At 52.9% G+C, this 1,084,874-nt stretch overlaps 138 protein-coding genes and 2 non-coding genes across 140 annotated transcripts; 65 read left to right on the top strand and 75 right to left on the bottom strand.

Moving 5' to 3' along the window:
- Nucleotides 1–9,167: 9,167 nt before the first annotated feature.
- On the top strand, nt 9,168–9,996 carry TGME49_313890 (hypothetical protein). Its single transcript, XM_002364558.1, has one exon. It carries the CDS (start codon nt 9,309–9,311, stop codon nt 9,837–9,839), a length of 531 nt encoding a protein of 176 aa, XP_002364599.1. The 5' UTR covers nt 9,168–9,308; the 3' UTR covers nt 9,840–9,996.
- Nucleotides 9,997–17,183: 7,187 nt separating this feature from the next.
- TGME49_313880 (nuclear protein-like family protein) lies at nt 17,184–20,254 on the bottom strand. Its single transcript, XM_002364557.2, has one exon. It carries the CDS (start codon nt 19,457–19,459, stop codon nt 18,506–18,508), a length of 954 nt encoding a protein of 317 aa, XP_002364598.1. The 5' UTR covers nt 19,460–20,254; the 3' UTR covers nt 17,184–18,505.
- Nucleotides 20,255–21,246: 992 nt separating this feature from the next.
- Nucleotides 21,247–31,581, bottom strand: TGME49_313870 (zinc finger, C3HC4 type (RING finger) domain-containing protein). Its single transcript, XM_002364556.2, has 4 exons — nt 30,834–31,581; nt 28,843–29,928; nt 27,520–28,461; nt 21,247–27,110 (listed from the first exon to the last, which is right to left on the bottom strand). Exons 1-4 carry the CDS (start codon nt 30,947–30,949, stop codon nt 22,682–22,684), a joined length of 6,573 nt encoding a protein of 2,190 aa, XP_002364597.1. The 5' UTR covers nt 30,950–31,581; the 3' UTR covers nt 21,247–22,681.
- A 180-nt stretch (nt 31,582–31,761) lies between these two features.
- On the top strand, nt 31,762–47,388 carry TGME49_313860 (regulator of chromosome condensation (RCC1) repeat-containing protein). Its single transcript, XM_002364555.2, has 9 exons — nt 31,762–34,039; nt 34,680–36,740; nt 37,319–37,526; nt 38,169–38,223; nt 38,660–38,755; nt 39,364–39,477; nt 39,867–40,515; nt 41,316–41,503; nt 41,857–47,388. Exons 1-9 carry the CDS (start codon nt 32,839–32,841, stop codon nt 45,115–45,117), a joined length of 7,833 nt encoding a protein of 2,610 aa, XP_002364596.1. The 5' UTR covers nt 31,762–32,838; the 3' UTR covers nt 45,118–47,388.
- On the top strand, nt 46,959–55,825 carry TGME49_313852 (hypothetical protein; the record flags this gene model as incomplete). The annotated part of the gene is made up of 5 exons (XM_018782797.1): nt 46,959–52,546; nt 53,305–54,189; nt 54,303–54,351; nt 55,121–55,197; nt 55,675–55,825. The coding sequence occupies exons 1-5, from the start codon at nt 48,912–48,914 to the stop codon at nt 55,823–55,825; spliced, it is 4,797 nt and encodes a 1,598-aa protein (XP_018635396.1). The 5' UTR covers nt 46,959–48,911.
- A 1,256-nt stretch (nt 55,826–57,081) lies between these two features.
- TGME49_313848 (hypothetical protein) lies at nt 57,082–59,143 on the top strand (the record flags this gene model as incomplete). Its single annotated transcript, XM_018782796.1, has 2 exons — nt 57,082–57,328; nt 57,894–59,143. The coding sequence occupies 2 exons, from the start codon at nt 57,082–57,084 to the stop codon at nt 59,141–59,143; spliced, it is 1,497 nt and encodes a 498-aa protein (XP_018635397.1).
- Nucleotides 59,144–64,482: 5,339 nt separating this feature from the next.
- TGME49_313840 (hypothetical protein) lies at nt 64,483–65,538 on the bottom strand (the record flags this gene model as incomplete). Its single annotated transcript, XM_018782795.1, has 2 exons — nt 64,483–64,505; nt 65,169–65,538. 2 exons carry the CDS (start codon nt 65,536–65,538, stop codon nt 64,483–64,485), a joined length of 393 nt encoding a protein of 130 aa, XP_018635398.1.
- A 2,147-nt stretch (nt 65,539–67,685) lies between these two features.
- On the bottom strand, nt 67,686–77,801 carry TGME49_313830 (AARP2CN (NUC121) domain-containing protein; the record flags this gene model as incomplete). The annotated part of the gene is made up of 12 exons (XM_002364552.1): nt 67,686–68,109; nt 68,692–68,922; nt 69,412–69,545; nt 69,947–70,221; nt 70,734–70,861; nt 71,571–71,818; nt 72,510–72,624; nt 73,103–74,209; nt 74,731–74,908; nt 75,768–76,328; nt 76,589–76,791; nt 77,523–77,801. 12 exons carry the CDS (start codon nt 77,799–77,801, stop codon nt 67,765–67,767), a joined length of 3,804 nt encoding a protein of 1,267 aa, XP_002364593.1. The 3' UTR covers nt 67,686–67,764.
- A 1,514-nt stretch (nt 77,802–79,315) lies between these two features.
- On the top strand, nt 79,316–83,390 carry TGME49_313820 (dynactin p25, putative). Its single transcript, XM_002364551.2, has one exon. It carries the CDS (start codon nt 80,221–80,223, stop codon nt 82,366–82,368), a length of 2,148 nt encoding a protein of 715 aa, XP_002364592.2. The 5' UTR covers nt 79,316–80,220; the 3' UTR covers nt 82,369–83,390.
- Nucleotides 83,391–84,595: 1,205 nt separating this feature from the next.
- TAF8 (transcription initiation factor TFIID complex subunit TAF8) lies at nt 84,596–88,865 on the bottom strand. The gene has a single exon (XM_002364550.2). The coding sequence runs from the start codon at nt 87,742–87,744 to the stop codon at nt 85,765–85,767; it is 1,980 nt and encodes a 659-aa protein (XP_002364591.1). The 5' UTR covers nt 87,745–88,865; the 3' UTR covers nt 84,596–85,764.
- A 59-nt stretch (nt 88,866–88,924) lies between these two features.
- Nucleotides 88,925–88,998, top strand: TGME49_313800. Its single transcript has one exon. It is a non-coding gene; the product is annotated as a tRNA-Asn (tRNA).
- A 1,056-nt stretch (nt 88,999–90,054) lies between these two features.
- TGME49_313790 (hypothetical protein) lies at nt 90,055–94,907 on the bottom strand. The gene is made up of 2 exons (XM_018782794.1): nt 92,789–94,907; nt 90,055–92,245 (listed from the first exon to the last, which is right to left on the bottom strand). Exons 1-2 carry the CDS (start codon nt 93,614–93,616, stop codon nt 90,512–90,514), a joined length of 2,562 nt encoding a protein of 853 aa, XP_018635399.1. The 5' UTR covers nt 93,617–94,907; the 3' UTR covers nt 90,055–90,511.
- A 2,174-nt stretch (nt 94,908–97,081) lies between these two features.
- Nucleotides 97,082–100,415, top strand: TGME49_313780 (hypothetical protein). Its single transcript, XM_002364548.2, has one exon. The coding sequence runs from the start codon at nt 98,013–98,015 to the stop codon at nt 99,402–99,404; it is 1,392 nt and encodes a 463-aa protein (XP_002364589.1). The 5' UTR covers nt 97,082–98,012; the 3' UTR covers nt 99,405–100,415.
- Nucleotides 100,416–101,462: 1,047 nt separating this feature from the next.
- On the bottom strand, nt 101,463–103,071 carry TGME49_313775 (hypothetical protein; the record flags this gene model as incomplete). Its single annotated transcript, XM_018782793.1, has 3 exons — nt 102,378–103,071; nt 102,142–102,203; nt 101,463–101,494 (listed from the first exon to the last, which is right to left on the bottom strand). Exons 1-3 carry the CDS (start codon nt 102,704–102,706, stop codon nt 101,463–101,465), a joined length of 423 nt encoding a protein of 140 aa, XP_018635401.1. The 5' UTR covers nt 102,707–103,071.
- Nucleotides 102,493–112,596, top strand: TGME49_313770 (hypothetical protein). Its single transcript, XM_018782792.1, has 7 exons — nt 102,493–106,314; nt 107,431–107,760; nt 108,382–108,492; nt 109,347–109,605; nt 109,908–109,964; nt 110,932–111,127; nt 111,483–112,596. Exons 1-7 carry the CDS (start codon nt 102,907–102,909, stop codon nt 111,562–111,564), a joined length of 4,443 nt encoding a protein of 1,480 aa, XP_018635400.1. The 5' UTR covers nt 102,493–102,906; the 3' UTR covers nt 111,565–112,596.
- A 161-nt stretch (nt 112,597–112,757) lies between these two features.
- Nucleotides 112,758–125,810, top strand: TGME49_313760 (hypothetical protein). Its single transcript, XM_018782791.1, has 8 exons — nt 112,758–117,039; nt 117,984–118,081; nt 118,839–119,528; nt 120,241–120,291; nt 121,095–121,183; nt 122,146–122,203; nt 122,530–122,668; nt 123,211–125,810. The coding sequence occupies exons 1-8, from the start codon at nt 115,157–115,159 to the stop codon at nt 124,967–124,969; spliced, it is 4,767 nt and encodes a 1,588-aa protein (XP_018635402.1). The 5' UTR covers nt 112,758–115,156; the 3' UTR covers nt 124,970–125,810.
- A 1,028-nt stretch (nt 125,811–126,838) lies between these two features.
- On the top strand, nt 126,839–130,228 carry TGME49_313750 (hypothetical protein). The gene is made up of 4 exons (XM_018782790.1): nt 126,839–127,785; nt 128,232–128,309; nt 128,804–129,176; nt 129,515–130,228. The coding sequence occupies exons 1-4, from the start codon at nt 127,684–127,686 to the stop codon at nt 129,850–129,852; spliced, it is 891 nt and encodes a 296-aa protein (XP_018635403.1). The 5' UTR covers nt 126,839–127,683; the 3' UTR covers nt 129,853–130,228.
- A 5,934-nt stretch (nt 130,229–136,162) lies between these two features.
- TGME49_313740 (zinc finger (CCCH type) motif-containing protein) lies at nt 136,163–136,638 on the bottom strand (the record flags this gene model as incomplete). The annotated part of the gene is made up of 2 exons (XM_018782789.1): nt 136,163–136,457; nt 136,622–136,638. 2 exons carry the CDS (start codon nt 136,636–136,638, stop codon nt 136,163–136,165), a joined length of 312 nt encoding a protein of 103 aa, XP_018635404.1.
- Nucleotides 136,639–143,229: 6,591 nt separating this feature from the next.
- Nucleotides 143,230–151,386, top strand: TGME49_313725 (hypothetical protein; the record flags this gene model as incomplete). Its single annotated transcript, XM_018782788.1, has 9 exons — nt 143,230–145,075; nt 145,402–145,498; nt 145,812–145,887; nt 146,144–146,380; nt 146,686–146,772; nt 147,110–147,457; nt 148,069–149,070; nt 149,724–150,824; nt 151,201–151,386. The coding sequence occupies 9 exons, from the start codon at nt 143,230–143,232 to the stop codon at nt 151,384–151,386; spliced, it is 4,980 nt and encodes a 1,659-aa protein (XP_018635405.1).
- A 2,268-nt stretch (nt 151,387–153,654) lies between these two features.
- TGME49_313710 (hypothetical protein) lies at nt 153,655–161,455 on the top strand. Its single transcript, XM_018782787.1, has 11 exons — nt 153,655–154,883; nt 155,292–155,341; nt 155,751–156,332; nt 156,681–156,815; nt 157,108–157,675; nt 158,594–158,658; nt 159,098–159,166; nt 159,624–159,716; nt 159,963–160,091; nt 160,701–160,740; nt 160,974–161,455. The coding sequence occupies exons 1-11, from the start codon at nt 154,760–154,762 to the stop codon at nt 161,000–161,002; spliced, it is 1,884 nt and encodes a 627-aa protein (XP_018635406.1). The 5' UTR covers nt 153,655–154,759; the 3' UTR covers nt 161,003–161,455.
- Nucleotides 161,456–161,620: 165 nt separating this feature from the next.
- On the bottom strand, nt 161,621–166,059 carry TGME49_313700 (hypothetical protein). Its single transcript, XM_002364540.2, has 4 exons — nt 164,275–166,059; nt 163,127–163,309; nt 162,396–162,472; nt 161,621–161,893 (listed from the first exon to the last, which is right to left on the bottom strand). The coding sequence occupies exons 1-4, from the start codon at nt 165,637–165,639 to the stop codon at nt 161,767–161,769; spliced, it is 1,752 nt and encodes a 583-aa protein (XP_002364581.2). The 5' UTR covers nt 165,640–166,059; the 3' UTR covers nt 161,621–161,766.
- Nucleotides 166,060–166,215: 156 nt separating this feature from the next.
- On the top strand, nt 166,216–179,479 carry TGME49_313690 (Sel1 repeat-containing protein). The gene is made up of 17 exons (XM_002364539.2): nt 166,216–167,159; nt 167,938–168,049; nt 168,499–168,559; nt 169,374–169,443; nt 169,781–169,920; nt 170,411–170,493; nt 171,178–171,235; nt 171,795–171,950; nt 172,149–172,300; nt 172,698–172,833; nt 173,420–173,959; nt 174,444–174,575; nt 175,169–175,220; nt 175,710–176,478; nt 176,973–177,050; nt 177,373–177,426; nt 178,158–179,479. The coding sequence occupies exons 1-17, from the start codon at nt 166,997–166,999 to the stop codon at nt 178,438–178,440; spliced, it is 3,039 nt and encodes a 1,012-aa protein (XP_002364580.1). The 5' UTR covers nt 166,216–166,996; the 3' UTR covers nt 178,441–179,479.
- A 395-nt stretch (nt 179,480–179,874) lies between these two features.
- TGME49_313680 (hypothetical protein) lies at nt 179,875–186,764 on the bottom strand. Its single transcript, XM_002364538.2, has 5 exons — nt 185,227–186,764; nt 184,710–184,813; nt 183,262–184,081; nt 182,457–182,574; nt 179,875–181,588 (listed from the first exon to the last, which is right to left on the bottom strand). The coding sequence occupies exons 1-5, from the start codon at nt 185,514–185,516 to the stop codon at nt 181,427–181,429; spliced, it is 1,494 nt and encodes a 497-aa protein (XP_002364579.1). The 5' UTR covers nt 185,517–186,764; the 3' UTR covers nt 179,875–181,426.
- Nucleotides 186,765–187,413: 649 nt separating this feature from the next.
- Nucleotides 187,414–188,418, top strand: TGME49_313677 (hypothetical protein; the record flags this gene model as incomplete). The annotated part of the gene is made up of 2 exons (XM_018782786.1): nt 187,414–187,445; nt 188,142–188,418. 2 exons carry the CDS (start codon nt 187,414–187,416, stop codon nt 188,416–188,418), a joined length of 309 nt encoding a protein of 102 aa, XP_018635407.1.
- Nucleotides 188,419–188,879: 461 nt separating this feature from the next.
- On the top strand, nt 188,880–190,475 carry TGME49_313673 (hypothetical protein). The gene is made up of 2 exons (XM_018782785.1): nt 188,880–189,124; nt 189,920–190,475. Exons 1-2 carry the CDS (start codon nt 189,079–189,081, stop codon nt 190,162–190,164), a joined length of 291 nt encoding a protein of 96 aa, XP_018635408.1. The 5' UTR covers nt 188,880–189,078; the 3' UTR covers nt 190,165–190,475.
- Nucleotides 190,476–190,493: 18 nt separating this feature from the next.
- TGME49_313670 (adaptin n terminal region domain-containing protein) lies at nt 190,494–197,603 on the top strand (the record flags this gene model as incomplete). Its single annotated transcript, XM_002364537.1, has 8 exons — nt 190,494–190,604; nt 191,696–192,358; nt 192,779–192,914; nt 193,273–193,427; nt 193,836–194,061; nt 194,435–194,571; nt 194,961–195,206; nt 195,603–197,603. The coding sequence occupies 8 exons, from the start codon at nt 190,494–190,496 to the stop codon at nt 196,959–196,961; spliced, it is 3,033 nt and encodes a 1,010-aa protein (XP_002364578.1). The 3' UTR covers nt 196,962–197,603.
- Nucleotides 197,604–198,416: 813 nt separating this feature from the next.
- TGME49_313665 (hypothetical protein) lies at nt 198,417–201,013 on the bottom strand. The gene has a single exon (XM_018782784.1). The coding sequence runs from the start codon at nt 200,163–200,165 to the stop codon at nt 198,789–198,791; it is 1,377 nt and encodes a 458-aa protein (XP_018635409.1). The 5' UTR covers nt 200,166–201,013; the 3' UTR covers nt 198,417–198,788.
- Nucleotides 201,014–203,375: 2,362 nt separating this feature from the next.
- On the bottom strand, nt 203,376–206,735 carry TGME49_313660 (hypothetical protein; the record flags this gene model as incomplete). The annotated part of the gene is made up of 2 exons (XM_018782783.1): nt 203,376–205,341; nt 206,611–206,735. The coding sequence occupies 2 exons, from the start codon at nt 206,733–206,735 to the stop codon at nt 203,376–203,378; spliced, it is 2,091 nt and encodes a 696-aa protein (XP_018635410.1).
- A 680-nt stretch (nt 206,736–207,415) lies between these two features.
- On the top strand, nt 207,416–208,723 carry TGME49_313650 (hypothetical protein; the record flags this gene model as incomplete). The annotated part of the gene is made up of 3 exons (XM_018782782.1): nt 207,416–207,476; nt 207,651–207,767; nt 208,668–208,723. 3 exons carry the CDS (start codon nt 207,416–207,418, stop codon nt 208,721–208,723), a joined length of 234 nt encoding a protein of 77 aa, XP_018635411.1.
- Nucleotides 208,724–209,099: 376 nt separating this feature from the next.
- Nucleotides 209,100–210,758, bottom strand: TGME49_313640 (hypothetical protein). The gene has a single exon (XM_002364534.2). It carries the CDS (start codon nt 210,492–210,494, stop codon nt 209,889–209,891), a length of 606 nt encoding a protein of 201 aa, XP_002364575.1. The 5' UTR covers nt 210,495–210,758; the 3' UTR covers nt 209,100–209,888.
- Nucleotides 210,759–216,186: 5,428 nt separating this feature from the next.
- On the top strand, nt 216,187–262,373 carry TGME49_313630 (hypothetical protein; the record flags this gene model as incomplete). The annotated part of the gene is made up of 12 exons (XM_018782781.1): nt 216,187–216,387; nt 216,804–217,040; nt 218,046–221,584; nt 221,855–231,927; nt 232,271–235,794; nt 236,399–238,302; nt 239,413–240,859; nt 241,430–244,738; nt 245,265–248,159; nt 248,549–249,943; nt 250,381–253,145; nt 253,295–262,373. 12 exons carry the CDS (start codon nt 216,187–216,189, stop codon nt 262,371–262,373), a joined length of 40,368 nt encoding a protein of 13,455 aa, XP_018635412.1.
- Nucleotides 262,374–265,164: 2,791 nt separating this feature from the next.
- Nucleotides 265,165–276,009, bottom strand: TGME49_313600 (DDHD domain-containing protein). Its single transcript, XM_018782780.1, has 14 exons — nt 273,760–276,009; nt 273,154–273,313; nt 272,711–272,812; nt 272,472–272,582; nt 272,071–272,142; nt 271,443–271,562; nt 270,696–271,128; nt 270,402–270,431; nt 269,132–269,845; nt 268,477–268,583; nt 268,021–268,080; nt 267,596–267,728; nt 266,927–266,986; nt 265,165–266,086 (listed from the first exon to the last, which is right to left on the bottom strand). The coding sequence occupies exons 1-14, from the start codon at nt 275,559–275,561 to the stop codon at nt 265,539–265,541; spliced, it is 4,452 nt and encodes a 1,483-aa protein (XP_018635413.1). The 5' UTR covers nt 275,562–276,009; the 3' UTR covers nt 265,165–265,538.
- A 3,965-nt stretch (nt 276,010–279,974) lies between these two features.
- Nucleotides 279,975–299,411, top strand: TGME49_313590 (hypothetical protein). Its single transcript, XM_018782779.1, has 17 exons — nt 279,975–281,543; nt 282,544–282,812; nt 283,483–283,737; nt 284,220–284,633; nt 285,184–286,538; nt 287,600–289,174; nt 289,993–290,051; nt 290,727–291,413; nt 291,926–292,235; nt 292,462–292,582; nt 294,106–294,182; nt 294,574–295,216; nt 295,675–295,775; nt 296,341–296,423; nt 297,044–297,265; nt 297,678–298,011; nt 298,621–299,411. The coding sequence occupies exons 1-17, from the start codon at nt 281,380–281,382 to the stop codon at nt 298,861–298,863; spliced, it is 6,912 nt and encodes a 2,303-aa protein (XP_018635414.1). The 5' UTR covers nt 279,975–281,379; the 3' UTR covers nt 298,864–299,411.
- Nucleotides 299,412–299,500: 89 nt separating this feature from the next.
- TGME49_313580 (cytochrome b5 family heme/steroid binding domain-containing protein) lies at nt 299,501–304,214 on the top strand. Its single transcript, XM_018782778.1, has 4 exons — nt 299,501–301,583; nt 302,044–302,611; nt 303,128–303,225; nt 303,639–304,214. Exons 1-4 carry the CDS (start codon nt 301,158–301,160, stop codon nt 303,849–303,851), a joined length of 1,305 nt encoding a protein of 434 aa, XP_018635415.1. The 5' UTR covers nt 299,501–301,157; the 3' UTR covers nt 303,852–304,214.
- Nucleotides 304,215–304,297: 83 nt separating this feature from the next.
- On the bottom strand, nt 304,298–313,178 carry TGME49_313570 (regulator of chromosome condensation (RCC1) repeat-containing protein). Its single transcript, XM_018782777.1, has 9 exons — nt 311,415–313,178; nt 310,776–310,818; nt 309,714–310,333; nt 308,746–309,028; nt 308,482–308,529; nt 307,715–307,926; nt 306,917–306,992; nt 306,511–306,647; nt 304,298–305,819 (listed from the first exon to the last, which is right to left on the bottom strand). The coding sequence occupies exons 1-9, from the start codon at nt 311,463–311,465 to the stop codon at nt 305,274–305,276; spliced, it is 2,016 nt and encodes a 671-aa protein (XP_018635416.1). The 5' UTR covers nt 311,466–313,178; the 3' UTR covers nt 304,298–305,273.
- A 201-nt stretch (nt 313,179–313,379) lies between these two features.
- TGME49_313560 (60S ribosomal protein L7a, putative) lies at nt 313,380–315,245 on the top strand. Its single transcript, XM_002364526.2, has one exon. It carries the CDS (start codon nt 313,951–313,953, stop codon nt 314,470–314,472), a length of 522 nt encoding a protein of 173 aa, XP_002364567.1. The 5' UTR covers nt 313,380–313,950; the 3' UTR covers nt 314,473–315,245.
- Nucleotides 315,246–316,268: 1,023 nt separating this feature from the next.
- Nucleotides 316,269–320,119, bottom strand: RPL22 (ribosomal protein RPL22). The gene has a single exon (XM_018782776.1). The coding sequence runs from the start codon at nt 319,325–319,327 to the stop codon at nt 317,540–317,542; it is 1,788 nt and encodes a 595-aa protein (XP_018635418.1). The 5' UTR covers nt 319,328–320,119; the 3' UTR covers nt 316,269–317,539.
- Nucleotides 320,028–325,686, top strand: TGME49_313540 (hypothetical protein). The gene is made up of 2 exons (XM_018782775.1): nt 320,028–324,058; nt 324,374–325,686. The coding sequence occupies exons 1-2, from the start codon at nt 320,719–320,721 to the stop codon at nt 324,856–324,858; spliced, it is 3,825 nt and encodes a 1,274-aa protein (XP_018635417.1). The 5' UTR covers nt 320,028–320,718; the 3' UTR covers nt 324,859–325,686.
- A 1,805-nt stretch (nt 325,687–327,491) lies between these two features.
- TGME49_313530 (transmembrane protein 167, putative) lies at nt 327,492–329,016 on the top strand (the record flags this gene model as incomplete). The annotated part of the gene is made up of 2 exons (XM_002364523.1): nt 327,492–328,255; nt 329,004–329,016. The coding sequence occupies exons 1-2, from the start codon at nt 328,041–328,043 to the stop codon at nt 329,014–329,016; spliced, it is 228 nt and encodes a 75-aa protein (XP_002364564.1). The 5' UTR covers nt 327,492–328,040.
- Nucleotides 329,017–332,103: 3,087 nt separating this feature from the next.
- On the bottom strand, nt 332,104–334,069 carry TGME49_313520 (hypothetical protein; the record flags this gene model as incomplete). Its single annotated transcript, XM_002364522.2, has 2 exons — nt 333,478–334,069; nt 332,104–332,676 (listed from the first exon to the last, which is right to left on the bottom strand). The coding sequence occupies exons 1-2, from the start codon at nt 333,580–333,582 to the stop codon at nt 332,104–332,106; spliced, it is 678 nt and encodes a 225-aa protein (XP_002364563.1). The 5' UTR covers nt 333,583–334,069.
- Nucleotides 334,070–336,671: 2,602 nt separating this feature from the next.
- Nucleotides 336,672–338,304, bottom strand: TGME49_313510 (hypothetical protein). Its single transcript, XM_018782774.1, has one exon. The coding sequence runs from the start codon at nt 337,626–337,628 to the stop codon at nt 337,122–337,124; it is 507 nt and encodes a 168-aa protein (XP_018635419.1). The 5' UTR covers nt 337,629–338,304; the 3' UTR covers nt 336,672–337,121.
- Nucleotides 338,305–338,571: 267 nt separating this feature from the next.
- On the top strand, nt 338,572–349,343 carry TGME49_313495 (hypothetical protein; the record flags this gene model as incomplete). Its single annotated transcript, XM_018782773.1, has 5 exons — nt 338,572–339,155; nt 339,785–340,528; nt 340,789–344,500; nt 344,750–347,148; nt 347,559–349,343. 5 exons carry the CDS (start codon nt 338,572–338,574, stop codon nt 348,958–348,960), a joined length of 8,841 nt encoding a protein of 2,946 aa, XP_018635420.1. The 3' UTR covers nt 348,961–349,343.
- Nucleotides 349,344–351,386: 2,043 nt separating this feature from the next.
- TGME49_313480 (hypothetical protein) lies at nt 351,387–366,737 on the bottom strand (the record flags this gene model as incomplete). Its single annotated transcript, XM_018782772.1, has 21 exons — nt 351,387–353,613; nt 354,452–354,526; nt 355,257–355,387; nt 355,553–355,633; nt 356,293–356,483; nt 356,681–356,744; nt 356,997–357,041; nt 357,510–357,803; nt 358,425–358,590; nt 359,091–359,135; nt 359,765–359,821; nt 360,418–360,507; nt 361,182–361,250; nt 361,913–361,999; nt 362,511–362,597; nt 363,580–363,675; nt 364,114–364,184; nt 364,607–364,652; nt 365,066–365,170; nt 365,915–365,933; nt 366,638–366,737. 21 exons carry the CDS (start codon nt 366,735–366,737, stop codon nt 351,387–351,389), a joined length of 4,146 nt encoding a protein of 1,381 aa, XP_018635421.1.
- Nucleotides 366,738–367,713: 976 nt separating this feature from the next.
- TGME49_313475 (hypothetical protein) lies at nt 367,714–369,632 on the bottom strand. The gene is made up of 3 exons (XM_018782771.1): nt 368,802–369,632; nt 368,258–368,327; nt 367,714–367,970 (listed from the first exon to the last, which is right to left on the bottom strand). The coding sequence occupies exons 1-3, from the start codon at nt 369,077–369,079 to the stop codon at nt 367,935–367,937; spliced, it is 384 nt and encodes a 127-aa protein (XP_018635422.1). The 5' UTR covers nt 369,080–369,632; the 3' UTR covers nt 367,714–367,934.
- An 826-nt stretch (nt 369,633–370,458) lies between these two features.
- Nucleotides 370,459–380,874, bottom strand: TGME49_313470 (helix-hairpin-helix motif domain-containing protein). The gene is made up of 12 exons (XM_018782770.1): nt 380,365–380,874; nt 379,054–379,593; nt 378,258–378,347; nt 378,062–378,116; nt 376,911–377,049; nt 376,347–376,392; nt 375,515–375,630; nt 374,907–375,022; nt 373,445–374,188; nt 372,688–372,750; nt 371,525–371,716; nt 370,459–370,870 (listed from the first exon to the last, which is right to left on the bottom strand). The coding sequence occupies exons 1-12, from the start codon at nt 380,688–380,690 to the stop codon at nt 370,715–370,717; spliced, it is 2,583 nt and encodes an 860-aa protein (XP_018635423.1). The 5' UTR covers nt 380,691–380,874; the 3' UTR covers nt 370,459–370,714.
- Nucleotides 380,875–382,002: 1,128 nt separating this feature from the next.
- TGME49_313450 (AP-2 complex subunit sigma-1, putative) lies at nt 382,003–384,805 on the top strand. Its single transcript, XM_018782769.1, has one exon. The coding sequence runs from the start codon at nt 383,313–383,315 to the stop codon at nt 383,742–383,744; it is 432 nt and encodes a 143-aa protein (XP_018635424.1). The 5' UTR covers nt 382,003–383,312; the 3' UTR covers nt 383,745–384,805.
- On the bottom strand, nt 382,011–383,018 carry TGME49_313460 (hypothetical protein). The gene has a single exon (XM_002364516.2). The coding sequence runs from the start codon at nt 382,909–382,911 to the stop codon at nt 382,165–382,167; it is 747 nt and encodes a 248-aa protein (XP_002364557.1). The 5' UTR covers nt 382,912–383,018; the 3' UTR covers nt 382,011–382,164.
- Nucleotides 384,806–384,914: 109 nt separating the features above from the next.
- TGME49_313445 (hypothetical protein) lies at nt 384,915–390,441 on the bottom strand. The gene is made up of 2 exons (XM_018782768.1): nt 390,119–390,441; nt 384,915–389,815 (listed from the first exon to the last, which is right to left on the bottom strand). Exon 2 carries the CDS (start codon nt 388,173–388,175, stop codon nt 385,581–385,583), a length of 2,595 nt encoding a protein of 864 aa, XP_018635425.1. The 5' UTR covers nt 388,176–389,815; nt 390,119–390,441; the 3' UTR covers nt 384,915–385,580.
- Nucleotides 390,442–391,550: 1,109 nt separating this feature from the next.
- Nucleotides 391,551–394,747, top strand: TGME49_313440 (hypothetical protein). Its single transcript, XM_002364514.1, has one exon. It carries the CDS (start codon nt 392,293–392,295, stop codon nt 393,220–393,222), a length of 930 nt encoding a protein of 309 aa, XP_002364555.1. The 5' UTR covers nt 391,551–392,292; the 3' UTR covers nt 393,223–394,747.
- A 578-nt stretch (nt 394,748–395,325) lies between these two features.
- Nucleotides 395,326–417,887, bottom strand: TGME49_313430 (hypothetical protein; the record flags this gene model as incomplete). The annotated part of the gene is made up of 11 exons (XM_018782767.1): nt 395,326–396,145; nt 396,703–396,992; nt 397,344–397,581; nt 398,002–398,204; nt 398,687–398,782; nt 399,463–400,023; nt 400,757–401,086; nt 401,567–409,249; nt 409,849–411,595; nt 411,967–412,410; nt 412,936–417,887. 11 exons carry the CDS (start codon nt 417,885–417,887, stop codon nt 395,773–395,775), a joined length of 16,917 nt encoding a protein of 5,638 aa, XP_018635426.1. The 3' UTR covers nt 395,326–395,772.
- Nucleotides 417,888–421,981: 4,094 nt separating this feature from the next.
- TGME49_313422 (hypothetical protein) lies at nt 421,982–427,618 on the top strand. The gene is made up of 5 exons (XM_018782766.1): nt 421,982–423,749; nt 424,208–425,151; nt 425,925–426,117; nt 426,415–426,471; nt 426,885–427,618. Exons 1-5 carry the CDS (start codon nt 422,552–422,554, stop codon nt 427,067–427,069), a joined length of 2,577 nt encoding a protein of 858 aa, XP_018635427.1. The 5' UTR covers nt 421,982–422,551; the 3' UTR covers nt 427,070–427,618.
- On the bottom strand, nt 427,099–428,886 carry TGME49_313418 (hypothetical protein; the record flags this gene model as incomplete). The annotated part of the gene is made up of 2 exons (XM_018782765.1): nt 427,099–427,492; nt 428,824–428,886. The coding sequence occupies 2 exons, from the start codon at nt 428,884–428,886 to the stop codon at nt 427,223–427,225; spliced, it is 333 nt and encodes a 110-aa protein (XP_018635428.1). The 3' UTR covers nt 427,099–427,222.
- Nucleotides 428,887–428,953: 67 nt separating this feature from the next.
- TGME49_313410 (proteasome 26S regulatory subunit) lies at nt 428,954–439,474 on the bottom strand (the record flags this gene model as incomplete). The annotated part of the gene is made up of 15 exons (XM_002364511.2): nt 428,954–429,033; nt 429,197–429,558; nt 429,930–430,081; nt 430,469–430,548; nt 431,055–431,232; nt 431,687–432,261; nt 432,584–432,716; nt 433,588–433,781; nt 434,354–434,509; nt 434,933–435,869; nt 436,328–436,408; nt 436,916–437,070; nt 437,707–437,776; nt 438,385–438,483; nt 439,451–439,474. 15 exons carry the CDS (start codon nt 439,472–439,474, stop codon nt 428,954–428,956), a joined length of 3,276 nt encoding a protein of 1,091 aa, XP_002364552.1.
- Nucleotides 439,475–443,946: 4,472 nt separating this feature from the next.
- On the top strand, nt 443,947–450,782 carry TGME49_313400 (DnaJ domain-containing protein). Its single transcript, XM_002364510.2, has 7 exons — nt 443,947–444,472; nt 445,165–445,266; nt 445,553–445,724; nt 446,337–446,440; nt 446,905–446,988; nt 447,882–448,067; nt 448,841–450,782. The coding sequence occupies exons 1-7, from the start codon at nt 444,355–444,357 to the stop codon at nt 448,954–448,956; spliced, it is 882 nt and encodes a 293-aa protein (XP_002364551.2). The 5' UTR covers nt 443,947–444,354; the 3' UTR covers nt 448,957–450,782.
- Nucleotides 450,783–450,864: 82 nt separating this feature from the next.
- RPL6 (ribosomal protein RPL6) lies at nt 450,865–453,643 on the bottom strand. The gene has a single exon (XM_002364509.2). It carries the CDS (start codon nt 452,347–452,349, stop codon nt 451,501–451,503), a length of 849 nt encoding a protein of 282 aa, XP_002364550.2. The 5' UTR covers nt 452,350–453,643; the 3' UTR covers nt 450,865–451,500.
- Nucleotides 453,644–454,988: 1,345 nt separating this feature from the next.
- On the top strand, nt 454,989–456,494 carry TGME49_313385 (hypothetical protein). Its single transcript, XM_018782764.1, has 3 exons — nt 454,989–455,226; nt 455,461–455,606; nt 455,942–456,494. Exons 2-3 carry the CDS (start codon nt 455,481–455,483, stop codon nt 456,071–456,073), a joined length of 258 nt encoding a protein of 85 aa, XP_018635429.1. The 5' UTR covers nt 454,989–455,226; nt 455,461–455,480; the 3' UTR covers nt 456,074–456,494.
- A 1,142-nt stretch (nt 456,495–457,636) lies between these two features.
- TGME49_313380 (hypothetical protein) lies at nt 457,637–460,951 on the bottom strand. Its single transcript, XM_018782763.1, has 5 exons — nt 460,609–460,951; nt 459,882–460,127; nt 459,345–459,491; nt 458,867–459,030; nt 457,637–458,663 (listed from the first exon to the last, which is right to left on the bottom strand). The coding sequence occupies exons 2-5, from the start codon at nt 460,096–460,098 to the stop codon at nt 458,367–458,369; spliced, it is 825 nt and encodes a 274-aa protein (XP_018635430.1). The 5' UTR covers nt 460,099–460,127; nt 460,609–460,951; the 3' UTR covers nt 457,637–458,366.
- A 2,366-nt stretch (nt 460,952–463,317) lies between these two features.
- TGME49_313370 (hypothetical protein) lies at nt 463,318–472,142 on the bottom strand. Its single transcript, XM_018782762.1, has 3 exons — nt 466,532–472,142; nt 464,497–466,156; nt 463,318–463,411 (listed from the first exon to the last, which is right to left on the bottom strand). The coding sequence occupies exons 1-2, from the start codon at nt 470,698–470,700 to the stop codon at nt 465,262–465,264; spliced, it is 5,064 nt and encodes a 1,687-aa protein (XP_018635431.1). The 5' UTR covers nt 470,701–472,142; the 3' UTR covers nt 463,318–463,411; nt 464,497–465,261.
- Nucleotides 472,143–474,113: 1,971 nt separating this feature from the next.
- Nucleotides 474,114–482,724, bottom strand: TGME49_313360 (hypothetical protein). Its single transcript, XM_002364506.2, has one exon. It carries the CDS (start codon nt 480,733–480,735, stop codon nt 476,278–476,280), a length of 4,458 nt encoding a protein of 1,485 aa, XP_002364547.1. The 5' UTR covers nt 480,736–482,724; the 3' UTR covers nt 474,114–476,277.
- Nucleotides 482,725–483,799: 1,075 nt separating this feature from the next.
- Nucleotides 483,800–492,086, bottom strand: TGME49_313350 (hypothetical protein). The gene is made up of 10 exons (XM_002364505.2): nt 490,974–492,086; nt 490,071–490,337; nt 489,421–489,521; nt 488,910–488,973; nt 488,265–488,373; nt 487,804–487,935; nt 487,248–487,307; nt 486,667–486,756; nt 485,793–486,174; nt 483,800–485,521 (listed from the first exon to the last, which is right to left on the bottom strand). Exons 1-10 carry the CDS (start codon nt 491,036–491,038, stop codon nt 485,478–485,480), a joined length of 1,314 nt encoding a protein of 437 aa, XP_002364546.1. The 5' UTR covers nt 491,039–492,086; the 3' UTR covers nt 483,800–485,477.
- A 2,915-nt stretch (nt 492,087–495,001) lies between these two features.
- TGME49_313340 (hypothetical protein) lies at nt 495,002–507,271 on the top strand. The gene is made up of 12 exons (XM_018782761.1): nt 495,002–497,417; nt 498,247–498,395; nt 498,857–498,931; nt 499,226–499,327; nt 499,852–499,976; nt 500,704–500,755; nt 501,085–501,237; nt 501,735–503,423; nt 503,867–503,938; nt 504,211–504,365; nt 504,978–505,085; nt 505,649–507,271. Exons 1-12 carry the CDS (start codon nt 496,667–496,669, stop codon nt 506,550–506,552), a joined length of 4,335 nt encoding a protein of 1,444 aa, XP_018635432.1. The 5' UTR covers nt 495,002–496,666; the 3' UTR covers nt 506,553–507,271.
- Nucleotides 507,272–508,336: 1,065 nt separating this feature from the next.
- Nucleotides 508,337–517,906, top strand: ROP27 (rhoptry kinase family protein ROP27). Its single transcript, XM_018782760.1, has 8 exons — nt 508,337–511,686; nt 512,129–512,254; nt 512,890–513,178; nt 513,728–513,803; nt 514,340–514,451; nt 515,169–515,373; nt 515,820–515,893; nt 516,454–517,906. The coding sequence occupies exons 1-8, from the start codon at nt 509,800–509,802 to the stop codon at nt 516,610–516,612; spliced, it is 2,928 nt and encodes a 975-aa protein (XP_018635433.1). The 5' UTR covers nt 508,337–509,799; the 3' UTR covers nt 516,613–517,906.
- Nucleotides 517,907–518,038: 132 nt separating this feature from the next.
- Nucleotides 518,039–518,473, bottom strand: TGME49_313322 (hypothetical protein; the record flags this gene model as incomplete). Its single annotated transcript, XM_018782759.1, has 1 exon — nt 518,039–518,473. One exon carries the CDS (start codon nt 518,471–518,473, stop codon nt 518,183–518,185), a length of 291 nt encoding a protein of 96 aa, XP_018635434.1. The 3' UTR covers nt 518,039–518,182.
- Nucleotides 518,474–518,496: 23 nt separating this feature from the next.
- TGME49_313318 (hypothetical protein) lies at nt 518,497–520,164 on the bottom strand (the record flags this gene model as incomplete). The annotated part of the gene is made up of 3 exons (XM_018782758.1): nt 518,497–518,683; nt 518,995–519,200; nt 520,069–520,164. The coding sequence occupies 3 exons, from the start codon at nt 520,162–520,164 to the stop codon at nt 518,497–518,499; spliced, it is 489 nt and encodes a 162-aa protein (XP_018635435.1).
- A 3,367-nt stretch (nt 520,165–523,531) lies between these two features.
- On the bottom strand, nt 523,532–529,983 carry TGME49_313310 (DnaJ domain-containing protein; the record flags this gene model as incomplete). The annotated part of the gene is made up of 9 exons (XM_002364501.1): nt 529,366–529,983; nt 528,458–528,871; nt 527,472–527,698; nt 526,604–526,783; nt 526,218–526,356; nt 525,434–525,606; nt 524,748–524,834; nt 524,161–524,321; nt 523,532–523,574 (listed from the first exon to the last, which is right to left on the bottom strand). The coding sequence occupies exons 1-9, from the start codon at nt 529,766–529,768 to the stop codon at nt 523,532–523,534; spliced, it is 1,827 nt and encodes a 608-aa protein (XP_002364542.1). The 5' UTR covers nt 529,769–529,983.
- A 630-nt stretch (nt 529,984–530,613) lies between these two features.
- Nucleotides 530,614–531,932, top strand: TGME49_313305 (hypothetical protein; the record flags this gene model as incomplete). Its single annotated transcript, XM_018782757.1, has 2 exons — nt 530,614–530,738; nt 531,656–531,932. 2 exons carry the CDS (start codon nt 530,614–530,616, stop codon nt 531,930–531,932), a joined length of 402 nt encoding a protein of 133 aa, XP_018635436.1.
- On the bottom strand, nt 531,594–536,629 carry TGME49_313300 (YL1 nuclear protein C-terminal domain-containing protein). The gene is made up of 3 exons (XM_002364500.2): nt 534,265–536,629; nt 533,636–533,796; nt 531,594–532,980 (listed from the first exon to the last, which is right to left on the bottom strand). Exons 1-3 carry the CDS (start codon nt 535,955–535,957, stop codon nt 532,621–532,623), a joined length of 2,214 nt encoding a protein of 737 aa, XP_002364541.1. The 5' UTR covers nt 535,958–536,629; the 3' UTR covers nt 531,594–532,620.
- Nucleotides 536,630–539,609: 2,980 nt separating this feature from the next.
- On the top strand, nt 539,610–544,855 carry TGME49_313290 (MORN repeat-containing protein). Its single transcript, XM_002364499.1, has 7 exons — nt 539,610–540,892; nt 541,580–541,767; nt 542,181–542,267; nt 542,780–542,865; nt 543,538–543,941; nt 544,320–544,426; nt 544,701–544,855. Exons 1-6 carry the CDS (start codon nt 540,458–540,460, stop codon nt 544,407–544,409), a joined length of 1,290 nt encoding a protein of 429 aa, XP_002364540.1. The 5' UTR covers nt 539,610–540,457; the 3' UTR covers nt 544,410–544,426; nt 544,701–544,855.
- A 750-nt stretch (nt 544,856–545,605) lies between these two features.
- Nucleotides 545,606–554,119, bottom strand: TGME49_313280 (WD domain, G-beta repeat-containing protein). Its single transcript, XM_002364498.2, has 9 exons — nt 552,724–554,119; nt 551,836–552,024; nt 550,811–551,180; nt 549,976–550,081; nt 549,137–549,252; nt 547,771–548,603; nt 547,122–547,205; nt 546,481–546,556; nt 545,606–546,126 (listed from the first exon to the last, which is right to left on the bottom strand). The coding sequence occupies exons 1-9, from the start codon at nt 553,231–553,233 to the stop codon at nt 546,029–546,031; spliced, it is 2,382 nt and encodes a 793-aa protein (XP_002364539.1). The 5' UTR covers nt 553,234–554,119; the 3' UTR covers nt 545,606–546,028.
- A 240-nt stretch (nt 554,120–554,359) lies between these two features.
- Nucleotides 554,360–555,874, top strand: TGME49_313277 (hypothetical protein; the record flags this gene model as incomplete). The annotated part of the gene is made up of 3 exons (XM_018782756.1): nt 554,360–554,509; nt 554,671–554,758; nt 555,327–555,874. The coding sequence occupies 3 exons, from the start codon at nt 554,360–554,362 to the stop codon at nt 555,872–555,874; spliced, it is 786 nt and encodes a 261-aa protein (XP_018635437.1).
- A 10-nt stretch (nt 555,875–555,884) lies between these two features.
- TGME49_313273 (hypothetical protein) lies at nt 555,885–556,403 on the bottom strand. The gene has a single exon (XM_018782755.1). The coding sequence runs from the start codon at nt 556,161–556,163 to the stop codon at nt 555,963–555,965; it is 201 nt and encodes a 66-aa protein (XP_018635438.1). The 5' UTR covers nt 556,164–556,403; the 3' UTR covers nt 555,885–555,962.
- An 87-nt stretch (nt 556,404–556,490) lies between these two features.
- Nucleotides 556,491–568,914, bottom strand: TGME49_313270 (hypothetical protein; the record flags this gene model as incomplete). Its single annotated transcript, XM_018782754.1, has 9 exons — nt 556,491–557,236; nt 557,693–557,971; nt 558,531–562,518; nt 563,002–563,174; nt 563,710–565,986; nt 566,603–566,794; nt 567,226–567,480; nt 567,846–568,197; nt 568,777–568,914. The coding sequence occupies 9 exons, from the start codon at nt 568,912–568,914 to the stop codon at nt 556,491–556,493; spliced, it is 8,400 nt and encodes a 2,799-aa protein (XP_018635439.1).
- A 2,714-nt stretch (nt 568,915–571,628) lies between these two features.
- Nucleotides 571,629–573,217, bottom strand: TGME49_313250 (hypothetical protein). The gene is made up of 2 exons (XM_002364495.2): nt 572,817–573,217; nt 571,629–572,583 (listed from the first exon to the last, which is right to left on the bottom strand). Exons 1-2 carry the CDS (start codon nt 573,078–573,080, stop codon nt 572,542–572,544), a joined length of 306 nt encoding a protein of 101 aa, XP_002364536.1. The 5' UTR covers nt 573,081–573,217; the 3' UTR covers nt 571,629–572,541.
- A 1,118-nt stretch (nt 573,218–574,335) lies between these two features.
- Nucleotides 574,336–580,407, bottom strand: TGME49_313240 (ethylene-responsive RNA helicase, putative). Its single transcript, XM_002364494.2, has 7 exons — nt 578,293–580,407; nt 577,693–577,764; nt 577,145–577,237; nt 576,248–576,441; nt 575,680–575,822; nt 575,183–575,256; nt 574,336–574,752 (listed from the first exon to the last, which is right to left on the bottom strand). The coding sequence occupies exons 1-7, from the start codon at nt 579,958–579,960 to the stop codon at nt 574,642–574,644; spliced, it is 2,355 nt and encodes a 784-aa protein (XP_002364535.2). The 5' UTR covers nt 579,961–580,407; the 3' UTR covers nt 574,336–574,641.
- A 2,973-nt stretch (nt 580,408–583,380) lies between these two features.
- TGME49_313235 (hypothetical protein) lies at nt 583,381–584,784 on the top strand (the record flags this gene model as incomplete). Its single annotated transcript, XM_018782753.1, has 2 exons — nt 583,381–583,756; nt 584,444–584,784. 2 exons carry the CDS (start codon nt 583,381–583,383, stop codon nt 584,782–584,784), a joined length of 717 nt encoding a protein of 238 aa, XP_018635440.1.
- A 2,034-nt stretch (nt 584,785–586,818) lies between these two features.
- On the top strand, nt 586,819–592,467 carry TGME49_313230 (eukaryotic initiation factor-2, alpha subunit). The gene is made up of 8 exons (XM_002364493.2): nt 586,819–587,747; nt 588,502–588,673; nt 589,406–589,521; nt 589,859–589,949; nt 590,167–590,259; nt 590,616–590,681; nt 591,002–591,055; nt 591,376–592,467. The coding sequence occupies exons 1-8, from the start codon at nt 587,425–587,427 to the stop codon at nt 591,502–591,504; spliced, it is 1,044 nt and encodes a 347-aa protein (XP_002364534.1). The 5' UTR covers nt 586,819–587,424; the 3' UTR covers nt 591,505–592,467.
- A 1,058-nt stretch (nt 592,468–593,525) lies between these two features.
- Nucleotides 593,526–597,791, bottom strand: TGME49_313220 (hypothetical protein; the record flags this gene model as incomplete). The annotated part of the gene is made up of 1 exon (XM_002364492.2): nt 593,526–597,791. The coding sequence occupies one exon, from the start codon at nt 597,789–597,791 to the stop codon at nt 593,526–593,528; it is 4,266 nt and encodes a 1,421-aa protein (XP_002364533.2).
- Nucleotides 597,792–602,196: 4,405 nt separating this feature from the next.
- TGME49_313210 (hypothetical protein) lies at nt 602,197–611,505 on the top strand (the record flags this gene model as incomplete). The annotated part of the gene is made up of 1 exon (XM_018782752.1): nt 602,197–611,505. One exon carries the CDS (start codon nt 602,197–602,199, stop codon nt 611,503–611,505), a length of 9,309 nt encoding a protein of 3,102 aa, XP_018635441.1.
- Nucleotides 611,506–612,039: 534 nt separating this feature from the next.
- On the bottom strand, nt 612,040–621,259 carry TGME49_313200 (leucine rich repeat-containing protein). The gene is made up of 10 exons (XM_018782751.1): nt 619,787–621,259; nt 619,071–619,179; nt 618,225–618,395; nt 617,010–617,100; nt 615,719–616,282; nt 615,123–615,216; nt 614,606–614,765; nt 613,899–614,026; nt 613,057–613,166; nt 612,040–612,806 (listed from the first exon to the last, which is right to left on the bottom strand). Exons 1-10 carry the CDS (start codon nt 620,769–620,771, stop codon nt 612,720–612,722), a joined length of 2,499 nt encoding a protein of 832 aa, XP_018635442.1. The 5' UTR covers nt 620,772–621,259; the 3' UTR covers nt 612,040–612,719.
- A 1,223-nt stretch (nt 621,260–622,482) lies between these two features.
- Nucleotides 622,483–628,268, bottom strand: TGME49_313190 (Rab18/RabC-family small GTPase). The gene is made up of 5 exons (XM_002364489.2): nt 626,961–628,268; nt 625,895–626,033; nt 624,800–624,914; nt 623,710–623,835; nt 622,483–623,434 (listed from the first exon to the last, which is right to left on the bottom strand). The coding sequence occupies exons 1-5, from the start codon at nt 627,100–627,102 to the stop codon at nt 623,318–623,320; spliced, it is 639 nt and encodes a 212-aa protein (XP_002364530.1). The 5' UTR covers nt 627,103–628,268; the 3' UTR covers nt 622,483–623,317.
- Nucleotides 628,269–630,135: 1,867 nt separating this feature from the next.
- On the top strand, nt 630,136–639,693 carry TGME49_313180 (cell-cycle-associated protein kinase PRP4, putative). Its single transcript, XM_018782750.1, has 5 exons — nt 630,136–631,830; nt 633,046–634,052; nt 634,478–635,674; nt 636,299–636,530; nt 636,836–639,693. Exons 1-5 carry the CDS (start codon nt 631,725–631,727, stop codon nt 637,078–637,080), a joined length of 2,787 nt encoding a protein of 928 aa, XP_018635443.1. The 5' UTR covers nt 630,136–631,724; the 3' UTR covers nt 637,081–639,693.
- On the bottom strand, nt 638,933–639,012 carry TGME49_313170. The gene has a single exon. It is a non-coding gene; the product is annotated as a tRNA-Leu (tRNA).
- Nucleotides 639,694–639,831: 138 nt separating the features above from the next.
- Nucleotides 639,832–642,974, bottom strand: TGME49_313160 (hypothetical protein). The gene is made up of 4 exons (XM_002364487.2): nt 642,101–642,974; nt 641,690–641,836; nt 641,251–641,318; nt 639,832–640,781 (listed from the first exon to the last, which is right to left on the bottom strand). The coding sequence occupies exons 1-4, from the start codon at nt 642,262–642,264 to the stop codon at nt 640,744–640,746; spliced, it is 417 nt and encodes a 138-aa protein (XP_002364528.1). The 5' UTR covers nt 642,265–642,974; the 3' UTR covers nt 639,832–640,743.
- Nucleotides 642,975–645,481: 2,507 nt separating this feature from the next.
- On the top strand, nt 645,482–651,139 carry TGME49_313150 (DUF89/Fructose bisphosphatase). Its single transcript, XM_002364486.2, has 8 exons — nt 645,482–646,086; nt 646,413–646,456; nt 646,856–647,145; nt 647,452–648,396; nt 648,893–649,085; nt 649,340–649,436; nt 649,592–649,660; nt 649,886–651,139. The coding sequence occupies exons 3-8, from the start codon at nt 646,912–646,914 to the stop codon at nt 649,992–649,994; spliced, it is 1,647 nt and encodes a 548-aa protein (XP_002364527.1). The 5' UTR covers nt 645,482–646,086; nt 646,413–646,456; nt 646,856–646,911; the 3' UTR covers nt 649,995–651,139.
- TGME49_313140 (isocitrate dehydrogenase) lies at nt 650,659–657,770 on the top strand. Its single transcript, XM_018782749.1, has 7 exons — nt 650,659–652,209; nt 653,353–653,656; nt 654,331–654,570; nt 655,061–655,239; nt 655,734–655,866; nt 656,387–656,551; nt 657,251–657,770. Exons 1-7 carry the CDS (start codon nt 651,395–651,397, stop codon nt 657,278–657,280), a joined length of 1,866 nt encoding a protein of 621 aa, XP_018635444.1. The 5' UTR covers nt 650,659–651,394; the 3' UTR covers nt 657,281–657,770.
- A 401-nt stretch (nt 657,771–658,171) lies between these two features.
- Nucleotides 658,172–668,894, bottom strand: TGME49_313130 (hypothetical protein). Its single transcript, XM_002364484.2, has 10 exons — nt 668,032–668,894; nt 666,994–667,297; nt 666,230–666,366; nt 665,655–665,761; nt 663,975–665,033; nt 663,334–663,470; nt 661,554–662,575; nt 660,608–660,901; nt 659,707–660,004; nt 658,172–659,223 (listed from the first exon to the last, which is right to left on the bottom strand). Exons 1-10 carry the CDS (start codon nt 668,182–668,184, stop codon nt 659,120–659,122), a joined length of 3,615 nt encoding a protein of 1,204 aa, XP_002364525.1. The 5' UTR covers nt 668,185–668,894; the 3' UTR covers nt 658,172–659,119.
- A 268-nt stretch (nt 668,895–669,162) lies between these two features.
- On the top strand, nt 669,163–681,713 carry TGME49_313120 (DNA-directed RNA polymerase, alpha subunit). The gene is made up of 11 exons (XM_018782748.1): nt 669,163–671,452; nt 671,987–672,102; nt 672,684–672,854; nt 673,993–674,068; nt 674,315–674,598; nt 675,296–675,509; nt 676,045–676,207; nt 676,627–676,805; nt 677,874–678,025; nt 678,840–679,223; nt 679,916–681,713. The coding sequence occupies exons 1-11, from the start codon at nt 669,985–669,987 to the stop codon at nt 680,048–680,050; spliced, it is 3,342 nt and encodes a 1,113-aa protein (XP_018635445.1). The 5' UTR covers nt 669,163–669,984; the 3' UTR covers nt 680,051–681,713.
- On the bottom strand, nt 681,535–686,231 carry TGME49_313110 (hypothetical protein). The gene has a single exon (XM_002364482.2). The coding sequence runs from the start codon at nt 684,558–684,560 to the stop codon at nt 682,521–682,523; it is 2,040 nt and encodes a 679-aa protein (XP_002364523.1). The 5' UTR covers nt 684,561–686,231; the 3' UTR covers nt 681,535–682,520.
- A 2,807-nt stretch (nt 686,232–689,038) lies between these two features.
- Nucleotides 689,039–697,268, bottom strand: TGME49_313100 (signal recognition particle SRP54 protein; the record flags this gene model as incomplete). Its single annotated transcript, XM_002364481.1, has 12 exons — nt 689,039–689,134; nt 689,364–689,535; nt 689,736–689,841; nt 690,716–690,830; nt 691,345–691,502; nt 691,955–692,055; nt 692,527–692,675; nt 693,478–693,628; nt 694,306–694,405; nt 695,108–695,261; nt 696,155–696,523; nt 697,191–697,268. The coding sequence occupies 12 exons, from the start codon at nt 697,266–697,268 to the stop codon at nt 689,039–689,041; spliced, it is 1,749 nt and encodes a 582-aa protein (XP_002364522.1).
- A 251-nt stretch (nt 697,269–697,519) lies between these two features.
- Nucleotides 697,520–699,857, bottom strand: TGME49_313090 (hypothetical protein). The gene is made up of 2 exons (XM_018782747.1): nt 699,279–699,857; nt 697,520–698,614 (listed from the first exon to the last, which is right to left on the bottom strand). Exons 1-2 carry the CDS (start codon nt 699,375–699,377, stop codon nt 698,339–698,341), a joined length of 375 nt encoding a protein of 124 aa, XP_018635446.1. The 5' UTR covers nt 699,378–699,857; the 3' UTR covers nt 697,520–698,338.
- Nucleotides 699,858–701,151: 1,294 nt separating this feature from the next.
- Nucleotides 701,152–704,861, top strand: TGME49_313080 (hypothetical protein). The gene has a single exon (XM_002364479.2). The coding sequence runs from the start codon at nt 701,807–701,809 to the stop codon at nt 703,172–703,174; it is 1,368 nt and encodes a 455-aa protein (XP_002364520.1). The 5' UTR covers nt 701,152–701,806; the 3' UTR covers nt 703,175–704,861.
- Nucleotides 704,862–705,316: 455 nt separating this feature from the next.
- Nucleotides 705,317–707,457, bottom strand: TGME49_313070 (hypothetical protein). Its single transcript, XM_002364478.2, has one exon. It carries the CDS (start codon nt 707,078–707,080, stop codon nt 706,079–706,081), a length of 1,002 nt encoding a protein of 333 aa, XP_002364519.2. The 5' UTR covers nt 707,081–707,457; the 3' UTR covers nt 705,317–706,078.
- An 835-nt stretch (nt 707,458–708,292) lies between these two features.
- On the bottom strand, nt 708,293–717,239 carry TGME49_313060 (eukaryotic translation initiation factor 2B, putative). Its single transcript, XM_018782746.1, has 9 exons — nt 715,140–717,239; nt 714,625–714,756; nt 713,482–713,973; nt 712,751–712,885; nt 711,957–712,179; nt 711,508–711,581; nt 710,872–710,973; nt 710,043–710,083; nt 708,293–709,136 (listed from the first exon to the last, which is right to left on the bottom strand). Exons 1-9 carry the CDS (start codon nt 715,971–715,973, stop codon nt 708,995–708,997), a joined length of 2,175 nt encoding a protein of 724 aa, XP_018635447.1. The 5' UTR covers nt 715,974–717,239; the 3' UTR covers nt 708,293–708,994.
- Nucleotides 717,240–717,692: 453 nt separating this feature from the next.
- TGME49_313055 (hypothetical protein) lies at nt 717,693–718,221 on the top strand (the record flags this gene model as incomplete). Its single annotated transcript, XM_018782745.1, has 2 exons — nt 717,693–717,784; nt 718,053–718,221. The coding sequence occupies 2 exons, from the start codon at nt 717,693–717,695 to the stop codon at nt 718,219–718,221; spliced, it is 261 nt and encodes an 86-aa protein (XP_018635448.1).
- A 1,308-nt stretch (nt 718,222–719,529) lies between these two features.
- On the top strand, nt 719,530–723,293 carry TGME49_313050 (oxidoreductase, short chain dehydrogenase/reductase family protein). The gene is made up of 5 exons (XM_002364476.2): nt 719,530–719,874; nt 720,760–721,029; nt 721,305–721,535; nt 722,098–722,244; nt 722,733–723,293. The coding sequence occupies exons 1-5, from the start codon at nt 719,658–719,660 to the stop codon at nt 722,972–722,974; spliced, it is 1,107 nt and encodes a 368-aa protein (XP_002364517.1). The 5' UTR covers nt 719,530–719,657; the 3' UTR covers nt 722,975–723,293.
- Nucleotides 723,294–724,454: 1,161 nt separating this feature from the next.
- TGME49_313040 (hypothetical protein) lies at nt 724,455–726,522 on the top strand. The gene is made up of 2 exons (XM_018782744.1): nt 724,455–726,246; nt 726,428–726,522. The coding sequence occupies exons 1-2, from the start codon at nt 725,239–725,241 to the stop codon at nt 726,503–726,505; spliced, it is 1,086 nt and encodes a 361-aa protein (XP_018635449.1). The 5' UTR covers nt 724,455–725,238; the 3' UTR covers nt 726,506–726,522.
- Nucleotides 726,523–726,550: 28 nt separating this feature from the next.
- Nucleotides 726,551–735,707, bottom strand: TGME49_313030 (hypothetical protein; the record flags this gene model as incomplete). Its single annotated transcript, XM_018782743.1, has 3 exons — nt 728,330–735,707; nt 727,537–727,604; nt 726,551–726,685 (listed from the first exon to the last, which is right to left on the bottom strand). Exons 1-3 carry the CDS (start codon nt 733,053–733,055, stop codon nt 726,551–726,553), a joined length of 4,929 nt encoding a protein of 1,642 aa, XP_018635450.1. The 5' UTR covers nt 733,056–735,707.
- Nucleotides 735,708–735,802: 95 nt separating this feature from the next.
- On the bottom strand, nt 735,803–736,678 carry TGME49_313025 (hypothetical protein; the record flags this gene model as incomplete). The annotated part of the gene is made up of 3 exons (XM_018782742.1): nt 735,803–735,918; nt 735,996–736,134; nt 736,577–736,678. The coding sequence occupies 3 exons, from the start codon at nt 736,676–736,678 to the stop codon at nt 735,803–735,805; spliced, it is 357 nt and encodes a 118-aa protein (XP_018635451.1).
- A 652-nt stretch (nt 736,679–737,330) lies between these two features.
- On the bottom strand, nt 737,331–751,169 carry TGME49_313020 (STAS domain-containing protein). Its single transcript, XM_018782741.1, has 13 exons — nt 750,694–751,169; nt 749,104–750,030; nt 748,197–748,377; nt 747,324–747,858; nt 746,542–746,649; nt 745,347–745,519; nt 744,713–744,843; nt 743,707–744,001; nt 742,783–742,989; nt 742,218–742,597; nt 741,113–741,690; nt 740,409–740,623; nt 737,331–739,929 (listed from the first exon to the last, which is right to left on the bottom strand). The coding sequence occupies exons 2-13, from the start codon at nt 749,449–749,451 to the stop codon at nt 739,718–739,720; spliced, it is 3,363 nt and encodes a 1,120-aa protein (XP_018635452.1). The 5' UTR covers nt 749,452–750,030; nt 750,694–751,169; the 3' UTR covers nt 737,331–739,717.
- Nucleotides 751,170–751,465: 296 nt separating this feature from the next.
- DDX6 (DEAD (Asp-Glu-Ala-Asp) box polypeptide DDX6) lies at nt 751,466–757,845 on the top strand. The gene is made up of 6 exons (XM_018782740.1): nt 751,466–752,360; nt 753,380–754,220; nt 754,558–754,792; nt 755,225–755,715; nt 756,403–756,752; nt 757,261–757,845. The coding sequence occupies exons 2-6, from the start codon at nt 753,939–753,941 to the stop codon at nt 757,328–757,330; spliced, it is 1,428 nt and encodes a 475-aa protein (XP_018635453.1). The 5' UTR covers nt 751,466–752,360; nt 753,380–753,938; the 3' UTR covers nt 757,331–757,845.
- Nucleotides 757,846–758,723: 878 nt separating this feature from the next.
- Nucleotides 758,724–762,100, top strand: TGME49_313000 (Toxoplasma gondii family D protein). Its single transcript, XM_018782739.1, has 6 exons — nt 758,724–759,080; nt 759,290–759,484; nt 759,730–759,900; nt 760,151–760,369; nt 760,525–761,221; nt 761,503–762,100. Exons 1-6 carry the CDS (start codon nt 758,805–758,807, stop codon nt 761,757–761,759), a joined length of 1,815 nt encoding a protein of 604 aa, XP_018635454.1. The 5' UTR covers nt 758,724–758,804; the 3' UTR covers nt 761,760–762,100.
- A 1,143-nt stretch (nt 762,101–763,243) lies between these two features.
- On the top strand, nt 763,244–769,220 carry TGME49_312990 (DEAD/DEAH box ATP-dependent RNA helicase). Its single transcript, XM_002364470.2, has 9 exons — nt 763,244–763,641; nt 764,219–764,383; nt 765,050–765,333; nt 765,657–765,854; nt 766,125–766,382; nt 766,809–766,862; nt 767,387–767,671; nt 767,952–768,147; nt 768,359–769,220. Exons 1-9 carry the CDS (start codon nt 763,413–763,415, stop codon nt 768,397–768,399), a joined length of 1,710 nt encoding a protein of 569 aa, XP_002364511.1. The 5' UTR covers nt 763,244–763,412; the 3' UTR covers nt 768,400–769,220.
- A 293-nt stretch (nt 769,221–769,513) lies between these two features.
- Nucleotides 769,514–775,141, bottom strand: TGME49_312980 (hypothetical protein). The gene is made up of 7 exons (XM_018782738.1): nt 774,725–775,141; nt 774,276–774,365; nt 773,346–773,554; nt 772,736–772,898; nt 772,110–772,275; nt 771,547–771,751; nt 769,514–770,611 (listed from the first exon to the last, which is right to left on the bottom strand). The coding sequence occupies exons 1-7, from the start codon at nt 774,920–774,922 to the stop codon at nt 770,119–770,121; spliced, it is 1,524 nt and encodes a 507-aa protein (XP_018635455.1). The 5' UTR covers nt 774,923–775,141; the 3' UTR covers nt 769,514–770,118.
- An 8,528-nt stretch (nt 775,142–783,669) lies between these two features.
- Nucleotides 783,670–790,054, top strand: TGME49_312970 (hypothetical protein). Its single transcript, XM_018782737.1, has 3 exons — nt 783,670–785,394; nt 785,652–788,583; nt 789,832–790,054. Exons 1-2 carry the CDS (start codon nt 784,610–784,612, stop codon nt 787,924–787,926), a joined length of 3,060 nt encoding a protein of 1,019 aa, XP_018635456.1. The 5' UTR covers nt 783,670–784,609; the 3' UTR covers nt 787,927–788,583; nt 789,832–790,054.
- On the bottom strand, nt 789,793–793,001 carry TGME49_312960 (hypothetical protein). The gene is made up of 3 exons (XM_002364467.2): nt 792,139–793,001; nt 791,554–791,617; nt 789,793–791,173 (listed from the first exon to the last, which is right to left on the bottom strand). The coding sequence occupies exons 1-3, from the start codon at nt 792,360–792,362 to the stop codon at nt 790,778–790,780; spliced, it is 684 nt and encodes a 227-aa protein (XP_002364508.1). The 5' UTR covers nt 792,363–793,001; the 3' UTR covers nt 789,793–790,777.
- A 533-nt stretch (nt 793,002–793,534) lies between these two features.
- On the bottom strand, nt 793,535–796,087 carry TGME49_312950 (hypothetical protein). Its single transcript, XM_002364466.2, has one exon. The coding sequence runs from the start codon at nt 795,644–795,646 to the stop codon at nt 794,234–794,236; it is 1,413 nt and encodes a 470-aa protein (XP_002364507.1). The 5' UTR covers nt 795,647–796,087; the 3' UTR covers nt 793,535–794,233.
- A 111-nt stretch (nt 796,088–796,198) lies between these two features.
- On the top strand, nt 796,199–799,440 carry TGME49_312940 (hypothetical protein). Its single transcript, XM_002364465.2, has 5 exons — nt 796,199–796,498; nt 796,753–796,833; nt 797,418–797,576; nt 797,919–798,185; nt 798,875–799,440. The coding sequence occupies exons 3-5, from the start codon at nt 797,550–797,552 to the stop codon at nt 798,908–798,910; spliced, it is 330 nt and encodes a 109-aa protein (XP_002364506.1). The 5' UTR covers nt 796,199–796,498; nt 796,753–796,833; nt 797,418–797,549; the 3' UTR covers nt 798,911–799,440.
- Nucleotides 799,441–800,431: 991 nt separating this feature from the next.
- On the top strand, nt 800,432–803,025 carry TGME49_312930 (cystathione gamma lyase, putative). The gene is made up of 3 exons (XM_002364464.2): nt 800,432–800,956; nt 801,487–802,174; nt 802,508–803,025. Exons 1-3 carry the CDS (start codon nt 800,615–800,617, stop codon nt 802,729–802,731), a joined length of 1,254 nt encoding a protein of 417 aa, XP_002364505.1. The 5' UTR covers nt 800,432–800,614; the 3' UTR covers nt 802,732–803,025.
- A 290-nt stretch (nt 803,026–803,315) lies between these two features.
- On the bottom strand, nt 803,316–816,978 carry TGME49_312905 (hypothetical protein). Its single transcript, XM_018782736.1, has 13 exons — nt 815,089–816,978; nt 814,267–814,704; nt 813,681–813,846; nt 813,256–813,383; nt 812,811–812,956; nt 812,186–812,313; nt 811,603–811,671; nt 808,824–810,943; nt 806,567–808,373; nt 805,830–805,953; nt 805,096–805,223; nt 804,527–804,600; nt 803,316–804,110 (listed from the first exon to the last, which is right to left on the bottom strand). Exons 1-13 carry the CDS (start codon nt 816,441–816,443, stop codon nt 803,471–803,473), a joined length of 7,323 nt encoding a protein of 2,440 aa, XP_018635457.1. The 5' UTR covers nt 816,444–816,978; the 3' UTR covers nt 803,316–803,470.
- Nucleotides 816,979–817,368: 390 nt separating this feature from the next.
- On the top strand, nt 817,369–827,904 carry TGME49_312875 (hypothetical protein). Its single transcript, XM_002364458.2, has 3 exons — nt 817,369–823,593; nt 824,462–824,556; nt 825,714–827,904. Exons 1-3 carry the CDS (start codon nt 818,398–818,400, stop codon nt 827,614–827,616), a joined length of 7,194 nt encoding a protein of 2,397 aa, XP_002364499.2. The 5' UTR covers nt 817,369–818,397; the 3' UTR covers nt 827,617–827,904.
- Nucleotides 827,905–829,059: 1,155 nt separating this feature from the next.
- Nucleotides 829,060–839,186, bottom strand: TGME49_312860 (hypothetical protein). Its single transcript, XM_018782735.1, has 8 exons — nt 836,869–839,186; nt 836,123–836,261; nt 835,241–835,574; nt 834,516–834,707; nt 833,363–833,520; nt 832,477–832,652; nt 831,629–831,736; nt 829,060–830,869 (listed from the first exon to the last, which is right to left on the bottom strand). The coding sequence occupies exons 1-8, from the start codon at nt 837,252–837,254 to the stop codon at nt 830,605–830,607; spliced, it is 1,758 nt and encodes a 585-aa protein (XP_018635458.1). The 5' UTR covers nt 837,255–839,186; the 3' UTR covers nt 829,060–830,604.
- TGME49_312850 (hypothetical protein) lies at nt 837,433–837,816 on the top strand (the record flags this gene model as incomplete). The annotated part of the gene is made up of 1 exon (XM_002364456.1): nt 837,433–837,816. The coding sequence occupies one exon, from the start codon at nt 837,433–837,435 to the stop codon at nt 837,814–837,816; it is 384 nt and encodes a 127-aa protein (XP_002364497.1).
- Nucleotides 839,187–840,107: 921 nt separating the features above from the next.
- Nucleotides 840,108–850,152, bottom strand: TGME49_312840 (hypothetical protein). Its single transcript, XM_018782734.1, has 8 exons — nt 846,607–850,152; nt 845,401–845,602; nt 844,786–844,891; nt 843,856–843,948; nt 842,612–842,987; nt 842,120–842,282; nt 841,159–841,214; nt 840,108–840,656 (listed from the first exon to the last, which is right to left on the bottom strand). The coding sequence occupies exons 1-8, from the start codon at nt 848,755–848,757 to the stop codon at nt 840,489–840,491; spliced, it is 3,315 nt and encodes a 1,104-aa protein (XP_018635459.1). The 5' UTR covers nt 848,758–850,152; the 3' UTR covers nt 840,108–840,488.
- A 1,230-nt stretch (nt 850,153–851,382) lies between these two features.
- Nucleotides 851,383–855,649, bottom strand: TGME49_312830 (hypothetical protein). Its single transcript, XM_002364454.2, has one exon. It carries the CDS (start codon nt 855,357–855,359, stop codon nt 852,384–852,386), a length of 2,976 nt encoding a protein of 991 aa, XP_002364495.2. The 5' UTR covers nt 855,360–855,649; the 3' UTR covers nt 851,383–852,383.
- Nucleotides 855,650–859,028: 3,379 nt separating this feature from the next.
- Nucleotides 859,029–864,302, top strand: TGME49_312820 (hypothetical protein). The gene is made up of 6 exons (XM_018782733.1): nt 859,029–859,721; nt 860,311–860,366; nt 860,913–861,067; nt 861,482–862,644; nt 863,125–863,330; nt 863,841–864,302. The coding sequence occupies exons 1-6, from the start codon at nt 859,620–859,622 to the stop codon at nt 863,860–863,862; spliced, it is 1,704 nt and encodes a 567-aa protein (XP_018635460.1). The 5' UTR covers nt 859,029–859,619; the 3' UTR covers nt 863,863–864,302.
- Nucleotides 864,303–865,533: 1,231 nt separating this feature from the next.
- TGME49_312700 (hypothetical protein) lies at nt 865,534–879,384 on the bottom strand. Its single transcript, XM_018782732.1, has 8 exons — nt 874,361–879,384; nt 873,494–873,802; nt 872,262–872,609; nt 868,991–871,533; nt 868,020–868,628; nt 866,953–867,183; nt 866,382–866,572; nt 865,534–866,087 (listed from the first exon to the last, which is right to left on the bottom strand). The coding sequence occupies exons 1-7, from the start codon at nt 879,044–879,046 to the stop codon at nt 866,398–866,400; spliced, it is 8,901 nt and encodes a 2,966-aa protein (XP_018635461.1). The 5' UTR covers nt 879,047–879,384; the 3' UTR covers nt 865,534–866,087; nt 866,382–866,397.
- Nucleotides 879,385–881,921: 2,537 nt separating this feature from the next.
- On the top strand, nt 881,922–883,606 carry TGME49_312690 (hypothetical protein). The gene has a single exon (XM_002364450.2). It carries the CDS (start codon nt 882,285–882,287, stop codon nt 882,795–882,797), a length of 513 nt encoding a protein of 170 aa, XP_002364491.1. The 5' UTR covers nt 881,922–882,284; the 3' UTR covers nt 882,798–883,606.
- Nucleotides 883,607–886,909: 3,303 nt separating this feature from the next.
- TGME49_312680 (60S ribosomal protein L27, putative) lies at nt 886,910–889,128 on the bottom strand (the record flags this gene model as incomplete). Its single annotated transcript, XM_002364449.1, has 4 exons — nt 888,732–889,128; nt 887,909–888,011; nt 887,490–887,554; nt 886,910–886,996 (listed from the first exon to the last, which is right to left on the bottom strand). Exons 1-4 carry the CDS (start codon nt 888,768–888,770, stop codon nt 886,910–886,912), a joined length of 294 nt encoding a protein of 97 aa, XP_002364490.1. The 5' UTR covers nt 888,771–889,128.
- A 902-nt stretch (nt 889,129–890,030) lies between these two features.
- Nucleotides 890,031–895,246, top strand: TGME49_312670 (hypothetical protein). The gene is made up of 5 exons (XM_018782731.1): nt 890,031–892,075; nt 892,537–892,815; nt 893,461–893,787; nt 893,888–894,164; nt 894,556–895,246. Exons 1-5 carry the CDS (start codon nt 891,377–891,379, stop codon nt 894,882–894,884), a joined length of 1,911 nt encoding a protein of 636 aa, XP_018635462.1. The 5' UTR covers nt 890,031–891,376; the 3' UTR covers nt 894,885–895,246.
- An 839-nt stretch (nt 895,247–896,085) lies between these two features.
- On the bottom strand, nt 896,086–900,862 carry TGME49_312660 (hypothetical protein). Its single transcript, XM_018782730.1, has 5 exons — nt 900,185–900,862; nt 899,668–899,827; nt 898,365–899,011; nt 897,779–897,895; nt 896,086–897,334 (listed from the first exon to the last, which is right to left on the bottom strand). Exons 1-5 carry the CDS (start codon nt 900,373–900,375, stop codon nt 896,617–896,619), a joined length of 1,833 nt encoding a protein of 610 aa, XP_018635463.1. The 5' UTR covers nt 900,376–900,862; the 3' UTR covers nt 896,086–896,616.
- A 1,096-nt stretch (nt 900,863–901,958) lies between these two features.
- TGME49_312650 (hypothetical protein) lies at nt 901,959–918,795 on the top strand. The gene is made up of 18 exons (XM_018782729.1): nt 901,959–903,024; nt 903,564–903,949; nt 904,254–904,646; nt 905,201–905,446; nt 905,907–905,984; nt 906,426–906,489; nt 907,217–907,919; nt 908,209–909,897; nt 910,475–911,003; nt 911,417–911,705; nt 912,254–912,529; nt 912,893–913,677; nt 914,102–914,505; nt 915,556–915,622; nt 915,847–915,933; nt 916,590–916,716; nt 917,200–917,321; nt 917,888–918,795. The coding sequence occupies exons 1-18, from the start codon at nt 902,505–902,507 to the stop codon at nt 917,954–917,956; spliced, it is 6,834 nt and encodes a 2,277-aa protein (XP_018635464.1). The 5' UTR covers nt 901,959–902,504; the 3' UTR covers nt 917,957–918,795.
- Nucleotides 918,796–919,708: 913 nt separating this feature from the next.
- Nucleotides 919,709–923,486, bottom strand: TGME49_312640 (hypothetical protein). The gene is made up of 3 exons (XM_002364445.2): nt 922,627–923,486; nt 921,703–922,059; nt 919,709–921,317 (listed from the first exon to the last, which is right to left on the bottom strand). The coding sequence occupies exons 1-3, from the start codon at nt 922,716–922,718 to the stop codon at nt 920,894–920,896; spliced, it is 873 nt and encodes a 290-aa protein (XP_002364486.1). The 5' UTR covers nt 922,719–923,486; the 3' UTR covers nt 919,709–920,893.
- A 1,809-nt stretch (nt 923,487–925,295) lies between these two features.
- On the bottom strand, nt 925,296–927,421 carry TGME49_312635 (hypothetical protein). The gene is made up of 3 exons (XM_018782728.1): nt 926,793–927,421; nt 925,873–926,167; nt 925,296–925,494 (listed from the first exon to the last, which is right to left on the bottom strand). Exons 1-2 carry the CDS (start codon nt 927,032–927,034, stop codon nt 926,104–926,106), a joined length of 306 nt encoding a protein of 101 aa, XP_018635465.1. The 5' UTR covers nt 927,035–927,421; the 3' UTR covers nt 925,296–925,494; nt 925,873–926,103.
- Nucleotides 927,422–930,550: 3,129 nt separating this feature from the next.
- TGME49_312630 (anonymous antigen-1, putative) lies at nt 930,551–949,914 on the top strand. Its single transcript, XM_018782727.1, has 20 exons — nt 930,551–931,255; nt 932,632–932,764; nt 933,347–933,493; nt 934,118–935,381; nt 935,990–936,269; nt 936,491–936,660; nt 937,253–938,632; nt 939,089–939,872; nt 940,289–940,446; nt 940,695–940,902; nt 941,489–942,533; nt 942,880–943,369; nt 943,865–944,410; nt 945,156–945,261; nt 945,586–945,870; nt 946,279–946,610; nt 947,106–947,190; nt 947,568–947,772; nt 948,151–948,281; nt 948,518–949,914. The coding sequence occupies exons 1-20, from the start codon at nt 931,240–931,242 to the stop codon at nt 948,670–948,672; spliced, it is 7,920 nt and encodes a 2,639-aa protein (XP_018635466.1). The 5' UTR covers nt 930,551–931,239; the 3' UTR covers nt 948,673–949,914.
- Nucleotides 949,915–951,367: 1,453 nt separating this feature from the next.
- TGME49_312622 (DUF803 domain-containing protein) lies at nt 951,368–961,228 on the top strand. The gene is made up of 13 exons (XM_002364443.2): nt 951,368–952,546; nt 953,347–953,456; nt 953,828–954,270; nt 954,691–954,800; nt 954,890–954,969; nt 955,507–955,590; nt 955,934–956,027; nt 956,549–956,669; nt 957,152–957,206; nt 957,635–957,892; nt 958,171–958,459; nt 959,524–959,618; nt 960,214–961,228. The coding sequence occupies exons 1-13, from the start codon at nt 951,946–951,948 to the stop codon at nt 960,316–960,318; spliced, it is 2,445 nt and encodes an 814-aa protein (XP_002364484.1). The 5' UTR covers nt 951,368–951,945; the 3' UTR covers nt 960,319–961,228.
- A 1,416-nt stretch (nt 961,229–962,644) lies between these two features.
- TGME49_312618 (hypothetical protein) lies at nt 962,645–968,309 on the top strand. The gene is made up of 6 exons (XM_002364442.2): nt 962,645–964,621; nt 965,366–965,671; nt 966,289–966,338; nt 966,789–966,850; nt 967,274–967,356; nt 967,675–968,309. Exons 1-6 carry the CDS (start codon nt 963,611–963,613, stop codon nt 967,771–967,773), a joined length of 1,611 nt encoding a protein of 536 aa, XP_002364483.2. The 5' UTR covers nt 962,645–963,610; the 3' UTR covers nt 967,774–968,309.
- Nucleotides 967,933–971,278, bottom strand: HSP21 (heat shock protein HSP21). The gene is made up of 5 exons (XM_018782726.1): nt 970,924–971,278; nt 970,502–970,540; nt 969,604–969,835; nt 968,538–969,419; nt 967,933–968,003 (listed from the first exon to the last, which is right to left on the bottom strand). The coding sequence occupies exons 1-4, from the start codon at nt 971,017–971,019 to the stop codon at nt 969,199–969,201; spliced, it is 588 nt and encodes a 195-aa protein (XP_018635467.1). The 5' UTR covers nt 971,020–971,278; the 3' UTR covers nt 967,933–968,003; nt 968,538–969,198.
- Nucleotides 971,279–971,401: 123 nt separating this feature from the next.
- TGME49_312590 (hypothetical protein) lies at nt 971,402–982,187 on the bottom strand. Its single transcript, XM_018782725.1, has 11 exons — nt 979,049–982,187; nt 977,093–978,442; nt 976,560–976,713; nt 976,205–976,323; nt 976,037–976,078; nt 975,796–975,911; nt 975,231–975,348; nt 974,069–974,133; nt 973,904–973,961; nt 973,555–973,693; nt 971,402–973,196 (listed from the first exon to the last, which is right to left on the bottom strand). The coding sequence occupies exons 1-11, from the start codon at nt 981,227–981,229 to the stop codon at nt 973,129–973,131; spliced, it is 4,410 nt and encodes a 1,469-aa protein (XP_018635468.1). The 5' UTR covers nt 981,230–982,187; the 3' UTR covers nt 971,402–973,128.
- Nucleotides 982,188–985,495: 3,308 nt separating this feature from the next.
- TGME49_312580 (hypothetical protein) lies at nt 985,496–993,408 on the bottom strand. Its single transcript, XM_018782724.1, has 6 exons — nt 992,119–993,408; nt 991,311–991,598; nt 989,713–990,809; nt 988,754–989,158; nt 987,860–988,233; nt 985,496–986,939 (listed from the first exon to the last, which is right to left on the bottom strand). Exons 2-6 carry the CDS (start codon nt 991,421–991,423, stop codon nt 986,202–986,204), a joined length of 2,727 nt encoding a protein of 908 aa, XP_018635469.1. The 5' UTR covers nt 991,424–991,598; nt 992,119–993,408; the 3' UTR covers nt 985,496–986,201.
- Nucleotides 993,409–993,634: 226 nt separating this feature from the next.
- Nucleotides 993,635–1,004,310, top strand: TGME49_312570 (CMGC kinase, MAPK family (ERK) MAPK-1). The gene is made up of 8 exons (XM_018782723.1): nt 993,635–996,355; nt 996,898–997,198; nt 997,752–998,257; nt 998,570–998,658; nt 998,898–999,141; nt 999,435–999,563; nt 999,910–999,989; nt 1,000,448–1,004,310. The coding sequence occupies exons 1-8, from the start codon at nt 996,110–996,112 to the stop codon at nt 1,002,747–1,002,749; spliced, it is 3,897 nt and encodes a 1,298-aa protein (XP_018635470.1). The 5' UTR covers nt 993,635–996,109; the 3' UTR covers nt 1,002,750–1,004,310.
- Nucleotides 1,004,311–1,005,443: 1,133 nt separating this feature from the next.
- TGME49_312560 (hypothetical protein) lies at nt 1,005,444–1,017,683 on the bottom strand. The gene is made up of 6 exons (XM_018782722.1): nt 1,014,188–1,017,683; nt 1,013,053–1,013,396; nt 1,012,279–1,012,466; nt 1,011,824–1,011,940; nt 1,011,234–1,011,383; nt 1,005,444–1,010,631 (listed from the first exon to the last, which is right to left on the bottom strand). The coding sequence occupies exons 1-6, from the start codon at nt 1,016,851–1,016,853 to the stop codon at nt 1,007,962–1,007,964; spliced, it is 6,135 nt and encodes a 2,044-aa protein (XP_018635471.1). The 5' UTR covers nt 1,016,854–1,017,683; the 3' UTR covers nt 1,005,444–1,007,961.
- Nucleotides 1,017,684–1,019,109: 1,426 nt separating this feature from the next.
- On the bottom strand, nt 1,019,110–1,021,070 carry TGME49_312540 (hypothetical protein). Its single transcript, XM_018782721.1, has 13 exons — nt 1,020,902–1,021,070; nt 1,020,694–1,020,844; nt 1,020,617–1,020,636; nt 1,020,518–1,020,557; nt 1,020,397–1,020,464; nt 1,020,250–1,020,341; nt 1,020,136–1,020,196; nt 1,020,047–1,020,080; nt 1,019,942–1,019,985; nt 1,019,820–1,019,882; nt 1,019,709–1,019,762; nt 1,019,630–1,019,650; nt 1,019,110–1,019,573 (listed from the first exon to the last, which is right to left on the bottom strand). The coding sequence occupies exons 1-13, from the start codon at nt 1,021,062–1,021,064 to the stop codon at nt 1,019,491–1,019,493; spliced, it is 894 nt and encodes a 297-aa protein (XP_018635472.1). The 5' UTR covers nt 1,021,065–1,021,070; the 3' UTR covers nt 1,019,110–1,019,490.
- Nucleotides 1,021,071–1,022,108: 1,038 nt separating this feature from the next.
- Nucleotides 1,022,109–1,024,477, bottom strand: TGME49_312530 (splicing factor, CC1 family protein; the record flags this gene model as incomplete). Its single annotated transcript, XM_002364434.1, has 2 exons — nt 1,022,109–1,022,661; nt 1,022,924–1,024,477. The coding sequence occupies 2 exons, from the start codon at nt 1,024,475–1,024,477 to the stop codon at nt 1,022,314–1,022,316; spliced, it is 1,902 nt and encodes a 633-aa protein (XP_002364475.1). The 3' UTR covers nt 1,022,109–1,022,313.
- Nucleotides 1,024,478–1,026,214: 1,737 nt separating this feature from the next.
- Nucleotides 1,026,215–1,036,376, top strand: TGME49_312520 (tRNA dimethylallyltransferase). The gene is made up of 13 exons (XM_018782720.1): nt 1,026,215–1,028,131; nt 1,028,707–1,028,844; nt 1,029,488–1,029,641; nt 1,029,812–1,029,873; nt 1,030,494–1,030,544; nt 1,030,725–1,030,801; nt 1,031,397–1,031,484; nt 1,031,997–1,032,330; nt 1,032,681–1,032,986; nt 1,033,573–1,033,632; nt 1,034,474–1,034,536; nt 1,035,057–1,035,162; nt 1,035,613–1,036,376. The coding sequence occupies exons 1-13, from the start codon at nt 1,026,962–1,026,964 to the stop codon at nt 1,035,803–1,035,805; spliced, it is 2,802 nt and encodes a 933-aa protein (XP_018635473.1). The 5' UTR covers nt 1,026,215–1,026,961; the 3' UTR covers nt 1,035,806–1,036,376.
- Nucleotides 1,036,377–1,038,781: 2,405 nt separating this feature from the next.
- TGME49_312510 (Ku70/Ku80 beta-barrel domain-containing protein) lies at nt 1,038,782–1,045,272 on the top strand. The gene is made up of 4 exons (XM_002364432.2): nt 1,038,782–1,040,316; nt 1,041,178–1,041,298; nt 1,041,943–1,042,678; nt 1,043,031–1,045,272. Exons 1-4 carry the CDS (start codon nt 1,039,720–1,039,722, stop codon nt 1,044,898–1,044,900), a joined length of 3,324 nt encoding a protein of 1,107 aa, XP_002364473.1. The 5' UTR covers nt 1,038,782–1,039,719; the 3' UTR covers nt 1,044,901–1,045,272.
- A 1,123-nt stretch (nt 1,045,273–1,046,395) lies between these two features.
- TGME49_312500 (hypothetical protein) lies at nt 1,046,396–1,058,238 on the top strand. Its single transcript, XM_002364431.2, has 13 exons — nt 1,046,396–1,047,551; nt 1,047,999–1,048,208; nt 1,048,538–1,048,809; nt 1,049,127–1,050,056; nt 1,050,710–1,051,223; nt 1,051,697–1,051,921; nt 1,052,601–1,053,052; nt 1,053,823–1,053,900; nt 1,054,745–1,054,917; nt 1,055,737–1,056,327; nt 1,056,840–1,056,940; nt 1,057,156–1,057,453; nt 1,057,733–1,058,238. Exons 1-13 carry the CDS (start codon nt 1,046,809–1,046,811, stop codon nt 1,057,817–1,057,819), a joined length of 4,674 nt encoding a protein of 1,557 aa, XP_002364472.2. The 5' UTR covers nt 1,046,396–1,046,808; the 3' UTR covers nt 1,057,820–1,058,238.
- A 521-nt stretch (nt 1,058,239–1,058,759) lies between these two features.
- Nucleotides 1,058,760–1,064,871, bottom strand: TGME49_312490 (hypothetical protein). Its single transcript, XM_018782719.1, has 7 exons — nt 1,063,494–1,064,871; nt 1,062,520–1,062,598; nt 1,062,192–1,062,253; nt 1,062,011–1,062,077; nt 1,061,328–1,061,433; nt 1,060,631–1,060,723; nt 1,058,760–1,059,784 (listed from the first exon to the last, which is right to left on the bottom strand). Exons 1-7 carry the CDS (start codon nt 1,064,351–1,064,353, stop codon nt 1,059,720–1,059,722), a joined length of 1,332 nt encoding a protein of 443 aa, XP_018635474.1. The 5' UTR covers nt 1,064,354–1,064,871; the 3' UTR covers nt 1,058,760–1,059,719.
- A 1,087-nt stretch (nt 1,064,872–1,065,958) lies between these two features.
- On the bottom strand, nt 1,065,959–1,071,489 carry TGME49_312480 (uracil phosphoribosyltransferase FUR1, putative). Its single transcript, XM_002364429.2, has 8 exons — nt 1,071,027–1,071,489; nt 1,070,496–1,070,560; nt 1,070,241–1,070,267; nt 1,069,488–1,069,538; nt 1,068,751–1,068,947; nt 1,067,972–1,068,189; nt 1,067,511–1,067,573; nt 1,065,959–1,067,051 (listed from the first exon to the last, which is right to left on the bottom strand). Exons 1-8 carry the CDS (start codon nt 1,071,119–1,071,121, stop codon nt 1,067,033–1,067,035), a joined length of 735 nt encoding a protein of 244 aa, XP_002364470.1. The 5' UTR covers nt 1,071,122–1,071,489; the 3' UTR covers nt 1,065,959–1,067,032.
- Nucleotides 1,071,490–1,073,050: 1,561 nt separating this feature from the next.
- On the bottom strand, nt 1,073,051–1,077,410 carry TGME49_312470 (hypothetical protein). Its single transcript, XM_018782718.1, has 7 exons — nt 1,076,377–1,077,410; nt 1,075,832–1,075,865; nt 1,075,329–1,075,421; nt 1,074,621–1,074,729; nt 1,074,127–1,074,179; nt 1,073,848–1,073,903; nt 1,073,051–1,073,552 (listed from the first exon to the last, which is right to left on the bottom strand). Exons 1-7 carry the CDS (start codon nt 1,076,436–1,076,438, stop codon nt 1,073,504–1,073,506), a joined length of 456 nt encoding a protein of 151 aa, XP_018635475.1. The 5' UTR covers nt 1,076,439–1,077,410; the 3' UTR covers nt 1,073,051–1,073,503.
- Nucleotides 1,077,411–1,079,579: 2,169 nt separating this feature from the next.
- On the top strand, nt 1,079,580–1,082,106 carry TGME49_312460 (zinc finger, MYND-type containing 12 family protein; the record flags this gene model as incomplete). The annotated part of the gene is made up of 4 exons (XM_018782717.1): nt 1,079,580–1,079,692; nt 1,079,899–1,080,040; nt 1,080,570–1,080,741; nt 1,081,070–1,082,106. 4 exons carry the CDS (start codon nt 1,079,580–1,079,582, stop codon nt 1,081,198–1,081,200), a joined length of 558 nt encoding a protein of 185 aa, XP_018635476.1. The 3' UTR covers nt 1,081,201–1,082,106.
- Between the last annotated feature and the right edge of the window lie 2,768 nt (nt 1,082,107–1,084,874).

Here is a 1,084,874-nt window from a genome sequence, read left to right as displayed (position 1 = left end):
TGTATCGTCATGTTGTGTGACGCTGTAAGCAGGTGCACGGCTTAGACCCTCATCGGTCCCGAGTAAGAACGTTTTCCAGCGAAGAAAAACGCCACGGTTAACAGGGAGAGGGTGCCGTTGAAATCAGACACGCTCGTAGGCAATGGGAGCAGCACAGTGAAGGCCTGTGCCGTGACCTCTCTTGGTTTGTGTGAGCCTAGCAGTCCGCTCAGCGACCATAACCGGAAACTCCGCTTCGCAATGCGACAGAATACTCCCGAGAGTTGCCAAGCTACGTGGAAAAGGGGAGCGTCTGGAAGTTCATTTCTTCGTGGAAGCTGGTTGTTACGTCTCCGGTCTCTCATGCTCAAACAACGGGTCCTGGCATAAGCAGAGGCGTTTTCCGAAGTTCTCAACGGCTGAGTCGGCAATTGACAGTATTGTGAATGCGAGAGGAAGAAAAATCAGACAAAGCAGAGAGAGCAGAAAAGGGGAATACCCGGAAGCAAGGACGTTCGGATGTCGTGACCCGCAGACGGGGCAGACACGAGAGTGGGAAGGAAAAGACAGAGTTCGATGGCGGAGATGGACACAACAGTTTGTAAGCCCGGTTAGAAAACAGGATTTGAGGACGCAGGAAAAGAGAAAATGTTGCGAAAGACATCTGAAGAAAATTCTGGTAGTTCTGCTCTTCGACTCTTTTTTGAGAGAAGCAGTATCGTCGGCCGCGCGACTAGCCAAAAAAGTGAGAGGACAGCCTGCAGAGTCCGGAGGGGGAAAACGGATCAAACGCTAAACGGAGTGTGAAAACCGTCAGAAAATACGAGGTGTGTAAGAAAAGGTATAATGGTCCACAGTAATCATTTGCGAAGTTCTAATACTCAAACGCACTTGACTCAGATCCGCGGAGCACGCCCCGCCGATACTGCCTGTGAAGACCTCGTCTGACCAGACTTCACTTTCGCGCGAAAGATGCGAATTTTGGAGGGAATGAGTCTCTGTTTCGTGGAAGAGCCACATTCAGAGATGACCCGGGGACGACGCGGTTTTCTATTTACTCTCTCCCGGGAAAACGGTGGAATCGACGATTCGTGTCCACGCGTCACCCAGCTGCATGCGCAGACGGGTGGGCAAAGTCACTCACCGCCAGGCTTAGGCCGACAGACACTAGTAGACCTGAACAGAACGAACTCAATGCCTCCAATAAGCATTGCATGATGATTATACTGAACAAGACTAGCCAATGACGACAGCTTCCCAGCAAGCTAACAAGCCGGTAGGGTACTGAAATACAATACTTTTAGCCTCGGTCCTGAAAACCGGCTCTCCGTTATAAGACATCTTTTACACACCCTCTGAAACATGAACTCGTTGCATCTCCATCAGTGCGTCTAACCTTGGTGCCAGGGAAATTGAAAACTACGTAGACAGGATGAAAACCTCATCGGCGCAGGTCCAGACATGCAGTGAATGTCGGGACAGAAAATGGATCGACGGATCTATACTTGGTTGTGTGCGTCGAAAGCACTGTCTAAATACTTGTTTTCGAGAGAAACATATACAAAAATGTGGAGCGCCTGGCAGCGTTGGAAAAGGCACTGGTGACTCTGAATCATTTCCCGGCACACTCCTGTCCACTCCATAAGGTCCCGATTACAAAAGCAGGCGTTTCATTGTTTCGTCCGAGATGCCGCAGCCGCTTGTGATACATTCGTGGGATACAACTGCCAAAATCACGGAGATGTCCATGGTTTACTGTCTCCTTTGCGATGCAGTTTTGTTCGCAATTATGCCGAAGTGGAAGCGATTGGTCTTGTCCGTGATACTAGCTTCGGTGTCAACAACAGTTACAAAAAGACGCCACCGCAAACGATGTCCCACTTACACGACATTGTATCGGAAAAAGAATTCCAGTGCCCGCAGTCTATATGTCGGAATTCTTAAGGAAAGTCTCACGCTTTTCGCATGCAGTGCCGGTCTGCTTGTCCGACGCTGCGGGTCGTTTACGTCTCGGCAGCAGAAATGAGGGAAGCTGCTACGAAAAGACGTTAGAAGGTTGATTCTTCGTGAATTAGCATCCATCGTGATCGTAGAATAGATCTAGGCTCATGCGTCTCTCCAGTTCTCTATTGTCTGTGTCCACTGCAAAAATGTAAGCGAGTATCAAAAATGTCCATCGGTGGTGTTTCATGATATAGACGCTGTTAAGCGAAAAAACAGTGATACACCTTGTGCTCAATGTTTTTTCTCGGATCCCCTCAACACTTTTTTCCCGGTGAGTAGACCTTGAGGGCACGCTGAGTCTGTTCATGAGTTTTCTCTGTGGTGTTCCAGACTCAAATCTCTTTCTGGGCAAGCGTGTGACGAGGACTGCCGTCTAGCAGCGGCGACGTTTGCTCTCTAGTGGAAAACTTTCTGGCTGAGCAGGTCCTTCGCTGGTTTATATATTTCTCCGTCCATCGCTAAGCATTTGCTTTTTACGGTATTCGCCATAGAGTATCCCGCAGTCGCCAGACAGCTAGTCTGTGATTTCAGTAGAACACTTAAGCATCCGGCACTCCCAAACAAACTTCACCATTCGCGCCTTCTCCTCAAAAAGGTGGGATCCCTTTGTCAAGGACTGAGAGACGTGCAAAAATCGGCTGTAATGAAAGACTGTGTACAAGCAATCTTCCATTTACCGCATTTCTGACGCTACACTTGTTGAAAGTTTCAGACCCGCCCTACCACCTGGTGTCCTCGTCCGGTGCGCGAATCTCCGGTTCAGGCGCACCGGGTGAAAACGCCCTTTGTCGATGCAAAAATGAGGCGAGGAATCTGACGGTTGGCACCACCTATTTTCGTCCAGCTTGTCCCGAAGTCACCTCCTTTCGAATTCCAGAGCGAGAACGCGATTGTCAGTTACTGTCCAGTTCTTTAAAAGCCTAAAAGCGAGCGCTAGGTCACGTCGGGGAAACCGGCGCGTGGCTATCCGGCGTGTGCAGAGTGGTAAGCGCGCGTTCGTAGCTGTCTAGCCCCTCGACGTAGTCGTCTCCAGTTCCACTTTCCATCTTCGGTATCGGTAAGGGAAGGATATGATGTTAAAACAAATCGAAAAGGCGCCAGAGACGCAACACAGACGAACAGAATCCCCAGCTTTATCGAGGCACTTGTTCGGCTGTTCGCCCTTTAGCCGCCCTCCCCACGCGCCAGGCTTCTCTTTTGCGCCTAATTTTCGGTGTGGTTGCACTTGAGTGCCGCCTGCGAAAGCCAGGAAACACAGTGCCGGTCGGAACATTCCTCGGAACGGCAGTCTTTTGCATTTATGCGCCACGCTTACACCCATACTGTCTCCCCCGTAAACAGACGAATTTGAGCTGGATAACTTTATCCGGCGTACCCATGAGTCCCCGCGCCCGCTGCAACCTCTCTGAACTGGATGACATTCCGAACTTCACTCAATCGCGAGACAGCTGGTCCGTCCACACAGTTACCGAGCTCGAAGAAAGGTTTGTGGAGGTCCACCGTAGAAAGTTGTGTCTCGATTGTCTTCAAACTTCTTGCGAAGGCCTCCACATTCAGAGTTCCTTTCCAGGTACACACTGTTCGAGAGAGAAAAGTCAAAGAAGAAACCAGTGTTTGTTCTCTGGGGTTGATCGTTCCCGTTACACTAGTGCGAAGCGACAGTTTCCCGGCAGCAAGTACAAGGCCGGCAACGCACTTTGTGGTTTCCTCAGTTCGGGGTTCTGTGGCCGGGACTTTGAACATTTTTAGTCTGTAGCGAACTGGAATCCTTTGACGTCTTGCAGTAAATCTTTTGCTTTTGGGGTCACCAATCGAGTGTGCTCGCGCCGGCGGTTACTGGGGACCGCTAATTCGTTTGCCGATGGGACGTTGTTCATGTGCTGTCGTTCTCCGGAGGTTTCTTGTACAAGTTGCAGCTCTATCGCGGGCCGGCCTTCAGTCCAGCGTCTTGTCTGCTTCAACTCGGGTTTGCTTCTGCCTCCACTTTGACGCTGCTTGAAATTATGGGCCTGGAGGGTACAGGGTGGCGGGCGTCGAGTTCACGCACTGTATCCGGCCCTGCAATATTGTCTCATTCTTTGGTCAAATGCGTGTATTCAGAAATGCTGCCTCCGTATGGGCGTTATTCAGTTTGTCATTGTGATAACATCGCGTCTCAGTGCGGTTGGCAATTAAGCATGTATGTCAGGGGTGCCCAACTCTTCCCTCATTCGGGCCTCGATGCCACTCGTGAGAGTTCCTTCTGACAATGCTTGGCACCGCTGAGGTCTGTGTCTCCTGTTTTCAGTTGAGCTTTTGTTCGCTGTCAGCGCGGAAAAGGGCACTCACAGATCTCTCTTTTGCAGCCGGAGCAACAAGCTACAAGAAATGCGGCTTTCCGCCGTCGGTGTCGTTTCATGAGTCCGAGATAACGTGGTGTGTCCCCATACACTGTCGTGTGTGCTACTACGGAAAGGACATAATATGCTGTCCGAGCAGTAGCAGTTAAACCGTAGACGAGTGAAAAATTTCCATACTCATTTGGTTGGACGTGTCAGTCCGTCGGATGGCGAGAAAGGAGAGAAGGGTGTTAAAAGCCACTTCGTCAAACATCTGTTTTCCCGTGCTCTGCCTTGTACTCTCTCAGCACCCTCCTCCCAACAGTACAACAGTCCTAAACATCTCTTATAGTGTCTGTGACAACCAAGGTGCCTTTTTTTACAAGGCGAAGAATCTCAGACCAGACACAACCTGGGTTCCTTTTTTTTCTTAGCGCACAGACAGCGTTATGGTCCGCGACATAGCGGTCGCAGCGAAGTCGGTTCGGCCGACGAAAACACGATCGAGAGTAGATCCGGAATCAGGAGATTATGAAGTAATCGATACGAGAAGTGAGAAGCTAAAAGGCCACGAGGGAAGAAGAGAGAGTTTCGCCTACAGCACACGACACCCAACCCAAAGTAGAAAGCGAATGTGCAACCTTTTCTCTCCCAAAAGCATGTCAACATGCAGGCGGGAGAGCCGGAAAGATGTCCAACGGGACTCAAACCGTGCGTGTCGTTCTTCGCCCGCCTCGTCTTCTTCCACATCCGCGTCATCGTCTCCTTCATGTTCATCAAGGGAAGAGCGGCTGCTTACTCGAGAGAAACGCCCCGTATTGCGTAGGCGGCAAGACACGCCAGAACGACCGACGAACACTACAAAAAATCCGGATTCTTTCCCTTTCGCTGTCTCGTCTTCTCACTCACCTTCGTCTCCTGTATTTTCTCACCCGTTCTCTTCCTCCTCTCAGTTACCTTGTCGCCCCCGTTCCCATGCGTCCTCCGGATTCCACCGAGACAATGTGGTAGCAGAAACGCTTCAGAGAAAGCGGCAACTCGGGAGCCGAAAGGTCTTGGCGTCACACCGCCCCAGGCAGCGTCACAGGAAGCTTTGCCGAACAACAGTGGCCGATCCTTCCGCGAGTCAGTCACGCCTAAAGCACTCTGTTCAGTCTGAGGTAGTTTGCTCTTCGACAGTGATAAATGCCAATTCCTCGGAAGCCTCCAGTCGCTGGTACCAGTCTATCCACCTTGATGAGTCTTCTGCATCTCACGTGCCTAGAGAAATGCCTGAAACGTCGTCGGCTTCACTGTCGCTTCTGGGCTCTTCTGTCACCAGCGTCAGTTCCCATTGTCCCTCCGGCCGTCCAGAAAAAGAAAAACCTAAACGAAACTGTCGGTGTCTCTGCAGCGGCGCCGCCGAGGCGTGCGACAGGACGAACGCGCCGCCCCAGCCTGCAGAGCCGGTTAGGGAGCAGCTTCCTCGTTTCTCCCGACACAGTCTTGCAGACCCCGGAGCCTCGCCTCGTGAAAATGTGAACAACAGAAGAGGTCATCGCTGTCGTCCTTCTCCATTTTGGCCCAGGAAACGCATATCCCGCCGTGTCTCCGTCAACCTAGCGCCCACCGCAACACATGCAAGCCCCAGTCCTCGCTCCTCTTCGTTTTCTCCTTCGTCCTCGTCTGCGTTTGCCGCCGCTGGAGGCGGCCTTCTGCTTCTTCATCTCGCCCGTCTGGCTCTGTTGGCTCTCGGAACCCAGAAGAAAAGTCAGGAGAGTCCGAGTTTTGGCCTTGCCCACGACTTCTCGCCCAAGCTCGCGCGGGGCCGCGGCGCGCGGAGACCGAGACGTGGCTTCGGGGCGGACGCTGGGGCGCGGAGCCTCGCCGGTGGAGACAAGCGAGAAGACAATGTGGGGTCGGAGGAAGACTCGCGCGCCCTGGCCTCCGACATGGTCGTTCCTGACGCCCAGCAAAGATGTGTGGAGAGACGGGAGGAAGGCGGAAGAGAGACACAACGAGAGCGGGGAAGCGAGCGAACAGCTGCGGCGGCCACCAGACAGGAAACTCAAAGCGCGCGTTCTCGTAGGCTGTCCGCACGGCTTGCAAGCGTTGACAGCAAAGAGGAGAATCCAGGAGAAATAGACATCGCAGGTCTGGGCGTTCCTCAGTTTAGAACTGCGTCGCCCGCTGGTGCGTCCAGCCTCCGGAATGGAACAGAGAGGGAGCGTTTGTCGTTGATCGGACAGAAGGCGCAAGAGCGCAGAGGACTTGGAAGTGGAAAAGGAGGCAAACCGTGTGGGGGTTGGCGGTCGGAGACAGTAGGGTGTGGGGCGACCATCAAGGATATCGGCGACTACCTCTGCGAGCATCTGCACCAGACAGACAGTCCGTCGTTTCGTACAAACCTCTCTCGCTTTCTGCGCGAGTGTACAGACGGCACATTGATTCGGCAAGTGCGCCGTGGCATCTATGCGCTCACAGCGCGAGCGGCGGCTCCTTCGGCTTCGAGTGCCTCGCCTCTCCGTTGCTTCAAAAGGTCTCTCTGGAGAAGCGTACCCCTGTCGACGGGCACCCGTACTGATGCGGTGCTTCAGCTACAACGAGAGATGCAAGCGGTGGAGGAGAACGCGCGAGAAACGGAGAGAAGAAGCGGCCGCAGCTGCAAGAAAACGAAGGCGAGAGGAGGTTATTGTGAAGAAGCAGAGTGGGCAAGGAGAGAAGACGAGACAGCAGTGGCAGAGGGTGCGCTAGAGGGAAGAGAGGGAACAAAGGGTCTCCACGAAGAAGCGGAAGGAAATAATGACGAGAGAAAACTTGCACTGGGCATGAAATGCAAGAGGCTAGGATCAGAGCGAAGAGAAGTGGGGAAAAAGGAAATGGAGAGAGAAGAAAGGAGACCAAGATGGAGCGCAAGAGGAAACGGGAATCTCCGCGTTGGACATGCATCTAAGCGAGCCGACGCCAACCCCTCAGCTCAAGAAACAGACAGAAACGCTTCAGATCGACTTCTTCGAAAATCCAAAGCAAAACTTCTGCCCGGTCACAGCCACTCTTTCCCCGCAGGCAACAGTTTACGTCGGCGTGAAGAAGGGAAAACGACTTTTGTTTGCGGACCTCCGCAGTCGCTGTCCCTTGCCCCCTGTTGTTCTTCATTTTCTTCTTCCTCCTTTTCTCCCGCTTTCTATTCGTCGGCGGTCTATTCTTCCTGTTCTTCCCCTCCTAGTTTTCCGGCTTTGTCTGTCTCTCTCGGATCTTCTTCTGCCGCCTCCGCGTGTCATTCTTTGTCGTCTTGTTCCCTCGCTTCTTCTGCGTTTCCGGCGTCTGCATGTGAGGCAGCAGGAGCATCCACCAGTCCGCTTCGTTCAAGAGAGTGGTCTCGAACCCGGCAACTCCGGCCGTCGCTGCGAGCTCACAGTTCTTTTCGCGAGAGCAGCATTAACGTCGCTTCTACCTTTCTCCCCTCCTTGCTCAGAGAGAAGAGCTCCGAACATGCTCACGTCTTTCCGCGACCCTCCCTACCGTCTCTGGGGATTTCACGAACGATGCGCCTGCCGCCTTTTTCCTCTCGCGTAGGCTTTATGACTCTTCAGAAGAAAGTGAGAACCCCGTCTCGCGTCTCGTGCTACCTGGTAGCCGAGACGGCAGTCAGCCGCGCGGCGCTTGTGCCAGGCCGGTTCGCCGGATCGGCCGAGGAGGCACCTCTCTGCTTGACGGTCGGAGACAGCGCGGGCTCCGCTGTCGGGCGCCTGGCCCAAAAAGTTGCGGGGAAACCGGAGGGGCGACGCCGACTAAAAGCTGGCCGAGAAGTGGCGAGGGCAGCGCGAGACTCCGGTGTGTGTGAGCCTCTGAGGAGACGGCTGAGAAGTTCAAGACAAGATGCGAAGAGCAAAGCCGAAGCTGGGGCGACAGGAGGCCCGAAGAAAACGGAGAAGGGGCACCCGAGAACGACCGCAGAGAGAAACGAGAAGGAACAAGCGACTGAGGATGTGATCGAGATAGGGTTGAAACGAGAAAAGAGACGAAAGTGTGGAGCTGAAGGGCCAGTGAACGTCAAGCGAATTGCTGTAACCTCGAAGAATAGAAGAAGGCTCCCGAAAACAGGGAGTGAGTCCAGTCAGCGAGAACACGAGTTTGCTCCCAGTTGTGAATTGCCATCTCCACCTGTTTCGTCTTCTGTCTTTTCGCGGAATGAGGGAGTAAACAGAAGAGAGAAGCGAAGCAGAGAGCAGCGGTCAGATGCAGGACCCGCAGGCTCCTTTTCTTCTCTTCCTCAGGTTCCCTTGTTAGATTCCAGGAAGCAGACAAAGCGACGGAGACTGGGAGCTACGGGCAGGCATGCTGTTGTCGGCGAAGCCGAGGTTGAGCCCCGAGAGGGCGAGACCGGAAAGGCCCGCAAGACGACAAGACAAGAAACTACAATGAATGAAAAGAAGTGTGCGTTGAGATGCGAAAGTGGCAAGCCAGAGAACGAAGGGGAACCGGGGACAGGAGAGAACCGTCTTCGACTTCAGCTTCTTCCTGTCAAAGAGTTCCAAGGCGTGGAAGTACCCTGCGGTGACGAGCAAACATGCCTTCCCTGGACAAAGTCGCTCTCCAGGGCTGCATCCGCATCGGCACAATTTCTTCAGCGGCTGACATTTTCGCCCAAGAACAAGAAAGCTGAGGGAGAGGAGGAACGGAGAGAAACTGGGAGCGGCCACGCAGGAGAGTGCGCAAAGGAAGTCGAGAAGAAAATGTGTAGCCGTAGCCTCAGGAAAGGAGGACGAAGAGAGTTTTTGCCGGAACATCGACCAGAGACGGAGACAGAGGGAAGGGTGGTAGTCGAAGCCAGAGTAGGGAAGGAGGTGCAGAAGAAGAAGAGAGAGAGTGGGAGAGAGGGAGGGGAAAGTGGAGAAGGCTTAGAGGTGAGAAAAGACGCAAGGCAAGGGAAGAGGACAAACGGAAAGGAGACGAGACAGTCAAGGAGGGAAAAGGAGAAAATGCGACAGGGGATGGAGACGAGAGCCAAACGACAGAAGGAGGAGTATGAGAGGATCGTTGGAGTGGGAGGAGACGCGGTACACAAACACGGTGGGAAGACGAGAGGTCCGCAGAGAGAAGAGGACAAGAGAGGTACTGGAAACAGTGGCTGTGCCACGCGTCCTCTCATCCGAGATTCGGGAAAGAGAGGCACACGCAAGACAGCACAGAATGGTAATTCCGAGAATGAATTCGGCGAAAGTGGGGGACTTGGCATCGTCTCAGTCTCTCCCGGTGAGCATGAAAGAGAGACCTATGCGGAAGGTGTTTGTCTGCGAGTCTGTACACAGGATTCTCCCATATGGTCTTCTCGTGTTGTCTGCCCCAGGGGACTGGAGATTCGCGAGACGCTGCCACTGTCCAGGCACCAGGAAGGAAGTGGATCGCTTCTCCCTCTCACGCGTGGATCTGCGTCGTCCGGACCACCATCTTCTCGGAGAAGAGGCCGGTCTGTGTCCGTTCATTCTATGCTCAAACGCAATACGGACGCATCGGGTTCTGGTCAAAAAAAGCCGTTTAGCCGAGTCCCAGCAATAGCGGGTCATTCGAGTCTCGGCAGGCGAAAGAGCCCCCACACTCGAGGGGCAAAAGAAAGAGTAGCAACAAGCAGAACGCGAGTAAAAGAAGATGAAAAACAAGGGTGTGAGCGTTTAATGGCTGATGCGCGTGTCGCAGATCATCGACTTGTGTCGGGTGAAGAAGATGACGAAGAGAAAGAGAACAACAAGCACAGGAGTAGTCGGGGTATATCTAGATCTGGAGTTTTTCCGTTCCAAAGGAGGCGTAAAATGGAACAAGAACAACTACAAACGACGACGAAACAGCTGAGAAAACAAACATTGGAGACGGTAGCGGTTGGTGGACCAACGGGGAGAAGACAGGAGGCACCGAGTGCGAACGGATGATGTCTGTGATCCCTCCGCCGCTAGACAAGAAGCAGAACAATGGAGAAAGAGTGCGACGCGCCTGGAGGATTTGAGGAGGAAGCATAAACATAAAATGAGGCAACAGTTGTAGCAACGCAGATAGAAGGTGGGAAAGGGGAGGTGCCAGACAACGCTATTCTCCTCTTGAGGCAATACAATCGTGACAGTGAGACGTTTCTTCTGTGAAGAATAGAAACACCGAAATCTCGGGTCAACGTGTAGAATGATAGATTCCGTAAGGGGGTTTGAACGAGAATCAACTGCGTGAGTTGATGTAACACGAGGGTCGACTCCATGTTTTCTCTTTGCGTCCAGAGGCACATCGTTCTTCTTGACAGTCTGGCCAATCCGACTGCTCTGCAGGTTGAGTGGCAAAGAAAAATGTCAATCATTCACATCCGTGAATGGATGGCTACATGCAAACCTCTGTGCACGGCTTTCTCAGGCATTCGCTTTTCCTCGAACTTTCGGAGGGCTGCCATCTGTGAACTGTTCAATTTCTTTTAGGTATAACACGAGAGTCACACAAGGCTTAGGGGCATGTTCGCTCACAGAGAGACTCGATTAATGGGTCCAGGAGAAATAGGAACTGGATCCTGTTTGCCGGGGCAGTAGACGGTTCTTATTTCCGTGTCAGGAAGTAGCAGATGGCGCCACATGTTGTGAAAACGACTCCCGAACTTCCATTATAGGTGGGAACAAAGAAGCCCTCTGACTCAACAATCAGTGCAGCAACAATGAAAGTCGAAAAAGCCGGTCCTCAGAGAACGAGATTTAAGGGATGAAGAAAAAAGTCACTCGATAAAAAAGGGGACATGCAACTACTGGAGGCTTCGACAGAGAATGCTGAACGTTCCCGGCCTTTGTTTTCGTGGAGTGGCCCTGCTACACAGTTCAGTTCCACGTTAGTCCGTAATTTTTCGTCGACATCCGCCCAAATGCACGGCACACTCTGGTGCCTGTTCTAAGAGTCTGCAATGCTCAGATGTTTGCTGATGTCTCGTTTCTACGAAAGGAAAAGGACATGAAAACTCGTGACAAAGATCGTCCTTTCACTCTGTAGTTCTAAACTGTCGTGTCGAGATCTATAAAAACGTCGCAGCCTCCCTCGAACCGTCCGCGGCTATGCCAAGAGTGGCGCTGCGCAGCTCCCTGTCACTTTGTTTCATCAAGTATGATAGACAATTACCATATGTCATTGGCCTATGAGGAAAAAAGCGCACTTCCCTTCTTGCCATCAGTGTTCTTTCTAAGTGCCAGAAGCCATCTGACCTACTGGGTATACCAGGGCCCCGGTCGTGAAAAGCAGAAAAGAACGTGGATCCGGTAAACGAAGTTGCGTGTGTGTATATATCTGCTGCGCCGTCACTCTGATTTTCTGTAGAGATTGCTGTTTTGAGGCTACACTCAGAGTAGAAGTGGCCTGAAACAACGTGAAGCTCCGTACACCAGATGCAGTATGAGAAAACGGAAAGTAGCCACGGAATCCTTCAAACAATTGGAGCATTCCACCCTTTTTTAAGGGGCGTGCATAAGAAACGGGCAGCATGTTCTTTATCCCGTGTGTTTCGTCTAGGCATGTTCTTTCTAGCCGCCAATAGTGAAGGGTTTCTCTTGCGCGAAAAGGAGTGAGAACAGTACGTTTCAGCCGTAGGGAGGAAAACGTATATCGTGGACGGCACGCAGAAGCGTTCCGGCATTCCAGGCTTTGGCAGCGATATAAGGCGGCTCCTTTCTTGGATCCCACGAACTCGGATCGGACAGCAGAATACAGGAATTTATCGGGACTAAGTCAGCATAGTCAACTAAAATGTCTGTCCAGCCACACTCAATGGACGCCCTTTTGATTTCCATGAACGGAGTACACATCACATTATCTACGCTCTCCCGGTGTCTTCCGGACTTCAGATCAGACTTAAAGATTTCACTAATGGTACTATGAAATAAGAGATCACGTTGTCTTCGTAGCACGAAGATTCCGATTGTGATTTCGTTGGTTTGAGGGAACTCTCACACTCAAAAAATTCGACACCAGTCAACCTGTGAACGGAGAGACACCGGGGTGTTTCGTCTGATGGACCCTGGCAATCCGGCGTTTTTCACAGGACTCCCGTTCCGTTTCTAGCGGCAACGAAGACTCCCACTGTTGTGTATGTGCACAAGAATATCGAAAACGAGTTCTGCAACTTTTCTTTAGGGGCGTATTTTACTTCCCACAGAAGGACAAAGCTAGTCATGAAAGCAACAAGCACGAGGCAGAAACCATACAGCGATTTATGCACGTGTGGGGCCTCTTCCCCAGCATCCCTCACTTTAAATCTTCAGCATGTCCTATTTCAGCAACACAGAATTCTGGAAAGCGATGGGCTTTTCCGTACGTTCGCACGTGAGTTTCCCGAAACGACGGTGAATCAGAGCTTCTCTTGAACTGGGATTGGATCTGCGGTGGCAGTCTGAAAAACTTGAGGCTGGTTCCGACCCTTCTTTTGCGGCTACATCCGGGAAAAAACGTTTAGGTACACGACGGCTTCTTCACAGAAAAACACTTCGCTCAATGGTAATTTTCTGCCTAGATCGGACAGCGCTATCTCGAAGAACAGGCGAAACATACTGTCTTGCGGCTCAAGCGGAGCCCACCGGAAAAAGAACCAGCCAACCGCCTGTGAAAGAAATACTGGACATTTCGTATCTACGCACATGCGCATTCATTCACGCATAGGTGGACATGTTAAGCGATGGTTAGCAGAACGCAGGAAAGTTACGAACAAGGTGACGATTGCTGCAAAACAGTTAAGAGTGATGTTCCCTCTTCTCGCCTTCATTCCAGCTAGCTCTCGTTGTAGGATGTGATGAAACCACTCCAGACCCGCGGCACTGTGTTCCTCCATGTAGTAACCGACTTCTGTGTACAAGAATGTAATAAGGGCTTGGAAGCCTTATTCCCAAGAACCAACACGGTCTCCAGTTCTTTAGTTCCATGCGTGAAGTCGTTTGGTCGGATCCTAAGTGCCGAGTGAACTAGAGAGATGGTATGTTGAAACGAAAAAAGAAAGACAATGTTGCGCCCTGGGGTATCGTCTTCCCCACTTGCGGAAGATACACGCGACCGGAAAGGAGTGCGAAAAAGATCGAAGAGTCATTCACGTCGTCCACGTGAGGCTCCGGCGTACGAGACAAACTCGATATCAACCGTTCCGCTTTATGGCCAGTCCCCGTTACGCAGGCCCCTTCCAGGGACGCTTGCTTTCTCTCCTCGTGTAGTGGGTGTCCAAGGAACAGGAGAAAATGAGATGATTTCGGGGACCATCGGACCGGGGAGACACCGGACGACAATTGAAGAAGTGACCAGCCCTTACAATTCGAATTCGGGGGCCTCTCCTAGGGGAGTTGTGCCTTCTCTTTCGCCTTCCGGTGTTTTTCTTCCGAACACTGATCAAGGAACAGTTCTGTACCCGTCTACCCACAGTCTATTTCCGGTTAATGCTTCTTCCTATGTAGACCCCAGAGGGATTCAAGTGTCTGTGATGATACCTTTTCAGGCGCCAGGCCCTGTGGCCGGGTCCGCCTTCATCGATCCGCAAACCAGTAATGGAGGGGAGCGAGTGTCCGAAGGTGTACAGACAACATCCGGGAGCCGAAGAAGAAAATCCAACAGTCTGAACGCAGTTTCTCTACCTGAGTCGTCGCCGCACGCTTCGAATGACTTGCCCATTTCTCACCTAGCTTTCCGGACTCACGAATCTGAGTCTGCTGTATCTCATCTCCCCCATTCACCTGCAGGAAAAGACATATCGTCACCGCAGACCGCGAGGATAATACCAGTCCCTTCGGATCGGTCTCCTTCTCCACATCGTAGAAGAAAGAGGATCCCTCGTGCTCCTTCGACATCTAATCGACTGGCAAACCCCCTTGCTGGTGTTTCCGCGATTGAGAGACTTTCTGAAAGAGAGAGCGGTCCAAACGAGAAACGAGTTAGCGAAGAGGGAAACCCGGCGGTAGCCCCAGACAGAGGGAAAAACACTTCTGAAGAGTCGCTCTCGGTAGCAAGAGAAAGTGCAAAGCTCAGAAATCCAACGACTGTCCAACAGGGAAGAAGGAAAAAGGAAGGCGGGCGATTGGAGAGAGTGGCGACACAACCCAGACAACGCAGAGGCAGAAAAGCCGAGAAACTGAACGAGGTGTGGGAGGAAAGGAAGCGAGAGAGCCAGGAGTGTAGAACAGCATCCCAGAATCACTGGAAAGAGAGTGAAACAGATGGTGAAATGCAAACAGAAACGTCACCGACAAACAGCGGAGACATAGAATGTGCAGGAACAGAGGAAATCCACTTCCAGGCTGGCTCCAAGAAGAACGCAGTCGCAAAAGTAATCGTGGATATCCGAAACGATATAATTGCCGCCGTAGCTCAAGCATACGGCAGTCAGTCGAAAAGGTCCGGACGCCAGCGTGGGATTCGAGCGATTCTTATTCTCTTTGGCCTCCTTTTCACCATGAGTCACGTTATCTCTCTTCACACACCGGTACGGAAGAAATAACATTTATACCTTCAGCACTTTGAAATGCGCCTCGTCCGGCGTTTTCCTCGTCGGGAATGAAGACGGAAACGGAAAACGCTTCTTCACCCGTAGACGTATTTATTTTTTCAAGACAGGGGTGTTTCGTCGTACGGTGACGAAGCGAGCACAGGGTCTATACAAGGTTTTTGCGTTCCTCGTCGTATTCCGATGCGGACCTACAAGAGACACCCATCTGCGTGATAGACGATCGGACTTTAAGCGCCGAACGCTCACTTGTTTGTTGCTTCCATACGGAGTGAATGCAGATTTCACTTCCGAAGACGCATCGCCATATTGTACCTCCAGAGTGTCCATAAGCTGCAGTATACTTGTAAATCAATACGTTCCAGATCTACACAGAGGCACGTGTGTATATGTACTTCAAGTCACGTATATTTTATGCATCTGTAGATATTACATCTAAATACGTAAGTAGATGTGCGAAGACCTCCCCGCAATGCAGCTGTCTCTAAGAGTGGCTGCTAGTGGAAGACGCAAACTCCTCGAAAACAGATACATAATATGATCGAGTTCCATTCCTTCTTGTGTTACACATGTGCAGGTATTTGGAGGCCTTGATGTAGTTCTCGAGGTTTGCATGCCTGTGTGCCTTCAGCGTTTTTTGCGTCGGTGAAGCCAAGCAGAAAGTCTCGTTTCAGGAAAACTGTTAGCGAAGCGATGTACTTACCCTACGGCTAACCTTGTTCCCCCTCGACTCTGTTTGCTGTTTTTGCTCTACAGGACACAAATCTCTCTGTTTGGTCTGTGTCTGCGTCTGCCGTGTCTTCCGTCCTCGCGACAAGCTTCTGGCTCCTAGTGTCTCTGCCCTGGTCTCTCTTTTCCTCGGATATTTCTTCTCTGTCGATCTCCGGGAAAGCAACGGAGGCTCCCAACGGCAGAGCCGTCAACTGGGCTCTCGCCAGGAAAGGTGCCATCATTCTTGAAAATGAGACAACCGGGCTTCCACCCCGATGGGCTGCGATGCTGTCGCGGCACCTCGGCAATGTCGCTTCGGTTTTCATGCCGACTTACATAGCCGCGAAGGGGAAGGAAAGATGGGGAGAACCACCAGATCACTCAGAGCCAGAGAAGACCCAAGGATCGCGTCCTTTTCCCACTGAACCTCTATCTGGTCTGACGACCGTGAACTGGTCACACTACTTCCCCATGATTGACCACGAAATAGATGCGAGTGTGCTTCTACAGGACACGAAAAAACGGGAAGGAACAGACGAAAAGTTCTTCCACTTCGAAGGCAGGCAGGGGCAGGTCGCAGTGCATCTGCCCAAACGTATTGCTGTAACCTCGATAGGAATAGAAACGAAACCTCTTCTGCGGGGTAACGAGCCAAGGGCTTCAGCCTGCGATCCGTCGGTTCCGAGTCACGTCAACGTTTTCGTTGCAGTAGATAACCACCGAAAAATCCGGAACACACGGAGGAGAAATAACCGAGCTTTTATCCCTGATATGCCTTTTGAAAAGCAGAAACACGCAGAGAACGGGAGCGACGAGCACCCGGAGGTACAGAAAAGAACAGGGGAAGAGATAAGGGCACATAGCGGAGAATCTAATGACTCGGGTGCCGAGAACAAACAAGACTGGTTCTGGGTAGAAGTGGGATCCTTTGCCATTCCGTGTTCTGCTGCTGGGGAATACACTCTGCACACGTTCCCAGTGAAAAGGGTGTTTTCTCTGAGTGCGCAGAAGGCACAGGCAAAACAGTACACAAAAGCGAAACAGGAGAGGTGGGAACAGACAGACGAGGATGCCGAAGACGACTCAGATAGCCGTATACATGCGCGAGTGGAAACGACAGACACTCATCAATGTGCAGACGAAGGGGAAGGGAGGCAAAGTGGAGTCGGCAAAACAGGACGAAGACAAGCGGACTGTCTGCCAGAGAAGTGCGTCGCATGCGGGCTCTCTGCGACAGAGTGTGTGATTGCAGACAAATTTAAATTCGTCCTTACAGCTCGAGATGGAGCTACCTGCACGAGGCTATATGGCCTCAGAGTTCTTGGTTGTGATGGATCCTAAAAAAATCGATTTCTACCGTTGCTCCACCACGCGAACCGTGTACAGATAAAGACAGATGCATATATCTAAATAACCGTTCACGCTTGATGCATAAGTCCTAGAACGAGGAAGGCGGTGTTTGTATATATATATATATATACATAATATATATATGAATATGAAGAATGTTTTGTGACTGTGTAGATGAACGGAAGGATGCAACATCGCTTCCGTGAGTTTTGTCGTTCTGTGCTGCTTGTCTGGTCGACTCCGTCAGCGTATCGAACTGCTCAAATGCGAACTGGCAACGAGCGACAGACCATGAGAAGGCAACAGGACGGCTTAGTGCGCGTCTCCAGCGACTCCTCAGCCGCGATGATCACTTTGCTTCTGCAAAGTTAAATTTGAAACGGTTCTTTTTGTACTCCCGTTGGCGAGGAAAAACCTTTGTACATCCTCGTTTGAACAGGAAAAGGGAGAACGGAAAAACGTACCAATCACGGACCTGTTGACAAGTTACAGCCGACACCCCCCCTAATCCGTAGGACCACATGCAGATACCCAGATCCTTTTACATGAAAGGATGAGACTCGTAAGCGCATCTGTCAGATGTGCACATTTACGTTTTGTATCAATGCATATGTTGCGCTATACAGTTGGCTGTAGTTACAGGGATACACATACACATACGTACATGCAGATGTACGAATTTGCTACGCACATCCCAAATACGCACCAGTGCATGCATATTCACATGAGTAGACACAGGTGAGACCCCCGTCTAACCAAGCTTCAAAAGCTATAGAATGAAACACCTGTAGGTAACGATATCAAAGAGAAGATTTACTGCGTTTTCCACACCGCAGACTTCAAGACCTCTACTCGTCCCAGACGCATGCACTTTGGACGTACACGCCCGCCTGTGCATGTCTATCAGCTTGCATGCACTTCTCGATACAGACATACAGATACGTTGAAGGCTAGCTATTTCTACAGAAGTCCTGACATTCGTCTTGCTGTCGGATCTGTCAAAGAAACACTACCATTTTGAGGACCGTCTCAGGCGCATAAAAGCAAGACAAGGCCATCCCTGAGACCTCCGCCAAAACGCGACTTTACCATCAGGAAAACGAAGAGAACTGGAAGCCGCGGTAACGAAAACTCTCCCAAACACGACAAGCAAACGGGCGCATCTTCTCCCAAGAGCGTTTCTGGCACATTTGAAAAAGGAAGAAAAGCAGCCACACGGCAAGCACGTTCAGCAGCGAAACGCCTGCCTTTCTCCAATTCCTTCTCGTACGCGTCGATTTGGAAGGTGTGTTGGGATAGAATTGTTTGACATGTGTATTGTGTAATTCACATTGACGAGGTCCAAAAACAATCAAATCACATTTTCGTCATGCTCAACACCCTCGAGAAAGAAACCTCCAAACTGGTGAACCAGTGCCAGGGAGCCCCGAGCACTGAATCCACGAACTTGAACACTTCAGACTCTTCTCGTGTGTATGTACACTTTTTAAAGGGTAGACAGGGAACGCGCTGTCTCCCGATTACTAACCGACCTCACGCAGCACCTCTGACGGTGGAACCGTATTAGCACCTGCATGTGGCTTTCCCTTTTAGACTGGAAACGCACATTCGAAAAGTCCTTACATCTCCTCCCGGGGGGCCAGGCGTTTAGTTTGTGACGCAGATTTTTTCACGATCAAGCCCCAGACCCAGTAACGCGTCTTCCACTGTCTCTGTGTGTGGTGATCGTCGCCTTTGGTTTCCTGCATGCAGTGCGCGTGAGGGCAGGGCCGAGTTTGAGGCCTGCTTCGAGGGCCTTGTCCTGGAGGGCGGTTGACGTGAACTTGTTGGGGACGACGTTTCGTTTGTCAAAGATGGAAGTCATTTTCATGGCGGTTTTCTTGACGAGGCGGTCGAGCGGGGTCTTCCGAGCCCGGAAACGGATTTGTTTGGCTGCCAACAAGTCATCAACTTCCCCGTGCTTCATCTGCAGAGCCGCAGCCTTCACAGCGCCGACCGCTCGGATCTCTTTTGCGAGTTTTTCCTCTCTCGCGCGGCGGAGTCGAAAACGCTCCCGCAGTGCCGCATTCGCTGCGTAATCGTCTGCCGACCGCGACTCTGACAGGTCAATCAAGTCCTCGATCACCTGCTCCATCTCAGCCTGGTCTGCGTGTTGCCCTGCGCCGCGCGCTTCCAGCTTGAGCATTGGATTAAGGTGCATCTTTTCGCGCTCCTCGACGCCCGGAAGCGAGAGAGTCTCTGCGTCTGCGGCGTCGAAGGCCTCGACCTTCCGCCGCACACCCCTGCTGCAAACGTACTCCGCATTCTTCGGATCCGTGGTGATCGCGACGGGCGCCTTGCACTTTGGACAGGCGAAGGCGAACTCGAGGATCTTCGTGGAGAAGTATGTGCCGATGCACTTCTTCTCGGCGTTGAACCTCACGCCTTTGTCGATGACGCAGCCGCACTCGATGCACCAGACCTTGAATGGCATTTCGAAGCGAATCACGAGAATTCCTTCGCCCAGCTTCTTCGCGCGATCTCCCAAAGGGTGGGAGCCTCTGTACTGATTTAGACTTCCGTGCTTCTGCGGGTCGTATTCTGGGCCGTAGTAGTACCCGTCCGCTCGGACGGCCTCCAGGGACGACATGGTCGCGAAGAGGGAAGAGAAGACACGCGTGGGGAATAGACGAAGGACGAAGCGGGGTGAGAGGGGCGGCAGAAGGCAGGAAGACGCAGGAACGCAAAGAACTCCAAGAGAAGAAGGAACGAAAATCGAAAGAAGAAAAAGTCCGGAAGAAATGCCGACAGACACGAGGATCGACGGCCTTAACACGTACCGGAGGGAGAAATGGTGGAGACGCGGAGTCGCAGACAACACAGAATGAAAGACTCGACAAAGGACGGTGAAAAATGGACTCCTTTGGACCAGGAGCAGGAAATACGAGAGGAACTGCGCCACCAAGCCAGACGCCCGGTGCTGGCCGAACAGCACGCTGACCTACGCCCCGTAGGGTTGGAAAGAGAGCGTCTTCCCCACACACGAAAGACGCCGGGTGGCGTTGAAAGCACGCAAAAACGAAGAGGAAGAAGAAAGGGAAAAGGGAGAAAAAACGGGAGAATGGGAGCGAATACGCAAGAAAGGCCTGCGTCACCTGTCGTGAGACACGGGGAGAGAGAGTCAGACGAAAAGGACGGGAGGAAGCCAGGTAAAAAAAGAAATCGAACCGAGAAAATAAAGAGGAAAAGAGAAGACTTGGGTACTGTGGAACAAGATTCTGGACAATTTTCCGTCGAGGCAAAAGAGACACAGACACAGAAGCGCGGCGGTGTTCTTTCTCTGCATTCGCTGCTCGTGCTGAAGGCTCTAGGAGATGAAAGGTCGCTGTGTAAGAAAATTTTTTGAGGAATTCAACGGAAAGTGAAAAGTAAACGACTGAAAAAGATGGTGGTAACGAAAATGGGGTTGAAACTTTACAGTTCGAGGAACTCCGATTTCGACTGCAAAAGCGTGTGTCCAACGATCCTGCTCTAGAAGTGAGCATCTTTTCTCGCGCGTGACGCGCGGAGTCAGAAGTTGCGCAATAAAGCGTCTCGTCTTCCTCCCTGAAAGACCAAACGACAGAAAAGAACGCTGATAATGAGATTTCCAGATTCTAAAACGCGGAAAACCGCTGCACAAAAACTTCTACATCCAGCATCATCCAAAGGGCAGCAGGAAAGTTACACTCTGAGAAAGATCGACATGTAAAGGCAAATCATCAGCGCAACCCCATGAGAAACCAACGCATTCAAATGCCAAGCTCAATGGCATCCTGGGAGAAAACTCACTCGTCTGCGGAAGAAAGACATGCCCCGCCGCTCCGTTTGCGACAGACATTGCAGAAAGACGTATCTTAAGCAGTTACGTCTGGCAAGAATCGCAAGTGCCAAGGAAAATGCCCTGGCACAACAACATACTTGACACTGCAAATACAGGCATCCCAAAAATAAATACAGCTAAGTAACGAAGGAGCCCCTTGAGGTAAACTTCACTGTCGGTGGATTTGTCTTTGGTGTTGGTGACCTGCGGTATTCCAACATTCTCACCAACTGAGAAAGACCCGTTTTCGCCGATCCGCGATTTGTTCTGTTGCGTCGTGTACTGCACACGTATCTCTCTCTGGGGAACACGAAGCTGTCATCTTCAGTTCTGGAAGTCCCTCTTTTTAAACATAGACACAAAGGAATCAGTAAAAACGCATGACTGGAGATTCTGACAGCTCGTGCTTGGTGTACTTCTGGTCGTGGAATGCAGACCGAAATTGTTGATGCGTGCTGCATTTCTCTTGTGAGAAACACTAATATTTTTTCACGTGCTTTCCTCCTTTGCTGCTGGATTTTCTGTCGCATTTGACATCTCGACTTTGCCGAGAAAAGAAAACGATGTAGACAAACGGCCGGCATATGTAGCTCACTGCATACTTATAATCACTTTTTTAGGCGTTGCGTTTGTAGCTAGTTTCAGGACTTCGCGGCCTGCCTCGTGCTCCTGTGTGCATGTCTCTCTGTCCTGATATAAACACGGACCAGGTGAATGGCGTCGGCAAGTAGCTGTTTCTCTCAGACGTTGCAAAAACGAGGTTTAACGACTGCGGAAAACGCTTACAAATGGCCTATACAGGAAATATCGTACATTGCCGGGAGGAAACCACGCACATGCACGCAGATGTTCCCCCCACACACGCACTTGCACGATGTGTATGTACACGTGGTTGCTAGGAGCGGTGGATTGGAAACCTGATTGAAAGAAATGTACACGAGAGGCGCAGGTCTCTGAAAAACGCCGTGTCTGCGTCTGGACTAGATGAACCGCATTTGTTCGCCTGCAAGTGACGGAGAAAATGGGAAAAATGCTCTCCGTCGGCGATAAAAGTGTGAAGGAAAAATAGACAAGAATGTACACACGGGTCTCCGACTGGGAGATGGCTGGCCGCAAAAACGCCCTCTGCTTTCCGTCACCTATCGGAAGCAACAACCGCGTTTTTCTCGGCCTCGGATGACATAAACGACTGCGGGAGCACCTCTGCAGCAGCAACATGAAAATACAAAACCGCTCCTTCCGTTAGGTCGTCAGAGCCCGCGCCGCTGAAAATGGATTTTCTCGCGCATCGCATTCATGCATGCAGACGCATGCTCCAGCACGCTCATATGCACACGGAAAAAACGCGCCCCTGTCGACAGTCACACAGACTCAGGGTCTTGTCTACAGATGCAAATTGATCGCCACAGCACATTTACAAAGGTGTGCATCTATTCCGGCAGAAACGCGTTTTTGACGACCAGACAAGCAGCGAAGACAGGCGGTGAAGCACGCAGCCACACACAGCCTGGCTCGTTGCTGCCAGACTCTTCATCATGGCAGATTTAAAAAAAGAAAACAGGACAGCAACAGCGAGACGCGCCTTGTTTCAGCTCTGGAACGTCGTGCTGCTTTTTCCTCAAACGCCATGTAAAGTTTCCTCAGTTTATACAAGTTCGTTAAAAAACAATTTCCATGTGCAGCCAGTCGCTCCGCTGTCTCTCAGTCTCTCTTCTTCTTCGCTTCTCAAATCGTCTCCATCTCACCCGTCTGTCTCGTTCTCCCCGTTTCTGTTCGAGGCATTTTCTGTCTCTGTTCTTCACTCCACCTAATTCTGTGTCTCTCCTCGCCTTTCAGTGTCCCTCGTTCTCCTTGCGCCCTTGCGCCACGAAAAACCTGGTGACTCGAGCTCTGTTGCATGACGAGAAGACATCGCCGTGGAACAGCGGGGCAAGGGAGAGTCCGCGAAGAGCCGCGTCTCTCTGAAACGCGACGAAAGGTTCTCTCCACCAGCTTCCCGTCTCGCGTCTGCTACCTGTCCCTCGCCTCTTCTTTTCGACCGCTCCCCCCACCTGCCGGACCCGCTTGAGGGAAGGCCGCAGAGGCGGGGCCTGGCGGAGAGTAGAAGGCACCGTTTTTTGTGGAGTTGGGAGCGAGAAATCCGGGTCGTCCACTCGGCTCCGACGGCGCGACTGCTAAGACAGCGGCTCGCTGCTTAGACAGCGTCGACAAGACGGCGAGGGGCGACGGCCCCTGAGCTGGCGGCGGCAGCAGCCCTGCCATGACAGCCTGGTGCGGCACCGAGGAGGCGAGAAAGCGAGAGCTTCTCCCATCTTCGGGGAGAGGAGGCGGGTGCGGCGCGAACGCTGCACTTCCTGGAGAGCAGGCCGAAGCCGGGAGAGGGACACCCGCGAAAACGCAAGAGACACTTGGGGACAGAGAAGGTGGAGGCGAAGCCGGAGGCGGAGGAGGAGGCGACGGCGGACCCGCGGGGGGAGGAGGCGGGTGAGGAATGTGACGCGAAGCAAACGGACTTCCGAAGGGAGGAAGAACGGCTCTCGAATCGAACGACAAGTCTCGCGGTGGCGGCGGCGGGACAGGCGGAGGCGGAGGCAGAGGCACATGGGAGAGGAACGGTACGCTCTTCTCTCTCCACCCTTCTCCTTTCTCGCCCCTCATCACTCTCTCTCCACACCCTCCACAGTCTCGGACGCGGTCAATGGTCTCTGCATGCACGGCGTGGCGAGACCCGCTCTTCTTCTCCTTCTTTCGCTGCCCCGAGGCTCCTTCGCTCGGGTCCTCGAGGTCCCCCGTCCGCTCGACGACGGATGGCCCGCCGTTGCTCGATCCGCCTTGACCGGGGAGCGATGGGAAGTTGGACGGCGATGGAGGCTCTTGCTTCTGTTTGCGGTCTGCAGATCCCAGAGAACGACGGCGACGACCAGCATCTTGAAGCCTCGAGAACGCCTCTGCTCTCCTCCCCTTCTTCCTCTCTCCCGCCCCCACAGAGGCCCCGGTGGTCGACCCTAGATCGGCCTTTTCTGCCCTCCCGCCTCCCGACGACTCATGAAGTCTCGCCGCAGCGCTTCCGGCCGACGGGGAGTAAGGCGAGAAAGATGAATACGGATAGGAGACTTGGCCAGTCGCGCCGAGGAGAAACAAGCCGCTAGCCCGAGAGTGGCCTTCTGCAAACATCGCGTCTTGTTTCTCCCGCTCCTCGAGGGTCGCAGTCGCCTCGTCGGGCGAAGGAGAGACGCCGTTCTCCCCACAAAACGACGACCGACAGAGATAGTCCCCTGCCGAGTACCGCCCTGGCTCCTTCCTCTCCTCTGCGCGGGGCTTCTCTTCTCTTTCTCGCTCCCGCTGCAACTCTTGAAGCAGCAGGGCGAGTGCAAGAGTCGAGTCGTCCAAGTTCAGACCCGCAAGTTCGTGGCTGGACTTGCAAGAGACCATGGGCCCCTGGGGTGACGAGAAGTTGTTCGGCCTCTCTGAGTGAAGGCGCTGCCTCTCCTTCGCCCTCTCGTCCTCTCGCTCTCCACTCAGCAAGCCTCCCGCGCACCGGCGCGCCTCCTCTGAGAAGGTCCCGATCGTCTCCGCCGTTCGGGCCTTCTCCGGCTTCGCGCTCTCTCCGGAGAAACCAACTGCCGGAGCTGCAGTAGAAACAGACAACGCAGGCGCGGAGAAGGGAGACACAGGAGACACCCCGCCGCCGGCGAGGCCCGTCGCCGCAGCCACTGCGGTTCTGAGTTCCTCGACTAAAGCGACGACGCCGGAGTGGGTTTGCGTCGAGGCGGGAGGAGCCGGGAACGCCTGAGAGTGAGGAAGAGAAGCCGCACTCAGGTCCGCGGCCTGGGACTCGAACGAAGACAACGACTTCATCGATTGTCTCTGCTCAGCGAGGAAACGCTGCTGCTGAAGATACAGTTGCAGCACCAAAAGTTGATTGTACAGATGCTCCTCCTGCTGGAGCTCGAGACTCGTCGCAGGCGAGTTCTCTTGAAGCTTCCGCCTCGCAATGGAGTCCGCCACGTTGCCGGCCTGAGTGTCTCCGCCTCTCGCCCCGTCTCTGCCTTCCTCTTCGCGTGCGCCCGCCAGGGCAAGAAACCGCGAGCTCAGCAATTCGCCCCCTCGCCCCGCTGTCTCCTCGCCGCTGTCTCCGTTCTGCGGGCCCGGTCCGCCACGGCGCGCGCTGCCGGGCGCCCGCTGGCTGGGCGAGGAGGCAAAGGACGGAGACGAGAAGGCGGGGAAGGCGAGAGACGCGGAAGATGAGCAGGCAACCGAGAACGGCGGGTGTGGCGAGAAGGCGGAAACTTCGTCTTTCTTGGAGACCTTCTGGCACAGCATTTCCTCGAGCGAAGCCGGCCCGGAGGTCGCGTCGGAGGAGAGCAGCAGCTGCGACAGAAGTCGGAACTGATCCTCACGCTGCTGCCTCTCGTGGAGCTCTTGGAGTGCCTCTCGTACTTGGTGCTGGACGAGGACCTGACGAACATCTCGGAAGTGCAGCAGTACTTCTTCCTCCATCTCCTTCTTTCCTTCCTCACACTCGCGGCTCTCAGAGAAGCCGACTAGCGGACCCGACTTCCGCGCCCCAGTCCCCTCGCCATTCTCCTGCTTGCTGGCCACTGGTCCTCCAAGGCCGCGCGCCAGCGACTCCCGGCGCTCTCCCTGCAGCAGCGAGGCGGAGGCGTACACGGTCCCGCGTTCTCCGATCGACGCGGCCGTCGCCGGAGGTGCATGCGAATGCGAAAACCTGAGTGTGGGGAGTGCGGCGGCGTTCGTCGCCTGTGTCGGTTCTTCTGGCTGCTGCTCGTTGCAGACTCGGTCGGGGAGATCCCTCAGGGAGGCGAAAGAAGAGAATGACTCTCCCTGGAGGGAACACGAGACGGGCGGCCGCGAATCACTGAGGGGTGCAGCCTGGAAGGATGAGAGAGCGAAGGAAGGAGCCGTCATGGTGGTGGAATCCGAGGGAAAAGAAAGCGGAGAAAACGGCGACACCAGGGGCCGAGGACAGGAACCGACGTTCTTCTCCGCAGAAGAAGCCTTGCTCTCTCCTTCAACCTCCAGAGGATGTGTCAGTCCCGGCGGAGATCGCAAATGCCCTCCCCACAACCCCGGAGGAGGCACAGAGAAGTTCGAGAGCCCGAACGACGGCGACAGAGCGGGAGGAGAGGAAGAACAAGAAGAACTGGAGGAGGGACAAGCAGCAGAAGAACTCGCAGAAGAACAAGAAGAAGACGACGGACAAGCAGCAGAAGAACCTGCGGAAGAAGAAGAGGAACAAGCCATGGAGGCACTCGACGAGGCAGAAGCGGGAGAGAAAGAAGATAAGAAGAGCCCTGTGCGATCGCCGTCTTCGTCCAAGGTGGACGAGGCGTCTGCCCGTGAAGTGAAGACGCAGCAATCAGGCGACGACGCCGCTGACCTGCTTCTCTTTGGAGACGCAGAGGAAGATGAAAGAAAAGACTGTGGCGAATCGCTTCTTATAGAAGCAGATCCATCTGTGGCGACGTTGGGAGCTTCGGGTCTTTGGCTTCCAACTTCCCACGTGCGTCTTCTCCTGCCTTCGCGCTCGCATTCTCCCCCTGGAGAGAAACCCGCGACTCTTTCAGGTCCGGCTTCGTTGAGTCCCTGCGATTTCTCTGCTCTGCTCTGACAGGTTTCCCCTCGTCCGTCTTCTGACGCGTCTGTGCTGTCTCTGGCCTCCGCTCCACTCTGGTGAGCCTGAACTCTCACGGCGGCAGGAGGTCCGCCGCTGTTTGGGCTGTCGTCACGGCGAGGCGGCGACAGCAGCTCCGCCGCCTTCCGGTTGCTCTCGTTCTTTTCGCCTGCGCCAGCCTCGAGCGCCACCTCTGCTAGCGGCGGCTCGTGTTTTCCACCAGAGAGGGAGCTGCTCTTCAACGAAGAGATCGAAGACCCCGCAGCTGCCGAACTCGACGCAGCAGCAGCACCCGACACTGAAGAAGAAAGAGAAGAAGAAACAGAAGAAGAAAGATGCGGTGTTGCTCGGGTGGGTTCCGACCCCCCTCCTGCGGCAGTGTTTGTCGGTTCGTTTCCCGAGTCGTCGCGAATTCGCGACAGACCAGAGTCGCCTGGATCCTCCGCGCCCCTCACCGCTGCGTGGCCAGCTGTCTCCTCTGTCTCCGCACCGGTCTGGCCGGTCCCCACCGCCTCTTCGTCACGAGGAAAGACCCCCGCACTCGTCCCCGACTCCGCAGAGTCTCCGGGGACGCCTGTCTCCGCAGTGGGTCTGGAGGTCCCCGGCCCTCCAGGCTCGGGCACACCTGACGGCGAAGTCAGCCGAGAGACTCCTCCTCGGTCCTCGCGGACTGTTCCGAGAGAGGCAGCCACGGCGGCTTCGTCGTCCACCGGGACGATGCAAGTGCGACACGACGGACATTTGGGAAGTTCGCCCTTGGCTGGACTGCTGATGGCTGCTGCCGCGAGGCAGGTGATACAGAATCTGAGGAGAAAGAGGAAGCAGCAGCGCGCGAAAGAGACAGAGAGAAAAGGCTCAGCTTCGAGAGAAAACGAGGGAGAAGAGAACATACCAACAACGGCAAGGCAGACACGAGAGAGAAACGAACAGAGCGTCAAGGGAGATAGGACAGAGAACAGAACGCACCGTCAAGGGAGATAGGACAGAGAACAAAACGCACCGTCAAGGGAGAGAGGCGGGAGAGCAGAACGCATCGTCAAGGGAGAGAGGAGAGAGAACAGAACACACTGTTTCGGACTAAGGAACCGCGAGTGGACTCCGCTGTCATGGGTTGCAGAAAGGAGGCCTCCTAGGCGACAAGGAGCAGGCGTGACCTCTCGAGTTGAGAGTCCTTTGCATGCGCTCAAGTTCTTTCCCACACAGCTTCGCTTACCTGTGGCAACAGGCCCGGAGAATGACGGGGTCGACAATGACGTCCAAGCAGATTGGACAGATGTGGCGATCTTCGTTCGGAGGGCGGCCAGTGAGGCCGAGAAGAATTTCGTCTACTAGAGTGTCCAGAGTGGAGAGAAGCGAAGGAAGAGCCATGGAGGAGTACCAGCACTCTCGGCGAAGCACAGAAGAAGCCGAGGAGAAGCATGCCTCCATGATGGTGATGCTTTTGTTCTCGCTCTCTGCCCCAGTCTGACAAGAGGCCTCAGGGGGGCTCTCGCGGTCGAGTCGCATCACCTTGTCTCGCTTCAGAGGCCTCTCCGGACTAGAGTGTCGCCCGGACGCATTCGAAGAGTCGCCGTCGCTTTCAGTCCCTGCGTCACATCTCTCCTTCGAGCTCTCCCCACTCAGGAGACTCCCGCCTTCTGCCCTGGCTCCCTCCACCTCTTGGCCTCGCCCTTGCAGAGCAACGCTTCCGCGCCGCGACGCCTCCAGATCTCTTGCCCTCTCGTCCTCACATGAGTCCTCGCTTTTCTCTCCGTTGCTCTCTGCCACCTCGCGGTGAGGTCCCTCCTCGTGCCGCCGCTTCCCTCGTCCTGTGCAGTTCGCGTCTGCCTCTTCTCCCTTCTCGGGCTGCTCCTGGCCATGTTCTGCGGTTCCTCCAGCATTTTCGGCCGTCTTCTCCTTCGCTGGCTTCTCCCCTTTCCTCTTCCTTGCAGCCGCCTCCTGGAACGGCCTCCCGGAGGCCTGCAGGGCGACGTGCTGCTGCGCCAGACGGAGGAGACAGCATCCCAAGCAAGGGTGTTGATCCACGCGCAAGCGTGAGGACAAGGAAAGCGACGAAGGTGGCGAGGCCTGGGGCTCTGAGCCTGGAGAGAGCAGCGACGAAGTCACAGGACGAGGCCGCTTTCTCGGCGGCGGACATCGACACAGCAGCTTCGTCCTGACGCAGCACACAGAAAACATCAGGAAAAGATCACGCTCGACCAGCCATCGTAACCAGTTGTGTAACTCCGTTCGTGGAAATTGGAATGCACCTATTTTTAGCTCTCTGCGCATTTTTTGTGGTCCAGGCCAAATCCCCAGGTTCGCCCGGGAGGGAAACATAGCGAACGCACGCGAACTAGCAGCAGAGTTCAAGACAGGAAAGCGCAAAAGAACGAAGGAGAAACGGAAGAAGATACGAGTGAGAGAGAGAAGGGGGGATACACTCGAGAGAGGAGACGGGATGAAGAGGAGACAGTTGGAGGCGCCACGAAAGAGAGGCAGCGACGCAGACAGGCCGAAAAGACAAGCGGAAGCAAAACGCGAAACGCCAACTTACTTTTTCTTAATGATTTTCACAACGGCGACCGAGTTCCAAATGACGAATCGACGCAGCTGTCTGGCTTGAAAGCTCCCTTCTTGGAGAGCCACGCATAGCTGGAAAACTTTTTCTTCGTGTTCAGTGCGTTCTTCGACTTCGCCTTCTGCTTCATCAGCGTCTCCAGCCGCATTCTCTGCCTGCGTCTCCTCCGACTTTTCCTCGCCGTCGACTTCCGCTTCTCTCTTCTTTGCACTGCAGTTCGGACTCTGTTGTCTTTTCTCACACGTCCCCTCTCCGCTCTTCTTCTCTTCTGCGTTGCATCTCCCTCTCGCTCTGTTTTCTTCTGTCGCTCTTGCGTCGATTTCCGCGACGAGGTCGCCACCTTGAAAACACGAAGCAGTGTCTCTCTCTGCTGTTCGTTCCCCCTCTGCATCTGCTCGCTTCCCTCCGCCGCTCTCCTTTTCGGGATCTAGACGTATCCCTTTGCCTCTGTCTCCCTCGAGTTTCCACCGCAGCTCTTCTTCTCGTCGCTGGGCCTTCCTCGCCCGTCTCTCCCGCAGTTCGTCGCCAGTCTCGCGCGCCTCCGCCTCGTCCTCGGTGCACCCGTCTCCATTGTCGCCGCTTTCGTCTCCCAAGGAGCCGTCTTCGTCGCCGAATTCCCCTTTGTCTTCGTGACCCCAGGCGCTGAAGGCCTCGCCCAACACCCCAGTTAGTGCCTCTCTGCTGCTCCTCCCTTTCTGTCGCGGGGAAGCGAGACGCTTTCGAAAGACTTCGATCGCCGCCTCGAGTGTGTCGACCTTCGCCACGGCACTGCCGAGTTTCGGCGAGAGCAGCTGCACCAGAAACGGGCGCCGGGGCTCACGAACTTCATCTTCGAGACCTCGCGCGCCGTCGGCTGCGACCGTGAGGCGCGCCTGGTCCTGCTGAGGAAGGCCTTCTTCTGCGAGAGACGCTGTCCGCAGACTCTCCAGAAGTTTACAGACGACCTCCTTCTTCTTCTGAATCTCGTCGAGTTGACGAATGTACGTCGACCGCACTTGTCTCAGTTCTTGCTGAAGCCCCACATGGAAGTCCTGCAGAGACTCCACGCACTGCAGGTAGTCCCTGAAGGCAAAGGGAAGAGACATGCGACTTGCAGTCGAGTAAACGAACGATTTCCAAACAGGTCCACTCTGGAACACTAAACTCGGTGAGTTGGAAAATGCTCTTTCAGGAAGGAGTCCCCCCAGGAACATCCCCCGACGCAGCAAGGGTCCTCATGCGGAGTCGATGGCCAGTCTCTCCACAGTCGCCTGGAACCAAGAGATTGTGTCCGCTGAAATTCAACACTGAAGGCTGCAAGTGCCACCGACGAGAAACTCGGTCTTGTCTCTGCGAGTTGCTGCGTTGAAAACCTGCGACTGGTGACAATCCACGCAGCAGACAGCGCGCGTTCTTTCTCAGACACCCTATTCCCCCGCTTCTGAACCAGAACCGATCCAGGCCACTGGAAAAAAGACACCGCAGTGGATATAGTGTCAGTTCACAGCATGCATATCGATGCGAGATTCCAATCTACGCTGGAGAAACCGCGAGACGGGATGCACCTGACAAGGTGGTCAAGAGACACAAAGCTTGGCGCCGGGGCAAGCAAAGACTTCCAGCCGGCAAAAAGGAGGGTGAATCGGTGGTTCAGAACGCAGTGAATGAACCCCCAGCAAGGAAGAGAGAAAGGCGGAGGAGACACAAACAGGAAAGAAATGCCAAGACGCGCTCAGGGGCTGCACCAGGCGATGGCCCGCGACACACAATAGATCCACGGCCCTGTTTTTTAACACGGCAGACGCGAACGTGAAACAACGCCTCGGTTGACGCGTTCAGTTCTAAGTGTTTCACCAAGAAACGGAAAGGGGGAAAGAGGGCGGGAGACAACCGATGGGCAAACCGAGCAGCAGTGAAAGTGAACAGGGGAGAAAGGGGAGGGGTTGTCGACACACTCGGTGGCCATTTTGGCGCTTTCCGGAACGTACTGTCTCTCGAGGTGCGAAGAAGCGAGTTTGATGTTTTTCTTCAAACCCTTGTAGTCGATGTATCGCACGCGCAAGTTCTTCCCCGCCTCCCGACGGATGCTCTTCCCGAATTTCATTTTCGCCGCTGTCTATCTGAGCCGCCTGGGTGCACCCATCCTTAGCATGCTCAGAAAAAAACGCGAAGAACGCAGAAAATGGGGGAGAAACGCCACCTTGGGAGCAGCAGTGGCCACTGGACACGAAGCGAAAGCGTGTGGTGTACATACACCCGGCGGAGCGCCGAGAAGCAGCGGAACGGGGGTGTGGGCTGAAACGCCGTTCCAGCAAAGGCAAGTCACGAGGAAGCCGGCAGAACGGTTTGCGAAGCTGCAGGAAATGCGAAACGCCGGAGAGCGATGAAACGCTACGCGGATGCAAACGTCTCTGTTCTGTTCAAATGGACCTGTCAGTTTCCGACGGGAAAAAGGCAGTGCGTTGCGTTAGGCGCTGCAGGGGAACGTCAGGCATTATGCCGCGGAAGGAAATCAGACGAGTGATTGCGAGGTTTCGAAAAGAGTGCAAAAGCAAGAAGCCACGAAAAAGAGTGTGCATGCGCACGCCGTTTCGCCGTTTGTGCCTTTGTCTGTGCCCGCCTCTACCAGCCGGCCGAGTGGGAGGCGAGGAAAACACTCAGTTGGGGAAGACGAGCGCGGAAGGCGTTTCCGCGCAGAAAGAGCCAAAAAGGACAATTGTGCGGGGCAGTTGCCGCAATTTCGAGTGAGGAGAGAAGTCAACGGGGAGACGCAGCGGGACGCTGAGAAAACACGTCGATCCAGATCCTTTCTGTCTGCAGGCGACGTCAACGCTGCGGTGGAGTCTCCCCTGTTGAGAGAAGCGCGTGAAAGGGAAGGCTAGCAGAGCAGCTGGGAAATGTATAGGATCCCCAGAACGCGAGGTTCTCCAGGAAATCTCTCGACCGCGGAACTGCGGCCGATTTTTTTGAATTTCTTTCGTGCGTGGACAATTCTTGTTCCGCGTTCAGCGCCCTCTGCAGAAACACCAGGCAGGACCTCGTTTCCCAATCCGCTTTTCTCAAGCTTGGTTGTCTCTCGAGCAGCGGAGTGCGACGAGCGCTCTGCTAACTTCGGTACGTCTCCACGGCAGCTGATCGCGAGAGGCGATCCGTTTCCCCCAATCTTTTTCGGGGTTCCAGAATCCTCTGCTCAACCGGAAAAACGATTCCGTCTGTCCGACTTTAGAGGGGAAGCTGCCGCAGCCCCGCCTCGCCGCGCCCGGACGACGTCAACACGAGCACCGCTCGAAGGCTGTAGACTCTCGTCAAAACGGGGAGAGAAGGGTCAAGAAGAAAAGCTGCATGGTTTTTTTCGCTTTCTCCCGCCGTCTATGGAAATACACCAAGTGGTTGTCCGAATGCTCACACCTACGCGACGCTCGGGATGGGATGCGGCCGCAGTTGAGAACTTTACGATGGAACAGCCGCGCCCAGAGCAAACAGTGCGGAACTTTTTCAGAAGTTCGTTTCTATTTTGAGTTACATGGCGTAGCGAGCCTGCTTCCCCTCATCGCTCTCAACATCTGTTACGCGCTAATTCCCCGCTGTTTTCAAGTCCTCTTTGTCCCCTTCTTCCTCTTTCGCTGTGCTGAATTCCTCTCTTCTCTCGCTGTTCGGTTCCTTCATGAGCGTCGTTGTCTTCTTCCTCGGCAACCCCCTCTCATCGTTTCTCCGTCGGCTTGACTGCATGTTCCTGACTTATTCCGACCTTGTCCTTGCATGCATCCGTCCAGCAAGACCCTGTGTGTGAAGAGGCGCCAGCACTCGAACGAGTTCTCTTCCTTCTTCTGCGCTTCTCTGTCCTTTCATTCGTCTGGCCTGCTGCCCACCGCGCGCCCCGTCGATGTGCGAAAGGCGCCAGCGTGTCTCCCGTTGTGAGGCGTCACTGTTTCCTTTCAAGCAGGGAGGACAAGCCGCGAACGGGCGATTGACGCAGAAAGGGAAACAGAAGAAATGCAGGAATCTGCGTCTTCCCCTCGGGCTCGCCTGCCCACGTCTCCCGACAAAGAGGAAGGCGAAGGAGGAGAAGATAACGAACAGCGGGAGGGAGAACAGAGAGAGACAGGGAGAGAAGAGGAGAGAGACACAGAAGAGCGAGACAGAGAAGAGTCGCAGGCAGGAGAAGGAAAGCAGTGGGGGACATCGGCGAACGTGGAAGCAGATGAGAGAGCAGAGGAGGAAATTAGCTCGATCGAAAGGAGATGCGGAGGCAGTGCGAGGGTCCAGCCAGGTGACAGAGGAGAGCACGAACCGACAGAACTCGTGAATCGCAGGGCTCTGCCGAGAGATGCACCGAAGAGGAAGGCGAAGGGGAAGAAGAGCATCTGGGGGGAAATAAGAGCCTACGGAAGCGTTGAGATCCACCGCGAGAGCTACACACCTGAGGAGGGGGCTGTGCTCGCAGGCTTGCAGTCTCGAGAGGGAGAAGAAGAAATGCAGTACGGACCGCTGAGGCGGGCAGGCTCTTGTCCCGACCTCGACAGTGCTTCTCGTGTGTCTCGTTTCGGTGAGTCGACAGAAGATGAGTCTTCAAGTGAGGAGGAAGAGCAAGGACGCAGAGGCGCCGGACAGCTGAAGAAGGAGTGCATGCAGGCCCAACCGCGGAGACAGGCGTTCGGACTATCGGGCCAGGAGAGGCGAGGGCGGAGTCGGAGGAGAACAGGTGACGCACGAGACGAAGGACTCACTTCGAGGGAAGAAGAAGGCGCCGAGACAAGCGGGTCTGCTTCCAGTACAGATCAAGAAGCAGCAGAAGCTGGCGAAAAAGAAGACGGAGGAGAAAACGGAGAAGAAGAGGAGGAAGGAGAGCAGATCTGGGATTTGTGGGGAGGCGAGGGTCCTTCAGAAGAAGACCTCCATCTTTTGGAGCTTCTCGTTGGAAAAGGAGTTCAGGAGTCGAGGAGCGAGAAGAGCGAGAAGAGAAGCAAGTCTGAAGAGAAGGCGGGAGAAGGAGAGTCTCTGGGAGGGTTGAGACAGGGAAACGCGACAGACGGAGAAGACGAGCACCGCAAGTCGCCTTCTTCCTCAAAGCCCCTCGCTGCGTCCTCAGAAACTGTTTCGGACGAACTGGACCACCTTCTCCTTCGTGCCGCTGCTGGAGATATTCAAGATGAAGTTTTTGCTATCAAAAAGAAGACCCTCGTGCTTTCTTTCGGTAGGGCTCCTCCGTAATCTTACCTTTTTCTCTGGATGCCTTTCTCGTTTTCTTCTCCGTCGCTGTTCTGCTCTGTCGACTTCTCGACTCTTCTTCTCTGTCTTTGCGTCGATCGGTTTTGTCGTCGATCGTTCGCCATCTCATCCCACTCCTCCGTCTCGATATCACGGCGTCGGCCGCGTTCTCTCCCCTCTCTTGTCTCCGACTGTCTCTCTAATGTGCGGTCATGGGTCTCTCAGTCGATGGGCACCCTTCTGCTTTCTGTTGTCCGTCGAGCTGCCTCGCCGTCGGTGGTTGTCTCCTCTCTCGGGTCTGTCCCTGTCCGGCGACCCATGTGCGGCAGCTCCGTTTCCTTTCCTTCCTGTCGACTTCTCTCCTACAGCCGGAGCATCCTTCTCCACTCATATACCTATCCCTCTAAGGTCACATCAAATTCCGGAAGCTTCTCTCTTCCATTTTCTGTCCTCCATTTCGGTCCCTCTCTCCATCCCTGTATCTATTTGTCCCTTCGTTTTCACAGAATAAACATATATATATGCATATATATAAATATATATATGTTTATGGGTATTTATATTCAAATCGGATTATATACTATACATAGAGAGGTCCTTTATGCTGGATATGTGTGTTGTTGTAGGAAAGAACAGTTACGGGCAACTGGGGTTTCCTTTGAAGCATCACTCGGCGCCGGTAGTTGTGGAGCTGCCCACTCTTCGGGCTCAGCAGCTGCTGTCAGCTTCTGCTTCCTCGAGTTCGTCTCCTCGTTCTCCCTTTTCTCCTTCGTGTGGGGCTTCTCTGCAAGCGCTGGAGAAACCTGCAACTGTCTCTCGAGTATTTTGCGGCCGCTTCCACTCCGCTGCCCTCACGGAGGGAGGCAGCGTCTTGTTGTGGGGTCACAATGCCTCAGGCCAGCTCGGCCGAGGAGGCTTTGCAGACGACGAAGAAGAAGATAGTTCTCTGGCTGCGGAGAGTTGTAAGGGTGTGTCGGGGAGACCGGAGAGAAGGGCAAGGTTTGAAGTGGCGCCTCAGCACTCGAGGCGAACGCCGAGGAGACACAACGGCCGGAAAGAAGAGAGACAGGAAGAAGCTTCCGGCGTCCGTGGGACGGACTCGACCACTGCAGAGGGATCTCCCCTCAACGATGCTTTCGCTTTCTCTGTGTCCTCGACATGGTCGGCAGCCGGGTCGTCTGCTGCTCCGTCCGCCTCCTCTGCTCTCTCCTCACCTGCAACTCGGTCGCCTTCCTCCAAAGCAGGCTTGACAGCGCCAGGGGAGACCGGACTTTGCGGCCGAGGCGAGGCCTCAGGGAGGACCGCGACAGGCGGCGGAGATCTCCTCCTCGTTCCCTCGGAACCGTGTGGCACTTCGACGCTGGTTCCTGTCCAGAATGGCTCCTCAGAGACCGTTCTACGAGGCCGAGCAACTAGCGAAGACGAAGGAGCACAGACGAGGGAAGAAGAGAACGAAAAGAGGGGAGAACAGGAAGAAGAGCACAGAAGAGGAGAGAAGGGAGAGAACGGACGAGAAAACAAGGAAGATAGAAAAGAAGAGAAGGAAGAGAAAAAAGATGAAGAGGAAGAGAAAAAAGATGAAGAGGAAGAGAAAAAAGATGAGAAGGAAGAGGGCAGACGAGAAGACAAGGACCAGGAAAGAGGGGAAGAGAGCAAAGAGGAAGTAGGAGAACGGGAAGGAGAGGAAAGAGGAGAAGAGAAGAAAGGCGGAAGAAGAGAGAAGGATGAAGTTGAAGAAGGTGCTGTGAACCTCTCTAGAGCGCCTGCTCCGAAGGCAGCTGTCAAGGACTTCACCGCGTTGGAAACTCTGACAGTCCCGTGGCAAGAGAAACATAAGAAGAAAGACACTTCAGAAAACGTCTTGGATATCGAGGGAGAGGCGCCTAACTCGGTACATCCCGGTCTCGCGGAACTCGAGAATTCTTCTGTGGGAGAGAAGACAAATGAGTCATCGAGTGTTGCGTTTGAAGAAAATCCGAGTATCAACGAGGCGGCAGGTTCATATCCTTCTTCTCGCTATCGTCGCTCTTCCTCATGTCCACCTGCCGGGCTGGCAGACGCGCTTCTTGGGTTCAATCAAAACTCGGCCTTCCCTCCTTCGCCTTCTGTCGCCTCTCCCCTCGCTTCTTCTCTGTCGTCTTCTTCATCACCGTCTTCCTCGTCTTCTTCTCCTTCTTCATCTTCTTTTCCGTCTTCTTCTGCTTCGTCTTCTTCCGTCCAGACGAGTTCCGAGAGTTACCGAACTCCCTGGTACAAGCGTCTGTTTGGGATGCGCAAGGAATCTTCGTCGCGTGTCTCTGGAGAGAGGGGAGAAAAGGAGAACAGCAGAGAGAATAGAGGAGAGGCTTCTTCGCAGTCGAGAGCGGAGTCCGCTGCACGCTCGTCTGCTGGCGCGCGGCCGTCCCCGGATCGTGGCTTTCGTCAGGTCTTTGATTTTTTCACAAGACGAGGAATGGGAAGAGACGTTTCCGAACGACGAAGCTCATCGAGTCCTCTCTCCTCGCGGCGAGTCTGGGAGGGTGGACCTGCGACCCCACAAACTCTCGCCAGTCGAGCCGCGAAAGCCGATCAGAGGCTCCAAGCGAAACGCCGAAGACCTGCATCGCCAGAGGAAGCTTTTGGCTGGAAGCCTGTGCTGTTACGCGAATTCGGGACGGTCTACCGCGTCAGCGACGTCGCTCTGGGAGGTGAGGACGCAACACAGATGGCGGACAGATGGCCTTCATCAGTGTGTGGCGATTCGCATTTCTTCCGGGTGAAAGCTGCCGCAGATCTTCTGAATGATCGTCGAACTGTTTGCATGTGTGTGCTGGTGAACTTGAGCTGAACTGGAGAAGGGATCTTGGTTCCACGTTGCCGGGGGCTTCGGTGTGAAAAGCGTTCAGGTCCACAGCCTCAACGGGGTGCCTAAGACAGGAGAAAAGGATTCCATTCAACGTTTTACGACACTCAAAGGGTGGCTCATACCAGTATTCGGGTCCAGGCGAAGTTGAGGGATTAGCGTACTCTCTGGTACTTCAGAGTGGCAGAAAAAAGACTACTCCAGTGTTCGTTTTCTTTGCTCGTATGAGTTGAAGTTTCTCCTTTTTCTCACCACTCCCATAAGGCCAAGATGTGTGAGGAAGAGATCTGCAGATCTACAGAGTGTCCGCTGAACGACGCAAACCCAAGCGAGCCTCGGTTCGGTAAATACGAGAGAACAAAGCCACAGACCGCATTCTGCTGCTACCGTGGAACTTGGTCTTTCTGCTGCTTTTTCTCGCAGGGGAGCATAGCATGTTTCTTTGTCAGGATGGATCTCTGTGGCTTTGCGGCAGCAACCAGGACGGCCAGCTGGGTCTTCTAGCGAAGGAGACGCGGCAGCCGATATCATGCTGCGGCAAGCCTCGACGCATGCCTCTTGGGGACTCTTTCATGTGGCCGGAGTACCGAAAAATCGCTTCCCCAGTCGCGTTTATCGCAGCCGGATACAAGTACGAAAAAGGACGTTTCTTTCGAGGTTCCAAGCGAGCTGGAGAGCCGGCATTCAGCGGAAGCGTTTGCATCCCCATTTTCTGTAGCTGCGTGTCAACTTCGAAACGAAGAAGACTCCTCGACGACGCACAAGAGGGTTCAACTAGCGCGTTTTTGCAGCCTGTATTCCCTGTTGAGCGTCCCGTTTTCGAGTGCAGTGTTAGATGTTCAAAGGTTCTCAAACCTGTGGCCTATGAGTATGAGATCTGTTTGTGTGAAACGCACGATTTAGAGACAAAGCAGTGCTCCGGAGACGCTTCTGGGCGTGAAGTCCGTTCTCGACTTTGGCAGTCGCGACATCACTCTAGTCGACCCTACGCTGTCGCGGGTGTCTTTTCTCATCCCAGCTCGAGTCTTCGCTTCTTGCGCACATCCGCTCTGCTTCATGTTGGCTCGACTGCTCTTCGTTTCTGTCGGTCCTCGCCCTGGCTTTCCTCGGTCGGCTCCTTCCGCCATTCATTGACTGTGTTTACCACGGGGAATTAGAACGTGAGTCGTAGAAAGGAAATGAGAATGGCACATCAGAGGCGTCTTCTTTCTCGTGGTAGTTCAGAGATCCGACGAGACAGTGTCAAGCGAGAAACCTGTTCACTGTGTATCAGGCACTCCGCATTGATTGATGCCAAGGATCGCCTGTGGATGTGGGGAAACAACCAGGTAAGAAGAGCGAGACGAAAATTACTGTGACGATTCTTCATAGCTTTCCTTGCGTTGTCGCCTGTGTACACACGGGGTTGAAGAAGACCAGAAAGAGAGTCGTCTCAGTCGCCCTCTGTCTGTTTCTTTCAGGTTTGTCTCGCGCCTGCGCTTTTCGTGGCTTAAACCACAGGGTGCCGTCTTCTTGCTGCTTTTCGGTTTCGACATTGTGTCTGCGTCTCTCTCAGAGGCCTTTCTCGTCTCTGTCCTCGAGATTCTCCCCTGCCTCCACTGTTTGTCCCTTTTCTTCTTTCGACTCGGTGAGTTTGTCTCTCCTGGCCATGGGTGTTTATAAAGAACGTGCTAAAGTTTTTTGAGAATACTGCTGTAAGCTCCGTTTCGGCTTTGCCTCGCCAGGGTCTTTTCCGTGTGAATTCTCTTCTTTCGATTTCCTCAGTTCGGACAATGCGGGATGGACCCTGGAGCTGGAGCCTGCGTGGCGATGCTCCCCTGGCGCGTCCGGTTCCCCCAAAAAGGAATCGCCGTCGTTCAAGTGAGAGGCTGGAAAACCGAGCAGCGCTCTCTGTCGAAGTGGATGAGAGCAAATGTTTGCGCGCGCAAAACGCGTGCGTGTTTGCACTAGAGAAACAGACGGATAAAGACAAATGGGGAGATGGCTCCAGATTCGACCAGGGGGTGTGTGAACGTATGTGGACAGAAAACTCAGGTCGACAGATCAGCAGCTGGAACACATGCAAAGCAATAAGTTAGACGGAGTGCTACATACGTATGGCTGCACATACCTACATATATATATATATATATGTATATGTTGTAGGTGCATGGATGGAAAGATTTCAAGGTAGAGAGATATTGAGAGGTTGACAGATAACGCATCCAAGCTGATACGCTAGACAGATTGATCTGTGAATGTTCACATAAGTTGGTTCGTGCGTATATGTGGATAGGAAGATTTATAGGCAGACAGAGATCTAGGCAGTGGCATACCCGATTTCTGTGTGTAGGTCCGAGCGTGCACAGAAGGACGCGCGTAGATTCTTTCTTGTTTCTCGTCTGTTTTGGATTTCTCGAAAAAGAAGTTTTACTGTTACTGAGTTTCGCGCATGCACCAGGTTCTGTGTTGGCGTCGCTATTTTTCAGATTGCCCTCGGCAAGTATCACAGTTTATGTCTGACGGAGGACGGACAAGTTTTTGTGTGGGGCAGAGGCCGCTTCGGTGTGTTGGGCATGGGGGCGCCGAAACATGCGACGAACGTAAGGAGTAAAACCAGCGTTTCGTTCACAGAAAACACCCGGGCAGCCCGTTTCTCCATCCTTCCCCCCGTGCACACTGTCGGTACAGTCAAATGCAAACATCTCCTTATACGTATTATGCAAATGCATATTGTGTATATCATTTTTCTACATATCCATAATATATACGTGTACAGCTTTTTGTGTATTTACAAAGATACATAGGTTCTGTTTGTGTGCATATACATGTATGCATCTCATATGCATATATTGCATGGGGTGTAGGTTTCTATGGAATCTTGAGCGCATCAAGAAACGTCCACTGGATCGGAAAAGGTGTGGAGTTCGAAACGTTCAACGCACCTTCGGCAAGCTGCATGCAGGCATGTTTTTCATGTCTCTCTTTTCAGCGCAGTTGGTTTTTTTCGCGAAGGCGGTCTGTAGAGCCTCTGTTCATCTGCACACCCCAGCCTCTTCGGGCTCTGTGCAGCGTGCATGTGACGCGAATTGCGTCGGGGGACTCTCACTGCGCGGCTGTGGGCGTCGCGCGTCTCCCTCGAACTGCGTACACAGAAGTAGCGCTTCTGCAGTTGCGCGAGCAAGGCGCTGCATATCGAGACTACGTTCTGGAGGAAATGAAGAAGAGGTCGGCGCAGTACACCTCTTCCACGCTGGGACCGTTGCCAGGAGGTCGGGCGCTTTTCGGCGTGTCTCCTGCCGCCTGCCGCCCGGAGGCCCGGCGATCCCTTCCATTTCGCTCGCGGCCCGTTGACGGCTTCTTCTTCTCGCCTGCGACGAGACAGTCGGTCCCCGTGCGTGACGCAGGGCGACGGGTGGCGAGGGATCGCCTGACGGCGCGCCTTTCGCTCCGCGGGCCAGGAGACAGGGCGGGTCTGGGCCAACTGGCCCCCAGGGGCCGCCTCGGGCCCTCGCGTGCGAGCTGGGGTCAGAGACGGTCGCTTCTCATGCTGATGAGTCCCGCGCAAAGGTACCGGGCGAGACTCTTCCACGAAACCAAACGCGACAGCTGGAGCAGACACGCAAGAGCAGAAACCGATGGTAAGCAACTGAAAAGGCTTGAGAAGGGTGAGGCCGTGAGAGGAGAAAAAAAGCTGCTCCAAGGCGATTTGGCAAGAAATACAGTAGAGAGACATGTGCTGGTGTGCAGTTGTATTTGCATCTTCACAGGAAGATATCGGGATCCAGGGGAAAACATAATATATATACATATATATATATATATATGTTGGGTGAAGGTGTTTGCGGATAGTGGCAGAGACACGGTGGGAGTTTTTGAGGGCTTTAGACGCACGCATCCATGAGGAGACACACCGAGGGGAAAAGGTAGGTGAACTGCCTGTGACGCCTCTCGTCCTGAGGGTCAAGTGACAGATCTTCTATGGACAAAGCAGAGAGACAAGAGGGAGAAGACAAGATACAGGATGAGTGAAAGGCCTTATCTGAAGACATAAAAGTCGGCTGAGTGACATGTAGATCAAAACGTTGATCCTCGTGTCAGCGAGCTCGTGTCTCCGGTGCTCGTGATGTCTAAGGGGCATCCCGCGCATTTCATTGTCTGGTATGTTTGCGCCTGACACTGGAGATCCTGGATCTGCCTTTAAAATCCAGGAAACGGATCACAACTTTACGCAGATTCTGAACGCGAAATGTAGCTCGATTACCGTTTACAGCAATCATAACTTGGTTGCCTATATCTCTGCGTGTGTGCAAATATAACTATACATATATAATCCATCGTGTCTTCTCCAGTGCGGCGAAGGCAGTGTCTTCGCGCAGACCGGACAGGTTATTTTGAGTCCGGGCCGGCTGTGTGTCTTTACTTTTTTCAATTTCTGCAGATGAACTGCGTCTCTCGGATTTGGAACGACGACGACGCTGGGGATTTCCAGAAGGCGTCGGCGAGCCCTACGGGACGGAGCGCGGCAGTGCCGCCCACCGAGGCGGGGACCAACTTTTTTTGTGGGGCAAAGGTTCAGAAGGAGAACTAGGGTGCAACACATTGAGGAACCAATACACGCCTGTCGAGGTAACAAGACAGGGGAACTTGTTCATGCGTTTCAACGCAGAACTTTGGATTTACACGTGGTCCTCGGACTTTGTCAGAGAGGGGAAGAAAAAAGTCAAGAGACCCCCACAGATGTATGCCGATCATTTGCCTGTTCTACACTTGGTTTAAGGCAGTGTTTTCTCTCGTGTTCCTTACCTTATTCGTGTCCCGTTTTGGGGGGGCGCTCTAGCTTCCTTTTCCGCAGAACACCAGGCTAGCCGGAGTCGCTTCCTCGGTTTACGGTTTTGCGTCCGTCAGCCGGTCACGGAGGTTGGCGTCTCGCCATCTTTGAGGTCTTCGGTTTCTGTCTTGGGTTGTCTTTCTACCTGCAGCTTCCCTTCGTTCTGTCCTCCTCGAAGCCGTGTTACATTCAAGTGCACGAGGTGGCTCTCGGCGGGGACTTCACACTCGCAGTCGCAGCCTCATATTCGACATCCTTCACGATCCACGACCCTGTTCCTTCCCCGAGTCCGCGACAGGGTGCAGCAGCCACGCGTACACTTCTCGACATCTACCGTGGAAAGCCATCCGCCTCTTTTTCCGCCCCGTTCTCTGCTGCTCCGGCGCGGCCCCTGCATGCAGAGAGACAGTCGTTCGTCTCCTGGAGTACAGACATGGAGTCGAGGGCGGCGTCTCCCAAAAGCTCTGCCTCCAACGGGTCGCTCCGCAACAGCGAGTCGTGTGCCGCGGGGAACGCGCTGTGCGTGTTGCCTCCGCGCGAAGACGCAGCAAGCCAGCTAGCTGGCGAAGGTCACTCTCTCGATCGGGGGGACAGGACATGCGCCGACAGGTGGGAGACCATTTCTGAAGGCGTCGGGAGCGAAGGAGAAGATAAAGAGGAAAGGGAGAGAGGTGAGGGCAAAACCGAAAGGGAAGAAAGGAAAGCAGCGGCCTTGTATATGGTTGGTAGGAAGTATGCTGGCTCCCAGACCCCAGAGGCCACCCCACAGACCCATGAACACAGTGACCTCTCGCTAGGAGAAACCTCGAAGCGGTGTGCTCTCGGACCTGGCGAGTCCGAGCCAGATGTGGAAGGGAAAGAAGCCGGAGGGGAGACAAAAAGGGAGGGAGAGAGGACTGGCCAAACAGGAGTCGCGAGGAGAAAGGAAGACTCTCTGCAGGGAGTCAGTAGAAGAGAAGGGTCGACAGCAGAAGAAAGAAGTCCGGGGGAAGACGAGGGAGGGAACGCGGAGAGGAAAGACTCTCCAATTGTTGAGGCCCACCGTCTGAGAGAAGAGACATCCGAGACTCTCTGCCCTGGCGAAGCACGGGACATCGACCCGAGTCGATCGGAACCGAGACGGCAACAGGAGTCTGTCTTTGGGGATTCGGGCAGTGAAGGAGGCGCCAGTTCGAGGGGGAGAAGCAATGCAATTCCCGAAGCAGTTGTTCCGCACTCTGAGGACGCTCTTCTCAAACATGCAGTCCATTCTCTCCCTGTTCTCTCTGTGGCGCCTCCGCCTAACGAAGACGCTCTTCCCTCGTCTGTCCTCGAGCTGCGCCCCAGCAACCGGACGGAACCCCGTGACAGCTGTCTTTCCTCTTGCTCGCTGTCGCTGGCGTCCATTTCCTCAAAGTCTGTTTCCTCGTCCCCTCACCTCACGCCCGGGTCTCCCGCCACCTCTGACAGGGGCTCTGTTACTCATATCGTCCCCAGCTTTGTTGGGCGACCCTCCGTTCCTTTCTTTTGCGCCTCGTCCTTCGGCGACCCGCTCCCGGATCGCCTATTCTTCAGTCCCGCCCGCACTGCAGCGAGTCGCTCTGGTCTCCAGAGGCTCTTTGGGCCTTTCACAGACTCTTCGCGGTCGAGCACGTGGTCTCGCGGGTCGATTGTCTCCTCTGCCGGCTGCGCCAGCGGGCGCGAGGCGCTCCTCTCGGCTCTCGCGTGTGCCACGGATCCCCTCATGCCTCTGCAGCTCTACGTCTGGGGCTCAAATCGAGGCAACCAGCTGCCCCTGGAACCGGAAGAGCCACAGCCGACTTTCCTGGTTCCCCACAGAGTGAATCTACTGTCTCTCGTGGATGCAACAGTCATCGCGCGCCGCGCCCCGTCCATCTGTCTCTTTCCGGCCGAACGAGGTCCTTGCGACGCCCGGCGAAAGGCCCCCCGGGTCGCCTCCAGGGCCTTCGGCGCCGGGGGCCTGCGGGCCGCGGCGAGACGTGTGGGGTCTTCCGACAGGGGGGGGCTCGAGGAGACTGGCGGAGACACCGCTGAATCCCGAGGAGAAGCGGCTGTCGAGGTGGGAGGCCTCCAGAGGACAGAGGCGCAGAGGGGTCAGGAGGCGATGGCTTGGACCGCGCAAAACGAGACTCTGGAGAAGTCGGAGGGAGCATCTCAGGCGGGCTCGGTGGGGAGTTCGCTGGGGGGTGAGGGAAAGGGACACGGACAGAGGGGACAGAGCAGCGCCTCGAAGGACAGAAACTGTCTCCGGGAAGAGGAAACGGCCGAGGGAACTCGGGCGAAAGCAAGTTCGAGTGCAGGGGAAGAAGAAAGACCCGTCAGGCGACGGGGCGAACGGGGGCAAGGTGAGACTCCGCCGGGGTACGAAGGTGAACAGTCGGAGCAGAAGCCCAGAAGAGAGCGAGATTCGTCAAGCGTCAAAGGGACGAGAAGGCGGCAATGGCCAGAAACGTTTACAGAACCGGAGGACGAAGAAAGTGCGAGGAGCAACGGGCAGACGGGCTGCCCGGGGCCGGTGGAACGAGCAGACCATAGCGGGAGAGAAGAAGAGGCAACTGATCAGACGAAGAAGGAAAGAGAGACGAGTCAGACGAACGTCGTGCCGCAGGCGTGTGACAGGTTGAAGCGTTTAGACGCTCGCCCGAGTGATTCGAGTTCCGGCGACGAGAAGGCGTCGGGAGAGAAGCCGGCATCGGCTTCCTCGAAAGAGGGAAGGGAAGCAAGTGTCTTGGCGCCGCCTCTTGTCATCATCCCTCCATCTTCGTCACCTTCGTCGCTCGAACAGGAACTGAAGCAGTCGGTTCCTCGGGCCGGAGCTCAGCAAGCCCTTTTGAGTATTCTGAGTTCCCTCGATTCGCCGCGTCGCTCTGTGGGGGAGAAGAGTGCTGCCGAGAGCGAGAAGACGGATGCCGACAGTCTCTGTCGGTATTCAAGGCCCCGCCACGAGACATGTACGCCCCAGCTTGTCGCCGACGACTCCATGGGTTCCGAAGGCTGCTCGCGCGTGGAACAGAGAGACAAAGCCATCAAACTCCGAAAGGCGGCGTCGGCTGCGCTCTCTCTGAAGCTCTCTGAAGCTCGCAGAAACTGTCGAGGAAGTGGGACGCCCGACCTCTTGTGGGCGTTTCCGAGTTTGGCGAGACATGGACGCGCCGGGGGAGACGCGAGAGCTGGAGGCGAAGCGAAGAGCATGTCTCGTCGAAGGAAAGTCTACTTCGCTCGCGGCGGGGTGTGGAGGGCGATCTGTTCTGTCAAAGTCAAAAGTGTGGCTGCGGGTCAGGAACACTCGTTGCTCGTCGTCGAGGTCGAGTATCTCGAAGCACACAAGACGAACGGAGCCGATGCCAATCGCTCTCCCCCCCCGCCGATGCCTACACTCAATCCGTCGGCGTACAGAAAGTTTGACGCGTAGTAAAAAGCGAATGCATTCCGTTTTAGATAGGGGAAAGTGCACCTAGGCCGTGGACACTTCCACAAGTGTCTAATGGTAAACAGGACCAGTTCTGGAGCGAACCAACAAGGCACTCTTTAGGGAGCGTGGCAGCTCTCTGGCTCTTTTATTTCCATGCACGGAGTCACAACTGAGGTATATCATTGCTGCCCTGGTCGAGGTGGCCAACAGTCAGGGGTGAAGCGGCAAGTGACTCTGTGGATGAGATGGTTTCGGCGCGATGGGAAAAAGACACAGAGCACACACGGCTTCTAGCAGGTTTCTGGACTCCTTTTGAACGGGTCTCTTCTTCGGCCTTCGAGCTCGTTTGTGTATGCAATAAAGTTTTTGGAGCGTTTCTGCACGATGCGGCGAATTCGGTGTTCAACGCCAGGACCGCACGCCATGTTGAAAGGGTAGACGAGTCTTCGTGCCGTGTATGCTGCCTCCACAGTTTGGGGTTATTTTGCAGAGACATCGAGGCTGCGTGAACATCCGTCTTTGAGGCTGCTTCTGGGTCGAACTGGTTTGACAGTTTGCAAAGTAATTCTTTCTCGGTACGAAAATGAACTGTCACGGGACACACTTAGCTATTTGCTTTCACGATGGTCAGCAGTTCCATCCGCAGTCTATGGCGTTCTTTTCCTCCTCGAACTATAGGAGGAGCGAGGGACTCTTGAAAAGCAAATAGCCGTCCAGTCTTTGAAGAAATTTTGACATTGTTCGTGCCTATCCGAAAACATTCTCCATCATGCATAAACGGGGATAGAACTCTGAGTTTTGTTTCTGCCCGAAACCTGTGCCTGGGAAAATCAAAGTCGAAGCAATCTCGAGCATCAGGCAAGTGAAATTCCTTTAGGTGGATTGCTTTAGTTTCAGTAACAGGTGCGCACGCCACAAATGTGTCGTTCTGCCCTGATTCCCTTTTCGTATCTTCTGCATGCTGTCGATAAGTACGGGCAGGTCGTTTCAGTTGACAAGACAACAGGAAACAAAAGATTTTCCGGGTATACACGTTGGTCACTTGCTTCAGTCTACATTCTTTCAAGTGTAACTGTCTATTAGCTCAATCAGTGAAAGAAGTCTCTGTTCGATTCACTCACACGAAGACAAAAACTGAATGGTGAACTAAACAAATTGCACGAGTCCGATCTGTGGTTGTTCGCTTTTCTGCGGACGACCACACAAGCAGCGATGGCTGAGAGCAGTATTGACTGTGTCACGTATCGCGATTTGTGACTTTGAATGACCCCCTTTTTCTCCAGCATCTGCAACATGGAATCGATGCAAGAACAGCGTCGCTTTCTCCAAGTCGCATGCGTATCTAAATGCTATCTTGGTGTGAAGCAACAAGGCACCGAATCAAAACGCAGTTTCAGCTGTTCGCTCACATGGTATTTGGTGGCGTTCTCCTAGACTGACGTCTGAAATAAAACGGAAAGTACAAAACGATTTCCTAACAGCGACTGCTGTTTTGTGTATACGCACATCAGCTGCATTCTTTTCCGGCGCACTCTTCTAGTTCCAGTACTACCTTTTTCTTTCAACAGCCTGGCACAACGGTGAAAAAGATAATGCGCACGGTTATCGGTTTTTTCACGAGCATGCTGAGCGTAGGGAAAAGCATTTGGAGAGCGGTAAGCTCCGAGTGTGTTTGTAGAAGGCGCAGACAGTGCAGTCCCGTGACGCATGTTATGTGACAGAATGTGATACTCTGTGTAGCATGTGTTCAACAGTACAGTCAAACTTGCGTTGCGGTGAAACCGCAGGTTTTCCGCGACAGTGGATTTCCGGTTTGTCCGAGGTGTCCGAAAACGGACACAGAAGTTTCAGTGAATGTCTTACACAACGCGTCTTCGCCGAATTGTACATTGTGTTCAGGTCCTCAGAGCCGCTGTCTAACCGGATGTACCAGGTGAATCTCGCGGAACGAAACAGGCTATGCTGGTCTATCCGACAGTTTTTTTCGGTCGCCGAGAGGATATTCTCTTGCATCACGAGACACACCGTTCATGTTTTTGTTGATTGGTGCTTCTCTCCTCTCCATTTGTGCAGTAGCTTATAGTCTGACTGAATAGGGTCCGTGTCATGTGAACATTCTGGCATGCGATGGTGTATGCAAAAGGTCGCGTCGGGTCGTCCGTCTGTGGTGTTCGATTCTAGGGGAGCGCTTCTCCGGTTGGTTTTTGTTCTTCAGTCGCACCGCGTCTCCCCTTCAGAAGGAAACCCGACAAAAACGTGTCTGTCGTCGCGTCCTTTATTCTGAAAGAGAACTTGGTATACTCTCCTGCCTCCGCTCTCGCTGCGAGTGTCTCGCGTGTGCGTGTTTGCGGGTAGAAAGTCATCTCGCCTGTGGGGCAACACGTAGAGTGGTGAGCTCCTTTTTGTGAGGACCGCGAACTTTGAATTTCTTTGGCGATCATTTTGGCTCTGGCGCACCGTCTCGTTGCAGCCTTCTGCCGGAAAACGAAGAGGGTGGAAAATCCACTTTCCCCGAAACCACGCACCGCAAACAGCCGACCGGGGCATATTCTGTCTAATGATGATTGTAGACAGGTGCTTTCTATACCTGAATTGGGAGAAGCAAATTTTGAAACGGTGCAAAAATAGTATTTCCATACTCTTAGTTTCTCATCTTTGCCGAGAAAAAAGATTTCCACGCTTGGTGCGATCTTCTGTCGCTGTTTCTCGATAGCGGGCAGCTTCTTTCCCGTCCAGGTAGAATGTCACTCTGCTACGCAGATCCGATCCTGAACTCAAGTACTTGACTCCGTGTTGATTAGAAAAAAAAAGTCTCGACAGCCTGTGACACTGGAAAGCACAAGTAGCCGTGAATGTTTTTACATGTCTGAACATAACAGCTCTCGAAGAACAGTCGCAAAAACGATAACGAGTAGATTGTTTTGTAATGACGGACGACATCCTGCGGTGGTGTCTGCCTTGGACTGGAGCAAATCAGATTCGGGATCTCCAGAGGTTCGCATCAAAGATCAGTTCAGTAAAAAGGCGGAGCTCCCTTGTGTGTTGCTCGTCCTCTTCATATTTGTGTAAAGGTGCTTTCCCTACAGACATACCTTTTCCACATGCCGCCCGGTGAAACTCTGCTAGTCTTTAGATGGAAATTGCAGAGGATGTTATGCGCTGTCCCTTTTTGCGCCTAGCAGGCTTCCTTGCTGAAAACTGCCCTCGAGTTCAGAAGGACAGCTTTTTTAGAGGTCGCTACTTTTCACCAGAGGATTGAGTTTACGTATAAAGATCTACTGGCCAGCCCGAGATACACCGTGTTTCGTCCATCTAGAGTTTTTTACAAAGAGGACGTTTCTTCATCTCAAGGGAATCTCTTTTCTCATCCCATGGACGTGTGGCCCTATCTGCATATACCTATTAGAGCAAAGACGTGTCTCTGGAATTGCGCACGCAAACTTTTTCCAACCTGTCGGTCTCTTCGATCTCCTCTGAAAACTCTCAAAAACCTTGCCACTGGAGTAAAGCCGTGCGCATCCCTTCTTTGTATGCACTGACATATGCCCTCTAACGTTTGTTTCTCACGTGTGTCACCGTCCGTTTCGGTTTCTCAAGATCTCCACGGAGCCAAAACGCATTTTGTCCATACAGCCTCCATCAGGTGACAGCCGTGCTGCCTCGTTCCTGCGAACCTTTCATGAACCTGGCAAGGAGCAGGGGAGAACGTCCCCCGCTGTTGCATTCCGTCTTTAGAGAAAGTTGTTGAAAAGAAGACAGCGAGAAAAAGAGCGAGTTGCAGATCCCTAGCAAACATGGATTCGTTAGTTCCGTTCTCGCCTCCTCAGCTTCTTTCGCTCGGGAGGCAGAAAGAACGGGGCAACAGAAATCGCTTTCCGGTAGTATTTGACCGAGCCTCAACCCCCAGTGCCGACCCCACGCGTCGTAGGACGTGTTTGGGCTTTGTCGCTGAATACGAGAGACAGGCGTCTCTTTCAGTCGGGCCGGAGGAAACGGAGACAGAGGCGGCAACGTTCAGATCCAGAGGAGACACCCGTCGCCTCTCGACGCCTCGTCTCCCCCCGGGACTGGTGCGCCTCCTGGAGAGTCTCAGAGCTCTTGAGGGGACGCAAGGCAGGCGGAGGCAGCAAGTCAACGAGGCTGAGAGAAACTGGAGAGAGGCAGCGACATGTAGGGAAGCGAGTTCCGAGAAACAGTTGGCACAGAGGGAAGAGGAGAACGCAGGGAACCGAGGAAAGGCCGGGATCACGAGGTGTGTCGCGAGGGAGGTCGAACCCAGACTCGGGGGGCAGATGGAACCATTAACAGAACGAAACGGGGTGAAGATGGAGGAGGCCGAAACGAGCAAAAGGAACAACGCTTCCAGGACTGAAGACACGAAAAGTGCAAAGAGGAACATAGACGAAAGAGGCGCCCAGAAGAGTCAACACACTGGGCATCACTGCAGCTCTGTCGGGACTCTACCTGATTCTCAAAGGCGCGCTGTCTGTTGTCTGCAGCCACCTGAACGTCTCTTTGTCTCTCCATCGGAGACTGGGGAGAGAAGTAACCTAGCCAAGACGGCCATAACTCGCTGCCGGAACTCGTGTGCTTCTTCTGTGACCGGCACTCTCCCTGTGTCCTCTTCTTCAGTTCATCCATCTTCATTTTCCACCCATCCCCTTCTGCGGTGTCCGCCCGGCAGTTTTTCGTCTTCTCTCCCTTTCTCTGCTCTCCCTTCCACGGATGCTTGTTCAGCCTCTTTACCGTCAGTCGTCTCTGCTTCTCTTCCACATGCCGGCACTTCGTTGTCCTCGTCTGCCGAACGGGCCGGCGCCCCCTCTGCACGGCCGCCACTCGTTCTGCCTTCCGCTCTTGCGGCTTCCTCCGCTTTCTGTTCTTCCTCGCCGTCCTGTGAAAAACGCGTTGCATGCACTGCGTTGCCTTCGAATTCTTCTGTCCCTCTGCGAGCCTCACAGGACGAGAGCGATGAGAGAGAGCAGAGCGCAGGCCTCACAGCATTTATTACCGCTCAAAAGGGTGTTCGTCAAACGTTAGCTCGCTGCCAGTGTCCAGCCGATAAGTTGCCCTGCTCTAGTCGAAGGAGCAGTCTCGTTTGCTCCGAAGAAACAAACGGTTTTCTGCCCATAAAAGGCCAACGGTCGTCGCCCGCTCGCCCTGAGGCCACTGCTGGCAAGACAGCTTCTGTCCACTTGTGTACTTCTCTCCCTTCTGCCTCCAGTTTTGATCAGATTTGCAGGGGCACCCGAAGAGAGTGTCCAGGAGAAGGAGACTGCCGTCTTGTCTCCACGCTTTGTGCCTCCCACCCGTCTGTTTCGTCGGTCCCTCAGCGAGATGGACTTCTGCCGCAGTTCCCCCAGCAGTTCGGATGTGCATCGAAGCCCTGGGGTGAAGAGGAGGAATCCGTGAAGAAGCCACTAGAACACAAGGGCAAACAAGGCGACGAAGAAACCGAAAAAGCAACAAATCTCGCCTGTCTGTCGTCATGTGTATCGGTGTCACCGAGCACAGGTTCTTCTCATTTTCTCAGCCGGTTGTCTGGGTCTCTCCCGTCTCGTTCGACGACTGCAGGTTCTCCGTGTCCTTCTTCCCTCTCTTCCTCTTCATCTGCGTCTCCTTCTCCTTCTTTCCCTTCGTCTCGCGCTTCTTCATGTTCCGCACCGTCTTGTTCTTTGTCCTCATCCTCAGCTCCGTTATTGTCTTCGTCGTCTTCCTATTTTTCCTTCCCTCTCTCGGCGTCTGCAAACGACCCGCCTCTAGCGCAAGCGGACAAGGAGAGTGCCCAGGAGAGACGATCTGCCATGAGGTCTACGACCTGCGCCCACCTGCCTTCTAGTCTCCAGTCGCAAGTCGTGGCGACGAAGGGAGAAGGAAAGAAAGCAAGGAAAGCAAATGAAGACGCAGCCGAACAAACAGAGGAAGCGAGTGTCTCTTGGGGTACGAAAAGGAAGGAGCAGGGTCTGAACGAAGGGCGGCAGGACTTTCCGCGCCATGCATCGTCGGAAGAAAAGGCCAAAGCAGCCGACGTAAATTGTTCTTCCGCGAGAAGAAGAGAAACGGAATGTAGCCTTGCAACTCTCTCTTTTGACTCTTCTCCCGCTTCTTCGTGTGTCTTCTCGTCTTTCCTGCATGGTCACAAATGTGATGAGCCCGCACCACCAAAAAACAGCAGCGGCCGCCAGATACCTCCTGTGCCGTCTGAAGGAGCACTGTCGGACCAGCGAAGAAGAAAACCGATTTCTCCGTCGTCGGAGAAGACGTTAGGTCGATGGGGTGAGTCTAATGCCACGAATGCTTCGGATCTGAGGACAAACTCGGCCTCACTGGCAGCCGTTGAGCCTGCTTCTCCTGTCCTTTTCTTCGACCCTTGTTCACTCTGGTCTCCCAGCCGAGAAAACAAAGCATCTCTGCATCTTGGATCTCCCTCTCCTGTCTCAGACGAGGTGTGCGAAGCCTGCAGAGAGACCGAGTTTCTCTCTCGGCTCTCGCCTTCTGTCCCTGCTTCTCCATCTGCTCTCGCTGGGTCAGCGAGGCCATGCGAACGCGGGAGAGGAGAGCGGCTGCGATTGGAGGATTCCTCGTCAGCTAGCCAGGTCTTCTCCATGGGGACGCACTTGTCTTTTGCTTGCCTACCTGAGAGCACAGAGAGACCCACACTTGTTGCGTCTCAAACCAGCGAAAAGTCTCTTTTTCCGCTTTCTCCCGCGCCTCTTCTGCTGGAAGCCGAGGGCGCGAGGACGGCCAGCGACGAGGAAGAAGCGGTGGGGACCAACGACAAGGAACGGAGTCCGTGCGAGAGCCAAAGAGGTGGTGCTCCACGGTGCACTCTCGAAGAACTTGTGGGGGAAGCAGACAGAGGCAGGGAAGACGAAAGAGGAAGACCAGGAACGCAGTCGGATGTTCAATTATCCCGAGTGACTCGTGACTGGCACCGGAGTCTCCAAGCACTTCGTATTCTGCAGCCTGAACTGCGAGCCCTAAGGGAAGTGAGTTCCGGGAGAGAAGCCGAACACTTGGTTTCTGCAACGAGGGGGGACCTCGGGGAAACAGGAGAGGGAAACGAAGGCAAAGAGTGCAGAAAAGGTCGCGGGCCGTCTTCTTGCGGCATGCAAGCACCTGCTTCTGCATCTCTCCGGCGACCCTCCCTTTTGGAGAAGAGGAAAAGCGGCAGGACGTCAGGCGAGGCCGCCGAGGCAGTTATAAAAACGCGTCACTTACAGACGTCCAGGCACGCGTCACAGGATGAAGATGGGGAGCACAGAAGAAAGGACGGAAGACAGGCGCAGGAGTCCGCTCTGGAGCGAAGCTGCCCGGGGGAAAAGAGACCAGCCACACGGCGAGAAGACGCGAGGCGAAGCGGCCATTTGTTCGGCATAGGACTGCTTCTGGGGAATCTCGTAGGGAAGCGCCAACGTGCAGCATTCGACTGGTGAGTTTCTTCGTCAACTTCTGCTCCATCTCCACGGCTCGAAGAAAGCGAAAGGAAGTACCCTGAGACTCGACGTGGATGCATACCTGAACACCTGCCGTTTTTCTATTCAAAAGCCCTGCACAACTGCACTGTTGGCAACCCACTTGCTTCGTTGGCGCTCCTTTTAGCCCCGTACAAGAGGCCAGTGCACACACCAGTCCGGTAAGGCATGCCGCGACAAAGGACGCGCTGGTGAACGAAGACTGTGAAGCTTTTTCTAGATGTGGTACATCCACCGAACCGAAAGCCCCATTTATTTGCGTGAGTCGATGTCTCAGTGTCTTCACAAAACACGCGTGGAAGGGAATCTTGATTTGAGCTCTTCGAGATCAAGCGGAGCATGTGTGAAAATCCGAAACAGGTGAAAGGAGTCTTCCACGGGGGGGCGGAATAGAGGAAGGACGCATGTGGAGGGATACACTTCACTGAGGCCGTCTGTTCACAGCAACTGTCACTTTACACTGCGCCACTCGAAGAGTCGAGCCGTATGATCTTCACCTTGTCTCAGCGATGCTCTCTCCTCCTCCCGCCCTCTTTGAGCGCCGAACTTGCATGCGCTAGGCATCTGGCTGCGTCTGCACTTGTCCTGTATCTCCGCCAAAATGTGCAACGCCTGTGGAGAGTAGTAGACTTCCGACAGTCGTTTGCTGCCTCGAGTCTGCATGGTCGCCTTGGTCGAGCAGACGTTGTGTCCTCCTTTGTGTTTCACCGTTCAGCTTCAAGTCTTGTGGATCTGCGGGAAGAAGGAGACCAGCTGGGCGCGCGTGGAGCCTCGACAAACAGAGTGGAAGAATGACTCATAGCGGCAGGGCTCCTAGGCTGCGCCTCGACCTCGAGCGAGAAAGCTCGAGCCTGCAGCTGGCCTCTGGAGGAGAACGGGGGCGGCGAGCGACAGCGAGGAGAAAAACGCAGTTGACGAGGAAAGACGAGTGCGTCGGTGGGAGAGGGGAAACGCAGTCTGAACAGGAACTGTCTTGCTCGGAGCGATTGAAAAGGGCAGAAGAAGAAGGCGACAGGAGACAAGCCCTACGGTGTCCTGCAGTCGCAAGACAGCGCAGCCGGAAGACGAGAGTGTTGAATCGGAGGGACGAGGAAAAAGAGTGGAGAGGAGAGCAAGACGACGAACGCGATTCAGACAGAGAGGCGCGGACAAAGTCAGTCCGTCATGCCACGAGGGAGCAGGAAGGAAACCGAATGCAGGTGGGATCGCTGCCTCACCTCATGTTCCTGGTGGAGCACTCTGGCACTCCAAGGATCCGCGGGACTAGCCGAGAAACCGGACAAGGTGGCAACCCTCCAGAGTGTCGGAGACAAGCGCGGACAGAAGAGGGAGAAGACGACAGAGAGGAAGAAGCTGAGGACCGCAAGAAGGCGAAGGGAGAGCTGAGGGAGCGAGAGGAGGAAGAAGGGAGGAGACAGCAAAAGGAATTGAAGGCAGAGGAAGAGAGACAACGCAGGGCTGCTCTCATAGCCGAGCTCGGTCGAAGGCAATCTCTCCTGGTGGAGAGACAAAAGAAAATGATACTTCGCGTGGAGGAACTGGAGAACGAAATTCGAGTGAGGCGGCAGACGGAAAAAGGCCTCTACCGAGATCTGGAAAGGTACGTTGGAAAAAGATGAGATGTCACGCGGGGGTTAACAGGCTGTAACGATTTCACTCCTTCACTTGCATGCTTTCTGCGTCTTATTCTTCTTCTGCGGTCTTCTGCTTCAGACACAAGAACGCGGAAGAAGCTCTGACGAATGCGCTAGCCGCAGCCAACGTAAGCATCTCGAGTTTTCTCTCTGGAGTCTTCTCCCGTGCTCTGAGAGTTTCACGAGTGCACAGCAGGGAAGAAAGGAAAGCACTTTTGAGGGGAGAAGACTCAGAGCAAAAACAAGTGGAGGTGAAGACAGAGAGACGGTCGAGCAACGAAGATCGAGAAAGACGCGCGAACGAGGAAGTGGAGAGGAAACAACGCAGCATGCGTATGGTAGCCCACAGAAGCGAAGAGCAAGTGAAAAGGCGACAGAAGCAGATCCTAGTGAAGTGTCAAGGTGGAGACTGAGAGACGCTTCTTCGGGGGGGAATTGGATGCAACGCAGACGCTCGTTCTGCGCAAAAGTCATTCCCGTTATCTTTTTCGTTTTTCCAGAGACGCAAGCGAGGTGGGTGTGCGTCCTGGTGAGCGCAGGATACGCTCTGCAACGTGGATGAACAGATGAAATGTGGAGGTGTATCCGTGTGAACGATGTCTTTCATCCGCAAGAAATGCTCGGAGCCTCGTGCTGCTGTGTTCCAGAATATGAGCACAAAACGAGAGAAGCGATTCCAGGATAACGCTCGAAATTGCGTCCCAAGAAAAGTACGCATGCCTCTTTTTTGTGAAGACTGCGAGAGGTCCCTCCCTCCTCAGCAGGTTGTGTTTGAGTCGACCTTTGTTTTTCTGTTTCGTTCTGGACGGGGTGTGATCCTTCTCTCTCTCCAGTGTCCACTCTCGCGCAGTTATGTTTCTCTTCATTTCTCAGTTTCTCTGTTCGTTCTGCATTCAGAAAGCGGCAGAAGAACAGCGCAGAGAGACGGAGACAGCCCGCCAGGAGGTCGCAGAGTTGAAGACGAAACTTGAAGTGTACGCTCACAGGCTTCCCTGGAGTTCGAAGCTCTAAAACGATTCACACTCTTGCCATGGCGAGTGCCTTGCAGCCTCTAAGAAGTTTGCTTCCTTTCTGCGCTCCTCACTTTCAAAGTCAGATGCATGCGATCGGAAAAGATTTGCGTGTCTGCGGCTCAATGACTTTCCATTCTTCTTCTCGTTCTCTTTTCAGAGTTGCTCTCCCTCGGTCAAACCGCCTCAGCGTGGGCAGCTTCTTCTCTCCTTAATCTCTTCTTCCTTTCTCCTTTCGTGGCTCTGGGTGTCTGTCATCTCTTCTCTGTCGATAACCACAGAAAACAGAAAGCCTTATGTGGCGAATCGACACAGACGGCAGAGCTTTGCAAGAGAGGCAGAACTAACAGCGAACTCGTGAAACGAACTCCAAAACCGTGGAAGCTGAAAATCGTTGCTGCTTCGATGTGTGTCTCTCGAAATCGCATGCACTCTGTTCAGATGCGAAATGGACTTGGAAGAGAGAACCAAGGAGAAAAGAAATGTGGAGGCAAAGCAGCTTGTGGCACACCCGGTGAGAGAGCGAAGCTCATGGAGAAATCGTTTCGTCTCCTATTTTGCCGTGAAAAGAGCGAAAGTTACCGCATTCTGAGAAGAATCATCTTATCCCGAATCGATATACAACATAGGAGACATGCCCCGCGTGACAACAGAGTGTGTCGGCGAGCGCATTTGCTGTCTTTGTGAAAGCACTGAAAAAAATCAGGATCCTTTGAAGACGGACTTACCTCTAAAGACGGGACGACGCTCGTTTCTGAAACTTTTCCTTCAGTACCTAGCTGAGTAGAGTGTCTCCTCAAATTCAGTCAACGCTTTGCACAAGCATAGTGGTCACCTGGCGAACAGACATATCCCCTTCCCACTCGCATGCTCACAAATCTATCTGAATATATGCAGAGACACATATGTAAAAAGCTCGCTTTACGCACACGAATGTAGAAACGATGTAAAAGGACGCGATAAAAACGTCGTAGGCTACGTGAAGATCTGTGCACAGTCATTAAAGAGGGGCGCAAGCTGGTTGTCAAAGCGTTCCGCTGTTCTGAGACTTCCTCGCATCTGTTCTGTCAGTGTCTCTGTCTCGACACCAGTCCACTCGAGTTTCTTTCGTTTTTCTTCTCGTAAGAAATGAATTCTTTCTGCAGTTTTCATACAGCTGCTTTGCACTTCAGTCTTGACATCAATAGAGAGAACTGAAGTGGCCTATCGTGCTGCAGATTCCTCAAAGGTCTGAGAAGAGCCTGGACGCGAAAACGAAAGATCAGACAATGCATACAGAGGCCCAGAAAAAAGTGATGCCACTAGCGCGTTGGGCGTCGCATCAAGCGATGCAGAACGACCAGCAGCTCTCCGGGCTGATCTACAGTGTAAGTGAGGAAAACGACAGAAGAAATTACTTTCACACCAGTCTACCGAACAGGCTGAAAAGGCAAAGAAGAACAAGCAAGAATGAAGCGTAGGAGACATTTAAAGTTGTCAGAAAGCGCTCTGTGGCGCACATACAGTTGTTCTGAGTGGCCTAAATATATGTATATATATATATATATATATATACTCACTAGTACGTCAAGTCGTGTGTCTATATATATATATATATATACGTGGATAGGCAGGGATGCGTAGAGAGGACTAGATAGCAAATATCGCCACATCGTGTTTGTCAGCAGTCTCTAAAGAGATCCCAGGAGAGGTCTTTTTCGTCTGTCTCGCCTCTCCTTCTCCACTGTAACGCGACACACAACGCGAGATGTCTACGTGGAAGCGAGAAGCTTTCTGAAGGCACAAAACAAGCAAAGAGCTCTCGCTTCCCTTTCTCGATGTCCACTCTCGTGGCGCCTGCACGGATCGATGCAGCGCTGGCAAACGGCTGCGACGAAGAGACGCGAACTTCGAGTTCTTGCTCACAAAACGCTGCATCAGTGGCAGTCCCGCCTGCGGCGTCAGCTGTGCGTCGTTGCTGTGCACTTCCGGTGTATGTACGCGGAAGACGTCAGCGGCAAGGCGAGAACCGAATCGCGCGTTTCACGGCGTTCAAACACAGAAAGTCGCGTCGACGGGGCTGAACAGCGGACAGCTTTTTCTCGACATTGTCCAGGTGCGAGTGACAGTAGAAAGCCACACAGATGCCGCTGAAGCAACGCGTTGAAAACGGGGACCCTGGAGTGGAGAAGGTGGTACACAGGCGAGTTTCTGCTGTCTATCTCTGTTGCCTTTCGCTTCGCTCGTTTCGCTTCTGCTCTCTCTCCTACGTTCAAAGAGGTCACAGATATCAGCAGACCGACCAAGGCGACAGACACCTGCATCGAAGAAAGCAGAAGTCAAGAAAATAAGGGGAACAGAAGAAGGGAGAACGAGAGAAGCAGAGTCAAAAAAACCGACTATGGTGAGAGGCGAAGACACGGTAGGTTGACCATTTTCGACGAGAAGCAGAAACACAGGAAAGCCGGAGAAAACGCAAAGTGGGGAGAAAAGCTGGACACCGAAAACAAGTGACAAACAGGGGGACAACAATGATGTGGGTCGTCTTCTTTCGTCTCCCTTGTCATTCAAAGAGAGCCTTGGAAGAAGAAGACTCAGTTTCTCTACGTTTCGTCCCTCTGTCGTGCTCATTTTCCCCGTTGACGCAGCTGGTCTTTGTCTGACTCTGACCTGTTTGTTAGGGGAAAGCGGAGACCTTTCAGAGGGCGCTTCCGCTTCGCCTCATACGACTCACTGCTCCTCTTATTCCCACAAACTCACATCAGTGTCTTCATCTTCTTCATTTACATCTGTATTTCCTCCGGCATCCGTCTCTTCACCCTCTTCCTCTCCTTCCTCTTCTTCCTCCCCCTCTTCTTCTTCTTCCTCTTCTTCCTCCCCCTCTTCTTCTTCTTCCTCTTCTTCCTCCCCCTCCTCTTCTTCTTCCTCTTCTTCCTCCCCCTCTTCTTCTTCCTCCTCTTCTTCTTCCTCTTCTTCTTCCTCTTCTTCTTCCTGTGCTTCAGTTTTAGGGTCCTGCGTCGTTTCTGCCCCGCAGTCTTCTCGCCATTTTTCTCCGCACACATCTCTGTGTGTGATGCTTCTCTCCACGCTGCTCGCTTCTGTCCAGCAGCGCCTCCTTTTTCTGTCCTTTCTGCGTCTTCGTGAGCGGCGAGTTCCCTCCTGGAGGCGGGAGCGCAGCAGAAAGGGCAGCGCCCACGACGCGGGTCGTTGCGCCGGCGAAGTGGGGACAGACGCGAGAGCCAGGCGAGAAGGAGGCGGCGTGCCTGGAGACGGAAGAAAGGAACAGGCGGCGGGAAGAGAGAAGGCGTTCGCGATCGGACCGAGGAGGCACAGGGCCGAAGCGGAAGGCCGACGAGAGCAGGAGGAGCCTCCGACCGAAGTTGCTGCACAGGAAGAAAGACGAAGTGGACGCGAAGAAGACGAGGACGATGTCGGGAGATGGAAAGGGCAGGAGTCGGAGAGCGAGACGGAGGGCAGCAGAGGGGAAACGCCTACGCGTTCGTTTCCTCTTGAGGAGAAAGCGAAGTTAACGGCGACAGCGGTGTTTCGTCTGTCTCTCTCGAGGTCTCTCTCACGAATCAAACGACAAGCTTTTCTCTCTCTCGCTCACCACGCCAGGCGTGAGCAACGACGACGGCCAAACCAGGCAAAAAGGCGAGAAGAAGTAACCGAAGGAGACGCGAGACGGGAGGAAGTTATCGGAATGAGTGCCCGCAGAGATTTTTCAGAAAAAAAACGGAGCGCTAACAGAGGAAACTTGGGGTCTCTCTCCGCCACCTACGCAGCGCTTCCTTCGCGCACATCCCGAGTTCTGGGTGGAGACACTCCAGATTCCTCGACAGCCCTCGCCGTCTTCCTCGGCACAGTGAAGGCGGCCATTCTTCGACGCGTCAGAGACGTATTTACTCTCTGGGAACTCACCACAAAGTGAGGCTTTCAAGTTGCAGTGTCCAGACGCAAGCGCTGTCAAAGAAGGAACTGATATGCGAGACTGTCTATCACGTCCTTTGCTGGTTCTTCACAAGGCGTTTTCTCTTCTAAATAATCTCCGCTCTTCCGTTCCTTCTCCTTTCGCCTTAAGCATTCCATGGAAGGCTGTGGTGTCCTGCAATCATGCACAAAAGATTTGGCCCTCGGTCGGCATCTCACAACTAGAGTCACGTTCAGTAGCCCACGCACTTTAGTGTGTCTGTTTATTCGAGCAGTTCATTCTGCCAGGTTTCCTCTGTTCGTCCGTATACAATGAGATGCTGCGGGGATACCCTCTAACTGCGATTTCTTTAAGCTTTTTTCCCCATCTCCCTTCCACTCTGCCTCCTAGTGTCGGATCCACTTGCAAATTCCCTATCAGCTTGCCTGCCCTAACTCGCCGCTTGCTTCCCCCTCTTGTTTCTCGCCTTTTCGTTTGTTCTCGTCTTGCTTTTCACAGCATATGTTTCGCTTCCTCTGCTGTCCGGTGTCCAGACACCTGGTGCCTTGCCGCACGGCGTGGCTCTTCAACTTTGTGTGGCGAGCCCGGCTTCGGCGCATGCACCGCAGTTTCCAGCAGTGGCGCTCGGTGGTCGTTTCAAGAGAGCGCATTCGTCTAGGTTTGATTTCTCTTGGTCGAGGCGCGCTAGGTCGCCCCGGATCCTTGAAACAGGGATTTCAGGCAATTAAAAGGCACACGGAAGCGAGGAGGAGACGAATGGAGGCGGCCAGACACTGCGTAGCTCTGGCGACAGTTTCCTGCTGGATGAGGCCCTACAGAGAGGCCTTTTGTCGGCTGAAGAGACACGGGGACGAGAAGAAAGAGAAAAGGAGAGCGATGCACAGTCTGCATGCAGCTTTAAACGGTGCAAGCAGGCGATGCGTGACTGCCGCCTGGCTGAAAGTCAAAGCTGAGGTGCGTGTCTCTGAATCTGCTTGTCCAGAGACTCCCTGTATCTTTCAACGAATACGTCTGATAACTGCAAGATACCTGTAATGCAGCTGTCGTTTTAATGTTACAGCAGACACGTAGTACGTCAGCCAAACGCGCGAAGGGGAGGATGTCTTGAACTCCATTCAAAAGAAGAGACTTGACAGCGATACACGTGAAGAGGATAGAAAGGAGGAAAGGCAAGCACGAGCCTCATGAAAGTCGAAACCAGGAGGGAAAGGTCGCCCCGCTGACTGGAGTTTTCCGGAGGAGGTAGACCCCTCATGAGTTTCGCATCAAAAGGCGATGCACACTTGTGTGAATGTATCTCCAGAAAAGGATTTACAAAAGCAAAGTGACGAGAGAACTTTACGAAACATAAGAGACAAGAGAACTCACAAATGTTGAGAGATGGGATATGGCCATGTATGTCCACGGTTCGAGGATGCAGGTTTATACATCTGGTGTGGCCTCCGCCGTGGCTGTCTAGGTTTGCTCGGCGTGACAGATGAGAAGACAAGCTTACAAAAGAAAAGACAGACAAGGGATTGGATCTGGAAGGACGCAGCAAAAGCAACGAATTTGTTGCAGACAGAGTGCACCCGCCGAACAGGCGAAAGCTTCATCAGCATTTTTCATGAGCCTGTGGATTAGTTCCGACTTTTCCAGTCTTCTCAGTACGAGGGTCCTGACCATACTGGCATCTGAGTCGACGTTTTCTCTCGTTGCTAATCCGAGAGCTAGCGCCATTCCTGAGACTCCTCTGACCCTTTCAACTGCTGCTGGCTCGTAGGTGGAGGCTGTGAGGAGAAACGCCCTCAGCAACGAACTTGAGAACGAACGCGCGAAACTCTGCAAATTAGCGGGAACTCTCGAAGTGACTCAGCAGACTGTGGTTGGCTGGAAACAACGTGCGATGGTGAGAAAAGTCTTTTGTTGCGTCTGTCTGCTGTGCCACGGGAGCATAGAGGTCATCCCAACGTCGAACAGAGGAACACCACGACATGCTAGAAGGAAAGACGCGTCGCAGTCTAGTACGGTTCACACAGTAGAGGCGACTTGTTCTAAAGCGAGTCTCCGTTGAAAAGTGAAACATGCAACCATGCGAAGGCCATGCCTACGGGGACTATAGTACCTAGGATACTGAATATGACTGCAGTCATGAGAGACAGGAAACACATACTAGAACCGGAAGTTCTGAAGGAGAATCTGCTGCGTTGTGCCAGGCGGAAGCAAGCAAGCTGGACGCCGCCCAAGAGACAGTGTCTGCTATCCAGGGGGAAATCGTCCAGTTGAGGCAAGAGCACGAGAGAACAGTCTTGAACCTGCAGGGAGAGTTGGAAGCAACGCGCACACATTTGGATGCACTGCAATCGAGTTCACGACAACTTCATCCAGCGTTGCCGATGTTTCCCGCCGAAACCTTAGGCGGTGCTACTCCGAGGTTTAAAAAAAAGTGTCACCTGCCGCATCATGTGCGTTTCTGCAATTCCTGTAAACTTATCAAGACCAGCAAAACAGGAAAGCGATTCCACAGTTGGTCGCCTCGACAAAAGGCGTCCTGCGGAACTCGCTTAGGATAGGCGGAGACTCCATTGGGGTAGACTTAGAGGAGATGGCAGCTTTCTTTGCCGGCTGTCTACCTGGTGTTCTTCTGCTGTTTGAAGGAGCTACACAATGGAGTAGTCACTTTTTGCACAGCAGCATCCCAACTGCCTGTAAGATCTGACAAGATGGATAGATAGGTAGATTATAGGCATGTGATACATATGTATATATATATATATATATCTAGATAGACACTTATATCACAAGCATGTTTATCCGTTTCAAAAGCCTGGCTGCTTTTACCCGTCTCGAGGCGCGTCTCGGCAAGCTGGGTCGCTGCTCGCCCGTGGAAAGCAAGAGCTTTCATGGAGTGTAATGGCGGAACATGTTTCGTTCACCTAGGTCGCACACGGACTGACCGAAGGCCTGCACATCTGGACATTTGTGTGCCAGGCGTGGGCGGCCAGTGGTCCTTTGACACAGACTGGTCGTCGCTCGGCCGGGCAGTCACATCATCAGTGGAGTTTTGAAGAATCCGGTCAAAGACGGCATTCTGGTCAAGGGAGCAGGGAAGCTGAGCAGACAGAGAGGATCCGAGAGCTGGCAGCAGAGCTCTGGCTAGTCACGCAAACGCCAGAAAAGGACAGTCATGCCCAGGACCACGCGGTAACTGTCGTGCGGCGGGGCGAGTAGACCGGGAACAAAGAAAGTGCAGCTTGTTGCCGCAGACCCAAGCACAATATCAAAACACACTACCAAACTCGTAAAAAAATGTCTAGCCTCTGCTAAACGATAAAAATGTAGATACCTACGACGAGCATGCCACATATATATATATATACATATTATATGCAGATTATTTGTACAGAGACAATATTTACGTATGATGTGATAATTACGATACATGTTCTCGCCATGGCTTTTATGCTCCTGGTGTCATTCATATTTGTATTGCTATCAAAGCAGAATCACATGTCCACGCATCTATAACACTTGCTTTCTCTACGACATGTTTGTCTGCACAAGAAGCGGCGGCGCCGCCGCGGTAACGCACAGACTCTGTGAGGTTGGGAAGAGTGGAACGCTACAGCGTCGATACGGTGGTTGCCTGTACCGAGGTCAGCACTGACCTTCCCCTGAGACAGTACAACTGGAAATGGAGGTTTCGTCTCTCGCTAGGATGCTCAGGCTCGGCCTTGCTGATTTGTGCCAACCGCTCCTTGGCTTGTGCAGCTCCAAGAAAGGCGAAGGGCGTCCTTGTTCGCATGTGCCAAGTCCTCGCTACAGAACTCGCAGGTAAAACGGAAACTCACGGAAAGTGAGAATGTTTCTGGTACACGGTTCGGAACCTAACAATGTCGAAGAGCACGAACTTGCATTCTGTGACAAAGACAGACATTCAACGTGGCAAAAGCTTCGATGGTTCGCAACCGGGGAGAGCCTCGTATCCTCCGGCACTCGCCGCCGAGGAGCGCGTGCGTATACGAAAACACAGGAACAGCTTCTGTATTCAGGCAGGTTTGAGTGAAAAAAAAAGTCCTTCGAGCTAGCAGTACAAGTGGCGAACTTCAAATCGAGTTTAGGCAGAATCGAAGGACGCCAGCAAGGACAAACATTTCAGGGATTCGGTCTCTTATTTCGTGTCAAATATCTATGCAAAGAATAGACCCTAGGGAGCCTGCGAATTAATCCGGCCATGCGTCCATGCGCCTGTCGTCTGCAGGCCTCTATCTGTCTGTTCTTCATGCCTGTGCTGCCTCTCAGCATTTCAATCGAGACTCATTTTCGCAAGACGACGCTTCTCAGCAGTTCGACTCCGGTCACATGTGGTGCAGTGGGGCTAATAGCTTCACTGGAACCTCGCAACAGAACCGTCTTCCACGCCTATCACAACAGCATTCATGCGAAGAATGTCCCCAAGTTAGGTCGTCTGACCACTGTTGCACCAGGGATGCTTGGCAACAAGGAAAGGCGTCCTGCATCCCGTCGTTGACACCCGAATGCCTGTCTGCGCGAGTTCCCTGTCAAAGTCAGTCGACCTGGGTGCGAGTTTCTGGAAGCATTGGGGAAGCACAGAAACCTGAAGGCTGTTGTTCCGCGCACTCCGAAACGCACCCGGTGTGGACGCAACTGAAATTGCGCGGCAACGAGGGTTTGTGGTCTGGGAGTGGGCGTATTCGGAACTCCGGTGATCTCGTGTGTCTCAAGTGCGATCTTTCTTTCTACACAGACAAGAGGTGTGGGTGCTTGGGAACCTTTTTAACGTAGCTTAACGCTGTTTTGCTGGTGTCTCGGTGAGTTTCGCATTTGCCAGTTGACATGTGAGTTGTCTGCCTCGCGCAGGTCCTTTCCTCTCGAGACCCTTGAAGGAATCCCGGCAAAATCAACTGAAAAAAAATGCTACCTGGATGTCGGTGCCACCATCCGATGCACAGCGGTCCTCTGCTGTGCCAAGTGCGACTGTTGATTTCTCTCGTTGCGTCCAAAAGGGAGCACGCGTGCTCCCTACTACGCGTGGAAGAGACGGCAGTCAGGAACCAGCCGGCAGAACGCTTGCTTTCCCCGAGTTCGAAGAATACACAGCGTCAGCAGCTACCAACATGAGCTCTGGATCTCTCTCCAGGGGTCCATCTCCCTTTTTGCCTCCTTCAAGGATTTCTCGTCATGAAGATAAGCGCACTGTACCATCCACCACCCAACTCTCAGAGAGGCCTCCTGTACTGGGGGTGACACCAGCCCAGAGTCAAAAACACAGAGACTCCGGTATCCGAGGAAGATTGCCGTCTTTGGGAGGGACGGGCTATGCCTGAAACACCGTGAATTCATGTTCCTCTAGTGGCGCTGCCTTCGGGAAAAACAGAGAACGGAAAAACAGAGACCGCGGTCAAGCAGAAGTGCCAACAAAGTGTCGATCCCCCTCGTGTTAACGACAGACTTACGGACTCAACGAAAGCAGACAAGAGTAAGATAACTTTTTCCAGCTGGCTTTGTAGGGAAACATTTTCGAAGTGATAAGTGTTCGAGAAGCTGTGCTGAACTGTGCCACACCACCAGCACAGCTACAGATGTGTTTGCGACGGTTCGTGTTTTAACCTGTGATGCAGAGCGAGAACCCCTCTTCCTGAACGAAACTGTCTCGATGTGTATAGAGGATTACGGACTTTTGGAGACACCGCACCGCGCCTCGCCGGCCGCACAATTTCCTGCCTCGTGCGACAAAGTTGTCACGCAAAACACGGCGAGGCACCTACCAGCTGAAGGCAGGCTAGGACTTTGCGTCAAGACAAGAGAATAAAGTTTTGTCCGCGAGTGCAGCTGGTCGAGAACGGAAGCCAAAGAATTGCCACAGCATGAAGTTCTCGAGGAAGCAGTCATAACAATCATCGACACAACAGTCTGGTTCGGGCCCAGAAGACGAATGGTCTGTCACGCCTAGCGCAGAGTGGGGAAGTCAACCGCACCCTCTTCGAATAAATGACCAACGGAAGAAGATATCCTGTTGCCTTACCGTAGGACCGAAAAATGTCGATTGTTCCCTCGTGTGCTATCCAGTGGGTGGATACGGGCAGAAGTGTTGCGCAGGTCTGGTGTTTTCCCCTTCTACCACCAAAGAGATTAGCGCCTTCGACTGTCTGAAAGAAAACCGTGTGAGCCGTTGTTTCTTTACCGACTGAAAAGCTCCGCCAGAAACGCGGCTGCATTTCAAAGCATGTGTAAACCCGCGCCGGGAGAACCTGTCTCCGAAAGAGACTGGTGCTGCTGCCGACGGCTCCAACAAGAAAGCACAAACGGGCAGTGACGCGGTAGCAGCGACCTGCCCACATATCAACACCACGGCTTTTTCCGTTTGGTTGTGCAACAGTCAGGCCGTGAAACATCTTGAGGTGGGGTTCGAACGGAGGAGAGCGGTGCATCTTGTCGCGTGGCAGCACACAAAAGCTGGACGCCGTTTTGTCTCTGCCACACCCATGCGCCGCTCCATTCGAACTCGGGGTGGGTGACTCCGCCAACAAGGGTTGGTCATACCTTCTCGGCCTTTTGGCTATGATCAAGTGTAGTATCTGTTCTTATCAGTGTGACAACTGATATGGGTCCAACTGGACCCAATTATGTCACATCAATTTTTGTTTGGGGAGGTTAGGTTTCTGAGCTTGCTCAGGCCTTCCTCAAGTGTCGCCTTCCTCTTGCACTCCCGGGAAGAGCGGTGCACCCTTTCGACCCTCCGGGGTTAACAGAAAGCAAGACTCTCCAGAGAGAGAAGCGGAACGTGGCCCAGCAAGAACTTCAATTGAGGTTGCACATGTCACTGCAGTCAGTGTTAATGTGGACCAAGAGTTGCTTAGGTGCCCACACACAACAAGCTTAGATAAAACAGATCTTGTTCGTGCACTGTTCAGGAGAGCCGGATTTCTCCTGGAAGAAACGCTCCACACGTCCTGCCACTGTTCATAGACTCCTCACTTTGTCTGCACTGGCGCTCCTTGTAGCGTTAAGCTGTCCACACAAATGCGTAAGTTTGGTGTTACCTTGAAGAAGGTAGCTTCTCTAGTGGATGTAGCGCTTCTGTTCCTGTACACAATGGGTGGCAACACTTCACAGTACCAACATTCGGGGATCGTCTCACACTTTGACCGGTGGCTCCGTCTCCACCATTGACCACGTCGATTCTGTCGAGAAGAGAGAGCGGGGAGCATAAAAAAGCTTTGGGACGGAGGAGACATGCCGGGTGTTCCTTTGTGGAGGATGTGTCTGGTCTCAAAGCGGACGCATTCTTTCGTGAATTGCTGTGGAAAACAGAAGCAGCGTTACGCCTGGTCTTTCGAGACTGCGCAGAAGGGTGATTCACAGAAAGCAATCCGGCTTCCCGATTTGCCCATGCGCCAGATCCGTTCTGAACACCCGACTCTATTGTAATCGAGGGGAGCATGGTTCATGGGTTCAGCGTTTTAGAGACTTACCTTGTGCAACCTCACATAAGGTGGCACGCGTACAATGGTAGGTTTTCGTCTGCGTCTTTGACCATTCGCTTGTCTTTCTTTGCTTGCCACAACCCCCGCTTCGGTGCACTTGCATTCTCACTCGTACGCGGAGTTTCAATGAAGCTGTTCGTGGTCGTAGCCTCTTTAGAGATCTGTGTTCCACGTTCTTGTCTTTTTCTGACTTAAAAAATTTCCTATCAGTGTTTTGTTGCGGGGGCTGCTGAATCGCCGTGACGGACCGCGACCCTGGTGCCGAACTGTAGATCATTCTATAGAAGTTCTGTGTCAGCGTTGTTAGGATTTGTGCCCCAGTTACCTTTTTTCCTTTCCTCTGTTCTTTCCCCACGTTTGCTTTGTTTCCATCCTTTCAAGGTATCCGATGAAACCAGATGAACTTCCTTCCAACCTTTAGAGGTCGTACAGCAGTACCTTTTGCTCGCTAGTCCGGCATGTGTTCGAAAGAGACGAGTTAAATTCAACTCAGATTTCAAAAAATCCAAACAGTTCCTGGGTTGATGCCAGCCTCCGAACGTTCGTGCACTTCGTGTGTGCGGGGGCTCGAAAGTAGCAACTTCTCTCTCATTGGTTCTGTAGCACACTTCGTCAAGCTACTGAAAAAGAGCCTTCCATCGCCTCCGATCGATGTAGTAAACAATGGAAACTACTTGCTTTGCCGAAAACCCCAACGTGTCAAGCTGCTGCGTTTCGACACCTTGTCTAAACGTAAACGTGCATAATTGTTGTACATAAATACGCACATATATATATACACATTCACACAAATATATATATATATATATACGATTGTGTAGACGTGCATCGCTGATACATGCCTAATGTACTAGAATTTTACACTTGCGGCCTACAAAGCCAGTGACTGAAAAAGTGAAGGTCGAGATCTGTCGCAATGTATTTATGCGTATATATATATATATATATATGTCACTGTCTATGGGTGAATTGGTGTGGTCGTTGGTATCTCGGCATAGCAGCATGCTTGCCGCAAGTCGTTCGAGAGCATTTGGTGTTTCTCGTTTTTCTCGATTGTCTGTTGACAGGGTTTACGGGACGCAACGGGGTGTGTCTTTGACTTTTTTGCACGAACTCCAGCTTCTACACAAAAGGTCAATCGTCTTCATTTCTATCTCCCTTGCCGGAACTTCCCAGCCGCATTTTCTTGCGCATGCCCAGTTCGATTTTCCCCTGTTTGACGTAGCGTCGCTTCCGCATCTCTGTCTGCTTCCGTGCGCGTTCTTCCTCCTTCTTCGCGGCCGCCTTCGCGACCTTCAAGCGCTTTTCTTTTTGCTGTTCCTTCCGCCTTTCCACGCGTGCGTTCTTGATGGTCTGCAGTCGCTGGAGCAGAGCCGCTACGCGCCTGTCATACGCACTCACCAGTGGTTTCCTCAGATCCAGTTCCTCTTCGAGAGCCTTGCCTTTCAGTTTACGGAGCTTTGATGTCGAGTGTTGCAACTGAAGCAGACGAGAGTAGACAACACAAGCAGAAATAAAGCTTCCACCTCGATCTGAGTCTCGCAACGAGCACCATCCCACTGACACGTTCGAGACGGGCAGTTCTTCGGGCACCACGCCCAGTGTTTGCCACAAAAAAAGCTTCTAGACCCCAAATCTCCAGTTCTCCACACCGCTGAACACTTGAATTTTCTTGTTTTTCTAAGGATGCTATGTAGTTTCGAACACCGACCATTGCCGGAGCACGAACTGGCTCAGAGAAGGACGATGCTTTTGTGAACAAACAAGTACCGATTGGAAAGAAATCCGTCAAGACCACAGTGCACATAACGCATCTGTGACCTGCCACGCTTTTCCTTGTCCACGTTAGTGAGATTCGCTACCTTTTTGCGCGGTAGAGACTCAGAGACGTCGTGAGTGTTCTTGAAGCCTTTCTAACACGATAGAACGTTGAACCGGTAAACAAAGCCTTCGGAATGTAAACCCGTAGGCGAACTCGTCGGATAACAGGCTTGTCAGAACGCTCTTAAAAACGCTCGTGTTTCAGAGGTGCCTCGACTCCCAGGACGACGCGTGACTTACTTTGGTGCGAGCGTGGAAAGGAAGTTTCAGCATGAGTTGCTTGGGAACTCGAATGGGATTGAACTCCTTCGACCGCCGAGCAGCCTGCAATGCAGCCAAGCCTCCGTCTGGATGACTGCCCGGCTTCGTGGGCGTCGGTAACTGGAGAGCCTGACGTATTTCTGCCTGCGTCCGGAGTCGCTGCCATCCTTCTACGTCCAGCACTGGATTGCAGAACTGCCGAGGTTGCATCTGAAGAACAAATAGAAAGAAGTTTTCATGTGCCTTGCTCCTGATCCGAAACCTCCTGCAACTTGAAAAGAAAGTCAACAGCGGCCCTTCGTTCAACCGGCCGCGACACGCGCGCAGTGACTCACCGTACCACACACACACACTTTTTTCGCGCGTGTTCCCACGTTGCGAACAACAGATGCTTCACCCGCAGAAGGTGAAACGCGGCACTGCCTCAGAACCGACGCGACTGGAGTCAGGTGACCGTCTCGTGACCTGTGTCTACACGCAACTCATCTACACGCAACTCAAGGGAAGGAATGCATATGCGCCACGGGAAAGAGAGAGGTTTTCTACGGATTTAGGTCAGAAAACAAGATCTTGATACGCTGTTTCGATTCGCAGCCAGCAGGATTTACCTCAGTTCACGAGTAGCACGTTTGACAATGGAACTTGACACAGTTACGTCATCCACGGCAGCGAAGAAAACAGAGCTTCTCGCTGGCTTACCTTGATCCACGTTTTGCAGACGACCAGATCGGACATGAGGATCTTGTCTTCGAACGTCGCGCGAAATGTTCCATCTGTTCCGAGAGCCTTCTTGACTTGGCCCCGAATACCCGACACCGTTTGGATCTTGGCACCTGCGACAAAGAAAGTGTGTGTTTTGAGCATTTATACAACTTTTTCATTTCCACATGAAAAGCATGCGTGCGCTACTTCCAGGGAACTATTTGAACTAGACATGCAGTGGAGTAAATCCTGATTTCTGAGAAAGTGGAAAGACGTTGAAACAGTCATCTCCTGCACAATGAGGATCGAAAAGACCCCGATTTCTCAAAACACCGGAGAGACGACCCTGCCACATTTACCCGCAGACTACCGAATGGCCAACCAACAACAGAGGACCTCCACCCCCGAGTTCCGCTCCACAGGACGGACACAGGCATAGGAGCCAGTAATAAACAAGAATAAACCTATGAGAAATAGGAGCAACAGTGGCCTCAGGGAAACTGAAGGACACAAGCACGCGCAGCACACTCACCCATGCACATGTTCACTTCAAGATCGGAGTTGAACATGTTTTTGATGAAGGCAGTATTCTTGAAGATTTTCTTCGGTTCACCCAACAACTTCAGCTTCTTGCTCAGTTCCACAGAAGGACTCGTCTGAAGCACCAGCCCCGTCGCACTGATGCGGAAATTCGCTGTCGCTCGCGTGTCTCGAATGGCCAAAATGGGCGTCGCCGGAGGCAGCCCAGGTGCCCAGAAGTAGCTCAGACAGTGGAGATGTTCTGGGGTGTACTTGAGGTAACGGACTCTGAAACAAAGGAGAGAGAGCGACGCACAGGCTCAAAATCGTGACTGACAGCCTCGAAGCGCTGCAAAGATAAAGCACCAACGATGGCCTCAGAAAACCCAGACGGACGACGCATCCGTAACAGCACAAGACACACGTGAACATGTGAGAGCCGTTGCCTCCTTTTGTTCTCCACGCAAACACTCACTAACGCGTCTCTAAAAGCTCTCACGCCCTGCGCGCCATACGTTCAGAGAAAAAAATACCCCGGAAATCACGCATGCGTAGACAAGTCTGTTTTGTAAGCGAACTCGAAAAAAAAGGTTGTACCGAGGACTCGAGGTCTATCCACACGCACACCGAGCCAAAAAAACGTTCACGCAGTTCTCGCACAGAGGCGAGGCCCCGACACACATCTGGGAATACATCCGTGTACAGACAAAGACTGCCCGCGTGAGGATCAACATCACGACTTGTTCTTCACACAGTGTGCAAGCTCTTTTTGACTCGACTTCTGCGGAGTCTTCGCTGACCTCGCATTGCTCCTATCCTCCAGAGCATACATAGGAAGAGACTGAAATCGCCTCCACCCTGCACTGAAGAGGAGAACGTCGTCGCTCTTGAGGACACGCGGGAACCAGCGATGCTTCTTGATTCGCACCTGAGACAAGAACACAAGAAAGAGTTCGTCGGCGATTTCACGGCGTCATACGGTCTCTCGGTTTTTCTCGCGCCCTTCCAAACCCCTTCGACTTGCTGACGAGCGAAGACCTTGAAGGTCCAAACCGCAAGTCCAGTTCGCAGGAGATCAACCGCCGCAGAAGAGAACGCTTGGGAAAACAGAAACTGACGGTGTCGACCTCTATCGTCATCTTAACTATGCGCTGCTAACACAAGAGAACTTCGATACGGTAAACACAGACCTTCGAGATTCGAATCAGCACTCCAGCTGAAAATATCGACCGTTTAGTGTGTTGCTAGTTGTGTCACCAGCACGGTCCTGGAAGAAAACTCGATACCGACGCAACTCTATGGAATGCAAAGGCTACACCAGAAACAGAAGCAAATGTTTCTGGCAACACACATGCACCGTAGACACGAGTGCGTGGACTCTGTCGCACATTTGCGTTCAATCAGACAGAAGCAACTACCCGCCACCTCCTGGGTCCACGCGCGTCCGCGAGCCGAGTCCACAAACCCCACATGAAAATGCAGGTGACGAAGGCAACTTATAGAGCGACACCCTTGACGTACATCGACTGAGACAGAAGCAACATGCAGAGACCTACCAACCTTGACAACTCGAAATGCATGGAGGCCATACACACAGAACTTTCGGTATCCCCGGTTGGTTTTGACACGCCACGAACCTGGATAAACGTTTTCGCTTGTTCTCCCGCACACAGACCACCGAGGAGAACCGGACGATTGGGCGAGAGGCTGTCCAGCCAGTTTCGTGGAAGGCGTTCAACGCAAACTCGCACAAAGGTCCCAATGCTTGCACAGGCTCCCGACTGGGGTTCGGACGAGGAAGAAGAAAACATCGACCCGTCCACCGCCTGATCTCGTATTTGTAGGCGTCGTGCTTCATCCTGTAACCGCTTCTGCTCTGCTTGGTCTGGTAACACAGATCGCAAACAGACACGGAGAGAGCAAAGACTCAATCGACAGAAAGAAGAGAAGCGCGGAAAACGACGAAAGATACACAAGACATAAGCTGAGGGACAGGGCGAATGGAACGGGAAGAGAAAAAACCATCTCCGCTTTGAAAAAAACACAGAGCTCCCTCTCCGGAAGTCAGCGCAAAACGCGCCGATCATGCGTCGAGGGACATCATGAATCGTGACGAGACATGAAGAAAGCCTACCAGTTCCTGCAGCAAAATGGTGTATTTCTGCCAAGCGAAAAAGACATCGTTTTGGGTCTGTGACCGACGTTCTGTCCCCGACGAGACACACAACACAATACAGTTATTCCAGCTACAAACTAAGATGTCATATGTTCTATTGTGCATAAATCGAAATCTTTTGATTGAAAAGACTTGAGGAACTGAATCATCTTCGTCCTCGACGGGAAACGAAAAGTTTTTTTTCATTTGTAATGACTCTTTTTCTATCCACAATAAACGTCGTATTTTATGATTTCAGTAACTATACCAGCTCCTAAAGGAAAAAACGGCTTTTACGCAACGTACTACGCCAGAGCGCACGGAGGCGATCGCGTCGATTCACTTGTGTGTGCATTTGAGTCAGACCACATGCACTTCGAGAGTGCAGACCGGGACCCTTTCTGCTTCGTTTGTCACTTACGTCTTCGCTTCGCCTCTTCGATTTGCTCCTCTGTCTGAGGCGGCTTTTCTTCTGCCTCTTTCTTCTTCTCTTCTTCCTCAGCGCTGCTCCATCCTCCCGTGATGAAGAACTGTGCCTGAAGAAGCGCGACAAAGAGAGGTCGAAGCACAGCTGTCAAGAAGACCAACCTACAGCGGCGGGATGGTGTTCCGTCTCTCCTTCGAGAAAAACGGATGCAGAAAGCCATGCATGCAAATCTCAAGCGGCCAGCTGCCAAGGAACCGAAAAGCGTTTCCTTCAGTCTGCAGCGCTCCGAGAACGCAAAGAACCACTGTCGAAAGAATACGAAGCAGGCCTTTCTTATCCTGCAGTTGGCTTTCCACCACGCTTCCCAAGATGCTCGAGACGTGATGTGCTGTCGTGTGAAACGGTGTAATCCATCACACATTTTCGATCATGATTCAACATCAACAAGTTGGACAGATGAAATTGAAAAGTTCTTGGCAACCCCATGCATTTAGCCTTTTCCATTACTGTCTTGTTGTGTCTCTCGTCTTTTGTTTCGTATGATTCTCTCTCCTCTCTCCCGTCTGTGAGAGTCCTTGCTTTCCCACCTTGACTTCTTCGAGCCGGTCTGCAGACCAGAATTCTTCCTCCTCTCCTTCTGGGTCTCCGCCGACCGCCGCGTACAACACGGAACTCGGTACAAAGGCGCTGTCTTCGTCCATGGTTACTCGCTTGTCTCCTCCGTTCAGGCCTTGTCGCCTGAGAACTGCAGGGAGAACTGCAGGCAGGTTGCCGAGGAGTCCCCCTCTGAGACGATTCTCCTCCTTGTCAGGTTCCTCTTCCTCTTCGTCTTCGCCGTCAAACAGTGGGATTGTGCGAGCCTTCTCGCTTCCAGAAAAAACGTCCGCCTTCCCTCGTTCGCGTCTGCTGCTCTCCCCAGAAGCCCCACCCGCTGGGTCTGAGGTGCTCGAGGACCTCTCGGTCTCCTCACTCTCTTCTCCTGCGTCTCCTATCCTGCCAAAGTAAATGATTTCCTTCAAAGACGGAGCACGAGCGAAACGCTTGCGAGCTGCTTCATGCACTGCCGCGACCCCATCCTCCACATCCTCTTCATCGGTCACACCTTCGTCTTCTTCGTCTTCTTCGTCGCCTTCGTCTTCTTCTCGTTCAGTGTCACTGTCAGTTTCCTCGGAGTCTGATTCGAACTCCGCCTGTCCCGCGCTTGCGTCCAGCGACGCCGTGCGTCTTGTCGTTGGCGCGCGTCGTCTCTGTCTCCCGCCTCCTTCGACTTGTTCTTCCTCCTCCTCCACTTCTTCTCCTTCATCGTCGTCTTCTTCCTCTTCCGCCTCGGCTACTGGAGCAAGTTGGCGAGCTCTGCTTCTCTCTGCGACGCTCAAGACCTGAGTGGAATGCGGAAGAAGGCGCAGCTCCTGCGTCTGCAGTTGCTTGTCGATGTACGTCTCGGCTTCCTGCAGCTCTCGGACCATGCGAATCGCCTCGCCCACGTCTTCTTTCTCCTTTGCAACAACTGGTCTCTTTCCAGCGCCTAGGTCGACGCCTTCTTCGTCTTCACTTGCAGATTCATCCTCGTCAGAGTCGGCCTCGGACTCGTCTTCGTCTTCTGAGTCCTCGGCTGTCGACTGCTGCGACCTGGCCCGACAACGCGTCTTCTCTGCGCGCTCTTTGATCAGCAGCTCGGGACGAGTAAAAGACACCTGAGCGAAGGAGCCGGGCGCAGCGAGGGAACAAGAAGAAGAGGACATGAGGAGAAACAGGAAAGACACGAGAAAAAACGGAAAGTGGAAGAGGTGGGACAAGGCAATGAAGCCCCCGTTTCTCTCCCGTTCATCGTTTCCTCTTTTCTCTGTCCTCCACGGATTTCGTCTCTGCCATTGATGCCAGTTCGCCTTCCACCGGGTATCTGAGCCTCCCTTTCTCCTTCTTTCTCTCTCCACTTCTCACAAAACGCCCATTAGGACCTTCCGAAGGTGCAGCGTGAAATCTGAGTTTTTTCAGTAAATAACTGCCTGCAGAGTTGACAGAGAGAAACGCCTCGAGTTCTGTGAACGGGGACACACCGGAAGACCAGGCCGGCCCCTGCAACACGGAGCAGTCTTCGGAAGCAGGCTGTCTCCGACGACCTTCGTTCAGCGGTTCCTCCCTGGACTTCGACAGTCCGACTCAGATATCCTCACATCTGGAAACTTGCTCGTTGGCATGTAGTCTGAAGGCTCACCTTCGTATCTGGAAGGTGAATGTACATGGCGTCCGCGTCGATACGGACATTTCCAACGTCGCATCCAGGAGCATAAATCGCTTTCTGTTGGTCCTTGAGCGATCGGGTTCGCCTTCGCTTCTTGAGGTCTCCATTTTCCAAGCGTGGCGTCTGTCCTTCGTTTTCGGCGTCGTCATCGCTGCAGACAAACCGGAGAAAGACCAGAAAGTCTGCGTTCTCTCGCGTAAGGAAGAGAACAGAAGCGACCTCACAGAAGCAACAGACACAACTGGCTGTCGTGGAGAATGACGCCTAGCCACAAAACCTACACCCGTTACACGCCCACAAGGCTCCGATCTGTGTCCTTTCCCTGCAGCCTAAACCATCACGACCAGATTCCCAAACTGCGTGCGATATGTCTCCAGCTTGCATGCAAGCGCTCGCGTTGAGCCGCGCAACTCGCCGTACACACCAACGTAGGTGGTTCTGAGACTGCACTTGAAACCTGCCCTACAGACATGCATTCACATTTCCAGGAAACTGCATGGCCGAGAAAAGCAGATTCTCTACCGCATCCTCCAGCCCCGTTTGTTGCGGCCCTAGCATAAGGATGTACGAGAAGCCAAACCAATCACCTCGCGCCGCTTCTCAGAGAGAGCCTTCCTGAGATTCACACGACGTGGTAGGACGACCCTCAGTCGCTGTGACCCTCACAAGAAGCACCGCCAGGTCTTGAGAGGTTCCGAGACAAGCAGATCAAAGCTGAAGCGTGAGAAAAACGGCAAGTGGTGACTCGAGCCGAGTTCCACGCAAGACAACACCCCACGCGTGACGGGATCACAGAAAAGCAGGAACTTCCTTTTTGAGGAGCGAAGTGCTCAGACGCAAGAACTCCTTCCTCTGCGCTGAGGTGTTGAGGGCCAGGACAGGCACGCAGTCTGGACGGCTGTCGCCCTCCTCGTTTTCGCAGGACACCCTCTACCTCGCGATCTCTCTGTGGACTTGCTCGAGGACTCAGAACGCGAAAGAACGAAGAATCCCTTTGGGCCTGGACCTACGAGGCGGCTTCTGAAGCAGGCAGAGCGCCCTGGGGCGGAGGACATGGATCGGGGGAGCACGCGAGCGAGGAAATTTGGAAATCGCCGGCGCCGGGGATGTGAATCCACTGTCCCTGCCGCATGACGGATCCGCGAACGTAGCCGTAAAAGACACAACTGGAGTGGGAGGCGCGGACCGACCCTGAAGGCTCACGTGTCTCCTTCTCCTCCTTCTCCGTGGAGACTGTGGGGTCGCAGCTCGGTTCACAGCGCAGGGCGAGGAGGTACGGGTGCGCCGACCGCCACGAGAGAGGCGCATACTTTTGGACGGCGATGTACCTCGACAAATTGAGGATTTCTCGCTTCTTGTATCTGCCGTACTGCAGCCCCGTGAGGTAGAACAGCTTCGCCCCCTCGTAAATCTCCGTCCAGAAACGCGACTTCAGCTGCTTCTTGCAGCGCCGGAGCGCCTTTTGGTTGTGTCGATCTTCGACTTTGTCCAGGTGAGTCAGTACGCCGATCACGCGCGGAAAACCGTGGACTTGCAGGATGTTGATGAACTCGAACGTTTCCATTTCGAATCTGGCGAGAGAGTCGAAGAAACACAGACAGTGGAAACACGCTTGCATGCGCGCCAAAGAAGCCCAGAGGCCACACACCTCTAGATATACACTGCCGCATATACAGAAAGGAGGTAAAAGGAAGTATAGACAGAGAAATCCACATAGAGCTTGACAGAGATACGGAAGCATGAAAGGACTTCTCATCTCTCGCCTGCACAGAGCGCCAGTGCGCCTTCAGTCCGAGCTATGTGCTGTCTGCAGAACTGTTTCAGAGCGGACCCGAAGTCTGCGTCGATGAGGAGGAGAACGAGGTCGGCAACTTTCGCCAGGTCCAGCATCTGCTGCATGTCTGTCCCGCTGCACTCGACGAACGTCAGACGCCGCTGCTTGGAGGCGACGAGTGTCACGGGGCCTTGGACAACTTGGAGAGAGTGCCGGGTGTAGTGTTTGACGAGTGAACGAATCAGAGTCGTTTTCCCCACCTGCATGCAGTGAAAGGCGGATGCCGGTGAAGTCAGAAAACGGTTTGATAGTACAGATGCTTCCACCCAGGAGGACGGAATACGGATCAGAAAGAAGCACCTGAATAGTCGTTTTCCTCTATTTGTTCGCTGCTCGTACGAGTGAGAACGGTGATCCATGTACTGCGCGCAGAAGGCAGACGATGTGGAGTAACTCGAAAATATCGCCGACGTCATGGAAAAATCCAGCGCGTTTCGCTGACTACGTCGACGCCCGCACCGGAGGAAGCGCCGGGCGCAGAGAAACGAGGAAGCTCCAAAGGGAGGGAGGACAAGGAGACTGTGACGATTACCGTGATGACAGAAGGAAGTCAGGGAAACACAAGTGGAAAACCGAAAAAATCCCCCGCAAAAACAGAGAGAGCTGAGAGACAGAGAAACGGTGATGGAGAGACAAAAGCAGCAGCGACGAGTGCCGCCAAACTCAAACCGAGAAACAAGAGGACAACAGACAAATCTAGACCTCGAGACACTGGCCACATACGGGATGGAGAGGTCACAGCAAGAAGCTGAAGAAAAGAAGAGCAGAAACAACAGGGAGAAAACGCAAGTGAAGCACGCTGAAAGGTAAAGAGAGGTTTTCCGGAAAAGTGGAGACAGCCTGCACCACCGGCACTTTCGCCTGGCTATACACCTAGGTGAGATTCGAGATAGCACCTGTACTGAAACAAAAAAAATGCATGCAGTCTTACTCCAGGGGGACCTTGAACGACGACGACATAGGGAGGAGGGACGTCGGGAGTCTTATCTGTCTTCTCTTCTCGCTCTTTGAGAGCAAATTTATCCAGAGAGCGCTGAACCTTCCGCTGTACAGACACCACGCCGCCACTGAAGGTGAAGGCCCGCGGGTTGTGCTGCTTCTCCGCTGCCTTTCCATCTTTCCCCTTCATTCGATTTTTCTTCTTCTTCTCAGACTTCCCGTGTCGCTGTTGGTGCCGCTTGTGCAGCTGGTCGCCGCCAGGCGTCTCCATGTTTACGACGGAAGACAAGGAAACGAATCACAGACTGAGGAAAAAAGGAGACATAGAAAGACTTGGAAGCCGCCAGAAGCCGAGCGAAGAGTGTGACCCGCAAGGCATTTCAAGGAGGCAGTGCATGCAGAGAACGAAAAGCAAGAGAGGCTGACGCAGACGCAGAAAATGAAGAGAGGGCTCAGGAGAGAAACGATGGTTCTGATCCGTCACGAGTGCGAGAGAGAGACAGAGAGGAAGAGAGACTGCAATGCGCGGAGGAAGAGGCCGTCCGTTCTTCTCCGATTCTCTCGGTTCAGTTCTTTCGTCTCCCTCTGCCTTCCCTTTGCAGAAGAAAACGTCGCAAGAGAAACAGAGATAAGACTAGAAAATATCAGACATCCTACGCACTCGAGGTTCCTTCCCCTTGTTCGGCTTGCTGCTTCAGAAGGTCGGCGGGTCGCTCCAGCGGCTTTTCATCTTGGGCGGTCTGCGCCTTTGCCTCTGCTGTAGAGAGACGAGATAAGTACGACAGTTGCAGAGGTTTAGTACGACAGTTGCAGAGGTTTAGCGCAGACCGACGCGCGGGGGGTGCCTAGCAGAACCTGTTTGTGTCTGCAAAAATCGTAGCTGCAGCAGAAGGCGCACAGAAGAAAAGAACGCCGCCGGCTGCGTCTCCGTCCAGAGCTCTCCTTGAAGACACGACGGTGAACTGACTCCTGGAAACCTTCCAGCTCGCGAAGGCCTCGCCTGGCTGAGACCGTGCAGCGAGACGCGATCAACGCCGACGCCAGACCACAGTTGGAGAGCGAATTCCTGACGGTGAATCCCTAGTTTCCTCGAGAGACTCGCGCCCGCCGAGTGTGGGGTCGGTCGGCTGCGGAGGGAATCACTTCCACTTGGATGAAGGGGAGAAGAGGCAGGAAATTGGTGCAGAAAAGACAGGAGACGGAAAGAGATGGATGCCCTCCGACTAAGAGTTCGCCACGACAGACGGCGCTGTTGGAAAAGAATCGCGCAGAAAAACGGCCTAGTTGCGGCTTGCCTTGCGCGAGGCGAAGCGGGAAGAACAGGCACACTGGAAACGGACGGAACACCGCATTTTTCAAAGTCCGTCTTCTCCGTATATCCATCCGGTTCGCGGAAATCGGCTGTACATACACCTGAAGGCCAACCGCTAAAAGAGTCGTTTTCTTCACTTCGCTCCCGAGGCTGCTTTACTCAAATTTGCGCGCATGCGAAACGCGAGCCTTCTCCGTTCAGCGCACAGCCCAGTTCTCTTCTTCCCGCGAGCAGCAGCTGTCTCGGGTCCCTCTCAAAGCTCAGCAACAAGCTGAGCTTCCCTACTTGTTCCTGCGGCACCAAGAACTGCTACGACAATCCGACTACGTTTTTCGCTGGGCGTCTCGCTTTTCTGAAAGACAAAGGGTCGACACTTCACAGACTCGCTGCCTCGCCGGTGCGTTGAAAGACGGTGAAGGCTGTGTCCTCCGAGCCCCCCTTTTTCCGGCTTTCCAGAGTCCGTGCATGTGTATAGGCGAGGGCGGCAAACGGCCGGAGGAGGATCGGCGTGGAAAGTCGAGGCAGGAGCGACTTTCGGAGAACTCATTCAAAGGAACAAAGACAACTACCACGAGAAGACTGGGAGTTAAAATCTTGGTGACTTTTTCTTCGCGAAAACATCTGGAGCTTGGAAAGCTCGGACCCGCCGGCCGCGCCGGTCTAGGCAGCTCCGGCATTCTCCATTCGCCAAAGAAAATAATCTGCGTCTGCATATGAAGATGTAAATCGATTTCTCTAAGTTTTCGTGAACAAATTTGTAGAGCTTATCAGTTCCGTCTACGCGTTTGATAGGCTATCGACCGAGATGTGAGGCAACCTGTCCTGCTCGAGCTAGGCTCACGCTGCGCTGCGAGTGTCGATCCTCAAATGCAGCAAGCAGAATCTCGTCGATCTTCCTTACTCTGTACACACTGAAAGTTCCCTGCAGCGCCTCGGCCTTTCGATGAAGGTAACCCCTGCACATCCACCCGACAGCTGCGTTTTCTCTCAAGACGTCGAGACAGGAATTTACCTCTAAAGGACTCTCCAAAGATACAGCACCCCTTTCAGAGATAGAGTCGCGCCTCGCAACTCTATTGTCTTCTCTTCACTCTTTGGAAGAACTTCCTCATCGAAACAGGACACGTTTCGCCTCGGCACTCTGTCGCCTTGGTTCTGGAGAAAGTTCCACGATTCTGCCTGTTATTATCTGGCGTACAACGTCGCTGTTTCTCTTGGCTTAGCGCTCCTTTTCTCCCTGCTTTGAACTCTGCCGTGTCTACGAACCTCGACGTCTCTGTCTTTCCTTGTTCGCATCCTCCTCCGCCTCTCGGTAGGGGCGCAGGTGCTCTCTGCTGCGTCCTTCACGTGAGGTCGTTTCCTTCCTGAAAATCCGACAATGTCGGATCCTACCTCTTCTTTACCTCTTGGCTCAGCTGATTCTTCGGCCACTGCAGAGCCGCCGACAAGCTCCGAGGACACACAGGAGAAGACAAACAACCCTCCTGGAGAAACGAAAGAAAAGGAAGACAGCTCATGTAGAAAGCAGAAGGAAGAGGAGGGCGATTCGTCAGGAAATAAGAAGGAAGAGAAAGCAGCTGAGGGAGAAGAGACACAGAAGGAGAAGCCGTCTGAAAGCGAGAAGGAAGAGAAAGCAGCTGAGGGAGAAGAGACACAGAAGGAGAAGCCGTCTGAAAGCGAGAAGGAAGAGAAAGCAGCTGAGGGAGAAGAGACACAGAAGGAGAAGCCGTCTGAAAGCGAGAAGGAAGAGAAAGCAGCTGAGGGAGAAGAGACACAGAAGGAGAAGCCGTCTGAAAGCGAGAAGGAAGAGAAAGCAGCTGAGGGAGAAGAGACACAGAAGGAGAAGCCGTCTGAAAGCGAGAAGGAAGAGAAAGCAGCTGAGGGAGAAGAGACACAGAAGGAGAAGCCGTCTGAAAGCGAGAAGGAAGAGAAAGCAGCTGAGGGAGAAGAGACACAGAAGGAGAAGCCGTCTGAAAGCGAGAAGGAAGAGAAAGCAGCTGAGGGAGAAGAGACACAGAAGGAGAAGCCGTCTGAAAGCGAGAAGGAAGAGAAAGCAGCTGAGGGAGAAGAGACACAGAAGGAGAAGCCGTCTGAAAGCGAGAAGGAAGAGAAAGCAGCTGAGGGAGAAGAGACACAGAAGGAGAAGCCGTCTGAAAGCGAGAAGGAAGAGAAAGCAGCTGAGGGAGAAGAGACACAGAAGGAGAAGCCGTCTGAAAGCGAGAAGGAAGAGAAAGCAGCTGAGGGAGAAGAGACACAGAAGGAGAAGCCGTCTGAAAGCGAGAAGGAAGAGAAAGCAGCTGAGGGAGAAGAGACACAGAAGGAGAAGCCGTCTGAAAAGAAGGAGCAAGAGAAATTGCCTGCGGGAGAAGAGACAGAGGAAGGCTCCTCGCGTGTAGAGCAGGAGATCTTCGAACGGGAGGCATCGAGAGACTCTTCTAGGGCGGGAGGACGGAAGCCGTTTGTGTCAAAGTCGGCTTCGCATCTGTTACGCGAGTTTTCTCTTCCTTCTGAGATGTCTTCTCTCAGAGACAAGGAGAAGACTGCCGGTGTGTTGTCAAAGCATGAATCGTCGAAGGACGGCTCTTCCGCGTTTGCCGCAAACGAGGAAGGAGTGACTTTTGCTTCCCATGTTCCTTTTCGTTCTTACGTCTCCACTGGCGGAGTTGCTCTCGAAGGCTCCAACGATCCGACAAACGCGGCAAGCGAACTTCTTTCCTCGGCTCTGGGCGCCCCGGGAAGCGCGAGGTCACCGGGCCTGCCTCCAGACACAGAGGAGAGAAGGCCACTGTCTCCACAGAAGAAAAGCGGATCGGGAGTCTCCCCTCAAGCGCAGGCCTCGGCGCCCAAGGAAGCTTCTTCTTCTGCGTGTGTGGCGTCTTCGACAAGAAACGCGAACTCCTCTACTCTCTCTTCCGAACTCGAAGTTGTACCGCCTCCATCGCAGCCGTACACGGCCTTCTCCTGCTTCCTCACCGCTTCTCTGAAGCCTCCGGTGGTCCACCCGAGAAGCGATTTCATCACGACGGCGTCGGGGAATCGCGTAGGGAGGGACACCCTGCTGTTCGGCTCGCAGAACATCACGCTGGCTGGACGCTCCGTCGTCTCTCAAGGAGTGATTCTGCGTGGAGAACTCGCGCCGCTCCGATTCGGCAGATATGTGTACCTCGAGGAGAACGTCCTCGTTCACCCCAGCGTGTACAGGTCCAAGGGCCAGCCGTTGCATGTGCCTCTGACTGTCGGGGACTACGTCGTCGTGGGGAGGAACTCTGTCGTCAGAGCTGTCGCTGTCGGCTCGTGCGTGGAGATCAGCGTGAACTGCGTTGTGGGGAACAGATGCATCTTGAAAGACTTCTGCAGACTCCTCCCCGGCACTGTGCTCCCTCCCGACACGGTGGTTCCCTCGTTTACTGTCTTTGGGGGAAACCCGGGGAAGATGGTCGACGAACTTCCTGAGGGGGAAACCGTGCTGATGAAACTCGACGCGATTCAAAGATACAACCTGTTTGTGCCTGCCGAGGAGTCCTAGAAAGAGGCGAGGCAGCGGAGACAGAGAGACGACGCTGGAAATAGTTCGAAGATACATCTTCGGTGTGCCGGACGAGACGTTCTCGGCGCAGAAGGGAACTCAGAGAAAAAAGTGAGCGGTGGCGACGAGGTCTCACTTTGATCGACTTTTCAACAGACATCCAGAGATATGAAGAGAAAGAGCTTCGGAAGGAAGACGAAGACGGGGCTTTGGAGCGAACCATTTTAAACGTGGTATTCACCTACTCATATATGTGATTGCGTAAGGCTCATTCGGTTGTCGCAGGTTCGTCAGATGCTGCGTTCTCCTACGCACATATCACATGGCTTCTGGGACTTTGACGTCAGATCAAGAGAAGTGCAACTGCGATAAGGAGCGACAGAGAAGCTGATGGCTCTTTAAAAAGGGAAACATGTCAATGCACCCAGACTAGGATGGCCAGAGATACCTGCGAAGAAGCACCGAAAAGACAGATGGACAGGGAAAACGAGGGGCAAGTTCTGATGGACTAAAACGAGACAGAAGTGTCGATTTTTGCTCTAGGGAAGGGAAACGGTAAAAGCGCGCCTCGAGAAGGTAAAGAGAGTTAGGCGAAGGAAACACAAACTCAGAGGAAGCAAAGACAACAGGTATTTCGATGGGAAGGGCCCCCTCAAAGAGGGGAAGAACGAGAGATGTGGAGCAGAGGCTAATGGGTCGAACACACAGTTTCATCGCTTTTTGAAAGTTGTCGCTACAGTGAAGTCGGAGAAAATCGGGTGACGTCACGAAGATCTCTCTCTGTGTTCTAAGCGAATTGGGGCTGAACACTCAACTCGCTGTGCCTTAAACATTTCGGCTGCCACTGTCGGTTTTAGAAAAAACTTTTGTTTTTTGTCGTGAGTTACAGCGGCGACGTGGAGACATGGCAGTTTCCGAGATGCTGAGAATTCAAGGAAAGGTCCTTTCATGACGTTCCGGACTCGTGACCGACAGTAGAGAGACAGACATGTTTTCGTTTTCTCAAGAGAGAAGACTGTCGTCACGGTCACTTCAGGGAAATCTGAAACGTGAAGTCGCCCCGGAAACGCTCTCGAATAGAAAACCATGTAGTATCGATTAGAATATGATAATAGCTAATAACTCACAATGAGCGCAACAGTGTTTTCGAAAATTGTGATTGCTCCAAAAGGAACTCAGATTTCATAAGCTAAGTTTTTATGAATCTTATTATACGTATTTCTGGCGTTAGCGACAACGTATTTTGTCGGAAAACGAAAGATACAGAACAGCCGCCACACGCTGGAGGCGACAATCAGCCGCAAGTTCACTGAGGTTTCCGAGAAAAAGCATAAAAAACGCATGTGGAAGACACTGTGAAGAAAACCGAAGAAATCAGCAACACACTCGTGGCCTTCACACCGCGGAAACGCTCGAGACACGCGTAACAGCAATCCGAAGAATAGTAATAAAAAACAGTCCGTTTCTTGTCTTCATGGTGGCTCTAGCTTTTCACTGGAAGTCCTTGTTAACGATTTCTTTGCACGAGGTTCAGTAATAAAACGCTAGAGTATCTGGCCTCATGAAACTGCTCTGCTGCTCTAGACAGCCACCGCTGCGATTGTATCCGGTTTCCAGCAATCTAGGTTCAAGTGCTTTGCTTTTAGACTCGCGGGATTTTTTTCAAAGTCTTCTCGCCCGTATTTTTATTGAAACTGCACATCCGTTTCCCCACATCAGAGCATATGTCCTGCGTGTAGGACCTTGTTGCTGGCTCTTTATGCAGCAAATGAGAAACTGCCAAGCGCGTCACCCGAATCGGTCCGCGGCTAAAACTGTTTCAGAGACAAAAACCTTTCCCCTGACGCACACTGGACTCGGGTGCGCGGGGCCTCTGCTGGAACTTCGAAAGATTTTATACTGATCTGCCTGCAGAGACGCTAGGCCCAGTAATCACGGAAAACGTTTGTGTCCCTCGTATTGCGGCGGCTGCTGACACGGAGTACGTAGAAAGAAACTGCGAGAAGGCTCTCTCTAGAGCAAAGGGAACACCCACACACCGCAGGAGGAGATGCTGCACAGCACCGGCCAGTCATAGTGGAAGACAGCTGCATCTCCCGGTCCCGGTATTTCCTCCGCGGCTGTCACGGAGTTCGCCGATCCTTTTAATCTTGGAAACGTCAGTCTTATTTTTGTCACTTTTTCATGAGTTCCAGTAAACGGAGACGGAACTGGTCATGGATTGAGAGCACTATAAACACCGTACGATAACTCAACGAGTTCCCCAGAGACACTCCAGAGGCACAAGCCGCGATTCTGTCAGAGGAGAACACTCGTGGAAATGCGTGAATCCGAGGCAGTGAATAGATAGGGGCGGAGAGCGATTGCGGTGACCGACTATCGACCTCCATGTGATAACACAGAACCCAACTAAATCTCCTGGGGCTACGTAGAAAACCACGAACTGAGCAGACAACTCCCCCTTACACATGGTGAAACTGCTGGTCATAAGAATGGATTTCTAGAATTCGACAGACTCTTTACTTCTGCAGAGGCTCCAACTGACTGGACGAACTCGGCCTGTGAGAGCCTTTCTATGACGCTGGGGAGATAGGAAGCAAGTGTGTTGATGATACAGCGCCCCTGCAGGTGGAGATACCGTGTTTCTAAAGTTGCCGTTTATCATCGCATGTCGATGACGTTTGCTAAACGTCTCCCTCACTGAACTGGATGAATCATTCTACGCTTAAAGTTGTCTTTCTTCCTTGTATGCTAACGACGGCTGCTGCTTTGTAAGGATGATACAATAACTTTTTCGTACCAATCTAAATTGGCTCCGAATTCGTAACGAAGGCCCAACTTCCACGGGAGTGCGGTGGACTGCGACGAAAAAAAAGCTGCAAAAACCCGTAAAGACATAAAAGGAAAGAGTTCTCAGTTTCCAACGTACCACTTGGTACGCGGCACAACCATTATCAAGTAGAACATGCGTTTCTCACAAAAAACCACGTCACAGACTGCGCTGTTGCCCCGCTTTCAGGGACAACCCAGTCGCGAGCTTTAGAACGATGTGACTTCACTCATCGCTAGAAGGAAATCAAAGAGAAGCGAGTCCTCGTTTAGACGACTTCATAAGTTTCTTGTCAAGATCCATGTGTTTACTTCACTGCGTACTTGGAAGTTCTGACAACGGGACCCAAATCGGGGCTTTGCTTCTTACGAGGACAGAAACCTTTTAAACCCCGTAATGCACTTTTTTTCCGTTTTCGTTTCCAGGACATCCGAGAATCGTGCAGGAGAGCAAGAGCTGCAGAAGAACCAGGCCTCGAATGCCATGATTAAAAACTATTTCTCCAGCTCCAACCGGAAGTCGCTTGCTTTACGCGGCAACCGCGTCGCCTTGAGAACAGTGACGCTTCACCAGCTGAGAAGAAGATTCCCCTGTTTTCCGAATTGAGCAGAGTCTGCAACTACCTCTCTCTCTATAACTTCGTCTTCCTGTTTCGTTCTTCTTTTCTTCCCTTTGCCTCCGTTCTCTTCCTTCCCGCTTCCTCGCCGTTTCCCCCCACACCTGTCTTCCCCGGCAACGTCGGCGTCTGCGGCTTCCTTCTCCACCTCGTCGTCTTCGGACAGACACGCCGTTCCTCCCTCGTCTCGTGGAAGGCCCCACAACGAGTGATTGGCAGTGTCTCCCTCCGCAGCGTTTCGGCCCCGCTTCATCCCCATCCTGCTGTCTCCTCCCCGCCACCTGCGGGTCCCGCCACTGTCATCCCCTTCAGGGTCTCGCCGGGCCCCCCCCTCGCCCCACCTCGCGGAAGGCGGCGGCAGCTGGGGAAGCTGCAGTTGAGGTAGATGCAGCTGCAGCTCCATCTTCGCACACTGTCTCTTGAAGTCCAGGGAAACTCCGTCGCAAGCGGGGGCAGAGGGCGTCGGCGTGCAGGCCCACAGATGCGCCGGGGGGAACTGCGGAAGCCACGGGGGTATGTGCAGAGGCGGCTCTGCGCTCCGGGTCGACCCCGGCTTCACGGGACCCAGGTCGCCCCTCGCGGGCGCGACGTCTGCGTACCCCGGGGCCCCTGGAAGAGCCCCTGCGCCTCCAGCTGCGGGCCCCACCGCCGGAGAGGCCCCACCCGACAGGTCCACCCGGGGAGTTCCTCCAGGGGCGCCTCCGGGGCCTGCAGCTGAAGGTGAAGCGTCAGGCGGCGACGCAGCTGCCCCTGGAAACTGAGGGCCAGTCCCAGGGCCGAGGGGCCCGCTCCGCTGCGCGTCTTCGCGCCCTACCGGTGCGTCGTGCGGGGTGTCAAGGGTCGCGGGCCCCGCGGCGAGAGGCGCGGATACGCCTGAGACCGCGTTGGACTCCTCCGCGCCGAGGGGGTCTGCGGGCTCCCCCACGAGGCGGCGGTACACCCAGGAGTCCTCCGTAGTCACCACAAGTTCTGCTTCGGTCCCTTCGAGTGGGGGGTTGGTGTCCGCCTCTGCGCCGCGGGCGAGGGCGGCCTGACGCGCGCGGCGTCCTCTGCCGTCTGCACCCAAGAGGACCTCCTTTGGCTGCGTTCCGGCCACCGGCTCGACCCCCGTGGTGCGGAAGAGAGCGGCGTAGGAGGCAGGGCAGACGTCGAACAAAGCTTGCTTCACGTCGAAGTAGTTCGCGACGCTGGTGCCGCGGATGTTTGCGTAGATCTTTGCCTGGCGCCCGATGGCCCCGATCCGGAACGCAAGCCAAGATGAAACGTACTCGAGACACTGCGGTTCCACGCTCTGGACACCCTTGCTGAACATCATCCAGGCGGCACTCCGCTGCAGCAACGCATGCATGTACCGCCTACGACTTCCACATACACTGGGGACAGTCACGAGCGTCCGGCCCTGAGGCGCCCCACCCGGGGGCCAAGCGCCGGCCCCTCTACCCGATCCAGACCCTGGAGGGGCACGGGTCCCGCTGGAGCCTAGAGAGGATCCGGAGAGGGCAGACCCAGCTGCGGCGCTCTCGAGAGTCAAGGGCGAGGCCGCAGACGCGGGGTCCAGCAAAACGGTCTCGGTTCTGGGTCGAGGCAACCCTGGGAGCGGCCCCGTCATGATGTAACTAGTGGCGGGGCGAGACGCCGGACCCCCCGGGGCCTGGGAGTCGAGCGCGGAAGATTCGGAAGCACACCGACCATCTTCCTGATGTTGAAGAGCAGCGGAGGGCGAGGCAGCAGGCACAGCCTGTCCTGAGTCGTTTCCAGCGTAGGGCGCCGAAGGAGTAGGTGAAGAGTGGTGGGAAGAAGCTGGCCCTGCGGCACTGGAGTCCGAAGACACGTGATCGTCAGATGAAACAATGGCTGTGGAGTCCGAGCCCCCAACGGCACCGCTTTGGCAAGGGGAGGCCCCTGAAAAAGGGGGTGACGGAGGATACATTGCACCACGTGGAGGGGACGCGAGACGGAGAGAGAGGGTGGAGGGAAATGCAAAAGGCAAACAGAGACTCCCGCGGTGCTCGGGAAAAAGTGGGGAGAAGCCGAAACGCTAATCTTGTTCCCCGCAGTGCAGAATGTTGACCCACTTTTCCGAGGGGTGTGAAGTACTGGGGTCCTTCGGGCGGAGGCAGCGCTCAGGCGACGAAGCGACCCACGGGAGACACACCACGGGCAGGCCTTATTGCTGTTAACATTTCTTGCCTAGAAATGGTGAACCAGCGAAAACAAACAAGCATTCTACGGGTCTACTCCATCCGGAGGTCCAAACGAAAAATGCCACACTGACATTGTCCAACGATCACGGACCTAGCCTGGGGCTCGGGCGTACAGACACCGCCGGAACGAATTCTGAGATGAGATTCTCGCGGTCGTCTGAGAGATTCGTTTCGGTCCGTTACTCGTCGAATTTGACCTTGAACGGAGATTCCCGCATAAGCGAATTAAATGTAGAGCTGGCGGGTACCCGAGCATGCCTTTTGGAATAAATACGGGGCTGCAGGCACATCAACAGAGAGTGTCCCGGTGTGCCAGTGTGGCGTTCCGTCGTCTCTTTCCTCAGCACCCCCCCAAGAAGTGCTGACTGCTGCCTTGAAGAGTTCGCTGAAACGGCCAGTTTGTCGCTAAATGTTAGACCATTCAGTAGAATAGGTGCATTCCGGAGAAGAGCCGCGGCCGAAGGAAAAGCAACGAGGTACGGCAAAGGATGTGGTGCTTGACGCGAGGGGTCAGACGGCAGTTTGTACACATCTCAAACAAACATTGACTGGAAAAGTAATACACAGCAAGCTGGCGGAAACAGTTGCTTATGTTTCTTCCAGTGGACACCGCGAGGCTCAGATTCTCCACAAACAAAGCGAGGAGAAAAGCCACCCGCGGTCTCCAGCGGAGTGGCAGCGAGTACACACCGTGTTAAGTCCAGACTCGGGACAGACTCCGAGAGGAAAAATAGGGGCTTTGAAAAAAAAGTACTGGACAAGAGATTGCCAACACCGGGAGAACAATCCTGCATGCATGTGCCAATGAAACTTGGACAGGGGGGGCAAGCAGGATGGGGAAAAACTCGATTCCGTGGCAGCTGCTTCCACAGAATTTGGGGGGGGCACCACAACAGAGGAGTCCCAGGTTCCGTAGCTCAGCCGGTTAGAGCGTGTGGCTGTTAACCACAAGGTCGCTGGTTCGATCCCAGCCGGTACCGCGCTTTTGTTTGTCTTTCTCGTTTGACTTTAGAACCACGCGGTAACGCGATTAATATCGGTGAACAGCACGCAAATTCTTCTTCCAATCTGTGTCTCGACAAAGACCGACACGGACGCTGTAACCTTCAGTTTGCCGCTGCACCGAAGTTCAAAAAAGATCGGCGCGACAGAGAGGTTCTGTCTTAGTCACTCAAAGTATCTGTTTTGAATTGGGTGGTAACTGTTGACCGCAAGGAACCTAGGACTCCTCTCAAGACGTATTTTTTGCTGAAGTCGTACACTGGGAGTGAAAACCCCAGATCGCTTCTTTCAACATGGCAAAACACACGTGTCTTGAAAAGATTTTCGATAAAAACATGTGCTTTTCTGTAAGCTTCGCTACTCCTACAATAACGTATATATATGTATATATCCGGTAAATACACGGTTTGAGGTACGAACCGACGGACAGGTACTGCATTTTGAAAGTTCCGTCAAACCGAAAGCCGCCTGTAAGCAGTTCAGTTCAACGAAATGCGATAGACATTTTGCATCCGTCGATGACGTACGAGGATAAAAGGCAACTGAGGAACACTGGGGTTCCGAATTTGAGAAAGAACCGCATGCCGTCTGTCCGAGCAGAGCCAATGGTAATCGATCATCACACTCGCGTCTCACGCAAATGCGCTTTTGCATCCCCTGCGTCTGAGGGGAATAAACGCCTCTGCTCAGTGTTAGGTTCGTGCCCGTTCGACCGATCTGACCTTGCGGCTGTCAGCTGAATTTATTTTCACCGCAGGAATAACGAAAGAACTCGTTTTCTCGAGCGTCTTGAACATGACAGCGGACTGGTGCTCTAACAACCAACGGGGTTTGAAAATAGAGGAACCGTGACTATGTTACAGCCCCGAGACGCTCCAGTGGATTTACCCGCAGTATTCCAGCCTCCTGCATTGCCGGAGAAGTCCGTGAAAATGATCAAAGCAAAAATAGTAAGTGGCCAGCCATCGAGGAAGCTGGACTGCTCCGCTTCCAGTTTGCATTCGTCTGCGGTGGGGATTGCCGCGTGTGAAGGAAAGTTGTTGTCTTCGTAAAATACCTTAGTGTCCTCTTTCGACGTGGCTGGGAGTGCCTCGTTCTGTAGCGAAAAAGCCAAATTGACGTAGAATGCAACGATTGTGCTTTGCTCTCGACCCTTCTGTAGCGCCCTGCAAGCCCTTTCGCGCCCCCACGGGGCTCACCTTCCTTTCATTTGCATCTTAGCACATGCACCGTTTGAAGAAAAAACTCTCCAGCTGACAGCGACACATTCCTCCGCTTCTGCCTTCGCAAAAACACACTCATCAACCCCGGTTCGCCAACCAGCCCCCTTGTCCAGACTTTAAGCATCCCTTCTGCTCCCAAGGCAGACACGTTTTCCCATCTACAAGGGTCACATGAACATGCGCATACATAAATATATATATATATATATATATAAAGCCGTTGACAAAAATGCCAAGAACGTTCAACAGTAGGTGAATCAGAGAGCCATCATATGTTCTCGTGTGCACTGCTGCCCCAGGCCGAGGCCGCAGCAGCGGCAACGAAACCTTCGACGTCTTTTCCGGCGCACGGGAGCCACTGTTTGGAGAGAGAAAGAAAGTCGAATTTCTCAGGCGTGGCGCTTGCCTTCGGGTGGTCGGGAGAGGCTTTCGACAGCGACCCCGTGGAGGACCCAAGAAGTTCGCTCCGCGAACCATCGCTACTGCAGCTAATTCCGAAAAAAGGTGTTTGCTGACTCTGCTGGCGTCTGTCTGAAGGCTCGGAAAGGTCGCTTGTGGGCGAGAAGCCCCGACGTATCTTGCATTCCTTTTCCTCTCCCTCTCGAGTTCCACTGTAGATTTCTCCAGGTGGTTGTGAGACCGCAGAACCGACCCTCGACACCGAAACACAGTCGATCCCTCTTTCCTCTGCGTTTCCCGCTGGCGGTGGAAAGCTTGGAAGCCCCAGGGAATCACAACGAGTTCCAGAGCCGCTTGGCGAGTCTGCAGAGAAGCTGGGCGCCTCGGTCGACCCCCGTCGAACGGCAACAGTCGGCGACACCCGCGGGGACGTCTCCGGGGGTCCGGAGAGGGCAGCGAAGGATCTTTCGACTTCCTTGACCCCCGACGCAGGCCCTCGGTGTTGAGAAGAGACGCTGAAAGAGGCTGCTTCTCCCGCTCCTCCTCCGGTTGCAAGAGAGGCGCGGGCATGAATCGACGACGTGGAGGGATGGAAGTCTGAGGGGAGCGCCGAGACAGCTTCGGCCTGTCCCTGCGACAAGACTCTGGCAGAAGCGTTTGTCGGTTCAGGACAGGCAGATCGAGGACGAGAGGCTGGACCCGAGTTCCGAGATCGTCGAAGCACAGCTTGGAGACTCTCGATCTTTTCTGTGATCCGAAGGACATTCCGCTGCATCTCTACATCCAGAGGGTCGAGACTCGCCGAGCCGTCAGCAAATCCCTTCTCCATGCGGACTGCTGCAAACGCGCTGGCCGTCGGAAAACTCGGACGCGTGTGAGGAGAAAACGGGAACTGTACGTCACAGGACGGAGTCTGGACAGCGAAGCCCCACGCAGAACTCTCTTCTTCCTTCCCCCGCGCGTTGTTCTCGGTCGGAACGGAATCGCGCGGGCTGCGTTCTCCGGGAGAAAAGGCCTCCGCTCGATTCACTGTACGCTCCTGGCGGTGGTCTTCCGCACTCCCGTCTCCCATTCGAGTGCACGGGGATGCTCTGTCGCTTTGCAGAGCCGCGACTTCCCTCCCCTCGTCCCTTGCCCCTGCTGCATACGTTTGGCCAGCCAAGACACGGCTGTCCGGCCCAGAGACCTCACGCGACTGAGAGATCAGAGATCCATTCTTCGCGGGGCAGGTTCCCAGGGCGGCGCTGACGGCGACACTCGAACTTCTGTCCTCGACCGAACCCATCCCAGAAGAGACAGCGACGCCTCCAGCTGGGCGGTGCCCCACAAGCGAAGAAGAGCCGCCGGAAAAACGCGAATGATCGCTTGCACAGGGGATACCCGGACCCCCTTGGAGGTGCGTGGACTCGAGATTCTTCCGCGAACTTTGGGGATTCGCCCCAGTGCCCGGCCCTGGAGAAAAGGCCTCGACGCCAGACCCCAGACGACTTTCTAAAATCGACACGCGAGTCTGCAGGAGCTGAACTTGAAGATGCAACTCGTCGACCGAGGCCGTCACGCGTTGGCTGAAGGCGCCGACTTTGCCGCTCAAGCTCGTGACTTGCTGGAAAAAGGAAAAAGAAACGACACACAGAACTCTCCGGAGATCTCGACCTCCGTATTTACAATACACGGACTGAACAGAGATCTCAGGGTTCGCATGCAGTCGACCGAAAGAGATACAGATCCGGAAGAGGAGACAAAGCCAGGAAAAGCAGCTTCACCGAGACAGCGGGAAACCCTCCAGACGCTGAAACATCCGAACGTCTAAACTGGCGTGTCTATAAGCCACAATGTTTTACTTTTTTCGTCTCCTTCATAGACTTCGTCTGCGCGTGATACGAGAGTCTATCACTTTATATCTACTCTTCACTGGCGACACACACTACGGAATGGGATTGGTACGCTTACCAAAGCGGCCGTTTCTGGGAAGCAGAGATACAACGAGTTGGACTCCATATTCTCACCTTGAATGTCGCGACACAGATGTAAACATGAAACTATCAGCATCCGAAAGTCAGAAAGCTACAGGAGCTTCCGACAATGAAAACGATTCAACGCTTGCCACAGTCGAGGTGAGAGAAACGAAGTGTGTCTTTTTATTCACCTCCATGAGAAGCTGAAGCATTTGAGCAGTCCTCCAGATCTGGTCGACCCTCTCGCTTTGGAGACTTTCTGTCGGCCTGGGTCGAACTTCGTCGGGCAGTCCGACAGGGCCGGTTATTCTATGGGAAGTTGAAGGGTCGCAAGCAGCAGTCGCGGATCTGTTTCCACCTTCATCCCCAGCCAAACTCTCTTCGTTCTGATGACCCAACGTCGTTGACTGCATGCGGTCTGCTGACGCTTGTTCAAGATTCACATGGGGAGTAGCCTCTGTTGTCTCCCACCGAGAAGCAGAACGCCAGCCGTCTCTCTCTTCGGCACTCTCTTCTCCGTCCGTCCCCGCAAATACACCGTCACCTGGAGGCCTGCCTCTCGCCTGTGCACCACTGAAAAAGGCCTCTCTAGACTTTCTGGTTCTCCGGGGAGAGACAACTGCATGCGCGGGACCCCCGCATGTCTTCACGCCGTGGGCCTCCGACGCCACGCCAGAAAGCAGCGCAGCTTTCCGCGGAGAGGGAGCGTTGCAGTGCGGTTGGGGGGGACAGTTTTCATCCTTGAAGTAAAGAGGGGAGACTTCGACAGAGAGCTGAGGACTCTTGCTTCTTCGGACTGCTCGCGGGAGATGCTGCATCGCATACTGGTTGTGAATTTGCCGGCAAAGGTGCACGACGTCGAGACAGAGGTGAATCTTCCGCTCCGCGAAACCCGTCGGCGACAAAAACTGAGACACCGTCAAAGCTGGCCTGTAGTGACACTCGTCCCGCTGCATCGGGGCAGCAGCACATGCAAAAGCAGACGAGATGAGGGATCTTCTTCGGCGTAACAGAGACATGGGAGGCGACGCAAAAGCATGTGACGACACTACAGGATTGACGACGGCAATCTACTCCGCTTCCAAATAGACGAACAGTTCCAAGAGGCAACCCCCGATGTCCACGCCTTTGGCTGAGTGACAGACCGAAGCTGAACTTCCGTACAGGTTTTCAGGCAGCCGCAAGTGACGCGTCACTTCAGACAAGCGCCTTTCCAGAGCCTTCGACGAGTGCAGCATCCCTCTATGCATTCAAGTCTAGGCTTCTTGCCCTTTTGTGTCTTCTTCGTGTCGCCTGTCCAGTGGAGAAAGCCCTACCAGAAATTTCCATAAAGTTTGGACGAACCGTTGGTCTGTTTTGTACAGGAGGTCGTAGCCTCGGTCCTGAAACGCTCGCCAGACTCCTTCACTCAGCTGCATGCAGAGGAAGTGGAGAACTGCCAAGAATGTGGTTACGTCTCCGCGGCTCAGGTTCTCATCGTCCAGCGCGCCGGGAGCTGTAGGGACACTCGGGATGAAGGACTGGAGCGCGGGAGGATATCGCAGACGCCTCAGAGCGGACCTAAGCTTCTTGATGGATCCCGAGAGATCCCCGGGAGAGGAAGGCGGAGGAGAAGTCAGAGAGAAGCCTTTCGGAGACACTCCAGCCGACGACAGCGGCGCGGAAGAAGGCGAACAGGGGGAAGATGCAGGCAGCATTTCATCGTCGAGAAAGGGCCGGCGAACTCACCAAGAGAGGAAAAAAGATCTGGGGGACAGAAGAAAAAATCCAGCTAACACGGGCAACGACCTGGCGATAGTGGATTGGAAGGGGGCGGGGGGTATGGCGAACAGGTTTTCGAAAAAAGGTGTGGAACAGGGTGTTCTTTGGAAAGGATGAAACGGCAATACGGGCTTGCAGTTGAAACGAAAAAGTGATGGGCGAAGTGGATGCAAATGCCGAGAGAAAAAGCTACATTCGTGTGTAGAGACGTTGAATTGGAGCGATACACAGGACCTCGGTCTTGGTCAGATGTTAAAACGCGTGAAGTTCGTCGCAACTCGTTCGAGATCCCCCATATACCTGCAAGCGCAGACGAGATGGGTACCGGCTTTCAACTGCATAGTAGAGTTCTTGAGAGAAGGCGTCCGAAACATACTTTCAAACGCACGCGGAATTCACAGCTTTCTCCCGAGGAGGGCATGCAGAGAGATCACAGGAAGAAATACACAGACTTGCCGAATGCGCGACGACATCCCCTCTGCCCTTTAGCGTGGCAACAATTCGGTGTTAACGACGGTGCATCAAGAAGAAAGGAAAGAAAGCCAAGCCTCCTGAAAAAAGTCGTAACCATGCGAAACTCATTCTCGTCTGCCTTCTTTCATCGCGATAAGACGCAAAGACAACTGACCTCTCCAGCATGCGAATTGTTGCTTCAAAGGGCATTCACGGAGAGAGTTGCATTATTTGCTCAACAGAAAAAGACAGCAACACTTCAACACTACCGTAAATAGACAGAGAGGCCATCTGACTCTGGTTCTGTGTGCGGTATCAGGACGTCTCGTGATTTCGAATATCGAAGAAGACAAGCAAGAGGAACGTGTTGCTACCACCGACCCTCTTTTCAGACGTAGATGCGCTCCCTTTCTTCCTCAACCTAGTCCGCTTTTGTACCTGCCTACCCCTACTGACAGTCTTAGAGCAAGCTCTCTTCAGATATGCGTCACAGGATCTGTCATAATGGACCTTTGCACTTACTCAGAGCTGTATGTATCACTGGTGGGCATGACAATAGAGAGCTATACGCCCGTTGACTGCAGAATTAAAGATAGCCCCAGCAATAGCATGGATGGAAACTGCATCTGTCCGTCTCCACAGACCATTACCAAATCCACCATCGTTATGTGGATGGATCAAACTAAGTTTTTCGTACAGACTGACGTTTCGGATCTGTCCAAACATTTCAGTGCCGCGAGGACAGAAATACGGAAGGGTACGCAGCTGCGGCGTCATTGCCTTCCCGTTTCCAACATATTATGCGGTGATCAAAGAATTTCCATCCAACTCCGGCAGTTTGCGATTATTCGTGACAACCTCTATTGATGACGAATTCGCACCAGATATGCATGCTTTTGCAGACCGGAGCATAAATTCATCAGTGACTGCATTTCCAGAGCCGCACCTGCTCATACGACTTGTGCGATCGGAACACTACACAGGTTCTAAATACAGTAGCTTTCAGGAGATTTGCCGATTTCGAAGCGGCGGTACTATAATATCTGGCTTCATTCAGTTTCAGTTACACCAGCGTGGACGCATACGGCAAATCGAATTTAACGGCAAGCTCCTGCAGGAAACGGTGCAAGGTGAAAACAAACGTCTCCATAACGCACCCCGTGGTTGTTTTCGGAAAAGACAAACGAGCATCTGGTCAACCGTTTTCTTTCTGGTATGATCTCCTACTCCTTATGTACGCGCGTCAAAGCACAAGAAAAGATCTCTGTGCGCGAGGTCGAGACTCAACACCCGGAAAACTCTAGAATAAATTCATGTTTACGATATACACAGTCGTTAGGCCGTCGCTTTTTTTTGTTACCGTAGTTCCGCGAGGATTCCTTTCCACTTTTTCTTTGTCAGCACTATTTCACAGCAGCTCTTATATCTAATCGATCCTGGAAAGCTTCAGAAAAGTCACCACCACAGTTTCCAACCTTCACTGGAGAATCTTGCTGGCCGCTGCCAGTGAACCGGTCACTTCAAGTCGATATCTCGATGTGCTCTTCAACCTGTTGACTTTTTGACAAAGAACATCACCAGAAGCTTCATGTCAACGCCACTTGAACTACGCTGTGACTTTTTTACCGTCTTAACCTGCGCCTGTGCATCTTTTTTCGTAGCGTCGACCACCAAACATTCCCACTGTATTCCAGAGGTTGTTTGCGTTGTCGCGAAGTACGAAAGATCTTGTCCGACACTTGCCGAGCACTCCTCACCTTCTCTTTAACAACGTTTCGTTTTCTAAGCCCCGTTCCTATGCACGAGACAAGACCAGGCAAAAGTGGGGCGGGCCCTCTTTCGCGTGAATTCAACTGCCTCTCTGCGCTCTGTCTAGCTGTGAGATTGGTTTCCCGAGCGCTCTGGCATTCATTGGACGGTTGCGGTTCCTTCTGATTTCTGAATCCGCGAGTATTGAGCTCTGTGGAGCTACCAAATCAAAAATCCTCTGTAAAAGAGAGACGGCGCTGTGGCGGAAACTCTCCACAAATGCAAGACAGAAACCATCTGTGCTAGTCTGGGGTTCGCTCGATCCCGGCAGTTGCTAAGACTGAGGGTCGCTAGCGCTCCCGGCTCCACCGGTATTTTCTTACGCGAGTTAGGCGGTGAACTTTTTCGTGGCAAAGCTGACAACTACCTCGCCTGTTGGTTTCTGAAGAGTCACACGAAGCCTTCTGTGCCTCCGTTTCGGCAGAAGAGCCTCCGCACTCACTTCTTTGAAGTCCATGTTTCTCCTCAAGACACCGCTCTGTGCGCTGGGTCGGGTGTCTTACCCGCGAGTCTGCTGCATCGCTAGCTCTTGTACAAAGGAGGTAGAGTGGCGCCGGTACGGACTTTCTCTTCGGTACTGTCTGAGTTTTTCCAGTTTCTGGAGATCTCTGCTTGAACTTGTCTGATTGGATCCAGCAGAGCCGTCTGCGGATCACATAAGCTGTGAACGGAACAAGGATTTCCCTCATCTTGCACAAGCTTCTACTCGGCTTGAACTTGGCTGGCAGGCTTCGCGAGTAGACCGTGTCGAGTCACTCCGAATTTGTGTTCGTAGCGGCAGCCCACACCGCCACAAAGGTGTGCTTCCTTACCGCGAAATTTGTCGGTTTCGGCTTTTTTCTGGTTGCACCGTTTTAGCGCGGACATCACTCGGGCATTGATCGTGCTTAGAAACCGCAAGTCGCACAAACGGGTCTGAGAAGGCGGTTCGATGCCTGAGTCACTAATGTGAATGTTGCAGTGGCTACCAACGCCATTTCTCCGATGAAACTTTCCCTTCGTCCGGTGAACCCGACGGGGAACTGCTCCGACTCTTCGAAGGAACTCTCTAGTCTTGTGTGTGATCTTTTGTGGTTTTTTTCGTCGTTTCTCGGGATCTCCAGGACCGGAAGCGTCGCCCTCCACCTCAAAGTCCATCGTTTCTTCGTTTCTTGTTTCGCTCTCGATTTGTTTCTAGTGGGAGCGACCGCCGTTCCTATTACCCTTCTGCACTCGAAGGGTTTTTGCGTTCTTGCTCCCGCCGTCTTTCCTGAAAGATTTCAAAACCTCTGCTTTTCCTCGGAGCAGCCCACTCCCGTATTTGGAGGGTATTAGCGTTCGTGTTTCTGCATCTCCTGGACGCAGTCTTCAAACCCCCATGTCCCTCTCTCTCTTCGTTCACTGATCCCCAGCATGAGCCTCGACGAACCCTGTTGTCCGCCGCCAAGTCGTCACCACAGACGGCACCGCGAGCAGAACTTGAAAGACGCCTGTGCGGGTCTGGGGAGCAACAGTGACACGACCACCCCACAGAGTGAAACGTTTCCCGTGGTAGCTAGCGGAGATGGTCTTGCGGTTTCTTCCGAGGGAAGAGAAGGTTCCTCAACACCCTCACTCATGGTGCTGACACCGAGTGGACAGCTGCACCACGCCGCGGGGAACCCCGGGCTCTTTGCTACAACTCCGAACGTGGCAGTGGTCTCCCAACCTAGCGGAGGCTGCGCCAGCGTGGGTATCCAGAACCAAGTCGCGCCTCTTTCGCATGTCTTTTCTTCTGGGGCAACTCCTTCCCAGGTGGTTTTACAACAAGCCTCGCCCCCCCAGCACTTTGTCGTTCGACACACCCCCCCTCAGGCCGCTGCCTTCCCGTCCACACCCGTCCAGCACCTTTCTGTCAACGCAACAGGCTTTTATCAAGGAGGTTCCCAGAATGGGGGAGTGACTCAGGCACAGTCGATGCCCCTGCAGGCAGGGATGCGTCTCACTCCGGCAAACAGCCAAGCCTCCGTGCAGCAGGCACCTTGTGGGCAGGTACACTTCGTGCTTCAGCCCCAGATTCAGCAGATGCCTTTCCATGTCCAGGCGTCACCCATGACACCCCCCGCCTGGAGTCCACAGATGCCTTCTGCTCCGTTGTTCACTCCGTGTCTTCGCTGTGGAGGTGTCGAGCAAACCCAACCTCCACCCCCGACTACTCTGTGCTGCCAACCTTCGCCTTCAGAGCCTCAAATGTTCATTTTTCAGTCCCCCACAGGTGCCGGCTCTCCGGGAGTCTCAGCTGTGTACGGATCTGCCAGCCCTTGCAGCGCGGCGCCAAGCTGTGCGATTCCTCAAACTCAAACGGGAATCATACCGACTGTACAACCACAAACTTTTGGAACTGTTCTTCATGGTCAACCCGTTTCTTGTTGCTATCCCGCTGGCACTTCAGCCGCAACAATGAATGTGGCAGGTCCTAAAGTGGCATTGCACGGGACTCCTGGAATGGTGGTACCTTCTGGCGGACAGGCAAGTGTACAGACTGTGTTGCCGCAAAGCGTGGTGGTGGGCATGTCTGGGATGGGAACTACACTTGTCGAAGGAACTACAGGACAGCCCCTAGTGGTTTACCAAGCAGGTACTGTTTTGAGGGATGCCTCTGCGGTCGGCTATCCTGCAGTCATGAATCTGGTGCCGCCTTCTATTGCAGCTCTTCAGGCTGGACACGTTTTCAGCCGAGGTGGAAAGAAGGGAGCAGACGGTCAGGATGGGAGAAAAGATCGACAACAAACGGGGTCGCTGTGGTGCGGATCATGTGCCCGATGAAATTTGTGCACGCGACTGCATGTGAAGAGTTTAGCAGTCGCGAGGAAACATTAAGAAAACATGTCGTTAAACCGGCAGGATGCTTGATTTGTTGAGAACCAATGCGTCCACAGAAAAGAGGGGTAATGACAGACAGAGACAACGAGAGAGAAAAGAGTTTTTCCAAAGCTGTCAAGGTTGGGGTTGAGAGACTTGGATGTCTTACCGGCTCTCAGTGGTTTTCGGGTGTGGAGAATCTCTGCGAGTGACGACGGGAGCCCTCAAGACACAACGGGGTTTTTGGAAGGTTTCCGGGCTAACCAAGGGAGTTTTGTCCGAGATTGGAAAGTTATGCACCCGCCTCCACAGGCATACAGAAACGTGCATTGAGCGTGGGACGTAGAACTCCACTTTCGAAAGGGATTTTGCACACTCGCTACCGGAAAAACTTATCCTACAAAAGCCAGCAGATACGCTAAAAGATTGTAATTCTAGAGAACATAATTAAGGTGAACAAGTGATGACATCTTGGGGAAGCGTGTTCCAGAAATATGCCACGCTACGCGTAAGTATCTTGGTCCTTACTGCCTGTCTACCGACAGAACCCCAAGTTTCCGTTGCTTCTTTCGACGGGAAATTCCACTTGCTTGGTGTTGTCAAAGTGGTAAACAAAATTGCACCCTTGCGTATCGTGGACCGTACATGCAGCTTACACAGAGAGGTGGGAGGTTCCCCTCTTTACCTGAAAGGTTTCTAGCGAATTTTGTCGAGAAAACAGACTCCGCTGTTTTCGACTAGTGTCTTTCATTGTCGAGACACTGCAGGAAATACAGCGAAAAGGAACGAATGGTTTTTGGCGGCGATGTGTAGGAACCTTCCTGGTCATTGTCTGCGAAATTGCTCGTTGCACGCCGCCCAAAACTTTCTGTGATTTTTTTGTTCACTCAAAAGTTGCGACCTCTGTAAGCGGCCTCTTTCTAGGAACCGGCAGGTTGAAAAACTTGAATGGATTTGTTCACATCAATAAGAAGATACCTTCCTTGTTTTTGGCGTCGAAACAAAAAGAACATCTGATGCCCTTTCTTTTAGTCGCTGTCGGTGGTGCGGAGTCAACGCACGACCCGTTACCACCGTACAACTGCAGCAAATGCGCCCCGAGGTTGTTGGCGTCAATGCGTCTCCCCGGTTCTTTCTAGAGGCAATTTTATCCATTCCCTCTATCAATCCTTCTAGCTGTACATCGCTCTCCTCCGTATCTATCGCTATATATACCTCGCTGCGTCCCGACTTGTCTCTTGGGCTAGGAATGTGTCGTACCGGCCTCCGAGCTGACACCTCTCACCAACAATGTCATCACACACGCCCTCCTGATAGATCTCCTTGCGCATTGTCCTGGGGAGGTCGCCAAGTACGTATGTGGTAAAAGCGTCACTCAGCCAGCATGAAGCTTCCGAGTACCTCAGACCACTCTGTTGGCAGCTCGATCGTGCTTCTACTTCTTTAATACTCGCTCCCAGTGGGGAGTTCCACGGGGGAGCGACTGTGAGCCAACCTAGCGGTACGCCTTGCGCTTGCGACTCAGTCAACACACAAGCAGCATCATGGACGACCGCCGCGCGCTACACTGTGTTCTCGTCATTCAGTTTCGGGTCCAAACGTCAATGCAGAGACCATGAGCCGTCGATCCAGCGACGAACCGTTAGATATCAAAAACCACCGACGGCGACTCAGGTTGAATTCTCACCCAATCCAGAATCTCGGGACAACTCACATTCCCGCCGAACCTGGCATGTGATGTGACAATCACAAGAAAATCCCGTGCACTCTCAGACCTCGCATAGACCCCTTCTGATCTTGACTCGCCGCTACAGTCCCTTAACCCTTGGAACTCGAACCTGGAAATGTTCGTTTGCCTCAACTGGAAAAATGTGTCAGTGACTGTGTGCCGAAGCTGGCTGCCGCCGCGTACTGGAAAGCCACCGAACAGCGGGCGTGTCGCCGTGCACCACTCTCTGTGGTCGAGATGGTGGAAGTTTTGGTGCCAGTTTACGGTTGTTAGCCTGGCCGGTGATTTGGAGACTACGACGACAGCTGTGGCCTCGCAGCGCCTCCTGAGCAGACAATCGGATCGACTGTGTGTGTCGTGTACCCACTTCAGAAGGGACGACGCTGGGAGTGTGATGCGACTGGTCGTTGCCTCTATTCCGATGTGACTTCGGGGAGTGATGCGGACTGCGTTCCGATTTGTTTCCGGTTCTATCAACGGCGGCACATAGGACCCCGCCACGTGCTTCAACCAGATTCTGGAGGTCACCACTCTCCCATACAAACCAAAGCTGGAACGTTTTACTGCGACAGACTATCCCACAGGCACTGTTCCCTGGCAGAAAACACACATGTGTTGAAGAAAATACAACGCACAACTGTCTGGCTCTCAGTCGTAGGAAGAAACGAAAAATCAGAGGAGTACGCCCTCGACCACAGCGAACGGGTAAGCGTACACCTGATTAATGAAAGACGACTTCTTTGTTCATTCGAACGCGCTTTAAAGTTACATAAACTACCTTTTTCTGGGCAGTATAAACTAGGAGTTAAACTATTGGTGTACGTCTACGGTGGGGACAAATAAGTTTCTGGTGTGCTATAGTCCTTACAAACTTCCTTTGTGTCATATTGGTACCTTGGCTACTTGGAACATACTTCGTATCCGATGCAACATTAAAACATTTCTCTGTTTTAACTCTCGAGCATCTCGTACCGTCGTTTGTCCGAGACATTCGGACACAAGCACCTGAGATTTCCTCAGATTCGCGTTGACATCTGTACCAAGCAAAAAAAAGTATATTGTTCGACAGGGATTCACAAAATGCAGCGGGAAGCTGAAACTAGGGAAGCACTAGTGAGGAACATGCAACAGACTTTTCTCCAATGAAGACCAGGGCTGTCTCCAGTCAGCCGTTGCATGCACAGGCTTGCGATCCGTCTGTCTCTCACTGTGAAGAAAGGGAGAGAACAAATGCAAAAAAGAGACAGAACGTGGAAGCCGCTACCATAAAAGCAATGACACGTTTCAAAACAACAGTTCCTTTACAAAAATCCATTTTTCTTCCTGGGTAGTCCTCTTTCGCTTGCTCACTCTTTAGTCCTATTTTCGCGTTGACCGACAACAGCGCTGTCTGCGGGCTTTGAAAACAGATGGATAAAAGAGAGCGAAACTCGATCCCTCTTGTGAAGATTTCCGCCACTGTTCCCCGCCGTGTACAGACAGTTTTTTTGAAAGCCGTTTCGAGGCCTGTGAAGCTAATCCGGGGGACACCGAACATAAGGAGACCCCTCAAATTTCAACATGCCTCGTTTCCTCTCACTATCAAAGATTGGGCTGAAACTCGAGGAATCTGGTTAAACAAACTTCATCGCCCTCTCGAACTCCTGGAAACTGGGTAAACGAATTTCCCCCCATTTCCTCAACACTCTGGAAACTGGTGAAACCTATTTACTCGCTTTTCTGAAAAGGTTGTGTTCGATGTTTGCGCCTGGGCACCTTCGTCTGCCGGCTGCGTCGCCGCCAGGCCCTGCATTATGGAGAACTGCTAGTCAGGGCAATCGGAGACTCGAAAACAAAGATCGAGCGGTTCCTTCTGACCCTGGTGTTCCCCATCGCAGAGTAAACGGAGCGAAAAAACGGTATGGAGGCTTCTCGTCACCTTCGCAAACTTCCGGTGTACAAACACCTCGCTCACCTTTGACTACCGACTTGAAATTCTTATCCTTTGGTCGCCATGCCTCTTCTTTTTCTTCTCACTCGCTTTTCCCGTTCACCTCTTCTCCTTTCTTGCGGTCTTCTACTTCCCCCTCCTCTTCACTGCTTCCAAATGGCCCTCACCTAAAGCCGTTATACCAGCTGCCGCTTCGTGGATTTTCTTCATCCTTTCCTCGCGGGGATCCTCCCTCTCTCAGTCACGATGCAGCGTCTTCCGCGTCTTCTGTCCAAGAGCAGGCTTCGCGTCGAGGCTCAGGCAACGCCGCTTCGTTTCCTGAGTTCCGAGAAGGCCCGGAAAGCTTTGCTTTTCTTGAGAGATCAACTTCCACGCTTCAGGGGGTCGAAGACGGACGCGACGGACGACCTAGCGAGCCAGCAGAGAGGGAACTCTACGCAACTCTTCTTGCACACTATCGCAATCTGCTGTACTGTCTTCCGCGGATGGGAGCGGGTGGCGAGAGAGAAGAACAAACACAAGAAGAAGGGGAACAGCCTGTCTTGGGAAGCGAGGAAAGACAAAAGGTGATTGAATTTCTCGTTGCCAGTGAAGAAGGGATTCGCCTTTGCAGCTCTAGAGGCTTCGTCGACATCGCAGCACTTCCAGTTCTTCGTCTGGCCCTTCCTCCTTCTCTTCTGTCGTACCTCGCTCGGACCTTCGTTCAAGTGGCTCTCGCTTCGCCGTCGCTCCTGCCATTCCGCATCTGCCTGGAAAAGTGCCGCTCAAACATGCAAGAGAACGATCCAGAGCAGGCTGCGAGTCGCCTCTCTTCTTCGCCTTTGCCATCCTTGTCAACAATCCCTGCGTCCTTCTCCCCTTCAGAAATGGAAGAACTGCGTCGCGCAAGCCAACAGGTTGAACGCGCGTGGGGTCTTCCTCGCTTCACCACCTTCTACGTCACTGTATGTACACTCGAGCAACGCGGTGTCTTGAGAGATGTGCCCGGCGCCAGCGAGCTCCGACATGTGTCAACGCTGGGACTTTTGTCGCTTCTGAAAAACGAGGAACAGACGCCAACTCTGTCGCTGGCGCAGCTCCTTCCAGCGCTTGCGATCACGCCTCAAACTGTCGGACAGAGGCACACTTCAGAGCTGGAGAGCGTTCTCCAGGAAACTCTCGGGCGACGGCTTACAGAGGAGTTTCCCTCGTCTTTTCCTCAGGCAAGTGTCGAACAGAGATCGGAGCATCTACTGGTTCGTCTTGAGCTTCTCTCCAGGAGTCTGCGTGTTGCACTCGACAGAAACGCTCTGCATTCCTCTCTTCTTTCTGCACTGAAGGAAGCGGTCACATGTGTGACTCGGGAACTGGATGCGGAACGCCGTCGGCTGCACCGGTGCCTCTCCGGAGACGAAACTGTCCAGGAACATGCAAGTTCTCTGTGTGCTCTCGTTGGAAAGCAAGCGGCCGTTCTTCCCAGTCTTGCAAACTGCGTGTTGGCCTCTGAACGTCTTTATCAAAAGCTCGCTGTTTCGACAACGCCGGAGGCGAAGAAGAAGAACGAGACGCTGTCGGAGGGAGAACAGAGTGGAGAGGCAAGCACTCCAAGGCGAGAGGGAGACGGGGGACAGCTCCGGGAAGTTCAGGTGAACCTTCAGAGGAGTTTCGTCGCTTTCCAAACTGAGATTCTTGAGGCGGCGCGCCTTGTTCTGGCGGACGGACACCTGAGACAGAACGGGTTTTCACAGCAACTTGTTCGATGCCTGAAAAAACCGCTGCAGGCTGTGGTGTATCTACAGCAGAACGCCGGAAGAGCAGAGGCGACGGACGGAAGCCCTGCGCACCATCGATCTCTCAACGAATACGCGACCGAACGTCCGGAACGCTTCCTTGATGCGCTTGCCGGTCCTTTGGTGGAGTTCCTCGGGTGTATGTACACCTACGCAACTGCGCAAGTAACTCCTTCCTTGACAGAAGGTTCGGAAAGAACGCCAATGTCGTCGAGAGCTGGTTTGTATCTCTCAGCCGTTGGACCCGAGCCGCAGGGAGAACGGACTCGAGGACTTTCTGTACTTTCAGAAACGAGGGAAGGTCTGCACAACGCGTTCACCCCACCTCGTCCACAGACAGCATATCCTCATGTCCCTCCCGACTCTCCGTTTGCTTTCGTCGCCACTTCTCATCTTTCCGAAAGCGAGTCTGCTTCCTCGTCTCCGCAAGCGAACGACAGCGCCTCTCTCCCTTTTTCCTTCTCTCCCGTCGTCACGACGAATCTCCAGGGAGAAGCCTCACCAAATAAGCACGGAGATCCTGAATTTGCCAGAGCACCCGTTGTGGGCAGGCGTCAACGGGAAAGTATGCGTCGACTTCTCGATGAACTTCTGGAAGAGGGCGGCGTGGTTCAGCTGGCGACCGTCCTTCTTCGAGGGTCAGAGAAAGCTAGGAGAAAACTGTTCGGAGTTCTCCTCCCCCTCCTCCCGGAGCTCCCCAGTCCGTGTCTGCTTCAGCTGCTGAAAATCGTTTCGCAAGTCGCTCTCTTGCCTTCTCTTCCCGAACCGTCTCTGCATGCGTCTGGCCCTCCGACACGTTCCCTTGATTCGGCCGAGTCTTCTCCAGGCGCCTCTGTCGCGGGACAACTAGCAGCGCGACTCCTGCAAGAAGGGGAGAAGAAAGGGGGAGAAGAAGAGATACACGGACCAATAGGCGCGGAAGGCACTGAAAGCGGGCGACAACGGCAGGGCGTCGAGAGCGGGAGCACGCTACAACTCGGTGGGGAGCTCAAGCGAGGTGTACAGACGCCCGGAGCCGGGTCACAGGTGAAGGACGAAAGTGCCGACGGTGACTTCGGAGGATTCGGTTCCCACGAGCGCGACACTGAAGCGTTTCCCCGTCACCTTTCTGAGACGCGTGAGATGACGCTCTTCGACGCAATCGTGGACGAAGTTGAGAGACGCCGACGCTGCGGCGGAAGCGACCTGAAAATCCACAAAAGTGGAGACGCACCCGACGAGGACTGGATGAGCTTCGACGACTTGGTTCTTCTCTCTGCATGTTTCAGGAGAAAAGAAATCGCGAAGGAACTGAGGAACCCTTCGTCTCTGCTCTTCTTCTCGGATCGGCTGCCGTCTCTGGCGGCGGAGAAGCTCCAGGCGCTTCTCCAAGCACCTGAAGAAAACAAGAAAGCTGGAGAACACGCTGCTCTGTTGGTGGCCAGAGTGACACAAGCTGTCGAGGCGGTAAGTTCCCATCGTCAAAGATGTCGTTGCTTGCACCACCCTCACACGGGAGCGCCGATGCAACCAGAGGATGCGGACTCTTGACATCTCTGACCGGGTCTGCTCGGCGTCCCTAGGTTACTCAAGTTAGAGACAGACTGTTGCGTGGCGTCGTCCTTCAGCGTTGCATCACCGCGAAACGCGTAGAACTGAAGCGGAGGTCACGGGAGCCAGAAGACAAAAGTACCGGGCTGGATTTCCAGGAAATGGCCTTCCCTTCAGGAAGAACGGATTGTGTGATAAGTACATGATCGTGGATGATTGGATACTGACGGCACATGCCACTTAAACATGCCGAGTTTCGTTCCTCCATGATGTCCATTCGATAGAAGAGGCTGCAGCGGAGCCTTCTTGTAAGTCTCCAAAGACAGCCCCAACTAATGTGCACAAAGACTGGCCGTTTGCCTCTCTCTCCTCGCCTTCAGTTGACAAACTCAGTAACGCACTCTCCCCTGATTATCTTTGTGTTCTATTGGTATGTGACGCTCAACGGGTTCTCCTTCTACTATAACTCAAGACACGCGCATGCAGCGAGGCCTTTGAGGAACGGATTCAAAGAGGGAGACAATCCCAACTCCAAAGGTTCTTTTGCAGGCAGTTTCTCTCCCGTTTCAACCGCTGCTTCGCCAGAATCTTCTTGCGGTCCACATTTTTCTTCCTATCCTCAATTCTGTTCTTGACTCGCATTTTTTTTCGTTTCTCCCTAAACTCCGAACTCGCTGCGCCTTCACGAATCGCGAGACAGTGGAAGGTTCCTTGTCTGACACTGACCTGTAGAGCGAGATAACTGCATGCGCAGTTCCCGTCTCCGTTTTTGGGATGGGCTGTTGTGCAGGAGAAACAACAGCATCTTGTGTATTCGGTCTATCATTGTTACAGCTCGTATGCGAGTATATATGTGCTTGACCTCCTTCACAACAGGTGAATCAGTTTTGATTCCAGGACGTCATTCTTCGTCCTTTCCATTTCCTTGCTGTCTCCTGCCACTTCCGGTCTCACCAGTGTTGGCTCTACGCGCTTTGAAAAGTCCCGTGTCGCTTGTCCTCTTGTTTCTCGTGCTCTTTCCTGTCTCTCAAGGTCCACCTGCATAGCGCCTGTGTGGCGGCTGTCGCGACGGCGAGTCCGACGGGAGATCGACGCATGTCTTCTTCTCGAGGCGAAGATTCGGTGGCAGAAGCCGCTGCCTTCGCTGATTCTGTCTCGCCCTCTCGAGGCCTTGCCTCTTTGGAGATGTCTCGTTTTTTCCAAGTCGTTGCAGGGATTTGTCCTTCTCTTCGTGATGTGCCTCCTGCCTCTCTCACTCTCCTCCTCGCCGCCTTCTCCCGAGGCACTGGCGCTCACAGTCAAGCGCTGAAGCAGCTAGCAGAAAACAGGCTTGGTCCTGAAACGAGCGTCGCAGAAACCACGGTGAGAGCAGCGGAATGACACGGAAATTATGTCGTTTTTCTTTTGAAACTCGTATCGCAGAAACCACGGGGAGACTTGGGGGACGACGCCGAACTGTGGTTCAAGTGTTGTGCAGTTGTCTTTTCCGTGTCTTCCTCATTTATCGTTCGCTTCGTCATTTCCGCAGCATGTTTGGAAATGCCGAAAACCCCCCACCAACCCGAGTAGATGAACCAAGACACTGGCTCTAGATTTACCAGCTTGGGAATTTGGAATGGTGCATGCGACGACCTCTTTCGCACCCTTGACTCTGGAGACGGTGTGTTGGTCAGCCTCGATTCTGCCTTTTCACTCATTTCGGTGTAGCATCTCCTCGGACGCATTCTTGTTCGTGGAAAGTGGAGGAACTCGGCACCGCTGCTCGACCGTGGAGTGCTTGCATGACGCTTATTTCACTGTATGCCCCAACTGAAGTGCGAAGAATTTCCAGTGCCCCCTACATCGCAGCTGACCATTTACATCTTACCTGCCTGGAATTGTATAGCGTATTAGGCCGAGTGAAAATAAATTCCACATATCAGTGCGTTGCCAGTTAAGGTATGAAGCTTTCCTGAGCTCCGCAGCACTGTGTTTCGTTTTCAGGAGCAGATGGAAGACGCTCTGCGAATATGGAAGGTACATGCAGAGGTTCACAACGCAGTCTCAAAGTCTCTGCTCGAGAGCCAGAACGTCTCGACGCTATCCACAGGTCAAGTACGCGCGCATGAAGTTTGTTTCTTGAAAATCCAAAAGGCCCATTCGTCTTTAAACGTGACTGGACGTCAGGCGTTCCAGTGAAGCGACGCATGCGTAGAAAAGAGTGACACCCGGTTTCTATGTTATTACGCAGCGGGAGCGTAGTCGCCGACTCGGAACTGTGATACCGAAACTCGCTTTACTGTCAACATCAAATTCGCAGTAGCCTCCAAGTATCCGCGGCACAAACTGCGTCCAAATCGAAGAGATCTGAAAAGCGTAGAGCACTTCAGAAAGAGACAGTGGATGAAAGGTCAGCAGACGACAACTAAGCCAGACGTCCACGCGGTATTGTTGACTAACTGTCACTCCAGTTGCCAGCTACCCCACATCCTGTGCGTTGAAGACGCAAGACGACGAAAAGCGCTCCGACAGCTTGCAGCGTCTTAAATTCTCGTCCTGCTGCTCCTTCGCCAGCTAGACGTAGGACGCAAAAGCGGAAGTTCGGATGACGCCTCCTCTGGTGTCGACCTGCGCAGAGAAGAACCGTGGAGTCTGTCAAAAGTTCGTGTCACAAGTCCACGTCCTTTTGTGAGGCGCAAGGAGCCTCGTTGTGTAAAAGCTTCGCTGTGTCTTTTCCCGAAGGCCAGGAACGAGTGTCAAGGCGGCGTTTTCTTTTCATAGATGCCATCTTGTCGTTGGTTGTTTCTCTGCCTTAAAGCCTTCGACTTCATTGGTGGCACGCCGAACAAGAAAGCAACAATTCGCTGTTGCACTCGGCCTTTGATAACCCTGTGTTACGTTTTGTTCTTTCCCGCTTGCGTGGTTCCACGACTTGCGCTGTGCATTCTCTGCCCTCGCGCTGCGTGCAGACGCGTCTTTTTCTTCTCTCTTTTCTCGGCCTTCTCCAACTTCGAGACCTCTTCGTTTCTCCTGTCGACCAGAAACGAGGGAACGCCTTTCCACACCAACCTTCTCGAAAGAACCAAGAGTTCACCTCTCTGTTTCTTCAAGACCAGCGAGCAGGCGAGCTTTGGATAGAGTTCCAAGAAACGTTGGACGCGATTCTGAGGCAAATTCTCGCGGGCCTGGGGAGCAAAGTTCGGAGCGGCTGTCCAGACTCTGATGAAGGTAAGAAAAAGAACGAGAAATGTCACGTTCCGAAGAGGCGACAAGCCACGAGGTCTTCGACGGTGAGGAGACGCGAAAGCGAGAAAAGTAATGGTGAGGAAGCGACGAGAAACGGATGAAGTTAGAAGCTCTTACAGACAGCATGATTCTGCTGAGGCAGGGCACCAACGCTGCATGTCACTGACTGCTGTTTGTGTGAAATAGAGGATGCTGCAAAGCGCTGTCACTTTCGTGACTTCCGCTGAAACAATCATTGGTTCCTATTGGCTTTTTCGTATCTCTGTGTTTGCCGTTTGTGAAAGACATTGCAGAAACTCTGCATCTTATCAACTCGATCTCTCGGTTCTCACCCAGAGCAGGTAACCACCATACCCCACAAGTGCACAACTTTTCGGCGCAGGCACATGGCCGAAGAACTCCTGTTTCGCAGTCTCCGATTCCTTGCCAGTGGAATTTATAAAGAGACAGTTGCTGCATGCATAATCCTGAGGCTACGAAAAGCTGGGACCCCAGCAAGAGTCTAAGGTCTGCAGGTGTCGCCACAAGGGGAGTGGAAGACTGGGAGGTTGAGGGAACTAATGCCGCTGCAAAGGACTTTCATGGCAGACGATAAATTCACCTGTTTGACTACCATTGAGCCGCTACTCCACAATCAATCATCCACGTCCTTGTATATTAAATATCGCAGGTTCGGTCGAATGCCTAGTGACACTGTATGGCTCGCGTGGCTTCTGGACTGTTTTGTCTTTTTCCCTAAAAATACCCTCGGATGCTCGTCTCCTCTGTCTTCGTTCCCTTTGTTTTTGTGTGCTTTTTGGCTTTCTCGTTCTCAGTCGTGGTTGCTCCACTTGTGTCAACTGGCGTCATGAGTTTTTTCAGATTTCACTTTTCCGCATCCGTGGACACAGCCCGTTCACATGCCACTCTGTATCATTCTGCTCTTGCTGCCTCTGCAAAATTCTAAGATGTCCGTGCGCCGCATGCACTCTGAGTCTCGCACTTAGACGCTGCCTTTGCCGTTGAGCGCAATGTACCCTTCGTCCTCAGACTGACTGTTTCGCTTACCCACTTCTGCGTCAGGCGCTCCAGCAAACAGCCACAGGAGATCAACTCTTGAGATTTTACATCTGACTTCTAAGAGCGTCTGAAAAGTAAATGTTAGCCTCGTCTTTCCATGCGTGCTCAGGCCACACAATACCCATCCGACACCGGCGGGAGTCTGTCTCTCGATGGAGCCGGACTCATGTTCACTGGTGTCGCGTTGGAAGCTGACAACGAAATTTGTCAAGCGAAAAGACTGCGTTTTCTTTGCACGTTGCTGTTCAGCCGACCTTCTTGAGGCCGTTGGGCTGCCACTCGGCCCACAAACGCCACCCGGCTCGGAGCGAAACCTTTCGCAGTTGAACGGAGTTTCCAGGAGGCCTGACGCCTCTTTGCGAGAGCGGCGAGCACGCTTGAAGGCGTTTTTTCAGGCACCTGGAACAGTCGGCGCATCCGGCGCAGCCGACCTGTCTATCTCCGGGTACAGTCACCAGCTCACTTCAGAGCACGAATAAAGACAGCAGAGAACGAGAGAGCGAGGCGCAACCAGGGTGGGGGGCGGGGTTCGTGTTGTCTAGGGTGTAGCGTTTTACCGGAAACTTTGGTGATGTGCGTTCGGTGAGAAGACAATCAGGGCGGCGACTTGTAGCGGACCCGTGAGCCTTTCTTTCACAGGGGATGGATTTTCCCCGTGAAACACGAGCAGAGGGCGCAGCGTTTTACGCATGCAGCGTAGGCACGGACGGTGGGCGGAAGGCATGCGTGATAAACGCTTTTTTCGCTGTCGGTTAAAATATGCTTTACCGCGCGGTCGTGTGTGTCTGTGTGCGTGTCAGGAAGGACCGCGTTAGCTCGTCCGCAGACGCCTCAGCCACGCTGAGAGGATTTCTCTCGCGCTGGCTGGGCCGTGGGCGGTGACTGTCAAGCGAAACAACACGAGTTTCCACTAACAGAAGTGGTTATCATCGCACTTTTTTTTCCACGCTCTCACGACACGGCGTTCACAACGCCCGTGCGGATCAACGCATCGTTCACTCAAAATGTAGGCAAAGGCATGCCGAACGCCAGAGGACTGTCCGGTCCCCGTTTTATTCCGGATGACATACCGATGAAGGAAACGCAAACGTCAAAGTGGGGGTTTAGGTGAGGGCTTTTCACTCCTGACCCATAGGAAGACTGCTCGACTCTGCTCCTGAATGTAGTGCGACAAGCTGTGAACAAACGGCTCCTCAATTGCTATAACGTTAACTGAGGACTCAAGAACGTGCAAACAGTTGCACCGATACTTACAGCGAGGACTCGGGACCGCTGCGGGACATTCAGACCATTCAGATTGCTCCCAAAATTTCTCACTTGCAGGAGAAGGGAGGGAACCCAGTTTTTACAGAAGACGTATCCACGGACCACATAGTTCGGCAGTGGAACTGTGCAAGAGGCACACAAAGAGCACTAATTCGGGAGATTTTCGTACTTCGAAGCAAACACTCGAGACGAGTCGTCGAGACTGGAGAACAAACTGCATGTCTGAAAACCTTTCAGATGATCTAAACGCAAAACCGAAACAACGACAAAAGTTCAGCCATGTCTTGAATGACTGCTGAGCGTGTTACGCCTATGGAAGCAGAAGTCCTTTCAATGCGCAGACATTCATTCACTGAAGAGAAAGTTAAAACTCACAAAGTGACCTGCCGGCTCTTGAAGAAATGGACCGTGCCTATTGCAGAACACTGATATGCATTCCCCCGCCATCTTTACGATAATGTGAACGACATTATGAGTTTCACAACTATCTTGAAATCTTGAATGGGCACGAATCCGGCAAATAACCCCGTACAACGCCTCTCGGGGGTGACAGTTCTCTACCTGTGTTGTACTGATCCCAAACCGTCTTTGGTGTAATGGCCTGTGGTATTGGACAGATCACATGGCCATGGAGTGTGAACACTGTCAATACGTAGAGGGCGAAAATCTGTATCTTCAGGTATACATATATACATACATGTATATATATATATATATATATATTCATACATACTTGTATATATATATATATATATGCATGTATTTGTATATAGCCGCTCCTATACAGTCATGAAGACATGTTTATCTACCCCAGGTTTGATCTAATGTCTAGTTAGACTCTATAGATTACATGGCATCTGGTACTGTGAGGTCTTCCGGACGGACAAGGGAAGCGTGTTTCAGAGAAGCGGGGCGTTTCGCTGCGAAGTCTTCTTCGAACACACATAACCGAGAATCAACTTGGATGCACTGATTGACAAAAATAATCCTTTCACGGTTTGTACCTGCTTAAGTTCCTTTTCAAATGAAAAAATCCTTTGTTTAACGCTTCCACCGTTACATTCAGGAGCATCCCGTCACATTCGCTGCTCTTGCCCGTTCACATAGATACAACTCAAATCGAATAAACAGACATATCAAAGTACCTACGATACTGAATATGACTCCAGCCAAGTGATACAGACAACCAAGTCAACTGGAGACCCTACTCTACAAAGGCGGACAAGAAGACCTCCGAATGTCTTCAAATTCTCCGACGGTTGCTCTTCTGTGCCATACGCAGACAAAGCAGTACGTACAATTCCCTACCTGTATTCCCCTTTGCCTGGAAGCTGTAGTCACTAATAAAGTTGCTTTAGGCTAAGCGTAGAACCCGTGAAGGAGTAAGGGATACGAGAGTAACCAAAATCTATGTTGCTTGTGGCATATCCGAACTTGATTTATGCCAGCTCTCAGCAAACGCCCCGCCTGCTATTGTTGAGCTTGTGCTAAAGGGAAAGAAACCGTTTTCACGAAAACGGTTCCCGCACGCTGTACACATCATTTTTCCGAATATTACCCTTTCTCCACCTCTCTCCACCACATTAGAGAGACGTAACACACCGCCTGCCCGTGGGGGTTCTTTACCCGGAAGACAGACACCACGTATTTCCATTGAACGGCATCTCTTGCAGCGAAAGCGAACTCTTTTCCAAGTTCTTTTGTTTTCTCACAATGAAAGAAAGCGCGAGTAAAACACAGAGGAGCAACAACGGATGGCATCGGAGCTTTTGAGTGTTCTCAAGACTCGACTCGCGCTGTCACTTGGGGCCATGGCGATTCCGTGCCGGCGCGGAAAAGAGAGACCAGCGAGCAAGTCTCGATTTGAGGTGTTTGGGGAGCCGCTCTTTACTGTGCTTTCTCCGTTGAGACATACCACCTCAGTTTTTTGCATTTTCCGCTCTTTTTTCCCTCCCGTTTTAGCGGAATCGATTTGCGACGTGCCACGTGCTCGTCAGAAAGCCAGCATGCAGGACGACCCGGAAACGGCGGCTATCCAGCCGTTTCTGTGCACATTTAGATGCTGATTTTGGTAGGGTTCGGACGTCGAGAGCCGAGCATATTCCATAACGCTGCACTTCAGTTCAGAGAAATCACTTCCCTTTCGCTTTTATGCCCCTTTTGGTGGCGAACTTTCCCTTCCCCGTCACCCGGTTCTGCGGCGGAGCACCGTCACGGTGTTTCTCCAGAGAGCCGGCAGGAAGAAATCGTTTTCGCGCGTTCCACTGGTGATGCACAGAAGCTGACGACTTTTGTATAGTTGAGTCGCCGAGTGTATGCACAGCCTGCAGGTGCAAGAACAGTCTCATTTCCCTCGAAACTGTAACATCGCTTCTCTTGAAATACGTCGATACGAACCCAGTTCCAGTGATGCCGGGCGTTCAGGCGCGACAGTCGAGTCAGTTTTCCCTCCGAGAGTAACGGGGCTTGTAACTCGTAGGCGTCTGCCGGTTTTCCGTAGGTTTTTCCGAACAACCTGAAAGCGCTTACTGCTGAGTCTGCACTACGGGTTCGACTCCTCTAGTCTAGATCTCGAAGGTCTACGTTTACCGGATCGAGCTCTATTGTGCAGTGCGGGCAAGCAAGAAAACTTCTCGATGTCTTGCACCCCGACCGAAACACTTCTTGGTTTCCGTTTGTCTCCTTTTCTCCCTTTGTTTTTCTGGTCCCCATTTATCTCTGAAAGTCGTGGAGATCGGCCACGCGGCGTGTTCAGCTTTAGTGGCAAGGCTCACGAACAGTCAACTTCCGGGAGTCTTCTTTTCGCGTTTTGAATCCAGAATGCTAGGAAGAATCTATTTGTTTGTGTCGACTCGGTAGAAGAGACTCTTTTTTTCAGCCTCTTCAAACGACCATTTCCCTCCCCTTGTCTATCCAGGAATGGGAAGCCCCTGCACTTTTTCGGTGGAGCTTCTGAATTCCTTCCTCTTTCTGAAGGCTCGAGTGACTTCCCTTCAACCTTTGTCACTTCGTGTCAAGGAGCTCTTCCACCCAAACCTTGGGCGATGACTCGAGTGCGGACCTCACGCTGCTGTCTCGGAGAAGGCAGCGCCGTGCTCATTTTGCGAGTGGACCTGTTCACTGTCGAAGATCTGAACGTTGTCCTCTGAGGCCCCTTACGTCTTTGTGCGCCTTTCAATTGTATAAATTCGCCTCAACTTCAACGGCCATGGCCTCTGCAGAGAGCCTGCTTCCTGAGGAGGATGGTTCCCGAGAAAGAGATATGTTGCCGCCTTCAGGTGTAACAGTGGAAATGGGGTTTCTTTCTTCGCAACAGTCCGGTCGCCAGCGAGATGAAGTCCACCCCCCCACTTCGCCAGATGCAGGACTCAACCATGTCGCGATTTCCCCTACAACAAATACCGAGCGAGCAGGACGTCCGTCAGCGGACTTGTCTCCTCACTTCCTTTCCTCCAGCTCTCGTCTGCGCTCCTCTACAGGATCTGCGTCGCAAAGCCCACCGCCACCGTCAGGCGCGTCTGCAATCTCGCAACCCACGTCAGTCTCTCTTCATGGGATGCTCTCAAGAGGGTTGAGAGGACAAGCAGGACAACGAGAGCAAGGAGAACAACGAGAACAAGGAGAACGAGGGGGAACGTGGATCCCTTTGTCGCCTTTAGATCAGGAAGCGATGAACGCAACTATGGGCGGCATTTCCAAGTTTTCAGGACTGAGGAGTTTGCTCATTTTGGTGTTTGGTCTCCTCCCCCTGCTGCTGGAGATTCAGCTCCTTCTCCCCAGTCTGACTGGACACCTGGACACCGTCACTTGGGTGTACGTACAGCAGCTTTTGAACGCGGAGGAACTGACGTCAAGCATCATCTTCCCTCTCTCGACGGCGCAAGTTTCTTTCGCTGCAGAGCAGGCGAGGCGGCGAGCGCAGAGGTCGAGAAGAGAGGCGCCGGTGGCCGGGGGTGAAGAGGAGATAGCAGATGCCGTCGGAGGAACGAGGATGAAACGTCCAGACCTTCCGAAAGGCGAAGAAGCTGGCGAGCTTGTGCCATTTCCTGTCCTTCTTGTGCCCCAGTACGACAACCACGACAGCGAAGGGTCTCTTTTCCAGCAGTTGCGGACGTGGCATTTGAGTCGGAGGAAAGGCGCAGAAGAGAAAGGACAAGACGAGAGAGACGATGACGAGCAGAAGCCGAGAAAACGCACGTCCCTCTCTGCACTGACTCCGCCTGCGCCGTCGCCTTCGTCGAAAGACAAAGAGGCCCTCAGCAGCTTCCCTCCCTCTTCGGCGAAGAGCCCCGATGCCCACGTCTCTGCGATCTTCCCCCTTGCAATTGGAGCCTCAAAGTGTGCTGCGTGCAACGAATACTTCCAGCCGGGTGTTCTCCCCGGATCTGTCAGAGCCTCGAGCGTCTCCTATTCTTCGATTACTGCAAAGGTGTCTCCTGGCTCTCCGATGTCAGAAGACGCGGGCGGAGGCGCTGCGGAGGGAGCCGAGGAAGCAGCGGGTCAGGTCGAACCGCAGCCGCGAGGTTCTGCTCCTCCGTCGCCCACATCGATTGAGCCTGTTTCAGCAGCCGGAGAGGTCGCGCTGAAGGAGGGGGCGGCTTCGTACGAGACCGAGGGAAGTCGAGGCGACGGAGGAAGCGAGGACAAACCACGTTTGCGACTGAGTGTCGTGACACGGCAGCACTCGTTTTCGCCTCCAGCTTCATCTCCATCACCTTCCTCAGAGCTCCCACAGGGGAACTCGCAGCACTCTTCTGATTTTTCGACCCCCCTTTCGAACCCTGTCGCGACTTCCTTTTCTAACTCTTCAAACTTCTTTTCTGCGTCTTCTTCTGCTTCTTCTCTTTCGTCTCCGCGGGACCATGGTCCAACTCTGTTCTTTTGGGTCGATTCAGAGAACTACGACGTGACGCCACCTATCTTGCTCGTGTACGCGTCCTTCGTGGTCATGATGATTCGGTGGTTCGTTTTAGCAGTGCGCGCTCTTGGAGAGGCGCTCCTTCTTCAAGACGACCTCGACCCCGCAGGTGCTGTTTTGTCTCCCGCGGCTGTCTCCAAGCCCCTGCGTGTCGTCGCTGCCTTCTCCATTTGGTATGAGCGTGAGAAACATGTGGCGGTGTGCGTACGCAGGTTCGAGCGACCTGCACGCACAGTTTAGGCGCGAGAAGAGGTGATTTCCTCGCAAATAAAAAGGACAAAAGGACCGGTGTAACTCCACTTAGGCCTGGGTCGACTCTGGGCGACGTGGGGAAGTGCTTTAATGTGAGGGGGACATAACGCGCTTCACGGAACTACAAAAAAAACGCCCTCTTACCTCCGGGCCACCAATGCTACTTAGGTATCTATACGTAGAGCGATGTGTATGCAGATAAATCTATGTTGACGTGTGAAGCTGCACTTTAGAAGAGACACTCATACAAAAGAGAAGTCCACAGGAAGGTGGAAAAATCTGAGACAGGAAAAGGATACATGGGAAGTTGTTTTCGACCGTTCGACCCAGACAGTTAGCAAATCGAAACCGAACGAGCTTCACAGACACATGCGCATGGAAGTGTTGCAGACCTGACATGACAGTCGATTGACGAAGATTCCGATCTGTCTGTTTCACAGGTTAGGAAACAGTAGCTGTCAACATACGAGCGTGTGTCTCAAAACAGGATCTCCTTTATTTCAGAATAATTCTACATTTTACACCCAGTAACTTTGGTAAACGCCACATGTCCCTGCACTGAAAAATGCTAATGAGTAAAACTTTTAGATAAGCACAAGGACGCGCGATTCTCGTGTAAGGTCTTCCCCATGCGGCACACATCCTTTATACGCGTTTATCTGTGCAAGTGTACATTCGCCTTTGCCGCAACAGTACTTCCTGACCGATATGTTTATACATCGATACATGCAAACAGACATATATATATATATATTATATGGATACGCGGGACTGTGCTGATGTGTATCGTTGAGGTGCTTTGCTACTGCGAATCCTCTGATAGAGACAGAATGCGTGTGGTTTTCCTGTCGAATTTCTTTCGTAGGTCGCTGGGTTTTTGCATCTTCCCTTACAGTCTCTCGGCGACGCAAGGGTGTATGGCAGGCGACATGGACGGAACCAACATCCCCGTCTCTGTCTTTTGTAAGAGAATGCATTTTTCCCTCCAACATTTCGGTTTCGCATGCGCGAAGCCAGCAAACAAACGATGAGGCAAGAGTCAAACAGGTGCCAACATCAGAAAGATGTTTTATGTTGTTCTGTTGCATCCGAGTGGACTCTCACAAAAACATAACTGTCAATAAACATAGATTCACGCACTAATGTTGGAGCTGACACCAATCATGCATACATATGTAGGCATGCATCCACATATACAAATGCATATATACATATATATGCAAATGTATAGATACGTATAAACATGTGTATACATATATGCGTTGATAATTTTTCGAGTGCCTTTACGCTTTGGCCACTGTCTGTTATTTCGCTGGAATGCCGTTAAATGTCTCGATTTAGTTTCTGATAAACAGATCCTAACCCGTCATGTAGCTTGGTATAAAGTAGTTGTTTTTCCCCTCCAGCCAAGACAACGTCCCCATTTGGTAGCGATTAGTTCTTCTTCACAAGCACACATACACACACACAAATGCCTCGGGGTAAAGTGATTTTCCACCCCCCACTTCACACCTGTCAAGGTACTCTGTCTGATGCGAGAGGCACTTGGGTTCCAGTGTCCATCCGTTTGCTTCTATCTGTTCTTGTGAAGGACAGTTTCCCCCGGGTCTTAGAGAAGGACTCACCTTCTATTCTAAGATACCTCCGCGAGAAGCAAACATATGACTGGCTTCTCGTAGGAATGTCCGTTTTTTTCGTCTCTTCCCCTCTCCTTTCACAGACACCTACTTCCAGTACTCGATATGGACCGCGTTGATTCTGGCTCTTGTTGCTCGTCGTCTCTCAAAGTTTTTCAAGCGAAGAGCGGTCGCCGTCGAAGCGGAAGCCAGACGGGGACGGGAGGCATCTCGCATGCAGGCTCCGGAGACACCTTCTGTTTCGATGCCTCCTGTCGAGGTTTCTCCAGGTGGCCTGTCTAGAACTTCTCTGTCGTCGTCTTTGTTTCTGGACCCTTCCCATTCTCCTGTCTCCCCTCCCGCCGTCGGTGAGGGAACCACAACCCCGAACAACGTTCACGCTGGCTCTTTTTCGCCTGCTTCGGTCTTTGTGGCTCCTCCTGAAGTTGACAACTCTGAGGGAACAGAAGACGAATTGCAGGGCTTCGATGACGATGGGTCGTCTTCCGCGTCCTCTTCGCTCCCGTCGTCTGCTGAGCAGAGCTTCATTCAGGGAAGCGACGCGCGTCGGGCATCATTTGACAGTTTTTCGACGAGACACGGAGAGGAAAGGCGAAGCGAACGCAGAAGAACGAGAGCCTTCACCAACGCAACGCTGCTTCTCATGGGATACAGAATGCTGATTCAACGGCTCTGTCGGAGACCCCACACCATGTGGAGTCTTCTCATGTGGCGCAGAGACACTCTGGTTGCCTCCCGATACCATGCCTATCAAGAAATGTGCTCCATTGCAGGTACGCAAATTCGATAGACGGCTCAAGAAGAATGCTGGGAATTCTCCATGCTTGTATATACATGAACAGGTACACAAATATATATGCATATATATATATATATATATATTTATAAATGTACACGTACACCTGCGCGTGCTTCCCTTAAGGATTTGCGGAGAGATGCGTGGAACCGTGAGTTATGAAATTTCGCTCTTTTTCACCCCCGTCGTGCAAAGGTTTTGCTTCTTCCGTTCCTGGGCAAGTCCCCATCGATCTGGGAGATCGATTGTTTTTGCATTCATGCGTGGTTCTTTCTTTGCATGCCTTTCGGTGGACGCTGTCATTTATCTTTGTCTTCTCGCGATGTGTGTACCCACACAACTGCGTCTACGCATAAGTGATGCGGAGGTCTCTTGTTTCCGCTACGTCCAACGTATAATAACGTATACGTGCATGTACATATATATATATATATATATGCGCGTCTATGCATAGGAAAATGCGTAGGCATGTTGGTACTCCTCCCTCCTACGTGTATAGACGTATACATACATATTCGCATATGCAGTCCTGAAGAGGTATCTTTTTAGGAAACACATACGCCTGAGTACCCCTGGATACAGGCACTGTGCAAACCCACGAGACTGAGGACAGGCGGGTGGCGCTCCGAGTCGGCTTGCTCTGCTGAGGAGTTCTCGTTCTGCGTTTTTCCCTTTCTGGGTCTTCGCAGCATTCCTGCTTTCTGCGCATACAGTCTCGGGCGCGCTCGTTGTTCTTCTTGGTGAGTCGTCACTGTTGAGATCATTTCCACCCACGGTTTTTCGCTTTTTTATCGGTTCGTTCAATGCCAACTTTGTGTGGAGACTATTCTTTTCGCCGGTCTGCCTGCAACAATTTCCAAAAGACTGCATGTACGAATTCGTAGAGATGAACACAAGTACCTGCGTGCGTATGCAGGAACTGGAGAGTCAAGCAGGCACAAACCGTACCACGATTGATTAGCCCGTCGGTGCATCTAATGTGATGGTCGGTTATCTACGTTAGACGCAAACTACTCTACATTCATTTCTAGATCCGCGCAAGGGGGGAGTGAAGAACATGCGTTGTCTTTCTGCTTGTGCACAAGCGCGGTCGCTCTCTGCTGGGGTTCGGAGAGATGGAAATAGACGAGAAACTCAACGAAGAAAAATCGTAAACATATCCGGACTGATGAAGATTTGGATCGGCACGCTGTTGTGGTTAAAAGAATAGATAAAAATGCAGCTTCCACGGTAGAGAAATCTATTGTTGGCTGTGTACACCCTGATTGTATATGCATATGTGTGTGCATGCTTGTATATGTGCATACATCTGTCCAGCTTCCTTCCAGCGAGCGGATGGCCAGTCGTACGTTTCTGTGTTGACAGAGACAGAGTGATGTGTGGGTGAATCGCGTGTCGCGAAAAACTTCCAAGGAAATCTGTGGACTTGCAATATTGGACGTTCGTTTGACGAGAACGCCTGTTTATATTCTATTGTGAAAAATTAGGAGTTGATCTTTCCTTTCAGGTGCTTGCTTCGGCTTGTGAAACTCCTTTTGCTCAGGTCCCATCCAGCCGTGGATGAAAGCCGTGTGGCTTCACATTGCATGCATGTTCATCGAAGCAGTTGCGCGTATTCAGATTGCGAAAGGGGTGAGCTTCGAAACAGAACTCGAGCCGCAGAGGTTTTGACACGTGAGGGCTGTTCTCGTCTTTTCTCTGTAAATTGTGTCTAGGCTTCGTTTCTACACAAGTCGAAAATACGGGAGGAAATATACACGAGTCTGGGTCGACCTTCAAATACACAAACATTCTCGCATGTGATCTCTCTCTAGGCAGGTACAGCCACTGTACGCGGCATTTGTCTGCCTTCGTATATACAAAACAGCCTCTCCTCATTAAATGCATGTTAGTGTGAAGTGACCACAGACCGTGGAAGCGAAGATGATTCATTGTGCAGCTCCGTCATGGAAATCAGAAGAGTTTTCCCTGAGTGAACTCACGAAACGGGAGTCGGTCGCCTATTCAACACGGTTCGGGTGATTCGAGTGTGGTTCCTCTTCCTGCCATTGTGCTCATGTAAGGGACCTGCACATGCGCAAGTGTTAATACGACAGAGATTGAACGAGCGAAGTGGCCGCAAGACTCGTGCTTCTCGCTGGGTTCCACATTCACACGATGGGAGCCCGTCGAAGGCAAGAGGCTCCACGCATCTGTTTCAGGATCTGGCGAATTGTCACCTGGTTTTGACTGGTCTTCATCTTGGCAAAAAGGTCGATTTTCCTCAAATGTGTGAGAACTCAAACTGTGGAGTGGTGTTTGGACAGTCGATAGAAATACAGTTGACATCGCTGGAATTTATTATTTCCTGGCTCAGGTCTTGACCCAGCGAAATTACAAGTCGTACAGCAGAGCGACCCATTTTCTTCAAACCATTCCACCAACAGACTTGCGTGCACGACATTTAGGTCGCCCAAGAAATAATGTAAAATATCTGACAAAAGATTTTTGAAAGAATGTACGGAGGAGAAGCATCAAGATTAATTTCCGGCACGTTAACAGTGAATACGTCTGTAAACCGAACATTTTCTCGAATTGTTTTCTTCTTCTTGCAGGAAGAGAGAGTACAGAACGCGCGCCAGGTGGCAATCAACCCTGATTTCTTTGCAGCAGGTGAGGCTTCGCCCCAATCTCGCTCCTGCCTCTATAAACGTCCACCGCTCCTCTTTCATCAGGCGGAAGTGCGACAGATAGAAGACGGTGGAAAAGGAAAGCGTTATTTCCCTTACCATCTTCATGTCTCCATCAACTGAAGCGCAGAGCGGTCCTGGAGTTCTTTTCAGATCTCCTTGATTTTCAGTTCTTCCTGAGATTTGGCTAGTGCCCCCGCTGCAGAATGCCTATCGTTCCAGTCGATGCCTTCCTTAGTCTCCACACATGCATGTAATTCATATCGGTAAAAAACATGAAAAATTCATTTTCTGTTGCCGTTCATGCAGGCACTCGCCGTCCGATTTCCAATGTCGGGGTGGGGGCACGAGTAAGTGCTGCGGCTGGGGGAACTCCGTGGGGGTACGCCTTCGTTGAAGAACCCCGCGATCGTCTTCTTCTCAAGCAGCTGAGCTCGACGTACTTCAGGTGAGGGTAGACAAACGTCTCGCTGTTTTCTGTGTTTCTCGTAGTTAACGAGAAACGAAGTCGAGCTGATGCAAGCAAAAGGCGGCCATGGCTCTCGTTTTCCAGCTCACTTGCTAGACTTCTGACCACGGTCTTGTCGGAGGTTTCGCGAATGAAAAAGGAACAGTTTCATCGCAACTGTGCCAAAAAACGATTCCAGACACGTCGTCAAAAATTGCATTTTCTGGTCGACAAAACACATGAAAACGCGGCGAAGGGGAACAGCTGCCTCAGTGTGGATACCTGTGCTTTTGATGAAGAGGCGTGCAGACAGTCTTGTATTTATTAGGGCTTGCTTTTGCGGCGAAAATACTTCTTCCTTCTTCATCTCTTTCCAATTCTACGGCGACAAAACAGGGGAGAGCCCGGGGAAAGGAGAGCTGCACATAGGAGTAGATGGAAGTGGCTGTATCGAGGACTCGCTGTGCATATTGTGTGTCTTGTCTTTTGTCGCGATGCCCGCGTGTATCCCTTCTCCGCTTTTGGCTGCTTTCTTTCTACAGCATCACCGAGCGCATAGTCGACCAAGTGACGGCTTCTGTGGCCGTCGCATCGTCGAGCTGTTGTTGTTTTCCTTCTTCCGTCTCGTCGCCAGTCCCTTCTTCTGTCGAGAGCGGCAGCAGGCACGAACTCACGATTCCTCTCCGTTCCCAACATGAAGAGAATTCTCCAGCCTTTGTTCCGGCGTCGACCTCTTCTTCGCCTTCTGAGCCTTCTCCGTCGTTCGGGGACCGTCCATCTTCGTCTGCTTCTGCGTTGCCAGCTGCGTCTGAGGAAGAACGGGGCCTGCTCTCCTCTTCCTGTTCTCCTTCTTATCGTGACTCTTCTCACCGAGAGGCGCCTTCTGCGTCGTTTGTGAAGGCGAGTGAAGAAGACGTACGTCTTGTGTGTGCAAATGAAGGGGATCTTGAAGCCTTGGGACCCACCGAGGAAAGCAGTTCTGCTTTCGCAGAAGCCGCGCACCACAGCCAAAGTTGGAGGCAGACACGCGATGAAGCACACCAATGTTCACATCGAGGACAGGAAAGGGAAAGGAGAAGACGGAGAGAAATGTGCGTTAGAGAAGCGGAGAGAGAGAAAGGATCGAATCCGGAGACAACAGACACGCTCGAGGGGAAGGCGGATGGGAGGAGCACTCCCTCTGTGGGCAGGCGAAGAAAGTGGGGAGCAGAAAAGGTAGAGACAGAGGACGAAGTAACAGGAAAAGGAAGGGACTGCAAAAGGAGAAGTCGAAGGAACCTCAAGAGGGAAAGAAAATGCATCAGCACCGCCCACAACGAGACTCATACGGGGAGCGAGAAAGAGACGAGCAGTCAGCTGGAGAAAGGAGGAAGGATAGGGGAGGGCAATCAAGGGCGTAACACAGAGGACGACGAAGAAGGAAGTGTTTTGGGGGTCCCGCTCGATGAAACAGGAGATGATTCATCCAACGAGAAACGAAGACGCCGTGCAAACGCGTTGTTTCTGGATTCGGTCCCCGCATTCTCATGTTCTGAGAATGGAGACAGGATGCCCTCTCCGCTTCCAGGATCTTGCGGAGAATCAGCCTCTTCCTGTGGCTCTGGAGACACAGGGTTGCCGTCGACCTCTCCGTCCAGGTGCGATCCCTCATCAGCTCGCATTGCATTTGAATTTTCTTCTCCCCGTGTGCTTCCGTCGTCTTCTTCTTCGCCTTCTCCCGCGGCTTTTCTCGTTCCTTCGAGCTCTATGGATGATCCGGCTGTCGCCCGTTCTCTTTCTGCCACTTCAGCAGCTGTATGTGACCCTTCGTCGACCTCTTCGTCGGGGCCGGCGTCTGCCCTGTCATTTTCAGCTTGCGAAATCTGTGCAGAGGCTGCGGCGAACGCGATTCTGTTGCCCTGCGGTCACGGGGGGTGTTGCGAAGCGTGTGCGCGTTTAGTTGTTGAGAAAGAACACCAGCGGGCGAGGTCTCAGAGCGTCACGTGGCTGCGGGAGTGGCTGGGGCACCCTTCGGCCTCTTTTCTTCTGCCCTTGTCTTCCCGACAGCCAGGCGTTTCCTCCGCCTCTGCAGGTCAAGAGGCGCGAGGCGGAGACAGGCGAAGCGAAGAACAAGCGAGAGACGCCGCGATGATGCAGCTTCCCAGGTGTCCGTTCTGCAGGCAAGCTGTGGAGCGAATCGTGAAAATCGATGGCGCCTGTGGAGACGACCGAGGTTACATTGCAGCTCACACAGTCGCCGTCGTCACGGTGGGGACTCAGGCAGAGAGAAGTCGACGGGCGACCGCGAGACTCCTCCGGTGACTCTCGAAAAAAGACCAGGGGCAATGGGGGGAATCAAAAGAGACAGAGAAAAGGAAGAACAGAGAAACGGAAGAACCAGTCATTTGAAAAGACACACGAATTCGTGACGGGTGTAGTGCCTCTGGAGTTGTTGTGGCGGTGTGTCTTGTCTAAAATTGCAGAGTCTTTTTTCGTCGGCGTATGCTCCTCTGGCTCTGTGTGCCTAGAGGTGTCAAACATGCGAAGAACACTACCATGAAGAAAACCAGGAACTAGACATCTCAGGAAGCTGAACGCATATGCCTTTGGAGTTCTTCGTCCGGAGGGGACTTTGTATTCCAGTATCGACTTCGTCCAGGAGACGAATCTGGCTGTAACTCCTTGCGCCTGTGTGTGCATGTACTATATAACAGTGCATATGTGTAGAACATTTGTGTCGAGCACAAAGTACTTCTGAGTTTGATATTAGACAGTGGTCGTTCCTTTCAGGAGTCCCGCAGAAACTCGTCTTTTCAATTTCGTCGGGAAAGTCTAAGGGGATTGTCGTGAACAGACCCCTTTAATTGATGAAGCTGGCTGTAGTCACAATCAGCTACACTTCCAGTTAGCTGCGTCCCCACGTGTGCTGATAAACATCAATCACGTGTCTGCGGTACAAGTGACGTTTCCACATTTATCGTGGCTGTCCCTATGATTCCATTGGGATGCTTTTTTCGTAGGAGGAAACTCTTCCTTTCTTTGTTAATTTTTTTTGCGGTAACGCGTCCGTTGTTTTTCGTTTTGAAAGTGAATGCAAGAAGGAAGAGAAACTCCATGTAGAGCGTCTCCCAAGTGACCTTCCTTGTTGAATCCGTTGGAGGAGACTTTCAGTGATGCAGCCGACTGCCTTTTCTCAGCACGTCTACCCGCGACGTTTTCGCTCTCTAAGGACTCCACGAGAAAGCCGCAAAATTTTTTGCAAAAGGCCTCGGGAAAGAGCCACACGGAGCGCGTATTTAGTGGGTTGTTCGAGGATACGAAAACCCAGTGACACACACGATCGCGTTGGCATTTTAAATAAACAGTCGTCACAGATCGCTTCTCCACTCGTGTATTACCGGCGAGCGAAAACTACTCTGCTCGGCTATCACGACGGAACTCGAATCCGGAAGACAGATGCTTTCGCTACAGCATTTCAGAGATTTTGCCAGCCGCTCTAAGCACCTGCGGCACTAACGACTCGACGGATCAAACGGAACTGTCGTTTTTGCAGAAGTCAGTTCAGAAGGAAATGACTATTCCATCAGCTCTTACAAACCCGCCGTTCGTGGATCTCGGTCCTAAGCGAAGTTCCAACACGATGAGGGCTAACGACGAAGAAAGGTGTGGAAGACGCGAGAGGCTGGCCGCGGATTGAAAAATTAGAAAAAGCGAGGGTATCAAACTTGAAGACAGGGAACTGGTTTTTCAAAGGAAAAACAAGCTCAGCTGCTTCTTTCCAACTTGCGAATTCGCACATTTACAAGCCGCTCGACTGTGGCGTACATCATTTGTATCCTGGTCAAGTTGAGCATTCGAAGAAAAGCAGATGGCGAGAAGGTTTTTGACAGGAAAAAACAGGCGAAATGGGGAGAGAAAAGCTACAAGGAAAACGGAGGAATCAGGAAACCCAGGGCGACACGTAGAGTCGGCTCTTTCTGCTCTTGCTATTTTGATTGAGGGTGTCTATTGCGTTCTATAGCAAATCCTCCCTATTGGTTCTTTATGCGTAAAAAATCAAGTAAAACAGTGACTGTCGATATGTGGGAAAAAACGAGAATCGAATAAAGCCGTTGAAGACCTGACACGTTTTGTCTCCCATGGAGTCTTCTGGGTGTCTCCACACCTCTGGGCCCGTCAACAAGATTGTTTCAGCATTTGTGCAATTCATCTACTCTGTCGCTTAGACGTAGAAGAGTATTTTTTTCTGTTTGTCCATTGTTTTTGCCCGTTATTTGCTCGTTTCCCTTTTTTTAGATTTAGATCCCCCCCTTTCGCCGTTCGTTTCCTTGCGCACTGCTGTGACCGGCCAATCTCGAGGTGACGAGACTGGTAGAAGTGTGTATGAGTTTCAAAACCCGATTTTTTCGCCTACTCCTCTGTTTCCTCTTCTTTCGTCCGTCTCCTTCAGTTCTATTCCTTCGATTTTTCCTCTGTCCGCCTGCTTCCCTAGAGCCTCGTCGTCGCCCCCCCCCCCGTGTATTCGGCACTGAAAGAGCTTTCCTGTCTCCCTTTTCCATTGTTTCTTCCGTTTCGAACTTGCCTTATTTTCTGTCCTTGTGTTCTTTACTACTCACGTTGCTTCTCCCTTCCCCGTGTTTGCGGCACCACACCTCTGCACGCGCGCAGAACCCTCGTCTCTCTGTCTTCTCTGAGCGGATATCGACACCTGTACTTGCTGTCTCTTATTATCTCTTCCTCCTTCGAGCTCAAGAGCCCCTCCCTCCTCGCGTTCCTCTCTTCTCTTCTGTCGGACATCGTTTTCGTCAGTTCTCTTCTTGCCTGCAGGTGTGCGTGCGTCTGCCTGCTGTCCTTTTCGTTTTCTCTCCTTCATGAAGCATCGTCGGAGCAAAACTCGGCAATCCGCATTTCTCTATAGCTGGGGAGACCGACTGTGTTTCAACAGCGGTGAACCCTCCCGTTTCCTTCATTGCGTAGGACATGCATACTCATCAGACGAAGCCCCGACCTCTCGCTTTCCTGTGAAGCACTGAAAGATGTTTGCTGCTCACACATCGGTGGCAACGCAGATACAGCCGCAACAGGCTGCAGCTGGGATACTTCCCTATGGAGACTGTCTTCTTCTCCTTGCCCTGAAAGTACGTCTTCGAAACGGATCGCCTCTGCCCTGGTGCACAGACACGCTTTTCATCACTTTTATTGTGCCTGAAAGTCATTTCAAGAATCTTTTCTTTGCAAAGGTGGTGACTCTTGGTTGACTAGGAACATGCAAGGAGCGTAGAGAGATCCCTCTAGATGGAGGGGCCTCTACCCAGTTACAAATCCTTTCACCTATATTGTATATGCATGAATAATGATGTGAACGTACACGCATGTTTTCCTAAAGAAGAGTTTGAGAAGCCTCCCTACAGCCATAATATATATATATATATATACTACATTTGTCTGAACGTAGACATACCTATATGTGTGTTCCTATAGAAGAAATTGAGAAGCGTCTGTTTCCTTTTGCACATAAATACACATATTTATATTGATGGTGTGAACGTCGTCATATGTGCATACGTTCTCTCTGTCACTTCAGGAGGCCCTCCACAGACTCTCCACTCAAGCATTCATTCGCCATGACGTTGCACAGACAATTGCACAAGTGGCTCAACAGGCAAGGAAAAACAGGATACTTGCAAACCGAGGGAGACACGAGGCTCATGTCTATTGATTGTTCTCCGTCCCAGTTACGCCGCCAGGAGCTTCCTGCATATGTGGATATATTTTCAAGGTACTCTTTACGTATGAACAAGGACATCATGGACGCTGAAAGATCGTGATCTGCAATTTCTTTTTGTGTTCCCGTTTGCATTCTCTTTTTCCTTTTCTCACTCGTTTTTTCGCTGCTTCTGCACCGTCATCGTTTCTCCGCTCACGCATATGCGGCGATTTGTCTTTGACAGTCGGAAAAACCTCTTGTCAAAGGGAGAAAGTTTTGGACGTTGTCCATCCTTTTTTTTGAGACGCTCATTTTTGCCGACAGACGACCTACCGGCATCGCTTTTCCATTTCTCGTGTGGTCCCGCAAAGGGTCTGGTCTGTCGCTTTGTGCAAGGTGCGAGTTTGACGTTCCTCCACTCTTTTTCCTTTCTCTTCCGTCGTGTTCAGGAGCTGATTGCACTTCTGGTTAGGTCGGCGCCTTCGCTACCCTCGATTTGCTTGACGGGGCGTCTTCTGCTGTATCGACACCGTCAACAGCACTGGCTCCTCGTTCTACAGTCTGTGCGTGGGGCGACCCTTTCGCCTGCTTCGCTTTCAACGCAGTCAGCAAGTGGGTCGTCCTCGACTCCTGCAGACATTTCTGCGAAAACAAGACAAAGAGGCGAGGTCGTTATGGCCTACCTGAGGCGCTTCTTGCCGAAAGATAAAAGGGAAGGAATTCGGGCTTTGCAGGGAGGCGCGGTGGTCAAGTATAATCTTCCAGGCTTCACGCCGTCTCACAGACAAACTGTGCCAGAGGCTCCTGTCGAGGACAAGAAAGGTCAGTTGCCGCTCTTTCGAGAAAGCAGAGGACATATAAGAGTCGAGGAAATTCCGAGTCGTCGCGCCAGACGTGAGTTGCAGGAGACACAGGGGGGCAGTTAAAACGAAGTCGTGCATTCATCGACATCGACGGATCGCATGGGCATACGTATTTGGGTAGGATTGTCCATACGTCAGTAACTATAGAAATGTGTGTATCTGCGTGCCGCGGTGTAGATTCGTGCCAGTGAGAGATCCTCTCTGTTTCTTTGCCTGTTTCGATTCCGGACTAGGGGGGTTGTTTTTCGTTTGCAGGCGATCGTGCGTGCTCTGCGTTCTGCTCATTCGGTTTTTCAGAATCAGTTTGTTCTCAAGAAGGATCTTCGTCGTGCTCCGTCGGAGGGAAGGAGTCGATGCAGGAGACAACCGCAGCTGCGACTGGAGCTGGCACAGAGCCTCTCACGTGTGGACCCCTGACTTCGTCTTCGGCGACTCGTGCTGCGGCACCGAGCTCTGAGGCGCCGCCAACTGAACCAGCGCTTGATGGGGTGACCTATTTTACCCACGACGGAGTGCTCCGCGCCTCAGTTCCTTTCAGTAGCTTGCCCCAAATTAGTGCTGTCGTTTCTGCGGCTCTAGCTGCGACGGGTGGCGGCAGCGCTCAGACCCAGGAAGGCAAAAAGCGGAAAGTTTGACTCGTCCTGCGGCCTAACGCAGCATCTGAAACACTTGTTAAGGTGACCTGAGCTCTCTAGCCCGTGGTATTGACTGGCGCATTCTTCGGTTTATGTGTAAAAACACATGCATTTACTTATCTAAGAAGGCGTATGTACGTCCTCGAACTTCATCAAGAGAGGTATCGCCCTAATGGCGCGTGTCGCTTTTTCTCCGTCTGGAGCAGGTGACGTTTCTAAACAGCCCTAGGGATGAGTTCGGGCCAACGTAGGCGTTTTTGCTGTACGTTGTGACAACACTGAAAGGCGAGTTTCGGAAACTGTCATTTCAAGCGGTGCATGACGTGGACAAAGCGTATCCCGAACACTTGTTTTTTTCTGTTCATTTGTTTGCTCCAAAAATATCCTGTTTTTGGCTACCGTCTTTCCGCTGCAAACCTATAACACGGAGTGTTGCAGGTGACCCCATCCTCTTTGATGCTAGGAGTGTTCATAGCAAACGGCGAAGTCAGAAGTTGCGAAGAGGCTGTGTAGTTGTCAACTTGGGATGAGGTGGACTTTAGATCGAACCTCGAACTCATAGACCGACCGGAGCTTGAATCTTGAGACAACACTAAGATCACTCGAGCGAAACATCGGTGCGCCTTTGGAGAGCGCATCCCCAGAACTTGACGGTAGCATGAACCCTTTCTTTTGCCAGCAGAAAAGCCAAAATCCAGTAGCCCTGCGTATAAGATTAACGCTTGTTAGTCTGTGTAGCAGTTTTACTGACGGAGCCTGGAGTTGATGGTGTGAATTAAAACGCACCTTAAGATTCAAAGCACCAGACAATGGTGTTGATTCCGACGTTTTCACTTCACGAATCCTGCTCCAAACGTTCAAAACGGCGATCGGTGTAGGCATTTGTGGTCGATTTCAAAGCGATGAACATCCGGAATGGCGAGACCACAACTGGCATGCAAAGGGAGACCGTGGGGATAGAAGACAGAAGAAGTCTTTGTGCGTCTCAGATTGCCATAGGTTCATGACACGACACAGACGGTGTACTCGCGTCACTGCATGAGCTTTGATTACGGGTTTGTGCCTAAAACTTGAAAGAAGCTACTAGACGGCATTGTATTCTGATCAAAGCAGTGAATACGCGGGACACTTCTTCGAGCATCCACGGGGGAGCAATTAGCAAGCCGGGGGGCCCCGGGACACTTGCTCTACGCTGGCAATGGACACGCAGGGAGCTCTGGGACTCGGGTGCGTTTGTTGACGTAGCTGACGTAGCGGGCAGACGCGAAGCTTCTCTCTCTCGTATATCAGCAGGTAATTGAATGAATGAAACAATAGAGGGTCTAGTATAGGACGTTTGCTGTGTGCTCTTGCACATGTGGTTGCCGAGCGGTTTAACAACGGCTAGAGCAGAGGCGTAATACCTCGTTCCGATTGTCTCATTCACAAAATCAGTAACTCGTTGTATGGTCAACAAAAGCAGCAAAGACAGTTCTCTAGCGCGACGTCATATTGAGGCAACAAGGAGATGGTAACTAATATGGCTGTCGGAACCCGAAGATACTCATCGTTCCTTTTGTAGCCCTTTTTAACACTAGAACCTGAAACTGAACGAAGACGACACCGCGAAGAGCTCAAGTATTTGCCTCGCGAAAGTTTCATGCAGACCGTACACGACCCCAGCATGATTGCTGTTGCTTCCGTATGCTTGCACTGCACTACTTGTTCGGTTTATGTCAGATTGTGTAGGCGTGAAAACAGAGTAACTACTTTCGATGATGTCGTCACGCCGACGAACGCGTCGTACCAGACACTTCCCACTAATGTGCCTGACGCGCACCGAAAGGCCGCTCAAATTCTTTCTCTGTTTCTGCCCCGCCAAAGGATCAACCGACACAGGTTCCTCTATCCATCGTTTGTTGGGTCTACAGAAAAACAGGTCCTCGTTAGCGGTAAGCCAACAAACGTGATGAAGGGGCTGGCTCTGCTGTCCGTAAGTACAACCTGCCGTACACGGCACGCCAGATGACGTAGTGATGCATGTTCATCTCTATTCTGTCTCAGAGGTCTCCTGTGTGAAGCATAGACGATCCTTTTACCAAAGATTCTCGCGAATTGTAAGTCAAGGAGCCTTGTACTTCTCTCACACCAGCGTGTCTTCCTTCAATCAGCATACTGAGCGCGGGCTGCCGCAGCTGCAAGGAACACGGTAATGCTTTCTGCCCCCAGTTGCATGCAGAGATTTCTCAGCATAGTGTGGTAGTTCGTGCACGAGACTGACTGAGTATCGAAAAAAAACGGAGAGGTCCTTTCAAGAGGAGCGACGTGGTCTTCAGAGCCATACAAATTGAATGTCGGCGGCTCAATGGCGTCCGCTCCGGGAAGTACCCTTCCTTGAACGGCGTTGAGGCTCCACTGAAGGGTTCCACATGCCTCGCGACAACCGGGTTTTTGGCTTCCTCCGGTTTGCACCCCAAATGCATCTGGCGCTGCTATGAAGCCGGAAGATACAGTGCAAGAGGCGAAAACGGGGGATATCTGCGTCCGTTTTTTTCCACCCACCTCGTACAGACAGGTGCCATTCCACCGGTGCTCGTGCTCGCCACGACCAAGAATCATACTCCCTTTAGTTTCCTTCTCCGGCTGAATCACATTTTTCGGGAAGGCGCGTTCGTGTGAGCGGAGCGGGGCTGGTGAGTACGCTATCGAGACAACATCAGAACTGGATGACTGGATTTTCCCAAAGACGGGTATGTTATCCGGACAAACACTTATTGCGCCATCTGCAGAACTTACTTTCTGAGACCTCGAATCTTCTCTCTTCTCGAAGCCCAACAGCCGCGTGCACGAACCAAAAAAACGTTCTGTGTCACTAAAATTTCTCATCAGACTGGTTTTACTCTTTGCGAAAGCTGGCATTACGACAGCGGGCGGTGCCGGAGAGGGCTTGTCTCGATCGCTTTGAGGGGAGGGAACGGCTGGTTGAATTGTACCTTTTGCCGAAATAGACCACTCCTCAGTACTTTGCTTTGAACTGTCGAGATCAGTCTTATATTGCCGTACGTCCTCATTTGAGAGCCTGGAACTGGATAGCCCAACGTTGCTTGAGAGGCTCTCGGCAAAGGACGTGTCATCGATCTTCGGATTACACAGCTGTGGCACTGCTCTCGAGCGTCGAGGAATTGGAGACGGACCTAGTGGACGTCGGACGAGCTGATATTCAGCCATCAACCTCTTGGCTGATTTCTGATTGTCGACACGAAGCCCCTTTGAAGAAGTTCTGTGGTGACCGCCCACCGTTGACACCGGCCTTCGATAAACTCCACTGTTGTGGGTTGCCCCGAATTCAGAGTGCGTGTTCGGATGATGCAGGACATACCTTGCTGGTTTTTGTCCCTGGACACCGAATTCGCTTGCGCCACATGTTGTTGTTTCTTTCCTTGATGCCGGCAGATCCTGTTTTGACCTCTGTTGGCATTGATATTGACGGCACTTTCGTGTGCCCCCGAAGACCGTGGAGCTGCGGTCACCGCATCTTAGCCTGGGTGGTTGTGGCTGCTGGTCCACGTTCATTAGAGATCGTTGCCGTTCTCCCCAAAAGCGCACATCGGCTTTCGATGTCTGTGTCGCTCTCTCTCCTGACGTTTGCGGCTGCGGTTCCACTGCAGTCGCATTGGCGTTGCTTTCAGTTGGCCGCCAAAAGGATCGTGTGACTGCGTGCTCTCTACCAAACCAGCGACTGTTACGGCTTTCCGGAGCCACGAGCGTTCGCTGTGGAGGATTTGGCAACTGTGGGTGCGAATAATACACTGTTACACAACCACATTCAGTATGTCGCTTCTCCTGAAGGCACTTAGCAGGTGCGTCGGAAGCACATAGCACTTCTTCGCGATTCAGAATTTCGCCGTCTGAAGTGATCTCTCCTCTGGAAAACTTGCCTAATGGTGTGACTGCTACTTCTGAATCTCCGCGGTATTCAAGCTCGTGCAGACGTCCGGTGTCTCCTTTGCACTGCGGGGAACTGTAACCTTCTCCAGTTGACGATACAGACGAACGATTCTCACAGCGGTGGTCTCTCTTGTCCTCCACTTTTGTGACCGTCTTTCCGTGGTCGACCCTAACTGGGGACAAACTGCGAGATAATCCTGAGAGCGGCTGGAGGCCAGGAATCGTCATTTTTGCTTTCGCAGTCTTTGCCCTGCTTCCAACTCCATCCGACAAGGCACCGCTGCCTCCACTATCTCTCAGAGACCGCCTGCCGGGAGTCACATCAGGGCTTGAAGTACCGCCCCTCCCTGTCCACAGGGTGCTGCTGGCGTCAGATCGGACACTGGTGACTACCGTACAGTTGTCTCCAGTACGGCAACCGTAACGTATGGATTCGCCGCTCACGCTGCTTGACCCGAAAGCACTGTTTCGTCTGCTTCTGTCAGTTGGACAATCTTTTTCAATGAGACTCCGGGAGCTTGAACACCATGCCGCCTTGATCGACTCTTCCATCTTTTCTCCTCCCCGCCAGCAATTGCCGTTAGAGTTGTCGTCGTCGACCATCTGTCCTTGTATCGGGCGACTCCGACTACCACAGTGACTGGACAACTCTGATTTTCCTTTTGCTTTCCACTTCTGAATCCTGCCAGCGCATTCAGAGAAGGCGACACCTTCGTCACTACTTGTACGAGTGCTCCAGCTCCCTCTGTAGCTGCCTTCCCGCGGGCTCACAGAACAGCCAGCAAAGTCAGTCGTGCCGAGGCACATCAGATCACTACGAGACATCTCAGCTCGTGTGGTTCTTGTGTCTCCTTCCGCAACCTCTACCACAGCTCGCTGTTCGGCAGAGGACACTTGGCCTGTTTTGTCCCTAACTACATTTGAACCGCAGGCACGTCGTTCTAGGATAAACCTTGAGTCGACTGTTTCGTGCGATTCAATTGTTTGGCAAGCCTTTGCTTGAGGCAAGCCAAGGGGGACCGATCCGCCGGCTCCTGTGAGCCTTCGCTCCAACGTCGGCGAGTTGGCATCCCCGTTGTTATGTTCGTACGATGAAGGGCCGTATGTATCAGGGCAACCAGACCAGGGCGCAGGTGTGGTTCTGATGGTCATTCTTGTATTGTCTATAAGTCCTGTGGATGCTGTAGGCACACATAGGTCCCTAGAGCTGTTACCTGAAGCCAATGCTTGGTCCGGGGCGAGAGGCTGACTGACACGCCCCACACATGGCTCTCTGCTGCAAGTTCCCAATTCAACCGGTTGGTCCGGTCGTTGGGGGCTAGATGTTTCTCCAGGAACCACAGTGTCGTCAGAAATCTGCTGGAGGGGGCGTGCAGGGCCGTAACAAAGCAGGGATGGCTCTGGAACGTCACGTGCAGAAACCTGATCGTAGAATCCGGCCTTCCGATGATGGGAACGACTGTGATACGCTGTCGTTCTCCTCAATTTATTCCACGCGCCCTGGACCGCTTGATGGACTTCTAAGGGTGTTTTGGTGGCAGAAGATAGCAGAAGCTGTGTTGTCACTTCATCTTCATTATGAGCGAAACGACAATTATCCCCGTAGGCGCAGAGTCCTGGAAGATGAGGGACATACCGTGGCAGTGGACAAGACTGTTGGAAGACTATCGGCACATCCTTCCCCTGACAACAAACTGCAGTACGCCATAATACACTGCAAGCTCCCTAACAGAACACGAATGAGTCGGACCGTCCCTTCACGTCAAACGATTTATCAATGCAGAAATAGTCATGGCAGTAGCAGCCTTTCGCCGGGGTATCGTCGGAAGCACAAATTGGATTAGCATGCCATAGTGTTTCTGTACTGGTCACGCTATCCTCCAAAGCCCGTAAGAGATTGTTACTGGAACAGAGCACACCGGATCAGTGTCTCCGACACTCGAAAGAACAATTGTTGCCTCACGCGGTAAACAGCATTGTTGTACTTGTCGTTTCAACAATCGTGTGAGAAATTCAAACTGTATCTACGGTGAAAAGGGGACGACATTAGCATCAGGAAATTCCCATAAAACATATGTTATTTTGTGGTCTACGAATAGTCAGCCAGTATGGAACCGAATGGAAGACGGCAGTTGCAAGTACTACGGTTATGCAAACAGGATACTGTTAACCAACTTATTTTGGGGGGACCTTGTGTCCACACAGTTAGTTTCGTCTACGGAAGTATGAACATCAACGTCTTCCTCTCATTAGATAAATACTTATATGTGTATATGTGAGCAGATAACCGGATACACGTATGCTTTGTGAGTGACGATGGAGGTTGTAAACTGATACTGATCTTTTTTGTGTGTAGCCGACTAGTTGTTTCAGTTTCTTTACTCTAGAGAAACACGAAAGATGTGCAGACGAAGGAAGCAGCTGTTTGTAACTCACCCTGTCGGTGAAGGTCGCAAATGCCAGGCTTTGCAATTCTCAAGTCTTCCTTTCCGTGAGCAAACTTGCAGTCCTCGGAGTTGACGTGCTCGCACAAACCCTGTCGCCACTTCTCGCAGATGCGAGTTTTGCTCAGCTGCGGCCGTTCGCGCAACTCCTCAATCCCGTGGGCGAAGGTGCATGCACTACCGCGTGTGCACTTTCCTTTGAAGAAGTACTTACAAAATGTGAATTTGAAGACCCTGAGAGCAAACAGAAGCAACACCGCCACTGTTCAGTACTCCATACTCCCGTGAAAGTCTATGTATTCAGGAAAGTCCCCGAAGGGTGATTGGGTTTCTATAAACTGGCAAAGTTCTTGTTTTGCTCTAATTGATGTCTCCGTGCTGGTGCGACATGAGCTCACTCCTCGTAAAATTCCATTTGGCAGCCCAACTTTCAGTTTTAGCCACAATCGCCAAGCAAGTACGTTCTGATCAGAGCGTTTAGCCTGTGCGTCGCGTATGTCTGATTTCTGTTGCCATCCGTCAGTCCAAGGCAAGCACTTCTTGACCTTTGTTATTCAAAAACATATGAGTGTAGTAAAGGCTTCATTGTTCTGAGAAGGACTTCACTATAATGTGCAGGTGGATTCAGAGGGCCTTTCGGTTTGGGTGGTCCATTATTTGGATACAAAGAGAGAGCGATTACGTTGCAACAACAGCAACCTGCAAATGCTTGATAACAAATGCAACTGGCTCTGTTATGTTCTGGTCCAACCCTCTTTACCGGCATTTATGGTCACGTCTCTGCGTATTCGCAAAAGGGGCATTGTTCACTAGAAAGACCTTAGGCGATGTAGTAAAAAATGGTGTGAGGTCCCCCAACAGCTCACTTGAACCTGTGCTGTTGAAGGATCCCAGAATCAATCTTTGTCTTCGCGGTGCAGCGAGCAGAGCCGCAGCCTCTACTGCTACCGGCAGCTTCCTCCATTGCCGGGCAGTTGGCTGTCTCTGTCTCCATGGAACGAGGAAACCTGGTTGAAGCCTGACTCGGTCTTCCACCGAATGGTGCAGTTGAATTCAATCGAATATAGAGATTTGATGAGTTTCGATATTTCCGAGTAGGCTTTTGGTTTACAGTCCGCACTGAGATAGCTCTCTGGAAAGCCTTCACAATGAGTACCTTCTGTTCTGTTTGTAGGGATTACCTGCGCATGAGGAAGGCCCTGTAGTCGACCAGCTGCTTTGCTCCCTAAAAAATACGGAAAGGCCCATCAACATTAAGAACAGCTATACCTCCAGCTCTTTGAAGCTTTGTTAGGAGGCGGATTTTTCAAGTATAAGGATTCCTCGCCTGCCCCTTTACACGGAAAAACAACTAGGTGCCGTCGCACGTAGAGAAAGGTAGGATACGGATTCCATTTCCTAAGTCCTTCATAGCCACTTGTGGATCCCAGCATAGTCAAAAAGACGGTGCATATTTCTTCTGTGGTTTAGGAAGTCGTGATGACTGCACACACCTGTCACCTATCGAAATGCTGGAGTGATAACAAGTTCAGGCAAACAGTAGTTTGCCATACGGGCCTTAGGGAAGGTCTTCATAGACTACAAAGCAACCATGTGGCGGATCCTGTCAACCTGAAGAGAGCAGAACACTGACGGGCTTTTCAGTAAGGCCGTACTAGACCTCGCCTTCGACGTACATTTCAAGATCCAGAACACATGTTCGTGGAACAATAGAAAGAAAGGTAACCGGCGCAGGACCCAGCACTGCAACAGGATGTGAGCAACAAGAAAATGTCGGAAACATGGTGAGATTTTTTCCTGTTGCGGGACGCTGGAAAGGAAGCAGGTAAAGCGAGCTCTCTCATGGCTACTGGAGGCGTGGTGCGTCGTGTTTCCCCCCCACCAAAAAAAATGGAAAAGCCACTCGACAACGTAGCTCAAATGCTCCTCCTTATCACGCGTGGAATAAAGGATGAGGATATGAAGGAAAAGCGGTGGCTGGCGTAGGTGCAATCTCTCGCTGCCGAAAGAGCAAGGTAGATAGGCGGGCCCTACCCTCCATCGGCAGGCCTGCAAAAACTTCCCCTCTGTGTGTGCGCCGGTCGTTTGTTTTGTACGATTGCTAGTCTTTAGCTCTCTTAGTTAATATGTGCCTCTTAGCCAGAATCAGACATGCAATCCTGCTGGAAAGTCATCTTTTCCAATATTAACTGGTGAAAGTACCAGCAGGGAAGCATGCCCGCGATAACCCGACACGGATGGCAGAGTAGGCTCGTCGTTAGTTATCTCCCGGCGGACAGGGAACCCCGAGTAGGCAGTAGTTTTGTGTAGAAACAAGCAGATTGCAGGGGCGTTTGTAGAGCCTTATACACTCTCAAAACTAGCAACCCAAGCTCAGGTACGAGTCATCGACAAATTCTTCGTGCCCTGTCCACCTCAAGTGTGATATTGGTGTTGCAGTCCATCGTAGCGATACAGTGTTCATTTTCTCAACTAAATACCAAAGGTAGATGAGTGTGCAGCATTTGGCGCACTTTCACGGTGCTGTTTCGGGTATTCTGTCTCGTGGAAACTCGCCCTGCTTGAGAGTGTCATACAAAACTGACAGCCGTCCAATCGATGTCCGACCAGAAACTGTAAAACACGCCTCACCCAAGCCAAATCAATGCTGTGAATCGTTTCCTTTGTTTGTAGACCAAAGCACTAGTCTTCGGCGTGTTGATATGCAACCACTGACAACTGTTTGTAAATCAACAACTGGATCAGAAAATAGCCTGCCCTAGCAAACGCGTGCACGGAAATCCTGTTTCGGATGGGTCCAATCGCAGTCCTGTTGTTCATCATGCTGGTAATTATAGTGAAAATGTCGGTTCCTCTAAAAGATACTGGGATTGAGGGAATCGAGTCCAGCTGCCCGCACTTAGCTATCTGCAACATCATTCGTACATGTACGCTCTCTACCATGAGGTGTTGCGCCCACTGCAAGCGACCCACATCTGCAGTGCCGCGTAGAGTAGTAGATGCAAACGACGTTAGCAGGTTCTTTCTCGGGTTCTACCGTCTGCAGGTATGCTAGTTCGTTAAATGTTTTCACAAAGCCACACTTCGAACATCTCTTGTGCCGGTGGTCTGCATAGGGTGCTAGCGGCTGTCTACAGCCTGCGCCACATGATGAAGACCTGATTTCCCACCCAAGGTATTCATATTTGTATACCGAGGAAACTCACAACGGCAAATGCTAGCCTCCACTTCATGCCGCAGGCGCAACGGAAAAGCAGGCAGGTTGCTTGTTCTCGGATCCTCTGCACCTGCCGGTACTTCGACGGTTGCTGAGCAGATTCAGAGAGCTCGTAATGAGTCGAGTGGCTTCAGATCCATGACCGAATGCGCGTGAGGGAAGGTGTATTACTACGACTCTATGCTGCCGTCAACCACCGGCCTTATGGTCAGCATATTTGTAAAGCTCCGCTGAACCTTCTCATGGTCTCAACACAGCTACAGTCTACCACTCTCCCATCTATAGCGTACATGGTCCAAGAACTAGGACAGCATGATCTAATGCGTAGCAGGTTACGTGGTCCACCGGCGATGATATAGCCGTGTCTAGGGAATCAGCCAGACTTCAGACTTAATGAGACTAAGACAGGCTCCCATTGGAGAAGATCCGTTACCTGCTGTAGGTCCCACATCAAGCAGTGAGGCGGCAGTTGCGCGAAGTGTTCGACGAAGGAAGCAGTTGTTGTTCACTTTGACTCTTCGCGGAGAGAGGTTGCTGCGGACGAAATACATTGCGTAAAGGACTTCTTCGAGACAAAAGCCTGGGGCTAAGGCTAAACTGCGATCAGCAGACCGTTCAAAAATCCTCCTACGAAGTATTATTTTATGTCGCTTCTGACTATTTGATAGATAATAGACCAAACCATACACCACGGTGAAATCCCGCATGCTGCTGAAGTTATGTTTTTGACTTTCGGTTACGGTGAAATTCAGAATCATAGATCAGTGACAGAAAAGGCCAAGAGGCATACACAGGAGTGCTTGTCAGTTCTACTCAAAAAGAAACACTCGACATCTCGTCGATATCACATCTACTGCAGCAAGGTACTGGCCTGAGCAGGCATGCGACTGACCGAGCAAAACAAGGTCCCTGCGTCCCGACCTGCTCTGACGGCCCTCCCGCCAAAAGCGCAAGATGAGACACGCCATGCAGGTCAGCACGCCACCACGTGTTGCCTTTAAAATGAGTCCGTTTTTCTTCTTTTCTGGCATCAGCTGTTCCCAACTTTTTTCGGCTTCCTCTGGCCCGTCGATAAACAAGCAGTAGTACACGCGCGCCTCAAAGTCCACCCGTTATCCGATCAAGGCCACATGAATATACAAGTACATCATTATTAAACATTTGGCTTGTGTTAAGGGTCCGAGGCGGCAAGAAATCCCTCCTTTGTAGTCGAGCCTGCGCTGGAAACGGGAGCCGCTTGCGTGCGTGATGAATTAAGCAAGCAGATACACACATTTGGGTGTGTGCGTGTGTACGTCTCTAAAAAGTATTTGGGAGCTTTTTCTTGAAGACTAGAGCCGAGCAGTTGTGACAGAGCCCGTTCTGACACGATTTTGGCCCAGAAAACGGGAACACATTTAGGGGAAAGTAGACTCAACTTCTCCAAGGCAAAGACTGGCAATGAAGATCGTCTGGCGCCATCAGCCTGATGCGGTAGCCCCGAAAGAAGACCAGCATGTTTTTCTGCTTCAATCGCCCATTAAGAACAACAGTGAGTTTTCATGTTTTCTGATTGAAACCAACTTTGTTTCACTTTCGTTAAGTGAATCTGCTGAAGCCCGAAGCCTCACACGTCAATGATTATTCATCAAGCTTACCTGTCACTGTTGAAAACTGAGTATGAACTGCAGCGATTGAACTGTAACTTCAAACACTGAACCCTTCGTTCTCTGGAAGACCCCGCTAAGAAAAGACTGTCCTTCGAGCTCAGTTGCAGGTCACCAAACTATGTGTTCTTCCGTCAGTCAGGCCAGCGAAAGTCCTGGTAGCGCGTAATGTTTGTTTGGAATGTGGCCAAGAGCGAATCAGCCTACGCGCACCATCTATCAAGACCTGTTTTGCGCATGTGCCCCTAATGTGCTATCTGCAGCCATATAGGATAACACACATCTGCTGTATATCGCATGCCAATGCGTGAATACCGTTTCCATCACTCTTCCGTGTTTGGAGTCGGATGCAAACGAGACAGGCATCTCTTGACTTGCGCCGCCACACATCGCCTGTGCATGTAATGTGGCAAATTCACGTTGGTTCAGACTCCTACTTATCCGCTTGACACGGGGCCCGTTTGCTGAAGTTGCTGCGCGTGCGTTACCCAGTTATCCCGTTTGTAATCCGGTGATGTCGCGTCTATTTACCTGCAGGAGGGAATCAAGAATCGATTGGTGTGTGGCCGGGTACAAGGGAAACTCTTCATGGTTCAGGCCGAGAAATCGTCGGTTTAATATCTTAGAGGGAAGGATCGGAATTTCACTGTGGAACTGAAAGAGACTCTGTTCATGCAGTGACTACTGAGCGTTAAACAAGCTTGCTACTTTCCGCGAGCTTGCGCAACAGCCTCAGTTGTGTACCTCCGTTGATTTAGAGAATCCTTTGTATGTCCTCTAGTTTATAGACTTATGTGTGTATGCTGTACGCCTAAGGCCAGCTCCAAGCAGGTTTGGCTTAGCCGTGACAAGCCCGGCTACTCACTTCTGAGAGGGATTTTTACTTCACCTTTGTCGCCGTATTGCCATAGCAAGCGGAGACGTGCACAAAACACTTTCCTGTTTCCGGCCTGCTGTTCGCGCCCGCAATTTATCCAGTGTATGTATTAAGTCTCCGGGATTAACGCTGATTGCGGCTCCCAGGAGTTTCAGAAACCCCCACAAATTGCCGTGGGTTTACGCTGGTTCACACAGAAAATTTGTTCCATATATATGGTTGGTGTAGCAGGTATATCGCGTACGTGTACATCTGGGCCAGCAGCAGAACCTCTACCAGCAACTATTGTGTGTAGACGCGGAGGGCAGACAATTAAATAGACTGTTTGCGGTCATTCGGGAAGCCTTTCAAACTGCATAAATCCGGTTTTTTGTCATCGACGCTCCAACATTTGTTCGATTTTCTGATGGTATCAACCACTCCGCTTCGTGATCTATCCACAACGGGTTTCGATAAGGGTGAAGGTTTCTGTTCACGCTGGACCGCAACAACACATCTTCTACTTTGTTGTGCTGGACGTCATCCGCCGCTTGAGCCTCAATCTGGGTCCGAAAGACCTACGCTTTTTTGCTCTCTAGCAGGATCTGTGTCGCCCTCTCCGCCTCTTCGATGTTTAGGCCCACCAGACCTGCTTGTCAGCTGATGACAACTCCGCTACTATTGAGGGCGGCTGCTCGCAAATTTGCTTTTACCTGACATTCTCGGCCTTCCTCCCCTGTGATCTCGACTACTGTCGTGACATTCTCGGGCCCTGTATCCCGGTGCCCGATGCTTGGCCTCATCTTCTTTCTCCGCTGGACCTTGAATGCCCTGTCGGTCACTTCTTGAATTAGACTTCGCCCTTCTCGGTTTTTCGATGTCTTGTCCTTTTTCCTTTCCTTCCCAAGTTAGACAGAGAAGATCCACACAGCCTTCTTCATAAAGCTCTGTTCATACAAAGGGGCGGTGAAATCCGTGTCTACCGATAACTGACGAAGAGCTACGCCGCAATATATTATCTACAGACGAAAGCAAGGCACAATTCTGTTTTCCGTTTGGCTCGTTCCTCGACGTTCAAAAACGACACCTGCTGCAAGAGCCCCGTGGTAATAAAGACGACAAAGAACTCTACGAGTCGTGCCACAATTTGCTACAGGACTCTGGTTCAAGTCGCGCCTCTACGAGCAGTGTCACCGCGTCGTTCCCCTAAAGTGAACCAGTTCGGTTTCATAGTCTTCGATAGCGGCTACAAGTCTCTTATGTTCGTACATGTTCCATCGTGTGAAGATGGAAGCCTCCCTTTCGGCTAGCACTTTTCAAAAAGCTGTCACAGAAGAACACTCGCGCAGTGAAATGAAGGACCGGGAAGAAAAAGGTGTGTCGTTCTCTGTGGTAGAGAAGGATTCTCATTCGGCTGGATCGGAAGCCTTGAAGCTGCCTGTAGTGTCTGACCCATCTGTCCTGCAGAAGACCAACACTGATTGCACCACTGGCATTCACGTGCCATCCAACGAGATGTCTTCTCGGTCGTCGTCCTCTGGAGGGATTCCCGCTGTTTCAGGGAACAATCAGGAGCACAATGGCACTCCCTCGTCCTCCACAAATACATGTAGCAACAAAATTCTCTCCACAGCTGGACAATACGACACGAAGGGCATCGTTCCGCCGCTGATTACACAAGATCCAGAAACCGAGGAGAATGGTACTTCTGATATCTTGAGTGCATCTATTCAAAAGCGAGTAGTAAGTAACACCAGCGACCGCAAAACAATTGAGGCGCACAAGGAGTCTCGAAACGACCTTCAAAAAGCCACGCCACCCGCCGTCAACAACGTCCAAGACCCTGTTGGGACTGAGACAACCACTGGTATTTCAAGTATTGACAACATGAACGAGAGTGTAATCGTGTGTCAAGACGCAGAACTCAGGTCGGAGCTCAAAACAACAAACTCGACAGAGAGCCACAAATGCGAATTTGTGGGGGCATCAGACGCATTGGATTCGCAACGAACATCTTCACCACCAGCCACGACAGAGAAATCAACAATTGATGAAGCACAGCCGAAAATGATGAAGCAAGGAACACCAAGCTCGTCTCCACGCCAGGACAATCCCAAATCCAAGCACAATCTCGTCAGTAGCAAAGGTACTTCATCATCGATGCATAACCCCAGTGTTGTTCTCTTGAAACAACACACTCTGCCAGAAAGTTCGCAGACAGCACCCTCTGCATCATCATTTCTCCCCACTAGAAGAAGCAGTACGATGGGGGCGATACCAGAAGAAGGGAACATGGAAATAAACATTCAGAAGAAGTCGGTGTCAGCAAACAAAGAAGCAGATGACATTCTTGCTAGTCTGACTTCTTTGTCACAGTCCCTTACTCGAAGCACGAGTGAAGGCGCGCTCGGAGCAGGGGCTGATGGCAGGCCCAACACGTTTCAAAGCCACAGCACCATTGCTTCGAACAAGAGCTTTTTTGGGAACTATCCTTCATTCCCTCTGTCCAGCTCTCACAAAAGTGCCAGTACCATCCTCACCGGTTCATCAACCGCTTTTGTGCAACCGGGAAGTGGAGTGGACTTCGGCCGCGTGAGCCAGACTGCAGGACTGGGATCTTCTGCGTATGCCGCTTTGGCGAATGCCGTACGAAAGAATGAATTTTCTGGGAAAAATATGTCCTCCGCTCAAATGTTAAGTGGCCATGTACTCCAGATTGAGGAAGGCTACAATACCTACAACGCCACAACAGAGTATAGCAGCAGTTTTGGAAAGAAAACAGGTATTGCACAAGAGAGAAAATGGGCAGCTAGTGCCAACGATGAGTACCACCGGACTGGCGGCGACGAGAACTACGGAAACACACACAGAATTCACGCAGACGACCAGGTGCTGATGTTGCCTCTCGAAAGCATCAAATCCGGTGGGTGCGCCGCGGCGAACTTCATGAACACTGCAGATGGAGTTGCTAGAGCTATTAACGAGAACGGAGCCTTCCAAACTCACGTAGGAATGTCCGGGGTAGCTTTTCAGACTGGAAGTACAGCTGCCGCCGCGGCTGCTGTGCTCGCTCAGCAAGAGAGTCGTCCTCTTCTTCTTACACGTTTCGAAATGCTCGAGGCTTACGCCAAAGGTGAGTACGCACCAGAAAGGTTGTGTCACTGACATTTGGAACCAAGTTGGTAGGCAGGTTGCCATACAGCTACAAAAGCAAGGGAAGTGAGGACCACGTGTGATGAACGGGAAGGTGCGGTCGCTCTGCGTAGCACATGCATAAACTCGATACGCGCGCGTATGTCAGTCTGGGAACGGTTCCAGTATGTTTAACCATGTTCGGGCTTCTTTAAATAGTGAGACGGAGGAAGCAGGGGGCGTTGCGTCTACCAATGTCCTTGTTGTTTTTGTGGAAAACAGTCTTCGCAACTCTATGCGGATTTGGTAACTGGTGTCCTTTTTCAGGGCGCCTGTGTCTGAGCTGCGATTCAAAGAGCCACCGAATGCCGAGTTGCCCATTTGGCGAGTTCGTCTGTCCCAACTGCCACCGATCCTCGCACAGGTGACAAACGAGAGTGACCGTCCACTGAAGAGGAAAAACTAGTGGCGGATGTATATACGGGTACATACATATCTGTCGATCCACAGAATAAAAGTTCCCATGCAGAGGGTTATGGACACATGCAGCCCACAGCAGAAGCGGGTCTGCGTGCTTGCCTCTTCCACTTCGCAGCTGCCTTGTTATATAAAAACACAAGGCGTACAGCTTTCCTGTTTGTTGCCTCGTCCAGTGTATTGCCACTTAAAACCCTGTCGTCGATCGTATCCGAAATTCTCGTGTCGAGAGCTCCTGTGGAATTGCTGTTTGCGTGTAGGGGTGAAGAGTGTCCACTCCGCTGCCGCTTTTGTCAGCAGTTGCACGTCGGCATTTCCGTCACGGTCTGCATTAAGGTTAGCTGTATTTTGAAAGTATTGAATACCGTACTGAATGTGTTAGGATGGAACGCAAAGTGGCGCAGAGTGCTAGATCGAAAGGTCTCCATACCAAGATACCTATGGAGAGACAGAGGTTGAAATTCGATGCTCAGTTAATGATCCCCATCAGTCACTCCGTAGTCCTTAAGATTCACGTTCCACAGTGTGCTAAGACGTTCTAGTCCGTATGTTACTCCATATGCAAATTCTAGGAACGTGTTTCTGTATGCAGCGCTTTCGGGGACCTCTAGAAGCCCTTTTAGGCATATCGTTACCACTTCGAGACCTGCAGCCGGCGTCATTACTATCGATGGGTACCCCAGCGTCGCCTCTTGGACAAGCGGCGCTCACTCGCCCAAACAGCGCTTTCGGGAGAAGTGTTTACGTGTCGAATTTGCCGCCCAACACGACCCAGGAGACTCTTGCAGCAGCCGTTGATGCTCTCTTGACCAAGGGTAGAATCATGCAGGTCCGGCGCCTGAAAACTACACGAACCACTCGCAGTCCGAGCAAAACCAACGTTGCAACTTTCTTGGGGAGTGACGATGCTGTGGAGCCGAACGACACAAAATGCATATGGGTAGTTGTATTCATCAAGTCTCCTCATGATACATGCGTCTACGCAGCAAACACATACCGTGTTCATCTCCATGCATAGCTGCGTGTGAGAAAAACGTAGAGAAACCGAAACAGCCAAGCAACATTTGCCAGCCTGGGCTGTGGCGGAAGTCATTGTTGCATCGCGAGTGTGTCTCCCTATACTCTTTTTCCTAGGTGGATCTCCATGAGAAGCACGCATTTGTGCAACTGAGCACCCTAGAAGCTGCGTTCGAACTGGTCGACAAGCGCCGTCAACTTCAGGTTCGAATTTTTCAAAACACCACTCTACACGCGTGCAGCTTGGAGTGATATCGTGTGTGTACAAGTCTAACAATAGGTGCTAGCCCTTGTTCCATCTCATGAGACTGTACAAAAACGGAGAGGCCCGAAGGACAGTTGATTGCAAACTCATGGACCTTACAGGGGAGATCTGTGTCAATGACACATGTAGGCTTACATGTACGAATGCGTTTGTACATGATATTTGCCTCTGATCATGTCTTTGTTGTCAAATGAGTATGGGATTGTACATATGATCAAGCAGGCAGATCATTTTATGCACACACTGTATCTGTGATGTGAGTGTGTGTTTCGCCAGATTCGAGGAGTGACTTTGAAGGTACAGTTCAAGAAAACGGGTGTCTTCAATAATGCGATGCCCCACGGTTCGGCGACTGTCCCCTGCGCACTTCCTGGTGGAACGAACACCGGCACGACCCCCATTGCTTCCGCATTCTCGCCAAACACAGCTTACAACAACGGAAACCAGAGCGGAACGTCAGCCGTAACGCCCCTATCTGCTGCGTCGTCCCCCACGGGCGCATTCGGAGCTGGAGCCTCTCCAACCTTTTCGCCCTCACTCAACTCTCTTTTAATTTTCCTTGGGCCTCCTGCATCCCCTTCTGTTTCAGAAATATGCGCCCAGGTCGCAGCAAAGCTGAAAGAGGTATGGCGACACGCACTGGTTTCTTGTAAGGGATATGATTCACATAGCCAGACACGTTTATCCCCTGTGCCCGAGTAAGAATAAGAACATGGATTTGTGCATTCCACAAGCTGTTGTTCCTCTACTCATGCTACACAGTGTGAATATCTACAGGTAAGTGTACCTGTATACTGTATGCAGCAGATATGAGGTCTTCTTCGTTCGAGTGGGCAGACTGTATCACCTACGCGGGCAGGTTTGGTGGTTATTCTTGGAGACGGGGAACTTGTGCAAACAAGTGTTTTTGGTAGTTCGTTACACACGTAAAAGGCACTTTCAAAAAAGTCAGAAGGGAATCTGGCTATCGCAGAGAAATCAACGACGTTCTGAGGTGGTACAGCAACGTTTGCAGATGTTCGATCACCGGGGCGTGTGTATTTGGGCGTGTGGTCCCGTTTACGGATACCTTGCTCCTGTTGACGAATCGTGGCTCCACAATTTTTCTTGAGTTAGCCTTCTCTTTCTGGCTTTTTTAGAACCACTCGGCTCCTCAGTAGACATCCCTTTTGAGTCTGTTACTCACTGACTCTGATGCAGGCATCTTGTTTCTTTGCCTTATTCGTTGCGTGTAGGATCTCCACATGGGTCTGGTGACGGCCCAGCAGCAATCTCCAAGCGTCTCCGGAGGCGCAAGTCGGACAACGCCTCCGATGCGTCTCGCTCAGTGCTCAGCCTCGCAGAAATTTCACGAACTTCAGCAGTTATCTGGAATCGTGTCTGTTCCGCTCGATGCCCCCTCCCCGCAGTCCACCACGGTGGCGGCGCTGTTCTCTGCAGCGGCGGCGGCGGCAGCGAACTGCCAAGCATCTGCAGAGGGAGGCAGCGCTTCGGCTTTTTCGTCTACCGTTCTGCAAAGACTGGCACCCGCTAAAAACGCTCTTTACAATCCCCCCAGTTCTACCCAGAATTCCGCACTGGTGTCTGCGGCAGCTCAGTATGTGGCAAACTCTCTGTTGGGTCCTTCATCATGCGGGTCCAATGACGTGACACGAGCAGGCATCCAAAGTGGCCACTCCACCTCAACGAAAACCGGTTCATGCACGTTTGAGAGTCACGCTCAACCGTCTTCGTCCATTCAGGACGCCCATCCCGACGCACATTCATCTCTCGCTGGTGAAAAGGAGTTACTTTTGCAGTTGCTTCAACATGAGCAGGAGAAAAGCCAGCATCGCAGGAAGTCCAACGTTGAAAAAAGCCAAAACTCTCTGCAACAACCGGCTCTCTTGACGGAGACCCTCATGCGAGCAGCCGCAGCGGCTGCAGGTGCCAATCCTGTCAGTCTTTTTCACGGAGGAGGAGACGGCGTGGAGGGGACGGGAACAAGAGGAGGAACGTACGCTCGCAGGCAGGTGCAGCTCCAGTTGCAGCAACTTGAAGAGTTGCAGAAACACCAGGTTGGGAGTGGGAGCCAACAGAGACATCAAACGCAGGTATCTGGAGCTCTGGATCAGCAATTGTGTCTTCAGTGGAAGAAACAAAAGCAAAACAGTGGGGTTACGCAGGGTGTTTGCTCAGAGACCAGAAGTGGCCAGCACCTGGCAAACACGCAAGGCGAAGAACAAGGACCAAATGAGGTGAGGATGGTAAAAGAAGTGAGGACAAAGTAATAAGGTTATGCGGCATGATAGACACTGTAGTTGAGAGGCAAGACGCGCCCAGGAGAAGGGACATTGTCGATGGCACTACACGTTGTAGGGGAAAAGGGGTTCCGGAAATATAAAAGCAGAAGTGAAATTCGCCCTGATACCGCCGAAGATTAAGAAGAAGAAACGTGACCTGCAACACTGAGAAAAAGGTTTTTTGAGAGGCATATTCAGAATAACCTAGGTACTGCACTCTCGGAGATCGGAAAGAATATCGTTGTTTCTACGACTTGTGGAGCATACACAGTCGAAGTTGAGAAATTCCGAAGAAGAGTGCCCACATATGCATTGATTGAAACAGAACAGACTCTGAGACCAAGAGTGCGCATGTGGCCACGAATTTTCATTTGCATATCAGTACAGTGAACGTATACATGAGCTATCCTGGTGTTGAGTAGTCGGAAAGCAAGTTTTCTTTGATGGATATCTGTGACATTTTCCAAAACGTGACAACTTCTTCCTTCAAGGTGGAGAAGCCACGGGTGTTTCTACGGCACTACATGCATTGACGGCCTCCAATAATGAGTAGGACACAAGAAACCTCCTCTTTGCTGCTGAACGCGTGTTCCCTTTTTTCTAAACAGAACATGACCTTTTCCCAAGACGGGATCCCCTCGCCATCTTCTGGTCTTAACCTAGCTGCCGATAACGTCTACAATCACTCGAAGACTTTGTCCTCTCGTGCTGTCGCCCTGAAAGCCTTGCAAGGCTACGCGAGTATAGACGGATCTGGAAGCGCCGGCACAGTGCTGAAGAACGGAGGAGGAAAGAACGGGATACAGATGACACCGTTTTCTCGCAGTAACGCGGAGAGCAATGCAATGAAAATGCTCTGCACAAACGGCCGAAAAATGTCGAACTTTTCCGCGCAGAATGTGGTGAACTCCACTTGTGCGAGCCTGCAGCATCCGGCTTCCTGGGGCCGAATCCCGACAGGCATTGCCGCAACTTCTGGAAGCGCTCAAGAAACAGTTCTCTCGATGGATCCAGAAGAGGAAGACCAGCACTTTGCCTCTGCTAGCCTAGAGGAAAATGGCATGGGAAAAGCGAATTTCCTCTTTGAGGTGCAGCAGCAAAAACAGCAAAAGAATGGGGGAGGCTGCTCCGGCTTCTTCCCTTCTCTCCTTTCAACAGAGAGTACGACCATGTGCTCTCAAGAAGCGGCCATGATGGCGACCAAAAATCCCAGCAACCGCATGCAGTTTCAAACAGGTACTTTCCATCATCACAGCCTCGGAGTTCAACCCAACTACCCAGAGGACTCGGATGCGTCTTTGCCGTACCCGCACGCTGGCGCACACAGGAACGGGGGCCTGCTCGAAACAAGAGAAGAAACTGATGAGCTGTACACGTCTCATCAGCATGACTTGAGTGCATTTCTCTCTATGAGCTCTAACAGTAAAGGGCTTCTGACAGGAACGACAAAGGCTGTCGGTTCCCTGGGGGCCGCCAGCAAAACGGTGACACCGCCAGTCACAACCAGTCGCAGTGCTCAAAAGGCATCTCAGCTCTCCGTTGGAGCAGAGGCAACAGACACAACTTCCGCTGGAGTTCCAGGATCTCAGAGAAGCTCCAACTCTGCTATGGTGGCGAGTGGCGAAGCAACGCAGCAGCTTCTCGATGTCGCGGCGACTCTCATGCACAAGGCTGTGGAGGAAACTACTGATGTCGAAGAAATTGCACAAGTGAGGGGGACACACTGAAACTCTTGAAAGGAAATAGCATCGGAGCCGTTGTGGAGAGATCTAAGCATTTATGTATTGCATGAACAACGCTTGCAAGTATGCATGTATGTAAGTGTGTCTGCATACGTTTGCCTAATGCCTCCATGTCTGCCTGTGTGTGTTCGTGGATCCACATCGGTTTTTGTGTGGAAGCGTATGCAGCTATAACGCGTACACGATGATATATAGATATACACTATACACATACATGGATGTATGCACAGGAGAGCCCGTCGCCCCTACAGTGTCTGTTCAGTGCTTCATTGCGGATTCGCCAGATCGCACCTCATGTACTGATTTTCCTCTTTGCGCCCCTCGCATTTTCGACTATGTGCAGCAACTCTACCAAACAACTCGCGATCTCCCCCAAGAAGCAGTCCACCAGTTACTGCTTACACTAGCGACCAGCGGAGGCCAGTCGAGCCCCCCAAGTACTTCGGGCTTAGGCAGCACACCGAAGAAACCGGAAGACATCAGCAGCACACCGCTAAACCCAGCAGCGACTCCTTTTCTCGTCCACTAGAGAAAGCTCGTCGTCCTCAATATCGACATCGAGAAAAAGAGAGGCACTTTGGCGTACGCCGAGCACGGGGCCTCGCATCCCCTCTGTGAGCAGAGAATCTTTGAAGAGAGTTTTTGTTCCCCCGGCAATGCATTTCAGGACAGCTCTAGGCCATACGAAAGCGACAAAACCGTCTGACGAAAATGAAGATGCCTTTTCACTCGATGCAGCTAAACAACAGTTTTCTTTTGAACGATTCCCCTTCTTTAATGCTGCTGCACCCTTTGAAACAGTATCTGTGCTCGGCGGAACCTCTCCTACGCAGCACGCTACCCAGGGGCGTCGCTCTCCGCTTGCGTTACGGAGAGAAGAAAGCGAAGAAACTCATTCGCTCTTGCTACGAAACGCCAGCAAACAATTGCGGTGAAAGATCCTTGAGCCTCCCCAGCGGCGCAGGTGCGGCTGAGGTGTCGTCTCTGTTCTGAAGGCCCTTGTTAACTCCCCGGTGCGTTTTCAGGGGAGATGCGGAGCTTTCAACACGCCTACAGTCCTTCGCGTGATGTGTAGCTCCGGATATCAGATTTTTTCTTCCAAGTGTGTGTATACGCATACTTATGGCTCAACACCTTTCTTTGTGGGAATGCTGAAATACGCAGTATTTACGCAGTGTGTATACACCCCTGTGGCAGTGTTGCGCTCGAACCCTCTGACATGTTCTGTCGGTCCCCGCTCTCCTCAGTGTGGCCGGTTCCGAGACGTATTTGAGCTCTCCAGTGTTTTCTTAAGATGCTGTCCGGGTGTCTTGTGCGTTCTCAAGATGAGAAGACTTGACCCTGGGTTAAAAAAACGCTGGCATCACTTCTGGAAAGCCGTTGAATCCACCATGTCTCAGAAGCGCCCCGGGCACTGCCCTAGTATTTGAATTGGTCAACACGCTTTACAGCATACGCCGATCGAGCGGTAGCAGAGCCCTACCAGACACTATCAAGAATGGAGACAGAGGATACATCAAGTAAGGCCCTCTGTGGTGACACTTGCGTATCTAGGAAATTGTCGTCGTTCCAGTAGGAGAACCGGAAGTGGTGTGCCGGGCGTCGGTATTTCGCGCGCTGGTTACGAAAACAACTGGAACTATAGCCGTGTTCACCTGGTATTCCACTCCTGTCAATGGGAGCCCTCGGGTCGAACCTTGAGGGAATCGCGCTTTTCCATAAGTGTAAGCCTTTCATGGGGGAGTCTGAGTTCTCCACGTCTCACCTCCTGCTCCAAGGCTCGCTCGCGTGTACGTGCGAGCTGCAGTGTTTGATTCCTTGCGATACTCACAGACCACTTCATGTGCCATCCGAACTGCGGATGGTACACAGGTGCTGTGGCAAGACGAAGAGAGGGAATCCCTAACTTTGAGACTAGTTCGTTGCCACGAACACACACACCCTTCTCCACAAAAGACACTACGAACTCTGGTCCGTGGGAGGAACAGTCGCAGATGACAAAAACAAATACGTGCTATGACACATAGAATGGCTACATCTTGAAGCAATAACTCAACAGCTCTTTTGCATCTCTTACAGATCGCTCGACTTACGTCGGACAGGTCGTGTCGTCGGTGTCTGCAATTCCCCTCACGACTTCCGGCTCTCTCCCTTAGTCCTTTATGCACTTACCCAACCGTATGGAGCTGCAAACCCCTTCCACTTCAAATACCATCGAATACGCAGGGCAATGCATGCCAAAGTACGGTTGTTGTACGCTAGAGCAAGAAAAAAACAACGGATCTGTCGCCACTTCGGTTCTCCCCCATCGGCATAGGCACCAGCAGCCCGATGGGAGGAACACTTCCACCTCATACCGCAGGGAAGAGACACCGTAGGCCGCTACAATAGTCACCTTGTGATTGTAGCCATTCTGAATTGCCAAATCCCTATGGAAACGACATTTCTGTAGCGGGTTACAGTGACATCACAGCAGCGGGACGCCGCTTCGTCGGGGAGACACCCGGTGCCGCCCCGCCCCCCTCCCCTGCACGTTTACTTCTGCTGCAACGCTTGTCGCAGGAAGAATGCACTGTCACCGCCGAAGCAACTGGTGACGCATGCGCGAAAATAGTTATTGATACAGCTGAGAGAAAGTGGGACGTGACGCAGAAACTCTTTCGGGGGAACTACGGTATGCATGAACATTGTTCCGAATGCACAGGTGTGCACACGCAACTCGACTTTACACATGCGACGGCAATCGCTTTCTCGCGCTGCGACTCTTGTATATGATTTTTAGGCAAAGCGGGAGAAACACACTGCTGGACAGAGTCCAGCGGCTCTCTGCTACCATCTTCCCGTCACAAACAGCCAGAGTTACTTCGTTTGTACCGTTATATTCATCTCGATGTACGAATGCCGTCACTTGCCGTTCTGAAGAACTGTTTGAGGGCGCTTCGTCCTCAGTTGGGTCAAATCTAGCTGGCAGGTCCAGGCGGCCCCCAACTGACTGGCAAAATCAACAAGACAGCTTATCTGTTCCACCAAACAACCACTTTACACACGCTGTTTCCCAGACTTCTTTCCCTTCAGTCTTGTTTTTCACCTTGGGACTTCTCCACAATTTCGTGTTCCTCGTTTGGACGGCGTGACCGTCTTCTCTAACCTTGAGAGTTTGGATGTGTATGTATACCTGAGAGCAACAAGACACCCACCGCGCTTATGCTGCCGTTGCAGGTGTCACAGTTTCCCACTCATTTCCAACAAGTCCACGCACACCTGTGGACCATTTTCACGGCATAATTTGCCGGATTTCCCTTTCCTTCTACCGTGTAGAGCTTCCTCTCTTACGTAGTGTTGGTTTCCTTTTGGAGCTGGCGTCCGACCACGTAGACACGATGCACCGGCCGTGAGCTATGTACACAGTTATTTCTTGCTTCCTCACTCTTCCTGTACCTTCGTTTTCTCATGAGGAATGCGAATGACGAGGCAAGCCTAAAATCCACACCATTGTCGGTCCCTCATGTCCCTCATTCGCGTACCCCAGTGAAGCGGCCGTTGCCAACTGTCCCCACCTCTTCGGACACGAGGCCCTGCTGCAGTGGTGCCTCCCCGTTCGAGCGAAGTCTTCTAAGAGCGGAGCGGAAAGGAAGGTTGGAATGTCGTCTCGACTGGTTACGTTGCAGTTGTGTCTTTCGCCCAACGCCAAGTGTATGGCGTATTGCTCACCCAGGTCGTTCGCGTCTCGCCTCTCTGAGCCGAGAAACGGAAACGGGACAGATTGAGCGGCCGTGTAAGATTATCAGACGGATAGACCCCCTGTTGCGGATATGACTGTCTAGAAAGACACCCGTCACCTATGCGGAACACCGCTAGCGTAGACCGAAAGCGACAACTTCAACTCACGACGGACGACAACTATGGCAGGAAAAACCAGAGGAGAGTTCTTGTTGCGAAGCACGGCCTCGCAACCGTTTGCCTCGGTCGAGATTAGTCTGGAGCAACGGCTACAGGATTTTCTGATTCAGCATGACTTCCGAACGTGTAAGTGCTTTGAGGCTTCCTTTTTTTTCAGGTTCCTGGCCAGAAGTGTGTGCCTCAAGACGCTCCTCGCCGTTGCTCAGCAACGACGCATGTACTTCTGTACACTATTCCTCGTGGCAGCTCACCTTTCCACAGTGGTGTCTTTGGATACTTTCCGACGTTTTTCATTTCGTTTCTTCAGCGTAACACTGGGACGAAAGGGGCGAACGCCTGGACACACGGATATGTCGGTTGGAATAGTTATATATACGGCCTCTCCTGCCCGTCAGTTAGGAACGTGGAGCCACTCGAGTTCGTTTTTCAATTCTTTTCGAGACGCGAGATTTCTTGTATCGTTTTCGCTTTGGCTCCAGGAGTTGATCTGCTCAAACCTGTCTGCTTGTTGCGCTGCCGTGTGGGGACCTGCAGTGGAGAACATCGCTGTCGCCGACTTGCGAGGGCTTGGCTTGAGCGTGGAGGTAAGTTTCCCAGTTTCTTGCTCTTTTTCTCTTGCTCCGCGGTATAGCATTACTCTTCCTTTGTTCTGTTCCTTTCGAGTTCAGACGTTGAAGACTTCTCTGTCATCAGCGGATGAATGTGAGTCTCCGGATATGCTCGCACATTGCACTCCGAAATCCACATCTCTGCATCCTCTTCTGCAGCGTGACGCCCGCGTCTCTTTCTCTGGAACAGCCGCCACAGATGTATTTCCACTGTTGTTATGTTTTAGTCTGAGCGGACTCCCATACCGCGTCTCTCTTCTACTGTATCTCTCGCAGTTTCCTTCTCCGCTCCCCTTTCCACTCGCCCTCCCGTCTTGTCTCGCCGTTCGACTTTGCCTTTCTTTCACACTCTCCTCCTCCATTTCTGCTTCCAATGTGCTCTCAGGATGCTGGCAAAATCCACGCCGCTTGTGCGGCGACTCTGCTTGCTTTGCCACCCAGGTTCCCGCCCCCGGTATTCGCCTCGTCAGCTCTCTCTCCGTTCTTGTCTTCTGCTTTACCGGCGTTTGTCACTTCGACAGCAGCGGAGATCCTAGGTTACGAGACGCGAGAGCGAAGGGACGCGTGTTCCACTGTTCCGTCGGCGTCTTTCTCCGCATCATCTCCTGCCTCCGCTTCTGTCTCAGTGGGGTCCGAGAGTGAGCGGAATCAACAAGCAACGCGTAAGAGAGAGAGATCTCCGGATTCGCGAGCACAAACGAAGAGCGACGGCGGCGCATCTCCACAGAAGGAGCAGGATTCGAGAGGAGAGGAAGAACAGCGATTCGCACAGCAGCCTCGCGATGGCCTGCGACCAGCAAAGCAAAGGCGCGTGTGGAGAGAGGGACAGAGAAATCACTCTCATGACAGAAAGACACACTGGACATCAGGGTCGCAGAATCTCGATCACCTCCTTGGGGGACGAGGCTGGAGAGAAGGCATGGTCACAGAGTTGTTCGGCGGTGAAGGTGGCGCGACACTCACGGAGGTAAGCGGAAGTCGTTTTCTTCATTTGGGGTTTCAGTGTTTTTTGTATTTCGTCGTTGATATGACAGAACCAGTGTCGGCGCTACAGGCGTTTTCCCTACAAATTAAAGAGCGAAGTTTCCAGGGAAGCGTCAGATGCTCGCTCGCTATTCCACATTCACTGGACATTCGACTCCTCAATTTCTGTGCGACATACGAACGTTTTTCAATTTCAAAAGTGCTTCGGTTTCCCTTGCGGCCACCACCACCACCGCGGTGTCTTTGATGCACTTTCCTAACCTTCCTCCGACTCGTTTCCGCATGTCTCCACCTTTGCGTGTCATTGCTGTTTTCCTCTCTCCTGCCTCAGGTCCTCGTCTCCTGTCTGCTGCAAGCTCTGTGCGAAAGCAAACATGCTTCGGTTCTCTTTGTTTCTTGTCGAGGTTTCTTTCCTCTCTCTCGACTCCGGGCTCTTGCCACTCAGAGCGTCAGGCGTCGCAACAAGGTTGGTCGACCACGCGAATTCGTGTTTTAATGAGCAACACAACGCGTAGAACATGCGCAATGTGGAGAATACGTTCAGGGTCCTACGGTAGCAAATCTACGTCTTTTAGCTGTCTTGAGCACTGCTCGAGTTCCATAGCGGTCATGTCAAGTGCGTTAAGTCTCGTGGTGTCCAGAGTCAATCTGGAGAACCAGGACGCTCATCCGAGCCCCCCCAACTGCCAACACACCCGGTTCCCGTTGTCCGAGAGTTCCATGCCTCCGTTCGTCTCTCTGCCGTCTGCCGCTTTCAGGCGAGCCACTCAACTTCGTGTACAACTTCCCCTCCGGCGTCTTCTGCGACGAAGACGGAGCATGCAGCAGAAGCGGATCGAGACGCGCTTTCGCTTCTTCGTCGCTTCCACATGACGTCTTGCTTCTCGCTGGACGACTTAGCAACTGCCCTGAGAGAAACGTTAAAGGAGGTTGAGCAAGCTAGGGTCCACGCTGTGGATGCCGAAACGGCAGGAAGGAAACGACGAGAGGACAAGAGGAGAAGACCGTCTCGTAGGGCCGGAGATCCAGAACACTCAGCGACTCGCGAAGGAACACAGAAAGCGGGAGACGGCAGAAGAAAAGAAGAGAAAGTGAATGGCACTCGAGGAGGCGATGGAGCGACCGCTGTTGTCCGAGAGGCGGAGGAAGACGCCGCAGCAACCGAGGGCGACACAAAGCCAGAGGAAAAGCTCCGGCGTACGAAGAAGTGTGACAGAGCCAGAAAAGGTCGAAACGAATCCCCTGGCCGTGGCGCTCATCTCGCAGCAGTCGCGATTGACGGCCTGTCGCTCCTCCTGCTTCCTCACGCCATCCTGGATGGCAGCTGTACGTACACCCTCCGTTTCCGGATTTTTGTTTTTGTAGTTTGAAAACAATCCAGTACACTTTCCGTCCCTCTATGAAAAGGTGCATCGATCTTCAACCTTCAAGTGCCATGCCTGAATTCCTCCAGAAGCGTTTTTCTTTTAAGGTCTCCTTTTCTGTTTTCCTCTGAGAAAGGGACGCTGCACTCCTTTCTCGTGTTGCGACGCACATTGGTTATTTTCTGTATCCGTCCATTTCGTTTTCTCTCATCTTTTGATTCAAATCTGCCTTTTCCTCGTCGTACAGACGTCCGTCCGACTCCCGTTTTCTTGACGTCAGTCCTCTTTCTCGGTTCTACCTTCGTTCGCATCCTTTTCGCTGTACCCGTTTCTCGGTCGGCGTGCGTGTCTCCTTTCTCCTGGCACTCTCTGAGCAATCGGCTCCCTCTCCACCTGTTCTTCTGAGTCACACCTGCCTCCCTTCCTGGTTTCGATCCTGTCGCACTGCTGCGCTCTGCTGTCGACCTTAGGCGAAGAGGAAAATGTCTCTGACTGAACTCAGTATAATCAATTTAGCGACTCGCTCAGCCCTGAGTCACCGTCAACAGCCTTCTTGCGACTTCACCTTCTTCCTTTTCTGGCAGAACACTGCGGTGTCCTTTGTTCTTTCTGGACGAACGCGATTGGTGTCTCTCCCGCCCCGTCAGCAACTGGATGTAGACTCCCTGTTACACGTTGTAAATTGGGATTGCTAGGCTTCGATGGACTGCCATGTTTTGCTGAGTATGGCCTACGAGGATTGGACGACTGGCTCGGATTTTGAAGGCTTTTGTTTACCGGATCGACGTTCTGTTGTGCGTGTCGTGGCCACCATGTCAACTGCATGCAGCATCTTCTGTTCATCGTTGGTTTTCGGTGTCTGCGTACGTTTGCTCTTCAGCGGCCTTGCAACCCGTCTGGCGTCTCCTGCGACAATTCGCGGCATCCTCGTCGGCTCTCGTTCTGGTCAACAGATTTCCCTGCTCCCGTTTTTCTCTTCCTTCTTGCCAGCTCAAGAGAAAAGCCGCTTTTCATGTTCTCTTGGAACACTCTTGTGCGAAGGCTGCCATCTGTGCAGATGCTCAAGCGAGAGTCGGTAGATACCGCATAGACTAGGTTCGCACGTAGTCGTATAGAATCAGGCGTTTTGCCACTATGCGCGTTTGTGAATCGCTGTGAATCCAGAGACATCATCGGCGTTTAGTGTGGGGGGAAATCGAAATCCCTTTTTATCTTTCCTGGCATGCGCAAAGAGGTTTTTACGCCGTATTGCCGCATGCACTTCTTCACCTGCCTCCACGCAAAAACCGACTGTTGGAAGGCTGACAAGCGTCCGCGTGAGGAGCGGTTCACATTGTGAAGTTTGTTTGTTTTCCTGCTCTGCCTTTTTCGGGTGTACATGCAGACGACGAACCATACAGTGGCTTCCGAGACGTCTGCAGAGGGCCATGCTAACTTCTTCTCGAATCCTTCGGTAACTGTCTCTGATCTTCGGCGCTGATGCAACACCGGGGGACAGTTGGAAACGGGTCTCAATGCTCGAAGAGCAATTGACACTTTTTTGAGTTTCTCCTCTGTCAATCAGCAAGCTGTCTAGTGCAGGCATCCCCACTGTCGCCTCTCGCGTTTTTCCTCTGTGATAATGTAGGCATGATGCCACGAATGGAGGAGTTTGTTCGGCAGTCTGTACACTCCAACATGCCCATCTCATGCTGTTTTATGAGCATATAAAATGCCTCTGTAGCAGCGACCGTTCATCCTGAAATGTCTGCTTCAAACAGACTGAAGAGAGACCTTTTTTCATACCTTCCGTTCTAAATGCGACTGCTGATATAGACAGAAACACTGATGCGCGCATTCAGGTGTACTCCACGCTGCATACATGGGCGCGCATGCGAGCAAACATGGTGTGTCGGATTTCTGCTGCGCAGAGCCTCGGCCGCCTTCCTTTTTCGCTTCCTCCAGCGACGATGAAACGACCAGGCCTGGGCGTTGTCTGGAGTCGCTGCGCTCCTCATCAGCAGGTCAGGAAAGCAGAAATCGATCACAAAGTCTTTGCTCTCAACCTCCAAGTGTTTCTCTTTCTTGGTTTTTTTGTTTGAGTGCCGTCGACGGAGTGTTTCCTCACCCCCTCAGGTTTCGTTTGATTTTCTCCTTTCCGCAACTTCCTTCTCCTTGGGTCGTCTCCTCGCCTCCTTTCCTCAACGCCTGTCTCCTCTTCGTTTCCTTTTTCGAGCCACCGCCGCCTCAACCTTGTGGCATTCCTGCAGCTGCAAATTGACCTTCTGGCCTCTCTTCAACTGCACGCACCACAGTCTTCGCTCGGCAACGATGAGAGCGAAAGGTTGAGTGACCGTGGGTATCTGGCGCGGGTCACCGTTGTCAAATCTCACAGGCAGGTGAGAAAGGAGGCGAGAAGAACGCGGAATCAAACACAGATGATTCCGAGGACGAACCACACTACATCAAGACATCACATGCATGCATACATGCTAAATATGCATGTGTAAATCTATACCTGTGATGGCCAGTCTATCGATCCATATATATATATATATATATATATGTGTATATAATACCTATTTTTATATGTATACATACACATACGTCTATAAACATAATCTATGTATCAAGTGTCTGTGTAAGAAGAACACTGTGGAGGGAGGAAAGGCAACACGGAGAGAGACAGGACGAAAAAGCGAGACGAAGGCGTAAAAGAGAACTGTGTTTTACGTCGATCGGTCGCAACAGCCGTCCGTCCCTACCTGTGACAGATCTGAGTCGGCCAGACTGCAAAACCGAAACGCATTGCACATGCGTTTGGAAAGCAGTTTTTTTCTGTGCTCGTGGACACACGCCTACCTATGTACATCGTTCCCGAGTGGTATTTCCTAGCTCTTCAAGAAGGCAGGAGAAGTTCGAGGAGCCCTGGGCAACCAGGCGTCTGTCACCTCGCCGTTGGCTTGCTAGGATTCTTCCGTATCTCTGCTGTCTCCTCGCATCTCTAGGCTACCGGTCTCTCGACGCTGATTTGGCTGAACGAGAAAGGTGAGACTCGAGTGCACGTTCACTCCAGAGAGAACCACCCCCCCCCCCACCGAATTTCAGTTATTGAAGATGCACACTCCGAAGTGATGTGTAATCCTATAGAGAAAACAACCGATTGCGGCGCATGCGCTACACCGTGCATCCGGTAGGGACATCTGTGGGGAAGCTAAAAGTGGACCTCCTGATCTCTTTCGGTTCCTCGCTTCTTTCTCCCCTGTCGTTCCTTCTTCAAGGCATTCAAGACCCGCCTCTGGAACCATGACGTGGAGGCAGCACGGCTGCGCAACTGTCTCAAGTGAAAACGACGCATTCGAAGGAAAGGACAAGAGAGACAACCCCCGCGGGGACAGAAGTCTCACAGCTGGACGCTCCTGTGCATCGGTCTTCTCTTCTCTCTCTCCCCGTGACAATATACACATGGAGTGTATCCTCATGCGCAAACAGAGTCGAGTACAAGTGCGCATCTACATAAATATATGTATAAATAAATATATATCCTTGCTTATACCACTCCTTCTAGTCCAAATGCGCGTGCAGTTCCATAAGCGTGGAGAAATCTATACATTTCGTTGTGTCCGTGGATATCCATGTTCGTATGTTTTGGTGCGACGAACAAGAGGAAAATTCTCTCCTGCCGTTCGAGTCCCAAACGCGGGGTCTCCTCTGATTTGAGGAAGAGAAGAAACCGGAGAGAGGAAGTCTCAAGCGTGTGCCATTTCCTCATTTGACTCGACCCAACGAAAACGGTCAACGCGTTTTGATATTTGCAGAAAAAAAATATAATTCGACATATATATATATATATATATATATATACGGGCAGATGAACCGAAACCGATGCATATGTAATATATACATATATATATATATATATATGCATGGGCAGACACACTTTTGAAAGCCGGAGACAGAAGCGACAGGTTGAGAAAGGGACAGACACCAGAAGAACGCGGAGACGCACAGACGAACCCTCTGTTTTTTCTCGAACACTTCCTTTTCTCTTTTCGTTCGTCGCGACTCTCCTCGTCACGCGCTTTTCTGCAGAGCTTCTTTGAGCAGTCGTTCCTTGGCCTCCTGAGAGGTGAGATTTTTCCACGCGCGCTCGCGAGCGAGGAATATCAGTTTCCAGCCTCGCAGTTCCGCAAGGAGATATCTGAGGGCAGAGAGAGTCGATCGAGAAAAAAGTGTGTGTTGTGTCGGAGCCTGGAACGAGCAGAAGGACAGACGCGCTCTCGCTTTCTGCTGAGAACTGATCTCGGAAACCGGTGAATCCAGATCCGGGAGGCAAACATCCGGCCTGGCTCGCGACCGCGTTTCCCCCTTCAGACACTGTCTTGAAGCGTGCGTAGACGATTGCTGGCACAGGAGGCCTGATCATCGAGATGAACGATTCTACAAAGGACAGGAAGCAAAAGTAGTCGATAGTCTCAAGCGGTTGTCTCTTACAAACGACTGGCGGAGGTGCACGAGGGTCTTTCATTTTAATAAAATATAAAACTAGCTACAAGGAATGTCAAGACGATGCACAGGGACAGACGCCCGCAGCGACGTAGGCCCGGCACACTGGAGGCGGCGCTGTCTACATTTGCACTTTGTAGTGTATGGAAAAATCTCTGTTCTTGCATGCAGTTTCTCATGCGTTTCTCCTGCCTCACCTCCACTGCTCTCTCGCGAGAGGCCGGTCCGGCTCATTGGTGAAGAAATCTTTCTCGTGTTGACAAATAAACAACTCCTGCACACAAGTCGAAACCGACAGATAGGAAAGAGGAACCAAGGCGAGAACAAGAAGACATGAGAGAAGCCATCTCCTTCGACACCGTTCAGTAACGAATGGAAACTTGAATTTGAAAATGGAATTCCGCGATTACATTTCCAGTTTGAACACTCTCTTGGAACGACCTGAGCGTCATGCAACACACATTTCCTTCCGATGGGGTCACTGCAGAGACCGCATACAGAGGGTAACAATATTATAGAAAGCAGAGACTCGACATCCTCTTCGCATTCACCGTGAGCACAGTCAACGAGCGTCTTTGATGGAGAAAGATTTGAAAAAAAACCTTCTAGCTATACTCCGTGTTTCAAGTGACAAACTGGGAATTCTAGGTTTATATCCACTACCTGAATCAGTCAACGCATGAAAAGATTGCAGAAGGGAGATTCGCAGTACTCGCAGCACACACCGGACATTTTGCTTTCGTGCTAACGGCGAGAAGATAAGTTTCTCTTTTGCCTCTTCCCCACAACTTAAAACCCAACAAGGTTTCTCTTGTTCAACGTTTGGGCATGCGTACGGCAGCGAGGGTGAACATTCGTAGTTTCTCGAGCGGCCTCGAAGCTCAATCTTCATCAACCGTTTTAACACACAGTGTCTCCTTCCTCTCACCTTCTTCTTGGCATTCCGGAGAGTGTACGAAAACGGCCCGATGATTGTCGGGAACACATCATGAGGTTTCTCGAGGCGAAAAAGAAGAGAAGAAACTTCCCTTTCAAGTGGCGAGAGCCACGGATTCTTCTCGGCCGCGTTCTTGCGGTTCCTTGGTTTACGGTCTGCCGATGCGTCTTCACCCTGCACAAACGTATGCAGCGAGAGATGTCCTACATAGACTTCCCGTGTGTTTTAGCACTTGCCCGCGAAGACGCAAGAAGCGATAGAGTTCACAGAAAATGCACGCTTGGTCGGCATTTACCCGCTTCGATACAATCGCCCAAGATTCGGTCATCGCAGACTCGGTCTCGCGTGCGAAAAAACCTCCATAAATCTCACAAAAGCCCTCCAATGCAAGTCCGTCAACCTGCGTGATAGGCGCACTTTCCAAACAGACAAGACGGGTAGGCACAGGCATATGTGTGTACCTCGACGGAGAAAGGACTGAAGAGATAAAAACTGGAGTGAAGAGACGGTGAGTGAGAAGGAAAGTCCCCTGCGTTTTCTCTCTCTCGACAACGGTGTTTTTCGATATTAGACGTATTCGTAAAAGACTGGCTGACTGAATCGAAAGTTCAGATTTCGACTGAAAGCCAAGTTCAGAGAAAGCATTCCTCCACTTAAGAGTGAGGCGACGCGATGTTGAAACACCGTCCAAGGAAGACTGCGTCTCCCTCCAGGCTCCCACCATGTTTCCTTGATCTTCTCTTCACATTTCCGCGCTCGCACACATGCAAACATCCCCTCTCAGCGCTCCTAGAACACTATGCCAGAGACCTTGTAGGTGTACAAAATCAGAATCCGCATATGTACATATATATATATATATATATATGTATAGATACATATGTATATATATGCACATACGAATAACTGGAGAGAGGATGTGATTTTCGCTTGCTGTTAATACGAGTGAACCCGCGCGAATTTCTCTATTTCCCTTAGAACAAAACTGGTGTGGAATAACGCGGATGCCGCAGGAGAGTGAGAGCCGCTGAGGTCACGCGGGTGTCCGCGTCTCTCCTCGAGTTTTTCTCGCGTGTTTTTCTCTGCACGAGAGTCGAACTCTGATTGACGTTTCTGAAACTCGGCGTTTCTCGTTGTACCGTTTCGTCTTCGTCGTCGAAGTCGTCTTCTTCGGCAGTTTCGCTCTCTTGCCCTTGGTCGCCGCCGGCGAGTGAACCTCCCGCCCCAAGCTCCTCGGCAATCTGCGGGTGGAGTGGGAGGAGAGAAAAGAAGTCGGCCGCGGCTTCTTCGGCCGCTCGACCTTCTCTCAGAGCCGTCAACAGACGGTGTCGCCTTCCCTGGATGCCGAGCGCCTCCAGTCCGACGCGCAGGAGCAGAAGGCTCTCCTTTGTCAACTCCGCCTCCCGCAGACTGAGGACCGAACCGATGCAAGCGAGCACGAGAAGCTTCGTCTCTCGGTCGATGCGCTTCTTGTCTGCGGGGGAGTCTCGCGAGCCGGCGGTCGCGGGGGTGACGTCGAGAAGCAGCTGGCGCCGGAGTGCAGAGGAGAGAGAGAAGAAGAGGAAGAGAGAGACAACTGCGGGTCCGGAGAGGGCGGGAAGCAGAGCCGCAGACGCAGCGCATTTCTTCTCTCCCGCCGCAGAGACGGTGGAGAGAAAGAGAGCGTAGCAGTCGTCGATCACAGGCTCCAGCGAGTCGAGAGACTCCGAAAGCGATGCGCTTGGAAAGGAAGGAGACGCGAGACTGGTGACCACAGGTAGGGAGAGACTGACGGCCATGAAAAGGTGGAACACTGCTTCCGAGAGCGCGCGTCGCTCGGAAACAGAGAGAGAAGCGGGCAGCGAATGACCTGCAAGCTGGGATGAAAACTCCTCGCGTAGTTGCGTCAGTGCATGCGTGAAGTCCGCCACAGACAAAGATGTTCCTTTTCCGACTTTCGCGTGGAGCGCCTCACAGAGCGCAGGCGAAGCAAAGGACGCCGAGGCAGCAGCAGCAGAGAAGTGACGATCGAGAGAAGGGTGAGAGAGAGGAGAGAAGAACGCGCGAGTCCCGAGCAGGTTTCGGACCTCTGCTTTCGCGGGGAAGCCTTGAGGGGGAAGGAATCCAAAGACAGACGAGGAAGGCCGAGACAGCAGTGAAGAGAGACCCTGAGGAGACGCAGGGCAGGCAAGAGATGCCGGAGGAGAGCGGCGACAAGAACGAGGAGAGGGAAGCGACGAGGGAGCTGAAGACCTGGAGTAGCTCGGCGAAAGCGTATCAGAGGCAGTGGAGAGGAGATTTGCCTCTGATGAAGGTGACCATGACGAGGGAGAGAATTTCGGCGGCGACGACGCAGGATAGACAGACGGACCCTGCCGAATCAGGCACACAGTGCAGGAGGACGCGCGCCCCGCGGCGCTCTGCATTTTCGCTTGTCTGGACGGAAGCGAAGGAAAAACAGTGGTGGAAAAAACACACCTGGCGCGATGGAGGCTCACCAAAAGAGGCACCTGAGACGACGCCATTCTGGGGAAAGAGGCCTTTTCTCGGCGAGACGGTTCTGGACAGACGCGCGAAGCGGCTACTTGCAGAGACAAGAGAAGACTCCGAAAGGATTCGAACACAAGCAGCTGGCTCCGACCGAGGGAAGTCGGCGATTAGCTCTCGGATAAAAAACTCTACCTGTCTACAAGATACCACACCTGGAAAGAAGGCGTTGCCTCCCCTGCACTCTCCCTCCCCTTGACAAGAGGAAGGAAGTATCTCTCCTTTCAACACAGAGTCTGCAGGTGCTTTGAGAAGCTTTCTTGTTCTCGTTTCTGCGTGGTGGACTCGACTGAAACGGACGAAGCCTGCGTTTCCGCGCCGTCTCGTTCGCTGGAGGCGAGACGGGCAGCTCGCGCGCTTGTACGATGGGGGTGAGAAGAGGGAACTTTCTCTGAAGCCTCTGTCGCGAGCAAAGAAAGTTTCTGAGAGATATCGACAAGTGGAGAGTCTCTCCGCTCCCGCCTTTGCAGATGCAGTTCGACACTCCCGCTGCTGCTTTGCGCATCTCGACGACTTTCTGTGTGTGCATGCGCGAGGGCTTCGCCAATGAGACAGAACGTTTTTGCGGGTTTCTCTCGTTTTTTCTGGCAGAAAAAAGAGGCACGAACAGCAGTACAAAGGTGCCGTTCCGAGACGTGAAGGTTATGAGCAGAAGAGGGAACGGAGGAACCCTGTGCTGACTCGGTTTCTCCTCTCTTCCACGCCCAGTGCTTGTGCGAGGCTGTAAAGTCCGGTTTCACCTTGAGGCCCTTTCCTCGTCTCACTCTGTCTTCGTTGTCTTTTTTAGCGTGCTTCGTCTCCCTGTGTTTCCGCATTCTCGGCCTGTGTTGCTTCCTTTCCCCTTTCTGGCTTCTCCTTCCCTCTGTTCGCTGTCTCGTCAATCCCCAGCCCCGTGTCTCCGGGGCCCTGTCGCTGGCTCTGTCGCTGTCTCTCGCCGTCTCCCATTCGCTGTGTCTCCTTAGATTTTTTCGCTCCTCGCCTCTTTCGGCGTTTGGTGTCCTCCTCTGTCGTCTTGTTTTCTGTCTTCCATCTCCCTTCTCTGCTGTCCCTGTGGACTTCTCTTGGACGCTGCCTCTCTCAGTGTCTCTTTTCTAGCTTCAGCTCTTCGCGGCTGTCCCTCCTCTGTCTTCTTTTCCTTCTGTCTTCTTTGTTCGCTTGCCCTTTCGCCATTCTTCCTTCGTTTCGTCCTGTCTCTGCGTCTCCTGCCCCATCCGTCTCCCTTTCTCTCCCTCCTGTCTCCCTTGCGCTCTGTTCTGCTGTCTCTTCTCTGTTTTGATCTCCGCTGGGTCGGTTGCCTCTTCTCTTTCCTGAGGCTCCTCAGGGACGCAGAGGAGAATGAAGGAGAGATATTCTTGGAGAATCTTCGCGGCTGTGTCTCTCTGTCTCCTTCTGCTTCTCTCCCCGTCGAAGCCGGGAGAGGCTTTAAGGCGCAGAGAAAGCGAGAAGCCGCGAGAAGACCGACCCCGAGAAGATGCGGGACGATTCTCGCCGCAAGAAGGTGCGAAAGGAACGTGCATTTGCTTTTATCAGTGATGTGTCTGAACCTCCAGGCTTTTCAAGGCAGAGTTGCCTTTGTTCGATGAACTGTTTTTTTACTTTCCTAAGAAAAACTCAGAGCCTCTGACCCAAGAAGGACGGAGAAGAGAAACGAGAAGGAAGCAGGAGACGAAGGCACAGAAATAATGAAGGAGAGGAAAATGAAGACGCGACCCGGCGTTCACGTTTGTGCTTGGCACTGTAGTCATCAGCAGGATTGCCTCCGTATATACGCCTAGATTTCGTTACGTAGCAAAGTGTGATGTCGCCGCCAATTTACTGCAAAAAAGATGTATTTTGCTTGAAGCATAGCACGAGAGACAGCCAGGAGAAAGAAGAAGGAGTCTAACAGGCGGCGACGACACCGTGAGACACAATCACAAAGAGAACAAGCCTGGAGATGTTTTCGAGCCTAAACGGTCTAATGGGTGGGAAGGCACACGAGTGGAGTCGGACAATCCGCTACGAGAGAAACGCTTCTCCGATGCTCCTTTTTTTCGCATCTTCTCTTCAATCGTGTTCTTTCGTTCAGCGTCGGCGTGCAGTTCAGGCGATCTTCTCGCGTCTTGCTTATCCCTGTTTATGCTTTCTTTTTTCGAGAGCATCTGCAAATCTTCTTTTCCCTGCGTCGTTTCGCTCGCCTGCTCTATTTCTCTCTCGCGTTCCCTCGCTATCTGTCCCTCTCTCGCTCTGGGTCGTATCTTTCTTCCACTTTCTCTTTTCCTCTCTCCTCGGTGCAGCTGGAGAGGCGCTCGAGAGGCTCCTGCCGACCCTCCAGGCGCGTGAGCACGAAGCCTTCCTCAACGTCACTCCTGAACGCATGCAGAGGCTCCAAGCGGCTGTCGAGATGAAGTAAGAGAGGAGGGAAAAAAGAAAAACACAATCTAAAGTCCACCGTGACATTCAGGGGACACCACCAACAAAGGGCAAAAATCGTGCAAGCTGTTGGCTCTTTATATATATATATATATATATATATGTAAATTCTCGACAGAGAGAGTGCTACACGGTGATATATATATATATATATATATATGTATCTGTATATCTCTCTGTATGCGTACATATATGCATGTATCTAGGTGGATACAGGGGAGTATGGAGAAGACTTTGTGGGGTTGAGAACCCTGTAGAGTCTTGTTGTTTCGAACGCGCCTGTGTCTGCGTTTTCTTCGCATTTGCGTTTTCGTGATCGTCTGTTCCGACTGGTTCTACGCGCGTTCGTGCACACCCGAGCGTCGCCGAAGAGAAACAGTTCCGTTCTTTGTGCGGGAGCTGTGTCTGGCGCGTTGGATTCGCAGATACGGAGAAAATGGCAAACTTGTGGATTTCCCGAAAGCCACAGAGCTCTTGCGACAACTGGTACGCTTTCTCCTGAGCAGAAGTATCGCCTCAAGAGAGCAGGGAGAAATGCTGTCACAGATGTCCGGTTGTGTCTGCACGCGTCTGCCGGTGTGGAGCTGTCATCAGACGCATGCTACCCTGTCGTTCTGTCTCCGCTGGCTTGTCTCCGGGTTGAGCAAGGCTGCATGAATCCCACTGCACTCTATGCGGGAGACGTTTTTCGCTTCTACACCTGCCTTTCAACTTGTTTACGTATGTGCCTGCATTTCGTTCTGTCTCTGTGTCTGCAGTTCTCTTGGGGTTGACGTAGCTGCTTCTGTGCACATGCAAACGCTGAAGACAAATGGCTGTGCATCCTCAGGCAGATGATGTGACACTACACCCTAGGAAAGGAGGCGCTGGTGTTTCTCGTTTTCGCTTCTGTTTTTTTGGAGGCTCCAGGCCGTCGCAGGAGTTTCTGTGAGACTCGTGAGGCCAAGCCTTGTCTCTGCGTCTCCCCGCGTCTGTCTAGCGCTTCGCTGATGCGGCAGAGATGCGTCTTCGAAAAGGCACTGTTTTCTTTCCCTTTCTCCGGTTCTAACAATCCTTCATCTGTTGTCACTCAGCCGCTTTTGCACACCCAGATTCTCTGTGTCTTCTTCTTTTTCTTTCTACGCGTTTCGCCTCGCTCTCACCTCGCGGGTGCGTCTGTGGCTTTGGCGGTTCTGCCTTTGAGTGCCTTTCGCTCCTCCGTTCCTCTTGCTCTGTTTCCTCTTATCAGCGTTTCCTCTCGATTCCCTCTAGCTGTCCTAGCTGTGTTCTGATTCTCCTTCCTCTTCTCTCCTCTTCACAGGCCTCAGAAGGACGCCCCGACGCGGCAACTGCACAGGCTCTTTACGAGTTGGGAGATATGCAAGTTCGCGGTAGGAACGCCTTGCGACAGGCTCCAGACAGTTCTGGTCTACCCTCTGCCGTTGTTTCCTTTCTCTCGACCTCTCGATTGTGACGTTATGTCTCACAGGTTTGCGTGTCAAGCTCTATCAAGCACTTGCTTTTCCTTCCTTCGACTCTGGTCCTCCGGTCGCACTCTGCCTTCTTCGTCATTCCATGTGCATCTGACGCAATCCAGAGTCTCTCTTGTGTTTATCCGTCTTCTTTCATTTCTTAACCTCCCATTCCTCCAAGCATATAAGCTCCCTTCCTCCGCCTCTCCTCTCTTGTTAGACATCTCCTCGCTATACTCTCCAATTTCTCTGTCAGGATATCCGGGAGTCCTTGGGCGCACCGTGCGTGATCTGAACAGTGCTGTCCGCGACTTCCGAGCTGCGGCCCTTCTCGGCTACGGACCTGCGCTGCATGCGCTCGGTGTGGCTTACGCTGTCGGCCTCGGTTCTCTGGAGGTACGAGTTTCGCCGCGTTCCATCTTACCAGGCGTTTCCCCTTTGCCGTGTCAGTGGCCTTGAAGACTTTGAGATAGGCGGCGCCGATGCGTGAGGGGTGGACGACTGACAGTCTTTCAAGCGATCCTTCTGGACAAACGAGAGATTCGAAATCCGCGCTTGACTTTCTGAGGCCGCCTTGATCGCATGTTTTTATCGGTTTTCTTCCGATTCTCTTAGTCTTGTCGAAGTCTGTATTTTCAACTTCCTGCTGTGTTTTCCTTCTGCCCTTCTTTCCTAAGCCTTATTCTCTCTCTGACTTTGCTCCCTTCGTGTAACATTTCTCTCTCTCTCTCGCTGTCCTCACAGGCATCCCTGCGTATACAGTTGTGGTGGAGTTGAAGTGCTTTTCGAGACTGTTTAGAGACACACGTAGCTGCTGCCGGTCCGGTTCTCGAAATCTGACTGTCTCCCTCTCTGTCGCTCCGTATCGCGCTTCTTTGCACTGCAGCCCAACGAGGCGGAAGCCACCCGCCTTCACTACCTCGCGTCGCTTACGGACTACATCCCCGCAGTTCTCGCCACGGGATTCCGGTGAGTCCAGCGAAGCTGGTAGACGTAGAAAAGGGAGACGCAGACGACGGGGAGACGGGCAACGCGCAACCCCGTGTGTCGACGAGGTCGTCTGTCGCAGAAACAGAAACATTCTCCCTGTTGAAGTGACACAAGGCGCTCTCCCGACGGTCTTCTAGGCATCGTGGTTCGACATGTCTCTCGGATTGAGGCATCATGCATCGAATTAATGGCAGAGGAACCTGGAAGATCGCTGCCTCTCAGGGCGAGTGTCCATCTCGTGAACCGCTGTAGTCATCGGAATGGACGATCTCTTTTCCGGCTTTCCGTGAGCGCCGCGGCCATCTTCTGTGTACAAGGGTCGACTCACTTCGCCTTCGTCTCTGTGTTGAATGTCGCGTTTCTTGGCGCTGGTGTGTCGCACGTTTTCGAGCCCTGTTGTTCTGTTGAAAGTTTCAGGCTCACTTTTTCTCCCTCTCTCCTGACCTCTTCCACTTTTTCTTTGAACGCCTCCTTTCCTGCTTCGTGTACATGGGGTGTCCTCCTCTCTCGTCTCCGTTTTCTGTCGTCGTGCCCGTCTCTCCATCTGCCTGTCGCTTCCTGCTCTCTCCCGCCTCGCTTTCCATCTCTCTCGCTGCCTTCGCCGTTCAGTCTCTGGCTTCTTCTGATCTCCTTTCGGTTTTTCTTCGTCTCTCGCTTCGCCAGGTTCCTGCACGGAGACGGCGTCGTTGCAGACTGCGAAGCCGCGCTTCGCTACTACAAGGTACTGAGAAACCACAGGGCGCGGAACTGATTCTCAAATGACCCTGCGTAACTTGGTTGTGCGGGGACATGAACTTTTTCACTTGATTTCATTTCTACAGTAGTCTCATCGTCTTAACTACCCTGTGGGGCCACAGTAGACTATAAAACGCGAGTGTCCAGGACATGCGTTTCAGGTGACACCGCACTCGCGTTGCGCCCTCAATTTGAAGAAGAAAGCCACAGTTTCTCTCTTTAGTTCTCGTTTCCTGTTCCATTCATCATCAAGGAACAGACCAGACTGTGGCGGTCCTGCCCCCTCTCACTTCATCCGAGAGACTACCTCGAATCGCTGTTTCTTTCGTGGTTGAGCATTTTCTTGGCCTCCATTCGCAGGCGATGGCTCTGCCTTCTCTGTGTCGAAGACGTGTCTCTTGCTGTCTCTTCCGTCTGGACACTGGCGGAGTCAGGCGTCTGCTGTTCGCTCGCGCTTTTGGCAGCGTACCGCCGCCCTCTGTTCCTAGACACCAGAGTGGGGTCGCCGCACATGTTTCGCGTCCCGTTGTCGAAACGTTTTTCAGTTTGCAGCGGAGAGAGCTGTCCAGTTTTTGGCGCCTTCGCCAGCCGAAGGCGAAGTAGACACCAGCGGGCCTCCGCCTCCACTGGGCGAGGGCGACCGCCTAACCGAACAGACGACGGCGCAGTGGCGCGAACTGCAAACAGTGCAGACCCAACAAGTGAGGACGTGTGTCGCGAAGCCGAACGCCGGATTCAGTGCCCACCGAAATCCCTGAACTGGAGCGAGGCCCGAAGTCCACGCAAGTAAATGCATCGCATGTTGAGTGCTCCGTCTCCGCCGCCACTGCAGCCTGTGGCCAGAATGGCTTCCAACTGAGAGACGTTTTCTGGTCTCGGCTTTTGGGGTTCGCCTTCAGAAAGAAATTCTGCAATATTGGGAGCAGCACGCGAAGGACGGGAACCCAATGGCGCAGTACGAGTTGGCGAAGCTTCGAGAGCAGCAGCCGGCACCCGCGCGTCACCCCGCTGGCTCGTCTCCTGACGAAGAAAAAGTCGAAGCAGAGAGACTGTAAGTCGCATGTTCAACACGGATTCAAAGGGCGTCCGCTAGACTCTTAGCCTTCCTCGCAGGCGAGAGTCCGTGCACTCTTCGACACCACAGAAACGATGAGAAGACGCCTCTAGGTTTTCCACGAGGTGCATACGTCCTCGTCGCTTTCGTCCGTCCCTTGTACCTCTCTTTGATTCACCGATTAAACGTTTGCCACTTGAACATAAAAGTCTCTTTTTGCCAGCATTTTGGAGGGGGAAATCACAAATTTCGCTGCTTTGGGATTGCTTGATTGTAAACACGATCGAGCTTGTACCTTCCGTCTGTGTGAAGGAGGAGCGAACGAAGTTTCTGCTGAGTTCCATGGGTCTGGTCCATGTTGTCGCCTCTGTCCTGGTGCTGCCTCCTCTGGTAGGCGCCAAGTTGCAGACCTTTACAAGGCGAGTGCGGAGCAGGGTCTGGCGCCTGCGCTGAGAGACCTTGGTCTTCTCTATCTCCAAGGTCAAGGCGTCGAGCGGAATTTCCAGAAGGCTGTCGAGTGCTTCAAGCGGGTGCGACCAGGAATCAATCCTTCCAGCTGGAAAAAGAGAAACTGACAACCAGAGCGAAAACCCAAAAGACAGGCAGGAGCACATGCATGACGATGAGTCTCCTGCGACAGGTCCATTCGTTTTTGTGGTGGCTGGTTCGAAGAGCGAAGAACGCGAGCCCTCGGGTGTGTCTGGGCCTCTCGCCCTTTGAAGTTGGTGTTTGCAGCTCTTCTCTCCTCGCAACGTCCTTCGTCGGCGGGTGTGTGAGACGAGTTCGTTTTCTCGACTTCGTTTTCCCCATGACATGCTCGCGTCGCGAGATGCTCATCAAGACGCGTCAAAGAGTGCTCCTGCGTGAAACGTCAATTTCAGGATACCTTCGCAAATACGTGTCACCACTGCATGAGGATTCCTATGGAACCACTCCGTTTCAGAATAGAAGTTCGAAAACGTATTCTAGCCCTGCCTTCAGAACTTGCCATAACAAACTTTGAAATGTGGAGTTGAAGATCGTCTCCATCGCGTCTCTCGAATCCTGATTTCACCAATTACAAGGTGCCAACGTGAAGAGCGTGGCGTGTGTTCCTCACTGGTTGTTAAAACGCAGGCCGCAGACCTGGGAGACCCGGAGTCGCAGAACTATTTGGGGTATTTGTACTACTTTGGAGCAGCCGCTCCGTCGTCGTCTTCAGAGCAGTCGTCCTCTGAGGGGGGCATCGCGTCTGATTCGCGGCAGATGCATCGTGACCAGCGTTCTCCTTACACTTCGTCTTCTGGGTCTCCCCCTGGGAGGCCTCCAGAATATCCGGTTGATGGGGCCTTCGACTCTGCCGTGTCGTCCTCGCCGGAGTCCTCCCCAACTTCTGCGGAGGACACCTTTGTCATCCCGAGAAATGAAACCTTGGCCCTTCACTACTTCACACAGGCGGCTCTAAAGGAATACCCTGAGGCCTTATTTTTTCTGGGGGAAATCGAGGTTCAGGCCTACACAGCGGCAACCACTCCGGGAGGGACTGAGGGCGAGACAGAGCGCCGACGCGAGAGAGCCTCCTCTTACGGTCTGCATAAAACGAACGCCGGCGAGCAAAGGCAAGACGGTTTGAACGCGGGACGCGGCAGACGCGTAGGACACGCGCAAGATGACGAGGTACGTTGCATGCAACGAAGCTAGGGACATGATAGCGTTTCTTCTGTTGGGAGTTCTTTTGCGTTCCGGACCTTCAGAAGAATCGTATCGAGAGGACCCTTTGTTCAGACCTCCATAGAGACGAACCCTCTGAGGATAGAAGGCAAATTAAAGTGCGGCGTTGATACCTGCAGGGTGACGATGTGACATATGCAGCTACTACGTATGTGTGCAATTTGTTTGAATGTGTGAAACTACGTTTTCCGGTGTAAAGGAGGTAGACGGGCGAGCTGCTTCCTGGACGACTCTGCGTCTCGACTGAAGTCTTCCTGAGGGTCGCTATTTTTCCGTTTCTTCCCTCCCTTCATCCTGATGCGACATCTCCAGCTACATGTTGGCCGCTAGCAATTGCACGGCATGTCTCTGAAATGTATTTAGACGCCAGGGGGGTAGTAGTTCTTTGAATCGCGGCAGCGAATCCTGATGCGCTCTTGCTGCGCTTCAGGCCCGCCTCCTGAAGGCTCTGCGCCTTTATCAACGCGCTGCAGACGGAGGCTACATTCTGGCAGCGTGGAGAGAAGCTCAATTACTAGAAGCAGGGAAAGGAACTGCGAGAAGCTGCGAGGACGCTGCATTGGTGAGGCTGAAGGGAAGAGCAAGAGAGAAACGCACCAAGGCGGCAGAATAGGGCAAAGAAACGAATGGAGGAAAAAAATCTCGAGTGTACAAGAAACTAGGAAGAAGCCGAGACAAAACCCCTTAGCCCGCATTGTCAGATGGAGACATGAGGAATCCACTAAGAGTACGTCTGCTAAAACAGGTCGACAAATGCACGGGTGTATGTGTGTACACGCACTTGAAGTGGAGTGTAGGTCCTATCATCACAGAGCGAAGAGCCAAGCGAAAGCGGAGGATGCTACAGAGGCGAAAGCAACAAAGACGAAAGGGCGCGGGAAAGAACGGAGACTTTCCTCAGGGCATCTCGCAATCGTGGCTCATCGCGACAAACACCACAACGCTGGATGTCCCTGTCTGCCTCGATGTGTCTTGGATTCGCCGTTGCTGGTTGCAAGCTTTAGAGTATGTATAATATTCTGTGTGATTTGAAAGGAGTCAATTAGAGAAAAGCGTGGATGTCTTGCCTGTCTTCAGACTGGGGGAACCTTGGCGTGTGTCCACATGCATTTCCAAGTGCTCACGTTGTTTTCTTCTGTTTCTCTCCTTCTCCAGGCGTACAAACTCGTAGCTGAAGCGGGACCCTGGGTGGACGACGTTCGAAAAGGTGATGTTTCTTCATCCAGTTCTGGAAAGGATTTTTCAAGTCGATGTGCGGACGATGTGAACGGATCCTTCGGTCGCCTTTCTTGCTCGTTTCTTTCGTCTCTCTTTCTCGTCTCCTGTCTTTGCTGTTATTCCTTTCAGAAACATGTTTCACGTATTGGGATTTGCGTCGTCCTTGACTGTTCAGTGGCGTTGCTCGGATTCTGTGGGTTCGCTTTTTTCCTGGATTTCCTACATGCGTTTCTCCTGAGTTTCTTCCTCCTTCTCTCTGTGGCCTCCTCGCACGCAGTCTTCGTCCGCGTGTCGCCTTCGTCTGTTTTCGGCTGTCTGGTCTTCGTCTGAGCTTTCTCGCCGACTGATCTTTTTTTCAGGTCAGGAGCATCGCTTTCTTGGTGGTGGAACCGCGCCGAAATCGGTTTTACACGTATTTTCTCTTCGTCGAGCCAGCCACACGACACGCAAGTCTTCTCGATTTTGTGTGCCTTCTCAGGAATCTCTCAGTACGTGGCGGGCGACCTGGAAGGAGCGTTGTTGACGTATGCGTTTGCCGCTGAAGAAGGCTACGAAGTGGCGCAGGCGAATGCAGCGTTTCTGTACAGTCGCTTTCGGCCTTCATGGGAGTCGCGTCCGTCCACGGCGGCGAAGAGCTCCCCAAAACCGAGTTCTCAGAGACGGTCGCGCGACAGCGGAGGCGACGAGACAGACCCGGCGGGTCGTACAAAGAAACGCTGGCTCTGGAGCGCCTTTGGAGATCTATGGGGAGGTGAAGAACGCAAAGAAGCGGAATCGAAGGCACTGCGCGAAGTGGACAGAAAGACGCTGGAGGCCAGGACGAAGCAAGGACTTATCCAGAATCCCCTCCAGATGGAGGAGCTCTGCACAGATGAAGCTTGCGAGCGAGAGCTGGAGGGTGAAGGCTTCACAAAAGCAGTCCTCAGCGACGAAGAAGACCGCGAGTGGGGTTCAAGGCGTCAGATAAATAGAGAACACGGAGGGCAGAAGCAGGCCCGTGGCGGGCGACGGACCCAAGGAGGACGCGCGGGAGAAGAAGAGCGAGAACAAAAGTCCGCGTTCGTGAAGTCGGGAGAGGAACGGAGAGAGCAGCGTTGGACGGGAGAAACAGGAGACTCAGAAGGCATGTCTGAAGAAGACGCGGCGCCGCCTTTGCTGCCACAAATCTACCGCATGTGGAATCGAGCCGCTCTGCAAGGCAACCCTGCAGCTTTACGCGAAGTCGCGAAGATTCACGTTAACGGCAGGTAGGTAAAACTCAACTCTTTGTCTTTTTCTGCAAAGACTTTACCCAAGAGTGGCACTGAACTGTGGCACACTGACTTCGCTTTCGGTCAGATTGGGCAGCGGAATGCAGCTGCTCCCCCTCGGATAAAAACCGACAAACCCCGCAAAGACGGAGGTCGCTTGTCACGGCCACACGCTCGGGAGACCTTGTTCTATTTGGAGTGCTGGAGGCCTCGAGAACAAATTTCCTCCGTTTATTCAACTTAGCTTTGGCGGTCTCTTTTGCCAGGCGCTGCTTTCACCTGGCTAGTCTCAAGTCAAAAGATGAGAACCAATCGCAATGGTCCATCGACGTATATATATATATATATATATATGCGCATGTATACATGCACATACTCTAGTATGCTGCATTTTCTAAAGTCTCTTGAAAGAGTGGAAGCGGTGGATCTGGTCCATTAAGACTGTGTGCATTGACCTGTCTGTGCATTGTTCTCGTTCCTTTTGCCTGCAGCTCCGACGGAGTTATTATCGCCAGCCCCGAGCTCTCAGTTGAAGTGTTAAAAATATCCCTCGCCCACGGGGATGTGAAGTGAGGCCAAAAGCAGTTGAAAGCCGCCGTCCTCTCGCAGGCTGTAGAGTGTGGTGAACGTGCGCCTGCATGGCAATACGGAAGCGAACAAGTGGATGAGCAGAAGCGTGGATCTCCGATGCATTGACAGGCCTATAGGCGATAAACATAAACAGACGTGGAGGCAGCGGGTGCGTGTAGAGCCACACTACAGGTGGATATTAATGGGAAGGTCGTCCAGTGAGGAGAGAGACTGACAAGAGGACAGAAATTAGATACGTCGACAGACACAGACCCAGGCTAGTCGCTAGTTACAAACGCGTTGGTGTGCGTTTGTTCACAGGTCCCTCCCTGTCCTGGCGTCTCTGTATGAAGCGGGGACGTCGTTAACACCTCCGTAAGCAATGTCCTTTCCTGCGGAGCTCTCGGGATTCGTCGCTTTGTTTCGCCGGTATTTTGCCACCTGCGAAAGTTACTCTAAGACTCACCTGGTTTACACGTTGCCTTCCGTCAACCTGCCGAGTCTCGACGTCCCTCAAACACTGTGCGGTCTCTTAAATGAGCGCCATCGTAATTGTGCATTTCAGTGACATGATGATGACGTACCTACTGGCAAACGCTGGTTTTATATCGATTTACGTCTAACACCACCAGGTGTAGAGACTGCCTCTGTCCACATGATCCGCGTGGCAGCACTGCATAGCTCAAATCGAATAAACGGAACCACTGAATTTACTGAATTGATAAGATACTGAATTCCTTCCCTCTTCATGTCACGACGTTCTGTCAAGACTGCAGCATGTGATAATTCATTCCCTCGGTGCAGAGGGTCCCCAAGAAAGCATCCAGGCGGAGGCTCTGCAGGGTACGAGTTTCTCCAGCGTTTACCACTAGTGACACGATTCCTTTTTCTCTATTTGGGTGTCTCAATTTTGATGTCGACGACGTAACATGTGGCCGTGTCGCACGTGTCAAGACCTGCCGATTCTCTTGGGGTCTTATTCACTTCCGTGTGTCTTTATGGCCTCTTGTGCAGGAGGAATACCATTTATCTTATGTATTTGGTCTATCGTCTTTGCAGTTCGTTTGCTCGCCGGTTCTGCCGCATCTATTCTGTGATCATTGCAGGATGTATGGTCGCGCCATCGACCTCCTCAAGTTCTATGCTGAAACCGAGCAAGCGCAGGCAGCCGCAGGGCCACAGCAGGCACTACGGTCGCGGGTAGGGACACCCGGGCAAGGCTGGCGGGAGGCTCTTCAGCGTCGTTTCAAGCGCTGGGGTCTCGCAGCTCGTATTGGTCGCCTCAAAGTAAAGGAGAAAATCCAGAAACGGCGTGGAGAAATCAACCAGAAAGTGCCTGGGGAAAACGCGTTCAGCCGGGGATGGTGGGGACAAAAGCCTAGAAACTGAGAGGCCCGGCACACAGTGCGCAAGCAGAGACCAAGTCGCATAGAGTTCCACTTCATTCTAGGCAGTAAACGGTTCAGCTCGTAACTGTTAGATCCGGAGGAGACAAGGATGGGGAACAGATCTGCGGGAAAGTGGTGCGAAATTCAACTAGGAATTACGAAGATGTCTGCAAGCGTTCAAAGTGGAGACAAGCTGGCAGCACACGACACAGACAAGCGAGCCCGTACATTTTCAAGTGAATCGCTGGTCGTGTTCTCGCGGCTGGAAGAGGCATAGGAAGTGAGAGACGGGTTAGGGCGGGAGGAGGCGAAACCAGCCACAAGAAGCACTTTTTAACCACCGGGGAAGGGGAAAAGAAACGGTATTCGTGGCGTATATATGCCCAAAGAACGCGAAGAGTCAAGGATTTGTTTTCATTGAGAATGCTATGGAGGTAAAAGGTGAATCACGGGTGTCTCTCACGTCGTTCAACACAGGCAGCGGAAAGTGACAGGGGGAAAGAGTCAAGTACATGCTTGTCGCAAAGCGTGTTTGTCTGGGTCAATGCCATCTCTAAACATGTCTTTGTCTCTCTGTGAGCTCTTTTTCCATGAATCTCCTGCTTTTCATGTGATCGGCTCGAGCGGGTGACCGGGACGGAAAATGCAGATGGACGTGAGAATTTCTTCAACGTGCCTCTGCAGAAAATTGCTGTTTTGCAGGGAAGGCCACCGTGCTTTCCCAGGTCTTAGCTGAAGTGAATGCAAGTGTGAAGCAAGGATTCAGGAGCCGAAGAAGCCACGCCGGGTTTCTATGTTGAAGCCGGCCGTCGCTGGTGTACCCGGCTACTGCGGTATGTGTCTCCCACACCAAGCCTGCTGATCTGTCCCCATTCTGTCGATTCATGCCACTTCTGTAAAATATGCTGTCTCTGTGCGTGGTTCCGTGGCGTCGCGTACATTGGCTCAGTTACTTTTGTTCCTCCAAAGGTGGTGGCGAGCGGGGAGCTTGTGACAATCGAGATTTTCCTTCCCTCCAAATTCCCGTTTTGTCTCTACCACTTTTCTTAACTGGATTCGAGTGGGCACTTTCATCACCGTAAGCATCTCTCTCAAAGCCCCGACGACGTCCGAAGGTGCACGGTTTTTAGACTGGCAATTTCTTCTCGGCTGCAACACAAAGTCGCGGCCATGCGAAACTCGTACACAGCCGCCTATCTCGACCTTCACATTTCGGCTAAAGCTTTGATGTTTCGTCTGCGTTGAAGCGCAATCTATCCTGCATCTGCCCGGAAACAGGTTTCCTGGAACACTCGAACGAGATACTGTAGACTGCCGAAGCATACAACCCCTTTCTGTGTGCGTGGAAAAAGCGAAGGACTCGAAGCGTTTCTCGACCTACGAGACGCGAACGGAGAACAGTATTCTCTGTTCATTTCGGTCTCTTCGCCTGTGTGGCAGACACCTGTGAAAAGCGAACAGTGTTCAGTCCTGTCAACCTATAAACAGCGTTACTGGCTCCATCCGACGTTATATTCCCGCCCTGCGCACGAATCTGCCAACAGCGCTGTTCCAGTAAGCCCATCCTTGATTAAAAAGTGACACAGAGAAAACAGTTACAATCGCGCCAGTCGGCCACGCTTTGAAACAAAACGATTTAGATGTTCCTTGCTTTCTTCTCCCCCGCAAGTCACTAACCTGTCACCGAACAAAGCCGTTCGACACTCTACCCTCTGCTACACGGTAAGGCCCTCCCAAACAGACAAGGAGGAAAATTGACGTAGAGCGTATCTCCCACCAAAGGGTCCGCCTAACTATGTTCTTCATAGCCAGGCTTCATAGCACTGGGCGGAGAAACGGACCCGCAAAACACAGGCAAAAAACAGAGGGATATTCGTGCTCAGCCTAGTCTGGTTCTCGAATATCCAAAAGTACCCGAAAGGGAGGAAGAAAATAACGCGCTGTCCTCTCACACACGCCTTGTGGACAACTCCTGTCTGACTTTGCAAACACAGAGAGACCCGCATCGGCAACAACTGTACGCGTCCCATGGTTATATATATACATGAAAATAAATTTAAGTGATAAATATGTGTGCAAGCCTGTGAGCGCGTGGCGAACACATGTCAGCCACGTTTAATCGCTTGAAACAAGAGAACCACGAAAAAAAATAAGGGTGCACGATTCTGCAAACTGGAAAATGGCGCAAAATGAGACGAGCCTTTGGAGTAGAAAAGAATTTCAATGTGAATAAAACCAGAAAAACGTTTGCGAATCGTGTCACGTGAGGAAATCCGATAGGCGAGATGCTCCGCCAGTAAAAAAGCATACCGAAAGAGAGGATGAGAGAGGCTACAAAGGCAGTATGAAAATTCAAGCGCCGTCTTCCCATCCCTCCCTGTTGCTGACTCGAGTCTCGTCAGCAGCTTTCAAAACGACGAGAACAAGATTTTTTAAAGTGTCGCTCCACCCATGCGGGCAGAAATCTTAAATGAGGCTAGCATCCTACTCCCGCGTCTGCATGAAAAGGTATATCGCTTGATTGTTTGGTGCGCCGGACGCGAACTAGCGTGTACCTAAACTTTTTCTTGATGTAACCCCAATTGTCTGCAGTTAATCCACAGGTTCTGAGACCACCGGTAACGCATATACGAACTGTGGATCTACATATCTACTGCGGCTGTCAATGGACCGAAGCCGCACAGACTATAACGCTAACACCCAGACGGACGTAGGCCCGGCTTCCATATACATGCATGTACGTCTTTGCCTAGCCCCTCTGACCTTCCAGGAAACATGCATTTCCGCTTGGCTACTTACGCGGATTACTCTTCGATAAACAGAAAAGCTTTTCCACTCGTATTCAATGAAAGACACCCCTGCCGCAGTTGAGCACCACCACGGCGTGGCAGTCATTCTTCTTCCCCGTCATGTTAATAGGCACCCTACATCTACGTAGGCAGGCGTCCCAATTGTTCCTCTCTAGATACTGCGGAGACAGCGGTAGTTCATGATTCTGTGTATGCACTAGGACTGGCAATAATGAGGATTTGGTTGGAACTCAAGAGCTCCTGTGGCGTCGGCTTCCAGTTCGTCATGACTGTTCGAATCCCCTCGAGAAGCATCATGCCTCCAATCACGAGCGCCGCGATAGCGTCGTAGCTTGTGACCTGAGCAAACGACGAAAACAACCAACAACACCGACGAAAACCTCGCTTTCTTCTCTTGCTCGAAATTTCCATGATACGTCACACATGCAGAGTGCGTCCCTCCTCCCTGTGCATGTGGCGGTCTACTGGTCTGCTTGGTTTTCGCGAGGAAGAAAGTGACGGTGTCTATCGCCTGTGTGTCCCGCACGGCACCGACGCTTCCTCTTTAACGGCAGAATCAAGGCATAATTTTGGATACTTCTGGTACGGATTATCGCGTTACATGAAATTAAACACCATGTTGCATCGCTCGTACGAGCCCCCGTTAAAACCGTAAAAAAGCCTTCCGTCCATATTGCTCAGACAAACTGTAACACAATGAGAAACATTTTGCTGAAACAAGTTTTTCTTCGAAATAAATGATTTATAATGTGAATTCCTCAAATTCTGAAAAGACCTTGAAACTAATTACCGACTGTATAAGAATGTTGGTGTCGATTCACATAAAATTCACAATTTTTAAAGTTCCATTCACAGGTGCAAACAACTGAAAGCTAAGACAAAATCTTTCGAATCGAACGTCCTTTGCGTGAGACATTGTCATTCAGCGCAGCTGCGCATGCAGGTATCCTCCAGCATGTGTTTCCACTGAAACGAATCCCCGGGCCTTTATTCGGGTAAAGGATTATCTCGACACCTTCCTGTGTATCCGTGAACCCTCCCGCCGCTACGTAGTCACAAGTATTCAACATTTGCCATAAAGACGCCTTTTATTCTCATGTGTTCATGACGGATGCTAAATGTCTGCCATTCTTAATTGGATTAATATCTTTATACGAGAAGTTTTTTTGCAACTAAACAGTGCTTTTTCCCTTGCCTTTTGACTTACATTATACGCAGCTGCATTATCGTGGATACCAGGGGGGACCCGCCCCAGTGCTACGAAACTGACAATCCCAGCGACGAGAGACAGCGCGACGCCGAAAGCTGAGCACATTGCATCTCGCCTGTGCGTCAGACAAAAACAAGGCGAAAAAAGAACAAACTAGTGTTTGACGCACACGTCGACATGCGAATAGGATGCTGATTTCGCCTGCATCAGTCGCAGATCTCATGCAGTACAGTACCGCGGACCCCTCAAAGAATATCCAGAAAGACTGGAAAGGTGCTAAGCCGAAGAAACATGGAAAGATGTTCAGTTCCCTCGACCAGCATGGACTTACGAGAAAAAACCAAGATTTCAACTAGACAACGTAGGCCGAATGTATGTCGACGAGCACAGAAGCTGCCAGCGGGAGCATAGTGCATCCCTCGGACGCAGAAAACACATGGACGAGCGCATGCACTGGTCTTCTCCGAGGAGTACCCCGGAACTTCGAGTAAGAAGGGAGGACTCGACACAAATTCAATATTAAAGCAGAGCCAAACCAAGAGACTGAACAGCTCACCACTTTTTCTGAGATACCTCAAAAATACAAACCTTCATATATCTATATATATATATATATATATACATATACACACATGCTACACGCATATATACATGTATGCATGCATGCCAATGAAGACATACAGATGCCTGTCCCTTTTCTGGCTTCAGTGGACGATACGAGACTGAGCCCCAGCTGTGTTTTTTCTCGCACCGCCGACGGTTTTCTCTCTTTTACCGGCTCTGTGTGCGGGTTGGGTCTTACCCCAGAACTTGACTTCGGAGTCTGGCGGCCAAATCGAATTTGACAAGAGCGAGCGTTCCGAAAATGAGAGCGCTCGGCCAGCACAGGATGCACGTGAAGAGGGCGGAGCGATACTCGCTAGACACCGCCGAAGTCTCGCCACCTTGAGCACCAGTCTCTCCGCGTCTGGCAGAAATAACGAGGTCACAGAGGGCGTGTATCGACACCCACAGAGAGAGAGCAATGAAGAGAGCCCCGACAGCCATAGACGACTGTCTCTCGCGCGCCGCGTACGACACGCTTCGGTTGAGAGGAGGAGGAGAAGAGGGTTGAGGGAAGGGAGACGACGTTTGGTTGTTTGGATGTACCTCGAAGTTCCCCGCTGGAGAGACGGAGCTCAGCGGGGGAGAACTCGCTGAGCAGAGCCGCGACACAGCCACAGGCTCGGCCGGAGGCACTTTCTCAGCCGAACCGGTGCACGCGGCCTCTTGAGCAGGGGTCTGACTCTCCTGCTTGTTGAGACTCCCCTGCTCGCCTACAGACAGGTCCGGCCTGACGCACTCGTACGGCGATGATGCGCCATCCAGACGATTCACCGGAGATGGTACAGAGGCGCATGAGCGAGGAGAAGAACCCAACGGAGACGACGGCGATGTCTTCGGAGAGCCCGGGGTGGCCAACGAAGACACAGAGACCGTCCGCTTCGGTTTCTCGCCTCCAGCGTCCTTGCTAGTTGTGAGAGCTGTAGAGACAGTCGAGTCCTCGCGTTTCGCCAACGGTGCAGAGGCAGAACGGTTCGCTTTGTACAGGGGCGGAGGACCGAGACCCGAAGGGCCGTTGTCTGAAATGCAAGGAAGAATGCACAAACGCATAAGCACATGAATCGGTGTCTGCTGAAATACGACAACTGAAGACGGGCTTGCCGTGCTAGCGTACTGCAGTTCCCGAGGAAACAAGGACTGCGACACTTCCTTCCCTGAAAAAAACGAACTGGTGTGGAGAGTCACCTCATCGGCATTTACCTCCTCCTCAGGATCGCAGCTTTCTCCTCTCTTCCCTCCACGAATGTCGATATCCCGGTGTATGTCTATCAGGCATCTCTCTACTGCTCTCGGTAATGACAGATGCCCTTCTTTTGGACCTGCGCGACAAACGTCGCACACGGCAGCATGCATTTTCTCTCCTCGTAGGATATGTCCACGATTCTCGTGACCATTCGATATACCTGCCTGTCTTCCTCGTTGTCTCCAGCATTCCAACCCCAAGTCGTCTCTCCCCCTTCTATTTTCTACCTTTTTTCCTTCGACATCCCGGGAAGATCGCGCCTCTTTTAGCGCCCCTTTCCTCCCTCGCTCTTTCTTCCTTCCCGCCGTCAGGGATGCGTGCGGTTTCTTTCTCTTTCGAACGCCCGTTCACCTTGACACGTCAGAAAACGAACGATTCTTTCTGCTTGCGTTGTCCACACTCACTCAGCGCCTCGTCTTCTTGGAAACGCCAGATGACGGCGACAGAGGAGAGCATGTCGATCCACGTTTCGAACGCGAGGGCGACGAGGGACAGAATGACATCTCCCCTGAGAACGGAGAACCAACATAGCAAAGCACAGTAAGTTTGGACAGGAGTTCTGTCCACAAAATCGTAGACAGTGCGTAGTTAACTACCTGCCGACGAGACCACAGGAGAAGTGAGGCAAGCGTGAAGAAGAGAGAGGAGAGGCACAGCAAAGCTGCGATGAAAAGAAACACGGGGAAGGACAGAGGACAATCTCCAAGAGAGCAAGACAATGAAAGATTCTGTAGCGAATGAGAGAGGCAAAAAGGAATCAAGAATGAAGAATATGGACGCAGGAGAAAGACAGAGGAGACAGAGGACGGCTGGGCGAGATAGGAAAAGCCACCACTCCGCAGAACAGCGAGGAACCGAAGGACAAAGCATCTGATACGTGTCAGGAAGCGCGTAGAGTGTGTTGGATGCGCTGAAACGTACATGACCCCGCAGATCATGGCGGCAACGCCGAACAGGATGCTCATGAAGATGGAAATGTAGGAGATGATGCAAGCCCATTTGATGAGCCTTCTTCTTCGCCCCTTTTCACAGGCAACGCGCAGAGCCTGCGTCGGACCCTTTCCAGGAGCGTAGTGTACATCGGGCACCCGCGATTTCGCCATATCCGAGCAAGTCCGAGAACTTCTTGCAGGGGAAGGAGGAGACCTTGAACGTAGGGACCCTCTTCTCCCCCCCTCCGGCTCCTCCACCCCTACTGATACGGCATACATTTTCAATATCGACGTCAGTGTTCTACAGCTTAGAAGAAACACCCGATTTCTCCCTCGAACAGAACAAACACATGCGCAGCATGGATCGTCCAGCAAGGCAGAAAACAGCGCTCAGGAAATCACCGGGAAGAAAGGGTTCGGTGGATAAAGAATATGCTGAAGAAAGGGTTCGGTGAAGAAGGAGTATGTTGAAAAAAAAGGGAGGGATGTGCGGAAGCAAGGCAACGTTGGAGAGAAGCCGGAGCAGCCCCACGCAGACTAACGGGGGCACTGTATTAGAAGTTAATATGCGTGTGCAATGAAGGCATGAACTACAGAAGACAATAAACGGTTAAAAGACCAGAAATTCCGCGTCGTTTGCTTCTTCAATCCTTCGTTGTGGTCGACAAATGCAGTTGTTTCCAGCAATTCGATGCGTAAGGGCAAGCCGAAGAAACAAACCGAAAGCTGGAACGCGCAACGAAATGCCATTAAAGCATACCTGCTTGATGAGAACCCTCCATAACCCTTCGACGGAGGTTTTACCCATCTATTTTCTCCACTCTCGTGGAACACAGAAGAACGGTAAATTCACAGACGAGGTGCAAAACCGGGTCTTCGTGTGGTCAGCGCGGTTCCGCGACTTAGCGCTGCAGTACCAAAGAAGCAGCAGATCGTCTCAAGACCCCCGTTGTCGCGTGAGTTCAGAACTGCTGTAGACGCAATCCTTCACTGCAAAAATGTACGTCGTTTCAGGAAGAATTTGCAGGGAACGGAGACCAAACAACTCGCATTTGTCGTTGGATGCCAGCCCGCCAGCATAGGGTACTTCGGCAACGCCTGCGCTCAAGACGAAGTGTCGCCGGAAACAGCTCAAATCCCCGAAAACGCCGTGTAAAGATCCGGTATCTTTGAAAAAGAGGCACAGTCTTTCAGCAATTTGTCCCTTTCTGCTCCACGAATCTCCGGAGCACTCAATAGACTCAAGCGCCCAAGATCGGTGCACATGTCCTGGTGGGTGGGGATTTATGTGAAAAGGAACGGAAGAAATGCAGCCTGTTTCATTCAGAAAAGGCACCTGCAACGGTGACATCGAGATACGGTTTCTGAGGAGAATGGTAAGTCTTGAAAACGCGATCGTTTTGCGTCAACAGTCGCCGTCGCAACCGGAATGTTGGTGGCTCGGAAACCACCGGACACCGGGACTGCAGCACAGACGCCGTCCTATTGAAGGACTGTCTACGAAACCCTGCAGTTGAGGCACTTCTTAAAGATATCCTACGGACAAAAATGCTGAGCAAAGAAAGAAGCGAGATACTTTTCCCGTCGCGAAGATGTCGGGGTGCTACGGACCGCGGTAGGACTGGCGGTACGAAGACGGCAGAGACTTCCAGGGGTGTCGCAGCATGCGAGGGAAATGGTTGGACAAACAGGGATTTTCACTCCGAAGCAGGTACCAGAATCTGGGGAAAATGGCAGAAAAAGGCTGAGTTTCCTACACTGATGTCTTCCAAGGCTGATTCGCCGATCTGGACTTTCCATGATCTGTACAGAGACCTCCCCTTCATTAAGACTTGCTGAAGCCCATCGTCTTGTAGCTGACACTGTCGATGGTCTGTGACCGCATGGCGAAAGTGTCTAGTCAGAAAAAGGAGTTCCCCCGAAAGTGTCTTGTCAGGAAAAGGATTTCGTCCCGCCAGATCGAGGTATCCAGATGCCTCGAGTAGTTGTTTGCCGAACAAGGCTGCCGATGTGCCAAGCGGCTGAAGGAACGCAGATTTACCATCGAACGGCCAGACACACAAAGTGAGGATTGAGGCGTTTGCCTCGTCCTCGCTTATTCCCTGATCTTAGGAATAAACTGATTCGGAATGCCTCACAGCATGCGTCGTGTAAGACGTAGACAAGTGCTACAACTATGGGACAACCTCCGCCTCCAGGCCTTTGCCGGTAAATGGGCACCAAAGTAGCTTTCTGCATTGCCAAGCGCGTTCGTAGTCATGTCTGAAAGCATGGACCATGTCAGAGGACAACTGGAGGTTTTCGTAGAACAGCAGCTGATTTTGGCTTGACAGAAAGTAGTTTCTGTACCCGAGTGACGGATACAAGTCCTGGTTTATCCCATGAAGTCTACGTGGTGGGTGGAACAGTTGGCAGAATGGCTGATGCCAATTGAAGAAGGCGGCGTCTGCATCTGTATTTTCTTTTTTTCTGCTGTCATCTGGGCGATAATATTGACGGAAACAAGAAGAGTTTTGAGACCACCTACAAAAGGGTTCCAGTAAACGAGTGAGAGTGTCTATACTAATGGCCCGGAACGTGCCCGACGCCGGATGTTACTCCTTTTTTCCCAAACTACTCAAGCGGTAGGGTTTGTATTCAATAATGAACCAGGATCAAACATGTACAGCAAGTATAAGCTCTGTGTTCGAGCGGGAGTACACAGAAACTGGAATGCGAGAAGTAAGCTACGCATCTTTCTTGGTTATAAAGTACAGTCCCGCCAGTGCCTCTTCTCGTGGTAAACACAGTAGGAAATAGTTCTTCTCACTAGCAGATGTTAGAATTGCGGCTTCCACGTGATCTACTGCATTGTAAGCATCAATTTCGTTCTTCAGGTGTCTGCTTTTGACGCCTTTTCGGCAGACTCTTTGGTCCTGTAAACTTCAGCCACAATTTCCCCCTCGACGACAGGACATCTGCGTCTTCTCTACCAATTTTCCAAGGTGAAATGGTACTTCCTGAAGTGATCACACTGGCCAAGTCTCTTGAAGGGTGCGAGGAGGAACGGATGAAATGTCTCGTCAGACATCACATGACTGACAACGTGGTCTGTTGGTCCCAGCGCTGCAGGAAGAATCCAAAGATGCAGCAAACTTTTCCTCAATTAGTGGACTCGAGCAGCAACTTCAGGGCTGGTTAAACGCCATGGACATTTGAAATGGAGAACGGTCGTGACTGATTCCACTCCTGTGCTGTCCACTGCTACTCAGTAACGCGCAGGATCCCGCCACAGTAAGGAGGCAACAAAGCGCATAAAGATGTACTTTCCACTGATTCAACAAAGGTTGAACGCTTGCTTTACTGCCCCAACTTTTCTTTAGCAATTACGCTAGGGTGTTAAGTTGGCATTTTGAGCTAACTTTCCAATTACGGGGATATCGGCTTTTCAATGGCAATGAGCTTCCGGGCCTATCGCCGTGCATAACGGCTACTGCGGACAGCAGTTGTTGTCTTGTTTTTATTTACCGAGTCTGCGGGATTTTAGATTCTTCAATTTCGCTTGTAAGGTGAGATCCTCTACCAGTTTCAAACAGCAGGCAACAGGGGATGTTCAGGAGCTCAGAAGCAGCTACTTGGAAGCTGTCGGCGAGTCGAAACTTCGCTGTCTACAGAAAAACGCAGGAAAATGAAAGGATTCTTAATGATAGCAATCGTAAGATGAACAACCTCGGTCTGTACAGGAAATCCTGAGACACAGCCACCACGGCACACAGTCTCTGTTTCATACGGCTGCCGCGTCATTGTTTTCTCCGTGGTAGGAGGGTGACACACCACAAAAAGACAGGAGTTGCTGAAGAACATGAAAACAGGCCTTTTCTCTCCAACGACTTCCCTCGAAATTCTGTGTAAGCCGATGGAACTGTGAAATGAGACACGTCGTGCTCCGTCGGAATCGCGAAGAAGCTGTTTTCTCGCTAGACTGTTTTGAGGGCACGATTTCTCTCCCAGGGTCAGAGGTCCCTCCGACGTCACCCGAAAGCCCCCTCTCCTCCCGCTGAAACGCACCCTTTTCGACGGATTTCCCCCCGCTTTTTTTGCTGCGTTATCGTTGGCTTCAAAGAGTAGAAGCGTACACTTTCAGAAGGGTCTCGTGTCTTTTCATCGCCACTCGCGGTTCGTGAAACTCCGTTGTTTCCTAAATAGTCCCTGGTGTGACGCGAAGACCACCTATACACACGCGGCTCTGTTCTGTCCGGGTCGTCCACGTGTCCTCATATTGTTTCGAAGAATTCCACTTTTCCCCCAACCTTTGCTGGCGTCAGTATCCCCTCTTTCGTTTCTTTTGTCTTCATCTATCTTCTGAAACGTGTAGTTTCCTGTGTCGACGGCAAAAAGTCTTGTCAAAGTTGCCGACTTTCCCCTCGGCGGCGTACCAACCGCTGCTGCATCTCCGACGACCTCGGTCTTTTCTTCCGGAACCGCCAACACTTTTTCTCTCTTCTCAACAGGTCTCTTTACATCTTCGTCTCCGTCGAGTTTTTACATTCTTCTCCCGACCGTTCCGCTGATGCCTTCTAGGTTGCTTCCGTCCCGTATGCCCAGAAAAACTGTTAAGTGAGGGTTCTTTCTGTCTGGCTGCCGGCCCACCCGCCACCACGGGAGGAGCTGTTGCTGATTCGCTCTTCGTGTGGACTTTGCAGATGGCGATTCTGTGTCTGGCCTCTACTTCCGGAGGAGGCGGGTGAAAGCGACGTCCATCAAACAACGCGCAGTGCTAGTCAGACCGCCAGAATCTTCGGACAGACATCGTCGACTGTCGTTGCGGCCCTCGAGGCCGTCACACATTTCGGGATGCGGTTATTGTTCGTCAGAGAGAAAGCGAGAAGCGATTACGGACGGTTTTCACCTCGTCTCTCAAGAAACTGAGGAGACACTGAAATACTAGTCCAAGGAAAGCCGGCAGCGTGTCCGCAGTCTCGGGCGCGGCTAACTGGACGGCCAGTGTACATATACCGGGGACAAGGATACCATTCTGTAGTCACGAGACTGTGTTGAGTAAAGTCCTTAATTTTCTTACCTCCTTGTCCCTTCTTTTGCGACGTCTGCCAGTTTCCTTTTGACCCGTTCTCTTCTTCCCCCAGTCTCCGGCTTCTGTTTCTTCTACGACTGTAGCAGTAAGGTCTTCGTTCTCAGGAGGCAAAACCCGCCCTCGCGTGACAAAGAGCCGTCTCGTTCCTCTTCCCCGGTTGCTTTCCGTCATTTCCCGCTGATACCATGAGCTGCAAGTTAAGAGAATTCATTCGAAATATCCGAGCGGCGAAAACCGCTGCGGACGAACGGGCTGTCGTCTCCAAAGAATGCGCGGAGATCCGCACTGCGTTCAAAGTAAGATTCCACTTTTCTTCCGGGGCAAAATTTGCGCGTTCGCCCTCTCAATCGACCATGAAGCTCTTCCGTTTCCAGTACCAGTACACACCCAGTTTTCTGCGTCTAGAGAAAATGAGCGTGGAAGTCTGCGACAAGAGACGGGCATACACCGGCACCGTGGCCCTCCTCTTTTTAGTCTGGGTTCGTCTAAACAGGCGGCGGACCCGACAAACGGAATGCTTTTCCCCTCTGGCGCAGTACATCTGTTCTGCTTTTGTTCCGGTGTTGTGTCCATTTTTTCTCGATGATCATGCCTGCAATTATTTTGTGCGGTGTCGTAGGTCTCTTTCGTCGTCCTCGTATATGTCAGTCTGTGTCGTGATGTTTTGTAATACGTGACGCATTTCGTTTAGCACAACCGAAACGCATTTCGCTTCGCACATGAGCAAAGGGGAGGGTGGGTGGGCCAGGCAGGCAGGCAGCCAATACCGATAAGATAATCACTGAAGCTTGTGTATTTGACGTGAGTTTGTTGTAGCGCCAGTCAAACGCTTAACATCCGTCAAAACCATATGGAGGCACCGTGCAGCTTCAAGCACTGTATCTCTCCCGGCAGAGGAACGCGACTTTTTTGTGAATTATGAGACTCAGGACCTTTTTCAGAAGCTTCTTTCCTGTTTTACGCCCTCCGTTTTTCCTCATGCCTCTCTCGCGATCATCCGTTGCATCGCGCTAGAGATGCGATTTCTGCTTTCTTTCGCGCATCCCGTTCCTTCTGTGCCACTTCCTTTTCTTGCTCCCGCTGTCCTCCGTGTTCCGTCGAGAAGAACGCCGGTCTTTCCGTTGTCTTTTCCTGGCCTATCGCAGTCTTACCTTGCTGCCGTCTTCTGTGTGTCTCCCGCATCCTTCTGAGAGTCCTAATCTCTGGCGATTGTTCCACAACATTTTTCAGTTTTGAGGAGATCCACCGAGCGACACTTCAATATTTTTCAATTCTTCAATGCCTCCGTGTATCTGTGTTTACCACGCCAGGTTCTCTTTCTTTTAAGATCCTCAGCAGGAAACTGTCTCGACTACTCTTTTCTTCCCGTGTGACTGTGTCTCTTCAGGAGGGCGACGGCCGCTACCGCCACCGGAATGTCGCAAAAGTCCTGTTTATTTCGATGCTGGGTTACCCGACGCAGTTCGCGCAGCTCGAATGTCTGAAGCTGTTGGCGTCGCCGCGGTTCGCGGAGAAGCGCGTAGGGTATCTGGGTTTGAGTTGTTTGCTGGACGAGCAGTCTGAGGTCTTAATGTTGGCAACGAACAGCATCAAGAACGACTTGCAGCACCCGAACCAGTACGTGAACGGCCTGGCGCTGACGGCTTTAGGCAACATCGGGACGGGGGAGATGTGTGGGGCCATCATGACCCAAGTTGAGGATCTTCTGCGCTGCAGCAATCCGTTTATTCGGAAGAAAGCTGCTCTCTGCGGAGTGCGCGTCGTGAAGCGCGTCGGCGACTGCGAAGAGAAGCTGCTCGCCTGTCTCCCCGCCCTCCTCGCGGACCGAAACCACGGCGTCCTCATCTCTGCATGCGCCCTCATCACCGCGCTCGCGGAGAGAGATCCGAGCCTCGTCAGCACCATGCGGACGCACATTCCAACTCTCGTCAAGAGTCTCAAGGCCTGCTTGACAGCAGGTTACGCACATGCCGCCGAATACGACATCGCTGGAATCACTGACCCGCTTCTCCAGTGCAGACTCCTCAGGGTGTTGGCCCTCCTGGCAAAGGTCAGTCGGTCACGGCTCGCTAGTGGACGGAATGCCGAGAAAAACGCACAACAGGGGATAAAACCCAGGGAACGTTTTGCGACAATCCGAAGGAAAATCATCGTGCAAGGTCGAGAAGACAACCACTCGAATCCCCAGACACGCGGGAAGGCCACAACTCCTGAAAGTGAAGAAATGGTGACGAAGGAATCGCGTGGATGTACGCCCCGTATGGATTCATACATGATATATGCATGCATACATATATATATACATATATATATATATATGCTCGCCTTCTGGTGTATGTGTGGAAGTCCTCTCGCGTCGGTTGACGTATCTATCTTTTTGGATGCAGTTATGTGGCGAGAAGGATCAAGAGTGAGAAATGAAACGCTGAGGGGTTTTCGTCGAACATATTTTCCCCGTTTTTCTCTACAGGGCGACGCAGAGTCAAGCGCTTCTCTCAGTGACGTTCTTGCCCATGTCGCGACGAACACGGAAGGCGCCAAGAACGTCGGCAACAGTGTCCTTTATGAGTGCGTTCGAACGATCATGACCATTGAAGACGACCCTGGTGAGAAAAAATCAACAAGTTTTGTAGTGTAATCTATTGCGTACGTGCGACTTGTTCGCGGCATCCTTTTTTCCCTCTTGCGAGGGGGGAGAATTAACCGGTGACGTAGGTGGAAATAGTCTTTCTGTCAGTGTTTTATTTCGTGAGATCGAAGAAGGCCGTAAAGCTGGGAAGATTCCCCGGCTCCTATATGCGTTCCGGGCAAAGCACAGACGCGAGCTCCGTTTCTCCGTTCTTTTGTCTTGTGCTGTGAGTCCAGATAGATATGGATATTGATCGATGCACATATTTAAAAGGAAAGAATGTAGAGTTCGATGGATGTGCAGTTTTCCGCGTTGTTCTTTCCATTCTCCGCTAGGTCTCCGCGTCCTCGGAGTAAACATTCTGGGAAGATTTCTCTCGTCCCGCGAATTAAATGTCAAATACGTCGCCCTTGGCACTCTCCAGCAAGTCGTTCGAGTGGACAGCAAGGCTGTTATGCGCCACCGAGATATTCTTCTTGATTGCCTGAAGGTAAATTTTCGTTCTCTCCTCGGAGGGTCACTCGCCGTCTCTGTTATCTTCTTCATGCTGCTTCTTGCCTTGCTGCGCTTCCTTTATTCGCCTTCTTCTGTGCGTATCCCCTCTCGTTTCCCCTCCTGCGTTATGTCTATCTTTCTCTCCACGCCCGTCTGTACTGTTTTTTCTTTCCTCGACTGTCATACATCAGCCCTCTGCCGGAGGCTCTTTTGCGGCGTTGTGACCTGTCTCCGTCTCCGTTTTTCTCTGTCGTTACACATTGTAAAATGCAATTCGTAGGTTTCTATACGCTGCCTTTTCCTGGGGAGGGGCTACAGCGAGTTGTTCGACTGCCTCTGCCTTGAGTTGAGGGCCCAGCTGGCGTGAGCGCGAATGCTGCATGCGTTGTTTGTTCTTCTTTAGGATCAAGACCTGTCGCTGCGGCGACGCGCAGTCGAAGTACTTTTCTGTTTGATAACAGACGACAACGTGCGAGGTCTCGTGAAGGAGCTCTTAAATTTTCTCTTGATGCTCAACGATGCGGAGTTCAAGCAATTCGTGGTGAACAAAATTGCTGTCGCCGCCAGTCGCCACGCCCCGTCCACCCGCTGGCAAATCGACACTCTCCTCAAACTCATGACTCTCGGAGGTCCGTCCGCGACGCGAGAACCGGGCAGGTCTCTTTAGCGTTTTCCGACAGCTGGAGAAGCAGTTCTCTGCCCTAGTGTCGAGTGCGGCAGACTGCCGTCGTGGCCTGTGGGCAGATTGTGGCTCTTGCATGCATGCGACAAAGAGTTGGCGAAAAAACTACAAGTGGAAATCGATGTGCGTGTGGAGAGTCGTCTTCAATTGTTTGCTGGCTGGGGGTCGAAAGCTCTATGGAGGAACGTTGGTCGATGCGTGTGTTTACCGTCTCTTGGTATCGCATGCCTAAGTTGTTTCGCGGCGCTGGCATGGCTTTGCGCTGGTCTCTGTTCGTGAAGAGAGCAACGGGCTTCTGTTGCTCTTTCTTCTCTTCTCAGGAGACGCTGTAGACGACGCTATCACCTACTCCTTCGTCGACCTGGTGGTGTCAACCCCGCCTCTCCACAGCTACGTTGTCCACAAATGTTACTTTTCCTTCCAGCATTCCCTGTCGAACAACGCCGCTCTGTGGCAGGTGAGTGTGTCTCTCATTCACCTTGATTCAATATACCCTTTGTCGCATCTGTTACCTCTCCTCGTTGAGAAGCCGGGTGCATGCGGGAGTGACCGGTTCCACCAAAGTCCATGTGTGGTTTCCGCCTGGACTCTGGCTCCCAACTGAGTGCTATTTCTGCTAGCGTCTTGATCAGGAAGTCATTCGCTTGCGATGCTCCGGTGTCTCTTTCCTGTCTTTACGACCGCGTGTCTGGCTTGTCTGTTCTTCGGGAAGGAGAGAACCGGCATTCGCGTGTAGAAGTCTTTGTTTTTGTCTGTCCCTCACGGTTTCTCTCTGAGGCGCCTGTCTTGCCTCGTTTTTCCATTTTCAGAATCCCTTGTTTCTGTTCTTCTCTCACGTTCCTTCAGGCCGGTGTGTACTGTGTCGGCGAGTTCGGAGACCTCCTAGTGAAGCCTGAGAAGGGCCACCTGTTGAGCCCGAATGGAGGCGGAAGCATGACAGAAGATACTCTTGCGATCACGCCTCGCCAAGTCGCCGACCTTCTGATTTCTGTGGCAGACCAGTTGTCGTCTTTTCCGAAGGCGAAGCAGGGTGTCCTCACGCAAACGCTTCTGACGGCGGCTGCCAAGTTGGCTGCTCGACTGCCCTCCCAGGTGCGGAAGACGAGGTGGAGGCAGCAGAAAAAGGAGGAAGCCAGAGAGACAGGAGCAGAGGCAGGACTTCTGTGGAGGTCTTGAAGAATGGGGCTGTGTTTTCTAGGAGCCCCAGGCAGAGAAGTCTCCTCTGGGCTGCGTTGTGTGTCGTCCGACTTTCTTGTCGATTGCCCCGTGGTTTCCTGGCCACTTTGCGGTCTTCTGTCCCTCTCTGCGGTGAAGTGCATTTGCCTGCTTTATTAGCCTGGTGTCTGCTGCCTCATTCTTGGCTTCGGTGCGTCCGGTTTCTTTCCACGCCTTCGGTTTCTCGTGAAAAACTTGGTGAATGTACTCCATGAGTCCCAGGACGACTTGAATCATGGAACCGTTTTTTCTTGTCTCCGTTGGCACGTGCAGCGGGAGCGCCTCGTGGGTTTGTTGAAACGTTTCGAGACAAGCAACAACGTTGAGGTCCAGCAGCGAAGTTCGGAGTACATGGGCCTGTTGGAGTGGGACGAGTGGAAAGAAAACACGAGTATCTTCGACAGAATGCCGGTCTGCGACGCGAAGTTGTCCTCGAGGCGCAGCTTGAGTAGTCTCGGCAGTGGATCTTTCGCCTCGCTTCTGTCGGGACGCTCTGGAAGCGCAGAGGCCCTCAGCCCCGCTCCGGCTTCCCGCCCTGTCGGGGACGTCTGGTTCGACGCGACGGAGGTTCCTCTCAACGTCGGAAGTCCTTTGGCTGCGTCGAGCGGACGCGATGACAGCGAGAAGGACGAGAGGAACGATCGTGCATCCCAGGTGTCGCATGGAGACTCGCTGTTCGACGAGAAGCCCGCACAACGAAACGGAATCGCTGCGGGAAGTGGGAAGAAAACCAACGACTTGCTCGACCTCGACGATCTCCTCAACATGGGTTACTCTTCCGAATCGCGGGCCTCGCCCCAAGGGATACCGCCCCATGCATCAGGCGCTCCAAGTTCAGGCGCAGGCGTGGCGGGAGGCTCAGCTGTGGGGGCGTCCAGTGGCGACAAGAGTATCGATATGCTTGCGGATTTGCTTGAGGGGACGTCTGTGTCTCTTGGAGGCGGGGCTGCTGTCGCCACGCCTGCAGGCAACAGTGCGGCAGACATGCGGGGAAGCACTTCCGCGCAAGGAGGTGGCAGCCTGGATAGTCTGTTTGGGCTCTCGCCTTCCCAGTTGTCTCTTCCCTCGGGTACGTCTCTCTCTGCGGTACAGTCTCCAACGTCCGCCGATCCCTTCGATTCGTTTCTGGCCTCTAGCGCCAAGGGTGTGAACAGCGGGGCGACGCCGGGCATCGGAAGCGGTCTTCTCGGGACTGTGGGCAGTGAAAATGGGGCGTTTCCGCCGATGAATGTCTTGAACGAGGACGATTTGTGCGTCGACTTTATCTGCTCGAGGCAGGGACAGAGCGGCAGTACAGCGACGCTGCTTCACGAGGCGAGTGGTTCAGAGAAGGGCGCGAGCATTCGCGCAGAGTTTCGGAACCGAGGACAGGCGCAGATCACGAATCTCCTCTTTGAGGCTGCCGTTCCGAAATACCTCAAGCTGACGATTCAACCTGCGACGGGGACGAGCGTCCCACCCACTGGAACCGGCGTGGTCACACAGGACATGTGTGTCTGCTTCGGGGACGGAGCATCTGCTCCGGGCGCGAAGCCGCTGCTGATGAAATGCAGAATCTCGTTCAACAAAGACGGCGCGATGCTGCAAAAATTTGTCAATGTCGGGGACTTCCCCGCGGGACTCCTCGCGTGAAGCGTGTGGATCCCGGAGTGCCGCCGTGGCATGCACAGACGGGGGAAGGCTGGAGAACAAACGCTCGCGCGATGCCAGATACCGGGCATTGACAGCAATGGTAACTAAGCGGGCGTCGGGGTACGCTAGTGTTAGTCTGTACGGAATACACGGATCGGATTCTGGGCCTTGCTGCCGATTTCCACAAAGTGGAAAGAAACGCAAATTATTGACGTGAGGGAGATACGACCAGGCGATAGGTGTCAAAGTGAATGCGGTTTGAGGACCAGCAAGTGCGGATGCAAGCTTAAAAGGAGGCGAGAACTGTTAGTAAAATGTCAAAAGAGATGTGCTGGGGGAGGAAAACATACGGGGCTGGGCTTCTCCGATCGCCAGTCCCCTTTGCGAAGTCTGTTTTTCTAGGAACTCCGGAAGAAATGGTTTCCGGCTTCACAACGGAGGGGAGAAGTGCAATGCGGTCGTGCAGACGGACAAATGATTTTTTCTTCTTCTTTGTCTGTTCTCTCTTTTCTCCGTGGTCCTCCTACATTTTGGATAGTCACTGTGAACAGACGTCGGGGCGCTCTGTAATCTTGAGGGCAGCTCGCGACAGTTGGTGGAACACGAGCTGGAAAACACACTTTTCTAATTTCTGCTTTTCTCAAATTGTCTCCCTCTCCTCCTTTCCCCACGGATGTCTGACCATGTCTCGCCACCTTGCTGATAGACGAAACTTTTTTCAAGCGTTCGTCGCCACACACCAAGAAACCTGGGTGTAACACGGAAACTTCATTCCAGATCCCTGTTGAAAGAAAATCTTCCACTCAGTGGAGGACTGCTACGACGGATGTAATGGTACCTCTGTTGACTACTTCACCACGTATAATGATCGTTTCAGTGAAAACGGATGAAGATAGATCCGTGCATATATATATATATATATATATATATATATATATGCCATCTCCTCTATATCGATACGTAAGGAAAAATATAACAGTGTGCGTATTACAGCACATATTTCCGGATGTTAGTACATAAGGAGCAAGCTTGGTGATCAGCGTTTTTCCGACGCTGACATCCAAGAAAAAGCGCAGCAGTAAAGCCTGCAAACTGGCATGTGCGAATTCATTTCGGGCAAGCCCTCGCGGAGATGCTGGCGTTGGATACCTTATAAAGACAACGGAGCGGGTAGACTGTACAAAGCAGTTTCATTATGTTGAACAACCTGTCTGTCGTACGGAGTCATATCACAAGCTTTTACAGTTTCTGTGTAGGATGATGGAACCTAGACACTACGTCCCGCGGTACAATTCTTGTTACGAACAGTGTAGAGTGCATTAATGTACTTGACTATATTTAGGTATTCTAGCTCTTTCACACGTGGAGTGTAAAGGGAAAAAGACGATTAGACCGAAGGTCTTGACTCCAGCTGAAAAACAAATGGCGAATGACAGCCATGTACTGAATAGGAAACTCGCATTTGGGGGGCGACAGTCGTAAACGTAGAGATTAATGTGATCGAAGGACCTCAAGCAGGGTGTGCCACTGGCTACATATTTCGGGAAAGACTCCATCGTCACGTCTGCCCGACAAAAAGCCGTAGCGTTCCCAGGTTCTTTCGAAAATATCACCAAACAAATTACAATGTACGGCTCCAAAATGTCCTACACAACAACGGGGAGTACGCTACTCCCCAGTACGCACGTATCACAGTATGCCACTTTTTTTCACGACCGACCCGCATGATGTATCTACGAGGAAACTCGTGTCCGCTGCTGCCGCCATCCTACACACGACGTTAAGAAGAACGCGTCTCGCCCTCCCGCTCGGGACACTGTTTCACCCTTAATAGTTTCCGCGAGCAAGAGGATTGTCTGGCGATGTTTCATTTGTTGGAAGGATCGTTCCTGCCCCACCAGGACGACTGTTTCTCAAACGCGGCTGCTGTTGCAGTGCAATCGGTGACCGAGGTCCTCCCGGAGAAGCGTTCTGCAGACTGTGGAGGCTCCGTTCCGAATTATAATGGCCACCGGGATAGTTTGGATAAGCCATGGGGTTATCAATCGAACTTTCGTTCGACTGCAGAATCCTGCCCGCACTAACCCGTCCCGAGTACGAAGTCGTGCACCGACCGGACGACAGAAACGCAGCCGACGGCCTGCTTTCTTGGCGCCACCCTCCTGCTCTCGTCGCCGGCGGCACATCGGGATAGCGGCGGCCTCCACGTCTGCTCTCCGGAGAACTCGTTCCTGTTCCTTCCATGTTTCCGCTGGCATGCATCACACCTAATTTCGAACTCCTGGCTGGGACATGTCCACCTGCTGCTCCTGATGCCTGGCTAGTCGGATGGGACCTTGAAGCCAGATACTGTGTGTCTCGTAAACGACCCTCTTTTTCTACAGCTAGTTTTTCAGGAACGGCATCGCGTGAATATGGAAGAGAGCCTCCCGCGCCGGACACACACCGAGAAGACGCGATACTTGCTTTATCCGGGCTACCACCTTTACGTGATATCTCGCCAACAGGGCTCGTTGGCGACTTACCAGAGAAAGGATAACTGCACCCAGCTCGAGACGTTTTCTTTGTGTGATGATTGCTAGCAGGCGAATCACTCTGTCCCTCACGCGTAGCGGGAAGGTGCCCAGCAGCACGGTCGCTGGATTTCGCGGTCTCCCCACTTTTGTGGAAATTGGAATAGTAAGATCTAGCAGCGCGGACGGAGGCTGAAAAGGAATTGTTACGTAAGCGTGCTTGGCGTTCATTACCTTCGGCTCGCAGAGCCGGGCGTATGAGGGGATCGAACTGTCTCTGCTTGAAGGAATCAAAAACGCGAATTGGCTGATCCTTGCGCTTCTCCTCTATCGCACGGCAGATACTCTGGTGCTTTCCAATACGATCTTGAAGAAACCAGCGGTGACAGACAACGCACTGCATCCTTCCTTGATCATCCAAAAGCTCACTGAGTCCTTTTATTCTACCCCCATCACCCTCAATGTGCCAATCACCCTCGCCCTTTCCAGCACTCTTCGGTTGCTTCGGAGCTTTTGCGCACGCTTCCTTCATGTGTCGATCCAAGTCCGGTTTAGGAATTTCTGTGTCGCAGTAGGAACAGGGAAGTAACGCATAACTTTGCTTCTTTGCGCACGCCTTTTGGTGGAAACTAAGACTCGCCGGGAAGAATTTCCCCCCGCACATTGTACACACAACTGCTCGCTGATGCATCTTGGAGACGGAAAAAAGACTCTGAAAGTATCCCAGGTAAACTAAAAGTGAAGACGCGGGTCAAATGCCCTTTCCGTTGCTGAATTAATCCAGCTAGAACGAGACAAGCGCACCTCTGCCCGAACTCTGCCGTCATGCATTCCTTACAGCCTTGCGGCAAACGACCAGAAAACTCGTAAACAAAACGGAAAGTGTGGATGAGAGGAGAGATGATGGGCTGGGTTGCCGTGGTTGCGCCCCGGAGAGCACATACGCAAGTCTTTGCCAGCTTCTTCCTCGGCAGAGTTTTGAGAGAAAGGGGGAATAGAAGACAAAAAGTCACGGAAAAACGTAACTTTGAACATAATATGATGGGACTTGACCGAGTGCTTGAGCTACGAAGAGCTATACTACAGTGTCCCCTTCGTTTGTCGAGTCACTGTTCAGTTCTCACAAAGTAGCCGCTTACCGCGACAAAAGGCTAAGGGCAGAGCGGCGAAGAAGAAACCGAATTCCTTAAGTTGAGCCCAAAATGGTATCAGTACCATCCGAAAACAATTGCTCTTAAGATGTAACCATACGATGATCAGAGGCGACTAAAAAAGACACTCAAGCTTTCTGTTTGGCCCCGTTGGACAACTTTGACTCGACTAGCGCCAATGTAGGTCAACAGCACGTCGCTTCCAAGCGTAGACACATTGTTCAGTAGTGGAATTCGACAGACAAACGGCACACCTACCATGCTCCGTACGTCAGATGTATTCAATGCGAAAGTTAACTAAGAAAGGTATCTACGCTCTCCAAAGCCCGTTGGTGTGACGTGTCGCGCAGCCGAGTAAAATGCACACACCAACCGCGGCCAAGGCGTGATAGAGGAAATACGGGAATAGGGAAAAATAGCAAGCGTGTGCGGAAAATACTGGGCCTGATGAAATAGAAGAACATCCAAGAGGGCGCTACTTTCAAGAACAATACGCTTTAGGAGAGATCCCCTTTTGGGTCGAGGAGTTAAATGCCGTTAAACAGCATCGGTGCTTGCCAATGGTGCGCATGCAGAACTGCATTCGCAACTCACGTATCTGGGCTCCGACAAGCTTTTTACCCATGTTGTCAGATATCACTCCTCTTTTTTGTTCTTCTAAACTTACACAGTTGCACCATCCGCTAGAGGCACGGAAGGAACACACTGATCGTTTGAAGGAACAAAAAACAATGTGGTTCGTCGTTTTGGAGTGTCAACCGATAACTCTTGCAGTTGGAACGTGCTGCTCACTTTGCATTTGTTGTAATGTACTACAATGCAAGTTTGGACAAACGTATATGGTTAAGTCAACAACTATAGACACCCTGGGAAAGCCGTACGTTACATGACCGCCACCCTTAACCCCCGCATTTGCCATTGTTTCCCTTTCAATCATGCACAGACTTGACAATGCTCGTGGCGACAAGATGTGCCCATCAAAGTCACGAACGAACCAACATGAGTCTCACATTCAAGCAACGCCTTGGCTCAGTTGTTCTGCGAACGGAATGGTTCCCGTTCCCTGAAAACAGTAAACAAGTTGATGAGTGATTCAGAAACACGATTTCAGTTAGTTTTGACATATCTGCAGTTGAACCACAAACTGTGAAACGACCGAAGTAAACAGTGCATGTGAGCGTACATTCATATACACCTATTCGATTTGCTTTAGCATTCAAAGCAAAACTTTGTTCGTCCCTGCCCGTGAAGTACAGTAGATTTCTCGCTCTTTTGGTGCTGTGTCGGGAGGTTCTAGGAAACCAACAAACATTTTAGAAGACTTTTGTCGGTAATGAATCTCCATCCCATAGACTAAATGCATGCGTAGAGAAAAACCCTCTTACAGCAAGCTTATGGGACAACGTAGGATAGTCAACTTCCATTGGCCAGCCTGCCTGTGGCAAACGCTCTGGTCATGCCTTGCGTGCTTCAAACCCGGAGCCGGAAGGACAGAACAGTCAGTCTGCAGGGGTGGAAAAGGATAGTAGAGACCACTTCTTGTGCCCAGGTGTTCCACTCATCGCAGACTCACCCGTCCTCTGTGGGAACGTTTCACTGATCTATTGACCGAGTCTGGTTAAGGAGATTTGCTTTTTTCCTTGTCATTGGCTCGACGCGAAAGTGACTGGGAACCGCGGGCTCTACCTGCCCACCATTTCCTATGGCGATTGCATACATTCTCGTGTCCTAAAAGAAACCCCACTAACTTTACAATCAGACACTGCCAGTGATTACAGTCGCGTGAAGGATTCTACTCAGCGTCAGCCGGCTGAACGACACTTCATTTAATGCATGAATTTTCTCCCGTAACCGAGAGGCGCTGAAACGAAGGCAACGCACCGACGACTGCACCGATTGACTGATCTTAGCTGCTTTCAGCGCTGTACATGGTCCCACGAGACAGCTGCACATCTCAGTCTTCTTGACAACGGCAGATTGGTACATCTGATTGCGCTTCTTTAGACGTCTCATGTTGAGACATGTTCTCATCATCGCCGTCATACCGTACACATTTCATTCATACAAGGTCGGCGTTAGTCACTGTCATTCGCATTTGTGTCCTGTCGCGCACAATTTAGGTCTAGCAAGACGCCGCTGCACCGTCATTTGAAGTCGTTTAAACAACCACCGTAGCCTCGACATTAAACCCGAAGCAGGATGGCAAAAATGGCGTGTCAAAACTGTTGTATTTACTTCCTGCACAAAAGCCACTCAACAGGAGGTGAAACGGGAGATGCACCGCTTCGCACACAATCGTAGACCCGCGTATTATGCAAACATCTCCAGAGCGAAAATGACGTGCAGAAAAAGCTGTGTAAAACTAGCGGCTGTGATTCGAACTGAAGTTGGCCGATTACTTGGCAAATTGTGCACACGCACCAATACTTTCCTTGTAGCATAACTTATTGGCGTGCTTTCGCAGCCGCAGAGACTGGGAAAGAGCATCCCACCAGTAAACAACCCCTGTTCTGAACAGCTCAAAAAGTGAATGTCCAATCGAAGTAAAGCACGGACAGAATCACATCTTCCCTATCAAATCATCTCAACGACGCACGATTCCATTATGTGGATCTCCTGCGTCCACCGATGTATCAACCCTGGTGCTGGGTCACAGCACCCTAAGCCTGTGTTGGTCCTTCGAGATTTTTCTAGGTGGCATAAACTCGGAGAATTAGCATGCGTCGGACCAAGCACGTCTCATGCATGAATCAAGATCGGTTCGTCATTTTATTCACCACATGTTGGAGCCTTTCAATGCAATGTGCAACGTCATTCAAAAAACTGCTTCGAAGGAGGCTTCCAGGCACGGGGCAGTCGTGTGTAAATAGGAATGCCAACTCTGGAACAAGGGAGGGTTCCTCTATAAACGCGCCTGCAATGGCTGCACGTTTCAAAAGATCTTCTGCTGTGGCCCCGAGCAATGCGACTTCGGAGTCTGACAAAACCTCGTAGGGTGCTTGCTTTTCTCCATCGAGAGCTTCTGCCGCTCCTGTGGCAGCCTCCACCTGCGCCTTCAAGACCTCAAGGCGGGCTTCGAGGTGATGGATACGGAACAACAAAGCCTCTTCTTCCAACGTGATAAAGTTTGATATAGCGTCCGCCTCCTGTTTCGCGACTAAACCGTAGGCTCGTCTTGCAAGTTCGCTTGCAAGGCGTAGATTATTTTGCTGCGCACGAAAACCGCGTTCCAGTTTCCTGAGCACCTTTCTGGTGGGCATAATCACTTTGGGGCGCACGTCTGGAGATTCTTCGGTGTGCGCTTTTGCCTTCAGCGCAGCACCCAACATATCCATTGCAGCATCAATTTTCGCCTCGTAAGAAGTGATTTTTGCAGCCACCAGCATTGTGGACAAGCGAGCTAGTCTTGCGGCTTTGCGGCACAAAAGAGTTTCCTGCAAAGCTTCGCGGCTGTACTCCGAGGCGACGTGACTCGCAGCTGCAGGAACGTCCGAGCCCATAGCCCCCTCCAGCTTGAAAAAAGCCTTCCATAAGTTTCCACTGTGGAGCTGCCTTTGCAGGTCAAGCACTTGCCAGACGGACTCCGCAACACGTGACAACTGCCTAACTGTTTTCGGTTGGCCTGTGGAAGGCGAAGGCAAGCTGTCCTGATCTTGCGAATGCATTGAAATGAACGGTGGTCTGGCGGGGGGAGAACGCGGAGAGTCGGACTCACGCTCAGGTGAAAGGAGTGAAGGGAACGGTTGTGGGAAGCTTGTGGGACGAGGAGGGAGTGGTTCTGGGCTGGCAGCACCTTCCGTTGGGCTAGCATACGGTGGCGGAGGATCTTTAGGCGCGTCTTGCACAAGGCCGGAGGGGCCGAAATCGCGGGGATTGCCATCCCGATTTTCTTCCTCAAAGGGCTCATCCTCCCTCGACATTGTGATTACCGTACAGAAGATGAATGCGTAAACGGTGGCGAAAATGACAGCAATCGCGTGGTTGGCAATCTGCCGCTTCCACACTGGAATATAAGCGAAACTTTGCTCGCCCTCGCTGTCGGGGGTCAAAGCCGCTTGACCATCAACGACTTGAACGGGCCCTGAATCCACTTTTGGCGCTCCCTTTGCCGCCACCTCTGTTGAGGTCCGTCCCAGAAACAGTTCATTCCATCTGTGGCTTGCACGACGCGAGTTTATCACCGCAATAACCACTGCCATAGCTATCACTGCCGTCGCAGCCGCCACCAGCTTGGCAGCAGGCGCCTTGGCAACCAGTTTTTTAGCCTTTTCTCCCCTCGGAGACGAGGCTGCAAAAGCTGCGACCCGATTTGTTGGCGGATGTGTAGACATTTCACTCAGTGTCGCGCGTCCCTCGCGTTTGTCTTCCGCCGTCTTTCCTCTACGGAACGCCGTGGCAGCAATCGCCGGTAGCAGCAAGCACACTGATAACGCAAGAGCGAGGTGAATTATTGAGCGTTGACTCAGGTATCGTCTTCTGAATGGGGTTCGCCCTGCAGAGCGAGACTGGCTCCTGGCAGAGTGCGAACAACCCGATTTTGAACATTCTAGTGACGAACATCGATCTCCGGGACAGTCTGAAGTTCTACCTTCTGTTTGTGAAAAAGAGTTTTCCCCGTCAGTTTTCGTCTCTGCAGACGGTGTTCTGAAGCTCCGTGACCTGTCATGGAGCGCACCCCTGCCGGGCTGATACCTGCTGGCGGCAGCCTCGTGAATGCTGAGCTCACCACATGTCAGAACAGAAAGAAGTAGACCTAAAAGAAAAACAAAACGAGTGGATGCAATGCGGGATGAAACCTCCATTCTTACCCACTCTGGAGGACTGTGAGAAGTGGAAGGCGACACTGCAGAGTCGTCTACAAGACTATAGACCCATGCCTAGGCTTTCAAGCGCGTAAAACACAGTCACCGCCAAGCATTTGAGTATCCTCCTCCCTGCGTCAAACCTTGAGCTCCGTGGCAAGCCTTTTCGAAGAACATGATCACAGGACTCCTATCCCAATTACGGTCCAGTGCCAACCGTTTTCCCAAATATGCATCAACCCCACAAAAATGGTACAACGTGAGGCGCACTGTTGGTGGTTTCCGAGCGACATTTTTGAACAAAGACGGAAGCCTACCAGGAAGGCAAAAGAGTTTCAGCACTCCATCTCATTTACAACGTCAACTGTTTACCACGGGTGTTCCCGCAGTTGAGCACCACCGTTTAAGGAGTTGACTTTCCCGGAGGGGCTCTCCAGAAAACTCAGCACTCATCAACTCGAGACATCGAATAAACTCCGAACACTTTTATTGCAAGTTGTCGAACGTTTCGACCGAAGCACGTGAGTTAAGTTTTAACGCCTCGACAAAACAAACGACTGGAGACGAAAGAACACCAGAAGCAACCGAATGCCCCACGAGTGGAAAATTCTGTTCCGCTTCAACGAGAGGCATCCGAAGCATTTTGAACATGGGACCAACGGGCACTGTAGAAGGGACAAAACATGTCAAAAATGTCAGTCTTAACGAAGGACATATGCATCGCATGTCTCTGCGTAAAGACAGTACTGTATCCATGAAAGCCCCCGCCACCGGCCAACCGTGGGGCGCTGTTGCCCCACTTTTCCCTGTTCATGGAACAGGGCCACAGGTCAGCATGGCGCTTCGTGAATCTTCTTTGAAGGTACTTGTTCATAATCGGAAAGGCGAACTAGCAGTGACCCCCAAGAAAGTACAAGTTCAGTTCCTGCGGAAGGCAACTACAAAAAATGTACCGACAGACTCCGCCTGTAGCCGGCCGCCCGGCACTCCACGATTGTGCCTGCTGCTCGCCAGAGTCGTGCCCCGACGTGGCCCAATCAACAGGGAAATCGAAACTACATCTTAGATCCCACTGAGTTCACCTTTGTGACTGTCTTCCCCCTCTGACGTAGAGCCAAGCGCCGAGGGATCGTCGTAATCGAGGGTCTCTGTGTGCCGGCACTGAGTTTATCAGCCTGCTTACCTAATGAACCCTGTGAAATCTGCAGATGTGCCGAGACGCTTTGTACACCAGGGAACCTGAAATTGAAAAGAGTCGGTCGGAAAAGACGCCGTGTTTCCAGTAGTAGCCAACCATTCACGGGACATGTATAACCGAAACTCTCCTCGTCTCTCTTCTACATGAAGGGCACCACAAATGCCCAAATGAGAAATCCGGCCACACGCGCACGAAGACACGGCTAAACTTCACTTTCCAATGTATTATCTTTAACTGGAAGATGCCATGCGGTCCAGGTGCTTTGGAACGACTCCCAGTGGTTGTGGACTTCTTTATTGAGTGCGGTGTGACGAACACTACCAGCTCGAAAGATGCTGACTACAAATCGCTGTTTAAAAAAACAGGGTTGACCGGTGTTGACCCGCAGTAACGAGTTTGGTCGTATCCTGGATGCATGTGATCTGTCGTCACCAGACACCGCACGCAGTACAACCGCCAAGAGTGCCAGGAACGATCTGCCCATGTTGTTCACAACACCTCCGTAGGCGAAGAATTCACATTTCAGCAACGTATCAATAACTCTCGAATACAGATTTTCCTGGGTCAGGCAGTTTTGAACGTCCGTTTTGATCGAGCGTTTCTGAGGGTTCGCCCGTGTGGGGTAGGCGTTTGGCTAGCTCTAACTCCTCTCCGTGACGTCGTAGTCAAAACACATAAAATAAGGTTCTAGCGCAGTGGAGAGTCTAATGCAAGTTCAAATCTTTCTACGCTCTGTTCGCTTTTATGAACAACAACCAAACAATTTCATAAAAACACAAATGCCACCAAAATGAGGGAATTGCACATCATTGGCTTGGCTGTGCTCTGGACAAGCAACTGCGTGTCATCTGGTAAGGAACTCTTCCACCGTTTTCTCCTTGTCAGTGCGTCTTTCCACCGTTCTTTCGCTCCTCATCGTAATTCCCACTCTCCAAAGAGGCAAATCAGCAGCTGCCTGTTCCACCATCAAGAACGCGCGTCACGATTTTGCTTCCATTCTCTGATGGGTGTTTTGAACCCTGCAGGCTTCGCGCAGAGGCAGGATCCGTACCTGAGAGGAAGAGTTCCTCCTTTGCCGAGCTCGCGTCAATATTCTCCGTTCGATCTCGCTCGACAACGACTCGATAACCCGCCGCCTCCGGGTAAGGAAACGCCGCAAATATCACTTGCACACGATCCATTGGCGCATCCGGCACTTGCTCTTTGTCGATCTTAGAATTACAGGGGAACACTGAAGCTGTTCAGAAGCAGAGAAGCGCCAAAGGCAAACCAAGAGCGAGATGCACTTGTTCAAGACTCTGTGGGGTCGCAAACAAATCAACGAACTCACGGTGATATCGAAACGTATGCGGAAGAAATCAGTTCAGCCGTGGTTCGAAGATCGCAGTCTTACTGACGATCCCTCTGTAGTTCGGACGAAAGCTCTGCACGACTACGCAACACTGTTATACTTTAGAAAACTGTGCAGATGTGCTTCGAATCATCTCCCTCGTCTGCGCTGCTGAAGACCCGGCCCACTGCACAGTCAGCAATCCCTTAGCGTTCCAGACACAAGTCCTGGCCGGGATGTGTCGCGGAACTAGGCCCTTCTCATCTATGCCTCTCCTTATGATTACGTACAGTTTCTAGCGGTCGTCCATCCCGTGGCCGGATTCACCCGCTAGCCGTTCCTGATAACGCTGATGCGGTGAATGAGGTTGAAGCGCCTGCGCGTGCTTCGGATGGGATGTCCTGGTTTCGGAGCCGCTTCTATATGAAGTACCCGTCAATGCTGCCGTACACTCGAAGCACTCTACACAAAGAACACTTTCTTTACTTACCAGAGGATAATTCATCTGCACCCGATTCCCAAGACGATACGGTAATGGATGCAGCAGCAGGTGCTCCATTCAGTGGAGCAGCGTCCCGTCTTCAATAGCTTTTTCACCTGCAACGTACGAGTGCATTGCTAAGGGGTCATGGTGAAACACGGTCACCACTCAAGGACATGTGAATATAACGCCGGGGGCGAATGACGTTGTTTCCATTCATGTTTATCGCAGCATGTGTGTTGCCTCTTCAAGATCTACCATATCAACCACAGAGCAGATCCTCATGAGAAAAGAGTTACGCAGTGCTTTTTAAGGAAGTAACCGCACCGGTGGAGGACGGTGTCGCTGCTGCCTCTTTTCAAATCACCAGATCCAGGTAACTATCCTGCCCAATGTACGAGACAACGCGCTCGAATTTGTGACGCCATTGTTATCCGGGTTGGAGTCTCAAAGGGGACGGGACGCCAGCATGCTTGCCAGACGTTCCAGACACGCCTCCTTGCTAATCAGTTTCCGGCGTGCAAAACGTTTCAGTGCTTCTTTCGCAAACCAGCTTATTGTACAATGGACGCTCCGCCTCCGTCATACGACGGCTTCGCTGTGTGATTGCTGATTCGGGTGGATCACTGCATGTTCTGGAGCGGAACTATTACCGAAGCACTTCCTCCCAACAGTCAACCGATGACAACTGCACATCAAAATGCAGTGTGCGACGTTCAAAGCACAATACTTCGCCTTCGCTATTTCCTCAGATTTCGGGTGCCTGCAACCACTCACCACTCGCTTCCTACGCAGGTCCCATTTTGCCAAAACGCATTTCCACGGCAATTTCTTAGACTCGTTCTTACGTGACCGCTGCCACAACGACCATATGGTAGTGTTGGTTCCACATCGTGTGCCAGTGGTGAGACCATAAATTCTGGATAAGCCACCATTTACGGTGCGGTGTTTCCCTGTTCACGACGGCAAAAAAAGAGACAGTCCACCTCGGCCCGATTACGGCACTGAATCGTCAAGAATAGATGACACCGACAGAAGAACAGCTTTTGTAAGAGCATAGTGAACTCTGAAGTCGCCTCTACTACCTTCGATGAACTCATCGGTTTGCAATCTTTTCCATCACATCACACACCGTCAGCGAGATAACCCTTTGTTCCGCTTCACGCTTCTCTCCTGCAACAGAGGAAACTAGGCAGCGACAAGCGACCTTCCCCGCTCCCGCAAATACCATCCAGATATATACACATATATGTATATATGAGAGGATTGCACTCGGAACGCAGCAAATTTCGGCATTATACGTTCCCCAAAATCAATGCACGTGGCCTAGGTCGAGTGTGCCACACGTTTCGCCAATACGGAGCAGGAGGAAGGGGAAACAAAACGCCACGGCAGAGCAAGACTTTCCGGTCAAAATCGATAAGGCCCATCTACGATTTGTTTCCTAGTACATTAGGAGCCACCTGTTTCTTTGTTGCCGGTGCCACAAGATTCTTCACCTGCACTCTTCGTGCCCAACTCGCCAAGTTGTTGGTGAGGATTGACGCTCCGTCCTTTTGCTTCAGTCACATCACGCGTAGGTCTCTGTGGAGGGGGGTAACAGATCGGGTGGTACTGAGAGTTCGACATTACGGACCCTTGAATGAACTTTCCTTCAATGCATTCGAGAAGCATGGTGTCCAGAACTTGGCCTTGTCGAACATGCTTGCGATCCTCTGACACCTCGTTGTACAGACACAACTCACATTTGACGTCTTTCTCCCGCGTTTCGGTGCACACCACGGAGAATTGCTCGTTGCTGGCACCCATTTGAGCTACGTAGTCTCTAATCCCCTCTTCGTACATTTGCCGGTCATCGGCAGGAACGTAAAATGGTGTTAAATTCGCATCGCGGGCCGCATCTCCAGTGCGAAAGAAGCACCGTGCAACGCCTGTCTCGCGGACGCGGCGGCTCTCAACGAGGAGCAGTCCACAGTGGACGGCCAGGGAAAACAGGGCCACTGCCCTCAAGAGTGAAGCTGACCGTCCTTTTGATGGGTGGCACACGAAGAAATCCATTGTGAGGTTTTCTGTGATACAGAAGGTCGCTGTAAGACACCGTCACGCACTGCGGGGAAACAGAGACGAAGACAGCAAAATGGGCCAATAGGGGTCAACTGGATAGACACAGTCGTACGTAACGGTTCATTAGGTCCTTCCCACGCGCATCTTTCGATGCCTCTCTTACTCTGACAACATGAAGCAAACGCCGACGGCAAAAGAAACCATACAATCAAGCGCGGAACACAGCACGCGGTCGCATTGCTCGTTTGTCTTCTTTGCGTTCGTTAAGCACGGTAAATTCAACGCCCTTAGCCCCGTACAGCCTCCTCCTCCAACTCGACGGATGCACACCGCTGTCTCCGTCTCTGGTCGCGGCCCTCGCCCCGCATGCATCCGATTAACACCCCATGGTTTTTAGTCGCACGCAAAGCTGTCTCGCTCTGGCGACAAGGCAAGCAAGCAGGATCTTGATTCGGCCTTGCAGTACCAGGGGAAAAGGCGGCGTAATGCTATGCTTCCCTCAGACATAGTAGATTTCACTGTTCGGCCGGAAGGCGGCCTGTCCATAATGTGCAATTTTCATGGCGGAGAAGTGTCTCTGCGCATGGATTGCATCCAACAGAGACAGGCGTTGATGCTGTTTTGTAATACGGAAACTAGTGAGTCCACGGCCTCGAGTCCATAAGAAGCCAAAATCAAGAGATTTGGGGTAAGTTGGCGGCGCAAGATTCATCAGTCTTTTTGCTTCGCAGCCCCCTCTTGCATCTCCACTTGACTGGATACTCTAGCAGCTTCCGCTGAGTACGAAAGAGATGAAGAGGTGATGTCGCTATGCTTCAGGAAACAAGAAAGCGTTTTGATGAACGTAGAGTGGAGGAGTCACGGCAGAGTCCGGGCCCATTTGTGCGGTGCTGTGCGAGTGACGAACTGTATGTCATCACAAAAGACTGAATGACTGCGTCTTGCCAAGACAGAGAGGCGGACGGGCCCCTCAACGTGGTCTCCCTCTCGTGTGCATCGGAGGAACTCACCCCCGCTTCCTGAAGGGCCCTCGCACCCAGATAGACTAGAGTTCGCGAGGAGTTTGCTGATTTGCTGGAAACTGTTGACCGATGCTAGTTCCCAACTGACTGTAGCCTCATGGCAAGGCATTTCTCATTCGAGAGAACCAGTGGATGTCTGGCTGCTGAATGATGTCAGTAGGAATTTGTATAGCAGGAACGACATTACATCTAGGATGGTGACTCAAGCAGCATGCTCGCCGCCACTTTTTCCAGGATAGACGACAGCTGGTGCCGAAGTTCACTGAACCGAGTCGTTAATCGTGACTACGCCATCGCTTCTAAACAGCACATCTTCTAGAGGATATTGGGTACCCTTATGGTGTGATGACCGGCTGACAGAGCCTTGAGCAGTCGTGGCCTCAGTGAATAATTGCTGCTCCGTGTACATCGTTGAAACAAAAGACTGTTAGAAAACGCTCGTCAGCGTGGCTCTTCCCGAACGAAAAGAAGGCTGCATGGAAATGCGTACTTGAAACGGCCATATCTGTGACCGGGAAGGCACCGAAACAGAGCGGAAACTGTGTCATCGATACTGCTATTGGAAAAAGAAGAATCTGATTTAGCAGGAAGCCTAACAATACCTGCTTAAATGCAAGTACGTTTAGGCCTTTCGAGGCGCTAAACGACCATTGCTTGCCCGACGTGAGCTCTATCCCTTTTTTCATACATTCTCACAAGGGGACCTTGACGGATGAACCAGGATGATCCCCAACTTTTTGTGCCTTTCCTGGCTCTGTGGACCCGGTGCACGTGATGCGTGCCTATCTATATACGACAATCCCAGAGAGACGTCTCTTCAGTCGACCACCCCAACTCACTCCTGCATGTGTCCTATACGCAGCTTCGCTATGCTTTCTCGGGGTTACACGCATGGAGTGGTGGATATAATAAGAACAGTGTATCTTCGCCAGAGATCAATTCGGTTGCATATTCACGAAGTTTGGACGGAAACGAGAGAAGCTCTTTCACGTATATGATGTGAACATTCCCCCCGAACGATCTCCCCAACAGTTCATCAAAATTTAGCACCTTCCCCACTTGTGGACTGCCTGTACACGGCCGCAATGCAACCGACATCCTGTAAAAAAAGAAACACAACACTACTGTTTTCCTATCCATGTTGGTCACACAAATTGCCATGAAACGGCAAAGCAATACACAGTCGACCTTCGAAGGCTTGCCACTACCGCGTTGCCTTAGTGAGCACAATCTGGTGTCTGCTGCCACTGGCTGGCTGTAAACTGTGTCTTAGATCGCTCGAACTCTGAAAAAACGCCTCGAAAAACCTGTCATGGACCTTTTGCCACTGTTTAAGCGTCATATGCGTTTGGATGAATTCCTTGTGCACTCAGTGGAAGTGAGTGAGGCTGACCCGTTCTCTGCAGATGCCCGCGAGGATCATGCTGACAGCGTCTTTGCCATTGAATCGGTAGACTCAAAGCAAAGAAATCCTGCGACACAGGCTTTTCAATGGCAAGCCCCTTGGTACAGATGGCTTAGACACAGTGGCGCGGGTGTGTTACATATTTGAGACAAGTTTGCAGAATAGGAAAACTCCCGTGGCTTTCGGTCAGCATTGGCGGTCCCTGCAGGCAACAGACAAATTCTCTGCTGCGGAGACTGCAAAGAGATGTCAGCTTGTTTTCGTCCTAAATATGATATGCTCGACCGATACAGATGCTTATCTTCCTTCGGTTCTTTGCTAAGCGATCTGTCAACTCCAACGTTTGTTTCGCGATCCCCCCCTTTGTGGGCTAAACACGGAGTTTCCCCAGCAAGGACGAAACACGCATTGCTTTTCTGTTCCTAGCTTTTCAGTCACATCCCCAACATACATTTCTCGCTAAAAGCGTTGCTATGTCCTCTGTCATACCTGTCTTAAAAATCAGAGCCACAACACTTGGTGTTGTACCGACATGAATCTCGAGCTTCTGTAGTGGCGGTATGACTTCCAGTGGAAACCACCGACACTTGGAAACAGCAGACAGACACTCAATAAATTCCAGCCTTCCGGCCGAAAAGGGTTTGCCAAGATGAAACGGTTGCAGTTTTTCACCATTTCAGAGCCTTGGAACACACAAGACTGAAAAGACTACTATCCCTACGTCGATGATTACAACCCCCAGGCGGTGTCAACGGGCCGTGCAACTAGGAGCCTTGTGTGCTAACACTTTGGTGACCAACTTCATGTTACGCGGCATGACGGAGCGTTGTCTCCACTCCCGCTTCATCAGTGCTTGATGTCTTGTTAACGTGCCAAGAAACGGGAGTAGAGCGTGTTGCAAAATGCCAGGTCTCGGCTACCAGATGAGTGCATGCAGCTCGAGATGATTGTGGACAGCACTCAGCGGACGACATCATGGTTGTCGGCGCCCCTCATTCAGGGTAAGACATTCCGGTTTGACTTTCCGCTGCATCTGGTGCCAACCGAAAGAAAAGGCATTTTTCCAAAAGTTACTATCCCCTTGAGAGTACTGACTTTTTCCGAGGGAAGTAGGACTACGCTCACGGCGCGGAAAAGTCCCTCTACGGAGTGTCATGTTGAACTTCTCCGCGTTTCCGGGCACGGATATCGCTGCGATATGTTTTCTCAAAAGCGTGGGTTTCGAGAGTCGCTGGTACGGGAGGGTTCCCTGTTTCCTCCTTTCATCTCTGACGTATTCTCCATGCTGTCACTTGTTTCCTTCTTGATTCAGAAAACAACCCTGTCAGCTTCGTTCACTTTTCCGTCCCTTTGTTCGTTTGGCCCTGCGCTGTGCTGGCTCTTTGCGGGTGCCGACCGCCGACAACAGTGACTTAACACACTGAGTCCGCTTCTAAATCAATGGTACTTCCCCCCTTGGTGTCATTTTTCGCACTTTCGGGGCCTCGTATTCTCCGGTTTTTATCTTGCCTTCAAAGCCATCTCCGTTCCTTCTGTGGCGCTGCTGCCCACTTCCCTTCCGCCATCTAAAGGTTCACTGCACAAGAGCGTCCGATAGTCGAACAGACCTGCACTTTCTTTGTTTTTTCAGACCACGATTTCCTTTTCCGGACTTTTTCCCCCGTCAAGGTTCTTCACGAAATCGCCGTCAGAGGTGTCTCATCTCAAGCCCGGCGGAGCAGCATCCAACTTTCGAGGACCTTGAGCCACATTTGGACAGTTAGCTACTCTTTGTTTCCACTTTACCTCACTCCTACGTTTCTCAGAATCCCGTGTCAGTACACCCACTCCTAGTTTTCTCATCAAGGTTCTGAGTGGCAGCAGCTGGCGCCCTCTCGCTGACCGAACAGGACTCCGGTGCCTTCTTGGCGAACTGCCCATTTTGCAAAGAGGAACCTCGTCAAGTCCTTCACTGCTTTCTGTATTGCATGTCTTTTTCTCAGTAAAGGTATGCGTCCTCCTCAAGTCCAACCGGATCCGTGGGATATAGCCTTCCTCTGTCTTGATCGTTCACCTCTCCTCGCTAGCTGCTGGCCATGACCGTTGGGCAGGTGTGTCGGTGCCTTCCAGTTCCTCTCTCTTTTCGTTACTCTGCTTGAGATTCCTTCTTTTCCTTCGCTAGAAGCGCTCAGACGTGAATCTTGACGGACGCATGCTGGCACCTTTTAAAAAATGCTTTATGCATGCTTCTTCCGTATTCCTGTTCCCTTTAGTCCGCCCTACTCCCCTGCCTGCCGGTGCCGCGCCCGCCGACACGGTGCGTGCTTGACTCCGTTGTCTTCTGTTAGGTGAAGAGGTGTTTGGGATCCAAGAACGTCCTCACGTTCCTTGTCGAGTTTCGGCAGGCACAGCTGTACCCGTTCCAATCGTCCACGACCAGTTTTTGTCAGCGGTGCGGGGACTCCCCGTACCGATTGTTTTCACTGGAGCAGTCGCGCCGGTGCTCGTCGACGGGGTTCCGATAGGCCGAGAGAAACCTCAAGTCGAGTCCCCGTGTGGCATCTAGATAGCGACAGAGGAATGCAGAGGGGAGGAACTGTCGTAAGTCTGCGGACCGACGGCACTCTGCGAGCTCGCGAAGAGCCGCCTGCCACAGCAAGCAGAGAAAAAGTTCATACCACCCACCCGCACGTTTCAGGTCAACTCCGTCAAGAGAAAGGAGTGGAGCCGGTTTCCAAAATTGAGTCGATCAAGACGCAAACCCGAGAAAGCGCGCCCTTTCTGGAGGGCCCGTCCCGGCCTTCTCTGTTAGATCACCGAGTAGAGCAAGAAACATCATCGTGACGATTTAAACTCGCTATATTTGACCTCTGCCAGGCAATCCCATCCCTTCCCGGTGTCTCGGACACCGGAGGCAACGGGACTCTCTGTGTGCCCGTTCGCCACGAGGTGCGGCTGTGCCGTGGTATTCTTACCACTTGTTCGAGCTCGCTTTTCGTCTGCCTTGTTTCCGTTCCGTTGTCTCCAGCCGACGTTTGTTTGCTGGCGCCTCTGCCGCAGGATGATGCCTCTGACTGGACGCTCTTAGGTCAATACCTGCGTCGTTAAGCGCTTCGCGTTTCCGCCTCCCACCAACGTTTCCGCGTTCTCACTCGGACGTGCTATCTCGAATGCAGTGGTAGCTTCTGGAGGGCAGCGCCGCTCTGTTCAGGCGCCGCAGCTCGGAGCGAGGAGAGCAGGGGGACCCGGAGGCGACGAAGAACAGCGACGCGACTGTGCGATGCTGACGTCCTTGCTGCTCTCGCGGCTGAATGCCGCCTTGTCTTCCGTCTTCCAGGACATCCAGAGAGATCAGCTGAATTTCTCCCTTCTCGCGGGGGAGCTCTGTCTCGAAAAGCTTCGCCTCAAAGACAACGTTCTCCTGCCCTTCTCCTTCCCCCTGCAAGTCACCTACGGCTGCATCCGGTCACTCCGGATCAAGGTAAAGAACGGTGACAGGAAACAGCACGCGAGAAGGGATAAGGCTTGGCGTCCGATCGACCTTAGCGCTGGAAAAGATGGAAATCTAAACACTTAAAACGGGGAAAGCACCCTCCCTTGTAGAAAGGTGTCCTCATCATTGTGTACTACTTGTCGAAACGGACTCTTTCGTTTGCATCCATGTGCCTGTCTTCAAGATGAACATTTGCGAAAAAGGCCCCGCTCGAGAGCATTGAGTCGGAGGGTATGAAAGCAAGGACCACACAGAACAAAAACGCGTCGCGAGGCAAAGCATTTGAGCTTGTTGTTTGTGTTTGAAAAACGTATCCGTGGGCGTTTGTGTGTGCCAGATCGTGCCTGCCTTTCAAGAGGCTCTGCGGACCTGCGCGTGCGTGTGCTGTGACTCGCCTTGTTCAGCTGAATCTCTTGCGGCTTCTCTCGCGACCCGTGACCATCGAGGTCAAAGACATTCTCACGGTAGTGACGACTCTGCCGGCAAATGAATGGAGCGTGGAAGTCGAAGAAGAAAACTGGAAGAACGCGAAACAGTTACTTCTTGTCTCTGATGAGTGGCTCACGTTTCTGCGGGGCAGCGACGGAGGCGGAGGCTCCTTTTTTACGCGTCTTGCCGCCAGTGTTATAAGGCGCATAGAGGTGAGGCCACCAGACACGGGGACGCACTGCTTCCGAGGATTTGGTCGATGCCGTCGTTTGCCATCTCCCCTTTTCTTGAGGCGACTCAGAGAGGGCAGAAGGCAAGCGTTGGCGACACAAAGCGCAAAAGCCAACACACCTAGGGCATGAAACATATTTCGACGATACATCAGAGATCAACAGTTCTGTGTACGCAGCGTCTCCTTGTGAGACCCGGATGGGCGCATGAGGAACACTTGAAACAGACGAAAGAGACAGATATGTTTCTGAGTACTACACCACTTTTACTCGATTAGATTCACTTATTGAATAGACTCCAAGAGGACCAAGGAGATTAAACATACACTCGTTCAGCTTTTTATCACACGCACTTTACTGTGTACCTCAGTCTGGGTCGTAGACATGGCTGGTCTTCGTCCGTTTCTCCTTACCATCGTCCTGGAAGTAATCATATCTGAGACAGGTCTTTTTCAGACCCTGCGCCTGGAGTGCTGTGTGCTGCAACGTCTCAGCCCGTGGAGAGAGTGGTCGAGTTTTCGGGGCATTTCCCGCCAATCACGTTTTGTACATGCAATCGGACAATGCTGTCTTGGTGTCCACGAGCGGAGTTGCACTTTAGACTATATTCTCCTCCCACGGTTTCTAGTAAATCGACATACAGACGTATCCAGTGCGGGCTAGACGTGTGAGTTTTTAGAATCTCTCCTTTTGCCGGGATATCGGGTCGAACTGGTCGTGTCGGTACATAAGTTGATTCAGGAGCATTCTTCTCAGCTGGAATGTATTTTATCACCATCGTGTTCGGGTGCGGTGGTCGCCCAGAAGTCCGTATCACAGGTGCGGTTGCTCTTCCTACCGGTGCACCTGAGAGAATCACAACTTATCCACCACTTATTTCTAACTCGTATTAGCAACTTAATATGTGGATCACTATGCCACGGTGATAGTGATTACACGCGCATCTACGTAGTCGTTTTTGGTGTGCTGTCGGCGTTTTGGTTTCAGCTTTATGCGACGCGGATCGAGCTACGCATCGAGGAGGGGGAGATTCGTGAAGGCGGGCGTATCTTTGCTTTAGGCTGGAGGACCGAGCGGATCCACACGCTTTACTGCGAGCAAGAGGTACATGCGTTGGGTCATGTGGACGACACACGGTCTACTTCACGGGAGTCGGCTTCTTCACATTCCTCTCACGTGCATGCAACAGCCGCGCGCGAAGCCGCGTTCGGCAGTCACCTGCCGCTCTCAGGTGGTGAGTTGCCGGGGGCAGATCCTTCCATTGTCGGGCCGGAGTCGGAGGAAGCGACGACGCTCGCTCAGGATGACATTCGTGCTTCCTTGCAGCAAGGTTTCGTCTCCTCACGGTCGCAAGAGTTGCTCAATCCCTGCGCCGACCAAGATCTAGGAGAGGACGATAGCGAGCTCTGGGCAGATGCCAGCGACGGACGAGACAGCACGCTGGGCGCGTGCAGCTCCAGTACTCAGCAGAGTGAAAAAGGAAGAAACGGAAGGGGCGATGCTTCGCGGATTCTGAGCGGCGCGAGCGCCTGTGGAGAGAGGGAAGCGACAGACAAACCCGAGCAGGAGGAGTGGAGGCTACGCGGAGCTCTGGATGCCGAAGAAGGCGAGAGGGCGGGCATCGACCTTCCAAGACTGGAGAGGGTGTCGAATCCGGATACAGAGATCAGCGGGGATCGGCAGAGCCTCACTGGTGAAGACAGCTCGGTCCCGGGGCGTGGGCGTCCTTCGTCTTACTCGTCTCTTGATTCTGTGCCAAGTGGTAGAGGAACTCAGGAAGGGCGACAAGCGGGGACACAGGAGGCGCCTCGCTCGTGGCGGCATGCCGCGTGGCAGCGCTTGGGGACCAGGTTGCCGTTTGCAAGGACAGAAGATGCTGCGCATTCGCCTTCATCGCGGGCGACAAGATCGCTCTTTCACGCCAGCCAGGTGGGGACCAGGGGGGAAAGTGGCTCACCTCGCCGTCTGCCAGCTGTGCCGCCTCGCCCCAGTTTTCTCCCTCCGCCGCAGCCGGCGTGGGCTTCTGCTCAAACTCCGGAGGGTGTAGGGGGACAGCGAGGGGGGGGCCACACCGGTGGAGAACTGGGGTCGACAAGGGCGCCTCCGTGGCTCCGCCCCTGGTCTTCGTTTTCTCTGCTCTCTCGTAAAGGTTTTCAAAATCTGCCGTCTTTGTTATCTGCGTACTGTCCTCCGTTTGCTCGCCGATCGTGGGGTCGCATGCGATCGGAATCCGCAGGCGAAGCGACGCTTCCGAGAGATGGGAACAACATGTGCTCTCGGAGCATCGGTCTCTCCGCCTCTCCCGTCTATTTCAAAAAAATTGAATTCGTCAATTCTGCTATCTACCTCGACCAACTGGATCCACGCGGTCCCCTCAGTCCTTGGATCCCGCATCCTGCTGCGTACCGTCGCCTTCTCCTTTCAGAGAAAAGACCGGGTGCACGACCGGCGGAGGCGGCCGCTTCTCACCAGAGTCCCGTTCCTATCACTGGACGCTCCCCGCCCTCTCGGGGAGATGCAGAAACAGTGGAAGCCGGGCTGGAGTGTGGCGTGAACCTCCGACGGACTCCACTGCCTGGAGAGCCATCGTATGAGCCGCTCTCCCCGTCGACGCCGCCGCCCTCGTCCTTGCCTCTGCCACGTGCACCAACTCTGGGCCAGTCAGCTGATGCTGGTGGCGGCGCCGCGGCGCATGCACTCACGGAAGGCGAGGCAGAAGGTGAGAGGGGGAGACGAACGACTCCTCGGTTGCGGCCACGTGGAAGCCAGGCGACCTTCACCTCCGATGCGTCTCTGCCACGGGCGTTCGACAGGGACAGTCGGCGATCCCGCATGCATCCGGGCGCTTCACAGGGGCGGCGAGGAAAGAGACTGAGAGGCGCTCTCAGGGGGGCTGATGGACGTTGTCAGAGCTCCACGGAAGACGACGGCACTGGCAATCGGCCTGCCAGCGAGCGAGACGCAAACCATCTCAGAGTTTGTTGCCAGTCTTCGTCACTGCCTGCCGAGGCCTGGTTTGGAAGAGCAAACGTCGAACAGGAAGCACAGCCCGTTCGGGCGTCGAGTTGGTCGCCTTCTGCGTCGTCCTCCGTCTCCTCTTCCTTCCGTGTCACTTCGCGGTCGGAGGCGGACTCGAGAGGACAGGGCGATACGTGCAGCGCTCTTCAGAGTCACGCAGACGCCGTGACAACGATCTACGATTTGTTTTCTCTGGACGACATGCTTGCTAGAGCTGAAGCAAGTGCGCCCCACCACGCCTACATCTTCCGACCGGGAAGAATCGAGTTGTGGCTCCGCTTAGCTCTCACCCCACAACAAGCCGCGCCTTCTGCGTCAATTTTCTCAGATTGCACCTTCCGGCGTCCGCTTCGTGCTGCCGTCTTGAACCCTGCCACTTCACAGACTTCGAGCTCTCCCACTCTTGACAGACGGGGCTTAGCGAGTCCCCGGTTCGCTGTGTCGCCTCGCACGGCGCAGAGCCGCAGCGATGGACAGATGCCCCGTTTGTCTTCGCTCGACTCAGAGGCCGGGGAACGAGAGAGAGAGAGCCACGCGAGAACGAGGATGCCAACGGACTTGCCAGGAGACGGAGGGACAAGACAGACGGGGTGCGAACGCAGGACGCGGCAGGGAGACAGCCTGATGGACTGGACAGAGCGAGCGCAGGAGACCGGCGGAGACACCTGGAGTTTTCCAGGGACTGTGGCCTTCTCCAGGGAGGAGGAAAGCGAATTCCTCTCTTCCTTGCAAGGTCACTTGCGCTTGTCCCAGGCGCCCGAGTTGGACAGACTCCTGACGGAACGGGAAAGCGTCTTCTCGGCAGTGATTCAAGAACCAAGGTCGCTCTCCGACGTAGATCCGGAACGCTGTCCTTCCGCAGGCAAGGAGGGAGAAGATACCCAGGAACCGCGTGGTATGGGAGTCGCGTATCGATCTTCTCGAGCTTACATTCCTCGTCGATCGTCGCGAACTGTTTCAGCTTCTCCACGTTGCAGGCGTCCCCTTTCGACGCTCCAGAATCGACAAAGACGTTTTCCTGACAGCGTTGCACGGGCGGCGAGCCTCCCTCCGCTGTCACGCACTCGGCCGCATTCGAGGAAAGGCCACGGTGGTCGAGCCCTCTGTTCCCCTGTGCCTGGTTCTTCTTGGATGGAGAGAGAACCACAGTCTGAAGAGGTATTTGGAGAGAGAGGCACGACCCACTGGGATGAGAGCAGCCGGGTCACAGCTGATGCTCCGGATTCTTCAAGCTCGTTTTCGACGACGAGCCGTCGAAGCCGCGAGCAAAGTGAACAGCCGGAAACGGCGCGCGCCGCAGATATGGGCTGTTGGCCGCAGGCCGACCAAGAATTCGCTGTTTATACAGAAGAGGAAGACAATTCACTTCCTTACATCAGTCTCACATTTGTCGTTCCTGCCTGCACTCTCACTCTGAAGAAGGATCAAATAACTAGCATTTTTCAGTGGATCCAGTACACCATTTGCCTCTACTCGGACCTCGTCTACGGTGCCGTCGCCGACCACATGTAAGCCTATTGTGAACGCTTGGGTCTGGCTCCTGACAAAGACCTTTAGCACACGGCTGTTGTTTCCCGAAGAGACACCACTCGTAGGGTAGTCGTTCTCGCTCTTAGGTCCCCACTGTGCATGCGAATATTATTCGTGTCACGAGAGGGCGAGAATTCAAGAATGCCGGAAGGGAAACGTGCAGTGGTGATGCCGGTGGATGTTCGTCGCGATCAGTGCGTGGACAGGAGTCCCATGAAATTGTGATTCTCGTCTCTGTGCTTCTGCAGGAACCTCAAACCGTCGATTGAGGAGCGCGAAGCGTACGTCGCCGCGTGGCGTCGGCACCTCCTGATCAAATCCGGGGGTCTGCCAGTCCTCCGTTCTCTCCGCAGATCTTTGACACCGAACGCGAAACAGCATTGGCCCTCGTGCCCTCAGTCCCACTCGAATCCTGGGCCTCCCTCGCAGTCTGGCTGCCTTTGCCCGGCTTGCCCAGTCGTAACGGAGGCGGCGAAGAGAGCTGAAGGGTCGCTGAGAGACGTTGAGACGATTCGGGCCTTCGAAGAGAAGTTCTGGGCCGACGAAATAATTTCTCTGCGCCAAGTGGCTCTCATGTCGCTCAAACGGGCGACCAAGAGACAACGGTATCACCTCGAAGCCGGATGGGGCGCGATGGCCTTCAACGCATTGCGCGGCGAGGGGAGCGCTGAGTGGCCGAGAGGCGACCTCTTGGTGGAGCGGACCGCACCAGGGGACGGGGGATTCGACGCCGCGAACGCTGCTGGACCTAGACAAAGAACTGCGTCTCTCTTGTCTTCTGCGATTGACGTGGCAGCGGAAGCGCACCTCGCTCCGGGGCCAGTGGGGCCGTGTTGCTCGTCTGAGCTCCAGGCGAGAGGCGAAGGCCCTCCGGAGCAGTCGGGAAGTCCGCGGATGATGGGTCGGTCGCCCGTCCCCGGCAGGTCCGGCGGAGGTGCAGAGGCTCGGGACCCCTGGTGTGGCTGTGGTGAGGCGAGAGCAGAAGGCGTCGAGACGAATGGAAGGTGCCGAGCCGAGCAATCCGGCGTGCCTGAAGTTGCTGGAGCGACACTGGTCCTCGTGGCGCAGCCCATTGCTCGCGACGCGACTCCAGAAGATCCGCAGGAGTCTTCGGATCTGAAGCCAAAGGACCCGACAGGCGACCGCGTGTTTGAGCGCCACGGAGGGCGACAGATTGTGGTTGCCGGCGCAGATGGCGCAGAACTCGTCTTTGAAAGGACAGGGATGGCCGGAGGCTTTCTCCCGGGACAATGCCTCGCTGCACCGTCCAACGGATGTTACTGTTTTTCGCCGGTGTCGAATTCCGCTCCTTGTTCCGCGTGCTCTTCGGTTTTGCTCTCGCATGACTCCTCCGCCTGGCAGGGCTTCCAGGCAAATCCTGGGCGTGGTCAGGTATTAGCTGATTCGTCGCCCTCGTCCCATGGCGGGGCTGCCCAAAGTGAGAGTGAGTGGGACCCGCGAGGAGTCTTTCCACCACACGTCGGCGCTGGCCAGGAGGAGATTCCTTCGGATCCTTTGCTCGAGGGCGGGGCGGACCACGACCAGCCTCTTGAAGAGGAGTGGGACGAGGAAGTATTGAGAGAAGACGTTCTCCGCAACATCGAGGCTCTTCATTCAGGACGCTTCACAAAGGCTTTTCTCATCGCTTTCGTGCTGAAAAGTGTGCAGCTGAAACTGTGGAGTTGCCCTCGGTTGGCCACCACGGAGGGCAGATGCGAGGTCGATGGAACCGAAGCAAACGTCGCCAAGTCTCCCGCCTGGCGTCCGACGGCAAGCCGGTACGACGAAGACAGTGAGGACAGGCGGGAAGCTCCACGAAGGGCTCCTTGGCCTCGTACGCCCCGAAACCTAGAGGTCGCCGCAGAGAGAAAGACCGACTGGGGGGCGATTGTGAGAGACTGGAGCCCATTCTCGTGGCAGCGGGGCACGAGACGAGGAGACAGAGAAGACAGGATTTGCGAGGACGCTGGCGGTGAACGGTGCCTCCTGTTCACGTGCAATGAACTTTACTTTCAGCGGCTGAACTGGGCGGACGGCAGGGGCTCGAGCGCGTTGTTTTGCGACGACATTTCCCTAATCGATCGCTTTTCGTCTTCGTCCCCCATGTGTCAAATCGTGCGCTCTTACGCCCCACCCTCGTATCCTGGCCATTGTGCAGCGTCGACGGAACGTGCTCCTCCGGATCTAGGCAAAGCAGGACAACAGCCATCACCACGATACCTGCTGTCTTCTCGGTCGTTAGGTTTGCGTCATTCGCATGAGGTACCTCTTTTTGTAACAGATCCGTGCTGCTCGGCTGGTCGGGACTCCGCGATGAGTTTCAAAGTCCCTTTTTCCAGTTCGCAGCCCTCTTCTCTCTCTCGTATCCCGTCCACCTGTTCCTCGTCCTCTCTCGGGCGTCCTCACTCTTCGTCTTCGTACCGCTTGTCTTCAGTGGCAGAGCCGGGCCCACTGGCAGCCTCGTCCGCAGCGCCGGCGCCTGGAGTCAGCTCTGCGTTCGATTCGGAAGCCAAGAATCGAGAGGACAGTCCAAACGGCGATGACCAAGAGAGCGATCCAGAAGAGAGACGCAAGGCATCAACTCGAGTTCCGGGAGATGCGGCGACGCCGCCGTCGCTTTTGTCACAGGAAGGCGACTTCGTGGCAAGCCCGGCTCTTGCCGATGCTGCCACACGCGCCGCGGATCCCGACTCGAGACGGAGAAGGAGGGACAAGGGCGCAGAATGCACGGGTGTTCCTTCCCAAGCATTCATGCGACGAAGTGCAGGTGGTTCGTTTCGTCAGCAGATGAGACCCCAGGAGTTCTCTCCTCCCTCCGGGCAAGGCCCGCGGGGAGAACGGAGTGGGCAATACTTTTGGCTTCGCGTAGATCAGGTCTTCAAGCGACTACCCGCCCACCCAGACCTCGTTCTGTATGGCGAAATGTCAGGCCCGATCGTGGTCACTGTGTCTCCGGCGGCCGTCAGCGCCGCCCTGTCGGCCTTCAGCGAGGCGCTGGAGCCCGTTGAGCGGGAGTATGTGCTCGCGCGAGCTGGGTGCCGTGTCCGGGAGGCCATGCAGAGGAGCGAGATTTTCATGGCAGAGCTGGCAACGGGAAATGTGGAGCAGCTCTACTGTGCCGACATGTGCGTCGCCGTGAAGAGCCCCGTGAGATGTCTCGTGCCTCTTGGCGCACCGGAAGACAGCGAGGGGCGACCGCGCCACATGAGGGGGCGGTGCGCTGGGCAGAGGGCCATGACGGACGGCCTCCGCGAAAGCCGACGCTCCAAAAGACCCTGGATCCGATCAAGTCAGGTTCTGGGGGTTAGCAGCGAGAGCGGCGATCCGCCTCCCTCGGGCTTCTCTGCGCGGGGCCCAGAGACTTTCGACACGGAGCAGACCAGCCGAAACGCGAGAAGAAAGACAAGCCGAGGCACGACCTCGACTTTGACTGATGCTGCGAATACGGACCAAGAACGAGGACCGCGAAGGCGACGGCCACACGAGCCTGATGAACATTGTGACGTCGTTTTTGAAGGGCGCGGAGAATGCCGAGACTGCGCTGAAACGCAGAGGAAGCGTCGAACTCGAGGGCGTGCGGCACGAAGGAAAGACAGGCCACCTGAAAGGATAGCGGCGGATGAGTACGACGGCATTCTCATCGATTTCGGCATCGGTGTGATTGACTCACAAATTCTTGTCCGCCGATGTGACGCGTTCGCTAATCCCTGCGACGTGCGAGTACCTGGTACCGGGACGACAGATTCTGAGCTGCCTTTCCCTCCTCTTCGCGGTGTCCCTTCCCGCTCAGACTCGGTTTGTTTTCGCTCGTCCTCGTCTGCGCTCTCTACTCCAGCTTTACGGTCGCAAGCTGGCGGACCTCCGCCTTTGTGTAGGAATGTATCGCCAGCCAGCGAAGCGTTGCCTTTCCGGTGCACATCAGGGGTGGAAGGGTCTGGCCACTGCTTCTCACACGCAGGGCCTTTGCCAGGCTCAGCTTCCCGGCTGTCGGGGCTTCCTTTAGACAGTCATTTAGGAGGGTGGAAGCGACTCGAGAACAAACGCGAAGAGGGACGAAATCTTCGTTTCCCTTTTCGCCTCGAGCCCGCGGCGTCCGCCTCGCTTGACTGCGACGGATTCGGAGCTCTTGGCGAGACAGAAGGACCCATATCTCCGACTACCCTACCTGCGCCGGAGGTTGCCAAACGTACCCGCTCTAAAGAAGGAACTATTCGAAAAAGTCGTTCCCTTTCGTGCTTCACTCCTTCGATGTCGGCGTCTGGGGACGCGGAGGACAACCTCGTCCTCGAGGTGATTCCGCATGCGCCTCCCTATTCGACTCCGCTCTGTGCCCCCTCGTCTCCTCCGGAGGCTGCGTCCCCTCGGGGCCCAGGTGCTACGCGTGCATCAGGCCCCGCGTATGACCGCTACGCGGTCCTGTGGAGCGGTTGGAGCGTCAGTCGGATTCACAGTTGCCAGGCGTTTCTTCAGCAGGTCGCCCACTGCGCATGCGGTGTGTGCTGCTTCCGAGCGTCGCACGCATGCCTGTGTCTGCGTTCCGCGTTCTCGGCCTCGTGTTACCAACAGAGCTCCTGGCCAGTTTTAAGTGAAGAAGGAAAGGTACCCGGTGGAGTATGTGGAAGAGCGCATGCCGTTAGGGCAAACGGCAGACTGGGAAAGAATGAGTTATCTGCATGCGGCCAGGATGCGACACAGGGGGCGCCAGAACCCAGGGGGAGGACCTGCTATTCCAGCAGCGGAACGGAGAGGAGTTGCACGGGAAGAGACAGTTTAGAAGGCGCCCGGGAGCAGCCACAGGAGCGAGGAGGCGAACGAGCACGGACGGACGTGTCGGGCGCTAAAAATGCGGAACAGGACGGTCGATCTCAGGGCTGGCGACTTGGGCGGGAGAGCGACGGCTCTCGTGGGATGACGGATTATGAAGTCAGCGAGGAAGAAAGCAGCAGCGGAGGCGAAGAGGAGGAGGAGGGAGAACGAACTCGCTTCGGAACGTATCTGGTTCACCCTGTCGCACTGCGAGTCGGTGGCGACCTCTGCCATGCGGGGACCCAGCAAGTGGCCGACCTGCGCCTGCCCAAGTTGAGGCTCCTCGTGCAAGACGATAGCGTCGGTGGACTGTTTGTCGAGATTTCCGACGACGACGTCCGGCGTCTGTCTACTCTGTACCAGGACTGCCTGGAAGCTTTCCAGTCAGCCGCTGCATCCCCTGCTCCCTCAGAAGTGACACCACTCCCGCCTTCACCGTCGCTGGCCAGATGGGAAGCGGCATGTGCGGACCTAGCAGACGGCTGCATGCCTCAGCGCAGACGGGGACCCATCAGAGAGGTGACTGGGGAGAAACGTGGTGGCGTCATGCGTTTCCGTACTTCGCCGTTTGATCACAGGACTAGTTTTCTTCGTCGCATCTCGAGCTGCCGTTCGCGCTCTTTGTCTCTCCAGGCGGGTGAATGTGAGCAGAGTGGGGAGACAAAAGAGAGTTCCAGGCGCGATGCTGTGGCGCATCGCAGCCTATCCAGAGCGCCGCCCCAGTGTCAGGAAAATACCAACCTGTACACCTCGTCTTCCTCTGATTTCGGTCGCCCCAGCTGTCTCCGGTTCCCGGGGGGTGCCCCTCCGGAAAGTGACTCTTGCGCTTCTTTACCCTTTGTTGTTGCTTCTACGTCATGGCCGCCACGTCGTCCGTTTCAGAAAGGGTATTCTCTCGTACTCCCACACGAGTATGAAACTCAGCCTCTGTGTTCAGGCCTGCATGCTGCATGGGGTCGTCAAGGACTCCGCCCCCAACGACTCTTCTCGAGTTCTTCGCTGAGCAAATATAATAGCAGAGGCCGTGATCTGCAGACGGAGCTAAAGCGATTGCTGGAAGCAGGCGCCCTCCGGCGATCTGGGAGAAGCGACGTTCTGCCAGGAGGAGATCCAGATTGGGGATCTTCGCGGGCACACGAGAAGAGAAACGTCCTGGGATTCCCTTCAGACACCGAAGCATGTCTGCACAAGCAATCCACGCAAAACCTTGCAGTGGATTCGAGAGAGGCGTCTTCATCTTTCTTCCAGCGACTATCGTTACGCGTCCATCGTTCCCTGCTTCGACGCAGCGAACGCGAGATGGAGCAGCACCCAGTTTTGACACCTGATGCCGCTTCAGCTCTCCAGAGACAGCCTCTGGTTCCTGAGCCGAGTGGCCAGAAGCTGGGCAGAATCGTCAGCCTGAAGCGGCTTTTCACGCTCACCGGATCAAATGTGGCGAGGCGAAAAAGGCCTGCCCCAGTGCCAGGATGTCCGTCTCCTCAAGACGCAGGCCACACATGCACCGTGCGTGCTATCACTCAGGATGACGACGGATCTTCGTCCCAGTATCGACAGAGCGACGTTCCTCGTTCACCTGGAGAAGGAGCAAGGGTCTCGTCTCGGCGTCTCCTCCGGTCTATCTTCTCTCGGGGAGACAGCCGAAGAGTCGCGAATCTCGCAGACGCAGGTCCTTCTTCTGTGCGAGCATGTGCGACTGCGCAGGAGTTCCGAGGCCTGCAGAGGTGGGGGAGCGACGCTGCAGAAGGGCCTTCTCACCCGACTAAATGCCAGGGAGAGCCAGAGGGCCACCCGAGCGCTGACTCGGGAAGACGCGCCAGCGGACGTGAGCCGTCGCTCGAGGAGTTGCGGGCAAAACGTGATTTGGAAACAGAAAAGCCGGGCAGAGACAGGGGTGAAGGGAGTCAGACAGTTCCACGCGTGTTGCTGTCTCCGGGAGACGGGGCAGGAACGTCGCCTTTCAGTTCGCTCGAACCTCGGGATTTGCCAGCGAGCGACGCAGAAGGGGCGCATGCAGGGAGGTCGACAGAGAAGCTTCTGACACGGTTGCTAATGGCGGAAAGTTGCTCAGAGACGGACGAAAGCGAGGCCGGAGGTGGCACGCTGGTAGGGCACTGCCGCCGAGTGGGCCCAGGAGGCGAGGAGAGGGGGGTCCGGAGATTACTGGATTTGTTACATCGCGAAACGCTGTCTGGAAACGAAGACGAATGCAGGAAAGGGCGACGAAAAAGAAGTCGCCTTCTCCAACGACTAAGGAAACGCACTGCGAGCGACGATGAAGCGTCCTATGCACGAGCGGTGAGCAAGAAGAGCGTGCGCAGTCTCTCCGACAATTCGCCCGTTGACCGGGACACAGCTGCAGCTGATCCTGCCGCTCGCGGTCGGTTGGCGAACGAAGAGGAACAGTGTACAGAGCAAGAAGGTCCTTCCTCGCATCATCCCGCCGAGAAGGACGCTGCATACTCGGTAGGGGGTCTCGTGAACGCAGAAGTGCTTCTAGAGCTCTCGCGCCTGACAATTGTCGTGCTGTGGAACCCCAAAGGCTGCGCGCCGATTGCGAGGAGACACGGCGCCATGGCCCGCAGGCGCCGCCGCGCCCCAGGCCCTTCCGCCAGACATCGAGACGGGATTTGGGGAGACGCCGAGACGAGGAAGCATCCCGATGGCAGGGGGACTGACGCGGGGCACACACCGAAGGACCAAGAGGCCAGGATTTCGTTGAACTCGACCGAAGCGTGGTGCGCCTCCTCGGCGCGGGAAGAGAGCGAGAAGCGACCTGGCGTAGTCCGTACGACACCCTTCTCGACTCAGCAGGTTCCCGATGCCGGGGTGCTTTGCCCTTCGTTTGTGCGGCCTGCGTCTGGCAACGACCGTGGCGTCTGGTGGGATGGACTCGGTGGAACTGAATACGAATTACCATGTTTCTCTGCATCGTGCTCACGCGGGGCAGGAGCGGAGCAGACAGAGGGGATTTCAGAGAACTGGATTACTTTCGCCGCCTCCTCGTGTGACCGTTGTGTAGAGGCCCAGCCTTTCATAGATGCGGCCAGATCGTTACCTGTGGCGGAGAGCCTCTGTGTCTTCGAAGACTGCTTCGGTGATGGCACACAAATTGCAAACGAGGCGCCATTGTCTGGGTCGTACCGCGCCGGGTGTCTGTCGCTTCACCATGGGGACGAGGGCGACGAAGGAGACGTTCTTCCCGCTCTTCGCTCCAAGTGCTGCGCGTGCTGTGGAGCTGGTAGAGGCCACCGAGGGGAGACAAAAACCGCCAACGGACGCATGCGCAGGCGGGCGCAGTGTTTCCCTGCCAACACCAAACAACTGTGTGTTGGGGTTTCTATCATCGCTGTTCGTGCCGCGGCGTGGTCAGGAGGGAGCTGTTTCGGAGAGGAAGGAAGAGATGCAGGCAAGACTCAGGCGAGAGAAAAGGCGGCGCCAGGATCCACTCGGTGCGTCTACCGCTGTTCAGCTGGTACACTGTCTGTCATCGTTCCTCAAAGCACGCAGAAGCCACGTCTGCCTGCTTTGGCCGATGAATCGTTCAAAGAAGGGCCGCGTCCCGTCGAGCGAGGAGACAAAGGCGTGACGAACGAGGAGCGGGTGAGGCACAGATGCGACAATCTCCCTCGCTCGTTGTCATGCCAATTCAGAGAAGATGAACTCAATCATTGCGAGGCAGAGGCACGAGAACACCTCTGTAACATGGCCGCCAGAGTAGTTGACGGAAGCGAAGGCGACTCTGTGTCGAGCGCCACACGTCAGGGCGACTCGCGGGCTTCGCGGGGGCCTGCGAGAGTCTCAAGACGCATGCTACGCAGTAGCAACCGCTTGAACAGCTTCCTCTCCGGGGGGTACTTCACTGGGAATAAAACCACAGAGGGTCTCAAGGCTTCAACAGAAGTGGACGCACGTCCTGGGGCGAAGGGTAACAGAGAAAACAGAACGAGGAGTCCGGACCTAGATGACGCGGGGGACAGACTCAAAGAACAAATGGCTCAAGTGCGAAATCGAGCAAGGTCGAGATCGCGAAAACACGAGGTGACGGGAGACACGGGGAACGAAGGCGTGACGGAGCCGTGGTGGAGACAGCAGACAGTTTTTCTGTTGCATGCGATCCGCAGAGAGAACAAGATTGAACCCTCCCTCCTTCTTCTTCCTCCTCCGTGTTCTTCTATCGCCTCGCCGTGGAAGGCGCTCCTCCCGTTCCTTCCCCCCCCTGGAGAGAACTCTGGGTGTTCGTCTGGTAGTCCGCTGTCTCCGCTTTCCGCGCTCGCTAGGACCGACGGCGGACAGTTCCTATGGGAGACGTCGCCATCCCCTTCGACTTCCACTTGGCGCTTGGTTCGAGAGGACCTGTGGCAGTGGGGTCTCTCTCGCTTCCTCCCGCTTCCGGCTCTCCAATCGGGCGCTCTGCCTGCAGTGCTGCGGTACCTGCGGCGTTTGCAGGGGCGCGAAGCGGAGGATGACTGGGCCTGCAGAGCACGGGAGGCCCAGATACAGAAAGAAGCCACGAAGCAGGACCTTGCGAACCGGTTTCGCGTCGCATCGCAGGAGGCAATGAAGGCCACACTCGTCTCTGCTTGCTCCGACGTGGGTCCCCTCCTCGACGGCTCGGCGGTGTTCGATGAAAGCAAACGAGACACACAGTCAGCGCACAGGTGCGACCGACGAAACGCTTCGTTCTTTCCGAATCTCGCCTCGGGATGCGGAGTGTTCTGGCGGCGCGCATTCCCGCCCCGGCTCCCGCGTTTCAGCGACGGTTCGCTCATGCCTCAGGGCATGAATCCTTCCCCACGCGTTGCGCGCCCAGACGGAGGCAGTAGACTCGAGTCGCTGGGCACGAGGGTGAGCAGCAGAGCACAGGCGACGCAGCGAAACGCGTTTGGCGGGTGGGAGGGGATGCACGGAGAGAGAGAAGAAGATCCAGACGAGGCGCTGATTGTCGACACAGTCTCAGGTCTTCGGTGGGTCCTGCCTTCTGGCCAAGCTGCTCGCCTTATTGACGATTTTTGCAGCTACGACACGCTGCAACTTTCTGGCGAAATCGGGCGCCATAGGGCTTCGTTTGATGAGGCCGAACTCAACGGCTTGAGGGAAACGAAATTCAACAGACGTGGGTACTCTGTCGGCGCCCCACAGACAGCCGATTCCCGCGTCAGTCTTTCGCATTCGTCTTCGTTCGTCGAAAGGAATGAAGTGAGAGAGGGATCTGCATGCTGCTCGATGACCTCCCACCACCGTGAACGGCCGAGAGCAGCCAGGGGAGACAGAGCCGTGAGGAGGTACGCTGACCAATCTCACCAGCTTCACTGCTTATTTGGGGACTACTTCAAAGGACTGCATGCCCCCGTTGTGAGAGGAGAGACACGAGGAAACGGAGCAGGCGAGGACAGTAAACCAGACGTTCAACTCGACGGCGAGTTCTGCTTCAGGTCGCTAGAGCAGTCGATAAAGCTCGTGCTGCAACCTTACAGGTTCCTAATGGACTGGGAAGCCGCTGCGGATTTCATGGGTACGTCGAGACAACTCCACAGGAAATGATGTATTGAGGAGCAAGCGAGGAGGGGAAGAGAGGAAACGAGCGAGGGATGATGGTCAGAAAATGAGAAGGGCGCGAGACCGAAAGGATGCAAACAGATTAAACGGCGAAACGGTTCTCTCTGAAAAACACGACGTTAGTGTGAGCTGTGCTCTCGGAGGTTCCCTGGTACTAACTGTTCCAAGCCGCAATGTGGCGAGACAAGCGGGAAGACAGAGTGAGCTGACCTCTTCTTTCGTCTCATCGGCTGGATGCCTGGCATCCGTGTTTCTGGATTGTGGTAGTTCAGATTTATGCGTCATTTCCGTATGTTCAGACTGCAGTCGACGCCTACTTGCTTGCGTTGAGGAGGTGATGAGTCCTACTCCACCGCCCGCCCAGCCGTCCTCTCCAAGCGCTTATTTACGTCCCTCATTGGCCCCACCTATTCCAGGGTCCCCCTCAGATCTTGTGTGCGATCCACATGTGGCGTCGCCCCCGCATCAAACTCGAGTGCCACGTCCGCGAAAAGGCTCCTCGACGCCGCCTGGTGTCTCGCCACCTTCCTCAGTTGCTGCCGGCAGTTGCCCTGGCACCCGTCCTCGTTTAGATCTGCTCTCGGGCTCGCCTTCGCAGCGGTCGGCAGGCGGCCTCCGCCCCGGCGAGAGGACCTCCGCAGGCCTATCGATGAAGCACCGAGGGTGCACCACGAACTCGCCGATTCACCCGCACATCGACGCTGACACCGAGACGAGATTCAGCGAAACGCCGACCCGCCATGGGGGGCCTGGGGATCTGAAAACGACCTTCGGACCTTCCCCTCCGTTGGCGGCGGCTTGGCTGCCGGACCCAGTTATGTGTCTCCCCGCCAGCGCCCCGAGAGGAACTGTAACCGGGCCCCAAGGCGAGGGGGAACTGACGCCGGCAACGGAGGGTCTCACCTCGATCTGGAGAGCGACGACTGTCCAGATGTCGCTCCTGCACGTTGAGTGCGTTTTCCCTTGTTTGGCATCCTCGGGCTACCCCGCGCTGTCGCCTCCTAGCGTGTGGCCCGGTGAGTCTCGAGGTGTGTGTGTACTCCGGCCTCGAGTTGCGGGCTGCACGCCGTCGCCACCGCAAGCCTGGACGTGGGCGCTTCCCTTTGAAAAACGTCGAGGAGGCTTTTTTTCTCCTTCTTCGTCCGAGCCTGGTGAGCGGCCTCGTGCTCGCCACTCCAGGAGTCTCTCGGCGTCTGCCCGGTTGTGGCCGCATGCGCGTAGAAGAGGGGAGAGTGTCGGCCGCGGAGAGACTCGCGGCGCCCGTGTACGTGGCCGCTCTCAAGACTCCGTTTCTCGCCGCTCTGCGACCCAGCGCAAACACGCGTGCTCGTCTGCATTCAAATCGCACAGGCGCCGAGTCATGGCCTCGACTGGGGGAACGACGTTTCCTCTCTCTACTGGCCGGCAGGGCAGCGACCAACGGCGTGGTGAGGACGAGGAGACAGGTAGGGACAGCGTCGACGGAAGCAGAAGCCGCAGCGGGCTTCTGGACAAGCACGAGGCGCCGGGGCCTGCACCTGGGTCCGGAAAAGGGCACCTTGAAACACAGGCTCTGCCAGCGAAATGCGGAGACGGGGAGCTCGTCTTGCGTCGTGCCTTTGCAGAAGCAGCTGCTCAGCGCCCTCCTTTACGTCAAGCATTCCTCCACCTTGCACAGTCGAAGCACGGGTCTCCCCAGGTTTTCCAACCGGGGGGAGATCTGAAAGACGTAAAGGAGAGGCGCAGCGACGGAGCGTCTGCTCATCTACAGGAAGCAGGGCATGGGGACTCGCTTTCTCTGTGGTGCGCCCAGGATGCTAGAGCTGGCCGTGTAGGACTCCTCAGGAGGTCGAGGAGTCGGAAGGAAGGCGTGACGCGCCCCGTTCCTGAGAGTCTGATGGCTTGGCACGCGTTAGCGAATTCAAGTCGAAGACCCCGGCTTCTCGGCGGGAGAAGCGGGCCAGAGGCGAGTTGCTTTCAGGCCTCTGGGTTTCCCAGGCCAAAACGGGGGACGCTCGCGTCGCCTTCGTTGGTGGTCGCGTTTGGCTTGCATGCGTCCTTCCAACAAAGCTGTGGAACCAGCGAAAAGGTGGAGAAGGGTGAGGAGCCGAGCCTCAACACTCTGTCCTTGTGCTGCCGAAGAGTGTCCAAGCAAGTCGCGTCGCTGACATATCCAGAGGCTCAGGGTGGCCCTAGAAGGGATGGCGAGCAATCAAGACCAGGAAAGGGACAAGATGATTGTCAAAGAACCCTGAAGAGTATGCCAGGTGCCTGCGAGGTAGGCGAAAGCATCTGTACTGACACCAGTGAAGCGGAAGGAACAGACAATGAGAGAACAAAGCATCAGGCCTTGCGCGTCTCCCTGGTGCATGCGAGTGTCGCGTTCCTGTCTCCTCCGGGTCGGTCGGCTGCCTCGTTCCCTTCGAGGTCTCTCGTGCCGAGCGAACCAGTATCCGTCCCGTTTCCCTCGCCGGACCGGGGGCCTGTGGCCAGTCGATGTTCGAGGCTTCCACGCCGAGAGCCAACGCACCAAGCGGGGAATACGGGCACCCGAGGCGGCCGAAGGCGACCGCAGGCGGCTGTTCCGTTAGCTGACAAGACTTCCTCGTCCCATGGGTGGAAGCGCGGAAGAGAAACATCTTCCGCTACAGGCGTCAGGCAGAGGTCCGCAGATGGGGGGTGGCCACGCTCGGATGCAGCACACGCGCGCGAGAGGCGAGGCCTCCGTGGCGAGAAGACAGCAGCTGATGAACTGGCGGCTGTGTCGACCTCTTCTGTGGTTAGTCGAGAAGCTAAGACACAGAAGAAGCTGGCACACCGAAGTAGGCGCAGACCACGGACTCGGGACTCCATCTTCTCGCTCTGTGGCCAGCAGAGTCTTCATTTGAATGAGAGTCCGTCACTGACAAGGCGACCCGAGGTGGCAGGGCTTCTCCTTTGCTACACGAGTGAACTCCATGACTTTTCCTGGTTGAAGACGGCAGCGCGCCGGGTCCTTGTGGACAGTTTCGCAATCCGCGTGGGCGCGCGACTCCTTCAAAATGAGAGGCTGGAGGTCCCTGTGCGAGGGCCCTGCGAATGGGCTTCTCCCCCTGATTCCTCAGCACAGTCAGCGTTGCCCGGATCGTCGGATGTCAGGTACAGGCGCAACAAGATGCAGCTCGTGACAGAAAGCCCGCTAGCCACTACCGAAGAGGCCAACGCACACAGAAGTTCGCTCGTGTCCACGCAGAAGATGCAGAACCTGCCCGGACCGCCGTGTTCGCCGCCTCGAACGGCCGGCGGGGCCGAACAGGCGACAAACGACAAACAGGCTCCTTCAGCAGCCGACGCAGATGTGTCGGGCTTCTCTGGCGCCCAGGAGCCAAGGCAGCGTCCGTCGCGTCCGGTGGACCAGGGCAGCAGAAGAGTGGAACTGAGAGAAGCATCCGTGATCGGCGAGGAATTGGCAGAATCCCGTAGAGAACCGGGCCTGGTCACGGCGGAAGGTACACACATGGTGGCGATTGACGTTGCTCGAGGTGGACAAAGAGACGCACTCGACGAGTGGACCGACGGCGACGACACCGGTGGAACCGCCGCACAGGTAGCCGAAGAAGCGCTTTACAGTGCCGTTTCAGTGTCAGGAGCAGACGCAGCGGTGGCGCAGAGAGACGCGTGGGCCGCGCCTGCTTCTCCACATGGGAGACAGGCCTGGCAGTCGCCTAAAAGTGGAGAAAAAGTGGAAAGGAGAATGGCTGATGAGCCCATCGAAGGACAGAGAAGGAGAACGTGGCCGCCGGGCGAGAGCGGCAATGCGGGACATGTGACCCTCCGCGTAGAAGTCGACGTCGATCCCGTATCGGTAAGGCGCGCTGACCATAGACGATATGCACGGAAAAAGACACTAAGGGGGCGTCAAACACTCCCTCAACCAAGAGGGATCCGAGAAAGAGCGTGGATGTGCTGGCGGACTCTCTCGCGTTGTACACAGAGATTCATTTAGGGCTGACAGGCCTCGAGTTACTGCAGAAACAATGAACGAGTGATAACGAAGCAGCGTCAAGACGACACATATGGTAGACGTAGATCTTGCGTTTCTTGAGCCGTTCAGGGTGCGGCTCTTGTTTGTTCAGAGCTAATGAAAGCATTAGGGCAATGCGAGGTAGCTGCTGCGCATGCATTTGCAACTGGCGCAGATTGAGGCCCTGCGGCACAATGTTTTCGTTTACATGGAAAGTTCTCGTTTGGAACCGCGGGCGGCGTGTGGCGGGTCACTGCATAAGAGCGCGAGGAAGACACCCTGAGGAGCCCACAAACGCGCCGGAGACAAAGGGATAAAGACATGAACGCAGCGGTGCGGATCGCCTGAGCGCCGACATGTTTTTATTAGCAAAATGGTTTTTTTCAGAGGATAGGTTTTGGCAACCGATCGGAGTACTTTCCGTGGATTCCGATGTTTCTTGCAGGTGTCGGTTTCAGGCGACGAGGTCGCCCATCTGTCGGTTCTTTTGGTTCTTCTCATGGGATTTCTCGAGCATGCGAGTCGCCCCCTCGAGAGCCTAAAAGACTGCGAGACAATGGAAAATACAGCCATGCTCTGTTCGTCAACGGAGGACTCCTGCTCGGACTCTGCTTCCGTGTCCACGTGCTCGCATGGCTCTGGAAACCCCAGCCCGCCGGAGTCGGTTTCTATAGTGTCGCCGTCTTCGGCCTCGGCCGCCCTTTGCCAGCAACGCAGAACGCAAGAGTGCGACTCTTTGACAGACACAGCCACGGCGTCCGACTCCTCATTTGGGGAGCCGGACTCGCGGCGCACTGGGGAGAGAGCTACGTGGTTCCTTCCTCACTGTGCGTCGTCGGTACCGACGTCCCTCGTGCATCACCGAGGACACCCGGAGAGCGGCGGCGCGTCGCAGCCGCCCTTGTCTCCCTTCTTATCCGCTGCCGCTCGAAACCCACCTAGGCGGCGAGCTGCGCAGGCTCTCCTGCAGAGTGCGCTGTCTCTGCCCATTCGTCTGAAGCGGTCCAAGTCGTCCCATGAGCTGCAGAACGCGATCTTGGCGATGCACGCAGATGCGGCCACCAGACGCGACAGCGAGACGGACATATCCGTGGCTTCCCTCGGCGCGGAGAAGCCTATCCAGCGGGCAAGACGCGTCAGTAGAGCCGAGGCAAGCCGACGGTCAATTCGCCTGAGTCTATCGCCCTCGGTGGTAAAACTGAAGGATCGCAGCTGCATCAGACTGCCGCCGGTGGCCCCCGCACCGGGCGAGAAGACGCGACCAAACAAGAGGTTCTCCTGCCTCCCCCACGAGTTGTGGCGAACGGAAACTGGTACAGGTGAATGCGTCCGCAGCGCCTCCGCGTCGCCTCGGGAGGGCGCTCAAGCATCAGGAGAAGAATTGAGAACAAAGCGCCCTTCGCGACTGCAATGTGCATCGTCCGCCTTCCTTCCCGCGAGTCTCACCGGGAAGCGAAACAGGTCGCACTCGCTGCCGCCGCTTCCAACGGGAACTGGAAGAGCGTCCTCCGACATCCACGGCGTTGATAAGAGGCGGCTTGACAAACCAAGGCCGATTCGGCTAGAGGCAAAAGGAGACATTGGCGCCGTGCTGCCTGTTGCGGCAGGCGGGGCCAGCCGAGGACCGGACGGACGCGTTCGAGTCGCGACAGACTCGTCAGACGGCGACGCGAAAGAGCGAGACGGAAGTGGACTGCCTGAAAGCCTCGCGGGCGGTGTTAATTACGATCGCAGCCATTGTATCAGCGCTGGAGGTGGGGGCGAGAGACGGTACAGAAAGGGTGCGCAAGGAGGCGCGTCGACGTTCTGCGACCCGAGTCTGCGGCGGGCGCGTAAAGGTGTCGATGGCTGGCAGGCGACAATGAGAGACACAGCTGGGGCATGCAGGCTGCAGCGGGGTTCAGGCGAGCTGCGAGAGAGGCAGAGGAAGCGACTGAGTAACGGACGAGAGAGGAGCTCGAGCGGGCGACTCACAGAGGGAAACTATGGGTGTGATTCCGAGGACACTGCAATCAACGGGCGCGTCGCTGCATCGCGGCAAGAAGGCAGTCTGCGTCCTGTCCGCCACAGCGAAACTTGGGAAAGATCGCGACGCACTGCCAAACGAAACGAGGAAGAGTTATGTCCGACACAGTGCCGGGAAAAGCCACAGGATCTGATGCATAAGAAACACAACAGAGAAGGCGAAGACGGAAGACAAGAGTGTCTCGCTGTGTTGGACGTTCTCTGGGGGGTGTTAGGCGGAGTGGCGAATACTGTCGAAGTGCATTTGAGGATGGAGTGCATTCGAGTCCGGATAATTTCGATCCGAGTGACCATTGAAGACGTTAACGGAACTCTGGCGAAAAGGTAAGAGTTCATTTCCTCGCAACCTCAAACCAGAGCTCCCACGGAACCCCGCGCAATCACACGCTGATTAAAATCGATTGAGAACTCGCAAATACACGCTTGAAAACGAAACGGAAAGGCTAGCAGGGCGCGTGCATCCCGGGATCAGCGGGCAGGGAGGATGCGAGCATGAAAGGCGGCAGACGAGATCCGGAGACGGGTTTGAACAGACCGCCAAAGGTGGACATGAGCAGAAGAGACACAAAGATATTGAGGAACATAAAGGCAATCCAGAAGAAAGAAATCGGGATGGAGGAAACGCAACAGGGGTGGGAGAAAGGAACGAGGAGAGAAAACGAACGAAGTTCGTATAGAAAAATCCGTAGATACGGAGGCGGGAAATGGACCCGGCAGTCGGTGGTCAACAAGGTAGCAGGCATGAAAATGGTACTTGGGGGAGGTGAGCAAAAACAGCGAGACAAATGCGGTGGACGATCTAACATCGTGATGTAGTTTTGTTACGCGACGAGCCGAGGGCTTAAGACGCGTTTTAGTACGCTCATTGTAATCTGTAAAAAACGTTCAGCTACTAAACAGGTGCCAGGCCAACACGAATCTGGTGCGTGTATTTCGTCCAGACTAACATGAGGAAGGAGACGACCAAAGTGAATATTATTGTATTTCGTCCAGACTAACATGAGGAAGGAGACGACCAAAGTGAATATTATTGTATTTCGTCCAGACTAACATGAGGAAGGAGACGACCAAAGTGAATATTATTGCATTTGTACAGCAGGTAGTCCTGGACATGCACTCCAGGAGCGTGAACACTGCTGTTCTGCTATAACTTTAAATTGCATGGAAAGGGTACACCCCACCAAGGGAAGACCCCGGGTTGCTACACGCTGCTGGCGAGCACAAGTCCCTGAGTATCCAATTCAGGGCTCTCCCTTGAGCATCGAAACAAAAACATAGCGCTCTCGTGCACTTCACTCGTGTTTTTGTGTCCGTGTGCATTTTCCTGGAAACCGTTAATCGCCTTTCCGCTGGTCTCCTCCGGCTTCTCTGATCTAGTTTCTCAATGATGGTTCCCACGTTCACGTTCTGACGTTGGTTTCCTTCTGCCTTCAGAATGGGTGGTGGTGTAGGGATGAGAGAGCAGGAGTGTGTAACTGCGTCGTCGGTGTTGGCGCCCTGTGCGATTCCCCCTGTCGGCCTCTCGATGCAAGACGAGTCACTCCGTGAGCCAGGCACCTCCAGCCCGCCGCCGGCGCGGCCCCTGCGAAGAGCTAGCTGCGCTACGAGATCGGAGTCGTTTGCTGTGTCCGGCGGTTTATGTGGCGACCCGTTTCTGGGGTCCCGGGGCCTCAAGCGATGGAGCCGGCAAGGAGGCCGGCACCGGCGGCTCTCGGTGTCGAAAGGCCAAGCAGAAGCGTCTGCCGACAGTTTGTCTGAGGACAACGAGGGTGGTGCCCAACGAGTTGTTCGGATCGTCGTGCATCCCGATAGTCCCTGCGAAAGCCGCAGCAGCTTCGACTCCTCAGGGTCGAGTCAGAAGTCAAAGAGTGATGAAAGCTCTGGACGAATCGCGTCGAATGATGAATTGGTCGATATATCGTCTGGGCCGCCCACCAGACGGAAAACGCTTAGGATCCTCGGCTTCGGCCGAGCGGCTCCCGTCGGCCCTCTGGGTCGGTCGCGCACAGACTCTGCCGTCGTCTTGAGAAGAGTGACAGCTCGCGCATTTGGAAGGAGCTTTCGAGGCAAGAGCTCGGGCGTAGCTGGACAAAGGCGCCGAGTTTGGTTCAGATCGGATCCTGGGAAAATCGCGGGCGACAAGGCCCGTTGCTCCCGTGCAGACGCAGACTGGCACGTGAACGGGAGCAGCCGGAGGAAGCGCCGGAACCTGCTCGGAAGCCTCACCGCTGCCGCCTCTTTCGGGGCGCCGGGATCACGCACACACAAATCGCGGGGTGTGTCCTTGCTGTCTCGAAGGAAGAGCTCGGAAAAGCTGGCTGTACAGCGCCGATACGAACTCCCTGACAGCGGCAGGCAACGGGGCTCGACAGGGGACGAGACTCGAGGTCGCGACGAAGGTTCGGCTGCGTCCAGTGCAGAAGACAGCGTTCGTCCAATCGCTTTCAAAGACATTCTGGGACTGAGTCGTAGAGAGAGCGAAAGCGAACGGCGAGAAAGAGTGGGACGTAGGTCGAGGGTCTCTGGGGCAGCGAGCGTCGCCTCGTCGGCGGCGTTCAGTTCACGTTCCGCCACACGTCGGAGACGAAACAGGGTAACATGCGACGCAGAGAGTGGCGGAAATATCGCGAGAGACACCCGGGGCAACATGCGGCTCAGAGACCCCGGCGCAGAACGCCTGGACACCACTTGTGAGCGGAGCCTTTCGACATCTGGTGATGAAGATCTGAACGCCGTGAAAGATGCAGAGGCCATGCGCAGGATGAGGCCCTACATCACAAGCCGGCTTTGCCTTCTCGTCTCTGTCGATGTAATCCACCGATCGATGACAGCAGAGGAAAGCGTCGTGGAGCCTTGGAAGTGGGATATCTCGTTCCGCCATGTAAGCTTTGATACGGAGACAGGGATCCAGAGAGAAAAAAGTGTATCTCTGATGGCACGCCTGACAGGAAGGTAGAAGGGATTTCCGGGTTTGTCTGCTCCTCGACACACCAGGTTTGAAATCTACTCCAGTGCATGCGGATGTAGATGGCCAGTCATTTCTCCCAGCGATCGGTCGCTCCAGTCATCTCTGAGCCTACGTACTTTTATGCGCATGTTAGTGACCTCTCGAGTGTCGTTTCCGCCTACCTCAGTTTGTCGCGGTCGGGCCGTTGCTGCAGATCCCTCTCTGTGTGTGTCTGTAGGCGTCTTTTTGTGAAGGCAGAATACAGCTGAGTCGTGTCAAGACTGGTTAGGTTCGGAACCGTCTCCAGTGAGCAAAGGGCCCTCTCTCTGGCTGGTGGCCGACGTAGCTTCGTGCCGTCTGACAGCTTAGATAGGCATGCGAAGTGGACCTCGCTGGAGTGCAAATGTCAAGGTAGTACACGAATGTCATTGAGGCAAGGTGGGCTTATGTCCTGACGGTGAGCCTCTTCACCCCAATGTTGTGTTTGCGTTGCCGTTCCGTCAGCTTCCATCTCTCGCCCGTGTACGTCCAGCTAACCCGCAAGCTCGTCCCTACCTGGGCGGCCCTTTGCCGTGGATGGGTACCGCCTGTACGCCTTCACAGTTTCAGACATCTACGTTGGCGTTTCTGCCTCTCCAAACGTCCCCATTTACCCACGGCTTTCCACATCCAGCGGATCCCCTAGCACCCGGTGCGCCTGGTCCGTGCGGCTTGGGAGACAGATCCCTTCGTGCTCCTCTCGTTGCTCCAGTACAGCGACCCGTGCTCGTCGACGACGCTGTGTTAGGATGGACGGACGCAGTGGTGCCTGGCTACAGTGTCCCTGTGGTGCCTTTTCCCCGCTGTCCGAGAAGTGGGCAAATAGGAGAACTATGTGGATGGGAGAAGCAGTGGCTAAGCGAGAACCACGAGAGCCTTCGGAGGCAGCCCCCGTTTCTACGGGAAGAGGAAGCTTTCGGAAGGGGCCAACAGCCCCGGGATGATACGTGGCCGCGTAAGGGTCCGGCCAAGGTCTTTTCCGCCACCGCTGTCCACAGCGTTAGCCGCCCTCAGGTGCTTGGATCAGATGAAGTGTTCGCCTCCACGCCTGCTGCGGACACTGAGAAAGCGAGAACTGAACCTGCGTGCAAGGTTCGCGAAACTGACTCCGCGGCACCAACAATGATGCACAATGCATGGAACGACGATGGACCAGCCGGGAAAGAGGTAATGACGACAAGCCGACCCTTAGGAGCCCATGTGGTGAGATTCGGGGACACCATTGGGGCGCGCAGGCAAGGGAAGAGATCGACAGCGCACCGCAGGAAATGGCAGTCGAAATTGCGGGCGCGCGAGAGCGAGCAGTCGCATCGTATTCTGAATACGAGCCCGAGTGCGGTAATCGCCGCCGGTAAGGCGGCAGAGGCAGCGTTTCACGAGGGAGACATCGGTCGTCAGCGCGCAGGGTCAGGGCCGCCAGGACAGAGGCGAGGGCGGCGAGACGCGGTGGGCAACGCGAATGCTGAGGGAGCAGAAAACGAGCCGGAAGTCTGCTTGGTCGCTCGCTTCACGTGGCTAAATGTGACAGTGGCGCCACTAGTCATGGATGCCTTCGTGGAGACGGCTGATGCAGTAGTTGAAGGGAAGAAACGCGTGGAGGCAGCACTCTGCCGGCGACACGGAATCACGGCTTTGGAACCGGAAATCTCCGTCGGCGACGACAGGCCATGGAGTCCCTCTATGCTGGTGGAAAAGTGTCATTCGAGCGCGATTGCCGAGTGGGTGCCCCCCAGTGCTTGCTTCCCACATTTGGACCCGCCGTTGCCGTCTCTGAGCACAGCTCCGGCCTTACGCACGATGCAAGGTGCAGCTAGCTACGGACCATCCTTCCTCGTGAGCAATGTCTTCCTCAATGCCTTCCAGACGAAGCAGCTGACCCTGCAAGTGCCTTCGCGCCACCCTCTGTTGTCCGCCCTCCCCGCAAACGTTCCTGTGAAAGATCAGCCGAAACGCCTGGTCTCTCCTGCATCCGCTCTCCGTACCGTCGCAGGAGAGGGGGCCGAGACAGACGCAAGCGGGCCTCAGAGGCCCTGGCAAGCCGGGGCCTCCGAAGGTAAGATTCCAAGTGGCGTCGCCCACCAGCCTATGGGGAGACCGTCTCTCGAAGATACAGAGACCAGGCCCGGTGGCTGTGCGTGTGCGGCCAACGAGGCGAAAGCGAGCGTCTCCCAGCTCGACCGAAGGCAGCAAGAGAGCGGCGAAGAGCGATCGTGGGTACATTGCCACGAAGCCAGCCTGGACGATCCTTGGAGCCTGAGACGCAAACCAGACACCTCCGTGGAGCCTGCACATGAAGCCCCACAACTTGCGCCTCATGGCGCGTTCGGCTGTCTCGCCGTTGGTGACGACGCCGCGCCTGTGGTGGGAGCCCTGGCACACACCGAAGAGACGGACCGGAGCAACGAGGCCGTCCCGCGGCTGTGGAACCTGACAGGCCAGCCTCTATTTGTGCGGATTCTCACGTGGAGGTCTGCAGACCACGGTGTGACACCGCCAGCGAGTCCCGCGTTGCCGTTCTCTCGGGGCCCCCAAGCTTCGAGCCTCAAGGAGCAGGCAGAGGGGAGCGAGGACCAGCGCCGTTGCTCCACGACCTCGCCCCCCGACCAGGCGATCGGATATCTTGCTTCCCGGGCTCTGCCGGAATCTGGACACCGCTGCTTGGAGGCTGTTTTGGAAGACGAAGAAAGCGTGGATGAAGACAGTCCTTCTGTCTCGTCTGACCTGCTGCTCTGCCGATCCGCAGTGACGAGCGTATCCCAGCGCTGGTCTGTCGGAAATAGGGAAGATCCTCAAGGAGTCACTGGGGGACCGTCCGACGGGCCTCGCTGTCACCTGGACGAGAACGAGAATTTCTCCACTCATGTCATAGACAACGAAGGCCGCATCCAGTTGGAGGCTGACGAACCTCAACAGCGAACTTACGATCGGGCCGGCGCCGCGACAGGGGAAGCGCCTGAGAGAAACGATAGCTCAGCCTCTTTGTTCGCCTCGCCCTTGGTCCCAGCTCTCAGTCGTAAGTGGACGCCGAGAGACCACAGCCGAGAAGCTACGCAAGGGATGTGGGCTCTCGAGTGGAAAGGTGTGGGGCCCGGCGAAAGCCTCATTCTCCCACACGACGACGATGGGCATGCTCTTCCGATTTCTGTTCGCATGCAAGTACTCGGCCTAACCTTCGAGTTGGACGAGTTCGTTCTCAATTCGTCGCATGTCGACGTCCGCTACTTACCTATCTCGCTTCCTGAGGTGAGTCCCGGGTCTTCGTCTCATCCCGCTAGTGACACCAGCGCGCCGGAGAGCGATAGGGAGACCGGAGACAGCGAAGACGTACACTCGGAGACTTTGGGGCACCTCAGCACTGCGCAAACGGATCCCCAGTCCTCAGTCTCGAGGCGGTGCCGAGCAGCCACCGCACAAGGCTCGGACGACAAGAACGGCGTGGCCGGCGAACGGCGAGAAGAACGGCGAGAAGCGAAGGCCATGCTCGGCGCGGCCAGGTCGCGGTTGTCATCTGATGAGCTCCCTGCATGCGTTGACGGGAGGGAAGCCAGCAGGGTAAAGAGCCCCACAAGTGCCCTTCGACACGCGCGGAGCGAGGACATGTCGAGGCGCTCTCGGGGACTCGTGGGCCGTAGCTCTCGCCGGCGCCTGCCCAAGGTTGTCACTTCTCGTCTGCGGGTTCTCGTACGAACCGTCTTCCTCCCGCACCTCCAGACCTTCCACCTCCACTTGTCGTCGATGGTATGCGTGCGAAACCATTCGACTGTTCCCCTGCTCGTAAGTCACCAGACAAGGCTTCGTGTGAAAGGTGTGTCAAGTTTCCACTTGACCATATTCGGACTCGAAAATCGACAATCCGACTGCCCTTGACCCGGCGGTTCCCCTGCAAGTGGATCTGGATAACAGCTGGTGCTCTGTCGATTGGAGAGGCCGCGCGCCCCTTCGTATGCAGTGCTTTGTGTGTCTGGTAAATCTTGCAGGTTCTCGGTCTTCATGTCTATCTGCACCCGTGTCCCGTTCTCACCGACCAATGCCTTCGCGAGTCTCTTGCGTCTGAGTCCGAGTAGATGCGGTCAAAAGGTGTATTACGCAGCGTTTACAGAAGATCCTGGTTTTACAGTAGCGTCCGAGCAAGAGGGTCAACTCGCGCATGAGCTTGGTTCCTCGTGGCGTCGTTTTTCCTCGGCATGCTGCCGCGGGCCGTTGACGTATTGGCCTGTGTGATTTCGAAATGGCACATGCGTATCGCCGTTCCGTCCGTGTGTTACTTGCTGCCTTTTTGTGTCCTCCTTGCTTCGACCAGATTCTGCCGCATCCGCATGTGGCGCGTGTAGCTGCCGCAACCGCCAGGTCCCTGGGACCTCATCCAAAGAACCCTGGGAAGAGTTCCAACAATAATCAGGCGTTTTGCAACGACGGACTCTCACCGTCCTCATCAAACCAAGCAGTCCCTGATATCGCTCTTCCCCCGAGTTCAGATGGTCGGTCGAGGTCTTCGGGGCGTCAGTTCCTTTTGCGGCAAGAGACAACCGTGAGCGCGGCCCCAGAGAATCCCCGTCCATCTTCTCCTGTATCGCTGCGAAGATTACCTAGCACGCCACCCTGTGGCCAGCGACCTGGAAGCCTTCCAAAGTCGGCAAACGTTCCTCTGTCTCCTCTTCACCCCGCGTCGGGACGCCGCATCACCACCAGAGAGCCGGAGTCAGGCGCCCGACCACGGCTCATGCACTCATCTGGGATGAAGCCAGACACTCATGAGTCTACGGCCGAAGGAGTCGGATGTGAAGTTTTTTCGGTGTCGGCCAGCGACCGGGGAAGCGCCGGCACTGCAGGCGTTGCATGCTCGAGTTTAGAACGAGGCCAGACACAAGGACGCTGTACAGGACTGTTCGAACCCCAACCCAGTGGGGTGTCTCCAGATGGAAAGAAGGGACGAAACGTCGCACGCCACGCGTTCAGCACCACTGCTATTGTGGGCCGGTCACTCCACTCCAACGACACTCTGTCCATGATTCCAGAGCGCGGTGACACACATCACGGAGGCCATATGGAAGGGGCTGAACACAACGCTGCTGCAAGGTCTATCCTAAAGCACCCGCCTTCATTCGCATCTCAGGACAACGTGGAGAGTGATTGCGCCAATACCGTTTCGGTAGGGAAAGGAACGGGTGACCAGTGGGGAGTGGCAGAACAGGTGAAGGCCCCTCCCCAGTGTCAATATGAGCCGACGGTGAAAACGATATCTCCCGCAGAGCCCGAGAGGGCCTCAGCGCGATTGTCTACTTCAGGAGGTTCTGGAGTTTTGGGGGATTGCCTGTCTTCTGCAGAAGAAACAAGACGCCTTTCCTCTTGTTCGTGCTCTTCCCCAGCGTTCCGACCGTCTCCGGCGAGCCCGAAAGAAGAGGGTAGCGGCGCCAGAGCCGCCGGCCCGCTGGTTCTGGAGGCAAATGGGGGCCTGCTTAATCTGCCTCTCTCGTGGCTCCTTCCCCGCGCATTTGTCGCTAGCGAACTGCGCCGCACTGAAAACCAGGGGAGGAGTGGACGTTCGGTCCGTGTGTCTCCGATGGGAAGACGAGGGGAGAAGGAAGACCCCATGGTGGCCGACCACGGTGGAAGTCTCACAGGAGAAAGCCCTGTGCTGAGTCACCGTCTTTCCTGGGGTGTCAGCACGACCTTTTCTGGCACAGGCGCCAAAGGAGAGAGACAGGCGGGTAAGAGAGAGGGTCACTTCGGTACGGACGCGCCTCGAAGGTCTTGCGACGACGATGGTCGGAAAAAGAGTGAAGAAGCTGGCTGCGATTTCGGCGGATGGAGTCCGTTGTCGGGTGCAGACTCCGACGCGTCGATGATGAGCTGGGAGGCGGACTTCGAGGTCGAGCCTCTCCTTTTGCTTCCACTTAAGTTCCTGGAAGAGGCGCTTCAGCGCCAAACGGTTCAGGCTGAAGCGGTCTGTCAGTACCTGCAAGGAGTGGACTATGACGGAGACGACTGCCGGCCAACGAACAACGAACGGGAGGTCATGAGCGACGGCAGGCGCGACAGCGAGCCCTATACCGGTTGGCAGAGATCGGTCGGTATTTCGGGACGTCTCACGCGATTCCAGAGTCTTGAAGGAGCCGTAGAGAGGGACATTTCGGGGTCGAGCAACACGCGTCGTTTCGCATCCGCGGTGTCATCATGGGGGCGCCACGACTCCTCTGATGACCGTGCCTGGCACCGAGGGTGGCCCTCAGGCAGCCCACTGTGGCCACGTGATCGGCGCACCAGGCCGGAGCCACTGTCCGGTTCTCCCGCGTTCAGGGAGATGGGGGACGAGCCGTTGGAGATCGGGCCTTCAGAGGTTAACGGCGAGCGGCAGCGAGACGGGGTCCTGACCAGATATGGGTGGTCCCCACTGTCGGGCCGGCAACGCAACGCCAGGTCCGGGAGGTTTGCGCGACGCCTGCGTTTCGCCACTCTCAGGCATGAACAGACGCCGGCGCCTGAGGAGCATGGCATCGGGAGTTTCGGCGACAAACTCCAAACCGTAGGCGCACTTCCCAGACGTCGCCGGGTTGGACTTCGTGCCCGCTCTGTGGGCTCTGAAGAATCCATCGAGCTCCGCGGCTCATCCTATGACGACGGAGCGAGCGATCCGGAACTGTATGGGTCGCTGACCTGCAGCGACTCGTCCCCAGAACTCACCCCCCAGAGTGTCTCCTCGCCTCTCGGGAGCGTCTGCCAGAACCGGCTCGAGTCGAAAGACGCATGGGCGTCGAAAAACCTCTGGACCTCGTTTTTTGACATCGATGGGGGCCACCCAGCGGCGACTACTTTAGGGAACTACACAAGCAACGTTCGCGACTATGAGGTATGGAGCAGCCGCGATCGAGCTTCGAATGTCACTCTGGGTGACGAGGCGAGGGACCAACGCCGGTCCACTTCCTCACTCGTGGGGGTTCTCGGATGGCAGCGTGACCGCAGCAGCAGCGGGAGCCTGGCCAACACATGGCTGTCCCTCCCCGACTACGGCGGGAGTTCGGAAGGAGATAACCGACTGGGAAGGCCGACTGCCCCTCATGGGCTCGTCTTGAGTGCGCTGGCTTTGAGGCGCATCGAAGCGGCAAGGGAGATGGAATCCGCGATACGCACTGGAGCCGTCGAAATTCTGAACAGGGCGAGAAACTCTAGTGCGTTGACAACAGGGACAAGTGTAGAGGTACGTTTACGACGTCGGCTTGCAGGTCGCCAGCAATGAAACCAGTCACGACATAACATTCAGAGACTGCCGTGGGAACAAGACGGCTAAAATGGCGGGTGTAGGATTCCTTGTCAATGCATAAAGTCACAGTGATTCAGGGACTTCTCCGGGATCTACTGGTCCAGGTAGTGTTCGCTGTTGAGGTGCTTTGTCGATGCATGAGCCGAAACCGCACCTGAATGGAGAGCGTCATTTTGATGCTGTCGAGGCGCTCAAAAAGCGGTCCATCCGCATTTCGGTGTGCGCAGTCGAGGTCCTTCTCATCTCAAATGTTCTTGTGGCACTACATCGGATGACGTCTCGACGTATTCGTGCCTTTCTGGGGTCTCTGCGTGTCTGCGTTTCAGGTGTATCGGTATTTGTTTGACCTGGCATCTGCACTGGGAGCGAAGGCGTTGCTTCCGCATCAGTGCTTCCAAAGTGTCGTCCAGTGTCCGAGCTTCAGTGTGGCGGCCTACACTGTGCCGCCTCACACGCTCGACTTCCCGGAACGATGGGTCCCTCTCTCGCTGCCTTTCCTCGATCCTGTGCTAGCGGCTGCTTCAGCCTCTGCACGAGCCCCCAGTGGCTCTCCGGTTCACCACGGTCGAGGCCACGCCTGGGCCTCATCAGGGGCCGGCAGGATGTCGAGACGCAACACCGAAGTCTGCCGAAGGATGGAGACGGTGCCCGAGCACATGCTGTTCAGCTGCCATGTGAATGCACTCGGAACTCCCTACCAGGCGAGTGATAGGCTTGGCAGTCGGCGAAGGTATGCTGTTGAGGATCCTGGAGAGGTGGCAGAACGCGACGCAGTCCCAACCTCTGGGTTCCTCCGGCGTATCTTCTCCAGGCGCACCTCTCGGTCCAGGACGATGTCAGCAGAGAGTTGGGAGTCTCGGTCGACATCAAGGTCCTCGTCGCTCAAATGGAGCGTCACGCACCAGCGTTGTCCGCCTGCGTGTCAGACTGTGGACGCCCTCTACCATGAAAGGACAGTTGCCGAGCAGGGCTTGGGAGCACTTCAACAGGGAGATGCGGCCGCGGCGACCAGCGAGTCTGCCTTGCACCACGCCATCTCGTCGTTACCTCTGCCGTCTCGCACGCACTCAGATAGGTCTTCTGTCTCGTGGTGCCATTCGCACGGTCATCAGCCCCCGTCCACACCCATGACACCCCCAGGCCACAGTGACCACCAGGCGGGCAATGAAGAGAGCCGAAGCGCGCTTCGTCTTCACGCGGGAGAAGAACGCGGAGGGAGAGACGTCACAGCCACCTTGGATAGGGGCAACTCTTGTGTTGGCGTCAGTGGTCAAGACGGTGTCTGTCTTCCCTGGAGCTGGGGCGGGGATGAAGACACGGGGCAGCGTGTGGAGCCGTACCCTTCACGCTCCATCAGGGCTATGACTGTCTCCTCTGCGGTCACAGGAACCTCAGAACAAGCCTCTCGAGACATGCAAAGCTGGAGCAGATTCGCCTCAGACTCGGGTGGAACTGGGGAGATGAACAGGCCTGGCGGAGAGAGGCCTTCGGCGACAACGGGTATCTCAGCACACTGTGGGGGGGGCAATGAGGGTCTTCTGAGGGCCCAGGAGCACCGACCAGAAGAGACTGGGCGAGACCCTCCCCGCGACACAGTGGTGGCCACAAGATCCGGGCAACGGTGTGTGGCTCTCGCCGTCACCGTGTATGGCAAAACTCGGGACTTCCTTTCCGAGACAGATCCCCTCTTCTTTGAGATCGGCATCGAAGCACCACTTCGGGTAAACACCAGTGCGAGGGAAACAGTCTGTGTGAAGACAAAAGAAACAGCGATAAGCGAGAGGGAAGTTCGAACGTCGTATGTGCGAGAGTGAAGATCGCAGGAGGGACGTTGGGTACTGCTGGCGTGGGGATGGGGGAGAATGACTCGCCCCTCTGGGGCACCCGTTTGGGTTTTCTCTTGGCGAAGATCGGTGGAGACACCAAGGGCGCGGCGCGCTGCTCCTATTGCTCTTTGACATTGTGCCTGCGCGGAATAAGTAATTAGACGTCCCTGAGTAGCTGCCTTGCTGACGGAGAAGAAGAGTGCTCGCCTGAACACGCGAGAGCGTTTGTTGCACTGTGTATTCGCAACCTAGGTAGAAATCTTCGCATTCCTTTTTCAGCAAATCCACCGTTTGGATCTTAGCCTGAAATCTGTGCCTGCATGTGCATTCAGATCGGAAATCGTCTTCTTGACTCAATCAAGATTTCTTGTCTCGAACCGAGAGCCTCACCGTCGCCTCCAGCCACTCTCCCACACCTCCAGAGCAGCCGCCTGTATCAGACACTCGCCTCGATGTCTCTGTTTAACTCTCACCAGCCCTCGAGGCACTCCCGTAGGCAGTCCTCCATGATGGACGGTTGCCCGTCTGAGTGGCGGTTTCAGTGGCAGTCTCTGACGCATGGGCAGAAGCTCCCCGGGTCTTCTAGAGACGCGGCGGCGGCACCTGAGGTTCTCCATTCTCTGTCTCACTCGGTCGTTCCCACGCCAGAACAGACCCAAGACGCTCACCCGGCGAGCCCCCCCGGCTCCCCAGTGGGCGGGGACCCGGCGCCTGTGGCGACCCCGCCTGCGGTAGTGTCTCGTAGCCCTGCGGCGGTGTCGAAGACTGGAGCAGTGCCGGGAATTACCTCGACAGTTGTTCAACCTGGGGAAGACATTGCTATCGAGGAGGCGTGTACGGCTCTGACCGTCGAGTTTTCTGTCAACAGTGCTCAGCATCCGTTTCGCCACATCTACGAGTCGACCGCGTTTCCCCTGGACTCGCCTCTCAGCCCCGGTTCAGCCATGCTCGACGAAAAACTCGTCCTGAAGAGGACCCGCATCGTCGACAGTAGCAATCGCCAGGTGCCCCCTTCCCATCCCCTCTACCTCTTCTTGGCAGATCTCGCCCCACAAGAGATCGTGATCGCGGCGGAGACGGCTAGCGGCTCGGCCTCTCTGGCAGCCGGGGCCTGTGTCGAGACATCGGCCGCTGTCTTTGGACTCCACAGGGACCCGCGCCGCACCCGTCTGAGTCACGGGCACGATGCGGGGCGCGGCGAGGCCCAGTTGCCCTGCGACAGGCCGCGCCTTCCCCCTCTTTCTCGAAGCCAGGAGGCCCGCGTTGTCGGGCCTTCTCTCGGCGCCCTGGAGGGACGGCGGGGTCGCGAGGCGTCGCCGCGAACGCGTCTGTCCTTTCGGACTGTGGAGGATGCCGAGGAGGCTGGGTGTGGGGTGGCTTCTTCCGCTTCGAATTCGGAGGCGGAACAAAGCGCGCTGCAGTCGGCGGCATGCGGCATCTATGGATCTGAGTCGTTCCAGCAAGCTTCGGCCTCCCCATTAGGGCCTCGTGCTCGCGGGTCTGCCTGTTCCCTGAGGTTAGGCGCTGCCTCGGACTGGTGCTCGCGTCTCCCGCTTGGCGACAAAACCGATAGCATAGACGCACGACTCACCCACGCGTTTCCAGAGAAGAAGGGGGCCCCATCCGCCCTGTTGGTGTCCAGAGACGCATGGACAGAACCGACCCAATTAGTCGCGTGTGGAACAGCAGTGAGAGCATCCGTGCACATGGCCTGGGGACGAGTCTCTGAGAGTTTGAGGACCTTCGTTTGGGAAACCTCTGTTCGGACTGTGAAGCTTTTTGCGCCCTTCTGGGTCGTCAACAGGCACCCAGAGCCGATCCTTGTCGTGCAGCCACACGTAGGCCTGCCCCAGAGGATCGGCAGCACCGACTGGCGAGTGCTGTCCTGTAGTGGTCCCCGAGAAAAGACGTCCCTTCGCCTGGGCCTGGCGGAACCTCTGAGTCTGCAGTGTGCGACGCACCGAGGTTCAGGGGCTCGAGGCGTCACGGCCGCGGCCACCGGAGACGAGAAGGCACGAAAAGGCGGCGCAGAGAACAAAGAACTCACGCCGAGCCTCACACGCGTCGGTGAGAAGATCGTTCAGTTTCTGTTCAGGAAAAGCAAGGCCTCCGCGGGCGTGGACGTCTGCGCGGAAGCCAGTGATTGCGAGGGACAAAGGAACGCAGACAAGACAGAGCCCCGTCTAGGCAAGGCCTCGAGTGAAGACCCGTCTGCCGGGCAGCGCGAGGTCGGCGCAGAGCACGAAGATAGGAATTGTGTGAGCGCGGCAGCCACGCAAGTGCCCTCAGCATCCGCAGCTGGAACGTTATCTCCACCTTTTCGCGTGGACATTGTAGGTCGCGTTTCTCAAGTTGTGATTCCCAGGGCCGAAGGTCGCCGTAGCATTTTCTGGGGCTTGCTCAGTGGCGGGAGAGCGTCGAACACGAAGGCTGCGAATTCGGGCAACCCGCCGCACTGGCTAGGCGTCACTGTCACTCGTGGGCCGCCGCCATTCGCACGCACAAAAATCATCAACGTCTTCAGTCGCTTCACGCTTGTCAATAACCTCTCATTCGACCTGTGGATCGCCGAAGGCGGCGCACCTGTCCCCTCGGGGGTGAGCAATCCTGGCGAAGCTCAGACGGAGACTGAAAGCGACGAGAGGCAGCTGGCGACTCAGCGTCAGGCCGTCTTTCGTGGCAACGACGGACAGCGGATGCAATCGGGAGTCATTCATCTGGCCTCTGGGCGCCAGATGGCCTTCCACCCGCAGCACGCCGGTCGCGGCGGCGTACCTTCCATTATCTTCTCTCTGGTTGCACCATCTCTGACGCGTAATAATCGCGAAGAATTCCAGAAAGCCCCAGCTCTCCGGAGCCGCAAGACCTGGGGGACTCCGCCGGACGATCGCCTGGAAGCGGAGCGTCTCGCGGGACGATGCGACTGTGGAGAGGAAGCACCCCGGCCTTCAGGCGCCGTTTCAGATGCCGAAGGAGCTTTGGCGAACGTGGCGGTGCACCAAGGAGACCGTGGCGAAGGGCGGAGCCTGTGTCGGGCACCGGGATCGCTTGATATCCCACGGAACGCGTGCGACGAAGGAGATCGTCCACATAATACGTGAGCCTCACGATGTAGAACGCACTTGGTGGTTGGGTGTTTCAGACTTACCACTCAAGCAAATGGAACTGAAAGGCGTTCGTTGCGCGAGCTGGAATGCACCTGTGTCATGTTTGTCGTGTGGATGCGTTTTCTTCTCTCGTCTTCAGGGTACCCGACGCATCCAAGTGCGTAGTCTCACGTGGGTCGAGTTGGGCCGTTGCGACCACACGCAGCGAGTCGCCCCAGTTTTCGGTCTCCAACGAGGACAAGAGTGAAGACCTCTGCACGAGTTCCGGAGTGTCTCGGCAACTGACCGGTTTTTCTCAGTTGGGCGGAAACGCTGATGTGGCGGGCACCCCTTTCAGGCAGACGAAAAGCTCACCGCCACTGCGAGGGACGACGGAGCCATCCCTTATGAGTGTTACAGGTCAGGGCGGCGGCGTAGAGCGAGAGCTGTCTCTCGTAACGGTCGCGGACACAGCGCTGTCTTCGCGGTCGACCTCCCAGAAGCCAGCGGGCCTGACTGTCCGGAGGCTGGGCAAGCAAGAGGCTGCTTCCGCGTCAATTCCCACCTGGTCGTCTGAGATTCAAATCAACCGGGTTTGCCGCTTTCAGATTCGTTTGCCTATCGCATCCCGGTGGGACTCACCGCCGAGCGGGAAGGATGGGACGAAGCTCGCCGACAGAGCTGTAGGGGAGCAGACGAGCCCAAAACAGTCCGAGGACGAGACGGGGCGCCCTGTTCCCCACTCGCATGTTCGCGCAGCCGCGCCGTTGTCCGGACATGAAGGCCCGACTAGCGGCGTCTGCGCGACTTCTGAACACATCAATGTCCGCAGTATGAGCCCTCGCCACTTCGGCTCCAGAGTCCTGTCGCTTCGGTCGAAGACTTCAGGGTCCTTCCGCCGCATCCCAGGACTTGGAACTGCCGGGGACGCGGCGGCGGGCGGGGCAGGCGGCCCCTTCGGATCTTTGGTGCCGACGTCGGGGAACGAATCGCAGTCCAGACGCCCGCCGGACGAGGGCGCCCTGGTGCTCGACATCGGGCCTGCCGTCGCCCGGTCAAGGCGTCAATACGTGATTGTCGAGGTCGAGATTCGAGCGCTTGAGGATGCGGCGTTGTTTATCTGCTTTTCTCAGCCGAAACGAGCGGAGTTCCTTCTCGTCAACCGTAGCCGGAGGGTGGTCCAGTTCTCTCAGGCGGGCGCAGGCCTCAAGAATCGCGCCCAGAAAGACATCCTTCTTCCAGGCGAAAAGTGCGACTTTGCGTGGCAAGAGCCGCAGCGGAGTCGCCGCATCATGCGCTTCAGCGTCTTCGACAGTGGACAAGTGTTCAGTCGGACATGCGAAATCGAGAGGGTGAAGCAACACCGATCTCTTCAGCTCCCAAGGCGTCCGACCCACCGGTCGAGCAGCCCCTACGGCGTACCTCAAAATCGGCGGGACTCGACGACGTCGACCTCCTCTGGCGAAGACAGACTGTTCTTCACAACCGACGTGCACCAAGGAAGGCGTGTCGTGATTATTTCCGAGGTCTGTCCGCGAACGTCTCTACTCCTGAGCGGGCCTCTAAGCGCTTCTCCAGGCGCGTTCCCCGTCCCCGTACCGTTTGCGCCGAGCGCCTTCGACTACTGCTACTCGGGGATCTGCGGACCGGACGGTCCCGGAGGGTTTCCTGTTGGGTTTCCGCAGCAAATGAGATCTGCGGTTGCAGGACCCCCGGCAGCACTGGTACAGCGAGAGAGCAGCGTCGCCCCGACTGCCGGTCAAGGAAACGTGAGCGATCGGCTGGCGCATGCGGCGACGGCCCTTGGCCGCGGGGCCAACTCGAAGGGGTTAAGAAGGGACGTTAGCCTGCTGAGGCCGTTCTCTCTCATTTCTCGCCACTCCTCAAGCCGCAGCATCAACAGCCTGGCGTCGAGCTCCGGTTTCCACAGCGGCCCCGACTGGCCATTTCCCGAGCCTCAGTCAGAGGCACGGGACGGATGGGGGCCAGGCGCAGGTCACACCAGTGACTTTGTCTTCCCGTGGGTCCGCGGAGGTGGTATGTCGCGGAGCCCAAGCCAGCGAAACGCGAGGGAGGGCTCTGACAAGCCTCTGGGAGGTTTGCCCCAGAAAACGGTCCTCGGCATGGTGTTCCCGTCTTCTCTCTCAGCGCGAGACCGAGGCCGGAGTTCCGCTGAAATGGTGAAGGGCCGAAGGCGAGTGAGTGTTTCGAGCGAGCCGGATGTAACGTTGAAGCGAAGTGTCTCCGATGAGGCGATTCACACGCGGGGACGAACCCTCAAGAGCGGCGGGGCGCTGGCGGGCTCCGGGCGGCTCAAGGCCCGACTGCATATGCACTCAAGCAAATGTCGAGCTGGCCCTCTAGTGACGGACGTGGAAGGTGCGAGAGACCGGATCTTGTTCATTCCGCGAACTTGGGCGCCGACCCGCTTCGAATCCGACACCAGCTTCCACGGTTCTGGAGTCTGCTGGCCATACCACGAGACCAGACAGTCCCAGTGGCGCGGCGTAACGAGCAGTCTGCCAGGCGCCGGGTCGCGAAACCCCAGCATTTACTCGGAATGGACCGAGAGGGGCGACTGGATGAGGAAAGGCTCGACTGCGTCGTCCAGGTGGAGACAGGACGGGACTGGGAAATCGTCCGCTCCGAACCTGCGACAGCGGATGTGGTACTCACTGCCCGGTCGCCACGATTCTGCAGACGCAAGGCCCTATTCACGATGTGACACGTTCTTCTCAATGGACACCCGAGGAAGTTTTTCCCGCTGCTCTGGGTCGAGATCTGTGTTCTTCCCCTGGGAAGGCGAAAGTGCAAGGATCACCGACCTCCTCCCTTTCTCGCAATGCCCAAGCGTCGCGAGCGAGGGCTGGAGAGGCCGAGGGCGACTTGAAACAGACGATGAACTGACGGTATGGCCACCAAGTTCCTTGGAATCGCAAACGCCATGTCAACTTCTTGGCTTCGCCCAACCCTCGTGGGGCCCGCCGCTCCACTGCGTTCCGGCGGCGTTCTTTGAAACCAGCGAATGGCCACCCCACGACTCCGAGCGCTGCTTGGTGGAGGCCAGAGACCGACGGAACAGTGCATGCACCAGCCGCAGTGGCAGTCTTGGTCGATTTCTCAGCCAAGGCTTGCCGCCCGTGAGGCCATGGAAGGCCACTCGCCGCTGGAACGGGTTCGGGCCAGAGGCGGTCTCTTGTGTTTCACGATGTGGAGCCCGAGTCGCCGCCGAGGCTCACGAACGAGAGAGCAGGTGGCTTGACAGTGACGACGAGAAATCGGGACGCAAATGGACAGAAGCAACGGACCGGGAAGGCGAACGAAGCCGGTCACGACGAATGAGCACGGAGTCAGAGGACCAGCTGGACGCCGCCACTGGGTTGGAGAAGATGCCGGACACCAGCGAAACGGAGTTCGACAGTTCCGAACAGGATGGTGGAAGTGATCTGTCGGACTCGAACTCTGCATGCAGTGAAACGGACGACCGGGACGAATCCAATGACGGTGCCAATCGCTCGGTGCGTCGCCAGGCGTCGGTGACTCGTTTGTGGGACGCGTTGAGGCGGTCTCGAAGTACTCGGAGCGAGTCCAGTGGCGGTCGCGGTCTCCGGCACCTGCACATGCCTGTTCACTCGATCGTGGCGCTGCGCAAGTTGGGCCGAGCTGAGACGAATTCGTCGCTGCTGAGAACTTCCTCGTCGTCTTCCGCGAAGCCACGCGCAGTCGAGCCCGGCCTCCGCGGGCTCTTCAGCGGCCACACAGGACCCGCTGTGTGTGGCGACAGTCCGTCTCCGTCGCGGAGCCGTGTCCAGTCGGCGGAAGCCGTTGAGGAGTTTGGAAAGGGAAGCGACAGAAAGCAGCGTGGTCAGAAAACGAAGTCTGAGGATCCGGCGACAACGCGCGCGGGGTCTCCGCCCGAGTGCCGAGGGAGCGTCAGCGCTGCAGTGGATAGGTCCGAGTCAGCAACGACACGAAGCAACAAGGGAAGACGCAGGCGGCTTCCACCGATAGGCGGAAGGCCAACGGAGGAACAAGGAGAGGAAGAAGTCGGTGGACGGCGATCGCGGAAGCATTGTTGTTCCAGGGAGACCCGCGGCAAGCGCAACTTGAAATCCGCGAGTCTCCACTCCTCACAGTTCCTATCCCAGTCCTTGAAAGAAGCCGGGCGAGCGCACTCTGACGATGAGGCAACAACGGGAAGGGAGAGACGGCGACATGGTCAAGGCGAACCGGTCCTTCTGGCTGACAGACTTTGGATGGGAGGCGCCGCGGAACGAACAGGGCTTCCACGATCGAACACCGGGAGTGGCGGCTTCGGAAAAGCGCGTGTGCACTACGGTCGACTTCCGTGGGCTCTGGATCCTTCGCAGTCGAGAATCGGCGATCCACCAATGCCTAATTCATTTGGACGCGCCTCAGCGAAGGTGGCCGCCGCAAGATTTCAATCCGCCGCCTTTGAGGCTCGTTCAACGGGACCCAGCCGTGTCGGTCAGCTCCCCGCCATTTTGAATGTTCCCCAACAACCAGGATATGGAGGCTCAAAAGCAGCTCAGGCAGTGTCGCTTCTCCCAGAACTGCGGAACGGGCCAGGACACTCGAGATGGGGAGCACCAACGATGCGCCGGCATTCTACTCCTGATGCGCTCGCGGATCTGTCGCCGCATTCTGGACAAATGCGTGGAGGCCCGATTTTCCCGTTGATATGCCGGCAAGAGGAGGGCGGTTTTCAACGAAATATGCATCACGCTTTCCCTGTCTATTCTTGTCCCTATCCACCTTTGCCCGTGGCGGACGACGGGTTCCCTCCGGACGCCTCTGTCCAGGAGGGACTACCAGTCGCCCGTCCTCCATCGTCTTCGTTTTTCCCCGCACTCGCTAATGTGACGTTTCTTATGGAAGTGCATCTCCAAGGTTGTGGAATTTCTTTGGTGGATGACAGTCCCCAGGAGCTTCTGTACATCGGGGCCTCAGGGGTTCGGGCAGCGGCCCGGTGTCCAGACCTGCCTCACGTAGCTGCGCCTGCCCCGCGCTGGGGGCCTGCCTGGGATCCTGCTTCACTCCTCTACTCAGCGCCCAGTGCCGCCTTCCTTGGATTCTACGGCGGTTCGGGACGACACGCAGGGGGCCGTACAGACTTCCTCTTCTCGATTCGCCGCTTCCAAGTCGATAACGGAACAACGGGGGCGCGCCACGAGACGGTCGTCCGGCCCTGCACGGACGAGGAGCTGATGCAGCACCAGGCAGCTGGCGATAAGAAAGCCAAGGCGGGGGCGACGCTTGGGGAAGGCGTCCTGACGGGTGCGCAGGTGGGCACGATCATCGCGAGCTCGATTCGCCCGTACATCCTCTGGGGCGAGACAGAGCAAGGCCCGCAGGGCCCTGATAAGGTGCGAAGCAGAGGCGGGGAGTGGGTGCCGGGCCGTCCGAGCGGCGCCGTGCTGTCTGCAGGCGCCTCGAGCAAAGGCTGGTGCAGGAGGCGGCGGCTGCGGCGTCTGGAGGAGGCTGAAGTCGAGATGAAGCGTGAGGACGGCGAAGAAGCGTTTCTGCGGGTCCAGTTTGGCGGGCGATCTGGCCAAGAGGCCACGGTTCTGCAGTACTTTGACTGCGCGCTCGCGCCCGTGTCTCTTCACCTGGAAGTCGACACGACCTTCGAGCTCATCCGCTATCTGCTTTGTTTCGTCCAGCTCCGCAACGTGTACTTTCGGGCTTTGCAGACGAAAAGTGTGCGGGAAATCCGTGAAGCAGCGAGCATGGATTCACGCACTGAAGGATTCAAGAAGTTCCGAGACCTGCCCCGCGTCCCGGCCGCCAAAGTCGCCAGCACGAAGCCAGTGTACATCAGAACGTTCTGCATTAGGCCGATCCAGATTCTCCTCTCGACTCGTGCCCCTAGAGAGCACCGGAGACACTTGGCGATGACGGGAATGGACGCGGTCGCTATGCGGCAGTTCCAGCTCGTTGGCGGAACGATGACGGACGTCACCAACTTCCCTATGAAGTTCCGCCTCGTTCTTCATCGAGCCGTCTTCAGCACAAGTGACCAGCTCGGGGAGGCGCTGTTGAGGCTGTACGCGCAGCAGGGCCTCCGCCAGGTCCACAAGCTGGTCGCCTCCATCGACATCATTGGCAACCCGCTGAGTCTGGTGACCAGCTTCTCTGCTGGAACAAAAGCCTTCATCAGAGACACATTTGTCAGAGGCCAGAACAACGCAGACGACGTTTCCGAGCCGTCGCGTGTGGCCTTCTGGCGAGGCCTGCGGCAGCTGGTCGCAGCTGTCGTCATGGGTTTGTGTGAATCGATCAGCAACCTCGTGTCTGGGATCTTTCGGCTCTTCGAGTACCTCCATCTGGTTGAAGGAGACAGCTTGCGAGCCATGTGGCCAGCTTCGATCCGTGTCACGCGAGAGGATATTGAGAATCCGACCAACTTGTACAATGGCTTCAAGTGCGGCTCGCTAGGAGCCCTCCAGCTCTTTGTTTCGTCGGTTGTGGCGACCGTCGTCTATCCGGTTCGGGGCGTCCGACAGGGCGGGCCCGTAGGCCTCCTTCTCGGGCTCGTCTTTGGTGTCACAGCTCTGGTCTTCGGGACCATAGGTAGCGCCCTGGCTTTCATTCAGTGCACCTCCCGAGGCTTGTCCAACTCGCTCAAAAGGGCGGAGACCGTCCCTCTCATCCGCCCCCCTCGCGTCTTCCCTTCAAACCACACCGTTCAACAATATTGCTTCCATAGAGCTCGAGCCATGAAACTTCTTCGGGACAGCATTCCCTCCGCCGCAAGTCGGGGTGTCCTCCAGCCCCTCGAATCTGCTCTGCCCCTGAGGACATCGACAGCAGCCCGCAGCCGACGCCACGTGCACTGGGCCCCAGGCAGCGGTGCAGCTGGCGCGTTGGGGCCTACGGTTTCTGGGTCTGCAACCGTGAAGCGGAAGGGAGGCGCTGCTCGCAGTGGAGCTCCAGAACCGAGCCTTGCCAAGGGAGGCTGCGTTCACGAATGGGACTACGGAAAACAGGCTGTGCTTGGGAAGGGCGACACACACGTTAACAGTTCTCTGAAATGTTTGAGTCGACAAAGAAGCTCGGAGGGCTCCTCTGAAGCGAATGGCGCAGCATGTGGGTTAGCCAGCGGGCGCCCGAAAGTCGGAACTCCAGACGAGAGGGCACTGCCGAGCCTATGTACAGGGATCTGGCCTTCAGATGCATCGGTAGAACCCAGGGACTACGTGGTGGCGACTTCAGAACTGGTTCTCTGTATCCTGGAGGGCCGTGCGAAGTGGGTCGCTCGCAAACAGGACATCCTCGACGTTCGTGTCCTCTGTTGTTCTTCTCACGGCAGCCCAGGTTTGCAGCCGCTCCTTCCTGGAGGCGCTGGGCACTGCTGGACATGGAGCGGGCGCTTCTGGGACTCACACACGAGTGGACCAACTCTGGGCTTCACGCTGACAGATCCAGGAGCCTTTCCCGGACGACACGAATTTGGGGGACCTGCGCCCTTAGGCCATCCTGAACGCGAAGGTGAACCGTCTGTGCATTCGTCGGTCGACCGCTTGCCTCTCCGAGCTTGGCTGGGTTCGCCTAGCGGCGTTGGACGACTGAATCACGACTTGCAGTCACCGCCGGCGTCTTCTCCGCCTAGGAGACAGGCGAGCGCTCTACACGCTGGAGACCCTGTCTCAATGTCTCACGATGTGTCCTTGCCATCGACTGCGGGCACAAGCGGAAGCCGTGGAAGGCGACTCTCTTACTGTTTGCATGCAGTGTCTGAAGCAGGCGTGGCAGTTGAAAGGGCTCACGTCGCCCGACACAGTCCCGCGACAGGAATGTCGCAGGCATGGCCTTCTACAGCTGCGAGGGCCACCGACGTAACTGGCTTGCCAAACCGGTCGCGGCCTTTGGCTTTCTCTGGGGAGATCATTGTTCGCGTGACGGTTGTCAATCGACTGAAATTGACAAGGGAAGAACTCATGGACCCCCAAGCTGCCTATCGAGCTTACGTAGAAGAAGCCGCTGCTCGCGAAGCAGAGGCCGATGCTGCGGGGAGGCGCGGCCGTTGGACCTGGCTGACCGCGAAGAACGTTTTTCATCAGGTCATTGTCGGCGGGAATGAAACGGGCGATCTAGAAGCTATCGCCAGCTTTGCTCGCCAGAGTCACCTCTCGTCGCATGGAGAGCGGTGGGGACAGCTGAGCATGCTGAGCAGTAAGGGGAAAACATCTGGGCGGTCTGGGGACGCTGGGTACTTTCGGGGTCGTTTAGCGACTGAAATCCGATTTCCGCGAAACCAGGACACGCGACAGGACTGGTGGTCCAATCCGATCCACAGCATCGAAGGGCGGGCGCTCGACCGACGGCGGCAGGATCGGTTTCGAGGCGCTGGGCACATTCCTGTGATTCGTGAAAACCCAGAAGACTCGGAACGACACTGGAAAGAAGAGGCTTTTGGGAGGCGAGACAGCGATTCTTCCGAAGAATCGAAAAGCTCGGCAGTGCTCTCCGCCAGCCCGGGCGCAGCCGACTCGTCATGTGGCGACCGAAGTCCGTTTGGATTCACCGTCACAACGCTGCGAGGTGCCAATCACCCATCTGGCCCGAGAGACCGAGAGTACTCGAAACAAAGGGACCGAGAGACAACTTCCGTTCATGAAGGAGCGAGTTTGTCAGGGTCGTCAGCGAGCGACGGTGGAAAAGGCGACCGAGGAGCGGGGAATTTGCCAGGGTCCAGACCACTCTGGGGCCGCGGCCCGGCGTTGGGAGCTGCCCCGACGACTCGCGACGTCTCACTTCAGCTTCAAGCTGTTACTGTGACTCGAGAAATGGATGAGAGTCCCGCCGACTCCCTCGAGGAGTGCCTTGTAGCCGAGGGCGGAAACGAGACTGATGTGGATTCTAGGCGCCTCGGTGAGGCAGGGGAAGACCCTCTATGGCCTGTCAAGGTGTGTGGTGCTGCAGATCGAGGGTGTTACAGAAAAGGGGTATTTGAGGGTGAGGGAGGGCCAGCGATGTGTGTGGATAGTACGCAGGAGAGGCAGCGGAAGAAACAAGGAGCTGATCAAAGACACAAGATCACAAAGGGCCAAGACACAGTTGGGCAAAAACTGCAGCGTGTGCTGATGCGGTGGCGCCACACGAATTCTGACGTGCCTGACACCATCACATTCGAAGTCAAAGTCAGCGACTTGTGGACCGCAGCCGAGACGTTTGCCTTCATTTCGCAGTTTGTTCGTGTTGTGGGGAAGCGCTGACAGCCTCACGAGGCCCCGCTTTTGTAGCGATTCTTTTTTGCTTGACAACAGAGTCGGCCGTGGCGGAACGCAGGGAAAACATTCAGAAACCTGCTGTAGCAACTGACGGATAGCCCGACAGGACTAGTCAGTGAGGAACAGCAATAAGCAACGATGTTTTCTTTGTGCCGATAGGAGACGTTAAGGACAGAACCAATCGTGATATGCACTTTACAGTCCGCATCGCGGAGTTCACCTGTGTGCCGAAACTATCGTGTTTTTCTACCGCTTCCGGATCCTCCCTCAAAATTCGTAGAAGGCGTCAGTGAAAGAGGGGGAGTGGTGATGCATTCCCGCTTGGAAAGGGTGCGTGACTTCATGCCGTGTTTGTTGAGTGGGCTTCGTTGCTATTCGGGACGCATGGCGCTGAGCCCCGTTCTCGAACACACCTGGAAGTAAACAGCTTTCATGTCAGTGGCATGCGAACAAAATGAAAGAGAAAAACTTCCTGTTTTGTTGAGTTTGTCTTTGAGGGGGCCGAACAGTCAGCCAGACTATTCTCACGAAGAGCCCCCGCCTTCAGGTGGCGGGGACTTCATCAGATAACCGCTGGATCCTGTCGGCTTCGGGAATCGGTAAACGTGCGTGTGTTTAGTTCGGAAACTAAATGCCTTCTTCGGCAAACGGTTCACCATAGCGTGCCGACTGTCATCACGTTGTCAGTGTGTGTGTGTGCGTACTGGGAAACTGCTATGTGACGGCTGTGTGTCGGCTACGTATTGGTTACCATACCACACAGAGGAGTGTGTACCGCGAGTGCGCTCCATCCGTGTGCGGCTGTAACACGGGAAACGATATATATGGAGTTTGTCGGCTACACCCAAGCGATAAGAAAGCGGCGCTGCCTCGGCGAACAAAGAAACGCGGTGCTCGGTGCCGACATGCGGCATTCGGATGATGTGGCTTTCAAACTATGGCAGTAGCGATTCGTTTGAAATTCTATAGTATTTCTATTTTTCCAAACAGAATCATGGGCGCTTGAATTTACGTCCTGCAACAATATCCAGAATGTCTGTTTCGGACCGTTTCAGAGCGATTCGCAAGGGACTTAAGCCTAGCCAACCACCCCAACGTGGTGGCGGCTCGCCTTGGCGAAACATAGAGCATATTGCTCAACACTGCTATACATGTCGCGACACAGAGGACTTGCGATAGCTGCTGTTACCCCACCTCGCAATTACTTCTCAACAGGCCTGTCGGCACATGTCCGACATCTGAACCATTCTTTGGATAGTCTCAATTTAGTTAGGCTTATTACTACAAGCATCCCTAACGAAATACAACTTGCAACGATTGTGTCGTGTTTTCCAACAGAGTCATCAACAAACCGGGCAAACGCATCGTTGTGAGGCTCCATCTCGCAAGAGTTGTTCTCGCTGGTCGCCCACTTTTGATTGTGCCATAGAGAGCCGACAGCCGCTTGCTTAGTTTGCAATGACGACGTATTCAGGAAAAGCCTGGATCGTACGCTGAAAGCATGTCATGGTCATTATTGCTTGTCATGTGTCAATATTTTAGCGGGGACAAGACACTAGCATACAGATTCTTGTCGTTTGGTGATTTAATGCTACTCGATGATTTGAAGGACTGCTTCTTCACATCGGCCGTTCTTCACCACCTCAACTCCTGCACAAAGTGTCCGATATGCATTGCTGTAGGTGCTATCATCTGCGCCGCACGCCGGGTCGTACTCCATCGAGCAAATGCATTGTGAAAAAGAACAGAGAGAACCGGCCAACGTAGTTGCAATGTATCTGCTTGACACGCGGTCCTGTTATCTACTCTTCCACACAGCCTTATTTGCAGTAATATGCAAGTCCTGTTGAGCTGCATAAGGGAAGCAAAGCCAGTCGTTATGCAGAGGCAAACGCATAGTCGCATTTAACACAGCTGCATAAAGAAATGGAAACTCACTGCTTATGCACGCAGTCATTGCATCCTAAAAGAAACAGGCATCCCTCATGTTGTGTCAAACAGGGGAAACTGTGCCGGTTACCCATGGTGTTCGTTCCTGCCTCAGCGTGCTCTAATTTATTCGACAAGTCGGTAGCCGCAGTCTTGACACTTCTGTAAGAATAGGTTTCGCGCATCTAGTCACGTTGTCATCCTCTAACGGAAACTGAACAACAGAAAACTTACCGTCGACCTCCTCCTCATCCTTTGACACAGCTTGCGCTGAAACCGAGACCAGGAATAGAAAAAAGACTCCCAAACCACACCACGTTGCCTTCATGGTGCCGCTGTCCCATAGCGGGAAAAGAACTAAACATGTCGCTCTCACAACGCTCTCTGAATGCTGCGGAATCAACACCTGATCAGTGCGCAAAGCAAATTATAGTATGAATAACCCCGCTGCCTCCACCGCAAATCCCGGGTCAACTCACTAGTGAAGCACTTGCCGGACGTTGAGTCTGGACAGCCATTCCGAAAGTAGATGGTGGCGAGTTCGTTTTGCTATAATTATTGTGAGTCCGTAATGCAGTGGTATGAAACACACAAAATATGTAACTTTTGAACTGCGATTCCGTCCAGTGTTCGGAGGTGTAAGAAGAACATCCAGTCCGAAGGCGTGGAGGAAGTAGCATGTCTCGTTGTCCCCAGACTCGTCCGTGACTAGGCTTTTGTGAAAATAACCACTAGAGTCGGCTACTGCTGAATTGAAGGTGGACTGCCTACAGACGGGGGCAAAAATTTACCTGACCACTTATCGCCATATAGGGGATGCGTTTCACGAGGCAGCAGAAAGAGCTCAGGATCGTAGAAAGCATTGAAATGTAGAGTCCTTTTGATTTGTCGGGGCACAGACACTTGAATTTTCCTCAGTAAAAAAGCGTGAAGCGTGCGAGCGCTTCGTTAACGTGTTCCAAACAAGGATTCGCTCCCAGAAGGCATTTCCGAACCCGCCGTTGTCACGGAAACGTTATGTCGTAACGCAGTACACCATAACGACATTGGTTTCCTTCATTTTGCACGAATGCGTTCACTCGGCTAAACAAGGAATGCCATTAGGAAAACATACGGACGAGCATAAGGCTGCATCTGTGCAAATGCGTGCTCGCAACGTCTTACGCCTGGCCTTCAGTAACGGTCTGGTTGTTTCAGTGGTCGTGCCAACGGTGTTAGTATTCATTTAAAACTTTTGGTTACTGTGCGGTGAGTGGAAAGTCTCTCATTGGCGCGTTGCTGACGTTTCTCGAGGTGTCTTTTTCTCGCACTTTTCTCGCTTTCCTGACCGGCTCGTGGCATGCTTTCTGCCGAACTCGAATCTGTGGAATAGTTCCCTCCGTTTGCCTTTGCCTCGCTGTGCCTGCTACGGTAGGTGGACTGTGCCTTCGACGATCCGCTCTCTGTTGAGATATCCCTTTCGCTTTCAGCAGAGCTACTTCCTTTTCTGTCAGCTGAGCAGTGGCTTTCCCCGTCACTAGACACCTCTATCGCTCCGCCTCCCGGTACTGACTGTCGATGTTTCGACTTTTCTCGCCCATAGTTTTCAGAGCCTGCGAGAGAGTGCCGCTTTCCTAGAGTGCCCCCCTGTGGACTGGACCCGTGTTTCGCGTGTGGCTGTCGGCTTTTTCGGCTGGTTTCTGTTCCTTCACTTGTCCCGTTAAAAGAGTCGAGGCGACGGTGGAGCGCAGCAGCCAACTTTAGTTGCCTGCGACGCTCGACCTCATTCGCTGAGAACAACAGAGAGGAAAACAACAGCGGTACGAGTGCGATGGTCCTGATCAAACGAGCATTTGAGCAGCCTCTTTCTCTCGCTGGTAACACAAGTGACTACAGTAATCAATACAGAACACCTAGAACATAACCGACGTGGGACCCAACTGAATGATTCTAAAAATCCTGCAGGTATAGTTAGCGCGTTTGAAGTTACGTTGTATCCTCATATGCTAATGAAGAACGCAACACGAACCCCAACACTCTCCAGGGAGAATTGACTGAAAGAGTGTGCACACAGTCACGTACTTATGGAAAAACTGAACTAATGATTTACTCACAGAAATCAACTTGCAAATATGTATGTATGTGCGTAAAATCTGCAAGTACGCCATCTACTCTCACGTATCTCCACACGCATGGCGATTCACCAGACAATCCATTTTAACGCTAAAAGTCAACAGACTAAAACAGTTCACTGAAGGTACTCGGAAAGAAGCCATCGCGCCCGCTGCTGATTAAACGCCTTCTGGACCACCACTATAGATTGGTACACAAAAATGGAGTGCTAAGCGTATTAAAGACAGGTTCTGCCAACAAGAACGATATCCTTCAATCACGACCGCCTCTGGCCTCTAGGAAAAAGACGAGACACAGTCGTTTACATACAGAAGAAACGCAACACACGCAAATGCCACCTGCTCGTCGAGAGCGAAAGTGTGCTGCGTGTAACTCCTATTCTGCATAAACTGGCGAACGCGAGTCTGAATGCGGTTGTCTACAACTGGGAAAATAAAATGGCAGCAACATGCACTGTTCCTCTCAGCCCCTTTCTCGTCACACGATAACCGACTCACATTCACGCTCCGCCTTCGCGGCAGCCTTCCTCGCCGCACACTCGAGCTGCTTCAAGTGGCCTGCGTGCACAACACAGACATGCGGCAACGCCCCGTCTCAGCGACTTTCAAAGTGAAGAAATCGCAAGGATAGATTCTGCCTTCGGTCGCGCTTCTCGACTCGCGTTGTCTCCACAGAGGAACCTCAACCGAACACACACGGTAGACCTTTTGCTTCCCACAAGCGAAACATTAGACAACGCGCAACACAGGAAGGCTTGGCACAGGGGCGAAAGGGAAACACCACCGAACAATCCCCGTTACGCGTCTTCAGATGACACAGACGGGGGCAAAGCTCCCAGACGAACTATCGATGGAGTCTGCAGGAGTCCACACAGGTGCGTGGAAGCCTTTTCTGCTCTGGGCGCCTTCGTAATGCGCTGGTAAAACTATACAACAAGCTCTGTCTCGCGTCCAGCTCGAAGAAACTCTGATACAGCTATCTGTCTCAATAATGCAGACCATGGAGGTTGTCAATCGTGGAAACATGCGCCTCTATGAGACGAGGAACCCCGTCAACCAAGAGTCTCGGTGGCATGGCGTCACTAAAGTGCCACAGACTAAAAGGGGAGACCAAACGTTGAATCAGCATCCGCATTCACAATGACGAACGCTAGAAAGCTGTCACACCTGTATAGGACAACGTCGGATTCGTTCCCGTAAGACACTTGAGGATGAAGAAGGCGACATCCTTCAGCTTCCAGTAGTTGAAATGCGACTGGAGCATCGCCAGAGAAGAAAGGAAGTGTTCGGCTGTGTCCTCCTGAGAACCATTCGAGAGCTCACACATGCAGGGCAGTTTTCTACACTCGTTTGTCCCCGACTTTCGACGCGTGGATACGCTCAACTGGAAAGGATACAATACGCCTACAAGGACACAAGACGTGAGGGAAGAAGTCACGATTATCCGCTAGACGCCGCGTTTGCCACTTGACGCTCGAGTTGCCCAGATCGACTTCGTATCTGTAGTTGCTTCTAGAAATTCGGCATGTTGGAGAGCTAGCACTGCACGCCACAGCAGGAAAGGAGACACGTAGAACAAAGAGGAAACGCACCTGGAGTTGGAAGTCAACCCGGACGGGAAGGATGTCGGGACCTGTCTGCTCGTTGATGGTCTGTGAATTTGGGACAGGGAGCCAGCAAAACAGAGAGACGCTTCATCGAGGCAAGGAACGATTCGGTGATGGAGATGCGTCTACTCGACGACACAGGACGCAACCGTCGATGCAGAAGGAGTCCGAGAAGCCATCGTTGAGACTCTCTGCATGCACGGCACTTCACCGATTCTCCAGACGACCGTAGGCGCGCCCCGTAGGTTCGACAGAAGGCAGTGAAGAGAGGGTGCAGATACACGCATGACGGGGAGAAAACAGAGACAGCAAAGAAAACGCACACCGCCAGCGGTGGAGACACAAAGACAGGTCAAAGTGCGGGAACGCGCACAGACGAAGTCGACCAAGAGGGAGACGATACGCTCGAGACGCGGTAGTAGGCGGCAAAGCGTGACCAACCTCTAACTGAGCCATCGCCCTTGATGTTTCTTGTTCAAGTTGCTCGAGTTGCTCAAGCGCGAAGGCGCCGCTGCCGGCGCTCGACGTTGTCACATCGGAGACAGCCCCTGAGGGAAGTTACAATTGCGGAGAAAGACGAACCTCTGGGAGTAATGATCTCTGAGACGACCATTTTGAGCTTTTCCAGGGTGCATTTACTACGAACAGTTGGCCTGCCTGTTTACATCTCGACCGTCTTTGTTTGCCGAATCCAAGTTCTACATTTCAGCCTCGATATTCTCGGTGTGACCTGGGGAGTCTTTTATCAGAAAAGCAGAACTCCCTTGTTGCACGCTTACAAGCCGAAGCGGAAGCAGAGACACCACAGTTCTTTCTCCCCGCCAACTTCTACTCTGTGAAGACACTTCTGCCTACACCAGTCTAGGGAGGGTCTCGTTCTGTTTCAGCATACCAGGACTTGAAATGGGACATGGAGGCCATGCGAAAGAGACAGATCTCGCACGTAGATGCGAAAGGTTTATTTCACTCCTGTAGTCCTAACTGACTGACGGGAGAACCGCTACGTGGAATGGCATTCCAACGCTACACACGGCAAACAACGCGTTATTCGTAGTCTTTACGACAGTGGCTCGTTTTCCCTTTCCGTGGCGCCTACCGTCTTCGGGCTTCTCCTTCGAATTGGATCTGTAGAGCAAGTGCCAAATGTTTTGGTCCCCGTCGCCTTCCTCCTCTTCGCCTCGGGGCCTCGTCCTTCCCCCTTTGTCTTCTTCTCTCTTTGGCTTGCTGTCTGCGTCTCCCTCCTTCTTCGACACGCGCCGGTTCCCAGACCGGTCTTTCCCCGTCTCTGCATCTCTTTCTGGGAGCGCTCCTCCGGTTGCACTCAGCTCGCTGCCTCGCTTCGTCAATGCCGCCCGCTGATTCTCTCGTTCTCCCGGAGAAGAGGCGTCTCCACTCTTCGCTTTCTCGAGATCTCCGCTTGCTGTCTCTCTGGCAGCGCCTGCGTACAGCTGCACAGCCGCGCGTGGCGAGGGATGCATGCATGTGTCGGCGTCCTTGGATCTCGATTCGACGCGACTGTCGTTCTGCTCCCGTTCCGACGCGTTTGGCGAGGAAGGTGAATGGGGAGTCTCTTCGGCAGAAGCGGTTGACGACGCAGCCGACGATGAGCGAGGAGAAACGTCGAGCTGGGAAGAGGCCGAGGAAGACAAATCAGCTGAGGCCAGAGACGAAGACAACGAGCTCCCCAGCGACGGGAGTGGCGGGAGGCGAGGAAGCAACCTGGAGCCCGCAGGAAGAGAAACGTCTTCGTCTTCACTGCTCTCTGCTGCGCGGTGGCGCCTCAAGACGTGAGGCAGCGTTTGCTTCAGCCCTGAAAGAAAACAAAAGACAAAAACACATGCGTTGAGCAACGCAGATGCGAAGCACATCCGACACAGCTCAGGACGCAGGCAGAGTGAAACGCATGAAGAGAAAACTCGTGCACCAGAGATGGCAACGGAAGGAGAGGATTGAAGGTGGAAAGGCGAGGCATGCAACCGCGCAAAGCAGATACGCGTCGGCCTTCTTCGTTTCATGTTTGACAGCTGGAAAGAAACTAAAGGGCAGAAACGCACTTCACAAAACGCATCTTCTTCTCTGCGCGAGCACGAAATTCTTCCTATCGTGCTCTTGTCTGCTCCGCTGCAGTCACGCCAGGTCACAAGAGCTTTCTGTGACGCATTATTGGAGTCCCATTTCGCACTCCGAGGCCTCTGTTTAGCCGATTCCAGTTAGGCAGCTCTGGACCGCACAAGTTCACTCTCGGGTATTCAGACCTCGGTTCCCACAGAGTAATCCAAACTCGAGAAGCGAGAGAGGGCACCGAACAGAGAACCAAAACGGCGAAAGCACCTCGCACGGAGTGGAGATCGACAAAGAGGACTTACGCATGCGAAATGCACACATGTCCGCAGGGCCTGTGACCAGACAAGCGACAGAAAGAACACGATTACACCAAAACGGTGTTCATGCGTCTGCTTATTGACGAACATCGTCAAAGGGGAGACGAGGGAAGACGTCTTTTCCAGCAGTGGAAATGTGAAAACACTCTTTTGGGTAAAGCCCAGTCGTTACGATTTGCAATTCTTCCACACGGAAGCCGACAAGCGAACCTGTCGCGGTTTTTCGGTTGAAATCGCCTCACTACCTCAAACAGTTGTACCGGCTCTCGGCAAACTTACGGAGAGGCAGTTGCTTAGTGTTTTCATCTCCCAGCTTGGCACTCGAAGACCTTGCACTGTCTAGCACTCTGCGGTGCGTTCTACTGGCGCCGTCGCCTCCTGCGCCTCGCCCAGGTGTCTCCGCGGAGCCCCCACGTTTGCCGCCGTTCCGTGTGTCTCCATCCCGGAGGCCATCCGCGTCCCGCTGGCCTGCTTTCGACTTTTGCACCAGAGGGCCGACTAGCGACGAGGAAGAGAAGGAAGAGGAAAGCAATCCGGTCCTCGTTTTCTTCGCCTCCTCCAAAGCGGCGGAAGCGGCAGACGCGTTGGAGTCCAGCACGCTGATGCCCTCAGGATTGGGGTTCCCTTTTTCCGGGTTCCACCAAAAGAAAAGCGAGTTGCTGATGGTGGAGGCGAAGTCTGTGATGTTCTGCATGAGGACGTTTTTCGCGTGCTACGGGCAGGAACGCAGGAGACAGACAGCAGCGAAGATCGTCGGACACAAGAAGCGCCGCACAGAAACCGAGAAGCCAGACACAACAGAAGACGAAGAGGACCCTGCCGCGGCTCGTCTCTCCTCGACCGCAGCCGGGCTCTACCAAGGACTCACAACGGCCCAGATGCACGCATGCGCTCCTCAGACGAGGGCAGGTGTGACGGCTCGAATCAGTTGCGTCTCGCCGTCCGTTGAAGGCTGTCACAAGAGGCGAGGTGCGACAAACACAGGGATCCTCAAATCGAAGACGTTTTTTCGCGAGAAAAACTTACCTGGACATTCATGTCCCACTCGTACCACTTCTGAACTCCATTGGTCCTCCAGAAGGCCAGAAGGACCGGCGGCGGGAGTTGCCGAATTTGAGGATAAACGAGTTTCTCCAGGCGGAACGCCTGAAGCGCATGCACGCGAAAATCGACAAAAGCAAGAAGGCACGCGTGGCGCAACTAAAACCAAGGAGGAAAAGAGCACCTCGAGAGTGTCAAGGTGGGCATGTGCGTAGGAAGCCCGGGTGCTTCAAACCTCTCAGTCACCTTTCTCGAGGAAATTGCTTTAAATAAATTTAACGGTAAAAGACTGACTGGGACTTGAACCGATAAAGGATGAAAGCTCAACGAAGTGTGGAGGCGTTCACTGGGAAAACAACATAACCGAAAAACACGCACAGACACGCGGTGTGACGAGTAAAAAAATGCGTTTAACAGTTGCGCTGTCCACAGCTATTCCCGTTCTATGTTCTTATTGAATCGAAGGAAAATCCAAAGGGCAAGGCGGCATGCAAACAGAGAGAGCACAGCTAGAGTCTGGCATTCTTCGAGATGTTTCTAACTCGGCGGAGGCGCACTGAAAGAACCTGGAAATTCAGAAGTGAAACAAGAAACTTCGGGCGTCCACGCTTACCACAGGGTCGCAGGGATGAAAAATATTGTAGAGGCGCAGGTCCTTTGGCAACCACATTCCTTGCTTGAGAATCTGAACGGAAGTAAAAAAGGCCTCCACAAAGAGCTTTGCACTCTCACGACAGCCTCTCTATGGTCGACGCAGGGAAACCTGCCTACACCGGGATATGCATGTGTTTGTTTCTGATGCAGCTCCGCCTCTCTCTGCACATTTGCATATATTCATTTATAAGGTGACACTGTCTAGCTCATGGGGGAACGGTGGGGGGACTTGTGCATGTTGCCTTCTGTTTGTTCCTTCTGACTACGTTTAGAATCGCACCCGACTCGACCGGCATTGACGCTTGCCGGGGAAACTCGAGAGCAAAGCGGCATTTGGTAGAGAGAAACCACCACCCATACCTCGGGTGCATGCAGAAGGAGAAAGGCCGGGAGAGCGCTTCCGAGCAGGAAGAGAGAATCGACGTGGAAGTTCAGTCGCGGCGATGGGTTCGTTGTCGGATTGAAGAGGGACTGCATGCGCAGAGCGACAAAGGAAGGCATGCATGCGTGCGAGCGACTCTGACGAGTGTCAAATGTGCGAATGTGTGCAGATACACACAAGCAACGCATCTCATTGGCACAGTTATTTGGGGGCTTACTGGACGGAAAGGGCGGCCAGCGAGGAGTTCGTAGGCCATTACGCTGCCGAGAGAATATCCCAAGACCGAGATTTTCGAGTTCTTGTAGCGCTCTGAGGGATGCTGCAGGCAGTCGCAGTCGTCGCGAAAAACAGGAGACACCGGCAGAGATAAGACGCATGACGGGACACTCGTAAAGGAAAAGCAAAGCAAACTGTGCAGAGAAGTCGCGGTTTTTCCTCCTCACAGAAGCGGCGAGAAGGAGCGGGGAGCAGCCAGTCCAGATGAGAAGGAAGGCAGAGGTCTCTGAAAGCGACAAGTGCTCGCTCTGTCCTCAGCCGAGACGATATCGAAAAGAACTGCGCTGCGACGGAGCGACGCACTAAGTCGGAACCAGAAGGTAGGGACAACGGATATAGGAAAAGGAGACATAGCGGTGCAAATGAAGAAAGAAGGGAGCTCACAGCGCGGAGTTTCGCGACGGCCTCGTTCAGCTGCTCGGCAACCTGAGTCATGATGAAGTCGCCGTAGCGCGGAGTGAGGAAGAAAAGCAGATCTGCAGCTGTCAGAGTGAGCATGCGCCGGGTCTCGTACACGTCCTTCAGAGTGATGTGTTCAAACATACTGAAAGAAAGGTGAGAAGAAACGAAATGTGAGCGACTTGAAGACTTTCTTTGTCGATCGTTCTAAGCTCCTCGCCGATACAGCGGGCCGGCAAAGACGGATTTTTGGAGGCAACGGGTTCGTGTGTATGTCCACGAGACAACCACCGTTTCGCTAGGTCGTTACGCGGAAACGCGATCCCGCGCGTCCAAGAAGGACACACACCCTTCTCCTCGCAACCGAATTACCAACAACTTTCCACTACTATCTTCTTCGTTTATACACCTGTGTATGTAAATGTGTGTTATTTATAGCCATTGAACTGTTCCACGAATGGTTGTTCTCGTTTTGTTTCTCTGTTTGTCCCGCCTTTCTTCTGCCGCGTCGCTGGATATCCGGTAATTCTCGCTGTATCCGTGACTGAGTGCCCTGCAGTTCTTTCTCTCGTGCGTGTGGTGTCTCCTCACTGTTCCTGAGCGTGGATGACGGTTTGTTTCCAATTGATTGCATGCACGTGGACCTCCACAGGTTTTTTCCAGAACCAATATTCGTTCACGAGCGCAAGACTCTTGACGAATTGCTGTTTGTGAATGGCTCCTCCTTCAGCTTCGCAGCCGATCCCGTGGACCACGAGGAGAATGTGCTCGCAGGGGGGCCTTCCTGAGACGGAGGATGCGCGGACCTTTTGCGGACCTGTCTCGACCTCGGCTGTCTCCTCGGTCCCCTTCGCATCGTCGCTGCGGTGCCTTCCTTCCTCTTGCGCGACCGGAGGCAGAGACGTAGACGAGGAAGAAGAACGAGCAGTGTCCAGTTCTGAGACTCGGGTCGAAGCAGAGGATGAAGGACTTCTGGGGCGATGTCTCTCCCGTGTCTGCATCTTCCGCGCTTCTCCTTCAGCGAGTGACTTCCGGGGCGAAGGCCCGGCGGATGGAGACAGTCTCTGTTCCTCGTCCTTCGCCTTGTGCCCTCTCGTCTCCGCTGCGCGTTCTGCAGCTGTGGCCGCGAAACTCACTCGCGCGCTCGCCGTCCGAAGCGGGTGTCGACCTACAGAGGCAGTGGAGGACTTCTCTGGAGGCCCGGTAGACGCCGGCAAGGGACCCTGCAGAATCTGGGGAGGGCGAGACTGCGACGCTGTTACATGCGTATTTTGAGGAGCAGATGAGTCGGGAGACGCCGTGCTCTCTGTCTCTCCACGAAGGCCGTTTCCCAGCGGCTGTCGTAGACTCGAGATACTGCGTTTACTTGGTTTGATCTCAGAAGGAAGGTGAAAACGGGCCGAGGTTTCGGCGAAGACATCCCCCGAGACCTGGACGCTTCGGGATGTCTCCCCTTCCCTCGGCGTCAACTCTGCAGGAGAGACACCGGAATAGTCAGACGAGTCGCCTTCGTCCATCCGCCTTGACTCAGGTGGATGCACGCGTGGATTTCCCTCTCGAAAACCTCGGTGTCCTTCCCGCGACGCAGTCAAGGTTCGACCCTCTCCACTCTGGCTCCCCAAGGGAAAGGAGCGCAGCGAAGGCAACGTCCCCAGTCGAGAGGGGAAGTGTGACAGAGTTCTTCTTCTCCGGCCAGCAAACGCAAATTCAAACGGCTTGGCGCCGACAACTAGGTCTGCGTCGTCTTCCGGTTCTTTCCCGCCGACATGGGGCTGATCGACCGACGTCTCCTGTTTGAGAGCCACACCACGCTGAGGGGACTGCGGGTGAGAGTCTCCGTCGACGTTCTCTGGATCATCGACTGTGTTGAATCGCTGTGCAGCTCGCTCCCGACGCGCCGAAACATGAAACCTTGCGGTCTTCACATGTTCTCCACCAGAGCACATCGACCGGGCGCTCGAACGCTCGAGAGAAGCAGCCCTCTCCCGATTTTTTCTCTCCCTCTCTCTGGCACAGCGGGGGTCCACACCACGCTGTCCAGCATGGCTCCCCCCCGAAGCCGAGTCCGAAGAAGAACGATGTTCAATCGGCTGAGACGGCGGACGCGTATAGGAAAAACTGGCGTGCGGTTCGTCGTCGTCGTCAAACTCGATTTGAACGGGACCTACGTGCTTCGAGCGTCTTCGGGAGCTGGCAGAGTGGTGTCTCGAAAGCAATCGCGGCCCGCGTGCGAAAACGGCGGTTCTTGCATCTGCGAAATCTTTGGTAGACGCTTCGACAGAAACGGCTTTGTTCAACACCCCAGCTGGTTTTTCGTCCGTTGCAGTCGAGCTTACAGCTGTCAGCGGTGCCCCCTCAGAGGCCTGCTGGGGAAAGAACCAGGAAAATGCCATTTTCGGTGTAGATGAAGTGGTACGCGGTGCCGGAAACAGTTCACGGGAAAAACAATCGAAAGACCGGCGCGCCTTGCGGGACAGACACGCTTTACCGCGATTTTCGACGTCGCAGTCTTGCGAGATGGGCAAGAAAGGTTCCTGCCAGGGTACTTCCCGCGCTAAGCTCTTACCTTGGGACGCCTCTCATCGCGGACGAATGGTTTTCTAGACGCAAAATGCATTTGTGGCTCTTATGTGAGACATGAAACACATGTTTCACGCGAAAACTGCAGTGCCTGCCGTGGACGATCTCTAACAGAGACCGTTGCGGGTGACCGGACGACGGAAACAGAAATCAGATGCAGAACTGTAGAAGGCATAGTGCCAACATGCGGAACAACATCGAGTTGGCTGTGACTCGAGACGAAAAGTCTGAAAGTGGAAAGAGGCTTCGTCCACAACCGCGTGGGACAGCTCTATGTAACTTTTCGCCCCTTCTTGGCCTGGCAAAAACTCCCCTGCGAGGCTGCTACTCATGCCAGTGCACGCACTCCGCGAGCGACCTGCCACACGCAGTTTAGCCGTACATGATGCTGTCGCAGAAGCCACAGTGCCCTAAAATACGCGTTTTATGATACAGAAGAGCTTGTCACTGCACCTTCTTCCGAGATTAAGGCACCGGAATAATAGCGATCCTTGGACACACGAGGCACACAATCGTTTTCGTTGGCACCTGGCTAAACAGCTAGCGCCCGTGCGTCCCAGCAGAGTCGATTATGCAGAGCTCAGGCGTGAGCAGTGGACGGTGCTTGGAGATTCCCAGACAGCCTCTCCTCAGAAGGGTATTTTCGACGGATCCTCGAATTGGTATAGAGGCTTTGTCGGCTTCATTGCCGCGAGACTTGACAAACTCATTCGACAGCTCGACAAGCCGCGCTTTACCGGCACGCGTCTCAACGAAGCATGCTCTCGTCTAATTGCAATATGCATCCCGAGGAAGTATGGATGACACACAGTGATAAGCGCCGAGAGGACGAAGGTCTCATGTGTCGTCCGGACGTGTTGACGACTCTTTTCTGACATTCTGCTGCCGGCACTGGTGCCTTAGTCGTTCCGAAGCTGCGGCCTTTCCCCTGCAGTTTCATGTAGGAGGTTTCATCGAGATTTTGAACGAAGGGTACTGAGCATTGACAGCTTCGGCATTATGTGATATGAATCCTTTCGCCGTGCCGCAAGTCATTGTGCAGGCTGCAGTTCCCCACACTTCTTAACTATGTTGTATTACAGAAGCCATACGACCACGCGCTTTCTTCGCTCTGTATTCTCTACAGCAGCTGTGCAGCAGTGCAAGTCAGATGGCCAATTTTAGACTCGAGCGATATGATGATGCCCATTCGACGATCTGGCCTTCTCTTAACCGAGGATTCCCTGTTTGACTGCGAAGAGACTCCGAGAAAGAGTCTCATGGCTGCTCGATCCCTGCAAAGTTCGCTGGCTTCTTGAGAATGGCCGAATAGGAAACATCTTATGAGGTTCGTTGAATGAGGCGTGGTGCCGACAGAAGTTGACAGTGACAAATCTTCAACCTTTGTGGCCACATAAGGGTAAAGGCATGCTTGATAATTTCTACTAGGCACACCAATTGTGAAGTCATGTCGTAGCGAACCTTTCAATGTGAACAGATCTGGTTTCATTGAACCTAGGCATGTTGTGCCGGCTGCAGTGTCTAGGAATGTTTCGAAGCGTAGTTTCTCCGATCACAACTGACATCGGAAGTGGTGTTATCATCTGGTCTCCAGGGATAACAACGAAGAAGAATCACCGTAAGCGGCTGCCTTGGATCAGACACTGTCGTACGGAAGAGGCAAAGTGACTGCAGAATGACCTGCGTGCCTACCGGGTTTGCTTCCTTGAAGCAACGCCAAGAGGAAACCTGGATTCAGTGCCAGAAATGCTTGCCCTGCAACTCCTGAATCACGGGAAACGCCTCTGTCTCATTCGCTGGGCCAACCAGAGTTCCAACAATGTACAGCTGCTCGACACAACATCCAAACGTCTGTTCAAGATTGTGATAGAAATGCAGTAGGACAGAACCTTCCGGAGGAAGAAATGACTGCATATTCTGCGTAAGGATTTTTATGAATTGTAACCTTCAGGCAGAATTCACGCCATTCAGGAACTCGACGAGGATTTGCTTCCCCTCTGCTCAAGAAAGTGACTTAAGAGTCGAACTACAGCGGACCGGACACACTTCGGTACTTGCAGTTCGTTAGACAAATTAAACGCTACCACGGGTTAAATGCAGTTTCACAGCGCGAGTTTCCACCGTAGCGTGTGTCTTGTCACTCTATAGAAGCATTCAGAGTGTTAAGACATAAGCGTGTAACACGCATAATGCACAAGGGACTACAATACTATTGCGCAAACTATTCGATGTCTCGCAACCGCGTCATAATGACAAGGCATCCGACGCCGCTTGACACCCACTCTCGCTTTACTTTTTGGTGAGAACGGTTTGAGGAAGCTGCCAGAGTGAGAAGCGCCTCAAGAGAGTGTCCAGCATAGGCCATTCAGCGGACGGTCGTCTAAGTTAACTCTCAGTTCGTGCCTATCCAGAAAGAAGTGCTTGTCACCGCTGATGGATTTCATGGCATAGGAATCATATCCTTTGGAACTACATAGAGCCAACCCTCACTGGACTGGGGCAAACAGAAGCTGGACCCCTCAGCCTGCCAGGGGCATCTCCACGCCATTGCGATTGCATGGGTTTTCTTGAACGTGACTCAACACTAACACGTAGACAATAACTCTATGTCGGGGTGGTCTTTTGAATACATTAATCCGATTCTTCTTCGTCCGGGAAGCGCAGCCATACCCTTCGCTAATGGGATACCACTGTCATCGACAGCCGAAATCACTGTCTTTCCAATAGCTTCAAGATGTGTAAAAAATACAGCATTGCACCTCGCAAACGACCCTTGAAAGGTGAGAGTCCCTCGTCTATTCAATAAACAGCCGTCTGAGTTTGCTCCCCCCTACTATGCAGCTCCGGATCCCGGCCCCGTCGCGAACGTTCCCTTGTAACAAAACTTCCACGAAGATCATCGCAGTGTAGGCAATAATTATGCTACCAGCTCCGTAAATGAGCCCTGTTTCTCCTACGACCTTTGCCAGGCATGCCTGTTCAAAATCTGATGATGATGGCGCATTCTTCGGGTCTACGAGCACTTGTGATATCAAGTAGGTTTGCACAGTAGTATGAGGTTTTGAGGCATCATGGGAATGAAAATATCCGCAAGCATGTTGAGTCGGTTAACTTTGTAAACAGGCTGGTTGCTGAAAATCGGCAAGAAGGACAATATGAATGTAAAGGAATGATTTTTGAGTTGGAAGCAGGCCGCTCGATCAATATCTCCAAGAAAGACAATACGAATGCAGAGGAAGGACGTGCATTTTGTAATCGGACTGTTCAGTTGTAATGCACAAGAAACACAATACGAATGCCAATGGGCAGACGTAGAACCTGCTAGAACCATGACCCTCCTTCCCCTTGATGTCAAGGGTACGGAATTCCAGGACACTCTCTTGAGCTCTGAGCACGCAAGTGTGCCCTTGTTGCGTCTTTAGTATCTTCATAGCAGACAGCTTTGTACCACATAAAGCAGTGATATGCATCAATCTCAAGCAGAACCCTCATTCTCTTTTCAGTAAGGTGTGGAGCCCGTACACAAACAAACGACGGGTATTTACATCCTACTTGTCAGTACCGCACATCAGGTCGTAGTTGAGGTGCCACTTGAATCCCGTAGAACGCTTGCAATCCTACTTGCGGATTTTAGGTTCTCCTTGAATCCTGTTTGGAACAAGAGAGTTGGTAGTCTAATTGTAGGTCCAAAAGATACAGTCCCAGCACAGCAGCGGTTAAACTAAAGGTTGAGTGTGTATCCGTGTGAAACGGGTTTTTCGAAGCTGAAGTTGGAACGGTATGATGAATGCGATTAAGCAGGGTGCCGTTTGAATATTCAGGCCCCCTAGAAGCTTACGACAAAAGTCAAACTATATTAGGCTTCACTGGGCATCCATGGTGTTCCGTGTTACCGGATAAACAGCATACTGTGAATGTAATCCATCTTGCTAGCGTGTCCACACAAGGTCCCATCACTTACAGGTCCCGTCCGCAGCAGCGTTGTCGGATGCTACAAATCATCACCAACAAACTGCCGGCAACCCCCGAGCACTTTCTCCAGCTAAGATCTTTCCAAAACCCATATTTCTTCGAGGAAATCCCAATCAGCGGATGTGAGCTACACTAGTAGCTTTTCTTGCTCAGCAGGCGGTTGGCGTTCCCCCTTTTGGCGCACATGCAGCATGTCTGCCAGCTACTCCGCTTGTGCTTTTCTTTTAGCGCTGCTTCTTTCAGCAGAAGGTAAACTGGAACCCTGAGCTGTTTCTTCTTTTCGTTTTCGCTTTTGTTCAACCCTTTACCGGTGGAATGAGACAGGAATTTTGAGGCCGTTCCTCTGAGAACCGTGGGACGGGAAAAGACGATTTTTCTCCGCGTCGAGTCCCTCGAGAGCCCTTGTCTTCCGTGTCGATTGCCATCTCCCTCTTCATGCAGAAGTTTCCATCTCTCTGTTCTTCCCTTCTTTAACTCATCTGCCCTCTTGTTTTGCTCCTCGTTTAACAACGTGCCAATACACCTGTCGTGTCCTTTGCCAACCTAACCCACCATGTGGTCCGGCTTTTTTCCGAGACTCTCCTGTCACCACATTTCGTTGTCGTTCTCACTTCCGTCACACTTACCCGTCGATTCTGACGTTATTTTTTCTCTGTGTGTTCCATTTAGTTCCTTCCGTTTGCGTTCCTTGTTCGTGCCCGTCCTTTTCCTCCCGTGCTCCCGCCGTCCCGTCGCGTCTCTCAGGTTGCTCGCGAGCTGTTCGTGAGCCTAGTTTCGAGTGTCTGGACACTGGAGAAATCGAGCCCACGAATGTAGGAAAGGAATTTTGTTCCGTACCGCACTCGTTTCAGTGTTGTGTGTCATCGTGGTGAATTGCATTTCTGCAGCCTCCGTTCGTCGCGACGTTCAAAAACTCGAGGAAACGCGCGAATTGTCTTCATGCACGGCGGCAACTAAGCCACGTGCTCGGTAGCATGTCGTCGTGGTTTGGGGAACAGCTTCACCCGTGATTCTGTGCGCTTTTCGCAGTTTCCAGCAGGGGAATAGCCGTTACACCGGGCATTCCCAACCACCTTGAGTGCAGCCCCTGGGCTGAACTCTCATCTGAGAGCAGCACTGCGACTGTCGTCCACCGTTTCGTTCACTTGTGGGTGCAGCGACCCAAACAGTGGCACGCTGCTTCGCCACAGGGTTTGGCGTCGGCTTCTTTCTCCCCGGTCCGGACATTTTTGCATGCATGCACACCCGCTTGACGTGGGTCCTCTTCGCGTCTCTCGACACGAGCCACTGCCTTCGTGCATCTGCCGTTTTTGAAGAAATGGAGGTCTTATCGACGACTCCAGCGTTTCTGCCGCCCCCCTGTTCTATCGGTCTGGATCAATAGCGGGCTGGCCAACACTCCGTGTGACCTTTCTGTCCTTGGTCTAGCCTTTTTCTGAGAGTCCACAAAGCTTAAAGAAGGCGGGACTCCTGGCTTGCTCCACTGGTGTCTGCTGCCTACTTTCGTTCGTACGTGTCTGCGTCGCTGCCGTCTTCGTCGCGCGTTTGAGCGAAGAGGCCGAGTGCGGCTGAGGTTCCACGAGGCCTGCGACAACGCCGAGCCCACGACTGCGGACTCACAGGCGGCAAAAAGGGAGGAGCGCGTCTGTTCTCTTCTGGATGAGGAGCAGAGAAACGGGAGGACCGCAGCGGGAGAAGATCAGCAGGAAAACAACAAGGATGTGGTTTTGGGGATCCGCCGGCTTCGCCTCCGGCGCCTTCAAAGACGCTGTCAGCCACCATGGATCGTCCAAGCAGGACTTTTTCACGGAAGGACACCTTCAGTACGTTTTACCCCGTAAAGGAGATGAGCAGGAAGAGACAATTTGCCCTTGCCTTTCGGCAACTCGGGGGCCCTGTAGCTTGCGCTCCCGATGCGCTCGTGTCCGCTTCGCCTGCTTCGGCTTCACTTCTTCCCAGATGCTTGTCTTCTGTGAACTTCGTCTGAAATGTACTCTTGGATGGGCGGCTTCTTCGATTTGCCGCGTGGTAGTTGTTATACCTCGTGCTGATCCAGTAGCGGCATACGGCTTATATGGTAGATTAGCGCGCGTATGAATAGCAACAGAAAACGAGTACTTAGATGCTGCGATGATCGGCACCTTGGCTGCAAGTACGAATCTGGTCTCGGCTGCCACACATGCGCGCGTTTTTCCGTGAGCATTTCTGTCGTTTTCCGCATGAAACCTTTTCACTTTGTTCCCGTCTGAGATCACGGTTTGGTGAACTAGTCTCGTTTCATCAATATCGTCACAGGAAGGTCTTTAGATTTCCATGGACGGAGTTACGTATGAGACAACCTTCGCGTCCGTGGGGTGCACCTGCTCGCTCTTATCTCTGTGGGGCTTCAAGCTGAGAAGACATCTCCATTCTTGCTGACAATCGCCAGAGCAGGGAGATTCTTTTTCTAGCAAGCGTAGTGTCGGCAGACGGCTTCGTCGATTGCATGCAGCACGATGCAAGACCGAGCTTCTCCTTCCTGGCCAGAGCCCCTCTCTCTCTCGCTCCCAACAGCTCAAGCAGAGGAAAGTGTACATGCCAATAACGGACGGAAAGGGGTTTGTGCGTTGCGATTGCCTCGTCTTTGTTGCCCGCTATCCGCTTCTGATGTACTTCGTTTCTACGCCTTCCAGGAGATTGCTGTCTCCTTTCTTCCAGCTTGTGCTTCCCTCCCTTCCTATCCGGTTTTTTCATGCCTGTCTCCTCTCTCTTCTCTCTCTTCTCGCCGGTCGTTTTTCCGCCCCTCAGTCTCCACCACAGTTCCGATTTCTCTTCTGTGCACAGGGACCTGTTTGATGCGCTGCATGCATTCGACACAATCGACGATCGGAACCGGGATGCAGCCGTGGAGATTTTGCGACAAATCGCGGAGCTGCTGGTGTGGGGCGAGCGCCACAAGAACGAAGCCTTCTTTGACATTTTCTGCGAACAGAACATTCTCTCGTACTTCGTCGATATCGTCAGCCAGCCTCGCGTCGCCAATGCAGTCAAAGTCCAGCTGCTTCAAACCCTCAGCATTCTCGTTCAAAACACTCACCGAAAAACAGCTATCTGTACGCTGCAAATGTGCATACATGCATATCGGTCTCTCTCTGTCTGTCTCTCTGTCTCTCTATCTGGTCTGTCTGTCTATATCAATGGGTCTTGGTGTCTTCAGTCGTATTCACGTGTGAGAGTGGTTGCTGATGAGAGTCGCATGACTGGATGAATTAGAATTGCCGCGTCCGAGCCGATTGATTGAGTGTCAGCCTCCCATGACCTCCCGTTCTGCTACAGGACTCTTCGTCACTTGCTACATATCACAAATGCTTCTCAGTCTCCGCATCCGACCCGTGCACTCGCACATTCGTCCTCACCCATTTATCTATCTATCTATCTATCTATCTATCTATCTATCTATCTATCTATCTATCTATCTATCTATCTATCTATCTATCTATCTATCTATCTATCTATCTATCTATCTATCTATCTATCTGTGTTATCTATCTATCTATCTAGCTATCTATCTATCTGTGTTATCTATCTATCTATCTAGCTATCTATCTATCTGTGTTATCTATCTATCTATCTAGCTATCTATATCTATCTATATGTATCTATCTATATCTATCTATATCTATATATATGCGTGGGTGTGTGTAGAAATGCCTTTGCCTCTTGGCGTGAAGGTGGTCGCTGGTCTGTTTTTGGGACTGCCGTTTGCTTCCTGGTATCTCTCAGATTACCTCTTTAGCAACAACTACATAAACACTCTGCTTCGTACGCCGTACGACTTCAGCAATGAGGAGTTGGTCGCATGGTACGTATCCTTCATCAAGGGACTTTCCCTTCTGGTCAATCACGACACCGTGAAGCTCTTCCTGAACAAACGAGCGCCGAGTTTTCCTGTCTTCAGCGAGGCAGTGAAATTCTTCGTCCACAGAGACTCGATGGTTCGCACACACGTCCGGACTGTCACGCTCAGCATTTTCAAAAGTAGGTTCTCCAGGACACCCATGGTCTGACCTTTCCAGAAAAAGGATTGCACTCTGGAAATAGTCGGAATCTCTTTCTCGACACGCATATATACATATACATATGCATATACATATATGTATATATATATATATATATATATATATATATACATATGTAATATGTGTGTGTGTGTGTGTCTAGAGGTCTCTAAAATTGATGCATGCATGTGCTTGAAGAAAACATGTCCATACGTGGTCGCGCTGTATATGCCCATATCTGTGTCTGTCTGCTGACGGAGGGGTCGTCCTTGAGCGCCAGGTACTGGGACAGACGAGGCTTTACACTCCTTTTCTTGCTGTTATCGTCTCCGTTTTCGAATCTTCCCCCCTTCCTTTGTCGTTCGCTGTGTCTCGCTGTCCGTCTGTGTCTCCGTAGAGTCGCTCTGAGCGAGCGCTTCTGCAGAGCGTGCGACTTCTGTTTACTCTTTGCGTTTTCTTCAGTTCGGGAGCCGGTCGTCGAAGAGTTTCTTGTTCGGCACTCCGCGTTTTTCTCGCACATTGCATGCTACTTGCGTGCACAGTGGGCTGAGCGTTGTAGGGGTCTTCGCGCTTGCCGCCGTCTCTCTCCTCGATACCACGCGTCCACGACGACTTCAACTAGCTCTCGCTCCGCTGCGTCGGCCTCGCCCTGCGGCAGAGACACACCGGGAACTGCGGCCTGTGTCGCTGCGCTCAAGAGTGGCTTTTCAGAATGCGAAGAATTCCTATTTTACATTCAAGACATCTTCGGCATCGGCGTCGAGGCATACAATACCCTTCTCGTGGAAAGACTTCTGCTCTACACCTACTTGCCGCTTCTTGTGGGGTGTCTCTGTCGAGGCGCGCCGCGGGAGACCACTGTCCGACGGTTCGCTTGTAAGACCATTCGGCAATCAGCTGCATGCAGTCAAGACTCCAGCCTCCAGACACAGCGCTCACGGGATGTCATCGTCGACTCGCCATGCACATCAACGGCCGACGTCGTTGGTTCCCAGTTCGTCAGGCGTCGCGGTTCACGTCCACACCTCTCTACATGCTTCTCCATATGCATATAAAGACATAAACACATACAAAGATGGATTCATTCACATGTATATACATGTATATATATATATATATATATGTTTATGTTTGTGTGTGCATATGCATGAGCATGTGCATTGTGTTTTCTGTTGGCGTAGAGAAGACGCGTTCGATGCGAGAAAGGCCTGGTTACGAGCGGTGCGGCATGTTGACACCTTGGCGGAGGTGGTGCCGGCCGCATGTCTTTTTGACATTCGTTTGATAATGCGACGCAAAAAAGTGCAGACATCTGCACATTGGTGTTGCATATGATTCCATTGTCCGTCTCCAGGTTCTTGGCGCTTGTGAACTGCCACTCTTGTGTGTGTTTCGCGTTTTTTTGTGGGTCGCTCTCTTTTCTCAGTTCCTGACGCCGAACCAACCTCAACTGTCTCTACACCGGGAGGGGGCGACTGGGGTCGCAGTGGGACACAGGGTCCTTCTTCGCTCGCGCGTCGTCTTACGCGTGACCCCCCATCTTCTGCATCTTCGAGTCGGAACTTTAGGCGTCGCTCCCGAGAAGTCCTTTCTTCTCCCATGTCTGTTCCTCTTGGCTCTTTTCCGTCCTCTCAGCGGCCAAGCATGCCGCCTTCTTCCTCAGCTCCTCTCTCTCAGACCCTCTCGCCTGCTACCTCTCGCTCTCGACCTCGAAGAAAATATCCTTGCCCTGCCCCCTCTCAGGCTTTCTCTCCTGCTTCGTTTTCTCCTTCTCATTCGTCTTCTTATTCTTCCTCTCCCTGTTCGCCTCTTTCCTCTTCCCCCTCTTCGTCTGCAGCGTCTCTTCCTTCTCTTCCGGCTTCCTCTGTGGCACCTTCTCTGTCTCCTTCTGCGTCGTTTCTGTCGAAGCGAGGGGAGAGGGGAGACAGGCGGTCCTCTCCGGACGCCCTGCGTCCGCGGCATCGGTGGAGAAGCAAAAGCGTCGGCCGGCAAGCGACGCCTGCGGATGCTGGCGAGTTTCTCTTGGCCTCGTCGAACAGAGGAAACGCAGGCGACCTCCTCTACACGCGAGGAGGTCGTGCTGTTCCGCGAGCACAGGCAGAGAGAGACCAGTCGTCGCCGCGGCGAGGAGAGGCGCGGGGAGAGACGGAGCCCTCTGAAGAAGAGAGCGACAAAGCAGAGGCGAGGAGAGGGGAACTAGGCAAGAAGGCGCATGGGAGAAGGGGAAGACGACATGACGCAGGCGAACAAGAGGGCGAGGGAGACGCGTCTCCCGAGAGGCGCGGCGTCGCCGACGTCCCCCCAAAAAGGAGACCGAGGAGACTCAGAGGCCCTGCAGAACTCGAATTGGTCATGACGCCTTTGACAGGACAGACGTCGAGACGAGGAACCGCCGAAGAAGACCCAACGACAGAAACTGAAGCCTCAAGGGAAGAGCCTGCGGAACGCGAAGCTGAAACACACGCGAAGAAGGGCAACGCGAGACGCCTTTCACGGTCAAGAGCGAAGACCGAGACTCCAGGCTTTGTTCAGAAACGTGACGCGAAGCCTGGCTCTGAGGAGGCTGTTGCAAGCGAACGGACGAGGCATGTGGAGTGGAGGCGAAGGCGAGAGAGGGAGAGAGGAAGCTTGAGAGACAGCGGGAAGCGCGAGGCGCGGGGGGCCTCTGTGCCCGTCTCGTTTGCCTCGTGTGCCTCCACTGACGACGCATGCGGAGGCCCCCAGACGGCAGACGACACTCCACAGGTCGTCGCCCTCTACCTCCTCATTCAGTCTTTCACTGTAAGTCCCGAAGAGCAAAAGGCGACAAGAGGAATTCTGCGAAGGCGAACAGGGGTTTTCACAATGTCTGAAGGGACGCGAGAAAAAGGCTGCATGCGCGGAGGGATGGAAAGGAAGAGAAAACGAGATGCTTGCCGACAGGCAGGAAGGGAGGAGACGAGAAATGGAGCATGCACAGGAAGCGGAGAGAGGGACGGGCGCTCTGTTGGTCAACGAAGAAAAAGTTGCCCAGTCGGTGTGGGTCAGGCTAGGCGTGGTATCGCATGCGGTTCGGATGTAGAGTCCGTGGAGAGGAACCAGGAGGAACGAAGAAAGGTGAACATAGCGGGGGAAGACGAACTGAACAGAAGCAATCCTTTTGATGGATGGCGGTCGTGACACACCTTGTTGTTTCGAAGAGAGAGAGAATCAAGCGACAAACGGGGCTCTTTGTCAGACAAGAATCCATTGTTTTAACGCACTCGAGAGAGATGCAAGACAGGTCGCTCTGATGATAGAACCGTCTATTTCAACTCTCCACACACTGCACCTGCTGTGTCCGAAAAGCGGTGGTCCTGTCCTGGGTATGCTGAATTTCAGTATTTGATCCCTCCAGAGACCAGACTTCACCTTTGTCTCCTAGGATAGAGTTCTTTGTAAAGTCTTTGTAAACACTGATGTCGTTTTCTTTTCGCTGGTAGAGCAACGGTATCACATAAAATCTACACAAAGAAAACGAAGTTGAGGATTTCGACGTCTCCCGATCCAGAGAATGGCTGCGGATTCGTGCAGCTCTGCAGATGCACTGAAGGCTTCTTCTCGTTTCCTCACACACGAGCTCGCTTTGCCTTTCCTCTTCGCGTTCCGTCTGTCTTTGTCGCCACTGTTTCCTTCATCTCGTTGCCTTCCCCTCTTCTCCTTTCTGCCCTTTCACCTGGACTCGCGTCTCCACTTTCTCTCTCTTCTTCCCTGTCTTCGTGTCTTTCGTTTTTCCTGAACCTCTCACTGTCGTCACCGCAGTTCCCGCATCCTCGCCCTGTCGCGGGTCCTCACTTTTCCTCGCGCTTGCTGTGTTTCTCCAGACGATCCAGCACCCAGACCTGCTTCGACCTGTGCTCGCGCTGCTGCTGCTTCCTCGCGTTCCGGAATCGCTCCTTCGTCTCTGCGCCGCCCACTTGCCTCCGACCCCCGCGTCGTACGTCGCCTTGGAGAGTCCGGCCCAGTGCGCCGGGCGTGTTGAGTTGTTTCTCCCTGATGAGTCCGCCGACGCGGCGGGAGCAGTCGAAGACGAGAATGAGGCAGCGAGTCGCTGGCGCGGCTGCAAGCCGCCTCAGGGTGGCGGGGAGGCAGGGCGCGAACGGAGAAACTCCGCTGTGATCAGGGCAGACGGAGAGATGCCACAGGCGAGAGGCTTGAAGCGAGAGCTCGGATCCGGAGCGTCGGCGACGACGACAGCCAACAGGCCCACAGGGCGAGCAGAAGGTGACCCGCTTCGGAGCCGGGAGCGGGAGACACTTGTGAACGGGCGAGAAGAGAAGGAAACAGAAGGTAAAAGAGAAGAGCGGAGAGACGAGGAAAACAACGAAGAGGGAGGAGAGAAGAACCTGACACCGACTTTGACAGATGCAGAACACGAAGAATTCGAAGGATCAACTCTTTCTCGTTCCGCGTCCGCGTCGCGGCCGCCCCTGTTTGCGTCGTTTTCGTTTGAGCGAGGAGGCCGTTCGCCGGCTGAGAGAGCCTCCAAGGAAGCGGACAGCAGGCGACGTGGTGATGCCCGGAAGCGCTTTTCACTCTCTACGGGGAGAACGAAAGAAGCTGTGTCTTCCTCGTTGCCTGCTAGAGCAAGCAAGTTCGAGAACGCATTTGTCAATGCTTCGACAGCCTCGAAAGCCTTTCGCTGCACGCGGGCCTCCTCGGGTGTCTCCACAACTGGGGGTGTCTCCACAACTGGGGGTGTCTCCGCGCCGGAGGCCAGTGGCGAGAAAGGGCGGACGAGAGACGGAGAGGAGACGTCTTTCCTCAAGAGACATGACGGCCATCGCGGCCTTCAGTGTGGAGGTTTCTGCTCTTCCGGAACCGAGCAAGAAGAAGGCGTCCTTTCCTTCCCCTCTGCAGCTCAGAGAGACTTCGGGACCTGCCCATCACTCTCGGCGTCGGCCGTCCTCGCGACACGGCGTCCGCTGCTTCAGAAAGCTCAAAAAGAGATTCAACGCGCGTTCGAGGAAAATCTCTTCTTCTCTCTGTGCAGCGAAGACGTCTCGTCGCCGATCTCAAGGTGCCAGTCGCGCTCCGAGAGCCATGCTCGACAGACCGTCTCGGCCGTCTGGGGCGGTCTCGGAGAAGGTGCAGGAGACGGAGAAAGAGGTAGCGAAGGATGTCGCGAAGGCGACAGCGAAGGGAGAGAGGAGCAACCGAGACGGTCAGGGCACTGGGCGTCGGAGATGGGGGCGGAAGGAAGAAGACCGAGTTGGGGATCCAGCCGAGACAGTTTCCCTGAAGAAGATGAAGACACTGTGTGGGTGACGAATCCGTATCGGCGAGCACTTGAATATTTCGTTGGAGCAGAAGCCGCCTCTCGGAGACGACGCGACACTGCAGTTCTCCTCGGCGGCGCGTTGCTGCATGCAGTGCTCTCCCACCCGACAGTCACTTCGGTAAGGCTCGCTCGTTTTTTTCGTCGTGGAAGTCAAACGACCTTTCTCTGAATGAAGTCGCGGAACGGGAGGCGTTCACCTAGCCATCCCATCCGGTCCTTGAGCGGCGTCGACGCCTTTTTTCTTGTGGAGACTGACCAAGGACCCCCAGGGCGCTTTAGCGGTGTCCCGACACCGGGTCCTACGCGGGGATGACTCGTTCGGGGAAACCACGAGAAATCGCGAAGACGCAGGACTTTTTCGCACACAGCCAACGAAGGCTGTATGCTCGAGATGCATAGGCATTGTGGTAGACTACGGGGCATCGTGACGATCAGGAAGCCCCCAGAGAAGCGCGACATGAGAAAGAGGGTAGGGGACAAAACGACATGGGCGGTGTTTGTGTTTTCCGATTTGTCACACTCTGGTGCGCTCTTCGTGAACGTCGTGCAGAGTGCATCGTGAATCCCGGTGGGCAGCTGTATTTGAAGAACGAACGTTTGGTATTCCATTCAGTCTGTACAAATTGTCATGGAACTTGCACTGGCGTCTCCTTCCTACAACTCCTTTTTGTGCGGAGCAGTTAGACGTACCCATCGATATCAGATCTGAATCAGCGGCCGAGGGAGTGTGAGGCAACGTAGGGAGAACCACAAACCACCGACTAGGTGAGGAATGAAGAGTGTACCGCAGTGCGTCCTGAGTCGCATCAGAGAGGTGAAAAACGCTTTTCAGCTCTCGAAAGACGTCTTGATCGAACTGCGTCCCTCGTCGCTTCGACGCCGATGTTCTCTGCGGTTAAGCACCAAGACGGATCTCTGTGGTTTCTCGTTCTTCAGGTTTTTCTGCAAAATGCCGGACTTCTGCCTTCTCTGCGCCCGGCTCGCGGGCGACGCGCGTAGGTGCATGCGCCTCTTGCTTCTCCCCATCTCTCTCTCTGACGTCGATGTTTGGATGTCTCTCGTGATGCCGAGGGTGTTCTTCTTCGGGGAGCTCCCATGGCCCTCGCGTCGTCCAGCGTTCGACCTAAATCATGGCACACACCACTCAGACGCTCGTCCGGTCCATGTCGTCGCTCCGGGAGGGTCGCATGCTTCGAGGGTGACGCTGTGAACTGTTAGAACTGCAATCTGGAAGGCAAATTCAGAAAGCTTTGAACGGTTGTCGGACACTCACCGGTGCTTGGCCTTGGCGACGCGCTGCCTCGCGAGGCTGGTTCGTCTGCGAAACAATCTGCATGCGCGACGCATGTCCTTCTTGTCGCGCGAGAATTCCTTCTCTCTTCGTGTCTGTTGTTCTTCGCCTTCGTGGTTCGCAGCCTTCAGAGAGGGACCCGTTGGCCAGACTTGGATGAATCCCGAGAGAGAGACAGCGGCCCAGGCGCTGAAAATTTGAACGTGGATTCCTGGAGGAAGTCGCTGCATGCGTCGAACACATGGACGTGCATGCAACCAGCGTGCACACTGCCAGATTCACGGTTGGGCATGTGTCTTCCTGGCCTCCAGAGGACCGTGATAACCAAGAAACTTCGCCGAATGATTTGTCGCTTCCCCTGTTCGCTTCTCGTTTGCAGGCCGCGTTTCAGACGGTCTATGTCCCCTGAGAGTTCTTATGGGGACCGCGTACTTGCTTCGGCCTCTTGTGTGCCGCTGTCTGCGTTCGCGTCCGCCGCTTCTTCGTCCTTCACTGCTCCCTCTCCTCGACCGACTTCCTCGTCTTCCCTGACTTCTTCGAGCTCGGCACCTCCCTTCAGTACGCTGCATGCGCGTCTCTCCTCTTTCGTGTCTCTCCCCTCGCGCGCGGAAATGGAAACGGAGGAGAGAGAGTCGCCGCGAGGAGCCGACGCAGATTCAGCAGGCAAAGGAACACCGACGGCGGAGGCGGGAGCTCTCGAGGAGAAGGGCAGACTGGAGGATCCGAAAACGACAAAGAAGGATGCAGAGGAGCCTCAGGCGGCGGGGCGAGAAGCAAGAGGGAACAAACAGAGAGAGGAGCGTCGGGAGGAAGAAGATGCATCTGAGTTGCAAGAGGAGGCGAGAACTCCTCGGGCGCAGGACTGGAGGAAGACAGCAGAAGGAAGTGAAGAAGAGGACGCAAAAGAGACCAGGTTGAGAGCCTGTGGAAAATGCCGAGATGACAGAATGGACTCGCGACCGGGAAATCAGTTCCGCATTGCCTGCAGGTGGTCGCTTTTGAAGGCGCTTCTCGACGCCGTCCAGCAGAATGCACACGAAACTTTCATGAGGCCTGTCACAGTGACGTAAGTCAGGTCTTTGCTTTCACTTCTGCATGCACTCCAGCTCTCAGATTCAGTAGCGAAAAAGTACACACTGCCTCTCCCCGTCTCTCTGGTCCATAAAACGCCCCAAACGACTCACACATAGATCTAAGTGGATCTCAAATCGACGTGTAACAATCGCTGCATCCCTCTTATATACTTATCGATCATCAGTCGATGTATCTGAAAATATATTTGTACTGAATATATATATATATATATATATATATGTGGATATATAGTGTATTTTGTATATATGTTCATATATGTATGTCTGCGAGTAGTCGTGCAGCAGTCGTGAAGATTGGGGTTGTCTGTCTCTCAAGACGTGGAGTCCTCTTTTGTATCCGAGGAACATGTATCTTTCATTCGTTGATTCGAATCCCTCGTGTTTGGGTCGCTGAATAAAGGTGCGTCGGCACCTTGATCTTGTTGCAGTTTTTTATGAACCATGTTGCCATCGTTTCGTCTCTCTTGTCTGATTTGTCTCGCAGCTTGGTATGTCGCGTAGCTAGCCTGTGTGTGTTGTCTGTGCTGGGGCGTTTGGGTGTCTCTTCGCTCTCGCCGGTCGTCTCCTCGACGCGCGTATCGGGAAGTGGAAAAGTCGGCACAAGGAGAAAACGGTTCCTTCTTCTGCGCCTCCTCGATGAGGGCCTTCGTCGCCTTTCCTGCAAAGTGAAAGATCTCCGGAAAGCTGCAACAGCCTCCGTTCAGCTCGCTCTCATGGACGCAGACACGCATGCGCATACAGACGGCGGATTCGCCAACCCAGACAACAACCACTGCCCAGTGGCCCTCTTCTGGGTGAGTGGAGCGGCACCGCGCGAACCGAGGTCTCTGACGCTTCGTTTCACCGGTCAGAACGCCTCCCGTGGGAAGCGACCTCGGTTCTTTGTTCAGACCGGCGCTCAGATGGCCCAGACTGTAGACGCTTTTCAATCGTGGACGAGATGCATGCAACTCCCACACACCTTGTCTTCTCTCCACCGCCGTCCGCGGCCTCCGTTTCCGTTTGCCTTCTCTCTTTCAGGAAGAATGGGAGTCTGTGAAGAACGCGCCTCCCTTTGACAGTGGCGCTCTGAGTCGAGACGCGCGCATGCTCCTCCCTGCTGCAGTAGCCGGCATGTCCTCTCAAGGGGGCTCTGGCGCAAGTGAGAAGAGAAACGAAGACGAAGAACTTTTAAAAAAACGCGAAGCCATGCGGTCGCCCACTGACACGAGGACAGACACACGCAGTTCCGAAAACCATGGCATTTGGATCGGGACTTTTGTAGGAACGCAGGGCGGTCTATCTCTATCCATCTTTGCAAGTATACGTCTTCACCTACTTCCACCCATGCTTCACGCATCGATGCAACAGTGAATTCTGGCTTTATATATAAATAAATACGTCAGTCTTTGTATAGCTGTAGCTGCATCTACCTATCTACCTGTGTCTATATCTATACCTATATATATATATATATATAAATACGTCAGTCTTTGTATAGCTGTAGCTGCATCTACCTATCTACCTGTGTCTATATCTATACCTATATATATATATATATATATAAATACGTCAGTCTTTGTATAGCTGTAGCTGCATCTACCTATCTACCTGTGTCTATATCTATACCTATATATATATATATATAAATACGTCAGTCTTTGTATAGCTGTAGCTGCATCTACCTATCTACCTGTGTCTATATCTATACCTATATATATATATATATATATATATATAAATACGTCAGTCTTTGTATAGCTGTAGCTGCATCTACCTATCTACCTGTGTCTATATCTATACCTATATATATATATATATATAAATAAATACGTCAGTCTTTGTATAGCTGTAGCTGCATCTACCTATCTACCTGTGTCTATATCTATACCTATATATATATATATATATATAAATACGTCAGTCTTTGTATAGCTGTAGCTGCATCTACCTATCTACCTGTGTCTATATCTATACCTATATATATATATATATATATAAATACGTCAGTCTTTGTATAGCTGTAGCTGCATCTACCTATCTACCTGTGTCTATATCTATACCTATATATATATATATATATATATATATATATAAATACGTCAGTCTTTGTATAGCTGTAGCTGCATCTACCTATCTACCTGTGTCTATATCTATACCTATATATATATATATATATATATATAAATACGTCAGTCTTTGTATAGCTGTAGCTGGATATACCTATCTACCTGTGTCTATATCTATACCTATATATATATATATATATCTATATCTATATATATATATACAATATATATATATATATATATCGATTTATGTCTACCAACACCTGTCACCGACTAGCCACACGGACCTACTTAGGTATGAGCATGCGTTTTTCGGAGTTTTCCTGTTGGGGTGTGGTTTTCTCTGTGAAATGGTGACGACGGTGGCAGGGGTGCATTGGCATTCCACTGTTCGGTTGGTGCATGAGTTCTGTGTATGCATGCGGCGATGCGAAGTGGAACTTGGCATCCGTACGCTGTGACGTCTCGCCTCCGTTCCAGTGTGGAGTTCGCATGCACGCTGTGAAGAGGCGAGAATCGTTCCTCTCGGCCTCACACAGACGCACGACGCTCGTTTATTGTCTTGTTTGTTCTTCTCTGCTGCGCTGTGCGGGATGACTTTTTTCTGCTTCGACAGGGAGCGGAGAGACCGGCGAGCCATTCCTCTGGCGCGAGCCGATGAGCTCGCGAGAGTCGCAGCGGCGCGCGGTGCATGTGAGTTCCTTTTTCGATTGTTTCCAGAACTTCGCCTCGGCACCCTGTGTACGAATACTGAGTCTCCATCCCGGCGGGCATCTGTGGATACGCACCTGGGAACTGAGGACCTTTTTGTTTAAGGTTTTCGCGTTTCCGGCTTCGGAAAATCAACGACATCTTGCACACCCATCAGATGCGTTTTCTCTACATCCCATATCCGAATGCCTGAACTCCTTATTCAAATGATCCTACAAACAGCACACCAATCTATATATATATATATATATATATATATATGCGTATACGTGTATATACATACATATGCATCTATCCAAATATATATATATATATATATATTCTTAGAGGAACGTGCACCTATCTGGAATCCGTGTCTTTGTTTTTTTCTCAGGAGTGGAGGGTAATTCGGCAGCTGTGCAAAGAGGTGGAGAGAGTGGCATCGATTTATCACCAGGTTCTGGGGTCTTCTTCTCTTTCGCCTTCGCCTCTGCGTCTCCATCATCTTGCGGAGGAAGCAAGCGCTGTGCTTCTTCCTCAGGCGACTAGCGAGGAACAGAAACTGTATGCACGGCTGTCGAGGGAGAGAGAAAAGGAGCGAGAAGCAGACGCCTGTTCGGAGGCATCTGAGGGCGACTCGAGTGTTTCGGGGGACGCCCAGAGAGATCTCCATCGTCGTGAAAGAGGAGAAGGCACAGCTGGACAGCCGAGAAGCGAGAGAGAAGAGGAAGAAGGAGACTGTGTCGGTGGGTGCTCGCAGGTGTGTGGGGGCGCTAGCGCCGGTGAGAAGAGAGAGGGAGGAGAACGAAAAGCCGCAGAGAAGAAGGGCAGCCGACAAAGAGACAGCCGAGAGGGAGAAGCCACAGGCGAGGCGTCGTGGGCTGGAGATGGGAGTTCTTCTGCCTTCTCAGAAGGACTGGATGAAAGCCGCCGAGCAAAGATATCCGAGACGAGAGAGAGTTATGCGCTCTTGTTGAAAAAGGAGGAAGACAGCAAAGGCAACGCCTTCAGCGCCGCCGTCACTCCAGACCTCTCCGGTAAGGCAAGAGCGAAAAACTGCGAAGCGGCGAGCGACACTCGCTTCCAGCATGCAACTGTGACTCTGAGGGTCTGGGTGACGAGGCAATGACTTGTCGCGGGAGCGTTTCGGTTGCAGGCGTTCCTCCGGAACATGTTGCTTCGTTTTCTCGAGGCTGTCTGCTCGTTCTGCTCAACTGTGCGCTGTCAGTTCGTGGATCGAGGAAATGCTTCTGTGCGTTTTTATTTCCTCTCTGCGGCCGTGTACATGTGGATGGTGTCTCCTCAGTCGGTGTCGACCTGCACATGCTCTCTGGATGTCTCGCACTGTTTGTCAGCCTGGAAGCCGCAGCGTTGGAAGGCTCTGCGTGTGCCTCTGCGTCGCTCTGCATGCGTTTGAGCGCGAGGCGGTTGCTCTCACTTTTGGTCTCTCTGCATGCGCATGCACTTTGCGTTTTTCGTCTGCATATATGCGCAGTGGGGATAGCTGGGGTGCTGCAGAGCGAGGGCAGACAAGTCAGCGTGTGGCTCGAAGGGCGCAACTTCATCCGGTGCTTCGTCGACACTCAAGAGGGCCTGGTGAGTCTCAGAGAAAAAGAACTTGTTTTTCGCGAGGAATGCTCGACGCCGAGGACTCGCTCGCCGAGTCGCGACCTCTCAGGGGAATGAACGAGCAAGCCCAGCGTCAGATCAAAGCGTTCCTTGTTTTCTGGGAGACAGAACAGTGCGCTTTGTCGTGAGGAAGAACTCCGAAAAAGGAAGACAGTTTCCTGTACCAACTCTGGGGCTGCCTTTCAACATCCGAAACTATACGTGGAAATCATAATACAAATGCAGGCATTTATATGTATATACAAATATATATATATATATATATATATGTTTATATGTTTATATTGCATGTTGATTTGTATATGACTCTCCGTTGCATTCACTGTGGATTCGTTTTCGCATGTGAATGGAAAAAAAGTCAGGTGGAAGGATAGGTGTAGAACCAAAAAAAAGCTTTGTTCCTCGTTTCTTTTCGAGTACGTGCTGTGTGTGTGTTTGCCTGCATGCAGATTAAAAGTGTAGATTTCAGGATTCGTTTCTCCGACGTTTTTTTGCTGTGTCCGCAATCTTGGATCTGCGTCCTTGTCTGCAGGCGCCGCGCTACTTCCTGCAGAGCGAGACGCACCTGCTTCTTGTTTCCCCGTCGCCTGAGACGCCTGGCCGGGCTGATGTTCGGTGAGTCAGAAGCGTAGACGTTTTTCTCCGCGTTTGTCCGCGATGGTTTTGCGCTCTTTGCATGCGCTCTCACTGTCTCCTGCTGTCGAGCGAAGACCCTGCTTCCGCCCTTCGTCTCCGATCCCAAGCGATCGTCCATTCGCGTTTTCCTTCCTCCCCTCCCTTTACGCTCGATGGAGAACAGCGCGAAAGAAGGTCTCTCGTCTCACACGCCTGCTGTATGTGCTCTCTCTCTCGGAGACTTACCGAGGTCGATGCAGTTGCTGCGTACCTCTGGCAGGCTGTGTGTGATGATTTTCTCGCGCTCTCTGTTGCCTCGTTTTCCACCTCTCCGTCCTTTGTAGGTCCGCCTTTCTGAATTCGTTTTTACATCTGTTTTTCTGTTCTGCGTTTTCGATCGAGATGCTTCCCGTAGTCATCTGTCAGTCGGTGGCTTCCCCTGGGTGCCGACAGTCACCTCCGTCTGCCGCGCGTTCGCGAGTCTCTGGAGGGGCGCAACGCGTTTTTCTTTTCTCGTTTGTTTTCCGGCCTCCTCGCGTCCGATCTCAAAGGCCACCGTGTCTCTGACTCAAGCCTGGCGATTTGCGCTTTTCTGTCCACTTGTCTGTCGGCTTCTCCAGAATGGCATGTCCTCTTGCGCAAGTGGAGTCCCGAGTCGATTCGACAGACACCTCGCGTCTGAGACTTCTCGTCGCTTCTTCAGCGACTCCCCCCGGAGACGCAGTGTGGAAACGAAGCTCCAACGCGGGAGACCAGCTGCCGGAACGGCGCCACTCTCGCTCTTCTTCTTTCTCGACTGACGGCCCTATGCAGGCCTCGAAACAACAGCGTTCCGCTCTCAAGTAAACGACTGTTTAGGCGTTTTGGTTTTCAGATGCCAGGACACCTTTTGGAGTTCAGCGGTCCGAGAGGACGCGTGCATTGGAACAGCCAGAGAGGAAGGAGAGTGTGCGTTGTTTCGGATCCAAAGAGGCGTTGGGAACGCGAGAGATATACTGTGACTTTCCCCTTGTCTTGTGTCCGACGGTGTTCTGGCCTTCTCCGTTCTTTGCGCCACGGCGCAGCTGCGCTCTTCTTCACAGTTTTTTCCTCGCTGTCCAAAGCGTTTCTGGGAGGACCCACAGCCGTCTCTCTTCTGTCACACAAACGTTTTCCATCTGCCTTGTGACGCCGCGACGCTTCCCCGCTTCTGCCTGTCTGTGACGCCTTCACTCCTTCGCGGCGTCTGTGGTTCTCCGCCTTTTTCGCATGCAGATCTCCCGCGCTCCAGGTCTCGTCTGCGGCCGGCGCGGTGGTCTGCCACTCCTCAGGCGCGCTCGCTGGAGACTCTTCTGCTCCGTCGATTCCAGTTGCGACTCCTGCAGAGGGTCTCGGAGCTCGCAGCGACGGTCCGGGATCTTCGTCTCTCTCCGTTCTTGTCGGCGGAAAGCAGTCTGGACTGTCTCGTCAAATCGCGTCTTCGTCTCCGCCTTGGTTGTCCTGTTCGCCGTCTCCCAAGTCGGGTGGAACTTCGCGCGAGCCTTCTTCGTCTGCTCACTGGGAACTCCACTTGTCTTTCGAAGACACTCTCCGATGCTGCATCGTGGCGGTGAGAACCGACGAGAACGCGAGCGAAAGGAGGCAGAGAAAGAGAGGCGAGAAGCGATGACAGGAGCAGAATGGACAGACGATATAGAAGAAACAGCAGGAAACAGATCAGACGAGAAAGAGCGAAGGGAAGAACGCATATGCGCTTTGCCGGGTGGCGAAAAGCCGCAAGAGTCTGGTTCAACTCCACAGTGAAGCGTCAGAGGAAATCTGAAGCTGACAGTCCTGCACTCGCCTCGCCTATACTACCGTCTAGATGTTACATCTGCGCCACAAAATCATTTCAGTCCTATTTATATCTATGGATATAAATATATATATATATATATATATATATATATGTGGATACATATGAATATAAAAACTCTATATGTATGGATATGCACGCACATATATGCAGAAATCTATATACATATAGATACGGTGGATAACTGCATAACTGGATTTATATATATATATATATATATATATATATATATATATTTACGTAGGTGTATTTGTTTGTGTTTGTCGATTGTGGTGTCATGTGCATGAAGTGGAGTGGAGGAACGAGGAATTGTTTGCATGTGTGGCGTTGATAGGCTCGGGTGATATTTTTGTGTTTCTGCAGAAATCGATTCAAGAAGGCCGGAGTAAACTCCGGGCCGCCTTGCGGGTGTACATTGACCGTTGTCTAGAAGACTCGAACGCGGACGACTCTCTCTTCTCTGCTCCTTTCGCTTTTCCGCCTCCTGTCTATCACCTTCTCTCGTCTTCGCCGCGCGCGCGCTGCTCCAAGGCGGTTGTCTGTCGAGGCGCAGAGAAGAGCAGACCGAAAAGATCGAGTGGAACGGAGACAGAAAAGGTCGAGTGAAAAGCGTCTCAGGCGTCGAAGCAGACCCGAGGCCCAACGCGACAGCGGAAGGGCAAACGCATGCGTTTCGTTTCGTGCTCGGAATTCTCCTGAAGCAGGCTTGTTAACGCTTTAACTTTGATGTAGCAATTTCGAAAACCTCCAATTCCTCGTGTTTCTCTGGGGCGTCACGCGTCGCCGAGCAAAGAAATTCTTCTCAGAACTCTACACCGGCAGTTCCCCTTGTGGAGATAGATGTTTTTTCGAAGCGCGGGAGTATCTGGCGACCTCTCCCCACTGATCGATGACGCATGCGCGCGCGCTTTACGAAAGGCCAGCAGCGGCACTGTGTTACGAGTCTTCCCCCGTAGGTAACACTCTCACGGTTCTTCGGTTTCGTTCGAGACAAAACCGACGATGTCAGCTCAGCTTCCACGCTGCAAACGATCTGAGAGACTCCGACACTGTCGTCCCCAGACGCTCAACACAAGCCGGAGATTGAGGAGTGCAACTCACTGTGACCAGGGAGGGAATCGCAACCATTCCTCTACCATGCGCATGTATATATATATATATATATATCGTATATATGCATGTAGATGTACACATCATAAATGTATGTATGTAAAGCCTATATATAATATTTGCTAGTCGTTGTGTCGCAGTTGTCTGGAAGGCGGCAGAATCCATCGAGACTCTCCACAATTTTATTCCTCTGGGGAATCCTGTCGTGTGAGGCTGTGAGGCTCTTTTCGTCTCTCTCTTGCAATCTGTTCGTTTTCCAGAAAGCAGAATGGTTAGGGAGAGTTCCCCGTCCTGCATAGCGTAGAGTATCCGCATACAAGAAGGAATGCGTTTGTTTCGAAATCTTGCTTGGTTCTTGCTCCTTTGTACGCTGCATGTGTGAGTCACTCCGAGCATGCCTGGAAGAGACGGCATCAACACTGAAATCACGACATTGTCGAAAGCCAGTGGATGGAGACTCTGCAACCACCGTCCTCTCTAAAGGGAATAACTCGAACTGGACGATTTGGTTAGGCCTCGAGTGTCGCTCTTTTCCAGATTCTCCAAAAGCAAGAATGTAATCAGGGCATTCAAAATGAATGACTACACTCTGAGAGTTCCGCAACAGACAGCCCCCAGTCTTAACAGCGTGGAGAAACTGTATCTTTGGTCGAGGGTGCCACTGCAGCGCGTCGATTGACTGGCGACATGTACAGAAGATTGTCGAATAAAAGTCTGAGAGTGAGAGACAGGCGCAGTTTTTCGCCCTGCGTAACCGAGAGATGTCGGTTGTAAAGTAAGCCTGTTTTTTTTGCCGTAGAAGCCTGGCTCTCTATACCGCAATCTGGCGACTCTGTTTCGAGACGCGGGTCGAGAAGGTCGCGCATGCACTGGTGGGGATCAGATGTTGTGGCGTAGAAGGGGAAAAGCCTCGTCGCAACAGCACCGGGAAAGGACGCGCCTCCTGAAAAAGAAGTGAAGCGTCAAGAAAGGCGTTCTTTCTCGACACATCAACTACATCATCTTTTCAAAGTCTCCCCTCCCTCGCTTATTCCGACGTTGCTGCCCCCCAGCTGGCCCTCCCCAGGGGCACTGACCTTGCAGCTGTATAGGTTTGCGCGCGCAGAGCCGTTTTCCGGACTTCTCTCCTTTTGTTTCTGCTTCCACCCGGAGGCTTTAAGGAACGGAAGAAAAAGGGGGAAATGCCGCCTTGTCTGGCGGCTGCGACCAGATGGCTGCGTCTCGCCGCCGTCAGCTGTATGTACACCGAAACGCGCAAAAACGCCGCGTGTCTTGACGCCTGCGGACTCGCGCGCCCTGCGCCGCGCGAATTTGAGTCGCAGAAGCAGAAAAGTCCGAGTTCCTCACCCGTTCACTTCGTGACGTCTACGGTGCATCTTGGAAATTGAAGGAAATCTGCCGATTCTCTCTTCAACGTCCCCACACGCAATTCTTGCGCAGTCTCCTCCCGCCCTCTGCACTGAAGCTGAAGATCGAAGGAGCTTCAGCAGAGAGAAAAACAAAGCTGCTGACAGTCTCGGAGGGGCGAAGCGATCAAGTCTACAAGGTTCTGCTGGGAACACGAAAGATTTTTCGTCAGAGAGGCCAGCGACAGTTCTCTGGTTCGGTGGCAACTTCTGACTGTGTTTCTGCTTTCACTCCACGTCTTCCGCCTTCCTCTCTTCTGGCTTATCTCTTCCTCCGTCCGCTGCTCCCCAGTCCTGTTTCCTGGACGGTGCTCTCTCATCTGCTTGCACTCGTCTCTGTCCGCGTTTCCTTCTCCATTTTGGCCTCCGTTCTTCCCGACGAACATGGCGGAAACCGAGACGCCGCTGTCTCTCTGCTCTTCCTCGAGCATTGCTCTTGGCACAGGTGGACGCTTCACAGTCGCTCTCCTGGAGTGGCTTCCAGATCGTTCTGTTTTCTCCCCTTCACCCTCGTCCTCTTCTCCCTCTTCTTCTCCCTCTTCTTCTGCCTCTTCTCCCTCTTCTTCTTCTCTCTCTTCTTCGCCGGTTTCTGGGTCGCTTCGCAGATTTCGCGTTCTGGAGAAGATCTCGTACGTATGGCAGAGGCGGGGGAGAGCTGGCGAGGCCCTCGTGGAGGAGTTCGAGAGGAAAATGGAGGCTCTGCGTCGCTCCCACTGTCGCGAAACGCCTTCCCTTCAGGGCGACGCGCTGCATGCGCCACCCGCGCAGGCAGCCTCTCCTCGGCCTCGCCTGACCGTGGAAGTTGGAACGGTAGGCCGCACACAAGAGGATCTCGACGGGAGGAGGAGACTTCTGAAGTTTAACATTTGGAGTGACGACGCCGAGAGAAGGCAGGAAGCTGTCGCACTCGACGCAAGTCGACTTTTGTGTTGCCGCCAGAGACAGAGAATCGCCGTTCAAGTTTCGTCTGTGTTTCACTGTCCACGTCTGTTCCCGTTCATATGTAGATGTATTCGGAAGGATGCATGTTGCCTTTGCTTCGTGTCTAGAGAGCTTCGCTTTAGTGCTTTCGACGCCAGACAGCTGGTGGCACACTGGCTCGGTCTTCTCTGCTGTGTTTCGCTGCGATCTCTTCACATTCTCTTGCAGAAACAATCGAGACAGCTGGTTTGTGTCTGGATGTCTTCTTTTCAACGGATATTCTCGAACTCGGTTCAAACCAGCGAGGCTCGGTTGCCCCATTTTTTCGACTGTCGTTTTCCTGCTTCAGGCGGAAATGCAAGTGGAGGCTTGTCACCCTGTCTCTGATCTCCGCCTTCTCTTCGCCGCTGACGCCGCCCCGACACACGTTCGAGTCTTCTTCGAACCTTCTTCTGCCTCTGCATGCGCATCAGCATCTTCCGGTCCTCTCTGTGGGCGCTCTTTCTTCTCTCCCCTTTGTCCTTTTACGCCTCCAACATTGGCCTCGCCTGTCGCTGCAGATCTACTTAAAGCCGCAACCAGCAGTCAACTCCCTCCAGTTGCTGTGGCGTCAGAATCACATCTTTCTTCTTCCTCTTCTTCCTCTTCTCTCTCTTCCTCGTCTCTCTCTTCCTCTTCTCTCTCTTCCTCTTCTTCTGTGCTCCCTCGTCTGTTTGTCTCTTCCAGTTCTTCCAGGTCTCAAGACCCCCCTGGGCGACTGCCTGTCCCCGGTGCGTCTGCCTCTGCGTCTCCGTCTGTGTCAGTCTCTCCTCCTCCCGAGAGAGGAGAAAACGAGAAGACTGAGGGCGCCCGCCCTCAGAGCGGAAGCGGGGGAGTAGAGAGATCTGCAGGCCTCGCCGTTCCGCCTGGCTGCGGAGGTGAGAAGACTGTTGACGTCCATACGCATACGGGTGTCTTATCCTGTCTGCTACAGACAGAAGAACTGTGCGTTCTCCAGGAATATGCATTTACACACACACACACCCATGTGCGCATGCAATCGCCTTTGCAATTTTATTTGTTTTCATCGAGATCCAGTTCAACAAGATGCACAGATCCGCTTCCCACTCTCCTGGTGTTTCTTCGGACATGCTCTTGTGCTTAGTCACGCACTGATATCTATCTCTCTCTCTATCAATATATATATATATATATATATATATCAGTGCGTGTATATATATATATATATATTTATATATGTATGTACGTATATAGGGAGAGTGAGGAGAGGTTCAAATATGTATGGACATTTGCTGTTCTTGCCAGCGAGAGAACACTACTGAGGTGCTCGTACATTCAGTGAGGCGCGTTTCTTTGTTTGTAGCTGCATTGATGGACTGATGTGGTCGGAGTGAAATTGCAAAGAATGTGCATGCGTTTTCCACTTGCGGCAGTTGGAAGCCAATCTCGGTTCCGGGACTTGATGGCGGCGGACAAGAACCGCTTGGCTGCATGCAGTTCGGGAGCTCTGCGACGCATTTCCCTGGAGGAGGTAAGAGAAACCTGCTTCGCGTAGCACCGTCAAAAAGAAAACAAAGACTCCAGAGACTTTCGTCCAAAAACTCTCCGGGCTACCCAACCTCTGGAAGACGCCTCAGAGCTGCAGACGCTGTCTCCGTAAGACTGGTGTCATGCATGCCCACAGGAGGTGCCGCTGGCTTCTTTTCCTCGCTAGTCTCTCTCTGTCTCTTTCTCGCTCTTGCTCAGCTTCTGCTGGGGCTCTTCCCTCCGCCGCACCTATTCCTGTCTGCTCTTCCTCGTCGTCTCTCTCTTCTCCACTCTCTCGCCTTTGTCTGTCACTTCGCCTCTCGCCAGGAGCGGGCGCGCCCGCTCCTGGGGTGTATGTACACCTCGTTGCTTCTTGCAGCCCGTCGGTCTCTGTCTCGCCGTGTGGCGCATGTTCAGCTGTCAAGACACTGCTCGCGGGAAGATCTGTGGGTCGCGCTCGACGGCGTCGTTTACGACATCAGCTCCTACGTCTCCTTCCACCCTGGCGGCGCCCGGATTCTCGTAGAGCATGCAGGCACCGACATCTCAGAGGTTTTTCGCCAGTACCACGCATGGGTGAACGCGAAACACATCCTCGAATACAACCGGGTGGGAATCTTTCAGGGATAGACTCGGAGACAGCAAGGGAGAGAGAACGCGAGGAGGAGGAGAAAGTCAAGACGCACACAGAGCAGACGGAATGAGAAGGAGACAGAAAAGCGAGAGATCGAAGAAGTGAGGAGAAACAGACGAGACGACGAAGTGAAAAAGAACGGCCAAACGCGCGTCGCATCGGTCCTCTCGGTGCTGCCACACTGGTGCACCGGAGCACCGTTCGACTCTCGGTCTTCTGCATGCAACGCTTTGCTGGAATCCGTTGAAGACCCGCGCACACAGTGCCGAAATCCCTTTTCTAGCACCGCGACTGCGAACAGCCTGAACAGTGCGTTGTTTGCAAATACCATTAAAAACCACTAAAAACGCACATACACACACATCTGTATATATCTGTAGATATACATATGCATATATACATGTATATATATATATATATATATATATGTATATGCGTATGACTCTACGTTCACATGTGAGTGGAAGTCTCCTGAACAGGGACCTGGAAGCACTGACTGCGTGCGGCTTGTCTGCGGCGGCGGAGAAAAGGGGCGGGGGAGAGACATCTTCCATCTCGACCTTGAAAGCAGTACGCGTCCGTATTTGTAAAGGCGAATGCATGCGTCCGTATTTGTAAAGGCGAATGCATGCGTCCGCATTTGAACCGGTCTCTTTAGGTGTATGTGCAGCACTCACACGTTCCGCATAGACGAGGGAATCGCGTTCAACTGTTGTTTTGTGGTCATCTCTTGGCAGGCTGTGCTGCATGCGGGGTTGCGGTTTGCGTTTGCGTAATTTGTGTTCAAACATTTCAACAAGAAAAGTCGGGAGAAAACCACTCCGTCTTCCCGTTGCATTAGCATGCAAAGTCTTTTACCTCGGAGAACCGCGAAGAAGACACAGGGCTCCCCGCCACTGAGCAGAGGATACATCTGAGATGGTTCCTTCGCTGTCTTTCGCAAACGGCCCTTTCTTCTCTCTCTCCAGGCACTGGGCAATTCCCGCTGAACTCGCGCCCCTTCCTCTCCGTCTTCTTCGTTCTTTTACTCTTCTTGCGGAACGCAGAGATTCTCTCTGTCTCTCTCCCTGGGGTGTCTGCGCGAACCTGAGTCTTTCTCTTTCCACTATTCGTCCTCACCGCCACACACTCACTCCAGTTCAAGAAACAACGGCGCGTGGAGCTCTCTTGCCCCTCGCGTCTTTCTCTCTTCTCTCCCTTGTCACTGTCTCGCTGTGTTGTCGTCGCATTGCTTAATGCATCTTCTTCTGCTTCCTCTCTTGCTTTGCTCTCTCTTCCCGAGCGTCTTCTCTCTTCTTCTCCTTCCCCTCAACGGCACAACTTCGCACCGCATTACAGGCAGAGGACAGCAGCTCCTTTGCCTCTGCCGAAGAGAGGCTGTCTGCGTTCTTTGACTCCTCCCATTGTGTTGCCACCCTCTACTCGTCTTCGTCACCACCCGCAGTTGGACTTTCCTCTCTTCCTTTGCCTTCTCCCTCTCTCTCTGTCTTTTCCTCTCTTTCCGTCTGGGTGCCGCCTGCCTCCTCCACACCTTGGAGTTCAGATCCAGTCTCTTCATTCAGCTTCTCGTCGGCTTTCGTCTCTCCAGCCTCTCGGCCTTCCGCGGAGATTCCTCGATCTCTCCCGAGCGTGGAGGGCGACCTCGAGAAAGTGTCTCCTTTCGCCTCTTCTTGAGAGAGACTGCAGGGTCGCTTCATGCTCTCCTCGCTCCTGACTGGCGACGTCTTTCTCTCTGTCGATTTTGAGGAAGACCGCATCGCCATGTCAGCCGTCGTAATCACTTTCGCCTCCATCTGCTCTTCCTGCTGTCTCCGCCGAGGAGACAATTCTTTGCTCGCATGTGCGGACGCCCTCGCCTGCCGTTGCCTCTCAAAGTCGCCGTCTCCCGTTACGATCACCGTCGTCTCGCTGCCGAGAGCCGCCCCCGTGATCTTCATGTTCAACATGGAATAGATCAAGCGAGCCTGAAGAAACAGAGAAACGAGGTGGACAAGCAGGCAGGAACAGACAGGACGACAGTCTTTGTCTCGAACAGACAGGCAGCAGTGGTGAGGCGGCAGGCCTAGGGGGAAAAGGAGACTTTCGGCCGCCTCGCTGCATGCAATCACCATGAGGATGTGGAACTGCAGAGGTCGGAGCGAACCGACTTCCCCACACCCGCAGGAACGTTGGCTGTGGAGACCTGCATGTTTCTAGAATTTCGCATGCATGCACAAGAAAAGACCTTCTCCACGCCGTCCCTCCCGGCACCTGTCTCGACGTGGTTGACACATGGACAAAGAGAAGAAGACAAAAAAAGAGAAACAGAGAAACGCTCGTGTACTCAACGGAAGACCAGCCTACAATACGCACATATCCGTATACATGATCCAACATCCACGCGTACACAAATCTGCATATATTCACACACACACATATCTACATCTACATATATACATGCATATATACATGCATACATACATGCATACATACATGCATATATATATATATATATATATGTATATGTATGTATGTATGTATATATATATATATATATATATATATGTATATATATATGTATATGCATGTATGTAGAGAGAGGAGACACTTTGTGAGACAGGGGCATTTGAAGTGTACACATGCATGCAGGCACCTAAGCGTTTGTTGGTGTCTCACCCGGCAGCATGCACTTTTGAGGCCAGAGCGAATGGCGACGCCTGGCTGAGAAGCCTTTTCGCAGATCCCCTCGGCAGCGGCAGTGAAGATCAGTTTGTGGTTGGACGAGTGACCCCAGAGGTACAGCTGGTTGTTCGCTGGTTTGAGAGAAACGAGCAGAAAGTCAGGAAAAAGACTGAACGTTTTCGAGAGAGATACACACACGAAGCAGAGCTCGCGAGGGAATCCGCCCCAGCCAACAGAACACACAACCTCGAAGGCTTTTCAGGACGCCTCTGCGACCCGGTGTGCGGTGGACGGACTCCTGAGCCTTCGGACCAAGGCTTCCCGAGGCGCCTCGACGTGAGAGGGGTGCATTTAGAGTTCCCAGACTCGTTCGACGTAGAAAGACAACGCGCGCGCTTACGTGTGATGCACGCAGAGTGACGATAGCCGCATGCAATTTTGCTGGCCCGCGAGCGCAGCTCTCCGAGCTTCACCATCTGAAAAAGGACCGAAAGAAAACGCCAGCTTCGCGTCGAGTCTTGCCACGGAAGAAGAAGCGAAGATCCGTCTCTCTTCAGGCTTTCGAAATGCACTTTTAGCCAACCTCTCTTCTCTCTTCTAGCCGACTCAACGCTTCTCCTCTCACCTCGCGCGGTGCTCTTTCGCCGTCCACGCGGTCTACGCCTGGTAGGATTGGAATTTCTACTCGAGGCGTCTCAAGATCACTCGCTACTGCAGTGACTGCAAATGATGCACTTAATGAAGTACTATCAAGCCGCTTCTTCCAAATAGATTTCACGGAGAGTAAACTTCGCAAATTAGATTCACACTTAGCCGCTGAAGGTAGGCGTCCTTTGTCACCAGCTTTGTTCTTTCTTTGAGGCTTCTCCTCTCTCGTCTCCTTCGCATGCTTCTTTTCTCTCTCGGCCTCTGTCTTTGTGCTACTTTCCTCAACCTTTCTCGTTAGTCTCTTTCTCTGCTCTTTCGCTTCTCTCCACCTTTTTTCGCAGCTGGTGTCCGACACACACCTCCCTCTCGCTCTCTTCTCCACGACCACCGCGTTTCTTCCACCTGATTCAGCCTTTCTTTCTTCCTTCAGTCCTTCCTTCTTCCATTTCTTCTGCTCCCTTCTCCTGTCCGCGACGCCCCCTGCCTCCTCTGGCTTCCTTTTGCCCTCTTCGTCGCCCGTCTCTTCTCTCGTCTTCTCCTCCTTCCTCACCTTGGGGACGCTCAGCCGCGTCTGGTGTCCAGGAACTCCACACTGTCCGGCGAGGTTGTCTCCGAGTGCCCAGAGGCGCATGTCGTGGGTGAGAAGAATGGCATGTCGCGTCCCCGTCGCGATCTCGACAACTGGCGGGAGACTCTGTCCACTCGAGTCCTTCAAAATCAGAGGCTCCGGCAACGTCTTCGGCGCCATTGGGCCTGCAGTAGCTGTAAAAACAAAGTCTCCACACTGTCGAAACTCCTTTCCACGACGCAAAACGCCCCAAAACGTCTTCGGCTTTCTTTCAGTTCAAATCCCCTGGCCATACCATGCCACAAGCGCGAGCAGCGCTCGTCCGTCTGGGTGAAGTTCGACGCTCGCAGACAACCGCGAGAACAACACCGCGCGCAGCAGGACGCTGTCCGACAGAGGAAGCGCGCGGACGATGGAGAGAGAGAGAAGAGAAGAGAACGGGGATAACGGGAAGGAGAGCGAAAGAGAGCGTGAAGAAGAAGAGAGAGAGACACAGGATGAAGAAGAGGGAGACACAGAGAGAGTGGAGATCAAGCAAAGCAGGGAAACGGAGACACAAAGAGAGAAGAGAAAGCATGAAAAAAAGAGACAGGAACGAGGGTGACAAACGGAAATAGCGAAGAAAGCGAAACACAGAACGGGTGAAGACTTCGCTTGTTCCCCTCCGGAGATGAAACGTCCTGTCGAAAAAGCTATGCTACGCCAGTTATCACTTTGCCGTAAAACTAAGAGAATCTGTGAAGTCCTACTTAGTTCGCCATATGTCCCGTCGCCCCAGCCGTACACCTGGCCGTCATCTGCATGCAAAACAGAGGAAAAAGATCAGCTCAAATGGAGGATCGCGTTTCTTGGTGGCTTTTCTTCTCTTTCCCTCTGGCCGGGTCTCCACCCGTCAGGAGCACTCGTGGGCCTCTGTCTCTTGTCTCTCTGCCTCACTACTGCTTTGCGTTTTCCTGTTTCGCTTCTGAGGCAGTCGAGGGAGCGACGGCAATACGCCCGCGCCTCTTGCCCACCAGTGAGGACAAGACCGAAATGTTTCCCGATGGCGACCTGCACGACCGGGCGGAAGAAGACGCAGAGAACTTCCGGAGTGGCGTGGAAGTCCGCGAAGAAGGTTTCACCCCAGACGAGGAGCCGCCCGGACTCAGAGACGGCCGCCGTCTGCTGAAAACGAGCAGCGATCACTCGACAGGCGTCGCCAGGCGAAGCGCCCAGAGACAGTCGAACAGGTGCGAAGCGACAAAGTCCACTCCCGTCCCCAACGCAGTCTGCAGCACCCCACGCAAAGACGGCGCCCTGAAGCAAAGAGGACAGCGACGAGCGCGCCATGGGAGAAGAAGAAGCCAGAGAAAGGCGAAAGGAAAAGACGCGAAGGCGAGAACGCCTCCACCGAAAGAAGCAGCCAGAGGAGAGAGAGGAAAGAGACAGAGAGAGAAGATGGAACGCAGCCGCAAGAGCTGGTCGTTGTGAGAAGAAAAAGGAGAGCATCAAAAGGAAGGGAAAATGCAAGGGGAAGAGGGACGTGTGGAGACACAGCAGATGGGCAGAGAGTTCGACCGGACAGAGGAGAGGGCCATCGGGGTCTGAGCGACAGAGTTGTCAAACTTGGAGACAGAAAAGAAAGAAGGCGACATGAAGGAGATCGAACAGAGTGAGTCTCAACGAACGTCGTCAAAGCATTCTGTCCTTCGTGACAGGGAAAAGCGAAAAAACAACATTCTCCCTCTTCCTGAAGTCTCCAGTTCCTCTTCAGCTTCCTCCTTGCACCTGTGCTGTCTTGTCCTTCATTCTCAAGCTGTATCTTTTTGCTCTTCTTCCTTCCGTTCTGCCTCTTTCCTCTTCCTTCCTCTCTACCTGTCTCTTTCCCTATCTCCCAATTCCTCTCCTTCTCGATCTCCTTCTTCTGGTTCTCTCTCCTTTGTTCCTTTCTCCCGTCTTTCTCTGGGGCTTCACCTCGCTGCGTTTCTGCTTCTCTTCTCACCTCCCGAGTGACGGCGACGGAGTGATAGTCTCCGCAAGCGATTTGCCGGACGGGGAAGCGGGAGAGGGCGCCCTCGACCTTCTGAGGGAGGTGGACGACCTGGCGCTCGTATCCGAGGCCGAGCTGTCCATATATCCCTTGGCCGTACGCGAATACCTCGCCGGCGTCGGACAGGAAGAGCGCATGTTGCTCGCCGACGCAGACCTCGACGACTCGCACATTGGCCAAGGCGCTGATCACCACAGGCTGCAGCGGGGAGGCGTCTCCAGTCCTGCCAGAGTGCCCCGACGGCCGCGCAGAGGGCGCTGAAAGTCCAGGGAAAGGCAGAGCACCGTCTCGCTCGCCGCCAGAAGCGATGCCGCCAGGAAGATGGAAATTGAGCGAGTGCGTCGCGAAGGCTCCCGCCGCTCCCGCCGCGCTGTGTCGCCCAGACAGAGCCGCCCCGCGACCCTCGCAGGCCTCCCGGCCGCCAAACGGTGTAGATACACCAAACGCAGAGGACGGTCCGTTCTCCGCCGCCGCTCGCACCGCTGTCTCCACAGGGTCCGGGTGAGCGATCAAAGGCTTGCCGTAGATGAAAATCAGCGTGCGAGTATCCCGAAACGGAAGGTCTCGAACGACTGAACACACAGGGCAAGCAGGGCGACGGGGGAGTGGACAGGGGAGGGGGATGACCAGCGCGGGGAGATGGCCAGCGCGGGGACTTGGCACAGGAGGACATAAGGCGAGGCACGGGTCGCCATGTCCACAGGACGCAGAAACAACACAGAGGAGAGGGAGAGAGAGAAGTGAAAAGGAGAAAGAGGGCGAAGAAGAGAGAGAGAATCGAGTGAAGAGAAAGAGACAGATAGATGCGCGGCAGAGAAGAGGTCGAGACGGCCTCGCAATGCACTCCAGAGACGTCTGGTAGAGAAAAAACAGAGGGCGCACAAGAGAAGATTCCGATGCAATCGGAGCGACGCCGACGACAGAGGAGAAAGAAAGCCTACAGGCCACCGGGGAAAGAATGGGAAGTAAACTGGCACAGGCGAGAGAAGGCGAGAAGAGAGAACGAGGACGTACGGCTGTCTGTGGAGAGAACCGCAGTAAATTCCTGGGTCACCGCCTGAGATGCGGAGAAAGGAAAATGCACATGCACTGGTCAAAATAAGAATGTTCTACGAAATGCCGAGACGTAGAAAAACGTCTCTTCTCCCGTTCGACGCCATGGTCCATTTCCATCTGTCTCAGCGATCTTTTTTTCTTCGCATTTTCGCAAGCCCAGCGCCTCTTTCTTGCACAAAAGCGAGTCCGACTGCGCTCCGGTCCCCTTCATCTCTCCCCCCTCTTGTCTATGTTTCTGCCGCATGTTTTTGAGAAAGTACGCCTTCTGTTTTTCCACGCTGTTGGGCCAGGCGACTACGCTTCTACGCTTCATCGCTTCGGAGGCTTCATTGCGGTGTCGGTGATACAACGCGCAGACACACCGCCTTTCTTGGGACGCCTTTTCCTCGAACACTGCACGACGTAGAAAAGTCCTCTCAGGGACGCTCCGCCGCCCTCGCCCTCTCCACCGCGATGTCCCCGCCTGTGTTTCTGTTGCCTCGATCTGCATGAAACTGTGGAGACAAATCCGCATGCAGGAGTGTCGACGCGTCCCCGGCGGCGGGCGCACACAGACGGCGAGAGCTCAAGTGAGAGAAAGAGTCGTGAGCCACTCACTTTCTCATCTTCCACCGTCCTCCGCTTGGCAAAGGGATGGAGGCGCCGCATCGCGCCCAGCCTCCCTTCGCCTGTCAGAGAATCACACGGTCCCGAAAGCAGGCAGAGCGACCCGAGGGCGAGGCGAGCCAAAGAGCAGAAGCGGCGCAGCAAGCGGAGAAGTGGACATAGAGAGCAAGGCAACGAACCTAAGGAGGAGGATGTGGACTCGAAAACGCCACGGCAAAGAGACGCGGAACGCGAAACGACAGAAGGCCGTTGTGACCTCACACACCTGGTGTGGAGGCGTCATACAGCCATCAAGAACGAGGAAACACAGGAAACAGCTCTGCGTTCGCGTAGTCCTTCGCCTGTACAGACAGCTCGAAAGGAAGAAGCAAACGCGACGGTTGACGTCCGCTCAAAGAAGGGGAAGTTGTCCGGGGCGTCAAGCTGGAAAACATGTCGTCAGCTGTACCTGCACTTGAAAGACGAAGGAGGTGGAAGGCTCCCTGTGAGACCTGAGGTGTACGTACACCTCATGCAGAGACGCAGAGAGACCACGACAGGAAAGCGAGAAGAAGCGTACGTTTGGAATATGGCTCTTCTGAGGAGGAGATGCATTGCACAAAGGAAGCGCAGCGGAGTGTGTACGGGAGAACGCTCTGAGGAGGCAAGGAAGGTCGCCGACTCCGCCTTCGCTTCGAGTCAGGATGGGAGAAAGCGTTCGGTGTTTTCTTTCGCGAGAGCGCGAGACGGCACTTGCTGCCGAGCACTCTGGTCTCTCTGTCAGCTTCTGCGCCTCCAGGGCGACGCCACGCGTCCACGAGCGAGAGAGGCTCGCTCGAATAGAACCGCAAAGGAAGAAAGAGCAAAAACCGGGGGAGGAAAAGCCAGCAGGCCCCGCCGTGCTGAGAGGCCGAGAAAAGGTCTCCGGTGTTAGGTGGAGAACTGGGGAATCGGACGCAGAAGGAAATGAAGAGCGCTGTCAAAGGAGAAGGAAGCAGTTGAGAAATCGGGACATTCAGCAACGCAGAGGAAGGCGAGAAAGAAGACTAGGGCGAAGCGGACGGTAGACGAGAAGGTTCAAGAGTGGCGGGAGACTGGGAGAGACTGGAGGGCGACTGGAGATGCAACGAGTCGAGAAACGAAGCCATCAGAGCGAAGGATGAACGAGGACCGGAGAGAAGAAGAGGAACCAGGGGACGGCAGTCAGAGGCTCTCAAGCGCCTTTTGACTTTTGTGCGCTAATTTCCTCAACGGCTTGCGCAGAACGCATCGAGGTCTCGGCTCTCGCGTGACTTTGCCCACCCTCTCTTCTATCTGGCAGCCCGCAGGACGGCGAGAGAAAGCGGAGGGAAGAGACCTCCCTCAGACTCAGCCGAGAAGCCTAGCGGCGCAGAGCGGCAAATCGTGGAGACAGAACCTGAGAGTTCCAAGTGTCACAGCGCTCCCAGCGGAGCCAGGGTGGCTCAGCGAGCGAGGCCAGGGACGCAGCGAGGAGGAGAGCAGACAGGGAAGGAAAGAAGACGGACGCGAGGGAGAAGACGCTCGTTCAGGTGTGTTGCCAGCTGACGGAATGAAGCGCTTTGGGGCGCTGTGAAGGCAGAAGACACCGGCGTTGGTCGGCGAGTGTCTCGTTCTCTCTTTTCTCGCTCTTCGTCCAGGTGTGAGACATCTTTGCACCGACGACTCAGCTACCTGCGTATCTCCAGCCGGTTCCAAGGCCTCTCGGTCTCTGCGCGTCTTCTGCCCAAGCTCACATTGTCGCAGAGAAAAGAAGCGCAAAAGAGAGTGAACAGAAGTTTTCCTCGGTTCTCTTAACTCTTCGAGAAATAGAAAAGAACCGCGCCCGCCGAACAAAAGCGAACGCTGCATCGCTTTCCACGCGCGCGCGTGCAAACGAGCAAAATCGCGCTGATACAGTTCGGTCCCGTTCGGCTTATATAGCGGAAGAAGTATAGGGCCACCATACTTCGGTGAGAGCGCGGGAGACAGCGAGAACGGCACCGCGAGAAGAGCAAAGAGACAAGGAAAAGAAGGCCTCGCGCCTGCGTTTTTGTGGGGCAGCAGTCAGCAAGTTCTTCTCTCGGGCGTTTTTTGCTTTACCGTCAAATTTTTCTCTTCGTTTTCTCTCTGAGAGAAACCGGAAACGTAGCAGAGAACGAGCGAAGCGTGGCCTGTCTTCCTGTGTCCATACGCCGCCGCCTTCGCGTGGATGTAGCGGAGATCTCGCCGGGGCAGGGAGAGAAGAAAACCTCACGCTTTCTCTTCCATTTCGACACGCGTTTTCCAAGAACGCAAAGGCGACGCGTGCCTCAGTCTCAACGTCGTGTTCGCTCTCCGAGGAGCACCGCGTCTTGTCGGTTGTTTTCCCCTCACCTGTGTTTTTCTCCTCTCTCTCCCTCTCTGTTCGTCGTTTGTTCTCCCTGTTTTCCCTTCTTTTCTCGGCCTCATCTCTCGTCCTTCCCCGTTCGCCACTCTTGCTTCTCCCCCCCCCCTGCCTCTCCACCAGACTTCTCGTTCTGTCTCATAGTTTGCCTGTGCCTCTGCCAAGATGGCGAACGAAGACGGGGAGACCGCAGCCTCGAAGATGACTTACCTCTCTCCAATTGCTTCGCCGCTGCTGGACGGGAAGTCGCTGCGCAGGAGTCTGAAACTCATTCAGCTCGCTGCAGACCGCGAGAGGGCAGCTCGCGGCAAGCAGGGAAAGGACGAAAAAGCAAAGAGCCCACAGGCGAAGAAGGGCGCGAAGCTGCTGCGGCGCGGCGTCCACGAGGTGACAAAGTGCTTGAGGAAGGGCGTCAAGGGTATCGTTTTCTTCGCCTCGGATGTCTTCCCCATCGAAATCATTGCTCACCTGCCCATCCTCTGTGAGGAGAAAGATGTGGTGTACGCGTACCTCTGCAGCAAGAAGACGCTCGGCCATGCCTTCCGGTCTAAGCGCCCCGCCAGCGTTATCATGATCACTCCTGGGGAAGACATGCCGGAGGTGGACGGCGAAGACAGCGAAGAAAAATTCGAGGAAGTCTACAAGAAGGTCGCGAAACTTGTCAGAAAGAGCAACCCCTACTTCTAAAGCAAGAAAAAAGCGCGGCTTGACGACCGGGCGTCGAGTGAGGCCGGGAGATGAGAGTGCCTGTCGCTGAGGTGTCTGTACACCGGCCAGGGTGGATATGAGGTTGCGATGGAGACGGCGAGGATGGGAGGTTGAGCGCAGGGGACGATGATAGATGATCACAGGTATATATGCGGAGACGTACACAAAGCTTCGAAGCGAGACTGCCAGAAAGCGGCAAGAAAAGTGAATTCCCAGTCAAGAAGATTCTGCCGATTCGGCGGTTTCCCGGCTTTCCACGCAGCGACCGCGATGCGTGGTTCAAAGGTGGGAACCAGGTGGCCCGGGTGTACGTCCACCTTGAGGCTGTCTGTGCTTTTTCGGTTAAAGCCTTCTTCAAGTAAAAGATCCGCGTTTTGGAAAATCAAGAGAACCAGCGAAAAAGTTGGCCGTACCGACTGACCTGCCAGCCGGCTGCTGGTGTCGCGTCGCCGGCATTTCAGGTGTACGTACACCCGACCCAAACGCGCGAACGGCTGCAGGGCGGTTCCGTTCTGTGGTGTATGTACACCTCAGAAGTCTCTACAGAGGCTATTTGTTTTGGGCTGGTGTGCAGCAGGGTCGCTGCCGACAGTCCTGCGGTGTGACCGACCTCTCGGTTTCTGTTTTTTTCCGCCCTTCTTGTCTAGGCTGTTTCTGGCCCTGTCTTGCGTCAACTGAAATCTGTACTGCTTTTGCACTTCTACTACGCTTGTCTTCTCGAAGAGACTTTGACTTAATGAAAGGTGAAGAAACACCAGGTTCAGTGCGTCCGCCTCCCCCTGTAGGCGTCTTTCTGGACGTCTGTCGGCTTCCCGCCTACACGCCTCCTTCTCTTCGCACCTGAAGAAGCTGCGCGTTGCACTGTCATCTTCCCCTCGCGTTCTCTGTCCAGAGAAGCAAGACCGTACACCCGCATATCTCTGCGGACGGCCACCTCGACTAGACTTGATTCTTTCATAGTCCTCACCCTGCTGCTGTGGAAGTTTCTCCCTTCGTCGCCTTCTGGCGCGGCAGTGCATGTTGCTGAACAGCAACTCGTGGGCTGTAGCTTACACAGCAAGTCACATATGCTGCAAATCTAGAAGACATCATCTGCGTAGCTCGGCAACCCACGGCTTGGGGGGGGGGTGCAGTCGAATGTGTCTGCTAAGTTCGCAGACACAAGGGCGCGCGCAGTGTAGAAGCACAGCTGAAAAGTTTTCAGGCAGAAAACGAAAGCGACGAACACTCTTGGCTCCTGCACTACCACCTTCCGCGGAGCGTTACAAATAGACGAGAGAGAAGAGGGAGAGAAGAAAACAGCTCGTCAGTGTTCTCGACGAAGGGAAACGAAGAAACTCCCAAAGTGAGTTTTAGAACGGACACACGTTCTCTCGCTTTCTCACACCCTGAAGCACTCTCGTTCGCAGACGAGGCGCCAGAGACAAAGAAAGAAAACCTACACACTTGCGCTGTCTCCTAGTCAGTGCGTGCCCCACGGAAACACAGATGAAATCTTGGACAAATATGTATATATATATATATACATATCTAGATATATGTTAGACATAGATATAAGCACATATAGGCAGTTGTATGCATTCTACATATATATATATATATATATATATATATATTTATGCTGACGCCTGCGTTTAACGAGATAAATCTGTGCGTATGTCTAGAGAGGGTGTGTGGTCGTGGGTGTGGAGAGATGTGAATGTCTGGCTGTCTGTGGAGGCATCCGTACAAGTGGCTGGGTACAACGAAGAGGCACGGATCGCAAGAGGCGTTTCGGATGCATGGAACGACAAATCGATGTGAACGGGTCTGGAAATTAAAATTAATGTAAAGCCGTCCAGCAAAAAGACGCGAAAAGCAAACCATCCTCGGCGCTGTCTGAGGAGGGCCTTCTGAAACGGTTGTTTATTTTTTACGGTGACTCAAGCAGAGGGTGACACAGCACTTGAGTACTGCCGTCAAACGAGAAGACGCTGGGCCTTCTGTGTGTGTCCGTCAATGCACGCCCTTCAGAAATATGACCAAACGATTCCGCGTTTTCTCGAAGAGTGAGTCGAGTAAATCAATAAAGCCTAGAGTGTGAGACGTTGTCGACTTTGAGAAAGATCCGTCGAGCGTCCACTGAGCAAATTCGTTTGTCGGCACTCGCTCGAAGCCGCAAAGTTCGTCTCTGGTTCTGAGGGACTCCCGTGGGCCTCCGGGCCGACTGTCTGAGCTCCGAGCTGTCAGTGGCTTTGATAGAAGAACTTGCAGCAATCCAGCAGGGATGTCGCGACTGGACCTCTGCAGCGCCCCAGAAACGCATGTGTCTCCACTTTAGTGCCTAGGCGAGGACAGCGCTCTGCAGAAGAAAGGGGATCGCGAGTTCGCGCAGTTCGCGTCTGGCTCGAGAGACAGAATGGCTGTTTCCTCCCTTCGCTTCGTTGTTCACGGCCCGCGAGCAAAGGCAAAGCGACTCGCGCCCCATCGGGGCCGCGGCGACTCCGCCAAACGCCCAGACACAGGAGCCGGACAAGAGTGAAGACTGTTTGAACATCTCTTGAAACACCGTTTCGACAAGTGTAGACAAAGTCGCTGACAGTTCTCGCATGTCTCTGCGTCTGTACAATTCGCAGAAGCAAAGAGTTCTGAAGAAACACACCTCGAGTCCGACACTGGCCTCCTCTCAGGCGGACCCACTTGCGGCAGTCAGGGACTTCCAGCCGCTCCTCTCTGTTCGACCTGTTTGTCTCTTCGTTATCTCCTTTTCGGCATCCTACTGTGGGGAGTGTTGTATTTTCTCGGCCAGGGATTTGTTTGTCTCGGTATTTGAACATTCACTAGAATTCAGCGTCTCTCCTCCCTTCTCCTCCGCCTATACACCCGTCGCGCTTGACCTGTGCATCGTCCACTTCATACTTCCCCTTCCTCCCCGTTTCTCTCTCTTTCTCCACTGTCTCCGCCCTCGGACTTGCTTCTTTTCCAAAGTCGGAAGCCGCTTGCGGCAGTCGCGTGCTTCTCCTTCCTTGCCTCGACTCGTCCTCCTCTCCCCCGGTTCCGCGGCTCTTCACACTTGCAGGACGACGCGAATGTGGGTGGTTGGGCGTCTGCGAATGTCCATCCGGCCTCGAGCTCTGAAGAAAGGCCGCTTCATGACTGGGCCGTTTTGGGCGGTGATGGACTGGATGCGCGGCTGGAGTGTCTGCGCACCGTAGGCGTGGATCGCGTTCGCCAACGCAGACTGAATGGTCTTGAACACCTGGAACGCGGGGCGACGCGGAGACGTCGCCAGATGCGCCAGCGCCCGGCCCAGGGACATGCCTTTGATCTCCGCCAGCACTCGGCGCGTCTTGATCGGCGACAGGCGCTGGAAACGCGCCTCAGCTCGCGCGAGACGGAGCGCGGACGCATGTGGTTGGACGGTCTGCATCGGCAGAGGCAAGCGCGGCGGGCGATACTCCGGAGAAGGCTCGAAGTTGTCCACCTCGACCGAGAGAAACGCAGGCTCAGCAGTCGCGGGAGAAGACGCTGTGTCGCTCGCAGGAGGCGCCAGTCCTGGCAAGTCTTGGTGAGTCGCGTTCAGACGCGACGACGTAGACGAAGAAGCCGAGAAAGAAGAAGAGGGAAACGAAGCACAGCGGGGCGAATCCGAGAAGAAAGACGAAACAGAACGAGCGGAAGAAGAAGAAGAAGGAGAAGAAGAAGAAGAAGAAAGGAAGGGAGAGTTAGACGGCGCCAAAAAAGGAGGTGAGGAAGAAGAGGGAGACAACGACGAACAGGAGCCTGAAGAGCAGAGAGGCAAAGGAGGACGAAGAGAGACAGTGGAAGAGAGACAAAATGGAAGCGACGACAACGCGAAAGAGAGAGACGCGGGCGACGCATGTAGACGCAGTCGAGGAGAGACGGATGAAGCGTCTGACGGCCTGCGACGAGGAGGAGATGGCCAACGAAGAGTCTTCGAGCAACTTGAGACACCTTCCAGAACTCCGCAGGGGGACAGCGCACCTTGGCGGATCGACGGCAGAGGCGAGGAGGAGCGAGGAAGAGGCCGAGAAAGAGAGAAGTCGGAAACAACGGATGACGGCAGGGACTGAGAAGTCGACCGAGGCAATGACGATGCACTGGGCTTGAGAAGACTTGACAAAGGAGACAGCGAGCAGGGCGAGAAAGCGGCTCTGCAGAGAGTCGAAATACAAGGACGTCGGTAACACGGTGTACAACCACATGAGAGAAACGCAGCTTCGTCTCTCAGTGCCATCGCTCTGGGGAGAGCTGGCCGCCTCCTCGGATCAGCTTCGTCTCCCTCTCCGATACCCCAAGAGGGAGGCCATTGCCACGGGCGAAAGGGAGAAGAGATGGCCTTCCTCTCACTGAACCTCTCCTTCCGGCGCCGGCGATTCCTGCCCTGTTGTTCTCTCCCGTATTCTCCTCTCCACAGCATGTTTCCGTCTGCCGCCGAAAGCGACAAGCCTCCGGAGTTCCCCTCTCTGACAGGCGGGGAGATACCTGAGAGGGAAGCGCTTCTCTCTTCTCTCTCTCGCCCTCTTGCTCCTCTTGCTCCTCTTGCTCTGCCTCCCTTTTGGTCTTCCTTCCGTCTCTGTTTGCTCCAAGAGAAGTCCTGGAGAGGAGCTGCCCCCGCTCGGGCAGCGAGGCAGGAGACACTGGAGCCCAGAAGCGCCGCGCTCACTTCGCCGTGTCTCCGCCAAGGAGTGCGAGAGAAACGACGCATGGACGAGATGGGCGCGGGCAGAGAGAGACCCCCCGCGAGACGCAGCGGCTGTGGAGGCAGGAGAGCGAGAAGAAGGACGAGCTGAAGAAGCAGCTGCTTCGGAGCCTCAGAGACGAATCCCGCCATCCTGCTACGCCATCTTCATGCGTTCGTTTCGCTTCTTCCTCGCGAGGCTCCTTCTGCGCTCGCATGCAGCAGAAATGCCTCCTTTTTTTTCGTTGCCACTCCGTCTCCAGTCTGTTCCTGGGCTTCGCGGCGAAGTCGAAAGAAAGAAGTGAACAGAGAAGGGGGAGTCGATGTATTTTTCAAGTTCGGGAACCTCTCTCGCGCTCCAAGCGACTCGGCAGAAGCCAGTGGCACACACGCTGTCTGTACAGCCCGCAGAGCACCGAAGAAGTCCTCGTTCCAGCAGTCAAGCTTCTTCCTCTGTCCCGGCTGCTTTCTCTGCCTCCCTGGGTTGGGAGGGAGGGAGGGAGGACAGACGGAGCAGCAGTCGAGACAGAGGAAGAAGCTTGACTGAAGCGGCAACCGCCGGCTTCGACCTCCATCTGAAATGTCAGCCGGAAGAAGCGCGGAACAGACGAAATGAAGGCGAAGCAGGCGAAAGCGAGAAACAGCGTGGTACTTGGCGGGAGGACGCTAGGGACTGCCAGCGCAGCGGGCGAAGTCGCGCGCGAAAACGAAGGGAAGCAGAGACACGAAGAGAGAGAAACAGGAGAGCTCCGCGCGAGGAGACAAGCCTCGCTGCGAGAAGAAAAACTTCGAGAAAAAGCCGCGTCTCTCGCTTTCTCCTGCGTTCTTCTCTCCCGTAAAAAACGCGAAACGCGGGGCTCCGGTGGCCGCACAGTGCACATGCCTGTCTTTCTCGTGGTGTCGGTCAACAGCAAGCAGCCTCCCAGAACGAGCAATCGACTCTTCTCTCGTCTTTTTCTTTCGCATCCCTTCTTCTCACCTGCGTTCTTCCCCCTCTTCGTGTCGCCTTCTTGTCTTCTTTGCGTCGTTTAGGAACAGCGGCTCCTCAGAGACCAAGCGAGAGAGAGAGATAGAGGTAGAGAGAGAGAGAGACCAAGCGAGAGAGAGAGGTGCCTCCCGGGGAAAAGAAGGGCGCCGTCGGTCTCGCCGCAGCGACTGCGCGCTCGGCGGGAGAGAGGAAATCAGCAGTGTGTGTTGTCCGTTTGCGGCCGAGACAATTTGGAACGAAAAGTGTAAAAGAGTTTTTTCTGTCAGAAGAGCGTCTCCTTCGCTCTTGCTTCTCTGTTTCGCTTCCCCCCGTCTCTCGCCGGTTTCCGTCTCCGTGTGAAGGCGCCGTAGACAGGGATCCTTCGCCCGAGAGGCGGAGACAAAGAGCTCTCGTGTTCGGTCTTGTTCTCTGTCGTTTTCCCCTCCTTTTGCTTCTTCACCTCTGCTTTTTTTCCTCGCTGCGGAACGTCTTCATCGCCGCTGCTTGTGCGTGGCTCTCCGCGCCTCTCTCCTCTCCTCTCCTCTCTGCCCCCCCCCCCCCCCCGCCCCTCCCTTGAATGCGTCCGTGTCTCCTCGGGAGAAAGCCGAGCGAAGGGAGACTGGAAGAGACGCAAAAAACGCATCGCCTTCCGCCGCAATGTAGAAGCGACAGAAATCAGAGAAGAAGGGAGGAAGCGCGTGGTGTGTCTCTCTCCAGGCGGCTGCCTCGCCTTGTGTGGCTCGTCTCGGGTCTCCCGCTTCTCTCGCCAAGTCTCCCGCTTCTCTCGCCAAGTCTCCCGTCTTTTCTGTGCACTCAGATTCTCCGGCTCCGCTCTTTGTCCGCTTCAGGGTGTTCTCTCCTGCAGCGCGCTGTGCTGTATGTCCCTCTCCCCTACAGAATGGCGAGCGCTCTCAGCAGCCTTCGCGGCTGTCTCGTCTGGCTCCCCTTTCTCCTCGTCTTCGCAGGTCTCTCTGCGCGCGTCGCCGCACTCAGGGCGCCGTCTGCCTCGCCCCTGGCGACGATCCCCGGCCCTCCGCACCTCCCAGGTGTCCATACACCCGCGCCGCCTCGCTCGCACATCGGCGCTTCGCATCCCGCTCCCCTTCCGTCGTCCAGCGGAGCAAATGCCTCGCTGAGCAGCCATGGAGGATCCGCGACGAAGAGCGGACCTGCCTCTTCCCTCAGGGAGGCGGCCATCACCTCCTGGTCGGGTGTCGATACACCCGAAGCTGCGGGGACGTTTGAAGCGGCCCGAGAGGAGGGAAGCGTCTCCTCGGGGGTCTCGACACCTCAGATGTCGTCCCCGGTTCAGCAGCACGGCGAGTCGCCGGATTGCCTGGCAAGCGCTCCTCACAGAAAGCCGTTCGTCAGGTCGGGGCCATCTACCTTTTCTTCTGCTTTCAGTCCTCTCTTCGAAGGCGAGGCGCAGAGACAAATCGCTTCGTCGTTCTCCACTTTTCTCCCGACGCCCTCCGGAAAAGCCTGGCTCCCCACTCAGGGTCTCTTTCAGGCCTTCAGCGACCCCGACAACGGCTGGGGTGTGCGTCTCTCGTTCCCTACTTCGCCGTGCTCTCTCCCGGCCTCTGCGTTTTTTTCCTTGCATGCAGCCGTTCACCCAGACGCAGATCCACCACGTCTCGGTCAGGGAGAGAAGGCCCTCGACAACGAGGCAGGCGGTCCGAGAGGCGACACCACCCCCCCTGCGTCGGCAGAGACAGCCGGTGTGCAGAGCGCCACTCATATTGGAGGAGCAGGCGGAGGCAGGAGGGACGCGAGACATGGTATGGTCAGTGGCGAGCAGAAAACGCATGCGCCGCAAGCACATGAAGACGTCTCTGCGAAGCTCTGTGCATCGCCAGCTGTTGCGCGGGGGACTCTGGAACGCTCTGTCTCCTCGGATAGAGAAACATCGGGGATCCGAGGAGACATCGAAGCTCCGCCGCTGTACTCTGTCTCATTCTCCGCTCCAACCGATGAGTTGTGGGGAGAGAATGTCGTGGTCTGCATGCACTGGTCAGAGCCCTCTTCCTCTTCTCTCTCCGCACATGAGGGGCATGCAGAGGCTCTCCAGCCAGCTGAGTCGAGAGGCGAGCCACCCAGAAGAGACGTCGGTGTGGGCGTCGAATGGCCTCGAGAAACGTCAGCGAAACAGGCTGTCGCTCTCGCGTTCGGACGAGTCCCTGACGCCTGTGTTTGGGGTCGCGCAACAGCCAGCCGCGGCGGAAACAGCAGAGACACTTGCGCGAAACCGCAGGTGGAAGTCGCTGTTGAGGGAGGAAGGCGGACTGACCAACACACCCAGAGTCCGTCCAGAGCAGGCGTCGTTTTCGCAGAGACAGACGAGGCGCGAGAGACGACGGGGAAGGAGTCCGAGCAGGCTTCCTCTCTGTCGCTGCCAGTTTTGCATGCAGCTCCACGAATGCTGTCTCTGAACGGCGTTTACGACGTCCACCTCGCTCTCCCGCTCCGTCTCTCTCCCCCTGCCGGCGCCTCGAGGCCGCATGGAGACGCGTCGGGGGCTGGGATGACTGGGCAGGTTGCAGATGCAAACGGCGAGGTCTGTGAAGGCCATTTTCGGAAAGACAGTGGGAGCTACGACGATGGAGGAGATGGCCAAGGATGGAGAACGGCGACGGGAAGAAGAAAACACACGGGCCGGGAAGTCGGCGAGCGCCGAACTGGCGCGGGTATCTTGGCGGGCGCGCAGTGTACAGACTCCGGAGCGGAGGGCGGGGGAGGCAGGTGGGGAAGGAAGGAGACAGAGCGAGGCGGCATGGACGTGCAGATGGGGGACGCTCATGCGTTGTTCTCCCGCGAACAAGGAAGCGTCCAGGCGATGTCTTCGTTGCGCAGAAACCTCTCTTCGCGAAGACGGTTTACAAAGGCCGACATCAAAGAGGCTCTCAAATCGGCGCTCGTGGTGGTAAAAACGAAACTGTCAGGAGGATGCGAAGGACCTTACTCGAGTCAGGCTCTTGCTCTGACGAGTCTGCGGGCGTCGGTCCCGCTGGTCGCTAGTCGCTTGCAGAGCGCCGTGGGCGGCGGAAACAAAGCGAGAGAACAAAAGGGCCAACACGACGGCGGTCGCGTCGACGGCGACAGAAGCGGAAAAGAAGAGCCACTCGGAGACGCGAGGGAATTTAGCAGGCAAGGCCCTGCCAGAGAAGATCCTTTCGTGGACGTGACTGTGCCTCTTGAGCTCTCGATTCGAGGCGAGGACCTCCCTGTGGATCTCGCTCTTTGTCTGTACACCAGCCGCCTGGACACCGATCCTCTTCCTCTGGGTCTGGTGCAGCTTGCCGCCCCTCCGCCGCTGTCAGACGCCGTCCTTTCGAGCTCCGGTTTGTCTCGACAGCCTGCAGAGACGCGGGCGTTCTCCGGCGCGGCGCAGAGCGAGTCGCAGCGTTTCGGACAGAACACAATTCGAGGCAGGGACACCCGAACAGCGCGGGAGACCTTGGAGCCCCAGGCGCCTGTGGCGGCGATTGCCGGAACCAGCATTCCGGCCAAAGCCGTCAACTGGCTGGCGGCCCAGCTCAGCCGCTTGAACGTTCTGCGCCGAAGCAGCGAAGGAACAGCGGAGCTGGAGGAGACGCTTCGCCCCGCGGGGGTCGACGAGTCGGAGTCGGCGTCTTGGTGGGAGAGAGCCTTCGCGTTTGCGGCCTCGTTGTGGGGCGGTGCCCAGGCGGCTGCGCGAGGCTCGACAGACAGCTTCGCAGCAGATGCTGAAGAGCGTGAGACAGAAGCCGAAGAAGACTTCTCTCGGGCGTCGCATGCAGACGCTTCATGGGCCGTCTACGCTCCCTTCGCCGTCCTGGTCGGAGCCGCTGCGGGGTACATCCTCACGCTCCACTGGCAGGCGAGAGCCAAGATGCAAGAAGCGCGCGCAAAGACATGCACCGGGCCGTGCTGCTCTGGTAAGGAGACAGAAGAAGAGATGGAGAGAGTGTGTCGTTGATGGGGAAGGACTTTACTGTCTGACGCAGAGAAAAAGGGAGCGCAAGTTCTTGAAAGAAACGACCTCTGTTCTTTTCGGTACCTCCCTTTCAAAGTTCGTACGTATCGCCACTGTCGTGGAGTCCGTTGCCTTTTTTTGAGTCGCTCTTTTCTTTTTTATGGTTTCTCGTCCTCTCCCGTCTGTGTTTGGATCCTTCCCCTTGTGGCTGCTCGTCTTTTGGGTCGTTGATGTTCAGATTCATGTGTGTTCTCTTCTTTGACTGCTCGCTCTGCAGACGCGCCCTCCGACTGGCTTGCGATCCGCTCTTCGCTTCGCGCCACCCATGCACTCTCATCTGCTCATCTGTCTCCCTTCTCTTCTTCCCTCGGCGAAGCTCGCGCGAGCGAGGGCGGCAGTCGGCGCCCAAACAGGCGCCCCAAGGCCTCGCTTGCCTCGTCTCTTTCATCTTCTTCTCAATCTGCCGATGCTTCGGGCGTCTCTGCAGCTTCTCCGCCGACCAGGAAGTCTCTGACGTCCTCGCGGAGAAGCCGAAGGCCCATCGCTGCGCCGGCGGAGCTCCTCACACCGAGTCGAAGGATCTACGAAACGCTCTGGGGCGAGGAGGAGATCCTTAGAGACAGGCGCCCCAACGGCGGCGCGAGCGGCCTCGGCGCCTCTCCCTGGCAGTGGCCGGAAGAAGGAAGCACGAGGAGTGGAAGAAGAAAACATGAGAGAAGACCCAACGAGGTCGACACCGCAAGTTGGCCGATCTCCTACTGAGTTGGTGCCGGGAATAACGCGGACGAACATGTCGGTGCAGCGAGTCTGCACAGAAAACAGAAACGCCCTCTGGGACTCGCTACGCGAGAAAAACAAACCGGTGCAAGGGTATACCCACACAGAGAGAGACAGACATATATCCCCATGTATATATGATGTAGTGAAAACATTTATATATATAGTTTATTATATATAGTATATTATATATATATATATATACGTATTTTTTCGTTAAATGGGTTGCATGGCCCTGAGGAAAGGAGTGCGTAGGTCTTTTGTTGAGTTCAGGGAACGGTTTTGGGGGTCTCTGTCGTGGAGAGAAGGTCGCGTTTAGTGTGTCTCTCTCGGAGTTAGAGAACAGAAAAGCCTCTGTTTCGCGTCTGCGAGCACATGAACGGAAGACGGGGCCTCGCTGGAAGATGTCGCATTTGTAGTGCACAGCGCGCCCGTCGGAGAGGAGTGTTTGACGGCGTCTGCTCTGTCTACTGTGTTTCATGTTTATTTCTGACAAGCGAGCGGGAGAGGGGGGGGGCAGTGAGGGCGTTGGACACAGTTTCGTTTTTCTGTGCTAGACGATGCCGCTTTCTTTGTTTCAAGCGTTTTTCTTTCATCAATCGCGCACCGACGCCTTCCCTGGGTCTTGCCGGTTCGCTGCCTCTGCGTACTAGTTGATTTGTTGTTCGCGATCAAGAGACTTGCCCGAAACGGTCTTGGGGACTGGAGCAGGCACCCGTCGAGGTGGACGTTGGGTTTGCCTCTTGAATGCCTAGTTTCTTTTTCTCTAGAAGACTTCAGTGGAGAAGGCGAACTTCAGAAGCTGGAAAAAGGGCATGCAGCCGTCTCTTCAGTTCCCTGGGTGCTGTCACTGCTCCCCACCAGACGACAGAGATACCGCACGTTGCCGCATGCGCGATATCAGCCACTCTCTCTTGCCGGCGACATTCCCTCAACGATGAAAAAACACAGGAACGCAGAGGGTAGCGGGGAAGTTCGCGTCTGAAACATGTACAGCTCTGTGTCAACTTAGATGCACCGAACGCGCCGAACCAGATGCGCTGGAGAAGCAAGTTTTCGAATATCTGTCGAGTCTCAGGGGTGGGCTCTCTCGCAGTACATCTCCAGGCAGGGAAGGCTAGAGGAAGGAGACACAGACTCGACGCAGACATCTTCCTTGAGACAGTTAAAGACCCACACGTGCAGCAAGAACCGCAGATCTCCCGAAACTTTTTTTTCGAAACTTCACAGGAGAATCGACAGTTTCTGCGAAGGAGGCCCGAGACCGAGTCCCCAGGAACGAAGCGCTTGGTTGCCCTGCCGCACCACAAACAGCGAAAGACATGTTTCAATGTTCCCCAGTCCGAGGTGCTCTCCACGTCACATTTTATCTTGTGCTTCATAGGTTGGACGATAGCCGCTTCACATGTCTTCTACGTTTAGTGGAATGAGTCGAGCGGCGCTGGGGTATGGTCGACAACTCGAAACACCCTGCCGAAGAGGCCTTTTCGCCGCAGAGATAATGACGGATGGTGGTCGACAAGTGAGATGGAAGTGGGCGACAGCGGCCGCGCGATGCAGAATGCTGAAAAGCACAAGCAAGTAAAAAATACTAAGAATCGACGCTTTATTCATATATATCTATATCTATCTATATATATATATATATATATATATATATTTAGATATTTATGTTTGCTTGTGTGCAGACGTAGAGATGACACTGTAGAGAAGTCGAGGGCAGCAGCAGCTCGGCAACTCCTTGGTACATACTCATAGAGTGAGATTTTCTCTTTCCTGTCACGATCTTCGCTGGGGGGGCGGCTTGACTGTGAAATCGGTTTACGAAGGGATCTCGTTCAGCGGGCGAGACCGGATTGTCGTTCTGCAGGTAGATGCCTTCCTCTCCTTCGATTTGATGTGAAAACGACATGGCAATCTTTCAGGAACAGCGGCCGAGGGAAGGACTCCTCAGTCGCTGTTATGTGAGAGTAAACCGGTGACCCCATATCGCGCACAAACTTGGAAAGGCGTTAGGCATCTCGTCTACAGACTCGGAAAAATACACACCGAGTCATAGGCTGCTTTCCTGTCTGCAGAACGAGCGAGGAAATCTTCACCCCACGACGTTCGACGGAAGAGGTCCCTGAGGTGTAACTCTGTTCAGTGAAAATCAAAGAAGTTTTGTGCTCTGTGTAGTGCCGGGCGAGTCTCTCAATGAAGAACGGAGTTTTTGACAAAGGCCCATCGGCTGCGATGATCGCGAGAAGACCCCGCGATTTTCCAGCGTTGGTTCCAGTGAGTCTCTCTAGCAAACGGATTTTTTTCTCTGCTTTTTAAGTTTGTGTGTCTTGCTAGCCTGTCTTGGATGGGTATGGTGGCGCGGTGCCTCCAGGGAGAGAGGAAACGTGGAAGGGGACTGACCATCCGCCCGGAGAGGAAGTCGAAAAGACGGGGGGAACTTGGACGAAAACGCCAAAAGGAGAGTCTTATGCTGTGGTAAAAGTAGCAGAAAGGGAGAGTTTTTCCTCTAGAGAAAATTTGGAGCAACTGAGCATGAAAAATCACGAAAAAGTCTCTGGAAACAACGCTTCAGCGTGCTCACGGGGTGACCCTGTGTTGCGCCCTTGTCCTCGCTTGCAGCTCTTGTGTTTTCTCTCCGTTTGTCGTTTTTTCTCCATTTTCTTTTCGATCCGAATTCAACGGTCTTTTCAATCCTTCATGCCCTAGCGAGTGTGTCGCGCCCTCAACTGTTTGACTGTCTCCGTCACAAGCCGTCTCGCCGTCACGTTCTTTCTTGCAGCCTTCTTCCACTGCGCGTCTGGGAACAGCCTCCCTTCTTCCTCTCTTCTCACCGCTTCTGCGTCTTCATTTTCTCTTCTCACCGCTTCAGTCGTTCCTGTGGAGGGTCCTCTCCGTCAGCTTCGGCTCCAGTTTCCTCCGCCCCCCTCACCTGGCGAGCACACTGTCTTTTTCGTCTCGTCTTTCCTTTCGCTTGCTCTGACTGTTCCCCTTCGCTATCACCTTTTCTTTGCATCGTGGCGCGCGATTCCTTTGCGCGGCCGCCTTTTTCGCGTCTGTCCTGCCGCCTTGTGCGTGAGCCGCGCTGCCTCGCTGTTCCTGCTGCGCCCTGCGCCTGTTAACGCCGGCTGGTGCTTGCTATCTCCCGTCTCTCCCTCTTCTCCACCATGTCGGCGCTCTTCAACTTCCAGTCGATGCTGACAGTGGTCCTTCTTGCCATCTGCACCTGCAGCTACCTTCGCCCGCGGTTTCCTTCTCTCGTCGACAACAAACGCCCCGGCTTCAAAGGCGTTCTGGGGAGACTGGCCGTCGTCGGCGACCGCCTCTCAGGCTACGTCTCCCTTGCATGCATTCTCTTAGCTTTTGCCACACTCTTCCTCAGGTGACCTGACGAATGCGAAGAAGAGAAGCGGAGGAGAAGGCGGCCGAGGACGACGCGAGAGGAGGCGACAAGGAGCTGCAGCGAAAGGAGAGAAAAAGGTGGAGAGGAAATAGACTGGAACAAGAGGATATAGGGAGGAAAAACACAGACAAGAAACAAGAAACGAGGGAAGCGAGGAGCGGGGAATGGCAAACGGCCAGAAGTGCAGAACAGAAGAGAGGAAGCGAACGAGGCTGAGAGAGGAGGACCCAGGGACTGAGAGGAGATGACGACAACATCGAAGAGTGAGCGCGAGGAAGCTCAAGAGGAGAGAGAAAGCGAACGAGGCTGAGAGAGGAGGACCCAGGGACTGAGAGGAGATGACGACAACATCGAAGAGTGAGCGCGAGGAAGCTCAAGAGGAGAGAGAAAGCGAACGAGGCTGAGAGAGGAGGACCCAGCGACTGAGAGGAGATGACGACAACATCGAAGAGTGACAGCGAGGAAGCTCAAGAGGAGGGAGAACGACGAACGGGTCGGGGACGAGCGTCGAGACTTGGACTGTGACTTTTTATCTTCTTATAGAGGACAGAGGAAGGAAGCTTGGCAAAGGAAACGAGGAGCAACCTCTGCATGCGCTCGAAAGATGCCTGGAGGCTGAGCGCCATGTCTCATAAAGATCTAAGTGGAACTTTTGACGCCTTTGGATTAACATGGTTCTGAGTGCCAGAGACCATTCCGGTTTCGTGGTTTTTCTTCTTCTCTGTAGTCCGCAGTGTTGAAAATTCCTTCTTTCTCATCGGGTCCCGAGCTGTTTGACAAACGTTTTTTCGGGTGGCTCTTGATAGACACGGCTTGCATTTCATCTGAAAAAGTCGGATATTTCCGTCCGATCCCTGACACGGTGTATGTACACCTCGAACCTGCATCTTCCCTACGTGCCGATGTCTGCACCCGAACATCAAACGCGTCAGCGTTGCGGTTGGCATCTTCACTCTTCATTTGAGTGTCAGCAGTCGAGCCTTGGAGGTTGCAGTAGAGGAATCCAGACCTGCGTTATTCGTCGCACATGTACACTTCGGCGTTGAATCGTGAAAGGACTCGAAAACGTATTTCTAGTCGCAGAAGAGGTACGCGTTGATGGTTATTCATAAAACGCGTCTACGCGTCCAGTGTGTGTCTGCTCATGTACATTTCGCTTGCCACTCATTAAAGAGATGAGACATGAAGGTGGACAGGCGCCAAGACACCGGAGGATGGACGCCCTCTGCGGGCTCCTTATTTGTCTATTTAGCGCGTCTGCAAGAACGTGGAACTTGCATCTCACACAGCGAAGACAAGTCTGTCTTCCGCGAACCCCGCATGAGAACACAGACACAGAGAAAGCAATAATCAGAGCAGCCGGATGCACAGACACACGGACTCAAACGTAAAAAGCACAGACAACACAGAGAGGGTCGCGACAGTCTTTTTTTCTAAGAACTTGGCCCCCGAGTGGGCGAGCAAGCAATGCAGCACGAAGTGTATTCGTCTTATCACCTTGGCATCATCACGCTGCAAGTAAAGAGGAGAGCTGAACCCCGGACACTGTCCTCACATGGAAAGTCGATCTATGTCCATCAAGAAGGTGCCTATTTTGCTAACCTGGCATTCACCCTGCTTTTCTGTAGCAAGAGGTCAACGAAGGACTCTCCTCCACCCCCAATAAAGGTGTGTCGCATCTCGTGTGTACTTTCAGTCCGAGCTCTGCTTAAATGCTGCATCTGAATGGAATCTTTTCGCTCGTTGTAGGGTGGTAAAAAAAACCTAACGACTTGTCTAGCAAGAAGTCGAGCAAACACAAGCATTCACGGTGCGTTTTCCGGGCTTGAATGTTTGGCGTAAAGCAACGTCGCTCGGCGTGGGGACGACGATAAGCTCCACAACATCGAGAAAGGCTCCGATAGCCACAGCGTTCCCGGTTCGAGGGAATAAACGCACAAAACGTCGGAAAATGATTCGAGATCAACCTTAGAGAGCCATTCCAGATTGATATACAGGATGGTAGGACTTTGGAACTGAATCTCAGGGAGTAACCCCAGATTGATACTGAGGGATAGGTTCTAGAGCAGAGGACGCAGGATATCGAAAGCTTGAATCTCAGACAGTAACCTCAGACTGACAATGCTGGATAGACTCTAGGGGACTGGTCATAGAGTATCGAAAGCCTGAATCTCAGACGGTAAACCCAGGTTGATACTGAGGGATAGGTTCTAGAGCAGAGGACGTAGGATATCGAAAGCATAAATCTGAGACAGTAACGTCAGACTGACAATGCTGGATAGACTCTAGGGGACTGGTCATAGAGTATCGAAAGCTTGAGTCTCAGACGGTAAACCCAGGTTGATACTGGTGGGTAGTCGGTGTTGAGGTATTGGACACTCGAGTCTGACAATAATGCTAGATTGACTGTAAATTACAAGAGTGATAATGAACGCGCTGGATACCACTGTACTTGAATGCAGTCAACACGGTGGTCATGAAACACACTGTACAGCTGGGGTCCGGCAGAGAAAAACATTCGAGATCGACATCAGTCGAACCGTCGTAGCAAAGACCCCGTCGAGCTGGTCGTTTCGAGAAGCGTACGATTTCAGAAAAGAAGCGGAGGAGCGTCTTGTCCCCCACCCCTGTTGCTTGCTGCGAGTGCCGGGTTTCTGATTTCTGCTTCCAGGCCTTGCGTGAGTGTCGAACGATGTAAAACTCTAACATTTTTAAAAGAGCCTCGCACTCCAGTGGGATGGTGGTGTTTTCTGTTGACGGCATTTTTTTGCGACTACTCGACGTACAGCGCGTCGAACAACAGCAAGGATTTCCTCGAGGCCTGTCGTTAGTTCAAGCCGCACGACACCGAGCAGCGAAAATCATTTGGGTTATCATCTTTACACTCGAACAGTGGATCGACTGGCTGCCCTTGGCCTGTTCCTCTATTTACTTTAGAAGATGGAAGAGACATTAACAATGAACTTATTTGATTAACGCAACAACATCGAAGAACGCACTACGTTTACATGTTACACTGGAGACGTGAACCATGGACATCCGTCGGATGCAGGAGCAACGCACTTCTGCAGTGGCAAAAATTGATTTCTTTAACCAGAGACTCTTTTCAGAAGGCGAAGCTAGGGAGCGGCAGCGGAGGAACTCAGACGACTGCGTAGCTCACAAGAACTCAAGGGAACATTCTTCACCTATTTGAACTTCCTCTGACTTCTTCCAGGAAACATAAAAATATTTGCAGGTAAACGCTTCGGCTGGAAGGGTAATTAAACGCAGAGATGTGGATGGAAGTAAGTAGTTTCACTGCCTTACTCTGTGTGGTCACTCGCAGAGGCAACTGCGCAGGCTACGCATCCGCTACGTTTTCGCTTCGCTATCGAACCAAGTGAAGAAGAGGTCACCGGTAGAAGTGAGGACAAGACCGCCTTTCCAGCAGTATCCTCGTCTCTCTGTGTGGCCAGGCCGACGCCTGCGCGTCGCGCTTCACCTTTCTGTGTTTTCCAACCGAACGCACTCCCGTTTCCCCGACTACTTCCACCACAACAGCAAAGTCACACGGACAACAACATCGCATGTGAAAGCAGCCTGCAGAACCCCACTACCAGTCCGGCCCCTCGACGCCGACGCAGACATCTACGCACATCTATCCACACCCCCACAAAAGCATGCACATGATCCACACAAATACATGACGTAAACACGGATAGATACACCCATATATATGTATATATATATATGTATATATATATATATATGTATGTATATATTGGTACAGTCTGCATTCGCTTGTGTGTGTCCAGCTGAGGAGAACATGGCCAGAAAGAACGTTTTTACCGGACGGACCCGCCTGGGCCGCCTCCGGGAGCGAGGGCGTCGGGGCCTCCAATTTCTTCTTCGAGTTCATCGAGAAGCATGTCGCCTCTCCAGGCGCGCTCGGCCTTCGTGACTTCTTTCTCGAGATCTTCCTCAGACAAGTGCGAGAACACTTGCTTCACAAACTCTCGCTGACTGTACGGAAGGCGGTCTCTCCGTCGAGCCTTTCGCTGCGTGCTGCCCACCACGACCCAGTTCTCCCGGTGTTTCAGAGCTTGTCCAGAACTCGAAATCGCCTGCTGAACAAGTTCAGTCAATGTCCGACTCCCGGTCGATGCGCCCGACGCCCCCTGAGGCGCATCTGTACCTCGGAGCTCCTGGGGAGCATCTGCATGTTGGGGCTTCGCAGGTCCCTCTCGTTTCGTCAGCTCCAGCCGCTCGGCCTCTCGCTGCCGGTCTTCTTCTTCTTGCTGTCTGAACCACTCGCGCTGCAGCAGCAGACGCCTCTTCGCTTCACGCGCGGCGGCCTTCTCCCGCTCCTCGAATGCTCGCTGGAAATTCCGGGCGCGTTTCTCCGCCTTTGGCTTCGGCTTTCGAGCAAACAGAGGCAGGGGGGAGCGAGCGCGGGGGCGACACGGCAGGAGCGAAACATCGGGAGAGAGAGGAGAACCGGAGAAGTTCGAGGGAACGGGGAAGAGGAGAAACAGCGGTGACGCCGCAAACAACTTGCTAGACGGAGAGAAAAGCTGAGAGAGAGTGTGCCGGGGAGACGGGGGACTCAGCGGGCGAGAGAAGGAGGAGGACGGACAAGGAGAGAGAGCGGGAAGAGGGAAGGGCGCAGAAAGGGAGACGGAAGCACGGCTGCAGAAGGCAGACGGAGATGAAGAAAAACACAGAGAGGGAGGAGAACAGAGGACGGACACAGGGGGACACAGAGAGCAGAGAAACGCGAAAAGGAGAGGCGTGTCTCCGGGCAGAGAGATGGGAGTGTTTTTGAAGAGACAGGACGCGCAGGAAGCTGGGAGAAGAGGCGCGGACGCCCGAAAAGACGCGGGAGTTATGCAGCAGAGACAATTCACGAGAAAAGAACAAAGAAAGGAGGAAGACGAAGGAAACGCGGGAGAGTCGTAGCCCTTCGCGTTCACCCTATTGGGTTCAGGGTGCATGCAGGCTTGGACTCCCACCCGCCAGGAAAGATCTCTCACCGTTTCTAAGGCCCGCGTTTCTCCCCTTTCTCTGTGCGCCAATTCACCAAGTCTTACTTCTGGGAGTCGCCTTCTCGCGTTAGTCAGACGCGGAACAGGAGAGCGAAAGAGTGGAGAGAGACCGGGGGAAAGGCTCTGCAGAGAAGAAAACCAGGCACGCCCCACCGAGGCCGCCGCCGACCTCACTCTCCATGTCTGCTCAGCACAGACAAAAGTGATGACAAAGACGAGGAGGAGCACCGTGCGGAGGCGAGAGAGCGGATGTGAAGAGGGAGAAGGAGAAGCGCACATCGCGAGGCTTCATGGCTTTGCCGAGGGGCGAGCAAGGAGGAGCTAGCGAAAGAGATGGAGGCGCGTAAAGCGTGACGCGGCGAGGCCGAGGTGTGTACATACACCTGGAAAGGCGAGGAGATCAGTCGGCGGCGAATTACGGTGTACGTACACTTCCCGGCCGAGCCAAGGAAGTGGACAAGAAGGCGTTCGGGAGACACCAGAAATGCCCGCGACCGTGTGCACACAACACAAAACACCGCCGTGGCAGGTGAAAGGAAAACTTCATTCCGCGCTCCTACTCAACAACATCCAGTTCAGAAAGAGCGGCGGAGAAGTTGTGGGAGGAAACATCGAGGGGTCCTCGGGTGTACATACACCCGAACATGCAACTGCAGAGTCGCTCACACAGGAACTCGCTCCGCGATGCCACATCTCAGGAACGCCGAGGACGCGTTGGTGCCGAGTTGATTTCTTGTGTCTGCACGAAAGAAACGATTCTTTGAATATTTTGGAGAATCTCGTCGGAGTAGATGCAGCCGGAAAATCGAGACAGCAGCTGGAAATCGACTTGGCTGCTGACAGTGAGGCCGGGGCCCGTTTTCCTTGGCCCGGCAATGCGCCGCCTTGCCATTCCCGTTCCTTCCGTCCCGCAGAAAAAATACGGATTTCTTGGAGACCAAACTTCACCGCTTGATTCGACTTTGTGCGTCTTTTTCCACAATTTCTTCCGGTGCTCCTCGCCCGCTTCGCCCTCGCCTTTCCCGAGCTTCTGCTGCATCTGGTCATCCCCTTTCGCGATGTGTGTGGGTCGCCTGCGCGTGTCTCCTCCCCTCTCCTCCCGCGCAGATGTGTCTCCGCGCGGACGTTTCTGTCTTGTCTGCCTTCACTCCCGTCGCGAAGAAGCTGCCCCCCTCGGGAGAGTGGTGCCGCAAATAAACAAAGAACGCCTATAGTGGAAGCGTGATTTCCTTGCCTTTTTCGACACACTCTCGGCCTCAAGTTCTGGGCGGATGTACACCTGAAAGTGCTTCGTTCGGGTGTGTATGTACACCTGATACCACCTCGATGGCTCTCCGAGGCGTCGATCTGCAGCCACGAAAGTCGTGGCGCAGCCCGGGACCTTCGTTCGTTTGCCGCTCTTTTTTTCAAGTGCCAGTGGATTTCTTGATCCTCCAGGTACCACATCGCTTCACTCCGTAAAGTCGACACTCTTCTGAGGGCCAGAAAGAAGTCGTCTTTCTTCATTTTTCGCCTCTTGTGCCCTCTGCCGCTCCTCCTCTTCGCGCGCTGCGTTCTACAGCCTCCATCTCCGAGCCCTGCGGCTCCTGTCGCTTGGTCTCGACTTCTCGGACCTCGACTGCGTATCAGAGGGAGAAACTGTTCGTGAGAGACTGCGGGAAGTTGTCTTTCCAAGCGTGGGCTAAACAGCTCTCCGAGGAGTCAAGGCGCTTTTCAAAACCTTTGAAGTTTCCTTCGTGCATGCTTCGACGGTCTGCGGCTTCCTCCGGTGTCGGCGGCCCTCTTGACCTGTCTCATCTGCAGACTTGCCGAGAATCGTAGAATGCAGAACTCTTCTATGCATCCTTCCTCGCCCCAGCAACATCTTTCGCTTCTTGTCTTTTCTCGTCCCTCCGTGTTTTCTTCGCTTTCCTTCTCTCGCTGCCTTCGCTTCATGTCCATCACGCCCATGCACTTTCTAGCTCGGTTGTACGCTCTCCGCCCCTCCCGTCCAGAACTGCGTCTGCCCTTCTTCTCTCTTCCCCTCTTTTCCGCTGTCTCCTCCGCCACTGTTCCTCCTCCTGTGTTCTTTCTTTTTTCCCCACTGCTCTCTTCTTTTCCGTTCAGTTCTTCTTCTCTGCCTTCTCTCTTGCTCTCTGCAACGCCAACTCTGACCTCGCTGCCTCTGCTCAGTCCTCCGACTTCTCTCGGCATTTCTCTGATCCCCCGTCATTACTTTTCGTGGTGACTTCCCCTCTTATGCGGCTTCCTGCTCCACTCTCGCTGCAGACACGAGATGAAGTCAAGGCTCTTCGAGCGCGGCCGAGGACGCTGGCGGGACCCGAGAGCCTCGGAGAGAATCAGAGAAGAAGAGCGGGACCCCCCACAAGAGGCAATGGCGGACGCTCGTGAAGCCTGAAGGCCGCCTTCGCGGAAGAAAAACCGTTTTGCCTCAGAGCAGAAGAAAATCAGTTGCCGTGGGCTTGCACTCTCACGGCCCTCGACAGGGAGTTCCCACGCTCTCTGTCCAGCTTAAAACAGAGTTCAGCATCTGTATCTGGGTTTCCCCGGTCGGTCGAGGAAGGGTCTCAACACAAGCGCCGAAATTACGGTCCTCGTCCTTCTAGTTCGTGCTGCGATGTTGGCAGTTGACCGAGCGCCTCTTTCCTCTCTCCATCGTTCGTCCGCTGCGCGCCTTCTCGTTACGTTTCCTCTGTCGTTTCCCTGCATTTTCTCTCTTCGCACTACACGGCGAGACAGTCTTCGAGTGCCGTTCCTTTCTTCTGCTCCGTCTTTTGCGCGCGTCCACTTGCCCCTCGCCTCTTTCGTACTCTCCTTCCTTTCATCGTTTCCCCTCCTTGTTGTTACTCTGCCTGTTCTCTGTTGTTTTTCGTCGTTCACTTCTCTTTCTCCCCCTCCGCCTCTCTTCCTGAGTCTTCTATCTCCCGATTCAGGTTTCTAACTCTGCCCCTGCTTCTCGTCTTTTGCGTTCTCTCTTGTTTTCTTCCGACGGTGTGCGCCTTCTCTGTCTCTTCTATCGCGCTTCAGTCTCGGAAACAGCGAGGCGACTACGAGAGCGCTTCTCCAGGCTACTCCCCCTGCGGGGCGTACGCTGTATGTACACCTGAGGCCGAAACTGGCCGATGGTATTCCCACAGGGGTGGCAGAGTCTCTGAGCGAACGTGATGGCTTCGCAGAGAGGATCAAGACATCGCACGCGACGACAGAAAAAACGCGAAACGGTCCCCCGGGACTCACCACAACTACGTCCAGATGTGAACAGATATAAATAGGCATCGAACCTGATATAACACATATACATATATATATATATATATTTATAGGTATGTATGTCGCTGTATATGTGAAAACGTATCTTTGAATATATGCGCATATGAAGGGAGACGCGGAGACAACGGGATTTCGATCGATGAGTCGATGGCTATGGAGGAACGCATGCAGCGTCCCCGAAAAGGGGCAGCTGTGCGATGGAATGGAAGAGAGGACCCGGGAGTACAGACAGCGGGGCCTTCTTGCCTCATGAGTTCACCACAGCAGTCGGCGTGCCCATCTGCTGATTCGTCGTCTTTCCGTTCTCCAGAGCCGCCTCCGGCTCCCTCTTCTCTTTCTTTTCGTTGTTTCTTCACTCTTTCTCTTTCCCCAGTACGTCCGTCGCCTCCCCCGGCTTCCACTCCGTCGTCTTCTTCACTTTCTTCACCTTATTCCCCCTCCTATCCTCCTTCGTCTAGGTCTTCCTTCTCTCCTGGCTCTCCTTCAGTTCCTTTTCGTTCGTCATTGTCTTCCAAGTTTCCCTTACCATCGTTGTCCTCCCGCCAGTCTCATACGTCTTCTGCCTCTCCTCCTGCGCCTTCTCCGTCGTCGTCCTCTCGCTTTTCTCCCTTCTCTTCTTTTGCCTCGTCTTCGTCTGCCCCTTTGTCTTGGTCTTCTGCCTCCTCCTTCGCGGCTTCCTCTCCTGGTTTCTCCGCCTCTCCTGCCTCGCTGTCTCTTCGTTGTGTCTCGCCCAGCGTCCCGTTTTCCGCTCTGGAGCGCCGAGGCGCCTGGCAGCCGGCTGAAGCTCCGGCGGGCAAGCGCAGTCTCCGAAGGCGAGGGCGAGACGTAGAAGGCGAGGAGCGGAGAAAAGCGAACGAGAAGCGCACAGCCTCGAAGAGGCGAACGTCCGTCGCTACAGCACTGACCGCGAGTCGGCAGAGGATGTCAGAGTTGAGAAAGAGCGAGAGAAAGAGTGGCGAGCAGATCTGTGGAGCGCCGTGCAAACGCATCGTCCAGAAGCCGATACGGGTGACTGCGAGAACGGCCTGGTGCTTTGCGTCTCCTTGGAAAAACATGTCTTGCTTTCTCTTTTTCTTTCACCTTCTTTGTTGTCTCTTCTTGGCAAACACTTGCCCTTCTTCGCTGGCAGTTCGCCATTCCACGGAAGCGACGGATCTCTCTGCGATCGGACCTGTTTCGCTCCGCAGAACCAGGCCTCTCCTCGCGTCTTCTCCTCACGTTCTCCCTTTGCTCGAGAGCCGCAGCGCGACGTCTCTCTCTTTCCTGCATGCGCTGTCCCCTCTCGAGATAGAGGGCCTTCACCAGAGGTCGCCGTCACCGACGCCTTCTCTTCTGGCTTCTCTACTAGCGTCCACATGGCGTTCTTCTGCCTCTGAAAAACAGCACGGAAAAGAGACGCTCGGGCGCGCCTCCGCGTGGAGGGAACGCCAGCGAAGACGCTCCAGTTCCCTCTCCTTTGTGACACCGAGGACCGTCTCTGTTCCGCTCTCGCAGCGATATTTTTCCTCGCCACCCTGGAAGCCTGAGGGTGCCGAGACACGACGAGCAGAGGCTCTCGACAGCGAAGCGAAGGGGGGGAGGCTGTCTCTTTTTTCTGCTCTTTCGTCGCAGATAGGCGCGTTCTCCCTGTCTGCTGGCTTCGATTCAGGAAGCAGCGAAAGAGATCGATGGAGGTCTCTGGACGCAAGGCGGCATCACCTCTTTCCCGAGGGGCCTCCGCGGGGATGGGGCGCGAGAGACCAAAGGGAGAGATTGCTGGGATCTTCTCTCTCGTTTTTTAAGTCGTGGGCGCCTCACCTGCCTCAGCTCAGCTCCAGTCCAGGCTTGACTTCTCTCTGGCATGCGGGAACTTCGCTTCTGCATCGAGGAGAGGACAGAGGCACTGCCTCCCTGCTGTTTGCCGCCTCGCCGCGGCTTATATTCGGGCAGGAGGCGCCGGGGAGACGCCCAAAGACGGGGCTGGGGGCGGTGTTGAGGCGGCGAGAGCAAGCGAGGCGAATGGAGACGCGCGAGGAGACAGGCGAGCCCCGGGGAGAAAAAAGAGAGGCGAGACCGCCAGAGAGCCGGCAACAGTACGCTGGTCGGCTCAGAGGAGACATCAGGAGAGAGACTGAAGAAGGGCGCAGGGCGTCTCTCAGCTCTTCTCTCACCTCGGAGGGACGTTACATCCAAAGGGAGACCCTCCTTGGGAGAAGACGAGTCGATCACCGCGCACAGTTGAATCCCCGATCCTTTGTGCAGAGACCCACAGGCCCTGCCTCCTTCTCCGTTGCCGATTCACCTTCGGTTTCGTCTCCTCGGTATTCGTCCTTGTCTCCGTCCCCTCTGTCTCCTCTTGAGACGAGGCGAGGGGAAGCGAGAGGAAGAGAGGCTGGTCGGCCCTCTCTGGGGCGCGTGTCAAAGCGGCAGGTGGAGAGAGAAGCCGTCGAAGGGCGTTTGGAAAGAGCGGGCGAGAGGAGACGAAGACCGACTCGAGTGGGGAACCGAACCGTTTTCGATGTTCGCCGAACGTCTCCCGCTGATCGACAGGCTTTCGCAGCTGCCTGCGCGGCCCACGGCCTGCCGGCTGTCGAGACACTCCCGTAAGCCACGAGGGGAGGCAGAGAAGCAAAGAGTGAAGACGACAAAAACAGCCAAGGCACACGGACAGAGCAGGATGGCGACTGCAGACAAGGAAGGCGTCGTGTGTGAACGTTGGTCCGACTCTTCACATGTCGTTTATCTAAAACTTTTTAAAATCGAATTATCTTTGAATATGAGGATCGAGAGAGCAGATGACGAAAACGGTGTCGTTTCTATGCACATTTGGACAGACGCGACCCGGCTCGTTGTGCGATCCATGGAGGAACTGCTGCGGGCAATCAAAACGTTTCTCGGACTTTCCAGAGATCACTCTGTCTATAAAAGCTGTGGATCTCGTGCTTTCTCTGCGTAGATTTTGGTGTCTGCGTGTCTGCTGTCTGCGTCTACGGAGCTGAAATTGTTAATGCCCTCCTGGTTTCAAGGGGATTAAAATGGTGCATCCCTTGGTGAAGAAGAGAACGTGAAAGGACTTCAAAGGCCCTAAACAACGATTCGAGGAACGAAGTTTTCTCCCGGAGACTCTCCAGTCCCACTGCGATGGAACCGATCAGCCTTGCGTCTAAACCACCTTCCGCTGCTATTAAGTAGGACCCCAAGATCCTCTGAATTTCTTCTGTTTCTTTTGCAGGAGCGTGAATCTCCGCGCCGCTTTCCACCGTCTGTACAGAAGCGATGCGTCGTCGTTTTTCTCTTTCCTTGTCAACCAGTTGGAGGCCTCTGCGCATGTGCCGGGCCCCTCGGGGTCTCTCCCGCGGGTGTCTGCACTCGACGGCGCCTCAGCAGGCCCCCGAGATCTCAGCTCGCAGGAGGCGCTCCACCCGCGCGCGGCCGTGGCTGCCCTCGTGTGCCTCGCGGCCTACGCACATCTGGACCAGTGCGAAGTGAAGCTCGAGTTTGTGCCTTCGCCTCCTTCCTCCGCAGGTCTCGTCGAAGGTTACGCCGCTTCGGAGAAGGGAGAAGCCACTGGGCGCCTGGAGAGCGCAGCCGAGGTCCGCTGTTTTTTGGGAGACGAGCGCGACGGCGAGGTGGAGGCAGAGACGCCGAAGAAACAGCAGGCGACGAGTCTCGAGGGCGACAGTGGGGAGAGCAGGAGGCGAGGGGCGGGGGGCAGAGACGCAAAAAAGGAGCGAGCCGAAGAAGCGAGGAAGACAGAGACACCGTGGGGGGACGGATGCAGGCGTGAGGAGATTCGACGGGGCCAGGAGACGACGGCAGAGGAGAGAGAGGAGAACGAGGATGGCGAAGCCGACCGAGAACGTTTCTTCTTTCAACTCTCAGGCAGCGGCCCGCCATGCACACGGGGCACCAAGGAGCGACTGTCTCTGCAGCTCGTCGAGCGCCTGATGGACATCGCGGGGACGCGGTTGCAGAGGTGAGAGTGCATGCAAAGGAGAGAATGGAATTGACTTTCCTCAAAAGCCGCCTCGAAAAGAAGCTTCAGTGATGCTCGCATGGTTCGCGATCCAGTCTACGCGCTCTCTGGGGGAGGGGGGGGGGGGTTCTGCGTAAATGTCCGGCGCTGCCGCGGGATGACAGCTGCGCATTTTCTTTCTGTTGTCGGAAGGTTCTTTTTCTCGCGTCGTGTTTCCGGTTTCCTCCATGTCGTTTGACTTGTCCCTGTCTGTTCTGCAGCCTGCAGACCTCCGACTTGACTTCGCTCTTGTTCGCTCTGGTAACGCTCTCGCGAGCCTTGTCTTTTCCACTTTCGCCCTCGCCTTTTTCACCCTTTACCGCCCCCCTCCGTGCTTTCGCCGGCGCCGCCCCGAACCCGCCCGCGCGGCTTCTGCGCTTTTCTCGCCGCATGCGCCGCCTTCTCGTTCGCCTGCTTTCTCGTCTCTCCGAGGCAGCTGCGGACTTGGAGTCTCTCGAGATTCTTCGTTCCTCCCTGCTCCTCCTCACGCCTCACCACGCCCGAGAGTCACCCGCCGCGCGGCTCTCCTGGACGCTCGCCCTGGAGACCCCGACCACTGGGCTCCGGCGGGCCGCGCGACCGCGGTCGTCGGGCCCAGGGCCCGGCCTGCGGGGGGCCTTCGCCCCCAGCAGAGACTCCGGCAGGGGCAAGGGGACAACAGCGCGGCACCCGCGCATGCACGCGGTTTTTTTTCCAGGCGTCTCTTCGGAGGCCCTCGCCCTCGCTCGGGATGAAGCTGTACACCTGCAGGCAACGCATGCAGTTTCGGGCACAGGATATCCGCCCCGAAGCCGCGACGGAGACAGCAGGCCAACCGAACTCCGCGGAGCTCGGAGCGGGCCGGAGACGGACGGTCAAGGCCCCGGAAGGGAGCAGTGGTCTGAGGCAGACGCGCGGGAGGTGGAGAGACTTTTTCTTCTTCTTCAGCAGACGTTTCCGCCTTCGAGTTCTTCGGACGTTATTGCGGCCGGCGCCGCGTACCTCGCGAAAGCATGCGCCATCGCGGCCAGGCGATTTGAGATCGAGAGCCTTGCAGCCTTCGGGCTGGAGCATGCGAGTGTCTCTCCCATGTTCGAGCCTCATGTGGATCAGATGCATGCGCCACAGCGAAGTGGGCAGGCTGTCCTCTGGCGCGCGAACCCTGGTGTCTCCTTAGGGACCTCGGGGAGGGCTCTCCTGCACCGTCGCGAGACGGAGACAGAGACGGGCCGACGTGAAGAAACAGATGTCGCAGAAAGGACAAAAGACGACGAAATAAAGCAGGAGAGGGAGGAGACAGAACGCAGAGGAGAAGGACCACAGTGCGGGGGAAACGAGGAAGAGCCAAGAGGACAGACAGAGGTGGAGGGGCGAGGATCGGCGAGGCGAGAAGGCGAAAATCCATATGAGGTTGCAGGGCGCTTCCAATGCACACAGGGAGCTTCAGAAGAAGGCGAGACGAGAGAAGTTCTCAAGGAAGACAAACATTCACTATTTGCGTCGATCCAGACAAAAGTCACGACATCCTCCGATGAGGAACTGGCACATATCGCTCGACGGCTTCTCGACACATGGGAAGCGTGGTTGCCTTTTCTCCAGGCAGTTGGTGAATGCCAGGACCTTGCTTCTTCTTCCTCTCCTGCTCCGTCTTCTTCTCCGTCTTCCTCTTCTCCTCCGTCTTCCTCTTCTTCTCCGTCCGACCTGTGTCCGGCGTCTTTTTCTCGATTCGTCAACGTTGCTCTGTACAACCAGCGCCTTCTGCTCCTTGTTCTCTCTGAGCAGAGACGCCGAGAGACCTCGAGAGACCGCCAAATTCGCGGGGCCGACAGGGCACCGAAGACCGCGACGGACGGGCGAGAGGCGCCCGAAAAAACAACAGAGACGAACGAGGCGCAACCTTCCCTCCCTCCTCGTTCAACGCAGTCCAAGGAGACTCCGCAGCCTGTTGAGGCAAGCAGAGAAGAAAAAGGTCAAATTGGCCGACACTATGAAGATGGCGAAGCAGGCAAAGAAGACAAAGGAGAGAAACACGATAAAGATAACGAGGACATGAGAGATGCAGAAGACGAACATGAGAGAGAATCGAACTGTAGGACAGGCGACACTGACCCACTGTCGGCGCATGCTTCCCTCGTCTCCCCAGAGCCGGGCCTTCCCTGCGATGCAAAGATCCTTCCCCCTTCTTCTCCGTCTCCTAAGCTGTTTTCTTCCTCGTTCTCTCAGTCGCTTGTGGAAGGCCCCGTGGCTGCTTGGTGGAGACTGTGTGAGCCTGTGGCGATGAAGACTTTGTCTTCGCTGTTCCACCTGGTGTCGCGCATGCAGCGGCCCTGCGCCCAGGGCCTCACTGGCTTCCCTGCTCTGCGAGACGCGGCAGTGACCTTTCTCTTCGACAGAGACGCCGAGTATGAGAGGGCCGAGGGCGATTCAAAGAGCGCCGTCGCGGCCGTGCATTCGGAGGGTGCCTGCGCGCATACAGTCGATGGCCGCGGTCCCCAGACGCCGAGGCGCGAGCGCCGAAGCCTCGCGCCGCAGACCGGGCCGAGGCGGCAGCGAGAAGCATGGCCTGAATCGGAGCTTGAGTCTGAGGCAAAGCAGCGCTGGCTTTTGCTCTCTGCTCTCGATGCGGCTTCTGCTGTCGCAGACTCTCGCGAGGGAGCAAGCGAGAATTCGCTTTTCTATCGGGCTGCATTTGCCGGCGTCCACTCCCCCCGTGGAGGCCCCGCACCACTGCACGAGACAGGCGAGGCGGGGCTGCAGAGCGGAAGTGGAGACAGACTCGAGGAAGCCATTCGAAAGGCAGAACTCTTCTGTTTTATGGCGACAGCGAACCAAGGAGGCAAAAGCAATCCGGTGGTACAGCGTTCCGCAGACGAGTTGCTCGAATGCGCTTTCTCGCCTGCGAATACAGTCTCTCCCGCCTCGGTGAGGCCTCTTCCTGGGAGGCCCGCCGACTGCCTCAAAGAGAGTCTTGTGGCTTCCACGGAGAGTCACTCGGATGCCGCGGAGCCCCGAGGCGAAGCAGGAACAATTCCCCGAACGCCTGCCTCCTCCTTCTCCTTCGCGCTTCTCCAGCGCCTCCTCGTGAGCGCCGACCGAGTCGACAGCGCGCGACTGCTTCTCGCGGTGCTCGCCGAGATGACTGCGAGACTGAAAGAGGCGGCAGCGGCAGCGGCCACTCGGGAAGAAGTCGACAGAACCTCACGAGACACAAAAGACATCCGAGAAAATGGCGACGGGAGAGCGGCATGTCTTCTGGGTCCGGAGCTGGCTCTAGAAAGCCGCTTCTGGAGGCGCGAATCTCCGGGGACGACCGAGGAGACGGCTCGGCGCCGGGCCGCAAGGGACTTCGACGCGCGAGGCCGCGGAACTGTTGAAGACCCCAGCGGGGAAAAGAGTAACGACGAGAGCGGAAGCAAACATGCGCAGCTGATTGGAAAAGCGCTCACGTTTCTATTCCGGTGGATGGGCATCTCTCGGCGAAACGGTGTTTTTCCGGCCTTCAGAGACAGCCGAAGGGAGGACGAGGGAGCGGGGGGGATGGCTATCGAGGGAGAGAGCCCTCCGCGGCAGCGGCCCTCGCTCGGAAACGGAGACATGAGAGAGGCCGGAGAACCGTCAGAAGAGAGAAGCCTTTCTTCTCCGGAGGAGACCCGCGCCCTGCGAGCCGCCAGCGAAAAGGCGATTCTCGACTTTGCCCTCGCAGCCACGCAATGGGCCTCCCAGACGAGGTTCGCTGGCTTCTCGCCCACAGATCTCGCCCTCCTCACGCACGCACTGGTGCCCCTGTGGCGCGCCATTCCGCTCTCCGGCGCCTTGGGCTCCTCGGGCGCCTTGGGCTCCTCGGGCGGGTTCCGAAGGGCGCGCGAGGTGCCTCCGCGGGCGCTCGGCCGCGAAGAAGGCGAAGGCAGCGAGGAATGCGGAAGCAGTCGAGGTCGCCACGAGGAACTCATCGATGTGAGATGCAGTCTGCAGACACCTCAGGGCGTTGCGGTGGCTGTTCGCTGAGCTCAAATGGAGTGATCTGAACTCAAGACAGAACGCCGCACGAGATGGGCACTGTTAATCGGTGGAGTGTCTGCGGCTAGTGCAGTCTGTCAGATGGGCAGAAGCGTTTCTCCTCACATCGTTTCATGTCGCGTCTTTGGCGGTACTTTTGGTCTCTTCATCTTCGTGACTGCATGCGTGCGATGCGGCTGTTCGCAGAGGTACTTCGAGACGCTCACGGAGGTGACCTGTTCTCACGTGGCGGGAGGCCGGTCGCTGTCTCTCTCGCCGTCTCGTCCGCGCCCTTCGCCTTCGCTCTCGCTGCTTGCCTGGAAGCCGCCTCTCCTCTGTCTTCTGCTTCACTGTCTGATTCGAATGACGCCGCAGCTGACGCCTTCGCCGCGCGACGCCTCGTTGTCGCAGCCCGCGTCTCCCCTGTCTGTCTTAGCACCTAGGGGCGCAGTCCCTGCCGCTTCCGCCACCTGTGCAGACACCTGGGAAGAAGGTCTGTGCAAGGCCCACAAGCGTCTGCTGTTTGCACCGTCGCGTCTCGCGGCTTGTGCGCCCTGTCTCGGACCTTCTTCTCTTCCTAGAGCTGGGCATCCGCCTGCTCTCTCGGACGCGCCTCTAATCACCTCCTGGGCCTCTGTCCTGGTGCCCGCCGTCGCCGAGGCTTTAGGCACCCTTGTTCTCTTCCCGCGCTCTGTCGTGCATGCAGCGGAGGCGAGTGCCGCTGCGCTGAAGGCTCTTGAAGGCATCGTCAGGCACAGAGTGCCTTCAGACTCCTCCGAAGAGATCTGCGGCATGGCGTCGCCCCGGCCGAGCCCAGAGTCTGGGAGGGGGGAGAAACATGGAAGCGAGAAAAGCGAGACGACAGACGAAGGGAAGGAAAATGACGCGGAGGCGGCTCGACTGGCGAGCGAAGCAAACGCTGGAAGGTCGGGAGAACGATCTCGTAATCTCGGCACGAATCAGACGATTCCTGAGCCATGTTTGTCTCCACCTGCTCGTGCGGCGTCTGCTCATCTGCCACAGGCGCCGGCGCATCCTGAAGCCTCCGCGGCGGAGGGCGAGCAAGACGCGCGAGAAGAAAGGGGACGCGAAGGCTTTGCACACCCTCCGCCGGGTTCCCGAGTGTCTGTGCAGGAACTACCATCGACAACGAAGTCGACCTGTTTTTTCTGTTCGCTTCGCAGCTCGTCTGCGGCCTCTGCAGACTCGCCTGCGTCTTTGGAGCGCATGGTGGCAAACGCGATGGAGACGCACTCGCCTCTGTCGCTCTCTTCTTCCTTGTTATCGCTGTCTCTGCTGCCATACCTGTCGGAGTGCATGACTGCGGCGGCGGCCAAGAAGCTGAGCAAGCCTCTGCGTGCTCGCCTTGCGGAGATTCTGAAGTCGTCTTCGCTGCCTTTCTCGCGACCAAAGCTGTTCATCAGTCGCATCGAGTTCCGCGAGCTCGGCTCTGTTCTCTGGGGCCTCGACAAGGTTTGTGTGCACAACATGCGCGACGCCCAGCTGCGGAGGCCGGCGCCGGTGCGGCCGGTTGACAGCCTAGGTGGCTTTCAAGAGGCGGGGAGGCGCGGAACCACCGGCGAGGTCGCTCCGAGAGACGCGGAAGGCGGGCAGTTTCCGTCTCCCCTCCTCGCGCCCTCTGCCGCCTCGTGCCTGTGGGGAAACCTCCACGGGGCGCTCTGGGAAGGCGGCGGCGAGAAGACCCGCGAGGCTCGTGAACGCGAGTTGGAGGAGAGGCACGAGACGCAGACTCGAGAAAGGCACTTTCTGCCGTGGGGTGCGACGCTCGCCCTCGACGCGCTGAGGAGACCCGGCGGCTTCTGCCACAAACTCGCTCTGTACTTTGCCGCTTCTGTTCGCTTTGAGGAGCGACGCCTTCTTCTCGCCTACGCCCGCTCTGCGGGTCTTGGACGCGGGCAAAAGGGTGCTGGGACGCGCACAGGAACGGAGACACTGCGAGACGCGGCAGCAGACAGGAGCAACAACGGCAGGGAGAGCGAGAGTGACAGCGACAGTCGAGACCGAAGCAGAGAAAGGAGAAGCGCTGGAGAGCGTAGAGAGAGTAAACAAGAAGAGAGCGAGGTGGTGGAGGAGGGCGTACGAGATCTGGCGAGTTATTTGGTGGCGGAAAGACGACGTCCGACAGGAGGAGCTTTCATCCGCTTTGTCAGGTGGAAGGAGGAGGCTCAGGGTGGCGCGACACCGAAGATGGAGGGAGACAGAGAGGACAGAGGCGAAGCTGGCGGAGAGGCTGCAGGCAGCCCAGGAGCGTCGGAGCCCCCTGCAGAAGCACAGAAAAATGCCAAGCGCTTTCAGGAGACAGCGGAAGCCGCGAGGGAGACAGGTACCGCGTCGGAATTGGAGACAGGCGACACGTTGAAAGACGCGGCTTCTTCTCGATTGCGGAGAGAAGAAAGAGAAGAACGAGAAGAAAGGAAATTGAGAAGGCGCTACGAAGACGTTGTTTTCTGTCGGCCTTTCCGAGGCATCATCGACGCCCGCGATCTCCCCCTCAGCGACTCCTGGCTGTCGCCGCCCGGCGTGACGCTCAGTCTCCTCGTCAACTCCCATGTGACGCATCTGTCGTGCGGCCTGGTCGACATTGTGTAAGAAGAAAAGCCAAAACTTTTTTTGACAGAGAACGCGGGAGGTGGACGTCAGGTGGAGCGGGCGGCGGTTCTTGTGACGGGTGCGAGAGGGACTGAACAGGAGATGGTGAAGCACAGCAAAGGCAAGAAACTGGTAGCGTCACGGGTGCGGGAGCGAGAGAGCATGAAGGAGGAACAGAAGGAACAGAAGCTTGTCCTGACTCGGACGCCTCCGAAAACGAGAGAGAGACAAGATAGACTCACAGGGGGTGTCTGGGCGTGTGGCCAACAGGGAAGCGCAAGCCTCATAGGAGCTGAAAGCACAGCACAAAGGAGGCGTATGTAGTCGATTCTGTTGCGTCTCCTCGTCTGTGCCTCTGACTTCCAGCAGGTCCAACGCACTCGCTAGTGATGTCCTTTGTTTTCAGAGCGGCGACCGTGGAGTGCCCCCTCCATCTCCTGGACCTCGAACCTCTTCAGCTCCAGCATACCCTGCAGCCTGTGGCGCTTCTGGTCAAGCCTCGGGGCGTCAAGTCTCCGTCGTCTTTGGGGGCTTCTGCGTCTTCTCAGTCCTTCGCGTCGCCCGTCAGTTCAGATGTCTCTACAGGGAGCGCGCCGTGGACGATTGTCCCGACAGCAGCTTTCCTCAGAGCCGCCACACTCGCTCTGCTTCGCCAGAGTCAGAAGATTCTTTCCTCGCTCTCTGCCGTCCTTCCGCGAGACCGCGAGAAAGACGAACAGAGTTTTGCGCAGTCGCCAGTGGGAAAGCGTTTGGCGCTGCAGTTCTCTTCTCTGCTGTACAGCGCGAGAGCGCTTGCTGTCCTCCTCGACGCTCACTGCGCCTACTGGGCTCGACGGGGAGCTGCGCAGAAAAAGACAGAGAAGCGAGGAGACAGCCCCGCCAGGCACGAGGCAGACGAACAAGGAGGCTCAGAGAACGAAGCGACAAGCACGAAGGGAGAGTTGAAAGAGAAGGTAGCGGGCGGCGATAAGGAAGAGAAAGGTGGAGAGGAAGAGCTCAGCAAGAAGGGAGAGAAAGGTGAGAAGGGAGAAACACTCGTGTCAACGTCTTCCTCAACAGAGGAATTGTCTTCTCCCTCCACAGGATTCGATGTCTTCACCGTATTCCCCGATTCTTTCGAGCGGGAGCTGCAGGCCTTTCTGGCAGTCTTGAGTTCGCTCCTCGTGACGCGGCCGCTGATGGCGTCTGTCTCCTCGTCGCTCGCGCTCTTGACTGCATGCGCAGAAGTCTGGGGGACGCTCGGGCGCTGGGTGTCTCTCCAGCCGAAGACGAAAGAGGCGCTTCAGGCGCTCGCACCCTCTGCGGTTCGCTTTCTCCTCAACCAAGACGCAGCAGATGGCGGAAAGCCGGAGAAGCGAGAGAGGCGGCGAGAGGACATCCGGAAGGGCCGCGAGCGCGGAGACGGCGCGAATGAGGCAGAAGGTGAGGGCAGAGACACGCTGCGAGGAAGCGAGAGCGAGGACTTCGAAGCCTCTGGAGGGCGAGCGCATGCAGCGGAACGGGCGATCCGCCACGGTGGATTTCCTGGCGATGGCGAGGCGGGAGAAGAGGGACGGTGTGGAGAGGAAGAGAGAGGAAGGTGGGGTCGCGGCCCGGCGTCGTGGGGTGCAGAAGGAAAGAAGAAACTGAGTGTGGGGAGGCCCGGTAGAAACGAGCCGTTTTCAGACTCCCCAGCGACGTTTTTCCGCGGTGCAGTGAACATGAAGAAGAAAGTCGAAGCAAGAGATCGGGAAGAAGCGAGTCTGCAGCACTTGTCAGCAGCTCTTCAGAGTCTCAGAGAAGTCACGTCGCGTCCGACAGGCAGGTGAAGCAAGTGAAAAGCCGAGACACAAGTTCCACCTTTCATAGGTCCGGAGGGGTGCCGTTGCCGCGGTGTGGACTCCGGGAAGAGGCGAGCTAGTTCCACGGCTGAGAAGAGTTCTGCACGCATATCCGTGAACGTCTGCGAAGCGTTTCAGTCGATAAATCGACACAGTTGGTGAATCTTGCAGCCGCTCTGGAGAGCCCAGAGCGCTCTCTCTGCAAATCGCGGCTCTCCGTGAACGAGCGCTTCAACCCTGTCGCTGTCGCTGCTGACAGTCCGACGTCGAGCAGTGGCGGACTCGCTCGAGGCTTCCCTCGCGACGTCTCGTATTCTGCTTCCATTGTTATGACACCAGGAAGAGAGGAGTCTCCTCTGGAAGTTCATCGCAGACCTGAAGAGAGAAGCGGAACTCGACGAAGCTCTGAAGTCCTGAAAAACGAGAGAGCCTTTTGGAAGCCTATACTCTCCTTGGGGCCAGCAGGGCTCCGGAAAGTCGTGCTTTGACGGAAAAGCCGCGGCGAAAGATTAAAAATGAGAAGTTCAGGTCTGACAGACCAGTGAGAGACATCCTGCCAAAAGGTCTTTTTCACGGGGAAATCCGATCTGAAATGTCGCAACAGAGAGAGAGCAGCCCTTCCAAACGAGAACTCAAAACGCACATTCGTCTTGTCACTCAAAGACTCTTTGTCCTTCTTTGAGAGGTTTGGTGCTTGGAATGCACCGTTGCTTCATTGCTCCTGTCGCCTCTCACGTTTAAGGAAACACCGACAAGGAAGGTCGCTGAGTTTCTTCGCAACAAATCGCTTAGACTAGTGAATGCGAGTGTGTAGTCAGAAAACACCGACAAGGAAGGTCGCTGAGTTTCTTCGCAACAAATCGCTTAGACTAGTGAATGCGAGTGTGTAGTCAGAAAACACCGACAAGGAAGGTCGCTGAGTTTCTTCGCAACAAATCGCTTAGACTAGTGAATGCGAGTGTGTAGTCAGAAAACACCGACAACGAAGGTGGCTGAGGTTCTTCTCAATAAATCGCTTAGGATAGTGAATATGAGTCTGTAGTCAGAAAACACCGACAACGAAGGTCGCTGATGTTCTTCTCAATAAATCGCTTACGATAGTGAATATGAGTCTGTAGTCAGAAAACACAGACAACGAAGGTGTATGTGATGCCTATACGCGCCTGCCTCGCGGGAGTGCTAAAGAGCATTCGTGAGTTGCCGTAACAACTCTGATGTTGACCCGTCGTTGGTAACGAAAGTTTAAGTGACGCGGGAGTTGTGTGGCGGCGCAGACCAGTGCAGGCAGTCTTGTCGAAGAGTCCGGAAAAGACTCCCGACTGCATTTGTGTTACAACTAGTTTACGATTCATGTCCGGGGATTCAGAGGTGGATTCCGCAGAAAAGATCACACATGTCACTTCGTTCAGGAAAAGCTGTCGCACGAGAGAAGATTTAAGCCTTGCTCTCCAAGAAGCGCCTCTTGGAAAAAACTCGGGCGTCTTCTTGGGCAGAAGACAGAGGAGAAGATTCGATTTGAAAAAAAAAAGCAGAAACTCAATCAGGTACTCAACGACGCACTCGACAGATCGCGCTCCGGAAACGGCACCGTCAGCTACGAAAAAAGGTCACTCACATGAACAGACAAAAAACCATTCATCGCAATCGCCAACACCATCTGCCCTGCCTTCTCCTCCTGAGCTCCACCCCATGTACTAACATACAGAAACGTATAAATATACGTATACATACGTACGTTTTCTTGCACGGTCGCTCGCTGATCACGAATATGTGTGCAGATGTATAAAAATTTGTATAAATATATATATCCCTATATTCATGTACGAATATATATATACATATATATATATATATATATAGATAGATAGATAGATAGATAGATAGATATGGCCAGCAACTGAACGAGCAAAAATAACACCAGATATGTATATATATATATATATATATATATATATATATATGCGCTTATTCATATATGGATATATATATATATATATATATATATATATATATATATATATATATATTCAGATATATAAATAGACACCTATATGTAACCAGCGACACAGCGCGCAAGGAAACATATATATATATTGTATATATATATATATATATTGTATATATATATATATATATATATATATATATTGTATATATATATATATATATATATATATATATTGTATATATATATATATATATATATTGTGTATATATATATATATATATATGGATATGTGTGTTGGACACGAGATGTGTTTCCAGGACTCCTTAAATATTCTCTCGAGGGATTTTGGAAGCAGTTTTATCCTGATCATGTGAAGGCAGGCGTCGCCAACTTTTCATTGTAGAAAAACCTGAATGAGGGTATTTTCTGGACTACGTGCTGACGCGCTGTCTCTGCAGACCGTTTTTTACGACAAATCAACTTCAACAAGAGCTGCGATTTCTTCTGTATCGCCTGCCTCGTTCGGGGCCTCGCCTCGCGTTCCCTCTTCTTTCTCTTCTGTTCTTTTTTTCTCCCCAAAGAGTTGTTTGCCCTTCTCGCTAATGGAGTGCAAACGATCAACTAATGAAGCGACGTCGACGTCGCCTCCTCGTTCTTCGTTGTCTCCGCGCAGAAACACACCCGCCATTTCACTGCATGCAGTGCCACTGCTCTCATCGGCAGACACATGCAGCGGCTTCAGCCTCGTCCCGCAGTTGACCTCTCCTCCGTTTGCTTTCTGAGTCTCTCTGCTCGCTTCGCTGCCGTGTCGAGGCACTCGACTTTCGTTTCCTGTCTTGGCAGTCTGCTCTCCACCATCTCGGGCTTCTCTGCGGGGTTTCACAGAGTTTAACATCCCTGGCGTCTCTCTCTCTCTTTCTCCTCCTTTTTCTTCCTCTTCTTCTACTTCTTCTGCCTGTTCCACTTCTCCGGCTTGCCCTCCTTCGCGTTTGCTTTGGGTCGCCTTTCCCTGAGGACCTTCGGATCCGTTGGAGTCGCCTCTGCGTCCCCCGCTTGTCTCCGTTTCCTCGGAGGATGCCTGTGGCATCTGCTGGCTGTCCTGGAAAGCGAACGTTTCTCCCGTTGAGAGATCCCCAGCATGCGAGTGCGACTGCGGTGCTGCTCCCCTCGCGGCAACAGATCTCTCGGGAGATGCAGGTGTTGAAGGAAAGAGTTGCTCGACCGCGCCGAGGCTTTGGATTGCACACGCCGTCTCCTCGCTTCCAACGCCGGACTCTGCCGCCTCGCGCCTTCCAGAAAAAACCTCCGAGTCCTTTCTCACGTTGTCGCTCTGTGCGCTGACGAGGCGAGAGCTATCAGCTGAAAGCGAAAACAGCGCGTGCTGCGTATCGTCGCGCCCAAACGCCTCGGCTGGGCGACTCTCCGCCTGCCAAGCTTCAGTTCGGTACGCATGGGGCCTCGTCGGCCAGGTCGTCTCCGAGTATAAGCCGCATGCGCCGCTGGGCAAGAATGCGCGGCGGGCCGAGGCCCCGGCCGGGGGCAAATCCTCCGCTACGGGGGCGCGCCGCGCATAGAGCGTCTGCTCTCGGGAGGCCTGGCGAGAGGGCGAACTCTGCGATTCCCTCAAAGAAAAGTCGGCGCGAAGAAAAGAGGAGGAAGACGCGTCTCGACGGTCGGAAGCAACCGCAGACGAATTTCCAGGTTCCACGCTCTCGCTCTCAAAGTGTCTCCTTTCGCGCTGGTGTCGCCGTCGCGAGGAAGCCTGCGGCGAGGAGGAAAAACGGTCTTGGGCCTCACTGTGACCGCTGGCGTAACGCGCGCCCTGGTTCCTCTCGGTTTCTTCTCGGAAAACGCGTTCTTCTTCCAGGAAAGTCCTCAGGATCTGCTTTGTGCGCTCCTGATCCTCTTTCGTCACCTGAAGGGTCTCTCCTCTCTGCTCTCGCTGATCGAAACTCGCTCTTGACACCTTCGCGCGCTCCACGCAACGGACTCTCCCGTCGTCCCCCAGGATGTAGTAGAACGCGTCATCTGCGAGGCGCTCCGGGTGTACATACACCTCAGATCCCCCGGTGGGGCAGTTCGCGGACATGCCGCCGGGAGCGGAAAGATGAGAAAGTTGCGCGTTGTGCAACGCCTCTTCCTCTGGATGAGCTGCAGGCGAGAGGAAGGAAGAACTCGCAGGCGAAGACAGAAAGAGGCCGTCGTCCCCGACTGGCCTCGGCAGCTGCTGCGTCTCGCGTCTCCAGGCCGCACATGCACCTGACAGGTCTGCGTGGGGTGTAGACACCCCAGTACGCGTCGATCCTCTGCCGTCTCTGTCTCTCGCTGTCGTTTTGGACTCTGGAGCACTCGCAAGTTGATTCGCCAATCGCTCTCTCTGGAAGAAATGTGCATCTGTGTCAAATGCGTTTCTCCCTCGAGGCCTTTCACACTCATCTTTTCCTATTGGAAAGGTCAAAGGTTGGCCGCCTTGGGGTGCCGCCGCGTCTTGCGTCGTTGAAGGGCCTCTGAGGGACCTGCTCACAGAGCTGCTGCAAGAATTGTCTCTGTTAGCACCCGAGGGAGAAGTCAGAAGATCCTTAGAACTCGGGAGAGGCTGGAGCGGATCTGCCGTCGCAAAGTCCAGGCGACGCGCCTTCGACGCACGCAAGCGCCGCAGCTGTTCTCGAAAGGTCTTCCCTGCTTCTCGCCGGCTGCGCATGCAACAACAAATAGTGCATGCAGAGTCCGAAATCAATGCAGTGAATAAACGCTCGGACACGCAGCAGCCACATGCAAGCGCCAAGAATGAGGATTATCCAAATTTTTTGAGAGTTGTGAGAGAGTGAACTTCCGTCTCAAAAAAGTGAAGTGGAGAAAACCCAAGGAGCTACCTTCTGCATAAACATAGGCATATAGAGAGATGCACACGACGCGACTGATCATTCATTTATTTATACGCATAGTTGAGGTTTTTGTAGAGTGACATCAGAAATCTGGTATGTAGATTTACTACTACGTGGAGGGGCGCGGAGATGCCTCCGCAAACGTACACTCAGGCCGAACACTGGACAAAAGTAACTCTGTGTGCATATCCATGTATGTTTATCTCATATTTTCCAAAAAGAGACTTTTCTGAGTAGATATGTTTTCTTACATCCACTTTCTAGACCCATTGCTCTTCTGTGACATGCACTACCGGGGAGACATGTAACTTTCTCGGCGTTAAAAAAACCATAGCTCGCCTGCGTCTCTCCGGATATCGTTTACGCACGCAGATAAGGATGTATGCACGGTTAAAGATGTCTATGTAAATGCGTAAATACATACATATATATATATATATATATATATATATATATATATATGTCTATACATATATACAAAAAGAGAGAGATGTAGGTGTGTATATGCAGATCGATCTGTCAATATGTATATATATATATATATATATGTATATATGATAAAGGGCTCTGGAGACTCCTGGAAGCTTCGCATTTTTGCATGAAGTCTGGCTGTCTTCTCCGTGGAAGTCTGCGACTTTTTTCTCACGCGCTGCGCTCCTTCGTCAGCTCGGCCTCCATGCGCTCGACATCGGCCATTGCTCGCGCCAACAGCGACGAATATCTGACACGGAAGAACGAAGAAAAACAGAAAACCTACTGAAACAGAAACCAACAGTGAAAGAAACTCCCACAGACAACGGACCAAAGCACTGGGCATGCCATCAGAAGTATATATATATATAGATAGATACAGATATAGATACAGATATATATATATATATATATATATATATATATGTAAACAAAGGTAGGTGTACTTTCGTGAAATTGTCTTACATATATGCGCATATATATATATATATATGTATATACATAAGTGCATAAATACATGTATGTTGTATGTGTAGGGATGATGCATTCGCAGTTGATGCATGTACGTTTTTGCGGTGCACAGAGGGAGGACTTGAGATAAGGATGAACAGCAACACACAGGCATGCGCATGCATCTGTACGCATGTAGGAGAGGGGATGATATTTCGGCTACAGGCCTGTAGAATGTGAGTGGAAATCCGTTTGCGCTCCGCGCTTCAACTGCATGCAGCAGAAAGCGACTACGTCCGCATAGCACGCATATGAAAAAGCATGTCCCGACGCAGCGGTTTCTCTCATGACATGACGAAGTACACTTGTTTGAAAGGCGTCATTTAAGGATATTCGAACGCCAGGCAGGGAACGAAAGACCGCAGCTAAAGTGGTGATTCTTTTAGAAGTAGACGCCCGTGAACATCACGCTTAAGTCGCTCATCGACGCCCAGGGAAAGAAACGAAACTGCATGCAAGGTCTTCCCGACTTCTCGTTTTGGGCCTTGTATTCCTCCGCCGTTCGAGCGTTGCGCTTCTGAGCCTCCGCGAGGGCCTCTCTGGCGACTCTGTCGTCCTGTCGAGAGACTTCGAGTTCCGCTTCAAGGCGAGAGACGCGCGTCTGCAGCGAAAACAAACTCGAAAAAGGACATGGAGCGAGAAGGGAAGGAGAAGAGAAGCAGAGGAAAACGTACCAGCGAAGGAGGCAGAGAGACGAATCAAATATCGAGCAGACACAGAAGAAGAAGAAACATGGACAGGGAGAAGGAGAGAACGCGAGACTCACCTCGAGCTGAGTTTTCTCTGCTTTTTGTTTCTGCAAATCACCTTTCGCCTGACAAAGTTGAGAGTGCACGTCTTGGAGCGTCTGCGAAGCGCAACGCGAGGGAAACAGGCCGACAGGGACAGGCGGAGAGAGGAGGCATGATTGGAAGCAGCCAGGAACGCAGAGGAGAGAGCATCTGAGGCGGAGCAGGAGAAAGGGAAGCTGGACAGAGAGACGCATGCCCATAAGGAGAGGAAGCAAGAAAGGCAAAACCTCAGAGGAAGCAGACACAGAGAAGAAGTAAGTGGAGTCGTCGAGATGCGAGGCCCGATGTCGATTGAAGAGGTGACAGAGAAGAGAGGAGGCCGCAACCTCGTCCCCGTCGAAGGTGAAGGGAGAAGTCCTCTGCCTTGTTGTGAAGGCAGTCGACTACGCATGTATGCAGTTGGGGGCTGTGCATACGCATGCGAGGAAGGTTCTCTGTGCCGTCGTTCCCTTTCTTTGGAGCTGTCCTCTCTGCATGTGCGTCCAAGTCCTGCCTGTTTCCGCGTCTCTGAACTGCATTTTGGGTTCCTTCTACGTTTCAAACAAACGTATCTGGGGTAGGCAACTCCGTCGTTTTCGTCCGCGAGAACAACCGATTTCTTTTGATTTCTCTCTCTCCGTTCACAGGCCCTCTGCAGAGACTCAACAGACGTTGAAAAGGGAAGACGTCTCCCCCCGATCAGCTGAGGACAGTCTGCTGCAGATGTCTGCCTCACCGCTTTTGTCCTTTGAAGTTCCTTCTCCGTGGCCTCCATGCTGGTCGTGTGTTGGAGGCGCTGAAGGACATCGTGGAGATGAGCGTTTTTCACGCTGAGAGCTCGCAGAGCCGCGCTCTTCAGGGCGAGCTCGATTTCGAGGTCGTTGGTCGCATGCGCGCCGGTGCCCTCCTCGCTGCCTCCTGCAGGCTCTGGAGAGAAAGGGAGACGAGACGAGAACGGCTAGGCAAAGGTCCCGTGTGTCTCCGCAGGTCGCCAGGGAAGAGTGGGACGCGCTAGGCGGGAGACGGCAGCGGCAGAAGGAGAGGAGACATAAGCGGTGACATGGCGAGCGCGCGACGAGACACAGAGCAAGAAAACAGAGACCTTGGAAATGCGCGGAACCTACGCGTCTTAGGGAGGGGAGGGAGAGCCACACCACGGGCGACAGCCAAGGCCTGAGAGCGATAGTCCTGCGAGAAAAAAAGCCAAATGAAGAAGCGCAGATCCCGACACGGGAAAACTAAACTTGACGCGAAAAATAAACTTGAACGCGAAAAATAAACTTGAACGCGAAAAATAAACTTGACAAGTCATCCTTCGCGAAGGGAAAAGCGGAGAGCACCAGCGAAGCAAGGCGACTGGACGGTGACTTCCCTGCCTCTTCAGGAACCCAGGTTGAGCATATGGAAAAGGAAAGAAGAGGCGCAGGCCAGACAACGTACCTGTGAAACTTCGAGAGCAGCGATTTCTGCGTCTTTTTTCTTCAGCTGAAAACGCCAACGCAGACCACAAGACCCAGACACTACTAGAGTTTGAGAGAGAAGGAAACGCGCCTCGCTGACGGCGTTGCATGCATGGACTGTTTCGTCTTCTTCATCTTCTTCATCCGGTGGTGAGACACAAGAAATGGCATCTTTTCAAAGACATTTCAGATGACGCATAGTCTCTCGGAGTCGGAACATGCAGAAGCAACCGTCGCGATCGAGCCAGCGCAAGACGGTGGCGAAAAGCAGACATACACGTGAAAACGTTTCCCTCTTTTCTTTGCCCCTCGTGTTCTCTCTTCGTTCTTATTTTTCTCGCTCCTTCTCGCTTGCCTCCTGTTCCTTCCTTCGCTCCCGCCGCCCCTCGTGGCTTCTGATTTCTCTGTTCTCTTTGGGCTACTCGGCACTGTTCTTTCGGTGCTTCGTCTCTTCTCCGTTTCCTCCAGTCTTTGCACTTCTCTTCTTCCTCACCGCGCATTCGAGACGGTCTTTGTCTTCTGCGAGTCTCCTGAGGCTCCTGTCAGCGCCTTCAAGTTTCTGCTCCATCTCCACAGTGTGAACCTTCCTTCTGCGTTCGCTCTCGTCCTTCTCCGCAGTCGCCGTGGCTAGCTGCGTCTGCACGGCGGCCAGCTGCGTCTGCAGCTGTCTGTACACCTCGTCGGAGACGCCCCCTCCCTTGCTTTTGCTCTTCTTCCCAGAAGGCGTGAGAGGCTGCGAACTCGACGCTTGCGCCGCTTCCAACTGTATCTTCAGTTGCCGGTTCTCCTGCAGCAAGCAGAAACGGGGGCGTGAGGTCTTATAACAAGGTCGAAGGTCGAGGCCGTAGCCGCACCCGCAGAGTCCGAACGGCCCAGTGGACGCGAGAAGAGCCTCGGGAGGAGACAAGGTGCCTCTGCGAGCTAGAAGCGAATGGCGAGCCAAGCAGCGAGGGATCGGGCGACGAAGAAGAAGCCAACCAGAGCCCAGGCGGTTACGGATGAAGTCAAATCCGCAGAGAGATGTGAGATGATGCCGGAAGGCCAGAACGCTGTTGTCTTTCCTCCCTGTGACACTGTCTTGGTGGCGCCTGTGTCCATCCATGGGCCGATGCGAGAGATCTGTGTCGACCGCAGATGCTCTGAGATCAGTCCTGTCGCGCGCCCTGCGCCTTGTGAGAGGCAGACGTCTTCCCCTTTTGCAGGCAAGAGAGCAGGATACGTGAAGCTGGAGCAACGGCAGCTGTTTTTTTTCTGTTTAATAAACGAGACTCGACGACGCATGTGGAATGTCCCCCCCGAGATCTCAGCTTGTCCTGAGACGGAGGTTCTCCTGAGCGGTTTCTCCTCCTTCAGGCCCAGCACAGGCGTGTGTCGAAACGAACGCCTGCGCATGCATGCAGTTCCTCACCTGTTCGACGTTGTCTTTTTCGGAGCTCGTCGCGAGCAGGCGGTCGCTGAGATCCCAAACTGCTTTCTCCTTCTCCCGCAGCAGTTGCTGAAGTTCCTTGACGTCCTGAGGAAGAGGCGCCTCGCCTCCGCCGCCCTCGTGCGCCTCCGCGCGTCCCGGTGAGTGCCTGCAAAGCGAGTTCGGAGACGCGTAGGCGAGACAGGTGAGCCACGGGCAGGGGGAGGGTGGGGGGAGACAGAGAGAGAAGGAAAGCGCGACACTGGGAGGACAAGATACCAGGGGCAGAAGAAAGTGTAGGGATTCGGAGAAAACCGAAAAATGTCAAGTGTGAGTCGGACTACAGAGAACAAGCAGCCGGACACTAGAAAGAAACGCAGAGCTAGTGCCAAAGCGACAACGGAAGAGATGCTACACACCTTAATGGGTCCTGCATTGATGTCATTATCGTACAATCACTCAGCCAGTTATTGAGAGTCATTCACGAATCCAAAACCATAACGTCGCCCTCGAAAAGGAAAGGGGAGATGAAAAAATGCAAGTGCAAGAACCGTGAAAAAGAGGTGTGTAGAGACACTCGAGAAAGAGCGAAAACCCAGGGGAAAACATCTGAAAAAGAGAAACGAGATACAGAAAACGCACGAGGACCTCAGACCCAAAACGACTTGCCGCATTCGCAGGTCCGCAAGTTGAGATTCCAGCCGGCCTATGATCCTGAAAACATAGAAGCAACGTCAAGACATCGAACTCTCGCGCGCGCACAACCAGACAAACACACAGATACAAAAGACACGCAGACGCATATACAAACAGAGATACACGGCGATAGAGGTATCGAGAGATACATGCAAACATATATATATATATATATGTATATATATATATATATGTATATAGACACATATAGCTATAGATTGATACAGATACATATAGATCTAGATATATATAGATACATATAGATATAGACACAGATACATGTAGATATAGCTATGTCACTGATTTGGGGACAGGCGTGCCGCTAAGCCAACAGTTTTATTCGTGGAGAAGCTTCAACCGCAGAGGATATGCGGGCGCATCGCTTTGTAAAAAAACGCAAGAGCAAGAGTGGCAGACAGGCGATAAGCAGCCAGATGCGCATGTGCATACATCCGCAGAGATAGAGCTGCATAGAGGAAACCAGATCCAGAGAAAACTTTGCGAGAAACAAAGATCTGGGTGGATGCAGATGGCTGCGGAGACGGTGTGGCATAGAACCAATCCGGTAGAAAGGTATAAGATAGTAGCTAATCTACCATATAAGATTTATGTTGCTTTCGATTTCTCTCGCAGCGCTAAGGGCCTACTCTTGCTTCCTGTGCAGCTCTTCTGAGAGCGACTGCGCCTGCGCCTCGAGGTCGGTCCTGAGGAGGCGGAGACACCAAGGAGAACGAAGCAGTGAATAGATGGAACAGTTGGTGGAGGGAGGGCACTGCGCGAGAGGGCGTAGCCGCGAATCCATAAAGGAAGAGATTTAATACGAGAGAAATAACTGGCGAGAACGACAGCAAAAACATCGGGGAAGAACGGAAACAAAGGCGCTGCAGCGCCTGGACGCACCGCATGCGACAAACAGAACGTCCTCGCGTCTCGAGATATCCGAACCGGAAAGCGGAGAGACAGGAAGCAAAGGAGGAGAGGGCGGCGCGACGCGGCAAGTGGACGAGGAACCGAGACCACAGAGAGAGAGAGAGAGAAGGAAGCGGCCGCGCGCTCGAAAGAGACGCGTTCTGAAGAAGCGGACAGTCGAGGAACGCCGCAAGCTTGAAACAGCGAGCAAAGTGAAATGAGACAAGCGTCACTGGTGCCAATGCGAAGAAAATGGGGACTCAATCAGCGAAGCAAAGAGTTGACAAGGAAATGCAGAGCGAAGAAAAGCCGCGAAAACAGGAAATAGAGGGAAAGAGGCAGTGGAGAAAAAAGTGAAGGAAGACACACTGCTTCCTCGACGAACGCGTACGCTTTGTCGTGGTAATTCTGAGCCTTCGCTTCGTGCTCAGCAACTTGAGCCTTGAAATAATCTTTCTCGGCGTTCACCGAGGCGAGGAGTCTACAGAAAAAAGGAAAAAAGGACAGAAAACAGATGAGGAGAGAGCGGTGCAAACGCGATTGACGTCGCGCCATGCGAAGCTGAGCAAGCGAAAAAAAGAGAAACTTCCGTCCGCTCAGAGCCTCTCCATTTTCTTCACTGAGAGACCGACAGAAACGGTACAGCGTCCGCTCACGCCTTTGAAACAGACACAAATTACCTAAAGTACAGACACTCACAGACAAAGGAGAGACAGGACGCCTGACAACGCCACACGCATGCACTTGCGCATGCGTCAACGAAGGTATATATGTGTATATCATATACATAAATATACATATATATGTATATATATATATATATATATACATATATATGTGTGTGTAGAGATATGTATGTCAATACATATATGTGAGCATGTAGACATATCCGTTAATGTTTATGTTTATGTGTAAATGTTCATAGTGCACAGGTCGGCCTTCGGTGGATGCTCGGTGTCTGCGGATGGACATGGGAGAATGAGGTACTCTCAGATTTGGTTCTGTTTTCTGGAAACATGTCTTCTTTTCCACGGATGCGCGTTCTCTGTAGGTTTCTCAGAGCGTTGCGATTCGTCGCCGAGAAGCAGAAGAGAGGCGAACCACGCGGTGTACGTCCACCCCTGAGGGCAAGAGTGTTGGGAACCTGCAACGCACCCTTCGTCTCCCCCTTTGAGTTTCGCCTCCTCCAGTTCTTCTCGAAGGCGATCCGCTTCCTCTGCTCGCCTGAGGGGAAACGCAAGCAACGCAAAAACGTTTCGCTGAGAGAAGCAACTGGCTTTCTTCGTGACGTATATATATTTATGTATATTTATATACATATATATATATCTATTTATTTATTTATTTATGTGCGTATGCATGTGTGTGCATATGTACACACATGCCTGTGCCCGCAGATATGCACCGTTTTCCCACAGAGTATGTCCACGCACCCGCATGCGTACGTTCGATTATCTCGGATTGTTAGCCTACGAAACTCAGTCCATGGATAACCTCTCTCCTGCCATAAAAGTCACGACACAAATGCAGGCGTATGCAACGGCGCGTTTCTGACGGGCGTTAAAGTGTACTGGGGTCGCGAGAGAAGTGAGCGATGTGAGTCAATGAGGGAGAAGTCTCGAACAGCATTTTGACTCGATGAATCGAGTACTTCGATGCATTCCACGGTGAAAAAAGAGGATACATTCTGCAGGAGAGGAAAAACGCCACTCGAACCCTTCGACTCAGTCGATCGAGGAAACGAGCGCAAAAGAACGCGAGAAGCGACGAGAGTGCGAAAGCCGGGGAGAGAAGGCTCGAGAGACGAAGATTCCACGTAGGGCCTGGAGGAACTCCAGAGACGGATGTCCGTGGACTCTGACAACACAGAACGCGTCAGGACTTGCCTTCGATTGTCTGCATTCGCAACCTGCAGTCGTTTCTCCAGGTCGGCGATTCGTTCTTTCATTTCGTCCATATCTAGGGATCGAACGCTGCACAGGAAATTGAAGACTGCGAGTGTTTTCCTCTAGGCTCGAGAAAGACTTCCCGCGCTAAATAAAGCAGGCGAAGCTGTGGAGAGAGAGCAAAGTTCTGCAAACTGAGCGCCCAGAAAGAAAGGCACACGTCGATAGGGGCTCCCGCACCGCCGCAGAGGCGAGAGAGAAGGACGACATGGTCGATCGGCAGGCCAAAACGAAGAGACACTCACAGGCCCACTCAGACGAAAACAGAGAGAGCGAAAGCCGCATAACAGGTCAGATGGCAGCTTCTTCTTCAGACTAACAGACAACGCCGCAGACAAAACCACACACGGCACAGGGAACTGGGTCTACGTGGACGTAGAAAAAGGCATGCAGATGCAAATGCGGGGAGACGCATTGACTCAGACAGGAGAGAACAGCAGGACGTTTACGAGGATACCGTTTCCCAGTCTAGAGAAAGACCGGGGACACAACGCTTCGTAGGAGACATGCGAAAACGGTCCTTCGGCGACTCCCTCACTGAATGAAGTGTGTTGGGCTCTGCGCCAGTTCGACTTCCTGCTCCAAGTCGACGAGCTTCATCTCGAGGTCGCGAATCCGACTCTCCCTGCCAGGGAAACGCAAGACATTCGCTACGCAACTGAAAACATCCACGTCGACCTCTCTCGACATTCCTCCATGCATCTGCAGCTCGCAAACGCAAACCGCAACACCAACCGGGAGCGAGCCCGCGATCTCCCTATATCAACATAAAAATATGCATTTGTATACATATATATACACATATTTATATAAATATATATTCATCTACATTTACATGCCTATGTACACATATATGTATATATATATATATATAGATAGATAGATAGATAGATAGATGCATTTACATGTATGAGTACATATGAATATTTACATGCATATTCTATATATAAATATATATATTCATGTAGATATTTATATTTACATATAAACATTTATAAATAAATGCAGACAGATAGATATTTACTCGTTAGAGAGAAGTCTATGGAGGTCAATATACAGAGAGTTTTGTATGCAGGCTTACACCTGCAGGCAATTGCACGCAAAGGTGAACTGTTAGAGGAAGCGGAGACACACTTGTGTATGGATAAAAGACCGCATTTACCGTCAACGCGTAATCTCATCTGAGCAGTTGCGCGTTGAATGCAACATTCAGAGTACCAGAAGAGAGGAAATGAAAGCGCCTTCTTCTGTTCAAAACGCGAGAGAGAGAGACGACTACGTTCACTCGAGCGCAGGAGAGACAAGGAGAATGGTAAAACCGAGAGAGCAGACAAGTCCTGTCCATGTTTTGGAAGGCAGCACAGCACATGAAGAAACCGACATGCAAGAGAAGAAAGACGAGACGGTGGACAGCGAAGCGCGAGGTGATCCAGGAAGCGAAACGAAAAGAAGGAACAGGAGGACGATAAAGAAAGAAAAGGCAGAAGACAAACACAACGCAGAAAGAGAACGACGAGAAAAGGAGAACGACGAAAGAAGAAGGAGAAAGAGAAAGGAGGAGAAAGGAGAGAGAGAACCACAGAAGCGAGGTTGCAAAGAAAGCTCACTTTTCCTCGAGTTCGTGTTTATGCTGTTGGCTCATGAATTCGATCTGAGCCTCGACCGTCCGCGTCTCACTGTGGTGTTCGTTCACTTCAAGGCGCCTGCAAACGGAGAGAACCAAAAAGAACGAGGACAATTGAAGGAGAAATACAACGGCGAGAAGACTGCGAAGAGATTAAAACAAGGAGAGCAGACGTGAGCCAAACCGACATAGAAGAAGAAGAGAGAGAACAGGGGGGAGAAGGACAGGGAGCGAGGAGAAAACGAGACAGAAACGGAATGGGAACGCAAAAGAAACTCAAGCAAGAGAGAGGAATCCAAAGTGAAAGGAGTCCAAAAAAAAAGAGTCCACCACGGAGAGAGGGTTTCGGAACGTCTCAATTGAAGGTGAGTTCCCTCGCAACGGCACTCGTATACACCTCTTCAACAATCTATAAATATGTATATATATAATATATATATATATATGCATATGCTGTATCACGTCTACTTTTGTACATATGTGTGTGTATCTGCATGGTGAACACTTGGAAACTCGCCTGTCTCTTTGCAGATTCGCATAGTCTCTCTGGAGAGCCTCGTAGTCGCTCTGCAGGTTCGCCAGTTGTCGCTGCATGGAAAATGTGAACGTAAAGAGAAAACAGATTGCCTTTGAGGCTGGAGAAAGGAAATCAGTATTGATTCAAAATAATTCGAAACAGACGAGCATCTGCCCTCTCCCTCTCTCTAAGATCCCTTGTCTCTCTCTGTTGAGACCCTCGTCGCCGTCCCTTCCCCTCGGACTTTTTCCAGTTAAAGGGAAAGAGAGACCCCCCAGCCACGAGGGCAGTTTGCAGTGTACATCCACTCGCGACGCGCCTAGCCGGAACTCGAGGTCCAGCGCTCCTCGAGAGGAAAGCGCGTCTTTGGACTGGAGAGGCGTCGTTCCTCTCTCCCGCAGAAGCACGATTCATGTCTGCTTGTCCTTGGGTCGAGAGTCATGAGGAAGTAGAGAAAGAGAGACGAGGACGGAGACACGACGTCTTCACTCACCTGAAGCTCGTCTCGCTCTCTGCGCAGATGAGCAACCTCCGCATCTCTGGAGAAACAAGAAACCGAAGAAGAAGAGAAGAATGTTTCTCTGTGCAGGACGTTTGCGGAGATAAATCAAACAATTCTGAAGCATCGCAGGGCGAGAATCGGCGACGAAGACGAGAGAGAGAGAACAGAGAGCCGACAGAAAAGTCCAGAAACCAAAACCGAGGCCGAAGGCGCGTCTAAAACCTCCCAAAGATGCGATAGAAAAGCTGAGCAAGAATATGCCTCGAGAGCGAATCCCTGCAGATGAACAAGGACGTGACGACATTTCCACTTTGCTTCAGTGTATTCAACTTTTTTGGCTGTTCAAATGCCATCTCCCTCCAAATGACCTGTTGTCCATCTCAGTCGTGGATCATCGCCTTTTTCTCTTCCCTCTGCTCTTCCCTCCCTTGCTTCCTCCGCGCCAGTCACCTCGCTGGATCCTCGCCGCCGACCACCTGCGCTTCCTGCTGCTGTTCGATGAGCCGCTTCAGATGAGCGTTCTCTGCTCGCAACATCTCCAGTTCATTCATCGTGCTGCATGCGGAGGAAGGCAAACACAGACAGAGAGACCAGAGCGTTGCGAGACAGAGATGGCCTCCCTGTCGAGAGCGAGGCGAGCGAGGCGCAGGCGAGACAAGCGAAAAACGGAGAGAGAACAAGAGAGAGACGAAAGAGGGAAGGCTGCAAGAGCAGAGGCACAACAAAACCGGATGAGGGGATCACGAGAGCAGAAGAGAGAGCACGCATACTGTCAAGAAAAACGCGCAGCCACGGTGAAGCGTTTTCCGCGACGAAAGGCAGGTTCTCGCGGGTGACACTTGGAGAAATGGTCTCTTTCCAGTGTTGTCAAATCTCTCGAAGCACGAAGGAGAAAGAGGAGAGTCCAGGAAACGCATGCGCGAATCTATCTACGTGTGAAACGCACCTTTATTTCTCGGAGTCTCGAGACTCGGGGATCACATGCAATTCACATGAGCCACATGCAATCCCCCGAAGATATATATAAACATATACATATATATACATATATATATACATATATATATATATATATATATATATATATATATATATATACGTATTTGTATGTGTGCTGTGGCGGTAGTCGTATGCTCTAGTTCTCTGAAACAGTGTTGTTTTCTGGTGTTCCGAGTGAAGATAAAACGCGTTGCGTTGTCTTCGACGCTGAAGATGCCGCTGTGTCTGACTGTCAACTTCCTTAAGCTGCGCTGTGCCTCCACGTCTCTCTGCGTGGAAGTGCATTCTCGTCCTTTTTACCTTGAGTCGAGCTCGGAACCTGAAGGAACAAGTGAAGAGGAGACAAGCCACCTTTCTACGGTTTTTGTCGCTTTTCCATCCATTGATTCTGACACGCTATTTCTGTTGACACAAATGGCTCCAGTGGTGCCTTCGTTCGAACCGCGAAAGAGGAACGTCCATTTCGAAGAAAACGGACAGCAGAGCTGTCTAGCGAAAACGAAAACGCTCCTAAAAAGGAGAAACGAAGAAACGAATGAAGGTGCTTTCAAGGATACCCGTCCGGGACACAGAGCCGCATTCACAGACGGTACGTCTCTCTTTGTCTCTTGTCTCTTTCTCTCCACGACCCTCTCCGTGCTTCCTTTGTGCTTCTCTTGTTCCCTCTTTTGGAGGCTCCCCTGCTCTCTTCTTCTCGCGCGCTCACTTTGTTTTCTCCTCATACGTTCGCTCCCTGTCTGTTTTTCCCTCATCTCTCCTCCGACCCGTCGACTCTCTCTCTCCCTCTGTGTCGTTGCACCCTCGCCGGCTGCTTTTTTTCCTTCCCTTGGCTCTCTCGGGATGCGGCAACCTTGTTCGTCGCTTCTCCCTTCCTTTTCTCTTTCCTTCTCTTTCGCTTTCTGTCTCTCTCTTTCTCCTGTTTTCTCTCTCTCTCCCTCCCACTGCTCCCCTCTGTTTAGTGTCTTATTCCTGCGTTTAATCTTCTTGGCTTCTTGCTCCGTCTCGATTCTCTCCGCTCTCTACCTGCATTTTCTCGACCTTGAGCTCGCTGTTCGCCCGCGTTCGCCGCAGCCTCCTTTTTGCGGCTGCCAGAGCCGCCTCCGAAAGAAGTGAATTTTTTCATCCCGGTAACAAAGAAAAACTCGAAAAAGGAGCCCGCGAAAAAGGACGAGGAAGCAGAGGGCAAGCTCCAAAAACAACGCCAGACGCGGACAGAAACCACCACAGAAGAAGACAACCAGGAGGAGCGGAGGCAGGAACTGCAGCACGAGAAGAAAGGCAAGCCGAGCTTTTTACTGAGGCGAGAGAGACGAGACAAAACCGAGAAAACTGACGAGCAGCGCGAAGGGGAAGCGCGACCTAAACGACACTCGACCGCGCAAAGAAACTTCAGGGTCCGCAGACACTCCAATCTATGAAGGAGAGAGTGAGTCAGAAACGACAACCACGAGAGAAAAACGAACGCCTCATCAAACAAGGGGGAGGCGACGGAGATAGAGAACAAACGTCACGTGGAAATGCCGAAGAAGCCGCGTAAGACAACAGCTGAGGTTCCAGAAGACAACAGGAACAGCGAGGAGCTGTCCGTTGCTTTTCTCTTATGCAACGAAGGAAGATAAAGGCGAGAAGAGGAAAACTGAAAGTGATCGTCTGTTGCCAAAGGGAAAACGATGGTATTCCCAAAGACAAGGAAAATGCGTCCAGAGATGCAGGAAGAACAGAGAAAATCGAGGAAACAAATGAGGCGAAAGTGGTTCATGCCGGACGTTCCCCGTCAAGCTGGTTGCGTGTTCCGAGACAAAAGTCGAAATGCGAAGACGGCAAGAAAAAAGGCAAGCGAACTCGTCGACGAGCTCCAGCACCGCTTTGTGGGTTCCACCGCCAGAAATGCGAACGACAGCAGACTCTTGTGCTGGAGAGAAAAACAGAACTGCATTCTTTCATTCATATGCATATATATATATATATATATATATATACATGTATGACACTGTGTACGCATGAGTTCGAAAAAATTATTCAGATGCAAATATATACATATGTAAATATAAGAGCATATATATATATATATATATATATATATTATATGTATAGGTTTTTGTGGATGTGACTTCACGCATAGATTTCACGGAATGAGTGTACGGGCAAAGTACACGGGTGTAGATGTAGACGTAAAGAAAGAAAGGAATATGCAGAGGATTGAGTACTTGAGTGGGTTGGGCTTGAAGATGTCGAGGAGGGAAGTTGAGGGAAAACAGTGAGGGAGAGCAGGGGAGAAGCGTCGACGAATCGGCGATCAATCGAAGCGCCCTTGTCCAGCTCACCGGACGGATATACGCTCTGCGTTTCGAGGGGACTTGCGAAGAGCGAGAAGAGAAAAAAAGTGACGCCAAAGCTTTCAATGAAAAGAAAAAGTCTCCAGGAGAAACTTTCTTCAGACGCTCTGCGCCAGGAGTCGTGTCTTGTTCTCTTACGTCACCGGGCAGCATGTGACCTCGAAGAAAAGCGGCTCTCGACAGCTAGGGGCTTTTGCTCTCACCCCAGCGCTCCCACAGATAGAGAAAAAGTTGAAGAGAGCGAACTGGAATTTCTCCAGAAGAAGTTCTGCGCCATACAAACTCCGCAGAAATTCGCTTTCCTCACCCTTCGCTTCTTGTCCAGCCACACAGAAGGGGCCGCGCGAATTTGGCGCCGACGAAAGGCAGCGAATTGCCTAGAAAAGAACGAAAAAGCGCGTTTTCACGATGGGGCTGAGACAGCCCGGCTCGTTCGACATGCATCTGCTTTTGAAGTGCGCATCTCCAGTGTGTTTTCGCGAAAAAAAAACGGCGCCACGAGTGTCGATTGACATCAGTTAGCTCGACAATCGACACGGCGCATAAATCCCGGCTGCGCGGGAGGAAACTACAGGGTATCGGAAAGCACTCAGGAAAATCGAGACATTTGAATTTCTGAGAAAGCAGCATTTCCCTCTTGCAATTCTGAAACGGATCGCCGAAGTCGAAAAATAGATTAATTCCCCGGGCTGGACGGCACCACCCGAGATCCGAAGCACCGCAGTTTCGCTAAACAGTAGTCAAGGAGGAAAACACAAACGTTTGCGGTTTTCGATAGAATTCCTTCAGCATCGGAGCGGACCTGTAGGTCAATGCTGGGACTGAAGTCTGTCGACTTTGAAATCCCTTACCTCACCGCTGGCGTCCTGTCTTGTTCACGACGGCACTGCTCGCTGCAGTCCGTCAGACAGCTTGCGACACAAAAATGAGCGCAGATCTCGTGGGCAGAAGTCAAATTCTCATATCTCTCTGTGTCTCGGTCGGTCTGAGAAGAAGGGGAAAGCACGAATGGAAGAGAAAGCCGGAGTGAAATGGTCACAAAATGTCGGAATTCGCTAAATTCGCAAAAGAAAGCGGATACAAAGTGTCTCGGCGGAACGCGAATCAGAGGCAAAAGCACAAGTTTCATAGAGACTGAGCGCACCGCGACAAAGAGGGATCGAGGAAAGAAGGAATTGCCGTTTCCTCTTGAAATTCGCCCTCTAGAATTCAGAGACTAGCAAGAACTACATCTTGAAAGGTCTTCAAATAGTTTGGCCCAAGGCGTATGTATAGCCGCGAAACCGAGATTCGTTTTTTTGCATAAATGTGCTTATGTGCTCGCGTGACGGAATCCGTTTTTTCCAAAGGTGGATGTTTTTCACTGCCAAGAATTAAAAGGTTTCATGAGCAGCATTCTTGTCATAGAAGGAATGGCAAGCAAAGAATCTCGCAGCACGTCTCACCGCTTGTTAACGTCCGTGGTGATCCAAGAAAATCCGTTTTCTCCGGTTTCCTCGACTGAAGACGAATCCTGAATGGCCACTGCTTTGCCACCTCCAGCCGACGTTTCCACTTTTTAGTTGCCATCTTGTTTTTGGTCGGCTCTGCAAGAAGCTTGTCTGGGTGGTACCAGTCCGTGCGGTACACTCTCATTTGTGTAAACCTGTTTTCGCCGTGGTCTTCTTCATGCCTAATTCATGTCAAGAGCCTGCCCCCTGGGACAGCTGCTCGCAAAAAGAAACTCTCAGTATCGTCTTTCTAGAATGTGAGAGCACGATCAACCACGGCGTCGTCGTCTCTAAAGAAATTACCTTTCAGCGTCTTCATCGCGCGAAAGAATGATGGAATGCGCGAACAGGACCTTGCGAAGACTCACTTGCTGTAAAGGTGTATTTTTTCAAAGGGTTTTGCACTTTCAGGAAGCTGCAGGAACTGCGGCAGAGCTGGCAAACAGTGCAGATTCAAAGGTGTGTGATATGGCCTTACCTACACGTTTATGCTGTTTTCTTTACAAGCTACGCGAAAGGCGTGGGCCTACAGCAAGTATCGCAGCTCTGAAAGCAGTCTGAAGATGACATGGTATCGAAGACCCGAGAAATCTATAAATTCCCTTGTTCTAAAGAGATATGTGGGCAGATGTACTGGTAGCTCTCGAGTTTTGCGTCCTTTCACAAACAATCGATACAACGTGGTGAATGGAAATTCTGGAAATGAAAGAGCACTACCCGATTCCACCGAATCAGAAGCCGCTTGCAAGATTACTCCAGTCAAGCACGAGAGAAACACTCAGCATAGGTCATTAACAGATGAAGATAGTCAACTGTTTCGTAACATCGTTTTCTTTTTCTTTCGTATCTTAGAACGGTTCCCTGTCCCTTGTTCCTACTTCTGTGTCGCAAAATGTCTGCGAATACTTCCTCTTCTTGGATAAAAGCATCGCTAAAGCTACCGGTGAGCTCTGTTTGTCCATCGCCAGTTTCGTTTTTATCCAGCTTTCACAGTTACGGCTCCTATAGAGAGAGTCGCAACGCAGGTGTGCGACGCTTGAAGGCCTCTGAATTGGAGACGAACTTTACGGATCTGGAGTTTTTTTATATTCGGCATTCAGTAGCGTCCGTCCAGGTTAGGTAAAACACTCACGCAACTGCAGTGGCAAGAAGTCTTGGAACTCGACGAGAAACGGTACTCACTGCGACAGAGAAGTGTTGTGCAAAACCACTTTTCGAGACAGATACGGATATTTCTCCCAACTCGCAGTGTGTCTGGTTATCGACTCGGCGGTTCACCCAAGGAAGCGACTAGGCAGGGACGGCTGGAGCTTTGCCTCTCGCTTGATGTTCGATTTCACGAGTTTTCTCTTCGAAGAATCTCCGCGTAGCCGTAAAAAGTCCGTCAACGCCTGCAGGACCTTGGTTGTGTACGTTGAGTGACAAAGATCCTGTGCCGAGTCACACAAGCAGCGGACGTCAGCAAGCAAGCAGGCCTCTGTGAGCCTTTCTGGGGAATCCCTAAAGTACATTTAACTCTTTCGCCTTCCCAAATTGCCGGGCCAAACCTTTTTCGCTCGTCTGAAATGCGAGCAGGGCTGCGTAAATGAGCAATGTGCCGCAAGAAGTCAATAACTTACGGTTCATCATTTGCGGTTTCTACACAAATGTGGAAAGCGGCACACGCGCCTCCTCGGAAACGTGTGTTTGAAGAAAAACAGGTTGCGAACCGGCACTCAAGGCGCGCAACAACTCCCGATCTGGTAGTTGTTTTCGGGAGCGAAGAACGCCGCAAGTGTTTCACATCGCATTTCGGGAAATGCTGAGAAACCCATTTCGGTCACTCCGAGCTTCGCCGCGCGGCGGACTCGCGTATTCGGAGTGGTTTCTGTGTCTGTATAGAGTGCGTCAATCTAACTGGCAAGGAAGTTGCGCTCTTACAATGAACAACATAGTGATGTTTTATTAAATTAGCGGGATATATTAACGAAAACAGATGGTAACCGAACTTTAATCTACGCAGCCTATCTGTATTTCCTACTTCTCCGTTGATGAACCGGAAACCCGTCGAAGCCTGTGTTTTCTCTGCGTTTTTTCGCACTCACAAATGCTTGTTTCAGTGGGATCCATTCCAGTTGTCTCCTGAAGTCGCTGCCGCTCCGTTTCACCTGCTTTTCCTGTTTGCACTCGTCCGGAGTCGCTCGAATGTTGGAGAGCGTCTCGGCATCGTTGCTCTCTATCCAGAACAGTTTCAGCTCGTGCTGAACGTGGCTGAAAGTGTGAGTAACTTCCCCTACCTGAAAATGCACACGGTCGGAGAACCCGGCAGATTTGTCGGATCCAATCGCGACCGACCTGAGACACGCACTTGTGGCAGAAAGGACGCAGAACGAGCAGGTAACACACTACGGAAAAAACAACAAGATGACGATCTCGATTCCCAGCAAAGCCGCGAACCGTCGTTCAAAAGCGCGATCCCGCCTGCAAAAACCTACGAGTTGGTCGAGAGGCCTCCAATCGAGCAAAGCAGATTCAAAAACAGACAACTGGAACGAAAAACGGCGGAAAGTGCCCCCGTGGGTGTGAAGCTTTCGAAAAATCGATTGTCTGCGTTCTTCCGTGACAAGAACGTCCAGTTGTCTCCACATCGGAACAACTATCTGAGCAACTGTGGTCACATGTATACACTGGAGGCACCTGCCCAGATCGCCTCACAAGGCAAAAGCGTTCGCAGCCTTTTGGTCGACATAAAAGTACGTTTCTACAGCGAATCACCCGCAGCAATGTAAAACCTTGGTCAAGTAAGTCGGGTCGCGCGTGGAAAAAGGTCTGAGTCTTCACCGGTTGTTCCTCTTGAACTCCTATTAAAGCCGAATGCCTTTTGCGAATCAGGATCGATATGCGACGGTGACATTGTAAGTGCATTTCTTGAATCGTACAGCTAATCTTGAATCATGGAAATCGAATGAAACTTTCAGTCAATGCAAGAGCTTCTAAATACTCCCGTCTCAGAAGACTACTCCCACCGCCCACAAATGGCGCCTCGATCACAACCGATGTGGAGTAGCCTTGTTTAGGATTGCTGTACGCGAGCAATCCAGTGGACTGTTGAAGACCCCTAAAAGAGAGCAACACCGCTCGGATAAAAATGTGAAGCTAGAATCCCCGTTCTACCTTATAAGACAGGCTTCCTACGTTTGGGCACCACTGAATTGGTAATACGCATCACTGGGACAAGAGCTTTTTCTCGAAGAAACGCGGGTCTTACAAAGACAGGGTTCCCAGCGATTACCGCGGCCGTTTGGAGCTCTTGCGCAAGCTCACGGAGCGCCTGCAAAACAGAGAAACATGCAAAAGAGGAACCAAAAGTACACTGGAGAAGACGGAAACTCCTTTGTTTCCGGCGCTCTTCGCGTCGTCCAGGTAGAACAACACAAAACCAACGGAAGACGGCTGCGTTCCTCAGCCAATATCAAAAGTCGCAATTCTACAAGCAAACAGAACGAAGTGACAACTCGTAAAGAAATCTTCGCTTGGCAAAGTGTGGCTCAGTGTCAGTAGAGTTTCCAAACACGGGCAGGCTGGCGTCGCGCGCCTGATGGTGATTTCTACCTTGATCTTTCTTCACGTACATATCAACAGATACATACATACATACATTTATATAGACACGCACTGCTATAATACGTGGATTTAAATATGTATATATATGCATATAGATCTTTCTATGCTTATATATATATATATATATATATATATATGACCGGTGTCGTTTTGTGAAGTGACAAACATGCTCAGGGCGTTCCGTGTAAGTTTATCATTGCCTGCTGTCAACGCAGTGAAATCTCAAAAATGTGAGCACCTGCAGAGATATCGCGGTCCATACGACCCCTCTCTCTCTCGCAGCTTCTGACACCATCCCTAGAGCTCTACCGCTGTGGCGTGTATGGAAGAAACCTGTGAAAACATTTCCCCCTCGAATCTGTGTGTACGTATCTGGGTCTATGCATGCGCACAAAACCCACTTTCTGTGTATTGTTTGAACTTTTAAATCGTGTCTCGCCAGCGCCCTCTCGCTGTTGTTTTTTTAGCGTCGTTGTCGCGTTCTCCCTTTCTCCACGTCGCACCAATTCAGAACTCTCTCCCCGGCCGCTCCCTTCAGGCACAAGGCTTATTCCCAGCCTCCTATCTGTCTCATTTCTTGTCTCTTTCTCCTTCTCTGTCTCCGCCTGCGTCTCTGTCTCCTCTTTCGTCTGTGTCGCCGCTTCTGTTGTCTGTTGAGATCTTGCTTCGTGGGTGTTCGGACGATTGCCGGTCACGTCCTCGGTGATGTCTACGACATCTGAAGACGCCGAGCAAGTGTCTTCTTCGTCTGCATCTCCTTCGCAAACAGGTCGTTTCCTTTTTTTCAGAGTCGCTGCCTTTTTTTCTTCCGGCGTTTTCGCACCCTGTGTGCGGCTTCGCAAGCAACTTGGCACTTCGAGCTGTCCGGCGAGCAAGCCGGCGCTCGGGCGTCTCCTCAGGAGAATCTCCCACTGTTCGAACTCGCGTTCCCGAACCTGTCCACTCGTGTGCCTGTCTTCTCCGCATGCAATTTGGCTCTTTGTGGAGTTGGAGGAATGTCCGCGTCGACCTGTCGAATGCGCGTCTGCGTCTTCGCGCTCTCCAGGAACTCGTGTGACGCACAGCACGACGTAGGATTCTTCAGGACGGCTTTTCGTCGCTTTCGCCACGGGATACGCTGCCTGCTGTCGTTCGCGAACGGCCGCCTTTGCGAAGAAAAGGCGAGAGATGGCACACGAAAGACAGAAAGAAATGTCCTGAAGCGCTCGCGAGTATGTAAAAACCAAGCATGCAAGGCGCAAACATGACGCAAGAAAGCACCTTGTGGTTCAAGTCTCTTTTCAGGAAACGCAGATGCCGATTCAAACATCTGTCAAATTCTTGAGTGATCTGGGGCCTAGGAGAAGCTACGCTTTTCCAGAACGCATGCAAACGGCTCGGAACCCCTGGTCCTCGTTACACAGATGTGTGCATGCGTCGCAAATAAAGACGCTGTGAGGAGACGCCTTTCTTTGGCCTCTGGATACACAATGAAACAGGGACACTCCTCACTTGCACAGAGTCGTGGGAAAGAAACAAAACAGGAAAACTCGGTTTCAAAACACACATATCTAAAACGATACACATTCCGATGAAGGCATCCGGCATTCAGGAACAACTATTTACATACATATACATACATATACATACATATACATACGTATAGATACATATACACGTATATCTATATATGAGAGATCAGAGTACACGTGGATCTATTCACACATGTTCCGGCAACTAGGCATGGGCATAGAGAAGCCGCTTGAAACGTTTGTTCCTGTGTTTACGGTGTCTTCCTGCACAAGAAAAAGTGACACGATACTCGCGAGTTTCTCTGATGCCTCTCGAATGAAGATTCGCTCCTCAAAAATGTTCAACACTCACCTGCGCTTCTGCGAAAGGAATGCACAGCTTGCAGTCTGCCGAGTGGATCTCGCGCCGCGCCTCGCAGGCAGAGGTGCCTGACTTTGCCTCTCGGTTTACGAGGCAAAACTGTCGAACTGGCAAAGAACACGAGAGCCCAAAGAACGCTTGAAATGCCGCGAAACTAAAGCAGTCGCCCTACCTTCGAAACACACGCACAGACGTTTCCAGGCAGATGAGGGGATGCGCGAAACCTCAGGATCACTGAAATATCTACACATGACGAAGGACGCACATCCGCTTCAGTCCAAATACACATGCATAAATGTACACGAAACGATATGCATTGGCATGCTCAGACACATACAGAGGGCTGTACATACACTTCGTTGTGTGGACCACATGTGTGGGGAAGGCTGAGAAAGTGCCTGTGCTCAGGTGTACGTCAGACGACAGGAAACAGGACGGATAACAGAACGATGGTTTTCTCTAGGACGAGAGAGACAGGAAGCTCTGCACAGACTGTCTCCAGGCATCATTCTTGACCTAGGTCATGTAGGCGGTCTGACGGTGAAGTATCCTTCCTCATTGGGGCATCTTCAATTAGGACAAGAAGAGAACTCTACTACCTGGGCAAGAGAGACAAGAAGGCGCGCGAGGAGTGCAAATTGTAGCGCCCAGCTCGATCAACGCCTCCGTCGAAGCTCCTGGCCGTCGCGGGTCTAAAAACGGCGGCATCCATCGGCTGTGCAGACAGCGACAAAGAGACATGCCCTGAAAAGGCTGATCAACTCTCTGCTGAACGAACAGTGCAGAACAACACGGGGAAGCAGTCGAAACGGAAAGCGACAAGCGTTCTGCACACATGCGTGAAGAGAGACTTACATGCGTCTGCATATGTGTGTATTTTTTCAAGACAGACAGACTGGGGTTGCCATACAGATCTCGACCTGCCCGAATACACCCGTCGGTCGAGGCGGGGAAGTGTAGAGCTCTTTGTAGGCTCTTCAAAAGATGGAAATGGACGCGGGAGCACAGACACAAGCGCGCAAACACTCTCCTCCGCACTATGCTTTCCGAACCACTCCATACCATTCACAAAATTACCCCAGTCTCTGTTTAAATACACACATATGTGCATGTACATATATATATATATACGTATATGTATATATATATATATGTATATGCATATGTATATGCATATGTATTGTGTACATATGCCTCACAGAGTGTGGTGATGTGGAGGTGTACTGACACCCGGTTGTCTCTTCGCGTGTTTGTGCCCCTGCTTCTTATTTTCCCGGCTTCCGGAGCTCTCCAATGAGGGCAAGGAAGGCGCATCTACCGAAGAAAGTGCATTTGCTGGAGAGCGCGAGTCGAGCTCCGTCAGCTCTTTGTCGGAGAGATCTCGCCTGAGTTGTCTGGAAACGGGCAGCGTTCCTCTTTCCTCCTTCTCACCTGCAGAACATGGCGAGAGCACGACTGTCTGCCGGCGCCGCGAGGCCTGCAGCCAACTCAGCAGGAGAAACAGCAGACGAGGAGAAGAATCGCAGAAGAAAAAATACGTTGACAGCGCAAGACGCACAACATGAAGAAACTCCCCAAGCTGACGCATTCGCATAGATGGCCTTTCTGTAAACAAATGCGAACTCGCATCAGAGAAGATCCACTTCCTCACAGTCAAGTACGCGACACTGTCGTTTTCGCAGCGTCAAAGCCTCCGTGTGTTCCAAGTGGCAGTGCTGTGCAGAATACATATGCATATATATATATATATATATATATTGTTATGTATACATCAAAATGCATGTAAATAAATGCATATACCTATAAATGCAGATATACATATGCATATGCATATACATATACATATGCATATACATACATATGCATATATATATATATATGTATATATAACGAGTTGGATGTGCACTTTTATGAAGCAATGCACTCAACTGCGTGGCTTTGTGAACGCGATTCTGTCTGAAGAAAGCATGCTTTCCGCGGGAACCAGGCTGTTACCTAGCAAGCGCGCGAGAACTCTCAACACATTTCCGTCGACAGCAGCGGCTCTGTTTCCGAACGCAATTGCTGAAATCGCCCCTCCCGTGTACGGCCCAATGCCAGGTATGGACAGCAGCTTCTCGACGTCGCCAGGCAACTGAGCAAAAGTCAGAGCGAAAGGAAACTCTCCCCCTCGGTGTGCACTCACTCCCCGTCCACGAGGCCTCCGCGAGGCGTCGCCCAGAAGCGGAACGGAACGCAGAACAGAAGCATACAGCGAAGCACAGAGAGAACAGGAACCAAGAGGACGAACGAGACGAAGAGAGAGCACGAAGGCGATCGAAAAAAGCAGAACAAGAAACAGCAGAACGCGAACGCAAAGCTGAGTACGGTGACGTCACAGGAGATGTTGGGGGCCGTCTGAAGGCAACAGCCTAGAGAAATCTCCGAGCCCTCATAACCAGCAAAAAGCCACCCAGCAAACTGTCGGCAGCTCGGCTGTCAACAGGTGAAGCGTGAGAGCGTGAGAGAGCGCATGCAAGCAGCAAATGGCTGAGCGAAAAACACCCTGAAACGTCCCAGACACGCGGGGCAGGACTCGGTTTACTGTTGGAGATTAATGCGGCGGAGACGCTTTCTCTTAGATTCAAAGTTCGCAACAGTTTCTCATACACCCGGGTCGAGACTCAGAACGGTCGTCTTTCTTGACATCTCGACTCCAACCTACAGCCAGCCAAGATACAGTGATCTATCTCGCAGGTTCCGTCTTATGGCCGGCTACACTAGATAGATCAGAAGGCTACAACGCACAGCAGAAAACAAGCAGTACAAACATCAAGAGAATCACTTTGATAGTCGCCGTTGGCCCTCGCTTTTCTTATTCTTTAACGACGAAAGCACCCCACACTTCTCTTCCATGTCGTCGCTCTTTCGTCTGTCTTTCTCTCTCTTTCCTCTCTCTCTTTCACCTCGTTCTCTCTCTCGTCCGTCCTCATTCCGCTGACGAGGAGCGAATATTCGTGCAGACTGCATGAAGTCTGTGGCTTCTGCCTTTCTCCTTGGGAGAACAGTTTAAAGACACAGGTCGCTTAGTAGCATTGCGAGAAGGCTGCGAGGTGTGACGCTGTTTACAAATATCACGAAAAAAGCAAAAGGCACGCAACTCTCACCTCGCCGTCAAACTCCTGCACAACCGTCTGGGCGCCCTTCAGCAGTTGCCTTGCCCTGAACAAAGCAGAGAGGGTGCCTTTTTGGAAATTTCATGCATGTCGAGGTTTGCAGGCCCCCAGCTTCTTCGCCTGTCTCCATAGGTCTCTGAGCAGTGCAAAACGAGGCAGAAGACACGCGTTCTCCCTTTCTTCTCACCGGCGGTAGTAGCCTAGTCCACTCCACATCTGCGAAACTTCCTCCTCGGTTGCCTTGACTAAGTCGCCGACTGTCGGCCACCGAGACATCCTGAAAAAAGAAAACGAAAAATAAAACAGGGGAGAAAAGACAAGCGACTCTCCACACACGGGGTGGCGAAACGATCCACCAAGGGTGAGGGAAACAAGTCCTTTTGAGTTTGCCACCGTCTGAAAGCGGAACCCACACAAACAGAACGGCCTTCACATAGATAGGAAGACACACACAGAGGAGCACAGAAGCGCCGGCAGCTGCGCAGAGAATGTAGATCGAAACGCATGCATCCTTCGATGTACATGTTTCTGGCTCAAGGCTTCTGGCATTCTCGCGGCGGAAGCAGTGCTTCGAACTGGGCTAAACAACTGCATGCAGCAGTCGCCACCTAGCCAGATCCGCTGTCTCTGCAACAGTGCACCCAACGGGCAATCAAATACTGATGAACCGCTTTCCGGAAAACAAACGGTTCAGCTGAGAGAGAAGGCCATTCACTACCAAGTCCCAATGCATGCGTGCTCAATTCAATATATTCTAAAACACAGACATAAAACATGTTTATCAAGATACATACATACATACATACATATATATATATAGATTATATATGCATATATATATGTATATGCATGCGTCCATAAAGTGTAGAGGGAACAGAGACACACACTGAACGAAAGTGAAGGTCTCTCTGTAGAAAGTGGAGAGAAACGACTTCTAGAAGAGTGTTTAGGAAACGAGCAAACAGCCGAGTAGGTGGACCTACCATCTTTGCCAGTAATCAATGACCGTGCAGACTTGCGTCTGCTGAAGCATGACCTCGCTCACCCACACACCATAGGGGGATACGCGCCGCGTTGCCTCCTTGCTTCCTGCTCTGTCTACTTTCTCCTGTGCTTCTCCTCGATTTAGTTTCGCGATTTTCTCCGCTTCGCCGCAGGCCGCAACGCTCACAGACTGAACACGTCGAGGCTCAGACGGCGGTGACGGGGCACATGCATGCAGGTCTGCCTCCCTGCAGTTAGCGCCAGCAGAGCGAGAACAAGAGGAAGAAGAGGCGGACGAGCAAGGAGAAGAAGACGAAGAGCAGGGAGAACAAGAAGAAGATGAAGACGAGGAAGAACAAGAGAGGAAGCCGGACGAGCCCTGGGGTGAGTTGCGTTTCATGCAGGTTTTCGGTTGCTTCGCGAAGAAACGGAGAATCGAAGGAGTGGATGTTCCGCCCTCGCCTTTCTTCTTGCTGGGTTGCCGCCCCGCTGTGGCTGCGCGTGTTTCATTCCAAGACGTAAACGGCGGCGAGTCGCCTCTGCGGGGAAGCATTGCGCCAGGAGAAACAGCTGAAAAGTTCTCTTGTTTCTCCTCGAAGTCTCATCTCGACGAGACTTAAGCCAGCCGAGGCTCTGCTGTCCAACAGAACGGCACCGTAGTAGCTGTCTATGTTTCTTTGTGCGGTACACTTCTCCTCCGCAGCGCTTCTCATCGAACTGCGCGAACCCGCGGGAAGGACGGTCCCCTCAAAAAAGAACAGGCGAGAGTCAAGCCTGTTTGGAGTGCATGCACGGCATGCAGAGAGGTCCACGGCAAGCCGGCGACACGAAGCAAGGAGAAAGAGACAGGGTCAAGAGGTCAAGAAAAGGAGAGAGCACCGGAAAACAGAGAAGAAAGCCAGAGACCAGCAGGGGGAGGACATGCGCAAGACAAAAAGGAAGAACGACAGGTACACGGTCTCGAAGAACAGTCCCAGAGCGAAGAAGAGAGGCAAAGGAGGAGACAAGAACAACAACGCACGCAGGCGAGAAGGGGCGAGGACGCAGAGACGCATGCGAGGCGATGAAGGAAACACGAGGCTCCACAAAAAGACAAGACATCTAAGGGAGAAGACGGACGGAAAACACTGGAGAGGCCGAGACACGAAGCAGCGAGGAGATCCGAACAGAGCTTCGCGTAAAGCAGGCACAGCGAAAGAAGCAGTGCACGGTGGAAGGCAAATGGAGAAACCAAGTGCTGTACAGACACTCTGACGCGGACTGTATCTCGCTTCGTGTGTGAAGGGAGGAGAAACGACGTCGGGGCTCACCTCCAAGGGAGTCTTCGGCGATGCGCGTCAAACCACGAGAGCAGAGAAAGCCGGAAATCCGTCAGAGCAGAGACGTCCGGAAGAACGCGACGGTGGTGATACGCCATGCAGGCGCCACAGTCTTCGCAGGCCAGTCTAAGCAACTCCAGGTCTTCCATGTCGCTGCACGAAGGAGGCTCCGCACCCGCAGAAGAAGAGAGAGAAGCAGAAGCAGAGAGATCAGTCCCCACAGAGGTGGGTGAATCAGGTGAGAGACAGTAGGTTTCAGGTGGCGGAGACACCCCGCGTCCGCCTTCGCTTGTCTCACTTGGGCAGGTCCTCCCCATCTTGGGCGTTTCCCAGCGTCTCTGCTGTGTCTGTGCCACCGTCTCGCAGCATTTCAGGAGCTAAAGAAACTCGAGAGGTCGACAACGCGAAAAGAGAGCGAAGGAGCGTTTCCTGGCAGACCTCCTTCCCCTGTGTCAGACGCTCTGCGAGAGAAGTCGCCCTCTCCACTTCTGGGTCTCTCCGTCAGGTGTATGTACACCTGGAAATACCTTCACAAACCGATCCAAACACCTCACACACCATATATACCTACATGTACATATATATATATATATATATGTATATATATGTATACATATATATATGTATATATATATATATATATATATGTCTTTGCACACATGCGTAACTCGCTATATATGCATATGTCTGTATATGTGGGTGTCCAGAAAGATTTTTGTGTGTGTAGATCCTAGGAGATTTACGGGTGAGAGTACTCGGGATGAAGATTGAGAGATGACAGCTGTGGCACTAGTTTTTTTGAGGACGACCACCATCGCAATAAGATATCGAATCCTTCGTCCTCTCTAGTTCTCGCGGGCTCTCTGGGTGTTTGCTGCTTTTCCTGCTGCGTAGATTCTGCCGAGAGGCTTGCGCTGTTCACAGCCATCTCAGCCGTAACGGCTTCGACGAAAAAGAAAGTCGAACTTGATATAGAGGCGATCACCTGCAGGAAGGCGGCCTTTGCAAGCTGAAGAGTTGACAAAGCCTTTGAAGGGAAAGCTGTTCGTTCCTCTTCGCAGGTAGGAAACAGTCCGAGGCTCTGTCGAGCTGGAGGTGTTGAGACAGTCCGCAGATCAAAAGAGAGAGGCCTCGAGGGTCGGAGACAAACATCAGCAGAGAAAGAAAACAGAGGAACGGAAGAGAGAGTAGGACGAGAGGAAGCAGACGAAACGGCAAACAGAGAAGAAAGAGAAGATAGAGAAGAGGAAAGAGAGAAGGAAAGAGAGATGAAGACGAGAGATGAAGACGAGGGAGCGTCTCGTGCAGTGGGAGAGGAGATCGAATTGTACGGGTGCCTCCTCTTTGAGAGTGTCTTGTGGCTTTCTCTTTCTCTCTCCTCTGAGTTTTCTCTCTCTCTGAAAACTGCGGAGAGCAACGATCGAAACAGAATTTTTTTCGTGAAATCAACGAGACTCAGTGTGTCTCGTTTCTCTGCGTTTCCTAGGAAGTGTGTTTGACCCTGGTCGTTTGTTTCGCGGCTTGTCACCCAACTCTGCATGCAGGCCGAGGAGCATGGATTGAGGATGATGTGTGTTTCTCTCGCAAGCCCAAGAAGTTCTTTTTTCGGTTAACTGATTTCTTCTCTCAATCGGCTTCAGGTATCCGCGCGTCTGCACCTCGCCGTTTTCGTCTCCCGGAACTCCTCTTTGCTTTCCTTTCTCGCCTAGCCGTTGCCCCTGAGCGCTGTCGCAGCTGTGCAGCTGCGCTGCTGCGCTGTTGTGTCAAGTCGAAAACTCCTGTTCCTCTTTCTCAGCGAAGGGTTTCCGTGGCATTCTGCGAGCCCAGTGCTTCTGTATTGCTTGTCTTTGCCAGGAAGAAAAAGGGAGACGACTTGCGTTCCGCCTGCCTTTCTCTGCTGCCCAGGCTCGGTTCCTCTTCCCGAAAGAAGCAACCGTGGGTCTGTCTCGTCTTCTCCTGTCCGCGCCTCCCTTTTCTGCAATCTTTCCTTTGTTTCTCCTCACCGCCTCTCTCTGCTCCTCTTTCCTTGCTCTTCCCCATATGGTTCGCTCTACTCTCCGTTTTCTTCCCTCCGTGTCGCCTCCTCTCGCCTGCGTCCCCTTTGCTCTGCCCGGCGCTTCTCTCCGACTTGTTCGTCTTCCTCTCGCTTCTGCCATGGTTGTCTCTTCTGTTCTCTTCTTCGGTACCCCCGACGCGAGCGGACCTGCAGCCGGGTCGAGACCGACGCAGAAGAAAGAGAGACAGAAGAGAAAAACGGAGAACCGCCCGTGAAGCGGCACCTCCGAAGGCTGCGGGGGAAGAGAGGTAGAGACTTGATAAACGCGAGAGCCTCGCGAGTAGAAAGAATAGATAAGAGTGGTACAAAGAAGACAGCGAGAAGCGACAGCAGAGGATAAAGTGAGCAGGTGGAAGAGCAGCAGAAAGGTCGACACAGTGGGAAGGAAGAACGATGCATTCCGTCTCCCTCTGTCGAGACACTGCGTGCATGTTCCGACCTGGACCATGACGAAGCAGGCGCTCTTTTCGGGCGTTCTTCATCGGCCTCTCTTTTCTACATTTCGCGTCTTCTTCGTCCCTTGGGTCCTCTGGGAAGGAGAGCCCGCGCGTCTCAGCTGTTCTCCCTGCGAGCGTCTTTGACGGACCACAGATCCCCCCGGCTGTCTTCGAGCTTTCTCAACTTCTTCGTCTTCCCGACCTCCCTGCCCTCGCCATCATTCTCAGGGACTTTGCTGCAACTTCTCCTCTGCCTCAAAGGCTCCTCCCGGCTTCCTCTTCTCTGGGGCGCAGCTTTTTGTGTTTCTCTCCCCTATCTTCTCTCTCTTCTGTTCTCTCCGCCGCTCTTCCCCCGTTCCGCGCGTTGTTGCAGTCGCCTCTTCGTCTTTCCCCTCTCAAGCTCTGGCGCAAGTCTCTCTTCTCTTCGTCTCTTCTGTTGCGCGAAGATGATTCGGTTTGTGTTGCTGCTGAATCGGCAGGGGAAGACGCGCCTGTCGCGCTGGTACGAGGGTGGCTTGTCTGACCAAGAGAAATGGAAGGTGGAGAGTGGAGTCCAGGCGGCGGTGCTCCAGAGACAGCGTCGGTGGGCGAACATCCTCGACTTCCGCTCCTACCATCTGGTGTACAGACAGTACGCGGGGCTCGTCTTCGTGGTGTGTATCGACAGCAGGGAGAACGACTTGGCAGTCTACGAAGGCATCCAGTTGTTCGTGGAGATGCTCGACAAATACTTCGGCACAGTCTGTGAACTCGACATCATCTTCCACGTCGACAAAGTCTACTTCCTCCTCGACCAGTTCATCCAGGCCGGAGAAATCGTACAAACGAGCCCCAAATTGATCGTCTCCCGCGCGAAACGCCTAGACGGACTCGACTGACCCGCTCGAATCTGGGTGTACGTACACCGGGATACCCGACCCAAGAGAGGACGGGATGAGGCGGGGGAGAGACAGGGATCCTACTGGAACGATGGTTCGCTGAACGTGCAGCGCCTTTGTCGGATCACGCTCGTGAGTTGAGTTGTCTCGGCAGGTGGACCGTGCACTGTTCGGTGAAAGACTTGCAAAGGAGAAAACTTTCACTCTACGCTTCACCATGTTTTGCCTTCAGTCTCTTCCTGCCTTGCTTGTTTTTTCTCGTGGCGTTGTGGGGCTTGTCGTCTGACGCCTCTCCCTGTTTCCTGCAACATGTCTCCTCCGTTTTCCTCTTCTTTTTTTCTGCTGCCTCGCCTCTCTCTTGCATCCCTCACTCGTATTCTTCTCGCCTCTCTCCTACGGCGCGAATGCCCCTGCTCTCGACTTTCTCCCAGTTCCTGCCCAGTGTCTGTGCAGGCAGCAGGCAGTCTCGGCTTCGCTGCCTCTTTCCTTCGAAGCTCTCCGTTTCCTCCCTGACCTCTCTCTCTGACTTCCTCTCGCTGCCTTCTCCTCTTTCTGCCTCTCGGTCTTTCATCTCGTCTACATATATATATGTATGGATGTATATGTTTTACGCTTTCATGTAGAGAAGTATTCGTTGGGAGGGGGGGGAGATGCAGAGCGGTTTGGTTCTTCTCTGTGGTGTAAAAGGTCTTCACATGGGTGGCGAATGTACCTCGCTGGAGTTGTCATTTCTTCTATACCTACGGACGGTGTGTGTACATACAGCTGAGCATTTTGGTGAAGATGTCCAGACTCAAAAGTTGTTCGCTCCAAAACGGTTTCGATACTCAGCGAGAAAACGCTTTTTTTCAAGAACGAGCTGCATGCATATATACGCGTATATCTACACAGACATGTATATAAATGCATGCATGCATATGAACACGCGTGTGTGTCCTTGAAGAGTCTATGGTTGTTGGAGTCATCTGTTTTGGGCCGAGGGCCGCTTTCTGTGGTCAGGGCCCCTCGCAGGGTTTTTCGTTCGGGAAATTTTAAGTCTGCATGCAAAAACGCAAACGTCGCCTTTTCAAATGCTCTCCAGAGAAAGGTTTCCTCATACATATTTATAGTACGGGTCATGCATAGACAAAGCAAATGTATATTTAATTTACACTTGCACATTCACATATATAAATACATACATATCTGTATATATGTATACATGTATGGTACAACATGTGCCTTGTTACTTTAGATGTGATAGGTTGTGTGTCTGTATATTTATGTAGCTCTCTTGTCGGAGTGAAGACAACGGCTGCTTAACGCATGCACTATAAAAAAAGTACATCTGCATATCTGCCACATAAATCCCTTGATTAGAGTGTGTCTGCCCAACAAAGAAGATTGCCTCGCACGGGTTTTCCGCGGTTCTCTCAAAAGCGCGGCCGCCTCCTGGGTGTATGTACACAGCGCATCTCGCATCGATGTGGTGTGGGTAGATGCTCGCGTTCAAATACGAAACAAGCACTGCGTTGAAAGTTCAGAAGAGTCAAACTCCCTGCACTGGTTCCATAGAGAGACAACTCAGAGGGTGCGTCTCGGAGCAGAGCGCCCTCGAAGAAATCATGAAACAACGCATGCGTGGTCAAATAAATCTCCCTGCTCCTTCCGACAGAAGATGTGCGTCTTCGTTCAGCGCATTCCCTCTTGGCAGGGCCTTTTTTACAACAGCTGCTGCGCAAGAAAGCCCCCCTCTCCCCTTGGTGACATGCACTGGCTAGCTGAGTCGCCCTCCTCGCCAGCGCTCCCCCTCCATTCGTCCGGGTGTATGTACACCTGCAGCCCGCGGCGTCTGGCTCACACAAGCAGCGCGTCTTTTCTGCAGATCGGCGAAGACACGACTGCTTGCTCGTTTTCTTTCGGCTGCGTCTCCTCTCGGCGGTGTCCCGCATCGCGAGGTAAATGCGAACCTCTTGCAGGACATGCGCCCGACCTCGAAGATGAAGGAGCGGCACGACACACGGAAGAAGCACAGGCCGACGAAGGCAAGGCCGAGAAATTGAGGAAAGATGTACGAGAATGAGAGGAAGAGGACGCTGGCGTAGAAGAGGAATAAGAGGAAGAGGAAGACGGGGTACAGGAAGGATGGTAAAAAGAAGGGGAAGGAGAGACGGAAGCGGCGGTGAAAGTAGACTGAGTGAGTGTCTGTCGTTTGATCGGTGTCAGCGGTGTCTTCGGAAGACGAGGGGGCAGCCAGGTGAGGAGGTCCCTGGACACCGGCAAATCGCCTGCGAGGCGCGGATCTTGCTCTGTCTCAGAAAAAGCAGCCGCTTCGTTTTCTCGTGAGAGAGCCGCGAGGTCCCGCCCCTCGACTCCCGGCCTCTGCTGGAGTTCTGGAAAAGAGAGACACATGAGAGGTGAAGAAGAAGTCGAGGATGAAGACGAACAGCGAGAGCGAGAGGAAAGAGAGGTCGAAGAATGGGGGAACTCAAGATGCTCGCGAGAACTCGAAGGAAGCGACGCAGCCGCCTGCGGCTCGAGCGCTGGAGCCGAAGAAACGTTGCTGAGAAACGCTGAGTCAGACGGTGTATCTACGCCGCACGCGTCGACCTCCACGTTCAGCAAGTCATCCAAATCGTCGGAGTCGCGGCCAGACATCCAGGGGGGGTGGCAACTCCTAACGGCTTCCCAAGGATGGCCGAGAGAAGGCCCTGCAGGGTATGCACTCGGTGAGGCGCCGGAGACACCTACGTCGGAAGAAGAAGAGAGAGAGAGAGAAGAGGAACAAGCAGCGTAAGAAGGAAGGACAGAAGACGAAGGAGATGAACCAGAAGACAACAGTCGCGGAGATGCAGAGGATAAACCGCGTCGGAGAGTCCTGGCAACAGCCGTCCTCTCGGGGCTCTCAGCTTTTCCGAGTGTGTCTTCTTCTTCTTCAGCCTTCTCGGTTTCGGCGTCGTCGTCTTCTTCCCTGTCGCAGGCCGCGTCTCCATCTGTCTGCCAAGATGCATGCATCGTGTGCATCTTGTTTCTCTTCGAGTCTCTCTCTGCAGAGGAAACCGGCGCGGACGCCGCAGCGCAACATGTCGCCGAAAGGGGAGCGCGCGACGACGAGTGAGAATGCGCAAAAGAGGGAGAACGAAAAGAAGCAGACTGAGGAGAAGAAGGTGTTGAAGCAGAAGGAGACGAGGCTGCAGAGGAAGCAGTACACGAGAGGCGAGGAGAGGAACTTGCGGGTCTCGGAGTGGAGGCGACGGAAGCTGAAGCAGGCATAGACAGACGTCGGCGCTCACAGGGCTGCCGTGACGGGGAAACTTCGACAGGAAGCACACCTTCGGAGTCGCTGTCCTCTTGCCCTGTTTTTTCGTCATTCCTCGCGATCTCCGCTGCTGGGTTCACATCACTTTCCTTCGTCGCCTCTGCTGCCTCCTCTCTGAGGTCTTCTTGACTTCCCTCGAGTTCACTTTCCTCCTCCTCCATTTCATCTTCAGAGTGCACGATTTGCGAGAAGCCGAGGCCTTGAAAGTGTTGCAGAATAACTCCGGTTTGCGAGTCTCGCTCTCTCACTTTTCTGCGCACACACGGTTTCCCTGCCCCTTTCCGCGCCTCCCCTGCGCGGCGCATCCGGCCTCTGTCTCGGTCTCCTGTTTGGGCTGCGTTGCCTCTTCTTTCTCCCTGTGCAATTTCTTCCTCTCCATGTCCACGGCAGACGACGCGCAGCGGCCGACTTGCCTGGTGGCGACTCACAGCGAACCGTGAGTGTACAGACGCCGGAAGCGCCGATGCAGGCGCCGCCGCTGCTGGACCTGCGCCGGCTATCCCTGCCCTCGAGAAGGGTTGAGACCGTCTCTCCGCGGGAGGAGAAGAGGCACTTGGTTCTTCATCCCGCGCTGTTTCGTGTGTCGAAAAGTCGGACGACGATTTTGCGGAGGGCAACGCGCGTCCGTCGCCTCCGCCCGGAACACCCAGACAAGATGAGGAAGACGGGCAAGAAGAGCGGCGGCAAGCCGAGAGGCCACCCACTTCGTTCTCCGTAGATATGGAGGACGCCGGGAAGGAAGTGGAGGAGTTTTCCTGTTCTTCTTGGGGAGAAAAGCCTGGTTTCTCGTCATGTGTCAGTTCCTCCTTCCGACGCTTCGCGTTCGTCCGCTCCGGCCACACCCGGTGTCCGTACACACCGTCTCCAGGGGAGTCAGCGAACTGGCTGTCCAGCCGACCGTCTCGCGGTCCAGTCTGACTCCAAAACGCGTAGCTTCCGTGTGCGGTGCTGTCGAGCGTCCACTGCGACTGAGAGAAGTTCTGAAGATAGGCGCCTTGGCTGTCTGTATTCTGCGAGTTTTCTCGACTCCGCAGCATCAGCGGCGGCGACGGCCGCAACAGGCAGACGTCGTCGCTTAGCAGGAGCGCCTCGTCCTCCAGAGGCGAAGCAGAGCACAGCTGAGACCCTCTCATCGCGCGTTACAAGCAGAACTCGTCGTTCAGGTCCTGCGAAGGTCTTGCTTCATTGCGCGACCCAAGTTCTATTGGCTTAACTCCATCGGTCCTCGTAGACACACGAGTGCCTGAGAGCGAGACCGGCGCGGCCGCAGGTTCGATGGATCGACCCCACCCAGACAACTCTCTCCGGGCCACCGGCTGTTCCACATCGGCGACCTTCTAGGCGAAATTGAAAGTCCGCGCCGAGAAAGTCGAAGCAGGACGGTGGCTGCACACACACCGTCCCCTCGCCGCAGCGCCGGGCACCAGACTGCGTGAAGCCGCGTTTCGGGATCGGGGACGAGGAAGACGCGCGAGTGGCATGAGGGCAGAGGAGAAGCTTGTGTCTCCGCAGGCCGGGGACCCTGCAGGTTGGAAAAGCGTCAAACGTCACCACTCCAAAGCGCATGTCCCTTCAGCAGAAGACTGGACACACAGAAAGAGACGAAAATCCCTTTCAAATGGACTGGTGGGGGTGCGCAGATAAGGCGAAACGGAGGCTCCAGGCTTTTTTTCGCCACAGTGGACAGACACCGAAGCCCGTCAGTTCAGCTAGTTGTCGGGCTGCTGTCTATCTGCGGTCCAGGACTCGAGAGGGCATTTTGCGCGAGCGACACAAGGAAGGGAATACCAAGCACTGCGGCCGCCGAAAAGCGAAGGGAAAGGAACCGGTCGAGGCAAAGAACGCCTGAAAACGGCAGATGAGAAAGGCACAAACCTGACGCACGAACTCGTATTCCAGCGACGGTTCTGAACTCGCAACGTGATTTTAAGCCGATTCAAAAACGCACAAAAGAACGAGAACCATCTTCTGAGACAACTTTGGGGTTTCAGACAAGGCAGGAAGGGAGCAAGAGGGGGCTTTAAAGCTTCTTCGTCTTCAAGAATTGGGAAACGGAGAGAGGCGTTCAGTGTAAGGCAGCACACACGAGAACTGGAGAAGCCGGTTTCCAGCGCCTGAAGTCGAAAGGAGAACACTGTGACCAAGAAGAAAACGGTGGGGAAAGTCAGGCTGCCGGATGCAAACGGGTTTCTCACGTGAAAGTGTTGTCTTGTCGCATGCGTCCCCGAAGGAGCCGCAAGCCAGCACAGCACCCCAGCAGCTTTACAGGCGGTGGATGTCTGATCGGTCTCCGCGTCGCTCCCGTTATTTTCTTCAAGATTTACGTCGAAATGTCACGCATCTGCATGTGTTCAAGTGTTTCGGCCCTTCCGCAAAAACGTGACGACAACAGCGCTCAGGGTAAGTGCTTTCAGACGAAAACGCGTGCGAACGCAGCGTGTGCACGCCGCGTTCGTCCACCCTAGTATGAATGCGCATACGGTGGGGCAAGACACCATACTATGGGAACGAAGATGCCAAACCTTTTCCGTCACGACGAAACAGTCTGATTCAGATTTCGTTCCAGCAAAATCAACAGTTCTGCTTCCCGCCCCGGACACTCTTTTTTGCATGTGGTCAAGTTCCAACTTCTGAGAGCTACCAGATTTTCCCGTGTGTCAACCGACAAGGCGTGGGTGCTCGTGACCCGTTGTTTGTGTGTAGAAAAGTGACTGCTTAAGCAAGGTGCTCCCGTTGACGTCGGATGAGGATCTGCTTTCTTTTTTCTGTCCATCTGCGCACACAGACACAAAGTAACAGTGCAACACCACTCCCGCGAATACGCAGATATACACACGAATGCGGGAAAACGCAACTCTGGAACCCATGTAGGCAGTCGGGAATGCCAGCAACTTTATCATCCGGAATGAGAGACAGCTGCATTGAGAAGATAGCCATGTGTTACAACTCTCTTACGGAGAATCACCTTAGATGGACGGCGGTACATGCTGCGACCTCGTGTATGTCTTGTGCCCACCTGACTCCTCAGTTCAAACAGAGCTGAGTTTACCCGGATCACCAGGAAACGTTGATTTACCTTTTTTACAAAGTCATTTTTACTCAGATATTATTGTTGGTGCCTTAGGTATCCCATCACGTATGAATTTAGGGCAATTATTTGAAGCTTTAGTCAGAAAAAAGCACTCGCAGACTGATAAGAGTAGGAAGTATTCTTTTAATAGATGACGGAGCCGGAGGTGGCAGGGCTAAACTGTAAGGTGTAAAAGCTGCAGTCGGTAGCGCTCGGCAAAAATCCTCGCGCATATTCGGTGGACAGACGGGGCAGCAAGGCAGGATCCCAAAGCATAAAAGTAAGCCTCTAGTAGAAGGTCACGCGATTCAAACGGATCAGTCCCGAACAAAGAAAATCAATTCTCTGTCTTACGTCCCCCTGTGGCCGAAATCGACATCATGCGTATTTCCCTGTAGCATTGAACCGCCCTAAAGAACGGTGCAGCTGACCTGTTTCGTAGAAATGCCTCCATTGGATGGAGCTGCTGGCTTCTAGCGCGTGTCATTTGTCTTCGCAGTGTAGACAGACCGAAACTAGACCATTCGACACTTCGAAAAGGTCTTCTTGTTCCGAGGGACTGCCGAACTGTTGCGGGGTCTGACACGAGGGCTGGGTTAACGACGTCGAAGGCAGTTTGTGCTTTGCCAGTCAGTAGCCTCAGGATTCAGCACAAAGACTAACCTGCTGGGTCTTACAGAGACATGTATGCAATATGCTTTAGCCCCTGACCTGGGTTGGCTCCCGCTGAGATCACTTAACGTTCACAGGCCGCGTGTGACTCTGCTTGTTACTGCAAGACCCCTCGTTGACACACCATCGAGTTACAGGTGTGTGTCTATCTTCTTGTGGCATTCGCAAAATGTGTGTTACCCCCTGTATTTTAACAACATGGCTGCAGAAAGCGATGACAGTGACGCATACAGTGACGCATGCAGTTGCACCCATGGAAACGTGACAGCAAGTCTGGAATCGATCGAGGTGCATTTCACAAGCATTCCGCCCAGAGACGAAGAACTTTCCCGCGTCCTCGACTCGGTGCTTGTCAAATGAACTCCCTCACAGGGCATACGATATCAAGTTGGTCTATACGGTGTAGATAACCAGACAAATTTTCCCGCGTGACCGTCCCGTTTTTTAGCGGAGTGAGCAGTCACATGCCTATACTCAAGCCACAGGAACACAGAAGCGATGAACTGGAAATTCCCGTGTTGAGGAAGCCAGTCGAGCTGGTAGCTGCCTGCAAGCGGATCCCTCTATAAACTCAAGAGGCTCTGAAGGCTTAACTTCCTTTCGAAGGCAATGAATGTTTGTTTTTGCTATAGTTCCGACTTCGACACATGTGTGACTTGTCAAGCTGTGGCGTCCCTGACGGTACACGGTTTCTATGCAGGCGCCTCTATTCATCTGCGCTTTATATGCTTCCGCAAGCTGAAGAAAAGCAAATACCGCGGGCTTCGACAATGTGTTGCCGCAGCTTTTGTTCTTGGCGCCTGTAGCACTCATTTATTATCTTTTTTTTGTATCGTGACACGTGTATTATGTTTCGGTGAGGGACAAATTGCGATTGTTTAGCTATTTAAGCCCCCAGACAAATATAAGTGCATGTTTCTTCGCATCCCTGGAGCGGGCGCCGCTGTGTCCGGCCGCTACTCAGAGAAACGGTACTGCCTACTGGCAAGCGACTATTGCATATGAAACTACATTGTTGCTAGCATGTACAGCTACCACTTTGTTGAGCTTTATTTCGTTCAGTTGTACAAAAGAATCTTGAAACCCTTTCTAATGTGGTGCCGTATGTGGGGTGTGATGCCGCATAGTTAAAAATATACTGCGAGAAGGAAATGGCAAAACGGTCCTGGAAAGACAATGCTGCCGAGCACTCATTCCGCTGCCTCCCGCTCTCCAATACGGGGTATCCATTTTAACCTGTCGACGCTGTTCTTGTCCATGGATTGTTCGTTTTCCAGTGGGTGGCTCCGATAGTTGCTGCGGCGCGCACCATTACATGTCTCTCGCGAGCATTTTTTGCCTCTCCATTCGCATTTTTTTTCATCTCGAACATGGTTGTTTTTCCCTTATCGCCTACAGTCGCTCCCTCCCAGTTGTAGCTGCCGTTTCTGGTGTCGTTAAAATCCGCACCAATTACTAATAATGAGTATTTGTGTCTGTGCAGTGCGATTCGCATTTAATTCGCTGGTATGTCACTCTTTGTACTTCTTGTTTGTTTCCTGGAAGTCTTTTGTGAAGTGGCGGCATCCGCTGTCGATGAGACACGGGTACCCAATGACTCTCACTTCGCTCCCGGAGTTCCACAGGAAATCCATGAATCAGAGAGAGACAAAGACGCATGGACACCACCCGAAAATGACTCTCCTCGCCAAAGTAGGCGACGGGATAAGGTACGTGCGGTTGATCCGAAAGAGGTCGCCACAGAAGAATGGATTTCCCCGCAGTCAACCCGCTCGGATACTCTTAACCGACGTCAAGCTGAAGAGGCGGTTCAAGAGTATCTGAAGTTGTTGACTGCCGAATATTTTCCTCTGCGAGAGGCCACCGTCTCCTTCAAACAGGAAGAACGAGAAGATTCAGGGGGAATCAGCATCATTGGTCGACGGACGTCGCCTCGTAGGCGCAGGAGCAGGAAAAGAAGCACGTGGGCAACTCAAGATGACTCAGAAATGCGGACGAAGACGTCAAGGGGTTTCTTTTCGTGGCTCCGTCGCCACCAGTCCAAGGGGAAAATGTTGCTGGGAGTAGCTGCAGCCGCATTCTTTTTAAGACTGTTGTACTACGGCTGGACGGAGTGGGAAGGGGATGATAGCTATGACGTAGATTTAGACTACGACGAAGCCTTTTGGAGCGACTTCCTGGAGAGGAGACAAGCACGGGTGCGAGTGCCTCAACAGGCCGAACAGACTCTCAGCTCAGGGAGTCCAGTGGGTCGCAGACCTGCTCAGCGGAAGGCGGATTTAGAAAGTACCGCCGAACACGATTTCCTGCGAAGAGCTTTGGATATTACCCCGAGATTCAAACCTCCTCCGGAGTACTATCTCGAACCCCCAGCTGGGGATCCCGCAACTGATTCTTCAGCCCCGACCGCGCAACCAACGGGTACCCCTCGTGACTGAATCTGAGTGCGATCGCAGAACGCTTCCCTAATCGTCTAGCGCGCGGTGTCAGTCAATATTTCCTCGAAGTGGCTGGAGATACCATTCAAGCGTTCGGAACTCTGCTGCGGTAGACACATTCTAGAATGAGTTGGGAGTGGAAGAGTTGCGCCCGATTCAGTTGTACGAGAGCGGACGTTCACTTCTGAAACGCGGACCCCAACCAGGAACCGAAACTCACCTGCATTTTCTCGGAGATCGATATGATTCAAATGCCTCCTGTGTCCTCAAAGAAGGCTTCCAACGTAGTTTTTGTCGCAGTAGCTCGAAATAAGCGATGATGTGTAGTGGTTCGACGAATCAAAAAGGAACGCGCGTGTCCTTTTTCGCTAGGCCGAATGATCTTCCGGGCAACGCGTAGAATTGAAATGCAAAGCGGCGGCTGACAAGCTCACTGACACTAGTGGACGCCAGTGTACCGAGCCGTTGCCACATCGCAATTCCCAGAAAGGGATGCTCCCTCGAAATTGCCGAAAAGAAGTGATTCTTTTGTGGTTCCGTTTGTAACGTTGGTCGCGAGGGGATAATGGAGTCTTCATCCACGGGAAGCTGTACCGGGCTTGGCGGGGGCGGTTGCAGGGTGTTGAATTTTAAGCGGATTCACTTACTTTTGAGGGACGCTTACGCAGTTTCTTTGCTCGCGGCTCCGCCGCGGTGCCACATCTGCTTATCCCCGGTACTGCAGAGCAAGCCTTCGAGCGTAGAACTCGAGCGTGAAACAAGAAATGCGAAAAACTAGTTTCGGTGGCAGCAGCTATTTGTACGCACCACAGTCAGTGCTCCAACCCTCACAGGTTGATGGAGCTTTTGTGGCACTGCTCAGACGATACATCGCTTGGACGCTGTTTAGGCGTCACTACTGTTGTGTCGTCCATTCCGCGAAGACAAAAACGGATTTATTCCGTGAGTGAAAGTATATTGACGACTTCCATTACGTTCGAGTAGGGGCAACCACCCTAGACCCTGTTTGTCGTCATGAATGGGCATTTGCTCGTGACGGCACGCGCGTTTGCTGTCGTTCCGTTTCGGAGTGTCGGGAAAAAGCGTGCTTGGCTGTCAAAGAAGAATTCGTGAATGCTGCGAACTGCTACTGGCGTACGTGTATTTGCGACCAGGTGTTCATATGCTCAGAAGATGTTGGCTTTCAAGAACTGAGAGAAACGGGGAAATGTCTAGTCAGTTTTTCGTTCGAGTGCAGCTTCTGCTTGTGTATGTCACGACACGTTTGCACGTAATTACATCGTTACTCACTTCAAAGTAATGGGTCCTTTGCTGACGTGTACCTTTAAAAGATTCAGAGATATTTCGCTATATTCACTAATTGCTTGTCTTCTCGTAGCCCTGGCTGCAGCCATGATAATGAAATGCCTTACAGAAGAAAGTCAAGCCTATTTGGGATACCCTTCCATGATTTTCCGGTGCACACCTCAGTCCATCTCAAAACCTAAACGCGCACGGTTCTCTGCCCATCGAATTTTATGCATTTCCAGCGTTCTAGATTTTTTCGCATCAGGCAGATTGATTCGGAACCTCCAAGTGGCAATTTGGGACATCTCCGGAATCCCTCAGACGCAGCTACAGTGCTTTGCAGTGCTCGAAAGGTACAAAGCAGCCACAACCCACAAATTCAGCTCTGGATCGAGGTACTGCGTGCGCTGTTACTTGACACTAAAGAATTACAGGTGTCGATCCAGCGTTTAGTTGTACTTCAGAAGCACGATGCGCCTTTGCAAGCGTTCAGTATCGGTAGATTGCGTGAACCTAGGAATCCCATTGTGCATTGTTACAGGAGATCAGCTTCCAAAGGAATTGGGGGGCGCGGCTGCCATTTGCGTGTGAAGTTTTCCGTGCCGGTTCCTCAGACCCTCAGGGCAAAAGAACTGCACTGTAGTGTGTTACTAGTTTTGAATTTGAAGCTCGCCGAAGCGAATGGCTCCGCGATGCAGAACTGTGGTGTTTGAATCGAATAAATGACTACACTGTATTTCCTGGGATACTGAATACGATTCCGTTCACCAGAGACAATCAACCACGTTCCCTATGTTTGCGGGGATATTATAGTACTTGCAATCACTATTATTACTCCAATTACGAGATTCATCCAAGGCTTCTGCCAGAGTGGACCATCAGGTCCTTTGCCCGCCACCTCGGCAGGGGGGAACTCCCCAAGCCGCATGGATTTCATGACTCTACATGCAGAACGCAGTGCGGTAATGTTAAGTCCGTCCCGAAGACATTCGTTTTTTGCCGTAAACGACCGCAGGGGGGAATGCCCGAAACGCGTTTTTCTGCCACGTAACAAGGTGGTCAGGAAGGCACCAGAGAACTTCAACTAGGTGAAACGAGGCTTTCAAGATGTAAACCAATAGTCCAGCTCAACGCACAAACCCCCACAAGGAGTTACAGATAATTCTTTCTCAGCGACAATTCTTCCCAGTGCGGCAGTCCCGATCAAAATCATAGCATCTGAGGACTCCACGGAAACTTTGAACGTTTCTGTCCTGCGATTCGCTATGATTCTACGTCGCTATCTGCTCCCTCAGCTTTTCTCTTTTCTCCACGAAGATCGAGGAGAAACGGAAACCTGACGCCCTGAGCAGCCTCAAAGATCTTCTCTTCGACAGCGTAGCGCTTGAGCAGGTACTCAAGAAGCGTCGCGTAAAAGTTGCGGCTCGACGCCCCAGAAAAGATTTCTTTTCCAGTTTCTTCTCCCTTGGTCTCAGTCGCCCGAAGAAAATGAGCAGCGCCCGCAGGCAAGAAAGACGAAGGCGAAGGAAGCGAAGACATCGAAGGGTGTCCGGACACCGCGCCCAGGTGGATGAGGAGCAGCAGGAACTGCTTCGCCGCGTCCGCGTAGGGCCGCAAGATGTTTTGCGCCACGAACCTGAATCAACCCAAGCAAAAAAGACCACAGGCAATTCGACCGCCAACGAGAAGGAAAGCCGACCCACACACACACACAGAAGTTCCCGTGCTCAGGCACCCGAGCGATCTACCACGCCTGGTCGAGCCCCTATGTAAACATTTATTCGACACCACAAAAACTAGGAAGTTTTACTCGAACTCCGTTTAGAAAGAGACGCCATCCACAGTTCAACCCTGCATTCTCGCACTTCTTTAATTAGAAGTCGGTCTGACATTCTGACCCAACGAATGTAAAACGACACGAGGACTATCTGTCGCAGAAATCTCGATTCTCACCCACTGACGACCTGCGCTCGTGCGGCCACGGCTTCTTCCAGTGTCTTACAGCGCTGACCACAGTTCAACTCTTGTTATCTAACTCAACTGCTACTACAGTTGACACGCTGTAGCAACCGACGATCTATCTATTCATCCATATATATATATATATATATATATATATATATATATATATATATATATATATATATCAATCTCTGTATATATACTAGATAACGCACAATTCTCGTTTCTTACGCATTGACGATCTGTGTTCCTGCGGCCATAGCTTTTTCCAGTGTGTCTCTTAGCAGTTCCCAGAGCGCCTCTTGAAGGAGAAGATCGGGACAGACGACTTCGAGTTCTTCGTCTTCTTCTCCGATGCCAAGCAGCGAAGGGGCAGCGAGGCCCTCGTCTCTGCCTCGACATCTCTGCTCGTTTTCTTTGGAGACGAGAAGAGACGCCACACAACCGCGCGGAGTCACTCGGTCCACGCGACACGCTGTCACTGTTGGCGAGCTCCGACGCCGTCGCTGCAGGCTGCGCCGCTGCGAAGGAAGGAAAAACAACGAGGCGAAGGCCAGACAGAAGCGACTGTGGACGCACGTTTCTACGAAGAAGAAAAGAGAGCAAAAGAGGCAAAACATAGACAGAAGACGAGAAGGAGAGAGGGTGCAATGTTCCTCTTCGACTTCCTTCAGCAGCTGCCGACGGAAGACGAGACAGACGACGGCTTCTCAGCTCCGGCGCTCGGCTGCATATTAGAGACATGGTGGGCAGCGTGCTTTTCCTTCTTTCCTCTCGGCTCGTCCGGCACAGTCTTTCTCGGGTGTCTGTCTCTCCCTTTTGCCTCCCGAGTCTCTTCTGTCTCTCTCCCTAGCTTCCCCCTCTCCCCTCACCTGTTCGGCGCGCTGGCGACCCGCAGAGACGACCGAGAAAGACGCACATCCACCCTGAAGCTCCGTGCTCGGACCTCGACGCGTGGAGACGACGGACGCTCCGTCTCTCCCCAGCCCCCCTCCGTCCTTGAGTCCAGTGTCTTTCAATACATCTCTCCTTGCGAGTTCACGAGGTGTCTCTTCACTCAAGAAGCCTGCCGCCGTCATGCTCACCACGCTGCTCGCGCGCCCCGCGCCGCTGAAGACAACGAAGGAACTTCACGGAAGGAGAAACTTCAACCACACACAAGTACGCAAAAAAAAGAGGTGTGGACGCAGAGAGCGAAACGGGCTGCGGCGACACAGCTAGATACAGACACACACCCTTCTGCAGACAGGAGGAGACAGAAGGAAGGCTCTCTAGAGAAGGAGATCTAGTAGCGGTTCGAGAGAGAGAAAGACATCGAGGCTTAGATCTGCAGACAGAAGGATACGACTACAGGCAGAAGACTGAGAGGTCGATCTAGAGAAAAGAGAAGATGAAGAGATCCCTTGATGGAGAGAGACATTTGGGGAGAGAAACAGATAGATGCCACGCAGGTGAACACAACTCCGCTGGTGAGACAAAGTGTCTGTAAAGCTCTCGCATTATTTTGCGTGCTGCATGCATTCACCGTACCAGACACTGCTGTGCGAAGGAGACACCGAACCGGGAGTTGGACTTCTGGCCCATCCAGAAGCCAAGAGAGACATTTCCCCCGACGTTTGTCGCTGAGAAGGCCGGGGCGAAGAACAGAGAGTGGAGACGCGGTTCATGTAGGGTCCCTCGCACCGCAGGAAGAGAGAGAGAGGGAGGAAACGCCGGTCGCCCGCTGTCAGCACCTGCGAAAAAAGAAACAGACTCAAAGAAAGAGTCATGTGCATGCAACAAGTCGTTCGGGACTCCCCCAGAAAAAACGAGACACGAAAAAATCGGCCTTCCACTGTGACATGTGCCTTCTGCACCGCACAACCTCACGTATTCCTGTTCACATGCAATTCAAATATTTATTACATATAGAGAGATAGATCCTTGGACGTTTCTTAATATACAACTAAGTATGTATGTGTCTTGAGGTACCTACAGACCTATATGTGTGTAGAAAGAAACTCTATATCCCTGCATGCATTCATGCATGTATACTTAGATGTGGTGTAGGTGTACGCGTCAATCAACGCGTGGATCTGCACAGAGTCGCTTGGGTGTTTTGTGACTCCTTTATCTATGAAAAGAGATGCCGACAGAAGCATCGGCGTCGTTTGAGCGTCTTTCTCCTTCTTTCCTCCTGTTTTTCTGATTTCTGTTCACTCTTCTCTTCACCTACTGCCAGCGGAGGCGTTCTGTCTTCCCTTGCCAGTTCTTCAAGAGCCTTCGCCAGAGACCTCGCGATCTCCACGAAAGCGGCCAGCGTTTGTGCCACCTGAAAAGCATGCAGCGATCGCAGACCGTGTCTGCAAGTCATTCGAAGCTGAAGGAGACGAGAAGCCTCACCAGACTTCCCCTGAACGTTCACCCCGCGGCAGTCTCTGACGTGGAGCAGCGCTCGCTCTCTTGCGCTTGGTGGCGGTGAAAACGCTTGGCCAAGAACACAAAGAGAAAGACTCGCGCGTTGGGCGCAGGAGGCGACAAGCAAGAAACGAAAGGTAAATTCTGGTGGTGCATGTATCGGGAATTGGACTGCCGGGCGGAAAAGGCGCATCGTTTCCTCTAAATTGGAGCACCAAATTTGCATCCGGTCGTCTCGACCTCGTGTGGATCAAGACACACACTGCGTCCTGCTAGGCCGCGCCTCTCTCTCCGGCATTTCCTCCTCACCACAAACATGGGGAAAAAAGGCGGACAAGCTTGGGCCAATGTCACTCTGTCTCGTCGTCCGAGCATGTTCGACCCGGTGAGGAAGAAGCAACGCCTTCCACAGGGGATTGAATCACCTTTGTTTCTTCCTTGCATTCTGACTCTTGCTCTCTTTCCTACGCTCCTCTCTGTCTTTTCTCGTCTTCCGTCTCCCTCTCGCCGATTCTCTCTTTCGCCTTCTTCTGCCTAAGTCTTCCCTGCTGTGTCGGTGGCCGGCTGCGCGTGCACTGCATTTGCCTTTCTTACCTCGTCTGCTGTGGGCAGAAAGTCTCGCCTTTCGCGTGCTGCAGCGTTTCTCTTTGCGCATTTGCCTCCTCTCGGCGTCGGTGCCTCCCGCTCTGGCGGAGGGATCTCGGACTCGACATCGGCGTCTCTCAGCAAGTGTCTTCTCCGTTCCAGTACCCTTTGTTCTTCCCCCTGGGGGCCTTCTGCTTTCTCGGTTTCCCGCTCTCGCACGAGCGCCGCATCACGTTTCTCTTCTTCTTGTTTGTCTTTGCGTTCGTTTCCTTCTCTTCCCTGTCTCCCTGCTCGACCCGGGCTCGCCAGCCGCGTCTCCTCGTCGCGGGGAGACGAAAAGAGAGAGGTGATTAAGGTACAGTAACTCTTAGGAGAGACGGCTCGAACGCGGCGACACCAACGTGAGGTGGCTGAAGAGAAACGCGCAAAAGAAGAAGAGCAACAGGCGCAGCCCGGAAGAAAGAACGGCGGCGGCGGAGGAAGCGTATGCGACAGCGGGAGCAGAAAACCGAATTTGGAGAACGCAGACACCGCGTGGTTGCAGATCTGAAGCATCAGATAGATGCCTCGCTGAACAGACACAGACGCAGAACAGAAAATGCGTAAAGAGACGAGGAAAGTCGCAAGAAGAGAAGAGGGAGAAGAGGGGAGTTAAAGGCAGATCTAGAAAAAGCAAAAGAACAACACCCGATTAGGAAACGAGACGAACAACTGTGAAAGCCGCATCTGTGGACTGCGGGACGCCTAACGGAAAGAAAGCCGCTCGAGTTCGTGCGGCTCTTCCTCTTCACATGCAAGGGAAAAACAAAGAGACAAACTACGCTCTCGTTGCTCCACTTCTCCCCGCCAACCATATGTAAATCTACAGACACACACACACATATATATATATATATATATATCCACATAGATGGATAGATATCGATACATATAGAGAGATGTAGAGAGATACAGAGAGATAAAGACAGAGAGAGATAGAGACAGAGAGAGATAGAGATATCGCTGTAGAGAGGTAGATGCCTGTGTAGTTCTCCATAGACATAGATGTGCATTCGTGCGACATTTGATTTCCTTCTGTCCATTTCTCGTGTGTCTTCTCAAATGAAGTTTCGTTCCTGTAAACCGTGTATCCCTGTCGCTTCGTGCTTCCTGCTCAAGCGCCACTTGCTGCTCTCTTCCGGCGTGACTTGACATCTGCGTTGTTTTCCAGTTCCGTTTGGAGGTAGAGCGTTTGCTCGTTCCCCGATTGAACTTGATCCATGAGAAGAGAAACAGCAGTTCCACGTCTTCCCTTCGAGCTGACCTGGTCAAAGGTCGAGGGGATGACGCGTCGGGACTCTCCGGTATCTTCGCTTAGCGAGGCTTCGGCAAAGCCGCCGTCCCCCCAAAACGCCCGCCTCTGTCTGTGCTCTGCCCTTCTCTCGCGACTTTCTCCGCGGCCTTCTGGGTCGTCGGGAGAGGCACAGAAAGCCGAGAAACGCGGAGAAGAGGCGGTCGGCGGCTGACATGCCAGACACTCCAAGAGCGAGACGGGGCGCAGGACGCAGGTCCCGTCGACCAGCGAAAGCAACAAGCCGTGAACAACGGAGAGCGCGAAATCCCTCAGCAGACTGAACCATCTCCAAACAAGTTGCTGAGAAAAAAAGCGCACGCGGCCCCGACACGGCACGACAAAAGAACGAGAAAAATGTCGAAACTTGGGCTGTCGACATCGAATCTTGAGAGATGCGTCTCTTCTAAAAAGCGACATCCGATGGGAAGGACGCGTTCGAAAAAACTCACGGTGAAAACATCTTTCCTGCCCTCTTTCTCCAGATACTCGTGATGCAACCTGTCTGTTCTTGACTTCCCAGTTCCAGTGCTTCCTTCTTCTCGGGCTCTCCGGGACCCCCCACAACTGTCCTACCGTCGAAACGCGGCAGCCGTCTCTCGAGAACCTTCTCTTTCTCTTCCCCTTCTGGCTGAGGCGATCTGTGCATGCAAGAGACGTTTTCCTCCCGCTGCGGTGCGACTCTCGCGGAGACGGACCACCCGAAGACTCAAGAACCATCACGTTGAAAACCATCCCTGGTGAGAAACAGAAGCGAGCAAGGAAAACAGTCGTGCTCCTTACCTGTTGTTCGATCTCCATGGATCTCCAGGGGGGCAGAAGCGTCAGGAGTTGTGCATACAACGCAGCCTCTTCGAGGGTGGCGAGCTGTGGGGTTTGGGCGAAGCCTTGAGGCCCGAGAACGAACTGCATGCGCCCGTCAAGGAGTTGGAGACTACGAATCAGTCCCGCAGTTCTCGCTCTCTCTCTGTCTCTCCCGGCGGCTTCTGTCGTCAGCTGGGTCCCGCACTCGACCCCGCTGTCTCCAGGGATGAATCCAGAGGGCGAAGCACAGCCTCCCGAAGAAGGCCTGAGCTGACGAAGGCCTAAGGCTAGGAGCCCGAGAAGCCTGCAGAACAGCAGGTGGGAAGGCGACCTTCGAATCTTCTTCCCCACACAAGACGCGTCCTGAGAAGAAGTGACCAAGGCCTCGTAGGCCGGCAGCCAAGAGACCGTCGGGGCGACGTCCTTCTGCGGCGAGCGCGGGAGCGGCAGGAAGGCGGGGGTTCTCAGAGGATGCAAGAAACTCTGGAACGGTGCGAGAGTGAGCAGAGAGATGAAAAAGTCTGCGTCGAGAAGCGCTCCAGGCAACGACGGATGGGAGGCACTGACAGACTTCGCTAGGGAGAACAGAGAAGAGCGGCAGGCGTCAGAGTGCGAGTTCGCGATGCTGTCTATGCTGTCTGTACACCGTTCTCTCTCGCTTGTCGGGGGCGCCTCCAGGAGCCCTGCGCCCTGTCTCGCGCCTCGACTGTTTCTGCACGTATGCAGTTCCACAAAAAATCCTTCGCCGTCGCCCGCGTCGAGCAGCGGCGCAGCAGCAGCCGCGGCTCTGCTGAAGAGCGCGGCTGCGCCCCCCGGTCTCCGCGGCGTGACTCCCGACTGAAGGAGGAGGGCAAAGAAGGCAACGTAGGACCCGAGCGTTCGCAGCGCGACTTCCTCGACCAAGAAGCTCGCGTCGTGAAGGAGCAGCGACGTCTTGGGGGAGAAGAGCGAGTCTTCATCTCGCTGACTCTCGGGACCTGAACCGGCAGAAGCTGCTCTGTCTCCAAAAGCGTCCAGAGGGGAGAGAGAGATACATCGAGCAACGGGCTGGCGCAGAAGAAGATGTTGAGACGCCCAGAGCTCGCGCGTGACGACGGGAGCTACACCGGGAAATAAGGAGTTAAGAGTCGCTATGTGCTGCTGAATCTGTGCCGACAGACTGCCCGCCAAGGGAGAGAAAAAGCGGACAAGCGGCAGCTGCAGAAACGCACGCAGGGGGGCTGGGGGCGAAGACAGGGGGTCGCCTTCCAGAGCGTCGCTTGCGGCTTCGTCTTCGAAAACGTCTGGCGCCTTGCCGGGAGGTTTCGAGTGCGAGAAAAAGGAGACAGCGCGCCGGCGCGGGCGCAGCGGGAGACGCTCGAGGGCCCTCTGAAGCGCGCATGCCACCAGCGGGTCGAAAGGCTCGAGGGTGGGGTCTGCGTCTGTCTCCGTCGAAAGGGAACTCGCGTCACGCCCTTCCGCTCGGGACGCCCTGCGCCACGAAGCCAAGCCGTCTTCGGAGGCTCGCCGAGAGGCCGCAAGGGGGTGCAGAAGGCGAGGTGTCGCTACACCCGGCTCCGCGGGTTTCTTCTCTTCGTGGCGGTCTCCCTCGCGCCTCCGCGCATGCACAGCAGCCACCGAGGCGTCCAGGAGCGAGACAAGCGCATTGAGGAAGAGCCGCGGGAGACTCAGACGCAACAACGCAGAGACTCGGACGAGACAGGGGACTCCTGGGGTCTTGGCGAGGAGAGTGGCGATTCGCGTTTCTTCTGAAACCGCCGACGAATCGGAGAAGGCGAAGCACTCAGAGAAGAAGGCAGGCGCGGATTCGGAGACACTGGGAGACGCCCCTGCGGAGCGACCCCACACCGTCTCGGTTTGGTCGAGCAGCTCCGCGAGCTGCGACTCGAGGGCCCCCGCCCAGAATGTCACGAGAGGCGAGGGACATGTTTCCTCTCTGGCGTCCGAGTTCCTCGAACTCTGCAGAGAAGGCAAGGCCCCATCGGCTCCGGAGGACAGGGAGAGGAAACTCCAGACGGTCGAGAAGACTGTGAAGCCGTAGAGCGCAGCCAACAAGTCCAGAAGGTCTGCCTCCTCAGGCAGCTGGTGGCCTGCGGCTCGTGTCGCCTGTTGAATTCTTCTGCAAATTGCATGCAGCGCCTTTTCTCGCGCGCGAGGTCCCGCCCCGGCATCTGGGCCTGGGTGCTCGGTGTGGCGCGACCGTGGAGAGCCAGAAGAGGCAGTTCTCTTTGTTTTTTCTTGCCGCGTTTCGGAAGAAATGGCGGAGGCGAGGAGAAGTGCAGAGAGTTGGAGGTCGCTGACGGGAGGGTACCGAGGAGAGAAGACGCCACTTCGCCTCGCGGTTCCTGGGCCTGCTAGATGGACTCCGGGGGCGTCCACGTCGGCCCCGGAAGGAGCGTTTGGGAAGAAGGAAAGGGAGGACGCGAAGGCAGGGAGATGGACCTGTTTCCGAGGCTTCTGATCTTCTCGTTTCCGCTCCACGAAGCGCTCCGAGAAACCCTCGACCCCCTCACCACATGTCTTCTGATACACCTTCTCTCGCACAACCTCGAGGAGACCCTTTTGAACTGCGAACAGGAGCTCGCTGGCGCGCAAACGCCTTCGCAAGCTCGCAGCCTTCTTCTCCTTCTCCTCATCCTCATCCTTCTGCCCGCTCGCCCGTGTGTCCACCTCGTTTGCGTCCTCCGCGTCGCACTCGGAGGCTTCCGCGAGCGCTGCGGCGCGCTCCAGGTTGTCGAGGATCTCTGCACTTGGGATGCAAGGCTGTCGCACACCTGCCGCGAAGAGAGGCTTGGCGAGGAAGGCGAGCGGCGGATGGGCGCTCTCTCCCGCTGCGCCTTTGAGCGCCTCGTCTTGCCACACGGGCGAGAGGAAAGCGGCGCGTCCCGCGCTCCCCGTCGCGTCGGCCAGCGGCTGGATCTTCGCCGAGAATCGCGAGAGGAAGTAGCTCTGCTCTCCGGAACTCAGGGCCGCAGAGGGCGACGGCGAGCGGCTGCGGTCACGCGACCGCGAAGTATCCATGGACGGCCCTTCCGCGCCTGAGGCGACTGCGGGGCAGAGAGCAAAGGAAACAACGACCTCGCCGCCGCGGCGAGAAGGCGTGAGGCTGCCACACTGAGAGAAGTCGTCCAGCTCCTCAGGGTGGCGAAGAAGAGGCGAGAGCGGCGGCGCCGACAACGAAGCGCGACGCGACGCGAAGGCCGAGCTCGAGAGACTCTTCTCGGTTGCATGCAGCGAAGCCTGCGACGCCCGGAGGAGAAGGCGCGAAGGCGCCGCGGCCCCGCGTACGTCTGTTGTCCAGTTGCATGTCACGAGTTGGAGAGCGAGAGCGACGAGCAGGCGGAAGAACTCGCTTCTGAAAAAAAGCCCACAGGAGGCGCTGGAGAGCGACTTCTCGCGCTCGCAGATCTCCACAAGACTCGAGAGAACTGGGAAAACCGCAGCTTGAAAGGGTGGTTGGACGTCGCTCAAAGGCGAGGACGCGAAAGAGGCCTCGCGGCTCTTCTCTGGCTCCGCGCTGCGGCCTCCTTCTTCGCCAGCTTCGAGCGCATTCTGTACGCTCGAATTTCCTTCTTTCTTTGGCAGATAATATAGCGGAAACACCCCCCGTTCTCTGCTCACGCACAACAGCTGGAAGAAGGCCGCCAGAAGCGAGAGTTGGGCGTCGGCGAGAGACTCCCCGACTCCGACGCGACATGCAAAGGCGCCGGCGATCCACGCCTCGCCCAAGAGACATCCAGAAAAGGAAGCTTCCACGGATGAGTCCCCTTCTCGCCTCCTTCCTGTCTCCTTGCTTCTGAAACTGTCTCCTATGCGCAGTTCCCCCGGGTCCGTCTCCCGAGATGCGCCTCCTGCGCCTCCTCGGCGTCTGCCGCGGGGCCTCAGATTCTCGACTCTTTCATGGGGGTGCAGGTAAACGCTTCGTTCGTCTTCCCCACATTGCCTCCACTCGCTCGGCAGGCGCTCTCTCTCTGTCTCCGAAACGACGCCGGGGCGGCAGAGGGGAAAGGCCTGGAGAGTGACGTGAGTGGCGAGGAGGACGAGGCTTCGGCGATCAAAGAGGAAGCCGGGGCCATGTTGCTCTGGACTGCTGAGGACGCCACAAGCGCGAACGAGTGAGGGAGAGAGAAGCGGCGAGAAGGCGGATCCTGGAGCGTTCCGCGCTCTCCCCCTCTCACCAGCCAGAAACGTCTCTGAGGTCGCGGACGTTGCCGCCAAACTCTCGAGGAAGGCACAAGCTTCTCCGCCGACGCCTTCTTCGACGGCAGCTCTGAGGAGGCGGCGCCGAGTCCAGAAATCCGAAAACGACTCCAAACTTGCACTCGCAGCTGCCGCCGGACGCCGCGAGCAATGGCCGCCGCGCCCACCCATGCTCGCAGTCTGGGTCGGGTGAGACACAGGCGAAGGCGAGGACGCGGCGGGGACGACGCAGGCGGCGGCGTCGCCGCCAGGACGGGGAACGAGAGAGAAGGAGGCAGGTGGAGGTCGCGGCTGCGCCTGGTGGAGATAGGCGGGAGAGATCGAGCGTGAGCGAAGCCAGAGCAGGAGGCGCAGAAGACTGCGCTGCGTGCAAGGCATCGGCGAGAGGCCGAGCGAGGGAGTGTGAGGTGCATGCGTTTTGCGCTGCGCTGGGAAGAACGCCGCAAGCAAAGTCGGGTCCGAGGAAAGAAAGAAAAACAAGCTGAAGAATTCGCGGTAGTCACTGAGGCTCGGGGCATGGTCGACGAAAAGGTCGGAAATCGAGAGGGACTTGTGTGGTTTCCCTGCCTCGCTGGCCTTCGCCTGAACGCGCACAGCGAGGGGCAGCGCATGCATCTGGGAGACGAGAATCCTGAGGAGCGCCTGGAAAGCCCCGCAAAGTTCAATCGCCGCGAGACTCGCGACGAAGCCGAGTTCTTCTTCTTCTTCGTCTCCGAAGCCCGGAGAAAAGACGGGTCCTTTGTCTCCGCCGTCTCCAGATGCTCTGGGGAAGAGCGAGGACCTCGACGCAGAGCCTGCGCCACTCCCCGCCTCATCGCCCCCCGCCGCGCTCTTTGCCTTCGCGCTGTCCCTGCCTGAGACGCTCGCGCGCAGGTTCCCACTGGGTCGCCGCGAGAACGCGGGTGTATGTACACCGGAGGTCGCGGTCGAGGCGCCGAGGGAGGCGTAGAGGGGGACGTCGAAGCCTGCGCTCGAAATGAGTCGGGAAAAAACCGCGGAGCCGCCGGAGTCGAGGGCAGGCGTCTCGACGCTCGCGAGCGGCAGCAGCGTCTCATGGCCCTCCGAGACCCGCCCGCTGTCTTCGCTCTCTGGAACTCCTGGCGTGCATGCAGTTGCAGCTAACCACAGACGCGCGCGAGTCCAGTCGACCTGCTGCCAGGTGGCGAGCAAGCTGTGGGCGACGCGCAGCAGAAGTTTCCATCCTCCGACGCTCTTCTCTTCCACTCGACCTCCTCCCTTGCCTCCGGTCAAGGCGACGAAGGCGTCGTCGACACCCGCGCCACGATGTGTATGCAGTCTGCGGCCTCGCGACTCGAGGCGCCTCACGCCCAGCACCGTCTGCTGAAGCAGCTGAAGGTGGACGGCCTGGGCGCCTGCAGAGAAGCAGAGCTGCTCGAGGAGAAGCAGGCCGAGACGCAGAAGCTTGAGGTCCCCCAGAGACGCCAGGCGCAGCTGTGTGCGACTCCCCGGGCTCTTCTCGCCCTCTGTGTCCCCGAGAGAAGAAGCGGCTGCGGTGTCGAGGACGTCCAGAAGAATCTGCTGCGCAAAGTCCACGGCGGTCCAGAGAAGCGGCTCCTCCTTCTCTTCTCCGTCGAGAAAGCCGCCGCCTCCGCCGAGGAAAATGAGGTCGTGATGAAGCGCGAGAGGCGCGCAGTTCGCGTCGGAGGGCTCTGACAGAAGCAACAAAAGCAGCTGCAGCAAAAGCAAGCGGTACTCCTTCATCGGCTCTTTCGCGTACAGGTCGCGCAGCCCCTTGCTGAGGACGCCGCCAGGGAAAAGAAGGTCCACGAACCGCAGCCGTTTTCTTCGCCACCGACTCGCCGCCTTCTCCACTTCCTTCTTCTCAGACGCCTTCTCGACCTGCTGGCCTCTCGCGTCTTCGCGCTCCAGCACGGTCTGCACTTCCTTCGGAGCGAAGGTGAGGCAGACGGCGAAGGGCGAGGAGGAGACATGAGCGCGCCCCGGGGCCACCGCCTCACACCCCAGGCCTGCAGGGAAACAGTCCGCGCCGCGCGGGTCAGTCTCTGACTTTCCTCTGCGAGCTCGCTGGAGTCCAAGCGAGGCGACGGTCAGGAGGTTCAGCAGCGACGCCGTGACGACCTTGAGACGCGAGGACGCCTCGAGCAGCGCGAAGACAGACTGAACAAAGTTGGCTGGAGCACGCGCCGTCGTCCCAGAGGATCGCCTCCACACGGGCCGCCGCGCCGCTGGAGACACCCTGACCGTAGCCGCACCCTGCGAGAGAAGTAGAAACGTCTCTTGCTCTTGGAGCGCCGCGAGGACGTCTCCAGGGTGCGAGGGCAGGAGGTCTGGGACGTCGGGCCACAGGGGCGACGAGGAGATGCCCAGATCCTCCGGCAAAGTCGAGGCTGGCGAGAAAGCGAGTTTCCACAGCTGTCTCTGGAGTCGCGAGAGCAGGAGACCCGGCGCAGAGTCGCAGGAAGTCGACTGGGTGTCCAAGCTCTTTCGTTTCCTGCGCCCTAGGGACTCTCCGTCTGGGGACCTCTGGGGGGGCAGTAGGAGGCTCGCGTCGCAGGCGGAGGAGGTTCCTGGAGGAGAGAGCGAGGAAGTCGCGGCCTCGCAGGCGCCGAGAGCCGCGCCCGTGGGGGAGACTGCAGTCGCGAGGAAAAGGTGGAGAAAGGCTTGGGCGACGAGACAGAGAATGTTCTGCGAGCGATCTGTGTTCGGACTTGTGACCGCGGAGACGCAGAGCGCGGCCTCTGCCGGGAGGAGCGCAGGCACGGTGTCGAGGAGCCGCGAAGATGGCGCTGCGCGGAAGGCGAAGAACGTCGAGACCGCGGAGAGTCCAGAAGCCGAGAGACACAAGGGAACATTTTCTACGAGCGCGCGGCCTGTCCAGTGCGCGCTCCAGCGACCCAGAGACGAGACCGGCGAGTAGGGAGTCTCAGAAGGCCCAGCGGGGAGAGAGACGACCCGTGGCAGCAAGCCAAGCGCTGTTTCCCGGAGGAACGTCGGAGCAGCTTGCACACCCCCGAACAGATTTCCAGAGGAGGAACCTACAGCCGAAGGAAACGAAGAAAAAGAAAAGGAGGAAGCGGAAGAACAGAAGGCGCAGCATCGACAGCCTGGGGCAGTTGAATCGCCTCGCGCAGTTGATTCGCCACGGGCATTTGAGCAGCAGGGAGCCCGGGGGGGAAGAAGGAGGAGCGGTGACGCAAACGAAGAACGCAGGCGCCTTGCTTGCACAGGTGGCGTCCCCAGCATGGTCGCAGCCAGAGGGGTGATCCAGGCCACCGATGAAAGAGAGTGGAAGTCGAGAGACGCCATCGAGAGGAGAAGAGAATTGACAAACGCAAAGAGAAAAGGAGAACCCTCTGTAGGTAGCGCCTGACAACGCGCGTACGGCGGACAGAGTTCCAAGAGAATATTGCACCGAAGAAGCGACGCCAAAGACGACAGAAAGTTTGAAGACGACAGCTGCTCCAACAGGCGATTCGTCAACTGAAAAAAACAGACAAGTTGCAGTTTACAGAAATCAAACACTCGACGTTGCGTCGGTAGATGAGCGTTAGTTGAGAGTATGAATTCGAATCCTATCTGCTTTCCGTGTAGTATCTCCAGCGCTGCGTATCTCATATCGAAGAAACAGAGACTTCATAGGACCTAGGATACTGAGTAAGACTCCAGCTGCGAGGTATCTTTGATTATGAAAGGGAGTACTACTCCACAAGCAACAAACATCTTGTGTGATGCGTCTGTTATGTTCTTCGTCAAGAAAACAACGAACGCACTGCATGGGCGCGTTCACCTCCCTCGCCTCACGACAGAAAACCGGGAAAACAGAAGGCGAATTCTAAACAAAGACCTTTCGAGATCTCCTCTGCGAGAGCTTGTACAAGGTTGTGTGATTTCGCAATAATACACATCACAGCATACGTATCCATCTGTGCTTGTCTGCTTCCTGTGTACATCCAAAGATGTAGACATGCGTGGTTGCCAGAAAACATCTAAGTGGCAGTCCGTCACAGTTGACGAAGCAAGGCATACAGAAATTTCATGTAACAGTTTTTTCTGGGAAGTGGGACCTCGACCAGACGTACCTCGACGTGTCCGTACACCGCAAGCGTGGCAGCTCGTTTGGCGAAAACCCCTCCCTGCTTATCCCAGAAAAGAATTTGGAGACGGTTGTCTCTTTCTCTTTCGAAACGCGAATGCGGGGCCCTGGCCTCACCCGCGTGGGTGAAGACCCAAGCGCCTCCGTCAGGCGCCAAAGTCGCCTTGATGGTACCCGGGGCGTCTGCATCCCTTTGCAGATCCCCTGTTCTCTCGTCGTCTTCCTCGGAGCCCCGCAAAGCCTCGCACTGTCTCCACCTTTCTCGATCTCCGTCCCTGTCTCTTTGCCTGTCTCCGCGGCTTTTCTTAGTCCTGGAGTCCTCCGGACGGTGTCCCTGTGGCCCGACAGAGCTGGATGTCTCCTCGCCTGCGCCAGGGAGGCGATTGGCGCCCTGGAGGAGGCTGAGTGTCTCAGTGGTGGCGGCAAGAAGCAGTTCGACGACTTCTGCGCGGTGAGCAAAGTGGTGGAAGGAGCAGCTCGCAAGTCTCGTCCAGACAGAGCTGAAGAGAAATTCGCAGATTGCGCCAAAAGTATCTCTTTGCTCTTCCAGTTGCGTCAGTTGTCGCCGTTCTAGAAAAACTCGCAGCCTCTGCGACTCTGCGCACTCGGCGAGGAAGGTGAGGTCCGCTCCTGTCTCCGCAGCGGTCCTCTCCCGGCTTTCGGTCCCCGCCTCTTCTTCAGGCTCCACAGCGATGACCTCTCTGTCTCCGCGGAACAAACCGGCTCGGCGATTCGCCGGGCGCGAAGCAGGAGTCGGGAACAGCACCCAGTAGCTCTCCTCGAGCGATCCGCCTTTATTTGCAGTTTCCTCTCTTGCAAGGTCAGGTGGACAGAGGAGGCCGCCGTCGCCGCACACATCCGCATCTGGGGCTCCAAACTGCATGCGCGCGAGGTCCCTGAACGGCGCGAGGAAGGCCCGAAACATCGGATGTTCTTCGGCCTCGCCTTCAAGACTCGGATCGCTTTCTTCTCGCTCGTGGCGTCTCCTCTCGCGCTCGCGAAGCAGAAGCTCGCGGGCGCTCTCGGCCACCGTTGCCGCACTCAGAGCTGCATGCTGCTGCCAAGACAGCGTGAGCGCCGCGGGTGGACAGAGCTGCAGAAGGTTTAGAAGAAGAAGCAGCGTGCTCTTCAACACTGGGTACGCGCCAACGCTCTTCTCTTCCTCCATCGCCTCGCCGAGAAGGTGCAGCAGTCTCCGCAGCGAGAAGGGAGACAGCAGTCCCGCCGTTCCACCTCGCGCCCCACAGTCTCCGGCGCCCGTGGGGTCGCCCCACACACCCTCGGAGACACTCAGGAACGGCGCGGAAAAGAACTCTGGACAGAAGCACTCTAAGGAGAAGAACTCTGGGGGGAAGAACGCACCGGAGGATGGAGACGCGAGAGAAGAGAACGGTCGAAACAAAGACCGGCGCAAGGACGAGGCTTCCGACCGCGAGCGAGAGCCCACGGAGATCAGCATCAGCAATTGCCAGTAGGTGTGCACAGCCTCCGGAGGAGAAGCAAGATCCACTGTTAGCAGTTCAGACGTCTGCGGCTGGAGGAGCACAAGCGGCAGCCGAGAGGCGAGCGGGGTCTCCAGGCGCCCCTCGTCAGGCGAAGAGAAGCGAGAAAACAGAGAGCGACACTCACGCGCCGGAGACAGAGAAGAAGAAGAAGGTCCCAGTTCACTCACTGGCCACAGCAGGCGAAAAACGTGGAAAATATTCTGCAAAGAACAAGGTGTCAGACAGCACCTGAAAATAAAAAACACAAGAACGCCCCTGGCGGTATGAGTCTTCACCTACACAGAGAACTCGGCGAGCCAAAAGTGCGTTCCATCGACCACAAAAAGACAACTGATATCTTTGCAATTATACATATACATATATATACATATATATATGTATATGCACTTGTGGCTAGAGGCTATCGGCAACTTGCAGTGGCAGCAAAGGAGGTTTTCTTTAAGAGGCAGAAATTGAGGACGTTAGAACGCGTCGTCTGCTTCTCGTTCCTGGACCGTTTTCCTTCTTTGTTCTTCCTCTACATCTCTGTTTCCTTTGTTTGTTCTAAAACGGTCTTCGTCCTCTGTCCTTCGTCTACCTCTGTGTTCCAAGTATCTTACCTCAGACCTGTGAGGGCCTCCGGGAGGATGCATCTTAGCTGTTGCTGTTGCGCCGCAAGACACGCGAGGGCGAAGAGACGCGGCATGAGAGCGAAGGGGGCGACGGCTGCGCTGCTTCGATTAGACTCCAGGAATGCGTCCACGGCGGCGGCCGAGTCGCCAGAAGCCTCGCTCTCTCCCGCGTCTGCCCCCGCTGCCTTGTCGTCTTCCCCCGTGCATGCAGAGTTGCCTTTCGTTTTAGACGCCTTCGCCTTTCGTGGGAAGAGCGCGAGGATCTCCCGGACATTCGACGAAGCAGCAGCCGTCGCGGCGTTCACCGAAAAAGCTGCAGCAGGGCCTCCGACGTTGTAAACTTCTTCGGCAATCACCAGTTCCGCCACGAGACGCATCGCCGGTGGCCAAGCAGCCAGTCGGGCAAACAAGGCGCTCGCAGCGATGAAGGACCTGAAAAGCGAACGACTCACGTTTCAGCGATGCAGAGACACAGACAGTGAGAGAAGAGCAGACAGACACACAGAGAGAGGTAGGTGTAGAGTGAAAGGAGAGAGAAACTGGCAGAAGGATAGCGCGATCCAGGAAGACAGACGATGAACAAAGAGAGAAGAACGGAGACACGCAGAGAGAGAGACGCAGACAGATCGGCTGAGGGGAGGGACGACGGCGATGAAGCGCAGCGCATGAGAAAGACGTCTGGTGTGTGGCGAACTACGCAAACGAAAGACAGCCCCGTATACGGAAAAGGGAGCATGAAGAAAACCTGACCGAGAGTATACAACCGAGGTGCTCTCCTTTTGCGTGTCTCCTTTGCCCAGTCCTACCAGTGTACGCATACCCCGTAGCTGTTTATGTCTGTGAGAACAATGCGAGTTCGACAAACATCTCCGCTTAAAAGGTGTATTCTTCCCTATTTGCGTCGAAGAATTTGAAATTCGTAGGACTCAAAAGTAGCTGTGACGCGTTGTCTCTTACTTGAGTGCAGCGTCCGGCAGGGGTTTGCCCGTCTGAGTGAGAAACTGGAGACCGGCGTCGAAAACAAACCAAGCAGTTCTCAAGAGGGAGAGACAAGGCAACTCCACGTTGTGTTCTCTCTCCTCTCCCTTTGCGCTCCTTCCTGTCTCTTCACGCTCTGTCTCTCTGCCTCCCAGTCGGACGCGAAGGGCGTGGAGGAGCATGAACGCACTTGCATCGCCTCCGCTCTCACCCGCAGGAAAAAAGTCCGACTGTTCTGGTCCCCAAGACGCCGAGACACCCGAGAGCAGGCGGCCGCAACGGGAAGTCGCGTTGTCGCGTCCAGGCTCCAAGACGCGCAAGGCAGGCTGCGCGCGAGCCCCGTCTGTAGAAACACCCCACCAGCCTTCGCCGTCGAGACAGGGCGGCCGCGAGTCGTTTGCCAGGAGCGAAGCCGTTGGGTTTCGCGAGTCTTCGCTTCTGCCCTCCGCGAGTTCGAAGCGCTGGCGGAGTGCTGTGGCGGTCGTCGCGCATGCAGTTGCACCCGCATTCGTCAGGCGCCATACTGGGAGGCCCTGCACTTCTGCGGAGACTCCCCGAGGGAGTAGAGACCAGACCTCAGCTCCGCCGCTGACTGCCGACGCGTCGAAGAACGCTTCTCGGCCCTGGCCACCGACCTCGCGCTTGTCGTCAACCAGTGGTTCCTGGAAACCGAGCATCACGCCTAGACAAAGTTCCAGAGGCACAGGCCCAACTGAGACGTATGGACGCCTCAGAGGCGACGGTCCGGGTCTCGGCAAGGCGTTCTCTGCAGTCTCGCCGCGCAAGGCGCGTTCGTCCCCCGCGTCGGCTGGCAAGAACAAATCCGGCAGCGGAGGAAGGAGGATTCCTGGAAGAGGCTCTGTGAGGAAAGCGAGAAATGCCGCAAGCGAGGTTGCATCGACAACTACTTCCTCGTCGTCGCCCGCGTCCTCCGCCTCCGCCTCCGGGGCCTTCTCCACGACTCGAGAGGCCGGGGAACGCGGAACGAGCGCCGACACCAGTTGCAGAAGGAGATGGAGGCCAAAGGGAAAGGAGACGCAGCGCAGCAGATCGACGAGAACGTACAGGCCGCCATATCGAGGAGGGCTCGCGAGCCGAGAGCCGGAAGACCTTCTCTGAGTGAGGCGCGTCTCACGCTGGAGGGAACTGACAAAGTCTCCCCAGCAGCCACACTGCGAGCAAGAAGGCTCCACGCGAGCGAGCGCAGCGGCTTTGCCTGTGGAGGCGCCGGGGCCGGCTGAGTCTGGAGCGACCGAAGGAGAGAACAAGAAGGCGCCGGAACGCGACGAGAAGCGGAGCCAGAGGTCCTCAGCCACACCCGGACTGTCGACGAGACCAGAGACTGCATGCACGAGGGGTTCGAAGCCCTGGAAATGGTGGAGAGGGAGGTGGAGAAGCAGGAGATGCACAAACTCCAGAAGAATCTCCCGCTGCATGCTCAGAAGGGGATCCGCAGCAGCCGCAGCCGAGCCAGCTTGACGCAAGCCGTCGCGCACAACGACCAGAGCCTCGAGCGCAGCCGCAAAGGACGGACTTCCACACAAAAGGAGAGGCTGGAGAAAGGCGTCCACTTCGGCGACGCTCAGCGAGCAGTCTTCCTTCGAACTTCGCCCCGCCGACGAAGCGTCTTTGTCCTCACTGCTCAAGAGCGCGAGGGCCGTTGCGTGAGCAAAGAGGACAATGGGCACCACGCTCGGGTGGGCAATGAACTGCTCGTACAGCGCGTCGGGGTACTCCGCACTCGGGTATCCAGGCCCTCGACTTTCGGCCTCGTCTCCACTATCCACGCTCTGCGAAGGCTCGCCTGCTGGGTCGATGGAGGAAAGAGACAAGAGATCCCAGCTGTCGCCCTCGCGCTCGAGCCGCTGCTTAAACGCGTTCAAGAGCGGTGTCATGACACCGCGGTGGAGCGCCGCAAAGTGGTCCGCCGCGCCGAGTTGCGCGAGAGTCTCCTGGGCCTCGCGCGCCTCCTGATGGCCCTCCAGCGCCCCGCGAAACAAGGCGAAGGGGTACGCCGCCACGAGGAGAAGCGCAGAGGCGTCGGCTACCTCCTGGCCCGCGAGACGAAGCCGGGAGCTGTGGAGCAAGCGGCGATCTTCGCTGCTGCTCGCCGCCAGAGCGCCGACGAAGGAGTCGTCTGTGACCATGGAGGCGAGGCGGTGGAGCGTAGCGGCCGCAGAGACAGGCTTCTCCTTCGCGCATGCCTCGAGAACATTCCTCGCACGGTAGAACGCCGCGAAACAGTGAAGCAGCGCCTTCTGGATGCGCAGAGTCGCCGCCAAAGCCTTCACAGTCTCCGGTTCCTCAGCCACTTGCTGCAAAGCCGGAGAGCGGGACGCGCGAGCTGCCTCGCGCTTCACGGTGTCCTCGGTCAGGGCAGACCTTTTGCGACCGCTCCTTTCCAATCCATCGAAGCGTCGACTCAACTCGTCGTAGGTCCGAAAAAGGCCCTCCTCGATGTTCTTCTCGCGCACTATACAGCACGCAAAGGCGAAGCAGGCCTGTTCGAGCGACGAACTCTTCGCAGCGTCGCGCTTCGGGCCTGAAGCAGGCGCGTCCCTGTTCTCACTCTTCTGTCCAGAAAGAGATTTGTCGCTGCTGGAGTCCAGAGTCGCAGGCGTCCTCTGCTTCGGGGCCTGGGTCCGGCTCGACGACGGAGCCACAGAAGCCGCGGTGCGAAAAATGAAGGCGAGGCACCAAAAGAAGTCGACCTGTTCGTCGACGAGAATGTCTTCCACTTCTCGCATCGTGACAGGGTCGTCGGGATCGACGGCTTCCTGGAGAAAGGGGGCTGAAAAACGCGGCGAAAGAAGTTGTTGCTGCTTGTTGAACTTCCGAAGCAGGAACACAGACAGAGCCTCATAGATCATCGCCTCGGATGGCACCAAACGGTCTCGCGCAGCATCCGTCGCGTCGGAAGCCGATCTCCGACGCGCCGCCCTCTGCGCGAACTGCTTGCGAACCGCCGAGATGGCCGCATGCAGATCGGCCGAAATATTCTGAGGCAGTGCGCGGTCCACGGAAGGATCAAACGGGGAGAGCAGCGAGGCGAAGCGCTGCAGCAGCTGCGGCGAGGAAAAGAGCTCCTCGACCTGGGCGGGGCATTCCGAGAGCGAAAGCGAAATCAAAACCGACTTCAGGTGCATGTAGCTGACAAGACACTTACGGATTTCCGGAGAAGACCCCGCCGCCAAGGCTGCCATCGAGGAGGCGACCACGGGCGCCGAAGCAGAGGTAGACGAAGCGCTGGCGCCGGCGGAAGAGGCAGAAGCAAGGCGCGAGGAAGAAAAGAGAGAAGACTGAGGCGCCTCAGCTGCCTTTGTGCTTTGCCCCGACCCAAAGAGAGAAGAGGAACCTGGAAGAGAAGACGGTTTCGCAGACACAGCTCCAGCAGTCCCTTCGCCGCCCCCGAAGAGCAAAGAAGATGAAGAAGCGGAGTAAGAAGCGGAGGAAGAAGAGGCAGAGGAAGTGGAAGAGGCAGAGGAAGTGGAAGAGGAAGACGACGCAGAAGCAGCACCGCCAAAGATACTACTCCCAGATGTTTCTGCAGACGCTGCAGCCCCTGGCAGAAGTGACGACGCAGTCGCAGGAGCTCCGAACAGGCCTCCAGAAGCAGTGGGCTTCTCTGCCGAGCTTCCACTACCGAACAGCGAAGACGAAGAAGAAGACGAAGAAGAAGCTCCTGTACCTGCAAAGAGGCCGCCAGAAGCTGCTGGATTTGCGGCACCGCCTCCACCCCCGAAAAGAGAAGAAGAGGAAGACGAAGATGATGATGATGACGCAGAACCTGAAGCAGCACTACCGAAGAGACCGCCCCCAGATGTTGCAGCAGACGCTGCGCCTCCGCCTGAAAAGAGCGAAGACGAAGAATTTGCGCCTGTACTTCCAAAGAGGCCTCCAGAAGCAGCGGGCTTCTCCGTCGCACCTGCGCTTCCGAACAAAGAAGATGAGGAGGACGAGGAAGAAGAGGAAGAAGCGGAAGCGGAGGAAGTAGAAGAGGAGGACGCTGAAGTAGCATTGCCGAAGAGACCACCCTTAGATGTTCCAGTAGATGCTGTACCTGCGCCTGAAAAGAGCGAAGACGAAGAATTTGCGCCTTTACTTCCGAACAAGCCTCCAGAAGTAGCGGGCGTCTCTGTCGCGCCTCCGCTGCCGAACAGCAAGGACGAGGAAGAAGACGAAGAAGAGGAAGAAGAGGAGGAACTGGACGACGAGGAGTTCGCAGAAGCGGTATTGCCAAAGAGACCACCCCCAGATGTCCCAGTAGCCGTTGGGCCTCCTGAAAAAAGCGAAGACGAAGCATTTGCTCCTGGACTTGCAAAGAGGCCCCCAGAAGCAGTGGGCTTCTCTGCCGAGCTTCCACTACCGAACAGCGAAGACGAAGAAGAAGACGAAGAAGAAGCTCCTGTACCTGCAAAGAGGCCGCCAGAAGCTGCTGGATTTGCGGTACCGCCTCCACCCCCGAAAAGAGAAGAAGAGGAAGACGAAGATGATGATGACGCAGACCCTGAAGCAGCACTACCGAAGAGACCGCCCCCAGATGTTGCAGCAGACGCTGCGCCTCCGCCTGAAAAGAGCGAAGACGAAGAATTTGCGCCTGTACTTCCAAAGAGGCCTCCAGAAGCAGCGGGCTTCTCCGTCGCACCTGCGCTTCCGAACAAAGAAGACGGAGAAGCAGAAAAAGAGGAGCTGGTTGCGCCACTGCCAAACAGACCAGGCGTCTGCGCAGGCTTGGCGGTCGATCCAGCACCGAAAATTGAAGAAGAGCTGTTTCCGAACAGCGAGGAGCCTCCCCCGCCAAAGAGAGACGAAGATGATGAGGAAGAAGCCCCTAAGAGTCCCGAGCTGGTGCCTGAGGTGGTTGCTCCAAAGAGAGACTTGGAACCAGGAGCGGTCCCGGAGGACCCTCCACCGCCACCGAAGAGCGACATCTTCTTTCTTTAGCTCTTTCTCCGGTGCTCTTCTTTCGTTGCTGACCCTTGCTTATTGAGTGTTTGTCCTACCTCTGCTGACTCGTATGTCCCCTCTCTTCTACCTTCCACCTCTTCCTCTGTTTCGTCTCGTCCGCCCTCGTCTCCGCCTTTCTCTTCGGCACAGTCAATATTTCGCACTCTCCTTCTCTGCCCGGTTTTCTCTCTCCCTCTTATCTCTTGCCAGTTCTGTCTTCATTCTCCGTCGATTCCCGCCGCGCCGTCCCTCTTCGCCTCCGCAGAGGGCGAGCGAGTAGCCTACGGAGAAAAGTGGTTTTCTTGGCAGTTATTGGAGGGGAAATGGCCAACTTACGACAAAGAGGAATAAAACGTGGTGGCTGGAGGAATGCGGGAGGACATTTAAGGACAAAGGAGCTCGAGACACCACATTCTCAGCCGCATGCGATGAGGGAGGAAAATCGTGACGAAGTGTGGAAAAGGCAGGAGGAAGGGATGACCGGATCTTGCCGCCGTTCCTGTCCGCAGAAGCCCTGGAGAAAGCGGATCTTGCCGACAAAATGAGAGGTAAAGAGAAAAGAGACCAACGGGAGGAGTCACGAAGAAAATAAATTGACGGGACGAAAATGCTGGTCTTTTTCCCACCATATCTTGGAATCCCGGGTGGTGTGCATGTGCGCTCCGACGTCGACGACCACATGCGAACACAACAGGTTCGTCGGTATTCCAGCAGCTCCCCTTGCATGTGCCTGTGTGTGTACGGCGTTCCGGCGCTGCGAAATGGAGAATTGTTAGGTAAAGTGGAAACGAATGACGACTGTGTTCCTTGGCATATGCTTGTGCCTTGTTACGGATCGTCCATTACTGGTCGCCGCATCGACGGGGATGTATGTGGCAAGCGCAGAACGTGTGACCCGATGTGCTCCGGTAAGGACACGGTAATGTTCACTATGGTATTGGCAAAGCTTAATTTCGAACTGGAAACCAGAGAACTGTATTTCATTTACCGGATCCGCGTACGGCAGCAAAAGTGGAAAACCTTGCTGGCTCCAGCCATCCAAGACCGTCAACCTCCGTCCACAGAATCTTGCGCTTTTCAGAACTAGCAACGGGAGTCCTCATGGTTCCGAGTGCACGAAAGCTAGATAATCTTCGTAGGCAAAGCGACCTGGGGCGTATCAGCCGGCAAACAGTCGAAATTTCGGCTTATAGTACCGACACACTGCAAAACTGTTCCAGAGCGTAGTGGTGTGAACGGCGGTAGGTGCTCCTGGTAAAGCGCTGACACAGGGCTGAGACTGTGCGGAAGGTGTCGCGAACTGACACGATTATTACAGCTTCTCCATGTGACTATTCTAATCCAGGTAGCATCTCGTGCTTCCCGCATCCGTCTAGGTGCAATCGTCTCGAGATTGTTCCCCCAGCAACCGTGGCTCCAGGTGCCCCTGAACGCTTGTGTTTCTTGGCAAACGAACACCGCCATAAAACTCCGAAAAGACTGGCGGACAACATCTGTTAACTGCAGATAGCCAAACAGGCGTTTGGTTTAGGAAACGCTTTTCAATCTCAGGGGCTAACTACGATGTATGGGGAACCGCCTGACCCAATTTCGCACACAAAATGTTGACGGCTGTGACAAGAAGAATGAGGCAGCTAACCACGAAGAAGCGCCTTTGTTGGCTCTGATGTTGTGCTGCACATTCGTGTTTGTGTCCGCGGTGAACAGGTGTCAACGGCCCCGACACCAGAGAGGTACACCCAGAAGTCATAAAGCAAATCGGGAAATGGGACGTGCGTTAACAGCCTTTCAGGTGCAGCTTTTTGTTTTGGTGGGTGATCCGCGAATCCTCGATTTTGACGTTTCTCGCACCGCTTCAAGCGAAGCAATCTCGGCCCGTTCCCATGTGGGAAACTCAACAGGAGCCTCGCGAATGCAATCGATATCAGCCAAAAGAAAGTGTATGAAGACTCTCGGGTCACCCGAACCAGTGGTGGAACAGGAATGAGCCTGACTAAACGTGTTCCGTGGAAACACATGTGTTTCTTTCCATCCCCCGATGTTTGATTGACTCTTAGTCGTTAGTATACAATCTTTTCCTTCCATAGAAATCCCGTTTCTCTTTCGAATCGGTATGGTGTCACGTAGTGTCCCCTCTGCTGTCGCCTTTCTTCTGCGTTCACCAAGGGTATCTCGGACCTGGAGAGCATCTAAATGATGTAGCAACACCAGCATCGCGTGGCAGAGCGAAGAGGTCTTCACTCTGCGATTCAAATGGCACTTCTTTGGTCTTATTTCTAACACATAGATCTTGGAAAACGCAGAGGAAAAGGGGTTTCCCTGGACGTCCATTCCGATCGTTTGGAAAGATGTTTCATCATCATCTGTTCGCATGTCTCGGAGCGCTGACCGTACCTACTGTTGTTTAAGTCCTGCATTTAGACTGAAGCTATGAACATGCATCTGCATGACTCTGACACCCTTTATGATTTGTTTTAAACTGGCGCAAAGCGCGCACACCTCCCCTGGAGTAGAAAAGTTTACAAGCAACTATCCACTGTGATACACTTCCGATGTCAACCCTTTGTGACCTTTTCTGAACGTTTGCGCGTGTAGAACAGCAAAGGGTAAATCTCGCAAACGAGAGAACGTTCTGCAGCATGAGTAACTTGATCAACGAATGTTCCGCATACTCACCAACCAAACGATGTGCTACATCCTACAGTGAACGCCTCTGGATGAATCTGGCTTCACGGCCTCACGCTAGCGCAAGTCGTTTCTGCAGGTCAGGATATGCGTGTCCAGGCAGCAAAAGATCGTCCGTAGCTTCGTCTCACCACTCTGTACTGCACGAAACAGGGCAACGATTTTGTATCAGCACCCGTTAAGGGCCGACAGTCCAGGAAGACGCATCTGGGAATCTCTTTTGTTTACGGCGATGACACCCGCTGTATATTGAACTACAGCGGTATATGGGATACGGAACACGAAAGGCTTCCACTGCTCACGACAGGACGAAAATCAGCGTTTTGGGTCCTACCCTGGGACCCCCAAAATATCAAGATCTGGTTCTGTGACAAGCTGACTTTTTTAAGCCGTGGGAGGGAGCAGCAGACTACAGACTCACTCGCTACTGCCAGTTCGGACTTTTAGACATCCGAATAGGTGCTAGAGCGTTGACTGTACATCCTGAGGCTACTGACTGATCAATTGCAGAACTTCCTGTACTTGGCGCCAGTAGTTTCCGTAGTTCTATGAACGTCCCTGGTACATGTGCCTTACTGGACCTTGTGCAGGAGGACAAAATTATATCTTATATATTTATCGGATCTCCTTCACAGAGCTTATGCTGGCATATACGTTACCTTTTATCAGGGCAGCGCGATCTGACAGTCTGCAACTCGTATCTGGGACTTTGTGCACTGACAATCGACAGAAACACAGCTGGCGCAATTCACGGATGTCTGCAACGAGTGCAGTGAGCTGTAGCAGGAAAGGCAAGAGGAATCAATGGGATTCAGTCAACGAAACAGACAGCCGGTGCAATTCTTGCTCGAGCTTCGAACACTAACGTGAGACCAGTCCCGATCGTCGCTGGTCGGCGTGCATCCGTGAGGCCTGTGCGGCGCGCCATCGGTACTTCCCTCTTCGTCATTTTCGGCACTCTCCGGCTCGCAACAAATTCTCTGCCATCGAAAATTTCAATTGTGTGATAACTTGGAATACATCGCTTTTGACGGACTCGCAGTAACCCGTCGTAGCTACGCCGTGGAACACACCTTTTCACCCAGCAGCCTGTGACGCGGGTCAACCGCCCCGATCTCAGACTCACCTAATAGGAATTTGTATGGGATGGAAGGAGAGATTCCTTCTTCGTGTCTCCGAGCACGTTTTGCATTTCGTTTCGATTGATTCTCGATTCAAAGACTGCAAAAAAGCTTACTCAAGAGCCTTTTCCTCAAGACAACACGCAGAAAGCCGGCGGTCCATCCACAGCGTTGGCATGCTCGCGAGACGAGACCCGTGAGACACCTGGGTTTATGTACACCGCCAAAACTGCATATCGTTAGAAGGCAATTTTACTGCTTGCCCAGTTTCGGTTTAAAGCGCCCTTTCCTCTCGAAAATTGAGGCCTTTGTGTGCGGTTCGTGGTTTGTGGCAGTCCCCGCCTTCGCTTCTTGGAGGATTTCTGCTGTTTCAGCGGTGGACGCATGTGCTGGTTTTCTACGGTTCACGGTTTCCTGGGTCAACGACTCAGTCTTCCGCTTGATCAATATCCTGCTCTCACTTTCGTTTCGATTTGAAATACCGAGTTTCGAGCTGCGTGCATTTGGATGGATTGCCGCCACACGCATGCCTTGCCAGCAACGACATCTGTATCGCAGTCTGCCCCTCGAATGCACGTGGATCTCATTCCGCCCATTGACGATCTGTCTGTAGGTATCCTTGCCTGCCCATAAATGCGTTTGTAAAGTGATCTCTCTCTCTCTGTGTCCGCTTCTTAATACCCACACGTCTCCGACCTAGAAATGCCGACGCACGAATGTAAGCGTAGAGAACGAGTGTTTTAGCACAAGTGAGCGACGCGTCTATACACAGGCTTTTAGGGTGTATAGGTCCACTGTCTCGCAGACCTAAAACAGCGCCCTGCCTGTATCTTCCACCGAGAATGCAAGAGTTGTCTCCTTTTCTTCCTTCCAGCGACAGGACAAGTTGCATGCTGATTTTGGTGTACGGCTTGCCGGCGTCGGGCAAAACGACTCTGTGCAGAGCCCTTTCAACGTCTCCGCTGTTCGCAGAAAATCTCTCACGCGCTTTTGGTGAACCCTGCGGTGTTGGAATCGAAGGAAAACTCGGAGACACGGAGCGACATCTCTGCCCGCGCCATGTGTCCATTCAGCATATCTGCTTTGACGCCCTCGAACGGGACCTCCTGCATGCACAGAAGGAAATCGAACAGCTGCCTAGGCCTGTCGAGACAAAACGGGAGACAGGCACTGACGACATTCCGTCTGGCTCACCTTCCAGTTACGCCGTCTGTTCGGATGCCTGTCGCTCCTCTTCTTTAGCCGACGTTTCTTCCTCTCCTTCCTCTTCGTCCTCTCCCTCAACCTCCTATCCAATTCCTTCTGAGTTTTCTCCGCGCTCCGCCTTCGTCGCCTCTCAGAGAGGCAGGCAGGCAGGGACGAGAGGAGACTGCGGCGGATGCACGCGCCGCTCGGAGATAAGGTCGGCTTCTCACTCTCTCTCTCGCAGCAAGCCTCCGTCTGAGGCTGAGGGCACTGGCGAGTGTGCATGCGTCAGGGAAGGAGAGAAAGACGCTACCAGCTTCGACCCAGCAACGTGGAAGCGAGCTCGGCACATCGCTCATGGCCGCATTCGAGACATCCTCGAGCGCCGCGAAGTGTGGTATAGACGGCAGGCCGGTGCCTGCGGAGAAGAGCGAAACGCAGAGGAGGGACGAGGAGAGAGTGAGCAACAGACAAATGAAATCGGAGGAGAGCAGGAAGAACCAGGAGGCAAAACGGAGGAGAGGCGCGAGAGGAGGAGGCAACTGAGGGAGAGAAGAGCAGAGGTTCCTCGAAGGTCCTTCGAGAAGGCAGAGTGCACGAGCGTTCTTCCGGAAGTGATCGGTTCGCTGAGGACGAGGACAGTTGGCAAAAGCGATGGCGATGGTGACCAAGGACGACGAGAGGAGTCTCGGGGCAGGATCTGCCGCAGTTCTCCTTTCTCTGAGTCTCCATCCGCCTTTCTGCCTCCTTCTGCCTTAGACGCAGTCGCCTCTTCTCCTCTTCTTGTTCTCCTCGTAGACGACACCATGCATCTCGCCTCCATGAGAAAGAAGTTATTTCGTCTTGCTTCCCAGTGTAAGTCTCGCGTTCACATTCTGTGAAGAGTTACTACACCCGGCATTCTCGAAACCGTTTCCCCTCAAGCGAAGCGCCGCGATATCCACGTCGTTCTGTGCACAAAGAACGTCGACGCATGCGTCTCGTGTCACTTCCTCAGGCTCATCTCTCGCTTTATAGAGGAACACAACTGTATTGATAGACAGGTGAAACGCAACCCAGACATTAACGGCTCGATGCATGCAGGAAGGTACGCCTTTTTGTGCAGCCGTTCTTCCTTCTTCTCTCGCCTGTTTCTGTCTCCGTTCGTGTACGCGCATCTCTCTGAGTGCCTCTTTGTCCACTCGACCTCGGTGTCGAGCGTCGTCTCTGCTGTATCTTTCTACAGGGGTTTCTTCGTATTATTACCGTTGTCGTTCTGCGCGAAATGTCTGCAAACTCGAGTCTCTCTCTCTCCTCTCCGTCGTTATTCACAGACCACTGCGCCTTCCATCAGGTGTATCTGGACACTCCTCTCCACCACTGTCTGGGAAGAAACGAAGCTCGTTTCTCTTCTCGTTCTACGTGTGAAACCGCGGGACAGGCGGGGAAGGCCGGGGCGGAGAAGGTCGAAGAGAAGAATGAGGCGAGAGGCAACCTTTCAGAAGAACTCGTTGAAGGACAGGAGACAGTGGCGGGGACTGGCGAGACTCGTGCGGGAGAGGAGGGTGTGGGCGTGGAGGAAGAAAGCGGGGAAAACTCACTCGAGAGAGAGGGCAGAACAGAGAAAGAGAAAACGCATAACGAGGAAGAGCAGATGGCGTCTGCTCCACCGCCTCACCAGGTCATTCTGCGACACTACGAAAGTTTCTGTCGACAACGAGGCCTCCGGAGAGATGCTGGGAAGGCCCTTGGGTGGACGCATGCACGAGCGCTGCAGAGCGAGGCTGAGACTGAGAAAGAAGTGAACACGAAGAAAGACGAATGGGGGAAAAACTGCAGGAAGAAGGAGTTCTACATCAAGAAGCATCAAGAGATGACGAGGGCAGCGCCACCCGAAGAAAGTCATCGTTCATCTGTCGTTGCCTCTGCTGCTCCCTATCTATCGTCTTTGTCCTCGTCTCCTTCTTCTTCCTCTGTACCCCCTGCGTTATGTTCTTCCTCGTCGTTTCCGTCTTCGGTGTCTTCTTGCTGTCTGTGTGGGTCGCCGCCGATGTCCAGTCCGTCACCGCAAGGTTCCTCTGTCTCTCCGTTTTGTGCGATGGTCTGTGACGAATGCACATCTGACGAAAGTGAGGAGAGAGGAGGGAAGGGCAAGAAGACAAGGAAGCGCGGACAGCAGAGAGAGGGCAAGAGGAAGGGGGAGCAGCTTGTCGGCCGTCACTCGTGGAGTCTTGTGCTCAGAGAGGAGCAGGGGCACTTGCCTTCAGTTGCACTTTGCGTGAGTCACCACAGCAGCTCTTCTACGTTTTCTCTCTCTCCGCTTCTCTCTTGTGACTTTTCTGACTCTGAGAAACGTTCGCGGCCCTACGCACGCATCTTCAAGTGCCGTTTCTTCAAGTGCAACAAAGAAGTCTCCATTTTGCATTCTCCCGATGCCGTGATACATGTTTCTACCAATGCTTGTACACGCCTCTATATGGATCTATATAGTTACCTGCGTATATCTGTGTGTGCACAGGTACATAAATATATATATATATATATATATATATATGTATATATATATATATATATTTGTATATATATATATATATGAATGTGTATGACTTTACGGTATCGTGTGTTTTGTCAGCGTCCATAACGGCGGATCTTCATCTCTACGCATGAGCGAGTGCATGCATTTGCTTATCTTCCACGCAGCCCTTCGTGAGGGGGGGGGGACGACCTGTTGTGTACATCGATCGTTCTCGCTTTTCCAAGATCGTAAGCAACATGTGCCGTTCTGTATCTGTGCAGACACATCTGCCATCACCCCTTATATATACGTACATATTTGCTATGTATGCATATGTATATGCATATGTGTAATACATGCATCTTCAAGTATATATATATATATAGGCATACGTATATGTGTATGCTTGTAGATGGCTGTAGATGTTTCATTGGTTGAATACAGGTGAATGTTTGATGGATTCTTTTTTTCTGTCGTGGCGAGCAGAACTGTTGAAACGTTCCACAGGCTTTCCTCTGTTTTTTGGGGCTTCTCAGGCAGAGATGTTTGCGGCCGCCTTTCGAGGCCGCAGCTGCTGGAGACCTGTGTGCATCCTAAACAAGTCCGAAGGAGAGAAGGAAGCAATCGCACGAGACAGAGCAGAACGAGGACGAGTCTTAGCCGCCCTCGATCTGGCCCTCAGGCGACTCATCCACAGGATGGTAACAGTCTGTTCAGGCCGGAGAGAAGGTAATTTTTCAATAAAGAGGAAGAATTCGAGTTCAGTCCTCAAATAAGCGAGCTGAAATTTCAATTCGAATAAGAGAACGCACCCGACACAAGCAATATATCGACATCAAACGCCCACGGCATGCGTCATTCATCAGGCAACAACTGAAGCTATACACTCCCTGGAACACATGATCAAATGGAGTTCCTCGGTTGAGGTAAACGAACTTTTTTCTGGGCTGTATGTACTCCAAGTTGGTGCAGACACAAGTATGCCTGTAGAACCGCAACTGTGTAGCGTTTGTCATATTCTTGCAGACGGCAGCAAGCTCCCCATCCAAGAGTGGATCAAGCGAAAGGCAGATTATTTGGAAGGTGAGACAGAAGAAGTCATCCGTGCAAGCTCACCAGCGCTTCGACGTACTTTACGACTCAAACATGCATGACATACTCTACGAATCATGCATGTATATATACATAAACTTGTAACTGTAAATCACCAGATATAATTACATTGCACATATACATTTAAGTGTGTGTGTGTGTGTGTGGCTCTGGATCTATCAGCCTCCGGTTCGGTGGATCGGTCGTTGCGCAGAGGCTCCAAAGGGGAACGGGGGCAACACAGCATGCATATATATATATATATTTATATATATATATATATATTTATATATAAGTGAGGGGAAGAGGTGAAGACAGGGACTGGACGCCCAGCGTCGTGTCACGGAAGGGTGGAAAGTGTCACCCAGAGAAATCACCGTTCTGTGGCTCCGTTTTTTTCGCAGATTGTCGAAGACACTTAGATCGCGTTTGCGGGGGACGCAGCGAGAAAGCTGTGCAAGCAGAAAGACCGGCAGAGGCGACTGAAGAACTTGGAGTGCAACACCCGTTTTGTATTGAGTTAATTGAGCGGTTTCGGCGTGCATGTGCGGCAGATGTCGAGCAGCGCGTCCCTTCGGCTTCCCAGTGAGGAAGGGAAGTCGGACAGCAGAGCGAAAGCCGCCATTCTTTCGCTCGCTACCATTGTTCTCCCTCGTGGTCTTCCCCAGGTTCTTTCTGAAGGACAAAAGCGGTACCGAGCTCTGTGTTCGGATGTCTCAGGACGGCGCGACGCGTGACAAGATCAGCCGCTCTTGGCGGTATGTTTCCCGAGCTTGGGGATGAAGAAAAACACGAATTCTAGAAGGCAAGTTGGCCGCGACATGTGAATGAAGTGACTTTTCTCGAGGGTGCACTTGTCCTCGCCGCGACGCTTGCACAGGGGCGCTTGACGTTTCGGTTTTTGTGAGAAGCAGGCAGGCCCCATTCCTGATGAGTTCCCCGTTTTCCACAGTCCGGATTTCAAGACTTCTCCGGTCCCTCGAACCAAGTGCGTCGACACCACGAGGCTGGGCTGAAATGTTCGTTGAAGACACAGACACTCGAGGTCTCTCGCAACCCGGGGAAGAACTGACTCGAACGTTGGATACGACGAAAAATGTGCACAGTGGTGGAACTCAAGAATACACAGAGACACTCCAGTCCCCAGAACAGTGAATGCGTTCAGTTCCAGAGACGAGATGCAGACCACTGATGCTTCCCACGACAGTCCCAAGAAAACTTTGAGATCTAGAAAACTGAGTTCTTTGAGACTGTGACCAGACAGCGGTCATGGCGCTGCGCATGCCTGCTAACATCTGCCGCCACACTTTAGCCCTGTCCAGTCTCGGCTTTTCAACTCTGACGAGTGGAGTTTCAAATCCCGCTGGGCAGCTATCAAGGACGGTACACCGGACTGCTGTGGAAAGTTGTTGGACTTCGAGGAAGATGCGTTTCTTCCACTCTGCCCCCTTTCTATTGGACTGACTGTATTTCTCTCAAAAACGTCACTGTCGAGACGCGCTCTAGGGCTACAGAGGGTCGTGAAAAACCTACGGGAAACAGGAGAACCCGCGGCGGGAGGCAGGCAGCGCACATCCGCCAACTTCCCTGAACTAGTTCGACATTAGTTTTTTCGCAGAAGTGCATGCTCTAGAGAGTGGCGAGTCTTAGACACCACCTGAAAACTGAGGCGCAACATGTACCACTGTGTTTCTTCTTCCGTGAACGAGATGCAGGAGTGCCTGGCTGCTGCGTACTTTGTTGGACTTCCGTGATTTTAGAACGAGGGAAGCAAAGCTGCTTTGTCACATCTCTCCACAGAAGACGCGATTTTCCTGCTCCACAAAAAAACCTTTCTTCTACACGTGGTGCAGCGCAGTTCACAGACGGGTCTCGCGAGACTGGCGCGCGTCCTCGCCCGTTCGAGTGTCTAGACATCCAGTCTCGACTCGCGACCTGTTTCGCGTTTCTCGCTCGGGCAGTGGAGAGGACGACGAGTGGCGCATGCAGTTCTTGTGTGAAAAATGAAACTGGATGAAACAAATCCTAAGAGAACAGGTTTACAAGAAAAAGGTCGCAGACCAGCGAACTCCCCTTGAGATTCGTCCTAGCTCGGCACCCTCTTGCGACTTTTTCAGCGCTCCTTTTTCTTTCGTACGCTCTGTGTTTCCCTTTTTGCGACATGCAGAGTTTCCTTCCAAGCGCTCCCTTCTCCGTCACGCTTCGACTCTGTCTCCTTCGACAGAAGTCGCGCTGTTCCATCTTTTCGACCTCCCTCTCCTTTTCCAGCATCTTTTTCCCCATCTCTTTTGTCTCTCCTCTCCGCTGCATCTGCTACCAACTCCCCCTCATCGCCGGATTTACCTTTTCGACTTTTCTCTCTTCCTTTTCAACTTTTCTCTTCGTCCCCATTTCGACCTTTCTCATTCTCTTCTTCTTCTTGATCTTGGTTTCTCTCTTCCCACAGAAGCTCTCTCGCTGCTTTCTCGATGGCTCAGGCAGTCGTGGCAGGTCTGAAGTCTGGGTTCTTCTTGACGATGACTACGCCTTCAAGGACGTTCGCGAGAGGTACATCTGAAAACCGACAACGCAGAGCGAGTTCTGATCCACCGTCAGTGGCGAACAACAGATCAGGAGCGACCCACGAACGTCGCAGAAAACGAAAGCAGCGAAGGCGTCGCGAGCCCCGGTCCCGCCTCTCTCTCCCATGTCACTTCTCTTCTCTCTTTGCGCTTACATTCGTCAGTCGCGAGCTCTGCACGTTCGCTGTAGCTGAGGAGCACTGGCGTTGTGTGCGTCTGGAAGGCCGTTATCGTTTTCGGCTGTCTCCCCACTTGCCCGACGATGTCCACTGCCTCGCCGACGCGCGCCGAGAGACAAGCCATCTTGAGTTCTTCTTCCGCGACATCCACTTCTTTCTCCATCGTCTCCTCGGTCTCTCCAGCCGCGCCCGCGGTTGGCACTCCGGCGCTCGACTCCGGAGACTCCGCGCTCTCTGCGCTCGGCTGGGCCTGCGGCAACTGACTGACGGGGGCGACCGTGAACAGCATCCGCGGCTGCATGGCCGGGAAGAGGTAGTACAACAAATAGTGGTACTTTCTGAAAACAGAACACACCAGGAGATTCAACTTTTTCACCACACGTTCAGAGACATCTCCCCACGCATGTGCCTACACACGCGGAGATTCACACACATGCATTTACACACACATACACATAAATATATATATATATATATAAGTATATACATATACATACATATTCATATATAGGTTTATGTCTGGATGTATGTAAGCGTACAAGTGGAAGTACAGAGATGTGGACCTGCATGGAAGACCCACAAGTTTACGGAGGTCCATTTGTGTGCAGACATCGATGCATCGGCCCTGCACTGTCTTCACTTGCCGCGCTTAGTCTCTCAGGCAGAAAAAAAGATCTCGCGAAAAGTGGAGTCGAAAGACTCTTCTCACCCGAGAATCGTTGTCCGCATGTGGAGGCAAGTGTGCATGATGACTGAGAGACAGCCGAGGGCGACGTTGTTGATGAGAAATCTGTCGGAGTGGAGAGGATTGATCGTGAGGAGGCCTTTTCCCATGTAGAGAAGGCCTTGCGCGAGTCGGATCTACGGCACAGTCACAAAAGGCAGCGCTGCAGCAATGAAAAACGAAAAGCACGATCCAGCCACCAAGCAGAGGAAACGCAAATGCGCCGGTGTCTCCAGAGGACACAGACTCACTCGAACCGCTCCGACTCCACGAGCCCCAACAAGTCATGGAAATATCAGCAGAGGAGCTGTCAAGACGGTGTATGTACAGGGCGACGCCAGGGTGACAGGGGGAAATGCGACCGAGACTCTGTGAGGCATGAAGAAGGCGAAGAAGGCGAGAAGAGACGGAGACGCGAGAAAACAGCGTGGAGAAGCAGCGGAAGGGAGAAAAGACGCAAAGGAGGCAAACTCTAGCTAAAGAGAGGCGAGGAGGTCTTTTGCTTTCGTAAATGCGAAACTTACAACAAAGAGTGCATTTCCATCTCGGCCGTAGTAGGAAGCGAGAGATCGAAGAAGTCCAGCGATGCGTGCGTTGTTTGTGCCTGCGAGAAAGAGCGAGAGACAGACGCTCCTCTTCCGAGTGCATTGGCGCCGCGCTTCTCAACCACAGCAAACAGTGCGTCCCCTGTGTCGACAGAGAGCAGTCAGGTCTTCTCCCGTCGACTCTTCGAAAGGTTAAAACAGGATTCCCTATTTACATCCCAACGGTTTCCTTCGTAGGCCTTCAGGATTTCTTCGACGTCATACATGAAATCCACTCTCGAGGACTGACACGAACACACAGTCCGTAATTCTGCTTCGTGGAAGTAAACGCAAAACAAAAGTGGACCATCCCTTGCTCAGACGGTCCTTCCACCACAGCCAGAGGTCTGTTCTCTGCCTCAGCGAGCACACGAGAAGTTGGGGCGGAGGACGAAAGGCACATGCGCCTCAGAGGCTAGACGCCGCCCATCGCAGAGACTGTCGCGCCCGGGGCGATTCAACAGACACAGTCTTGAAGGAGTCCTCGCCGATGCAAGCGGCACCGCAAGCAGCCTGTGTTCTTTACCTGCGCCGACGACGCCCATGGCGAAGATGGCGTTGAGAGCGACGTCCGCGTCTGCGTCGTGAGATAGCTTCGACAGAGTGTCGATTACCCCCGGCTTCGCCCGAGAAGGCGAGTGCAGGGCGAGCGCGAGCGGCACAGCACGACGCTGCGGCAGGTCCGCGTACTGCAGAAGGTGATCCTGAAAAAAACCAAGAACGTACGGCGGAGACGCGAGGTGGGCGGAGAGAGCCCGAGCGAAAGGGGGCGGGCAGTGGGGCGTGGAAGGACAAGGAAAGCCGAGAGAGGAGAGGAGCACGAGAAGAAGAAAGGAGAGGGACAAAAAAGCAACAAGAGGATGAGAGACAGGAGGACAAACAACGCAGAGGAGACAAAGATTGATGGCGAGGAAAGGAAACTCGAAAAACGAGTCTCAGTCGCCACGACAAGCGAACGCACAGAAAAAACAGCAACACTCTACCGCTGACAGTCACTCCTTCACAACATGCACTCTCACGGTTGTATATATATATATATATATATATATATATAGTTATATATACGACTATAAGTAGATATTGAATTGGAAGACACAATTGTAAGGAGGCGTCATTTTTCTGGTTTTTTTTTGCTTCTCGTGACGGTACTGGTCTCACCATCATGCGGAGACTCATTTCAGCTCCGACATCTTCGGCGAAGGCGAGGAGAGCGAGATTCATGACGGCGACAGCTTGGTCTAACTTCCGTCCATCTTCTTCATCTTCCTCGTCTTCGGACCCTGCCAGGTTTCTCGCCCGCGTAGCTCCTGTCACCCCACCGACGTCGGTCTCCTTCTTCTCCTTCTCCTGTTTCTTCTCGTTCTCCTCCTGCTTCTCCTGCTTCTCCTTATCCTCCTTCTTCTCTTCCTGCCCATTCTCTTCCTTCTTCTCTGCCTCCTCTCCGGACTTCGAGTTGAGAAGGTCGGCCCAGTACTGCTTGTCTCGCGCTTCTCCGCAGAAACTGAGGAATTTCTGGGCCTTCAGAACGTCTCCGCTTCCGGCGTATGCGAGTCCTTCGACAGTCCGCTGGGCGTAGGCCGCGAGGAGACAGGTCCGCAGCTGCGTCTCCGCCGGCGCCGCGGAGCCCAGTGCCTCGAGGGCAGTGAGCGTCGGCTCGCATGCGTCGCGCGCACCCAGAAACAACAGCCCCAATCCCAACGCAAAGTAGTAGCACAACGGCGAGTCCAGGCCCTCTGTGAAAATTGGAAAAGAGAAGTTTCACACCCGCAATGCACCTAATACACGCCTTCAGACTCTCACACGCGACACCAAGTATCCGTAAATATAAAAAATACAAAAATATATATATCTGCGCACAGTTCCTGTAACGATATATAAATATGTTTACCTTCTATCTGCGTGGGCATCACCAATTAAAAATAAGTAAAGACATGCATAGACATATAGGTGAGTGGCTATCGCTGAACTCTGCTATCTGTGTCTTTGTGTTTTTTTCTGTAAACTTTTTGAGGTCTTCGTCTCGATCTTGTCGCAAATGCAGAGTGCAAAACTCACTCTCGACGGAGGAGCGGTCAATGAGCGTCGTAAGAATCGCCTCCGCCGCTTCCTGGTTGCAGCTGCCGACGAACACAAGTCCGAGGGAGACCGCGGCGAAGGCGCTGCACTCGACCGGCAGAGAACTGTCGACCTGAGTCGCATCCGCGCATGGCAGCCGGAACAAGTTGAACTTCTTCTTCCCTTTCTGTCGACTGAGGTCAAAACGGGCGGAAGACACCGCCAGTTTCCACACAGAGGACCCTCTTCTGTTTCTACCTCTTCTCCGCAAAAGTTCTTGAAGCAATCCACGTTCGTGGTGTGAGCTTTTTCCGGATGCAGGAGTATTCCTTTCATTATCGATGATGGACATTTTTCAGCTCTTTTCCTGGAGCGTCTTCAGTTTTCGTCGAACTCTCTCAAAACCGATTCCTATAGATACACGTCAGTTTTCGTCGAACTCTCTCAAAACCGATTCCTATAGATACACGTCAGTTTTCGTCGAACTCTCTCAAAACCGATACCTATAGATACACGTCAGTTTTCGTCAAACTCTCTCAAAACCGATTCCTATAGATACACGTCAGTTTTCGTCGAACTCTCTCAAAACCGATACCTATAGATACACGTCAGTTTTCGTCAAACTCTCTCAAAACCGATTCCTATAGATACACGTCAGTTTTCGTCGAACTCTCTCAAAACCGATTCCTATAGATACACGTCAGTTTTCGTCGAACTCTCTCAAAACCGATTCCTATAGATACACGTCACTTTTCGTCAAACTCTCTCAAAACCGATTCCTATAGATACACGTCAGTTTTCGTCAAACTCTCTCAAAACCGATTCCTATAGATACACGTCAGTTTTCGTCGAACTCTCTCAAAACCGATTCCTATACAGTGAAGGCGTGGAACAGAAGGGCTGTTGCAAAGAAGCAGAGAGCTCCAGAAGGGAAGGAGAGTCGAGCTGCACTGCTTCCTGGTGAAAAGCAAAGCTGGAAATTCGTTCCAAACTTCGACACTTACAATCACTACGGTCAGAGCCTCCATGACGTCGACGCGCTTTGTGCCTGCATGAGCGCAGCCCAGGCCAACGACTGCTCCGACCTTCTGACATGGCGCGCTGCGCCCCCCCTCCGCCGAGTCTTCAAGATGATCTTTCAACAGAGCGAACGCCGCGTCGCATTCGTGTCGCACATTGCTGCTCAGCACTCCGAAACCTGCGAAAAAAAACAAGCCGACCTCTGCATGCAGACGCAGACGAACATGCCATAAATCCTCGAACGCACGAGGAAGGCGAACGGCAAACGGACGCAGCGACGGAGCGACGTATTCACTTACTATATACACATATATTAATATACATTAATATATATTAACATATATTAATGCATATTAATGTATATTAATGCATATTAATGTATATTAATGCATATTACTACGTAACTCTTTGATCCAAGAAGAAAACACAGAGACGCCCATCTCCATAGAGAGATGGACGTGACTGCAAACTGGTGGATCCTACAACTCACAAGAAGCGTCTCTGTGAATTCCCCTCCTCCCGCCCCCCCCCCCTCCCCCCGACCCTCAGAAGCTTTTCGGCCTGTCATCGGCGCCATCCCTTCACCGCTCGCACACCCCACACAAGCACAGCCCTGCAGGCACACAGAGACAGGTCGCCCCTCTCGACTGGAGACACTTCGGCGTCTGTACAGTCGCTGCGCGTCCAGCGCGACACAAGTCCCCTGCCCCAGAGAAGAAAAGTCAGTTCTGCGTTTTCTGGTTCTCCCACCGAGGAGTGCTCCGGCCTTGATGTTTGCGTCTGAGGAGTACTGGTACTTGTCGAGGTGAGACAAGCCTTCGTCTACGTTCCACAGAAGAATGGCACCGAGTGAAGCTGCGGCAGACATCATCCCGTGCTCTTTGTTTTTGTACAGCCAGGAACCTCCTGAAAGCAAAGAGCGGAGAAACTCGGCGCAAATGGGGCGGAGTGGCTGCGCGAGGAAGGCCCAGAAGGCAAATGTGGAGTGAGCTGAAGCTGCGGCGCGCCGTTAGCCGCAAGGCGGGATCGACGACAGTGTTGAGACACCCCGCGGCAGTTGGCGCGTTCGAAGAAGCGTTCCTGTCCTTTCCGTTTTTCTCTTCTCCACTTTCCGTTTTCGCACGCGCCTCGGCAACCCGCTCAGAACGGCAGTCTCCCCCTGTCTCGCAAGAAATTTGACATCCTCCCCCGTTCCTCGACTGCCTATCTTTCTCTCCTTCCCTTCTGTCTCTCGCCCTTTCCTCTCTCTATTGTTCTTCCCTCTGTGTCTTTTCTCTCTCTGCCGCTCCTGCTCTTGCCCCTGCCCCGGCCGAGGCCAGTTCCACTAACCGTCTGCAAGCATCAGCTTGTCTTTGCAAGCGCCTGCGTTGACGAGTGCATTTACGAAGGTGGACGCGAGGTTTTGCTTGGCGCTGTCGAGAGCTGCGGCGGCGCCTCTGCGACTCGCGCCGTCTTCCAGGTGAGTTTTGTAGACGTCTTCCGGCGTCTTGGGCTCGAGGACGTCCATTTCCTTCGCGAGGAGGAGAAAGAAGTTCGACAGTTCTTCCCCGCTGTTCAGGCGCTGGGTCTGTTCATCCTCGAAGTCAAAGTCGACGCCCTGTCTGCCGAGCAGCAGCGCGAGTTGTTTCACCATCAGCGGGTCCCCGGCAGCGCGGCACTGCTCGACGACAGCCTGGATCTTCTCGGTCTTCTCCGCGTCCGAGTTCGGCATCTTCAGAGCCACCCGCATCGCGTCAAACCACTGCTTCTGGTCGAGCAGAATCGTGTAGGCGACGCCGAGGACGCGCGTGTACTCCTCCAGAGACGCCGCGTAGTTCGCCATCGCAAGGAGATACAGAGTCACGCGCTGGAAGTTGTTGCTGTCGACGTGAGCCGCGACGCTCTCGACGCGCTCCACCTCAGAGAGCAGGTCGATCGCGTCGCATTCCGCATTGTGTGTCATGTAGTACGGCACAATCAAGTCCACCACCGCGTTCAGCTGAGCTAGCGTCGGCAGCGGCACCACCATCGAGATCTGCAGCGCCAGAGACGGCTTCTTCGTCTTCGCCTCCTCTTCAGCAGGCTTCTTGGCCTCCCCGGCCTTTGTCTCGCCGGGCGCAGGGCTCTCTGGAGAGCCGGCCGCGGCGTCTGAGGAAGCGAGCAGATCCTCTTCCACCGCGCCTGCCTTCTTCTCCTCGCCGTGGATGTCTGCGAACGCCGCCGCCACTTCACCCGCGAGGTTGCGAAGAAACTCAAAGCCCCAACTCGCGATGTCTCTGCACCCGCCCTGAGAGGAGACAGGGAGAAAACGAGAACAAGCTGGGCGAAAAACATGGCGAAAGAAAATTCACACACACAGCTGCAAGAAATGCGTGAACGCAGGAAGGAGACAGACGGAGAGCTCGAGGAAGGCAGAGAAACGGAAGGGAGGTGGACACGGAGAGAGACACAGACCGAGAGAGGTAAACAGCCACAGACAGAGAGAGATGAAGAGGCGCGGACCCCGAGACAAAGCTAGTTGGCGGCTCGCGCTTTAGGGCGCTCGTGTCTCCACACTCGAAGCACAATTTCTGTGTGGTTCAGGCAGGCGTTTACAGACGCTGAAGACATGGATGGGCAGGCATTTCTGTTGGCCATCACTGATTCACAAGAAAGTGGAAGCTCTCATCTGCATGAAAAGCATATGAAAACAAATGCAGAGTCGTAGACAGGCACAGCGTCTCCGTCGTAAACATCTCGATTTACCTCCAAGCAGAAGTGCAGAGAGCGCCGCTGGCCGTCGCCGCAGGTCGTGCAGAGAACAGCGAGGACCATCGCGAAATCCGGCTGAGAGGCGCGCAACGAAGGGGGACAGAGAAAGACACAACGCGACGAAACGTGGAGAGTAACGACGAAGAACGCGGTAGAGACAAACAATGGCGAGAGAAGATGACAGACACCACAGGCGCGAGATGCGGAGACTCTTTCCAGAAGGCCACGAAGTCGACACAAAACTTTGGCTACAAGAAAAAAAGACGTTGCCTTCGGTCTATGACGCATGCGCATGCAGGCCTTCTTTCGCGTGGAAGCAAACGTGCCTCTGCGTGTACATACACCTGTGTGTACCTGCCACGCGTCCGCAGATGAATAAACAAATCCTGCAAATACACTTTCCTGTGAGGAAATGTGTGCAAGAGAGAAGAAGTGAATACGGGTGTCAGTCCGACTCGCCTCGCACGAGCCAGCTGCTGAAGCTGCGGCATATGCCTCAACTGGGCATACACTCGACGCATGCAGTTTGCGGGAGCTGCAGGCTGTTCTGCGTTTTTTTTCTCGTCCACTTCGTCCACTCACCTTGATTTTGTCGTCAGGCGCTAGGCGGTGATAGTGGGCGATGAGGACAGGAATGTGGGGACGAAGAAACTTGAGCGGTTTCGGCACACTCGTCATCGAAGACGTGGCCGCCTTCAGCTGTACAGACAGCGTCTGGAGCGCGAGGGCGACGACGCCTGAACAGCGAGAGAAGGCGAGAGACGGATTCGCACACACAGATGTCCAGGTTGCTCCAACATGCGGTGCCACAGAGAAACGCAAAAAAAGTCTCAGAGACACGCCGAAAACGCGAGACGGCAGACGAGGGCGAAAAATGCAAACGAGGTGCGTTGCGGGAGAGAACAGTGGCGAAATCCGGTAGAGAGAAGAGAAGGAAGCGACGCGAGAAGAGCGGCACACAGAGCCGTGAAAAGAGACATGAGAGCGACAGAAACAGTAGGGAGAAGAGACGAACAGACAAGCCCCCTTAGAAGCACGGAAGGTTTCCCGCGCTGAAGAAAAGACGCGAACGCCATCGGAGGAGCCAGAAAAAAAGACAGAAAGGCGTCTGGGCGAGACACCAAAAGCGAAGACGAACATGCAGACCGGGTCGAACTGTGTGAACCTCACTGGGAGACGGCTATAAAAGTATCGTTCCGCGTCGCCGACGCGAACTGCATGCGACAAGGAAGAAATGTATCACAATCTCGCGTCGAAAGATTTTCCATCTCACTTTGTCGATCGTGGGTTCTGTTGACCCCCTTCTCAACTGCATGCGTGGACTCCAGGATTCGCGTAGACTTCCTTATGCATGCAATTCGGCGTCTGCTCACCTGGTTCCGGGTCCTGCAGCCTTTCCACGAGGAGTTCCATGTCCTCTTTGATTTTCTTGTCTTCCTCTGTCTGCAGGGAGTGTAAAACACCAAAGAAAGTCCCCCCGGAGAGATAAGCATGCGCGTGCATCTACATGTTTGAATGTGAATAAGAGGAGAGGAAGGTGACTCAATCGCAGTCAAGAGAGCAGACAACGCCCGAAATCGAGCAGGGCACAAGCAAGTCACCCTATTCTTCGACGAAAGCATGAAGAGCGTCGGAGAGAGGAGTCAAAAAAACTCACTGCTCATTGGATTTACCATCCTTCCCCCTTCGTAAACGACAGCGGAGGCGCGTATGTCGCTGCCGAGAAGATATAGAAAGAGATGAGAAGAGATTCCCGGGAGATGAGGAAAAAAAGAGAAAAGGAGGATCCTCGCACCGACATATCTTTCGCTTTTTCCCCCTTCCGTCTTCACAACATGTATTAAAAAACGTGATAAATACAACCGATTGTGAAGACCCGACTTTTCACGATTTTGACGTTTTAATTCTACGTCGTTCCGTATCAATCGGGGATGACGATCTGAGTTTTCTCGTCGTTCCAGACATGCCCTGCCTCATAATGTGACCCTCGGAAGAAGTCTCCGCGGAGAGGAAAAAGACAGCTGCGGAGGAGAGAGAGAAGACGCACGCACCAGCTCATCTTCGACTTTTTTCTTCTTGTCGCCATTCTTCTCCTTCCCCTCCTTTCCGGTCTGCGTAGGGTCCTTGGCCGATGCCTGGATCGCCACGAGCTGCAGGAGACAGGCAGGCACCTCCGAATAAGTAGAAAAATGAAAAAGAGGAGGCATTGCCTTCTACACAGACATGCCGATGAAACTGCGTTTGTGTCCCTGCAATCATGTACACCCATGCACTATAGACAGACATACATAAATAGACAGATAGATATATACAGATATATAGATAGAGATAGAGATAGGTAGATAAATAGAGATACAGACACAGATACAGATATAGATATACAGATATATACACATACATGCAGATAGATACAGCTACACAGATACAGATAGAGAAATGTAGACAGATTTAGATAGGTAGATGTACGGGGGCACAAGTATGGGTTCTAAACGACCGAGGCAATCGAAAGATCTCTCGAGAGTCAGTGGGGGAACGCATTTGTCTGGTCCCTCTACGCTGAAATGGTGGCATCCAAGCGGTTCGACAGACGACGCCAAACAGGTCGAGCACCGTGCTGTCTCTGAGAGGTATTGTGTACCCTTATGAAGACACAGTTGTCCAGGGGTGGATAGGGAGAGAGAGATACCTATGCACAGGCGAGGCGAGGGGACAGGAGCGCGACAGGCGGAAGTCTAAAAAGCCACAGACGGGGATAACGTCCACGTAGCGGTGTCGCATAGAGCGTCCAGAGCACAGGAATCGTATGTAGCGCATGGAAGAAAGACAGAATCTGTGTGCATTGCCCTTATGAAACGGAAGGAAACGGCGAGACAGTGCCCGGCGGATTCTCCCCAAAAGAAATGCACTCCACGTCCGTAAACCTTGAATTCGAACGGACAAGGGAAAAAGAGAAAGAGCAGCGGTCGTGTACACATTTTTTTCTTCCTTTTTGTCAAAAGCAGAACTCCCGACAAGGCGAGACCGCCTCTCGAATTCCGCCGTCTCTACGGAAGAAGCCAAGTCGAGGAAAAGAGCGGATCAAAGAGGCGCCAGACAAGCAGCTGAACGCGGGCCTACCTTCTTGTTTTCGTCGTTCGCCATGGTGAAGAAAGTAAGGGCACTTTGGTTCGGGTATACAGACAATGCGCGCTGGGTCGACTCCCGCAGCCGACGCCGACGGAAACTTCGAGGGCGAAAGGTCCGGGAAAAGCAATGGCTGTCGTTCTGGAGGGCTGTGGAGGACCTTCCAAAACTGTTGGCCTTCTGCGGATCTCTTTTTTCTTCCCTGTTGGCCGCGAGGAACGATCACCAAAGTGTCAGGAGATTGCGGTGTGTGTGACGGAACGCCGGAGTCAACACCCGCTTGTCTCGGGCGCAGGGCGCGAGTCGGGAAGCACGGCCTCCTTCGGCGTCGTTTTTCCCGTTGACGCTCTCCGTCTGTGTCAGCTATTTGTTTCAGCCTCCAAAGCCGCGAGCAGAGAGGAAAACCTACACGTTTCACCGGCAATGGGGAACCCGCAGCAGCGAGAGACGTCGCGGACAGACGCCTGCTCTGTCTTGAAGGGGGTCCGAACGCGGAGAGAGGCAAACGAAGCGACGGAACGAAGCGAAACACAAGACTGGAGACGTCGGTGCCGCGCACCGAAGAAGCAAAGTGACTATGCGTTTTTCCGAGAAAACGCCGCGGGAAACGGTGGAGAAAAAGCGGATGTGTACGATCAGACCCGACCCAGGCTGATGCGGAAGATCAGGGCACACAGAGTCCACCCCCGGGGAATTCGGGAATGGGAGAGGACAGAGAAAATTCGAAGACAGTGGCACGATGAAGGAAGCGAGAGACTGGCGAAATACACGAGCTACAGCCACAGCGCATAAGAGAAAAAGCGGTCCCCAGCGAAGATCCTCCACCTGGAGAGTTTTCTCCAACTCGCGGGAGACACACGAGAGGTCTGAAGGGTGAAGGAGAGTCGGACACGACCGACGCAGAGTTCCCTAGACGTCGCCAGAAAAGTTGTCTGCGCACGCAGCTCGACTCTTTTCAAAGCTGAACGGAGAAAATACGAATTTCGGAGGTCCTCTATTGCTTCTGTGCGCCTAACTCGCAGAGAGGGAGAGGACAGTGTGAAAAAGTCGCAGCGCTCTTTGCCAGGCAACCTGCGCTGGTACAAAAGTCACGTGCAGACCGCGAAAATGCGCTTGTCTTCCGCGCCTTCTATTTTCGTCGCTGAACGCCTGAAATCCAAGTTCGTTTCTCCTCCACATGCACAGGCGTGGAGATTCGTGTACTTTCGGCGCGGTGTGTGAACTGCGCGACACTCTCCCGTTTAAGTTGAAGAACCCTGTTGTCGAGAAGCGTGTTCCGTCGAACAGCAGAGAGAGGAGCGACCACGACGCTACACAGTTCACTTGCTCAAAGACAGAGTTTCATCGTGGTCCACATCTCTCCTGAAACAGGACGAAAGGGTCCCGACTGCAAGTTGACGGAGTTCTGACGTGCTCTAGAAGCGACACACGATACAACATAGGACTGGCAAACAGCAGCGACAGTCAATCAAGACCAAAACCAACAGTCTACAAACGCGTGGTGCAAACTCTCGAGAAAAAGGGTCGACACGAGTCCCGGTCACCGTTGAAGTCGGAGTCTCTGTCGTTTCTGTGCATTTCCGGCCGCCGCTCTGCAAACCGAAGCTTTGACGTCCTCTCTGTGACGCGGTTTCACCTGCGTTCAAGTGGACGACAAGGAACTTAAGACAGACACCGCAGATTCTTTGGTTCGTCTCGACTTCGTTTCTGCGGTATGGAAAAAAGTGTCTTGGGTGGTAGGTATCAAATGTTGCTCGAGGAAGTGTTTTCTCCTCATCGACATTCCAAGCACTGCACTCGCAAGCCATTGTGAGGCGACTTCAGGAGTCGTCAACGTGGTGGATGCACGGGAGAACGCCGACACAATGTGACGACACACTGTCACCTTAGAATGAGCGACGCCACGCGCATATGGACAATGGGAGAGACTCTCTTGTTTTTTACTGACCGCGAGCAACAGATTCTCCTGCCGTACCACACGACGTTGTCACTGCAGGAGAAAGCGGTGCCAGGCTCCCGGGGGAAAACAAGTGGGAAAAAAGTGTCAGTGCGCAGATTGTCGCCGACAGCACAGACAACAACGCAACAAAGAGCCGGGGGACCTTAGTCCTGCCTTGAGAACCACACGAAGAGGAGGCTTGACAGTGCTGCCGAGAGGAGGTAATGCATACTTCGAGCAGTAGCGGTTATCAAGCATAGTCTCGCATCGACCGTACATACCGGGAGTGGAAAGCGTTCCTCGAGTGACTCAACAGGCGCCATGCCACGCGTGTCCTCGTCTTTTTCATGTCCTTGTCACATAGCGCTCCATCTACGATGAAGATCGCCTTCCAGCAATTGCGATCTCTGAGTGAAGTAGATCCAGATCTGTCTTTTGAGATGCACATTTGCGGATGGACCGTTTTGCTGCGTCCATTGTACGTGTTCCCCACAAACTACCTGTTTTTTCGGAGTTACATCACAGAGGCAAACCTAGAGAAAGAGGCAGAGGAAATCAGGGGCTTGCTCCAAAAGTTGTTTCTGTCAGATCTCTGAGAACACGCCTAAGAGAGAAGGCATGTCTTTCCCAAAGTAAAAGTGGTACGAGAAATATACATGCGAATATGGAAGACCGAGAGGAAAAAATTTCCGTGATTATCTGATCTGAGATTCGGGAAATAGAGCAGAAAGTGCTCACCGCTGCAAGCCTAGGAGACCCTCTGTTCTGCTGCTCACACCGCTTTCGAAAAAAAAACCTGAAACACAAGCTCACGCCGACCTCGGTGGATTTTTCAGCGAAGCAACAGCAGCGTTGTTACGCTCTGGCAAGAAGCTTCAACGAGAGAGTTAGCTGGAAAGGTAATAATGGACAGAAAGGGAAGTCCAAGTTTAGTCTTGGAACAAGAGCTGCGGGCAGCAACAGTGCCGTTGAGAACAGGTTTCAGTAAATAGCTGAGCACGCGTGGACACCTCATTCCGGCACAAAACGCAGAAACTCCCACTCTGGGGAATCCTGGAAAACTAGCGCCAATTTCGATAGCCGTTCAGAGGTTTCTTTTTGTGGCGCATTTGGTAAGCATTAACTGTGGTTGTGGGGGCGGCGTATTCTGAACACAGTTCGTCACGAAGAGCTCCCGTTTGCGGGGCTTAAAGCGGCTGTCATCGTCAGATCCAGTTTCGCATTGAAGAAACAAAAAAGCCTTCCAACAAAGCGCTTCCTGATTCTGCATTGTCTAAAGCGCCGAACCATCGCATTGGCCTCTGACTGCATGGTTCATTTCCCGAGTCAGTTTTCGACACGGCTAGGAGAGAACGGTGAAGTCAACTTCTTGAGGCATCCAGTTGGGGCTAGTCTGTTTACATGGATAACACTCGACTCTCCGACACTTCACTCGCTACTGCTGGGAGTTTATGGACTGATGCTCATCTGCTTTCGGCATCGCTGTAATTATTTCGAATAAACGAACAGCATGGATTCTCGCAAGTCAAGGTTTTCTGGTTTCTGTGGGTTTATCCCGCACGCCTGGGTGCGTCTTGACAGGCTTGTGGCATTCAATCAACTCCTTCACGAAATTTGAACTGCTAACTCTTTTCTCGTGCCGCGTCTGTTTCGCCGGTTCGAATGCAATGCTGCGTGAGGACACTCGTACTAAAATGGATGTTTCCGTTGGTGTGGCGACCGGTGTTTTGGCGTACACGCTGTGTAACTCGTACAATGTTTGCAGTTGCCCTCGGTGGTTCCGATGCCAGAACATTCAGCTTAGAGCTTCAACTAGGCCTCAGAGGTGGGAAAAGGGATCAGATCCGCTTCGGGCCTTATTAGCCGTCGTGTAGCACAGTCATGTGTCTGTGTCAAGAATGAAGCATCTTTGGAATCTGCTCAGTGAAGCACCTGTAAATCAAACAAGAAACAGCAACGGGTGTTTCCCCATGCTTTTTGCGTTGCAACTAGCAGGCACTATCCCTGCCGCAGCCTTTGTTGGCATCATTGTTATCCTTGTTTCCTGCATTCATTTTTTTTTCGGTCTGCATCCTACTAAGGCGCTTGGTGGTATTTCGACAGACTGTTCTGCCGTCTAGGCAACGTACCACGCAGCAAGTGCGCGATTTTTGACGTTCCAGAGAAGCTCTTTCACTCTGGTCCTCTATCCTGTGAAGCCTTGTGTAAAAGAGAGGTTTTGCTGTACATTTGTCGCCACAGAAAAGCTGACAAAGAATGCTTGCTGCGCAGGAATCGTGAACCACAAAATAGGGTCTAGAGTCGCCGAGTACTCCGCCGAGACGAAGGAGAAGCGCTTTCTAAGGCATCTCTGCTTTCATCAGCCGACAAAGATCGTCGGCAGGATTCGTCTGAAAGCACCTCCTCACGCTTTCAAGGCACTCGGTGCGCATAACTCCGAAAACAGTGACTTCGAGGACGAGCGCACTCGGCTGCCAGGGGCGTCTTTGCGCAATTTCTGTAGATGAGGGGACGCGGGTCTTTTCTCGCGGTTATTTTTCTCAAGTGAACCAACAAGCTAGCGTTCCGCACGGAAAATGTGAGTTGCCTCAAAAGGAGGATCAATATCGGGTGCCAGATTCTTTTCTCAAAGAGGCTGTCACATCTTGCATGTGCTGGGCCGCGTTTGGCTGCTGCCCCGTCGTGACCCTTTTCCCTGCTGCTTTTCCAACGCGCTGGCTGCTTAACGTCCTCCTTTCCTTGTTCGTTGCGCAACAGGGTTTTTCGATTTCTGCCTCAGTCCTATTAAAAACCGCGCTGCGCGAGTTACCGACGTGTCTGCCGCCGTCGTTTCGCCCTCCACAACCCCCCGCTCCTTGTCTACGTTGCGCAGCCGCTTTTTCCTGGCTTCTCCCGCGAAAACCTGTCTTTTTCGCCTTTTCCAGCAGCTGGACGGAAAGTGAAAGGGAGTCCAGCCACGATGACCTCAAATTACACCCCGCCTCGTTGCTACTACGAGGTTCTGGGCGTCGCGAAGACCGCGACAGCCGATGAAATCAAGAAAAGCTACAGAAAGCTGGCGATCCGTTGGCACCCAGGTACGTCACAACTTTGATGGACGGCAAGTTTCTCACCCGTGAAAAAAACGAGTGGAAACGAAGTGCCAGTTGCTTAATACTCGGTGAGGGAACTCCCAGTTTTCTCGCGAATCGACGCGGCCAGGGGTGCAGTGTCCAAGGCTTCCGGCGGAGTCAAAAGGACTGTCCTCCTTCCTGACAACTTGTTGCAAGTAAAACCTGGATTTCCTGCGAAAAACGGTAGCGATGCGGTGCGACGTATCCGAAGTCTGTTTCCAGAAGAAACAAGGGGATTCGGAGCACTTGTTCTTCTCTAGTCTTTGGTTGCTTTTCGTCGAGGCGAAAAGGACTCGCTGTTCGTACTGGATCTTCTCTTCCGGAAGACTCAAGAAAATTGGCATCTGTGGCATGAACCCGCTCTTCCAGTGTTTCTTGCCGAAGGAGCGCGTTTCTGCATTCGCTCCCCTTCTCGAGTTCGATTGTATGTACAACCGACGGTCGGACAGATCCGCTGGGTCCACCGCAGCTGGAGGCCGGAAGAGACTTTGTCAGGGGTGCGTTGAGATTTGAGGTCAACTCAAAGAATGCATCTCAAAGATAGACTTGTCTTCGTGTTTGTTTATTTTTAGCGATGTGAAGAAACAAGGCTTCTCGCTCGACACTCTTCTACCTCTCAGGCCCCGTTGTTGCCTTGCGTGTTTCGTCCCATGCAGACAAGAACATCGACAAAAAGGATGAGGCGACCGCGCGTTTCAAAGAAATTTCCGAGGCCTACGAGGTCCTCTCTGATCCCGAGAAGCGCCGCAGATACGACCGTGAGTGCGAGCGTCTCTCTTTTTGTTGAACTGCACCTGTGTTTTTTGTGGTCCTTCCGCGGCGTGGATACCTCCCATGAGGCTCTCAGACAGGTTCTAATCTTTTCAAGTCGTAATCGTTATAGGATTAGAAATAGGAAACTTCACAAGCTGGTGAAGACAATTTCGTCCCCTGTTCGCCGGCAAAGAAAGTTTTCTGCGTGTCAGTGCCTATCTCGGCGGTTGCCGCTCTTCCCTTCGGTGTACACACACCCTGAGGTGCCTGTCTGTCCTTCTGCCTTTCCAGTTTCAGACAGTTTCGGCGTGAACGGCCCTCGGGTACGAGGGACAACCAGCAGGCGCTCCGCGGCGCAGGCGGAGGCGGAGGCAGCTGCCGCCGCTGCAGAGTTCGAACGCTTCCACCGAAACTTCCACTTTGCAGATGCTCAACGAATTTTCGAGATGGCATTCGGCCCTGGGTAAGTGTTTGCCTTGCACAGCAAATGCACTTCTATATATCTAGGTGTATTTGTCGAACGGCAAGGATGCCTCTGGATATATATATATATATATGTATATATATGACTGTATATGTGTGTACAGGTGTGTCTATACATGTCTAGTACTCGTGTGTATGTACACCGAAGTGTGTTTGCACTCCTCAGTGTTATGTCGTCCACGTGGTCTCGTTGGATTTTCTAGAGTTTTGCGTGTATCCGTTTCTGTAGTATATTCCTTCGTTTGCGGAGACGCGTATGTGACGGAGAGACCAGTGCAGGGGTGGGTCGACAATGTTTCACATATCGATGCACATTTCCACTTTTCTTCGCGTGCATGCACCTGAGTCTCGGGAACGCTGCCTTTCTGGTAGCGCCTCATGCGACAGCGTGCGTACGTCGACTGGAAAACACCGAAACCGGCAGTATTCTGTGTACATACACCTTGATGGAGAAGGGGCGGACCAGTTCACTTCGCATTCTGACTGAGTCGAAATGTTCGTCTGTTTCTCCTGATGTTCGCGGCGTCGTTTCTCTGTTGCTGAGTCCTGTCTGATGATTTACGCCGAACATCTGTTTCTCTCGTTGCCTCAGAGGCCCTTTCGGCGACGATCTTTTCCATACGGTCAGCCAAGACTTCGGTCTCTCTCCCTTTGGCTCGACTCGTCCTGGGCGCGCCAGCTCTCACGGAGGCGCAAGTGAGTTTTGGCTTTACCTCTTGAGAAAACGGAACTCTCCAGAAGATCCTCGTTCCGTCCGTCCTCCACGTCCGTGTGTCTTTCGAGAGATGGACAAACAGAGAAGCAGAATCAAGAAAGGATTCGCATTTGCACTTGGGTCTGTCTTTTACTTCCAAGGTCGTGAATTTCATGCGTGACGAATAAGAGAGACAGGAGTAGGCCGCAACTTCTCGTCTCTTGGCAGTTTCCGATTTCTCTTCCTTCCGAAGCCCTTGCTGCCAAGCACTCCATCCGGTCCGGTTGGTCTCTCTCAGGTTCTTCGAGCAATCGACGCGATGTTCTCTGCTGTCGATGCGGGGGCTTGGCGTGTCTGCATATCTCTTCCAGCTTTGTCTCGAATTCCTTTTCCGGCGCGTCTGCATGCGCAAGAAAAAGATTCCTTCGACACTACCTTTCTTTTTTGTCTGCTTTTCCTCACGCAGTGCGTCGAGCACACGGAAGCCTCTCGGCAAACTTCTTTGGAGGAGACCCTTTCGCAGATTTCTTCGGAGGCGATCCGTTTGGGGGTAAGTTGCGTGCGGAGGAAAATGGGGGCATTTCCAAACGGCGGAAGCGGTTTGTCTTTCAACTTATTGATACTCATCCGTCTTGGGGCCTCGGCAGTCGATTTCCGAGAACGAACGCGTTCCGACCTCCCTTTTTGGACTTGAGTTCGGTGCCGAGATACTCAGAGGATCTGTTACGAAGTCGCTACTGGGTGTCTGTACTATGCTAGTCTTTTTCTGTGTCTTTGCCCGCGTCACATCCACTTTAGAATTCGCACAGTCGAAACTGTGAAGAGGCGCCTCTCTGCTCTCCGCGACTCTTCCTGATTCGGCGTGGAGATCGCACAACTCCACAGTCCCGTGTACATGCAGCTGCGGGGATGACACGCGCGAACGGTCTCCTCCCTAACTGCAACCCTCACGCCTTTTCTGCCTGCTGTTGGTTTGGGAGCAGTGGCCTCTCAGGTCATACTAAGTTTCCGTGGCGTCGGAGTGTATCTGTAAATTTGATTTGAATTACACCGTTCTGGATCGCGGATCGTTTGTTCGGGGACAGTATCTATGAGGTGTGTGGCGCATGCATCTGCGGAGGAATTGAGGCTGTACAGACAGAGAAGCGAAGAAGCGGCGGCATTTCGCGATCCGGCTTGGTGGGCGCTTGTCTCTCTTGACAGCCTGATTTTCCACTCCACCCTTGCTGTGGGTCTCCAGGCGCGCGGCCTTAGCTGTCGCCAACTGTAGCGCCGCGTGCTCTATTTGCTTCAAGTTGACGTTTAGCCTTTCGCTCCGGTTCCAAGACTTCTGCCGCCCCCTCTGCAACCGGCGAAGACTGGGGTTGGGTCTGCCTGGTTCGGTCGTCGCCTGTGAAGAAAAACGCTGTTGCATGCGTTCTTCTTCTGCGTCTGCGCTGTCAGGGAGTTTCACGCACGCGTTCTCAGGTCCGGCGTTCGGTTCGTCTCATATGAGTAGCTCTTTCGTCTCGTCGAGCAGTTCTTCGCGGTCGGGAGCGGGAGGCATTAGCCGATCTACGTCAACTTCCACGCGCATCGTTAACGGCCGCCGCGTCACCGTCACGGAGGAGGTCGTGACTCAGCCCGATGGTAAGTCTGCAGAGCGATGTGCCTCTGCTGTCGATCTGGATAGACGTCTGTAGAGTGCAAGAAGTTCGGGGAGAGCGCCGGCGAAGAAGACACGCGGGAACTCTCAGCTGTTCTGCTGGCTCTGGGACAGGGGTGATTTCGCGGCAGAGGAACAGTCGTCGTCTGCGGTGTCCACACAGGGCGATCTCTATCATTGTGGCGATTCTCGTGGTAGCAGAATTTCAAGGACTGACTTCTCTTCGGAGTGGCGTTGGGATACCGTGCGTGTACGGGACGCACCGTATGTCTTTTTTCTCGGTTTGCGCGGACTTATGCTTTCCGTTTCCTCCGATGTTGGGGGGGAGGAGCGACTTTCAATGTTCGACTCGCATTTGCGAGGCGAATCGAAGGATTGCTTAATTTTTTCCGCCACGGCTCGGTGTTTTTTGTCGTTCGCGGAGAGCGCAGACGTCTTCGCAGACTGCATGTCGAATTGCGAACTGCTGATGTGGTACTCTTCGAATCTTCAAAGCACGTATCTCAGACACGAGTTTAGATGAAGACGGGGGGACATCAATAGGAGCAATCACCGGTGTCGTTGAGAGCGACTTTTAACCCCAAACAACAACTATGCGAGGCCGTGGTGTCTCTTTCTGTCGTAGGTGGTTCTGTGCTTGATTGCAGTTGAGAAGGTCAAGACCGGGGGTGTGCCTCCTATTTTGAATCTCGCCTTTTGCGTGGTTGAGACTGTTTTTCACATCCTTCTTATCTGTATGTGGTTGCTGCACCAACAGGCACTGTCCACCGGCATGTGACTCAAGAAGAAGACGACGGAACAGGACATGTTCGTCGCATCCAACTTCCATCTTCCTCCCGGCACAGCCATTCTCGGTCAATTGTTTATCACTGACGAGGCTGTGCAGCTGTCGTGCGGCGGCCAAAGGGCAGGGGTGTATGTACAGCCGCGCGGCCGTGAGGGCTTCCGTGGATGCCACGTTTTGCGTGAAGAGTTTGTGAGAGCTTTCGACACACGGCGACCAGGCGCTCTTCTGCCCTGCGAGGGAAGCGACGCGAAGTTGCGTTGGCTTGACGGGCGCAAGAGAAATGGGTTTACGACGACGGTGGCGGGATCCGGAAGGGGGGCGAAAAGCCAATGGCTGACGCCGATGTCTCGCGCAGAGAATCGCTGTCTTCTAGGGCGGTGTCTAAAAGGGGTGCGGCAAAGTGCGTCGCTGCTGCTTAGCGCCCGGAGGCAATCACTGGGAACGACCTGATGTCGGTGTCAGAGCTCTTTTGGTGTGGCATGCAAGTGGACGTGGAGTGGAGGCCTTGCAAAATGTGATAAAACAACCGATCCTTTGCGGTGGAAGTCATCCGATCAAACAGAAGATGTGGGTGGGTGTGTGTGTGGTGATTCACACAAAAGCATGCGCTGATAGATGCGCGTGAGTAAACAATGTCCACCGGGAGTCGGGCTCCTTATTTGTATGCGACGGTAGGGGATTTTTCGGAGGAAGGACACAGATGTGCGTCTTCCACGTCTCTCTGGAGGTATCCAGAGTTAGGAGAACGACGAAAAGAGTCGAGTGAACGGCGGGGAATGCGGTGCAAGATAGATCCGGTGGGGATTTTTCTCGTAGGACTTGCGAGACCGTGCAACTGGTGGAGGGGGCACTGCTTGTTTTTATCTCTTTAGTGTTTTCTTCCGCCGTTTTTGCTGTGCTTGCTGCGCCGAGCGTGCATCCCACCTGTTCAGAAATAGGGAAAGCACGGGAATCGGATCAATCTCGGTTCAAGTGCGTGATTCTCCATTCTTCTCTTTGCTTGTTATTTCAACTTTTGCTTCTTTCTCATCTGTTTGGCAGTTTGGGGGAATGCCTCTCGTTCGCATGCGCTTCGGTGGCGAACGAATATCCTTATTGCTGTGCTCCCAGTAGCATCTCTGCGTTAATCGTCTTTCGGGTTCGCAAGTGGTTGTTCTATTCAAGGGGAAACGTTCGTGGTCAACCGCGGGCTATGTCTACTTACGTTTATGGCAAATATCTTCTCACGTGCGTGTGCACAGTTTTCTTCGCACAGTTCGATTTTTGCTTGTGTACGAGACCACGAGATGCCGGCTCGATTGGCGCTCCGCTCTTGAAGTGCGGAAGAACAGGGAGAAACTCATAAGTACGGGAGAGCAGTTTCGCGACATTCTCAGTAGCCTACTCAAGGCGTACAGAGTTCGCAGCAGACGTGAAGCGACCGAGCATGTGGCATTCGTTATCGTTCGGACTCTCTGCTCCTTCCGGACTGTGGGAGCGAGAACGCGATATTGTTTTTGGTGCGGAAGCCAGAGATACTGTTACCATCAAGTAAAATGCAAATCGTGGAGTCCGCTAGCGCCGCGCGCGGCGAACTCTTGCTGTATTTTGTGTACAGCATATCTCTGTTTCTGACTGACTTAGCTGACCTAAACCGTCGGTGTGGGCGGACAGGCTGGACTTGGAATCCTGGTCCGAGCACCAAAACGTACATCAGTGCAGACTTGTATGTGCACTTACGGCCGCAATCCAGAGATACCGAATTGCCGATTTCGGTGGAAGGGCTTACTTCCCAAGGGATGCTACCACTCTATCACGGTCAAGTCTATTTACGGGCCGCTCGCGTGATTTCTAGCGTCATCTGGGCTTAACTAATTTCCAGTCAGGAGAAGTGCATCGTAGTTTGATTGTTAACTAGTATACCAAGTACCCGTGAAGTGAGTCAGATGTGAAGTCGATTTTCTTGACCCTCTGGAACAGCTACAGAGTCGCATCAGGTGTTCTGTGGCTTTGCCCCGAGTGCGGCACTCAGTTGCTTCTCCCTCATTAGAAGGGATATCTGTTCTTACCCTTCTGCATCCCTACTGTACCGTTCTACTATCTTCTGGAAACAGCCAGTTGTCCAGCTAGAGTCAACTGCCAAGAGGTGATTAGAGAGACCGTCGCCCGCAGAGCAGCGTCGCGCGGCTGATCGCAGCGAGGCCACTATCTACCGAACACAGATTCTCGCGGGTACTTCCTCGGATCAGAGAGGCACGTCGTAAGAGTCACCAAGAATGAGGACCAAGACTGAGTTTCCGGTTGTTACTGAAGGTGTACGCCAAGCAGAGTGAAGCCTCCTACCACCACATGCAGCTGGACCGCTGTCTGCATTTGCGCCAGCGATCCCATCCGTGCTCCCTGTGGTCGTCCTGAACGGACGCCGTCCACTCCTCTACGCAAGTTCTCCAGATCCCTCGGGTTTCTCTCCCCTGCAATGCCTATTTCCGACACCTCCGTAGATCCGGAACCCGCATCGTTGGCCTCCTTCTCAGGCGCACCGTGTTGGAGGTCTTCGGCTCTCTAGTTTTTTCTCTCTCTCTCCACCCCCCCTCCCCCCGTGCTCTTTTTGATTCACCTTTCGAAACTCGCTGTAGCAGGCTGCAAACGGATTAGAATTTCATCTCGTGGGGACGCATGTTGCCCCGCAGAGTGAAGCGAGTCTTCAAGTACTGCGTGAGGAGCTTGTCCTTGCTGAGGGAGGCGAGCAGGGCTTTGTCGACGGAGTCTTGGAGTTGCTTGAACTGAGCAGGGAGCGCCTGCTTAGCCTTGCTGTCGCTCTGCTGCACGAACATTCCCTCATCCTGCTTCTTCCTCAGCTTGCGCTCAGCAAACTTCTCCTTCTTGGAGGCGCCGAACTGCTCGTCCTTGATGCTAGAGACGTCGACTCCGGAGATGTCGACCTTCGTGGTGGTCGCGATCACGTAGCGCTGGTTGACCCGGCGCAGGGGAACGCCGTTCACCTTGAAGGGCCCAGTGACGAGCAGCAAGCCGGAGGGCGCGAGCTGCTTCAAAAAGACAACGCGTTTCCCGCGGTGGCCGCCAGACAGGAGGATCAAGACGGTGCCGGGCGTGATCGACGAGCGGAGCTTCGCCATTCTCTTCGCCGCACCTGCTGGCGACTTGTACAGCTGGCGCTTCGGCTTGCGGGTTCTCAGCCGCTTCTTGGCCAGGGCTGCTGCGGTCGGAGCCATTTTTACTGGAAAAGCGAAACGGAAGGAAACAGCGACGAACAAGAGATCCGATCCTGTCACCACTCGGTGTTCACAGCCACGCGTCGAGTGCGGGAACGAAATGCAGCGCAGAAGAGACACGCGACGGAGCGTGGGGAGAGCACGGAGGGGCGCCGGAAAAAAGAAGACGTCGGCAGCCGTTCCACAATCCACACAAAAGCACACTTTTGCCCGACTGTGCGAAGCAATCGGAAGAAAACCCAAAGTTGCTTGACAATTTCCCGACATTCGCCTCGGGAGAACCAAACAGCAGGCCCCTCCCTCCTGCCACTCAGCCCGCAAAATCCCCAGCAGCCCCGCATGCAGTCACAAGCATCGGCGTATAGTTGAAAAACGAAAACTTTCATAACAGACCCAGAGGCATTGTCGTGACCCACGTCCCTCCGGCTTAAAAAAGAAACGCAAACGCACGGATTCCCACGTCCGCGGCGCGGCGAAGTAAAGAGTCACTCCGCATTAGGAAAACGCAGTGTAGTAACTGCCGCGTGGAAGCGGCGCTTACAGCCAGCGAAGACACGTTGCGCAGGCAAGGGAACGATTGAGCTCAGCCTTTCCTTCTCGATATTCTTCGTCTCCGATAAAAATCCAGAGTCTGTCAAGGAACACACGGGTGGTGTTTCTCCTGGGATTACAAAACCAGCGCCCTGTGCAGCAAACAGTTGACACGGCTCATAATTAGGCTACGCCTTTCCTTTAGGATGTAGCTGTGGATAGCCTCGCCAAAGGATGCTTCTTTGGTAGTTCTGTGCGCTGTCACTTGGCCTTTTAATCGAAAAACAAAGTCGCCGAATCCTGCCTACGCGTGGCAAGTCGGAACTGTTTGGGGTCATTGCAGGGTGACTCGAGCCTGACCTTGTACAAATTTACCGGGTTGCTTTTAGCACAAGTTTTTCCTGGAAGTGTGCTCTGTTGCTACCGAATGAAGATCGAGTTATTGTTCGGAGTGAACGGCCACGACTGCTTGAGTGATTGCCACTGAGCATAGCAAGCGGTTGCGAGTCCTGAAGGCAGTTTGGCGCATGTTCTCTGATCAGAATCAAACCGGGTGACAGCAAGCGTCACATCAGCCAGCATAACAGGGTTGTGGTTCGCTGCATCTTGCACATGCTTTGGGGATAATCAGAGTTTTATAACGAGCTGGCTGTTCCCGATACGCTGTGCCTGCCAAGTCGATCAAGGAAGATTTGAGCCTGAGTACGATTGGAGGGATGTGAAGGTGATCAGGGTCTAGCCGTCGGCCCAGCTAAATCCTCAAAAGCAAAGATAATGTTATTTGTGAAACTTTTAGGTAAACACGATGTGAAGGAAAGTGTGTTGTGGGTCCCAGAAGCGGTCCTCATGCAAAGCGGGTCCCGTTGGAACCGTCACGAACCAGTAATAGCACCCGGGAACCACCTATATCGATAGTCTTTGGCGACTGCCACTTTGTGACGCATATTGTGCAGTCCTGTCGCTACAATACCCATGCAGGAAGAAACGTCGCGAATATCTGGTGGATTCATGAGGAGTTCGTCGAATAGAAGCTGCAACAGTATTTTGTGTCATCTATCAGGTGTGAGGCTAAGAAGGATCCTAGGTCACCTTGAGTCTCTTCGTTCTACAAGTATGTGCTGTTTGACGAATTCTACCTCCACAATCTTACAAATATGTGCTGTTTTACGGACTATACCTCCACACATGTTGTCGTGTTAAGTACCCGCTGCAAAATCAATGGAACGTGGATAGGTAAACTACTTGCGCTGTCCTTGCAGAGCTGAGATTACAAAATAGCCTTCTGTAGTCGTTTTCCATGACCACCACCTGGTCAGCGCTCCTCGCCTAGGGACAACCGTATCGTGGGACAACTTTCTGGTGGTGATGTCATTCACAAACACAAGGAACCCACAATAGAACAACTACTACAGCTATGACTGGAGAATAAGCCTCCTCGCAGCTTGAGAGTGGAGCTCAATCCTAGTGAGCTTACAGGCTGAGTCTTTCACAATTGAGCGTTCCTGATCTTGGAGCTGCCTGTCGCCTGGCTGCCATGTTTATATCTACCACACCATGTCAGGAGTATTACGTTTTACGAGCGCTAAAGAAGAGTCAGTCGTGCCTTGTAAAACTGAGACAGTGAAGCCGCTTCGTGCGCGTTTGTCTTGTTTACGGGCCTCCCTTTTCTGATATATATATATATATATATATATATGCATATTCATGCGTACATCCATGTACACAGACTAGCCGGCTGCCATTTGCTCTGTCTGTCGCTGCTGAAAATTTTTGGAAGGACTAACAACAGTCTAGCCTTTCCCCAGCCTTTGAGTGTCTGTTCTTGAGATACCTGAAGGTTCTCAAATTCATATGAACATCGAGGGTGCAGGAACTGCCTGTCCCATGACAGTCGCATTGTTTCCGGCACCGCTATGGATGTGCTTTACTCAAGAATTCCACGTGGTCTGTCTTTATTAGACGTCACAGACCCCGTCGTTTAGACGCCAGTTCTTCTCCATAGTCCTCAGCTTACTTACTCCTAGCTTCCCACCTACATGGTCAAAGCTGTGAGTTTCTCGGTGGGTTGTGATCCTCTGCAGTTTCATGTCCACGGCGCTGCTGATTTGAAGCCTGTGCCATCTCTTGCCAAAATGGGTAGACGCTTCTGCATGCGATCTTTCGAACTGACGGAGATCTCCGCCAAGATAGAATTGAGGATCTCAAATCACACAATTCTGAGGCAGGATAGATACGCCTTCGCTGATTTTCAATAGCAGAACCCCGTTCTTTTTACATAACCCTCTGAACTTGTCTGCATGCATCGTCGATGCGGCGTCGTGCATGCGTTTCCGGTCCCCGATTAAATAGGTCCAGTAACTCCGTAATCAGGAGTACCGGTATCCGCGGGAACTTCAGGGTCAGAGGTGTGTTTTTTGAGTTGCATCACTTTCAGAAGTACACGAGAAAATCTGGAAGTTGCGGCTTACCTGATAAGGAACTTGTACGCGCGTTTTTGTGCATGATTTCGTCGAGGTCGAAGCGACATCTGCGAATTCTACTCGAACCATCCAGTCTACACATTCTGTTGCGGCTTTCCCTTGTCGGAACGATTTCACGAGACAATCCTAGACTGTAAGTCTGTCCAATACAAAATTCAGACGGGGCTACGAATCACTGTGGTTTCCTCTCACCGGGGAGGAAGCAAACGCTGCCGCCTACGCAGGCAATTGAAAGCTGCGCACGTTCACCAGTCCGAGGCCTCAAGAGAGGGTGAAAGGAAACAACAAGCAAGACGAAGAGTAACTGAAAGTGTGACATATGCAACTCTTCGATTTGTGTGTTTCTGGGTGACGATCCATGGCACAGGTGATTGCTCGAGGAGCACGATGGTTCAGGCACCACTCAAGAAAAAGAAGCCTGGTGGTGGTAACGCTCATACAGCCAGGAAGAACAAGCCACAGAAACCTGTTGCGGTAGAAAAGAACCGCAAAGTGGCACACATGCTGCGTAACGTAAGCCTAGAGTGTGGTTGTGTCTGACATCACTGGCGGAAAGATGTACCTCATTCCGTGTAGTTCTCCCCTCCCCACCCCTAGCAGATTGGTACAGAATCTTCTTTCTACACTCTTCTTCCGGTGTGGCTTTATGCTCATGGTTGAACGTAGCTGACCACGATGGAGTCAGTTCTTGAATACCATTCACTTTTTGGCGGGAAATTGCTCCTGAATCGGCTTGAACTGATGCATGTACGGGCTGTGAAACACAGAAGCATGGTTTTTCTCTACGCTTGCCACTCGGTTTCTCCTTTGAACGCACTCAGTCGTCATGTGCTCTTCTGTGTCCGCAGAAAAAGAAGGCTGTTGGTGTGACACAAATCGAAGCGTCTCTCTCAGCTATTGCCAGAGGCAACATGGAAGACGTGAAACTAGTTGGAGGCGAAGAAGGCAAGAACGCAAAGAGTCAAAATAAGAAAGCTTGATGCGTCTCCTCGGAAGCCTCGCGTGGTGTTAGCTCGACGAGTCTGTCGTCTTCGGTGAGCGATTCTTTGACGACGCTTGGGAGCGAGACAGAACCATAGGTTTGCTGAAGGTGGCTTCTGAAGTGCGGTGTTGTCAGCTTCTTCCTCTTCTGTCGCTTCCCATCTATCTATACCTCTCTAATCTGTGTTTTTTTATCTTCCTGTCTATTTCGGTGCTTCTTCTTTTTCGCTTCTAACTCCCTCTATTTTCGTACTCAAATTCTTATTAGGTTTTTACTCTAATAACTTGGACATACTGCGCATTTTCTAGTTTCTTCTTCCATGTGTGTCTACGTCATTGAAGAAAAAAGCGCCGTGCCTTCTAATCCGCTGTACAGACACACACCACCCCACACACACGGTAGAGTACGTGCAGCCTCGCAGGCATCCTTCGAACGTTCTGGCCTTCGTGGAGATAGATTGCAAGTTGTGCTACCTGGTAATTCAGAGGAGGAATCTATCGTGTCCGGCATACGAACTGTTCAACGTCAATGCGACAGTCTGCCGCAGCTGTTGAACACTGACAGAATGCTTGTTGACTCCTCAATACGCCTGGCTTCAAGCCTCACGCCTTTTGCAGCTATTCATGCAATTGTTTTTTCGTTACTGGTTCGTCGAGCCGCACTTAACGTTCGTTGCCGAGACGCAGAGGACACTCCTGCATTGACACTTTTGTGCACGCAGCAGTTCTCTTCCGTGACTTTTCTGCGCGCGGACACACGAGCATCAATTGTTTGAACATTTGGCACATCAAACACCATTTTTCAACCGTACTGCAGGCCGAGGTGGACTTCCTGGTATCTTCAATTACCAAGTTCATTCAGCGAGTCTTCTGGCATTCGACCAACACATTCAATAGATTCAGGGAACTCGACAAGCATTACTACACGCATATACACGACAAAAAACCGCCACGAGCTTAGATCGATCGGCACAGAATATCAAACGGTAAGCGTCGCGTATCTGTCGGCGTGCCCTAATCCATTGGTTGATATGCCTAGTTAATACCTCAGCCCTGCAGAAATGGAAGAAAGTCACAAATGCCACGACAGTTGTCCACATTGAACGAGTGCATTCTTCTGTTTTCCAAACATCACCACGGTTGCTCGTGCCGTCTGGAAGCAAGAAAATAAGCCTTCTCACTCGTAGCTAATGCATCATTGGTCGTCTTACGCATGTCGCTCTCCATGGCCGTCACTACTTACTATCACCACCAGATCTTGACTCCTCACGATCGCAGCCGACCATGGTTGCTTCGTACAGACGATGCATGGCACTCAAATTGCGACCAGACAGGCCAAGATGGTGATAGCCAGGGATTCCTAAAATGAACTGTTAGCTCACAGTCCCCGCATGGTTGGCACCTCGCACACGGTACATTCTTGTTCTCGTAGGCAGTGGACACCTCTGAGTGTCCCTGCTTGCATGATTACATGAACCACGGTTCTATTCCATCACGTGAGCAATGTTCAAGTGTAATTTCCTGCAGTTTCCACAAATTGTACACCTGCGGTGTGACAGCACAGTTCCGGTCCACGAGTGCCGACTGCTGGATAGGTTCCCATCAAAATGTAACCTCTTTCAAGGTTGCGACGGAGAGTGGTTTATGTCTCACGCTTGAGTGCCTGCCTATATTGGTGGCTGCGGTTCCTAAGTGTTGCCGCCGTCTTTCTCGCTTGTACTGAACAACAGTATTGTTTCGACTGGTGAATACGGAAGAAGTCGAAGATCATCCCCGTACGTCTGGAAAGGGAGCATATCCGTTCTCTTGTGTTAGAAGTCGTTATCACTATAAGTGATTTGTACGCCAGCGAGGCCGTCATTGTCAGGCCCTGTATGCTACCGTCGTGCAAGTACCCTGTGGTAGAAATTCCTCGGAATCTCTGTGATGTTCGAGAAGCGAAATTTTACGAGAGAGAAAGCGATGACGTTTGGTAGAACAAAATCACCAAGAAAGGCGGACACACGAACAAACCGTCCGCGGAGAACTAAAAAACTTGAAGGAAAGATGTCAAGAAGACATCCGCGAAAGAAACAAGTTTCCCTACTGACAAAAGAGCTCTGTTCTGTCCAGAGCTGATCTATCGATTCCCGTGTACCCCAAACGAAGCTGAATAGCGACGTTCCTACTCCGAGCTCCTGTAGCCGGACGCGTTTCAGCAGCTGGTCAGAAAAGCTCAGTGAATTCCTGCACCTGACAGAAAAAATCCTTTTCCCCCTTCACTGTGTCTCTAGCGTAGCTAAACCATTCCTCTTAGCAGCACGCTCGACTTGGGTGTTCCTTCTTCACCCGTCGCCGGCGCGTCGGCTCTTGGGCACCGGCCGATGCGCATGCTCCGTACGGAGTGGCCGCTGCCGGGTACACAAAGCACTTGCCACTCGTGTCAGCGGCTGCAATCTTCTCCAGCTTCTCCTTGTACTGGCTGATGAGGTCAATCTGTTCCTTCATTGCCTCCTCCGCGGCAGTTGCTTCCTTCAGTCGAGCCTCCTCCATGCGTCGCACTTCCTGTTCATAGATGGTCTGTTGGGTCTTCTGGGCGTCCTCAAGCAACTGCACACACATCAGACAGCGGAGGGGAACAAACCGCTATGCGTCAAAACAGAGACTCCATCAAACTTAGTCTTACACTGGACCCCCAAAGAAATTCTTCCACACCGGGATTTGCCCGAGACGGCTCCTCGCTCGACTTACTGTTCACCTTTCAGCACAAGAGGCCCTCCACCAAGAATCTACAGTTCCTGTTTAGGGCATACCTTGTTCCAGTCGTTGATCTGCTTCTGCTGTTCCTGCAAGCCTTGCTGGTACAGGGCATGCTGCTGGGTGAATGTATCTTGAAATTCACGCATGGCGCGCGTGTAGGCTTCCGCCTGCTCTTCCTGTTCCGCCTTCAGCTTGGCCATCCACACAGCCTGGTCATCTGAAGCGAAACCACACAAAATCCAAGACAAACAATTATCAGTTGCTCCTGATAAGGAAGCTGAGCCTCATAGTTACGCAAGAGTGGACTCCCATACATCCCTTGCAGAGGTGCTGAGCAGTACAGTGGATCAGCCAGATGATACCGATCAAAAGCAACAGAGAACTTGTTAGTGCTTCACACATGCAAAAACGTTTTTGCCCCTTGCGTCTCCCTTGATGTAACAGGCTCATACCGATAAAAGATAAATTGGTGCATTATGAAATTGCCTGTGTTGGATTCGCCGACATACGCGAACTGCATACGAGACTGACCTGCGTGGCAGTCAAGAATCTTCCGCAGCCAGATGACGGCAAGGCTCTTGAAGTCTTCTAGAGTGAGCGATGAGCCGCAGCACAGGCCGCCTGTGTTAACACCGAATTCGTTCAACTCGGCCCGAATCTGGTTGGCATCGAGGCAGCCTGGAAGCAACATGTACACGAGGGGAAACAAAAATTTGACGATAACTGGCCGGCGCCGAGGGATAAATTATATCATACATGAGTCAAGTTGTCGACGGCTGCCGCCGCTGATGCACTTCGGCGGCTGTTTACGTGCAAGCCCTGGTGTAGCAGTTACTGTCTACTCTGACGAGCAGCATTTCAAGACCAAAAAGTCTTCGCGGCTACAATCTGCGCAGGCCTTCAAGTATTATCAGGAGTCTACTCTTAGTACGTTGTCCTAGCTCATGAATGAACAATCCACGACAACTTCAGAATGCCACAACTTTGTCAGGGGTGACACGACACCAAAGAGTTGACAGCGTAGCACATCTGGCCTCTACTCTCGGGCGCGTCCTGAACTGCAATTACCTTCCGAATCCGAAAACCTCGTAACGTATTCGATGAGGCCGTACTGCATGAGCAAGTGACGAATGATAGGCTCCAGCGTCGTGTATGGGAGCTTGCCCTCATGCTGAAGATCGTGGCATGTGAAGGCCATCTCCAGCTGCTGCTCCAAACCAGGGTAGATCATGTAGACCTCCCGCTTGATGTTCCTCCTCTCCTCGACGGTAAGCTTCTGCCCCATCTTGTTGCGAAGGAAAAGGAAAGAGGAACCTGGCGACCCAAGGACACAAACGAGCTCGGAAATAGATCGAAGGTCCGCGTTTTCCGAAGACTCGGAGTGTGCAGTAGGAACATACAAAGTTCATATCAGACCCATGTGTCAGGAACAAATGGAAAGCAAACTATGTTTACCTGCATCTAGCTCAACATGTCACCTCTCCCGATCGTTTAAGTGACGGTCGCCTCATCCTCGGGACCCATCTATCTCGTGTACGCCTCTCGGTTGGAACGACTTTCCATTGTTACCCATGCTTCGCCCTCCCCCCCTCCCCCCAATAAAAAAGCAAGAACGAGAAGGGGAAATTTAACGGCAAACTTAGTTCAACGACCCCGACATCTATTTTCTTTTCAAATGTGCGCGCGGCTGGCCGACGTGTGCGTCCGAGCCACGACGCCGCTGAGCACGGAAATCGCGGCGTATACTAGAAATCACAGAGGACCCTTTCCTACCCTGCTTTCGTGCGAGATTTACCTTCGACCTGGGTGAAAAAAGGGAATACCTGAGATAGAAACGTTTACTTGAACTGGATCAGTGGCAGAAAGAGTTAAACAACCAGCCCTTTTTCTCGAGAAACCAGAAATAAGGGCCGGCACCGGAGGCTTCTGGACGACGCGCCCAGCTGGACGACGGCGAGCGCTATTTGTACCAGACGAGGCACGAAAAAGTAGGGAAGCGGTACGCACAAAGCAGGAACTTTCTTGTTTTATCTCAGACGGAAAAGGGAGAAGATCGTCCGCTTACAGTAAGGTCCCCGGGATATCTCCAAAAATTCCGCGGCACAAAAAAACTGCGAGAGAAACACGGCGAGCACTCGAAAGTGTCTTCTGGTACCTTTCCGCGCGCACCACGTTTAGCAGCTCGAGAGGCCATGTCACTTCGCCGATGCTTTTTTGCTGCGGGGCCGAGTATCCTCCCGCGCGCTGCGCGTTTAGCTAGCAGACATCTAGATCCGCCGAGAGGAGTTGCCGAAAGTTGCTAGAAACTGGTAGAGTAGCCTGCTGGCCACGGGCGCTTGTCGTTGACATCAGCGAAGCGGTATGGCATCGCTGCTTCCGCTCTCGCCGCCACTTATTGAGATACCCCTTGTTCCATCGTGTTCTTCTCATCGTCCCTCTCAGCACCGTCGAATAATACACGAGTGTGTAAATAAGACGGACAGACAGGCAGCCTTTTAATATGGCCTTCGTGGTGGTACCGTAACGCGGGAAGAAGAGATTTGGCGTTTTGCTGTGTACTACAGGCAGCCTGCTACAACATAAAAATGAGTCACAGCGAAACCGGCCAAAATCGGATGAAGACCGAGACTTGAGGCGCGTTGCTGTTACTGTCACGCGGGATGTAGAATATAGTACGAAAACTCAGTGGACTGTAGGTAACCGATCATCTGCATGTCCGACACAAGTCGCAAAGTCGCTTGGCAAGAGGGACATTCTCATTTCCGTAATTGTTTCGCGCGTTCAGCATTTCTCGCAGTCAAAGTTCATGCCTGTTGTTGTCCGGTTGTTTCGACCATTTTCACATCGCGGCGATCGAGACCAGCCAGCTCATAGTCTCCAATGTTTCTTCACAACTGTACCCGTTCTCACACGTCTTCCCTCCCCTCTCCCCTTCGTCTCACGTAGGTAGTTACACAGTCAACCGTGGACACAGTGACAACCTCTGTTGCTACCTAGCGAGAACTTCTGGTGATGACTTTTAACGCCGCATCGGCGTTTACGGAGCTGAGGTCGCAGCGCTGCAGTGGTGATACAGACTTGAACACGAGGTACGAAAACTCTCTCAGTTGGAAGTAGCCGCTTGATGTAGGTTGTTTTTTTCTTCGACAGCGGTAGTCAACGTAGCCCATCTCGCAAGCGTGACTAGAGTTCCAGCGTCCAGCTAAATGGAGAGCTCTGTTTTCTGAGACCCCACTCTGTCTTCCTTCGTGAAGCCCTTCGCCACTAAGACGGTTTAGCTTGTTTCGACCACAACCGTTCCCATGTTTTCCTGGTATTTCATGTACATTTACTCCACCAACTAGTCTTGCTGCTCATGGTTTACAGAGAGATTCCGTCCACAAGAAAACACATGTGTAGGTGATCTCTACTTACTGCCGCCTACCCAGCCGAAGTTCTTCGGATTCACTACATCATGAACACCTGGATATATGCACTGGCTTTTGAGAGCCACGCAGATACAGATATGCTAGTCACGCAATACCGCGCTGAAGGAAAGCCGCCAAAAGAGTGCTGAAGGACAGCATCAACGCAAGAGAGCAGTCCCGCTTGCCCAACGAAAAAGAGTGGATGGCGCTGAGGGACACGTTCTGCTGTTCTGTGTCGCCATTATCTGTTACATGAAAAACTGAACCTCAGCTGCCACTAGAAAACGATTGGAATAGGCTTTTTCTGGAACTCCACTTTCTGTGAATCACGGGATGAACGCCGCTCACGCCACCACCACATGTAAAACCGACAGTTCTCTTTTGCGCCTCCTCGTCGCTCGCTCTCGTCATTAGAGAAAGTAACATATTCCTTCCCCCTTATTTGACACACTAGTCACAGGTACACGTCTCATGGCGTAGAGTATCACACCACTGGAAAACGACGGACGTCTCCGCCTAAACATAATGCCAATTTGGATTCACCAACATAGTTGAGAGACTGCACAGCACAATTGAACCAAAGAGACTAATGGATGGTGCTCATTAAACCCCTCATACTTTTCAGCGTGTCCGGTCTTTCAGCTTGGGAAAGTATGTTTCCAACTCTGAAAGCTCCATCTGATTGATCCTCCATTGTGCGGAAGACACAACCACACATTACTGTATAGCCCGAGACATTAAAAACATCATAATCTTTCTCTTGGGATACACGAAGATCGTTGGGTGTGGTATCGCTTTTATGACCATGACACCGTGCGACAAAAAGTGCAATTTCCAGGATGTAAGCCTTCCGGAACCATGACAATTCTCTGGTAGTATCGAGATGCACAGGCTATTCGGGGTCCTTCGCGTCCGTGTCCCTCAACCTCGACGTGCTCTAAAAAACTGGAGCGTAACTGAGAGGTAGACAAACTTGATGGCATGATGGTAGATGGTGTGTCTCCTCATACGTGGATTTTAAACTGTTTGTCCCTCGTTTAACTTATGTGGACAACGGTGACGTGTAGCCGTGCACTCTCACACACGTCACTATTCAATTCGCGGCATGAGTGCATACAATTATTCCGTCCTGCTCTTTTTCGTTCTTTCAAAGGCACGAGGAAATGCAGTCTGAAACATTCTTTTTACACACTGATCACAGGAAACAAAACGGTGTAAGGGGCAAAAAAGGACCTCCACACTCGATCCAAGCTCACAGGGGGCAAGAGAAATGGTCAGTGTATGCCAGGTTCATTACCATCAGTGGTGCGCTTTGCGTTTCTGTTTCCATTTCCTCTATTCTACGAACATGCTGTAGAGCCTGGAGAGAGGCACATGCTTCATACAGGCAAGCCTATCCGAGCTGTCTCTCAGTGTGTAACCCCCCTGACGATGTGAGCTGCTTCGAATGCTTCTCGACTGACGTCTTCGCCTCGGCATGCATCTCTTTCTGGATAAGTGTGCTCTTTGGATAACGTAACGCGAATACAGATTCGGGATTCGGGGCATTCGTCATTTGCAGCAGCCCGAACCGTTTTGCGTACCGTCGGTATCTCCGCAGAGTCTGCGTTCCCTGTCATATCACACCGTGCAAGAGCACATTTCTTCCAAGGTAGCACGTCTTCTGCGATAGTTGACCACTTGCAACGTTTTTGTGCATACTTTTCGGGGTGCCTACGGCTGGACAGAAGCTTCACTAGTGGCTTATTGGGAGGTCCGCACCACCAGCGTGATCCAGCCCACGGTTTCCTACCACGCGAAGAATGCAGCACCGGCAATGTTGCAGCGCATCTCTATGCTGTGTCTGTTCATTCCCTCCTCTGTTTATGACGGCTTCAAGCGCTTTGAATCGTCGCTTCGCCCAGCCCTTCTCGTTCTCACAACGTCTGCACTGCGTTTTCTCTATCTCGACCCTCCCATAGTGATCCGATTGCCCCTGTCTGCACTGACACAGAAAAGGTTTGACGCCGCAAAGAATCCCTTCCTCATTCTCATTTCAGGACACTGCACGGAAAAGGCAGGAACCAGTTATTCTCACCAGATTGATTCTAGCCCATTGTTATTACCCTCCACGTTTCTCTCTCGCTCTAGCTCCGCTACTGTTCTTTCTTGCCTACACTCCGAAACTACGACACCAGGAGTCAAACCGCCTTTATGATCAACCAGAAAGGTTCACTCTTAAGGTGGTCAAGCGCATCGATATCCTTCATCTCGCGTAGGAGGATGGATCGACTCACTGCTCTTCTTCATGCCTTCTCCCAGAGTCTCTCATTTGTTTGAATCCCCAAACCCCGCATTCTTCCACACTGTCCCCGCCACAAACCGCTGCCTTAGGCAATTCTGCAGAAACATCTTCATTTGACAGTGCCTGTCACACGAACTTCCGCCTCCCTTGCTCCTTCCTCTGTTCCATCCTTTCAAAGCAGTTTCTTGGCCTTCGCATTCTCGCTTGAAACAGTTGTTCGTCCTCCTCCTATGCAAACACATCTGATTTAACCGTCCTTCTGGAAAACGACGGTCAAGATGCCTTCTTGCGTGCATCAGGTGCGGCATCCCCCTCAGCGTTTGTGGTCTGCGGCCACAGCCCAGGTCGACCCCCTGAGCTAGTCGCCTTCTATCGCTGCTTGCAGGTTTGACATAAAAGAGGAAGCAACAGAGGCCAACCGAGCAGCGGACAGAGGCCAAGAACTTTTGTAGAGCTCCACGATTCCAGCTGAATTTTAGCACGCACTTGCAGTTCGTGTTCCTCAAGTTGCGGAATCGACGAGAAGCCTTGTCATCCCTCTTCAAGCTCGCCTCTACACTGTCTGCTTCCTCGCCACCAAAGTCACCTCGGATGCAAAAAATCCATATCTCTGTTGACAGCATCCTCTCTGCACGTATTCTCCATACTTCCTTGATCTTCTCTATACTTCTTCCATTCTTCTCCATATTTCTTCTCTCATTCGTATCCACACTTCCTCTCTCTTCCATATGCAAATATTCCCCTCGTTCTGCCCAGTTCACAAACCCCTGGAACCCCCCTGAACCTGGGGACAGCCCGTAGGAGCCTGCGTGTTGGGGCCTGCACCGACGACGACTCCAGGTGGCAAGATAGCCTGAAGACTCTGCACAGGACGCTGGGGCAGCAGAGCCCGGGGAACTGAGGCAGGCCCTGGGGGAAGCTGCCCGTCGTCGTCAGGGCCTCGGTTGTCTCCACAGTCTCTGTCAGCCGGGCGCCACGGCTGAAGCGAGGGATGGAGCCCCAACATACCCCGGGGGTCTTCCTGTCCAGCTGGTGGCCCTCGGCCTGCCGCGCCTCCACTGCGTACGTCCGAGCCCTCACTGCCCCAAGCATGTACAGATTGTTGACTGAAGAGGGGGCCCGAAAGGTCCGGCTGAGGTCTCCACGGGTGATGAAGAGGCGGAGTGAGGCTGGGAGGATCTCCGTTGCCGGGAGTTACCCAGCACCGCGGCGGTGGCAGCGACGGGGGTGCGCCACGGGGCCTGGGGTGCGGCTGCATTTGCAGGGGCGGAAGAACCACAGCGGGTCCACCTCCAGGTCTAGAGACGCCCGCCTCAGTTGCCAAGCCTTGCTGGCTCCCGTCCGACACCGACCGTTCGCCACGCCCTGCGCTGGGCCCCGCCCCCGCGCCTCCCAAGCCTGCATGCGCTTGGGGCTGCTCACTCTGTTCCTGCAGTTCTTGGCGCTTGTTCGCGACGAGGAGGAGTTGACGCCACCGCGTCACACAGTCCTGAGCGCGACGCAGCAGATCTTCCTTCATCAGAGCATCGCCGGGCGTGCTTCCCGGACCACCACCATGGGCGCTTCTTCCCTGGTTCCCGCTACTCTCACACAAGAGACGCACGCGACTCGACAGCTCCTGCACGATCGCAATAGCGTCGATCAGTTCGCATCTGCACAAAAAACAAAGAAAACACAGACGAAAGTGGACGCGTCTCTTCGAAAAACCTCCACATTATCCGTCCCGAGCGACTGACACAGAACAACATATATATATATATATATATATGAATATACATGTAAGAACGAGGAAAGCCCTAGGCAACGTATCCCGTGACATGTTCAGCCCCTGACATTCCGTCACAGTGGTGGGTTGCCCTCCTGCCACTTGTGCAAACGCAGACCAGCTGTTCACATCCAGAGTCTTTCTCCTGCAGGGAGTGAGGTACAGGTGCCGGCGCGACTCCTGAATCGCGTTTCCCCGTCAAGGCCAAGGCAGCTTCTTTTGAATTCTGGTTGTTGGCCCTCGCCTTCAGGTAGGTTCTTACTTGATTTCGACTTCCGAGAGGCCCGGACCGTCGGACACGCGCCCGGCGTCTCTGGCCTGGAGATCTGAGTGGGAGCCGGCGCCATGGGCCTGGAGTTTCTCTCTGCTGCTGGCGCACCTGAGCACGAAGTCTTCTTCTGCTGGGTCTCCGTCCTCGCCGAGTGGCCTGTCTCCCAGTCTCGAGTTTCGTTGAAGCAAGGGCAACATCGCCGCCAGCGAGGAGGCGGCTTCGCCCGCGTCGAAGGGCCCGCGCCTCGCCTCAGGGCTTGACCCCGCATGCGGGCCCAGCGTATGCGGCGCGACGCCGAAGAGGCCCGCGTTGTCATCGGAGCTTCCAGAAGCGAGCAAGAACGGAGACCTCTCGCTGGCATCGGCGCCCCGTCCCGTGCGGCCGTTCTCGTCTTCAACTCGGCCGAGCCCGCGGGGGCCCGGCCCCACGAAGCGCTCCAAGCTGGCGGCTTCAGCCTCAGCTTGCTGTCGCCGCATCTTGAGCTGCATTTCCTCCAGTTCTGCGACTGTCATGCCTTTGTTGCAGAGACCGTGGCGAGGGCCTCCGAGGCCCGGCCCCAAAGGGCCCTCCGGGTCGGCAGGCCCCGACTCGCCCAGAGCACCCCCCGACACGGACCCACTCCGCGTCCCGCTGCTGTTGCAGAGCAGCGCCGCCAGCGACGGAGGGTTCGTCAGCGAGGAGTTGCCTCGCGGTCGGAGAGGGTCGCTCGGGAGGTAGGCGGGCCCCGATCCGGGGCTCCCAAACACCGAGTCTGAGACCAGCTGGTCTCTGCTGCCGCTGCTCTCTCGCAGAAAGGCCTCGTTGGTGAAGCCCGTACCGATGAGCGGCGGAAGAAACGTGGGGTACGCCTCCCCGTCTCGTTCGTGGAGGAGCCCGAGGCCAGCAGAGGCGTCGAGCGACGAGAAGCCGCCGTGTCGCGGCGTCTGAGACCCCGCCTGTCTCTCTTTGCCTCCAGGAGACACTCGGAGTCCAGCGTTTTCCGACACCAGATCGCCCTGTCTTCCGACACTGCTGTTTCTCCGCTCTCGTGCACGATCCGAGAGCGACGGGAAGCCAGCAAACGTGTCATTGGCCCCCTGCGCCGGGGAGCCGAAGAAGGCCTCGGGCCCCACACGAGAGGAGCCGGAAGCCGGAAGATAGCCGATGCGTCGGCCTTGCCCTCTTCGCAGACTCGACGCACCAGCTATGCGGAAGTCCGCCGCAGTCAGCGGCGGCGGCCTCCAGTTTGCGTCTTCGTGGCCCGGTCGCTTCACCGAGTAGTTTCGAGTTTCGATGTGCCGCTCGACCGCAAGACTAAACTCTTGCAGCAACACGCAAGGCAGGAACGCGCGTGAGGCGCCACCCACGCCGCCCTGCGCCCGCGTCTCCACAGTCGGCGGCGCAATCTGCCGAATGAAGGTGTCGACGGCGGGGTTTGCAGTGATGAAGAACATGAGATCGGCGGTATCGCGGTCCGGATCTGCATGCAGAGACACCTCTTCGAGGTGAGCTTTCCAGAGTAGGGCGTAATCAATAGTTCTGAGAGTGTGCACAGAGAGGTTCGCGTCGCGTTGGCCCGCAGCGACCTCTTCAGGCGTCAGACAGGCAAAATCGTTGCCTTCTTCCCGGTCGTCTTCCTCCAACAAGAAATCCACACTCTCGCTTTCCCGCTCGCTGCCGCCCCGGCGGCTGCTGGCCTGTCGACCTTTGTCTCCGCGGTCAAGGCCCCGGCCCCCCTCGGCCCCGTGTCCGCCGACAGTCCGGCTCGGGTCCTTGGGCCTCGCCCACGCCGCTGGACCCGGCTGCGGTCGCTGCACGCAACCCACATACTCCACCAGACAGAAGTCGGTCGCGAGGGTGTGGAGCTGCTCCAAGGCGTCAATGCCTCGGCGCCCGCCGCAACCCGGCTGGCCGAGCGAGAGGCTTTCAGAGGAGCCCAGGAAACTCCCTCGCGACAGCCCCAAGAGCTCCTGCTGCACGGCGTCAACCACCAGGAGCAGCGTCAAGTCGCTCTCGGGAGCCTCAGCGAAACACGCATCTGCGCGCGCCGCTTGGCCGGACCCCGAAGAGACGCTGCGTCCGCGGTGCACAATAAGTTGCTCGTTGCAGAGCGTCTTCAGTGACTGGAAGGAGAGAAAGAGGGAACTCGAATCCAGACCGTTCTCCCTCCGATCTGCCATCTGAAGCACTGCAGACGCATCCAGAAAGATGTACAGCGGCAGGCAACGACCCACCTCCGCCTTGTCGATCTCGACTCCAGACGACGGGGCGAGGCGTCCCGTTGCGGGGGCCGCCCCAACCTTCTTGTCCCCATAAACCGCCCCCGACTCCACTCGCCCTCCGTTTCTCTCGGTCTGGGCCGCGCCCAGCGGTTCTCGGCGATCGCGGGAGCCGGCCTTCTCTCCGCTGCGCCGCTCTCGCTCTGCGTCTACCTCCTTTTTCGTCCCGCCACTCGACGGCGCTCGCACCTCTTGTCCTCCAACCTCCGCGTTCTCTCTGGTCGCGTCGTCTCCACCCTTCAAACCCCAGGCCCCTGGGCGCTGTGACCGCGCCGCTCCCTCCCCCGCCGCCCTGACCTCTCCGCTGTCTCCGGGGCCTTTCGCCCCGGCACCGGCCCCTGAGACTCCAGGCCTAGGTTCCGTGCCCCCACTGCTACTGCGAGCTCGCCCCCGAGTCTGGGACTGACTCTGTTTCTTCCCGCCGCTGCTCCCGCGACGGCTCGTCTGCTGGGATCCCCCCGAGCCTCCGGTGTTCGCACTGTTCGAGGCAGGGGCCCCGCCGGCGCCGAAGGACCGTCTCCTCCCAGAGTTCGTCTGAGCATCTCCTGGTCTCGAGGTGAGGCCCGCCGAACTCGGGTGAGCGCCGATGAGAGCTGGAAGTGCGGCGGGGGCGGTGGAGCCTGCACCCTGTCTCCGGGTCCCAGGTGTCTCTGAGAAACCGCTCGCGCCCGAGGCGCCGAGCGAAGCCGTAGCTGAGGGGGAGCTGGGCGTCGGAGCCACGCCACTGCTTTGGTGAGTCACCATGTACACATGAAAGATGGGGGCGAAGGTGGAAGTCGCGCGACAGCAGCGCGCGGGCGTGCAGTGGAAGTACGCAGAGCCATCGGCGCTGGTGCCGAGGGCACTGGCGGCCCGGCCCCCAGAAGAAGAGAGAGGAAGTTTTTCAGCGAAACATGCGAAAGAGAGAGGGGCGCCACCTGCCGACGCGCTGGCCCCGGCGCCCGTAGAGGGCAGGGGTCGCTTGTCTTTGAGGTTCGCCGACCACTGCTTCAGTAGGCCGAGCGGGTCGTTTATGTGGTTGTACTCGAGTCGGAGCCAGAGGGGGACGAGACAACGGCGCACTTGGTCGTAGCGCGGATAGAGGTAGCGACCCTTGTCGTCGACGACCGCAGCGACAGCGTCCAGGAGACTGAGACACCCCTTCGCCGTGATGTCGCAGTGAGACAAATGAAGCTCCTCCAGAGCTGGAGGTGGAGACGGGGAGGGCTTCCCCGCCCGCGCGCCACTCCTGCGCAGCGACGACGAGCTCGAGGTGGTGGGGAGAAGCGACGGCTGTATGAAGGCGGCGAGGACCCGCGCGCCCGCGTCGCCCAGACGGTTCTTGTAGAGTTTCAGTTTCGCGAGACGAAACGAACCAGGGTGAGCTTGGAAGAATCCGAGGAGGTGAGACAAGCCTTCGGCAGTGATCAGGTTCTCAGACACGTCCAGACAGCAAGTGAACAAAAAGGGAGAGAGCGCCTCCCCGGTAGGCGCCTCCCCAGCGCCAGGCCACTCGCCCTCGCTCTCCGCGGGCTCGCTCTTGGCAGCGCCGCTCGCGGGCTTCGCCCCGGAGACAGCCGGGGCAGACGCGGAAACACTCGGGCCCGCGCCGGCGCCCACGCCTCCTGGCAGCAGCGGCGCGCTGCGACCCACGGGCGGGAACTGCCGTAGCTGTTGCTGCAGCGAGGCCGCGAGCCACTGGACGAACTCTCGAATGTCGGCGTCGCGCAGGTTCTTGCGCTGGAGACTCACATGCATTGACACATGTTGCTGAGTACCAGCGCCCCGGCTGCGGCTGCCGTCTGCCACCAGGCTCGAGGCCCCGTTCACGCTGCTCCTGTCGAAGCGAAGCGCGGAGCTAAACCTGCTGTGGCGTCCAAAAAGGACCGACGGAGCCGGAAGCGGACAGGGATTTGCAGACATTGGCGAGGCGAGGAAAGAGGCCACGAGAAAGGAGAAGCCGCGCGTGGGCTCGCGCGACCAGTGGAAGCCAAGCTGCACGGCGCTGCTCGCTCTGCCCCGACCCTGCGCGCAGACTCACACGAGCCGAGGAACGCGCATAATCGGAAAGGCAGGGGGCGGAAGAGCGGGGAGAGCGAGACAAGTTTCGAGGAGGAAGGCGGAACCAGCAGTAGTCGAACCACGCGAAAGACTGAAATGAAGAAGCCGCGCGAGAAAAAGCCCGCAGCCGAGAAAGCGAATTCGCGACGAAAAAACCTGCGACAAGAACACGAGCACTGGCCACGCACAAGAGCAATCGGCCTCGAGACCTAGTGACCCTACGAAAAAAATTGAAGGAAGACTAAGGCGCTACAGACGAAGACGGGGAGAGCAAGACGACGGTTGAACAGCAGACGTAGGAAATTGGAAACAGCAGGGAACGCAGACGAAAAACGAGACAAAGGAGGAGGCCGCAGACACCAAGCCTCAAGGTACCAGCTGGGCAGACTGAAGACAATAAACGAACGAGCACGCAAGCAGCTGCTCGCCTGCAACGATGTTAAAAAGACACGTTCTGGGGAGTAACGAACGCGCGCGAGCGCTCTGTGGCTGTTGCAGACGGAGGCAGACAAAAAACAGAAAGCGAGCAAACACGGTACTCAAGGGGTAGCGGCGGGGCAGACGGAGAGACTTCTTCCAGGTTTCTTTGCTGTGGAGACATGGAGAAAAGATTTGCTTCCGTGTTTCAAGAAGCTGTTTTCACCTCACAGCCAGAGGACAGCCTCTCGCCTGCCCCTGTACGCTACGCTCAGCCTGTTTGCCCGCGTTTTCTCGGGCAGCAAAAAATCGGGGAAATGGAATTCAAACTAGCAGGCGCACGCCTCGGAACACAAATTTTTTTGCGCAGGAGAACCGGTGAAGTCGTTGGCGACGCCAGCCGTGACTCGTGCTACAGAACGGCGCGGGAGTCCGTCTCGAGAAGAGCGCGGGGAATTTATCTAGCGACTTCGGCAGAAAGCGACGAATTTCGGTAGATTTCTAGAATCACACAGACACTGTATGTACAAGCGCCGGAGTGTGAACGCCGGCCTAGTCCACGAGAGAAGTTGCAACCCGCGAACAGAGCCGGGCGTCTGCACCCAAGGAAAGGTGGCGTGGTGCCTCGCAAAACGCGCAGTTTTGAAACGAAACTCGAGAGACCGGTGCAAGGGAAACGGAAACTGGGGAAGCGGAAGTGGAGCAGCACGAACTGGAAGAAACTGTGTGTCGTTCGAACACCCGAGAGACTGCCTAAACGCGGCCTCGAGCGCGGAAGCAAATCCAGGGAACAGAAAAAGACTATGGACTCGGAAAGAGCAAACGACGAGCAGTGGAAGGCAGGAGAGTGGTTGTCGGACAGACGAAATCAGAAAACACAAAACAGGACGAAATGGGTCGCTGCCTAGCGAAGGGAACAAACACCCCCCCGGTTTTTTTCTTTTCCACCGTCCTCTCCCTCCTCTTCCTGGCAGCAGGATACCTTTTCCTGTCGCGCGCAAGCAAAGAAGCGAGGTCGTCTTCTCGCACATGCGTGTCGCTCGTCTCAGCCCTCGTTTTCTACATCGGCTGCAGAAATACGGACCGACGCCGGTGTTCTCGATGCAACGCTTTTTTCTGACAAGGCAAAATCTCTAAACATGAAAGAGACGTTCCGAGTCTTGAAGACGGCCTCTGTGTATGCGCGTCAGTTGCAGAGAGGAAGGCAGTTCCGTGGGCAGAGTGGTCGACTCACGCGCAGCCCAAAATATTATAAAGAATTAGCACCACGTGCCAGGCTTGACAGCTACCGCTTCTTTTCGAGGCAAAAGCTTCGCACGCAAGCCGCGTTCGACTTGTCTCAAGCTTCGTAGAAGCTAACCATTTAAAGACCCTGTTCTCCATATCTGTCCTGGTCTTCAACTATATGCCGACGGCCTATACCGAGCTGGTCTTCAAACGTAACGTCTGTGGGGGGGGAGGACAAAGCCCCAGGCGAAGACACTCGCGACACAGTTTGAGTCAGACATTGCCTACAGGGCCTCGTGGAGACGTATATCAACTGTCGTGGTGCGTCGAGTGACCACGGGAACTCTAGACACAAATATGTCAAAGCACGCACAAGACCCAGAAAGGCCAGCTGTGGTCCAAACAAATTACTACGGAGCTAGAAGAACCTAGCAGGTGCTAAGACCCAGTTAAACAGTTCAGATCAAATTGCTTACAGGAATAAATCCGACAGGTATGGACGCCCTACTACTGACACCTATAACAAGCCTCGTGGGACGCTTCTCCAGCGGTGACCACGACCTAGTGTGGTCGCTACCACAGCCATCTATGAAAGACGACTAGATTCACGGTTATCAGCGGCATTTCCACCTGCTGAGACAGATTGCCGTACCAATCCCTAGTTGGGAACGAGAAACAGCGCGAGCGTAATGGGGTCCGAAGCAAACGAGCTGCTCGTAGCAATCTTTTTACTGCAAGCGCACACCCCTTTGTCGGCTGTCAGGGCACGTTGTCAGTCACACTTGTATAACACCGAAAGTGGTTGACTCTGTCAACAGCCTACCCATTCTGTGGCCGGATATCAACTGGTGTCGTCATTTAATGACACCGGGGAACTGTGACAGACGCGAGGAATCGTCGCTCCGTAGCCGCAATAGTCATTTGAATCGTCGTCTGGAAACAGCAGGAGGCCAGATTCGTCTAAAAAGTCGCAGTCGCGCGCCACCACTTCCTTCTGAAAATCTGTAGTATTTCCGTGGCGGATGCCAAAAGAGTTCTGGGTACCGTCGGCGACAGCCTCTGCGACAAGCAGAGCAAATGCTCCGCACACAGCATATCGGAGCTCTACACCTGCATTCACTGTTTGTGTACTGAAGTTAACTGGATCTCAGTAGATGTAAATGTGTGAGCGGAACGTCTGCAACTTCAGCGCCTCCCGCAGGTCGACCGTCAATGGCACTGAAGTTACTTATCTGAAAGGCGTTTTGCGTTTTTGACAAGGCAGCATGTAGTCTTCACTGCCGCCCAAAGTTAACACTCACATTCGAAAAAAAGCAGGAACTCTGAATGAAAGCACAGGTGCTGGCTTTTTGCTTCCGCCGTCGAGACAAGGTTGCGATGTGAACGAGCGACCATACTGTAGTTCGTTGTTGTCGCTGCTGGGTTCCACAGGGTGGCTCCTGAAATCGCTTTAGCCCTGTATCTTTTCACCTGTAGTATTTGTGTCAAAGGAGTCAAAGTATCTGAAGCGGCAGAAATACCCTCTCTCACCACTGGGAACGGTCCAAATGTCTGCAGCATCCTGTTCTGTGAACACAATAAACCGTGCCGGTGTGTCTCTCAAAAATCCAGCGCAAGGGCAGGTTTTATTTCTCCGTCATTTTCATCTGTAACGCATAACTTGTAGTGATATGCATGTTGCTGTAATCCTTCAGTCTGCAACGCGTGGCTCCTCCATTAGCTGTAGTATGATACAACTGCCTACTGCGGTAGTTCGCACAGGGGGGTATTTTAGCGACTGGGATCGGCGAGCAACAGGCATTGTCGTGCCAGAGAGTGTCCATTGCTGCCTGTGATTACGACAAGCACAACTGTCGTACTCACACTGACGGGAAGCAAGCAGCGGGAGCACCGCTCTGACACTTCGACAAAGCACGACACTTTCACCTCCTCAAATGACGGTGAGTCCATTGCTTCCAACGACAGCCAGAAGCTCCACAGTGGTGGCCACGCTACGGTCCGTTGTACAAACCGTGCGTCATTATTCTTTGTTCGCTTGACCTCCGTATCTATCTCCACTCTCCTGCTTCTTTCATATTCCGTGTGTCAGGTTACCAGTCTGGTGCAGATCTCATGCGTCAACGACCATATGTCTCACAGGTCCTCTTTCACCTTTTTATCATTTCACTTTTCCACATTTTAAAATACATGAATGAATGACACGTCGCGAACCGCCTTCAGAAATGCTTTACCACGATTTCATCAAGAGATTCAACGTGGAAATGGAGGTTGACCTTTAACAACCTTCGAACGTGACACCTTCCAATGCACTCTGACGGAGCAAAGGCTGTTCGTCGCCTATTGGCGACACAGCGTGTGAACATTATCGCGATTGAGTCAGACAGAAGTGCGGTTGCCACACATCGTTTCAAAAGAGGAAGAGCCTGACAAGGAACACTCACAGGCAATTATGTAGTAGTCCATTTACTGTGGCATCGCTTGTTCCGCTGGAGCAACACACGGACCAGCGGGTTGCCCGAAATAATTCCTCACACAGAGGACTTTGCCGATAACCTCAGCAGCTGCTAAACGGCTAATTGCTCTTGTAATCACTACTTCAGGTTGAATACATGCGCGGTCATGGGATCAGTTGTGTTACGTGCCACAGAAAACTTCCCGCCTCAGACTTCCCTGGTCCACAACATTAGACTGTTCTCACACGATGGTTAGGGGGCAGTAAAAGCATGGTAGAGGCAGCAGCTGGCCGTCCGAAGATTCCATTTTTATTGTTCTGTACTAGAATTGGATATCCCTACGCGCCTCCAGTGCTTTATCGAGCTCTTGTTGGTTGCTTCAGTATGGCACCACAGCAGCACCCTGCCTAGGTACAGACAAAAACACAGATCCCCAAACTGTGAATTCATTCTGACTTTCTTAAATAAGACCTTGGAGGCGCAAGGTGAAAGCTCTGCAGAACTCTTCCTCTCTGGCAGCAACATGCAGCGGCGGCTTTCTTACCGCTTTGCAAGAACCAGTTCCCCTCTACGTTGCGCTTCCTGAAACAGTCATCATTCCACCGTCCTAATTAAGAGACAGCTCACCAGTTGCTGCAGCCGATCGATTTTAACTACACCGTTGAAAAGTTGGAAAGGTCAGCACACACAAGAGCCAAGTGCAGCACCGGCCCAAACAAAACTTGCTTGTTTCGGTTCCAAGAACTACCTCCTACGAAGTGTTTTTTGTGTCTCGCCTCGTTTGACATCTATAGAAGCAGATTTCGAGGAAGTTTGCGACGCTGGTTTCGTCGAATCGAACCACCCTTCCACGTGGACACTAAACTATGGTCAGATTAGAATACAGACAAATCTATCTCTGAACACCTCGCTTCACGTCAGAGCTAAGATCAACACTAAGTCTCGCAAAATACACCGGTGAAAATGCCCGTCGGACAGAGCATCCCACAGAAACAAAAGGGAAACCCCGAGATGGGCAGAATATTTTTTCTGTATGGAAGTATGTGTTGGTATCTTTCTACGGATACCGTGCACGAATGCGTATCAGACGACTTGAGAGGCGACCGGCGGGGTTCAGGGTTTATGAGAAAGCCGGTATCCTGCCTCCGCTGCATGCTTCGTTAACGAGGCGCCCGCCTCTCTGCAGAGACTTGACACTTTCCATCTGAATCGGATACACTTTTCGCCGGATTGTTTTGTTCTGAGTGTCGGAGAAAAACATCACTGTTCAAACCGCGCAGACAAGAAGTCCGCGTTCCCCGACTTGTCGGGACCAAAGCACGAAATCCTAGAAAACCGAATTCTACATGTCCATGAGCATCATTGCTTGCACCCAGAGGCTGGCGTCTGTCGCGTTGCCTTCCTGGCCTCCAGTTCCCCCCCTGTCTGCCCTCGCGCTGCTTTTGTTTCCGAGTTCTCTGTCGATTCCCGGGTCTTCTGCTCCTTCAGACCGTCCTCCCAGCACGCATGCGCCGCCTCGGCTCGCTTCCTTGCCAGACACTAATGCTTCTTCTGAGGCGCTTCGCGAGTTGCTTCCAACAGACGCAGAAGGTTGCGCTAAACACGGAGAGGTTTCACGTTCCGTCTCTGCATGGGAGCTCCCTTTCATTTTAGAAATCCTTTTTGACTCGAGACTTCGCGCTGCATTCCGAGTTTCGCCTCCTCGAGAGCTCTTCAGCACCCAGCACACACAAAATCCTACGGGCTGTATCGGGGCTGCTCGGACAAGTCGCTTTTTTTGCGTTTGACTCTCATTCGGTGAACTTTGGGAGTTGAGTCTCAGAACCTCCAGCAGAACTTGCCGCTTGCAGCGCGGGCAGTCCTTTGCGATATTTTTCACAATGGAGACGGCAGGGAACTGAGCGCGTGTCCTTCCCCGTCCAGCCTCGTCAGACGTCATGGAATCCGTCCGTGATGCATTGCAACCGCGGACAGATCCGCCGTTCGAGGTCCGCGTCGCGCCGCTTCTCTGCTCCGAATTGTCTGTCTCGCGATGCAACTTTTCTGCCACCTCTGAGTCCTCAAAGCACCCCGGGTGTCGGTGCGCCCGAAGTCTTCCGGACGGAGAAGATGCCTCTACCGAACATGCCAGCGGCGTTGGACTAGACAAATGGGAGCAATTGCCGGGGGACGAGCCTTGTTCACCGCCGCGACTACCGCCAACTCGCGTCTGGCTACTCGTCCGAGTGCTGGTGCTGTCTCCAGTTCCTCGTCTCACGTCTTGCTGCCAGCTGAGACCAGCTAGCCAGTCGGCCTTTGTGTGGAAAACGGGTATCCTTTCCCCTTCCAGAACTCGACATCTCTGCTGCCCCTGGCAGTCTTCCTCGCTGCGTCGGTCTCTCACATCGACCGCAGACGCGTCGCAGGAGCAAGCGCGAGGCTTCGCGTCGGCATGCGCCGAAGAACGCGGGTCTCGTTTCATATCCCTACCATTCGCATCCGACGTCTCTCCTGTACAAAAACTCGAGGCGAAGTCACGAGAAGCCACTGTTACTGGAAACGTAGATTCGATCCGTGCTTTCTCCTCTTCGTTGGCCTCTCTTGCCTTCCCTCTGGTTCCCACAGACGCGGACACGACTGCTTCAGAACATTGTGCACGATTGCCGTTGTCTGGAGCAGTGCCAGCTAGACTATCTCCTTGTCGTTTTGTCTCCTTCTTGCTAAAGAGCGAAAAGAGCGTCCCCAGAAGGCCTGGACGACTTTCACGAGAAAAAAAAGACAAGCGAAGCCTCCCTGCACTGCGGGCCCCTGCTGAGTTCCTCTCTTCAGCCGCGTCCCCGCCGTCTTGTTCTGACGGCTGCCTGCCTCCTGAACAGAAACCAGCTTGCCGAAGGACAGCCTGCGAGTCTCGCTTCGCTCCCGAGGTCCCCACTCCGTTCTCGGCTGCGTAGGTCTCTTCTCCTCCCGTACCCCCTTCCCCTCCCTCTGCTCGGACCGCGCTCAAGAGCTTCCCAGCAGGAGACGTCTGGCTTTGTCTCCACTGTAATCGACAGAGCAACTCGGCGTCTCCGCTGTCTGTGGCGAACGCATGCGGAGACCCCTCAGATCTCTGCGGCGGTCTAAGGGGGTTCTTCCACCCGCAGTCGACACTTTTTCGAGAAAAAAAGGGGAGGAACCGCTGAAAGAGGAACTCTCGGCTCTTCTCGGCTTCTTCGGAGACGTGTAGAAGACTCAGTGGGTCCGAAGATACCGCAGACTCAGCAGCCTGCTGGCCCAGATATGCGTTGGAGACATCTTCCCTCGGAGACACGGACGAGTGAAGCGGCGAAGAAGCGGTCAGACAGCGCGTGCCTTCACAAGTCTGGGGTAACGGCTTCGCAGAAAGAACTTGGAAACGCGAGGAAAGTGTGGGAGAAGAAGCGAGAAGAAACTCGGCGGGAGAACCGGAAGACCACCGTTCAGAACCCAGAGACAGGGGGAGACACCCGGGGTTGCCTTGCTCGGCGTCTCTGCTTGAAGCCGGTGACGGAGCGCAATGCCCAGGCGGCTGAAGCTGCGCCGCAACATCGCTGGGAGACCTCCCTCCCCTTCCGAGCGCCACCGACAGAGGCGCTGCATGCTGAGACCCAAAGAAAGCGAGGTCTTCTGGGTCCATACCACAAACCGACTCGCTTTCTTCCGACCGCACTCGCGCCGCAGACAGTCCCTGGACCCGAGACGCGAAGCCAGGTGAATGTACACCGCGTTGATCCAGCGCCGGCGGAGTGGTTGGTCGAGCCTCTCGCGAGACACAGCAGGAAATCCTGCAGTCGCGGAGCGACGACAGAGAAGCAACCCGCAACTCGTGTCCTGCGAGCGACTCCAGGGTGGGAATCGAAGCCGCAGACGAGTCGGCATTCTCAGGCGCCGCCCCTGGGCTAAGACTAGCTAAGGAAGACAGAGGGGAGAGTCCGCCCCGCGACAACTCCCTCTGTCTCCAGGGGGCGAGACCGCAGCTGCCAGAGCTGCTTCGCCACGAGGCGCCCAAGGTGCTCTGCCCCGAAACGACACACACCAATTGAGACTCGGCTTCTTGGTGTCGCATCGCAGCCTCTCGCCGAGCATTTTCCGCCTCAATCTGCTTCAACTTCTCTTGAAGCAATTCACACTCGGTGCGAGCCTCCTGCGAAGCGGCGCTCAACAGACGCCGAAGCTCTTCCTTCATGGTCGCTCCCGTGGCACTGAGAGCGGCTCTCTCCTCTCCGAAGAGATGCACGGAACGAGGGCCAGTCAACAGGTTCATTCCTGGAGACGAAGAGTTGATATCTTCGATACTCGAAACACTTTCGGCGAGGCCGGGAGAGCAGCCCTGCGACTGAGCAGGAGACCGAGACAATGAACTGTGGGGATGACCAGACGGAGAGACAGAAGACGAGGGAGAAGCAGACGCGGAGGAACATGCGTCCCCGACCTGCGTTCGCGGTGACGAAGAAGGCAAGTTCGAAGGCAACCCGGAGGTTGATGAACCAGACGAAGAAACCGGCAGAGACGAAGAGAGAAACACCGGCTCACCACGCCGGGTTCTCTCCGCGCTTGTTGCTTCACAAAGGAGAGCGGGTGGACGACCCGAGAGCGGAGACAGTGACGCAGACGGAGATGGAAGATAAGAACAGTTCAACGAGGCATGAGAAGGTGAGACTCCTGAAATCCGCTCTATCGACGAAGACGTCGGACGCCCCCGAGAAGGACTGCACGCGTCCTCTCTATGATCGCCCTCTCCGACTCGACGTCCTGTCGCCTCGCTTAGAGGTGGCGACGCCTCCACGCTCCCTGATGCGGTTCTCCTTCGAGAAGTGGAGGAGACAGAACGACGCATGCGCTCCTTGCGCGTGTCTCCTGTGGCGCCAGCTTCTGTGGACTGCCGTTGCTGCCACGGCCCCCCCCACGAGGACGACAAATGACACACCGCTCCGCTGTTGGACGCGTGAAATTCGTCTCCTGTCTCCTCCTGGGGACTCTCCCCACTGTCTCCTTCGGCCTCTCTCGAGCATTCGCCGCAAGGCAATGACGGAGAGGACCTGGGCGAGGCACGAGAAGGCAGACACTCGCGCACAGAAACAGTCGGCAACCGCACTAAGGAGACCGAGGCTGTCGGATCGGCGTCGAAGCGACACTGGTCTTCACACGCAACGGACGCCGAAGAAACAAAGGCCGCCACAACGCGGGACTCGACGGAAAGGGAGCAATTTCCACCAGCGCTGATGCAGGCGCGAGGACCGCGTTCCGAGGAAGTCCTTTTCTCCGCAGCAAAGCAGGGAGGGCTCTTGGAGACCGGTGTATGTACACCCGATGCCGGAGACCTCAGACCGGCGCCGCTACTGCTTAACTTGGGGGAAGAAGCGACTTCCGCGACGAGGCGCTCTTCGTCACACTTTGACTCAACGAATGCACTCTGCGAAAGAGGAAAGGAGGAATCAGAGGTTTCCCCAAAACGAGGCAAGGCGACCTCCGTCATCCCCTGGCCCGTCGAGTGCGGCCGTTTTCTCCTTCCCCGTTTTTTTGTCTCCCGACTCTTCTCTCCAACTCGGGATGCCCGAAACTTCGCATCCGAATTCACTGCGGCTTCGAGAGCCACGCGAGTGGCGACAGAGGCAAAACACGGAGGCGGCAGAGGCGACGAAGGCGAACGATCTCTGTGGAGAGAAAGCACCTTCCGCCTTGTGTAATCTCTTCCCGTCTCACTGCTTTCTGCTCTCGAAGCACTGTGTACACCGGAGACTCCTGCGTATGCAGAGACGTCTCTCCACTTCGGCCCTCTCTTCTCTGGCCCTGGCAGTGACATGCTGACGACATAATACGTACTAACTGACGGCTTGGACGGATGTCTTCCTTTCAATAGCGCAGAGTGTGCTCGAAAATCTCACTCGGCACCGTCAAGAGTCTCAGGGTTCTCCCGCCTCCTGTCGCAGTGCATCTTTTCTGCGGCGCTGCAGAGCCGACAGAGAAGCGGCTTTTGCCGCAGTGCCCTCAGCAACAGGAGTCGCCGACGCTGACACTGATTGAGACGTCTCTGAATGCAGGACAGGGAGACAGCCCAGATCTCAGCGGATCCTGTAGAGCTCTGCCTATGGGGAGCGAAGGAGTTTCTTACAGGATTCACTTGCGTGGTTCCGTACGTTTACCGCACGCTCTTGTGAAATGGTAAAGTTGAACTGGACGGCCTGTGGTACCCCGCGCTCAATGGTTGCTATTTGCTAAAAGATCTCCCTGGACTGTTTTACAGTGAATTGAGTTTGAATCCGTTTTCTTCGGCGAGAAGCCCGTTGATGAAATGGTGAAGAGATGGCGGTAGGGTTTATGGTTTCCCGGTAAGCTCGGACGCCAACGACAGGGGAGTCCCGTGAGCTGGACGAAAGCAAAAACTGCGATGCAGGCAAACAGATTTGTGGCAGGAAAGACTGGCAATCTCTGCGGAGCGTTCTGCTGTTTCTTTCCAAGAAGAAAAAACAATTGGAAGAAAAGACTCTAATTCCTCTGAGAAACTGGTGGAAGTCCGGATCACAGCCACAGTGGAGTGTAATCTGGAGAGAAAACGCCTAGCCGGGCAGGCAGCGTCTAGCACGTAGAACCGAGTATTCCCTGAGAGGCACTGATGGAAAGACTTAAGACAGCGGAGCAGAGGAGTTCGCCTTTGGATCTACTCTTGTTTTCCTTCCATCACCCGTCGGCGTTTTCCAAAAGAGGAAGACTCCGACAAAGAAACAAAGTCGATGTATTAGCAGAGCAGATCGCCAATGTTCTTGAGAAGCCGGGTGTACAGACGGCGCGCGTCCCTGGAGAAACGCGTCGTGGCGACAACCGGAACTGTGTAACTCAGATCGCAGAAACAGTGATAGCACAGTCCCCAGACTACCGAACATGGTTCCAGTGATGGGCTGCTTGTGAAGAAATGCCGACGGCCTCATGGTGCAGAAGAAATCGCACAAAAAAGCATGATAAACAACGACGGGCAAAACATCCCTGGCGACCGCACGGATGAACAGGCTAGCGAGGCGCCGTTGAAGTTTAGCCTTGCGCTTAACACCGCGTTGCAAGAGAACACACGAGTCAGGCACGAAGTCCAGTTTTACGGAAGGATGAAGCGACAGAGAATCGCATTCAGGAAAACACCCGGAAAAACGGGTTGCGAATAATTGGCTCTAAGAAGGACCGCCGAAAGAGACGACGAAAACCGAAAATGTGGCGAAGAAAACAACGACAGAACAGCAAAGACAGTGCCTTTCCCTCTTCCCAGGATTTGTAGTACTAGAGAGTAGGATAGAACGTGAAAAACATAAAGGTTGAAGCTCGACTGAGGAAAAAGACAGCTCAGAGAAAGAGCCGTAGACCCACTTGCAAACCTCAGGATTACCACGTATGGAAGCCGGGAGGAAACGACGCAAATCTTGATCTGAAGGAAAATTTTTAGAGGGCATTTTTCTGAGGAGGAGACCCCTTCGACAATCTACCCCGCACAAGAGCGACGTAACCTCACACCGTCTGAACAAAGCCAAAGCCTAGCGAATCGGAACTTGAAGTGTTGATTGTTCACTGAGGACTGGAAGTTTGTTCTACAAACCGAAAGCCTGACGAACGGTGACGATACTTTTCCGCGAACCTTGGTAAAAAGCGCAGTTAAAACTGGAGATTCCCGACTCTTTTGAAGCAAGAAAAAAGTAAGAGTGAATGAGGACGACAGCAACTCGTCGCTGCTACTGAAAAAGCTCAGAAGACAGGGAACTTCAGGGAACCAAGAAAGGAAGGCAAAATTTATAGACTACGAAAAACTCTGTTGAACAACAAATAGCTTGCAAAGCTGCAAAACCTTTCCCGTTTGAGCAAATGCCTGCTTTTCCCGAGCCTATGGCTTTCAGAAAAAAGCGTACAGCGAAGGGGGTTTCGAGAAAAGCACGGGAACGGAGCGGGTCGGTTGCAGAATCAGTCCAGTACGACGTGGTTGAAAGCGGCATCCCTTTTGTAGTTTTCTCTACAGTTTGGCTTATGTGCAGTAACGCGCTTGTCTTTTCAACATTCTGCTTCGTCGAATCCTTTCCCTGCCGCAGAACGGATGTGTACATGTCGAGCGTCGAGCGCTGTGGAAGTTGACCTGTCCAAGTTCCCCTTCCTGGGGGGGAGATGATTTTTAAAGAGAATTTAAGGTAACTTCTCTTTCACCGAGAGAGGAGACGGAAACTTTGTGAAAATGATAGGATACAAAGATAGAGTCTTTACGTCTCTTAGACTCCGGACACGTTTGAAAAGAAATACCAGGTGCCTAGCGGAATTAGGGTAACTTTGAGTTGACAATGGTAGATATCCTGTGGCCGTGAAGCGCTGTACTGCCTTTAATAGAAGAGAAAAAGCATTTCGCTGGGTCACTTGTGTCCAAACAACCTGTTCTGGAAGGTGATGCTGGATCACGTCATCACAGCTCAGAATGCTGGGGCTCAAATCTCTGTTGTTGACTCTTTACGGAAAATCTAGGCACTTTCAACGGTGGTATCTCGACGAACTCAGGACCAGAAGGTTCCGACTCGAATCCACTTCAGAATGTGGAAAATGAAGAACCTTGGAGAGGGTTTGTTTAATTTTCTCTACTCCGTTCAACAACCGTTCTGCAGAGACGTTTAGACACTTGCCGTTGGGAGTGAACGGTTTCCTGGAAACAGGACTGGAAGACTTCATTCACTTTTTCTTCAGTGGAGGTTTCGGTTTCCGTCTTCTCGGGATTGGATGCTGTCTCAGTTCCTCCACAAGTTAACCGGAGCCTCTTTGTCACATTCAGGAAAGCTCAAATTCCACGCAAGGAAGCCCTGTAGGTGATGGTATAAAAGCGGACTAAATTGACGTTTTGTAGAAAACGGCGTCGTCCACATAAGAAAGGGAGAGCATGGCGTTTTGGACTTGTTGCTGCTGTGCACGAGCATCGCACGGAACTTGAGGACACCGAAACACTAAGCTCGTAAGTTCAGTATGCTGAACACGACACAGCAGCTTGTGCTGGCCGAACCTTCTTGACATTCCTGCTTCCCAGTCAGACGACTTGCTATGTCTTCCACGTTTTCTGCTTCCGTTTCTGGACAAAAAACAGGCAACTTGTGGAGAAGAGCACGGGCTGCGCTACAGTCGGATAAACTGGCGAAAAAAGCCGTCCTGGAAACCGGGGGGACGTTGCGTGAAGATCCCACACTCACTGAGCTAAAGAATGTGACAACGGCCTGACCAGCTCCGAAATATCAATAACGATGAACCGATTTTGACTGACATAACATACAAGCTTATGCTGCGTTACGTCCATATTTTACACTGCATACGTTTGAACGTGTCTATACAGACATGCGCCGGTCACATGTTTCCAAGCGTCGACTCTACGAGCAATCGCCGCCAAGCAAATTACGTAGACATAGTGTAAGTCGCTGCCGCACTCTAGGAAAACGAACTCTTAGTGTTACAGAGTCGCCCGCACGAGTACCGGAGCTCTGAGCTACCGCGGACTTCTTGCACAAAGTCATTACCACACGAGACAGTCGGTTTCTCGAGGAAGGGAAGAAGTCAACAAGTTAAGCCGTTAAAGTTGAACTCTCAGGCGCAAAAAAGCGGAACAATTCAGGCCCTCTTGAACAGCAGTTTTATCAGGTGTTCGTAGCGGCAATCCGAGTTCAACGAGATCCCGACCCAAAATCGCGAATTCTTTCTGTCGTTTATGTAAATGCCTATTTGCTCCACCGTCTCTATGTTTCTGATTTTTAAATGTAGAAAGCGTTACCCATCTGGCTGCTGGATAGGGTACCGCCCGTGTAAACCTGTGGTCTCTCTAAAAACAAGAAAACCAAGGCTTATGAAGGAGCCCTGACTGCAGCGGCTGCACATAAGGTTTGAGCGCGGAGATTCACACCTCTCGCTCTGTAAAGGAACTGACAATGACGGAGAGAAACTGTCTCCCTTCTGTCGCTGACATCGATCTAGTAATGCTTGTCAAGTTCCCGGGATCTACTTAACTCAAGGAGGACTATGGATCAAACCAAGGGAGTTCACTAACCCGTACTCGGAAAGCTCCTGAAACAGACACGTCAACGTCCCTTACTTGGAACGAGATGGCTGGAAGCCCACCTAGATACCAAAAAAAGTTTTCGCCTTAACTTCTCGAGGAAGGGCTTCCTCTTTGTCGTCACTCCCCAGCCGCGAGCTTCTTGGTTCTTTTTGAGTAACGGCAACATCTCTCAGCATCTAACAAACATATAGCTGCGCATCAATCTAGATGCTCAGATAGACTTAAATCCTCCTTGTAGCCCCTGTTCACTTTTGAACACAGACTTCTCCGGTCTTTCTTCCAAAATAGATTTCTTACCGCAGGTCTACACGAACCTACCACCGTGTACCTGCCTCGCGGCTTCCACACACACCTGTATCGGATGTTTTCTTCGGTTGAATCTCTTGCTTTTTCTTCTCGTCATCCAAATTCGATACATGCGGGAGTCCGACACATCGCACCTTTCCCCCCTGTTCCGTATTTCTCGAGAGAAAAACGAACTTGGCTTAGAGGCTTCAAACCGCAGGAGGCTGCCAGAAAGACAAGACGCCGCCGGAAACTGAGAAGCAAGTCGCACAGAGGAAAGTGACAACGGTGACTCTAGCAGTAAGGAAAACAGCGAAACAGCGATGGAGACACGGGACGCTTTGCATGCAGGTACGTGTACAGGTGAACCGATCATCAAATCCCTTTCTTTCGTGTTTGTTCACTAAAGCTCAACTTGAGTCCGCCCTTTCGCCTTAAAAACCGAACTGTACACGCTGGGGTTCCTCCAGTTCCCTTCCCGATGCATCCCTTCTTTCGTCTCGGCTCGCGGCGTCGTGCCTCACCTGTGACCATGAGCGCATGCACTCTGCTGAAGAGAACAAAGTCGCAGTGTGCATTCTCGCCGCTTCTCCTTTCTCGCCCTCCCTCATGCGTACTGTCCCCCTTCAGTCGCGCGACGAGCAGGGGGTCAAGTCCATGCTTTCTCTCGCCTCCCTTTCCTGAAGGCGAGGCAGCAGTTTGTGCGCTCCCGTCCACTGGCGTTTGGACGGCTTTCCAAAAATAAATCGACTCTTCTCCTGCTGCGGAGTTCCCCCACAACACGAATTTTCCGTCTGGAGTAAATGCGGGTGGACATGGCCGGGACGACGCCCGGGCCGAGAGGCGCGAGGAAGACAGAAAAGGCCGAGAGCCAGAGGAAGACTGAGGCGGATTGTACTCATGAATCTGCACAGAAGCCGAGAGAGACAGCACAGGAAACGCGCTTCACAGTGAGGTCCAGCTTTTCGAAGTTCCGTCCCGGCAGAAACACAGTCAACCTCTGAGCACCTCATGACATCGAGTGAAAATCACACAGAAAACGAAAACCTAAAAACACACACCAAATTTTCAATCACCGAACATTCTGGTCGCAGAAACGACCACTCCACCATCTGCAGATGCACATGAATATAAGCATATACATATATATACATATATATCAATATATCTGTATGGTTGCATGCACATCTTCCCTTCTGAACTACGCGATTACACAGATATATATATATATATATATATGTATATATATGTATCTGGTTGAATTGCGTAAACCTTTCTATTCTTGAATCACATGAATGCATTTGTAGATATATTTATGTACATGCGTGCGAATAAATATGTATGACTGAACGCGGTGCCGCGGAAAGAGTCTCGAAAATACCTGTGTAGTCAACTTACTTTTTTGCCATCAAATGCGTCGATGAGAAGCACCTGACCACGGTTGCTGCAGACGAGCAGCGTCTTCTCGTCGGGACCGAAAGCGAGAGACTGGGGAGGAAGAACAGAGAGATGAAGAGAAAAGACTTCAACACTGGACTCGACGAGAGATTCGAATTCTCGGCTGCTCTCAGCGCCCCCATGTCGGCGCATGACCCCTTCGTGATTGCGCAAGATGTAGTGGCCAACAGTGTGAGAGTTCAGCACCCCTCCTGCGTTTCTTGCTTCGGGAAATGCAGACAGCACAACAGTTCTCAACATTCTCTGCCCTCTCCTCTGCACGCTTCACTTCACAAGCGTCTCCAATCTCCTCCGGCTTCTCAGAGTCGCAGACATCCACAGAAACGCGGAAGGAAACTGAGGATAGAGAAGCCGACTTCCAGCGCATGACATGTATCTGCAGGGTTGCTAGAACCAGGTGGTGGAAGCAAGTAGAAGACTGACAAGTCTATTATGATGCACCCTGCAAAAGGCTAGCGAGAGATACACAAAAAACGCGTTGGATTGTGCTCCTCCAGATACGCAGACGGGAGAAGACTCACAGTGATGTGAGAGCCTGGGGCGAGGGAAGAGGAGAGATCGAAGCTGCTGAATTGACCAGCCTGAAGAGAGAAGAAGAATAGAGATCAAGAGGAACAGGAGAAGCAAAAGAAGTCAAACAAAGAGAGCGAGAGAAGAGAAAAAGGTCAAGAAGACAAAGACTGATGCACATCAGCATCTGGGTAAACAGAAGAACTCTATAGACACAACTCGAGCGGCGTCTCGAGCCTGCGGAGGCACCCACATGGGAGACTCCAGAGAGAGAGAGACAAAAGCGACGAAGAAGAAAGAACGCGAGAGATAAAGGAGGAAAAGGAAGCAGAAGGACAGAGACAAAGAGAGAGAAGCAAGAACGATGGAGAAGAGGAAGGAGATAAAAACGAGTGTTGAAATAAATATTTCGTTGACACAGAGGACCTTCCAGCGTTCTGCAGTCAGTGAAACCAGAGGTGCAGTGACAAGGAAAGTTGGCCTCCGCCACGAAGACGAGTCAGGGAAGCTGCTTCTCTCTGTTCCGTTCTTCGTATCTCAAAGAACGAGCGACGAGAGACTCTTTACCGGTTCCTTGTCGATGGCATCGTCGTCGCATGCGAAAAGGTGGATTTTCCTGTTTCCCAAAGAGCACGCGTAGACGAGACCTTCGCAGTCGAAAGCGGAGACGGGGTAAGACGACGAGCCGCGAACATGGCCCTGAACAGACACCCCATTTAGAACAGCGGGGAACGCTGTGCGCATGTGAGCAACTTGCCAGTTCTCTCGAAGCTCTCCGAGCTGGCTTGAAGATAAACAGAGGCATGCTCGAGTCGGGGGTCTGAGTCTGAGAAGAGCGCTGAGGCAACTCGAGACACCGCCGGACGTAGGCAGTCGAGACACGCGTTTCCCGTCTGCAGAAGAAAGGCGGGTTGCGCAGTCTTCTGCAGCTTGCCAATCTTTTAGATGCCCCATCCTTGAGGTTGCCTCATGCTGGTCTGCGAGCGATTCCGTGTGTCTCCTGCCTGCCGGCATGCTTCCAAACTCACCAGTGCTTGCGCCTTGTCCAAATGGAAAAGCAGAACGGTTCCGTCTAGACAGGAGGCGAGGAACAGATCGCTGGTTGGGTGTACGTCCACGCCAGTGTGGGGAACAACTCTGGAGAGAAAACGTCGAGAGCAGGACCCGCACTGCGTCGCTCCCCACGCGCATGCAATTTCGGTTTCAGAAGACACACACGGTTTACGCTCTACGCAGACGGCTTCCTTCTGGTCCCTTTCAACCACAATCACGAAGGAGACGCACGTAAAGCTTTTTTCGTTTCCCCCCGACCTGACGCAGTCGTCCCCAGCAGTGACCGCTTCTTTGTTCCGGTTCTACCTGGAACCTCGATCTTTTCCCCGCATGCTCTCTAGCCAGAACAGCTGTGGGTGTCCTGCACGATCTCCAGGGTACACCGAGTCAGAGTCCCAGCATTCAGCACTAACATGCAAATCTACAAGCAGAAAGGCCTCCAGATCTGAGAGGGAAGTGGACTGCATGTAAGCGGCGTTTGCCTCCTCCACTTGGACCCAGAAAAGGCAGCACAGACACCGCAGCGAAGAACCCTGTATCGATATCCACCCTGGGAGAATACTCCCTTCTCCGGAAGGAAACAGGAGATAGACAAACTCTCAAAAGCAGACAAGACTTACCCCGCAGGTAGAGAGTATTGCACTGGAAGGACGTTGTCGTCCAGGGACCACAACACGACAGCAGCTGAGACAAACAGAGGAGACATGGAGAGAGGAGGGAGACGGCAGTCGAGAAACCTGGTTTTCACGTCTTTCGAAGAAGAGAGATGATTCAGATCCTTTGAAGAACAACGAAAATTTTGTAAGGATTCTACGAAAAGGTTTGAATCTGAAAAACGCAGACACACACGTCCTCTGCCGTGAGAAAAAGACAAAGCACGCAGAGAGAAGGCCTTCGAAACATCCATTTGTCTCCACAAGAAACCTGCAGAAAAAACCACGCTGATACGGGAACTCTTTCTTGCCGACATACATCTCAGTCATGTCAATGTCGGTGCTGCCTTGAAGTTCTTTAATCAGGGTCTGCAGAGCTCTGGAGTTCTATGCAACCTTCCGTTGTTGTTAGGACTTGAACTCCAGTCTTTTTTTCCTGTCCCTCGATCTTCGAATTCTTCAGTTGCTGGACTCTTACGTGTACTATCGCTGATAGCGACGAGACACTTTCGTGCGCCTCCTTGAAGGCATCGAACAGCGTCGATGTTCCTCCACGAGGTTTCACGTATCTGTGTCAAACTAAGGAGACAGGAGGCACAAAGAAGGCAGAAAACTTCCAGTGAAACAGGATTCAAATCGTCGGAGCAAAGCGCGCCTTTGTTCGCGCAGAAACACTAACAAAGCACCAACACAGAGACACTCCGGGTATCTCCATGAAGGATCATCGCTCCAGGAATTCGGACGCCTCTGACTCTCAGACAAGGTTTTCTTCGCTCTCGTCTCCACTAACCGCTGTTCAGTGTTCTCGAATATACGACGAACAACCGACCAGCCCCAAGTAGACGCGTGCAGTACAACGGGAAAACGAAGAGACCCCAGAGACATTGAGGAGATAAAGGATGCAGAAGCGCAGCGAAGAGGTCGCATCTCTCAAGAGAGTACAACGAGAGTGAGTTCCCTTCTTGCATGTTCACGAAAAAGACTCTGGACTGGGGACACTGACATATATGCGTCTTTATTCGTTCTCCTCTGTCTAGAGACCCAGACGCTTCGTTCTAGTACCCTTTTCTCAGGAACTTGGCTTCTGACTAAACAAGATACGACTTTCCTTCCACGAACTGAACGCACCTTCCCGTAAGAGCGCTGAAGACGAGCAGCTTTGCACATCGTTCCTCGGTCTCTCTGTTTCCTTGCGGGTTTCCCGAGTATCTGTCTGAACTTGGAGACCAGCGTTCCTCTCCCGCCTCTCTTGGACAGAGCGCGAGGAGAATTGTCGTTCCGTCTTGCGACCAATCGACACTCGTGACTCTCCAGAGACCTTCCGACTTCGGATTTTCTTCCTCTTCGCCTCCTTGGCACGCCAGCGCACAGTCGACCACCTGCGTCGCTCTTAGGCTAGAAAAGCGACGAACGCAAACGGGGAAAAAGTTGAGAAACAACAGACATGACTCGGGGAAAACCTATATCCTCGTGTTACAGTTCTACCGCGAACCACTGAGACGCCGAAATTCCGGTTGCGACCTCGTGGGTGCGTAGCAAAAAGCGCACCTGCTGTAGACAGAGGGCCGTACAAAACACCGTGTACTGACGTCACTCAACCAATCAGGGAAATTTGGTAGCAACATTGAGAACGAGGTCGAGACGGCGGGGAAAGACGAGAAAGAGCAAGACCACCGAATGTGTGTGTTGGTGTGTCATAGTTCCGGTACGAAAGTTCTTCTTTCCACAGTCGGTACACTGGCGGGAAGGCAATGCCCGGTCCAACAGTTCGACGACAGGCAACTGCAGATGCCTCGACACAGAGGCGGGAAGTCCCACAACCATCGCTCCGCGGGTTGAGGTTGAAAAACAAAGCAGTGAAGGCACAACAATCCTAACTGAGAGGAGACAGCAGCGACAGAGAGACAGAAAGAAGAGAGAGAAAAAAATCCTTGAATGCCGAGAAAGGAGGAAAGCGAGTACGGACAGAACGAGAAGGCAGAAAAACGGAGCGTTATTTCCAGAACTCCAAGAAAACGCGCAGAGACCTACCTTCGAACGAGCTTCTCCGTCACCCTGACCTTATACATTCCAGCGCCCTCCTTCCCGGCAGTCATCTTGATCTTTTTCTGGAGATGTCGGAGATGTCAGCAACGTCCTGTGCCCCCTCTGACGTGAGGGGTTGGTGGGGAGGATCTCGAAAGCGTCTCAAATTCAACAGGGTGAAGACTGTGGAAACGAGGGAACGGGTCCAGGCCGTTGACACCTTTTTGGGGGGGCCTTTTTTCTGGGAAACGGGCCTCGTTTTGACCGAAAAATCCTGTTTTCGCTGTCTGTGGCACGCCACTGGTTCTGGGCCAACAGAGTGTCGAGAAGTGAGACGGTGAAAGGGCTGTGTTCACGAGTTTAGAGAACCGTTCGAATTGGCTTTGACCCTCACCAGACGAACCGCCGAGTCAAATAAATCTTGAGACGCAATCCGTTCCTTGAGGCCGAATTGTGTTACACTGGTTCTCTGCCGCGTCTCATCCGTCGCGACCTCAGACGCCTTAGTTTTCTCTGCATGTTGCAACACACTCTTTGTAACGGAAGTGGGAGAAAGGAGACGGGAAGAACAGCCTCAAAACGGTGAAATATGGCAGCAGACGGGAGAGGAGTGTCACTTCCTTGAAGCGAAAAAAGACCTCAAGGAACGAAGAGTGGCTACTGTGGCAGGCGTGGAAATGGAAATAATACGGAAAACTCCACTCCTAAACAGTACGAAAGAATCAGTGCAAAACAATACGAAAGGTTCCATTAGAAACTGCCCGCTTGAAGCTGAAAACGCTATTCGTCGTGTTCCTCTCGACGGTCGGTGGACAGCAGTATCACCAGAGCTGGCCAGGCGTGAAGTTTTCTGAAGGCTCTTGAAAACAGAGAAAAGCTACTTGAAAAAGTCACTCCCTTGTACAGAAAGCAGCGACGAAGCGGCCTTGGAGGGTAGAGAGAAAAAAATTGAACTGGACGATGGAATTCAAAGCGAGACACAGGTCAGCGATTGGTGTGGACTTCGCGCGGGAGATACAGTATAAAGCTTAGGCTGATCCAGTCAGAGCAAAAGACCTGGATCTGGCTGCGTACGGCTTCTGGTGAGACACGGGGTGTTGGAAGGGGAATTCTTTGCACGGCAATTAAAAGGGGCAGTGGCAACGAAGAAACCGAAACAAACATGAGTTCAAGGGCGAATTTTTCGAACCAACCAGTCGGAAATAGCATGCACACTTTCCCTTGGTATTTTGCGGCAGCTGTAGACGCATGCAGCTCCGAGGAACTGACCGTCGATACGCCATGTGTTGTGTGTCGATTGAACGTCGCAGATCGCGTAGACTTTTGCGTGGCAAGTTTTGAGAAAGTGAGATTCGTCTTTAACGATGCTCAATGGTCGTGGAGACTGCTTTCAAACACAGTAGTGAAAAATTGTAGCTATGGATGAATGCGAATAGTAGAGTAGACGTTCTTGACCCAGCTCACGCAGTACACTTGACGATGAACCATCGTTCCGCAAAAAGTGGTCGCATCTTTGGTAGCTCTGCAGGGTGCGAGAATTTGCGGAGACTCATGCATTACGCCACAGATAAACTCATTCAAAACAGGCGTCTGCCCAGGGGCTTTTTCAGACTCTGAAAATGCTCTGCATCGGTCTCCCAGATGCAAACAAACGGGTGTCCTCCTGTACTGCAGCATCGCATCGTCTCCTTTCAAATTCGTTTGAACGGAATAAACGGATCAGAGTCTTGTTGTCCAGGCACCTGCTCACAAGGTGAATGAACGCGTTTTACAGCTGGAAGTAGGGACTCACATTTGGGGACTCAAAGCTCGAATCTCAGAAAGTAAAGCTAGATTAAAACAAAACGACACAGATACGAACAAACCACCGGTTTTGGTTGAAATCACTTTTACGTCCGCATAAAAACCTAAAAAATACCTTGCAGGTACGGTATGAAGGGGCGATACGGACTGGTTGATTTGTACCACCTCAGACATGAATTTGCCCGCTCTGATGAAAAGGTTGCTTTCTCTATGAATGTGGTTGTACCTGAATTGCGTAAACAAGCACGATCCTTGCGTTCTGTTGCTGCTGGAACGTTTGGCTTTGCTAGCACAGATAGGCTTCTGCTTCTTCGCAGTGACAGTGCATCGTGAGGTCGACTTCACGGACACTGGGAGAAGGAACGTCTGTATGTCTTTTTTAAGCACGTTTTCCAGCAAATTCCTGCGTCGTTTATCAACTCGGTTGGCGCCACAAGTGCAATCAGTGCGGAAACAAAGTCTACAGCCACTGTACCACGCGCCTTCGTGAGCAATTCAACCTGCAGCGTACGTAACCGATCAAGCACCCTGGCAATACGGGCAAGAGTCTGTAAATGCGTTAGATCGTCGCTTGGCTTTTTACAGCCATGTTTGGGATGTGCAGCCTGGGACAACGGAAATAAAACTCCATTTGATTCCGCCTTGCGCAGACAAGGCAAATAAGTTTACGCTGGTTACAATCGTAATTGAACTTGTCACTCATGTAGCTATCCAGTCGTTCGATCCTTGCGCGAAAAAACACTGACAGGCCAGTTGCCCTGGAATTCCGTCACTCCGTTGTATCCGACTTCCAAAATGGATTTTGTTGTTGACGGAACCGTGCAATTCACCCATGGTAGCATCTAGGACACTGTATGGAACCAGAAACTGGTAACCCAGAAAGTGACTATCGGGTGATTAGGGGAACAGGAGACGACAGAAACGCACGCCAGATTGATATTGTGCGTCATTCCGCAGCTTTCCTGTCTAATGGAGTATTTGCAGATGCTCCTAGCGCCTGTGTGTTCGGTCGAGAACGGCTGCGTACCCAGATGACATACTTTTTAATCAGCAGTAAATGCCGAAAGTTCCACCGTGCGGCATTCACAGAAGCCTACATCTCTCCCTGTTATTTGATGTGCATCTCGGTCCTGGACTTCTGGAATTGCTTACGAGCCCGCTTTTCTCTTGCACTGAATGCTGACAACGGTTATTTCTCCTTCTGTCGGGGACTTACGGACGAAAAACGCAGACTTGACGCATGCAGACCATTGGTGACTGGAAGAGTTCTCGCGATGGCTCGGCCCTTCTGCTGTTATCTTGACTTCGCTGTCAGAAATGTGCAGTCTTTCAGGTGACAAACGAGTCTGAGAAGTTTGAGTTTCTCACATCGCATCTCGATTGACGAGGTGATGCAGCACTTTTTCTCAGTGGGAAGGGAGTTTCGTGTACAACGTGGAGCAAATGTTATTACCCACGTATGAGTATCGGGCACGTAAGTGTATCGTAGAATCTTCCGCTTTTCATTTGCTTCCCTCTTTGATTATTACTGCCGCTCCGTCAGGGAAAAACTGCGGTGCCGGTACGCTCTAAAGAATTCCGCTCTTGGATGAGCGGCTTGTCGATTGTTGGAACACTCACACCAGTCAACTGGTTCGTAACATCAATTCATATATTACCTAAATGGTTTTCTCTAGCATACTCGGCGGTGTTCAAAGTACTTCCGTCCAATTCACAAAGGCAGAACTGCAGTGAGACATGACCGCAAAACGTGGCGGACGTCGCAAAGAACTGGGCTACGCCAGACAACTTGAAAAAAGGCAGAACGCTATAATCCGTCGACTGCGGATACTGTTTTTCTCTGGACCCATTCTTAATTCCACTTAGCGAATCCGTAGAGGACCGTACCAGTTTTTCGAGTATAACGGTATGCTTCTGTGCTGTTCAGGTAATCCTCGGTTACATACGTTTCACGTTAACTTCCTAGGTATAACCTGAGGCTCTTTCTTTTGTCGCGTGAACCTTCTCTGGTCTATAAACAACGGCAGATCTTTCATAAAACTGATCAGGTATGACTTAGTTTTCAATGGGCTCAGCCCCTGGAAGGTCGACCGAAAAACTGTTTGGGAAGACGGCTTTGTCTGACTTCCAGAAATGCTGTTGTGTTACGATCCAGGTGACTGGTACGGAGTTATCTGGGTTTGATGGTTCCATCTACGCAGAAGCCGCATGCCAGAAGATTAGTTCACCCAGGCATAATAGACATAGATCGCATTACTTCTTGGGAAATCAACATCCGAACCGTTCGTAGAATGGTACATAAAGTTGCCATATCCTCTGTGCAAAACCGGCATGCGCAGGATCTCATGTCTGCCATTTCTCTTCACACATATCCCCTCGCAGTCCAGGGAGAATCGATTAGCGTAGGAACGAGGGGCGGGAAAAAGAGAGAACATGAGGAGAGAACGGTTTCCCCTTTCTGCCCCTTCCTTTTCCTGACAGACATTAAAAGTCAAGAGGCATAGTCTTGGACCTGACCGGTTTCGCGGTGTTTTTGTCAAACCCCGTTGCGCGATGAGGCCGCCTTCTTGCCATCGAGCGACTTGTGCCTCACTGGAGTCTTTCGATGGAATTTTTTTCGGAAGACGGACTGAAAATCACGAAATCCACCGCTGCATAAAGGTTTAATCGAGGTGCTTTTTCTGCGGGCCAACATTTTCTCCGTATATTTTTCGGCAGAGTCCTCGTACCGCTGGTCGCCGGGACAGAACCGTGGAAGTTCCGGTACAACCGCGACAGGGGAAAGAGACGTTCCGCGAAAGTTTTGACACGTTTTGATCTCTTGCTCCGTTGTCTCTCTCTGGCTTTCCTATCCGCCTCAAGACTCGTCGTTCTTTCAGCAATTCCGCCCTGCGAACTCCGTTCGCTAGCGGAAGGTCACTTCTTCCACAACGAGTAAAACCGCCGCTGCTGGTGTTAACTTTGTTGAGAGGGTCCGGCATCGTCCAGCGTCTTTTGTTATCCTTTTCTTTACCATTTTTTACAAATCTGTTTTCGTTCAGGAACTTGTCTCCAATTTTCACGCTGTTCCCAACTGCGTCTCTCGTGCAGGGTTGAGCCATAACCCCGAAGGGGACCACTTATACCGCATACTCACGTCCATTTTCAATCCGTAAACCCTTGTTCGCATGCCTTACAGGGACCTTTCAGTTGCGAAGCCTTTTTACTATAATCTTTTCTCTTCGCGAAGAATGTCATTCGAGGTGGAGAAGAAGTCATTTTAGAGACTCTGCCCTCTGCATCCTCCCGCCATCACCGTCTACCACAGCATCCAGAAACTTGCGACACCAAGAAAATCAAAACTTCCTTCCTGTTCTGTACGGAACGAAGGAAACGTTTGACACGAAAGGACCTGTGGGAACGGTTTTCGTGGCTTTCGACTTTCGAGATTCTTTACCGATTTTGGCTGTCCCGGCGAACTGCCGCGGCTCTTGAACTTACCAAGAACCTCAGCGTACAGTTTACGCTGTTCTTCCCGTGGTTTTGTGGCGTGGAATTCCAGGGTGAAGGCACCGACACCTCAGTCTTCGATTCGCACTTTATCGGTGCCTGTTTGCTCTCTTCAGCAGTCCGAAAAGCGCGGGACTTGCAGCATCAGGGCCTCGTTCGACTTCGCTTGTCTCTGTCAAACGCTGGCATTCGTTATTTGAATACTTTTCATCTCACCAGTTATTTCCATGTGCAATTTCTCTCCACGTTTCCAAAACAACTTTTCCTTCTCTCTCTCTATATGTATACATGTGTCTACATGTATTATACTCCTATAGCGATGTCGACCCCTCTGTGCCCTTGTCGTTTGGTCTCCACACTTTCCACTCTTCAGCCCACGTTTGTTTTCGCGCTTCCCTCTCCCCACTATGAGCTCTCGTACCTGCGTCGTCAACTCGCCCGCAGAGGCGACGGCGTCTGAGACTGCCACGCTTCCTTCCTCTCGCTGGACTGATTTCCCCGTCCGTATGGCACCTCCTTCGGGCAGGTCGCCTTCCGCTTCTGGACCTTTAGGCGAGGAGACAGTCAAGGAAACAGGCGAGGAGACAGTTCGGGGAGACACGGGCTCTGAAGGAGTGCGGAGTCCGCTTTTGTCGTCGTTGGCGAGCAAGTTGCAGACGGAGGAGGGTGGGGGGATGCTGGGCAGCAGAGAGTTCTTTCTCAGCGAGGGTCGAGAAAGCAAAAGTGGAAGAAGAGGAAAGTTCGGATTTTCGGGTTTAGCCTCAGAGCGAAATGATACGCCTGGAGATGTCAAAAACTCTGTGCTTCGAGAGCAGACGACACTGCAGTCCCTGCCGTCATCTCGGTCTGCTTCTCTGCCGTCGAGCCAGAGGTCAGGGGGGTTCTCAGACCTTTTCGCGACTCGGCAGGCTTCTGAGAACCACTCCGAACGCGTTCCACAGTCTGCGAACGCAGAGGAACAGGTCTCAAGGAGCCTCGTCAAGGACGAACATGTCGTCCAGTTCATCCTACAAGAAATCTGCGAGGTCGCAAAAGACTGCAAAAGCGATCTCGACGACCTCATCCACGCCTCCGGTGTTGAAGGGGCTTGGCCTCAGCCGATGAGTCGCCTCATTACTGGCGGTCAAAGCCGCGCCTCGAGGCGAAGAGGCACACCAAGTAAGAGGGAAATCTTGCAGAAACATAACTCTAGCACGACTTCGCAGAACCGAGGACACGCGAGTGCATGCGTTTGTGGTCGTGGAGGTGACAGTGGCTGTGCTCCTCTCTCATGGGTACCTTTGGCTTTCTTCCGCCTTCTGTCGATGACTCTCTGCGTTTCCCACTCCGCATTGAAGATTTGCTCTTGTCCCGGGCAAGAGGGAAAGAGTCAGAGGGATCCTTTTTCGAGATATTTACTGTAATTAATTCCGGAGCACTATTTCTGCGCATATGTGAATACCATTCGTAGTCGATTTCGCCAGAGGGCATCCCTGCAAGACGCCTCGCCTTTTTCGATCCTCTCCATTCGATTTCGTTTCACGTCTTCGGCGATCAATTACACCTGCTGGCAACCAGCTGTGCAAATATATTGCAATAATCACTCTGGTCGTCTTCTTCCTAGTGTTAGGGTGTGCGGATGGGTTTCGTCTACCTATATTCAGTAACGATCGGGGACTTGGGAGTGGTTCATTTAGACATACTACCATATACTCCGGTCAGCTTATGGTCGGTGCTAGCTGGGGATCTTGACTCGGTCTATGCGGCTTCTTCTACGTCTTACCAAGCTTTCCTTTAGCGCTGCCCACTGGACTGCTTAAGACTACTGCAGTGCTGGATTCCAATATGCTGCGGCATTGAGATTACTCCACATGGGTTTTGTTCTGGGCGTAATGTATGAATTACTTTCCATGAAGAAGTCCAAAGCAGGGGGGAGAGATGTGAGCGATGCGAAAGGCCGTCCCCGCTCTGTGCGTGCGCTGTGCTTTTTTTTGAGGTGTCTCTCCAGGTTCGATAATATCCCCGTTGAATACGAGTTCCAGCATCGGCTTTTCGTCTGAGCGTGGATCCACGGAAGGTGTGGAGAGACAAATCAAGCAACTGCATGCGTTTCTCACGCATGAGCTCCTTCCCTCTGTGGATCGAGCAAAAGCAGAGGTGCGCAAGTTTTCGAGATCGCTGTTTCCTCCCTTTCTCCTCGCGAATGCCTTCGCCATTCATCCTGCAAGTGCCGTTGCTGCCTGAAACGCACACTCTGTTTTTCTTGACAGCCGTCGATCTGCGGACTCAATAGCAGAAAGGAAGATTACTTCCCACTGCGGGCAGAACGTTATCAAAAGGACAGTCGCTCATTCCTCTGATTAGCTTTCTTACATTTATGCGTGACGATCAGCTGGTTGTATTTGTAAAATGCTTTCCATCTGGGTAGTTTATGCGGTGTTACCCTGACTGTTTTCCGCTTACCAATACGGGGTATTCAGTGGATTCTTTGCTTGCAAGAGTCATGCTTTCAGGTATGTTCTGCTGCTGTCTCTTGGGATCCCGTCGCTATGGTGTTACCGTGACACTTTCGCTTTTTCGTTACAGTCTCTCACCTCCATGCCTTACGATCCTGTCAGGCCGACACTCTTAGGCGAAGCAATGCAGTCCTGTCAGAGAAGCTGAAACGCTCTGAGGAGCAGCGGCAGCGCCAGGTGAGAGAATTCACAGTTCGCGAGGGTGAGCAGCCGGAGAGTAGAAGAACGGATCTTGGAGAAGAGGAGTTCGAGACAAGAACTCGAGCAATGAGCTCCTCGGAGACAAGGTTGTTTTGGGAGAAAGACGCCGATTCAAAAACGAGAGTCGCTTCAATTTTGCTCCCTCGTGCGGTCTCTGTCGTCTGCGTTTTCCGCAGTTTTCGTGGAGGTTTACTTTGCTTGCGCACAGCCGGGGGAAAACGCTCGGTTTTCTATCCATATGTCCCGCTGCGTTGTTCTTTCTTTCCTCAGACGGAACAGATTGACGATCTGCAGGACGAGTGTCGCCGATCCCAGTTCGAGAGTCGCCACCATTTGTCGGAGGCGGTGGAGAAGCTCAAAGCTGAGAATTTCGTACGTGTTCGCCGCTGCATCTGTTCTCCACGGAACTCTGGTGTTGTCGCCGTGAATGAAGCTGCTGCTTGTTATTTTCGAGAGAGATGAGACTCGGGAGTTCCTTTTTCAGAGAGTCCTTTGGACGTCCTAGGGGAACCATCGTCTGAGACCTCACCCTGTCTTTTCTGTCTGCCCGAGTTGAGGCAGAAGCAAGTTCGCATGACAGACCTTGTTGTGGCCTCCAGGACACGCGTAACTCCCTGGGTAGACATGTTCGTCTTATCCAATTGAACCTTTCTGAATTTCCAAAGATCAGTACAAGATATTCTCTGTCGATCAGGGAGCCGCTCGGGAACGCGAAGTTGAAACAGTTCACCTTGGCTGGGAGATTTAAGTCTTTGTCCGTTTCCGCCGGCGCGACTCTCCAGAGATGTGGTAGGCTTCTCTGAAGAGAGGCGGCAGGCGGGGAGACAGTTTGAGTGCGAGCGCTTTGTCGTGCCTCTAGACAACGGGGCTTGTGGTGCGTATGGATTGTTCTTCAGCACCTCAAGTCTCAGTTAGATCTCACAGAAAAACACTTGCGTGATGAGCGGAAGGACAACGCGACGCTGGAACAGAAGTTTCTCGCCCTCGAGAAGAAAACGAAGGAAAACAAGGAGTCTATCGAGTAAGCGCGAGAGTGCACACCAGGATACAAGTTCGGCCCCTCTCGTTCGGTCTCTCCCTCTCTCATTTTCTCTCCTTTCCTGTATGTAGTATATCTCTCCTCTCATCTTCCCATCGGCGCCAGCCGCAGTGACAACCTCAATGGAAAGCCGCTGCACCAGAGACACATCGGCGTAGCTGTTGGAGTCTGGATGTTCGTATCTCCGCACGCATCGGTTAAGGCGCAGGGCTCTCGTTGTCTTACTGCACTCCCAGTTTCGACCTGTGCGAACCTCGATTGAAACCCCACAAGACCGTGGGCGTAGGCTGTGGCAGCCGCTCTGGAAGTCACTTTCATCTGCGGCTGCAGCGACTGTTTCTGAATCACCCGGTCCGCCTCGGGGAAAACTAAACGCGCCGGGGTATCTGCACTGCATGGGTTTTCTCATGTTCCCTTCGTTTTCGCAAACAGAGAGAGACCAACGTTTTCACAAAGGTGGCTTGTTTCGGTGTACCTCCCAACTGGTTCGGAGGGTTGACACGCGGCTGAGAGAGACGCAGCTGTCCGTTGGTTTACGGAGAGATGTTGGCAATCTGTGTGGCTTCCCTCGAATGCGTTTCTCTCGACCATGTTTGCGGTGCGTTCTCCCCTCTCCTCAGTGGGTGCCAGCCGCCGGCTGCAAGTTCTTCACTTTCCTTTTCTCTGTTCTTACCTGTCTTGCTGGACCTACTCCAATTTCCTTTCATAGGTCGATGGAGGCCACGGCGCTTCGCGATCAACTGAACAGCGTTCAACGGGAAGTAAGTCTCACCTCGAGGACAGGAGAGTTTCCTCGGTCTTGGAAGCGTCTTAACTGGGGACAGAGAGGCAAAAAGTTGGAGATAATTACCCCTGTTTCCGTGTGAACAAAGGCATCTTTGTTCCATCTTTTACACAAGGATCTGCTACTGCTTTTTTCTCTGAGGCTATCAAGGCAAGACGATTTCAGAACCCTCAATAGAGACTGGTCCACACAGGCTACCGTCTCGTCGGTCCAAAGCCGGCGTTGAGAGCATGAAGAGCACAGAGAGGTCATGCACTGTAATGATAACAGACTCCTCGAATTCGCCTGGTTGTCTGTCGATTTCAGGTGAAGCGTCTCACGACTCTGTCTTCCCAGAAGGATTCGATGATCGAGGATTTGAAGGAAGTCGTTCGCGTTGCACGTGGAGAGACTGCAGCCATGTCAAGCCGAGCTCTGTCGCGGAGCAGTCATGGAACTGTGGCTCTAAACTTTCCTCGGGTACGTCACTTCTTGACCGAAACGCTGTTTGGTATCAAGGGAACCCAAAAAGCTCCGTCCGCATGAGAACGAAAATGTCATGTCGCGTGCACTGTTCACCGTTTATTCGTCTCTGTCGTCTCTCTAAAATGCGTGCGTTTTCTCCACCTTTGCTAGATGCCTCCGAAGACGGACTTGCCGAACTTTCCTTTGTGGTGTCATTTTCCAACCTGCTTTCAATGCCTTTCTCATCGATGTTGGGTGACATGTGTGCTTCAGTGACACAGTCGGTCCGAAGTTGCGAAAATGTAGTTGGAGTTGAACGAATGGCAAACGAAACCATCATCGTAGAACCAGAACCACCTGAAGAGCGTGTATCAATTTAACAAAGGTCACCAGACAAACTCAGCGTAGGAGGGGCGATGCCACAAGGTAGGAGCGCCTGAACAGCGGGTATGGATATGACGAAGATAAAGACGGCAATGAAGGATCCGTCTCGGTCCGCTTTTTTCTCTCAGGAAGGGCGAGAGGTTTCAACTCCCCTGTCTGCACTGGCGAGTGACATGGCACTGCAGATGAAATTACGCATGACGGGAGGGAGCGTTTTCCCCGGCGGCGCAGCACCTGCAACAGAGAGATTCGAGAGAAGGAAGGAGTTCCAGCGCTCTCGAAGATGTTCAGTGGACTTCTCCAACAGTCGCGTGAGACACCAGGAGTCTCTGGCAGCCGAGCTTCTGGATTCCGAGTCGGGCAAGGCGGGAGAGTTTGTCGAAGAAAGAACTGACGTTTCTGCTGCAGCTGTCTCTGCGGGAGACTCCGCTTTGAGGCAGGGCTCAGCGCCCGCGGGGTCGATCCAGGGAGTGCATGTGAAGGAAGAAGAAGGGAGAGGACGCGAACGAGAGAATCCAGCGTCTTTGGCAGGGAGTGGCGCGACGTCGAGAGCCGCCTCTACAAGAGGCGAGACGCATGCACTGTGCGAGAGGCGGACCGAAGCCCTGCAGCATGAACTGGAGGAGCTGAAGAAGAACCACGCACAACTCTTGGATCGGAACGAGATCTTGAAGAAGTACAACGACACTCTAGAGAAGCATTTCGAGGCGGAGCTGTTGCAGTACGTGAAAAAGGACGACATGGACAGAGTTCAGACGGAGTATCAGGCCGCGAAACAACGAGTTGAGGACCTATGTGAACGGTACGAACGCGCGCAAATGGAACGAGAAGACACACAGGAAATGGAGAGGCACACAGCTACTATGGTGGACCGGGAGGAGGTGGAAAAGATGGAGGCGGCGCTGAGGAAGGAGAAGGATGCGATTGCCAAAGAGAAGGAGACAGTGGTGCAGCAGCTGACGGCTGAGAAGGACGAGTTGGAGAGAAGGAAAGACGGAGAGATCGCGAAACTGTGTGGCGAGATCGCCACGTTAGAGAGCCAAGTGAAAACTGCAGAAGCCGAGCGAGAGAAGATGACTCAGCTTCTCGAAAAGGAGAAGAAAGACAAGACCGGCTTGGGGAACCGCCTCGCAGCTTTGGAGGCTGCAGCCGAGGAGACAGCTGCGCTCAAGGAGGTTTTGGAACAGGAGAAAGAGGCGAGGGGAAATCTAGATAAGTCCCGCATTCAGCGAGAGGCCGAGCTGCTGGCGCGACAGAATGAAGTGGCGAAACTAAGCGAAGAAGTGAAAGCGCTGCAAGCGGAGCAAGCGACGAAGCAGGCGGACGCGGAGAAGGAATTGAAGGCGAAAGACGAGGAGGTTCTTCAGACGAAAGAGCGTCTCAACTCTGCTCTCAGCGAGGTGGAGTCTCTTCGAAGAAAACACACCCTTCAACAGGAGGTCCTGGCAAAAACCACTCGTGAGCTGGAGGTGTCAAGGGGTAAAGAAGCCGCGCTACAAGAAGAGGCAACCACCCTCCGGTCGCAGCTCGACAAGGCTGTCGAAGAGAGGCGTGAGATGGCCAAGACTCTTGACGCTGCACAAGCGGCACGCGCTGTCGACCAGAGGACGCTTGAGGAGAAGCAGAGAGAACTCGAGAGAGTGGAAAACAGGGCGAAAAACGTCGAATCTGGAAGAGACCAAGTGGAGGCCCGACTGGCCGAGTCCGCTGCAGAGTGCACAGCCCTTTCCCGCACATGTGCGATGCTCAAAGAGGAAGTCGATACAATCAGACAGAAGCGCGAAAAAGATCTTTCGGCTTTCAGGACCCGGCTCCAGGTGAGAGTCGTAGCGGGAAGGAACCTCTCTTTCCAGGGATCGCGAATGTGGTGTAGCAAACGAAAGCCAGCAGAAGGAACTGCTCTAGGTTTTGTGCACATGTTCAGACGTTCTTCACAGGAGGGGGTTCTACAGGTTCAGAGACCTCGCAGAGGAATGCGTTGTTTCTGGAATCGTCTCTGTGCGATCTGAGAGACTACTCTGCATGGACGAATGGCGGGCGCAGTCTTAGGTGTCAGCGCCGTTTCCAGGTTTCTCTCAACCGAGCCTTTTTTTGATTTCCCGTCCGGTCAGGTGGCGACTGATACTCGTGAGAAGTCATCCAGGAAGAACACGCAGTCCGGACTTAGAGTGCTTTGATTCTCTTATGACCATTCAATTGCGCTTGCCGATGGCAAGATACAGCAAGGTGCTCCTCTTCGGAATGGGTGTTGCCTTTTCAGCAAAAGAACAGCGAGAAGAAAAAACAGATTCTGCAGATGCTGGAAGTAAATGAAAACCTGGCAATGCGCAAGGTAGGCCATCAAACGATTTCGCCCTTTGTACCAGCACATGAAACAATTCAAGATACACAAAAATACACACTTGTGTGACCGGGGGTGTTGTACACCTCTGTCTCTCTCTGTACCTCTCTCGATTTATATCGATCTGTATCCATGTATATATACTTATATGTGGGGGTGTCTGTACAAGGGTGCTCGCAAGGGGAGTTCATGATTTGTTCACTCGAGTATTTTTTGGTGAAGGAGAGTTGCATGCGTCTCTGTGGTTGCTTTTTGTCTCTCAGGAAGAAATGGAAACACGCTTCGTCGATCAGTTGCAGGACGCCCGGAGTGACATCGACCGGCTCATTGGTCTCCAAATGCGGCAGCCCTACATGAGACGAGGTTCTCAACTTTCTTTGCCGGGTCCTCCGAAGGATCTCTCGTCTTTCGCTAGCCAGTGAGGCTTTTGCGTTTCTGGACAGTCTCCCATTTAGTTCTGTTCTCAAGCTGAAATGGGAGAAAGTCTGAAAGAACGGGTGTCGACAGGGACCAGTCTCGTCTTCTGAGGTCAGACTGCGCTGCGTTGCCTACTTCTTTCGCACCCTGCTCGGCAACATTTGCAACATTTCTTCTTGACGGAATTGATTTGTAGAGATATCTGCTGAGCGTTTATGTTCACCTGGTCAGGAGGCTTTTTCTGGATTAATCCGTGCTTATCTGTGACTTTGCGAATTCTGGGCATTGCCCAAGGAACGAGGCAGCCACTCTCTGCTTAAGATCCTTCTCAACGAACCAGAGTCTTCTATTCGGGTGCAATTCGCGTTCGATAGTAAGCCACAATGCAGTCGCGTGTGACGATCGCGCGAAACCGTTTCACGTCTTTTTACACTCAAGAAGTGTTGCCTCGCGCTTCTAGGCCGACTTTTGTTCATTTGCTCCCGTTGCTCAGAACCAAGCTGTTGTTACACGTTTTGTATCTGTCTTTATCGAACTGAAACTCTCAATAGGAAACCAGTGGTTTTCGATCACTTGCAAGAGAACTGCTTCCGTTGCTTTCTTGCTTTTTTAGGATGTGGCACATGCACGAATCGAAGGCAGACTCGCTTCCAGGCTGGACAGACCGAACATCGTCTCTCAAATCATCCCGGAAGACTCACCGTTCTGTTGCAATGTACAGGTACGAAAAAAACTCCTCGATACAAGTTTCGAGGAAACGCTATCACAGGTTTTCACACCTCGTCGAACTCTATGAGTGCTCGTTTACAGAGATTTTCCCCACTCCGTGGTCGTCCGTAACCCGGGAGGCGAAGTCGAGTGGCTCTGTGCCTCCGGATTTCCTGCTTGTCTTTCGCTGTTTCTGAGGAGTCTCGTACTCTGCATGGAAAGCGTTTACTGCAGGTTTACGATACTTTTTGGTGCAGAAAGTTTTACTTGAAACGACGGTGTCGGACACTGCAGAAGAGATGAACAGATATTCTGGGTTTACATGGCGGCGGCACTCCCCGTTTCAGCAAAACACTAGTAGACGATTTGGATATGACTGATGCTCTGTTTACGACTGCGTTTGCGACGGCGTATATGTAATCTACAGATCCTCGTCTTGTTTCGCTGCGAGGGCTCGGGAAACTGTTTCATTTCATTATCGCGCGGCGTTTAATTGCAAATTCACTCTCTTTTTCTCGCTGTGGAACAAACCCAACTGCAGCCCAGCGTCGCGTCTCCCGTGTTGTCGTGTTGCAGGCCCGTAGCTCTTTCGATTCAGAATTTGGTGCCTCACTCACCCAGAGGTGGTAGCGAGAAGAGTCGAACGCGGTCAGGTTCTGGAGATTCACTCGGTGACGAAGACTCCGATCTTTTGGATTTCATTCCCGATTTAGTTTCAAAGATCCGCAGCAAACTCTTTAAAGGGCAGAACTCGTCCGAAAGCAACAGTCGCGAACAACTTCCTCTGTTGCGAGAAGAGTCGACTTCAAGTGCGAGCGAAATGGACGGCGGATATACTCGACAGTCGTCGAGTGCCTCATCTCGTCAGCGTTCAGGCAGCGTAGATAGTTCAGGTAGTTTCGCGGATGAAAATACGCATTTTGTGCCGGCTGTAGGTCTCTCGAAGAGTCGCCCCTTTCTGCGGTCTCTCAAAACCAACCACTCTTCAGGAACGTATCCCCCCATGGTTGCGATGTGGGAGCCCACCGTTGATGAGACGACAGATAATGCTGCACGGTTTGTAGATGCGCTTGAAGAAGATGCTTCCAGCCCAGTGCTCTTGGAACACCCGTCTTCTCCTCTCGTTTCGGCTGATAGCCTTCCTGCGATTCGCGTCATGGCTGGTAGCGTTTTTGGCACGTTTCCCGGTCAGAATCAGCAAACAGCTGGAGTTTGGCGAGAAATGGAAGAGATACGTGGTCAGAAGGGAACTCTTCGAAAAGCCTCCACCTTGGGCAATGTAGCTGAATTAAGAAGCGATAACGGACTCGACAAGGATACCGAAAAGGTTGAAAAGGACACGGACGAAAGTAACCGAAAAACTGGATCTTTCCACGCGAAGAACCAACCCCAAGTCGAAAAACGAACCAGAAGGCCGCGCGAGTTAATGAATTACATCGACGTGGAGAGCCGAACGTTCTACACGCCACGACGGAGATGATACACTAAACTGGGGCTTTGCCGTTTTCGTTTCTTCTGCGTCGCCTATTTTACTGTCAACGAATGAAGCAGTCGCCCGGAGGCATTTTTATGCGGATTGACGGACCCAGCTGACGTGTCATTCATCTGCCGCGAAAAACTGTACAGTTCAAATGAATTCATGCCGTTGTTTACCAGGTGCTGCCAACCTTTGTCTTGTGTTGGACAGACGAAAGCATCGTTTACCCGATGCAAAGTCTCGATTAAACACACAAGATAGCCGGCAGTCAGTGGACTGCTTGCTATACGAGTTAATACGAAATAGAAATGCGCAGCATTATCATATGTATCGTGTGGTGCAATATCCACATCTGCATTACTAACAGCCGCGCCTGCTGTATCTTCTAGAGTATTTGTTCTTCCGTTTGTTTGCACATAGACGATTTTGGAAGTGGAAGGAAACCATCAAGTGTCGAGCTGCCTACAGCCTAAGCAAAAGTAGGAGAGGGAAGACTTCGGGAACATCGGTGGAATACGGAATCGTCAGCAGAGGAAGGGTGGCGTATTTAGTGTCATTAGGGGGGACCAAGCAGCCAATAGGGTAACTCAGTGTCACCACATGGGTTACCATAATTAGTGCCGGGTGTACCGCAGCAAAATATCGATAGGTCCCGCGGGTTCATTTTGATATTTTTGCTAAACTGGAGCATCCTCCAGTTGACTATGGACGCTGAAAGAGTGTGAAACACTGGTAACTTCCTTACACTGCCTTGAAAAAAGATTCTTCTTGGGGACCGTCACGGTTTACACACAATATCAATTTTCCTCCCTTATGTCACGAATTCAGGTACTTGCATCAGAGGATAAGGATAGAAATTGATCGCATGCTCCGGGTGGACGTGTCGGGTACATTTTCCCGCTTGATAGAGCACGCCTTGAAAACAAGAGTCCACCGAGGGCTTTCACTAGGAAGTATGATGCCCACGTGTACGGATGATGGCGGCTGGTTTCCGGCCGGTTTCTTGAACAATTCCGTCGAGTGACACAAGAGAACTAGCCGTTGCTGAGGGTAAACGCGTGGAGTTTGGACCGCGGCGTTCTGTAGAACAGTCAGTGATACCTCGTTGTGCACTAGGTGACAGAAGGGCGACTTTGTTTCTGGAGCCATGTGCTGCAACTCAGTCGTCTGTGTTGTTCTGTCAATCAAATAAATTCCGTCGTCACTGGTAGTTCATTGGCATGTTGATGACATACACCTTAGCAAGCCACATGTTCCAGATGGAATTACTAATAAAACTGCAAAAGGCGCCACGCTAGCACCTGGGTATGCCTCAGAAACATCTCGTGCATTTGCTATCGTTCAGCATTTGGTTAGAGAAGTGGCAACAAGACGGGAATTTAGGATGTTGCCTGCTATAACAGCTTCTTGTGTGGCCCTCGCCAGAGGACATCAGATCCAACAGCGTGAACAACAGTGTATTTGAAACCTTTCCAGCTGACTGGCGGTAGTCCGACACGCTGCAGCCTTTACGCCTCCATGAATCCCCCCGTCTACCCTTGAAACCGCCTACAAACGTCGTGTTCATTCCCTAACACTTCCCTCTTGTGTTCCGAGGCATCCTTGGCTTTTTCACGTCCGCAAACCGGACTCTCAGCCCTGGGGGTAACTGATCTTAACCAAGACACGGACTCTATCCAGCTCAGTATGTGTGCGACAGTGTGCGTGACCCTGAAAGTGGCGGAAAGTTGCTGGAAGACATGACTATAGCAAGACACACTGCAATTTAATTTCACATCTGCCACCTGGCCGCTGACAATTTATCGTCGTGCCTCGACACTGCTGCGCCCTGCAGCTTTGTCACACAACTGACACTCTCGGAAGCTCGTTTTCCCTCACTTCTCCACCGGTTCGTGCATTTGAACCCGTTTCCCCCGCGTTTCCACCCGCACAACTTCAGATGAAAAGTCTGTAAACCAACGCGTAGCCAGACGACATATTTCCACAGACATTCCTTCCCTCAGCACACACGCCCGCACCAGACCATCGATTTCCAGAGTTTCGCTGACCCCGCCCTCGCAGAAGACCCTGTCGCCTGAGGGTTTCTTTCGCAGGGAACGAGGAGAAGACAGAAAGTCAGGCGCATTCGTGAAATTAGTTGTGGGCGTTTGCGTCAAACAACTCCCGGAAAACAGCACGACCCTGCGAGGCACTTGGGCGGGACGTGTGGTAGCCCGTTGGCACCGGGAATGTGCCTCGATGCTGTTTCGCAGCTGTCAGTGTTACGCGGTCAGAACAATGGGAACTGCCGGGGCTTCCTAGTTTTCGCGGAAGTTTCCTCTCTGTAAAAGATTTAGGAGAAAGCCGAAGGTTAAGCCTTGTCTTCTCGCCTCTGTTTCGCGGTTCTTTGCCGAAGTCGAGTTGTGAGCTTGAGTGAGAACGTAGGGAGACACGCTGGACGTTCTCGAGGGTCCTGGCGCTGATCGCGAGAACTGCCAACTGCGGCGTTTCTCAGGGCCTGACCCTCCCATTGTGTCACCATTCGTCGATTGTTTTTTCCCATCATTCCTGACCTCGCCGTCAGTTTTTTGCAGTTTCTTTTGACCCCAAACAAAGCTTCGGTGTGGTAACACTTTCTTGTGCCATCGTGAAGTTTCGTTTGTGTGTTGGTTTTCCTGGGTGCAAGTGGCGGAAGCGTGTCGACACAGCCGAAACCCGCTTTCGTGCTTTGTTTTTGTTCACCTCCTGTCGTCCTAGTTTCCTGTCTCCGCTAAGCCGTGTCAGTCAGGATTCTGGCGTTCCGCCTGCGCCTTCTTTGCACCCTCAATTTCTTGATGCAACGGTTGTGCCTCACGCGAAAGCACAGAGGCTTCCTCTCGTGAAAGCGGACGCAGAACAGTGCTCTTCCGCTCGCGGAGGGTTTGCGTCTTTTCCGTCTGACCTGACGCCTAGGTGACGCGCGAAAGAGGGCACAGGGACAAGAGAAGGAGGAAGATGGACTGCGTCGCGACCCGCAGCAACTCTTGGTAGCACTTTAGTTCCCCTCGCCGAAAGAGAGACATGAACATCGAACGGTGCAGGTCAAAGAGTCGGAGGGCTTCGGCCGGAAGAGAGTGTGTTCTGATTCTTTCTAAAAAGGAAATGTGAGTGCATACGGCAGCGGCTGTGCAGAAGCCCGTCCGTCTGTGAGGGGGACTCCGAGAGAGAGGTTTCTCTCTCTCTCTACGAACGCGGAACTCCTCGTTTCCAGTGTTTCGACAACCGACTCAACATGAAGTCACAGGTTCTCCCCGGCGGCGGCGTTGGCGCCTTGCCAGTGTTCCCCGTCAAGCCTCTCGGCCTCGTCGTGCTCTGTTTTCTTCTCCTTCTGCTCGTCTCCGAAGTGTTGTTCTTGTGGCGCCTCCAACAGCTGGAGAACGACGCGTCCAGGCCATCGCTCGACTCTCTCTCGCCCTCGACAGAGACTTCCACCAAGCCACCACCCTCGTCTCCTCTGGAGGCCGATCTCTCTGCGTCCCTCGTGGACGCGAAGGACCTCCTTCGTCTCCTCTCCAACATTTCCACCGTCACTCGAGAGAAAACCATCGTTTCTGAGAACTCGACACGCGTTGCGGACGACCCTGGAGCCGTCCACTCGGACCTGGACACACACATTGTCTCTTCTGTCTCCTCGCTCACAGCGCGGCCCTCAGTCTCCGACACCCCACGTCTCCGCTCTCTCCAGAGCCCGAAGGCTCCTCTCCCTCCGCCTGCACCGAGCCACTCCGAGGCGTCTTCCATCTCTCCTTCTTCCTCTCTGACGGGCAAGGAAGAAGAAATGTCTCTCCATCACACACCCTCCACTCCTCCCAGGCCTTCCTCTTCTTCTCCTGCACATGGCCACCGCTCTCCTGACTCGCCGCACTCCCCCGCAGGAACGACCTCCCTTGTCTCTGCCTCTGGGGAAGTGCAGGCGTCTGCGGTTCATGCGATCTCGACTGCAGACCCTCTTGAGGCGAACAGACGAACACAGCCAGAAGAGCGTGGAAGCGAGAAGAAGAGGACCTCGGCGAATGAGAAGAGAGGGCGTCGCGACCGCGAGGCGGTCTCTGTGGCGCCTGCAGCTGTCGAAGACGAGGAAGAAGTCGAAGAAGTCGAGGCTTTCCACGACCCGTTCAGCGAAGACGACGTCGCTCTTCTGCGGGTGCCAGACCTCCTTGTGTCCCAGAACGCCACGGCCTTTCGCATGCAGTTCCTCTCCGAGGATGAGCGCCGGCGGGTCGCGAAGCAGAAGCCTCTAGCGGTCCAGGGTGCTCCGTCTCGGGCGAAGAAAAAACGCGCCCCTGACACGTCAGCCTCTGCGTCGTTCTCGCCTCCAGCTTCGCATGCATATGGAAGCCTTCGGTGGAAGGACGTATCCTTTCCCGCGTCCGCGACTGTCACGCACATCCCCGGACACACGGGTTCGTTCGCAGAGGTCTACGAACCGTTCCTCAAAGGCGAAGATCCTCGGTTGCTCCCGCACTACCTGCTCGGCGGATCTCTCGGCTTGACAGGCGCATACGGAGCCTTCGCCGCGGAGGGTGCGTACCCGAGATTCAGTGCAGGGTCGACGGAACGCCGTCTGAAGACAGACCTAGCGTCTCCAGATGGAGCGGCGACGCTCGGCCACCGCAGTCCGGCCCGCGTGTCCAGACACCGCAGCGCGGAGCGGAGCCGCAGCTCGCTGCGCGCGGGGCAGCGGGCGGCGGGGGTCGATGGGAACTCTGTGGACCCGCAGCAGCAGGAAGCGAAGGGTGAAGAAGCCGCGCGACGCGAGCTGCAGAGAGACGCGGACCACGTGGAAAACGCAAAGGGGAAGGAAGCAGAAAACGAGGCAAGACCGACCGCAAGAATAACGCGATCCGTCGTCGGGAACGCGCTCTTGACTCGCGAGGTACGGGAGAGCTCCGAAAACTTGGCAAACCTCGTCAACGCCTTAGACAGCGGCGGAAGCCCAGCTGGAGAGCACCGCGGGGCCCTGCAGACAGAAGACAAGGAAGGAGGAAGCAATGTTCCAGAGGCGACGACTCCCCGCCTTCGCCTTGCCGACCTGCCCAAGGTGCTCTTCAGCAAACCGTCGAGGAGCCTCGTCAAAGCTGCGCGCGCTCTCGAACGATCTGTCTCGTCTAAAGAAAAGGTACGGAAACTCGCGCCGAGACTTGCGATAAGTCGACTAAGAAACCAACCCGTCGTGAAGACATGTCTCCGAATTTGAACGTGTCTGGAAAAGCCGGGTCTTTTGCGCGTATGTACAGATACAGAGGGGTAGGGATAGGGAGAAGGAGACAGAAAGAAAGAGATGGAGAGTAGATAGAGGGAAGTAGAAGAGAGAAAGAGGTAGCTCTAGAAAGTGAGATCAATAGAGGTGGAGATACTGGAATGGAACGGTCAAAGAATTTGCAAGAGTGGTTTAAAGACCAGCGTTGAAGACACGCGGACAGGGGCGTGCATTTGCATTTGCTTACGTGGTAGCCACACCTGTGAACCGCTGCCGCCCGTTACATTTTGGACTTGCGTAGCGCATGCAACGCCTGCAAGTTCACACTTTTTCTTTGGAATTTTCTCCCTGGGTGCTGCAGCAAAAACTCGCTGGTATTATTCCGTTTGACGTCCCCGTTGTGGTCCGAAGTTTGGCAACGCAGAAAAGGCGAACCGTCATTTTCGATGGTGTGTTGGGCGCAGGCGGCCAGGGTGTCGTTCTGCTGGTAAGCTATTGAATTTAATGTGTCTTCCTTCCCCTTCTCTCCTCTCCTCTCTCACTCTTCATTTTTTCCCGCTTCTTCTTTCGTGTTTCGTTTCGAGTCGTTTTGGCTGTGTTACCTGTTTCTCCAACTCCTCGCAGATCCTCAGCTTCTACGATAGACGACTTAACCAGCTCGGGGGCCTTCTGTGAAGCGTGTGGAGCTGCAGAAAGGACGGAAGTGATTGTCTGTGCCTTTGTTTTGTGGGAGCGTTTCGGATGTTCGTGCAAGTTTCTCGCACCCCGTCGGCGCTTTCCGCTGTTGTTTGTTGCCACGCGGGTGTCCAGGAAGCCCTCTAAACCTCTTGTTGAACGTCTCGTTTGATTTGCTTATGTTTCGATTCCTGAGAAGTGACAGAAAGTCCGGTTGCTGTCGCGTCGATCTCTTTCGAGACGCATTCCTGCTTGTAGCCAGCACGACTTCTTTTTCATTTTTTCTTCCTCATCGTGCCATCTCCTCCTGGGAGATCACCGAAGTGAATATCATGATGCCGGTACAGCTATTTCCGCGCTCCGACTCGCGAGACGCAGGCTGCCCGGCGAGGAGTATTGGTGCAAGAGGAGAACTTTGCTTTTGCGTTTTTTGCCGTTCCTCTGCAGGCCCGGGACGTGGATCACCCCGGGTTGGAGATGGCCGTGAAAATTTTCCGCATCAAAAAGAAGAACCGGGGAGCCTCAGCGCTGCACGAAATCGCGAGGCTCCAGCGAAGACTGCGTTGGGAGACAGCGATTTTGAAGCATGCGCCCAGGGACGTGTCGTCCTACGTCTGGTCTCAACTCGCTCATCTGGTCATGCCGCTTGACATCGTCGAGCCGGTAGAAAAGTGGGAACACTCAGATGCTGAAATGCGCTACTGGCACCAGTGGCTGATCTTTGAAAGCTTCGCAGGTGAGAGAAAGGAAATCGTGAAGAAGCTGGTCACAGGAAAAAGTGGGACGGGACGCAGCGGTTCGGAGGACAGGATGCCGAACCCCTGGTGTACGTACACCCGAGACTCGAAGGGGTCCATCGGCAGCCAGCGGCGCGCACCGCGACTTCGTGAAGATTCATGCGAATACAGAAGCAGTGTGTCTTCCGGAGTTTCGCCCACGTGGCTTGTGTACGAAGATGTGGAACGAGAGATCTTCTTGACATATGTCGTATTTGGAGAAAATGCCTGAGCAACAGTGTGAAGGCATGCTTGCGCCCGCAGATGCACACGGCGCGTAATTGGATGTTCTAGACACTCTCAAGTGAGCGTGCTTACATCCACGAATTCCTGTGGTTACACACGTATACGTGTACATATGCAGTATGTAAGACAACCCATATCAGGGTTTTCGGATCAATGCTCCATCTTTACATGCAAAAGCGAACGTGGACATCGGTCTGCGTCTACGCATACGCGGTGCGATACTCATCTGAGTTCTTTCTGTTTGCTTCTGCCTTCGGTCTTAGGTGATGTCACTCGTCTCAAGAAGCTACATTCCGGCTCGGGACAAGCTCGCCTGGATGCCTCCAAACAAATTTTTATGTAAGTTTGTGTCGTAGGGGGGAAGTCTTGAGGGCTGTGGTGCGTGTAGCAGCTGCTGTTTCCACTAGGGAAACACAGATGCTGGAATCAAGTATGTGGAGAACGAGAGACGCTTTGACCAAGCTTTCTATTCTGAGCGCGGAAAAGCGATGGAGACGCGTCACGGACAAGGTGCAGACTCGCGCAAGTCTCCCGTTCGACACCTGAGCGAACACTCCGTCGTTTCTTGTGACGCAACGTCTTTTCGCTCTTTGCACGCTCTTTTCACTTCGCTTTCGTGCGCCCGTTCCCTCGTTGTTCCTTTCAAAAGGAGACAGGAAGACAAGGAAACCGTGTGGGGTCAAACCAACACAGCAAATTTCATGGGACAGAACCAGTGCCCATTCAGACTCATACACACGGATCAACAGAAGGCGGCGCCAGTGGCGGTTTGCCGACCTTCCTTCAGCTTGAGTTCAAAGAATTCGGCTCCAAACGTTTCGACCCAAGTACCTTCGCGTGTCAGAGCTGTCTGTGATGCGCGGGTGTCTCCTCAGGGCGTGCATGCGACTGCACGATACTGGCATGGTTCACTCAGACATCAAATTGGCGAACTACTTTATTTCGTCAGAGGGCCGTATCTTCCTGGGAGACTACTCTCTGTCCCGAGTAAGAAGTGAAGGGCGGAAGAAACGGACATGAGAGCGGGGGCTGGAACGTCTTCGACTTCTGCATCTCTCTCTCATCCGCGTCACCGGTTTACGGGTGCGGCTTCAGAGTGCTTTTCGCTTGTGGTTTCCATCGGTATGTTTTTCGTGACACTTCGTCTCTTCCACAGGCGCCCACGAAGACGAAAAACGGTCGTTTCCGTCTTCTTTAATAAAGTGAATATTATGAGCAATGAATGTAAAGGTTAAACAACAGACAGGCGTGGTTGTGACAGTGACTAGCTAACAAGGACGAAAGTCGGTCTTAGTGATCCGACAACTCTAGTGGTAAGGTGTGTTATATAATTTTTGCATGCAGCCACGAGCCTTCCCACGCATTCAACTGAATGGCATATTTTTCATTTTCAACACACGTCTTTGTGTGTGCTCAACCGCGTATTCGTTTCTGTGGGTTCAAGATCGTGGTTTTTGCCAGGACAAACACGGGAGACGCGTATTCTCGTCTCCCCGGGGCAGGATGCGCACACGTGCAGTTTCTCGAAGAAGGGTGATCCTTGGTGCAGGGCCGGCGTCAAGAACGTAAACATGGCTCGACCAAGTATTGCAGTCGCCGCATTAGGAGTCGACAGATTGTCCTGTACAAGCGATCATTTGGTCTGATCCTAAGTAGGCAATCCAGAAATTTTTTCGTGTTTTTTTCGTTGTCGCGTTTCTACAGCCAATTGGGGACGTGAGTCCGTGTGTTGAAGGAACGCTCCGCTTCCTTCCTCCAGAAAACATGAAGTGCATTCGAGACGGAGAGAAGAACCTTGTTCTCTCATCGAAGAAAGACACCTGGGCAGTAGGCGTCGCCTTATACAAGCTCTGGTGCCGCAACTTCTTCCCTTTCGACCTCGATTCCTTGTCTTCTGAACACGCCGTCGGTGAGGGGCTCAAGAACCGCACTCTGCTCGAAGAGCAACCGATCTTCCCTCATCATTTCACACATGTGTATGTATGCGTGTATATATATATATATATATGTGCTGTGTAGGAGCTGGCGAACAGATAGGATCTTGAGTGTTTAAAGCCGATGTCATGTTTACATCACCCGTCGCGGTCCACTGAAACATAGGTCTACGAGGAGCCAGAAAATGGACGTAGAGTCCGACCAGGAAGCTGTACGGATGTCATTTTCCTGTTCACGATACTTCCCTTCTACAGATATCCAGATGTTTGCTCTTCCACGTTTCTTCATTGCTTCTCTCTCCACGAACATATATACATATATGTATATATGTGTATTTGCATACACACGTTTCTGTGGATATGTGAATGTGCTGTGTGTCATGCTGAGATTCTTTCTGCATGGCTTTTCTCTGTGGTTCAGATCGCGTTGCGGAAGTGTCACGAGATGAACTAAATTTCTATCCCTGCGCTCCCGATATGCCCGTAGCAGTTATGGTGAGCCTGTCTTCACCGCAGAGATGGGGCTCAGCCCAAGTAAAAGCAAACGCAGAACAGTGGACGCAAATGTTTCTAAACAGATGAGCTAAGAAACGTTGCATGGAAGACGTTTGCATGGCTATGGTGCTCTATGCACAGAAATCGCAAGTCGCACATACACGTGATCACGGATTGTGCTTCATTGCCACGGAGGAACAGAATCGCGAGATTTGTCTAACTCGCTGCGTGCGAAACGAGACGTAGAAACGTCCACCAGCTGGTTACAGAAAGACACGTTCTATGCTGACCCGTCTTTTTGCATGTCTGCTTCTTGGAATTCCGAAAGAGCTCCATCGGAAGAATGCATTATATACGAACGCAGATGTGTGTGCTGTATCTGCATCTGTGCCTATCTATGTCTGTCTCTGTATGTCTTTGTAGAACTATATCTATCAATCTATCGATCTATCTGTCTCTATGTTGGTCGGGATGAATGTGCGGCATTGTACGTCTTGTGTATGCGTAGCTATGCATGGAGCCTGAAGTATGGGGGTTGCATGCAATTTTTTTGTGTTCAGGATTTGATTCAGCAAATGTTGGATCCGAACATAGAGACTCGGCCGACGCTGAGAGACCTTTTCGTCTCTCACCCTGTTTTTTCTCAGCTACGAAAAGTCACTTTGCAGTACACACTTGCGGATTTCCGCGAGGAACAGGCGAACCAGAAGGGCATTTGAAAATGCATGTGCGGGAGAAAAGAAGCCCGGAACGAGCAGACAGCGGTTCATGCATTTCTCCGAGAGACTTATGGAAAAGTGAAGTTGACAAGGGCAGCAGGGGGACAGCGGAGATGAAGGACACTCTCTTTGAGTTATTTCGGGTGGTGAATTTTTCGCGAATTGACATTCGGGTGTTCAAAGCTCGAAGTTTCCATGGTAGTCCGTTCTGGCCCAGAAAAGGCACACTCAACTGGAAGGTGTGCGTCTGACGGTAGGGGCAGGACGCAAGAGTCCCTGCGACTCATAGCCCGTGGAGAATAAATGGCAAAGGGGCAAGCGGTGGAAAACGGGTGTTTAAGGCAGCGACAGAATAACGTAGGCAAGACAAACACTCGAGTATGTTTTCCAGCTTTCGTACCGAGGGTAGAGACAAAGAAGAAGCGAAGAAGAGCGAACTGCTGGACAGGTGAATATGAAAGAACGGAAGCTGTGTCATCTTTCGGCTTCCGTTTCTTTGTTGAAGACCCACGGGTCTTTGCGCAGTGTATGCCCACCCACTCTTTTTCCTCCGGTTTTCGTGTTCTGCCGCCATTGAGGGATGCCGTGCTTGTTGTCTTTCGAGGCGTTTTCTTTCGAATTCCCTTCCGTTTCTGACGGCCTCTGACGTCTCGTCCGCTCCTTCGTTGCAGCCACTTTGAGTGGCAGTGAGTGGAAACAGGGAGACCCAGCAGGCCAGCGCTTTCGCGCTTTACGTCTGTTAGATCTACGATAGTGAACATGCTCCAGCTACGAGATACAGAAACGCGAGTTCTCTGATTTTCCTAGTAAATATGACCCGGTTGGTTGAGAACAACTCCCAGGTAGAAGCCTTCAGGTAGCCGGGTACCAGGTGGGGTACTGGAGCAAGGAGGCTCCCTCAAGCAGGATACTTTAGTTTTGCCCTGTAAGAAAGACAGTTTCTCGTGATTGTCTTCCTTCAGTTGTGTTGGGTTTTCGGCTTTGCTCCGGACTGTCGGCTTTTCTGGGAGCGACAGCGGGACGTTGGGCAGTGCAGGTGTGTCTGTTCTTGTTTATCGTTAGCGTGTTTCCTCGTGTACCTCCAGAGACTGGAGGCACTGTCGCTTGAAAATGGAAACCGAGGCACAATCTGTGAATTTTTTCAGTTGTGGTTTCCTCCTGGTTGGATCACCAAACCCAGGGATGTGGGACTACGCATTGAGGACTCGTTCTTTCGTCCGTGTGTCCAGAGGGCATGTGATGGAACTTGAAACAAGAGCACTGAGCCATGGTTCTGAAAAAGGTGAAACACTGCAAAGACGCCGAACAAGACGGTGGATACTTTTCGGCGTTTCTGAAACAAATGCCAACGCCACGAAACATAGTGGATATACACACTATATATATATATATATATTGGGAGATACGAAGTGCAGTCGTGCAGCTGCTTCTGCAGTTCTCTCTTTTTCTGTAGATCTTCTGGAGCACAGACAAACGCATTTTGCCAACAGAGCTGGAAGGAGGAATGCACGTATCTTAGTTGCAACAGATTCACGCAGATAGCTTCGTTGGAGTGCGACACGATTTGCCGCTATGGCAATCCCCGCCAGTATAATTGGAAAACAGACTTGAGTGGAATTTGGTGTCGACTTCTTTCACACAGCCAGTTTGTCAAAAGGGTAGCAACTACAGAGATGGAAACAGCTTTACCTGACGCACAGGCCTGTGGCTCAGCGTTATCTGTGCAGTTTGGACAAAGGGAGGTTGTGGAAACGTTGGCATAGAAATATCCCAGCCGCGTGGATTTTGCGCATAGGACACCATAATGGTATGTGCCTTGGCACTCATAGGGAAGAAACAGAGAGTGACGAAGAAGTGTCATAAGCAGAGCGACAAATGACGGCGTCAAAAGGGACTCAATAAGTGCCATGCATCTGGGTTGACAGTTTTTTCTTGGCAACCTCTGGAGCTTCGACTTGGGTTCAGGCAGCACGACCATGCCTCCCGGCCATCAATCGCACAAACATCAAATTTCCCGGTATGAAAGTACACTTTGTACTTCCTTCCTCTGTCCGTAAGGGACAAGTTCGGCCTACGCACATGCGAAATGCAAGAAACAATCAGAAGAAGGGAAACCAGCATGAGAAACAATTCTGTGTTTTCGATATGAATTGGGCGCGGCGAACATTGCGTAATCCGGCAGCTGTGTGCCAACGTTGGGGGGACTTTCGCGTTGTCAGGGTGCGGCAAGGCAACACAGAAACAAAGGCTGGTAGAAGCAATCAGAGCTGTCTAATTACATTGATATTTGATTCACCACCGATTACCTTCGCTCTAGATACGGGCTGTCGGTAGACATTCCTAATACAGAATGTTGGTAGTTCTGTGAGAAGAAGGACTCACTTAGCAAAGACGGCGTAATTAGGGTCGAGAGGACGTCGTTTTTCGTAGTTCATGGCGTTATCAAAAATTCTCCTCACTTCTGCCCAGCAGCGCTCCTTGCTGGCTCCGGGTAATTGCTTTCTTACGCACTCAAACAGAGCCTGTCTCTCCGGTGCAAACCTTCGCCTTTCCTCCTGAAGCTCTGCATCCAGTGCAGCTGTCCGCGCCTTCGCACAAGAGCAACCGACAGAACGCAGGACACTCGAAGCCCACGCGTTACACACAGGTATTTTCTCTATGAAACCGGAAAAATGTGCTCAGTACAACCAGACACACCAACACAGATATTACGTATCCTCATATCCATGGGCACACAGGACTGTTTGTTTTTCATGTGCTTCGTTTGCCTTTCCAGAACGTGTGCTTCGCCCATGGCCGCCTTTGCCGCGGGGAAAGCTGCACGATATCAGCACTGATCGGGCTTGTAGAAAGGCTTCAGGCTTCTGTTGCACCACTATGATCGATGCACATGCTGTGATGAGTTTTCTATAGTTCTTCAACGGGAGGGGAAGCAATGTTGTGGATAGGCGTCCGGTTAGTGTTGAGAAGAAGACAGACATACTGAGCACGCTGGAAACACGCGGCTGGGAACGCCACAGAAGTATTCGTGGCTGCGCGAGTGTGACGGAACGGTCCTCTGAGTCATAATCGATACTTAGGTTTGAATAGTGTAGTGGATATCTACGCGCTGGGGTCACGGGCGCACAGTACAACTCCTGAAGCAGGACTTTTCCTAGGTGGTTTCGCGTACTCGTGGACTTGCGTACGAGGCCGGCAGATACTGCCGTTTACACAAGGGAGGCGCTTCCGGAACCTCGTAAGCCCTTTCTCTTCGCTTACGCTCCCAAGGTTCTATCAGGACGCTGGCATTCCACGGTACACTGCCGGGAGCACGCGAAACGGCAGACAGCGGCAGCTTCTGTTTGATCCTGTTGACTGATGTTTCTGGACACTCCGAAAAGCGTCCGGAGGGTAGCTTGTGGGGTAACGAGTTGTGGTGTGAACGTTTTGCCACCCAAGGGAAAGTATTCATACTGAGTTGTTGAAGTTGCTTGCTCTGCATCCGAAGCGGCTCCGTACACCGGCGAAGGAGCGAATTGGAATCACTAGAACTCGGTTGTCGGTGGTCATTTTCGAAAAAGAAATTTTCCGCGAACGACTGCTCGTTCCTTGTCCGTGAGCACGTATCTCTGTACTGATGTCTGACAGCAGTCCCAGGGTCAGAATTCGATCGCGCTCGCGTTCCTCGTTCAGGCTCACTGGATAGTCTTGGACCGGGAACTCCCACAATGTGCTCGTCGGTTAGAAGCCCCATCTTTCTAGAGCTAAACACGGAAGTAGCCTTTTATAGGCGACTTTAAAAGTCATCGGAGAGAAACATCAGTTGTCGTTGCATGTGTATCTCTAGAGATAACAACTTCACGACAGGACCAATTGAGGCAAGTGTCAACGGGCCTTAACATCACAGTGTCTACGCCACCAGCTATCCCCCTACATTCCGTTTCACATGAGCCTGCTTATTTATTATGCAACGTGCTTATACATACATTCATATAGACAGGGAGCGGATACTCCTACTGATCTCGAAAGGATGCGAATCCTTGTCAAGCGGCCGTTCTTTTCGTTTGCTCATGCAAACTATGCATCCATGGCATGCCAGTTCTTGTGCCTGGTTGGAGTCGAAAAACTGCCACACCAGGAACTGCCAGACTTTACAGATCACATTTTTCACGTCCGTCGAAGCGCCTACGAGTTAACTCTTTTTTCAAGGTGACTGCCCGGCATACCGAAGTACCCAGCGACGGAAGAGATCAAGGGAGCTACTCTGCAGGCGGACCACACAAGAAAACATGGCGGTGACAGAGAAGCCCATGCCCATTTCTATTCTGATAAAGGAGTCCGATGCTCAGTGCACGACCTGTCCAAAAAAGAACGGAGTACACGTGACCCCCCAAACAGCAGAGCACCAAACTTTAATTTTCTTGTTTACTCAACTCTACCATACATGTAAGTCTTGCGATTTGAATATAACGGTTCCACAGCCTCGCAGGTAGCAAACCACGCACTAGCCTGTTTCGGAGAACCCTCGATTCCCTCCACGAAAATGTGTACAAAACGTGGCAGGAGCGAAACTGGAGAAAAAAGAACACCGATTGGCTTCCATTCTCGCAAAGTCACAGGCCCACTTAGATGTAAACACGGTGATTGCCACGAGCAGCCCCAGCAAACTGCGTTCCCTCGTAAAGTGCATCTGATACACACAACCCTTCAGCGGTTTAAATATTTTGAAACTTACACGCACCCGCACAATTTCGTTGAACCTGCTGTATCTGGTTGTACTACACCTTTGAACCAGCGCGCACCACCCGAATTCGGGTTTGCGGAACGAAACGTTCTATCAGACTTCCTGCTGGATCCATGCATATACACTGCCGTCTGACTTACTCCCGTCGGCGAACAAGGAAAACAGTAGCCCTCTCACTTAGTTGTTTTCTCTATTTTAAAGCACGCTGAGGTTAAACATTCCTTACTCCTGTCCCCTCTATACGAACAAATCCAGAGACACGTACACAGGAAAAATGGCTCTACGTTACCTTTCGACACCGTACACATTTTGTGTCTCTTTTGCTGGTCGCTACCATCCTAATCTGCGTGGGTAGTCGGAGCAGCACGTGAGTAACTCTCGCGTCATGCTGCACGTGTTCGTCAAGTGGAAACGAAGTGCTCCCGCTTGCGACACGCTAACGAAAAAATCGTACACGAGCAATGCCGACCTCTCCACCTTATATGAATCTCCAATCATGAGACATGCTCAATGCTACCGCTAGGTTACGTTGAACAGATGAGTCCTTAGCCGATAATGGTGGGGAGTGGAGATTGCCACGAATGTCGACATTCTTGTGCCTTTTTCGGTTTTCTAGCAACTTCTACGGATGAGAGCAGTGAAATCGAGTTCCACATTTCGCGCATGCAAACATTTGTCTGAGAGGAGCAGTCACGAAGAGAAGCGACACTTTACATCTGACTGTAGATCTGCCTCCCTCGTTTCCTCCATACTATGAATGAAGCCTGGAAAACACTCCGACAAAAAATTTCCTCCCTGCTTCACTTTCCACAGTGTCGCTCTATTCTGAGACCAGCAGACTTTTTGCGTTGGGTTATGCGGTTGCACGTGCGGCAACCATTTCGAAGACTCTGTCCATCTGACCTCTCAAATTCCCATTTTTGGGTCTGTCGTAAGCATATGGCATGACGCGTTGGCATCTCCGATGAACCGAGGCTACCACATATAGCTCTCCGTCCGAGCGCAAATGGATGCATGCATATATGTGTATGCGTACATTGATCTGGCGTGCTGACGAGGCATCAAAGGTGCATGCAGAGATTGTGTTTTGAAGTTGGTGGAACCATGCGTTACCGACGCTGACATTCGAAGAAAAACTTGAATCCACCGAAGCTGTCCACGCTTCGGATGCTCGGGAAGGTTTCCCGGGGAGTCTTGGTTACCTCTTCAGACGTTTTCCTCGGCGCGCACTCTTTGGAAGGGAAAATACAAGGGACAAAGCAAGGCCGCTCGGAGGAGTAACTAAAGCGGAACTGTGTCTGGTTGTGGCCAGGTCCAGATGACGGGAGCGGGAAAGAAAGAGCAAGCCTAGAATGCAGCATTTGGTCTTTCGTTGAGAAGAAATTCCATAAAAAAGCGTACAGTTACATTCGGCAGCCGTGTTTCCCGAGCAAAAGCAAAGAGAGCAGCATACCTACCCAACCACGCTGTCCCGCCAAGCCATATTTCTTAGTCAGGACATCCTTCACAACCGAACACCAAAACAACATATTCACACCCTCCGATCGGTCGCCTTGAGGCATCGATGCCCGTGCACGACCTCTGTTCTCAAAAGACTTCCTTCAGCGATTTCTTTCGTCTATTTCTTTTCAAACCCATCTGATTCACACGACCGTGGCACGCCACATCTGAGCGCAACTACGTCGTATTACTCGTATTACGAACTCATCGTTTCGCCCACGTCGCCGTCCGGTCTCATGCGCGATCACACCTACACCGTACATTTGAGACTTTCGGTATCTAAAACACTCACTGGGGCCACTTCCTCGAACAGAAAACGGAAATAAGATGAGTCTTTCCTAATCTAGAGAAAAAGCCCAAACAAACTGCGGTCAATCCAGCTAATACCCCTCGATAAAATGCCCACAAACGCCCCCACACCAAAAACAACCCATGCACCCTTATATATATGTATATATGCATATGTGTATGTATGCATATCTCAATACGTATGTACATAAGTTCTATGTGTCCGTGTCTTGCTGAGGACTCAACCTGTGACGATCGAACTCGGCTAGGAGAATTTGGGTTTTTGGTTTCTACGCCAACAACCCAAGGCGAAACGTCTATCGCTGCGTCTTGGCGTCCTGCTTCCGCTAGCATCTCACGGCCTCCCCACCTCCCGCGCGTCGTGAAAACACACGAAGGTCGCGTTCAACGCGATTTGTGATTCTTTTCATCTGCTGCAATGGTTGCTCTGTGGGCACAAAAACAGAAGCGCTCACAAAACGTAACACATCGTGTCCATCTGCATGTGGAAACCAGGGCAGTTGCGTACACATTTAAAACTGATCCACGTGAGTTTCCGGTGTAGCGAAAGACAAACGTGGTGCAGAGCGACTCCTACAGGTCAACTTGTTTGCCTGCAAGCTGAAACGGGAAGACTCCTTTGAAAGCCAACGATCTTAAACGACTGCCTAGAGGGTAGGCACGAATCCACTGCTGTTTGGTGTCTATATCTAGTCTTTCGCCTTCTCCTTTTACGCAGATAGAGCTACACTGATTAGATGTATACATTCACATGCATACATGAACAAATCTTCAGATCAGTGAAGAAATGGAGCAGCGCAAATTTTTGAAAATCTAGCTCTGCCCAGTCTGTCACCTTTTTCTTCAGAACTACACACCCACCACAAATGTACATACATGCGCATACGAAAATACATCCAAACTGTTGAGGCACGATAACAGATTCGATCTATGAATGTAACTGTGCACGATATGAAGCGCTTTTTCTTGGTGTTTGTCGGTTCGTTGACGAGAGAGTTTCCGGGGCGCCTTACTTGATGAAGGCGTCCTCCATGTGCTTGGAAACGTCGAATTGCTTGTTTTCCTTCATCTTCTTCGCTGCTGCCCCCTTCTCCTGCATCATCTGCCCGAGCATCTTGAGGGCCTCAGCGCGCTTAACACGAGTCGCCAGAGTTACCGACTCATCTCGACAGACCTGCGATGGCACGTATACCGTTGTATCCGATGATCTCAGGTGTTGGTACTTCTACACTCGTATACCTCACAGAGAATGAACAGAAACACAATGCACATGTAGCGCCTAGGATACTGAATGCTACTCCACAACAAGCTCGCGCGACACGCAGAGAAAATGCGGCAATCGCGCAGCAGGCACAACTGTTGGATTTTGTGCGGAGGAGCCACAGAGGGTTTGAGGTAAACGTCTTGACTCTGTCACTAAAACGATTTCGAATAGTATTTACACCTCGTCCACTCTCTTCCTTTCCATGTCTGTGCGTTTTTGTCTCTAACGCGCGTTCTGTTTCCGTGTCACCTGCTCCAGAATTGACCTTTTCTCTTCTCTGCAGTGCCTCGTTTTTCTCTCGTTCTCTCAGTGTCGTTGTTTTTGCATGTCTCTCACCTTCTCCGCGGCTCGACGCGCGGTATCTTCGACGTCGTAGAGAACGATGCTGAGAATGCTTTGCAGAATTTCTCCAACTCGGCCCATCTAAGAAGAAGCACGAGGGCAACGTATACAACAAACTGTGGGAAGGATCTCTCAAACGCCAGTCGAGGTCACATGCCTTCACACACATGAAACCCTATGCAGAAGAATACAGACGCAACTCCATACACACGGAGATTATCTCCACGCATGCTTGCATGCGAGAGAGCTGCCTCCGCAGACCAGTACAAGAAGAGCGCGAATCCACCTCACGCCCACATGCTTCTATATCTTGCATCCTGTGGCGGGTGCCTGTTCCCCTTGTTCTCTCACCGCTTCTCACAGGCTAAATACGACAACAGCGAACTCTTTTGTCGTCGCCTCCCCACGATTTACAGAATCATACAATGCTGTGTTTCCATGTAAATCTAGGAAAATCATAACTAATCTGCCTGTTAAGATAGGTAAATAGTAGCATACGAGCTGGGAAGATAATATACTAAATATATAAAATATAATTTTTAGCTCCTGCAAAAGATCATGGCCACAGAAGTGCACCTGTTTTTATCACTCGCATCTGGTTAGCACACGTCTTCTACAAGAGAGTAGCCTGAAGCCTTTCTTAAAAGGAAACGACAGTCACGAAAATGGATGAGACCGACCTCGTGAGTATCGAGGTGAGTTGGCGGAGCCCCTGTCTCCTCGCTACTCGCCTTGTCGCCTTCGCCCTCTTCACCTTCAGTGGTCCCTTTTCTCCTTTGTTCGTGGCGCGCCTGAATGTCTGTTGCTGCCACTGCAGCTTGCACCATCGACTTGGCAACCGCGAAAGTATTTCCTGCGACACAAAGAAGGACGACGGAACCCAGTCTCGAGGTAGTGCTTATGCCAAAGGGTCGACCCCAAGACAGCCGGAAACGAGGAGAGTCGGCAGAACCTGCGCTGGCTAGCAGGCACTCCCTCACAAACATGCCAAGTCCTAGGAAGAGAAACGAAGTCACGTCTTCTTCACCTCCGTCCTTGAAAGGCACCACATGCTTTCAGAGCCTCCCATCGACAGAATCCTTCCTCAGTTTCTTCCCACGACGCTCCTGTCAGTTGCAAGAGTTCGTTTTCACACCAACCCTCAAGACTGAGATTAGTCTCCTGCTTAAAGAGCCCGAGACACATCTGTGATTCTTGCATATATAGAAACCACATAATACACCTTTTTCGTTTCCCAGAAGTTAGCTCGCTGGTCGATGCGGAAACATTCGAGACAGTGGACATCTGAAAGGCAGTTTTTTTTTCTCTGAATCCCTAAACCCCGTAAAGGGAAAGACGCCGGACAAAGGGCGCAATGGTTTCCCTTGTCTCGGCCAGCTACGCGCGCCAGTGTCTCCCCTGTCGCGTCCCTCCGTCAAACAGAGCTCCCTCCAACTTTGAATCGTTTTTCCTTTTGCTCCTCACCGATGCTTCGACCCGTCGCCTGGACATTCGCGAGCGTCGCCCCCAAACCCCACGCCGTCTGCACTTCGCCCAGGTACGCGTCGGCGACGTTTTCGTAGGTCCACCCGAGGGATTCGACAATCGAGTCTCCGAAAGAAGACTGTGAAGCAGCGAGTCGCGAACCGATGCGAAAAAACACGCACAGAACCAAAGAGACTCTTTAGGTCTCGATCCCACTCATACGAATCCGAGGACAAGCGGGAGTGTCCATGCAATGCCCATCAGAAAATAACTCAAGCTCAACCCCGGTGACAGACGTGGGAGGCCCCCAATGCACGCAAGGAAATACTGCAGAAAAGCACGGTGCGGAGTTCCGTCGTTCTTCATGGAAATTACTTCGTCCTCACCTCACAGAGCGAAGCAACCTCTTTGTTCATGTCCTCTCTCCACTTGTCTGCGTCGCCATCCACGTAAGGCTGCAAACGATCTCGGAGTTCGAGAGCAAGCGTGACCTCACGCTTCTTCTGTTCCTGTTCCATCTCCTTCATCATCTTCTCGCGTTGCTTTGCAGACTCTTCCGGCTTGGTCTGGCAGACAAGAAGTCACCGAAAACGCTGAAAGGCTTGTCTGTCCACTGTGTTCGCTGTAAGCTTCATAAGGTTCAAGCTGCCGCTGCAGGTGGTGGCAACAGATGCGTGAGTGACTTCGATCCGCGGTCGAGCACAAACTGCTTTTTACAACACTCTTCCGCTTTTCTATCTTATAGCCCATATAGGATGTCCAGATTGTGAGCACGGATCTTTCCCCATAGTTCTTCCTTGTTCGCTCCACAAAAAAGCATGTGAACGACTCTTTATTATCCCTTTTTCACTGGGCTCCTTCTTTTTCTTTTCTACGACATCACCAGCTTCGCCCCCACGGGAACTGCATGTCGTTACGCCCTTCCGATCTCAAGGGTCAAAGAAGCCCGCCGCCTCTGATATTCTGCCAACTGCCACCAAGCGGATTCTCAACACTTCACCACACCCATGAAAACCACATGCATGCCCATAGCCACGCAACCGACACAGAAAGACATAGATACGCGGATATACATGCATACACCACTGTATCTATGTTTACAGCTCAATAGAGATATATATTTATGTATCTGAGTATATATATGTACACAATTATTTATATAAACGCTTATTCATATTTTTACACATCTGTATGTATATATATATATATATTTATTCATATATTCTTCATATACATCTACGTTTGCTTCCTTACCCCACTTCCATCTGATTCCCCAGGGAAGCCTGTCTCGTCTTGAGTGAGGACTTCGACCAAGTGTGCCATCTTTAATTTTCCAATCCAGGGGTCAAGTTGCTCGGATCCGAAGAGCATCATGAAGAAGAGCGCCGGATCTATGAGCTTCATGTTTTGCGTTGCAGACAAGCCATGCTTGTCGTACTGAGCTCTCCTCTTTGGGTCGTTGAGCACTTGGTAGGCCTCGCCTGTAATGGACAGAGAAACACTCAGAGAAGAAGGAACCGTAGAACATCAGGATCTCTGAAGCTCCCAAATGGACGCGACAGAGTGGCGAATCAAAGGGAAAAATGCGGAAGCCTCGACGCTAGCCTGCTTCAACTGTTCTCGGTGAACTCATCCTGCGAAGAACTCGTCACTCCGAAGAGACAGGAACCGCACTTGATCTCTTCTTTCTCCTTCCACCATTTTTTACCGCGTTCCTAGTTCTCCCTGCGAAGTTTCGGAAGGTGTCTCTGCGTTTCGAGCCAGAGTAAACTATCATCGAGCATCCATTCTACAGTGGATTCTTGGTAAGGTTCTTCTGCGGAGACACCCACGGGTTGGACTCCTGTTTTAGCTCCCCAAGGTCTTGGTTTACCGAAACCAAGACCTCCTGTGTTTCATGGATTTTTTTCACCGCATGACGTCGAGGGGCATCCAGCGTCCCCAACGAGGCAGTGACCAATCGGCCGACCTCACTCGATCGACGAAGCGTTGAATGAACACTCGAGAACTCAAAGGTCGAATCTCAGAGGGAAATTCTACAGGAGTAAGCGAACAGTAACTAGTTTTCGGTTTGATATTCTGCCCCCTAGTCACACTTCCTCTGGGACGGGCGTCTAGGTGCGGCAGTGTAAAACTCTCTTCTTCGTCTAAAAGGAAGCCATCTTTTGCGAGTCTCCCCGTTTCACTCGAGTTCCTTTCCTGCTTCCGTTTTCCCTCGCGAGAGTTCCTTGCACACGCACCGATCTTCTGAAACTTTATGTTCGCTTCCGGGTCGCCTGGATTCTTGTCAGGATGGCATTTAAGCGCGAGTTTGTAGTACGCTTTCTTAATTTGAGCCGCAGACGCATCGGGCGTGACTTCCAAGAGGTCGTAGTAGCTCGTGTCTACCACCTTCTTTGTGCACTCTCCTTCCAACTTTGTCGTGCTCTGCTTGTCTCCCTGGACTTCCCGTTTCTCGCTCTTCTCGTCCGCAAAAAAAGCCGCCGCCGCCGAAGTGGAAGAAGAAGAGGAACCACACCTCTTTTCGTCTGTCTTCGACCCTTCGTTTGTAAAGTCTCCGTAGGTCAGAGCTTTCGGGGCAGAGGACGAGTCGTGGCTATCCTCAGGCTTCGTTCCCTGGAGGACTTCAGCCGCCTCTACCGGCAGCGAGTAGCCTGTGCAAGCAGCAGGGATAAAAATGGAGAAATGGGAGAGACAGGAAGTCGGAGACACGCACCGACTGAGAGCGAAACGCTTCGAATGCATGCAACTCGAAAGAAAGTCTGCAAACGAAAATGTTAGTCTACGTACTGCTGCTGCGTCTATACAGAGAGAAGTACACATCTAGACTTGTGTGCATGCACAGTTGAGAGAATGGCGACATGCACACAGGTACCCAACATGCTCCTGAAAGCAAACTGTGAGAGAGGAGTGAGAGGGAGATAAGGATGGAGGAGGATGAAGGGAGATGCAGAGAAAGCGTCAGAGAGTGAGAGAAGAAAGACGAAGGAAGAAGGAGGGGGACATGCCACGAAAACGGCAGCGTAAGAGACAAAGAAAGATTTTGTTACTTTTCGAATGAGGGACGGTGAATGCATGAGCGAGACAAGCCGAGAATGTAACAGCGTCTTTGAAAACGCTTTGTAAAGCTCCCTCTACAGACACTTACCTGTCGAGTGGTCATTCCATGTGGAAGGGTCGGAAGAGCTACCCCATCTGAACAGGCCGTCAAAGAAACCGGCGATGCCTCCAGTTGAAGAGGAGGAGGAGGAGCGACTGGGGGCAGCAGACGAAGAATGCTTTTTCTTGCGACTGTCTCCACTGGATCCCTTCGTCTTCTTTCCAGAAGACGCAGCCTTCGTTTCCTCTCCACCGAAGACGCTCCACACGTCCAATGTCCCGAAGAAATCAGCTGCAGAAGAAGAGGAGGCAGATGGAGTCGTCGGAGAGGAAGCAGACGAAGCAGAAGAGGCAGAGGAGGGAGACGGGGGAACAGGAGACGAAGACATGGTGGTGTGCGGAGGAGCAGAGATGGGGGTAATTGACCGTGGATGAGGAACTCTCAGGAGCATGCAGGAAAACCGAAAACGCGGAGGACTGGGGACCTGTTTTAAGAGAGAACGAGAGAAGCAACGACGAAGAACGAGCTATACAGAAGGATGCGTCCACATAAGAAATTTTTGCCTAGCAAGCGCCTCATACCGAGATGTGGAGACTTTCACAGGTGTGCGACGAAGAGAGAATTGAACGACTGGCCGTTTACGGAAGCAAGAGGGCCGTGACGAAATTCTTGCGACTCTGTTTTTCCCTCGAAATGTCACAAAACCCGGAAAAGGTACGCAGCAAAGAGGGGGACCGAATCTTTAAAGCAACTTTACTATCGAAGCGCGACGAAAAAGAGAGAGCGATGGTTGAGGGAGCACGCGTAAAACCGACATGAGAAGGCGACACACTTGAGGGCATCTCGCTTCTGGCAGGAAAAACCGAAGTCTGGTGGAGAGCTGTGTCAAAAACGCACCGAGAAAAAGGAGGGGGGGGAAATGAACTTCTAGAGATAGCAGAATACCAGCGAACTGTGGCTCTGCCGGGGAGAGAAATAACGCGAGAGAAGTGAAGCAGAGAAAAGCTAACCGGGTGCAACTGCCGGCGGAGAGCCGGAGACCGCGACGCTTTCGATTGCCACGCAGAAGCGGACGTGGGAAACACCGATTAGAGAAATCGATTGCAAACGGATCCCAACGGGTGCTTGCTGGCGCGTGTCTCTTTCTCGAGGTCTCATCGGCTCTCGATGAGTAGCGAACCCGATCTCAGCTGCTCCTCTGCACGGACAGCCGCATGCAAGTTCGCGACCCAATCGAACAAGGAATTCAGTCATTGCCCGGACGAAAAACTGGACGCAGGTCTTCTCTTTCCTAAAATGCGAAGATATTTCTGTCGAGAGAGAGCAACGCTTTCCCGCTATCCTCTTTCTGTCAAAGCTAGAGGAGAAAAGGCAGTTGCCCTGGAGGTAACGACGCTTTTCACTCATCCAGGACAGGCTACGTACGTCAGATGGAACGAGGTGATAGAGGAGGGCGTTCGTCTGAGGGAGGAAAGGGCAGTTCTACGCCGGAAAAAATCAGCGTTCACACGCAAGAAAACGGGGCAGAACTCTCACTAGAAGTTCAGGCGAGACATGTCCTCATTTTTCGACAACAAAGGGGAACACACCAGCAAGCTGCAGGTTAACCATACCAGCTAGATGGGGTGTACATACACAGCCGCCCTTGCTGGAATGGCAGGGTTTTCTGGAAATGTTTGCCCGGCCAGAAGCTGCTCACCGGTCTGATTTTTATGGAAAACAGGTGAAGTTTCTGGCGCGGGAGACGCAACAGCTAGTCTCGTAAACAGAAAAGTTCTCTGCGCCAGCGCTGTTGGACGCTGGACAAAAGCGAGTTTTTTACCCCGTTCGGCTGATACGTGGAACGATACAAATGTAGTTAAACGGCTCCGCATGAACCAGAAGAACGATTGCATGCACGCTCGCAGTACAGGGGTAAAGATTTGTGCGTTCTTTCTCGTGGGGCTTTTCAGTGGAATATTTCCGAGTTTCGGGTTCCGCCACGAACACAAACCTCCGGATAGACAGACTGCTTGTCGACGTTGTGAGTTGCACCAATCTATCAGGACTTGAGGTGCCTAGGCTCTAATGGCAGCACACCTGCGGTGAAAAAGACTTTGGAAAGATGCCAATAGAGCCAGGTAGCAGGCAGTATGCAGTACGTGTCTTCAGAACCATAATGTGGACCTCTGCCGTCCAGGAGATGCATGCTAGTGACAACAGATAAGACTCATTTAAGCTGTTTCTAGATATATTTACAGCTGCAGTCTGTAGGCACATTATGAATTCCCTCTTTTTCCTTTCCGTTGGTATGGCTGAGTTCCACTGTGTTCGCCTTTTGTGATTTGCTCCCGCGCAGTCTTTTCTGGTTCGACCACCAGGAAATCCACCAGTGGGTGAAGACGGCTGTGTCGAGAGAAGGTGAAGTCGAGAGACAAATTCCAGTCCCGAGGAAGACAAAAAACTTGAAAAAGACCATCAGTAACTTCGGGAGACCAAAAGCAGGTTTCTCGGGAAAAAAGTTAATTCCACGTCCGTTAGGCGTTCGATTCTTTAGTGAAGAGAACAAATCGAGAAGGCGCTCTGTCGCCACGCGCAGTCCGAACAGGGACTCTTCCCGTAGCTCCTTTAAATGAAGAATCCAGTAACAAATGCACACGCACATGTGCAAATATGTATTTCCCTGCCTGTAAACAAACTGCACTCAAATGAGGCAACAAATCTTCTTGCACCATTTTGCCGTCCATCGGCAATGCCACCCTCTCATCCAGAAAGAGCAAAAGTCCTGGCCTCTGGGATTCTCATCGGCCGAACGTCTCGGCACACAACAGTTTCCAGCATAAATCTTTGAAGTCACAGAAAAGTGTTGGACTCCTCGTTTCCTACGTTCATGACAGCATTTCGGAATCTACATTTTGTTTCTCATGGAGTCGCTTCGATCCGACACGCCCACGCTCTCTCTCTCCATATGTCTATATATGTGTCTATACATGTATATTTTTATGTACATATATATATATATATATATATATATATATATGCACAAAATGTGGATCTCTGTCCGTTCCCATCGATATGTATTTGTGTTGGCCAACAGGAGTTCTTGGAACCCATTCTCTTTCGTCTGATTTATCCTTGGGCGTGTCTCCTTGCTGCCCCGACAAAGTAGGAAATCTACGCGTGTTTGGTATCTCTCTGCGTTCATGGCGATTTGCACCTTCTCTGTTCGTTTCCCATTGCTATGTCTGCCCAGGATTGGAAAACCGCGGAGTTTCCGCTATGTTTTCTTCCTTTGTTCATCCGTCCTCTGGGAAGAGAGCTGCTCTAGACTGCTGCAAATGCGTAGTTCTCTGCCTTAGCTTTTCTTCGCTCCTTCTTTCCCCGTGGTCCTGTCTTCACTTTCGCCCCTCGGCGCCCTTGCCCCTTCTTGCCGTCGTCCTCCGCGATCCACATGTCGCTCGCGGTAGCCCCTGCGAAACTGTCTCCGCTTCGAGACTGAGGCGAGGAGGAAAGAAGCTTGATCGAAGCGTCTCCCCTGTTTTGAAGCGCGCCTCGTGAAGAGTCGAGCAAGTCGTGCTGGCCGGCGTGAGAAGACAGAACCGTTTTTTCAGACGCACTCGGCCCAGCCGTCGACACAGTTGAAGCGTCGAGTCCCAGCTCTCCCACCTTCGCATCTAGCAGTTGCTGCATGTGTCAAACAGAAAATCGTCAGCGAGAAAATGAGAGAAACGAACACCGGATAGAACGAAGTCGGTGGAAAACGGTAAGAAAAAACCTACGGATGGCAAACTCCATCAAAGACAGGAACACATATTTAAATTGGCTTTTCGATGCATACACACGAAAGTACTGTGCTTTCAAATGTACGCGCAGATAACTATATATATATATATATATATATATATATATGCAAGTGAGGGGAGACGTAAATTCACATTCATACAAACACAATTTCAAATATATATATATATATATATACATGTGGATAGATGTCGTGATATGCATCCATCTCACGATTTTATCAGAATACGTCTTCGCGTATTGTGGACCTCGCAAATGCTCTGTAAGTTATGAACCAGCTACCGGCTCCCTCACGCACTCCTTTCGGCTGGCTTTTCGAACACGAGAGGAACGCGTAAGACAGACAAGCACGCAACGAGACATGGAAATCATAAGAAGCAAAACTCATTCATGAGTATTTGAATCCAAGCGGCATTCATCGATCCAAACGCGAGCGGCGATCCACTGAAACAAATGCGCACACATATGGAGACGAGCATCATGGAAACGAAAACTCATTTACATCCACAACTTGGTATATCACAGTGGCAGGACTTACCGTCGCCTGGTGAAGCGCTTGAAAAAGCTGTTGCTCTCGCAAACGATGGTAGGCTTCTCGGAGACACTTGAACGCATGCGTTGTGGCGTATCGAACGCCAGTGAGAGGGTCGAGGTATTTCGCCTCTAAACCGCTTATCGGACAGACGTACTTGGGGGGCGCTGAGGAGACGCAAGACAGAAACGCAGAGAGAGACAGCTGGAGGAAACCGAATGGGACAAAGAGCGAATGGAGATGAATGCCAAAAAAAAACAAAGTACGCCAAAAGTCACGAGAATACGCTGTCGAGGACGCAGTAGAAGGCGAAGTGTGTGGTAAGAAAGAGGCAAGAAAAGGACGAGCGCTGCGACGATGCACCGGCTGTCGAGACAAGGCAAGTGCTTGTCGCTGTTCTGAAATGTGCAAATCATCTCCAGGACACAGAGGGAGCTGCCTTTCTGAGGAGAAACGTTATTTCCTTCGCTAAAGCATTTCGTCGTCGGAACGCGTGTCTTCAGCTTTACGCGAGAACCAAAAAGAGAACAGAAGATGACTGCTGCTTCCTTTGAAAGCTGTGCAGCGAGTCTCCGGAAAACAACACTGTGCCTCTCCCCTTGGCATGAGGGTTTGGGGGGTTTCTCTTTGCTTACGTGGAGGAGGTTCTTGGTGATAAATGTCGGGGAATTTGCCATCTGTGAACATGCGCAGCTCCATAGCGTAGTCGTCGAGGTTTGGACTCCATTCCTCCTGATCTTTTCCGTCCTCAGGCGTCTCTCCAGGCCGCTTGTCTCCCTCGGCTCCCTCGTCTCCTCCGGCGACTGTCGTCGGTGTCTCCGCGCGCGGTCGGCAGGTCGGCTGTTGGACTCCAGCGCCCTTTCCACCTTCAGTTGAGCCCCCCGAAGACCCCGCCCGGTTTTCTTCTTCCGTGACCTCGATCCGCTTTTCGATGCAGTTACTTCGCTCGACGTCGATTCCGTGACTGTCTCCTTTTTGGTTTTGAAATTCTTCTCGTTTTATTCGTTCCAGCGCCCCGGGAGAAGCCCGCGTCTCCTCCTCCTCCTGGAAAGCTCGCCGCTGTTCGGTTGAAAGCTTTGTCCCCGCTATCTCGTGTGGGGTCTGCGCGAGGAGACTGTCTCCCTTTGGAGAGACCGCTGCGGACTCGGCACTGTTCGCCTCCGTGGCCGCAGGTGCGTCCTCTTCTGGGGGAGCGTCTCCGATGATGAGCCAGGAAGCCCAGGAGATGTAAGTGTCGAAGTCGCCCTTGTAGATGTTTTTCTTCACGTCTACATACCTCAGTTTCCGCGCCTCCTCTTTCTCTTCGATAACCATCAGACTGGCTACATTGCGCGCTTCCGTGATTCGCGCCTCTGCGAGGTGTTCCTCCAGCGTGGGCTCTCGAAAGCCACTCTGTTTGTCTCTTCCTGCTCTCTCCGCCTCGACCTTTCTGCTTCTTTCCTTCCGGATCCGATGCAGCTCCTCTTCCTCTAGACGCCGAGCGACGCACCGAGTGTGTTGCCTTGTGCTGTCGCGCGTCCGGCGACGAGACGCCGGAGGCCTTTCCCCGTCCTCATCGTCGCCCTCTGCTCCGATCAGCTGCTTCTTGCCTGAAGCCTTCCGCCGACTGCGCGGCTGCGTGCATTGTGAGTCACCCTTCTCGTCCTCGCTCTCTGCGTCGAAATCGCCTTCGGACTCTGCAGCAGGTTCGAAGGAGACGCGCTTCGTCTGTCTCTCTCGGCCTTTGTCCCCGGCCTTCTTCGCCTCCGCCTGGCGCCTCTGTTGCTGTGTCTTCTTCCAGAGGTTCTGGAAGGCGCCTCGCTTCTGTCTCTTCTTCGCTCGCTCTTCGTCGTCTTCGACGATGTCTCTCGCGTCTCTCCGCTCGCGCTTCGTCTCCCCGTCCTTCGACCTCTTTCTTTCCGCCGTCTCCTCGTCGCTGCTTTCTTCGTCCTCGGCGCGATCGAAATCCGAGTCAACAATGTCTGCGTAGACTTCTTCACCTTCACTGCAGTTGTAGTCTTCGTCGTCTTCTTCCGCCCATGTCGAGTGATTCCAGAACTCTTGGTCCTCGCGCAAAGCGTCCCCCACTAAACGCTGATACGAGTGACCTCGAGTGCTCCGAACTGGAAGCTGCAGAGCGATGCCAACTTCCTCCTCCTCAGACGACGTCTCTTCATCTTCATCCGCGTCATCCTCTTCCTCTTCCTCTCCCTCTTCCTCTTCCTCTCCTTCTTCTTCTTTGCCTTCAGCAGGCGACGCCTCTTCCGTCTCTCGTTCTTCTTCGACTTCGTTCCTCGCCTCCGATTCAGGCTGCAAAGCAGCATGTGAGCGGCGGCCAGGTCGACCCATGTCTCTTTTGGAGAGGAAGTTGGAGAGGGACAACAGAGAGGAAAGGAAGTTGGGAGACAAGCGCCAGGGAGGAAAGCGAAAACGCAGGCCGTGGAGTTTGCCCGCACACTCGAACTCGTGGCAGCTAGTGACCGACGCAACAGAAGAAAACAGAGGGCTGGGTGGCAAGAAGCTCCATTTCCCCTCGTATCTCTCTGCGAAACCGCGGATGCCGTCAGAGGTTGTGAGAGAGGCAGCGAAACGACCGGACAGCTAGAAACGCAAGTCTACACTCGAAGACGGGGAACGACCTTGAGAAAAACTGACTGGACAGCCTCTGGGGATGCTTCCTGCCCATGTGGAGGAAAAGACAACGAGACGCCGGACAAAGCAGAAACTCGGTCTCCCGCTTGCACTCGCAGAAAGGTTGTACAGGCGCCTGTCACGCTCGGAGAAGAAAAAGCAACGACAAAGGCAGAGATAAAAGAAGATCAGAGGAAAAGAGAGTGACGAGACCGTCAGCGGTGGCTTTCAGAAATGTCTAGTGAGAGAAACGAATGGTCGACAAGTCGCACACCGTTCGTGTATATGAACAACGGAACTTGCTCAGGAGACAGGGGAGGACGGCACAGAGTAAGACACGCAGCGGATAGGAAAAAGGACTGACTTCATGTAAAGAAATGGACTTCTTCGTGGCAAAATCGTCCCGATTTGGAAGCGAAAGCCAATGAAAAGTCGAGGTTCGCGTTGGCGATTTTCCGGGTTCATTTGGCAGCGCATGCAGAAAGTGTCGAAGCAAGCCGGAAGAAACACGATCTTTTCTCGAAGAACCCCCCGGGTTTGGCTGAGAGCCTTTTGACCGCTTGAAAACATAAATGAAAATCTGGGGACTTCCCAAAAGGCAATACCCTGTTGCAGCTCTAGAAGCCAAGAGGTCCCAGAAGACAAGAACGGTAGAGAAACTCGGACGACGGCTGAACTCCTTGAGTAAATGAGGCATGTTGTTCGATCCTCGCTTCTAGAGCTCGCGTCTGCAGCCTCCAAGGAACACTCCGCAATTTGCAAATGTCAAGCGAAGCCTGGAGATCTTGTTGATGGAACGGCGGGAAAGATTCCGTTTGGCAGGCTGTTTAGATGAAAAAAGTGCAGTTTCACTTTGTCTCGACGCCTTCAGTGAGCGCATGCGTGAGAGACTTTTTCCTATTCTCTGATACGTGTGCTACGTTTTGCGGATTCAAAACACATACGACCCTACTCTTGCGGTTGACACTTCATAACAAAGCATGCATTTACATCGTTCTATAGACGTGGTCGCTGTGCAAATGACATCACCTGTCAGCAGTTCTACTGTCCACCATGAAGTACGAAGTTCAAGCGGTTGATGAAAGTCTTGCCACACGGGATATGTCCAATAACGCCCTTTGGGTTCCCCGCATTCGTTTCACAGTGCCATCTGTGCTAAGAAGATCCTTATCGGGCAATTATCGACATGAGTGAAAGTTGGTCCGACTCTTTCCCCTGTGGCTGGAGTGGACACAATCCAAGTCGCAGAGCAGCTCGCACGGTCTTGTGGTGTAGAAGCGATAAAAGAACTGTGCATCAAAAGAGAAAAGAAAGCAAACCGCTACAACTACAGACCCAGTGAAGATGTATCATGGAGCGTCAGCAAGGGAGAGGGTCGTGAAAGCAGTAATGATCAGAGTAGTACGCGGCTTTCAAGAATTCGGGCGCAGGAACTGCTGTAGAAGTGGACTACCCAGTGTCAGAGTAACAGCAACAATAACTGTACGGAAACAGATATGTGCAAAATTTGAAGCCAGTAGTGAGGCGACGTGTGTATTACCGGTAGCGTCCGACTAGCATGGCAGACTTCAATGGTAGTTCAGGGCGAGCGTGCTCTGGCGCCCTTTGCTTATCGAGGACTCACCTCAAAAACTGCAGTTTTTTTATACAAAAGGTATACTGCTCCCTTGTAATAGAACCAGAGCAAACTATCGTTTCATGACGCACTTCACATCGTCTCGGCATTGCCTTCGATAAAAGATGGATACCTTTTTATGTCTACGTTTATTTTCCTGCTCCTCTCCCGCTTATCGTTAATTTACTTTCTAGGCGGGGAACGCATATTACGAGTTAGCGGCACTTGGCGTCTCCGTGCCTCGCTATTTGCATTATTTTCCCTTGCTGTGGGGAGATCGGCTTTAAGGAAATATTTTCGTAAATGATAGCATAACTTAGATCGGTTTCCGCCGCCAACTGCTCTGTAACTGCACCAGATTAACTGTCCCCAGTAGTTCATTCGTGCGTAGTTGGTTCCCTCAGAGAGGCCAAACCACTAGCCGGTACCTCTTGACGGAACAGAGTTGACTCCAAAACTTTACCATGGATACGTTTCAACGTCAATTTAGTACATGCCATGGTAGCGATGGTAATCTGCAAGTCCGTCCATGGAAATCAGGAGTTAGTCACTTGGCAGTATCAACTGCGTAATGTGAACTAAAAAAATGTCGTTTCATACTGTGAAAGTTGAGTCTCGTCTTTATCGTTTTTGCATCGGGCATCAGAACCTGACTGTAACCACAGATGCCTAAACAATCATGTAGAACTGCAGGACGGACTCTCGTGTGGGATCTATGCCGTTTCTGGAAACGGATTTCCACTGCGTACAGCAAACGAGCTGTTGCGCGTCACTCCGATTCCAGCGTGTCATTATTGGCTCTATCTGCGAATCCAGTTAGGTGCCACATATAACCCTGGAAACTCGCTGAGTCTCTTCGAATTCTCCCCATATTTTTTCCATATTCACAGCTGCTGACACTTTTTACAGTGCTGACCGCAAAGTGCACACCGTGTGATTTCCTGGCGACAAGAGCAAAAGCAGGCGCCTTCATTTCCTAAGAGACGGACTTCATTTTGTGCGTACGGCATCAACATGCTGTCTTTAGCTATTTTAGACATCGATAAGTCCTCAGTTCCTGGCCTTTCGCCTTGACTACGACGAAGTCGTCACCAAAACCCGCCCGCCGCGATTTAGGGGTGCGACGGTAAGGCGACGCTGTGAACTGTGTGTCCGTTTTTGAGGCGTGTCTTACTTCCACAAAGACAAAGAACTTTGAGATTTGTGATGAAAACCACGTTTCTTCTCTAGTTACACGATGCTAAGATCGTGCGTTTGTTTCCACCCGTGCTAATAAACAGCCAGGCTCATCCAAGGGTCTAGCCTGCATACTGCCTACACGTTGACAGTCCATTTCTCCCTCAGGCAGAGGACCTTGTCTTAATTTGCACATTCATTGAGGAACGCAGGATCATTTCAACCACCTTCTTTATTTCATTGTGGTGATTCTTCACACCCTTGTGGGACCTTGCTGTATGCCCTTCGTACGCGGTCTACCTGCAGAGTTACTGGACCCGTGCGCGTAGCAGATACGCAAGACGATGAGTGATAACAGTAATCCACAGACTGCGCGTGGATCAAAACCGCTGTCGGTTAACGTTAATGTCGTCCGGAACTGAAAGCCAACGCTTTTAGTTGTCCTGAGCACTCCAGTAGACGCCGAGCACCGTCGCATGTAGCTCCGGTGTGGTGTGTGTTATTGCCGTCAGCGTGAGCTGGATCGAGCTTGCCGGTCCCCCTAACATACCCGCAGAATCTCGAACTTTGGAAGCTGCGGGACTAAAATCGCATATTTACTTCGCACAGTTCTGATCTCCACACTTATTTTCGCTCTCAACACTCAAAGAACTGGCCAAAGTCTCCGTCACGAGGCGGCAAAACTCCTCACATGCCTCTCGATTGCACGCAGTTGCGGCGGGATTCGCGGCGGTTTGCCAAGGGTCCCGGTTCTTCTTCGAATGCGGAGGATGATTTTGAGGCTGCGACTTTTGTTTCTGGGACACGAGTCGTCGAAAGGACTGAACCGAGAGATCTTCAGCGAAATCATTCCCTCTGTTTTCGTTCGAACACTCTTTGTTTACGGCACATCGTGGTGGCGAGTCTCGAGCCACTGTCGTCGCTGCGTTTTCTGAGTCCGTTACGACATCGAGCTTCGTCGTCGGTCATTTCGCGCCCGGCCTCGCAACCAGATGACCAAAGAGCCGCCGAGCGGACCGGGCAACCTCCTTTCCTTCTGCTCCCGAAACTTGACTCCTGTAGCTCCGTTCTTCCCAGGGGTTCTCCCGATCCTCATTTGCTGCCCTTTTTCGTCTCCCGTCGCTAGACTTGGTGTGTTGAGCCCGCAGCATCCCTTCGCCGCAGTTTTCTTCTTTTCCGCAACTGAGTTCTCGTGAAAGAGTCACTCAAACGAAGGCACCACGCATTCCCCTTTCTTGCCAGCGCTCATTCTAACACAACGCGCTTCCGGGGATCTCCAAACCAGACTTACTTGTCTACGGAGCGAACCCAGCGCCTTACTCTCAGGGTTGTTTAAACATTCTTTCTTTTCGCCTTTTCTCGGCGTACCTCAGCGCTGAATACATCATTTGAGTCCTATTACACCGTCCTCTGTTCGTGACACAAACATGGGGTGCACGCAATCGACAGCTAACGAGACCACGAAAAAGCCAGCTCAGTCTGCACCGAGTGGACTGTCTCAGCAGTCGCAGCAGCCAGCAGAACACGCAGTGTCGCTTAGAGTTGCCGGGACTGGGGGGCATTCCCCGACAGAAAATACCGAAAGGCAATGCAGTCCGACCGCCTCCGTACCCAGTGGCCCCGATGGGGGAAACGGGAGCGCAGCGGTAGAAAGTGAGACGCCTCCAGACGTTTGCCTTCCCGACAGTGACGCTGTAGGAAGCACCTATGTTCCACCACCTGGAGGCAGACAGGGACACTCTATGGCTGCCGGACCGCCCACGAACCTCGCCGAAATTCCGGGAGAACCCGCCGGAAGCGGCAGAGTTGCCAGACCTCCTGTGACACTTGCCTCCGGAGCTGTCTATGAAGGCCAGTGGAAGGTACGACCGGTCTGAAGTCGTCATGCCTTGTGTGTGAACCAAGTATTTTACTTACAGTGCCGGGGATCGAGTGAACTCGCTGTGTATCTGGAGTCAGGCGAGTGGGTGGACGCACCAAAGAGGGGAACTTGACTTTATGGCAAACGAAATAGAGGGGGAAGGAGGGCGAATTGAACACGGGAGTGTGGAACAATCGGAAAGTCGACGAAGAGCGCTCTTGTGCGATGGATCGTCCACGTTTGCGGTTCTCTTTCAAAACCTGTGAATGAAGTGGTGCCGACGGAGACACGGAAACGGGCACAAGACGAGGCGGAGAGGACAAGAAACATGCGCTGAGAGGGAAGAAAGACAAAGTGCGAGGAAGAGGCAAACAGTGGGACCGCTGGATACAAAGGAGACGCTATGGTGTCGTTTCGACTGACTGACAAGATTCGCCGATCTAAAGAGGACAGGGAGTGAATGTCGGAAGTAGCCAAAAGACGAAGAGAGACACAGAACACAAGACAACAGAGGAAACGTATTGGAGGGAAAAAAGAACAAAGAGAAACATTCGACAATCCGGATGCGATCCAACACGCGCATGTATGCAGCAATACAATTATTCCATATATATATATATATATATATATGTGCAGGTAGGCTTGTGGGTCTTTAAACATGGATATGTGGATGTCGTTTATGTATCAGGACCCTCTTCGCGACGGAGAGGGAAAACTGAGTTGGCCTGATGGGCAGACGTACGAGGGTTCTTTCAAAAAAGATGAGTGTCATGGAGAAGGTACCTGGAGTGACAGTAAAGGAAACGTCTTCGAGGGTCAATGGCAGCACAACAGGATCAACGGAACCGGAAAATTTACTCATTCTGATGGCTCTGTGTGAGTAGAAAAAGACACGAGCTCTTGTTCTTGATTCGGAAACAAGGTCGCGTTGTTAGGCTCATGTTTTACAACAGAGAACCCAGACGGGTCTATTTGCATCGTCGGTTTCTTCACATTCTACAGAGCTTTGCCTGTTGTGCCAATCGTAGACTTTTCTAAACGCCTATATTTCGTTGCGTCACCTTCGCTGAATCCATTCGGGCGGACAGAGCTTCAGATAATGTTTTCTACGTGGTGGATGCTGTATGCTCTCGCCAGCGTCGGGAGGGGAGTGGATGTGCTGCTACGAGGAAAGTGCCACCTAACGCCCCTCCAGTAGTCGAAAATAAAAAAGATGGTAAATTGACCCTTCTGGCACTTTGGGCTTCGCACTGTGTCCCCTGTTGCGTTGTTCCTGTCTCTGCGTTTAGGTACGAAGGCCAGTGGAAGGATGATGTGAAGCACGGAAAGGGAAAGGAGACCTGGGGAGACGGCACCGTCTACGAGGGCGAGTTCGTGTAAGTCCATGACAGTCTTCAGTGGCTTTTGATTCGTGAAAATGCGCCGCCCTTTCCCTCACGGCTGCGAACTCGAGTCCGTCATCTGTCTACCTGATCGGTTGTGCTCTTCCGACGCAGGGCAGCGCTGGACCGCGAGACTGTTCCTAGTTACCTCTCGTGGAACACACCTAGACAGAATAGACGATATTTTTCGGTATTCTTCATCTCCGCTGCGAGTGTAGCTCGGGCATTGTTAGCGGTCCTGACATTCACGGGAAAAGACAAAGACAAACATACTCACTGTACGCAAGAGAGCGAGCACTGTCTTTTACAGGTGATTAACTCGGGACGTTGTGTCCAGGCCTTCGGGGCTCGGCTGGTTGCACGCGCACCACCTGCCTTTTGAATGAAAACGCTTTTGTCAGTGATGTACCAACTGTATTGTGACTCATCTTCGTTTACTAGGGGGGTGACAGCGGGCGCTTCCTACGGTTTTTCCCGGCGTTTTCTGCGTTGTTGCACATTTTCAGAAAAGGCGACAAAAAGGGCAAAGGCTCCATCACCTTTCCAGATGGTTCCCACTACGTGGGTTCTTTTGACAAGGATTTCTTCGATGGTAGGTCCTCCTAACTTTATTTCAGGCTGACAAGAGGCACCTTTCTGCATTCATATAACTACAGTTTTGAGGATATGACACGAGTTTTCGGGGTCGAAGAGTTACGAAAAAGATCTCTGGGTCCTTTTACGGGCTGCGTGGGTGGTGTCCGTGAAAAACACAGGAAACTGAAAGTATTCAACAGCCTCCCGGTGCTGCGACAGAGATTATATTATCAGACGAAACGGACAATTGTCGATTTCGTTGATCCCCGTCCTTCGCTGGGCGGTTTTAGCTTCTGAGAGTAGGGGAAAACCCATACAAATATGGAAACAGCACCTACAGGAACGTGACTGATATGTGCACTCGTGTGCAATTACGAGGGTACTGGTCAAATCGTATCTGCGTGGACATTTTCTCTCGGAGTTAATACCAGTGTACTAGCACTCACGTCTTTCACCTACACCATAACCGACGTGGAATACAGTGACAGGTTTTCCGTTTCAGATGAGGCAGGGCTGTTTTGGGGTGGATGCGCAAGTTGTGAATTTTTTGCGCTGCGAGAAGGCTGATCCTCTGAGATAGCGATGAGCACAAGTTGGAAGGAACGTCAAATTCTACGGTGGTGTCTGTGGTGCCGACTGAAGTACAGTTTCTTTCTGCACACGACATGCTTATCTCTGCTTTTTCTAGGGAAAGGCACGTACACATGGCCCAACGGTCGGACCTACGAAGGAGCGTGGAAAGACGGATACATGCACGGTCAGGGCGTGTACAAATGGCCACAAGGGCAATTTCTAAAGTACGAAGGGCCGTACGAGCAGAGCATGAAGAGCGGCGCGGGTAAATTGTTTTTGCGTGATGGGCGCATTTACGTCGCGAACTTCGCGAGGGGCAAAATGGATGGCGAGGTCGTCGAAATTTCGCCCAGTGGAAAGAAACGCAAGGGAATCTGGAAGGACGGCAAACACGTGAAGTGGACTGAGCAAGGAAAAGCTCCCCTCTTCGTCGGGGAAGAAGCGGCAGACACCGCAACTGCTGCCGACTACGAGACTAGTGCGTACTCTAACCCCAACAAATACCACCAACTTTACCAGGTACGCATGCAGGAAATTCCGAGAAACCGCGTGTTTGTCGTATGGAACAAGTGTATGAGAGCAGGCCACGATCGTCCACACGACTACGTCGCTGCTTTGTCAGTGCCCATGCGTACCCCTGCATCCCCGATCGGTGTAGAACTCCGTGAGACCCCAACAACACGTATAGGACACACATCCACACACTCTCAGATTCGCGGGACTTGTTTCCGCTATATATATTAGGGGGTCTTTGACGGAGCGGTTGCACGTCTGTTTTTGCAAAAACCCTTCTGCGCGAAGACAGTCCTTACCGCCGTCGTCATACTGGCTTTCTGTGTGGATTATACGACCTCGTGTTTATTCCCCTTCTCTCTGGCTTGTGTGACTTCACTTCAGGGCAAGAAGAAACAACACATGAAGATCGAAGGGGGCGTTTTGCACGGCAAGGCGGGGGCGGCTCCGGAGTTTCACGCTTCTCCGCAATAGACACATGAAATGAAACGGTATAAGCTGAAGTTCACCAGCTTGTTTTTGTCCTCTTTTTCCTTTGAGTTGTCGCAGCTTATCTGGAAACCCAAGATAGTTTATCAGCATTTGCCGCACACGTGAATTTATCATGCTTGCGCGCCATGGCATCAGTTGCACGAAACCTGAAGGATGTAGACGGCTCGATTAGATCTCCGGCTGGCCCCATACCCGGAGGGCAGACTCTCCGCGTTGCAATTTGAGTTCAGAACTGCCTTTTTTCCGTGAATGTCATCGCGTCGTTCGCTTCAGAAACGGCGCTTTGTGGCTGTGGAACTAAACTCTCACACGCTGCGGATTTTAAATGGGTCTGCCGAGGAGTCTGGCGCCGTCACATTGCTGCCTTCGCGAGGAAAACGAAAGAATCTTCACAGTCTGAGCGCACGCAGACATGCCTCTTTTCCTGAGCTATATGCAGTAGTGACAGGGAGCCGTTCTTTCCGATTGTACACAAGCGTACAGCTTCCTTTGCCAGCGTGCCACCAACGTCGCCGCAAAAACCATGAGGTTCCCGCTGTTTTGCGAGAAGACCACAGCGTTCCTTTTCAATGGTGAAGCGACAAGCATGGGGAAGACCGTTCTCCCACGACAGTAGCTAGGAGTCCCTAGGGCCGGAGGAGGATGAAGCCTCGCATGTGCTCCCGGTGTTCCTCTAAAGTGGACAGAGAAAGTGGAAACAATGTGTCCGATAGGAACCGTACTCTGATGTCGTGAAACCGCGTTGAACCATCTAGTAAAGGGGCGTGGCCACACAAGGAAAAACCGCAGTGTAGAAGGAAACAGAACATCACTATCACCCCCAGCTATCTGAGCTTACGCACTCCAGTGGTCTGGTGATCGACGGCTACGAAGGCCGCCTTTTGTCTTCTTAAAAACTAAGCGCATGCAAAACACATCTCCGACTGCCCCCAAGCGTGTCTCGCTGCCAGTCTCTAGTTTCTAAAAGCGAATCGAGGCAAAAAAAGAGGATACGGACCACAATGGCTGTTTCCCTCCTAAATCTGCAACCGGAACTACATGATCGTCCACCGGCTTTGTTTTCTTTGTTTTCGCTTCTCAAAACCGTCTATGGAGTGGACATCTCGCCCACGCTCTCCGTGCCAGACAACGGAGAAATAGAAGCTGTCAGTGAAGGGTGTATGTGGTTGTATCCGGCACGCGACAATACTACGACAGGGAAAACGGAACGGCCGAAGTTGCCTTTGTTTGTGCTCTTCAGTTTGACCTTTTCCAGTAAGTTTTCGTTCGACTACTTTGTGAATGGATCATTCAACTGCTTACTTTAATGGCCTTCACCGCATAAAGTCACCGTGGGAATTCTATGGTTGATACATGCGCACATGCCCCGTCCTCTGCAAGGGCAGTGGCTACAAACACGAACACCGACACCGTGGTGAACAGACGATATCCTGTTTGACGAGCCCCTAGTGCTATGGTCTTTACTTCTTTCTGCTTCTCCCGTTGGGTGTACCTTTCTCTCGCTCCCGTGCTTTAATGCTGCCTGTTTCCCCCGTTATTTATCGCTTGCTGACTCTCTCCTTCTCTATGGCTTTCTGTTTCTTGGAAAACAACAAAGCTCATCAGCGTCTCTCTAGACTCCATATGGCCATCTTCCCGTCGTCATCGACCGACGCCAGCAGAGCTGCGGTCTTGTGCGCGTTCGCGTTCCCGAGGAGCACTGAAGCCACAGAAGGAAAATAACCAAAACGGATGCAAATGCATGTGACGGATTCTGAGAAAGGAAGGAAGGGGGGGAAGAAAGCCACAAATCGCCCCGAACGTTTCTCTGAGGAGGTCCTCACACAGAGCTCAGACGGCCGTTGGTCACTGCATCACGCCTGGACTCAAACCGGCGGTTTGGCATCCCGTTTCAGCATTTTATATTTCCTTTGCATGCAGGTATTTCTCTGTCCGTCGCTAGCATCTCCGTTTCCTTGTGTGGCTGCCATGTTGTGCATGTGCGCTCCCTGACATGCTTGCTCTTAAAAAAATTGGAAACGACTTCAAAGAGACAAAAGCAACAGGAGATTACCTTCGGATCGACGACTGCATGCAGGAGTCACAGGATTCCAAACAGCGCAATTGATATCGCTGTAGTGCGCGTCAGGCTGAGACAGAGAGAAGCAAAGACAGCCACAACATTCGGTTTTCTTCTCCTTTTACGCTGTCACACCTGGTGTCGGGAGAAATACAGAGGCAGCACCCAAGAACGCTCAAACTCGCTTAAAAAGCATTTCCAAGAGAAGATCTGGTGCAGTTACTAACAGTAAACGCTTGATGGCACCAAGTGGTTTCTCCACTATTCTCTCAACAGTCGATCCAGCGGTTACTGACCGGGGTCTACACATGTCCACTGGCTGGTCTCCAAAAGATATCTACAGTTTCGATATATCCACATGCCCACACAAATAGATATATGTATGACGTATACAAAAGAGTAGATTACGCTGCATCTCTCTTTTACTCCTCGCGATACATCTTCGTCACGTTGTGCCGCTGCTGTTACCACTCCCCCCCACCTAGCGCACTGATCTATGAAGCGCAACCAAAAGACAGTTGTAGACAAAAATCCAACATAATGCTGGCAATCCTAAACATATATATATATATATATATATATATATATCTTTCACAGCATCGCTTTGAATGGGACACAGAGGGGCAGCAACCTACCTTGGAAAGAAGCAACCCCCAGGAACGGGCGCCTTCCTCGTCTTCTTCGGCGGAGAAGAATCGCAGAGCATTGTCTCCACATGCCTGGATGGAGACCGAGAGAAAATGACAGGTCGAGAGTGAGAACGAGAGTGGAAAACAACACACAGAAAAAGGGTGCATCCGAAAAACAGAAGCAGTCGGACGCAGAGACAGGGAAGGAGTGCAAGGGAGTTACCGGACAACAGAAAACTCACCGACCTTCGAGGAGAAGGCCACCAGGGACTCGAAGCAAGACGATACACATAAGAGACGCAGAGAGCCGCTTCACTCGACACACACCTATCTCTATACAGACATATTCCTGCATGCACCATTCCGTCCCCCACACATCTGTGCATACATAAATAAACGTATATATATATATATATATATATATACATACATATACATATGTACACACATGTATGTGCATATATGTATGCATATGTTCAGGCGTAGAGAGGTGTTTAAATCGTCGGTGAGATGGAAGCCCAGAGTGCGGAAGAAGAAGGAATCACTTGGCGGCAAAGAAGCCGAAGGAGATGGAAAGAAAGACAATTTGCATGCAGTGTTCTAGACTTTAATGTATGCCTGTATAAAGCCGATCTAGCTCTCGAGTCGCCCTTACCGTAACGATGATATCGAGTGTCGCATGCCAGTCAACAAAGTAGACGGGTCTCGTGTGGATGTCCGACAAGAGCGCAGCTTCAGGTCTCCATTTATCTGGTTGTTGTTGTCGTATTTCTTCTTTGTCGTTTCGCTCCTTGTCAGATTCCGATTCACTCAAATCAGTCCCCTCTTCTCCCTCCCCTCCTCTGCTGTCAACGAAACCACTCTTCTCCGCTTCTTCTCTGCGCGCTGCTTGTGGGGTTCTTTCCTCTTTCTCGGAAGCCCCAAAGGACTCAGCTTCACGGCTTTCAGATTGCCTCTCATCTCGTTTTCCTTCCCTCTCGCGTCGACATCGATCGTTGCTTCGTCTTTCTGCTGCGTCTCCGCGGACCTCTCCGGAGCCTTGGGCTCGGCCCCTGTCCGCGGTCTCTGCGTGGGTGTCTCCGATGTCTCCGTTGTCTCCATGTGTCTCTTCCGGCCCTGTTTCCGTGTCTGCTGGACCCGCTGGACTAGGCGAGACAACCACATCGCCGAGGGTCGCCCCGCGAAAGATACTCGTGACATACCATGGAGGCAAAATCCTTGAGGAGAGCACACTTCCCGAAGTCGCCGTGGTGCTCGTCGGAAAACTCGACGTCCAAGAAGCTTTGGACCCGCTCTCGAGTTCTTCTCCCTCTTCGCGTTTCTCCGCATGCGTTTCACCAAGCGGCAGCAGAGGTCCCCAAGCGGCCTGGTCCGTGAGCTCTTCAGAAAGCATCCGAGAACGGGGCGCCGAAGCAGACGCGAGCAACGAGCGAGGAGACGTAGCAGCAGAGCTACCTCCGGTTGCATGCGCGAGCTGCGGGTTGAGGCCTGAACAGGGAGCAGACGGCGAGAGAGACGCAAACCCCACAGCCGACTACGTCAGTTAGGTTGAGCTAGCGCAGGAGAACTTGAATCTGGGGAGAAACAGAGACCTTCCGCGCAAAACTCCAGTAATCCGAACGGAAGGATCGTAGCTACACCATGTCGACGTAAAAAGGGACACAAACGTGCCTTGGGAGTGTAGGAATCGATGATCAGAGAAATCGCGCAAGAGGGCAGAAACCACCTACAAGACGGGGAAGGAGGGAATGAAGTAAGGGAGAATCGGAAGAGAAGGAGAACGAGGAAGAAACGACGTAGACCTTGGAGAAGGGGATGCGTGTGTGGGGAGAGCAAAGGAGCAGCATACGCGTGAAATGTTGAGAAAAATCACCAAGGAAAACTCGCGGGAGAGCACACAGAGAGGCGACAAAGACATGGCAGAAAAGAGACAAAGAGGGCGCAGAGACGAGACAGAACGGATACCGGGACGACACAGAAACGAGACGAAAAACGCGAGTCTACAGAAACGAGACACTTACAAGTCCAGATTTTCAGATGGCGGTCGTCGGAGCAGGTGGCGAGGCGACTGCCGAGGCGGTCGAACGCGAGCGACAACACCGTTGAGCTGTGAGCCTTCACGACTTGCAGGAGGCCCCTGGAAGAAGGATGCAGCGGGAAACGTGCAGAGAAATAAGAGGCCATGTGCACTTATCTTCTGTAGTAAAGACATGTTCCGGACCACTATAAGCAGGCGCTTTATCATTCCAGGTTCTTGCCTTGATCAGGTACTTACTATGTTATTTCTGCGTAGTGCTTTGTCGATGCAAATGTTGATGGTGCGTGACAGCGTGAAAGGAAACAGTGACAAGCGCGTCGCGCCGTGAAACGCACAAAAACAATTATCAAGAACTCGGCGGGCGGAGAACCCCCCAGGAAGAGAGACGCAGACCAGAGAGATGAAGCGAGATGGTATAAAGAGCGCGAGGAGCGCCAAGAGCCGCTACTAAGAGCATTAATTCATATACATCTGATAGAGACATCTAGCGGCTGTTACGAACATGGGGGAGTAGAAAACAGCTTTCAGCGCGGCATCTGTAGTTGCAGGGTTGTTCGAACCATTTGAATGTGAGTATGTGAGCAAGGATGAGAGAGACAGAGCACGACCCGTGGAAGGGATCGAGAAAGATGAGAGGCGAAATAGAGAGAGAGGAGCACATGACGCTAGATGAACGGGCAAACAAGAAAACAGGAGGCAGACACAGAAACAGGAGGCAGACGAAAAGAGAGAAACGGATTGGGTGTCTTGCCAGGAAAGACTCCAAATTCCCCTAAGATGCTTTGAAAAAAAAAATTCTTGCGGCCCTGGCGGGAACCTTACCACTCAGCGCCAGCTCCACCTTGGAGACCCCAGACGCGAAAGGTATCGTCGTAGGAAGCAGAAATGCAAAGATCTTCTCGCGGATGCCACCTCACGGCTTTCACGTCTGAACACGCTCACATGGTAAAAGGGAGAAACTGTGGAATGTCGAAGGCAACCTTTACGAATCATCAGAAAGAAAAGCGAGAAGAAGGAAACGAACAGACAGACGAAACGCTTGTGCCACACACAGAGCAAGTCCCCAGGCTGACGTTCACAGCGGAAAAGGCGAAAGCGAGACAGAATAGTTGCAGAAGCGTTTTTGCGTACAGCGCGAATCGAGACACGGTCTCACAGACACTCAGAGACTCGCCCGTGCATTCCTTGACTCATGCCTCGGAATGGTTGTTTACTGTCGTTTTTGTAACAACGCACTCTGTCTCGAAACGCCCACAAAAACGCTCCCATCCCCTAATCCTACCTCGGTGGCTGTGGCCTATAAACCTGTCATTCTACATACAGAAATATACATATATATATATACATATAAATGTGTTTGTATATATATACAAATATATATATATATATATATATATATATATGTAGATATATGCAGATATATGCAGATACATCTGGATATGTATGTGAATTCCTCTACATGGATAACTGTGTACGGAGGCTATGCGGCCAATGAGAGATCATCTGTCGGATATATTCAGAGAACCCAGACCTCAGTGGAGGCCGCATGTGTATCTCCAGCGTTGGTTTTCTCATGTGTCAGATCCCAACTACTCGCTTCGTCGTCACGTTGTTCACAGAGCCTCAACCCACATGAGCGCCGCATTCCTTCGCGTACCCTGGGCATGTCCACTGAGAACGGCAGCGACGAAGAAGCAACCGTCGTCTCCCATGTTGACGTCGAGCTCGTAGGGCGGCGGCCAGTCTCTGCGTCTTTCTTCGAGAAACAAATCGCGCTCGTTCTGCGCCGCATCCCAACGGCCATCTTCTTCAAGTGTTTCCGCGGGCCAACTGCTTCCGTCTGCAGCGTCTCCGAGAGACCGCTGGAGTCGCCGAGAGCCTCGCGTTCTCTGGCCTTGACGCAGCGAAGCCGCAAACGCCTCGACCTCTTCTCGGTCTTCCGCGCTGCTCTCGAAAATCCAGACCGTTTTATCTCGACTGCAAGTGGCAAGGTACCGCCCCGTTCGGCTCCACGCGACGCATTTGACCTGGCGAACGCGACAGCAGCAAAAAGCGAGAAGAAAAGCCGTGAACGTGCAGGCGGCAGTGGAGAACTGAAGACGAAAAAAACGCACACTGTGTTGGAAGGGGGAAGAAGAAGCAGAGGCCGGGAGGGAAAGAACGGCGGAGAGAGGACAGAGAACCGCTTGTTTGCCGCGATGAAAACGACAGGAACTCCGTGGTGCTTTCGACAGCGCGAGCGTCACAAAATGTCGAGTCTCACAGGGCAAGAGGCTACGCCTCCAACGCGTATCACATGAGCCACCGGGAACGGAAGAACCACTCAGAAGAAAACCAAACGCAGGGTCCTTCTGGTCTGCTCTGCGTTTCTGTTTTCGCTTTCTGTGTCTCGTCCTGTGTCTCGATCTCCTCTTTCTTCCCTCTTTCAGTTTGTTCGGCCTTCCGGTTCGCAGTCGCGAATGCGACTTCCGCCGTGAGAGAGACACACGCATGTCCTTTTGCGTCATACAAAGGGTCCGATGACGAGAGAAGACACTGGAGCTTCGTTTCGGCCTCTGCAACTCTAGACATCCGTCTCCCTACGAACCTTGCCTTTCGAACGCCCTCGTCAGCTCGCTTTCCTTTCTGTCTCTCCCGCGCCTTTTCTCCAGTGTCAACGCGTCTGTTCCACTCCCGGTTTACCTCGTGTTCAGGGCCTTCGAGGACTTGAACTTGCGTAAAGCGAGAAGGCGTTCGAGAGACGCCGGCTACATGGGAGCACCAAACGGAGACAGTTGCATCGAAAGAGGCTGCCGCGAGCCAGAAGCCGTCTGGGGAAAAGGAGACACTTCTGACTGTGCGTGTGTGGGTCGCCGACGCGTCAATCACGCTCTGAAGAGAGAACCGAAGTCGACAAAGAGGGTCAGAAAGCCACAGAGTACACCGGAGGAAGAGAGATGTCGAATAGACGTCTTTCGTCGGTTCAGGATTGAGGATAACGCTGCGCGCAAGTCGCCGCCGTGTATACTCCGGAGTATCCCACCGGTAGGCGTGTTTGCTTGGACGCTGTAGTCATTCGCAACGCCTGTTTAGAGTAAGCGTAGATTCCGTTCGTTCTCCAGGATAAGCTAGGAGCTAGTCTGTCGCCTCCGACGCATGATCCACATAAACTGACACTCCTGCAGCACTGTAGAAGAAGGTCACGCTCTGTACCCAGAGAGTCGCATTTTTCCATTGACTACACTGTGAACTGTTAAGAGCTCGAGAAAAACGCATGCGAGCGAGGGCAGAGCGTCGAGGGGGCACCGGCAGGGAGGAGGAACCAACAAAGCTTCTCCCGCGCTTCTTTCGACACCCCACCCTACCGCGGGCTTTCGTCATTGGTGCAACAACTTGTCCGTTTCGTGAGATGTGAAAGGCAGGGCGTTGTCCCAAGAAAAAAAAATCACTGTGAACAGTGTTCTGAATGCCTGTATGACGCCACAGGCAGCGCTCAGAGGCAAGAGTGGCGCGCATCACATGGAATCGGCGCTTCTCATCAATTCATATTGGGTCTAAACACCTGTCTAGGATGTTGCATTCAGGCCTTACAATCAGCGTCCACGAAGGATACTCGGATTTGCGCAGTCTCCCGTTCTCTCCAGGAGTCTTCTCTGCGCCACCGGAGCGCGACATGCGGTTTCCTCGCTCTCGCGTTCCTTGTGTTTCCCCTCGATTCTCCTTGTGTGGGCCATCCCCTTTCGTCGGATTTCCACCGTCTGTAGGGTGTTCCTCTCGCCGTTCTCGGGGTGCCTGGTCTCTGTCTGGGCCTCCTTTTACATGATTTTCTGGCTGCCTGGCTGCGTTGCCTTCTGGGTTGTTTGTCGGAGCTGAAGAGGCGGTTCCGCGAGGAGCGGCGTCGGCCAACTCTGCTCTGCCCCCCGCCAGGCTTCCGCCGGCATCGGGCGCCGCAGAGAGCTGGTCTGGAGCCCAAAGACAAATGCGCCTGTCGGAGCCGCAAGTGGCGAGGAGACCCCCGTCCGGGCGCCAGGCCGCGCCCCAGGCGCAGCCTACGTGCGCCCGAAAGCGAGCAACGCGGCGGAGACGCCAAGTGGTAGGCATGTGGAGGCGAACAGCGTTTTGGAAGTCCAGAGAAGAGTCCTGTGTCTCTCACGCGGTCCGTGGAAGTCTGTTCATGCATTCACGACTTCAACGGGGAACTGGGCCAGGACAGGTTCTCAAGCCGCAGAGGTGACGGGAGATGGGAGAATCGGAGACGAAGAGAAAGAACGGCGGACCCTAGCGCGATAGAAACCACTTGAACAAGAAGAGAAGGAAAGAGAGACGACGGGCAAGAGATCGGTGTGTCGAAAAAAGGCCGAAGTGATTCAAAGTTCTTTTACACTCGGTACAGAAGGACCAGATGACAGAGGGAGACTCGCGGGGGAAGAGCAGCTTCGCCAGGAGGTTTGAAAAGGAGTAAGAGTGGCAAAAAAGAGCAAGAAAGAGAGTTAGGAGTTGACGAAGGAGAAAAAAATAAAGAAAAGAGCACACTCTGAAGCGTTGCCGTGTCTCGTCTCTCCATGCGATGTCACTCGGGCCTCGCCCTCTGCCGAAGAAATTGGAGGGACAGAAAAGACAGACGGGGACGGAGGAAAAACAGGCAAGAAAATCTGTTCTGAAGGGGCAGACGAAAGGGAGACAAAGGCGTGAAACACTTCGAAAAAAACGTTTTCCGTCGATTTTTGCTGCATGCGACTTTTCCCTTCCTGCTTTGACTCCGGTTTCTCGCTTGAACGAACTCTACACGGACACAAAAGACATCTCCTTCCACGCAAATGGAGAAGGAGAAGCCAGCAAAAAAACGCGAGAAAAAGTCGACTTTCGCTCCTCTCAGGGGCAACCAAGCCATCCGTTTTCGCGCTCTTGCTCAAGCCCGTGCCGCTGCTCTGGACTAGCAGGTTTTCCTGGATTTAACGGAAGGGCAAAGAAATGAGGAGGGGAATTGGAAAGTTTGAGGAAGAGAGTATCACCTCGAAGTCAACTCACTAAACATTCTTTGTCTGTTTTCCATCCGCGCTTTCAACTCGAAACTCAACTTCTCGGTCGAAGGGCGCAGGGGGGCTGCATGCAAAAAAAGTATTCGTTCGGCGCAGCACGCTGAGTCGGGACCAGTTTGCTTGGAGTGACTGCACTTTCGCTTTTTCATAGATTTGTTTCCTTGCGCAAAAGAGAGCAGTCAGATCTTATGGTGGGGGAAGGAGTATCAACCTACGGGCAACAGATGCAGAAATGGGAAAAGCAAAGGGTCAATCGCTACGTTCCGCTTGCTGAAAAGAGGAAGGTTGCTTTGCAGACAGAGGATCCCCCTCGTGACCGCGAAGACGTCGTCACAGGAGTAAATGCGTGAAAGAAAGCATTTTCGGAAAGGCAACAGAAGATTGTTTCGGGAACTCCAAGAAGACAACATGTTGCGGGAAAAACTTTGTGTTCAGGCTCTAAAACAGGTAGCTCTCTTACACACGTGGCTATCTGCGCGACAAAAGTCGACCTTTTCAGCAGCAGTTTCCTCATCTTCATCTCGCTACGGGCGTATCCATACATAACTCGACCTCCTTCTACCTCTACACATTTGTGAACGCGCTTGGTAGGCTCCGCAGTGTGGCTCTGAAAAGCATATGCAGTGGCCTCTGTGCTTCTCAACAGAACGATCTGTTTGGCAACCGTGCCGCTTCCTTCCAGCACTGACTTCCTTAAAACTGCATATGACTAACACATACACTATATATATAGATACTTATATGCAGTCATATACGTATATATATATATATATATATATATATATATATAAGCCTCAACTTGCGTGACTCTATACAGGATATATATATATATATATCCAGGTATGCGTTTCTAGATGTTTGTATATATATATATATATATATATATATATATATATGCGTAAATATTATTTATGCGAACAAAGCAATGTCCAGGATCACAGAGCTTTTGCGGCATCTCGGCCGCTGCTAATCGGTCCTGCTGTTAGTAACCAAGATGAAGTAGTGAGAGGAAAGTGAAGCTGCTCGCGTCGAATTTCAGGTGCCACTCGTAGGGTCTCGTGGGTTCGATCTAGAACCTGGCTTCTGAGTTTTCTGTTTCTGCTGCATGTATTCTATTTCTGTGGCATCGATTCTCTTTCTGTTGCATGTTTTCAGATGCGTTTACTCGATGTCGCACGACTCTCTTTCTGTTGCATGCGTTCTCTACTGGGTTCAGCGTCTCTTGCTCGCTTGCGATCGTTTTCGGGGTGTGCCTAGAAGCGGCTTTGAAGATTTTGTTTGGAAAGCATGACACTGGACCACAAAAGACACAAACTCGAGGAGCACGGAACACACGGTGGTCTCGAAACAGAAAAAGCTCCGGTGAGGGACAGAAAGCGTCCTCCCCGCACTCTTCACGACTCGCCAGTCGGCCAGAGCTAACGATCGTCGTCAGCGGTTCAAGGCCCATCTCTGTTTTTTCACATTTCTTCTTTTCTTCAGTCCCTTGCAGACCTCCACCCACCCGTAGAGACATGCAGACGGCTCTGCGTTTGAAGGGGCGGCTGCGGAGACACGCATGCAACAGTGCTTATTCATACGCATCTGACATACACATCTGTCTCCACTGTTTTCCCTTTTTTCATCTAATCGAGTTATATTCTCACTGCAGCTCTCTGCACATTCGCCCCTGTTCGGCATCGCGGCCTCTCTCGCTACGGTAGCTGTGAGTGCTCCTCCCCCCTCCCCCGCTCTGTTAAAACGCATCACTGTCACACCGGTTGCATCTGACTCATTGCTTTCCTACTCTCCTCAAACCCCTCTGTTGGTCTCCATCGCATTGGCGACTCTCACGCGTCCTGTTTGTTTCGCGAACTCTCCACTGTGCGACTGTCTTCTCTTGATCCGCTTTTCACCGCACCGCACCCTTGGCGGCCTGCACGGTTGGTCTGCTTCGTTCGTATCGCTGCGCACAAGGGTGGCACTTCTGTGCGCGTGGTTCTGCCTGTGCATTCTTCAGATGTCCTTCGGTCTCTCCCTCGGAGATTTCGTCCACAAGTCGCTTCCCGTTTTCCTTCCTTGTTCACTTGCCGAGCAGTCTCCTCGTTTGTTCATGCCCCTCCTGTTCGCTCCTTTCTTCTATCCTCTTTCTTCCTCTCACTCATTATCCTCTCCTTCTCTTTCCTCTTGATTTCTTCTCTCCGGTCGCGTTTCGTCTTCCGGTCCTCTCCCCTCTCTCCCCCTCCTCTTTCCTCGCGCTGCGTCTCTCGCTGGCCCTGTCGCTGTTGAGGGGGGGAGGGGGGGTCCGTTTCGTCTCTTATCTCCAGGATGGGCATCCAGTCACATGTAGAACTCGCCGCCTCCCGGGGCTCCAGCGCCAGGCTGGCCGGCGCCCATGGCACCGAAGCGCTGGGCGCCATTCCGACCGCCTTGGGCAGCGATGAAGGAGCCGAAACCCTGGGGCGCGAGCATGTCGTTGCCTCGGCCGATGCTGTGTCCCCGACCCTGCTGGTGGTGCCCGGGGGCGGACGGGACGAAGGCGGAGCCCTGAGGCGCTGGCCCCCCCGGCACCCAGAGCGCCTGGCCCGCTGCCCGGCCGCTGCCTGGAGCCCCAGGGGCAGGCGAGGGGGCACCGTCGTGGCTCAGCGAGGGCGAGAAGGCCGCGCCCTGCGGGTGCGCGAAGCCTGGGAGGAGTTGGTGCCCAGCCTCAGGCACCACGTAGGAAGACGAGTGTGCTCCCGCGACGACGCCGGGGTGAGCTCCTGGGGCAGACACTCCGGGGACCGGCGAGAACGAGGGACCGGACAGAGGGTTCCGCGGGTCGTACAAGTCGAGTCTCGGCGAGCTGCTTGCAGCCCCAGGCGACGCACTTCCCTGGCCCGGAGCCAAAGTCACGAGCCCCGGCGCAGTTCGCCCCGGGAGGAGAGGAGGCGCCAGCATCTCGTTCTTCGACAGCGACTGGGGCCCTCCCGTCAGCGGCGACGTCACGTTCCGCTGCGCAGGCATCCGAGGCGCCCCCGGGGGTAATTGGCCCCCACCAGGTGCTCCGTAGCACCCTGGCTGGAACAGCGTCGCTGCTGCCGCGCCTGGAACAACAGCCACGAAAGAGCTCGACGTCACGGTGTGTGCCAACCAAAAGGCATGGTGAAACAACTGACACGAATAAGTTCGAAATCAAGAGAGGAGAGCTGCCTGAACGAAAAAAGCTTGGTCGCACCAAGGCACCTACCCGACACAGAACACATACATCGATACATGCAAACATACACATATATATATATATACATATATATATATATATATATACATATATATATACATATATATATATACATATATATACATATATATATATATATATATATACATATATATATATATATCGATATGTTCTCTTATATATGTTCTTGTTTGTGTCCAGACACGAGATGCCAAGGGGAGACTCTCTGCCCTCTCAGGGGCTATACAGACAGACGCCATGTTGCAGATGAACGTTGGTGCCGTCTGTCTGTTGTGAGAAGGCCCCTTCTGTTTCTGCATACCTGGAGTGTGCATGAGATGCTGCGAAGCGTGGAGAAGATGCGAGGGAGGAACGCGGTGCGAGGAAGCTCCGTGACCTAAGAGCTGGGGCTGTGAGGCGCAGAGCGAGCCGGAGGCGTCAGGAGACCCAGGCCCGCCACTCCCCCGGCTGCCCTGCAGCGATGAGTGGATCGGCGGGCACTGGAAGTGCAAGGGCCCCAAAGGCCCAGGGGACTGTTGGCCCCCGCCTGCATGGAACGGAGCCCCGGGGGCACCCTGGTGGTGCGGCGACAGCGGCATGCCTGAGAAGGGAACCGACGCAAACCCGACACAGAGACTCCGGATGCATGCAGAGCACAGGAGGCATCACGAATTTAGACCGGTTGGTACAGAGTGGCACCAGACAGAGGCTGTTTTCTTTTTCGGAGAAACTGGCGTCGATCCACGCGCAGGTGAGTCGAAAAGAAATCTCTTCCCTTGGTGATTCGTTTGCGTTCGAGAAAACAAGGAACCCGAGACCGGCGGCAACACTGCAGCCACGCGAGGACGAGCGCGGCAGAGACACACAGAAATCCGACCGACTCCACCTTGATGAGTCGGCGAAGACATGTCGTCTGAGGAAGAAGTGAGAAGCTGCTTTTTGTTTCCAGGAAGCGAAGGGCGCAGCAATGACAGAAGGTGAATGCACACCGAAATTGAAACTGTGCCAAGTCTCTGGACAAATGACCATGAGGGCACGCTGCCCGCATTCTTCCCCTTCGTGCTCATTCCCAGTGCCATCAGCGTCGCAGGCGACAGACGCCCAAGCATTCAGCATCAATTTTAAGTCATCCCCCCCAAAGCGCCCAGGCCTGAACTTACCAACTGGGGTCATCGGGTGGTGTGAAGCGAGTCCCGCCATGTCTGCCGGAGCCCCACCTGGGCCGGCGGGGAGCCGGGCTCCTCTGGGGGCGCCTCCGACCGCGGTCGGGCCGGAACCCGGGTCACGGGCCCAGATAGCGGCGATGGTCTCTGGGGCGACACGCGAAGAGGCCGTCGCTGGCTGGTTGAAATTCGATGACCAGAGGGAGTAGGTTGGAGGGGCAGGTGCCGCCCCCGCCGAAGGGGACGCGCCCGCTCGCTCGCGGTCGGCTCCCTGGGCTCCAGCGTTCCCCTGGTGGCCCGTGGGGCCCGAGGGTATCATGAGGTCCGTACCCTGTGGATCCGAAACGGCCGACTGCGACGGGTCGGATGACAACCTATGGGACATGGCGTTCGCGGCGTCGAGATCCTGAGACGCATACCACGGATCTCCTACATTCGTCGGGGCGCTGTGCGCCTGGCGTTGGCTCCCGCCTTCCACCTCGGCGGGGCTTTCTGGACGCCGCTTCTCCTCCATGTGCCCGCCGACGCGCCGGTCAGCGCCTCTCCCCGACGAACCTCGTCGCTCTCTTCCTTTCTCGCCGGTGCCGTGGGCCCCGTCTTCGCGGCTGCTCCCGGCTCCTGCGCCTCTGGAGAAGCCCGAGCCCTCGCCGCGGTCGCTCTTCTCGCTTGCTCTACCTTCCCCAGGGTACGCATGCGCGTCGCCGGAGTCTTGACACCCCTTCCCACTTCCGCGACCGTGTTGGCCACGGCCGCCACCTTGTGACCCCCCACCAGGGAGAGGGAGGAGGCCCGACGCCGAGGTCAGTTCCTTTTTCTCCGCCTCGCCATCTTCTGTTTTCTTCTCCTCTTGGCCACGCTGTCGAGTCCGGTGGTCCGCGACGCTCGACGTCACCTCCGAGGAGACAGTGGAGACTTCCATCGTCGACGAGGCAGTCAAGGCAACCTCCGTTCGCAGGCCTTTGCCGGGGAACTCTTTGCGCCCCTCGCCTCTCTGCTGCGCCCCCCCTCGCCCTCCTCCGCGCGGAGACGCAGACGGCCTTCGTCCGCCGCCCTCGTGTCTTGGGCCTCGGCCGGACGCGCCGCTGTCGTCCGGTTCAGTCCTTTCCGCCCCGGTGCCTTGGTCGCGGGGCGAGGAAACAGGACCCTCGCTCTTCGAGGCTGTCGAACCCGGCACACGTGCCTCCCCTGGGGTCCCCGACGCCGGCCCCAAGGCGTCGCCCCCAGCCGCGGTGCCCGACTGTCCCTTTTCCCGGCGCGAATTCGACCGCGCGGAACCCGGAGCGGCGGGAGAACTGAAAGGTGTGGCCTTGGCTGCCGCGCCTCGATCTGAGCCTCGCTGTTGGTGTTCAGCTTTCTTTCGTTTCTCCTGCTGCTCTCTGCGTTTGCTCTTGACCAGCTGAAAGCCTTCGTCGTCGCCCGCAGTCTCTTCTTGGTTGTCTTCCTGTGTGACGCAGACGAGACCCGCGCCCACCGACAGGGCTCCATTCACTCGCGTCAACAGGGCATCCGCGACGGCGGGGGGCATCGATCCGCTGTTGCTGCGGCTATCTCGCAGTCCGGAGGCCGCCTGCCTTGCGTGGGTGTGGGGTGCAGCGCCCCCCTGGTTTTCAGGCCCTGCCGAAGCCGAAGGGGACCCCCTATCGCCCTGACGAGATTCTGCGGGTCCTCTGCTCCCGGCGAGCTGGCCGGTTTCGCCGCCTCGCCTAGGGCCCGCGCCGGCCTCAGGAGCCCCAGGGGCCGCGACGGTCTCGCCCTTCTTCGTCGCTCCCTTGGGAAGCCAGACCGCCGCGCCGGTGCCAGCGGCCCTGTCTCTGCTAATCGGCCCTCCTTGTCCTCGGTGGCGGGACGCCCCGTCCTCCGGCGCATGTACGTCGGGCTGAGCGTTTGACTCGCTCATGCCGCCTGTCGCTCTCTCCCCGACGTACGCACTGCCCCGACCGCTGGCGGCGCCTCCGCGCAGGCTGCCTCTGCCGCCTTTGCCGCCCCGAGTGCCAAGCAGGCCTTGATCCCTTCCTTTCGGGTACGCAGCGTTGTCTCCAGCGCCTCCCGGCGAAGGAGCCCGCCCTACTTCCGAAGCGCCTCCCCGAGCGCGACCCGCCTCAGCGCCTCCACGCCCCACTCCAACCCCTCGGCGAGCACTCGCACTGTCTTTGTTCCCAGTCGACGCAGCGGCTCCGCGGACTCGAGACCCGCCTTCTCCTGCATGCGCCGTCTCTTCTCCTTCTCGTCGCCCGTGCCCTCCCCGCTGTGGCTTGGAGTGCGGACCCCGCCCGGTGCCTGCACCCGAGATGTCCTCACGCTCGCCCTCGAACGGTTGTTGGCTGCGTCGGCGGCCTGAGGCCCCAGGGCGCCCAGTTGTCTCTGCGCAGGGCGCCTGGTTCTTTTCTTCGTCTCGACCCCTGCTCACTGGGGCCTTGCCCGGCTTCTCCACCACACCCCACACCCGCTGCGAGCCATCGGCGTTGCCGCCCGCCTTGCGATAGGCTCCGGCGTTTCGCCCAGCTCCTCGCTCGCCCTCATCAGCCTTTGCATGCGATTTCTCCTGGCCTCGGTTGCCAACCTGTGGATGGGCGCCCGAGATGCCGATGCCACCCTCGGGCCCCGCCGGCTCGCCTGCTCCGGCTGCACTGTCTCCTCCAGCTGCTCCACGGGCTCCAAAGGCGGCCCCTCGCTCGCCTTTTCGCGCACGGTCCTTCCCTCTTTCGTCCACGTCGAAAACCTTGCCTCCGGGGCCTCGCGTAACCGCCCCGTCTCCGTCGGTTGCCTGGTGCGGTGTGTCGCCCAGGACGCCTGCAGCCCCGGGACCCCGCGTCTTGTCTCCGGCTGCTCCGTGCACCACAGGCTCTGGGGCAAGCCCCACATGCAGCCCCTCGGGGCCCGCCGCTCCCCCTCCAGTGCTGCAAGTGGCCGCGCCTTCGTCGCTCTTGGTGGAGTGGTGAGTCGCCACCAACACAGTCGGTGCGGGACGGGTGGAGAGCAGAGCCTTGAAGGAAAGGTCTCCGCTTCCGCCACTCGCGGGCACAGGCTGTGCAGCTGGGGCGTCAGGCGCGCCGGAGGCCCCCGAAGCAGCCGCCCGCTTCTCGCCAGCGCCCGCAGCTCCGCCCACGGGTTTCCGCAGTAGCCCCGCTCCCTCAGCACCCTCTCCTCCACTCGCGTTGTTGGCGCCCAGTTTTCTTGGCACTCCGGAGGGGAACGACGCGCTCGACAGCTGCCACAGTGTCGCGTTTTTGTGGAGATCTTTCACAAAGGTCGTCTCTGCACCCTGAGGCCCACTGTCCCCACACGCAACCGGCGCCTGGCTGTCTCCCTGCGGGCCTGTCTCCGGGCCTCGCGTCGCTGACGCACTCCGCCCTACGCCGCCCTGTGCGGCCCCCGCGCTGGCGGGGAAGGCCTTAGAGCGCAGCTCTCGGCCGGCATCAATGCCGCCTGCAGGCGGTGCGAACCCCAGAAGCGGTGCATTGGCGATCAGTGGAGGGCGCTGAGGCCCGCCCGGGCCGCCTCGCTCCGTGCCGCCCTGAAGCAGCGGGGAAGCCCCAGGCTGCGACGCGGCCCCCGAGGCGTGCGAATAGGCGCCATGGAAATATTGCTGCCCACCTTGGCTCCGCGCCCCAGAAACGAGACCTGCAGCTCTGTCCTCGTCCCGTCCGCCGCGCCCGCCACTCGACGCGGGGCGGCTGGGGTCGTCGCAGAATCCGCCAGCCCCAGGGGCTGCGGGGGCCTTCTCTGCCCGCCAATTGTCTCTCGTCGGGCTCGTTCCGGGCCTCGACCCCCGACCGGGCCGCTCACGCCCCCCTGAGGCCCCAACAGCGTGAGGCCCATCAGTCTCAGGCACCGGACCCGTCCCGCCGTTCGCCTGCGGGGCCCCGCGCATGGGCGAGGGGAAAGGCAACATGCCGCGGGGAAGTGGCTTTTGAAGCCCCACCGCGCCCGCTGACGAAGGAGAAGACCCGTCCGGAAGCAGCGGCTGGGCAGCGAGTCCCGGATCCTGACACAAGGTAGAAAGCGAAAACTGAAACAGTGACGCCAAGAAAAACGCAGCGAAAAAATCATGACAAAACCGCGATCAAACTCAGTCACACAAAAAACTGAACGAACGCTTTCCGTCAAATCCAGACGCACTATAAGTCTGTAAACGCAGCAAATTTGTGGAACAGTCACACGCCACGAGGACCCTCCAGACGAAGCTCATGAGGTGCCTCCTGTGTGTAGTCTATTCCGGATTGGGGGAGTACGCTGGAATCCTTTAAACACAAGTAAGAATGTCGGAGAGAGGATCACACTCAGACTGACGCAAAGTGCGACCTCTTCAACACACGAGGCCCTTGAAGAAACACTAAGAAAGCGGGAGGTCTCGCACACATGTACCCACGCCTCTCCTCGCATACTTTCTTAGCCTTTCCATGATTTAAGTCCTGAAGCTGCTTTCTGATGCATCACTAAGGATTCAAAGCCTACACGACCAACTCACATGTCTGGGTCCCCGGCCTCTCTGTCCGTCGCCCTGTCCTCTGTCTCGCCCTGGGCCTCCTCCTCGGGAGTCTCCCTCAGGGCCCAGCGCCGGCTCGCACGCCGAGGCGCTCGCGTCCTGGTCACCAGCAACACCGTTTACTTGTCGCGGTGCCTGTCGCCACGTTCCAGAATCTGCGACAGAGAAGCATCCCGCAAACCGCAGAAACGTCTGGAATTAACAAACCATAGACGATGCGGAGGGAGAGGGAATTCCGTCCAAAACTGGTCGTTGGTAACAGCTAGATCAGACCCGATGAGGAATAACGATGTCATAGGATACTTAGATTCAACACTGGCAGCTGTCTCGTGCAGGCCGCGGACGCGATGTTGTCCAGCAAGCATGAAGAAACTGGTTGCCTGCGTCTCGAGTAAGTGGGGCCATATACAGTGTCCAAGGTCCGAGGAGACGATTTTTAACTAGATGTGAGTTAAACCTACGTTCACTGATAAGCTGCGTTCCCCGGTTCCAGATACGTTGACAAGATGTGTACAGTCTGCATTCATGCGCTTCGTCGAGGACTGTTTTGGGGTAAAGGATTCTACGAGGCCGACAACCGCTGTGTAACCACATCAAAGCTCGCTTAAATATTGACGATGCTGGTAAAAAAGCCGCAACATTCCTAGTCAAGCCTGCACCGTTCTCGCCTCGGCGAAGTGAACTCTCTACCTGCGCCTGAACCGGCGGACTCGCCGCGTCTCCGAACGCTCTGGCTTCTGCTGTGGTCCGCGGTCGCGGCGCCAGACTGTTGTCCTGCGCCTCTGTCACCTCGGGCGCTCTTCTCGCGTTGACTGGCACCCTGGGCCCCGGCGTCCCTTCCGTGGGGACCTTGGCGGACTTCCTCCTCCTCCTTCTGCCTCTCCTCCAAGTGCTGGTTCACGAGCGCGCCGAATCTGTAGCGCGGTCGCGCGGTCGGGGCCTGCTGCCTCCGCTCCAAGTCGCCTTCGTTTTCACTGTCCTGGCCGGGGCGGTCGCCCGCGTTTTGGCCGGTCGGCCTCCGGCCCGTGTGGAAGGCGGGCCTTATCTCTTCGTCTCGGTGGCCGTGCTTGGTGGTCTGAAGCAGCGGCGCTGAGAACTGACTGCCGTCTGTCCCGCCGCGCTCACGACCGAGCAGGGGCGGAAGGGGCTCCTCGCCGTTCGCGCCTCGTGCGAGACTGTCAGGGCGCGACCCCTGGACCCCCTGGCGACCGCGGACGAGCCGCAGGCCGTCTCTGTCCCCCACAGTACCCGCCAGACCCTTGCCGACTGGGCCTCGTGCCCCTAGGGGTCCCGCAGTCGCAGGGGGTGGCGGGGGCGGCTGATGCGACTTGGCGCCCAAGAGACCCGCCTGCGGAAACGCGACAACGTCACCCTCCGAAACTCCTGGCTCGCCTTTCATCTCGCCTTTCTTCATGTGGCGGGCCGCATGCAGGTCCGCACCGATGAGCGGGCTCGGGTTCGCGCCCAGAAGCGGCCCAGACTGCGGGTCGCCAGACCCTTGGTGAATTTGGAGATTCTTCCCCGCCCCCAAAAGCGACTTCTGGCCCGGCTCGTGTCGTCCCCGAATGGCGGGAGCAGAAAGGGGAGGCGGCGGAGGCGGATTCCGTGGTACAGGCGAAGGGGCGTACGGTGTCGAGACGTTGGCCCCTGCACTCGGTCCTCGCGGGGACTTGCGTCCGGACGCAGCCCCCGCCGGGGGTAGCACGCCAGCAGCCGGACTCGGGCGGCGCCAGTCTTCGTCTTCTCTTTCGTCGACGGCAGCCGCCGCGCCCCGGGGGCCCGGGCCTCGAGCACCACGACCCTGCAGACTGACCCCGCGGCCTTTCTCCATGCGTCCCCCAGTCGGTGACCCGACCAGAGCACCCTCAGCCGCCTTCGGGGCTCCCATGCCGGTGCCTGTGGCCTGTTCGACGCCCTGGATCTCCCTGCTTCGCGCGAGGCGCTCGTCCAGCTCCTGCAGCTTCTTGTTCGCCCGCTCCTTCTGCTCGCGTTCGCGGGCTTCCTCCTCGCGCTTCTTCTCTTCCGCCTTCTGCCGCGCCAGTTCCCGCTGTCTCTCCAGGTCCGCGTCCGTGACCCCGAAGGGTCCTCGCTGAGGCGCGCCCTCAACGACCCCGGTCGTTCGTCTGTCAGGTCCCTGGTCGATCGCGCCGGGGGGCGGCAGCGTTCGTGGACCCTCGCCGTCTCCGCCACGCTGCAGGAAGTGGAGGCGGCCGGGGTGTGGGCCGCCCTGGAAGGCAGTGGTCGGGAGCAGCGACCCCGCGGCTCCGTCAGGACCTGAGGACTGCCGGCGCCAGTTTTTCTCCTGAAGCAGAGACGGCTGCGCGCCTTCGCCGAAGGGACCCGCCCCCGGCAAGTTGTAGAACGCGTTGGTGCGGAAGTTGGGGCCTGCAGGTCCCGGCGCTCCGGGATGCGGCGGCGTCGGGAACGACGGATAGGTCTCCATCGGGGGCGGCGCCGGCGGCGGGACCCGCTGGCCGAGAGACATGAAAGAGAGATACCCTGCGACGACTGTGCCCTCCATGCCCGGAAGGACAAAGTGGGGAAGGGGACTGAAATGCGCGAAAAGCTCGCGTCGCCCGTCGAAGCCCGAGTAAAAGCCGCCCTTCTCGCCTTCGCCAGCCTGGAGGAAGTCTTCTTCTTCGTCCGGCTCCTCGTCTGCCCACCGTCGCTGGATCCGGATCGGCCGCGCTGCCCCGGGTCCCTCCTTGTCGCCGAGCCCTGTCTTGTCCCCAAGGCTCGACAGCGCCCCGCCTTCGGACGTTAGATCAAACAACTCCTGGAGCCCCAGGCGCCGGGTCTGCGGCTGCGAGACCGACCCGTTCTCGTCCTTTTCCACGCGACGCAGCGCCTCCTTCGTCCGCTTCTGACGGTCTTTCTCCTTCTGCGCCTCCAACTTCACCTGCTCTGCGCTCTTCATCAAATCCGGAAACGCCTCATCGTCCACCGAACCCGTCGCAGGAGCAGCGCCTGCATGCAGCAAAATCGCGTTGTTCCGAAGAATACAGAGTGAAACCAAACCCCAGACAACAAAGAAGCAGATCCTCACATGGACCTACGTAAACGGACGATGAAAAAAGACAGATACATAGCTATAAGCAGATAAAAAGCGAGAGGCATGCACAGAAAAGAGAAATCTCTAAATCTCTTCGGTGACTCATCTGCTTGTCCTCGAGAGTACGGCGAGCTGGACAAGAGACCAAACGGTGGCTACCCACCAGCGGTACTCACGCGAAGAGATCGAACCTCGAATTCGATGCTAAGCATTGCCAGTACCACACACTTCTCGATACGTCTCTGCGCAGAAGAGCCGCAAACCTTGTTTTACAACGGAAGTCCGTGGTAACGCTCGTTTGACGTCCATGAAGTTACACAGCAGTTCACTCCCATACATTCTGCAGTGAGTGACGTTGAAAACCAAACGGGGATCTCAACTGGGAAGCGTCGAGTGTATAGACAGAGCTCACGTCTCATTCGCGCAAACACGAAGCTTCCTCAGCACACCGAGTGAGACGCGAGGAAACGCGGAAAAGGAAAAGCGAGTGCCGAGTCCTGAAAATGCAGCAGCTGCTGTAAAGAGACTTACCCCCAGCGCGCGCAGCGTACAGAGACGAGGCTGGGCCCGAAGACGAAGCCGCCCGCGAAGAAAATGGCGCAGAGGAAGAAGCCCCCGAAGAAGCAGCAGCAGAAACTCCACTTTTCCACGCAGAGCCCGACGATTTGACAGTGCCTGCGGCGGTGTTGACCGCTCGACCTCGAACGCTTACGCTAATGCCAACTGAAATGTTTGCGCAGTCAAACAGGACAGGGACTGGCAGGGTCAGACAAGGCCAAAAGGGGGAACTGGAATCCAAAACGCGGAGCAAGAGGCAATGGCGACTTAGCCACTCTCGCCACACTGCGACGGGTCTTCTGACCGAAAAAAAGTTGAACGAACGCATTGACAGTCCCGTAAGCGTATCACCTGAGCACCCCACTGAGGTACGTGGTCTAGAGACCGTGTACACGAGGACTGCTCCCGAAGCATGTTGACAGACAGATGCAGCTGCTCTGTACAGAGAGAACATGAAACCATCCATCCTGTGAATCGTCCGTTTGCGCCGAACTTGTATGTGCTGCCATGTAGAGACACCAGCGGTTTATAGCGACGTGTGAAGAGAAACGGACAGGTTTCCCCGCGAATCTGTCCTCATTTGCTGCGTTGCGTACCTTTTCTCGAAGCGGTGATTAACTTGGAGAGAGAGATGGCGCCAGTGGCGGCGATAGACTCGTCTTCTCGGCTACGCGCAGGCACGGTGCCCGAGGCGTCCTGGCGAGGCTCCTCCTTAGTCTTCTCGCCCTCATGCTTTTGACTGCTGTCTTTCTCTCGCTCCTCGCCGCCCTTCTCAAAAGTCACGTTCGTGTCGTTTGGCAAAGACCCTCCTGGCTGCTGCGTCTCGGCGGCCGTTGGTTTCGTTCTGTCTCCTGAAAAGAAAAAAACGGAGGTCCAGGAAGCAGGTGCAACGCCCAGTAAAAACGAAGGATAGCACAAATGTTCTTGGGCATGACTCTGCACCGTGAGGAACGGCGAAGAGAGACCTCGAACTCTTGCTTCCACGAAAAACGAGCCTGGCGTCCACATCTGGTGCATGCGTTCTAGCCGGCGCATAAATTGAGCCAATCGTTCCTGGAGGCGAGGATAATCGTTCGAATCAAAACACTTCATCTTCAAGGCAGCTCTGTGGCGAGGTTTCTCGGGCTTTCAACTTGTTGTCGATGCGCAACCTTTCTTTCACCGTCCACCTTTGCAGTTCGATTGCGAGTGCTTCTCGAATTCCTTCGGGCCTCACCGAGTTCCGCGCCGGCGTTGTCCTGGCCTTTCACGTCGCCTTCGTTCTGTCCTCTTTCTTCCTTCTCGCACTCGCCGTCGCGCTCCTGCGGTTGAGCTTCCTTCTCGCCATCGCCTCGGCTGATCTCATCCCCCGTCTCCTCCTTCAGGTTACGTAAGCCGCGGACAGCGCGCGCGAAGCTGGACGAGGTACGGCCACCCACTGCGTTCGCTTGGCTACTCGAAGAGGCCGAGCCGTGGAACTGCTGCTTCAAGGCGCTGACCGGAGGAAAGAGCGACGAAGACATTCCGGAACTTTCGACAGACGTTGCTGGCTGAGGAATGACACCCCAGCCACGGCTGGGGGTCGGCGTCTGGGAGAGAACGAAAAAACGAAGACAAGACAAGACGTAAAATGTGATCGCTTGACACATCGAAGAACGCAGACGCCAACCACAGCAGGCAGGGGTCACCAGAGAGACGGAGCGCGCCTCCTGAGATGCTCGTTTGGTCGGTACCACCGTACTGGCACTGTCCACCACTGAGAGAGGATTTTGATCAGCTTCGATTGGACAGGATGGCCTACGAGTTGAACTCTCGCTGGTTTGGGCTTTCATGCGAGTGGGGTGCAAAGGTTCCCCGGAACTAGAGGCGAGGAAGCAATCACACCTCTTCTCTCGTAAAAAGTATGAAATGACATTGAGACGCCGAGTAACACGGTACTTTTGTTTGCCACCGCGGCCAGTTGTGAAAGGCGAATGTGCTCTCGAATTCGATACGGACCACCCGTAGGTCACGCAGACGAAAAGGCCATGCGACGAGAAACGCTCCACAGTTCGCTGCTCAAACGGACACTGACCTCGGAATCTGCAAGTGTGTCTACCAGACGCGGAAGTTTTTGTCTCCTTCAAAAGAAAAGAATCCTTTTTCAAGGACTGTTGCCCAAGTCTCACCTTGCTTGCCTGCTCCTTCAAGTCAACCAGAGACACCGCCGCAATTTTCACAGGCCGCGGTGCCGACGATTTGGAGCCCCCACGGGCGCCGCCAGCAGAGCCCAATGGGCCTGACCCTGCGCCGCCTGTGCCGCTCATGCTTCTACGCAGTAGACAACGGAGGAAGGTAGACGCGGAAGACTACGGAGACAGGGACGAAGAGACTCGCTACGGAGGGACGGTGAAGACGCTGGCATGCACCGATCAGCGCGCGAGAGACAGAGACAGACGCGGGAGGAGGGGGGGGGCGACAGGAGGACGAGAGACGCTCAGCGAGGAGAGGCAGCGAAAGCACGCGGCAGGGAGACAAGAAGGACGAGAGAGGAGGCTGAAATTCAACGAAAACGGACGAGAAACAACTGAACGAAGACTGGAGAACGACAGAGTGCACGAGGAGTTTGAAAGGACAAGTTTGCGAGATTTTATGGAAGGGGAAGGACACAGAGGCGAGAGAGGTACGGATACAAGGTGGCGGTCAGGACCCTTCGGTGGGTCAGTGATCGCAGGAGACAAACTGCTGAAAAACACACCCGCCGAAAAAACCAGAACGCTCGCTGTCAAGAGCTGAGAGGTCCGAACGCCTCCCCGGCGAGTAACTGGGGTGTACCGGCAGCGCTGCGGATCAGGCTCCTTGGACGTTCTCGCGCTTTTCGGAACATAAAAACGCCTCTCTCGCCTCTCCCCGACTCACGAAGACGTTATCCGACATACGAGGCGACACCGGAGGGACCTGGAACCAGAGAGCGGAGCCAAGCATACACCGGCACGAAGACGACTCGGGACTGTGACACAAGCCCTGGGCGACAGCACAGTGCAACAAGTTTCCAGTACGATTCGCCGCTCAGCTCTGCCTCCTTCCAAACGTTGTTCTGAGACACAAAGGTAGACGAGGCGACGCGAGACGAACGACAGCGCGACAGCGCAGAAAGACGACAAACAGCGCAGAACTCAACGAGGAACGGAGAGGAAGAAACTGGGAAACGAGAGAAATTCCTGTGGGCCTCGGCGTTGCGCCGCAAAACACAAAAACCCAGCACTTGTGGGGTCCGACCCCCCCCCCTCTTTCTTCGTCAAAGGACGGAAAAGATACTGTTCTCAAGAAACCACACAGAGGGCCGGTCTTGAGTCGCTTGACTCTCGTCTGAGAGAAGCCCTCGTCGCGTTTTCTGCACAGGACCGAACGAGGTCGAGAAGTCAAGTAATGCGGAAACGCGGTGTACGAACACCCGACGCCATAAACACGGCACCTTGCAGCGCTCCGTTGGTCTTTACCTCTGATTGAGACTTCCCGAATAAAAACTCGCCTCGCCTGGATGGCGCCTCTGACATGCCCTAGAGGTTCGCCCTCAAAAAACAGAGCGGACAACGAAACTCTGGGGTCTTTCGCGAGCGAAAAGATCCAAGACGAAGGAGAACAACCGGTGACAACGGGAAGGTGCACCGCTTCTAGACGGATAGCGTGAGCGGGAGTCCGTGACAGAGACGTGCGACAGCAACAAGGAGTCCCCGATTCCTCTGACCTTCTGCGCTCTCGTTCCGGGCGGTGTCTACCGGCAAAAGTACGCGGAAAGAAACGCGGACAAAACGCGGGAGAAAACGCGCGAGTTGGGGGGGAGGGGGGGAGCTAACACCGAAAACGAGGCGAGACCGACCCTTTGGTTGAGAAAGCACCGACGCGCTTCGGGAGACCTCTGGCCGTCCAAATGAATTTCCACTGTACATAGATCTGGAGAGACGAGCAAAAGTGTCTTCTGCCACAGAGAGGAAAAATGAAAAACTCGCAGACAACTCGGGACGGCGGAGGAACTCGCTCACCGAGGTACGCCGGGGTTCGGGATTCCCCGTTGGGGCGCGGGGAAACAGAAAGATGCGCGGCCAAAAAAGCTGAAAAAACGTGGAACAACTGGCTTCCAAACGGGGCAGAGAACGCGTGTCGCGGAACAGAACGCTTGGGAGGACGAGAGGCGCAAGAAAAGGTGTAGCACGCGTAAAGCGGGGGGGCGAAGTAGGGGAGAGGGAGTGTGAATGCTCGACACACTCGAGAAGGACGGGACCGAGACTCTGGTCCAGAGAAAGTGAGGGAGAAAAATGGCGAGACAACAATGCAGAGAACAGCAAAACGCGTGCGGATGCAGAGAGACCAGATTCATGGCCCTTCTCGCGACCGCGAACTACCTCTGGACCCTTCTTCATACATCAACGGTATGTATGGATGTAATGCACGGAAGAAGAGCCTCGCCCCGCGCGTGTATGCAAATACACGAGTACATGGACTGTGTGATGCAGACGTCGACAGACACTTCAGAATCCTCTCTGTGCGTTCACACACCCTCGTTTTTTCTCCCAAGCTGCGCGGAAAAAACAGAAAAATCTACCGCCGTATTTACGCACGCCCTCTGCGCTGTGTCACCTCGCGGCGTTTGACCAAGGCGAGCCCTTGCCTCCCTCACGCCTGCTACATACCCCTGCTGGTTGTACACCAGCGTTCCTAAGAGAACCGGCGTATCGACGTAGAATTCATGCCCTCGCGATGTGCATGTGTGACCCTGCTAATCCCCCCACCTCGTCTCGTTTGCACAGTTTTGCGAAAAGACTAGACCCACCGACGCGTGCGCGCGCGCTTCCCTCTAAACCTCTATACGTGAGGGGGACCGAAGCAACGAGGGGGGCCACCCGTAAATAAGCCGGCTCGGCTTCGTGAGAAGCGCAGAACGCACACAACAACACCTTGAAAAAGACTACGGAGACACGCGAAACTGCGATACCATTCAACTCTCACAGACACGTGGATTACACACCAAGGCTTGTACAAAGCAATTCTTCTCGCTGCGCTCTTCTTCAAAGCACTTCACTTTGTGGACTGCGCAGGAACGCCAGCCTCAGGCCGTCGAACTCGCCTCGGCCGCGACCCTAGTTTTTGCTCGTCTCTCGCGGCTCTTGTGGTTTCTTTCGTTTTGCCAGTTGCTGACTCACCTGCCGGTTTGTGTGTGGTGTCCGAAGTGGTTTAAAGCTAGATCCGAAGCACCCGTCTCCGCAGCGAATTCCTGGGTTCCTTGAACACCGTCAGCCGCGCGTGGCTGTTTGCAGCGTTCGTTAGTCCCCCTGACGAGACGCGGGATTGGTACAGCCTCGGTGGACGGGAACAGAGAACTTTGGCGTTTTTCTCAAAACAGATGCTGCGTGTCTGCCTGAGTTAGTTAGAGGGAGTCACATCTGCACAGCAGGAACAACGCGACTTGCAGATCCTCGAAATTTGTGGGCAAATCTGAACAAATACAGAGCATTAAACGGCATATCTTTTCGACTGAATTTAGATTCGTCGATCATTTCATCTGAAACCCAATATTTGTACAGATCGCACGCAGAAAAAACGATTTCGACCGAACGCCGCACAAGAAATCTCACCTGTGCATGGGGTTTCTATTCTAGTCTCATAAAGAAGCAATTTTCACGAGGCACAAAGGTGGACACTTGTTTTTTTCCGTTTATTTTATTCCAGACAAGACGTTCATGGAGAAAGCATGAAGCGACGTTTCGTCCCAAGAGAGAGCCGGGTAGGTAGGTGCAAATCACATCGCTCTTGCGATCACCCCTCGGAAGCAATAAACGACAGCTTCAACTGTTATTATTGCTCCAGACGTTTTTGCTCAGATCTCCCCCCTATCCAGTACAAAATGTCTCCCAGGTAGACAATCAAACGCATACGTTTCTTTTACCCAAAATAATTCAACGAATGCCAGAAATGGTGCTTGCAATACACGCAGCGGCCTGGTCAACAACGACACACAGTCGCACGTCGTTGCTCTTTCGTTTCACATGCTCAAAGCGTGATCGGGGTGCTCAAATGCCAGGAACGGCTTGCCTTCTTCTGATGCCGTACAGCAGGCTCGCAAAAAAAGATACCTGCGAATGTATCAAGTCCTCGTCAGTGATAGGAACAAGAGTCATCGTAATGTTCGTCTTCTCCTGAGAGATGTGGTTTACTTCTGAAAAGCATTTACCTGTCTCCGCCGTGCGAGTCGAACGCTTGCTGATCGGCTGATCTGTGTCGATTGCTGTAGGATGGTCTGAGTTTTGAGCAAGTCGCTGCTTTTTGATGCAGTGAGTGACGGGGCTCGCGCGCGCGAAGGCACCCAGAGATGGCAACAGTGAACCTTGTGTTCCGCTCTCGCACACGTGTTCAGTCTGCAAAAAGCCGTCGTCTTGTTTGAGCAAAAAGAGATCCGTTCCTCCAACGGAACACGAGCAGAAGCAACTAGTGACATGCACCACAAAGTAGGCCAGAATCACATCGTTCGCGTTCAATAAGAAGCCAGCTAAAATGTACAATGTGTATAATTTGCAACGTCGATAGTGACTATGCTCGACAAGAGGTCTCTCAAAAGCTGAAAGCAACTGTTCTGTTTGCAGCACCTGGCAATGTATTCGAGTTTGAGCAGGATCCCCAGAGCCGGTCGAAGTTGGCTAGCCACATGTTCGGACTTCTTGGCCTAGACTGGCCAGACTCGTCGGCGCTGCCTTGGAATTTGAGGCTGAGACGAATTACGAAGTGCTCGACCCCCGTTAGGCTCTCTACACGTAGTCAGCGTGTCTACCCGAGCTGATGGGTCCGATTCCATTCGTACAAGGAGACCATGTGGCCCGAGTGGATTCCCGCGCTTTCTGAGCAGACGCTATTTCGCCTTTTTCCTTCTGGAACACACCATTAGCGCAGACATCTGAGTTGACCGTTTAGAACACATTTGAGCGCAAATCGCGTCTATTATACATGGTATTCAAGCACTCTATTTCTGCAGTACCTGTACCCTTGGCCAGCTCTGCCAGCATGACAGGATTTTGATCCAGTAAACAAAGAGCTTTAAGATGAAAACATGTAGTCCAGCTCGTAGTACAAACTCCCCCGAAAGGGCTTGTAAATAATCCTGTCTCGAACATGATTACTCCCAGTACACTGGCGCGCCACTCGTCTTTGGGTCAGTGCAGCCTGGTATGGAATTTCTGGGTATATGTTTTCGTCGTATTCGATTCCTTGAACACACAACTGCTAGAAACCGTGTTTTCCTCCTTGGTTCTCTTGCATCTACCCTTTTCTCTTCCTAAGATTTTATGTGCATCTCTCTACACACACGGTCTTTTCCCGCTCTCTCCACACGTCTCGTTTGTAAGAAACCTGCTGGCTGAAGTGTAGCTAGGTTTCTTGGGTGTCGGCGTCCGTTGCCAGACACGATCTTGCAGGTTGCTCACGTGGACGGTCCACTACGCCCACAGTCTTTCCTGGTTCACTTTGCTCTCGTTCGCCTCTTCCTATCAATCAATTCACTCTGCCTCTCTACAAGATGTGGTGCCATGTCTTCCCTTGCGGCAACCAACGATGACTGTGTCGGTCCGGAACCCAGTATTATAGGGCACCGTCGCCTCGCCTTGTCACTACCCGATCATCACGTGGTCATAATCGAAGAGTGTGTTGCGCTAATTGCAGGGGAAACGCACGAAAGAAAACGCTTTTTTCGAAACGAAGTTGCGGGAAAAGAGACGTCAGAGCAAAAGAACCTGAATGATGAAGACGACTGACGAAAAACGACTCTGCATTTCAGCAATACGATGTACTGCCCATTCAGTACCATCCAGTTTCTGCACCTTTTCCGGTGCATTTGAATTCCCTCGACAAACGCCAGAACCAACGAAACGAACTGGAGTGGACAGAACAAGAAAAGAGGTGAAACGAGTCCTCAACAAAAAACACTCTGCATGCTCCTTTCTTGTCACAAACACACACACGCTTTGCTCGCAATCCGTTCCCCCGTCAGTTTCCCTCGTTTTGTCACTCTACATTCTGCTTTTGGATGGAGCTCGAGGTGCGCCGATCTTCTCGAGGTCCGCTGGCGGCTCTTGGCCAACGGAGCGCATCACCTCACAGATCTTCCGAGCCATAGTGACCTGGTAAACGACAGAGAAAGAACGTTAAACGACAGATAAACGAAATGACGGTATTGAAGGTGTGGACATGACTGCATCGAACAACGCCACAACGCGGGGACGGAAGCCGCAGTTGACACCTAAACGCTGCCCGCTGTCTACACGTCTTACCGCTGACACAAACGCAGCACATGCTACAACGCATGCAAAATAGGCGATGATGGTAGACACCCAGGCCGCCTGATACGCGTAAAGATTCTCATTGACATTTTTGCGTACTGTCTATACACACGAATAGACATATGCACTGGGTAATTTACCAGATGTGCACACAGGTACGCCCTATCGGGTTGCTGGCTGCCCAAGCAAAGGTGAGTCGACCTCAAGCACCTCAACGGGTTCACAAGTCACAAAAAAGCAACTTCCAACTGCACAGGAAGAGCGATCTCACCTTTTCTGGCGAGTAGAAGTCGTACTGAAAGAAACTGATTGCAGTTCCTTTGTTCCCAGCTCGTCCCGTACGCCCTGCATGAACACAGGCTCCACATACTTTCTCCATGAGCTACGAAAGCTACGAAAATTGCTCATATAGACTTATGAATCCCATTTGATAATGTGTAGCAGGGAGTCTAGCTTCATTTGATCGTAACTGGCATCTCACCCCCAACTAAAAACTGCTTTTCTGCTGCAGCGACAAAAACGAGGACACACATATAAGAGAAAACGCGGGCACAGTCCGCCTCGGGGGCGATTCACAAAAACACACTTCTACACGGAAGTCAGACGAATCCGGACTCTAGTTCGTAGCGCATAGATCTACATACGGCATGGCTCTCTCGCAGGATCACAAGAGCACGGATAAGCGCTTCCGGCTTGAGATCGGAGGCGAAACATTCCGTCATGCTGTGGAGACCGAAACACAACTCAGTGTGAAGTGCAGAGGCGTACCGATGCGATGGATGTACGACTCAATGTTTTTCGGAACGTCGTAATTGATGACGAACTTCACATCTTGAATGTCCAGGCCTCTGCTTGCCACGTCAGTCGCCAGAAGAATCTCGCAGTCGCCTTTCCGGAAGTCATGGAGGATTCTGCACGAGACCCCAAAGTGTCAGAAAACCGAAAAGCGTATCCGCAGGTCAGTCCACATCACTTCCTACGAAGTATATGTCTACGTTTGCACACACGCTCATAAGATTCTACATCGGTAGCTGCATGCAAACGTATGCATATTTATATATATATATACATATATACATATATATATATATAGTGTATGAGGAGCAACGCCCTCGAGTGCTAGTTTCTTGGAAACGGATGCGGGGCAGCCCTTGAACACAATTTCACATACCAGCCACATTCTGAGACGACATGATTGGGCATGGTTTTCGTTCCACGCTCCCCTCGTAGCCTTGGCTTCCATCCACATGCGTTTTGGACCGACAGCATTTCAAAAGACACGCGTTGCCAGCCTCCTCACGACTGTTCGCAAGTTAGAGAAATTTATTAACCTCACCTGTCGCGTTCACGCTGTTCCTTGTCTCCGTGAATGGCCAGGGCGCGGAGTTGGCGGTATCGGAGCTCGCGGCACAGTTGGTCACACTGGCGTTTCGTCTCGCAAAAAATGAGAGTTTTCTGTCCGGTGACTTCTTCTTGCAGAACTGACAGAAGGCGATGCTGCAGCTGATTCGAAGAAACAACTTCGATGCGCTGCACACCAGCCAGCAATACACAGACGCTATCCGCCAATTCTGTTACTTCGTGCCACCATTTGGAGTCATCGCAGAGGCAACTAACCACACACAACAACTCTCGAACGCGCACTACAGATTCGCTAACGATCCATAGAAGCACAAAACCCGGCCGCTCTACACGCCGTGACACAATCCCTATCTTATCACGTGCCAAGTTTCTGTACAACGAACACACACGTTCGTTCTCGCTGGCAAACAGCCAGAGAGGGACGCCTCATGCCCAGCTCTGCTCAGTTTACGTACACCTGAAACGCTCGAGTGTCAACCGATCAGTCTCGTCGCGCTGGGCGTACGTAGATCTAATACTCACAACCAAATACATACACATATATCAAGGAAAATATTGAGAGATAACAAGATAGAGAAATGCAGGCATGTGCTATCTTGAGCCGCAAGTGTACCTCTAATCACCACTTACGACGGATCTGTGTCGCTCGTGAGGGAGACAGAAGCTCCAGTTGGCACCACAAAACTACGCCAACCACAAAATGCCGACGACGCGATACTTCCTAAACAAGCGCCGCTTTCACGCAATACGAAGGCACCATGGATCTTGGACGAGCACTCGTCACCGCTTCCGGCCGCCGCATCAATATATCTGAATTGCAGAGTGGAGTACATGCGTGCGCGCCTTTCTTCGGGGCTTCGAGAAAACCTACCTGGGTGACATTCGCATTGGCTTGTAGGTCGGCTTTCCCCACTTGCAGTTTGACAACTCTTGTCCGGCAGAACTCGCTCGCCAGACCTCGGACCTGAAAACAAAGTAGCAAGCTGGAACTTCGTGAAAGCCACATGGTCCAAAGAATGGCGAGGTACGAAAACCTCCAGATGACAATACCGCCCAATCTCTCCTGCCTTTCACGACAAGACACGTTTAAATCAAGCCCGGGTGAGATCGCGTCGCTTGCCACTTTCAAATTTCACCCTCCATAGGTCTCCAGGAATGCAGCGACAGAGTGAACATGCGTCAGCGAAATCCATTTATACACATGCGCATATTATACATATATACATATATATATATATATAAAGAAATGCGCATGTGAGCAAGTAGTTGCATGCATCGGTGCACACGTGCCTGTGTGTACACGCGTATGTATGCATGCGATGAACATACACTAAGCGTCTGCATTCATGGAGCGAAGGTCAACACAGAAGCAAATGCAAACGTGGACTGGTATCCTAGCATGCGAAGAAGCGCTCGTACCTCCTTAGGCCAAGTCGCGGACCACAGAAGGGTCTGGCGATCTGGGCGAACTTGAGAGAAGATTTTTCGCACCTGCAAACATGAGTCAAAGAAGGCTGGGACAGTCGCTTTCCCCACATATATTTGCGAATTACACCTCATTTTTCAAACCCAGACAATTTCGTGTGCAGAAAGACGGTGCACTCCTAACTACGCTGGGAGCAGCTGTCGTTATCGATCAAGGTCCTGTACCCGCTACACTAGTGCACTCTATGAATGGTGTCTCCTCAGTTCGCGCAGCCCTTCTCCTTGTTTCTTTCCCTCGTTTCGTTGGTTCCCTCTCTTAATCAATCGCATGCGTGGCACCTGTACTCCTCCTGCACCACCGATTCTCCTTTCCGCTTGCCTATCCAGCGACGTAACGCCAGCTCCGTGATTTTTAGCCTTCCCCCCCGTCCTGCTCCCCTCGAAGGAGGTCAGTGGTTGCTCCCGTTTGAGTCTTCCACGGCGTTGCACACTTTCTTTCCTCTGCGGGCACGATCGAGAGGAATGGGCAGCCGGGACGCGAGCGTCTCGCATCTTTCTCTGAGCATCGACTTGTCTGAACAGACACGGCCTCACCTGAGGCTCGAAGCCCATATCCATCATTCTGTCTGCTTCGTCGAGGACGATGTAGGAGACGCGCTTCAGATTGGTGACGCCGAGATCGAGGAAGTCGATCAGTCGGCCTGGGGTGGCGATGAGGATCTCAGCGCCGTTTCTCAGCTCGGTCGCTTGCCCCTGTCTAGGGACGCCTCCGTACACGCAGGCGGTGCGGAACTTTGTGTCCGCTCGCTGTGGGTCTTCCGAGGAGGCGAGGGAAAGGCCCTCGGTGAAGCGCATGCACTCGTGGCGAATTTGCATCGCCAATTCGCGCGTGGGCGCGAGCACGAGGACAATTGGCCCCTGGCCCTGGGCAAGGGGAGGCTGGGCCGCGGCGTGGACGAGGCCAGGGAGGAGGAAGCCGAGGGTCTTTCCGCTTCCGGTCTGGGCAATGCCAATCATGTCCCGACCACTCAGAGCGGTGGGCCAGCCGATCTTTTGAATCGCTGTCGGTTCCGCGAAGTTCATCTTCCTTAGTTGGTTCTGGATCGCGGTGGGGAACCCCGTCTCCTCGAAGGAGAAGACTGGTCGCGGCTTCGGCTCCTGGCCATCGATACGCATCGCGTTCGCTTCGAGAAATGCCGCCACCTCTTCATCTGTCCGAGAAGCGACGCTCGGATGCTCCACATAAAAGTCTTTTTCGATCGGGGCCAACTGCTCTTCACTCCACTTTGGCTCGACGAGGTGCGACCCCATCGCCCCTGCGTCGTACCTCCCTCGGCGGCTCCCATCCTGACTCAGCTGGCTGTGGCGCCAAGGTGCCTCAGTGCCTCGCGACCGCTGGTCGCCGTAACCAGGTGCGTGGCCCCGCCGGGGTCCCGCCCCGGGGCCTGAGGCCCAGGGACCCGCGGGGCTGCCAGGGTACCCGGGGTTGGGCGCGTAGCCGCCCGGTGGCGGGTACGGGGCGCCTGCTTGGGCGCCGTAAGAAGGGCAGGGGGCTGGGGGGCTGTATGTGGGGGCGCCGAAGCCTGTGGCATTCTGTCCTCCGTACACACTGTAGCTAGGGTCGTGCTTGGGGGGAGGGTACGCGTTATGAGGGGGTTGGAGCGGCGCATACGCGTGAGGCTGGCCCTGGGAGTAGGAAGGATCATAGGAGGGAGGGAACGCCTGGTCAGAGGGCGACGTCACCGGTCCCAGGTCAGGAGAATACGAGGAAGGCGAGTAGGGGTACGGACAAGAATCAGAGGAGAGGGGAGGAAGCGCTTGACCTGTGTATGCGGGGGGGTTGACGGAGGCGAAAGAACTCTTGGGGTCGCTGTAGTAGGCTGGACCGTTCCCTCCCGCTGCACCCGGGTGCTCGGGGGAGCTGCCGCCTGACGCGTATTGGGGGTCCGTTTCACTTCTCGGCATGGACGAGAAAAGGCGGGTCGAGGGGAATGCTGAAAGATACTGGTAAAACGCTACCCTATAGCTGTCGGGGCTTCCGGCTGGGGCCGGACGACAGTGCCACGAAGGGAGGCGAGGAGCCACACGAGACACGGAGGCAGACACTCGAGATGTGCCTCTGGGGGCGCCTGATCCTTCTCGCGGAAAAACCGTTGGAAAGATTGTTCGCAAACTCTCGCTCTTTCTCGAAGCGAAACGACACGGTCCTGGCCCGGCGACGCGGGCTGACCGGGACCGCGCCTGGCTTGCGAGCCCCCACATGATGCTTATGCTTTGCGGCACGGAAGGAAGCACCTCGTTTTTAGTGAATCGAAACGGTTCCAAAACAGAGAAAAATCGGTGCAGCGTCTTCAGGAAGAAAGGTTCTCTGAGCTACGTCGACGCACAATCGTCACTCAACACCCACGCTGAACGGCGCATGCGGGCGATACACTGAGTGAGCAATGCGTGATCTTCAGAACACGAACAACCACACGTTTCAGGCCAAAGACTGGGCTTTAAAGAAGAAGAAGAAGAACCGCTGTTCACTCCGACAATGAAGAAAATGGCAAGCAAAAGAAGACGACGACCGAGGATCCGCCGGTCTCAATCGAGATCATAACTGCGGGGCTGGAGCCGATGTTGAAACAATCTAACGATCAGAGGAGAGGCAAAAGGCTCCTCCCACATGACAGACGAAGCAACACCAACGAGGACAGCACAAAGAACGGTAATTTGTCTCTCAAGAGAGAGTGAGCGCATGTAGACCGTCCTGGCATGACTTTTTGTCGACAGCCACATGCGCTCTCCGCGAAAAGCAGACACACTTGAGGGGAGCCTGACCGCCGAGCACAACTGCATCTCGTCGTTCGAGAGTGTGGAAGCGACAACGCGCTCGCTGCTTGTTTAGGGAAAAGCCGGGAATATCGCTGATACCGAAATCGGATCTCCTGACTTCTTCATGTTATACGATGAGCTCTGTGTTTCTGGAGGGGCTGTCAAAGTAGTTTTCCATCAATCAATTCCCACAAAATGTAAAAGTCCGAGGCAGTAAAGAAATAGGAGGTAGCATGTAACGTTTACACACAGGAGCTACCGTCAAGTTCGGTAATCTTCTGCGTATACACACTTCGATGCGTCAGCACTTGGGCCGCAAGCGATGATAACTCTCTCACAGAAGAAGTTCTTGCATGCCTGCTGTTGTTCAAGGGGTTGAAGGCTGACAGGCAACGTTTTCCGAAGCTGGGTACAGGTATTCCAATGCACCGGTGCTCTACAGAGGTAGACATAACATGCTATCCCTTCAAAGAAAGGGTTTACATGTATGGATTGACGCGATCAGCGCGCGCCTGCCGTAAGAAGAGATACCATTTGCGTGGTTAAAGGAAGAAGGCGTCTTTTTCGGTGACAATTAGCATATGTGCGTGTGTGTGTGGTGCCTGGGATGGGAACGAGCAGGTGGACGGGTGCAAGCACGACTCTCAGAAAATATAGTGAACATAACATGACAGATGTGGCTCTGATTTCTCTGAAATCACGCAGCGAGGGTCACATTAGGTAAAGTTGCTGAGGTGGGAGCGCTGTCATATATCCAAAGCCTCCGAGCCGGCTTCATCGGCTACATCACTTGCTTACATTTGGTAGTGTTACATTCGTGGGCGGCAACCCTGTGACGTGTACACTTGGATTCTGCAGTTAATCAAGTAATATGCTCAACTGGATGGCTGTTATCATTGGAACGAGTTACCGTCCGCGATCTGAGCAGAAGTGTTCGGCTGGCAGCAGGCAGGTTATCGTCTAAAGTCCCGGAGGACGTGGAACATTTAAAACAAATAAATGAGTGCATGGAAGATGGTGTCGAGGAAGGGACAGGACAAGGTAAGGATACGAGTTCGAAGAATCATGCAAAAACTTGAAGAGCAAAAAAGCAAGTACAGGAGGAGGTAAGAATGGATGAAGAAAGAGAGAGAGGCAATCACCTAATCTGGCTATTGTCGAGCGGCATCTGTCCCAAACGGGGGCTGCGCCATGCAGACGGTCCCAACAAGCCTGTCGAAGATCGACAGCAATCTTCCCTTGTGGAGTTCCCGTAGCAGTCATCCTAACATTTGTGCACTGTAGTCTCATTGAGCAAGGCTTCTTGTGCGACGACCATTTGGAGACGTTTCTTGGATCTTTCCAGCAATCTGCTGTTTTCGATGTTCTCCTGTTCTCATGCATCCAGGGGCAAAGGTATTGTGCGCTGTCAGCTCGTCGAGAGAAACCAAGTCTTTCACCTCACTGCTTCCACAACTAAAGTGACCCTGCGAATGTCCCTATTGAGATCGTGGTGTGTTAGAAACTCACTGAATAATGCGAAATATGCGTGGGTGCTGGTGTGGGCAGGAAAATCCAGCTACGAGGCGCTGGCACTCTCTATTTATTCACGCGCGGTAGCGGACGGAGAAGCATCTTGCTTTAAAATTGTTTCGGTGGATTTCGAGAGAAGGCTACTGTAGTGAGGGCTACGTCCCACTACTTCTCTGGGAAACCTGCCTTCTCGCTAACGGCGAATGTTGTGTGTGTCACGCCCCACCCCTCCTCTCTGATCTGGTGTTTAACAGCGTTGTTCACGTTCACGCCACGGAATCATCATTTCTTACCAGCGTGTAAGCGAGTAACTCTGTTTCTTTTTTCATTCGGTCTATATGAATACGTTTTCCTTCAGAGGGCACTTAACGCGTACACGGTTCTGTCAAGAAGGGGAACCAAGTTCCCCTTCAAGCAAGTGCGGTACGGTGTAAAGGGATGTGACCGCATCAATGAATAAAACGAAAAACGAACACTCAGTGTCGCCTTCCGGTTCAATCGAGCTACACGAAACATGTCGCCGTATAGAAGGATACTGGAAAGCGATCATACCAATAAGTGTCACCTTCCTGCCGATCATTGTAGCCGGAAGGGTATGCAGGAGGCTACCTTTCTCAGTGTCACATTTCTTCTCTAAACGGATGCCTTCTGAATGAACCTGATCTTCTTTATTCCCGATGGGGGATGACCAGCTAACACTTATTCAGAGATATGCTAGTGAGCACACGTGCGACGATGAAGTCTTTGTTTTGTCATATGTCAGAGCAGCTCAATACGTGGGGGGCGGGCACGCTTGCGAAAAGCGGTTCCCGTATCCTCATCCGCGATGAATTCACACTCGACTACAGCTGTGACAATCAAAGTGAGACGGGCTTATTTCTTCTTTAAAGATCACCGCCTTTCCTTTATGTCAAAAGGGTTACCGGTATACGGAACATTTCGAAACGCTTGCATCTGACGAACGCCAACACAACCTGCATTCAGCTCTTCCATTCGGTTTACTAAGCTCGCTGTGAGATCTCCCATTTGTCGGCAATAAGCGACAAGAGCGCCATGCAAAATATATTTTAAGTTGTTCGCTTGCAGCAGGAGTCACTGTCTCTGCACCAGTGTACAGACCGCCTTTACAGTGACAGTGCGTTCGTTTCCATCTCCTGAAACGTGTTTAGGGTATGTTCCGCTTCACACGCACCAAAGCTCGCTACTAGGCTTGGGATATCAATGCATCGAGGTTCGCACTTTATCCCCTAAGTACTTTCGAACCGTCAATGTGTATAGCGACCTCGTATATACAAATGGTGGCCCTCGGATACCGACACTTTGCCACATTACCAAGGGAAATCTCTAAAAACGATGTCTACAAATGCATCTGCCTCGCCAGTGGAGGCGAGTGTATCGTCGCTGCCAACAGGGCGCCCAACCGTGTGTGAAGCTGCATGTAATCGTGGATCGTTGACGGGAGAAAACGTGGGGTCAGATAATCAAAACCACCGCCACATCCTTTCAGTTTTGGTTGACGTTTTGAAAGGTCACGGGGAAGACAAAATATTGGCGAGTCGTGCGAGGGCAATTGTAGTCGTTGGTGTAGTTTCATTTCTGTTAGCGACAGCATGTGCCTCAATGTCCCTCGTGACAGCGTACAGGAAGGAACTGTACGCGTACGGTGCTTTGGAATTCCTACTTGCTCTTCTAGTTCTTTTCTTCTCGTGCCAAGCTGGAATATACAAAGGTATGGCCCGCAGACAGACACAGCAACAGAATACCGAGATTATTAGGCACACTGGTGCGGTGCGTTAAATCCATACGAATGCCCCGTCTCAGATTTCCCACTGCGTGCGTAAGTGACCAGGCTGCGACGCCGCGATCCTCACAGCTTCCACATAATACAAATCCCCATCGACAGCAAGAAAGTGACAACTGCGAGGCAGCTGTAGCTGGAATACTCGTAGCACGTTAGGACAGGCAGAGCTGGTGGTGCGTCAGCTTTAAAAAAATGACACAGGCGGCGAACAACAAACGAAGCGACGTAACGGCTCCTATTGGGTTAACCTCCCCCGAAAGATGCAGCTGTTCGATACGGCGTAAAAACCTGGCACTGGGCAGGACTCCTATCACCTAAATGGGGAATATGTGCAAAGGCCGAACGTTATTTTAACAGTTTAGTGTTTTCTGCCACATGGCCGGCTACGTATCGTGTATTTCTTTCGAAGCCGTTTACGGCCGTACAACCCGTTAGACGCCGATTTTGCATTTAGTCGTACGTTTGTCCAATAACGCCCACAAATTGAGATTATGGTCGGTTGTTTCTGCCACCTTGCAGTCCATCTGTGCATGAAGAGAAAGTGCCTAAAGGCCGGATGCTGTTGATAGAGGCACAGTGTAGTTAAAATGCACCTCAGCCTCCTGTTGCGTGCAGGTACCACGCATTGCCTCCTCTTCGCTGCATCATCTCTGTGCATGGCGTTCCTGCAAATCGTCCTGATATCGTTCGGAGTTTTCACAGTAATCACCCTCGAGGAGGAGCTGGATCGCGTAGACGACACAAGCGCTGATCCAGCAGAGCTGCTTATGGATATTGCTCTCCGCATTTTGCAGTGCTTCCTGTCCGCGGTTACACTGTTATCCTACTCCGTCAGCACATGCATTGGGTTTCGTCTAAGAGAGTACCTCCTCCAACCTCCCATTATCGTTGTTGCGAGACAAGAAGACGCACAGAGCATCCCTCATCAAAGCGTTCGCCTCGAACCTCCATTTTAGTCTTGCATAAGCTTCGTCCACGGCAGAACTGGAGCATATTTTGCCGGGTCGTTTTGTATAGCGACAGCTGCAGACGGGATACTCCTGCAACTGTCGTTGAAGATAACTTTTCAGACTATTCGTGAAAGAGAACTTGCTGCAAAAGTGAGAGAATCGTGCACAAGCTGTCAACCGTTTTGTTGCCTGTAGAAGGCGTTTTTCGGATTGCACCGGATGGTGCCTCTTGCAAAATCCCACCGTTTATTCATTCGAATCAAGATTGCTTAAAGCTACTGGTATACAATCGCAGTGAATCATAATCGCTCACACGCCTGAACCGCTGAGCATTACACAACAGGGATTACCCTTCCGTTCCTTATGACTTCGTTTCGTCCAGAAGGAGTCTCATGAAACAAAACCGCTTTTACGACCTCAAAATAGTCGTTCGTGCAAGCAGCAACGCGACTTTCACACCTTTCGCATGAGCGGGACACTGATGCATTTGGGACGTGTTGCCACGCATTTGAGTCGTTACACACTTTGTCCGTTTACTCTGAAAGCGATATATCTTCGACTATTGAAATTCGTACAAGTCCTTCACGTCGCTTGCCACTGGTGACAAGAGCACTGACGGCACCCGAGTGGGGACTTGATGTGGCATGAAAAAGAAACAATTGTCGTGTCTGCTTATTAACGAGCGTTTGGTAAAGTTCCTACTCGAGGCTGGGAGCTGTGGACTGTCGGATGACTCGAGCAGATCACAAGTAGCAGACAGGCGCGGCCGAACTTTATATCCTGGAATGACGCGTTCCACGTTGACTAGTCGAGCGAGATTGGCACCAAAAATAAAAACTGGGACGGCTACTGCCAACTAAAAGCTGACGGTGTCTTATTCCCGTCGACGCAACTCATCATGTATATAGACACATCAAAGCAAAAACATTCGAAGTCTCAGAAGCTGTCCTTTTTTGTATGCCTCGCACAATCCACCTTTTCGGGCACTTGCCTCATAGCCTCGCATATACGCACACCTCGTTCCAGTTTATACGTTGTCTCCACAAAAACCGTTTTCCGAAAACAATGTGCACTTTGACTTGACTTCTTAGTGCACTGCGTGACGCCCACAAGAGCGGGACCGTTAGCAAGAGGACAGGGACTGCGTCTGTCTCCAACCGACTCGATTAACCGTCCTTACATCTGACGTCAAGCGAACCGCGTAAGATCTCCAGAGGAAACCGACAGGTGAAGCGACGGCAGTGAGTCGGGCGCCGCAGAGCAATGATGCGCTTCTTCTGTAGAGCTGCATCTGTCGCAACGTAACGCTGTGTCCCGGATGAAGTTGCTTCAACTGAGCTCCCCTCGTAACTCCACACAATGAAGTTGCAGAGATGTCTCTCTTCGCTGTTATTGACTGGATCTAATGTGATCACTCACCGCCCTCGTCGCTGTGTTGTTCCTCGTGAACGTGGGATGTCACGCAACACACTTTTTGTCGTCCCTGTGTTCTTGTGTACCCATGACGTGACGGCGGTTAATTTCGCTTTCAAAGGAACCGATTGCGTTAATACGTTTCGAGGTGTGGGCATCACAACTGCGAGCGATGCACTCAGCAGTTTTTTGTGGTATTTGTTCCAGAATGTGTTGCTCTACAGCAGCTGTGGCACAGACCCTATCTTAAGCACTGCCCGGGGTGCCGATAAGAAACCTAGAGCTCGTGTCCTCGAGTAAAACAGCACCTGGTTTGTCAAAAACGTCCAGGTGGACAGGGACTTCCTTACACGGTTTCTATAGCTTCAAAATTTCGAGAATAAAGCTTTTCCTGGATACTTTGCATGTGCGTGTGGAACGGACGGATGCCTTTTGACGGCAGCACACTCGAGTTCCGGCCTCAATTCCATGTGACTTCGCTTGCGCTGTCGCCTTGTGACAACACTTCGTCTAATCGAGAGAACACACGCGAGTGTCCGAACAAGGTGGTTGCCTTTGGGGGCGGAGACAAGCACCGACCTTGGAGCCGAAATCCCACCTAGGGTTCTTTTCTCCCGCCTGTCCCTGTTCATTTTTTCCGCGATTGTGTGCCTGGGAGCGCGGCTTGGGAGGCACTTTGTCTGCGCGAAATTTTCGTTCTTCTCACGTAAGGGAAAATCTTTCCCCGCGGCGGCCGTTGTTGCCCCGTAGCAGGAAACGTGTGGATGCTTTTCGTTTGACAGCTTTGCCGCTGCCGTCGCTTTTTTCGCGAGTCTCCCTGCGCGGACACGTCCTTCCCACTTCGTTAAGGCGGCCGGCATCGCGTTCCCACTGTTTTTCAGAAGTCCGTTTTCTCCCTTTCGTCCAGACGCCCTCGTTTTTCTCCCGGCATTTTCCTGTCCTTCTGTTGCTGACGGGTCGCGAGCCGCCTCCGACCCTCCCCACACCTCGTTTCCTCGTTTTCAGCTCTTCGTTTCCGTCCTCTTGTCTCACTGTAAACCTCTCTCGCTTTTCTGTCCGTCTTCCTCCGCGTCCGTCGATCTGTCCCTTCTTCCGTCTTTTTCCCGAGGCGACATTTCTGCGTTCCACCCCCCCTGCGCGAGTCTGTGAGAGTCGCCGCACTCTCTCCCCGTCGAGTGTCCGTTCTTCCCCGTCCCGCGTCTGCTCTCTCCGGAAAAGACAAAATTGTTCACCATGGAGGCGAGAGACGGCACGTCGTCCCAAGGGGCGACCGGCGCAGCAGTTCCGAAAGCCGATTTGGGAGACTGCAGATTCTACGAGGAACGCTTCCCCGACGTCGAAGATTTAGTTATGGTCAAAGTCAACCGCATTGCCGACCTCGGCGCCTACGTCAGCCTTCTCGAGTACAACAACATGGAAGGCATGATTCTCATGAGTGAACTGAGCAAACGGCGGTTCCGCAGTGTAAACAAACTGATCCGCGTGGGACGCCACGAGGTCGTCATGGTTCTCCGCGTCGATCCCAAGAAGGGATACATCGATTTGAGCAAGAGACGGTAAAAGAAACAGACTGAAAGGCTCACTTGGTGTTCGTTGCGCACACGACGTTCGAAAAGGTGGATTCGAGGCCAAGGAGAGAATGTCAATTTCTCCGCCACCTGACATCCGACACCAGACACAGACGTTGCGTTTCTATATAAGCTTGGTTCATATAGACGCATATACAAACGGCGAGGAATCAAAACAAAAGGCTCTTGCTATACACACCTGTACATATCAGCTTGAACCGGCTTCACGAAGGAAGTGGTTTCATGGTATTCGTTGGTATCCCCTCGAAGTGGAACACAACTTCCAGTTGAGAGGAAGACGCTCACGGACCGTCACGACTGGACGTGAGAGGTGTCCATACACCTGAGAGTCTGCGCAGACACTCCAGCGGATGCGAAGTTCCAGATTTTCTTCCAGCTGCGAAATCAGAATTTCTTCCTACACTTGTGTGTGGTGTGTGCGTATATATATTTGCTCGAAACGTGCCACTTTAATCTTTCTATTTCCAAGCGTAAATTGCTAATTTGTGCTCACAGTGTGTACAGTGTAGGTTAGTGTCGCGACAGCGGCTCGCTTGTCCTGCGATGTGGTTGCAAATTTTCACAAGGTCAAAGGGATCTTTTGTCTTGTGGCCGGGTACCGTTTTTTGTGTCCTCCACCGAAGTCAACGTCTGCAGAGGCCCATTCCGTCTCACGAGCGGCAGTGTCTTGTTTCGTCTTCGCACTTTGTCTTGCCGGTCTCTGAACGGGGTGTGTGCGCAGTGTGAGCCCCGAGGATATCGTCAAGTGTGAGGAGAAGTTCAGCAAGTCCAAGAAAGTGCACCAGACCGTTCGCCATGCCGCCCAGAAACACGGGATGAAGGTCGACGATTTGAACCGCTCCGTTATTTGGCCGCTGTACCGGAAGTATGGACACGCTCTCGACGCGTTGAAGGTGAGCAAAAAGGAAGGCAAAGGGAGACGATATAAGTTAGGAGGCGAGGACGATGACTTTATCCTCACGAGCGTGACATTCCCTCTGTGTGTAGCTCGGCTGCTTGTGTCGTGTGGCCTTCACGGAAACCGAGACTCTCCCCTCCGTGTTTCCTCTCGCGTCCTTGATGCGCATGCGTGCACGCTTGCTCGCGGGGTGTACATACACCTCGCGGCGGCTGTGCTGCTGCGTTCGTAGGGTGAGAGGGTCAATGAGGGGACAAATTGAAGTGGAGAGCTTTGCCTCTCCTCACGCTTTTCGTTTTTGTTCAACGGAGAGCGCTGCAGCGGATCGAATGTCTGGCGACTCGGCCCGCGACCGAAAGTCGGTTTTTGCTCGATGTCGCCCTGAACGGTCTGTACACTCGTGCACGGTTCCTTCGGTTCTTGTTTTGATGGTCCCCCTTGTGGGAAGTTCCCTCTTTCTTCGTAATTGTTTGCTTTCCCTCGTATACCGAGACGCAACTGTTTTGGGCACTCAATCTTTTGCGCCTTTTCTGTGGTTCCCCGTCTGCAAGAAATAGTGTAACTTGGACATCTTCGGAGTGTCTTGTGGCGACGAGCGTGCGTCGCGCCCTGTTTGTGCGGCCTCTGTTCTGTGAGGCAGAGCGCTTTTACGAGGCGGCATTTCTCGCCCGTTGTGCCTGCAGCATTGAACTAGGAAGGAAACACTGTCTGCATTTGCGTTTCGCAGGAAGCGGCGATGCGCCCCGATGAAGTCTTCGCAGGCTTGGAAGTAGATGAGGAGGTGCGCAAGTCGCTCATCCAAGATATTCAACTTCGCCTTGCTCCCCAAGCCTTGAAGCTCCGGTAAGGCGACAAGGAAAAACGCAAGACAGTGCACGGCTCAAGAGACAAGCCACCTTCCTCGCTAGCGCCGAGCCGGAGTCTTTTTCCAGAAGGAAAGAGGGACAAAAACAACGAAAGTGTCTCGGTGCATGTCTGCATGCATACACAGCTGCGGTTGGGGAGCGTGACACGACTGCGACTGATCGCAAGCAGTGTGGATGCTCCATGCGCCTGTTACAAACATGTATATCTATCTGTTTATGTATGCCTGATAGGGAGTGGTGTTTCTTGGCATTCAAATATGCTTTGAAGCAAGCGCTTGAGCCTGACTGCAAACTGCTTCTTTGTTCTTCTCCAGAGCACGCGTGGACGTCTGGTGTTTCGGCAAGCAGGGGATCGACGCGGTCAAGGCAGCCCTCCAAGCAGGACAGGAAGTTGGAGACGACGAGGTGAGCACTGGCATTGACTTCTAGTCCTCTCTCTTTTGCCGAGACCAGACAAAGCCTTTTGCGGTCTTCTCGCTTCAGCTGGGGGTTGTGGGGCAGAGGCCCTGTCTTTTCCGCCGCTGTCTTTGTGTGGAGTTTGCTCGCTTTGGCGGAAGCCGGCTTCTTCGGTGTGCTTCGATTACGTGCATGCGCCACTGAACTGTTCCGCTGGTCTCCCCAGGTCACCATCAACATCAAACTCATTGCTCCGCCTCAGTACGTCGTGGTCACTTCCTGCTATGACAAGGAACTCGGCATGCGAAAAATCGAGCAGGTACGCTTTCTCGATTTCCAGACAGTGAGGATACATTGTGGTTCACGCCCAAATGTGAATTGCGACTGTGTAGGTTCTTTGCCGCATGCGTCTGTCTCTCGTTTTTAAGGCGTTTACCTGTCGCAGCTTAAAGGGACAAGAGGGCGTGTGAGTGCCATCTGAGGATGGAAATACACGTGCTTCCTAGTACGTACGTGCATGCATCTCTGTATATATATATATATATAGTTATCTGTATATATATATATATATATAGTTATTGGACACGCATTTGCAGGATGGTTGATTTTGGTGGTGTAGGTTTTGTGAGCTGTGACGTGCTTTTACGTGAGACCCTTTGCGTCTGTTTTTTCCAGGCCATGAAAGCCATCAGCGACAAAATCAAGAGCTTCAGTGGAGGTGACTTCAAGCAACAAGGCGAGGTACGATTCGTAGCCACCCTGGCACCGATATTTGCAGATGTATCTCTCTGGCAGCAACTACTAAGAGGCATGCCGACCTCCAAATATATAAAGATATTGCAATACCGAAGGTGTTAGCTACGTAGGTATTTGCATATGTTGTGTGTCTGCCTGCGCGGAACCTTCGCAGTTTCGAAGGCGCTTTTTGTCGTCATATCGTCTCGGGGCTGGTTTTCGACTGTCCCGTTTCAAAGCATGCGCGGCGTTCTGGGCAGTTTGCCTGGCGTGCCAGATCTTTCGTTTTCCAGAAAAAGAGCCTCCTGCGTGCGCTGCGTTTGCAGATCGTTGTCATGGGTGGCGACGAGGAGAAACGGTTGGAGGAACTTCTGGAAGAGGTGAGTGTTTCTCTTCAACATTTGAATGTCATCCATACGAATTTGGAGAACTTCAGCTTTGTTTATTCATCGCTTCCTCAACCTCAGGTGTTTGCCGTATTTTTTTCGGGTGTCGGGCTCTCTCAAGTAAAGAGGTTTTCTCCTTTGACTGTCCACGTGCGTCACCTATATTGATTTCGTTCGCGTTCCCCTTCATAAGTATCTTTGCGTATCGTCGCGAGTGTGCACATACATACACATATATTTGTACGTGTCTGTGTCTTCGTTTCGGTTCAGAAGTGCATGCTTGTGTCTTGGGTTTGTGCGTTCTTTTAATTCAGGCAAACGAGGACGACAGCAGCGACGACGAAGAGGAGGAAGAAGACGAGGGCATGGGTCGCGTGGAGGACGATATTCCGGAAGACGAAGTGGAAGATGATGAGGAGGATAACGATGATGGAAATGCGTGAAAGTGAAACAGAAATAGAGGTATCGTGCCGCTGTCTCTCCTAGAGCGGAAAACAACTGTCGAGGCGGTGCAGACGACACGAACGCGGATCTTTGATCGCACGAGACGCCGAAAACGCCCAAACATGCAGCATCTGGGAAAAATCGAAAGCTAGAGGGGGCTGAGAAAGCGTCGCTTTTGAGAGACGTTCTCGAAAATGGGAGAAACATCGAGGAACGAGACAGCAAAGAACACTTTCGATCTCTCGCGTCTCGGTGTACAGCGTGTGGGTGCCTCTGGGCCGAGGCAGCGTCTCGGCTGAGGTGTACGGAAGCGGGGGGAAGTTTCATGCGTTCCGTGTCTCTCTTCGAGAAACTTCGGAGTGTGCACTGAAGGGAATGGAACAAGACCCAGGGGGAAGCTGAGGGGTGTGCATACAGCAGAGGAGTCTCTCGGACGTGCCGGAAAAACGCGGTTTATTCCTTTTCGTTCCGCGTAGTCTCTGGGTGCATGCATTTGAAGACAGCGAGATATGGAGCGCAGCCGTCGCGCGTGGACGTCTCTATCGCGTGCGTTTTTCCTTCCTTTTTTGTCTAGAGTTTTTTTAAGTTCTTTTGTCTCCCCGCCTCGCTGCATGAGAGCGCCTGTGGCGACGCCGCTCCGTTCTTCTCGAAGGCTCAGCACGGTGCCATGCGATTTGTCATTCTCACACGACAGAGTGTCTTGGCTTTCGCGAGAGTCTGCGTGGTTTCTCTTCTTCAAGTGCCACCAAGAACATGATGCGCTTTGCTGGGTGAATCGACTGCGAGTTTCCACAGACAAGCATCCATCAAAACTCACGTATATATACATATGTATATATATAGGGATGTATATGTACCGGGTTTTATGTGTCGACCTCTGTATACACGTGTGGGTACAAGCATGCCTCCAAAGTCTCAATTTCTCACTCGCGCGCGCTTTTTAAAGAATCAGCTGCGGAAGGCGCATCTCTGCCAGCGGACGCGATCCTCAGAGAACACTGAAATTTCCTCTGGCGCGTTACCCCTTCGCCGATGGTCGAAGAAAAAGGGAACTTCGTGCAACCTCAAACTGGACATGCCCCTCACCCAGCCTGAGACTCAGCCCGTCGATTTCCACAAAAGGAAGTACCGAAGACAATGTCAACAGCTTCGTAAATTCACATGTATACAAATAAGTATGTAGAATGCATATATATATATATATATATATGAAGCATATATAGGCGTAGAGTATTTATTGGGTGAGAAGACACCCTTTTGCAAGGGGCGTCTCCGTGGTTGGAAGTATGCGCTGCTATCGATGAGATGGTCGAAGGTAACGAAAAAAATCGAGATATATATTTGTTAAATGCCACGGTTTAACACGGACAAGCTGGTTGAGAGATTTAGGATATCGGTGGTGTGCGGCCAGACGTAGAGATCTACTGTATATATACTCGGTAGATGAGTGGATAAGTTGCTCTTCAACTTTTCGTGGATGTCCGAGGCACCGTCTTCTAAAGGACATCCAGATGGAGAAGAAGAAACATATTAGAGATGTTTGCTGACCTCTCGCGGGACAGAAACAGAGCCTGTCGGTTTCGAAACTCGGAGTGTCTCTTCTACGAAAAAATGTCCAGTTCGGTGGATTCATTCCATCCTCTGGATTATACCCGAAGGAAAAGGTGGATTCCATGCGAAATGCAAGCAAGACATGAAACCCAGCACCCAAAGCAGCATCTCCACATTCGTGATAGAGCCAGGCAATGACGGCAATCTCCACATCTCCGGACCCGACAAAGTAGGGACTCGGCAACGAAGAAATTTGTGCGGAGTAACAAACGTCTTGCTTAAGACAGTGACCCAGAGAGAGACCTGCAAAGGTGCAGCGTAGGGAAGCTCTTCACCTGTACACACATCTCAATCAGTTGGTATCACCAAATCGTCCACGGCACCTTCAGTTTCTGAATCAGATAACGGTTAAAAGGCATGCCGGGGATAAACCGGTCAGATTGAGAGTTCTCACGCTTGTGAAAGCACGCTAAGTGTACGGCTGTTGTTGAAGAAGTAGAGATTCGAGAAGCATTCGCGTAGTTCGTCTTTGCCCCCGGTCCCGTTCCGACTGCGGCGTCGTGGGTTTGAGGGCTTTTGCCTCTCTCAGAGCCATCTGAATCTCGTTCAACTCTGGGGCTTGAAGCGCCAAAGAAGGCAGTATCGGTTTGACTCTTTTTTTCCACTTTTCATCTCTCTTTTTTTCGTGTACCGGTTTTGAGATCGGCACATCTTCTCCTACGAGTCTAGCGCACACTAGTTCATCTGCTTTCCGATGCCTCTCTTGCCTGGGTCCGCCTCTGTTTTGCCACTCCTGTTTCTTGACGCAGTCGTGCTCTTCGATGTCTCCTGCTCTTTCTCCCTGGACTCTCTTTTCTGTGTTTTCCTCTTCGTCTCTGTCTTCGGGAAATCTCCTCTGTACACCTTTCTCTGCTTCTGCCTCTTCGCTTTCTTCTTTCTCGTTTTCCGGCTCAGGCAGCAGAGGCAACTCCTCGTAGCTGTCGACGCGGTGCAACTCGATGTTGAGGGAGTCTGGGAAGCCTGGCAGGTCTACGTCTTCAGTTTCAAGAGCATAACGTTGATATTCTCCTGTCAACACCTCCACCTGTCTCCGTTGATGCTCTGACTTGCGTAGATCACATGCGAGAGCGGTCATTAGATCTCTATCCATTTTGTCCGTTCTCGGCTCCCCTGCGTCCTCGAGTGCGTCTTCGCTTTCAGTGTCTGCGTCAGGGGTCTCTGCCTCTTGTCGGATCTGGACTGTAAGCGCCCCTTGTTCCCTGTTCTTTTCCTCGCTCTCTTGTTCTTTCCTTTCTGACTCTTTCGCACTCTCCGTGTCTGTTGCATTCCCTTTTCCTTCGCCTCTTTCGTCGGCGTCTGGTTCTCCTGTTTCTCCCACTGTACCCGACGGCGCGATCGCCGTGGAAAACGATACAGAAGTCGGGGGGCGAGGACGCGAAGCACAGGAAGAACAATAGCGATGAGAAGAGTCTTCGTCTCTTGATGTCTCCAGAGACACTTGAGAGGAGAGGAGCGGCAGAGGGAAGACGTCGCTGTTTTTCGAGAGGTTGCCCTGGGAATCGGACGACGTCTCGCACCTCGCTGTACACTCGGTGGAAGAACGAAACGCGAAAGAGGACGAGGAAGAAAGGGGAGGAGATCTAGCGCAAAGAGGCGAGGAAGCAGCCATGCCATCGCGTGTCGGTGGAGGTTCGCCGAAGGCATGCGATGCAAGCGGAAAAGAGAGATCGTCTGTCTCTGGCCTCTCTTGTGCATCGCTTGGGGAGATAGGCGCTTCTGGGGGAGAAACCAAATCGGCAGAGGAAAAGGTAGAGGCAGAAGACGACTCTGCAGGACTGTCTGGCGACAGCACAGGTGGTGTGGCAGATGCATCTTCAGACGGAGACACGTAGTTCCAAGGTTCTGGCGCTTTGAGTGAAGACGCGGGAGAATCACTCGGTGGGTTTAGAGATGTCAGATTTTCACTCAGGTGAAGATCGGAGTCCGCGGCTCTGTACGACCCTCTCAGTTCTGTCTCGGGATCTTTGAGGAAGAACGACTGCGAAAACGGTGGAGAAGCGGGAGAAGGTAACGAAGACTGCTTGCTTTCTGGATCCAGGCTTTCTTGAACGCGAGAATTAGATGTGAGGATGTGCGTGACAAGGTTGCGCAAGGGCTCTGTATCTGCATCCGCGAGCAGTTGGAATTTGTGGGCGAAAAAGAGAAAAAACTTGAAACAGCGGTTAACGTGAGCAAGCACATCGTACGTGCAAAGCAAATCTAAGTGGAAGTGGTAAATGTGGGCGTAGCACCGGAAGAGGCGGCGACACATGCGGCACGAAACCTTCCTAAAACGCTGTACGTCTCTCTCTCTCTGCGACGCTTCTCCTTCGCATTCGTCAACAACATGAAAGCATTTCGCAAGCCAGAAACTGCCTCGTTGTCTGACATCTGCCACTCGTGTGCCACTATTTCGGTTTAAGAGACTCTCCCGGCGCGTCCAGCCACGGACAAGCCCAGGATTATCAATTTCTCCAGCTTTCCTGCTTGCCTTTCCCTTCTCTACCCCGGTCTTTCCAATGCCGCGCGTTTTCTCCTCTCCAGACTTGCGAGCAATAGCTGCGTTCCCCTCCAGTGTCTCGGGCTCCTCATCGGAGCACTTATTTGCAGGGTGTGAACCGGATTCTGGGAGCGAAGTCGGTGTATCCGGCACAACTGTTGCTCCTTGTCCAGAAGAAAGGATGGAATACCCCGGAGGTTTACCGGACGCTTTCGGAGGACGCCTCAGCAAATCGCCGTGGTGGATCTGGGCGACACACCACGCTAGAACGGTTTCCATGTACTGTCTCGCAGACTGAATGCGTAGAGGCCGCGAAGACTCCGGGGATGCTGAAGTGGAATGGGTTTCTTGGGGGGTTCTTCCCGTTGCGTCTTTCACTTGAAGTGAGCGTCGTTGCAGATACACGTTATGATCCATGCTCCCCTCGCCATTTCTCGCTGTATGGAGCTGCAGCTCTGACGGCACGAGCGGCCGTGTGGACGTGCCACCAGCACTATTTCTATAGAAATTAAGGGCGGAGGAGATGTCTGCTCCGAGGCGTTTCGTTTGCTCGTGTAGTTTGTGTTCCCTTTTTCTCTGGTCACATTCGCCCCTCTCTGTGTCTCTCAAGTGCTGTCCACCCCAACGCATAGACCGCCCGTCCATACAGTTGTGGGCGCGTGGACTGATGAAACCTCTGTTCAGGTGTGTTGCTCGGAAAATCGGCTTCTTCACGAGCTCAGAACGATACATTTCTCTTGTGACCAGAGCGTCGTCTAGCGCGCGCGGGCAGTCAGAAACGGGACACTGTGTGCCGCTGCGAAAAAAAGTTTCTCTGCCGTGGCTCTCGGATAAGAGGCTCGGTCCCCGTCCACGCAAGTGACGCTCAGGAACAGCCGCAGATTTGAGAACCAAGAAAAATATCGAGCCTGCAGCCATAACGGGACATGTGCATGCGTCCCAGATGCAAGACAGCAGCAACTGTAGATCAGCTAAACAAATGGCAAGCTGACTAGCAATCCATTCGTTCTCATCCACCAACAGAGGCGCCGCTACCGCCAGGCTCAGCTGCCGGTTGTGGAGGGTCGCCTCCAGAGCGCGACGGGTGATTTCTAGACAGTGAGGAGGCAAGCGGAGATGCTCAAGAAGAAGTGGGTTTTGACATGAGGGAGAAAGGCGGGAAGAACGCTGTACTGCAGGTGAATCAGAAGGGGGAGGGGTGGGTGGGTATGTACCGTCACATATGAGAGAGACGCGAGCTCGTTCAGGACGTGTCCGAGGCGACACCAAACATTTTCCTCGTGCCTGTATCGACCAGGAAGGAGCTGCTTCTCCTGGCATGTCTCGAGAATTTGGTGCATTTCTAGAAGGCGAGGAAGACAGAGAGCAGCTACGAGCGGTACATGCCGCTGTATAGGGGCGATTGTCGCCCTGAAGGGAGTAGGAAGAACTTGGACAAAGATCTGATTTAGAGACCGGGGTGCCGGCTTCCAATGGTGGCAACGTAGCCGGCTCTTCTTTGTCAGCTGCGATGTGCACACCGGAGAAACGACGAGACGAGACAGGAGGTGGAACAGGCGACACAGGCGGAGGAATTTGTGAAGCAAAGTTAGCAGACAGAGGCGTGTTCTCGAGGGGAAGCTCGTTTCCGGGTGGTTCGGAAGAGCCAGGGGATGATGAGGGATTCGAAAGGGAAGCCGATCGAGGAAGGACCGAGAGAGACGTGGATGACGAGCGTGATACCGCAAAAGAGTCCATCGCTGGTGAAGCGGAGATTCGGGGCCGGGCAGGAGAAAACGAAGAGGAAGGTTCGTGCCTTTCTTCTTCAGTTCGAATTGCAGATGTCCCCAAGGCGTGAATTCGTCCTCTGTGTTCCGCGGCGCTCTCCGTCTGGTGTGACTCCTGCTCTCTTCGCGTGGAAGACACACCCGAAGACACTCGACATGGAGAGGCGCCAGGAGAGCAACACATAGCAGATGCAAAAAGGGGACCCGGAGAATTTTGGGGTTTTAAGATTGCGGGACAATTTCGACGAAAATGTCGCGAAGACAGTGAAAAAGACACCGCGGACGAGAATACCGGTGCGGTCTTTCTTCTTGGCTTTTGGGATTTTCGAGGAAGGCCTGGTGCCTCGGAAAGGCTCGTGGCTGGGTAGGCTTCATCGTTCTTGCCAAATCTCTCGGCGTGTTCAATTGATTTCGCCTTTCTTTCGTGCATGCTTTTCGTTCGCAAAAGTGCCTCTCCGCTTTCTTGGCTCTTTCGGGGGTCTGTGTCGCTTCCCACCAGCCCTACCGTAACCTTCCGTGTATGCAGGCTGCCAAAGAAGAACTCGGCTGTGGTTGGATTTCTGTTTGAAGGGACCCCGTGTCTTACCCTCGCAAAAGGTTCAGGCGTCAGTCGTACCTCTGAAGGAGGAACTAACAAGCGAGCTGCAGGAAATCTGTAGGAACGATCTGGCGTGGCTAGTGATGGGGACACGACATTGGGAGTACAAGGGAATCTGTCAAAATGCTTAGAGCGGCAGGAAAGCCAGCCACCTGGCTTCGCTGTTGTTTGCCCTCCCCTGCGTTCTCCCTGTGGACAAAAGGAACCATCCATCTTTCCACTAGTCAGAAAAGTTAAGTGAGAAACAGCGACAGTTCCACTCTTGGGGATCGATAGGGAAATCGCAAGAGAAAAAAGTGGCGGTTAGTGGGCATATGATGGAGAAGCACAGCCCAGTTCAAACACATTCAACTTGAGAACGAGAGAACCTTTTTCGTTCCTCCTTTAAAGCACACTCTTGCCACTGATGGAACACCGCCATGAGAGACACTGAAGAAAACAGAGTTGGTAGATATTTGACAAAAACCTTTAGCAAACCACATGTTCGCGCAAGAGCATTTCCGCTTTTCTTGCACATCACGTTCATTAGCGGATTAGCTGCGTTGGACCTTTCCAAGGTCTGTATTTCTAATAAAACGTGTGAACGCAAACGTGCGATGAGTGGCCAACGCGTAGGCTTGCGTGACGGTGCAACTCACACAAAGGCCACACGGTAACCAGTGGAAAGCTTTAAGACATGAATTTTCGCTCGTTGATCATCACGTGGAATGCGGGGGAATCCCGTGTCAAAGACCAGAGACAGCGCCTGGAACTCTGCCTCAGAGAACGGCAGAATTTACAAGAAAGTTTTGTTTTTCTATAACCAGAAAACTTGTTTATTCCTTTGATCGCCACGGTCGGTTTTGAGCGAAGCCGCCAAAAACAGAATACGCGCGGAGTCGCTGTTCAGGGGAATTTGGCGGGAGAGCGCTCTCTGACTACAGCACCTGCGATAGCAAACTTGGCGCCGATAACTTCCGCGTTTTCCTTAGTTCAGAGAGAAAGAGGCACTCACTTCAGTTTTCAGCAGCTAACTGCAAAAAGAACAATGCTGGATGCACACGTCCTACAAAAGCGTACACAAACAAACCTGACATGTACAATCGGTAATGGTGCTTTTTTACGGGTCAACGTTTCCAGCGTGTTTGGCTTTGAAGACGGACGTAGGTATAGGGAACCTGTTTGACAAATTGTAGCAACTGTGTGTGCAGGTATTTATGTTTGCGGATGTACCTGAGTAGTTCAGCTTCCAAACTCGTTAAACGAACGAATATGTGAAAGGTACAAAGGATTGTGTGTAACATGGTTTCCAGCTTTGTACCTTTGGAGTGAACCAAGTTGCCTGCTGGATGCAAGTTTTGTCTGCTTACAACTAACCGATTCGTTTTCTAAGTCGTGCATGATACAAGTGGCCGCGCTCCTGTCAAACATATCAGAACTTGCAAGGCGCCGAGACACTGGGCCACTTCTCTTCTGCGGAACTTGACTAGATGGCGACACGAGATTGAACGATCTTTCGGGTCTGCTGCATCGTGTCTACTTTCATGAGAGATGGTGAAGCACCTAACACCGCCCCTTCAGCACCAGAGAGAAACCGTTCGGGTCATGGGCAGACACATTTCACTTCTGAATGGAAGATGGTAGATTATGACGCTCATGTGCATACATATTCTCCGGTGAACCACCACGAATGCTTTGCACATCATACATATTCTCCGGTGAACCACCACGAATGCTTTGCACATCGACTAGTTCGTTGTACGGAGGCAGATTGCGAACACGGATGGACCAACTGTTCTCCTGAATCTTAATCGAGTTTCTGCTGTGCTTATACCTCTCACGGCATCCCGAAGCTATACCAAACAACGCAGCAGAGTTCCCCAGATATAATTACGTTATACAGCCGTTCTAGCCTCGATGGTTTCAAATGAAAGGGCTGCGTACAAACGAAGAAATTTGTGCGTTGGGTTTCTGCCAGTGTGACTGTCAACATGGGTCTGGCGTGCGATGATGCTGCTGGCACCAGACAATGACTGGTTTTCCTTTTTCTGTTATTTGGTCGCCGTCTATCTGTGCATTTCGAGTCGGTTGCAGCCTAATTGTGCTGAGGGGCGAATGCGTTCAAATACTTCTCGTGTGTGTTTTGCGTTACCGTGTCCTTTTAAAAGCAGCAGGACACCAGTTGACATGTACACGAGATGGCATAAAGCAGGCAACCGGGTTTATGGAAAGTGAGTGAAACAGATTTTGACTCTTCCGTTTGAAAGTGCATCACACAGAATCTAGAAGAGAAAGCTTTGACTACGGTTTAGACTTTCTTGAGCTATAAATCGCAGCTTAGGCCACCTCATCGGTCCATGCTCTCTGTAAGAAACGAATGTGCTCGTACACGTTTCGCAGACGAAAGTCACCCAGCGGATGTACCCATGTCGGCATTGTCTGGGAATGAGCTACAAACGTCTGTCCAACGAATCGAACATATACCAGTGCCTGTCCTCGAGGGCTCTGGCGCATTTTTTGTGTTGTTGCCTGTTGCACGGCTTGGTAATAAAACTGGTGCCGAAATTTCCGAACAAACGATGCAGCAACGGAAAAACTAGAAAAATTTCAGAAGCCACTGAGAGATCCCAAGAGCAGGTATCCCCTCCGCGAACGCTGTCGTGATCAGGGATACAGCTGGAGGGTACGATTTGAATCAGATACCCTCAAAAAGCTAGCATTTCGGATCGTCGATCCTGAACGAAACTAAAAGGTAGCATCGAGCTCCCTGAATGAAATGGAAACGTTGCCCTGTGCAAACGTTTTTCTTCAGTGTGCTACCCGCATGTTCACCGTGCAATTAATTTGCGGGGCCGCCCAGCCCCGACGGTTTGCCACTACGTCTTAACTGGAGCCTCTTTTAGGTGGCCTTGTTTGAACCTATTTTTATATCTTGCCTTATCGGTGCTCTGTAACCAATACATTGGCTGGCGCCTCACCGAAACATTGGCTTCCGTGGTGCCGTTGACGTTACCACTTCTCTAGTATGAACTAGTCAGGCTTGGGCATGCGCGTGCAAACAGGCATTTTTAGCTCTGGCAACTCTTCCGGTTTTTAAAGGTACTTGCAACAAAAGTGGAGCATATTAGTGGAGAATCGAACCCGTTACACTCATCCAACCGCAGGTTATCTGTGGCCTCAGACTTATCCTTCAGTTTTCGTCATCAGTTCGAGTGCTGAAGATATCGTGTCGCTGCGTGAAGCAACCACAGCGGATGGTCTATGGCGTTTGAATACCGCGGGGTTCAATTAAGAAACACTGTTGTCAGAAGGCAAGCGCGCTCCTCACAAAGGAGTTCGTGCCGAACGGTTGTTTCAAAAAAGCCGCCGGAAGAGGTTTTGTTCTACGGTCTCTCTGTACAACAGGGTGCAGTAGAACGCTTGCACACCCTAACAAGCAGTTGTGGAAAGACATGGATGTCTCCGTAAGATGCACTCTATCGCTCGATGGGCTAATTTGGGTGATTGTTGAACGACGCAGCGAAGTAAAAATTTGAAAACACTTTGTCCCTTATGTTGAGCTTGGCTACAGACGAAGAGGACGCAGGCAGAGAAACGGCTCCCCCCACTAGATGGTGAATGCATGAGACACACACTGGAATCCCCTTTTCCATGCGATGTGTCAGCACGTGTTCAAGACAGCACCTATCGCTTTCTCTTTGAAGAATATCTCGGCTACAAACCGCTGTAACTACTACCGGCAACCCTTTCCGTTTATCTACAAAGAACTAGTTGGCTTGAATGCCGATATATATATATATATATATATACATATATATATATATATATGCAGTGGCAAGTTCGAATATGCGCGCAACTGCCTAGTCGCAGACCGATTGTGTTTTGGGCCATGGCGATCGTAGCCTTTCTTACCATACCACAACTGTTCCGGTGTTGGTCAGGAGTCGTATGCGGATGAAGACCTCCAGAGTCCTTCCACATGTGCTCGGGCAGATTCACAAGGCCTTTAATTCTGTTCATGAGAGCATGTTCCCCGTCACGAAACCCGCAGCGCTTCCCGTAAACGGCAGACATCAGCCTGTTCAAAAGACCCAGTTATCAATTGCTTTTTCTTCCTTGAGTTCACTAAAAAGATGCATCCGTGTCCATGGCCCACTTTCCGTCTTCTAACCCACTGGGGTCACCCCAGTCGTTCTTTCAGGCAGCGGCGGAAACCGCTCGTGAGAACGCCAAAGGCAGTGTACGTAAACCGCGCGCTATGGCAGAGTCGATTGGCTTTGTTCAACCGCGAGAGCCAGAGTCTCCACTCACAGTAGCAGCACGCACATTGCCAGCCTGGTGTTTGCCGCAACTCGATCGTGTTCGCTCTCTCCTGAAAAGAGGCAGCGCATCTTGGCCCCGAGAAAGAAGCGTTAAAAATAGGACGTTCTGTGACCGCAAGACTCCCCTTTGGAGCACTCAGGACGTTTCTCGTCACTACGTGGAATTGCCTGCGTCAGCTGAAAAAGATCCCACAAAGACCAGTTCGACAGCCGCCCCTGAGGCGCACTCCAGAGACAGCGGGTCCCGCACCCTGAAACACGCATCTGGAAGCTGCGGTGAATATACCACTGCCAGCCGTGAAGAGCAACGACTTGCCGAGGGCGGCAGAACCGACAAGGATCTCAAACGCGAGCGCAGTGACACATGGAAAAACAAACCGGTTTCTTCTCTCCGCTCCTCGCTGCTGCAAAAGCGTCCGCCAGCATGCCCTGGATCGCTGGAGTGGGGTCGCGAGCCCCGGTTCGGACCATATGGCACCCGCTCCCTGATTTCCTCAGAGTCACTCTGGAAACCTTTCGAAGAACGAGAGAAATGGCGGGAAGGGTGGGGAGCCTTGGAGCTCTTCGAAAGAGGAACTGGAGACGGGGCGAAAGCGGAAGAGACACCCCAGAAAGAGACAGCCGCAGACTTCCTTCCAGCGCGCTTCTCGTTCCCCGATTTCTTGCCACAGAGCTCAGACGCGACGTTCTTCGCCCTCAGCAGTAGCGACAGTATCTCCTGGACAGAAGCGAGTGAGCGGGAAGGAGAGGAAGCATGCAGTCTGAGACGAGGGAGAACTCGAAAGAAAGGGAGCAAACGATGGAGCCTTTTTGGCAGTTCTTCAGGTCGCGGAAGACACCAAGACTGCGGCGGGACCTCTCCGTCACGAGCGAAAGAAAAACATGGCGGTGCTCGACGAACACGAAAAGGCCGCGCCAGTTCGGCTCCGTATGTACACCCCATTCGAACCGGGGAGACACCTGTACCGAGTCCTCTAACGCGAACAGCAATCCTCTTGGGTCTCCCCACTTCTCATCACTGGACTGCCTCTTCTCCCGAGAGTCACAGCCTGAGTCTGCGGCGAAGAGAAACCAGGACGGAAAACAGTGCCAAGGGCGCGTCTACCGGGGCGGAGAGGCCGCGAATACGAAACACTGCGGGTACGAAGAAGTCGAGATCAGGGGCAGCGGGGGACAGGAGAAAACAGGAAAGCACGCAAAACGCGCGACAAGGCCAACCGCAAGCGGCGCCGAGTCCCGTGGCTGGAAGGCTTGCGCCGAGTCGGGGAGCGGACAACAAAGACAGAGAGAAGAATTTCAGAAAAGGTGGAGAAAAACGGTCAAACACATACAGGCAAGAAGTGCCAGAGAGACCTAGGACGTCTCCGTCGCCGAGACGCCTGTCTCTGAGTAGCCGGCGAGACGCCCGAGTCGAGAAGACACACGACGGAGCAACGAGAAGGACCAAGCCTACCCCAGACGCGGTGAATCCAAGCGAAACGAGAGAGGCAACGAATCCTACAGTCTGCGAGAAGGCCGCATGGGCACCGCGAGCGAAAGCCCCAAACGGCCGAGAGAGCCTTGGTGGGCCGGCGCTGTCCCCCTCTCTCTCCTTCTCTGCTTTCTCGTTTTCTCCGATTCACTGCCTTTCTGAGACCCCACATCGAGAGAGAGGCGAAGGAAACGCTGCTGAGGGGAAGGCGCCTCTCACTGCAGACAGGGAGGGAGAGCACACTGGAATGGAAAAAAGGAGGAAGACGAGAGAGGGAGAAGTCGTCGATTCGACATTCACACGCGACACTCGAACAGTGGCAGGCGAGACAACCCCGAAGCTGCCTGGAAGGAGACTAACCTCTTCAGAAAGAGAGACGAGGAAAGTGCACAGCGAAAGGCTGGACTTCACTGAACGGGCGAGGAAGAAAGACAACGATCAGAAGAAGGAGAAGAAAGAGAAGAAAGACAACGATCAGAAGAAGGAGAAGAAAGAGAAGAAAGACAACGAACAGAAGAAGGAGAAGAAAGAGAAGAAAGACAACGATCAGAAGAAGGAGAAGAAAGAGAAGAAAGACAACGATCAGAAGAAGGAGAAGAAAGAGAAGACAGACAACGAACAGAAGAAGGAGAAGAAAGAGAAGAAAGAGAAGAAAGACAACGATCAGAAGAAGGAGAAGAAAGAGAAGAAAGACAACGAACAGAAGAAGGAGAAGAAAGAGAAGAAAGAGAAGGAAGACAATGAACAGAAGACGGAGAAGAAAGAGAAGGAAGAGAGGGGCGAAAAAGAAGAGCAAAACTGTCTTTCGCCTTTCCCTGGTCGTTCTTGCGCTTCTCCTGGGATCTGTACGACTTCTGTCCTCCAAGCCGCGGATACCCGATCTTCTCGCCGCGCTGCCGCTCCGCGGGTCTCCACCCATGCGGCCGCCACACCTCCTGTCGGTTCCTGCCCTTCCAGGCTTCCCCAGCTGTCTCCCTCAGCCGGAGATGCAACTGGCGACATGCATGCAGGCAACGCAAGAGAGGCAGCACCTCTCGCTGCTCGCGAAGGCCCTCCGGTGTCTGTACACCGTCGCGCGAGCGACGCCGGGGAAGGAAGAGGCGCGCCAAGAGTGAAAACGAGATGCAGGCGGAAGGCGGGAGAGACGCAAGTGCAGGCGACATGGTCTCGGACTTGCGAGCAGAAGGAAATGGAGGAAAACGCGGAAGCACCGGAGCCGGAGAGAAGTCCCATAACGGTCGAGGTGGGGAGGCCTCTGGACGAGGAAGGAAGAGACGAGCCGCACCCCGCCGACGACCCAGAAGAACTCAAAAAACGAAAAGAACTCAGCGAAGCGCAGAGCATGTCTGCCAAGGGAGAAAAAAACGAAACAGTGACAACTGGGGCGGAAGTCACGCAGACAGGAGACGCCGGCGTCACAGCTTCCGGGTCTTCCTACGGTCTCTGTTCAAGGAGCGAGCACCCGATCACAGCGGGAGACCTGTCAGAGAGGAAAGGAGCAAATGCAAGCGCTGCAGCACCATATGCACCATGCGTTGCTCCAGTCTCCAAGTTTCCTTGTTCGTCTTCTGCCTGCGTCGGAGCGCAGACAAACGCAGCAGACTCTTGGCGTCCGAAACACAGCGATGGACAGTGCAACAGGGACAACACCCGCCGCAGCGGTTGTCCAGACACCCTTGCTGAGGCAGCAGAATCCACGAGAAAAGAACCCCTGTTTGGAGTTTCAGAAAAAAAGTTACATATGGAGCGTTCCGCAGGTATCTCGAGGAACGCCGCTCTCTCTGCCTTCCACTCGACAACGCTATCAGGGTCTCCTTTCTGCCAGAGCTGCGCCTGCTCGGCCGCTCTTTCTTCTCCCCACAGAGCACCTGAATCCTGTAAAACTCATTTCCATCAAGAGTCACATGCTTCCTCTTTGTCTCCTTCCTCGTCCGCCTCGGCTGCCTCTTCGTCTTCTTTCCGCTCCTGTTCTTCCTCTTCTTCTTCTTCGTCTGCCGCCTGCTCCTGTTCTTCCTCTTCTTCTTCTTCGTCTGCCGCCTGCTCCTGTTCTTCCTCTTCTTCTTCGTCGAATGTTGCCCCAGGGATAAACACCGCGCCAGTTGTTTCTGTGTACCCGAGAGACTCCGCATGTGAATTGAAGAGTGCTCTGGAGCCGCCAGTCACTGGTGCATTTGTTAAGAAAGGAGGGAGACTTGTCTCTTGTTGCTGCGACACTGTCTTACGTTCTCAGTGCGCTTGTCGTTCCGCAGCCTGTTTGTCTGCGTCTCCCTCTGTTCCCATTGTCTCCTCTGACTTGCCTTCTTCTTCGTCACTGGCTGCGAGCCTTGCGGACTCTGCCACAGCGAAGCCTGTATACTCTCTGGGACGTCGCGGAGCGACACCCGCTGCTGGCGTCGGCTGTCGCATGCAGCGAAGAGCCTTTTCGCCCTACCGGAGTTCTTCGTCTTCTTCGACAGCTTGTTCTCCTTCTTCTTTCGGCCCATCTTGTTCCTCCTCCCAAGTGCTTTCAGGCGGTTCCCGTTTGCCCTCGTTCGGAGACGAGAGCGCGCCTCAGCTCACGGGGGCCTCAGGCGGTTCGGGTGTACGTACACCGGCAACGCCTGTGGGCAGGCAAGGAGTACGGAAGCTTGCTGGCAGTTCTCTAGCGAAGGAGAGAGAGACACAAGGACCAGAGAAAGAGTTTGGGGGACCAGGCATTGAGGAAATCGTTGTTGGGAAGATGAGACGGGAGTGCAGGCAAGACGCCGGACAAGGAGACAGAGAGCAAGGGGGAGACAGAGAGCAAGGGGGAGACAGAGAGCAAGGGGGAGACAGCGAAAGAGAGAACGGACATGACAGCGACGGCTCGAGACTCAGAGCACCGCGTCCCTCCCTGGATCCGGCGAAGGAGCAAGAGCAGCTCGTTCGCCAACTGCTGTGGGAAGCCCAAACAAGTCTCCTTCTCGTGTCGGAGCTTTGTGGGTTATCGAAGCACGAGTCAGTTTCTCGTCTGAACCGTCGAAAAGGAGGTCGCCTTCGCGCGGCGCCCCCGTCGCAGTTGTCTGGACGCGGCGCCGAGGCCGCGGAAACAGTGTCTAGACACCGCAGTGCGCCCAATCGTGGGGAGGCAGGCACACACCAAGACGAACAGAGAGAAGAACGCGGAGAGAAGGAGAAAGACCTCGCCAGAAGGGATGACGGAACGGAATCACGAACGCAACGCGGCGAAGAGGCAGGAGAGCAGAAACGGAACACCGGTGAAGGCGGAACCTACACGCAGGAGGGTGGACAAGTTTCTCCTCCGACCTCTTGCCCACGCGCAAAAGTCAGGCAGGGACTCCGAGAGAACGAGAACGCGCACTACCCCGAATCGGCGCGGACTGACGAAGGACACCGTGAAGGACATGGGAGGAAAGATGGATACGAGAGAGAAGAAACAAGACAGCCTAGGACACTAGACTCAGAGAGCGAGGGGACGCACCGCAGATCTCCCCCCGATTCGAGTGTCTGTACAGACATTTCGTTCTCTCCACGAAGCGCCGGTCACCCTCTCCGCCGCCCTCTTTGTGTGGAGAGGCGCCCAAGGACAGACGAACCACACAAAGAAGCGGAAGAGGCGAGGAGAGACAAGGCTGCTCGAAATCGAGGACGCAGACGGTCGGAGGAGCCAGAGAACACCCTATTCCAGTGCAGCTCTCGCTCCTCGCAGTCGCCTGTTCTGAGAAAAAGCACAACGATTCGAGACGCTCTGAAACCTTTTTTCGCTGCTATGGAAGCCGCTATACAGGCATGTGCGTCTGCCGAAGCCAATGAGTCGACGCCACGACGTCTGACGTCTTCCAGTTGGCTTTCCGCTTCTCCTGTTCCTTCATCTTCTGAGGGTCCTTTCTCCGCTTCTGGCTCTGTTGCCTCTGCTTCGCAATTGCCTCTTGATTTCCCCTGTGGTTTGGAGGCGACGACACGCAGCGGTCGAGTTCGATTCTCCGCTGACGACGGTGGAGGCTTCAGAGAGGGTGCGAACAAGAGACAGTGCGACTGTGGACGGTTTCCAGAAGACGTTTCAGCTGTCCAGACACCCGGCAGGGAGCTCGGCAGGAGCAGCGGAGCCCCTCCCGGTTCGTCCAAAAGGCAGGGAAAACCTTCACCAAGACGCGAGTCTCTTTCCTTTCCTTCCGGTTGTCCCCTGTCGCATGCATCGGACTCGCTGTCGCATTCATGCGCTCAACGGCGAGTTTTTGCCACTCAGATTTCTCCCCCGTCTTCCACGTCTCGCCCCCGCGCAGCAGTTCCGTCTTCCTCTTCTTTCTCGCGTCCTCGTCGTCCACTGCCTCCATCCGCATGGTCAGAGACTCAACGTTTTCCTACTTCTTCCCCGTCGTTCTCTTCTTTCGGATCTTCCTCGAGTTTTCGTCTTTTTGACTCTCCAGGTCGGTCCCTCGCCGCAGGTCTGTGGTCTTCGCCTCGTGACTGTGCCTCCGCCGTTTCGTTCCTGGAAAGCGACCTCAGCGCGAGCTGGGGGTTCGACCGATTCGAGGTCGCTAAGCGCTCAGGCGTCCCGCGTTGGCCTCAGGCATCGTCGCTGCCCGGCGATGCAGAAATCGCGAGAAACGCGAAAGAAATCGCATCGATTTGCTGGTACGCGCGCCCGGCCTGTCCTTCGCTCGCGCATGCAGAGCCTCACGCGGCGCCCAGCTGGCTGGGGACGCTGAAGGCGGCCGACTCGTGTGCCCCCTCCCGAGTGGAGGCGCCGAAAGAGGCGGTGCAGAAGGAGGGACATGGCAACAGACGAGGTTGCGACAGAGAGGACAGAAAGAGGAGAGATGCCGAGGACCGACAGCGAAGAAGAGACGAGGTCGCAGATCCGACGAAATTCTCTGTTGGTGAATACGAACTTCCACCGTCGTTGCAAGCTGGCGGCGGCCCCGTCGACTTTCAGACGGTCACCACTGCCGCCGAGACGCCGAGGCACGAGGAACCTACAGACAGCGAATGCACAGACAGAGAGCGGAGAGAAGGAGACGGGAGAGGCGGCGAAGGAGGCGGGGGAGAAAGCCAAAGAGGAAGAGAAACAAAGGCAGGAGAAGACGAAGACGGAGAAAAAGGAGACGAAGAGGGAGAGCCGAGAGGACACAGCGGAAGAGAAGGAGACGAAGAAGAAAGGCGAACCGAAGAGAGAGAGACAAGAACGGACGCGGAGGGCATGCACCCACGGGAGAAAACAGAAAACCGATGGAGAGAGAGGGCGGCTGTGGGAAGGCGGCAAGAAATCCAAGAGAGAAGCCATGCGCGGCGAGGAGAGAACGCGACGAGAGACGAAACTCACCAAAGAAGAGCAACGCAGAGAGAGACGTCAGAGCCCACTCGTGAACGAGGAACAAGCGAAGACGAGCTGTGGAAGGAGGCACTCAAGGCTGCGCTGTACAGACAGAAGAGCGCCTTGGAAGAAGAATTGAAGCAGCTCGAAGAAGAACGCCAGCAATATCTTCTTCAACACACACACAGTCGTTCCAGAGATCTCCATGGATTTCAAGAGACCGTGCATGTTCCTCCCTCAAACCGTTCTCCTTTGAGCCGAGACGAAATACCCAGCGCCGGTCGACTTCGGTCTGAGTTGCCTGGCTGTAACTTCCCGTCTTCCTCTTGCCCAATACTTCGCCCAGACGCGTCCTCCCCTCGTGAGCAGTCTGTGGAGTTTTCGCTCTCGGTTTTTCCCTCCTCTGCGTCTTCCGCTACACCTTCTGCTGTCTTCGCGCCTGGTCCTCCTTCCTGTTTCTCCTCTGCTTCCCCATCGTCTTCTTGGGCTGCTCCTTCTCCTGGATCTGCTGCTTCGCGTAGAGACTCCCAAGGACTCCGGGCCTCTCCCCCCTCTTCCACGGCTCTTTCGCCGCCTGCCGCGTCTTCGCTCTGCTCTTTTGCATCTTCGTCGTGTCTCCGTTTGCCTTTGTCCAAGTCCTCAGTGTCTGCGCTTCCTCCGCTGCCGCCTCCAGCCTCGCGGAGTCCCCAGACGGCCGTTTGTCGGCCACAGGGCAACCCAAATCGAACGCAGGAGTCGCCCAAAACCTCCAGCATGGCGCGGTCGCTCCGTCGGGGGGGCGTCTGCACGTCCGAGGACAGCAGCGCCGGCCGTCGCATCCACAGCGCCGCCTCCTCAGCGCGGACGTCGGCGGATGCGATCAGGACACCGCGGCGCTTCCCGGAACTTCTTCCAGACCATGAGAACGACGCAGACCAACCTCGGATCGACCGGAAGACAGACACACCTCCAAAGAAATCCCCGTCGCCTCGGAGCACTCCTCACCACGCCGGCCGTCCTCCAGCTCCCTGTTCAGACGCGCGTTTGCCGCAGCCTCGAAGGTCGCCCAGTGCCTCGCTTCCTGCGCGTTCTCCTCCATCTTCTTCTGCCTCTTCTTTGTCTTCGCCCAGTTCCACGTTGAGTTCCGGAGGAGCTCCTAGCACACCTGCCTTACCGAGTTCGTCTTCTTCCCTACCCACGAACCGCCAGACGACGTCTCCTCTCTCTCTCTGTCCTTCTCCTCTCTCTCTCTGTCCTCCTTACTTGCCGGCTTGGGACTCCGCTTCTTGGTTCTCGCACTCTCGCCGCGGCTGGGGCGCCTCTCATGAGTTTTCTACGAAGATCCTGACGACGCCCTGCATGCTGACAAGACCTTGGCAGTCCCCTTTCGTTTCTTCGACTTCTTTTCTTGACTCTGCAACTGCGTATCTCCCTGCCAGTCGAGAAGGTCCTCCCGGGCCATCCGCCGCTTTCCAGTCTTTTTCTCTGCCTCCGGTCGCCTCCCAACCCCCTCCGGCAGCTCCGCTCCACGCCCACATTCGAGCGAAAACTTCTCGAGTGTGTTCGCTTTCTTCACCTCTCCACGCCGCCTTTCTGGCCGTTCCTTCTTCATCTTCCAAATCCTCCTTCGCGTCTTCGCACACCGCGTCTTTCTCGTCTTCCCCAACGTCGTTCGAGCCTCCCTCTTCCTCTTCCGCTTGGCTTCGTGCCTCTGATTCTCCAGAGTTGCATTCTTCCTCTGCTGCCCGTTCTGTATGTATTTCCGGTCCTGCTTCTTCCTCCTCTCTTTCGTCTGCTTCTCCCTCCTTTCCTGCATCTGCTTCTTCCTCCTTTCCTGCATCTGCTTCTTCCTCCTTTCCTTCTTCTTCGTCCCTTCTGTCCTTTCATCCTCCAGTTTCCTCTGCTGAGCCGTCGTACGATACACACAAAGAGGAACCAGAGGCCTCGGGAGGTCAACCAGAGAGCGGCGGCCACAGTGGGGTGTCCATACACCTCACCCCGCCTCAACTAGCCGCAGAGCGACCGCAGAACGCGGGCGTTCGCGCGCCGCCTTCTTCACCCAAGCATGCACCAAGCGAAACGAAAGCAGGAGAGGCAAACAGGAAAGCAACCGCAGAGAACGGCGGTGACAAAGAGGGAAGAAGCAATCGCCCGTTCGCGAGGAGTCCTGTTCCTTCACAACGCGCAGTCCAAGGAGCACCCGAGAAGCCAGGAAACCGGGAGGATCGTGGAAACTGCATGCAGAGACAAGGCTCGACGCCAGTTGACATCCAGCGGGCATCCGACAGAGAAGCGGATGGAAGAAAGGAGGAGTCAGGAGTTCAGAGCTCTCCCTTCTGGCTTGCGTGTCAGGCAGAGAAAAAAAAAGAGAAAACGCACGCATCGAACTCTTCCCCAGGGAGATCCTCTCCACTTGCAGCCTGGTCGCGACTTCCGTCAGCCGTAAAGCGGCAAGCAGCTTCTCAGGCCTCTGCGATTCTCAAAGCCTACATATGGAGATGACCTCCGTGACTTCAGGGACATGACAGAAGTTCCTTTTTCCGTTTTCGCTCGCGAAGGCCGTGCAAACGGCACCGACGTTTCGAACATTTGCGCAGGCACCAGCGTCTTTGCTCTGAAACCGCTTGCTCACTTCCCTAGGTTCAAGCAACAACAGATCAGAGAGGTCTTCTTTGTAGAATTCCACCTCTCTCTCTATGTATACATGCATACATGTATATATCTATATATCTATATATTTATATATACATATATATGTATGTATGTATGTATCTATCTATCTATCTATATATATATATATATATGTATATATATGTATATGTATATATATGTATATGTCTCTGCGAACATCATTGTTTGTTTTAAGGAGCCTGAGGGGTGAGAGAGAGACTCTGCGGTATTGTCTTGCGCGAGGGCGAGAAGGAAATGCCCTCTGTCTTTTGGAGACCGTGACGAGTCAGAGAAGAGAGTTTCTTAAGTCCCCGCCGAGGCCGCCAAACGTTTCGGAGATGCATGCAGAAAGCAAAAAAAGGCATTTCCGGAAAGTGAAGCAAGCGCGCCGGGGAGGACGACGCTGTGCCGGTCGACCCTCGCGTTTCGCGAGCAAGAGGAGATACGCTGCATGCAAAAGTGACCTCCTCCCTCTTCTCAAAGTGCATAAACGTCCGACAAGACTTGCATACGAAGAACAGAGACTTTCGTGACGCATGCGCGCTTGGATTCAAGAAAATCCAGCCTTTCTTCCTCGCCTTCTTTCTTCAGTCTCGCACTCGGCTGCGTTTCTAAACGGTTGTTCTGCAAAGACAAGACGACCCCCTTGGCCTTCTTATAAAAGTGGATGCCTCCTCACATGCATGTTCCTACGCAGCTGTAAAACGCGAGGCGCATGCAGATGCGGCAGTCTACATGTACACATCCACGTTGAAACAGATGCACTTGGAACATATATATGAAGACATAAACACAAATTCGCATATCTATAGCCATATATATATCTATATCTCTATCTACGTATATGCAGAGACATGAATACACGGATGCACATGCAAAAGTACACATTCACAAAAATGTATGCCTCGATATATATATATATATATATATATATCGCCGGAAGCACGGCTGCATGCGGCTGCATGTGGATTTGCTTCTTTCTTGTTTGAGTTTTCTCTGAAACCTTTGAGTGTCGCTTCGGAAATTGTTTGAAGAACGGAACGCGTTTAGCATCCTTCGATGAACGTTCGACAGCGGAGGTCGAGGTTGGGGAGGTTGGAGTAGACGCAAGGCAGGTCGAACATCGGCAACTCCTGAAGGGGGCGCCCGCATGCGCAAACAACTTTGGCATTTACAAAGGGATCAAACACCACGACGCGTTGGACTCGAGTGCTGGGGAGACCTGCTCAAGAAGCCGAACGCTTTGTCGTCGCTGTTCGGAGATAAGAGAGACAAACCGAAATCGTTTTCAAAAGCAGTTTTCAAGGGATTTTTTCTCGGGGGCTGACCACCGGGGCCGCTGCAGACTCTTTTCTCTTTCGATACTTTGTCACGGTCTCTTACGTGATGGAGCGACAGCTGGACTTTCGCGGCGCCTGCGTCTCTCAAGGCGTCCTGCACTCTCTGCCTCTCCACGTTACATCCAAAGAGACCGAGTCGCCTCAGAGACATGCCTGCAAGGGCATTAAGAACATGCACACCATAGCTACAGCATGTAGTGTAATTACCATTTCGTAAGTAGAAATTGTCTCTGTACAAATGATCAGCATATCTTGATGGTTCTAAATCCCGAGGCTCCTGATTGGTTGACTGGAGGACTTGTTGTTCCTGGTATCAGTAGTATCCTCCGGTCTATTAAGTTCCTTGGTCCATGTGTCTTAGCCTCGTCTTCCAAAGCGTTTTCATCGCACACCTAAAAGCTGCAAGTTTGATTGACATTTACCGGCGTCAAAGGCGATTCGAACAGAGAGAACGAACGCAGACAACGAGAGTCCAAAACACGCCTTCAGAGAGTCGGTGAGGAGAGCCGAGACACCCGAGAGAAGGAAAGGAAACCAAAAGCGAGAGGGAGGCAAAGCGCGAGAGAAAGAGACTCCGGACGGAGGGATACACACACCCAGAGACACAGAAAAAAGATGCAGAGCGAGGCAGCAGAGCAGAAACGGCACAGAGAAGGCGAGAAGCGATGGAAAGACGCATGCGTAGAGCAGAGAGACCTACAGGGCAAACGACGGAGCGTGCAACAGCAGAGAGGAGGAGGCGTTGCTGACGAATTCACAACCGCAAGAGTGTCTGAAAGCCAGCGGACACAGCACTGTTTGAAGGGACGAAGCCGAGTCACATTCACACTGCGAATCGGGGAGAGTTCAGACTTTTCCAAGTCGTTTTCGCAAAGACCAACGCACCGTCTGGATTCTGAGGAAGCGGCGGCACACAGAATCCGGACGTCACGCGCCAGCAGTGGGAGACGTCGAGGAGGGCGAGACGCTTGAGGCGAGACAGGCAGTCCCGAACAACTTCGTCGTCTACAGCGCTGGAAAAGACAAAGAAGAAGGAAAAACCGCTTGACGGAGGCGAGAAACCGGACGAACGCAGACGGAGGCTGGCACGTAGACCCCCGCGAAGCACACAGGCCTGAAGTGCGCCGCCCTGTGAAGCTTGCGCGCAGACTTACAAAGCAACGCCCGATACAAACCTCCTGAGTTGAAAGGCTGAGGCTACTCTGTGAGGCCTCGCCAACAGACACACAGACACACACGAGGCTTCTGCCTCAGCCACCGAGGAGTGCCTGTTCCTTCTCGGAGGCTGGAGAGGCAAGTCAGGAACGCGAGCGATACGAGCACCCAGAGGGATCGCATCCATCTGCTGCGTATGGCGGTGCGTTCTGCTGAAGACAGTGACGGTTCCAAGTGCAATCCCCGGCAGTGAGCGCGCCCAGAAGCTTTCTTAGAAACCTGATTTCGCTTCTCAAACGGATGCGCCTCTCCAATGCACAAGTGCGAGTTCCTTATTCGTTGGCTGGGGACATTCCACTGTGCATGCATCCACCGGCTTTTCATCACATGCTCCAGCAAGTGATCGACACAGCGACTTTCGCTTCGCATGTTTCGACCTGTTTTTCGTGAGTTTGAGGCGCGTGAGTCGCAGCAGGTGGAGAGGAAGAAGCAGCGCCGCTTCTTTGGAAAACCGCGAAATTCGGCTGACGTCCAGCATCTCCAACCTGCGACAGTTCTCGGCCACTGCAGCCACCGTCGTCGACGTCACTCCCGTGTCTGACAGAAAGGAAACGACAACAGAGAAGGAGAAGCGAGAGAGGTGGAAGAGGCGAGACGCAGAGAGCGACAGGCAGGGTGGAAAGGGAAGCCAGTCGAGAAAAGACAGAAGGAAAACTGACAAACCAGTTGAACGAACTGACACAGACAGACGTGAGGAGCGAGAAAGAGAGACACGCAGCGGCGAAGAGAGACATGAAACGAGAGAGAACAGAGACCCGGCAGACAGAAAAGAGCAGAGGCAAAACAGGAAAACGAGACACAAGAAAGAGGACGCACCCGGTGAAGGACAGGACAAACGAGGAGAGTGAAGAGAGAAACAAGATACGGAAGACGGAAGAGAAAAGAGATGTGTACCCGAAAGAACAAGAACTTGGAGATTCGCCAGCGAAGCCAGGACGGCGGCGCTCGAGTCGTCCAGCGCGCAGCACCCGCGAAGATCCAAAAACTCCTGAAACATAAAAGGAGCCCCCAACACGCAATTTTTACATGCAAATCTACACATGCATAATTTATAAATATATGTATAAATATATGTATATATCTATATATATATTTATATATATATATATATATGTATATATGTATATATATATATTTATATATATATATATATATATGTATATATGTATATATATATATATATATGAATATATATAGGTCTGCATATAAAGTGCACAGGCAAATCGGGTAGATGGATATATATATATATATCAACAAATACTTTTATATACATATATATATATATATATATATATATGTGTGAAAATGTTGTCGAGATGGAGTCAGTGACAGGCGGAGACTTCGATGCCGCCGAGGTACAGGTGAGCTCGTGGTTCTGCGTTGCGCGGCTACGTTTGTCTCCATGGATGAGTGCAGGCGTCTCGACTTGGAGTAGGGAGAGAAATCTTTTGACGAAGCGTCGAGGTGTGAGTTCAGAGTGGAACACGGACGAGCGTGGACGCGACGTTTATCAGCGGGGCGAGAGACGAGAGAGCGGCGCATCTGGCGAGAGAGAGAAGCTTGAGAGGCGGCGAAGAGGATCCAGCAGTCTGGTCTTGCTTCTGCTTCTGCGCCTTCTCCAGCAGGTCTACGGCCCGAGTCTCGCCTCGCTGCTCGCGCACCGCTTGGCCTGCACCGGCCTCGTCCTTACTGCGAGGAAGAGCAGAGCCAGAGCCGCGCTTCTCGTTTTCCTCCCCCTCTCTCCCCTCTCCCTTCTCCCCACTCCAGCGAAGAGACGAGGGAGGAGAACGCGGAGAAGAGGAAGAAGAAGAGACAGGAGTCGAATTGGGAGAAGGCAGACACGACGGGGGAGAAGTAGAGGTTGACGGACAAACCGAAGACGAAGCACTCGAGCAAGCGAGGCTCGAGGAAGAAGACGAAGAAAGAACGCTTGAGGTGGACGACGGTAGCAAAGTTGGAGACGAAGAGGGAGGTCCCAGAAGAGCACAGAGAGTGAGATTGCAATGCGCCGACGTCCCCCGGGTGTTGCTCGGACTCACACCCAAGGCGACTCGCTGAGCCATCAAAATATCACAGGGCCAATAAAGCAAATATTGGCATAGACATATGCATGTGGACACAGACACTCATATGTATATATATATATATATATATATTTTCAAATGATGAGAATGAGGGGACGAGAGAGACACGACTCGCTTTGTCGCTGGCGTTATTACGTAGACATAAATGTTTGCATGCGTGTGTCTGCACATGTACTTTTCGTTGAGCTTTCATTCGGATCTCGCAGATCCACTCGGTAAGGCGTAGAAGGCGAGAACGAAGGAGAAAAACATGCGCCTCCCCAGATGAATATCACACGCATACAACTACCTACTTCTCATATATCTATGTATATATATATATATATTATACACAAATATACATAAACAGGCACACATATGAATATGTATAGATGCACATAGGTCTCTGTATGATTATACACGAACACACATACATCAATTTACATCGAAAAACACAATGTAATAGATCTAAATCTATATATATATATATATGTATATATGTATACACCATGACTGTGAGTCTCAATGCACCGGAGTCTTTCTGTAGGCGATTCGTTTGACGTCTACTTCGCGTAGAAGAGGACAGGGGAGAGAGTGTTGAGAGGCGTCTCCTGCGACGCGCTGTGGTTTGTGGCTCTCGCGCGAGGAGACCCTCTTGAATTTGAAGCAAACAGTAGCTCTCTCTGTTTCGCTCTTGGTTTCTCGGCTGCTCTCTCACCTCCAAGAAGGGCAGCGTTCGGAGGTAAACAACAGAAGTATAGTCGAGAGAGGAATTGTCTTGCAGATCGATGGCCCGAAGACGACGCAGTCTGAGTGCCAGCGAAATAGAAGAAAGCAAATTAAAGAAAACAGAGAGAGAAGCGAAAGGAGAAAAGGCTATGGTGTGAAAGCGAAAGAACGACAGACAGAACGGCAAGCGGGGACGCCAGATGAAAGAATGGAGGAACAGGAATCACAGAGAGAAAAGACAAGAACAGGAGAAAGAACATGAGAGAGAAGAACAGAGAGCGAGGTGAGATGCAGAAGGGGAGAGAGAAAACAGTGAACAACCGACTCAGCAGAAAGGAAAGAGACAAGAGAAAAGACAGCAGGAAAGACGAGACACAGTACGCAAGAGGAAAACGAAAGAACGACGAATGAAGAAGAGAGAAGACGCATCGAAGGGAGGCGGTGAAGAGCGAAACGAAGCCGCATGCAAACTGATCCTTCGCAGCAGAAGACAGGGAAACATTTTCTTTCTCTGCAACGGCGACAGACGTCACATGCACGGGTCTGTCTCGCTAGGCATACACCCGCCATCGAGAGCTAAATCCGCTTCCCCTCACAGTCATCTTTCGCAGAGCACACAGGCTTGGGCGCCGACCGCATATGAGCCGACGCTGTTCCGGCCTGCCACCGCTTTTTGTAGGTCGGCATAGAGCCTCTTGAGCAAGGTCCTTTGAGGAGAGACGCGCGGTCAGATGCAGATCGCGTTTTCGGACTCGCTGAATCCCCCCACCCATCTGAATCTCGATTCACGAAGTCCCGACCCATAGAGAGCCATAGACGTTTTTCTGTATACTAGAAGACATAGATAACTATCTACATAAAGACTCTACACAAACCTAAAAATAAAACGCGCATTTCGCATGGCTTTCGGTCCAAATTTCTTTGAATATATAAGGCTCGCATTACATGCGTCCCCTTACATGTATCGAGATCTACACCCATGTTTGTGTACATCGACATCGACATATCAAAATACATACGAGTAGCTACATCCATACACACACAGCTACATCCAGATATCCGTGAGAATGAACGTATATATATATATATATATATATAAATACTCGTATGATGTTAAAGGGTATCTTCAGTGCGTAGGGACGCGTGCACCCTAGGAGAGAGATTTGGAGGATCGTTTTGGTTTTGTTTTTGAAGAAATGATCACCTGGTAGTTAAGACCCGCGCGAGACGGCTGGTGAGGCGTGGACATTTGCGGAGGACGAAAACCTCCAGGCGCTGAGGAAAGTAGGAACTTTTGCTGTTTGCCCAATTCTCAATAAAGCGAGCAGAGAGCCAAGGCGCGTTGACGATCTCCAACAGGCGCAGCTGCGGATAGCTGGAAAAGGAAACCGAACCGGCGAAGAAAAGTAGAGGAGCGCTAGAGGAGACAGCGAAGAGCAGAGCGAAGAACTGAAAGGGAGCGGAGGGTCAGAGGAGACTCAGAAAGCGAACGAAAGGGGAGAGACAGATAAACTGCGGAGAAGCGCGAAGACAGAGGAGAGCGACGAGATGCACACCGCGCCATCAGGGGAGCGAAGAGAGGTCTTGAGTCTTCAGAGAGGTGAGAAAGAAAGAAAAGAAACAGCCACAGGCCAGCGGAAAACGCGGGAGAAGGCGCGGAGAGAGAAGAGAAAACGTATTTGCAAACGTCGCGCTGCGCCAGAGAGCCAGGCTGCAAATGAAGAGCCGCGGAGAGCAAGGGAAACACCGCGGCATCGAAAAAACTCACCTACACAGCGCATGCAACGAGGAACCGCGTCCACGCAAGGGCCGAAGCGTACCTGCTCCTCAGCGAGAGGAGAGAGAAGAGAGACGCGAGAGCGAAAAAAGGAAGGAGAGGGGAAGAAAACGGAGACGGAAGAGCACGAGGAGAGAGGGGAGCGGGAGAAGAGGGAGAGACGAGAGAGAGGTGAGAACGCCGCAAGCCAAACATGAGAAGAGAGAGCAAATTGGACAGAGAGCGCGACGGGGAAAAACGGGGGAGAAAGAAAAGAGGCAAAGCGGACCTTACCTCCTAATGGCAGAGAGAAACTGCTCAGCTCTGGGCTCCGTACACTGGAGAGGCGTCAGACGCAGGACGCGCCGTCTTCGACGCACAGCCGCCGCAAGTGCATGAGAGACTGAGAAACACAGGAAAACTCGCGAAAAAACCTCGAGATCCAGCGACAGCGAGAAAGATCGAAAAACGCCCGACATGCGGCCCCCCCCCGTTCCCCCCGGAACAGCCACCGAGTGTCTGTACCGCACAGCGAGCCTGCAAGCCGCAGTCCACGTATGGTACGGACAAGGGAAGCGTCTGGCTCTGTCCCCTTTCACACAGGGAAAGGAGCTGTGTCTTCCTTCTGCGTTTTAAACGAACGCGTCCAGTCTCCCTTTTTCAGATCCGTTCTGCCTCCGCTTTTTGGCCGCAAGACACACAGCATGAAACAGGCAAGGGCAGCGACGAAGCACAGGGGGAAGCAGATTTCCCCAGAGTCCCGACCACAGACGCGTCTGAACGAGCAAGGCTCTGGAAGCGCTGTTCAATGCCTCTCTGATGTCGCAACGGCATCCGCAAGAGAACGCGAGGAGACGCAGGACCTGAGAACTCGCGCGAAAGAGAAAGAGGAGTCCGGCCGTGAGGAGGTAGCGGAGAGACACAGAGCGCGGGGAATACAGAGGCAACAGGCGACGGTGAAAAGAGGAGAAGCAACAGAAAAAAACGGAGAAACCGTGTGAGTCCCTCACCCAGGAGACACTCCTTAGGACAGCAGTCGAGAATTTGCTGAAGCAGTTCTTCCGGCAAATCTGACAGTCCAACTGGAGACAGTTCGATCTTCTCACTAGACGAAGAGGAGGAAGAAGAGGAAGAGGAGGAAGAAGAGGACGAAGAGGAAGAGGAGGATGAGTTGTGGGCTCGATGTTCCTGTATGAGACGAGTTCGTCGACGTTTCCGGTGTTCTTCAACAAGGCGCGGAGTATGAAGGGAATCGACGTTTGCATCTCTGGACATTTCTCCTTTGGAATTCGCCTCGGAAGCGCTACCTGCTCGAGGAGCTTCCCTCATGCCCGCGAGAAAGGATCGAGCGCATCCCTGCAACGCGTCGGTCTCTTCGCTGGCGCAGACGCGGCGTCTCTTCAGAAGCTTCTTCTCTTCCTTCTCGTCGACAGGCCCTGTCGGCCGCTTCTCAGTTGTGTGCGTGGACGACGCGGCTCGCGACAGAGCAGACGGCACCCGGAAGAGGAGAGAAGGCGAAGATGCAGAAGAAGACGAGGAGAAGGAAGAAGGCGGTGAAGAAGAAGGCGGTGAAGAAGAAGCCGATGAAGACGAAGGCCGTGAGAAGAAGGAAAGAATGGTCATTTGTTTCTTCTCCACTTTTGGCAGTGCCCGCTTCGCTGTTTCGAGGGAGGTGAGACAATCCGAGTCGGTGCTGTCAAACAGCGATTTGAGGTCTTTCTCTTTCGGTCTCTCTCTCTCGCTTCTTCGCTCCTTCTTTTCTTCGGCGACCTGACCTTTCTTCTCTTTCTGCTCCCCTTTCTCTCTCCCCTCCTTCTCTCTCATATTCACCACGGTCTCGGACATCTTCGCGCTCCTCGTGTTGAAGGTATCCGCGTTTTCTTGAGCGCGCGCTCTCTCTGTCTCCTTTCGCTCTGCCGTCTGTTCGTCGCCCTGCGTCCCGCGCAGCGGTCCCCGCGCCGCGTCGGCTCTCGACGCGTTCCTCGCCTCCAGCATTTTCGTTTCCCCGCGAGACGCGCCTCGAGAGGGCCGTCGCTGCCCTCGCTTCACAGTGTTTGTCTCTGTGTGCAGGAATCCTCTTCGGTTCTCTCGCCTCGCGCCTCGGAGGTCACGAGGACGACTCGCAGCAGAGAGGACGCCGACAGAGACAGGAGAGACAGGAGAGACAGGAGAGACCGCACGTCGGAGGAGAGAAAGGAGAGACGAAGCGAAGTAGAAAATGACGCAAGACTTTCGGCGGCCGGTCGGCTTCCTCGTGGCTGTTTTCTGTTCGATCGGTGCGAAAGAGGGAAGCAGCTGCTCCACACAGAAGCACAGAGACACCTTCCTTTTCGCAAGGCAGAGACAAAAAGGAATCTCTGTAGATGTGCAGTCACTTTCTGTGTCCTCGCTTGAAAAAACAGATCGCCGTCTGTCCCGCGCATGTCTTGTCCGATTCGCATGCGCTCTCACACCGATGTGCGAAGACCGTCGTCGTCCTGCCGACTTCAGGGTCGGTAGCAAGAAGCGTTTCCTTCTCCAGAGAAGCAACGTAAAATTTCAGAGTCTCTGTCCGTTACAAACCGCATACTTCGCTCAGGAGGGTGAAAGGCTTCAAGGGTGAAGGCTGTTCCTTCGCTGGGTGCGGAGACAGCGACGGCGAAGACACTTGACAAGCAGCCTGTGTAGGGAGACAGGAGAGCGAGCTCGATAAAGAGAAAAGAAGCAGAACAGCTCTTGCGGATATTGTGGTTTTCTCTCGCTTCTCCTAGTTCTCCAAGTCGTCTCGTCCCTCAGTTTCCTTCTTCGTTCTCTGAAACGCTGCGGTTCGCATACTCACCCGCTCTGCTGCTACGGACACCGGATATTTGCCTTGGGGAGGGGGGGGGGGGAGGGTCAGCGTTCGAACGGAGCTCGCAGCGAAGCTCTCTTCTTAATGTTTTTTCTGTCTCCACGAAACTCACGCGACTTTTTCTCAAGACGAAGACACCTGCCTAGTCAGGTCTCCGACTTGACGCGAAATGCCTTGAGGCGCGCCGTGTGAGTCTCTAAACCACGTGTGGAAGTCAAAATCCAGAGAACCGCGTAAAGTCCCGCATTTTGGGCGTCGCAGGAAAGTCCGGCCGAGTAGAGAGAAAGAAACAGGGCTCTGCCAGATTCATCTCTTCAGATGCGCTCTAAGAGATGAAGCCGAGACTAAAAAAAATATGAAGCGAGACGAAAAACGAGATCAGAGGCAGCGACAGAGGCAAAAAGAGAAGAAAAGGAAAGTTAGGCAGCGAGGCCGAGAAACAGGAAAATGTAGGCAGACAAGCAGAGAGAGAAGAAGAGATAGCCGCAGGGAAAGCGAGAGAGGAAGAGAGCGGTACTGAGTTGGAGAGAGACAGAGAGGCCGAAAGGAGGACGTGGAGAAAGGAGGCGAGCCTGGTACATTCGTGAAGAGATACGAATGGAGGGAGATTGTGTCTGCTCGCTGTAGGTAAGGAAGCGGAAGAGCCAGAGAGCGTAGAGTGTAGACTGGAAGAGAGAAAAGGAAGCAGGCGAGAGGAACAGACGAAAGAAGGTATTAGAAATCAGGCTGAAATAATCAAGATGTCCAGATGTTCATAGCTAGGACCCCTGTTTGACTCTGATGGTAGTCTGTGAGTATTCCACCAAAAGGGACATGTCGCGTGTCTTTTGTGCTTCCCGATAGCGAGAGCCGCAGCGGCGAGTGTGAAAGAGCTAACGCGAGTTTATCTGTGCTGCGACAGAAGAAGCTCTCGGGGTCTTATTGCGAAACCGCAACTGTCCTCTCTCTCCTTTCCCTGAGGCGGCGACGCCCTTCGCTGCATTTATCTGCCTATACGAAGGTCGAAAACGCAAAAACGACACCCCATTCTACTGGGGTGTACATACAGCCGAGCGAACGAGCCAGTTGCCTCAGGGGGGGCAACGCCGCGCATGCAAGGCAGACGCGAAGACAGATGCACTCGAGAGAGCATTGCGTCATCGGAAAAAAGCTACCAGGGGGTACAATCTAACGTTTCGCTGCCCTCTTCAGCCCACAGGACTTCTCCCTCCTGTTGACGCGAGCTGCTTTTTATGGGCAAGAGGTGAGAGCGAGGTGAGCGCTCGCTTGGCCAGACCGTCGAGCCTCACGGAGAGACGAATCATGGAAACGAGCGAGGGAAGGAAACGTTCACAAGACATCGAGAGGCAGAAAGCAGGAAAGCAGCGGTAGGCAGATGCAGGGAACACAACCGATTGCTTGAGACGCCACGACGCTCAAAGAGACAAGAGTAGATCAACGCCCGGCCTCTGGGGCCGAACGCAGACCGCCGACGGGAACCCTAACCGCATGCAGACACATGCAGTGTACATACACGCGACAACAGCCTCCTGTGAGTCGTGCGTCGAGGTCGGATTCTCGACAGGTAGACAGCCAGGCAACGGGAGAGATGCGCAGGAAGCATCCGAGGGAGTGTCTTGTTTGCAGCGCTCTCCGGCGCTGCTGTTATCTGCATCTCAGTCGTTTTCAAATCCTCCCCTCTTTCTCGGTTTCTGCTTGAACGCTTTTTCAGTCAACAGGAACACCCGGCGGCCGCATTCAGCGCATCTCCCTCGCGAGCGTGAGACAGTTGGCGTGGTGCGGCTCCGATGGGGGATGTGTTGACGAGGAGTGACGGCGTATCCAAGATCTGACAAAAAACAATCGACAAGCATCTCTCCTTTTCTCTCTGTTCCTTCGTTCGCCCCCACAAAGATGCGTTCCTCGACCGTATTCTCGTGAAAGTTCATTCTCCCCTGGTGAAACGGTTTTCTCTGAGCACCCGCCCAGTTTCTTTCGTGACCGCGCCCGGTGCTGGGTGTCTCTCTGTTTCTCGGAGTGTTCACTTTTGTCTCGACCTCGTCGAGTCCGATCCACATGCGCCGCTTTCGGATTTTTTTTCTCGAGTTCACACAGAAATCTCACTTTCTGCACCAGCTCTTCGAACGCGTGATCGACGCCCTGGCGCGTCTTGGCAGATGTCTCCACGAAAAGCATGCCTTTCTGGAACGCAAAGGCTTCTCCCTCTCGGCGCTCGACTTGCACAGTTCGCTGAGGAAACAGCATCCGTTTTCAGCGAAGACGGATTCAACGGAAAAAGAAAGACAAAAAGAGAGACAGCAAGAGAGACAAGAAGAGAGACAAAAAGAGGGACAAAAAGAGAGACAAAAGAGAGACAAAAAGAGAGACAACAAGAGAGACAAGAAGAGAGACAAAAAGAGAGATAAGACGAGAGATAAGAAGAACGATACGCCACCGCCGTCCGGCGCAGCAGCCGCGCCTCTGCACTCCGCACAGCCTCGCTGATATGCCCCGCGCCAAGCAAAGAGAACGGCGGGGCAGGAGGTACCCCAGAGGATGCCAGCGTTTTCTGCGAGGGATTGTAGCACTAAAGAGAGAGGTCCCCAGACAAGAAAAGAGTGAAGGGCCGCTCCAGGCTCTTTCTCCAACGCGCGTGTCATGGCATAGGCAGACAGAAAGGCAGAGTGAGAGAAAAGCAAATAAATAGGAACACACACGGATAGACACAGATATATATATATATATATATATGTATATATATATATATATATCTGTCTATGTATATACTTAGATAGGCGCAGACACATAGATACAGATGGAGCCAGATAGAGATGAGCTGGATGAATGACGAGAAGCAGAACAGAAGAGGACGGATATGAGCAGGAAACGCGTCTGCGTTGTCGCGAGAAAAAACGCGCTTTATCAGTTCTGTAGAAAGGGAGAGCAACGTCTACGATGGGTTAGCTTGAGGTGCGTGGAGGCAAACACGGAACGAAAGAAATGTCGACGAGAGCGAGACCGAAAAGGAAAAACGACTTGTCATCGGCAGTGAAGCACCGGCAACTCCTGGAGTTCTCTCGAAAAAGAAGAAACGCGTTTCAAAGCAGAGACGCGGAAGAGACTCCTGTGCGCGAGAGCGACACCACCCGCCCACAGAGACAAGAGAGAAGGGAGAAACCAATGGAGAGGAAGAGACCCAAGACGAACGACGCACCTTGTCCACTTTGTTTGAGACCAGCATGAGAACTGCATCGGCGTTCGTCGAGTAGCGATAAATCTCGTCGAGCCACGACTGCAGATTCAAGAAGGACTGCCGGTTGCTGACGTCGCTGACGACACACACAGATATGTGTTTTCGCGAAACAAGTCACATGAAAAAACTTCGTTTTTAGTTCTACTCGACGGGGCATATTCCCCTGCACGAGCGAGGTTGTCTCTGCATTCCCTCGCCCTAGACATATAAATATATATATATATATACATATATACATATATATATATATATATACATATATACATATATACATATAGGTATGTATACAAATCCAGCTGTTTAGCTTTAGATGACGCGTTCCGATTTTTTCCACAACGCGGTGCCCCACAGAAGCGTGGAGCCTCTGACAGTTTTTCAAGAGCGGATTCAGAGAGTAAAGACTATTTTCTGTTGGTAGCCGCACCCTGTCGCCAGAGCTGCAAGTGAGAGTTTCCTCGCCATTCACTTGGCTGGTCCTGGTCGGTCCCCGTCTTCCCCCGGCTGTCGGCACACCCCCCATCGACATGCACAGTTCTGCTGTCTGTCAGATTCTTCTCGAGAGGATAAGCGAGTGATCTCTGTGCCATCGGCTGTCGCGCCGCATGCGATCTCGCACTCTCCTGTCTCCTCCTCGCGCGTCTCTCAGGGAGTTTCCTGGCGCAGGAGGACGACTGCGTGTTGGATGCGAGAACGTCGGAGATGCGACATGGCCTTCGCAAAGAAAGTGGAGACTGACGAGCCGTGAACGGACTTTTACAGGGAAGAAGGAAGGGAGAAAAGAGGAATCGCGGGAGGTAGACGCACCGAATGCGCGCCGAGTGCGCGTCGTGGAACATAGGGAGAGAGCCAGTCTGTGAAGTCGCGTTCCTGCTTGCGTATGGCTTCAGGAGATCGCGCACTGAGAGTGGTAATCGGAGACGATGCCCTCGTTCCAGGCTTCTTCTGAACGCTTGTTACTCTGCCCTGGATTACTGCCGGTCCCTCTGCAGTTCGTGAACGTGAGATGTCACTTCGAGGTTGGTCTGCAGTCTTTCGCCACAGAGCGGAACGACTTACTAAACCATTATGATTCCTTGGGCGCCTCGGTAGTACGAAGAAGTGAGAGTCCTGAATCTCTCTTGTCCGGCTGTGTCCCAGATCGCCAGCTTCAGTCTCATGTCCCCAACCGTCATGGCCTTGACTTTGAAATCAACTCCTGGAAAGGAAAGGATGCAGGAACCGCGCGCAGGGAGAACGATGCATGCATGCGCAGTGTAACATCTGCCAAGAAGGCTGCAAACGGGGCAGAGAGACAATGACACGAACAAGAAGAGAACGAAAAAGAACGAAGGAGACAATGTCACGGAGAAGGAGAGGAAGGAGCGGGAGAGAAGCAGATGAAGAGGAGAAGGAGCGGAAGCAGAAATAACGAGACAACTGGAAAGAAACGGAGGAAGACGACAGAGAGAAGAAGGTGGAACAACAAGAGAGGCAAGAGGGAAAAGAGAGGCGGAAGGCACGAGAGACACAGGTAGCGCGTGAGCACCTATTACCAGGAGCTGACGCGCCTTGATCACGCAGAAAACGGCTTTTTAGGATACACAGGAAGCAGTTTCAGGAAAGCAGGTGGACAACATGACCCGCAAGTGGAGAGGGCAATTCGACGAGAGGAAGCTTGGCAGGCACCTAAAAAGAAGAGCGACTTCGACTCTTGTCTTGAAACATGAAGACACCGACATGTTTCACGACTGCTGTACGCTGCCAGCCCACTGGACCGCTGGTGACAAAAGCGCAGACGTCACGGATTTCAGTCGTTTTTTATGACAGAAGAGTCCTGCATATCAGTAGAGCACTTGGGACTCTGAACGAGCCTCAAGCTGCTCTGCGACAGAGACAGACAGACAGATGCTTTGCGGTGTTGCGACTGGTATGCAGCACCAGCGCGCTGAGGGACATGCGATGAGGGGGGGAACATGCGGTATAGCAGGGCAGAAAGCGTTTGGAAGTGGAGAAAGAAGCGTCGGGAGAAAGCGACAGCTTGAGCAGAGAGGCGAGATCCTCCCGCTCGACTCCAGCAGGATAGAACCTCGTTTTTCGGAAACAGAGACACCGGAGAGAAATGCGGAGACGGAGGACAACTTACCGATGGTTGAGAGTTGTTTTTCGTTGAAGACATCCTCGGCAAACCTGAGCAAAATCGAACTTTTCCCGACGCCGCTGTCTCCGATGAGGAGCAGCTTCAACAAATGGTCGTAGCTAGCGGGCTCTCCTGCGCGACCGTGCATCGTGGAGAGAGAAGAAGCGAGGAAAGAGAAGGAAAGACACACTCTCGGGGAAAATGGCGAAAAAGGAATGGAGGCGACAAGATGACAGAGAGAAGCCGCGGAGTGGAAGAAGAAAGCGAGGCCGATGCGAGGCGACTCTGTCGAACTGGAAACCGAGCTCTGAGGAGAGACTACGTGGTGGACGGGAGAGAAAGAGGCGGCATCTTTAACGATGACGGAGGGAAAACACCGCTCTGGAAAAAAGTCTCACTTTCCTCGATTAACCTACGCAAAGACAGGACACTGGTCAACTCTCAGGAATCGCTCTTTCTGGAGATCCAAAAGAATTTACCAAACACATTCTTACTCGAGTCAGACGAAATCTACGACGACAGGGTGCAAAAGTACCTGCGTTTACAGGATCGTCGGCATACATTCATCGGCGAGAAGGAAGAACGGATGCAAGGGTTCGAGACGAGAACGAAAAATCCGGAAATCGAGGCCAAAGAAAGACTCAAATTCCGGAGACGTGTGACGTTTGGTGACCCGAAGTCCTCTCTTTGCATGCAAGTATTGTAGCCGTCAACGGCTAGAAAGGAGAGCGTTTCGCGCAGGGCTGAAAGGTCGACGAAGAGACGGAGACATGCCGGAGCTCAGAAAAGGACTTCGGAGACGTCTCGGCTGTTTAGAACAGTGCGTTTTCTCTCTCTTCGACTTTGGACTGGAGTGGCTTCCGCGAAGAGGCCGCGCGCCTTCCCGAGCAACAAGGTAAACAAGCAGGCACACCGAGCTTACGAGTGTGTCTCAGCGAATTCTGCAAAGTGGGTGGAGGAAGGAAAGAGAAGCAGAAGACTTTTTTTCCTTCTGCGGAGCGAGCTGTCTGAGTCCGGACGAGCCCGCATGCACGCGTACGGGGCGCGTATGCACGACCGCGGAAGCCAAACAGATTCCAGATTCAAAAAGGGGACCCAAAACAGCGAATACGAACAAACGAACGACTCTTTGCTCGAAAGGAAGGAGAAAGAGGTCTCGCTGGCAGCGATAGGCCAAAAGAAAGAAAAACTGTCGACCAGCTGGAGACCGGCGGTGAGCGCCTTTTCGGGAGAAGCGGCTGGCTAGTCCAAGGCCTACAACAAGAAGGGCAACCTAGTCCGAGAAACGCAAGCGAAAAGGGACGATTCCTCCACGTCATGAGGTGAGAGACTGGAGAAAACACCGGTCGTAGAGTTGTGTCAAACAGCACTGGCTATTCCTCGCTGAAATTATGCATTCCTCAAAAATGACGGGCAAAGTTGTACTAAGCGACGTAGGTCGGGCGCAACTCCCCCAAGCGAGTGAAAATAGACAAAGCAAGACGATGCGTCCGAGCATCTAACGAGTTGAGGTGTATAGACACCGAGAAGTGTGAGGTGTACATTCACAGTGCATGCTGAGGTGTACATACACCGAACGTCGTCCGTAGCAAATACACCTGATAGTGTTCGTTTTTCAGTGTGTACTGCCCTTTTGACATCTCCGTTTCCGAAATCCTCTATTCCTGTCTTCAAGCCCACTTGTGCGGAGAGCCCGATTCCCTTCGACAAGGAGAATGCAGACTTCTGGACGACGAATGCGCATGTGAGAATCGCCTTGGATTCCATTAGCTAGAATGTTGTCGCAAGAAGCCACCAACTGCTGGCAGTGTACAACGCATTTTGTTGTACAGAGTCTTTGAGTTGCCGCTTGGACCGTTTGATTACGAAGCATGTGCGAGGGCGAGAACGGACAGGAAAGAAGCATCTGAGCAGTTTTTAGGAAGAATAGCGGAACGCGCTCCTCATTTCTGATGCCCTGATCGACTCACACAATTTCCTGTACCGCGGGTGCCGGCTGTCTGGCTAATTCTCTTTCTGGCCTTTTCATGAGCCAACATGACTCGATTAGAATACATTTCTGCCTTACTGCATTCACCACACGCAACATAGAGAGCCGAGTACCTCGACAGATGCACAGATGGGCATTATTGAACTGTATACAGTTTGTACCCATTTGACTCTCGAGCTCAAGTTGAGCAGCTCTTTGGTTCAAGCTTGCATCGCTGCATTGAGGAGCATACCGTACCCTTCGATAATTTTATGCGTTCACAGTGGTGTAGATCAAATAGAGTAAACAGCGGCAACATAGTATTGAGGATGCTTAATGGAATTCCAGCTATGAGATACTGAATACTAGACATGATCCGACATTCCCCCCCAGCTCCGGAGCCGGCTCCTCCTCGCCGTCGTTTTTCTTTTCGCACACACGCCACACTCCCATACACGAAACAGTTCCTAGGAAGTCGAGGACCCTCACATCTTTCGCTGTTCAGTCCCTTTTCTCATCTTAGAAACCCATTCCGTTTTTCTTTCGCCATCGACTCGGCCTACACCGGGATGTCTAGACACCTGAAAGCGTCCAGGTTGCAGGCGCAGCAGAGTTAGGCGAACCGACTCTACGATGCCCACCAAAAAGCCGGATGCCAGCTGGCCTTGCCTCACACGACTTCTTGTGTTCACCTAATCTTGGAAAAAAGACTTGAAACAGTCGCTGGGCTGGTCTCCCCAGCTTGAGCTGTTTGCTGTGTGCAGAAGGGAAAAAAGAAACGTGTACCCCGATGAGAGCAAATGTGAAGCAGTCTGGTGAGATATTTGCAGAGGAGAATACACTCACGTTGCTGTTTCTTTTTTCTTGTGTGACAACATTTCCAGCTCGCGTGTGTGCTTCTGATCAAGGACAGTTGGGCAGCGAAAAAAGCAAGCACCTCGACTTCCTAGGGGAGCTCGGTGTTTACCGTAGGAAACAGGCTTTCTCACTACGTAATGCTGAAAGAAGCGGTTTTGTCTGCTGACGAATTTCTTCCTGTTGTTCTAGGACCGTGCGAAGCTGGCGGGGAAGAAGTGGGTGTGCGTCGGGTTCTCCGTATATACGCCGGAATGCGTGGAGGCAGGTCAGCGTTTGTCGGTGGTTTTCGCGCAGTCGCGGGAGCATTTTGGGGGCAGGACCCTCGCTGCCGTCGCGTTATTCAACTAAATTTGCCTTTTTCTGAAGTTCAATGTCGAAACCGTTTCTTTTTTCTCAGAAACAAGTTTCCCGTTGTCTCGCTGTCTTTTCTTGAGTGTCTGTTCCGAGGTATCTGCTTGTCTCTGTCCGTAGAAAGACTGAAACTGGACCTATGATTTCCCTTTCTCGTCTTTTATCCGGCTTCCAGTCTTCCCAACAGTTTTTTGCTCTTCTCCATCGTTTTCCACCGGTTTTCTCCGTACAATCTCTCTTTTAAGCGTATTTGTCACCCGGTCTTTTGCCACCTGCACGCGTTGCCTCGTTTCGAGTTCGTTGGTGAATCTTCCGTCGCCCACATCGTCCGTTGTTCCCTCTGCAGAAGGGCGGGTTTCCGTCGCTGAGAAATCATCTTTTTCTACTGTTTTCCACCGTCTTTTCCCACAGCATTGCTGCCGTTGCGCCAAGTGTCTGAGCATCAGACGAGGCGGTCGCGGGGTGCGCGCGTATCTTAGCACCCTGTGCTGAAGGACGCGCGCAGCCGGCCTTTTTTCTCTTATTCCGCGGCCAAACGCAGAAACGCGGTTGTGGCGACGCATCCAGAAACGTTTCCTTTTTTCGGGAGATTTTCTCTCTCTGCCCTTGATCTCTCTTCGTTTTCCAGACTCTCTGCACCGGACAAGAGATTTGAGGGGGCATGTGCTCTCGCTCGCCGGTCGCCGGTCCTCAGCGTCCTCCCGGAGTTTCTGCTCTCGAATTGGAGGTGGAGTCCCCGTTCTCCTGCGTTGTCGCTTCGCTGACTGTCAGAACGGGGAAAGCAGGTTTTTGCGAGGGGAGGGACAGGAGAAGCTAGACAGAGCAGCGAGCGTCGAGGTCGCGCGGCGACGCGGGCAAACGAGTCTCTCTGTCTCTCGTTTCTCTTGCGCTCTCGTTTCCTTTCTCTCCGTGTTCTCTTCAGATTGCTCGCTCTGACCTTGTCCGGGCGCTGTCAGCGAGAAGGAAAGGCGCAGTGTGTTGCACAGGGTGTCTCTTTGGCCCAGGTCGGGCGGAAGAGAACAGGAGCAGTGTCTCTTCAATCGCAACCTGTTTCGAGCTCTCTCTTTCGGTTAAGAGTGGCTGCTGCTAGTGGTACGGCAACTTCGCTGCTTCTCCCACTCAGGGCCTGCGTACTCTCTCACTCGATTCGCGGCCTGTCTCCGCGACCGTTGTGTCTCGGTTTGTCAGCGCATGCTCAGAAACGCACTGGGTCTCTCTCTAGCTGCCTGTAGCTTCGCCGTACACAGGAACAGAGCGTATTCCACCTGCCTCGAAGCGAGAGGAAGACGAAGCGCGCTCCACGCGCCCTTCTCAAGCCCTCTGTTTCGAAGGCTTGTCTTCTGAAAAAGCTTCTGTGCTGGAAACATCTGTCCTGAAAACCCTCTGTTCTCAATTGCTAGCGTCTCGGCTTCTGTCTGTCTCCTTGCCTGTCTCCTGTCTCTCTCCTTCCTCTCTTGCTCGAAGTGTCTCTCCTCTGTCTCCTCAGGGTCGCCCTGGCTGTCTGAGTGGGGTGTACGTACAGTCTGAAGCCGAGGGCGCCCGAGGCTGTGCGCGTTTTGTGTTTCATTTCCCGTTACCCGTTTTCTTCACGCATGGTCGACAGGATGGACTCTTCCTCGTCCAGCAGGAAAAGACGTCGCGAGGAAGAACAAGTCACATCGTCTCATCGCTCCCGCCACTCTGCAAGAGACGCTGACTGTAAGTTCCCTCAAATTTTTAGAAACGCTCTTCTCTTTCATCTGCATCCCCTCTTTCTCCTCTCCTATGTATACATATATATATATATATATATATATCTGTATGTGAATTCAGTTCTGTTTCAGCATATATATATATATATATATATATGCGTGAGTAAAGCAGTACATATGTGACTTCAGTTGGGCATGGATATGCTTGTGAAGTGCGGCATTTTCGCATGCATGCTCTTTTTCGCACACTTTGTCGGCGGTTTAAGTCCCAGGACTCTCAGCTTCAAGGTGTGTCTATCGCCTGTGTTCACGAGGAAACATGTTATTTTTTCTTGCGTTCGACGAGCGGATTTTCTTGCCCGAGAAACTCATTCTTCTGTAGAGTGTTTTCCAACGTCAAAGTGCGTTGCCTTCTGGCTCTTTTTCCCCTTTCGTCTCCGACAGCACCCGTCTCTTGTGTCTTGACTCAAAACGCCTTTTTGTTGGTTGAAACTGGGTATGCGTATCTATTCCCTCTCCTTTTCTCTCAACGCCTCTTGTGCGATGGAGAGGGCAGACGCAGCTGGGAAGAGAAATTCTTGGTTCTCTCTACACTCTGTCGAGCAGAATTTGCGGCGCCGGCTTGTACGCGCTTCTCTCTGTGGGCGACGAGTGTTTGGATTCCCCTGTCTCTGTCTTCTCTTTGTCTCTGAAAAGCAGTGAGCGTGCAAGGCTTTCCTCGCCCTCTCTTCGAGAAAGAAGAATGTCCGGCTCCACTCTCGCTTTTCGGCGTCCTTGTCGGCCCTGCCTGGTTTTCACGAGTTTCATTTGACCACAGATTCTCATTTTCTAAGAGTTCCCAGTTTATGCCTCACCTGAGTATAAAACCGCGCACTTTTGAGACCCCCTGCGTCGAGACATTGGGTTCCCCACACCAAAAGACTATCCACTCTGGCACATGTGTCATATATACATATACATATATATATATATATATATGTATGTATATATATATATATGTATATCATACGCGTGTATCTGCATGCATACTTATATATACATTTGTGTATATACATACATATATATGTATATTTACTGTATTGATATATATGTATATATATGTATGTATCTCTGTGTGTAGACGCGTGTGGATGTGACATGCGGCGTTTTTTAGGCGCAAGCGTCTGTAGGAAAGACGAAAGATGTGCGGCCGTTAATGCGCGGGTGTCTCTTTCGTTTTCAGGGCAAAGTGCGAGAGATCCAGGGGGGTCATCTCGGCTTGTCAGGGACTCTGTTTCTCCTGAGCGACGTTCTCGCTATCGGTCGCCAGAGCGACGCTCTTCTCACACTTCGGCGCAGAAAGACTCCCGCGTCTCTTCTCATCGGGACCATGGCGAGCGCAGAAGTGTTGACCGCTCTCCCGAGAGACACCGGGGCTACTCAAAGCGAGACAAGACCCGTCCTTCCTCTTCGTCTTCTTCTGCTTCTGTCCGGTCCAGGAAGGAGGAAGGACGGAGAGAGAGAGAAGACAGAGAGAGAGAGAGAAGAGACGGCAGAGAGAGAGAGAGAAGAGACGACAGAGAGAGAGAGAGACGAGAAGACAGAGAGAGAGAGAGAAGAGCTGACAGAGGCAGAGAGAGAGAGAGAAGAGAAAATCGAGAGAGAGAGAGAAGATATGAACGAGGCAGAGAGAAAGAGAGAAGAGACGACAAAGGCAGAGAGAGAAGAGATGGACAGCGGAGAGAGCGCGAGGTGAGAGAGCGCGAGGAATCTGATGATGATCTCGCAGACGTGGAGATTTTTGACGAAGAAGAAGAAGACCGTTTTCTAGAGGAGCGAAGGAGACAGCGAGAGTTGCTACTGGCCAAGTACGCAGCACAGACGGGAGACGACGACGGTTCTGCGAAGAGAGAGGAGAAGGCAGAAGGGGAGACATCGTCGAGGAACTGCGAGACGGAGAAACTCGAGGAGAGGAACAGTCCGTTGCGTATGCGTTCGGAGTCGCCGAACGGAGAGCGCAGAGATGGTCGCGAAACGCGAGGAAAGGAAAAGCGTGAGAAGCGCAACGGGGACCGTCGCGAGTCCGTGAGCGATGATTCGTCAAAGAAGATCAAAGCCGAGGAGACCGGAAAGGACGGCGAGAGGGGAGGAGAGAGAGAAGGCAAGTGTGACAGAGAGTCGCGCAAATGTGAAGAAGGAAAACACGCAGAAACGCACGCCGCCAACGGAGAAAACCGCTTTGATGACGAGGTACGTACACTCGAGATCTTCAGCGGGATAGAGACGAGCCGACAAGTCGCTTCGTTTCCTCAACTCTCTGAGTCTCGCTGGTTTGTCGTGTGTCGAGATTTACGGAGGGAGTTTCAGTGCGCATGACAGAGCACTGGATTGGAATCTCAGGAACCGGTGCTCCCGTGAAGAAGAGCCACAGTGTGCAAGCTATTATGCATGCAGTGCCAGCGAGATACCAACTGTTTAAGCTCGGCTCTCCGTGCTCACGAAGATCGATGGGCACAAAGACGTCGCAAGTCTCTCCTCTATAGAGGCCGCCTGAGGCCCACACGAGGGTCGTCGCTATATCCTTTTACGCAACTCTTTTTTTGAGGTTTTTGTCGCATTCCGGTTCTTCATGTTCTTAGAACATCTCTCCGTTTTTCCTTCGCTTCTGCGTGCAGTCGGCGAACATTCAGGAGGCTCTGTTTCACCACGACGGGGACAGCTTGGTGTCTGTAGAGATGTCTTCGCCGTCTGTGTCGGACTTCGAGGAGAGCAGTCCGTCTGAAGTCTGCTCTGTGCGGCGCGCGTCGCCGACCAACGGGAAGAGCGACGAACAGAAGGAGACAGCTGGCGAGGAGACCGGCTTCGGGAAGGAGACAGATTTTGCGGAGACAGGGGAGAAGAAGCCGGCGAGCGCGTCTGCGGGGGCGTCTGTGCCAGCGTCTGCGTTGACGGCGCTGGGGGGTTTGGACATGGAGGCTCTGCAGAAGCGGTTGCGAGAGGAGAAGCAGAAGCTGCGCCGCTTTGTGATTCAGATGAAGGAGAGCGCAGAGGATGAAGAAAGTGGAACTTCTTCCGAGGAGAAGAACGACGACGTGGACATGTTTTCGACGGCGACGAAGAGCTCGCAGGGCGCGAGCAAGCGGTCGAGGAAGAAGCGAGCAACAGTGAGTGTCTCCGCGACAGCGGGACCGGCGGAGAACTGGAACGACTCGGAGGGATACTACCAGGCGACTGTGGGTGAGCTGCTCGACGACGGACGGTACCGGGTGGAGTGTGAGGCGATAGGAAAGGGCGTTTTCTCGAACGTCTTAAAGTGCTACGACCTCCAGGAGAAGCGGTTCGTCGCCATCAAGTGCATTCGGCACAACGACATGATGAAGAAGGCTGCGGAGAAGGAAACGAGCATTCTCCGACTCCTCAACTCGACAGACAAAGACGACAAGCGGCACATCGTGCGCCTCCTCAGACATTTCGAGTACCGCGGACATTTCTGTCTCGTCTTTGAGTGGCTCTGGGGGAATCTCCGCACAGCGCTGAAGAAGTACGGAGGAGGGAAAGGCCTGAACGCCCCCGCGATCCACGCGTACAGCAAGCAGCTGTTTGTGGCGCTCAAACACCTCAGTCGCTGCCGCATCATCCACGCGGACTTGAAGCCCGATAACATCCTCTTGAACGAGAAATTTAGCAGCCTCAAGGTCTGCGACTTGGGCAGTGCGAGCGACGTCTCCGACAACGAAATCACCGCGTACCTCGTCAGCAGGTTCTACCGCGCACCGGAAATCATTCTCGGCTGTAGATACGACCTGCAAATCGATGTGTGGAGCGCCGCAGCCACCATCTACGAACTCGCCACTGGACAGGTGCTCTTCCCGGTGAGAAAGGTTGGCCGTGACGAGGCAAAGGAACGGAGGAGAAGAGAGAAAAAAGCGAAGAGATTAAGAGAGGCGAGAGAAAGCGAGAGAAAGGGAATGAACGAGAGGGAGAGCAGAGAGAACGAACAGAGAAGCGGACACAGCGGTAAAGGGAGACGCGGTGAACGAGAGACGCGGAACTTCGGAGGTTTCTTTTGATGGATAGAAACCGAAGACGTAGACGCTACTGTGGCCGGCGTCACTGTACTGGGAGCAATCATCTCTGACTGGATACTTGATCAGCTCCTTCTTGGGAGTCTCTACTGCGAGTGAAGCAAAAAAAACGCGGAGAAAGCAGATACACTCTGGGTGGCTGTCACGATCGGCGGAGGATGTGTTCAGCTCCGAAGTGGGTCGTTTTGTTTGTCAGAATGTTTTTGACTATTCAATCATCTTTTCTGCAAATGCTTTGAAGAACTCAGCGCGAGATGAGAACGCACCGAGACAAGAGCTACATCAGCAGTGTAGATGCATTCTTGCTCGTGGAGAGGCGCGTCGATCGGAGCAGGTGGTGTCGAGACCGCGCAGATGGCTGCAAAGGTCGGTCAACCTCAGCATGCAATCGTGTCTGTGGTTTTTGCTCAGGGAAGAACGAACAACGACATGTTGAAGTGCATCATGGAGGTGAAGGGGAAGATTCCAACGAAAATGATAAAGGCGGGCCAGCTGTCCAGTCACCACTTCGATGAAAATCTCGATTTCATTTACCGAGACAGAGACGCGTTCTTCAAGAAAGAAGTGACTCGCGTACTTCACGACCTCCGACCCACTCGCAACTTGACTGAGAACCTCATCGAAAAACAGCATTGGCTCAAAGGTACGCAGGCGAATCACACCCTACACATGCATATGTACCTCGGTATTTCTACGTCTACGTGCATGTATATCTCTCAGTCAAAGGTTTATCTTTGTGCGTGTCGATATTTGTTCTCGAGACTCTTGCCCAACTGTGTAGTCTGTGGACGTAGTGCCTGCACAGCTTTGTCTTCTGCGCGAGGTGTGTATGTACAGGGACTGCGTGGAGAGGCGTTCGTCTTTAATCTGCGTCTTTCTGTCCAACTGTTGTGGTTGGGTTCCATTGCTGGTCCAGAGTTGAACTTGTGTGTGCCGTTCTTCTCTTAGGGAACTCGCCGAAGATCAACTTCTTGCGGCGAAAGATGCGGCAACTTGGGGATTTGCTGGAAAAATGTTTGGCGCTCGACCCGCAGAAGCGCCTAACCCCCGACGAGGCTTTGCAGCACCCGTTTCTGAAAGAAAGCATTCACTTCGGAGCAGAACATACTCAGAGTCGCGCGCATGCAGTTTCAGCCAGTTCGCCGGTGCCCGTTCTGAAGAGCACCACTGGAAGCGGCTCGGGACCAGCTTAAGAAACAGCCCGTCTCTGTCGAAAGAGAAAGAGAAAAGCCGCGACAGCTGTCTGTCGAGAAGGACAAGACCGAGACAGCTTCTTAAGATATGTCCAAGTGTCAGGTGCAAGAGAAGAGGGAGACCGGAAAATACGGAGGAGACAAGAAGGCCTGAGGGAACAGTGCGTATAATGGGTCATGGGACTCCGCGAGGTTTTCGCAGAGGTGTATTCTGTATTGCACTTGTTTTGTTACGCCCTGCACAGCTAGCGAGACGCGACTTCATTTCTTTGTGACTTTCCAAAGCAAAAAAAAAACATGCTTTTCCCCGCTGTGAGAGAGAGGGCCGACCGCGCCGAGTCGCTGCGAGTCGGAAAGACTGCGGCATGCGGAAAGGACCCGTTTCTGGGGGGAAAGCGTTTCTCAGGGATTCGAGTGAGAAGTTCATGAAACCGGCGTTCTGATTCGCTGAAACACGAACTGAGAGCACGCGGAAACCGGAAGGCTCTGGTCGATGCCGTTTCGTTGGTCCAAGTGATTTCTGGGTCGCAGCTCGTTGCTTCGCGATTCGACGCATCCGTCTGCACACATCTGTTCCATCTTCGTCTCTCTTTCTCACGAGACCGAGATTAGTGCCTGCGGCTGCTCAGTTTTCAGAGATCGAGAAAGTTCGTGGTGCTAGCGCCTCCTCTGTGGTAGCTTCCTTTCACGCAAACACAAGCTGAGACAGAGAATCGTTTTTCTTCAGAGACACGGACAACCAACTCCCCCTGTATGGCTGTATTATTATTAGGCGAACTCAGACAGGCCTACATCTGAATGTGCCTGTTAACCACAAACTCTGGTTTTTCTCTTTTTCCTTTCCTGACACTTCTGTGCATGTGTATATATATATATATATATATATATGCCTTCGTATGCGTGGGTGTATATACATGGATTCATGCGCACATGCATAAAGTTACCGACATGTTTTTATTTTCCCGGTATCCGTTTGAGGTGGGAGTGGATTTCTTGCGTTCTCAAAAAGGAGGGAACGCCCAGTGTGACAGGTGCACATCTGTGGTTGTGTGTTTTCTGTGCATGCAATTTGTCTTTTTTTGTTCTCGATTCCTCTGAGCCTTCGCTGCGTCGATGTTGAGTTTCCACCCTTTCCACGATGGAGAAGAAAGGCTACTGAAAAGCTTTCGTTGGGAAATACACAAAATCCCCACCTTTGGGGTTGCATGGTTTCACCGCAGTTTTTTCTGTCTCTTGCCATTGGGATGTTTTGGGTCCGGGCGCTTCTTCGCATGCCCGCCCTGAAGTGTTTTTCTCTCCTTCACGCGCCAAACATACCGTTTTCCTGTTCGTGTACACCTTCTCGTATCGGCCAGTCTTCTCTGCCTCACTCTATTCCTCACTACTGTTGCTTCCTGGGTGCACCACGCCTATGAACACAAAAAATGTTTGCATGTACGCGGTAAGGAACAGGTGGACTGTGCGAGATAGAAATGGACAGGCTAACTATGTTTAGTGGTGCGTGATCTGCGAGGATATCTCGGGTGTAGATTCGCCAGGGGAGAGTACTAACACGAGGCAGTTTGATAGTTGGTAGGCTTGCGCCGGTTGTACAAATCGTTTTCCACTAGTTTGCACTAGTCTTTTGTGTTCTGAGAGGCGAACTCGCAATTTCCTTCCTTTTTCATATTTCTACCACTTCTCCAAATTCTACACCGCAGCCATCCGTGATGTGCGCGAATACAGAATTGAGCAGTCGGGTCATTAGCACAAATGGGCTTTTTCACGGGAACTACAGGATGTGACACAGTGATTAGAGGACTGGGTAAAGTGAATTTTGGACTGATGAAAAATGTCAACAAAAACAGAATCATGACAGGAGTGGGGTTCGAACCCACGCCCTTTCGGACTGCGGCCTTAACGCAGCGCCTTAGACCACTCGGCCATCCTGCCGGTGGTCTCCTCGTGCCAGCTGCTCTTGAGGATACCGGCTGAACCTGTAGTTTTAAATCTCGCGGAACATGACGTACAAACGTCAATTTCAGACTCTACGCTGGCTGTGGAATTGCCTACAATATTTATGTGGACTCCCTGCCTAGGGCATGCGTGAAATGATGCAATTGATGCACGCCGAGGCACTCCTGCGTGGTTCGTGAGGCAATGCCAAGGGTTTGACACTCGAGGAATGAGCCGCAAATGAACGGCGGTGTTTGAGTTTTTTTCCCTGAAAGCAGTAAGGTGATGTTCCCATCCGAGGATGTCCCAAGCGTGGTTGTAAAGCCTAAGTCAGCCACCGACCGGGAAGGGCGTCTTCGGGTAGATTTACGGAAATAACTGAAGACTGGTCTGAAACACATGAGCTTCTAACCCGGTCTCGCAGATACACAGAGTCCAGTAAGACGTCGTGTTTTGTGTCAGTGAGCGAAGGAAAACAGGTTTGTCAACGTCGTTTTCTAGAATCGGATCCGTGTATTCCGTGCAGACTAACAACATGCAACAAACTACCAAAATGAATATCGTGATACTTGTACAGCTTGTACGCAAATGATGGTTTTTCAAATACGCGCTGCGTACCACTCTACTTATTGCACTGAACACAATGGTTATGAAAAGCACACGAGAACTTGGAATGACATACTTATCCCCCTCTAGGGATGATTAAGAACCCACATAGAGCTGTGCGCTTAACAAGGGGGTTCCATGTCACTCTGCATTGCTGTGAAGCTCTAAAACTTTGTCTTCGAAGGGAAGAATGGTTCAAAATAAGCCTAGGTGGGCACAGAAATTTGAGATGGGACAGCGGTTCGTCAGACGGAGAAGAAGGCGAAGTCTATCGACACTTCTGACGGCCTGCGGCGGTGCCGCTGCTGCCCAGCGAGTAACGGCAAACGGAACCCAAAATCGCAGTCGTTTCTTTGATCCAACTGGCATTTTCTTGGTCAAAAAACTGGAAAAGGAGTGAGAGGCGATTGTGCAACTGCTGGAAATAACGTTCTAGGAGAAAGCAGTGCGCGTTCTGTACAGACTAGCCTGTCTGGAAGCCGCTCCTCTGATATTCCAGAGTGTCCTGAAGGCAATTCTTCGAACGATCTGGTTGTTCTCTAGGGTAGGTAACGGTATACGAAAAACCAATGAGCGCTTTGGGGTTGGAAACGGGATGTTTGACAGAAGCAAGTTTCTTCCCTCGCGTAATGTGTCTGGTTTCCTTCTTATTCAGGTATGTTGGGCATTCGAGACTTCACACCCAGTCGAAAAACCGAGGATTGGTTGTTCCGTTCAAGAACAGAAGGCACATCTATTTGCCTGGTGCAAAGCCTCCGTTTTTTTTCCTTCCCTTCTTCGGGTAAGACACAAACACAGGAGATCGGGCCCCCACCTGTTCCTAGACAAATTCACACATCTAGATGGACCTAGGTCGAGAGAGTCGCGCGCCGTCACACGTGCGAAAATGGCACACAAACCAGATTCTGTTGTCTCTCGAGTTTCCAGTGTCTCATGAGACAGCTTTGAAAAAAAAACGAGAAAAGCCACGATTTTGATGACGAAGGCAGACAGGTCCGTTCAGCGTTCTTGGACGCTGTTTCTACAGCCAGACACGCGCGCGAGGTCGCGGAAGAGAGGCAAGGCGAATTGCGACGAGAGTTCTAAGAAATTCAGAATGCTGTGGCGTTCTAAAAACGGCACCTACTTCTTTGGCGGATCGGAGAAAGGGAACGCGCACCCTGAGAAATAAAACAGAATCAAACAGATTACCCTCATGAACTTGTCCGGCGATACACGCACGCACACAGACCAAAAGGAAATTGGAGATGCTCAGACCCCATGACGACACATAGACACCGCGTCTAGCAATTGATCGAAGCGGAGCACACCTCTGTGCAGCTAGTCTGGATTCATCCTACAATTTCGAATTGCTATACAGGTGGTTGATCAGGAGAAGCTGTTCTCTATTCTTCTACAGCTTAAACACAAACTTTTTGTGCGGACAAAAGTTTATGAAAAGCACGGACACACAGGCATCATGCACATCTGTAAGCATACAGATTTTGAGTTGACGACGGCCGAGCAACGCAACGACTACGGAATTGTCAGTAAGCAACTACGTCCAAAACATTCTGAATGCGTGGTTGCATGTGAGGGTGCGTTCTTCACTGCCAGCACGAGAGATTAAAACACAGCGAGGTCACTTACCTCTGACTAAAGAATGCACAGGAGGAGGCGGATACTTGAATCTGGCAGTTTCATTGAACACTTTGAACCTGTAGGCGAAAGTGAGAACAAACAACGCAGCATGACAGAGAGGTCGCGCTTGCACAAGCGATTTCAAGTACGCACGGGTGTGTCAGGAATCTTTTGAAGAATATCGAGAGGTAGGGAGACTTTACATGCTTCCTAACTGCCCGCCATTCGCTGTGTGCACAGCTCTACTCCTCAGAGAAGCCGAACGTTCTTCAACTTTCTTTCGTCGTCCTCGCAGTAGGCCTTGCTGCCATGCACTCCTCTGGAGGCTCCCTACTCTCCCTCCCCTCGCCTCCCCTTCCACGCGCGACCTTTGCTCAAACTCAAACTGGCACAGTTCACGGTGAGTTTGGCAGTGTAAACACCTTTGTTCTGGGGATTTCCAACATACATTTCAAGAAGCTTCAGGGCCTCTAGACTGTCTGAAGGCTTCCACCTCCCATGCTGTTGAAGACAACGCGTGTGCCTGTCACTCTCCACTCGGCATCTCGCTGCTGACGTTGCAGGATAGCGCCTGAGGCACTGCGCGTAGTCGCCCCTGCATGGAAGAAGGAAATACACAGAAAAGACTGAAACTGTGTCGCTGGCTCGCCTGTCTGTGAGTTCCGAGTCGCCAGGGATACTTCGCGCTCGGCCTCGGAGGGTGTCTCTGACGCTACCGCATGCTCGCTGCACTTCTTGCTTCCTTGGGTGTATACGGGTCCGCCGGCGTATTTCACTTCTTTCTTCTTCGTTGTTCTCCTCGCTTCTGTCAGCAAGCAACGAACGGACGTTCTACGCTAATCTGTCTCTCAATTCCTACCAAGTGTCTATGCACGGGTGGATGACGGCAGCGTCCTTCTCCTTTTGCTTGAGACGATGGAGAATCTCTGCTCCTTGCCAGTGCTGGATTTTCGGAAACGATTGCTGCAGTTCAAACACCGGCTTCAGCAGGCGGTGGGATTTTCTTTTGCTGCAGCCGTTCATCTTGTCTGCACTTGCATTTCTCAGCAGAGACCTCGGGCAGAATTGTGGCAGTTGGCCTCGACAGACCGGAGAAAAACGAGATGTCGGCTGCGAGGGCGCAGATCGACGATTCACACCCTGTTACTCGTTGGAAGAAACGTACCATGCAGAAACGTGCAATTTTGAAGAGTTCTCGCCACCCCAGTTTCAGAAGTTGCCCTTGGAGAATGAAGTAGGAAGCGAATAAACGGAAAGGAATGTGGAGCGAGGCGCAAGACGAAATATCTGGGTCAAAAAAAACAATGCGATGAGTCGACTGCGTTGCTGCAAGGGCTCGACAAAATTTAAAGAGAGATAAAGAGGAAAACGTTCAGGCATACAAGAGAATCGCACTCAGATCAAACTTTTTTCACTGCTGAACCAAAGACGAGCACGGTCTCCCTATGACCCATAAGTCACCGCAACTGCAATACGGGGAGAGGAGAAAGCCACAGACAACGCAGTCGGGGGGCAGAAAGTTCAGCTGGTACTTCGAGGAAAGAAGTGAGAAGTAAACATGTTACCAAGTGGCAAACAAATGCACAATCTTGAGAGTTACTGGTTGCTCGGTCTATGAGGACAACAGTGCGAAGAAGCGGCAAGACTGGAAAAAACGTAAACGGTAAGAGGGACGAGGGATGCACATGCGGCGAAAAGGGAACACGACGCAAAAAACGAATGAATAAGAATACAGGAGAAGGTGGGAGGATTTTCAATGGACCGCATATTGCCACGAAACGCTGAACACGCTCTTAGGCAGGCTTTTTTAGAGATTCTACCGCATGCGCAACACGCATACGTCACTGAAAGAAAATCTCAAACTTAACACGATACCTGACTGCCTTGGGGAATGAGACAACGTTGCCACTGAAAAGTGTGTGTCCCAGCTTAGGAGATAAGATTGATTAAGAAGAGAGCGATACGGAGACAAACACAGACGAACCGGTTTCTCCTAAAAATAAACGTGCCTGCTAGCAGTGTTCGATGCTAGTGGACGACGGTGTGATGTGCTCGTGGTTGCCATAGAAACGCACACGGCGTTAGTACCGACGAAAGCGTTAAGAGTATGGAGACGGCCTGTATGGCATCTAAGGAGAATCTGACGAGACGGGGGACGGGTACGCTAGAATGAGGTTGCGCTTGAGAAAGACTAGATTTGGGTGTCAAGTTGAAGCAGCATGGAGAGCCGCGCTGTCGCAATTACAAATTATCCAATCTTTGGATGTGTATTCACTGGAGTTAAGATGATAATTACCGTAGAAATAGAATCAATTGAACACCGTGTATTAATGTAACAAAGATAATGGGGATTGGGTCTCTCCTTTGCGTAACTCTCAATCCTAATAGGGTGAAGTGGCGGAACTTCAGTCCTGCGCGACTCTCAGGCTATTCCACTAAGGTCAGACTCTAGGATAGTGTATCTTAGAAGTCTTGAGAAGCAACAGAAAGGTCAAGTGAAACCGACAAGGCTACTGTGATTCAAGGGTGGGAGCGCGCTTCCTCGTCACTGGAGAGCATGAGTACAGCGAAGGCAAGAGTTCTGTTCGAATTCATTTTGCTTTGCTTTGCATTATCAACTATTTGGGAAAAGGAGTAAGACCTGAGAAGTTGGATGTCTTGACCGAGTACGTGCGCACCGGCGATTAGCGTGGCAGTGCAGTTACAAGTAAGTTCTGTGCAGTTAACAGTGAAAAGACTTACATGAGATGGACAGATTGCATGACTGCGACTTGACACGCAAGCTCGTGTGTGCATCTATTTCATAGTTCAACGCGACTTCAAAAATAGTGATATCGATGTTCCGCTTCGACAACGTGAAGAAAACCTCGAACACTAGCTGTCAGACGTGATACCAGGATAGTTGGATCAGCCCCATAGCATGCACCGAAGCAAGGTGATGTTCAATCATCTGCCCTGTCATAGGCTGAAGAAGCGTTTTTGCAGCAGTTATCGCTTTCTTGGCGTCGAGCCCTAAATGAAAGTATATGCTTGAACAATCGATGAAGATTTACCTGCTCATTACGACTGTCGAGGAACTTTAGTACCAGGGAATCCCCACTGACGTGCCCCCTGTGCATACGAGAAAGAGGACTATGCGGGTACAGCCATTTTTCCAACTGGCGAACAGGTTGTTTCATACAGGCTTAACTGCTGACAGAAGCCATTGGTGCGTTTGTCCAGGAACAACGCGAGACCGGGAAATCTCTTGTCGCATCTTGATAGCACATCCGCATACATACATGCACGTAGTATAATCTCTGCGCAGCGACACCCGTAAAACGGCGTGCTGGTACGGTCAACTCTGGCCAATCGGCCTGCCTATTTCGATTCTGTCTTCACCATGTAACTCTGCTGCGGCTCAATGATCCACGTCACATCACTTTCTACGGTCAGGCTCTAGGGTGACTCTAGGGTTGGCGTAGTAGTCTCTAGCACGGCGCTGGAAACAAGCTCTTGCTTTGAAGATCTGACAGTGCAGGCTGTGAATACAGGAAGTTTGAGAATTGGAAGTTTCATGTTCGGATAGTAGAGTGGGAAATTTGATACTTTGTGCGCTTCTGTTCAGTCCGCAGCGCGCTGTCAGAATCACGAGTGGGTGTGGCTGAGGTACCACGGCGCACGAAACATCGCCATAAAGTTAGTGCTTGTTCGTATGTTGAGTTTTTCCCTTCCCGCACCAGGGAAACGCTATACAGGCGCCGTGGCATCGTGCGTTTCTGATCAATAAGAAAAAAGGCAACCTTCATTAACTTAGCCGCGGAGCATTCAGCCTCAGCCAGTCTAACCACATGCCAAAAACAGAGACGAGATTCTAAGGTTCTCGTTGTGTCACATTTCTGCCCTTGTTTTTGTTCATATATTTTCTGAAACAACTGTAGCGGATAAACACAACGGTCACTGCAGCTGTAGGTGGGCACGAATTCTAGAGTATATCTTCGAAGACACTGCATGACATACAAATGCTCCTCGCCTTTCGTTGACTTTGTTCACCAGGGGGAATTTTTCTATTGCAGAAGTGGTGTAATTACTCAAGTCGCGCAAGGAATGTCGCATCATTCCTCTGTGTATAAGGACTGGCACAGCGATAAACTATGCACGTCTCTGCCCCTCTGTGGAAGAAACGTCACACTAAAAGGAGACCCAGAAATCGTTGAGCTTGGTGTCCCTGTCATATAGACCTAGCTAAGCTTCCTCGAGGAGGAATTTTCTGGAAAGGTTAGCAAGAAAGGGACAAGAGAGCGGGGGAGAAGCAGTGGTGAAGACACGACTACTCATTTGACGACAGAACTCTTTCCATTGCCCGGTCCGCATTAAAACCGACCTTGGGACGCTGAATCCAGTCAGACAAGCATCTCTGTCGCACACAGATTTCCTTTAGCAATGTATATGTCCTCTCGTGGAGCGGCACTGTTTTTTTCTCTCTAGGCACGATTAATTGTGGCCACTTTCAGACAGACTGGCATGTCTGACGGGTGTGTTCCGGTGCTTCTTTGCCACATTGTGCCAGTTTCATCGAAGGCCAGGCCACCTGCAACGAGCACTCGTCTCAAGAGAAAGTCCCAGCTTATTACTTCTCTCTACTTTATTTGTGAGTCGATATGGTGAAAACCAACTTACAGGCGCTCGAAGAAGTAAACAAAACGCAGTACTGCAGGCTTTGTGTCTTCGTGTGCCGCTGAATCGCGGCTGGTTCGCGCATCGACGAACAGACCCTGCGACGAGAAAACGACGGTCCTTCGAGTTCTGTCATCCTTCGGCTCACTGCCACTTTTCAACGAAAAGGAGGCATTTATCCTGCTCGCGGTGAGTCATTTCACCCTGAAACTGCTGCATGTTCTGTTAGGTGGCATCTATGAACTCCAGATACTAAGAGGGGACCAGCGTGTTAACTCCTGTGTTGAGGCGTTGGTGGTGGTTTCGCCGTTCAGTAGCAGTATAAAATCTCCTACGCATCCGCGACATAAATGCGTATCCATTATCAACGGTAGGAGCTCACCTGATAAGCGCTTTCTCCATTGTTTTGTGCTGTAAGTCTGACTGCGGACACCCACCAACTGTAAACCCAGAGAAACAGGACATTAGAACGGTGCACGCCACGTTACATGATCCCGAGTGCTCCTGTTTTTCAGAATCACGGGAGAACCATCTACACAGCTTGCCTGAAGCGCAACACGTAGGTCAAACTCGAATTCTTCAATTAGACTGCTGTGGACCTCTCAACGATCCGGAAATGCTCGTACTTCCGGCACTGACGTTGGCTAGAGCGAGCGATCTGAACAAGAGGCTGACACAACACGAGTCTTGTTCCTCTGGTAGAATTTTCGTATATTGGTATCCAGAATTGACTACCACATCTGTGCTTTCCATCGCTGCAGATTAGTCTTCAATGGATTACGCAGCCATCTTGCGGTGGCTGTGGACCCTGTTTCCCTTCTTGGCCTCGGGCGGAGTCGTTCTGTGGTTCTTGCAGCCGTACCTGTCCGTCGTGTTTGTGTTTGGTGCAGCTCTTGCCGTGGCTGTTCTTTTTTGCGCCATTAAATGGTGTCGTCCTCTTCTCATCTATCTTATTCAGCCAACAGTCGACGAGGCAGTTGAAGAGGAACACCAAGCGGAGCGCCAGGCCGCTGCATGAGTCCAGACACGTTTCGAGAACCCCCATTTCTCTTAACGTTTCTGGAACCTCAAAACCTCGTCAAAATGACGTGGACTCCTAAGAACGTCGACTCGGCGCGAGCGTCCTGCGCGGCTGATGAAAAAACACGCCTTCTGGCCCAATACAAAGACATGCAAGCTCTCCGTCGATGCCGCCAGTCGAGCACCGTTCTTCCTCCTGTCACTCTCTCCGACGAACCGGGGACTTGGGTAAGATGTTCTCTGAAGTTAATGACGTGTCATATAACACCCGGTTCCATGTTTCCGCGCTTTTACTCAAAAAAGAGTGTACTGCCGACACATGCGAATAAGCGCAAACCACGTCCAGTAATACGCTTTCGAACCTTGGGTAGAGATGCTTCAGCCTCACACAGTCGACTCAACACGGTCGCTATACGTTGTACACAGCTAGGCGAATGACATGGGCGTCGTATGCCTGTAATCATAGTGGAGAGAATTCGGTTGGAAGTGTGGACGGTTTCACACGTGTCAGTGGTTCCGCCTGTTGACTTGCAGTCATATGACACCATGAACTCGCGTCTGCGGAACGACATCCTGAAGCGCACGTTTGCCGAGAACAAAGAGTTTCTCGAAACCCACCCGGAATGTTTACGGCGCCTGCAAGCCCTCGATGCCGAAATGGCCAAATCGCTCACATCGCCGCTCCAGTATCTACCTGAAAACGAAGATTCGGAGAAAGAAGCGAGAGGGAATAATGCGTACGCTGTGGACGTGGAGTCCGCAGATGTTCGGTTCTGGAACAGTTCCATTCTGGCGAACTGGGTTGAAGTAGGCGCGACATGGGCGACCGCTCCGTGGCTAATAGCGGAGTTGTTTTTTTATCGACGAATTGCCTACGCTTTTCGCCACTTCACAACTCGTTATGATCCGTTTGAGAAACAGAAGCTTGCTGGCCTCCGAGGATGTGCGCCGATGCTGACTCGGTTTGGGGAGTCCCTAGGACGCATGCACGGAGCAGCAGGCTCCGCGTCGAACGACCCGCTAGTGTTCAAGGCTGGCCTACGAAGTGCCGTTCTTGGCGCTCTTCAGGGCAACGCTGCTGATCTGAGTCTCTGGCCTTGCAGCCATCAGGAGGCAGAAGATGAGATCGGCCCAGAAACGTCCGCCTCGTCCACGATGGGTGAGGATCAGGAGGACGCCTCCCGCTTGCTCTGCGACGACTTCGAGGCCTTCTTCAAGGACGTGCAGACTCTGGTCGCTTCTGGAGTCTCAGCAGAGACACGCGACGGAGACACCCGCCACCGCACCGCGTTCATCTTCGTGGACAATGCGGGATCCGAAGTCCTCGCTGATATGTGGCTTGCATGCGTTCTCTTGGAATACGACGTTGTCGACAAAGTCGTCTTCTATGTCAAGCAGTACCCGATCTTTGTGAGTGACGCGATGCCAAAGGACTTTGAGCTCACCTACGACTGGATCCAGCGACAAGCCACCCCCGAGGTAACTTACGATAAAGCGCCGACTGTAGAAGAGAGCCAGTTGGCATTTCAGAGGCGCCGGTGTGTGGTTAAGTACAGGAGCATACGTTGGCTTCGCGACGCCGGTCTGACACGCGATTAGTGTTCAGATCTTGGAAAACGACATGTGGACGAGAAAGCAAAGCTCCTTGAGTGAAATTTGCCTCAACCAGATGTTTTACGTGTTTCAAAACGGTTCCGCGTTCGGCATGTTTATCTCCGGAAGATGACCGTTCTATTTCTGTTGGCCTGTGCCTGCTCAGGACAGAAGGCGCCATGTAATGGGTGAACGATACATTTTCCCATGCGTATTCACCGGCTTGAATGTGAAGAATCCACGATCGCCTCTAAAGCGTAACAAACATTCCTCCAGTCCTAACCAGTGGCAGAGAAATTCGCGCCGCTACGGACATCCTCTTCAAGTCGACTGGATACATTTTAAACCGTATTTTCTCTTCTTTGCCTTTGTGGTGTTTCAGAGACCCTCTGTTGTTGCGCTGGCAGATCTATGGCGGTCGTACGTGGAAAGTGGCAAGTGGGAGGTGAAGGCACACACTTATTTCTGCATGCCGTTCGAGTACTCGGACATGCCAAGCAAGCTTTTCGAGGAGTTGCGCGACAGTGCCGCGGTTGTCATCAGCAAGGGCGACGCCAACTACCGTCACATTCTTGGTGAGACCTCAACGTAGGTGTTGCTAGGGTGCTTACCCCGTTTGCACTTGAGGTCAAACGAGTTCATTCGTGAGTAGGTGTTGCTTGTACAATACTATTTCCCTACAGCCCGCGTTAGCTTTTGCTCTCGGCAGGAGTTGAGTCTGATTTTTTCTCAAGTGTGAATGCGGTAGTGAATAGAACGCGCTTAAAGGGTCTCAGCATCGATGCACTGCTTTTCCTGGTTTCAAAATGGATATGTTTTTGTCTTTCAGGCGACCGTGCTTGGTCATTCCAGACTCCGTTTTCCGAGGTGGCCCAGTACATGCCCTGCCCGCTGTTGGCTCTCCGTAAATTAAAGGGGACTATCGCGTAAGTGTTTCAAGACGAATCGGAGAGCTTGTTTTCATAGCATTTGTTCACTTATATTCGATCCTCAGGGGCATATGTGAGCTCTCTGCTTCTTGAAGTACTCAGCCCACGAGCTAAAATGTAGTGTTCGTCTTTTTTGGCTGTCGGTCCCTCAGGTGCGGCATTCCAGCAGAAAAGGAAAAATATGCCCAGGAAACAGACAAATGTTGGATGGTTAATGGGAAGTGAGTCCAGAAACAGTGTGATAATAGAACACACCGGCCGTGACGTAGCTCATAGAGAGCGTTCTTATATAACCACTTAGACACACACGATGGTCTTTCTTGGTAGGAAGAGCTATTCTAGTTAGGGAATTTCGCTCCCACCCTTTGCGAGCCCTCTGTGAAGTGCAACAGCAAGCGCGAATGATATAGATGAGCCTGTGTGCTACGTGCTTCGTTCGTTTACAGATGGGGCGTAATCCACTACTACACTCCTCATCAACAAACAGGAACGGCGACATCAAAGCATGATAAGTCAAATTGTACTGCTGCGATAAAAAGCGCAGCTCCCGTTTGAGCGACGTAAAACGTCGACTGTCATACACTGCGGACAGCTTGTGCTAGGTGATGTGATGCTCTTTATTTTTCTCGGCCGTTCTCTTTCCAGGGGAAATGCGCCGTTATACCTGCTTCCGCGTAAGGTGCAAGCTCGGAATTGCTTTCATAATGCTTCAAGTTGACGTGGAAACTTTCGTCACACGCTGGGTGCCGCGAGCAGCACTCCTCTTTTCCTTGCTCCGGAGCCAGTTGGAGACAGACGCAGCGAAAATCACGAACAGTGACACGGCGACACGGGACAAGAGACGTAGACTTGCAGGTGTTGCTGGCCTTTTAGCGATACATTGTTTTCACAAACGGCCAGTACCGCACGCTTTTATTTTAAATGAAGCAAAGCAAATACACACAAGCGCGTAAATTGAAGAAACACGATTTTTTCTGGAAACGTTGAAGTATCCGAGATTGCACTGCTACAGCGAAGTAACGAAGAAAGAACCCCCAGAGGGGACTAAAAAGTCATCAAACAAACTATATGTAGCAACTGATCCCGCTTAGTGAGCGGCAATTAGGCAACACAGGCAACAGGCAGATGCTTCCCTCGATATCACTTTACCGTCAATGCCTTTTAGCATTTAGCTGGAATTTCACGTTTCCATTTTGAAGCGTATTCTCATTTACCAGGACCTGCGTGAAACACGTTCCAAGCAAGAAAGAGATCCCGACTAGAGCATCTACAACGCTATGCCAAAGAACCCCGTTGACGGCGCTGCCGAGACGACTCTGATATCCCTCAGTGTGCCACTTTCAAGAATCATACGCGCAGATTCAAATATCGCAGGGGGACCGTCATGGTCAAGGACAGATCCCCCTTCTCTCAACAGGGTAAAGTGGACCTTCTGCTGCCAACTACCAAAGAACAGAATACGTGGGATCTGCAGCACTCAGCAGGTTCGAGGTTTCATCTGCATGCGCCATGACGCAGTTCGGTGGCTCGGTAAACCACCACACAAGTCTATTGAGTGCTCAGAGACTGATTTCTCTGATTCTAAAACGTGCAACATCAAAATGTCCACTCTGCCTTGTAACACACTGAAACACGAGTGCTGGGTAGTTAGCACTCCAACCGTGTACAGAGATCGAACACCAAAAGCCTTTGACGACGAGGTTGACCGTTGTGGAAGAAGGCGTTTTCCCAAGAACAGGAAGACGCTTGTGGGAATTCGCTTGTCGAGCTTAGACAAGCACGCCTCGCTACCCTTTTACCTGTCTGTTCTGGAGTTCCGTCTAATAGGCGTTTCATTCTCCTGTTGCCGCTCCTCGAACTTTGAGAGGCGGCGCTGCTTCTACGTATAGGCACGCGCCAGCGGAGTGTGCGTGTGCGTGTGTCGCTGTGCATGTGCGCTACCGTCAAGGCGGGAAATGCGGGCAGAGAATTCCGGTTTTTCGCAGAAATCCGTGCGCTTGTGGACACCCCTCGAGTCCGTCCAGCCCCGTACCGCTTGCAGTTTTTCTCTGTGTCTTCTTTGGAAGGTCTGCCTTCTTTCCTGCGGCGTTTTGCGGACACATCTGCGGACTCGTTCAGCGAGCATTTCCCGTGTGGGTGGCGCGTTTCAGACATTTCCAACGAATCGTCCGTGCGTTTTTTCTAAAAAAATGGCTTCCGCGCTTCGCCGAATTACCGCGAGGGCGGCAAGCCCCGCTTTCCCTTTCACTTCCCTGCAATCCTCGACTTTCGCCAGAGCACTGTCGACGAAGAGCGCATGCGTCCGTCCGCAGCTGCTTTCTTCGGCGCTCTGCAACACAGTTTCCTCGACTTCTTCCTCCGCTTCGTCTGGACTGGCCGTTTCTCCTGTCCAGAAATCCGGTAATCCCGACGCTTCGCCGCGCTTCTTTGCCTCCGCTGCCTCCGTGGCTACTGGGGGGGCATTCAACTTGGAGGGGAAAATCCACGTTGCGAACCCAGTTGTGGAGATGGACGGCGACGAAATGACCCGCATTCTATGGGCGTGGATCAAAGAGAAACTCCTGTTTCCGTACGTCGAAATTCCCCTCGAGTACTACGACTTGAGCGTCACGAACCGCGACCAAACCGAAGACAAGGTGACGCTCGAGGCAGCAGAAGCCATCAAAAAGTGTCACGTCGGAATCAAATGCGCCACCATCACCCCCGACGAAGGCCGCGTCAAGGAATTCAACTTGAAAAAAATGTGGAAAAGCCCAAATGGTACTATCAGGTAGGCGACCGCCACACAAAACCGAGGCTGTTGGCATGAAAGACCTTGAAAGACACGTAGGGTTTCTCGTTACACATCCAGCCAATGAAACGCGTTGCCCGCACGAACTCGCTCTACAGGCACTTTTATCCCCCCAAAATGTGTTAAACGTTCGCTTCGTCTTTTCTCGAAATGCCATATATATATGTATCTATTTGCATCTAGATGATTTGGTGTGTACAAGATATCGTGCGCCTCTCAAGGTATTATTTAGCGAACGCGAAGTGACCGGGAACACAGCACCAAATGTTCGAACTTGAAATTGCACAAAGAGTTGCACTCGCGCAAAAGGCCTCTTGAAACGAACGTTCTGGAGGAACGAGGAAAGCTACTACTCAGTCGCTGCTGTTCTTTTCGTTGTTCGACAACAAGCGTACGACAGCAGAATGGCTTGACGTGCGAGCGTTCCCCGTCTTTTGTTTTCTCCTCCACCATCGTTTTTCGTAGTCGTCTGTCGTTTCTACATTCAGAGCGTCCATGCGTGTCCTGGCGCTCGTTCTGCCTTCTCGCCGTCTCGTTTTTCCCGTCTCCGATGTTCGCTCGGTGTTTCCTCTTGCGCTGGCCTTCGCCTTTCTCTTGCTACGCATGCGCCTGAATTCCGGCTCCGTGCCACCGAATTGCCACTCGACCAGTGCTGCGTCTCCCCTCGAATCCACACACGCACTCGGAATACAGTATATCTATCATTCTATATCTGTCTATATCTCTCTCTATCTATATCTATATAGATCTATCTATAGCTATCTATCTATATCTGTCTATATCTATCTATATCTATATCTATGTAGATCTATCTATATCTATCTATATCTATCTATATCTATCTATCTATCTATATCTATGTATACCGATGTATAGCTATCTATGTATCTATATCTATGTATGAGTGCATACTGTATATGTTAGTGGATATAGGTGACCTCGTTTGGTCTGTGGTGCCAAGTGCTTTGACTAGGCTTTAACAGCTTCACTCGTTTTGGTTTTACTTGATGGGTGCGCCAAAGACAGAGAACTCCGAATCCACCTGGAACACCCCAAGCACTGTATTCTTTACGTCGGGCGCGAGCATGCGTCGTGCTAGGTTTCCACTGCGGGTGTGTGCAGAAACATTTTGGACGGGACGGTGTTTCGCGCTCCGATTTTGATTAGCAATGTGCCGCGTCTGGTGCCTGGGTGGAAGAAGCCGATCGTGATTGGTCGTCATGCCTATGGCGACCAGTACAAGGCAGAGTCTCTCGTCTGCGACGGTCCGGGAGACTTCACGATTTCCTTCACCCCAGCTGGAGGTTCGCGCGTGGAGAAGAAAGTTTTCTCCTTCAGCGGCCCTGGCGTCATGCTCGGCATGTACAACACAGAAGACAGCATCCGCGGATTCGCTCTCAGCTCCTTCAAATTTGCTCTGCAACAGGTGCGATCCTTCTCTCTTTCTTTTGCTTCCCTTTTGGAAAGGCGAGAGAACTCAAGGATGCGCCGCATCTCTTCTTGACGTCTACGTCTCTGTATAACCCAACCTATCTGTTTCTGCAGAGCCACTGACATTTATCCACCTCTGTGTACATCTCTGTTTCCAGCAATACTGTCTCTGTCTATCTCTATCTACCTATCTCTATCTATTTGCCTATCTATCTGCATCTATTATATCTATCTCTCTAATTCTATCTCTATCTACCTATATCTATCTGTTTGTCTATCTATCTACATCCATATCTCTCGATCTCTCGATCTGTGTCCCTATTTGAATGTATATATATATATATATATATATGAGAGGTAAGTCTTTCTTTGCTGGACAAGCCAACTGTGGATGACAGACTGGAGTCGGTTTTCCTTTTCCTACCCGCTTGCTGTGTGACAGGGCGAGATGCGCCTCGTCGGAGAACACAGCTAGGATTGCGACTTCGTCTGAATTCGCGCGCTTGTCCTTGTTTCCTCGTCTGATGAAGCATGACACGTCGTTGGCTCTTCGCAGTGCGGCAGTCCCTGTGTCTCCCAAGGGAATTTGGCTTCCGTTCGGGCAGCGTCGTCTTCCGCCTGTTAGCAGGATCCTCGCCGTGGTGCTTGTTTTTTCTGTTTTTCCTGCAGAACATGCCGCTGTATCTGAGCACGAAGAACACGATTCTGAAGCAGTACGACGGAATGTTTAAAGATATTTTCCAGTCCTACTACGACGAGCAATTTAAGCCTCTCTTTGAAAAGCAAGGCATTTGGTATGAGCACCGACTGATCGACGATATGGTTGCGCAGGCTCTCAAGTCCGAGGGTGGCTTCGTTTGGGCGTGCAAAAACTACGATGGAGACGTTCAGTCCGATATTGTTGCTCAGGTGAGTCGTCACAGGTTTCCTTTTTTCAACTTCTGTTTGCCACAGAGTGACCCAAGAGCTTTCTATTTGGACACCGTGCCGGAGGAGCGTTTGCTCTCATGGTTCCTTTTCTGAGTGTCGTCATCGCCCCGGTGAGTTGGCCTTCTCAGAGATCTCTTTGTCTCTTCTCTCATCTCCGGCGTCTCTGGCACTCGTTGCGGATGCCTCCACATTCCTCGGCTGTAGCCTCCTTCAGTGTAGTGGCTTTTCTCTTGTATTTGTGAACTTTGTTCTCTTGCGGTCCACATTTTAGCTGTTCTTTCCCCTCTTTGTGAGGTGAGTTCGCCTTACCAAGACTCTGTGTGTCTGTCGTATCTCCTCTTCTCCAGTGAGTCTTTTCTGTCTCCGGCGTTGGTGTTTTGATCTCTGAACGTTTGTCGCGGCGTGGAAGGGTGGCGTTTTTCGCACAGAAAAGGCGTTTCGCGAGTTTCCTTTCTCTGCACCTTTGCAGGGCTACGGCTCTCTCGGATTGATGACTTCCATTTTGGTCTGCCCGGACGGAAAGACTGTCGTAAGCGAGGCTGCTCATGGCACGGTCACGCGTCATTACCGCCAACACCAGAAAGGCCAGAAAACCTCGACGAATCCAATCGCCTCCATTTTTGCCTGGACTCGCGGCCTCGCGCACAGGTACGAGAGAACGCAGGGCACTCGGGAAGGGTCGAAATCTAGAACTTCACTCTTTGCTCCCGTACACATCAAACTGCTGAATTTACGTCTAAATAGAGGTTTCTTTATCTGTCGACATCGATGGATTGATTCCTTTGTGTATCTGCTTGTCTCTTGTCTGTCATTGCTTTCTTAAAAGGTTCTATATGAGCATTATCTCGGCATGCGTGATGCATGCCCAGATACGTGGATCGACGTCTCTCCATTTACACAGTCTTATGTCCACATGCACATCTCTCTCTCGACACGAATTCATTCGAAAAGGAAGGCTTTCGACTCCTCTTTAGTAACTGGATCAGTGCCCTTTCTGTGAAAAGTCAAACCTCAGGAGTCCTCCTCAGTCCCTAATATATCGTACACCAGCCGCAATGTCTGATACCTTGGGAACCAGGCCTCCACTCATTCCCTTGGCTGTACCGCTTACCTTGCGCCCTTGCTGCCTTTTCCGAATATAGGGCGAAGTTGGACGGCAACGACCGACTGGGGCAGTTCTGTCTGGCGCTCGAGCACGCATGCATCCAAACCGTCGAGAACGGAGCGATGCCGAAGGATCTTGCCCTCTGTGTCAAAGGCGCAGACAAAGTCACGGTACGTTTTACCTGGCATCTGGGAAGCTGGCTGTAGACGGGGCTGCGTTACTCGCGCCTTTTAAATACGGCTCTCAGCTTTCTCGCCTTTCCATGTGTCTCTGTATTTGTCTCTCTGTGGTTTTCTCACTCTGCCTCGCTGTGTTTTTCTCTCTGTTTTCTAGAGTGCAGCTGAGGAACTGTGGAGGTGGATTGGTGTCGTGAATCTGCGGCTGTGTAGCATGTTGAATTGAACGACGCAAACGGGGGATTTCGCGGGTTATGTCAAGCTTTCCCCGGCTTCCCCGAGTTCTTTGTGACCTGCCGACTTGACTGCATTCGAAGAGAATCGACGCATCTCGTTCCTTGTCGGCTTTTCTCTCTTCTCGCTGTTGCTGCGCCAAAGCCGAGTTCTTTTTGGAAGGACCGTGGTCTCCGCTCACCACCCGGAGGAGTGGAGACAATTCGTCTGCATTTGAGAGAAGCAAGAGACGAACAGATGTGGAGTTCGCATGCTGTCGAATGGTTCGCATGCACTGCAGGCCAGCGACTACCTGACAACAGAGGAGTTTATGGACGCGATCTCTGACACACTCAAGATGAACTTGATCACTCGCCAAGCCCCGCATGCGGACCAAGGCGTTGGGGGCAAGTTATCGAACTCGAATTGGGAACACTACGCAGCCTCTGAGCACAATTCGTCTGTGGTCAGGCCTAGAACATAACTGATGTAGAGTACCTGTCATCGCGGTACTAAAGTTCACTTCGACTCGAAACCGAATACTCCCTTGGTCGTTGGACACCCGGCCGGAACAGTTTTCATTGACGTAAAAGGCCGCGAACATATGTAGAATTGTGGGAGGCTCGCAGGCGACAGTTTCAACGGATGTAGAAAGCCGTCGATGTCGCCACTGAAATTCAATTCTTGTTCGTGCCTTTTCGCCGTCCAACAGAGTGGCTTCGTACAGTTGTCGTGAAGAGCTGAGTTGTTGAATCGTCCAATTTGACTCACGCATTTCAGCTCTGAGAGAGCACAGACTGGTGGAAGGTCGCGAGCAAGACGTCGCGTCTGTGCCTTTCTCAGCGAGAGGGGAGACATGCAACTCTACACTGCGCGCAGTTGTGCATGTCCGACAACGCCCATGTCAAAACACCAGTCTTTATGCATGTGCATGATGCTGAAAATACCAAAAACGAGTCAGTGCGTGGAACGCGTGGAACGGTCTCTCTTTCGCTGCTTTTGCCCTGGTCCACATCTAAAAAACGTGCATTCATTTCTATCTGAATTTCGACATCGACATGCATGCACAGCTGAGGCGTTAGATGCTCGGATCCAGTTTTGCATGCGTCCGTGATTTTGTGAAAAGGAGCGTTTGTCTGCGCTGGCTTCTCTGCTGTTTCTGCAGGACGACCATGATGACAACCAGAGACGATGAGTGGTGTTCGAAGCGTCTTCGCGAGTCGAGCCGTACGTTTCGCTAGTTACTGGTCCCTCCAGACGCCGAGGGGGGAGCCCAGAGACACAGGGAGGCGAAGTATCGCGAAGGTATCTTCTCCCGAAGAAGGCGAAACAGCGAATAAGGTTTCTCGAGTTGCATTTGCTGCTTTGCGGTCTGCCGGGGAAGGAAGAACTCAGAAACTGGGAACTCAGACCAGTGTGTGCGCCGCCTCCGGTGTCCACGACTATTTGAAACGCTTGTCTTCTTTCGACTCTTCCAGAGTTGTCATTCTCAGAGAAAACGACTTGGGCTTCGTCCCCGCCTTGGGAACATCCGAGTTCCAAGGACGCGGCTGCGACTCCAGCTGCTGCTCTGAGAGTCGAGTCACCAGGCGTTTCGCGGCTGCTGTAGCCGAACCGCCCTGAACTGCTTAATGCCGCTGCACGCGGTGAACACAGTATCCAGCAACATGAAAGTTTTTTCGACGTCGATCTGCTGCTCGCGCAAGACGTGGAGCGCTCGTTCGCCGCGCAGCGACAGCCAGCAAACAATACGCCTCAGACGCGAGTATAATCAGCGCTTTCGCACTGGCGCGAGCAACTGGGAGGCAAGCAGGAACCGTGGAAAGAGGGTCGCCGATTTCGCGGGGAGCCGGAAGTATGTGGGTAGTAGGGAGAGGTAGAAAACGATAGAAGGCCTGTCTCGTTGGTCCAGCCTTTCGATAGCTATGTTACAAACGGTCCACCTGGCGTTTGAGGTGGAGTGCACTTAACCGCCGCAGAAGACGGTAGAGAAGGCCGGCCGCCTTCAAAAGTCGCCAAGGCACCAAGTAGAGGAACACGGAGGCTCGTCATGACGGATGGCTCATGCCGTGACTAGGTACCTAAACGGTGCGTCACTTAACTGGTTTCAATTTAGGAGCATGACAGGAGGAGTTATTTTGTAGTAACGAAAAGTACATATCCAGAAACAGCAGTGGCGGAAATACCACGCGTTATGGAACATGTTTTTTCCGCCTCTTGTACGTAAGAACCGACGCATGCAAATGTGTCGAAAGCAGCAAAGTTTCAATCATTTTCAGACCGGGAGGCTCGGAGTGCGTCTCGCGATGCGCTCTCTAGAAAGAAAGGTCCTTCACTGCAGCATTTGAACGAAGGACCGACTCGCGAAGCAGAGGAGTCTCTGTCGAAAACAGAGCCTGTACGTTTCAGAGACTTCCAGCTCTGTTTCCAGGGACTGTATGGAGACACTGACGCTTGACGCGGAGGCAAGTCTTCTTCGTTTTCTCTTTCGCCTTCTGCGGCCTTGTGCTCTCACTCGAGATCGAAGAAAGAGGAACGCATCGTGACCAGAAAGCTGCTTGGTTGTCAGGGCTCTCGCAGCAGCCGATATGGAAAAGAGCAAGACGAAACCAGAGTCATAAAAAAGAGAGTTGGAGCATGTGAATGACGGCGAATCCTTCCAGAAGGCAAAGAACGAAGCCTTTCGAGACTGGGACTTTATGGCAGAGAAGCACGACGAGAGAGCGAGACTGAAAAAGCGAAGAAACGAAATTGGAAAAAGTGACACGCACAGAAAGAGAAACCGAACAACGTGGAGGAACCCAAAAGGAAACAAGTTGAAAGAATCGAGACAGCTGAGAAACGCGCACTGCAAAAAGTGATTATGAACAAAGAAAGGAGACTGAAAAGAGTGAGACCTTGTATTTGGGACACCGACGAATCAAGGACAGAGCCGGCAGATGACACGCCAGTCGAGTCCAAGCTCCAACGGTCGAGGACCAAAGAGAATGGAAAAGTCTGAAACCTAAGCGCATGCAGAAACGCTTCTTTCCAGCTAGCCGTGCTGTATCTGGGCTTCTTGCTGGTTGCCCGCCATACGCTTCTTCTTCTTGCATTTGCTGGGACGATACGCGGCGAGTGAAGTATCCATGGTACCACCTGAAAACGCGCATGCAGAGGCTTCACAAACACTTGGATGCGTTTCCGAGAACTCGGTTCTCCACGAAAATCGAGAAACCCACACCGGGTGTCTGCCAGCAAAGAATGCACCTGTGTCCTGAGTCGCCAGCCGTTGTCTGGATTCTTGCTTTGTCTCTTCCCTTTGTCGCTTCTTCCCTTTTCTCGCTCCCTCCGCCCCTCTGAAGCTGCTCGTCCTCTGACGTCCTCGTTTGCTCGAGACCACAGAGGACAGATACACGAAAGTGCAACAAACGCGAGAAACGCCTTCGCATACTTCACACGAGGAAGAGCACGAGACATCTAGGCTCTTGACACCTGCCCAACGAGCCGTGTGTCAACAACATCAGCATCTTGATAAAAATCCGTACGAATCGGCGGGGGAAGCTACAAGTAGATTGAGGGAAATGCTTGGTGCTCAAGTTCCTCGAAATCTGTGCTTTCCACGTCCAACAGCCGGCGTACCCGTGGTTTTGAGCTTTTTGTATTCGACTTGGTCTTGCTCGAGGATGCCGAGGATCTCCTTCTGTCGGTCTGCGTTTCGTCGCTTTCGGTGGACTTCTTTGCGTCCTTTCTGCGCCACCAGAAACGCCGCATCTCGGCGCAGCATGCGGCCAACGTGTCTCCGCATTTCGTTCGCTTGTCGCTTCTCTCTTCGCAACTCTTCAAAGTCCTCACGGGTGTCGTCAGTCGCCGAGGAAGCGCCGCGGCGCCGAAGCATAGCAGGCTCCACGTAGCGCGGAGTCAACAGCGTGAGGCCTACCTGAGAACAACGGAGGCAAGAGCTTGTCGCGTCTCTTGAGATGGAGGAAGGGGACAAGAAGCAGAAAGGGAAAGAGAAAAACCGCACAAGAAAGGATGCCAGAATACACAAGAGCAAGACCGCGCAGCGAAAACAAGGCCGAATGACGAGAAGAAGACTCAAGAGAAGGCAGAAAAGAAAGACCAATCTCACAAAGAAAGGAAAGAGAAGCATGCCGTGCCGTGATTTGGCGCGCGGGCGAGCGCATCTCCGCAGGGGAGAACGAACCACGGGGGAAGGTGAAACAGAATTCTACGTGAGAAGAAAAAATCCCCAAGCTGCGGCGGAGGCGAGCATGAGACGCAACAAGCGACAGGGAGGAGGGTCATGCTTCCAGAAATCCGTAAATCTTTACGTGTGCGGCAGCAATGAATGTGGACTGTCGAGGGAAACGATGAGTGAAGAAAGAGCAGAAAAAAGAATTTGCATCTCCCCCTGTGGAGGCCGAGTCGAGACACACATTTCCCTTTCGCTCTCTTTACCCCGATGGTCTCGTAGAGTTCAGAGGAGTTCACAAAAGGGTCGAGCTCAGGATCCCGACAGGAGTTCCTGTGTATTCCTCACCTTTTCGGCGGTGTGGTAGAGGCTGAGAGGAACGAGAGGCTTCTTCAGAATCGACTCGGACTCTCTCCAGAATCGTCTGAAGTTGGTCAGCAGAGGGAAAAATGGCGAATCTCTCAGGCGCTCAAGAACGGCTTCTGTCGTGTCAGATTCATCCACGCGGGCCGCTGCATGCGCTGCCTGCTTGGCTTTCGGCGAACTTCGGAGGACAGACAAGAGGATCGACGCGTGGAGAAAAGGCGCCGCAGGCAGCAGGCAGTGTGCAACAGGAACGTACGCCGCTGGCGAGGCCTCGGCCTGCACAGAGAAGAAGAGATCGAGAAAGACGGAGAGTGAAGGAACGAGGAGCCGAAAGGTAACAGACAGGCCAGTGCAGAACGGAGAAATCAGCAGCGGGAGGGGAACAGACGGCGAGAAGGAAGTGAAGACGAACGGAGCATAATGGCTTCATGTGACAAAGAGAGGGAGACACGAAGCAAGGAACCGGCAAGTCGAGACGATCGGCCCGCAACCATACGACTGGTGCATGCAGAGAAAAAATCAGGAAAAGGTAACCAGGACTCCACCAAGAAAATATGACGAAAAACGAGCCGAAAGCAAAGCAGGTGTTTTCGCCATTTAGAAAAAATCCAAGTTGTGCCACAAATACACAAAGAGTCACCAAAGTCAAAGTGCTCGGTCTCTTCGCGCTTCTCACAACCCTTGCACAATTGTAAATATTTACAAAAGACACTCTATATACAAATATGGTGTGTGTATACACAATATATATATATTATACATATATATATATATATATAGGTAATTGTACATATATACCTATGTATGTAATTATACATGTATACATATATATGTAATGGTACATATATACATATGTATGTAATTATACATATATACAAACACAACAGGAATTTTGGTGTATTTTAGTTTGATGGCATATGCCGTGTACCATTTGGGTGGTTTGTGCACGAAGTGTGGCTAGGACAGCTTGGGCCATTTTGATTCGGTCTGTGTCCGTGAAGGGTGAGTTTTCTTTTTCTTTAGCTTTTTCAGGCTTCTGTCCCTCGGCGCGTCCTTCCGGTTCCAGCAGGGTGCGAAGGAGAGCGAGTGCGAGAGTGAAGAAGGACGGGAAGACGCGGCCTGAGGCATGCATCGCCATGCGTTGGAGAAGTAGAATTTGCATGCAAGTGTCGACCGCGTCTGGGGAAAGACAGGGGGGTATCGGCCCGTGAGCGCGCGCAACCTGGTCCTTGTCTCCGCGTTTCTCAGCCGGTTGTCTGTCTCCCGAGAGAGACGCATGGACCTGCGGCAGATCCCGGTTTTCGCCTTCTCTGTTCTCTGCACTGCCCGATGGCGCCTCTCGTCTGACCTTCTGAGCTTCGCTGCAGGCCAGCGCCGCAGCAGCCTCGGAAGTTGGCAGCGGCGGGAGAGGCAGCCTATGGAGGGAAGGTCGGACTCCGGCTGCGAGGGCGAGAGAGAACGAGGAGAAGAAGCTTGAGAAGAAATCCAGAAGCAGAAAGGCGCAAGACAGCAGAGGGTGTCGAAAATCCGTCAGAGGACAAAGAAGAAACAAAAGGTGCAGAACTGCGAGATCTGCGGGAGCCGGAGGCACGACCGAAGACTCCTTCAGGGACTCGCCGACAGACAGGAGAGGGTACGGCAGAGACGCGTCGTCTTGAGAAGCGACAGAGAGCGCATGCACCGCATCTCGCGGCAGAGCCTTCTCTCCAGTTCTCTCCGCGTTTCCCCGCTTTGTGCCGCTTTGCTTCAAGATCTTGTCCCCGGCCGCGTCCGATGAGAAGGAAGAGGAGAGAAGAGAAAACAACTGGGCGGGCAGCGCTTGCGGAGCCACTCGCGCTGCCATGTTCACCAAGAGAGGAAAGAAGAAGGAGAAGACAACGTCTTCTCGCTCTTCTGCGAAAAACAAGTAGTGCTCGTGCAGAGCGTCCCAAAGCTCCGTCAGAGGAAATCCTGCGAGGCGAAACGCGGCAGAAAACGAAGGAAGGAGAAGGCAATTTGTGGCCCGAGGGCTGGCGAAAACGAGCAGGCGCAAGAGGAGACAGGAAAGTATGCAACGGTGAACTCACTAACCGAGACAACACACAGAACCAGTCAAGTGTGCATCTTCTCTCACATTTCGCCTTCGAAAACAGTTCACAAAGCATCCACGCGTACATATGCAGATCGATCTGTAAATAACTATCGCGCAGGATACATTTTATGAAATCACAAATGTATAGGAACAGACGAACGAACTGATATGCATATATAGTCATATATATAGACATATATATATAGACATATATATGGACATGTGTGTACCCATTACGTATCACGGAACTTGCTTGGTCTCTACAGAGCAACGCGCCGACACAAATGCCCATGTATGTACAGCAATCCGCATATATGAAGATATATATACAAATACTTGTTTACAGATAATGCTGCATAAATATACACATATACAAACACAATTCTATGAGCACGGTTGCGTCTGGAGCACTGCAGCGAAACATATGCGCACCCATGGACGCGGCGACGTACGCCGAGGGCCGACCCACACAGACGCATGCACAGATGTAAACAAACATGCACACATATGTATGCGTACGTCTAAACGTCTAAACGTCAATACTTGCAGACAGGCGTGTATGATTGAAATTAACGCGTTTGAAGTTGCCAAACAAAGTGGACGCGGGCGTTTGAGGAGCTGCAGAAGAAGAACGCACCGCGTTGAGAGGCGAGCGCAGCGAGATGAGCGTCGAGGGCGTAGGCCAGGAGAGCACGGAAGACGTTTTCTTTCTTCTCTTTCTGTGCCATACCCTGCGTCCCCGCTGCGTCGTCTCCAAAGTGGAGAACTCTCACGCTGAAGAAAGGAAACCAGAAGAGACGCATGCGCGGGAGTTGCCGAAAAAGACTTCAGCAGCATTCTTGAGTGAAACGTGAGAACGAGAAGGAATCGCAGCCAGATTCGGTCGGAGGCTCAGGCAAGAAAGAGGTCCGCCCATGCGCATGCACCCGCCTTCACAGCTTGCTATGCAGAAGAGCATGCATGCCCGCAGAATAGAATACTTGCAGGAACCTGACGCACATACGTAGACGCGAATGTGTAGATGTGTGTCTCTACATTTGCACAGAGGAAGGACCCCGATGAAGCTACGATGCACCTGACCGTAGATGCAACTTTCTCGCTACGTCGGCAAGATTCTAAGAATGTCCTATACGTATACGTGTGTATATACATGTACATTTATGCCTACATGCACACATACATATACGTACATAAATATATATATATATATATATATATATATATGGAGAATGAATAGAGAAGAACTGGACAACGAGAGACTCGGAAGTTGGCGCGTACCGGTGGAGAAGCTTCCACTGCGACTTCAGAGGATGCGGGAGGAGAAGCGAGCGAGCAGCTTCTCGAGTGAGAGGCGCTGAGGGCTGGAACGAAAGGCCTTCTTCGCCTGCCTCGTTCCGCATCCATAACGCTGCTTTCTTCTCCTCCTCCGTCATGAACTCATCGTCCGCTTCTGTAGCCATTTGTTCGCCAACTCCCCTACGATCTCCTGCTTCTTCAGCTTCTTCTCTTTGAACGTCCTCACCTTGATCTTCTTCCTCTTCTTCTTCCTTGTCTTCTTCGTCTTCTTCCTTGTCTTCCTCTTCTTCTTCCTTGTCTTCCTCTTCTTCATCCTTGTTTTCCTCGTCTTCGTCTGTTCCTTCCTCCTTTTCGCCTTCTCCCGTCTCTGTCGGATCGTCGTCTGCGCATTCATTTTCCTCGTTCGCGTCTTCCTCCTCACTCCCGTCTTCATCTTCACTCCCGTCTTCCAACAGCGTTCGTGCCTCCTGCACCTCTTCGTCATCATCTTCATCGTCTTCATCATCTTCATCGTTTTCATCATCTTCATCTCCTTCATCTCCCTCTTCTTCGTCTTCGCTACATTCCTTTTCTTCATCATCGTCATCAGCCTCTTCACCATGGTCACTGCATTCTTCCCCTTCTTCTGCCTCTTCCTCGTCTTCTTCTTCTACAGGCTCATCACCCAGCTGAAGCATTCGCTCTGTGCGTTCTCTTTCCTTCTTTTCAAGAAGTTTTCTCTTTCGTTCCTGAGCCTCTTCAGCCGTCAAGAGTTTCTCTGTCCCCGGGAGTCGCCGGTCGAAGCGCAGGGAAGCGGCAAGCGCATCGAAGTCGTCTGCTACACACATCTGCCGCGAGAGAGAAGAAGCAGCAGCTGAGGCAGACGAAGCAGACGAAGATGAGGCGGGGACATCCAGAAGGAGAGGAGAAGAAGCAGAAAATGTCGCTTCTGCTTTGCTCGCAGATTTCATGTCGCGCGCTGCCGGCGCCTGCAGAGCGTCTCCTGACTTCTCCCCAGCAGAGTCGGTTCCGACATGCTTTCGCAGAAGCGCGTCGAGGGCCCTGAAGCGAGGGAACGCGACGAAAGAAAGAGAAGAAAGCATGCGCGAAAGTAACTCGAAAAACGTTTGGCAGACGCCACGCACACCCGACAGCGAGTGTGAGAAAGAGAGGGGGGAGAAGAAACGGTGAGAAAAAAGGAAAGCAGAGACAGAACGCGGAGAGAAGAAGACGCGACAAGAGGAGCAGAAAAAGGGAGCGATCCCGGAAGAGGCCCTCGCTGTTGAGCTGCTTGTTCGCGTCGTCTCGCAGTCTGCAACAACTCCAAAAATCTTTTTTTCAGACTACAATGAGGGAAGAGTGGATGGAGGTCGCCCTCCGAAACGAATCAGGCTCGTGCCAGTTTCCGTTGTTTCTTCTTAACGATGTCGGGCAGTAAAAACAAAGTAAATGCCACAATGGAAACATTCGACATCCCCTCTAGAGTTAGGAGAAACACCACGAGTTCCTGTCTCCGAGTACACCTATCCGAACCTGGTCGCTCCGGCGAATGAAAACAGATCCTCGTTTGAGGCGCGGAGGGAAGGCGAGGCACCAATGCCCAGCGACGAGGAGAGCAACGGAAGACAAGGAAAAACTAGACTTTGCAGAGACATCAGGCAAAGGCGTTGAACCGGAACTCACTGCTTCTTCGTCGGCCGAAACAGCGCATCTCGATGACGCAGCAGATCCGAGTAGTCATCGTCGAGCTTCTCCAACAGCGCCTGCTGCTGACGCTGTTCACTTGCAAGCTGGAAAAAAAGGAAAAAAAGCGAGAATCGACCGCCTGACTCAGAGAGCACAAAGTCACTCTCTCGCGACACCGCAGAGCCCAAGAAAGAGGCAAGAAGAACGGCACGCGAGATCAAAAACGCAACTCCGTAGTGACTGACTCCCGCCTCTCCCTTCTAGACGTCTACGCACCCATCGGGAACATGCGACATGACATATCGTGGACAACACTATTAAAGCGCCCTATGATACACACACTCACATAGATACATACAGAGCTGCATACAAACATATATACATATACATATATATATATACATATATATATATATATACATATATGTATATAGGTATATGGGTCTTTCTGCGTCCATCCGAAGAGCTCTCTCTCTACGTACGTGGTCTCATGCGCATGCATGTGCGAATACACTGGAGTGTTTGCTACGCATGCGTTGTGCATGTGTGCGAATGGAGAGAACCTGGCTCACCCGCGCCTTCGCTTCTTTGCTGTTGGCAATGATTTCCCGGTAGATTTCTTTTCTGGTCCGAGGCCTCGTTTCTTCTTGTGCGTCGTCGCCTTGGAAGCCTTCCTTGAAGAACAGTTCGGGTGGAAACTCCAGAGTCTCTGGGGACACAAACGCAAATCGGAAAGGCGCCAGAGTGGAAGCAACGCCTGGCGAGCTCGAGCAGTCTGTGCAGGCTTCTCGGAACTCGAGCGTCGCCGGAAAATCCCGAGAAACAGGTCCGCCAGATTCGGCGCTCCTCTGTTTCTGTACCCCCCTGTGTCCACCTGAGTTCCATCATCGTACTTGGTACCTGTGGTACCTGTGTCGGTATAGGAGCCTGTGCAGGCGCTGAAACCTATTTCTCATAAATTTGAATTCCTCTGCAGCTTGCAGCTGCGACCCGGGGATCAGAAATGCTCAAGAACAGACCGAATCGAAGCGGAAGAAAGACGCACACCCTCCCCCCCCCCAACTCGACGCGTTCCAGGCGGTGCCTGTTCTCCTCCGCTGTCGACACCGACGCAAAGAGAAGTTCTGCGATAAACCGTTATTATCGAGCGTTCCTTCTCGACTCCCCGTTCCGCTCCGTCACAACCACGCACAGAGACACCACAGAGAGACCTCGGCGTACACCCGTGCAGACGCCGGCAACTCCACTGCGTTCCCTGCCCGTCTGCGAACGCGTTTTCTTCAACCTCCCGCTTCGCGCGCCAGTTGGGCAAGTTCTGAACCTGCCAGACGCGTACCCTCGATGTCGCCAAGAGCTCCGCCTAGAGCGCCGCCGGCGCTGCCTTGTAGGGCGTCGTCCTCCAGTTCGGCCAAAGGCACACCACTGTGGGTCAGTTCGTCTTCGCCGTCTCCGAGAGCGAAGCCGCGGCTCCGCCTCCTCCTCGTATTCTCTCTCTGCTGGCGCTGGGCGAGAAGGCGCAGGCGCTGCAGCGCGAGTCGCTCTTCGCCTCCTCCTCGGCTCGAGGCGTCGAAGCGCTCGTCCGCGAACGCCGTGCCGAGGCTCGCCTGGGCGACGCCTCTCTGCAGCAGAGCGCGAGACCGCTGAAGAGAGGCACACACCAGTCGAGACAGGCGCAGGCAGAGAGAGAAGCGAAATCGCGCTTTTGAAGAAATGGTTCTCTTACAAATCGTGCGAGTCCGAGGAAACATGCTGGCGCCCACAAAGGCGGACGCCGAGGGACATCCGCGTTCTCGACTTGTGACTTCAGTCCATGATGCGTCCGACTGTGAGACAGCAAAAGATCAAGCAGAAAGTCCCCCATGGTTGACAGAGCACCCGCGAGCTGCACAAACGACAGACTGGGAGAGACAGAGAGACGCCGAAAGGTGTGACAACTCGTTCAGTTGGGTGTTGTGTCTTCCTCGCGTTTTTCTTCTCTTCCTTCGTCTTCTCCTCCCGCTTCTCTCTGCGTGCATGGCTTCCTTCCATGTTGTAGAGAAACGCCAAAGGACTTGGAAAGAAAAGAAGACAAGCAAGAAACCGGTAGGAGAGAAGGCGTCGAGAGAGACGTCCCCTCTCTCGCTTGAGCCGACACAAACACTGTCTCTGGAGCCTCGGAGGCAGAAAAAGACAAAGCGTCTCCAGACCTCTCTCGTTCATCTGATTGAATCGGGAGGAGCAATCGACCGAAAAAAAGCAGGTGGGGGGCACCCAGAGAAAAGTGGAAGACTCGAAATGAAAAGACATGGAGTTTTCAGGTTTCTCCATCCCGGGAGACACAGAAGAGAGAGTGGAGTAAGAAAGGAGAAGAAAGGCGACATTTTTGCACTCTTACCCGCTGCTGGTCTTTCTGAGTTGCAAGAGCCGCATCGCGCTTGCTACCTTTCACCTTTTGCCCGGCGACTTCTCTTCTCAGTTTCTTGTTTCCTAAGACTTCGAAGGCATTCCTGGAGGGCGGCGCTCCTCCTGCTTTTCTCTTCTTCGCCATTGCCGACACAGGTATCTCTGCCCTCTCGAAGCAGTCTGTAGCGTTCGCTCTGCCTCGGTTTCTGGCTCCTCGCTTTCCACCAACACCGAGGTCGCAGTCTCTTCTTTTTCTTGCACAAACTTTGTCGGAGAAACGCTCCACCGGAATCTCCGCAGGCGCTCTGCTCAGGAGTCCTTGCTGGATGCTTTCTGTCGTTCGTGCCTGTCTCCTTGTTCCTTTTTCTTGTCGTCCTCGTTCTGCTTCCTTCTTCGCCGTCTTGTTCTTCCTCTGTTGAGCCCTCGCCTTTCGCGCCTGTCGACGCTTCACGAGGGTCCGCCAGGACAGGGAAGAAGCGACGAGGCAGGAGGCAGAGCAAAAAGAGAGGAGAGCGGCGAAGAAGGAAGCGCTGAATCGTTCGCAAGTTCTGCGCTGTGGAGTCCGGCGAGAAAAGGTGGAACGAGAAGAAGAAAAAACGGGTGCCAACGCAGAAAGGCGGAGAAGCGAGAGGACATGTGCGAAGAGAAGAGGAAGTACGCGGACAGATAGAAACTGGAGAAAAAGACAGGGAAAAAGAAAAAAAGGAAGGCGTCTCTCGTTGCCTGTTCTCTCTCTCTGGGGCTTGATGAGCGCCTCAACTGGCGCAGGCGAGGAGAGAGTCGAGGGAGTGAAATGAGGAAAGGACTTGTGGAGGAAGAGCGAGGGAAGAAAACGAAGGTAAAGAAAAGAAAAACTCTTTCGGAAAGTTCAGTTTCTTTGAGCGGTGTCTCAACCCCACAATCGACGCTATTTTCAAGTGAAGCACGACACTGCATGCGCGCTGCGAAGAGACGATTTGCGCATCTTGCGAATTTTCGGGAGTTTTTTTTTTCAAGACACGCACAGCCACAGATCTGTCAGGAAACGCCGGAATCCCGACAGACAAAAGAAGGCATGCCTCACATTTTTTTGTGAATTTTTCTTTTTTTCTGCTTTTTTCAACTCCTCCTTCCTTCCCTCCTGCTCTCCGAAGCGTCTCCGTTCGCAACCTGTCTCTCCTCCTCGAGGGGGGCTGCTGCGAGGTGGTGCGCGTAACGTCAGTCTCTTCCCTCGTCGCAGCTCGTCGCAGCGTTGCTTTTCGGTTCTCCTTTCGTCTTCGCCAAAGCTCGAGAGAGAATGGCGACCGCTACCAGCATCGGGCTCTGTCCTCGCTTCTGTCTCGAGTTGAAGGTGTTGCCCATGCCGCCTCCGAGTCGGAAAGAAGCGCGCGGCGCCGGAGCAAGAAAGGCATCTGCAAGCCTTCGATGGTGATTCGGTCTTCATAACTGCATGCTCGTTCACACATACGAGTAAAAAATGGAGCGCAATGCGCGTACGTTTCTGGGCAACGCCGACGGGTGCTTCAGGGCCATGCGCCTGGCCGTCTGGAAGGCGACCGCGACCGCGCGAGCATCACTTTGTGTGGCTGAGTCGCTGTGCAATTTTTTCTGAGTCCGCCTGCCGTTTTTCTTATCAATTTGCGGTTTTCTCGTTCTTGAGGAAGCTCGCTCTTTTGAGGTCAGAAAATACTTACCAGGGAGTCATGACGGCATGGGCGACCTGCTCTGCCTGGCAGCCTCGGCACCAAGAGCGAAGCCAGAAGCCTGCGCGTTTCGCCTGGTGAAAAAGCTTCCTTTTTGAATGCCGGCTTCCACGCCTGCCTCGGACGCCTTGCCAGTCCTTCGGAGCTTTTGACACCGTCTTAAGGAGCTGCGCTCTTCGTCATTTCCGGGAGTTCTCACCGACTTCTCGGCTTGCCTCGCCGCCCTGTTTCTGCTCCGCTTCTTCTCTCGAAAACGAAACACCATGGCGGTGGGGAAGCGCCTAACGCGCCCCGTTCGTTTTCTATCACATCGCCTTCTCCTCGCCGTCCTCAGTCTCGCTCTCTCTCCTTTTGTCTCCTCCATCCGGTCCCCTCCCTTCTCTTGCATCTGCCCTGACTCCACAACTGCATCTTCTTCTCTCTTCTTTCATACGCCTTCTTCTCGTTATTGTTCTTCTTCTTCCTCTTCTGCTACGTTTTGTCTCCTCTTTGCCGCCGTCTCTTCTGCGTTGTCTTGGACCCCGCATGGGAGAGGCCACTGTCTCCAGTCTCCCCTGGCACGGGTGTCTCCTGTCTTTCCGACTCTACTGTCTGCCGAAGCTCTTCGATTTCGAGCTCTACAGCCCTCAGTTCGGGAACCTTTCTTGTTCCGATCTTCTTCGCCGCCATCGCATTCCTCTTCTCGCCTTTTTGCCGCCTCACCTTCGTCTTCGTCTCTTGGTCTGTGGTCTGTCAACTCTCTTTCCTCGTTCCTCGCATCCTCCTCCTTCAGCCGTTTAGCCTCTCTGAAAGGTTCTCTCTTCCTTGCGGGCCTACTCAAACCAAGAGCGCCTCTCTCCTTTGTCTCCTCGCCATGTCTGTATCCCCCATCGAGCTTCTCCAACGCCTCTCCAATTTCGAAGCTTGGCAGTCTCCCTCCTTCCCGCGCTTCGTCGCTCTCGAGTCACCGTGTTCCGCGTCGGGTGCCGCGGCCTGAGCCGTCTTGTGGTTTTGCCTCCTCTCGCTCTCGAACTCTTTCTGTCACTCCTTCCCCGTCTCCCTTGCACTATCTTCGCTCTGCAACGGTCTCCCCGACATCCTCATTTCGGTGCTTCCCTGGCCTCCCTTCTCCTTCATTCTCTCATGCGCCGTCGTCCTCTCGCGCATCCGCGTCCTCCCCTCCAGACGATGCATTTGACGACGATGACGAACCGCCCATAAGATTCTTCACAGATTCCCCTCCTTCTCCTTCCTCGCCTTCCTCGCCGTCTTCGCCTTCCTCGCCTTCCTCGCCTTCTTCTGCTTCTTCTGCTTCTTCTCTCCCGACTTCGTCTCCTTCAGCGGCTTCTTCATACGCGAGGAGTGAACTGGAGATGTACTATGCAGCTGCGCGCTTGCGTGGGGACGACCTGCCTCTTCCAGGCGAGCCTGTGTCTGCACCGTTTCCTTCAGCACCTCCAAAAGGAGCAACAGAAGCTTCTCTCTCTTCTCCCTCTTTTTCTTCTTCGCCTGCCTCGCGGGAGGCCGAAGGCGGACCAATGCACACTGCGGAACGAAACCTTGCCCCCACAACTCTGTACAGGCGCGAGCCTCGTTTTCCCCGCGTAGAGCTGCACCCGAGAAACCTCACTGGAGCTCCCCAGTCGCTGCTCTCGCCCAAAGAGAAGACGTATCTCTGGCGCCGCGGATACTTCGATGCAGACCATTTCAACCTCACCGGCACATGGAAGAACTGGCATCTCCTCAATCGAGGTATCTCCCGTCCTCGTGTTTGCATTCGCAAATATAGTTCTACATACAGATACATACCTATGTATATATATATATATATATATGTAGATGTAAATTCATACAACTATCTAGATGTATATATATATATATATATATATATATAGCTATAGATCGGTTTCCAGACGATAGTGAAGGTGTCTACCTGTGGGCATACGAATATATATATGTATATGTTTATTTCTCAGTGGGTTTGCGGGTACGGGTGGCTGAGTAGGGGACCAGGTCGTGGATAAACAGATTTTTAAAGTTTATACTCAGATGCGCGTGTCTGCATTTCTGGCGCGCTTTTTCGTGGACAAACTCATGCACAAATGCGTCTCTGTGCAAGCCGTCAGCTTCTTCCGTAAGACCTTCGTGCAGCTACATGCGCGGAGCCATGGTGGCATGTTTAGAGGTCTGCGTATTTGTCTTTGTCCGGAGAAGCAGTGTATGAGTCGTGGAGACGCGCTGAGAGGTGCATCGGCTAACGCCGCTTTCGGCCGTGGATGTTCACAGGGCGGTGGAGAGATCCGGGAGTCCAGATGCTGCCGAACATCACCACCTTGAGAGGCGTCGAGGAACCGCCGTATCACCGGGTGCCTCTCCAGTTCTGGGACGAGGCCCGCGGCCTGGTAAGGACGCCCGAAGGAGACTCAGGCGCGAGAAAAGAGGACGCATGACACCGGAAGAGAAGGAGGACGAACGAGAGCGAGCAAGAGAGAACGCAACGGAGTTAGAGGGAAGGGAGAGGGAAACTGGGATGAACACCAAGGGCAAAAACCCAGTCCTACGTGCATGTAGCTACACTAGAGATCCGACCTTGAGAGTTCCTGTGTGAACCACGTATATATATATATATATACGCATATATATAGATATATGTGTATATATTTTTATATATGCATATCAACAAACATCTTGAATAGAGAGATAGGTAGGGGCGCGCAGGATGAGGTCTGTAATCTGTATGTATGTATACAGAACAGATGTGTGTATATGTGCATGTGCAGAGCTCTCTGTACATGTATTTTTCTATGTGTTTAGAGCGCATGGGGAGTGGACCATGCAGAAGTGGACTCGTGTTTTCTCTTCGCCTGTATCCGTTTTCGGCCTCTACCGGAGTCGGCACCTGTTAATCCCCAGGCATGGATGTTTGCGTTCGCGCGCGGCCTGTCGCGCTGTATGTGTGTATTTTTGGCCTGCGCTTCGACAGTCGCACGACGTCCGGCACTATCCGATCTACGAGGAATTTTACAATTCGACAACGCTCGACCCCGGTGTATATACGCCAACGTACAATCTGACTCTGCTTCCCTTTACGCCTGCCTATGTGCCTCGTCGCGACCGCATGGGTCTCCTGTACGGAGACGCTCGCATCTTCGACGTAAGCCTTCGCTGAAGCAAAGCGGTTCTGTCTGTCGAGGAGACGCGCGATCAGTGGCGACGGAAGGGAAGCGAAGGGGGAAGAATAGCAGAAACGCGAGAGGGCAGAAACGTCGAGGTTCGACCTCTCAAACGCAGGGAGGGATACGGTGGAGACCATTGTGTCTCTGCGTGCGTCCCGCGCTTGTGGGGTGTATATCCACACCCATTGATATACGAGCAGATGTACATAAATATGGCTTCAGTATGCTCAGGTGGAAACCCCACGGACACGCATACATATACACGTCATATATATATATATATATTAATACTTGCATATATATATATATATATATCAATAATTATAAATAATTATAAATTAGTAAATATATATATATATATACGTAGGTATTTGTGAATAAGAGCTTAAGCACCCTGGAATCTCTGGAAAGTAGCAGGCGTGCCGTTTCTCCCAAGCGCTTTTCTTTGTTCTTGACGTTCGTTTGCTTCTCCCGGCGACGAACGGAAGTGCACAACGTCGGTTTATAGAGTGGAAGCAAGAGCCGGATAGTCGTCGTTGCTGAGCGCCGCAAGCGAGGCAAAGTTTTCGCATGCATGGGGTGCTCTCTGGGGCCATTCGAAGATCGTGACCGACACGGCAATGCAGCGGGAGATGTGGAGAAAGAAGGAAATGGAGAAAGATAGACAGACAGAGAGTGAGAAGTCCTTTGACCTTGTCTTCTCGTCTGTTAGAATCACAGGACATGCATGCCCATTTGTGCGTAAGTGTAGACGTGGTTCATCCGAGTATGTGCATGCGTTGGTCCCCGTGCAGCAGCTCGGGGAGAGATGCCGCTGTTCTGGTTCGAGGTTTCGAATTGGCCGCTGAGAGAGTGTTTCTAATGCCTGTTTCGCCCCTTGCCCGGTATATAGTGCATTAGAAAATACGTGAGTCTCTAAAAGAAAGTGAGTTCCAACAAGTTCGTCTTTCTTGCAACGGCAACTGGCTCAGGGCGGCTGTCTTTTCTGCGAAGAGAAAAGCGGAGGTGGACCGCGAGACCTGTGTGGAACGTTTTCGCAAAGTGGTGCCTCTCTCTCGCTCTCCTCGTCTCAAAAACGTTTGCGGCGTAGGTCTTCGTACTGTTTTTGCCGCGCAGACCTGGCCATCGTGGACAGAGGAATTCACTCTCCGAGTCGAGGAAGCCACCAACGTCACCATCATTCCGGAAACAGGTATGCGAACGGAAGGAGAAAACGAGAAGAAAAAAGAGGAGCGAGAACAAGAGGAGAAGAAGCCTCAGACCGCCCCGGCTGATTTTGAGCGCTGCAGTTGTGTGTGTCCAGCCTGAGGCCAGCGTTGTGGATCGAAAGGCGTTTGCGGAGACTTCATGCGCTCTCTGTCTCTTTGCCTTCCTCACGCGCCTCCCCTCCTGTATCGCCTTTTCTGTCTCCTTCCTGTCTCTTCGCTCGCTCGCTCAGGTCACCTTTATCAGAAGCTGTACATCGGTCCGGTCCCTGTCACAACTGGGTGGACCATGGGCTCCCTGATCAAGGCCTTTGCTGCTCAGCGCTGTCCAGGGCATGCAGTCGTGGCTCTGAAGCTGCATGCGCCTCGGAAGCCAAACGCGGGAGGACGCAGAGGCAGGAAGAAGACTGGCGAAGGCGAACCGCAAAGCGCCGGTGGCGAGGCGGAGGCACCGATGGTCACGCAGCTCCCAAACGTTCGCGAAGACCTTCTCGAAATTGCCCTAAACTTGAAAGGAGTACGCTACACTCAGGACCAGGTCGTCTCTGCTCGGCTTCTTCTGGAAGCGACCTGTCTCCCTCTTCCAACGGACAGTCGGCGCGACGCAGCGCAGGAACCGGATGTAGCTGTGCATGCGCAGTTCACGAGACACAAGTCCCCAGGCAGTTTCGCTAGCACACAAGACACAAGCTGTTGTAGACACAAACTCGCAGAGAGACTCGAAGACGGACGCTGATTCAGAGGCAGGTACAACGAAATATAGTGAGAAGGATCTAGACACAATGGCCGACACAGAAGAGAGGGACGCGGCACCGGCGATACAGAACGCGACGCCACGACGACAGAACGGGTCTCATCTGCAGGTCGATGCATAGAGACGCTGAGAGACAGAGAGATACCGAGGCAGACAGAGAGATACAGGGGCAGACAGAGAGATACCGAGGCAGACAGAGAGATATGCGCAGGTCGATTCGAAGCAATAAAACAAAAGAGGTATCGGATGATGACGCAACTTCCAGATTTTTCTTGGGCGAAACGGCGAACGACTCTCCCGGTCTGTGGCGATACCTCATTTGTGCATGTGGACGGCGGCGCATGTTTGTGTTTCCCCGGATCGTTTCCTGAGTCCCCGCCGAGCGCCGTTGCGGCGCGCGATGGCGTTCGTCTCCGGCATATTTTCGCTCCCTGCTTGGCGGTGCATGCGGGTGTTTTAGGTTGCCTTCGAGACGCTGCGTCCGCGGGAGTCTGCCTGCGTGCGAGTGAAGGCTGTCGGGCCGCAGCTGCTGGTGGCGGGGATGATCGACTGGCCGTCGTTTGTCCGCGTCGGAAATCCGGAGCATTTCATCGCCAAGGTCGAGGAGGGCGGAGTCCTCGACCTCGAAATGAAACTCGAGTGGGGCCGTGGTGCCTGGCTAGCCGACCTGCACGGTAGGACCGAAGCGAGCGAATGGACGAAAACGGAGAGAGGACACAGAGAGAACGGAGAGAGAACGGAGAGAGGAAGCGAGAAGAAAAGGAAAGCCAGTCGCGAGAGGAGAAGGAGAAGACGCAGAAAAAGAAGAAGAGGCAACAGAGGCAGGAGAAAGTGAAGGAAACGCGGGCAAAGAAATAGACAAGGAAGAACGTGAGAGAGAGGAACACGACGCAGGTGAAGAGAAGGTACGAAAAGAAAGAGAAAGAGACGAAAAAGAAGAAGGAGCAAGGAGAGAAGATGAACAAACAGAGGAGTAAGAAGGAGGAAGACAGAAACGGACGAAGGAAAAACAGATTCCCTAAATGTATGTATATACACATATATACATGTGTATGTATCTTGGTCTGTGAAGAGATTCATCATCGATATCGGGAGAGCACACGGGATGTCAGGCGTTGTCAGTTGTCCGAAGAGGTATTTTATCGGAGAGAAAAGCGGAGTGTCTTTTGAACAGCGAAAACGTGGAGGGTATGGCATCTGCTTTCCTAGGGCTGTACCGCGAAGAAGAAGGCGTCGACACGCGGTGCTACAAGCGCCGGCGAATTTGGGAAGTCGACCATCGAGGCTTCTATCCAACAAGCTGCATTTTTGGTGCATGCACCATGATGCGACTCGCCGTCCACAAACTCATGGGGACGCGCTTCTGTCAGGAGTAAGGCAACTTCGTTTCTGCCTTCCGCCCGCACGAGCAACGCTGTTTGTGCATATTTGTCGAAATAAATAAGTATATATATATATATATATATATATATATATATATATATATATATGTGCACAAATGTATACGTGAGAATGCTTGCATAGTTACAGAGAATTGGTTTACAAGCATATATATATATATATATATATATATATATTTATATACATGTCACCGCTGGTGTCTACAGATACCTGCGTAGTCATATATACTAATATATATTAATGTCCGCATGCATTTACATGTTTATTCTATAAGGTAATCGGAGTGCACATATTGGCGCAGGGGTGTGTGACCGTCTGCCCAGGATTTGCATGCGGACATGCACGACTCTCAGAGAGGCGGCATTGTGGAGGTTTCGATTTTTTTTTCAGTCGACAGGCGTCCACGAATCCGACAGAGCAGCTAGTTCTGGAAATCTGGACGGACGCGTCGAAGAGCCCAAAAGAAGTCCTCGCTTTCGCTCTGCAAGACATGCTGGCCTGGCTTGTCGACCTACGCAGACAGCTCGTTGAGGACGTCGACTGGAAAACCGAGGACGAAGACCTCACGGGTACAGGCTGTCTCAGCTTCTCCGTTCGCCTCTCTCTGCAAAGCCTTTCAATATCAGTGGATTCATCTCAGACAGACTGAAATGCACACGCTGTCTCAACACATGCATCTCTGCCTTTATACCTATATACACGCACATATATATATATATATATATATATATACATTTATGTATATACATTTATGTATATGTAGAGTTGTGCGGATGCATGCCTAGGTCGAGACAGGAAGAGTGGCACGCACATAATATATGCATGTATATTTGTATATATATATATATATATATGTATATGAATATCTGTATGATATATATATATATATATATATATTGGTGTGTGAATGTGTTCGAGAGAGAGAGTTGGAATATTTCTCATTCGGACGACGTTCTCATCGGGGTCTGATACAGCCGAGGCGAGAGTAGAGGCCAACGGGGATGTCCTTTTGCAAGCGAGTCCTTCACGGCACTTTGTGCTCGCTCGAACTGCATATTCTGTGTGTCTGAAGTCATTCGCCTAACGCGAAAGTGGAATCATCTCAGTGGAAAAGACTCTTGAAGAACTGCACTTGTAGCTGGCAGACCACTGTGCCTTTACCCAGGCGACTCAGCCTCTCAGGTCCAGCGGACGCGTTCGAGTTTCCTGACGGTTCCTCCGTTTTCTTTTTTTTTTCTTCCTGTCTGGTGTCCTTGGTGCGGCCTCTCGTCTCTTGTCTCTCTCTTCTCTCGCGTTCTGTCTTTGTTTTTTTTCGCTTCTCTCGCGTTCTGTCTTTGCTTTTCTTCGCTTCTCTCGCGTTATGTCTTTGCTTTTTTTCGCTTCTCTCGCGTTATGTCTTTGCTTTTTTTCGCTTCTCTCGCGTTCTGTCTTTGCTTTTCTTCGCTCCTCCCTTCCACGTCTTTCTCCTTTTATCTTGTCTCTCTGTCTTGTCTTTGTCTCTCGTTGGCTCTCTGCTTTCTTCGCCTCTCTGTTCTCTTCATCTCTCTCGTCTGCTCTGTCGCCTCGCTGTTTCTATCTGTGCGCCCCTGCCCTCTCTTGACGCCCTCGTTGTCGGTCTCTCGCTCCGGTTGCTTCAGCCGCTTGGAAGCATGTTGCGGCGTGGACGGAGGCGAAAGCTCTGCAGGACCGTCTGGGCGGCCCACCGTTGATGGTTTGGGAGCGTCCGACTGAAGGCTTGAAGCTCGCAGAGGGCGAGAAGAGCTTCGCGATGCCCGAGTTCAGACCCCCGGTGAGACAGCGCCTGTTTTGGAATCCGCGAGACTCACGAAACACCCGACGCCTCCCCCGTGAGGAGGAATGTGCATCCTCGAATGTGAAAGACTGTAAACGTCGAAACGAGCGGGGCGGTTCGAGCAGTCAAGAAACTTCGCAGCGACGTCGTTTGCGGCGACATGCGGAAGTCGCCTCGTCGCTGATGAATGCGAAGAAACAGAACTGCGCGAACCGGAGTGTGTTTCCAGAGAAAAACAGGGATGGACCCATCACACGGTTTGCGGGAAGGCACCATGCAGTCTGCCTTCAAGGGGGAATGTCGTATACGTGGAGAACGCATGCATTTGAGGCCTGGCACAAACCAATGTCTTCTGTCATCCTGAACCGCATCCACTCGTCGAGAGCAACCTCCATGCGTTGAGCAGAGAGAGCGGAGCGGCGGAACAGCCCAAACGGCTCCCAAGCTGCGTCGCGACTCGCCTGCAAGCACAGAGTCGTTTTGAACGTCTTTCACGGTCTCTGGTTTGCCTGTCACCTCCACCTCTCTTCCACCGTTCTTGCGAACTCTGTCATGTCTTTTTCCCTGTCGCGTTCTTCTGTGTCTTCTCGCGCTTCTCACCCCCGTTCCGCGTACGGTCTCGCACAGCCATTCTTCTCCCGCCGGTTCCATACGGCAACTGTCTTTTTTGAACACCGACGATGCGAAATCAGACATGGCGACCTAGACAGCACCCGCCGCGCTCGTGGCTCTGCAGATTTGCTCCTCGTGAAGCTCGTCGAGCTCTGACTTGGCGTCGCGCTCCTGTTGCTCTGTCTCTCTGCTTTGCCAGCCTTGCTCCGTTCACCCTGTCGCTTGGCTCAAGCGGGAGCTGCGGCGGCGGCCGTACTCGGCAGACGGATACTCGGAGGCCGGCGCCCCGCAGAGGCAGAAGAAAGGCGGAAAGCGAAACACAGTGCGAGGGCGTGAGCTGTCGGAAGAGGTCTCGACGCAGAGAGAGACGCAGTCTCGGCGAGAAGACGTGGAAACGTCCTCTGCAATGGGATCTCCGGTGGAGGCCGCCCGGGACGAAGACGAGCGTCGCGAAGTCGCAGAGCCGGGAGACCGAACGCAAAGCGCGACAGACAAGGAGACAAAGCAGAAGCTCAAACCCTCTGCGGTGGCGCTCTCGTCGATCCCTGGCCTCTCCACCAAGGCCCTACAGTCCTTGCACGAGGTGAGACCGAGCGGCGGCGAATGCGCGAACGAAAGGAAGCATTTCTAAAACATTTCATGCGCCTCACAGACACACAGGCGGTTGCGCGACCTCGACGAGTCCGTACACAACTTGCAGAGGCGGTAGACAGAGGCGTCTTTAGTGTTGACAAAGGCGCGGCATGCAGAATGGACATCTAAACCAGCATATGCGTAGATTCGTCGGTCTTAGTGGTTGTGCGTCTCTCTGTGTACGTCCACGAAGCCAGTTGAGAGGACTGCGCAGCTGCTGAAGCGTGTGAAGCGCTGGAAGGAAACGCTGGGGCGAGACGAGAGCCGCGGTCGACAGCGTACAGACTCAGACGAAAAGACACAAAGACAAGTGACCACGAATCTGTGTACGAAAACAACTCCACGCGAAGAACCGAAATCAAGAGCCTCAAACAGCATATGCTAAACTATATATATATATATATATAAATATATATATGTATATATGTATATATGGGATAACGAGGAAATTCGAACGCACACAGATGGAAGCTCAAACAGAGAAGCACGCGTATGTTTGAACTCACGGACAGTAGAGAGATTCGAAGGTACTTCAGTGGTGCATGCAACTTGCGGCACCCCTGAGGCTTTTGGGTAGGTTTCCATGTGCCACCGGCGCCATAGTTCGGACGCTTTTCCTGTGTGTTGTTTTCTTCCTCGCAGTTTGGTTTGTCGACCTTGGCAGATGTGCAGGACTACACTCCGCAGCAACTGAGAAAAATTCCTCACGTTGGCCCAGCCACCCTCGCTCTGCTTGCTTCGTTCCTTTCTCGCTACGCTGACGACGCTCCAGCTTGAGTCGGGCATTCTCGAATGTCATCGAGCTCACTCCACTTCCAATAAAGAAAGACAAAGACAACCATATACGTAAATAAGGTTTGCTTTCCATTCTCGCGTATCGCCCGTCTCAGTAAATGTATATATCTATATCTATATATATATATATATATATATATATGTAATGTCGATAGATATATGTCTGTACGCGTCGAGGTGTGGCTTCGTTTTTCTGTAACGCACGAGCCTGAAGAAGAGAGAGGCAGTGAAGCACGGCGCGAAGCGTTTTGAGGTCGCTTGCCATTTGCGGCTGTGCTCTGTTCTCTCTCTGCGAAAGCATTCTTTTTTTCTTGTGTCTGCGTCGAGACAGCAGAGACTGGTGTTGAGCACTTGGAGGTTTCCCCACAGCCCGTGTGGACTGGATGCGCGATGGCGCCGATCAAACGCGCGCCTGAGAGGAGAGTCGTTTTCTCTCGTGGTTCAGAGACGCGTAACAACAGGAAACCTCACGCCGCGCCTACAAAGATTCGCCTCCAGGCACAGGTCTGAGGGCCAGACTTCAGTGGATTCTCTCGGCCGCAAACGTCGTGTAGGGGGACTTCATCAGAGACGCTCTGCGTATGACTGAAGGTGGAGCAGATCGATTTTCTCTGTTGCATTCGCACATGATGAAACGCTCTTCCGTAACGCCTCGTATACCACGAGATGCAAATGCAGATTCCCTCGTTCTCTGCGATCGCTCTTGACTATCGAGACTTCGAAAGACGCGACTCCGTATGTAGACACGCACACCGAACTCTTGGTCAGAGTCTCCCATGAATCTCAGGGGCAATTGCTCCACATCGCTGAAGCATGTGCAGTCTGCGAAACGCAGGACGCCTTATATAAGACGGGAATCGAAATTATTAAGTAGGAACGCTGCGCATCAGTTACGACAGGTAACTCGTGACACAGACCCCTGCTCCTTTCCTGGGTGCCTGGAACCTGTTCTCAAAGCAATCGCCGCGCCTAAAAATAAACCGAATCCAGTAAGAAGGTGTCTGACGACTTGTTCCTCACCTCCTCTTCTGGAGACGCTGCCTCTTGAGCTGTTCGGCTCCCGCCCCATGGGCGCATGCAATGGCTTCACTGCACTTTAATTAGCGAAAAACCACCCGTATGCACACGAATTCTAAAATGCGAAGGCAGGGGCGGAGCTCCAAACACACACGGAGACTCCAGCAGCAACGCATGCCAGTCGGCACCCGCGGGTGCAGGTCAGCGCGAAAAAGTCCCTCTACAGAAAACGCGTCCTGTTTCTTCTGAAAGGTAACAAAGTCGCTCCTCGCCAATGCTCGTCCGGCCCTGAGCTGATGTGTCAAGAAACATGTGTGTATATCTGTGTAACGTTTTATATTTAAATACGACTAATGTATATATATATATATATATATATATATATCATGTGTACATCGTTCTCTCTCTCTATATATATATATATAGATTGTAATTGGGCGTTCGCGCTGTGTATGCGCAGTTTTTGACGGCGTCTGCTCGAGTGTGCGGTTGTCTTGTTCGAGATCAAAACAAAACTTGCGCTCTTAAGGCCCTGCTGCACGGTTTTCAGCGAGCTCTTTCTGACACGGAGAAAAATGGCAAACGCGGCAGACAACAGAGACTCACTCTACACTGTCCTACACCTCTGCCGCCGACACTATTTATATATATATATATATATATATATACATATATATATATATATATACATATAGAGAGAGAGACATATGTATCCATGCACGACCACGCACATGAATACGGATGCCTCCGCAATATATATATATATATATACATATATACATATATATATACATATATATATATATATATATTTCTGTATATGCACAGATCGCCATGGAGGAAAGTGCGCAGGGTTGTTACTCCCTCCACAGCCGATTTAGATGTAGATATATCTTTTGCGTCAGCATGCGGCGTCGTTTGGCCTCGAACTCAGTTTGAGTCGTCAGTTTCCCTTTGGGCTCTGTGTAGAGTCAGAGAAGACGGAGCCGAATGGAAAATAATAGAACGTCGAGGGTGTCGTCCAGAAGATTCGAGGATATAGCTTCACCATCTCGCTTTTCGGCGTATTCCTCTCTCTTGTTTCTCGGACGAACTCAGAACGGCGAGGACTCTGTTCCTTCGTTGGCCGTTTCGCTTTCAAGCATTCTTGTCTCTCTGACTCGGTTGTGTCGTCCTCATGCTTTCACCGGCCGTTTGTCGACCTCCTAGCTCTCCGGCCGGCGTGTGGATTCTTCTCTGCATGTTCCCCCGGTTCCGACGCTTTTCTATCGGTCCGCCCTTCATCTGTCCTTTCCCTCATCACTTATCTTCTGTGTTCTCTCGTCTTCCTCTCTTCCTCTGTCGCCTATGCCTCTCTTTTCCGTTCCCCAGCCTCCCTCATCTTCATCTCGTCTGGCCTCTCGCTCCTCGATTCTCGGTCTTCTCCTTTCTCTGGCTAAAACTCAAACATCGGGTGTCGCACCTCGTCCTCGCTGGAGCTGTCGTCGCTGCCGAGCGCCTTTCCACCCATGTCGCCCTGTCTCTCCAAGCCGTTCACTTCCCGCTTCGCGTCGCATGCGTCGGGGCCAGGGCCCGCAGGCCTGTCTCCTCCGGCGGGCCTTCCGACCGCGGTCGCGTCTCCGCTTGGGCTCCACTCGCGAACGACCACGAAGTTGTTCTCGCCGCAGCACCTGCAGATCACGTAGTCGCCGAATTTGTAGCCGCCACGCGCTACTTCGCCGCAGTTCAGACACCTGAGAATCTGCAGCTTGTCGAGCAACGCCACAGCTCTCTTCCGCTTCCTCCCTCGTCTCGACAGCTCTCCGGTTGCCGCCTCCAGAGCCGCCGGCGACCCCCCTGACCCCCAGAGAAAGGCCCGGCGACAGTCGCCCGCCGCGGCCTGTCCCCGCAGGCCCTCTGCGAAGTCCCGGTCCACCGGCTCCGCCTCCGCGCCTTCTAGCTCCGGACCTGATAGACCAGATGTATAGACACCCACACCTCGGCCAGGTCCGCGGAGCGGCGAACAGGGGGAGGACGGCGGCGAGGCGCCGCGGTGGCCAGCGGTCTTCGGGCCTCGCGCGGTGATCCGGAGACGTCGACTGAGCAAGCGAGCGATGTCAACGTCTGCGAGGACGCTGACGGCCGGGCCTGTTCGCGTGACCGTTGCTTCCTTCAGCGACAGGGACGCGAGCGAGGGGAGCACATGGACTTCGTCGGCGTCCAGGCCGAGGTCGAGGTCCGACAGCGCGCCTGGAGTGTCAGCGAAGGACGCCAAACGAAGCCGCGAATCCTCAACCTCGCGGGGGGGAGGCCACAGGGAAGAACTTCGAAGGCGAGAGACGCGGTGGCCGAGTCGCGGAGACAGCGCGGACGCCAGAGGAGACACTTGCTGAACTTTGTACTCCAGAAGCAGCATGCGCCGCATCTCGTCCGCTGCAATGATTGACGGTTGAAGATCAGCAGGCACGAGAGGCGTGTGAGGGCGCCCCGCGACGGACTGACCCAGCCCAAGAGAAGTCCGAGAATCCGCGCGCATAGGAGCAGAAGGCAGAGCAGAGGAAGAGAGACTCACATCCGGGAGGGGGGCCGACGACGCAGACGAAGCAACAGAAGAGAACGAAGCTGAGGACGAAGGTGTAGGTGGAGAAGCACGCAACGTTTCAAGAACATTGCCTGCTTCTCGAAGCGCTCCTTTGCGGTTTACAGAAGCGTTGGGAAGCTCACGAGACGGGGCCTCGACTCTTTCCTCTGTGGCCTCTTCAGCAGCGACGAGAGACCTTCCCAAACTCTCCCCAACACAGACAGAAGAACACGAAGAAGAACCAGCTCCCTCGTTTACTACACGCTGAGGCGCGGTACTCTGCAGCGGGGGCACAGATGTCTCCTCCGGGCCTCTTCCTGCACCTTCTTCATGTCTCTCTCCACGTGCGAATGGCGTCCCCGCCCTGGACGCCTCGTTCGTCAGAGCGCCGCCGTATTCTCCTTCGCCGCCACTCCGTTGCGCTCCCCTCTCGCCCTCCCTAACGCATGCATTATTGGTTTTGTGACTTTTCTTCGCTCCTCCCTCCATGCAAGGCTCGGTCTCTTCCCGCGGCCTCCGTCCCCTCCGTCGCCCGGGTCTGCGGCAACCTCTGGCAGCGGCTTTCTCTTGTTCTCTCCCGCGCGCGGCCGGCGCGCTGCATCTGTTTCCCTCTGCAGTCCGCGCCGAAACGCCCTCGGGAGACTGACTCTCCTCCACAACGACAGACGAAGCAGACAGAAGCTCAGACGGACCTAGAGAAGAAGAACAAGAGGAAGAAGACGGAGACGCGCAGGAAGAAGACGGAGACGCACAGGAAGAAGACGGAAACGCACAGGAAGAAGAGGATGAAGAAGAGGAAGACGAAGAAGAAGAACAAGGCAAACCGTTTGTTGGATCGCCGCAGATGGACTCTCGACGTTCTGGGGCGGCGTCGCTGTCAGGAAGTGCAGCGTCCAAGGACGGAGCGCCTGACATTTTGATAGACAGCAGCGAACGAAGACGGCACGTTGCAACGCCTTCGAGCTCGAGATGAAGAACCACTATGGAGAGAGGCTCTCGCAGAACATCCACGCGAGAGCGAGAAAAAGCAATATGTGAAGAAACGACGCAGAGGCCCTGGTGCACCCTCCGGCGAGTCCAGGCAGCGGCGATGCATGCGCAGAAGAGAGAGGACAAGGGACAGGGAGAAAGGCGAGGCAAAGGCCAATGGGTTCTGAGGTGTCTGTGCGATGTTCAGATGCGGGATGTTCTGAATTTTCCTGACGAACGGGAGTGAAATGCGCTGCTAAGCGTGTCTGCTCTCCTTGGCGCTGTGAACCTTCATGGCAGTCACTGTCGCGCCAATTACGAAGCGCCTCTGTCTGCTCCGTTCAGACATCAAAAGCCTCCTTCACCAATCAGAACACAGAGAGCACCGAGAGGAAACCTCTGAGCAGTTTCTTCAGTGTTGCCCCATTTATACAGATCTCTACGCATACGCATGCAGGTGCGCAAATATGCATAGAGGGATGACCATGCATGGAGGCGCACGCATGAAAAGCTTTAACTGGAGAGAAAAGGAAACGCTTTCGCAAGGGTGAAGGAACAGTCCGTTCGTCGTCCAACATGCGGTCCCCATGAAAAAGGAGGGCGCAGCCACACACTTCGTCACTTTCTTTTCCGGAGCGAAATTGGAAAAACAAGCGCCTCACGTCTTTGCGCGAGATCAACAACCACCGAAAGAAAAACATTCAAACACTTAAGCATGTTTACACAAGCTCACAGACGCAAATACGTACGTAGACAAACATAAGGACATATATATATATATATATATATATACATGTATATATGCATATATCATGTCACAAGAGGATGAGGGAACAGAGGAGAGTGTTTGGCGCCAGATTGTTATGTCTCTTGAAATCTGAAGGGATTGTCGGGTGCCTGATCGAGATCCTTCGTGGAAGCCGCACTCTGGTGTGCTGCATGTGGCGTCATACTTTCGCGGAGAAGAGCGCGAGCGGAGACCTGGGCTGGCTGCCGCTGCGTTCGTCGCCCTTTGGCTTTTTTTCGGCGACTCAGGAGGAGTCCAACAGAGGCCAGCTATGCGGAGAGAGGAACAGGCACTAAAAAAGTAGTGCACCTTGTCTCCGAGCGTCTCTTTGCGAAAAAACTGGACTGGGATGACCCGGTTTGTCTGCGAGCGGCCACGGCATGGCTTGCAGAGCGCGTTGGCGAGGCGCAGAGACGAGGGCTCCGAGAGGTCCTCCGAAAAAATCAAAAGAGGAGAATTGAGGAGGCAGGAAACAGGCGCAAAAAGGCGCGCAGACGCGTCCGCGAATCTGAGCACGCAGAAAGGCCAAGTGTCGTGATCTCTCACCCCCTGAGCGCGAGCGCATGCAGAGCCGGGGACTCGGGATTGCAGATGCGCGCGAGGCGCCGCTGGGGCCTGCGGATGATGCTTAGGGAAAAGAGGAGGCGCAAAGAAGCAGACGAAGCCGAAATGGCCGCCAGGGAATTCCGGAAATGTCGCAAAAAAGACCCGCGGTTGCGCGCGCTGCTGCGCAGGGGCATCTCAGCGAAAAGAGAAATCGGCCCAGTCGCTGAGACACGCGCGACGCCTGGCTCCGCGGGTTCCTTGCTGGCCACAGAAATCGTGAAAAGAGGAAACGCCGATGGAGTCTGCGAGCGAAAAGTCCGCAAGCGCAGAAGTCTTCCCCGGAAATCAGTGCAAAACACGCGGAGAGACTCTGCATGCACCGGCGCGCAATTCGCGGATAAGCCGACCGGCGAAAAACCTGTGAAAAATCTCACCAAAAAAAATGCAACTGTCGTTTCTGCCCAGGCCATGCCGTGCACTCTCGCGCTGCCTCGGGTGTATAGACACCTCGGGAATCAATCGCAAAACGATTTTGGAATCCTGTCGTTCGCCGAAGAGGCAGAAGTCGCGCGACGAGAGAGTCGGCACACTCTTCTGCGCTCTTCTGGGGACGCGCACACAGTTGAGTCGTCTCTGCTGTCTGCAGAGGCGGGGAAGGAAAAACTTTTCTCAGAGAAGCAAACGCGCCAGGTCGCTCTTCGCCAGGTTCCCTCGCTCTGGCTGGCGCTGTTCTCTGCGGGGCCCCCCAAAAGTCTCGTCTGACGCCGCCAGCTGGCGCCACAGGAATGAACAATGCTCCACGAGAGACACCACTCTTCTCGAGCTTCTCCAGGAAGACAAAAAGAATACCGGCACATTTACATATAAACATATATATATATATATATATGGGAGTGTATATGGGAGTGCTGTGACACATACACTTAGATGTATGTACAGATTCTGATACATACACTTATATGTATGTATAGATGTGAAAAGTATATGAGAACGGCGGGGTTGTTTTGGTGAAGGATGTATACAGCAGCATGTGTACTAGCCTTTCTTGTTTTATGCGTATGTGTGGATGTCTCTCGTACTTTAGACTTCGCATATTCTCTGATTCAAGTTACAAAATCCCTTTCCCGGAAGATACATCTGCGCCGTTCTCCGCTAGATCTGTTCGCCGTGTCTCCGTTCCAACTTTCCTCTGGGGACTCGCGTCTCACTCGCAGCCTCTCCAAGTGAATAGTTCATCCCGAAACGGTGGCCTGTTAGTATTTGTGTCATCGACGTCTCGAATGACCAAAGGCAGTGAAGCTTATTTACCCTAGCCACACAGAGGATTGTCTCTCCAATCACCACCGTTTTTGCTGAGGCGTTACGAAGTGCCTTCTTGTGGCTGGAAAAGGAAACCAAACTACCTCTGAATTTTGACACTTGGCCGAAGGGTCCTTCCAGAGCGGTTGTTCTGAAGATGCGTGCAACTAAGCACAGAGAGCCTTAGTCAACAGTCTTTTTGAGTACGCCTGCGGTGACTTTTTTTTTGTGTATGCCAGTTCACGTAAACCGCGTACTGTACAACTGGAGTGACAGCTATTTTTACTACCATTTTTGGGACGTCTGATTGACTTCAATATGTTTACACCCTGCAGTTGCAGTGTAGCCGAAAAACCGAGACGCCCACTTGCCATTGCCTCATCGATCTTCAGCAGAGGCGTAGCTCTCCTCCCGAAACAAATTTTTAGCGGTTTCTTTCGAGGCAGGCAGCGAAGCGCGCAGCCACCGAAAGCCTGCTAGCCACGCGCCGCGCGTTCCTGGCGGCTCGGTTTTCTCCGACACTGGAAAATGGAACGTTTTTCTTCTGAGTCGGAAAGATCCAGTGTCGTTTCCATGTGCGTGCATCTACTCGACAGATGCTGACACATCAAAACCGCGATCGGCTGCGATGAAAAAATGTGAAACACAGAGGTTGCAAAAGAACGGAAAACTCTGGCGGCAGATACACGACAAATGGCAAAGGCGTACGCACACGCAGATTCACGGACACCCATGAACGCTGATGTCACTGTTCATATATATTTACGTATATATATATATATATATATATATATAAAGGCGAGAATGTGTGCGCACATGTGGAAAAAACGTCTAACGATAGTCCTCAAGAAATATTCGACAAGAAGGCGCTTGTGAGCCTCGCCACGGAAAACGAAGACTCGCTGGGAAACAACTTTGTTCCCCCAGTCGCACGAGTAGTTCGGAATTTCGTCTCTGACGCCGAGTTCCAGGGGTTTTCCTAATATAAGCCGGCGACGGAGCGAGGGCCTGTTGTGACGGTGAGGACCTGTTTTGCAGAGGTCACCAGCGCAGGAAGTGCGTGGCAAGCAAACATGAGTATTTACCTCGAAAGAGGGTCTCTGCATTTGCTCGAAGCGACACAAACAGTGCCGAACTGGTTAGGACAGGAAATTCAGACGAAGGCTCTGAAAGGCGAGCGCTCGAGAGGGAAACGGGGGTGAAGCGAAGAAGAGACGAAACAGTGATGCGCCCCATGAAGCACAAAGAGAAGGGAACCTGCAGATATCTCGAAGAACGAAAAGAGTCAAACGAGCAAGAGCACACGCTCGTAGAAACAGGGACGAAGGATGGCGTTTGTCTTCACAAAAGGGAAACGAACAGTCGAGGAAAACGAAGTTGACCAGAGCCCCTCGATACACGCATACGTCGCCAACAAGAAACCAGGACAATAAAAATAGAACGCGTGCATCAGACATCTGTCCTCTCTCCCCGCTGCACATCTCTGCCTCCTCTCAGCACCGTCTCGCACCCCTCCAGCTTGGGAGACCGCCTGTTCTCCATTATTATCCTTCATTGCCGTTTTCTTGTTCTCTCCCTTCCTCTTCTTCTCCCTTCCTCTTCTTCTCCCTTTTCTTCTCTCCATGTCACTTCTCCTTGGTCTTTTTCCGTTTCTCTTTCTTCTCATTTCCCCCTCTCTTCTCCCTCCTTCCCCCGTCGTCTCCTTCGTCTTTCCTCCTCTTTCCTCCTCCCTCTTCTTCTTCTGCGTCGGCCTCTTCGTCTTCTCCTTCTCCTTCGTCTGCCTTCTTCAGTATCAGCGTCGGCCGCCTCCGAAGCCTCTGAAGCCTCCGCCCATGCCCATTTGCTTCATCATTTCCTGCATGCCTTCCATGCCCTCGTTCGACTGGAGCTGAAGACGCACACACGCAGAGAAGCAGCCGAACAGCCGGAAGGTCCAACGCGAAAGACCAAAAATAAATCGAAGCGGTGGCAATCCGGAGGACAAAAGAAGAAGGAAAAAAGAAGGAAAGAAAGGACAGGAAGCGAGAGAAGAAGCCACTGAAGGTCGGGAAGAGCTTCACCAAGGGGAGGATGACGAGATTTGAAAGACTCTCAAGGAGGGTGAGTGTGTTTTTTACCTCTCGCAGCAGATTCACCATGTTCCCGGCGCCACCCATTTGTTTGAGAATTCTCGGATCCAGCATGTTTTGAACTTTGCTCATCATCTGCTGAGGATTCCTCATCATGTTCTGCAGCGCGCTCTCCTTTGTTAAGCCGATCTTCCCCATCTTGCCGACCATCTTGCTGAATCTGGGAACACAGAAAGAAACACACGCACTGCATGCAAACTGCATGCACCCGAGTGGGCACAAAAAAGAGGGAGAGCGAGAGAAAGAGGCACAGACAAAACGACAGAACGCACGCGACGTAGAGGAAGCGAGAGACAGCTGGAGAGGCAGGCTCTCTGTCTCGACGCGCCAAGAAAAAGATTTCCTTAAAGAGCAACTTACTGTTTGTGTTGCTCGAGAAGCAGTTTCACTTCTTCGAGAGTCGTGCCTGACCCCTGGGCGACTCTGACAATGCGAGAATCTGTGAACTGCTTCTCACACTTCAACTCTGGAAGCAAAGACAACGAAAAAGCAGTCTCCGGAGACAATTCCTGCATCTCCTTTCAATCCGGCAACTTCACCGAGGAACGCGCGCCAAGCGTTACACTTCCAGACTCGAAAGGAAAAACCTTAATTCACAAAAAAGACACTCGTAGGCGACTGCGTCGTGTCGTCACAAATCTCCACGGGAGACTTTTGAGCTCATGAATGCACGAGCGCCCATGCACTGACAAGAAGATTAGCTTGTTCTCCACCTTCTCTCTAAACTTGTGAAAACGATGTCCGACATGGTGCCCGTGCATCTCTACTCACTCTGAAGTAATTCACCCCAACCTCCAGGGACAGACGTAGGTGTGCACGCCACACTTACATATACATATACATATATATATATATATATATACGACGATTTTCTGCACAAGAATGTACGGCTATTTTACACATGCGGAGCAGTTCGAGTCAAGAAAGCGCTCGATAAATCTCTTGCATGTTTACGCTCGTACGCGTCTCCAGATTATTCGGTATTGGTTCGCTATTTGAATCGACATGGCAAGCGTCTGTCCGTTTTCTGTGAAGCAAACCAAAACTGCTCCGAACTGCGTACATGCCGCGTCGTCCGCTACGTGGATGTCACAGCAGGTCTGACAAGGCGGAACGTGTGCATTCGTCAACCTCCCGCATCGCTGGCGCTTCGCGAAACAACACCGCGCCCGGTTGTCGAACGAAAAGCTGGAATCACTCGAGAAACTCGGCTTTGACGGAACGACAGCAACTCTCGGCGTGGAAGGATGCGAAGCCAGATGAAGCGACCGAGAAGGCAGCGCATGTGCCGGGTGTCTGGACACACTCCAAGCTTCGCACTTTGTGAACTCTTGGATTACCTTCATCAGTCATCGAATCCATAATGCAAAGAAAGCGTTTGATTCGCATGACGCCTGCTTGCTCTTGGTTCTTCGAAATCAAATTGCTACCGATGCCAGGCACCATGCTGATGACCTGCAAAGCCCAAGCGCTGGAGCAGCTTCGTGGTGAGAAAACGAGCATTTTGTCTCGTCTCGAGAACTCTTCCTCCCTTCTCCACCTCGCACAGAATGGCAAGCGTCAGATGTGGAAACACACTGCCGCCCACCTCAAGAAAGCGTTGAGGCATCCGCGAGTCCTCAACTCAAAACGGTTCTCTGATGCTTGCGTCTTGCTTTACGAACTCCCAAGTAGTACGTGCAACCGCCTCACAAGCTACAAATGGAGATACCCCATGTATTTGTACACATATCTACTTATACAAATATTATATACATACATGCCTGCATGTATATGCATATATATATATATATATGTATGTATGTATGTATGTATGCAGTGTATGTGTCAACGATGTCTCTCGATCATAAATCGCCAGTCCTTTACCCCTGTTGTTCTGTCTGCACAACGATGTGAGTGTTTCTGTTTTTGCGCCTTTCTGTGCAAGAGGAGAACATGAAACGCCGCGCAGAGTTGTGGCTTTTCTCACCTTGCTGATCGGACCCATTTTGAGGACATTCCGGAACTGCTCGCCCATGTCTTCGAGAGTGAATCTTCCTTTGCTGAGACGATCCATGAGCTCTTGCTGCTTCTCCACGCTAACCATCTCCTTCAGCGTCGAGAAGAGGCCACCAACATCTCCCAGACCTGAGCGGGCATGCAGCGACGAAAACAGTGCGGGTGATGAGGTCGCTGTCGAGCATCAACCAGCGAGGTCGGGGAGACGGCACAAAATCCCAAACCCACTGGAAGAAGTTGAACGAATCCGAGGATTCAGGCGACAGCGGAAAGCCGCGATAAGTAGAAAAATCAGAAACTTCCAGGTACTGTGAACTTGAGAAAAGATGAGAAGTACTCAAGACACGGAAAGTGAAAAAATCAAAGAAGCCGGAGTTTGCCCAGCGACGCCCCACACGAGAGAGACAGAGTCCGAGCAAAGAGAACAAGACACGGAGAAACTGGAAAGAAAGGGAGGAAGAGAACAGAGACAGAGACCAGCAGGCGAAAGGGGAGAAGAGTGCGTTGAGAAGCCGGGATTTCCAGGGAAGGAAAGAAAGCAGAGAGGACGGACCGAGAACAGAAAGGAACGCGCTTCTTACCAAGAAGTCGCGAGACAAATGAGTTTGCCTCAAACGCCTCAAAGTCGTCAAAGTGTTCGCCAGAGCCGAGAAAGATGATGGGGGCACCGGTCGCAGCGACGCTGAAGAAGAGAAAAAGAAATCGTTTAAATGCACAGCGCAAAGAAACAAAACAACACGCACAAGGCACACGCAATGTGCTCACCAACGCAAAATACCTCAACAGAGCAAGCAACGCAGTCACCCAGGCAACATGCAGATCAGAGACATCAGGCAGGCACGCACATGAGCATATCCCTGCATATCTTCCCAAACAAAACTACCGAATCAGACATATATATATATATATATATATACATATATGTGCATATATATTCATACATATATATACAAATATGTAAAGCTATACAAACACACATACATATATATATATATATATGTTTGTATAGCTTCACATCTGCATACGTGAATGCACATATGTCTAGTTGTCCATGTCTGCATGTAGAGGGAGAGCGAGACAGCTGAGTATGCGAGTGTCTCTGCACGCGTTGAGAGACTTCTTCACCCCACGAGGAGACAGAGGCTTTGCCTACGCGGAGAGGGCGCCGCCGCCTTTTGCATGCCCGTCGAGTTTGGTGACGATGACGCTTCCGACGTCGACACTGTCGCTGAACGCCTGCGCCTGGTCAAAGCAGGCCTGTCCAATGTGGCTGTCCATGACGAACACGACGTCGTCCGGATCCTGCAAAAGAGCGAGAGGTAAGCGAATTTATCGGAAATCTATACCCGTGCGAGTCAATGAAGGCGACGCGCAAATCATATACATATATAATTACACACACACATATATATATATATACATATATATAGATATACTTATATACATAAATAAATATATATATATATATATACTTATATACATAAATATATATATATATACTTATATACATAAATATCTATATATATATACTTATATACATAAATATATATATATATACTTATATACAAAAATATATATGTATATGTATATATATATATATATGTTTGTTACGTTCATAGGTGTGCACCGAAATCCTCCTCTGCACATAGGAGAAGGTGGCACGAGTGATTTTTTGCTCGACACAAAAGCAAAGGACCAGTATTGTTTCGACTTTGCGACTTTTTCTCCATCACCGAACGCCGACGTTGGATCACCGGTGAGGCACTCGCTGGACGCGAAAAGTCTGCACCTGCGCGTATGTTGTTCCGTACGCTACAGCGAAGATTCGTGCATGGTTCGCATGCAAGTGCGCACATCCGCAGAATGTTCACATGTTTGTGCATGCATGCCGCCACAAACATCCCCGTGGAAACGCAATGTCGCCCTGCAACGACGCACAGAAGGTCCCACCGTTCTCTGTGCAAGAACCGTCAACACTGTCTGAACATCGCACGGTGGAGGTACACAGAGGACGTCTACAAGCGCCTGCTGGCACGAAGTTTTGAAACGGTTGATGGCATCCGGGAAACTCTGCATGCGCTCGAGAGACATTGGGGGGACTCACAACAGCCTCGGCAACTTGTTTCATTTCATCAAAGAGCGCCGCTTCTTGCTTATGGCGCCCTGATGTGTCGACGATAATCATGTCATATTTCTCTCTGCGAAACTGCTCTACACCTTCCTCCGCGATCTTGACAGGATCTGCCTCCGTGTAGCTGAAAAGGAAAGGGAGAACGACGCAGACCCGTGAGGGTCGAGCAGAGACGAAAACGGAGGAAAAAAAGCAGACGAGGGAGACGGAGAGGATGCGCGTGAAAGAGAGAGAGAGAGGAAGGGAGGGAGGGAACAGCGAGAGACGCAGCGACAGAGAGAGCGCGTTTTGGACCACAGAGCTGGAGCGAGGTTGCTGTGACCAGAAACCAGTGATGGATAAACGCAGGGGCGCTCCGCTGGCGACAGGCGAGAAGGAAGAAGAGAACGTCGCGGAGAGACAAGAAGTTCGGAGGCATGAAGAATAAGATAATCACACATGAAATCACCATGAAAAAACAGACGCGCCAAACTCGGACCTCTTTACTCGATAATTCCTTTTAAAACACTGTGGCTTGAGGCGAGTAGTCAAGTAGGGAGACGCAGCGTGCAAGGATTATGTCCATCTGCCTCTCAAATCTTCAGAGCGAAGAAGAAGAGACATTGCGCGTCGCAGCTCCCGACGCGACGGCGACAGATGCGTGGTCTCGAAAAAGACTTTTTTGCAAGGCTTCGACGAGGCACACGAATCGTGGAAAAGGGACTCCAAGTGTGAAGCGAACGGGTTTTCGAGTCTCTTGCTTGCCTTGGATTGTCTTCCTGGCTCGCCTCGTTTGTTTCGCCTTCCCCCAAAGCCTCTCACCTTCCGTAGAAAGGAATGCGAACCTTCGTCGCGTTCTGCTTCAACTGATCGAAGGCACCCGCTCGAAACGTATCTGCGCAGACGAGGGCAACACGCCAGCCTGCAGAACAAGGGAAAAAAACAAAAAAAACAACTGAGAAACCTGAGAAGCGCGCGCGTGAACGGGAGACTGCAGACACACAGAAGACACAGGCTCGCGCTTCGAGTCTCGCGCGCCGCGTCAGCGGGTCTGATGTCCCTTTGTCTTTCTTTACTTCGTCAGCTGCTGGCTTAACCGTCGCTCAAGACAGGAAGTGAAGAAAAAGAAGAAATACAAACCTCTGAAGACTCCCAAGAAACATGCCATATGTCTCCAGAAACGCAGAACGACGGAAGTTCTCCGTGACTGAGCACGCGTCACAAGACTCATCGAGACAGGCGAACGCGCTGGACGGCCCAGTCCATTGTCATTTTACAGCTCGACAACATCGACAAAGAACGGATCTTCCGACAGCGAACCGAACGGACTCCCGGCGGGTGGAACGCTCGCCGTCCTCAAGAACTCGATGGAAGGCTCACGCATTCAACGCTCGAGTCTCAGACACTGCGCCTCGACTGAAGAAGGCGCGCTGCGTATCGACACTCCACAGAAGAGTTTTCCTTATCGTCTCAGAGCTCCTGTGCAGGCGCGAAGGGTGGCGTTGCTTCTCTTGAGATGTTCAGAAAAGACAGGCACGCTTGTTGGTTGTTTCGAGAACTCGATGTATTCGAAAACGAGGCTCTCGCCGCCGTGCTCCAGCTCGAGAGAGAACAGGAAGCGTACCTTTTCGCTGGTAGTAGTGCGCGTACTTTGTGCAAGTTGTCGTTTTTCCACTTCCTTGCAAGCCGACAAACATGATGACGTTCGTCGCGCCCTTGCGCGGGACGTACGGCTGACGCGCCGGTGTCAACATAGCCACGATCTCCGAAATAACGCACTGCCGGAGAACAGAACGGAAATCTACAAACGCGGTGGTAAGGGAGCCGAAAGACAGATATGTGAACAGACGCAGAAGACGCAGAAACACAAAAAGTGGATGACGGAGAACCAGAGAGAAGAAAGCAAGGGAAAAGCCTCGCGTGGAAAGGAGAGAAGAAAGCCGACAGCGAGAGACAAAATCAGAGCGCGAGAAAGAACGGCCGAAAACGTGAGAAAGAAAAGCCGGAAACCCATGAGCAAGAGACACAGCAAAAGACGTACGACGAAGCATCACATGGTCAAGAAGACAGAGCTGTGAAACAGTTCGCGATAAAGAGACAACACACAAAGGAAAAGAAACAAAGGCTGGCGGCCCTCGCGATTGCACTGCGTTGGCAAATCTGTGCCACAGCGCGAACGAACGCGCAAGAAAGGGCAAATAACGACAAGAGAAAGGCACACGTAATGAAAATAAATGTCAAAGAAAGATGTTAAAACGCAAACAAGAAGGGAAAACAAAACGCACGTATCCCCTGCCCCACAACTTACCTCTGAATCGATGGTCCTCGTGAACACAGAACGTGTGCAGACACAGTTGTCCCTTAATATATATATATATATATGTATATATATATATATATACATATGTATCTATATGTATATATTTACTGTAAATATTTTTACATGTAAACACCGAACATATATACATATATATAGTATAGCAATTTATGCAGTTACAAACACAACCATATATATATATATATATATATATAATAGATGTATTTATCGCTATCCACACCGAAATAGATGTATATACTGTGGCTCTTCACACGGATGGACGCCAACACACAAATGGGTGGACAGACGCAAGTTCAGTCTTTGCGGCTGCTTTGGCAGATTGTGTCTGTTTACTTTTTGGATGATTTTTCTGGAGTTCACTCCAACTGCTGCGGCGCGAGTGTTGATTTCCCGAAAACTGTCTTTGCTCGCGCCTGTCCCAGAAGCCTCTGTGGTGGCGCCTGTGACAACGTCGAACTTCACAGAGGGACCTGAAGGACCTGCTCCCGCAGCTGACTGCCCCGCGGTTCCTTTGCCTCCCGAAGCAGTCTTCTGAGAAGCGGACGAAGAGGACGACGAGGAAGAAGAAGAGGCTTGAGAGTGCGAAGCGAGACGATTGTTGATGCCTGCAGTGACAGAGGCTTTGAACTGCTGGACGACGCGGACGTGGACGTCTGCTTGGAGCAGCGCGCGACACACAGCCATGACGCACTCCTGCACGACCTGGGAAGCAACAAAAACAAGAGGAGACAGAAATAAACGCAAGAGAAAGAGGCAAGGAAAGAAGAGCTGAGAGGGGAGAAGGAAGAGCTGAAAGCGGAGGAGAGCAGAAGAAGAGAAGGAGAAAAGCTTTAGACTGTCACTCGTGTCTTCCGTCTTCTATCCGCTTGCCCAAATCTCCAGTCGCAATGTGCTCCAGCAGAAGGAGATCCATGGTTTTTCAGTTGAGGGTGCTGAGTGCATGCGCCTCGCAGAGACAGTCGAAACGTTTCTGTGTACTTTCAACATTCGAATGTTGGACGGAAGCCTACGAATAGGGTGGTTTCTTGAATGACTTTCTCCATGCATTTTTTCAGAACGAATTCTCACTCTGTGACTGCTGAGCAAGACTCAGTTTGACGAAGGCTTCGGACGGAGGACACAGTAGGCTCTTGTTCGAGTCTCACTTCACAGGACTCGAGGCGTGAGCACACTCCCAAGAAGAAGCTTACAAATACTGGTCTGTGAACTGCGGTGTCTTCCGTCGAAAGCATGGCTTTTGAAGCAGACAGTCTTTTCGAGAAATTTGATGCATGCTTTTGATTATGTCTAAAACATCAACGCGCATTTTTGGGCTTGACAGAATCGAGGAACCGTAGGACCTGAGAGTGACTGCGCTCGGCGCGCCTACCTGCTCGTCGACCACAGTCGCTGTGTGCAGGCGCCTCAAGGCGCCTGAGATCTGTTCTCCCAACTCGGCCAGAACCATCTCGGCAACGAATAAAAGGAAACGAAGAAACGGAAACGAAAGGAAGGCGACGGCGCGACGGGTCGCAGCCGTGGAGACGAGAGACAAGAGGCAAGGAGACGAGCAAAAGACTCGAGAGGAAAGTCAAACAGAGAGAAAGGGAGGAAGCGAGAATGAACGAAGGGAGGCGACTCCTAACGCGTAAAAAAAGGCAATCCGAAAAAGAAGAGAAGAGGCAAGCTAGAGAAAAGGCCCTCCGTGGGGTGGGAAGCACTGGACAGCAACCACAAAGGAAATCGCGGCGCGGAGTCAAGCCGACAGTGGGAGAAGAGAAGAAGCCTCACAGTTTAGCGCGTAGAGAAGTCAGACGACGTACGAAGACAGGAGAAGGCCGAAGAGAACAGAAGAGGAAAGAAAAGCCGGGTGGAACGGGGAGACTCGGAGAGCAAGCAGGCGACGAAAACGGTTTGCACTGAAGAAGAGAAAGACAAATGCATGCAAAGGATGTGCGAAAGTGAAGGTGAATTTCCGGAGTGGACGCAGAGGACAAAGCTTTCTCAGGAAAAGTTCAAGTCTCGGACAAGGAGAGGAGCAGGCAAGGCGACGCGACAGCCAGCAACCGGTCAGCTGTATGAGAACGATACAGAGAGCGAGGACAGTTGTTGGCGAGTTGCGGTCGCGCGGCAGTTGTCTCACGTCCTCTGAAACGCTTTGACGCGCTCGCGAGGTGAATTTCTCCTGAGATTCGCCGCAGAAAAGTCAGCGGTCCGGACTTTGTTACGTCGCAGAAAACTCGGTCTATTGAGGCGCTGAACGTCTCGCACACTGCTCAGCCTTCTCCTCGCCTTTTCTTTCTTCTTTCGGAGCTTTTTTCGCTGTTCTCTGGCCGTCTGTTTCATCAAGAAGCGAACCCATCAGGAGTCTGAAAAAAAACAATTTTCGGTCCCCTTGCTGCCCTGCGGCTGGTCCAGACGCTTGCAAAGAACTTCTCCGGGGAACTTGTGCGCGCGTCAGTTCGCTCTGGGCAGATCATGTAGAACGGGGAGAGAAGCCTCACTGCGAGGCGAGAAAAACGAGGCCAGAAAGAGTCTCTAAGAAGGCGAAGCGGGAGACGAACAAGCAGGCAGCACCGGCCGAGACAGGGAGGCCGAGCATGGACCGCGAGAGGAAAACGACGAGGGGAAGAGGCGCAGAGCAACAGCTGGCTGCGGAGAAAGATGAATGCGCAGGCATCGCAGAGCCGACCTTGCAGAAGGAGGAAAAAGGAAACTTAGGGAGCGCAAAATCCAAACTTTCTCCCCTCCCTCTCGCGTGCGCTTGTCGAGAGGTGAGGGTGACGAGGTGAACGAGCAGCAGAACGAAGGCGCCTTCGCAGAAACACACACAAAAAAAACGAGGACATGCGCAATTCGACGAAAAGAAAAAGTCACAGTCGACCTTCTTGCGACACGGGCCGCGAGCTACCGGCCAGACGAAGCGAAAGTGCATGCGTGGGTTGAGAAAAAAGGCCGGACCGTCCGTCGTCCTCAAAAAACCTGAGTGATGGCTGGCGCACGACGAAGATCTCTCCAACTTCGAGGTGTCTGGCAACAAGCGAATTCCCCGAAACGCTACATAAAAAATAAACTGTCACATGCACATGCCGCTCACACTCTAACAGAAATTCGCAGACGGAACCTCAGCCACATACACATGCACATGAACGGCTCGGCTGCATGTGTCGCACTGCGGCCCAAATACACTTTGTATATATACAGACATACATGTCTTTAGTGGTGGTACGGCAACCAGCGCGATGAGATGACGCGTGGAAACTTTTCACTCGCAGGTGTTGCAGGAAATCAACGACGTCGAATCTGGTCAAGATCCACACTTGCCTCCTCGATGAAAGTCCAGTGGGTCCTTCCCGTAGACCTTAAACGCTCTTGAACAGATACGTATAAATTTGTGCACGCATCAGGATGGGCAAACACACAGCGACTCATCTGTGGTGGTGTGAGCAGGGAAGTGAAGTTCCTGTGAAGCGTTTACGTCGAAATCAGGTGTATGTACACCGGACTGTCGCCACCGCCAGACGGCCGAGCGCGAAACAGACAGAAGCAACGCCTCGACGCTTCGTTTTCCGCGCATTTCCTTTCGCTCCGAGATCCTTTTCGAACCCGCACGTTCGTCTTTCACTGCTCCTCCACGGCCTGAATTGCGAAAAAGCGTTCACTGCTCCGGCAACTTCGCCCGGTTTCCAGTTCCTGGACAGTCTGGCGTCGCCGTGCACAGACCAGCGTCCTCTACACAACAAGACGCAGCGAAAAGGCGCCCCTGAGACCACAAAACGTACAGATAGCAATCTCCGAAGATACAAGACACCAAACAGTCAGTTAAGAGTGCAAAACAAACGTGTGTTTTTCCGAGCTTCATGGAGGGACCTGTGTTTCTACGAAGGCGCAGAGACGTTTTTCTCTTTGCTTCCATTGTGTGACAGAAACAGTACACAGTCAGAGAGCGTCAGAAAGTGATGCAGAACCGCGCGACAATTGTCACAAGAATCTGTGGAACCGGTTTAGATACAGACTTTGTTCGTCATTTTCAGCGTCTAGGCGTGTACTTCTCGACTCCTGCAAGCAGTATTATTCCACCAAATTTGCTCTCTTCCTTATTCGCTTAGATACTGACTTTCCTTTGTTACCGGATACGTTCTATGCTTGTTCTGAACAAGCACTGTCAGACGATGCACGAGAGTTGCATCAAGTTCTTGGCCTGGACGTGAGGAACCGCTCTTAAGGAGAGCGGTTCCTTCACTTAGGCAACACGACCTCAGGTGGCGTCAACACCGCACGGTGGTGGAGAGAGAAAAGGTATTCGCACGAGGTACTGTAGATGCTTTACCTTTTACGCGATGGAGACAGTGGGGAAGAGAGGAGAGAAAGGCGGAGGAAGGTGAGAGACAGACTAATGGCGAGAAGCGAAACTGAGAGGAAGAAGAGAGGAGAGAAGTAGAAAGAGGAAGAGCAAAAAGGTTCTTCTTAAATCAAATAAAAGATGTCAAACTGAGTCTGTCTGAGTTTCACTCCAACTCTTCCAGCTCACGATAACTCGTTCAGGTTTCTTTGTTCGACTCTTGTCCTTCCTCGCCTTTCTTTTTTCTGAGAGAACGGGAGGCGTTTCTCTTCTGCAATTCCTCGCTCTGCGTCTGACAGAGAGACAACGTTCATTCTTCTCGCGGATCCACGAACTTGTTTTCTTGAAAGAGAAGCGAGTGTTCTTCTCTGCATGCATCTGCACTTGAAGCATCGAGCTAAAGGTGTCTCTGCATCTGTATGCATAAGCCGGAAATGCGTATGTGTTGGAGTACAGAGACGGCCCATTCTCAGAGATGTAGGTATATATATACACATGCGTATAGTTGTCAGTGCTCACTGCTACTTTCCTCCTGCGCACATGGATACGCATAGGCATACTCACATACACGAGCTGCTCTAAGCGAACGAATCTATGCGTATAAAGGAAGCGTTGTATTGTATGAAATTGGCAATCGACACAAGTACATACGCATATTATATATATCTATCTATCTATATATATATATAGGATATTATATATAAATAGATATTACAGATATTATATATATTTATATATAGGGAAGTCGGGCGGCTGTCTCTGTCTGCACATATGTGTGTTGCACTTGTCTATTTGTCTTCTTTCTTGGAGAGAAATGCATTGCTTGGCCTTCGCGTTTCCTGTTTTCTTTCAGAAATTCGAAAGAAAAACCTTTTTCTGGTAGTGAGAGAAGAACGCGGCAATTCGAGAGAGACGCTGGTGGCGTCGGGGGCGCGGGGGGAGGACTGACCGGCCTCTGGTGTGTTGCCGCGAGGCGAGAGTGCACCCTTTTTTTCCGTGAGAAAACCTGGTTTTCTATCGCGGCCCAAAAGTGGATTTGCTGTTCGCTGCGTGCTTGATTCTCTTTTCTTCTTTGTGTTTCTCTTTCCTCCCGGAAGGTTGCTCTCCAGCCGGTGTGAGTGTGTGTGTGTGTCTCTAGAGGATTCTCCATATCTGTCTCTCACGCTCCGGTGGCCGTTTTTCGTCTGTCTTCTGCCCGTTTCCCTGAAAAGACGGACAGAGTGTTGCAGTCTCGTTCTCTGCTGTGTTTCTTCAGGCGAAGTCGCTTGTATCTCGGATTTCGCGGAAGTTCTCTCCGGATGCACTCCTGCTTTTCTGCGTTTCTCTAGCAGAGCAAACAGACGACGACCCGCACAGCGCGACACGGCAGAGCTGCGGCGGAACAAGTCTTGCTCCTGAGTCGCTCTGAAGGCGAAAAAAGTGACGTGCATGCATCTTCGTCAGACACAAGCAACGTCCGATTTTCCACCCTCTCAAAGCGACTCTCTGCGCGCCGGAACCTCTCGCCGCCTGCTGGTTTGCCCTTCGCATCTCGACCTTCTGTCTCGGCGCGTAAAGAGCCTTTTCTGCTCTCGTCCTTCTTCGCCTTCTTCGTTCTTCTGGCCTCTTCCTCTTGTAAATTCTGTCACCTGTTCCCCCAAAGTGTCTGCCTGCGCTCTCCAGAAATGGCGGCCTCGGTTCCCCGGCTCCCCCCCCTCTTCCTCTCCACTGCGCTCTTGTTGTGTCTCGCGGCGGACTTCTTTGCTCCCTCGACAGTCTCGCCTCTCGCTGAGTCGCGCCGCTCTGGCGACTCGCTGTGCCTCTTCGCTGCGGCAGCCGAGACGCCGACGCGCGCGGACGCCGGAAAACCAGTCGAGCAGCGGCAAGCGGAGAACTCTGCGAAGACGACCGTCCCCGAGACCGAGAAAGGCGAGAGCAAGGAGGCGCGACTTCTCAAGTATGCCGAGCAGAGAGCGGAGAACGCCGAGGCGGAGTTGAAGAAGTTCAGAGAGGTTCACGAAACGTCTGTGCGTGCATGCACCGAGGCGACGCAGCGCAAGCAAAAGGAAGTGGACGCATGCCAGCAGCAGGCAGAAAACCTGCGGACGATGTACAACGCATCGCAAAGCGCGAAATCCGATGTCGAGAAGAAACTGAGGGAACTGGAGCACAAGCAGGCCGCCGCCTCTGAGGCAACGAGCGAAAAACTCGAACGCGAAGTCGCTGCGCTGAAGAACGGCCTCAGTCAGAAGGCGCAGGAGCTCGGCGAGAAAGTGAAGCTCCTTGGAGAGAAGGAGAAGGAAGCAGCAGATCTGGCGGCTCGAGTTCGCGCACTGGAGAGAGACCTGAAGCATGCGTCGGAGAAGGTCGGCGAGGAGAGGAAGAGCTCGGATCACATTTTCACAATTGAAGAGATGCGCGGAACGCTCTTGTCGATCGGGCGACTGTACATGGCGATTGGAGAGCATGTGGTTGCATGCATTCCGCGCGAGGTGTCTGAGAAGCTGGGAACAGTCAAACTGGAAGTCGAGACTCTCGCTGCGCCGTACCTCGAGGTCCTCAACGCGAAACTGCTTGCACCCGTCGCACCGACTCTGGAGAAGGCGAAGCTGTTTCTGGAGACAACAGTGTATCCTGTAGCCGCTTCTGCGGCAGGCAAGGGTGTTCAGATGGTCACCTCGCTTTCCGACGACCTTCTGCCGAGTGTCAACGGCCGCGTGGACGCTGCGCTGGCCCCGCTGTTCGCTTCGCACCCTGACGTCGAGGCTCTCATCCCGCCAGGACTTGGAGACCGCCTCGCGCTTCTTCTCTTCCTCGTCATCGTCACCTACGTCCTCGCGCTCCTTGCCTTCCGAACTGTCCTCTGCCGCTTCTTCGCGTGCGTCTGCCCGTGCTGCAAGCGCCGCCACGGCAAAAGAAGGCACAAGAAGTTCACACCAGCAGGCGCGGCTGCGGCCAGCGCGCAGTCCAGCTTCAAAGACAAAAGGGGACCTCAGGAGACACCCGCCCGTCCATTCGCCTTCGCCGGAGACTACAAGAAACACAAGGCGTAGAAGGGCAGAGAGATTCCGGACTGGGGCAAACAACGGAGAAGGTTCCTTCTGCGCGAGAACTCTGCGCTTCGTCTTCGGACGCGTCGCAGAGAAACAACGAACGGTGACGCAGTGCGACTCGGGACGAAGGCGAGAAAGCATGCCCCTCCCTGTCCGGCCTTCGGAGTCAGGCACATCTCATGCACATGCGTCGATGTGTGGAGTCGACACACAAACACAGAGACGCTTATATACTTAAATACACGAGTTTATAGAGTCCTATATAAAGTGCGTGCTTGTATATAAACTAGGTATCCACATGTGTATGGGTGACATCGATATGTCGGTGGTGGACAAAGAGAATGAGAGAGAATGAGAGAGAGAGAGAATGAGGGAGAGAGAGAGAGAGGCGCACAAGAGAAAGACTCTCGCACCTGCAGGGGACGCGATCAGCAGAGCTTTCGAAGGGCGCGGCAGCGTCTTTTCCGAGGTTTTTGAGTCGTCCAACGTCAAACGATTTCCGTGGCTGGCCTCGGAGCGGAGACACTCGAGTGTCAGTGCCGTCTGAGCTTTTTTTCGGTGTGGGCGTAAACACTGTTTCGGCAAGTCAGAGGCTGCCGAGCGCCTCATCTGAACGTCGGAGCTTTTTCCTTTGCAAAAGCGACAGACGCCGTCACGCATGTTGCAGAGAAGAGTGACTCGGGATGCACCGCGCCCGGACGCGCCTCGGTACCAGACTCAGCCGCCAAGAAACCTCCCAGACCCCTGCTGTATGAACGCACGCAACCGAGATGCACTGCCAAAAGTCTGGGCACTGCACGAACAAACACACTGATATATAATACATATAAATATATGTAAATATATATAAATATATTTGTAATATAAATATATATATATATAATATGTCTATATATATATATATATATATATGTATTTGAATGGACACGTAGTACATGCATCGAGAGATAAGCGTATGCCTGTGTATGTACATGTGTGTGAATTTAGAGCTGCCGAAGAACGACGTGCAGGCAGGAGAGGGCGTGGGCGCCTTTTTCTCGCCTGGCTTCTTGGGACTATTTCCAGGTCTTCGCTCCTCTGGTTTTTTCGCTGGCTCGTTGTCGAGGTGATTCATTTTTATTAAATGCGTTTGGCTCCCTCGCCCTGCTCCTGACGCGCACCCAAAAGAGAGTCTCGGCAAGCTGGACAGACACTGGCCAGAAGACACCCTTCTTCAGTCGTGCGTTCGGAGCGCTCTCTGTGTTGGAAAACAGAGGATGTTGATGAGGAGACAAAAACACGATCACAGGGAGGGAGGAAGGCACATGCCTCTAAGTTAAACACATAGATAGATAACTTACAAATAGAGAGAGAAACAGACGCGTAGAGAACGAGAGGTGCGCCCGTCCAGCGAACTGTCTAAAACGCATCCAGACAGGTGGATGTGCAAAGTGAAGTATCTGAGTCTCTGTACGATACACTATATATATATATATATATATATGACTGCATATATGTGAAAAAGTATAAGTGCGTATAATTATATTTAGATATATACCAACAGAATGACAACCGCGTTTTTCGAGGCTTTGGACGCAACGAAAGAGAAGGTGGAGTTCCTACACTCCATGGTTCCCCATTGAAAACGTCTTGGCGCGGATGTCAAGAAGATGCAAGGGTGTCGTGACTGCAGCAAGCATCTCTCTTGGGTGTGGCGCCTCTTTTTCTTGCAGCGGTTATGCGGAAATGGAAAAAAAGAGAAATTCATCCAGTATCGCAAGTACAGCCTGGTGACGCCAGCGTTCACTCGGCTCAGGTCCAAGTCGACATGCATATATATATATATATATGGGAATGTGGGCGCAGTATATTTTTTTTGGCATATATATGCATTTATATGCATCTGTGATTTCTTTATATATACGTACATATACCTATACGTAGAAAGCTACATAAATGTATGTATATATATATATATATATATATATATATATATATCAATGTGCAAGTGTGTGTTTCTAAGTTTCTGTGAATGTCCAACAAGGATGAACTGCTCCCGAAAATATGAAACGACTTCTTGAAGTTCGAGAAAAGACGGGGGAGCCTCGAGGAACTCGGGCGAACGGCGGCTGGAGTCGGGGTACAGACAGCCGCGCATATCGGCAACTGTTTCGCGTTCGACATATCGTGTATATATTCAACTCTACAATGCGAGAGACATGCATATATTTATACAGTTATTTGTTTATATACTTATACTTGTATGATATATATATATATATAACTGCACGCATCCGATAAGGGAAAGAGCATTAGGATCCAGCATTGTCACGTGAGTTTCGAACGATCAACAGGAAATTCGAGAAGGGAACTTTTTTACTGGTGGAGTTGAAAACAAAAGGCCGAAGAGGTCGAGGCCACAAGAAGCGAAGCGCTCAGCAGATCCTGGGACTTCGCCGAAAACACGAAAAGATGGTTCACGATCTCACACTGTCCTTGCTGCATCGACGGATCCTGCCAGTTCGAGCTTTCTTCGTCAAAACTATCAAATGCAACAACAAAGACGCTCTCGTTCATTCCTGTTTGCGAGGTCTATGAAATTTGGGGTTCTAGACGCATACGGCCTTTCTGTTTGGCCGCCTCCCGCAATTTCTCTTCCCGCTCTCCACCTCTCTTCTCTTTTTCCTTATCGAAGCATCGAACGTTTACTTTCTTTTTAGTTACCACCTTCCTGGAGAAGGTCTCACTTGTTCGCGGAGTCCCGGCCAGCTTCTTTTTCTTCGTCCGTGTTCTCCTTCACTCTCTAGAGTCCTGGAGAGAAGCTTCCTCGTTTTTCGCGATTTCTGTCCAGCAAGCGGCTTACTGAAGGATGTGCATGCAGGAGTCCGTCCCTCACTCTCTTTCCACGCTGGTGGCTCTGCGCGCTCATCGAGCTGCGTCCTCGACGTTGCCGAGCTCTTTCTGGCCGATCTGCTTTTCAAGTGCATGCAGCTTCTTCTCGACGGAAGCCATGCGGTAGGCGGCGTCCTTTGCGAGGATGTGGAGGTGAACTGTCGCTTCGTCGAGTTGGTAGTAGATGATGTAGAAAGCACAGCCACTGGCGATGAGGAATCCGGAGAGGAAGCTGCAGAGTCGCGAGGCGAGGGGAATTTTCGCCTTCTTCTTGGGAGCGCAGACACCGGAGCCTGCGCAGTCGCGGCTCTCGGCGGTCTTGCAGCGCCCGAAGAAGAAGCGCCTCTTCTGCTGGGGCTCTTGGTGCGGCTTCTCGCTCTCGACTTGACTGCCTTGTTCTCTGATTTTCCTCGCGTTTTCAGCAGCAGGACTCTCCACAGAGGCGCCCCGAGGCTTGTCATTTTTTGGGGAAAACAACGATAAGAAGCCTTTCGCAGGCTTCTCCTCTGCTGAAGACGACGCCGGAGACGGGGAGGCCGGCGCCTCTGCCGCAGCAGAGGCGCCTGCGCCTGCGGGAGGGTCGGCAAGGCGCGCCGGCTCCACCGTCTTCTCACCTTGGATTGCTTCTGTCTTCTTGGAGGCAAAGAACGACAAGCCAGCCAAGTTGCGAGACGAGAGGAAAGAGGGCAAAGCGCCGACGGAGACAGGAGCTGAACGCGGGAGAGGAGCGACGACGGAATTTGCATGCGCGAGAGTCCCCTGACCCACCCAGCGAGCACCGAGGCGAAGCTGCCTGGCGGCGATCGGAGACGCGAGGAAGGACGCATCCGGCTTCTTTGATCGATTCGCCCTGAAGATCGACGCGAGCAGCGTCATCTTTTCGTTGTTGGAGATCTGCGAGAAAGAGGAAGGTGCCCCCGAAGACGGGAACCGAAGTGCGGCGGGAGCCCTCATGGTGGGTGTCCGAGACATGCGCTTTTTCTTAAAATGGATCCCTGTTTTTGCCTGAGACTGTGCCGCACAAAACGGGTACATACACGGAAGGACTGCCGAACAACAGAGAGGCGCGCCGAGCAGAGAATGCTTCACGATTCACATTCCGCACAGCGAGGAGAGGCGCAGAGGGACGTGTGTGCGCAGGCGAGGAGAGGTTCAAGGAGCTCTTGTGGGCAAAGCGAACTTCTGTTCTTTCGGCAGCGAAGGTCTTCCAAAACGGAACGAGAAACACATCAGCCTGGTAGTCCCAGGAACAATGCACTGGTGTTGGGCAGCGGCGAAAAAACTCGAGAAGGACACCCAAACTCGTCTCTATCAGAGGACGATTTGCGTCCCGGGGAAAGACTGATCTACAGGACGAGCACAGAAGAATGAAAGACGACGCTTCTGACCTGCGATTTTGAGAGGCAACTGGCAAAAGACCCCCGCCGCACAACGTCTTGCGTGTGTGTCGCGAAAAATGTGCAGGCGCATGCAGAATCGAAAAATCCAAGTCCCTCAGAAGCGCGTTCGAGGGCGTGACCCCTCTTTCGTGTTCGAACTCGACTTGAGGCAAAGCCTCTGTCTATCGTCACACTAAAGCAGAGCATCAAAAGAGAAGGCTGAGAGAGGCGCAGTTGTTTCGGATTGCAAAGGGAAACACCGCGAAAGCGAAAGGGTTGTCTTTGCATGCGCGCATCGTCGGTGGAGTTGAAATGAAAGACCTGGAGAGCCACAGAGACACACCCGCGCAGCGTCGCACGCGGGCTGAAAGAGTCTTCTACTCCCTGAAGAGAGACTCGTGGAAATGTCTGTATCCGTGGCAGATGCACAGACGGCGAAGCTGTGCTACACTGACGGCTGCCGGCGCCTACTAATTTAGTGCAGAATGTGAGGGAACGAACTTCCCCGGCACACGTACGATTCTCGAGTGGACGTGTTCGATCAAAAGGACGGAACACTGAAGAAAGCAAAAGTCAAAAAGGGAACCCCTAAAACGCCGTCCGGCCATTCGAATCCTCAGAGTGCTTCGAGGCGTGCCGATCCGCTCTCCTGGTGTACATACACCCGACGAACAGCAATCACTAGCAGGCTTCTGCAAATCAGAAGTTTCTTTCGCGCCCCTCTAAACCCTGCCTCCGTGTCTTGTTGACAAAAGTGTGCAGCCTGTTTGATGCACTCGCTGCTTCTGCTCCCCTCTTCATCTTCCAGAAGCTCCCGTCGTTTTTGTGAGTTCCCTAGGTTATGCATCTGTTCTGGCGCGAAGTTAAGGGGGAATTCGGCAGTCGTCGTGTCCCAACAAGGCGGTAGCAGAGATCCGAGTATCATTGGTGAACGCTTTAAAAAAGGAACGCCAACCAACTTGTGTTCCTCCTAACGAGTCTCTGTGTGTACAAGGGGGGGCTGTATGTTCGAGGTTTTCCGCGTGGGAACAACACCTGAGAAACACGACTTTCCTGAAGTGTGCGTGGGGGCATGTGCTGCCTTCAGAGGAGGTCTGCATTTGGGCGGCAATTTCCAAAAATTCAAACATGCGTGAGACGCACATATGCGCCTGCAAGCCTGTTGCTGTGTGCAGAAGGGCCGCGACACTGTGATCCACAATTTACTCCATACAGAAATGCCAATTGATCAACACAAATGCGCTTCCTCCGTTTCTCACCCGGTACACAAACACCGCCTCCCTACTCACACTTCTCCACAAACCCTCATTCTTAGTTGCATTGCGTTTCACAGAGCCACACCCGCCTGCATGCACTTCCTCGTTTTTGTGAATCGCGGTCCGTACCTCCGAACCCACGCACGGTTCTGGAAGGACACTTTTCTACTTACATCTGTGCACACACGCATACAGTATATGTGTATGCGCACTCTTCTGGTCACATATATATACGTACATATATGATATGTAGGTGCGCAGATGTCTTCTAGATGTCGGAGAACCCTTGTCGCTCGGAGCGCAGAGGCTCTGCATTAGTCCAGAGTACAGAGGTCCAAGTCGTCGATGTGATAGCGCTGCTTCGACAAAGTGTACAAGTAGGATGGATCGATGGGGCCAATTTCTGTGATGAAGACTGTCAGCAGTCTGTCTGGGATGTAGTCGTAGAGCGGGATGCTGAAGCACGAACGACGCACAAGCAGAAAAACAGGGACTTGCGAAAAAAGTTTCCGGGCTCCTCGCGCCTAGACAAGAAAGGTCCACGCCCATGTATGAACTCGCTGAAAACACGAACACTTTCATCTACTTTCACGGAGAAATGTGCGCTGTGCATACATCGTGCCCCCCCCCCGCCAAACTCCTTTCGCTTTGGACAACTGTCGGGTCGGCAGAGCTCTAACACTCGGAAATCTGCAGTTTCTACACCCGTGTCGTTTGTCGAGGTACGTGAATTCGAGACACACGAGGACGAAAGGTGTTCGGCGTTTCGCATTCCAAGGAGGCAGAAGACTCTCTTCGACGTCTCAGCCGTCTCCCCTGCCTCTCTGTTTTCGCTCTTGACTCTGACAAGCCACTAAACGTCCTAAGGCATCCCCCCTGTTTCCATCATCAGTGGCTTTCACAGAAAAGAACATGATTCTATCAGCGGAGCACCCCTAAAGAGGTCCGGCATTTTCTCTGATCCACATCTTCTCTTAGGAAAAGAGTTTCGAGCTCAACTATCGTTTCTCCCACGCGGAAAGAATCGTCGAAATTGAGACCACAATACCGCCAAACTGAGCTGTATAGTCTGATATCATTGTGACGCACTGGCATGTTGCTCTACCTGTGTCCGTGCGTTTCTCTGTTCTTGTTACGGTGTTTCTAGAGAATACATTAAAACAGATGTTTACTGTAAACAGCGCCACTTGCAGAAAGTCTAAATAGAGTTTTTTAACCTAAGTGCCGGCCTGCACGCTCAACAAATCAAGGTGCGAGAGCGCACTGAGCGAGAATTCGACTCGCGTCTGGCTTCTTTGCCACGTTTCGCCAACCCGTGCATGCAAACTCTCCTAATTGTCTGCCTCTGAATTCTCTGCTCACCGTACACTGACGTTCTCCATCTCGGCACTCTCCGGCAGCAGCTGCGGGAAACAACAATACATGCATGCAAGTGGACTCGACAGTTACTGAGAAACGCGCTCCCTGACGGCTGCAGCGTGCATGAACCGAGGCCCCGAGGGGAACACATGACCACGGGGTGGGCCATTTCAAGCGCATGCAAAGCGAGAGAAGGTAAAAAAACGAATATAAACGAAACTCCACAAACCGCTCTGTATCCCTTTGTGAGAGCGCCTATAAGTATTCACTTAAACATATATATATATATATAGATAGATAGATAGATAGAGAGATAGAGAGATAGAGAGATAGATAGATAGATAGCTAGATAGATAGATAGATAGATATGCGCATGCACAGTGCAATGGCTCTGTGTAAATATGTGCGTAAAGACGCAGATATGTGACCGTCTGTTCTCAGATGAGGTTCACCCTCATAGCAGAGAGCACGGTCACGAGTGTTAACACGAGTGACGGCAGTCACACACTCCGACTAGAACATGACGGAATAAGCTTGGTGTCGCAGGGTATGGAAATCTTCCACTTTTATCTAGAAGACTTCGCACAAGATAGAAGAGAAGCACAAAACAGGAAATCGAAAACGTTACCCACAGCGCGAGTGTACAATTCAAAGGGGAAGATCAACGCCTTTGTCTCGGCGCCAAGCCTCAGGAGTCTCCTTTCTGCCTGTCCGCTGCATGCACTGTTCAAGCGTCTGCAGTTCGAGACACACTCATTTGAATGTGCATGTGTGAACAAACTGTATAGGTTTCTGCAAGAGCAAACAATGGATTGCAAACCGGACCCCTTACCAGCGCAGGAGGAAGAAGCTCGTTTCGCGAGTGGTGATCATACACCGGAAGATGTGTCAACTTGAAGAGAGGCGCGACCACGATCACCGGTTTGCTGAACGTCTTAAAACGGGTGCCACAAGAAAAGGAAAATCGAATGGTGCTCATACGAAAGCTAATGCGTGGTGTTTCACACATAAAAGCAGACAGATCAATGTATGTGTTTACCGATACATACATATATATATATATTTATATTCAGGCACATTTATGGACAAGTCGATGAAAGATACGTATGCACACATGTATAAATGTAGGTATAAATGGGTGAGGCCAACTATGCATGTTTCTTTCTACACCTGAACGGCTGTGCACGCATGCAGACACACACGTCCACAGACATGATGTTTAGGAATTTGGATAGGTCCGAGATATGTAGCTGGTTTCTTCGTCGTGACGGCGACGCGCTGTGCAACGCGAGCGTTTACTGAGAAAGGCAGCTCGTGGAATTAATTGCAGGAACGCCTTGAGCTGGATTGCGAGTTACGATTCGAAAAGAGCCCATACCACGGAAGGTCACGAGAGACGAAAGGGGGAGTTGAAAAACAACTGGAGGAAACGCAGCTCAAACAGAGAAAGCGCATGCAAACATCTCACCTTGGCGGCCTCAGCCACGTATCGAGCACCGCTGATAGTCACGGCACTTCCCGAAGAGAGGACAGCGCGAGTACCTGCAAACAGATGCCACAGAAAGAGTGTATGTGTTTCAAAAATCTACACCTGTTAAAACTAGACGTGAGTTTCTGGTCTCGCTAGTCAGTTACGTTTCCACCTAGATTCGTGTATACAAATCAACACACATATGCATATGTAGAAGTATAGATACGCATACACATGTTCACGTGGAGCTGCACACCTGTCTGCATACACAGACGCACGTATACGTGCATGCAATATATATATATATATACATATACAATATATATATATATATATATATATATATATATATGCATATATGCATATATGCATATATGAATGACGTTGTGTGTGGGGAAAGCGGTGGTCTCCTGAACTGTGGGTTTTTCGCTCCTTTTCTGACATACCCAACACCACTTTATCGACTTTGTTCATGACTGCAAAGAGCGCGCCGTCGGCGACATATGCAGTTTTTATTCCGCATGCAACGAGGCATTGCGCCATCTTCTTTCCGCCTTGCTCTGGGTCGCCTCCCAAAACAATCACTTGGAAATTACACCTGACGCGCTTCTTCTTTGTGCGCCGGCTGCTGGCACCGTGCTCGCCGCCTTCTTGGTTCTTGCGGTGAATCTGGGAGAGACAAAAAACAACAACGAAAGAGACACTGAACAAGTCGAATCGACGCACGCATATGCACACATACAACTACAAAATAATACATGTATACATGGAGCCAAGCATAAATATATGCAAACATAGATACATGTGCATGCCTCCACGCGTAAACGGAAAAACGAGTAGAAACAGATATACAGACACATGTACATACACACATGCATACATACACAAAGTAAACACAATATAACCATACATCCACACACATCCATAGATATATATATATATAGGTTTGAATAGGAAACGCAAGAGAGACTACAGAGGATAATTCGGCGACAAAAGCGTTGAATGCAGCAGAAACGAGTGGGAAGTTGTCCACGACTACGTCGCTTGCAGAGGTCAAAGGACCCGCATGCGGTCCCTGGATGCAGCGCGGCGAAGAGGAGATCGGGCGGCTGGTGCACAACTGCCACCGTGCCTCGAGAGACTCAAACGCAGCGATGAGACAAGAAGAAACAGAAGACAGTGAAGGACGAATACGGGAGAGCGGAAGCGACGAAGCGTGAAGAGGGTCAGACGCTCTTACGGCCTTGAGGAGCCTCTCCACAGCGAGGGAGTATCCGTAGGTTAAGATGCAGTCGCCGTTCAGAAAGCATGCAGTTCGGACATCGTCGCCTTCTTCCCAAGCGCTGTCGACTTCGGCCACCAGCTCGCTTATGCCCTGTTATGCAAAACGAAAAAGATACGTGCGACGTCACACACCAAGTCCACAGAAAGCGTTAAGAAGAACCACTCAGGCGCGCACAGAAAGCGAGTTGTGCCTGATCACCTCCACTTGCGCATGCGTACACATACACACCAACAAATCAGGAAAGGCGCCCAGACGCAGACGTGCATGTGCCTCTACGTACATGCGTTTCTCTGCATGTCAATATATAAACACGAATATATACATATATATATATGTATACATATATATATATATATATATATGTATATGTCAACATGTGTTTGCTTGTCTGAATGTATGCATGCACGTGCATACATATGTCTCTCTCTGTATATAGATTTGCATGCACAATTTTGTCTCATCACGTATTTTGATACAGGGTCCTGTGTCTCGTCTGGAAGTCCTCCGAGTCGACCACGAACGCCCCAGGCACCATCAATCACTCCCCTGACCCCACACCGTCTTTTGAGGACCTCGCTCCTCCCTCTTCTCCACTCCTGAAGGAACGGCAGCACGCGGTTCCCGTGCGTTCCTGTCGATCTGGGCGTCCTCTGTCACACCGCTTCTCCCCGTTCCCAGTGCGTTACCTCAAAGATCGACTGCTTGACCGAGGCAGAAATGGGTCGACAGTCGTCTGCTCCAGGCGAGGCGTAGGGGTCGAAGTACATCGCCATGGAAGGTGCCGCCCGCTGCGAGGCCCAGCGCGCGACGTGGAGCGTTCCGGAAGTCGTTCGATGCAACGCGGGCCTTTCGTGTGAGAAGAGAAGGTGCTCTCCACTGGCGCCAGGCCTCAAGGGCAGCTGCTCGCGCTCTTCGCCCTGGCGACTGTTTCCTTCTCCGCGTCCGAGTGAAACAGAGGCGCTGGAAGAGACGCACCCACACGAGCGACACAGTGCCGTTTCCGAGGGACTCTCGGCTTTTCTTGAGCTTTCTCGGGTCGCCTCAGAAAAGGACCCTGGGCTCGAGAGAAGCGAAGAGACGTCCCGGCTCTTCTGCGCGCGCTCGGCAGCCTGCTGTTGCTGTCGGTGTCTCTGCAGCTCCACGTGTTTGTAATGCTCTCGGCGGATGATGCACAGAACCTGCGCGAAAGCCACCAGGTGCCATGGAGAACGCTAGGTGATGTTTCATCTACTCGTCGCATGCAAGGCGTCGCACATGCAGTACGAGAAAAAGGCTCAGCAAAAGTGAAGTCCACACGCAGGCCGTGAGGGGCAGAGCAAGAGGGCAAGGTGGTCCTTCGGGGAGAAGAAGCATGCAAGGTGTCGTGAATGCAGCACGGGAGAAAATGCCAGAAAGAAGGTCAAAACCAAGCAACGTCAGGCGACGCAGGGAGTGGAGAAATCCAGAGAGATTCCAAACGTAGACAGGTCGAGTGAGGGGGGTGTGCGGGGAGCGCTTCGGTGAGCATGCGCTGTCAGAGACTCGCGAAGGAAAGGTGGAGATACAGCCGGGCCATCAGACAGTTGAAGATTTAAGGCTTCTGAGTCTACTAGATCCGGCTGGATGCGGAACGAGAAAGTGGTGAGGAGAGGCACGAAAAAAAGACCGCGTTTTTCAGGAAGAAAGACAAGAGGAACCACGACACAGACAGCCGACAAAAAGAGGAGCGACACGAAGACAATGAGTTAAGCAGAATGCAGGATAGTGAAACGAATCCGACAGAAGACAGAGACGCAGATCGAGAAGACGATACGAAACGGAGACACGAAGGGAAACGGAGAAGGAATTACTCTTCTCAAGACGTTAGCAACGAGGAACTCCATGGGGCTTGCGCGAATAAGGCGACGGCCGACGTGCTTCACGACATCGATGAGTTCATGCGTTGTTTGCCACGGATAGACATCGACAAGGCGACGCAGAACCTGAAAAAAGCAAAAGGCAGAAACTGGTTCGTCATCCACTGCATGCGATCGACGGACGAGGCAGCGGCCACCAGGGTGACCGCAGCCCATCAGCCAAATATAATTCGTTTCTCGAATTCTACACAGGCGTGGACATCTGGCATCGAATGTACGTACAGCAAACAGTCCTATACCGACTACATGTCGACTTGTTGTACAGATGTTAACGCGTAATCACTCTATCAAATTACGGCCACCATCGGCGTGCATTTACAAGAGAGACATCTGCACATGTATATAGATGGCCATATATATATATATATATATGAAGATATATTTGTATTGATACCTAAAATTATACATACTTGTACAGTTATGTGGTGGCCATAGTCTCCTTGACGTACCTCAGCAGTGCGTCGCGCAGCTTGGTGGCTTCCTCGGAGTTCCCGTCTCCTGAGCTGAAGGATAAGAGCCTCAATAAAGGGCGCTGTCCACTCGCAAGTGGAAGACGTTGTCCGCTGCGCGCCTGCCAACGGTCGGACGCCTGCCCCCTCGGAGGTCCTTTTCTCTCTGTCACCTGGTGCTGTGTTCTCACCCTTGCGTTGCAGTGCCATCACACCGGCGCCCCCCGTCTCGAAACTGGACGTCGCGTATGAAGTCGGACAGGAAGACGAGCGCACCGGGAGGGGAGTGTCGTCCATGCTCGAGTTGTCTTTCTGGAACTCCTCCAACGAGTAGGAGGCTTCCGCCATCAGCGGTACGCCTTCGCCTGTCGCCGGCCTCAGCGAGGTGTACACCGTTTCAGCCGTGAGGGCCGCCGAGAGGCGCCGCGCTGCGCCTGGGTCCTGGAATCCAGATGCTCCGGAATTCGGCGGCAGATCTCGCCCTGTCTCACGCTTCTCACTTTCCTCCGCGCGGCTCTGAGCATCAGCGAAGGCCTGAGCGGCGGCCTGCTCCACGTCGTCTGTCCGCTTTTCTGTGCTGCGGTCCGCCTTGGCTCGAACGCTTTTCTCCGCGCCTCCAGCGTCCGCCGGCGCCGTCATTTCGCAGCACAGACACTTCTTCGGCGGAACGTAAGACAACAGAGGCGGCGGGGGCATGCTGCTGCGATCCAAAGAGCCGCTGCGCGAGGAAATCGAAAGGCCGACGTAAGAGGACCGCCCCATCATCCCGCGCGCGTCGGTCTCCGGGAGGCTCGCAGGGTCCTGCGGACTCCGAGTGCTCTTCATGCCCTCCATCAGGATACACACAAGCCACGGGGTGCTCGTACATCTGAGGAAGGACGATATGCACAAGTCAAGAAGTGTACGTACACCTCGGGAAGAACGCTGGAAACAAGTCACGAAGTGTACATAGACCTGAGGAAGTTATGTCCGTGTTTTCATTCAAGCATTTAGCGCTCGTATCGCGTAAAGTCGGTTTTCCAGAGCGGACACTACACGGGACGCATCGTAGCAGGGGCAGAGGAAGGCCATGCAGAAAAGGAAAAACGGCGGTAGCAGAACACAGGTTAACCGGGAATTGAGACACCAAACAAAACGGTGGCCGAGTGAAACAGCGGGCAAATTCGCCTGCCGCGTAGTGAGTCAAGCAACAGGGAGAAGGCCACTCTTTCATCACAGCAGGCATTCCTCAGGTTAAGTGCGAGACAAAGAAACATACCTAGGAAAGTCGGTGACAAAGCCTAGGCAGATGCATCGTGTAGTCAGAGCCCCAAGCAAAGGAACGTATTCGTGGTTTTCAGCGGAACACGGCATTAATAAGCAACTGCTTTGCTGTTCCCTTCTTTTCGTGTATAAATCGCGTCGGCCCTCCACAAGTTGTGGCAAGAAAGGGGGGGAAGCTAGCGGTTGAAAAGGCGGCTGGACAACTTTTGTCCGCGATTTTGAGAGAGCGAAGGCGGAAGTTGAATGAGCTGAACTGGGGGAGAGAGGGGATACAAAACGAAGCATGTAGATTGACAAACAGGCGCCTTGCTGGAACACCGACGGCGCGCCGTCTCTCACTCTGTTCGGTTCCGTTTTTCGTGACGGGAGACGGGAAGCCGAAGCGGCTGTGGAGGTCTCATGCAGAATTACATCTCTGAAGCCGACGAGCAGCCCGACTAAACAAATGGCGGTACATTAGTTGCAGCCTCTTCGATTGTCCGCTGCGCCTCTGAACCAGCATGGCACCGATGCGGACAGCCACGGAGATTCACGAAGACGGCAAAAGCATGGAACGTTTTCGGGTCTCGTCAATGAATGATGTACAGTGCGGCGACAGCTTTGTCCTCCGTATTCGCTGCCAAAACTCAGAACGCTTTCCAACCAACATCGTCTTGCGCTGTGTCTGCAAAGGAGTTGTGTACCGTTTTGACACGCGAGCCTCCGGTGTACTCGCACGAGTCACGGGAGACGGACCAGTTCGGAAACGTCCCCTGGAGCTGCGGAAATCTGAGACAACATCCGCATCAGAATGACTTCATTCGCATCGGCAGTCACGAGACAAAGCGTCGTTAGCGTTAACTCTTACGAAAAAAGAAACGGCGGGACAATACGCAGTAGGGGCAGCGTCGATTGAGTGCATGCAGCGAAAATTCGAGCTGGGGTGGCATCAGGAGACGCACGCACCGACTCGTTCTCGTGTCGGTGCAATTTTGGAGTTCTTCATAAGAGGATGTATATCTTTCTAGTTACATATTAACCAGTAACCAGCAAACTGTATAACTTTGAGGAAGTGCAGTGACACTCCGTCTCGAAACCATATTTAGTGTGTTCAACAATCTCCACATGTGTATATCAAGAAAGGTGTAGCTTTGGAACCATACACAAACCCACTGTCCTTCGTCGGGCCAGTTTCTATGCGCAGCGACATGTCATGACTCTAATGGTAGATTAGCGACTACCACAGACGTAACTCCTTTGCTGGCTTAACTCTGAACCAACATAGTTAGTGGCTACATCTTCCAAACAAGCATGAAAACCGGTCCGATCACGGACATTAGACCGAACCTGCGAGAGTTAAATACATCGTGGATGGCTACAGATTGGCGGCTAAAAGAACTCAAGTGAGTGGAGACGATGAGGCAGCTAGATGCGCAGCTCACAGATGCTCACTTCTCCCTCTCCCAAACACTCCCAGTTTGCACATTTTCAATATGGACGGGCCGATACTGCGTCTCGAGATATGCAGAACACACTCAAATTCTGAAGACGTACTGGATTTTCTGCTGATGAGTTGCCTGCCAAATCTTGAATCATGCATGCGGTAGTCTACATTAGCACGGGGGGCGGGGTTAAAAAGAGGGCTCAAAGTGTATTGTTTTACCTGCACAGGTCAAAAATGCATGCGGAGCACGCCAAACTGCTGCAGTGGAATTGCGCCCTTCCTGTTACAAACATCGGTCCGGTTCCCCAAGCGCGTTTGCTCTTTTCGCAGACCGGCGTGCATGTGCTGAGTGGAGTACTAGCAAATTTGCTTATGTCCGTCGCAGGTCGCCTCTGACGTCTTAACCACTGTAGAGTTCCTGGGATATCACACAGAGTCTGTCTCGCTGCTGGCTCTCGGGTTTTTTCGCTTTCGTTTGACACTACGGTGTTCAGTTGTTGTTAACCGCCGCGGGCACTTCTCCTTGGGTTACCACGCCACACACAGGTCATAGACGTAACAGATACTTGATTCGCAGTGTCCTTGAAGAGTGGCTTGGGGAGGGAGCCAAGCTTACGCAGTCTCTTGAGGGAAGCGCCTGGGTGTAACTAACTTCCCTGTTACTCCTCAGGTGATTCAAAGGAGTGACAGCTGGAAGTGCAGTTTCTGGGGAGGAACGAAAGCCCGTTCGCAACAGAACTTTTGCGTGCTGCCGCACTGGTACCACCTCTGCCATCGGTGCTAGAGTAGATGACAGCAGCAGAAGCGCACAAGTTGTTCTCCACCTAACGGTGACGGTTCTCCCTATATGCATTTGTGCCACTACACGAGACTCGCTTACGCTCATCAGCAAGGACAGCACGAGTATGTGTGAGGATGTTAGTGCGAGTATCGTGTGCGTCTTTACCGATAACGCTCAATTGCAGCCTCGTGACGAGCTGCCGCCCGAAGCCGCCTCCAGCGAATGGGTTGCAGGTCCGAGCAGTCTCCCGCACAACGGCGAGAAGCAGACGCAAGAAGAAACACGACCGTCGTTACACCGCATGCTCAAAGGAACATACGTCTACTCAAGTTTGAATCGCGGAATGGCGTACTCCTGGACGAACGAATGTGCACCGTTTGCAGGTTTTGCGTCAAAGAGTGTTTCACGCCCCCAGCGGTTGGTGGGTGCCAGCGCCACCGTTTGCCAAAATGTCTGTCTTGTGTTTGCCTTGCGGAGAAGCCATTGCTATAGCCTCTGGATGTAATCATGTAATAGCGGGAAGCGAGCCTGTCTTTGCAATCGTGAAGGGCCGCCTGCGCCGTGGCTGACCGGTACGTTGCGATTGAACCATACATCTGGAAAAGACCGATTTGGCAGCGTCCCGTCCCTCTGTAAGTGGTAAATGCCGTCAGTGAATAGTAGGACATGCTCTATGTTTCCTGCAGCCGTGAACGAGTGTCACTCAATGTACTCCCCTTCGAAAGAACGCTCCCAACGCTTCCCTGAAAGGCAGCGTGATAATCGGCTTGCCGGAATGCGTGTGCGTCTCTTACCAACGGGTGCACACACAAGGTCCTCTCACGAAAGCGGCCGGTTGGGTGTGAATGTACGATCATCCCGATCATCCCGTACGGTGCCGACAGGCGGGGAGCGCCCGGCACGTATTGAATGTCATCGCCCTCACCTAATATAAATCTCAGATGGTAGTTCTCTTGCATTCGGCAATGGTGTCTTCTGTCGTCTCCCCCATCTTTGCTTTCAATTCTCACAAAATTTCCATTTTCTAGAGTTCAGGCCACTACGAGAGATCATGGATATTCAAGCGGTTGGGAGCGTGCTAGCCAGCGCCCTCGCTTCGCCTCTCTTACTCGCAGTCGCGTGCTGTGCGAGTCTCAAGCTGGCGGCTGGTGCGTTGAACTTCATCTGGTCGCTCTGTGCCGCGTACCTTCTTCGACAGGCGGATTTCTGGACTATGTTGTTGCCCGAGAAAACGGGGTACTGGCGGAACCGTGTTGCGTGGGTGACAGGTGAGTTCGCCAGAACTAGGCGGGTGTCACAGTCCCGGAAGGAGATTTTTCTTAGTTGCTCTCGGTCCGCACAAGGACCGTCGGGCCCCCCAGAGAAGGTATAGTGCCTCATATCAATGGCAGTGCGGCGAGTACGCTCTCAGGCGGAGAGTCCTTCTCCGTTTTATTGAGGTCACAGAAACTTCTTAAACGCGGCCACGAAATCTGCTAAGTCGTTATACTGCCATCAAGATCTGTTTTTCTTGGTATTTCTTTGTAGCGGGGAAGGAGTAGAGCAATTGAAGGGAAGTGTACACTACGACGGACAGACTGGGGCGTGTAATGCCCGGGTGAGACTGGTAGTAGAACCCTGTACCGCATCGTCGACTGAAGCCGGCAGTAGGGCATTCACCCTGCGTGAGTAGCTCCACGGTTACATTTGTTTAAGAGTACAGACGCATGCGTGCGTTTATATGTTTCATACACAGCTGGTAGATAGGCATACGCCTACGTGCACCATTACATAGATTCTCCCCGAGATCATCTGGGAAGTCTGCCAGAGTTCGTGGTGTCTCGGTGCGTGCGCCGTTACTGCGCCGTGGCTGTGACGCTGCTGCGTCCGGTCTTTCAGGTGCGGTAAAACGACCCAACGAGGTGTCAGGATAGTTGCCACGCCAGGCGACAAGATAAACAATACTCTTCGAGCTGTTTCATATCCAATCAAGCTTTCGAGGAGTCCATTCACCTCGAAGAAGGAGGCTTCCGGGAGGTGGACTAGCCATTTTCTGCGGCTCTTGCAAAGGGGGGTGGACACTGGGCAGTGTGGGTGCTTCCAACTGCGCATTCGTATTTGTACGTATCTCTGTGGATACACACTGGTCTCGTTGCGGTTGTCCCGTCTCGCAGGCTCCTCCAGTGGCGTTGGTCTAAGCCTCTGCCGACTGCTGGCGCATCGGGGATGCCGGGTTATCATGTCGAGTCGAAAGATCGAAGATCTGCAGGCAGCGAAGCAAGATGTGGTTACTTTCTGCTCCCTCAAGGGAGTGCAGAAGTCAGAAAACGATTTTCTCCTCCTGCCCTTCGATCTGCTACAGCTCGAATCATTCGAGGACATCGTCGTGAAAGCCACGGCTTGGGCACCTAACGGCCGCATAGATTTTCTCTTCAACAACGCGGGTTCGTTAATACTTGCTCAACGGTAACGAAGTGGTGGGAGTTTGCCTTTTAGTGATTCCATCGTCAGTAGTGGTGTATCCAGACACTCGATGATTAATAAGCAAGTGGAGGGAACTATCGACACAGGCATGTCGGGTCTGTTGCCGCCCTTGCGCCATTCTCAATTGTATCTGGTATAAAAAGGCGATTCTGAATCCTCGTTTGTCTAAATTCAAATCACATTGTGTCTTGCTGCGATTTTCGACTCCAACTATCATGTTCTGGTGCGTTTTCAGGTATCGCGAGTCGGGGACTTTTCATGTCTTACGAGGCTGCGGAAAAGATTATAAAGACTGATTTGCTAGCGCAGATGAAACTGACGAAGCTGCTTCTTCCTATTATGAGCAAGGCAGGCTTCGGTCACATCATTTTCACAAATTCGGGGAGAAGCAAGCTGGTTGCATGCGGTCACGAACCTTATTCTGTGTCTAAAGTTGGTCTTCTGTGCTTCGCCGAAGCCTTGTCAAGTAAGCAGCATGTACAAGTTCCGTAGCTATTATGCAGATGTGCCGTGTGTCGCGCCAGTCCATCGAACTTTCGGAGAGACCGTGAACGTGTCAGCATTTCAAGAGGGAAGGTTTATTTGTTCTTCTACCCGCAAGGAGGGAACGACTAAGTACACACTTACGTGGTGTCGGCACTTGACAGGCACAAATCCCTTCAGTAAAGCCTCTTCAGTTGTTTTGGGTGTAGTATGGGTTCGAATGTGGTAGCTTGTGTGTCAGTAAATATTGCCACTTGTTGCAGAGATTTCCGTGGCATGTGTTTCCCTTCATTGGCGATGCTGAGACCCAGCAGGTCCTCAACAAAGCGTCTCTAGCAGTGGCAGGGCAGTGTAACGAGGTTACGCATGTGTGTTACTGACTCAGCGTCCTACGCTTTGCGTGCTTTTTCGCACCGCCGCAGTTTCACAGCCTTCCACGCGTATCTAAAAGGAAACCTCAGCATTTGAGTGACACCGGTTGGTTTCACACAAGTGGAGCAACACTCTTCACCAAGCAAATATGAATGTGTGCTTGGGTCTTTTAGGGGATCTCAAAGCGAAGAACATGAACATCTTTGTAACGAGCGCTCTCCCCTCCTACATACGGACCAAAATCAGCTACAAAACTTTGGGTCCGGACGGAACACCTCTAACTGACGACACGTCATACATGCACACCGACACCGCTGCAGGTGAGTGGCGTTGTTTCGCATGAAAAAAAAGACGAGCCGGCACTTCGTTGGCCACTTGTATGAATTATTCAGCCACGTTGAACGCATATCGTGATGCACATCATATATATAGGAAGGTCAAGGAACAAACGTTAGTTCACGCAAGGCACATCTCATCTCCTCATGAAGACACTGAGTTGAGTTACGGCTTCTTTCAAGTGGTAAGAGAGGCACTGCGCTTGTTTTCAGGCGTCCTCACGCGCGATGCCTGAACGTATTCTGTGCATGTGTTGTTAGACAAATAGGAACGAGCTACATGCCAGGGTCGTACTGTTCCAACCCACTCCTCGGATCCGCACATCGTTTGAGAGTGTTTCTCCTTCGCGGCTTAATTTGTGCACTGTGCCAGAATATTGTCGCAGATCCATAGAAAATCCACTTTTATTCGTGTGTATGCGGACGTGCGGAGTGATTCATTGAGATTTGTTGTGTTTCCTGTCCATCTTCAGGTCTGCCTCCTGACACGGTCGCCAGGTATATGCTGAAGGCTGCTTCAAACAAACTACGCGAATGCTGGATCGCAACAACACCGGTCCTTTTCTACTTGTATTTGCAGGCGTATTTACCAGACTTAGCGAGCAGCTTGTTGGATTTACGAGCCGAGGCCCACGCATTAGAAATTGAACAAGAAGCACAGGAACTCGAAGAAATTGCCCAGCGTGTATCACGGTGTCCCCCGCATTCCACCTGATCGAAAACAGCCACGAAAAAGCAGGTTTTCCGCCATTGACGGTTCATAAAAAAAGTGACTGACGCCTCGCGCATCTGCCCGAGGTGAAACGTTTTCCCTTCCCACAAATGCGGTATCTGAACACTGCGTCCGTCATGGAAAGTTGCAAGTTTCGGGTTGCTTTCCCAGTGCCGCGTTAGCGTCTGTAGCGAGCTTGATATGCTCTTTTACACATTAAAGCGTATGACGCTCTCAGGTGCATGTACATAAACGTACACAGTCAAGACCTACGTTTTTTTTTCTTGAGACTCATTTGGAAACAAACACTCTGCAGCGTTTCCCCTCGCTTTCCAGCAACGAACGTGTTCCCCAGGTCCACGGAACGGATCGTTCTGCAAATGCTGGCGTCCACGCTGATGCACTTCTTTGCGATGCAGTCTCCAGCGAACAAGCGGGTTCATTTGAGATACACGGTTGTCTGTCCCGCAAAATAACACAAAATACCCTGAGTGTGTAGACAGAGAAAAGTTCAGTTCTGTGGCAAGGGGATGGAAGAAAACATCACACAGTCATGGTGGTGAGACCACTAAAGTAGCCCCAAAGTCTCAGAATGCCGAAAGAAGGGCATGGTCAACCGCAGCTCATTTCTGCCGGCAGGTGACCATACCTCCCTATTATGGAACCTCCAGGAAACCCGTGCTTCTTGTCAGTTGTGCCCGGTGAAAGGAAAGCAGGCGGCTGCGAATTGAATCGCACCTTCCTGAGATGTTGTGGTAGATCTTCGGCACTTTGGCGGAAATCACTGCTTCCACTAAGGCCTGCGCTGTTCAGCGAAACAAACCTGCTCGCACGCTAGAGTCGGCACTACATGTTGGTAGGTATCTCTGCGTGTTGCCCGAGTGGGCGTTTCTTACATTGCACGTGCGAGCAATCTTTTTCGGGAGTCGAAGTACCACATCTATGTACCATTCCATATTAAATTGTGTTCTACGTGTTTTCGAAAGCTGATGTTGCGCATCCATGCACAACACGGACTGTGGTCGCGTCACACTATCCACGGAAAAAGTATATGATCCTGCTACAATGGAACTGACAAACTGGGAGAAACTTCTTCATGACTGACGGCTAGCACATCCAAAGTGTATTTCTAGCGTACTCCATCCATGAGCGTTTCGCTGTCCATGAGGCTCCGTAGCTCAGTAGTGGTCTCTCTCGGAGCAAAACAACGGTGTGCCGACGACCAGTTGACGACGAAGTGGAGTCTTTTGTTATGTCTTACCTTGACATTATTATTAACACGAAAGGCCATATATTGGAAAGGAAAAAAGGAATTGTAAACAGAAGGGATTGAGCAACGGGCCAGCAAACAACTGCGTGCATCTTGGTTAGTGTGAACCCTAGATGAAGAGACACGGCAGACACAGCCGCGCATGCGTGACTGCCTGTGTCTGCAAAGTGCATGCAGCCACTTCGCTCTGCGTTCTGCAGAAGTTACACTCTTTTTCCGAGGAAGGAAGACAGTGCGTTGTGTACAGTTCTTATGAGAGGGACACAAGATTATTGGACGTCTTCCAGTGGCATTTCTCGACAATGATGGGGAGAGTTTCGCCGGGCAGTTGCTGACGCCCGCGCGAGCTGCACCCATCTTCCCTTTGAGGATTTACCTCAGCAGCCCCAAGAAACAAAGCATCGCATAGCTTTTTCTTTCTCTTCGTCGATATGAAACTGCCAAGAGTTTTTGCGTGTGCATCCGATCTGTCCGCTGCACTCGGGTCTTCTTTTCCCCCTTCTTCGCGGCTCAGTTCCGGGAATCCCACCGAACATGAGAACGAAAAGAACAGACTGTAGCATAGCGAAGAGCAGGCATGCGGATTTTCCCGTCAAGAATCATCTAGACGCATCATCGCTTTTAGACAGCCTACGCTTCCTTCGTTCAACTACTACTGCTGCGTGAACTCTGCGTTTGAGAACTCTTGGTGTACACGAGAACCGTCAGTTTCCTGTAAGCGTGTGCTTGTGACCTTCCCTCTCTTTGGGGATTCTCTTCCTCCCGCTGTCCTTGAGGAAAACATTTTCTCTTCTTCATTTCATTACCTGCTCTGAACACCTCGTCGCGTCTCAGGCGTTGATGGCTGCGGCGCTCCGGTTTCTCGTTTCCTGCGGCCGTATCCTGCCCAAAATCTGGAAGCAATTCGACACATGCAGTCCTCTCGCCACTGCCGGTTCGTGGCAGCTTCTCTCTTTGTTTCTCTTGACGTCCTTTCCCTCTGTTCCCCCCTGGCAGAATGCGGAGGGACGAGAAGGTCTTTGGTCCCTGCCTGCCCGCTGAGAGCGAGGTGAGGGCGACAGACTCGGCCGCGTCCGCTCCTCCGCAGCCGACGCTGAGCTATCCGGAGGGGTCTCCGAGCGAGGTGTGGGACGCGCTGCGTCTCCACTTGAGTCTTCTTTTCCAGCAAGCTGCCTTCGATTTGAATTTGCCCATGCACGCAGCCACGGCTGCGGTGTCCGCGTTTCGCCGGGTCTTCCCCAAGTACTTTTCCCGGGAGGAGCTAGAGAACCGCCCCCAGTGCGTCACGCGCAGCATGGCTGCGTGCCTGTTTTTCGCCGGGAAGGCGAGCGACACAAATCTCAAGTTGCGCGAGGCTGTGAACTGCGTCGCCTTCCTCAACTGGTCTCTGAAGAACAACCGCCTCGACGGGAGAAACGTGACGAGCAGAGACGCGGATGAGACCAAGAAGCGGCCGAGGAACGCGACAGAAGGAGCGGACGACCCCACAGATAAAAACGAAGAGCCGCCCGAGAGGCGACAAAGAACCTCCACAGAGACGAAACCTTCCGCCGAAGCTGCCAGTGAAGAGAAAAAGGAGGCGGGCGAGAAACAGGCCAGTGGCGCCGAAGACGAGAGCGGAACGAAGCCGGAGGAAGAGAAGAAAGAAAAACAACAAGCTCCCCTGAGTCGTTTGCGGGGGCCGCAGACGCTCCCCAACTTCTTGAAGGGGTATGCACCCATGGGAATTCGTGACTACTGGAAAGTTCGCCAGGAGTGCCTGCTCGAAGAACAGCGGCTTTGCCAAGCGCTGGGATTCTCTCTCGAGCTGCCTCTGCTCCACGATGCGGTGCTGGAGGCACAGCTACTCCTCCTTTTTTCACACAAAGAGACGCACCTGATGTGGGCGATTGTGAATGACATCGCGGCCACACCTCTGATTGACCAGTTCTCGGTTCCTCTCTTGATTGCCGCGGCGGCCATTTGCACAAAGAAACTTGCTCGCATGTTCGGGGACGCCCAGGAGGTCGACGACTTGCGGCAAAGGGCAGACGGTTCACACACAGACGGGAAAGCGGAAGTCCGCGCGGTGGAGCGGGCTGGTTGCTCTTTGGAAGGGTCTCGGCAATGCAAAGAGTGGGTGGCGAGGCGAAGAGCAGTGGAGACTGAGAAGAGCCCCGGACAATCTCGGCCCGATGACAGTGCAGGTGCTGGAAAGGACTGCGAGCGGGACGCCGCCGCTCTTACCGGGTGTAGTGACACCCGAGAGGTGCTTCAGCGGTTGAATCCCCTCTTGGAGGGCTCGCCGGAATTCTGGTGTTTACTCGAGGCTAGACACTCTTTTGGCCAAGACAAAATAGGGTTTGGATCGGTGGACAACTCGCCAGGCAGTCCATCATCAGACGTTCGTGGAGTGCGGAGCGCAGAAACGGGAGAAAAAGAGGACGCGGAAAACCTGGGACAGTCTGCACAGGAGAAACGAAAGCAGCGAAAGCAGTTGTATGTACACCTGACCGAAGTGTGCAGTCGGCTGTTTGCTTTTTACGGTCTAATTGTGAAGTACCACCGCGTCTCAGATTCCGGGCACGACTTGGTACGTAGTTCACCCGGCGGGCAGGTAACAGCCACTGCAGCGAACTCTTCAGATGTAAAAGCCGACTGAAGACGACACGAACATATTTCTGGTAACATAAAACTGTGCGACGTGCCACTAGTGGCCTGGGTGGATCTAAGACCTTGTGTCTGTGAGGCATCGTCCACACGGACGATGCAGGACACTAGTGCCCATCGCCGATCCAGGCGAACTTTTCAATAACACTGGGGAAGAACTGACAAGAATCAGTTTCTATTTCCGTCAACACCGTTGTTTCTGAATTCGATTATCCGCGTTGAAGCCTACGACGGCGAACTCTGGGAAATCCGTTTTTCGCGACGGCCCCGGGCTCCACGGACCGGCTGAGGCAGACACCTGCCAATACAGCTTGGCTGTTTGTCTGCACGTCAGCTTGCCCATACATTGGATCTGCAGACACATTTCTCAAGCACGCGTATTCTCGAGCGCTCGTCGAGAGTGTTCTGTTTTTCACTCTCTGAGTGGGTTGTAACTCGACCTGCTGCCACTAGTTTCAGGCGATACTGTTCTCGTTTGTCCGAAACAACTTCATTCTTCTTACCAAACATGGGCGGCTTTCCGTACTACACTACAGGTGGAGGTGTAGTATTTTACGCGGGAACTTTCTTCGTAGAATACAACGTTTACAAGGGTCTATATCTTACGCGTTGACCTACTGGTTCAGATCTTGAATGTCTCGCTTACCGGGTCTAAGTAAGCAATCGTGCAGTCCGCGTGCCTCCGTGAAGGATTCCCACCCACGGTTAGCACGCCTTCCGTAGTGGTCGCACAGAGGCTGGTTGACGCAAGTGCTACTGTGGAAATCTCGAAAATTGATTCGCCTCATGGCGGCGCTTGCTCAAGTAGTCCGGTTGAAGTCGAGTTCGAGCAACGCCTTCTGTATTTTCTGGTGTGTACTCTGGCCTACCCGAAGCCTTTGGCCATTTTCAGGGAGTGTAGATTTTTTCTCGCTACACACGCAGATTGTGCTCACAACAGCAAGAGCGTTGCACGCGTTCTTCCGGGAGCGAACAGCCTGCGTGGGGAAGTCAGTCTTCTACGGTGTCTTGCCATCTCTCGTGCTTAGCATCTGTGTGCTGCACACGAGTCGTACTCTATTGCAGCACATGCGGCTCAAACTCGCAGCCCTACGCAGTGTGAGTAGCTCTAACAGTGTCGAGAAATTTCTCGCGCTTCCAGCGTCCGCCGAGGTGTGTGTTTTGGCCGAGAAGCGAAAACGCTATTCTGTGTGAAAGCACCTGGACATAAAGGAGTGTCTCAAGTGTTGGAGACCGCAAAACACATAAAAAACGAGGAAAACGTTCCCGGATCTCCCCCTGTGCGCAGTAAGCTTCGTCCACGGGTCAAAAACAAGTTTGTCGACAAGCGTTAAGTGCTACATCGTAAAACCCACATCTCCGTGCGCATCTTCCTGGAACGACATGCACCATTGTCACCGTGTATATTTTCGTTCCATCTCGTTCACGTAATCACGAACCAAGTTGAGAGGCCTCGTCCCAACGTGCAGCGCCTGCCTCTCCGATGCCTGTGCGCGGCGTTTCCTCCGCCCTCGAGCCTTCTTCTTTATCAGGTTTCTCCGGCAGCATGTCTCCGTCCAATGACGTGGCTGCCTGGCTGTTTCTTGAGGCTTCCCGCGAGAGCGTCTCGTCCCTACTCTCGAGCGAAGCTGCAACCGCGGTATCTGCTGCGGCTTCTTCCGGCGTCTGAGTCGTCCTAGCAACTGACTTTGCCCTTCCCATACGAGGAGAAGAAACGCGTACAGTGTCTCCATCTGGGCCCTGCGCCCCAGTCCCCGACACCGTCGCGGCTGCTGCTGCGGCGGCGGCGGCGCGTTCTGCGGCTTTTTTCTCGCCGCTTCCAATGCCGATGCGCTGAAGCGAAGGCCACTCGAGGACCTCGAGGAGCACGAGGATGGGGAGAACTAGGAAGCAGACGCCGACGGTGAGGCCGACCCAGATCTCCTCAGGCGTATGGAAGAAGACGGCGGTGTAGTACGCCATGTGCAGACAGCAGACGAAAAGGAAGCCGTAGTAGATGAAGACGGCCCCGTAGACGAAGGACGAGATTCTGCGCGGGAGAAGACACGACAGCCACTTGGAGAAGACTCGCTTCTGACTCGCGTCTCCGTCTGCCGACGTGACTTCGGGTGAGAAGCTCGGCGGCGCATGCGACGAGCGAGCCGCCGCCACTTCGATGCTCATAAACACGATTGCCATGACGTACAAAACGACGTGATCGCTCAAGTCTTTCCGCGCCCACCAGCCTCCGTCGTTCTTCTCGTTGCCCCCCGAGCCATCCCGGTCTGTCGACGGTGAGTCGCCCGTTCTTTTTCCTTCGGCGTCATTTGCCTCAGTGTGGGGTCCAGAGGTCTCTGCCCCCAGAGTTGAGGGCGCCGTGTTCAAGAGAGCGGGATCCTCTCGTTTCTCTGCCTCGGCCTTTGTATGTTTCTCTCCGGCTGTGCCGCGCTCAGAGCGCTCGTTACTGGCTTTCCGCGTCCAGATCATCTTCTCGATCCAATTCAGTCCCTCGTAGAGAACTGCGCCTCTGTACGCAGAGACAAGGACGAGGAAGAGAGCGCGCGGGACATGCAGAAGAATGAGGGGCTCGGGGGCAAACAGCGAGTGTAGCCAGCCGGCGAAGAGAAGAATGTGAAATTGCAGGCCGCCCCAGCTGACGAGGCGCCGGTGGAGAAACCGAGAAAACGGATAGCACGGAGTCGCGAAAACCGCGAAGTCGAACATGAGCCCGGAGTTAGGAAGGAACGACGTCACCGGGGCTTCGGCGAGATCAGGATCCTGCGACGGCGCCGACGTATCGGAGGCCTCAGCGCCCGCGCGTCCCGTTGAGTTCTCAGAGGAACTCGTGAGCAGTCGAGAAGTCGCAGCAGCCTCTGTCTCCTCACGAGAGGCGAGGGCACTCTCGTAGCTCAAGAGAAAGAACTGCGGCAAAAGATTCCCGAACGCCGCGCGCATTGCGCTCGCATATTTCTCGGCCCGGTGCCGGTGAGCTTGCGCCGCGACGCCACCCTCGCCGAGAAATCCTGGAGCGTTCCACAGGTCCGAGCAGTCTCCCTGGCACGGAGACACTTCGAGCAGAGACACGAGGCCCAGCTCAAAGCCCGACAATCGCGGGTCGCGAGACGCGTCCCCGACGTTTTCTGTGCAGAATCGCAGGGGGGAGTTGCAAGTGACAGGGTCAAGAGACGATTCCTCGTTGATCTTCGTTGCCACCAACTCTGTCGTTTTCCGCCTCCCGCTCTCCTCGCGGCGACGGGAGTCTCTGCCGGGCGCCGCTGCGTCATCTGTGCGCTCTGCCCCCGCCGTAAGAGAGAAGAGGTTGTAAGCAGAGGAGAGGAGAGAGACGAAGGCCGCGGAGAGCATGCGATACGCGGAAGAGGTCCCGAGAAACGAAAAAAGATGCAGAAAAGGAGAATCCGCCTCCGTGCATGCGAGAATGGGGCGCGAGGGATCCAGGAAAGAAGAAGGCAAGCCCTCCCGGTGAAAGAAGAAAAGTGACACGCTGTGGGGAAAAGCCAGAGACGGCGCGGCGAGTCCAGAGCCTGCAGAAGACGGAGAGACCCCCGAAGACCCAAAAGTGTTGGGGAGAGAAGAATCCGGTCTCTCATCCGAGAGGGTGGCAGAGCTTGCGCTCGAAAAGCTCTTCCCACACACCCCAAAAGAGGCAGCGACAGAGCACGTCTCGGAGAGACCAGTCTGGAGGGTCTCAGCGCGGAGAGCGGCGCAGCGTGTCTGTACACCGGGCTCTTCTTTTGCAGCTAGGCCAGCTGCATCGCCCGCCTTCACATGCACGTCCGCCAGAGGCGCCAGGGGAAGACACAGTTGAGACAGGTCGGTGAAGCCGCACGACGGCGCTCGACAGGTCCGAGTGCCAGCTGGCGGGGGCGAAGAGCCTGTGGGCGCAGGCATGCACGGAGGCGGCTGAGTCCCATGGCCTGCACACGGCCTCAGAAAGCGCAGAACGCTGGTGGCCGTGATGCTCTCTGCCGAGGAGCCGCTGACATCTTTCCCTGAATCTTCGACAAACTGAGTATGCGCTGTTGCATCGTCGTCCTCCCTCGCCTCTCCCGCGTGCCCTGGAGAGAAAAACAAGCGTCGCACGTGCCGGCAAATTCGCTCGATGGACGCAGAGGAGATGTCTCTGTGCCAAGACCGCGTGGACGTGAGTGCGTTCTGTGCACCTCGCTTCCGAGATTCGAGAGAGAGATCAGACAGAGAGACGTCAGACGGGGACCGAGACGCGACCTGGAGGGCCGCGTCGAGGTCACGAGGCGGGGCAATGGCCCTCGCTGCTCGGTCGCATGCGTCTCTGAGGCGCTGTGTGGTGTGGAGCTGAAGCTCGGCGACTTGTTTGGGTCGGAGGCGGTAAATCTTTTGGTCGTGTTGGAGCGTTCCGGCGAGGAGGACGACGCAGAGGATCAGGAGGAGCGACGCAAGGTGCAAACAGAAGTAGCATCGGCCCGAGAGGCGCCCAGGGCGCATGCATGCGCCGAAAGCGCTGCGAGTGGCCGCAGTCGCCTCGAAGATGCGACTCTTAAGGGAGGACGAGTGCGAAGCGGACGGCGGATCCTCTTCGTCGTCACCTGGAGCGTTGGCGGAGACGCCAGAGGGCATCATTTCAACGCCGTCGGACGTACTCCATTTCCGCGCCCGCATCGCCGCAAGCGAAGCGAGGAACTTCCTCCATCCGCCACGGTGGTCCTCCTCGATGGCCGCTCCCGCGGCCGCCTCGTCGAGGTGGAGAAGCAGCGAGGACGGGGACGGCAAGTCGACTGGAGCAGAAAGGTGCACATGCGAGCAGGCCGGTCCCTCGCCGCGGAGCGAGACCTCCGCGAGGCTTCCGGGAGACAGCGAGAGCGGAGGCCGCTCCTCTCCGGCTCCCTGGACGTACGGCCGAGCAGGCTCCGCGCATGCAATACCGCGCGAGCGCCGGCTAGCTACGCCGCGGCCACTGCCCCGGAGGCGCCGCGTGTACGGCCGAGAGCAGACGGAAGCGGAGACAACGGGGTCGACGAGGAACGCTGCACCGTGGCGGGGGCGGTGACCCGCGAGGTCAGAGCGGGACAGCCTGCCTGCTCGAATGTCCTCGTAGGTCTCACGAGTGGAGCAAAAGGAGACTTGGCCGCGACCCCTGACTACACTCTCGTCTCCGGACGAAGACACCGCCTCACTGGCCTCGACGTCGGCGCCCGCGGAACAGGCGAAGACGCCCTGGGCGCCGCGGTAGGCAGGATGTCCAGGAATGCGCCTTAAGCCTGCGAAGGGGGGAGTGGCAGCTGGAAGTGCATACCTGCTTAAAGCTGTGAGATTGTGTTCCGATGCCAATGGAGAGGCGGGAGAGACGCTCCGGTGAAGTCTGCGAGACCCTCTGGATGAAGGCGTCGAATCGAGCGTGGGCTGGGCAGAGCCCCCGAGATTTAGGTAAGGGATCCGAGGAGCCCCCTCCGTTTCTCCTCGGGTCAGCGACGAGGAGGAGCTCGACCGGAGAAAGGCCGTGGGCGGTAGACACCCCTCTGCTGCCAGCGACGGTGTCAAGGGCGCAGACGGACAGTCTTCGCCGGCATAGACGCGAAACGTGTCTTCTCCGTCGAGGCCTTCTTCCTCGGGGCCGTTGTCCTCCAGCGGCGTCGGAGACGTGAGAGACGAAGAGTTTGGAGATGACGACAGGGAAGAGACAGAGTCCTCGTACGAGGACGAGAGAACGGAGGACGAGAAACCTGGACAGCTGGCAGGCGCCGCAAGGTGCGAAGAACGTGAAGCGGCTTGGCCGAGCGACGGCGTCCCAGGAGAAATGCCGCGGGACGGCGACGGAAGCGCCCGAAGATCTTGAGAAATGTGCGTCTGAGGAGTGTACGCACGCAGCGAAGATACGCCCGGGCCTGCGTTGTCCAGATCTCTTCGGAAAGCGCGCCGCGAGCCTGCGGGGGGAGCGGCTGAGGCGGCAGAAGAGGAGGTTGATGACACCGAAGAAACAGAGGAAGCGGAGGTACGGGGAGGCGAGGAGAGAGCAAAGGTGCACCTAGACGATCGAGGAACGCCAGAGGCACCGCGAACCGCGCCGTCGCGCCGCCGGAGAAGCGAGGAAGTCGGGACCGGCCGGCAGACAGAAGCTGTCCGATCGCTCGCCTCCGTCGATGGACGCCGAGTTCGCGGCGACAGAGGCTGGTGCAGAGACGTATCAATCATTTTGGTAAGTGGACAGAGAGCGGGACAACGCCGGCGACCGTGACATCATTCGCAGACAGCTGGAGATGCGCAACGCAGCGCTGGGGGAAAAGGGTGCAAGCACCGGGGGAAGCGGTTAGGCACAGTCATCGGCGCCATCCAACGGGAAAAACGAATACAACACAAACGAAGAAAGCTGCGATAAAAAGCTCCTCAGACAAGACAAACCCACGACGGTCCTTGAGAATGCTCCGGAAAGGTCGCTTGGACGAACGGCAACCGTCGGATAAATCTCGTCGAGGCAGCTGCGCAAACAGGAAGGAACACGCCCAGAGAAAGCGAGAGCAACGAAAAAGGAAAAAGACAGCAAAAATAGGCTTCACTCGTAGACGAAAGAGGGGGCGAGCAAAAGCTGATAAAAACAGGAACGCGCAGGTCTACGCCTGGGTTAGTCGGATATCCAACGAACCCGAAGCCCAATCGTTGAGAGAAAACAACGTCGGCGTTGTCAGGACGAAGATGTCCAAACACTTGCTTTCAAGATATTATGCAGCGAATTATTCTTCGGATTTTACAACATCTTGTGGCAGAAAATAGCCCATGGGTCCAGCGGAGACGCATCACTGTGCAGGCAGTGTCCCAGCAAGCGCACATTCCGCGATTTGTGGACTGAAATGCATGCACACGGCCACCGGAGCAAGAAGAAACAAAAGCGCAAAAAAAAGCCAGCAACCTGAGAGGAAAGTATCCCAAATGGTTTTCAGTAGTTTGCACTGTCACTACGGACGACGAAGGGAAGATAACGATGCACGCAGAGGATAGTATGCAGCCTCTCTGACTTCGGACACCGTCTTCCTTTCCTCCGTGTGGTTTGCTGCCGTGTTCTTGAGCGATATGTGTCTGGGATCTCTAACTGGATATGTCACTGTTCTCACGAATTTCCACACAAGCTTGTCTTGTCACTGCTGTTAGTTCCTCAACATGCATGACCATCGTGGGGAGTGACTAGAGGTATCACGACGGCACGCCCGAGAAACTTCAGTCAGGTGCAACCACGATACCATGCTTCTGAAGCTTAGTCTGTATCGTAAGTATATCTAAATATACAACTATAAAACAGAAGCCAGATCTCAGTCAAGCAAGGTGACGAGAGTTTTTCGGGACATAGTTCTTAGCTCTGCCTCAAAAACGTTTTGTGCATTGGCTGGCGATCACATCTGTCTACGAAAACAGCAGCTTAATAGGAATCCTATCGGGGCGAAGACTGATTGTTGTGTTGTTTCATCAAGTCAACCAGTGGGTGAACGTTTCAAATCAACTGTTTGATTAACAGCCGCATCTGCTAGTATTTACGAAAGTTTCTGTGATGAACGATCTGCGAGCGTCGCACAACCTTGTTGAATGACGCATGCCTTCGCACCGCTTACTTTCGCGTGGAGGGTTTGTGAAAAATACGGGGGCTCTGAAAGAACGTATTAGTGTCATGCATGGTGTATGGCGAACGGAAGCGTACTGCGAGGGAACGGCGTAAGTCGATAGACGCTGCTAGATGCTCCTGGGCGGACAGTTCACGAAGCGTGGCGGCGAAGCAAATTTGTCCCGGCACACTGGGAACGTTAGTTCCACCACTACACAAGCAAGGTGAATCAGTGCATGGAGAGTCGCTTGGTGAAAACGACGCTCGACGAGATGTACAGCTGCGTTGGCGCACAAGTTGTCTGTGCCTACAATCTGTGGAGACATCCCATTGGAGGCGTGCCATGCTCGCTGCTGAGAGCTGTACGCAACACATTAGACTATCGGGGGCTTCTCTCGCTCCTCAACATGTTGTATCATTTATTATTTTTGTATTTGAATCCAGTACAAAGCTAGGACATGCAGAACCCTGTTTGGTACGTGTTGTAATATTTGTGCACGTATCGCTGTGCCTATTGTGCAACATGAGGCCGACGGGAGAAGCCCTTCCATCTCCTACACCAATGAGATACGTGTCACGCCTTTTGGGATGTCTTTTCAAAAGCGTCATACTCATGCGAGCAACCTTCTCCCGTTTCGATCCACTTTCACTCTGGTTTTGATTTAAAAAGCAAATAAATCGAGTGGGTCTGGTGCGGCTCACGTCGACCGCATATGCCGGGGCCGAGAACGAATGAATGGCCACAGCATCCTCTTCAGGAGAAAGCATTTTTGTTTTTCCCACACGCCAGTTCATTTGCTGCGGGACAACATATTGCCTGACCGCTGGGACTTGGCGCATGCCGATCAACTCGGCAGTGCCGGTACATGCACTGTTGGTTCGGTCCTTGACGCATGGTTCATCCTACGGAATTTGTGAATCCAACTTTCATTCTTATGCTCTAGCACGTCTATTGACGTATTTCTGCGGTGCGGCCTCGGGGTCACACTTTATGTCATCCGTTTCCTTCTCCCCCTTCCACTCCGCATACTTCCAACCATCGAATGTTGATTCAGGAACATATTGCACGGGTGCATGTTCGGTTTCTGCTTCGATGGTATGCGTAGTGGTACGTGTTGTCAGAGCCTTGTTTTTCCTCGGTGACTCTGAGTCGCTCGATCTAACGGATGCATTGCCTGAGAGGGGATCCTGAGGAGTTCTGCCCCTTCCCAAAGCCGCTGCCGGACTTGCTTGGACTTTCGCAATCATAATCCTTGCCGCTTTTTCTAAGGCAGCGTCTGCTTGGGACATGAACTGGTAAGATGGCAGCATCTCACCGTTCTTCCTGCGTCGAATCGGGGGAATCCATCTTTTAGAGTCGCCTGCCTTTGGTAGGGAAGCGAGCTGCTGTGGTTTCCTCGAGACCCCTCTGGACGGTGTACGATCTCTCCATGACTTTCTTTCGGTATTTGCTGGAGGCGGCCTGTGCTGATTTGGAACGGCTCGGCGAGGGCGAGCATGCGAGGAATCAATAACAACCTTCAGGTCAGAAGACGTGGCCGCACCTTCGTCGCCTGGCATGCTCCCCCTGTTGGCCGCTCCTTCCGAGGTGTCGGTAGTTTCATACCACTTCGAAAATGCTTTGCATTCTTCAGGAGTCCTTCTAGATCTCCCCTCTGTTTTCGCAGACCGCGGGTGTTGTTGCTAGAGGCAGACAGCACAACACAGACTCACAGCCTTCCATATGCGAAACAGTAGTTGTGCATAGAGCAAATGCGTATGGGCAATAGAACAATCATCCCTACCCAAGTAAATGAGGCACTCAGATACCGTGCATACAAAAACAACCATACAAAGCACACTTTACATGCAAGGCATGCGGCACAGAACGCCCCGTCTGTAAATACCGGTCTTATTATAGTGAGCTAGTCAATGTGCTGGGTTACCGCTTCGTAGAAGCCGCTAAACGGATGCTTGTGTGGCCGTACCTGACGCCTCTCAACATCTATGTCATTTGCGGGCCCACATCCGAGAATGTGCAAGACACGCGATATCTGTATCCATTCTCAGGCGGATGCCACGCTATACTGACTATGCAGCGATCGCTAATACGCCAGTTCAGCGGAGGATTTGTCCCAGCTCTTACCTTTTCCTCGTTTTCGGCAGCAGTGCCACGACCTGTGCGACCTCCCGGTGCGCGGAGATTTCCTTTTCCCTTGTGGCTGAATTGCTGACTTACCCTGCTCATCTTGAAACTATGCGCCAGCCAGACAGTCACCGACGACAAACAACGCAAGAGGTCTGCTCCGTCGCAGAAGCGCTACATTTGTCCTATAAATGTTACGACGAAACGGAGGAAGGACTTGCTCCTCCACGCGGCTTCGTCAATCGGTGCATTAGAGCAACTGACACCTCACAAAAAAAGAAAACGTACTCCGGAAGTCACAGAACGTCCAGCCGGCCGTGCCCGCGAGGAGCTGGCTGTGGCTATGTCTGAGCATGATTTGGCAATATCGGTTTTAGCAGCAACTAACCAACCGCGCTAGAGAAAGAATGGTTGTGTTTCTCGAGAAGGCACCCACTCCCAAGGCTCGTCTAATTCTTCACCGTTATTCTGTGATAGGCTGCAGACGATGCTAGCCAGAAATGTCAAAATGCCTGAAGCCTCATTCGAGCGATCACTCCAACATCAGTCTGGACCGTTCGTTTGCCCTTTGTGCTCAAGGTTAGCATCTGCAATGAGAGTGCTCTGCTTTGTATTGTCTGCACGTGAGAATTCTTGAAACCAAGCGAGCTCGCAAAACTCGGTGCTCTTTGGTCTACAGTGTATTGAGATTTTGCCCGCTAGCCGTTGTCCTGTGGGTGACCAGAGTTTTTTGGGTGATCAAGCAGCCTAGTACAGGACACAGGAGGAAACAGTGTCCTTTGTTCTTTCTGCAAGCTGCTGTTCGATTCTCCTCACCAGTAGCACTGACGAACGATCCAGCAGAACAGTTTTTCACCCGCCTCCATCTAACGGATCATGGATCTTTTCTTTGCGGTGTACCTTGAACCTTACATGGGGGACTGCTGATTCACTTCAATGAAGAGTAATTTCGTCTGCCGTTCTAATCGCACACGATAACAAGCAAAAACGCTATAACGTTTGGAGGTCAAGGAGCGAATAGTGCTCACACATGTTACACGATTAGAATGCCAATTTTACGAACTTGCTACCTCGTCGAACGGGAAGTGCCTGTGTACTCGTCAGAATGCTCAGCCTCGTTTTTTCATCCGCTTGGACCAACAAACGGACAGACTCGAAAACTCAAAACTCTTCAGAGCGGTGAATGAGCGTACACAACGTACACTCCACGGACAGGTTTTGTTCCGGAAGTTCCAAAGCAAAAACCTTTGAAGATACGCGCACTCAACAGCTTTTGAAACATTACTTGATATCCGCGAACAACACTCGTTTGCTGTTCCTCCGATGCATGTCAATCTGTAAGGTGCGTGGTAGCAAACGTACGTGAGCGCATTCATTGTAAACGCGCGAGAGGGTAAACTGGACACAACGAGAACATGCTGTTTCTCATTTGAAAACAAACGAAGTTTCTGAAAGCTCTACAAATGCAGGTTCATGTGCCACTGAGAAGGCTGGAACAAAATACGTCGGCTACAATCAAATAAGACACAACACTCTTTCGTCTCACTCGCAGTCCAGTGACAACGAACAGCCTCTTGATCTCAACTCTGACAAAAGAGAGGAACAGACTCGTCACCGAGTTTGTATCTGGAGCTGAAATGAAAGGATGCGGTGCCGTGGCTCAAGGGCGCCTGTTCCTGGACAAAAAGGAACCAGCGTCGGGCCTTTACTCATCATCACCATAGGCCCGCCCGCCTGCATGCTGCGTAAGTGAAACACGCCAGCTTATAAAATGCTGCAGCCATCCATCCAAACACTTCAAAGATCGCCGACGTAGAGAGAACCTCATAACAAATAACACAACTGTCCAGGTATTCCGGGACTTTGCATTCGAATACGCAATCAAAAAGGCCTGCGTTCGCAGTCAAACCTTGAAACACCGAATGTCCTCGGGATATTCCTGTACATACATTTGTATATTTGTAGAACAGAGACGACGGTATGACACCAGCGATACTACAGAACGACTGTGCAATGGAACGGTCGGGAACAGCAAGCTGAGGTCTTGCAGCCCCTGGGAAATGTCTGGACTCTACACAGGTCTGCACCATGAGGCACAAAACTAGCAAAATCTATTAAAAAGTCATTGGGTGATTCAGTATTTAACTGGTTCTCCCAGCGCGAACGACAAAGGCGCGCTAATCGCTAGCAGCACCTACAAACACACCCGGTGAGATGGAACACTCTAATGCGCGAACACCTCGTACGATTTTCCACTTTCAGTGAGGCAGTTTACAGTATTAGCCTGATATCTGCAGAGCTTGCGCTCGCATGCTCACCAGACGCAACAGAACCACGCGTTGTGAGAACGAGAGATAATTTATGCTGTAATTATGGATCACTGTAGGCTTTGACGGATCCCGTGAAGGGTACTCTGACTCATGCTACAGAGCGCCATGTGCTTGAACTAAATTAGTCCTCACAATAGACACGGAACGACCGAGTGAAACGCCGGATGAGGCAACGCGGTGCTGAATGAACCAAATCAACAATCTAGCATCGTCATGATACATGTTACCAGATCGGCACGTGTACCCTATCATTTTCATAGCAACTACCGGCCTCTATAATAAACTGCGTCTACTGTTTTTTCGTGTCTATTACGCCTCTGTCCCTCCTTTGGAATGCCCAGTTCTTCGTTTCCTTCCCACATCCACCAGACACTCGGCTAACATCCCCATGTCTTCCACAAGCGATTGTTTCTCTCATCTGTGAACGAACACCATTCGAAACGGAGTCGAAAAAAAGCTCGGTGACGTCCTGCTTCACGTTGCAGAATTCATCGCCCAATCCCCTGGGGACTCTTGTGTCTGTTTCATTGCGTTTGCACAACAAACAAGTTTCCATTCCCCCTATCATTTGCCCGCTACGCTCAACAGAGCGGGCAGAAGCCTCTGGACAACTCCGAATTTTGGATAACGTCCATAAACTGTTCCTCGTTTCTCCTTCTCTGCCTGTCACGTTCGACTGCATCTGCTTCCGGCATGTCTCGCGACGCGCTATGGTTCCGATCAGAGCCCCTACTTAAACTCAGCAGAGAACACAGAATGGAACCCTTTTAGGGAAACCACCCCCCTGACGTGAGCACCCCTTCCGGGACTGCTACGCGTCTCTGTCTGCATGCGCGGCCTGCTCAGCGACGTCACTGGGAGGCACAGGCGACACCGCCAAGTGTCCAGACACCGTGGCATGCAGAGAATCTTGTCCGGTCTTGAGAACCGCCCAGCTGACACTCTTGCCAGTTCCAGTGACTTCCGTCACCATGCGAATCATTCCTGGGTTGCATGCACTCAAGCCATCCCAGCCCCATTCGACTGAAACACACACACAACAGCAATGAACGCAGCACAGTCAAACCACACACACCGCCGACGGTTCGTGTCATGAAATGTGACGGATTACTCTTGGCCCGTCGGCCATTCTCTGCACCCACAATGGAGTGACATGTACAACTCTACGCGACACTGGAGAAGCGCTGAGCGGCGAGAAACAAAACGAAAAGGTCAGAACAAAAAGCTCAACAGGCCACATGAGCGCAATGCCCAGTCACGCAAGGCCTTCTCCTATGTGCGGCCTTCTTCTGTTTCCTCTCCCTCGTAGTTCTATCTCTTCTTCGTGCGGCTGTTCGTCCGCCGTCTTCCCTCTGTGGCGTCTCTACAAAGCGAACACCTTCTTCCCGCTATCTCCTTTTGTCGCCCCCCGTTACCACATTTTTCAGAACCCCCGGCGGTTGTTTTTCGTTTCGCTGTTTCACGGCGTCTCGTTGGTTCGTTTCTGTTCTTTTGCAGCGTACCTTCCTGGGCGTCCAAGACACGTGGACCAGCACGGCGGGAGTTTGCGTTGGAGCCGCGCACATTCGCCCGCACCGAGAGGAAATTTGTAGAGTTTGCATTCGACGCAGCGTCCCCTTCAACGTCTGTGGCTTTCGCCGTACTCGCCAGAGAACTCAGACGCCGCATTCGCACTGGACCCAACTCGCTTAAGGAGCGCCTGCGTGTACGGCCCCGGCTGAGAAAAAAAGAAAAACGAAGTCGAAAGAGCCAAATCCTGAAGCCGGCAAAACCACGGGATGTGCAGGGTGTTCCCGTTGACGCGCGGAGCTAGAAAAAAGGGTCGGATACGGCTGCTTTCCATACATACGTCACGGAAGATGCAAAAGTCGTTGTACTGTTTGGTGCTTGGGCATGTCGCCGCTACTGTCCAGGCAATTCAAGCATGTTTACACGTATGTCGGCGCGCGGATCAAGCAAACCCACCTTCTTGCGAGGTCTGCAACGGACACAAAATGCAAGTCATAAAAATCCCCATTTCAAAATATCCACAGCTACTGTTTTGTAAGATAAACTCACTGGATGAGTTGGACAAGTGATGCTGATCTAGAACGTCTGAGTTATCCAAATTCTGCTGTATCATCCGAGCGCAGCTGCGAGCGTATTTGATCGAAAATGACATGCACGCGCAAATATATCCTGACTCGTGGGTGGTCTCCGAACTCACGGGCTCAACGCCTCCCTAACCGCCGTGCTGGTAGGCGAAGAGAGAGAGGAGGTCGGGACCTCTGTGGCGTCCCTATAAAAATCGGCTGCGTTGCATGCATCGTGTCTGGAACTTCCTGGGACATCGCGGCGCGTCGTGGCCGTCACTGGCGCTCCCTCGCCCTCGCCGGCGACCGTGTTGGGCTCCAAAAACGGGCCCAGTGTCCCTTCTTGAGTACGTGAACGAGGAACGATGAGAGAAGGCGCGTCACTTCGCACGTGCACCTTCTTCCTCACTGAGAGCTGTTCCCCTTCCCACGTGTGTCTGGCATTGCTGGGCCTCTTGCTGTTTTCTTCGTCGGCTTCATTCACCACCATAACAGACGACGGACTCGAAGACTTCGCCGAGTATTCGACAGAAGGGACGACGCACTCCGAAGTGGGCACACAGCTCAGTCCGGTTCCAGCTTCGACCTCCCCGGCAACGCCCTCTGGGAAAAGGTGAGCATTGGTGGCTTGTTTGCTGTGCCAGTAAAAGGGTTCTAGAGGCGCCGTCGCATTCCCCGCTGTCGACGAGGCACACTCGCCTTCGCGCTCAAGCTGAAAGCAAAAATCAACTCTGATGTCAAATGTCCGTCTCCAAAAAAACCACGGCACGAAAGGTGCAGATCCAGGGAGTCATCAAGTACCAAAGACAGATGCACATGCACATACATACAAACATATATATATATATATATATATATATATATATATATATATATATATATACGCCTGTGTCCAGGTGATGCATGTGCAAGGCGATTCATCAGTTTTACGTGAATATATGAACACAGCACGAAGATATGCTTACCCCCTATGGAAGACAGAGACTGCACGTTTCGCGGTATTGTTCGATATCGCTACACGTACACAAACACTAAGAAGAGAAACATGCGAGATGGCATATGCGCATGCAGAGATTTCGGGTATTTGAAGCTGACGCCACTTCCAACAGCCGACAGAAAAAGCACAGTGACCCCCCTCGAAACACAGCGACTCGATCCACGCATGACAACCCTGTGCCCACGCCGCCGATGGCGAATCATGTTTCCCTGCGTTTCGACCGCATTCGCGAATGTACGTACACCCGGGATTCCTGCGCGATCTAAGGCGTGCACCTCATAAATTTTCTGTTGAGCTGCGAGTTTCTGTTTGGCCCAGAAGACGGCGTCGTGGAGAGAAAGGAAGCAGTTCTCTGGAGGTAGTGTTTCGTAAAACTGAGCCCTCTGCAAGAAATCGCGCATGGGGCCTTTCCAGTTCGCGAACACCATGGTGATTCCATTTTGTTTCAAGTGCGAACAGAGTCGCTGCAGCATGCGAATAGAGGTCACATCTAGATCGTTGATCGAAGATCCGTCGATGATCAGGTACCGCGTAGAGGGCTCCAGTTTCTGGCGAACCCGACTGTCGAAGTAGTCGCTGTTGCTGAAGTTCAGAGACGCGTCGAAACGCACGATTTTGATCCCTGCAGACAGAAAAGCGAGGAGAATCAATCCCCCAGATACACCGCAGGTGCCTTGTGGTGTTACCCCACCCATGCATCTACATACGTTTGAGTGAAAGATGGGAAACAAACGCTCGCTGGACGTTTTTGATCCACATCGCCTACCTAATCTGGCGGGGTTCTCTGTAAACCCGGGAGTCTCTTACCTGGTTCCTCTTTTGCCATGCGAAAACGCTCGATGTTTCGGTAGATGTAAGTTTGTGGAAGGCGCCCCAGGACGATGCACTGCGGCCGCGCTGTTTTGCGCAACAGCCAGAGAAGAGAAAGAACAATCGAGGCGAGAATCCCCTCCATCGCCCCGAACACGACCGTGATGAAAAAACAAACCAGCCAAAGAAGAACGTCGAGACCACCTGAAGACCACCAAGAACAGCAAACTACGCTCCTAAAAAGATACAAAGAGGTCGTTTCCTTGTTCTGAGAAGAGGGAACAGCTGCGCTACTGCCAGAGGGAGCACCTTCGGTAACAAATCAGAACGAACCTCAGACTCTGGACGAGAACCAATAACTCCGAAATGAGCAGAACCAAAGCGATGGAATACGTAGACATGTCTTCAGCGCCGATATAATAAAACATGGAACAATCTGCACGTCTCATTCGGTATGAGCCGTTCAATAACGTCGCGGTACCACTGGGCTATTCCTGCGGCCGTCACTTGACGTTCGTTCCCTTTTCGTTTTTCTTAGCATGCCCCCAGTTCGCTTTCTCATTCACAGAGTCTGCGATCGAGTGAGACAGCCTCCTGGCCTATTTCCCTGGAACCCGAAGGCCCCGGCGCCTCAGATCCACTGGCAGCACAACCGAGCTTGAATGCAGTATACAAAGGAACTCAAGATCCTCAAGTCTTTTCACTATTCCTTTGTCCTTCTGTCCACCCATTTCCGGCATTCCCTACTATTTCTGTCCCTGCAAACCTTTCCCGGAATCTCTAGTGGCTTCCTGTCCCTTCTTAAATCTTCCTTCCTCCCCGCAACCCGGTCGGCCCTCTCATACATCGATTTCTCTCCTGGCCAGCTTTTCTGTCCGTCTGTAGAGCGACTGGTGAGCTTACGCTTTGGTCCTCGCTTACCGATCTTGCATAGGCGGAAGAACTCTGAGAAGTCCATCATCCCGTAGACGCCGAAGAGGACGACGGCGGCGAGGACGGCATTTGGGAGGAAGTACAGGAGCGGCGTGATCAGGGAGAGCGTGAGAATCATCACTAACATGTTGCTGATGTTGTGTAGTTGCGTCTGGGCGCCGGTGGCCGACACCACGGAGGTCCGAGACAGCGACGTGGCACAAGGAAAGCACTGGAACAAGGAACCCAGGAAGTTGCAGAAAGCAAGAGCACAGAGCTCCTGGTCTGGGTCGATCTGGTACGTCTGCGAGGAAACACAAACACCGCGAGAAAGGCAGCAATGGACAGTCACCAAGATACCGGCGAGATCACCATGCACATACCGTCCTAGGTGAGCGAATGCACGCAGAAGACGAGGACACGAAAACCAGAGATCGACAGGACGTCTGTGAAGCCAAGGGAGTTTGACGTATGTGCCATGGCTGTTGGGGAAAGGGGAGAAAACCGGAGTGCATGGGCATTGGATTGCGAGGTCTTCTAGCTGTGAGGCTCCGAATTTTTTCATGGCAGCTCGACAGTTCAAGGTGAAAGGTCGCTTCTTTCAAAGAGAGATTTTCAACTGATTTCGCGCCGAGGAGCTAGCTGAACAGTTCGACACCTTAAGAAGCGCTCGGGACCAGAAGGCGTCGCTTTCGATAGTTCTCAGTCGTCACTTGACTTGTTGAAGCACACACCAAAGACGGGAGACCAATCGATAAAACTTTATTTGCTTCCTCGTAGATGTAAACCGGAGAATCCCGTTTCGTCGAATGCCTGTTTCTGTGTGCCTTGCTTCTCGTCTAGGCATGCATGCACCCAACCGTAGTTCCCGAAGAGCTGAACCAATCACCTAAATCTCGTACGCAACAACCTCCCCAGCAAATGTAGAGATACTGCGAGGCAGCAGACAAACGATGGCTCCGCACAGATCAGCACAGCGCCGAGCAGACGCTGAGGCGGCCCCTTTGATTCCTACCTTCTTTTGTTGAGTGATTGTCTTCGCGATCGAAATGTGAATGATGAAGAACATCACCGTCAGCGGGAATGCCTCGCGCAGCACGTCGAGGAAAGCCAGTCGGTAGGTAACGGCGCTTCCGTCGAGGTCACCTGAAATGACAGAGAAAAACACAGGTGACACTCTTCATCGGCACAACGGTACAGTCGCGCCCTCGCGTATCTGGAGAGGTCTGCGGTTCCTCGACACGAAGCCTATCTGCGGCTTACAACTCGTCTGCGAAATAAATACGCATTCGATACTACCACTCCGATTCAGGAGCTCTACCCCAAAGTCCGTCCCCCGTGCATTCTCCCAGTACACTCTGTACACGCTCTGCACTTGTCGCATGCAACAGTGCAGATGTAGAGACACGTCAGGCCGTTTTGGAACCAATTCTGATTTACGATTGATGAGACACACAAAAGAGAAGGCTTCGCCCCTTCCACTGCCTGGCTCAAAGCTGAGGAGGCTCATGTTTACAACGTGCACACCGCTGCACTCAGGATCACCCTGTCTACGCGAACTTCTGTGTTTTCACTGGCGTCGCTCGAATCCGGTTTCGAAAAACGATCAGTTGCCGGGAAGCTCGCTTCTCTAGGTAAGTGACACATACTCGCGGGGAGAACAGGGACGTAGAAAGAAGGCAGACGCGCGGACGGAAAGCCATCTGGAATGTGGCCGATGACTTTCACACCGAATTTCTCATTTAGGCGACAAAGGTATGTGACGGTTGTAAAGACGGCGACGACGATCAGAGGCCCAGGAAGAGGGAAACTCTTAAAGTAGCTGAAAAGCCAAAGAGACAGTTGCAGCGGATTGCATCGAGAATCCTCTCCCTGATTAAGAAGTGACAAGATAGAAAACCGTCAACAACCTGACTGAAATGGAGACCTGAAAGTAGAAAGAGACGACTACCAAGTCCCTTACCATTATTTATGTAGATGAACCGAAGCATTCCGTAGAGACTCACAACAGGAAGGAAACTACCTAGGAGAGCATCAAAGTGAACATACTAATATTTGTACAGCTTGCATGCAAATATTAGCTTTTCAGACTAGCCTCAGAAAGTTGACCGCCAGAGTGAATATCATGATGCTCGTGCAGCTTTGCTACATCTTGTGGTTTTCCGAGTATGCGCGAGCGACTTCCACATCACCCGTCTTGCGACAGCAATGACTTTTCGAATCGTTTGATAAACGGATAGACAATAATGAAGAACTTGGGCAGCCAAGTCACTGTCGCCTTCTCCGCATCTTTTCGTCCTGGTGAATGCGACTCAGGTGTATTTTCTGCTACAAGGCCCACAGCGCCATCTCCCCGTCGAGAACTAGGAATCCGCTTTTCTTTTTGTCCCCTGCTTCAGCTTGTGCCAATGTAAGTTCGGTGTTTCACGCGCATGCTTCGTTCCTGCCTCGCGAAGATCTAGGAAATCGGCGACCGCCTTACTTCGTGGAGAAACGAAGTCCGAAGCCCCTCCCCCCCATGGAGATTGGCACGAAAAGCAATAACACAAATTGCTCCACGGGTGCTCGGCATTCGTGAAGTAAAACCAACTCTCCATGCCTGATCTACGCATCTTATGAAGCGCTTCTTTCTCGCCTGTTCTACACCCTAAACTCTTCACACTTTTCATTTCGAAAGACGGGAGGAGAAAGAACCACATGCGAAAGGCGTTCGGGTCAAACCCCGCGCACAGCGATACGTGGGAGCTGCAGCGAGAAACCACTACGCGGCTGTCTGTACACGGCGTCATACGCTAAACGGGGGATATCGCTTCGTGTTCTGCCAGGAGAAAAGCAGACTCTCACCGGCGACTGAGGAATTTGCAACCTGCGAGAAGCACGATGGAGAGACAGCAGATCCCAACGGCCATGCCGTTCCATTCCGATATGTTGCTGAAACAATACCACCATTGTCTGTAGGGAAAAAGCAGGGAGGAAAAGTGCAGGAAGTAAAAGAACGAAGGAAAGGAGACGAGAGAGAATGGTGAACGAAGGCCAGTTCACTGGTGTCTCCTGAAAAAACCAGTGTTTACCTGGTCTCGACGCGTTGGAGTTTATCTATCATCTCCACTACTGTGTGTCCAATCTTTGCAGTTAAGACTGCTGGTGTGTCTACTCGCATTTGCTTGTAGTTTCGTCTCGATATGCGACGCACGAGGCAAAAACAAAGGGGAAAGCAATGTTCGCGTGTCACCCTAGGCGACACAGTTTAGACCAGTTGTTCCGCCTTTAGATAAATACGCGAGTGGCTTAGAAAGCTCCGTTTCGTCTGTCCGACCCTCCCCGAGGCTGTGTTCGAAAGGCCTAGAAAGAACGCCCCAAATTTCGCTGGATGTTGGTTTTCATGTGGACTTGCCAACGGAATGGCGTCGCTTTCTCCTTTTTTTCGGTTCCCCCTCTGTTTTCGACATTCCTGTTCAGGCCCCTGAACCCCACCGTTACAACTCGAATGTTTAAGTCAGTTTATTAGCAGTAGGCTTGGCACTCTGTACTCTCCGCCGATTCAAAAGCCTGGCACCTTTTTGTCACGTCCGAACGGTGTGTCTAAGACTCGTTTACATGCGACGCAAGAAGCGTCCTCGACGCACCTCATGATTTTGAAATCTGCGTTTTCGACGTCGGCAGGGACGGCCAATCCAGTCATGTGTTTGAGCTGCGAAGTGCCAATGAGAAAGGCACTCGCCGTGGAGAATCCCGAGAGAACAGGGACGGAGAGAAGGTCGGCGAGGAGACCCGCTTGAAGGACTCTCATGATGGCGTAGACGATGCCGACGCACACACAGAGGCCTATGGAAATGTCGATTCTTGCTTGCGTCAGCAGAGCTTCGTGGCTTTCGATTCGCTGCAAAAGTGTGTCTTCGAGTGCAGAGCGCGCCAGGCCCTTGTCGAGAAGCAGCCGTTTTTGGGACTCGAGTTGAGAGACAAATTCCTTTTCACCGATGATCCTCGACACCGCTTCGCCCGCGAGCAGGTCTTCGATTGCTGAAACGCCCACTACGACGTGCTTCCCCGTCCCCATCAACATGTAGAAAAACGGGTAGAAGAGACCGACGTAAAGCCCAAACTGTGGCGGAAGATTCGCAAGCATCGCGTACGACATCCCCATGGGCACCGCCATCACACCTGAGAAACACCAGAGGGCCCCAGACAACCACAGCTCTGTTCGTGGATCGCACAGTCACAATCGGGATCTCGGGGAGAGGGGAAATCGACAGACATGAACGGATCGACACTGTCGTGGATGCGCACATGCGGGCAATGCTCGCACATACAGATGTATATCTATCTATATGTATAGTGATAAGCTCTCCTGGAGAATGTGTGCAACTAGGCAGGGTTACGCATTTGATACACTTGGTTTCCGTTCCCGCGTTGTTCAAACGTCCGAGTGTACGCACAGCCCACATGCTGCCGTTTTGTTGCGAGTATGGTCATTCAAAACCGCGCAGATCGAGACTCACCAGCCGATATCCCCGAAAAGAAGTCCGCATTTAGATTGTGTCGACTGTAACTCTTAAGAACGCCAATGATGGGAAATGAGGAAAGAAGCAATTGCGTCCACGAAAAATCCCGCCAGCGAGACTTGGCTTCAGCTTTCACCCGTGTGACAACTCCTCCACCGCCCTTTGTTAAATCGAACTCCTGGGACAAGGAGGCATCAAGTCTCACAGTCCGCACGTTGCATTCTAGCACATGACGTAGACGCTCTCACCGCAGCATCTTGTTCGTTGTATCTCGGCTTGAATAGTCATTTGCTTACATTCCTTCTTGTCTCCCTTTACACAGTAAGCGCCCCCCTTCCGTCGACATGACAACTGCAACTCAAGGAGCCGTGACAACGGGTAGCCCTCTTGCTCGTGAACAACACGGATAAGATTCCCAGAGAAACGTTTCCCCCCTTTTCTTCTTTTCTGGTCCTCTACCTTCTGCTCTTTTCGCTTTTCTTTCTGGTCGTCTCCATCGGTGCTTGATAGTTCATTCATACGGGAACATCAACCTCTGTAGAATCTGCCCGGATCTCGTTTCGACCCATATCCTCCCCTACCACTCTCTCGGTTCGTCAGTAGCACTCTTTTCATGCCCTCCTTGTTCTTCGCTATCTCGCTACACCTCTCCACTCGTTATCTACCTGGCGCGAAACACATAAACCAGTATGGAGTGAGCCTTTTTGCATGCACAGAAGTGAGCAAATTCAAGATTGAATTGGCTGGTGTCAACTCGTCCCTTCTTTGCCTGTTTGTCTGGGCTTTCGCGGCAGTTATGCTGGCGAGTACAGTGATTTCCAGACTGAACCTTTTTCGAGTTCCCTGAATGTATATGTAGAGACTTCTCTGCACAAGCAGACCCATCTCGCCGGAACAAACTTACACGATGGATGTCCCGCTCTGTCATGGTCGTCCGGTTCGAGGCAAACAGCTCGCGCTCGCTTCTGCCACATCGTAGGCCACCCCAAAGATGAGGTTCCCCGCCACTTGTACCCCCACCGTCGAAGTCGTTTCGCTCTTCGCCTACATCTTCCATTTCGTCCTCTGTCCTCTCTCCGTCTTTTCCTTCGGAATGCAGTCCACCAAGTTCCCCGTCCTCCATTCTTTCCGACTTGCGTCTGGTCTTCTCGGAAGGCGACACCTCGAGACAGACGGTGCCTTTTCCTCCGCCTACGAGTGCACCGAGGCGGTCCCTTAGACGGGAAAAGGGAGACAGACGCTGCGGTTCCATTTTTTCAATTGGAAATGAACTCAACCGCTCGACGGAACACAGGCACAAATGGTTACTACGGTTATTTCACCGAAGAAGCGAATGCTTCAGTCTGTTCACTCCGCTCGACGAGGAGCATCCCACAGAAGGCCACCGTTTCAGCTGATACTGCGGGCTCCTGATGTGGAAGGAATCCAGGAAAGGGGAAACTGTGAAGAACATGCGAACGAAGATGGGCTAGAACCATACAGTCAAGCGGAAGGGTAGCCTGAACTGAAGAACGACGCAGTCCAGAGAACTTTCATCTACACGCACAGAGCTGGACAATGTCTGATCGACAGGGGACCCATTAGTCAGAAGGAACGAAAAATACCGAAAGGCAGGCTTGCTGACGCAAGACGAGGAAAAGTAACGGATCTCGCTTAGACGACCGTGGTTAGAGACTTCAGCAGTTGGTTTCGCGAAAAAAAAGAATTCATAGGGGAAATGATCCCTCCTAGCAAACCAGTTTAACCCGTGGACGGCAAGCCACGACCAACGTCAGCGCCGTACGCACGCACACTCACATATACTCTTGTCCGTCGAGTTCCTCCGGTGAGCCTGGGAGACACAGTTCTCGCAAAGCAGACCATCAGATGTTTCCGCTAGTTCGGTATTACCGGCCTTACCATGATGCGGCTCAAAAGCAAGAACACGGAAAAAAGCGAACAACGGAATGGTGACTCTCGCGGAACATCGACTGGTAACACTCTGCAAGTGGAAGGGCGGTGGGAAACCAGCGTTCACCGCTGAAAGCAATGAATAACCAAATTCAGCAACTGTCCTGCCCATTAAGACAGTAGTGAAAGACACACGTATACCGCAAAGGCATTCGGCGGAATCGTGCGATACAGCTAGAGTTCAAGAACGGCGGCATAGAAAAAACGGAGGCGTCGCCACGAAGAGACCGTTCCTCCTCCATTATTCACACGAACGGGGAAAACTCGCTAACTAGGCGAGCGACATCCTCGGCACGCAGTATGTAGAAGACACGAACAGAGAGTGGAAGTGAACCCCTCCAAGCTTGTCGGCAGTCGACTGCAACGCCGCCCAGTTGTACCTTGGAGGTTTTGGCAGCTTGTTAGCTGCATGTTTTTTCCCGAGAGTACCACGCCGCAAGGCTAGCGCAGAGAGGCAATGTCGGGGTACGCATGTAGCATGGAAACAAAGTCACACTATACTCAACGCCAGCTCAAGCAAGTCTCTTCCCGAGTTACATCTTACATGACTATTGACCGATTCTTGCTGTGGGAACGAACGTAGTCGACATGCGCGGGGGATGGGTGCTGTCGTCGTGCTGAAGGGGAGTCGCCACACGGGAAGAAACATAGCACGCCGCCGCTCTGAATAACAAAAAACGCAACCGTCTCCCTTTGGTTCGTCCAAAGTGTAAAAACGATACCTATGAGCCCCTATCAATCACCCACGTCAGCGGTTCCAGTACTCCGAGTGTCCCGTGTCGCTTGCAAGTCTCGCTGTTTTCGGAAGGTGTTAGGTGTAAGGTTCGTGTCTCGTTTCATGCAGAGCAGCGAGACAGGCGATGCAGCGAGCTCCTCGCTCAATGACAGGCGCCCCGATTGTAGTACGCCAGGCATCTTATTTCCTCCCATTTCCGCGCGTGCCTTCGGTTCGTGTAGCTGTGCCCGGATATCTTTTCCACTGGCGAAGTACACGCTTTTTCGACGAAGCCACCCGCCCCGACATAGTCTTCCCCGTAGGTCGAGTTTAACAAGACGCCTTTTGATAGAAATATTCTTTGCATCATTAGCGAACCATACTGTTGCCTGCGGAAACACGGTCGATGAGCGGATTCCTCGAACGTTTTCCACCCTGTCCCACCCACCAGGGATCGCCAGCAACCGTGGCATAGTTTGCCCCCACTGTTGGGTTGGAGCCAGGGGGTAGTAGTGCTCGTGACCTGGTTGTTTGGAGAACAGCAGGGTGTCAGATGCATGTGCCAGCCACCTGAGAAAACGAGTGTGCATTTCAGCAGCAGCAGAGGCGCTGTAGAGCTGAGCGCGTAGAGTCAGCGGTGCGTATTGGTCTCTAGCGGTTCCGCCGAGTCGTGGCTCTTTGACTTGGAGCAAAACGTCGCGCTTTCGGGATTGTCTGTGTCTGCTCCTACAAGATCCATGCCCTGTTTTCGGTTTTCAGTGTGTCCTTTTCCTCGAACATTGGAGGTTTTTTCGTCTCACTTTCCGCTTTTTCTGGCGATCCTCATCCCGGAGCATTTCTTCCGTTCTCGAACACTTCAAGAGCCGCGCTCATGCTTCTGCGCGCTGGGCTGCGACATACACTTCCACGTATGCGTGTACATGTACTGCGAACCCGCTGTACCTCTGTGCCGAACCTCTGCGTCCCGACATCTCAATTTTTATTTTAAAGAGGTGGCAGTTCGCTGTCGATTTCTAGTTTTTCTGTTGGCCTGAATACTCCTTTTGACCTCGCGTTTTCGCCCTCCTTGAGGGAGACACGGAAGGTTGGGTCCTCCACAACCCCAGTACGTCTCTTCTCGTGCCGAAAAAGGAAGGGATCTGTGCAACTTGCGCGCGCCCCCACGAGAGATAAACGCGGAATATTACGCGTATTTCTTTGCGTTTCCCTCCAATTTCCGACAGAGCGACACAGTTTCACTCTGGACCCTGGTAAAGAGTGCCTTTTTACTGCTTTTTCGGTCCCTTTCGCTGCCCGTTCTGCTTTTCGGCGCCTGCGCGACCGCCTCTGGCGTATCCTACCCGCGCTCTTCGTTTTCCTCGCGTTCCGGTCGACAACGAGGAAGAGGGTACACTCAAGGTCGAAAAAATCGGCTGGACGTTGTGCGTTTTCCGCAACCGAAAACCCATCACTCTTTTCGCCGGAGCCGAAGCATTTTCTACCCTGATTTTTACCCGGTAAACTGCGATCGACTTCACCTTCCTTCCGGTTGATCCGTGCAAGAGGGTTGCGTGGAACGACCGCCTTTTCCTTGTCTTTCCACGTGTGCAGATCATCCTGTCAATGCGCCAGAAGAAATCACTCTTTCCAGATTTTCGTAGCAAATTCATGCTTTGTTTCCTGGCCACACTTTTCGAACTTTTAACTCCAGCTTCTCGCGGTAGGGGGGGGGGGACGTTCACGGTGTCTCTCCCTGCAGTTGACGCGACGCAGCCTCTGGCTTGTCGGAACACATCTCTAGTTGCTTTAGCTGTCTTTTGTCGAGAAACATGTTTTCCACCTTGCTTCCGTTGCACCCAGTCCGACTGTTAAAGCAAGTGCATGTGTCTGTGCTCCCGTGTGCATACGTCTACGTAGACACATATTCGTACACTCCTATACCACGTTCGCGTGCCTTTGTCTTTAAAACTGTACATCCCCGCCACCGTTCCTCCACAAAAAAACAAGCCGCAGTGAGCATACTGGATTCTAGTGGACGATTTGTATCTGCCTAGGAACTGAGAGGTGTGTACATTTAGTCAGGCGTCGGTTGCGAGGTCTCCACTGCAGGTTCGGCTTGCCTTGTTTTTTATTCGTATCCCGAGTTCCTGTGTTGCTCACTCCCGTCTCCTTCTCTTGTTTCCGTCTTTGTCCCCCACGCTGTTTCCGCACCGCACGTATCATCACCTTGTCTTCCCGCTTCTCCGTCACTCGACATGCGCACGTATATATATATATATATATATATATATATACATATATGCGTATAGATGTGTGCGTGGATCTGTTTCCGTACGTAGAGAGGCTTCGACTTTTCGTTCGGTTTTGCCTCGTCGCTTAGACACAGGTGCCGTTTCTTTCTCTGTCTCGCGTTGCGTTTCACGTTTGTGTGTCTGTATCTGGCGCGTGTGGGCAGGGTGTCTACCCGTGATGAGTTTCGTTCTCTCAACGCGTACAGGTCTTTCCCTGGCTGTCCATCCTGTTTTTCTGCATGCAGAGCACGATTAGCCATCAGCTTCACCTGGACCGGATGATCCACGAAGCCTGGGGAGCGTTGAGTTGTCAAGAACTGGGGAAGAGAGACGTGTCTTCCTCGAGTTGTTTCCTCAAGGGAAAAGAGCACCGCGGAACGCGTTTTTCCGCACTCTTCGTCCCCTTGCGCTTGCCTCTCGTCGCGCAACAATGCGGGGTAGTCTGTGCGTATCGACTAGTGTGCGTTTTTCTGGTTCCTTACCTTTCCGTCTGATTGTTTGTCGGCTTCGTCGACCTTGTTCTTGGCGTCTGTGAAGGACGTGTTTTCGTTCCGCCTTCGGTGTCTCGCTCGGAGAGACGCACTCGCCTTTGTTCTCGCCTTCGCTTCCCTGCTTTCTATCTCCCTGCCTTGTCTACGCAGTCTCGTCGCTCGTCTCGATTGTCTTGTTACCCTCTTCTGGGTTGTCTTCTGTGTGTCCGGGCCTGACGTGCCTGCCGAGTTTAGGGTGCATGCACCGCGGACGTGTGTGTGTTGATGCATAGATGCCTCGCAGTTTTTTATTGGTTCTCTCGAGTTCCACAAGATGAGCGCAGCCTACTACACCCGCAGACCCGGGCTCTCTGGATCGCCCTATCCCCAGTCTCAAAACGGAAGCGGCGAGAGAAACGCGAACCAGGGGCAAGGCCCGGCGCCCTACGGCTACCCGCCTCAGCAGCGCATGCAACACTTCAGTCAGCCTCAAAACAGTGTGCCTTCCCAGCCGGCCAACCCCGCGCACGTCGACCCGAACAGCAATCCTGAGGGCGACGAAGGCTGGAAAAGCAAAGTCGTCCTGCCTCCAAAGGACAACCGCGTGAAAACCGAGGTGCGTTTATCGAGCGGATCGGGAGGCGAGTCTATGTCGAAAGGGAGAGAGGGTACACGTTTGGGAGCAGAAACACTGTCACAGATGATACCTGTGTATACGTCCATATATACGTCTACAGACACACACCTATTCGAATATATATATATATATAGATATAGATATAGATATATGGATATAGGCAACGGACGAGAACGGCAGAACTTTCAGGGCGGAGAGAAGCATTTGGCTTATGGGTAGGCGCGTAAACAGAGGAGTGGAAGAAGAGCCAGAACGCGAGAGAAAGAGAAGGGTGATGTGGAGAGAGGGGGCGAATGGTGTTTTGTGTTTTCCTCAGGATGTGACGAAGACGAAAGGCACGGACTTTGAGGAGTATTTTCTACGACGTGAATTGTTGATGGGCATCTTCGAGAAAGGCTTCGAAAAGCCGTCGCCAATCCAAGAAGCGTCGATTCCAATTGCTCTCGCCGGGAAAAACATCCTCGCTCGGGCGAAAAACGGCACTGGAAAAACCGCCGCGTTCTCGATTCCTCTCCTCGAAAAGTGTCAGACGTCGAAGCGTTACATCCAAGGTGTGTGTTAGTGATTCACTGGCTGATCAAACCGTTCAACGCTCATGCGGACTTTCGTCCCGATAAACTACAATTCGTCTCCCAGTGAGGTTCTTTTCCACGGCGTCGGCCTCCCTGGACTCTCGGCTTCAAAGCGGACACGGTCGGTGGTCCAGTCGACTCAGGGGCAGCATGTGTATACAGATGGTACACGCAATCAGTCTTGAGTAAAGAGCATGCATTTACAGGGTGCTCTACTCTTGCATGTACATACATATGCATATTTTGATGTGGTCCTGTTGTGTAGTTTTTAGAGCATGATGCGCGCCAACACATGCAAGTCTTGAGCTCCATGTCTCCACACTTGTTCATATTTACAGGTGTATGAAGAGATGTTCAGAGCGCATGCAGCGATATCACTGGAGAATGCGCCAACTGCGTGCGTTTTTTCAGGGCTGATTCTGGTTCCGACCCGTGAGCTGGCGCTGCAGACGAGCGCAGTGGTGAAGGCGATTGGGAAGCATATGAACGTTCAGTGCATGGTGTCGACGGGAGGCACAAGCCTGCGTGACGATATTATGCGGCTGTACAACCCGGTGCATGTACTCTGTGGGACGCCGGGAAGAATTCTGGACCTGGCGAACAAGGGTGTCGCAGACTTGAGCAACTGCCATATGGTGGTCATGGACGAAGCAGACAAACTGCTCTCGGCGGAGTTTCAACCGATTGTCGAGGAACTCATCAAGTTCGTCCCGCGTGAGAGGCAAATTCTGATGTACTCCGCGACCTTCCCGGTCACGGTCAAAGACTTCAAACACAAATACCTGCCAGATGCTCACGAAATCAACCTCATGGACGAACTCACGCTCAAGGGTGTCACGCAGTACTACGCCTTCGTCGAAGAACGCCAAAAAGTTCACTGCCTTAACACTCTCTTCTCGAAGGTAAAAACAAACGAGAAAGTGCATCTGTGTTTAGAGAACTGTAGAACAGTTTATTTTGCTCAAAGGAAACGTGGGAAAGGAGAAGAGGCAAGAAACGACAGGGCGAGAGAGGCTGAAGGAAAGCCGAGGCACTCAGGCAGGTGGTGCGAGTGAGCTTGAGGTTAGAGAAAGAAGGGGAGGAGAGGCGACGAAAGGATTAACGGAGGACTGGTTTTCGCAGAATACGAGTTTGTGAAGTGTGGGGGTTAAGAGGGGACGGTTGTACGACAAGTCGAGAGAGGCGCGAGGTAGCAGGACAGAACAAGGAATGCAGAAAGCGGGAACAAAGCCAAGAAGGGGAGAGGGAGTGTCGCAGATGGTAGAGGGGCAGACTGCAGTGCGAGGAAAAAATGCATAATGGAAGAGTAAGACAGTGCAGCTTCGTGAATGAGACACGACCGGACGCACATAAATTGCTTCAAGGAACTGCCACGCAGTATTCTGTAACATGGGGGTATGGGATGCCCTCAAGTGCGCGAGGGCTGCGCTTGGATTGTTTTTCGCATCACGGGGTTCGATTGAGCGAAGGGAAGAACTCCTTCAGTCGTCGAAAACAGGTGCGACGGGAAACGAGTGGGGATAAATCGGCCGAGGCACTACAAGAGACTCGCAAGCATTTTTCGGAGCGGTTATGTCTTTCGTTTTCAGCTTCAAATCAACCAAGCAATCATTTTCTGCAACAGCGTGACTCGTGTGGAGCTTCTGGCGAAGAAGATCACGGAACTCGGATACTCGTGCTTCTACATCCATGCGCGGATGATGCAGTCCCACAGAAACCGGGTTTTCCACGATTTCCGGAACGGGGCGTGTCGCTGCCTCGTGTCGTCCGACCTCTTCACACGTGGAATCGACATTCAGTCCGTTAATGTCGTTATCAACTTCGACTTCCCAAAGAACTCTGAGACATATCTGCACCGCATTGGGCGCTCCGGTCGCTTCGGACACCTCGGACTTGCCATCAACCTTATCACTTATGACGACCGTTTCAACCTCTACCGGTGAGCGCAGATACGTATAAGAGTGAAGTGGAAGACAAAAAGTCTAGTTTTTCGTGACACAAATGGCTATTTAGTGTTGGTAGCAGGTGCTTGAGTATTTTCAATTTAAAAATGCAGGGAGTGCCGAGATCCAGTTCGTGCGCTCGTAAAATTTAATTTTGATCTCTAGGAGATAGATTCCGGTATTTTTCGTCGCCTTCATAGACGCCGGTGCCGTGACTGGACGTAAAAAGGAGAACTTATGAACAGGAAACTCACTGCAGGTGCACCGGTGTAGTTTGCGTCGGGTGTAACGTTCGGTGGGGTGTTATTTTTGATTTATTTATATGAAGGCCGACGCCGTAGTTCACTTGAGCGGTAGTGGGCAGAATCCTAATCCACCGGTGTGGGAGCGAACAGCGTTGAACAATAACATGGGAACCATACGCGTGGTGCGCCGGTAGGACCTGGCGTACGAACAGAGTTTTAGGTTTTGTTTTTGTGTCGATGTGTGGTATGTTCGCTGCAGAATTGAGAGCGAACTTGGTACCGAAATTCAGCCGATTCCGAGCCAGATTGACGAAGCAATTTACACATAGCATGCGTGACTTGCGAGAAGCAAAGAACGCAAAGACCCGAAACGTCCGTAAACAGAACCAGACTACGGCATTGCCCCGCCCGAGGTGGTGATAAAGCGTCTCCCTCGCGACAGCTAACTGGCTAACATGCTGTGGCTAGATGCTTGCAAGTGCCGAGAACTTGGTGTAGGGGACTGCCTGGTCGTACCGAAAAGGGGCCGAGGCGTGGGACAGCTAATTGACAACGTGCTGTTCTTGTGGCCAAGTGGGGAAGGCATTCGTTCAAACCCAACTCCCAACATTGTCCGCTAAATGCCTGCCTCGCCCAATAGGAAGCGCGGCTTCACATGACAACTGCCACGACCGAGAGGCAAAAACTGTTTCGTTTTCGGTCCGGCAAAGAGTCTATAGAGACAGCGATGTAGTTTGGCAGCGCAGGCTAAGTAGGGTCACATGTAAGCGGGTCCGGCAAAGAGTCTATAGAGACAGCGATGTAGTTTGGCAGCGCAGGCTAAGTAGGGTCACATGTAAGCGGGTGTATTCACGTGTTATGCTTGGAAAGTAGAGCCGAAGACATGTAGAAGAGTGCTCAGCTGACTTCCGATACATGATACATGCTGCAACTTTCTAATGGAATGTCTGCTGTCTGGCAGTTGCCAGTACAGCAGCTTCGCTAAGCGACGCCCCTCCTCTCGCTTAACACGACGTGATAACGCAGTGAAAACCCGAGCGACACACGCCCACAGAAAACAGAGAAAGCGCGTGTGCTTTGATTGGTAAGGTCACGCGTGGTCCACGTACCCTCATACGGGTGCTGCTTCCTCTGTAAAGCTTTTCCAAAATGTAGATTATGAAGAAAATATGAATAGCTTCGCCTCATCAGCCAAACCGTGCAGTGTTTGTTGTATGATGGATTCGAGCGTTTCGGCGTTTGTGTGCATCCACAAGGAGTCCGTGAGTCCACGAGTGCTGGCGCGAGAAGACGAATCAATCAGTACTTAAAAACTCAGATTGGTCGACACAACAAAAGGGGTAGCTGAAGCCATGCTGCGAACAGTGACTTGAATACTCTCTAAGATATCCCGAAACAGTGATTTTTTCATCGACAGCTATACCGTCATTCGTTCTGCAGCGTGCCCATGGATGGAGGCGCAGTGTAGAACACCTCACCGTTGCTTTCCCCTGAGCGTATCCCCGAAAATAAGACGCAGCCAGTGAACAGGTAGTGAGGCTAAAACGCTTGAAGCAAAAGTGTTCACTACAATCATCGCGACGGCCTCTTGGGCTACCCCGATACTGGATATGCTCGACGTCGGCCGACGCTTAGCGAGCTAGCTGCCAACGTGCACCGGTGGGCGCTCTGTGGTCGGGTGACATTCGTGCCTCAAGAGGCGTGGTTGAAGCTCGGCACGACAGAACAACTCTTGTCGACCCTCAGCTTCTGTTGAACGTGGGGTAACCTCAAAACTGTGTTGTCTCAGAGAAAAGCTCCGAAATGGGCATTATATCTCGGCCTTCTACCCTTTACCTTGTCTTGGCGACTTCGCTCTGGTTGGGGCGGGTGTCTGCTGGACCGTTCGGGTACGACCCATACGGCCTCGATCCCTACAAAAAAGAAGACTACAAACAGCAGCACCAGCACGCGCAACACGAAAGTGGAGTGGAACACTCGAAGGCGGCCGTGCACTCAAAACAAGTCTCCCACCCAAGCAAAGAGTACCAGGAGCAATGCGACAGCATTCCGTTTTCCAAAGAGGCGACCTGCTCAATGGTAATACACACCGTTCTAAAAAAGGGACACGTTTAAGTGTCAATGGCACATAGCTGTCACTTCATCTACGATAAACTTCTTATGTGCAGTATAGCCTGGACTGCCTCGATCGTTCTCACCCAGATCACGATCTAGAGGGGTTTAAATTGTTGAATGTGTTTCCCCCGTAACAGAAATGATTGTGTTATACTACATGTATTCCTTCTCAGGCTGTGCCTTCGTCGAAGCCATACAGTTGTCCATCACAGGTTTCCTTCGAGGTCTGCGACGTGAAGCCTACTCATATACAGGCCAGCTGCTACCGATTAATTCAGCAAGAGAGGAAATATACATGCCCAATCCAAGTTGACTTGCAAGAGCTTTGTGCCGATGTTCCCGTCTCACGACCATCGACCTGCACTCGCGTACGTCTCATGGTATCTATGGCGTGGCAGTATGGCAGAACCTCACAGCACCGAACAACACTCACAATTTGGATTCCAACCAAGTTGTTACCATGTGTGTTTTTAATCTGGGACGGATGAGATCCATACTGATTGGAAATATTGTTGCTGGATCATGATTCCCAAATCCTTCAAAGAAATATCTGTATATTTGTTGAGTCGATGCTACGAGAAGTAATATGGGGCCATGTGTTGTATGTGTGCAGCAAGTCCCTAGACGCATCAGGAAACCGTGTGTCAAACAGGTCAACGAGACAGTGTGCAAAGCAGTTGCTGAGAAAGTTCAGTCGACTTGTTACCGACCCAAGCAGGTCACAGAAGAATACACGTGTCATCGCCTCGACTCAAAGGAGGAGTGCTCGGTCCATCAGCACACGGTACGCTTCAGTTTCAAAGAATGTTAGTGTGCTATGGAGCGTTACGCCGAGTGTGGCGTAGATCACCGTCTTGCCTTTGCCGTACCTCTCCTTATCGACCAAGGACACGAGCTAACGGTGGGGGTTTACTTAGCAAAACACGTAACATGATCGGATTATCGGACAGTGTTTTAGAAACCACCTTGAGCATATTTTGTAGTGACAGTTTTCGGCTCACCATGACACTTCTGGTGCACTGTCATGCGTTTAGGTTCCGTCACTGTGTACTCGCAAAGTCATCAGCAAGAAGCCGTACGCTCAAATGGATACAGTTTATGAGCAAGAATGTGCGCAAGTGCAGAAGCACAAAAAGGGAACCTGCAAGCGGCAAGTGCTGAAGACAGAACAGTACCCGTGCACGGAGTTTCAGACGAAGCAGCAGTGCTCCACGGTCCCGAGAGTTGTGAACCGACCCTGCACCGTTCAGACGGTAAGGCGGCAGCTATGATCCGGGAAACGATTCCTTGGTAGATGCCAACAAGTCGTGCGTTACTGCCAGCTGAGTCACATTTGTGGACAAATACACTGAAGCACCTATCATCTTCTATCGTGTCACGACTTTTGCGATTCACTGAATGGGTTCAGACGCAGCAAGTGGCAGTCGACTGCACGGAGGTGGTCGACACAGTGCAGGAGAAGCAATGTGCAAAGAAAATTAAAGAAACCGTGATGCATACCGTGTGCGAGAAGGAACACTACGAACCACCAAAAAAACAAGTCCATCACCAGAGCGGAATCTATAGGCGCCTTGGCCCTGGAAAGAAGGGTTGCAGGGAGGTGCCACAAGAGGTTGAACGGATTGTGATGGAGACATGCACAGAGGTTGTCAAGACGAAAGTTCCCAAAACTTGCTACGAAAGCCAAGTGGTTCCCGTCCGGTCCACCTGCCCTGAGACTGAGATGGACGAAGTTTGCTTCGATGTGAAAGAGCCTGTTCAAAAGATGTGTACACGCGAAGTTCCGACCACCGAGGATTATGCCTGCGATGAGGTGGTCTCTGAAGTCGAGTGCAAGAAAGTGCCTAAGCAGGTTAAAGGGGTCGCGTACAAGGAGTACGAGCAAACGGAGTCTTATAAGTGCGAAGCAACCGAACAGGTCAAGAAATGCAAAATGATTCCAATATTTCAGGCTTCTACGTGTGTTGCTGCTCTCATGGATGTGGAGCCGTACGAGTGCGTCGTTAGTGTGATGAAGGAGAAGTGTGAACAAGTACCCCGAACAATACCGAACACATGTATCGAGGAAGAATGGGCAACCGAGCAGTATGAATGCTACGAAGAAGGTAAGTTTGGCTGCATGACTGAATTTCGTAAATTCGACAAGGGAACCAACGCGCTCTGACAGTGGCATAACTGCGCCTCACACCCTTCCCTTTTTTCTTTGCCGTACTACCTGGTTCGTCTAGCCTCATGCATTACTGCTGCGTAGCTCCACCACCGCTAGAACCGCAGCTGGTTAATTCTTGTGTTAGTCAAGGGACTCTCTATAACTGCCCTCCACCACCAGACTTCCACCCTGTGAGCAACATGCGCTGTCTGTGTGTGCCGTTCCTCCACCGTACAGGCACTGAAAAACGCTGCAAGAAATTCCCCGTATACGCAAATATGGGGGAGTGTACGACGACAGTTAAGGTGACGGAGGAGTACCCGTGCACACACCCTTCGCTGGAGCAAGTTTGCCGAATAGAGACTTCAACAGTGGACAACACATGCTACGAGCCCTCTATGGACGAACAGAAATACACATGCTTCGAAAGACATACCAGAGAGCAATGTGAAAAAGCTCCAGTTCCACAGAAAAAAGGCGGCTACCATCACTAGCCGTACGCTATAAAAGCGGCGCGTTTATCCTTTCCCACTTTCCGTGCTCCAAGAGAGAGCCGCGGAAACTGTGTTTAGACTAGAACCTGGTTTACCTGTTTAGCGCCGTCGTGAACGAGACCTATATTGCTCTACGTGATTCGTTCAGTGCGGTGTTCTTCCCGGCCCAAGTTTAGGCCGGTAGCATTCAAGTCTTCATCTCCATGTGAGTTACCCGGGTTTCAAACGGGACTCGAAAAGCAACTGCTTGCGCCGGCTGGCTTTTCGAGGTGTTTCGCCGGGAACTCTGGTTTCAAAACTTCTGGTCGCAGCCGACCCAGTGATATTTTTCTGGTGCATTCCTTCTGCGTGTATCCTGGATACAAAGAACAGCTACTGCTATTTGTAGCTCTGCCGCTTCCTCACCTCGGCTTCGATGCAGCACCCGCAATTACGTGGCGGAACTAACTCCACCGAACTTGGATTGCACAGGAGCTGCCTTCTGCTCTAGAAACGTTCCACGAACCGAGAAACATTGCAACTGGAAGGAAAAGGCTAGCCGATCGCTGGTGCTAGACACAATCCACATTCACATGCTTACGGAAGCACGTGTTGAGCCCACAGTATGCAGCAAGAACGTCGCCTGTCGCTCAGACCGTAAACGGCACCGCTTCTGCTAAAACGTCGCCTTACGTCACCCACCTTCCTATCTCATGTGTGTCGACAGCAAATGTGTTGACACGTTTTCTCAAGAGGGCAAGAAGCACCGTTCTTGTCCGGAGAGAGATCTAAGAGTGCTGAGGCACTGCTTCTGCAGCAAAATTTGTGTCGCGTTGAGGTAACAAGTCCCATTCCGTACAGGCAAAAGCCCTGGATTTGCAGGCATGAAGCGGCAATTGCTCAATGCTGTGCAGTTGATAAAGAGAGATTCAGAAAACCAGGATGGTGAATAAAGTATTGCCGGTGAACCACGTCAAATACTCGCGGCACATTCCTCAATACGGAGAGCAGCGGGAGCTTGGATCCTGCGGCTCCTTCAGGAGACCCCGGGAAAAATAAGGGGAGCAAAAGATGTGTTTCAATGACAAGTTCGCCGGAAAACCTGGTTCAGTTACCGCTGCTCCACCTATAAAGACATAGGCTCCCAAAATGTTTGCTTCAGCACGCGGGCTCTCGCGTGAATGATCACTGCTGGGGCGCATGAATGAGCCTTGTTGCGGTAGGCTTGATGTGTTGTGGGGCCGGCTGAGAGGGTACCAATTCTGTTGCCTTCAGTGGAGCGTAACACTTTTCCTCTAGACCCGTATACGTGAAACAAACCTCTTTGCTTTCCAAAGGTTATGTAGGGGCAAGTGACTTGTTCAGTGTTACTACCCTTTTGCCGGTTGCTTCCATGTCCCTGACGAACGGGGCAGCGCGAAAATCGATTGCAAACGCACGCATGCGTTTCACTGTGCATGACTTCGCCGTTCTCTGTTCTCTTCCTCGAAGTTGCAGTTCCGTCTCTTTTTTCACTCCGGAGTGTCGAAGCCACGGAACGCAGTCTCACTTTCTTGACGAGCATACGGGAGCCCGTCGGTGGCGTCTCGCAATTGTTTGCAAGTGCTATTTGACTCGGGACACCGGGTGCATGCAGCGACGTAAATTAGTTGACTTCGCATTAAGATAACAACCATGAAAAAAAACAGCAAGAGGAGCCTTGCGGCTTCTGCAAATGCATCGGAGGTGGAAGTGAAGAAGAAAAAGAAGAAAATTCGGGAGTGCGACCCTGTCAATGAAGAACCAACAGAGGACCAAGAGCAAATGCCTTCGTCAACAGAAGAACCGGAATCGGAAGGTCCAACAGATGATTCTGGCGACAGCGCGGAGCAGCAAGGCGTACAGAAGACAGACAAGGCCACTGGTAAGGAGTTCTTGCCTTTTCGCTGTGTAGTTTGAACGGCACGTCTTGTGGGCGTGCTTATCCGATCAGGACTGCCTCTGTGCCCACCGGAAAGTTATCAAGACACTACTCGAGCTCGTGTTTTCATAGAGGCATTTATCGTGCTTCAATACGTACCCTCGGGAATACCGTCCTAGACTTAAAGTATCGATGTGAGCGCGCCATTGGCGAAGGCGGTCTCTGTAGGCAATGAAAATTGTGAGAGTAATCTGTATCCCAACAAAGGTTTTCAACCTGGCGAACCGGGTTCGCTGTTTTCGGACCGCTTTGGTGTCGACGGAGGAACCGTTTTTGTCACTACTAGATTCTACTCACATTTCTTTAAGATGCGGAATATAAATATTATGCGTTTTTTGGTTAATGAGAATCCGTGATAAATGGATGTACATCCACCACTGTTTACCCCGCAAGTGGGGGATTGTCGCAGCTGTTTCTTCCCTCCTAACACTCGGGAATCCTTACCTGGACAACCTGGATGCGTGGCTCTTTAGTACGATCTGCCACTTTGTTTAGCCTTCGTTTTCTGCGTGTTCTTTAGGAAAGGATTCTTTCTTCAGCGATGTCACATTCGAGTCCCTCGACATTTGTGACCCTGTCAAAAAGGCTCTCGCCGAGATGAAGATGGAACGCTTGACAGAGATCCAAGCCAAGTCGATCCCCCGGCTTCTGGAGGGCAGAGACGTCTTGGGAGCGGCTAAAACAGGTGCGTAGACACTGCCCTCAAAAGATGAATTTCTGCATTTGACGGAGTTCTAGAAAAACAGTGCAAATCTCGCGGCTATGGAGACACATCAGAGGGAGATAAAAAGCACATCCGCTGTAATTTTGTGACAACGGGATAATGCCTGCCTCGCCCAGAAGCCGTTTCACATTTCCCCGTTCTTGCTTTCCCGATTGCGTCTCTTCAGTTGTGACACCCTCTCAGTCGCCACTATTTTTTTGAACACATTTACTATCTGACGGGCTGGACTCTCATTTCCTTGGTACTTCCTTCCCTCCCTCCTCTCTTCATCCCTGTTTTCTCCTTTCTCCTCGGCACCCTTGCGCCTAAGCCCTCAGTTGTGGCATCCGCATCCTCTGCGCCCCGAAGGCACTCGATTCCATTGAATGGTTGGCCACTTTCTCTCCGTGTGTCCCGCTCCGCGTACGGGGTTGTTTTCTGAGTGAACAACGCCCATGGCTTCGTGCTCCTACTCAGTTTAGATAACTCTTGATTTCGTCGCGTTTGCAATCTCATCGAATTACTGCTTTGCGTCCTTGCCTGACTCACGAGACCTGTGGATAAGTGTGGTAATTGCTTCCCATTTGTTTTGGTCCGGAGCCTCGACGTCTCTCTGTTTCTATTCCTGTTTCCGGCGTTTGCTCTCAGGATCTGGAAAAACCCTCGCTTTCCTTGTCCCGGCCGTCGAGCTCCTGTACCAAGTTAAATTTCTTCCTCGCAATGGGACGGGGGTGATCGTCATTTCCCCTACCAGAGAGTTGTCTTTGCAGATTTTTGATGTCGCAGCAGAGCTGGCGAAGTTCCTCCCTCAGACCCTCGGTCTCGTGATTGGGGGCGCAAACAGGAAGCACGAAGTCGAAAAGCTGCAGAAGGGAGTGAACATTCTGGTCGCCACGCCTGGACGACTTCTCGATCACCTTCAGAACACAAAGGTGAGGAAAAACAGAGAGCACAGACAAACGTCAGGGGGAAAGGGCGACCGAGAAGGGAGGATCTGGCACCAGTAAAACACCCGCGTTTTGGGGGAATCACCGGATTCAGGGAGCAGCTGTGGAAGGGGAAGGGAAAGGGAAGAAAAGGAAACGAACGGGAGTTGAAACGGAGACGCATGGGAGACAGTGACGTCAAGGGAGAGAGACACGCGATAGGGATAGGAGCAGAACAATACCCAGTACTGTATGGTCACCTTTCAGGTTCTCTCAGGAACGTTATTCTGTTTCCTTCGTTCATTCGTCTTTGTTTCTGCGCAACTCAGGGCTTTCAGTATTCCAACCTCCTCTCGCTGGTGATCGACGAGGCAGATCGAATCCTTCAGATTGGATTTGAAGAGGAAATGAACGCCATTCTCCAGATGCTTCCCCAAACCCGCCAAACGTGTCTCTTTTCCGCAACGCAAAGCGCGAAAGTGGCCGACCTCGCTAGACTTTCCCTTAAGAAACCTGTTTTCGTTGAGGTGAGTGTTTCTCGTCGAATTGAGACTTCTGGGCATTCTTCGCTTCTGTTTAGCACGTAAACTCTCGTGTCTCTAAAACGAGGAATGGCGATGCGACAGGGTGCCGAAACTACGTGAGCATGTGTGTGTCCGGACACCGGTTTACTGTGTTTTAGTGTTCCAATTCGAATACTGTGGTGCAATACTCCAAAAGGAGCGCTCCCACTTTGAGGTTCTCATTTCTGTCAGCATGAAATAGTTATGGGCACTCGATGGGGCTTTGTGTGACAGGTCAAGGACACCGTGGCGACGGTTCGCGGCATCCAGCAGGGCTATGTTGTCTGTCCCGCAGAGGAACGTTTTCTTCTCCTTTTCACATTTTTGAAGAAGAACCGGGAGAAGAAGATTATGGTTTTCTTCAGCAGTTGCATGTCGGTCCGGTTCCACGATGAGCTCTTCAACTACATCGATCTTCCAACGACGTGCATTCACGGCAAGAAGAAACAAAATGCTCGGATGTCGACGTACTACGACTTCTGCAATGCTGAAGTGAGGCACCCTGGCAGATCTCTTTCGTCCACCAGTGCTAAGAGGCAGTCTTACGCCGTTGGCTGTTAGCTGTTCGTCAGCCGTTTGTGAAAAGCGACGAGTTCCGAACTCTCTATCAACCACTTTCCAGTGATTTGGCATGCACGTTGCCCCGCTCAGACTCGTCCTGTGTCTATGTGTACTACGTTGAAGTTCTTGACCCCTCGGCCGGTAGTGTCGCGACCGTGGAACGAGGAAGGATGGACGTTTACCGTCGCGTTTACTGGATTTTGCGGGAGAGGAGACACAAGAGGAGAGAGAATGTCGTGCTGTTTTTTTGCGTGAGTTCCTGGGTTCGTCTGCTGAGAGGGGCCACTGCAGCGCACAGTGTGTTTCTCTGTGTCACGGATTTAGCTTCTCGTTATTTGTTTCGTTTTGACTGTGCAGAAGGGCATTCTTCTCTGCACGGACGTCGCTGCACGTGGTCTCGATATTCCCAAGGTGAGGAACGTTTTCACCGTTCACGATTCGTAGCAAATGTATCATTTTTTACTATCAGTTTGGTTGCATTAGGAATCGTTGGAATTCGCGCGACTCAACAAGTGTGCATCCATGACTTCATTGAGCCTGTGTCTCACTCACACACGCACGCATGCGCTGGCCGCTCCTTGTATCCGGAGGGACGTAGAAACGCGGAAACATACATCCGACGCCTTCCAGTACCGGCATCCCTGAGCCAAATTTCAAATGTTTTTGACCTGTCTTGGTGCAAACGAGGGCGAGTGAAGGCTGCAGTCGGTCGTGTAGATGTCAGCAAAACAGTCGGCCAATGTGCACCTTTCAGCAACTTGTCCCGTGTTGGTGCTGGGCGTAGCGGCGGAATAGAGGATCTGAAATTTGGCTCGTCTGAATCATCAGGCATCTTCTCTGCATGTGCGCGACTGCTGGTTCTGGGCCACGGTGCCCTTAAGCGGTGATATGATGTGCACATTCTTGTTCTGTTTCGACGTTGCCTCTCCTTTTAGGTTGACTGGATCGTCCAGTACGACCCACCTGATGATCCAAAGGAGTACATTCACCGTGTGGGGCGTACAGCTCGAGGTGCGGGGGGTACCGGAAAAGCCCTGCTGTTTCTTATGGCTGAAGAGATTGGCTTTCTGCGGTATCTTAAACAAGCGGGAGTTCCCCTCAACGAATACACTTTCCCCTCAAACAAAATCGCCAATGTCCAGAGTCAGCTGGAACGCTTAATCGAGAAAAACTACTACCTTCACAAAGCTTCCCAAGATGCATATCGCTCTTATCTTCATGTAAGCACATCCCCTCTGTGTCTGTGTGTATGCCTGAATGAATATCTTCATATTTGTATGTAATGCTTTCCTATTCGACTAGATGTCGTCCTCTGTATCCAGGCATTCAGTGTTCTGCTTCTTAGCCTCCATATGGACACTCCTTCGCCAGTTCTTAGAGTAGTGTCGAACTACCACACAGTTTTGTCTTGCCTCTGCTATTGTACACGGTCCTATCCTTACATAATTGCACGTCATCTGCAGAGGTAGGTCTCGCTCATTCCGTCCGTGTGCCTCTCAGGCGTACGCCTCTCATACTCTCAAAGACATTTTCAACGTCCACGCCTTGGACCTTCAACGCGTAGCACGGGCATTTGGATTCTCGGTTCCGCCCAGAGTGGAGCTCAACCTGAAGGCAAAGAGCCGAACTAAAGTTGACAAGAAGACACAGCGGTTTTCTGGGACGGGCCACAAGTTCTCCGCCTCGAATCCCTACGGTACGGAACTCGAAAACAACAACAAGAATGCACGCACGCCTAGCAGTACACAGAAACCGACACATCACGGTTTTCGTCTTGTGCATGTTTTCAACCCGTGGGCATTCAGCGTTTCCTACTTCGTTCAAAGCCGAATTTAGTCTTGTGATAGGGAACATCAACTCCATTAGAGTAGGTCACCCCTGGCGTGTGTGTGTGTGTGTGTGTGCAGGAAAAAGAGAAGAAGGCGACCGCAGGCAATTTTCGCGGTGATCGTCTGTTCAGCGCTCGCGTGCCCTTTCACAGCGGGCGTAACATATACCTGTTGGAAGCCGGAATGAGTGGTTCGAGAAAGACGTTTTCCAGAGAATCAAATTTTGACAGCGGTCACGGGACAGGCGCTGGCATACCGCAGGTCACTGCTCTGAACCTGCTTTGTGCGTAGTCGAAGAAATTCTACAGAATGCCTCCGCGGGAGGCAGTCGGGAGCGAGATAGCGGATTGAGGGTAGACGGCAAGAGGTGTTAGTAGGGAACGCGCTTTTGTGTATGAAAATCAGGCGCACAACAAAGTTTTCCGTGTGTGAACGAGATGTTCGCGCTGGACAACGGGCTGAAAAGTGGCTCTTGTTCTGTGACGTTTTCTGGGGTAGTGACTGCAGTACTGGCCTTCCTTTGGTGAGGAGCGCGCATTTTTGGAGGTGACAGGAACTATGAGGTTGAAAATGCGATTCCTCGTTTCGAAGTACATGTTGAGAATACTTCTCACAGAGTGGAAACGACAGGCAAACAAGGTCCGGTTCGTGCGCTCAAAGGACACAGGCACTGTAGCTCATTGCCACGTCTATATCGTTCGCAGGACTCACGGCAATATCAGAGACGGGCCAGGCCTACCACCAGCCGCCGACAACGAATCGCCATGTCTCTGGATGGCCCTACCGGGCAGCGTAGTGACTGTGAAAATACACCCATACGCTTCGACACAAATGAAGAGTTATGCAGCTATACGAATACCTGCATGTTGATATTCCATGAAGGGGAGCGAAACATCCTACGGCCGGTAGCAGACCCTCTGAGTTGTTGTTGCCTTCTGCAATACGCGCCGTTCACATTCGTTCTCGTGACTGGCGTCAATCAGTGGACATACGCATGCTGAGTATACAGAGATGCATACGGGCGTTCCTTCACGTTTTTCTTTCAGAGAGAAGAAGCACTTAGAAGCCCATGTGCGAGATCATACATGTGCGATCAAGTATGATTTTGCAACATGAAATTGACTGCATACGCCAGGGAGGGAGGGAGAAACCTACCAAAATTCAAACTACCTGCAAGAACGGCGCGCCATGTATACATGTACTGTTTGAGAGAAAAAGGGCTGAGAATCTCCCTCTCAGCAGAATGATGTTTTTTGGAAAAGGAGGGTATATGGAGGCGCGGCACCCGATTCTTGAAGTTCCTTTAGTTTTCTCATCTGCACAGAATAAGTGCAAAGACTTGAGCTAGCTCGTAAGTATGTGCTGTATCTGATATATGCAGAGCTCAGATCAGAAAAAGAACGAGAAGTGTCGTTACGGTTGATACGCAAAGGGAACAACTGCAGAGACTGTGCAGATGAACGAGACGATAACTAAATTGGTACAGGCATTCGTCACTAGTCATCCCTGGATGACGTGATGCGTGTCGCTTCGTGTTGTTGGAGCAACAAGTCAAGCGCGGGCAACGTTGACAGGACTGCAAATGGAAGTAAGAAGATGGATTGTTGCGAGCTGGGTGCGTGCGCGAAAGTCTTGGCATGCCGTTTCTCATCACGTTCTAGAAAGACTCTTTTTCCGTGTGGTCGGCCATGTTTCGTCTAGTAAAAGAACAAAAGAAATGTGGCGAAAGAGACGCAAAGGAGATAGCCAGAGGAGAGCGGCTAGTGTGCTGTGAGCTGAATAATCAAGTGAAAACCGACAGCAAAGCAGCGACGGAAGTAAGGGGACGACACAAGTGTTTAGAGTCTTCCCCCATATCTTGTGTGTCCTTGGGGGAAACGGGGAACAGAAGGGTAGGCTGGAGTGCTTCGCATCTCATCATGTTTTTCTCGGTCCTTCACGACTTTTCGATTTACCTTTATCGTTTCCAAAGTTTTTCGGTCTTTCTCCTGTTCTTTCTTGAGACGGATGGCCTCTTCGATCTGCTCGCGTTTTCGTTCAAGCTTCGTTTTCTCGTGTTCCTCAATTTGTCGTCTGAGTTCCTCTGCATGCTTTTTCCGCTTTAGTTGCTCCTCTGCAGTTTTCTTCTTCTCAGCCTCTTCACTCTGTCTTTGAACACGAGCCATGCGATCGAACTCCTCTTTGTCGGCAACTGCCATCTGTGCTAGCGTTTGAATTTTGTCGTGGTGTTGCTTCTGACGAGCTTCAGCAAGTTCCGCATTGATCCGATCCAACCGCTCTTTCTCCTGGGCTTCTTTTAGTCTCTCTCGTCTCTCCCGTTCGTCCATTGCCCTACAGCGAAGTGGAGCATAGCCATTCACATAGTAAGGGTTAGAGAGACCACACCGCCGATTTAACATTAATTATCCAGAATATATGTGTTCGCGAAGCCACTGTGAGTGAAACGTTTCCTCAGAGATGTAGAAAAAAACACATCTGAAGTTATCGTTTAAGTGCATCGACGTGTACGACCGGAATTTTCTGGAGGGTGATCCTGGTTCCACAAGACTGGTGATGACAGGTGTGAATGGTAAATGCCTTTCGCCCCGTGGCTCCTGCCTAGTGTATTTTTGCAGAGGCGAAATAATGTTCGTTTACGATAAGCTGACAAAAATATGGACACCCGCCAGATCATAAGGACGTCCAGAGAACATCCACACATCTGTTGATTCTGGAAATGGGGCACTTGCTGCCATTCTGGCCTAGTTCGAGCGTGATATTACAAGTCAACCATCACTGCACGAGCTTGGGTCACGGATTTTTAGAATTTTCAGCAATGTCCTCAGCGATGAAGCAGCCTTCTATATCCACCATAGCAAGGAGACTGACTTACATGCCTATAGCAGCCATCAACTGTCGTTGTTTAATCGGCTAAGATGCTCATCAGACGCGGAGCCTGTCTTGGGTGAGGATGATCAGGAAGTTTTGGTCAGTCACGCTATGCCAGGTTTCGATCTCAAGCAACTGTGTAGCTCAGTTGAGTATCGTTTTATCAACGATATATTTTGGGGATCACGTGAAAAGCAAAACCATGCTCTCCGCTGATATGCAGGAAGACGCCCTGCTACTGCGATGGCTTAAAAAATTACCATTATCGCTGCTGACACGGTATGTACCACCTCCGCATGTTATTGTACTCTTTGGTCGTCCATAGAGAATGGAGACAGTGCCGTTTTAAAGTCTGACAATAACAGAGCACCGAAAACAGTTTTGTACAGCATACTCACCGTCTTGCCCTCAATGCGTCCATTTCAGCTTGTTTATCCATGACCTTCTCGTGCTTCGCATAAATCGCGGCAATTTCTTTTTCCTTCGCGGCCATAATATCCCGCTTCCTATCTTCCAGTTCCTTCTCTCTTTGAGCCTTCTCCCGCTGATATTCTGCAATTGCGATGTCTTCTTTGAGCCGCTCAGACTGTCGCTCTTCTTTTTCTGAACACAGCAGGTTCGTTACCAGCGGCAGGAGCATAGCACACTATCAGGGTTGATGACCATCGCGCCAGCTACACTCAGCTGAACGACATGCCAGCACGTGACCTTGATACCAGGGAAATCAGTCCTTCCTTTTTCTTTCAGCTTCCAGCCTATGCGACTACTTAGAACGTACCCCAAGCGTCAACCACAAGCTCATACCAGACAGTTTGCATCCAAAAGAAAGCACTGATAGAGACGGACTAAAACTGTATCAATCTCCGCTTTAGGATTGGCCATTTTTGTACCGTATCATCTGCAGAGGGCGGTATAAACGGAGAATCATCGTCGGCTGTCTGGAGAGAAGGTAAACCGATACCTTTGGAAATTTTCGCGTTATGCGTATTTATCTCGTTCATGAGCATGCGTTTTGTCTCCTCTTTCTGAAGTTTCGTTTTCATTTCCTCGAACTGAAGAGCCTCCATCTGCTTCACCAACAGTTGGCGTTCCCGTTCTCTTTCCTCCAATTCAAGTTGTCTTCGTGCCTGCCCACATGGAGTATGCCCAGCAGCCGTTGGCAGTTCGTGGCCGCTCGACGCAGACATGTTCATCAACGCAGACACATATATATATATATATATATATATATATACGGATTGGGGTTAGAACAATCTTTCCCTCTCAGTTCTACTCCGTTCTTAATGGCATGTTAGGTTCTCTTCAAGTTGCTTCCTTGAAGATACACCTGTTCTACCTTCTCCCCCTGAAGAATGATTCAGGAATTTTTAGAACATGTCGACTTCAGTCTCAGTTTTTCTGAGTGTCAGTGTACTGAGCTATGTCAGCGGTTATGCTATTTATTTCAGCGTTCGGTTACCGAATTCCCCATGAGGTTCAACGCGGTTCCATGTGGCGGCTGTGCCCCTCACAATACGTAAGAGTATGCACAACTTTTCGCTCACCGTTAGCAGACAACGGCATTCAAAGTCACTTGATCTCACATACCTCGCGCTCTGCGATCTGGTTGCGAATCATGGCGGCCTCTGCCTTTAGCTTCTGCTGCCGGTTCTGTTCCTTCTCCTCATCTTGCTGCATGCCTTGAATGAGAGTAATATCCATGATGAGATCAAGCTTCTTCTCCATTGCCTCGTTCTCAGATTTCCATTGCCTTGAAAAATATAGTGTTTAAAGGACAACCAATTCCGTCTACTCCACTTGCTTGCTCTCATCTCTGCTGCTTTGTGGTGGAAGGTGAGCGAATGGAAACATGTAGAAGAACACCAGAAGCCTCTTTCCTTTCGGTAGTAATATGGAATGCATCGAAATCCGCAGGCTGCTCACTAGAGTTCCCAACAAACAGTGAGCTGCAGAATGCTGTTGAGGTACGCAGATATGATAAGAAAGCATGCTGCTGGCGTAGTGAAAATCCGATAAGAACGCTCTATGGAAGTTGGCGTCACTCAATTGGGCAGGATCAAGGGATGTTTCAGTGATCCCAATGTTGTGGAGGGTTCTAGCAGCAGCACGATGGAACCCTGTGATTATGTATAAAGGTAAAAACGTGTGGCCGAGCAGGCGACAATTTTCGGTTCCTGGAGTCCGCAAGACTACTCACTTTTTCTGTTCCATCTGCGTGTCTCGTATGGTGTTTACTTTGCTGTGAAGAATCATTTGATTCATCCTTTTGACCTCGTCACGCTGCTCATACTTTGCTACGAGCTCCTTGTTACGAATTGAGTCCACAAGCAAATCTTCAGTGTTCAATTTCGCAATTTCCTTCTTTCGCCTTTCTGCCTCTCGTGCCAGCATCCGACCTTTCCTTTCCTGGAGTCGTGTTTGGGCACATATTCCGCATATGTGAACACATGTCGTGAAAGCACCGCTCATTCACTCTACGTGAAAAGGTAACTTTTAGGCACATGTATAGTGTATGTATATATATGTATATACATACATATAATTAGTGACACACTATGCAGACTGGAGCTTGACCCACGGAACCTTTGCTTGTTCAAGCGTATAGAGTTATTTTTCCTTCTGCTTGACGCACACGAAAACTGGTTTTGAGAACGAAGTCAAAGAATATAAGTAAGAGTCTCCGTAATAACAACAAGAAGTCCGTTTCCAAGAAGTGGTTCATTAGAAAGAGTATTTGAGGCTCACACGCATCGAATAGTAAGCGATTTCTGTGCGAGGCGTGCGCAGACTACGGACAGCGGAACGCGCAAAGACATAAAATGTAGAAGCTCTGTCTCATGGGGTCAGTTTGCTTAGTCTGTCGTTCATAAAAAAGTGTAGACGGGTTAAGGTATGTTGGTTCTCGGTGCCTTCTAGAATCTTTCCATGTCCAGCTTTATTGCTGGACGTGACGGTGATGTACGTTGCACGTGTGGAAAATTTTATGTTGTTACATGTCATAACAGCGGAGATGAGTTTTGCTTCTCGACACACATTTCAAAGAAATTATGGTGTCGCCACTTGTTCGGTTCTGCTTCCAACCGCATCTTCGTGCAACGTCCACCTCTTACTTTTCCTATCCTCTAACCTGAGAAGCCGCGAGGCGTTCGTCAAACCCGAGTTCGTCTTTCATTTTCAAATGACCTTTTGGAACTAGAGGAGGAGGATCGATGCTGGACTGGCAGGTGCAAGAAAGAACAGATAAGTTCACCGAGGTCGTTCCATCTCCCGCCAACCACACAAGTGAATCCTGCCTTCATTGGCTGGATAGGAACGAGGCGCGGATTTGAAGTGGGAGTTTCTACCCCAAGCACCGTGTAATGGCTACGCTTCTTACTTCTGACTGCAAATAAAAAGAGGCATACATGTTTCAGACAGGGAGGCTTCAACAACGTTCTCCTTCAATATTACAAAGGAGGTCCACATCCTCTGGATGTGCCACTCTGTGAGCTTGTCATGATAACCTTCACTCCTGTAAAGGTTTAAGGAGAAACTGTGTATTGTTCTCAGGCTGAGAGATCAAAAACTTGTTCTCACCTTCATCTCCGTGATCTCGTCATTCTTCAGGACAATCGTATCGGAAACCACACCGCACGACCGCTGCTTTTTCTCAGCCCACAAAGCCATTACAGTATCCTTTCCAGTGATGAGAACATCTCTTTCGAAAGGCGTTCCGAAAAGGGATTCATCTACTCGTGAGAACTCTCCGACTCTGCGATATTTGAACTCCTTCATCCTCGCCTTAGGGGCCGAGCGCGGCACCGGATATGCCTGTGTAAAGAATGCCGCAAGGAAGCCTGCTTTTTAAAAAGGTACGTATGTCTCTATGAAGAGAGGAGGACAAAGTGCGTCTGGTGTCTGGGCATTCACATGTGCTTCATCCGTAGCAAAGACGAACAACGCCAAAATCAAAGTTCCTTTTCTCCCCATACGGGATAGAACGAATCTCAAACCTGAGGGATACTCACCATGGTGAAACTGCCTTCTGAATCAGATTTCTTTTGGTGTGTAGTTCAATAAAATGCATTCCTCGTTTGTGATACTGAGTTGCCGATAATAGTAACAGAGACGATGTTGTTTTAGGAGTCTTGCGAAAATCAACGTGTTTTCGTTTCGAAATGTCAGCAAAGCATTCGATAGAGGCCTTTGTCATGGACCACATTGGAAGCCACCGGCACGAAAGGGCTGCATGCGTAATTCCTTGATCGACTTTTCGAATGAATGGATGATATGAACTCGACGGAATCCGCCGCAAACCAAAAGAAGTGATCCACTTCTGGCTGTGTAAAGAAAGAACGCGAAGAGGGGCTGTTCCGCTTCCTGCAGTCCCCCGCGGTTGAGAGATTGCCGGGAACTTACATTAAGAATGCTTGCTGACTCAACAAAGACAGGCATACACGCGCAGAATGAACCCCCTAGTTCTACGGGTACTCTCTACACAAGATCAGCCTTTATGCTGAGATGTAGGGTCGATACAATATGGCAACAATGTTCTGTTCACTGCGGAGCAGTTACGGGTCTCGCCCTAGATAAACTATGTACCAGTATATACAGAATGCGTTTTCGCTTTGGCTGTTTCCATGTATTCATTGGCGGTGATACGCGTTCCACCATTTTTCCCTTGAATGTGGATCTTGTGTGTCATTCTGAATCAAAATAGTCGTATTCTAGTGTGTGCAAGGCCTCACCCTGGGGCATGTTTGCATTCGGGCGGAATGTGTGTAGCCCCCCGACATTTGGGACTAAGAGGCCTTTATTGACATTTAAAAGACCAGACGAGAACACGCGAGAATGTGGTCTGAGAGCCTGCCTCTATCTGCCTTGAGGCCACCAGACACTATTGAAACTTAATGATCCACGCGCATCAACTGCAGACCTGAGACGGGCAAAGTCTCGGTTCTACTATCTTGTGAAAAGCCGCGTGTATCCTCGTTGGATGACTCAACGAGTTGTCCTGGCACTTGCGAAACGTTTTATATCCTGCCCCGAAGTCCTGGAATCACCTTTTTACCGGTACGTAAAAGCTGCTATCGCAGCACAGAGCTTGCACCGCCTTCGGTTATTCCTCGTCCTTCTCCGCATTTATGAGAGATATAGGCACTGTTAACAGGTGTGCCTGAACGCAACCGCATCCTGAAAGACAACATCTCTCAACTGCGTGAACCGTAAAAGCAAGCGCTGTGTTTCCGTCTCAAAGGATGACCGGCAAATGAACACATCACCGCAGCTACCGCACATTGTGGCACCAGTCTTCTGTTGATGGTTCTGCCAAACACTTTGTCTTTGCAAAAGGGGTCGTTGCTTTCCTGTTGCTTTTTAACAGAAAAACTAAACGTAAGAAGGGTATGGCTCAGCGGCAGCCCTAACCTTATCGTTGCATGTAAGAATCTACTGCAATTGATTACGTCCTCCTTGGGCTCATTGATATGTCTTTTTGCAGTAAACGTTTACGTCGATGTGCTCGCACATTCTACTACACCATATCCCTCTTCTTAATACCGGCAAGTGGCTCGGACTCGCAATTGTGGTCCACATGTCAATCCAGATGTGGAGAAGCCGTATAAACAGACAGAGTCCAGTATAGCCGTGAAAGGAAACTGAAGAGGATCTAGAATTTTTGTTCCACCTCCGCATGAGAAGACTACGAATACTGAGAAAATGGAGCCACAGTTGAGCACGCAAGGATTCACAAGAAGCAGCATCGACAAAACGAAAGAAAGTTCAACCTGGCTCGCTGGTGTCTAGTGCAGATGACCTCAAGGACGGTTGCTCACTTTTAGAAGCAGAGTCTGTAAAGCGTATAAATGCACGTTCTTGCAGAAAGGATGCTACTGAGACAATGTGAACTGTGGCATCGCACTCACATGTGTGGGGTGACTGACTGAGTTACCTTTTCATGTGAAGCAGTCACCAATGGAAGAGGCCCACAGAAGCTGGACGAACTACCTTCACGAGTATGAAGCGGCAAAAAAGTGTGCCACTGGCACATTGAACAGTCGACTGCCTCCAGACCGGGTGACTGCGGGTACAAATGCAACCACTTTTCAGGGAGAGCGTGGTCGTCAGAGAACGGAAAAACAGCGTCTGAGTTGGGCTCTAGAACACAAGCAGCAGACAAGCTGTCCCCCCAAGCAAGAAGAGGTCCCAGACGTATGCGGTTTTAGTTCATACAGTCGAGCATTACACCTCCACCATCTTGTATTCTTTGTTCTTTACGAAAGAATATACTGTATTTTCATCCAGTAACGATGGGCAATGGGCATGGCCAGTCAGCCATCGGAATCTCCCGAGGGCAACCAGAAAGCAGAGGGGGACCTAAAACAGATCTTAGTAAGACCAGAAAATATGCTTCCACGTTAGTTTTTTGAGGCCAGGATGGACATGTCCCCTTCAAATGAAAAGAGAGATGATTAACGAAATTCAATCAAGTCCTAGTCAGTTACGATTGTGTGCTGGTCAGCCCAAGTCCTGAGGAGGCAACTCGATTACGATCCGATCCTTCAACTCTACCGGACAGCGGAACTGGAACAACAGGCCATCAAGAGAGAGGAAGCAGAACAGAGAAGGCATCTGGCGCGGGCAACGCGTTTTCATGAGAAAGAGGAACAGTAGGTAAAAGCCCAAGGCGCAAAATTTGCTTTTTCACTACAGGGGATTCTTTCGGTACTTTGTCTTATGGACGCGTGTTGCGATTGGCAGTTTAACGCGTAGCGCATCGCTGGTTCTGATTCTACGGACAGCTCATTTTGGTGGCATGCTCTGACGTGAATTGAGTGATTTGCCACTTCGTGCTTATTCGTACAGGTATGACATCATAACGCATCTCAGCACCAGAGGCGAAATTGGAAATCGAGCTGGTGTTGCCAGGCCTTGTAGTAGGTACTGTCTTCGACGGCAGTCCGAGTATAACATTTTGGCCCCTCAAGGTTCACCAGACAAGCAGGTTGCACCACGGTCCTTCAGCCAGCCCCGCCGCCAGCGTGACTACGACATCGTCTCCAACGTGTATGTGAAAGATGATACAGATCGCAAAGAGGTGCGTGTCCAGATTCGTATACACTCTCCCGATGGGATATGAACTGCGCTTGCGCAGGCTGGGGCTTTCACGGTCTGGCTACTGTACCCGCTAAAGTTGCGGACAAGTCTTAAGACAACCAGTGTCCGCGTGCATGGCTTTTACGTGTTTTGCACCGTGATGCTGCACTTCAATTCATTTCCTTCACCCGCTGAGTAAACGACGTGCTACCCGACCACAGAAAGGCGATGGTCGTTGTGCGAGTTGCAGGTGAAAACCATCTACAAACCTCTCAGCTAGTTGGATATCTCTTAGAAACGGTTGCCTTCGCTCATAACTTTTTTACCTGCGGAGAAAGGGGCAATGTTTTTGTAGAGTGTGTTGTTATCAACTGACTGCACAATTCGATCTGCTTCTGAAGATGCCTACAGAAAGAGCGACTTGCCGAACAGTCGCGGGCTCAAAGTAAACTGGCGTCAAGGAAGTACAATCCGGTTCTGGGCAAGTTCCTTAACCCTATCGAGGATCAGCAGATGTGTCTGTAAGGGAGGCACTACAGATGTTTCCTCATCGTCCGGCCTTTCTTCCGTTGTGAGATACTCTATTTCTTTGAGTCGGTACAAGAATAAAGTGCTTCAAATCAAAAAAGACCTTAAGAGTGGGTGATGGGCTTACCGGGGCGCGTCAACTTAGTACTCTACTTCAACATTGTCTTGTGTCTTCGGAAAGCAACTTTCAGCCCACAACATAAACGACTTTCAGAGTTGACTGTGTCCGAGTCCGGCTGTCGAAAATTGTGCTTGGCTCTGAAGGTCGAAAGCTGTCAACCATTCGTTGTTTAGGCTGGAGAATCGCAAGCACGAAGACATCTTGGCAAAAAAAAATAGGAGAGAACCAAGTGGCGTTCGGCAAAGGCCGTCGAAATTCTATAATCTAATTACGCACGAGGTATGACATGTGACAGCGAGTTGGCTCGCAGGCGAACATGGCACGGTGGCCTGTTCTGTCTCGCATCAGTCAGGGACTGCACAAAAGGAGAAAGTATCGCTTCTACATGTAACTGGAGCAGAGATCTCGCACGTTTCGTGGCATGACATTGGGTGCGGAATACGCCGATTCCCGCACATTTAGCCTCAGTTTTATTTGGAGCAGCAAGACGGGGCTGTCAAGCTTGTGTGATGACTCTTCCTGCAAGTACGCGACTGTAATTCAGGCAACAGCAAAGCAGACTGTGAGGTAGATGGATACACAAACGGAACGACAGACAGCCTTGCATAGATGGCTGTTTAAACAGACTCCCGGAAGATTATGTAAATGTAACGCTTACAGATAGATAAAAAGTGAAGGAATATGAATTGACAGAGAGGCATGTTCGACACCAAGAGTCAAATGGTAAATAGCAGTGGGCAGGTAGATGTATCACGGTTGCACAAAGGTGAGATATGTCAAGACAGTGAATAGAGTTTCAAGAAGATCCAGAAGCTAGATGGAATGCGTCTATAGGTCGGGCACTATGATGTTTATTCGTGTTGTTCTTTGGTCGTTCTACGCCGATGCTTCCTCTTGCTTCCTGTTGCGAGAACACCGAGCTTTAGGCTTACGACCCTACAACACTCAAGCGCCTCGACGACAATGAACACCGACGACTGGCCAGGTACGTTCAGTCTACAGTGATGTGCAACAGAGCGCGAGAGATTCTGGCCGGATATCACGCATTTTTCGGGGCCGTGAGCTTGGAAGCGTCTTTGTAACAGTGGTAGCTAAAACGGATCTCTGCTGGTGAGGGGGGGGGGCAGGCCATTGGTTAAAGCATAATATGTTTGTTGTCTGGTTTTGTGGTATTGGCAGATATGGAATCCGTCACGCAGTTGATGCGGAAACGCGAGCCAAAGATGACAGCCGATTCGACGCACTATATACACATTTCTCCAGAGTACTGTCCCCCATGAGATTTGCCTCGGGAGCCTCGTAAGTCGTCCTTTAACATTGATGAGAACTTCCGGAATAACGTACGTATCCGATTTCGACTTTACGCGTTGCTGTGGGACCACGGACTTTATCGAAAAACATGAAATCCAGATTCTCACGAAAAATAGCTGCATCGCTTTAAACGCGTGCTCCTGTTTAATAACAAGGTGCCGCCTGCTCAAGTTTTGTGTCACGTGCATTTCTGTCTCTCGTAGGGGATACAATATCGTGACGAACGAACCACTACCAGTAAGTTCCTAAGGTGTTATGCCGCTTGTTCTTCAGTGAAGCCGCCACGAGGCACTCAATCCTTTGCGACATAAAGTCGACCGTCTGCAGAAAGATTGAGCATTTGTAGTGTATGCATTTACCACTACATGCAGCTCCAGTTGTCGTTGCACTACGTCCCCTGGCACAGGAAACTGACTCTGAAGTCCAACAATGGAAATGGCGAATGGCGAAGCATTTCAATAGTCGAAACCTGTTGCCGTATAAACGTGGGCCCAATGGGGGGACTTGTGGTCTGTTTGGCTGTTGTATTTCTCTTTCTTGTTCAGAAAGACAAGCTAACTGCACCACTGAAGCCGGCAGTGTATTATGGAAACGCAGCGAAACGATAGAACCAATCTCTCGACCAAGCCCTGGAAAGGAAATACCCACTACGACCACAAAGATACCGCAATGTTCTCTTGGAGGGTGACATGAAATTAGACCAAATCTTTGCCGACCAGGTCTTTCTTGATAGAGTCGTTTAAGGAACGCAGTACCCTTTCCCTGCGTGTTAGCCTCAAAAAACTTAGTCCAGTCAACGGGGTATCGCAATTTCAGCTCCTGTGGAGCTTCAATATGGATGTACGCAATATATATATATATATATATATGTATATGTTTAAGTAAGCGCCCAGCATCAGGCACTATAACGGTGGCTGTGTGGGCTTTCTAGTCGTCTATTCTCCATCGTTAAGCCTATGCAACGAAATGATGTTCATGGTTTGTCGACACATGACCAGCAACATCATCCACAAGCAATAGCTCGAGATATCAGCTTAGCGCAGACATCCGGGATTCTGCTTTCTTTAGTACAGGGGTTCGTTGCTTGGGTCTTTGGATAGGTTGTGAACCACTCTGGGAACATTAGAACAATCAGGTATACCCAGTATTGTGAAATACTCTGAAACATTAGGTTTGGTTGAACGCCTTCTGTGTGTTTCTTTTACTGTTTTGGGTGGAACCTTCATCTAATCTGAGTACCAAGTTTTCCGAAACCACTGGTTTTCGAGAGCTCAACTAAAGTCTTGTGCGTGCGGCCTACAGTGCTATTCAATAAAGCCCGGCTCATAGATATTCGCGATAGCCCCAGACGCAGATGAATTTCTGATGTATGAGGGTTGCACTTTCGGTGGTGCTAGATACACACGTTTTTCAATCACTGTAGCTAAACAAAAAGTGGCGCCGACCTGGTTAGCTACACTCTGCCTCCTGTGTCGATTCCACGCGATACTGTTCGAGCGTATCAAAGGAAATTGCCGTTTGTCATGAAAATGGCGACTGTCATCGGGTGACCAAAATGTCTAAAGGTGGGACCCAGTGTAATTATGGGACTGTAGGAGGTACGCTAAGACCGTTTTGAAGCCCAGAAAAGCGGCTTGCCAATTCTCTGTTTTATCCAGTGCAAATTATAAGCCTACCTCAACATGGGGACACTGCAGTATGCACATGGCCTTCCGGAGCAGCGTTGACTGACGCTGTTGAAGTGTAATCCGTCTGCGCTTATTTCTGCCACATGATGTCGACGTATTTCGGTAAACAAGAAACAAGTTATGACAAACGCTTCCTCTGGCTGGCACATCGGTCGTGTGTCACCTGCACTCTATAAATAACATGACTGAATCCTTGACGGAGCTGTTCGACACCGTCGCAGCTAGATAAGAAGCGGCGGCAACACACATCTCCCCATGTAGGTTGAGAATGAAGTGTGCGGGAGAACGCCAATGCCATTCACGGTGGCTCGAACGCTTCAAGTTCTGCCCCTATAACCATCATCCGAAATTGTTGATTGTGGACCTAAGCCGATATACAACACTATGCTTGCTGTTGTCCTCACGGGCGGATGTCTTGAAAACGCTGCGCTAGAACCATTGTATGCAGAACGATCAGCTCGGATTATTATCCAGGTGACGCCATAGTGTTTCCAACTACTCAGAAAATAAGAAATGAACAGCTATGTTTTGAGTGAGTAAAAGCACTACTGTAGCTCTGCCGGATTATCATCCTGCTTTTTCCAGCGTCGGCGAGTGCCCTCGTGATCAAACTGTTAAATTTTTTGCGGTGCAGCAACATCCGAGCTAGCTTTCAAGGTTGACCGACAGCGGCGCAAATGCCTTGCAACCTGTCCATTGTGAAGTTCATCTTTTTAGTACTGTTGTACTGAGCCTTCTTTCGCAATCCAACGATGCCCACGTGATGCATGCACAGCTATTCTGGGTGAGTCAGCCCAGCCCCAGTGAACTCGCGACGAGGCGACGGGCTTCGAAACTAACTACTTCCATGTGGTTTTCAGTACCGGAGTTCTTTTCTCGACGTGCGTGGGAAACGATCTCTTGCCTTTAGGGATGTGCAGGATGATTTCTCCTTCAGTACACACTTCAGGCCTCCTCTCTGGCATAGTATTATTGAACAGGAAGGACTTGAGACCCTCACCATGTGACGAAGACCGCGGTCGTCTCTCAAGGTCCGGAACTGCGAGAGGATACGGCAATATGTGTGCACCCTCGGAAGTGTAATCAGATGAGCGCGAGAGGAGCGAGTCCGTCAGCTTCCAAAACCGTCGAGTCCCCCTTGCAAATAAACCGGGGAACCTGCCTCCGATGTGGAAATCAGTGCCTCAAGGAGGTCATTTCTTTTCGACCAATACGCAGATGGCGTTATCTTGCCTTATCGTCTCTCATACAGTTGAAGTGAAAGCGTGTACGTGTGCACGGATCCAAGTATGTAATTTGCTGTACACTCCGTCTATCGCTAGAAGAGGTCTCTGTTTGAAGTCCCGCTTAATGGAAGCACCGTGTGCCGAATGCAGAGAAGTTAGTTGCCGCTTCCTTACAAACTGATCCATTTTTCTTCTGGGAACAGCACATAATAACTGGTGCTTGAAAACCACATGGGCAGACTCACTCGTGGTCCAGCACGGTTTTATCGCGACTAGAACACTGACAGATCTCTTGTTGTAGACAATATTTGTCGTCCAGATTTGCTCATCCATTTGAAATAAGCACTCAGAGAGCAATGCTTCCCTCCAAGTGTATATGCCCATGTATAACTAGTCCCTTCTTGCTCATGTATTCTCTGCCTCCGAGTACTCGTGCAGTAAAGGTGCGAGGTCACGCCTGCGCGCATGAAAAGGTTATTTCTTCGCGAAGCGTATCGTCAAGGGAGCTTATCGTGTTCTGCTCTTGTCAGTGACATGTAAGTCTTCAGTTCGTCACGTCGCTCTCCGCCAAACAGTTTTTCATGTGTTTTTTTGTGTTAATTTCTTTCTGTCTCTCGTAGTATCTCTAAATCACAGTCTCAGCTGTTGTCACTGTTACCTTCGTTGCACGAAAAACTCTTCCTGTTTCCGTTCATATACGGTGGCGTTGTTCTCCTTCAAAAACAAGGTGATTTCTCTGACCCCGTGCTTGTGTGGAGTTTATAAGGGAAGCGGAGTCAAATGCGTTTCAGTTTCCGGTAGCTAGCATAGTAGACGCAAATCCATTTTGTCAATAAAGTGAGGAGAATTGTAACTCTTACCCGACTGAGTGGTATTTTACCGCTGCGTTCCTCTTGGGCACCCTGCACCGACACAGAAGCCTGCCCTGTCAGTTTACATAAGACACTACGCTTCTGTCAATCGAAATCGTGTCCCTGGCACTTCAGTTGTATTTCTTGGTGTGCTTATATATGGATGCATCAGTGCATTTATGTACCTTCTTACATACCAAAACACCGTATGCATTGTTGTACAGCATATGCTTGAAGAACTTGAAACTGGAGTTTTCCTTTAGGAATTAAAAGTGATTAAAAGTGTTCATATTCAAGCTCAGAATTGTTTTCGTACTCTGGCAAACACGGATGCGTTCATTCGCGTCTTCTGTCCCAAGCCACCCGTAAGGAAGTGTATATCGCAAGAGACTGTTGACGGGATCAACTGTTCTTCTGCATACCAGTCCTTTCGTTTTGCCTGGTCACATTTTTTCACCGACTGTCTTCGGTGTCTTCGTGTTGTTTCCTTGTGCTCAACGCTTGGCAACGTAATCGGTCGTGCACTGTCTACAACCGGCTTCAAAAGCATTCCCCAGATCTGCCCGTGTCTCACTCCCCGAATCTCACCTTGACCCCAACTCCCCGTCCGCTGCGATTATCATCCTCCGGCTGAACTCCTTTGTGGTAGATCTCTTGCCGCTATGCCTGTTACTAAGACTTACCACCTGGCACAGGGATGTCTGGGCTCGGCTGCCTCCAAAAAACGAACGGAGGAGCCGGAGCCAGGGAGAAATAGACACGAGTATACCGCGAAATCTTTGCGACTCCAGAAGAGCGATCCAGAAGATCAAACAACATTCGTAAAAGGTTATTCCTCTGATACGAACCTGAAGTACAGGAACGAGATCAGTTTAACGCTCCTGGACCGTGGTTCCGAAAGAAATATCCTAGCGGTTGAAGAGAACTTCCCAAACAGAGTCTGTGTATCGGAAGAATGCAAAGAATCCCAAGTAGAATGCGTCCCTTCGATCCGCTCTCCGACGAACAACCCACCCTTTCAGGCAGGAGAAGCGCGGAATCTGCCTACGTTACTGTCAAGAGGATCATCCCCTGGATGTGTCAACGTACCGTGCCCACAAGAAGCAATTGCTCTACCACCTCCGCGTAGCTCCACAAGTCAGAGCAGTGTAGTGTCTCAGCATCCTATTTCTCATGAAGGGGACAGTTCTTTCTCAGAGTGTTCGAGCCCCTGCAAGAATCTGCAGTTTGTGGTGCTGTCTCTCGACTCTGGTGACTGGCAGTCTCTAGAGGGGCAAGGGTTGGACTCAACATCTCGATGCGCACATCGGACACCGAATATCTCTACAAGCCATGATGGACAACGTAGTTCAGGCGGACGTACTGACGGATTCGCAGACGGATTTCGAACACAGCAACTCACAAACGGTGGTGACATGCAGGGCGAATTTGGAGCGGACAACCATAAGTGAGGCGCACGATTGATTGGGTAACGTTACATTGACAGCCGGCTCAGCGACAGTGTACATGCTTGTGAAATAGCGACCACGGCTACCTGGCTCTTAGCTACGCAGTTGTACGGCACAATGGTATTTGTTCCATAGGACGAACTTGCTTTCATGCGCATTAGGTATGTGCCGCTCAAACTGTTTTTACCCAGATTTGTATCGGTCCGCCACAAATTAACGTTTTGTATTGTTTCCCATAACGATCTCGTGCGTCCAGGAAGCAAGCTCTGCGTTGGAAGCTGAAAGCCCTCAGCCTTCGTCAAAAGGTTGTCGCTGGAAATCTTCCCAGCGCAGGTAGACCCGGACTGTCACCTTGTAGTCTGCCTTCCTGTCAGGCGCGCCCGGGAATTTCTCCTGTGCCAATCGCTGCGACACCTGCTTCTTCGCGGAGCGGTCCCGCAGTCAAGTATCCACCGTCCGCCCTCCAGATAGCACAGTACGACTCAAGTCTCCAACTGTTCGGCGAAGAGCAGGTGTCTGGGGAAACCGCGCAGGTGAAGAAACCCCAGCTTGTGACAGAGACAACAATTATGTCAGCTACAGCAAATGAGATTATCCAAGAAAACAACCAAAGTCAGGACTCTGACGACGGAGTAACAGTGCACCAAAGAGAGTGGATATCTATTGACGAATTGAAAACGCTGCTGAGGGAAAGACTGACGGAACTGGCCAGCAAGGTCGGGTCAGGCTCTCAGAACAAGGCTTCCTTCGAGGGCAGGCAAGGCGAAGCGAGGTTGACGCCCGAGGAACAAGAAGGAAATATAGAAGGTGACGGTGTTCGAGATGGCGGAGCGTACGGTTGCGAGAACAGCCACGGGTCCGACTGGTGTAATGCTGCACAGATTCTTCAGGATATTTTGAAATCACGACAAGTTGCAGATGACGAACTGGAAAGCTACGGAGAGAAGCTTCCTTCTCTGGGCGCCTTGCTCCACGAGGAAGGACTGTGCAAACCGTGTGTGTTTGCGAACAAAGCCAACAAGCAATGCCTGAACGGTGTGGCATGCCTGTTCTGCCATCACTTTCACAAGGAGAAGCGGAAACGAGCCCGAAAAGCGCGTTCACAACAGAAGCATCAGTCCTCCCCTGGAGGTTTTTCTCCTGTATCCATGCTTTATCCTGACTCTCACCATTTCGCCCCTCTTTTGCATCCAGCCACTGCTCACCGAAGCAACGGTCTTTGCAAGCAAATTCCTGGCAGATCCCCGATGACGCCTATCCTCAGAACTCCTGTTTTTTCCGGTTGTCGAAGCACAGGGGCAAAACTCACACCCATCGTAGGAAACACTGGAAGTCTTCCGGCACTCCTTCCAGGAGGAGGGGGATCAGCGCAGTTTAGAGCCACATGCGGCTCCATGAACCAGCCACCTCCTCCCCCGCCGCCTCCGCCAGGTTTAGAGAAGCTCGCTGCGACAGATGTGCATAACTGGAAGATGAAGGGGCAGATCCCCATCAATGTCCCGAAAAAATTTGATTCAGAGCTGTGTCCAACGCTCCTCACAGGAGGCCGTAGCCTACAAAGCATTGGGTCGGCTCCGCGTCAGCTTCATGCGGGAGGAAGACGAGAGGCAACATCACCGCCAGGTTGCAGCAGTGGTGCCCCCGGTTGCCTGCAGAGCGGAAACTCTCATGCCAAAAAGTCTACAACAGAGACAAGGCATTTCTTGGAAAGCAGAATACCTGATACAAATTCCTCCACTCACCGGGCAGCTACTGCCATTGCCAAGGGAGCAACAAGAGACCCCTCATATCAGTTTCCAGTAACGGATCGAACGCGTATGAATAGTATCCGGGCGCAGCCGAGCCGCAGGGTAAATCTCCAGCATAAAAATCACGACTCAGAGTATTGTCTTAAGAGGAGTCAAGACAGTGCAGCACTGCGACCACCTGGTGGAAAAGAAGAGGAAGCGTTTGACAACTTATGGCTACAGGATCGAAATTGTTTCGTTTTGAAGGGGATGCCGAACGAGCCGAATCTTCCACAGAATACTGCGAGTGAGGAAGGATGCAACCATGATTCTTTACCGACCAAGAATGAATTTGCTACAGATGGGAACGGCAGCGACAGCCAAGGCGCAGTCTCTTCTCTGCGCATAGCCGCTGCAGTTCCTTTAGAGAACCAGACAGAGAGTATGAGTTGGCTGAACGGCAATGAAAAACAGGAGAGCGAAAGAGTGTGGCCGCATCCTCCTATGATGGGAGATGGAGAGAAGGCAATAGACGACCTAGCTAAACGTGCCCTGGGACGACTGAATCGGGACGAACTTGTTCACTTAATGGACCTGATTGCGTGCACATTAGCAACACAAAGCCTCCCAGTTTCTGCAGGACTCGAATGGCATGCCCACCAAGCAGGAGAGCATTTTGATACACCCGAGGGATCCTCTACTCCTAGGAAGCTCGACCCGATTCTAGCTGAAGCCGGGGGACAAGAAGACGGTGAGAGCGCGTCCACTACATTCTCCTTTCCTGACGGATTTGCGCGATGTTGAGAGTGACTCACAGTATACATCACTAGAGAACGAAGATCGTGTGAAAAAACAATTAGTGACCCGGTTTATTTCGGTCCTCTAAGCGAGCTTGTTCTTATTTCGGGCTGGGCGCTTTACGCGTATATCATATACATCCGTTTTCAGAGTCCGGCCTGAAGCCGTCAGCCGGCAGCATTCCAACGTTTCTGTTCGTGATGCCACAAGATGGAGGAAGAGGACCGGCGTCGTCGAGCTCGAGGCTGGGCAAGCTGGCTTACGACGATGCAGGAGGTGGACGAGGAGCGAGCTCGCCACCATCTTCTAAGTTGTTTGTTTCCCCAGTCAACGACAGGTCACGGATGGCAGATCAACGAAAACCTGCACCCGAACAATCGTCCAATCACGATTCGGAATGCTGTTGCCTACGCTGTCTGAGTGAGAAGACGCTGATGATGGCACAGCTCTGCAGGCCTGCACCTGTAACCCTGTCTGTAACAGAGAGGAACCTATTTGGAGATAATGGCAGAGACGTCGTTGAATGGGAGGGTTCATGCGGATTTTTTTCTGGAAATGCATCGACTAGGCCATCTCTGCAGTTCTCCCCTCACCGTGTCATCGATGCCCCAACAGCCAATGACGATATGAGAGATTGCAGAGCAGCCCCTGAAGACGGGACAGGTACCTCAAAGGCAAATATTCACCGCAGTAGCAACATAACAAAAACGAAGGAAGAGAATGGTAGAGATGTGTGTGAGGGACTCAGGAAACCGTTGCAGGACGATTCTGAAGGAGTCCAACAACCTCTTCCGGTTCAGGAAAAAACTAAGCAGGCACAGTCGACAAGGAGTGGCGGCAACAGAGGAGGCGAACGTATTCGGTTGGCATGCGCTACTTCCGAATATGGAGACAGAGAGGGTGCGGCACCTAGCTCAGTTAGTGGCTGTCCCCAGTTCTCAGGGTGTTTCGCAAGAACTCCACGGACACAAAGTACAGTCTATTTCTCTACCCCTTTCATGGAAACAGCTCCGCTGAGCTCTTTGAGTTGCCCAGCTCCCAGTGCCCTGCTTCTAGACACGCAGTCTTTGTCAAAGGAAACAGGCGAGGATGCAAATGGGAGAGAAAGTCGTTCTGGATCACTTGACAGACAACCGATTGAAAATCAGTGTTGTTATTTCCTGCACGAAAGCGTAAATAGGTTCCCTGACCGACAGGATGTGCTTCTGCAACAAGGACACGAACGTCCGAACCGCCCTCATGCAGGAGACCCCTTCCATACCGAGGCAGGCAGAAGTAGCAGCAGTACTGCATTTGGTTCTCCTTTCTACTTTCCTTCCTAAAGCGCAACCCGAAGGTTCGTCTGTGGAGCGTACCCCAATTACTGCCAATAATGCTAGCACACATCCGATGTTGCTCTTCTTTGCGGCTGCCCCTGTGGCAAATTGATCTGTATGATTCCAAATGATGCACAACATTCGCATTGTGGAGGAAAAGCTGCATTCTCCCATAGTGGAAACAACTTTGGCGGCGGTGCCTGATTTTGGAGTTGAATACCGCGTCAAATCCACCGAAAGTGCAATTGTAGACATGGTAGAGGCACCCAAAGACCGCGAGCAGGGCTGTAAGGAAGTCTAAGCATCGACATATTTGGAGGGGTCAAGCAGGTGGAGTGAAATCTCAGCGAGGAAAGCAAACGGGTCCCACTTTTGCTGAACATGACTATTCGCCAATCTACGAACCGGTGTTCTCTCCGAGCCCCAATGACGCTGCTGTAACAGAAAAACACTATTTACGAGCTGCAAGGAAACGGAATTGGTACACTGATTTTCGAGTCTCCGTTGTGTTTCCCAACGCCTCTCAAGCCTTTTTGCAGGGCTGCATTGAAGAGCGACATCATGATATTTGGGTGTTTTGTGGTTGTGTTCTCAGCGTCTTGGATACGTGAAAACAAACTCGATTTTTTTCCCGATGATTTCCCTGTGTAGTGGGCAGGTCAGTTTATGCAGTAGTGACAGCACTGTTCATTGCTCCGGTCCTTGGCTTCTTGCTTTCGTAGGGTTGCAGCACCAGTGTGTCAGAAAACGAGAAAGTATCGCAAATGCAAGTTTAGCAGGGAATTCGGCATCTCTACGCTGTCTCGGACAACAGCAAACCGCATTTCGAAACAGTTTTGGGCTGCTTCACCTCCACCAGGGAAGTATTCTATGTTATTGCGCTCACGGATAGTAGGATGTACACCGCCCAGACATACGGTGATTTGACGGCACGCCGGCACAGATCCCGTACTACCACGCAAAATTCTAGTGATTCCGGATACCGTCCAAACGCACAACGCTGTACGTCCCGGAGAACCTAAAACGTTCTTCGCACCCCGCCCCCGGGCTTTTCAGGCACTGTATCGTTAGCCAGTAACGGTCTTACATCGAAGGGCTTCCAACCTCAGTTGAAGCAGCCCCGTCAAGGGGAAAACTCGAGCTCACATCCTGATTGGTCCATATGGCCATAATGGGGAGACTGAGCATGGAATGGAGCTCTCATTTAAACTGACGTGCTGTCATGTCTCAGTTTCTGCGAGCCAATGCCACATTCCTACATTACATTCGAGGCACCAGAAGCGTCCACCATCCATATGCTTGATGTCGCAGCCAAGACGCAGACGCGGAAATGTGGCCACTTGGTCTGCGTGGCAAGACCGCCACTATCCGACACAGTCTCATGGAACCTGCTAAACTGCATGTACCAGCGATACGGCTTCTACGCAGCTCCTTAAATTACTCAGCCTGTTGCTAACTTGTAGCGTGAGCTACACGAGACTTGGAATATTCAACCTGTGTTGCTTCATCCTCACTCCTTGGTGACACCGCCAACTTTTGTGCTACCGGAGAGACTTGATTTTGCTCTTCTGCGTCAACTGCGGTTTTGCCATGGTAGCTGATTTAGGCTTCGATTTCATCGTCGGTTCAGTAAATTTACCGGACTCAGACAACATGGATGCGCCCACATCCGTCTTCTGCTTCTTGATTTTCTTGCCCACACGCTCTCTGAGTTGATCTTGGATGTGTGCCTCCACTTGCTGTTTCCTCTTTTCCGCGGCCGCCTGATGCTGTTGCAGGAGGGTTTCGTGAGCTGGGGTCGGAGCCATAGTTAGTTGTGGCAACAAATGCTCCTTCGCTGAGGAGCACACGTGTTTTGATGTGTACTGCCGCAGAAAGCGTCGGCACTGTCCCGTGGTCCATTGAAACACATTGATCTTCGTGTCCCGGCTCATTTTCTGAAGGTCCAACACAAGCCGAAAATCCCACACAAAACCAAGCATGATACGCATATATATATATATATATATATTGTGAATCACATATTAATTGGTTTCTCGGCCCTGAACGCGTTACGTGTGGTCACCTGGCGCGTTCCTCTAACCCTGCAAAGAACAACTGCTGGCCTCACGCACTGGTTCGGACAAGAAACAATACTGAAAAGAACAGAATGTCCCTCCCTCGGGAGCTCTTATTTCCCCATTGCTAGAGGGGTTCCTATGTTGTACTCAAAATCAAACGGACAAGCAGCAAAGACGCCACGTGCTTGTTTACGGAGAAGCACGCAGTTCTGAGGGATCGCAGGGATTCGGGTAGGGGAACTGGAAAACACACTTACCTCACAATCGTCTCCAAACTTGGCAAAAAGCTTGTTGATGATGATGAGCTGCTGTTCGTTCAGCCTGACAAGTTACGGGGCAGCACACACTACGACTCTGTGGTTCAGAGAATGAATAAGGTTTCATTGGCAAACGGATACAGGCGTAGCCGGGTTTAGGAAGAGCGCCAACCCATGTGTTTATACAAGTAATCAAGTACAAGCATGGGGCATTGTGACAGGTAGGCAGTTGGAACTGGCCCTTCCTGGAGCTGGAATCCGTCACCAATACATATTGTTCATGGATACACAGGTATACGCATGCACAAGTCCCTTGCCATAGTAGGCCCTGACCCACCCGATCGAGTACGTGCTTTTAGCCATTGCAACAACGTGGCGGGTACGTCGTCATATACAAAGGTAAGGGACGAAATTCGGGGGGAACACACTGAACGGGAAAGAAAAAATCGCTTCGCAACGTGAAACTGACCAGGCCGCCGTGCCTATGATTCACCATAGTGAGGCTAGTTTGTCGATATTGTTTTATCATCGAAGCATCACGTGCTACTTTGTGCACTACGGGCAGCACACAGTTTGAAAGCTCACTTTTTTTCCTCGCTGGGTCGCAGAAGCTCTTCATCGTCCGCAAGGCGGTGCTCAAAATCTTGCAGTGTAAACTTTGCCATATTTTTCTGAATGCTCTCCCGGTTGTTCCACTTAGAACGGAGCACATCATCACGCATTTGCTTCTGCAAATCTCTGTACAAGCGTCTGCTATTCTTTGGGCACCTCCGGACGGCCCGGTGAGTCTTCTTCCTCGTCTTCTTCATCTTGATCAAACACAAATACCTGCGGATATTATGATATCAATTAGAAACATAGACACCCTAGTATAGGCGAGGATGCCGGATGAAACTCTGCTTAAATGATTTACAGCAAAACAAGCAGCACGGTCCTACGCGTCAGTGTCAGCGCATGGACGATGACGTTCGCTCAACCCACAAGCAAAACCGGGTCTAAAATCGGGGCTTCAATGGATAAAACTCAATGGGCCACGGGTACGATGAAGTTCAACGGGATATTGAATCAATGACGGTGAATTTCTCCGTCACGCAAAAAGCCGAACGCCCAGAACGGCTTTGCCTTTCAAGTGCTGAGCTGGTATCTTGATAGAGCTCGTGACAGTCACTGATGTACACTGCGTCCCACTTTAGAGAAAAATACGCAACACAACAAGAAGAAATGACGCTACTCCACAACGCATTGGCATCTGCATGCGTTGTGCGGCGGGACAATTCTTTGTGCTGTCACACAACTTTCCCTCGAGTTTTGAACTCGCACGAACGCCTTGCTCGCTTTCAAGAAAAAACTGAGTTCGAGATGAAAGTACGAATTTGATTTCGTTATATAAGTGTTTCGCACCGTCAGAAAACAGATCTATCAGCCATATCGAATATCCGGGACTCAAGTTTGGCAGTAGGTAGCGCATGCATCCACTGGTTTACAACGGTAATTGCACGAATGAGATACGAAGTGAAGCAGTTACAGTTGAGGACGCAACTGAATGAATGAAAAAGGCCAGTTGCATGTCATTTATAGCCGAAAGATTGTCTAAGTTCCGTTCTCTAATGAGGACCGACTCGAACGACGGAAATGGTGCGTTCCAGGAAGCCCACAAGCTTGTGACTGCAGCGTCAACTTACGGCAGGAGATCACGTTTCATACGATGGCTAGAAAACTAAACGCCAGGCTCTGGCGAAAAACGAGGGCATTCCGTTTTCGACCGTCGGAAAACATTTCAGACTGTCGAGTGCTGCAGGCCCCCAAAAACTGTGGGAGCAGGACGGTATCTAGTAATCATTGAACGTGGACAGAAAGGGGATGCGTCAAAACGTGTCTTCGCGGAAACTGATATCGCGGGATATTAGGTGTTTTTTGGAAAAACATCACGAAATATGCCGGAACCGGTACCATTACGGCTTACTACTCTGTTATGGTCACGCAAGTGGCTGCTGTTTAGCGACATGAACGGACGTGGCCGTTCTGACAGAATTTTCGAGCATGAACCTCTCCGTAACACCACGATTCTCGACGCCGCCGAAGTGTTTAGTGTTCACGCGAACAATTAGACGGCAGATCGTTTGTGGCAGGTTCCTCAGTCACGGATTCAGCAATGAAGCCAGATACCTAGACAATATTGCGAGGGTGGAGCAACGCAACTTCAGAAACGCATCTTGTCCGGTCAGCGCTCAGGAGCTCCTTTCGTATGCAGCGCAATTCCAGATCAGTCTGTCCACACTGAGTCGAGAATCTGTGCTTTATTACACTCATGTCTCACTGATGATTCGGCCGAGTGCCGTTAGGCTCTTCACTACTCAGGGATTGGGTGTGTCTTTCACGCAGTGTAGACTCCTTGGCACGGGTGGACGCAGATCCCACTAATTTTCCTTGGACGCAGGTGGAAACAATCAAGGCAATACCTAAAGTACCCAAAAAATGTGTGGGTTCCAGTTTTTCGCTGCGGCAATTTACAAAACCAGAAAATCATGCAAGGAACACTGCAGAGTCTAGCTGGGTCAAAAAAAAAATTCAACAAGTGAGCGACGCAAATTTTTCGGCTCCCTGTGCTTGGACACATGTGTGGACCAAAGCACACTGTGCAGGAAGTGTTCCGCTCGTCCCACCATCACTACATCGGATTTCACTGCGAATTCTCGCTTCTGCTTCTTTGTTGGCGTCGTGTACGGTGCCTCCACCATGAGAACCAGTTGCGGACACGATGAGGAAGCGACTGCCTTCGACGAGGTGGAGGCGTTTCCATCTGTTCACCTTCGCGTGGACCCTGTGAAACATCCGTGAAGGCTTCAGGGAATGAGGATACCAATGTTTCCGCCACCAGAGGGCCGAGAATATGTATCACTCGTGCACCTCTATTAGGGATCATCTTCTTGAGGTATCCTTCAAACCATCGAGCGGTAACAAGTGGCGTTTTCACGGTCGTCAGTGGCAGAGACCTATGTACGCTCCTCAGGACTAGTCTTCGGCAAATTGCCCGAACACGGCATGCCTGATTGAGAGCGAAAAGCTTCATGGGATTCTCAACGAACCAGCTGGCGTAGCGGAAAAACAACCGTGCCAAAAGCTCAAACGCGAGCAGGAGCTTAATTGCTGCAGCTTGTGGCACACCACGACGTCGGTACTTTGCAGACAGTTCTGTCATTGCAGCTGGGTCAGTGTATAAGAACGATGCGACGGCGAGTCCAAGTTCGCCTGTATCTCTTAATTCGGGGCAAGGCCCTTTGGCGGCACTCCCCAGTAACCGCGCGTAGAACAAAAAGTCGTATGGCGGATTAGGCAGTATAACGGGGAAGACATTGCCATCCCCAGCATTTACTTCAAAGCTGTGGAAGACAGATGATAGCTTCCCGCTTTGTACCCAACGATCTATCTGTTGAACGCAATGGTCGAAGACCTCGTCCCGTTCTCCTCGGCAGGCTCTTCTAGCATCCATTACCCGTGGGAGTAGTCGCAGTTTCTCGAGGCAGCTGCCTACCTTAAGACGAGCTCTATCTGATTCGCCTAGACGCTGCTGAAGCTGCAGAAGTGCTGCGTCCAGATCACTGGTTTCTGAACTTACATCAACTGGTTGTTCGTCAACTGGATACACTCCACTTTGCTCCTCCGTTGAGGGCTCGTTTGCCTCCCTCAAACTTCTCACTGCGCTGTCCAACATGTTGCTAAGCCTCTGTTGAGCTTGCCAGTAGTCTTCCTCTGGTACCTGCTGCTGTATCTGTGCAAGAGTTCCCACTTCGAGCCGCGGCCGCTCACGCTGAGGCGTCTCAGCTCCGGCTGTTAGTCTCTTCTGTCCACCCGTAGCATCGTGTGGCTGGGGAAAAGCTTGAAATTTGTTCTCCACCTGTGATACCTTGTTTTCGTTGAAAACGGTGTCAGGGGTGTCAGCATAGCCAGCGATAACGCGCTCAAAGCGGGTTGGCCTGCGTTGCGAGCCTATGCCATTTTGGACTCCCAAAGCTGCAACAGCGTAATTTGCCACAACCAAGCAACTCAAGAAGTGCCAAATCCTGGTCACTCTATAAAGATAGGGTGTCGGCATTTTTGTGTCGACTACACAGAGCTACCACAAACGATCGATACTGGAAGGACTGATGACTGTCTCAAATCACCACAATAACCCTCAAGCCAAATTCAGCACGGCGGGATTTTGAACTGCACTAAAGAAAAGAAAAATTGACCACATATATTGACACTGCGCAGAGGTGAAACATGCAGAATCAAGCTGTCACAGCCGAACTACCTCCTACTGGCCACCTTTGACAGATACTCTGTGGCGTGTCTGATTCAACAAGGTGTTCTGCTCGTTCGCCCAACCAATTGTGGGGGCATGTCGAAAAAGAACGTGGAAGAGCACCACTGATTAATGCACGCAAATGACAATATATCCTGGTTCTTTTCCGGGGAATATCGGAAAATGATTTTGAAATAGGATGCCGGTCCTATCATGCGACACCGCGTCGTCTTGGGATTTTTCAGCCTGAGACTAGCGAAAGTGGTACTCACGTGAGACAAGACAAGGACCATGGGCCTCGGCCCGGCTAGCCGCCCGGTGTGGTGGCCCAGTGCTGCAGACGTCGTTTGATGCTTGTTCAAGGCAAATCTTTCAGCTGTCGCAAATAGAACGGGAGCTGGCAGCCATCATGCATCAGCAAAGAAGATGCAGCGGCAAGCGTTCGTCCGACACGCACGCATGCCTATAGTTCATTCATTTCTTGTGGACTTGTCGCTGAGCCAACAACTTACCGTGTCCACATCTGTTCCTCCACTGTTGGTGTTTGTTCACGGGGCACTCGCAGTGCCATTGTTGGACGTCGAGGTGGTGAACGCGCTGTGACGCTCATCTTACAGAAGGGCATTACCGTCAAGGGCCGCTCAGGGTTCTGTGATTGAGGTAGGGGTGATTTCGATAGATTCCTCACAATGCACTGGGTAGCGGGAAGCTTCCCAGCGGCAACTGAAAACGTAGACAACGCGTAAGTTACTGTTGTGGTACCTGTAGTCCGACTAGCAGCAGCAGAGGAGCACTCCGCGGTTCGGCAGAATATGACACTCGTGACTCATCAGTGGTGGAGCTTTCGTTTTGACGTCGCCTGCGATATTGTACTTCTCTTTGGTCTACTGACATATCCTATATCGATGTTTCAGTTCCCGTTGCAACGTCTCGGGCGGTCTCCTCTACCCACCCACGCAGAGTGTGTCTCTCTTCTTCCGCGCTCGGATGGATTGGTAAGTGTAGTGTCACTGGCTAACACAACTGGCGTCACAGTTTGTGTCTTAAGCGCTGGCAATCAAAAGTATGCTAAGCACACTTTCTGGAGCCCAGCACCCAAGCAGCATATTTCTCGCGATGAAGTATATCTGAGAAATGCACACTTTGCGCGAGTTCCGACTATAGCAACACTTTTCCGATGGGACACCACCCCTGACTCAGAGAATGTTATGCAGCTCAGATCTGGAATCTGGCGGCAATCCGAGAAGCGATTTGAGGTGAGTCAACAGACGGAAAACTCACTGTGGTGGTTGTTCTACAGTCTGTTTTCCGCCACGGCATCTCGGGGGCAGCATCCGCTGCGGTCGTTAACTGTTTGTCTCGAGTCTCTGCTGTTCTTCCTTCCCCAGACTTCTTTTGGCTAAGCCCTTTTGATCACCACACACCATTTGGAATTGATCGAAACTGAGAAATCCACTCATTCCAACAAAAGTTATGGGAGATCCTGCTCACTATATCTTGAAACTAACGATGCTCTCACGATGCTACCCAGCGCCTTTGGTATCACGATTATCGTATCTTCCGGGTTGTTGCATATCAGCGACGCATAAGCTGAAGAAGGTTGCTCTGCACCTCACATGAGCTGTGTGGCCTGCTACCCATTTCTTCTTCGACTCGTCGACGGAAACAGAGAGGCGACACCGCTTCTCGCCACTCAGCACTGCAATCTGAGATGAACTGTCCAAACCTGCCAGCACCCGTACGAGCTGTGTGGCGAGGAAGTCGCTGACTACCCGCGCAAAAACTGATCAGGACGGCCGAAAAAAATCAATGTTGATGAGGCGACACTTCCTTTTGTTGTTCGGCGAGGAAAAATATTCTGCAGCTTCACTTCACCGAAGGTTTTATTCACGATGGGATGTACTCGTGTAGAGGTGTACGTGATTCCTGGTGCATGCAGTTGATAGATGTATTGTCCTCGTACGAATGCAGGTTGAAATTTTCCGACTCTCTCTCACTTGTTTTTTTTTGTCATTTCACATCTCCGAATATCGCACACTTTTTGGGAATCCATTGTGTTTCCTGTTCTGCGTTCCCCCAGGAGGAGTTCCTTGTTCCCGTCTTCTCGGCCGGCCCACCTGTCGGAAAAAACTGCTTTCACTGCGGCATCCGTCTGCGTAGGGGGCACTCGTCACCGACTTATTCGTTTCCACCATACTGCGTCACCATGTCGTACGGAAATGGAACCGTGTTGATGCCCATTGTGCGCCGCGTTTTCATTGGCGCTCTGGTCGGCATCTACGCGTACGCAGCGACCGATGTCGTTCTGATCCCTGGCTACGCTCAGCTCATGCAAAAATGGAAAAAGGTGCGCCGTGTTTGTCGATCGGCATTGTCGTAGGACACACCCATTGCGACATTTTCGCTCCAGTCGCGTGTCAACAGGCGAACGGCTAGACGGCCATACACTGCATAGCAGTTGGGCATGAAGGGCCAACCAACATGGTCCACCCGGAGTAGCGTCCGAAGTCTTGCTTCTCGTTGCTAACCGCATTGTTCCGGACTTAGACAAATGTACATTGCATGCAGGACCGACTTTGCTTCTTCCACAGTGTGAAATCCGTAGTCTTCTGGATTTTGTGTGGAAGTTGGCACAGGAGGCAAACTGCCAGCGAAGGCGTGAAGCGATGCGGATGAGTCGTTCGCGTTGTTCGGGGAGCTCTTTTTCAACGTCGTATTACACATGCTACTTTTGTGTCAGCTAGAAGATGGTTCATGTGGAAACATTCAGGACTGCAGGAGAAGTCGAACCGTCTAGTCTGCCATTTTCCGACGGATGTGTTTTTTCGACAGACGGTGTCGGGGTGAAATTGACGCGTTTTTTTTCTTCCTGAGGCGCAGCTGAAGCAAGTGCAACAAATCAATTGCAGCAGAAGACTGTCACAACGTAGACTGTGACGGAGTGCATAAATGCGTTCTTCTCTTGACTGCTGCCTTACTTCACTTGGAACGGTGCTTGTGTGTTTGCTCCGTGCTCCTTGCGTTACCTGTTTGTAGGGTTCTTCGACACCAGCACACGGAGGTGGACACTAGATGCAGCGAGAAAGTGGATGCTTTCACAAGAATGCTACACTTCCCAATTCGGATATTAGGGCCGCGATAGGCGGCGAAGACCCTACGAAGCTGTTGTGATTGAGCCGAGACCGAGTGCTTTTCGTCATGCAAGCCGGGAGGCCTTTCTAGCAACTTACCTTTGAAGCCATGGGCTGTGTTATTGGGTTAAGCAGTTGTTTGTTTGGACTGTAAGCCACCGATTTCAACCCATTAATCTGGTCCGCTGTGCCGTCCATGATCAAATTGCTTCAACGAGCACGTTGCTATCCTCATGAACTGGTGCGTTGTCCTGTCCAGCGGGATGCCCATCAGACATCTGTGCTTCGTAGAATCTTGCTGATGTTCCGCACTTGGCCCCTTCACTCGACTGAATGCGTGACCCCATGTGTGTAGTCAAGCTCAGATGACGCAATGAGACGCCACTCAAAGATAACTGCGGGCTCCATGGAAAGACAATTCTCTCTGCAGACAGCGTGAAGAACTTCTCGTGTAGCGCTAATGCCGCAATACACATCTATATTTCTCTTTTGCAGAGAAAAAGGTAGCTGAAATACGCGTCACAGGATGCATCAATTACACCAAGAAGACACAAGACGCGTGTGTGTTTCAAGAGCGGCATTACTTCCCTGCTTCGCATTTTTCCTTCGTCGCGGAAGCGGTAAAAAAAAGGCGGTGCCCCTAACGAGTAACTACTCCAGCATATTGAATGAGTAGAACATCGGAATGGCGCAACAAGGCAATTCATTTTTCTAAAGCGGAGGCCGTTCTTTGGAATTGAACTCACGTAGAGGACAAGCATCCAGTGTGGAAGCCTATGCTTCCGAAAGAACCCAGGCTTATGCGGATTTATTTCAGAATACCGTAGCAGTTTCAGTTAAGAGGCACTGTAATGGTGGCAGATATAATTTACCACTATTATGTGCTCCTGGACCCAACGACATTTCTGCTGTGCCATAGCTATGCAACCCCGAGGTTGCTGCAAGAGTTTTCGGGGATATAGGACAACTTTGGATACCGTTGCTCCCGGGTCTCTGCCGTGTAGTGAACTTCGTGCGCTGCACTAAACACGGCCTGAAACACTTCGCCTGTTCACACGCCATCTTTCAGACGCGTAGCCCTATCAATGGTGGGTACGTTTCGGTCTTCGAAACCCACACACTACACGTTTGGTCGCCTGCAAAAGTTACACTGATGACGTGAATCAAATCTGCAGTCCAGTTCCGAGCCAGTCTGATTTTGGTTTGTTGCATCTAGGCCACTCCGACGCTTTGAATCTGCCACACGAAAGCAGGGACAGGAGATACTCATAGACGCTGTTGCTTTGCTGCCGTGGGAGTCCCTGTGTTCACCTCGCTGGTGACTTATAGTGTGCCCTGATGATGCACGTGTCGCGGGCATCCCCATGTAAAGGTGACTCACCCGATCTATGGGCCTTTTTTGGCTCAAGATGATCCAGGCTTGTTGTCACCAAGAGTCCATCGTTTCTGGGATTGATACAGTTTTTCTTTACTGGAGCGTTGAGCTCGTTTCCCTGCTGACAGTTGACACGTTGCCGTTTTCACAATCTGTCATTGCGTGCTGCATTCTAATACGACGCACAGCAGTGGAGGCTCCCGCCTCACGTTTTTGTCGCCGCGCTATTGTGTGAAGGATCAGTTGTCTTGCCAAGAGCAGCGCCGCGAAATGGCGTCGAAACAAAATGACAAAGACGGCGCAGTGCGCCGGGACGCGTCATTCGAGTGTGGAGTGAAAGCTGGCGACTGGTTGCCCGGATTTACTCCAAGAGAAGAAACAGTCTACGTTCACGGGGGTGTTGAACCGGACCCCCTCACTGGAGCAATTTTGCCACCGATTTATCAGAATACAACTTTTGTTCAAGAAAGTGTTGAAAACTATTTGAGCAAAGGGTTCTCATATTCGCGAACTAGTAACCCGACGGTGCTCAGTCTAGAAAAAAAAATTGCCGAAATAGAGGGAGGCTTCGGCGCGTGCTGCTTTGCCACAGGAATGGCCGCAACTGTCACGGTGAGTTCCAGTTGCTACTGCTTCCTGTTTGCCTATTTGGCTCATGGAAAACGATCCACACCGCTGTTGCAGTATAAGGAATCGTTCTGTAGCCAGTTGACTGTGTCCGTCCTGGTTTACCGTAGTCGTCTTGTAGTAACAGAGGGGTCCAATAGAGAAGAAATGGTCTTATACTTTTTTTTGTGACGCAGATAAGCGAGACGGCCTTCGCTCTCGCCATCAGATACTTCATCCGTTTCAACATGCGTACCTGTACATTACAAAACGTTTTTGCCTGTGTACCGAGAAAACCAGCTGTCACATTCTTGATTGGCTGACACATTCTCCATCTGTTTCAGAGGCTGAAGACACCCGTGTGAAACAATGTGGTTTCTCATGTGAGCATTATTCCTCGATGGTGACAAATTAATAAGGACCTCTGAAGGAGGGCGATAACTTGCATTTTTGCAACAGTTGAGGCGCTCAGTGTGCAACCGTCAGCTCATAGGAAGACAAATACACCATGCCGGCCCTCTTTTGTCTTGAATCAGATATTCAGTGCTTTTTTGGCGCCGGGCGACCACTGTCTTGTTACCAATTGTTCCTACGGAGGAACCAATCGCTGCGCTCGACTGCACTTCTCCAAGTACAATATCGATTTCGAATTCATCGATTTCCGCGATCCCACAAATGTTGAAAAGGCGATTCGTCCTCAAACAAAAGTTGTTTTTTCTGAGTCCCCCTGTAATCCAACTCTGTATTTGGCTGACATTGAGGCCATCAGCCAAATATGTAAAGAGAAGAAGGTCTTACACGTATGCGATAGCACCTTCGCCACACCTTACATGATGCGGCCCCTCGATCTTGGTGCTGATATTGTGGTTCAGTCGACAACCAAGTACTATGATGGCCATAACTGTACTCTTGGAGGAGCAGTGATATCTTCAACCAAAGAAATACACGATAAAGTCTTCTTCCTTCGGAATGTGATGGGGAACATCATGAGTGCCCAAACCGCGTTCTACACGCTGCTTACTCTTAAGACGCTGCCCATTCGTGTAGAGAAGCAGAGTGCGAACGCGCAGAAAATTGCGGAATTTCTGAGCAAGCACCATAAGGTTGAACATGTGATATACCCAGGCATACCTTCGTTTCCTCAAAAGGAGCTCGCCTTGAAGCAGCACAAAAACGTCCACGGGGGCATGCTAGCTTTTGAGGTCAAAGGAGGTACAGAAGCAGGTAAATGCGCATTCCTGTGCTTGTTGCCCCTTAATCCAATGCTTGCCTAGAACATAATGGTACTCGCTGCAGGACAGAGTTTATCCAGAGAAATAGTGTAACGAAGTCGAACTTCACAGTTTACTGAGACTGAGTATTCATGACCAGACAATGTTAGTCGCGTTAGGTCCCCCTACTAAAGGGATAAATAACCATTAAGAAAAACAACCGTTGAGAATGTAAATTGATAAAAGTCGAGCTTTATGTGAAGTGCCTTTTCAGTATCTGTGGATTAGACGTACGCTCAGATGTGTGTTTTCTAAAACTGGCATCACTGTTTGCGTCACCTGTCAGGCATCAGAATGATGAACCACGTTCCGCGTCCCTGGTCTTTGTGTGAAAACCTGGGAGCGTGCGAGTCGATCATCACCTGCCCCGCTGTTTTCACTCATGCGAATATGCTTCGAGAAGATCGACTTAAAGTTGGAATCACGGACGGATTCATTCGGGTTTCAGTCGGCATTGAAGATGTCAACGACCTTATTGATGGACTCGACTACGCTCTTAGCAAAGCGTGAACCTCAAGGGTGGGACGTATCTCAGCATGTGCATTTAACGCTTCCTGTCATCTTGTATTCTGAAAGGAGGCTCTTCATTCTGACAGCGCGGCGCGATTTTAGACATGCGCCTGCACACATGCGACCGACAGAATGTGAGTATCTACTTTCGAATCATGACCAAGATGGCACGAGCAGTGAGGAACTTTGCGATGAGCCTCGTCACATGTAATGACCCTTTTTCACATCGAGCGTCTTGCGAAAGCGTGAGCGTCTCCACTTTAATGACTTTTTTTCCGGTCCTTTCATACATCTGCGCAGAGTTGGAAGTTGGGCTAGGCACTATCTTTGTGCAGCCGCCTTGGCCTGCTTTGGTCGACTGTGTGCGTCCGTCCCCCCGCTCCGAACGTGACAAAGTCCCCCTTTCTAGGAAAACTGATGGGGGCTGGGGGCTGTTGGCTAGTAGCTTGCTATTTGTATCCCCATGGAGGGCCTACCGCTACTTCACTGTACAGTGTAGCTTGAATCTCTCGCACTTCAAGCGAAAGGCTGCGGACACCGGAAGCCACCGCGGCCGGGCTGGCAGCGAGAATGCTCCCGCAGAGCTAAAATCGATTTTCGCGCGCGTCCAGACAACTCATGACACGTAATACGTAGATTAATTGACAACGACACATTCACCATTCGTAACCTCGTTACGGTGCATGGTCCGCTTTCGCGAACGCTGCACCTGTCCACCCCTGTTGTTTTTACCGGCAGATCATCTAGCCAAACCCTGCCGCACACCTGCCGAACGGCCTGGACGCCTGACAGCAGCTTTGCTGCTGATCACTCGTGTGGTCACCTGGTTTCGACATTCGAACCCTGCAGTATCAAATGCAGCGCTAAGGGGCGTATCACCCGTTCGCGCGTCCCGTACTAAGGTCGACATATCTCCGCCCGTGTGCCTGTCTGAATGTTTCATTCCACGTCTATCATTCATATCACCATGCGCACGGCTTGACTGTCCATAAGATCGAAAAGGAGTGCCATTTCTGCTGAAAAATGCAGCCGACATCTTGCCAGAGTTGCCTAGATCGAGCAGCTCAGTTCCCCTGAATAAGCCGCGGCTACTTTGGCAGATCAAGTCGAAAGCAGGAATGTCAATTTTTGGGCGGGAAATGCTCAACTCGTCTGGCTCATTTGCTTCGCTCATGCCAGCCGTTCTACCCCAGTTCTCTAAACTAGGGAACTGACTAAAGGACAGCGATCGCAAATCCACAGTTCGGAACGGGAAAGCGTAGAAGGGCGTAGGAATGTGCCCCGTCTTGCCACAATGTATTTGTCGCTTCTTCAAGGAGTCACTGTTCTTGCTTGTATGCGATGCCTCCGGAGGGCACGGATTAAAGTGGATTCCTTCCCTGAAGAGACAATGTGAAAGACGAGAAAATCCACCCGTTCAATCGCCCCCTTGGAGCACATGACTTGCATGCGCTGTGGCTGAGAAGGAACGGTGCACTACTCATACCCTGATTAAAGAGTCACCAGTAGGTAATACCCGGCACTTCTCCAGTGCAACAGTTATTAGAACTGAGACTAGACTCCTTGGTACACACCACACAATGAGACGCGTAGCTTTCAATAGCACACGAGGTTACAATTTGTTACAAATTCTCATGCGCGCTCTGCTGGTGTAACATGAGCAAAGTAGAGGGCTACTCCCTACAGCCTCCCGCCTCACAGGTCTTATCCGTTTCTGTAAAAAATGCCTATCTATCTGTTCACCTTAAGGAATGGCTGTTGTACACGTTATAGATGGTCAACAGACAGAACCTACCCTAGCATCAAAGTATCGACGCGCTTGACAATGTCGCCCAGAAGCGAGGCAGAACCGCCAATGAGACACAGAAGCTGCGAGGAGGGAAACAGAACACACTCACAAAAAGCTAGACCCTGAAACACAGCATGCGGCCAGTATCATGCGCCTCACAGTATCCAACAGACGCGTCCACACCCCAGAGTAACGTGAAAAAGACCAAAGGCCTATTCCTCCTCCACATTAGAATCATTGCCCCTTCCCAGCGCAAGAGGAAACCTAAACTCCCGCACAAGAGGAAGGACTGTATTCACATGATGTTATGCCGTTCTTGTCGCTCATGTCAGTCGCTCCGGATGAGAGCAGGCGTTCAACGGCCGTCCTCGGGTTGCCTGATCCTTCGCTACATCGTAAGCACTCGTCTCTGTTCATGCGAATTTGAAAGGCGAGAGACACTGGCTAGCTCGGAAGATGCACAGACCTGCACGAAATAGAATGTCTGAATGCGACAACGTTGAGTCGATCCGCTGCAGAGACGCACTGCATGCCTTCTGACAAGTCCTTCCCTTTGAGATTCCAGTTTTCTCTACCTTATCGGAACGCCTGTTGACACGCATGACGACTGCGTAGCAGACGCACGTGAAGTTTTCTGTCGCCTCCACGACCTTCAGTCTGCATGGCTTTCGTCCTTTTCGAAATGAAGAAGGCCCTTCCGACCCTGAATGAAGAGAATGTTCCGGCACGCATGGTGACGCGAGTTCGTCACGGTCTAACGCACTTAGCATGATGGCAATGAACAGCAGAGTTTCCTTTTGTAGTTGCACTGACATTTGCAAGATATGCTCGTAGATAGTCTCAAAATCTCTCAAAGATAGTGACAGGTTCTTCACGTTTCTTCTGCTTCTTTGGCGTGGGCGAGAAAGAGACTCACTCGGATACCAGCATCCGGTGCAAGAAGATCCACTATTAGCCTCTGTCAAAAGGATTGCCCCCCCCCCCAAACGAAGGAAGCGGGAACAAATAAACAAGCAGGAAGATCGCATTTTACCATCCGTCTCCCTCTCTGGCTTCTCCGTCCACAGCACCTTGCTCTGTGTGTCACAGGATTTAAAATCGCGTACATGCGTCTTCACCAAACGAAAACAAGATCCCGACGTATGCTGTCATCGACCCCTCCAGTCACGCCTGGTGCGCCGTTCCTGTCTTCTCAGGGGAGCCCTTTGTCGTTTTGTCTCTGTACACAGCAGGCCCTACCGTGCCCGTTTCCCCTGCTTTCGCTGTGTTTCGAATAAAAGCAGAGAGGAGTGAAGAAGGAAATGCCTACTTGACTTTGGCATCATCTCTGTGCACAAGGCCGCGACGGGGGGGATGGAGCGCTTCAAGTTGTGTTTCTCGCGCTCGCCACTGATCGCGAGGGCGACAGTCATTGCTGGGAGGCAGCTCAGAATCTGTATACCGAGCACGAGAGGGAGACAGACTTGCCGACCACAGTCGAGAGCGAGTTTCACAGGTTTGTGCAGAAAAGGAGATAATCAAGAACAGATAGACAGGTAGAAGGAATAGCACCTATGCATCAGGACGGCGGCAGCCTGCTTTTGAAAGCGTTCAGAGAAAACATGCAGACATCTCGCCCGGAGACCGATTTAAAGGGGACGCGTCTCTACACTGGAAATACTCCCGCCCACACCGGGCCTCCCTAACCGCTAGATTCGAAGTCGTACAGAGACAGCAATAACCGTTGGATGTCAAGGAGGGAAAGCAAGAGAACGACTGAGACAAAGAAACATGAGACAAATACATCTCAACTGACTGTCTTATGACTTGGATCCGAATATCCAGTTCTCTCTCGAGTGCAAACATCCGAAAATCCGCTTTTTGACTCACACTGGAATCATAAAACGTGGCCGACGTGACTAGAAAAAAGACTGAAGAGCGATGGGAAAAAAGAGAAACAACTTCCCTCTCTTTCGCAGAAGCCTGACAGAGGTATCGTCGAACCATAAATGATTGACCAAAGTGTCTACAAAACTATCACTACAAAGCGAGGAGAAAGAACTTTACCTTCTCTGTTGCAGATGCTGAGCAGAGGTGTTCCCGAACTCCTCCGGTTGCATCGCCGCAGCCGACGAGGAGCGCGTCGCATTCTCTCAAGGCGATTTGAATCTTTTCCAGAGAAATCCAAACCCACTTTCTTGCCGTGGGCCTAGGAACCGCAAGACCATCTGCTTTTCGTTTCCGTGTTTCTGCGCAGCGTCCAGCTGAAAGACCGGGAGGAAATCTTGCCGGCGGTGAAGCAGACGCGCGAGAGAGAGACGCGTCAAAGGAACTTTCCAGAGGCAACAGGCTCGAAGCGCACAAGATCTGCGCTTTCGACAGACATCCCGCGGCTTCTCGTTCTCCATTTTTGCGGCTGTCGCCTTCTAGGTTGGGTTCGACGTTTTTCGCTTCTTCGCTCTCTGCCACTTCGTCGCCGACACCTCTCCTCACACTCACCTCTTCCTGTTCTTCCTCGGCTGTCGGGCAGAGGGCACCGTGACCTTCGGACCTCGTTCTCTCTAAAGAAAGACACCCAAGCTCTGTGTTGGTGTCCTGAAAAGTCAGGAAAAACGAGCAAAGGCTCTCCCACGAGAAGCGCGGCAAGCCGCTGCGAAAAAGAAGAGAACGCGAAGAAGGGAGGAAGTGGCTGAGCAGCCGAAGCCAACGGAGTTCGGCTGGGGAGGGTGCGGGGGGACGCTCGAAGGGATCGACGCAGCGCGGAAAAAGATGCGCAGGTGAACGGCAAGAACAGGAAACGGCGAGAGGCGACGCTGGAGGAGAAGGACCCGGAGATGTGAAACGCGAACAAGACGAGCTGGATGCGGACAGAGGAGCAGACGAAAAGCAACGCCCACGGGGACAGACAGATACTGGTTCAAGAGGGACGCGAGGAACACGGAACTCCACTTGCTGCGATCTCGAGGAAGAGCAACGTTCACGCGTTTCCGGAACAGCCTGTCTTCGCCACTCAAGAGCATCGGGAATGCTGGGGTTTTCGAGTTTCTCTTTTCCTTCACCTGTCGCTCTCAGCAGCTCCTCTCGAGCTCCATCCGTCCGTTGTTCTGGGCCAGAGTCGCTTTCCTTTAAACCTACCACTGGACGTTCTTCGCTTGCTTCTTTCCACTTCATTCGCAGCGCCTCGCTCTTTGATGCATCCATTCCCGCAGTCTCGTGCTCTCCAGGGAGAGCGTAGCTTTCGCCCTGGCCCTCCTTCGCGGCCTCCTGTCTCTCACCCGCACGCATCGTCGCCTTGGTCTTCGCTTCCAAGTCTTTTCTTTTCTTCTCTTCCTCGTTGCGTCCCCTCCTCACTGTTTCGTCCTCGCCGTCAGTCTTCGGTCCACTTTCTGTGTCTATATCTTCATCCTCATCTCTGCAATCCACCTCTGTTTCCTCTTCCTCGGCTCTCGGAGTCCTCACATGCTTCCTCCCTCTTCTCTCCTCGTTCCTGCGTTCGCCCCTTGTCGGCCTTGTCCCGTTTCCTGTACCGACTGGAGATGCGTGCGGCGCAGCGCCGGCTTCGTCATCCTCCGAGGAAGCAGACACGACCTCGTCGTACACGCGTCGATACCGCCTTCCTGTTTCTAAGTTGAAGCTAGTGTTGAAAGACAAGGGAAGAAGTCCAGAGACGAACGGAGACCCCCGTCCACGCTCCCGAGAGAACGGAGAAGGGCGCGGAGACGAGGGCAAGGGAAGCTGCGTCGAAGACGAGGAAAGAGAAGACTGGTGCAAATACGAAAGGTGCTGCTTGAAGGACGGGACGGAGAAAATGTGAACTCCACAACCGCATGCATTGGAGGCGTCCGCAGCGAAGAGCGGGTGGGCCGCTAGAGGCCTGAATACAGTGACGGAAACAAGTGAAGAGGAAGGTGAAACAGCAGCTTGAGGACCGGTGAGGCACACATGACGAGAGGAGAGGAGGAGAGCAATGCAACATGCGACAGACGGTAGGAAAAAGCAAGGGAAAAATCAGAGACGTCGAAAGCGTGCAGAGAGAAGAAGCGGCGAGAGACAAGTTCCCAACACAAAATCCGGAAAAAAGGATACTCCACAGTCAGGAGAAAAGAGAATCCGAGAGTGAACAGGCCATGCTGCGGTCAAAACACGACTGCACCGATTCCATGTTCCTGAAGAAGTTTCAGTCACATCCATTCCTTGAGCACAGTGTTCATCATCACTTGTAGCAGCGGACACCCTTCCAGAACGTAGAGACCACAACGCATCATGCAAACGTGAGTTTAGCCGTTCCTTTGCGTCTTCACCTCTTTTATGTGGGAAGACGTACGATGCGTTTGGATGTTCCACACTTTGAATACACTCCAGGATCTCTGGAACGCTGACGCGAACGCGTCTTCCCTGTGTTGAAAGGACCTGCGGGTTTGCGCTCGCTTTCCGCCCCCGTCGCGAGTCGCAGGTGTCTCCGCCGTTTTTCGTCGAGGCTTTCACACGGCTCTGCTGCATGCGCTCCGGCCGCGCGTCTGACACGCTGCTGTCTCCCGATCGACAGTCCTTTCGTTCTGCGCCTTTCCCGCAGCACTCGCAAACGCGGACGCTGGAAGAGGCACTCGTCTTCCCTGGCCCTCTGCTGCGCGTCGCTTCGCTATCGAGCGCGGAACCTCGGTCGCCCTGCTGGCTGGGTCGTTCCCTTCCGCGCTCCCGCTCCTCGGCTGCCGCTGCGTGCATGTAAGGGCAAGCGACAACGCGAGGCGCCAGACCAGGTCGATCAGCGGAAGACGAGGCCGGCGACAGGGCTCGACACGGGTGAAGGAGAATGCGGTGCGAAAAGGACGCGGGGAACGAACGAGAACAGAGACGCTGAAGACGAGCTGGAAAGGAGGCCAGGGAACTTGCATCCAACGGATCTCTAGCAGGAGGCAATCGACGCCCTAGCGTCGAGGAAGCAGAAGAGGAAGAAGCTGCGGAAGAAGCTGAAGAAGACGGGGAAGAAGTAAGAGACGTTCGGCGAGAAGAGAATACATGCGTGGCCGAACGTGAAGAAGAGAATCTTGGCGAGGGAGAACGAGAGAGACCGTTGTTCGGATTCGGCGCGGCATCCAGCACATCCGCTTGTCTCTCTCCCTTTGACGGGCAGGTCGAATTCTCTTGACTGGCTTGTGCGCTTCCTCCGGGCTCTTCTCTGTCCTCTCGTGCCTGAGACGCGATGCGATTCCCCGATAGCGAAGCAGCTCCTTGCTTGAAAGCCGGATGCCCACTTCCCCTTCTGACACTTCCTTCACCTTCTGGTTCTCCGTTTGCCGAGAATTCCACATCGTCGTCCCTTTTTCTCTTGTATCTGTTGGTCTCGTCTCCTTTTCGCTCGCCTCGTGTTCTCTCGCTGTCTCTTGCCCGTTTCCTCCACTGCTCCCCCTCTCTTTCTTCGTCGTGTGGGAGGCAATCCTCTGCTCCCTCCCCGACTTCAAGTCTGTCGCCGCCCCTCTGCTGTTTTATGTTTACAGCTGCTCCTCGGCTTCTCCCGTCGCATCCGTCCGGTGTTACGGTAGAGTCAGCCATGCACGCCTCTCGCGCAGTTGCTTCCTCTCTCGAGTTTTCCTCTGATTTAGCTCCTCTCTCGTTGCTCGCTTCGCTCTTGCGTGCTTCCACCAATCTGTCTGCCGTCTCGCGTCGCGCTCTCCCTTCCGCGCATTGCACGTCGTCTGTTCCGCACGAGACACGCTCCCCGAGGTCTTCCTCTTTGTTAGGACTGTCGAAAAATTGGATGCATGCGCTCGCTTTGCTCATCGCCTGGATTGACGAAAGCAGGCTCTCACCAAGTCCCTCGACCCACCCTGGCGTGTTGACGACCAGCGGCACAGTCGGAGGCACCCACGCGAATTTCCCCGCCGTATGTTTCGCCCTGTTCTGCCTGTTTGACGTCGCCGCCGAGGCAACGGACCCCAAACCAGATTTCGCAGCAAAAGAAGAGACGGAGGGCGAAGAAGAGACGGAAGAAGAAGAAGAGACGGAAGAAGAAGAAGAGACTGCAGGAGGAGACGGCGAGACGAAAGATTCGGAGACTACAGGAGAAGAAGGACAGAGACAAGAAGAAGAGAAAGAACTGACGGCAGATCTGGCCGGCTGGGCAGAAGCGGAGGACACAAGAGAGGCTGCGACGGAGACAGATGAGGGATACGAAAAGGCACCGGAAGAAGCCGTGGAGACTGGCGCCGATCCAGAGTGAAGAGCAGAGCGACGATCGCCCTGGATGTGTTCGCAGTAGGTCGAGATGCATCGACTGATGCATCGCAAATACAAGTGCGGCGCAGATTTGGGCGAGATATCCCCGAAAAAAAGATTTGCCATCAGCTTGTTTCTTCGACCCTCTCCCACTGGAGACGCGCCTTGCAGAGTGCTGACATCCAGGGAGTCCACCAACATGTGCGGCGGCGTCAGGAGCGGCTCAGACACCTGAACGGCGAGCGAGTCGAAAGTTCACAGTAAACGAAAAATAGGCGTGTCTCTACGGAGACGCAAAGCGCCTCTGGCTGTAAAGGATGGAAGGCGTCGTTCTTAATTGAAAACGAATTCGCGTTTTAGATTGGATTCACTTGCAGGCTAAAACGCGGAGGGAAACCAAATGCCTCCACCTACAATGTCCTACATTATTATTAGTGATGCTTCAGAACAGGTGCGTCGAGAAAAACAGTCACATTTTCTCTACGGCAGACACAAACGTACATCAACACATGCATACATGCATGCGCATGTATGCATGTATGAATGAATGTATGCACATACCTACGTGCTTAGATGCACGATGGGATGCAAGCGAATGACACTGGGTGGACCTCACTAATTACAGGGGTTGCTCGGGGTGAGTCACGTCGATCAAATGTACATACATCCATATACAGGGTGGCATTTCGCGTGACATACTTGAAGGAATCTTCCAGGCACACGCAGGCAGGAGCTCGGGCTATAGAGAAGTATGACCATGCATCGGGAAGTCTCTCGTCTTTCCTTTTCTGTCCGGGGAATTCTCTTCAAATCAAGAGACCCGCTTCCTTGTTGACCTCGAGGTGCAGTGGCTTGTCATCTGCTTCCTCTGTAGAGAGACAGAAACGTACCTCTAGAAGCGAGACGCATCCGGGGAGCGTGAAAGTCGGTTGTCCGACATCAGCTTCCAGGTAGGCGACCTGCGAAAAAAATCAAACGGAGGATCCCGGGGATAAGCAAACAACGCCGCATGCAGCTTCTCCCGCTGTCGCGCCAGGAACGAGGAATCCACACCACTCAGACAGCAGCGAGAGGGGCTCCGACACACAAGAAATGTGCAGCCGACGTTCATTCTCGTAACATGGAACGGATGACCGGATAAACGCTGGTGCCTCCATGTTCATTTACACTTGCACAAATAAAAATATTCAATCGTGTGTATATATATGTAAATATTTCCACAAGTGTACAGATTGCGTTTGGTCCCTTAACAAACGGCTTGACCCGCGTAGCTGACTGAGATGAGTCTCTGCATATACAAGTGTTTGCACTTTTAAAATGTTTTCCTGTGCATGCATGTGCTCTCTGTCATGTTCCTACGAGCCTCGCACACCACAGCAATTCAGCAATTCAGTGCGGACAGGAACGGAATAAAGGGGAGTATCAACCCGCACATGGCGGCTACAGCTGCATCGTGCTTCGCGTCCTTCTCACCCGAGGAAAGAAATTGAGAAGAAAATTGAGAAGAAAGTACGAAAAGGTTGATTTGCCTGCTCCCTTGCTGCCCCACAAAACCGCGACAGGGAGGCGTCTCTGTCCATTTGCGCATTGCCGATACGTCTCTGGAGAACAAGACAGAGAACAAGAACTCAAAAACGAAACATGCACAGCAAAGCACCGCGAAAACACAAAATAGAAATGTCCTGGCCATCCTCTGCAGTTCGGGTGAGGATGGCTCATACCCTGTTATTGACTTCTTTTCACTCCCCTTGTTTTGTTCTCCCTACATGCGCTATGTCCTCTCCAGACAGCTACATCTACTACCTGTCTCCATTTCGAGTCCTATTGACACATATCAATCTACCCGCACATTCACTCATATCGCACTCTTTATCTACGTACATGATGACCTATCCAGATCCACATAAATAAATATGTACTTATCTTTTGTTCGATCTCCTATCTCTCTCTCTCTCTCCTTCAGTTCTGTATCTAGCTATTTCTATCTAACTATCTTCATACGCATACACAAAAGGGAACTTGGAAAGAGAAGAACACCTCTGTAAAGACAGGTGTGCCACTGGGCATTTCTTTTCGTTCTTTTCGCGGTGGCGCGCACCTTCTGGGATGCATGCAGACGATCTCTCGCTGAGACAGGGGGAACAAATCCATTTTATTCCTGGCCGAGAGGCAGAGAAAATTGGGAGGAGGGACGGCGACTCCTCACTTGCAAAAATCCGCAACAGCTCGAAGGCCACGTAGCGCCTGCAAAGCGGAAAGCAAGACACAGAAACGAAAAAAACACTGGCAAGTGCGATGAGGGGAATCTGATCATGATGTGGATCTACAGAGAAGAGACACACGCAGCGAAGAATAGACACACGCACACAGAGGAGGGTGTAGATGGAGAAACACAACTCCATAAGAGACCGGTCACGATAGATAATGAGACAAAGAGAATGACACAACTATTTTGGAGAAAGGAAACCGCCACAGAACGTGAGACTAAAACCGAGTTAGAGCGCCGACTGGCCGCTCTGAAATCTCTTTTCCCTCGGACCTACCACGAAGGCGGAAGAATCTCCAGGGGCCGGTAGAGACACACGGGCGCAGGCGGCTCGACGGCGGAGTGAATGGGGACAGATCCACAGGGTGTGTCCATTTGCGCAAAGCAAAGGACGACCGGGTATCTCTGATGCAGAGAGAAAATAGATACACAACCACTACCGCCAATACCACTGACTATACAGGAAGAAGATAAGGTGAATACCACTGAAAGAGTTTAATAGATGCTAATGCCAAGTCAGAAACAGAAACACAGCTGTGAATACCATTGTAGTTGTAAGGCATGCGCTAATATCACTGGAGAATAAAGTATACGGTAATATAACTGTAGACAAACAGACTATGCTTATGCCGCTCGTCAGGTACGTTTTTTGCCACAAGAAATCGAACGAAGCTTCTTGTCTACAACTTGCTTGGATCTCACTTTTTTGGAGATTCTTTTCAAAGCTTCGCCAACTTCCACCGAAGGAACCACCTCCACTCGCAGTTTCTCGTCGACTTGCAGAAGCCGCCGCAGCGCCGGCCCGACCGTCTTGGCACTTGCGGTGGCACCTCCTCCCCGAGGTCCGCTAAGGAACCGGCGAGGTAGGCTGTGAGACAAACCGAGGTAAAGAACAGGGAAGAAGGGAAGTACAAGGAAGTACGGCGCTCAAAGTAGGCGTTCGTGTAGGATCACGACTAGCCAGAGGGCCACCGGACCCTTCGAAAAAATCTTAGCCTATAGAAATAGCAGCCGTAGCCGCTTCGGCTGAGAGATGTGCACCCGTATCTTGTGGACGGCGACAGGCCGCACAGAGAGCCGAACGTTGAAGGGAACAGCGGAGAACACAGACAGACACGGAACGCGCCAAAGGCACACATTTGAGCTTTGCTGGGACGAAAAATATCAGGGATCTACACACAGCTCTTTGTTGGAGAGAGGAAAGAAACGGAGAGAAGGTCGACTGGCATCCTTCGATATTCGAGTTTTATTCAGGCTCCTCTTTGACAGAATGAGGCTCGACGCCTACCTGTCTACTGAGGCCGTGAAGAGGCTTGACACCGCCTCTGCATCTCCGCCAGTGAACTCCACGAACTGCTTTTCGAGTTGAGAGCACGCACAACGATCTCGCGCATTCCCGAAGACGCTTTGACCTTCCTCAGCTCCGGCGTGAGTGGCCGAGACAGCGTCGGAAGCTGCTTGCGTCGTCACGGCCCTCGGCGTTGCTCGCAGTCTGGAGACTTCTGCCTCCAGAGCGTTCCGCGAGGCGCCCGCCGTCACTTCAGCGTCTTGGCATTCGTTCGTTGGGCCGCCAGGCGTCTTCGCACAGGCCCTGCGAAGCCGGGCGGATGCCGTTCCAGGTGCCCCCACGGCGAGAATCCGAACTGTTGGGCTCCAGACGGGGCACGAGACAAGCTGGTAGTCCCGGCTCGGCGGAAACAAGTGACCCCGGACTTCGGCAGTGCCTCTGAGAGAAGCGACCGGGAGATAGAAAAGACGAACAGAAGGTTGGGAGTTTACACAGATACGGGGAGGGACAGAGACCTATGACTGAGAGAAGAGAGAGCGAAGGTAAACACCCAGAAAGTGTGCATAGAAAGAGAGGGGCGGGCACGAAGAAAGACAGACGAACCGGGAAACACGCTTGCTGAGAGGAGAGGGCCACAGCATCCAGGGAAGCAGAAGAAGCGTAAACAACTTCCGCCACCGGTGATCAAGTCTTGCCCAGATGATCCTTGGCAGAGAAGAAACGCTTGAACGCGTAGACAGACCCACCTTCATCGAGCAAGAAAAAATGTACGCGCAAAAGCGGTGCAAATACCGACGCCTCGAGATGAAGAAGATGTCTTACCTGAGAACTCTGAACCAAATGGTCGAGTCTACGCGGACCCACTCGCCACGAGCCATGGGGAGTATGTACATCCGAGTTGAGGGCCCTGGAGGAGACGGCCAGATGCTCGCTCGCGTCGTTCCAGAAGCGTCCTTCTTCTGCATCTTTTCAGATGAAGTCGGAGCTGCTTGAGCAGCAAAGCACGATGGTACACACGAGGAACCCTGCTGCAGTGCGGAATCGGAAGACGAGGACGGTATGCGCGGCGAAGGCAACGCAGATTCTTCGTTTGATTCTTTCTGCTTGTTCGCAGACAGACAAGAAACATCACGACCCGCATCCGGGCAGCACGGCGAAGAAGCAGACTGAGGCGGTGACGAGGTTCCGCAGGGGGAAGAACAAGAGAGGTAGCCAGAAGCAGAAGATGGAGACAAATTAGACAACGGAGTTAGGAAAGAAGCACAACAGGGATTCGAACAAACATCAGACAAAGACGGGGCAGAGGAAGGAGAGACGACAGACGTGGAGACAGCAGAAGGTCCCGACGAAGGCTCGGAAGGTGCGAGAGCTCGCGACGAACTTGGACGACGTGATTGACCATCGCGTAGTTTCTCGCTGTCACCCTCGTCACTCCTGCGAGAGCTACTACATGGAACCTCAAACGCCAGTGGATGTAGGTCGCCCTCAGATGAGATTCTCTGCAACCCCTCTTGCTTGTCCCCGTCTTGGTGAGCGCGCTGTTCTCCCCCCGTTCTGCGTGTCTCGCTTTCCCCGTTTCCATCTCCCACAGTTCCAAGGACGCCGGTTTTTCTGCCTGCCTCCGCCTTCGCTTCGACACGCTCAGGTTGAAAAACAGAATAAGGAGACGGAAGCAGCTGCGTGCAATCCCTCTTTTCTGTCTGGTCTCTATTCCCTCCCTCCCGGTCCCTCCCTCCTTCTCTCGTGGTCTCTTGACTCGCAGGGTTGCCTCCACCGCCGCCGTGACGCACAAAAGCTCCACAGACAGCTTGGAAGACACGCGGCATGAAGATCACCTGTTCATCTTCGTCATCGTCCCCGTCTCTCCTCAGCTCTGGTCCACTCCTGTCCTCGCTTTTCGTCTTCGCCGATGCATCTGGGGCATCCCCATCGCCCGCTGTATCTCCCCTCGTCAGTGCGCCGTTCTCCGTCGATAATCCGAGCCGAGAATCCCCAGCAAGCTTTCCAGAAGTCATGCTCTCGCTGGTGTCTTCCGTTCGCCTCCGCCCTCTCTGCCCGCGAGGAACTTTCCACCAAACTTCTGCTCCGTGGTAAAGGTCTGCATGTTGCAGCTCTCGACACCGGAGGCGCCAGCATCCGTCCCCACAGGGCGCGCGCAAGACGTTTGCATCTTCCATTGTTCATTTGTGCTCGCCTTCGCGTTCTAGGCAACGCAGGCAGGATACAAGGGGGGGGGGGGCGCGACCGATGGACCGACGACACGCAGGAAAACCTGCGGACGAGGTGGCATCGGAATGAGGAAAAGCAACAGACGTGAAGCGGCGGATGCGTTAGGCAGTCACAAAGAGAATACAGACGAAGGACGGCTTTCCAGCTGGGTGGATGTGCCTCCAGCAGCGTAATGAAGGAGCAAGCGTATTTGAACTGAGGATGTCCTGCGTAAGTAAGAAATGACAGAAGCAGATCTAAGGATATCCTTAGCATGCGCGTAGGTGCTCAGCTCAGCTGCGTGAAGAAACAGGCGTTAGATGAGAGTGTCTGCGACTGCTTTTCCTGGGACTCTGAGTCTGGACGGCAACAGGATTTCAAAAATTCGCAAACCCGCGGGGCTGGTCGATGCGGCGAGCGTTGTCCACGGCGATTCCTCGCGAACGCCGTCACGAAATGAGTAGCCAGGCGACGTGAACGGCCGGAAAGCGACCTGAAAATTCCCTACGCATTTTTCAGAGTGGAAATTCGAGTGAAAGAAGTCAAGGAACAAGGACTGTATGGCAGCTGGTTTGCTTCTGCATGCACATGCAGCAGGCAGCATCGACTGCTGGCCGGCGACACAATGTTCGCGCTTTTTCAGCAGGAAGACGAAGAAACGACTCTGATTTTCCGCGAGGAGGCGGTATAAATGACATGAGAAACGCTGTACGAAAATTTATTACTCTTGTCGTGAAGCCGCAAACTGCTCCGGCCGATGCAATATGTGTTGGATTCCATTTATGCCATGAGGTCGTTCCCGACCTTTTTTTCGCACAGATTCTCTGCAAGGAACATCTGGACTGGCTGACGAATTCCAGCTGCGCAGCTGAACCGTTGCAGTTTGGACCTTCTCAAAGATTTTTTTCCCTCGGACTTCTCCTCTTGAATGGCGGTATTTCGACGATGCACTCTCCTGACTTGTGATCTTTCTGTCTTGCTCGCCAACGCGCAAGCACACTAGCCAGGTATACATGTTCGGTTTTCTTAACTGACATGCATTTCCGATGCAACATCGATCCAAGATGCAGCAGCGGCGCCTCTTAGGTGCAGAATGGACAGCTGCGCGGCGTCCTTCGTTTTCCACGAGTTGTTCCTGACCAGAAGCGGCTTAGGATCTCACAGAACACCCGGTGAATCCCTTTCGCAGCGCGAGACACGGATCCGATGACTGTTGAAAGTCCGCGCAGTGACAGTTCTGCGCAAATGCGAAATTTGACGAACAGCAGGTAACCTACATTTGACCATCCGCCGTATGTACACCGCAGCAGAGGCCGCCACACTGGGCGACTTTTTCACGGCGAGCGGAGCAGCTAGATTTCCGCTCTTTCTTTGAGGAAAAGAACTTTTTCCCGCCACTCTCACATGTCCGCGTCACCGGTTCCGCTCCGAAGTGACTCGGCCGAATTGGTTTGTCTGTGATTTCCCGCGGCACGTGTCTGGCCAGCGAGGCCGAGGCCGCAGTGTCCGTCGGTAATTTTATGTCACGTGAAACTTGAAGGCGGCTGCCGTTTGCCGGCCGACTTGTAGCTCGCTCACTCATTTGCTTCAGGTATTTCTCTAGCGTCCCCGAGAGAGCCTCTGGCTCTTCTCCGTACTGGTTTGCCGGCCCAAGCAGCACAGGACCCTGGGCACTTGGTGACTGCGACGGATGCAAAAGCCGCTTCATTGCCGATTTTTTTCGCGGACAGTTATGGCCGACTGCCGACTGAAAGCAAGCATTCGAAGGCGGCGAGCACACACCATTTGTTTCAGCTTCTCATCCTCTGTCTTACCGGCGACGGCAACCTTGCGGTCGAACGCCTACGGACCGGGGGCGCCTGCCGGGCGATTTGCGCCTGGCGACCGATTCTTGCTGGGTTTGCCACTGGGAGTCGCACCGCCATGCCACCATTGTGGACTCGTGCCCGTCCCGACTTCCAGGCCCGCCAGTGGCCTGCACGGAAGGGCGCATGCACGGAAGGACCGAGCGCTTCGCGGGAGAATGGTCGTCCTCCTAGACTCCGATCCGCTTCCCCATGCACCCACCACTGTGCCACAGCTTGGAAGCGAAGCAGCCGATTTGGCAACGCCGGTGAAAAACAAGCAGATCCCGCCTTCCGGACCTCGGGGCCTCCTTTCCAGGTTCCAGACGCGTCAGCTTGCCCTCCGCCACCTCAACGGTTTCTGCCTCCTTCCGCTTGCTCCGTTCTTCCCCCATCCCGACTTCCAGGGTGTGCCCTTCCGCTGCGCCCAGGTTGGCAGGAGACAAGCTGCGCAGGCCCGGCGTCGGGTTCCCCACCACAACGCCCATCCCTCCCGGAAGATGTTTCGGCTGCTTCCCGCCACTCTGCTCGCCGATGTGGAGGCCGACGGTCCAGCTCCGACCGCAAAACGGCGCCGACGCAGCCTGGCCTGGGGGTCCTCGGGGTGTGCACGCCGGGTGTACAGACACCCGAGTGGGGGGGAGGCGGTCGCACGGGGCGACAGACGGAATTTCGAACTCTTCAGACCGCGGTAGTGCAGAGTCGCGGGACCGCAGAACAGAGCCGAGACAGCTTTCGAGCCTTGAGCGTTCAAACAATCCTCCATGAGTGCAACCTGGACCTCGATGGCCAAGCCTGGTGGATGCAGGCGTCGCCGCGATCCGCCTTTGAACGCAGTACGTTACACAAACAAGGGAGCACAAGTGTCCAGGTTGACGGCGACTTCCGAGGCTCACTGCCCCCGACATCTCCTGCATCGCCTCTGCTTTATTCCGACCAAACAGCTTCTCCTTCCTGCGGGACGCAGAGCTTCCCAGTGCTCTCATATTTGTCTCACCCTCCATTGCCCAACGAACTCGCGTTGTCGGACTTCCCCTTTCTTCGTCACCAAGGGTCTTCTCAATCGGGGGACACACTTCAGTACCATGTGCATCCAGAAACTTTGCTTCACGAGGCGGAGTCAACGAGAACTTGGGCGAGTCCTTTGATTCACTGCATGCACTGTAGGACGCCTCCTTCTTCGCTGCATCACTCCCTTTCTCCTTCAGCTCGGGCTTCTCCGGGCAGCCACGTTTCGTCTGTCTCCTCTTGTCCTCCTGTTTCCCCATTGAATCCTCCTTCATCTGCGAAGTCTCTTCGGTCTCCGCCTCCCGCAGCAGAAGCCTCCAGTGTGTTGGGCACGCCCTCTGGAGAGCCGCGACCGCCGCCCCCCCACCTGCTGCCTCCCCCGCCTCTACAGCTGTCTAGACACCTCGACTCGCCTGAGGCGGCTCGGTCACGGTCAGCGCTTTCTTCATCTTCGTTTGCTTTGGCTCTCGCGGCCGCTTCTTCGCTATCCTCGTCTCTGCTTCTGCCTTTGTCTCCGGCGGGGACGAAAGGGTCCGGTTCGCCTTCCTTCCCCGCTGTCCGCAGCTCTGCGGCCCTCGACCGGGAAACGAGTGCTCCTCTCTCAGGAGCCTCAGGCGCGGTTTTCGCGGATCCTCACTGCCCTTCTAGAAAAGCCAGGGGAGTCCCCAGCAAACGCCCCGCTTCGAGTCCGTTTCGGCAGAAGCGCGAGCTCCGGGTTGACTCTAGAGATGAGAAGGAAGGGGAGGGAGACGCGAACCGAGTCACGTGCCAGCCGTCTCGTTTTGACTCTCTTCGGAGTTCTGTTCATGGAGAGAAAAGCAAATTGGCGCAAGCCGAACTTCACAACAATTATGTTTCGATTCAGTCACGCAGGGCTCGCGAACGCCCAGGAGAAGACTCGCGACGAGGCTTCTCGTCTCTAGTCACGGACGAGGAAAGCAGCTGCGCCTGCGTCTCTCGGTCGCACACCTCCCGCCATGACGAACGGGAAGGAGACCCGAGACACCCGGCTGTCTTTGATGGGGCCTCCGAAGCTAACAGAGGCGCGAGAGAAGACAATCCACCTTTCAGTCTCCCTACGCTAGGCCTTCCGACGCTTGAACAGAGAAGGAAACGCGTCGGAGAACGGCTACGCCTTGATGTCCCTGCGCCGTCCGTCTCCAAGCTAGCGCGAGAATCCGCGACAGGAACAGAAGGTGACAAATCCGGTGTTGTCTCCTCTCTGCGTCTTCCGCGCTCGTTCGAACATCGAGAGGAAAGTTGCGAACGAGAAAAGGACTCAGCAGGTTTGAGCTGCGCTCGCGGCTGTCCCTGTGCTCCGATTGCATCTCTGCCTCGGGGCAGGCGACATCAAAGCGCCGAACAGACGGCGGACTCCTCGCATCCACTTCGTTGCTTAGAGTCTGTCTCGATATTTGCACCCGAGAGAGGAAGTGTGCATGCGAAGCCCGGCCAGAGTCGCATAGCCCCTGGAGGGAGACCTCGAGAGGGGAGCGAAGCGAATGAAGGTCCTCCCTCTGATTGTGTTCGATGTCACATTGTCCCCATAGGTTACGAGGGAGAGGCAGACTCTATTCAAGGACGCCGTTCCATCGACGAGCCGTCTTGCCGGGGGCCTCTGCCTCTGCTGTCGCCAGCCCTGCCAGATGTCCCCGGGAGAGACGGCGGAGGCGCAGATGGTGAGGGAAACCGCGAACCTCGCAGACCCCTCAGGAGGGCGCGCCAGGACGCTGAAACATTTTTTTCGTCCTTGCGTGGATCTTCTCGGGAAGTCAGAGGAGGCGTTGCGAGACGGATGCGTCGCACTCAGAGGCTGTCTCCCCGAGAAGAGGAGACAGTGCCACGTGGGGTCCTGAGGCGGTTTGGAGGGCCAGGGCGATGCCTTGAAAAGAGTGAACGAGCAAAGAAGGGAGAGAAGAAAGGAGACACAAGACAGTCATGGACTGAGGAGAAAGAAGACAAGAAAGAGATGTGGAGGGTGGAGAAAAGAGGCAGAGAACAGATGCGACAGTCACCCCCGTCTGTCTCGACAGGTTGTCCGCGAGACCAAGAGTTGCCCGAGGAGAAAGAAATGCGAGAGAAGCCAGCACACAGGAGCAGCCAAGGAAGGAGCGAGGCGGGGCAGGAACGCTGCTCGAAAGAAAAAGGCAGGCAACTGTTCGACCCATTTGCTCGCTTCGACATCCACAAGCACACCGAAGCGGAGGACGTCGGTGATGGCGAAGACCCGGGAAGAAGCAGGGACAAGCCCGCGGACACTGTTTTCCTCCAGACTGTAAACGAAGCGACCGGGCACACACACACATGTGGAGGAGTCTGGCGAGCCAACGCACCGTCTGCAGTTTTCTCTGGCGCCCACAACGAGGAGCCGAGAGTCGCTTTGAGTGCCCAAACTTCGAGAAGCAGCCTAAAATCCAAACAGCGGCAGGTCGTCGCGCAGCGCCTTCGACGTGACGCAGAGACCCCCTGCGGCTCTTCAGGGGAGGACGCCTGCTCGGCTTTCCTCAGGCTGGCAGTCGGACACTCCGGGCGAGGAGAGAGAAACGAACACGGAGAGAGAGACGAGAGGGGAAGGAAGAGCGAGACAGGCTCCGAAGACTTGACTGCAAGCGCGTTTTCACAGGGTCCCTCCAGTTTCGTTTCTTCGCTCTCGAACGAGGCACTCTGCACTGCAGAACTCACCAGAAACACCGTTGACCCTCGAAAGGCTCTGCCCCTGTCGGCCTCTGCCGCTTGGCCTCTGTCGCCGTCTGTGTCGGGCGTTGAGGCCCGATCTTCGCCCAGCAAGCCGGGAGACGAGAGCGATGCTCAGCTCGCCTCGTACGCCTTTGCCGACTGTCTGGAGCTCTTCGAACATCCTCTGCTGTGGGGTGTGTCCTCACAAAGGGCCGATGCCTCACCGCGGTTCGACTTGACCGCCTCGAGGTCCAGATCGCGTGGCTCAGACCGAGGAGACTCTTTCGACGCAGAGCGAGAAAGAGGAACGTCGTGTCGTCTTTTGCGGAGAACGCGAGTGTCTGTCTCCGCCTCGTTTTGGGGTTGCGTCGAAGAGACAGCGGAGACAGGAAAGGAGGCTTTCGCAGGGACCAAGGAGAACAGAGACCAAGGAGACATGGGAGATGAGGGAGCTGCGGAAGGTGCTCGCAGAGAGGAAGTTGAATATCCTTCTCTGGCAAGCGCAGTGGAGAGGCGGATGAGCATCCACGAGCGCCGAGAGGGCTGGTCGCAGATCAATCCTTCGGGCGGTCTCGTGTATTGTGTGAGGAAGACAGGAGATAAGACGAGAGGTCAAAGATGTGAAAACTGTGCAGCCTTTGCCTCGCCAGTGGCAGAGGATTTTGACGTGTCTGAGGGCCGACGAGAGGTCGAGAGGCGAGATCAGGGAAACGAGGACGCATGTTTAAGGACTTTGGCAGGTGCGAGAAACAGCCAGAGAGACCTCGAAGAACTGTTAAAGGTTTTAGGCCTCTCAGAATGTATTGGACGTTTTGGGGACTCGCCGCGCTCAAAGCGGCGCCGAGCACGGAGGAAGAAGCTCAGTGCGGGAGAGACGGCAGCGAGCATTAGAGAATCAAGAAAAGACAAACGGGAGTTATTCGATTGGTGGGTCCAGGAGGAACGAAGTGGACAAACTGAAACGATGCGCCCCGAGAGCACCGAGAGTTCTTTCACAGGCGTCGACGCACACCCCTCGACGGAGATGGCTCGTTATGAAGGGCGAAGCATACAGAGGGAGGGATCAGGTGCTCGGAAGAGGTCCTTCTCTCCCTCACCTTCGAGTTCTTCTTCGTCCGGCATCGATCTTCTCTCACCCCTCGGAAAATGGGTCGCGGCAGAAAGGCAGAGCGAAAACGATGAGGAAACAGAGAACAAGGCGCAGGACGAGAAGGACGAGCAAGAAAAGGAGGACGAGAAGGACGAGCAAGAGAACACCGAGGGGGTGTCTGGGTTTGCGGAACGGAGTGGAAGCGACATTTGCCATTCTCTCCACTCTTCGGCTTGTTCCTCGCCGCGATCGGAGGTCATGTACCCAGTTCTTCGAACGCGCAAATCGACTTTTACGGAGAGCCTGTCCTCCGCAAACGCAGCGGTTCCTGGGGACAGTCGTGGGCATGTGGCGTACGTGGCCTGGTGGCCGACGGCGCATGAGCATCTCTTGTCTGTGTTTGCGGAAACGAACGTGTCTCCAGGGACTCTGGGGGTCGGCTTGTATGCGGAGAAACGCGGCACAACACAGGGCGTAACGCCGGAGGCTGTACAGACAGAGGTAAGAGGCAGGAAAGGAGAAGCGGCGCTTTGTCGAGAGAGGAGGGGAGGAAAGAGGGAGCATGTGGGTCCGTGTCGGAGAGGAGAGTAGCAGCGCTTCGTGCCTTGTAGATATGAAGGTGAGGCTGTGCAGGATGGCAGAAGAGGCCAGTGGAAATCCAGGAAAAAGGATATGAGGAACTGGCCCGGAGTCGCCACTTGGACGGTGTTGGAAGGGGACAAGGGGCAGCGACACAAAGGGGAGCGAACGCGCCAAGAAGAGAAGTTTTCAGACCGAGGTCTGCAGACGCGGAGAGCCGATACATGCTTTGCAGAAAGAGAGTGAAAGGGAAGGCGGCAGCAGCGAAACAGATAGGATGGGGGAGAGAACGACATACAGAGCGGAAGGGAGAGGGATGGAGAAACGGAGAGTGGAAGACGCAGAGACGGAGAGAAATGGAGAGAGAGAGTGGGGCGAGGAGGAGGGAGGAACCCAAGAAGGAAGAGAAAGAGGGGCGGTGAAGGAGCATCATTTCAGACACGGCTTCTGTGAGAACTTTACGTCTGTCTGGGAGGCTCGATTCGACGAAGGCAGGCCTTTTTTTTGAGCAGAGGAGCGAGAGAACGGGCAGGATTGACGATCATGGTGGCAGGAGGGCATCACCAGGTTTCGTTGTTCTCGCATGTCCAACTCGGCGTCCATACACCACGGGACTCGCGCGTTTCGCTCTGTCCGGCGGAATCAGACCACGGCCGATCTGGGATCTGAAGCTCGTGCAGAAAGAATGTAGGTGCTTCCGTGTCTCCTTCGGCTGCACGCGCGAAGGCGCCCACCGGCGTTCAGATGCGTCGCTCTTCTCTGTTTTTTCGCTTCGTTCCACTTCATGCAGATTCTAAGAAAACAGCTGGCAACGCTGCGACTCAACGGGATCCAGTACGTGCTGCGGAGCGGCTCAGGCCTCGCATGCTTCGTCGGCTTTTTCACGTAAGCAGAAGGGTGTGTCGAGCTCTTTCCACCACCCTCCGTAAGTTGGAGGAATGCGACGACGGTGGCATGCGTTGACCTGGCTATCGATCCACGTGGCTACTTGTCTCTGCAGATCGATCTGTGTGTTTTTCCCTGCATATCGAATTCTCTGTCTGTCTACCACCGACGCCCCTCTACATGTGTCCCTCAATTTGTTCGTCCATGCGTCTTGACGTTTGGATTTATGGATCTGGAGGAGCGGAGACGACGGGCAGAGCGAGAGGTACAGGTGACGTATCAGGAGGCAGGTGAAAGGGAATAGGAACAGCTCCACGCATCTTTGGTGGCGGCCCACGCATATGTGACAAAGCTGGAAAAGGTTTTTTAAACGATTCAGATGCCGAAACGGAGACACTAAATGAACACGCGATCAAGCGGTGAGCAGCCAGATACTGCACAACTACACAGGCGCGGTCAAGGTCGGCGCCAAAAGCGCAATTCAGGCGTTGATCTACACCCAGATATATATATATATATATATATATATGGACAGCCCAAGACGCATGATGTGAAGGTTTTTAGACCTTTGGGAAGATAAACTGAGTATTCGTATGATAGGGTATTTAAGCTGGAGTTGCGTGCGGGTCGACCCATGGGGTGAAAGGAGGAGGCACGCAAAAGCGATCAAATTCTCTGACAAATCGCGTTGAATCCAAATTCTCGCGCAGCATTTGAGTTCGAGACGCATGAACGCAGGTTGCAGGCACATGTAGAGAGAGAGATAGAAGCATCGATATCAGGAGAGACTTAACACCATCTCGAAAGGACGCAGGAAAGCAGTGCTCTCGTGGAGTTTCATTTCTGCTGTCTGCTCTTCTGTGGCCGTCGCGCGTCTCTTTTGTGGCGTTCTCACTTCTCTTTTCTTCTGTCTTGTTCCTCTCTCGTTGTCTCGTTCTTTGAGTCTTTATCGCTGTGTCTCCCTGTTTCTGTTTCCCTCGCTTTGACTCATCTTGTTCTCTCCAGGGTTCGTCTCTTTCTCTGTCTCTCGGTATCTCCCTCTCTCTCTCTTCCTCTCCTCTCTTTCTCTCTGAGTTCCCTCTCCCTCCTTGTTTTTTTCCACGTCGGCGTGATCTCAGTCTCTGTCTTCCTGTCTCGCTCTCGCGTCGCCCTATCAGGGAGGCTCATCGCGACGCCTTTCTCTCTTATTATGGCTCGACGGAGGCCGTCGGATCTCTTAACCAGCCGCCTAAGTGGCTGTGCGACATTTGCCTGGCGTGCGTCCTCGCGCTTTCGTCTCTCTCCGCGTCGCTGGAGGCCTTTCCGCGCGCTGGCGCTGACCGAACCGACAAGCGCAGTCGCGCCCCAGCGTCTCCTTTTCGCGTCCCGGCGCGGGCCTTGTGGCCCTCTGAGGCCCTGCCGCATGCGACCGCGGTCGCGCGCCGCGCGTGGCGAGGCCTGCGGCGCGGCGGCTTCGAGGACGTGATCATGGCGCCTGCAGCTCTTGCCTCGGACGACGCAGCGCTGGTCACTCCGGGGGGTCTCCCAGTAGAGGATGCTCGAGGGACAGGCGTGACTCTCGCTCCCCCCTGTCTGGGGGTGTTTCTGTCCTGGCTGCCCTTCTCGCTCTGGGAGGGAGGACAGCGGCAGGCCGCCGGCGTTCTCAACGAGCGCCTGCAGAGACTTCTCCACTTCAAGAGCCGACGCCTCCAGTTCCTCCCCAGCGGCGGTGCGCAGCTCGAGTTCGACAGCCCAGCGTACGCGACAGAGTTCCTGAAGCACTACGGCGGACCTGCCGATTGTCTCCGGACCCAGCGCTTCATCGACCATTTTTTCCCCACTCTCAACCTCTTTGTGAACCCCACGGAGCGCCTCACAGCCTCGCTCTCCATTTTCCAACTCGCCTCGTACCCCCTCTTGAGTGCCTTGCCCTGCCTCGCGGCGATCCCTGAAGACCCGCTTCTCTGCATGCAGACCGACAGGTCCCGCCTTGCGCCGTCACGCTGTTCTGACGAGGAACGCGTGACGGAGGAAAACGCTGTGGGGGCGCAACCGCTGGAGGCGACCGAGCGCGAGAGAGGCCGATTTCAATGCAAGCCGGAGGTGTCTTCGGGGATTCCGACTGCATGCGCTACTGCCATCACGCCAAGGCGGGAGAAGGCGCGGCAGGCGACCAGGCGCCTTGGAGCCTGGGAGGAAAACAAGGCGTCGAATATCAATGAGGAAGTTCCGCGGACGCCGCAGTTGCGCGGAGGGGAGGACCAACGCGCAGAGAGGTGTGGGGCAACGGAGACGCTCGAGGCGAGGAATCGCAGACGGAAAGGGAGGAGGGGGGAGAAAAGACCTAGAACCAGAGGTGACGATAAACATGATACTGACGGCTCAGCAGCGCAGAAGCGACACACAAAGGAGGAGTCATCCGACGTCGAGTCCTTCGGTGATTCGGGACGAGGCGGCGACCGAGGAAACCGCAAGCCGACAGACAAAACCCCCGCAGGACATACAGAGGCTTCCGCCAGGTATACGCGTCAGTCGTCGTTCTCCTCGTCTGGTGAAAGAGTTTATCCCAGATCCGGAAAGGGAGTTTTCTCTTCATTTTCTTCGTCGTCATTGTCTTCATCGTCATCTGTATCAGCTTCTGCTGCATCTTCTTCATCGTCGTCTCTGTCGGCATCGTCTTTCTCGTTTTCCGGATTGCCGTCGCGCGCTGCGTCTCCGTCTCTACTTTCGAGGCCTGCCTCGCCTGGCGGGGAATGGTGGGGGCAGCCAGCAGGACGGGGCGAGGAGACTGTGCCTTTCTCTTCGAGTTCTTTAGGTTCCGATGTGGCTGTGAGAGCCGAAACGAAGGCTTCAAAAGCGCCTCACGTCCACCCGCCAGGCAGCAGGAAACGACAGTCGTTCTCTTCGCGGCGGTTTTTCTCAAGGGACACAAGGCGTGGAATGAATCGCGCGAGCTCGCCGCCTGTGCCGATTCCGAGTACTTCTCTCTCCTCGGATTCTTCCCTTTCCCTCTCGCCTCCAACGTCTCCTCGCGGCTTTCCTTCAGGTCCCCCGCTTTCCGCGATGCTGCATGCAGTGTGAGAACATTCAAAACGCATCTGACCATCTCACACGCGCCTCGTCTGGAGAAGGCGAATGTGTGTCAAGCTTCGCCATTCTCGCGCTGTCTCCCGCGTTCGTTGTTGTCTACTCTGTTTCGGCAGGACTGTTGCCGGTGGAAAGTTTTTTTAAGATCCAAAATCGGGGCGCGAGGCCCTGAGCTCCTGTTTTTTCACTGCCACGGGAGATGCGTATTCGCGGCTGACTGCGAGCGTCGATGAAGCAAGAGCCGTTCGCGGACCTTTGCTTGGGCAGCTTCGAACACAGAAGTAGACAGCCTGGTGGCCGCGTCGACTCCACTCTCTCTAATGCATTCCCTCTCTGATCACAAAACTCAAAGTGAAACTAGAGGAATTGGTAGACATAGGACTGTAGATCTCAACCGGTGGTTCAGCCTGCTCGGGGCAGACACTCCCCAAGAACACGCGAGAAGTTTGTCTTCGCACTTGTGGGGGAAACCGGTGGACAGACTCTCGAGTTAGAAAAAGCAACAGTTACGGTATCCAGCTTCTCTACCTTTCAGGATGCCTGCCTGTCTCTCCACGCGCTAATTAGATCAACGCTTTACAAATTAGCGTTTGCAGCATCTTTTATGCTTCCTAGAACCGCCTTCTGTCTGAAGGCGCTCCGCAGACACCCGGGTACTCCGCAGTCTCGCTTTCCTCAAGTGGCTGTCTAACGCCAAGCGCGCGCGAGTTAGGAGGTTGTTGCGCTCAAATGCCTCGCTTGGGAGGCGATTGCTGAAGCGCTAATTTCCAAGAAAACAACCGGTGCCGAGCAACCCGGTGTTACGGCGCAAGAGGCAGCGTCTCCCGCCTCGTTCGCGCGTGTGTGTGTGAGTGGGTGTACGCGTTCTTCCGTTTCGCGAGACGCCGATTGGCGCGTCATCTCTCCCCAGTGCTTCCGGCTTTCTTTGTTCTCTATGGCATTCTACGTTATTCACGAATTTGTGCATCCGTGCGAAAGTGGTATGCGTGTCTGCTCAGGCAGGCGCCTCGCGGCCGTCTAAATCGGCTCCACTTCGCTGCCTGCGCATGCACCCACGTCCATCTGTACGCTCGCGTCAGTGCGACTCGATTTCCTCCCTGATTCTGCGCGTCAGCCTCTCTTGTCGACTCGAATCGTGTCCCCTGGCGCGGAGGCGTGTGCTGCATGTTCATACAACGCTCGTATGTTGACGGTCCAGAATGCGCTTCCTTCGGTTTCCTGACGAGTTGCTGTCAGCTAGCAGTTTTTGTCCGTTACCCACGACGCCCCAGCCAGTGGCTTTGTGTCCGCCGGAAAAGAAAAAAAGAGCGAGGAGACGCCGCAAAAAACGCAGCTACCGTGGCGAAGTACCGCGCTGCGCACATCTGTACATGCGCCGCGTCGAGAAATCCGACGACAATGGAACTCCCGAGAAACACAGGGAGTGTTGGATTTCCTGTGCCCTGTGAGGGCGAGGCGGGGTGACTGCGATATTTGGGCGCTGTGAAGCCGGAACGCATTCAAAGAGATTCGGTTGCGTCCTTTAACTGCATGCATCATAAAAAAGGGAAGGTGCGAAGGTCCGAGTTGCGCGTTTTGAAACGGAGCCGTCAGCCGAGGGAACCCACATGTGAACACGAATGGTAAATCCACCGAACTGGAAAAAAAGATCAGCCGCATCTTCACAATGGGGGACAAGGTGAGTGGCCTTGCACAAGCAGCCGAACAGAGCAGTGAGAAAAAAACCTCCAAAGTGCATATATATATATATATATATATATATATATATATATATGTACATACAGATATATGGATACACAAAAGTAGACATGGGTGTGTGCACGCGATGATCGCGGATATTCGTTTGGAGTGGCCGGCGTCACATGTGGCTGTTAATCCTTGGTAGCGTCTGGACAGACCGGAAATCGGGAATGGTCAAGACACAAGATGTCTGACCTCCAACAAGAAAACGGTCCCCTGATGCCGCGAAGCAGGCCTTGCCCCTCTTCATGGCCTGATCAGCACTGCGTGTGAACGCGCTTCCGCAGACTGGATTTGCGACGCAGAAAAAGAAGAAAAAAATCCACCGCTTGAGGGAATCTCAGTCTACATACACCGCACAGCAGACACAAGGTGAAGAGGTGAGACGTCTCAGGCCCGCAAGGAGGAGAACGCTCCTGAGTGTCTTGTCCGGTTTGATCCTCCCCGGTCCTTGCGGAGGCCGAGGCAGGCCAAACGAACGAGAAAAATCCCGGCAGTTTGGACGTAACCGAACGGTAACGTTATCATTCGTCTTCGCCATTCCTGCCCGTTGCTGCTTCTGAGCTTTCTGCGCGGACCGTTCGTCTGTCGTTCTTCACTTGCGTTTCACTTTTGTCCTTCCTTTCGCGGGATTCTGTCCAGTCTCGCTCTGGGATCTCGGCGCCCTGCGAACCCCATCCGGCTTCTTCGCATGTTGTCCAGCATTCTCCTCTCCCTCTGTTCTCTCTAAAGAAGTCACGACGGCGACGGTGCAGTCACCCTCTCGTACTGTGTCTCCCATGTGTTGCTTCGTTTCCCCTCTCCCGCCCGCAGCCTCTCCATGCATAGATTGTTGCTTTCTGCATTTGTAAAGCCATCTTCACACTGCGTCAGAGGGACAGATGCCGATTCAAGATGTACATATATAGACACGCGAGAGAGTCTATATATCTGCATTTGCAGACGTAGGTATGAACCTGCGTGTCTCTCTCTACGTTCCGGGTGCGGCAGCATGTTTATATGCGTTTTTTTACATAGGCCACTGCCAGACAACCCAAAACAACGGAAAGAAACCAGAGCCGTGTTTGTGCGCCTGTGAAGGTCCACAGCACAACGCATACACCCGCAAACACCTGTATACTCAGAGGACACCCTGGCGTACAAGTCTCGGGTGTACATACACCTGACAGGCCGTACAGAGCGCGAGTGTATAGACACCCGAGAGTCCACCGGAGCGAAGCGTCCTCCGCGAAGGTGGGGTGTTCAGGGGACGACAAGAGGCTGTCGCTCGAGGCCGCGTCTTGCGGGCGGAGCCCGTTCTTCGTTCATTTCGTAATACTGTTGGATTTGCTGCTGGATCTCCGCATTCACTTCCCGCCGCACTTCCTGAAGCAGTCGCTGTTTCGCCACCCTGTAGTAGAGCGCGACCGCGCATGCAGCGATGATTCCCAGGAAGAGCAGAACCAGGAAGAAGTTCTGCCAGTCGGGCGCATCTCGCAGCCACGGTGCCTCCTCTTTATGCACTTCTCTGTATGCACAAGCCAGTGACGCACAGAACGCCTGTTTCCTAACAGAAGACGACAGGCACGTCCTCCGCCGCCCTCTTCAGGCAAACGTTAAGTGGCGAACACGCTCAGCATCAAGCTCTCCACCCACGAGTCCACAATAAGATCGACACACATAAATCTATGAGTGTACTTATTTATACAGAAGTGTGAAGGCATGCAGATCGTGAGACAGAGAGACACCGATAGACAGACATAGGTAGTTCAAAAGATGTATAGAAAGATGAACACAAAGAAATCACGACGTGCCGCGTCTCTGCCTAAACAGCCTCTGTGTTTCGACAGACTCAGCTACGAGTGCCTCGACAAGCAGGTGGCGCCTCATCTCCCACCTACGCCAGGGGGATCTACGTCCGCGCGAGAAGGGAAGGAAACGAAAAGCAGAGACACGGCGGCAGGCACCAGAGAGGGGCATTTCAATCCGGAAGAGGCAGGGGGAGCAACTGAACAGAAGGAGGTTTCCCTGACAGCCGAGACGCGGCGTACAGAAGAAGGAAGAGACCAAAGAGAGTTGGAGACGAAGAAAGGCAAGACAGAAGTGGAGCTGTGGCAAACAATCCACCAGTCAACCGCTGGCATGCATGCGTCTCTGAACAGCGAGACACACAAGGTTCCCGGAAGCAACAAAAAGCGCCCTTTACTCAGTGTCCGTCTCCTGGCAGAGCAAAAAAGAAACCTGTCGGGGCTGAGAGATGCTTTCCCTGCCGCGAATCGATCCTCACATCATCAGTTTCTCGCATTCCGGCGCGCGGTATCGGTCGGTGTTGGGGTCCTTTGTAGAGGCGCAGATCACCCGCATGGCCGTTTCGACATCCAGATTGCCGCTAAACCTGGAAGATGCGAAAAAGGAGGAATAAGCTGAGCCTCTTTCCCGACTGCATGCGCAGCAAGCGCGCCCCCACATCCAGCGGCCACAAAAAAGTAGGCGTAGCATGCACAATGGAAGGTGTGCCGAATCTGCACAACTCGTGAATTGACGACTTTGAGCAACCGAATGATCTCTGCTACTGGAGGGAGGCCGATGATCCAGACACTGCCTTGCAACGAAACACGAGACGAAGAAGATGAAGAAGGAAGCGGCCGCCTGAAGCGAGTGCATATCCAATAGAGAGCCCAAATAATCGCGAAGAAGCGACGAAGAAGGAAAAAGGAGAGAAGACCGACTGTGAGGTGAAAAGGCAGCCAGAAAAAAGCTGTGTCAACAACGACCACAAAGCGCATGCAGAAGGCTCAAGCGGAGCTGCCGCGGAGAGCGAAGAATGCACGAGGATCGCAGAAACAAAGAAGGGCAAACGCCGAATGCACGGAAGCCCAGAAGCAAAACGAGAGAGCACTCAGAAGGTGTGCAAACGACTTGAAGCTACAGCGACAGGGTCATTGAACTGAGAGGGAGGGAGACGAACGGCTCTAAGCTACCGAGAGCGGAAGGAATCGAATCAAGAGAAACTCCCCGACGCCTCAAACGCAGGTGGCGCCTTTTGTGAAAACAAGGAGAAATCTGCAGCGGTTCCAGAGTGTGAAAGCTCTAGAAAGCGCAGAAAATCGGTGAGTCTGGAGATTCACAACTGACCTCGCGCCGTTGACGCGGAGAGCGATCGGTCCCCAGGTTCGATTGGATTTTGAGACGTCGAGGAGCTGGCGCCCTTGCGGCCCATCGATGCATTCCTTCAAGAGTTTCATTTGTCCAGAAGACAGAATTTCGCTCATCAACCGCATGGAGCAACTCTCCCCCCACTCGTGTCGGCCCTGAACCAGATACACGACAGCAAGACAGCAACGGGCGCTTGACTCCCCAACACATGCATCCGCTTTCTGCAACGAGTTCCACATACTCTCTGAACTTTGAACCTCATTGGGAAGCCGTTGACGCTTCCCGCAAAAGAGACATGACAGAGAACGAGAGTGTTCAGCTGTTTCCCTCCCCGGCAGCCTCTGTGAAGAGCCTTTCAATCAGGTGGTGCATTCAGTCAACCCCAATCGGCATGCAACGCATTGTAACTACACAACTGAACTGAGAATGTGTGGCACTGCACAAGTCACCGGTGGTTCTGCGTGACTGCCGCAGACAAGTGAAATCCAGCACAGTGTTAGCTGTCCACGCTGTCTACAGGGAAGAGCCGGCGCCGGACTTGATTTCGATGTGCTTTCTCCCCCGACTTCATCAGGGCATGAAAGAGACGGAAATGACGCTCGCAAGTTCTGAGTCCTTCTCCAATTCGCGAACCGGTTCCTTCTCGCGCCTCTTGAGTGAAACCTCTCCAGCTGTTTGGCCATCGCCAGACGACGGAGCGTCACGAAAACACAGTTTCCCGGGTATCCCTCTATTTGCTTTTTCAAATGTCCCCTGGAACTCCCGCTGTCGAATACATCGCAGGGTGTCTCGCTGCAGGTGTTACCTCACTGGCGCTGCATGCACGACACCTTGGTCCACGAATCCCCGTTCCTTTTCTGCTCACTTCTCCGTTGAAAAAGCAGCCTTTTTGCGGGTCAGCCATGAGCATGTGGTACTGCCAAAACTCTTTGGAGAACTCCGAGTCAGGCAGATCCTTCGCAGACGTTGCGGTGATCTGATAGAGACAAGCCTCTCGCAGCGCCTCCTCCACGACTTCGCTGCCTGTGAGTCAGGAGACACCGAGGGCGTAGGGTGCACATACACTGTGGGAGGACGCGTAGACACGAAACGACCGACCACCGTACACTTCCAAGACGCCAGAGACAAACAGGGTGTATTTCTTCGATTGTGCCGACCAACCGAGTCTCAATCACCGGCCGTTCCGCCAAAACTGAGGACTCCAGTAGGTACGGTCTGAGACGCATTCGAGACAAGAGACGAAAGAGCTGCTGGGCGCGAGGAGGCGGCGTTACCAACGAGAAAGGGACGGGCGCAAAAGGTGGACGTAGAGAAACGCAGGGAACAAGACGTAGAGAGTGAACAAGTGCACGCGAAAGACAGAGGAAACAAGGAGAAAAAAAAGTGAGCGGCGAGAACGACGCGACTTGGTCGAAGGTTTTGTCTGAGTTCTTGTTCGACTATCATTTACTCGCGGACCTTCTCTGGATTCACATTTCTTCCGCCTGCGCTCCCTCCAAACTTTCAAGCATTGCTTCTGTTCCCTCGCCATTTGCCTTTGCCAGAAAAGACACTCAACGCTTTGACTCACATTCCACTGAGTTGCCCTTGTTCCCTATATCAACCCCAAACGCACTTGCTTGTCCTCCGCTTTAAATTCGTTCTCTTCGTCGGCGGTTTCCTCACTTTCTTGAATCACCCTCTACGTCGCTTTCTCGTCTTCCTTCTTCTCGCCCTTCGTCTTCTTCTTTTTCTGCTCGTGCTCGTTCTTCTCCTTCGCGCTCCTCCTACGTTGCTTTCCTCACCTCCCTACACCTTCAGTTCCACGTCCTCTTCGTGCTCTTGCTTTCCTCTCTCTTGCTCCTAATTCTCTTGCTCTTCTTTCTGTTACTTTCAGTTTCCTTCTCTTTCTTTCTTTTTCTGTCACTTTCTTTGCCTGGTTTTCTCTTCCATGTTCCTTCACGTCCTTCCTCTTTCCTCCCTCTTTCTTCCCTTTTCTTCCACTTCTATCTGTTTCTCTGTCTTTCTACAGCTCTCACCAGTGTGGGCTACGGACTGCGCAGCAGGGTCGAAAGCGCAGTACGCCTGCGGAAACTGTTTGTAGAGACCCTTGGTGAGACAAAGTTCGCCGCTTCCCCCCTCGATCTCGAAAATCGAGTAGAGCGTCTTGAACCGGACATGTGGACCGAGTTCTAACATGTGCGGCGCGACCTGCTGCAGAAACGCGCTGCCTGAAAAAACACAAAAAGACAACAAAGATACAGGCGAATCCCTGCACATGCCTGCAGATATAAATACCGATATATCGATACGCGGGGATACACAAAGTTTTATATCAATAAATGCAGATGGATAGAGAGAGTTTCAGATTAACAGGAACTCATACAAATATATATATATATATATATATGCATATAATATACGATAACAAATCCATCAATATACATAGAAACAGACAGAAATGGATGGATAGATATAGAGAGATGAATACAGCTCGGTAGATATGGATAGAGCTAAAAATGGATATGGGTAAACATGTATAGATAGAAGTAGATAGATACAGATGGATAGATATAGAAGGTATATTTATATGGATAGACACCTATGCATACATATAGTTACAAAGATACAGACAGGTAGACATAGAAAGGCAGATATAGTCATATCAATATAGATACATATACCTGCACATTTATACAAAAGGATGGAGAAACGCACATTCACACATATATGCGCCTACGAACCTGTGTAAGGATGCACTTACTTTGTCGTTCGCCTGGATCTGTCCAGAACTCGACAGCGACGGGCCATCTATTGGGAATGTTCCATTCCATTTCGAGAAGAACAGGTTCATCGCCGGCACCCGCGATGATGGCGTCAAGAATTAATTGCCCGTCTGCCCTCGAAATGAGGACGCTAGGAATATTAATGTCTTGCCCGGTTCCATCGTCGCTCATTATCACATTGAACCGAATATAAGACCGACTCCATCCAGAGACGCCTCGATCGACCACGACTGCTGCATCCGCTCCACATGCTTGTGCAATTCTCACTTTCGTCGCGAAGGTGCAAATGCCGCGATCCAGAAAGAAAATAACCTGAAAAAGGAGATAAAACAGGAGATCTAAGATGTGCGAACGGAGAGCGTTCCTCCAGTTACTCAACAAGTCCCACATCGATAAGACTGCCCGCAAAACGCATAGAAAAAGCGCTGGCGGCGGGACACCAGACGAAGAGAGGCAACGACGGCGCGATCTGCAACCCAGGGGAGGGTAATAAATACGGAGGGTAGGGGGGGACGCGAAAGGGAGAGGAAGAGCAAGGCAAGATAAAACGAGAGGATGCGTCAATCGTAATATGGCAAAAGGCAGGAGAGGAGAGCAACCAGCGACTCCACACTCACAACAAGGGATACAGAGACATTACACTGCGAGTGCGAGAGAGAAACAAATATACACGAGAGATAGCTGAAGATTTGATAGAGCTGGATGGAAACAGATGGAGAGACAGGCCGACCATTTAGATAGCGACAGCGAGAGAGATGGAAACACATACATACAGGTAGATAGAACGGGAGAAGTCAAGACGGAGAGAGCATCCAAGAGGAGAATACCGGAGAGGTCTCTTCCTGAGATTCTAGCCGTACCTTGCTGGGTCCTCCTGTCGCCTCTGATTTCTTCCACTGATCCACTTCGTTCTTGATTTTCTCGCAATACGCTGGAGTGCAGTGACTGCCGCTGTCCACGCGCTCTGTCGCGGGGTCGGGCACATAGAATGCCTTTCCTCTGGGCGCAAAACGAGAGCAAAAATAGACATGGACTGCAGCATTCTCACGCACAAAGAAGAAAATCTCAGCCTACCTAGAGGAGAGTCAGATACACAGAACGAGTGGCGTTGCTACAGCGCTTCTGATATCTTCTTCCCTATCCCACCGCCTTTCTCCCCTCCACTGTATGCAGCCACCCGGGCCACATGCAGAAAGTCCATAAACACGGCAGAACTACGTGGGTAGCTAAGAAGTCACGCCAGTTCTGCGGGGATCGGTCGCCTCTTGGACTGGCTCCTGTCCATTTGCTCATCCTCAGATCCATCTCCTTCTCCGTCGCATTCTGTTCTCTCGTCTTCTTTCTCTGACATTCTCATTTCAATTCTCTCTCTATACCTCGATAGGCGCCATCCTGATGTTTCTTTCCTACGCCGTCCTCTGCACTGCTTCCATTCTCGCACCTTCTCTCACTTCTTTCTCTCTGCATGTGTGCGTTTCTCATTCGCTCTCTGCGCATGCCTATCTATTTCGGTCTCCCTCTCTTTCCCTCTCTTTCTCTCTCTGTGTATCGCGTTCCTTCTCTGTGTGCGTCTCTCTGCCTCCATCTTCTTTGCCAGCGAGGTTACCTGAGGACAGTTCCGTATGCAGGAGTGCCGAAGGACGCAGTGGACCCGATAATGGTTTCTCCCGCCTGCTCCTCGAAGGCTCCGGCGCCCTTCAGTTCCTCGATGAGGTGCTTAGGCGACTGGATGCGGAGTTGGGCAGAGGCCAGCTGGCCAGAGTTCCATAAGAGAGCGAAGAGGCCGAGGCAGCCGAGGAAGACGTGTCGGAGACAGTACGCGCGGTGGGGCAAAGAGACAGGGAGACAAAGCGCAAAAGAGGGAAGTGAAGCGGGAGACGCGGCGTGTCGTGCCTCTGGCCGCCTGCCTCGTCTGCGGCTCTGGGGGGCAGCAGCTAGTTGGAGGGGACCAGGAGGTGGCGGCGGCATCGCTGAAAGACTGTGTGTTGACATCTGGGAAACAGTGAAGACAGGAACCTGTGAAGAATCTTACCGACCCCTCCGCAGATCCATACCTACACCGTCTCGGGTGTTTATCCATAAATGCAGGGATCCGGACAGCGTTTCTGGCCCACAAAACGCAAGAAAGGGACACGCCTGCAGGCACTCGGTTCTGTAGAGTCTGGAAAATATGCGTACCGACAGAACAACTGACGGAGACAGTGTGAACCGCAAGAAAGAGGCGGCGGGCCAGCACCGCGCGAGACCTGCAGCTGCCCCAGAGGGACCACAGGGAAGCTCCGTTCTGAGAATTTCTCACTCTCAAGCGAGTCGAGACGAGAGGTGGCGAAAGAAGGGACAAGAGACAACTCAACTCCGGCAGAATGACGGGAGCCGGCCGGTGAGAAAGGCGGAAGTCGTCTTGACTGCGACCGGCGGCACTAGATGTGCCTTGCGTGAGTATCGGTGGTTTTTGAGTGCGCTCTCTGCGGAGGAAAAGGGTGCCCGCCTGCTTCCCACTCAAACGGTCACGAAAAAAGACTACAATGTCGAGTCTTCGCGCAGAAAGACGTGAAGACGAGGCAAACAAAGTTGCGAAACAGCACACGCGCCTGCCTCTTTCTGTGTACGCTGCCCGCGGTGGAAACCATGCAAACGGCGCGAGCGTCAAAGTCAATCTTCAGAAGCGGGGCTGATGGAAGGAAAAGGCGAGACGGCTGACAAAAGGAACTCCGAATAATTGTCTGGCTGCAAGAAGAGGTGCATTTTTCCTCTGTAGCGCATGACAGATGTCCGGTTACCGGGTTGCGTTGGAGACAAGCGTCGGGAACCGGCGATCGCCGCGAGGAAGCCTGCCAGGAACCGACAGCACGCGTGCCGGACAGTTGCTCGCGAGTGCAAGTCAAAGGTTAACGTGGACAGATTTTGAGAGCATTGGCGGTGTTCCTCAATCTCAGGACAATTTGACTGGAGAAGTGTCACAAAAACCAGGCGTACAGACAACGGGCTTCGAGTGTATCGTCACCTCGAGCCTCCCCCCCCGAGTGTGCGTCGACCCCGTAGAGCTCCAGACTCGCCTGTGCAACGAATGCCGCCTTCTGCCTTCTCTCGTCATGATCGGCGCTCCTCGCCCCCTTACTATTCCTCTCTACTTGTGTTCTTGCGTGTTTCACACTTGGTTTTCCTCCTTGGTCTTTGTCCCGTCACTGTGGCTCTGTTATAATCCACGCAGGCCTGCCGCTGAGCTGAGAGTCTCTCAGCGGCCCTCATCCGCAACGCAAGAATGAGACATTCACTGGCATCCCGTTGAGTTAAGAAATGCCGCTGAATCAAAGCCCGGGTAAAGCCTAGGTGAATACCTTCATTTGCTCCCCTTCTGTCCTCTTGACCGTGAGCCGTCTGGATTCTGGTTCCCCCGTGTGTTGACTGCCGCAGAGCGCCTGTTTAATAGGCTCCTCTTGGTACTTGGGACAGTGGTATGACGAACAGTTTCCGTCCGGTCGCATTTGGTATGCAAGGAAAAATCCACTTCATGCTATTTGCGCGAATATGAAAGTAGAAACAGCGGATATCATTCGATTTACAGTTAACCTAAGCACCGCCGCCGTCCAGCGTTTCTGCGGTTGGAGTCTACGACAAGTATTGATGTGCGTTTGTACAAAGCCACTCGTAACCGTACCTGAAACGTGATACTGAATGTTTTCAACGCTGGAACCGGATGTATGGCATATTCAGTGGTACTTCGAGAGTGTCGGCGTTTTGAATGATACCGCTGTGCAGCTCAGGTGTAACACATTTTCTCAGCCGTTGCTTCTTCCGTTGAGTGCCAAACGAGCAACTTCAAGTTTCACCGTAGCTGATAGTGTTTGACTTTAGTCTTGTAGATATCTCACGTCGTTTCTACGTATGAGATTCGCCTCGATGACCTGAGAACTTTCGACGACGATGAACTCCAATTCCTCTTACACGGAGTCAAGTCGGTACACGCCGTGTGTCTGGCATTTTCAAAGACGTCACACACTCCACCTACGGAACTACACATATTTTTATGGCGGTGCCTACCAGTTCACACCATACAGTGGTGGGCATCCAAGAAAAAAACAACCGACTTCTAGTGTAGCAGTATGGCGTCTGATCCACTTTGCTACACCCGCCCCGCGTTTTTACCTGCCGCGACGAAGCAGTTCATTTTTCGTTCGGGCGATAACACCAACGGGGTATGCAATGACGTTGAGCATAAGACCGCGTTTGTTGCCATGGTCAGTGAATAAAAAACGCTTTCACGGTTGTATGAAGGACGCAGTGCGGCGCACTGCAGTCTGCCCGACTCTGTTGCTGTGCGAAAAAAAAACGCGGTCCAATCCAGTGTTCCGTTTTGGACAGTGGAACGAACCCACAGTTCAGCCATCTACTTAATTCAGTTGTCTAGTTGTTTTGAGAAAAGCCTCATGAAATCTTTCCTTTTCATAGGGCTTACGGTTCGTGCGGCCGTCAAACAGCAGACCAGGACTTCCCTTTCTCGTGGGCAGTGTTCTGTTCCCTTAGAGAATCAAAGGACAAATCCCAGAGGCAGTCGTGGAGCTCAGAGAGTCCCTGTTTTCTACATTCGTGACTGGTTCCTCTGCTTGCTCTCTCCTCATATCGAGCCTTTCTCCCGAATCTTCGAAGCCTAGCTCGAGTGAGGGGAATCTCTTGCGTCGAAAAAGCAGTGACTTCTAGATTCGTTAACGGTCTACAGTGCTAACCTCGCGATACTGGGACACGTCTCTATCTGTGTCTGTCTTTCACACTCTTCGCTGCGTCTGGTAAGCTCTGTCACTATTCCCATTTCAACAGAGGCGTCCCCCTTCACGCGCTGAAGAGATGGGTTCAGTAGGTTTCCCTAGGTGCTCAAAAAAATCCGGTGATGTTTACGCATTTTTTCAGAGCAACACAGAGAGGCACGGAACAGAAAAAAAAGGGTAACACCAATGCGCCAGATAGTTTGTGTCCGTAGCCTTTACCTGTGCATGCGATCCCTGTCGATCTAGAACTTTCGTTTCGTTTTCCCTTTTTCTAGCATCAAAAACTCCGGACGTCCCGTCCTTATTCAAGAGCCTGCGTGCGGAACTCTGCACCGCTTTTACTCACGCTCAAGTCACCCGTGCCAACTGTACTGGGCCCTCCAATAAGAACAAACGGGTACACGACGTACCATTCGTAAACTCTTTTGAATCCAAAGGAGCGGAAAGCTAAGTAAAAAAAAAGCTAGTTCCCGCGCGTGCACGGCTCTGTTTCCGCTGCTGGGACAGTCCCCGTTACCTCTCTCTTGATATCCCCGCCTGTCAAACTCGAAACGTTTTTCCCTGACCGAGACAGAGGCATCCGTCTCGACCTCGGCTGCGTGTTGCGCGACAGCTGCATCGCGTAAACACCCTGAGTTAAAAGGAGGTGGCGACACAAAACATCACACGGCACTTTTTGTGAGAACACTTCTGCATGCTTCTTCTAACGGCCTCTTCGAGCAAGAGTTGCCAGTAAACACCTACAAATTTACATGTATATGCATATATAAATAAACACGAGTGTTGCGCATATGGCTTTCTGCTTGGGGTCCCGCCAAACCTCCTATGTGCATCGTTTAAACACAGTCATGAAGACAACGGATGTGCAGATACGCATCAGAATCGGTTTTCAACCACACTACCCTAAACTCTCCTCCCCCTCTGACTATACGCAGAGCGTTTTATGTTGAACCGTAAACCCTCGATCACGAGACCGCAGCAGAGTGGTCGATGAAACTGCACGTGCTTCATTTTCTTTTCACAACGCGTTTCATTTTATTGGATCCCGAAGAAAACACAAAGTTGCGGCGTGGTTTTATCGTGGATATGAATCTGCTACTGCGTCTCCACTTCCGTGTGTCTTCTGTGCTTACATGGTCACAAGAGAAGGCGACCATGTCCTCATGACTCACGAGAACCCAAGGCCAGCCTAAGGGGCAGACGCACACAGACACGCCGGAAATGATTTGAAAGATGAAAACCAAAATTATTTCCAGTTACCCTGGCTAAAAATTGTAGTGAGAGTCCTCAGAAAAGTCGCAAAAATCGACGCGGAAACGACTGAACACGATTGCAACGAGTGCACGCATTAAAAGCCAGTTCGAATCGAAAGATGCAAGGCACAACTACCCAAAGTCACCGCTCATCTCAAAACGCATGCGCAACGCCTCTATATAATGCAAAGAGATGTAGTTGTTACCCCGTACATTCCCAAGCAAACGTCACTTGTATGTCAGCATAAACATATATACATTGTGTTATATATGCACATGCACTGCCGAAGTAATGTAACACAGAAGACACTCGCATATTTCATACAACTATACACGTATGAATCTTTACATAGATTTATAAATATGTACAGATAGATATATATAACTTCTAGTATCGCTTTGGAAAACGATGTGTGTGAAGATACACATGCATTCCTCATGGGACCCATGATCTGGATTTTCACATCGACCGGCAAACACTCTTTGCTTCTTACAACTTCCCGCGCACACACCCACAAGCGCAGTTCTTCTCGCGTTGGCGTCAGACCTGAGGTATCTTTCCAGTCCTTTGCTTGGCGTCAAAACACGGCTGCGACTGTATATAAGCCGCTCTCCAGCACCGCCACATACACCCGAAACGGCTTCTGCAGGCGTATGCATGTATATATATATATATATAGAGAGAGAGAGAGAGAGAGTTATATTTATGTATGCATGTATGTTTATATATACACATATATCTAACATAAATGCGTATGCGGCGACACCGTCTCGGTGTGTCTCCGTGTTTCTTTTCCCCTCCAGAATTCCTTTTCTTCTACGCAGCGTGTGCTCTGCTCACCGAGACTGAAGGAAGCCGGAGAACAGTCGAAGACCATGAGGGGGGCAGTGAATTTCCATCGCCAGAGAAACAGTTTCGCGTCGGAGCCGAGCGAGAGGAGCAGATCGTCCTCTCGGCTGGCATCCACAGCCACGATCGATGTCAAGTGCCCCAAGAAAGTGTGCTGAAAAGGAAAGCCACAAATTCAAACAACTGCTTCAAACCACACCAGACTTCAACTTGTCGAGCCTCCTAAATATGCATCTCCGAATGCATGGAAACATTTGCATACACCTATAGACAAACATACAGCATATATATATATATATATATATATAGTTCCATGTGTGTCTCGGCATGTATGCAGAGATAGAAGCTGTAAGATGACATGACACTGAGCGTTCAAAGGCGTGCAGCTTCTTACAGTCTTTCTTCATCTTTGCACCCTCTCTGCCTTGTTGTCTTTTTCACAAAGGAGTCGTTTCGAGACGTCTTTTTCTTCTCTGGCCTCACCACGGGAGATGCGCGATCGATGGGCATGACTGGGTTCTTCGTTGGGTCGAAGTTGTCGGCGTCCCAGCTGCCGCCCTCTGCGGCGTCGTCGCAGAGGGCGTCTTCATCCCAGGGTGGCAGATCCTCGAGCTCTGCGTCCTCTTCTTTGCTCTGGCATTCTCGCTTGCGGCGAACTTCCTCGGCATGTCTCTGCCGTTCTTTGCTGTGTTGGAGAATCGAGGCAGAGGCGTCGTAGACCGCGATCCGGTTTGCGGAGCTGTCCTCGCAAACGAGCACGAACGAGTTGCGGAAAAGCTTCGCCAGCGCGAAGTGTTTCGGCGCCTCCCGTCTGTATGCCACGAACTTGTGCACCAAGTTCTTACGCGACGCCGCCCAGCTGAAGAACAGAGAAGCGGAAACCATTGCTCTCAGGGGGCGGCGGAGACGCGAAGGCGGAGAAGACGAAGAAGAACAAGACGGGAAGGAGGAGGGAAGGCAGAAGAGGGAGGAGAACAGTCAAGTGAAGAAGGAGAACAAGGAGGGAACGGAGAAGCAGGAGGGGAAGAGGAGAAGAAGAGAAAGGAAAGGAACAAGACGGAAGAGAGGAACCGGAAGGAGATGGAGAAGAGAGAGAAAAGGAAGGATGCGAAGAGCAAGGCATCCAGGAAGACTCAAAAGAAGGAACGGAAGAGACGGCTCAAAAAAAAGATGGAGAGACAGTGAAGGACTTATCGCTCTGAGAGAGAGAGGCGACACAGTCGCGCCCTCAGGGTCTCTCTTCCAAAAAAGAGATGGAGAGCGGAAAAACACCACGTTTCCTTCTTCCGGAGGGCGACAAAAGGGAGGAGCGAGTGGAGGCGGCGAGAGATCTGAGGCAATGGCGATAAGACGGAAAGCGAGGAGTCCAGAACAAGGAAGGACTCGCGTCAAGACATCTACGAAGAGAAACTCTGTGGTGTCGCGAACCTGGCGGGAATGCTGCGTTTTCAACAAGACACCAAAGAAGAATTTGACAAGCGACGATTCTTCCAGGAAAGCCCACAGTCCGCGAATCGTTGAACACAGCACACTCCGTGTGTAGGTACACCTAAGGATTTCCACGGGACGCCCCTCTCAGCTTTCCCGGCGAGACTGTCTATCGGGTTTCTCTCTCGTCCGTCGAACCGCTTTTCGCGCCTTTCGACATCATTTAAGTCTCTCAATTGTTCCAGTCCCTCCAGAGAAGAGACGCGTTCGAGCTGTCTTCTCTTCTGTAGACAACGAACCCGTAGTTCTCTTTGAATTCTCGGCTGCATGCGCCGCGCAGATCCACGAGGTAGAAGTAGCGAAAGCGCGAGATGCAGTCTCCCATCACGCACCTGAACGCCAAAGAACAGACACCTCATTGGCAGAAGCCATCCAGAAAAACGCTCGCGAAAACAAACGAACGTCAGAGTTGCATGCGCAAGAAGTCTCGAGTCGAAAGTCGTTCCCCAGATTCTCTTCACAGGCAGCTTCTTTCGCACTCCTCTAAGTGCGTCTGTCTCGGGCTCCTCAATGGCGACAAAACGAATAGCTGTCTACTTTTTGTGACGCGGTTTCATAAGACGCTTCGGCCTGAAGCAGACGCAGACACCCGCGGCCGGGACCGTTCCTCGACCGTCTTCTCCTTCCTCGTGTTTGCATGTTCTGCACTGCATTTTCTCTCTTCCTTTGTCGCTTCTCTCGCGCGTCTCGAGTGACAGGCGAGAAGGGGGGCTCTGTTCATCTTCGCGCCATCTCCTTTTCTGCCTCTCTCCCCACCTTGACGGTCTCCGTTGCTCTGAGACATGGCCTGCACCTGGTTGTAAGTCTGCAGTAACTTGCACCTCAACTCTATTCTGCTGCTCTTTCTGAGGAGACTATCCTGCGAGTTCGACTACGTGGTTACATTTGAGAAATCCTCCCTTCTTCCTCTTCGTTCCGACTTGGCGCGCTTCCTCTCGCTCTGTCTGCCCGGTCTGTCTCACCATCTTCCCGCTTTCTCTTTCACTTATTTACATCATTCGCGGTGTCTCCCCTTCGGGTCTTTTTCTCCTTCCCGTCGTCTACCGGTGTCGACGCCCGTCTCTCCCACCGTTTCTGCCTCGTCTCTGTCTCGTTTCCGACATCGCTGTCCCCTGTCTGGAACCCGAGTGCTCGCAAGAATACTTCATGACTAAGGTGTTCAGACTGACAGAAGGAAGGTGCCGTCGAAGTCAACGACGACCATCGAGTTCGCCTCCAAGCTTTTCCAGAGAGGAATGCAAAAGAATCTCTGCAGATCGGCGTAGGCGTCGCAGCCTAAAGAAGAACGCAGCGCAAATTCTTTTCTGCAATTCTGGCAACCCTCGGCTTCCAGTCTTTCTTCTTTTCCTCGTCTTCTCTCCTTCCCTCTGCCTGTTTGTCTCTGTCGTCGTCTCTCTCGCTTCTTCTCTCTTTCTTCCCCTGTCTTTCTTCTTCTCTCTTGCTTCTTCTCTCTCTCTTCTTCCCCCTTTCTCCCTCTCTCTTTCGTTTTCTCTGGTTCTCCTCTTTGTCGTTTTTAAGTTGCGGTTGTCTCCTCCAGATGAACTACCTTTGAAAGTGATCGCATGTAAACTGCTCTTGATCACACCGTCTTCCACTGGTATCCTTGCCTTGTCTGCTTTCTGCCTTCGCGGTGCCTGCCGCCTACTGACTTCTATCTCGTGTCTGCTTGTTTTCTTTGTTTCCCCTCTGCGTTCTCTTCTCCTTCTCTTCTTCTTTTGTTTGCCTTTCGCTCTCGGGCTTGCTTTGGTGTACCCCGTTCCTCGCTCTTTCCTTCGTTTTCTGACCCAGAGAAATCACCATGCCGACGCCTCCGCCTCCAGCGAAAATGCGTCCTCCCTCTGTCAGAGATCTCCGAGAGGCGCGAAGAGGGTGGCGACTGACGAAGAAAGTTGTAGAACTGTGAGAAGCTCTGTGAGGCGCGAATTGCGAGGGCGAGACGCGTTCGCCGCCGAGACATTTGAGGGAGTCGCTTCCCCACCGAACGATCTGGAGGAAGCACGCAAGTCCGCAAGAGGAAGATTGCCAAGAACGAGTCCGACTTCGACTAGAACGCTCGGTCTTCCTCATTTGAAGTTCCAGTAGGAGGGAAGAAAATCGATTCCAAAGTCGCGAGTTTTCTGCAATTCGAAGTCCACAGCCTAACATGCGAACTGCGCGCGCGGAAGATCGAAAAAACCCGAGACAGAGCCGCACCTTCCTTTCAGCTGGCTGTACAGCCGGCTGCTTTCAGCGGCTATGCAGAGCCCCGCAGTCGAGAGGAGGAGAACGAGAGATCCGAACTGCGGCCATCGCCTACCAAGGACGAACGCATTATTCTTTGAGTGCGTAAGTCGGTGGCATGAGCAGAAGAAAAGAGCACGACGTCAGGAAGGCGTGAAGCAGACGCGAGAGGAAGGCAGTCGAGGCGAAACAGGACGGGTGAAGAGAAGCGAAAGACACGGCGACGAAGAACAGGAAAAGAAGACGACAGCGAGGAGAACAGGTGGAGACGCGGAACACAGCTTTCTCTCTCCAGAGTCTTCAACAAGGACGGGCGACGCGACCGCACGGAGGCACGAAGCTCGACGAAGAAGAAAACAAGAAAACAGAGACCGGTTCCCGAGAAGAGACGAGACCGACTCTGGACAGAACGCGAAGGCCCACCAGGGAAGCACGAGCAGAAGGGAGGACGCGACCTAGAACTGTGTGAAATGTTTTATTTAGGATTCACCTCGACACTCTGCTGCATCCGTCTGTATATGCGCGGTTGGACTGTCGTTTCCAGAGGGGAAAGAGAGAAGCTACTTTTGCATTTCCTAGATTCGATTATGTTTTTGTTTCGTTGGTTGTCCGGGGCCCTACGGACACCGTGAGTGAGGCACACACCCACCGCGGCGAATCTTCCACGAGGGTGCTTTTGTAGCGGCGAGATGTCACGTGAGATCGGCAAAAAAAAGCGCCTCTAGATTTCCCCTATAAAAACAGGAAGACGTATCCGTTTCGATCCTTACTTCGTTCATCCCGAAGACTGCGTAGGTACACGTTGGACTGATGCTGACGCAAGAGCAAGCGTCATCGCCGTAGGCCGCGAAGAGGACGAACAGTCCAAGGAGAGTCGTGCAGAGACAGCTCGCTTCCTCCTCTTTCTTCTCCGTTTTTTTTCTTTTGAACATTCGCAAAGGCAAAAGCGGCGCAAGCAGTGTCCGCATGCGGCGCCAATCTCGAAGCCGCATCTCGACTTTGCTCTCCACTTCCCCGTTCTCCAAGCATCCCTCGACCTCCGTCTCCGTCTGCCCCGTTCCTCGTCCTCCCCTGCTGCGACCTCCTTTCGCCTTTCTTCCAGTTTCTTCGCTCTCCCCGCCGTCACTTCTCCTCCCCGCCGTCGCTTTTCCTCCGCGACGAATTCCGTTCGCGTAAGTCTCGTCTGCGTTCCCTTCTGGCCCTTCCGCCCCTCTGGGCTCCCTCTCTCGTCGGTCTTCTTGCCTCGCCTTGCTCTCCCTCTCCTCCCTCTCCTCCGCAGTTTCTTGCACCTTCTTCTTCTCGCTCTCTTGGCAGTAGCAGTGCGGATGCAGAGGCGGAGGCCGTGTGACGGCTGTCGGATGAAGAGAGTTCCAGAGGACGCTATAGGCTACGCGCCGCGTTTTCTCCGCCGCGTTTTTCACGCTCGCGAAACTCTCTGTTCCCGGCATGGCCTCGAGGAATCTCTTGACGCGCTGCCTGGAGAACGACGCGCGCTTTGCCTTCGCGGGAGACGCAAACAGAAGTGCGAGGGGCGGCGAGCACGGTGCAGAGACACCCGAGTCGCCAGACGGCTGCCCCTGGCGACCAAAGAGGTGAGCAGACACCCGCCCAAGCAAACTGCCAGCGACGACGCCGACGCCTGCATCCAAATCCACACTGAAAATCGGGTCGCCCAAGACAGCTGGAAGAATCAAATGCGGACGTGGTGGAGGAGGCGACCGCGGCGCCGGCGCGGTCTGCTGACAGACCGTCAAACGCATGCAGGTGCGAGTTGCGCCTCTGCCTCGCGACTCTCCAGGCTTCTTCACACCGCATCTCTCCTCCTTCGCGCCGCAGCTCTCCTTCTCCAGGAGAGAAGTGGACGTCTCTCCCAAACTCGAAGGCGCCAGCGCATCGGCGGAACCGCCCTTCTTCTTCCTCGGGGAGACCTTCACATTCTCTTCCGACCCCGCATCCGACGACGACTCACCAGGAGAACTCGACACTAAGTTCGAAGCGAAGCTCAAGGCTGCCTTGGCAGCTGAGTTAGCTCGCAGATCTGCGTTTCTCTCTTTTCTCTTCGAGAGTTCGTCGCGAACAGGAGTGCGTTCCTTCGGTGCCCCCTTCGCGGCGCCTTTCGTCGAGACAAGAGAACGCGGTGAGGCGACCGAGGGTGCGGATCTGTCGGGCATCCGCTGGCTTGTCGATGGAGGCAGCGGCGGGAGAGAACGTGAGTGCTGGCCGCGCTGCGGAGAGACGCGCTGCGGAGAGACGCGCTGCGGGGAGACGCGCTGCGGAGAAGGCTCTCCCCCCGTTTTCTCTCGAGGATCCGCGCCCCCATGGCGAACCACCGAAGGCACGACAAGCGCAGGCGGCCGCTGCCGCTTCATGCTGGGCCTCTCGTTCGCTCGCGGTTGTCTGTACACTGAAGAAGCCCCAGAGGGAGAAGAGAGAGTCTCTATCGACTTGCGAGGCGAGTGGACAGAAGACGAAGCGGACGAAGCAGACGAAGAAGACGAAGAAGGGGAAGAAGACGAACAGGAAGAAGATGAACAGCGAGAAGAACTCGAGGAGAGAGAAGAAAGAGGGGGAGACCTGAGGAAGAGAGAAGTGGGGTCGAAGGAAGCAAGCGAGAGGCGTCGAGACTGCGCCTCCAGAAAGACCTTCGTCTCAAGAGCTGTGTCAGGAGAGGTAGAGTCGAGCGGCTCTGCAGCTACGCTGGGGCTTCCAGGCAGCGAAGAAAACAGTGTCGTTTCGTAGCGAATCGGAGGCGAGGTGACAGCTGCGTCAGGTGTACAGACACCTGGCTCAGGCTCAAAGCTGGTCGCTGCAAGGCGTTTCTTCTCTCTCAGCAACGCAGCCTCTCCCCTCGCGTCTCCGTCGAGAAAGACGGACAGTTCCCGAAGGCGTCCTGAGGGAAGAGCCGGCGGCTCTGTCTCCATAAGCGGCAAAGTTCTTCCTCTCAAAAAAGTTCAGGCAGGCGACGCGGGAGTCAACACACCAGCTCGAAGGCAAACGCCGTCCAGCAGCCTGTCGCGTGTCTCCGCAGAAGAAAAGGAGAAGGAGAAGGCGGTGCAGAAGGGAGTGGACTGTTCTTCTCTCTCCAGCGTGGAGTCTTCTTGGTCGATCGTTGTCGTGGACTTTGCGACAGAAGAGATCGGGACGGTCTTAGAAGCAGACCAGAAGGGTGTACTGAAATGTTCAAGGGACTCATCGGTGGCCTCCGTATCGTGATACTCACCCTGGTAGCCATGCGGAACCAGTTGGGGAGGGCAGAGGACGAGAAGGACACCGACACCCTCCAAGAGAGAGGCGATTCAGAGAGAAGGAGATCGAAAACGACGAAGAACCGAGAGGGGAGGAGGAGAAGAGCCAAGGCGAGTCTAAAAGCGAAGCGAAGGGAACCAGGAGACAGCAGAAAGAAGAGAGAAAGAGAGGGGGGAGAGACGGGAGGAACCCGAGAGACCTCGGATGGGCTCGGCCTGTCTCTCCCCTTTCGGAGGCGGGAGGGAAATTGACTTTCCTCGAGCTCAGCAAGCACGCAGGTGTCTCGACACCTGGGGAGGCATTCTCAGGGGCATCTTTACCTTGGTGGGTAACAAAGTGCGTTTGTCACTCCATACTTCTGGAGAACTTGAAATGCAGAGAAGGTTGTGTCTTTGAGAGAAAGCAGCGCGAGGAAGCCGGGAAGGAAAAGACAGGAGAGGAACGAGAGGAACAGCAGCGAAGTGACGGAAGCAAGTGAGCTGGTGAGAGAGGAAAGCAGGAACCAATACGGGAAGGTCAGTGGTCGTCAAGAGGTTTCTGCGAACCGGAGAGGCACCCAAACGTGTTAAAAGTTCAAACACCCAAAGGAAGAACACTGGAAAAGACAACTTTGCCCCATCAGTCACGCGACTTCTACGAATTGCGTTTTTGACGAGGAATCTTTTTCTATAAATACCGATACCCACACAGCGTGTTCAGAAAGAAAGAAGAACCGGAGGAAGAACATGCGAACTCCGAAAGTGGAAGAAACGCGGCCAAGCAGGGGTCTCTCCTGAGCCTGTCTTGCCCTTGGCGCCGTCCCCAACAGCTGTGGTGTTTCCAGCAGAGAGACAGACGGCGAACATAAGCGAAGTGAACTTGATCGAAAGTGTCTTTGAAAACAGTGAAGCATCTTGTCCACGTTCTCCTGGATTTCCTCAGAAACTCGCCACAAACTTCCCTGCGCTCCACCGCCTCTGTTGGGAACGGGGAAAGCCGTCAGAGAGGCAGTGCGCGAGACACGGAAAAAGGAGTGTTGGTGGCGAAGAAAACAAGTCGTTTCCGGGCAATCTCCCTCCCGCGAATTTTCGTTTCCTACTCGAAACAACAAGGATTGTCCGAAGCTGCTGAATTCAGGAAAGTTTCGGTTTCCTTGCGAACAGTCGACAAATACGCGTGCATGCGTGCTCGCGCACACTCTCATCTCGCAAGAACGACGCTTTCTCATCCGCTGTGTTCAAGTCCCGTTTCTGTCAAGTTCAGTGCAGTCTATGTGTTTTTCGTCGCCAGAGGTTCTGTTTTCTTTTCAGACCTCTTTGCGGGGGCAACAGGCAGCAGCTGCCGCGTGGCGAGGCTGGCAGTGTCGTCAGGGTTCCGGCTGCTTCTACGAGGAACAGGCATCTTTTGCTTCGAGGAGCTACCTCCCAAACCGTACTGCCGGAGGGATTCCACGCTTATCCTAAGACAACATTGGTAGTGAAGGTAGACGACCTCGAAAACGTTTTTGTCATCGCAGCTGAAGGTGAACGACAAAGACTGCCGACTCTGGAAATATCGTCTCAGCGCTTGTACACAGCTCGCTAGGAATCTCGTGATTTGTCTTCTGCCTATGTGCCAAGCATGTGCACTCTACACAGACTACAGACGTTTCCCCGCGACTGTCAAATCAAGAGTTCAACAGCGAGGGTCGTCTCGCGCTCTTTCCACATTTGTCTGGCGGAGAAAGGTTGGGTGGAACCCGTTTCTGTTGAGCACGGTTGTGGCGGCGCGTTTCGGCACCAGCCTATCCCAACGGAGCAACGAATGCAGTTACGTGCTTCTGAATGGTACTGTTGAGAAGACTCAACCAACGCAAGAAAAGTAAGGGGGTTAGGACGGCTAAAAAAGGTACACAACACAACCGGTGTGTGGCATCGACTCGGACCCGCGCATGGTATAGTAAAGGGTTTGAAGCAAATAGCCACACGCTGTTTTTCGTTAGTTTCGGCTCACTTTCCAGTTGAAAAGGGTGCAACCTCGAGGGAGCGCCCCCTTTTGTGAGTCGCTTCCACTTCCACAGAAAGGCAATTCTCTGAACGTGGCAAATTCGGGTCTGGCGTGAGCTCTCGGCTCCCACAGTCGGTTGTGCGCGTTGGATATGGTGATCCCGTTGTGCCAGCAGAGTCGCAAATTTCAGCCTCGTCCTTCGAGGTCTGAAATGCGGCATGGAAGGAACACAAACTGGTGGTGTGTGAGATTCCAGATTGTAAAAACGAGGGATAGAAAGAAAGCGATGGAAAAGTGGAAAAGGCAGGTGGAGCAGGGCTATCCAGTCTCAGCAGCGGCAGTTGTCGGGTTGGTGTGTACTTGAGACTGGAAAAGGTCTTCCTCGTCAGAAGCAAGACGGCCGTTCGAAATCTAAATCCACCTCATTCTTTCGACTGCTCACTCACAAGAATAGATAGCCGCAGGATTGCCAGAATCTTCTAAATTCCAGTTCTGTGAAACGGCTTCGAGAGGCACTTCTTCGGCGCAACGCCGGTGACACCCCGCGTTACAGAAGAATTTTCTCGCGACAAAAACCACTACTGTGGCAACTTCGACACAAGCAGGTTGAAACACCACTTGGTTTCCACGGAGTGCTGTGGCCAGCGAGAAACGCCGACGTCGCAAAAGCAGAATTACGCGGTTACCTCCCTCGATTTCTTCAGTGTTCCACGCCCCCGAAGTTATACGCGGCGACTGGGTCGTTCGAAATATCGGTTTCTCTTCACACAAAGGCGGGCAATGGCAACTGGCACAAATGTTTTTCCTGTCCGTGGCGGGCGCCGATGCGCCTTGGTCTGCGTTCTCTTTTATGAACCCAAACAGTCCTTTCACTCTTTTATCATTCCCCCCATTCCGGTACTTCCGTCGTTTCTTCCCTCTTCTGTTTCGAGTCTCTTTGTGCGCTGAAACATAAGGCAAACACGAGTCTCCGGCGCATCTGCACTGCCACGCAGTTCGCGCCTCGGAACTTCAGGCTTTCCCCCTGACAACCCTCCCCCCTTGTTCCCCCCTCAGTGCGTAGTTCGACGCTGCTCGATTGAATCAGCAGCGAACCGAACCGTCTCTTTCCGTCTGAGGTGCAGTTGCGCGCGAAAACCTCTACGAGTGATCTCCTGTGCCACCGAGTGACTTGCAGGTGCTCCTCCCGTCCTTCCTTGACTGCTTTTTTCCGAGAAGCATTTGTGCGGAAGAGCCAGATCTTTGCCTGTTGCCAACTTGTTCACTCGCTTCCTCTCCTTCGACCCTTCCTTCCTCGATTCGACAAAAGTGTCTTCGGTTCTCTCTCTCTCTCGCGCTAGCCCCTGCGTCTGCGCGGCCTTCTTCCACCTTTCTTCGTTTCAGAGTCGTGGCTGTTTCCATCTGTCAAGTTCCCCTCGAGTGTCTCTCCCAGACACTGCGTTTCCTCTAAACTGTCGCTTTCTTCTGGTGGCCCCGCGGTCGCGTTCTCGCTCTCTCGGCTGTTCCTCCGCGAACCATCCAACCCACCCGGGGAAGCGAAACTCGGCAAACGCGCTTCTCTCCACGCGTTCGCTGAGTGCCTCCGCCTCAACCTCAACCTCTTCCTTGCTCCGCTCTGTGGCGGCAGACCTGCCTCCCGGGGCTGATCCTCCTTCTCGCCACCAGACGCTTCTCCTTCACTCTCCTCCACGCGCCGTCGCTCCCTTCTCCGCGAGCGCAGCTGACGCGTTGGAGCTCTCGATGCCCGGACCCCAGGGGGGTCTTCCTCCTCTCCAGCTTCGGCTAGCTGCACGTCCTCGCTCTCACTCGCGGGTTCCTTCTTCACGTCAATTAACGCAAAGGCAGCCGCAAACTTGTCCTTGTCTCTCACCTCCAACATACCCTCCGACTGCAGACTCCGAGCAGGCGGCGCGGCGCGAGAAGGCGAGGAGCTCGCCTCGGAGGAAAGGACGGAAATCGGACTCGACGTGGAGACATCCAGAGCGCGTACGCCGGACCTAGAGGGAGCGTCCCGGCGTCCCTCCAAGCCGGGGCCTGTCTCCGTTGACTGTTGACTACTTCCGCTTTCGCTGTCCCCGTTTGGAACGGGTTGCCCATGTGTCTCCTCAGCCACTCTTGTCGCGTTCTCTTCTCGCCCCTCCGCGCTTCCCTGTTCCTCTCTGTCCTCGTGTTTCTTCATGTTCACGAGCTTCCGCTTCTTTGGTCGCCAGCCCACCTCCCGCGCCACCCATCGGAGGCACTCGTCCACTTCGTCCTCTTCTGCGACAGTCTCGCGCTCGCTGTCCTCTCCATGCGACTCTGCTCCTGGCGGTCCTGCGTCTGTTGTCGGATTCTCCTCGCTCCTCTCAGGGAGCACCTGGCGAGACGTTGTTTCCCCGGAAAGCGAAGGGGGTCGTCGTTCAGGCCCTCCCCACCGTTCCTGCCGTCCGTCGGCCCGACCGGAGAGTTTGAGTCCTGATGGTTCCACCTGCGAAGACGCAAGGTGGAACCCCGCCTCTCCCCTGATTCGTCCGTTCTTGGACGACGCCACCTCTGCGCCTTCCTCACGGTCTGTCTCGTCATCACATCCTTCTTTCGAGCTCGCTTCTCGATGTAGCGGAGTTTCTTTTGCATCCTTGTTCAGCCCCGAGGACGCCGCAGAGGCCGCAGGGTGTCCCGAGGATGCATGCATTTTCATCTGGTCCTCGAGTTCGCGCTCTAGCTCGCGAAGTCGCTTTTTCTTCGAATTCAGAAGCAGGCACATGCCGCGCAGAAGCCGGCGCTGCTGGCGCTCGCGAGTCGCAGCAGCTTCGGCGAGCTCGGCCGTGCATGCGTCGAGTGCAGCGGCGCACTTGTGCGAAGAATCGAAGAGCCGCTTTTGCTCTTGGAGCTGAAGCTGCTGGAGCAGCAGCGACGCAGTGAAAAGCTTCGTCGTTCCTGTCGCGGCAGGCAGCGCATGCAGGCGGATCGGGGCGGTCAGGTGCACGTACACCTCAGACGCGTCGCTGAGGCCCATGACTAGCGACAAGGCGTACGTCTGCGGTGTACGTACACCCCGAGCGGGTCGCCGCGAGTCCGCCTGCGAAACAGCTTCAGAAGCCGGATCTGCAGGCGCGGTTGTAAACTCACGTTCGCGTGAAAGTGCAGCGAGGGAAGACACGGAGAACCCAGTCGGAGAGGAAGTTGTGAAAACGGAAGAAGAGGCTGAGGGAAGACGGTTGGGAGTCCTGACAGGTGACAGCGCATTGCCGGGGGTGCACGACTGAGGATGACGGAGAGAAGAGACACTCAGGGATGTTGCGGAGTCCAGCTCGTTCTGCTCTCCCCTGTTTCGCCAGTCTCCGCCGCCTGCTGTGGGTCTCCGCGATCTTCGCCTCTCGGCAGACAACCTTTCAGAGACATCCTCGTCAGACGCCCCAGGTTCCACCGGGTGCAGCAGCAGCCGAACGCTCGACGCTCGATCCGAAGGCGAGCTTGAGAGAGTCACGTCAGAGTGGACTGAAGGCGAAGCAACGGGCGTCGATGTGCGGGGTCGAGAGACCGAGACAGGAGACAAAGGACCTGCCGATGTGGGGACGCCGCTGTCGCCGACGGACCATGTTGGATTCGTGAGAGCATAAAAGAGCCTCTCCCATGTTTCAGCGTTCCAAGACAGATGTGGATTCAGGTGTCTGTACAGCAGACGGCCCTCGAGGAACTCGCAGCCATCGAAAGCCAACAGGCCACACACCACGCCGCTTCCCGTCGCGGCGCTTCTCCGCGGCTCTCTTCTGTTTTCTCCAGACACCACAGTCTCCGAAAGACTTCCGTCTGGCCGCTGCCCTCTGCCGTCTTCTGTCCGCTTTCTGTGGCTGAAGTGCTTCCACCGAGTGCAACAGAAGAGCGACACGAGGGAGCCGGACTCCGCAACTTCTGTCGCTCGCCCTGTCTCTTGAGGTATGTTCCGGGATCCGCGAGCTTGCAGGGGAGACGCTTGTCCGTCTGTGCTGCTCGCTGCGCTCTCTGAGGGCAAGGCAGTCGTGGAACCTGCTTGAAACTCTCCTCGGCGCCATGAGGAAGTTACCGAAGGCGAAGCGGCCGACGGCGAGGCGGCAGAGCAGGCTTCATTCTGTCGCGTTTTCTTCGACGCGCGAGGAGTAGATTGCTCGAATTGAAGGTTTCCTCTGTTCGTTCCTGTGCACCTCAGAGAGTCTTGGCAGTTGCACAGCGTCGCTTCGAGGCGAGAGAAAAACAGCGGAAAGGGAGCCAGCGCGAAAATTCCAGGAGCCTCAGCAGGCGGGTCAACGCTCGCATTCCCTTCCGTCGGAAGAGGAACCCGCGCGGTTTGCTCCATGAGGACGTTTCTGGAGTTGAGAGGAAAATTAATGGGGAAGAAACGCGGGCGAAAAAAAGCAGCTGGTAAAGCTGCCACGACACCTGGCTGCCGCGACAGCTACTCAATCGACGGCGGTTTGCGCATGCACATGAGACTTTTGAGGGAACTCTTTCCTAAAAACGTGCCTTTGTGACTCGCATTCAGCAAAAACATGACGCCTATAGGCAGGCAGACACACCAAGGAGAAGGATAGGTGAGAAAAAGAAATTTTCAATTCTTGAGTCGACGCCGGACAAGTCCCGGAAGAAGGCAGCGTATTCAGTTGCATGCAACGAGCGTTTGTGGCGAGCACGGCCCTAGCCAAGATCTACTGACCTTTCACAAGTTCGGGATAAAGTGCGGTTATCCCCTACAGATCACGCGGCTTCTGTTACCATCCTCACGGACACTGTTCGCTTCTGTCTACGCCACTCTGGTCGCAAAGAAGAAATGCAGCGACGGGAATCTGTGTTGGAAATCGGCTTGCGGCCAAGAGTGCAAGGATTAATGTGCGTCTGAGCGCATCTAAATTGACACTCAGTTGAATTTGTTAGACGCGAGCTTCCTGATTACTTCAGGGACATCTTGGGCATTTGCTAGCAGCCAACATCTAGATAGAGAAGAACCACCGGCATGGTTGCGATGTTGCACGATCCAACATTCTCTTCCGAAACGGCACTGGCGGCATCTTAGGAAGGCAAAAAACGTAACTGATGAGCAACAACCTAAATGTCGTAGCGTCGTGGTTTTCAGAATTCATAGCTGTATTTAGCAGTCCAGGGGTGCGATGGTGTCCAGCACTCGCAAAGGACTTGGTCGTCTGTCTCTCATGGCAGAAACTCAATACCGGCCGACCGGCTCGTGGCACTAATCCGCATCGTCTTAGTGGAGTTTCCTACCGCCCAATTAAGGTGTGCAGCATTTCCTATGCTTCTTTACATCACAGCTATCATATTTAATTGGATTAATCTTCTTACAAGAGACGGCTTCTGGTTTGTGCGGTGTAGAAAGCACTTGATCCAAAACAGGAAATGTGTGCCTGCGAGCGGAAAAGGCGGGGCGGTAATGTGTGGCGAAAACCTCCTAGAAGAGCGTCAGAAAGTCCGACTGTAGTGGGGAATCGGGAAACGCAGACTCGAGTTCTGGGGAATTCGTTTGTAGATCGTGCACTTTCTTGACTCGTTTCAATCTAAGAGAAAGGAGGAAACTCGCAAGCGTGCCAGCTGTGCAGTGGGGTGACGACTGTGAAAGTAAGAAGTGTCGTCGTTGACTATCGAGGGACACCCACGCATTTGAAGAAGCTCAACGGAACCGTAGGTCTGCGAACGCTCGAGGCTGCGACGGCCATACAATCCGTGTGGATGCATAACGAAACGCCCGAGACACAGCATCTTGGAAGTGTGTGGCGACAAGTGCTTTGTCCTTCATAGAAGAGATTTGCATGGGCTAGAAACGCCTCGCTACGATCCAATACGTAACTATTGGACTGGTCACAATCGAGTGAATCGTGAGATAAACTTTGGGAGCGTCAGCGCCTGGACCCGGGAATATGAGCGTCGGAAAACCGCTGACTAAGCACACAGGATGGAAAACAGTTTGTCAATTTCCTTGCAAACAGTGGAACAAAAAGACGCATCAGTCTCCTGAGTCCTCTGTGAAAGCGAGCGGTAATCGGAATACCTTGCAGCCTTTATATGTTTCCCCACTTTTCACCGCCGTCACTATTTGCTCGAATGCTGTCACTTAGTCCAGACTACCTCAAACGCAGAGAGTTTGTGTTTTCAAAATAAGGAAATTCCCTCTTCCTGGAAGTTACGTCTTGTCTGCGATCGTGCGCAATGAGTTGTCCCACGCCGTCAACTGCTTGCTTCCTTGAAGAGGCAACAGAGTAGATTCTGACTGCCGTGTACCCTGCTACCCCACTGAACCCGCTGAAGTCCACTAACAGCCTTGTAATTCAACATTCCACGGCTTGTTCGCACAGCGGAGTAGTGATGAACTCGTGGAAAAAATCAAGGTAATCGGAGATCCACTCTTGTCACGGTGACATGGAGCCATCTTATCCATGTCGTGCGTATCAGTCACAGCCCATCTGTATTCAGTTGCTTGAAGAATCGAGACCGTTGTAGCTTTTACGCTTCTCATCAATGAGAGTACTGAGAGTGTGATGATACCTTCTTCTCCTTTAGTCTGACTCTACGAAGGAACTCAAGTGTTACCTTTATGGTGCACACGCGCTAGGCCATAAACAGACCGTCTTCGATTCTCTTCTTTCCGATACAAGCTCACCAGTCCTCGTCCACGTCGTGCCATGATTCCTTTCCACGGTGTTTCGGTTTTGCCACAAAAACGGTCTCCATTCTGGAAGTAAACGTACCATTGATTTTACACCTACCTTTTCCAACCTAGATCATTTTGTAGGAGTCTTTCTTGTTGCGAAAAACAGATTTTGAGGACGAATCAGACCTCTATGATCCAGGGGGTTTTTCGGTGCAAGAAGCAGAGGCGCAAGCGAAGCAGGGTTCTGTAAAGAGAGTTAGAGGAAATATTCCACCGTATGATGCGGCGGCAGCTGTGGATGTTTACTGGACAAAGAGGCATTTTGAAACACAACTTCTCGTGCAGTTTCCGTGATTTTCGCAACTAACTTTCCAGCGGAACATTAGAAGCACTTCCTAGGTTTATATAAAGTACCTTTCTGAGAGTGTGTACTGCGAAGGGGAGTAGTGGTCTCGATCTCGAAGGACTAAAATTAAAACAAAGGAAGTGCTGGTCTCTTCGTGGTAATGGATCAGGAGATGACTCAGACACCCCCTCCTGAAGCCTGGCTGTATGCTTGCACAGTCACGACGTGGGCATCCTCCGTCGCCGGTACGATTCCTTTTCGCACGTCAGTGTTGTGTAGCCATTTTTTCCGCTGGGTATGAGTAGCAAGACAGGGAGAGGTAACAGAAAAAGACGCAAAAAATACGAGGACGAACCGCGAGTCGGGGCGCAATTGAGTGGCAAATGTGCAGTGGTGTCAAGTGTGCGTGGTTTGGTCCGAGGTTTCGGGTGCTGAAAACTGTTCGGCATGCAGCCGTCGCCCATGCCTTTATTTTAATACCGAAGAGGTTTCTATGAAGTGCTACTTGTCTAAACAACGACCGTTACTTCCACATGAAGCTTCAGATCGGTTTCTGTGAACCTCACGTTCCAGGTACAGGATCCCGGCCTGCGTTTATCCAGTGTATGTGCATGCAGAAGACCAGAAAAAAGGGTATGTCTTAGGTGACAGGCGGGATATCAAAGTCTTCTATCGCAGCCGACATACACGCGTCGTGGCAAGTCTGACTTGAAGCCTCAACGCCTTCGAAAAAGTTAGATTTAGTTGCTGCCGCAATTCACTGGATGTCCTCTGACGGAAGGGTTTAGAGCGACCCCAAAAACACAGAGTTGGATGAGCAGGACATCTTTTGCTTCCGGGTGACTCAAACAAATCTTATAAGAATGTAATTTATCGAAGTCCCGGTGTGTACATGCAGGCTGCGAGATATGGTCGTACCCAGTCCGAGACGTCTGCGGTGCATGCATGCACACTCGAGTAGCTAGCAGCCATGTGTGGAACGACTGTGGTGGCTTTCAGCCTCTTTCTTGTGTCCGGAAATTGCCTGAACAATGCTTTTCTGAGCGAAGGCCCAAGGTTGTTTCAGATTCGAGAACTGCTCGAGTATTGTTGAGTGACATGTCAGTATCCCTGCAACTGCGGAATTCCCTTGCTCCACCTGCCGTTTTTGTCGGAAAACCGTCATTCGACAGTTTCGCATTGCACACCATGGTCCCACCCTTAATTATTGCCTGTTGTCGGTGACCTCTTCCACGCGATGCCCATTTCATCCCTGGGAGATGGGCGCGTTTTTTTCTCTACAGTCTCACAGAGTCTGTTTTCCACCCAACGCATGTGTGCGACAAGACACTCGCGGGTCGCAAAGGGTGGAAACCACGCTTTGATGTTTTTGCCGGTCGCCGAACTCCGTCTCTTGCTGAAAATCGTGTCCTGAGACAAGCGTTTCCTAACCGCGGAAGCTGTTGGTCTGTTCGAGGAAGTTTTCGCCCGTTTTTACGTAGTCCACAGACGGCGTGCACTCTGAAAGTCTTCAGGTGAATGTACGGCGCGGCTTCGAGCAGCGGCCGCCCCCGAGCGCGAGCTTTCCCCTCAATTTTTAGATTACATCGTGCCACGAGTTGCTTCTCTTATGAATGTTGCTCTTTGGAATTCCGCAGAACCTAGCCACCATGGGAGCGGATCTCAACGACTTCTTCGGTGTCATGGATACCATGCTCCTCGACTACGGCGCAGAGGTACGTCGAGTTCGCTGCCTGCGCGAGTCTGCAGAGAAAATGGCAAATGCAGCGAGCATAGCACAACTCAACTGGGGCGCTTATCCGAAACCTCCCGGGCAAAACATTTCTTTTCTCTGAGAAGTGCGTTCATTCCCGTCGTATTGAGTAGGAGCTCCAAGGAGCTGTACGTACACGACTCTCCACCTCAACCTACGCAGTCAAGGTGGAGACGACCTCCGAAACAGAGACGGAACATGCAGGTTTGCACTTTTTGGCGCGATCCTTCGCTGAATACCCTCGAACTTTCCATGGAAGTACGAAGACAACAACGCATTCAACTGTGGAGCTCCAGACTTAGCATATGACATATTTCTGAATTTTCAACAAGATGCCGACCGGAATCTTCGAACCCAGACGACGTCGAAGATCAGTGTTCTCTGCCTAGCGACAGCGCGGAGCTTCCGCTGGAAGAGGCGCTCGAGTTTCGCCCCCGAGAGTGAGGTCGAAAGACCGAGTGAAAAACAAAGAGCTCCTTCGGCCATCCGTTAACTGTCTCTACCGCGGGAACTGGAACTTTGTCTCCCTGCTTCTGCTCTGCTGCCTACAGCTCACAGCGCCGAGGCTGAGTCTCGAGTTCAACATCGGCGCCGCTCTGGCTTCCAAGTGAGAGAGGGAAGGGGAAGAGGACGGGGAACGCAGAAACAGGAATGTCGAAGTCCAGCGGGCCGCCGGATTCTTCGGTTTCCTGCGTTTTCGGAGTGACCTAGACCAGTGCACACGAGCGCTGTGGGTGAATGCATCGAATCCCGCAGCTGCATGCGCATTTCAAGCCGGCAGACAACACGTATAAACTCCGTGATAGAGGGAATTTCTCCCTGCGTGGGTGAGGCGCTGACCAAATAGGTCCTTTGACTGAGGTGCGACCTGGTCGGCTTCGAGGTTCGGCGTATGCCACTGTGCCGCAGTGTCGCATGCGTCCTGCTGTGAAAGACTTGATGTCCGTCCTGACTCTTCTCGCCAGGCCTACACTTGCTGTACCTGCCAGAGTAAAGAGAAAAGCGCATTTGCTGCGTACGGAGGATACGGTCGCGTCTGTGTGTGCGAGTCGGTAGTGATGGTCGAAACTCGCTTTCCAAGAACGAACGCGACCTGCCGTCTCTTCGTACCAGAGTGCTGAGCTGACTCGCCTCTGTCACCTCTGTCTGTCAGGCTTCTTCGGCTGTACATCTACGACAAGCTGAAGCAGCGGAAAGCTGCGTCGGAGCAACGCGTCCGACTTCTGCTGAAATTCGCCGCTGCTCTCGGCGACTGTGCCGCGGAGGCGGGGCGTTCGGTGTCTGCGGTGCTTTGCGACTTCTCTGAAGGTAAAAACGCCGTTGGCATGTGGAGAGAGCTGAACGCGTTTCTCGTCTTCTCGTTTTTTTAGTCGCCCTGTGTCCTTAATTGTTCATGAGGGATGCCAGATGTCTACGAATACACAGGACCTGATGCATGTCCATGCCGAGGGCTCATCTATCCAGGCTTTCCGGGAGGCACCAAGCCGTCCACCTTTCTCCACCTTTCCAGGTTCACATTTGCGACAGAGCAGTGACGAACGTGCATGCGGTGTGGCGACTGCGCTGTTCCCGGCAAAGGGCTGCTGCTCGTGCTTTCCAAATTCAAACGAATGAAGAAGGCGCAAGTCTGAGGCAGCTCCGCATAGAGAGTCTTGTCTTCAAAGAGCCTGAAGGTGGAGCCAATTCGTGTACGTTCTTCTTTCCCCGTCTCTGTCGGTTCAGAGCCTTTCTCGGCGAGGTGTCCCGCGGAGCCGTGGTGTCTGTACAGCGTCGTGCGGCTTCCACCGGCGTCGGCGGACGGGTCGCTTCCACCTTCGTCGCAGCACGCGCAATGGCAAGAAGAAGTTCGCAGTCTTTTGCCGCATTTCGCGTCTGCCGCGGCCGCTGCGTCGAACTCGAGTTCTCTCAGTGCTTCCAAGCCAGCGCCTTCGCCGGAGTCCCCAACAAAGCCTCTGTTGTACATCCCGCCGTTCGCTGCCATTCGCCAGCCTCGTCTCGTCGGGCGCGTACACCGCTGCTCAGGCGCCGCGCCGAGCCCCGCTGCGTCTCTGCTGCCTGCGCGAGGTTCTCCGCAGACCCAGCGGGACGTTGCCGTGCCAGCAGCTGTCAAGACAGCTGGCCTCGCCAAGAGTCGCGAGAGTCTTGTTCAGGCGTCTCCCGCGGCGAAGAGCTCTCCCGGACGAGCCTCAGAGAGCGAGCAAAAGAGGGGAGAGACCAAAATCGGAAGAGAGCAGAAGTTCGAAGGAGAAAACACGACAGGCGCAGAGAACAAGAGAGGAGGGCAGACGCAGTCGACGAAGAGTCTGCTTGCGCGGTTCGGCTTCGGGACGACCCAGACGCTGAAGGAGACTGTCTCTCCTCGCGAAACGGTGGAAACGACGTCCGGGGGGGAGAGGCGAGGAACAGGAGAGAGAGAGGAGGCCGGAATGGGGGAGATGGACGACAGTCTGTCGACGCACCATCGAAGAAAGCGACCTCTGGAGGAGGGATCGGACACCCGCGACGAGGCAGGAGAGGACGGAGCCCTCGCAGGTCGACCGGTGAAGAAGACCAAGCAAGTGTCGAAGGCAGAGGAGACACGCATGCAGTGGGAGGAAGCGGGCGGAGAGAAGACAGGCGGCGCCTCGGCCGGCGACTTGTTTGACGAAGGAGAAGGGGAAGAAGACAAGGAGAGAGAAGGCGACAGTGTGGCGTCCGCGAATCTGCGACTCGAGGAAGAAGGCAGCTCGAACGCGGGAGAAGTCAGCGGGGAACAGTCGTGCGAAGGGCAGGCAGAAGAAGACAGCGAAAAAGCGCGAGGCCGAGGCAACAAGAAGGGGGTCGCTCCGACGCGTGACGTCGAGCAAATGGAGTGCGAGGAAAAGACAATCGTCCTCAAAGAAAAGGTTCGAAGACCGTGTTGGGTCAAGACGAAAGCTCGGCGAACGAAGGAAACACAGAAGGATTTTGGGTTTACGACCGAATCTGACGTTCTTTCTCGGGTGACTTCCTGAGCGATTTCAAGTTGTCGATAGGTCGTATACACCTCAACTCTAGCCGACTCAGAGAACAGCGCGTCGCGTGGAGATGTTTCGTCTTCCCTTCGTTCGTTGTCAAAAGGTTCTGTCGCCGCCTTTCTTGTGAGAGTCGTCCGAGTGTCTCTGCTCTTTCCCTCGTGCTCTTTCACTTCGTCTGTTTATCTTACGGCTGGGGCCCTCTTCCCGCTTTTTCGTTCTCTTTGTGTTTTTATCTTACGGCTGGATCCCTTCTTCTCGCATTTTCTTTCTCTTCGTGTATGCCTCGCGTGGGTGGCTTTCCTCTCGTCCATGCGTCGCTCCTGTTCAACAAACGCGTCGCCGGCTGCTTCTCGCCTTCGTGTGCATCAGACGGTGGAGACGCGAACGTATCGCGACGGCGACTACCTCGTTCTCCAGGACGAAGACGTTGTCAAGGACAAGGAAGTCACTGTACGTACACTGCGGCCAAGCAACGCAAATAGTCGAGCCTCTGGAAGCGAGGCGAGCGACGCGTCTGCCAAGGCAAAACGCCGCTTCGGGGCAGCTGCCCCGAAGAAGAAACAAGGAAACCTCATGTAAGTGGCGCCAGCCGGGGTGTCTCGACACCCCAGTGGGAGGCTGCGGCAGGCGCCGAGCAAGTGGAACACAGGAGGCGCTGTCTGCTGCAGAGACAGGAGAGGAACGAAGACGCAGAGAAGAGAAACAAAGCAGGCGAAGACACACTTCGCTGGCGATTCGGGGACAGGTGCAGACGACAGGATCTGGGTCGTGATGGGGCACAGTAAGCACCAAATGAAAAAAACCTCAGACTTCCCTTGTCTCCCCTTTTCCTCTTTCCTCTCCTGCCATTTAACCATATACATATATATACATATATATATATATATACATATATATATATACATATATATATATATATACATATATATATATACATATATATATATATATATATATATACATATATATATATATATATGTGCATCTGTCTGTGAGCATTTCTTTCATGTCTCCGCGTAGTTGTACGCATATGAAAGTATAGGTCCTCTCTGTATAGATGTACTCTTTTTCATTCTTGTGTTCAGGGCGTTCTTCCAAAAGAAGTAGCACAGCGTGAAGAAGCTTAAGCAGCCGAAGACGCGGGCATCACGGAAGTCTGCTCGAGCACAAGAAGTCATTTCTGGTATTTCTCTGAAGAAGACGAGTGTTTCGCTTGCGCTTTGTCTCGAGAATTTCCAGTTCTCCTGCAGAGGGAGGGCTTGCGTTTTCAGCTTCTTGCGTGCAGAGGCGGACAGCTGGTCCGTGCACCGTTTTACCCTTGGCACGAAGTATCTGGGCTGTGTCATCGCGATTCAGAGGTTGAAAGTTTTCTCACAAAAATACATTGTTGCATTTCCTCAAAGCTGCACAATTTCCTGGGAAGTTTGTAACGGGAGCGGTGGGAGCGTTTTCGTTCTCTTCGATAATGGCGGACGTTTCACTGAATCTGTTTTGAGGGTGGCCGCCTGCCGACCTGGCATGCACCTCCATAGTCCACCTGTCAAGCCGTTAAATTCTGCTAACGACGGATTCATCTATTTTAATCCGGTGTCACTTTCCGAGAGGAAAACAGAAACGCACTCCAGAGTGGAACGTCGGCTCTTGTTCGACGCCAGGTTTAGATCTCGACGGTTCTAATTTGCCCCGTCCAAGTTCTCCAGTGGCAACAAAGAGCCGCCAGACTTGCTCAAAATCAGAGCGTTTGCATTAAAACAAACGAAATAAACGAAACTTGTGTTGTGGGCCTCACTGCCAAACCCAACGCCCTGCCCAGTCCCAGGCGCGTGGTGGTATACATGTGTGCATGCAGAGGCCTCTAGGTCCACAAAGAGACATAACGAGAGAAAGAGACTCAGACCCGGATAGAGACGCAGACAGCGCTAGGTAGGCAGACTCGATACAAATCACTAGATATCCTATGGAGTCTCAGACACCTATGGGTTAGACACCTCTGCAGAGAAAGTGCTACCGAGATAGTTTATGCAAAATAAGAGATCTTAGGTAAGAGAGACAGACATCTATTGCTGTAGGAGGTAGATGCAGAAAGACAGGTAAAAAGAGCAGATACATACTGGCGTATAACTCTCGTGATCGATCTAGGGAGATGCAGACTAAGAGAAATAAGCGAATGATGAACAAGGACAAAGAGGCCGTTGTTCGAGTGAAAACGAACGCGAAGTTTTCCTCTTTGCGGCGGAGCGGTGGCGTTCGCGTGTCACGAAGCAAAACAGGATTTGTGAGAAACGGAAAGTGACGATCTGGAGAGTTTCGCCTTTCTCCCTTAATCAGAGAGGCCGTTATTAAGGGCGACGGCGAACAGCAAGCCTCTTGAGAAATTTAAAAGGATTTTCAGCATACGTTTATGTTTTTCATTCGCAGAAGTTCAATATCCACTCTGTTTCCTAGTGGCAAAGAGATCGCGCGGAGCACGCGTCGTTCTCGGCCAAGCGAACTGCCAATTTCCAAATTGAATGAAGCACTAACATAAGGGGAGTATACACGACAGATCGAATACACGGCCAGTCACAGTGCGAGACGAACGACAGTTTTGCTTCGCCATACTTTTTCTAAAATTTGACAAACTCCGCGAATTCAGATTTCTCTATCTCTCTCTATCGAGCAAACGAACATCTCTGAGCACTCCACCACCTAGAGCCGAGCATTCTTTGCTAGAATCAAGGCCGATCTGGTACTGCACGAGAAAAACACTCTGAGAGCGTGCATGTTTTGAGAATTTTTCGCGAATTTTCTTCTGGAAAGCGTTCGTTTCCGAAAAGGCAGGCGGCATGTTCGACTCGCAGAGATGCCAAGTCCCCGACTTTCGAAGCTGCGATCAATCAGGGAAGAACTAGCCGGCAAAAGCCAAGAGCGCGGAACGTCAAAGAACAGAAAATGCCACAAAAGCCGACAGACTCTCTCCGTCGATCTGGTTGAGCGAGACAACGAATTCGTTCCTGTCCTCCCAGGAGAGGCGCTCGACGCCCAACTCTAACGCGTAGCTATAGCTCATCGGCATCTCGCCAAAAAGACGGAAACGACGAACTTTCTGTTTTTGTCACAGTGCTCTGTAGGACTTCTCCAGTGCGTCTGCTGTCTTCGACGCCCTTGGAAAACAAAAAATCGGAGACTCCGACATTTCGTCGAACAGGTAGAAAGGCAGACCCTCGCCTCTCCACATGGCCATGTCCGTTGTCCTGACACCTCGCGGCGCGATTCACCCTCTCTGCAGCTGTCCCTCTGCAGCGACAGAAGGAAACTGCCGCGAAGGAGCGAACTGTGCTTCTTCGAGTTCCCTAGAAAAGACAAAGTGTACAGACACTGCGGCGTGTGACACTGCATGCCACTGCCTGCGCGCGCGTCGGATGCGCCGCGCCTCGCCTTCTCGCTCGCAACAGCCGAACAGATCGACATGACTGCGGTGACTGAACACAACCGGTGTGGACTAGCGTTAACGTCGTCGATGACATCCGACGCTCGGTGATGTCCTAACCAGTCCACGGAAGAGGTGACCTCACGGAAAAGAACGACGCTCCTTGGCAAACGAAACAACGAAGGAGCATTTCCTTGTGTGTGTGTGTGTTTCATACCCCACGGCAGAATGCGCTAGAACGTCAAGGCGAACTTCCCAGGATCGATGAAGTTCGAGGCGAGAAGGTGGAGGTGAAGCAGAAGAAACTCCGCGTCGCTCAAAGGCCCGTTGTGCCCCGCAGTCGAAGGGAGCAGGTGCCCAGCCGAACGAAAAGTCGATGAACATGGAGGCGAAACGCAGAAGGGACATCTGCAAGAACAAAAATCGACACAGAACGCATGCACAAGCAACCAACAGGAGAAAACGGAGACACACTCATCTCCTCGTAACTCAGGCGTGCGTTACATATATATATATATATATATATGCTTGCAGTGATGCCGATGCAAAGAAATGTACATGCATATATATATATATATATATGTACATGTATATATATATATATATATATGTATATGCGTGTGCTTCTCTATCTGGGCGCATTCCCATGCATGCATCTACGTAATCCACCTGAGTCTCCTGTCACTCACTCGGCTTCTCCGTTTCATTTTTTCTCTTGTCTTTTTCACCCTCCTTGACGTTCTTCGTCTCTCGTCTTTCACGGTCTTCTCGCGTGCGTCTTTCCTCACCGTTGTTTTGCGACCTTGGTCTCTCCACTGTCGACAGCTTCGGTCGGCCGTCCCTCGCTTGTCAGCTGGTGTGTTCTGAACATCTCACGAGCCTGCTTGTTTTTCTCTCCGCTCTTTAGTCCACTTGCTTCCGCCGTTTTGTCTCCACTTGGATCTCTGCTCTCTTCTCCGCTCTCCATCGGCAACAGCGGAGAGAAATGGCCCTCGACAACTGGGAACTCTAAATAGGCGCTGCAAGCAGAAAAGTGAGACAAGAGCGTTCAAGAGCGTTCATCCGCCGACGCAACTTCTTCAACGGATTCGCATGCACACAGAGAAATTCCGAAACAAATCACAAGCTCACTGCGTCTCGACTCCAGAGGTCTCCACCCCACACAGAGGAGAGCAAGTGGTGTTGTCGACAAGAGCACAGGGCGCAGGTACATTTCCTTTCTCTTCTTTTATTCTGCGCAGAGAGAAGCGTCCCTGCTCTCTCTCTCTCTCCGCGCTGCTTCTCGCGTCTCTCTCCTCTCCGATTCCTGAGGCACACGGGGGCTGCTCTCTCTCCCCTTTCGTATGATTTCTCTTCTTTCATCTCTAGCCGAATCCAAGTGTATTCGAGGAGAGGTTCTGCTCTTCCACCACACCGTCATCGTTGATGAGTGCAGCGTCCTCGCAACATGAAAAGACCAGTCGGACAGTGAAATCCGAGACTTCTAGCAAAACTCCGGAAAGAAGGACTCTCCGATATTCAACAAGCTACAGCGTCCTTCAGAAAAGACTGATAATTTGGACAGACAAACCACTACGAAGCACTCATCCCCACATACACAGATACCACCATACATATACACACACATGTACAAATATGCATATATATATGCATATACATTTGAAGGTGTATTTGAATATATGTGCAGATATATATATATATATATCTTTTTGTATAAATACGTATCTGTAGGCATGTACACATATATAGACCTACAAACATATACATATATAGGCATATATATATATGTATATATATATATATATATACATCAGTGGAAGGTTGTAATTGCATTCTTGCTCTTCGACTCTCTCACCTCCATAGACAGTCGGCAAAATCGAGGAGACTTGACATGCGTTCCCCAACGAAGAGGAGCAACTCCTGTTGAAGCATCCAGAGGGCTCTGGATCGCGCGATATCTTCGAGAAGTTTCGCCTCCGCCAGAGTCTCACTTCTGTCTCTGCTTTTTCTCCTCTTCTCTCTGCTCTCTCTCTTCTTCACTCTTCTTTCGAGTCTGTTCCGCTGTGCCTCGTGTGCAGACTCGCGAGGAGAAGCGCGCGAAGGAACCACAGGCACTTGGGTGTCTGTCTCCGAGCCGGCTAGAGGGAGCTCTTCCATCGCACCGTCCTCGGTTCCGCGCCGGAGAGTTCTGCAGCTTCCTCTGTCCCCCAAGTCGAAGCGCGAGCACAAGTTCTCTTCTTCGAGAAAGACACTGCTCGAAGGGGACCGATGGCGAGGAGAAGAAGAAGAGCGAGGAGAAGAGAGCGGAGAACAGCCAGATGAAGAGAGGGAAGCGGATCGGGAAGGAGACAGAGAAGAGAGAAAAGGCGGTGGGTACAGGGTCTTGCGGTAGAGAAGTAGGAAGAAAGCGGCGTAGCGTCGAAGAGCAGTGCGAAGTCGATATACACTGACAAGAGCCTGAAGGCTGTGGAGAAGGGAACAAGCAAATCAGGAACCCATTGAGGAGGCTGTCGAGAAACGAAGAACGACGCGGCGGAGAGGATCACGCAACTTCTCTCGCGAACATCCTCCACGAAGCTCACGCATGAATGGCAAAAAAAATCTCCGGAGAAAAGAGTCGTTTCTCAGCTAAACTAGGCAAGAGATACAACACCCCAAACGCCTCTCACACGCACAGTTGTGCCACTCCACCCACTGGCTTGATTCGTTCGCGTCCAAAGACTCAGGGAACTCCCTAAGAAAGAACCCCTGCGAACTTCCAGGCGCAAATAGACCTGCGATCCAGACAGTGACCTGACAGTGACCTTGCATGCGAGAGCGTCTTACCGCATGAAGGCCGCGAGGCAGTCTGCCCAGTGCGAAATGCCGACGATGTGTGTGAGTCTCTCGTGAACTTCTTCCCCTTTGTCTTCTCTTTCTGCGTCCAAAGGCTCTGAGAGAGCGCGCGTGGACGGGAGAGACGGAAGTCGCTCGTCTCCTGCATGGTCCGCGTCTCGCGCGCCTCTCGAGGTGTCTCTCTCGTCTCCGTGACTGTGCTCAAGTCCCCACCTGCGAGCGTTGCGGCCCTCGAGGAGCTCCGCCTCGTCTCGTGCTGTCTGTCGCTCTGCCGTTTGTTGAATGCAACGCAGCATGCGTCGGACCGAAGAGAAGCCCAGTTCGCAGGCGAGAGGCAGCAGCAGGGAAGAGGGGGGCAGGTTCTGCCCGCGCTTCCGGTGCGATCCCCTGGCGGCTCTTGCCTCTCGCTGAGACAGCGCGGAGAAGAGTTCTTGCTTGTCTCCTTCGGCTTGCAAGACATCTCGAAGGAGTTGAACGATCTTGCGCTGGGCTGCTCGCGAGACGCCTCGCTCTCTGTTCTCGTCGAGCGCTTCGTCCACTTCAAGCCCACAGTCCCCCCCTCGCTTCCGCGCGGTCTCCGCCTCCGTCTGTGTGTCTCCTTCCCGCCTGCGCTCTGTCAGTTCGATGGAACGACGCGACGACGATCGGAGTGTCTGGACGCACTCCGTGAGCTGCCTCGACAAGTCTGCGACAACGCATGCAGACGCGCTTCTGGAAACCGCTGCTCTCTCCTCGGAAACGAAAGCTTCTTCTCGAGTTCCGCTCTTCTCTGGAGAGAGGACGCCCCCCTGCTCTCGCAACTCGCGCTCGATCAGAGACCCTTTCATGTGCAGCAAAGTGAGCAGGTCTTCCTGGACTTCCCGGCAGAGAAGAAGGTCCTCGCCTTCAGTGACAAAAATGCCAAGCAGAGCAAAGAGAACGCCTCTCTCCTGTCGAACCCCGCTCAAACGCTCTCTCTCCCAGGACTCTGCCTCTGCCTCAGCCGCAGCGAAGACGCCATGCAAGTCGACAGCCGAAGGAAACGGATCTCTCGCCGAACCGCCGTCTCCCACAGACAAAGACACTCGCGGAGACACCGGAGACAGTCGCGGAGACAACTGGGAAGAGGAGTGGGAACGAGAAGAGAAGCGAGAGGACGGAAGAGTCGCTGCTTGAGGAACAAAGAAGCGCGAAGAATCTCCGACCGACGAATGCAACTTCTCGGGTGTGTGCGAATGCGTGCAGGTGGAAAGATTGGCGGCGAGACCCGACAGCACAGCGATTTCTCGACGGAAAGAGAGAGCAAGAGATGCAAAGGTTCTGTTCGTTTCGTCTCGCTCTCTCCGTTCTCCTGGACTCTCTCTGCTCACGCATCTGTTCCACGCTCCCGCCTCCCCTCCCTGACTTTCGCCTGAGCCGCCGTCGCACGATTGCTCGGTTTTTCGAGCGTCTTTGCGTAGCTCCTCTCGAAGGGTGCTGAAGAGTTTCTGGACTCGCGTCTCCTCTTCCTTCTCGGACACCGGCGCGGGCCGCTGTGCGCCCCAGACGCGGAGGATGTCGGCGAATTGAGTGAGGCCAGGATGGTCTCGTTTGCCGGTCTTTTCTGCAGCTTGAGAAAGCACAGCTCCCAGGGACATCCCCCCCGCGTCCACTCCCGTCGCCAGCACAGACCCCAGAGCCGCCAGCAGGGCAGCGACATGCGGAAAGAAACAGGCAGTGAGGTGAGCCTCTGTTACGACCTCCACCAGCGGCTCTCTCCCCAGAGTCTGCGGCGGAACCTGAGTCGTCTGCTGCGAGAGAAAAACCAGTTTCAGCGACGCTCCAGACCTCGAAATCGAGTTCAACCTCGCAGGCTCTCTCGGAGACACTCTGTCCGTCGGAGCCTCTGTGTGCGATCCTCGTCGGGGGGCGTCGGCTTTTACGGGGACGGAGAGTTCTGAAAAAGAGGAAGGATCTGAGGCGTCTCTGAGGTGGAGCGGGTGTCGCGTCACTTCCGAGGAAGGGCAGGAGTTTCCGCCAGGCGTCGCGGGGAAAGAAGCACACGGAGAAGAAAGCGGCATCTCCATTTCGGCGCTCGGCGCCTGGGCGAGGTTGCCGGGCACCGTTGGAGAGACAGCGGGACCGTCAGCGTCGTGCTGAAGCCCAAGAACATGGAGAGAAAGCTGGACTCGCGGCAGGGGTCGCTGCAGAAGTCTCGGTACCTGTCGGGAGTCCTGTCTCTGGGGAAAACAGAGCAGCGACGGTCTTCTCTCCGGAACGCCACTCACCTCGTCCTCCTCCTCCTGAGCGTCTTCGAGTCCCTCTTCGCTCTCCTCGTCGCTGCAACCGCCCACTGCGGTGTACACAGTAGCGTTCGACCGTCGGGTGCAGGGTCGGGCTGTACATACACCCGACGGCTTGTGCGCCACGTCGCCTCCGCATGCGCCCCGAGGCGTCGCCTCCACGGAAGCCGAGCAAGCAGCGAGGTCGTCTTTGCTCGAGAAGTTCGAGGAAAACGGACTCGTATCGGACTCTCTCAAGCGGGCGTTCACGCGACGCACACACGTTCGGAGCGCCTGGAGAAGGGAACCAAGTTTGCATGCGCAGATCAGAAAAACTTGGTGAGAAGCAGAGGAAGGCAGACGGAGAAAGAAAGAGAGAGGAAGAGAGGCAGAGGACGAGACAAACAGGAAGAGAGGGAGAGGACGAGAGGAAGAGGAAGAGAGGGAGAGGACGAGAGGAAGAGGAAGAGAGGGAGAGGACGAGAGGAAGAGGAAGAGAGGGAGAGGAAGAGAGGGAGAGGACGAGAGGAAGAGGAAGAGAGGGAGAGGAAGAGAGGGAGAGGACGAGACAAACAGGACGAGACAGACAGGAAGAACAGGGGACGAACCTAGAAGGAGAGGCAAGGAGGAACAGAAGAAGCGCAGGAGAGAAATGCAGTGACACCAGCAACTCGGAACCCCCCATAGAGCACGCGAATGGACGCACACATGCTGAATGGAAACGGCTTCTCTACAGAGCCTCCATGTCCCTTTCTCTCCCCCGACATCCAAGACAGGCATGTAGCGATGGATATCTGTATGAGATATCGATGCTCGACTGAAATCTACATTGGTGTAGAGATAGAAAGCAGATCTATTTGGTGAGGCAGGAGTCGTTGTGAACGGGTGGTTTCATGATGGGCGAGAAGACCGTTTCTCGAGCATCTCGACTTCCGGTCTCCACCGCTTTCTCTCTCTCTCCATCGCAAGCAGCCGACTCCGCGCTCCCTTTTTTTGTGTCTCTTTTCTTTCCTCATGCATACCTCGCGCAACGCAGGGAAGTGCTCTGCATGTCGTTCGAGTCGCGAGGCTTTTCTTCGCGACAGCGTTCGGCGCCCTTCATGTCGCAGGTGCAGAGATCTGCGGCTTCTCCTCATCCCCTTCTCTCGGGACTCTGTCGTCGACGTAGATCCCTCTTCGTCTTCGCAAGAGCTCGCCGCGTCGGAGGCCTCCGAGGCCGAGAAGGAAAGCAAGACGTCTGCGTCTCCATCTTCAGAGGGGAGACGCGGGGAATGGCTTCCGCCTTCAGAAGCAGAGAGAGACAACAGTCGCACGCAGTTCACGACCTCGTCCAGCAGCCGCCACGCCCCCGGCACTCTGCGCAGAAGCCGCTGCAAGTACGCAGAGAAAAACAATTCGGAGACGTCTGAGAAAGAAGGAAACGTTGGGGCTTGTCTTAGACCTTGTCCGGCCCAGACCGCTGCCGAAGCCAGAGCAGATACTTTGAAGGGTTCATGCGAAACCTCTGTTTTGTCGAATGCTGGGCAATTCACACACAAGCTTCAACGTCTTCATGAGACGTCCACCGCCTGGAGTCGAAAAGTCGGAATCCTCTTCAAATTCGACTCTCGGCCTTCCTTCACACGCGATACGCGCTCGCTCTCAGAGACTCGCCCGGCTCCCAGAACCCAGACGCCGTCGCGATAAGAGGAACGCGGGGAGAAGAAAGGGAAAGGAATCTCAGAAACAGACACAAGCGACCACGGTGGCCTTTGTCGTCGGCATCCACATGGAAGCGACTACCACTGGAAAAAGCCTACTTTCTCCTCCACAAGGCGCCACAGCGAAGCTGCGACTCGAGAGTGAAACTCGATGAAGCCAGACGCTGAAAATCTGAATATTTCTCTGTGTTTCTTTGTCTCGCTCTTTCTCTTGTTCTCTGTTTCTGTCTCCCCTCTACTCTTGCCCTTCCTGTCTAGTTCTCTTACGTTCTCTCTCTCGCCACATCTCTCTCTTTCTGCTTCCTCTCCTCTCGTTTCCCCTTCCCCTCGTTTCCCCTTGCTCCCTCTCCTTTCTCAATCTCTCCTCCCTCTCCCTCCTGCTCTTTCTTCCTCTCTCTTGCTTCCTCTCTCCTCCTTCCTTCTCTATCTCTATTTCCTTCTCTATCTCTATCTGCTCCGTATCCCTCTCTCTCTCATCCCTCTTCTTTTTTATCTTCCTTGCTCTGTGTTCCTCCCTCCTCCCTCTCGTCCCCCTGTCAGTCTCTCGTCCTCACCTTTCGTTTTCGTTCTCGTTCGTGGAGAAGAGCCGCGGCGTCTTCCTCGCAGCGACTCCGAAGGACCTTCTCGCTTTCTGGAGTCTCTGCGGCGGGGCCTGCATGCATGTCGACTCCCCAGTCTTCAGCTCGACTTCTTCGCGGGCTAAACTCTCGCTCGCCGCGCCAAGAAAGAGGCCATGTTTCATGCGCTGTTCGAGAAGCAGCGAAGCTCGCGGAAGCGCGCACGACCGAACTCGGTGGACTCCGTGCCGTGATCGCCGTCGGCAGCGACGAGGAAGACAGGAGGCGGTGGAGAGACCGAACAGCCTGAGTCGCGGAGAGAAATGAACGCAAAAAACAATTGAGAAGCGACAGCAGAGGTTCACAAAAACTTCTTCACAATCGAAAAACGGTTTCCGCCACTTCGCCCCAATAAGGATGCGATCTTGCCTGGTGTACAGGAGATGAAAAGAGAGACAAAAAAACGCCGCGAGGTGATATCAAATAGCCTCTGCGGCAAAGCCGTGTCTACGCCCTCCTCGGATGGGTATGAAACGGAAAGGCGATCCTCAACGAAGTAAGAAGTCGAAGAACGAAATCCTCATGCAGATGTCTCGACGTCTTTCTGGGATGCGCAGAAACCACGACGCAACTGAGAACAAATCGACTTCTCTGCCATGTCTCCTAGTGCTTTTCTTCTCAAAGGAAGCGAACGTATCGCTTGCACGATCTACAAGTCTCCTTCTCCCTCCCCTCTCTGCTTCTTCTCCCTCAGCGAGATCGGCTTCTCCCTCAGTGAGATCGGCTTCTCCCTCAGTTCGATTTCCTCTCTTGCTTCCTCCACCGCGCTGTCTCCACCTTCCCCCCTTGTCTCTTTCTCCTCACACGCGTGGCTCTTCGTCTGCAGAGAGCGTGAGTCTCTTCCTCGCTGCTCGAACTGCTGTCTCCCCTCGGTCCGCTGACGCCTGCCCCCCTGGCATGCCGGCGAGCGTCGCTGCATGCAGTTTGGAGCCTCCGAGCCCCACCGGGCTTCTCGCCTCCTGCCAATTGTACGCACATGCCTTCCTTCTCGGCTGCCTCTCCGAGGAGCGGCGCCGAGGGCAGAGAAGGGTCGCTGTCTGTCCGGTCTTCGAAGCCACCCGCGAAGCTTGTCCGGACCTTCAGGCGCTCCGCCATCAGCGCATGCACCAAGGCCCGGCGTGTGGTCTCCCGGCGGCGCGTGAGGAGCGCGCGAGCGACGCCGGCCTTGAGCGACGCTGCGTCGCGGACGACCTCGTCCTGGGGGTCGGCGATGAGCACTTTGTGGACGTTGGTGCATGCGAGAAACGCATGCACACTTCTCGCGCCGAGCCGGCAGCTCCGGGCGGCCTCTCGGGCGTCTTCATCCAGAGAGCCGGCTTCCAGCTCCGCGTCTGTCTCCTCGCTTCGCGCCTCGCCAGCGTGTCTAGACACCTTGACGAAGCGGCTGGGCTCCGCAAGGGGGTCTCCGCGCGAGTTGCCGTCTCCTTGCCGCTGGCTCTCCTTCTCCCGAACCGCCATCTGTCTCCTCCGCGCGCCCAAGAAGAAGCGCGAGAGCGAAAAGCCGACGTGTGCTGTCAACGCAGCTCCCCGTACACCCCAGTAGGCCCAGGAGCCAAGGAGGCCCCCCGCCGCGTCCGGGAGAGAGGAAAAGGTCCGATCCGCGCAGAGGAAGGAGATGCGGGGGACGCCCAGTGCTTCTCTCAAGCACGGAGAAGAGTCTGAATCAGGGGAGAGAGCCAGCGGCAAGTCGGAGGCGAGGAGCCTGCGCCGAATGTATCGCTGCCTGAGGGCGAGGAAGATCGCGGGCATGCCTCCGATCGACCTGCCGTGGACGCCGACTGTACGTACACCCGGCCACGAGGCGACGAAGCGGTAGACAGCCGCTGCGTCGGAGAGCAGAGACGCGGGACTGGACTTTCCGGCGGAGCGTCCGAAGCCTCTGTAGTTGAAGAGGAGAACGCTCACGCCTCGACTCCGGTAAAAGTTCAGTTCGCCATCGCCGATGACTGCAGCGGTCTCCAGGTAGCCCGCATTCGGATTGAAGAAGATCAGGACGTTTCCGCCGACGTCTGGTACCGCTGCGTCGTCGCGCAGAAACGCACGGTCCTTCCTGACTCTCCGGTCCAAGCTGTTCTCCCCAGCAAGGCCCAGCTCCACGCCCAGGTTGCCCCCCTGCTCGGCCAACCCCAGACACGAGGCCTGGTGGTCGACGTCCGTGCATGCGCATCGGAAGATGAAGCGCGCCGCGCGCTTGTTTCCGCGTCTCGAGAGACTACGTTTTGAACGCGCCTCTCCGCAAACGTCTTTGGGTCTTCTTTGCAACTCTCTCGCTTCTGAAGAAGAAGTCTGTCTGCGCCTGCAGGCGCCGCAGCAGAAGACGGAGGCCAGGCGCCGGAGAGAGAGGAGACGCGCGAGGCCAGCCCACGCACCAGCCCCGAGTGCCCAGAAAACAGCTCCAGTGACTGCAATGGAAACACCCATTCTGCTGTTGAGACGCCTCCTGGGCGGTTGCTCTTCCAAGGCCAAGCGGTCCACACCTTGCCCCGGCATCTCCTCGCTGCATGTCCACGCAAAATCGCCAGAGTCACCGCTCCTCTCGCGCCTTTGGAGCGTCCGAGACTCGCCGCGGCCGACGGAGCGCAGGTTGCGAGACGCCGCCGTCCCGCCCGTCTCTTCGTCCGACCCTGAGTGTACGTACACCTCAACTTGCTCCTGGCGCTGCAGCTGCGTGTAGAGCAGAAACAGCCGGTAGGTCAGGCGCGCGCGCGGCGAGTTCGACAGGCTAGGTAGCCGCGATTTTGGCTTATCCGCATCATGAGGGAGTTCCAAGGGCGCACGACAGCAGGCGCAAGCCCCCGCTGAAGCGGCGACGGGGACAAAGGGCAACAGACAGTTCGCTTCGGTGTACAGACGGCGGCTGCATGCGTTCTCGCAGGCGCGGAAGGGCTGCGCCGCCGCGGGGGTGCAGGGAGAGAAGGACCGGAATGCGGGGGGAGAAGCGAACGCAGTGGACGGAAGGAGCCAGTGAGTATTGGGCGCCGGAAAAAAGACGGCGTGGAGGTACAGCCGACGCTCGGGGTCGAGCCAGGCTCCGAGGCGCCCGCCAAGTCTTCTCGCCCAGCGGGAGGACTTGGCGGGGAAGGCACAGGAAGGCGAGGAAGACACGTCAGCAGAGAGAGAGAGAGATGCTTGTAAAACGTCGCTCGACTCGAGACGACGCCGTCCATAGCCTATGGTTCCTGGCGCCGCGATAGACGCGTCCGCCTTCAGCAAGTCAGCCAGCGCAGCGTCTCGCCCTCTGCGCGTTCCTCCCTTCTGTTCGCACCGGCTCTCCAAGGCGCGCGCCTCCTCCGTTTTTCCGTGGGCCTCGAGTCTCCTGGAGGCCTCGAGACCCGCGTCGGGGAGCAGGTGCCTGGCGCGAGCTCCTCCTCGGCCCCGCGTGAACCAGCGGCAAACGGTGCCCTTCGCCAGGGCGAAGGGCAGGAGCACAGCCGAGAGAAGAAGTCGCAGCGCCTGGGCTTCGGACACAGGAATCCAGAGCTCTGTGCCACCCTGCGTCTCCTCCAGCTCGCCTGCGAGAAGCAGAAACGATGAGAGCGGCGGAGGGATCAAGAGGCGGAGCAGAGAACGCGGGAGCGACGCCAGGGGCGGAACGTCCAGAATGCCAAGGTCTGAAGCCGCGCAGTCGGCGCTCGAGCGCCTGCGGCGTACACGTGCGTCCGCAGACCTCGCTGGCAAATGCGGAGAGAGAAACAAAAGCAGCTGGCGCAAGTGGAAGAGAGCCGCGGCGCAGTGAAACAACGGCCACTCGACTCGACTCGCCCTTCCGCCCCAGGGTCTCCGGCCCGACTCGATGTCTCCGCCGGCGCATGCAACGCCCGCGAGGGCCAGCTGGCTCGCTGAGGCCGACAGGGGAGGGGGCGGGAGAGGCGAAGGCGAGGGGGCGAGAGAGGAGGCGCAAAGAGACGGGTCGCGGAGGACGGCATCAGGAGTTGAATCAGAGAGGCCGCCGGGGAGGCTGTCTCCGTCAAGAGAACTCGGAGTCGCGCGCAGAGGTGACCAGGTTTCCGTGGGGTGCCGAGAGCACTCTGGAGACGCTTTGATGAGGCCTAGGAGGGCGAGAAAAGGCCAGGCAATCGATTCAGTTGAGTAGTGTGAGAGGCTGATGCGACTTTTCTCGCTAGAGCTCGACGAAGCTCGAGGCTTCACGACGACTGACAGATGCATCAGGTGGAAGAGAAGCTGAGAGCCGTGATAGAAAACGTCCTCTTGTTGCCAAGTGAGTTCTCCGCGCTGGTGGCTCGCCAGCCGCGGCGTGTCTTCACTCTCCCAGCCGAGCTGGACCCCCGGGCGCTTCTCGGCTTCGGCGTCTTCTCTCTCGGCCCCCTCCGGGGCAGGCGACTCTTCCGCCGCATCAGCCCCAAGCCTCTGGGGGCCGAGGGCAGCGGAAGGCGGCGGCGCGCCGTCCCAGAGGTCCGCAGGCGCGACACTCAGTTCGATGTCCTCGAAGGAGTCGCCTGGGGACTTCTTCGACAGAGGTTCTCTCGCACTCTCTGCTCTCTCCGCATCAGACGCAGCCAACGACCTTCCCGGCGAGCCCGCGGCAGGCGACGAAGCCGAGTCGTTCTCTCTGATCTTCCGCCTCGCACACTCCATGGTACGCAGCAGCGAGGAGAGTGCCAGGCAACTCTCTCGGACCTCCGCCACCGTCAAATCCGTCACGAGTTCCTCGGGCAGCGCGGCGGCAGAGGTCGGGAGCCACGGCACCGCGCGCGAGCCTCCGGCAGAGAGAGACGGCGAGCGCTCGGGCGCGAGGAGAAGCGGCGGAGGGAAGGGAGCGAGCAGGCGTAAGCGTGACGCAGAGGCTTCACATGCGCCGCGAGGGTCCTGGGGCAGGGAGGAGGAAGGCCGGGTGGGCGCAGAGGACGAGAGGAAGGAAGCGGGAGACGGCGGCAGAGATGTGACAGCGGGCCAGCGAGGAAAGACAAAGGGCCGAGCTCTCGGTACTTCTGGGAGATGCGCAGAAGCGGGAGGGGAGGCTTCGTCATGGAACTCCGAGGGACGAAGCCGCTGCGTCGCTGTGCGCTCGCAGGCGTCGTGCCTCTCACTGCCCCACTCACTCGTCTCACGCAGATACGCTTGGTAGAGCAGAAAGGACAGAAGGCGCTCGAGGACGCCGATATGGGTCTTGAAGGGGCTGATGGCTGCCGAGCAGAACTGGAGCTCGAGCTGGCGTCTGAAGAAGGCGCTGCTGCCGGGAAAGAGCATCGCGGTTGTAATGTTGTAGAGCACAGCGAGGGCGAAGAAGGAGGCGAAGAGGCCCCCGATGAGCACAGAACAGAAAAAAGAAAAGAGGAACAGGAACAAAAGAAAAACCGCAAAGAAACCGCAACAGAGCACGAGCGGAAACGCGTTCGCTGCGGCGAACCGGACGCTCGACGCGACTGCCGGCTTGAGCGCTCTGCAGACTGGAGCGAGGACCCACTTGCTGCAGGAGAGAAAACACGCCCGAAGACGGGCAAAAAAAAGGGGACCGAAACGCACGCTCATCTTGTAGACAATGCCTCGGAACAGCGGCGAAAGGAGAAACAAAGAGAGCTAGCAAAAAGGATGGCGGAGCATGCGGGAGCGCTTCCTCGCGACACCCGCAGCCTCCGCTCTACCTAAGACCCTCCGAGAAAAGTGTGAAGTTGTCTCTCAAGCGAATTTCAGAAACATCCGTCATCAGTGGAGAGGAAATGCAAGCCGACACGCGAGAAAATCCAAACAGCGCAGACAGAGACACAAACGCTGGAGGGTTGGCGCGAGTGCCACGCCGGCCGCGGGAACGAGCGCATTTTTCGTGGTGAACGGTCGTTATCGAAGGAACGCCGACATGAATCAAGAAACTGTCGAGGCAAAGAGGGACAGAGTAACTTTCCGAAATTGATAAACCAAGGTTCTTTCCAGTACGCACTCTCGCTACAAGACATGCAAAGCACAGACCCGCAAAGGTGGACCGGGTGACCTACCACCCGACGTGAAGCTCACGGAGACCGTCTACTCCGGGAACTAAGAATGGAGCAGCGGAACACGGGACCGCAGCGTGAGTGGTGGTGGCCATTTCCACATTCAGGAATAAGTTTTCTGTACCGGTTTCCACCCTGAAAGGACAAGGCTTCCGGATAGGTCACGCATGCCGCCGCTCAACTGGTTCTCCTCTCGTTTCTGCTGCTTGTAGATTCATTGTTAGGAGTCGAGCGATCGCGTCTGTATTTTAAGCAGATCAAAGAACGAGATGGCCACACGAATCGCCATCTTTTTTCCTGCTACCAAGTCGCCACCCGTCAGCGCGTGATTTACAAAGTGGTAAGTCGTTGCTTCGCCCTCAAACGTTTCCCCCATTTTCCTCATATGCCAGTATTGGACCCTCGAGGGGCCGCCTGAAGAAGGCAGGAAGTTTCTCGTCCAGCTGTATCTGTGCTGAACGCTTCGATCTTGAGAATTCCTCGAAAGACTGGCGAGTTCGAGACAGAGAGAAGCGATCAGATACATTACTGTATGCAAGCAGCTGGCTGGCCACTAGCGTAACACCGACTCACAGATCCAGACTTCCCTGTGAGCCAGAGCTGTTGGCTAACAGTCACGAGCGCCGTCGCACCCGGCTGTCCAAGAGCCACCCATCATAAGTTGTTATAGAAGAACAATGAAGGCCGACTGGTGCGTGCGGTTACCCGAGGATTAATGAATTGCTCACCGAAAATGCCGCAAGGGATCCCTGCCAGCAGTGGTGTGCACCGGGGTTCACGGGGGGCTCAAGTCGCGATATTCGCCTGGGCTGGTTTGGGAACGTGACCTCAGTACGGCTCAGCTGCCTCGGAGCAGAAGTTTCCCCACGCACATGTAACTTACAGTGCAGACGGGGTCACACGGTGTCCTCACAAACCAACTGCTGCATTTGGCAGGCACCTCCAGCGCAAAATCTCGTTAGCGCCGTGTGTTATACGTGCAATGTTCTGCAGTTCTTGAGACAGATATCAGCGTGAGGGGCATCCAATGCGGACGGACGATGGGCGCTATTGGTTTTTTCGCATGGTGCGACTTGTCATAGAGCGCGAGTTGTGCAGATCGCCGGAAATGCCGAAGAGCGAGAGAAGGTGGCCCAGTCTCCAATCTATCCCTTGTGTCTGTTCACCCTTCGCTCTTTAACCTTATGACTTCTTTTGTGTCTGCCATCATCTGAAGCTGCTCGCGCGTGAAAATGCCAGCATATCCGAACACGCTCACCCCCGAATACATACCTCACAGACGGAAGCCTCCCTTTGTCAACTCTAGCTACAAAGGAGAATGCTTTTTGAGTGCTTTTCCTACAGTGACTGAAGAACCCCGTGTTTTGATTGAAACGGTCCTCGCGTTTCTACAGGAACCAGCTGGATTATTCGCTCGTGGCTTCACCTGGCTTGAGTGTTCTGGAGAGCAGCTGCTCTCGGTCTTACCACACTAACCCGAGGCCAACACATCTCCTTTCCGAAACGGATTCGCTGGTGGGAATCGTATCCTTGCTCGGTATGTTCGAGCTTCGCTGTTTCCGTGCCGGCTGCATCTGCTGTCCCTGCTGAGCGGGGACCGGCAGACCACCATCCTCACCAGATTGTGTTGCTTTACCACTTACTCTGCCAAGCAACAAATCAGCAAAGTGCTCCGCAAGGATATGCACCTAGAACGGTACCGCACACCCGCGCATTCTGCTTTCGGGGCAAATTTGTATGGCGGTGACGCCCACACAGGAATAAAGTAGACAGAACGCGAGAGCACACACAGATCTGTAGGCAATCCTCAACAGCTTTCGAGCCCCCCTTTCGTGCAAAAGGTGTGTTCTTCATCCCCCACAACCATGGTACACAACGAGTGTCGTGCAGTGGAACAGTCGGCTCGCGTTTGCCTGGTTGCCGCATCATTCTGTTTCTCCCGAGCGATGAGAGTGCGTCCCTAACAAGCGGGGAAGGGAACCTCCGTCAAGGGGGGACAGCAAACGAAGCCCTGGCCACGCTTTTCTGCAGGACCTCACCGCTCCACAATTCCGGTTATGTTCCGGTGGACGCACTTTTTTGGGCGTACTTTTTCTGCACACGCCGGCGGAAAAACGAGTCCCCGCTGTGGGCACGGCGCGCTGTCCGTTACTGCGGCTGGACAGCCTTGCGGTTGCGCGGGTTCGTCCACATAGCCGTCAGACACCCCGGTTCGTCCGAAAATACATCCGCTGGTGGCAGGAAGTAGAGATCATGGCATCGGATGTCGGGTGGGGAAATGGTTCATATCGGTCTTCTGGTATCGCCGTTTGCTGTCTTGCGACCTGAAACTGCGAAGTGCGTCTGCCGGTGTCCGCGAACCCCGAAGTTGTCGACCCACGCGAAGAGGAAACGGCTGGCATCGGTCGTGAGAACGACGAGCAGAAGCGCGTGGGTCACATCTGTGACACCCGACTGTTCGTGCGCCACCGCTGGGGGACGCTGGTGGTAGGGCACGAAGTGAGGAGCCGCTCTGTTGTCGGGGGAAAACGTCTCCAATATCTCACTTTTTCTTGTTGTCAAACGTCTGTTCTTGTATTCCCAAGTGCGGCCGTGCTCCAGATCAACCCGGGTGTAGCTCCCGTGAAGCTTGGCCGATTCCGTTCCCCAGGATTTAACGAGATCCCCTCACGGCTCCCCCCGAGGCTGTTGCAAGCGTGGTCGGGAGCCCTGCTGGTGAGCCAGTTGCGTTTGGTCACTTCTCGCAATTCGCCTTTCCCATCTTCCCAAAACTAAGCACAATGGCTCGTCCTACTCGCGGGACCCTCTTTCTCTTCTTCGCCTGTCTCCTCATCCCGCTTTGTTTCGTGGCCGCACACGAGGCTGTTTCCGGCGTGGAGACGGAATCTCTCTCGGCTGCAGAGGGAGGGGGTGAGAACACCAAAACGAATGACGGTAGCGCAGAGGAGTTGGCGGGTGACAAAGACGGAGACAAAGTCCTTTCCAGGAGATCGAGCCGCACCGGGCGCCTTGCCAAGCAGTTCTCGCCCGCGCTGAAGAACAAGAGCGCGGTCATTGGTGCGTCAGCCTTAACTGCTTTGCTCCTCGTCTTTCTCACAGCAGTGTTGCTCAGCTCCGGAGGCAACGGCGTCCTCGCCTCCCCGGAGAAGGCGCAGGGCTCCCGGATCGCAGGTCTCAACTCCAAGACCGTGGCAGGTGCCGCCGTCCTCAGCGCCGCTGCAGCTGCCGCCGTCTCCTACTACTTAGGAGCTCCGGAGAAGCTCTGGAGCATCGTCGCGGACTCGTCTTCGTAGTGAACGCGATACGCAAAAAAACTGCGTTCGGTCTCTTGTATATACAGTTGTTCCGGGCAAAGGAGAACGTGTTTTGTGACGCCCTAGGCTGATGTCACCCTGGCGAAGATTAACCCAACATGGCGCCTCGGTACTCGTCGTGTGGCGCCGTAGTCTGTGCAAGCTGTGGCGGGATGGCGTAGCCCTAAATCACGCAAAGGTGCACGGATTGCTTCCAGTGTGGCGGGTATCAAACGCCAACTCGTGTGGTTGCATCCGGTGTTCGGATTTGTGGGGAAAAAAGCCCCAGAGATATATCTCCGGCAAGTAAAGAACACACCGCCTGCGGTGTTTGAGCGGAGAGTGCGTTGATTCGGCGTACAGCGGGCGGTGTGTTGACTCAGCCCGGGGGCGTCGGTCTCTTGACAGTCTTTTTGAGTGATGAGATTCCTGCTAATTCGGGCAGTCGTGGCGCTAAAAGAGTCAATCTGTGTCCCGTCCAGCGCGTCGATTCTCCAACCTTCAAGGTGCAGTTGATGCGCCTGAACTTTCAGACCGACTTTCTGTGCCACAGTTTTCTTCTTCAAAGAGAAATGCCAAGTGTCAGTATATAGCCGACGCATGTGCTTTGGGAGGTATCTCGAATGTTCAGTTTGACGAATTCTGCGTTCCTACACACTGAACGTTCTGCGTGCATCTGGTTCCTTGATCCATATGGTTTGATGTTCACAGCTTATCGACACCGTATGAAGGCAGCTGTCCATACCTGTGTAACATGCTTTTTTAAGTAAAACAAGAGAAACCCGGCTACCGCAAATGATGAGCTGCCCACTCCATTTCTGCAAAGAAAAACAGGGAGACGTACTGCATGCCAGAAGTACACTTTTTCTGGCCTGGAGCTCTCGCAGTTCGACAAGGGTTTTCCTTGCTCTAGGTCACTCAAGAATTGAGTGGACTGCAGACCGGCTGTCAGCCACCTTGCACTTGGATGTTGGGGGCGATATGCACAATGAGTTGCGCACAGTTGTAAGCCTCAATTCGGCGCTGTAGTGCCCCATTTACCTGATTACAGGTTCCTGCAGACTCACAGGACAACAGCCCTTATTTTTACAACTGACACGCAATTTGGTGTAGAGTGCGCATATTAAATCGCGGTCAACATTTGCCCTGAACAGTCACGAGTCGGGTGTTACTGCTTCTCTAAATGCGCCGGACAGGGTGACGGAAAGTTGCCGACAATTCCTCAAGTTTAAGGGACCCCCGCGACACAGACTGCGGAATCGCCACTTGCACTTGCCCGTCCCTTTTCTTCTAGCAAGTAGCCTGCACGCTTCAGTTATGGGAGGAGAGAACGTCATGGTTTAGGCGGCAGCGACCATTCCGTTGTCAAGGGGAAGCCACTCGATTGATGCAAGGGAATTCGTTCCCGTCGAGAAGAACATTTTCGCTGTACGAGGAAACAATTTAGCACTCACTGTCAAGGACACGTCGCTCCCACTAGTGGTACCGCCAGGCTTTTTCATCGCAGGCACAGATACACTCAATCGCTTCAATTCGCAGTCGATGCGACATGTTCGTCGCCAGATAACTCGAAGAGAGGATGGGGCTATCGACCGACGGTTGACCTTGAGTCACAAAAATATAGTTTCTTATCAATCAATACACGTGGAATCGGTCGTTTCTGCCTCGGAAACGCACTCGCATGGTTACGTCTGCATGCTTGAGCAGGTGCGCTAGATGCGGCGGACATGTCTCCGCCGTGGTTGAGTAGGCATTTGGTGGTGAAGTTTCGCGTCTTGAGGGACGCTTCGAATCTGCTCGGGTTCCCCTGACACCGTTCTGTGGCAGTCCTTTGCTGTCTGGGGTGTCCTAGAACTGCCTGGGCAACCTGGCAAATATACGGCAAAGCGAGGACCATGAGGGTGCGCGGCCACGCGCTTCTTTCTGGGCACTGTTTCCTTAGCCTTTTCGTTTTCCACGCCGCCGCACATGCCTTCCAGCCGGTGGCGAGAAATCCAGTGAGAGGCACTCAATCGCAGCTCGCCGGTCCGGGTCGAGAATCCGGTTGCGAACTGCCGGGATCCTCTGCACTCTTCGGTCGAAGGGACTCTCCGCCGAGAGCAATCCGCGAATAGCTGTCACATCGGACAACAAGAGCATCCTTCAGCAGTCAAAGGCTTTCCGCGGGGAGTTCTGCGGAAGAATCCACAGAGATGGAATAAAGATATATGCCAACGAAGACCCGGAAAAAGTACGGTGTGCGAGTTGGCAAAGACTGCCGGTGTGTTCGGCCTTACAGGTGGCCTCGCTTGAGTTGTCTGGAGAGAGCTGGTTCTTGTTTCCGGGGCTCAACAAGCGAGCCTGAGCCTCAGCCGACACAGCGCTCCTTTGCCAATCTAGTATCAGGTGCAGCGCAGACGCTTGCAGGACCTGTCGACGGCGCAGGTGGCGCGCTGGCAGGAAGTGAAGGCGCGAGGTATGCAACAGTCGTAAGAACGCCAAACGACGGTTGTAGATAACTGCAGCTGTTGCGACTTGGCTGTGCGCAGTTTTGCTTCTGGCTGGAGGCTGATTAGTGGACTCGGAGGCTTAGGACCGTCCTTCCACATCCCGAAGGGGGATTTTCAACATAGGGATTCACTGCTTTCAGCACCGTCTGACCATCAAACGAGGCACGTCAAATCACTACTCCTTGACTCGGGTACTGCTCGCACTACGTAAAAGGGCTCTCTGGATCTTCACACATCTGTGTCATCTTGGGGTGCAGAAATGCGAAGCAGAAAACAACGGTAGTGACCCGGACAGGATGCAGGATAGAATATGAAACAGGCGTTTGACAGCCCTCTTGTCAACTCCTAGACAGACGGGCAAACGGTGAACAGGAAACACTCAGTTCTTCTGCGTTCCGGACGCACCTACAGATGCGTCACCATTCTGTTCAACAGCACATTTTCGCCTATACCTGTCGGGAATTTGTGGCTTCATGTCGCCGGGACTGACGTCCCGCAAGAGTTCCTGTTTCGTGCGAGCTGTTCAGGCTATGAACGGTGTTCGATCTGAGTCGGCCTTCGCCCTCGAATTCGAAGCGAAATGCAAAAAAATCGCTGACATCGATAGAACTTAGGCAAACCTCGTGACTACCGAAATCGACGCCGCTCTCCACGAGAGCAGGTCCAGACTCAACGCACGCAATCACACACCCATGTCTTCCTACAGATGCTTCCACGCTTTACCAGAGCCCACAGAACATGTGCCAGCTCTCTTTTCTCTCTTCCACTCTCAAGATTATCTGGCGTCTGTCTCAAGCGCAGCGTTTACATTGTGGTTTGCTGCAAAAGATTTCGACACCCCGTCCCTGTCCCACGAGAGTGCGCACAAGCCTTCCCTTCCACACTATCCGTGCCTTTTGCGGCTACGCTTCGAATCTCGTTCACGTTACTGATGTTTATTCATTGTAGACATATATATATATATATACATACACACCAACTGTAGATCGATAATATAGATGGATATATCGATTGCAGATCGAATTTTTTCTCCTGCACCGCCTGCTTCAACGAACAAGGAGTCGAGTTCAGAGCGCGCAGGTCTTCCAAGTTGTCACCGGGTCGATTGCAGATTCGTCTGGCAGTCACTGCAGACCGGAGGTTGCTTCGACCGTAGACGGTGGAAACATCGTCTGACGATCGCTACCATCCGCCTTGAATGAACATTTATCCAGTTCGTTTTTAGAAGTAGCAATGTCGCACCAGAAAGTCTGGGATACTGCGGACAAGTAGATGCGAGTTTCATGCCACCGGACGCATGCACCGGCCGTATCGCGGTCCGCAGAATCCGCAGCAACCTGTGCCTCGAATCCTCGTTTCTCGCCTGCTGAACAATACTTCTGTCTCGAGGAGCTGCCATCCGCAAAACGCGCTCCTTTCTGTGCGTCTAGCACAGAACTCCAGTCGTCCGCAGAACTCGCGTCTGCAAGAAGCCCGAGGAACGTCGGACGCGCCACATCGGCTTCTATTCAGAGAGTCGCGCCTTGCGGCCTTCCGTCCGTTCCCTGGACCCTGTGCAGAAGTGCCTAGTGGCCGAGAGCACGGTTTTTTGGCCGTCTCGCGGGACGAAAGAAAACAGCGAATTCAGAAGTCTTCTCCATCATCCAACTCCCGCTTGTTAAAGCTTTGCTGCACGATCCGATACGTGTCAGGAGCGACGTAGCACTTGAGCTGCGACATGGAAACCACAGAGATTCGCTGAACGCATGTCCCCTTCTCGCCTTCCCACCGCACCGGTTCGTTTCAGGCCACGCAAGTGCGTCTGCGTGTCTTCTGTTTTTTCACCTACGAGGTGGACAGTTAGCTTATATCTTGACGGTTTTTGTTCACTGAATCCAAGTTCTGCTGTGCTTTCGGGGCTCTAACGTTCAGGGCAGGATACGCACTGGACTAATTTAACTATCGTGTACAGGGGCAACGGAGTCACGAACTCAAATGCACGCGCTCCAGGCCCTCAGAGCTGTCGAGCGACATCTCTCGCGTTCACGAACTCTGGTTTTAAGACATGTGGGCGACACAGGCGCAGGGTCTTCTGTCGTTTCGCTGGCAGCGAGTCGCCGCAAATTTCAGCCCCCCTTGAGTCAGCGTGTCTCGCACGCTGAGCTGTATCGACACCTCGCGAGCACGCAACGCGACTCTGAACAAGCAGCTCCGAAACATTTACCTTGCAGTTCGAGAGGTCAGGGACTTTGAACATCGGAACGAGCATGGTGTTGATGATGAAGAATCCTGAGGACGGAAACACATGCACGCTTGGCAGGAAGCCGCATTGCGCCCAGAGAAGAACTCGAGAAGGCACCCCAAAACCAACACAACGATACGCGCGCATTCGGAATTTTCGTCCAGCCGGAGGAAACCCCTCTTTGTGTGACATCGGAAACGCGGCGCTTCTTCCCCGCGAGCACAGAAGTTAAAAGACGACCAGCCCTCCACACAGCCACCGAAGGCAGAGCGCTCGGAGAAGACAGCAAACGACACGACAGGAAAGTGAAAGCACCTCGGAACTCCTCTGGAGGAAGACGATTCGCTTCAGGCAAACGCGTCAGCAAACGAGACATGCGCAACGCACTCGTGAAAAAGTACCTTTCTTCGTGTGGCGACCGAGGCCAATGGCGCCGAAACCTTTCTTAAAGCCGACCGGCGCAAACTTCGCCAGCAAAGGGCCTCGGCCCTTCGACGGCCCCACCTGAAACTCGCACCAAAACTCAAAAACAAACACATTTAGGTCAACCGTACACACAACCACATGTGCACATCTACATCTATACAGACAGACATATATATATGTATATATATATATATATGTATATATGTATATATATGTATATATATGTATATATGTATATATATATATATGCATATGTACGTATGTATAACGTCACTGCGGATGTGTGTGATGTGCACAACTGTATATACACGTGGACACCGAAAATTGGACGTTCAACTCGAATTGGCGCAAATGCACATCGAGGCAAGTACGCACATGCATACACAAATATGTAATCCGGATACACAACTGTGTACGATGTGCATGTCTGGGAAGCACACAAGAGCGGGGCTAAACGTCCGTGTCTCCCTTCTGTCTGAGCGCGTTGAGAAGATGTATCCGTGTCTCATTTTCACCGAAAACACTCAGAAAATCGGCGAAGGACTTTTGCGTCGTAAGCGTCTGGAGACATTAATGAATGCGAAGAGAGAGGCTCTCTCACGGCAAGGATTACAACTTCTGTGTCTCAACTCGGAAGAACACTATGCCAGCAGTCGTCTTGTTTGAACGCCTTCTCTGTGAAGGACGTTTGTTTCTCTGCTGGATCACAAGAATCCGTTTCCTTTCTGTCTGGAACGAGCGTTTCCGCGTCTCCACCTTTTTCGTTCTGTGGGTTCTCCAAGTGTCTTCTCGCCTCACCTTCGCCAGCCGCGGCACCGAGAGAGAGAGCAGAGACATGGCGGACGCCGCGACTGCTCGCGCGATATTGTCTTTCTGGCTCTCGGCTGCCGCGTTCTCCTCCTCGTCGGTTGCTGGGCGGGAGACGCGCGCCTGACCTCGCGATGCAGACGCCGAAGCTGGAGAGAGACGTTTTTCGAAGAGGAGGAAACCAGCGAGATCCCGCGTTCCACTCCCGAAGGGAGAGACGACGCGAAGCACACAGCTCAGAGAAGAAGGAGACAGGAAGGGAGACAGGGAGAGGACAAGAGAGCGCGGGGAAAACGCCTGTGCTGAGAGGCCCCGATTATGGGAGACTCCTTCGCCGAGCGACAAGCACCCATCTAGTACGCCGTCGCGGCCAGCTGGACGTACACTGAAGAAATGAATACATGTGCGTACAGCCGAATCCACGCCGGTCCGCAGACAGCCGCCAAACGGAGATGCGCGAAGGGAAGTGGAGATCAAGCGACCGTCTCTGCTCAGAGACGGTCGGCCTCGACGTGAGCTTCGAGAGCCAGACCGGCGCAGGGGAGACTGGAAGGCAGGCAACCCTTCGCGGTTGAAAACGAGGGGACGCGGGGATCGATACACGGCTCACCGTGGACGTGAGGAGGGAGGCTGCGGAGGACCGCGAGGCCTCGAGCGCAGTCAAGCAGAGAACCAAAGCAGAAGCGCGGGGAGACGCAGGGCAGCGCGTTTCAAGGAGAGAGCGGAACGCAAAGCGGAAGACAACGACGCAGAGACAGAGAACTCGGGTGTGAAGAGCCGCACAGTCTCTCTCGAGAACGAAGAAGCGGACTCTTGCTGGCAGAGCGGAGAGGGCGCATAGAACGCGGGGAAGGAGAGAAGACGGAGGGCGGAAAAGCGAAAGGCGCCGAGGAGATTACGAGGGAAAAGAAACAGAAAACCTTTCACAGACAATACAGAAAGAGAAACCAAGCGCCTTTCGACGAACACAACAACCGAGAAAAACCGCGCGTCGCGGCCGTGCGTGTGCTGCGACATCACAGAACTCTTGTATTTCCGAACAAAGTCGGTGTGCCGCTCTCGCTCAGGACTCTTCACAGAAAAACAGAGCCTCGGAGAGAAGAAAAAGTGAGGAAGAAACCTGCGGCACCGCCGACAGAGACAAGCTCTCGCATGCATGCAGTCGATACGCGAACGAACAACATGCTCTCGGGTCCTCCCCCGCGTTGCTTCTTTTCTTCGAAAAACTCGCACTTTCGTCCTCTTCAAAGCACAGCAGAAAAACGTTCGGCATTTCTTGCTTTGCTGTTTCTCTGGAAGTGCCGGGTGTACATACACCGCGTTGTGCAGCTGCTGAGAGGACGCCTGGACGCGCGCGAGGTGCGCCTCGCCTAGAAGGCAATTCGCATATTTGGGGAGAGAGAAAAGCGAAGACTGGCTGCAGGGAGGAGAGAGAGAATCTGCGCTTCTTTGTCCGAGACAAGGATCGCGCATCGAATCTTTGCGTCAGCATTTTCTCGTTTCCTTGACACCGACGTGAGAGGAAGAGTCCGCGTCTCCTCTAGCCACAGGGAGACCTGGTGGACCGGAGTGAGTCCCTCCAAACGGTCTCTCTGTGGCGCGTGACTCGAGCGTTTCGTTTTCCAATAGGAATATCCATTTGTTCCTCGACACTCTCTGGGATACGCTCAGACCCTCCAACTCTGCCATCTCGCTTTCATCAGTCTTCTTCTCCCCCCTCTCGCACTCTCTACTCTACCTACTTCTTTCTCTTTGTCTCTCTCCTTGCTCCGCCATTTGCTCGTTTTCTTTGATCCTCTCTCTGTCTGCTCTTGTTGTTCGCTACCTTTCTCTGTCGCATGCGTGCTCCTCTTCATTACGTCTCCCTTCTCCTCTCTTTCTTCCCTTTCCTCCTCTTGCTTATAAGGCTGCTCTGCTGCGCGACTCGAGGCTGGCGCGTCTGTCTCACCGTCTTGTCTTCTTCTCAAAGTTCTTTGCAGCAAAGTCCTCAGCGTCTCGCCTCTGTAGACTCGGGAGTCCTTTTGCATTACGCAAGTTGAAGTCTGCGTTCGACAGCTGAAGAGACCGGTTCTTTCTTCGTTTTTCTCTTAGGTGGTCTCGCAACATAGTGAGGTTTCGATCTGGAAACACGCTTAGGTCGTGTAACAAATACTGGAAACGAACGCTGTTGAAAACTCAGACCTCATGCGAATATCGTGATCCGCTGGAGACACTCTTCTTCGTTTCGCCTGGCAGAGTTTAACACCCGAGAGAGAGAGAAAAGCGTCCGTCTTCGAGAGCAAAGGAGCCCCCTACCTCCTCGCCTCGCTCTTCAAACATCTCTCTTCTCTTGCAGCAGACAGGGACTCAGAGTTTCCTCCCTCTCTTCTGCGTTCGCCGCACTTGCCCGACTGTTCTCCCATTCCATCTCTTCTTCCAACCTGCCCAGAGCGTCCACCGGACGGTGCGCTACCCCCTATCCTCCCGCAGATAGAGCATGCATATCTATCTATTTATCTATTTATCTATCTATCTATCTATATATATATATATATATATATGTAGTGTACGTACAGCGCATATGCGTATACATATATCTAGGTATGTCGTCGATGTATACCACGTGTAGGTGAATATTTTTTTGTCCTGTTTTAACGATGTCCGCGGGTCTCGGTTTGGGTGTCCCTCCACCTGGAGGTGGGGAAGCGTATGCGGACTTTAGCCCAATTTCTGACGATGGCGATCCCGGTGCTTCTTCGCCTTCCTTTTCAGCCTCTGCGGTTCCGTCAGGAAACGCGTTTTCGTTTCCTGCTGAATCGGTTTTCCCTACACCCGGTCCGCCTCCCCCCGTTGTGGACCCTGCAGCTTCTTTTTCCAGTGTCCATACACCCCAACAGCCGGCATGCAGTGCGACGCCCGAAGCTCTCTCTTTCTCAACCTCTCTCCCTACTCCTCCTTGGCAAGCGGCGCCTGCTGCTTCTCTAAAGCGGCCTGCAATTTTTCAGGGTGACGGCCCGCCAGCTGCTTCTGCAGTATCCTTCTCCTCTCTTTCGTATCACCCTGCGTCGCTCTCTTCGCTCTCTTCGCTCTCGTCTCTGTCTTCGCGTGTGCCTTCTTCGCTTCCTTCTTCTCTTTCTTCTTCGACCTCAGCGCCTTTTGCTGCTCCACTTGACGCGGCAAGCATGGGGGCTCGCATGGCTTCGCTGCGAGAGCCGTTTCACGGCAGCCTGAAGGGAAGCGCAGAGCAGCGGGGCGCCGAAGAAAGAGGGCAGGAAAGCGCGTCGCGGCTCGAGGCAGAAGAAGCTTTTCCAGAAAAATCCATTCGTCAGCAACTCAGACGCCTCGACAACCGACAGGTACGCTCCCCAAGAAACACCCCTGCAACTGGGCTTCCAGTCGTACTCACTTGCCTACGTTCATCGATGCACATGCATTTGAAGATGAATATGTGCCAGGAATTGCATCTCGTCACCTCCATATATATATATATATACAAGTATATGCATGAATCTATGTATTCAGGATGTCCACCTTCTCATGTAAACATGCATATGTATATATTTTCATATATATATATATATACATATATGTGTATATGTATACATATATATATGTGCATGCATATAGGTATGGATGTAGACATATGTGCGTAAGTAGAGGCAAGCATGGTTTCGTGTATACGCGTCTTTCTTCGGAGGTTTCAGATGGGGAGTTCTTTTGATGAGCGATCTTCACGATGTTGTTTCTCTGTCGATGTCGAGACTGCGCATGTCTCTGCCGCTTCATTCTTTCCATCTTCGCCATGCTGGGTGCTCAGGCAGCGATTGAGATGCTGGCGAATTTCCTGATGCCCTTTCTGGCGGCGGACTCCGCGCGGCTGGTGCACATCTTCGCAGAGGAGCTGCAGAAACCGAATGTTTCTGCAGTAACTCGCCTCTCGATTTTCTATCTGTTTCACCATCTTCTTCACCAGCCGGCTGCTGCGCCTTCTGCCCCTGCAGAAGAAGGCTGCGCGTCCGGTCACCTCCCGCCGCATGCGAGTCAACGCTTCGGCGACTTGGGCTTCTACGTCTTCCTCGTCTCCTTCGTCAAGATGGTGAGTCGAGGAAGTCAAAGTCCTCCGCGCTTCTCCGCGTTGCAGAGGAACGAAGCCAGCGAACTGACGGCGCGACTCTGAGAGAAGAAAAAAAAAACGAGGCGTCAAGCCAGTTGCAGGGAGGCTTTCTTCCCTGTTTCAAGGATGGGCAAACTTCACTGAGTTCGTCTACTGAGTTTACAAAGTCTCCGCGTTTGGGAAGGGTCGAAGGCTCTCCGCGCAGAGTTCTGCTCCGAAACAACACTTCCTTGTTTCTGTAACTCGCAGTTGAGTCTCGTGCCTCAGCTTTCTCGCCCAAAAAAGTTCACGGTGTTCATACGCCTCGATCTGTTTCAAAGCGCATGCACGGGCGCGACTGCCTGTCAACTTCATGTCTCTCTCTGGGATGCCTCTCTCTCGAGCTAGTCGGAGCCTCAAATCTCAGCTTCTTCCGCCTTCTCTGTATCTCCTTCTCTCCCTCTGTCTCTTGCTTATCTCTCGTTCCTTTACCTCTTTTTCCTCGGCTTTTTTTCAGAGACTCGTTTGTGTCCTCGGCCTGTCTCTGTCTCCGTAAATCTCCACACTGTTCCCGAACTCACTCTGCTCTTCCTGCGCCTCTCTTTCCGACCTTTCTCATGATTTGTTGTTTTCGCTTCTGGTTTTCAGCTCCCTCAGTTTCCGCCGCATCTGACGGAGAAGGTTTTACGGTGTTGTTGCATTTTTGCGGAACGCGGATTTTACACGCACGAGGCGCTGCGGCATTTGTTCGGCTTCGTGCCTCCGGGGAGTCTCTCGCTTTCCTCTTCTCTCCAGGAAATCCATCCTCTTCTCTCCAGTTTCCTTCATCCTTCGCGGTGTACGAACAGGGAGGCGACGCCTGCGAGTCCACGGTCGCTGCATGCGTCGGAAGCCTCGAGAAGCGCTCTCTTCGCCTGTCGCGCTCTTCCCCTCGCTGCGCTCAAAAGTATCCTCAGAATGCCCAGCGTCACCAAGGTAGGTGCCGAGAAATCGAACGATATGAAGGGAGAGGAGTTCGTTTCTCCAGTTCCCCTCCTTAATCGAGTTCTGCCTTTCCTCCTTCTCCGTTCTTCAGGGTGTCGCCTATGCGCGCAGCAAACTGCAAGAACTCCCGTTTGACTCTTCTCTGTCTCCCTCCGATGTCTCCTCGATTCTCCTCCCTCTCGTATCTGATCCGGCTTCCTCCTCTTCTTCTTCCTCGCCTTCCTCCGCTTCTGCCTCTTCTGTCGGCGTTTCTGCGCTTTCACTGGCGCCTCCTCCTGCGCTTCTCTCCGTCTCTCTGTTCGCGGGCATGCCTGTAAACCAGCTGACAGAGTGCAGCGCTGTGCTCGACAGAGCAACGCGTCTCACAGGTACTTTCGAAACCATCTCAGTTCTCGTTTCGGCAGGGAATCTCAGAGTTCGCTCTCACCGCCAAAGTCCCCTTCTCTCCACATGCTAACAAAACATATATATATATATATATATATATATATGTATATCTTCAGCTCCTCAAGCAGATTCATACATGTATGTATTACTTGTATCGATATATGTATATTTGGATTATTTAGAGATATGTATTTATTTGATTGGGAAACTTCCGCTGGTGCACATGTATGTGGAGAGACTCGTTTTTGTGGGGTTAGAAGGAGATTTTCAGAGTGTGTGGCCTGGGCTGTCCGGGCAGGTTGTTGTTTGCTTTTGGTTCGAAGCCGAGGCGAGAGAGAAACGTCCTTCTCTTTTGCGGATTTCTGCCTGTAGGTCAGGAGTATCTTCTTCTGCAGTCCTCGCTGTTCGACCTCTCCGCCCTCCTCCAGTGCATGCACGAAGACTTTGTTCGACTCCGCGCATCTCTTTCTGCCCTTGCAGAGGAAACGCCTGCCTCTGCCTCATCTGTCGCTCTGCCTAAGCGTCCGCGCCACAGGCAGGCGGCTTCTGGGGAGATGGCACGATCCAGGGAAGAGCGCGAGAAAACGAAACGCGGCAGAAAAGCGGCCAGCGGAAATTCCAGCGGAGAACGAGAAGGCACAAAAAAGTTCGAGGAGCAGCGCGAGCCTGCAGGCGAGGGAACAGAACTCAAACGCATATAAAGCAGACACGCGAAAAAGAACAAAAAGACGCCGAAGCCGAGACTCACAGAGAAAATCCAAAAGAGGACGCGAAGGAATTCACACTTCACAATATAAATATGTATATAAATATATATATGTATATATATCAGTGTGTGTATACATTCCTATGCATGTATATGAATATATGCATATATATATGTGTGTAGCTGTGCATGTTTATGTGCATAGAATTGCGTTGGGGGCGAGGGATTTCGACTGTTCTCTTTTTTTATTTCGGCTTCCGCCGTTGGGAAGAATGCGAGGTGTCTGTCGCCTTTTTCTCAGCACCCGTGAAAGGGTCTTGAGGCAGGTTTCAGATTCTTTTTCTTTTCGAGTCCGTGTTTTCTGCGTTTCTCGAGTTATTCCAGACTCTGCTCTCGGATAAGAGAGGCGAACAGCTGTGTAACTCCGTCGTTTTTCAAGCGTCAGAGGACTCCTTTTTCTGCAAACGAAAGGTGCCTAAACCATAACGCGACGGCAGAAGTAGCAGCGAAACGGATAGAGCAACAATTCAGAGCCTTTATATTAGCAAGGGATGCCATGAATTCAAAACCGTTTTTTTGAGACGCGGAGGCTGACCGAGGTCTCCCATAGGTGTCGAAATGCTCGAGAAACCTGAAGAGCGAGGTTTGCGTGGTTTTGGGATCTGTCGGTCGGTGTCTCTACACCCGCGAACGCAGTAAATCTACGCAGTTAATCCTTCGTGAGCAACACAGTAGAACTCCAATCCGCGAACAGACACTCCTGTTTCTGTGAAATTGCTCTGCACAGCGAGATTCAGAGCTCGAATCTCGGCTCGCACACGGTCTTCACGTACTCGCAAGAGGGAGATGACCAGAAACTCAATTCGCTGAGAATTACGCATTCAGACATATTTTCTGGGCATCTCTACGGAAGAAGGGATCGAGATTCGTAAACCTCTTTCTGCACAGGTGAATATATTGCTGAACACATCTGCTCATCCCATATACATATACATACAGACATATATATATATATATATATATATGTATAGATATATGTATATATTTTTGTGTACCTATACACTGGTGAATGCTTGCGTACTTGAAGATATATCTGAGCGTCCGCTCTCAAGCTGTGGCGTCCTATTGACTGCGGCTGGTTCTCTTGCTTCTTTGAGACGGAGCTGCACATCTTCTATGGCAAGAAAGCCACTTTGCAAGAAAAACAGATATTTCCAAGATGCACCCGCCGCCTCGCTGAAGGCGGCGCGCGAGTTAGAGAGGAACGAAACGCGAAAGTCGGAGGCGACAAAGCGTCCGGCTTCCAGTCTCCGGTGTGTGCGTACACCCTAAATTGGATATGGTCGCGCCGCGAGCGCGGGGACGCAAAGACACCACGCGTTCTCGAGCACGGAAACGAACTGAGAATAGCCTATCTTTGCGCATCTCCGAAAATCTTTCTTCCTGCGTGTCAGTTCTCGACTGTTCGCTGTTCCCCGATGAGCGTGTGGTTTCCACGCCCCACTGCCTCCACATGCAATCCACCTCGCTCCCGTTCCCCCTTTCATTGACAGACGACAAGCCTTCAAGACAACAATCCTCATCGGAAAGAAACTTGTTCGCATCCGCCTCCACAGATACACATATATACACATTCTGTATGTATATATATATATATATCTTTGTATGGCTGAGATGTGGACCTCCGTGTCGTTCAAGCCGCATTTGTGTCTGGTTGCACCTGGTCTCTAGTCGGCTTCTTTGAATGGATTTTTCCAGTGTTTGCGATTCCACCTTTCCTGCGCTGCGAGGTCTGCATCAGCAAATTTGCTTGTTTTTTCTCTCTCGCGCTCCTCCCACCGTTCGCCGCTGTTCGTCGAGATCCCTCGACTGGATGCAGCTCCGTCGCTCGCGGTTGCCTGCGAAGTCGCGGGCGAAGACGCAGGCACGAAACAGCCTGCAGCGCCTCGGTGACTCCCGCGGTCGAAAGACGAAGAGTTGTAGAAAGCGTTGTCTGCAGAAGAGCCGCCAGCCAACGAAGAGTGGTTGCGGGCCGAGTTGTAACATGAGGAAGCAGATCTGCTATACGAGGAAGACAAGGCTCTTTCGCTGGAGAAGCAGCTGCTGTCTGAGGAAAAAGAAGAGTGACCGTGCGCAGAAGAGTGAGAGCGAGAGGCGGGAGAGCCGGGAGAGCGCGAGCAACTGTGGGGGTAGCTCGGGAACGAGACAGGATGGTCCGTGTGGCTTTCAGAGAGAGAAAAAGAGCTTCGGCCAGAAGCTGCGAAGGTGTTCGCGAGTGAACATGAGGTTTCTTCACCTGAAACTTGTCTCTCTATCAAATGCAAATCTGGAAAGAGACCGCAGTTCCGCAAGTGAACTTGCATGTGCAGAGTCACTTCTTCGGGGCGCGACAGAAAGGGGAATTGACCGCCGTCGCGCAGCTCCGCGACTTTCGCGCGCGGGAAGCTGAGAGGAAACCAACAACGTGGAAAGTGCATACAGATCATAAAGAGAATCGCAAACACTGCGCCAGAGAACGCGCAAACGATGCGAAAAGGACCGACGAGTGCCAAGTTCTTGTCAACGATTACAAACACTGCGCACCTCGCTGCTCACGCGAACGCAGAGACTGTCAGAGACACACACATTTGCATGCATCGTGGCATTCAAATATACATATACTTATATATATATACATATATATATATATGTATGTGTGTATGTATATGTATGTATATATGCGCAGATCCATGCATGAATGGCATATGCAAGTATACACATATAAATATAAATATATGTAGATATCTGGATGTATTTTTAAGTCTCCATGTGTACAAGAGAGATACGCCACATATGTGTAGCTGGGAAGGTGTAGCGTTTGAAGTGTATGTACACCTGAGTTCCACGTACAAGTTCCGCAGATCCTCGGCGACATCGGGAGGAACGTCGGCGTCGAGGGATTGCAGAATGAGGACTCTTTCGGGCGTTTTCTGCAACGGTGTCGCGGCGCTTATCGCCACTTGCAAGCTGCGCGCATCAGAGACTCCAGAAAGGAGAATTCAGACAGTCTTCCAGATACCAAGAGACGTCCTCAACGCTCACCTCACCGCCAGTGAAGCAGAGTCCGACGCATCCAGAAGAGGTCCCCGCAAAACTTCGAGACATGACACATGTAAAACCACCCACCTGTCACAGTTACACAAACGAATAACGATCATACACTCACTCACACACGCAATCGCTTGAATGCCCACAGTATACATCCATCCATACTAACATACATATGTGTATGCACGTCTACATATATGTGTATGTATAGAAAAAATATAACTAGATTTGTATATACAGATGCTCGTAGAGGCATTGACATGAACGACGGAACGTCCAGGGCGGAACAGAAGTCTTTCACGACCCCTTTTCCCCTCTTTCTCGCTTTTTTTCGCCAGCGCAGCAGTTCAATACGCGGCCACACGCGCGCAAGCCTTCTCTGCCTTACGCGAGCCTCGCCGCGAGCTCCTTCGCGCTGAGTTCGTCGAGGTGAGAAACGAGGAACTCTTTGCTGTTTCGAATTTGCAGATCTTCTTGCGGAACGACCCAAACGCCCTGTGAGTGGCTGTCTGCCTCTCCCTGCGACGGCGCCCAGACGTTCTCTGGGGACTCGTCGCGCCTGCCGCGTGCGCCTGTACAGACACCCGACGGCGGGACGAAGACGGCCTCGGCGGCAGCCTTGGGGGTGAGGTAGGTGTCGATGATGATTTTTCTGAGCGCTGCATGCGGCAGCAGGTGGTACATGGGAGCTAGGACGCCTTGGAGAGGCGCGAGCGCCCCCAGGAGGAACGCAGAATTCAGGAAGGCGTTGCAGAGCACGACGCTTGCGACGGCTTCTGGACGCCTCTGAGCAAAGTACAGACACAGAACGCCGCCGAGGCCTGCGCCGAACAAGTGCGCGCCGCGGCGTACGCGCCCCTCGCCTGCGTCGCCGTCTCCGCGCGCCGCGGCTGAGGAGACAAGCCGGCGGCGAGAGCGCGGCACCCGCGAGGCAGCCGGAGTCGCCAGGACGTGAGTCAGAAATTCGTCGAAGGAAGACAGGAAAGATGCGAGAGAAGACAGTGCGGGCCACTGCACCGACAAGACTCTGTACCCCTGAAATGCAGAGAAACAGTCGTGCACAGCAGAAGAAAGGAACTTGGGTGTCTGTACACCGCGGAACTGGAGTCACTGTATGTCGACGAAGATTTACATCCTGAGCGCCGACTCCGAGCTCCTCAGACACCGGGACGTTGCTTCTTCGTTTACAGACTAAAACACCGGAATGGGCGCAGAGGAAACAACGCGGAAGACAAACGCAGACAAAGGAGGACTTGGCAGAAAGTGACTCTTGTGCCCTTGCGCGTTTTTCCTCCTTCGCTGCCACTGTGGAGAAACTGCCTTCTCAGCCTCGAGCCGCTCTCTCTTCACTACAGGGAGAGACAGAGAAAGACGTCAAGTGGACAGACGTCGATGTGTGCGTCACCACCCAGAAGAGAGAAGGGAACAGCGACTTCCTCAGGAGGTGTACGTCCAAGGCACTGTAACGATTCGGAGGTCCGCCTCGTGTCTGGAGTGTTCTCCTGAGCACGAGGTTTCGAAAACGACAGTAAACTTCCAGATTCTACGGAACTTCGCTTCGCCGATTTGAGGCCAAAAAAAACAAGAACTCGTGGAATCTACAAAGGACAACGGACAGTCGAGCGAAGCTGCGATCGACGAACTCCTTGGACTGCGTGCTGGCGAAAAACTTCTGGTTACGCGCCTCTCACCTTCTCTGCCAGTGCCTCCAGCTGCTGAAAGTAAATCGCGGCAGTCCCGTTCACGCCATGGAGGAAAATGATGGGAGAAGAAGAAATCAACGGCGAGGCCTCACAGTCAAGATCCGTTCCGCACAGCTCATACCACTGCCAGATGTGATGTGCGTTTTGCCTGCAAAACACGATAAAAAATGAAGCGCTCGAAACACAAGTTCATCCATCCGCACTTATTTACTTGTATATATATATATATATGTAAATGTATAAATATCTCTATATAATATATACATATATGGCATCGAGACTACTCTTGTATGCGCTACGAAAACAAAATGGAACAGTTACACCTGCAGTCTTAACTATGGTCACTTATGTCTTCATGTATGTATGCATGCATTCACGTAGGTATGAATTTCTGTATATACCTACGTACATATCTGCGGAGTCCTGCAAAAAGACGTGAACTATAGATATACAACCATGCATGCACCTCTACCTGTCTCCGCATAGCTGCATGCGCGTAACGTACGTGCTGACGAGTTTCTTGAGAGGGACACGGCTCTGGAAGTCTCGGAAAGCGGCTTGGAGGGAGACACTGTCGAGATAGCATTCGCCTTGTTCAGAGTCCCCTAGCCTGCTTGCACTCCCTTCTTTTCTGTCTCTCTCTCCACTCCTCTGTCGGCGTTCCTCGCCGCCCCTCGAGAAGTACGCGTTTGTCATGTTTTCTCTTCAGTCCTCGCCTGATGCGGACCCAAACAAGCAGAGACAGTCGCGACGGACGCACACAGACGAGGAGCGTGAGGCGGTCTCAGGCGAAGGATGCAGCGAGAAAGACAAGAGGAAACGGAAACGAGGCGAAACTGAGAGAAAGGGGGACGGCAGGAAAGAGACGAACCGAAAAAAGGAGAGAACCTTGCAAACCGGGAAGCTGCGTTTTCGGGGGTGCCACTGCTACATGTTGCATGCGCAGGGACACACTCGGGTGTACGTACATCTCAGATCGAGTACGGGGTGTGCGCCTCCAGACAGGTCGGGTGTACATACACCCCAGGAACACACACTGAGAGGCGCAGAAGCGGAGATGCCTGTTGGACGCTTTGGATTCTGTTTTCAGAGAAGGCGAAGGCGAACCTCAAGATGAGCACCAGATAACGGAGAGCGAGGAAGTTTCGCTGTCCAGTACTTAGGGAAGGCGAAAGACATGCTCACTGGCTTCCACGTATGTCCCCTCAGACAGCTGGAGATGCAGACGATCCCTTGTTCCTTTCGTACGGAGTGTGAAGGCTCGCCCTAGCGGAGAGAAAGATTCAGTCACTCCGAAAACGCAGATTCTTGCGTGCATCTGGGTTTGCGAAGACGGTGTCTCGGTCTCTGCCCTCTGGTCTCGACGTCCCCCCTTCACGACGACGGGGTGTATGTCCACCTGGAAAGCGGGCACGGAAGACCCTTGAGGGTGGAAAACGAAGAGAAAAAAAACCAAAGTCGTGTGCACCGACTCGTCCTTCTCTGTCCTCTCTTTTGTTTCACCACATGGAAGGCGAAAAGGCAGAAGAAGACTCCTCGGCCTCGCGTTGTTTTCGTTGCCAGGGTCTCTTTTCTTGTCTTCTTGGCAGCGAGAGTGAGAGGGCAGCGACGGTAGATACGAACGAGCAACGACCCGAGAAGAAAACGGACAAGACGCAAGCGTGGAACCGTTTCTTTTTTCTTCGCACTCTCTCCGTCCTTTCCTTCTTCCGAGGACCTCTAAAAAATCCGAGAAGCCAAGAAGAGAGCTGGTGAGCTGGCCTTGCGTCCGCCGGGTGGCGACAGGAGCCGGCGTCCAGAAGGCGTTATTATAGGAGTCCGCCGCTCCGATGTGCAGGAGAAGGTCGCTCTTTTTCGCGCAAAGGCGGAGACGTAACGAGGCGTGAGAACGCAGGAACTCGGAGCGTGCTGGAGTGAAGAAGGCGACAGAAATGGAGAAAAAGAGAATGGAAGTGCAGGAAAGACAGCAGCGACAGGCTCGTGAAGCGCGAGACGGCGCCAGCGTCCTTTCTCGTTCCTCCCAAGCCAGCGCAGCGAAGACAGCTGGAGAGTTCCGAGAAGAAAAACCACTCAACGAGGAAGACGAAAGAAAAGAACCGATTTACTGCAGCCTGAAAATCGGCTTCGACCTCTCGCGCAGGGATGGCAGACAGAGGGGGGTGTGCTGCGTGCTGCTGTCTGGCTAGTCGCGCCCGATTTGCTGCAAATCTCAGATTAGCCGAGGAGAGTGCATGCACTTTGCAGGACAGAAAACGGCGTCAGCAGCTTTTCAGGCACGAGACGAAAAAAACTCGAAAGAGGCTTCTCCCTTCTCCTTCCTCGTGACGATAAAGATGTGAAAAGCCGCGGATATCTTGCTTCGCCATTTCCAACGTCCGTAGCGACACACAGAAACACAAAAGGCACTCGTCCGACTTCTCTCGCTGACTCTCACTTGTCGCCAGCAGTTTCCTCGTTTCTCATTGTTTCCGTCCTCACTGTCGTCTCCTCTCGGTTTCGCTTCTCTCTTGAAAGCAAGACTCTCCGGGGGGTCGCCTTCTCTCGCGTGCGTGTGATCTCTCCCCCCCTTGGCGGCGCAAAATACGGAAGAGCAGATCTCAAAAAACGAACGTTCCCAGCTTGGGTTCCCCAGCCGCCGTTGCCTGCTGGATTTTTCACCTCTCCTCGACGGTCGCCACTCGAGTGAGGTGTACGTACACCTCACGGTCGAGCGCCAGCGGCGCCACGGCTGCCTCCAGAAGGCGGCGAAAGAGACGTCCTCTTCCGCCTTCTTGTCTGGACTTCTCTTCTCGACATGCACTGGGAAGAACTACCGAGTTCAGCAGATGCCTCTCGCTTGTTTCTCGGACGAGGAAGCCGACGTCGAGGCCAGCTCTCCACTGGTATCCTTTCTGCCTGTCGGTCTTTGTTCAGCCGTCTCTCCTTTTGCTATTCTGTTAACCCTCCCAGAGTGCGTTCGCGCGATTTGTCTCTTTCGCCTCGCCTGTCTCCGTCTCCTCTTCTGTCGCCTGCGCCTTTTTCCTCTCCTTGCGCAGGGCCTGCAGCTTTTGGTCTTACGTCTCGCCGCCGCTCTTCCGGCTTCTGCGTCCGTTCTCTGCGGCGGCAGTCCTCGTTGTGTCTCTCAGCCTGCGCGTGTCTGGCGTCCGCGGGATGCAGAAGTGACAAGGACGCGTAGGGAGTCGAAACTATGTATCTGTCCCTCTCTCTCTGTCGCGACGCCTCTTCCCTTTTCGTTTTCGCCTTCGGGTGTACGTACACCCCGGCGAGATAGGCTCAAGATGGCGGGGGCTTTGAGTCCGGTGGATCAGCTCCAGCTGCCGAGCTGTACGGAGCAGGACTTCCAAGGTGCGGACTCTCATCTCTCGTCTTGTTCCTTGTTTGCTTCTTGTGGTCTACTCAGTGGTCCGCGAAATTCTGCGGCTCTGTTTCTCTCGCCTTTGAGAACGATCTGACAGAGACCATGTGCAAGTCTGGAGTCGGAAAACGCAGAAAGATGTGCCTTTCGCAGTCGCCCTGAAACGAGATCAGCTGTAACGCAGAGCCTTGTGAAGTTCTGGGAAGAGGATGAAACGGCTGTGCGAACGGCACTTCCTGACTACACTCTGCATGTTCCTCCGCGAGCCCAGGAGCGGATTTCTGTCCGTCTCAGAGAGGTTTCAGGAAGGAGTGCGAGTGCCAGTCCAGGAGGACCATGCAAATACCAGCATACTCTGACTTTTTCGTTTCTCTGCGCACAACGAGCGTGCGTGCATGTGGACGAACTCATGCAGACGCGCATGTCTAACTATCTTCATGGGGCAGGATGGCTGGACTGGAGAGCTTGGCAGTGGCGTCGAGAAAGGCTGAAGGAGAGGCTCACACATGCATTTGCGTTTTGCGTACAGAGGCTCTTGCAGCAATCAAGACGACCGACGCGATCATGGACGAAGGGATCTTCGAGCAACTGAAACGGTACAGCGCATACAAATATCTTTGCCACAAGAGGCAGCAAGTACAGAGTCTCCAGAGGGCTCTTTCCGGCGCCGCCTCCGCCTCCTCCTCCGCCTCCGCCGCCGCCGCTTTGTCGCCCTGTGCAGAAGGACCTTCCGCAGCTGGGGAGAGCAACGGCGTCGGAACCCCACAGCCCAGTGGAGACAGGGGACAGAGGGGACAGTGTCTGTCGGGGGTGAGGGCCGAGGGGACACAGGCGCGGCACACCCCCCAGCGCCCCAGCGTCGTTCTGGACATCTCGACCCCCGAAGACGTTGGATGCATCAGGAAAATCAACCATGTAGGCGGGAGAGCGCGGGAGAGAAGAAAGAAGGCAGAGGAAGAGAGAAAGCGACAGGAAGAAAGAGAGGACGAGGAAGAAGAGAACTGAAGAAGGCAGGAACAGGGAGATAGGGGAAGAAAAGAGAGAAGTGAGAGGGCGTACACTCTGGGCTCTTGCACTGCACCCTTTTCACGACAGATTATGGGAGCGAAGTCTTGTTTTTCATGGATATGCCATCTGTTTCTTGGAAAGACAATGAGGCGCAAACAGAAAACACAGGACGCGTTGCTTCCTTCTTTTCTGCATTTGTCTCAACACTCAGGAAGCCTGCAATCTCCTCGCGAACAGCTACGAAGGCTACGCGTGGATGTGCCAGGTGGCGGCGGAGCTCGCGGAAACTCTTGAGGTCTCTGCACACCCGAAGCCCGGCCACGGCACTCAGGCGAAAGGCGCTTCCGCCTCGGGGGCGCTCTCGACTCTTTCTTCTTCTCTCTTTTCTGGAGAAGGCAAGGGGGACTGGCCAGACAACGACGAGGCTTCCCACACTGCGTCCCAGTCCGCCGGAGACGGCGCCGGCGTCTCTGTTCTCTTGCATGCACTGTGCGACTTTCTGACGATGAAGTACGACTCCACAGTCACGAGAAAGAACCTCCTCGACGACAGGTCCACGCACGGCAGCTGGAACCCACCCGCCTTCTACTGGCAACTCTTCAAGGTGCGCAGAGAGCCGCTTGCGTACACTCGTGTCTTTTTCGAAAGCCTGCTCCTCCGAGAGAGGAGTACAGAGAGACCTGTCGTTGCGAGGCAGACAAGCAGAGAGACGCAACACTCCACGGAAACGACGCCTGAGCGACTCGCCGCATGACGGAAACTCTAGTCGGCAGATATCCTCGATTCCACTACGCATCCACACATATGCGTGTGTCTGCATACAGGTCCTGAAGGTAGACGTAGATTGATCAGTAGATAGACTCCAAAAGACAGATATAAAAAGATACTGCTATAGATACACTGTTGTCTTGTCACCGTGCAGACAGGAGGGTGCATGTATATATATATATATATATACATATGTATATATATATATATATGTATATATATGTATATGTATGTATATATATGTATATATATGTAAATATATGTAAATATATGTAAATATATGCATGTGTGTGTATGTGTTGGTGTACGGAATGCGTTTTGTGTGCACGAGCGTGGAAGAGTTCTGTGGGTTTATCTTTTGGGAGAGCCTTGCATGTTCTGCGTCTTCAGCATCCGTCGATCATTTCTTGTCTGCTAAAGTTGTACCAAGAGAGGCCGCAAGACGAGTTCCTCGCCTGCTGGTTCCAAGACTACACACAGCACTACCGGCGGGTGTCGTCGACGCGGACAGGGCTCTTCTTCTCTGTTCTCTCTGCGGAGGAAAAAAAGCAAAGTGCCTGCGAAGCGCGGCTCTTCCTGCCAGACGCGGATCCTTCTTCGCTCTCCCTCCTCGACGAACATCTCCACACCCAGCAGGCAAGTCTTCGCCGACAGACCGCCGACAAGGGACGGCCGGTGCTCCTCTTCGCTGTACATAAACGCCGCACAAGGAATCGAATCGCTTAATATATATATATATATATATATGTATATATTATGTATACTTTATGTATATATATGTATAGGTAGATGTGTGTGGGTCTCTCTCTCTACGTTTGATTGTGTCGGCCAGAATAAACTTGGATGTGATCAGATCAGCATATTTGTGTGTATCTCTGTTTCCTTGTGGTTTTAAAATCCTTAGTTTCTCGCTCGGTTCCTCGTTTTTATCATGTTGCGAGGAAATCTTCGTGCGGCTCACCAACATTGTCTTGCAGCTTGTGTCTCAGCGTCCTTTAGGGGACTGTGGATCTCGTCTGTCCGCTGTTTTCGCGAACCCCACGGTGTCTTCTTGTGAACTGGAAAAATAACCTTCTGGCGACTCTGTTTCCCTCAGCAACTGTCCAAACTGACCAGCAACTTCAGTGTCTACACACTCCGCATGAGCGAAGAAATTCGCCGCTTTCTTCTCTGGGTGAGTCTGCGGGAGGCCGGGCAGAGTTGCCGCCCTCATCGAGAACGACTGGTGCTGGCGTTTTGCTCTCAAGCGGCGAGGCAGATACACTGTGCACAGGGATGGATGCGAACGCGGATTTTTTTTTCTGTGACTCGAAACTGGAAGCATATTCAATGTCCCAGACACTGCACTGTCTGGCTGTTCGCTTTCATTCACCCAGCTCTGGTGGGCCGCTGTTGCCGTGTACAGAGAAAATTCAGTGCTCTTCTTTCCTCGTCTTTTCTTGCTGGACGCTGAGACCTTCGTTCCCCTGCCGCGCCTGTTTCGTCTCAGGGCTCTCCGGACATCGAGAGGTCTCGAGTTCATCTTTTGTGTCTTTGTGAACATTCCTAAATTCCTGCTTCCCCGTCTCTGCTCTCTGAGCTTTCCAACACGATTTGTCTACCGGTACCTGTGCAGGACGAAAGCGAGGAACTCTGCTCAGCTAGTCTCTCTCAGACCTTCGCGCTCTTCCTTCATGCCGGTGAGCCAGGACGTCGACTAATATTCGGAAGACGTTGTTTCTTGAGGGATCGCCGAGCGAGCGACTTCGTCAGAGGGCGTCTCGAGAGGCTGGCTCGTCCATTCAGGAGACTTCAGGGAACTCGAGTGTGCAGGGCCGCCCAGACGCCACAAATGCCTCATCGAAATCTTTACACCTACATACACAACTGCTGGTCATTCACATGGACGGACGCTTCAGTGACATATACATATACATAGATCCCCATGTATACTACATGTTTATATGTATGTAAATGTATGTCCATGTATATGGAAATATGAATATGGATATATGTATATGTCTGCACGGACATCTGAGTACGCATGTGTAAAGTTGCCTAGGGAGACTTGCGGAACCCTGTAGACAGTGTTGAAGTGATTCAAGAAGAAGGACCTCACTGTTCAACCTTGTATGGGCATTCGTTCCACTCGTGTCCCTGGTTTTGTGATTCACATGATCAAACGAGCTGCACATAGACGAAAATGCATGTGTTTTTGTGTATGCATTCGTTCTATACATACTTGCATATATATATATATATATACATGCATATATATATATTTATGAACATACATATGTGTATACTGTTTATATATATATATATATATATTACATGTAGGTGATGTGAATGTCTGTGGACCATCCGTTACGAAGGTGAGCTGGCATGGGTGCGTTGCCGTTTTTGCGGAGGTACATGTTTTTTCAGAGAACGCTTTCTTCTACGCACTGGCTTTGCTGGTGTTTATTGCGTCTTGGCGTCCGGATCTGCGGGGCTGTCGACGTCTTGCACAGTTTCTGACGCGGGCCGTGATGGCCGAACCGCGGCTGCCTCCGTCGCCTTCTCATCTGAGAGGAGAGAACGTCGGAGAGTCGAGCGAAGAAGAAGTGGAGCGCGAGAAGCGTGTTCGCCGCTCTCAGAGGCAGCGCCTGGAACGACTGCAGGAGCTCAAGGAAGAGAAACAAGGTCTGCAAATCCGTCTTCAACAACTGCAGCAACGCACGCAACAGCTCGCCTCGTCCTCCGCTTCTCCGTTTGCTTCTCTGTCGCCTGGCTGTTCTTCGCCTGGCGCTGCGGAGACGGAGGGGCTGCGGGGGGAGAGAGACGAGGAGATGGAAGCAGAGAGAGGAGAGAGCGGAGAGAGAGGAGAGAGCGGAGAGGGAGAAGAGAAGAATGCAGAGCGTTCGAGGAAAATGGAGCAGCTGTTGAAAGAGCAAGAAGAGGCAGAGCAAAAGCTGCTCAAGGTCGTGAAGGAGACGGAGGACCTCGAGACGAAGACTCTCGTCGAGGACGCGACACTCGATTTTTCAGAGTCGCCAGCAAGCGCTGCATGTGCAGCGGCGTCCAGCGTTCACAGACAACGCGAAGTCTCTGCAGCTCAGCTGTATCTTCTCATGACGAACTTAAATCAGTAAGATAGAGACTGAGGAAAAGGGGGGACATGAGAGGGGCGGGAGAGAGAAATAAGGGGATCTGGGAGGGGAAAAGAGAACCTGCGAGAAGGGGAGAGAGTGGCAGAGAGACCGAACAGAAGAAAAAGAAGAAGAGGTGGAGACAAAATGGGCAAGGAGAACAACTTGGGAGAGACAGGCTCGTCTCTTTTCCCGCCGTCTTTTTCTTCTCACGTTTTCGACTAAGTTCGTTCGTCTTTGTTCTTTTCCGTGTGTCTTTCCTTTTGTGTTTCTCGCTTCCTCGCGCAGATACCCGCAGCTGGACGAGTTGTTCCGTAGCGTGACGCGTTCGATTTTCGTGGGCGCTGACGTGCGGCTGTCTCCATACGACGCATGCGAACTCTGCGACTTGTTGCATCGATGCATGCGCCCCTTTGAGTCGATGAAGACACTGCTGTACGAGCGCCGAGACGAGACGGCCCTCTCTGAATTCTTCACAGACAACTTGGAGAGAGAGGGAGCCTTTGAAGACCACAGAGGGCACTCCGGCCGCGCCGAGGCACAGACGCTCAACGTCCCCAGTGAAGCTGCCGCTCTGTCATGGGAGGAAGAACTCAAGGCCCGGCAGAAGCGGCGCCGAGGCCAACAAAAAGGCGAAGGAGACGGAGAAGGACGCGGGGAGACGGGGCGTGGTATGATGGGGAGTCTGCACGGCTCAGAATTCGACTTGAGTAAAGAGGGAGAGGGCGAATGTAGGGGTGAAGGGCGCTTGAGAGCGCTTGAGGGACCAGGCGTCGGCGAAGGGAGAGGAAAAGCGTTTTTTCCTCAGCACCAGTCGGAGACAGAGCAGAGAGAGGCGGACCTTGAAGCAGAAGTGCAGTCGCTTACGTCCTCGCTTTCGCGTTCTTCTGTGAGTTCTCCTTCGGGGACGTCTCTCCACTCGGACTCGAATGCCAGCGAAGTCTCTTCAGCGGTCTCCTCTTCCCCCTCTTCTTCTCTCTCTTCTTTCCTCTCTTCTTCTGTTTCTTCTTCTGTTTCTTCTTCCCTGTCTTCTTCTCTTTCTTCTTCGCTCTCTTCGCCGGCACCCTTCGCGTTCGGAGGCGAACAAGGGGAGAGACAGAGACTCCAGCACCCTTCTTCTCTTCCGCGGCTGCCTTCCTCCTCTGCAGCCGTCTCCGCCGGCGGACTGGGGAAATGTTCCGCGCCACTGTCTCGGCAGAGCTTCGGCGAGCGTAGCACCGGGGCGTCTGTACAGCTGAGAGAGGCGTTCCCGCCGCGAGGCGCCGGCGGGGACCGCGGCGAGAGCGAAGTCAGCAGTGCGAGCGAGAAGTCTTCTGGAACTGCGTCGGCCTTTGGTGAGGCGGCGAGCGACGTCTCGAGTTTCCTCTCTTCTTCTCTCGCTTCGTCCTCTCTCTCCGCCGCAACCCCCAGAAGTCTGCATCCCGCCTTCTCGCCAGCCGGCCTGGGCAAAGGGAAAGTCTTCGGCGCCGTGCCGCCAGGCCTCGCGTCCGGAGACCGGAGACACTTGGAGGGCGAACGCGTCGAAGTCGAAGGCGAAGTGCGTCCGGCGCCGGCGTGGGGCGCGCGCGAACAAGAACCGGGCGCGTCTGTTGACGTGTACGTACACCCGGCGGGCGAAGCTGCGGTGGTCGACACGAACGAAGTGTACATACACCCGAGGATGACGGCGGAGTCCGAGGCGGACGGGTCGCACGTCGACAGCGAAGGCTTCGGCGACGCGGAGGGAAGCGTCTTGGCGGCGGACCAAGGATACGGGAGGGGAAGCGGCAAGACGTTTTGTGAGGACGGTCAGAGTCGAGGGGAGAGTCGACTTTGCAGCGGACGTGGAAAGCAGCTGGCCCCGCGGAGGTACGTGGAGCTTGGCGTAGCGAGACTCGAAGACGAACGTGCAGCTCGACGCGCCGACGTCCTCGACTTGCCCTCTGCCTCTCAGTACGGAACTTGTCGCGCCCGAGACTTCGAATACCAGCGCCTCCGGTAAGAATCGGCTCTGCAGACAGTCGGCGGCGGTGGAGAAGCCGCGGCAGCTGCGACGGCCTCCTGAAAATGAAGTGGACTTGTGTCGAAGCGGTTCCTGCGGTGCGCAGGTCGAAAGTGGGGGGGCCCCTTGGGGCGATTCGCTGTGAACACAGAGTTGTACAGATGCAGATGTAGTTCGCATCTCTCTGGGGACCTATTCACGAGCTCTCCACGTACACACACACACAAACGAAGAGAGAAGAGAGATATGGAGAGATGATGATATAGATAGAGGTAGATAGATAATTGAACTTTCCGCAGTATGTTTGTGTATATTTAGTCCTCAGGACGTGCATATCTTGTGGAACGTTTTCGTGGGGAACCCAGACACCACGAGTGAGGAAGAAGTGGATCGGCCTTGACGCAAAGTCCTCGGGAACCTGTGAGAGGAAGGGCGCGTTTTCATGTCACGCTCAAGTTATCGAGACTTCCTTGGAAAGGTGGACTTGAAAAGCTTTTCTCAAGTATTAGAAATCGCGGTTTCTGTATGAAGCTCGACTCACTTATTCATTTGGGGAGGTCATGGTTTTTTCAGCAAATCGCCTGCGGCGCCCCCGTTGGAGGCCCTGCGCGAGACGGCGTTGATCGACAGCTTGTTGGAAGATTTCGTAAACGCGCAAGTGTCTCTGGAGGCGGGCGCTGCGTCGGCGGACGCGTCGCTGTCTCTTCTTTCGGAGACAGCTGGCGAGACGTGCGAAGCGACCGACGAGCTCGACTCGCGGGGCCGGTCGTCTGTGGCGCCAGAGTCTTTCGCGCATGCAGCGAGTGTCGGGCCGCGATATCTGAAGTACGTGAACCTGCTGGTCATGCTCTGCGTCCTCTGCGCCTACGAGTTGACCCATCGCTGGTGGGAGGATCGGAAGGAGGCGAAGCGCCGCCGCAGAGAAGAAGCGAACCGCGGTGTCCCTACACCCGGCGAAGAAGCGCTGCCGCGAGACGCCTGGCAGTTCTACGACGACGAGGAAGAAGAAGGCGGCGCCGAAGAAGCAGAAGAAGAAGTGGAGGAAGAGGGGGAGGAAGAGGAAGAAGAAGTGGAAGAGGAAGAGGGGGAGGAAGAGCATCAGGTAGGCACTGCTTTGATTTCTACGTGAGGCGAGGAGAGGCGGAGAGGGAAGGCTGTAGGAAGGGAGTGGCGCCCGTTTTGACATCACAAGGCAAGCGGCTTGCTCTGGGCCCCCGAAGACGTGAGCTCAAACGCTTCTCAGACACTGCGACTTTATGCTGCTATCCTGGGTCGCTGCTTGGCTTCCTCTTTCTCTCTGCTCTTCCTGGCGTCCCTCTGTTGTCTCGTCCTCTTCGGTGGAGACTCACCTCCTAGAGCGCACAAGTGCACACAGGGAAGCATTGGAGAGGGTCTCTGCGTCCTGGGAAGGATGCGTTTCCGTCTTTCCAAATCTCCTTTGTAAACAAATGGACCATCTGGAGACGGACATCCTCTTTTTCGCTCGTGTCCCCCCCCCTACCTGACTTTTTTCAGCATCTTCGTGTCGAGAGCGATTCGGACGTCGACGCCTTTGCCGCTGGCGCCGACGCGGCCCCGCCAGCCCCCAGCGACGAGCTGCTCTGGGGTGTACGTACAGCCGGCGAGGCGGCGCACGCGTCTTCGCAGAAGCTCCGAAAGTCGCGACAGGAGGCGCTAGGCGAGAGTACTTTTGAGGCAGAGCGAAGACCCGTTGCAAGAGAGCCGGAAGGGAGAGAAGAGAGACAAGCGTCGGGACGGTGGGGAATGGAAGATTTATTCGAGGAACCGGAACATCATCTGCCAGGCAAGTGAAGAAACATAGGGATCCTTTGTGTCAACTTTTTCCTCGTTTTTGAGCGTCTGTGTCTGCGACTGAAGAGAGCTCAGAACGTCACCGATGTGGCGCCGTTCGCGGAAGAAGAGCCTCGTCTTCCCCTGGCCAAGAACGGCCAAGCTGAAATGTGTGGCTTCGAGAGGCAGGCGTTCCTCGTTCTGCGAAGCGCTCTGAAAAGCGTATTCGTTTGCTCCTCGCCCAGACGCGGTCAAGAGGAGAAGACCTACTTAAGAGCTTTGCAGGCTCTGCATGTCACGTGCATGCACTCTGGCGTAGCTGCAGCCTGCCCAGTTTCCTGCGATTGCTGTACACCCCTCACGAGCCTGTCTCAGACAGAGTGTGTACACGCTCTCTGGAAAAATAGTTTTCGTCTCCATGGTAGGTGTAAGGCGTCGGCACTCAGACGTCTCCAGTTTTCCGGTGCACCGTGCTCTGTTGTTATGTCTCTCGACAAGGTTCTGTTGGCCTCAGGACTGTGTCTCTCTTGACGGCTTTTGTGTTGGGCGCTGCACACTCAGGGACGTCCTTCCGCACTCCGGCTGCAGTGTATCGACACCGGAACGTAGAGGAACTTTGCTCGCCGACGATGCCTCGACGGGCGCCTCTGGCCTCTGCGCCTCCTTCGCCTTTCTTTCAGGCGACTCAAACGCAGACTTTTTCAGGCTTTCCTGAGGCTCCTGGGCGAGGAAAAGACATGCAATTTTTCGCTTCTGGGCGAGGAAAGGGCGCTCGAGAAGGCTTCCTCGAAAGATCGCTTGCTTCCGAAAAAGACGCGCCCTCAGACGAAGCCAGCGGTACGTTTCTAAGCAAAACAGCAGCCTCTCCCATCCGTTCTGCGACTGCCCTCTGTCACCCTTGCTTCCTCTTTCTTTGTTCTTCTCTTCCTTGCTGTCCTCTTGTCTCCCGTCTGCTTTTTTCTCTTTTAGTCTCTCTATCTCCCTCTCTCTTCGCTCTCTTCCTCGTTCCTTTTGTCTTCTACCTCTTCCTTTTCTCTTCGTTCTCTCCCTCTTTTTGTTTTTGCCGTCACTCTTTATTTTTTTTTTCTTCTCTGTCTTCGTTGCTCTCTTCTTCTCCGTCGTCTTTTCGGTCTCCTTCATCGTGTTCTTTCTCTTCCTACCTTCGTCCATTTCGCTGTCTTTCGCGTGTCTGGCATTCAGATGACAACAGTGAAAGTAGCGACTCCAACGGCAGCAGCTACTCCAGCAGCAGCGCGGGCGCTTCATCTCTCTCTCCGCCTCACCCGTCCTCTTCGTCGCAGTCATCGTGTCTTTCTTCTTCTCCGTCGTCTTCCCTTTCCTCTTCCTCCTTGTCGTCGCCAACTCCCTCGCGTTCGTCTGTCTCCGGCGCGGGACCGCGCGACCGAGAAACGCAAACTGCACGCGCTCTTCCGAGCCAGTTTTCCGACGATTCTCAACACACCGCTTCTCCCCCAGGATCCTCGTGCTCCAGTTCTTCTTCCGGTTCCTCTTCTCGATCTTCCTCGCTGAATTCTTCGTGGAACTCTTCTTCTTCGCTGTCTGTTCCTGCGCCTGAGGGAGCTGGGGCGCGAGCGGAGTCCGCGTCGAGTTCCTCAGTGTCTGCGTCCTCTCCGTTTCCAGCAAAGTTGGGGAAGAAGGCAAAGCTGAGTGCATGCAGCGGAGGTTCTCGGCGAGCGGAGAAGGAGGTCGCGAACTCGCGAGTCTCTGTGCGAAAAAGACGCCGCGAGGAGACAGAGAGACGCGGGGGCGAGGGACATCGGGAGGAAGCGGAGATGGGCGACTCTGGGAGCGAGGTCAAGAGCACAGTTACGAGTAAAATCTACAGAAATGTCCATACTCGCAGCAAGCTGGGAAGAGGCAGACACTTGAGTCTCCTTTCTGCCGACATGATTCGCACTAAATTCGAGGAGTTTTGCGGCGCGGTTGAACGCTACAAGTCGATTGCGCGAAACGAACTCGTGCAGGTGAAGAAGTCGAACCGTGGCCGGATCCAAAAAACGAAGGGCGGTGTGTGTTTCCTTTTCTGTGTTGAGTTATCCTTCTTTTCACTGCAGAGTTCCTCTTCTAACAACACAGGTCTGTTTGCCGCGTGTGTGTGTGTGGAGTTTTTTCCTTTTTTCGCAATATCACGATCTCTTTCACTGGAAAGCCGCGATTTGTTTCTCACTCCAGTGTTTTTCCCCCAGAATAGAAGCTTTCTCTGTCTCTGTATGGCGTTTCGTCTCGCGTCTTGGAAAGACCGCACCCTACTTGTCTTCTTTCCGTGGTTCTGCAGTCCCTCTGTCGAGAAGACCCCACACACTCGTGCCGTGACTCTCTGAGTGTACGCTCATGTCCCTTGCCTTTGTCTCCTCACCTCCGTTCGCTTCCGGCGTTTTTTTTCTGCAGATTTACCGCGTCTGTCGAGACCCGAAAGTCTCCTTCCACTTCAAAGTGTTTCGCTTTCTCTCGCTGGTCGGCACCAACCTCGCAGCCTCCGCAGTCCTCAAGTTCCTCTGCCTCTCGCTCTTTCCAGGTCAGGCCACGAGCTCGGTGGAGACACCCTGTCTCCTCTCACCCTTCGCTGTCTCGCACTTCTCGCCCTCCGTCGCAGAGACTCTCGCAGAACGCCGGACTCCGACAGGCGCCGAAACTCAGCGGCGGGCAGCTTTCTTCGAGGAACATGAGCAGGGAGAAGAAACGCGACACAGTGCTGATTCTCTCCTCCTCGTCTCGGACGGCCTTCTCCTTCTCCTCAAAGTCATCGTCGACAGACACGCGCAAAAACGAATTCCTGTCATAGATCTGCTCGGGTAAACGCACAAACTGCCAGTGGACAGCGCAAGCTCTCCCGTACATACACCTCGGTCAAGATGCAGAGAAAAAACAACTTCCGCAAAAATATAAATAATACACATATATGTGCGTTTTTTTCATGTTCATGAATGCGCAGGTGTGCCGATAGGAAGTTCTGTGTCTTTAGATACGGTGAAAAGCGGTGCCGGCGATGGAGACTGGCGGAGGAAGTTGGTGCAGACGCGGGCCAGGGACAAACGTGGAATGGTGGCGCGTTTTCGTACTGGGAACGCCATGCTACAAGCTTGGTCGAGTTTCGTGACCTTCCGTCAACGAAAGACGCCTTTAACCTACATATGTATATATAAAAGTATATGCAAACATAATTATATATATATATATATATAAATATGAATACGTAAGTCCCTATGAATGAGTGTATTTTTCTGCGTGGATTTGCGTATGTATTATTTTGTCAAGGAGTTTTCGTTCTTTGTATTTGTAAATGCATGAGCACAAAGAGGACCCATGTTGAAAGAGAAGAAAGAAAGAGGAAGAGAGAGAGACAGCATGCGACTTTTCGGTCAAGAAACGGAGGATGTGTGAAGAGCTGCTTTGGGGCGCATCAGCTGGAAATTCCCTCAGAGCAGATGCTGTTTTTTTCTCTTGAATGCGTCTCGATATTCATCAATCACCTCGGTTTCTGTCGCATTTTCGGTTGTCTACCTTTTCTCTCTTTTCCTTGGCTTCATTTTACATCTTTCTCTTGGTCTCATGCGGTGTCTGAATGCCTTTCCTTCTCTGTCTCTCAACCACTGCCTCTCTGCGTTGGTGCCGTATGTCTAGTTTTGTTTGTTTTTTCCTGCACTTGCTGAGAGTGGACCTTCGCACGGCCAGGAGAACTCTGAAGTTCTTCTTCCAAAAAGAGTTGAGGACAAACGGCGAATGCGCTCCTTTTCCTGTTCCTCTCTCTGTCTCCTCCGCCTCGTTCTCTCTGCCTTCGCTTTTAGTTACCACCCTTTCTCTCCGTCCTTTCTTCATCTTCTCTTTCTCTGCATGTTCTGCAGACGAGTGTTGATTGCCGGTACGAGGCAGGAACGAAAGTCTCTGGCGCTCGCGCAGCAGCACATGGAGGTGAGGCACAAGGATTTTTTTCGAAAAAAAAACTGGAAAAACAAATATACCCTGGGTGCTAGACAAACACGCAGCGTCTATCTCAAAAACGAGCGTTGCTGGTTTTACTGTTTCCTTCTTGTCTTTTTCGGCCTCCTTCCTGTCTTCTTTTGACCTCCTCTCTGCCTTCGCTGAGTCTCCTTTTTCATCTCTTCTCTCTCCTTCGTCTTTTCGTTTTCGTCCAGAGACGCACCGCCGTCGTCCGCTTCCTGCTCTACACCTGCAAATTCGAAAACGAAGTCATTGCCGTTCTCTCCCTCTTCCGACGCCTCGTACGTCCCTGCAGAGACAAAGAAATCTCTCAGGTTTCTGGTGGCTCCAAACACACTGGTGACCGACTTCTGCATCTATCTATATTCACGCAAACAGGGATGGTGTGCACAGTGCATATATATATATATATATATACATATATATATATACATATATATACATATATATACATATATATATATATATATATGCACCCATGTAGATAGAGGGAGGGGCGAGAGAGAGTTGCAAACAAGTATTCATAAGTGCATGTATTTGTTTGGGTATATATATATATATATAGGTAATAAAGATATCGATTGACAGGTCTGTCTACTTGCAGACATCTCTTTGTATATTTATACATGAGCAGAGAGAGCACTTTTCTTATAGAGGCGTGTGTGTCTTTTGAGAGCCGTTCTTTGGGAGTTCGAGAGAGTTTTAACCGCTGAATCTTGACTCGCCATGGGTGCAGACTTCTGAAGTTTCGTTCTCTTCCTAATGAGTGTGTTCTTCAAGTGGAGCGCTTTTCCCTGCCTTCTTCGAGCGACGCATCATGTGCATTTTCTTTCTGTCACGGAGACATGTTGTTTCTTTATGTAGTGAGACATGTGCAGTTTTTTGGAGAAAAGGACTATTTTCTCTTTTGGTGAAACTTGGGCTATTCTCCTTTCAGCACGAAAGACTTGACCGGTCGCTCTGGCGCCTCTGCCTGTCGGAACTTCTGCGGCACTGCGGACCGCCGTTTTCCTCCTCCTTCTGTCTCCCCGTCCTCGACCTCCTCGTCCAAACCATCAACACTCGTGAGCGTTGAGAGCTTTGCGAATCCTTGATGCCTCGCAGAGTTGAGGGGGGAACTGCGAAACCCAGTGGAAAACTTTTTGGGGGCGAAGATGGTGTCGTGGAGAAGACAAACGAGAGAATAGAGGGCGCGCAACGCGAGAGGCAAACGGAGTCGTCGTGAACGAGTTTAAAAGATGAAGCGCTGAACGACGGCGGGTCTGTGTATATACGGTTGTGTCGTCTTCTCAGGAAGAGGACGAACGCATGCATCGCTGGCGTCCGAGTTGTGTTGAAGCGTTTTCTTTTCTGCTTCTCTGTAGTTTGCAAAGTGCGTGCATGCGAGCTGTCATGTTCTGACGCTTCTTTCCTCAGAGGTCCACGCAAGAATTTGCTGTGTCTGTTCCTTTCTTGAAGAGACGCGAACGCAAGTTCAGCGCCCTGTTCCCAACTGTTTCACACGAATGGTGTCGCAATGGAGAGCACCGACTTGTTTTTCTCTTCAGAGGGCCAGTGGCTGCAGAAGTCGACGAAGGAGCCGGACAGCCGACGTTTGCGACTGCTCATCGAGAGATTCATTGAAGAATCTTCTTCTTTCTGCGATGCCCCGCGGGAGCCTCCTGCAGAGGTGCGTGGGCCGGTGCCAGCTTCTCTTCATTCGAGCTGTGGGGTTGCGCGTAAACCTCAGATCGACAGGTTTCCGCGTTCAACAGTGAACATGTTGCGTCGTTCTCATGCTGGCCATCCTGGATCAGAGCTTCAGAGAACTCGCAAACAAAGGAGACTCTTTTTGTGCGTCCAAAATAGATTTGTTTTTGTGCGTATGTGTGAGGAAACAAACGCGACGGGGTAAAAGCGATCAGGGAGATCTACGCGTGTCTACGAAGAGGCACGAACAGGGAAAGATGTATTTACATACATACATACATACATACATACATACATATATATATATATATATATATATGTAAACATGTATTTGTAAATATATCTATAGATGTATGTATGTATTCCGGCATGTATGTGTGCCCGTGAGAAAAGAAGGTGATACAGGAGATATCGTGATTCCGGATTTGTTGTTGGGCTTCTGTGTTGTTGGAGATGAAGGCGTTTCTATGTGTACAGTCCGTTTGCAGCCGATACGTTTTCTGAGATTTCCGAGAGAAGCGATGTCTGAAAAATGCTTCTTTTCAGGTGATGCACCTTTGCCAGATGCTGACGCGCAAGCTGCAGGCTGTCGACGCGCTGTCGCCTCAGGAGTGAAGAAGGCAAGATGACAGTGAGGACAGGAAGTCACGCGAAAAAGCCAAAAGAACTGCGCGAGAGAGCAGCGAGGAACGAGGAGGCGAAGGCAGCAAGAGCGAGCAGAGAGGAGGAACATCGGAGAAAGACAGGGAGCCGACCTGGAGGCCGAGAAAGAGAGAGTGGCGCATGCAGAAAGAGGAAGAAAGGGATGTGCGTCGGGGGAGGAAGAGGAAGACGCAGAAGGAGAGCGGGAAGGCAATTGGTCGAAGGAGAGAACGACGTCGACGCAGGGAGAATTCGAACAACAGGGCAAAAGGAAGAGAGAGTAACACGGCGAAGCTTGGGACATCTGCTTTTGCTTAAAGCGAGGGAAATTTTTTCAGAGACAGAACTCTTCTAATGCAGACTTTTGTCAAGTTCTTTTCGGACCCATGTTCAAAAGCGGGTGCTGCGCGCATGCCCCGCTGCGGTACATCTGAAGATATCATTTTTCTTCTCGGGGAAACAAAGGGGGAGAAACAGAGGCTCATCGGATGCACTTTGCGCACTGCAGGCTCAGGCATGCATTTTGTCAAGAAACGACATTCCACTCAAAAGAAATTCGATGTTTCTCTCGAAAGGAGACGAAGTAACCACGCATCGACACCTCATTCATATTGCAAGAATGCTCATGTACCACGCATCTATTTGAGTATCTTTTTCCTCTACATAAGTGTACATCTGTGTACAAATATATTTGTACTATATTTATACAAATATATGTATGCACGGACGGGAGATTCTGAATGGTTTTTTTCTCGATTCACAGAGAGAAGGGGAACAAAGACCGATTTGCTGAGAGGGCCCGCTTGCCGAGAAGGAAATTTATATATATATATATATATATATATATATATATATATATATAATCGCTTCTTCCCACGTGTGTATGAGCGTGCACGCAAATTTGTATGAATATTTGTAAGATAACGGTTTTCGTGTCTCTTTTGGAGTGAAAAGCGGCACCTGCAGATGGAGGGGAAAGTGTTCTGTTCGACGGTTTGATTCTTGTAACCGGTTCCTCAAACGTAGTCTACGAACTAAAAAGCATTCTTCTTTCACAGGTCTGCATTCCTCCATGGCAAAGAAGAGGCACAGCATATCGGCACAGAAGTACGATTGAATTCTGTATATATATATATATATATATGTAGAGATAGATATATGCATTCCTGTAAAGTGTTAAGGTGAATGGGGTAGAGTCTCGTTTTGCGGATTTGTGTAGAGGAAGGCTGGAGAGGGAGTCCTGATCATGGTGCCGGCAGCGGTTTCTCCGAACCACCGCGCTAGTGTGCGAAAACGTAAATCGAGTTTTTGCCTAAAAACGCGTGAGGCAAGTAGTATGAACACATGTGGGAAATTACATGCAGTGTAGATCATAAATGAAATATGCAGTGATACTCCCCAGAATAGGCATTTTGTAGAACTTCCATCCTATGCGATTCTTCCAGATATTCGCATGCGATTCCAGCTTTCTCAAGAAGTCACCCTGGCCTTATTTCGCAAGGTGTTCTTTGCTTATAAAGTATATGTCCCGACAAAGACTCGCGTCCAAAGTGCAAACAGTGAGCTTGGTACACCCAAGAAAGGAGTATCTACAGAGCTACGTAGAGAAAGGCACCCTTTGTCTTCCGCCGAAAGTGAGTATTTGCCGGTTCAGAATCCAAGGAACCTTGTTCCTGCATAGCTATATAGTTTACATGTCTGAGTATATATATATATATATATGTACTCGGATATGTGCACATGAGGAGGTGTGAATCGAAACTGAGGCTGTCCTGTGCTCTGGGATAGAGCCTAACGCGAGGAGTTGAAAAGTCTAAGACATGAGATCAGCGACACAGAGAGAATACACGGCAGTTAGAAACCCAGTCTCAAGCGCATCATCTACACTCAGGGAGAACAGACGACGCACTGTCGCAGGTTTACTATGGATCAGTCCCGAAGCGGCGGCGGAGCAACGGGAGACGAAGAGGAGACGCTGTCGATACAGGTGTACGTACACCGCGGCTGTCAGACTGGGGCGACAGAAAGACGACAGCAAAAGGAGTTAGGTTCCCCTCGAAAAGGATTTGGGGGGGAAGACAGGCAGCACTTTTCCTCTGTCTCTCTTCCTTGATCCATACACCACGCGTTCATTTCAAAGAAAATGCGAAACGACTCAGCTGCTCAGCATCTCGGAGAAGGCGCCTCCTATACGGAAAGGCTTTGGCGCAGTCTCGTCCCTCGCTGTGCAGCAGAGCGAAACCTAAGAAAACGTCGCTTCGAAATTGCGATATGCGCTGCTTCTGCACTCTCCACGCCCGACATGTCGCCGAGCGCGGCACGAGCAAACAAGACGATGAAGCTTCGATCCAGCGGCAACAGGGACGGAAGAGGGAAACACAGAAGACTCAACGGGGCGAGGGGTGTTCGTACACCCGAGTGGAGGGAGCAGAGCCAAAATTCTAGACAGAGCGACAGATGCCTGACGTTCTCAGGAGTATGTACACTAAAGACTTGCACAGCCTGGACAGTCGGAACTCCGCAGCCACCGGTTGTCGAAATGTAAATGAAGGCACACCTGCGTTTCTTTGCACCTTGTGTTTGATGTTGTTATGTCTCTCGTGCGAAGTGTACGCAGTCTCTTTGTGTATCCTCCCCTTGCTTGCGTCATCCTGTCTTCGCTCAGCTTTCTTGCGCTTGCTCCCTTTCTCTCCGTCGCACTCGCCTGCCCCGAGGTCCTCTCCGTTTTTTCTTCACGACCCAATCTCGTCTTCCCTCTCCCGCAGAGTCTGTCCTCGCTGTCTGTGGGTGCAGCCACCTCAGGGACAGACGCGAGAGAAAGAGAGAGAAAACGCGGCCTCCAACATGTCTTGTGCTCTCTCGCCCTCACAGCAGAGAGCCGTCCTGCTGGCAGAAACAGGTAAGCTAGCCTCAGCCTCGCCGCTGGGGCGCGGGAGGCAGATCTTTGATTGTTTTCATTCGAGGCCCCCGCGAGTCTCGGTCTCTTCGGTTCGCGGCGCCTCTCTCATGTCCCTCTTCGCTTCGGCTGCCGCTTCTGCCGCCAAAGAGACTCTTGAAAAACCGGGAAGCCGCGTTGCCTCCCGATCCCTCTCTGCGGCTCCCGCCAGGTGTAGGGACATCTGCGGGCTCGGGGTGTCGTGGTTGAGCAGGCTGCGCGGCGGAAACCGACGCCGAGGGCGCTAGCGACGCAGAGAGCCAACCGGTGATGCCTCCAGTCGCCTGCGTTTCGCTTCTCTGCTCAAAGCGCGCTCGTTGCTCCTCTCGAAGCTGTCGCAGTTCCTCCTGGTTGCGTGCATGCGCTGCGCCTGACGAGTCGCGAATCGCACGCGAGGTTCTGAGAAACCATCCAGAACAAAGCGGGCAAAAATAGATCGAAATAAACTTCACCCGCCACGAGATTCAAAACAGAGCTCTCCCCTAAGTGTTCCCCTCAGTTTTCCGCTCCTCTTTGTCTTTCGTTTCTTGCTTTGTCCTTCTTTTCTTGCTTTGTCCTTCTTTTCTTGCTTGTCTGCTTCGTGCCTCCGTTGCCCCTACGCTTCGCATCTTCTCCTCACGCTCTGTGAGGTCCCCGGTCTCTTTTTCAGTCCACTTCCATCGACGCCGCGCCGCGTCCGTCTCCTGCCTCTTGTCTCTCTTCGGAGAGAGACTCCCAAACCAAACGTCGCGGTATTTCTACATCGTGCATGCAAGCGTTTGTTCTTTCCAGATGCGTGGCTCACGTGGTGACTTTGCGCGGCGCCCCCGTGCTCCCACCGCTGGTCAGTCTCTCGGCTGCGGGCATGCGGTCGTCGCCTTCTGTCTCCAGACTCGCGACCGTGGCTCTGAGGAGCTCGAGATCGGCTAGCAGCTGAGCGCGGTCTGCATGCTCGGGAAGAAAAAAGTACTCCTGATTCGGCTGAGGCAGCGGACGCGAGACAGGCGGCTCGGTCGTCCGATAGAACCCTAAAGCAAGAAGCAAGTTCTCGTACACGGGGCCGTGGCGCAGCAGCCGCTGCTGGAGTGCCGTGCTTCCGCTGTTGATACACCGGAAACGCTCCAGCTCTTCAGGATTCGCCGATCCCGGTGGAGACAGGACGCTGCATTTTGTTCGAAAGCAAGTGCACGCAACCGGATATGAAGCGCACAGTAAAAAGGACGGAGACAACGGAGCGAGTTGTGTGAAGCGACTTTAGTCTGTCGAAACTAAAGTCAGCGCAGGTTTGATCAAGTCCCAGCAAACGCCATTGAACTATACACGAACTGGGCAGAGGGACGGAACGTCTCTTCAGTCGAGGCTCAACAGGACAGGACGATCTGAAGAGACCACAGACTGTCTGTCTCGAAGTGAATGGACAGAAAACAAGGGAAATGCGCTCGAAAGGAGCTTTTGCGCAGAAGGAGAAACTGTGAACGAGGTAGAAAAGGAGGAGACGCATTGCCTACGTTGTGCTCTGAACAAAAGGAGCAAGGCCTCGGAAGAAGCACGCAGTCCACGAGCTACGATGGGGAGATGGCGGATGGGTGTGTCGCTGCGGAGACTGGGGTGTACGTACACCCAAAGGGGAACAAAGACGAGGGGGTCGGGAAAAGGAGTCGAGTGGTTCTCGTCTCACCTGACAGAAGCACATGTTTCCTTGAAACAAAGAAAAAACGGAGATCCTTACTTGTTGACTATTTTGATAAGAAGGTTGAGTGCTTGGATTTGGTCTGCCTTCGGCAGCCGCGAGTGGGCCATCTCCCGCAGTGCCTCTTCCATTTTTAAGACTTGCACAGCAATGGTGCGAGATTCGCTTCAATCAGGAGACATGCATATGGCTGCGTGTAGATGCAGGGAAGACTCAGCACCCTTGTGGGCGACAACCAGGTGTCGGTCCAGCGAGCTAGGGGACCATGTTGCTTCCAGTGGCACTCCGTCCCCCAGTCTCGTCGTAGTTCTTTCCTTCGCGTTCCCTCCCACTCAACGTGTATTCGCTTCCTTTTCAGAAGACCGTCGTCGATCTCTCTTTAGCGGTGAACCAACTTCTTCCCGATTCTTCCCTGTCAGTGGCTGCAGGTCCTTTGATGGAGAAAACGAAATGCACACTTGCAGGGACGTGCATGCGTAAGGCGGTGTAGAGGCGACTCGCGTCTGTCTTCGAAGTCTGCTTGGCAGTGGAAAGCATCCTTCACCTCCTTTGGTGAAGGCCTGTGTCTGTCGCTCTCGTCTCTTTGCGGAACGCGGGAGAAACCGCAGACTTACACGGAAAACCGGAAGACGACCGCGTTCACTCTTTTCCGCTGAACAGAGTGTGCTGAAAGATATTTACAGTCACAGCCATACATATACAAAAGTACATGTGTCTACAGATCTTAGAGAGAACCACCATCAACAGAGCGTCGTGTGTGCCGGCAGAAACGGTCGTTCAGGAGGCGAGTGCCAAAGTCGCCCGAAAAAGCCTCTAGTTCGCTTTTGACGAAAACTGAAACCGCAAAGGAGTGGAAAAGTCGGTGACAGATCTCTCAGGACCCACGCTGGGAGAAACAGATGCATGCGCGCAGTTCGAAAAATACTGACTGTACTTTCGCGGCGGTGACCGGGAAAAGTGCTGGCGAAGTCGCGAGCACGCGCACAACCTCGCCCTGCACGCGCTCGTGGTCCTAGGGTTGTCGAGTTCTTTTTGGCTGGTGTTTCACTCTGTGGAGTTTTGGAGATCTTTCAGTCGAGCAGAAAGGGGAAAAGACAGGAAAATCGCACCGGATGGGTAAAGTCTAAGGCACGCAGTCTGCACTGATCGCGGAAACAAGACAGCTAGTTGACGAGCAGACGCCGCGGCAGCCGATGCCACCTTTGGTTTGTGGCGGCGTTCAGCTGTCACACGTGTGGCATTCTGTTAAACGAGGAGTGAGTCAGGGTTTCTTGAAGGAAATGGCACTGTTGTCACCGACATTCTTGCTTTTTCGTGACCTCTGAAAGTCGCTGCGGTACGGGTCTGCCTCGGACAGCTCGGTGAGTGCCAATGCCCACGCTCCGAGGAATTGTTTTTTGTATCTGCGATGATCCGTGCCACAGAATGGGCACAGTCTTTCAAAGAGAGTAAAACTCCATCTGAGTCGCGTTTCTCTGTTCCTGGGGAACCGCGGGACTGCCAACCAACTTTGGTGGGAGCTCTTTGAATGCCGTGCACTGGAGTGTGCTCTCACCCCTCTTGGTAGAGCACAGAATGCGGGGCATGCGTCTTCTTTTGTCGATTGTTCCCCTCTTAATGTTCATTGATGAAGCATGAATCAACGATATGAAAGCGGTAGTCCTACTCAGAGACGGGCAGGCTAACACAGTGGAAGGTGGATGCGCTTTTGAACAAAGACCTGCCTGAGAGACGACGTTTTAGATGTTTCTGGAGTGTATCTAAACACGAGAGGGGTCCCCAAAATAGGCGTTTCCTGTGCAAAGGCGGGACCCCTACGAATCAGTTTGAGGAGGAGAGTAAAAACGATCTGCCAAGGAATGATTAATAAATGCCTGCTCCTCACAATGTTGCTCCAGCTTTCTTGCACCCAGACAAGCAGGGATTCTCGCATGCTTTCGACTGCTCTGAAAAGGACCTGCCGAGTGCACAGACTCGCGATCTGAAAAAACTGCAGCTGCTTTGTGTCTCTCGTTAAATGGAGCAGTCTAAATCCGAGTGAGCACACAGAACCTGTTTTAGGACAGCTGATGTCATGCTGCCTCAAACCGTGATCCTAACTAGCTATCCCTGGCATGTGACGGGCGACCAGAACGAGGGGCCGTCGACCCGTTCTGACAAAAAAATCGAAGAAGCGACCGTAGGGAAACTTTGTTCCGGTGTCACGCTGCTGTCCATAAGTGCATGATGAGGTTGTTTTCTTGGGAGAATTTGGTCTGCTTAGATATTCTGTGTAGCAACGTAGGCTCCTGTCCTCAGCAGCAAGGTTTCCTGGTGCAGAGCGTATCTGAAGGGTCACTTGACAAGATTCTTGTTCTTTGACGCAGGATCCCACAGACAGCTCTCGTATGTGCTTTTCCACGTTTCTGTTTATTCTGTCGGTCATACCAGCGTTTGTTGTTTCTCGTCAGCTTCTTGCTAAGAATCCGCTGCTGCATCAATAGGCTCTACACTTTGGGTGTTGCTGTGAGGCAGTCCAGAAGCTCCTTTTCTTGAGAAATAGATGTCCAGATAAAAGCGTTTGTGGTGGTGAGCGTTTCGAGCGCTCCAGGAGTCTTCCCGGTTTCCGGACAGACTCGCAACACGCGGGAAGCTTGAAACAGCTCTGACAAATCACCCAGTTTGATCACTGCATGAAGACATGATGGCTCCGCTCCCGATCCTTGTTTTCGCTTTTCGCCATCTCCTTGAGCGACGCTTCATAGGTCCGTGTTGCCAGGCTCACAATCGACTGGCGGATCGTCTCAGATGCGCCAACAAACGACCTGGGAGTTCGTGAATTTCTGCGTTCCCTTCTCTTCCTTCTAGCTTCATTCTTCACATGCTCGTAGAAAAGAAGTTTAATTACATCTTGCGCCCCCTGAAGCCCTGTAGACAGTCAATAGAGACAGTCACACAACAGGGTTGGATGTTCACTGTTTTGGCATTGTAAGACATTCAGAAAGGTGGGCATTTTCCAAAGTCTAGCTTTCAACCCGTCCTTTTTCGTCGATTCTGCTACGTTAATAGGTCGCGAAGCACAAAACGAATTCCCAGGTACAGCTCTTGTTCGTAGTCAATTACCATACGACAGGCTCAGCGTTGCCCCCCTTTCTCTGCGGCCCGGCTTTTCTTGTTAATCCTGTTCAGAAAGAAGGCTACCATACAATGCCCACTGCTATTGTTGAACCACAGCACCAGATGCGAGCAATACGAGTGCGACAACGCCGCAGACAGCGTGGGTCCTTTCTCATAAAGAAGGCGCACCTCTCGTGTCTTTTGCAGAACAGAATGTCCACGTGTCCACAGCGAGGCCGGGAGTACGGATAAGACGATTCATGGCTTCCGTTATTGTCAGTTGCTGCGTTTCCTGAAGTGCGTCCGCCTTCGTGATCAGAACGCAGACGATGGCTCCGTCTTTTTCGTACGCGCGGCGTACGACAGACGAAGTCGTCCATTTGACCACTTCATCTTCAACATTCGTCACCTCTTTGCCGCTCACGCAAATGAAAATAATCTTGGCACCAGCCCAGAATCCCGGTCCGCCTGTCTTGGGAGAAACCTGACGAGCATAACACGCGAAATTGACTCTAGAATACGTGCGTTCCAAGAAGCAGACACGGTGACCGAGATTCGTTCCTGCTATACTTGTTTTTCTGTTCACTGTTTGCGCTACTTAACATAAGAAAGGAAGCAGTCGCTTCAGCGTTTACTGGTGGGCCGCATCTCAAACCCGAGCGCGCTGCTCGCGTTTTAATGACTTGACAGTGGGAAACTGATAAACAGTCTTCGACGTGTTCAGTGCCAATTGCGGTAGTGTCTCTGTAGTACCCTTAAGGAGGACTCAACGGTACAGAATCCACCTTTAATGGCCGCGGGAGTGGCAATTCCCCAACTGCCAACTGAAGAATCTTTAAAACTTGGGGTGCAAGGGAATTGTGAGCCGCATGCCGGTACAGTTTGTCGCTGAAGTTCGAGACGGGAGTTCCAAGAAAGTATTCTAACGAAAAGGACGCTCTCTGAACAGGCAGTTGCTCTCGTGCATGTGCACCTTCTAGTGTTGGGCGGTTCATGGGGGGAGCGGTCGGAGGGCAGGTCAAAAGCTCCAAAAGCTGGTCGATTTAATAGTCTATTTCGAAGAGAACGGATTATACGTGGATACATTCAAGAAGTGTGTCGTAGCTAACCTCGCGTGGTGTGTCCCACAGATTGAGGAAAGCAATGCCAGCCGTTGGATCAGACAGAAGCCAGACCTTGGTACCAATCCGAAGGCTGGACGGACTGGTAGTGCTTTGGTAGTCAAACCTGTTATTAATGTACCTGACAAGTCGTGGAGAACAAACAGTGCTAAACATAGTCGCAGTTGGCTACGGTCTTGCACGAGAATTTTTGATCGAAGACCGTAGAAGCGGTGAAGAGATATTGGCATCTTTTGATGGCGTCAATGAAAGCATCGAACGCGACATGCCACATTCGGGTTCACTAAACCGCTCAGTCTCTTCCTGGATAGACATTCCGCAGTAGCTGCACTTTCGGAGGACCAGTTCATGATGTCTTAAATCCACGCTGCACCTTCGTCTTGAAACGTGAATTAGTGTGCACCACACTGTTGCATTTACTTGTGCAGGAAGGTTAAACAAACTCGAAGGTGGGATGGTAGAGTTCGATACGAACAACGCAGCGAGGCAAGTTTGGTATGGCGACAGCACCCGGTTGTTTTGGGGGCTGCTGCTTTGTTGCTTGCTATTTTCGCGCTGCTTTAAAAACGCAAATCGATATTCAGTACATCTCTTGGCTTGCTTCCAAGTTTTCTGTGTCGATTTCACTCTGCTGAACGAAATGGGTATCAAAGTACTCCCTTCAGCGGTCTTGCGGGACCTACCGGTCGAACACGCATGAACGGCCACTGAACGGACTTCCGAGGAGAATCGCTTTCAGAGGGAACTCTGGCACTTCTGGCATCCGCTGTGGGAAGCCGTCCTGCGTTTTGGAGCTCGCGGTTCCCATTCTTCAATCTCATTTTACACTGACGTTTCAGAGTAACCGGCAAAAAAACACATTCCACGTGTACCTTGGTACCAAGATGATACTACGGTGGACCCAACTGACAAAATGGGTAGCGGTGCTGGTATCAAGAGGAACTGACAAGCGTTTACCGCCCCAGAAACGGCTGTCGCTTATCATGCGTCATTTTTCTGTCTTGGTCCATTCCGCTGGAAAACAAAACACTCGTGTACCCCTACGCTGACGTTGTTGGCTTCTGTCGTACCAAGAGTTTTCAACAAGACGGCACTGTACGTAGCGATTCACAACCCTGAGCGGCGTGGGTCCTTCCTCCAGGCGAGTATACAAAATGACGATACTGGATTGCTTCTTCACAACTCTTTGGTGAGACGAGCATCAAAGTCATCGCATTAGTCGGTTCTTAGTCTCTTAGGGGCGGAAGGCTTCATCGGAGCAAGGCTAGCATTAGAAAACCATGCTTCGTCGGGTTCAGACACTGGGAGACGCAGTTCATCAAAATATCAGTGTGACGGGGTTCGCACTGCTTCGCCGAGTGAAATAACAACTCGCCTAAAGCCAGCAAATAGTTCAACAGGACAAGCGACAAGATTTGCGTCGTAGTTGATGTGAGGAAACAAGACTCAAAGCAGGTTGCCAGACGAGTCCATATCGTGATGGTAACGGAGACAAAAACCGTCAAAGGCAAACGCCTCAACTTTTCTGTCAGGCCAATTTGCAAAAGTATCGGAGGGCTTATTCGCAGCTGTGGGATCTTTGAGGGGCGTTTACAAGAAAAGCTGCATGCGCAGCTTTTTATGATCCGGACACTGGCTTCGAGTCAGCGATCAAGACGGCGAAGTTCCGTCGATCTTTCGGGGATTTTGCTCTCATTCCTGGAAGACTACGCTTACCTCTCACCGTGGACTAATTGGTACGGCGCCCTCTGCGTCGAAGTCAAAAAGTTCTAGAATCGATCTTCACAGGTCGAACACGGAACTCCGTTCCAGCACTCGGAGCGAGGATCGCTCAAAGAAACGATATTGGCGAGAAGTCGTGTCAATCGAGGAGAACCTCTGTTTTTGTTGATAGCTATACATCTCTACTGCTGCATCATCAGGCGAAAACGCATCAGTATGCCGTAAGCAGATAGGGCGAACCAACACGTCTCCTGAAGCAAATAAGTTGTGCTGAATTGCCGGAATGACGATTCAACAGACTGACAAGCCCGGCCACACGGCGGACTGGATGAACGGCGATATCGTGTTTCCAATTTTTTCGCGATTTTTCCAATGAGCTTCACGTTTCTCACGAGGCTCCACATGGAGGGGGCTTCGAGGGTCGATCTGCTGTTGCCTAGCATTGTCCCGCTCCGATGACACTGTCAAACATGCAAGGGAAGCGGTTCACGGGTCCTGAAGCTTGGCCATTTAGAAACTCCCGAAAGCTGACTTGACGCGAGTCCTTGTTACCAACTAGGCTGCAGACTATATTCACGATTGGGCAGTTTCTTCTTGTGTCTTCCCACGGCGCAATTCTGACACTGACGCACCACATTTTTTCATGGATACCATGTGTTTGCGTATGAGAGCCGGTGGCACTGCGTAACGAAGTGGAAATTACACAAAAAATGCCGCCTCGTTGAGACCATACGCATGGTTCGCTGACTTGCAGTCAGCGTGCATGACCTGACAGGACTATTTGCCAAGGGCTTACAGTTGTCTTGCATCAGGGGTGCATTGCGTCTTAACATCGGAGAAGATATTTCAAATTAGACTGGCGATCTTCTCAGGGGACCAAATCGCACTGGCTCTGTCGAATGGTTTCGCAGGAGTCCCGCTTATTTAGCCTCTTGTTCACGGCTTCCTGCATTCAATGTATATATGCCTATATATAACTAGTCCTGCCCGCTTATTGTCACCCGATCGGACACCTGATCGCTTTTCGCGGAGCACCTCTTGGGCGACCTTGCATGCTTAATGCCTTGTAAGGTTTTGCCCGTTGATGCACGTCCAGCTAAACCATCCTTTTACTACAGACACAACAAGTGCTCTATGGACGCTACGTTTCCTCGCTGACCCATACTATATTGTTCCGACTACATGAAAGCTTATACGCTGCTCGTTTTCCCGGTTGACAAGGAAGGTACGTCGAGAAGCAGCCTCCGTGACCAGCCACAGTATATGGCACCGCCCCTACGCTAGAAACCACGGACTCCTCAGCGTCAGCCGGGCGGTATCTGGATTTATACACGCTCGTGATCCATCTGTCGTGACTCTACTCTTCATGGGAGTGTAGAAAAACGGGTCCTATGAGCCCGTTCTGCCGCGAAACTCAAAAATCCCAGGTTCCGGACAGAAACTGCACAGAAACGGTGTCACGCAGATGACAGGAAACTGCGTGGACCTGCGATGTCACCACAGGCGGCTACACACCACTTGTGTCGCCGTTTTTCCACCGGCGGCAGACACACACTTGCCTTCTGGTTTTGTGAACGGCGGATCCGAATCGCGTCTTCCACACGAACGCCGTTGGCGCGAGGGGAAACGCCGTCGGCGCCATTTCGCCTTTTCTTAGGGGTGGCTTCCTGCTTTTGGAAGCGCTTTAGAGCCTGACACGGTTGCAGAATCTGCCGTTGCAGCCTGCGTCTGGCTGCGTTTCGAAGATTTCCGCGGCTGCTCAGCTGAAGAAAAACACATCTTCCGCTGCGCCGAGTTTTCCTGCGGCGAATCTTCGGGCTACGGCCTGCCGCCTTCCCTGTTGGGCTGAAGGCGAATACCAGCGCCGCGGCTGTCTACATGCAAGAGAAAGCGGAGGGTGGGGAGAAGCGCTGCCGGCTGTCGAGCGGTAAGGTACTCAACGACGCAGAACGAGCAGTGCTTGGCTGCCTGGGCCGAGCTTCCGATTCGCGTCCGTATGGACTGCTTGGCACACGCAAGGTACGCTCGCCGTTTTCCAAAGGCCGGTCGCCGCGAATCGCCGAGCGAATTCTGTGTAGTAATGCGCTGCGTTGCTCTGCACGTGAAAAAGGTGCTCTATATCTCGACACCGATTGGTTTTCCATTCTCGTACGTTGACAAGTACGCCGAGCAGTGCAGACTCTCGGAAGCCAACAGCGTCCCGCCCGCGGCAGAAAATTATCCACGTGTATGTCGCGTTAAAAGTTCGCAAGCCGAGACCTAGTAACGGTTTCTGGGCAATTTTTGGGGGGTGTTCTTTCGCTAACGAAAGATCTGGGCGTCTCGAAACCACCTTCATCGTTAGAACAAAACGCGTTTCTCGTTTCCCTTCCGTACCTCGCCTGGCGGGGTACCGTCGTCGAGGTTTTGTCGCTCTTGTGTTCGTAAACTTGCAAACGTCAACCCACGAAAACGCAAGCATCTCAAAGTTTTCACGTCGCGCTCTTGGACCTTCTGACGAAAAGTATTTCGGCATTTTTCGTCCGCTTCACTACGGAACACGTCGTTCTCCAGCAGCAGCTTGTCACAAGAAATGCCGCGCCACCTGTAGTCCAGCCAAGACCCAACTTCAGTCTCAAGACCTGGACGATTTCTTTCCTTTTCGGAAACTGCATTTTCTTTCAACCGTTTCCTTCTTTGCTGAAACAACCAGGCTCGCCGTGTTCTCTGCATCATGGCGATTGGAAAAGGTACTTTTCTATCTGCGCGTGGACCTCAGAAAACTCGGCTCTTACCCGCGGTATTCGATTCTGTGCTACTTGTGCCAGCCCGAATATTCCCCAGTCCTCTTCGGAGTCTTCTTGTGTCTTTTCTCGCTAAAAACATGGCCGCGAGACGCTGGATGCCCGCTCGTTTCTCTGGGTAGAATATACTACGAGTTGGACTACTGGTTTAGGGTTCACAAGCCGAAAGGCGCCTATATCGTACAGCCCAGAGATAGCGTAATGCCTCTACAACCACAAACGTTAGCTCTATACCTTTTGAAGGACTTTCTGCCGTCGGGCAGGTGATCGTTCAGACATTTTCAAATCCCTGTCTCTCGAAAAAACTCGACTATATATATAGAGAGAGATAGATTCGACATTTTTCGGCGACCGTCGGCTGTTCGCGCCTCTTCCGTTTCCGGTCACACATGCCCCATCCCAACTGAAATGTTTGATTGTCACCTAGCCGCTAATGAACAGTTATTCAAGATGTATTTATTTATCTGGGGTGCGGTCTCGTGCGCGCTGTACTATATTAATCAGATGCGCGTTCTCTACTTCGCCTCTCTGAGACATGTGTGTAGATCATCGCACTTGTAGACACTCCACTGGGTTTAAAAAGTCCTTTCTGGGAAAGATTTGGAGTTGAGTTTCATAGCCGAACGCGTACATTGGTTGTAAGAACGCGTTCCACTAAGGCACCCAGTCTTCGTTTAACCTTTTGCTGAATTTCCAAGACCACTCGGTTCCGTGTGCTAGATGCAAGAACTTTTCCTCTGTCCACAATGTCTGCACCTCTTTTTAGTGTCTCTTTGTTTCTCTGTCTACCCTTTGTCTCCGCGTACACCTCAAAACATGTTGTCTAACGCTGTGTTGCTCTTGTCGGTCGGAGTCTGTCTCGCGTTGTCTCGTCTTTTCTTTCCTCTCTTTTTCCGACTCCACTTTTTCCTTTGCGGCTCTTTCGTTTTTTTTATCGTTTTTCCTCCGAATCTTTGCTCCTGTTTTGACACGGAGACGTGGGTGTTCCACGTGGTGGTTTTTCCTTTGCGTGCGTAGGTCACCCTTTTTCCTCATTCGCCCTGATACTTTTATTTTAGGATAAATTAAAGCGGTAGCAGTCGAGTTTTACATCCAAGCGGAGATGAAAGAAACCTTCGAGATCTCCAGCAGATGCACAAGATGCTTCGAAGCGTTTCGAAACGCTGAAGGACTCGCTGTAACGCTCTTCTCCCCTTCTGCACATCTGGGGAAGTGTCTAGTCCTGTTCGATGTCGATTGTTCCGTATGTACTTTTTCCTCGTCTTTGTTTTCCCTTTTTCGCCTTCAGAAAACGTCTCTGTTTCTGCGATTTCTGTCCTCAGTCAAGCGTAACCCCGACGCGGGGGTCGCCACTGCTGTGCAGTCGGTCATCCAACACCAAACGTTCAAGCGCATGTTGCTTTTCGGACTGCGTTCGCTCGCGGATTTTTGCAGTCCGTCTAACCAGCTTTACCAGTAAGGTTCTGCCCTCAAGTAAAGTGCGATTCAGAGATCTGTCCAGATGTCTCTCCCCCCCTCGAGGCGGATGTGTGAAAACTCGACTGCGGTCAGTTCTCCATCTCCTCCTCTCAGTGAATCGGCATCTCTGACGTCCTATATCTGCGTCTCGGTTTCGCTGCGCAGTACGTACACGTCGTCTAAATCTCTGTTCTTTATGAGTGACGTAAATGGTTTCATTAAGTTCCTCAGTCATAGAGTCAAACAACTGCACACACCTATACACTACGTATACCATTTTGATCTCGCACCTGCAGAGATGGAAATGTGGTACATCTCTGTACCGTTGTGATCCGCACGTCGAGAGATGCGAGGGAAAACGTAAACATGTGGACGTCTTCCGGGGTCTTTTAGTTTTGAAGTCCTGATTCTTTTTTTGGATGTCGAGTGTATGTACACCTCAGCTTGACTCGCGCGGGGGTAGACGCCTCCCGCGGGAGACATTCCCTCGTTCGTCGGCGTCTGCCTCGAGTTTTCGAGCGATATATGAACACGTTTACACACGTGGAAAATTGCGTTTTTCACAAAATGCGTCTTCAGGGAAAATGCCTTGGATGCACTGGATCGAGGAGTGCTGTCGGCCATCCAGACTGCCGTCACCACCTTCAGCGACGATGACGACCTGATGCTTTGCGCCTCGCGCGTCCTTTGGGCCATGAGTGTTGCCATCAAGGAAGAAATGGATCCGTGAGTCTCTTGCAAAAGATCTTTCAAAGATCTCTTTTTCCCTTGAGAGATCTTTCTTCTTCTAGAGGTCCTTTTCGCTTCTTTCCGAGATCCTTTTCGCATCCGTTTGTTTCAAAATAGATTCTTTGTATAGACAAGGAAAAGATCTAAGTTCCTCTCTTTCCTTCGTGGATCTGTATGCACTGCCGTCTGTGTGTTTTAGTCTTCACTCTCACAGACACATAGATGCAGTATGTTGACCAATCCATCTCTATCTACATATGTGTATCTGCGTATATGTGCATATATATATATATATATATATATGTGTATGTATGTATGGATGCGTTCACTTCTCTGTCATCGTCGACGCATGCATATGTGCGTATCTCCACATGTGTGTGTGCTTGTCCAGGGTCCTTTCTGTTGTGTGTATTTGTCTGGAACTTTGCCTTTCGGTACGATGAGGGGCGAGGGAAGGATTTTTCTTGTTTCACTTTTGTGAGAGGAAGAATTCCTTTTTAAGCTGTCGCTTTTTGTGTTTCCTCGGCTGCGTGTTTGCGGTTCTGCGCGCGGCTTGCATCTTTTTTCTTCCGCCTTTTTTGTGCACCGGTTCTTTGTGTGCACTGCTGCGCGTTCTTCCAGGGCGCACATCGCGCGCGTACACTCCGAGGGTAGCCCCGTGATTGTGGCCGTGGTGAACAGTTCGCCGACGGATCCGCAGACGATCGAAGACTCGATGAACTTCGTTGACAACCTGAAGCGTGCAGGAGCGCCGGTCGACGGGGCGTCGCTGGCAGGGGGGATGTTGTCGATCTTTACGAAGACGGCGCTGGACATGAAGACGGCGAAGCGCGTCACGGCGGCCCTCGCGATCGCCGCAGAGACGGCGGAGGGATCGACTGCGCTGTACAACGCTGGTGGCACGAGCGTCCTCCTGACGTACTGTTTGGACCAGGGCGACTTGTCCGACGCCGGAGTCGAGATGGTTGAGGGCGCCTTCGACACAGTGCGCTACATGGCGGGATACCAGTGCACGGACGCGACGACTCTCCCGCAGTGCATTGCGTTGATGGACAAGTACCGAGGCCGGAAGAGCGCCTCCGCGAAGGGAAGTTCTGCGCTCGCGGCGATGATCGGACCGGAGCAGCTGCAGAAGTGCCTGAACACACTCAAGACGGCGGAGGCAGGCTCGGCGGAGTACGACGAGGCTCTCGTGACCCTCGGCAGCATGTCGTACATCAGCTCGTTCACGGACGAGATTGTGCGCGCAGGTGGTGTGCCGCTGTTGATCGAGCTGATCAACTCAGGGCTACCGCAGATGGAAGGCAATCCCGAGAAGATTGCATCGATGATCAGCGGCGCGGCCAAGATGTTGGCGCGCATCGCGTCGAATCCCGTGAACGTCGACGCCATCGTCCAGGCGGGCGGCGTCGCAACGCTCTGCACGGCCGTCTCCTACTGCACCGAGAGCATGGAGGCTCTCGGCGCGCTCTGCATGGCGCTCGTTCCCCTCGCCTCTCGCGAGAGTCTCGCCCACGAGATCGTCCAGTATCAGACGTTCGCGACGGTCCTCCCGATTCTCTACCAGAATGTGGAGTCCCCAGAGATCGCGGCACTCGCCATGGAGCTCGTCGCAACAGGGTCGCAGCACGAGGAGATCCAGGAGCACATGCTGCAGAACCAGGCAGCCGAAATCTGCTCGCTCTGCTGCCAGTACCACACTGCGGATGCTTCCTACCAACAACATGCCATTTCAGCGCTCAACAGACTCGTTCCCCGCCTCACCACGCTGCACGGAGTCAGCGAGTACGGCGGCATTCAGGGTGTCATCGCTTCTCTCAACGCCAACGTCAACAACGAACAAGTCGCCCTTCTCGCCGTGCAGCTGCTCGACAACTTCTCAGAAGTACGCACTCGGAGACGCATACAGAAGCCGATTTCGCTCGACACAGACACACACACACAGAAAACGCAGAGCAAACGCAGAGAGACGAGGCACTGGGAGGAAATTTGAGGCGTCCAGGGACAGAGCAAACGGAAGAAGGGGGCAGCACCAGAGACACACAGAGACAGAGAGAGAGAAAGAAAACGAGAAAGAAAGAGATAAAGAAAGAGATAAAGAAAGGAGTTTCACTTTCGGTTAACATAGATGCAGGGACGAAGTTCGTCGTTTCATAGGGTGCAATGTCGACGAGTGAGACCGGAAAAACGCGTCGAGGATGCTGTCCAAAATCCTCAAGATCTCCGCCATCACATGCAATCAATACTTGTACACTGTGGGGGTGCGTCGTCGAGTTGTGTCTCTGTCTGGGTGAGAGATGAGAACAGTGCGTTTCACCCGAGTTCTTCTGTGGGCGAAACCAGGTGTCTCCACGCTGCCTGTTCCCATTGCGTCCTCTGCGTCGTGCGTTCTTCGCGACGTGATCGTTCCTCTTCTCGTCTGCACGAGGGTCTCAGGCTCCGAGTCTCCGATTTTTTTTATCGATGGATGTCACCCGGTTTTCCGATCTCCAGGTTTCAGATGCGAAGACGTACATGAGCGACGGAACTTGCGTCGACGCGGTTCTGGCTGCGATGTTGGAGCACGAAGGCAATGATCTGCTGATCAGCGCTGGCGTCCATTGTCTGGCGCGCATCGCGACGGAGGACGACTGCGCGCGTCACTTGAACGTTCTGGACACTGCAATTCAAACGGCTCGTGGCAACCCCGACGGAGTGTACAGAGTCCTCGCCGCCATCTCAGGTCTTTCGCGCGTCCCCAGTCTCCGGCAAATCTTTGAAGAAAAAAATGCATGTGAGACAAGCGAACGCGTTCCCCTCGCAGCACCCAGCCGTGTAGAGAGAGCAGGACAGATCTCCACTTGGGGAGAGAGACGCATAGGAGGCGAGACTTCTCCGTGTACACATTGGGAGGCTCGTAGGGAGGGGCTTGTACTGGAAGAGGCGCCGCGCGCTGTTCTCGTACCTTTTCTTCACTTCTCATGGCGGCAACACTGCGTGCGTTTTGCTGTTCAGCGGACACCATCTTGGCCGGCATTTCGTCCTGGATCGAGTGCTCGCGATTTGAAGGCCAGAACCGCATCATCAAAGCTGCGTTGAAGACGGTGAAAAACATGAAGATCAGCGGCGATGGAGACTTGACGTCTTGCTTTGCCGCTATGTGCGATGTTGCCTGTCTCCCGCAAGTACGTGGAACGCTTCCAGGGAAACAGAAACCGAGGCAGAACCGACCCTCAGGCCTCTTTTCTGTGTCAGCTCCCTCTCGTCTCTCTCTGTTGCGATACATCCACAGCTGTCTCTGTGAGCCCATATCTCTCTATCTCTGACTTGTCTCTGTAGAGGCTCCGAGTCTCTGTATCTGCCTTTTCATCTGTATGGTTGTCTGCACGTTTTTGTAGCGTATTGATCCGTATATACACACGTTGTTCAATCGTTTCGGCGTCATCTTCTTTTTGCTTTGAGTGCATGGCAGGAACGATTTTGGAGAGCCGGGATGCCTTCTCCCTCTTTCTGTTTCTGCATTCGTTTCGTTTCCTCCTGTTCCCGAGAGACGTCTTCGTCCTGCACGCTCTTCGCTCGGACTTTCGATCTCTCCAAAGCAACAACGAAACCGTCGCGGAATCTGTGTTCCTGGTTGGCCTTCGCTCTCATTATTCTCTGTTTTTTCGTATTTCTCGTGTTCTCTCCATCCTCTCTTGGGTCAGTGTCGTCGAGTTGTCCTGTCTCTCTCTCCATTTTCTCTCGTTGTTTTCCGCGTCTCGTTCCTTTTTTCTCAAGGTGAAGCGCGTGGTTGAGTTGGAGGAGCCAGACAACAACATCTTGGTCGCAGACACGGCGGCGTTTCGGGACCTCGCGGCGACGATGCGCATTACGGGAGCGGAGAATCTGGAGCGGTGCATCGAGAGCGTGTTGCGAGTCATGCGCAAGTACCCCGACAGTCGGCGCGCGCAGCTCAACTGTTTGGAGACCTTGAACTACCTGGCGCAGTGCGACGGCGGCGAGGGCGTCGCGATTCTTTCGCGGACTGGCGGCCTGAACGCCGTGGTGCAGTACCTGACGCGCGCGCCGATGTATTTGGACGCGCAGATCGCGGGATTCACGGTCTTAGCGACGAGCGCGAAGATCGACTCGAACGTCGGGGAGACACTGCGCAAGTGCAACTGTCTGCAGGCGCTGAAGGTAGCGATGCGGACGCATGCCAAGTCGAAGGAGTTGAAGCGGACGATTGCGCCGTTGGTGGCGTTGCTGATGCCGACCGACGCGCTCGAGACAGAGATTCAGGAGCTGCTCAACGAGTGCGCGAGCGCTTGCGAGAAAAACAACTTCCCGCATCTCCACGAAAACTTGGCGGCGCTGAACGAACTGCTGATCTCGTCGGAGGGCGCGAAGATCGCCGCGCGACTGGGCATTGGCGCCCATATGTGCAAGTACCAGGAGTACATCTCCGCTCACGAGCAGGACGCACTCGCCGTGACTGACTACGACATTCTCGGAAAGGACTTGTTCGACGCCACCGTCAGCGAATGCGCGCATGCCATGGAGCAGGTGGCGTCGACGCGGTCAGGCCGGAACGCACTGATCAAGGCGGGGAACGTCGCGACACTCATCAGCCTGTACGAGTCGCTCAAGGCCCCGCAGAGCCAGTACTCGGAGGAGGCTGCGATCCACTGCCTGGAGGCGCTGCGGATTTTGCTGAAGAGCGACAAGCGGTCGGCCGAACTTGCGTTCGAGAGGAACTTTGTGAGCACTTTGTGCGTCGGCATCGACAGCTTCCCGCACAGCGCTCCCGTCCTCGGAGCGACTTGTGCGTGTCTTGCCGCTATGGCGACGACGCCCGAGCGCGTCCAGATGCTAACGGCGCAACCTGCCTTCGAGTCGCTGCTCCAGAAGCTCGTGTTTGTCATTCAGAACGACCCGAGCAAAGACAACAAGCTCGTCGCGATGCGCGCGCTCCAGGAACTGGTGGAAATCACCAACGACGCCACGATGGCGAACAAGATCGCCGAGGCAGGCGCCGTCACTGCGCTCTTCAGAATCATCGACGAATACGGAGACGACGAACAGCTCACCGTCCAAGCGGCCGAGGTCTTGGCGCTGCTCGGCGCCTTCGAAGATCTGCGACGCTTCTACGACAACGACGTCCGCTTCCCTGCTCAGGTAAACACGGACAGAAGAGAAAGGGGAGAGAGAGAGAGAAAGAGAAAGAGGAGGGTGCAGAAGGAGAAGAGGAAGAGGAAGGAGATGGGAGAGAGAGACATGAGGGTGTTCGGTATGGCCTGCATATTGAGGTCGTGTCACTTTTTTGAAAGAGACAGCCATTCTTTGGGTCGCAGTGTCTCTTCTCTCGGGAAGTTTTCTGTCGAGCTTTTTTCCACGCAGCGTTGTTTTCTCTGTCTCGTTTCGAGCTTCCTTTTCTGTCCGTTCCTGTCTGCTCCATTCTTTTCTCCGCTTCCTTCCTGTCTCTCTCCTCGTTTTTCGTTTGTATCTGCGGCGTTCGCTCTGTCTCTTTTCTCTCCTGCTGCTCCTCCTTCTCTCTATTTCGGTCTGCCGGATCTCGCCTCCACCTTCTCTCGTGCGTCTCTCGCGCCGAACTGTCCTGCTCGTCACCCGCAGGTCCTGACGGCTGCGCTGACGAAGCAGAAGAACAACGAGACAGCAGTGGTGCATCTGCTGGACGTATTGAACAAACTGGCGACGTCTGAAGATCGTGCGGTCCTGCGGGAGCTCGGAGTGATGGAGCAAGTGGCTGACGCGATGCGCGTGCATAGCGAGAGCGAAGCAGTCACGCGTTTGGGCGGCGAACTGTTCGCGAAGATGGGCGCCGACGAACAGATCAAGTCGCTGATGCTGCAGATCATCGAGACGGTGGAAAGCGGCGCGGAAGATACGGCGCAGACGGTGGATATTCTCTGCGGCCGACTGGCCGTGTTCCTCGCGGCGCCTCTGGAGGACCCAAGAGACGCGCTGCAGCACACCGAGAAGTGCCTCGGTAGCCTCGTCGCGACTCTCCAGACGTACCCTGGAAGTGAGAGACTCGAAGGCAACGTCGCTCTCGTCTGCAGACGTCTCTGCGACCGGTGCTTCGACGACGCCGATGACCCGTACGGCGCCTGGGCCGTGGCGGCCTCAGGCATGCTCGCTCAGTTCGCTGGAATGGTCGCCGGAGAGACCGTCCTGGCCAACAAGAAGTTCCTCGGCCCTGCGTACCGCACCTTCACGGCATGCTGCGCGAACGCGTACTGCATGCCGACTATGGTCGAGGTGGCGCCGTCGTTCTTGCCGCAGACCTATACGCTGCTCGAGATGCACAAAAACGATGCCGAGACCGTCGCACGCGTCCTCGAGTTCCTCCGGTACTTCGCCGAAGACCCCACCGCTTGCGGACTCATCGTGCAAAGTAGGACTCTCCGCGCGGATCGAAAACCTCCAACTTGAAAGCGCCAGACTAACGAGCACCCTGAGAAGTCGATTGTATATATATATATATATATATATATATATATATGGGTCTGCGTGTTGAGACATGCAGATACCTACAAATATTTATATATACAGATATATAAATATGCATATATATATATATATGTATATATATATATATGTAGATATAGATATGCGGGTCAGCATGTTTGGGTCTTTGTAGTTCTTGGTTACTGTCGTGTGTTGCGCATTCGCTTAAAGCATCAGGAGAAAGCAGCGTGCCGAAACTCCGTCAGAAGAGACGTGAGAGATAGGAGTGCAGCCGGCAAGTGCGACATGAGGTCTGGAAACGCCTTCAAGTGCAAACTTTCTTGGAACGCGATTTGTTTTCAGACATGAGCGGATCGAGTGGAGACGTTGTGGCCCTGACCGTCTTGCTCATGCAGCAGCATCAGAACAACGACGCGGTCGTTTGCGCAGGCATGGAATTTCTTGGAGCGCTCGCTTACACTCTCTCTCAGGCTGGATACGAACCTCTGCCTACGCTGGCGGTACGCTTCTGCAAAAGTGAAAATAGTCATGTCGCGAGGCGCTTCCAGACGCGTCTTTTCTTCCTCGTGACATTTCTTTCTCCGTCGTTCCTTCCTCTCTTCTGAGTCTCCGCTTCACCTCTCTTCATCTCTCCTCCTCTCTCGCTCCTCGCTCCCTTTTTTTCGCTCCATCCCTGCGGGGAGCACTCAAAACGGTGCACTGCAGCTTGGTCATTCGAGGTTGAAGGCCATTTGTTTTTTTACTTTAGGACGGCTCTGTTCTGCGCGATTGCGACGCGTTGATGGGCTCGAACTCTTCGTCGGCTCGTCAGCTCGCGCACATGCACATGATTGAAAAGATGCTTCTGAGCAAGGCGTACAACGACGCGCTCATCCAGGAGCAAGCTCTGAAGAAACTGACGATGAGCTTGAAAGCCGAGGACGACAAGAAGCGCTTCTCAGACGAAGAGCGTGCAGGCAAGTCTCGCCAGCCACAGAGAGACACCCGCGAACATTGCTCACCGTTCTCTTCGTGGACAGTTGACCTCCACAGGAGAGCTGGAACTGCATGCACAGAAGAGGAAGCGCATGAGCTGCAGAAACCACATGCCCTTCCTGGCAAGACAAACTTGCGCTGTATCACTCTTCAGCTTTTAGAGATACGTCGAAAGAGACTCAGAAGTCATGTGTTCACACTCTTGTCTGTACACTCAAAGACGTAAACGCCCATGCAGGCATAAATGCATCGATCCAAACAGATACGTATGTGTTACTTTTAGATAGATACGCAGAGCTATTAATACGTCTCTCTGTAAGAGGAGAGACCTACGCAAATGCGCATATATACTTGTATAATACACATTTATAAATATATATATATATATATATATATCACGTCTAGATCGGTTCGCCGATCTCTACGTACTTACAGACATATATAAGTATGTTGTACCCATCGGGATACATATATATATATATATATATGTATATATATATGTATGTATGTATATGGATGTGTATAGATGCGTGTGTGCTCCGTCTGCGTTTCGTCTGATGTCGTCAGGCCTGTACGCAGCGATGGCTTGCGTTTTGTTGGCTGCTGGGGGAGCGGGGTTGACCGGGGAGATGGAGAAGTTCAACGGCTTCGAGGTCGTTCTGCAAGCGATTGAGGAGTTTGGCGAGAATCCAACTGTGATCAAGGAAGTGAATCGCGCGCTCCAGGGTCTGTCGATGGCCGACGTCAACATGACCGCGCGGACTGTGAAAGAGGCTGTGCCGAAGCTCTGCACCGAAGCGACGACTGCGATCCAAACTGATGCAGAGTGTGCGGATACGTTCTGCGACTTGATGCTGCAGCTCGTGTCGCAAGAGGGGAATGGGCGTCAGCTGCTGCAGGTGTACGGCTTGGAGGAGACGCTGCAGGGCGTCGAGAACTTGGCTGCGTACTACGGAGAAGACTTTGGAACGCAGCTCAGCGAGAAGGTCGCGATGATTCGGCAGGCGATGGAGGACGACCAGCCCAGAGAGAAGACTTGCAAGGATGTGTACGACCTGCTCAACTCGCGCGTGCAGCAGGGTCTGTCTGTGGCGATCAGCGAAGTCGCGATTCTGCAGGAAGAAGTCGAGTTCCTCGTCTCGCAAATGGGGATGTACAATCAGGAGCAGCTCGACCACCAGACTGCGATGGGCGCCGACCATCAGTATGGCAACATGGCGTTCGAACTTCTCGCCGCGACTTCTGCAAACGTCAAACTCCTGCAAGCGAACGAATTCTCCAAGATGGAACTCGCGCTCATCAAGGGACAGGCCGACCCAGAGATCGTCTTGTACGCGGTCAAGGCCCTCACAGCCTTCTGCAAGTTTCCTCCCGCGGCGCAGGACACCGCGCGCATTCAGGGATGCCCTGCTCTCGTCACGGAAGCCTGCTCGAAGATCAACAAGTCCGGTCTCCCCAACGAACGGAAAGAAGAACATCTGTGCGCCAGATATTTCCTTGTTGAGAGAACTGCGATCAACCGAAATCTGTATAACAAGACCCCAATCATGACGGAACTCATCAACTCGTGGAACGACTACGACAAGGGTGCATACACCACAACACTGCTCAGGTAAACAAACACGCAGTCTCTCCTCTCTTCCTTCTTCTCTTTCTTTTCTTCTTCTCTTTCTTTTCTTCTTCTCTTTCTTTTCTTCTTCTCTGTCTTGTTCTCTTCGTTTCTTCCTCTGTGTTCTTATCTTCTCTCTGTATTGAGACTGTTCTCGTTTTTTTCGAAGTTAGTTTTTCTCAGGTTCTTCTTCGTGAAGTGCTGTCGCTGTCGTCTTCGCTTTTCCTGACGACTTCTCACCTTCGTTCCGAGAGACATTCGTGCTACTCCGTAGGAGACGAATCGGACTCCAGCTCTGAGATACAGACACCCAGGTTCTTTGTGCCTGCTGCGCGGCGCCTCTCTGCAGATTCGTTTTCCGCGCAATGCGCCGCGTTGTGTCTGACGCGCATGTCGAGGAGCTGTTGAAGGCGAACGTCCTGCAGCGTCTGATCGGCATCATCTCGGATGTGAACGCGGACATGGCGTTGCTTCCCGACGTCCTGTTCTTGCTTGGAAGTCTTGCAGTGGTTCCGGAAATCAAGACGAAGATTGGAGAGCTCAACGGCATTGCCGCATGCACAGACTTGCTCCAACGGGCGCTGCCGAAGCCCAATACGGCGCCAGTGGTGACGAACGTCTGTCTCGCGTTCGCCAACATTTGCATTGGACACAAGAAGAACACCGAGATCTTTTCCAAGCTCGGAGGCCCGGCGCTGAATGTGAAAGTTCTTAACGACCGCGGTCACGAATACGACGTCTGCAACGCCGCCTCAGTGTTGCTCTGCAACTTGCTCTACAAAAACGAGAGCATGAAGAAACTTCTCGGAACCAATGGAGCACCGGCTGCTCTCGTCAAGGTGCGTCGCAGCGGGGCCGCCTTGCAGAGCTTGGGTCGGGGGAAGAACTGTCGACTTGTCCGGCGGCGAAACGTCTTGAAAGCTGTCTTGAAAGCTGCAGTGCGACTTGTCGAAACGCCTCATCGGTCGTCGGATTCGCAGCCGACTTGGACAGACACCGCAGCCACAGCAATGTGGATCCGACGCGTTCCCAGCTAACGGGAAGGGAAGGTTCCTCGACTGCGGGCAGTGCTTGTGTCGGTGAAGAAACGCTGTTTGGGAGGCCGCTTTGGGGTGCTAGCGCTTGAAAGCTGAGAGTCGAAGGGCAGACTGCGAATCTTCGAACCCAAAGAGTGTAGACTGCTCGGAAGTCGGTGCGTTTACCACACATCCTGTCTGATTTGTCTGGGTCATTTCCAACTCTTTTCCACATCTTTCTTCGAAAACCTCCTCCGTTCTCGCCTCCACTGCGTCAACTTACATGCTGCTCCGCGCTCGCTTCTTTGCTGCGTGTAGGGTCTGTCGAACTACGACGGGTCGGAGGAGAAGACGGCAATTCGCTGTTTGGAGTCTGTTTTCAAAGCAATCAGCAACTTGTCGCTGTACACACCGAACATCCAGCCGTTCCTGGACGCCGGCATCGAGAACGCGTACAGTACATGGCTGAGCAACTTGAGTGAGACGTTCCCCGACGCGCAACTGGAGACAGGGTGCCGTACACTTGTCAACCTCGTGATGGAGAACGAAGAGAACAACATGCGAAAGTTTGGAGTCTGCCTGCTGCCTTGCATGGCGGTCGCCAAGCAGGGACGAACAGACACGAAGGCTCTGCTGCTCCTGCTCGACATCGAGGCCAGTCTTTGCCGTCTGAAAGAAAACGCAGAAGCGTTTGCCGCGAACGGAGGCATCGAAACAACGATTCGCTTGATTCACCAGTTCGACTACGACGTCGGCCTCCTCACGCTCGGCATTCACTTGCTCGGCATTCAGAGCGCCGTCAAAGACTCCATTCAAAGGATGATGGACGCGGATGTCTTCTCCATCCTTGTCGGATGCGTCGAGGTGAGACAGGCTGCAGACAAGCAGCGCTGCACGCGAGGGGGAACAAAGACAAGACGAGGAAACTTTTTGCTGCGCCTTCCACGCGAAGAAGCCGCTTGGGACTGCACTCGACGGAGGCCGCGTCTTCGTCGGTTCAACGAAGAGAAAAACTTCTCCGCGTTCCAAGGGTTTTCAGGAGCGGGAGGAAGGGATTTTTCTTTCGATAGCACCACAGACAGAGGGTTCAGAGACGCGTGCCGAATGCCGAACTCGTCTCTGAAACAACTGAAGAAAAGGTCTCAGAACGATGGACATACAAAAACCAAGCACACAGCGATATGTCAATTTTCATGCACATACGTACATATATACATATACATACAAATATATACATATATATATATATATGTATATATAAATATATATATATATATATATGTATATAAAAATATATATATATATATACATATATATATAAATATATATATATACATATATATATATAAATATATATATATATATATATACATATATATATATATGATATCTGCATGTAAAGGTGCATATATGTACATATGCATATCCCTGTGGAGGGAAATGTTTTGTTTTCGTCTGTGGAACTCACTTAGAAAGTGCGTTGTTTGGGGGGACTGACAGAGGCGGTTGACATGCACTCTCTGAATTTTCCGAGGGTGAGCGGTGAGGGGGAACTTGTTTCAGAGGAAGCCCTCTAGAGTGTTCACCGAAAGAAATGTCTTTCTCTCAGGTCGACGCTGAAGGAAACGAAGTGACCGATCTCGTCGTCGGTGGTCTGCGATGCACCAGACGCATTGTCCGCAGTGAGGAACTCGCTTTCGAATACTGCAATGCCGGTAAGGAAACCTGTTCAGTTTCTGATAATTATATATGTATATGTATACAAGAGAAAACAGATGTACGATACATGAAAGTGCACATGTATGTATCCATATATATATATATATATATATATATGTATATCTATATGTATATATATGTATATATATATGTATGTATACGTATGTGTAAGTGTGTGTGCAGATGCAGATGAAGGTACTTGATGGGTGTGAATGCGTGTGCCCTCAACTGCACATATAAGCGTATTTATGCATATATGCGCATATCTAGGGATGCATGCATATGAGAATATGTTTGAGCTTGAGGCGTTGTGTTTGTAGGCGGTATCGCGACGATTGCGAATGTCATTTGCAAGTCCATCAACCAGCCGATGGTGATGTTGGAGGCTTGCCGCGTCCTCCTCGGACTTCTGTTCTACACAACTCGAAGCCAGGCGGATCGCCAAGCAGCCGTCGAGGCGTTGCATGCACAGTGCCAGCAGCGCGCTGAGCAAATGCATGCGCAGGCGCAGGCCGACTACGAGGCAGGAGTCGTCTCGGAACCTCCCCCCGAGGAAATGGAGGTCCCTGAGCCCGATCCTGATGAGCTTGCCAACGCCGCCTACGGTAAACAGAGGACTCCTTGAGTCTCTATATGCTCTTCTCTGCATGCAACACAAACAACTTTAGCTTCAAAAAAAGACCTTACTCTGTCTCGCTGTACGTGCAAATACTTATGTATGAGTGCCTATGCTTATATGACAGGGGACCTCTGTATCTAAGCATACATACGGATATCTATATATATATATATATGTATATTCGCATATATGTATGCATGTATGTTTGCATATAGAAGCAAAGTGTGCAAAGTATGCATAACGCGTCTTTAAGTCCCTCTTTTTCGCTTTGCCGCCATCTCTGGATTCCACGCCTCGCGCGTTTGTTCCAGAGAAACGCGGGAGTCTTGATCCCACTCGCACATGGATGCGTGCATGCAGCTGAAGTTTGGCGCATGCGTTTCGCGTTTTTCAGGTGGATGGTACCAGATGGGCATGGACGAAGTGATGATTGACGCCATTCTGCAGGCCGTCTGTGCATGCGCGGCAGTGGAGGCGCATGCAAAGCAGCTGCGCCTGCAGCGCGTATGCCTCGGCTTGGCCGCCTACTTCGCCTCAGAGCAGATGGGCACCAGCAGTCTGGTCGGCAGCGGCATCGAGCAGGTGCTCACACAGATCATGACGAACTTTGCAGGCGAGGGAACGACTATGCAGCTCAGCTGCGTCATCATCAACTCGATCGCCATGACCAGTGGAGACATGTACGAGGAAATCAAAACCTCCGCGCTCCTCAGCGCCCTCAAGACCGTAAGTTCTGTCGAGTAAGAAACTGGGGATGTCCGGGGTCCGTTTTTGCGCCGCAGGTGTGGACGTCGCTCTGCCCTTAAACTTCACCTGGATGTGCAGATGCAGCGACGCGGTCCCTTTGTACAGATGTACACACATGTGGGTGCAGGGGGAGGCGTCCTGCGTTTAAATTTATACATGCGAAGCCATCTCTCTGTTTCGTCCATAGCTGCTTACATACATACAAATACATATATATATATATATATATATATTTGTATATGTTTGTATATGTTTGTATATGTGTATGTATGTATGCATGTATGTACGTACGTACATATTTGTATATGTGCGTGGCTTATGAGTGAGGTCAGCGCAATTGAAGAAGAGAGAAGAGCGTTTTCGTCTGTGGTGAGCAGAAGCGGAGGAAACGGGGATGGTGGGGGGAGGGGACTGCACTGTCGTGGACGAGGAGCCGAGAGGAAGATGGCTGAAATTTCTCTGTTCTCTCTGCAGAGCGTTGGCAAGATGGCGACCAAGAAGCCTGAAGAAAAGGCGCTGAAAGAGACTTGCGCCGCGACGCTCGAAGCCGCGTCTTCCGGTAGGTTCGCGAGCACTTGCGACCATGTAAACGGTTACCTTCTCACATGCCTATGAACGCATTTTTTCATGTTTAATGATTTTAGACTGCATGCAGGAGTCTTCATGTAAGGGTCTCCGTGGGGTCGGTCGTTCATGTGGTATAGGGATTTCCGTGAAAGCATATAAGCGTCGGTTATCTCTCAGGGATCATCTCAGTTTCTCTTTTTCTCCGCTCCCTTTTTTTCCATGTGCTTGTGTGATCGAGAGGTAAGGATTGCGTTTCTCTAGTCTGCAACCCTCGTTGTCTTCTCGCGCGTCTGCAGAGCTTGGCGGCCGCGTTTGTGAGGGCGTCGTCGGCTCCCTATTTTCCTTTTTTCGTTTTTGCTCCTTTTTCAGGCGAGGATCCCTTCGACGCCTTCAGCAAGACCGTGACTGAACTGGACTTCAAATTCACAGAATGGAACGTCGACCCGTACCCCAACGGAGTCCACGATTTGCCTTCGAACGTCAAGGAGGCGCTGCGCAAGGGAGGGAAACTCAAGGTCTTCTTGCCCGAAAAAGAAAAGGAAGAGATCAGGTGGCGCAGTTCTCAGGATCTCAAGTAAGTGGAGAAGACGGGAGGACAGAAAGACGAAGAGAAGAAGAGAAGAAAGAAGGAAAGGAGAGAGAGTGACTAGGGTGGCGGTGAGAGAAGAGAGACATAACGGCGAGCGACAAGAGCGTGTGGATCTTGAGGTGTATGGAGGGCAGAGGAAAAGCTAGATACTACCCTTTGCATAGCTTTTCTCTGGAGGAAGACGAAATTCTGTCCAAGAGAAGTCCCCTCGGAACACAACTGCATGCAAGAAGCCGTGCTGAAGGGTCTCTGAGGACGTGACTCTTTCCTTGGGGGAGCATGTCTGTCGCTTCGCCTTCCTTCTTCGGAGACGCAGATCTCTGCATCTGCCAATGACGGACTGTCTTCGTTTGTTGTTCTCAGCGTCTTTGAATGGTGCATGGGCAACGACCAAGATTACAACAACCGCATCCCCATCGTGCGTATTCGCAACGTTGCCAAGGGCCTTGTCCACCCTGCCCTGAAAGCAGCAGCGAAGAAGGAGCCGAGAAAAGGTAAAAAATTGCGGTTCTTATGCCTTTCCGTCTCGAGAGCGGCGCTTCCACAGCTGCTCTCGCGCTCGTAGACAAGTTCCTCTCACCCTTTCCATACGACGGCACCGTTCGTTTCTCTTTCTACATATATATATATATATGTATATATATGTATATATATGTATATATATGTATATATATGTATATAGGTATATATGTATGTGTATATGTATGCTTTTCCTGTGTTGTTTTTTCAGTTGCTGCGAAGTTCACGATGTGCTTGTTTGGGCCGCCAAACGACGATTTCCCCGAGGGCGTTGAACTGCCCATGGTCGCGAAGAGTCAGAAGGAACGCGACGCATTTGTCGAGATGATGGTGCAGTGGCGTGACGCTGCAACGTACAATTTTTAAGGGCAGTCTCTGGAGTCCGGCAGCCGCTGCGCCTGAGGACGCGACCGCATGCTAGTCAACGCCGGACTTTGGGAGCCCAGGGTTGAAGAGCGTCGAAGCTCTGGAGACTTGCGCGCTCGTCGTCTCCGGGGAAGCAAGGGGGTGTGGACCCGTTTCCTTGGAGTTCGGCAAGTGTCGAACTGCGTGGTGAAGCGACTCGAGAGCACGCAGCATGCATGCGCGTCGAGGGAGCAAGGAACAGAAGGTTTCGGTGGCAGGCAAAGAATCCCTGAGTTCGCCGTGGAACTCTGTGAGGGTGTTTGTGAGGAGACCGCGAGGTCTCTTTGGGGGTGGAAAGTGAGTCTCGGATGTGGAGAACATGTTTACAAACGAGGTGTAGAGCGGCATTGTGCATGCAAGTCGACCGCGACACCGTCCTCATGCGTGAAGAGAGCGTAGGGGCGCTCCAAAAGAGAGGCCTTCGCTATTTTTTTGGAAAACAAGCGCCCGCCCTCATCGAGAGCCCAACGCGTTGCGCGACAGGGACTTTTAGAGAGGAGGAGATCAGAAAAGAAGAAACGATGGATCAAATGGTGATTTTCTGTGTGTATTTTTGGATTTCTTCCCCGAGAAGGTCCAACCTACTCAGGTGCGGGAGAAAAACGTTGTCCCCGTGAGGTGGAAAAAATCGCTTTACCGGGTACATGAAAGAACTAGAAACGATGGACTTCTGTTGTTTCAAGAACTGTTCGGTCACTCCGCGCGAAGACGCTCATGCATCCCAAATATAAGCAGATACAGCGAATACGGAGGACACAGCGGCAGACGAGGTGGAATGACGGAACACACACATCTGTAGAAAGCGAAAAAAATGTGGAGAGGTGAAGTTTCCAAAAAACGGGGATCCAATCAGGTGTTGGAAAAAAGGATTTTCCTCACCTTCACACACATTGCTTTCACACTTAGCACCACGCCTAACGGCTTTCGGTAGCCGGAGAACACTGCCGGTCGCAGGGACAATACAGTTCCTGAAGTATGTAAATGTAGATTCCAAGAGTCGCGGAAGGCCGCGTGCGCTTCTCCACTTGTAATACTCACTTCAGGCCCTGCCTCGATTCACCGGACACCGTCGCTTTCTACGGTGGTGCCGTTTCCTTACGGGGAGTTGCGCTTCGCGGGTGTCGAAAGATGCAACGGCCAACAGTCAGGATCAGACGATCAACGCGACTCAGAAACTCATGCGACAGGGTTCTCGAGCTCTTTGACCCATGACTTGATGCCCCTGGATCCCAGCGTGAATCAAGACCTCCCATTCACTTCAGGACATGCTGAACTCATTGGATTCGCTGTGTTTACGAGAGAGATAGAGGGATTCACAAGATGAAATGAGGTTCTGAGTTTAGTGCACTCCACACAGGTGTTGGCGAGAGGCGTGACCGAGACTGTCCTGGCGCTGGAGCGCTTGTCACTCCGTTCTTGCACTTGAGAGGCTTTCGGAATGCAAAGCAGAGTGAAGGCGCCCATCCCACCGGGCAGTGTACAACAGGGGCATTGTGGAAACAAGGGAGATGGTGGTGAACCACTGGGGATGAACGAACCTTTGGAATATGCGGTCATTCGTCTTGAGAGACGACCGTTTCCAGCGCAGTGCCAGGGTGAATCGTCAATCGACAGCCTGCAAGTGTACGCAGCGAGAGAGGCGAAGCGTCATTGATGCAAAGCGAAGAACTGCCGCTTTCTGCGTGTCGAGAAAATGCCGTGGTTGTGTTCCGCGGCGGCCTGTGGGGCAGCGTTGCTGTCCGGAAACTGGACAGTTGCCCGTTTTTGCTTTTCAGAAACGAGTTTGGTTAGCATTCGAGTTCACTAAGAAAACCACCTCATTTGCTCGTCTGAGCTTCCATGGTCTCTGTAAATTACGTTCAAAACGTGGTGCCGGGTACACACTCACACAAAAACAACGCCTGTCTGATGATGGAAGGCACAGAGGCAGAAGCCGTCAAACTCCGCCAATCGCACGACCACGATAATACACTTGAGCGCTCTGAAGTGAGCACCTTGGATCTTTAGATTTCCGCAGACCTTGGACCTGCAATTAAATGGCTCTAGGAACTCTGCAGGTAGAGATGATCCCCTGCAATCCTCATGCGCCAGTGTCGGAGGCTAGCTGTCCACATAGTTAATAGACTCATCTCCTTACGCGTATACTTGCATTCTATTCTCATGTGCTCATGACCGAGGGCAGACGCCGCATCCCGGTACGGACTAGAGAAACCTGCGAGACGGTTCTACACTCGAAGAAAAGCTGTGGAACAAAGAAATCGTTGGATGGTTGCGAGTCAGGTTGCAGGAGCAAGCGGGAGGAGCGCCATGACACTTTTTAAAACTTTCCGTTTGTTTGCTTCTTTCTTGGCCGCCATTGTTCGTGTTTCAGCAGCGACTTGAGTGGACAGACTCCCGGGGCATGAAACAACCCGAAACCTCCTTTTGTCCTGCTGACCACGAACTTCGTTTCCAAAATCTTGTCTGCAAGCTACACGTACCCTAATTAAAGAACCCCGAGAAAAGACAAGAGCATACTTCGAATCGGTACCAGTGAAGTCGTTGCCCCAGTTTATATCACGCGACCTCCAACTGCGCTGTCTGACGGCGTGGTTGCGCACATGCTGCTCGCGTGACAGAAGCGGCCGCTGTAGAGAGAAGCCCAGTTGTTTCTGGACTGGCGAAAGGAGGTTTGAGTAGTAAAAAATCGAGCGATTCGTGTCAAAGACTCGTGGATGCTTTTTAGGTCGAGTCTGGCTTTCAGCCAAGAAAGTTTCTTTGTGCGCTGTTCACCACACTCAGCTGGGCGGTGCCTCGATTCGTGCAGACGCGAATTCTCGCTCTTTCTCAGGTTGGTTTTGCCCGCCTCCTTTTCAGGAGAAAATTTTCCGCCTTTCGTTGCAGCTCCGAGGGACAACTCGGAAATTTCAAACCCTTCGAATCTGGAGGCTTCCCAAGAACGAAAACGCCGCCAGACCGACCGACTCGCGGTTTTCTCGACCTTGTCTTGCGGCCCCGGACTCTAGCTGGCGCATCTGGTCGTTGTTTATTGTCTCTGGGGGGTTTGTGGGGGAAAGTAGCGTCTCTTGCGTCTTTCTCGGCCTTCCTCCCGGACAGAAGACGGTCTCTCGCCCTCGATTCCGAGACAACGCCCTCCTCCCTCCAAACAGCGCCCACCGCCGTCGAGGCGCTTGTCTTTTTCTTTTCGTCTCCTTTTCCCCGACACACGCGAGAAAAAACTCTTGTTTCAACGCGATGAATCCTCCTAGACTTCCGCCCGCGGGTCGGGCGGCCGTCATGCCTCGGCGGTTTTCACAAGAACCTCCGACCGACGCCGCTTCTGCGCCGACTGTCTGCGCGTCGAAGTTGCGCCTCTCCCCTCCAGGAAAGTCTGCTTCTTCAGCTTCAGATCCGACCACGAAAATGCAAGTTCGCCGGTCCTCGTCGCGTCTTCTTCAACTCGTAACCGCGGAGCCGCCGGTCGCGCGGACCCTCATCACCAGTCGGCTTTGCTCTCGGGTGTATGTACATCTGGGACTCTCGACTTTGCTCTCTGGCGCGGCTGCCTGCGTCTTGCTCGGCTCTCCAGAACTCACTTCTGCTCTCGCACCCGCCGGCCTCGCCGACGCCTCTCAGGTCCGGCGTCTCTCGTCGCAACTCCCGCATGCAATTGAGGAATTCCTCAACGTCAGCGGAGGCATGAGCCTGTTCATCGGCATCTTGCTGACCCTCGTAGGCAGCGTCTTGATGGCGGGAGGCAGCACCATGATGAAAGTTGGAATCCACCTCGAGTCCGAACGAGCCAAAAATACTTCCATTCTCATGTGTGAACCGATGTGGCTAGGCGGTTTCGGAGGTGAGAAAACTGTCGTCGTGCGGCAACTGCAGGAAACACGATCTTCCAATATATATATATATATATATATATATATAAACATATATATATATATGTATAGACATATATATATATAAACATATATATACATATATAAACATATATATGTGCATGTGTATATGCATGCTTGCTTGTATGCATGTGTGCATGTATGTATGTACACCTGATTTCCGTTTCCCGTAATGCGAATCCAGAGGCCCAGCAGACGGTTTTAGCAGAATGCTTCACACACACACACACCGAAACTCGTTGTTTCTCTGGTTTCTGCGGTTCGGAAACAAGCACAAACGATTCATCCCTTGCGTAGGATTGCCGCTGCCGAACGCCGTTCAGGTACAGTGACAAAGTGATTTCCTTGCTTGACGCCGAAGAGGTTCGATTGCTTGCTCTTCCGTGAGTGCGTTTACGCCGCAGAGAACGGCTGGTCAGCTTTTTCCTGAGAGCTTGCACGTGTCTCCGTTGCATTTGACGGCCTGCCTCCCGTTTTTCTGCTCTTTCGTTTTTCCATCTTTCTTTGTCTGGGGTCTCTCATTCGAGTCGCGCGCGGTGGGACGAAGTTTCTCCGATCACCCCCCAGACAAGTCGCTCGCTGCAACAGACGCCGCGGTTGAGGGACCTCCTTCACATGGACTGTGACGACACCGCGCAGCTGCGTTTTCCGTTGCAGCTTTTCTCGTAGAACTTCCAGACTCTGTCTCTCTCCACTTTTCCCACTGGCGACTTTTGGCCACTGCCTTGCTGCGCCTCCGCGTTCTCCACAGCGTACACACTCGGGGCTCTGATGCACGTCGTCGCTCTCGCCTTCGCTCCCGCCAGTGTTCTCGCCCCCATGAACTCCATCGGACTCATTGCGAACGCCATCACTGCGGCGGTGAGTCTTCGCGGGGCTGCAAGCATGTACTCCCCTACCCAAGTGAATCTGCATTCATCCACATCTAGCCATATCTCTGGCCATCTCTCTCTCTACATATATATGTATATATATGTATATATGTATATGTATATATATATATATATATATGTATGTCTGCATGTATTCCTGTTACGCAAGTCGACGCATGCGTTTTCCTGTGAGTGCTGCGCTGTATACGCGGACATGGACATGGTCGGACTTTTCTTGTTTGTGTCTCGACATGTCGCAAAACCAACTAGGAGTGGACTTTTCTGCATGCGTGGGGACAAAGGAGACGCGACTGCGCCTTCGCAGATCTGTGAACAGCGTTGTTGTGTCTTTTTCTCTAGACTGTGCTGAAGGAGCCCTTTGGTTTCCAAGAGTTCCTTTTCACGGGAGGCACAGCGCTGGGTGTGACGTTGTGTGCATGCGCGACGCTGCTGCCTCACGACGAGTTCGTAAACATGGGAAGCGACGCAGCGATGTTCTCGGAGAAAGACGTCGGCCTGTACAGCTGGCGAGATCCGTGGTACTTGGCGTACCTCGCCTGCTGCGTTGTCCCCGGCTTCGGCACCCTCATCTACGTAAACTCCGAAGAAAGTGCACAACTCGAGGAACAGGAACGCTACATGATGGCCTCTCCACGCACAAACTTAAAGCGGATCGAGCTGGCGCGTCTGAGCGCCTCGCAGGCGAGCTCCGGCGCGGGAGGTGTCGAAGGAAATGTCGGAAGTCTCGGCTTGAACAACTCAGAATACTCTGCCCAGACAGCGCAGAAATCGAAAATCTTCAGGTATCGGGACAGACCCTCGGCACCTCCGGAAATACACTAAATTCTATGTCCTGCGCACTGTTTGTAGACTTCATCGGGAGCGGCATTGACTCTTTTTGTTCATTTACTCCCGTGCAGTCTCCGTGGGGAGGAGAGTTCGACGGCTTTGCCGAGAGAGCGGAACCTGGAGAGTCGTGTGTGAGGGAAAGTGAGGATGTGAGAAGCGGGAGTTTTCCGAGGCCGCCGCCCCGAAGCAAAGACACAAGGAAATCTGACGAGTTTCGGAGACGACCAGAGGAAAAACGGTGCTCGTACCTTCTGTGGAGCGCGCGCGACTGTCTCATGCATGCATGCACATATGCGTGTGGAAGTTCGGCTTGGGCGTATGTACTCTTGGCCATGCGTCTACTTTGGACTGGACCGTTGCGTTTTTCTTCTCAGAAATATTCAGGGAGGAAACGACGACTCTCGCTGCGCTCTGCTCGATGACGAGGACAGCACCCAGCAACAAGCTTTGGGGAGAAAAACCGTTGTCTATTCCAGGTGTATCGGTGAGTGACGCGTTTCAGAGAGACTTCTTTTCAAACACAAATCCCTTCCTTTTTGAAGACGCTTTCGCCTTGTCGCGTTGCTCTGGCAGGTCTGTGCTACGGCTTCCTGGCGGGTCTGACTGGCGCCCAGTGCGTCTTGGAGCTGAAGGAACTCGCCGCATGCTTTCATGTAAGTCGACATGAAACAGAAGAAATGCAGGTTCGTCCTTCCAAGCCTCTCTCCGGCGCTGCTCTTGCCAATTCGCTGTACGTCCAGCTAAAACTGGGCAACTCTGGATGTCTCGATACGCAGCTGCACGTCAAAAGACGGAACTAGGAAACCTTTCTGTGGGTGTTCGGGCAGAGCCCAGCTCAAGAGGTAGACCTAAGTTTTCTGGCAAGATGTATCTCCACTGTTAGCTTGCGGCTCTAGTGAAGACTGGTTTCCCTCCTGTACAGGAAAGTTTCCATACCCCGATCCCTACGCATGCATATATATATATATATACCTACATGCATATGTAGATATGTATGTGCATGTATATATTTATACGGTATAGACACGTTTGTGAGTAGATGTTTATGTATGATGGTAGAAGCGATTTTTATGCGAGTGCGGCATCGGCTCTCGTCTAGATGACGAGCGGATATCTGTGGTGCATCTCGTCTCGCCATTTGAATGGATATTCTGCTATTGAGTACGGAGATGTTTTTTTTGCGCGTGCAGGCGGGCATGGACGACCCCACCATCTGGCACCACCCGCAGCCGTACCTCGTCGTCGTCTTCCTCGTCGCCTCCGTCTGGACTCAAGTAGGTGCAAATTACTACATGTAAACACATGCATGCATATGCATGGATGCGTGTGTATATATGTCTATATCTATGTATATGGTAGGGCGTGGGTTGTCTCGGGACTCTTTGTCGAGGTGCGTCAGCATTTGCGGCTGTAGAGACACAAGGTAATGCTCATCAAGAATTGGAATAGATAGCATCCTGTCGCCACTTAACTATATACATACATGTGTATCTATCTATCTATCTATATATATATATATATATATATATGTATCACAAGGAATGGGTGAGGAGAGTACCGAATATGATTCAAGCAAAGTTCATGTTCCTCAGTTCCACTTTTGCTGTTTTTCTGAAGATTCACTTTCTGAACCTTGGGCTCGCGCGCGGAGAAGCGACACTCGTCGTCCCCACTTACTACGTCAGCTGGACCTTCTTTGGCACTCTTGGCGGTGAGCTGCGCTTTGTACGCAAAGGAGACTCAAGAAAAAGAAGCGCATTCCAGTGAACTTTCTTCCGTATACTTCTCCAGCGCAACGAGACTCACACGACCCGCACCCAAACGTATATCTCTACATATATATATATATATATATATATATTTACAATATACATATGCATGTGCTCTTTCAATAACATGATTGAATTGTATACCACTGAGTGCAATTAGACCATAACCGAGTCGGATGATGTCTGTGCGGAAGGTGTACGTGGAACTTTGAGGGAGGCGGCATCAGATTTCTGCTTCCTCCTACAGCGTGACGAGACGCCTTACCGGACCTCACGTGAAACGCTTTGCTTCTACATATATTACATATGTACGGACCATGTTGTTAGTTCTGTGCGTCTCTGGACTCTTTTTCGGACCGTCTTTCAGAAGAAGTGAGTCTGGAGAAAAATTCCTCTGGAGCTACACGCAACGGAGTGATCCTCGTTCCTGCATCGGTTAGTTGGAAGCTTTGCTTTTTTTCAGGTTTCGCAAAGTTCCACGAGATCCAAGGTTTTAGCGTGGGAGCCATCATCCTCTTCGGTCTCGGCTTCGGCTTGACGATTCTCTGCATCGCGATCCTTGCTGTGCAAGAAATGACTGTCCTGTACGTACACCTGAGAGAAAAGCGGGAAACGGGAGACAGAGTCCTTTGCCGAGACCTGGCAGACGCGTCGAGATTCCGAACTCTCCTGCTCTTTTTCAGTTTCTTCTTGTGCCAAGTGCGAAACGGTCTTCCGAGGTGTATGTACACCCCAGCCATCTCTCAACGGAGCTTTTCCAGGTGGATGTAAACTCGAGGTCGCTTGACGCGGCTTTTCCTTTGACCGCGGGTCGCGTGTTTATCTCCTTTTCTCTCGATTTTCTTTTTGCCTCACTCGTTCTCTCTCGCAGTTGTGGGAGCAGTCTCTTCTGCGCGTGTCCAGAGTCGTGGGACGCCTGATGGCCCATTGTGGAAGTTCACTCCGCAGATCGACGCCTTCAGCTCACATTTTGCCTGAACATTTTCTGTGCATCTTTAGTTATCAAGGTAGACAGAAATGCCTCTAAGAGTTTCCGAGTTGTCATTCTCCCTTTTTTGCTTCTCAGGCGTCGCTACGTGGACGAACGCGTTCCTGATTTGCCTGAGGCCGAACTTGACTTGGTACGTTCAGTTTCGTTTTTCTCGATTTTCCCTTGGGTTCCTTTCTGCTGAAAGCGCCGCCTTTAAAGACAAACGATTTTCTCACCCTTCACACGGCAGCCGCTCTTCTCCAAAAAGTCGAGACTCTTTCTTTTCGACAGTGGTGCGTACACGCATCCTACGGCGAAAAAACGCACATGGAAACATGTGCATGCAGGTGTACGTCTTATTACCTCTGCATGCATCCATATCTACGTGTCTACGTATGTGTATAGGGACAGAGAAGTATGCAGCTACACACTCAAACAAGCGTGTATGCAACTGACATCTGTGTTTCTTCTCTTTCTTCGTATCTCGAGAGAAAACTTTGATCAGCCAACCTCTCAACGTCTACGCACAGGCGCGAGACACTCTGCTTGTTCGCCATTTGTTGAACTGGCTCTGTTCAGCCGACGCAGGAGTTGCAGGAGCAGCAGCTGGCGAAGCAGGTGACTCTGGCGATGGGTCTGTTCCCGTTTTCCATGCTCGGGAGAACTGTAGGAAGGAAGAGGTTTCGGCCACTCTACCAACGATTTCGACGCACTCGCTCGACCGCCTCGGATACTGCTCTCAACGACTCTTACGGCGAACTGACTCTCAGCTCTGCAGGCGTCGTGGCTGCGTACACTCTCCCTCACAACCTCCACTTCAACCGCGGCGGCTCCGAGGTAAGATCTCCTTTCAAAAGTTACCTGTATTTCAGTGTGATCGATCTACACAGAGATGCAGACGTGGAGCTCCACATGTGTCGAGACATATCATACGCATATGCATATATATATATATATATATATATATATATGCGCTTCTCTCGTCTTTCATGCCTTTCTCTGCCTCGTTTTCTTTCTCACCTTGCTTCCATTGTTTTTCTTCCCCTTTCCATCTGTTCTTCGCGGGTCTTTCCTTTCTTCTATTTTCTTGCTTTTTCTCTGTTTCTTTTTTCCAGAGCCTGGCGGGGGAGTCTCGCGGAAGTCGGCGCGAGGTGCCTGAGGTTGCTCGTGCAGAGAGTCTCGGCTCTTCGCCGTTTTCGCGGCATCTGTCGGCTGCGGGTCGACAGACAGAGACGCATTCGTCCAAGTTTTCCTCGAGTGCGTTGGGCGAGTCGAGCGACAAAGCTGAAAGTGACGACAGGCGCGTTCAGCGCGTCGGCCACTCAGACTCTCAGGGCCAGTGGCCTGGAGCTTCGAGGCCGCCTTTCCCCGGAAGCGGCGCAGGTTCCAGCACGCGAGCGCCAGGTAGGAGAAGATTTTCTTAAAAGCCGAGAAAACGGACCGAAAAACGCGAAACGGAGGGCGGTACGTTAAGCTCAGAGTGCGCTCAAGCCTCGCGAAACTTCAGCGATTTTCAACGAACGCGAAACGATATACTCTCGATGTGGTGACCAAAGACTCACGGTCCAAGATGCATTTTCTGTAAATTTCAAAAGATATCAACTTATAGATTTGTTTCCAGACAGACTCACACATTCCAGGCCTCTCTTGTATCCATTCGTCAAGGCATTTGTATACATATAAATATATATATAAATATATATATATATATCTTTATCTATATATCTATATCCACATATCTGTGTCCATATATCTGTATCCATATATATATATATATATATATATATATATTTGTGTGTACATGCTGTGGATTTGAGTGGATATGTCCGTACGTTCCTGTCTGCCTTTGCTAGCTCACAGGTATGGAGATGTAACCGCTTGACCTGCAGTGCTTGTACTTCTGTTCATAGTTGAACGCACGATGAATTTCAGTTGGTGGTCACCTTTCCCCTCTCGTCGGCTCTCCCCTCCTCACCTGTGCACATCGTTACACATCTATACACATTTACACGCATGTATCTATACATATCTATATATCTATATATATATATATATATATATATACATGTATAGATATAGATATATACAAATATATATATATATATATATATGTATACTCTACGTGTGTGTGTCAAGACGAGAGGAAAGGTCTAGGTGGAGGATTGAAGATTTCTCTTCTGAGTGCTGCTGCCAGGAGAGTTGAGTTTTCTGTTCTGGAAGCCGTTGTTTTCTTCTTGAATCCCGCAGAAGGTTTTCTTCCGTCCACCAGTGTGGTACATAGTGTCGTAGTGACTGTCTTGGTGGAACTCGAACTTTGCAGCTATCTCAGTGAATGTTTGTTTGTTTGAAGAGACGTACTCCACAGAAAAGGGACTCCAGAAGCTAAAGTGAAGAAAACATTTTCGCAGTTTTTGGCCCGCTCTTCGCACGGCAGAACTTCTCTCCTGTGAATTTTCTCGAATCTCCAGAGTCAAGTCGCGCACCTGGGCGTATCGGCTGGGATGCGAAGCCGCAACCGACTGTCGAATTTCGAGTTCCTCCTGTCACTCGCGTTGCCGGAGGAGTAAGTTGAGGAAACTCGAAAGCTTTTTTCAAGTTCTTCTCCGGTTCCGTCTTCTCCGTGTGTGAGGCTCTCTTTCACTGAGTCTGTCTCTCTGTTTCTCTTTCTTTGTATCTCTCGAGTGGGGTTCTCCTTTTTCTTCTCGTCTCTCTCGTTGTCTGCCTTTCTTTTCTCGTTCCTTTTCTGCGCTGTGTTCAGTCTCTCTTTCTCTGTCTCTCTCTGTCTTCCTTTTTGGCGTGGTTTCTCGCTGTCTTCCTCCCTTTCTCTTTCTGGTCCTTCTCGTTTCCTCCACGCTTTCCTTCTCTGACGCATTCCCTGATTCTGTCTCTCTTTGGTGAACAATTCTCTCTTGAGTCAAGTGCATGCGTGTGAAGCTCGGCGAGAGGGCGCGTGTCTCCTCGCAGACGAAAGACTCAGTTTTTCGTGGGTTTGCCTTGGACCTTTTTCTGTCTCAGAAGACAACTTCCAGTCGAACTGTGTGTTCTGGTCTGTGAAGAACTCGATGTTTCTTCGTCAAGCCTCTCACTGAAAGAGAGGCCCCCCCACAGTCGCCTCTGAAAAGCGCGAATTTGCCTTGGTTTCCCTGCGCGCTCTTCAGGTGCATGGATCTCTGGCTTCGCCTGATGCGAGCCCAACGGCGACGCGCTACTCCGCATTGCCTCAGCACGCGCAGACCTCTGGAAAGGCGTCGCATGGCCTTTGAACTGTGCAGAGAGACAGAAGAGAGGCCAACATCTCGGCGTCTCAAAACGCGGTGAATTGATTTTCCATGCACGACCGGAAAATCTCTCCGACGCCATCCACATCGCGAAGGGGAGACACTCTCTTGGCACTTGAAATAGAACGCTTCGATGACAGAAGCCTCTCTGTCCTCCACACAGAGAGAACCCCATGCAACTAAACATACCCTTGTACATCTGTATGTAAGTATACACAGATGCAAGTATGTGTACATATATAAATACATATATATACATATATATATTTATGTATTCTCACCCATAAACGCATAGATGTCTGTGAGTGTTTAGGTTCTTATGTTTCTTTTTGGAATTGAAAGCTACGTGACTGAAAACGTCGCGATCGAAACAGCTGTCTGTGCACCGCAGGTCTTTGCGCTTTTATGAAGGGATGTCGGTGCTGTCCAAACTCAAAGCCTGCAATCCTCTCAAAAGAGAAAGGAGACTCGCAGTTGGGTGTCGCCGTTGCCACCTAGGTCCAGACACCGCACGCAGGCATGGGGGACAGGACAGCCCTGTACATACGCGCGAACTCCGAAACTCTGGACCTGTGGCAGTTCGCTGTGCGAATGCTCACCTGAAGAGAAATACGGGATTGGCCGTCTCTGTTTGTGTGATTTAGTGTGAACCTGTTCGCATCTGTCTTCAAAAATGGTGTAGGCGTGCACTGTACATGCATGCAAGAACCAGAATCAGATCGGGAAAGCCAGCGGCGCTTTCGAGGTTTTCTTGGCGCATCCCGGGGAGAGAAATTCGAGAAATTTTCGCAAATCTCTCGTGAACATTTTTGTGTAGTGTTCTTTCTTTTTAACGTCTTTGGAGAATTCGCCTCGAAGCGAGATCTCGAAAGGCGACGTTGCAGACCACGCCGGCGAAGTGTCTGTGCACCACATGCCCGCCTTCGGACCCTCGACTCTGGACGCTCTCATTTCGCAGGGAACTCTTGATTCGTACTCTCTCTTTCCACTTTCTCCTTCTCTAAAACGTTTCTCAATCTTCACTGAATGATGCCATTTGCAACAGACACAGATACCTACATATATACATATATACATATATATATTTATATACGCGTCCTTAGGTGACAGCGACACGTACAGCTATATATATATATATATATATATATATATATAAGTGAATGTATCTGCGAGGCAGGTCGATACATAAATAAATTGTTCAATACATGAATATAAATGCGTTTCTATGGAAATGCTTCTAGAGCATTCGACGGATCTGCGCATGTAGTTCCACTTTTTGGTGTATCTTTTGCGTGGTGAGAGCGAAAAGCGTAGTTTACAGGTTTTCTGTCTGTCTGAAGCTAAGAAACGCTTTTCGTCGTTCTGTCAGCAAAAACGGAAGAAATTTCGTTTTGATTTCTGCAGGTTTTCGACAGGAACAGCGTAAAGTGGAGAGGAAGCCCCTGCAAACGTGCAGGGAAATCTGGGGGAATCCTTGGCATAACGTTGTATATCCCATGGCAGAAGACTAGCGCAGGACCCGCCACGAGTTCCTAGAACACAGAACTTAGCTAGGGTGGAACTTGCGCGAATCTCGCGAGGAACCGTTCTCCGTGGAAGGAACATAAAAAAGACTTATTTTCTGGAAGAACGCGGGGATTCTCGAGTTCCACCGCCTCCCGATTTCAACAATCTACCAAAAACCACTGTGGGAAGACACCCCAGGCAGATAAATTCGTCTCGAGACAGAAAAAGTCAAGGTGGAGCTAAACTTCGCCATTACTTAGAGAACAAGTTCGTTCTCTATCTACACACAAACATATACCAGCACACCAGTTAGACACACTCCAAATATGAATATATGTACATATATACGTATATATGATATATACGTATATGTATCTACGTGTTTTGGAATATCCAGAGACGAATGAATCGCGTTAAATTATGTTTAGAAATGGAAAGTTTCGGAGCTTCGTGGCCTGTAGCTTCTTCGCTGTATTCGCTATCAAGTCGACAGCGTCTGCGGCTGAGGACCTTCTTCTCTCTTCGAGGCAGAGAAGCAGCCTTTCGGCGCGAGACGAACGGAATCACTTCAATCGTCCCCGAGCCTTGTCTTTATTGGACTTTCACAGCCTTTTCACTAGCGTTCGCCACGGATTTCGGGGCACTCGAACAGTCGAAAGACTCTTGTGGGGTTCGCTATGCGCATGCATGCGCGCGCGACACCCGGTCGCTGCCTGCAGACTCAACGCCAGTGATTCCGCGTCTTGTTGCGCTTTCTTTCCAAGTTCGCCTTGACTTTGTTCAACATTTGAAGAAGACGGTCGAGGACGAGGACAAGCTGCTCTTCACCAGAGCGACGAAGCGCTTTTCTCTCGCGGCGAACGTCCCTGGGATGAAAAGAAAAGCACGGTTGCTGGTTCAACTGCATGCGGCGTTTTGATTTTTTTTTTCCAGAAGAAGAAGATTTCCCTCCCCTTTCTCTTTCTTCCTTTTCCGCCTCTCAAACAACGCCACCTCTCCTTTTCTGCCTTGCTTCTCTCTGCGCCCGGGCTCCTCTCTGCGTTCTCTCGGAAGCCGACGCGCATGCAAGCCAGGGGCAACGTCCCCGAAATCATCCAGAGGCAATTGCGTAGCGAACCGTTTGATGCGCAAGTGTCTGCAGCTGTCTGTCTGTGGTCGCTCTGAGTTCTGCCTGTCAGTTCGTCCTTTTTCTCCTTTCCTCTGTCCTTCGTCTCGTGGACCCATGCGTTTTCTTCAGCGGAGAACAGCATTCGCACCCGCGACCCCTGCCGCTGTAACGCTTCAGCAGTTTTTCACAAAAAAATAGGAACCGTTTCTTTCGTCTGTGGAGAGTGCGGCAAAAGTGCAACTGAGGAGTTTCTGCCTCAGGTTTAAAGAGCTCCCGATCTCGGCTCCTTCTCCTCTGTTTCTGTCCGTTCCTTCCTCTCTTCGTCTTCCCCTCCCCCTCCACCCTCCTTCTCTCTACTGTCTTGGTCCTTCTGTTCAGTCCTTCTCTCCTGCCGTCTACGATTCAGCTCCTCAAAGAGACGCTCTTCCTCTCGCTTTCTCGTCGGTCTCTGCTCTCGGTCTTCTCTTTCAAGCGGAGATCAACCCCCCCAAGCTCTCTGTCTCTTCCTCTCCTTTTCTCCCCAATCGGGTGGCTCTATCTTTCCTCCGCGTCTCGCATCTCCCGCGCTCTCCCCTCGGCTGTCCCTGCACCGCGCGTGGACAGAAGACATCACTCAAAGGTCGAGCGTGTACCAGCACCGAGGCCGAGGCCTCTCCTCCCCGGATGCCAGCGGACTGGAGGTGGGGTGCTCGACAACGAAAGGTCTCTGCCGCCACAAAACTCAGTGAAACGCGTTTCGCTTGCTCGGGAGCCACGATGCCTCCTTTCTCCGAAGTCGACGAGACCGAGTCCTCCTCTGGAGAGGAGGACAGCGACGTTGGGTCTGTCGACTCGGAGGTCGACGGCGAGGCGGAAGCCCCTCTCGATGAGCACAAGCTCAAACAAGGCAGTGCGCTGATCGAGGGCGGTGGACGCCAGAAGCGGTGCGCGGGGTGGCGGCTCGAGTTGAACGCGAAGTTGGCGTCTGAGGCAGAGCGTCTGACGGCGAAGGAACAGAAGCATGCGAAGGCCGGAGCTGGGGGCTTTCAGCTAACTGCGCCCGAACAGTCGACAGAGCACCAGCGAAAGAAGGCGCAGAAAGTGCAGAGACAGCAGAGCATCGTCTCGGATCTCCTCGCACTCCGCATTCGCTTGAACGGCGCGCTGCGCGAGACGAATCGCCTCCCGAATGCCCACATGTTTACAGCTTTGATGGGGGAGAAATGTTTCGAGTCCGAGAAAGTGGGCATCACGGCAGAAACTTCCTCTCTCGCCGAGTCGCTCAAGGGACTCCGCGACGAAGCCGCAGGCCTCCTCACCGACTTGCTCTCTCTCCAACGGGCGCTGTTTGAGCAGAGCGGCCTCAAACTCGACGCCCAAGACGAGGAGGACGCCCAAGACGAGGAGGACGCCGAGGACTCGAGTGTCTGTACACCTGAGAACGGCGGAGGCCACGAGACCGAGTCTTGGGGGACGCGCCGCGAGAGATGGCTAGCGGCGCAGGGCGCTTCGGACTCAGCGCGCGCGAGCAGAGGCGAGAAGAGGAAACGGGCAGATGAAGAGGAGGCCGTGACCGAAGACGAGAACTCTGGCCGCGAAGCGAGTGTGTGGGCAGAGAGGGTCGATGCGTTGTGGAGGAGAAAAAGTCGACGCCTCTGTCTCGAAAATGCAGACGCTTGGCACACCACAGTGGATGTACGTGTTCGCAAACTGCTTTTCTCTCGCCTCTGTCTCGGGTCTGTTCTTCTATCTCTCCTGTTCCTTCTCTGGCTTGTTCTCTCTCTCCTGTCTTCTCTCTCTTGCTCTCTCCTGCTTTTTCTCTCTCTCTCTTGCTCTCTCTCTCTGTGTTCCTTCTGTAGCTTCGCCTTTTGTTGAAAGTTCCTGAGAGCGCCTGCTGAGAAGAGGCTGGGTGTTGCTCAGCGAGTTTTTTTCGACGTCGTCTCTCCAGCCGGAAACGTTCGCAGTGTATTAGGCGTTCAAAGATGCTGTGGACGGTTGACAGAAGCGTATTCGTCTCTATGCAGAGCTCCACAGCTCTGTCTTTCCTTTCGTAATCAGGATGCAGAGTCCTGTCTGAGGCACATCGTAGGAACCGAGCTTCGATGCTTCCACTCACTGCATGTAAAGAACAGAGGTGCGACAAATCCCATACATGAAATTATACAGCGTCTACTTGAATCCGATCTAGAACCGTACACATGACTGGGTGTATATGCGTGCGGCGACGCTCACAAACCACTTGCATATGAAGTATAAGGCAAACCCGTTTTGAAAAGTGGATGTAAGTCTGCTGTTGCGGTGTAGGCGCCCTTTTTCTTTTTTTCTGGCTGCACGTACACCTGCGGAAGACGTTTGTCTGTGCGTGAACTCGTTTGATTTCTTCTACGCCTTCACAATGGCTTTCAGCGTGTTTTTTTTCGCTTTTTCGGGGCTCCTCAGCCGCGCTCGCAGGCCTTCAAGGCTCTGAGTCAGCCGCCTTCTCAACAGCTGCAGCATGCAATGTCAACCCAGTTTTCTCGGCTTCTCGCTCGCGCGCTGCGTGGCGCTCACGTTCCTCCCCCGTCGTCTCCAGGCAACAAGGCGCATGCAAGCGACGAGGGATGTACTCCCTGCCATGTGGTGGGTTGTACGACTCTCCAGAGGCTTCGGGCGCTCGGAGAAGACGTGGACCAGGAAGAGGAGAAAGCCGATGGTGAAGAAGCTTCCTTCACAGACATCCTTAAACACGACTTCTACGACGACGGAGTAAGCTGGCGACGACCAGTGGTGTCCAGCGCGTGGTGCGCCGCAGAAAGAAACGCGTTTCGTTGTTTTCTGAGAATCGCCTAATGCGCGTTTCAGCTCGGGTGGAGATGTCTGCTTGCGGACGGTCGAACGTTTTTTTCCGGGCTGTGAGGGTCGCGTGGCTTCTCGTCCTTCAGGTGTTAACGGCGAGAAGGGAAACGCGTCGACAAACAGGACGAGTTGAGCTCTTGGCTTGGATGTGGAAGGTCTCAATTTACCAGCTTCCAGTGCAGTTTTGTTTTTCATGGCCGCCACCCTGTTGAGTGCATCAAGCACTGTGCACTGATCGAAGCGTTGGGAAACCGACTTCTGTATGCAAGCTGTACGGAAAAAATCATGAAACTCACTTCGGCAGTCTCCTTCCTTCTGACGGCAGACAGCAGCTCAATCGAGGCGCTGCATGCATTGGTGCTCGGGTTCCATCCATTGAGTGTTTTCCATCTTCTTTCAAAGACGAATTGTAATTTTCGATTTCCATCGAAAAGGATTGGAGAAGCATCAGCTTGGTCTAACATTGAGTCAAGGGGTATTCGGCAGAAGAGAAGAGCGAATTGCATGTGCGTTGTCTGTCTCATTAGGATTTCTACGTCGAACTGCTAAAACACGTTATTCAACAAGGCGGAGCTCTGTAAGTGACTTCTCGGAATGCAGAATGCTGCGTCCGAATTTCGATTTCTCGACTTCTCTCGCATTCTGTTTGATTTTGCAGTGTCTTCGTGAATCTGGGACTTCTCGCGGTCCCCGCATCCACTTGCGTCGTAGAAGCGAGGACTGTATTGACTGCATACCTCGATCTAGACGATACACCTCATTCTCTCTGATCTTCTGTACACTACAGTTCATTGCAGAAATTTCGCTCTTCTCTCTCTGCAGTCTCCTGTGAGAAACCTCGAATGCATACACGCTCTAGACATATGCTGGGGAAACTGTGGTTTACGCTGACTCCAGGAAGACAAAAGAGAGACAAAAGGCGCACGAGCGGCTGACGTGTGTCTGCGCTGGAGATGTCTAGACAGTTCATGAATGCGAGTCACTTTCCACTTTCTCTGCTGTGTGCATGCGTTCATGCCCCTCGCAGAGACTCTTCAGACTCACTCGACCGGGAGAAGAACCTGTTGAAACTTCGGAATAAATTGAATCGTGAGTCGAACTTCCTGTCACTTCGACGCGGATCGTGAAGCGTGTGTTCTTTCCTCAAGAAACAAACGACTGTAGATTTGTTTCGCAGGTCGTTCCGGCTCGAGTGCGTGAAACGGACCAGACAGGTGGGCCGCCTCGACGACGGTTGCTGACGCAACGTAGACTTGAGTTCCCAATGTGCTGGGTGTGACCGGAGCCGAACCCTTCGGCCGTTTGTTTCCGACAAAGTCCTTCCTCACTGAAATGACGCGCATTGCGGGTTTTCGCTCGCATTTCTGAGCACACAGGGCGTCTTTACATCTATTCCGGTAAACAATGGACTATGCCGTTACCTGTTTTCTTAGAAAGAACAGGAGACTGCATGCGTCGCGAGACCGACTGGAAGAAGTGGTGGTTTTTGTTTTCTGTTTGACCACACCACAGGCGGGCGAAAAACCGTGGACCGCCGGGCGTCAAAAGGCAGAAAAATTCGATACCAGCCCATCGAGAAACTTCAGAATCTGATGGTGAGTTACATTGTGAAACTACCTCTCCACTTCAGAAACCCATGCGTCTGAGCAGAGGGGTGGTTTCCGTTCAGAGGCAGACTCAGGGAGTTCCCGGTCTTGAAGTTATGTGCTGCATACTAGGTACTGTAGTGTGTCTGCTTTTGCAATCGGAGGTCCGCCTGTTTAAACATGGAAGATCGCCGATTATAGGGGTATATGCCCATCATTGTAACGGCACAAAACAGGAAGGGAACAAAGGACTTTCTGCCTCAAGCAAGTAAAATGGAGTAAACCGAGACATTGCTGTGCCTTCTGGCGGGTGTATGTACACTACAGACTGCGACTCCGTGGCAACCGAACCTTGACGCACTTCCCGGCGCGGGCGACGAAGCCATGGTGGACCGTCTCATGCGGCAGTTGTTTGCCAACGACTAACGGATTTTGATTCGAGCAAGATTTCAGACGGGGCAGCAGGAGGTCGCAAGTCAGGAGTGGAAGAATTGTTTCCTCAGAGCTGGGCGCAGGTGTCCTCTTTCAGCTGTTTCACAGGGGAAAGCAAACTACCCGGCCGGTCACTTTTATCTGATCAAAGGACGGTTTTTTCGTGGAGAGTAGTGGTGGGCGGCGTGTTTTGCGTAGAGCTGCGCAGTTCTCTGGTGGACGCTCTTCTCACGACACAAGGACAAGCACAGGCATTCAGGTGGTGTGGTGAGAGCTGGGAATATGTTCCTACGAAAACGAGTTGTGTACCAGTAACACAACGGTCGGGTGGTCTCAGGATGTCCCCCTGAACATCCATACAGGTGTACAGAGTCTCTTCCGGGTTTCGTCTTTTTCGGCAAACGAAACTCAGATTTCATGGTGTTCAGCCTTTGGATCTTGCCGTGCGCTCTGTGGTGGGAAACTTCCGGGAAAACGAATCACAAATTTCCCATTCTCGCTCACATCGGCTTTCCACCTCACTGTCGGACTATGAACACGTATGTGCGTACACTCGAGCCTCACTTTTCGTCAGCGTTTGCGCGTCGCTGAGGCGAGTGTTGCTGCTTTTGCCGCACTTCGGGTTTCGCGTTTCGATGAGGTTTTGATCGTAATGGAACAGACAATACGTGAAGAATCTGTATTCTTAGACTGCTGTCTCAATATCACAAAAGGCTGGTTGCTGTAGAAACACGACAGCATTCCGTCCTTCAGTTTACCAGTAAAATTATCATATGCATGAGAGGGATGTGCTTCGACTGGCGAGACGGGTTGTAGATGACTGTATTGACATGAGACTGCCAAGCAGATATCCAGGCAGTTTCACATTCTGCAACGAATCTGAATACAGAGACAAAATCCGCTTATAATGAGGAATTATAGTACGGTGCCGTAGGTACTATAATGTCTGTTTTTTCGATTTGAGTTATACTTTTCTGTCGGGAAGCACGTTTAAGAATTCGATGTCCTCAAGAGACGTCTTGAAAGAAATGTCTCACTGCTGTCACTGTCACAGCACACTCGTGTATACGACGCCCAACGGAACACGTATACGCTCAAGATCGAAAATTGCCCGCATCGACCCCGGAAGAGTTTGACTGGAATACGTGAATCTGTGTAGAGTTATAGAAACCGATTCTTGATACGTCTGCATAAATCCAGTTGCGCTTATTTCCCGACAGACGCTGAACACGATTTCACTGCAGATCTGTGTCCGTGTGGATGCGTGGATAATTTCGTGTACCTGCAAGCATGAAGCAGTGCGCTTCCTTAGCTTACAACATGGTGCCGACGGAAAAAGCACGTCACTCTAAAAACGTGTTGTCTTACGCGCAACCAGTTTACCCTCGTGTTTGCAATGCTGTTGCATGTGGATAGCTGTTAAGCGATCTGAATCTTCTTTTTGGTGTGGGAAGCCTCTTCTTCACGAGTTTCTACCGTGACTTCCAGAACGCCGCCGGTCATGGCTGCCGTGACCGCGTCTTCAACTGCATTTGTCGGCAGCTGGAACTTCCGGCAAAAGTGACCGAAAGCGCGTTCCTTGATAAGCTCACGGCTTTTCTCCCCGTACAACACTTTGTCATTCAGTCGATCCCGAGTTCCTGAAAAAAACACATTCGCGGCACCGGGCGTTCACTCCTGACCGAGCACCTGGCCTCCTTCAAGCTTTGTCAAAACAGGCACACGCTCCTCTGTCCTTTTTGACTGCGATTCACGGTTACGTTTCGAGGGGAAAAACACCGGTCGCGGGTTTGAATGGCAATTATCTTCGCGATAGAAACTCACCCGAAATGATGATGGCGTGGTCCGTGACCTCGACAGAAATATCCTTCTTCTCGAAGCCCGGAAGGTCGAAAAGCATAACGATCTTGTGAGCTGCCGTGTCATAGTATGCATCCAGACGCGGGCGAAAAGCAATTGCTCTTCCAGCTTCTGCTGCTGTCGGTGCGAGTTCGAAAATCGTATTTGGCGCAGCACTCGCGGGTGCGCCAAGAACTGCGGAATGCCAAAGACTTCCCTGTGACCATAAGACCACATGAAGGATCACAGGCATAGCTACGCAGTTTGCTGATAAACTTGCGCAAGAAACTATGCAGCTTGCTGGCGATGGAACTTGACTGGGAGGGGAACAAGAAACTGCCACACTGCATATCCGTGATTTCCGGGAAAGTACTATCTTTCGAAGGTGTGCCTTACAGAGGAATGCCGACTTTACCATAAATAGATAAGACAGATCGATAGGTAAAGATAGATATACGTATATGTAGATAGGTGGATACAGAGAAATAGACACATATAGATAGATACAGATTGACAGATAGATACAGGCGGATAGTTTTGGATATAATAGGTCTGTATCCTGTATGGTTAGCTAATGCGCAGCCATCACGGTAATATACTCAACTTAATCACGCTGCTTCCCTATACGGAGAGATGACAGCGAGCACATAGCGCAGCAGTAATCGTGTCGAATAACTTATCCAACACGAAATGAGAGGCATTCTTCGGACGAATTTCATCCATGTCTGCTCGTACACGTCTTCCTTCTTGGATGTCGATATTCCGCTTCAACGACCATCTGTGCTCTCGGCAACCAGTATTATCAAGATGTGAGTACTACGGATTGAATTGCACATTCATCCAGAACGGGTAAGGCTCCCTATGTGAGTCAACAATGGCATACCTGACTGTCAAGGAACTGACGAAACTCGTCCCAGTTGTACTGCGGACATTTACAGACGGAAGGGCAAGTTGTTTCAGAAAGCGTTATTGATAGAATGCAGTTACACAATAGTTTCTTTGCCTCCGCGATCTGCTGTTGTAGTGAAACAAAGACATCTCTGCCATATGAACACCACCCAACGATCATAAGCGTTAAAACGCGATCGAATTTGAGGTGTGCTAGGGTTCCGAATCCTTGAAACGGCCGCCATTTCCCGCCTCGTGTTTGAACATTTTTGCGAAACGATTCGCTCTAGAAAGTTCCTGGAAGGGCACGGCTACCGCGCACGGCTGCGTAATGAAAGAAACGGTCTCCCATCTACACGGACGCGTGCTTTCCGTGGAAACAGAAGGATTCTCCACTTTCGGTTCTTTCAAACTTACTGTGTGAGTTGCACCGACGTGGCCCGGATGTCTATGACCACACGCCTCAGATTCGGTGCCTGGCGCTTTGGAAGAAGCTGAGGTTGGGGATGCCATTGTGAACTCGCGTACAGATGTCCTTTCGAGAACCAAAGCAAAAGCAACGGCAACACCGCAGGTTCGAGGCAAAATCAGTCACGAGTCATAAGCCGCGTGCAACCACGAGCTGCTGTGTGCCTCACAGATTTTTCACTCCTTGTATCGGATTCCTTGTACAACCACGGCACGCATAAGCCTTACACAAGCTTGGAGATTCGACACATAATACCAAACTTGTATTCTTTCGGCGCAACGAGTGCAAAAACGGGCATTCAGTGAATCGCGGCGCATGCCGAAGACTAGCGACAAGCCGCCTACGCACGGGAACGCGGTGTGTGTGAACGCCATCGAGACGCGAGTCAAATACTTTTTTCAGCGTCGCCTTGCTGTGAACCTCATTGCGTGCTGCACGCACTAAAGCCGGTATACGAGTGCCTCGTCCTTCGGAATGCACACTGCTGTTGTTCGATGACAATTCCTAGAGGCAATCTCCAGAACTTTCGCCTTCGTACCTTTTGGTTTGCTCGAGTGCGCGACAACGGTTGCCCTCATACAAGAGTTGTAAGATGGCGTGAACCACCAGTAGTAAACGACGCCACCTCGGAACGCAGCAAATCGTGCTTTCGATACAGTTAATTCGAATGGAAAGGGTTAGAGAAGAACTTCAGCGTCTTCCGAAAAGCCGCGAAAACGGCGAGGGGCTACGGCCTTCAGCGTTTTGTGAACGTTCAACGTGTGTCGCCCCGCTCGTTGTACGCTTAAGATCATCGAATATAACGGTGTGCTCCTGAATGTAACGGCACAAACTTAAACTGAGGACTCGAGAAGGTTCGGCGTTAAAAGTAATTCCATCAAAAACCGATGGTTTGTTAGCACTTATGTCATCTCTGTACGCATACAGCCATTTGGAGCAACCCCCCTGAAGTGAGCAGACCCTTAAACCAGATGAATTCATCCATGAACACTTCCGGGTAAAGCCGACGATGTTCAAAATTTTCGTGCCTCCATGGTCTGCCAGTTTTTCTCGGAATTATCATGCTCAAGGCTGCACAGTTACCAGCGGAAACTGCTACACAGAGAAGACGTAGCTGGCGGATAAAAGGAAAGTCGGGGGGACCGCTGCTTCCACGCAGTATCTTTCGATGAATCCGTTCCTTGAGCGGCACATTCCTATTCCATTTTATATTTCAGTTGTTCATCACTAAGATGAAGACGAGGCCGCTCGTGTTTTTGCGTCCATCTACGGATGTTAGCGGCATCATTGTCTTGAGGCACCGTTCTCAGCGTAGGAGACACCTGGTGAACAAGAGTGCGTGAAATTTCAGAAAAGTGTCTGAATTGAACGATGCTCTGTGCAAACAGTGGCTGTGCAGGTTTCTCCAAGAAACCACCACTGAGGGTGCGTTTGTGCTCGGCTGTTTGTGTGTGAAGGGAATTGCTGGGTGAGACTACTAGGAAGTTCCTTTCCTGGTGGTCTGTTTTGCCTTTTTTTTTAGTTTGAGGATTCGCATTTGTTGTACTCTATAGAGTGATGTTCTCGAAACCGTGCTCACACAGCAGTACCCAAGATCTAATCAGGTGTCCGACTCTCAGTCTGTACTCTCCAGAAAACGGTTATAAAAACCCTTGACCCCCAGGCTTCTGGGACTTCGAGGTCCTCCTCACAAGATGGACATAAGTAGTCCTGATAACGATTTGCATGTCATGATGCTACAGGAAGAGTGCATTCGGCTGCAGGCGAGGTGTCGGCTTGTGCCGATACACCGTAGGAAGCATCCAAGAAAAGAAACCCTGTTGCTCAAACCCATCGTGGTTCACTTTTCAGCTCGGATTAGTCACCAACCTCCACCAGGAGCACGCCAGTTCACAGTGTACTACCAGACAAGAAGGTGAAACAGTTAGTTAAGTTCTGGTGCTGAAGGAAAGCCGAGAGAGTGTCGAGCGATTCAAGAGTGGATCTTGCTTGCACCCAGAAGGCCCAGAAAAACTGCCTTTAGAAAACCGCAAACTGTAGCGTGCCACGTCTGAAACTTTGATTTAACATCGACCTACAAAACTACACGTTTCTGTGCACTATGCACGCCTGCGAAGAAGCTTTTTCCCCCCGCTCCCCTCCTCTCCGGTGAGCTAGGGCTTCATATGACCCAGAAGCAGAGGTCGGTACCCCCCGCTGCCGCCACTGTGTCCACGGCCACCTGCACAGAAACACGAAAGCAAGCAATAGCACTCTACTTGTACATCATCTACTGATATACATATATATATATATATATATATATATATATATAATTATAGAGACTGTATATATTTATACAGCGGCAACTACAACAGGTAAAACCCCCCCGAGATAGGGCGAATGGAATAGACATCTATTCATACACATGCATATACGTCTTTATAAGGCAAACCTTATAAGTAATCTGATCGAGACACGTCGCGACGAATAGATTTGCGTGAAAAGAGAGCTTTGCAAGCAGATTGGACATCAGACAATTCGTAGGCATTTGCCTGGTGTCTGTTGCACAGACAAATCCTGTAAAACCTTCTGCTTACGAGACCGGCTGTCGTCGGGGACAGAGGACAGCGAGGAGGCTAAAGAGGCGCAGCCGCCTGCCGCGGGGACACTCGCTTCTACATTTTTCATGACGTCTTCAACTTCTCTGTTTGTCGTCCGCGAAACGAATCCGTCCATCTAAAAAACACGCATCTTCAGAAAGCATTTTTGTGATTCCTCTCGGGGACGCATCTGCAATCAGTCACTCTTTCTGGGCTGGAGCATTGACTCCTTGAACGTTGATTCAACAGTTCTTGATTCGAAGCCTGGTCATTGGACGGGTGATTCATCTTTCTTGTCGTTTGCTCTCTGACTTTTTCCACATGTTTTTCTACTGTTCTTTCTTACCTTGTTCCGCGCTTCGAGAGACCCACAAACCCGGCGTAGGGTCGCTGCATCCACGGTTCTGCATAGTGAAGAACGCCACACAAGAGAGATCCAGTTGAAGAAATCTCGAATGCCATCCTTTCACAATGCGCAAACGCAAGAGCAAGAAAAAGAAACGAGACTCACCTGTGCAACATTGTGAGGGCCACGCGCGCCGCCACACGCACATCGGGGGAGGCTTCAGTCGCCATCTGAGGAGAAAGCAGAATTTCACACAGCACAGCAGGAGTCGCAACCGAATGGGGGGTATCGAGTTGTCTGGGTGTGAGTGTTTTCCTTTCCTCTAAAGCAGAAGCCACTTGCAAGAAGATTAATCCAGGACGGATGATAAGCATTTCGCATCAACCTTTTGCGCGGAATCCACGCCTGCAGGGCTGCTCTGACCCTTTAAATGGAAGGAGAAAATACACCCAACAGCTGTACACCGTCACCCCACTGGACTGCTTCAGACAGCTAAACATGTTGGAGCTCAGAATCCTACGACGTCAAGGTGAGCTGTCTTCGCCGTGTTCTTCTGTCTACTTCAGGAGGTACAAGAGTCGGTGAGGCGAACGCAGGTACGGAAAAAAAAGTGAGCTACGCGATGCATACTCTACTGCTGCACATCTCCACTTTGAACTGTCTCTTAAAGCTGAACTACACAACTGTAAGAGGCAGGAAATAAAATCTCCAGGTATCGGGTTGCAGCATCCCATCTCATCCCACACGAAGTGTCCATACAGAAAAGAACCCTTCTGTAAAACAGTGCTCCCCAAAACATAGGCGAAACAGGCGTTCTCGACTTGATTCCTCTCCGATTCCTCAAAAAAAGGAAAATAGCAGGCGTCTGATTGAAGTGGAGAGTGACCCCGTTGGATCCCTCCAGAACGAAACAGCGAGAAAGGCACTGGCTTTCACAGGAAAGGATGTTCTTTCCATTTTCTTTACCTTACACTAAACGAACATGGTGAGTAGCTACAGCTTCCAAGCAAAGACGAAGACAGGTGGGATAGAAGAGTGTACGCAGCCTCTAACTACACAGCCATATGCCAAGAAGGATCCACCAAAACAGACCGGAAGGTGAAGCAGGAAGACTTCTCTCATGATTCTAGAGAAGACGACATCACGCCAGCTCTTGGAAAAGCGAGTTCCGAAGCCCTACTCCCAGAAATACGGTGGCGCTGGTCATTCTCGCGTCTGACCAGCCGTTTTCGCTCGCTGTTCAAACGAGTGATGACAGTGATCCGTCTACTACGCCTAGAACATCACCGATGTGGACTAACATTGACGTCGTTTTCTCGCGACTTACGTTCAAGAGAAGCTTGACACTCTGCGAGAGCTCGCTTCCACGTGCCGCTTGCTCGCTTGTTCGCTGGAACAGAAGAGCCAGGCAGGATGCAGCCGTCGATTTGGCACCTGGTTGCTTGCTGGAGACAAAAGACAACACCCAGGAAAGATACTCCACACTCTATCGAAACCCTACAGTTCCAGCTGTCTCAAACAGTGGAACGGGGTGCATGTACAGCAGTGATACAGAAACTGGCTGCCCGCATCTCAGAAGGGCGTTCCTCTCAAGTGCTGGGGCGTGACTCCAGTGTCTCGGGTCAGCGCTGCCAATGAAAGAGCAGGGAGGATAAGAGCCACAGCGTGCTTGGCGGTACTTTCTCTTTAGTCTCGGAAGTTTCTAAAACTCAACACTGGCGTTTCTCTTGCACCAAAAGTAATAACTTTGTTAGCGACTCTCACAGAAAACCTTCTTTTCTGCGGTTTCCGTCCACCCAGCAGGCGTAAACGACTCGTGAAACACATGTCCGGAGCCCCGTCCCCGGTGTATGTACACCCGACAGACAGTTTCCTGCTGTCTCCGTGCCTACCAGGGTGGGATGCAGTGAAGGAATGCGTGGAGAACGCGCGACTCCGACGCGAACTGGCAAACGGTGAACAGCACGCTGCGGACGGCTTCGTTGAGGAATTCGTTGGACTGGCAGCACTGGCACCCGCAGAAGAGGAGACAGACGCAAACAGCCGTGATTCAGCAAAACGTCAAAAGCGCATGCAGTCGAACCGGCCGCCAACCCGTATGCTCGTCGTCTCAAGTCTATCTTGTACACTTACCTTTTTCATGCATAGTTCAACGACCTCCAGGACACACGGATCCTGACGAAAAAACCACACAAACATACACAAGAGCACGTAGGCGTGCACTCCACATACATTTCAGAGGCTGACCGAAATCCACTGTGTTCTCTCTTGCTGTCGTGAAGGAAACTTCTATATCCTTACCATTTTTTTTCTTCCAAAAAGGAAAAGGTCGCTGAGAGCCAGACAGGCGTTCTTCGCCACAGTCGACCGCGGACTCGCGAGCCACGCCAAAATGCCTCCTACGACTTGCCTCAGAACATCTGAAAACAAAGGAGACAGGAAGGAATTCTCTCCCCAGGAAGCGAGCAAATGAGAGGCGTCACGAAAACCTAAGAAACAACCGAGACCCAGCTATTCAAAGCGTGAGGCACTGCGACAATCCTTGTCGATGCCTGTGTCGAGTTCTAAAAGCAGTACGCGGTGCACCTCGCATTCTCTAGGCCCAGAGGTGCAGTAGCTCAGATAATTGAATCCTGAGGATCCTGACGACGCTCACCCTGTGTAAAGACAGCGAAGTGGAACTTGGCGAGGCGTCGGATGGTGTCCAAAGTTTCAATTTGCTCGGTCCAGTCGCCCTTGGTGACCTCGACCCCGAGTCGCGGCAAAACCGTTTCTTCAATGGCTTTCATGCACGGGGGCTCATCAAAGGGCTGCAGAGACACAATATGCGGCACTCTTGATCTCTCCTTCCTCGATTCCGCGTCCTTGCCTTCTCACGTGGTCAAAGGCAGACTGGAACGTGATTGCGACCTGCTGTTCAACTGTTGATTTCTCGTCTTGACACTCGAACTCTTTCCAGATTCACAATCTCAAAATATATTTTTTTAACGCGTTTTTGACAAGGAAAACGATATCAGTGTTTATTTTGAATTCTTCAGATGAAATGCAATTTTTGAGACAATCTCTACACTTGATCTGTGTATCACCGCCTCCACTGCCATTGATAGTTTCATTCCCTTGATTCCTTAGTTTAACCTTGAAGAACTCCAAGAAGACTTGAAATCTCAAGATCCCCTCATGTCTTCTCACCTGCAGCTCTTCGTGAGTCAAATAACGTACAGCTCCTGCGCCTCCAAGGCTCGAGTGAACAGCGCCAAGAGGGCGCCGGGCGCGTCCCGTCGCTGCCTCGAAGCCTCCTCTCTCCTCGGAGTCTCCTTTCCGCGATCCATTCGAACTTCTCGAACTCACTGCGGACGGCGAGTGGCCCGCTGCAGTGCGGGAGGCCAGGCCTCTGCGTGCGAAGCCCGCCAGTGGCTTGTTCAACTTTCTCGGCTCCCGAGTCACTCCAGAGGCCGCGAAAGACTGAGAAGACCCGTCCTGCATGGTGGCGTCGACGCCGCCGTCTTCCGAGAGACATGCGCGAGAAAGAGAACGCGAAGCAGAGCGCTGCATCTGTGGCCTTCGCTCTTGCGCGAGGAAGCGCCGCGATCGACCGCCGCTGCTTCCTAGCCGAGACTCAGGCGACACGCTCCTCTGCGACAGACCCCGAGAAACAGAAAGACTCTGAGAGGTTGACAGATTCTGAGAGGTCGACGCGTCGCGGCCTCTGTCTGGGACCTCTCCTCGCGTCGCGGGGACTGAGGCGGTCCAGCTTTCGTCGCGGCTGCTGTCGGAGGATTCGCGCTTCCACAAGGTCGCATGCAGTCGCCCTCGAGGGCTCCCTCTTCTCTCGGGGTTTGGGAGCCCGGCGCGCTTCGTCTCGCCTCGTTGGTTGGACTCTCCAGAGACAGTCCCGTCTCGCTGGACACCCGCTAGCTTTTCGGACCGCGCGGCCAGTCTTCGGTTGCCAGCCTCCCTGTCTCGAAAAAAGTCGGCGTTCTCAGAGGGAGTCCTGCGACCTGCGATCGACACTCCCATGTTCTCCACGGGCGCCCCTGCTCGCCTCAGGGGCTCCGGCGCATGTGTTTGGAGGCCGCGACAGACTGCGCGGCGAGACCCTGGTTTCTCTCCAGGGCGAAAGCCGCTGCACTGCTGGGCTTCGCGGCCACAAACTCGCGAAGAACTGTGGCTCGACTGCGACCCGCCAACACCCGACCCACTCCCCGCTGACCGCGTGTACGTACAGCTCGCCGGAGCGTGGGGTGCGGACTGGGCGTGGACGCCGCGGCCGACACCCTCGAAAGAGTCCGACCCTTTTCGGCTCGCGGGAGCACGAGAGAGGGAAGGGGAAATTTTAGAGGATGGAGAGGCGAGAGCAACGGCAGACAGCAAGGCAGCAGACTGCTGGCGAATGTCGCTGAAATGCGAGCCTCCAGAGTGCAGAGAGCTGGACGAGTTGAAGAAGCCGAGGTGCGACTCCGAGCTCCCAAACCGTCTGCAGTCCCCCACCAGTCTACGGGCACGCAAAAGCCTGAGTCGGTTCCTGTCGCCGTCGGACTCCTGCAGAAAAGGGAGAAAAACCGACACGAAGACGCTCATGGTGAGACGAGAGACTGAGCCGCAGGGATTCAACGGAAACGGCATTCTCGCATGCCTCCAGAGGAGCGCAGCAGCCCTTCATTTCTGTTCGTCGTCGAGGGTCCTCCTGGTCAACCACTCAGTCGAGGGCAAATGACCTCTTTGTCTTCCAGTGCGTTCAAGAACGGATGCAACCACGCCGAACGCAAAGAGTTCGCAAGTGGAAAGTGAATAACGGGTTGTCTTGTCCTCCGCGACCTGCACGCAGATCTCCAAGCACTGTTCACGCTGCACTGCAGCGAGGGAGCGACTGCAGCGCGCCACATGCGCTACAGAGCCTCCACTGCATCCATCAAACGCTTCGGCTACCTTTCGGTGACTACATTCGACTCGACCCGAGTGCGCGCGGCATGAGCGACTGCGAGCTTTTGGCTGTGTAGTGTGGGTGTCTCCGAGAAACCCGTAAAACAGCTTTAACTAAACGACGGGGGCCTGCTCGAGTAGAGCGTGGGTTCTTCACACCAATGGATCGACATGCATGCATGTTTGCGCAGACGAAAACAACTCCCTAGATCTCACAGCACGTACCTCTTCCTCTGACGCGACGCTTGAGGCGACACTCACGCTCCTTGTTGTCTCTGCTGTTGCTGTGGCGCCCTCTTCGCGTCCACGGTAACTTCGACTCTGCAACCGGTCTCCGGTCGGTTCAACAGCTGCGAGGCTCTCTTGCCCCCATGTCTGTCGCTGTGTTTTCTCGCCTTCAACCCCGTCCACGGCGAATGCTCGGCACGAATTGTCTTCGAACCGGTCCTCGTAGCGATGTGTGTGTGGTTCCTCCAGACTTTGTGCAGCAGGCTCTCCACATTTTCGGCTGTCTGTCCACCCCGGGCGCAGCTCTGTGCCCTGACTTACTCTCGCCTGCTCCCCGAAAGTCTGGCGAGAAGACTGCGAGAAACTCGGCTCCAGAACATGCAGCCCGTTCAGCGAAGTCCACGCGCCTGTCTGGCTGTCCGGCGCAGTCGGGAGGCACTGAGGCTGCACCCGCCCACTTCCCGACGCCGCAGACTTCCCGCTTCTCTCTTCTTCGTGCGAGTTGTCTCCCCCCACACTTTGTGGGTCTATCTGTGCACTTGTCTGACCGACTCCTGCGCCTTCCAAGGTCCGCCAGCCCGAGCTCAGTCGGCGCTCCGTATCCGCAATCAACTCCTGCGTTTGTCGAACCAGATGTTGAACTGCATGCAGACGATGTCGTTCCTCCGGCTCCAGCTGGGAGCCTGGGGAGTCCGCAACTCCGAAGTTCTGCACACTGGCTTGCGGCCAGAGGATCCGCGGCTCCGGAGACCCAGACGCAGGTTGCCAGAGCAAGTTGGGGGGATTCAGGGATTGCGCAGAGAGAGTTTCAGGTCGCAGCTCGTTTCCGGCTTTGCTGTGGAACGCGTTTTTCGGCGACTCCCTTCCCTGCGCTTTCTGTCCGTCTCGCGCTGGCCACGCACTGCCAGGCGCGAGCCCCTGGCCGAGAGCTACGCGCGGTGTACCTACACCCGGCGCAGGGTCTCCTGCGTTCGGCGCTCTGGAAACGAGAGGCGCGGCTTCCCGCAGAAACTGAGGACCCCACAACTGCGTGGATTCGAAAGTGCCCAGACTTTGAGGGCGCTGCGGAGAGACGGCTGCGATTCTCGGAACCGAAAACGTCTCTTGAGAGACTGGTGGAGAAGGCGAAGGGAACTGGCCGAGTCGACGCGGCGCGCCAGGCGACGCGACGGCCGAAGGTCCCGCGACCACGGCGGTCAGCGAGGGCGTGGTCAGCGTCGGCGACACAAAGAACAGAGTGTCAGCAGCTTGGTTGCCGGTCTCCGAGAGCCTCTCGCTCCCAACTGGGCCTTCAGTTGCGAGGGGTGCGTTAGGGATGCCCTGCACTGACGATGAAGAGTGCCGATGCTCGTCGCCACCGAGAGACTGTGGAGTACGGAAAGGAGTCGAGAAGGCGAACCCACCTTCGCTCGAAAGAAAAGAAGCTTCCCAGGAAGCTCGCGGACCCCCTTCCACGCCGTGACGCGGATCGGAGACAGAAAGCGTTTCCGGAGCGCTGAGACGCGCCTGCGTGGGGGCAGGCGGGTGCGAGGATCGCGGAAACTTTGGAGTGTCTGTACACGGTCTGAGGTCACAGATCGTGGGGACCTGTGAATCCTGGACAAGACTCCCTCTGGGGAAAGAGGGCGAGGAAACATGCGGCTGCGCTGGGGAGAAAGGCTGGCGGAATGAACTCACAGACGACTGGCTGGTCGCCGGTAGCGGACGTAGCAGGCAGCACCCAGTTTGAAGGGAATCTGTACAGTTGAGCTGCGCGCCGGGAGAAGAGACAGGCGGTGGATAGAAAGGCTGTGGCGACACGGAGGCGAAGGATTTGTTGACGATGGGTGCATGCGGCGAAGAAGCGGCCAGCTGTTTACCGACCACGACACCGCCCCCACCTGCAGACGAGAAAGGCATATCGGGAGAGCAGTCCTTTGTCTGATGAGCAGCCGCAGACAGCACTGTCTCCTTAGGGAGAAACGAGGCGAAGGAAGCCACGTACGGGTTTCCAGAAGCAGACGCGCCAGCGTCCACGAGAACGCCGTGGACACCTGGCGTCGGTCTAAAGGCAGTGCATGTTCCTGAATTCGGCAAAACATGTCCTGGAAAAAAGACGTTTTCATGGCCGTCGCTCTGTTGGAAAGTCCAGAAGGCAGGCGCAGGGCGAGCGGCGATTCTCTGAGACGAAGAAGCCATGGCTGGAGCAGATTTGGACAACTTTCTGAAGCACGGCGTGAGTGGAGTCTTTCAGCTCGGAGCGAGTAGACGATCCATCGTCAAGGAAAAACGCGTCACAGCAAACGGCCGCTTGCTTTGCGAGACTGCGACCAGTCCACTGAAAGAGCCGCAGTGTCGTGCGACGTTGGAGAACGGAACTTAAGCTGTCTTCAGCTTCACCAGGACATGTAGACACACTCCCGAGTTCAGAAATATTTTGCGGCGGCTTCGACAGTCCAAGCCAGGATTCAAAGACAAGGAGGACTGGCACAACTTTCTACAAGAGGATGAAGGCACGACCGGGACTTTTCGGAACTCCTTTCGATAGAGCCTCCGGAGTGTCGCGGTGTCGTGAAACGGAGAACAGGGGATCCAGCGATTTCCGCGGATCCACGAGATTTTGTGAAACGCAACGGATTCTCGGGGCTGTCACTTCTTCTAAAAAGCGTTGGGGGTTGTCTTGTGGGAGAGAAAACACGCCCAGGGTCGGTGGAGTTGCAAAGAGCTTGCGAGCATGCACAGTGAATCGCGGGAAACAACGTGGACCCAAGCAGGCTCTTTTGCTTTTGAGCACTTTAGGCTTTTATGCGTAAAACACATGCTTCACACACACATCTTGCGGGTCCATTCTGCGCTGGATTTCCCGCATTTTGCTGAGCTTTCGGGGGCGGCTTTTCGATCAAGCGAGCCTGGAAGGCCGCGAGGAAACGGTGAACTCACAGGACACCAACACATAAAAGACAAGGACTTGGGTGCCCGGGTACTTCAAGCGTGACATGAAGAACTGCTGCTCACCATTTTCTGGTGGAATTGGGAAAATCCGTTAATTTCAGAACGACCGAACACGAATCAGCACGACCTGTCTTGGCTAGACACATACGCGCTGGTGTCGGGTTAAGGGTAAGGAAGCGCTTGCATGACGATGGTGTTATTCCCGTGGTTAATGGCATCGAAACTCCTTCTACGTGGAAAGTATCGCAATTCTTTGCGACGCAAGAAGACTAAAAAGGGTGCGCCCGCCGACGCATCTGACGCTCCCAATTCCGAAGACATCCCCTGGACACAGGTGTGCTCGCAGGAACAGCGTTATCGGGCGGGGTCACCCTGCCTCAAAAGAGCAGCTCTTTCAGCAGAGAAGAAGATTTCAGCCATGTGCATCTGTGGGCAAAACAGGCAGGAAATTTGCTAAGAGCTTACCCTGCCGCGCGGAAGCGTTGCCTCGGAATTTCTTTGCTTCTACATTGGGAGGCTGTTTCTCTCAATTGGTAGAACCTGGTTTACGACATTCCTTTGTAGGCACTCCTTGCTGACGAGGCTGGCCAGGGGCGACGGCAGAGTATTATAAGACACGATTCTCCCAACCTAAAACACAGAAGACATTTGAGAGCATCTGAGAGACTGACATCCACGGCGAGGCGCGACCGAAAAAACCACCTCTCATCGTCAAAGCCGCCGGAACACGCTGGCAGTCGACGCTGGCGTTTTTGTGCTGTGCTCATACACTCAGCATATCTCGTTTACTGCGTTCTGGCATAAACATGGGAAATGGTTTTCGTTCTTGGCGCGTCAGGACTGGGGAAACGAATGCGACACTGTGTCGGGTGCCATTCGCAGTTTGAATATTTATCCACGAGTGGAGTTTGGCAACAGTCTGTACTGACGTATTGTTGATAGGGTTACATGCCAACAAAAAAGTCTTGACTTCTTTTCTAAGAGAGGCTTTGTGCACAAACGGAGGACCGAATTTTTTCGAAAGCTGTCCGTCTGGTTTGCCAGAGATTTGGCCGAAACTCGCTAGGTGCTTACACATGACTCCTCTGGAGTCTTACTTTCTCTTACGTAAATGTAAGAACGTTATCCCGTTCACTGTATACTTTTGCTGGCACCTCTGGCTGCAATAATAACCCCAAGTGCGTCGTAAAAAAGACTGCACTGTTGTGGACGCAGATGGCCACTGCCGAAGACGTGGGTAAGCAAACATCAATCGACTGTCTCAGTGATACATCCGCTTTCGACAATACCAAGAACAGTCGCATGCAAATCCGTGGAGTGTCGGGATAAAAGGACGGCAGGCTGAATATATTCTGTCGATCGTTCTCTCGAACAGACTGGGCAAGTTGCTGTGAATGCTATATGCTCTGGATCAGCTTGTTGTCCGGTTTCGTTCAAACTGTCAAAGCAAATGAATAGCCACGGCGCACAATCTGCATGTTGTGCTGGTTTTAACAAACCTTCAGTCGTACTTTAGTATGATTAAGGATTCATGACGCTTGGTCCTCCTAGGGAAACCCTCCACGTGAAAGAGTCTTCTTGCCTCTTCAATAAGTCGGAGAGGAATACAGTTCAATTATCTTCCGATTGAACCCTCAGCGTGTTGAAAGAAAGGAGGTGGCTCGCATCTCTTCAAATTGACGACGAGCACAGGCTTCCTCCACATATCTACATCCGCTCGTCCGTTAGACTTCTGCAGCCTCTCTTCGACATTGTAGGTCATCAGCTCAATCCAGTGATCGGCTGGTGTCGATATAAAAGAAAGGCCGTTCCACAGAACTCCTCATTCCAACTAAAGCTTCAAATAGTTGCCTTCTTTTTTTTCCGCTGAACACCCCCCTTTTCGACACACACTTTCCTTCTTGCCGTTAGGACGATCTGAAAGTATCAGAAGTCACTGCATTTTATGATGTAGAACAGGGAATCTAGCATCTGCTGTTATCTGCTGGGTATTGTCTTCAACTTGGATGACCTGCGTTTCTCTCGAGGATCGAAAGAGTTACCACGTTCAACTCCAGCAGAATGGTGCCACGATAAAAGAGTCGGTCTGGCGTGGAGATCGGGAGTCTGGTACTGAGTTGAGGTGGCAGAACAGCCTGTTTATCCTACAGACGCCGAGATCGATTGCTTTTGCCTCTTTCGACATCGCATGCACTACGGAAAGCCAAAGAGTGGGGGCCCCCAGGCTATTATTCATGCTTCTGATTTCTGCAGCGGCAATGCATCTAACCAATGCAACATTAGTGGGGAATCTCCCGTAGTGTTGCCTCGTTGTCGCAAAAAGAAATGACCTAAGCGCAAATGGAAAGGCTTCGTAGGGGAACCGCCTTACATGTTAGAGGGGAGCTTGAGAAGTTCCTGGACTTGACACGCAAAGAAGAGTCTGCTATTTCTCTTGTTGCCACGAGGCGGCAAGAGACAACAGCGACGCTCCGTCAAAAAGCCTGCAAACTGCAGTTGTTAGCTAACCCGTGGGAACTTGGAGAGAGCAGCAACGCCATGGACGTACGCCACTGCAGGTCGTTTAATTCAGGAATTTATCATGTACGCCTACAAGCCTTACGAGCGGTGTATAGAACAAGTGCTTGCGAGTGCCCGACTCCTTTGTTGAGTGGTTGGAATCAGGACACTGTTGAGGTTTTCGAAAACTCAACGTCTGCTTAAACATTCGTTCCTTACGAGAAATAGAAAGGACACGGGACGTCAGTTCTTATTTCCCCAATACCCTGCTGAACATCGTTTCCAGCATAACCTGGCCTTACAGAACCGAGCGTCTCTTTCTGTGCCATTTTCTGTGACGGATACACTGAAAATCTAGGTTTTCTTCCTGCTCCCTCTAAACCACCAGCCCGTTGCACAGGGAGTTAAGTGCTTACGACGCAGAGCAATGCCGCACTGGCTGCATGTGAGACCGTATCCTTGAAGAGTGACACGACTCACGCTCTCTACAAAAGACGATTTTTGCGTGCCCCCGTGGAACAACGCTACAGGCTGCACTCTGTACTAGCATCGTGGGGTTTTCAAACAGCGTGGGCACTTCTCCTAATGCGTTGTGCCCAAGCACGCACGTATTTCTAGAGATGTGCGAGTACCCGAATGCTTGTATGATCTACCTTTTCGAGTTTTACGTTAAACATGGAACTCGATATCACAACGGTATTTCCTTTTGCACTGGCCATCACGCTTCTGCTGCACCAAGAGCACTTCTCATTTAACCACACGGAGACTGAATCTCCCGACTAGAAATTATTTCGAAGCCTACCAATGCTCTCCCTTTGTGACGTGCTTCGCCGTTGTACACCCCCTGAAAATTTGGGCCACCCGCTAGTATACATGACCCATCTTTGACGTCAACTACGCTATTAAAGCATCCGTAAACATACATCAATCTTGTGTGTGAACACAAGTGCCGTTGTGGTGAACTCGATTCGCGTAGTACTGAGAGCCTCCGTAGGCTGAAACCGTCACTTTATGCTTCGCCGATGTGCGGAAAAAACTTAGGTTGCCGTTTGAATCATTACGGCAGACAAGCTGCAGTCGCTCAGTACACAAAATTGATTTTCCGTTGAAAAAAAGCCTCTGCACTCCTCCATGGTCACTCCGTTCCCACAAAGAAGGGACCACGAACTCGGTGAAGTCATTGACAAGCTCTCTGGCGGACTCCTCGAAAAAATTATTGCCTCCTTCCGAAAATGTTACCGTTCCTTCGCTAGCGACTTCTACCAATCTCGCTGTTTCCTAACAATCGCTGAACTGCAGAAAGGCATGTTCGCAGCTCCTGCCTCCGTAGAAACTGAACGGAGGGAATTCCTGAACTGGAAAGCCTTCAGTGGCGTATGCATGTACCATCCCACCAGCAGCATTTTGACTTTCGCACCTATCCCTTCGCTTGAAACCGCCCCCCCCCCAAATGAGGTAATCTACGACTCTCCCCATGTACAGCAGAAACAGGCCGGAAAAAGACATCTGTCCCCGCAAAAGCGTGCATTTTCCACTTTGGTTTTTACGGAGTGGCAAAATCTTTGTAAAAAAGAAGTGCCTTTCTCTGAGTCACACTCGGACTCAACAGCAAACGATTCTTTCAAAAGCCTCCGCAAATTCCTGAGCCCAGCGGTATGCGTGATTTCACTCTCTGGCGTCCCTTTGAACACTCCCAGATTGCCTCAAAGCCTAATTGTGACTACCCTTTCTTGCAGTGTCTGACTTGGACAATGCCATCACCGGCCACTTCACTATTTCCTCGTGTTCGCAGCGACATGATTTCTTCCCGACCATCCGAGCAAATGACTCTCAACGGTTTTCTCCCTGTTGGTGAATGCGCGGCACTCCCGTCAACATTTACTTTGCTACTTGTCTCAAAATCGTTTCTCTCTCCTCCCTCTCCCGGCGCCTTCTGGCCGGACATGAACTTCTCTTCTCGTTCACCGGCGCCGTTTGTCTCGCCTCCCGAAACGTCAACCGCGCCGTCGACATTGACGCTGCGTCCGGCTGTCTGTGCCCCTCGATAGTTTTTTGAGTCGACCCCCGTCGATTCTACATGCGTTGCGCTTCCCTCATTCTCTTTAACAGCGTGAGTTTTTCCCCAGTTTCGAACAGAAACATCCTCGACTGCGGTCAACGCCGCTGCAGCTGCTTCCACCGCAGCCGCAGCTTGCGAATCCGTTAGCCAAGCCACGGCGTCGTCTGCGGAACTAGCTTCGCGCTCGCAGTCGCCGTCGCCTGTATGTACACCTGAGCCGTCTGCAGTCCGCCCCGGTCTCGTGAAGTTGGTGACCTCGCCGGGATCCGCAAGGCCACTTGCGGGGTCTTTCGTGCCGGCCAGTGCGTGGAGAATCGCACGAGCTGCTCGCGGAGTGTACGGAAAGTTGTCGGCTGCTGCCGCGATCGACGCGAGCGTCGACAACGGATGTTGGTGGCTCTAAACAGAGAGTCGGCAGAGGAACAAATAGCGAAAAAACGACTGGGGAGAGACGTGGCTGAAGGAGTTGTTGGGTTCGAGCGCTTCCACCCCTCTCTCCTCGAGGACCGTGTCTTCACATGGAAAAAATTCTCAGTGAATGGACAAAGAACACACAAGAGGAGAACTACACACCGCTAGCTGGGAAGAGTTCAATGGAGAGAAGGCAAAAACCACACATCGAGCACCGACGGAAGGCGGCTGACTCGTGAACAGAAGTTGGAATTTCTGGGTAGTACAAGGCGTGGAACCGCAGTAAGGAACTCTGCTCCAGTTCAAGGGAAAAGAAACAAACGACATCGATAAACTTCTAATTGGACGATGCGCTTCTACCGCTTCTCCGGTTCTCGTGTAGGTGGACGTCCCTTTGAAAGATGCCCTTGTAAACACGGAAAAGGAGATGCATGTTGGGAGAGACAAAATGACAACGCCCTGCATGTCCGATGCACCAGAAGAACTCGTAGACAGTTCCAGGACGCTCCCCCAGGAGCAGCGTATCACAGCATACTCTCCCCTTTATCCGGTGTTTCTTTAAATGACTGTGTAAGTAGCTTTGTGTTTCAGAAGCTGGACCAAAATGTACTGCATTGGCTGTGAAAAATTGAGTTTTATCCTCATGTTTCACTCTAAATGCTCTAGAAAAAGGTGAAACTCAAAGGCATGGACAGTAGCGCACGAGATGCTTCTGATGCACGTACATGGCACACAAAGATCTAAACAGAAACAACGACTGCATCCCGGTTTTACACTTTGCGTCGACTCTGCATGGGTGAATTGCCTGTCTCCCAGATGGATTTTATCTTTTCCTTCCGACAGAATACTTCTCTTTCAGTTCCTTCTTCAACAAACTTTGAGTCTGACATTGTTTTCCTGTTTCTTACCGCCTTGGCAAGGAGAGCGAAGCCGAGTTCAAAGGTGCCGGCTTGCGCGCGGTCGCCGAAGACAAACGCGAGTTTCCGACTGGCGAAATCGAGGACAACGATGAACTGAGGAGGTTCCTCCCGCTCTTCATGCCCCATCCACCTGTCTCTCCGGCTCGCGGGAACTTTTGCATACGTCGGGGTCGACGGCACTACCACTGGGGCACAAAGACTACCTCGCTGTTGGCTGTCGCGTCGCGTCAACAGTGTCAAGTCGAGAGGCGGCAGAAACGTTGCTTTCGAGGGAAGCGCTGAAGAGGCCACGCTCTGTGAACTCGTCAGAGAGGCGCTGTCGAGCGATCGCCGGAAACTCGCTTTCCAGCCCGCCGAGCAAACTGACCAGGGAGGAAAACGCACGCAGTAATCGCGAGTCAACGTCGAGGGATTGCACAAATGAAGCATCTGTGACAGCCTTAACTTCCGCAGGACTCTGAAGATGCAGAGACTAAACGACTGCGGTAAGAAAGAACTCAAAACGTTCAGATCGAAAAAGCCGCAACGAGGTGACTACAGGTGCTCGCGAGACAGAGAAGCCTTCGACAGCTGCGGTATCGCGACATCCTATTCGACTCGACAGAAGCACGGATAGCTGAGTCTCGGGAGAACGCGCTCCAGAAAGAGTCTTCCGGGAGAGACACGCAGCATTTGATTTCCGATTGAAGACACAACTCTTTCACACAAAGCTGTGACGAGACAACACCCCTAGCGCAGCTTAAAAACCACTTGTGTCGCTGAGCGCTCCGGATCAAGATGTTGCACGACATGAAGCACGAACAGGGTTTCTTGTCTTCCAAGAGAGTATTTCCTCACGCTTTCCTCCAAATTGTAGGAACGCATCGTTTCCCAGTATCTTACCATCCTCATCGCTGTAAGATCTACACTCCGACCGACCACTGGAACTGTTGTCCCAGTCGTCTGCATGATGGGAGGGTACGTCTTCCTCGCTGGAGTCTTCGCCTTCCATCCAGCCGTTGTCTCTGTTTCTTCTCGGCTTCGCAGCAGACGAAATCTCCGTGTTTCTGCCGTCACTCGTCTGCTCCTCATTCTTCGCCGGCTGCTCCATACCTCGGGTGCATGCGCTGCCAGACAGGACCGGGGTCTGCCTGCGAGAGAGTGTATATACAGCTTGGATTTGGTCAACCGGAAACTCGAGAACGCGCCCGTTCCGGATGTCCACTTGAAGAATTTTCAAATCGGGAGACAGGCGACAGTGCGCAAGTACATATTCGCGAGTAGCCGTCAACTGCCGGAAGGAGACGCCTTGAAAAAAGAACGAGCAGAGAACGCACGGAGTGGACGTGTAAATACAGACGAGAAGCAACTGATCGAGCCTCTTCTGTTTGCTTTTTCTGGACAACTACCGCGAAGTCGAACGTGAGAGAATGGTTACCGTGCATACAAGAAGGGAACATTTTTGCATTTGTAGTGGATCTCCTTTCGACTCTGAAAGACTCTCTCCACTTCTGTTTCTGCCTAGACATGCGGAAGCCACTTAGAACGCGCAGTCCTTCCCGCCACGTTCTTGTTCGATGTTCCTTTGGCTTGCAGCCCCTCTCTCTGTACCAAGTGTGGAACCATCAGATCCAACAGGACTGTTTTTACCTACATCTCCCTCCGCCACATTTTCGTCCTGCTCGACTTCCCCTTCCGCCTTGATGACATTTCGCCGCAGACATGCATTGGTTAACATGGGCTTAGCTATTGCAGATTCGATTTAGAACTGATGGTGACTTCAGTGACTTTCCGATACAGAGACCCAGTTCTTTATGTGCGCGCGTCCACCATTCCACCCCCATCCACGCCCCCCTTTTTACCGTCCGACAGTTCGACGCAGAAGCAGCAGAGCATGTTGTAGAGGAATTTCTTCCTCTCAGAGAGTGGGAGCGCCATGACGGATCGAGGAGTGAGAGGGATTTTCAGAGCCTGATCGCGACGTTCTTTGCTTTGCTGCTCGAAACCGACGTCTCTCTTGGGCAGGACGGGACGCTGGAGGCCGACGAGAGCGGGATCGAGCGTCTCCGCTGCGTGGCTCTGGTAAAGAATTGCAGGCGGAAGAGGATAGTCCAGGGAGTCTGCGCCCAAGTCCGGAAGGCGGACGCGCGCCCTCACGCGCTCCTGTTCAGGGTTGAGACCTTGGAGAGAGCAGTCCAAGGCAGCGGCCTCGAGTGTTGCGGCGTAGAACAAAGGAGACTCGTTCACACCTTTCCACTGAGGGCGCGCATCGCGGAAACTCCCAGCCTTCGTTCTGTTGTTTGAGTGAAACTGCCGTTCTGCAGAGCCCAGAGGCACCCAGGAAGACGACGCAGAAGACGTCAACGCCGTGGAGCACGACCGGCCGAGACTCTTGCGGTGCACATCCTGCCCAGGCGCGTCTGCACTCTCGGCGTACACCGGGGCAGGTTCGCGTCTCCCTCTGTTTTCTCGAACTTTCCCCGACGGCTTTGCGCCCTTCGGCACCAATTTAACGCCCGACGAGCGGAAGTAGTTTCGAGAGGCCTCGACAGACCGCCCTGACGCTTCGGACGACGCTGACGCGGCGCCTTCTGCAGAAGAACCTCGCCTCCACTTCTCCTGCGGGGAAACACAGCTTTCCCCAGAACCGCCCGGAGGAGCACAGAGCAGACACGCGCAGAACGAAGAACTGGATGAAGACGAATGGCGCGAAACCGAGCCCTCAACTCCGTCCAGCGACAGCAGCCGAGACGTCATACTCGACAGCGCTCTGGTCCCCACAGGATTCACACGACAGCGACACCCTCTGTCGTCTGTCACCGCATCCACCTCGACAGAAGGCTCGAGACCCCCCACCACAAGGCCGACGCCTGCGTTAGCGCGAGGTCGCGGTGCACGCAGGCCAGATGGAGAGGACGAAGAGTCCACTCCCGAGTTCGAGGAGAAGCTGGAACTTTCGCTGAGACAAAAGGAACACGGAAAACCGGGGACGAAGTGTGATATATGCGGCAAAGAAACCACGAGGGAAGGGGGCAGCCACTGTGCATCAAAAGGCTCCTCATGTTCTTTAACTGGAACTCTGTGGTGTTTGCGATAATTCAGGGGAACACCGGCAGAAACTTTATAGCGAAGATTAGTGCATCGGGTGCGTTTAGAACGGAGGATACGAGGAATGCCCTCCGTAGACAGTTGCTGCTTCTACACACTTGTCAAAGAAATCGTGGAAATCTTTTGGGAATCTGTCGACTTCATCGAAGCTTCCCTCCAGCCGTTGACACTGTAACGAAAGGTGTAACCTCTCCAACGATTTGAGTGTTTAGACTGAGGACTGAGAAACGAAATGCATACGCGATTTCAGAAAACAGAGCACTTAATGTCTCTGCACCAGGGGTGTCCACACAGAAGATAAAGAAGCAGAAATATTTCTTCTGACCGCACGACCTTTCGCAGTTCAGCGTACCCAGTAAAGCCACAACGAGACAGCGAGGATCTTCCGACGCCCTCGACGGCCTGCTGCCGTCCGGGACACAGCGGGAGGACAAGAAAAGCAACGAGAGATTTCAGAGTCTCCATTGTTCTGCCGTCTGTCTGGGCGCGCGCTCCTGGCGAGAGCGCATCTGCGGAGGCGGACTTCTTCCGGGCTGCTTCTGTTTTGCGCAGGCGCTGCACCTCGAAGAATCCCGAGGGACGCTCACAGGAAGTCGAGGAGCATATAGGGTTCGCACGAAGTGCTGGATCGCATCGAGAGCTGTAGACAACGTGCAACCAGCAGGTGTCCTGCTCCACAGTGCTTCGGGCGAATTCGTTGCAAGGGGCAACTCTGAACCTTGCCTTGTTTCTGACTTATTCACGGAAAATCCCACACACTTCATCAGTTTTTACGTCGGAAAGAAACATGAAACACGTGGGTACCTCGAAGTGCCTCGCGTACACAGCGGCACCGGGAAAAATGCGGCGCGAATGGTGTCTGAGGTCATACAAGCGAAGTTCGCTGTTCAACAGTGCTTTGCCAGTCCCACGTTTCATAACTGCAGTGTTCGCTCTTTCGATGTTCCATGAACGGAGAAGCACATGCTGGTTTTATCTGTCGATGAAAACGGAAGGCGAGGCTGCGAGTCACAGCGGCGGCGACCCTATCAGAGCAGAGTTTCGGCACACAAGCTGGAACCTCATGGCGTCGACATTCGAAAGCGAGGAGCTAATTTCCCCGGTGACGCCTCTTGCGCGTTGCAGGTTTGGAAACTCAGGTTGAAATGCCCTACACCCACCGGCGCGAGTCCTCAGTCGAGTTCCCCTATGCGGAGAAACAGACGCAAAACGTTTGCTTCCTCTGGGTCCACTTCGAGTTAAACTTCGGGTTTAGGTCCCATGGTTTTTTCGCCGTCTCTTTCGAGAGAAACCTGTTCACCCGTACCGCGGACACAACGCTTGTGTTGAAGTCAGGACGCCATAGAGGGACGGGGAAAGTTTCCTTCGAGGGGGGGAGAATCTCACTCGAGTTGCCAGACTCACTGAGGCTGAAACGTGGGTTTGCGAAGGAGCCGCGGGGAGGAAATCACAGAAAGAAATGCAGGTTATAAGAGGAAGAAAGAGTGGAACCGGATCGCATAGAACCAGGTGACGGGCGACAGAGAATCGCTGGTGTTACTTTTTGTACGAGCCCTGAGAGGACTCAAGGCGGGGGACTAAGAGTCACTGGAAGAGGTCCCCCCTTCGAGGGGGAAGTTCAGTGTTCCAAGGCCGAGCAAACGAAGCAGCAGAACAGAAGTTCACCTGTCGAAAAACGACTGCATGAGCTTCCTGAAATGTAAGTCAGAAAAGTGAGGTGACCGACGGCGCGCTACAGCCGAGGTGTCCTCAAAGAGTCCTCGCTGTGCACGTTAGAAAACTAAGGTACTTCGCGGCGAAAAAAACTCGAAGCCCACAGACAACAGACGAGAAGACTGCGACAGACTTTCGCTTCGAAAATTCCGGGATTTCTTTTGGGAAATCTAGAGTTTTGTGGCCTTGTGCTTCCTCAATCGCGCTCGCAGGCGACAGCCGTCCCAGCCACGACATTTCGCAGAAAACGGACAGAAGACGAGAAATTGGAAAAATTGAAGGCTTTCATCCCTGGACGACACAAAGAAAACTGTCGAGAAACCTCAGCTTCCCGAGTGTGACTATCTGTCGCGACTCGGAGACTCAACCGTCAACAACCCGGATTTCCCGTGTCAAATGTGGCCTGAACGGGAAGCCACAACCGCATATTACTCTAGAGACGGTCCGAGCAAGAAACGTCTTTCGAGAGACTCTTTTTCCAGGACCTTTTCTGTCGATTTCCAGAGAGAAACCAACTGTTAACGCGTACCAGTCGAGCAAAATATGCTCGCAGCGACAGATCGCTAGGTGTCTGCGGTATGCTGCCTGTGGCTCACCGATGCTCCTCGTCTGCATCTCTTCTTAGACTTTTTGCCGTTTTCTTCGCAGTTAAACGTCCTCCACCGCTACGGACGCACTGCTGTGAAGTGGTCGTCGACAAATTCCCAAAAAACAACCACTGAGAAACAACTTCGTCCTCCTAAACTTATGGTTGTGTCTTGCAGCTCGAAGTGTCGCTCTGCGGCGGGTTCGCCAGTGTCGAGGTAACCTCTATCGAGAAAGGGTTCTTCCCTGCGAGCCTTTGCTGTGATGACCGCTTCTTCACGGACGTCTGCCTTTTGTTCTAGTTTGAGGATTCATCTTTTGCAAAGAAGATACTGCGCGCGACGTTGGCAATCGACAGTGTGCCAGTTTTGTGCACATGCTGTGCGTTTTTGACTTGTTTAACAGGGTCAGCAGACCAGCAAAGGCTACGCGGCGGAACGCGCAGGCAGCGAGCTCTCTGTGGCGGTGAAAAGCTCCCCGACGAAGTGTGTTTGAACGAGGTGTTTGAACGGAGACGGACCTCTTCTCCCCCAGAGAACCGCGTTCTTTTCGTCTGGCGGCGATTTTCGAAGCCAGCCTGTTCATTAGGATAAAGTTCGCGCGCGTCCCTGTTCGTCGATCTGTCTGTCTGTTTTTCACCGCATCGCTCGGTCGTTCTCTCATGTGTGGAAATCTGAAGCCCCGAGAGAACCGAGAGCGCAGGTCGCGCAGCCGATTGAGACAGCGGTGGCTAGAAGAATATCCCGTTCGTGTTTCACGCCTTCTCTGGCGCCTCTCTGGACGAATTAATTGTGGTCGTGGCGAAAGAGAGGGAGGGGAGAGGACGAATTCTCTGTTTTTTCGTGTTTTTTGGCGAGCACACGTCTTCCAAACGGTTCAACGCGTCCGCCCTGCCGGGACGCGTACCCATAGCTCCGCGGCCTCTCGATAGGGCAGGCTCTCTGTCTGCGGGTGGGTCTCGTCGCACAAGTTCGTCAGCTGCGGCGTCTTTGCCTTTTTGTGGACCTTCTCGGTGGAAAACAAACAAATATTCGTTTTCTCTTGCTTCTGCGAGTGAAGAAACCCCCCACTGCCCTCGACACGCAGACGGAAGGGCTTTTTCCCGGTGTCTTGCTCCGCTGTAGGGTGTGTGACTCGGTCTCGTGAAGGCCGTCGGCCGAAAAACGATTCGCCGCCCTTTTCTAGACAAGAAACTACGAGAAAGGCGCAGAAATGCCAAGAGTTCTGGCTCGAGCTTCCGTGTTTCCTTTCCGGAAGATGTCTTTCTAGCAGAAACCCGATTTTCTGCTTGTATCGAAGGTGGCTTTCTGGGGGTTCGTTCCGGGGGGGTGGATGTGCCTCACAAGAGGCGCGGCGTCCGGAAATCACGTCTTGCTTCTGTTGGAGAAAAAGGGCCATATTCCTGCAAAGAAAAGGCAAATCCCTGACTTTTTGGTAAACATGTCATGGTCCAACTTGTGTCGCGTGTAGGGAAGGGCTTGTGAGCTGTCTGCTCGAGACAAGCTGCCTCTTGCGCTCCTTCGCGTCTGTGAGAGTTGTTTTTCCTTTGAGGAAAGGCACCTTAACTAGCGAAGACAAACTTCGCTTGTTTTAAACAAGTGAAAACGCCTTTTTTCTATAAAAGACAGGGTCAACTCTTCACATGGAGGCTGAACTGACACTCGCAGCTGGCGTCGTGGGAAGCGCGGGCGCTTGACTGGGAGGAGCGAATCATCCGTTCTGGGAGATTCCTTTCTTCCAAGGTCCAGGAAGCGAAAAGCCACGCTTCCCTTCCCTGTGGCCGTGACCGTAAATGCCTTTTTCCAGCCGTCCAATTTCGGGTGTCTAGCCAGCGCCAACGACTCGCAGCCTGGCGAACCCGACACCGCGAGAAACGTTTTTGCCCCTTCGCGTGGTTATCTGAACCGAAATCTGTCTTCCGACGCTGGTTTGTGTCGATCGAAAGCTGTCCTTTGGTGTACCGACTTCGTCCGCTTTTTTCATGTCTTCCGACAGGAAGTCCCCAGTGGTAAAACCTGGCCGGGGAATCTTGACCTTTTGTCGTTCTTGTCACAGTGTCTCCTGTCTTTCCTCTATGCTTCAGAGGGAGGCAGGCGCGTCCGCGAAATCTCGCAGGAATCCGCCTTGTCGAAAGTCGCAAGGCACCGCCTCTTGGGTTCTTCTCTATCGTGTTCTCCCTGCAAGTGACGAGCCTCTGCATGCAGTCGGAGATCGTCTCGCCCTTCCCCGTCAATGTGACCCCGAGGCTTCCTTGCGAGTCTTTTGTCTCTCTAGACGCCGACTTCAAGAGGCCCTTTTGTCTCTGTGCAAATGATCCGTGATCCAGAACTCGAGCACACTTCTCGAACAGTGCTCCTTTCGAGGTTTGAGCCTTCTCTCGCTCTGCCGCCTCCCACGGAACCGTTTCGCGTCTCTCCATTTTCGCGTTTGGCCTTGTCGGGTTCCGCTGCAGTTCCCGTGAGCGAATGTCGCGCCAGTGTATAGACAGCTGGCGCTCTGCATGATGTCTTTTCCGACTTTTTGCTTCTTTTAAAGGCGAGAAGTTTGCGTTTCCCACTTCTCGCGAGAGCTGACCGTGTCAATCATGAAGAGCACCTCTGTCCAGACAGACGTGCTTCTCTCGCCTCTTCTCTGTTCTTCTCCAAGTTCCACCAGAGCAAAGGCTCCCGGTCCAGCAACCTTCCCGGAGTGGCTTTTCGATTCTACCGGCGGCTCGCTTTGTCAGTCCTGACGTGACGCTGTCCCTGAGCTTCAGACGTCGCTGTCCGGGCGCGAACTGACCCACTGCACTGTCCTTCTCTCAGAAGCTGGTCCCTGTGCGTTCGCCTGGCCGTTTCTCAACTCTTCGCCACCATGAGTCAGAGCACGAGTGCCGGAGGCAGCCAAGCTGTCGCGCAGAACCCGGGCGCGAAACTCGGCTTCTCGATGAGGAGCGCGTCCATCGCTTCCGACTCCGTCCCGTGTGAGTCGGGCTTGTGTGAGGCGCCCCCTGGAGTCCTCTCCGGAGCTGGAACAGTTTTCTGCGAAAGCACGTACAAAGTCAAAATCGACAACGAGACTGTATGGCAGGTGCCGACTCGCCTCAAGTTTGTCAAGAAGGTACGCATGCGCGACACCTGCAGGACTCGGCTGTGTTCGTGACTCGCTCCTTGCCTGTCACGATCGGTTCGAGTTGTGGATTTTTTCGCGGAAAGAAGTGCCAACTCAACTCTTTTGAAGGCTGGTTTCTTGTAGAAGCAAAGATTGCGTGTTGGCAATAGAGACGAGCTGCGCTGAGCACCTGTGTGTCTTTTGGCGGCGCCCCTGTCTTTCGCGGGGTCTCGAACTGTCCCTCAAAGTTCTGGAAATCGAGACTGCATGGCGATGAGTTTCTGAACGCGTCGCTGGTCCGCCAGTCTGACTCCAAACGTTTTCTTCGACGTCGTCTCGGTCCTTCTTCCGCGGCATAGTCACCCCACTAGAATATAACGTAGCGTTTTCTCGATTTAGTGGAGTGTGTTGCTACCTCATTTCGACGATAGATATAGATGTATGGTCTCTGTACAACATCCAGAATTGGGTGACTGAGAGCGAGCAGAGACTCGTGTTCATGCTTCCGAGGACCTCTTTCACAGCTCGCGGAGAGTTTCTGTTTTTTGCAGGTCGGAAGTGGCGCTTACGGCTGCGTTGCTTCGTTCGAAGACACCAGCGCCTCCGCTTCGGAAGAGGGGACTGAAGACGATCCGTCCAGACGCGAGCAGAGCGGGGAAACGCGGACAAGCCAGACGGGGAGTGCTGAGGGGGACAGTGGCACGAACAAGAAAGTTGCGGTGAAGAAGATCGGTGATTTGTTTCGTGATTTGATCGACGCCAAACGCATCTACAGAGAGATCAAGATTCTGAAGGAGTTGAAACATGAAAATATCATCAATCTCGTCGAAATCCTCGACCCCCTGACTCCAGGTAGCCCTCGCTGCCACAGCCCACCACTTGAAACTCAAGAGTGCACATGAACACCTATCGTAAAGTACCATTGATTTACTAACTAGAGGAACTGATCGGAGCACTTGCCTCCGAAAGAGCAGTGGAAATTCACCGAGACTTTTCAAAAAATTGACTAGTAGGTAGGCAGGGGTTGCCTTTCAGCGTTTAAAGGTGAAACAGAGAAAACGTGACAGCGGTTCTCAGATCAAAAGAGACAGCAATTTCAAGTTCTCGTGCTTTGCATTCTCAGGAAAGGGAATCATTCATTTCCATTGCATCCTGCCCTACTTTCGCCTGTACACCTGGTTCTCCACAGAAGAAACGTCGACACGATACTTTTGTCTGACTCCTTTTGAAACTTATTTTTCGTCTCTAGATGAATACAGGGTTCGTTCACTGATTCCGCCGGCAGCGCTGCAACGTGTTTCTCTTTCTTCTTCCTTCCTCGCTTTCGAGAACCACAAAGTCCCCTGTTTTGGTCTTGCACGTTCACCACCGTCTCTTTCCGGTTTCTGTGCCTTTCCCTTTCCAGATTTCGAGGACATTTACCTCGTCTCTGACCTGATGGACACGGATCTGCACCGCGTGATTTACTCTCGCCAGCCCCTGACTCCTGAGCACCACCAGTACTTTTTGTACCAGCTGCTCTTAGGTCTTTCGTTTCTCCACCAGGCAGACATTATTCACAGAGACTTGAAGCCGTCGAACATTCTTGTCAACCTGAACTGCGACATCAAAATCTGCGACTTCGGTCTCGCTCGCGGGCTTAACATGAATCCCGCGCCACCTCCAAATCTCCTCCCTCCAGCAACCCACCGCGCGGGGCCAGCAGCCGCGCAGGACGTCGTGTGTACGTACACCCCACCCGACAACTTGTCCGGCGCCGGCAAGTGGGGCGACCAGAAGCTCGCTGCGGCTGCCGGTGCCGGGTCGATCGCGGCCACCAGACTTGTGCGTCTCGCGCACCAACAGGGCTCGAGTTTGATCGGAGCCCAGCACCAGGTTCCAGCGAAGACAGACGACGCGAGTGACGACATGGTACGGCTATTTTTGAGAGGTTCCAGAGCATTCGATAGTGTCGGGTTTGAGCTGCCCCCTTCACCCGGAGGCCTAGAGTGTACGCGGATTTCTGCGCGCGCGTCCCCGGGTTTGCACGCTGGGAAAGCAAGGAGCCTGGACTGGTGATCTGCTTCGAGTTGTTCGGTGGGTCGTGGGAAGGCGTTCGGATGCGCTGTGTCTTTTCTGGAAGGACACGGCGGATCTTTGGTTTTTGGTAGTGGATGTGTGAAACAGGCAGAGAGCAACATGAGTCTGAGAGAGTGTTCTCGGTTCCGTTTCCTGTGTTTCTAGGAACTCACAGACTACGTTGTCACGCGTTGGTACCGCCCTCCTGAGATCCTCATCTCTCCATTCTGCTACTCTAAGCCTGTCGACCTCTGGTAAGAACCGTTTGTTTTCTGCGCTTTCCTTCTCGCGTACGCATCTCTCTTCGTGAATGCGCTGTGTTGCCCGTCCCACCGGACCGACTTCTGAGAGAGGGTCGTCGGAGCGATTGTGTCGCGAATGGTCGATGAGCCCAAGTGCATGCGTTCCAGTCCATACGCTTCGCGTGGAAACATGTTGCGAGGTTCCCCGTCTCTCTCTCAACGAGGCTTGCCTTTTGTTCTTTCTTCTGCAGGTCAGTCGGCTGTATCTTCGCCGAACTCCTTGGCCGACGCGCACTGTTTGCCGGGAAGGACCATTTTGACCAGCTGCGGCGAATCGTGCGTGTCCTGGGGCGTCCGAGCACCGCAGAAATCAACAAAGTCGCGAACGAGGGCCGCGGGCGCCACTTCAACAATCCTTCAAAGGGGACTTCGAACACCAAGAGAAAGCGCTCTGAAGCTGCCCGCAGATTCATCGAAAGTCTGCCGAACAGCGACGTAAGACAGAGAGGTTTGTCAGAGGCTCCGCTACCACTGACACGAACCTGGGGACGGGCAGAAAAAGTACGGGGAGCAAGTTGGCAAGACAGCGGCCGTTCGGGATCGAGGGCAGGGCTCCGTGGTCGCTTGGTTTTTGCAAAAACAGAGTGGAGAGGGCAGATAAGTGGAGAGTGGAGAAGAAAGTGTAGTCAATAGGGGAGGCGAGATTTGGCACCGGATGAAAGAACGACAAGATCATCGAAGGAGACACCTTTCGCATGTTCCGTCCTTCCCTCTGGGTGTCTCTACAGCCGTACAAACTCGAGGACTTGTTTCCAGACGCGTCCAAGGCTGCTCTCGACCTTCTCTCGAATCTGTTGACTTTCGATCCGGCAAAACGCATCACAGTTCAGGAGGCGCTCCGCCACGAGTACTTCGAAGTAAGACACTTTGCGTTGCAGATTTTTCTTCAGTTTTCAGGACCGTTGCTTCGATTCCAGTGTCCGCAGGCGACAGCAGACAAACCGCACACGCTCGTTGTAGCTTTCTGCAAGCAAGCGGAGCGCGGGCTGTGAAAGAGTCCTTTCGGTGTTCTGCTGGCCGAGAAAACATCTTCTTCGTGTTTTTGCGCCGACTCCACAGGGTTGGGTGTCCCGCGTCGGCCGTCACCGTAGATGGTGACTTGGATAAACAGTTCGAGATATGGGGGAAGGTACATTGGCTGTTCCTCGACCTCATGGCCTCGTTTCCAGGATCGTGTCTGTGTCGTCTTCTTTGTCTTTTCAGGGTCTACACTCGGTCGAAGATGAACCGACTGTCACCACGCCTGTCAACTGGTCGTTTGACAACTTCGTCCCAACGAAACGGTAACGCTTTCTATCTTTTTTTTATTTTCTGTTTCCGGTCTTTTCAAGAAAAACAAGGATTTACAGGAACACTAGGGGAGAGACGCACCGAGCGAAAGGACATGTCGAGCTCTCTTCGCATATTTCCTCAAAAACGACTCTGTCCTCACATCACCGGCAGGTGTCTGACCTCTAATCTTTGCTCGAGATCCGCTCGCGCGTGTACTTGCTGTAGACATGTGAAAAGAGCGCGAATGTAACGCAGTTCTTAAATGGCGTTTTCACTGGTGCATCTATAATACGTCATTAGTTCATGAAACAAAAGAGGCAACTTCCTCAGTCGACGAATCACCATTCCCACGGCTTTGGATCCCCCCGCCCCCCACAAAGCACAGACAGGCAAAACGTCCTCTCCCCCTATCTTTTCCTTGCAAATCTCTTTCCTCTGTTTTCTCTCTTTTCCTTCCCTGTCCTCGCAGCCTGCTGCAGAACAAGGTGTATCAGGAGATCATCTCTTATCATCCCGAGATCGTCTTGAGAGACTTCCACTTGCTCCCGCCGCGAGGCATCCACGTCGCGCCGAGTTCGTTGCCTGCCTGCATTCGGCAGCCGTTGGCCACTCTGCAGCAGCAGATGGCGTCTCTGTCGACCACGGCGCGGGCGGTGAGTCGAAGCTCTGGCAGCTTGCCAACGGTTTCTCGAGGAGCTTTTCTGCGAACTCCTCTCTCGGGCGTCAATCCTCCGTCTGGCTTCTTTCTCGGCGAAGATCGCTCACTCAGTGCCGCCTCCACTGCGCCTCCTGACGAGCAGAGTGAAGGCATCGACGCATGCGGTCCGATGGTGAGAACCGCCAGCGCCCCAAGTGTCGCGACGTCTGTCGCGAATCAGCTGTCTGTCCCAGGAGGCTTCGGAGCTGGTCTCTGCTCGCTGAAGAAGGAGAGCAGCTCTTGTGGGGGGGGCGGTGGCTCTGCGCGTCGTCCGCCGAACTCCGGAAGTCATCAGGTGGCTGCCTTCTCAGAGCTCCCGACTGCGGAGACCTCTCACTCGCTCCCCTCTGCGTACGCGGCCTCGCTGTCGCCCTTTCCACAAGCGCATGCACAGCCGGTGTCTCTCCGGAGCAACCATGTCCCGTTCGCGTCCCCAGCGTCTCAGTTGGGGCTGTCCTCCTCTGGCGGCGGCTCCGGTGGCGCTCTGGTCTCTGCAGAGACTCTCGGCGCGTCAGGAACGCCTGCTGCGTCCTCCAGTCCGCAAGTCTGTTCCACGGCCTACTCGGCGTCGTACTCGGCCGGCTTCAGCGCGTCTGCCGCCTCCTTCGCCTCTCTCTCGGGTGTCCTCACGACATCTGCTTCGTCTTCTGCTCCGTTTGCACGGAAGGGCGAGCTCTGCCGAGAAACGACAGGACAGCCCGTGACCACGAGCGATCCTCTTTCTGCGCGACACACGACCTCGACTTCTGAAGCGGGAGCTGGCGAGGCAGTGACGGCGGCGCCACTCTCGTCGCGGGGCCGGAGCGAGCTGGGAGTCTCTCCCCGCGTTCCCGTCACCCAGACTGCGCACCCATACATCCACAAGTTCCTCGCGCATCAGAGGGAGACGTCTAGGAGGTCCTCTGCCATCGTGTGTCGCGCGACTCAGCATGCAGCGATGCCCAGCGCCAGCCTGCGGGATCGAGGCTCCTCCGGTATGTTCGCCGAGACGAAGGTGAGCCTCTCAGACTCGCGGCTGCCTTCAGTGTGTGGAACTGTCTCAGGTCACAGCACCTCACTCCCCTCGACGGCTGCAGAGCTCCTGGCGGCGGCGCAGGCATGCGGCGCCTCCGGCGACGGCTTGGCTTCTTGTCACCATGCGTCTTGCTCGGGACAGAGCTGCTCGCTGCCTTCCCTCGGAACCGTTGGCGTCGTCTCTTCTTCGCTTTTGGGGCTTTTGCCGAGCGGCCACCCAGGCGACAAGGACATCGAAGCGGGACTGGCTCCAGATCTTGCCTTTTTTCGAGGAACGAGTTTCGGAGGTCGCTCGACCAGCTGCTGCGTCGAGGGCGTCTCCGAACGCTCCTCAGGGTTCCTCCCGAACGCGAGTTTGACTCCTGAAAGCAGTGCATCCATGGCGCTCGTGGCGGCCCTGAACTCCTTCCCGCAAACCGAGGGCGAGGCGAGACCAGGCGGGCCTCTCACGGGTCATTCGGCGCCCGCGCGCGCGTCGCATGCGGCCTCGGGTACCCGCTGCATGCGTTCTGGCGCAGAAACTCTGGGGACGGGGAACGGGTTCTTTTCTGCTTTCGGAGAGAGAGCGGCGACGGCGGGTCCAGAGGGAGCTGGCGGGAGCTCTGCGCAGGAAAGCCGCACGACAACGCGATCCTCTGTCTGTACAGACGACGGCGCCTTCTTCCTCGGGACTCCTGGGGAGTCGTGCCAGGCGCAGCAGCTTCCTGGAGTGACGAGTGCGTCTCTGCTGCAGCAATATCAAAAGGAGCTTCAGCAGAGACAGTTTGCCGCTCACCAGGCTCAGACTGCTCAGCAGCAGAAGCGGCTGCAAGCGGGCGGAATCGAGACTGTCGTGGTGGAGCCCGTGCAAGGCGCAGCGGCTTCAGAGAGCAACCTCGTGGGTGTGTCTAGGGATATTTCCTTTAATGTCGGTGAACGAACAGTCGAGAATGCAATGGAAATCGAAGAATCCGGGCGATCTGAGGCGTCTGTGCCTCAAAGGGTCTCTTACAGTCTCTCAGAGCAACAGTTTCTGCTTCTGAGGCAACAACAGCTGCAGCATGGCCAGCAACAGCTGTAACGCCTGGAGAAAGCTTGTTCCCTTCAAGCATGTCAAACTGTGGAAGTATCTACAACAAAACTACAGTGCGTATGCACACTCTTCTTGGATGCAAGCGGGGCTAGCGACCCTTCAGGAGTAGAAGATGGTGTGGGAGGGGCGGAGGGAAAAGACACAGGAGACAGTTTGGAAGCGGGAATTCCGGTGTTTCAATGTGAAAGACAATTTGTTCGTGTAAGGTTGTAGGTTGCGGAAACGTTTTCTGGTCGCTGAAACGCCAGAAAACCCATGAAATCAGGTTTCTGGGGCTTCTCGCTTTTTTGCAGAAGGAATCTCGTGACAGAATCCGCCAGGGACTGCATGCATCTGTGGGTGGAAATATGTGGTGCTGTGTGCAGGAGTTTTCACGCCCGTACTTGTGGTGCCTTCAGGTGCTCATATACAGGAACTTTTGGGTGTAGATAGCGCTGATATGCGCCGTTCGATGTATATATGCTTGTGAGTTCGCACATGTTTATGTGCGAGTGTACGTAGAGATGCATGTCTGTCAGGGTGTTGTCTGTTTTTGCCTCGTTGTTTTGTCCGGTTCTCGGGTGTATGTACCGAACTTGTTTCGAGAGGGAACCTCCGACGGCGGATGTGCCTACCATCGTCTCTGGGTTACAGGGGGCTCAAAAGCACCAGGCAACCTCCCCGTTTCCGCTTGCATTCAAGAGTTTCGCTGTGAAGGCAGGGAGTCTCAAACTCACGGTTCTCGCCGCGTTCTCTCGCCAGCAGAAGAAGTGTCATGTGTGCTCGAAGTTTCGTACTGCATGCGTCTTGGGGAAATTCCGGAGAGCCGTTGTCCACCTCCGCAGTTTTTCTGTCGTAAGAGCGGACCCGAGGTGGACAGAAGTGATGAATCTTTTCAGATCCTTTTGAATGCGTGTTTCTTGCCATTTCTTTCGTGGGTCTTTGTTGTCGCTGTCAGCCTTGTCCCCCTTTTCTTGTTACCTGCCTGCTTCGGAGGGTGTGCCCTAAGAGGTATTTCTGCCCTCCTGAAGTCTGCGTTTTCGTGGTAGTAACCTACGGAGACAAACTCCGTTCGCCGCACAGAAAGTGTAGGCGGCTAGCAGCTGGGGTCTTTTGAGCTCCGTGCCGCTGCCTACGATTCGGTTTTTTCCTCAATGTTGCTACGCTGCTGTAGACGCCAAACGGCACAGGAGAGACACTCTGAAGTAAAACTAGCAAACGGGGGTTCCCGCATTGCTCAGGTGTATCATTTCAAAGATCCACAACAGAAAGCCGTGAAAACTGCTCCCGAAGTCTTCGGGAAGGCCATTTGAAGTTCACAACGAAGAAACAATCTCTGTGCCGCTCGCGTCCCCAGCGAGCCTTCTTCGAACTTTGACTGTGAAGTGAGTCGCAGGTTTACAAGCTTTTTTTACGTGCACTTCCTCGATCTTACAAATTTTTCGGGTAGGAGTGCCTCGTCGCTCCGGTTTTGTATGATTTCTGAAGGGCGAAAGATTGTGTCGGACAGTGCCCGCGAAAAACGGACTTATCAATTGGCACATTTGAGTGCTTCAGTTGTTGTCGCGGAAAGGGAAAGCTTGAAAGAGAGAAAGCCAGTTTCTCTCGATTGTACGGGGCGCCAGCTTTTGGATTACTCAGCGCATGCTCTCTGCCTGGAGGTGCCCCACTAGAGATCTCAGAATCGAGAAAAGCATGTACATTTGTTTGCTGATTTCTTCCTCACGAAACACCTCCGGTACAGGTGGCCGGGCGGAAAAAAGTGGGCTGCTTCGAGGTGTACAAGACGACGTTAGTCGTCGCTTCCAAGGCAATCTGAGGAGAACCGTGGCTGCTGGTTCCAGATTTCGACGCAGGAGAAAACCTTGCAGAAAGTTTCTTCTTGGTTTTAAAGCCCCCACTTGTAGAAACACTTGGTCTATATGCAACCAGCCCCATAGAAACAAAACACCGTTTGTCTCCAGGCAAGAAAAAACTTTTCTTTTAAAAAAAAGGCATTGGCAACTGCTTCCAGCACCGTTCCAATTCTTTTAAACAGCGCGGTTATAATCTCCAAGCAACTCTACTGCTAACTTTTTGGGCCCATCTTCATTCTTCCCTAAATATTTGTATATATGCGTCGTGAACTGCCGCACACACATACGTTAGAGAACGGACGCGAGATCGTCACTTAGAACAACTACGACTGCAAGATTGTTTAGTGTCTGTCTCTGTACGTATAGGAACGTATGCAGTTGTTTACATAAATTTGTCTGTATCCAGATAATTCTTTGTATTTACGTGCGCATTACTATATCAAGGTAAAAGTAGGTTTTTGCATACACATATCACCTGGGATCGGCTACGGTTCTTGGGCATCGGTATTCAACAGTTAGCATTGTGTAAAAAAGCGGCATTCGTCGTTTTTATGTGTTTATGAGTCTACCGTGCGCGTGCAAGGTGCTGCGAGGTTCCAAGGAGCGTCCCAAAGCATCACTCGCGCCGAGCCAGTTGTGTTTTTTTCGTCTGGTGGTTGGCTGCAGACACAACAATCTTGCTCTGCCTAAAAAAAAGTAAATTTCGATTGGCTGTTGCCACTCCTTAAAGACGCCGGGAAAAGTGAGGAGCGTCCAGCGCCGACTCTATTGTTTCTTAGATTTTTCTATCTCGAGCAAAAGAGCTCGACGGCGATTCCCACCACCTCACATGGTGCATGAATGGTATTTTCTAGCATATTGTGCGGTGTTGAAAGTACCCTTTCCATCCAGAACCGGTCGTTTGTTGGTATTCACGTCACCAGCATGTAAAAGGATTTTCAATAGATATGCAAACAAATTGATTAACATCACCACATACAGGATTCAGGTGCACATTACTTAAACGTTCCACTGTCACCAGAGTAGAATAATAGAAATCTGTATTTACCCGTACATCTTACAGACCCGCTTTTCACGCATTACATCCGACAATGAACTTCTGGACGTCCAGAGAACCGGAGCAGATGATGATCTCGAAGTACCAGATACCCAGTGATCTATAGAGTATAACGGGACATCAGACCGAACTTGCTATCCTCTGAAACCCGAGGGACGAAAGTTACAACACGCAAGTCGACGTGCCAGATTTCCTTCTCTGGTCCGGTGCGTTCATTTTGCCCCGACATCGAAATCTCATATCTTCTCGCGCGCCGTATAACACGCAGAACTGGCAGAATTGATGACAGCTAAAAACAGAGGGCCGAATCCGATCTAGGCATGACAGCAGGACGCGGAAAAAGTCCAGTTGCGCGTGAATGGAATTTAGCATCCGCCCTCAACATATGAGGATAAAGGGCATCTTCAAGCGTGGTATCCATTATTCCTGCAGGGTTGATAGAACCATAGAAATGTAAGTACAATGATACATGAAACGATTATAATACAACTGGATTCTTTGTTGACACTTTCTGCGTTTCGCAGCTTGCAGCAGACCTTCAACGTCTAAACTAGTACACCCCGACTCGTATCATATACTCCCGAGAACGATATAGTGCCCTGCCAACGCAAGCGAACTTCGTTCCGGCGAACAACAAGACCTTCAAGATGTAAACCGGTAGTCCAACTCGCAGTCGAGACTCCTCCCAAAGACCTGTAAATAATCCTGACTCAGCCAGGATGACTTTCAGCAGTTAGCAGTACGATGGCACTGATCATACTGGCACGTGAGGGGTCGCTCTTTTCTGTCGCGCCGCAGCAGCGCGTGCGGTCTCTCTTTGCCAGTTTGGCGTCAGAGTTACAGGTCGACAAAAGGGCGAGGAAATCCACATCTTTGGGGAAGCCGCGACCGCAGCTCCTCGCGTTCTTTATAAAAACTGACGGAAGCAGTAGAAGAAGCTACTGGTAGCTGCACGGTTTGACGCGCTAGCAACGAAAAACGCAGTGACATATGAAGCTCCAGTTCTCCTGTCCTCATACTGGTACAAAGTAAAAATACGTTTCCCTCCCTGTGACAGTTGCAGACAAGCATTCACCAGGAAAAAAAATCGACCAACACGCACACACCCTGTCCTCCCAACTGAAAACCCGTGCACTGGCCACTCATCCAAAGTGAAACACACACCCTTTGCTGCGAATGCAATTTTGTCCTTTGTCTCTTCTTCTGTATGACCCCTTTCGGAGGAAATTCACGAGCGACGACGCGGTCAGCCTGGTTTTTCGGATTCTGTTGACAGATTTTGCGAAGTCGGCAAAACCTTTTTTCCCTAAGGCCGCGACACTTGTGTTGCCCCTCTCACGCACGCATGTCCTTTTTGTTCTATTTCAAACGGTGACTTCTGTTTCAAAGGTGAGTTGCAAACGCGTCCTGTCAAGTCGGGGCTGTTCCCCTCGACAAGAAATGAGTGTCGACGGAACATAACTCTACAGAAACATCTCCCTGTGTCCGAGAGGAGAAAAACTCCCTCTCACCGAGGAGTGCACGCTTCGCCCCCATGCAGCCCCGCACGAAACAACACAACACACTGCCTTTTTTCGAGAAACGAATTCTTTCTTCCTGCTTCTTCTAGACGGATCTACACTCTTGGTTCTTCAAGGCAACCAAACATCGAGAGAGACGTAACGATACAGTCTCTCAAAAAGCAAAAGAGAGTGACTCCGACGAGGTGGTAAACGGATAGAAGACGGGTTCGCGTAGACACTGGATCTGCCTGCGAAGACAGTGTTTCGGCGCGAATAGAGCTGCACAAGGAGGCGCCTGTTCACTTTGACGCCACGCACAACAGTTTCCAAACTCCTCAAATGAAAGATATCGGTTCTCAACACCCGTCACATCGGCGCCGCAACAACAACGGGGTACAGCGAGAGATCTCAGGGCAACGCCTGCCCTGCACACACAGACTCCTTTGGCACAACTTGAAAGTATCTCACAAATTTCCGTGAAAATATCCCCAGACATGGCCGCCGGAACGCAGCAAAAAATTTTCTTCCTCGACTCCTAAAGAAAACGAGAAACACTTGGATACTTGAACGTTGTTGAGAAGGAAGGACGGCAGTCGCGCCGTTGACGTCTTAGGCCCAAAAATCTCTGCAAGAGGCGACGGAGAAACGCGCTCCTCTCTTGGAATTGTCTCTGGGACCCCGTCTTGGAGTCGAAGTAAAAGAGCCGGCCTGCAACCGCCTTCGTCCGCGGCCTCTTTGTGACACAAGTAACGCTCTCTACAGTGCGCGGCAGTCTGCACTGCTGGGTCGAAAAAATACCTGGCATCTCATTCCCTTTTGACTTCTGTCGGGCCGTCCACGCCTGCTGCGTATCTTGCATGAGACTCTCCTGCATGCACGCGGGGCTCCACTGCATGCGCAGCTGCCGGGAGAGCGTGGCAGATGGCTGCGATGGTTTGCCTGCCGCCCGCGAACTCCTCTGACTCGTCCCTGGCCCCTGCTGCCCTTTGTCGATGGTTCCCGGCCGCCTTGTTGTCTTCACATGTCGTCTCGGTTTCTTCCAACGGGCTCTGATTCTTCTTCTCTTCTGCGTAGGCAGTCGCTTCGCCCTCCCCCTGCGGCGCCGCCATCCCTTCACTGAGCTGCCCCTCGGCCGACCAGGAAGGCCGGAAGACGGCTGCCTGGGGATTGAAGGCGAATGGCCTCTTGGGGCACGGCGCTTGCTCTGGAGTCCTAGCAGCTCGTTCTTTCGGGTCTCCTGGTTTCCAGTCGCCTTGTAGGAGCTCTTGAGGAGACACCGCAGACGGCGAGGACATAGGCGACGTCGGTCGCGCCAGAGCAGAGCTTCCCAGCAATGGCGGCAGACACAGGTCCTGCAGCGAGTCAGCACCACGAGCGCTGCCTTCGCCCGGGGCCCCGCTCATCCCCTGGAGCTCCAAGTCCCCGTCTTTTTTCGGAGGCAACAGGCCCAGTTGCTGCTGGACCGACTCCATGACGGGAGAGAAGGGCAGCTGCTGCACCTGGAGGACAGTCGCCACGGCTCGACCGACCGAGGGCGAGGCAAGGAGCTGGGGTGAGAACCCGTCTGGGAGGGGAATCCCCGCGCCCGCAAGGAGGGGGAAAAGCGGAGCCGTGGCGCCGGTCTTGAACTCCCCTGGCCCCGGGAGCGGCCCCGCGGTTACCTCGCCGCCCTCAGTCGGCCCTCGAGTCGTGCCGGCTCCTCCTTCGCTGGTGTGCGTCGAAGAAGAAGTCGTAAGCGTTGTCAACACCCCCGAGTGCTGAGCGAGAAATCCGAAGCCGAGAGGGGACGAGGCAGCTGTGAGAGAGCCTCCGACGCCGACCTGGAGCGCAGCTGCACTGCCGATGGATGTGCCCCCCAGATTGGCGGCGAGTTGCATGCTGAAGTAGTCCGGAATCGACTTCACATCGATCCGCGCGACCATCGTCGTCGCAAGGCGTCTCCGCTGCTCCTCCTCGTTGGCGAAGTACACGCTCCAAGACGGCCCTCTCGAAGCTCCGCGCCCCGAGCTCCGATAACCTGCATTTGACAAGTCCTCTCTTCCGTCTCGGGCGCCCCGCCGGGGCCCCGCGCCCTTCGAGCCCGGCAGCATACCACCGCGGCTCTTCCCAGCCTTGAGTCCGCTGCCTGTCCTGCCCTCTTCTCTCGCCAGAGGCGCTGGGACACACGCCTGGCCTTCCACATGGCGAGTGCGAGAGAAGGCAGGGTCGCCTCCCCACCGGGATGCGGTGCTCGATGCTGAGAAACCTGCAGCTTTCGAATCCGCCGCGCATGCTTCGCCGCCATTCGCGAATGCGCCCGACTTCTGAGCTGCAGGGGACCAACTCGTCGAGTCAAGAGTGGACAGAAACGACCCAAGCATTCCCCGCCGCCCGGGTGGCGGAATTTGCCGGGGGTATCCACGCCCGGGCCTGATGAGAGGCGAAGTCGAGGCCGCCTGACTCTCGACTGTCGACGACTCTGTAGACACAAGCCCCTCATGCTGCCAGAGCTGCAGACGTTGACAAAGCGTCTCCCTGCCTCCAGGTCCCGAGCCTCCAAATTGAGGTTCTGCATCCTCGGACTCTCGCTGTGCTTCGATCTCTAACCCGCGAGCCTCGGAGTCCCCACTGAACGCAGGGACCTCTTCTTCCCAGGCATTCCCTGGCTGCGGGGGCTCGCTCAGGGGGCCTGAAGCCGCCCACACGGGCAGGCGCCCTGGAAACGGGAGAGTTTCGCTCGACAGCAGCAGCGGCGACTGCATCAGCGCAGGCAAGCCCCCACTCTTCGCTGGCCCGCGGCCTCGGATCCCGGAGCCACGTTGTTCTTCCCGGGTCCACATGAAGCCCAAGTCTGCGCCGTCTCGGTTTTCAGCGTCCACGAATTCGCCTACTTCCTCCCTCAGGAGCGAAGAGCCGCAGTCTCCGGACCCGCGCGCCGAGCGTGGCGTATTGAAAGTCGTTGTTCCGCCCTCGCAAGCGGCTGGTCGCTTCTTCTCCGTCTGGTTAGCCTCGCCTTTGCTGTCCTTCTTTCGCGGCCCCTGGCGCGCCGTCGGAGTTAAAGTTTCCCCGCGCTGCTCTCGTCCATAGTCGTCAACCTCTGCATGCACCCCGGGTCCATGACGCGGAGCCAAGCTCCTCTCGTTGTCTAACTGACTGCTTTGCACCTCACAGGCACTCGCTTTCTTCCCGAGAGCCGACAGAGTCTCGCGACCTCCGCTCTCCTGGTCGACACACTCTCCCGGGTTCTGCTCCCCTCCAGTCGCGCAGTGCTTGCTCTTTCCACTCCGCTTTTCGTTGATCTTCTTCTTGGTCCCTGGGGCGAAAGGCCCCTCGGGCAACAGCGGCGGCGCTGCGATCTCCGAGCCGGAAAAGGACGAACGCGGCACAAAAGGCTTTTGCATGGAAATTCCAGGCGAGGAACTCCCGACTTGGAAGGCGTCGGCAGACCCCGACTTTCCAGACGCGGCCTTCGGCGCCTTCCCGCGGGCTCGCATCAACTGAGAAGAAAACACGACACAACGCTGGATAAGAAACCATTCATAGACACAGATTCACAAGAAAACACAAAAATGAAACTCTTCATATAATACATTTTGGGTTTCAGGAAAGAGATACACACCCCGTCTCGAGTTCTCGAGAGACAAGGGGGGCGACATGAGAGAACAAGACGTGTCTTCCTTTCCAAAAAACGCGCAGTTGGGAATCCGAAGCACGCTTCTTACAGCTCCGATTTATGGAATCTCTTTGCGTTCCTTGGATTTTCACAGCTTTGCTCTCTTAGCCTAAACCCTAAAAACGGTGAAAACGAGTTCAGCAGAAACTCAGAAACTCCAGAGATACTCTTCTAGGTTGTCGTGTCACCTTAAGTACGCTGTCTCGCACTGGCACATTCACGTGCTGACAAGCTAACAAACCGCCGGAGTTTCTGACTGTTCAACCAATTCCGCATCTACAACAAGTACCGGCTCCATCGGCCTTCTGGACCTATTCGATACACGCCCTTCGTGCCGCTTGCTGAGGTCCCGGAACGTATTTTTAGGTTGAGAAACGAAAACACAAAAGGCGACTTGAGTTGCAGCGACATATCTTCAAGGCGCACCTTCACTTGATTTCTCTGAACGACTTCGCGATGAGAGATGAACTCCAATTCGACGCCGTGTCCAGCGCTCCCCGGCAACTGACTGAGAAGGCGGCGCAGCAGTCCTTCTTGTTGCGCGAGAACTCCGCTATCGAGCGATGCTGTCCAGAACTGAAAAGCAAAGGCACGAAGGCACAAGCGCACGCGGTTACCGAAAGATTTGGAAACAGTCAAACAGAACGCCTTCCTTTTTAACTGAGATCTCTGAATGACACCACCGGGACCCGAACGTTTCTCAGTCTGCAACGAAGCAACAGATCTGTAACCAGAAGGAAAATGTTCCTTGAGAAGCAACCGCAGCAAAACGCCGAGGAGTAGAAGGGAAAAACTTGAGTTCGACTCAAACGAACTTTCCACCCTCTGGTACCTTGAAAAGGCGTTTCATTCGGTATGCAGAGAGCCCCTTCGAGTGTAAGAACGAAGCTCCATCGGACGTCATTGGTAGCGCCGCGCGTCCAGAACACTTGAAAAAAACAAGGTGTGGCGAAGCTTTTTCTGGAGTTCAAGCGTCGAGAAAGCAACGCTTTCTACCTGCTGAATCAAGCGCTCACCTCGATTTTGTGCTTTCGCCAGTGATGTCGAATGCACAGAACGATGCCGTTGCAGTGACGAACTGCACCCACCGATTCGTCTTTCAGAACTGTGCTTGCGAGGAGGAGAAACATCTCCTGCAAACCGAGAACAGAGACAGGACACAAAAGACTGGAGACCAAAGTCAGACCCGCTCCGATGTTCTCCACCATCGTCTACACGGACTCTAAGTCGACCGACAGGATTTACCGGAAGCCTGCGCCTCGAAAAACTTTTGCCCGCACGCAGTTTCTCGAGTGTGTCAAGCGGACGCTCCTGTTCTGCTCTCGTCTGTCGCCCTTGGGTACAGATTTTTTTTATCCTTTTCAAGCACGCAGGGAGTGAATTCGTTAGGAAGAACTGAAGTATGGCCACCAACTTTGTAGGCAAGGCTTATCGCACAAGTTCTCTTCGAGTTTCCTCAACGAAGACGCACCTGGACAGTAGTTTTGGCTGCAAATCGCCGAAGTGCGAAGTGGCCTCCCTTGATGTTCTCCGGGTGCTCCCAGAGAGGCTTCACTGGATTTTTGAAGAAGCACAAATTGTGGAGGTTCCCTCGGCTGGCGCTCGCAGGTAGCCACCAAGCGAGGAACGGAGACACTGCCGTCCATGAGGACATCCTTCCTGGACACGAAAAGAGAATCACAACCACCGATCCGTCTAAAAGACAGAGATGGCCTACACTTCCTTGACGCTTCCCACACTCAGGATCGAGAGTTCACTGCGAAAACCACAGACACTTGAAGACTCCTGTCAGAATTATCTGTGTAACTCGACACTTCCTTGACGCTTCCCACACTCAGGATCGAGAGTTCACTGCGAAAACCACAGACATTTGAAGACTCCTGTCAGAATTATCTGTGTAACTCGACAGCTTATGTCGACTTCCTCCAAAACGCGACGTAAAACAGCTCGTCTGAGATGTCTCCAACAGCTTCGCCTTCGCCTCTCCACCTGAGAGAACTCGTAATCACTCACCTGCCTCCTCTCTTCACTGTATAGACCCAGCTTTCTACACAGGTCTCTATCCATCTGCAGTTCTCTGCAGCTTTTCCAGATATGTACATGCATACAACCATCTGAATATACAATACTTTCTCTGCTGCACACGCAGAGAAAGGAGACATGTGTTTCTGGCGTATGTCAGGAACTACCTGAAAAAAAACGGAGACTTCTGTCACCATTCGAATACACTCCAGTTTCCCCTTACCAACTCTCTCGAGGCCTTGTTCGTACTCCTCTTGAAGCTGCTTGCTCAGCGACACAGCTCCCCCGCATCCATCGGATTTCCCGTCGGCGCCGCTGCTCTTTCCTTTTCCTTCCTTTCCTTCTTTTCGGCCACTAGGGCAGACAGGCTCTTCCGTTGTCTCCGCTGCGCCTCCGTCTTGTGCACTGTCTTCGCCGTCTCTCGACATGTACGCGCCTTTCTCCATGTCCCCTGACTTCTCTGTGCCACTCACAGAGTCGACCGCGGAAACCGATGGAGACGCAGTTGCCTTGTGACCAGTTGTCGACGCAGTCGTCACGTTCCCCGCGCTCGTGCATGGATCCAGCCTTCGAAAAAAGCGAGAAAAGCCAAGCACACGCCACAGATCAATGCACAGTGGAAAAGCGAGGTCCAGGTGGCAGTCGATTATCAGAAGGAAACAACCTAATCGGCGTACACACGCAAGCACCGCTACGTCCACATGCACAAACACTGTGTCCCCTCACATGCAGAAATATTGAATTTTGAAAGAAAGTTGCTGTCTTTGAGTGAATGCCTGGTCTTCCGCGCATCACTTCTTTTTTCAGTTGATTCTTCACCTCGATTTCGCTTCAAATCGAGGTCTGATGCCTTTTTTTCTTCCTCACAAAACCTCACTTCTGCCGTATGGAGAACGCGGAGACGCCTCCCACAGCGCATCCCACTAACAAAGCATGAACAGTGGGATCGAACACAAAACTGAAACGCCCTTTTTGAGTTCTTCTAACGTTTCACGACCACTGCAAGAGTGCACACAGAGTAGAGCGGTATCCAGGTTCTTTGAAAACGAAGATTTGTCTACAAGTTGTTCACCTACGTTTGTATGCAAGTGCCGGTGTTTCAAGTATAGGGTGTATACGATATTCATCCTTTCTTTTTTTCTGCACTCCTTCCTCTTTTTTATCCTGTTCGTTTCCACGACTCTCTGAGGGACTGACGCGAAAAAGCCACATGAGTGGAAAGCCTAGAAAATCACAGCTCGCGCTCAGAGGGAAACCCGAGAGACATTCGTCGAAGCTATGTGAGAGATACAATCCCCCTCACCCTGCAGCAAAGACAATTCATGCAACTCCACGATTTCTCTTCTCCTTTTGCTCACCAAGCGATCCACTCAACGGGACGTTCGTCGCGTTTCCCTCTTCCCTTTCCTTCGACCTCACGGCCAGCGCGTCGGCTGCCTCCAGCTTCTGCAACGGGTTTCCGCTTCCTTCCTGCCACGACCCAGCCCTCGTCTTGTTCTTCCCTTTGCTTTCGCTCTGAGCCGCCTTCGACCTTCTCGCTGCCCTCAACGAAGCGAACTCCGAGTTCGCGCCCTTGGAGCAGCTGGAGAGTGAGGGTGTTTCTGAAAAGTTCGAATCCTTCAAGAGACGCGCCCGGGAGCCTGTCTCCAGTGTCTCCACTCGCCTTTCCGAGTCTGTCTCCAAGGAGAGAGTCGCGCACATCTCGGTTCTTGCTTCCTGCAGTGAGCGCCTCCGCTTCGTGTCCCTTGTTTAGCTGTCGCCCGCGCTCTCGAGCCCCCTGGGCCTTGGTTCGAGCCTCCTCGCCAGCATGCACTAACTGGCTCGCATCTTTCTCGGACCTCGCCTCGCCGTTGCTGAGGGCGGAGAAGCGATTGTAGCCTGCAAAAGCAGTCGCAAATGCGTGCGAATCTCCTGCTCTCTGGATCGACAAGAGGCCGCATGCCGCCGACTCCTTCGACGCATCCACTCCGCCTTTTCTCCCTGTTCTGTCTGCCCCTAAGCTAGGCTTTCCCTTCCCACGCCCCGCCTTCAGAGACGCCCCGAGCCGCTGTAGGGCCTGGGGGCCCTCGCAGCTTCTTTTTGCCTCTCTTCGAGGAAGGCGGGCTGTCGCGCGAGAGACTCTCGATCCGCTGCCTAGGCGACTGCGGTTGTCTGCTTCGCTGATACCGAAACTCGAGTTCAAATCCGACTCTCCGCAAGTGTCGTCGTCGAAGAGGTCCGTGTCTGAGTCCTGGACATCGAAGGAGGCCCACCGGCGCCGCGCCGACCCCGCCATCGGTGTCTCTTCCTCCTGCGAGGCGAGAACGGCCTTCGGGGTCGTGCGGTCGTCGCGTGTGGTTGGAAGGACATAGAGTTCCTCGGAGTCGCAGCGAGCGGCGTAGGCCGAGGGTAGCGCGGCTTCTTCGTTTGGAGCAGGCAACCTCTGGTGCGCGGATGCCTCCGGAGACAGGGAGCGAGGAGGGCCGTACTCCGGAGACTCTGCCTCCAACCGTGGGGGCGTCGAGGGAGATCGAATCGAGCCAGCACTTTCCGTAGTGGACAGCGAGTGGCCTGCTGGGCAAATTCCGGGGGAAAGGAAACCCGCGTCGTCGTTTGACGCTGCAGCCGAGCAGCAGACGAGTCCCGCTTTCCCTGCGCGTTCGTCTGGACTCGAGTGCGACAAGGGCGAGGCATCCGAGAGACCGGAGAACGGCTGCTTGCATACATCGGAAGAGAAGCTTCCGCGGCTGTCGAGGTCGCAAGAAGGAGTTCCGGTCATCGCAGCCGCCGTCGTCCTCTCTGACAGAGAGGGTGAGAAACAGGTTAGATCCGCGCTCAACTTCAGACTCACCGTTGTCCCTTCTGTCCCGCGACTCGGCGACGAGAGGGGCATCCCACCAGCAGCCTCCTGCCTCTCTGGAATAACAGGCGAAAGCTGCAGGAATGCTGAGGCACTCTCTCGGGCTTCTGCTTCCTGTCTGTCCCCGATTCGAAACGCTTCTTTGTCACTCTTTTTAGTTGTCACAGACGCGGGGTTTGTCGGTGGAACGAGAGCTACGGGGCTCCTGACCAACTCAGAATCAGCCAGAGCCGGAGCACTGGCGTTTGAATCCCTTGAAGGTAGCGGCGAAACCGCCACTGCGTGCGGGTCCGCGGTTCTCCCCTCTTCACGGACGTCAGCAGCTTTTTGGAGCTTGCCTCCGTCATTTTCCGTCGCGGCTGCCTGTTCAGGTCCGCCTGTTGGGCTCGCTCTCCTGTTACTGGCGTCGTTCCTCTCGCAGGCTCCCTCCCGAGGTTCCTTTCTACAGCCCCCCTCAGCTCCGAACTGTGTTGGGTTGTTTGCCACCGACGGCTGGTCAACCCCCACTGTCGAAGGGTCAGCAGAGAGACGTGTCTCGGCGCTACTTTGTCTCTGACTTGTAAAGACGCATGCAGGCAAGAACTCGTTGACTGCAGAGTCCGCTTGAGGATTCCCCTTGCGAGCATCCGCCACCTGGGGAGGCAAGGTCAAGGTCGGCGGCCTCGGAACGCATCTTGCGCGAGGTGTACAGGCACCATGTCCACGCGGGCTGCACATCCTGGTGCTGACAGACGGCGAGCACGGACAGGAGGGAAGGCTGCCAGCCGTCGCGGATGCTGGCGAGAAGAGTTCGTCATGTTCTAGGTAACTGCGTTGGCATTCCGGAGTTCGGTTTGTCCCTGCAATGGCGAAGCACGCCTCTGGACAGTTCCGTTCGTCCTGCAGTGACAGAGAGACCCAGGAAAGCTGTGAGCAGACCTGAAGACCTTGTTCGAGGGAGACACATGCAGGCGCGTTGATGGTGACGGACGCAGAAGAGAAGGAGTCCGAAATCTCCGTCGAACCGTCTAGAGAAACGCTCCTGATCTTCGTAGGTGAGAGATTCTGAGGCTCCTTGCCTGCCGTTCCACAACATGTCTGTTCGTCACTTTCGGGATCGGGAACACACGGCTTGGGGCGAGAGTCCACGACGCCGCTGGAAGGAGCACTGCAAGCGGGAGAGCTTGAGAACGCAGACGAGGCCATCGTCGATGCCTGTGAGCTAAGTAGAGGACCAGGACTTTGAAATCACGTGTCCGTAGTTTCTTGTGTGTGAGGCAGTGGCGACTGCCGTCGTCGAAACCTCGAAATAGACGCGTTTTCTCCGGTGGAGGCAACAGCCTCAAAACAGCCTTCCCGGCGGTATACTGTGCGTTCCTTGCAAAAAATCGAAGGACAGCACCTCCGGCCTCGTGGTTTTGAGCTGTCGCGCAGTTGGAAGGGCGGCGCTACTAATGGGGTTTCCGGATGCACGATCCGCCGTGCAAATAGAACTCTCGTTTGCCGATTGAATTACGTCGAAACAAGCGATTTCGAGGGAGAAACACCTGTGGCTATACAGAGAGTCCCGCCGGGGCCCTCAGACCCGAGAATCAACTTGGTGGCACCGCAGTGGAGAGGCAGCCCCGCCTACGAAGAGGAAAAAAGGCGCAAGAGAGTCCTCTCCTGTCGGCAGAGATTGAAGGGTTCTGATGCATACGTACACAACACCTGTCTCCACCAAAGTCGCGTTCTGTCGTGTGTGGCGGAGGGGGAAGACGGAAAAGCGAGTGTCTCCCGTTTCCCCCTCCTCAACGGTAGGCAGTGGAAAAAGCTCGATGTGTCCTGCCACACAGGCGCGAAGGCTTAGCTCTTCGCTAAAAGTCCGCAGACTCGCAGGAAAAGTCAGCGGAAAGAACAACGGAAGGACAAAGGGCGCTGTTCACTTGTGACAAAAAAGGGTGGCAACCAAGACTCGACCGACGCCCGGAACTGCCGCGCGTCCACATGAGAGCTACCCGCGCCGTGCGGATTCCCGATGTTCTTTCCTGTGTTCGTCGAAATCTTTAAACGCGATCCGTTTACTGCCTGCGCATGCAGACTCTGATTTCACTTTTCAGTTACAAACTGTCTCCCGACGCAAAGGGCTATCCTCTCTCAGTCTTGAAGCGCCAGAGGGGGTTAGTCATGTGCGATTACTTCGCGCGACCGTCCCAAATCGCGACCGCTAGGGACGCAGAGGCCTCATCGCTCGCATGCGCAGACTCTACGCCGCTGGCACACCAGGTCGGAGCCACAGGTCCGAAAGAAACGTCTGTTTCATGACCCTCTCGCTCTTCAAAGGCTAATGTGAAGTTCCTTTTGGATGACTCCTGAGAATACGACATTAAATGAGGGGAGGTCCGCAGGGAATTCTGCGCTGGTAGTCTGAGTTGGAGACGCCGTGGCACGCTGTAGCAACGTTTCTACGGGGGTGGTGTAAGTGGTGAAACGCGAGAGGCAGCCAGACTTTTCACGAACTGCCGAAAAGAGATACACTAGGATACTCCTCGGACACCGGCGGGCTGACTACAACAGTCGCTCAAATGAGCTCAGGTCCACATGGAATAGACAAACCTGTTCGTCCATATGATAAAAAGCAGGTGACCTCCGTGTGGCTTTTCTTTGCACAGAGGAAAGAAAATCGAGTTGCCGCCGTTGGGTTCTCCCAGCCAGCGGGAGACAGTAGAAATTAGCGGGCGCTTGCCAACCGTATACCGACGAATCGCGGACACTTCTTTTGTCAGCGAAACAACCGCTGCTATTATTATCATTTTTCTTCCGTAGAACCGCATACTCAGAACCTAGAAGTGCTAGGCGGAGGAAGGGAAGGTTATCGCGTCTGAGTGAAGAGGTGCCTGACGATGGAAAAAGAACTCCCGCCAGAGAGCCTGGCGATCCGGGTAGTTGGAAACCCAGAAGCGGCCGGTCGGCTGTTCTCAGATAAGCAAGTCATTGTTAGAAACACGAACCAGAAGGCGATAAGCAGGGGGCAATTTATGCCGGTCTTCGCGACCACGCACAGGGGTAACGCTACTCCATCTGCACGTTGTCAAGATGCCACGAGCAATTTTTCTAGGAACTGGGAAGGGTTGATGCCGGACAGGCATTCACGGCTTCAAGAACTCCTGCCCTCATTGGAAGGTTCTGGCGCTTGCTTGAAAGTGTATCCATTCTAATCCTAGCTATACCGCCGTTATGACAACTCCTGTAGCGCGCTGACCGTGAAAGGCGCGCCGCCGAAGAAAACAAAACATAGTAGGAACGCCATTGAACTCGCTCGAATAGGCTAGACTGACGTCTTCACGAGCATCGTTTAGAGTTTCCTTTGTAAAGGCGGACCAGGGAGCATCATGGCTGAAGTGAGGGTAACATTCCAGGTTTCAGCTCAGTAACTGTACCGCGACACAACTAGCTGGTCTTGTAGAATGTTGACAACCCGCAAAACGAACATGAATACCTTCTCCAGCAGGACGGTGCACGCACTCATGTAGTATTGGATATGAGGGTGAGTTGGAAGAGGTGTCAACAGAAAAAGTATATCCTAATTATATGAACTGAACACTCAAGTTCACACGGAAGGAGGTAGCTCACATACCAGATGTACTGTCACAAATGAACCCGTTTCAGTGTTATCGGTGAATCATCTCCATTTATTATGTTTCACCACTGATCCATATGCTTCGTGTGTTCCAAAAAAGTGTCTGGTGGGCCCTGTACAGGCTACGGGTTTGTAACCAAGTGTATTTGTAAATATCTACATTGTCGTCGTGTTTAAGCGATATGTCTGTTTCTTAAAGCGCAAGTTGAGTTTTCCGCCAGCCGCTACAGATACAGAATGCTCTTTGACCGGCAAGTCTTCGCAAACAGTGTGGGGTCCAGCCTGTCACATATCGGCCCAACAAATCCTGATTGACACGTGACTGATACTTATATGCTTGCAGACCTCCTGTGTGTTCTTCACCTGCATTGCATATGCAAGTCCCTGACACAGAACGCGCATCGGAAACTACCCAACGCCTACAAAGGAAATACACCCTTACCTTCGTAGCACGACCCTCGACCCGAACACTTTCCGTCGCCTGGGCATTTTGTGCCTGTTAACAATTACAGCTAAACTGTCACGCTGCTCAGCTCCTACGTGTCCGAATTACTTGCACCGGCATTTACTTTTCCAGCGATCGGTATTTTGAAAGAGCAGTCGACGCCTCTAAAGCCTGATCGTTCATTGTCCGAACATTGCGGAAGAGTTCATACCAGTTTCGCTGCGGCGTACCTTCGAGACAGTGACAGACTTCGTCTTCGCAGGTTCCGCGCCCGCTGAAAAAGCACCGACAAAGTCTCTGGAGCGTCGTCCTAGTACGCGTTCCACTAACTTTACCTGCAATTATGAGGGCACGCTTCTCGGCCGCAGTCTGCTCAGATACCACGCTTTTTTGGTTTTGCGAATACGCATGTTGGTGCGCTTGCCTGCTCCCACATATCCAGCGAAACAGCGGCACGTCCCTGAGGGGAGGCATTCACCTTTGCCCTGTTTGACGATGTGCGTCAGAGTAGAATTGTTTGCGCATCCGGTCCGCGTACCGAGCAAAGTCTTGGACAGCGATGCTCAGCACAGTTGTCGCCACCGTAATGGGGATGGCAAACACAATTACCAGTTGCAGGGTCACAGTCCCCTGTTGTTAGTCGCTAACAAGCAATGGGTTAGGATTACGGCAAATATCGACTTACCATGTACACCGCACTTGTCGGCACAGCGTTGAGTTGCACAGTCATGACCAGTCCAAGGCGGACGACATCTGCATCCGATGCTTGCAACAAAGTGACACCCGTGCCTTTATTGTTAACTGACATGCATTCGCCGCCCTGGCAATCGCCGTGCCCGGAGCAGTCTGGTCACGAGCCCCCAATTCATGAATTCACTGGTGTGCTAAGCGCCTTGTGTTTGTACTTCTAGCACATTTGACAACGCTGCATTTCCCAGAAATATTGTTGTCTGCTTCAGCACGCGCTCACGAATACCGTTACCCGCAGTCAACTCCAGCAAATTTGTCCAGGCATTTGCATACTCCGGCAATGCATATTCCTTGCTGGTTGCAATTTGAAGGGCAAGCTCGCACAGTGCAGTCATCCCCGCTCCACCCTGGGTAACATGCACAGCCTTGCACAGTGCAGACTCCTGGAGCCAAAACACACGCTTTAAACAAACACAGTGGAGCGCTAATGAATCGCGAACCTTGTCCGGAGCAACCATTGAAACAGGGACGTGTTAGCCGTTGGTCATCCGCGCGAGACCGGTGGGAAAGGACACTCAGGACTGTTGGGTCAAATCTTCCGGCGTTAGCTACAATCATGCCGGACGAGAGAAAAACGTAAGACACTGCAGTAAACTTCTTCATTATGCTGAATACAACTCAGTGGCACCGCAACCATAAGAAGCATTGTCGGCCTTGCATTGTTTCAAGGCAAAACAAGGTGCCCTTCGCCTGCGGTGCACTGCTGATGCACCCATTTGTTCGGACTGTACGGACACTGCCGGCACACCAGTTCACCTATAAGCTCCGCGATCCGATCACGAAACTGTTTTCTTGCAGCTGCTAATGCTCAGGCAGGAAAAAAGATCTATCAAGAATAGTGGCGCATCCTTGGTCGCAACCGAAATGTTCATTCCAGCACCGTGCGAGGACAGCGCATCGCTGGACCAATGTGCTTATTCCCTTCAGCGACAAGTCAACGGTGGCGGACGTTGTGCGTTCTTGTGTGCGATCAGTAGACCTCGGCAAGAAATACCATCACCCAGTATGTTTTACCCTATAAGGGACATCTTTATGATTAGCCGTACATCTGTTCAGAAACACTCCTATCATATGCCGTGTCCAACAAAGGGGTAGCATGCGTCCACATATCCGAAAACAGGGGGTTTCAGTTCACATCGCAATGTAAAAAGCACACGTCTCTCATTATCCCAGCTGTCTCTGTGTTCGATTCGAGCCGAACAACCTGCAGACGCCCTATTTTGATGCGACTGTAGCGCTACAGAGCAGCGACCACATTGATCCGCCCCAAGCGTACCTGAAGTGGTGGTCCACAGTTATGCCTACAAGACAAGGTGCGTTCTGGTAGCTCAGTCGGGCACATTTCCCGACACCACGAACCGGCGATTGTGAATCAGCAAGGAATTCAGAGTCGAAGCTGTAATTTTTCCACTTTTCAGGTTTATTGAAGCACGGCATCCAAAACATTGAAAAATGCCGCATACTTTCTACCACTCACACGATGCTTGGGACGGAAGGTTTTCTAGGAAGAGTCTGTTGTATGCTCGCCAAGTCACCAACTCACGATACAACAGTGGGGACAAGCAACGTCACTCAATGGTGAAGGTAGCACGGCTTTCAAAAAAGGCGAACGCTGCCCGTACTACGTGTGCCCATCCAGAATCTCGTGTCCTCGGCAACTGAAAAGCCCGGACTGCACCCCGATGGCGCAGATGTGGACACCGATCCCGGCTTGCCGCATCTCCAGTGCCTCAGATGGACGTAGGATGTAGAAACCAGGGTCTGTCCCCGCTGGCAACTGTCGAGACAAGCGACAGCGGCGAGACTCAGGTTCCCTTTTCATCTTGATGCACAGTCCGTATGATCGCTGCATTCATGAACAGGTGCTTGACCACACTGCATCACTAATGAACTCTGCACTAATCGGCTTTCCGGCAAAGTATCGTCCGTTGAGGGCACCAAAAGCAGCTCGGGCTTGATCCGGGTGGGCGAACCGGATCCAGACATTGCCGTCGACGTTGCGCTCGTCGATCCATACCTTCTCTACCGAGCCGAATTTCTTGCACTCATCGCGAACATCGTCTCCAAGGTCTAAGAAGAAATGTGGGTCTTCCTTCAAATTCACGTCTTTGGCAGCAAACATATTGTGCAGAACGACGTTACAACTGCCTGTCGCGTTGTCGGCAAACAATGCTCCGTTGCTCGCGGGGAGGAAGCCACTCTGCAGACATCGGCAGCAACACAACAACACAAATCAAAGCGACTTGACCTAATAGACCCCTGAAGTGACCAGATTCTCCTTCAGCGATGTCTGCTGCCAGCTTCTAACTGGACAAATGCGCTTGCATCACACCCTCCACCAGGTGTGAAACGCTATTAATAACAACGCATTGGGACTCGAACTGATAGCGCCACCAGTCACCATTACACCGCATGGAAAACTCAGCCACTTGTCACGTTGACTATGGCTTTCAACAACTCACCTGAGTTGCTGCGGAGCTGGTAGACGAGCCAGCGTCTCGGTTGAGCAGCTTTTGCATCAGCGCCTGTTTGTGGTCTCTCCCATGAATCAAGCCCTTATCTCCATCATCGTCGTCCAGACCATCGTCTTCGTCCTTCTCTTGGAGATCTTTGGTCTCGTCGACGGCTCCAAGAGGCTGTGCACCCTGTTTCGCAGCCGCAGCTTGGGCTGCCAGCTGCTGCGCAAGGACAGCTTCTTGGGAAACCTGAGGGGGAGGTACCAGCTGATGTTGCTGCTGCTGAAGTGCAGCCGCTGCTGCCGCCTGCTGGAGCGTACCCTCGGTGGCGCTACCGCGAACACCATCAGCAGCGTAGCCAACTCTGAGTTGTTGGCCAAGCAACTCAAAGTTGTTCATGTGCTGCATGGCTTCGTGGGCGTCAGCAGCAGACGCGTAGGTCACGAAACCGTACCCCCGGAGTCCCCCTGTGTTTGCGTCCTTCGGGATCTCGACTTCGTTGATGCGTCCAAAAGGCCCGAAGAGCACTCGAAGATCTTCCTCTTGAATCTTCGCAAGGTTGTCAACCAGTCCGCCCACATACACTCTCATTGGAATGCTCACTACCGCCGACTCGGCCGCCGCCCCACCTTGTTGCTGCTGTTTCGCTGCGCGGGCGGCGCGGTTCTTCTCAGCCATCGATGCCTGCACTCGAAGCGGCTGTCCCTTGAACGCGATGCCGTTCAAAGCCATCGCTTTGATCACACTCTCTTGAGTATAGAATTCGACATATGCAACACCTTTGGAAGTGCCCGACCGTTGGTCCCGAATCAACTGGATGTCCCGAATCTTTCCCGCATTCGCGGAGAAGAACTCGTAAATATGTTTCTCTTCTGCTTTTAAGCACAGATTCAGGACGAGGACAGTGAGGTCGTCACGGCGAGCCTCCTCGACTTCACGCTTCTTCAGTTCGTCCTCGCGCTGTTTCTTCTGCTGTTCATCTCTTTCTCGCCGCATCCTAATGTACACTGCCTCGTCCCGAAGAGTGCCAGGACTTGGTCCCCGGCCGCCGGGTCCCCCCCGGCTTTCGCGGCCGTAGTGCGGGCTTCGGGAACCCCGCCTTCTGTCCCTGCTCCTGCTGCGCATGGATCGCGAAGGGCCTTTATGCCGGTCGTCTCCACGCCGTCCTCTCCATCTGTCATCATGGTCATCCCTCCTGCCGTACCCCGACCCGCTGGGCCACTCCCTGTGGTAGGCTCCTTCTTTTTCTCTCTTGCTTAAACCCTCCCTCTTTGTGCCACTGCCTCCTCTTGGTCCCCGTCCGTCTTCTCCGCGTCCACTCCTCCCCCTGATTTTGTTGGGGCCTGGAGAACGAGAAGGCGAGCCTCGGTCGTCCCCACCTCGAGCACCGCCCCGTCGAGACGGCGGACCTATGGTGGCTTTGGAGGGGCCTGCTCTCTCGTTCCGTTCGTTGTTCACAGGCTTCTCCTCGTTCTCTCGGTGCGTGCTCCCCTCTTTGTCCCGCCCCACGTCCCGACTGTCCAGGAGCTTCTCTACCTCGTCAAAATCGAGGTCGCCCATTTTCCTGGAGTGGAAGAGTGTGTTGCAATTATAAAAGGAAACGACTGGAGCGGAAAGAAGAGGCCACACACGACAGCCAGACAGGCTCGTATACAGAAAACTAAACGGTTCACGTCTTCATCGGCGATTCCCGTGACGGTTTCACGACTCCCCGTTTCGTGACGACAGTCTTTATGTACCGAACTCTTTACAACAGACACATATCAAAGCGCCTATTTCCTCCCATCAGCTTACAGATTCTCGAATTTAAAGACGAAGAATGAACGTGTATCTCCGCTCAAAAACAACGGCCACGTTCTCTTTTTCCACCCGAATACGCAAAAACGACCTCCATGCACACCAGAAAAGAGCAGGGAGCACCTTGGCCGGGGCTCTTGAAAAAAGCACCCTTTTAGTAGACTAGAAGAAATGGAAGGGAAAATTCACCCGTAAAGCAACATGCACTGTCGAGGCAGTGAGATAATCTTCGAGTTGGGATACAATAGGGGATGTATAGCATACATAAGGGGGACTGAGGGGCGGTGGTAGGGCAGAAAGGAGAGGCAAGAACAGAGTCAGAGGAGACGAGATCCAGGGAAGAGAGAAGGAGTGTTGTACAACGAAGATGGTCGGGGGCGGTGGACTCCCGGGAAAGAAACGAAATGAAGACTTTCGCCTGAAAAAGACGACTTGAGTTAGAGCACCAGAAACGCCGTCGCGCAATTCCCCTTTGTGTAGCTGGAACTTGCTTGAGTTTTTCAATCCGAGAAGAGAAGACGGCGTGCAGACAACGCTCCTGATCTATATCTGCATGTGCACCACGTCGAACCCAACGACTCTTTCAGCAGGCCCGATGAATTTTCTCCATCGCCAACTCCGTCCCCACTCCGATGTCAAGTTCCTCTTTTTGCACAGACTGACGAAACTGAGAGGAAAACGTTGACAGAAGTGTGCCAGGTAAGCTCAGGAAGTTCGTGACTGCTGCAGTGTTCCGCTAATGCCCCCGATGTCCCGCCCGGAGAAGAAAGGCGGAACGAAGCCCAGACAGAGGAACACCTTCGCCCTCTCTACGTCTGCCTTCTTTCCTCGGAAAAAGTGCCCTTTCTCTCAGAAAAGAGTCCGGCGCGAAAGAAAAACCCCCCACAAAAAAGAGTTGGCAGGAACGAACCTCGCGGTTCCTGGTGGACGAGAGATACGCCAGGACCTCTCAAAAACGAGTTGGTGTACGCCAGACGAGCCAAAATCAAAAATCGGTGCGGTGAAAAGCCAAAGTTTGGTTAGACGAGAGAGAAGTGAGAGCGAAGAGCATCTTTTCTTCTCAACAGCCTCTTTTTCTTTTTCCACGACCTTTTTGGGGCACCCACAGTCCAGACATGTAACGGACGCGCGTTCCCTCGGCTTATAGTCGAAACGCCCCCAGAAGGTGCGCGTGCACGCCGCACGTCGTTCAGAATCGAGATACGAGCAAGACAAGAATAAAGGAAGGAAGGAAAAGGAGGAAAAACACCCTCCCCTGCTTTCACTCGACTCTTTTTGTCTCTATTCCTTGGATTGTCGCCTCTTTGTCAGTTTATGCGCGCCGAGTCTTGTTTACCACAGTTGTAGGAAGAGCTAGAAAGCCGCAGCATGCATCCGGGGGGCCAGGCTTGACGGTGTCTCCTGTGTCGACTCGTACAGGGGCCCTTCTGTCTCTCCCGAAAACAGAAAACGTCTAGTTTCTTCACCTAAAAGTTCAAGTCTATTCGAGAATTGCAAATCAAATCATGTTTTGGCTATCAATGCAGCTAGCCAATAGTCTGTCTTCACTGTTTTAACCATCTCAGTTCATGCCCTGTACAACAACGCTTCTTGACAGCTCCAGCCTATGCTTGTCACAAATATGAATGCCTTCTGACGAGGTGCCTTGCTTCATCAGGAATCCTGGAGTGTTTAACTTGTAAAGCGACTCTCTGGTCTATAGAGTTGTACAGAGCTTGATTCTTTAATGGAGGATACATGGAAGCTACGCTGTGCGAACTTGGATTCCTTCAATTCTGGCGTGTCCGCCAGAGTTTTTGCGAAAACAGCTGGACTGATGCTGCGCTCGACTTTTTGTCTCCTGTGAATGCGCCAACCCACGAGAGCGAGGGGTGTTTCGGATGCGCTGCTCCGTGGCAAAGAGCGACGAGAAGAGAGCTTTTACTGAACAGCGGCTCGCAGGCGGCGTCAACTGTTTTTACTCGGCTGTCGTTTCCGCTTGTTAACTCGAAGAGACATGGATCTTTGCCTGGTCTTCCCTGCGATCTGAGTCTCGTATCTCCTACTTCTGTTGTAATGAGAAGCGGGAAGCGTCGGTGGGAGTGTTCTTCCCAAACACAGTTTTAATCACCGATCAGCAACGTCAGCAACGAGGAAGAGAAAAAAATACAATCACTTCTGGAGCCTCCCCACGAGACGCTGCTTCCTTTCCTGTTCCAGCGTGATCCACTGTATCTTCATCCGACAGGCGGGAGACTGTTTCACATCATGCGCTCGTCCCCCTTCCACGCTTTGACATCTTTATTTTCTCTGGTGGCCGTCCGCGTGTGCCTGCTTTTGCATATGTCTCTCGTGAACGCGTCTGTCTGCGGCGTTTCGCTCACATCTTCATTCATCTCCTCCGCTTCTCAGTCTCTCCTTTCTCTCTTCTTCCTCGCCTGCCTCTGCCTCTCTTCCAGTGTCTTAGGCTCTTCTCTGTCGACGCGGTCCGCTGGCGATACCGCCTTTGTCTCCCTCTCTTGCGTAAGCGTAGTCGACACCCCCCAGAGGGGAGGCGTCTTGTGCCCCCGACTTTCTTCTCATGCGTCGTCTCTTCTTGCTTCGTTTTGTCCCCCCTCATTTCTCTTTTCTGGGCGTCCTTCTTTGTCGGCCGCATCTCACAACCGCCCCCCAAGACAAAGAACCGGTTTGAGAACTGAGAGCTGGCGCACCTCGAGATGTGAGAAGACCCTTTGCCCTCGCCTCTTATTTGCGCGTGAGAGTCACATAACTCGTTCTTCAGGCTTCGCGAGAATGGAGGAACGCATCCTTCGCTCTTCCTGTCTTCTCTCAGAGCGAATCCACTCATGTGGATCAAAAGGCGAAAGAAGAACAGTGCCCCACTCGACGTCGATGTCTGCTGGCTGCAGCGGTATTTTCTCAGAAAAACTCCCCAAGAAATTCAGCGAGAGACTCTTGCCTCTCCGTCTGTCAGTGACCAGTGTTCAGGAGGACAAGCGACACTTTGAGGAATCTGCTTCTTTCGCTCCTGCGTCCGGTTTCGCTTCTCCGGCCTCGCCATCGACTTCCCTTTCTACATTTCCTTCTTTCTTGCTTTCGCTGTCTGCCTGTGCCTCGTTGCCGCCCTCTATTTCTTCCTCTTCAACTCAGGCTTCCTCTACATCTCCATCTTCTTCCTCAACTCTGTCTTCTTCTTTCTCTTCCTCATCACTTCCCGCTTCATCTCCAGCTTCTCCGTCGCGGTCCTCTGCCTCTGCGTCTCCGAGTTCCTCTGTCTCCTCTGTGGCGCCTCCGCTTGCGTCGGCTGTCCCCTCTCGGGGCGTGGTGTTCATCCTGGGTCCGACGGGCGTCGGAAAAACTCGCCTGAGTGTGGAAGTCGCTCTCGCTCTTCAGCGCAGAGGCCAGGCGGCCGAAATTGTCAGTGCGGATTCTATGCAGGTGAGGGACGAACCTGTCGAGCGAAAGAGCAAAGAAGATTTCTTGTTTCCAGCTCGGCTCGTCTCCTGACATCAGGAGCACACCGTTAGCTTCGACGATCTTACGCGCTGGCATATGTTTGGCGCACATCGAGGAGCGCGAGAGCGAGACGCTGAGACACCGCAGGGAAGAGGGGAAAAAGCGTCGAGAAAGAGACGACGAACGCGGGGCGGACGACAACTGGAGTCACACTCGGTATCCCAGGAGCTCTTTTAAGTGCTCCGTTTTCTCGATTTTTGTTGTACGGTTCTGGATTGCGGATCCCTTTTGCAGAGACTTGTGGCGAAGCAGGGGGGGGGCGGATGAAAAGACAGACATACTCAGAACGAGACTGAAAAACAGGAACAAGCAATCCGGGAAGGAGACAGAACGTAGAAGGAAGGAGAAGGAAGAAAGGAGAAAGAAGAAAGGAGGAGAGAGAATGAGAGAGAAGCAGAAAGAAGGAGAAAGAAGGAGAAAGGGAGAAGGACAACCTGAGGGGATACCCTGTATTCACTCAAGTCCGTGCGCGGCCTCCTGCCATTTATTCTCTCCAGGTCTACAAAGGCTGTGACATCGCGACTGCAAAAGCCTCCGTAGAAGAGCAGAAACAAGTGCCACACCATCTGCTGGACATCTGCGATGTCGACTCTCACTTCAGCGTCTTGCGCTTTCTCCAGCTGGCAACTCAAACGGTACGCTGGCCATTTGCATTTTTCCTTTTCCAAAGACGAACGCTTTTCTTATTGCCTTTAGGATAACGGAGTGCCTCTCTCTGCTGTGCCTCTTCTTCTTCGTGCTTTTCTGGATGCTTCCACACCTGTCGTGGAGCAGATGCCATAGCCCTTTCTCTGTTAATTCGCTTCTCTACCTTCCACTCTCCATTCGCGAAGTTGCTTTGTGATGCAGAGGTGTATAACTCAAATTAAATATAAAAGGAGATACTAAAAACAGCGAGAGTCAGTTTCCCCTCTTTCGCTTCTTTCATTGTTTTCCTTCTGCTTCGCCTTTTTTCTCCCGACTTTTTCATTTCAGCTAAAGACTTCGTTTTCTAGCTACGCCACGAGACACTTGTGTTTTATCTTAGCCTGCGTTTTCGGTTAGGCGCATCACGTGATGCCTGTTGCTCTACCAGTAGTCGCACGCGCAGACTTCTAAGCTATGCCAGTGGTGACTGCTATTCGTACAGCTCCTAAGATCTTTAATGCGGTAGGTACCACTGTGGCGAGGCAGGTACGTACAAATCATGCACTGATTCGTGATGCCCATCTGTGCGCCTAAGCTGATGCTCGGCTAAGAACGTTAGCCGTAACTAACTGCGATCTCGTTTTCCTTCAGATTGAGGCTCTGCATGCGCGAGGTGTCTTGCCCATCGTCGTGGGCGGGACTCAGCTGTATCTCCAACACCTTCTCTGGCGTTCGCTTCTGGACCGCTATTTGCACGAGGACTTGGAATCGGAGATGCAAGACAAATCAAGCGGTTCCTGTTCGCGTAAGCTTTCTTTTTTGTGACGTAACCACTCTTCTGTGCCTGCCGTGCTATCTGCCTTCTTCGCTCCTTCTGGAGCACCCTTGTTCTCCTCTCGGTTATTGACTTTTCGGATCTCTTCCTCGCCTAAGCAACCTCCGTTTCGCAGGTTTTTCCGCGGGTTTTGTCTGCAGCGCTCGACGGATTCTCCACCGAGACACTCTATGCGGAACTGAAAAAACTCGATCCTGAAAGGGTATGTGCGCTGTGGCGATAGGTGCAGCAAAGATGTTTTGCAGGGAGTATGAAAGGAATCGAATCTTTATTGATGCCTCGAACTTATTGAAACATATGCTGAGAATCAACGGGTGCCGGGTGATCTGTGTGCTTTCGTTGTGTCTTCCTGGCCAACTCCAGGATCAAGGCCGCAGCTGGAGTACTTTCCTCTTTTTTTGTCTTTTCGCTCTCTCCTTCCATCTCTCTTCTCTGTAACAAAGTGTCAATCGAATGGATGTAGCAAGACTCGTGCTGAGCTTCTTTCCGGAGAGACCAAATTCAGACGCCCGTGCATATAAGAGAAAACTAGGAGCTCCAGGGGACTTACGAGGGGAGACGAAAGGCTTTTGCACCGCAAATCATCGACCGATTGGAGAACGTATAGTGTCACTTGTAGGTTGAGGAGAACGTTTTCTTTGTGGAGGGTGTCCTGCGAGTCGTATCAATTGTCTTTCTCTTTTATATCCCGTATTCAAGTTATATGAAAGTAGAATTTGCACGGCCTCTTTGGCAATAAAGTGTTTTCAATGCTACACCAGATATACCCATTTTCAAACTTACTGCATGGCTGTGGATCTTGCCTCGTTCTGGTGTCTTCAGGCAGCTCACTTGCATCCGAGAGACAAGCGACGCATCATACGCAGCATCGAGGTCGGATACAGGGAGAAAGGCAGAAGAGAAAGAAATCGCAGATAAACAGCGGTTCTGTTGACGTCTGTGTCTGCGTGTCTAAACCCGAAGCATTAGCGGACTGCTGACTTTAAATTCGTTAGTTTGTTTCTGTGAGTCTTTCCTTCGATTTTCTGGGTCTTCTCTCTGATGAATCTTCAGACGACTCAGAGCACAGGAGTGCCTCACAGCGAACTCATGCGTCGGGAACGCGAAGCGAGCATTCGAGAAGGTCTGAGGTAGGCGTCGTGTTTCGTTCTGTTGCGCTGTCCGGAACGAGTTCAGGACCACCGTTTTGGGGAGCATGGACTCCGTTCTCTTCAGCTTATCTGAAGACAGCCGTTCGCTCTTCTTTCTGTTTGAAGCTACTCTCACGCGGGTGCTCCACCCGATCAAGAAGGACACGCGAGGCTTTAGGACTCCCCATCCACGCTGCTATGAACAAAACGTAGCTTTTCAAAAAGCTTTAAGAAACTCCGGTTCTTCGTGTTCGGTCTCTCTGAAAAACGGGAGCTAAACATGAGGAAACAAGGTCGCGTCTCGCCGTCACGCTCCACAGACTTACTTGGACTCTTCTGGAGAGAGTTTGTTTTCCCGAGTCGAGGTCGTTGTGGAAATGAGGCAGAAGGCCTATGCATGCATTGACCCAGATAGAGCATTCGATAGCTCGAAATCGCTTTTCAGACGAACGTGTGAAGGCCATGAGGCCGAGACGGAAGTGTGCGTTTACTCGGGGGACGAGAGAGGCTCTACGTCATCTGCGTTTTTTCGTGCCGTTTTGTTTCTCTCTGGAAGCACTGCAGGGGATAATGTGGGGTCGCTGTCTGCGCTCAGGTACCCTAGCTGCATTCTCTGGCTCGACTGCAGGGACGAAGCAGTCCATCGACGCAGACTAGAAAAACGAGTCGAGCAAATGCTTCAAGTGGGTGGATCTCGCGTTCTCATTCCACCTATCTTTACGCGCTATTTCGGTCTCATAGGCTTCTTTTCTTGATCGCTTCCAGCTCTTCGCCTGAGTGTCCGCTTTTGCAAGTTCGGCTTCTCTCCTTGTGGCCACGGGGTCGCTCCCGTGGGGTGGCGTTCCTCCCGTGCTACGGCCACCACAAGCTTGGCTCGACTGCTTCTTCCTTCTCCTGTTTGCTTTCAAGATCTAAACCCGCAGTAGTCCTCATTTCCACACAAGACACTTGCACGCATCTGTGTGTAGGCAGACCGCCCAGAAAAGGTGTATCTTGTAGACGCAGGCGTCCTGTTTGCTTCCTTCCTGTCGCCGTTCTGCCCCGCCTTCGCGCCCCGTAGTGCTCACAGCTTCGGCACTGTGTGACCTCCTTGACACGCGTCATGCGCTGGCAGCTTTCTCTGAAGAACTCTTGAGTTCCTCGTCAACCGCCGCCTCTCTCGTCTGTGTCCTGTGCACACATGCCACGCAAACAGGCTGGGCTCCTCCAGGAGTGCGAGTGGCTGCTCGACACCTTAGGCCTCTACGAGGGCCGCGGAGAAGGAGCTCGTGTTTCAGACTCTACGGCTCCCGAAGAAGGCGCGAAGGAGACAGGAAGAGAACCGGAGAAAAAACGGGTGAAGACGACGGCTGAGCGCGGTGTCTCCTCCGACGGAAACGCGACGGCTGCGACCGTTCCAGGCGACGCCAAGGGAGACACCACGCTTGTGGAGACAAGCGGAGACAGTGCGTGCGAGGACAGGGCCTCTCGAAAAGCAGAGCCTGCCGCTGGAGGCGAGACGAGATTGCCTGGAGTGCTTCAGAGTATAGGTGAGACGAAAGGAGAGAGTGAGAGTGAATGGATTGAGGAGTGAATAGATGCACACTCGGATGCTGTGTCTGACGAGTCCAGGGAGGTGGGCGACGGACTCTCAGAAACACCAGGGGTTTTCTCTGTCTCTCGCTGGAGTCCAGGCCGCGGCACTGCAGTCTCTCGGTGTGTTTGAAACGAAACGAGGGAGAAAAGGAAGCACGAAACGAAGTGGGGAAAGCGTTGACGGAGAATGCATGAACAGACTAAGGAGTTGGTGGGGACCCCCGAGTTGGGCAGCTGAGGAGAAAGAGATGCACGCACAGTCGCGTCATGGTGTTTCCTCGCAGACGTCTGTCCTTCTCTCCAGGCTACAAAGAATTCATCCCCTTCCTGCTTCACCAAAGACAAAAACAACGTCAACAGACACCGACCGCTTCCACTTCCGCTTCTACTGGGTCTTCGTCTTGCTCTTCTTCATCGACGCTCTCGGATAGTTCTTCCTGTCGCTTTGGATGTCCCGCGGGCACTCTGTGTCCGCCAACACTGGCCTCTGCGGCAGCTTGCCTGGTGACGCGGTCGTGCCAGTACGCGAAGAAGCAGCGCCGCTGGATTGTCAACAAATTTCTTCTTCGCCAGCAGCACTTGCCTCTCTATCTCCTCGACACCAGCCACGGTGAGTTCCTACCCCAGCGGGGCGGCAAGTGTTGCGACTCGCGTCTCGACGTCCTCTGCAGTTTCTGCCCGTGCTCGCACTTACACCTTTCAACGGCAGCAGTCGAAAAACTCGTCATCGCGAATGCTGATGGTGTGAATCGTTTTGTGCTCTTCCCCTTGTTGTGGAATTGCACTGCCGAGATACACAGTGATACTCCACAAGCGTCAAACAAGGTTGTACAAGACCCTCGTTTCTCTGTGCGTATCGACCTTGCTTCTCTCATTGCTTTCCTCCGGCAATCAAGGCAGCGGTCGCACTGTGGCGATCTGCGGCAGAACATTTCTTTCTCCGAAAGAAACGAAGTTCTTTTTTCGAACTTTAGAAGTCATGATCAATGGTGGAAAAGGAGACAGGCAACAGGAGGCGCATACTGTGCCTGGCGATCGTTGCGAATCTCTTTTCCTTACCGTGTCTTGCATGCAAAGAACAGTGGGGCGGTGGCACTTTGTGGCCGACATGTGGACGAAACACCTACATTTATTCGCGTCGTTTGTTGCCCCAAAGAGATCTGTGATGACGTCACGGATTTGCTTGTTTATCTCAGCTGAGAACGAACAAGCGTGGCACGACGAAACGCACGAGCCTGCGATTCGAATTGTCCACGGTAGGCGCGCCTTTCTTCAAACACAGGTTCCTCTTTCGCGTTTCGTTTTTCATGGCCTTCACCTTCGTTTCCGCCCTCAATTTTTCGCCACTCCCTTGGCCACGCCTAACTATCTTTCTGTCTATCTATATCTATATGCATATATAATCCAGTTTCATGGGATTTCGTGTTATTCTGTTGGCAACAATGTCTTTGAGTTTACCCTTTTGTTTCTTGCTTCCAAGAAATAGGAACACTGGTAGAATATTTAATCCAGCACGTGTATCTTTCAGTTTGGTCTCGGAAGGCCGTATTGTTTCCTGTTTCTCTTTCTTGTGGCGTCCTGTGTCTCTGTCGCTCTCGATTTTTCCGCATCCCGTGGCGCATCGTTTTTCTCGCAGTGCTCTCTGTGACTCCCGGCTCGCCATGTTTGTTTTTTTTATCACATATGCCCATTTCCTTTTCTTGAAAATTCGAGAAGTCCAGCTTCGACACGGGGCACAGCGGTCGGGGACGCTCATGCGTGGGTCGTTTCAAGAAGCCCAAAAGAGCGACGAGCTTTAGAGAGTCATGCCTCCCCTCTCCTGCAGCGTCTAGCCGTGGAAGTAACATGCCTCTTGTTCGAATGAAGTAGCCGCTTTTTAAACTTCCTTCGTACGGCAGAACCAGAAGGAAAACGTTGAGATTGAGAACTGAACGCAAAATTCTTCGGATGTTAGTGCGCCTTCCCCTTTGCTGTATGCGGAGTATCCGATCTTCTACGAGAAAGTAGAAGAAATCAATGAATCTGAGAGTGGCGAAGGCTTAGGCAGACGCAGCGAACCTTCAGTTTTTTCAGTGCTCTTCTCTGCTTCTTCCTCAGAGTTCCTCAACAACAAGCCTTTCACGGAGGACCATCCTCATGCTGCAGCTGCACACCTGTCTGGTGAGTCTTTCGCCGCCTTCACTCCAAATCTCAGAGAGATCCCGATGTCCCAGGAAGAACTGCTCCCAGCTTTTTCGGCGTTTCTTCTCAGTTTTTTCCACTTTCGGTAAATGCCAGAGGCTGTTGCTCGTATAGTTTATGAATGCGTAGAATTCTACAGGTGAAGTGATCAGTGTCGATGGGAGGTGGAGGTACACGTCCATCTAGGCTCCCGCCGGTATTCCGAAGAGTGCAAGCGCGGTTCTTGTGACTCTGGTGCTCTTCCCCTTTTTTTTGATTGCCTCGGTTCGCAGCCTGTGCATGCATGCAAAACGCATCCTCTTTTCGTTCTTGACATTGCACCCGTTTCCGATACACTAGGGCTAGACGGCGCTCAAGCGTCTCGCTGTTGTCTTCGTTCCGATGTGAGAGAAAAGAAGTCATGTTAAATTCAAATTTACTAAGGAAAAGCAGGGTATTAGTAGTGCTTTTCGAGCATCACAGCATGTCTAATAGTGTGCATGCTTTGCCACGTTTTCAGAAGCAGAAAAAGCTAAACGCGAGAGACTCAAGGCTCTGTCTGGGCAAGCTTCAGGTGTCGCGTCCACAATAGGAAAAGACCCGTGGGTCGACGGCGGTCTCAACCGGTGAGGAATTCACTTTCTTTCGTCTTCATAAAGATGCGAATTCAATTGTGACTTCGACCACGAATCACCTATATATTCATGCGTTTATATATTCAGCTCCATTCACTCGTCTGGTTATTTCTGCATATTTTCAGTGTTTGTTTGGTGAGGTCACTTCCGTGTGTGCATTCCGCCACTTCGTCTGCACGTACGCTACATCTGGACGCATGTAACTGTGCGCCTATCTACTTCCCATATAAATATATATATATATATATATATATATATTCATAGGTATGGATACTGAGTTTGACGGAGATATACAACATGACCCAGGATCCTGAATGTACTTCCATGGTGAGATGCAGACACCCAGCTTTGTCACTGCGAGTCTGCCGCTGTGTTCTCTTGCCGGAAAAACGCCTGTCGTCGACCTTCGTTTCTCTATTCTCCTTTCACGGTCGCATGCAGACCGCGAACGTGCACCCTGTGCAATCGAACATGCATTGGCGAGACAGACTGGCTGGACCACGTGAAGTCGAAAGCTCACCGGGCTCGCACGAAGAAGGAAAATGCAGGGAAGAAGGACTTGGACAACACCGAGGAGCAGGAGACAAAGGCGATAGAAGTTTCCATTTCAGCCAACGAAAAATCAGAGTGCTAAGGGGTTTTAGGGACGCGTACCAACGAGAGAAATACAGGGAAGAAGAACTTTTAAAACACTCGCAAGAGACAATGGAGAGAGATGCGTCCTTGTCAAAGTCCGAAGAAACAGAATGCTAATATACTGTGCGACAAGGGCAAAGCAAGTTCTCCCTTCCGTCCTAAACAGTGGCGGCGCTGAGACCTGCTGTTTTGCGTTACCGAGTCACTTAACTGTTGCGCCGGTTTTTTTAATAGGTTTCTGTGAGAAATCTTTACAATGCGTTATTAGCGAATAGGGCTACTTAGAGGGCTAGGTACCTATACGGCTAGTACTGGATCTTTGCGCCCGACCAACAGACCTGGGACCTCGTGCAGGAGGTAAAACTACATTCCCATGGTACCTATGCATGTATTGAGAATTGATATCTCAAATCGATAAAAGAAGATCTGATAGTACAGAAAGAACAATTCTCGGTGAAGTTGAAAGTCCCCAATCGAAAACTGATTACACACAGACATTGTGGTACAGACCAACAGTATATGGTGTAGCTGCGAGTTTTACGTTCTTCAGGCAGAATCGTAGATCGGCCACTGAAAACGCTTTGACTTTAGACTCAGTTGCTTTTGACTGAAATTGGCATCTCACCATTTAAAACGACCAGTTTTCCTTCGCCGTAATTCCATAGTTGCCCCGACAGAGTGCTTGCCGTATTGTAAAAAAATAGTCAGATGGCGACATCAGAGGAGGATCTGCTTCTGGTTCACGAACGAGTAGATAGGTCTAAGCGGAAAAATCAGCGGAAGAACGATCTTTTGAATCAGAAAGATAGAACCTCTTATGTGAAAGTAGGGGCGTCAAGTATTAGCATATGAGCTGTGAAGACGGTAGACCGCATGTCATGTACGAGGTTGTTCAGTGTTCGTTGCGAAAAGCTGTTACAAAAAGTGTCTGATGGAGCTTCGAGTCGTCTGTTCTGGTGTGGAATCTTAAGTTGTCTCTCGACTTTCGTTCCACAAGCTACTCCTCATGGTAGCTACAGACAACGGCAGGACAGCGTACAAGAGAAACTGACCGTGAAAGTGCCGTCTTTTTTTCGGGGAATCGCTTTTGCAAACAGGACCGGCGCTGAGTATCCGAATGCCAGTGATAAGGTTATGAATTTCCTGCTAGTGGACAATCCCACGACTGTGCATTCACGACTTCGAGCAGAAGTTCACATTCTCACTGTAGCTGACGGTGGAAAAGACCGTACACATCTGCACGCACACGCTGACGGATCGTTTTTTGTTCCAGTTGCATCGTGCAGTCTCTGTGCAGCTTTGTCTGTTCAACTGCGCGTTTCCTTGCCAAACTTGTGCAAACGTCGCCGTGCGCGCCTTCCGTGTATGCTTTGAAGCTTTGGTCATTAACAGTGTTGGCACCTTCGAATTGCGGAACTGAAAGTCCTCGGAATTCGTGAGAACGGTGAACTACGGCAGCAGCGAAATTCTGGAACACTCAAAAGCGGCGAAGAGCAAGAGACACAAAAGTGTGGCAAACGCTGGGCTTTCTGCGGCCAGAATAACGCCAGGGACACAAATGGTGCTGGTGTGGTAGAATAGCACTGCTAGCAATCGACGTCATAGGGCTACCCAACTCACCAGCCATTCAGTGCTACATCTGGAGACACGCATTGTTGACGAGTGATGTCACCAACCTGCCAATGAAATTTAAATTAATACAAAAGACCACGTTCTTCATGATAGCTGTACACCACGAGTTGGACGACTGATTTAGATCTTGAAGGAAACTTGCGAGCCACCACTATCGAGCGGGACAAAGACAGTCGATGTCGAAGAACTTGAGTGACGTATCATGATATTCACTTTAGAGTCGTTCGCTTCCTAATTTTGATCAGGCCAGCCATATGCTATTCGATACTCGAATCTCCGAGAACACTTGTACACTAATAAGAAAGGACGTCATTACGAACACACCACCAGTTCTGGATAAAGAGATTTCTCGACGTCACGGCAGCTTCCTTGTTCTATGAATATAAAATGTAGAAAACGGCAATCGACACACACCCGATACCTTTTTGGTTTCTTTGCAGAGAAAACGAGACCAATGCCGTCGTGCCACCGTACGTACGAAAAGAATTTCCTTGTCTGTCCTTGCTATTTCCTAAAACTCCCCAGGAAGACTCTATGTCAACAACCAGCTAATCGATCAGCAGTTGCTAGACTTGTGCGACAAACAATGATTCTGTTGAATTGGTTTCTCCTTACGATCAGTTCATATGCTGTACGGACGTAAGTACAAATAGAGTTCCTCTAAATCGCCTGGGAAACTCTTGAATATACCAACAGAGGTCCACGAACGACTCAAACGTCTCCCTAGTAAAGCACGGAAAGTTACCATGGAGCTGGTTGAAAGTATCCTTTCAACTACGACCTGCGAATAGGAAACCCTTTTAAAAATTTGGGAAGGATTCACTTGGGGACCTCAACCACTTGAAGACTCAAAATAAAAGAGAATAGTTCTTTTAGCAGAGGCGAACGAATAGGGATGGGGAACTTTCGACGTGCCGTTTAAATATAGTTCTCTGCCCAACCTCTGCTGTGTGACCAACTGTTTTTTTTCGACGATCTTACCACTCCTTGAAGAAACTGGAAATGCTTTCATATTTGCAATTCTTTGAGGAGCACAGATGGACGAAACTGGAAGTCGAAAGGGAACCCCTGAGAAAGGACGTCCGGCCCTCTATTACACGCGGCGAGTCCAACGAGTGGAAACGAAGCTTCTCCATTTGGCTTACGTTAACTCGAATTCCCCCCGTCAAATGGAAAACATGGACCTTCAGACCTAGGAAACAGAGCCGTAAAGAAGGAACTTAAAACAGTATGTACGGAACTTATCCTGAGACGAGACTGCTTGCATGCAACTGCTTCGACTGCACAGGTCAACTAGCGTTTCTCTGACGGCTAAAAGAGCTTTCTGTCTAAACTGGAAACAGTTGTCCTTTTCCACCGCTTAAGACGTCTTTTTCATCATATTTCCGTTTCAGTTGCACTTCACTCAGTCAAAGATTAAATCGCTACTTGTGTGTCTTCACTGCCCGTCCCCGGTTCGCCTCAGCACACACACATGACGTACATCGCCGACAACAAACGGGTACACCTTTCTCATATTCCCGGATTCTCTGTCGAAAAAATGGATAGCTCCATTGTTTCTGATGGGAACTATTCCGACATTACGGGACAGGAAAACCGGCGGACGCCTCGCAGTGCGTGTTTCTGTTCCTGTTCCTACTAGAGAAACTGTAGTATACCTGGGGTATTGAAAGTGACGCCAGTCATGAAAACCAAACAGCCACTCTATTAATGAATTCGGGACCTATAGTTCCTGGGGTCATAAGTCCTCGCTTGGATCTCCACGTGAGCGAGATCCGACTCTTCATGTGGCGTTTCTCTGAAACTTTTTCTGAAGGCCAAACTAAATCGTCGTTATGGAGTCGGGTCGAGATGGCCCGACGGTTCGATCCTGAGTTCCGTTACATTTTTGAAATCCTGAACGAGACCACAAATTGAGCAACTTGACAGGCGCTCTAGACAGGGCTAAAGCTCTTTTTTTATGAATGCATGTGCTGCTCGGAGTTCAGTTTTCCCCCAAAGATTCGCCAACTTCTGTCCTGTGCATTTTCTTCTCCCCAAACCAACGGACTTTCTAACTTGTGTCGCCGTTTTTTCTCTTCTTGATCTTGAGCCTCTGCACCTCTTGTAACTCAACCCACAGTGAGTATCGCCCACGTCTATGATGTCTCTGTTCGAGTTGCGGTATACGCAGTTCTGGGTCGCGGATTACTTGCACACCGACTGTTTCTACTTGCAAGGCGGAAGTTCCCAAAATACTGCATGGTCTAGCCGACTTCTCTTTCTTATTCTCCTCGCAAAATGGCGCTTCCTGGGCAAAGCTTCAAGCGAGTGATTGTCCTGCTCTTGGACTGCGGCGCTACAATGCAGCAGACGCTTCGCGGCGACTTTTCAGATGCGCTGGTAGCGCAGACTGAGGCGCTCTCTTCCTCATTCGCGTCTTCTGGAGGTGCCTCTTCGCCGTCTCCTCTTTCCAAAAAGGCCGATTCAACGCCGTCCCAAGTGCCTCTTTCCCCAGACTCTGTTCCATCAATATCGGCAGCAGACAGAAGTGCGGATCTCTCGAGTTTCCACGCCATGAAGCGCGCAGCTCGAGCGTACGTACAGCGCCTCGCTGCGACGTCCGCGAAAGTCGACGTCGGCGTCGTGTGCTTTGGCAGCTGCAGAACGGACAATCCACTCGCGCCTGTCGAGGGCGACATCCAGCCGGGAGACACGGGAGACGCAGAGGAAGGGTACAAACATGTCGAGGTTTCTCTGCGTCCCGAAAGCGCCTCCTGGAAGCTCGTGCAGGAGTTAGAGAAAGTCAAGAATTCGGCGAATCGGAGTGACGCCATTGACGGACTTGTCGTCGCCGTCGACATGGTTGAGAAAACGTATGGCCCAAAGCTGTCGCAGGTGAGAACAGCACACGGACTCTGTTTCCTGACAAGCAGAACTTGCACAGTGTGAACAACAGACAACAACAGGCGCCGCGGGGTTAAAGCTGGCCGGGATAGAAGATCGGACCGATACTTCGTGGATGACTGTGAATGTTAATTCGCGTGACAAGAGGACTCGTAACTGAGTCATTTATCTATCACGAAGATGCGTGGTTGATCTTATTTGCTTGCTTACCACTTACAGCGGCCTGCATTTTGAGGGTCTTTGCTTACCAGATTTAAGTTCCGTTGTGCCTTTTTCCACGGCCAATGATAAGCGATCCAGAACTGGGGAACTCAAGGGGAGCAAAGAGTTGACAACAGAGACCGGACATGAACTGCATGAAAAATGCTTCTCTTTTCTTTCCAGCTTCCCCTCCAAACTCGCTGTCCCACTTCTGTCTTGTCTGGATCCTCGTTGGAGTCAGGGGCGCGTCGGACGAGTGGAGAGACACCTGACTTCGGCTTGCCAGCTTCTTTTTCTCTTGGCTGTCTCATGTGCTTGTTCGCCTCTTCTGCCAGACACAGACACTCCTCAACTGCACCCTGTTGTTTCCATTGCTTTGTTTTCTCTACCGTCCAGGACCCTCTGTTGTGGTCGTCGATCTCTCCACTTGGCGCTATCCGTTTGCTGTTTTGTATCGTTTTCAATGACTTAAGTTTTTGATTTGCACACACTGTAAAAGAAAACGAATCCAATAATCAGACACTTTCTCCGTTCTATGTTGTTAAAAGCTATGCTGAACGTTTTTACGAAAAAACTGTTTTCAAATCATTAAAAAACCGTGTTCCATTTCTAACAATTCTTGTCTTTTCTCTCTTCTACTGCGACCTCCAGAATAATGTCTCCTTCCTCGTTTTCTCCGACTGCCAGTCAAGCCCAGCAACCCCTGAGGATATCCCAGCTGTACGGGACCGTCTTGAGGTGCTCGGTATTCGAGTCCACTTCATCATTGTTGGTAAGGCAACTCAGAGCGACTTCGTTTCTGAGCTGAAAGAACAGACTGCCGCGGACGACTCTCCAGAACAAAGACACGGAGCACGCATACACCTCAAGTTCACACAGACGGCTTCCACTCCTAGTTGCAGATGCCTCAAAATACAGTGGTGGATCTCTTCAGAACACGTTTCATAGCATGTATATATATATATATATATGCACACTAAGATATTTATGAAGATATGCATATGTGGGTATCTGCATGCATGCACCACTTTTATATATATATATATATATATGGATATACCTATTATACAGGCCCAGCAAAGCTGGGGAAATGATCTTTAGGTAATAGTTGAGACACTTTAAGCGGCGTTTCGTCGGGGCAATTGAGTCAGCCAGCTTGTCTGCTCCTGTCTTCTTTCCTCTCCTCTCCCTTCTTCGTTGTCTCTTTTCTGTCTCTATCCTCGCTGCTGCGTTTGTCGTGCATTTTCCTTGGTCGTCTGCGGGGTGCATGTGACACAAAGCGCATTACGGATTGCCTGTCTCCTCTCCATTCGTTGTGCAGCCTTGTGTCTCCTTTCGTTCCCTCTGCCTCTGTTTCTCTCGCTGTTTGCCTGCCTCATCTCCCCTCTCTAATCTCTGTTTCTGCCTCGTGCGCAGATGGCTCTGTTCCAACGCATCCGGGGATCTGGCGTCCAGGTGATCCGAGCGCGCGTTTGAATCAGCATTTTGTCTCGCCTCTTCGTCCTGCGTTGGCGTCCCTCTCTCTTGTGGCCTCGACGCTGATTCCTCTCCGGAGTTTCTTGGCTTCCCCGTTTATGACCGCGTTCTATCCTCCACCGAAGCGGTTGTCGACGAAGTGTCGGGTGAATCTCGAAGTCTCGAAGGCCTTCCTGATCCCCGTGTATGTCTTCGTAAGGACTAGGAAAGAGCCAGTACCGACTCTTCGCAAGCGCGTCTTCGTGGGGGTCTCTCGGCCTGCAACACGAAGAAGAACGGACTCTGTTCCCCGAGAGGACACGCCAGGCGACGCTTTCGGAGCTGAGAAAACGCGAAACGACCAAGGGGAACACGATGAGGACTGGAGGGATCTGAAAGTCGAAAGATTTTACTTCAGAGCGAACGACCCGGAAAGGACGCCGGTGAAGTTAGGCGAACCGGACACACGACAGCGGGATGGAACCAGCATCTTCGGGAGGCCTGACGGATCCTCCGAGGACGAGCGGGCGCCCGGAGCCGGCGGCGACGCTGGGGTGCACATACAACGTCTGTACGCGTACCGATACGGCAAACAGCTGGTCGCCGTCTCCGGCGTTGAGCAGCAGGCGTTCAAGCAGCAAACGACGGCAGGCCTGGTCGTCTTGGGCGTGACGAGGCGCGATAGTATTCAGAGGTGGTGAGTGTTCGTGAGACGCGAAGCAAGAAAAGAGTTGAGAATCGATCTCGAAAAACGCCACTCTCTGGAGGCGACTTCTGCGTCCTGCGAGGCCTTCAATAGCCTGAAAAGCAGAGAATGAGAGAGAACACGTTGTCGAGAAAACGCAGAGGAATCGAACCCAGGAAATAGTGCTTCCCGTTTCTCCCTGTAGGTTCTCTCTCTTGCGCTTTCCACCTTCCTAGACACGGATGGCTTGCAGATAAAACGCCAACGTCTCCGTGAAGACTAACACGTACATATTCGATTCAGTTTCCCCCTGAGGCGCACAGCATTGCTTCGTCTGCTGTTTTCTGAAAATCCCGTTCTTCAGGTGGAATCTAGGCCCTCCAGAATACGTCACCTGCGCGCTCAACAACCGACCGTCTCTCGTCGCCTTGCGCTCTTTAGTCCTTGCGCTGCAGCGTCTTGACTCTGTTCTCCTCTGCTCCTTCGTGTGGCGGGGGGGCTATCCAGCGAAGCTTGTCGCGCTTCTTCCTCACGTTGGAGGGGGTAACAGGGAGAAAAGAAAGGCATGGCAGGCGACCGCCTCGTTGAAGGAGAGTGACGACGTCAAGAGAGAAGAAGAAACAAACCAAAAGGAGGCCGGAGACGAAGACAAGACCTACGGGCTTCATCTTATCTACTTACCTGTGGCAGAAGATATGCTCGAGCTCCGGCTGCCCTCGCTCCCGTCCGTGACGCCGCGTCAACTGCGAGCTGTAGAGACACTCGTTGAGAGTCTTACGCTTCCAGGAAGCCCCCAGGTGTCAGTGAAGTCAGGCGAGAAGGGAGGAAGAGCTTCGGAGAAGGACGAAGGCGATAGAGAGGCCGAAAAAAAGCCAATTGATGGAGAGTGGGAGGAAGTGGAGGCGCAGCGCAAAGCTCTCCAGGCTCCCGCTTCTTCTCCTGCCGGGTGGCAAACAAATGCACCGCTGGAGATCGCGGTGGATCCTTCAACTCGAGTTCACTCTCCGTCGCCTCCGTGTTCGTCTGCCGCCTTTCCATCTTTCTTGCCAGATTCGATTTCCAGCTTTGCGACGAAGTCGGAGAGCTTGTCTCTTCACAAAATCCACAACCCGACGCTCCAGCGGTACTACCAGCTTTTGGTGTACAGACACTACAATCCGGCGTCGCCTCCGGTGGCTCTTGGAGAGGAGGGGAGCGAGACGCAGGCACAAACAACTTGGAGGGAGGCGGAGGAGAGTCACCAACATCGCCTGCACCACATGTGGGCTCGCGGGTCTCCAGTCGAGAGGCTGTTCACGGTGCGAACTCCAGGGTGTCTGGATTCTGAGCAGCCGGACGCCTCCGTCGAACAGACCAAAGAGGCCGGCCAGCGGGAGACGCAGGTTGATGCCGCTCTGAAGGCGGCTTTTCCTCAGGCAACGTCGCTGGAAGCCCAGACGGCAGGACGACGACAGAGGGAAGTTCAGCAGAAACTGTTGTTCGGAGAAGTCGTGAGGAAACAGAAGGAGCTGGTTGTTCGAGATGTGAAAGTGTCGGGCGAGTGGACCGAGCCCCATTTCGATACACCTGGGGAAGAGCCGCGAATGACAGCGGAGGCGCGGCGGGAGGAGACAGAGAAACTCGAGCGGGCGATTGAAGAGGAAGAACGGCAGAAGAAACTCGAGGCTCTGAAGGCTCTGCATGTACACAGCGTGAACCCGGTTCGAGACTTCCAGAGACTACTCGAAGTAAAGGAAACGGATTTGACTGAGAAAGCGATTCAGGAAATGACTGAGATGATCTTCAAGTTTCTGCGGGCAGCGGGGCCGCCGCAGGGAGCGCTGGAGAGGCCAACGGGAGCTGGGCGAGGAGGAGAGACGTCGGGACTGCAGAACTTTCGGCGACAACAACACCTTGGCAAGGCACTCGTCTGCGTAGAAGCTCTGAGGGAGGGATGCCGAAGAGAACTGGAGGGCGAGAAATTCAATGAGTTTCTTGCGGAAGTGAAGGCGGAACAGTGTCGGGCGGATGCTGCGGCCGACGACAGCTTCCGGACCTTTTGGAACTTGCTAAAATCCAGAAAAATCGGCCTCATCACGCACGCCGAGGACCCACGCGTCGACCTCGAGCCGGCCCAGTCTCTGAGAATCTACGAAGACGAATCAGTGCAAGAGCTTTCGACCCAAACTGCGATGACGGCCGCGAGACCCTTAGATCCGCATGACGTTGATGACTTACTCGATCTCGTCGAGTAGAAAACGAACGATTGCTTCAGAGAAAAATGCCGTCAGGCGGTCTTTGACAAAACGGGAGTGGTTGCTCTTGGCTAACATCTGCGGGCAGTTTTCGATTTTCCGTCTCCATGTACGTATATTTGCATATAAATATGCAGATGTACATGAGTCGATATATCTCGCTAGCTATAAATATATCTCCATGTATTTATACATGTATGTGTATGAAACATACATCTATGTTATCTATATCTATGTACATAAGTGTATGAGGTGTTGCGCAGATGCGAGAGGGCTGGTCGGAAAGTCCTAAATCTTTTCAAGGCGTGCGGAACTCGTTTTGTTTGCGTTTTCTGTTTCAACAATGTTGAGCAGTCAAATATTCTTACGAGGACAGGCCGGTATGGTGATTGCACCGCGTGAAATAGCGGTGAACTAAAAAAATGGGGAGATTTGCTGCCCCCACGAAGCCACGCACAGAAAATGAAGGGAAGGGCAAAGGCTTACATGAGCACGCGTACACATCTGCCTACTTCACTTCTCACTTTGACGTTGATTAGATCTCATCACACATGCCTTCTAGGGAGTTCGCGATAAATGCACGCAACGGTTTTCACGATGTTATATCGGGTAGTGTAGTGTGTCACACCTAATACTAGGTTGAATTCGGAGTTACATTCAATGACTACGGCCCAGCACGCAGAAGCACGGATACGCGGCATTGCTGCATGGATATTGTGTTTGTTCACTGATTGTACGATCGGCAGATACAGGCACTTGGGGAGGGGGCCATAGATGTATACGCACGGCAAATGCCTACACAACATATTGTACACATGAGTGGTGGCAAAATTTCAAGGGAACCTTGCCACTGGCCGAATATGAATCTTCTTGTCGCGGATTTAGCGGATTTGAGCTGTACCACTGGGAACATAATATCGATTGTTTAACTCTAAGCTGACCTGCGTTTTCGTTTGACCACGGGCGGTTCCTAGCAGTAGCTACGTGTTGCATGGGACTGCTCTGCTCAGTTGATGATAGCCAGGCTGTGGAGTGGTGCAGACGCTTTCTAATCTGCGGCAACTGCAGAGTTAAATACCTTGTGAAGCTGCATGAACAACTGAGGGGGGGAAATTGCTTTTATCTGACGGGTGATACGCCACTGTTAACGTTGAGCTCTCCCCCAAGAACCAGTTAGTGTAGCACTGCGCAGTTCACGCGGACCGGCCTTTCATTGCTTGTGTGCACCATCTTTCCGAAACGAGGGTAAGAAACAAATGTGGCAACTGCCTTTTGCCTGCCTTCGGTACGAACTCGAGAGTATCCATGTTTACATTCACAGCACACTTTACTACCGGGGTGGTACCACCCGTCTGCAGACCCTCCTCTGTCCACCGACCCACTGGAGGGAAAACCAGAGCAGCGGCAACGCGCCTCCCTCTTCTAGCCGACATGCAGTCTCCCATCACGGTGAGACACGGGATATTTTCAGCGACTCAACTGCTACTGCTTGTGACAAAACGTCAGTGCGCAGCGGGGATTCGTCCTTGTTGTCGTGTCTGCTTCGCAACGATTTTTGCAGAAGCGGAAGAGAGCACTCTGTTGCCCGAATACCGATGCAAAGCTGGCTCATCGGCGTACGTGCTTTTCCTGTGAGGGCATAGAGTCTGCTGGGAGTGAATGCAAACGTGTTTACTGGGAGCCGGCAGCACCGTTTTCATGAGTGTCTTGTAAACATTTCTGTCTGGTTCGGTTTCCTGAGACATGCACACCTCTCAGTCCCGAGCGTTGACGGTTTTCCTCTGTGGACGGTGCCGCTCCGACGTGCATGCGTTCATGTGCCTGTGAGTCGGGTGTACACACACCAGTCGATTTGGTCAATCGCCACCCAGGCGACACACCATTTCTTTTTTCCTTCGCTGAGACATCATGACCTCGTCTTCGAGTAACGGCATTCCTTCTTTTCGAGCCACTAGCTGGCATCATCCTGCGTCACTTTCGGGTGTGCGCTCGCCAGCAACGAGCGGCTCCGTGTCTCGTCCTGCGGTCGGCGCTTCGTTTGTCCCAGGACCGCCGCTGGTGCCCGGCCATTCCTGTTCTTTGTTCACCTACGGGTCACAGACGTCAGTTTCACGGTTCCAGCCCGTGTTCCACCAAGATGGAGTGACTGAGTCATCCGCCGACCACTGTTCCTCCACTCTGTCCCCGGCGGGTGCCGCCACTATAGCTGTGGCACAGAGCGCGGGTTCCCCAGTTGTCGCTGTTGCTCCTGTCCATCCGTATCTCTACGGAAATGTGTCGGCAGAGGCTGGAACGCCTGCTGACGGCGGGCAGGGACAGGGACAATCACCCTCCGTCTTCCCGGTCGTTATCGGCCTAGAAAACGGACAGGTCTGGCTTTATGAGTGGCAACAGGCTGCGCAGGAGCCGTCCAACCAGGGACCCTTCGAAGGGTTCTCGCACGCGGCTCCAAAGTGTGTGGCTCAACATCTGCTGTGTCGCCAAATGGCGCGCCCGTTAACCATAAGTGTCGCGAGGTTTCGGCAGGCCACCGCCGACCAAGATTCCATCGACGAGGAAGCAAAACAGGACAACTTCGAAGTGTATGTCCTGTACAGCAACGGGATGGTTGTCGTTTGGAAGAAAGGCCGCCGGAACCGGATTGAACTGGGGTGAGTTTTTCCGTGGCATCTCTGGAACTTTGGTTTTGGAGGCAGTTTTTTCTTCTTTCGTTTTCTGGAAGAATTTCATGCGCTCTGCTTCACCACCCTTCCTGTGCAACTCAATGAGATAGCCGTTTCCGTATCTTCTAAATTAAGTACCGAGACACGCATGGGTGTCAACGAGGGCGGGCATGTTTGTCATCCACCCGTCTATGTGGCTTGAAGAAAGCCCGCGGCACTCTCCTCAACACGAGCATTGAGTTTCGTCGGTTCGCTGACTTGGGCAATTCTGCTTTTCACACCTTTTGTACACTTCTGTTTCGTAATGCATGATTGCTAGAGTTTAAATGCTCTTCGTTCAGCCCCGATTGCCTGGATCCAGAAACCGGTGGAACAGGGACGCTTACACAGGAATTACTGTGCTCCGGGTATCCTATATGGCCTCTGTATCTTCAGACCGGTGGAAGGGGGCATTCACATGAGCGTCGACTCGGAGGGTCGATATGTCGCGGTGTCGTCGAGCACCAGGAAGCTTGTAGTTTTCCAGCGCAAGGAATCTGAGTTTGGCGACGACACCATGACTTTCACCAAGTGCTTTGACGAAGAAGTTTTCCGCAAACAGCTCAACTCTGCATGCGCGACAGGAGTCCCGCTTCAGACAGCCTGGTAGGTTGTTGTGCGTGTGTCTCTTCGGTACCAAGAAATCGGGGAAACTGAAATACAGAAGTTGAGATGAGCAAGGATCTGTCAGATACTTAAAGTCTTTAATATAATCGTGCCCTCAGAGTCCTTGACAAATTGTCTGTCCGAGTCCACGGCGTGTCTTAAGTCGTTGCCGTCTCTGGAGGATCCGCTGACTGCCATTCGAGCCACGAGTTGCTGAGGAATCAACATTCGGGTGACCAGTGCTCGAATCCCAGACCTGGTTTTCAGATTATTAACGGGTGACATCAACACTCACAAACCCCCTTCTCCTTTCACTGCTTCTCCTTCAGGCATCCCGATGGCACCTGTCTGTTTCTGCCCGGAGCATCTTCGGTGCGTGTGTTGAAAACTGCGACTATGACTCTTGAGCATCTCGAGTTCGCGTCTGCTGGCTTCGACCCGTTGATTGTTTTTGACAAAGTTGCGGTTGTCGGCCTCAACTTCCCCAGCCCTGCAAGTTCGCAAGGAGAGCGATGCTCTGTAGTTCTTCTTGCGTCTGTGAAAACCTCGCTCCGCGCGTGGCTCCTTGAGGACAAGCAGCTCCTCTTCTGCGTCGAAGCAGGTGCGCTACTCGTGCCGCTGAGGCAGCACATCGCAGTGGCTCGGCTTATCTTCGGCATGCGCACAGACGGTGTGCTTATTTGTCAGAAACACACGATGTCGAAGGGCTTTAACCTAGATGCAATTGAGACGTCTCAGAAGAAGCGGAACTGTCGCGCCCGTCGGTCTCGGGGATGTTTGCGTTAAATGCGCTTGCTGTGCTTGAGGCAAGGCAGGTCGCCGTGCTGTGCTTCTCTTGTCGCGTTGCATCGCCCTCTAAAACATATGCATGTCGACATCAAACTGCGTTTTTCTTGTGTTCTTGATTCGGCGACTCAGACAAGGCTTCTGCTTCGAGTGCAGACAGACTCTTGCAGCTCGCCGCGTGGCCTTCGTGGCACTTCCAGAAAAAAGACGAGGGCCAGAAAGCGTTCTCGCCATTCATCGAGGTCGGCCTCGCTCGAGATGACGGAGCTGTAAGCATCGTCGGAATCCGATCCGAGACACTTGCGAAGCTAAGCGAGAAGCGCGGGAGAAACGCGTTCGATGGAGACTCCGGGCTTGAGCAGATGGAACTACAGCAGGAACACAGGGACAAGCAAGACGATGGCGACGTTGTCATGGCTGACGCGGAGGGTCAACAAGAAGAGCAACTCGAAGGTATGTCCTCCCCAGAGATGAAAGAGCGCTGTTCGACTTATCTCTCGCCTTCCCAGGATGATCGCGTGCATTCGCAAGTGGAGGAGAACTGCACCAGCTCTCACCTGAAGGCAAAAGAGCTGCCTGCGTCTTCAAGAGACAGAAAGGCCCAGAAGGGCGAAAGATTGGAGACTGAAGAGAAGAGGACTCCTCAGGGCAACGAAGAGAAGACCAGAGCTGAGTTTTTCGGAGACAGAGGCGTGACTCCCGGCACGCCCGAGAAAAGGCGCCACAGCGTCGATGGAGAGACCGAGGCAAGCAGCCAAAGTGCGAGAGCGGGGTCTTCTCTCAGGCGCCACGAAGGGGAGAAGAAGAAAGAGAAGAGACGAAAAGAGAGGAAGAACGCGGCCGTCTCAACTCCGGTTCGACGTTTTATCGAGATGCAGGCGGAAGAAGGGTCTGAGGAAGGCAGCGACCAGGACGGAGAACTGTTCGGCGACGGACCAGGAAGCGGCTTGGAGGACGAAGCGGGGTCAGATCACAGGGGAGAGAGAGAGCGAGGAAAACGGAAGAGAGAGGGATCTTCGCGACGTCGAGACGAGAAGAAGAAACGACAGCGACCAGCAGCAGGTACGCAAAACCTCTCAGTTTTTTCCTCGTGTGGCGGGCGCCGAACGCGTTAATTTGGCCTTCGGAACACACGCTTGGCATTTTTCAGCGATATCTCTAGTTCAGGGTTACTGTCGTGAATTACCGAATTCCAGTACTTTGAGCTGTCTCAAAAGCAGGCCTTTGGGGCACTATGACTAACCTACTTGCACTCAAGATAGTCGTCAGGGAACGCAGAATAGAAATCGTGGATCCAGTGAACAAAGACATTCAAGGTCAACGGAGCATCATCGGACATTTAAGAGATTCACTGACACGGACGTCCCCGTCTCTGCCACATCCACGCATAGTATCCTAGTCTGCGTAGACAATGACGCAGTCAACCCTCAGTCGATGCGAGGCAGATGCTCGTGAATGAGTCGGTGAAGGATCGTTTCAACTTTGCGAACTCTATCAGCCAGCCATCCGAAACGCGTTGTAGCCTCTGCCGGTCGCAGTCTCTTGTCAGAACGAGCCGTTGTTTGGTATGCAGTGTCATGGGAGATTGCCTCGCGACCGCGCATGCGGGCACAGCTTCTGTAATGCAGATTCTAGGATCAGCAGGCACCTACAAGTTCGGTACCTGTTTGCTGAGATGAAGTGCCCACGTTCTGTTCGGGGTCCGATTCTTTCAGACTCGCAGGAGGAGGGAGGAGACGACGGGTACGCGTCTTCTGGGTCTCAGACTGACTACGCCTTGTCTGGGTCTTCGGGCGCAGAAGACGTTTCTTCTGACGAGGGGGAAGACAACACCTCGGAGGAGGAAAGCGAGAACCTTCTCGAAGACGAAGAAGAAACAAGCACCCACGCGTTTGTCTCAGGCGTCTCGTTCCTCTCGAGGGACACAGACGGCGGCGCTGCTGAGGGCGACGACAAGGAGGCTCTCCTGGAGAACATGAGGAAGCTGATTCTGCAGATGCATGCAAAACAGAAAGCGAGTCGCCAAGAGCAACAGGAGACGAAGCGCCGCGCACAGCGCCTGCGAACAGAGAACGCGAAGCTTCAGAGAGAGCTTCGTCGACTCCGAAAAGCCCACCAAGCGATGCTCACGAGAGACGCCTGGACTTCTGGCGCAGACGCGATATGGACTGTCGAACGAGCTGTGTCTCCTGGCGCTTGCAGACAACCCGGCGATGCTGCCACCCCGTGGTAAGGCGTTTCACCGACGGTGTCTTTTGACCTTTTCGATGAATCTGGTGGCTTGCTCCACGACCTCTTGGAGTTGCGAACATGCGTCGGTGAGCCAGCGAGTTCGTCTTCGGTTGGCCTTCGTCTTTCGACCTGAAGAAGAGAGACGAAGGAGAGAGGCTCCACTCTTCGAGCCTGGCGCTGTTCGAGCGGGGGGACTCCCCGAGTGGCGGAAAGAGAGCCCGCACATTTGGATCCAATTATGAATTCGCGATTGAATGCTACTTCTATGTCATACGCCTTTTCAGAAAGAATGACCTCCAGTACTTGAATTGTAGTGTCTGAGTTGAATATCCAACTTTCTAAAGTTAGTGCTGCCCTCTCTCTTGTTGGAACTTCGCAGCTTACCTCGCTCGCGGGGGACCTGCGGTGGAGAGAGGCTCTAAAAACAACGAGAAACTCTTTTCTCTCCGTTTCGATTTTCTCTTTTCCAGGTGCCTCTTCTGGAACCAACACGGCCACGTGACGAAGGTGACCAGCGGCGACAAGACGACTCTCGAGATTTTCAACTTCTCTCCGGTTGCCGCGATCTCCGGAACAAGCAGAAAGCGAATAACAGACTACACGAACGCGAGCATGGCCGCTCTGAGCAAAGTCGGCGTCGCCCTCGCTTCTGTGGGCTCTAGGAGGCCCCTGTTGCCAAGCAGAGTGGAATTCAGGTGAGCTACCACCGCAGAGATTTTCGAGCTTGCTAATCTCTCCGACGGGTGCTTCTCAGTAAACCGTTTAGCACTGAGTACTTCCAAACCGGCACTGTAGAAGAGCGTCTCAGAGCCTCTCACAGCCCTGCTGCGATTTCGTTTTACCTTGGATTCAGTGAGACTTTCCTGTCACAGCTCCCGTAGCCGAAAGTATTGCGAAACGCATTTTGCTTCATTACGCGGCTCTTCCATTCTCAGAAAGGCGTTTCCTTCATTATGCAGGTTTCTCAATCCCTGCAGCATGCACCAGCGTTTTCTTCTGCTTCTGTTCGCTTCTGGGGGAGCTCTCGCCGAGGCTGTGTTTGAGGTGGGCGCAGAGGCGCAGCTTGATGCGTTTCCCCCAGATGCGCGAGGAGCCCTTGAGTGGTCTGCTTGTCACTTTCGCTTGCGGCGACATCCAGTGACTGTGCGATGACTGTCTTATGCATGCAAGGACGTCGCACTTCCTCTCTCGTGCTCTCCGGGATTTCTCAAGGCGGAGGTTTGTCTCTTTTACCGCATGTTCGCTTTTCTCTCTCGTACTGGACCTCTGTGACGAAACCACTCTTCTCTACAATTGTTACCAGTGGCAGGGCGCGTACCCGGCTTCCCCCTCCCATGTGCAGCTCTCCTTTCTATTGTTTCTCGAAACTTCCAGATCTCTTCAGGATTCTTCTCAGTGGACCAAAACGTTGCCGGTGCCTGAGCGGCCTCTGGGCGTGGCGATCGGCGACTCCTTCGTGGCTGTCGTGACATCTGGCGATCTCCTCCGCATTTTCGCAACGAGCGGCATTGCCCTCTCTCTCTCTCGCCTTCCCGGTGTGCCCGTGGGGATCTGCGCCAGCCACCAGCTGCTCTTCGTCGTTTGTGCGACGACGGCGGCAGCTCTCGGGCGCACCTCCGAGCACCGATCTCGCCAGCAGGACCGTTTTTCTTCGGGACAGGATGGCTGCAAACGCTTCTTCTTCCACTGCCTGTTGCTGCACATCCACCCGGCACCAGCGTCCCCCAGTTCGCCCTATCTGCTACCTTTTGGCTGTCGAGACAGAGTTGCGCAACTCCCGGGACTGATGGCGAAGGCCTTTCCTCCGATCGACGTTATTCACGAGGGTACGAGGCAAACAGGAGAGGATTTTCGAAAGAAAGAAAGTTTCTGCCTTTGAACAGAAAGTGGAACGCGGCCGGCGAGTTTGCGCTGTGGCGCGCGGTCGCTCTTGAGTAGCGGGAGTGGAGATTTCTGCCTCTGGGTCCTCGAGGGAGGGCGGGAGGAAGGGTGAGAAATGCTCTTTGGGCGTGGGACACAAGTGATCTTTACGTGCACAGTCACACCTCTGTATCTCTAACTGTGCCTCAATTCATATATATATATATATGTACATTTATACATTTATAAATGTTACTGCTTCGACACAATGCAGATCTATGATTGCAAGTGATTCCCAGAAGGTCTCCCATAAAATGCCTCTGCTTCTGCTCAATGGTACACACTTTACTGGCACGATTGTACCTCCAGAGGGATGTATCGGCTTCGAAGTTAGACAGAACGGTCTGTGTGTGCTTGTGCATCTGAGTCGCTGTGGAGCTCGGCTGTGGGATGAACCTTTTATATGGAGATCGGCTTCTGCAGTTCACTTTGGCCGAGAAAGACAAACGTGTGACGAGGGCGCAGCACAGCAAATCGGTGGGGGACGAAGCAGATATTGAGCTGTTCTCCATTGTTTTTTCGTCGTCCACAGTGGGCCAATCGCCGCTCAAAAAGGGTCAAATTCAAAGCCGCGAACAAAACCTGAAAAGGAAGATGTGAAGAGAGGTCTCTCCGACGACGCTCTTGGCAGAAGAGAGACATCGATTCTCTCTGGCTTTTCTCTCTCCGTTCTCAGGCCCTCTCGTTCTGGACCAACCTCTGGACTGGGTGAATATCTCCACTGGAGGAATGCCGTCCGTCAAAGACACTTCAGGTTCGACACACGTCCCTCAATTTCCTTAGCAGAATCTCGCATTCTTCTCAGTGCTCATTCCTGCCGAGATCTCGTCAACTGCCTATAACCGTCACACCCTTCGCATGCTCACCTGTGCCATGTGGTATACCTAATCATATGCGTCTACACACACACACACAGTATATTTATACGCACATATATATATATATATATATCCGTATCCGTATATAAAAATGTATAGGTAGATATGCGCGTATATGCATACGAGTATTCATGGTAGGCCGACGACGATTCCCAGACGGTTTTCGCGTGCGACTTTCGTGCCTTTGTTTTGCCGCTGTGTGTTGTGGAACGAAGTGCGGCATCGTTTCGCTTTTTCCACGAGGCAGCTCTCTTTCTTTTTCTCGCCTTTTCAACTCTTCGTATGTTTTGCGTGATGAAGAGATAAGCCCCTCCATCCGTGACGGGAAGTGATTTTCTGGGCCAATTCCAGGTGTTCTCTCAGAGTGCGTAGTGGGCTCGGAAAATTCGTCTCTCTACAGGATTGTATTTTCCTTATTAGCTATCAGCAGGTGCCTGTGTATTGCAGTCCTCACACACAAACTGGGGTTGTCTCTGTGTAAACGACCCGCGATTTAGACTTCCGTAACGCAAATCGAATAACCTAGGAAGTTTGCTGCGCAACTTTCTGATTACGAATGCCAGTTCAACATGCAAATTTCAGGTTTTCCGTGAGATCTGTTGGGAGAGAGTCCACCTAGAAACGAGCGCCATGCTCCCTCTAGAAATCGTTCCACATAGGCTACGTCGATGTTGCGTGTGTTTGTCTGCCTCTCTCTGTCGGGTGGTCCTGTCTCCTCAGGCCGCGTGTGGGGTCTGCTTCCGGCGTGGGGCAGAGCGGTTGAGGGCCCCGTCCCCTACAGTCTCTCTTGGCTGCCTCTGGTGAACCTCTACGAAGCAGCAGGAGGTTCTCTCCAAGACGATTCTCCGCCTCCCGCTGTCAAGTTCTGGCCTCTGTATGTTGACGAAAGCAAGGTGAGCGTCTCCGACAGAACGCAAAGGTTCCGCCTTTCACAGCTCTTTCCTGGGGAGCATGCACCCCCGGAGGGATGTGGACTACGAGCTGAACGACCATTTAGATCTTGAAGGTCTTGCTCACTCGATAAGACCTACAAGAGGATTGGTTCAGCTTCGGATCTGGGGAGCCTTTCGATTTCCAGACAGAACTCCATTTCGACTCTAATAAACAAGGAGACACCACATATGCTTGGGAGTGCGTGCGAAACCAAGTGTTCTTCTGCTGGCTCTCCACCAAGCAGGAACCCGTGACTGTTTGTTCCTCCCTTTTGTCTCTGTGGATGGAAACGTGCTCTCTGTTCTTTCTTTGCAACAGTCGAAGAAACGCGCTGTGAAAAGAGGCCTCAACGCAAAACTGTCTCCGTTCTCCCTCAGTCTTTCTCCTGATTCTTGACGCCTCCAGAACGACGGCATCTCTCCTTCCCTCTCGTCTGTGTCTCTCGTTTCCTCTTTTCTCCGTCGCTCGTCCCGTGCGGCGGCTGCGGGGCCGCCCTCAGTCTCATGCCGCCTCCGGGGACGTTGCGTGGTAGAATCAGACCAAGAGTCACCGATAATGCTAGGAAATAGAACATCGCATCAGGTCTCGGGGAAACGACTCGCAGTGCAGATTGGTGCAGAGACTTTACCGAAGAGGCCATAGCTACACCTGCGTGAAAGTGCCACACTGCAAGTCGGTTCTGCCTCTTACGCTTCGTTCTATCCCCGGAAAGAAGAACCGGGAATTCCAGAGACACATCTCCCAGCGTTCTGCTCGCTTGTGTGTCTCCTTCTACGCAGGGCGAGATCATGGTGATTCGTCTGAAGACGTCGAAAGAGAGCGGGAGCCCGTCACGCGACCCAGATGGACAAGAGAGCCTCTCGCGAGAAACGTCAGAGCCTTCGTCGCGCTCTTCGTGGCGTTCCGGCCCTCCAGAGGAGCCTTCGTGCTCTCAGGTATCGCCTTTGTTCGGGTACACGCTCGAACAACTGCCACTCCGCCTTCCCTTCACAGACGTCTGGCCCTACATGCGCTGGCGGCAGCTGCTGTTGAAAGACAAGAACTTGAAGGGGATCGTGACCCAACCTGCGGGGAAGAATGGCGACTCGGCCGCACTCACCATGGGAGAGGCTGCGCTCGTACCCTGGCACCAGTTCGACGAAATGCGGTGGAGAAACGAAGTCGTCATGCGCCTCATGTGCATCGCACTGAAGAACTGGGAAGGCGGCGGCGCCGGGGGCGGCGCGGGCGGCCCGGAAAACCAGCAGGATGTCTTGAAAATGGAACAAAGTCGAGAAGGCGCCGAGGCCGAAAAACGCTTCACGACCCTCATGAAAAACCACGACAAATTCGCAATGCGAGAGTTCCTCGTCTGCAGAGAAGATCGCCGCGTAAGGCAGTGCCTTTGATGCGCAAATAGATGCGAAACTACCTTAAACCAGATGATATCCGAAAAGTGTGTCTCCAGATGCCTTAGTTGAGTTCCTCAATAATCCACATGGATTTGTCCCTACATACAAGTCAGCTATTGACATGTTAAAATGGAAGTTGCTTCATCAAAGTCAATTTGCACATTCAAAATAGAATCCGCAAACACATCGAAAAAGGAAACCAGGCGTCTCTCTCACACAGCAGCTTAGGTTCTGGAGCGTGATGAGTGTGTAGATCCCGATCAGGTCTCGTATTTCCTTTTATCCGCGCCTCGCATTTGCTTTCTGCGAAACCGTCGAGCCACTTGCATTCACCCGTATTCCAAAGGGAAACGCGCTCGACATGACTACCTAGGTAGAGCTTCGAAGTCTGCGAGTCTCTTTGCTCTGCAGACTATCATCTGCAGAAACGGGTCGTAACTTTTTCTGTGAAAACAAGCGATTCGTTTTTTTGGCGTTCGTCTGCGACGCAGCTTCACCCTGCGGCCCTCGACGTAGCCCTTCGCTTCAAAATGCCGACGGTCGCGGCGCATGCGCGCAACTCGCTCGATGGCGACACTCGCATGCAGTCCGAGTAAGAAAGAACCTCTGATGAGCAAGGCGTTGTGAACTAAGGAGGGGAGGAGTTGTGTGTCTCACCTGCCTTGTGGTGTCCTGTTTCTCCTTCTTCTCTTCCTCGTTTTCTTCTTTTTGTCCCGCCGCGTTCTCCGCCTTCACCACCTCTCACTTTTTCTCCGTTCCGTCTCTGTGAGTCTCGGCCGTTTCCCTCGTTTGTCTGTGTTTTTTTAGGAAACTCCGGGAGGCTCTGGAGTGGCAGGAGACAGAGGGGCGTCTCGACGGCGCCTCTGGCCTCTTTTCTGCGTCGCAGCTGCCTCCTGTCGATTCAGAGAATTCTCTGTCTTCTCGTCGGATGCGAGCTGAGATGGAAAACCGGCAACCCGGAGTGTTTTATGGAGTCGGCAGCAAATGCCCAGCAGGCGAAGGCAGTGAAGACCCCACGGAAACTCCCGAGGGACGCAGGATCGAGGCAGGGCACCAAAGCATTAGTAGCAAGGCCTCAAGCAGCAAGCTGCATGGCGTCATGGAGGTAAGGGCGACTCTCAGGGATAGAGGATGTGCATGCGTACGATTTTTCTTCGTCTGCCGAATGTGGCGTGTGCGTCTCGTTGCTTGCGCGACTTCTGGCTGCCTCGACTTCAGGTCCCTACAATACTGGGGGTCCTCCACATTGGTTATGCTCTAAGCGTATAGATTATGGCTGCCTGAAGGTCACGCAACTCTCTGCATGCTGCGTTCCTGTCTAAGGTTGTCCGTGAGAGAACTCCCCAAGTCCTCTTTGTCTTTATTTATTTTCTGTTTCCCGCAGGCGCCGGCTGCGAAACCCTGGATGCGGGGAGGCAATCGAGGCCCCGGACACCAAAAGTTCTCCGCTTTTCGCCAGGCTGCAGACTGAAACTTTGTTTAGTGGTTTGACAGAAGGAACATGAGAGTCGCTCCCAGAGCTGCACACTCTTTTCTGGGCACTCGGGGCGGCACTCCTGACAGGTGTTGGTAATATATTCATGGCATTGTACGCTGGATCGTCTTTCCCCCGTGACGAAAATGCAGAAATTGGCCGTCGAGGACCCGTCGCCCTCTGTCCCTCTTAGACGCAATGCATTCTTGTTTACTGTTCGTGTGGCTGCCACTCGGCGTGAAGCCCCGTGGTGTCTACACAGCTCGGTGTCGAGGTTGTGTGGCGAAGCTGCCAACCTTCCCAGGTGTTTCCTTTCGCTTTTTCCGACAAGCCACGACGGCTGTGTCGCATGTCGGACTTCCCAGGTTTGGTCAGTTCATCATTTGGAAGTCTCGCGACCTTCCAGACAGACTCAGCACTTGCGTATCGCTGCGTGTGTGTAGATACTATCTTTTCTAGTTGCCCCTCTTTTAGTCTCGCCGCCGACGCGCGCGTAGCAGATGGAGACACGGAGACAGAGTCACTGCCAGAAGCTATGGGATGATGCGTTATCCTACTCATTTCATTGCAGTATACTACGCACTTCACTACTTTAAAAAGGACACCGGCTTTTGGTTTGATGGAACAATCACATCCACATAACTCAATACCAGGCAACTCGTTCATAGCACCACTTCATATTTTACCTGAATGGCATTTTCTACGAACCGATTGACTGCTATTGAGTTATCTGGATGTGGTAGTTCCATCAAATTAAAAGCCGCAAGTGAAACCTGTAGCTTTGTATTGCTGTTCTATCTGTATTTAATGATCCACTTATCTAGATAACTAGAACAGAGTAGTAGGTCTATGCGTGGAGCAGTGTACAGGCGTATGGATACAGATGCTGGCATAGATCCGGTATCGCATACTAGGAGGTAGGCATCGCGAACTGGAACGCGTACAAACTGTTTTATTCTCCTCTCCGTCACGCTTCACAGACAGGTGTAGAGTGGTCGCCAACACAGGCACAAACCAATCTACTGGTACGGATCATCAGCATTGTGCTGGGGCCTAGAATCCCATTTAAACACGCAAAGTCCGTAGGCACACACTCTCTCTTGGAGTCCCCCCATCCTCTGTTTCAAGAGACCCAAATACGCCATATATATATATATAGTTTGTATAACCAATATCTTTATGACAGTGTTATGTGAACCATGAGCAGATCCCATGAAAGGGAGTAGAGTCGGTGAACGTTTCATCGCGGCTTTTTCTTCACGGAGAGTAAAGACACACTTGTCCCTCTGGGGCATGAACTTCAAGGGAGTTTCAAGAGTGGAGACACTTGGTGCATTACACAAATGGGCGGCTACCTCGATTCAAAAAGCAGGCCCAGTCTCCGCAGCGTGACGCGATGGCTGGCGCGCTGACAGCAGCGCAGGGCGAACAGACCAAGTACGAAAGGAGACTGGAGGCACGAGATACGCAATTCCAAGTATATGTGCAAACATAAATAAGCAATTCAATTCACGTGAAATGATTCTATGTAACGGGTTTCCCGCATGAGACTTGGCAAACACCTGGAATGAGGGACTTCAACATCAGACTCGATGCCTTTCACGGGGCGACCTGGAAGAGTGGCGAGAGAGATAACCCCTCCAATCAAGCGACCCGGTTTTGTCGTCTCAGAGTCTCGGGCGCTTGCTCCCCGCCACAGAAAAGGAGGAAACGGGGCATAAACACTTCTCGGGACTTCATTTCCCCTCTATACATTGTGTTATCGTTTTACAAATCCTCTGAAAGACCTTTCCTGCTTTGACCCACTGTGCCCGCGTCCCTGCCTGTGAGAAGCCTCTGGAGGCATTGACCAGAAGACTGAAGTTCCAAGCAAAAAATAACAAAAGCTTTGGGCGACCTATCCCAAGACTTCCGGATTGTTCACGTAGTCGAAATAGTGGTGCTGTGCGTCCGCCGGGACTCCTGTGCGAGACACACAAGTCCAGCTCGGTCCAACTCAAGCTTCAGAGCGTTGCTCTGAATTACTCACGATGGAAAACCACCAACACGCCAACCGTACCAGGACAAATGAACTGTGTAAAGACGATACAGAGAGCATTGTCTGTCGCAAAAGGGTGGAGTACCCACGATTGCGATTCACGAAAGTTGTCAGTGTTTACAACTCTTTTCTAAACATGTTAAGAAAATGTCAATTACTACGCTCTATAATGAAAACCCTGGATTCACACGGCGTTAGGAAAGAAGCACTGATAAAAAAGCAGTAAAAACCGAATCTTAGAAAACATCTCTCCTCAACCCGACACAGAAACGCATGCAGATGACGGGGCCTCACAACCCTGCACAGAGACTCGTAGCCGCCGGAAGAACAGAGACGCTTGGATTCTTCTTGTGAACGCGTTGTTCATTTCCATGGGGTAGCACACTAAACGACTTTCATTCACATGCTCTGATGTTAGTTAACACTGAAAAGAACGGCGGAAATAGTTGTGCGCGATAGTGGGAGCATAGGCAACGCCGGACAACCAGTAGCGTCGTGAGCGAAGAGATTTTCATGGACACCTAGCATTCGCAGATACGCTTCAGCACATACACGCAGAGCCAATCTCGTTTGCGGCCGCTAACAGGGACTGGACGTAACACAGCATCCCAGGTTTGGTATTTGGCAGATTGCGGCTCAGTTGTTTTCCCCGAAGCAGAGACGTTGGAGGCAAACGCGGGGGAGAGCAGAAACAGCACACAAAGGAAAAGACGACAGCATGAAGACAAGCGAACACCGCGAGAGCTCTTCGAAGGGCGGTGTGAACGTACCTTTTCTCGAGCAATATTTTCTCGCCTTTTCGTAGATGCGAGTCTTCTTTAGCTCATCCAAAGAAAGTTTCTCCCGAACAAGATTCTCGCTGTCTGCGAACAGCAGAACACCAAGACAAAGAGCCACGCGACTTGAAGGAAACCGAGACAGCGAACAAGGAAAATTACACATCCGAGGTCTCATCTCTTGGAAGCTCGCAAGAAAAACCAACGAATCCCTGCCGGAAAAAGAACATAAACCAATTCCTTCCAAAGCGGTAATCACAATACATGGTCTCGCTGCGATCAAAATCGCTCTCATGGAGGAAGGCTGAGGCGACAGGGTAGTGTAGTGCCAGCAAGGACCTTGGAGCAGGGAACAGATTTTCACCATCTTCGAAAGGTCATGCGTAGCCAAAGTGTTGTGCTGGAGAGGTGTGTCGACAGCCAGAGAACAGCTGTCTTCTGCATCAGCGTGACAGAAATGGATCGGACTAAGGACCCAGAGAAACAGCAATCAAGGCGCAGGTGAAAGAATCCCAGGATGTAACAGTGACCGACTGAACGTACACAAACAGATGCAAAATGCCACCACGGAAACTTATAAAGACCTAAAGGCAACGACGGCCGCACGTGTCATGCGAGACGATTCATACATCCCAGGAGAAATACAGGGATTGGGGAGTTCAAATGTTCGGCACTTCTCGCTGTCACGAACCTCTGAAACAATAGACGCGAACCATCTTTCCGTTGGCGCATTCGTACAGAACAACTTGGTCACGGCCACCCGTGTGCTCCTCGAAGTCGACGGAGAAGGAGTGACGCTGACGAGAAGGCGAAAGCAAAGAGCAAGACATCAATTTCTCCACAAACACGAAAGATACCGGTTTCTCCCTTGTGGTCTAACAGGAGTTTCGAATGCTGTGCTCCATCGGTGCGACTTCTGAGGTATCGAAGGGAGAAGAAAACTGTATTTCTGGGACTGGTGTTTCCGTCCGGAAATTACTCGCGCTCGTGGACAAGAACTCTTGTGTACCGCGCCAGGGGCAAGCCAGTACGCTTGAGACTCAACAAAGAAGACTTGTGCCTGAATTTCCTCTCAAAAGGTGCCTTCCTTTTCTTTACGCGACGGCTAACTAACGCAAGTATTGTACCACTGGACACCGGAGACCCTCAGTGACGGAGGCGAGGAGCACTTGACAAAGGAGTCCGAAACCTCCGTGGAGATGGCGGGCACAGAGACACGCGAGAGGATCAGAAAACTGGGAGACACGAAACAGTGGAGATAACAGAGGGCGAGACCGGGTGCTTAAGACCAGCGACCGGCGAGGGAGGAGTCTCCTCGCCCTTCGGCAAAACCGTTGACCCTTTCTGCAAAGGACGTGAAAAGTTAGAACTTACCTCTGATTCCTCCAACAGCAGACGCTTGTTCACGCGCACGGTCGAGTCGGGTTCTCCAAGAATCATTCTGAAGAAAAAGGAAGAACAACAACGCGTGGTTCAGCCCACTGTGCTTTGAAGCCACTTCATGTGTCGCCCTTTCTCAGCCCACTTCGAGTCTCCTCTGTCTCAGCAAACTTACTCAGAGACGTAGCTGCTTCTTCCATAGCCTTTTCCGTAGCGATCTTCCGCGTAGAAGTCCTCCTGCAGACACAGACCCACAGAGTCACACTTATTTCGAGGTCAAAGGAAGAGATAAGCGAAGCGACGAAGGGAAGACCTTGAGGAGAAGAGCCGCTGTGTGACCGGAAAATGCCGACGCGCAGTGAAGCCGAGCAGACACATACATCCTGAAAAAAGGCGGAAGCAGCAGCGTGTCAGATATTCCGAGAGGCCGCACTCGATGCAAATATAGACCCGCGAGGGCAAGGAAAATAGAACCGATGATTTCAAGGGTGCCAACGACTCACATCTGTCGCCAGGAGAGAGAGCAAGTCTGACCGCCGGCTGCTGCGCTTCGCCTGAGGCATCTGACGCACCTCTAATATGCTGCACGACACATAAAAAACACTTCACTTGCGTCAAAGCAAACGTCGTCTCTCTCTAAGAGCGTTTACAGATACACGATAAAGCGTACTCTCATCACAAACAGACGCATATCCACATGTACACAGAGATGAGGATGTAAATAGGCGCCCTGATTCAGAGAATTCAGTGCAGTCCCTTCTTCGCACCGGTTCATGCGCGTTCGATATACAGTGGACCTGGAACACACCAACCGGCATAAACCAGTTCTTGATGTATAGTCATCTTCTATTTCAGTACATTCACCAAGTACAACTTTCAGGTGAGCTCCATTCTGCGGTGAATCTGTCGGTCAAAGTGGCCCCCATGAGACAGTCTCAGCTCCCTTAGACCGAAACACACGTCCACTATGCGAAGAGAATTCAGGAAGTTGCATGCGGCAACACCCTCTTTGTATTCGTGATGAGTTCATTCGCATGCCTCTAGGATTGTACGTCTGGAGTTACAGCCCGCTAAACGCCGGAGAACCGCCCCTGTCCCCGAGGGTCCCCGTGACGTCTCTCACTCCGGACTATCATGAAGTTTCCTGTGCTGCCAGACTTCATCACATCTTCTAAATATTCATGTATAAGAATGCCACGTAGATTGGAACCGGGAAATCTCGATTTTCCGGCTATTCATGTTCCCTTTTCTAAATTTAACAGTCATGTGCGGGCGCGAACGGAAGAGCTGAACTTGCTCCTTCGTTCGCTCCGCGCTGAAGGGGCTCAGAGAACTGTCGAGAACCAACGAGAACGCCGCGCAAACGAGAGGGTTCCCCCTACACCAGACGCTTCTGTGTGTTCCGTGTGACGCTTCGGGATTCTTTTTCGAGCAAAGGTTTTCTGCTGAGACGGAAACATAACCGCTGAACTCTCACCGATCTGCGAGTGTGGCTGCGCTCGCGCGCGCGTCATCGGTGGCAGCGTAGTCGGAGGATCGGGAGCTTCTTCGCGACCTGCGGCTGCGCTCCCTTCTCTCCTCGCTGCGACTTTGGTCGTTGCGTCGATAACTTTGTGTTTTCCGACGTTCTCGCCTATCGTCTCTCCTGCTCTCTGCGTGGGTGTGTCTTCTCTCGGCGCTCCGGCTCGCGTCGCTTCGTGACCTCCTGCGCTTCGCTCTGCGGCTGTCTCCGCGCCCGCGGGAGGTGTCTCTGTCTCTTCGGCGGTGTCGGCGGCTGTCTGCGCTGCTGCTGCGACTTCTGTCTCTGCGAGATCGGCGGCGCGCATCTGGTGAGGACCGAGAGGAGGCACTGCTTCTCCGCTTCTCTGCGTCTCTGCCTCGACGACTCCGGGACGCTTCCGAGCCGTCTCTCGAGTCCGCGGTCGAGCGCCGTTCGCTGCGGCTCCGGCCGCGGAGCCCGTCGGCCATCCACCTTGGGGTACCCGACAAACCCCTGGGAGGGCTCGAGAGACCCCTGGGGGCCCCGTTGGGCGCAGATGCGCTGCTGGTCCCCGAGAGGCCTGAGGCCGGCGCGGGACCTGCAGGAGTGCATGCGGAGAATCCCGACGGCTGGGGTGTCCCTGACACCGCGTGGCCGCCCGGCAAGGCGGAGACGGGGGCCGGGGAGAAACCTGAGGCCCTGGGGCTTGCGCCGCAGCCGGCACCTGGCAGGCAAGGAATCGCGGGCGCAGCCCCGTTGACCGGCGACGCAGAAGGACCGGAGTTCTGGCCTTGAGTCATCCACGCCGGGAGAACCATGTGGCGACCGCGGCCGCCTGCGGGAGGGTGGCTCTGCATGTTGGAGAGAAGAAGTCGCTGAAACGGGAGACAAAGGGGGACGGGCGCGGACCCGAGCGCGGGGGCGCGGGGGATTCCTCGAGGGAAAGGCGGAGCGCGAGCACGCGGAAAACGTCGAGAACATACAAAACCAGCTGTGAACACGAAGTGACACGAAGCCTACCAGGAAATGAGGGGAAAAACGCGGTCGAGACAGCGGTGTTTCAGGACGGAAAGGAGACGACGGAACGTGAACGCATGCACGGTGGTGTGGAAGAGATCGCGGGCGAGAGTAAGAGACGGAAAACCGAATTCCCCTGCCCAAAGATAGAGAATGGAAAGACGGAGAAAATCCCCGACAAAGAAGAACAGATGACCCCGTAGACCTGGCAGGTGCGCACACCACAGCTCAGCAGAGGGGCGCCAACTAACTCTAGAAGTGTGGGGACACGGGGAATTCCCTACGGCAGGACACCGTTGTTCTTGCTCGGGTGAGAAAACCATACACTGAACTTTGTTTACTAGCGACCTTCTAAATGAAAAAAACAACGTTCCCGCGAGAACGCGGCAAATTCGCCTGCCGGTGCGTTTGCGCTCTTCCTGCTGTGAGCAGCACTTGCGAAAAGGCTCGGAAAAAGACACACGACAACACCCGCTACGCGCTGGTGCGTACTTCTGTATGTAGCCAGACCCCGTCGAAGCGCCGGCTCTTCTAGAACGGAAACGTGTTCCTCTCGTCTCTCCGCTGTGCTTTACAGGAAAATTCTGGGAAGGGCCGACGTCGAACCTTTTCAGCACGTGTCCTCTCTTGGAGGCTGACAAAAGAGTGGTCTCATGAGAAAAGCGATTTCATCTGAGGCCGTCTGTGCCGGGAGGAACGACACACACGTTGTGTACTTTTCTGTGTGGAGCAGACGGCAGGACTATAAGCTTGTTACGTATGGAAGCATGTGCGGCTCTCTTCAGGCACTACAGCCAACCCGGACTCAACGACTGTGCCGGCAGCCAACAGTTATTGAAAAAGTCGTTTGATGGTATATACCGGTTTTCGTGGTGAATCGATTGTTTGCAACGACTGTCGTTTTCCCCGAAATCTCTGCTTACACTTTTGCCGAGGAAATGCAGTGTAGCAGAAAATAGAATGCCACTCGGAATCCTGAGCGGAACAGGCTTCCTTGGAGTACCTCCCAGAACCTCCGGTTGCGTGTTTTCACGCGTACCCAGGCCACGCTCTACATTTCTCTCTTTTCTGTGTACACCGAGAGAGAAATGACCGCAGAAGACACCTGCTATCCGTACACACGACATCTGATCGCCAGGAAGCAAACAGTGACCGTGCAGGGAGGTTTGTTATCTTGGAATACGTCTTCAGCACACCACCCGTTCAGCTGCCTGGCAATTGTTCACAGGATGTGCGTAGTAACGTCGAGGGACACGCTGCATAGCACGACTGGATCTATTTCGATATTGCCTACCTTTCCTACGGGATGCCTTGCAATGATTGCCACGGGAATCAGACCCTCGTCTCCGGTGGAATGAAAATTTCGTTGTAAGCAAACTGCTGCGTTTCTTCCAGGTTCGACACTGGTCAGATGTTACTAACAGGTGTTTTGGTTTCTGGCGTTCGATCGACCGAAGCAACACTGGTGGATAGCCGGATGAACCAGAAAATAAAAAAAATCGCCTTGGTCATGTGCCTTTCGTCGCGACGTCAACTGTACGACATCCGAGTGAAAACAGTCTCTGCCCGTTGGTCCCGTAGTTCAAATAACTCGATAAATTAGCAGACAGTTTTTCGGCAACCTCAGAAGAGAGAAGTTGTGTGCTAGAGGTTCCACCCTCGTGGGAGCGAAAAAACAGAATGCTGGTGGCGCACTTCATCAGAGCAGACTTGGTACTGCCATGGTCTGGGCAATGACACTGTTCAATCCCCACCGTGGAAAAAAAAACACGCCAACTTCCCTACACGAACTGGCAAGCGTGACATCGATACCGACTGTATGTGGAAACGCGTTTGCTTCACCCAGGACGTGGTCGCACATTACGGGTTTTCGAGGGTTCGACATCGCATATGCATTGCTTGTCCATCCCACACCGTTAAAATTCCGTTAGAGAATGTAACGTGGACCATTCTTCACATTGCTTCAACAACATCTAGATATGAGGTTGTAAATGTTTCCGAGCAGCGCGAACAAAAAGCAAAGAACGGCGGAAACACACAAGGTAATCGTGAAGAACACTTCTTGGGCACAAGTAAACGACTTAAGGTGAAGAGGAGCAATTAAGCTGCGCCCTTCCTGGCACTACCACTTCGCTTCCCTGTCTCGTTCTGGACAGCAGAATCTCGAACAAAGGAAAGGGAAATAAAACTCGAGATGGACGAGGAACGGGATGCACGCCGCCTCGTAAACATTCCCGTTACAGGTGTACGGGACTCTGTGCCTGATACGAAGAAATCGTCCGGTCCATGACTAACAACAGTCGTGACAGGAGCGCGACCAAAGATATACCCCGTGGCACAAAAAAGCGCAACTGCTTGTCGCGCACCAGGCAGCCTCACAACTAAAACTTTTTTTCTGTGTTCCTGCCGATGGTGAGGGACGTGGGAGCGAGACAAAAATAAAAATGGTGTTTATCCTCTTGAGGCGTGCTTCTTCCAGTCCGCGATTCCGTCAGCGGTCTGTCAAAAAAACTAGAGACCTACATGGTTCCAAAGTACCTGACAAGACAGCAGGGCACACAATTCCATAAAGGGTTGGCTGCATTAGGCCGCAGCGAAATCTCCCAAGAAAACAAAGCGGAACAACAAACGCACCACATGCGTTCTGGTGGCACCAAGGAGTTACCACCCATGACGAGCACTGTTTCTTGCGATTAGTAAAAGACAGCGTAGCCAAAGATACCAGACACTTGGAACATGCAACCTGGGCATGCATTGGCATGTCACTTCATAGTGGAGGTGCCCCGTCAGCTTCTTGTAGGGTCCCTGTGATGCCACCCTCGGATAAGCAGCGCATAAACGGCATGCGTGTACAATAAAGTGTTCCAATGAAGAAATGATATCTGGTAGTCCTACGTTCATCAACACAAACCCATAAAGGATGCTCGAGTTCTCCAGTATGTCGTCGCAGTAGTGACGGTAATACAAGCCAACGACCTTCAAAGCGTTATTTCTTACCGGTCACCGAAATCACCAATGCCGGGGACGATGTAGTACCTCGAGTTCAGGCAGATGTCAACACTGCAGACCGCCGAGGAAAGCAAACAAGAGGCAGAAACATGGAAAGCTACTAACAAGTGACGACGACCACGAACCGATATAAATGCATGGCATCGGTCGCAGAGAAGGCAGCAACGTGCTCTGTGTACATACACCCGGGCAATATTCCTTGTGTATACAGTCGCCCTTACACGCCCGGAACGGTGCATGACAAATCTTTCATGAGAAATCCAGCTGTCCCTGTGTCTAAGCCCGGACACATATAGTCCCCGATACATGAAAAGATCTGAGAATGTACGTTCGCAAAACTCCAGACCGTCTGCACTTCGTATCAGCAGCTGCGATGCACGCAAGACACCCTGCAAGCGAAGCGAAAAGAATAGCTGCCGGGTTACGTATATCCCCTTCATTTTGCTTACGCAGCAGTGACCATGCGGACTTTCGGGTATTCCTTGAAAACACGTTCAATGCCTTGGGGAGCAGCCAAAATGTTGACGAAAATGATTCTCTCTTCCTTCACGCCGAGCCTCAGGAGGACCTCGATCGCTTTGCACACACTGCCCGCCGTCGCGCACATCGGATCTAGCAGCATCACCCAGCGATCTCTAATGTCGGCAGGCAGCTTCTCGTAGATCAGCTGGAACAGAGCAAACATCAAGGGCGGAGGAAGCAGGTGCAGCGGACAAGAGCAGAGGGGCGCCCACGGCGGCCTTGGCCACGCAAACCAGCAACAAACAGCCACAACCAACTGTCAAATTCAGCGATGAATATCATCCGTGTCAGAAAATGGGAGGCAATGGGTAAGGAAAACACGTGCAGTGAGTCAGAGCGCAGCAATTCTTTCCTCTTGCCTCCATAGTTTCCACGACCTGCCTTCCCTTCCGGCTGACCTACGAGTCCCTCTCTCTTCTTCCTTCCCGTCATAACAGAATTGTGCTCTTCCTCCACAGACACAACTGCGTAGTCTCTCCGCTCTGTTCTGTCTTTCAGGCCAAGTTGTGTTTCTTATACTCCAATCTGTTTTAGTGTAACAAAGTGGACAGCAGCCTCTTGGGTTGCCTATCGCTCTTCACCTTCTCCCTCTTCCTTAGCTTTTTCTCGCAGTGAACGAAAAGAGGGGAAATTCCAGCGACAGCTGCACTCGAAGACACCTGATGTCTGTGGTCCCCAGGTAGCGAGAACGCAAACAAGTCCGTACCTTAGGCTCCGCAGTTGTTTCGTCTCTCTGGATGAGGATTTTCCCGATGCGGCAGCCGCGGCAAACTGCCCGCAAGCCGCTTTCCATCGACTCGCCAGCTCTCACAATCGAGACGCCACAGATCTTGGAATAGAAGGAAACTCCATGGTATGACACATCCAGAGGGGTTGTCACTTCCTTCTTTTCGAACGGCAGTTCTGCAGTAAAATGCAGGAGAACGTAGGCACCCGACGTCAGTTGAAAGTCTAGAACTCCGCATCCGCAAACGCAGCAACATGTTGATAGACATGAAGAAGTGAAGAAGGCAATCAGAGACAGACGTACGTATGAAGCGGGATACACGCGTTCAAACTCATATCTACATATGTAAACATGTTGACCCTCGAAACAGAAAACACATGTGAGACACCGACAGAAGAACACAATTTACTCCTCGGAGTTTCGTATATGGCTGCATGCTTCCAGCAGTTACTTGCGACGTTGGGACACTCACTAGAGTCTGCCTGCATCAGCTGCACGCTCAGACCCTTCCTGCCATGTCAAACAACCCAAGTCTCGAATTAAATAAATTGTACAGTTTCTCAGCAAACCGATCAACTCCATCTCTCCAAAAAAGCGGCGTGTTTTTGACGTAGACTGAAGTGAGTCATGCACCGCTTTTTAGGCGTTGCCTACATTTTCAGACTCATGCTAGCAGTACAAGAGAAGCGGATCTGCTTTTGAGACTTGAGACTCACCGTTCAAAGCTTCTTCGATGAGGAGGCGAATCAGGCGGTCGGCGTAGAAGACTGAAGGAGACAAACAGGGGATATAGACGGGGCAGAGATGGAAAACATACGGGAGACCTAATTCCCACTCAGACACAGGAGTAGCTCGTTTTCACGGACGAGAAAAGGGTAGAAATCGTACTCGACAGAAGAAGGCAAAAAGAAAAATACGGCGCGGCTGTTTACCTCTACGAAGATGCACACGCCTACACAGACGTCGAGCGGACGAAAAAACTGCATTCGATGCCAGTAAGAAACGAAACGTTTTGAAAATACGAAGATTATTCCGCGCCTTACACGCCTGGAAGTGTTTAGACAGCAAGACAAAGACGTGATGGCGTCCATATATATCCATATATCCATATATATGTATATATATACATATATATAGGCCATAAGGACGTGAGACCGAACAGCACAGACGCGGCCACCAGCACATAAAGAGAAACACACGCAGATCGACCCCAGAACATCCAGAAGAAAAGACGACACTACTTTCGCATGCAGTCGCACAGAAACATCCACCACTCTCGCCGACCACAGAGAGTCTGAAACCCCACACATCGATTCGACGCGGCTTCCTCAATTGCAGCTATGAGGCAGACGGAACAAAAGAACAGAGCCCCCGCGAGACATCGAACGGATTCCCAGCCAGCTGACGGGGGCGAGAACACCCTTGCCCGTGGAAGGACTGTAAACTGAATTGCCATGTCAAGTTCCTACCGAATTCTTCCTTCGGTGTTTCTTTATCTGAAGCAACAGAAGAAAAGGAGGCGGAAAACGCACGTGAGAATTTCGTATGGACGAGGCAGCCCAGGGAGAGTCTCGCCCTGAACAGGAGTTTCCGGTGTCAGCTCGTCAAGCGGAATCTAGAGAGTTGAGAACAGGCTTCAGGCACCAACAGTGTGTCGCCGCTTAGTGGCTTGATTCCTTTTTTTCTCCTTCCTCGTCTGTCTGTTCTACCCTGTCACCACTCACCACGAATGATGGTCATCATCGCTCGAAGCTGAGCCGTCTGCTTCATGAGCACCACATTGGGAAACCTGATAAAGTCATGACACGCAAGGGGAACGTTCACAATGAACTTTTCCGAAAACGCAACGAGTGAGACATGGAGCCTGGCAGAAATCCACCTTGCAAGACACTTCGTAGCTGTGAATACAAATGAGTAACGCGGGGGGAGGTCCCTGAAAGGAAGCACGTAAAGTACACGACTGAGAGTTCGAGAAGTCGTTTGCAGCGTCGTTCTTCGCGAGGGTTACAGCACCGATTCGAAGAAAAAAGCAATCTGCAAACGACCGCCACAACCGGCATACAGGCCGAGAACTTTCATGCCGTCCAACTCACGCCTGTTTCCCTCTCCTTAAAATATACGGGGATGCGGCAGGAAGGAAAACGAGGACGAGCATTTAAACAGCAAGCGGAGGAAAGGGGGCCGCAGGACGGGAAGGCCACGCAGTATAACCAACAGGCAGAGTCACGGAAAGCAAACTTCGGTTGAAGGATTACCTCGTGATGATGTCCTGGAGAATGCTTTCTTCCTGGTCGTTTGTCGAATATCGGGGATCGACAAGGAGCTTTCCGCTCGCTGGGACCTGCGCCATTTTAGAAGCCCTGTGGAAAGGTCCGACGAAAAAAGGAATACGCCTTGTGGAGGCGTGACCAATACGGGAATCGCAGGCGGAACGTAGAAGCCGGGGCCGCTACAAGGAACGAGGGGAATGAGATGGAGCCGAGAAAAGAAAAAGCAGACAGAAGGGATAACGGAAAGCGAGAAAGTAGATAAAGGGGGATCGATGATGGAGGCACGCGTATTTGCAGGGCCTTTGTCCAGTGTAACCAATGGCATCACTTGACAGCGCTTGGGAAAACGATGGGTAGCCGTGAGAGCTAGGACAGCCGATGACGACGAAAACAGGAAAAATAGCAAGATGGTTAATTGCCTTGTCCTTGTAAGTTGCTCGAATCAACCAGGCGGGAAGTTGGGCAGGACCAGAAATCGTACCCCTACGTATGGCGGCACCCCACACAGCAGCTGCCATGGGATCGATATGGCCCTCGTCTTACCGCCACACTGCATGCAGTGGAGGGGACAGGGGATCGCGATATCCACGTGCCAACGTGCAGAAAATCAGTCACAGCGGAGGCTCAGCGTTTCCTGGAAGGATCTCTAGGTACGTACGCTGCGTTGGAAAACAGCGGCTACCACTTTCTGTGGCTCTGTGGGAGAGTATCTTCGCGCAGAAACCCCTGCATGCAACGAAGAGTCGACGGTTTCTCATCGAGAACGCATAGAAGGTCACGACAAGGGTCATCCCCAAGCAAAGAAAGCCACAAGATAGCTCGTACCCAGGGGAAACAACGAATAAAAGGAGGGGGCTCTTTCGTGGCACTCTAGAGATAACGGTTCTATGACACCAGCTGGACTGGAGAGTGCAAGAGCGCCTGGAGAGCCTGTCACAACCGAAACAGGGGGGCCAGAGCTTCACAACAAGTCGTTGGGGGGTGTGTCGAAGCGGAGAGTTGGAAGGGAGAAGATCAGGGTGGCAACTCTACAGCTTTCGATACTAGGCACAGCGGGTGGCGCAGGAAAAAGCAGAAAAAAACACGTGTCGAAGGAGGAGAGGAAACACCCAGGGACAAGAAGCCACACCAGCCGCGTTCAAAGAACATTTCCGAGTGTACCAGGGTAACCCTATCCATACGAAGCTCCAGCATGAGCTCACGTGCAGCTCAGGGAGAGAGCCAGTAGTGACAGAACGGTTAGAAGACAAAGTAACGCGGGTGATCCAGGATGTGTCGGAAAACAACTAAAGCTAGTCTCTCTGTTACAGATGAGAATACGGACTTCACAGGTTTCTACACACTGCATCTTTCTTCGGCATATGAATCTTAATGGAGAATATTAATGCTGTGGCGTTTTAGCTGTCTTTGCTGCTCCCACCATTTTCGCGTCCTTTTGCCGCTTACAACATTGGCAAGTGCTAAGCCCCGTTTTTGGAGTACCCCACACGCGCGAAAAAAGCGTAATACTGTCTGCTCATTTGCCAAATTTCTACATCCTTCGGAGGTCGCCATTTGTCCTTGTTTCGAATGAACGCGAAAGAAACGAAGTAGAACCTTCCGGTGTGTAGATTCCTACATGTTCCTTGACTGTGAAGATGATTTCGTGCGGATCCATACATTCAAACCCAAGATTTTTCGAGGGGTGTGCGAGTTCTAAGTCAACAGGAACCACACCGCCGGGAGTTTCGGTGGAAAGCGTTCGCTGGAAGATGAACCGGACGCAGCACAAAGCCTTGACCGGTTTCCCATCTCGAAACTGATGTTTTACTTTCCTCCCCAATTGTATGACAGCTCCTCGGATGTCTAGAATCCGTGTCCACACACTAACTGGTTTCCACTATTTATTCGACAGGTTTCAAGCGTGCAATGCAAATATGGTGTTCCTGGAATAGTAGCTGTCGCGGCTGGGTCTGCGGTAGCACTCCTCAGAAGAGGGTGTGCATGCGTCTTATGCGCTAAGGAAATGCAGGCGGTCGAGTGGGCACAACCATGCTTCCACGTTTGTTGAACAAAGTTGTTAAACGTGAAATCTAGCGCAGTTGACAAATTGTCTGAGGCGAGGAACCGCCACAGTGTCAAGGCAAGAGGCGGAGGGATGCAAGGCCCGGCAGGTACACGAAGAATCACATGTTCTCAGTAACCGCATCCCCCATCACGAAACGGCAGAAAACAAATCAAGACGGCGGTACTGCAAACGAAAGACATCGTTACACGCGAGATAAAGTCTCCTGTGGATCCGTGCACACCAGAACTCTCATATGTTTATCTTCTACCCGCTTCTGACTCTCGCATCTGTCGGGCCTTTCAACCCCCGACAATACAAAGCATTCTTGAAAAGAACGTCGCGAATCTGCGCCCTCAGTGAAATAAAATACACAAATGACACTCCTGCTGCCGCCATTCGGGTTCTGCGTACACGGCTACGAATTCTCGAGTGTCGTGCTCCCCGGTGGAGCTGCCTTCTTGTACCTGTGGACGCACAATCAAAGAGGAGAGACCTTTCCTAGGGAAACACAAAGTGGCATTTGGATAACAAACTGAAGGTGACGGAGGAACGCTCTGGGAAGAAGCAGAATATCAGCCTCAAGGCCTCCGCGAGAGGAAATCGAATCGGAAACACGAGCAGCAAAACGATCCGGCAGAGTGAACCGGAACACGTCAGGCAGAAAAAAACATCCTCTGTCTTTAAATGAGTCGAGGAAGTTTGCATGCACACAAGCGAACTCGAGCGAACACCACAGAACGCCGTACGCGATGCACTCACGCTGCTCGCAGCTGCCTGGCAAGCTTTGAATCGCCGTCTCGCATGGAAATGCGCACCTGCGTGCATGCAAATTGCGCCATTTGACAGACACAAAAAGAACATGAGCGCAACATGTCATCAAAAAGACTAGGACGTGCCCCTGACCGCTCGATTCGCGTCACGCGGTTCTCGAATCGAAAAAAAATAGCAGCCGGCATTCTGGAAAAAGAACTGAAACTGTGTTCTTTCTGATGAGGTGCAAGTGTTTTGTTGTAAAACGTGTCTGCGTTCCAGACTCACAAAGTTGAAGTTCGAGTAGAGGCGAAAGAGTGCAAACCCGGCAAACCAAGCAGCTGCAGCATTCCGGAACAACCAAAAACACCCACAACGCCGTAGAACCAAACACAGTGATTGCGAAGAAGTCGCCAGAGAAGCCAAGAAAAGAAACATAAAACAGCACCTAACACTCTGAAAGGCCGAGTGAGTGGGTACACCAGGAAAAAAAACGATGAGGAACATATCCTGATGACCTACGACAACCAACGCACGCGACGCCAACAAAGAACATCGTGCACGCACGCTGTGTGTACAAACACAGAAACCGAAACGTGTTTCTAAATTGCAGCGCAGCTGCAAAACATCGACCGTCGTTTGTGTAAGAAGTACTCTACATACATATTCAAATATATATACGAATATATATTTATATGTATATAACGGCCACCGTGGAGGGACGAAATGAATGAATACAGCACGAGCTTCTCGCGTCTGTTATCTCGACTGTTTGAGCGTACGGAGAACAACGGCCGCAGGTTTCCAAACTGGGGAATTTTTAAAAGCGCCTGTCGCTTTGATGGCGAGCGCGGCAGCAGTGCCTGTTGCCAATCCTGCCACCTGGGGTCTCTGAGTTACAAAAGGTGGAGAAGCCGACGCATCACCACACACCGCACAGAAAGACACAGCAGGGATCGTCAGCCTTGTCCGGTATATGAGAGAGGTCGAACAGCGGTGAAAGCAAAGAGGGGGGGACTGGGTTTCCCGCATTCGCTCGTAAACAATGACGTAGCCAGTAGAGAAACACAGGAGTGTGAGATGTCTGTGGCGTGTCACAAAACATAAGAGAGGTGGAAGAAGGTTGCCGTCTCTCACTTGGTTGAGAAACTCGAAGCACGAAGAGTGGAAGGAGCACCAACGAGGGTGGCAACAGAAAACGCCTTCTGGCTCCCCGAAAACCGTGTATTAGGCAGGTGCCGAGAGCGAGACGGCGAGTCTCCCCAAAGAAGACCCCAGCGCAGGGCCCCAGACACTTGGAAGCCTCTTCACGTTCAGTGTGTGCTTTATCTGGTCCGGTTCGTCTGTCCTATTTCGTTCCGTCTGTTCTTTTTCGCTGCCTCCAGCTCTCATCGTTGCTACTGTTCACGATGTCGATCGTTGCATGCACACACGATCCAGAGACGAAGAGCGAAAGAACGAAAGAAGAATACTATTTGGGCAGAACCTACAATATCTTTCCCGTAGTCTGCAGCAGCCTTCAGCTGGTCCATCGTCATCAGCTCCCCGCCGGAGTTCATTTCATCAACGAGCATCTGAAGCACCTGGTCACCGACGCACGACACGAAGAAGCCATGGATTCAAACGTACGCGTTGGCCAAGCTCCGTCTCCCCCGCTGGAGTTCTTCTGAACTAGACAAAAAGAGCTGTGAGGACGAACAAGAGGACTCTGTCTCCCACTCCGGGCACACCCGCCGCCGCTGGACAAGAGAACCTGCTCAGTGAAATTGAGAATCCCATACACAATACGGTGTCGAATTTCGTACGCGTGGAGACACCACGAAAGGGGTAGTTCTTGAGTCTATAGTACGAGTGGGCAAGCCACTTTGGCAGCGAAACGGAAGGAAAACCGTGTTGACCATGACATAGAAGGACCGCGGACAGAGCGGAGGAGAAGTGAAAGAGCGAAATTCGCAAAGCCTTGGGGAGTTTATTCACGGAGGGATGTGCCTACCTGATTGACCGCAACTGCCTCCCTACACGCCGTCCTGAACAAGAAATGCAAATGCGACAGAGTGACGAGGCCGTGGTGAAACCGCAGGACCTCCTCGTCACGGGGTGAGAAAGTTGGATCCAGGAAACAGAGACATTCAGAAGCATTTCAGAGAATAGCCGATACCGCTGAAGCCTGCTTATCACACCGCCACTGTAGATTAAGCTGCAGCACGTGTAAGCATACAATGAAGGCGCTTTACTGTCAACGGCTACGTTGTGGAAGAAGATGAGAACAGAGACACAACATGTAAGCGACAGAGTCGGCAGACAAAATGAGGAATTACATCTCCCTCTACCAAACTGAACTTCGGAAGTGGCCAGATCAAAACGAAAGAGAAATGAGAAGAACCAAGAGCTACAGCGGAAACAAGAAGAACCGCAACAGAACGCCCTGAATCACTTTGCATGTACATGCACCGTTTCGCCGCAAAAGCACCTGGCATTGTCTTCAAACCCTACCAGTTGGCGGAGTGTCTCAGCTGGCCACTTCCTCTGTCCCCTTACCGAATATCTGAGAAAAACTTCTGGACGCTCGGTAGCGACGACGAGGAGCTGTTCGCCTCCATGGTGTGAGTGTTTTAATATCCGAACAAACGTACTGCGGGGCAAAAAAAAGGAGTCGCGGCACCACAGCAGCGACACACAGGGGAGAGAAGCGGACGACCGCGGGGGCGAAGGGCGCACAGAGAGGAAAGCAAGTGGAGGCCGAGGACAACGCTAGCTGCTTTACAAAAAGAACGGAACAGAGGCAACAACAACTGGAGACCTGGGATGAAACTTGCTCGTTTACAAAAGCACTCCACAAAAAACCGACTGCAGATCCCAGGGTGACTGAGGGGTATCAAGAATCAACTCAGCTCAACGATAAGAGAGGACTGATGGTGGTGAGCGCAGGAAGACAGTTGAAGGGCGGGGTTTCACCGCCTCTCCAATACATTTGTTGTCTGACGTAGCTTTTGGAAAAGCAGCAGTCCTTGCAGAGCCTCTTCACAACTGAAATTTTTCTCTTCGGTGCAACTTCGTTGGATCGTGAAGAAGAGCTCCCTGGGTCCTCCACCATTGTTTACCACCAGTGATGAGTTACGCGGTTCCCTCTGATGCCGAAAACAGCAACGTCTATGAGGGTCATTTAACCTGTGCTTCGCTGCATAAAGATAACTCTGGCGAAAATGAGCAGGGTACACTCAACGCCGCTTGACAATGCGCCGCTTCTCACGTCATTTTCAACGCTCGACTAGGTACCACTGCGTCTAGTACGAATAATGCACGAGGCTGAATGGAGCGGCATTCTCGAAAGGTCCTACGGATGACGCAAATGAAGGGCATGAAAAACAGCGGTGGAATCCTTCTGTAAATTGAAATCCTCTTGTGAAGCCAGTTGTATGTCTCTTCCTATGAGGGGAGACGAGACATTATCCTTCAACCGTCCGTGTCGACACGACGAAGAACGTCAAGACGGAACACGAGGGCACTGGGTGACAAAAATACACTGATACACTCCAAGGAGGACCCAGGGATATTCCTTGTTGCACTTTGCGTACGACAGAAATGTGTGGACGGCAGAAGAGGTGATTCCGTGGTAATACGAGGAATTCATCAACGGAATAACCTACGAAAAGTTGCCGCCCAATCCTGTGGCCTGCGTCTCGTGCGCCGCATCTGGACAGCCTCGGTCATCCGGTTCTGCCCACCATTGCAATGGACTCTGCGGAGGAGTTCTCTAACTTTGCCAAAACAAGATCTCTCAGTAACGGATTTTCTTGATTGTGACAGCAGGTTGTCCCGTAAACACGTGGGAAATCGTTCTTCGAGGTCGGACAAACAACACAAACGAATTACGGAACAACACTCTGGCAACGGTTTGTCAAAGACACTGCGCAGCATGTGAAAAAAGCATTGAATCTGCTAGAGAATCCATCGCACGCATTCCTCCTTATTCCTTGACTTTTACCTGTAAACGCGTGTATCTCTTCTTTCGTGTCTGGGAGACTTCCCCGTTACGCTCCCATACCACCACGAGTTCCGGAAATGTTAAGGAAAAGTGGAACGACAGTGAAGGATGAACTAACAGCGACTTGAAAAGTAGTAGCTTAATGCGCGGTAAAAATCACTGACGTTTGCGAGATCATCGTGAATGGCTTTACACGTGAACCACGCCATCGGTGCGTAGAACGAATTCTTCTGGTTTAGAGGACTATAAAACGTGTACTTCTGCGAAGCTCTGGGGATTGAAATATACCCGATCAAGCGGCAGCGACCTGCTCCTGCCGATAGGCAATACAGTTGCCTCTCATGTAGTAAGTTGTGCAGGCGCCATTTGTTGTTTCCATCTGAAACGCTGACCGTACCCCCAGACTTACTCATCTACGCAACAATGTCTTTGCAACACTGCCTCGACGAAGTGTGTCGAAACTGCGCAGCACCGCTTCAACAAAGAGAAAACAGTTTCCCTTCCCTTTTAACGCCCTTTGCCGTAATACGATATTTGCAATGTGCAGACGCTGTGTAGTGTAGGGTACGTCTGCCGAATAGTGTTTTTTACACAGCGTGCACAGAGGGGCCTCCACTACGGCATATGACACAGCGAAGCAGCGTTTCTTTCCTTTGTGCGAAAACGATGGGGAAAACCAGCTGGTCTCCTCAATCGCCCAGCCATCCCTATTAATATCTGGATAAGGCCAACTTCGATGAGCACTGGGCTCTTTAGAACAGTGGGCTGGCACAATCCGTGCATGTACGCGCACCACTTTTTCCAGCCCCAAAGCTGAGAACTTCAGCTCATAAGGTCTCGAGTTTTCTTTGACAGGGCATGGGGCGGCCCAGTGTCACAGTCGCCCTGAAATCGCTCCATGTGTCACACTGATACTGCTGAATTCGGGCCATCGTCATCAACGAACAACACCGGCACTGAGAACCGGAAGCCACACAAGATGCTTGGCGTTGTCGTATCAGCGGCCACATGAGTAAAATAACGTTTGTCGTATGTCACGATGGGATGCCAGATGCATTAACGCCATTGGTTCAGTAACAACAGGAAAGAAATTACTTTTGAAGAAACCTGCGTGCGCTGCACGGAAAGCTTTGTCGCTTGGAATCATTGCATACAAGGCAGTTGTGCTCATATTGTGTTGCGGAAGCTCGGAGGCGCGAGGAAACCGGAGCCACTACGCATTCTGCATCCAACAGGAGCTAAGGGAAAGGAACATCTTCTTCACGTAACACATCCTTTCCCCTGCTTCCCTACTTTCAACCGACCGAGACTCGTAGCCTGCGGTAGCGTTCTTTTTGCTGGATAAGCATTTGAATATACGGTCCACCTTAATATCGACCCGACCGAAACAGACACTCCTAAGAATCTATTTATTTTGTCTTGTCTTTGTTGGAATTTATGATTTTCCTCGCTGCGAACTGGACTGGCTGTAAAGTTTCATGTGACGACGTCCGTCATATCCTTCACGGCCGCTTTCTTCACCCGCTCTCTGCAGAAAGCAATTGTTAACTGATTCAAAGACTCAGTGACTGGCGGAGACAGTAGAACCTGGGAAAATTGTCCTTACCGTCTTTTTTGGTGTTCGTGGTATTCCACTGGCTTCCTCTCTTCTTTTCTTGGAGGTAATGTTCATGCCATGAAACGTGCAAGCCTTCTGTAGCACCGCGTACCAATTACTGAGCGGAAGAGGTGATCCGTCCTTTTGCCAAACACCACCATGTCCGCCGTCAAGATACAGAGACTTGCTCTGCCCAAGGGCGTCAGCCTCAAGTGCGAAATATGCAGCGAACCGGTTGCATTTCGGTGCAGCGAATGCCCCACCTACTATTGGTACGGAAAACCGAACTTGTCGATGGCTTTTTAGCTGTACTTCCTTGTTGAGTAACCCCAGCAGCGTCGCCACGCTGTTCTGAAGTGCAAACCCAAAACAACGAGATTGGCCGTGTCACTCAAGAGAGCTCTTTTTGTTCATTGATCGTGAAACAGCAGCTTGTCAAGTCTCTTCGACATTTCCTTGTTCTGCGATGTCTCTTCAGCACCCGAGAACATTTTGAGACAGATTGGTATGGGGTTCTGCACGAGATTCACCAAGATGTCGCTGAGCTACGGGAAGTATCGAAGAACGTGGGCACCGAGAAGGATAGGCAGCAACGGGAGAAAGAACTGATTTCCATCAGGGTACGCCAGCGAGCTCCGATTCCACTACCGCAGAAGCCTGTCTGCTTCCATGGTGAGCGGCGTGGCGTTATCCAGCGACTGAAAGAAGCCCGTTTATCAAGCAGTGACCGCGGATAGCAATGCCATCTTGATCGGAGGGTAACAGGCTCTCCCGGGACGTCACTCATTGCTGCGTTGTTCCGTTAAATAAATAACATACGTCAGTCGATGGTCCTTTACGGTATATGGTTCAAATTTCTTGCCAAAAGGGTGGTTTGTCTCATGTAAAAGGGAAACCTCAATCTGAAGGTCTGAGCCCAGAGTTGGGTATGTAACGTAATTCCGCATGGGGCCAGCAACGCAGACCCGCATTGTTCCTGTGTAACAGAAGCAGATGTACACAGTGAAGACACGGATTCTTTATCGTATAGAAACAACAACATGTGGACCGCAAGTGAAAGATCAGGGCACGAGCTGTCGCCTGCCCAATCCATGTTTTTCCAACAGGCGCTTGGATGAGAAGCCTCTTATGTCTTGCTACTGCTTCCAGAGAAAAATTCTAGAGATTAGTAGGGCGACAGCTCAGAAATTCGTCGTTCAGGGGCAGTACGTACTCGCGATAGCAGGTGCTCTTCAAGCGCTGAGGATGTCGGAAGCTCTCTATGGCACTGACTCGATGGAGGTGGTGTCATCGCAGCTCCTGCTTGCAGAAGTTCATCTAGGTACGCCTCCCCTGTGCATGTGGACGCCATCCCCGGTGATATTGTGACTGACGTTCTAAAAAGGTGTACCAGTTGGAACAAACGACCAACTAGGATGGTATCCATGTCTGAAGGTCCAAGACGTAGCCGGGATCGTAGTACAATCTTGCACCCTTGCGGATAGGCTGACAAGCGAAGACGGATGCCTGACAATATATTCGAGCAGAGAGCGCTCCGCTCCGACAACTCAAATTCTTCGCATTTGTATAACAGGGAAGCCGGGTGTTACATTCGAATGGCACTGCAGAACACCCGACACCACTTTCAGATGAATTCGATCTTCCTGCAGGACTCCAGCGCCTTCAATCCGCTGAAGAACTCCTGACGTTGGTGCGTTCGACACTGGTTCAGTCCACAACCAGGGTGATTTACCACCACAAATGTAGTGCGATCGCATGTGAGGCGAACCGCGTACCTTAACCAATTATGCAACAAGAAAGTTACCTGTCAGTGTTTCCGCTGTGGCACGCCGTCAACTGGTTCCTGTTCATGTGCTTACTACCGTTTTCCCCTACTGAAAAAACAGAAAAATTGTAACTCTGGCGGTGAAGTCCATCTGTTCAGAGAAACCCGGACCACGATTTTTGTCGTTGTGTTTATTGTGGATAGGTCAACTGGTCTCTGTTTAAGCACCCAGAAGCGGGACAGAGAATGCGGCCGCACCTTTGTCGCAACATCGGTCGCCTCTATTCCGCTCAGAAACGCTACGACGAGGCTCTCAATGCGTTCGCTCTCGCTGTGAGTCCACTGTGAACCATCTTTGAACGCTCCGAATGCATTGCACTAATCATAGACCTTGTTTTTCCCATTCGCTTTGGGATTGGACTAGACACTGCACCTCGTCCAGGCATGACTGGATAGTTCCTCGTTTAAAACGATTGCCTGATCTACATTACCGTGAGATGAAACTGATAGCTTAACAGTGCAGCGCCTCTGCTGTGCCACTCTTGCCGATGCAGTCCAGTAGTTCCATCAAAACACAGACTTTTTGGTGTTTAGTTGACATGCACTGCATCATTGTACCCTAATGAACTTAAACGTCTGACAAAGCGCCTTCTCAAGTTCAAGGGTAATGGATTGCTGGTTTCACTACATCGTCGTAAGATGCCATGACCATCTGTTTCCTCCTCCTGTTCCTTTATTCGTTGGACAAATCTCGTTCTGTTCCAGTCGACAAGCAGCTGGCTGCATACTCTGTCACAACTTCAGTTGTTACCTGTAAACACTGTCCATCCGTTCTACGTTCAGATATACCACGCGGCGTGTGAACACGGCCCAGAATCATTCAGAACCGCCCCTTCGTACTTCTACATGGTACATCGCAGACTCTTCTGCGCCCGCTCCCTCTCCCAACGGGAGACATGGATTGACCTGTGTCTCGACGTTCACAGGATGACCGGTGTACCAAATGGGTAGCCGAACACATTTGCAGAAAAAGGAATCACAAGAATTTACGTTACTTGGACGGCCTGCTAGGTACGAGTTCATCAGCTTGACACGCGGATACAGTCCCGTGCTCGCAACTGTACGTGTGCTCTCAGGCTCAGGCGTTTAGGGAGAGCAAGAAGTCAAATAACGAGGCGATACGGTTCTACGCAAAAGTCTGCGACATTTATTTCAAGTGGTTTGATACTGTATACGTGCGCAGCTCGCAGCCAGGCGATGTTCAACCTTCTCTAGGCGACAGACACATTGGTCAGGAAGCGAGTACTGCTGTTGACTGGATTTCTACTGTACTCGAACGCATCTACGAGATATCATCGATAAGCATTCAGCCAGCTGTTATCGCTGGACTTGGCACGTTACCTTTAGAGCCAACCTAATGGGGCAGGTGAAGGTCAGAGTGTGGCACAATGGAGGTACCCTGGCTTCTTTTAAGGAGATAAAGACACAGCTGGGAGCCCGATAAAATGACATGTGGTATCAGATGAGGCATAGGGGGTCTGGCTGATGAGACTCAGCCATTTCCGAGGGCGTGATGTCTGTACGAACCACGAAAACCGCAGAGGAAATGGTGGTGTCCCAAGTCGAAAATATGTTTATCGGTTTCTCCCATGTTGTGGAGGGTCCCGCAGACGAGATAGAAATCCAGGAGGCAATTGAAATCATGCAGCATATCCAACAGCAAGCCGAGGAGATTCTGGGCCGTGACCACAGACGCACAAGTGAGGCGGGAGGACGGCTTTAGCCGTAGTGCTGCTGCCCGTATGGCAACACAGTTTGCCTATGTACGTCATTTACGCGAGTTTTCAGGCACTCGCAAGCATAGAACGATGGAAACACTCTACGATGAGAATCGGATGCCGCTGCATCCGTGGCCGGATTCGTGTGCAGTTTCCTCGAGGAAATGCCACTGCTGACGGTTGCCGAAACTCAACCCGCAACAGCTACTTCTTGTTTCGACCTGGTGCCGCTTTCTTGGCAACGAAACACTCTCCTTAATCCAATGGTTCCCCTCACCGGCTCTACGCCAATCATCCCCACTACACTGCATTTCCATGAACGAGATATCAGCAGGCTCGCACAGTGTTTCGCCTTGTTGGTCCACCGCATATGAGGGACTAAATTGTTTCGAAATCTGACTGTTTTCGAGCAGGTGACGCGCGAGCAGCGCTCGGCCTACTGCAGGCCCACGCCAAAGAATTTGTCCCCGCTATCGAGAATCTAGAAGCAGTAAGGCTTTTGCAGTCTGAGTGCCTGAAACCGTTTGGGGGAATTGATTGAAATGGGACCACAACCGTCAAGGCTGACACTGCCTGTTACTGACCGTTTTAAGTGTAAGAAAAATTCAACGTCTGCTCAGCCATCATTGTTCTGTCACCAGGCGTTTACGTCATAAACAATTCAAAATAGGAAGAGATTGCCAGCGAGACAACACCTGTTGCTGTCTTGTGTATGATTATGGGGTAGGCAGTGCAAGCAATGAAGGAATCTCTCGGTGAAAAACACCACCTAACAATACAACGAGCAAAACAGCTGGCGATCGTATCCTCAATTGATGCCAGCCATAAGAAGGCTAGAAACCAGCGAGCCTTCTAGCTCATCTCGTTGCCTCCCTCATAGTTGGTAATTTTGTGTGGAAGATGCATGACGTTCTCTTGACGTGCGGAAAAAGCACAGAACAAAAGTTGCATGCAGTGGGTGTGTTGGCGCTATCGAATTTTTGAAAGCATGCCAGAGCGATGCTCCCTGGAACTCGTTCGGCTCCGAAAACAGTTTTTCAGAGCAACACGAGTGACACACCAGTCTTGCAAACATATGCGGTGACAAGCAAGATCATATTTGCTTGTAGCCTACGAGGGAGGTTGGCCAACCGACGTTGTGACGCCGACCTTGGCGAGAGCTATACTGTGTGTATCAAGGTGGTAGTCTATGCCTCCTACAGTGGTCTTCGAACAAGTCTTGAAAGAGAACGGGTCCAAACTGGCTATTCATTTGACACGACCACATCTCGAGTTCTGCCCTGCCTGCGTGGTTGAGTGGCGGAAGTACCGTCTCCAGCGTAGCATTGGATGCACGACTACACCCAACTACCCTATCTGGTTCAGTTTTTCGTGGCCTTTACGCTGACGGTAACTCAAGTGGCCGAAACGAAACTAGAGGTTGCGAAGCGTACGAACCCCGGGCTGTAAGAAACCTCGTTGTTCCTACAAAACATGAGCTTGATCTCCGAAGTCTACTCGACCGTGTCATTCCTAGTTTTTTCAATTGCTTCCCTTCACTGCAGAATATTAGCTGAAAATGGTTCTTATTCTGATTTGTTAGCATGCTGCGGGCATTGAATGTGGTTCTACTGCGGGCTCCAGGTTTGTTTCAGAGGGGAAACACTGCACTATCCTTCAGACGTTGCCAGGTTCCTGCAACAGAATCAAGGTACTGTGCACTACGCAACATCGGAGGCGCGTCATTTACCCACCGTATCCTGAGATGTTCAAAACCACAAAGGCTGGAAAACATCAAAAGCGTCGCCTACACATCTGGCACCCTCTTATGCTGTATCAGCTACGATGATCCTGTTGATCGCACTGCTCGCGTGCTTGCCAGCTGCCCATACTCGTGATTCACTCCTGATTACTCGGGCAGGGCAAACATTC

This window comes from Toxoplasma gondii, chromosome XI (assembly GCF_000006565.2).
Source record: "Toxoplasma gondii ME49 chromosome XI, whole genome shotgun sequence".
Classification (NCBI taxonomy): domain Eukaryota; phylum Apicomplexa; class Conoidasida; order Eucoccidiorida; family Sarcocystidae; genus Toxoplasma; species Toxoplasma gondii.
This window is presented reverse-complemented; position numbering and strand designations above follow the sequence as displayed.

Bases quoted from the DNA above. Each gene is read 5' to 3' on its own strand.
- TGME49_313890 (XM_002364558.1), top strand. From the start codon at position 9,309: ATGAGAGGATCGTTGGAGTGGGAGGAGACGCGGTACACAAACACGGTG.
- TGME49_313880 (XM_002364557.2), bottom strand. From the start codon at position 19,459: ATGTCGTCCCTGGAGGCCGTCCGAGCGGACGGGTACTACTACGGCCCA.
- TGME49_313870 (XM_002364556.2), bottom strand. From the start codon at position 30,949: ATGAAATTCGGGAAGAGCATCCGTCGGGAGGCGGGGAAGAACTTGCGC. The intron at 29,929-30,833 runs GTACGTTCCGGA...CTTTGCCTTCAG, and splicing joins TCTTCGCACCTCGAGAGACA to GGACTACCTGCAGTGCGTGG. The intron at 27,111-27,519 runs GTAAGCGAAGCT...CTTTCTCCTCAG, and splicing joins CTCCGGGCCTGTTGCCACAG to ATTCTGTATCACCTGCCTCG.
- TGME49_313860 (XM_002364555.2), top strand. From the start codon at position 32,839: ATGCAGGAATCTGCGTCTTCCCCTCGGGCTCGCCTGCCCACGTCTCCC. The intron at 38,224-38,659 runs GTAAGAAGAGCG...CGATTTCCTCAG, and splicing joins GGATGTGGGGAAACAACCAG to TTCGGACAATGCGGGATGGA. The intron at 39,478-39,866 runs GTAAGGAGTAAA...CTCTCTTTTCAG, and splicing joins CGCCGAAACATGCGACGAAC to CGCAGTTGGTTTTTTTCGCG.
- TGME49_313820 (XM_002364551.2), top strand. From the start codon at position 80,221: ATGTCGGATCCTACCTCTTCTTTACCTCTTGGCTCAGCTGATTCTTCG.
- TAF8 (XM_002364550.2), bottom strand. From the start codon at position 87,744: ATGTATCCTCCGTCACCCCCTTTTTCAGGGGCCTCCCCTTGCCAAAGC.
- TGME49_313790 (XM_018782794.1), bottom strand. From the start codon at position 93,616: ATGTCTCTGTTACGCCGAAGAAGATCCCTCATCTCGTCTGCTTTTGCA. The intron at 92,246-92,788 runs GTGAATAAAAAG...TCCTTTTTCCAG, and splicing joins TGCTTCAGCTTCTCATGGAG to CAAGTCACGAGCTTGAGCGG.
- TGME49_313780 (XM_002364548.2), top strand. From the start codon at position 98,013: ATGAGCCTCGACGAACCCTGTTGTCCGCCGCCAAGTCGTCACCACAGA.
- TGME49_313770 (XM_018782792.1), top strand. From the start codon at position 102,907: ATGTTTGCGCCTGGGCACCTTCGTCTGCCGGCTGCGTCGCCGCCAGGC. The intron at 109,606-109,907 runs GTAAGAAAAAGA...CGTTTGTGAAAG, and splicing joins CTGTCCAGACTCTGATGAAG to ACATTGCAGAAACTCTGCAT. The intron at 111,128-111,482 runs GTACAGTCACCA...TGTGCGTGTCAG, and splicing joins GCCGACCTGTCTATCTCCGG to GAAGGACCGCGTTAGCTCGT.
- TGME49_313760 (XM_018782791.1), top strand. From the start codon at position 115,157: ATGGCCTCTGCAGAGAGCCTGCTTCCTGAGGAGGATGGTTCCCGAGAA. The intron at 121,184-122,145 runs GTGAGCTTCGAA...TTCTTCTTGCAG, and splicing joins GTATTCAGATTGCGAAAGGG to GAAGAGAGAGTACAGAACGC. The intron at 122,204-122,529 runs GTGAGGCTTCGC...CCGTTCATGCAG, and splicing joins CCCTGATTTCTTTGCAGCAG to GCACTCGCCGTCCGATTTCC.
- TGME49_313750 (XM_018782790.1), top strand. From the start codon at position 127,684: ATGTTTGCTGCTCACACATCGGTGGCAACGCAGATACAGCCGCAACAG. The intron at 127,786-128,231 runs GTACGTCTTCGA...CTGTCACTTCAG, and splicing joins TTCTTCTCCTTGCCCTGAAA to GAGGCCCTCCACAGACTCTC. The intron at 129,177-129,514 runs GTCAGTTGCCGC...TCGGTTTTTCAG, and splicing joins TCCTGTCGAGGACAAGAAAG to AATCAGTTTGTTCTCAAGAA.
- TGME49_313710 (XM_018782787.1), top strand. From the start codon at position 154,760: ATGGCAGGAAAAACCAGAGGAGAGTTCTTGTTGCGAAGCACGGCCTCG. The intron at 154,884-155,291 runs GTAAGTGCTTTG...GGGGACCTGCAG, and splicing joins TCAGCATGACTTCCGAACGT to TGGAGAACATCGCTGTCGCC. The intron at 157,676-158,593 runs GTACGTACACCC...TTTGCTCTTCAG, and splicing joins CGCCATCCTGGATGGCAGCT to CGGCCTTGCAACCCGTCTGG.
- TGME49_313700 (XM_002364540.2), bottom strand. From the start codon at position 165,639: ATGGCGTCGTCTCAGGTGCCTCTTTTGGTGAGCCTCCATCGCGCCAGG. The intron at 162,473-163,126 runs GTGAGAGGAAGG...ACTTGTGTGCAG, and splicing joins TCCGGAATGCCAAGAAGAAG to GAGTTGTTTATTTGTCAACA. The intron at 161,894-162,395 runs GTGAGGCAGGAG...CTCTGCCCTCAG, and splicing joins CTCGCGAGAGAGCAGTGGAG to ATATCTCCTTGCGGAACTGC.
- TGME49_313690 (XM_002364539.2), top strand. From the start codon at position 166,997: ATGAAGGAGAGATATTCTTGGAGAATCTTCGCGGCTGTGTCTCTCTGT. The intron at 170,494-171,177 runs GTGAGTCCAGCG...TCGCTTCGCCAG, and splicing joins GTTCTCGCCACGGGATTCCG to GTTCCTGCACGGAGACGGCG. The intron at 171,951-172,148 runs GTGAGGACGTGT...GTTCGCCTTCAG, and splicing joins AAACAGTGCAGACCCAACAA to AAAGAAATTCTGCAATATTG.
- TGME49_313680 (XM_002364538.2), bottom strand. From the start codon at position 185,516: ATGTATGCCGTATCAGTAGGGGTGGAGGAGCCGGAGGGGGGGAGAAGA. The intron at 184,814-185,226 runs GTACGTTTCAGC...CTCCGTTCTCAG, and splicing joins GCCATGATCTGCGGGGTCAT to GGGAGATGTCATTCTGTCCC. The intron at 182,575-183,261 runs GTAAGACCCAAC...TCTGACGCACAG, and splicing joins CTCCGAAGTCAAGTTCTGGG to GCGAGATGCAATGTGCTCAG.
- TGME49_313673 (XM_018782785.1), top strand. From the start codon at position 189,079: ATGAAAACAGGCCTTTTCTCTCCAACGACTTCCCTCGAAATTCTGT. The intron at 189,125-189,919 runs GTAAGCCGATGG...TGGACTTTGCAG, and splicing joins GACTTCCCTCGAAATTCTGT to ATGGCGATTCTGTGTCTGGC.
- TGME49_313665 (XM_018782784.1), bottom strand. From the start codon at position 200,165: ATGCATCAGCGAGCAGTTGTGTGTACAATGTGCGGGGGGAAATTCTTC.
- TGME49_313640 (XM_002364534.2), bottom strand. From the start codon at position 210,494: ATGGATTTCTTCGTGTGCCACCCATCAAAAGGACGGTCAGCTTCACTC.
- TGME49_313600 (XM_018782780.1), bottom strand. From the start codon at position 275,561: ATGGCATTTTCCTGGTTCTTTCCCCAGCAGGCCTCTGAGGGGGCACCG. The intron at 272,813-273,153 runs GTGAGCTCCCTT...GACTGCCTGCAG, and splicing joins CCGTCGCGAAACTCCGCGCT to CATCCCTCAGAGCGCTACAA. The intron at 271,563-272,070 runs GTAAGCGTGGAC...CATGCGCTTCAG, and splicing joins TTCATCCCTGCGACCCTGTG to GCGTTCCGCCTGGAGAAACT.
- TGME49_313590 (XM_018782779.1), top strand. From the start codon at position 281,380: ATGAGGAGCAGAGAAACGGGAGGACCGCAGCGGGAGAAGATCAGCAGG. The intron at 294,183-294,573 runs GTGAGTTCCTTT...TTTTTTTCTCAG, and splicing joins CGCAGCGGCGCGCGGTGCAT to GAGTGGAGGGTAATTCGGCA. The intron at 296,424-297,043 runs GTGAGTCAGAAG...CGGCTTCTCCAG, and splicing joins CCTGGCCGGGCTGATGTTCG to AATGGCATGTCCTCTTGCGC.
- TGME49_313580 (XM_018782778.1), top strand. From the start codon at position 301,158: ATGGCGGAAACCGAGACGCCGCTGTCTCTCTGCTCTTCCTCGAGCATT. The intron at 302,612-303,127 runs GTGAGAAGACTG...CACTTGCGGCAG, and splicing joins CGTTCCGCCTGGCTGCGGAG to TTGGAAGCCAATCTCGGTTC. The intron at 303,226-303,638 runs GTAAGAGAAACC...GCGCATGTTCAG, and splicing joins GACGCATTTCCCTGGAGGAG to CTGTCAAGACACTGCTCGCG.
- TGME49_313570 (XM_018782777.1), bottom strand. From the start codon at position 311,465: ATGCGGCGCCTCCATCCCTTTGCCAAGCGGAGGACGGTGGAAGATGAG. The intron at 309,029-309,713 runs GTGAGAAGAGAA...TCTTTGCTTCAG, and splicing joins CCGTCGCCGTCACTCGGGAG to GGCGCCGTCTTTGCGTGGGG. The intron at 308,530-308,745 runs GTGGGCAAGAGG...TTTTGCATGCAG, and splicing joins TTTCGGTCTTGTCCTCACTG to ATGACGGCCAGGTGTACGGC.
- TGME49_313560 (XM_002364526.2), top strand. From the start codon at position 313,951: ATGGCGAACGAAGACGGGGAGACCGCAGCCTCGAAGATGACTTACCTC.
- RPL22 (XM_018782776.1), bottom strand. From the start codon at position 319,327: ATGGCGGGATTCGTCTCTGAGGCTCCGAAGCAGCTGCTTCTTCAGCTC.
- TGME49_313540 (XM_018782775.1), top strand. From the start codon at position 320,719: ATGCGTCCGTGTCTCCTCGGGAGAAAGCCGAGCGAAGGGAGACTGGAA. The intron at 324,059-324,373 runs GTAAGGAGACAG...CTCGCTCTGCAG, and splicing joins CACCGGGCCGTGCTGCTCTG to ACGCGCCCTCCGACTGGCTT.
- TGME49_313510 (XM_018782774.1), bottom strand. From the start codon at position 337,628: ATGTTTTTCCAAGGAGACGCAAAGCACCAGGCCGTTCTCGCAGTCACC.
- TGME49_313475 (XM_018782771.1), bottom strand. From the start codon at position 369,079: ATGAAACTTGTGCTTTTGCCTCTGATTCGCGTTCCGCCGAGACACTTT. The intron at 368,328-368,801 runs GTAAGGGATTTC...GTTCTTTTCTAG, and splicing joins GACAGGACGCCAGCGGTGAG to GCAATTCGCTGCCTTTCGTC. The intron at 367,971-368,257 runs GTGAGGAAAGCG...GCTCTTCGCAAG, and splicing joins GGCTGGACAAGAAGCGAAGG to TCCCCTCGAAACGCAGAGCG.
- TGME49_313470 (XM_018782770.1), bottom strand. From the start codon at position 380,690: ATGGGGAGGACCTGCCCAAGTGAGACAAGCGAAGGCGGACGCGGGGTG. The intron at 378,117-378,257 runs GTGAGAAGAAAG...TGCTTTGTTCAG, and splicing joins GGACTAGGCTACTACCGCCG to GGCAAGGCAACTGCTGAAGG. The intron at 375,631-376,346 runs GTGAGAAGGAGG...CTGTCTGCACAG, and splicing joins GCTCTCGCCATGTTCTGCAG to CCGATGGATGCCGCCGTTTT.
- TGME49_313460 (XM_002364516.2), bottom strand. From the start codon at position 382,911: ATGAAGAACGCCCGAAAAGAGCGCCTGCTTCGTCATGGTCCAGGTCGG.
- TGME49_313450 (XM_018782769.1), top strand. From the start codon at position 383,313: ATGATTCGGTTTGTGTTGCTGCTGAATCGGCAGGGGAAGACGCGCCTG.
- TGME49_313445 (XM_018782768.1), bottom strand. From the start codon at position 388,175: ATGAGAGGGTCTCAGCTGTGCTCTGCTTCGCCTCTGGAGGACGAGGCG.
- TGME49_313440 (XM_002364514.1), top strand. From the start codon at position 392,293: ATGTCACTCTTTGTACTTCTTGTTTGTTTCCTGGAAGTCTTTTGTGAA.
- TGME49_313422 (XM_018782766.1), top strand. From the start codon at position 422,552: ATGCAAGAGTTGTCTCCTTTTCTTCCTTCCAGCGACAGGACAAGTTGC. The intron at 425,152-425,924 runs GTGAGTCACCAC...GGGGCTTCTCAG, and splicing joins TGCCTTCAGTTGCACTTTGC to GCAGAGATGTTTGCGGCCGC. The intron at 426,118-426,414 runs GTAATTTTTCAA...ATATTCTTGCAG, and splicing joins CTGTTCAGGCCGGAGAGAAG to ACGGCAGCAAGCTCCCCATC.
- TGME49_313400 (XM_002364510.2), top strand. From the start codon at position 444,355: ATGACCTCAAATTACACCCCGCCTCGTTGCTACTACGAGGTTCTGGGC. The intron at 444,473-445,164 runs GTACGTCACAAC...CGTCCCATGCAG, and splicing joins GGCGATCCGTTGGCACCCAG to ACAAGAACATCGACAAAAAG. The intron at 446,989-447,881 runs GTAAGTTGCGTG...CTGCGCTGTCAG, and splicing joins CGGAGGCGATCCGTTTGGGG to GGAGTTTCACGCACGCGTTC.
- RPL6 (XM_002364509.2), bottom strand. From the start codon at position 452,349: ATGTCGGGAAATTGTCAAGCAACTTTGGGTTTTCTTCCGATTGCTTCG.
- TGME49_313385 (XM_018782764.1), top strand. From the start codon at position 455,481: ATGGTTCAGGCACCACTCAAGAAAAAGAAGCCTGGTGGTGGTAACGCT. The intron at 455,607-455,941 runs GTAAGCCTAGAG...CTGTGTCCGCAG, and splicing joins TGGCACACATGCTGCGTAAC to AAAAAGAAGGCTGTTGGTGT.
- TGME49_313380 (XM_018782763.1), bottom strand. From the start codon at position 460,098: ATGGGGCAGAAGCTTACCGTCGAGGAGAGGAGGAACATCAAGCGGGAG. The intron at 459,031-459,344 runs GTCAGTCTCGTA...GTTTCGCTTCAG, and splicing joins GATTCTTGACTGCCACGCAG to ATGACCAGGCTGTGTGGATG. The intron at 458,664-458,866 runs GTATGCCCTAAA...ATGTGTGTGCAG, and splicing joins AGATCAACGACTGGAACAAG to TTGCTTGAGGACGCCCAGAA.
- TGME49_313370 (XM_018782762.1), bottom strand. From the start codon at position 470,700: ATGTCTGCAAATCCCTGTCCGCTTCCGGCTCCGTCGGTCCTTTTTGGA. The intron at 466,157-466,531 runs GTAAGAACCTAC...TTTTTTGTGCAG, and splicing joins CTCTCGGAAGTCGAAATCAA to ATGCGAACTGATCGACGCTA.
- TGME49_313360 (XM_002364506.2), bottom strand. From the start codon at position 480,735: ATGTCACTGCCAGGGCCAGAGAAGAGAGGGCCGAAGTGGAGAGACGTC.
- TGME49_313350 (XM_002364505.2), bottom strand. From the start codon at position 491,038: ATGACTGCCGGGAAGGAGGGCGCTGGAATGTATAAGGTCAGGGTGACG. The intron at 488,974-489,420 runs GTAAGAGTCCAG...TGTTTGTCTCAG, and splicing joins CGCTATCAGCGATAGTACAC to CTGCTGTCGTGTTGTGGTCC. The intron at 488,374-488,909 runs GTAAGTCTTGTC...TTTTCTCTCCAG, and splicing joins CAATACTCTCTACCTGCGGG to AGTTGTTCCCCACACTGGCG.
- TGME49_313340 (XM_018782761.1), top strand. From the start codon at position 496,667: ATGAGCTCTCGTACCTGCGTCGTCAACTCGCCCGCAGAGGCGACGGCG. The intron at 499,328-499,851 runs GTACGTGTTCGC...ATTGTTCTTCAG, and splicing joins AGCTCAAAGCTGAGAATTTC to CACCTCAAGTCTCAGTTAGA. The intron at 501,238-501,734 runs GTACGTCACTTC...TTTTTCTCTCAG, and splicing joins TGGCTCTAAACTTTCCTCGG to GAAGGGCGAGAGGTTTCAAC.
- ROP27 (XM_018782760.1), top strand. From the start codon at position 509,800: ATGAAGTCACAGGTTCTCCCCGGCGGCGGCGTTGGCGCCTTGCCAGTG. The intron at 512,255-512,889 runs GTAAGCTATTGA...GTTCCTCTGCAG, and splicing joins GCCAGGGTGTCGTTCTGCTG to GCCCGGGACGTGGATCACCC. The intron at 513,804-514,339 runs GTAAGTTTGTGT...GTGTCTCCTCAG, and splicing joins GCCTCCAAACAAATTTTTAT to GGCGTGCATGCGACTGCACG.
- TGME49_313300 (XM_002364500.2), bottom strand. From the start codon at position 535,957: ATGGGTCGACCTGGCCGCCGCTCACATGCTGCTTTGCAGCCTGAATCG. The intron at 533,797-534,264 runs GTAAGCAAAGAG...GCGTCTCCTCAG, and splicing joins TCACCAAGAACCTCCTCCAC to CGCCCCCCAAGTACGTCTGT. The intron at 532,981-533,635 runs GTAAGTCCTGCC...TGACACATGCAG, and splicing joins AAGCGCTTCACCAGGCGACG to CAACTGCTAGATGCGAAGGT.
- TGME49_313290 (XM_002364499.1), top strand. From the start codon at position 540,458: ATGGGGTGCACGCAATCGACAGCTAACGAGACCACGAAAAAGCCAGCT. The intron at 541,768-542,180 runs GTGAGTAGAAAA...CTCTGCGTTTAG, and splicing joins ACTCATTCTGATGGCTCTGT to GTACGAAGGCCAGTGGAAGG. The intron at 543,942-544,319 runs GTACGCATGCAG...ACTTCACTTCAG, and splicing joins AATACCACCAACTTTACCAG to GGCAAGAAGAAACAACACAT.
- TGME49_313280 (XM_002364498.2), bottom strand. From the start codon at position 553,233: ATGCCTACCACTTGGCGTCTCCGCCGCGTTGCTCGCTTTCGGGCGCAC. The intron at 552,025-552,723 runs GTAAGGCCTGAA...TTCTCTCTTCAG, and splicing joins ATCCTTCGTGGACGCTGATT to AGCGTGATTGACGCGTCGGC. The intron at 547,206-547,770 runs GTAAGGGCGACT...GTCTCCATCCAG, and splicing joins CACTCGATATCATCGTTACG to GCATGTGGAGACAATGCTCT.
- TGME49_313273 (XM_018782755.1), bottom strand. From the start codon at position 556,163: ATGCACAGGCAGAACCACGCGCACAGAAGTGCCACCCTTGTGCGCAGC.
- TGME49_313250 (XM_002364495.2), bottom strand. From the start codon at position 573,080: ATGTCACTAGTTGCTTCTGCTCGTGTTCCGTTGGAGGAACGGATCTCT. The intron at 572,584-572,816 runs GTAAATGCTTTT...GTTGTTGACCAG, and splicing joins GACTCGCACGGCGGAGACAG to GCCGCTGCGTGTATTGCAAG.
- TGME49_313240 (XM_002364494.2), bottom strand. From the start codon at position 579,960: ATGTGGGGGCTCGCAAGCCAGGCGCGGTCCCGGTCAGCCCGCGTCGCC. The intron at 577,765-578,292 runs GTGAGGCCGTGT...TCATGTTTGCAG, and splicing joins ATATGGGCTTCGAGCCTCAG to GTGCGAAAAATCTTCTCTCA. The intron at 577,238-577,692 runs GTACGAGCGCTT...CTTTGTTTTCAG, and splicing joins CCGCGACTTGGCCTAAGGAG to GTCCGAGGTCTGGCGAGCGA.
- TGME49_313230 (XM_002364493.2), top strand. From the start codon at position 587,425: ATGGAGGCGAGAGACGGCACGTCGTCCCAAGGGGCGACCGGCGCAGCA. The intron at 589,950-590,166 runs GTGAGCACTGGC...TGGTCTCCCCAG, and splicing joins AGGAAGTTGGAGACGACGAG to GTCACCATCAACATCAAACT. The intron at 590,682-591,001 runs GTACGATTCGTA...CTGCGTTTGCAG, and splicing joins ACTTCAAGCAACAAGGCGAG to ATCGTTGTCATGGGTGGCGA.
- TGME49_313200 (XM_018782751.1), bottom strand. From the start codon at position 620,771: ATGCTGGAGGCGAGGAACGCGTCGAGAGCCGACGCGGCGCGGGGACCG. The intron at 614,766-615,122 runs GTACACATCTCT...CCTTTCTGTCAG, and splicing joins CCAAGTTCTTGTTCTTTCGG to ACACGGGAGTGACGTCGACG. The intron at 612,807-613,056 runs GTAAGAGACCGT...CGCCCCCTTCAG, and splicing joins TCCAGCTGTCGCTCCATCAC to GAGTTGCCGATGTTCGACCT.
- TGME49_313190 (XM_002364489.2), bottom strand. From the start codon at position 627,102: ATGCACGGTCGCGCAGGAGAGCCCGCTAGCTACGACCATTTGTTGAAG. The intron at 626,034-626,960 runs GTAAGTTGTCCT...TTTCCTTTCCAG, and splicing joins AAAACAACTCTCAACCATCG to GAGTTGATTTCAAAGTCAAG. The intron at 623,435-623,709 runs GTGAGATTTCTG...GTTTTTTGTCAG, and splicing joins TCGAAGAGCTGGTGCAGAAA to ATCTTGGATACGCCGTCACT.
- TGME49_313180 (XM_018782750.1), top strand. From the start codon at position 631,725: ATGGTCGACAGGATGGACTCTTCCTCGTCCAGCAGGAAAAGACGTCGC. The intron at 631,831-633,045 runs GTAAGTTCCCTC...TTTCGTTTTCAG, and splicing joins CTCTGCAAGAGACGCTGACT to GGCAAAGTGCGAGAGATCCA. The intron at 636,531-636,835 runs GTACGCAGGCGA...TTCTTCTCTTAG, and splicing joins AAAACAGCATTGGCTCAAAG to GGAACTCGCCGAAGATCAAC.
- TGME49_313160 (XM_002364487.2), bottom strand. From the start codon at position 642,264: ATGAACGGCTGCAGCAAAAGAAAATCCCACCGCCTGCTGAAGCCGGTG. The intron at 641,319-641,689 runs GTATGTTGGAAA...TTTCGCCTACAG, and splicing joins GCCCTGAAGCTTCTTGAAAT to GTTCAAAGTGTTCAATGAAA. The intron at 640,782-641,250 runs GTAAGTGACCTC...TTTATTTCTCAG, and splicing joins TGTGCATTCTTTAGTCAGAG to GGTGCGCGTTCCCTTTCTCC.
- TGME49_313150 (XM_002364486.2), top strand. From the start codon at position 646,912: ATGAGTCCAGACACGTTTCGAGAACCCCCATTTCTCTTAACGTTTCTG. The intron at 649,086-649,339 runs GTGAGACCTCAA...TTTGTCTTTCAG, and splicing joins CAACTACCGTCACATTCTTG to GCGACCGTGCTTGGTCATTC. The intron at 649,437-649,591 runs GTAAGTGTTTCA...TCGGTCCCTCAG, and splicing joins AAATTAAAGGGGACTATCGC to GTGCGGCATTCCAGCAGAAA.
- TGME49_313140 (XM_018782749.1), top strand. From the start codon at position 651,395: ATGCGGGCAGAGAATTCCGGTTTTTCGCAGAAATCCGTGCGCTTGTGG. The intron at 653,657-654,330 runs GTGCGATCCTTC...TTTTTCCTGCAG, and splicing joins TCAAATTTGCTCTGCAACAG to AACATGCCGCTGTATCTGAG. The intron at 655,240-655,733 runs GTACGAGAGAAC...TTCCGAATATAG, and splicing joins ACTCGCGGCCTCGCGCACAG to GGCGAAGTTGGACGGCAACG.
- TGME49_313130 (XM_002364484.2), bottom strand. From the start codon at position 668,184: ATGGCGAAGAAGAGAAAAGCAGGAGGAGCGCCGCCCTCCAGGAATGCC. The intron at 667,298-668,031 runs GTAAGAGTGCAA...GCCTCTCTTCAG, and splicing joins CTCAGAAAGACCAGCAGCGG to CGGTCTCGCGCTCTGCTGCA. The intron at 659,224-659,706 runs GTACGCCGGCTG...GCGCGTTTTCAG, and splicing joins CAAAAAGCTCAAAACCACGG to GTGGTACCATGGATACTTCA.
- TGME49_313120 (XM_018782748.1), top strand. From the start codon at position 669,985: ATGGCGGTGGGGAAGCGCCTAACGCGCCCCGTTCGTTTTCTATCACAT. The intron at 672,103-672,683 runs GTAAGGACGCCC...GCGCTTCGACAG, and splicing joins GGGACGAGGCCCGCGGCCTG to TCGCACGACGTCCGGCACTA. The intron at 676,806-677,873 runs GTACAGGCTGTC...CGGTTGCTTCAG, and splicing joins CGAGGACGAAGACCTCACGG to CCGCTTGGAAGCATGTTGCG.
- TGME49_313110 (XM_002364482.2), bottom strand. From the start codon at position 684,560: ATGTCAGGCGCTCCGTCCTTGGACGCTGCACTTCCTGACAGCGACGCC.
- TGME49_313090 (XM_018782747.1), bottom strand. From the start codon at position 699,377: ATGCGCGGAAAACGAAGCGTCGAGGCGTTGCTTCTGTCTGTTTCGCGC. The intron at 698,615-699,278 runs GTAAACGCTTCA...GTTTCTGCGAAG, and splicing joins TACATACACCTGATTTCGAC to GCGCCTTCGTTCTGCTGCTC.
- TGME49_313080 (XM_002364479.2), top strand. From the start codon at position 701,807: ATGGCGGCCTCGGTTCCCCGGCTCCCCCCCCTCTTCCTCTCCACTGCG.
- TGME49_313070 (XM_002364478.2), bottom strand. From the start codon at position 707,080: ATGTACCCGTTTTGTGCGGCACAGTCTCAGGCAAAAACAGGGATCCAT.
- TGME49_313060 (XM_018782746.1), bottom strand. From the start codon at position 715,973: ATGGAGGGCATGAAGAGCACTCGGAGTCCGCAGGACCCTGCGAGCCTC. The intron at 710,084-710,871 runs GTAAGGGGTCCG...TGTTTCCCGCAG, and splicing joins AGCTTCTTCCTCCTGCGCTG to CTGCTGCCGGAGAGTGCCGA. The intron at 709,137-710,042 runs GTGAGCAGAGAA...TTCGTGCTTCAG, and splicing joins ATGGAGAACGTCAGTGTACG to CATCCCGCTCTACGACTACA.
- TGME49_313050 (XM_002364476.2), top strand. From the start codon at position 719,658: ATGGATATTCAAGCGGTTGGGAGCGTGCTAGCCAGCGCCCTCGCTTCG. The intron at 719,875-720,759 runs GTGAGTTCGCCA...CCCGTCTCGCAG, and splicing joins CCGTGTTGCGTGGGTGACAG to GCTCCTCCAGTGGCGTTGGT. The intron at 722,245-722,732 runs GTGAGTGGCGTT...GTCCATCTTCAG, and splicing joins GCACACCGACACCGCTGCAG to GTCTGCCTCCTGACACGGTC.
- TGME49_313040 (XM_018782744.1), top strand. From the start codon at position 725,239: ATGCGGAGGGACGAGAAGGTCTTTGGTCCCTGCCTGCCCGCTGAGAGC. The intron at 726,247-726,427 runs GTCGACGACTTG...ATGACAGTGCAG, and splicing joins TGTTCGGGGACGCCCAGGAG to GTGCTGGAAAGGACTGCGAG.
- TGME49_313020 (XM_018782741.1), bottom strand. From the start codon at position 749,451: ATGGAACCGCAGCGTCTGTCTCCCTTTTCCCGTCTAAGGGACCGCCTC. The intron at 746,650-747,323 runs GTGCGTCGAGGA...TTTTCCCTACAG, and splicing joins GCAGATTTCAAAATCATGAG to ACAATGGTGGTATTGTTTCA. The intron at 741,691-742,217 runs GTACGTACATTC...TTTTGCTTTCAG, and splicing joins ATCGCGCAGGAATCCCGGGT to CTTGAGCGCGAAGGCGAGTG.
- DDX6 (XM_018782740.1), top strand. From the start codon at position 753,939: ATGAGCGCAGCCTACTACACCCGCAGACCCGGGCTCTCTGGATCGCCC. The intron at 754,221-754,557 runs GTGCGTTTATCG...TGTTTTCCTCAG, and splicing joins ACAACCGCGTGAAAACCGAG to GATGTGACGAAGACGAAAGG. The intron at 756,753-757,260 runs GTGAGCGCAGAT...TGTTCGCTGCAG, and splicing joins GACCGTTTCAACCTCTACCG to AATTGAGAGCGAACTTGGTA.
- TGME49_313000 (XM_018782739.1), top strand. From the start codon at position 758,805: ATGGGCATTATATCTCGGCCTTCTACCCTTTACCTTGTCTTGGCGACT. The intron at 759,485-759,729 runs GTACGTCTCATG...GTATGTGTGCAG, and splicing joins GACCATCGACCTGCACTCGC to CAAGTCCCTAGACGCATCAG. The intron at 760,370-760,524 runs GTAAGGCGGCAG...GAATGGGTTCAG, and splicing joins GACCCTGCACCGTTCAGACG to ACGCAGCAAGTGGCAGTCGA.
- TGME49_312990 (XM_002364470.2), top strand. From the start codon at position 763,413: ATGAAAAAAAACAGCAAGAGGAGCCTTGCGGCTTCTGCAAATGCATCG. The intron at 764,384-765,049 runs GTGCGTAGACAC...GTTTGCTCTCAG, and splicing joins CTTGGGAGCGGCTAAAACAG to GATCTGGAAAAACCCTCGCT. The intron at 766,383-766,808 runs GTGAGGCACCCT...TTGACTGTGCAG, and splicing joins ACGACTTCTGCAATGCTGAA to AAGGGCATTCTTCTCTGCAC.
- TGME49_312980 (XM_018782738.1), bottom strand. From the start codon at position 774,922: ATGAAGGAGTTCAAATATCGCAGAGTCGGAGAGTTCTCACGAGTAGAT. The intron at 773,555-774,275 runs GTTAGAGGATAG...ACACGACTCCAG, and splicing joins AACGCCTCGCGGCTTCTCAG to GAAAGGAAAGGTCGGATGCT. The intron at 772,899-773,345 runs GTGAGTAGTCTT...ATATTTTTCAAG, and splicing joins ACGCAGATGGAACAGAAAAA to GCAATGGAAATCTGAGAACG.
- TGME49_312970 (XM_018782737.1), top strand. From the start codon at position 784,610: ATGCCTGTTACTAAGACTTACCACCTGGCACAGGGATGTCTGGGCTCG. The intron at 785,395-785,651 runs GTGAGGCGCACG...TCGTGCGTCCAG, and splicing joins TTTGGAGCGGACAACCATAA to GAAGCAAGCTCTGCGTTGGA.
- TGME49_312960 (XM_002364467.2), bottom strand. From the start codon at position 792,362: ATGAAGAAGACGAGGAAGAAGACTCACCGGGCCGTCCGGAGGTGCCCA. The intron at 791,618-792,138 runs GTGAGCTTTCAA...GTAACTTGTCAG, and splicing joins CGACCCAGCGAGGAAAAAAA to GCTGAACGAACAGCAGCTCA. The intron at 791,174-791,553 runs GTAAGTGTGTTT...TTGGACCTTCAG, and splicing joins AGTTTGGAGACGATTGTGAG to AAAATGAGCCGGGACACGAA.
- TGME49_312950 (XM_002364466.2), bottom strand. From the start codon at position 795,646: ATGCCGACACCCTATCTTTATAGAGTGACCAGGATTTGGCACTTCTTG.
- TGME49_312940 (XM_002364465.2), top strand. From the start codon at position 797,550: ATGAACTGTCCAAACCTGCCAGCACCC. The intron at 797,577-797,918 runs GTACGAGCTGTG...GCGTTCCCCCAG, and splicing joins GTCCAAACCTGCCAGCACCC to GAGGAGTTCCTTGTTCCCGT. The intron at 798,186-798,874 runs GTGCGCCGTGTT...ACCTGTTTGTAG, and splicing joins TCATGCAAAAATGGAAAAAG to GGTTCTTCGACACCAGCACA.
- TGME49_312930 (XM_002364464.2), top strand. From the start codon at position 800,615: ATGGCGTCGAAACAAAATGACAAAGACGGCGCAGTGCGCCGGGACGCG. The intron at 800,957-801,486 runs GTGAGTTCCAGT...GTCTTGAATCAG, and splicing joins GAATGGCCGCAACTGTCACG to ATATTCAGTGCTTTTTTGGC. The intron at 802,175-802,507 runs GTAAATGCGCAT...GTCACCTGTCAG, and splicing joins CAAAGGAGGTACAGAAGCAG to GCATCAGAATGATGAACCAC.
- TGME49_312905 (XM_018782736.1), bottom strand. From the start codon at position 816,443: ATGGAAGATGCAAACGTCTTGCGCGCGCCCTGTGGGGACGGATGCTGG. The intron at 813,847-814,266 runs GTAGGCGTCGAG...TTTGTCTCACAG, and splicing joins TTCACGGCCTCAGTAGACAG to CCTACCTCGCCGGTTCCTTA. The intron at 808,374-808,823 runs GTACGTCTTCCC...CACTGTATTCAG, and splicing joins GTGGAACATCCAAACGCATC to GCCTCTAGCGGCCCACCCGC.
- TGME49_312875 (XM_002364458.2), top strand. From the start codon at position 818,398: ATGCCACCATTGTGGACTCGTGCCCGTCCCGACTTCCAGGCCCGCCAG. The intron at 823,594-824,461 runs GTAAGAGGCAGG...CACTTCATGCAG, and splicing joins CGGAGGCTGTACAGACAGAG to ATTCTAAGAAAACAGCTGGC. The intron at 824,557-825,713 runs GTAAGCAGAAGG...TCGCCCTATCAG, and splicing joins TGCTTCGTCGGCTTTTTCAC to GGAGGCTCATCGCGACGCCT.
- TGME49_312860 (XM_018782735.1), bottom strand. From the start codon at position 837,254: ATGTCAACACACAGTCTTTCAGCGATGCCGCCGCCACCTCCTGGTCCC. The intron at 835,575-836,122 runs GTACGGCTAGAA...CTCCTTTTTCAG, and splicing joins CGACAGGAGGACCCAGCAAG to GTTATTTTCTTTCTGGATCG. The intron at 833,521-834,515 runs GTGAGAGCTGTA...CCTGACTCACAG, and splicing joins GCAGTCCGTAGCCCACACTG to GCAGCGAAGTCGTGGAGGAG.
- TGME49_312840 (XM_018782734.1), bottom strand. From the start codon at position 848,757: ATGGAGACAGAGCCGCCGGCTCTTCCCTCAGGACGCCTTCGGGAACTG. The intron at 841,215-842,119 runs GTGAGCAGAGCA...TCTGCCCCTTAG, and splicing joins TCCGGCTTCCTTCAGTCTCG to GCTGGCCTTGGGTTCTCGTG. The intron at 840,657-841,158 runs GTAAGCACAGAA...CTTTTAACTCAG, and splicing joins TCGCCTTCTCTTGTGACCAT to GGTGTTTACGCGATGCAGCT.
- TGME49_312830 (XM_002364454.2), bottom strand. From the start codon at position 855,359: ATGGAGCAAACCGCGCGGGTTCCTCTTCCGACGGAAGGGAATGCGAGC.
- TGME49_312820 (XM_018782733.1), top strand. From the start codon at position 859,620: ATGTTGCTCTTTGGAATTCCGCAGAACCTAGCCACCATGGGAGCGGAT. The intron at 862,645-863,124 runs GTTCGAAGACCG...CGTGTGCATCAG, and splicing joins CAATCGTCCTCAAAGAAAAG to ACGGTGGAGACGCGAACGTA. The intron at 863,331-863,840 runs GTAAGTGGCGCC...TCTTGTGTTCAG, and splicing joins AAGAAACAAGGAAACCTCAT to GGCGTTCTTCCAAAAGAAGT.
- TGME49_312700 (XM_018782732.1), bottom strand. From the start codon at position 879,046: ATGAGCGTGCGTTTCGGTCCCCTTTTTTTTGCCCGTCTTCGGGCGTGT. The intron at 871,534-872,261 runs GTATGCATGAGG...TCCCTTCTCCAG, and splicing joins ACTTCCCTGCGTTGCGCGAG to GCGCTCCGAACGTGTGTGCG. The intron at 867,184-868,019 runs GTGAGAGAGTCG...TTCTGCTTGCAG, and splicing joins TTTGCCGACTGTCTATGGAG to CGCCTATTTAGAGTTCCCAG.
- TGME49_312690 (XM_002364450.2), top strand. From the start codon at position 882,285: ATGGCTCGTCCTACTCGCGGGACCCTCTTTCTCTTCTTCGCCTGTCTC.
- TGME49_312670 (XM_018782731.1), top strand. From the start codon at position 891,377: ATGTCCGCGGGTCTCGGTTTGGGTGTCCCTCCACCTGGAGGTGGGGAA. The intron at 892,076-892,536 runs GTACGCTCCCCA...CTGGGTGCTCAG, and splicing joins GACGCCTCGACAACCGACAG to GCAGCGATTGAGATGCTGGC. The intron at 894,165-894,555 runs GTACTTTCGAAA...TTCTGCCTGTAG, and splicing joins CAGAGCAACGCGTCTCACAG to GTCAGGAGTATCTTCTTCTG.
- TGME49_312660 (XM_018782730.1), bottom strand. From the start codon at position 900,375: ATGACAAACGCGTACTTCTCGAGGGGCGGCGAGGAACGCCGACAGAGG. The intron at 899,828-900,184 runs GTACGTTACGCG...CGTGTTTTGCAG, and splicing joins CTCAAGAAACTCGTCAGCAC to GCAAAACGCACATCACATCT. The intron at 899,012-899,667 runs GTGAGAGGCGCG...TCTGCATTTCAG, and splicing joins TGGAGGCACTGGCAGAGAAG to GGGTACAGAGTCTTGTCGGT.
- TGME49_312650 (XM_018782729.1), top strand. From the start codon at position 902,505: ATGCCTCTCGCTTGTTTCTCGGACGAGGAAGCCGACGTCGAGGCCAGC. The intron at 907,920-908,208 runs GTAAGATAGAGA...TTCCTCGCGCAG, and splicing joins CTCATGACGAACTTAAATCA to ATACCCGCAGCTGGACGAGT. The intron at 912,530-912,892 runs GTACGTTTCTAA...TCTGGCATTCAG, and splicing joins GCCCTCAGACGAAGCCAGCG to ATGACAACAGTGAAAGTAGC.
- TGME49_312640 (XM_002364445.2), bottom strand. From the start codon at position 922,718: ATGGAAGAGGCACTGCGGGAGATGGCCCACTCGCGGCTGCCGAAGGCA. The intron at 922,060-922,626 runs GTAAGGATCTCC...AACAAAATGCAG, and splicing joins CTTATCAAAATAGTCAACAA to CGTCCTGTCTCCACCGGGAT. The intron at 921,318-921,702 runs GTGAGCCACGCA...ATGGTTTCTCAG, and splicing joins GCGCCGCGCAAAGTCACCAC to AACCTCGCGTGCGATTCGCG.
- TGME49_312635 (XM_018782728.1), bottom strand. From the start codon at position 927,034: ATGCCAATATCTCTTCACCGCTTCTACGGTCTTCGATCAAAAATTCTC. The intron at 926,168-926,792 runs GTTAGCTACGAC...TATGCTCGTCAG, and splicing joins TGTGGGACACACCACGCGAG to GTTTCTCCCAAGACAGGCGG.
- TGME49_312630 (XM_018782727.1), top strand. The intron at 943,370-943,864 runs GTGCGTCGCAGC...TGCTGCGTGTAG, and splicing joins CACCGGCTGCTCTCGTCAAG to GGTCTGTCGAACTACGACGG. The intron at 947,191-947,567 runs GTAGGTTCGCGA...CTCCTTTTTCAG, and splicing joins GCTCGAAGCCGCGTCTTCCG to GCGAGGATCCCTTCGACGCC.
- TGME49_312622 (XM_002364443.2), top strand. From the start codon at position 951,946: ATGAATCCTCCTAGACTTCCGCCCGCGGGTCGGGCGGCCGTCATGCCT. The intron at 958,460-959,523 runs GTAGGAGAAGAT...TCGAATCTCCAG, and splicing joins TTCCAGCACGCGAGCGCCAG to AGTCAAGTCGCGCACCTGGG. The intron at 959,619-960,213 runs GTAAGTTGAGGA...CGCGCTCTTCAG, and splicing joins TCACTCGCGTTGCCGGAGGA to GTGCATGGATCTCTGGCTTC.
- TGME49_312618 (XM_002364442.2), top strand. From the start codon at position 963,611: ATGCCAGCGGACTGGAGGTGGGGTGCTCGACAACGAAAGGTCTCTGCC. The intron at 965,672-966,288 runs GTAAGCTGGCGA...CTGTCTCATTAG, and splicing joins ACGACTTCTACGACGACGGA to GATTTCTACGTCGAACTGCT. The intron at 966,851-967,273 runs GTGAGTCGAACT...ACCACACCACAG, and splicing joins ACTTCGGAATAAATTGAATC to GCGGGCGAAAAACCGTGGAC.
- HSP21 (XM_018782726.1), bottom strand. From the start codon at position 971,019: ATGGCATCCCCAACCTCAGCTTCTTCCAAAGCGCCAGGCACCGAATCT. The intron at 969,836-970,501 runs GTATGCCATTGT...TTATGGTCACAG, and splicing joins GTCAGTTCCTTGACAGTCAG to GGAAGTCTTTGGCATTCCGC. The intron at 969,420-969,603 runs GTGAGTTTCTAT...TGTTTTTTTCAG, and splicing joins CCACGCCATCATCATTTCGG to GAACTCGGGATCGACTGAAT.
- TGME49_312590 (XM_018782725.1), bottom strand. From the start codon at position 981,229: ATGGCTTCTTCGTCTCAGAGAATCGCCGCTCGCCCTGCGCCTGCCTTC. The intron at 978,443-979,048 runs GTACGTGCTGTG...CCTTTTCTGCAG, and splicing joins GCGTCGCGTCAGAGGAAGAG to GAGTCCGACGGCGACAGGAA. The intron at 976,079-976,204 runs GTAAGGATATAG...TTTTTTCGTCAG, and splicing joins TTTTTGGAAGAAAAAAAATG to GATCCGTGTGTCCTGGAGGT.
- TGME49_312580 (XM_018782724.1), bottom strand. From the start codon at position 991,423: ATGGAGACTCTGAAATCTCTCGTTGCTTTTCTTGTCCTCCCGCTGTGT. The intron at 990,810-991,310 runs GTACGCTGAACT...CTTTTGTCTCAG, and splicing joins TCTCGTTGTGGCTTTACTGG to CGAAAGTTCCAGCTTCTCCT. The intron at 989,159-989,712 runs GTAAAAAGGGGG...TCTTTTTTCAAG, and splicing joins CTGCGTCGAACTGTCGGACG to GCGTCTCCTTCCGGCAGTTG.
- TGME49_312570 (XM_018782723.1), top strand. From the start codon at position 996,110: ATGAGTCAGAGCACGAGTGCCGGAGGCAGCCAAGCTGTCGCGCAGAAC. The intron at 996,356-996,897 runs GTACGCATGCGC...TGTTTTTTGCAG, and splicing joins GCCTCAAGTTTGTCAAGAAG to GTCGGAAGTGGCGCTTACGG. The intron at 997,199-997,751 runs GTAGCCCTCGCT...TTCCCTTTCCAG, and splicing joins CCTCGACCCCCTGACTCCAG to ATTTCGAGGACATTTACCTC.
- TGME49_312560 (XM_018782722.1), bottom strand. From the start codon at position 1,016,853: ATGGCCTCGTCTGCGTTCTCAAGCTCTCCCGCTTGCAGTGCTCCTTCC. The intron at 1,013,397-1,014,187 runs GTGAGCAAAAGG...CTTTTTTCGAAG, and splicing joins CCCGTTGAGTGGATCGCTTG to GCTGGATCCATGCACGAGCG. The intron at 1,012,467-1,013,052 runs GTAAGGGGAAAC...TTTCGTGTCCAG, and splicing joins ACAAGGCCTCGAGAGAGTTG to GAAGGATGTCCTCATGGACG.
- TGME49_312540 (XM_018782721.1), bottom strand. From the start codon at position 1,021,064: ATGAAGAAGTTTACTGCAGTGTCTTACGTTTTTCTCTCGTCCGGCATG. The intron at 1,020,197-1,020,249 runs GTACGCGGACCG...ATCGTCAAACAG, and splicing joins GCTGTCCAAGACTTTGCTCG to GGCAAAGGTGAATGCCTCCC. The intron at 1,019,574-1,019,629 runs GTGAAGAACACA...CGTGTCAATCAG, and splicing joins GACTTGCATATGCAATGCAG to GATTTGTTGGGCCGATATGT.
- TGME49_312520 (XM_018782720.1), top strand. From the start codon at position 1,026,962: ATGCGCTCGTCCCCCTTCCACGCTTTGACATCTTTATTTTCTCTGGTG. The intron at 1,031,485-1,031,996 runs GTGGGTGGATCT...CCACGCAAACAG, and splicing joins GAGTCGAGCAAATGCTTCAA to GCTGGGCTCCTCCAGGAGTG. The intron at 1,033,633-1,034,473 runs GTAGGCGCGCCT...CTTCTTCCTCAG, and splicing joins TGCGATTCGAATTGTCCACG to AGTTCCTCAACAACAAGCCT.
- TGME49_312510 (XM_002364432.2), top strand. From the start codon at position 1,039,720: ATGGCGCTTCCTGGGCAAAGCTTCAAGCGAGTGATTGTCCTGCTCTTG. The intron at 1,040,317-1,041,177 runs GTGAGAACAGCA...TGCGACCTCCAG, and splicing joins ATGGCCCAAAGCTGTCGCAG to AATAATGTCTCCTTCCTCGT. The intron at 1,041,299-1,041,942 runs GTAAGGCAACTC...CCTCGTGCGCAG, and splicing joins AGTCCACTTCATCATTGTTG to ATGGCTCTGTTCCAACGCAT.
- TGME49_312500 (XM_002364431.2), top strand. From the start codon at position 1,046,809: ATGACCTCGTCTTCGAGTAACGGCATTCCTTCTTTTCGAGCCACTAGC. The intron at 1,051,922-1,052,600 runs GTGAGCTACCAC...CGAAACTTCCAG, and splicing joins CCAAGCAGAGTGGAATTCAG to ATCTCTTCAGGATTCTTCTC. The intron at 1,053,053-1,053,822 runs GTACGAGGCAAA...CTCCGTTCTCAG, and splicing joins GATCGACGTTATTCACGAGG to GCCCTCTCGTTCTGGACCAA.
- TGME49_312490 (XM_018782719.1), bottom strand. From the start codon at position 1,064,353: ATGCAGAGCCACCCTCCCGCAGGCGGCCGCGGTCGCCACATGGTTCTC. The intron at 1,062,254-1,062,519 runs GTGAGTCGTTGG...CTGTGTCTGCAG, and splicing joins TCTCTCTCCTGGCGACAGAT to GAGGACTTCTACGCGGAAGA. The intron at 1,060,724-1,061,327 runs GTTCGTGACAGC...TGCTGTTCGCAG, and splicing joins TCGCGTCTATTGTTTCAGAG to ACAGCGAGAATCTTGTTCGG.
- TGME49_312480 (XM_002364429.2), bottom strand. From the start codon at position 1,071,121: ATGGCGCAGGTCCCAGCGAGCGGAAAGCTCCTTGTCGATCCCCGATAT. The intron at 1,070,268-1,070,495 runs GTGAGTGGTGAC...CTGTTGCTTCAG, and splicing joins GATGATGACCATCATTCGTG to ATAAAGAAACACCGAAGGAA. The intron at 1,069,539-1,070,240 runs GTAGGAACTTGA...TGTCTCCTTCAG, and splicing joins AACACCGAAGGAAGAATTCG to TCTTCTACGCCGACCGCCTG.
- TGME49_312470 (XM_018782718.1), bottom strand. From the start codon at position 1,076,438: ATGGAGGCGAACAGCTCCTCGTCGTCGCTACCGAGCGTCCAGAAGTTT. The intron at 1,075,866-1,076,376 runs GTAAGGGGACAG...TTTCTTGTTCAG, and splicing joins AAGTTTTTCTCAGATATTCG to GACGGCGTGTAGGGAGGCAG. The intron at 1,073,904-1,074,126 runs GTGAGTCTGGAA...GCATGCACGCAG, and splicing joins TCTACTCGAACTTCAACTTT to GTGCGCATTTCCATGCGAGA.